Source organism: Bombus pascuorum, chromosome 8 (genome assembly GCF_905332965.1).
Source record: "Bombus pascuorum chromosome 8, iyBomPasc1.1, whole genome shotgun sequence".
NCBI classification, from domain to species: Eukaryota; Metazoa; Arthropoda; class Insecta; order Hymenoptera; family Apidae; genus Bombus; species Bombus pascuorum.
The window spans coordinates 13,080,088-13,946,692 of NC_083495.1; the positions used below are offsets into that span (position 1 = coordinate 13,080,088).

Genomic DNA, 866,605 nt, shown 5'->3' on the forward strand with positions numbered 1-866,605 from the left:
CTCATTTTCGAGAGTGTGCGCGAGTGAGCGACTTCGACCTCGTCCGTTATTAAATTCCTCGACCTCAAGAAGCCGGGACACACGCGGCCTCCGCTACGGGATAAAAGGGGAGGACCCCGATGCCACGTGATACCATCGAGCTTCGATTCTTTTCTGTCCGGACCATGAACAACGGTCCAACATCCTCTGAGATCAAAAATCAAATTTTTCTTTAAATATACAATTTGTATGTATGTACACTCGAAGCTGAAAATCGACATTTTCTTTCTATAGTTGTCAATTGGATTTTGATCGATTCGATTGTCGATAGATAAATATTCGTTCTTATTTAGTATCAGGTTGTCCGAAAAGTTTCTTTCGTTTTATGAGGAAATAATAGACGCACAATGTCTTTGTTTTGCATTATTTTGTCGAATTACGTACGGTCCATTTTGTTCTGTTGAAATAAACACCGCAGACATTTCGCAGACTTGGTTTCACGTTTGTACGAAGCTGCACTGTTGTAAAAGACACGTTTGCGAAAGAAAGATACTTTTCGGATAACCTAATATATGGAGAAACCACATTAACTATGAGATGATCGAATAAATATGTATGTAGATATAAAATTTCGTCTTACACATTTTACAGCTAAGATACGTTTTATTTCGAATGGATGAATGTTCAGTTTCATTTAATACACGTGTCGAAACGTTACGCTATTTACGAAATAGCTTAATATAATGTAAAATTTCACTTTGCACGTCTTATTCCTATGTGAAATATGAAATTTAAGACACGGTGTTTTCTACATTTAAATGATAATCGAAGAACATGTATTTTTCGTTATTTATACAAAAATATTCCTTTGCAAATCGTCCGCTTCGTCTTTAGCAGAGCCAATGTTCGATAAGAATATCGAAATTGTGCTTCCGGGCGTTGGAACTGGATAAGAATCGGAATGTTGAACAGCGTGTTTGGTGTTTGGTGTCGTTAGATCGGTGAAGTGAATTTTAATTGACTCCGAGGGAGAGCCGTTTTATGATGATTCTATGGTAGTAAAAGTAATAGGCGGAGAACAAATTAGTTGCGAACAGAAGTGTGATTCTTGGCAGGTCGTATTCTCTCTTCTCTCTCTCTCTCTCTCTATTATATTTTCAACGTAATTTGTTTTTCTTCTTCTCCTTTTGCATTAATATAATCGTTTCTTAAACGAATCCAATTAAGATCGTTTTTTATATTTTTCTCTATTCTTCTGGTCGATGTAAGGCCATCCTTAATAAATGGAACTTCGTTTTGGAAGTTTATCTGTAGCGTAGCAAGTTTTATTTTAGTAATATCAATATAGAGAAGAATCGAATTAAAACGCATGAGTGTAGCTTTAAAGCCAACCAAGTACTCAAGATGATTTTCAGTATGATCATAAATGAGTAACAAACTATAAAGCAGGAAAAGAACGGAAAATCATATTAAATAAAAATTACGATGGAATAAAATAATAATTAAATTTACAACAAACAAATAATCGATTACTTCGCTATTAAAGAAAACAACATGGATTCTGCTTACAAATCTTTCCATGTAACCATAGTAGTTTTATCAACTTTTAAGCAACTATTATACAACTATGGTTCCTAACCTGATCAAAAACAAACAAATCTGAAGCAATTGCTTTTCCACGATTAATAAAAAATCCAAAACAAGGCAAGAGAACGGGAGAGATCAAAAGAAAGCAACCATAACCTCCAAAAAGCAACCCAAATCCATAAACCCAACTCCTAAAGTAAACCCAAACAAACAAGCTACGTACTATCAACCAATGTCTTTTTTACGATTTAAAGCAAAATCCAGAGGAAAGCAAAAGAACGCGAGTGTTCAACAGAAAACAGCCATAACCTACAAAAAGCAACCAAAGAATCGTAACGACTCCTGAAATAAACCCAAACAAGCAATCTACATACTATCAACCAATTTATTTTTTTTACTGTTAAAACGAAAGCCAAAGAAAAACAAGAAAACGCAAGAGATCAAAGGAAAACAGCCATAACCTCCAAAAAGCAACCAAAGATCGATAACAGTTCCTAAGACAAACCCAAACAGACAACCTACATACTTTCAACCAATTCCTTCTTTCGTTGACACAAAAGTAACAAGTCCGGATGAAGAAAGAAGCGAAACTTAATAAATAAATAAATAAATAAATAAAAAACAGACCAGAGAAAAAAAGCGCGAGAGCAATGGGTAAAGAGGCGATGGTTTTAAGGACACGCGAGGCATTAACGAGGTGGCGAGGAGCAGGATTATCCGCGACGAGGAGGTCAAACACATTCTCGATCGTCAAGGTTGCACAAGCGGTCGCCTCTAGCTTTTACAGTACGCGCGCGCGTATCAGCTCGCGCTGCGCTTACGTTCGCTCGAACGTTCGACAGTGTGTTACGCATTTGCATAGACTTGGCGGCACTTTGCGTTCTTTAAAATTTCTAACTCGGGTAGAAGCCTGTGGCCGTCCTTGTCGGATGTCTCAATTTTCCGTGCGGTATGCAGCGCCTATGACTAATACGTCCGCGTATCGCAACAAGCCAGAAATGGCAATCGCGCTGCGTTGCGACAGTCGATGCTGGCACCGAGAAAAAAAAAAACAATGTCCGAGAGACGAAGCGCCGTTCGAACGCCTGCCTTTCGTTGGCCGTTCGCCTGGAAACGCGATGCCCGATCCTCTTTTCACGTTCTCGTTGTTCGCGCTATCGTTTGTCAGACGTAGCTGCGATTTGATTCGACAGAATCTCGGGGAAAATGGAGGCTGAAACGTGATGACGAAATTGATGTCTGCATTGCCTTGGGATTTCGCTTCTAGTTTTTTTTTATTTACCGTTACACGGCTACGTTCGTGTTGATTGTTATAACGGCTCTTTTTTTATAAGGAATTTTCTTATTTAAACATTTAGATAAAATTGTGGAGATTCCTGAAAGGACGAAACGAATTGGAATTTTTGGGAATATGTTAAACGAATGTTTTAGTTCTGGTTTCCTGACCTTAGATACGTTCGAATCGATAATCGTAACGAGCCTCGAAGAATTTTCGTCCACAAAACAAAATGGTAATTTTCGTAAATTTGTAGATGCTTCCAAATTTCTAGTATTATCTATGTTCATTTCGAAATAAACGAGAATGTCATGGTAGTTCAATTTTCAATACTGTCTTCCTCTTATCTAAGTTTCATCGACGTTAAGTCGTAACGTTAAGTAAACGCAAGGTAATTTTGTAATACGAATGCGTGTGCGTCTCATTTGAGTCACGTCACTTTTGAACAGCACGTCCAGCGTTGTTAATGATTTTTCTTTATGATTACAATTTAGCATATTTCTATGTGTTCCATTGAAAATTCAACATATTATTTATGGGTAATCTGTCTACTAACGATACACAATTCTCCGTAGTTGTTTTTATCTTTGCGGTTTACTGTTTTTCGTGGTATTAAATGTAATTGGCTGAAGTGTTTCTAATAAACTACATTGTATAAGAGTATGACGTACGACCATGTAATTTGTTTGTTCTACGAATTGAATGGATATTGATTGTTGGCTATGTATTAATCAACTTAACGTCACTATATTGTACCCCTTACCGCGTATCGTGTCACCTTGAAATTAATTAAGAATCGAATAAACCAGCCTTAGAATTCTACTTTTCCATTTATTCCGTCAGAAAATTTATTTCGCGTTTGTTTCACAACATTGGGGAATTTCACAGATAAAACTTTGGACTAATTATATCTTGATCCTGTTGCTGTTCTATGTTTATCTATATTTGCATGAAAAAATCTCTGATAAAAAGTCTAGGACATTTATCGGATGCACAAATTAAGATGGTATGTTTAAAATTATTTGTTTCTATTTTATATTCCAACGTCTTTCTGACCCGCGCAAGTTTTTAAAAATGTCACCTGCATTTACGTAATTTCACGCTTAATTAGACAACGAGGACCCTTTCGATTCAATTAAATTTATATTACACTTTCCATAAATAAAACTTCAATTTTCATTAAAAGGGTTTTCGATAAAAATACAAATTCTTTTCAAAGAAGCTCAAGCGTAAAATTCCCCTTGACTTGCCAACAGAGGATTAATTAAGAATCCAATATACCAATCTTAGCCTTCAACCCTTCAATTTATCCCTCCAATAATATTATTTCTGTTCTTGTTTTTTTTTTTTTTTTCACAGAATCGATACACGAGATTGGAAAACCAAATCTAAATAGGCAGAAAAGTATTTTTTCTTCTTGAGTAACACTTGCTACGAAATCGACGCGAATGTAACACCATAGAATAATCGAATCTATAGGAACAATTCTATACCAAATCGATGAATGTTTCTCTAAGAGATTGAATGAGAGTGATTCAACAGGTGGTAGGAGATTTTTCAAATATCAATTTAAATGCAAAAGACAGGTGTTCCTTTATAAAAGACATTGTCAAGGCATTAAAAGAAAAACAAGAAAGGAACGAGTCTTTGTTACTCCATTTGTGCCGATGTAAACCGTGCCTCGCGCAGGCTTCGTTCGAATATGGGAAAAATATTTGTTTAAAAAACGATATTTACGTGAAAATTACAATGCCGGTTATACAATATCGTAAAGGAACTCGATATACTATGCAAAAATCATTTTTCCGCGAATATCGATGGATACATTCAACCGTGTATAGTTTGAAGTAATTTTTACAATCAAGAAATCTACAGGGTCGTTTCAGAAAATAAACAATTCGATTGAGAAAGGCAGGTGTTCTCTCGCTTTGTTACAAAGAATATTGTGTTCTTTTTTTTTTTTTTTTTTTTGTTGCACCATTTGTTGGTTCGAGATGGTCGTATATTATTCAGGTTTAAAAGGTGTTCAGGATTATTGCAAATGCTGTGAACATTCTCACTGTCGCTCGTCTCTTACCCGCGAATCGTCCACTTATCGTGCTCGTTGTTTTTCCACGAGGTTTCAGTAAATAAACATTTGCAAACAGGTCTGCCATGAATTTAAAGTTTCAATGGCACGAAACGAATGTGACTAATTTTTACAGAGTATGATAATATTTATCACCGTATTTAAAAACGTATGTACGATGATTACATAAAAGAAATATTCGACGTTAATATAACATTTCGTTAAAGGAAAATCTATTGGTTCAGCTTTGTTAATAAGAGATTACCGTTTTGATATCGTGTAATTGATAAACGACTGTGAAATTGCTATAGGAAATTGTTCATACGAAGAACATTATTATTTCGGATAATCAGAAACTTCAAAGTGAAATGTTCTTTAGTATCTACATACATATGTGTCATTTAATGATCCTTTAAATATAGAGCCTTGGTTACTTGCTTTATATCGTTTCGTATATTACTGATATCAAAATATATCCGATCGAAGTATATTTTCAAATATCGGTCAATTTAAATATTTTTACGAAGACGATCGAAGAAAATCTGTTTTGCTTGCCAAATATCCTACTATACTTTAAGTATCTTGTATACTTTTGTAGTTTCGATACCTTCTATTCATTTTTCTATCTTTAATCTTCAGATAATATCATTGGATCGTTATCAAACAATTTTTCAGAGTTCTATTGCATTTTACACGATAAAAGTAATCGGCGCTCTTTGTTATACAAAGTACAAGATAAACATTGAAACTAAGAATCCACGAAGAATATAACCGCGGCGTACTTGTAATAAAAGAAAAGCCAAGCCAAAAAACACGACTCCGCTTGGATTCAGCGTGAAAGCAACGCGACGATCTCCAAATCGTTATCTCGGCACGCGTGACGCGTGCACACGCGCGCGCATTGCGCAACGCACAAGCAACCCTTACATAATGCGCGTTACGTTAGACGCTCGATTGACCCGCGCGTTTCAGCCTCTTCGATATCGAAAAATCTTCAATGATAACGACGACGACGACGACGACGACAACGATGACGAGGATGTCAATGGCGAGCAGGTAACATCGAGAAATGCGCGAAACAATCGAATATTAGGCGCGCCTACAGCAGCAGGAAACAAAGTGAAAGTCGCCGGCACGGTGACGCGTGAAAAAGGCCCGAACGCATCGCGATCTGCTCGCGTACGCGCGCCGGAATACCATCGAAGGCTTCGAGCGAAGCGGCGCGTCAGGGCCGTGCTTAACGCGTCCGTTCCCTGTGAGAATCGATGTCGCCCTGGGAAACGCGATATCAATCGGGAAACACGGGAAAAACGCACGGTGCAACGGAAGCGAGAAGTTGACGGTTGCTCAAATTGGTACTGGATGTTCATCGAGGTCCTCTTCTTCTTTTCTTTTTTGTTTCGGATAATTGGTTCGAATCGATATAGAAATTTTTCACTCCTCGTCTTGTGATCGTTTGATAGAAAATGTCAGCTGAACGTTGCGCTCTGTGGATCATTTTTCCACCCAATTGTGTTTTTTGGTATTAACGAAATTTCTAAAGTTCCAAGGAAGTATCATAGATCCTTGTCTCAAATGTTTTCTTAGGAATATTAACGATCTTTTTGTTTGGTGAAGCAAGAGCAAGAAGAAAAGTACTAGTACGTGAAAGAGAAGTGAGAGGTTGCTGGATATTCTTCGATATCCTTCAAATTGTCAAATATATCTTCTTAATTTCGAAAATTAATTGGTACGATTTAGATTGGTGAGATTCTACTAAGAAGAAAAAATTGTTCTTCGTTCTTTTGACATTCGCGTTATTTATCCTTTCGATTACTTAATTGTAATTTAATCGTATAGAGTATAGTGTCTTGGTATTTCTTGTACAACCAGGAAGGAATGATTCCTTATGAAAAACTAAATTGGAAATGGAGGATGAAGCTTTTGCGCGCAAAGCCTTGTTATAGAGAAAAACGACTTCATTGATTTTCTTCGTGCAAGAAATCGTTCCAATCATTAGCTAATTGCATTTCAGACAGTTACCTTTTTTCGAAGATACGTAATCAGCCGCCAAAGTAGACTATCGTCTTGATAATCAGTAAGTTTGCGATAATGTAACCGTACACGCAAGATTTTTCCAACCTTGATTTTCAACGAGAAACTAAAAGATGATTGCATATTCGGTGATGAAATATAAAATTAAAGTTACATTAATCGCTATGCCCTTCGACAGTTACAGTTACAGTTACAGTTACATAGATGATAAAGAGAAAAAGCAATTCAGAAAAAGTCCTTCGATTTCTACGAAATGAAACATTCGTTGCAGGGATCCATTCGGAAAACCTTGAAAAACGTATCCGTTTAATTCATGAAATTCCTTGCTGATGCGACATTCGCAACAAGCAAGAAAAGAAAAATACAAGAACGAAAAAGAAATCCTTAGAATCGCCCTATACAACGTAAGCGATCGTTCGGATGCTTGTTACATTAAATTAAATAGCTCTCGGTTCATCGTAGTCATCGACTAAAATATCTTCGACGATTTTCTATTCGCGACAAGCAACAAAGAAGATTTAAAAAAAAAATGTCAAACGTTCCTCGTGCTGTCCCACGAAACGCTGTAATCCTTCCAATTGCCACTATATTAAATACCTGACGTTACATTCCTATTACGTCAAATTGATCAAATAATCCTCGAACAGGCTTCGTACATATCAACGATCGTGATAAATCAACTAAAAATATCTTCAAACTTTGCTAGCCAAAGTTGCGACGATTATTAATAAAAAAAAAAAAAAAAAAACGTAGAAGCGAAGAAAAAATTTCTCCATATGGTCCGTAAGACGGCACATTCGTTCCAATTGCAGTGACATATTAAAATAGGGCGTCGAGAACGCTTTCTGGTGGCCATAGCACGCGTCTCACGGTCTCCACCCACGCAAGCTTCGCTCTGGCTGGCTCGCGGTGTGCGCTCAAGTAGCTCGAACTCCGCTCTCCACGGCACTACGCATCGAGATTCTTCCTGGTATGCGCTCGCGTCGGTGCTCACGTGAACGCATGCATCATTCGCTCGTAAAGACATCTGCGCGCGTTCGCGTGGCTGTGTGCGTTGCCCGCTTGCGCGCACCGTGTACGTGCATGCACGCGCGCGAACCGCGTCGCGTACGTGTACTCTTCGTCCTCGACGACCGTTCTTCCTACTCCTCCGAGCGACTCGGTTTCCTCGACGCGCGCTATCAGCACCGATAACGAGCACCGAACCAGATAAGCCGCAACGAAGGAGGTTTCCTCCGGAATCGACGAGCGACCCGTTCGAATTAAAATGCCACGTCACGAACGTGTACAAGCGTGTAATAGAGCGATTTCGCGAGGACTTAAACGGGTTGCATACTGGCCACATCGAAGGGCATAGCAGTGATAAGGTTCGGTTAGGTTGACGAGCAATTTGCAGAAATTTTCCTGCGATCGGATATTGGCGATTGTTCTTTTCCTTTTACATTTTCTCTATGTACTTTGCTACAGTTTTTACGAGGAGATATTTGACAAATTATCGTAACAGTTGGGATTGAGAAGTGGAAAAGGCGAATGACGTTGAGTGTCGAAAGCGACGACTTTCGATCGAAGTAGAAATTTTTATTCGCTTTTTTTTCGCACGTTTACAGACCTGCACATTTTTGTTCACTTGGGCGCGTTCGTCGTATTTAGCACTTAAATGGTAATTGGATTTTTAATTGAAATTGAAAAACATTTTAAACCGTGCAAAATCAGAGCGTATCGAAATCGTAATACGTAAGTAGATTGTCATTGAAAATTGCGCGGTTATATTAGTAATGTCCCTGCACTTTTCGTAGATATTCTATAAGCCATAAATAGAATGACTACGAAAGGCACGTGCGTATGTTCTTATCTTTCAGTGAAGTGTTTCTTTTTTCTTTTTTACAAGGTTCTGCGTTTCATTTACTTTGTATGAAACTTCTGTAATCGCGCGAAGATTCTACTAATTAATGCGCTTGGATTGAATTAATTAGCACGTGCGTGCTATATTAAACACAATGGTGTTCAATGCGACTATCGTAAGTGAATACTGGAAGTTTCGCGCGATTCCATGAATTCGAGGTCATCGATCGTTATCCAGGTATTCCGAATGGCAGAGAACTTTTAGAAAATGTAGCGTACTTTGTAACATTCTGTTCTAATGTCTATAACGCGATAGTATCAACGAAGGTAATTGAGAACCTCGACGAGATCCAGTATCATAACGTAATGACATTAGCCGAGCTGCAACCCAGATACGCCGGTAACGTCGCGAAATACCTGATCCTCGAAAACTGTGTAGTCCTGCGATATAATGCAGGAATCTTCATAATACAGAGCGTGGAACACTTTGACAGAGTCGTTTTAGAGTAGAAACTGGAGCAACCTAAGGTAAGAATATCGAACTAATCGCGCCAACATATACGTTACTGTGCAAACCGAGGGGAAATAGGAAGAGAAAGGAAATAAAAAGATCCAAACAACGCCCAAAAGATATAAAAACGAATCAAAAGCCAAATTTCAAGGAGAAAGTCGCTGCATTCCCCCTATCATTAACCCTCGTTCTAAACAGACAAGAAAAAGATTAATCGAAGCGAAATGCAACTCAGCGTATCGTCTGGACGTAAAATCTCGAAGATATCGTGGTACCATACTGTAACTAGACAAACGAAAGAAAAGTTAAATAGCGGAATCAAGTACGAAGAAAAAGAGATAAAAAGTTAGAAAAGAACTAAAAAATCAAAAAATAACCAAGCTATAAGTTTATTAACCTTGTTCTAAACAACGAAAGCGAGAGTTGATCGGATGAATATGGAATCGAATATCATCGTATGACGTTGAGCCTAACGAATAATTGAGAAATTCAGGTTTCTCGTTTCGTCTATCGTTGGCGCAGCAAGAGGGAACAGGAGGGAGACGACGTTCAGGATCGAACGTCAGAAGCCGGCGAGGTCACTGAATAGCTTAAAGGTCGACCGCCTATATCCACCGGAGTGAACAATATCCCGTGGGAATCCTTTTCCTGATTGAGGCCGCTCCATACCCTGTTTCTCTGTTGTGCGCATGGCACACACTTTTCCATCGGATCGAGAGCCTCCGAAGCCTGTTTTCCCGGAACATCGAAACGATCATTCGTCCTGCTCATTCTGTTCGCGAGAATATTCCAGCTTGTTCCATCCAACAAAGGATAATTGAATACTTCGAAACGATACGGTTTCTGTATCGATTATTTTTTAACGCGTTCACCGCCACGCGAGTTTTATACGTTTCATCCTGCCAGCTACGATGGTTTGAAATACACGATATCACGATATTTCATTTTTCCAAAATATTCTACTCCATTTACAAACTTTTTCCCTGCCGATAACGTCTAAAGAAACTGATCTTTTGCATCGTCTACAGAAGCATACAAACCGTGATAATTTGCTAACTACTGATCGTTTACCGATTAACAGCGCTAATTATGGCAAGTGCAGCGAATTAAGCATGTAAACAGCATTTAGCTATCCGTGCATTTATGAGATACATGTAGTGTTGTAGTCAATGATACCAGGAAATAACACGGTAAACGATAAATAAGAAAAAAGAAAAGGCACAAGTCACTCGCATCGTGGAAAATTCTTTGATCCAGGAAATTTATCTTATTCAAATCATTCTAAAATATTTAGTAACGTGAGTCGTTCATGGTCACCGTGACAATCGACCTGTTAACGAGGAAAAATTGTCATTTTTAAGATATTTGTAGAAACGAATTGTTACATTGTTTATTATTCGTAATAGTTACTGCGTGAAATTAGTATCGTTTTAACGATATTACACAATAATAATATATATTGGATCATTCGGGAAATCCATAGCGAAAAACGAACCTTCCCAACGACCCAATAATATTTGAATGTTCCAAGTTGTTCACGAAGGATAATTGAATACCTCGAAAGGACGTGGTTTCTCTTTCCTTCTGTATCGATTGGATAGGTCTTGATGGGGAAACGTGGAAGGTCGAATCGAAGCGTTGAAGTCTGCTTTATCGATGACTTCACGCGATCTTCGCGCCTCCGGACTTCACCAGGGTTTATCGTATCTTTCCTCTCCGTTGGCTTGGTTCGCAGCGGAGCGAGCTGTTGGTTGAATCGCGTTCGTTGGATATCGTTTGCTATTTACTTTCCCTCCAGGTTCTTTCTTAGCCCTTTTCTTTTTAACCGACAAGGCTATATTCTCTTTCCTTGCCAGAAGAGTGGGTGTATCGAGTAGGTAGAGGATGGCGCAGCTCAAACTTGATACAAGTAATTTGAAGATCGTGTAGCTTTATCGCGAATTGAAAATAACGTTAATACCGGAACTGTTAAAGGTAAGTTCGTGGCAAGTCGAACGCGTAAAGTACGTCGTACGTTTCGACAAAAATCGAAAGATCTAAGAAATTGGAATTATCTCGCTTGGATAAAAATTTCTCGAACAGATTTTGTAGCTTCGTCCTCGACTGAAAATAACCTTCAGCTTTAGCATTGTTTCTTGAATGCGCAAACTTTTCGTCGAGAGTTTTGTCCTGAATGGGCGAAGTTTCGACAAGAATCTCAAAATTTCAAATTTTCTTCAATTTTCTTTGGATAAAAAATTAAAAAGAAAAATCACATAGCTTTATCGCGAATTGATAATAACGTTTAACGCTGGGATTTCAGTTTACGATGCTTAATAAAAAGCCCTAAATTTCTTTCTTGAACGCACGAAGCGTTTCGAAAGTTTTCACATAGATACCATACATCGAAGAATATTTTGTTCGTTCGAAAAGATCTCAAAAAGCTATTTATTCTTGTTTACTCCTTCAACTTTGATATTCAGAAATTATCGGTGTTACGTGCGAAGGACATTGTACATGAAAAAATGAAAATGGATCACGTGTCACGATGACGGTGATCACGTGAAACGAATCCTTATCTCTAATGAACAATAAGCGAGCAGGGAAGTTTGGAACGAAATAACTAATCGTTATTTATATTAGGTAATAAAATTGGAGTGACTCGGAAGGAAACGGAAGAAGAAATTAATTGATGGATTAATTTAATCGTCGTTAAAACGAATTAACCTAGTAAAAACCAAAGTAGCGGAATAATTTGTAAAAGTTATATAAACGGAATATTATCGAGAAATTATGTAAATAAAGTAGTTTATTCGCTGTTGTTCTAGAAACTCGTAACACGAATTCGAAAATTTCTCTCATTTGGAAAAAAAAGTAGTTTACTGTGATATCGCGAAAATTTATAAAATTACGGAATCCTGGGAAAAGAAAAAAATGGTAATAGAAACGATGAATAAAAAAGAGATTAAGACGAAGATTATTAAAAAAAAAAAAAAATGATACGGATTCTTCCATAACCACGACATCGAAAGACAAAACTTATTAGCGTTAACTCGTTGTAAAACGGGGTTGCGAATGAAACGTTGAATTAACGCAATATACCCTTAACGAATTAAACTTGATCAAACTGCACGTCCATAGCCAATGGCAAAGATTGAAAATTTAGAGATGTATGGTGCGTATATCAAAGTCCACGAAACTACCACGAAACGAAACAACTCATCCATCGAGAAAGTGGATACATAGGATTTCGCTGATCGCGATCGAAAATCGGTTAGCCAGAGCGAGTGGATCGTGCGCGCGTTCGCATCGTGATTAGCGTTCCGGGCGTTGATGATGACTCTGGAAGCGAGCCGATAGAAGGTGCTTTCGAGGTCGCTGTCCACCCTGAGGTCACCCTGCTGTACCGACCGAACAATATCCGATGGGAACCCTTTGGCCGCGAGCGAGAAGAGGCCAGGAGAAAACGGAGAACGCTCTCGAGTTCGGAAGACAGAGAAACGAATCGAAAAGGAGACGAACGGAAAGATGAACCGGGAAGGAAGACGAACGAAGACGTAAAGGTGAACAGAGAGAAGGAACCAGCAGCGACAGTGGTAGAAGGAGAAGGAGAAGAAGAAGAAGAAGAGGTAGAAGAAGAGGAAGAAGACGAAGAAGAGGGACAGAGCAGAGGAGAGAAGAGGCGTGCTAGCTGTTCACATTACCTTACTTACTATACGGGGTCAATGCCACCGCGTCCGTCCCGCGGCCCCACTTCACTTCACTTGGCTTCACTTGGCTCCCTCTTCGTCCTTCTTTCTCTCTCACAGGCCCTCGTTCGCTCTCTCGCGTTCGTTTCCCTCAGCCAACGTTATTCCTTCTCCGTCGCTCTCTTCGACGTTCCTCCTGAGGCCTTCCTTCCCCTTTCTCGCCTGCTGCGCCTCTCTCTGCCGGGAACCTCCGTATATACCGTGCGTTCCTTCCTCTTCCTTCCATCCACACGCTCGATCCTCAGAGCGTCTTCTTCTTCTTCATCGGGTACCGCCACCTTCTCCTTCTCTTCCCCCTCATCCTCTTTTCTTCTCCTCAATCACCGCCATCCTCGTTCTCCTCGCGCTACTCCTCCTTTTCTTTCCTCCATCATCCACCATACACCGTCTCGCTCGCTGCTTTGCTACTTCTCTTCACCCCGCGCGCCACCCTCGCGCACCCTCTCCTCCCCGTTGGTTCCTCCGCGACCACCCCCACCGAACATTCTCATCGACCGTTCGTGTATAAGAGCACAGAGAGTGGCTCTTCGGTATCGTCTCCACCGACTGCCGCCCCCTCCCTACCGCGCGTTACTTTTCTTCTTTCTTTCGCCCGGCTGCTCGTTCTTTCCCTTCTTTCTTTCTTTCATTCTTTCGTTTTCCCCCTTGACGCTCCTCCATACCGAGTCTCCATACACACAGCGTCTCGTTGCACTCTCCGTGCTGGCTGGTACCTCTGCCAATGTGTTGCTACTCTTCTCTCCTCTGCTTCCTTCTTCTTCTTCTTCCCCATCGTCCTCTTCTTTCGCACGCCGTTTCCTCTTCGTCCACTTCTTCTGCCTCTTCGTCCTCCGCAACATCTCTCTCGTTCTTCCTCTTCGTCCAATGCACCACAACGCAGTCCACCACCGCTCCAGCAAGAGTCCCCAACCCGCAGCCAGGCCGGTATAAACTATTCCAAAAATTCGTACTGTTATTATTATCACTTAACCATTCCCAGCAGCCCCGGCTGCGCTCGCAGCCAACACAATACGAGACTTTGTTCGCGGTCGGTCCACAGCAGCGGTCGTCCACGATGCCAGCTCGGGCGCCCGAGAAGCGGCTATCTCTTTGGTGGTCTCTCTCTCACGGGTCGAATCGATTTTACGAGAGTTCCTACTCGCCTCCTCTCTGCCTCACCCCCGTGTTGCTTCTTCGCCTCCTCCTCGCCGCTTCTTCTTTTTATCCTCTTCCTTCAGCTTCTTCCTCTTCTTCCCCGTTCTTCCCCTTTTTCTCTTTTTCTAACCATCCCTTGCTCCTCTCCGCCAAGCGTGTTCCCTTCTTTTCGTTCGGCGAGGATGCCCCCTTTCTCTCGCTGTCTGTATTCTTTCATTCCGGGATCGAGGGTGAGAAAGGATGAATGATCGTTAGGGAGTGGATGCACTCTTTCCATCTCTTCTTCGCTCGTTCGTTTGGCTCCGGCCTTTAAGCCTCGTTCCGGTGAGATTGAAAGAAGCTGCGCGATCCCCCGAAGCCTCCGGTTTATTTCCACGGTGGAGGTGAGCGGGATTAGAGGTCGAGTTCCGCGTCGCGACGCCGGCCGAGAACCCGCTGGGTGGTTACGCGGATGCATCACGAAACTGGTAGCGTTCGATTTCTCAATAACAGCGCGATAAATCTATACTTCGTAGATGGACGTTCGTATCGCTAAATTGTTAGCCACACTAACGTTTCACGGCTTATCGATCGGAGAATAGATATTATTATTTTAGCGATCTTTAGGTCGTTCGAACGAGCTTCGATCGGTATCAGAATTTTCATGATAAAGATATTCCAATTTGGAAAAATACGGGAATATTTAAAAATCAGATAATTCGCGACAGATAAGCATGGAAAATGTATCGCACGATATTTTATGTAGCAGCACTTGGTATTTAAAGGCGAACATCGTAGCTCGTATTAGAAAACTTTAGCGTAGCTTACAGTAGTTTGTAATGAATGTAGGTCTTTGTTTCAATTAGAGTGGCTGCACAAAGTACTCGTACACCACTGTATTTACTATAGTGTTCGTATACCAATTAAATAGGTCCAAGTACATGTATCGAATCTCGTAAAGAAAAAGCACTCCGTTAATAAATAAAGCTATGTACAGATACTTTTAGCAGTTCGAATGCTACGTTAAAATCTGTCTTTTGTATTTAGCATACGGTGCTTGATATTTGATAATATCCAAACAATTATTTTTGTCCATAAATTTTACGATAATCGTAGTTTAGGCGAGGTGAAATTAGAGGTCAAATTCTCTGTCGCGACGTACATAGATGAGAAGAGAAGCCGATGGATAATTATATGGCGAAACTGGCAGCGTCGATCGCGCCATTGGTGTCGCGTTCTTCGATAGTGGCTGGAAAATCAACGTGGAAATTAAAACGAAACCGGTTTCGCGAGACGATCGATAATTTCAGGTTGACTATGCTGAATACCATACTGGATTGTTTGAGGCGTCGTTGATCGATGCGTCACGGTAACCTGTTCGCACTTTCGCGGGAGGAAGTCGGATGCTAATTGCAATGGGAGCTAACTTTGCGTTTAAAATAGATGGAAATTCTTTGATATAGCAGTCTAGTATCTTCGTTTCAAGTATAGATAGAACGTTAGAACCGGCTTCTTAGATAAGAATTATTATATCGTAGTAAAAGGCAGTGGAAAAATCAATTTGCATACCGACTGGTCGATACATGAATAACTAGGAAACCTAATTGATTGACTTTATTTAGTTTTTTTTTTTTTGTTTAATTTCTTAATTTTACCACTAGTACCAATAATAATAATAATAATTAATCTGGCCTATTTATGGCACATACTAATAAATTTGTTAACGATGATCACATATATGTGAATGGATATTATACGCGAAGGAAAGTTATATTAACATCGTAGTAACATACACGTGTATAATGGTAACTGAAATTCTGTTAAAGATATTTTTCCAAGAGCCACGTCTTTGTTAAACCTAAACCAAAGAGCAAACTAGAAATTTCCATTCTCAGATTTTATCTTTCCAATTTACACACCTACAATACGACTGCTTACAAATGTCTCAAAAGAAGTTCTATAGAAATGAACGAGATACAACGAAGGAGATACAACTCGTGTGTTTGACGAACCTATTACCCCCATCGAACTTCAACATCTACTTCGCTCTTTCTGTACAACTATTACAAGGACGTTCTCGATCTCCGAAAATAGATAAAGCTCTTCTCCTACGGTACATTCCGAAAATTTCATTCTTCGTGTCTCGCATCGATGCTTCGTTCTCTCATAATTAGATCGAAAATTTTACCAGCTTTTTCATACCGTAAGAACTTTGTTTAACGCTACGAAATCCTAGTCAATGGCCGATTAACTGAGATTTTACTGGTTGAATTCGTTTATTCCAACGCCTCCTCCGATTATGAGAACGAAAAGTAACGGGCAATGACGGAAATTAGCGAGCTCGTAACACGTGAACTTCGGTTACGTACATCAACTATTTATTGACCGACTAGGTTTAGATAAATAGAGTTCTACTATACGAACTATAGTTCGTTTCATCGAATCGAAAATCGACGACGAGACGAATTCGACGTGTGCGAACAAGATGGCTGGATGTATCCAGAGAATCTCGATACAGCCCACGGGTAAAATTAGAGGTGGTCATACCTCGTGCTTTAATAGCGGGTGGCTGTGAATGAACTATGACGTAGATTCGTAGAATGCAACCGAGCCACCCACACGATCACGAAAATGTACTTTTACCCTGGCGTGGTTGACGTCAGCGGCGTGAAAGGACGCGTATTTACTTGTATTTGCCTCGACCTGGCGGAATGTATTTCCAGATAATTCAATCAAATCGTCCGTTAGTCATCCACAAATGTCATTCCTACGAACGACAAAGATAAAATTTGACAATAGGCTAGAACGCGCGACCTTTGAACGTATCGTTCTCGCATCGCTGGAAATTTTGTATAAATAGTACGCAGTATCGTAGCTCGTGTATAAATCTTTCTTTAACGCTGATACTTCGGTTCAATGGAGTATAATTTGGTTTGTAACGTTTTCACCTTTAAACATTTCACTGTAATCTAATGTTATTGTACGTTTTCGTTCGCTCTAGCATTTGCCTATAAATCAGATGTCGTTAAGATTGATTTTCATTTTCTTTCGATGCAAGGATTTACGATTATACGCATAACGTGTTCACGCATACCCTTATTTTCCAATGAAACGCTTTTTCATCGGCTTTTGTATTCCATTTTCGTACATGTTAAATCTATGTGCTCGTACAAAATTTAATAGACTTGCGGCTAATTAATTGGTATGTAAACGCTACGATAGATTCAATGATACGCAAATACATTCTGCGGTTGTTATATGCTAGCAAGAAAAATATGACGATTAAAGAATCGTGTTTCTCTCCTGGAATTAATAAAATAAGTTAGCGCGAAATGGCACGAGCTCTTCAAAAATTTCCTTGCCTACGTTAACTGTACAACGAAAAATTAGGGAATGATATCGTGTAGTGTACTTGATAGACGAGCAAATTATTCACCGAATAAACTTTAGAATATCTGAATATCGTGAAAAATACGCAAGCAACGTAAGAAAATAGGAAGAAGTAAAATCAAAATATTTTAAAGAGATTCAATTTGCACCCTAACTTTAAGATCTCGAAAATCGTACAAAAATCATGAATAGCTTCATCGATCCACGATTTTTAACGATAAAATAGAAAATTACAATTCAAACGAAGTATCTTTCACGCGTGATCGCGATAAATGCCATTCATAGTTTCGATCATGTAAAACACGGAATACAAATTAAAATGCATAATTGTAAAATTAAGTAACGTAATCTAATCTTCCTATGAGTTATGTACCTACCATCCAACGAATCCAATTAAAGGTTAACATTCCTGCAAGAAGAGCCACGTTACTCTCTTCTACGCGGTTAGTCAGACAGTCGAGCAACGAAATCGCCGATGTATCGCGCTGCAACGTTAGCGGAGATCGCTCTCGATAAACATTAGCGCGAACAGGTCTCACATGCATGAATCTCTTCAACCTTCCGCGATGCAAATGCAACGTGACCAATGTCAAGGCTGCGCCAGCAGCGGTAGCCACGTTCGCGAACGCTGCAGCAAATCCTCGCGCGAGCATAATTCCATGCCAACGTTGAGCGAACATCGAACAAAGATTCGTTGGTATCGTACGAATTTCCGTCGTTTGCGCCGCGATCCCACGTAGCCAGTTGTACCAGTTGACAACCAAAATCGTTCTACCAGCTGTCGTGAGAAGTTTGAAATTTGTGCGAGCGAAGACGATATTTAAAGAAACGGCGTTTAAAGTAAGCGAGAAGAAATAATTAAATGATGTTTAAATAGCAAAAGCTATTAGCTATTAAATAGCAAAATAATTATCGCAATTTACTTTCTTCTCGTTGAATTCTTTAAATTCTTTAGCCAAAACCGAGTCACTTTTGATTACGACTAAGCTTAGGATTATTTAATTATTTTATTCTTTAACGTGGTAATTTTTTAATCGCATAATTAATACTTTGTAAACTTGTTTTATTCTTTAACTTCTTCATTTTCATTTTACTTTGCATTCTTGGAAATATTACGGTCTTTATAGATAGACATTTCTATTCTTATTTCTCAGACTACTATCCTGTAAGTTTCTCAATTCTTCAGTAGCGTGTTAAAGACGAGGAAAGTAGGGAGAAGTTAGTACGTAAGACGAATCTTACGTGGCATATTTTACAACGTGAACTAGATGACCTAATATCGTAGGTGCCATAAGCGTTTTCTCGATACACGAAACTGTAACAAGGTGAAACATTTTGGATGAAAATACAAAGATTCAAATTTCCCTTCCCAAGTACTCGATCTTTTCCTATCAAATTGAAATATAAACGACAGATCGACACATTCGCGTCTTTCAACTGTTAAAGAAATTAAATTACTAAATTACATTTAATATATTTATTTAAATACTTTGGATAGAATAAATAAAGCTAATCATCCTTCCGAATCGTAAAAAAAAAAAAGAAAGAAATATGACGAACCACAGGCTGGAGTTTTACAATAAGTATAGCGACATTGAATTGCGCATTTTATCGATGAGATTTGCGTCTTCGGTTCGATCTTCTCTCTGATTATTTCTCGTCGAGGGTTTGTGAACGAGTGACGAGCTCGCTAAATTTATTGACTCGAGATTACAGGTATCGTACGTTCGGCGCTTCGCGATTAGGGCGATCGAACTTTGGCATCGTGCAATTGCGGATCCGCCAGTTTGGTAGACTCGTAATTTTCGTCAGCTTCGAATGTTTGCGATTCTTATTGGGCCTTGGGATGACGTTTCAATTTGGAATTTCGCGAGATAATATTTTCCAATCGCAGGTAATTCGTTCCGAGATATTACAGCTCAAAAATTATATCGCGCGTATTACACATACGACATTTTAAAAATAAACACGAAGAAGTTATTGATGACTAGAGAAATACAACGAAGAATCGGACAAAGATGAAATTTTCAAATGTTTTAAAATTCTATTTCTTTCTATTATTTATTAGTAACTAAGTCAGTCTTTTAATTAATACAAAGCAAAGAGAAAGAAACTTTTTTATTTTACAATATCGAAAATTTCTTTATTCGAGTTCTTTATTAAATTTCTATATCTTTTAGTTGCCTCTTAATATATTTGTTTTCAATGAAACGGATCGACGATCGATTCGTTCTTAATTATTAACTGTACAATTAGTAATCGTCGATCGATTATTTAAAATATCTAATGGCTCTTTAGAAAAACTTACGACGCTTCGCTCTCGTTATAAAATTTCACAAATGATACTTTACTGACGTGGTAATTTAAATTTCGTAGTTCACGGAAATGGACAAGATTAAGAAACAAATAAATATCTTCTTGTAATAATACTTCTTAATTCCGCATTAAATTCAAAGTAACGATATAACGAGATTATTCTTGTCGAATGGAACACACTATTAACTTGTAAAGTTTCGGTTTGCCGTATGTTAAAGAAAAATCCGATTCTTGGAAGTTTGTCGCTCCGATTCGAAGTCATGCTACGGCAAGTGCAGTTCCCCGTGTCCTTGAACAAGCGCTTCCGCTACTCCGCGAAATACTACATTATTTACAAGCGTTCTACGCTTTTTTCCAGGGTCCTAAAATATCACACACGTCGCACTTATTAATATTGTTAACGCTATCGATACATAAAACATGCTTCCGAAATTAACAAATAAATCTACAAGACTCTGAAGTGAAAAAATAAATAAAAGAAATGAATTATAAATGAGAAGATTTGCTAAACATCTATAAGACGACACTGTGCTAAATAAAACACCGTTTTACAATGGAAATGTCAAATGGGCGGAAATGGACGAAGTGAAAGAAAGGCATAACAAAAATTAATTATTAACGAGGATATTCATCAAGTTTGCTAAACTCGTTGGTGAATAAACGTAAATAAAAACAAATTGCTCGTAAAATAACGACGAATCGTGTGATGTCGATCAAACGACGCATATGCGCGAGAAACGTGATAAATCATTCTCATTGTCATCGTTTGATAAAACTGGCAGAATATTTTTATTCGAATCTCGATACGGATCGGCTTGTACACATCGACGATTAGATCTTTTCTTGTGACGTGTCAAGAAAGTCGGAACAATATTAAATATTCATCAGATTGACCTATGTGCGTAGCTTTTTGCGCGTTACTTGAGAATTCCTGTTTCATACAATGTTAGTCGCTACTTATGCTAATCCTTTATTCTACTGAAACGGCGGAAGTCGATATTTGTAATCGTAAAATTCATGACGATTCAAATTTACGTATCAATGGAATAACAACGAATATGAAGTATGAAAAAAAAAACTTGTAAAATATTACAAAAGGCTAGTTCCAATTTTAGTAACCAGTCCCGTTTGGTTCGCGCGGATCGTTGATCGATAGAAACGTTTTAGAAAATTCTTGTTAATCTATTTTTTATGAAATCGCAACTACAAAGCACCGCAATGAAAACGCGACGCCGTCCAAGCACGACGCAAGAAGAACAGCCACGATTTATGGAAACACACGAGCATCGAGAAGCTCAATTTCGGTGTCAAACAGGGCAGAAAGCGTGGAAAGATCGTCGCGTTCTTTAGCAAAGCGTCACGTTCGATACTTCGCTATACTTTTCATACGGCAGTGGCTACCAACGTAAAAATCACCTGGAAACAAACTTTCTTTGCTCTACGATGGAAGAACTTTCTGAAAATGGGCCCATAAGACCCATTAGGAGCCACCGATACAACGTTTCGTTTACGATATCTTCTCAGTTGTATCGTTCAATTCCATTTTACAATTATCAAAAAGATATTCACATATTTCGATGATCGTGAAAATTTTAAGCTTCCGCTGAACCAACATCGGGCAATCTTCTGTCGCTTCTTGTCGCTGCACGTTTCGAAACATTTCCGATAAACAACAACTTACGAACAAATTTTGTCCACGTTGACGTAACATTCGGCAACGAGCGACGACTTTTTCGATAAACAGAAACGACAACAAAAAGTTGCTGGATGTTGGTTCGGTGGATACGAGGCTTTACAGAGAAATTGGTTCGTTTATAGCTTTCGAATAAATTTTGTAAAAAATCTCGGAAACTTCTTTCGACTTTGTGACTCGTGTAACGATCTTCTACGAGGTATCTGTTGTTCCAACATACTTTTTGTAGCATGAAAAAACGATATATAAATTACCTTACATTTTTCGATCGTTTTTCATTCAGTCGTTATTTTTCTGCTCGATCCTTAACGCACGAGTACACCGGAAAGGTCGTCGATATTCGCATGAAAAGAGCAGATAGATGGAAATAAAGAAGGAAATTTCGAGTCTTCTTCGACTACAGAGTAAATGAGAAAAAGGCAAGTGGTCTTGAGAATTATCGTCGCAGTGGACTCTCGACGAGCGAAGAAGCGACGATCATCGGCTGCCCATTGTTTTCGCCCAGCAACCACTCGACGACGAGATTGTGCACACAGATCATAGGAACAGGGAGCAGATAGTTGAACGATGCGACGACGGTGGTGAAGGAAAAGGAGGCAGGCAAAAGGACACGGTGGCTAGCGCCGGTGGCGACGACAGCCCGTTGTCGGTCGCCGTCGAAAATCCATGAAGACGCGGCTGTTCCAGGAAGTAGGAGCCACGGGGATCATCGACCCTTCACGGCTATTTCAGTTATTTTGCAGCATGCAGCTATTTTAAATACATATTGTGGAGTAGAGGCGTACGAGCATGAACCATACGGTGGTTAGGACAGCGGAAGAGAGACGTAGCTCGGGGATCGAGTAAGGAGAAACAGACTGAACCGAGATAAAACGAGAAAGGAATAGGGAGGAGAGCGAAACAGAACGGGCGAAGGAGGATCGACGAGGAAGGAGTAAGACGGCCAATATAACGGGGAGAAAGAGGAAGAGAAGCTGAGAAGAGAAGCGGACGTAGAATCGAGAAAGAGGAAAACGACTTTGCCTTGGTTAGACGCGATACGATAATACGAAAGAGAAAGAGAGGCGTATGGAGGAAAGAGCGTAGAGGGGAAGGGACGAGGACACGACTCTCTCGGGAGGGAAAAGCAGAGAGAATACAGCGAAGAGAGGCTGCAGAGGGAGAGAGGCCAGAGGGGTTGGTATTTATAGCCAGCCCCGTCGACGTCGTCGTCGTTGTCGTCGTCGTTGTCGCCGTCGTCGTCGTCGTCGTCGTCGTCGTTGTCGTTGTCGTTGTCGTTGTCGTCGTCGTCGTCGGCGTCGTCGTCGTCGTCAGCGTCGTCGCCGTTGTCGTCGTCGTCGACAGTCTTGACTCCTTGGTGAAATTTTCAGAGGTGGGGTGCATCCTCTCTCCTATCTTTTCTCCCTCCCTCCCGCCCCCTCACGCCGCTCCCAGTCACTCTGTTAAAGGAATTTCCTATGATTAGAATGAGTATTTCTATACGACGCTCTGAACTCCGCCTATATGTGTCTTAGGACCAGAATAATCTACTTACATCCCGAATCTGCCTCCACGCACGATAGATTCCTCGTTGCCATCTCGAGGACCCAACAATTGCATCGATAGAGCGTAGTTAACGCGCAGTCGTGGTGTTAAACTTATAGTTTAGAGGTTGAATCGCCGTGCGTGTTGAAGGTTCCTCGTTGGTATCTTGGTGGAACCAACGAATCGCATCGATAGAGCTTATACACCTTCGACCAAAAGTGTCAGCACGTTTGCTACAACTCGAATGCGTTTCGCTGTTTCGATCTTCTAGTTGTTTCGTTATAGATCTGTTGTTTCGTTCGCGTAATACTCTGCGTGCTATAACGTAAAATACTGAATAAACTGAAATCTGTTACGGCTGGGTTATTTCGATAATAACGTAAGTAGGTATTCGATGTTGATATTTATGGCCGGCAGGAAGCTAATTCAAAGTTACATTAGCGCCATCGTGTGCGCTAAATTCCTTGTTGGTATTTCGCGAACCAACGAATCGTATCGATGGAAAATATAGCAGATGAACAGCTTGTGAGTTTAAACTTATGGTTTAGCAGTTGGAATCGTAGTTGGACCATCTTGCGCATTATCGGTGATTAAAATCTTGTCGGATGTTGTTCGATGGACGGAGATTATGTTTGTGAATTTATTGCTCGAACGAAGCTGTTGTAAGCGAACGTTAGGTTAGACAGGAATATAGAGACTAGCTCGGGTTAGGAGGTTCCCCTTTCTTTTGAAATTACGTTTCAAGAGGGTGGATCGGACGAGGCTAAGGTGCGGTTCGGAATATAGAGGGGTTGCGACACATTGGAAGGGTGATACTTGGGTTTAGGGATTCGACGCAAAGAAAAGGCTTTGTGTCTTCTATTAATATTTAGCATGGCGATTTTAACTTCCTTTTTATGCGAATATATGACTTTTTTTAAGTAGATTCTTCTCTTTTCTTTCCTCTGACAACATTCTCCTTGAGAATCAAGCATTTGGATACTATGCGATACACGCGCTATAAACGAAGATTCCAGGAAGAAAGATGACAAATTCGTGTCTATCGTTTCCCTAAATTTGAGACTCGTTCCTCTAAATTCTCGACGTTGAATTCGTAACAACCTTTTTTACCAAAAATGTTCGAAACAACGGAAAATGACAAACGTAAAACTACATAGAATTGGTATAGTAGACGACGTAACTAAATGGCCGATAAAATTCCTCCCTTGATGAAACAGGAGAAACGCGTCTTATCGCATCTTTCGTATCTCCAAATAGACCCAGACACCCAGACAGAGTCCCAAACAAACCCGCGTGCTCGAAATATTTTTCCAAATCCATCATTGCCAACCGGCCGACGTACGTAGGTACGCTCGCGTCTAAATATCCAAACCGCGAAACCGAACAATCGACAACCGGAAAGGCAAGAACAATCCGGCGCGTAGAACGACGGCGAAGAGAACGGGGATCAAAGGGATTCCCGTGAAAGGGTGAGAGCGACGTGGAAGCAGCCGAGTCGAGCCGAGAAGTTGAAGAAGTGGCGTTCAGACATCTAACAATTTATAAAGCAGAGAATGCCTTCTCTCTCTCTCTCCTCTCTTTCTTTCTCTTTCCTTCTCTCTTTTCCCTCTTGCGTCTCGTTTAACCGTTTCTCTCTCTCTCTCTTTCTCTCTCTCTTTCTCTTCTCTGCTGTTGGAACCTGACGAACGAACGCATACCGTAGGAGTTAGCATAATTGACTGCGTACGTTAATCGAGCGGTCATGGAAGAATGCCCGCGAACGTTTCGAGCGGCGCGCAAGCAACACCAAGCCTGCTCTCCAGAAGCTTGGTCTCTCTCTCTCTTTCTTTCTTTCTCTATCCCCGGTGTATTATTTTCAAGCGAAGTGAATCGCCGCGCGCGCGTAACTTCGCCAAGGGAAAAGAAAAGCGGAGCGAGCACGAGCACAAGCGCGAGCCAGCGGCGGCAACCGGCAGCCAAACTAACAAGCTGGAATGCACCGCGCCGCGGGTCACCGTTTTCTTTGCGGTACCACGAGTAGAAAGGTGGATGCGCGTCCTTATTTTACAGTGTCGTGCCTCTTCACGGTCACTTGCGATCGTGTAAGCTGGCCGAACCGCGAATTCTGAGCCGAACGATCGTTCCACGCTAAAACTTCAGCATTTTATCCGTTACGCGAGCCACTCGCACCGATATCGATACTCCTTCGTTAGATCCCGTGTACTCGGGATGGATAGAGTCGATCTCGTGACGGGTAATCTCACGGTTTCGGGTAATCGAGTATTTGTCGTTAAAAAGATAAATAATCGCGAGGGGATTCTTTTTAAATGTACGGCACTGCTCGAATCGGTTTACATCGAATCCGTGTCACTCTATCGTTCACAAGCGTCTTCGGTTCGAGAGAAGTATGAAAGAATCGTTGTCGATACGCGTGATTCACGAGCTTAAGCGCGTGCCCAAGTTTTTCTTCCAACGTTGAAAATCTTTTTGCTTGATAGAAGCGGTGAAACCGAATGACACGAGAAAGCCGAGCAACGGTTTAACGGTAGAGGCAGCAAAGATCGTGATGGTTAATTCGCAAGCTATAGAAATTTCGTTGATTCGATAGAGTGGATTTTTGAGGATTTCAATCATTTTTCTTATGGGCTGCATACACACGGAGATACAGACGCGTTTGCCATAGCAATTTCACTGAACTAATTTTGTATCGATTTTGGGTGATTGAGTCTGCGGAAGAATCTTTTTAGTGGCAGAGGAAACAGTTAATGAGATGGCAATTCGTCACGGGAATTTTGTAAATTGAAGAATTCGAACGACTCTTCGCAAACTTGATGAAAGCTTGCATTATATATTTTTTCGTTTGCATCTCTTTGATACAAATTTTAAGCCATACTCGTTTGTAGTTTTAAAATTACAAGAAGATAAATAAATATGTCAGATGTTTTCTCACTTAAGATACTCACGTAAGTTACGAAATTAGCGTACCGATTCTGCTTTGACGATTCTTATTCAAAATTACGGACGAAGATAGAGGTTTCCGTCAAAATTTAAATACAATACGTATTAATTGAAATTAATGCAAATTTTAAACAATAGTACCAAGGAAGGATAAAATAAATCGATCTATTCGCAGCTATCAAATATCAACGTATTACACTCCTCGTTTTTCCATAATCTTTCGACCACGATCCTCGTTCGTCGCGTTAATTTTTCCATCCATTTCTATAATCGTTCATAAAAGATATAACTTAGAAAAAACGAAGCTGGCACCCCGCTGGGGGTAGCCGCCCACATGCTATATTTATTTTTTATTTTTATTTTTTTTTTCTTCACCAACAAGATATAACACTTTACCAAATGTCCATAAGGACAAATTGTAAAATAACCAAAATAAAATAAAATAAAATAAAAAAAAAAATTTCTAAATCGTCCCTTAAACCTTGTAACCTCGTAACGTTTCAAATCTTCTCCATTTTTGTAAACTTTCACACGGATATAAATATCTAACGATCAAAGAGAAAAACCAGAAAAATGAATAATAACGCGATAATAAAATGAACGTAATTTAATATTCAGCTTTAACGCCAATTACACCAATCAGCTGTCAAAGGTAACGCAAATTAGAAGTTAATCCGACGAACGAACGATCCTACTCGAGGTTCTGCACGCACGAAACCTTAGCGCTGATCCCATCGAACCGATTCCGTATGGCAGCACGCAATCGGAACCTCCTCGTCGGCGATGCGTTTCGCGGTTATCCGGTTCACCGTGGAACGGAAGCCTTCCAGATGGAAAGTTGGTTGAAGAAGCGTGAACAAACGCTTACTAGCAGACCCTCGACGTTACGCACAAATTTTAACGTACATAATTTCGCACGACTAGTGGGATTCGAAATACCAAGGATAAGGATTACGGAAAGATTTTTTTTTTATTGGTTATTGTTATTCGTGCATTTATGGGGAATTTCAAGATGCGAGAAGTTGCACGAACGCGAATAATGTTCGAGAAAATACGAAATATTTCGAGCGAGGAATTTAGTTAGAACGTTTTTTAGAGGATGAGACAAAGCGGGATGTTAAGTATTGTTCCTTTCTTTCACAATTGGACGCATGGAAATTTGAATTTGCATAAATAGTTCGATCGGTAATGCCGATTGATACCGATTGTGTTAATTAACCCGAATCGTCGAGTATTCTGAAGCACGTGGATAAAGTTTGTAAAAGTCGTTTCTTATAGTTATGGGAAAATAACGAATTAACAATGACGCGTTAACTCCGTAGTTAAGCGATTCATAGAGACGCCAACGAGAAGATTTATAATAAATTAGGCAAGAATAAAGCTTAATCTTGTTATTAATACGAAAAAGTACACGAGAAGACATGCTAATCCATTGTTGTTGATTTTCCAATTTTAATGTTGGTTTACCTGGTGATTAAAAAAGGAAACGCTTCAGTGTAATTGGTCGAGAAAGGAAACACCGTGTTAGTTCCACGCCATGAGCAATACTTTGACAATAAACCAATATTTTTCGAATATCCAACACAGTGACAAAAACACATTTTTTATCTCAAAACTAAATTAAAAAAAAAAAAGAAACAATTTGGGTAAAGTATGGAATTTTGAAATTGCTCCTCTATAGAGAACAAAATAAAAAATACGATTTAGTATATATAATCAATGGGATTTATGATATAAATATATATAATATAATATAAATAATATCGACGGGATTATATGAAATACGATATAGCGTATTTATACTCCAAAATTTCAAACAGTAATTCTCAATAGTACGAACGATTTGTCATAATTTTCTAATGATTTGCTTCGTTCTTCCTATGAAGAATCCTACTATTTATGGACAAGGGTATATACCCTCTAAGGGAACATAAGACGGAACATTGGCGTTAACGAGCGTGGAGATCGTCGAGCGTGGAACAAATTAGCACGTAACCCCCGGGGCGCGAGATCATCGTCGCGGTGATTAGTATGCCGCAAGTGAGAAGATTCCACGCGAATCAATTGGAAGATGCGTGTCTCATGGCTCCGTTTCTAAAAACACATCGTGTTTTTGTACCAACTGTATCGCGTGCAAACGGATGACCTACTACTCAACAAGCGTTCCTTTTATGCTCGATGCAAATGAGCGATGCAACATTGTTGCGATACCACAATGGTGACGCTGTTCAATTAGCTAATTATATATACCGCTTAAAAGGATCGAAAGCTACGCGAGAGAAACGTGACACGTCGGTCCGCTTTTGTCGATTTCCTGACAATTTTTCTATCGTCTTACGGCCGAACAGATTTCTAATTATTTTATATGTAAAGCAGTTGCACAAGGGAATAATAATTTAGATAGATTCGAAGATATAACTCCTTCGAAATTAGACGATAGTATTGGGCTGGAAACCAAGTGCGGATTTTGTCATTAGGTGATATTGACAAAATCCGCAATCACTCGGTTGCCAACTCAATATTTTCTATGAAATGTACGAATTTGTAAGAAGAAAGTTTGATCGTTATGTCAGTTTACGACGCGTTATTGATATCTTTCGAGCGTTCAAGCGAACGTCACAGACACGAATTTAATCTGAAAATCAAGTTACAGTAACGCGGAAAAAAGATATTTGCGTTCCAATGACGAGGTCTCGCGTCATTGTGCGCTGTTTCATTAGAAATATAAATTCGCTGAACGGCACAGCATCGTGTTAAGAAGCGAAAACACGCCGCTCCTGCACCTTTATGTCCAATATCTTTACATGCGTCGTTACGTCTAACATCTTCACGTGCGTCATCCGCTCGATCTTTCCAACATCGCTCATTCGTTGCTTCTAGCGTCTTCACGCTGCCATTTGATTCGTTTCGATGATTAGATCGATCGAATAGCGAGTCTAGTACATTGTACTATTAAAAATACAGCTTATTACAAGACGAAAGTATTCGATGCTTTAAACATTCATTCGTTAGATATTGAATATTCATTAAATATTCATTAAATATTCAGTTAATGAATATTTCATGTAAAAATCTATTTTCCGTGGACATGTGTTATTTTATTGTACGATGATGGTGTGGCAAAAAGGGAAACAAAGATTATACATCGACAAGTATAATTTTAATTAGAATTCGATCGCGTATCGCGTGCAATTTTAAAATTATATTTTAGATAACATCACTAGACATACCTTTACGACCGATCGTATACTATAAATTTGCTATGATCGTGTAATCGAAATTTCACGAATGTCGCGTCTCTCGTCCGTTTCAAATCTAACTCTCACACAGTTTGAAAATAACCGAAAAATAGTCTCATAGCGAGGAATAACGTTGCAATAATCATCGTTGTATTTGAAGAAGGAAGAAGAGATTCGTGATGGAATATATAGCAAAGTTTAAAGATCTAGAATCTGAATTTTCGAGTTTGGTTTGAACTGTCCGGGTTGAGTGATTTTTAATTATCGAAAATGTTTGTAGGAGAACGGTGAATGTTTTTTTTTTTTTTTCGAGATTAATTTCATTTTGGAATTGAATGTAGCCTACAATAATAATAACGCGCGCAAGGGATTCTTTGATTCAGCTGCAGGTGTTACGGCAGATTATCACGTTCTGTAATGAAATATCGGCAGGGGTAAATTTATTGAATTTGTATCACGCACTCTTTTACGAAATTAATGGCTATCGGTGGACACGGATAACGAACAACTGTGTGCGTTAGCGAAATCGATGTACAGGATGTTTCACTCCGATTGTATATACGAAATCTTTTTATAGTTGTCAACCCAACAAAATTCAATTAAATCGATAAATGAGTAAAAATGTAAGAGACTGATAAGCAAACTGTATTCAGAAAGTGGCAACAGAAAGTAGTCAAACAGTATTAATTAAATGTTTGAGAGCTATAGTTTATGTATTAATGAAATATCTATGGATTAGAAAGAGAAAAATATGAATTTTCAATTTTATTTTCGTTTGTGAAATTTAGAAAGACACGATAAAAATTATAATTTACAACTTTTTCCAATATTTTTACAGGAGAATATACTTTATCTATCTATGCTTTTCACGTTAAAATTTGCAACAAGTTTCATAATAATAAAGTTCTTATTAAATTAATAAACTATTATTTACTTATTTACTAATACATTACCATTTATTTAATAACAATGTGTACGTATTTGATTATTCTTTTCCACGAATAGAAAAGACATTCGTGGTAATTTAATATAGACGTAACACTTGAGAGAAAATTACAAAATTTACGTCTATTAAATTTATATAAACAAACAGATAACAATCAGTGTAGCCAAGTTACATTTTAAACTACTATTTATATTTCCCTCTATTTGAAAAGTACTGAAATAAAATTTCCAGGATGAATTCCGTATTTCTTTGAATCGAAAATACATCGAACCGATGTTCGTAGATATTGAACCATTTACTTTAAACTATTGCACGCTCGTAAAGCTATCTCATGCTCTTCTTGAACCTATCTGCATAAAAATGCAACAGAAACCTTTAAAGAAGAAATTTTGTTGGTAGAATATATTTTTTTCATTGTTAACAACAAATTCTCTGAAACACTCTGTACAATATGAGAATTAAATTTTTCGGACGATGTAACAATCAGAGTCATATCCAGCGATAAAATCTTTGTTTTCTAAAAAAAAACGTTCGATCATACGAATCCCTTTTGAAGCAACGCCGTGCTTGTAAAATATTTACCAATAAATGCGAAATATTTTTGGCCAGATTTATCTCGTTCGATTGCATTATTTCGCGATAAAATTGTTATCCGCGTTAACGAAACGTATCGCTACGGTTTACGCACACACGCGCAAAAATGACGAAACGAAGTCGATAAACGAATTTCGTGTCTTCTTGGGTTATTCTAACAAGATACGGATTTTTCATTATCGGTTTCGCGTCCTGGCGCGAACGTCTCGTTTTCGTTTTAAACTCGCTGCTACGCTTTTTCGGTCGCTTTTAAATCGATCGCATTTGTCTAAGTGCGAAAAATATTTCATGTTTTAGCAAACTACGAAAGAATCGAAGTATGTGGGAGAAGACGAGGATAAACTAGTTCACGTTTATTACGGAAGAATATTTGTAATATTCAATAAATGTTAATTAATTCCATATTGGTAAATCGTTTGTTCGATTTTGAGATTAAACACATATTTTCCCACCTTACGAATGTTTCATAACCTCAAATATATCGCCCGTCATAACCTCAAATCTATCGCTCGTCATAACCTCAAATATATCGCCATGTTAAAATATCGAAGACAACAAAGTATATTATTTGTCACGATACTTGTACCTTTAGATGCCTGAAACTCCGTAGAATATTAGAACATTCTTCTTCACCCGTAAAGCGACATTAAACTAAAACAAATTAACAACGTGCTCGTCGTGTTCTTTCCCGCCATCTTAGATTACGTTGAGACGCACGATCTCTCGTTATCAAATATTTCCTTGGAATATTAAAAGCGTCGAATCTGTTTGCTTGTCCGATTCTTTAAACGTCGTGCAAATATTATTAAAATATTACTTCGATTCGTTTGCTGAAACATAATTTAAAACTAAAACCTTGAGAACTGCGAAAAAGCGACGGATGGTCAAAAGGGAATGGTTAGAGCTTCTCTGGTATCGACGTTTTAGCGCTTGCGTCGCTTTATATTTGCACTGCTCTAAGAAGACTAATCGTTGAAATATTTAACGACACGTGAGTATCGTAATCGATTCGAAATACGACGAAATCAAGTTGCTTTCTTCCTTCCATAACATCCCTTTCACCGGGTTGCGCGGCCTACCCTCTTTTTATGGCCATCCAGTCTTTTCATTTTCCCTCGAGGGATAGAAATGTATTATGCGTTTGCGTAACGGATATAGTTTACATAACGTCGAACAATGAAATTAATAGTTCAATACCATCAACGTGGTCGCCGAAACGCGATCTGTCCACCACTTGCATTGGATAACCCGATTGCTTAAGCTTTCTATTTTCTTTAACGTTCGTCTACTTAGCACGCGTATTTAAATCGTCGTTCGGCTTCGTCGTCTTTCACTTTTTTATCAAATTCATTATGGGCGAAGATTCGGAAAATCACAATATCAAAGAATTATATAGGTACAATTTAATTAAGGAAGATTGGCAAACTTGTAGATGTATCTCGACACGATCAGATTAACGTCTTATCGCTTCTTACTGTTCAACTGAGGTTGTATACAGAAATGGAACGAACAAGTGTACTTTAGCCTATTTGTGATCAAGTATCGAAAAGCAACTGTATAACTGTACAAAGTGTGTTAACTTACTCCAAGTTCCCCTGCGTGTTAAACACAAAGTGTTTTCATCATCAGGCATTTCATTTTCAAAGTTTCACAGTCATACGAAAATACTATATTAAACGATGCGGACCTCAATATACTTCAACTTCGTTTAATTAACAACTTGCTTAATTACTGCGATACGCAAACACTTTTTATAGCCACATCACGTGTTATACTATTCCTCTGACTTTTTACAAAAAAAAGAATAATTCCCAACTGAAACGATGAGCAAAAGTTACATAAGTGAAGTCTCCGAAGAAACAAAACGAACAAACATTTCATCTTACGAATAAAATATCTCGCGATGCAAGAGAAGAAAAAGAGAAAAATGCAAGAATAGTGCAAAAATTCGAAACCAGCAACGACTCGATTCGAATTCTTTTCCTGCTACCTTTCTTTGGTTACATGGAAGTAAAACCAGGAAGTTACTTTTCAAACACCCTGTGTACCTCTCCTTCATCCCTTTGTCTCACTTTCTCGGCCGATGTGCTTCCATAGATCCCGTTTCCTTTCACTCTAACCTTAGCTTAGTCTCGCTCATCTCTCTCTCTCTCTCTCTTTTTCTCTCTCCCTCTCTCTGACTCAACCATAGCTGGCCCTTCTCGCCGAACGATCCTAACCCCTAACCAAAACCTGCACCCCCGTTACACTCGACTCGTGAAAGGTTTCCCTCTTTCCCCTCCCTTCACCGCGACCTCCAGCATTTTCTCTCCTCGTCGTCGTAGCCGTCGCGTCGTCGTGGTCGTCGTCGACGTCGTCGACGTTGTCGTTCCTCTTCCTTCCACCTATGCAACTGGAGAAGCTTCTGCTCCTTTTCCAACAGAGAGAGAAACGGAGAGAGTGTCTCTCTTTTCCCTTCTACTTCACCCAAATCGCATTCCTCTCGTCTCTGTAAGCCATTTTCTATGCTTTCCTTTTCTATCACGGCGTCGACCCGCATAAGCGTCTCTCCCTCTCGCCCACGCTTCGTTCCGTCTTCGTTTCGCTTAACGAGTTTCCCTACTTCATCCCTTTTCTTCTTAAGACGCCTCGACGCGCCCTGTTCTCCCATTTCTTGGAAAAGTTCCGTGCTTTCTGCCTGCCGTTCCTTCTTCGCCATACTTTTCCACGCTGCGACGGAATCCACTCGCCCCCTCCTCCACCCTCCCACCCTCTTCCACTTTTCTTTTCCTTTATTCCCTCCCTCCCTCGCTCTCTCTCTCTCTCTGTATACGCGAGATTCGTGTATATATACCTAGGTAAGTACGTATACAAAGAAAGAAAAAGAAAAAAAGAAGACAGCGGGCCAATCTTTTTCTTCCCTCCTTGAGCATCTTGGACGCGTGTTTGCTTTGTTCTTTCATCCTTCCTCTTCTTCCTCTATCTGTCCTCAGCCACCCCCTTCACGTTCAATCTTCAACATCGCGAACACCGAGTTATTAGCGACGTTCGATCCTTATTCTCTCGATGGAATTTCGTATCCACGTCGTTGTCCACGTTGGTGATTATCGTTGTTCGGATTGGTGAACGAAGCTATTCTTGATATTATGTAGACAGACGATGGTTCGAAGGAAGCCATGAGTCCCTCTGTTCCAGGGAATGGATCCGTGTTTTCCACTCGAGAACCGATTTGTCGATGACGCAAACGAAACTGAGTTCCTCTGAAGAGAGGCGAAGGACTCACAGAAGATACAGGTTACGGGGAAAAACTGGAATTCTCGGTAAGAAAACGGGAGAAGGCTGGGTCTGTTGGAGAACGTTCTTGGCCGCTTTTCGATCCCTTTCCTTCTCTTTGTTCTAAGTTGTCTGTCAGTACGGCGTAGATAAGGAGACGTCGTGACTTTCGTGTTCCGTTGCTGGATATTCTTAACGCTCTCTATTTATTAGCGTAGAATTATTATTAACTTGTAACAAGGGACGATAGTTGAAAGCTTTTTAGCGACTTGTTACGTGGATCAAAATATAGTAAGTCGTTTAATACGGATAATGACGAAAGGATGGAGGAAAAATATAAAATAGTTACAAAGAAATAATTATAATCATGATTACGATATCTTCGTAAGAAATGAGAAGGAATTATACGAAATATACAATTTTCCAGACGATGTTGAAATTGGAAAAGATATTCGATCGAACTTGGGAAATTTCTATTCTAAAGGATAAATACGCGAAAAAAGCAGTTTTAAAATATCTATGACAATGATCTTTAACTACCAATAAATTGTAGCTAATTTAAAACAACAAAATGTCTGAATTGCCATATGTTGATATAAACTAAATTCAACTATTAACTACAGTTTCCCTAAAGGTTTGTCTTATTTCATAATTCCATGAATCTTTACCATAATATTTTTCTCTTGCGACACGGAAAGGCATTTTCTGATGGAAAAGTATTATTTCCGTGACTTCGCGGTGGTTGGAATAGCGGCGAATCGATTCTGATAATAAATTTCGTAAAAGCGTTGAATAAATGTCGAGAGCGTTGCTTTTCGCTAGACCAGGAAATCACTTTGGAATTAGAATACCAAATAAGCGGTGAAATTTCCTTCGCTTCTCTTTCTAAGTATACATATATATTGTATCAAAATTTCATAGTTGTGATAAATAGATTAGCTTCTTAGGATATACGAGAAATGGCAAAATATCGATTACCAAAGGATACGGTTAAATTCGAATAGATAATACCCATTACAAACAGAACAAAAGCAATACGTTGGTTTGCCTGCTGCTTCCTGTTTCTAAGTTCTTAATTGCATTATCAACTATAAAATTTTGCCTTTAAATCCGTGAGACGATTCGAATAAATTTCGCAGAATTAATTAAAACTTCATATCTAAATCGATGAGAAGATTTAACTGCACGATACATTTTGTAGCAACAGTATGTGCATTTTACCAGAGTATACAAACTAATGATGAATTATTAATTAGAAGCAATTTCTTATGATATCGCCAGATTACAATGCTAGACTGTCTGTTAAAAAACATAATCATAATAATATTCTATTATTTAGTACATATATATATATTTTTTTTATTTTATTTTAGTTTTTACAATTTGTCCTGAAGGACATTTGGTAAAGTGTTATATCTCATTGGTAAATAAAAAAAATAAAATAAAATAAACGTAGCATGTGGGTGGCTACCCCCAGCAGGGTGCCAGCTTCGTATTTTCTAAGTTATATCTTTTATGTTATATATATTTGACTGAATCTCAGTCCAGGTGGAACTGCCCATATATACTCGTTTCCGTACCTCTTTGTATCTCTCAGGTCACTTTGTTTTTAAAAACAATTATTTAATTACTCCATACTTCTGTTAGGTATATATGTATATATGATGAAAGGACATCAGGGCCTTTCTTCTGGAATTGTTGGGAAAATCCCCGATACTTTAATCCAGACTTTTTATTCTAATTGTACTTAAATAATAAAACTGAGAAATAACTGTTTATAAACTAATCCGAGTATGAGTACCCAAAACATATGACAATGAGCTCGAAATGACATAACAGGTCACTGAACGTAGCCACGGTTACGGAAGGGACGTATACCTAACAGAGGTATGGAGTAATTAAATAACTGTCTTTAAATACAAAAAGTGACCTGAGAGATACAAAGAGGTACGGAAATGAGTATGTATGGGCATTTCCACCTGGACTGTGATTCAGTCAGATAAAGTTCTATTTGTACTGTGAACAGGTACGTTGAGTGATGCCCGAAGAATGGTTCCGTAAGTTGAGTTCTACTTAGACGTAGACTTTGGAAAAAGTCGTATTCGTCATCCCGTTGATCGTAGATCCGTTATTGAGTCTAAGATGGGGGTAGCCACCCACATGCTATATTTATTTTATTTTATTTTTTTTTTATTTACCAATGAGATATAACACTTTACCAAATGTCCTTCAGGACAAATTGTAAAAACCAAAATAAAATAAAAAAAAAATTTACATCCCGAGTATCCAATTACCATGATTACATGTTAAATTCTGTTACAATCATAATTGTACTAGTAAATATCTTCGCTCTTGCATAGCAACAATGTCTAAATGTTCAAAGAAAGATTCTTTACACACCCCTAACCCTAATGATAACTCGACATATATATAAAGGTAGAGATTTTAAAACTAAACTACGATTTAACCCAAATCTGATATTTAAATCTGTGAAGAAATTTAAGAGTAAGAACAAGTAGAAGTTTTAAATAATTAAAGATTTGTAGCAGCCAGTAACGAGGATTTTTACGGCTCCTAATATTAACGTAGCCAAGTTTCTCTCTAACTCGTATCTTCTAATTTTTTTGAAAGCTTCTACGTTCCCCATCGTTCCTCTCTTCCCTCCAAAATATCTTCCCCTCTTTCTTATTTCACAATTATCTTTAATCAGACTGACCGTCCCAGTGGATTCAATCGATACCTTTCCATTTACCAATAACGATGCTCTACTAAATTACCAAACAAAACCCGCATGTGTTTCCCTCTTCCAAAGAGCATTCTCAACGATGTTTCCCACGTTAGACTCGTTTTCCTTCCGAGAAGTCCAACTTTTCCCAGCAACCTGCGTCGTCGAGTCTCTCGGCTTTTACGTCATCGACAACACGGGTTGGTGAACGTCACTCGAAAAACCGTGGTTCGGCAAAGAAGCCTTTGTAACGACAAACAAGGAGCCGTTTCATGGAATTCCATCGGATTATTTCGCTGGCTGGACGGGGGAAGGGCCCCTTCGATCTCGCTCCAGAACACAATTTCCGTTCTCGCACAATTGCTATCATTTTCCTGTTTCGGGGACCGTTCGATATTTTTCACTGCTTTCAAATCTCCTCTGTCCGTACTCGTTCTCCATTCCACGCTGTAGACAGACAGGATTTTTGAATTTTCGCGATTGCTTCTCGCGTTTGTAATCGAATCTCGATATCGTGAAATTACAGCAGCAGCTGGAAGACAGTTTACGATCGCTACGTAACTTATCTGTATACGTGCGCGCGTTAGTAACTTTCGTGCTATTGGATTGGCAACTAAGTGATTGCGGGTTTTGTCATTACCACCTAATGACAAAATCATTAATTTAATTGGTTTAGTTGCCAAACCAACAGATATGTTTCATCGTTTCTGTCGATAGTCACTTATCCTACAGTATATAGGCGTTGCATCCGGTCGCTGATCATGTCTGATCATGTCGTAATGATGATCTGTCATATTCGTAAGGCTTTTGATAGTCGACGTATTCTAACACGCGTGTTTCTCAAATTGCTCGACTTTGGTTTTTCTAAACTTATCGTTTCCAATATCGAAAACTCCAAAAGACCTTTATCCGAACCATAGCCTTCGGAAAAACAGTAGCGTTGCCAGTACACACAGTGTACCAGCGTCATCCTGCAGCAAAGTTGCCCTCGGAGCCGGAAGAACTTGCGTATCGATCGAGGGGGGACGATGAAACCAATCAGACTGGTCAAGTCAAGCGATTCGTCGGTCGCGAACGAAAAATTTCGAGTCTGCTGGCCAACGTTCGCAATTAGTCGTCAGAAACGGCTTTTCACGTAACAGTCACGTATGCTGTGCTCTCTGTCACTGATCTAAAAATCGCCGCGGTGAGAATCGGAGACGGCCGCTTATTAAAAAAAATAGCAAAAACACAGGAGCCTCCCCCAATTAGTCCGGTGGCATGCATATTCCTCGACGTTTCTGTCGGTGTGGTGTCGCGATCCAATTACTGCGACGCCTACGATTCGCTCGAAATCGAGAGAGAGAAAGAGAGAGAGGAAGGTGTGCAACGACGACGACAATGCGCCATGTGATTATTTGCGTCGGTTGGTCTGCGTCATAATGCTTGGGCCAGTCAGTAAATTAGGCGTAAACTCGACGAAGAAAAGAACGAGGAAAGGGGTGGATTTCGAATGGAGATGAAAAGACTGCGAGGACGTTGTTGCACGTTTAGGAGGGGGTTCGGTTATTAGGATGCAACGAATAGGAGAAAAACTCGCTTACGAGGACGATGAATGGCCCTGGTTAGGTGGCTGCATCCAAGAAAACGTTTCTAATCGCCTTCGAAGAGTTGGAAGAGCTATACGTACACTCTGCTCGGAGGTTTTGCGTGAAGGAATCGTAAGAAAGAAGGGTGGTTTCGCTAGATTAATGGCAGAACGGATGTAAACTGGGTCTTCGTAAGAGGATGTTGGGTTATTTCGACGATCGTCAGATTTTTGTTGTTGTTTCGAGCGGATTTGATTACGAAGGCTGAATGGTTTGAATGGATCAACTACCTGTGGTTTTTCGTTGAAATATTTACTGACGTTGTTTGGTGACCGTTTGGGTAATTGTATGTGTGTGTTTTATTTTTCGCTGTTAAAATATTTCTCACGTTCGAGGAGAACGTAAATGGAGTGTGTAATATCTGTTCAGATGTACGATATGTCGTTTCAGTGTTGCGCTAAAATGTTCCTTGAAATATTAAAAGGTCTTCTTGCTTTGTTGAAGCAAGATCCATACCAGGACATAGAAATTGCAAGGCTGCAACAGAGTTAAGTACATCGTTTTATTTTTATTATATTACGTTCGTGTAGCCAAAAAATAAATGTTACGTGTGAAGAGTAAGTAAAGGTAACGGTAATAGCTGACAGCTAAAACAAAGTTTCAAAGATCGAAACGCTTTTAGAATTCAAAGTATACAAGGGAATCAATAGGTTTATTCGTTTTATAGATTTTGAATGGCACAATAGGTCTACTGGCGTTCGTAAAGCAGGAAGAGCAACACAAGTAGAAACGGTGTCCAGTCACGCATTGTACTTTTACGCAAATCCTTCTTTATAGAGATGTATCGCCAAACTACTTCGAGCTTCGATACAATCTCGTGAACAGAGAATTGCGTATTTTCTTCGATTGTTCTCCTATTATCTATCTTCGTTTCGCTTTCTCTTTGAACACCGACATCTCGAACGCCAGCTCCAAGCACCTACGCTGGCGACTTCTAAACGCGCGTTTATTGCGCTCGAGACAAAAGCAAGAAACAATTGATCGAAACCGCGTAGAAAATTGTTACGCACGACGAGAAAGTAACTAAGGAAACTACAAGAAAGAAAAGTTCAACGTTAAACGTAGTAACATCGCTTTAAAAAACATTCACGAACATCGTTCAGTTTCGCTACGATCTTATTCCATTTAAGTCCATTGGAACATCCAGTTCTTTCTAAACGCTGCGTTATTTACGCGTAACTCGAACGCTGAAGACACACCAGAAGTTCTCTCCGATTAATTAAACCCTCGCGTAGGCATAGGATGAAAGAAGAAACGGAATTTGCCACCTGCAATAGCTTCCTTAAAAAGGAAGGGGGTGATCAGAGGTGGTGTAGCCTCCTTCGTCTCCGGAAAATTTTATAAAGACGAAACTCCTTTCTCTTCTGGTCGGTTACTGCGCAATATATATACCAATAACTGGAACAAAGCCCACTTTGAAAGACGGCCCTAACGGCACCGGTTGAATGGACAGCTCACAGCTTAGGGAGTGGGAGCCAGTCGGTGGCCGGGTGCTTGAATCATCCCTTGCCGCTGCTGCTAAACATCCCCCTATTTCAGCAGCGAGAACGGGGGCTTTTACACGGGGTGAACTCATGTTTATCTGCAGGGTGTACTTAGGTAGAGCCGCGCAATATCCACAAAATCATTTGCCTGTATTATCTCGTTACGGTGGTGGAAAACTTTTTCATTTGCGCCCTGTACCCATCTCCGCAATTTTTCTCCGCGATTCCTGCGATTAATTTTCCGCCCTTGATTCTATTATACACTCGCGTTTCGCTCTTATCGAGAAGGTTAATAAGGTAGGTGAGAAATGTACGGTATTGTGGATCGACGTTTAGGAAAGTTTGATTAGATTCTTCCTTAACATCGGCAACATAACATCGAAGTTTCCATTTTTTTATAGAAATTTTCTAGACTCGTGAAACAGATTAGTTTTGGAAGGTTTGCATATTTTAGGTTTAGTGTTTAGGTTTAGTTTTTAGGTTTAGTGGCATCTTCTTAAGGATTTGGTTAAATGGTATCAGAATAAAACGGTATTTTCGGGAAACCTATGAGTAAACGTATTTGTTCTTCTAATTTCGTTATGTGCTCCTCGTCATCTACTTTATTTTTATTTTTTATTGTTCATTATCTTCGTCGTTACGAATTATTACAACGCATAAGTAATTTTGGAAAATTAAATATTGAGTTTTATCGAGACAAATGCACGGTCATACCCACTTATTTGTTTTCCTATCATGCTGTTTTAATTATACTTAATATGATTGATAAGTATGTATATTTGAGTACATATAAAAAATTAGTAGCGTTAGTGTTAATAATTAAATGATGACGATGATGGAAACGATATAACTAAAATTAAAGTTACGTAAATATTAACAGTCTCCAGATTGTTTATATAATTAATATTGCCAATGCATGTAATAAGGTGCAAATTTAGTAGAAAATATCGATTCGATGTAATCGAAAATATGTATTTCACCGAACTATCATCCCTTGATGATGACAAAGGGGAATAAAGCGTGTCGTAAGAGGGTACGGATTTTGTGACTCATTCTATACATCACGTCCATAAATAGCCAATTGTTACTTACGGTAGAAGCGTCTATTGAAGTAAATATTCCACCAGATACTTAAAGAATAATGTAACTTATTTTTCCTATAACACGAACGATCGATACGTATTAATCTCGTCTCGTAATTTTACTTATTTCTAACAAATTCATTCTTATTATAAACTCGTTACACGTCTATACGTACATATACAATGACTTATAAAAATAGTACATAGGAAATAAAACAAACGTGGAAAAAGATAATAACCAAATAATTAAGCTTCTGCCAATAACAAAATTCCCAGAAATAGTTAACGACCTTCGTTTCTTCGACAAACCAAAATTTCACATTTTCTAAACAACGCTACTACTGACATTTAAAATATACAGGGATTAAAATTTTCCATAAAATACTTTCCTACCCCATTGTTCTTAATTCTCATAATTCTTCGACCAGGAAATCAAAGTAGGCATATTGAGGAAAATTTATGACACGGCAGGTTAAGAGTGAAACTCAACGCGTATACAATTTCTTAATAGACAGTGGCCACTGTAAACAGTCGTTGGCCCTGCAGGAAGGATGAACGGTTCGGTTCACGAAGCTTGGCGTCGGCATTATTAAAATTACAGGTCAAGAATAACTTCCTACCGTATAAGTCTGTCACCCTCGACGACTTGCCCACAACAACCTTGCAGACTGCCGCCGACTGACGGAACGCCCGATGCAGCGGCGACGACAATTTGCAAATGAGCGGAGTCGGGCTTATTATTTGTGGCTGTAAAACGATCTTTTCGAGTGCGAAAGTACTCGAACGATCGTCCCTCGTCCTGATACCAACACCGAGGCGAATAAAGTTCACTGATAAAGTAAAATATTGAAATTAACGACGTCGAATGGACTCTCGTACATTTTGAATAGAACTGCAGTGTACGTATGGAAAATGTTGACCGGGCAAACAGTCGATGAAATTTCCCCCTGTGAATTTCATTTTTCCAGAACTGCAGTCGATGTTTCGTTGGTTTCTCGAATCTCGCTTCTAACGAAATACAATTATCGATTTTGAAGATTATTAGAGAGAACTGCGACGAGTACATAATCGGTTACAAATGTGCGCTAGAATGAACAAAGTCTTAGCTGTACTTAGATATACTGAACTAAGAAGATTACAAATAAGCAGATATAACAGTGTTTCCGTTTTAATAGAATTCAACGATGATTTTGTCAAAAATTCCTACATGTTTCGAGTATTAATTACGAAAACGAAAAATCTAAGATCGTTTGAACGCTTGGTAGTTCTAGCGTTAATTTATTTTGGGATATTTAGGACTTATGATCGCTTGATAGAATAGGTTAGATCTATTTTGTGCGTTCTATTATTATCTTTTGTTCATACCTTGAAATTTATGGAAGTATACTTGGTATTTCCCTAAGTTCCGAGCGATTAGCCTTTCCGTGCTATTCTTGTGCCGTAAAGAGTACATTAGTAAATAAATAAGTAAGAGGGGCATGAGTAATAAAAATAGGAGAGCTTTTTTCCAGCATCTGCTGTTGAAATAGACTTTCCTCTTTTATGACCTATTCTTGTTACGACAATGCACAACTAGGGAAAGATATTTAATTGTTAGCTACCATTATATAAAAATATTGTATATCATTAAGAGAAATTACCAAATCGTTAAAATATAAGGATTATATCGTCAACTAATATAAAGATGTAAAAATGAAAAATTAGTATTTCATGCTCTCCAAGGAAACGCGATAACGATAGAAATTAATAATTATTAGAATACAACAATTAGATTCTTCAAAATTTAATGGAAAAACTGAATTAAACAATTAAAGGTTTCCAGTTATATTAATTATTACAACAGAGAAATACGAAAGGTCCAATAGCAGATCGATCATTTTTATGCGTTCTTCAAAACCCAGTAACTGGTCGAAGCAAAGATTCGAAAAGGTGTGGCAATTTCGTGCAATTTCATGCAATGGATAAAAATTGAGATAATCATTGTTCGATTTTGAGCGTACTATTCGATATCATCTGTCTGTAAATAAACCCCCTAAATCTATAGAAGATTAACAAAAATCGTTTGTACATGTAAATCTAATCGCTTGGAAATTGGCTTACTCATTCATTATAAATTCTTGTTTGTTAACTCTTATTATCTAGTGTGTTCGTCACATCTCAAATACGGAAAATTTAAGGAAACATATGTATAATTTGAACTTTCAATTAAAAAACTGATTTCTTTCTTTAAAGGGCAATTTAAAAAAAAAAAACGGTTCAAACCATGCTGCAATTTTGATTGTTCCGTGTCAAGAAGCTATTGCATTACATCACTATATAATTTCTTTTTCCTATAAACTGTTACACTGCAAGTTCTTTACTTTTTAGTGAAATCCATTTTTAGTGTTACCGCGACTTGATCGAAGAGTAGATTTCGGATCATGGTTATTCCATGAAAGTTTTAAAAGCAACATCAGATCCTTGGCACAATATCTGACAAAACGAAATAAATAAATGCTTTCTGCACGACACTTACAAAAATGGAAAGATCGTTTCGAGCATCGACGGTATTTGCTTCAACATCGCCGCAAGTGGTTAGACAAATAAATAAATAAATAAACATTCAGGACATCTAAACTGTGCCAGGGAGTAGGTAATATACTAAGAAAGATTCGATAAACAGACCTTTATTCACATCGGATTCCCCGATATCAAGTTTCGGGAAAACTGCACGTTATATGCATATCTTCATTTAAATGCCGCACTCCGCAACATGCGAACGTTGCCTGCGAACGTTGCCTGCGAACGTGGCTCACGAACGTGTGAACCTGTTCTGCGAACATACGAATGTTACCTACAGACCTGCGAACGCGATCTGCGAACGTGCAAACGTGGTCTGCGAACGTTGCCAGAGAATTTTGATTTTTGTAGTGAATTCTCGTTCAAACACATGCAATGTGTGGATGCCAGTTTCAAACAAAGAATCGGGCGTTTCCCAAAGCGGAATGATTCAGAATGCGATAAAATTTTGGATGATACGGTTTATCTGACGGTTTCAAAACACCGTTACCTGATAGAAATCTGGCGTCGTGATCGTGACCGTCAATAGACGTATGACTAACGATAACGGGGGAAAGCATGACGCAAAGGCAACGTGGAATTTCGTCATTTCGAAAATCACGCCCCTCACCCCTCGTTATTCGCGATGTCTGTGCGCGCGTGCACGCACAATGAATTTATGCGCGGCGGTCAGCGACGCGCAAGCACGCCAACACACGGGCGTTATCCGCGTACCACCCGTTATTCGCATGGTAATCAGAGTGTTAAGCAATAAATTACCTGCATTACTGGGGAATATCGATTCGGCTAGGAAGAGGGCGTACGCGGCCGCTGCAGTTCGATGCAGCTTCGTCGCTCGTGCCAAAGGTTAAGTGCTGCAACCCAGTAACCACTCGCTTCTTAGGCAAAGTTTTTCAATTTAACTTTGTATTTTTCAGATTAATCGAAGCAAATATTTAGCTGATCGCTTGGAATTCGTTGCTAATTCTTGATAAAGGAAGGTTAGGATATTTGGTTATTATCGCTGCAATGTTGGTGATCGTCTCGTAACGTTCCTAAGGATCCCTAGCATTTTTAGTTTCTAGGCAAAACTCGTAAGTAGAATGCCGATGTTTACGCCTTCATGGGAAACTTAAAGATGCTAAAAGCATAGAATACAAAAATATATAAAATATTCATATTATAGTCATGGTATTTAGCAGATAAAATAAGTCTTTGCAAAGGTTCCGTTTCTTTTTCAATTCGAATTAAATTTCCATTTCAAATTATGACTGTGTAAGAACCATCTAGATATATGCTAAGTAAATGGAGGAATGAAGATTGTTAAACTGTACTACGCTTTATCTGCATTGTTTTAAATCATGCATTGTCACTTTTATCTCAGTCAAATATGTATTATCTCAAACCGAAGTGCGCAACAGGATTATCTCTTGACAAAATTATTTTTTCCAGACGACCAGTATGAAACGACCATGGAATTAAACTTCTTTGACTTGAGAAATTTTAGGAAATTTTTGCTACATCTTTTCGCATCTAACGCTAGAATTGCCATACCAATCGAGATAATGATATCGGATTTTTTACCTTTGCCATTAGTAAAAACGAACGTGTGTTCTTGGTAACATTAATGTTTTGTTTTATCGAGACAGAAACATAATTACATATATTCGTTTATTTACTACTACATGTAACATATCTAAATGTATATTGAAAATCGGTAATTGTATCGGTAGCGTTAATATATGCAATTTATTGAAAAATATCCCTAACCCAAAGTAACTAACATAACCTAACATAACAACCAATCTAAACATAGAAAACCTGTGATAACAATGACAAGAAAGAAATCAAACTCATAACTCCTGCACGCTTAATCTAGTGATTTTCCGTACGCGCATGCGCGATAATCAAATCCACTACGGCGCGGCTTTCTCGCGATCCTGCCCCCATCGTCCCTTTCTCCGTTCAGTGAACGCTAATTAAGCGTTAGCTAATCGCGACGTCCGATTGCTGAAATCTTGCCTTTCAGCGACAACCACAATCGCTTTTCTTAGGCTATGGTTACACCGAACACGTGTTCTGACAAACAGTCATTCCGATGAATTACGCTCTGGTTATAGTGGATTCTTACAACCTGGCATTCTGGCGAACTCATTACGTTACAAAGAAATCAAATATATTGTATGTAGATTCTTAAAACGTAAGCGCCTGCATTACGGTCTTCAAATGTTTCGTTCATCGGGAAACCAGTTTGTCCAAATACTAACCACAGTCTCAAAGTACCTGAAGATTGACGTAACTACTTTCAAAAGAATCTATATATGTACTGGATCGTGGTTCGTCGAACGATGCATCCAGTGGAACCCTAACCTTACTCGACTCGCAAAACTTCGATTCTATCCATAATACCGGCCACAAGATCGGATAGCCAGGTTCGACGATCACCGCGAAATCTTCGCTTTTACGGGCCCGACACTGACCTTTGACACGTCGTCGTAAGAACGTCGCGCAGCGACACGCACATGATATCCTTCCCCCCACCTCTGTGCCATGATCGCGAGCGGGAAAACGTGGTTCGCGGCTAAGGTACCAGCGGCACGGTGAATCGGTGCGTTGTGCGCGTGCGCCGCGGTGTCCTTCGAAGGTTGAAAGCCTTCTGGTGCGCAGCCGCGGTAAATCATTCTGTCGCACGGTGCGTTATCCGCGCGAGCGCGCGCATCCACGCGAGCACCGCCGCTCTGCATGTCAAAATATTGTTACCGGATTGATAATTAGCCGGGATTCCAGGACGTCAACGTGTGTGGCGACGGGAAATTGCGTTCTATATAGGACGATATAGGACTTGAGCGATAAAAGGGATTATGGTATGTGGTATTAAAGTTCGTGGGACGAGTTTCGAGGCGAGTATTGCCTGAAATTTCGCGAGCAATATTCCAAATGAATTTTCGATTACGAATATTTCATGATAATTAAAGGATATATCGTTGTATCTTCTTAAGTGGATAATGTATCGTAGCAATATGAAATGATTCGCAGCGGTTCGCGAAAGTATTTGGATTCTTATAGAAGCTTTTTATGTCATGCATCTATAAAAATATTCCTATAGAATATATCCTATAGAAAATATATGACGTAATTTGTATAACATATTATGTGTATTGTACAAAATATTCTAAAATTTCCTTAGCACTATAATGAGATAGGAATATCGTGACTAATATTTATTTTGAAACGAATCTGGAAATGTATTTTCTTTGATCGTTCGTGACTCGAAAACTAAGATACTTAGGACATATGACGTGTTTTACTTATTTTAATATATAGATTCACCCTCTGAGGCATGGATATCCATTTATGATTCAGCCTGTATAGATAGTTTAGGCTATAGTAACAACAATAATAAAAACAATATAAAATAGTATAAATAATAGTAAAAACAATATATCTCCGCGTTAAGTGGTTAATATCGCCGTTGTTAAAATGTTCATTGGAATTCTTGTTGGATTTTTATCCATAAGAACGTATTGTATATTTTATTAATACGTTATTTGGAATCGATTAAATGGAAATTAATATTACATTTGCTTTCAAAGGCTTTACTTCCGATAATTATGTACGTTAAATTAGATATATTTATGTATGTATATCGTTAAAATAATAAAGAAGCAACTTTATATACATGGTTTGGATTTATATATAATGTATATTTCGCTCGGTTCATGCAGTTATCGGAAACCCTTGAAGTTTCTTATTGAAAAGTTAGCGATTTCGTGGAGTAACCTCATTGCGCGTCATATCCTCGTTACCTTGACCGATATTCCCAACACACCGCAAGCTTATTTAACATTATCTTTACGAACGTTGTTCAGATACACTCGAATTAACAACGAAATCATTGAAACTAGTGAACCGTCAATCCAAGTTAAGCATTTCCAACGTGAACAGGATAAATCCTGCTTAACATTAAATCAAATATACAATATGTGAAAATTATTGAATGTTAAATAATGCCCCTAGCTTTTCATTAAAGTTTTCCTATACAAATTTCTAAATATCCACGTATTCCATACATTTAAATAATATAACGCATAAATTATCAAAATGCGCGTCGAGCTGATTTCGAATGGATCGCGTTAAATATTCAAACGTGAGAATACTCCACATATTCATTAGGAGTGTTTTACTCATCAAGAATCATCAGATAAACAATTCAAAGCCGACTAGGCTAAATATAACATGAGACATACTATTTCCATCTAATTTCTCTCAACTCACTCATTTATATTAGATTAATTTTTAATCGCTTATCAATCAACTCTCCACAGCAGTTACACTTCGTGTAATCTTCGAGTGGGTCTCGAAAAATTATCATTTTCGAAACTGACCTCCATCTTATGTAACTGTGGGAAACCCTGGTATAACGATCAAGAATCGAAAACCAATTAGTTTTATCCTATCACGTTTCACTGTGTTTACCAAAATCTAAATTTTGTTCAGGATTTGTTGCCAAGAAAAGGTCATAGCCATCGCAAAGTGTCCAACACCAAACGTCGGCTCCTTCGATCTCGTTGCCATTGATCGCCAACAACGTTGTTTACCGTCGTAGAAAATAGCAACTAATACCCAGTTGACACAGTCGATCGAACCGCGAAGATAATTGAATATATGCTACGAACTCGAACAAAGATCGCTCGCTATAATAATTACGTGTTATTTATTTCACTGCTAATCGACAACCGTGAAATGTCTTTAATACGGCTCGCAACTTTCATTTTGCTATAGGAGAATTGTAATATAGAACAACTTCCTCGTGTATACGCTCAATGAAAATAACGTTATTAGATATAGAAATGAATCTTGAAATGAATCTTGAAATATGAAATAAATCTTCGGAATTTTTGTATAAAATAGAAGCTTTATCATCGGGAAAAAATGTATTCTACAAGAAAATTCGTTGATTAAATAGAACGAGTTAAACACAATGGAGCAAAGAACGAATGTAAATCGTACGAATTCTTGATCGAGCGAAACGGCGTAATTGTCACGACGTTACCTCGCGAATACGCGATTGTTGCATGAGGACGATAACGCGTCGAACATGTGACGCTACTTACGCAACCGATCGTTTCTTTTCTCTCGGTTAGATATGACAAAGGGGGATTTCTGAATGCATAATTAACGCGGAACTCGGTACGTTCGCGTTTATTCAGCGATTTTTATGCAGCGTGTCGACAATCAACTCTCCTCGAAAAACTCTTCAAAGATTTGGGAGAACGTTGATCCTTCCGTTGATCTTCTTGAAAAATTATAATTTAAAAATTATAATATACTGCTTTTGTTTGATAGAGAAATTCAGGATAATTATACGAGTCCTGATATTAAATTTCTGCCACAATTTTTCTATAGATTATTTTATTTATGTTTCTATAAATGTTCGACTGTAATCAAAATTTATCTTCGCTGGATTAAATCGTATTAATTAACGAACTCGCGTTCTGAATTACTGAGCGAACTTTTAAAACAATTCGACTCGTTCTTTTTATCAGATTAATCCTTTATAATGGAAGTTACATTCACATATGCCTATGTTCTTCAATTTTTGTTTTATTTCCTTATCTGTTGTACCCTTGTATTTTATCTCTACGTCATTATACTGTTACCAAGCAATCTATTTCTAACAATTATGGCTTTCCAGTTTTCAGATCACAGTAAAAAACTATAATCAATTTCAACCTTTTTTCTCGGAAGCGAACAAACGTTCCTTACATACTTACGTCGCAAATCCAAGTCGACACATACGTTTATGATATCGACTTGGATGCGGGAAGCTAATTAAAAACTTTCGTAACACATAATTCGTGTAAACGATACGTATAATGTCGACAATATTACGCAATATATGCAATTTATAAATTATTTTCAAATTTATAAATAAGACGAATGTATATATTGCATTTCAATTTTCCAAATATAACGGAATAACAATAATTATTATCATTATTACATAAGTAATATTCCACGTAAAAGATTATCTTTTAACGTATCCTACATATCGTCCACAGTAGAAATCACAAAATAGAACTTACATAAATTTTCTATCGTTGGTCGCAAATCTTCAAATATAAATATAAAGATAAAAAATATAAAGATTTTTTTTATAGAAATAACATACACATATAAACATATTTTAATTGACCATGCATTAAAGATTGATTACAATCTATGGAATTATATAAACATTTTAAAAAATAAATTTGCCAGTTAACATGTCGACTACTAACAATATCAATGAATATGTGAAATGATTTATTATGATATAAAATTAAAAGCAATTCGATCGGCGTTAAACACGTCGAGTAGAACCTTCTACAATTTCTAACTGTGGAAAAAGCTGGAAAGTCGGTTCGACGATCGGAACGGAAAGTAGAGGAAATTGGACTGATTACAGGTGTCCTGTCTGAAGGTGATTCGTCGTGAGACCAAGCATCGACAATTTTTCGGACAAAATCTTGACGACATTACGCGTTGAAGTTGAAAGTGGTATCGCTATAAAAGCGCCACGGGAACGAACTAAAAATGGACTATGGGAGAAACTAAGGATCGCGTAGCAAGGATGCAGGAAAACTGAAGAAAACGTACACCGGCGCGACTAAATAGCCTCGAGTATCAAATCGCTCGTAGCGAAGGACCATTTAAGGCCTCGTGCCATAAGCAATACCTCTCGGTGATGAAACTCTATCTGCAATCGCGGTAGACTGAAACGATTAACGTATTAGAAGGTTTAACTTGATCGGCCAAACTACGAGTCAACAGTGACCCACAGAGCAAAAGGAGTTTTCTCACCGATCGTTCGCGTATATTTCTACGTCACATTTTTTTAGTTTCCTTCGCTTGATGAATTACTTGCTATACCAGCTACGAATTCTCTTGTCGTCGCGTAATCGACGAAGTTATAGCGTCAGTTTTCGTTATACGACGGCTATCAGAGGTCGACGCAGATCGCGTATGCATAATTGAAGAAACTGCGCGTATCTTACACTCGTTTGAAAAAATTGTACTCGTCGCGGTATAGATTAGAAAATATTTAGCTCTGAACGATAGACATCTATATTTTTGCTATTATTATAGTTATGCAAATTTCTCGAATACGTTACTTGATAATTTTATTTATTTAATGATTGCATTGTTATAGAAAATCGCGTAAGTACTCGATAAGAAGAAATTACTTTAAAGAAATAGAAAAATACATACAGAAAAACGTTTACCGACACGTAATCGTGGTACGTATAGTCAAGAAACAAGACATAATATAATTGGAGGATCGCCTACTTATGCGACTTGATCGGGCAATTAAATCGACCCGATAAAAACGTTATTTTATCAAATAGACAGACAGCTTATTAAAACGTGATAGCGTGGTTGTATCGAATAGTACATAATTCATGCTTAAATTACACACTCTGTTAAAAAGAATATCTTTCTTATGCAATATACGTTCATAACGCCTACTTTGTTTCAGAAGAATATTTCAGAACAACACAGCGAACAACTTAGCCTTTCCAATGATTCTTCGCTAAACAAAATTACAAAACAAAATTATATCGCAAAAAGTTTACATTAGAATAAAATACAATTTCTAAAAATCACTTTAAAACTGTATCGAGTAAACAAGAAGTTTTAATATAGAATTATAGAATCTTAAACGGCAAAACTATATTTTTCAAAATACCATATTCTAAAGAATTCTTAATCTATACATATATAAACAGTTAAATCTCATTAAAAAGCTACTGTGTAACAAAATATAATCCCTGAAACTCGTGTGCAGATTGTTTCAAAATCAACAAAGCCAGCGATCGCCACCAAAGACTCGTTCCACCGATTGCAAGGTAAACGCCGCGAATAATCAGCTTGTTGGCAGTTCGATTTGGCGCGCGAACGTGCGCGCGAGCAGTTGGCTACGCGGTGGCGGATTTAAGATCGTGCAAATCCTTTGAGCCAAGCGGTGAACGTCACCGTTCGCAATAAAGTTAAATTACGATAATCTGCGGCGCACAATGCGCGACCGGCGAATCCTCGTTCACCCATGTCTCCGATCACGTAATCGTAGACACGATACGTACCGCTGATCATCATCATCCTTCGACGAGAAGCAAAAGAAGAGGAGGATGAGAAAGAGAAAGAATCATTATCGAAGCCCGTGCCACGTTCATTTCTCACCAACACGATGGATCGTAAACGTGTAACTAGATCTTCACAGACCTTTGACGCCTCTAATCGTTGAATTATCATCGATTCTTTGCTCAATATTAAACGTTACTTCGAATAACTCGGTTTGAGTCTATCTCTTGAATACTTTCATTTTAACGCCGGTAACTTCTCGGCATCTTCCTTTAATATGACAAGTACACAACATTACAGCCGAAAGGACAACTGCTGGGAAACCCAAGTATTTTCAACAGTAAATAAACACAGATTCGCTTGACTAGGTACGACGCTCTTACTTAAGGGTCGCGACAGGTAGAAAAAAGGAACATACCGTTATACCCTTCCTCGCATAAGAACCTAGGTTTCCTTCGTGTGAAGGTCCCTTATTGCCTCTCGGTCAAAAAATTTTCGAACAAACGACATTCCGTTTAGTAACCACTGCGTCAGCAGTCGTTCAACATCGATATATTCTGAATTTTCTATTCGACTGATTCGTGATGTAGAATATTCTTTACTATGCTAACGTTTTTATAATATAATATTATAAACTTCCATATTTTTTGAATATTATAATTAGCCTATATATGTCTGTCATCATTCCGAAATGATGATCGGATGTAATTTTATTATATTTTATATTCAAGTACTTTAAATTCCCCATGTTTTTTACCTTCCAAGTAAAGTTACGTCATACAGGTTGTTACGAAGCAACGTCTGATTTTAAATTGAACAGTAGAAAAGCAAAAACGAAAAGATGATGGAACTTCAATTTTGTCGAATGTTTCGAAATGGTAGATAGCAGAATAAATAAAGAAACCAATGGCAATGTTTTAAGTATCATGAAAAAAATTGGGAAATATCTGTGCTTTAATTTAATTAAAATAAAAAATAAATCATTTTACGTCGCGTTTCCAAAGATCGTTCAAATAGCTAAGGGAATTTCAAGAATTCTTAAACCGAAGGAGGCGGAAGTGGTTTCCAAACTTCTAATTTCTATCGTCGAACGTATTTCGTAAGTTACCATGGTCTGTCTCTCTCGGGTTTCATTGACGAGCGCTCGTGCATTATTTTAATTAAACGGCTCGCGTAAACGCTATTGTTTAATACGTTGTGGTGACGCCACTGGATAACTCGATGCGGTCGTGAGAGCCCGCGCGTGCGTTTCCAAGTGCAACAAAGAGGCTACAGAGGGAAGAAGAAAGAAAAGGCGATTAACAGAAGGGAGAAGAGAAGAAGGTAAGCTAAGAGAGAGAAGGTTACGACTCACAGGCACGGATTTAGGCGTGGGATGGTGAAGTAGTATAAGGATGAGGGCCCTTTCGCTCTCGATGCACGCCAAAGTACTGTAGTTCCCTGTTTGCCACCACGCTGCACAACGTACTAGCAATTTTTACGCACGATTATAATATATTACCCTTACGTGTCATTTCGAATCGCGTTTAACAATTTAAACACCGACACGTTACATTTTAAATTTTACTTACTAATTAAAAATTTTATTCGTTCGTCACATGTATGTTAGAATTAGTGGCAATTGCATTTTTAGATGTTAATGACATGTAAAATATTTTGCAATGCATTTGTAGGTATTTCGGTAATTCTGTCTTTCTACGTCAATTTCATAAAGTTTCTAGAAAAAGCGACATCTTGAAATTAAAACGCAAGAAAAATGTCTTCATAACCTCAAATTCTTTACAACCTAGATTTGGAATTTGTTTGAAATTTATTTTAAGTTTGATCGAAAATATAAAATAAAATACATATATAAGTAATGTATATAATAACGTAACCGTAGATAGGTCAATTTTCACTGTGTATTTTTCTATTTAATAACGATGAAAAGTAAATTATGACGGAATTCGATTAATTTATCGAGTTGATTCGCTTGTAACGTCTTATACTCGATTTATTAAGACCGCGTGAATTCGAAGTTCCGATATAATACGTTCGCTGCCTCGAAATACTTAAACTTTCCCCTATGTAGTGAACTCAGGCTAACACCCTCCTCGACGTTTATTCTTGAGCCGGCTGGGGTAAGCTTTGTGATGCATAATGGAGCTGCCCGATTGATATCCAAGCAACCGTCCTAATCTTCTACAATCTCAAATACAATGTCGGTTTAAACTATGGGCACGATGGTTCGGTCGCATAGCCACACCATAAAACAAAGAAGCTATTTAAAGCTGTATTTAAAATCAGTTTGAGTTATAATATTTGTAAATATTTTTAAATTATACCAATAATTTAATTAATATTGTCAAAAAAGCATACATAATCTTAACAAAGATCATTGAATAAGATAATTGGAAGAATTATCCAGAAAATAAATATCAAATAATATTTATCTTTATATAAATTATTATTACCGTTCATGGGTTGTGAAGGTTAAAACGAGTGACAACGCTAATAGAATTATAAGTGAGTACAGTTATATTCGATTCGTTGTGTTTTATTCTATTTCATCTATACATACATATATACATCGATATAGTTGTAGCCTGCGACAAGGCAACGCTGCGACCGATCTTTCGAGGCTGCCGCTGGAAAGACGTTCGAGATGACCGTGATTGTCTGAAACATACACACACGTATCAATCTAAACATCCGTGACACGTAACGAGGACTCGAAGAGCAACCTCGTATTCATCGGCACACAAATACAGAAATAACGCGTGAACCGACCCATCATTCTGTATACGTACACGTATATATTTACATGCCGGTGTATTGGACGCGCACAGGCGCTCGTACAACTTAACGTGAAATCCCGTTTCAACATTCCCGATCTACGTTTGAATTTGTCGAAGAATACGTCCAAACGTATTAACGGAATGCACGTGCCTTCGAAAATGTGAAAACTATAAACTCGTCAAGCAATTATTTCAAGGAAAAATAACAGGTTCCATGACATACAAATTAACCTCGAAATTTTTCAAAAATTGTCGTACAAAAAATATACTACGCTAGAAGTTGATACGATGCATAAAATAATGATAAAATTGATCGATGTTATCGATGAAGATATCTTCTACGGCTTGGATTTTTATTAGAACAGGTTTAAGACAATTTACAAGATTCTCCGCAAATTGTCTAAGTAATTTCAATTTGCCCGACTAATCGATCCTGTTTGTAACAAGATCGCGTTAAACATCCCATTCGAGGCGATCGGTTATACAGCGTAGAGTAGTATGTACACACGATATACCACTATCGACAGAGGCACGCATACCCGTTGGTACATAAGTTCCGGGCAGCGTACGTAGAAATGCCACATGCACCTCGGTTTCGAAGGGGTCTGCGTGCGTCCCGGTAGCGACAACAACAGCGCGGGAGCAACCGAGAACGGAAGACGGAGGACGGTAGTGTAGAAAGAGAGAGCGTGTGCTCTATAGAAAGGAAGAAAGAGAAAGAGCGGGAGGAAAAAGAGAGCGAGACTGGAGAAACGGAGAAGGAGAAACGGACAGACGTACTTCGTTTCTCGGATCGAGCAGTATGTACGAGGACGAGAGAAGAGGACGGTGGTGATGTTACAGGGGGACCTTTCCCTCTATCGCGTGGCTCCACCCACACGCCGCCACCGCCGCCGTCGAGGCGCACAATCTGGCAACAGTGGCTCGCTATAACCGATATTGTGGCCGTGGATTGAATGGAGGGGAACTAGCTCAGGTCAAACCTCCCCACCGGCACGACAACCCTCGGTTGGAGGAGCGACCCCTCGCCACTGTTCACTCTCCGTCGTTTCTCACCCCACCCAACCCCTATGCATCCTCCTCGATCCCTATCCATCTGCCTCTTTCCTTCCTTCTCTTCCCCCACTCGATTGAACCGCATCATCTCCCCTCTCCTCTTGCTTCTCTACGCTTGTCGTTCGTAGTCTGCCGTATCCCCACCTTCTATCCATTTGACTGTCTGCGTCTTTATGGAGTGGCACACGCGTGTGCTGCAGTATTCGTGCGTCTGTGCGTTGGGTGCGAGTGTCGCGCTGCTGCTAGATGGCGTTCGTGTGCGCCTGCGCCTGTGTACGTGCGCGCGTGTAACTACTCCCACCACGTCATCCACGCTCTACCACTACCGTTAGTATCCTCATCGTAGTCATACCAACACCAGTAACCAACCAACAACCAACAGTACCACTACTCTCACATTATCCTATGTCTGCTGCTTTTGCTACTCTCTACCATCAACATCAGTTACCAACGCACACAAAGGTATGTTCGCGTTTGTGTGATACAAGATCGTACGCGAATCGACGGACAGGGACACACACCGTGGATATACAGAGAGCGTATACACACAGCACGAATCCAATAGAGGGCGTGCGTGAGAGAAACAGGGACAGACTGTACCGTCAGAGCGAAGGGGACGAACCAAGAGAGCAAGCAAGACAGATATTGGCCCCAACAGCCTCTCACTAGACAGTATTACTTTCAACCGTTTAGCGGGGCCAATGCTACCCGGCGCGGAGTAGTCAGTCAGCCGAGCAGTCAGAGTCAGCCGTCCGCAAATACCGAGAGGACGCTCTCTCTTCGTTCACGAGTATCGTCGTCGACGATCATCCACGCGACGATTTCTCAAATGTTTTATCATCATCATCATTGTCTTCGAAGCTTCTGCTGCTGCTGTTTCTGTTACCGCCGTCGTGATCAATGTCCTCGTCAATTCTATTAACAGTTCGTCGTCGTGTTATACCATCGTCAGTACATCTGTGACAGACTGTGAGCCGCACGCGAGTAATACGCACAACCGGTGGATATATATATAAAGTTTACGGAAGTGTGTGAGAGAAAAAAAGAAGAAGACGTGAACGAAAGAAATAAAAGAAACTTTATAACGACGAAAGAAGAATAAGGAAGAAGAATGAAAGTACATAGTTTTTGTATGCCGCAGATAGTTTGATATTTGTTTTCGATAATTAAGATACAATTTCATTATTAAACATAAACGTGATTGAAAACTACTCAAAGAGACAAAGTTGTTTCATAAAGTTGTTGCCGCTGGAGTCGCAAGGACACAACACCGGTGTCGGCCACGAGCAGTGGAGTTTTACCCTCTCTCACGACACATCCGAGTCGCACGCGCGTGCAACACTCTCTGGTGGGTTCCGCACGTCCAGCCTGAGTCGCGCGGACCGCGTTCTCACTTGTTTTGTCGTTGTTATGACGAGGTGATGAATAGACGAAAGCGTTGCAGTGCCGAGCAGCGTGGTGACCGTGCTCGTCGTCGTGACGGACGATGACGATAAATGTAGACAGTTTTCGTGGACGCAGAGAAGTGTGCTCATTGGTGTGATCTAGTGTTTTATTCCTTGTAATATTCCATTTGCCACGAGAAAGAATTGGATTATACCGTGAACAAGGTGTATCGACCGAGGATAATGCGCCCCTGTGTCATCGTTTAGGTAAGTGGAAGTGCATTGTACACGGCATTCTCGCAAGTGGTCGTTGGATTCTCAGGATAACTTCAAAATCGCAGTGACACGATCCTTTTGAAATTATGAATGAAATATTTCAATATAATTATTCTGTGAAAAATTAAATTTTATCCCTCGTTCAACGAAAATTGTGCAGCCGTTCGTGTAACGACCATACAAAGTTAATTGTGTTAATGAAAAGTCCCTCAAGTTGTTTATTATTCTTCGTTTAATGTTTCCTTCATTAATGAAGGTTGATGTTCATTGTATAAGACAGTTCATAAAATTGAATCTTAAATAAAAAATCGACGATGGTTCGCGATCTCTTAACTCGCCACTTGCTCGTTATTACATTGCAGTAGTAGATATTCTAACTGGTAAGGCGCTTTCACAACGGGTGATTGTTCTAAAGATGTGTCATTCTGTCTTACTCGTTTCTCGAGCCGATCCCGGTTAACCGTGGGGGAAAGAGTAAGAAAACGTCGAGAGAGGGAGCAAGAGATAGAAAGGTCTGGCATAGACGGGAGACACGAAAAGAGGCAGAAAGTCACGTCCACTATAATCTTTGATTGCCTAGAGGGTTGTAACGTATTATACTCGACGTATTAACACCTTTATGTGTAGCAAAACTATACACACCGTGAAATGATGTGCTACCGAATCGGTTTATAAACCGTTAGTGAACACACTTGAATATTTTACAACGAATGTGATTACATATTCTTATGAGAATAGAATCCGTTATACGTTACGTTTTCTAGAAGGAAATAAAAGATGTTTCAGAATGTTTCAAGAAAATAACTCTAACTGAATTTCTTTCGTTTAGTATGTGTACATATACCTATTATTGAATTATGTATTCTCAATTGGTTCGTGCGTTTTTATCGATAAGTAACAAGTTATTGAGAGAATCTACGACCACGGCAGCAGCAGTGCGTATAATCCAGAATACGTTCTTAATAATTCATTACCGAGAAAAGCTCAAATCTGTTTCATCGTTACGTTTCTGATATTGATGTACATCCGCGAATATTCTCGTTTCTGTTCTAATCGTGAAATGTATTATCATGAACGAGACAATGTCAACGAAAAATAAAAATATATATTATCAGTTGATCGCGTGATTCGCGAAAATATGAACGATTTAAAGTCGAGTAAACGGACACGACTCTGTTTCGATTGTACACTATCTCGCTTGCGGTGACGATAATCAGTGGTATGACATTGTCACTGACGTTGTTATCAATCAACGTAAAGGAAAACGAAGTAAAATATAAAAATATCAATAAAAACGGAGAGATAGAGAATTGTATAGAAAGAAAGATTGTTAAAATTTGATCGGATTTTTATAATTAAATTAGATTTCTATAATTGAATGGAACGATATGCCTCGTTTCGTACTTCGTATAGTACCGTGTGTAATAGATGCGGTCTTTGGCGTGCGCTGAGATAATCTTGGCAATATTAAACGCGCAATAGGCTCCGCTATGCCCGGGCTATCTAATCATTTATCGTCAACAGTCATACGCCAAGTCACTGTACTATCAACGATAGTTTGCCGAAACTGTACTTTCATGTATATCGCTTAGAGAACGCCGCTCGCCAGCAAATATAATCGACAAAGGCATACAACAGTTCTCCGCCCGATAACCAGTCACTTCAGCGGATCTAAAAACTATGTCAGGATCCCTTGACATTTATGTGCTTCGTGGCTGCAGCCTTGTGGCGCCCCGCTTTACTGCCAGCTTTATTAGTTCATTTTTCGACGTTTTTTTCAAATAACTTCAATTTTTCTTTTTTCTTCTATCTACTAGTTCTAAATTAACGTTTTATGCTAATGAGTCAGAGTGGCAATTTAGATCAATGTATTATTGGTTACATTGCTATATGAATAGTACTATCGTCACTGACCGTCATGGCGACAGAAACACACTATTGTGTCTAATATCGTACTCATATATAGTAATTAAAGAGATCGAACTAGACTAAATTTCATATTATTTAATAGTACTTTCATATAACTACAATTATTTGTATTAAAAATTAAATGTAGAACCTTATAAAAAAGCACTTTATTGAAAAATAAAGATGCGAGTGTACCAATATTTCTTGTAGCCACGGTACTCTATCTTATTTACTAAAATTCTACTATCTTTTTTCAATTTTACAAACTACTATATGTATATACATCGTTGAACGCATTACATCGATACTTCGCATTGCTTCGCGTACACCTTTAATCCAGTGTCCAGCGCTACTTCTACGAACGTTGAGCTTTCACCTAACGCCATAGTGACAGAACCACTGTTACGAGCGCACACAACCAAGAGAGGGGGGTACTTATCGAATGTGCTCCGTGCACGAGTACGCGTACGTGCATCGAACACACGCGATCTTTGTCCATATGCAGAGGCGCGGTTGTTTGCTATTCTCTTTCTCTATCATTCTTTCTCTTACATTACGTCTCCGCAGCGTGAGCACAAGAAGTCGGTTTCGTTAAAAGCCTTCTAATCTCGATACAGGCCCCGTTGCGGTGGCACAATATCAGAAATAGGTTTGTTAAAATAAGCGTACACTCGATGGCGCATACCGTGCTTCCCAGGGACGTATTACCGCGGGGGGAATCACCCGGCGGATCATTGGTGGGGATGCAGTAGGGAGAGCCATGCTCTGTGCTGCACACACTTTGCCCTTATCCACAAATAAATGAGGTCGACTCGCCGATTCATACCTCGCGCGTGAGTCTACGGATTCTTCGACCGGAGAGTGCCATTTCCTTTTTTCCTCTCCTCTCGTATCTCATTATCTTTGCCTTTCTTTTCCATTATCATTGAATTTTTCTATGTAATAATCACGTTTGGATAATATAGAAAAATGTTTTAGACAAAAAATTGCCGTAGTTCATAGATATATGTGCACGGCTGTTAAAATTTCATAGAAAATTTCTCATGACGAAGTCGTTGCTGTCGTATTGAGCTTATGGTATATTACAGCCGTTTCGACAAAGGGGGTCGCTGCTATTTACCAAATTGGCAAATATCAGCGACTCAGGAATATATCGTCATCTTTGATTGCGCACTCTTCTTGTGGAGCGAGGGTACTTATTTGTCAAGGACGACTGACAGACGCCTCGGAACTGACGAGGAATTATGTCAGAGGAGCAGCACATTATAAATTCACCTTGACGCGTTGGCACGTAGAAAATTGTGGACATATCGTAATTTTCATTCCTTCGGTAGCCTGTTTCATGAGAACCGCCGCGTCGCTCTTTAATATTCCATTTTCTCAACGAGTATCCGTAAACCGTATAAAAAAAGAAAGAAAAAGAGTAAAATTCGAATATCGTTAATTTATTTCGATATCAATTTCGAAATTGAAGCGGTCGGGTTCTCTCGACTCCACTCGCGAACAGTCGGAATCACTCGGAAAGTCGAAATTACCAACGGCAGGCAAGAAAAACTTTCATCGAAAAAAGAAAAGGAACGTAAGCGATCATCCTATCCTTCGAAGACGGTCGCGTACGTACCGCTTGCGCAAACGATTGGTTTACACGCGACGGAATCCGCTCGGTTGGATTATGAAACGTTTGTTTTGCCGGCGCGAAGCGGCCGTTCGTGACGCTTGCTCTCGGTCCGACGACAATGGAGCAGCCTTCGAACATTATGTCCCCGCACGCGCGCTCAAGGTGAAGCGTAATTAAATTTTCATAATTGTTCGTTGCATAATGAGCTCTCGGGACGTGTGGTGGCTTTTGACGCGCATGACGCGCGAATCAAAAAGCCTCGATGCGGCAAACGAATTCAAATCGACCGCGCTACGCCACGTACCGATCACAGTCGACATAAAATCTTCCTGGAATCCGTTATCGCTGTCGCAGGCCCGCTTTTATCCGAACGATTACGCGTTGCTACGAGAGTCGATATTAGGTTTCAAACAACCGAAGAATAATATTTCGTTGGATGTTTCTTTTCTTTCAGGCGATCCATTTGAAGTTTCGCTTCGTTATTTTTAAAGAAGTTATTGTCTTATTTCTTAAGAACTGTTTGATTTTCTAGTAGTATATACATTTGGGTGACATATTATATACGATATACTATATGACACATAATCAGAGCTTTTCGTATATTTCATGAGGAGGATTGTTTAGAAAATAGTAATTAAAATGATAAAAATTGGCGACTAATTATAACAAATCAGCTCGATAATAGTATATGCTTCGTTTCCTTTAGCTATCGGTTGTACTTACATTGCGTGCAGAAGCGCGATTGAGTGCGCATGCGCGCACAATACGTTGAAAGCGCCAGTCGCCTAATTTTGTTCCGTATACTTATGTCAAACGGCAAGCAAGAACGTCGATATTCTCAACTGTGTATAGACAAAGCTCTAACGCGCGCGCTTTGGTCACGTCAACGAAAGGAAATTATCGTTTGGCGATTGTACCGTTGCTTAGTCGATATTAAACATTAAAGATGAATTCCAAGCAACTTATAGAAACATCATACTTATACATAATCAATATTATGTATACGTATTGGAGAATTGATAGGAGGTGTAATTACTTGATAGAAAGTTTTCTATGTTCTTCTTATTATTAATTTTTATTAATATATTTTGTCTGATCTATAATCTAAAAATTTATAGTATCGCTCATAGATATTTTAATTATATGCTATTAAGCTTCTTTTAATTAAAGTGATATAAAATTATTTTATAGGATAAAAATTAAAAGATTTCGATAAATATTAATAGAATAGCAACAAAATACAAGCAGTTCAATGACACAAAAGAGATATGTTAATTGTTTAGAATTAATGGCACGCAGCAGGTTAGCAAGATCGCATCCTATCTTATCCACGAAAGCAGTAAACTATCAGTTGTAATTCAAGTTGTACACGTTAATCCTTTGTTCCTGTGAGTCGGGATATAAAAGATCGCAATTGAAAGACACTCGCCACGAGAAATATAATTCATAACCTGTTCCTTCATGGTCCGGTGATAACCATAAAAACATTATCGAATTTCCTCTGAAAAGATTAATTGTCACCATCGTGACAATAACGCGTTTCGTGATTTATTACAATGTTTAAAAGCGTGTTAAGCGCGTTAAAGGGGGGGAAAGTAATTGTGTCAGCGCAGTGACGAAAAGTCCATATCGGACAGAAAGATCGGTTAATAAAATAACTGCAATTGCAAACGGGGTGCGTTGATTGGCCGGAAACGATTGCACGTGGCAAGGCCGCGACTCACCTTATCCAGGAAGACACACTGATATCAGTTGTCATAACTTCAGTTGTTTATTTTTTTCTAGTTATTACTTATCATAGGTGACTCGCGCGTCAATCGACGCGTGACTCGCAGTTTGAAATATGTATATGAATAATTAAATACATATCACGTAATAACAAAAATCACTACATTTAGGAAAATAGCGTATAAATAAAATATGTGAGTGGTTAATTAATCTTAACTTAAAAATAAATAACTTTTTTACTTAATTATTTTTTATATATAATTTTAAAATGTGAAAAGAGGTTAGAAAATAGAAAATGTTTATATATATCCTACTATCGCGTAAAATTTCGACAAATACCAAATAAGAAGATAGGATGATTAGATTGAAAATATTCATTGAGTTTCAGAATTCTTTGTTGGTTAACTTGCTGATGGGGCTGGTATCTTTATTTAACGCGTCGTATTAATCACTTTTCTTGTACGTCGCGGGGTATGTTTCGAAGGTTTTATCTGGAAGAAAAGTTTAAGAAAGTAGAAGACTTTGTAATCCCGAATAATTAATGCAAAGAGCAGGTGGGAATGTAGTATCTTTCGTGATATATATTTAAGCGTCCGTTTCCGCGCACGTGCGAACACACGCGTGATTATTTGAAATTAACGAGCGTCTCACTGTAAATGGAGTACGTGTCGTGCACGTAAGATCGTATCAAATGATGCCATCGTTGCTTTAAATACATTAGTCTTAACTTTGATGTCTTTGTTTGGCAATAAAGAGCTTTTAAAAAAGAAGTAATACTGGGACAAGATTCAACTGCACAAGAATTTCACTGTTAACTTAATTCACTCGGAATAGGGATCTTGTTCCTTGCTAATGTATTAATAGAAATGTATCTTGATTTAGAGCTCCTACAAAGGGAATTATGTATTACGATCCATATGGCTTTACGAGGCATGACTGAGATGTTCCTTGAGCGTGTTCCCGTGAAAAATATTTCCTAGACGATCTCCGTCATCAATGCATTCCAGTTTAACCCTGACATACATCAAGATACTAGGCACCGGTATAAACTATATTAAAGTTTTCCACAGGAATTGCGTTCATTCGTTTTGCCTCAGTCGACGTTAAGCGACCGATGTTATTTTGGTGCTTCGAGTTAACTTATAGGCACGTGTTATATTCTCTCCACTTCCTTATTTCCAAGCCCCTATATATACATGCATATACATATATCTATATGCGTGTCAAACTATAAACGGACTCTAAAGAAAGTATGTCTTTCAACTTCGTACATACATTACAGTTCGAAACAATTGTCTCGATTTCTCCGGTAATAAGGTGATTTCCAACGTGCCTTTCTAATTTCTAGTAAATTTCTTCCTCGTTCGAGCCCTTGCGTTCGTTCGTTCGTTTAAACAGTACAGATGAATCGCTTTCTTGCCCTTCGATTATTCTCCACTGTCTATTATAAAAAATATTTCTATAATTTATATAATAAATTTACGTAACGTTTGTGCAACAAACTATGATCTAATTTGTGGTTTTCAATTTTCTTACTTTCAATTCTCCGACCTACCTTCGACCATATTAAAGATTTCTACTAGAAATCTACTTTTGAACAAAACTTTACTACCCGTGATCCAATCGAGATATGTGAAATTTACACTTCTTTGCATCTAAAAAAGAAAAGAACATAATCGTTACACTATAATTCGAGATACGTTAACGCCATTCGATGATCGAACCAATTAATACAATCTTAAGTCTGTTTTCACACGAAACTGCTATCCTTTCGTTGCTCCTAAAAGTATGGTACGAAAGCCCCGTTGTTCTCATACGTGGGAGAGAGAGCTAACAGCGAATTGTTGTCGTCCGGCGTTCCCTTTATCTCATCGTACAGGATACATTGCTGTAACACGCTGCACCGGATCGAGTGATATTTATGTAACGGTCAAAGGGGTTAAGTGTTCTGGGAAAGTTTCCAGAGCAACGATTGGCCGGCGGCTTCCGTGATTTCGTCATCCGCCAATCAACGCCCCGAAACAACTTTCTCCGAATCCTGACAGGACAGGGGCCTTCCTGCGCGTGGCCACGCGCGCGCCCGTGCTCGCGCCTCTATTTGCAGAAATGCATCCTCCAGGAGAGGATTTATTGCACGTCAAAAAGCGGCCTGACGTAAGGCGTGTAACAATACGCCGATACAAAGGCCGATTTCAACATAGAAAGCACCACGCGAAGGAATCGCGCGCGCGTAATACCGTAAATGGAGAGTCGCTCTCGGTATGTAAAGGTTGGCAGCACTTTTAGGGAGTTCCATTTGAAATATCGTACGCTGGACGAACCACTTTTCTTTTCATCAAATTCTTAACTTTCGCGTCGCGTTTAGATCGAGATAGATAGTAGACAGAAAGATTAACAGGAAATATAATTGTAGAAACTTAAATTACTGCAAATTTTAATTAATAGATAATTAGATTGATTTGCGAGAAAATATATAAATTGATTTGCGAGAAAATATATAAATTGATTTGGCAGAGCAGCCATTCAATACATATAAGTTCCGGTTAACAACGAATGGAATGAACGGAACAGTCTGACCTTCGACCACGAAGGGTTAATACAATCAATTTGAAAACCATTTTAATTGAGTAATTTGATGTACAGTCGAAGGGGAGACGATTTTTGACGGATTCAATTAGTCGAGACGCGCTCCAGAGTGTTACCGCTTTTTATCTCAGGGGCTTAAGTCGCACTTTATGTTGATACGGATATATACGTATATTTTATTTACATAATTCAAAAGAATGTTTCGTTTCAGTTGGAATCGATGTACATATACTCGGGAGAACAAAAGATGAATATTTGAAGCTGCGGATATTACGCCACCACTGAATCACTGATAAATTACTTCCGTCATATTTCGAGATATTCGGAAGCACGCGTGATGTAACTTATAGAGATGTAGTTGCTCTCGTAAGGTTAAAATTTAATGAATAGCTTTTATTAAAGCGGAGATAATACGTTTTCGACGAAAACTTATCTATCCTTTCTCAGTTCTTTGTTTTGAAAAGAATTTCGCTCATTATAACGAATAGGAATATCTTTAGTAATAAAAAATTTGAGGATGTTCAAGTAATAAATTTTTTTTATCTCGTAATATTTTGAAAAATCGATATCTGAAACGAATAAAAATTTAATAAATTCGATTCAGTATATGTATATTAATAATGTAAAGTATTCCTTCCGCGTTTCAGTTGACATAAAAATTAAGTATAAACGCATTTTCTGGACGCTACGAACACGTTCAAAAATTGTTTACGTGTCAGAGCTTTCGTAATCATTCAACGAATTGCAATATCCAGGAATACTCCCCACCTCTCCAATAACAGTCTGATAAAGAATTTGGTGGTTTCTTTCACAAGTACTGTCACGTTTTAATCGATACGGTCACCTATCTTAAAATATACTCAACATATGTTCAAAATGTTATTAATTTTTTATTCTAAAAAATATTAACTTTCATACTAAGAACCTACGATAAAAAAATTAAAAAAGTACATTCTTTTTAAAAATGTAAAAGTAAACAGTGTAAGGAAGGAAAAATATTTAAAAAAAGAATTAGGGCTGAAAAATGTTGCTCTAACGTTCTGCGGTGAAGTTTAAACGTAACGTGGTATCCCTCATGGAACTGTAACGTGACACCAATAGCTGAGGTTTGTTACAAAACTCTTTTGCGACGCTTCCCATTTATGCACCGTCACATATATTATAGATCGTAATTATTAAATCGTCGTAGTATTGTTCCAGAATTGGACTGTGATCCTTACATAATGACAATATGAGGTATATCATCCAGTTGCATAATCTGTTTTGTTCTTACGTTACACCCGTCGTGAATATTTTAACTAGGAATTGTTTTACTACGGGCGTTTTGCAGAAATACGAAGACCTTGAAAATTTCGCAAACATCTCACATTAACAAAAAAGTAAAGGATCCTCATAAAACATTATTTTTCTAAGAAAAAGAAATTGAAATAATATTGTATGTCTTATAATGTGTTTTTTGATGCTTTAAGAATTCACTGAATTTTAAGGAATATATTGTAGTGGAACACCTATTTAATATTCTTACATAAATATCTATAATACTTATTGTCTATAAAAATATATATTGGAAACTATTTTTCAAGAGATTAAAGGATAATTTGCGAGTAAAATTCTCAACAAATGAAAATGAAAGACAAATATGCGTATTTAGTCAACGAGTATAGTACATATATTTAACCAGCCTGATTTTTTACTTGGGCGAGAGCTAATGGTGCATTCGTGGAATGCACGCTCAATAATTTCGCAGAGTAAAAGCAAGATTTCTCTTCTGCTTGCGTTTGCTCTTATTATCGGCCGCCATTGTAAACGCGTTGGCGAACAGTTCTTTGTGTCTTTGTGTGTGCACGACTTTCCCGTGTTCGCATCAAACGGAAGTCCTCTGCGGTTGAATCTTACAGTTTTCGGCTTCTTTGTAACTGACGGCAGATGTTATTTCCGTTTATGCATGCATATACAGGTTCCTTGCATTGCGCACGTGTTTCCAATGATTTCGAACGTGTCGGAAGCAATCAAGGAAAAATGGCGGAAGAGAAAAAGAATCCTTGACCCTCTTCGAATGAATTACGAGCCAGTTTGAGCTATATGGAGCGTTATTATCAACTTTTCGATCGGGATCGAGCGGTAAATATATTATGCCAACCCTGCTGGTTATCCCTTTACGACCAGAGTTATAGTCAATATTTTGTACCATAACTGTAAAACGTATCTTATAATTCAATCATATTTCCATAAAAAAAAACGTTGTTAATATATTTGTGCTGGATTTTATGTTAAGGCTGATAATGCATAACGTAGGAAAGATTCGAGAAAATTATAAAATGTTAAATATTTGATATAAAACAGGGAATAATTAATAATCATTATAAGAACCGTACATATAGTAACATTGATATTTTGTTAGAAAAAAAATTAAAATTTGTCAATGATAGTTTCTTAAATAGTGTATGGATATTTAGCTCCTGTGTTTTTTGTATTTCGTTAACTAATATAGTTAATTATGATAATATAGGAAAATGAATGGTACAAAAATAGATTATGAGTGAAAAATTATAACCCTTGATATCACTAGAAACTTCGATCGTAAACGCAATGGGCATCGATCCGAAGATTTCATGCATACTAATCGATCGATTGTGTCATTTCTTCGCTCGAACGAGTATTTCCGTTCACATTTATCGAAAGAAAGGCGGCGATTAAAGATCAGAACGACGATGCACCAGCAGGATACGTGATGGAAACGATAAATTAATCATAGGGTGGCGAGGTGCACAGCGGCTGTCGTCAAATGAATAGCACGCGCAGTAAACTGTGCGCACGTGCTTGCCTCAAGTTGCAAATAGACGTTGCTGCGAAAACTTTACCGATGGAGAGAAACCTCGTCAAGCTCTCTCTAAGACGTTTAAAACGTCTTCTGTCGTTCGACCTTTTCCCGAGGCACTGTGAAAAATCTATTCCATCGAAATGCCACGAGCATTTGTTGCGAATGACAGAATCTTCTCATAGACAGCCTAGCAGATGAGAAATCCTCTCTCGGCCGGTCGATGAGCCCGGTGAAGAACTACGTGCCGTAGGCACGTTTACTGCAAGCTGATATTGTTATTTCACAAATCATTTTAGCTATCGTTGCTGCTGCATATGCGATTCTCATTAAACTCTTGTAATTTGTTCGAAATTCTCAGAAATACACGAAAGACGTAACCTTTTTCATATTTCATTTGCTTTTTTGTGCGTCTGAGGTTTCAGCATTGCATCGATAAGTCGTCACGCAATCCTAGGAACTTTTTGAAGTTTTCTTCCCCGTTGCATAATTAGTGATGTAATGTGTTCGTTTCCATCTTTTCTTGTTTTCTCTTTAGTTACTACAAACAAAAAAAAAAAAAAAAAAAAAAGAAAAGGAAAATAAAAATCAATATGATAATGAGATCGAAACATCATGATAGCCAGTGAGAATAAAAAGAATACGCAAAAGTTTCGAAAAAGACGCTACGACGCGGAGGTGTTATTATTTCTCCTGTAGATACGATTCGAATTGCATAATTAGTATTTGCACGATAAACATACCGGAATGGAGGACAAAGACGTGTAGAGTGCAGGTATTTTACGAAGTATGCTAAGTGAAGGAGCTAAGTGAAGGAAGTATGATTCGCTGTAGAAAACTGGTCTCGATATTCGTAATTCATTTTGTGTATTGAATAATTCTAAACATAAAGAAGCATACATCTTTCATTTTTTCTCTAATTACATTCAAACATATAATGCATCGTCATTTGCATGTCACTAACATTTCTCTTTTTTCTACTGAGCTTCTTGCACGTCGTGACTAATTTCAGTCGATATTGTTGTACGACAGAAGATAACATTTACGATAGTAACGCGAGTTTTCATTAGGTGACGGATACGTGTCAAATCTGATATGAAATTTAGTTTCCTTCTCGCAACCTCGATTTTTCTGTAATTTACCATCTGCGATGCTTTCTATTCTATTCTGCATGATTCTTACTAAAATTATTCATAAATCAATTCAATTATTATAATTCCATTTTCTACAATTCTTATAACCTATACTATGGTATAACCTTCAACAACAAAGACTCGTAAATATCAGGATGACTTTTACGAGCGTAATCAGAATAATTTCTGTCTCTATCCGGCGAACAAAAGACGCGAGGATTTCCGCGAAAATGCTTTTGTCTCCGCGATTCACACCGAAAATAACGATATGCGATGCAACGGACGAGATCAAAGCCCTCTGTGCGTCCCTCCTTTCTGTCCTCCCTCGTCTCGACCCACTGTCACCATACGAGACTTCTCTCCACATAGGAGAAAGAGAGAGAAAAAAAGAAGGAATTCCTCCCACGATTCTCTGAGCGAGTCGACCTCGGACACACGCTCTTGTTTACGTGTCGCAGGCTTGGCGCGGCGGTCTGAACGCTCTCGAGACTCTCTCGAATCCTTGTTCCCATCCTCCTTCTCTCTACTTGTGTCCTGATTTTAGTGAAGTGTTGCGATCGGCATCCGGCGTATTCGTTTTTTGTCCTCCTTACTCCCGCGCACGCGCGTTCGCTGGTCTCTTTGTCATTCGCCTTAAAGGTGCGTTTAGACTGGTTCAACGGGCGCGATACGTGATCTGATAGGCTAGTTCTATGCGCTCTTGTCGGGCGAAACTTTCTTTCTGTACATGAAACTTTCATTCGATACATGCTGGTGATATCGATGACGATTAATCGCGATTGCTCGTTTAACATTTCGTTCGATAGGGATTTTGATGCTTTAAGAGTTTGGAAGAGTCATTGGAATTACATTTTAAAGGGAATTTTTAATAATTTATATTGTACAGCAGATCCCAGGTATTAAATGTGAGAATGTTGAATAAAAATTTGTATCGTCCATCGTAAAATTTTGTTGAAGTGGTTGATGTCATGAAAATTAAATTTTTTATTTTCATTTAAATTACGCCATATTGAAGTTATGTATTCTAAAGTTATATTATTCTAAAGTCACTTCGTGAAATTAAAAAGATAGTTTTTGTATTAATTAATGAGGAATTAATATAGCAAAAATGCGATTTCTTGCTTTCAGCTTATAATGGCATAGATCAGCAAGTTCAAAAAAGATGTAGTTTTTTTGACGTTGTCCTTTTAAGTCATGCATCTATCTAAGTTCTTTTTTCATTTTCTTATAAATTTCTTGGGGAGCCATTAAGTTTTAAATTCGTCCATTTACCAGTTATTTTAGACACATCAACGTATAATTATAAATAAAGATCGTCGTAAACGATAACGATGATCGAAACTGGATTTATTAAGGCGAGATTCATATACGAGTTCACGGGTGTACCAAGTGAGGAGAACGTGGCTATTATATATCGACGCGCGACGACCGTGAGAGGCCCATTTTATCTCGTACAAGGATTCCTCGCTCGATATTATTCGCCTCCACCTCGATACGCATCGCCAGTATTAGTCGCCTCCTCGGTTTCTGTAAATGGGGAAACAGCCTTTAGGCCAGTCCCCATGAATATGCGAACGATTTCGAAATAATGGTTAGTTATTTTACACTGAAACGATATAAAAAATTATTTAAAAAGATAAAATGATTTCTATAAGATATTAATTTGGTATTTTGAGTAAGAATTTATACATAATTAATATCATATTTAAAATTATAATATTATGCAAAAATTTTGAGAAGGATACTTTGGATTTGATATTCAAAATTATTGATTCGTCTTGGTCTAAATTGAAAGATAATTAAATTTTTATAGAATGAAACACTATTTCGTCCTTAGTTTCAAGAATAATAGTATTACTTTTTAATCGCCTTTACCCCTTTCATATTATATAGATATTCTTTTAGAGACTTATTTTGTATCTCTAAAAGCGGCATTGACCCACTTACAACATTTTTTTTTAATTACATTGTATTAATGATGTACCTGGTGTATGATGATCTGGTGTACCTCTCATTGCTAAATTTTTATATTTCCAAGGTCCTTAGAAGAACACAGTTATATATCTTTTTTTTTGTAAAATACCATAAACTGTAGTACAAACGTATTTAATAAAACAATTCGAAGAGACATTCTCTCTCTCTCTCTCTCTCTCTCTCTCTCTCTCTGTTCAAAAGATATGGATAAAGGTATCTAAAAAAAATATTTTCCTAGCGAAAATATTGAATTAATTAATAATCTCGAATTAAATACTTCGAAGTGCGTTAATAAACGGTGATTTAATACGTTTCGTATTCGGTTTCCCGCTAGGCGTTGCACTCGCACCCGTCTGGACTTCTCGTTTTCGCCATGTTACATCCTCTTTTAAACACGCCATCTAACGAATCACGGACGCTCTGTCGGTTCTTTCTTCCTTTCTTTCTCTCACGCCAGCCGCGCAAGCTGTATATAGGGGCTTTTGTTGCATGCCGAGTGGGCTCTAGTTGACGAAATATTGACATCCGAGAATAGAAACCCGTTGCAGGCTTTACAGAGGGGCCTACCCCGCCCCGATTGCCGTTCAACTGGGAAGACAGAAGGGGCAAAGGAATATACGGTCAGGATAAGGGAGAACAGAGAGCGTCGAAGGGAAAAGGCATCCGTTCGATGGGTTTCCCTCTCTTTCGCCCTCTGTCTTTTTCTTGCGCACCCTTTTACCGTCTCTCCCTCTCATTCTTTCTCCCTCATTTTTTTCTCGGAGTTGCATTCAGCACAAATTTAAAGGGGGTGGGACTTGGATGACGTCAACCTTCAAAATGCTCCCTGTACGTGCTATATCTGGACGTAAGTACGTTACGGGTACATGTACATACAGGGTGTCTTGGAAATCTAATACAACACAATAACGCACGGTGAACAAAGAAAAAGATTCAGAGAGTAATATTACTCACGATCGTAATGCGTTAATGGTATGGCCTGTTTATCATTACGCACGAAGATTCCTTATGGAATTCACTCTTGGCTGTTGTACCGATGTAGATTCTGCGACAGTGTTAATTATAATCGACTACATGCGCGCTATGTATTTACATTGGTATATTGAACTACGTTCAACAGAATTTTGCAACCTGTGGAAAGATTTGGACTGTAACTCCTAGAATAATATAGGAATGTTTAGCTTAGAAATGAAACATACGTTATAGTCATGACATTCTTAATTTACGCATGTTATTTGTTATTAATGCATTATGCGATAAAACAAGAAATCTGACAATTCTGACAATTGTTTTCCACGATACGTGAAAACGTAAAAAAGTTAAAAAGGAAGTTCAGTTTTTAGTAGTGCTTCTAGCAGAGTAGAACACTTATTATAAAAATATATTAGAACGATAATATTCTGATAACTCGATACAACTGTTTCATGTAATAACAATCTTTTTATTTTGACAATGTCCTTCAATAAGTTCTTTTTACTTTCTTTTTTCTTTTTTTTTATGAACAATAAACACCCCATATACTAACACATATGCATAATGCATGTATACACATAAACGATACTATAGGTTCCTCTACTGGCGGTGTATTGAATTCGACCGAGAGGCTATTATTCGAAATTTGTTTTTGTTCGATGTGCCATAATCGCGTCTGGAGGACACCGTGCACGGGGAGAACACTCTTTTTCGTTTTAGTTGGCGAGAGGAGGCGCCCCTCTTCCGTTGACTTTGAAAACCACTAGGGTTAAGTGAGCGCGAAAAAAATTATTTAGCAAATGATTAACGAGATATTTATAATGCCTTTTTTTATTCTAGTTCTTTTAACAGTCGAGGACGTTCCTTTCGTTTATCGATTATAATATTTTTATTCGATGCGACAATGAAAATAACATTCGTAATAATACTCTATCGTGTTAAACAATGATGTAACTTTCTTAAGTTGCCTTTAAATTTATATATCTGAAAATATAAAGATTTCGAACAGTAAAATATTTTTAGCATATTTATGAGTTTTAAATAATCTTCAATAGACTTTCAATAAATATTGTTATAGAAAGGTAAAATTATATTATTGTGTCACTTTAAAGATAAAAAAATGGTAGACATTATTTCTATAACTTTCAATTAGTAATTTATCATCGTTCTATATGCTAAAATGTAAAATCGTTATCTTATAACTCGGAGTAGAAGCAAATGTCTATAAATTGGTATCTTATCAAATCGACCGATTGCTCACTCTATAAGTGACTCTATCAAAGTTAAATTCAAGGTTAGCAATATATAAACGTAATTTGCGCTACCAAAACACTGATTTTATCCAAGATATAAGAAATCTTTTATTATTTGTACAGAAGTAAAACTTTGTACTTGCAATATTGCATTATTTTCATAATAATAGTAATAACAATAAAATATTACACGTTTTAAACATTTATTAATAATTATTAAAAATCATACATTTATAAAAAAGCTAGTTTAATAATAGTTAAAAATTGATGTATACAATTTTCAATATTATTATTTATTTATTTATTATGAATTGCGAGTATTCGAGGCGTACCTCAATGCGTATTCTTCGTTCTTTATACTTTATCCCATATTGAATTGAGAATGCTCGAAGCGTACCTTATATCATGAAAAAGTTGCGCAGATGGCGCCACATGGATCGATGAACGCGCGAAAGTAATCTATCCATTTAAATTCGTATCCGATCGAAAATGTTCGAACTCTTTAAACGATAAAATTAAAGGGCACGGGTGTCTGTGCTTTTGCGCAGAAATTACCAGTCGTTTTATAGAATTTCCACGAGCATGCGCAAGAATCTGGACGTGCACGTGGTAATGCGATATCGCAAAAGATACGCTACGATACACACGGTGCACTCTTTCATGTGGCTCCACGAGTTTCGAACATCATGCAGAACAATGGTCATCATATACCCTTGTTCATGACTTCTTTTACATCTCTAAGTAGTCTTCCCTCGTGTATCGTCGCTGTTTCAAGTTAAATTTCTTTACAATAGCACTATCTACTAAAGAGCCGTATTTCCTCGCCTGTGTAGCGCAACTTGAACGCCACATAGGCGTTTTATTTAGAATCTCTACTATCCTTCTAATAAACATCGATTACTCGTAGACAATAGTACCGTACTTCTTTAGAATTGACTACTTACTTCAGTTATCACGAAGAAATAATACATTAAAAAGCAAAAATACAAAGAATAACGATTAAAAATATTCAGCATGAGTAGTTCTATGATCGAATACGAACAATTCAGCAAATATATCTGCATTAGTAATACGATATGTTATCAAACAGTAGCAATGATAAATGTGACCGCGATAAACAATATTTCATGGAAATGAATTGAATCGATTTGTTGATCCTGAGCGATGATATTTCCGTTTACAGAGAAGATTCGCGGTACCTACCACCGAGATTTTTTCCATCTGGATATCGCACAAGTCGAAAATGATCGTGCAAAGCGCGTTGGTTCCCGGGACACGATTGCACCGGCAAGCGGTGTTTGTAGCAGAACGGTATTATAAGCGCAGAGAGCAGCAGTGTGTGAATAGTGAGCACGTGCATTTCCCACAGAAAACCAATAGGGGCCTTGGCCAGCTGGGAATATGAACGGTGCGCACAGGGTTCGGTCTTTCGATCTTTTGGGGTATGCACGTCTCAAAACGAGGACAGAAACGAGAACGAAGGCTACTCGAAAGAACGAACAATGTTCGGGGCTTGTATCGATAGAAGGGACACGACAAAGCGTCCAACTTCCTTTCCTATATCTTATATGTAATTCTGTAAGATGAGAAAAGGCATGGGAGCGCTGCTAGCAGGTAAATCGATTTTTAGAAGAGAAGTAGAAGAGGTTAGAAAAATTCAAGAAGACTTCAGCTTCGTTCTTATCATTTTTTCTCTCTTCATGAGTTTGCTTTCGTTTTTCGTTTTTTAAGTAGAAAATAATAACAGATTGAACATTTTAAAGAAATTGTTTAAAGCAATGTTATGAAACTAGTGTGCTTGGTTATTCGTTCTTTGTTTTTTTTTTTCATTTCTTTTTTCCTTTTCCTCCTTTTTACAGTTGCGATAAGAGTTTTACGTGCTGGTTTAAGCAAGCCGAGATAACTCTATCTGAAAGATTGTAATGCACCCAATAACGAATGCATTTTTTCATATTTCCATTTTGCAATTTTTGAAAACGCTTTAGTGGCTTTTGGAATTCTATAAATCTTAAGATTAAACATTTTAAGATTAACGATTGCGATGATCATTGATCTATAAAATACAGTAAAAATTATCGATAATGGCGTTGCCCGAATAGTAACCACGCGATGCGCGATTTAAGTTGTCGACCTTCTTAAATAATTCAACGATCATGAATAACTCACATATATTATTGCTGCATCGCGGAAAATAGAGAACGTTACAATACAATCGATTGCTCGTACAGAATAGTTGGAACATGAATCTGACCTACAAAGAGATATCTGTATTGCACCCGTATCGACCATTTACTCTTCAACCAAATTTATTTAACTAATATCACACATCTGTAGTTAATATCTTACCTTATGAATCCTTAGTCTTTCAAGAACAAATATGACAAATTTTAAGTAACCACTATATTTTTCAATACATTTATTTAACACATGTATGTATTTTAACGAAGAAAACTACAATAATACTCGTTTAAATATTAATAGGGATTTTGCCTAATTTCAAATGAGTTAGCCTCATGAGATTAGTGTCTCGAGCTCAATGTAATCTAAAATTAACGGATATAACAAGAGTAAACGAGAAATATTGTCTTTATCTTTTCCCTTTTCCTTGTCAACGGGCCGCTACTAGTTCCGCGAGAATTACGATTTATTTGACCTTCTATTTGGAATTTAAGCACTACTGTACATATATGGAACTCATCGAATATAATTTCCATTAGAGGTAACATGTTTTCTTATCTTTTGCAGTACCATCCCGGTTTTCGTTAAAACGCCTATATCACGCGACACAAGTTTGTCGTTTTCATTGGAACTAGCTTCAAGAAAACCATCAACAACGGCGGCGATCGGCGTTGGGGTGCAGCCCGTGTTATCATCCGGCTATCATAACACGGTGCCACCCCAGAACGGGGGTGGTGGTTCGACATTTAGTGCCGCGGCGATGGTGGCAGCTGCCACCGCTACGGCCACCGCCACTGCTAGCGTGGTGGCCATGCAGGACCGCCAAGATATCCCCTCTCAATTTAATCAGGTACCATTTTTTCCCCTTTTATATTTGCTCTTCTATGCGACCGACTCTTATCTTCAGTTATCTTCTTTAGTCTTTTTTTTTTATCTTCACATAAAAATTAGCTTATTTTAAAAGAGAAATTGTTTAAGTAACGTATTATATGTTGATTACAGATGCAGAGCCAACATGGAATACCCCATCAAACTTACAACGCAGGGTACGCCCAAAGAGGACCAATGGCCGGAATGGGGCCAGTCGGGATGAGCAACTTTAATAGCATGGGCACGATGAGCCCAATGCACTCTATGAATTCCATGAATTCGATGAACAGTATGAATGGCATGAACTCGATGAATCCTATGTCGATGGGTGGTATGAACGGTATGAATGGTATAAACGGAATGACCCCCATGAGCTCCATGAGTAACATGGGTAATATGGGCATGAACAATATGATGGGACCTAACAACATGCAAATGAACAAAATGAGCATGCAAGTACGTAAAGTATCGAATTCATTTTATGATTCAAACACTTAAAGTGTTAAAGCGAAAATGGACTAAACTACACACTCTTTTGGATATAAATTTGTAAGCTATATTAATTATACAAGAGGGGAAGAATTCATTTTATTTCTATTACGTGTTCACATCTATTGTAGACAGAAAATTACTGAGTTTGTTGAGTACTGAAGTTAGTCCACTTTTGCTCTCAATATCTTAATTCTCCTTTTATTATCTCAGATTTATGGTAGAACGTTATTATTCAACAAATAATAGAGTATGTATTTTTTAACGTTCTTGACTTATGACTTATATTACCATATATTTTCAGGCTCAACCTCACCAAGGCTATCCAAGGAGACTAGCGCCTTATCCAAACCCCGCGATGCATATGGCGCAAAAGAGGCAACAGGGCCCATACGCGGGTCCTAACCCGGCTGCGATGCAGCCAGCCTTCAGCGGCATGTCGTCGTCACAGTATCCGACCAATTACCCTAGTGCAGCAAGGCCGAATTTTCAACCTCAATACCAACCTATGCAGAGTATGAATCCGTCGGCTGCTGGGTTTGGGCCTAACTCTATGATACGGAGTAATAACATGAGGCAAACTGCGCCTTCATACAACACCGCTAATCAGGCTACTAGTAACCAATATTACGGTAGTAACGGTATACCGGTTAGTATGGGACCTACGACGGTTGGGAATCAATTCGTTGGTCATCAACCAAACTCAGGATACGCCGGTAGCGCGTCTTCGTATGGTGCAACTGGTGCTGCAACCAGTCAATATCAACAAGATGTTGCATCAATGAGAACGACAGGCGCGGGGAATTTAAATTACCAACACAGTCCCATTCCCGGTAATCCGACCCCGCCGTTGACACCAGCTACCAGTATGCCTCCTTACATCAGTCCGAATCCGGATATTAAGCCTAATTTCAACGAAATGAAGTCACCGGTTAATATTCAGAGTAAGTTGAATTCATGCTTTGATCATATATTTAAAATTAATAATATTAAAATAAAATGGAGCATCAATGACTAATATTTTCCCGTTTTGTACAGAGGATGATGAGTTAAGATTAACATTCCCCGTGAGGGATGGCATTATTCTTCCACCCTTCCGCTTAGAACATAATCTGGCTGTAAGCAATCATGTTTTCCAATTGAAATCCACGGTACATCAGACGTTGATGTGGCGATCTGATCTGGAACTGCAACTCAAGTGTTTCCACCATGAGGATAGGCAAATGAACACGAATTGGCCAGCGAGCGTGCAAGTTTCTGTAAACGCTACGCCGTTAGTTATTGATCGTGGTGAGAATAAAACATCTCATAAGCCTTTATACCTGAAAGACGTTTGTCAACCTGGAAGAAACACGATACAAATTACTGTATCGGCATGTTGTTGTGTAAGTTTGTTTTATCGTTATATGCTCACAGTCTTGAAATTTAATTTTTACATGCGGTAAAATGAATTTCTTTCTTTTTATTTGCAGTCTCATTTGTTCGTGCTTCAATTAGTTCATCGACCAAGCGTGAGAAGCGTACTTCATGGCTTGTTACGTAAAAGGCTACTAACGGCGGAGCATTGTATTACTAAAATTAAACGGAATTTCAATAATACTATTTCAAATAACGGTATACAGTCGGAGAAAGATGTCGTCGAACAAACAGCACTTAAGGTAGATATTTAACACCATATTTAACATATTACATTTATGTTTTTTATTATATTTATCATGCAAATTATTTTATTATAGGTATCCTTAAAATGTCCTATTACTTTTAAACGTATTACACTGCCAGCTAGAGGACACGATTGTAAACACATTCAATGCTTCGATTTGGAGTCATACCTGCAGCTAAATTGTGAACGAGGAGCTTGGCGATGTCCTGTATGCTCGTAAGTAATATTTTAACAATTTTCTCTTCGATTATAAAACTAAACGCATTTCGTTCAAGTTTCACATAATTTTGTTTCTATTATATATAGAAAACCTGCACAATTAGAAGGTTTAGAAGTTGATCAATATATGTGGGGCATTTTGAACACTCTAAACACTTCAGACGTGGAAGAAGTTACGATAGATTCGATGGCGAATTGGAAAGCAACAAAGATTTTAACTGCTGGTATTAAATCCGAAGAAGAAAACGACTGTAAGAGGATGACTAAAGCAATGTCACCTGGAAGTATGAACATGCCTACTATGAATAATTGGGATATGAATCAAGCAATGAGTCCGTACATACCACCTGATATGAGTAGCATCGTAAGCGGCTCTATGATGAATAATACACCAACCACATACGGAAATAATAACATCAATCATCGGAATTCGTCGGGAGGATCTTTCGATATTAATTCCGGAGCGAACACGAATACCAATAATGATTATACTAATGGAACTGGGCCTCTTTCGCACTTAAACGAATCGGTGAACTCTTTAGATCCTCTTAATGCTATGGAAAAATCGCTTAACGATCAAGTATGTTTTAAGCTCAGAATTATTCTATAACTATGTATAATCTTTCATAGATCATTTGTTAAATATTTTGTTTTAATTTTTCAGATGCCTCACACACCTCATACACCTCATACTCCTCACACACCACACACACCAGGTGGTGGAAACAGTGGTCCACCAAGTGTTCCTCCTGCATCCCAAGAATCCACTGGAAACCTCAACACATCTGGTAATACAAATACAAACATTACCAACGATACTGCAGATATACCATCAGATTTAAATTTTGACCCAGCTGCGGTAATAGATGGCGAGGGTACAGGTCAAGAAGCATTGAATGTAAGTAATAATCTACATGTTCTTAATATTTAAGGTATTTTTATATGTTCGTGTGATATTTATTTCTTATTATGTTATGTTGTAGCTCTTGCCAGATAATGTGGATCCAATGGACTTACTTTCATATCTAGACCCACCAGATCTGAATACCCCTCCCAGCAGCGGCGCTAGCAGTGGTAACCCCTCATCAAGTGATGATATATTAGCACTTTTTGAATAAAGATAACGGGCATCTCGTAAGAGAAATAATCAAATTGCGACCCTGACGTTACGAAAGAAAACTATATCGGCAGGTTTGCATCCTACTACAAATATATTTCTAATCGAATGAAAATACTTGTAGTGAGCAATTTCAAAAACGTATTGGGGTCACTGTTGGGTGCTCTCACCTAATTCAATGGTACAAAAATCTTAGCTCTAATTATAATATTCCTATCAACAAAGTTAGGGCATATTATTAGATTTAAAGATGATGACTTTTAATTAATAGGCGAAACAAAGCACCATGTTGTAGTGCTTGTTTGTAAAGATGTTATTGCATGGATTATGTTTAGTCCTTTAATATTGGAAATGTATATTTCCAATAATAATGCGTTCTATAACATTGTGCCGGGCATATGTTCCAGAACTAATCATCGCAAATATACCACAATTATATTAATTGTGTTCAAAAAACTATGGTAATCCAATTTTTTAATATCGAATATAGAATAATGTTTTGCACAAAGGGTTTTACATATAGATTAATATTATGGAAAAATGTTCATCTGATACAATAAATGTGCAATACGATCAACATATTTACATATGTACATTTTATACACATTACCATTTATCTATTTTTTCATTCCAAAATAAGTTTTTATAGAGACAATATTCAGGAAATCTACCACAGGATATAGAATTAATTAATATTATGTTTGGTACAATAAATTGATAACCTTTTATTAATAGATTTTTAAAAATCGTATAGCACATTTATACAATTTTATATTGAAAACGTGAACTTCTGAGGTTAATGTGTACATAACATTGGAATATGATTTTAGAAACCTTATATTAATATGTCATTGAAAATTAAACTAATATTAATAAATTTATGATTTTGGAATATTTGCTTGACAAAATGTGCTGTGCTATTTCAAAGACTTCACTTTGAAGCTTTCCCTGCAATACAATCTTTACCTCAGAACCGGTCTACTCGCATTCAAGGCTATGATGGACCTACATCACAACAGAACTACGATTGTACAGTAACTTTTGTAAATAAGTTTTAATCGAAAAAAAAATAGGTAAGACATTCATCTGTTGTGAATTACCCTGCTTATTGATGGATATAGCGCATATAGTGTTCCTTTCCTTTAGATTAGATGATTAGTGACAACAGATGAAACAAAATCGAGGGCATATCGGGCTTCACACTGGGAATTATATTTGGTATGGTGTATCTCTTGAGCTTTTGAAAGAAATACGTAATTCAGAAATATTTAAGTTACGCCCGATGTAATATATTACTTCGCTTTTTAAGCAAATAATTTTTATTTAAAAATCTATACATTGATATTGAATTTATTAATGAAATGTTATTTATATTGTTACTTTGATAAATATTATGTATATAGATTTAAAAAAAAAAAAAAAAAGTACATAGAAAAATTTCCTACTTTTTCTTTTAAATCATAGAAATTTTTCAAATTTTTTTAAAGAAATTTATCAAAATATAATAATGAAATACATAATCGATGAAAGTAACAAGATATTTTTATAACATACAAAATCTCTAAAGATACATCAAAACCTATATATCTACATATACATATGTTTATATATATATAGGATTTATTTTCACATTTTAATGTAGAAGAATTATATTAATAATTATGTTAATAAAAACAAATGTATCATTTTAGTTATTATTTTTATTAAAAGCAGGAGAAACTTTGTAATATTAAAACAATTAGATTAACATTGACTTAAGTTTATAAAAAGGAAGAGACAGGTAATAAATTATATTACACCAAATGTTTAGATGGAATTAACTTTTACATGGAATCAGTATTAGAAAATAAATTCTATATAACAGAATTAGCACAAATTCTCAAAGGAACTGATTTTTCGTTCAATGAAACTTCAGATTTAGAATTATATGTATATAACACTACTGCCAGAGTGAAACCGCCCATGGCCCCCAGCTTGCGTAGTAGTTATGACATTTATATCTTTTGTGATTTAAAAAGAAGATATACTTACAATGATTCATGTAGGTTATACAAATTTTATATAAAAATGTATTTATATTCCAGTGTGCAATAATAGCGCACACTGACGGATTAGATGCGGTCAAGTTTCTATTCATATAACTACTATAATATTATTGAAAATAGGATAATAATAATACTTACATTAAGCGAGATTATTGTATATTACTTGTATATATGATAAATAGATTAATAATATAAGAAAAGTGGCAAATACTTATTGGCCAGTTATAATAGTAAAATAATTATCTTATTTCTCAGAACCAAAACATACAAGCGTTGTATGAGAATACTTTAAAACTAGAAAATATAACATGTAAATGGATACAGGATAATAACAGTTCAAATACTGCACTGTTATTTCTAATAGAATTATTACTTACTTATTAAAGACATAATTATCAAAAAAAGTTTATTCAAATTGTAAGCTTTACTTAGGATTGCCAGAAAGTAGGCACATGCAACGTTGTTGCAACTGTATATAGGCAATGTCTACCTATACCTACTTAATAATATCCTAAAATACATGATACATGGTCTTGGTTTACAAGTTGTAGAGCTTTATAAATATCTGCACAAAATTATGTTTTTGCGAAAATATTTGAAAGAGTAAAATGTTAAAAGAGAATCAAAGCTTACTGTATTATTATTGACTAATTTTTAATAATTAAGTAATATATCTCCTGATAAATTTTGCTCATCTAAAAATGAAAAATTTTATATTGAAAAGATCTAACTTTTAGAAAAAAATATTACTAGTAAATAATAGAGATCACATTTTAAATCTTAAATATTGAACATTAAATTACCTATTTGCAATATCATTTAAAGTCAGTTCAGATTATTATAAGTCTCTACAACTTAATGATTATATACCTATTTATCTATTGTTAGGAGGCCTATGATTTGATCCTACAGTGCGCCACTGAAAACTTAAATGATCAAATGTCATGTGTGTTGTCTTGTCCAAGACCTGAAAAACTTCACTAAGAAAATAAAATATTTTCATGTAATATGACACAGCTGTACCTACTTATGGCACATTGAACATATTCAATGGATCCAACAAAGCTTTAGAGCTCGTTGATAAGCATTTAAGAATAATTAATAATTTCATTTTGTTGTTAAGTTACAATGCGCATTATTTTAAATTTATTAAAAATTTAATGTAGTTTAGATGATCAGTTTTAAATACTATATAACATTTATAGATATTCATAACTTTTTATTATCCACGAAAACTGGACATGGACCAAATTTTGATTATACGCGGGATTTATAGAAATCGATAAATTTCAGAAATAACAAGTGTTCGTATATTTTGAGTATCTAAAAACATTAAAAGCTGTGCAGATTGCTTTAACATAATTTCACATATTTAACAATAAGACAAATGTGTTTTAAGCATTGCCAAAGAGAATAAAAATTGAAACTATAGAATAACCCAACGAACTTAGTTTACAAACAAGATTATACTTTTGGTAGAATAAGAAACGGTCACAAGTTTACTAGTCTGCAATTAGAATTAACGATTTCTCGTCTTTGGATAGGTATTCCGCCCCATTGTAGTAAAAGTTAATGTTATAATACGATAAATACAAGCATAAGTTAAATAATTTAATTGATTAAAATAGTGATTTAGAGGTGGAAAAATTTCAAGTTCCTCTTTAAATCAGTAAATTATGTGGCTCGATTTTTATCCTACCAGTAACAATGTTTTTATATATCAATAAGATTTTTATAAATCTACTTGCGATTACTACCCGAAATTTTTCATAAATCGTTCAAAAATTTCCTAGATAAGTCATAATGATGTTACATTACTCGATACACAAAATATACGTATTTATCACAGTCGCCATAAGTGATTGGTACAGGTTTGTGTAAAAATAAAAAGTAATACAAAAAGTGTACGTTACGAAAAAAACACTGATATCATTGGTTACATTCATGTAAAAAATTTTAATACACAAAGACCAGTTTATAATATGTATGACAGACACCGCATTGTTTCTCGATAACAGTTAGAAACATTCAATAAAAAAGTCATAAAATATTGAACACTTGTACCATTCTTAGATCAATTTTCCTACAGCTCAATCTATCATAAGAAATATATTTTGAAGATAATATTGTCGCGGTAAAATATAAATTGTTGAACAAACGAAAATCATTGTTGTACTCATACAACATATTCAATAAAACAGTTAGCATTAATTTGGCATTAAATAATTTTATTATAATAATTTTATAATAATATAATAATAAATTTATTATAATAATTTAAAACGTTAACCATTTCCGGGTCAAGATAAGACATAACAACATAGTGATGGAAATATAACTTATAAATTCTTTCCATGAGTATTATTATAAATATAATATCAGCATCAACAGATATCAATTTTCAAAATTGAATCTAATAAATATTGTTCTATTTTTACTATATTTATTACAACGTTTATCTTTTTATAGAATATAGTATTTTTCTATGTAGTGTATATGAAATAATACATTAAACATAATTTACTTGATATGATTTTTAGACGTTATATTTAACCTTCAAATCTCTTACCATGATGACACTTGCTTTTGCTTCGAAATATTTTTATCACGATCATATAAAACAGGTCTGATCGTGGTCTGGACATTCGCTAGGGAAAGCCATTTGATTGTTGAGTCGAAAAATGTTAAGATGGCGAGAAAGTATAGGTCTCCTTTTGCAGAGCAAACACAGATGAGTGGAGTGTCGCTATCTCTGCTGAGTATTCATAGTACCTATATGTATATATAAATATATATATGTATATATCACGCATGCGCAGAACAAAACCTTTTCTTGCCCTCCATCTTGATTTTCTTTAACTCAGGAAACGGACGGTTTCATCAGTGTGGTTTCGGTATAAGAATTTTCAGATCTGTATATGACATAGTTTCTATGTTTGTTTGTAGTAGTGTGTAGTAACTGATAGTATATGAGTCACGACGCGCGCTGTAGCGCGCCATTATACTCTCTATTCTTCTATGAATTGCATTATTCGCTGTGGAAACTATTTTCAAAGTAAAAAACGATGTACTCAACAGAAAGTAATAGTATAAACGATAGTAACAAATACAGTGATGATGTCGCAGATGCGTTGGTATTTTCGGGGTAAGATTTAATGCATCATGTACACATAATTAATCGTACAATGTATCCCAATAATACAATCACTCTGATATATTTTCGTTGTTTTTACATTGTATATTGATAGATGTTATTTATTTGCATGAATTTCTGAATTGTAGGAAAATATATTTATTCCTAAAGTTAATTATAAACAGTTTTATTTTGTTATGAATTCAATTTTTATTATTTACATTACAATATGTTAATAACAAAATAATAAAGTGTCCATAAAACAATGAAAATGAATTACAAATCCCGGATAATTTAATTTTGTGTGTAATCAGTTACAATTTTGCATGCCATTTTTTTTATTTTCCAGAAACAGCGTCAGTCCTCTCAAGGGCCCTTTATTACAAACGGCACCCACAGACCGCTATGCCCCATATTACAACATGAATCATGCAAAACGTGGATTAGCTATTATTTTTAACCATGAATTTTTCACTATTACACATCTTAAACCAAGATGTGGAACAAACGTTGATTGTGAAAATCTTGTCAATACATTTAAAGATCTTGGTTTTGAAGTAAATGATTTTCATAATTACACACATAGAGATATAATGAAAAATTTAGAAAGAGGTACTTGGTTGATGTTTCCCTTTCATAATTTTGAACTTTGTTTTTAATCACAAGAAAAATATGTTTTGGGTTTTGCATGAAGACATATAAATGAAGATGCATTGAATAGACCTTTTCAAGTTATAACTTTCTTTTTACAGTTGCTGATATGGACCATTCTGAACATGATTGCCTAGTTGTAGCTATATTAAGCCATGGAGATTTAGGAATACTTTATGCTCATGATACTTCTTATAAGCCTGACTCCATTTGGTCTCTCTTTACATCTGATAGATGTCCTACGCTTGCTGGTAAACCAAAACTATTTTTTATACAAGCTTGTCAAGGGGATAAATTAGATGCTGGTACAACATTAAAAGAACGTACAGAAACTGATGGTGAATCAGTTACAACATTCCGTATACCATGTCACGCAGATTTTTTAATTGCATACTCAACAATACCAGGTAAATATAACTTCAAGATAAAGTTGATTTTAAATCCATTATATTTTTATTATATTGTTAAATATATAATTTATTTGTCTGTTATAAATACAGACATTCAGAATAATATTAAATGGTTTCACTTTCATGATTAAATAATTTAACGATACATGTTAAAAAACTCAGAAATAGTTTTACCTTTTTTTTTTAAAGAAATTATTTTTAAATTTTTGAGTTATATCCACAAGGGAAAATTTTTTTCAATTAATATAATTTAAAAAATATTACTTGTATATATAGGTTATTATTCTTGGAGAAATACTACTCGCGGCTCGTGGTTCATGCAAGCGTTGTGCCTAGAACTACGAAAAAATGGTACTCGTCATGACTTGTTACATTTGCTCACATTTGTTTCTCTGCGAATTGCTGTTGATTTTGAATCCAATACTCCTGATAATATCACAATGCATCAACAAAAACAAATTCCGTGCATTACATCGATGTTAACTCGTTTAGTAATGTTTACACCTCCTAAAAATAAAATTGTATAGTCGTTTTATGCACGAAAGATTTATGATATATGATATGCTATAAAGTACATATATATATATATATATGTATTTTTTAAATTACAAATAATGATACCCTTCCAAGTAAATGGGTATCGCGTTTTTACATATTTTACATTTTACATCTCATTCTTTTAACATTGTTCTCTGTTGTTGTTAGTTTGGAATATGTATCTATTATAGATTCTACAATCCACAAGGTATAAAAAGTTAACTTTGCCTGGCCAAAGTCAGCATTACTTACCGCCATTTGACAAAGTTCAGGGAAAATTGATAGCAATTTTGCTCATATTACAATGGGTCATTCAAGATTTTCCCTGAACTTCTCTGCATTCTCTGCATTGAACTGACTCTGCATTCTGTACTCTTTACTTCTTCTATTTCCTGCTACTCCCATTTTCATTGTACTCATTTTTTTCTTTCCTCCTCCTTTCTGAAAGATTAACCCCTTGCCATACCATTTAACTCGGAAGAATCTGGGCCCAAACGTTGCACCCGAATGGTCGGAAAAGGAGTCGAAGCGGCGGAAACAGAGTGTCAGAACTTGCAACATGATATCGTGTAACTGAATGCGTAAATAGTCGCGACCGTGTTTAGAAAAAACATACCATTCGAAACATTCATATTTGGCCCGAGATTAAGACCTCGAGCCTGACTCGTGATATTCAGGTTTGACTCAAAATTCTCATCGCGATTCAGACTCGTCAAAGTATGGCAAGGGATTAACATTTTCGTTTCTTCCATGTTTAATTCTATTTTCTTTTTGTTGCTTTACCAACTTCAATTTGATATATTATATGTACATTATGTACCTTTATAGCATTAATCATATTGTTATTAGAAGTTCAAAGATAATATTTTACCTGTGCAAATTTCTACTTGATGTGACTTCAATGTAATGCATTTAAATGATAGCATTTATCTTATAAAAACTGCCATTATATATTATGCAATATTTGCACAACAAAATTATAGCAATATAAAGTAGATTTTATGCTACATATAAATTTTTGTACTTGTCTAGATTAAGGAATCTTACAAATTTTATATCTTTGTAAGATTGATATTTATAATAGAAATTTACAACGATAAGATCTCAAGCTATAATTTTTAACAGTTTTTAAACAATTAAGAAAGCTGCATAGAATGGATGTAATAGTGGTCATGCAAAAATTTAATACAGTATATTCAAAACCATTATAAGTAAGATATATAATAAGTACAAATGAAAAGTAAAATTAAGACAGCAGTGCTAAAAATATAGCTGAAATTGATTGCCTTTGTGATTGCTGCTTTATGAACAAAATTTTATAAGTAATTTATATATGACCTATACAATTTCGACATTATATTTTGAAAAAAGGTATTTTTTAACCATTATAATGCAAAACAACTTAAGAAATATATATTTAATGCCTACTAAATATATTGTACAAAAGTCAGAAGGACAAAATCTGTGTCTTTTCATAACAAGCAATAGTCTAATCTTATATAAAAAAGAATGAAATATTTTCAAGTTAGTAATAGATAAATATAACTTGCCTGATTAGAGTAGTTGTGATTATATAAGGTGCAATTACAACGAATATTACCTATTGTTAAGAGGATAAATATGAAATAAGCAAGGCAATTTGCATATACTTTTGGAATTGCTGATGCACATAAGGTGTTATGTTGCTTCATAGTTTGAAAAAAGGCATTATTAAATAAAGTAGATAAGAATTTAACAAAAAATATTAATATTATGGCAAAAATTACTATATTTGTAATTGAAATGGCATTATTATGATCTATAAAAACGTCTAGAAACGTGATATAACAGTCTTTCATAATAAAAGTATGTAATTTTTAAATACTGATTAATGCAATTTACAATATTTAACGTCGCTTTTGATGGTTTGACCACTATGTTTTCATTGGTATGTCTATGTACATGTAATGTAATTTGTATAAAATATTTTCCTTAAAGGAATATTCTTTATGTTATATAAGATACATTGTTCCTTACTGTTACAATTTTTAGTATAATTTTTCGTTATATTATATTTAACAAAGTAGTTGCTCAACAAGATAATGTTACAGATAAGACAATGTTATGGAACTACTTACGATATTTATTATACTATAAATTGTGATAAGTATGCTTTTGCGATACAATTCTTACGCATTTTTACTGCTATTCTATAATCGAAAGTTTTCTAATGTCTTTATGCTATAGCTTTTATAAGTCTTTCATATATATTGTAATTCGTATACTTGCTGAACTTTCATGTACATGAATTTGTATGCAAATGTACAAAAAGTAATAAAGTTTAAATAAAAAACAGATGGTGTTTAATATCATAAAATAATTAAAATAATGTACTCTATATATATATATATATATATACTTTAAAAATACATTATAAATATTTACATTATAAAATATAATGTAAATATGTCTAATAATATAAATATGAATTAAATGCGTATTATATTAAAGACGATGAAGAAAATATTTATATATATGTATTTCATGACTAGAACAAATGAATGTATACAGACATTATATACATAAACAATAGCTCACATAATAAAAAACATTGCTAATATTTTTTTCATATTATATCAGATAAATATAAAAAATTCGTTGTTAAAATATTTTGCCCGGATATAATTTTAAATACATTGTATCATATTTTTTAATAATGGTCCCGTATCATTACCTGTACAATTAAAAATATTGCTTCTATGTTACTTGCCTAGGAATATTAATTACTGTTATCTTATTTATAAAATGTGAACGCTCTGGAGCTGTATATGGACGATTATTTTTTGATCTAACTGCACGTGAATATGTATCTAGTGTCACTGGATTTAATATCGGTGGAAGTGTCTGAATATTCCATTGAGATTCTACAGTGTTTTGAGTAAATTTAGCAGTTTCTGACATATCCTTAATTTCAATGATAGATTCCTCAGTAGTCAGTGGTGCAGTCTTATTTCTATATGTAAACATTTTCTTTAGCTTTTTTCCATTTGCTACTATACCTGTATAAATATGGTTTATAAATGTACTATAGTATTTACATTATTTTATATTTAAATAGTACATACCATTTTGAGAAACACTTGGTGCTTGAGCATCTTCCTAAAATTATAATATAATAAGTAAAATAGAAGCATAGTCTAACAAACAAACAAACAGAATAATTTTTAATAATATTACCCTTTTTAAAACTAGTTCTTTGATTGGCTTAAAGGGATTGGAATGGACTGATAGTCTTGATGGTGAATCTAATACAACACTTTGTACTTCAATATTTCTTTCACTTTGAGCATTTTGATTTTTAAGCCTAGTATTTAAAGTTGTATAGTTCTTCACTATTATATCCAGCAGCCATCTATACAATTTATTTATATTTAATAAAAATTAAATTTTGTATAATCAACATAAAATAAAAAGCTAACTACATACTTGTATCCATTTTTAATACCTATAGTATTATCTTTTGACTGATCTCCCTTCCAAATACATGAACATATTTCCACTCTTGTGGGACATTTCATAGTATTAGCAGCATGTTCTATGTCTAAGTTTTCAACGAGATCTAATTCATCAATAGCCCCATTTATATCTTGTTTGTTTGCAAGCCTATTATGACATATAATGAAGAATATACATGAAAATCTTACTAAGTTAAATGTATATTACATATATGTATTTTTAGTGTAGTTAAGTGGTGCATATTATATCTACAAATGGCACTCTGTGCATGAACAACAATGTAAGCATAAGCAATACATTTAATTTTCTTACAACAACAATGGCTTTCCTGAAATATATTCATGTGAAATTAATTCACCAAATACAACTTTATTTTCTGTAAGACGGGAAATATCACTAGCATCCACCACGTATATAAGACCATGTATCTAAAAGATGGAAAACGGAAAGACAGGTTTCAAACAATATTATTAAGGATAAAAATAAAAGGATTATCTATATCCTAACTGTAATTGTAGCTAACAAAAGTGTTATACATTCATTAATTACTTACACCATTATAGTATTTTGGCCATAAAGATCTGATTTGAGAGCTTCCACCAACATCATAAATTTTTACAGTATATGATTTATATTTTAAGGATACTACATGGAACCCTATTGTAGGTAAAGTGGTTTTATCTGAATCTAATAAAAAAATATATAAATGATGTACTATTTAACTATTTGGAAAAGTAATAAATTAAGGTAATTAAAATCGCAAATTAAAAAAATATTTGGAAAGTCAGTTATAATTGTCAGCAAAAGTAAGAAAAACAATTTTTTTTACAAAATACACATATGTATGATACCTCCACTAATGCAGTTCAAAATCGAAGTTTTTCCCGCATTATCAAGACCCACAATAAGCAAGATAATACTCCTAAAAATTATATCATTCTTAAATACATATTTTCTCATCAGTATGAGTGTTTTGATATATTAATTCATTACTTTTCGGCACATTTCTTCTTTTGTAACTTTTGCAATACGCTTCGCATACAATTACCCATTATAGTAAATTTATTTAATGTTGTATTTGGAAATCAATTTGTGTCATGTTGTATTATACATTTCTATATTTAAGAAATATGCTTAAATATAATAGGAAAAGAAAGACCATTTAACAATCATTGCACCAATTGCACGTCAAACACACCAATTAACTATAGTTTCGTCAATGTAATAAAATGTAGCTCCATATAATCTAATGTTACATAAAGAGAGCTGTTATAAAACATTTATAATTCGTTTATCTCTTTATTTACATAATATCATCATACAAATATCATCCAATGCAATATTATATAAAAAATCTATTATATAAAAAAGTTATATCAATTGCTATGAAGTTGAACATAAATTTAAGTATGAATTGTATTAAAGATAAATTAAATTTTTAAAATTCTATCAACATTTTCAAAATTATATTTTTATGTGACGCAATAGTTACTTAATGACATTTTATCAGTTTACTTCTTTTCAGTCTCTTTCTATGTTCCATTCATACTTCGTGACTTTTCATATTTTGTCTTTCTAAATTTTCTCTCTAATTACGCGCTTAAAAATATAAAAAAAAAAAATTGTTTGGAAATATATAAGAAAGCAGTTCAATATCAAACAGCCAATAAAACGTATTTAATAAATAATAGGCAGAAAACTCGTGTCATTTAATCTATGATTTATCTTTCATAACATTCGTTAAATGTTAGAATTCCCAGCCAGATTACTTTGAAAACAATACTAATATATTATACCTTGTCACATAAATTAAAATACACGTCACATATTTAATTATAAGTAATACGTACATTATTTTTATTTAAATTAATTATTAAATACTAATAACCATGAATGACCATTTTTTGTCAACTAAGGTGGGTTTCATTGGTGGTGGAAATATGGCCAGTGCTATTGGTGCTGGTTTAATTCGTAAAGGTAATCAAATGTTATAATAATAATGATCACAATGTTAATAGTTAATTATAATTAATTTGGAATATCATCATTAATTTTTTGTTATAGGTATTTTAGATCCAAACAACGTATGGGTTTCTGCTCGTACTTCTAAAACTCTAGACTTTTGGAACGACTTAGGTGCCCATGCTACTTTAAAAAATGGAGAAGTAGTGGATAATTGTGAAATCATATTTTTAGCTATGAAGCCTCAAATGCTTGATGATGCACTTAAGTGTACCAAAGAAACAATGACATTACATCATCACTATAAACTTTTTGTTTCAGTTCTTGTAGGAGTTACATTAGAGACTTTATCTAATGTAAAAATCATTATTATCAACACTACAAAGAAGCTATGTTCATAGAAACAAATTATAAAGTTGATTTCATATTTCCAGAAACTTAAATCTATTGTTAGTCGTCCTAGAATAATTAGATGTATGCCTAACACTCCAATGATGGTTGGAGAAGGAATAACAGGTAAAGAAAACTTTGGCATTGTGTATATAATTAATAAGAGTGTAATCTTCTTATATTTTCATATTTCGATGATATATCTAGTATATTGTTCTGTGAATGCAACGGATCAAGATGAAATGATGGTAGAAGAATTATTGTCATATATTGGTGTAACTGAACATGTTCCTCAGTCTCTTATGAATGCTATAGGTGCTCTTTCAGGATCTAGTCCTGCTTATGTAAATATGTCCACTATTGTATATGTATTTACCTATTTTTTAAAAACAAACATTAAGCTTAAACAAAATTTCCAGGCATATCTTGTTATAGAAGCATTAGCAGATGGTGCTGTAAAAATGGGCGTTCCAAGACCTATGGCAACAAAATTTGCAGCTCAAGTATTGGTTGGAGCTGGCAAAATGGTGTTAGAAACAGGCAAACATCCTGGTCAGTTAAAAGATGAAGTATGTTCTCCAGGAGGTACAACTATTGCAGGCATTCATGCTATGGAATGTGGGCAAGTCAGGTAAACTATGCATGAAATTATTATGTATATTAATATAATGTATAACATTACCAATTATATTTATAGAGCTTCTATGATGAATGCAATTGAAGCTGCAGTAAAGAGGGCAAATGAACTAACGTCCTTAACGTCCATAACACAATCAAGTTCAACATAAAGAAATGTATAAAATATCAATATCATGTGATGATAGAATTACGTTATTCCATTAATACTTTTTAAAAATATAATATTTTTATTTTTACGAATTTCAAATATTTCTAAGATGTTTATTATTTGAAGGTGCAAAGAAAAAGAAATTAAAAATAATGCAAGGAAATATTCAGATATAGATGAATCGATTTGTTGTTAAATACAACTTTAGTTCCTTTAGCTATAGTATAGTGTATAAGTATTTTGGTATTCTATAACGTATAATTATTTATATATATTATGTATAAAAATATTAGGTTTTTGAATATTCTACACAACGAGACGGATCTGTAGGATAATACTCCTGACACTTGGTCATTAGCCTTTTTAATGCTTGAATATATTTTCTTTGAGTTTCATCGTTCATTACATGTGCAACGTTCTTTGAGAAAATCTTTTCTCTTCCGGTACGTGCATGAATACCGACCATAGTTACTCCAATAGGCCATGGAGAATTTCCAATTGCCATTTGTAGGTATGCATCACTTGCCTATAATAAATTATTTGTGATAAATGTGTTATATTAAAATTATTTAATTTATTATTAGTTGACATAATTACCAGTATGTAATTACGTTCAAGTAAATGTTTTACAATATCGGTTAAACTATCCGTAATATCCTCTGGCAGAGATCTATTTTTTAATTTTCTAAGAAGAGGTTTTAAGTATTCTCTTGTTTGGGCATAAGTGGCACTAGCCATCTTTCCTCTAGTACTCATTTTTTCAGCAGTACTTCTACTATTTAATTGATTGCCCCACATTTGTACTAAGAATTGTATAAATTGTGTAATAACATTTAAATCAAAATCCCTGTCACCCTTGTTTAATTTTATAGACATCTTTTGTAAATCTTCATAGGTAACTCCTTCATCTGGTACATGTACATCTCCTTTTCCATCACGATCTTGAGGTTTAGAAGAAGCTAGTATTTCATTTAGATATGCTTGATCTACTTGTTCCATAGCTTCTTGAAAATCATTTCTAAAACCCTTTAATACAAAATAAATTATACATATAAGAGATATGTAAATTTTATTGAAATATTTTATTGATTTCAAGTATTTTTGATACTTACCTTATTCACTTCAGGTTCAAGAATTTCACATTTTCTTAATCGTTTAAATGCTTCTATCTCTGATTCTCCAAATAGTAATATAGGTTCACTTCTTTCACGTAACCTTCTAATCACTTCATGTCTAGGTAATGTTAAATGCTCAGAGCTACCATCAGTTACAGAGTCTTCTTGTTGTTGAGTCGTATTAATTTTATCATCTTCATCATTATTTTCTTGTACTTCCTTCACTTCTTGATCCTTTGCTATTAGTTCACCTCTTCTAAAATATTTCCGGTTATTTTGCTGCAATATTAACCTAGTTTGGTAAACGAAATAAAATAAAAGTTTCCAAAAAAACTGTATATTGTTTGTAAAAATTTACCAAGACATTGCTTTCCTCCAACTGTTTTCTTTTCTTCATTATTTCTGCTTTTAAAATATCCATTTTTGAACAATTTAAAGACAAAACAATGATTTATTCTCGAAATTATCTACCTATATACAAATTGCGTAATATTTAGAAATTAATTTTTTATTATTATAAATTAATATTTATACTATTCTAAAGTTTACGTGTTTGATAGTTTTTATTCTTCCACAAAAAATTTTTTAAGTTTATATACTAGATTCCAATAAATTTTTTCATTCACCTACAGATGTCATCTGACATTAATTCTGCGCACAATACAATATATGTATGTGTGATCATGTGGTATACATATGTAGTGATCCTGCGCAGCTGTAACGCATTCATAAACATTCGCGGGTAAAATGGCGCTATGGAATAAAGTGGTTTCAGGATTTGATAGAGAAGAAGAAACTGTAAATTTTGGGGTAAGAACGGTAGCAGAAAATAATGGTTCATTATATGAAACTTCTACTCTTGCAACAATACAATCGACTGGAAAGGTATTTAATATCAACTTTATTTTAATTATAAAAAATTTCAATAAATTTAAATTTAACGGTTGCAACTACTTTTATAAACGTTTTCAAATAATTGTAAATGTTTTTTTATTATTCTTTATTTATTATTTATTAATTTAATAATCTTAATTTATTAGTTAATATGACATAAAGAATTTTTTAACATATTTGTAATTTATTATTTTTGATAAAAAGCATAAATTTGAATAGTATTTGAGTTAGGTAGATAAATTAAATAAAATGCTTTTCTTTATGTTTATAAGTTACCAAGAGAACCAAATATCTTAGCATCTGTGCAATATTCAAGAGTTTGTATAGCAATTGATAAGTCAATTACCATATTCGAGAATGAAACGTGTGAAAAAATACTATTAAGTGTCAGTTTTGAATTATTAATTACATGTTATTGTATTTCTCATAATGGTATATTTTTATTTGTTGCTTTATCAAATGGAACGTTATATTGTCTTCATTTATTAAATAAAGGACAAGTAATCTTTACAAAGTAAGTCTAAATATATATATATATAAATAATATTATATAGCTACATTTTGAAATTATGTCGTTTATAAAATTATTCACTTTTCACATATAGAAATATAACAAAACCTGAAAATAAAATAATAGCAATGTTTTTACAAAACAAATCTGATGAATATATTGATACATATCTTGCCACAAAAAATGGAACTATTTATAGGTAAATATATAACTAATTATGAAATTTTATTATTATGAAATTTATATTATAATTCAGTTTCATATTTCAGAGTATTACAATTTAATTCTAAACTTATTCAGTTGGCTCTTATGAATGAAATTAGTATTAATGATGCACTAAAAGAAATAACAAAAGAAATTAAATGTGAACAGTTATTTAAAGGATTTTCCTCTGATGAGGTAAGTTATGTTTCTACTTCAATGCTTAAATGTGTAAAAATATATTTTAACTATAAAAATATATTTAACTTGGTCTGTATCTTTTATGATTTTTAATGTTATGAATTATGTAGGTAGTATATGCTACTGCAAGTATGACAACTAGAGAAGTATCAATAGCTATGTTATGTTCAAATATGTTATTTATGTGGCCCAGTGAACAGCATATTAATTTTAATACATTTCATTATAATTATATTAAAGTCAAATTTTTAAAAAACTACATGTAAGTATTTATAACATTTTAATAAAGTGGATCATTTCATTACTTTATTTATGTATTTATAAGAGTTTCTAACGAAATATACTGATTTTGATCATTTTAGTGCAATGCTATGTTTACGTACAGATTATACTTTAAGTATAATATGCCCTCAAACTCTACTTGGTACACAAGTATATTCTAAGCCTATATCAGATTTTGCAATTATTGAAAATAATGATAATGGTATATGCCAAGTACTTGTATTAACATCTGATAATGATTGTACTACGTATATGTTACATGTGCTTTCTTATCCAGGTATAAAAAAGTAATTTTATATGTATAATTTGTGTGTATAACTTTTTGTTTGTAATTAAATTCTTTGTTCAATTCAGATTTCCAAGAAAAGTTTAAAATAAATGTACCACCTATAACATATCTTATTGAAATTATGGATCCTTATGATGAAATAATTTTATATTTGGAAGGAATTAATAATTTTACCAATAATGAATATATAGATACAGTTAGAGTAAAAGCTGTATCAGAAAGTCTTCCTGAATATCAGTTACAACGTTTAGTGAGAAAAAAACAATTTGATGCAGCTGAAGCTTTTGCATATAAATTTAATTTATCTACAGATCCCATTTATTGTGCAAAAGCTGCATTGCTCCTATCACAACTTGGACCTTGGGCAAAAAATACTTCTAGTCCTTTTCAATTAGACATGCTTTTTAATATATTTGATAAAATAAAAGATGTGCAATATGTGGTAGAATGTTGTAGCAAAGCACTTATACCTGAATATAAACAAATGAGGAAAATTAATTTGTATGCACGTTCAAGAATAATAGAAAGTAGTGCTGTAAGCATCTTTTAAGTGGTAATATTTGCATTAATTTTTCTGTGTTTCATGTTAAGTATATTTATGCTATTGATTTTAGGAAGATAATAAATATTTAAATCTTCTTTCTTCGATTAATGATATATTACATAAGTTAGAAACTTTTCATATGATTTGGGGCTATCAAAGAAATGTAGAATGTTATGATGAAGATATTATGAATGAATGGATTAAATTTTCACGGGCAAATTTGATGGAAGAATACAAAACACATTTGAGTTTGGTAAAGTATGGTAAATAATTAAAATAAACTAGCACAAATAAACTGATTAAATTTTTTTATTATAGGGAGAAATGGAAGCAGCTACTTTGATTTGGACAAGACATCTTCCAGATATAATAAAACATGTATCCATAGAAATTGTAAAAGATATATTTGCAATTCTTCCGGAGAAGATATCCTTAGTTGCCCTTTGGATATGGTTATCACACTTTATTCCCAGTTTATTGTCATTTGTTCCTAATGCAATGTGTGAAATTATGCTCTGGGGTATTAAAAAAGTAAAATCATTTGAACAGTTTTATTGTTCAGAATGGCCCCAGATTGGAATTGATTTTATAGAAAAGTTTATAAAATTATTAAAATTTGAAGAAAATCATCATTCGTTATATTTTCAGCAAGATTGTTTGAACAAAGATTCCAATTTAAAACAATTGGTTTTTTTAATGCAAGCTATGTCTGATATTCAAAAATTGAAAGTTGATTATAGGTAATGTTATAATTTTTTAAACTTAAATAATTTAAAAAAGATAAGTTTATCAAAATATAAAAATTGTAGATTAGCAATATCTCTCAATTCGTATATTGGAGATCCTATGGAAGTCTCATATATATTACTGGATAAAATACATATAAATATAATCCAAGAATTTATAAATACATTTCTAAAACAATACATGTTGAATAATTCTCTGCAAAATGATTATGTACTTTCTTCGTATATACAGGTATGTTTAGATTAAAATTGATTAGATTTTATTAAATATTGATGAAAATTATACCTGTATAGAAAACTTTAAGGAATTCTAAAAGTTGGTGGTCAGGTGAAGAAGCTCCATGGGAAAAAAAAGCTATTCTTATTATTGATTTAATTCAAGATATAGAGGTATGTATAGAGATATGTATAATTAAAGATATTTATATGTTAAGTGGAAATATAATATAGTTTTGCACATACTTATTTATAATTACAGACTAAATTACAACAAACATTAGAGGTACTGAAAAAAGCTACAGTTCCATGGTCTTCAACTATTGTAACTTTAACAGAAACAAGCTATAATTTTGATCATATTTTAATATCCCAAATCAGAATGGAACATAATTGTGTTCCAATTAAACTTATCTTAAAGAAATATGGATATGAACGCATTGGTATAAATAATGTCAGTAAGCTCCACTAATTATTTATAAAAAAAATTTTCCAATTTAAATGGGTTAAATGGTTATTCTAATATTTTTCAGAAATTAATACACTGTATAATAAAAGAAAATCATGAAAGCATGATATCAGATATTGAACAAATAACTAAAAATGATTTATTATCAAGGAAAAAAGCATTTTCATACTGTGTAAATTACTACCTAGCTAGGGGGTAAGATATTTCAAACATAGAACATAAAATAATTCTTCAAAATCAACTAGTAACAAAAATGAACTTACAGGAATTTTGAAAATGTAACCAAGACATTAAGTTCCTTAGAAAATGACGTTTTAGTATATTGTTGTGTACAAATCGTTAATTACGTTAGAGCTAGTTTAACGCTAAAGGTACATTGAAATACTATAATTTTTATTAAAAAGATACTTTATATTTCTTAAATGCAGGCATACTATTTAACTTTATATTTATTATACAGGTCATGCCAGAGTCTCTTGTACATCACATTGAGATGTTGGGTTGGGTAAAATTACAGTTAAAAAAGTTTTCAAAAACGTGTAAAATCCAATCACATCATTGCACTAACGTTATTGATAGTATAAATGAAATAAAGTCAATGTATTTTTTAAAGAAAGATTTTCAAATTAATGTTACACTTGAAGAGTATCAAGATAAGAAGAAGCAAATATTACAAAACTATGTTAGAGGATTGTGCGATAGTATGAAATAATCTTTCTCTATATTTTATACTTTTTACAGTTACAACGATTAAGTATTTATAATTACAATTTTTTAATAATATTTCAGTGAACATAGAAAAAGATGAAAACTTATTTATCTCTTATAAAAAAGTTATGAAGGTTGCTGACTTACTTAAATTACAAAGAATTGATGCAATATCTACATTATTAGAGCAGACAAAAAATATAAACATATTAAATTATTTTATTAGGTAAATAAATTTTATTTATATGAAAAATACAAACATATAATATTAAATTTTGTTGAAGTAATTATTCCTATTTAGATACAAAGAAGGACAATTAAATATAATGACACATGAATGTCAATATATACATAAAATATGTTTATTTATTATGCAAGATATTACAAGAGATGCAGATGTTGCAGTTACAGTACAAAGCTTAAGTTCTGCTGCATTATGTGTATGTTTAGATGGTATGTATATTATTTAAATATTAATAATTTTAATGTATATTTTAATATCTTTGATTTTGATTTATTTAGATGAATTACAATCTATGTTACTATTGTATACATGGGCAAATTTATATCAAATGTGCTCTAATAAAAATCTTAGATATGATTCGAATTCAGTGGATATAAAGCATGAAGAATTATCAAGATCACAATGGAAGTTGTATACGATATATAAAGATTTAGCTATCGCAACAGATGAATTTTTACTACCACTATTTAAAAATGCAATCTCTATACAGAGAAATTATATGGCTAAATTAAAACATGGTAAAATAAAATTCATTAACGATCCTAATTTTATGTACGAATATATATAATGGAAACTTTGTACTTTATTTATGATATAGATATAAAACACGTATCAAGTGATGCAACTGATGAATATTATGATCAGGTAATTAATGTTAATATATTTTCTGGAGAGATATTAATGTATAAAATAAATAATATAATTTTTTAGCCAAATGCAGAAGAACCTTTAAAGAACTTGCTCAATAAAATAAAGAAATTAAGAGTGGAACATAATGATTACTGCTTATTGCAGATTATTAAAACATTATATTTCGACTTTTGCATTATACAAAATATAAGTGATATTTTATTAATAGAAATTAAATCAGTATATTTTCATCTTTCAATGATATTATTAAAAAAAATAATATGTAGTCGATCATTTGATCTTCAGCTTAGTTTATCTTGCTTGTTTATGTTGTCTGATTCAGAAGCATGTAAATGGATATCTTCTGCTTGTAAATCGTAAGTACTTTAATATAAATGTATAAGAGATACAATAATAATATAAAAGTATCTTTTTTCAGATTTCAACCAGATTACGCTCGCCATTCAAGAATAACAATACTTGGATATGAATATTTTCATTTGACAGGAAATCAAATATGTCTGCAGACATTTAAAAATAATAAAATATTGCATTATTGGACGCAAAAGTTGTCTAAATATTTAATCTCATATAAAGGTCCAAATCAGTTCATTACTTTAATTCACTTTTTACCGTATTTGATTTTCCTTTTTATGTGAGCATATGTATACACGTGTGTATGAGCTTAAAAAATATACTTATAAAAAATATTTGCAGAACTTTTAACAAGTGATGCTACAATTAAGAGAGAAATATTACAACGTATTATGAACTATAATGATGACATGGTTCCTTTGTTTCAAGAATTTTGCTTTGATTTTGGGTTTGATATTCAAGATTGTTTATTACTTTATTTACAAACAGTAGTAAAAACATGGAACCCAAAATTAGATATAAATAATTACAATGGGAAAAAAGGTAAAAGGCTATAAAGAAATTAAATTTTAATACATTTACTTTTAATATCTTTATGATTGTGGTTTTAGAATTGCATATTAATGAGAATGAAGTAAACGAATTAAGAAAAAAATGCAGTACGATTGCTACTTATATCACAGATAAAGTTGCCTTAAAGAACAGTGTTACAACTGTTTTATCGCAAGTATGAAAGTACTAATGTTACAAATCTAATTGTACTGTATGTCACCATATGCACCAATATTATAATTCTAATATATATATAATATATTATAAATAAATATAATATAATAATATAATCTGATATTCAGAACTGTAAATTCACTGTTTCAGATAAATTTTTATTATTATGAAGTATTTATAATTCTTATGGATCTTATAGAGGACAAAAATATAGAACATAGAAATTACTTTTGTTTCTTACAAAATTATACTCGTACTGGGTAAGAATATGGGTAGACTGTAGTACTACTAGGTATACTATATATGTATGTATGTGTTTTTTATAGTTTAGCTACACAAATAGAATGTGAGGAGTGGATGCATCTCAACCCAGGATATACTTCTTTACCCCCTATTGCAGAATGGCGATTACCTTTTCTGCCTAAAGTTGAATTATGGAAACTTATAAGTAAAATTCTTTCATTGCATATTATGTTCTATGTTTTAATAAATAGTTAAATTGTATAAAATGCTAAAACATACACAATTATTTTAATATTTTATTATTAATTTATTTTTAGCTCCTGAATTAAATTTAAAGACTTACGAGAAATGGTTAGATATTGCTCCTGTTCTTAAATTACAACCTCATATTATATGTACTTTAGCCATAAAAGGAGAAGTAACGTATGCTTGGAAGAATAAACACAAAATGGATAAATGGTCTCTTTGTTCAAAAAATAGTAGTTTGCTAGATGATATAAAAAGATGTATAGAAAGAATGACTGGTCCAGATGCATTGTATTATGGTACAGCAGCATTATATTATGTTGTCAATCATACACCACCAGGTATTTTATATATTACATTATGCCAAAAATCATATCTTACTGAAAAAATGTCTTGATAAATCAAAATAAAATAATCGCATTATTAGGAGCTGATCAAGTAGCAGCAATTGAAGAGTGTTATAAGTATGCTCAGCTATCAGCCCAGAAATCTACAACGTTTGAAGAAGGAATGCTAGAAGTATATTTTTTATGTACTTTATACAAATATGTTTTTTATTTTGCTTTTTATAATTTTATTAATATACTACTTTAATGATCAAATCGTGGTTGCCTCTATTTCAGAAAATAAAATTCAAATATTTACGTTTTACATCGGAACATGTTTTACGTGTACATGGCTTAGACAACAAAAATTATTTGTCATTAATCGGAAACCCGAATAAATTAGTTCGTGAATTATATGCAGATGAAAGTATACCTCAAAGATATCAACGTGTTACAAATCATAGACCTGATATAAATACTGCTGTTAATTCTCTCAGTCAGTTATTCTCTATCAATGTGGTTAAACTACGGATAGAATTATTACAGGAGTGGTTACAACCAGATACTAAATATATAAAATTCAATCAAAGTATAACAGAAACATTTTCGGTAACAACAAATTCCGAATCAACTCTAAATTGTGATGATAATTTATTGAGGTATATCATTATATTTAAAACATTCTCTTTTTACATGTAACATGTAAAATATTTAGATATCGATAATACATTTCCAGAGCATGCTACATTTTAGAACATGGAGACCTCGAATTGTCAATCAATTTTCTTATAAATATAAGTTTTGGTGAAAAAAATGAAGAATATAGTCCTGAAACACGCTATAGATCTCTTCGTGTATTACAAACTATAGTCGATACTGTTAAATTGGAAGATTTAACTAAACGCGATTACCAAACAATCAGGTAATTGTTTTTTAATCTTTTTATATTTTTAATTTAAAAAATTTTATATTTTATCTCAACTAATATTTTTAAATAATTATATTTCAGAAATTATATGAGATCTTTGAAATATATAAGTAAATTAGAATTATTAGGGATAGGTTACAGTATAAATACATTTGAAACATGTCCTAAATATGAACTTGTACAAATTTTATGGAAAACACAAAGTTATTCATCACAAACACTTATTATTATTGCACAGCTTTGCATAGATTTTGAAATATATGAATATTCTCTCTGGGATAAAAATTTAACTAAATTAGCTAAATTATTAATGGTAAATAACACATATTAAACTATTTTTAGAATACATAAAAATAACATTTTATATCTTCCTGTTATATTTACAGATTAATGAATTAAAAAAAATTTTACTACAAATACGAAATATAAGTATTATTGTAAATTCTAATGGATATCTATTGGCATGGGAAGTAATAATTTCAGAACCTTTCAGAAAAATGGATGTAAATCCGACCTCTGAACAAATTGAAAAATGCATTGAAGCTTTACAACTTTTATATTCATGTCCAGTCGTACATGGCTTAAATTTCACTAATATCATAAAATATTGTTTTCAGTGCCAACAAGATCATTTAGCACTTGCACTTTTACCATTTTTAAACGATGATGATACAATATTTGTTTTGGAAGTAAATATCTTATATTTCATTTTATTGAGAATTCAATGCTGTTTATCTTATTAATTTATGTTATTACTATTCTTTTCTAGAAAATTAAATATGCATCTAGTATTACTAAGGTATTAAAAGAATTAAATAACTTATATTCAAATGGGATACTTTGTGTAGCTTATGTAAGTATAGTATAGTATTTTGCTTTAGTTTGATACAAAATTTATATACTTTAAAATATAATTTCAAAGAGTACATTTCTTTTTCAGTGTAATAAAATTATAGAAGGTACACTAGCAAAAATGAACATTCAGTAAAATACAAGAACTGTATTTTATATAGAATTATTTTAATAAATAAATTCTTTGTGAATTTAGTTCTTGTATTATTAAAAATTTATTTGTTCTGTATACATAAAATCTATTACACATAAACCTATTACATACTTATCAATTATGTACATATTAATTATATATAAATGAATTTTATATATATATACTTTTACTATTCATACAATTATTCATTATTGTTCCACTTATCTTTATAATTTTCAACTAATAAAGATTTATTTTGAATTAATTTTACTTTAATACTATCTGCTTCGGGATTTGCAGTAACTGCTTGTAATGTACATCGATCTATTATCAAAAACTTTGGATTTGTAGGACTTTGTTTCTGAATGAGATCTATTTCATCTCCAACATGTACCTATATAGTTAAGATATAAAATGTATTTCTATTTTAATATAATAATATTTTTAGATATTTTAAATGTATTTTATTATCAAAGATCATACCATCATTCCTTTTTTAAAGCATTTTTTTCCATTTATACGTAAGTTACTGTTGTAAAAATCTTTATCCAGTTTACTAAAAAGAAAAAGAAATATTTTTGGAGAAACAGATCAAATAAAGAAATTTTTTATTTTGATTAAGATTATTCATAATAACAAGTAGTTTTATATCAAAACTGTGCATATCAAAATTTTATATATATGTACAATCTGGAATGTTCAACATTTCTTTGTGATACATCATTTATTTAAATAATATTTTAACAACAATGACATTAACTTACTTGCGTGACATTCCAAACCCAGCTTTAGCAATAGCATCCAATCGAAGAGAAGGTACTGTAATTACAATTACCTTTGATTTATCTGTATTTAAATAGTCATCAACATCAATATCAAACTCTTCATCAGATTCTTCATCATCAGATTCTTCATCTTCAATCTTACTCTATGTATATATAAATTAATACTTTAAACTTTGGTTACTATGGTGCTTTATATCTTCAATCATTAAAATTATTAAATATTTAGCAAATATAAGGGTGTTAAAATTATCTTACTTTTTTTGAAATGTTTCCTTTACTCTTGAATCTTACAAATAACATGGAATTCAAATTTTGTTGCGGGTATGAACAATTCAGAAATAAATTACATCGTTTAATATTTAAGTTCGATACACTTTTTAATGCATACGATATTTGCATATTTGTACATGCTGTCCTTCGCATAATATTACAAATTGTCCTATGTAACATTGTTTAAAATTACATATACACTTTAAAGACTAAAGGTTATGTTTGCAGCGATATATGTAATAGACATTAAAAGATTAATTGAACAGGTTTGAGAAGTCATAGTTATTTATGTGTATTTGTTTTTTATATATATTATTATCTTTATATTATATTATTTTTAAAAGCTTGTTAAAAAAATAACCCATTAATTTCCATGATAAAATAAAATGACACTTCCTACCAAAAATGAGTTGTAATACGATATTGCTATAAAACAAAAAGTTTTTATTTAATTATTTAATTTTTGCTTTAGCTTATTCTATCCTTATTTAATATATTTGAAATCAATTTAAATATTTAAAATCCATTAAAGATTTCTAGCTACTTTGTGTAAAAGTTTTTCGCATTTTAAATTCTACTGAAATAATTAAAATAAAAATATGAGTTAGACATACATATACATATAATTCAATTTATTTATATAATTATTCTATTCATTGTATTACATTTGTAAAAGATTCTTTAACTTCTATGATAATTTTTGTTTCAAATGTTTTAATACAATCATGTGATATTTTAAAAAGTTAAGTTATAAAATGAGGATCTTGACTAAAAATTAAGTATTTCTCATTGTGTGTGTACTTTATTTTAAGAAATTCTTTCTGAAATACATATAAATAAAAATAAATGCTTCCCAGTGGTATGTAGAACATGCATTTATATAATTACACTTTGATTATTATTCAATATTCAACTGTAATTTGGATTTTTCATAAGAAAATAGGATAGGTAAAATTAATTTTTCAATTTTTATCTTTGTATTCACTTTTGTACTAACAGCAGAAGAGTTCATTTATGAAAATACAATGACTATCACTATTTTATTAATAAAAATTTAACTGTTATATAATATAATAACATAATTTATGCAATATTATTAAGTGGAATATAAATAAAATATCTGTATTCATATAATGTTCTCTTGTGCTGTTTTATTAGTACAGAAATTAGCAATTTTACAGAAATTTTAAGAAAATAGATAAATGTTGTTTCTAAGTTACTGACGATTAAATTTACTTAATACATGTACATATATTTGTATTCTAATGATTTCTTATCCTCCTTGTTTGGTTTATTCTGCTTTACTTAAATTGACAATATCTTAAATTAGATCAATACTTTCATGTCCTCCACTTTATCATTTCAATTTGATTGTTTCCTTCTTTCAATTAAAAATGTTTATTAATTAGATGTAAATTGAATACAAATTTTAATAAAACGCTTCTCATTTATAAATAAAATCAAATTCATGGTGACTAGAATATTTTTACAGTTCATACATTCATTTTTTTCTATACTTATATGCAATAATACATAATAAAGATTATAAGTGTTACATTAGAAGTAACATTCAACTTTGGTTTGTAGCATCCATTACTGTTACTTTCTTGTTTTTAAAAAACGGAGAAATCAATATCAACTTTTTATTAAATGCACAAGTTGTAAGTAGTGTAATTCATCTTACCAACCTGTATAGATTCATAATTATGCTATTAACGCAAATATTTATCAACTTTGATCCTATTTGCTAAAAAAAATATCATATATACATATTAAAAAACATTTTACTTGCACATTTTATATTAGCTGCCTGAATTTAACTTTTTTTCTCACTTAAGATAAAGCTATGATTAATTATTCTTATTATAGTAAATTGCAAATATATATTAATTTAAATGTAGTATATAAGAAAAATTTCAGGTGTAAGTAGTAAATTTTGGAGTAAAGATTAAAATTTTTATTTACATTGTAATACTGCAAAAAGTTCCTCATATTAATCTTAAAAATTATATATCATTTAAATACTATTTAAAAAATTGTGCTTTGTTTTATCCTTATTTTCAATTAATTTTTGTGTGATAAACTTTATCTTCAATAATAACTGTAAAATAAATGCACTACTTACAATAAATGCAAACTTTACATACAATTATTATATAACACGCTGCTGATATCTGATTATTTACGTACGTTACGTACGTTACGTACGTAATACGTATATGTACGTTATGTACATAACATAAAAAATTTCTAGGCTTAAATCTGTTGTAGAACAGTAGTAATAATAATGTCATCTTCAATTGTGCCTTTTCAAACATTCAAAAAACAATCGTTTTACACAGGAACTACAAATACGTTGTATGTTCTTAACTAAAACATAAATTTATAAAATATTGCAGCAAAAGATACCAAAAATAACTGTGTTATTCAAAATCATAGCACATATAACAAAGTGTAAAAAGCTTACTGCAAACATTTTACGACACACTCTATACTTCAATCACATGATTAATTTATTTGATAATAGATTGTGTACATACTGAAATATGTCAGAAAAAACAAACATAGTTATAGTATTTTTAAAATTTGATTGAAATTTAGAGCATGTTACTACTATGCTACAGTATGTACACTTAGCAAGCATTAATATGCCTCATTCTTAGTTCACCCCCACTTACACTAGGAATATTTTTCTTTTTAAATATGTTGACATATTTTTAATTCATTCGAAATGCACATTGAATAAAAGTTCAAATAAAGTATGATATTCAATATTTCCTTTATAAATTTGAAAGCATATGGCACGCATGTCCTATCTTTCTATATCCTAAGCTTTCTTCCAAATATAAAAAAATAGCAAGTTCATAAGTGATGGAATATTTGTTAATTATCATCACACTATTTTTTTTATTGAGTCCTTTCATAGAGAGCATGTAATATTATCAAAATATGTTTTACTATTATAAAGTATAAATGAACTATGTTACAGTACAAAAAAAATCCACAATAATAAATTAAATATAAGTATGGATGTGTTTTAATTTTATATATAGAAGCAGAAAAACAATAGTTGTTCTATGATGTATTCATTATTGTAAAATCTGTTACTAACCTTTTAAATGCAAAGATTGATCTAAATAAATTTTATAAAAATAATAATGGAAGATTAAAAATGTCATGGTTACTGTTTAAAATAAATTGTGCTATGTTCTCTGTATTATAGGCATACTTTGCACCATATGTTTGTTACTGGTATTACATTTTCTTATGTAATTCAATATATATTTTGATTATTCTTTTCACAATACACTCCGCAGTTTTTATGAAAAATAATTTAGAGCCTTTCATTAATCAGATTGCACCAGTGCAACAATCTGTAAAATTGTATCTGCCACATGCAACAACAGAAATACAATTTCAGACGTAAAAATTTTTAAAGAGTTTTTGTAATAAATTCTCTTTAGAGTATGATTACTCAGTATATAGTCAAAATAAAATAAATATCAATATACACATAATACATTACGACGTGTTTTGTATTATGTAGTTACGAGAAGAATGTTCAAATTCTAGACAATAAAATGTGCCATATAAAGCTATCAGAATTGCAAAAAAACGTACATGAATATTTGTTGGCAGTATTTTATGCATAATGTGTTATTTTTCTGTTATAGTACAAAGAAATATTAAAACCACAATATTTATCAAAAATTTTAAGATAAATACAAAATATTTCTTATGAGATTCTTCAATTCCTTTACACCTTTTTTAATGTTTTCTAATATGAGATTTAAAAAATACATACATATATTGTCTAGAACTGACATAAAAAATGTTTGTGTCATTGATTTGATTTTTTCTTCGTTGCTATGGCACTGTCTGTTTAAATAATTCTATAATGCTATTTTACATTTTATAAAAATTGTTAGTATATTGATTGTTATATCTATCATATGTGTATACTAAATGAATGTTTTTACTATCATAGGTATAAAAATTTAGAAATCTGGCAGCTTTATGACCAAAATTTTAAGATTCAACATTCTAAATTGTTGTTGCAATACATATTAGTCTTGTTTCAACGTGAATTAAATCATTATGTTACAAATTAGAAAATTGTTATTTTATGAAAAAAATAATGGCAAACAATAAGATATAGTACGTTAGTACATGACTAGTGCATTAATGCATGAAATTATTAATGTATGAAACCACTACCTGGGATACATGCAAATTTGGAATTATTTTTATGTATTTAAACATTAAGTACTGGTTAAAAATGATAATAATGTCATACTTTTTTATTTAGTTTCTAGTCTTATGTTAATTTTACAGCTTGTTTTTAAAAAACGCAAGCTGCAAATTGTACTCCATTTATGATGCATTAAACTATAGCTGCCAGAGGAATTTATTAAAATGCATGGTTTGCTACCTTCCTTTTTTCAAAACATTCATATTTTGTCCGTTTGTTTCTGAGAAAATTAATTTCAGTCTGTCAGTTTATACGTGATTTTACCTATATTGAATCTTGATTATTTATTGTTTATAGCATAATGCATCTTCTCTGTCTGCGTTTTTGGGGTTCAGGTCTTAAAACAGCACGTACTGCTTCATCAAACACTTGTTTTAGACCACGTTGTGTGAGTGCAGAACATTCCATATATTTCACTGCACGAATCTATAGATTATGTTTGAAATTATTTACCAGTTAGGAAATTATTGTAATTTATTTTCTTGTGTCTGACTTTGCTGTACAGTTATAAATGTTTATACCTTATTTGCCAATTTTTGTCCTTGTTCACGTTTTATAGCGCTAAGACCTTGTTCAGCTAAGGCAGTAAGTGTCTCACGATCATCTCGTAAATCTATTTTAGTTCCAACAAGTATCATTGGGGCATCTGGGCAGTGATGTTTTATCTCTGGATACCATTTGCTGGTAACATTTTCAAAAGATGAAGGGCTTGTTACTGAGAAACAAATTAGAAAAACATCAGTCTGTGGATATGAAAGTGGACGGAGCCTGTCATAATCTTCTTGACCTGCTGTATCCCAAAGCCCTAGACTAACAGGTATTCCATCCACAACCATAGGTGCTGAATAATTGTCAAACCTATAAAAAATGATAACTTATGTTTAAAAAATTGTAAATTAAATATTAAATGAAATATTTTACAAGTTCTGAAAAGATTTTAGAATTTAAAGAATTATAATGCAGAATAAATTATTTCTTGTAAACAATAAAAAAATATCCAAAATTGTCCTATTAATATTAACTATCTCATTTCACAGCTTCATGAAAAAAGTGGATGACAAAAATTCATATGAATATTAAATTTAAAAGCACAAATATATTTTTTAAATAACTTTTAACACTTTGACTGCCATGCCAGAATCACATGTTTTGCTTAGGAATGCCACAGTATTTTAACACGGTGCACTGTTAGATGCACCAATGACCATCATACTGTCACAGTAGAAACCATGGCTGGTCATATATGACCATCAAAGTGTTAATCACACACAGCTTACATATGTTACTCATATTACATTATAATCAAAAAAAGTTTTAGTATATACAAAGATTATACTTACACTGTAGGAACATATTCTCCTGGAAAACTATCAGTTGTATATGATATTAACATACATGTTTTTCCTACTGTTCCATCCCCTACTACCACACATTTGATTGGTCTGCCTGAACTCATTTTTCCTGTATTGTAGTAATAAATAAATATTATTATTTTCATACGGTACTTTAAGTTAGAAACTATATAAATTATTATACTTCTATATTTATATATTTCACAATAGGAAGCATATATAAAAATTTTGTTTCTAATAACAAAAATTAATAATGGAAATAACATTAAGTGTTTTATTTAACAGTAGTATTATTAAACTATTCAAATAAACCATTACATGGGAAAAGTAATTATCTTTACTTAACACTATATTCATTAATTATGTTCTCATAATTGGTAAAAATTTATAAAACATATTGAAACAAAAAGAAATATTATTCAACATAAATATATTACAAATTAGTATTATTAAAACACGTTCAGTGGCTACAAAAAGTATCTGCATATTGTTGTTCTTATAATTCTTCTTATAGCATTTACTAATCAATTAGGTCCAAGTATATTAACATGTTGATTGCCACAGTGGTCATTAGTGACTCATGTTTTACTAAATTTTTTAAAATGATTAAAATGATAGATTCTTACAAAAATTGTCAACAATGTAAACAATTTAGATCATATTTTGCAAAAATTCAATGTTATGGTATAGAACTATATTCCAATTTGTGCGACATACAAGACAAAATGTGTAAAATGCGCGTGACAGTCAACGTGTTAAACTTCTTATCATTTAATAGTACTTTCATATAATTGTAAAAATTTAATAATATTTAATTTAATACTATGAACATGAAACGTAGAACCTGATAAATAAATGTATCATTGAAAAATAAGGATATATACAAATACTTTTTATAACCACTGTAAGTCTAATTCACAAAAATAAGAAGTATGTATGCACGTTTCGAACTTGAAGGTTAGTCACAAAGGTAAGCAGCTCTTCAATTGAAGGGCTTGCCCTTCAATTTCGGTTTATTTGTTCATTACGCAATTGGTAAACAAGAATAATCGGTATATCGTTTAATCACTCACCAAATATGAACAAACGTTAGAATAGAAATAAAACCACTGTATTAACGCGGTTCCGATTGCAAATATATTGGATGTTCTTCAAAAAATTATAAAACCGGGTACCATGACGGTATTGCGGTTTTTGGGACTAAAACGGACGTAGCCTTCGCTTGGTGACAGATGTTCGACAATCCTCTTCCTTCCCCTTCTACCCGAAATAATTATTCAGAAATGATGAATAGCGACATCTGTTGAATTCAAATATTTTTGCCATGTTTTAACATTGTAATATGATGTGATAGATTCGATGCATAGTACAGTAATATTTTCGATATTAATGAAGTAAGCGATGAAATTTAGCAATTGCAAAGAAAGTAATGGACACATAAACGTTATTATCGTTAAACAAGTCACAAGTATAATTACAATAATTTAGATTTGAATTTTGAAAATAATATCGTGATAAATATTGTATTTAGATATAATGTATAATCCTTTTTATAAATGTTGTATAATACTTTACAACATTGTGAGGCAATTAAACGAAATTTTTCTGTTTATTGATCCGGAAAGTTACTAAAAAATTGTTATATGTGGATCAGCATTTAACATCTAATTTGATTGGTTACTGAAAACAACATGGAAAAACATGTGATAAATTGTAATGTTTAACATTACATATAAAATAAATATATTTAATACAATTCTAAAGATTTGAAAAGTTGATTATTTTAGAAAAATGATAGACCTAATTTTATCAAGAAACAATGTCTTTATATGGAGTGCAGAAGGTAACACAATCCTGCTATTAGTTTTAAAATTAATGATGTAAATATAAATGATAATTTTATTTTTTAACGCAATATATTAATTTTAACTTTTATCTTATTTCTAGACTGGTTGAAGCTTAGAAAGGATTATCGAATAATTGGAGAACTTATAGGTTGTCTTCCAAAGAAACCTAGGCAAGATATATTTTTGGGTCTTCCATTACTCTTACAACCAGAAGAAGTATCTCTTTTGCTTGAAAAGAATATTGCACGTCTTGTGCGATATTCATGTCTTCAAAAACCACCATCCAATTCTCTAAAACAAGCTTTTGAAGAATATAGGAATACATTATATGTAGAACAAGAAAAATGTTTAAAGAAAGAAAGACAAAAACAGGTTATTAAGGGAATACTTTTTACAAATATGTTAATATCCTACTAAAAAGTTATAATTTGATAAAAATAATACATATTCTTATAGATAATTGGTATGATGGACAAAATTATAGAAGGGAAAAAGCGAAAAATGCTTGGGATAGATACAAGGAAGAAAAAAGTAATAAAATCATTAGATCCAAAAGTACAAGCAGCATTTAATAATATTGAAATAAATAGACAAGATTTATTAAAGGAAGAAATGGCAAAATTACCCAAATTAGACAAAACTGAAGCTTTAATTCAAACCCATACAGGTAAGGAGAAAAATAATATTGACTAGAAGAGAAAGCATGAAATTAAACGATACTACAATTATATTTAAAATATTTATTTCTATTTCTTAGGTATTTTATGGAAATATGTTTTCAGCGTATCCATGGACAGATGAAAATGATATAGAAATAATAGAATGGAAGTATCCTTCAAATGACAAACAACAACTTCGATATAAGACATATAAAGATTTATGGGAAAGAGGATATTATGTAACAAATGGAGAAAAATTTGGAGGAGATTTTTTAGCTTATCCTGGTAATCTAAGATATATTGTTTATATATTGTTATTAGAGATAGATAAATATTTAAATTATTTATATTTTTGTTATAGGAGATCCCATTATGTTTCACTCCCAATTCATAATTTTATGTAAAGATAAAAAAGAGGAAATTCCAATAACTGAACTTTCAGCACAGTGCCGGATTGCTTGCCATGTTCGAAAAACACAAGTATACGCTTTCTTTTCTGAAAACCAAATCATAAAATACCAATCATTCCAATGGGCAGAAAGTGCTACATTTGAAAATGTTTAACAATACTTGAATAATATTATATGATTAAACTTATGAAATATTAGGAAACAATCTTGGGTTCTTTTTATTTATATTTTTGATTTATCATCAGAATATAAGTACAATAAAAAAATTGTATTTAAAGAGCATCAATTAATACAAATCTATTATCTTGTGGATCAGGAATAACATTAAAATGTTTTTTATATATCACGGTGTTCAATCTATTAGCATAGTGTGTTCTAGCCCAAATACGGTCCACATTTGGGTTAATCTTCTCACAGGTGACAAATACTTTTCCCTTTTCTAAAGCATATAATGTACCATCTTTACCAAAACCAACCTGTAAAACAAATAATTAATACATCTTTATTTAGCAAATAACATATATTTGGCATATGAGTACAATTCTTTTTTATATTTACATATAGTCCTGGATGAAATCGAGGTGTACGTTGTGTAGCTAATATTGTAGATTTTTCTACATAATGTCCATCTTGTACTCGCCATCCTCTATGTTTAGGCCTTGTACGATCAGCACTGATACGTGTACTACCACTAAATTTTTTTGATGCATGCCTTACACATACTATTAATATAAAGATTAAAAACAGTACCATATAGAAATAGCATCCACTTTATATAAATAAATTTATGAAGAAATATAATATTAAAGATTGAAAATATGTTTATTTTCTACAAACCTATATTGGTAGAAGTAGCATTTATTAGAGATTTGGAGTTTTTTAAAGTGTAAGCATACAATTGTGTTAAGAGTGTCATACCTGAAAGTAATTATTTAATATTAAATAACACACTAGTAGTTTCTTTATTTAAATAGGTTATCTAAGTATAAACTTTTTGACTTTAACGAGATTGTCAATGAGTATTACATAATATTGTTAACATTTAAAATGAAATATATAAATATTACTCAAAATAAAAGATGAATTATTTTTACTTTAAATATTTTACAAATCTTTTATGTATACTAAATTTTACTTCCTCTGACTTCACTAACTTGTATTAATTGAAAATTATTACCAACTTTTGCAAGTTATTCCTGTAGAAACAAAATTCGAAATTTCGCAACACGATCAATAAGAACAATGTTTAACAATGACATTTTATATATATACCTCTTATCATTAGTTATAAATTGTAACTTATAATTAATATCTTAATAGTTTAAATACACATATACATTTCAATTTATAATTTCAATATATAATTTCAATATTTGATGGAAGATTCCATATTAGTTAAGTGTAAGATAAATAAATACTTTGCAAGTATTTACAAACTATATCAAGTAAATATATAACTGTATAATTATAACATACATATGTATATTAAGAATATGTTGGTAAGTGCTTCTGGAAAGCAATGGAAAACATTTTTTGTCCAATTTGAACCAATGAAATATTGTTTTAGAAGAATTTAACCAATAGAATATAACGTTAAGTTTGTCCGTAAAAGGAAGTAACTGGGATAGGCGTCGCTGATCATCATCATCAATCATCAGCAACGGTCACACGCGGATCGCATTGTGGTAATAGTTTAGTCGGCAATTGAAATTTCGAGATTGTCGTTTATCTGTAATATCAAAGAAAAGTGATAAAAATATTGTAAAATGTCGACAGTAGCCAGTCCTCTAGTTGTTGGCGGTATTCGACAGTCTGGAGCTCCTGTAAGAACTCAAAATGGTATGTCGTTAACACATTTTATTTTAGAATTTGGTTATATTTCAATTTATTCGATATTTGTTCAAATGTGGATATTTCTGTCAATTATCCTTAGAAAGATCTTTTTTCAATTTTAAAACATATGAATATGTTAGTTATATTTATATATATTTATACTTATAATAATAATATATATTATATGTGTATATAATGATAAAATAATGTTGTAAATAAAAAATTTCAAAAATAAAAAGTGCACATTTTGTTGAATATACATAAAATTGGTATATTAAGTATAATTATTTTATTCCTTTTTGTTTTTTATTTTATAGTCATGGCAGCATGTGCAATCGCTAATATAGTGAAGAGTTCTTTGGGTCCTGTTGGTTTGGATAAAATGCTTGTAGATGACATTGGAGTATGTAAATATTTTTACAAAATACATTCTTGTATGCTTGTATAAAGATTATATTATTTTTTGAATTTGTACTTTACATACTTGAATTATTATAGGACGTTACAGTTACTAATGATGGAGCAACTATTTTACGTTTGTTAGAAGTTGAACACCCAGCTGCAAGAGTTTTGGTAGAATTAGCTCAACTACAAGATGAAGAAGTTGGCGATGGAACCACATCAGTAGTAAGCTTATTTATTTAACTTTTTGTATTTAAATAAATGTATTTATTTATTTATTATTACTTAGTCCATGCCTTTCGGCTTTGGACGAGTTTTTGGTTTTACATCTTTTTACATCTAATCATGCTTTTTACATTTTCTCCTTCTTATGGCGTTATTACCTCATTGTCTCCTCCCTTATATCTATCTAATTAAACTCTAAACTCTTCTCTTACGTATCTATTTCCCCTTTTATCTACTCTATTATATTGCGCTCCACTGTGTAATCTATTTCTAAGCCTATTGCAACTTTTGGGTTTTTGCTTCCTTGTTGTGCTTCCTTATTGTCGTTCTTCCCTGTCTTGTATTTCCCTTCTCTTCTCCATTATTGCTTTCAGATCCCTTATTCCTTTTCCCGTCTCGTTTAATATTTTCTCTGTTTCCTTTGTCCCTCTCATTATTTTGCATTCTTCTATTACGTGTCTCAGGTCTTCTTCTTTCCTTTTACATAGTCTGCATCTTTTTTCTCTCTTTTCTTTCTAGTATTCCCTTGCTTTGGTCTTGTTTCCACATCTGAATCTTGCTAGTATTTTTATGTCCTTCCACTTCATCCTCCCTTCTAAGTATTCTGGTAACTCTTCTTTGGCAATTTTACTATGCTATTTATTATATTTTGACTCCCTTATCCCTTTCCCCCTCTCTTCTGTTTCTCTCTTTCTCCTTTCTTCTATAATTTGGTCGACTGTCGTTCTTCCTTGTTCTTCTCTTGCTTCCCTTTGTGTCCTTCCATTTCTCACTTCTTGTAGTTCCTTCTTTCTCTTTCTTGCTCTTTTCCCTTCTTGGCCATTTCCCCAGTTTCTCTCTCTTTCCTTTATGCACTCCTTTACTAGTCCTTTTTTGACTCTATGGCTTTCCCTTCGTACCTTGCTCCTCTTCTTAGTGCTTTTTCTTTTATTTCTATTTGCATTCCTCTGTCAGTATGTAGTTCAGTGTTGTCATATTTAAATCTAGGATCCATTTTACATATCTTCTTTGTATTTTATCCAGCTTTTCTTCTATGTTCCAGCCCCATATTTTTGCTTCAAATAGTGCTACGTTCTCTACCAGTGTTCCAAACATCTTCATTCTCCTCTTGTAGTCCTGTTTGAAAATTCTTTCTCCCACGCTCCATGTTTTCTTCATTGCTATTGTTGCTCTCTTTTTCCTGTCTTGTATGTGTTTCTCACAACTGCCGTTTTTTTGTAGTATGTATCCTAGGTATCTTATCTCTTCCACTTCTTCTAATTCTCGCTCTCCCCATTTCTATTTTCTTTGTCTCCTCTTGTTCTTTCTTTTTTCAAAAATTACCATTTTGCTCTTTTCCATGTTCAGTTCCAATTCGGTTTCCTCTAAAAATTTTTCAGATCTCTTTAGCATTTCCTTTAGTTCCTCTTTTTTAGATAAATGTAAATAAATTATTTTCATATAAGAAGTAATTTACCTTTCCTTTTAAACAGGTAATAGTTGCAGCTGAACTATTAAAAAATGCTGATGAGCTTGTAAAACAAAAGATTCATCCAACATCTGTAATTAGTGGCTATAGGCTTGCTTGCAAGTAAGTCTCACATTATTGAAAAAGATTTATACAATTATTATTAACTTATTAATTAAGAGAGTAAAGATAATTTATGTGTTCCAATTATTTATATTTTAGGGAAGCCTGCAAATATATTCAAGAACATTTAACTGTTAGTGTAGATGAGCTTGGAAGAGATTGTTTAGTTAATGTAGCAAAAACTTCTATGTCCAGTAAAATCATTGGAGCGTATCTTTTTTATTTCATTATATAAATTAAATTTCATAATTATTACATTATTATATTTACAGCAACTAATTGTTGTAACACCATGATTATTTCCTTAATAAATTGATAGTGATGCTGATTTCTTTGGAAACATGGTTGTTGATGCTTCAAATGCAGTAAAAGTTAGTGATGGAAAAGGAGGATTTATATACCCTGTGAAAGCAGTCAATGTTTTAAAGGCTCATGGGAAAAGTGTTAGGGAATCTGTAATAGTGCAGGGTTATGCACTGAACTGCACTGTAGCTTCTCAAGCAATGACTAAAAGAATAGTTAATGCAAAAATTGCATGTTTAGATTTCTCTTTGCAGAAGACAAAAATGAAATTAGGAGTTGAGGTACTGATCACAGATCCTGAAAAGTTAGAAGCAGTGCGGCAACGTGAAGCAGATATTACAAAAGAACGTATTCAAAAGATTCTTGCAGCGGGTACAAATGTCATTCTTGTATCTGGAGGAATCGATGATCTTTGTTTAAAAGTATATTTAAATTATATACAGATTATCGTATGTTTTTATTTGAAAGATAGCAAATTCATATAATTTATTCTATTTGTTCAGTATTTTATAGAAGCTAAAGCAATGGCAGTTCGTAGATGCAAAAAAGCAGATTTGAAAAGGATTGCAAAAGCTACAGGCGCTCAGTTTCTTACTTCTTTAACTAATATGGAAGGAGAAGAAAGTTTTGACTCTAATTTCCTTGGAGAAGCTGCCGAAGTAGTACAAGAAATGGTTTGCGACGATGAGCTTATTCTTATTAAAGGGTTTGTTTTTAAGTTTGTTATTTAACCCCTTGCCATACCATTTAACTTGGAAAAATCCGGGCTCGAACGTTGCGCCTGAATGGTTGGAAAAGGAGCCGAAGTGGCGGAGACAGTGTCGGAACTTGAAACATGATATCGTGCGACTCTGAGTGCGAAATAGCCACGCCGGTGTTTAGAAAAAAGACATCATTCGAGACATTCATACTTTGCTCGAAATTAAGACCACGAGTGAGATTCGTGATATTTAGGTTTAGTTTAAAATTCTCATCACGACTCATATTCATAAAAGTATGGCAGGGGATTAAAAAAAAAAGAATTACTTTAAAGCTAAATTATTTTTATATTATTTATAATAGGCCAAAAGCAAGAACAGCAAGTTCTCTGATATTACGAGGACCAAATGACTACTACTGTGATGAAATGGAACGATCTGTGCATGATGCATTATGCGCAGTAAAACGAGTTGTAGAAAGTAAAAGCGTGGTTGCGGGAGGAGGCTGTGTTGAAGCAGCACTTTCAATTTATTTGGAAAATTTTGCTACATCACTCGTAAGTTTACTTTCTTGTAATATTACGGATTATTAAATCATTCTTGGGTTGAAACATTTATATTTTATAGAGTTCTCGAGAACAATTAGCTATTGCTGAATTTGCAAGATCATTACTGATTATACCGAAAACATTAGCAGTTAATGCGGCACAAGATGCTACAGATCTTGTTGCAAAATTACGTGCTTATCACAATTCCAGTCAAACAAAAGCAGATCTTGCTGATCTAAAATGGTAATATTTTAAAATAAATATTACATGATAACATTTATTTTACATACTTTAATGATAACATAAAGCAATATTAATTTTGTTTTATAGGGTTGGTCTGGATTTGCTTGAAGGTACCATTAAAGATAACAAAAAGGCCGGGGTATTAGAACCAGCAATTTCAAAGATAAAATCTTTGAAATTTGCCACGGAAGCAGCGATAACTATCCTTAGAATCGATGATATGATTAAACTAGATCCAGAACGTACGAAGGACAAATCATACCGCGAAGCAATGGAATCTGGTGAATTGGAAGAGTAGAATTAAAATGGGTTTACACATCCTTTTCTCATGATTTGTTATACCAGAAAGATTAAATTATTCTTCACTTCAAATACTATTTCATAATTTAAGTGATTAAGGATTACAATTTAACATTAACGCTCATGAATGAATTTGCTGGTAATAAATAAAATAAAGCTTTCACATATAAAAATATTGTGTATATATTTCACGCTTTAAATAATAATACGAGAACATACTAAAGTATTGGAAACATAACAAATTTTATAGTTCATGTAAAATTTATCATATCAGTGTGAGATATGTTTAATATTTAAAAAATGGCGGGATTTTGAAGGTATATATAATATGCTATTCATTATTCAAAGTGCAATTTTTGAAAATTAGGTATAGTCATATCGGAAAGGGAATTTGTTAACTTAAAATAACAATTTTAGATATATTTAATACAATAAATACACCTGTTATAAAAAAGTATTTAATGCATAATTAATTTTAATCTTCAAATTCAATAAATTTTAACACATGTAACAGTTTATTAATGGAAAATAATGGATTAATATTTTTAAGTATTATATGATATGTACTTTAGGGTTCAAATTTTAAAGAAAATATTTCAGAAATCTTTTTTTTATTTTATAAACAGATGTATATTAATTAGTGAATCATGAGACTATTTACAATCAGGCATTTTAAGTATATGGTATAGCAGTCGATTTTTTTCATGATACGCCTTAAACGCCATTACGTGCGTAATGATAGTTTATGTTGTTTACTGTGCATGTATATTTACAATGTTATATGATCGTTTTCGAGAAATTTCAGACATGTTAATTTGATAAAATATAGTATTTTTTTTTTAAATATGATTTAACACATGTATTCCATGGAACTGGTATACATATATAACAATAAATTATTGAACATTTTTTAATGGTCGGAGTAATTAAAGCACTAACAATAACACTATTTTCTTTGAAAAAATAGTAGAAGTCAAACAATTTTTATTTCTTTTTTATATAATTAATACGTTTTCTTCAAAATGTAATGGAGAAATTGTACAATAAAAAGATTGAAACACACAAAAAGGCGAGAATATTAAATCAATGCTCTTTGGAATGTCGTTCACAGTGTAAATATAAACAATAGATCATAAATTTGCAGTAATTTATACGGAAAAATAACTATACAGATTATATCGAGTCTAAACAAAATATAATAGTAAATAATATTTATATAGATCTCTGAAAAATAACTTAATCACACTACTGATTCTAAAGTATGACTGCAATACATAAAAGCATTATCCGTAAAACATTCCCTTGATTCTTCCATTAATAATTGTTTATAATAGCATTAATGTGTAAGTACGCTAATAAAAAAAAAAATATTGTAAAATTTGATATTTTTAAGTTTGAGAAATTTGAAAATAATACATCGATTTAAATCACAAATAATTTCATTTTATGAAATTTTTAACAAAATGCTTATCATAATTTCATAAATTATCTTACACAATTATTAGTAATTTTGGACCATCCTGTAATATAGACTCAAAGTTGTTTGTAAATATTAAGATATAAAATATATTTTTACTACATATTAATATTATATACAAACCCTGTTCGGATTGATAATAAATTTAATGAAGACAATTGATTTCTTGCCAATGTAAAACATTTATCAATATTAATGTATTTGCGTATCTTTGATTGAATTTTTTTTATCACAATAAAAATACAGAAGGTCCAAAATAATTCTGCTTTGATTTATACAAAACGTATACATTCCTGAATCAGGACTTTAAAACATGATTTATAAAATTCTTTTGTCTTATGCAGATATTCCCAAAGAGTTATAATAGCTTTATATATTATTTTACAATTTATCTTTCAAAAGAATTTAGATAAATCGCTTATTTTATGTACGATTAAAAATAGCTACAATCCTCTCTCTCTCCCTCATTTTTTAACAATAAATGTATGGTAAGAAATACCTACAGCAATTTTATAATGCAGGATTCTCAAATTTTGGTCCTTTACTGACTACAATCTCAGTGTATGGATGGTCTTGATTGAGCTCTAATACTTGGAATTTTTTTAGAACTAATAATGTGTAGAATTTTTGCGCAACCTAAAAGAATGAATTAATAATAACGTAAATTTAATTTCTACAATTATATTATAATTATACAATTATAAGTTCTGTTAATCGTATTTTAGAATACAAACCTGCTTGCGATTGTTTTTATATGCCATTTCTGATAGTGTCAATCTATCTTTGGTGTCTAGTTTACTTTTGATAACATGATACATGTGTGATGCTCTCTTATTAAGAACTCGTTCTTCAAACTGTTCATAAGTTTCATCTATTTGTTGTTCTTCTTGCTAGAAAAGTAAAAGATTATATTATACATTTAGTAGCTTCGAATGTATTATAATTTAATATAAGTAAATAAACATTATACGTACAGGACCTACAGATGGTGGAAATTCATAATCTTCATGATTCCATGGTGTTGCTGGTCCTCTTTCTGATACAGCTGGTGTGTGGGGTGGTTGATGATGTTCATCATATCCCATATAGGGTACTTGAGATTGCGCCTATGTATATTCAAATTCGTTAATATCTGCGTAATATAATATCATATATTTATATATATCTAAGGAATAAAATTAAATAACCTGATCATAGCCCATATTTTCCATTTGTGGCATTTCAACAGGTGTAGGAACGACTTCTGGTTCTATTAGTGTAGGTGGAACAACTGGTTCTTCAGATGCAGTAATAGCTTCATTAGGAGAAATTTCAGGAATTTCTGAAGGAAGTAAAGATGTTTCGGGAACTACAGGAACCATATCCGCTTCTTCAATAGGAGGTACGATACCACTAATTTCAGATACTGATGATTCAGTTGGTAAAGACATCTCAGGTTGAGGTACTGGTGATTCTGCAGAGGGAAGACTTGGTTGGGGGACTATACTAGGAACATCCATTGCTTCAGGGACAACATCTACTGGAGGAGGTGCTGGCGCTGGAGGTGGGGGCCTTATCTAAAAATAATAAAATACATTAATAAACTCAAACAGTTTTAAAAAAGAGGTTTTATAATAGAAGAAAGATTTAAAAATAAGCAATATGATGTACCTCTTCATCCGCTGGTGCTTTTCGTTTGCGAGCCATGCGTTTACTGAGGATAGTTTGTTCATATGAATCAGGTTCTGCAGGTTCTCTCATTTGTTCTAAAGGCATGCCTTCTTCTTCACCTACTAAACGTCCAAAGTCCTCATGATCGTAAGACTTGCTAGTTAAATGTCGTTGATAATTCTATATTGTTAAAAAATAAAATTATATTTTTTTTGGATGGCAGATACATACATACTGCATGATTATTAAATATGAAATGTTACCTTAAATAGTACACGTGCTGGTATTGGTCTTCCTGGTAAAGCAAACAATTTTTCGACTCCACCAGTTTCTTTCCAATGCATTAATCTTTTTGTAGGTGGTGCCAAATCTAATGTAGTAATAATGTCACTAATATCTGATAATTGTGCTTTCATTTCTTCACCAGAGATATTTTTTACCTCATCCACAATGAGTTTACGCTTGCGTTTTGCTTTAGTAAATCCTATTAATTTTATTAAAATTAGATTATAACAATTAATATCACAAATGAAATAAAATATAATATCACAAACCTTTTAAGGCAGATGTGTCAACAGGTGCGAGAGCGAAACTCTCTTCTTCATCATGTAATAATGTAGTTTGATCCTGTAGAGGTGGAGCTTCTTCCATAGGTTCCATTGGACGTTCTTCAGGGACATTGGGTGGAGCAGGAGTAAAACGGCGACTGGCAACACTTATTCTTCCTTCAATTTCTTCACCAGGTGCAGCTGGAGAAACAGGTCTGGATTCGTCAGTACTATACAGAAAATGTTAAATTTAATATGATATATACATACATTTATTTAATATAAATGTAGAATGTGTAAAATATAATTTATTAATTACCTCATTCCATCCATGGGAGATGGTGGACCTCCAAAACGATCTCCCATTTCTTCTTCTGATTCATCATGCACAGAAGGTGGACCTCCAGAAACTACACCAGGTTCTTGTGTTTCTGCTACTGCACTCACCTCAGGTACAGGTACTTCACCCATTGGTGCTTCATCAAATAAACCACCCTCAAACAACCCACCAGCTAAATAAAAAAATAAAGCTTATCATAAATATAATTATCATTTCAATTGCACGTATTAATGTAAATTGCTTACATATAATATCTTGACCAAGATGACCACCAAAACCATCATCTCTAATTGGCATATCTATATCCATAGCTTGTGCTGTTACCGATGGACCTGGTACTGGTTCTTTTTCCTTTTGTTCTAAAGCTGCTTCGATCCCTGGTCCATCAGTGAACAACATATGAGTCTGAAAAATGAATATAGATTTTATTCTTCATAAAAAATATCAACAGTTAAAGCGACAAAACATACTTGATCTAATGATGGTTCTACAGCACCAGCATGTCTTAACAATTCTGGAGGTTCAGCATCAAAACTCATGTCACCAAATCCTTGATCATGCGTAACTAAAGCTAAACTGCCATAATCTTCCCTCATAGTGATTTCTTCCGCTCGTGACTGGTTTAGACTAAATTGTGCTTCAATGTCAACATCTCTGAAATATAGCATTAGTATTAAATAACAATATTTATAAAATAAGCTTTTATTTTTATGTAATTATCTTCATTAAAGTTTCTACTTAATTCTTATATATTTACTTTAATTCCGGCATTGCTGTATCAAAATCATGAAACACTTCAGGTAATGTTATAGCTGTTACAGCAGCTTCTCTATGCTCTTCTGGTAAATCTACCATACCAGGCCTAAAGGCCATTTTTATTTTGACAAAGGCTTCGTTACAATCAGCTAAGAGATATTTAGCTTTCCTTGAATATATACGTACCACACCCAACAATAAATGACCAGATGTTCTTAAAGCCATTTTTACCTTTAATAAAATAGTGACACAAAAAATAAAAACCATATATTTTATAGAAACATTAAGAATTCTTTTTATAAAAGAATATTGTATTCTAGGAAATAAAATAAAATGAACAAAAATCTATGAGATTTAGATAATATATATTTAAGTAACACTCTACTATAAAAGATCTTACGTAATGTCTAAAAAAAACATAAAATTCACATTATAAATCTAGAATCATAACAAGAATATTATAAATTTATAAGTTTATATACATAAAAATTGAAAAAGGCGTATTTTATAAATACCTTTGGCTGTAATATACCATCTACAGATTTTTCAATATTCGTCTCGAATACATGGGCTTTCGTCAATTTTTTATCCCAGTGAGCGGCTAACCAAATACGTGCTAACGGCCCTTTTTTGGCCAACACGAAATGAGCGTAAAACATTTTTAACTTATGTTATGTCCTTTTCTGCAACCAAAATTGTGTTATATCAGTAAAATTGGCTAAAGGAGTTCAGTCTGTTCTGTGTTTGTAAACACAAAGATATACACAAGAGGCTAATTCTTTAACGCGATTTTCCGCTAGCAACATCATTATCACCTTATAATTGACAAAACCGGTCGATGGATCAATTAATACATGAAGTTAACATTTTTTATATTTTTAAATACTGAAAATCGAGTCGTAGGACTCGAACAAAATAGCGATCATGTAATTTTTCTTAATTTAGTAAAATGTCAACATCTTTGCACAAGATGGCGTTTCTGTCCGTAATTTTGGCGGTTACGCGTAAGCTGTTGAACACGTAGTTACGTTCTAATCTATTTTTGTGAAAATCATATTATGGTGACTCGTTATCGATAAATCTTGAACTATTAATTTTATATTTTACATAAATTATCACATTTAATTGGTATATTAGAAAATCGTTGACACATACGGTATGTTTCTTTTCAGCGCGTCTTCACGAGAACCTGCATGCAACTAATTTTACTGAACGTTCCGAAACTCCCTCCGTTAATGGCGGGTAGGTGTGTTCGTAAACACATAACATTTTATTTTCCTAATTTTTCTAACCTGCGTAAATTAAATATCTGTATCAAATATTTATATAACTATCTTAATTTTTGCCTTTTTTGTTTCATAGTTAATATTCGAATAATGGAATGTTAAGTAATGAATGGCTTAATATAAAATTAAATTATACGTATTATATTGTTAATAACCTATCAACAACGTTTCTGATTTCTAGTTTTCACCAATAGTATTCAATGTTTTATGTACTTTTGTAGAAATATTTTTTTATTGTAAAATATATATAATATCAAAATATATAATTTCATCTATTTGAGAAATGTGTTGGAACTTTGTTACCAAATAATGTCCAAACAGTATAGAACAAAGTTAGTAACAAAAAATTACTTTTGTATAACCATGTGGTCACAAAGTAATAAATGTTCTGAATAGCGCAATAGTAACTTATTATTAGAAGTTAAAACTTTATAATTTAAAATAAAAATATCTGTTTTGTAATTTAATATTTAGATTTACTTTCATTAAATAAAATAATATTATTGCATAAAGATCAAAGTATTGAATCTGGTATAAACAAGAATATTAACCAAAAAGTTGGTATGAAAACACAATAACTTCTTTAAAATTGTTCCTTTCTTTTTTTAAATATATATGCATATAAAATACAATTTAAGTATTTTAAATATTTTAAATATTCTTTAATGTTATAGAAATGGGAGCGGTGTACTCTTATATTACGCGACCAATTCGTTCATTTAACATTGAAAATCGTACAGCACGTTTATTTGACAAGAAGAAGCCAATTCCTGCTCCTGAATATCAATCATTACAGAGACAAAGGGAAGTTGTAGATAAATGTAAATTTCTCTCTCAAATTCTATTTCAAGTTTTATATTTTTTAGATTAACATTTTTGTTAGAATTAAAAATAAAAGAATTTTTGGAAATAGATATAGATATAGATGGAATAGAAATAATAGAATAGAAATAACAGAAGTAAAAGAAATAAAACAATTATTCTTATCTTTTTATACGTAGCCTAAACTTGAGTGATATAGATTATTTAATTATAGTTTTTGCATAGCAAAATGTGAGATAAAGTTGTATGTTATAAAATTTTGGTTTGTTTTCTAAACAAGAGTACTGGTTTTAAGAATTAGTCATTTTCTATATCATGTAATAATAGCATTTTACATTTTTAAAAGTTATTTCTATTTTAGTGAAACCTAATTTGAAAAGCATTCTGCACAAAAAGGATCATGAATTAAATGATCGTTTAAAGAGTGTCTTCGTTCAGTCTAAAGATCCAGAGGTATATTTCATTTAGAAATCTTTTGTGGATATATTTATTTATTTGTAACTGTTATGAAATAAATTGGTATTTTTTTATTGCTAGATTGTGCCAAAACAGGTCTCATCTAAGCCATTACCACAGGATAAAAGTCAATATTCTTTAGATGAATTTTATGAATCGCTTGTTCCTCAGAAGGGTAAATGTACCATAAAAGAAGTAGTAATGTTCTTGACTAAACATCAAGAAAATAAGGCAGAATACTCTATAGAAAGAATATCCCAAAAGTATCAAATAGATAAACAAACAATAGGTAAGAATATGTTTTTAGATAGAAAATGATAATACAGTATTACTAAAGTAAATTTGTATTCCCTAAATCCTATTTAAATACTTAAAATATAATATAAATAACTGTTTCAGAAAATATTTTAACAAATTATAAACTCTTTCATATGATGACAGATGTGGAAAAGCTGAAGATAGAGGAGGGTAAGAAAAAATAAGATTTTTGTATTATAATTAACCGTTTGAGTCCCAGGGGTTTTTGAAAAAACAGGGTCGAAAAATCCCTAACAGCGTGATAGCGCTTTTCCTAATCGATTGCGAAGAGAAACAAGTGGCGTAATAGCGCTCATCATATTTGTTATTTTTATGAAATACATCTATATTATTATATATGCATACTATTAGTTTGTAAATATTTCGATTTTCGACTTTTCGATACAAAATATAAACAGCACTATCGCATTGCATGGGACTCAAACTAAAAAGTTAAAAGAATCTAATATCATGTAGAATAAAAATAAATAACAATGCATTAAAAATTATATCAGTTACCTTATTTTAATCCTACTTTAATACTGAGTATTTCAATTATTAGAAATTTTAGGAATTTAATATAGAAACAGAAACGTAAGAAACACTAGTGGAGAAATGAATATGCAATATTAAACTTGTTTTTTCTTTACTTTCTTTATTCTCTAAAATAACTGGAGCTTATTTCTAAAAAATTGCTTGCTTATCGGTAAGTAAAATACAATTTACGATAACATCCCTGTTCTTTATACATACAATAAATTACATATATTTACAAAATATAAGTCTATAAATATTTTTATATATTTATTTATATAGCAGATTTTCTATGTGCAAAAATTTTTTCTAATATTTCTAATGGTTTTTATTTTTTAGCAATACCATCATATTATAATAATACTATCATGTTATAATTGCAACATCTGTATATTTAGAATTGGCAGTAACGTATAAAAATAGTAACTTTAATATACATATATTAAAATAACGCTACTTTAAGCACAGTTTTCGAAACTGCTTGCTCATGACATAAATTAATTTTAAATCATACTATATTTGCTCATTCTCCTTTTGAACATACCTTAATTAACTCCATACATTTGAAAAATCTAAAACATACAAATACAAATTTCAAGAAGGCAAATCTTTTTATTCTAAATGTTGTTTTCTTTATATACTTACTGAATAGAATGTGATACAGGAAAGTAAAGTAAACTAATACATTGAATTGTTTGAATGTAGAAGGTGTCGAATGAGAACGGCCAAAAAGCAATCCTTCGTCGACTGGTCTTACTTCTGGAATGGTTGCAGTTTTCTTCAACATCCAATTGAAAGCATCCATTTTTAGTCTTTTCTTTAATTCTGGACCTACTTCATCCCTAATTCGGCGATTGTAATTATTTAACCATCGTATCTGTAGAGTTATTGAAATATTTTTTGAAAACCTTATATCTATATAGATAAAGAAAACTCATTAATTAATTGTTAATTAGTACTTACATGTGATGGATTTAACATATCGTAGTCAATCAACTTTGGTTCATATGGAACTAACGTGACGTCCCTGAATTTCAAAAAAATTTCTGTTTTCTAAAAAGAGATACATTTTTACCGAGAATTTCTCTAATTTTTAAATAATTTGAATTAAAGTACCTACTGATTTGCCTGCTTCCATCGTTTCAAGGATGTTTTCCAAGCGAACGCCGAAATCGCCTTCTTTGTAGTAACCAGGTTCGTTTGATAAAAAGAATCCTGGTCTTAATTCAACAGGTCCACAAACTTTATCCGATGATACGGGCTGTCCGTATGATACACCAATAGGTGCTGGAAATATATTAACATTACGATTAATATTAATCATTAATGAATAACAATTCGAAACGTGCTACAAAAGACTTTCCAGTTATTCGAAATAAATAGACTGCGGATATTTATGCAAATTCATATTTTTATGAATATAATAAAGAAATATAATAAAGAAATATTTTTGCATATTATGCATATGTATATACTGTGCATTCTTGCACCTGTAAATTTTTCACCATAAACGTATAAATATCCGCAGTTTAATCGAAACTAACAACATTTTCCACATAATCGCAAAGATCGAGTAAAGATCATGATTAGTGTTGAATTTAGATCAAAGAAACGTAGATCGTTCGATCAATCGTCTACGTAAGCAAGTCTTTAATTTTTTCAAAGTAATGAGACGAACATTCGTGGACAGACAAAAAGTGACCGATCCCATGGCCAGTCCCGTGCAAGTAGTCGTAACCAACGTTCCATAATGGTGCTCTTGCAACGATGTCCAACTGGTTGGATTTCAAACTGCTTGGAAAGATCAAAGAAGACAGTTGTATTGCTCCGATTAACACTCTTGTGTATGCTTTCTTTTGTTCTTCCGTTGGCGTACCAAAATGCAGCGTTCTTGTGACATCTGTAGTGCCATCTGTTTATGAAACAAGATAAATGTTAAAAAAGGGTAGAAAGGTTCTATGATTTTTGCCAGTTCTTAATTAACTGAAGGAAAATTTCTTCCTTTATTTTCTTTGGATATTTACATGTTTCCTCGAAGAAAATTTGTAATATTTGCTTAAAATTTTTTTCAGACTCCTTGAAAGTCTTGGATAATACAAGGATGAGATTTAATAACAAAATCAAAATTCCGTTACCTAAATATTGTCCTCCTGAGTCCACAACCAGGGTGGACGCTTGTCCAATTTTGATATTCGTTAGATTGTTAGGTTCGTAATGGGGAATAGCGGCATGAGGTCCGTATCCAGCGATCGTAGGGAACGAGATACCTTTATTCTTGTCCTGTTCGTAACGAAACTCGTTCGCCAGTCTAGCTACTTGCATCTCGTCCCACCCATTCGAATTCAATGTATATTGTTCCTCCATGTATGCTAAGAAATCGCACATCGCCACTGCGTCTCTTAAGTGGGACCTCCTCATCCCCTCCGCCTCGATCTCGTTCTTTTGTGCTCGTAAACTTAACACCGGTGACGGTTTTGGTAATCGTTTCTCCGGCGGGATCTACAAAATATAATTAAAAAAGTGCTACATCGGTAAAAAAATTCTTTTACTTATCAAGTACATTAGTAGAATGGCGCTGTACTGTGGATATTCTATATATCTTTCTATATCACGTGTATTCTATGTAACTATTATTCGTATAACTTTGAAATTTCCTATAAACGCATAAAAATCAGATGTTCGATTAGACCGCGAAAAGCGATCGTTTACGAAAGTGATTCTTGGTCCGATAAAAGTTTGAGAAGCCCTGATCTAACCTATTAAACGCTATTGCACGATCATTCGTACAGAACTTGAAACAGAAAGGAAACTGCTCCCTGATTTCTGATGCCGCGGGCGTCCGGGCGTCCCGAAGCACCGGCTATCATGTCGAGAAGAAGGTGAAACCGTTTCACCACCATGAGCATCGTAGAGAACGTGCTACAGACTATTTTGTTCTATCTATTTACCAATGATACAGTCTGTACCTTGACGATGTGTAATAATGAGAAAGAACATCGTGTATTGGACGGCCGACGAACGTTCATGTTTAGTCTACGTCTATGGAGGTGTGTCAGCTCGTCATGTGGGGATCAAGCTAAGCTCAACAAGCTCTACGAGGATAGGAGAACATGTCGGAGAAGGTGTACTTTTGCCTAGGATTATCCGCTCTAATGCCCCTATAGTTGAATCCCAGCGTGTTCGGTAAAATGGCGCGAACGAGGAGGTAACCGTATTCAAATTCCTACTGTACTTTCTCAACCGTCGTTTGTTTAATATTTCATACTACGTATTGAAATGTTTTTCGCATTAAAATAGGCAAGAAGGTGTTTTCATATTTATAGCTGCGCGTAGAACGGTTAAATTACGGGGGTTCGTTTTCAATGCGCAGAGATTCATGAAAGAAGAATGAATTTTATTACAGTTTTTTGCATGGTCTTAGGAATCAATTGGGATATTTCATTGCTTAAAATTTTCACCATAATTTGATAGATCTTCGGAACAAATAAGTAGCTAAATTTATTACGTACAGAGTTAAATATTTCCATGGAGGCACCTGGACTGTAAGCACATCGTATCGGCAACCATACTAAATTCCAAGCTTGGGACATTGTTCGTAAGTCGTACCAAATAGAAGTGTAATTATGCCATCTGTAACGTGTGATATCAAAACGTGAAACGATTATTAACGAAGATACATTTCTTGCATAAAACTACAGAGTTATTTTTTACGTCCAACAATAAATGTAATGTAAATAATAATCTAATAATTACAGTAAAATCTGTCAATTCATACACGTGTATTTTTTGATTGATCGTTTAAAGTCATATCGATCGCTATGTAGTTTTATATATAGTGATTGAATTGGAACTATAAGTCGTATTTTACAATTGCTTGGAAAGATTGACTTGTTCCAAAAATTTCAGCAATTATACTTAATGCTTGATTAGCATCTATGTTATGATATTAGTACTACTACCAGTTCCTTTTGTACAGAAATGGAGCAGATATTAATGTTATCTTACTTACTTCACGCAATTTGCATGGGAACAAAGGTCCATCTTCAAATGTTCGTCCACTGATCTTAAAATCTTGTGTCGCGGTGTGTACAAATGTATCGATTCATGAGTAACAACCGCATACGCCCTGAGGACAGGTGTGTTTGGCAAATCGTATCCGCGAATATTAAACAGCCAGGCTATTTCGTCGAGAGCTGTAAGAACTAATGCGTCGGCCTTATATAACACCATGTCGATACGAATCAACTGGATCTTGTCTTGCCAAGCTTTCCCTGAATATTTGTCCGGCAACGGATACGCTGGATGCGGATTGTAATTCGGTCGATCGACCTGCCAGATCAAGTCCACCAGGTTGTTACGGACAGGAACCAATCTTATGGACGAATTCGCTGGACACGAACGCTATTGTTAATTCAGAAACATCCTCGTTTGGATGGAGGTAAATTTTCATAAAAATTGATGAAACTTTAAATGCAAGAAATGGCGCAAGAATAATTAATGTCATGGAATTTTTTAGTTTATCGCAGTCAGCTAAAACGAATAAAAAGCTGTATGTGCGAAAAAGTCCAATGCATAGAAGAAGAAATATAGCGAAGTAGTCACCGCTCATTGAAGTAGGGTATGAATCAATTATTAGTTGTTTCTAGCTTCTTCCGACGATAAAGTCAAATACACGACGGATTTAACGTTTATTTGGATTGACGTGTTTGACGTTTTAGAACCACTACGATACAGTAAATGACAGACGATATAGCTGGACGTATAAATTTAAAGTAGATACTCGTTGTTGATAGGTTAAATGTTTTTGGATGTGTTTAATTACCTAATTCATCTTCCCAGGTTTCCCAATCGATGGCAGATACAAGCGTTGGATCGGCGCCAATACGCACGGAACTTTGACTGCGAAACTCGTGCATTAACCATTCTGTTATAGATGGGACCTACCATATGATCGAAAGAATTTATTATTATTGGGTTGTGGCACAAAAATAAATGAATATAAAGATGTAGGAATTATGTAATAAAATAATTTCCAAGAAAGACTGTCAATAACAGTAGTATCTCTATAGCACGTATATAACAGCCTTTTTTTAAGACTAAGAAGCAAAATTTTTTATATTTTGATTAAACAAACCATACATAAAAAACTTTAACACTTATGTTTAGACTACTTTAAAATATTTATATTACACTATTCTATGGACTTACAGTTATTATTCAAATTAATCACATCGCGACAAAATGTGAAATATTTTAATTCAAATATTCCTTTCTTTTTTATTTTTCATTATTATTGATCAACACCTCCTATAAAGATAAATATGTAGTAGAGCTATAAGATTGTTTTTGAATTTATTTAAAATAAAAAATGTGGCCACTCAGAAAGCATCTTTCCCATCCTCCTCGTACTAAGTACAAGAAGTGAACGATCATCGATGACTGAGAATTTGAAACAAAGTCAATTTCTCGAGTCGTCCTCACGCTCAGGAAAAGATGCTACACCTCGTCATCGTGGTTGCACGTATTCAGCTATTAGGCTGATGTTCAAGGAAGACTAACTATAGCATATATCCTGCTAAGTGTGGTCTTAAATTTTCATCGTCATTGCAGCCTTTATATTATACCTTCCGCGCTATTTAACCTGCGAGAAGTCACTTAATTTGCTGGCCATCTAGCGGCAGAATATTAAACTAGCCAAGAACGTTTCGATTTATTACGTACCTATGTATTTTACAGGAATAATTTAGTATTATACGAAATAAATGATTACAATAAATATGCAATAATTTTTTCTTTCTTTCATAAACAAACAAAATTTTATTTTAAATTCTTCATTAAAGAATTCATTTTGAACTTACTTCTGCTCTACCGCGTTTCATGAGAATCCAATTGCAATCAAGTTGATGGTCCGCTTGAATATAATACCTTCCATCCGTCCAAAACACGGCCTTGTCCGAAGTGATGACAGCCTCTCCTGCGCTGCCGTAGAATCCAGTGATGAATTCTCTCCTCATATCACGGGGATCCAGGGAATCGCTCTAATCAAGATAGAGATCATGATATAATCGTATGTATTTTTGATTACCTTATATAAAAAACTCGTTTCACTAAGCATACTAAGCTTTTCTCGCTAATATATTATTTACTTAATAAAAGGAGAGCAGCACTCGTTATTAGATAAAGCACTGCAACGAAATTAAAGGAAGCTTCAATATCTGATAATAAAATATTTCAAAAGGAATAAACTTGGCAGATTTTTATTGGAATATGTTCTTTTTTGTTAAATTAAAGCATTGAGATTACGAAAAGCTTCGAGACTGCAAACTCGAAATCTCACACGATTATGATATATATACCTCCAAAGGGCCGTCGCGGCCACGATAAACCAAGTTCATTGTCTGAAAATTTAAGGATATGGGAAAAGAATAATCGTAATCTTATGATAATCCGTGGATATAATAATAAAAATAAATTTTTTAATTTAATTTTTCAACTTTTTGAAAGATTTTTTACCTACTAATGGTAATTCTGTTACGAACGATTCATGTTACTATATGATTATAATTACCTGATGTGCGTCATCGGAGGTGACGATGTATCCATTAAGAGGTGGTCCTTGGATAGAAGCAACCCTAGTCATTTCTGATCTTAATTGTTTCAATCTTAGTGAAGTATCTTGTCTATTGATTGGTTGTTTGTGCGCTGTAGTCGAACAGTGGGATCTCTTTGCCCCATTGTAATTGAGAAATGGCACGATGACTTCATTTTGAAAATAATATGCCTCTGCCAAGCCTGCGTGAAATTACGATTTTTGTTAAAATAAATTTTTATCTGAATCAGTCAATGATTTTGAACGATAACTTGTTAATGTTGCTTTTCTCAATTAGGAGATAAGCACATTCTACATGCTTATTTATGACCTACTATATCTATAAGTTATACATATATATCTGATTTGTATTAAGAATATCAAATTATAGCTAAATATTTATTATTGAATATGTATTTGATGATTTTTTTATTTCAAAATAAATAAAAAAATTAGAAGTTGGAGGCGCCGGGTATCGATCCCGGTACCTCTCGCATGCTAAGCGAGCGCTCTACCATCTGAGCTACGCCCCCTATTTGCTAGTTGGACTTTATGAATATCTAATCTAAAGGTAGACATACATGTTTAAAAACAATTTTATTTCTAAAACATTTAGTCACACCCACCAATAATATATTTTTCTGAATACAAAGAGATATTACTGACATTAAAATTTATTAAAGATACGATTATTAATGCCATACATTGTATGCAGCAAGTTAGATTACAAATAATAATACAGTATATGCCTTATTAAATAAAAATAGTCTGTAGAAATATAATGAGAAATATTTTTAATAATTCTACAGTAAAGTAATATTCATATATATGATTAGTTCAGAATTTAATGATTTGTCAAAGTGTATACGTATAAATTGCACAATTCGTAAAAGATTATAGACAACTATAGTTACTCGAGTTTATCAAACAAAAGATTATTATTTCAAGAATTGATTAGTTTCGAGTCTCCATTATAACATACCCAATTTAAAACTTACATATTCAGTTTTATCTAGTAATCTGACTACGCAATCATATTCAAATAGACCAATTCATATTTCTTTCTTTACTTATTTACTTATTTTTATTTAAAATTAATCTTAAACATCTAAAAGTTTTAACGAGGAAGATTGAATTTTCTATATATTTTTATTATTCTTGCAAAGTTCATTATAGGTGTATATATATATATATATATATATATATATATATATATATATGTAATATAACCTGTAGACATTTTTATGTTGCAATTTTGTTTTTTTTACTTTCATACAATTATTCTACAGCGATATCATACGACTTACATTTTTGCAACAATCCATCGTTCACGAATTTTCATCGCATCCTAAATGTCAAATATTGATTGATCACTGACATGTACGGTGTCAAAAAAAGAACAAGAACGCCTGTGGGACGACACACGCACATCCTGTGGGAATCCAGAGGGTACTAAGTGGTGCTTGTATAACAGGCAAGCATCTGTTCCGAAGAGGTCAACCATCCCGAAATCCACGTTTCGATCGATTTCTACGTAGTTAGCTCTTTACTATTTTACATTAATAATATTGCATTTTCATCCCATTTCTCCACATCAATCATATTCATAAAAAATTTGTCTTTAATTATTCGATCAAACGATCCAATTGTTTCAATCTAATTAAATCATATATTTATTCGAATACTAAATAGAACTGTCTGATATTTAATTCGGAGAAAATCGATACGATGCAAGAGATTAGAGGAGGAAGAGAAACCCTTCGTCGAGGTTGCATCTCGTGCAAGGGGTAACTGGGTTACCAAATTGTTTAATTTAATAATTTAACGTAAATATCAAGTAATATTAAATATGTTACTAGGGAAGTAGGAACGCGTCGCAGGTAGGTTTTACCCCATTGTAACTTTACAATTTTCACCCCCGCGAGTTTTCCATCTTGTGCACCAACGGTAAACGCCACACGCTATCAAACTTTTCCCCTATTTCCGTTTACAAAACGGAGAACGTTCTTGCTGTTCGTCCTTCTGTCTTAATGATAGTCTCAGATAAAATTATATGGTGTCTTTCACGTACGTGTATGATATTGATGGAATCGTAATCGTATGAGGGTTTATGTAAGTAACGAAAATAGTTGTTAGATTCTAATTCCGAACATTAAGGGCTTAGGCGACTACTTGCCTTTTAAGAAATTATAAATCATAAATTGTAGTTGGTTAATAGCACGTTTTATGCAATTGAGATACGTTTTTTTTAAACATATATTTATAAATACTGATTACAGAGGAAAATATAATAAATAGAATTTTGTTGATTTTTTAATTTTGATGTTATTAGATTGTTTGAAGAGTGTATCTTGATATAATATGGTTAAAAAGGGCAATAACATATTCAGTCCAAAGATATATGAATCTTAGCAATAGATGACTAATCTGTTAACTGTTTTGGAAAAACATATGTCTAATATACCTAAAATATGATAACCAATACTTTCGAAATAAATATTTTTTAAGATTATCGAAGTCAATATTTTTTGATGTAAATATTTCTCAAGAGAATCTCGGAATGAAATTTAATGAGAAGATAGTTACGGTAATATATGCGATTAGTTGACAGAATATTGGATTTTAAAATCGTTCTCATGTGAAAAACAAAAATGTAATTTTACTTCTGTGGTCTTTAAATATTAAAAATGAAGAAATGATTAAAATGACATTTGCTTCATGAAAGGTAGTTTAGCAACTTTTAATCAAACATTAACATTTTAATAACACCGAATCTTCTCTATAAATTACAAAACTCAATTTATGATTTTAACTGACTGAGAGTTGCTAATAATCGACTACATATAATGCTTGACATAATTGTATACTTACAATCAATTAGAAGACTATTTAAAAGTAAATTACCAAATATTAAGAAATTAAGCAATTATAATGAGAAAATGATTTGTAAGGTCGTCAGAGAAGATTTGAAATATTATATAATTTTCGCTAGCATCCCTCCTCACGATAACTTCTAAAGCCTGGTTACACGAGCGTGTCTAATTGCGAAATTCTGCATAATATAATGACATTTCAGTTGAAAACATACATTTAGTCGATGTACAGACTCGTTCGTTTTCCACGATAATTCCGGAAGCTTTTTCGCTCGCATACAATGGACGATGACTTGTCAGCGGTTAGGATAAATTCAGGATATCCGATACTTAGCTATCCGAAAAATCATCGTCGTTGCTATTATTATGATCGACAAACAAGAAAAAAATCTGTCCTGTGTGGAATCGTGAAAACTCGCTCATGCTCGATCACGATCACGTTTCCACGTTGTTTATGTAATCTATTTTTCCGTGTTTTCTGTCCTTTTAAAGGATATCTGGTATTCTCCGCAGAATTATCCACTCTAGGTATATAAGCGACGTTCTAAGTTCGAGTCTGGCCAGAAGTTAGAAATGTGGCTGTCTAAGTTTGTGCTTTGTGGATTCGTGGTTGTTTGGGTTTGTGCCGACCAGGATGTGCAACTGGAAATTCCTCAAGGGATCTTGAAGGGATTGAAAACCGAAACTATTCTGCACAACAAGCCGTATTATAGTTTTAAGGGTATTCCCTATGCGAAACCGAATGTTGGAGCGCAGAAGTTTCAGGTAAGTAAAGATAATACGTAGGAACATATTCAATTTCTTGTCTTGCAATAGATTTTACTACACCTGCGGATATCCAATGCCTCAATTTATCTTTAATATTTGCAATTTTATAAAATTGTTTCTAATCTGTGAAATAAAATTTCATTTCTTGATATCCACTTTGATGTTAGTTTACAAAATTTAACATGATTTATAAGAATAAGTAGCTAAATGTTCCATGTATGATTGTAACAGTATTTATATAACTATAGAATTTTTAGAATATTTATATAACGAGGCTTTTACAATTTATAAGATATCTATGCCTAAAACTCGAGTGTTTGTCAAATATTTTTACAAATTTTAGTTACCAGAAGCGGCCGATCCATGGGAAGGAGTGTACGACGCAACCAGGCATCGTCCTCCGTGTCCATTTTATTGTATGATTAAAAAAAGTCTAATCGGTGAGGAGGATTGTCTTTTTCTCAACGTTTATACCCCAGTTTTGGACAAGGAAGCTCGCAAAGCTGTTATGGTATGGATTTATCCCGGTGGCTGGAACGGTGGCACGGGAGACGATACTTTGTTTGGACCAGATTTTCTGGTCGAGAACGATGTTGTGCTTGTTACCTTTAATTTTAGACACGGAGCGCTTGGTAAGTGTAATGAACTTTGTTAAAATGACCGGCAGTTTTTAAAAATTTTTGCTTACGATATTTACTATGTAATTGCTATTTATTGTAGGATTTTTGAATACGGAAGATAAAAACGCTCCTGGAAATGCCGGGATGAAGGATCAAGTTATGGCGTTGAAATGGGTGAAGGATAACATACATTTCTTCGGTGGTTGTCCGAATAGAGTTACTATTTTCGGCGATAGCTCTGGTGGAGCTTCTGTTCAGTATCACATGCTATCTCCCATGTCTGAAGGTAGTGAAAATTCCCATTTCGCATACTTAGAAACATATTCAATATATTTACAACATACAATTGAAACATTTTTGAAAGTTTCTTTTCTGAGCAGGTAACTTTTTAGAGGCGTAAGTTAGGTGTTATTTAGTAATTTGAACTATTTTGTAATATCGTAGGTTTATTTAGTGGAGTTATACAACAGAGTGGATCAGTTCTTAATCCATGGGCGATAACTTATAATCCAAGAGAACAGGCCTTCATGTTGGGAGATGCCCTTGGTATACATACGACAGATTCCGCGGAACTAGTTAGCAAATTGAGCGACTTTCACGTTAAAGATATCATCGCAGCCAGCAATGAAATAATGAAAGATCAGGTATCCGATTAATAAAAATATTGTGATCTTTATTTTACTTTTTATCCTTCTATTTTTTTATAATTGAATAATTCCGCGAACGATCATATTTCCTGCATTTAAAAAAGAAAGAGAGAAATAGAAATTAGACTTTGAATTAGATTGTATAAATTAATATTGAATTGTCCATCAATCTCTGAATTAAATGAATTAATTTGATTTTGAATTATTATCATAATTCTTTTTCTTGGCATTGAGAGGAGAGAGACTCAGATAGAAGTAAACAATGTTTGATTTTTATGGAATTATAGAACAGCCTATCTGGACACTCGCAAGCTTTCGTCCCATCTATCGAAGTTGACCTGGGACAGGACGTGTTCCTTCCAACTGATCCTTGGTCCCTATTAAAATACGGAAGGATAGCGGACGTGCCTGTAATATCCGGAATTGTCGCCGATGAATGTGCATTTATGGCGCAACGTATGTGATATTCATTTCTAAATTCATATTCTGTATAAATTACACATCCTGATAAAAGTTATTTAAGAAATACATTTGCGTCCTTCCAACATTTCAAACTCTTAAACAGTTCACACTCGTAAGAGTGCAGGTATTTGTTAGAAAAACTCATATTTTTATATAAATACATAGTTATCAATGCGATTAGGCATTATAATAAATATTCTACTATAGATATTTTATATCTAAATTTAAATTGCCACATAAGTGAATCAAAATTCTATGCATTTTTGCATCTTTAAATTTCCCATGAATGCAGAAAAATTTTGTACACTTTTACATTTCCTAATTCCGTACAAGATCATTCAAATACGGTGTATTTCTTCATCATTAAAGCAAGTAATCTAAAAATTCACAGCCCAGTCACGAATATTATTTGAATTTTTTAGTGATGATAGATGGTATCGGTGTATTGAACATTGAAGCAGAGAAATTTCTACCCGAAGATTTGAATATCACCGATATGAATGAAAAGGAAAAAGCTGGGAAGAGCGTAAAGCAATTTTACTTTGGCGACAAGAAAGTGTCAAAGGAGAACTTGAACGAATACACCAAAGTAATTACAGATTTCTCAAACGAAATCGTTTTTTAATTATTATTTTCTAAAAGCGGGTATATTTTACAGATGATGAGCGACATTTACTTTGACGCTGGAGTATTGTTATCCTTCGATATTATGAAAAATCGGATTTCGGCTCCCATTTATGAATATTTATTTTCCTACGAAGCACCAACTGGTTTCATGAAAAGCCTCTTCGGTGTTAGCGACGGTAAATTATTTTTCCTATTGAAATCATAGAAAAATTAAAAAACTCAGATATCTGTATCTTCTTTTAAAATATTTACGATTAACCATCTATCTACTAATTAATTAATTCGCTAATTATTTATTAATAATTCATTATTATTGAATGCAGGTGTTGCGCATGGCGATGATTTGGGCTACCTGTTCTATTCCAATTTTTTTAAGAATTTACCAGAACCAGGTTCGTCAGCTGAGAAAATGACAAATATTATGACCAAATTATGGACGAATTTTGCAAAAGATAGGTTCGTAATTACATTTATATTTTTAATTCAATTATGATTTACCAATTATCGATCATATGTGTTATACGTTAATCTTCAGAAATCCAACGTCGGTATTAGATGGAGATGTCACGGTGAACTGGGAACCAATGGGCAGCGACGATAATTATCTTAACATTAATCAAGAATTAAAAATGGAGAAAGATCTAATGAGAGATAGACACGACTATTGGAAGAAGATGTATAAAAATGCCGTGCTATGAATGCTTTAATGTACGTGTATGTATGTACACAGATAAGTATTATTCGCTCGATATATTCGATATAACGAAAGCTATAATTTAATTAAGACACCATGAAATACAATATTTTACTGTAACAATTAACATTCATTAACATCTCTGTTTCCTTGTTTATCATTTCAGGTTTCGTTAAATTATTTTCTATTTGTGTATTCATTAGGTGCATATATCGCTTAACGCGAGAAGAATGACAAATAGCGGTAAAAGATAGCTAAAAGATCAAACAGAAAATAAACAAAAATTCAGATGAATCTTTCCATTGAACGATCTCTGTCTTCGTGCTTCGAAACGTGCCGTTTCAACACAGCTTTAAACTCGCTATAATCCAGTCTCACCAACACGTTTAAACGTCCCCAGGCCACGTTATCAAACTACACTTTCCTACTTTCCATTCACTGAGCACCATTCCGCGTTCTTCTCGTCTCGCCTCGTTCTTGGCTATTGGTTCACCACTCGTATTCCTGTTCTGTAGTTATCAGGCTCCCATGTTCTAGCAGAAACGTGCGTTCGGCCGTCTGCGAACCAAGCGTTTGGCTAAGGCTCTGTGCAGACGAGCGATATTTTACGCGTACGACACGGTTGCGGTGCTGTTGGAAGAACAGAGAAATAAAGTTCATCTGTTTCACGAATAAAGCATACATACGCATGTATTTCCTCGTCCTTCCAATCCATTGCCGCTGCCGCGATTTGTCGCAAATCGCACGTCTGTATCGGGCGGAAATCTTACGTAGCATATACAAAAATTGCATAGAGATCGTCACGAAGACACGAGAGTTCTTGAGGGATAGGTGTTTAAATATTCTTGGAGATGTCAGAAATTTAAACGTTCAAAAGAGATGACACTGCTGAAGATATTAAATTCTACGGTAAAATTATCTTTGATGCTAACACATTTTATCTGCGAATGATGGTTTCGATTTTAAAAATTGGACAGAGAAATTGCGTTTCTTGCGATACATCGAATTTTCTCTGTCGAGTAGAACATAAGAAATTTTGTTATTCGGAAAACTAGTACAGGAAGACAAATGTCCATTAGAGAAAGTAACACGCATTGTAATTAATAGACAGACATTGTTACTCGATGTGTTTCGGGTAATACCCATTTTTGTTTTTATCCGGTCTATTTATAAGGTAGTGGTTATGATAGAATTGTAGGCAATAGCCTATAATTATATTATCTCGAGAACTATCTCGAGATAAAATCGAATATGTGTTCGAGTAGCCGGGTACTCGAGATATCCAATTTAAGTGAATACCACTACTCGCTTTTGTGCTTCGCTTGTATCAGGAGTACAGAAAAGCGAGGAATTAGAATGTTTCAAGTTACACCATACGCCACATGGTCGCGTACGCGCGTTCGTAGCGTAGCGTAAGGCGTAAAGTACACGATTTACTATCTCATTCACAATCAGGCGTCACGAGTCATTGATTGACGAAGGACGCGTGAAGCGAGAATCGGTTACGATTCTTACGAAGAATATCTTCGACATATTATCTTACAAAAATTATTTAACTATTTGTGTGTACATATAATACATTATATATATGTATATACACGTAAGTATAAGAGATAATAGATTTTATTGCACAGTAATTTTGTATTATTTGATTAGGAACGAGAAATTAGAAAACTTGGTGTATCTTGATATTTATGTACATGGTAATTTTTTAAGATATAGATAATTTAATTGTATTAGACTTACAGGTTTGTTCAGTTACGTACGATTATTATACGTTTAATTATTTTACATCTGTAAGTTACTTATTTCGTAGACGTTTATCAATAGTTAAGGTAGAAGTGTTAACGTTGTGTGTAATATTAAAGCAATGATCAATGATTACACAGAGATTTAAAAAGATTTTCGTTTCTTTATTCATCGAATTATTCGGTTAAAAGTAATATTACCAATTAGATTAAAGTATATAATATGGAAACCGCGTTAAGATCTACAGTTTCCAAGACATCGACATTTTATCACTGAAAATATAATTATTTGAAAAATTAGGCAAGTTCCGCTTCTTTCGAAAGTCTCGATAATTAATATATTACCATTCGTCAATGTATATTATATTTTATTTTGCAAGGTTACGGTAGTTTTCTAGGAATATAGAAAGACGAACGAGAAGGAACGCAGTTTAGAGACTTAAATTTGCGCGCCGATTCTCATCGCAAGAGTCATTCGATTTTATCGAGGGACGTGGAGCAATCGAATGACCTCGAGCCTGCGAGAACAGATGATCGAGATGCTGCTACAGTGAATCGTTTCCCGAGATGATCTTCAACATCTCTTAATCCGGCTGTCATGCAGAGACAGCAGGTATTTATTTCATCTTACACAATCTCTGGACCAATTTGATTGCTCGAGCTATGCCACTTCTTCTTCTTCTTTCTCCCTCCAATTTCCCTCCGAGTAATTATGTATTAATGTTTTCACTCGGGGAAAACCGTCAATTACAATTAAATAGACGAATTTTTAACTGTTCAATGAACCAACCTTGATTCTTTTTTAATTAACGACAGAAATTTTATCAAGCACGTCTCCTTAAAGAAGTATAATCAAATAATTTTACAAGTCTTTTTAGTTATATCGAATTACAATTAAAAGGACGATGAAGTTTTATCTTCTTAACGGTGGAACTTTTGTCTCTTTAATGAGTCGTACGATTTTTATCCAGTATATCTCTCCAAGAAATCTGTCTTTAAATAAGTTTTATTTAATACTCCCGCGATCTTTTAGAAGTTATTTATGTTGTTCAGTTAAGCCTAATTATTTTGAGCTTTTAAGTTGTCTAATACGTAGATATTTATTGACAAGTACCGTAAATTGACGATGTTCTAGATATTCTATAAACGAGGATGCAACATGTTATATGCGTGTGCTCATAGTAAGAACATAGAAAATGAACGTTTACAATGGTGGATGAATGTTGGCAACCTGTGTGATATATTCGGGTAGTATATGGTACAGAGGGTAGATCCGACCAAGTTACTTTTTAATTGCAAATAATCACACGTTTCTCCTTATCCTTACGTACGTCATTGTAAAGTACTAACTTAGCTTTTAACAGAAATATTTTACGATCACTCACACCTCCATAATCATATAAAATTGTACGAATGGAAGATTAAATATTCTATCTTTTAAAAAAATTATATTTTAATATTGAACTATCGATTTGATATTTCGTACTATACGATCAATTTATACGCAGAATTAACGAGTGTTGTTTAATAAGTCTCGTAGCCGCAAGTATCATCAATGGAAGCCATTTTCTTATTGAAGGAATAACTGTACGCAAACTTATTAATGCTAACTGTACTAACTGATGCAATTACTGGTATAAATAAACCGAACATTAGAAAACGGGAAATGCAACAAAAAATGCGTTTTCCTTTCCGTGCCAGTAGAGACTGTTTAGGTCGATGTTTCGTATTTGTTCGTCACTCACTTTCGTGTTTCCATCGTAATAGGGTAGCATTTTAGTTAAAGAGGTACGCCGACAGTTATAGTAATTCAAGCTTCATATCTATCTATATCTACGCCTACATACAGGCGACTCATTCTTATCGTTGTACTTCTACGGTTCATTTTAAGTTTGTGAATACTCAAGTCGCAATCGAGTTTCTACCAATTTTTATACGGAGCACGTTACTTCGTATCAGTTTAATATTATATTCCGGAATAATTGTATTTTGTAACTTGTACATTGTTAGTAAGGTTTATATACGAAACAAACTATGCAGTTTGTTATCACATTTTCTAGAACGAAGAAAAGGAAATTACGTAAAACGAAGAAATAAAATTCTCTCTATCAATATGGAGTATCGTAAGTATAGACACGGACACATCCGTGTTAACAAATTTTTATCGGTGTGCGTTATTCACAAAAATATTTGGTATCCAATTTCCGATTTCTTTGCAGAACATACGACAGAAGCGATCGTCGATTTCTGTGATTCTGTCCGTTGGAAACTTAAGTATTTCGTGACGCAGCTTCAAGAAAAGCTAACCGCTTCTTGTAAAATACTTCTTGTAAAATTCCTTTATGTCGATCTGCAGCCAAAGTACTAAAATAGACAGACCCATATTAACAGATCTTATCCCAGAACATACAAAAAATTAACCCTTACGAGATACTTAATTGTGAAACTAACAAAGAATCTCAACCAAGTGATTAAACGTGTTTCCCATTTTCTTTAGACCGATTTAAGAGCCAAAATATTGAACGGATCTCTACATTATTAAATCACGCAATTATTTAGTATCAAATTTCTTGCAACTCTGTTGGAAATTAATTCTCCGGAAGCAATAACGATGCAATTAACAAAAAGAGTATAACTAACAGAAACAATCGTTAACTTTTATTCACTTAAAGCAAATGATCTTGATAATCTAGCAACTAGAAACGCCATTTAATACGCGCGATTTCTTTCGTTACATCTGGAAGATCGTCGAGATTATCTACAAAAAGAATATAACTAACAGAAACAATCGTTAATTTTTATTCACTTAAAGCAAATGATCTTGATAATCTAGCAACTCGAAACGCCATTTAATACGCGCGATTTCTTTCGTTACATCTGGAAGATCGTCGAGATTATCTACAAAAAGAATATAACTAACAGAAACAATCGTTAACTTTTATTCACTTAAAGCAAATGATCTTGATAATCTAGCAACTAGAAACGCTATTTAATACGCGCGATTTCTTTCGTTACATCTGGAAGATCGTCGAGATTATCTACAAAAAGAATATAACTAACAGAAACAATCGTTAACTTTTATTCACTTAAAGCAAATGATCTTGATAATCTAGCAACTCGAAACGCCATTTAATACGCGCGATTTCTTTCGTTACATCTGGAAGATCGTCGAGATTATCTTCAGCTCCTACGTATTAGGTATTCGTAACACAAAAGCTCAACATTTCGTAATTTAACCCGGACCACTTTTCTTGTATCCTTTGACTTCTTGTTCCGAGTTTCGTATGCTACCTCTATCGAATCATTCGCTCAGCGGCCTCTTCGTGTTTGTTTCTCCTTCGCTCGAGACAAACGGAGAAGCTGTCATCGAGTCTTGTTTGTTCGTTTTCCTTCGAGGAAACGACGTTTCTACCTCTATCGTCGTTGTTTGTCGCCTTGTCTTATCAGATTCACAAGCTCGTTGACAGACGAAAGGAGGAATGTTGGATCAGCGATCTATGCGTTCGAGAAAGTGTCGACATAAAAAATTCCCAGTATCCCTCTTTGTTCGATCATAGCAGGGACGTACGTATATTGACTTCACGGTCAAACAGGCTCCAATTTGGGATGGCTCGAGGCTTTTTACAACAGGAGAACAGGAATAGAACGAGGTTCACTCTCACGAGGGTTGTTTTTCTACTCGGATCCTCTAATCTTTTATTTCTTCGGTTCTCGAACTACTCCTTCGATTCTCGGCCTATTTCTCGGAAGAATTCTTCTTCGTATGAACCTTCCGGGAGCTGAACCGATCGGTTCTACTTTTCAACGTTAAATTCTTAAGAAACGAACGACCGATTTTCATAAATTTATCTTTTTTATTCAGGTAATCGGAATCTACGGAATTACAATTGCAATTGGTGCACGTTGTTTCCTTACACCGTTGGATTAAACTTTTAAAGAAACGAGTAAGTAAAATTACGTTTCGTTATAAGAAGACTGAAAGATTTAACGACCATGGAAAAGAAAAAGCCAGATTCTATAACCGTTTAATTAACTTGGACATCTGTTCCGGACTATTTATTCCTTCACGAAGCATTTGAAACCTCGTACGAGTTTGCTGCAAGAAGATAACATACTTAAAATAGTACGTTCTAACGTAAATTTCGAAGATTGTATTTGCAACTCTTCGTGTTCATCACTCTGAAGTAAAAGACGTAATCCATACCCTATTCGTATCTTGTGTCAATTTCTTCGTCTACTCAATTTTGAGAGTCAGAAACATGAACTGTGAGTTAGATACGGAGAAAGCTCCATCGGCCGATTCATTGATATCGGCATCCTCCTCTGAAATAAAATTCTTTATAACTTGAAAAATAACATCCTTTTCCGATTCTTCCGTACATCATTTGCTTGTCTCGTTACTTCTATGTAGATATAATCGAGTCTATAAATATACCCAACATTTTTCGTGTATTCTCAGTTTTCAGATGTTTTATTCATCGCAGCAGTTCGTCAGAACGTACATCCGCTGTACCCGTAGCCTTATGCGTGCGGTGCGTGCTATACTACGCACAGCTGAGAAGATAATGAGCGAGACGGTTCAGGGTCAAGGGAAATGTTGCTCTGTATCGTCCATCATCCAACATTACCGATTACGATATGTACATAGTCTGAAACTAAAGCCAGAAACAACCGATCAAACTCGCATTCCTCTGCTCAATCATCCTTTAGCTCGCTATTGTGTACATCTAACCACTCTCATTGCCAAACCTATAATTACCCGATTAAATTAAAGAACGTGAAACAGGTAGACAGAAATAATTGCAATACGTGGAAGAGCCGTGAACGCGTCAGTCGTGATAAACACTGCGTTGCGGCGAGTTGGTGGCGGATATGCAGCACGTGGAAATATGCGCGCGACGGGGGTGGCTGGCGGTGGCGCTGTCAGCCATCATCGGCGGAGATCGATAACCCGGGATTGGTGTGCGTGCACACGTTCGCGGCGTCGAAGGGAACACGAAAAAAAAGGTCGAAGGAAAAACGAAGAAGGAGACGCGCGTAAAAAGACTTCATAAATCGGGGCGGCCGATCCGTGACACCCCGCCGCGCGAATCCTCTCGTTCACCATACGATCCTGGCCGTAGTGAGATGGCCAGTTGCTTAAGTGGCCGATCCTTCTGTTCAAGGTTTCTCGCCTGTCTCCAGGCGTTCGTCCGTCGAAAGTCGGTCGGAGAAAAAGATGTTCCGGAGGTTTTTATCGGCTCCTTTCGAGGGACGAAGCGTCGCCGTTGCCCGCCACCCTGCCAGGCGAACATCCGTCGATGGAGGTCATCTGCACCTCTAGAGCTACTGGAAGGGGACCTCGGATGCCATGCGCCACGTCGAAGAGGGGTGAAACCACCCTGTGGTCGGGGAGAGCTTCTGCTCGTCGACGCGGCAGCGCCATGCTTGTGGTTTGCGTAAACATGGACGATGGATCGTGCTCGATTTTGTTGTTGATTTTGTTTATTCCCTCGAGTAGGTGGATTTTGCAAGATTTCTGACTCTGCTCTTTCGCTAAATTTTGACTCTCTGTATTTTTTTTAATTATCGAAGAAGGTACGTCGATTTTGAGGAAAATACGGAACAAGCGTCTTTTTATCGAAACGTGCCATTTTCCTGTTTCAATTTCGCGCGAAATATTTTCTTAAAACGTTAAAAATCTTCTTATTGGTGGAAATAAAATTGCGATGTAAAAATTTAGGATTACAACAGGGTTAAGGTCTTTCAGTGTGATTTTCTGGCGAGTCGGTGTTTCATCAGAGTTTTGAGAGTGCGCGTATTCCAAAGGAGTACCGTTCGACGTTTGTTTATCGGTGTTCGATGATAAAGCAACTGTGGTAGGATACACGTGACTCGAGATGAATTTCTAAAGCTTTTCAAGTTTTCGAAAGAACGTATACGTGCAAATTTTTGGCTTTTGCATTGGCACTTGAGAAACATCGTGGTACTTTTCCAATTACGAACATGTTCCATTGCAACGAAACTTTTAACGAATATTTATTACATTTACTAATTTTTGGTACATTTTTAAGTCGTTTAACAGCGTGTTTAACATTACACAGAGCATTTGGGAAACTTTATATTTACTTTATTCGAAATGATTAAGAAATCCACTCAATTATCGAACACCTAGGAATCCATTGGCAGATGGATGAGAAGAAAACGAGGATTATTGGAAACTAATACGACAAGGAGGTTTGCCGATGGCATTACCTTTAGAACAGGGTTACAGGACCATTAATAGGAGTAATGATCCTCCGATAAGAATATCTCAATATTAAAATAATTAGAACCCAACAAACAAATATTCGATGTCTCCAACAAACCAAAGATCATTCAATTACTCGGATATCCTTATCCCGTTAAAAGCACACGCGCAAAACGACCCCAAGTATGACACGACAAATTTACCAAGACGTGTAACACAAATTAACAGAAAAGCTTCAATTTCGCTTGACGAGAACTCCTGATATATTCCCAATCCTGTCACTGAAAAAATGTCATTAGCCACACACGAAACAACGTAAAATTTAAGAAAAGTGTTTCGAAACCACCTCAAACACCACGCACGCCGTAAAGTCCGTACAGCCAAGTCTGTAACCCGACTGTTCCGCCGTCTCCGTCTTCCTCGTTTCGCTAAGAAAGTTGTTAGAAAAAGAGAAGAAAAAAAAAAAAAAGAAAAAATACAATCGCTGATCCAATGCCTATCTACCCCCATTCTCTGCGTGTTCCAGCCTCGACCAGTGCAAGACGCGATCGTCGTAAGATAAACGACGTCGGGGCAAATATCTTGAGAGAACTTGAAGTATCGAGAGTTCATCAAACGCACGGGGGTGCGTATCGACGAGTTCGATAACCAATAAATACAGGGTGCTCGACGATCGGGAATAGGAATTCCCGATTGGTTCGTGGAACGGGGATGCATACGAGAACTAGAGGTTTCGTTTCCTGTGGTGTCTACCACGGGAAGAGAATCGATAAATCGAACGCGAGCGCTCTCGCACGTTCGATGGAAACTCGACCGGAAATGGAGCAGGCTGTCATCGTTTCCAGAAGGTCTGGCCAATATTTTCGATAATCGTTCCTGTCCATCGGTTTTCTATGGCTCGCGAGCACGTCAGGAATTAGATTCACCCTCGCCTCGAGGGTGGTAAATCGGACGAATATGTTTCGCCGCGCGGTTCGCACGAGTCGCACACTTTGTATTTATTGGAAAACAAGGGCGGTTCGGTAGCAGGATAGCACGAGGTCACAGGGGGTAATTTTCAACCCTCCTGGGAGGGTGGCTGCTCCCGTTATATTCATTCAACGAGTCACGAAACAGTCATTGACTGGTTGCCGCTAGTACTACGTGCTTCCCTGCGTTGGGGTTTCGCGCAGCTGGCTTCTGAACTTCTATGGCTACAGGTGGTCTGTTTCTATGGCGGTGCCGTACGGTGAAACTTATGGGTATAGTGGGTAGGTTGGTCGCGGGTATGCTGACTATGTTCGTGTATGTATCGCTGTGTCGTCGCTTCTACAAGTAGTGTGGGTGTTTGCGGATTGTTGAGAATTAAATACTTATTTCCTTTTACTGAATTTTGAAGCTTTATTTGAAAAAACGGATACTCGTAGCTTACAGCGCATAGTATTCTTCACAAAGTTCATGCATTTGCGTGAAATAGAATAGTTAATTTTTGGATAGTAATAACGAACGTCTTGATGTTTCTAAAGGAGAACGCGCGGGTCGAGATTTCTCTATTGAATCTCATTTTATCTGAATTCCATTGCAAAACCCTAAAGAGAAAGAAACGCTAGGTCCTCGTCTAATTTTGTAATCTCAACAAATATTTACGAACAGCTGTAAAACTTCGTCCGAAAAGTTTCTACAAATTTGATCCTCGAGCTCGCATTGTCCAAAAGAAGAACTAACGCTTCTTGACCTATCCAAATTTATTTTTTCCATAAAAATAATCCGACCGCAAGCACCGAACGTCCATCGTCGAGCTTCTCTGATATCCACCAGCCGACGTAGCTGGAAGGGAAGCGGCGTGGAAGCGGTCGCGCCTCTGACAATCTTTAAACTGATAGCGACCAAATGTTTCCTCGATCTTAAAAAGCGAACGAACGAGCCTTGCCAAACAGATTAAATGACGGTAAGGAGGTGGCTTGTGCACGTTGCCGTGATATTAGAGGAGTATCAACATTGCGGGAGTTCATTCTCGTTCGCTTCAATGAATTAATGTTCGATCATGACGTGGCGAACGTGGAGAACGAAGGGGTGAGCCACCTCCAAATAAAAGCACATGGTGGGAAGCAGGTGGCAGGAAGAACCGGGAACAGCGCCATTCATGGAAAGAAATGGGTTAGAACAGAAGAGACACGCGACTATTAGGAACCTAGAAACTTAGAACAACATGCCTGAATGTGATTTTGATCGGCGCCACAATCACACGATCGATGGTACCGTTAAATGTTTAATCTTTATTGCAATAGTTGATATTTTATATCATTTACAAAAAATCGGCGACTAGCTGATTCCTTGTGGTCCACCGTATCTGTTAAATCTGTTAACGATTATCTCTCGTCGGGTGTTTGAACTTTAACGTAATCTTTTCTTTTTTCTATATCGACTAATAAATGTTTGAAAATATTATGCAGTTAACGATAACAACGATAACGTGCTTCTTTGTAATTCGTTCTATGTTTTAGTTATGTTAATATTAGCGATGATTTTTTTTATCAAACCTTTGGATTTTAATATCATTCGATTCTTTATTTAGTCGGAAACGTTTGTAAATTTTATAAATTTTATAAAAATGACAAGAGTTGGTACGGTGAAGATGTTTTGTAAAATTGTAGGAGGAAAATAGGCCTATCGGCGCTGAAGCTGGGGCGTTGCACCAATTGCGGTTTTGTACTCTTGGCAACGAGGATTGCAACAAATCGTTGTAAACAAAGTAAAGTTTGCAATTACACAGGAAAACAGAAGGTACAGCGATGTATTACCGATAAGCTGGTCGCGTTACATTTGTAAAGTTTACCTACTCGACGCCTGCTAACCTGATACGCGATGCGACATTTTGTATTTAAAAAAAAAAAGCTCGATTATCGAGTCACGTGATTGTTCGACGCGCTCTCATTAACCTCCCACTCGATGATATAATTTATTGGAACTCGTTTACGAGGGAGAAACCCTCCTGCATTAATGATGATAACGTTTGGTTTACTATTCGCTAAATACACATCGTACGCGTTTTCCACGTTAAAATCGTCAATTGGAATCGTAATTTTCATATTAAAATATCGTAATAAATAGATAGGAATATTATCAACAATAATATATAAAGAATAATGATAGCAATGAAAAATAAACAATAAAGATACGTGTAAGTCGATTTTTCATCGATCGCGAATTTCTGTATTTCTTACGAATATTTATTACGTTCAATTTTCAAGTTAACGGGGAGGTGATCCAATTCTTTATCAACATTTATTTTGATTTTTTCGCCATCCAGAAGTTTATATTTTAATTTTACCTGGATTTGGATTAATTTCTCAAATTATTATAAACGAAAGAGGAGAAAAAGAAACATTTGGAAATTTAAGAATAATTTATGCAATATTAGGAATTGGATTTTTAGGATTTATTGTTTGACTTTAAATTCAAAGGAAACAAAAAGTTACTGTATATTAACTATATTTCGTAAATCGTAATCTAATATACATATCAATGCATAAACGACATTTAATAATTTCACATCGATGGAACGTAATTGTATTAATGCGTTAAAAATATATTCGACTTTATGCTGTAAGAGATTAGAATGCCTTTAACATAATGTTAACATACATTAATATTTTACAACATATCGTACTATTTACAATCGAATAGCGTTTAATAACATTTAACTTCATACCATCGAAACTCAAAAATATCAATATAAAAATGTAGTTTAACTAAATCGTTGCAAATACGTTCTACTTATATTTAAAGAAAATATAACTAATATAATAGAAAATTACCATCACAACATTTATATAACGCATGTAAGCGTGTAGTATAGTCAGGTAGCATTTAATGATAATTTTTCGCCTCTGAAACCCAAAGGCATCGACACAAAAATTTAATTTGTTCATCAAAAGTATACGCTATTTAAAAATCCATATAAAACTATCTAACATGTTTAGAAGAATGTTTGAAAGTTTCCTACGTATATATATGCCTTTGTAACAGTTCCTTTCATCGTTGTGCACGTACACGACATATACACGTGCGTACTACGAAGGAACCCATTCATCTTACTCCGGCCGTTGTCAATGACCATTTTTTGCTTACGGATATTGGATAAGTGACAGCGCGAGGTAACAGGGACGCATGTGACTGAAAGAAGCTCGTGTCTCGTGACGAGGGGCGTTGTTGTTGCGAACATTAATTAGGGTGGAACAATAGAGAACGAGAATTTTTACCAGGAAAGTATCAGGTAAAGGAGATCGAGGCGTGGGAGTAGCATTGCGCGACGACGCGGGCAAAATCGAATGCTCGTGACTCCGATGAATGAATGAGCCGTATCATTCGCTTTTTTTTTTTTTACTTCACTTTTATTGCAAATCGTTTTCCTCGATACGCACATGTTTTTATGTTACGTTAATTAAATCTCTGGTATAACTGTGTTTCGTGCAACGGAAGTATTGGAAATTGCGCTACGTTCTCAATACATAGTGAATTGTATCGAAGAATATATATATATATTTTTTTTTAATTTTACAACTATCTTTATTATTTTTAGGTATTTAATTTAATTTATGATACAACGAAGAGAGTAATGACGGTAACTTTTTGTTATACACAGTATTTTTCCGTTTTAAATTTCATTTAATCCGTACCATTGATCCATATAAACGTAAAAATTACATAGAGTATTGTTCAATTATGGTGAATTTTGCAATGCGCGTAAATTAAGTATTTTACGTATTACGCACAATTATAACTATAATTTATTAATAAAGTTAAACGAACGCTGTTATAAATTTCAAATAAGATTAACAATAAACGTAATACTATTTAGATTCAAACGTGAAACCTATTAGCGTATCGACATAATTATAGCTGATGTCATATATGTATCTTGATTCTTTTACCTGAAGAACATAACACGTTCCGATCGAAATACAGCTTTTTTCCCGGTTTATAATTTCATTCGATCAATAATAAAAAATAAAATCAACGCGATTATACGTTGCGTGTTGGAGCTGATAGAATGTGAAAAGCGTATTAAAGTATTCTAAGGACAGGAATGATCGAAGGGCCTGAGGGGTAATGCGTGGCCTTACCAAGGAATCAGCCCCCATAGAGAGTGTTCAAAGGGCCCGACTACTTCTTATGTGTTCCATATATAAATACACACGGCCGCAAGACGCGCGTACGCACACTTTATTACGTACAGTGTCGATTAAGAGTTTGTATCAGTTGCTCGCTATTAACCATGGCAAATATTTTAAACTTAAATTTTAAAAGGCTACTCCAATGACTTTTTGATTTCAGTATTTTGTATATAAAATTACGCTTAAACACGACATTTCAAATTTAACGTCTAAACATTAGACTCTTCTCCGCGTATATTTTATGACATCAAATATTTTTAATATTTCAAAAAGACACTGTACAATGCATCTTACGTATTCCATTTAATCGTAGAATAAAAATTATTTCGATTTCTTAATTCCAACATCCTAATTACAGAATTATCTTTCATCTAAATACAGATAATACTTGCATTCGACATCCAACACTAAACATTTCCATCGATATTTCATACGATACCAAATATCGATCGATTCTAATCAATTGCTATTTCCAAATTCTACTCCAGGATAGAGTAATCCCGGATGATAAATCTTGGATAATAATTTACAAATAATTTCGAATTATTGATTTTCAAATATCGTCGCGATGTCGGTATCTGTAGATCGCAGAGGTGTCATGGATTATCGAACTTTTACGGCAAAGCAACCGCGACAGACCGATTAATCTCGTGGTTAATTCGCGTGCGAAGGTTTTAGTCGGCACTGTACGCTGTACGTGGCACCACCATAACTTCACCGCGCTTTGCAGACTGGGTTAGGCTCACGCACTGCTGCACGAACGTGAGTTATCGGGGAAGCATGATCTCCGCCTTGCTCCTGTGGCTTCTCCTTTACTCCTTTTTGGTGGTGAAGCCAAAGCCTGACTACGGTCCAACTGTGCAAGGGACGCATAAACAACGAGCATCCTCGAGATACGTCACACACGACATCCGTTTCCTCGAAATATTTCCTCGCGTGCACGCCGAACACCCTTTCCTCCAAGTTCAGTCGTTATCGTACCTATCCAATTGAATTTATTTGTTTTGCGGGTTTAACATATTTGCACTTGTCGTTCTTGTACTTTTACACGTACGAAATTTTAAAACGTGTGAATTGTATGCAATAAATTATATACGAACAAAGGACGACAGGCAGGTTGTTCCTTAAGCCAGAAACTCCTCAAGTCCAACAGTTCTAAAAATGAATAACGGCGAACAAATGAATTTTTGTTACGTTAAATTCCATCTCGAGTTGTGGATAATTATATAATAGAGTTTTAATACGGACGTGTTAATAAATTAGAAAAATAGTGGACTTTTAAGAGAAGAAACGATCGAGTCTAAATCTTCCAACATGTTAGACACTTTCTCAGCGAGCAGTTAATTTCAAACAGATTAAACTAATAATTTCGTAGATTTCGTAATTTTATAGAGTTACGCCGACGACTGGTATCGGTTAATATTTCTGAAATTATTAATTCTTAAATGGATATTTCTTCAATTTTATATATTCCCATAGCCTCTTTTAACATTCTAGGCTATATTTTATTTCACAGAGTATACCCGCCCTTAATGTCGTTCGATATTAGCACTGTACATATTCTCACGTCATTGCTTCGATATTAATTCCTTTTTCTGCGAACGCACTCACCGTTTCATTAAAAATAGCGATTCCAAGAAAATTGATAAACCGAGTTACATCGTTACTAGATGCTCATTAGCATTATTTATTTACGTCTCAGTACTCGTTGAATTTACCATTACCTTAAGACGTTATCGCGTCTAAAATATTTCACGATGTTGCACAAATCTTTCTCAGAGAGAAACTCGCAGATCCGCAAGTTTTGTAACCGATATATATCATAACTACGATAACATAAAATAAATCGCAAAGGCGTGCACATATCAATCGGAGGCGCGTGTCCCCGGAAACGCATTTCCATTCACGACAGGTACACGTGGCACGCACATTACGTCATCTTATCTACACACGCATTATTAGGGTTGCAGAACGTGTTCGCTGTTGCTTTGTGTGACAGCGTACGTAGCTTCGTGTGGTGTGCGTTTCCTTGCCAAGGGGGACGTTCGTTTGTGGACGCACGACACGCGTATATACGTACGGATAAAGGGTGGTAAATTTTGAAACGTTGAACAAAGAAAAAACATGCGCAGCACTAGGAGAACACGAGGCAAAAGAGGGTTGCACGAAGCATCTGGAACGACGATCCTTTTATTATAGCTTTCTTCAGCCCTAACCGGGTCAAACGAGGGTTTATGAGTATTTTCTACTGTAGAACGCGAGATATTGGACCAAAGTGACGGACAAAAGCAAGTAACATTAAAGCGAAGAGAATTTATTCTTAAACAGACAGATACAGTGAAATTATATGTTTTAGACTTAAATTTAAATTTGAAGCTTTAACGTGTAAGATGTTAGAAAACCTTTGAAAGTATACTTAATTACTCCTGTAAAGAAAATTACAAATTCGACAATTTGAATTCTGCTTTCGAACTGATAGCGGTCGAAAGGACTTTAACATGTTACTTTAACATGTCTGGAATATATGTTATAAAATTGTATATTTTGTCGGATGTAATGCTTCAACGTGTTAAATGTATATTTTGAAGGTAAATTTTGAAGGTAAATTTTCAAGGTATTAATTTTTCGTAATTATTTTAATGGCAGAAAGTTATAAGTTGGGCGGATTGGATTCGTTCGATGATGAATTTTGGGCTACGCTTTTGTGGGATGTAAGGTTAATTGAGGGTAGAGGTCGAACGAGGAAGATTGGAATAAAGGAACGAAAGATGTGTTTCATGGTGTTTTATTGTGTAGGTATAAAGTATAGCATAGTGGTCACTTGATCACGCAGAGTGCTTTGTAAAGGACGCTTGACCGCATCCGAACAATGGCTCTGAGAACATAGATCGGGCTAGAAACCAGGATCACAGAAGTCTGCGAGGGTGGATGACGCTCCGATGTACGAAACCACTATCTTTCTATTTAGTTTCTACGATAGAGAATGTATTATAAATAAAATACAAATTATATTGCACATCGGTTTAAATTCTTCGAGTGTCGATACCAACATAAGTAATGGAAACAAGAGAAACGGATTGTTTAATAGAATATTTGTCAATTATCAGAGTTTACTTTAGAGAATTTTTAAATTTTAATTTATTTTGTATATTTTTTATATATTAGATATTCTATTACTTTATATATTAGGATCGTAATGTAACGTGCGTAAAACTCACGATTATTCAAGTACTTTCTTTTTATGTAATATGATTGTAAAAATATCTTTCTCAAGCTACTAATTTATCATTAGAACAGAACTGTACGTATTGCAGGTATCATGACAGAAAGTAACAAACTGACGTATTACTAATAAATAAATAACGAGTAGTAGATGATAAATATATCCATTACCTGTTAATAATTAATAGACAAAGATAAATTTCATCGTTAATAAACATACTTCGTGAAAAATGAATTTCACCAAACAAATTAACAAATTTATATTTGAATAAATAACGAATACATAATAATAATAATCAATAATAATAATCAATGAATAAAAATTCCATCTATTGATACATAAGTATAATGTATGTGTTACTTTAGACTACGTTCACTCGTGATCTAACATAGATAAGATCAACAGGTATACCAGTGCGTCAGGTTTGCAATAACAAGTTTGAAAGAGCGTGGTCACGAGGTTGAGTGTGCCGATTAGAAAAGCGATTAGGATGGATACGTGAACAAACGAACTAGTACTATTTAGTTTCTCTGCCAGTTGTTGGTAAATCATGGTTTAGAATCAACCGGAAAGCAGATTGACCGAAGAGGTAGCTACAGGAGCTAAACGAGCTTAGGACAGCGCTCCGAGGAACGTCTAAACGCTATACATACCTGGCTATGTGTGTACAGTGTACACACATGCCATATCGCGTTACTACAAAATCACTATGTACTCCGTAGCTGGTCTGTTCTTATTCTTCGAGCGTCAATCATCCCATTCATAACTTTCTATTTGTTACATCGAATTCTACGAGACTCGTGAATGAATAACATGTTTCTCGGTATTGATAAAACGAAAAATATATGAATTTACATGAACATATGTGGCGATAGAATAGTTTTAATTGAAAATATTTTTATAAGAATTTTAAAATCGATGGCGCGATATACTTTACAATAAAAAAAATATTTTACAAATCGCGCGTCTCAAATAAGGTAATATCTGTTTGTAGGAAAGAAATTGTTTTTGGTAACATAGGGATAATAATATCGAATATTGCCTTGTTAAACATTTTTCCTGTGGCGATAATGAGAGGTAGAACGCAAATAAATGTACTTAAATCTTTTTCTTTCTTTTGAAAGATAAGATTGAAAAATAGAAATAATTTAGGAAAAAAAAAATATGAAATAAAAAAAAAATTAAACTTTGGAGGCGCCAGGTATCGATCCTGGTACCTCTCGCATGCTAAGCGAGCGCTCTACCATCTGAGCTACGCCCCCTCTTATCAAAATCTTGTCTTTCCCGCGTCTCGATGCCGCAATTTAAATTAACAACTATAAATTTCATTATTTTTCACAATAAACTAAAACATTCTGATAGACAAAGTTAGTTTTTAACGTTGAAATAATTTTTCATCGTAATCAACCTTTTATCCACTCTCTCGTAATGTTCTTTACTAATAGTATAACCTTCAAGTCATCTACGAACTATTTTTAAAAACAAAGACTTGTTTCTTACGTTTTTTATAATGTTAAAAACGTATTAAGAAACACAAAAAAGCAACGCTGCTTTAAATCCGCATATAAAATTCTATTAAAGCAAGCAGTAATTTTACGTTATGGTACAATTTTATAAGAGTTATAAGAATGCTTTAGAATCAAATTAGTTGCCCCGCAACATGTGTCGCTCGGTTCATCCCCCACTTATTTCGTTTGCTTTCTCATTTGACCACATGGCGCCACTTCGTTCACAGGATTGCAGAATGGTGGAAGAGGATGAACTTCGTATATACACGTTATAGCACAAGTACTACTCGTTGTCAGATTATCTGTTAATTTTCTTATGTGCGAGCTACTATTTTTCTTGAACATTTTTAGTCAACTTTGAAAAATTTAAGTGACGAGCTTGCAGGTTTTTATGGAATGTTGTGCATAATATCCCACACATAATATCGCACTAAAATAAGAGACATGTACATTGCCGGGAAAAGAGAAAGAATAAACGAGCTTTATTTAATACGATAGGATAAAATAAAATAAAATTAATACTCAGAAAAGTAAATTACACGTATATTATACTTTCTCCAAGTTACTGATAAATTCCAGTAAGTCTGAGAAATTCGAGAAGCAATTCCATTTAAGTTTTAACTTTTATAACTTTTAATTAGCCATTTAACTTTTGAATTAATTTTCAAATTTTTTGATCTTGCAACGATGACACCTCTTATTCCTAATTTACACGACTATTTGGTATTTTTACCATAGCATAATGTACATGGTGTAATACTTCTACTTACACCAAATACATTCCTTTCTATCATCTTCCAACTTACTTTCTTCAAAAATATTTTATCCCAAAAATAATAAAGAAAATCAATTTTTACGATACACGATACCCTCATTTACTAAAACATCCTCCAATATTTAATTCAGATCATATTCTACGTATGCGTTATTTTCTAAACTTAGGGAATCTCTCTACCTCGTTCCCAACTTGTAACGCCAAAATCGATAATTTTTCCAACTCTCAAATTTCCAATCTGCCTTCAGAACCTTTCGAATTTCCCCTCAAACTCTGTTCTCAGAATATTTCTCATCCTTTTTCCTATTCATTCTTCACGCACGAGCGGCGCACAGGTCGTTAAAAAATCACGACTCGGATGGCTTAACATGGGATTACAGCTGGTCGAAGAGAGCTCATCGGGTACATGGCAAGGGATGAAGCTATAAGGATGGGGTGGGTAATCGATCAGGGCCGCGCACTCGATATTCCATCGCTTTGATATTCGATTTCCAGGCGATTCTATCGGAACATCGACGTAGACGGAACGCAACAGTATCGTTTCGCGATAACCATAAACAGAGTCAGCCAACGTTTATCGGATTTCGAGGTGGCGGCGTACCGGAAAGAGAAAGTCGATATTGACGATGAAAGTGTGACCGAGAGAAAGAGGTCCTGCGAACCTCTGTGACTCTATGACAGCCTGCTACGTCAGCAGGCCTCTTTTCCGATAATTTGCCCCTCATTAACGTAAAAGTAACGCACACGCAGTTGGAGGGGATGACGTTTTGGATTTTACGGCTTTAAAACGTCTACGTTCTGCCTCCTTTCTATGGCTGCGGCCCTGCTCACCGTTTGCTCTTATTTTCCGATACCACAATCCACCCTCTCTTTTTATCCATTCTTTATCGCTCTACGTCTGTGTCGGTTTCCTTTCTGTCCCCTGATTTTGTTTTTTCGAATTTCGTAGCAATTTACCGATGTTATCGATAAGTAGAACTCGGATTTTTATGTATTTGTAGGAGATCCGAAAGCGCAGAATCGTAGAAAATACGTATGATATAGAGAAATATATCGAATATCGAAAGTACGAAGTATTAAAGTGGTTTTTGTAATGCTTATTAGTAGATAAAACAATTTTCTATCGAGGATCTGCTTCTTTAATTATATTCTCGAGAATATAAATTTGCACAAAAGTGTGCAAGCTCTATCGATAAGTACGACAGTGTATTAAGCTTCTATAGCGTTGATTAAAATTAATTCGAGAATAAATTAATTGAGAAAAAATGGATCGAAAGATTCTTGCTACGGATGCATCTACGGTTTTCACAATGTTCAGTATTTACGACGAAATCAAGCGGGTTAATATTTCGTACTGTATATTTATCGCCACCGTAACAAATTACGCGGTAAATGAAGATACATTAAATGACAGTCACGCGAAACAGTGGCAAATTAAAGCAATCTCAAATTGAAGCAGCGTCTTTTAAACGTTCGAAATATTCCCTCGCAGTAGAAATTCCGTTTTGACGTAACGTCGTCTACTTTCGGATATCCGTACGTAAAAATACGTGGCGCTATTTCTGCCGGATAATTGTCTTTCGACAGCCCGTCTGGTGATCCAAATCGTATCGTTTTAAATCTTACGCAATGATTCGCCTTCAATTTCAACGACAAACAAAGAAAAATAAATAAAGAGATATCGATGGACGTTGGCAGAATTTCACTTTCTTCGTTTTGATCGTCTCATTGAACATTACAAGGGAGAAGAATAAATTAGAAATCAATCGATGATCGATCACTAATTTTACTAATTTTCTACCAATACGTTTCTTCTACACGGATGAACAAAAATTTTAATTTCTAAACGATCTTATCCGAAATTTATAACTCATCTGGATACGCAAAATGCGTATTCTTCTGAGTTGAAGAGATTCGCGTTTTCAAAGGAATTTCTGGTATGTTTACTATAGATAGTTGGCCAGCTTTCGAGTAGCTTTTGTAGTTAGGCTAACACCGTTCAACTATTCAAAGACTGAGCTGTTCACTGAACTATTTGCATGTAAACAGCCGTAGAACTAACAAATTTGTTATTTTGTAGCCAGGAGCGTGTATCGAGTTGCCGATACGATGTATTATATTTATAGATTTTAAATCGGTTTACGTACGAGAAGTTGCAAATCGAACTAACAGATTTGAAAATCGAACTTACAGGAAACGTTCGAGCTTCGATTAATGGGACTATTATATCGTTAGAGGAATCGTTTAGACTTAAATTGCTCTTAATGAATATCTTCTAAGGCAATATAATCTTTTAATCGTGCATTATTTAAGTATACGGTAGCAATTATGCGATTACGTAAGCAATGTTGCATAAAGTCGTCCCGACGATTTAAATTGCTCGTTAAGTGTTTGAAACAATTATACTATTTTATGGTTTGTTCAGACATAGAAGATATTTCAGAATATTAACTCAGTGCTGAATTATGGTCATGGTCACGCATGATGCGCTGTGTATAAAACTCCTTTTATGCGTTTCGCGTGGAGGATGAAACGTGCGTGATATTACTCATAGGCTGACCTTTGTCAGTTCTTGGACGTTTATCGGTTGCATTTCCGCCATGAGAAAGCGCGACAGACGAGAAAATGCGCACAGTCACTGTGCTTGTTCCACCGGTTCGTTCGTTCCAAACGATTTCAGTTATAGCACGGTGATCGATGCCAATGATTATGACACAGCTGTATGGCTACTGAATATCCCGCGTGAACTAGATATACAATGTTGTGGAACGGGACCTGCGGTAAATTCGTATGTAATTTAGAATTCAACGATCTTCGTATATTTTAGAATAATCGTAGAACTACGAAGCGGTCCGCTAACTTTATTTAACGTTATCCACGGTAGCGTTCGCATAGCAGAAATTTCGAACTTTCAATCGCAGATTTCATTTTACGAAACTTTTAATTCTAGTCATAAACGAAGTTTCCAAATAAATTTGAAATTTGAAATTTAAAGTTGGAGCGCTTGAAAATTTGAAATTTCTAAATTTCCTACTTCATAAGTCGAACTACCCGAATTCGATTCAGATGTGTATTTTTAACTTCGTTGCACGTTCCTCAAAGAATTAGATATTACGATACGAAGAAATGATTTCTCTAAGAATAAATCCGACGAATTTCAGTTTTAATAGAAAACACTAGGAGACACGTGGCTTTGGATCTCTTATTCGAGTTCCAAATTTATTCATCCACTTCGTAGAAGTCTATTTCGTTCTTTCTCTTAAACGGATTGCTTACTGAGTTTCCTTCGAAGACGATGAGACAAAATCTTCGTAAAAATAATGGTGAATCGGTGAACGTTATGGTCAGAGGTTAGATTTGTAGAACACATGGCGGGTGTTATGTCATGAAAAGGATCGTCGAGTCAAGTGCATGTCTGACCCAAGGCGCCATAGGAATAACTTTGAAACGTGCTCGCAAACTTCCGTTATTTATAGTACAACCTGACCAACTACATATCTTGGGTACGTTCACCGGCCAATCGAATCTGAATTCAACGTTTCAGTTTCGGCATAATGAATGTTACGTGCCGTTCATCCACCGTATCTCTACATTACTCGTATTTGCATCTACGCTTCGTTTTCCGCCGTTTGGCCGCATTATCTGACGCGTTCCGAATTTCACGGGGCAATTTCCAACAGATTTATTGGGTTATACATTGTGTTATTCAAGGTTCGCGGATGATATGTTCGATGTACGTATTTTTGGACAAACTCGTCATTTTTTATAGAAATTTTGAAAGAATTAATAATTGAATTATACCCTGGTTCATCGTCCGTGTTCTTAGGTGAAGGAGTTACAATCATAATCGAAATTGTATAGTTGAACTTCATATGGCGTAACATTACGCTTGGTGTTTTATTTTCTTCAATTTATTTTACAACGTGTTTGAACAAATTATTCGACTGAAATTTTACGATAATTTTAGTCTAGAACGTTCGAGGATGTTACGCGAATTTTCTCAGACTCTTTAATTTCGTGGAAGCGTATCAAATATGAAAGACTCACTGTTAGAATTTAAAGTAAGGATTGATAATTCTACGAATGGTGGAAAGTTTAATAAATAGTATTAAATATATATGCGATTTGGTATTTTGTAGATTTATTATCTCGTTAGGTGCGGGCAAATAGAATTTTAATCGGATCGATAAATTGGAAAATTCCTACGAATGATCGAATGCAACAAGTATAATTAAAGCTTTAAGGCAATAATCTTCATCTTTCATACTAGGTATTTTAAGGTAGCAACCTCAAGAACAATAGAAACTTTTACCTTCGTTCTACACATAAAACATTAAATTATTCCTTCATCTTGCAAAAGAACACTATCGTTATAATTTCATACATCTGCAAACTCCGTTTCCGAATATTCCTTTCAAATTTATCTTCTGAAATCTTTGTTCTACGAAAGCCTGACCCAACCTAACATAGTGTTGCGTCTTTTTTCCATCTCGTGCCGTTTACCCAGGTACGTGGATATCTCGTAGATCGTTTCGTTCTATCACGAAGACGAGTCTACGCGACATTTTTGGTGTTTCACGCGCGAAAGAATTCCGGCGTTGTATATTTAGAAATTTGCTTAGTCATTTAAATGCCCGGCTTGCCTAAGTCTACTCGCAGTAACTTACACGTTTACAAGCGAATTGTGTGAACGTTTTCGCACATCGTGAGATATAAATTGTAGGCCGGTTGCACAGCGACGCGATGATAAATCAGACGATGAAAGATTTAGTCGGCAGCTTTATAAAATGTACTTAATAGGTAATGGGGCACAAATTCTCTGCTCGCATGACGCATAGCGCCGGGTATTAAGAGGCTCGTACACGAAACCAGGTGAATTATTCCATCTCATTTTGGGAGCTTATCTTATCGGTGGCCGCGCGAGGTAAAATGGAATCTGATAAATGATCTCCAACTCGTAAGCTCGTACATTTCCAATTCATTAATGTGCACAGTAGATTCCGAATCGGGGTCTTTCCTCCGAAGAAACTGATGCTTTCGTTGATTATTGCTTATTAGCATAATAAATGTCGTTTCTTCACATTTAACTCTTTGCACCTCTAGTAGGAGAAAAAGTGTCCCTGCTTTTTTATTATTTCTTAAGTACGTACATTTTTATTTATGTATATATGTAATTATTAATTACGTATCGGCGAGTTATTGAAAAAATTCAAATTCCGCCTAATAATTAAACATTTAAATTAATTTTCTAAATTTTTGTAATCGTTTTATGTTTATATCTTCGTCCTACGATAAAATTTCTGCGTTTCAGAGAAGTAAAATTCTAAAATGTTACAAGTTTGACGTTAAAATGATGAAACATCGGATGGTTGTTTTGGTTTTTGCATTCGGTTGTTCAGAAGAGTCGAGATCGTCGTTATCTTGTCTGGTTTGGTAAATATTCTGCAAGTATCTACGTTTTATTTCTTTCGGAGCGCAATATGCAGAGACGGGAGTTTTCGACGATTTTCTTTTACGGACGTAGACTTGATCAAACTGCCTCGAAATGCTTTTACGAAATTGGAATCAACAAACTTATACGATGCCGAAAGCAATGTATCGGTGTCTATTTCGATGAGAAACTTTCAGTTTAAAATACTTACACCTATCGATACTTTCCACTTCGGAAACGACATTCATCGTGCGACTCAATTACGTAAACTAATAGTAAGATCATTTATTTACGTAAATACGTCTTTTTACAAATGATAATTCCATTCAACGAACATTTAGTATTTTGTAGCGTTTCTTCAACAAAGTGACTGTTCTTCTATATTTTGCATCGATTGGAAATATTCCAACACGAATATCGAATTTTACGATGAGCGTACTGTTCAATGAATAAGTTGCGAGATTGAATTTCAAAGAATCTCGATTCTACATTTCTTGAAGAATAATAGAACGCCAAATATTTTCCAGCAATGTATTCGTCACGAAGTAAAAAGAAAATTGGCCAATTTTCCTCCGAATACCGTTGATCGAAAAAGTCGAGTCGTCGAATTGGGCGATAGTCCCTTTTTCAAGCTTGTAAGTTCGAAATTTCCATTATGAGTCATCTTTTATGTTGCTCTTAGATACACGTCGAAGAGTGGCTAAAATTCGAATAAAACGTGCACTGCTATTTTCTCCCTTCAACCACCAAAGAATCTTCAAAGAATTATGTTAATACACGAAGATGCAAAGTAAAAAGGGGTTGTCGAGTTTAGTCGTACATTTCGTGAATCATCCCCAGTGCATCTGTTCGGTAATATATCCGAGCTGGTTTTTAAGGATTCTCGAAAACACGCGTGACGATGCGCGCAAATATAAATCAACAGCTTAATGGCGTTCCACAGATTTTTGCAAAATCAACCCTCACTAAATTCTTTCTCACGGCTGACTTGGTTCTTAAATTAGAGGCGACGTAACTCCGCAGATTGTCGAATCTCCTATAAATTATTATCCCGTGGAAGAATCCAAGAATTTTTTCATCGTCATGATGAAACCTCTCAGAGGTCGAACCGATTCGCTCCGCTTTTTCTAAATTTCGTAATTCCATCGTTTAATGATTTATCATAGATTATCTTTGTCACAACGAACCGTCATGGTTACTGTAACAAAGCAGAATAAATGTTGGACCGAACAAAAGCCACGTGATTCATGCTGCAGGTCGATCGTTAAATGGAACTTCGTTTAAATAACAATTTTGAATTCCTTGACACGTTCATCTCCGAACTCATCTCCGACACAAAGTGGCAACTTAATCTCAAAATTGGTATTTGATCGAGTAGCTGAAAGAGTGTGAGGAACGGAATAAATATCGAAATTTTACGAAGCAACTTAAATATCTTATTGCCAGCTGCAACTTTCAACTAATTTCCTTTCAACTAATAAACTACGATTTAATTAACTTACGTGTTACAATTAATTAAAGATAACGAAGAGCTTGCAGAGAATCCGTACATTTACTTAACTCGTAAAATCAAGTTGCTACAGATGTGCATACTTGACATTCTCTAATTAGAAATGACGTCGATGAATCGCTAAAATTAGACAGGTGAAAGGACAACGAACATCTGTGTTGCATCAGTCTGATCGCTTGTCCAACAAACCCGGAAGCGATAAAACAACAACATCGACGGAATTAAATGACGAGATCATAACAGATTATCTGAGCAACGTCATAAGTCAACTGGGGAGTACTGGGACCTTCTATCGCACTCAGACAGGATGTAACATTGAACTTAACTGGCTAATAACCTCCGGCTATATCCAATCTATAGACAAACTTTTGATCTTTCGATGCATCAGAGTTGCAACGTTGTATGACGATGAACTACGCGAGAGACATTTCCATTAGTACGTCGAATCTTTTATTCCCACGAGTGTCCAGTGTTCGAAATAAAATTTGTACGCGTTAAAGTAAGCTTAATAATGTTTGCAGGAACTCACACGTAACCGTGCTATACGTTCGTTGGTATCTACACGTGCAACAAAGTTGAAACGATGGATGAAAACCATTTAACACCTCGCTCACGTGTGTCACGTCTGTAGTTAAACACTTGTCGCGTTTTTCTCGTTAATAAAAAACGACGCGCGTGTGGGTACGCTAAGTATGACAGATGACGAGGGACCAGCTTTGTAACGATTTGCACGGGACATTTGCAGAAGCGACAAACGGTGCAATTTCGCAATGAAAGATGATCCGATCTGGTGGGTCCGATAGAACCCGGAATATACCCGGATTTTTCCGCGACGATGTGACCAAAGAACAATTATTACACGCTGCGTGTTATTTTAACGCTAGATATATCAAACTCATCAAAACGACACGCCACAAATTTGTTTCTTTCCAAATGATTAAGGTATACGAATAATTGTGGAAAAATTAGCAACACTTTTGTCATAATTACACATGCACAGTATATTCGCTAGTCGATAGTCGTAGTTCTAATCTGTTGACTGAGTCGTCTGTCAGTTAAGAGCGACTCTTGAGCGAGGCAAAGCGATTACCCTCCACGAAATGGTAATATAATGGTTTTATTACAAATCGTTTACTTTAATCGCGAGTATCTAATAAAATACAAAGATTTCCGTCGTTTCTTACTTGTAATCGAATGTTCCAGTTAAACGATATAAAGGAAGCTTTAAAAATTCCAGTTCTAAGAACACAATGATTCTTATCAATTTATTTACACAATCCCACACATACGCGGGCATCATTCGCTTTTATGCGAGCACATAAAGACGCGTGTAAAGAGATTCTCGAGCGTCGAGAAGCTGGAACAACTCTCTTGTTTAGTCAGTTTAATAAATCCTCGTTAATAGTAGCAGCGTTAACAGAAGTCGCGACGAAAGCCCGTTTTTTTCGATTTTTTTCGTCGGGAAAATAGCGAACAGGCGGATTAGCGTTGGCCAGGCTCTCGTAAAACTCGATTTTCGCGCGAACAAACCGTCCATCCGGTGATCGGTTTATCCACCACCTCCCTTTATCCTTTTCCGGTATTTTTATTCTTTTTCCCCCTCTGCGTTTTTGCTTTTATGCCTGGCCAGCAACCGAGAGGATCGGTACTATCGCTTCCGTCGATCGTAAAGCTGTGATTTAACAAGCCACGAAAAAACTCGTCGACGTAAATTCATCGAGACTCTCGCGGCGAACGAGTAGCAAAACTGCATCGAGAGTCCTTCCGGAATCGAATTTTTATCTTTTTTATGCACGTGGAACTGTTCCAACGCGGCGACCAATTCCGTTTATATTTTTTTCTCTCATCTTTTTGTTTCGTATGCGCTTCCTTTCTCTTTTTTATTTCCTGTTTTTTTCATTTTTTTTTCGTTGAACTTCACGCCACTTGTGGCAATCGCAGCCGCGAATCGTTTAAGCGGTGTTACTACATTTTTTCGAGAGTATTTATGCAGATATATGGGTACGCGCTCTTCTTTTACCATCAGGTTGGAAAAATCGTCCCATTTTCTTCCTCTCTTTAATCTGTTTCGCACGATTAAAATCATTTTTTTTCAGCCACCCGTCTGCAGCCTTATTTTTACCGACGTCGTCTGCACGCTTGGTCGTTCAAATCCACGCAGTACCTCTTTCCCTCAGATTTTCACGTTTTAAAAAATCCGCCAAAATTCTTGACTACCCTTGCAATACTCTTGCAGAATAATTCTAAAGCCATCCAATAGCTTTTATTTCCATATGTTACGCTAATGTTTTTGAGTAAGTCGAGACTTAAGCAGAAATATAGGAAGAACGAAAAATTACTTAAACATGTAACTTCATAGAAAAATATTCTGATGGCTGTTGATTTACAATTTTTTGGTATATCACGTACGAAATTCTTTCGTTCAAAAGGGACTCTAATGCGTAAGAAAGAACGAGCCGAAACAATTTTACACAGACGTACTAATTTTCCCTGATTTATTCTCTTCCACGATCTATCTATCTTTAACTTGACCCAGAAACTTCTGAAAATAAGAAAAATCGCGTATACCATAATCAAACGCGTGTATAATCCATCAAGGTTGCAAAACGCGTTTATTTTCACACGTGTAACATCCGTTTTCCGTCGTCTGGCGTCCAGAAATCGCAATATCGCTTGCTCTACTCGGGTCTTACGTTACATCCTATCCGATTCAACGTCAATATTTGACAAAGAGAATTACATTTGTCCAATCGATGGATCTTAGGCTACAGTTTGCTGACGTTTATCATAGACGACGATATAGCATGATAACATGCACGTGGTTTGACCAGCGCGTGTCAGCCTTCGTTTTGTTTGCTCTTTCCACTAGTCGACGAAATTTACGTTAGAGACACAGATAATTCAGTTGCTATCCTATTAAAAGTAAAATATTGATGTAGCGTTTAATTAAATCTACTACATCCATGGTATTCGTGCGAAATAGATTAACGTAGAATATTGAAACAACGTAGTACGATATTATTGCTATTTCTACGGTTTTGTATGTATTTTTCACTGTAACTCGTAAAGTAAATCATCGTTGTTATTTAGGTAGATCGTTCGATAGAAATTTCTCTTCAATTGATGCAAAAAGATAACATTAACAATTTACAATTTGTTTTCGTCCAAATGAGTTACCCTTCAAAAATTGAAATTGAAAGATGTGTCTTTCAAGTGAAAAGCTTTTAATCTTTAATTCAAGCTTGCTGATTTAATTTTTACATATATGTATATCTATCCACGCATTATAACTGATATACCAACATAAAACATACTAACAAAGTAATAAAATTCTTAAGAATTCGATAGAAAATAGCATAAGACTTTACTTGCAACTATTCAGATATTTCTCTACCAACATCGTTATCAGTTGTTACAATGGAATTTTGTTAATTCGTCTTATTAGCGAATAAGTCGACAGCGCGATTTTCTTGCTGTGCAATCAAAAGATTACACGCGTTCATTAAGAAATTCTTAAGAGATACAACATCCTTAAAAAAGACTCGTTTTCTTAATTCCTTTCGTGAAATAGTTAAAAACTCCAAGAAATATGATGTGAACGCGTCTTAACCTGATTTTACGTACGAACCACGTGTCTTTAATTAATCAGAAAGCTCGTGGTTGTGGTTTATCGACGAACGTAGACCTTTTCATTCGAAAGTTTGTCAACACGGTCAACATTTGTAGACTTTGCTAATACGCACGAAAATATCGCGAGAAGTTTTCTTTAGCATTCGTTACATTTAGACGGCTGAAAGCACTTTTCGACCTTTTTCTTTTTCTTCTCTTCTTTCTTCGTAGCTCCTTCCGCTCCGTAGGAAGAATATAAAATATTCTACGATTCTGTTCGTCCTTGGAAGTCTATCGTATTTCTAATTAGATGTTCCATTGTATAGTTCCTGTCACCTTCATCACGCTGCCATTCTATTATTATTGGTCCCGAGAAACTAGCTTTCCGGGAGCAATTGAAATTTATCGTTTTCCTAAGTTTGTATTGTATTGTATCGTATGTTTGTATTTGTTAAGTGGATTGTCGCTTATTTATGCGAGGTATTTCATACATTTCCTTGGTACTATTCTACTAAGTCGTAATCGAGAACGCGATGTTACTGTCGCGGAATGGCAAAGATTTTTACGTAACTGACCTTTGTTTTTTTTTACACTGTTCAGAAACGAGACTAAAATAAAAAATTGCTTCCTACGTCTTTTTACTTTGTTATATTTTATTTTATCATTTTTATTCTATACTTTTAATTCTCGATATACCTTCGTCGTTAATCCTCTTTCGTTCTTTTAGTAATTTTCGAGTTAATTGTGTCTTTCTATTCTTGAAAGAAATTTTAAATTCACGCAAAATATGAAAACATTGTTATTATTATAAATGCTTTTTCGTTTCACTTGCACGTTAAAGTATTTTCCTGAAACGCTTTATCGATACCATCACGTGCAGCGAGAAAGCAATAAAAATAATCAGAATGTGTAATTGTGATCAAATTGCTATTAAATAGCTTGCATCTTCATCGAGGCCCCATTACATTTGTTTAAACATTCCACCGTATCGCTTCGATTAATCATATGAAGTCATCTATTCCAAGAGTATACTGGAAGCACTTGTAGCCTTCGCTTCGATAATAAACTATCAACGCAAGCGTACAATTGCAGCTAACAATAAATATCGACTGTTTTTCTAGACGCTGCCTTCGTAAAAGCAGCTCTAGACGACGTTCTTCTATTACAATTTTATTTTAAATTGGCGAATTAGAGCTATGTCTCATTAAACTTTGCCTTGCCATCAATTTCTAAACGAACTATTTAGAACTCGTTAATCAACTTCATCGAATGAAAAGTAAAGAGACTTTTAAACAAGAAGTTTATAATAATCCATAACTTACCTATCGATACCTAATCTAATGTTTGTCAATTCGCTAACGTTATTAATTGACAAATCATCGCACAATTAATAAACTTCCTTTCTAAATAAATTACCACCTTTGTACCGTGTTATATTGAAAGAAGCCAGATAAAATTTTCCGCCTAATCTGACTAACGATTAAATAGAGAAATTTACTAGAAACATAGTTGACGGATTCATGAACACCTTCGTATAATTATATCGATGAAAAATTCTAATAAAATACTTCTCAGCTAATGTCATGGAACAAAGAAGCGCGAACAATATGTTCAAGTATCGTATTTTTATTTGTCGCGATAATCGATAGAAAAGGGGAGCGTGTTACTCACCGAGAGCGCAGAACAGGACCAGTATCCAATGTATCGGCGCCTTCATCGCGTCGATCGTTTTCGAAACACTGGGGCAGGAGGATAAAAGCCTAGCGGCGACTCGCGTCCGAGGCGAAATAAAAAGACGAACGTACGTTTACAAGTTCTGTTTTCGATTTGCGTCAAGCGTACGCTCTCACCTATATTTAGGTAGCACAGCAATAATAGCACCGACCACGTTGAGGAAGGGGGAAACTGGAGAAAAAAGAAAAACGCGAGTAGAGGAACGCGACGTTCCGGTTGCGGGATTCAAATCGCTGACAGTCTGCAGGCCAATCAGCACGGTTTCCCTTCCTCTTCCGGTACCGAAGCAACCGTTCACAGAAATTCCTTCGAAAGCATTCGACACCTTTCGAGTCTGTCTCGTTCGAACGACGCGTTTCTTCGAACTACGCGACGATCTTCTTCGATCGAGAACGCTAGTTCGAAGTTTCGATTCTTATCTCGATTGCACTGATTAACAGATTACGGATATTAATGCGCTCACGTGGAAAATTTGACGAGGTAAACGTGTAGAGAACGCGCGTAATTGTGATGCGAGTCAGTGACTACTTTTCATGAGATAGCGTTCCATGTTTGATGTTATAAGAAGTTTTATGTTTTCAAACGCGTAATGAAAATTTATAAAAAGCAACGTAAATTAGAACGCAGTATGGATGGGGGATAAAGTTATTTTAATTGATTATGAAACTAAAGGCAGATGATACTTGTAAGGATGCCTGACTAAATTCAAATTTTCAAAACCTTGATTTGCACGCCAGAATGATTTTCAGTCAGACAAATGTAAAAGTATAGGAAATGTACAAAGTACTCGGTATTTGTCAGAGAAATTATCACACGGAGTATTCGTTATTTTTCATAAAAGTCAGAATTTGCATGGACATTCGTGATTCGTTAACAACAACGCGATGTACGTACTTAATTTTGAAAGAAGGCACACGGAATCCAAAGAAACGCTACACGTGGCGCGTTCGTTCACCAGCGACCGAGCAAATGCGATTAAAACTGTAACAGAATGGAACCAACCCTCTGATACCGGAGAACAACTCTGCCCCTCTTAGTTGAAAGGCGCGACACTTCGATTTGGCGGCTCGGAAATACGATTCATCGCGAACGTTTCACAAAATTATTTAAATTCGGCTTATTCCTCCCTTCCTCGAAATTCCTCTTTGATTTTTATTTGCGTTTATCAATTTCAACGCAAAAGTGAACTACTTTAACTGAACTGAGACACTTTTAAAATATACGTACGGTATATGACACGCTATATATTCATGAAAATCTTTTATGCTAAATATCGGAAAACTTTCACGAAACACTGCGGTAGATTTCAACTAAAGAAGACGGAATTGTGTGTTAAAAACGGTCCAACTCAAATGAACGTCGCCACGCACTTGGAATTGTCGAGTTGTTGTTTGCCCGCGAACCTCGAACAGCCAATCCCCCTCGTCACGAGGAAACTTCGCTGTGAGACACTTCGTTATCCCAGGACGCGTAGAGTAGACACGCTGCACTTGCTCGAGGAGCAAGATCCACGAGGTTTCAACGTTTCTACGGACGAGACATGTCTATGCACACGTCGGAGTTAATGTCTGGAGCGCTGTTTGAACGATGGAGAAACGAAAGGCAGGAGGGCGACTGGTTCACTCTCTAATCCTCTGTCCCGGTCGTCTCCTCCGTCCGCCTCCGCCTCTTCCTCCTCTGCCGCCTACTCCACTGACACCGACGTCGGTGTCGTCGTCGACGAACTCTTCCCCTTCTACGCGACCGCTCGTCGTCTTCGCGTGTCGTCGAGGATTCACGATATTTTTGTATCCTCGTCGGAAAGGCGATCAACCGGAGGTTGTACGCGGAGGCGGGAACGGAAACCGTGTGCGTGTCGAAGTGGCTGAAATACGAACGAGTCGAACCCCCTTGTTACCCTTTAGGGTAAATGCCGAGTCCGTTACGCTGCATCGATGACGACCTTTGAACTTTTTTTACGCTCGTCTTCTTTGAAGATTGCTTCGGGTTAGGCTGGTTCAGGTGCGGTGTAGAAGATTGCAACTATAGTGGAATTTGCAACGCGATACATGTGGCGGGTTTAGGACTTTGCGAGCAGGTTTTGTCTGTTTTATTGACGGCTTAGAGATTGTAATTTGCTAGAGTGTTTTACTTTAGGGTGAAATTTTGCAATTGATCATCGTTATAGATACGTTGCGAATTTTTACGCAAACTCATATTTTTAAGATTACTATTCGAGTAGAAATCTTTTTCAACGTCTAGATAGTACAATTTTCGATATTTTGTGTACTTTTGCACACTATGGTAACATCTCATACCGCTGTTAAACTGTTAAGCTGTTAAAATCTGGCGAAACCGTTAATACTGACCGCTACCGACAACAAATGATCGATTTGAATCAAGCTTTGCGTGAAAAACGACCAGAATATCAAAAAGGGCAACACAAAGTAATTTTGCTCCATGATAATGCACCATCGCGTGCAGCAAAACCGGTCAAGGAAACGATTGAAGCGTTCAGTTGGGAAATACTTTCGCACGCGGCTTACTCACCAGAATTGGCTCTGTCCGATTACTATTTATTTGCATCGATGGGACACGCACTTTCTGACCAGCACTTCACTTCTTACGAAAATGTACGAAAATGGCTCGATGACTGGTTTGCCTCAAAAGAGAGACAGTTTTTTTGGCGTGGCATCCACCAATTGCCAGACAGGTGGGAAAAATGTAAAAATTCCGGTTTCATATTTACATACCTGATACATTTCGAATTCTTTTAAATTAACAAGGAATATAAAATCAATTTAATCAACGAGATACGATAGTCGATACGATGAATAGTAAGTAAAATGAAATTTACAGCGTATAGACATGTTAAATATTTTATCCATTCTACTTTTTAAGAAGAGAGTTGTAAAGATTTGTTTAGCTATTTCTTCTTTCCTCGTCGTCATATTGCAAAGTTGCGAAAAAATTGAGCTACTTGTAGAGTCGTGTTGAACAATTTTCTTAAACTTTTTGATATGTAAATTATATTCTATATGTTTTTCACAACAACGTTGCAATTATGTAAATCCTATGTATTACTTCACTACGTATTATGTCGGTCTTTAATAGATTAATTTGCATTCCAGCTAATGGATGTATTTCGCTTAAGCACCATCGAATTGAATTTGCTATGTTAGTGTACGTATCGTTCTCATTATTACTTCGATAATTATGCTGAAATAAAATAAGGCTCTTGATGAATTTTTAGTAAGCATAGAAATGAAATTTATATAAAATACACGAGTATTTACCTAATTTTAAAATATTTACCAAACGTTAATAAATATTTGAAAATATAACATAGCTTCTAGCAATGTGTCCAATTTATGGCAACCTAATGTCGTACAGGAATTTCGAATCGACTAACAATTAACCGAGCAACGTGTTTCGTACACGGGTCATTTCTGATTGGTTATTAACAGTAGCCGGCGGCATGACCATTAGGAGGATTCAGTCGGCCATCAAAGGGATTTGTTACTTCGATGTCGATGGACATTCTCCATCCCCTATGGACCTAATTAGCACATGAAGCAGCTGCGCCTGATTTGCATTATTGAACAATAATTCTACTTACCATCGAAATTCCCGATAGCTATTCCCTGATATATGCAGCTTATGTACAATGTGTAATCATCCGACCTTGTCTCACGTTAGATTCTTTCGCCTGTATACATTTTGTTAGATAATTCATTTTTCTCGTTTGCACCTGTTTCGTGACGTTAGTTAGGAATTTCGTACAAAAGAATGCACGTTGTCTTATTGATTGATTTTTTAAAGAAGTTCGAGGAATGTGATATATTTCATACGAGAATTAAAAAGAAAAAGACACAGGTAACATAAAGAGGGTCATAATTTCGATAGATACGTACAAGAATCTAATTTTGCCATATTTGTTAAAAAATCTGAATGCAGAGATCTCGAGAATGAAGGTAAATTGAAGCGAGAAGTTTAAAAAGATGTGGAAAGGCAAGGGAACGATTATGAATGAAATATAGATTAAAGTATTATCATCATTTATTTATTTCATTGATCATGACAAAGTAATAATCACATAAAGCTGTTAAAAGTAAAACCCCCGTATTATCACTAAATCGTGTACTGTATTTACAAGTATAATTATAGTTCGCGTCGAATGCTGGCGCGCGACGCGCTCATCGTTTTACATTTTATTCTATTATTCTTTTTCCTCTCGTTCACCCGTTCTCCTCTCTCCGTTCTTCGACCAACGATAAATATATAATATATATAATTTGTTTTCTTTTACACCATTTTATTTTTCCTCTTACCGGCGTCTGTCTGTTGTCGCTCTGCTTACAAAAATTAGGTAAGTAAAGCTAAAAAACTGTTTTCTATCTTTTCTTCTCTATCTTTCTCTCTCTCTCTCGATTCTTTGACAAAAGCGCACGTAGAAATTGTCGCTCATTTTAATCTCATTTTTTTTTCCTTCACTCTCTTTACTCACACCATAATCGCTTTCATACAATCTCTCTCTCTCTCTCTCTCGCTCTGTTTCTTTTTTTTTTCTAACCCCTTTTTTTTCTCTGGCGTAAGAAACGATATTATTGGTACCCGAAACCCCGTTTAATGAAAATCCTTCAAATAAAATACTCTAGTTAACAATAAATTATTAAATATCTATTCACAAATATATGTATAGGCTAATTATCGTTTATTACTATCTTCATCACCGTCGAATCTATCCTCGTCCATCGTCGTCGCTCTGTTAGATCAGCGACAATCTTTTCGTTACTATTATAAATAACAATTTGTTTTTTTTTTTTCTTTACACAGGACAACGACCTAACGGTTTCCCTCTGTCGTTTTATTTCTTTGCTCGTGTAAGTATATAATATCAGCAGCAAAATAGAATTGTTTTGTTCGATCGATTTGTTCCTACGGAAAGGGAGGAAAACGAAGATCGCTTGCTCGTCCAATTCCGAGTGAGCTGGTTCCACGCGTTAGAAGACACTGAAGATTTCTCGGTCTGTCCGTTGTTACCACGTCGTCGAAACGATTCTTCCTTGACAAATGAAATTTCGATGGTATTCGTTGTTCCTTCCTACATTGTCATAAATAATAACGACGAATATATTCAAAGTAACACGATTCTTTAATAATTATATACATTTAAATTCGTAATAAATAATTACAAGTGTCTATTTCGGATTAAAATCGCAAACATCTTCTAAAAATATCTCTTTCTTCGTATTCGGATTGAACGAAGCTTCCCAACGAAAGCTTCCATTTCAAAACGAAACGAAGAATCGACGAACAAATTATTTTGAACAGATCGCTTCAAAATACGTCAGTAACAATGAACGTCCATGAACGAATGACAATCGTAACTGTGTCAAGGATCAATGAATCTCTTAGAAACGCACAACGTACGAGAAATTGCAATCGAAACACCTGCTCGTTTCTTTTGTTTCTTTGTCAATTCTCGCACTTACGCATTTCGCTTTCATCTTGTACGAGAAACATACGCATGTACTTCCGTATAGTTGAGTGTATACATTCTATGGTGTCTTGCTTCTGTTCCAAGGATGAACGCTCGAAACAATGAATTTCCGAGCGGCCATCCGAGCCCGAGGAACGAAAAAGGCAAGAGGCGTAAAGTATCATTATGTTATAATATATTAAGTAACTTTCTGGCCGTCTTAGTCATCGACTCGCTTGATTGTTTGGAAAGCGGATGCGGGAAATTCCTCGAGATCGGTCCTCGATCAAGGACACGTGTTTCTTCGATATTTCCCGTCCCTTCTGCTGCGTTTAATTGCGAAAAACGACAGTCGATACTTGGGAGAAAAGATTTGTTGATTCGATCGTTTGATATCCCACTCTTTTGTTACGCTCTTTCTTTTCTTGTTATAAAAATACGTTCTATAGTTTCCTTTTCGACAATCGTTTTGTTAAACCGTATAAGAATATTCGCGTGATTCCTGAAAGAAGAGGACGAAAATCGCTCATAGAACGTCGGCGGTTTGAGTCAGGCAGTGTTTTAAACTTCGAAGATCTTCGTACATCGAGTTACAGAAGAGCTTCAAACATTAACATAAGCGATGGTATAAATCTTCTTCGTCAGGAATCGATGATTTTCATTTTTGGTTTTGCAATTTGAAATGTCGTTTCCTTAATTCGTATCTGTCTCAAATTCTCGAAATACGATGTTTCGTTATGCGTTATCAATTAATCTTTGAGAAACAATTGTTCAAAATTTGATCATCCTAAAAAGCTACCTGTTAAAGGTCCACCTATTAATCTTTATGAAATACTACGACAGTCTAGGCCTTTGTACTTTCGAAGTATTCGGTTAATTTAGAAACCTACAAAAATTACGAAAACCAAGGGATTTTTCTAAAAAGATATTACGCAAATCTATTTCTTATACCTTTAAATAACCAACATACTTTAATTCTTATTGTCGCCGATTAAAATCTCCGAAACTTATAAATCTATAAAAAATGACGAAAAGGAACAAAACTAATTTTTACATTTCGTCAAGTTATCTTTATCTTTCCAAGAACGCTGCTCGTTATTCGTAATGAAACGCTTCGCAACATGGGAACGCATCCGATTCGAACTCGAAACGCGTCTTGACAACTTGAATTTACAATATCTCTCACGTACCTCCACTCTCAAGCACACATATCCTCTCTCTCTCTCTCTCTCTCTCTCTCTCTCTTTTCTTGCGCACGTTCGTTGCAAAGCCTATACAATTACACATCCAGTAACCTCTATATAACTCTGTTTCTACGCCTCGTACCTCCTATAGAATATGACTTTCTTTTTTTACTTTTCTCCTTTGAAATCTTTTCATCTATATACACGCTAGTTTATCGGCTGCTACATCGTTTACTAAACTACCACGCGCGATTGATTTCGCGCGTCGCTTTTACGCTTTTCCCCTTTCGTTGAAAATCGCGTGCGACTCATCCTTCTGTCGATCGTTTAACCCTCTGACAACGAAGGCTGAATCAATTCCGTCTCACGTACGTGTTTCAAGTTTGTCTCTTTCTAAATTACGATTACGCGAAGCTGCCATAAGTTAGCTTGACCAATTCCAGTTTTTCCGAATTTCTTTTTTATTCTACAACGCGGAAGCGTACGGTAGCAGTTCGATTTTTAGGAAAAGAACAGGAGATTCCCGTAAGTTTATTTATCGCAATGAAGCGACACGACTGATAGGGAATTTTAAGATAAAAATAAAAAGAACAGCGTTTGGCATATCAATTTTTTCTAATTTGCAATTTACAGAGACTGCCATTCTGCCATTTGAAACCTAGAAAAGCTCAAACTATGTCATTCTCTTCGATCGATTTGAGATATTTAATTATGGTATCGCTACAGCCTGCATAACGTAACTTTACTCGCAAGGTAAGAAACACAGGTAAAAATTTCAACGTATCTTGAAAAATGAAAAAATGCTACGTGGGATATTTTGACTAAAAGCGACAGTATTGTCCTAAATTTTTTAAGGTTCTACGGTTTTACTTTTTGAGTAAATTCGATTGTCATAGACGAGTGGAGAAGCTACATCTATCGAAGTTCCAATAGAATAAAATATTCGACAATCGCGTCGACAATGATCCAGTCTTCTCTGCATAGGGTCAATGATGGATACGACGTAGGAATTTGGCTCGCGATTTTTGATTTGTTCAACACACACAAGGAAAAAATATGAGTCTCGTGAGGTTACGCTTGCACCGGAAACTACTGATCAGGGGCTGCACGTTGATTCCGGCAGCTCGATGGCCGAAAGCCTTCCACGAGACGAACATTCGATGGATGATGCTGTCGAACGCGAGAATCGATGCAACGGTGATCGCTAGACTGCGGATGTTTACGTGTTTCGGGGAAATTTAATGGTGCAAAAATGCATGCAATGCGGAAAAATATAAAAGATATAGCTCGAATTTTTATTTCGATCCTGCAATTCGAAGAACGAGTGCCACATTTGTTTCTCAATCGCGTTTAATATACAGTAGCAACGTAGAAGCTTTCGATTCTCGATTAGAGATAATATTAAGTGGGTGAATCAAATATTGTCTTTCGTTTCTTTGCGTTCATAAAAATACGAATCTGTGTAAACATCTCCAGTCCAGTGGTTTTGAATTTTTCTATTGTGCAAAGTTGAGAAGATGGCCATGCAAAGGGCGCAAGAGCGAAAGATGGTGATCGTGTCCTATATCGTGATAATTGACGATTCGATCACGATTTCTTATCGTTAAAAAATCTCTCGTTTGGACAAATATGAAAGAATCGTTGCTAATGCTCGTCTTTCATGTTTGAATTTTACATCGAAGATTTTTTTGAGAACGGTAAAAGATTCCTGCTGGTTTATCGAGAAGAAAGTAAGATCGAATCTTTTGCCAGCCAATTTCTCATCTTCGCATAATTATTAATAATAATTATATTTCGTTGTCCGAAGGGCAACCCTCTAGTTGATGTTCATCGTGATGAAGATTGTACTGGGGGATGGTTTTTGATTTTTTCAGGCAATATAACTTGTCGAAGAAACGAAAATTGATTCTTTCGTTAAATGGATGGATGATTTAAATTTCGTATTTTGAAGATTGCTCTTTTTCTAATTTCTTTGATGGATAATTGACTTTTTCGAGAACCATTCGTTGGATCGATGAAAGAATTCATATCGAACATATATTTCCCTACTAAGATAGAAGTAGAACGTTAAGATAAATTTTAAGATCAATAGCGTTAAAATATTTAGTTATTTGTTAAAATAATCTATCAGTGCTTTGTCAATATTCTAAATGTGTTTTATGATAAATTTACTAATTCTTAGAATTTTCCGTATTTTATGGAAATAATTTGCAACACTTGAGAAATTTTTCCTAAAGAATCTTGGCGATGGTAAAAATATAAAAAGATATCAAACGTATAAATATGTAAAATACGTGAAATAAATCAAGCCCGTTCTTCCATCGATACCATTGTAATTCGCACAAGTAGCCGACGCTTTTGCTCTTGTGCTTCACATCGCCGTTAAACACGCTCGAAAATCGTAAAATCTTTCCTTACGTTTCCTCGTACGCTTATTCCTTTTCCATATTACGCCCATAAAGATTCAAACTACGAATTCCATAGAAAAGTTTCGGCTGAAACTTCTTTGAAATTTTCTCCAGCCAGTTACATGGAAGCACTTGGCGATTCGCCTTAAAATTCAGCCGAACGCGACGCAGAAACAAAAGGATATGTAAGGAACTTTTAAACGTAACCCATTTATGCTCCAGCTTCTGTAAACTCTGCACTCGTATTTCTAAGGAGATTTCCAAATTTCAATAACTGCGTTATTTCAAGCAATGAAACTCCGGTATTCCAATAAAATATTCTTTCTAAGCATAAATGGATTCACACGGTATAAAATGCAAAAATACTAATGTCGTCTTTTGATTTTATTTCATGTTTTCACGAATTATGACAACAGTTTGTTTAAAGAGAAACGAGAGTTACCCTTCGTTCGTAATTAAATATATTAAAATTTCTAAACAAAGACAGACATCGACTTATTAACAATTCCGTGAACTTTGATTTCTATAAAACACGCGCGTAGCCGGTTAAAATTTAAAACGAAATCGTCGCATCAAATACGTAGCGCGACTGGATCGAACGAATTTCCATCGGCGCTTTCTGCCACCGAGACGATCGAGGCGCAGTGTGTCATTTATTCAAAAAGTAGAAAAAGATAGAAAAAGCCGCGAAGAAGAAGGTCTCGTGTCGGTGAAGTCTGAAAAGTGGCGAGATCGATCAGCGATCGATATAATTGTTAATTAAAACAAGAATAACTTATAGATCCACTGATCGATCTTCTTGGAGGACTGGTGTCTTTTTCTTTCTTTTTTTTTTTTTTTTTTTCATACGTTCTTAACGTAGTTATACGAAATTTGAAATAATTACTTATTTCGATCTAAATGCTTTCCCATAAAATACGAATTCCCAAACCGATTACATCGACTAATTAATTAGCAAATAATCATTTTCGTTATTTGTCAGAGAATTTTATAATTTTTCGTTCTTTTTTTTCTTCTTTTTTTTTTAATTTTTACCTCTCGGACGTTAGAGTGCCACGTTTTCAAAAAAGCTCGAACAGAAGGAAGAAGGAAAAGAGAAACACCGATTGAACAGTTTCGCTATAATCACCAAGAGATCCGACTGGAACGTTCGGTATTTGGATCTTCCTTGAAATAGGTTCGGCTGCCTAGACCATTTTTATGTCGCAGGCGAAAAAAGAAAATGGGCCAAGCATTCAGGCAAACGATTAAATTTTCATTCTAGTTTCTGCCTCTCTCACACGCATACACGCATTCTTTCTCTATTTCAAATTGTCTCTTTCGCTCGAGCATACGTTTCTCTTGTTCTCTCGTCTCTTTCTTCTTTCACTCCCTCTTTTTCACGCGATCTATTATATAGTTTTGTTCACACATTCTTTCTTTTTTCGCTATTTACAAACGTACTCTGTGTGTATGTGTGTGTATGTGTGTGTCTCCGTGTAATTCTTCATCTGTATAGTTTGTCGCTTAAATAACGTTCGTTATCATCTTCTCCACGTTCTCCCTGTCCCCTATTATATCTCGTTTTACCTAAAATAATTATTTTTAATTGTATTCACCGCGGCGACACGTGGCTTTTGCGAGCTGAGTATCCACGTCGTCGTTCCGCCTCTCCAGTCTCTCTCCATTTTCCTATTTTTTTCACTGTTCATCGATCTGTCTATAATTTTTCACAGGTAATAACGCGTTTGTTAATTTGTTCCTTTTTCCCTTTCTTTTCTCTTTTCCTTTTCTTTTTTTTCGTTTTCTTTCTTTTTTTACCTTCTAAATCCAGAAACTTGTTCACTGTTCTATTTTTCCTTGTATTTTCTTATCGCGTACACCGTTGAATTTTTGCTTTGCTTTTTCTTCTATTTCTTGTTTCTTGTAGTTCCGAGTTATTCCCTCTTCTTGTTCGTCTCTCACGTTGTTGCTCTCCCTTCCTGGTACACAGCGGACGACTTCCGATTGTTTCGAGCTGTTAGAACGGTCTTGCTGTGTCGTCGGTGTGTCGTTTTCTTCCAGGTGTGAGAGTTTCCTTTGAATTATAAAGAGGGAGACGCCCGGTACAGGGGGTTGCCCCTGATGGGAAGCACGTGAGCCTCGGAGTTGAACACCCAGTCGTTCAGATTTATGAGATCGTCGTCGCTGAACAGCAGGTAGAGGTACTGAAATAGACAAGAACGGTAGACTTAACGATTATATCCTGCTGGCTTGTGCATGTATTTATTATTAGCTATTACCAAGTATTGCACTGCAGATTTTTATATTTAATATTTATGCATAATTGAGAGTTTAGAAAGTTTGCATGTTAGGTATATTCGCGAAAAATCTGTATGTATGAAAAATGTAAAAAAGTACAGAATGCATATAACGTGGGAAAGTATACGAAGTATCCAAAGTGAAGTACACGTTATAACATTTAGTGGGCGAAATGAATCTCTGTTTAACTTCCATTTACCTGTGTTCATAGAAACGTAAATTTGTATAAAAATCCGTAGTCTAATTATATCGTTTTGTACGTAATGCGGCGCGCTAATTATCTAAAAGTTAACCGTTAGACTTTCAGTAATAACTAGATGCAACTGTTGAATTTTTGTTCTCGCGTGTTCGAATAAGAAGGTTCGGAAAGATAAGCAAAGCAAGATAGCATTGGTTAAATATATCTTCGATAAAAGGAAAGGAATAGCCATATTTTAGCAGCGTTAATTAATTTAACTTTAATTTAAAATAAATTAATATTACTGCGTTAATTTGCTTTTAGATTTTTAATTTGACCATTCTCTTTGATACGATCATTAAAAGAATCAAGTTATTAATTTAGTATTTGATAATTAATCAGCTATTATATGTTTATAAATGCTGGTATATTTTTTCTATTATTATATCTTAAGCTTGTATTATATGTAATTTCATATAATTTAATAGTACATGTAAAACACTAATGAACGATTAAAAGATATTGGAATCGTAATCATTGAGACTTTAATAGCACTCACTCGGATGCTCTTTCTCGAGACGTAATCGAGGAGTATCGTTTATTGCAGATATTAATTCTATTTCTCTGTCTAGCCTCTAACATTCCCTCCACGTACAAAATAAAACTAGTACGCGTCTGAAATAATTTATCATTGACTTCGTTAATGTAATTTACAATTCATAGTTAGAAAACTGTATAGTAAAGTAATAACGACTTTACTCGTTTTCCAGAAATAGTCTTTACACACCAGTGTCAGTTAGTTAAAATGTTAATGATAATTTCAGATTTCTATTCACCTACGCTCCATGGTTATAATTTACAATTATAAAGTATTTAAAACGCGTCGCTTTGAAATAACAACCAGCTAATGAGATTTTTCCGAGAGTCTCGAGAAATTTGAAGTAGCAATCAAGCAAACTGTTAACAAGTCGATTAACTTCTTAGCGTAGTCGTCGTTCTAACCGATAATTGCCAGACCCAGGTCCCTTGCTCTTGCCTCTGATCGTTTAATTTTTGTGCAACGGTTGCAATGCTCGTGTGAAAATTCTCGCGTTTCACTCCCTTTAACCGGAAGTTAACGACGCGGCCACGCTACGCCCCGGATAATGCAATTTTAAACGCGTTGCGAACGCTCGAAAAATGTTTCATCGGCCATGCGGTTCTCGGCAGAAGATTAAATGAAAATTTGTGAACGCGACGTAAACGGCGTAACGACCAAGAAAACGTTCGTTAACGTTTAGGAAAATGGGAACAGATTGTGAGATATCGTGGCGATAGCAACGTTAACGACGTTTAGTTGGCGTTCTTAGCAGGTTTAAACTGCGAAGTGGAAAATAAATGTGTCATATTGAGTGGCAGAAACGACGATTGTTATTATTATTTCTCTTTTTATTTCTTATTACATATGTATTATTCCTCGATAATAATGTCGTAGATATTTAGTACCGGTCCTCTACTACCAGCAATTTGAACTGTTACTTTCAATTAATTAGCAATCTGTATTGCTATTAAATTGTACAATTTCCTATTGCAATAATTACATATAATTATGTAATAGGAGAAACAAATGTCTTCGAAATAATCGCGTAACAAGATACTTCTGTACAATTTTCCTTTTCCCACTTCTGATTAACACCATTGGATACACAGATCGTGCAACATTATAAATTAATCGTACAATACTCTTCTTCGTATAAAATTCCATAGAATGTCATTTCACGTGACACAATTTTTTTTTCATTTTACGTCACATCTTCTCCTAGCGCGATCTATAAACTGTAGATTCGATACCTATCGCGTTCTATTACGATCGTTGTTTATCTTTAAAATAAAGATTATCGTTCCAACGCGTTAACGTTCACTCAGTGTTCTTCACGACTAAAATATGGCTAGATAGACTAATTATAGAATAATTATATTATGAATATTTCTCAAATTCTGGAACGTATGCAAAAGGTTTGGCTAGAAATCAAAGGAATAGCGATAGAAATCATGGTACCTTGAGCGTCTCGGCGAAGAAGTAGCTCTGTTGCACGTCGTCCTGCGGAGGATCGACCAAGTAAACATTATGAAGTCCGGTGAAGCCTCCTGGAACGCGACAGTATTTCTCGAGCGCTTGAACAGCTTCCCAGCCCCACTCACGGTATTTCGGATCCTTTGTCAGCCGCCACATCACGAAGTACGATTCGAAGGTCTGAAAGAAAAATATTTTACCTCGGAATTTGGCGAACAGCCTGTGTTTGTCCTGACGAGTCACGCGAAAAAGAACGGATTGAATATTTCAGCTTTCATTACCGGCGGTGGAAACACCCGGAAACAAATGCTGAAATGTTTCTGTCTGCTTCGTTTGATCGTTTTTACGTCTGTCATCGAGTCATACTCGTCCACGTATTTTTTTCTCTTTTCGTTTAATGATAGACCCGCGGACAGAATGGATCGAACAGATGCTCGTTTTTGAAAGTATATTTTGTATTTTTGATAAAAATGGAAATCGTTCGGATGTTGATCTTGTTGTTTTAATTCCTCGAAGCTGTGTTTGAAGCTGGCGTTTATCAGATTTCAGACAAGGATAGGATAGAAATTTCGTTTCTAAAATTCATGGATGTATCGTTCGACTCTTTGATTTCCTAGTACTGCGAGAAACATATTGCGTGTGCAGAAAGTAACGCATTTAACGAAGAATTATTTTATAAAAAATTTGCCATTAACAGAAAATCAAACAAGAAATCCTTAAAGCCAATGCACAGCTTGTTGTGTCAAGTGTATAGTTGGAAAACAAATTACGAAAGGAACAAGATGTTTATCCAAATTGTATCATATAAGAATCAATGGTTGAAAAATCTGAACAGATTTAAAGAATTACGAAAACGACGAGAGGAGTATATTCAAATTAAATGCACAAAGAACATGAACATCTTCCACCGTTTAATTATTACATTTTAATGAGCATTCAACGAGTCAATAGAAAATTCATATCGCTATGTTCCCCACCTCGACGTTTCCATTATTTACTTATGTAGCTTCTAATCGATAAACAAGCACGTTGATTCAAATCTGGACGAAGAGAACTTACCTCTGGCCGAAGAATGTAGTATTTTTCGCCGTTCTTTAAACTCTTCGCTTCGTTACCCTCGATAAAGTGGAAGGCTTCCGGTCCGAGTTTCGTGTAACTTCTGTCGTAGGATTCGTGGCACGTGTTGGTCAGACCAGCGGCTATCGTCATGTATCTCTCAGACTGTTCGTTTTCCTGGGTTTTCGCTCCCAATGCAAACATACCACCTGGAGACAGACAGGCCAATTTTGTAAAAATATGTTTTTTTTTTTAGAAAGAGGTATCGGCTTAAAGGAAGGAATAAAAGAAGTTTGTTTCAAACTTACCAGCAAAACACGCCAGATGGCCCATTTTATGCTCGAGCCTGTCGTATTTTAGATCCGACACGTAGAGCAGCTTGCCCTGTGATGTCTTGATCATGTGTTGATCTATAGCCGCGATCGCTTCGTCGTACATTTGTCGGGCTTCGACGTCTTCTTTGCCGGACTGAATCCACGCCTTCAACAGATACTCGTAGAAACTGTCACCGAGACCTCCCAACGACATGTGATCTGTGATTCGACAAGAAAACAAACGTCCGTCAATCCGACTTGGAATATTCCCAATTTTCTTACGTTCTATCATCGTCGTATCATTTACGGATCTTTTACTTGTCGTTATCCATCCTTCTGGCACTTTTAACATTTTTATATATGTACAATTAACTAGCAATTTTGGCAATTTTCATGATGAAAATTTTTGTGTTTTATTTCGGAAATTAAAAGATGTAATAAACGATGGTAAACTTATCTGTTCCTTCCGTGCCTTTTCTTTATTAAGATTTGGTGAATTGTTAATTAACCAGACGACAAATACATCCGTTTCTGGCGAAACTGATCTAACGCATTACTGTCTTTATAAAACTTGTCGTACTGAAATAATTATAGCCGCTACATTCTAAAGATTATGCTCGAAAAAGCAATTAAAGCGAATGCTAGAAATAAGATAATAGAAATACGCAATTTAATTCCATAAGGCGGAGATTCAATTATATCCCATGCCTGGCATAATCAGATAAATTCGTCAAGTCCAGAGAGCAAGTTCGTTAAGACAACTTCGAAAATCCATCTCGCGACTCCTCTTAAGCTCATTACACGTTTCAAAAGCGGCGAGATAAAGAAGCTACGTCGAAAATCCGCTGGATTCCTGTCGACAGGGTTTCCATTTTAATAACAGTCAAGAAGACATACCCGTGCCGTGCGACTGTATAGCCAGTTTCATAACTCTCAGCTTTCCATCGAGGCGGCTTTCCATTCGACTGGAAAACGAAGCGGACAAACCGGCGAAGAAAGCGTTTCCAGCCACTTTCAGCCAACGAGACAATTACTTTGAAGCAGCTTTCTCATCGTATTTACGAACACCGATACCCTTCGACGGTTACAGAACGCCATTCAACGACTTTGCGACTCTCCAGTATAATCGTTGTTCAAAGCAATCGGATTTTCAAAGGAGACAGCGATTAATAACGCCGAGGGACGACCTACGCTGGAAATCGTTCGTTGAAATCGACGGTTCGAAGAGTGGTGCTTTATTACGACAGCGAACGGCGAAATGGTCGAGCACTCAAGCTCTACAGGTCCTCGAAGGTACGGAAGATAGTGGAGGCTGGCATTTGCACGCGAATATCCGCGAGGTTTTTGCACGAAGAAGAGGGCTACTCCGACAACTCGTCTGAGAGAGGGCACGAGACAAAGAAAAAGCTCGGGCGGTTTTACTCTCGCGACTCTTCTTCTGCAGTTCGTGGCTGCTGCGAGCGTCGAGCGTTTTCGTTTTCCTGCAACCCCTTTTTGTTCTTCATGCTGCAAGAGAAACGCGAGGGGAGACGATTACAATCGAAATAGAGGGAAGCTAAGTGTTTTTAGACGAGATTTCAACGTGTTGAATTTTGATTGATTTTATTCCATTACGAATATTTCATTTGACAGTTGATATCGATAAACCGTGGGTTTTTTACGCATTTATTGGAAATACGTTGTTTCGAATATTTTATTCGATGGTTAATTTTGTTAGAGGAAGTTTAAGCGCTTTTAAATGAGGTTTCGATGAGCAGGATTTTTTATTGGTTTTATTTCGTCTCGAACATTTTATTCGAGGCACGATATTGGCAGATTGGTACTGGTTTCTACGTATTCGTGGAATGTATGAAGTTTGAACTGGTTTATCCGATGGATAACTTTAACAGAGAAAAGTTAAGTGTTTTGGATGTATATCCTGCTTTATTTTGATTCATCTTCGATGCTGTTCATTGTAATTTTATTCATTGTAATATCTAGAAGCTTCCATTTCGTTAATGTTCCAGAAAAGCAAATTTCTTCGGAAATAAGATTTCAATTAAATATTTGCAATAGATACATCGGATAATATAATAGGAAATGAAATTTCAATTAGATACTCGAGGTAGATATTGAATACCTTTGTTAGGAGGGAAAATTTCAATTAGGTTCTTGAACCAGATATTAAATAATTAAATAGGAAATCGATATTTAAAGTAGATGTTGTACTAAATAGAAAATTACTACTTATCCAACCGTGTATCATTCACGTGTATAGAATATTCTCTGATCATCCAATTTCTACGAATACTTCTTTCGACTTGAGCTACATTGTCTCCACGTTTGAAGCACAATATTATTAAATAAATAGCCTTTTTCAAAAACCACTAACAGACTTCTGGATCAAACGTATTATTCTTTCCTGTTCTCTTATTTAGTCGTCCTTTCTGTTTTAGACGTTCTTTACAACAGAACTGCAGAAACGTCAGAATAATTCTCTTTAGCTTCTAACGGAGTCTCAGCGAAGGAAGTCCAGTCATTGAGAGAAATTCAATTGTAGTACTTGAACTTTACAAATCTTGGGGTAAAATTGCACCAACCATATATAGGAAATGTAAATTTGTAGATTTATTAGATCGTACGAATCAGTGAACAGATCTACGATTATCGTGATAGCTACATAGAAATAAAGATTTCATTCTGTGTTCTTTCAGTCATTTCCGATCCAATTGTATTCTTCTAGCGTTAAAAAATATCTCAAGTTTGAGTAAGATACGAAAACATTGTTGCATATAATTCTACGTTATAGACGTTTTCTTCAAATACAGCAAACCGAATTTGTACGCCGAAATGGGAACAAGATAGAAATTAAAAAATTGGAGAACCGCGGTAGAGTTAAAAACGACAACTACTCGATGATTCACGCACAGAACCAGTGAAAATATTTCTCGTCGCAAATATTCGGAACTCGTGAACTTCGTGCTACGTGCACCTAATCTACATTCCTCCATCGTTGATCGCAGCATCGCAAACCATCAATATCGGAAAATGTGTTCAAAGAACATAATACAAAAGCATACTCGAAGGAAGGGTCTTATTCGCAGCTGCTCGTTGGCCATTCAAATATCAGAAGGGTAGAATACAAGCTGAGCGGGTAATTAGCTGGCCCAAGTTTCCTCTTGGAAGTAGCCTCGCGACGCTCGACATTCAATAGAACCATAAATTTAAGGAGACTCGAAGCTTGATAGCTGCTTGGATGAACGAGAAGACCCAATGAAAAAGACGAATAGAGACGAGTGTATAAAAAAAGAAAAAGCCAATCCGATGTACGACGAGACATCGTATATTTCAAACATCCTATATTTGACCAAAACCTCGTTCTTGCGATAAAGCGATTCGCTTCTCGCCAATCGATAGAATCGTAAATTTAAGGAGATTCGAAACTCGATGGTTGCTTGGATGAATTCGAAACTTGGATGAACGAAGAGTCGCAACGTGGAAGACGTGCGATGATAAGAATACAAACGAAAAAGCAAGCAGAGTGAAAACGAAGAGGAAAACTAAGGGAAAGACAAAGGAGAAGGACGAGGGGAAAAAAGGAAGGAAACGAAGAGGAAAGATAGAACCGTAGGATTTAAGAAGAAACGCGAAGGATGACGATGGTCGGTTTTCAGGACGATGATAAATATTCGTCGGGGATCGTCATACACGCGACAGGAAAATACAGGAGGAGCACGAAGTCGGCGGAACAACGGGAGAAGAGGAGGATTTAGCACCCGAGGGGATGCACGGTATGATAAATGCGATATTCGGGGGAGACGGTGCAAAGAGTGCCGGCCATGAGAGGCAACCTTCTCCTCGGAAGACGACGGAAGCACAAAAGGAAACCGAGGACACCGGTGGCTGCTTGTGGAACAGGGCCGACACCTTCTCGCTTCTCGTTGCCCCCCTCTTCTCTTCTCTGCACGGCCACTGTCGCCATCGAAACTATTCCACCGATATAATTGATAGCCGTCAGATTAAAAATCTATTTTGCCCGAAATTCTCCGGACGCGTGAAGATTTATTAAATGAAATTACAGTAATAAAGCATCGGCTACATTTACATCCGACATCCATCGTTATTCCACGTCTCGAATTTTTCCCTTCTTTTTACGCGTTTAAACTTAGTCTCCTTTTTCTCTGTGATTCTTCTTGTCTGATCAAGACACCACCTTTTACTTTTATTGTTTGAGTTGTTTCTTTGATATTGTGCGGTGAAGTGCGTTTGAAGATCGACTGATAGTGCGGGAAATGCGGTTTTGTTCATTTCCATGGAATTTAGCGCAGCAAGTATCGTTAGAATTTTAATAATTTGACGCAGGTAATTACGAAGATGTATATTTTTCAAGATAGAGACTAGCAGTGACGTTATTATTCCTCGTGATTGAAACACTCTACCAAGCATTTTCTTATTTTTCAAAATATTTAAGCTTCCTCGTATCTTTTATCTTCTCGATTGAATTACATAAAACCTATCAAATAGCAACATATTAAATAGAACACTTTTGATTAAACGGAGAAAGAAATGAACAAACAGAAGAACGAAACAGAATAAAAAGAAATAATAAAAATTATAATCTGTCTTGAATTTTTGTAGCTTTCATTTGAACTATATACACGGAGAAGGATCCAGATAGTTTTCACGTAGTTCGTGTTTCCGTGATTATTTTTTCCTTTTCCGTATTTCATATTGATCGAGGATACGTTTTGATGATCGCTCGCGGGGTGAATGATTTTATCGTGAAACTGTGTTCGCGCATGCCTGGTCGTTTTGTTCACGTCCCACCGTGAGAATTACCGGTGGTTCTCTGAAAGATAGTTCTCTTATTAGGTACGTGTGAAATTTATGAAGGTGCGATGTAGCATGAGAAGAATAATTAACCTGGTGTTTTTGCCAGCAAACCGATCGTTGCCGCCGGAATTGATGCGGATAATGATTTAAGTAACGCGGCAATGGGATTACTCGGGGGATGCTGGGTACCAAGTATGACCAAGATTTATTATTGTTATTAAGTGGTTGGGTTTCTTGCGTGGGTTGCTTGAGGAACAACACGCAGATAGAGACACGTACGGCGAACAAAACAGAAATTGGAATTCAATATATATACAGGGTGCCCAAATAATTCTATTACAAGGCGATATATCCGTTACTTTTAACGATACGCAAAAATGTGAAAGGAACGAATTTTTTGGTTCGAAGGAACAAATATTACTGTAAACGAAAAATCTTTCTGAACGAATAAATAATAATGAAACAAAAAAAAAAAACTCACGCTGGCCCCATTTTCCAGTCTTCGGGTGAATATAGTTGGGGTAGAGTCCTTTCGGTTTCTCCAGGTTCTTCAGCACTTTCCTCACGTTCTCGACCTTGCTCTTGAAAACCGGATTGCCCGTGATGTCACTGAGGTAGGTGAATTCGAGATGCATCGTGCCAATTTCGGAGAGGATGCTGCACCCGCTGCTCGCCCAGCCATAATTCTTGCTCGCCTGAAAATTTCCCAACGAGACACCGTCTCCGTTAGTCCTAGCTATTATTTATCCTTAACCCTAGCACTAGCGTTCACCGGAAAATTCCATTTTAATCTATGTTCGATGGTGGCGCTAAGGTTCAGAGTTTTATTCTTTCTATCTTTTAAAGATTAAAATTATTCGATGGTGATTAAAAAAATTAAAATTACCCAAAGATAATCGGAGAAATTAATTATGTACCGTGATGATTAATCCCGAGTCGAAGTTAGAAATGAGAGAAGGAAGGTAATATTTCTGCAAGGTAGGCGGAATCAGCGACGAAAGTCGGCCGCGATCGAATCAAACGGATCCAATTAAACGAAATAACAAAGACGGTCACCGACCGTGTTTATAGAGATGGTTGCAAAGCTTCGCGAAACGAACACGCTTCGTTCTATTCGCCAGCGAAGATAAATATTAACCTACGCCGCGGAAATTACCACCAGCCACCGTAATAATGAAAACGTTCGGTTACCGGTGCGAAATTTAATCGAATTTTCAGTGGCAGGTCGTCGGGATATGGAAAGAAACGATCGCTGATTGCCTCGCGAAAAATCGACCGGGAAATCTAACGGTGAAACTCTGCTTTCTATCTCGGTGTTGTCTGATGGGATGGAATTATTGTGATTTTAAGATATCGTTGGTTTTACACACTTTTGTTAGACTTAACCGTTCTGTAATCGGAATTTTCTTCCATTATAAGGCAATTGATTTGCGATTGGTTCAGTCTTGTAACTTTAATTAGGAATGTAGAAATTGACGATTGTTAAGTGCGTTTTGCTCGATTAACAGAGAGTAGAATTAACATTGATCCGAATTTGAGTTTGATTGTATGAGTGAAAAGAGTTATGATTAATCACAGTCTGGTATTTTAGTTTGAGATCTAAAGATTGATGTTTGTTAGAAATATGAAATTCTATAGAAATTGTGGATATTTATAGAATAGAAACTAGTAATTGCTATTGACAGGTGTTATAGAAAATAATAGGCGTTGAAGATTGTATTGTGTGAATATAATGATATGCTAATAAGATGTAACAGCACAGTGATGAAGCGAGTAAAACAAAATTTTAAGAACATCGACAGTTATGGAGATACAAATTCCAACTCATATGGTGTTACAGAGAGATAATTTGTAATACTATTGTAGTTACGTAAATTTTTCTTTGGTATACTATAGAAAATTATTCACTTTTTTTGGAATAAAAAGAACTCTAATCAAAATGATTCATTTTTTTTAAGATGAAAAGAGCTAAGAATAAAATAAACTCGTATATTTAAAGCATGCTTGATATATCCTTAAATTCGATTTTTACACACACAAAAAAAGAAGAAAAAGAAAAAGAAAGGAAAAATAGAAATAGTTTGCTTGATTGAAATTTTTCGGTAGCTTGGCATAGAAGGGATCGAATTTAATTTCGACATTTATTTAGTGCACTTTTCGTGTCGCGTGAAACAAAACAGTTTCAGCCGGATTTCCATTCAGGGTGACGAAGTTTCCCAGCCGAATTCGCGAGCCATGGTTTTCACGGTGTTACAGCACTCCATAGGGAGAATGGGAAAAAGCCGTCGGGACCGGTATTCGTGTCGCTCGGTGCGGAAAAATTGGATCGAAGGGCAACGAAAATGGGCGTAGAGGCAAAGACTCCGGTGAAGCTAGAATATTACAGGTTAGAGATAGAACAAATAGATTTTCAAAGTCAAAACTTTGAACTGCCACGCCAAACGCGGGATGAAAATCTTAGCTTTGGAAAAAACAAGGAGAAATAGTGAAATATGAAATTGAAGATTCAAGAAGGACAAAATAATGTTACAGAAATAATTTACGACGATGTACGTAAAATGAAGATATCGCGAATTTTCCTGAACTTTTTTGTATCTTACATACGTTTATAAAATCATTTATAAATTAAAAAATTATCTGTACCGAACAGACATTGTCTTTCGTCTTCTCCAAATGCTGAGCGTACGTTTTCAGGAATTTTCGTGATACATTTTCCAAATTTAAATACGCGATCAATTATCAACCAACATTAAAGATGACAAAAATTTCTATAAATCATGCATATTCAATGCCTAGGAGATCCAGAGAATTAGGATAATCCTGTGAGTTTCTTATATGAAGTTTAAACTCATATGAAATCAAAAACTCGTATGGAGTTTTAACATTTTTGTACAAAATCTTCATAATGTTTAATATTACATCCATCTTTATAATATACGATATATGTATAATATATTACCAATATGATATATAATTTACAACATATTTTTTCTCCTCTGACGTGTTCGATAATAATTCATGATAGGATAAAATTTAATGCACAGTGCTGGCGTGCCAAATTTAAATTTTAAGGAAACGATGATTCATATAGATCAACCTAATATAAGAATGATAAGAGAAAGTTCAAAGTGGAAAGACGACCAAAGTAAGGAAAAAAGTTGGAAGAATATAATGAAATGAACAAAGTGATGGAACACCGGAATAATGCGGCTCCATTATTCGTCCAATTAAGAATTTGCATATTAATTCTGGCTCGTCACTTTGGTGAACGCGATTTGCTGAAATCGTTTCATTTAAACCAACGAATGTACCTTTCTGTCGTTTCTAATGCATGTGAAAAAACCATCAAGAAGTTACCGCCTTCGCTAAACATATTTCCGACTGTTTTTCGTTGTCGCGGGCATATATGATTATTCATAAAACAAAGAAAAACGAATTTATTGAAGTATAATTGCCACATCTTTCCTTTCTTCTTATTATCTGATTGTGCTGCGTGAAATTTGCGTTCTTTTTTGGCGAAATTTTTTGAGAGGAGAGTTTAACAGATGCAGGCAAGTTTGGTTAAATTTTGAGTTTAAGGGTTTAGATCTCTAATTATTAATCAAGCAACGGTTATTCATGTTTGACTATTAATGGTTCATTGACAATTACTACTGACTTCTTAATTGGAATATTTAATTGGTAACTCTCAGTATTTTATTTTTTTACAAGCTTTTAAATTTGGCTGTGGCTTTTTGATTTTGAAATTTCAATATTTTAGTTTTTTTAGTTTTAGTTTTTTTAACTTTCAACTCATAGTTGATAAAGTTAACACAGTATTTGAAAAATTGGATCAATTTTCGATCGTCAGCTTCTTCCACACGATCTTCCAATGACCAATTTCCAATTTTCCACTGCTACTTTCCCGCTAATCATCAATTAACTTTGGGCTATTCGAATAACAATGCTCAACCTCGAATCTTCAACTCTCAATCGTCGCTTTTCACTTTTCCAACAGCAAACGTTTTTAACGTTAGACCGTCGAATTGTCAATTTCCAATTCCAAACATCCAATTTTCCATTTCTGCTTTCTCACCTGCCACCATCCAAATTCTCTGGTTCGCGACTTGCCAACTTCCCTTCTCCTCTCACATGCTCCTTTCAACTTCGACCACCAGCACTTGGCGAACCGAACCTAACATCTACCTCGGCGTTTCCCTAGTTCGCAATTCCCGCGAAACTCCTAATCCCACCAACATTAATCACACAAAGTTCAAGCAACGCGAAAGCGCCAAAAGGGAATCACTGTAAAAGGCGTCTCCCTGTACGTTCCGAGCTCTGAAGAGTTCTGACGGCAGCAGGTTTCCGTCCCGCGAAATTCCCCGCGATACGTTTCACCGGCAATCGGCGTCGTTAATCCTTCGTTTCTGGCCCCGGTGAATATTTCAAGGGAGGCGTAAATTTCGCCACTACGGCCACGTCAGAAATAATTAACATTAAAACATACCGTTGTCGGCACCGTGGCCGACGCCGTGACCGCGAAATCCCCGAACTTACCCCGGTATGGAGATTGATGAGGGAATGAGGAATTCCGGTTTCCGTCTGGAAAGCGGGCAACATCCGTTCGCCGAGCTGAGCCGCCTTATCCCGGAACATCACGTCCCCGGTGAGAGCGTAACACGCCAGCAGGCTTCCCATGAAACGAATGTTCGTCTCGAAGAGGGATATTTCCGAGTTCTGGAAAAAAAAAGAACAAGAATACGGTTTCATTAATGCAGGTCTAACGTTGCTGCAAAGGGAAAAGGAGCTAATTCGACTGGCTGGCTGCCAGATATGAAAGTGTAGCGACGAGCGGGCAGGTTTGATTTTGTTCGTTTCTGCAGCATCGATTTCAACGTTTGTGGTCTTTTTCGATTTCGCTCGCTTCAAGACTGCTTTAGATTAATTTGCGATTAACTCGAGTTTACGATTTTGAGATTTTATTGCGCGTAAACTTGGACTTCCACAATTTTAAAGTCATTGTTTCTAAGTTTAAAACAACGTAACGCTGATCGAAATTGCGATTTTAGAGATCAGTTTGGAGAAGAAGAGATCAGAGAAAATTGGAGAAAATCGTTAGCCATGCGAGTGACTGAAAATGATCCAATACGATTCTATGCGATCGTGTTACAATTTCGAAGAACGATTATCAGAGTAATGTCAAGATATTGTTCTAAGTATTACATTTTTATATGTTTGCACGGGACAATGAATTACAGTTTGTAAATAAAAGTGTGTTATTTCACGTCGGTGGCTAGATACAGAAGGAGATTGAAGTTTTATAGTAATAGTTCTATATTTCTTGGTTTCAAACGGTCAACAAACCTATTGAAATAGTACTGAAAGTATTAGAAAAGGAGGGGAAAATCCGAGTTGGTTTGCACACCTGAGTCCTGGTGTTCAGCTATGGTTTCATACAGCATGGATTTGTGAAATCATACTGTTTCCTTCTGCTCTGTATATTTTCCTTTTGCTTGTTTCCATTAACTCATGTTGCTTACATTTCACGTCGTATTTAGCCATTTCCTTACTAATGGGGGTGTACACAACACCATACGCGTGGCTTTCTCGCTTCGGTCTTTAAATAACGAAACGTAAATCTGCTTAGCTTCTCATGATTTTATTGCTAAAAATACGAATGATTTATTCCATCGAATGAAATTATGAAAAAATACTAAAAAACATAATTTTTTTTATCGCATCAATATTCGCTAAATAAAATCAGGGATAAAAATAATCTAGATTTTGATAGTGATCCATTTCAAGGGAGATTAATACATGACACACGATATATTATATAAATAAAATATAATATATAGAATAAAAATATATATTGAATTTTATCATCTTCATCTTGGAAAATCCTTGAATTTCCAAGAACTTGTTAGTTCTTAAAACACTTTTTTAACTGATAGATAAACTACCATGGTTAATTCAAACAGTAATATCTAAAACCTATATATCATAGTGTATTTAATTATACACTACTTAACTTTCATTTTAATTAAAACAGAATATTTACTAACGTATTAAATTTAAACAGTAATAATTGAAACCTACGTATTAGCATGTATTTAATTATATTACTTAATTTACATTTTAATCATAATGGAATATCTAATAACGTATTAAATTTAACACATGTCACATCATGACTATGATAATACAACATTGGTAAGTTTCTCTGTAAACAATTTAAATGTACGATCTATTGCTTTCGCGCGACAAGAAAACAACTATTCTATTCTTTCCTTAAAAATGATGTAACATATTCAGCCGCTCGTAAACGGTAACACACACATGCTCCAGTTAGGGGAACAACTGCATAAAAATTTTAATTATCGTTTGCAAAAGCTGAAAAAAGATTTGTAAGACTGCGAGAACGTTTTAGCATTCAGCGGAATTGTTCTAGCGTAATTTGTTGTCAGTTAAAACAGACGTTGCTGCAGAAGACTGGGCCGGTGTTTTCAGCTGGGAAAAAATTTATGAAGCTTATCGCGAGGTTGATGAGAAACCATGCGAACTGTATTACGTACGTGGAACGTACGAGAAGCTCGTAGGGATTATGCTACTGCGCCTTTGCGGCAACGCAACGTCGTTAATAGCATACTTAACGCTGAAGTATTAAGTTTAATTACAGCGAATACTCGATAATTTGTCTTCGCCCTGTCCGCCACTCACCCTGGCAATTGCGAGCCTTGCAATTACTTTTCCAGACGCTCTTTAGTTAAGTACCATTCTCATTTTCCTTTTTCTTTTCGCTTTTCTTCTCCTCGTCCACGGTCTCTTCGATGTAAATAATCATCGTGCGTGGAAATGATCTCGTCTTAGAGGCAAGTTTCTATAGCTGATCGAATATCTCGAGACAATGATTTATCGTTACACGTATAGGATACACTTTGTATTAATGTAGCCAGTAGATACAGTGGCGAACAAAAGAAAACAATTTTTAAATTAATATAAATTCTTTCGACAATCGAGGAGATTGTAGCGATAAAAAGACAGCCACGTTTCTTACATATTTCTAGCTGTATGTATGTCCTATTTTACAAAGGAAAATATAATATTTCATTTGGCGTAAGAAGCAAGAAGTTTTGCAATAGATGGACAATCATAAAACCATTATAAAATCGTAAATGCATTATACAACTATGGAAAATGATATATGATTTTATAATGGATTGAAAACAGACGTAAGATTTGATTTAGCGTTATTCTTCCTTTATTTGACGCAAACAATAAACAATTCCGATATTCTGGTTATATCTACCGGAAGTAAGTGTACATTAATATATACGATATACAAATTGAAAATTATGAAATTAGAAAAAAGGTCTCTTAGAATAATTTATATATTGAGCGAATGAATATGAAATATAACATATTTGATTAATTTTTTAACAGAGTATTTGAGAATTTGGGAATTCACAAAGAGACTAGAATGGACCGAAGGAATTACGAATTAGAATGCACGCGACTCGTTTCGATCATTATGCGAAACACGTTTGCAACGCAGGTTGCAGAGAACCGAGGCTACGAGAAGCATCTCAATTTGGACTACACCGAATTGTTTTTCTTCACAACTAACTTCTAATTAATACAAATTAACACCTTCGTGTCGAATTTACAACGAATTTACGCCTTTCGAATGACGGAATCACCGACGCTTACGATCTTAGAAAGCTAATTTCTATTTTGTCTCGTTGAAAGTTATATTTATAATCCAATTTCTTCAGAAATACTGCCAATCTTGTTTCGTACGTGACGCAATTCAGAAACATTTTGAAAAGTGTCGAAAACTATCTTCGAACGCGAAACTTTCGTCGATAATAAATATATTAAAGCAACGTAACTGCATATAAAGTATATTAAAAAAATAATATCTATAAAATATTATCGTCTTTATCATTCTTAATTTTTAACTTTAGAGGACCTTCGAGGTAAACAATTTCTTCAACGATAATCTTTTTTCAATAACGTTTCGAAATTATAAATGGTGAGACTGTGTTTTCGTATCACTAATTAATTAATTAATTAATTAGTTTCGTACAAGTCATAGACAATTTCGAACGCAACGTAGTACAATCAAGTTAGTAAGTTTATAACGCGTGTTTGTTCGATACATTATTTTACCGTAGAAAACGCAATTCCGATGGGTTGGCGAATACACCGAGGATACGATAAACACGTGAGATTTAAAGTTTCCAGCAAACTTGCGCATCCAGCTTTGTGCATCGCGAAGGCAGACATTTGCGGAGCGGCGGAAATTCGGCGATTAAGTTTCCAGCTTGTGTTTAATGAGCTAAGATTATTATTAGTTTAGAGAGAGTTATGAAGTTATTCACAGCTACCAACTGACTGCAGCTGTTTTGCTTTACGTTCTCCTTTGGAACTCTCTTTCCGTTTTCCAGATTGATCTCGTTGCTCAACGCCTTGGAAAATTGTAGCCTCTCTTCCTTTATTTCACTCATTTCCGGCTATATTTGCTGAAGTATTTTAAAGTACAGTCTTTTGTAATTATATATTCTCTTAAGGTAATAATTGTACACAGACAATAGCATGTATTTTAGAGCATAGAATTTTCGAAAGTTGAACTAATTTTAAAAATTTAGGAATTTGAAAATTACTATTAAAAATAGCAAGCGTAGGAAGAAACTGCAGCTTGGGGAACGAGGATCGTACTATTATTTCTTTTTTCAAATGGTGGGTTCCACGTTAGCTTTAGAACTTTTCGACAGAACGAAAGGAAACTTAGGGACAGAATGCAAATAAAATTGTAATATCTTGACCAGTGTCTGACTAGTTAAAATCCTATCGACTGAATCTACTTACTACTATGAATTAGTGAACTTGTTCGTGTATTATATAAATTGTTCATCCTCCAATATTTTTATAAACTTACCGTAACTTAAATAAATTGTATAGATTATGATAAATTTATAAAAACGTATAAAATATATATTTACATTAATATGAAACAATCATTTTATCAAAAGGTATTCAAAATTATACTACTATTTCTAATATATTTAGTAGTTTTCATAGTTTATTATCAAAGAAGAAGAATCTTTTGTAAAATTTTCCATATCATTGAGTAACATGACAAAAAATACGAGTATGCATAAACGTATAAACGGTTCTTTAGGTTTTTGTTGGCGTTCTCGATAGATCTTCGCATGAATACATTCTTGGAGCTGCCAGAGGCTACAATCAGCGGCCGCATAGGTGTTAATTAACAAGAACATGAAGATAGCATCGGAAACAGATGAGGGGATAATAATGCTTCGCGCTTATGTAGACCGTTGCTACCTTCTCTTCTTCAACAGAAAGAATCACGGTTAATTGACGTTTATGACTTGACGTCGCGATAAAAGCTCTGGAAGCTGTTTCTCTTTACGATAGTTCAACCACGTATTTAACGCTGATTTCCATCACTGTTCACGTGTAACTGGGAGTGAATTAGGGGAACTTATCAGTAACGTATAGAACTGACGCATCAACTTCACTTTTTGAAAATTTCTTAATTTCAGGATCTTGAAGAATATATAATTAGCATTTCAGTTTTCAGAAATGAAATATTAATCGTAAGTGAAATTTATCCACGTTATTAACTTTATTGTATTATTATTAATATTATTCGCATTGTTAATTTTACTTTATTCAAATTTTCTAATTTTTCTACCGATGTATTTCTATTTTCTACGGTATATCTATATGACTAGTATTTTTCAAAGATTAATCGACCGACTACTCTTGATGGAATCGATCTACCATATATAGGGCGAACTCATCAATTCCACTTTTTGAAAACTTCTCGATTTTAATATTAGAATCGATGATTGAAATTTAATCTTTCACAGAGATTATCCAAATAATTATCTTTGGTAAAGTTGGTGTATATCGGACAAACTCATCGATCCCATGTTTTCTAGATCTTTTAATTTTAATACTAGAATACGTAATTAGCGTTTAAAACTTCAGAAATTGATCGTGTAGGATTATTCTCGATAGAACTGATCCAATAATTTGGCTTTTAATGAAAATCAAATATAAAATATCCTCAAAGCTAAAAACATGTCAATTTGTGCAAATATACGAACAAACTGACCGATCATTCCACAACAGAATTTCATCGGAAACATATTTTAATCACCCATTCACAAACTCGACTAACGAATCTCCAAACACCTGTTTAACTCTACAAACAAATAATAAAAATCTTCCAAGTCGAAGTTGCATCTGAAATACTAAAAATTAAAAAAAGAAGAAACAGATGACACGAATAAATTATATAAGACATCTTTTATTTTATTTCCAGACTTCCAGACATAAAAGAAACTCGATTTACAATTATTGCCCCTATTGTCTTGCATTCTCACTTGATCATTTACACTCTCGTCCATCCATTCGCACGTACAACCCTATTTTACCCTCGTTTTACCATTACCTATCTACTATCTGTCATCTATCTAATTACTCAGTAACTATTACGTACGCCTATTATCTGTTATCTAATGCAGAAATCTTTACCTAATTGCCTAATTTACCCACTTAACTAGAGACCCGTTCTCTCTTCGTTCTTTCCTCTTTCTTCTCTTCCATTTTCTCACCCAGTCTATAGCCCGATCTTTTCCTCTTTCTTCGACTATCTTTCCCCTTTTCTCATTCCCTACACTCTCTTCGTCACGTACCCTAAATTTCCGCATGTGTTCGTAGTCGCAGAACTCGCATTCCCCTGCTTAACTCTTCTCCCAGCATTTATTCTATTTGTTCGTACTATCAACGTATGAACAAATGACGTAAAATATTTTTGACGTATAAATTATTTAAGATAAACGGAAGGTATCGCTAGATATGAGAGTCACTGGTGTTTCTTCGCGTATCGGTTCAGTTCGAGGTGTTTGAAGTGGCGTGATGCAACAAAATGTGCGTACGATGGTCATAAATAGCGTTGGCTGTAATTTGCCGCATCTCGGCGCGGTCTTGCACCCGACAGGAAAATTGCAAAATACGACCGGCTCCACCTGTCGTAATCGCAGCAGTTTATCCTAATACGCGAGATGTTGTAGACAGAGGTGTGGTATCAAGGAGAAAGACGTAATCGCTTTCGTAACAAGTTACATATAAGTCTCGACGATGATTCCCGTAATCGGAACATTCAATTCCTTGATATACGCGCTTTCCAACAAATCGACGCGCCTACAAACGATCTTCTCCTTATCGCTCTTGTTATTATCGGTAATAATCTTCTTCGGGGTTTTTTTTTTTTAAGAACTTTTCTAGTAGAGAGAATAGTACGATAGAAATAACGATTCGTTGTTCATCGTGTCAAAGGTTCAAGATCGTGACAGTGAGAAATAAATGGGAAGAATTGAAGAAACGGGACGTGTAATTAGATAATTAGGTAATTAGGTAAGATTGTTGATCATAATAATCCACGAGTTACTACATTTTATTATTTTTAATTATGACATCCCTTTTATTTTATTTCGTTATTATTAATTCTAACGTTTCTTCTATTTTATGTTTTGTACGAGATTGTACTACCTTTTCGAAATTAGTGTGCTTCGTCACAATTGTGAAAGAGATGTTATAAAACTATTGAAAGATTCAAAGATGTATAAAAGCAGAAAAATTGAGAGTTCTATGTAAAATATTTTGTTTCGATAATTTGAGAGTCGTTAAATTTCGTAATTATCAATTTTAACATCCCTTTCGTTTCACGTTGCGTAACATTCATTTTGCAACTATTCGAGGCAGCGTCGTAAGTTGCTGAAGTTTGCTATTATTAATTTGAACATTCTTTCATAACGTAAATAACTGAAGTTCGTTATATTTTCCGATGAATTTGCGTGGAAATGGAAGAATGATAGATGTACACAGTATTTCATGTAAAATTATGCCGCATCTACTGTAATTCGCGTTGCATTTCATGTAAAATTATGCTGTTCATTAATCTGCTTCAATTTACATAGTTGAATAAACGATATAATTCTTGCACATTCTGAATTAACGTATTAATTGAATATTGATTTTTAATATTATTTATCATTAAATTCGTTATTACTACATATATTATTATTAAATGTTTTAGTTTATAATGATATATGTAAAGTAAATAGTTCAGCCTCCGCGGAAATAGATTTTACAGGCATAATGCTCGATAACGAGCCATCGTTTGGCGAATGTGCTATGCTAAAATTCGCGTTACTCTACTGCCAGGCAACTGGGAGAATTCAATTTCATTCTGTAATGTCTCTAACGTCAGAAATTGGATCTCAATAATCGAGAACTCGTATGTTGGCTATTGAAAGCGGAGCCACATATTATACAATCGATGTCCATCATAATATAACAATCATTTTACGTCGACAGAACGTTTGCATGTCGTTACCAACGAACGATGTTGTCGTTCATAATTATTTAATCCTGCGTGACTAACTTTATTTTTAACGTAAAACATGTTCGTCAAATATGAATAACGAATAACAAGAATGTAAAATAATCTTTCTCTTTCTTCTGTTCTCTTAGATTGATGTGTACTTACATGAATTTTTAATAAATGTCAGCTCAGTTCCATCGTTGGTTGCAACTATTTAATCCTTTGACTTTAGGTGACATTATTTTTTATACAAAACGCGTTTATTAAATACAAATAAGGAACGATAAAAGAAAAAAAGATGTTTAATAAAGTTCTTCTTTCTCCTATTTCCTCGTATTAACGAAAATATAATTACTTTTTTACACGGTTCAACTGGCACCGGTGAATTTTATATATTTTTTCCCGCAATAGATTAAAATTATACTAACACCGTAACATTTAATCTTTGGGAAATATATCGTATTTTTTATCGCAATTTTTACTCCGACGATGTTAATTGTGTCACTCGCGCTAACGTTAACGATCGTTTAGTCCATGAAACGTGTCTTATTTTAATCGTTCTAAATTTTTGGTAACTACTACCGTGGCTAATTAATATTAAACCAAAGAATCATTCTACACCTTTGACGCGTATTAACCGAGGCTCCGAAGATCTAGTAATAATTATAGGAATTAATCATATTAGCGTATCTTTAATAATTATATTACTATAACGTTGTTAGCGTTAAGTAACTCTGATTCAGGAGCCTTCGGTAATCAACCGTTACACGCCCTACGAAGATATAAAAATAGAAGGGGAAAAATGATGGTAAAAAGAGAAGGAACGAAGAAGAGGATGAAGAGATAGAAAAAAAAAGTGGAGGCTCGATACGGTAACAAGCGGACGGCTGGTTTATGAGGTCGTTAAGTTAAAAGGATTCGACGTAGCCTGTCTATCGGATGTTGCTGCACGTTGCTATGTTTTCCGGTTCGACAGGTGTGTCGGATTAACTCGTTTACTCAGGACCTAATAGTGCAACGTTCTTATTAAGCCTATACTCCGTTAAAAGAAAGCAGGGTTCTTCTTCATACGTGTGTGTGTGTATAGAGTATAGATTGTGGCCTTTAACCCGATTTTTATCCTTCAGAAATTCTCCTTCGAATCTGCCATTCCTTCCCCATGTTACTTTCTCATTTTTCAGTGTTAGGTGGTTCTATTTTATCGAGTTTTCTCAATTTTCACTACTTCACTGGAATCTTCTTTTAAAATTGTTATTTCGTCACTAATGGGGCGTTTGTGAAAATAAATAAATATACCATATTGTTTCAGATCAATTCACTGTAATATCTTAGGATTTCTGAAGGATTGTGATCGAATAAAGGAAATTTTTATCGTTCAAAAATTACTCGCATCGTTTAAAAAATTATCACCTGATTTACCACCTTCTTGATCAATTTTGAATGAAGCGAATCGATCCGAGAATACGTGAAATTAAAGGAATTTTGCTCGTCGAAAAAGGACAGGGATAAAATAGTCGAAATTGGGAAAAGTTGCTAAACTGCATAGTCACCAACTTTTTATTTCACGCTATAGATTTTTCACTTTTCTCGCTTTCTGTTCCTTTTCCTTTGATTTCTTCGTGTCACGTACGTACAAGAAAGTCTTGTTTTATCGAAGGAGATTTTATGATACCAGCCGTTCCTCTTTTGTCTGATCGAGCGCATTGCGTTTGATTTACGACGTTCGTTAAGGGGGGAGGTTAATAATTAATGGTACGAAGAAATGAATTTCTTTGCTGTCTTCTTGATTGATCGTAGAATGATTCTTTATAGATTACTTCTGCGTCAGTGAGAATGATTTCTTGGTATTGCTTGTGTTGTACAAGTTTCTGAATTCTTTTCAGCCTCCTCCTTTTCCCTTTTCGTTTGCTTCAATTAACATTCAACCAAGAGATCAATTTCTTAATCCTCCAATTTTCATGCTTCTTCGATACTTCGTTTTTTTCGTAACATTATTCTGCAAATTACGATGTTTCTCAGTATATCGAATTATTTTAACGAACAAAAGTAAAATGCTCAATCGCATTAAGAAAATGAACGAAGTAAAATACTGTATTAAAATTATGTCTTTTTCAAACATTACGCTATTTCTCTCTTTTAAAATAAACATTTACAGATGAGTCTACGTATACACGAACCTCAGCTACCGGCAATGTTATATCATAATAGATGGAACGTTATCATCACATTTGTATGGTTTCTATGCCGCATATAACGATGAACTAATTAGCAATATATTATTCTAGAATTTCCTGTATATTTAAGAGAAACAAACAAAAAGAAAGGAATATAAACGTAAGGGAGAGATATTATAAAGCTGAAAGTTTCTCGATATTTTCCAACGGAATGAAATCGCTTTTGTAACACGGAAAGTTTACGGACAGGCATCGAGACAGATTATCGAGATATCGTTTTCACCTGACCGGTCGAATAGAGCTCCCGATTGTCATCGAGTCATCGTGGAATCTGACGTTTTAATTAAAAGTTCTCTTCGACGGAGCGTGAAATGTTTCCTGCAAGCCTGCCATATCTATCGACGAAGAAAGAAACGGAATAACAGGAAATCAAGCGTATTAATCGACGATATAACGTATCGATCGAATGCAACATCCGATTTCCTTTAGATAAGTCAAAGGCAAGTAATAATTAATAATTAATAATTGAGCCTAATCTTTTTTTAAATATTATAACAAAACTATGGTTAGTCTTAGTAATTATCTTGTAGTAGAAGTTTCTATGAAGCTAGTAAGCATTTAGTATCAAATTAGTAACATTAGTAACATCTTGAATAATATTTTAAATCGAGATTTCAATTTAATTCATATTTCTCTGATATTTAAGCCTTTATATGTATTTCAAAACTTAATGACACTGATAGGTACAGTGACTCACTTGAGAATGTCTACAAAAATCTTCTATAATGTGTGCTGTATTAAATATTTTCAAATTTTATTAGCACTATTACGACTATCGTGATATTTGTTTGGTTGTCCGAGAAGTTTCTTTGGTTTTATAAAGAAATAATAGACGCACAATGTTTTTTGTTTTATATTAATTTATTGAATTGTGCACGAACATAATAATAGAAATAGAACGAAATGGATCATACCTAATTCAATAAAATAATATAAAACAGAAATTGTTGCTCATCTATTATCACCTTATGAAACGAAAGAAACTTTTCGAACAACCTAATAGATAAAAGACTTCTATAGTAAACTTATGTGTCGATATAATAATGATATCGTCATTTTATTATATGGCACAAGTATCGTGTTATCCAAGGATTGCCTGTATATTTAAATTTACAAATACTTGAATTTCAAAATATTTGAAGGAGATCATCTCTATTATAATAGGTAAGGAAGTTCTTTAGTTATATTATACGTAATTCAATTATTAATTTAACTATAGCTTTTAATTTTAATTACCACAATGTAGAATATAATTAAATAATAAATTTAATGAAACTCTGGTTCGAAATATTGCCATCGTAAAGTCGCCATACAGGCTAATGTACGTGCACGAAGCTTTGTATCCTTTCATGATATTCCATTTGGCAATTAAAATGCAATAATATAGATCGACGGGTAACTTTTCAATTATTTTGATTACCATTCGTTCGAAACCTTCGACCAACGAGCGAGCGAGCGGCGTGAATTAAATTAAAAAATAACTTCTCTCATAAATTCGTGCTGGAGAGCTCTTTTAAATCCCTTCCTTCCATTCCAATTAATACATTCCAAACGTGTTATGTCGATTGGAAACCTGATATCGTATACCAATCAAACTGTTTCCTGTTATTTTCTTTCCATTTGTTCTTTTCTCCACCATTTGCTCTTAGTTTGGCCAAAGGACGAATCGTTTAATTAATATCGATGATTATGTTATACGAGTTCCAAGTTTCTTCTGCCTTGAACAGTTCAAAGAGAAATATTCTATTAATTTTTAGCTACAGGAATTCACATTTTCGATATGGATTCTTATTTTTTATATTTTTTAAATTAATTGGTATTTTATTAACTAAACTATCGCGATATAAATATCAATCTCGCGAATATTCGAATGCGCAACTTCTCTTGATTAGAGTTACCAAAGATGAAGATTCTTTAATTGAACGTCTTAATACAAATTTTTGTCTCTGATTTTCGTTCACGGTTAGAGCATTTAAACCAAATATTCGAACATAGATGTTTCCCTTTCATCAACGCTTTAAAGAGCAAAGTTTCAAATTGAATAATTAAATAAAAATCATTCTCTTTGGCCGAAGCTTGCAAGAGTACAATTTTTTAACTGGATATTCAAATAAAGCTTTTTAATTGAATATTCAAATTCGAACTATATCCTTCTTCTAAAGCTTTCAGGAATAAAGCTTGCTAATCCAATGTTTGAATTTCACATTTTTCTTCGACCAAAGCTTTCCGCGATAAAGCTTTCCCCTAAAATACTTGCGATCTAAATTCTTCTTTCTAATTATAACCAAAACTGAAACTTTTAAATAATTGACCAGAGATATGAATTTCTTTCGCCAAGAAGATTTTATTTCTTCAGATTCTTCTGTCTCCCATAAATTAAAGGTTTCACGATCGTCCCTCTTAATCTATCGCTGTCAAGATTTTAGACACGTCAAGTATCGTGACACGTACTACTTTGGGAAAAACAGAGAATATTCAGCTAGAACCGTAGCCTACAGGCGACCATAAACGGGTTTGCATGAGAATGAGTGGAGAAAGAGAAAGAGAGAGGTAATCCTGTTATCATCGCGTCCTCTATTTTTTAATCTTCGTATTCACGAGAATGTACGGGATCGGGAACGGTTTTAGTTTACAACAATGTGCTTGAGGTTGTTCCTTACGGCAAGACTTGCAACGCGATCTGCACGACGTTAAAACCACACAAATCGGGCTATCGCATTGTTCCTGCCATTTCTAAGTGCATCATCGCGAACTTGCTGCAACTACGATACTTTTCATTCGCGCGTGACACCGAAGCGTATCTGATTCTAAGAACAATCTCACGTTTTATGCTATTTTATTTCTTTTTTAATTCACAAAGATTATGAAGCACCGCGAGAGAAAGCTGGAGATCGTTTTGTAATAGAGGAAACGATATTTAGTAAAACAGTGAAATTTTGGATAAATAATACATCGCTGTAAGTACGAGGATTTATTGCCTGTATTTTAAACGATGTTTTAATTTCAATGCTGCATCCGATTTTAAATTAGCTCGAAGTTAATCATGTCCCAATGTGATTTCCTCTTTCTCTCAAAATTCTCTTTCACTCGGTCGCAAGAGAGTTTAAAGTTAATTCTTGCAATGAGAGAAACGAATTTCCGTAAAGCGACGAAGCTTTTCTGAAAAGTATTCTCCCACGCACAAAGATCTACTTTTCGTATTTCCAACGCTCGTAGTTCGGCATAATCGAGTTCTGATCTCAATAAAAGTCAAGATTAATTTCACCTTTTTTACACGATCTTATAATATTAATCCTAAAAAAAAAAAAAAAAAAACAAAAAAGAAAAAGAACAAAAGAATTCATTTTGATAGTTTCGGTAGTTCCCAGCGTTAACGACGCACTCAGTTGCAGTCTCCAAACATGTCCACCTAATTTCCCGAAAGAAGAAATCTCGTTGCAGGAAGAGTATCATTGCACGAGATTTTTCCAGCAGTTCCTTACTCCGTTTATTCAGGGTCGTTCGTTGAACGACCACACTGTGTCTCGGTTCACGGATAGTAAAATGGAACGGCGATGATTATTGCACCGTCGTTGTCTCGAGGACGCGTCGCCTACTCGAGGACGGAAGAAACGAAGGACGCATAGTGGAAGAAATCAAGTCGATGGCCATGGACGAGGCGCTGCTTTAAGAAGAACTACGACTAGAGAGGTGGATCAGGTGGTGAGTCGAGTGGAAATTGGTCCCTGGCCAATATTGCACCCACGGAACGCGCTCTCCAATGGTACCTTAACTATGAGATACGTGAGCAGCCCCTTAACGATTCACGAACATCCACGGCGCGAAAAAATATCGCGACAGTCCGTGAAAATCAATCAAAATAGATCATAACTATGAACGCTCCGGATTTTCAGATAGAAGTGAGAGCGACAGGCGATGGAAAAATTTGGAAATGATCGCGTGTAAGTTTCAAATAAAATGCTCTTGCAGGTTTCTATACGAGGATTTTGTTAAGTTTGTCCTTTTTTTGATAGATCTTTAACATCTTCGAGTCGTGTTTTCCTAGCACTAAAAAGTTTGTCTGAAAGAAGGATGGTCGGAAGGTTTCTATTTCTCTCATATCTCGTGAACGTTTTATTTGTAATTTCTTTTTCAATCGATTTATACTCTGGTATTCTGTTTTTAATATTATGGCTAGGAAATGTTATTCCAAGGAACCGTTCAGTCTTTCTTCTATACAGAAATATGAATAATTAAAAAAACTTTACAAAATTCAGTTTGAATATTTTGAATGTATTGTTCTTTCGTGTTTAGTTGTTACGAGCGAAGCATTGGAATTTCATAGGATAAATAAATACGAGAAAGAGAAATTGAGTCGTATGCACGTCGATGGAATAAAACACGAACAAGGCCAAAGTTTAAATCTGACATGGAATTAATTTTCTATCGTGGAAGTGGCATAGCGTTATACGAGCGGCTTGATATTGCATCGTGTGGCAATAACGACGAGGCAATAATAGTGTATTAAAACAAAAAAACGAGGAAAAATGGGCAAGTATCCTCGGAAGCACGGCTCGCAGAGATATATTTAGGTGTAATAACCGAGCATTTGCTCTTTTTCGAAGAAATTCGACCTTCTTAATAAAGTTTCAAGCTCGGCCACTCGACACGAAAAGACGGTCTGCTCTTGTCTCTGCAAAGATGGAGAACAGGCGACATCTCGAAAAGCGGCTACCCTAAGAGCGCCCATTGTGTCATCTTATCCTTAGTAATTTCTTTTCAGTGGAATTTTATTATTCTACCGAAATGTTGAACATTTTATAATTGGTTCTATAACGTCTTATTCTTGGTTATCTCTTTTCACAAACTTTATTACCGCACTAAAATATTAATCGCTTTATCGTTTTTTACTGTAACACCTGTAAACTTATTTTCACTCTAAAGAAAAGTAGTTCTCAATTATGATATTGTAGATATCTGAGAAATGGATAAATGAAGTGATATCCAAAAAAAAGTATCCCAAAAAAGAAACAAAAGTATTCAGTAAAAGGAAAGTAATCGACAATTGTAAATAATACATTTCTGTGCAATTTGTGAACGAGTTAATTTCCAAAAAAATATTCGACGGTATTTATTGTACATTATTACGTGAATATTTTTTAACGTAATAAAATTTATGTTGAAGGAATTGAAGTAGCTCTAAAAATTAGTGCTTCAAAGCTGGAAAATATGAAATTCTTTATTTCTTTTATTATACCCTATTATCCTATTATTACATTTTTTCTACGGTCACGTTCTTCTCGTTTATATTCTCACACACGCTTCTCCGAATCTCTCCCTCCATTTTTCACCTACATCTCTCACGATTTTGCATGAGCCTAGTGTTCATACATATTTGACAACTTGGCTAAGTTTCTATGGTTGCACCTTTATATTTTCTCCACATATTTTCAGTTTATTTTCCTATATCCTGTTTCTAATGGTCAAGCTTTCGTTCGTCGACCAGGCTCGCTATATTATCTTTTATTTTTCCAAGTTTTTCTGCGTTTTTATACTTCCTCCTTTAACCTAAGACTTGGCTCTCGAGTTATCTCTTTCTACTCTACTTCCTTTCCACTCTCTTTTACTTTTTAAAGAACAGAACAGAATATACTATCACTACAACGATTATTACGATCGTTGCTATTATTATATATAATGTAAATGATTTTTAAAAGGAACGACACGATAAAAAATAGATCCATAAACGAAGAAACTATTATTATATTTACGAGATTAGAAATGATGAATTCGATGAACTCACTCGTCTTCTCCGATTAACAATTTATAGTAGAAACACATCTTTTCAGATGGCTTTGTAAAAAAGGCCAGTTTTGTCGTTTTGTTGTTTTGAAAACAAACAGGTCTATCGTTTAAATAATCAACAATATATATTAGATTGTCCGAAAAGTGTCTTTCTTTAGCAAACGTGTTTTTTAGAAAAATGCACTTCATATAAACGTGAAACCAAGTCTGTGAAATATCGCGGTGTTTATCTCAATATAACAAAATGGATGGCACGTCGTTTGACAAAATAATAAAAAACGTTGTGCGTCTATTATTTCCTCATAAAACGAAAGAAACTTTTCAACCTAATATATATACAATATTATATATAAAGTATACACTCAGCATGAAACGCGAAAGAATGAGTGTAACAAAACGAAATTAATTTAACGCCGTTTTCCAACAATCCTCCTTCCCATTTCTATCTTTATCAACAACCATCCAATTTTTCTTATTTAACATCACTTCCTCAGAGAGAAATCTTCACGCGAGCAAAAAGATTCGAGCAGAAAACAATATTCTTCAACAAAGTTTCCAAAGGATGTAACGACCAGTTTGTAGACGGATCACGTGGATATGATTAGCGGAGGAGGTCGTTCACGAAACGGCGATTCGCACAGCGAAAAGCACTCGCGTGTTTCTCAGCCACTTGTAAGACTCTGATACGAGGCCTGCAGATAGTCACGGAAGCAGTTTCGTGAGTAACAAGTTTCGACGCGGATTTCGCATGCTCCACTTTTCCACCCCTTGTCTTCGAACCTGTTACCATTATTCCATGTACGATACCTCTCGCAAGTACGCGACGGATATTTTGGTATTTGTAGTAACAATATTCGGATAAAAATAAGCGACGAATCAACGATTACATTAATTAAATCGATTAAAACGTATACAGCGGGCACGAGGTGATTCGCTATGAAAAAATAGGAAGAGATGCGCGGTACAATTTTTTCGTCCGAGGCTTAGCTCCCGAGGAAATCGAGTTTCATAAAAGAGCAATGTTTGTTTCGTGTTGAAATTTATCAAGTATACTTGAACACGACGAATTCCGGACTGGACAGGACTAAACAATCGGCAGGAGATTATTCCACGCGTGGAAGTAAGTGGAAGCTTTTACTTATTTTCGCATTTAGAATTTCTCAAAAGCTAAAGTTTGGAGGAAAAAATCTTATTACATATTTTGTACTTATCTTTTTTCATAAGAAATCACCTCGTGCTTGCTTGTATATAATTTTCGATCGTATCCTGCATAACCAGAACAGCAGATTATAGTAATTTATTTTTATTTTAATAAAAGATCAACAGCATAAAACCTGATTTTTTAAATTATTTTCGTTTATTCGTTGGTTCTGTAAAATATTCCAATAGATCGTAAATCTTCCTCGTTATCTGTTATCAAGTTTACGATTCGAGATATAAAATAAGCAATCTCATTATTTTTCTAATAAGTTAAACTATTTATTGAACATATGCGTTCACCTTTGAAAAGTAGTAAAGATTAGAGATGGAAGTGGAATTACGGTGAAACGAGTTTCGCATCCTATCTAGGCACTCTTTTTACGTCGAGGAAGAGAGCACCGCTATGAGAAGCTCCTGAGTAACATTGTTCCTTACGATCTTACGAGATTAGTTCGAATTAATGCGAACAACTTTGCGGGACAGGTGCACCATGGCTTTTTTCAGCTTTTTCCCGATTTTTCCTCTCGTTTTCTCCTTCCACTTCATCCCTTTACGACTCCCTTGGAACGATGCCGGCGGTACCAAAATTGGATCAGTTTTTGGAAGAGAGGACGTTGCATAATACGGTAGATATAAATGCAACAGAATATTTAAGGTAATCATTAAATTTCGGTGTCATATTCTACACAATCTAAGAATAGAAAAGATCATACAAACATACGAATCTTTTCCTTCTCGAGATATAAATATTTTTCCTTCATGATATAGCACCTGTTGTAGGGATATCTAAGACTTGATAGATGCGTTGCAAGATAAGTTCTCGTTACAAATGAAATTACATATCCCATTTAAGAAACTACGATTGACCTACTTGTCAAACTTCAGTATATTATAATTTCTATGATGACGTTCATTGTTAAAATAAAAATCCATTTCGAAAGTGTAAGAAAAAAAAAAGAAGAAAGAAAAACAATTACGTTATAAAGTCTGAAATATTCTTATATTTATGAAAATACTCCTATATCTCCCATCTTCCTCTATCCTCCGCGTAAAAGAATCGAAAAATCGGAACAATAAAGCGTTCACCAAGCTTCGAATGCAAACTACGTATCAGCAAACGACCGCAAGAATGGGCCAGTGATTTCTTCCGACGAAGACCAACCTAAAGGTGCGACGCTGTTTGGAATAATTCCCTTTCACGTGTTTGGAGCTACGACCATGATAAGTTCGCACCCTGAGCGATAATAGGGAACAGTCGACCAAACGAGAGGGTGGTAGTGACTGGATAGAGACGTTATATTCGCCTTTTAGATAAGAGGGTCGATTCGGTAGCGGGTCCAAGGTAACGTTCCCTTCCGCCACCTATCTATCGTTTCATCCACGTAGCCGTCCGTTTCTTTTTCTTCGTTGATACTAGTTACTCGCGCAAATTGGCCGCGTGATCTCTCGCGATCGACCAAGCCGATCTACGGTCACGGGCTGGTCTGCTGATTACCGAGCAGACGCTTCACGCTTCGTTTCTCGCCAATTGCTTCCCTATTTCGTCGAAGATTGTACAAGGTTGACGGACCAGACGCTTGTAATTTCACGCCGCTGCGTGGTTTCTTTCGCGTTCGGCCAGATTCCGACGCGATTTCACTTTTTGCCGCGCCTCCTTCGCAGCGATGAGAGGCCTCGAAAACTTCTGATCTCTTATCGAGACCAAGTCCGCTCGGGTAGGTTCGCTTCTCGCTTTAGGTCGTTGCGAGCTTCTTTTTCTGATTTTAATGAACCCGCGTGATGCTACGAGTCTCGTTGTATGGCGGCATAGCCGACTCGATCGTAACAATTCGTAGTTTAGGGTTTCGAGGGTGAAATCGAGATTGGGAATTTGCCGAAGATGGTTAAATTGAAATTTGTGTTACAGATAGCGTGACGAGTTTGGTTTAATTGGATTCTTCGTTGGTTACGTACAGTTCACACGGTACTTGATTGGATACAGAAAGTTCAACAAGTTTGTCAAAGTAATGTAAACTTTTAAACAACGAACGGTAAGATACGATTAAGATTTGGAATTTTTAACGAAATGAATCAACACACGAATTCCACGCAACACATAGAAAATTCGATAATTCGTTTCAAGCAATAAACAACGAAACATTTCTTATTTAATGAGTCCACCTAACTTCTACTAAATTTAGTTTCTGCCATTTTACGATCTTGTAGACCATCGTCTTACTATTTTTATCGTTATTTCCGCAGAAAAATATCTCGTCCATGCCACAAAAGTTGAAGGAGGATGAAACAAGAAACGTTTCGAACAGGAAAATATTGCTGGATGTTCAAACTTCGCTCGAGCCAGGGAAGTATCAAAGAAAGGACAGGAAAAAAGAATTGGAATATTCACTGGCGAAAGGAGTAATCTCGGATAGGACTGATCGAAGGCAAAGGAATACCATCAGCCTCGCGGTAACGACTTCCAGGTTCAGTTCATTTCTATTCACGAGCCGGGGCACTTTTGCGCTTTGAATCTGAGAATACCGGCGATCGTTTCCCTGTCAATGAGCTGGATGGTCCCCGCACCTTCGAATCTTTCAGCTTGGTCAATGCTTGAAATTGTTTCCGAACGGTAACCAAAAGGCCACTTAGAAAACAAAAAGGAGGATTTAAACCGGATCGATATCATACTGAACGTAACATCTCTGAATTTTTCATGGTAAATATTTGACAAAATAATAAAAAGGCTAAAATTATTCATTATATTCGCAATTACCGAGAATACTTGCCTTTTGTCTATTTTATTCGTGTAACAGAGTTTGCTGATCGTGAGTTATGTTCATGGATATAAGTTTCGTTCTCTGTTTATGAATACTTGTGATCATTTACGATAATAATAGTGAAATTTATATCTGGTAAAGGGAGATTACGAGCTGTTCAAAGTGTAATATCTACGTGATACGATAACTACGTTCATTTATGAACTAATATATTTTACCTGGAATAAACAGCGATGTGAATTCGCATTTTATAAGTCTCAATTCTTACGTCTTCGGATTCTTATCACATTTCACGATTATACAAGGGTGTAATTTACATCTTCGAATTAGATATCTTCTTTAGCAGGATTTCATATGTCTTTTGATTGCGAATATCGTTGATTTCAAGATCTCTGAGCAATTTTCTTATTACTTTCGTCAGGTTCTTAGACACCTTCCAATCCTGTTTATTCTTATGCTTACATATTCTCATTCTGGAATAAAAATAACTTTGGTTGTGAAATAATAAAATTGGTTGTGAAATAGAATTGAAGTGTATTAATATTGTAATTATTAAATTGCATAGTTATTACATTATCAAAACGTTAATTAGTTTACTGAATTAGAGGAAAATTAAATTACTAGTTCTTTTCGGTATCCATCAACATTCATCATTAAAAACGAATATTCTGAAGAAATTACAAAGGTCTATCTAATATTTAATTTTACCTGGAAAATGTTGCTACTTAATGGTATTACGATAGAGAAAAGCCTTCGTAACTTTGTAATATGTAACTTTATAATCGACCAGTTTTAACAAATTCCAAGTATTATATACTCGTTCCTGATGTAGTTCATGTTTTGTATCATATATTGTAAAATGCTCCATCTTTTCGTTGACATGCATAGTATTGATATTTCTATATCAGAAGGCGATAACTGTGGCGAATGGATGTAGGCGGAAACAATAATTGAACATCGTAGATTATAGTACTCTAACGAGGGAAACAGATGGTTTCCTTATGAACATTCAGGAATATAGTGTAAAATAGCGGTGCAAAGGTGACAGGAAGGGAATGTGTAGTTAACAGGTGTTTCTATTTGAAACCTTCCATTGATGCTCGTACTTCGTATATTTATTGAAATTTTGTTCTACTTTAGCAACATATATTTAATTGAATTATCATTATACACATTATCACATCACACACATATGTCTTGCAATAAAGATATCAGTGAGATAAAAATTAAGATAATACAAACATATCCTGTGAAAACAGCTTGTTCTATTATCTTATACAATAAACTTTTCAGTCGAAAATATTTATACGCGGCCAGTTTTCCGCAGACAGATGATGAGAAATTGATAAGCATTTTAATCAAAGGAATAAACAACCATGAAATACGAAAAGGCTGTTCGAACATACTAAAAAGAGTCAGTTTCAGTATATATGAAAAAAATTAAGTATATTTATAGCATAGTTACCATTGTAAACATATCATGAGACGCAACTATAACACCACCAATAATAAAAGTAAGATCCTTTAGACTGTTTCGCATGAGAAAGAGTACTACTTTTTGTTCCAACACTGGCAGATCGTACCATTTGATATTGTATCTACAAGTATTTTATTATAATAATGATATATCATTAAACGTTGTAACATATTTATATTTCCAATTATACATATCATACAAACAACGAAAGTAGTATAATATTTGTAAGTGGTGTATTTTTTAATGTGTCAATGCGAATTAAGTAGATACACGTTACTTACAAATGCTGAAAAATATCGGAGCTATGATCTGTCAATTTTTGGGCAAAATGAATGACGGTAAAAGCGTAAAGTACAGAAGTAGTTACAGTACATACTGATGCCAACAACTCCTCCATGTCGTTTCTGGTTGACATTGCTTTCGCAAACTGAGACAAAGAAGGATTTGTCAATGAACGATAATTGTTAATCAACCGAATTTCGTCCAAGCGTGTGATACTCACTTGAAAGAGAGCAAGAATGAACGTAATCAGACCGAAAATGCAAAAAACGTTGTACAATGGCATTACCTTTAGTTGTATAAAATCGACATAACTTTAAAAAAGGAAATATTTGTTACTTTTAGATTGTTCTGGAATTAAGAACGAATAAAATAATAATTTGTGTGAATTAATTGTGCGAAATAGAAAAACTAATGTTAGAAAAATTGAAAAAGAAAGAACACCAATTCTTGACAAATTATTCTGCCTTTAAAATTTTGTTTGAAATGATATTGGAATACTAACTCCTTGATTGTTGTGTGTAATTTCACAATCGAGATTATTTGTTTGTGAACTATCATACTCCTTTGCGCAGGAGAGACTCCTGGTATGTTTGAAACGTATATGTGATTTATGCGGTAGCTGCGAAACAACGTACAGTGAATAAAAAACTATAAGAAATTACGAGTATAATCGATTAATAGCTTAATTAAAAATAATTCGCGCAATTTTCATTCATGTAAGAAAGTAATTAGTTTTATGATACTAAACGTTGTGATAATGACTGCACAAGTGTAATGTATATTATTGACTTTGATATTTATTCCAAGTAAACGTATTATCTTCAATATTAAAATCAATAAGTATAATATGTCGGTAATAACGCGGTTATTTGAGTTCCTCAATACTTTAATGTAAAAGGTAATTCGTAAGATGAACTAGGATGAAGTGATTTCACGTTATCATTACGATAACATCAACGCCTGATAAAAGATAGTTTTCGATACAGATATTGGATACAGTCCAGGATAAGTAGCGCAAACAAATTCAATCTTTTTGCAATAAATACCGATAAATGACAATTATAGAAAAATATTGATCCCAGATAAGGTGATATATGTATTGTATTCTAGTTATTATTCGTTTAATATGGAAACAAATATGTGCAATATCGATAACAAAGAAAGAATGGTTCATTTTTCAGTGTGTTAATTACGTTGGTAAATTTCCTTACCAAACAATTTTTAACATTCCACAAATATGATATACTACTGCCATGGAATTTACTTCAGTGACGAAAATACTTAGTGCCCCAAAACCAATAGTAACATTCATGTAAATAGCTATGTAGTAGAAAAATTTTTCCTGATCAACAAAATATTCCATCATCAATGGGAGCACCCGAGGACGTGTGTAATTCATAGGAATTAAAAAATCCAAGATATTATTACTGAATGTTTTCAAGAAGAGTGTTAGAATCGTTGGACAAAGGATCACTGTAACAATGTTTCTGATTAAAATATTTGCATTAACATTCAAGAACATTGTAAACGTTGCTAAAAAAATCCTTCCAATTTATATCGTTTAAAAAGTAAAATGTAAAATGTAAAAAGTAAAAAGTAAATAAAGTAAAACAATTTTTTATTTAATATCTTCAATTCAAACGATGTTGGTCTTTATCTTTGTTTCTTATTTATTTATTCTATTCTTTATTCTATTACTAATATAATATTATATAATATTATATTATTTACACATTATATATAATATTATTCTATTCGTCTATTATTCGATAAATTGATCAGTGTTGAAATTTTCAGACGAAGATGAATAGCATTTTTTTTAAAGAAAAAATACTTGTTATAGCTAATATGTCCAGGCGTTCTATCGTTGTCATCGTATAAACCGAATTTACATATGCGCGTACAGATCGATATGGACCTGCATACTTAGTTGTTACATGCCCATAAAGAAAATCAATATTACTTTTCGGTTAGTACAGACGATATTATTCTTAATTATCAGAGCTGAATGAAACTGAAGATTTCTTTTACAAAAAAAATTTAGAAATAATAAAATAATAAATAACTGATAATAAGTAAGAATATTCTGTCAAAATTGAAAAATTCTTGCCCGAAACTGAAAGTAGTTGAGTCAGTATTGTAGAACGGAGAGTTTCTACTTACGTGCAAAACCGATTGATAGTAATTTCATGGTTTTAGTGTATTCGTGAATAATTTGCAGCTCTGCTTCATTTTTTAACGAATTCCAATCGTATGTAATTCTTTGGAACATCCATTTTATCTGTGTTTGTGAAGTACACAGTTTTGTATCATAAGATGCCGTTTTGAATCAATAGTTTGTTTAAAATGTACTTTCGGTCAAAAATCTACTTCATTCGAATACAAAAGCGGATAAGCGATACTGGTCATACCTATTTTACTAAACTTACGTCTTTAATGTAATAGAGGTATCCGATGTACCTGACGACGCAAATACAGGAATACGCGATACAGGAAACTATTTTCCATCTCAGTGGCGTACTCAATTTTGCCGTTATCAATTTCACCAACTGCGATACAAATACATTCTTTATACACTTCATTCTGACAGCTTATCATAAAATTGAAGAATAAGAATTCCACTTTATGGTAAAATTATATTTCACGAAATACGGGGGGAAAAAGAAACCACGTAATAAATTACAGTCAAACAATCGCAAGAATGGTACTAATTGAAACAAATACCTGACCGAATACGCAGAATAATAAGAGAAAAATGACGAGAACATTCAATAATTTCGCATATATCGTACGACTGAATGGCCAAAGACCAATGGCAGATATAAGAATTCGATTGAGACTGTAATACTGACTTCCTGCGAAGTTGTCCATTTTTTGAAAGTCTGAACGCGTCTGTGGCTGAACAGATTATGGTTCTTCCCTTTTCTCTTCTCCTAATCAAATATTCCTGCAATTTCTTTATTTTTCGAATATTTTCCATATTTTCTAGACAGTTGTGAATATAAAAAAATAATAACGGTGGAGTTCTGAGTGACAAGTGACGGACAGTAGCTATAGCTTAATAGTAGCTATAAGTTAATAAGGAGGGTGAGGGTCAATTATGGTAATTTCATGGTGCGTACGTTGCAAGCCAGTAAGGGTAGTTTGCACAGTATTTTTAAACTGTAGGAAAATAAGGATTTCTTTTCCATATTTTTTCACCGTCACGCAAGTTTTTTATTATTAATGCCTTTTGGCGTGCGTTGGTGTATAGTTTGTTTAGAACTTGGGGTTGATTATACGTGGCACAACAAACTTTATAAGGTTCGTGGAGTTCACAGAGAAAGGACGTTCCGAGGATGCTAATACATTCTTATGCTAGAAAATTTTAAATGTGGTTTCACTATCTGCTACGAGGATATTCTGACGTGTCGGTGTTCTTTATTTACATTTCTGTAAAGATTTTTTAATATATATACAGAAAATAACTGCAAAAAGAAGACGCACAATGTAATCTCGTAACGTGTGAAATTACCGATTTTGAAGCTAATTTTCAATAATTCCCTTTTCGATAAATATTTTTATTTCTGTCTCGGCAAGTGATTGTAAGATGTGACGATAACAGTGATATTTGGTACGTGGAATTTGTGAATCGTTAAATATCAGTGCATGCAACATTAATTTATACGTCAACGTGTTGTACCTGGAATAATCTTCCTAATAATATTATCTTGAGTTTATTCTTGCGAATGTTATTCTTCAAGTAATCTTTTATTTCCATTTTGTGCTCATTTTTTGAAATCTTTCAGCTTCAAGTCTTACAGCGGAGGGACCTTTTCCGCAATATTATATTCACAAGAGGCACGGCACGAAGTAACAGACGGCAATTGTATTTTAAATGACGTTCATGGAAAGAGGTAACATTTTTTGCTTGATTCGTAATTGTAATTATATTTCTCTGTCGAGAGGTATTTCGTTATCTCTAAATTTTCTTTCCTCCTTTTTTATATATCTCTTTTATAATTAAAACTATACTTAATTATATGTATATATACCGCTTGTGCAAAAGCTAAGAATCATTTAATCTATTTAATATATATCGGCCACTTTACGTAGTAGCTGCGTATATATGTAATACCGTACCTACTTCAATGTTTCATTGGAAAGTAAACTAAATTATTCCCCTTTACAGCAGCGTAAACACAATTTTTAAAATAACCTATGGAACTATATATAGAGTATGTTAATTCTACGTGACTGTATTATCATAGTATTTTATCGACGCATCATCCGCTGCTTCGTTAACATGCAAGGCAGTTACGAAGCAACAGGTAATAACAATACGCTCCAGTGGATTCAGTAACGGAAGCTATAAGTGAAAAAGTTGATTATAGTTTCCTGGTTCGAAAAATAAATGCTTTCTTTAATGAACATTCATAAACAGTGTGCATAACAGCGGCACGATGAAAAGGCTGCGTTAATGAAAGTTTTATTAATCTTGTGAGTTACCAACTGGTGTCCGTTCTATAGCTTTTGCGACTGCTCACAATTTATACCCTTTTTACTTCAAGTTTTCGTTATTTCATCGATATAGGTTCTATTAAAATATATTTGATATCTGTGAACCTGTGGAAGATATTCAAAAGTCATCGAAGTCAGGTGGTAGTTAACCTTTTTGCAGTTTCATCGAGATCTTTATACTATCAACTTGTAAAAAATTTGCGAAAATCGAAGCTGACCAATTTTGCTGTTCCTCTGTAAGTGGCGGAGAAAAACCAAAAAAAGGACGTTGTTCCACAGCGCGCACGTGTTGTAAAGTTGCAAGCAACGGCTGTGCAACGACTAGAACGTACATGCGTGTTCGCCTTGTTGGTCACGCGAGGAACAAAGAAGGGGCATGTATTTTTTAAAACGTTTAGAGCGTTTGTTACTGTTAACTACATACACGCTCGATTGAATCATATGTCATCGTAGAAATACAATTTCTTTCGCACGTACATTCGATACTGCCTACGGAGAACCGACACTAACATTATTGTGTTTGTAGGTATAATCCATAAATGGTTATCGATTTGTTACCCCCATAGCCCCATGCAATCGATGTCGCCCCTCGTTCAGTGCAGTCTATATTATCTATAACCAATTGACTCGAATACAACGAGAATCCTCTTAGAAATGTATGGAAGTCAAACAATATGAATTAAGAAACTGAAAATAACAATGAGCCGTACCAAAATGTTCAAATCATTTTCATGTTCATTTTCGTCGTGACAAATGCTGCTAACTGCTGCTCAAATAGAATCTTGATCTTTAGAATCTGAACTTTAACAATTTGATATGAAGCTGAAAGACAACGATTCTATCTTTTTTGCTTTACAATTACATTTCATTTAACACAAACAAACAATGTATAGTATACTGAATAGGTTGCGGACAAACAATCAGAAGAATTGTAACGATTAAATGAAATACCTGGACGATTGTGCCAGTCAATAAAATTAAAATGACGAAAGAGTTCCACAATTCCGTGCACATCGTACGATGAAGCGGTCAAATACCCAAGGCGAGCATAGTAATTCGATGGATGTTATATAGTGATGACTATCTGCGTATTCCATCCCTTGGAAAAGCTCAAATACTTCTACGATTTCCGGTAGACGAAACATTCTATCATCTGTTGGTTCCTTTTTTCCTAACAAAATATTCTCGCGAAAAGATAAAATCCCCGACGTTTCGGAGTGTCAAGCAACAGCCAATGACTATAGCTTAATAACGGGTCAATTATGACATTCTCATACCACGCTCCTTGCAAGCAGTGAAACATAGTCTATAGAACGTATTTAACCCTTTCGCTTCGAGCGCCGCTTATAGGCAGTGACCACGCGACGACTCCAGAGTCCGGCACCCCACGTAGCCGGCATCCAAATGATGCATATTCAAGTGCTATCTGTAGTCTCATATAAGTTACTCATTGTTGAAACAACATGAAAACGTTTCACGCAATATATTCCCAACATCTAAACGATCGTATACTGTTTCATGCTAAAAAATCTATTAAATCCATTGACAGTGAAACGATATTTCATATACGGTTCTTACAACAATTATTGTTATTTAAGACTTGGGAAAACGTATATACAGCAACCACGCACACTGTGCGTATTTCTGGCGCGCGTTTCCGTTCAGTGACAGTACTCCGGCGGATTGGACTGCCGAAGCGAAAGGGTTAAGTTTTACGAAAACAACTCAATTTCGAGAAAACAGTGAGACACTCTTTTTCATAATTCTTTTGTCGTCCCTTCGTAAGTCTTTTATTATTAATAAGATACTTAGTATGTGTTGGTGTTCGTCTGTGAACTTAGGGCTGAATCAAGGTGATGCGTCGGGTTTCATTCACTTCGTGAACTTCATCCCGAAAGAATAAAGAATATCGCTTTTTATAAAGTGTTTATACCAAAGAATTCTGTTAAATGTGATTTCATTATTATTTGACGATACTGTGACGTATGATGTTTAGCATTTGCGTTTCTGTATACATTTTTGAACGCGTCTAAATCAATGCTACTAATTTCTATCAGTTAGGTATTACATCTACGGACGAGAAACGACTGTCACTTCATGGACATCATCACCATGAAATATGAAACTGACTTTTTCAAGATCTGAAAAATAGATTTCAAGGACAGCGATAATGACGGTATTGCCTCGACACGAAAGGACGATTTATGAAATTTGGCAAACGTTGTACCGTTGAAACTCCTTCCATCGAGGCATTGTAGAAACCGAAGAAACTGCAAGTGAAACTGCCGATGCTCCTTATCATGATTATCAATAACAGTTTCTGTAAAGGTACGGATGCTTCGTACCAGTTGGTGTTGTATCTGTGAATTTATAATAGTAATGTAAGATAGTAATTTAAATAATTTCTTATATTGTTTCGTTGTTATTGATTGAATTTTTTTAATATTTTTGAAGCTCACATGATCGTAACAATGTTATCAGCGGCATCTGAAGTAAGCTGTATCATGTAATTGAATAAGACCATGCATATTAACATGCAGATGAAATAAACTAGGTGGATAATCGTTTCTTCGATGTTTCTGTATAGAAATGCTGATTGAATGAACTGAAAAACGTGTTTCTTTTGTAGAAAGGAAATGGTTTCGTATATATAATACAATCGAATAAGAAAACAGTGATAATAGATGTTTTAAATACACTTTTAAAAAATTTCATTCAATTTTGAAATATTTGGAAGAATGAATGAAATTTTTGAGTGTTACTCTTTTAGCAAATCGATGATATATTCTATCAATGTTTAGATCTTTTATTTTCTAAGTATGGTCCTTATCTTCTATTAATGATTAGTAAGAACAGTATGTTACTCACGAGAAACAAATTAATGCTCAGAGATAGGGTAACGAATAGAAGGGAAATACCATAAAAAGGCATGTATTTGTCTCGTAAAATGTATGCGTACCTTTAGTAACAGATAAAAACGATTGGACAGAAAATTGTAAGTATAAGAATCGTGACCAGACATATAAAGGTAGGAAAATACTAACTTCATTGCTCTTCTATGTGCATTTATCACGTTCTCTATGTTTCTTTTGCTATTTCTGTTCAAATATTTTCGCGAGACGTGTGATTGAACACAATCTTCAAAAACTGCTTTCTTAATATGATAACTGCAAATTATGAATGATAACTTATCTTTAAGCAGATAATTAAACTTATAAAAAATAGAAGAAATACAACATAAATATCAAAAATATAATGCGCATTGTAGAACTTAGAGAATAATGCAAATCTCAGTTTTTCGTAAAAATTTCAATTTGCTCAAATATCTGTAGCCTAGTAATAAGAACACCAGTAATGATTGAACATAATTTTCTTTTTCAGTCGGATTTACTAAAAAGCAAACTGCAATTTATACTTTTTCTCTTTGATAATTAATTTCTTAATTTTACCTCACGACCCCAAATAAACTGCAAGCGTGTTGGAACCACGTTATCATTAAAGTCTCTATTCCGGCTAATATAGTAGCATCCAGGAATAACAAGAAATACTGATGCAACGTAATGAGAAAGGAATATTTCTTCTCATCGACGAAGTATTCCATCGTCATTGGAATTTTATGCTGGCAAGTTATGTTCGTGGATACAATTATACACAGAATACAGCTAAATATGTGGCATGTTATTGGGATAAACACTCCTAGGTATATTAATGCTGTAACAAATTTGCAATCGAGTAGAGTTACACATTATTTTGTGTTTTATCGTTTCGTATTAATTTCTTACCTATTAATACCACTGAATAACGTTTTCCTATTGCAGCGTATTTCTTTAGAATCTTAAGAGGCTCGCCTTGATTCATCTTCCAGTCGTATTTCACTTGTTCCATTAATTCCGTAACCTGGATAACCGTAACACTAATTTAACTGGTTCGTTACCAACACTACCAACTCTACAAGTTTCTTTTTTTTTTTTAAATTGCACTGATCAACTGTATTTTTTCTAGATTTCTCAATTTCATTAGTAGGGTACGCGATTAATGTTGAATTCTTGAAAAGCAAACAATTTACTTGCGTAAGTATATGTTTGACTCGACTCTGCTTCATTTTTATTTATAGAGTCGCCTTAAATTAATCGTGTATTCTAAAAGAATTCTAAAAATCAAGCAAAGTTACATCGAATACATTGTACAAATATTTGACGCCAATCTTCCTGAAAGTTGTTGTCATATTCCAAGAAGAATATATCGTATTATCACCTAAGTCTATTGTATGAAAATACGAGAAATTAAAGATAATATGTTGTGAACTACAATTCTTGAGACTCACTACGTTGATTCGATACCAGTACACGCTGTATCTAAATACCACGTACGAGCACAGTAAGATAGGCAACAGTCTGTTCGATAGGTCATACAGAGTAAATTCTGCGGTTTTGAGAGCAAACAGCTGAAAATAACGAAAGTTACACATAAACATTGAAGTTTCTCTTTGAAATAAAAATTTCATAAAATAAAATATAATTATTATTTAAAACGTTTATGTTGTTCAATAAATTTATGGAAAACAGTGTTTATTAATTAAAAAAATATATATATATAATAATAAATAAAATATAAAATTTATAAAATTTAGAAATTTATACAATCTATTTCTTAATAATTTATAGAAACTTTTTAACACGCTGTGGTCCAGTTGAAAGATTTCACAAGCTAACTTTCATCAGTTTAGTTAAGAATTTCCATTAGAATTTGTCCCATTATTCCATGATAATATTTATAAAAAATACAGTCAGTCTTCAATGTATTATATAAATTAAAAAATAGGAATCAAATCTTTAAACTCTAACCATACGTTAATTAGTTGAGACTGAGATACCTTAAATTTTAAATCACTGTTACACAGAAAAGTAGAAACGACGTAACAAGAATTATACCTGGGGAATTATAATAGAGAGAGAAATAAAGCAGATGATATTATTATAAAGCCATCTAAACTTCGTATTGTTGTATGGCCATAGTCCTACCCATGATAGCAAGAAAATGCTACGTCTATAAAAGACTGTCGGTTCAACCATCGTGTACAAGGATTGAAACACTATTGACTATATTTGCACCCCATTTCAATCTTCTTCCTACAAATTTTCGCAAATATTATGAAACTTTGTCTTCTTGCAGTCAAATGAGTGACATAATCTACAATTTAAAGATTAATTATTCATACTTAAACGCTGTGCTATCGATCGATTCGATACCCCCTTGCGACTATGTAAAGTGTATTATTAAGGAAATTATACGTTACTGAAAAGGGGAAGTTTCATAATTTTCTTTTATGTTTCTCACGAGCTTTTGTCACAGGGGTCTGCGTTAGAAATATACTCCAGACTTTTTCAGTCTCTTTTACCTGGTCGAAGAGAAAAGAAGTGGGAATCATTTTTCTATGGTGTTTGTTATTGGATACGCTTCAATTAGGAAGCGTATATATTCGTTGACATAAACAAATAGTACGATACTTTTCGTTTACTCTCATTTTTCATTGAGATATCATGTAGTTTATAATAATTTTCTTCCTGCTTTTTGGCATATAATTATCGTTTGCTGTTCTTAGTTTCTTTCGATTGGATTTTGATGTTAATATTTGCTGCATCTATTTTTGTTTATTGCCTTTTACTGATATTTTATTATTCCGTTCTATTCGATTGAAAAATGAGAATGTGCACCAAATGTGAGTACCGCTATTAACTAAATTATACGTCGTAAAAAAAGAGATTAGTCTGAGATGAAAATATTTCTCGAGCATGTTCGATCTGTTTTCTTTGTTGTGTGTTAAGCGTTCAAAACATTTCTTTGAAGAAATATTTCTATCCTTTTGTAGCTACATATCATTATATCATATTTTATACATCATTTTAAATTTAAGGGTCTTCCTTTTCCACATATCACCTCAATTTCTTTTTTTTTACTTTTACATGAAGAAACTTTGCATTTCTTTAAGGATTCAGAAATATGATATGTTAAGTATCAGACATTTGATGTGTTACAACGTAGCAGAATTTGCTTTGTGCGTCAGTGAGTACTTTCACAGAAATATGTCGCTGAAATGATAGAATACTTCGGATTAAATTTACTCGTTACAGTGCAAAATTAATTAAACCCTTTGTTTCGAAAATATACGTAAAAGGATAATATAAGGATAAGGAAGGATTGTAATTATGAATTCATGAACATGTGCAATTTTCCACAACAAATTTAATTGTCCGATAAAAAATTATTTACGATGAATTATTTAATTTAGCATTCATTTTAACACAATTATTTCAGTACAATTTTCGGTTACACGCTACTTCGTCGTTGATGAAAGTCCCATTACTGTGTCGATGATATCATCATAAAATACGATACCGATGTTTTTAACAACTAAAAGTTTAAGTAAACCATAAACCACGTTGCATTCAAACAACAAGAGAGCGTTATTTAAAAAATAACATACCGATAGAAAACCATTCAGTGTTCCATCATAGAAACCGAAGATATTGAATAAGAATGGTCTGTTGCTTCTCAACATGATATTTAAAATCAATTTTTGAGTTGTTAAAGAAGTTTCATACCAGTTGGTGTGAAATCTAGAAACATTAAAAAATAGTAACATTCAACGTTTCTTCTAAATTTAGTTATTAAATTCGTCACCAAAAAATGAAATGCTTACATTGTTGTGTGAAGATTGTTGGAATAATCCAATAATTGTTGACACATTTTATTTACGTAGAACATAAACATTAATTGGCAAATGATAAATAAGCAATTGGTAATTGTTTCCTCGATTTCGGACAAAAGAAGCAAGGACTGCGATAACTGGGAAATAAGTAAAACGAAGTCGGATCCTGGCATTCCATAATTTAATGGTACAAGAATATTCTTATTATTGCAACTGGATTAATAATAAAAAATATAAAATTTCTACTAGAAATTTACAAAGTTGTGCAGCTTCAAAGACCATGAAAAATGAACGAAAGATTGTTGTGCGAAAGATAGAAGTTTATGCACTACTCACACAAAATAAATTAATTCCTAGGGAACTGATAACACACACAAGAATCACGCCATATGCTAATACGTTATTATCTTGCAACTCTTGAAAAAATCTACGAGAACGGAACTAATTAATAATCTTACAACAATGGTACAAATGAGTATAAGGTCATACTGACTGTACTGCTCTACTCTGAGCGAATACGACTTCTGCTATGTCCCTTTTAGTTCTATGATCGAAATGATTTTTTGCGTTTCTGAGAGTGACTTTTCTTACGTAATAACTGGAAATTTAAGTAGTATAAACAGCGATTAAAACACGTGAGAAATGTAAACTTTTGTATAATGTGCATATTCTCGTATATATAATTTATAGAACACTTATAGAACTAGTGCAAGACGGAATTTTCACCTGTTGAAACATTCATAATATAACTAAAAAAAAAAGCAGATTACATGGTAAATTAGTGCAAAATAGAAAATTAGTAAAGCGGCGATAATATTTTAAAAATCTTATTGTAAATCAGTTAAAGAAATATTTTCTTTCGTATTAATATATGTGTACTGTTGTTTCCAAATAAAACATCGATCCCTACAGATGTTTCGAGCCACCTTAAACAGGTAAACAGTGCACTGGACAGTTAATTATTGCTCGTTATACCTCGTAACTTTGCACAAGCTAACAGCATGTTGTAGCCACATAATCGCTAAGGATTCTGTTCCCAGAAAAATAGTTAGAAAAATCACTGTCGACAAGTATGAATGTAAAACTGCGAGCAAAAAGCATTTTTCTTCGAGTATTAGATATTCCGTAGATATGTAAAATCTTGTGAAACAAATTTGGTTCGATGATATACTTCCATCTTGAATACAGATCAACAGGGGGTACAGTATTACGAAGGATAATGATAAATATAAAATTACTGTAACATATACATAAAATTATAAAGTTTGGAATTTATTATTTCATACGTTCAATTCTTTAACGTTTCCAAATACGTTAATTCGTTACGGTCAATTCATCAAAATATGTTTCTTACGCGAAAGTCGTATCCCGTAACGTCTTCCTTTAGAAGCATGATCCTTCATAATTTGAAGTACCTCGTCATTTTTCGTTTCCAGATCCTCTTTTATTTTATCCATTATTTTCTTGGCCTATATTTACGTTCGATTTTGCAAAATGTTCTTTAAATCATAATTTAACTGTATTTTTGAAAACTCACTGTAGAAAGTTGGTACCAATTTATATTGTACCTTACGAAGTAGCCAAAGCTCGTGATCACCGTCGACACATCCTTCAACATGAACTCCCTAGTCTTGAAAACAAAACACTGAAAATAGTGCAGCTCTATGTAACAAGAATGGAAATTTTGTACAACAGAAGATTCAACAACGAGCGTACATATACGATAAATAGCGCAATTATTGATCGAAAAGAAAATTTGATTGTCGTCGTGTATATTTTTTTTTTTTATTCAGCATTTGAAATCTCGATGGAGATTTGTAGAGCTTCAGAATACAAGTAATGTATTTTTATATTCTATATTAAAGGAAAAAAAATAGAAATAAACTTTTTCGTAATGTAATTAGTTAGTATATATTCTCGCCATTGTATCTAACTCAAGGAAATATGAAAGTTAAACGATAGTTAAATTACGTAAGAGAATAATTACAGCACCTGGGCCGTTATAAAAAGAAATAAATTGAAGCTGATGAAACTGTTTTGTAAAACGTTAAATCTTTTGTTGTGATACGGCCACAGTCCTAGTACTCTTAAGAGAGTTTTGCAGAAACTATAGTACGCCAGTGTTTCGACCATCGTGTACAATGGTTCAAGAACTACTGATCATTTACATCTTCAATTTTATTTATTTCCACCTCTCTTAAAGATTTTCCAGCAAAATATTGCAAAAATTCGTTGACTCTCGGCGAAGCGAACCTGATAAACTATAATTTCAGAATTATTTATTCATATCTCAAACGATCGATTTTCTTCCATCATTCGACTACGTATAGGTCTTAAATATTTAATAAGTTATCATATAAGATAATTATAGGTCAGGGAAAGGGGGAAATGACTCGTATCCTTCGTGACAATTTTCTTCTTTTCATATTTTTTTGCTTCCTTCGGTCTGCGATAAAAATATTTCTTTACCATCGTCAGTCTATTTTCTTCGCTCGAAGTGAAAGCACATCAAAATATTTGCATTTCAACACAGATCATTTGCATCTGATGCATACGAAGAACGCGTGTGCATATATTTTCTCACACAATCTGTTTTTTACGTTTTCTAGCATTGAAACTGGGAATCTAAATGGAATTGGAAATTTTAAAGAAACATCTGCCGCTTATAACGTAAAGAATATCTGTCAACGATAATTACAAGATTGAAGTAAACAAATATGTAACCTTTATCATTGTTACTTTATCAAACATTAATATACTGAAAATAGGTAAGTGGAACAATTTCTTGTACGAGTGAACCAAGACGTAATCCTACATTTTATTCAACACTGCATAACACAAAATACACATCTCTTCTAGCGTTTAGATTAACGCATTGTTGAATAGATTACCATGAAATAAGACAGGGTCATTTTTGCCAACTAAAACACGTATACAAATCTATTTACTTGTTTACTGCGGACGAAATTTTACGATGCTGATGAATTTCTTACCGAGGAAAATCCTTCCATGCATGCAGAGAAAACACCAAACATATTGAAAGAAAGAGGAAATGAATATTTTAACATCATGAACAGGATTATTTTTTGCACGTGCAACGGTGCCTCGTACCATTCTATATTATATCTAGAAATGTAATTTATTAATACGTCAGTAATATACAAGGTGACGCGTTAGTCGTAGTAGAATCGTAGTTAGTCGTTAGTCAGGCGCAGATTCTACGTGAAAAAATAAGTCGAAAATAAGTAGGATACAGTTTTCTCATATGACGCTTCGTTCCTGGGAAAATCGAGTTTGACAATTTATCAAGTATATTTTAACTTGGCTAAAGACCGACTATGTATGAGCAAACATAATCAACAGGAGGTTATTATACACACGGAAATAAGTAAAAAACGTGAAATGAAAATTTTCCATTGAAGGATTCATTTTCAAGAAGATAGAGCTTAAACGAGGATTAATTGAAAACGTCTTGTGTGCGGTCAAATTTATTTTTCTCGAAATATCTTATGACAAAATTTTATTCTACATTTTTGCCTTATATTTAAATGTAGTTGTTTTTTTAATTTAATTAATTTAATTAATTTAAACCTGTCGATTAATTACTCTTGTTCAATCCGGAATTAGCAGAATGTAAAATATTCGAATGTACTTGTCAAATTTTCAAAGTCGATTTTCTCAAAAACAAAGCCTCGGAAGAAAAAATGTTATATGAAACATTTTTCTTCTTTCTTCGCGTAAAATTAGCCTAAATTGAAGTATTGCGTAATTTTTAGAAAAATTACTTTTTTTACTACGTGAAATTAATCTTCACGGTGTGCAATTAATTTTTACAATTACTAAAAATTACAATTTTTACAATTAGTGTATAGATTATAAATCCTATAGATTAAAGCATTGCTCAGTAAGAAAGAATAGATTTTTAGCGGAAAGTGGATTAAGTTGCAGCATAAAAGGTTGAAACATCTTGTCATTGTACGGTTATAAAATGTAAAATATGATATAATAAAAAATATATACGTACAACTCCACGAAAACATTGTTGTAAGAATCCAGCATCGTTTGAGACGCATAATTCACGCGATATAAGCAAACAATTTCGATCATGGAAATTATTACGTATAGAACTATATAGCTAATCCTGTGAAGCAGATACGATTGAAAACACTGAAAGTACGTACGTTTAATCAGTAATTATATTTCGAACATTGTTTTTAAATTATTCCTTCGAATTCTCACTTACTAGAAATATCGAAATACCTAGAATTAACACTCCGAATCCGCATAGAAAAAAACTTAACAGCATGTAGGTTTGTTTCAAGTACATGAGGACTCTTCAACGATTACGATAAACAACGTTAAACAAAGAAGATTATATAAATGCAAGTATTATAAAAAATCGACATAACAGTACAATAATGCAACTGCATCGATACCTACTTCATACACTTCACATGTAAGTATATCGAATTTTTTAAACTCTCTGTCATCTTGAAAGTTTTGCTGGAGGTAGAATCGTGCAAAGAGTTGTAGATAAATGCTTCTTTTATACGATTACTGTAAATTATACAATTAGCCAAAATTGAAGTATTGCGTAATTTTTAGAAAAATTACTTTCTTATTACGTGAAATTAATCTTCACGGTGTATAATTAATTGTTGTACTTAAAGCTATAACATGACAACAAAATTGATGTTTGAATATTTATCATCGATCTATAATCGAATGCTCTGATACGTTTCATCGTGATAATCGATCAAATTTTTGATAATTCTTAATTTTTTTAATTGTTAAGAATCAAAGAATCCCACCATTAGATTACCTAGCAATTTCAAAAAGACTACGTAGGTGTTGAAAAGTCATAGTGCTAATACTTTCCGTTGCTATAGATGTTGCATTTGCTAGAAACATTATAATGCAGAAAAGGAAGTAGGGAATATAGCGTAAATATTTTAGATTGACCATGCTTTGTATCCAAATTGGTAGCGAATGCAAATATGGTATGTTTAATAATTCAGCAAAATTGATAGCATAAAAAATCGTTCCAGTCGTCATCGTTGAGTACATAAAGACTGGAAAATATTACTTTTGTTTAATGCTATAGTAAATTAGCGAAATTCACGGAATTATGATAATGGTTTCTTACTACAAAAATATCTCGAATGGCGAATTCCTTCTTTTGCATGTTTTGTTAATATATTAAATTCTTCTAGATTTCGTACAGTCCTCCAATCCTGTTGCATGGTGTCCATAATCTCCTTAATCTACGTGTACGATAAACTTCTAGATGATTAAAGTTAGATGACACCAAAGCTAGTATGATATTCATAGTTAATCTCTTCGAGGATTAATTTATTAAAGGAAAAATTAAAAAATTATTTTTTAATCCTATTTATTCAACATATGTTTATAGAAGATAACTAATATCGGAAAATATTTCGAAATACTTGAGAAAAATGTTTGAGAGAAATGTTTCTTTTATACACATCTAATATTCAAGTATCCCTCGAAAGGTTACAAGTTACAACTATGGCAATTATATACGCTATCGTATGCAGAAGAGTTTAATTAAGAGTTAGAAACTTACGATATCTTGATTGCGCCATAACGTGCTATATAACAAACAAAAACTCAACAATATGACTACGTCAAGCAGATCATGCGACAACAATGAGGAAGTAAAACTGTTATTAATATAGATTAGCAGCTGGAAACAAATGCAAATTAGAAAGTGTATCTTATTTTCAAGGTTTAGTGCGATTACGAGGTAACCGCAGCGAGATTTACATAGCGAAAATTATATAGTGTCCATACCTGTAAAATACAACCATTGAAAAAACCACCGGCGCAAATGATTCTATACACTCTGGTGAATTTTGTATGTTTGTACGGCCACAATCCAGTTATAAGTAAATGAATCGTAGTATATCTATAATAAGCTTTCTTGATATCGTTCGTCTGCGACGGTTCAAGTACATTTAACTCTGAAGTTACCATCGTACGCGTTCTCTCCCCTCTGTTTATTTTTAAGTTGAAAATTGTCAGTATTCCTTTCGATATAATTTCTTCGATAATTCTCCCTCACGAAGGGGTGAGAATGATTGACGGACGCCGTAATTTAAGTACGATCGATAAACAAAGGGTAAGTAATATCAGAGGAAAATTGTCTCAGTTGCCCGCGTGTTAGTATGAATAAATTATGCTTTAATACGTCCTACAGCGTTACCCTACTAAATTTTTCACGTGTATCTCGATATTCATGGTCTTTATTTTCTATTTTTCTTTTGCTGAGAAGAAATGCTGGTGCCGTTGACAAGGAAGGGGATGTTCTTCTCCATTCGACGAGAAGAACTGGAAGGGTACACATATAACGTTCTAGCACTTTAGTAGAGATGCAAGTGATAATAGAAACAAATCTGTTACCATGTGCAATTAATTTTCATTTACTTTATGAGATAATAAGTTAACTAAATATGTAATATGGAGCGGGGTTAAATTTAGCCTATGAATTTCACGCGAATAGGATAAGAAAAGACCAGAAGTGAACAAAAATTGTATTACTATTAATGTCATATTAATATTTCGCGGTTAGCCAGTAATTTTCAGCCAACACGTAAAAAGTGACGTGTATACGATCGGTGCAACAGTGTCAAAATAAAACTGTCGCTGTCATACAACTGTGGAAATCATGTGATTACTATGACTATTTCGTGTTAGTGCACCACGAACGTGAGTATTTTTGCAATACTTAATATATCGTTACTACGAAATATATATACGAATATTTGTTTTTCGTTCAAGATGCCAAATAGTTACCTTCTCGTCGATTTTGATGCGTTTGAAATATATTGTCAAGATCATCATTCTGAACAACATTCTCCTATACATATATAGGATGGTGAGCTTTAGTTTTCGAGCTATACCCAAAAATATGTTCTATGTTATCATTTTGAAAACATATTTCATTTCATCTCCACTCGGTTTCCTACTAAATAAGTAGAATTTTCCAAATGTTACTAATTTTTACTTAATTTTATCGCATTTTTCTCCATGTATTATTGAGTTAGCAATTAAGTGATTGCGAATTTTGTCATTAGATGGTATTGACCCATTGAACCCAATATCTTAGATATTTTATAACATTCGTTAGCAGAGGAAATAATACATGTTTACGATACCTTTAGGTTGCTTTAGGTTTCGTTCAACGGGTAATTTATTCTCTCTTCTAAGACGATCAACGTTACTTACCTGAAACAAATAAAATAATCACATTTTTACACGACGCTCGTTTAACGTATAACATAATTTAATATAAAAAAAGAGAATGTTACGTCTCTTTCTTTTGTGTATACCGCAATGAAATTAAGATAATAAAATGAATTACTACTATTATTTCTTACCGAACCACCTCAAACAGCGCGACCACGTGATAAGTAAACACGACTACTGTTATTTCGGATCATAGTGTGGCTATCGTTCCTCAAAAAAGAGGAGAATCGCCTCGAACGATGTAATGTCAGAATATATTTTATTGGCTGTAATATACTCTGTAGTTATATAGAAGTTTGCAGACGATTCGCAAATATCCATACCCGGAGGTTTTATTATTTGCAGGCAATAGCCGGCGGCATTCCGATAAGTAAACCATGACTGCAACGATATGAAATTGCTGATTTCAATGAATCAAATGAAAATTTCTATTTATAGGCAAATGTATGTACATATTATTATTTTAAAAGGATAATTTTTTAACGAGACAATATTTGCAGTTACTTTGCGATTTTTCGCAATACATTTTACACGATATTACAGATGGAATAATAAATGATTAATGAACAGTAATAAATAAATTTAGTCAATATATTCAAGAGTATTCAACAACCAATAACTCAACGTTATTTTGCAAAATAACAAAGGGAAAATCAAGGAAAGAAACAATATCACGGCAACACATGGCTCGTGTAAATAATTCTATTATCAAAAAAGTACCAAGAAAGAAGGACAAAAATATCAAAGAGATAAAGAAACTCGAAGTAGAATTTCTTACATGTCAATATTATACACAGGAGTTCTCTTTCTCCGCGTATCTAAAAACTATTTGTCGTCCATCCTCGTTACTTTTAGAGATCGCCAGTTGTCTCGAAGGATTTTTGCGATGCCCTTTATCTATAAATTCGAAGGCGTTGAATTAAAAGGAACTCTGAATCATAAAAAAGGAAATGTAAAAGTATCTAAATTAATAAAATAAAGACACATACTAGACACGTTACAGGAGAGACCATCATCACCGCGCCAAAAACTCTTTTCATTTTCGTTTGCCACGAATTATCGTACGACCAGAGTCCGATCACCGATAAGAAAATCTTATCGAGTCTGTAGCGCGGATTTTGCGGTTCGTCCATCGTTGCAGGAAGGCTAAAACTTGTTTATGACAGTGGACTTGCAACAAGTTTTTCCTATGCCCTCTTTATCTCGTGTATTAACTCAGCTACATTTTTCTTGCTCGACGCTTTGAAAAGTTAACGAACCTTAATGTAACTTAATGCAACTAGTAAACGAAACGAAGGAGAAACAAATAGCTGGCTTTTAAAAGCTGCAGTTCCATTAATCGATCGGTGTGCGACTACAATGTTTTATCTTAGGGATGAAATCATGGGGTTGATTGCACACTTCGTGAGAACTCGTGCAATCGTTTGTCGTGTTTTTACGTTTGAATGAGTCAGAGTTGGGAAACCGGCCGATGGCCTGTTTCCAATGTTATGGAAATTTAATGACGTCAATTTCCCTTCCGTGTCCGTCTGTTTCACGCATGATCGTCCCCACTGCGCTATACTTGCCCATTCCTGATTCACTGTGCAACAAGTTGCTCCCTATCCTCACCAGTGATACATAGAGCTTGTGTGTACGAGTCTGTTCTCGAAGAAGACATAGCTGAGAATCCATGGCTGATGATCAAACTAATAGAACGCTAAGCCACGTTTAGAAATTTCGACGCGAATGCAACAGGTTGCAATTAAAGGCAAGTGTACTTCACATTTTCTTTCGATCTTTTTCCAATCGTTTTCAATAGACAGCTGTACTTTTGGTTAAAATAATTGACAAAATCATTAATAATTGCCCGCATCGTTTGACATTTTTAGAAGGCACGATAATATCTGTCTGCCAATGCCTGAAAAGCACAGAAATAAAAGTAAAATACTTCTGTCCATAGTATTGTTTAAATAATTGCATCGACGGGATGCAAAGTGTACATTGACAGCGGTGAATGTATTGAAAGAGAAGTTCACCTTAAAAGTGTCAATACGATCAACGTAGCTGGAAAATGTGGATTTTACGAAAGATCTCGTACAAGTCCAATTTTCTCAGATTAATGGAAAATTGAGATTTGCGAACCATGGTGTGATCGTTTGGCATTGGACAGTGCCATATAATGTAGAAACAGGAAGCGTAGTTGTTCGATTCTACTGTTCTGCTTTAAAGAGTTTCAGAAGAACGTGCCATGTACTGTCCACGCTGTTGCTTGACGTTTATTGCTGTTGAAAAATGTCTTTCCAGAACGGAAACTTTGCGCGTAGCCGGCCATAGTACGAGATCGTGTGTTTTTTTTTTTTAGTGTTATTTTACATTTTTTATTTAGTGCTTTTTGGTTATGGAACTACACAACAGGAAGGAAAGTAGTTTTGTTTATGATAATTAAACTATGTTACGCTAAATACTGAAACACGTTTCTTTTGTACACGTAAATTCTTTCTTGTACATGGTATCCCGCAGTATCGGAGAGTCCAGAATTGGATTAGATTTGGGTTATAGTTTATTTTTCGGCTGGTAAGTTAGCTCATCAAAATGAGTGGGAAAAATGCAAATGTTCTTGTTTATTGAATTGCAAATTTATGCAATGGAATATGTAGAACATGATCTCGACGTTGACCGCGGCTAGAAAGGTGAAAAGGGGAAGAAGGTTAATGAATTCTTAAAAATTCATAAATTAAAAATATTAATTATTACGATCTCTAATATTTGATTACGTTTTGATAGAAATTAAATTTTAATCATATTGACACACTTCGTGTATGTAATCTTAAATTCCATTTACATAACGGAAGGAGACTCAAATATTAAAATAAATCGTAACAAAAATGAGATTCAATAATTAAATTAATATAATCTGTTTAAAAGTGGAGCATGAACACAAAGTACAATTTCTATAAAAGTAAGAGGGCAAACAAAGAATGTGTCTTTAAAAACGAGAGGCATTAGCGTAACAGGGGCATATCGATTTTCTACGAAAGAGTAAAAATGTGTGTTATGGGAGAACTATGACAGGGGAATGAAAAATCAATATGCCTTCCTGACATAGCGGATAAGAATTTCGACCACCACCACGGAATATAAATAGCTGTATATGTATCTTCATTAATTAAATTGGATGAAAAAGATATTGTGCATAACATAAAATTTGTGCATTAAATTAATAGATAATTATTACATGATATTTGTATATGTACATATAAATACAGTATTTCCAACGATTTACAAAAATATTTAATAGAATATTATGTTACCTCCGTTTCTGGCGAAATAATTTTTCAAATGATTAATATGATGTTTATTTGCAGATTTGTTTGGATGTCCTTCAAAAATCCATATTTTCCATCGTTTATCGAAAAACTTCCAATTAATTCGAAGAGATCACCTGTTATATCACCTGTTTGTTTGTCTATAATTGGATGAGTCTAAATGAATGTTCATAGATATTCACGAGCGTAAGTAAATACCTATTATCCCTATAATTAATAAACGCAACCTAATACCGTAGAGATAAAATCCATAAAGAAGGGATAAAAATATAAAAGACAATTTACAACAATTTTTTTAATTTCCGAAAATACAGTTATAAACAGTAATATGTCGAGGATAATTTCACATATTGTGCAAACAACATCAATGATACGTAACAGGCTGTTAAATGTCAACGTTATTAGGGCAAACATCATTTATGTCTCGTTTCATCTTTTATCAGCTTTTTTAAAAACGTTAGTTTTTTACGGAATAGAAGTACGTGACATACGAAAACGTTGTGTTCGTGATCTGAAATGTAAGAAAAAAATTTTACAAAAATCTACTTTCTAAATTTATATTCTGACACTAGTTTAGTCAATGGAGCTATTGGAATGGATTTGATTTGATATAACGAGAGCTTTTACATAAATCACTGTCAAATGTCATAAGAAATGAATACTTGGGGTTGCGCTTACCGAAAAGTTTTTGCTAAGTTCGTGGAAATTCGATATAACAAACACGACTATCTTCTTGACACGTTTCTTTAAATATTTCCTCTCAGAACGCATTTCTATACAAAAAGTCATATGTATTTTTCGTTCTTTTAAAAACGCTCTTTGAGACAAGATTTGTTGCGAAATCTTAAAAATAATTGGTACGTTGCAAAACAGTAAAAAACGAAGAAACAGCATGTGTATTTTTGCGTGCCCGAAAGTCATAGGACATATCAATCTTTATTTATGATAATCTGGATTTGGATCCTCGGTCCAAATTTAGTGTGGAAAAACTACTAGGAGCTGTCAGAATATAACTTTCAATTTTCTGCACGATGAACAGTATATTTTTTACAGTAACCAGCTTCCGAATTTGGAGTTTATCGACTCGGAACCTTTTCATCGGATTTCAACGTTCAATATTTCATAGCATTAATTCACCGGGCTTCCCAGTACTATTTATATATGCACGCAGAATTTCCCTTAAAAGTTGAAAACTACGAAAATTTAGAATTGAATTATATCGCGGAAATTTCAGAAAATTCTGCAAGTTGCAAAAATTAAAACGTCGATATTTTTTTTGATTGCTTGTGGTAACTGGCATGGCAAAGTACGCGTAACAAATTTAGGACCAGTGGCAAAACTTTCATTTTGCAGTCACAGGATAGGAAACTGTTACAACCTGTCGTAATTAACAAGCTGATTGTGCGAGACGTAATCGGCTGACCTGATTTTGCACACATATTATACTAAGGCTAAGGATCCCAAATCTAGATTATCATAAATTGTAAAATTGATATTTATGTCGTTGACATGAAAATTCAAGATTGATTTGTCCATCAAAGGATGAATTTCGGGCGCGTGATAATACACATGCTGTGTTTTCGGTTCTTACTATTTTGCAACGTCCATATTATGTTTACAAATTTTGCAACAAATTCTGTCTCAAACAGCGTTTAAAAACGAACAAATAGAGACGATAAAAACGCGTATCTAGAAGACATATTTTAAGAAACGTATCGAGAAAGTGGTCATGTTTGCTACGGCGAACTTCCATCGAACTTAGCAGAAAATTTTCAGGAGGCGCAACTACTGATTTTCCATGATATTTGACAGCGATTTATGCAGAAATTCTCGTTAGATCAGATCAAATTCATTCGAATAGCTCCATTGATTGGACTATACTGTGACAGAAGTAAATCGTGTTACCGCGGTTAGACCCTGTAACGACGAAATAAATAATTTGCCCTTGGAATACGAGCAGGCCTTTACACTTCGTGTGAGTACCATTAAATACAATTTTTGAGCTTTCACGGGGATTTTGTACCAACGAGTATTGTATCTAAAATTTATACGAGAATTTATGTCATTTTTCTATATATATCCTTCCTTTTTATAAAAGAGAAATATTTTTTTAAATAAGTAAATCAGTAAATAAGAAACGTTAAACAATTTTTTCTTTTTCTAATTTCTTTTGTCTTAGTTATCTCCAAAAAAGTATGAATTTGTATAAATATACACAATATAATTATCGTTATTACTATTATTAAAATAAAGTTAATAATATTCTGATCCGATAAATGGAATACTTACGCGTCGTAAAAGACACCTAAACTGTGATCGATTAGTCTTTGGCCAAAGAACGTTGTAAATGTAGCGTAACAAATAAAAGATAATAAAAGGGTGACTATTATCATTATTATTCGTCCCTCGTCGTTCGTTTGCAACGATTGATAGAACTAATTCAATAATTTTGTAAATTTCATTACTTCAACTTCCAAATTACTTACAGTACCTTAGATCTTATTTATTATTAATAGTAAATAAGGAAGCTTTTTTATTTTTTAAAAGAGGATAATATTAGAAATAATGTAAAAATTATGCAGCGTACGATAATTATTATCTTAAATATACTATTTACTTTGTAAAATATTCAAGTTCTGAAAATCATTTTTCAAAAATTTGTTTTTTGACATCGTACGTGATGTATGTAGCAATAACATTCTCAGTTACAAAATGAAATTCATTTGCATAAATTTGATTGATATATTCAGAGAAAGAAAGAAAGAGAGAGAGAGAGAGAGAGAGAGAGAGAGAGAGACAGAGAGACAGAGAGACAGACTCCACTTATATATTTGTATATACATCAAATAATTATTAACGCGCAATGAAAAAATTAATATTTATGTGGTTGACATGAAAATTCAATGTTACTCACGCTCACAAACACCATGGTTCCTCCACAGATACCAAAAAATACTAGAATGGTGTAATGTGTTTCAAAAATGTCCCATATGATCTGTACATATCTTAAAAGATTTAAAATAGGCTAGTCCCAATTCTTGATAGATATAATAAGAAATTATCGCAGGTATCTACTAACTTCGTCGCTTTTATGTGAACACGCACGGCGAATATTATCTTCGTGTAAACGTCACTATTTTTCTCGCATCCAGAAATTTCCTTAATATATTCGTTGGCAGCGTACCTCAAGTGATAGCTACACCGATAAACATTGATATCACTCATTGATTTTCTTTTATCAAATCGCTTAGTAATGCTATAAATATATACTTATAACATAGTGCTACATTAAAAACATCAAAGTGACACAAAAATTGTACATGTTTTTTTATAATTTTATAATTAATTAATTTTACAATCACATGCTTACGGCGAAAAATTTTTCCCACGATTATCACATGTTGAAAATATTACTTGAAATTTTAAATTAATTCTAAAGAATTAAGAAATACCCTAAATTAATTAAAAAGAAAAACAAATTAAGTGAAATTCCATGAAAATATTCAGTTCCGTTTGGAAAAATTAAAATTGTGCAATTGGATTTAAAATTCCCACCAATGATTGTTAATGATTTCGTACCGTAAATAGTATTTGGTATGTGCAGTGTACATATAGTGTTTTAATTTTTGATATTATTCACAGAAAATGCTCAGAAACATTTAATCGACTTAATTGTTTTGTGTCCAACATACATACATAATCCCACTGAAAATCATTCACATAATAAAATATAGATATAAAATAAAATATACACATATATATATTATTTACATTTTATATATTACATTATATATAATATATTAATAATATAATATATAATATTATATATAATATATATTATATATTTTATATAATACATTATATATATATATATATATTATATATATATATATATATATATATATAATGTAATATATAAAATGTAAATAATTACTCGTTGTAACGTGAACATTATAGTATAGCGAGGTAATAGTATAAAACAGATTTACATACATTTACCGATTAATCTTATTTTTACCTTGCAATTTTAAACAATCCACATATGTGTTCTGACAAAAGCATAAAAGTTATTTCCAAAGCTGTCAAGATTATATTATTAAGCCATAAATTGAAGGAGATCAGATAGAAAGTAGGATAACTTATAGTTTTTCCTAATGCTTTCAAAGCAAACGGTCGTTGCCAGAATCTAGTATAATTTTCTTCTGGTATTTGAAGAACAGGCAGTGTCCGATGTATGAAAACCATGACAATGACAGTGGAACATATGGACACTAAAATTCATACATATTTTTACACCGCAAAATTGATAACAGAAATGAATATTTTTGTTTCGGTAGGAATTTCATACTCATCAGCAATATCAATACAATATGCACCAATTTTGCATATTTCCGAAGAATTTCGATGCTCGGTTTATCGTTTTTTAAGAATTTCCAGTCGAATTCGATCGCTGTGTACAAAGTATACACCTAACAATACGATCGTGAATTTTAATTTTTATTAATGTTAACGTTAATGTTGAATGATAATTGTTAATAGCAAAATAATAATAAGAATTGTAAATTTTCTAAATAACAAATTTAACGTTGCAAACGGAAACTTACGGTAGTCATATGTCTATGATGAAAGAAGTATTTGAAAACTACCATCAGATTCTGTAGAAGAATGGACAGAATATTCGCCACGCAATTGATGTCGCACTCAAACGTGTAAAACCATGTTGTCTAAAAATATACGCGTACTTGAGAAAATTATAATTTTCGTATGCGATGCTCGAAAAAGTACACTGTTCCGTTTAAGTGAATATTTCAGATCAATACGCGATATAGCACTCTCGTTGATTACATCGGTGTAACGTAGAATTACAATTCTATGGAAAACATTCCACAATTAAAGACACAACCCACGAATTTAATTAAATATCAATTCGGCTCTCTCGCTGTAGCTCTAAAACTATTAATCCTAACAGATTACCAAGTGATTTCAGATTTCAATCAATTTTCAACTGCCAGAAATATGCAGACACTTTTCACAAAATTAATTTCCACGTTTTTGGAAACGTAATTATATATTCGGAAATGGATTCACGATATTATAACAATTTTAGTGTTTTACGCGTCTGTTCACACCGATGTGAAAAATTTCCACTGAAAGCTCGAGTAGTGTTTCTCGCCCACGATAAATTTCCCGTCGTTACAAATTCGATCTTTTATATATTTACATATTCTTCAAACACTTTCACATCAAATGCTTTTGCATAGTTCACTGAAACTCGTCGAACGATACATTGACTTGCAACATAAATTGATCCCGTATTTACATCACATACGTTTTTAAAAAAATAACACCATCTTACGAAACTCTGGTCCAACATCGTTTTTGTCGAATCTCCCTTGTTCTGACGTTCTTCCAACACAAAGCAAAATTTGTTTCTGGGTCGTGGCACTTTTGAAATATATATGCGATGTGTTACTACCTAATGAAATTGAAATTGAAAAACAACATAATTTTCGCGAAAGTTCATTCAAACACTTTCACTGCGATGATCACTGCTGATTACCGTCACTATTAATAAAATAAGGAATTTCATCGATAAACAAATCTCGTCCAGCGTAAATGACCAGATAACAACGACATAAAATCGAATTGTATAATAAAATTATAATAACATTATAGCTTGTTACATCGAATCATTTGAACGTATAGTATATGGCGTAAAGTTGTAAAGAGTAAAACGCAAAATCTGCGTCGTGTGAACGTGTAAAAAATTAGTGTAGAAAATGTAAAAGAGTTATTATTAAGATTACCTCGAGCAGTAGATAACCGATGTAAACCGTATAAAAGAAAGTGACTTGAAATAGACGAAACTTTGAATTTGAAGTTGGCCAGAGTCCTAAAACCAGCAGAAGCTTTTTTAGTAACGAGTAGTCGAATCTCCTGACGCACGTCATTCTCCTACGAAGTCTGAAGCACGAGTGTGTTTCGATCAATCGGTTGCCAGGTATACAATCCCCCCCTTTCTGAATTTATGGCAAGATACGGAGAAGGAGGTGGCAAAATATCAAGAGAGAAGTGGGAAAATATCGAAAGAAGTGGGGAAATATGAAGAGAAGTGGGGAAATATGGAGAGAAGTGGCAAAAATGATTGACAGCACGGGCAATTTGCAAGGATCGATAGTTGCATCGGTTTCTTGTGTAGCGAGGGTGAAAAAAGAAATTCAACCGAAGGTAAAAGAAATATATCTAGGGGTGAAATTATAATTACTGTCGCGCCAAGTGTCTCGACATCGCTTCCTATTTTCTGAAATTCATACAAATGCAGATTTTTTATATTTTTCAACTACCTTTGATTGTTGTTCGTTGTACACTTACCTATGCACAGTGATACGCGAAAATATTTCGACATTTATTATAGAAAACTTTTATGTGTTTTGTGCGTTAGAACCTTTCTCTACGGTATGTCAAACGTTTTCAGATTTTGAGAAATCGATTGTCAGATAAGACAGTGATTTTTGAAAAGATCGGAGTGAAATTCGAGCGATAGTATTGAGCAAAAGTTACGCAGAATTGTAAATCGTATTTCTAAGGAAGAGAATCGGATGCAGATTTTATAGGATTAGTTGAAGGTAAAAGTACCTCGTTTCAAGTTTCTATAAAATTCCAATGCAATAGAATTGTTATAAAAAGTAAACTGCGGATTTTTATGTATTTCATTTATAATATTTAGTAGATAAAATAATTCTCTGCCTAGATTCCATTATCTTTAAATATATCCCCAAAAATATAAATTTGCATAATCATTTATAGTTGAATAAAAAGTAAATGTAATTGTTACATGTGCCACTGATCTTCATAAATGTACATAAGGAATTTGTACGAAAGAAATATCCTGCAGAATTATCTTCTTATATCAAAGTATTCGATCTATTATAGGAAAAGAAATATATAAAAATATGTTAAATAATATTATTCAGTGATTTTGATATAAATTCGATAAAATAAGAGAAAGGATAGGAGGATGAGGATTCCTTAGAAAGAAGTTCCTTTTGTGTGTCAGAAGATATCGATTCGTCGTGAAGGGGTGCGAATGTGTGTTACGGGGAAAGTATACGGGGAAAGAAATGCAAAGGAAAATCGATATAAGGACTCTCGTGAAAAAATAAACGTTTCATAAGCGGGGGTCTTGACCTTACTCAAACAAAAGGGAAGAACTGCTGTTTTTATACTCGCATAAAATATTAACTTTGAAACTGAAATTAAAAAATTCTTTCTCGTGTCACGCATTAGAAAAAGGAAGAATATAAATTGCAGTTTAATAACTGAAATATTATTTATTCAATTAAATTTCTAAACTGGTCGACTAATATAAAAATTTCTTATTTCGTTATTTGCATGGAATGAAACACCATAAGATAACTGACGCTTAAATTTACAAGCTAGAAAAAGAGTCGTCGATCTTAATGACGAATGTAAAATTACCCAAAGTTAATGGCAGTAAAAATAAATATAAAATTCAACAAATTATAGATACCCTGAAGAAACCTTCTAACGATGGGGTATAGAAACCAAGAGTTATTTTTACGTCGATTGTAGTTTCTATCATCAAGAAAAGATATAGTTTTTGTATCCATATGGGAGCTTCATACCATTTCGCGCTGTATCTGTAAAGTATGCGAAACACAATCAGTAATTGTATCTAAAGTTAGTAAAATCTTTCATAAAAATTGTTTAATTTTAGAGACGTGTAAGACGTCACATAATGTTTATTCTAATTCGTTATCAGAAGTATCGCTTTACAGTTATGACAATTCTTAGGAAACTAAAAAATTACTTATTTAAATTTCTTTACTTGTAATTAAATCGAAATATTTTTATCATGTATTTTATTTTTAGATTTTAGATTTTTTTTATTATTATATCATCACCTTTCTCTTTGTTAAATAACTTAAAGAAAATCTTGTAAACACGCAAATCACAACACGTGAAAATACAAATAATTTATATTGTAAGTAAAAACCAGAAAAACAAAGTACTCACGCATAAAAGAAAATAGCAGCATGGTGCTCTCGAACATTTTGCGAGGTGAAGTTACCAAAATACATTATGCCGAAATGAAGGATAATTACTAATGAGATTAACAGAGCTTTTTTAATATTAAACAGGAGAAATATCAGTTCGTACACCTGTTATAGAAAGAAACTAATTCGATCGTCTTTTTGGAGATTTATTATTTAATTGACTCTATCTATTCCTTTCTTCCAAGTCTTTTCTAATACTCATTTTTCTTTTTTATGAAGACGAACAGTTACTCACGTAAATGAGATGAACAATAAGAGAAACCATGCCGAGAAAAAGCATAATTGTGTAAGTCATCACGAAAGTGTTCATTAAGCCTTTAAAAAACCTTTAACAACATAAAAAATCATATATACTCTATATATTTTGAAGCAACATACAGAATATATTTATATTTTCTTCTTCTTTAAGTTTATAGTTATAATAATTTTATGCAATTGCCATAATTATCTCTTACATTTAGCTCATGTAACGGTAACTATAAAATATACAACCGTTCTTCTTCATACTGAATATATTGTCTATTTATCAATGCAATTTTATACCTGCTAACACGTATAAATATTATTCAACGATTAAAAATTAGAGATACTAACGTGAGACATCGTTTGTGTGTGTTCACAGCGTTTACAATTCTTAAGAAAATCACGATGTTTTTACATATGGGAGACATTTCATATTTGTCACAATCTAACGCATGTTCAATTTTATTACTGAAACATGAAAAATATCTTAATGAATATTACAATTTAAAAGAATGATAAGATATATATATATATATATATTTTTTTTTTAAATCAAATTCGAGTAAGAAATAGTAAAAAATACTTCTAAAAATTTGCTATATGTTATAATTACAAAATGTTAAATGTTTAATTACAATTAAATGTCATAAGTAATAATGTTATAATTAATATAGGTGAAACAAAGAAATTATAGCTAATATTTCTTACCCTGCAATTGTAAACATCCCAACAAGGTGTTGACAGAGTATCACGTAAGTCGTTTCAGTGGTTGTCATCACTATTGCTCCCAAAATATTAACAATAATCAAAGAAAATAATGCAAAATAAGACGAGTCGTTATATTGTATGATAATAAATGTCATATTGGCCGAGTGGGTTGATCGAGATTCGTTTACAGGTATCACGATATTGATAATGACTGGCAGCAATTGAGATACGGCAAATAGAATCGAAGTCATGACGATTATTGCTGAAATTATGAAGATGACCATAACATAAATACTAAAGTGTTTAGGATCATTAAAATCACTATTTATCAGCTGACTTCACCTTAAAGAGTAATATATTGTAATATAAAAATAAGCATGCAGAAAGTGGAAAAATATTTATATATAGAACACATCACATTGTTTCGAAATTTATACAGATATTCCAGATATATGGCTTTAAATGATACTTTCTGTCGATGATAATGAACTGTTCAAATAGAAGAATAACGTTAAATAGAAACAACGCCGCTAAGAATTGCCAAATAAATACGAAAATTATTGTACGACCATCCTTTTTGAGGGGTGATAGGCTTAGGTGGGTTAAAAATTGTTCGTTAACATGTTAAAAAAAGTGCAGAAATCATATAACAAAAGATCGTGGATAAATAAGAATGGAAGCGAATGAATTATTGATTTTCGAGTGTTTTAAATTTTCACATTTCTCCATTCGTAAAATAAATTTACTTGTGGCAACTATCGTAATGAGCTTCCCAGTAGACGTACGACTCCGTAATATATCCAATTCGTTCTCGTTGTGTTGAATATTGTCCCAATCATGTTTGACGTGTTCAAACAATATCTTCATCTGCAGTTGGAAACAAAAATCCTTAATTCACTACAGTTGTCTCCCAACGATCACACGTTAGTATATATAACTCACTTTTTTGGTCTGACAATAAAACGTGCAGTATTTCAGTATGTATATTGCTGTTACCATCATGTAGCCACAAGAGGAAATAAAGTCGTCAATATTGTACACCGAAGTGAAAATATTCGTTAGCTGCAATTGTTTGTTACCTGTTTATTGTTGAATAATACCTGCACTGGCTCGCGAAAATATTTCATAATAGATTGAACTTGCAACAGAAATAGCAGGAAAATCCACAGTAACAACCACAAAAAATTATAAGATTAAAGGAAGTACAGGACATCCTTCTATAACACGCTTAATTCGTATCGTAATCGAACTCATGTTAGAAGGCTATCGTGTTATAGGAAGGTTATCGCAATTTTTCCACCGTGTTCTATCGAAGTCGTGTTTTCAGCGAATCGTCTTATATGAGGATTGAGTATACCTGAATGATCAAACCAACTATGAAGACCGCCAGCATATAGAAGTTAAGAATGATCGTTAATTTGGACTTTTCGTACGGCCACAAGCCAGTCAACAGTAGAAGTTGCTGATTAATGTTATAATACTTGCTCCCAAGGAAGTCCATGCTTCTCGGAAACTAACAGATATTTGATGCTTGTGGTGCCGTACAAATATTCATTTCAACCATCCCCCGGAAGTCTTTATAAATAAAGAGAAAGTTTTCCGCGGACGAGTCTGAAGGGTGCGATAATAACAGTGGAGTGGACGTGTTTCGAGACATCGGTGAATTAAGTAAATTATAGAGTGCACAGACGGTCTTTCGCACCATTTCCAGCTTTCCCCCGCACTTCCTGAAAACGCGCACGCGTGTTCCACCTAATTCCTTTTGCCAGTCCCCGTCAGTGCGTGCTGCATCGTGGGGTAAAGTGCATCGAATAATTTGAATAATGCGTGTGTTCTTTTATGTCGTTCAAACTTTGAAAAACAGTGCTTATCACAATATTCAAATATTGAGATATTAAAATATTGTTTGTCTTAATTCTTATACCAATTATTCGTTCGCAATTACATCTAATAACGCAATGTACAAAGTTAATACGATATTTTAAGTAAAATCAAACATTATGTCTGTCATTTGAAATAAACGCGATTGATGATATAATGCTATGGAATCTTCTTCATTGAATATATTTGACGTGAAATGAGTGAAAAATGGGACGCGTAAAATTAATTGAAAGTCTAAATTCTGTTCCACTTCAAAATTCCCAGAAGAATGAAATATAAAGCAATGACTAATGTAAATTACTTTTCACTAAATATTAATTCGTATCACTGCTACAAAGAACTATCGTACAGTTAATGATGCTGGAGAACTTTTATTGAAGAGAGTATATCATAGTAAAGTATGAGACGGTCGTACTTAGCAACTGAAATGTAATAACATTTGACTAGCAGATATCAGACAACGATTATACAGTAACAGACTGAAAAAATTACCTTCGAAAAACCGACATGAGAAGCAACGAAAAATCCGAAAAGGTTTATTACACTTTCTGTCGAACTCCTCAACATGATAAAGAGTAACAACTTCTGCGCTTCTATAGGCATGCAATACCATGTAGAATTGTACCTGGATATTATTGTATCGCTTAACATACACTAGTATTATAATCGTGTTACTTAGTTAGTAAACAGAAACATGTAGACAAATAGAAGTTAATGTTATCTACAACGAGAGAACAATCACATTTAGTCAAATTTGATCTTACGTTTCCTTGAACACGTCCAGACTACGATCCATCATAATTTGTCCAGAATAGTTACATATGTACAAGATTACTATATGATAGATAACGAGTATGCTAGAAATGAAGATTTCTGCTAGATCATTCGTACTTGTTATAGCATTTGAAAGCTGTAAAAAGATAGGATAAATTAGAGTCAATTTTCCCATCGTGTTTAATCGTTCGGCATTCTGTGTATTCGAAATATTAGAATTCTCCACAAAACAAATTGATCTCAAATGTTCGGCCGAAGCTGACGTTATTTGCATAAATATATATATTTATAATCAGTGGCAGATAGTATTTCTTTTCAGATTTGACTTCACGGTGTACCACTTGTAAAAGAAAAAATTGGGAAGGTGTAAAAAAGCTTAGAGAATGGTTTGACACATTACATTCATTGAGGTTTTAACATTTTACCAATTAACAGGAATGAGCGGATACTTACTCGATGCAAAATCACGGAGGCAGAAATCACGGCTGTACCAGATGGCAGAAGATAATGTAGCATGAAATTCGATAATGCGTAATCGATGAACCTTTATCCAGCGAATGAATTCCACGACAAACGTTGGTAGGAAATGAAGGAAGGCATGGAAAATAAAGTGAGATCAGCTTAGATATCTACCATCGAATACGCATTATAGTCGAAGGTACCAACTGTAGTGTCTTAATATGAAAGTCCACGACATGCTGGAAGTTCCTGAAATTCGGGTCGATCTGCCTCGACGAAGATAGATCCGCAATTGTTTTTCGCAATCGACAGCTAAAAACGTGCACAAATTTTTAGATAAATATGACCTGATAAGTAATTTCACCTTCTATCGTTTGAATGAACCATAATCAGCTAACAGCCTACGAAATATCGCACTACTGACTGTATTGAGATATACTTATAAAAATTAAATGATCACACAGGTAACCATTTCTGTTCGGTCGATTCATTTGAAAGTTACGATTGACTAAAATAGATTGTCGCCATATGAATACATACAAATAACTTCATCTGAAACAAACAGCACATACGAGCAAAATAGGAAAGTCTGAGAATGAGAGTTCGATAAATCGCAATTAAATAAATTTACTGAAATTCTATGACAGCGATATCAACGGTCCGCTGTGAAACACATTCTCCGTTTAAATCTCATTGTTTGAATGTTTTGCATATCGTATATTTACCAGACCATCATGGCCATTGCAACTTTCTAAGTGTTGTAGTATGTCTGTTGCACGCAATGACCTTATAAAGAGGGTAAAAGTCAGCATTTTCATTCATACCTAGTTATCTCGAACATTCCGCACATGCAGTGGGCAAACACAGTCAGCAACATTTCCGTACCCGTCAGACACAACAATCCAATTGTATAGACAACTAGGATATTCACGTATACCATATCGACATACTCTATCCGATTGTGTGAAAACATTGTTAAGTAGGAAAAATAACGTCCACGAGATTCGTTCAAAGGCAGTAGCAGATCCAACGTTATCGGAGTAAAGACATAGAACACTGAGGATAAAGTCCACGAGCAACATATGCCTAAAATGCGAAGAGAATGGTTTAATGATAGCATGATATCTTTGCATCCGAACGCTTTTGTACTAGCAAATGCTGTTAATCTCGTACTCGCGGCAACTAAAGTAGTTTCTCACTTTTCTCTTTCGAATAACACGTATTTACTATATTATCGTATTAAAGGAACAGTATTTCTGACATAAAACTTGTGCAAGGGATTCGGCATTCATCGTTTTCTTTAGTAAAGCCAATCACTTCATAAATGAATTTTACGTTTACGTAATATTCGGGAGGAAATATTCAGACATTAAGGTGATCGTGACTACATTGACAAATTCTACGAACATAGAAAATGTTTGCTTACATAGGAAAATGGAGATTATGTCAGTCGAATAGTCGATGTATTTCATCAGTATCTGAATTTCAAGTTCATCTTTCAGCACGACGTCACAACTTCGTAGATTGTCAAAAAGATATGAAGTCTGTACCCACGTGGAAAAACATGTATAAATCGCCTTAGTTGAACTTCACAGAGTACGCTTTAGAGTATCACGTACCACTGGGAACATTGCTATGGAAGAGACATATCGCATGAAAAAGACCATAACTGGACAGGTGGTGGATAACGTTACGACGCAACCTCGAAATGTAATACCAGCTTTAAAAAGCGATAGTACCTATAAACATATTATGTTAATTCTTTATGTCAAGAAAAAGGGCACAACCTTATATAGTGTTAATACAATAACATATTTATCTTTCCATAAATTCTTCGTCCTATGATTTGTAAAGAGTAGATGCGCAATAAAACGTCGCGGTGTATATAGATGGAGAGCATAAAAATAATGAATACTGCTTACCTGGAAAACAATAAAGGCGAGCATAGTGACAGAGATCGATATTCTGTGAATCGTTGAGTAAATCGACTTGTGATATGGCCAGAGTCCTACGATAGTCAGTAGTATACGATAAGTGTTGTACTGCCTATAGAACACGTCCATCTTGCTTCGGTAACTAAAGAACGTCTGTGCGAAAAACTCGAGGAATCATCCGACAACACCTCGCAACGATTTATTATTCCCACTGTTATCGCTTCGTCGTGAATTTGTTCGTGCCGTATGTCTATAGAAGTAATTTATAATGCATGGAAATTACAGTCATTCCGTGACATCGATCGGGGTCATTAACAGAAATTGATAGTAGATGTTCACTTTGAGAAAATTATAGTTTACATAACATTTCTTTCCCTCTGCATATTTCCCCTTATTTTTAGATTGTACTTATCTTTCCTGGGTGTTAGAAAAGGTAAAACTTGTCGCGACGACAGTATTTCCGCAGACGCCGCGAACTTCACAGGGACATTTCCTTGGTGTTCTCCCTTCGTCATTTTGTTCAATGGATTTGAAAAAGAGGAAAAGCCGTCGAGAAGTATCAGTAGTTCCGAAATTTGATTTGTATCAGGTTTGTATTTGTATCATCATTATTAACACAACAATTAATATTGAAATCTGTCCTTCCTATGCTATTGTTAACGTCCGAGAAAGTAAGATTGTCCTTCTTAATTTATTTCGGCACTAGATCTTTTGGCGTTCGATTTTCTATGGAGTAACACCATGTAGGATACTAAAGCGACATTATACGTAAAATCTAATATAATATACACGATTGACAATGAATAGTGTACAGCTGAATGAAAATGACAAACTTTCTGTGTTGCAGATATGGTGAAAGAATAGATGATGGATCAGTAATTAATTTCCGTAGTGATAGGTTATGGACATTATTTTACGATGATTAACGGGTAATTCGGAAAAATAAGAGATAAGCGAAGAATGGACAAAAGATATAGAACAACGACTGATCCTACCAAGGAAGAAATGACTCTCAAGTTTTCTCATTATTGTCAATTGTTAATTTAGTTATCATAATATTTGAGAAGAAGAATTTCGAAAATATCCAAATTTTTGTGAAATTTCAAGCTAAAAATAGTACACTTATTTTGTGAGAACCAGGTATCGTCTAACAGCAGATTTTCTATAGGAATTCTGTGTGTAACATACAGGACAATTGAACAAAATCTGCTACCGTTAAATTAAAAAGTTATTATTAGTGCTGAAAAAAACAGCAACGAATGATCTCGCAATATATATAGTGTGGCGTAATAATATATCATGGAAAATATGCTGCATATTATTATATTATAACTTCTATGTACCTAGATTATAAAGCGTGAGAAGAATTTTATCTTAGCACGAGGACTATTTCTTTTTTAAAAAAAAACATGAAATATGCTATATTTTAATAATTACAATAACTGGAATTATCGTACTGAAAATTACATAAGGATTAACGAATCTCAACTCATAAGCATTTTCGACCATTGCGAAACGGGAAAGAAATATTCGTTTACTATCGATGGATGATCGCACAAAAAATCAAACGTAACTTCGATTTTTGGCTGTAGATAAAAATCACAGAGAAAGAGCATCACGAGTCACATTTCCTACGTTTTACAGGAAACGAATTCTAACATTTTCAATATTGTGTGTTTATCCGTTTGCGGAATTATGCCTGTTCTATTATCCCATTCAAACTTTGAAAAACAGTGCTCGTCAAGGTATTCTGGTATGAGGGTGATATTAAAACATTGCTTGTATTAATAATTATACCAATTATTCGTTCACAATTATATTTTCTGTGTACTAATAACTCAATGTACAACATTAATATGATCTTTTAAGTAAAACCAAATATTATGTCTATCATTTGAAATACACGCGATTGAAAATATAATGCTATAGACTCTTCTCTATTGAATGTATTTGACATGAAAAGGCTGAAAAATAGGAAAAATAAAATTAATTGAAAATCGCAATTTTATTTCACTTTAGACTTTCCAGAAGAATGAAACATAAACCAGTGACTAACGTAAATTATTTATTACTAAACATTAATTCGTATCACTGCTACCAACAACTATCGTACAGTTAATGATGCTGAAGAACTTTTATTGAAGAGAGTATATCGCAGTAAAGTATGAGACGGATGTACTTAGCATCTGAAATGTAATAACATTTGACTAGCAGATATCAGACAACGATTATACAGTAACAGACTGAAAGAATTACCTTCGAAAAACCGACATGCGAAGCAACGAAAAATCCGAAAAGGTCTGCCACACTCTCCTTTAAACTCCTCAACATGATAAAGAGTAACAACTTCTGCGCTTGTATAGGCATGCAATACCATGTAGAATTATACCTGCATATGGTAGTATCGCTTAATATACACTAGTATTATAATCGTGTTACTTAATTAGTAAACAGAAACATGTAGACAAATAGAAAATAATGTCATCAACAACGAAACAACAACCACGTTTAGTCAAATTTGAGCTTACGTTTCCTTGAACACGTCCAGGCTACGATCTATCATAATTTGTCCAGAATAGTGACATATATACAAGATCACTATATGATAGATAACGAGTATGCTAGAAATGAAGATTTCTGCTAGATCATTTGTACTTGTTATAGCATTTGAAAGCTGTAAAAAGGTAGGATAAATTACAGTCAATTTTCCCATCGTGTTTAATCGTTCGGCATTATGTATCTTCGAAATATTAGAATTCTATACAAAACAAATTGATCTCAAATGAACGGCCGGCGCTGATGTTCTGTGTATGAACTATCTACATATATTTATAATCAATGGCAGATAGTATTTCTTTTCGTATTTCACTTTACGGTGTACCACTTATAAAAGAAAAAATTGGGAAGGTCTAAAAGCTTCGAGAATGGATTCACACATTACATTCATTGAAGATTTTATATTTTCCCAACACCGTAGAGGAATGATCGGATACTTACTCGATGCAAGCACGTAGACAAAGAAACTAGAATCACAGTACATGGTAGAATATAATGTGGCATGAAATTCGATAATGCGTAATCGATGAACCTTTATCCAGCGAATGAATTCCACGATAAACGTTGGTAGGAAATGCATGGAAAATAAAGAGAGATCAGCTTAGATATCCACCATCGAATACTCATTATAGTCGAAGGTACCAACTGTAGTGTTTTAATATGAAAGTCCACGACATGCTGGAAGTTCCTGAAATTCGGGTCGATCTGCCTCGACGAAGATAGATCCGCAATTGTTTTTCGCAATCGATAGCTAAAAACGTGCACAAATTTTTAGATAAATATGACCTGATAAGTAATTTCACCTTCTATCGTTTGAATGAACCATAATCAGCTAACAGCCTACGAAATATCGCACTACTGACTGTATTGAGATATATTTATAAAAATTAAATAATCACACAGGTAACCATTTCTGTTCGGTCGATTCATTTGAAAGCTACGATTGACTAAAATAGATTGTCGCCATATGAATACATAGAAATAACTTCATCTGAAACATACAGCACATACGAGCAAAATAGGAAAATCTGAGAATGAGAGTTCGATAAATCGCAATTAAATAAATTTATTGAAATTGTATGACAGCAATATTAACGGTCCGCTGTGAAACACGTTCTCCGTTAAAATCTCATTGTTTGAATGTTTTGCATATCGTATATTTACCAGACCATCATGGCCATTGCAACTTTCTAAGTGTTGTAAGGTGTCTGTTGCAAGCAATGACCGTATAAAAAGGGGAAAAGTCAGCATTTTCATTTATACCTAGTTATCTCGAACATTCCGCACATCCAGTGGGCAAACACAGCCAATATCAGTTCCGTACCCGCCAGACACAACATTCCAATTATATAAACAACTAGCATATTCACGCCTGCCATATCAAGATACTCTATCCGATCGTGAGAAAACATTGTAAAGTAGGAAAAATAACGTCTTCGAGATTCGTTCAAAGGCAACAGCAGATCCAACGTCATCGGAGCGAAAACATACGATGATGCGAATAAAATCCACGACCAATATAAGTCTAAAATGAGAAGAGGATGGTTTCATGATAGCATGATATCTTTGCATTCGAACGCTTTTGTACTAGCAAATGCTGTTAATCTCGTACCCGCGGCAACTGAAGTAGTTTCTCACTTTTCTCTTTTGAATAATACATATTTACCATATAATCGTCTTAAAGGAACAGTATTTCTGACATAAAACTTGTGCAAGGGATTCGGCATTCATCGTTTTCTCTAATAAAGCCAATCACATAAACAAAGTTTCACAATTTTACATTTACATAATATTCGGAACGAAATATTCAGACATTAAGGTAATCGCGACTACTGTGACAAATTCTATGAACATGGAAATTGTTTCCTTACATAAGAAAATGGAGATTATATAAGTCGAATAATCGACGTATTTCATCAGTATCTGAACTTCAAGTTGATCTTTCAGCGTGGTGTCTATCGTGCGTAGGTTGTCAAAAAAATATATAGCCTGTACCCACGTGGAAAAATATATATAAATCGCTTTAGTTGAACTTCACATAGTTCACTTTAGAGCATCACGTACCACTGGGAACATTGCTACGGAAGTGACATATCGGATGAAAAAGACCGCAACTGGACAAGTTGTAGATAACGTTAGGATGCAACCTCGAAATGTAATACCAGATTGTAAAAGCGATAGTACCTAAAACATATTCTGTTAATTCTTTATATCAAGAAGGACGTCACATCGTCGTACAGTGTTAACGCAATAACATATTTATCTTTTTACGAATCTGTAACGAGTAGGTTTGCAATAAAACGTCGCGGTGTACATAGATTGAGAGCATAAAAATAATGAATCCTGCTCACCTGGAAAACAATAAAGGCGAGCATAATAACAGAAATGGATATTCTGTGAATCGTTGAGTAAATCGACTTGTGATATGGCCAGAGACCTACGAAACTCAGTAGTATACGATAAGTGTTGTACTGCCTGTAGAACACGTCCATCTGTCTACGGTCACTGAAGAACATCTGTGCGGAAAACTCCAGGAATCATCCCACAACACCTCGCCATAATTTGTTATTCCCACTGTTATCTTTTCCTCTTGAATTTGTTCGTACCGTCTGGCTATAGAAGTAATTTATAATGCATGGAAATTACAGTCATTCCGCGACATCGACCGAGGTGATTAACGTCTCCCAAGAAATTGATACATAATAGATGCTCACTTTGAGAAAATTACAGTTTACGTACAATTTTTTTCGTCTGCATATTTTCCCTTATTTTCAATTCGGTCTTTTTTTTTTTTTTTTTTTTAATCTTTAGGTGTTAGAAGAGTGCAAATTTGTGGCGACTACAGTATTTCTGCAGACACCGCGTACTTCACAGTGACACTTCCTTGTGTGTGCTGCCTTCGTCATTTTGTTCAATAGATTTGACAAAGAGGAACAGTCGTAGAGGAATATCAAAGGTTTACAAACTGGATTTGTATCAGGTAGCCGAAATATGTGAAACATCAGCTTCTTGCAACAAAATATACCCACTCCTCATGACAATTATTGTCTGAGTGGTTTTTTTATGCGGAATATCCTTATTATCAGAATAATGAACATTGCAATCTGTTCTTCGTCAAATGCTATTGTTAACTTCTGAGCAAGTTGTACTGTTATTCTTAATTTCTTTTCACGCTATAAAAATACTGGTTTGGTGTTTAATTCTCTATGAAGGATATGTAGGATATTAATGTGATATTAGAGATAAAATTTAATATAATACACTCGATTGAAAATGAACATCGTTAAATTGACTGAAAATAATAAGCTTTCGCTGTTGCAGATTTGGTGAAAGAATAGAAGATGAACCACCAATTAATTTCGCACTTTATTTCAATGACTTTGTAGATATAAGTAGTAACGCGTGGTGCGTGTACATGCATTTTCAGCAAAGCTCAAATAGTAAGTTAAACTGATAACTGATAATGAACGGAAAATCAATCAAGAGATGATGACTGATTTAAGAAGGAAAAACCAATTAGGATAATGAATGAGTTAAGGATGATAAACCAGTAAAGTTCGGTGACGTAGTAGGCGCGGAGAAAAGCTATTGCTGGGTGTGTATATTCGTAGGTTTATGCACAACCCTATCAATGTAATCATTATAGTTTACTTCTATTATGCTGATAATTACATTTCAAAGTATTTTGAACAACACGCATAATACATACATTCATAAAAAAAAGATTCGTAAAAGATTATAATATTCGTAATAGAAGTTTATGAGCTACCTACCTCAAACTTCGCAATTAAAGATGTGCCACCTGTCATCACAGTACTGTTTATTACGCTAGATAGTGTTTACTCGATTGCATACAAACGACGTTATTAAAATTGTATTCGGTTACAAAAGTAGGCAGTGGTGAGTGTTAGATTCACTATGCAGATATATCAAAAAATCATGCAACAGATGATATTAAGTTTCTAATTTAAATATGGCATATCGTTCAGTATAAAATTGAAAGAAAGAAAAGAGTGACTATATATTATAATATATTAATATGCAACAATATCATACTAATTATTATAGCTCACAATATGGTATAATAGTTACTTCTAGTGTACGCATTTTACACAGCATAATGAAGAAACGTCAGTTTTATTCATTAAAACGGGGAATATACACGTTGATTATTAGTAATCTGACTTCTAGTAACAACTTCTCTGCTATCAACATCATAGACTCCATGATGCTTAAAACATTCTATTGATTCGAGTATATCACGGTAAAGTACGAGAAAGACGTACTCAGCAACTGAAATGCAATAACAATTGACAAACAGATATACGATAACCATAATACAGTGACGGGCTTAAAAAAATTACCGTCGTGAAACCGGCATGAGAAGCAACGAAAAATCCGAAAAGGTTTATCACACTTTCCTTCGAACTCCTCAACATGATAAAGAATAACAACTTCTGCGCTTCTATAGGCATGCAATACCATGTAGAATTATACCTGCAAATTGTTGTATCGCTTAATATACACTAGTATTATAATCGTGTTACTTAATTAGTAAACAGAAACATGTAGACAAATAGAAAATAATGTCATCAACAACGAGAGAACAACCACATTTAGTCAAATTTGAGCTTACGATTCCCTGAACACGTCCAGGCTACAATCCATCAGAGTTTGTCCCGAATAGCAGCATAAGTACAAGAACGCTAAATAAATAATAAGGAACAAAATGCAGATGAAGACTTCTTTGTGATCTTTCGCATCTGTTATCGTCTTAGAAAGCTGTAAAACATTAGGATAAATTCGAATCAGTTTTTTCATTTTGTTCAAACGTTCCTCATTATGTGAGTGTCTTTCTTCGTAAATTATATCATTCTAACAAAAGTAATGACAAAGAACAAATTTCAATTTACTCTCGTTCGAAATATTTGAATTCTATGCGCAACAAACTGATCTCAAATATTCGGCCGACGTTACTAAAATTTGTATAAACTAACTATATATATTTACAACCAATGGAATATAGTATAACTTTTCAGATTTCACGTTTATGGTGAACCATTTATAAAAGAAGAAACAGAGAGAGTCTCAAAAACCTTGAGAATGTGCCCTCACACATTGCACTTATTCAGGATTTTGGTTTTTCGCAACGAAGTGTAGGAATGAAATGATACTTACTCGAAGCAAAATTACGGAGACCCCAATTACGGCTGTACCAGATGGCAGAAGATAATGTATCGGATAATTCGATAATAAGCAATCCATGAAACTTTATCCAGCGAAAGAATTCCACAAGAAATGTAGTAAGCAAATGAATGGAAAATAAAGTAGGATCAGCTTTGATATCTATCATCGAATATTCATTATAGTCGAATGTACCAACTGTAGTGTATTCCTATGACTGTCCACGACGTAGCGGAAGTCCCTAAAATTCGTGTCGCTCTGCCTCGACGAAGACAAACCCGCAATTGTTTTTCGCAATCGATAGCTAAAAACGTGCAGAAATTTTTAGACGAATATAACACAAGAAGGAATTTCACATTCAATCGTTTGATAGCCTGCGAAATATCTCACTATTGACTGTATTGAGATATATTTATAAAAATTAAATGATCTCACAGGTAACCGTTTCTGTTCGGTCGATTAATTTCAAAGCTACGATTGACTAAAATAGATTGTGGCCATATGAATACATACAAATAACTTCATCTGAAACATACATCATATACGAGCAAAATAGGCAAATCTGAGAAGGACCATTCCCACGAATGAGAAGTAGGTAAATCGTAATTAAAATATATTCACTGAAATTCTACAACAGTAATGTTAAAGATCCACTAAAAAACACATTCCCTGTTTAAATGTTATTCTTTGAATGATTTGCATATCGTATATTTACCGGATAATCATGACAATTGTAACGATGTAAGTGTCTGTTGAACGCAATGACCATGTGAAAAAGGGAAAAGTCAGCGTTTACATTCATACCTAGTTATCTCGAACATTCCGCACATCCAGTGGGCAAACACAGCCAATATCAGTTCCGTACCCGCCAGACTCAACATTCCAATTATATAAACAACTAGCATATTCACGCATGCCATATCAAGATACTGTATCCGGTCGTTAGAAAACATTGTAAGGTGGGAAAAATAACGTCTCCGAGATTTGTTCAAAGGCATTAGCAGATCCAACGTTATCGGAGTGAAGACATACGACGTTCCGAATAAGATCGACGAGAAACATAAACCTAAAATGAGAAGAGGATGGTTTAAAGATAGCAGGATATCTTTGCATCCGATCGCTTTTGCACTAGCAAATGCTGTTAGTCTCGTACCCGCGACAAAACAAAACTTTGTCATGTATTAAGGATTCGACATTTCTCGTTTTGTCGAATAAAGTCAATCACATAAACGAAGTTTCACAATTTTACATTTACGTAATATTCGGAAGGAAATACTCAGACATTAAGGCTATCGCGACTACATTGACAAATTCCACGAACATAGAAAATTTTTTCTTACATAGGAAAATGGATATTATGTAAGTCGAATAATCGACGTATTTCATCAGTATGTGAACTTCAAGCTGATCCTTCAGTATGGTCTCTATCGCGCGTAGATGGTCAAAAAGGTATTTAGTCTGCACCCACATGAAAATATATATATGAATGTCTTTATTTGAACTTCACAGAGTTCACTTTAGAGCATCACGTACCACTGGGAACATTGCTACGGAAGAGACATATCGCGTGAAATAGATCACAACTGGGCAGGTTGCAGATAACGTTACGATGCAACCTCGAAATGTAATACCAGATTTGAAAAGCCATAATACCTACAAACATATTCTATTAATTCTTTATGTCGAGGAGGACGCCACATCATCGTATAGTGTCAATACAATAACATATTTATCTTTTCACGAATTTGTAACGAGTAGGTTTGGAATAAAACGTCGCGGTGTATATATACTGGAAGCATAAGAATAATGAATTCTGCTTACCTGGAAAACAATAAAGGCGAGCATAGTGACAGAGATCGATATTCTGTGAATCGTTGAGTAAATCGACTTGTGATATGGCCAGAGTCCTAAGATACTCAGCAGGATACGATAAGAGTTGTACTGCTTGTAGAACACGTCCATTTCGCTTCGGTAACTAAAGGACATCTGTGCGAAAAACTCGAGGAATCATCCGACAACACCTCGCAACGATTTATTATTCCCACTGTTATCGTTTCCTCGTGAATTTGTTCGTGCCGTATGTCTATAGAAGTAATTTATAATGCATGGAAATTACAGTCATTCCGTGACATCGATCGGGGTCATTAACAGAAATTGATAGTAGATGTTCACTTTGAGAAAATTATAGTTTACATAACATTTCTTTCCCTCTGCATATTTCCCCTTATTTTTAGATTGTACTTATCTTTTCTGGGTGTTAGAAAAAGTAAAATTTAATGCGGCGGCAGTATTTCCACAGACGCAGCGAACTTCACAGCAACAGCTCTATGGTAAAGAGTAACAATCGTCGAGGGGTATCAACAGTTTACGAATTTGATTTGTATCAAGTAGTCGTAATATGTGAAACATCAGCTTCTTGCAACGAAATATACGTACTCGTGATGACTGGTATTATCTGAAGTGGTTCCTCTATGCAGAGTGTTTTTATTTTCACAATAATTAATATTGCAATGTGTTCTTCGTCTAATGCTATTGTTAACATCTGAGTAAGTAATATTGTTCTTTTTAATTTATTTTTGCGCCAGATCGTTTGGCGTTTGATTCTCTATGAAGGAACGCAATGTAGCATATTATTGCGATATTATGGATAAAATCAAATATAATACATACGATTGAAAATACAATATTAGCGAATCGTTGAAATACTTTCGGAAGTTGAAAATTGAAAAGATTGAAAATTTATGTCGTAGAAGTGACTGAACATGACAAGCTTTCTCTGTTGTAGATTTGATGAAAGATTGGACGATGCACCAGTAATTAATTTCCGCAGTGATCAGTTATGGATATGAATTTACGATGACTAATGGGTAATTCGAAAAAATAAGAGATAAGAGAAGAATGGACAAAGGATATACAACGATTACTGGTCCTATGAAGAAAGCAACGACTCTCAGGTATTCTCATTATTGTCACTTGTTAAATTAAATGTCTCCATATTTGAGAAAAGCAATTTTCAAAATATATCCAGATTTTTGTGAAATTTTGAGCTGGAAATAGTACATGAGTACCGGATATCGATCAGTTGCAAATTTTCTATAGGAGTTCCATGATAAAAATATGGGACAATTCAAATGAATCTGCTGTCGTTACACGCGGAATTTATTATTATTTCTAAAAACATGCAACAAATGATCTCGAAATATATACAGTGCCGTAACAATATATTATGGAAAATGTGCTGCTTATTATCATACTATAACTTTCATGTACCTAGATTATAAAGCATCACACGAATTTTAAATATGCACGATGACTTATTTCACTTTCAAAAAAATAAGAAATATGCTACATTTTATTAATTTCAATAAATGAAATTATCATGTTGAAATGTATGGTATTACATAAAGATTAACGATTCTAAACTCGTAAACCTGTTCAACCATTCCCGAAAAGGAAAATAAATACTCTTTTACTTTCGATCGAGGATCGCACGAATAAGTCAAACATAGATTAGAATTTCAAACATAAGTTCAATTTTTGGTTTTATATGATCACAAGGAAAGGATGACATAAGTCGCATTTCCAACGCATTACAGTATAGGAATTCCAACATTGCCAAAATTGTGTTTATATTAGGTTTCGGAATTATGCCTGTGTTCTTTTAAAAACATTGAAACTTTGAAAAACATTACTCGTCATAATATTCCAGTGTCAGTAATATGTTAAGATATTGCTTGCCTTAATAATTATACTTTTGCCTTCCATAAAACTATTTATCAGCTATTTTCAAAAGACTCGCATTCTTGGATCTAACGGATTATTTTCACTTTCAATTATGTTATAATGATTCAATTACGTTGAATCATAAAGCGATAGTTAAATATAATATAAAATAAGCATAAAATGAAGTCGTCAATGCTGTACACCGTGACGAAAATATTCGTCCGCTGCAATTGTTTGTTACCAGCATATTGCCCAATAACATCTACATTGGTCGGCGAAAATATTTCACGATAGATTGAACTTGCAACAGAAGCCGAAGAAAAATCTACAGTAACAAGCAGAAAAAATTATAAGATTAAAGGAAGTACAGGACATCCTTCTATAACACGCTTAATTCGTGTCGTAATCGAACCCATGTTAGAAGGCTGTCGTGTTATAGGAAGGTTATCGCAATTTTTCCACCGTGTTTTCAGCGAATCGTCTTATAAGAGGATTGAGTATACCTGAATGATCAAACCAACTATGAAGACCGCCACCAGCACATAGAAGTAGAGAATGATCGTTAATTTGCACGTTTCGTACGGATACAAGTCAGGCAACAATAGAAGCTGTTGATTAATGTTATAATACTTGCTCCCAAGGAAGTCCATGCTTCTCGGAAACTAACAGATATTTGATGCTTGTGGTGCCGTACAAATATTCATTTCAACCATCCCCCGGAAGTCTTTATAAATAAAGAGAAAGTTTTCCGCGGACGAGTCTGAAGGGTGCGATAATAACAGTGGAGTGGACGTGTTTCGAGACATCGGTGAATTAAGTAAGTTACAGAGTGCACAGACGGTCTTTCGCACCATTTTCAGCTTTCCCCCGCACTTTCTGAAAACGCGCACGCGTGTTCCACCTAATTCCTTTTGCCCGTCCCCGTCAGTGCGTGCTGCATCGTGGAGTAAAGTGTATCGAGTGTGCAGAACGGAATAGGAAGTGTATACGGAAAGATCGCTTGATGGTTTGTAATTGTTTAACATTTAATCTAACGACACAAGTAGAGAAAATTTTTATATACGAAAATATTGGTGCGCATCCTTATTCCCAAATAAAGCGTTTTTCGGTGACATCAAATTATAGTTACATAAAAGTGTTATGAGATGATACGAGATTTAATCAGGAAGGTAAAATTTGAAACTAGTCTGTGAGACTGTGAGGTATATAGAGATGTTACAAGGTATTTACTGCGAACATATATTTATCAGGAAACTGAGATAACGAGTGGAAAGGAAAGAACGAATGGCCACCTTAAAACATGTAAGTTTCACTGAATGCCGAAGCTTATTAATATTGTAAATTGCACATAAAGTAAACTGTAAAGAAAGAAACCTTGTAGATAGTTAAGTTCCATTATGCTACTAATTAAATTTCGAAATGTCTCGTAAGACACATATAATACATACATTCATAAAAGAAGATTCGTGAAAGATTATAATATACGTAATAGAAGGTTATGAGCTACCTACCTCAAACTTCGTAATCAAAGATGTGGCACCTGTCATCACAGTACTGTTTATTATGCTAGATAGTGTTTGCTCGATTGCATACAAACGAAGTTATTGAAATTTGTATTCGATTATAAAAGTAAGCAGTGGTGAGTGTTAGATTCACTATGCAGATATATCAAAAAATCATGAAACAGATGATATTAAGTTTCTAATTTAAATATGGCATATCGTTCAGTATAAAATTGAAAGAAAGAAAAGAGTGACTATATATTATAATATATTAATATGCAACAATATCATACTAATTATTATAGCTCACAATATGGTATAATAGTTACTTCTAGTGTATGCATTTTACACAGCATAATGAAGAAACGTCAGTTTTATTCATTAAAACGGGGAATACACACGTTGACTATCAGTAATCTGACTTCTAGTAACAACTTCTCTGCTATCAACACCATAGAATCCATGATGCTTAAAACATTCTATTGATTCGAGTATATCACGGTAAAGTACGAGAAAGACGTACTCAGCAACTGAAATGCAATAACGATTAACAAACAGATATACGATAACGATAATACAGTAACTGACTTAAAAAAATTACCGTCGTGAAACCGGCATGAGAAGCAACGAAAAATCCGAAAAGGTTTATCACACTTTCCGTCGAACTCCTCAACATGATAAAGAGTAACAACTTCTGTGCTTCTATAGGCATGCAATACCATGTAGAATTATACCTGCATATTGTTTTATCGCTTAACATACACTAGTATTATAATCGTGTTACTTAATCAGTAAACAGAAACATGTAGACAAATAGAAAATAATGTCATCAGCAACGAGAGAACAACCACATTTAGTCAAATTTGAGCTTACGATTCCCTGAAAACGTCCAGGCTACGATCCATCAGAATTTGTCCCGAATAGCAGCATAAGTACAAGAACGCTAAATGACTAATAAGGAGAAAAACACAGATGAAGACTTCTTTGTGATCTTTCGCATCTGTTATCGTCTTAGAAAGCTGTAAAACATTAGGATAAATTAGAATCAGTTTTTTCATTCTGTTCAAACGTTCCTCATTATGTGAGTGTCTTTCTTCGTAAATTATATCATTCTAACAAAAGTAATGATAAAGGACACATATCAGTTTACTTTTGTTCGAAATATTTGAATTCTGTGTGCAACAAATTGATCTCAAATATTCATCCGACGCTAACGACATGTGTATAAACTATCTATATATATTCATAACCAATGGTAGCATTCCTCTTCAGATTTCACCTCTACGGTGAACCATTTATAAGAGGAAGAACAGAGGAAGTTTGAAACTTTCAGAATGTGCTCTCACACATTACATTCATTAACGATTTTGGTTTCTCCCAACAACATGCAGGAATGAAAGGATACTTACTCGATGCAAACTCACCGAAACAGACAACACGGCTACAGCAGATGGCAGAAGATAATGTATGGGGTAAATCGATAATACGTAATTGATGAAACTTTACCAAAGGAATGAATTCCACAAGAGATGTCGGCAGGAATTGCATGGAAAGTAAAGTGGGATCAGCTTACATATCTATCATTAAAAACTCATTATAGTCGAATGTACCCACTGTAGTGTATTCCTATGATTCTCCACGACGTAGCGGAAGTCCCTAAAATTCGTGTCGCTCTGCTTCGACGAAGACAAACCCGCAATTGTTTTTCGCAATCGATAGCTAAAAACGTGCAGAAATTTTTAGACAAATATAACCCAAGAAGGAATTTCACATTCAATTGTTTGAATTAACCCCAATCATCCAACAGCCTGCGAAATATCGCACTATTGACAGTACAGTTACTGAGATATATCTATAAGAATAATCACACAAGTAACCATTCTTAGGTCGACTGATTTGCGAACTGCGTTTGACTAAAATAGATTGTCGCCATATGAATGCATTCAAACAACTTCATCTGAAACATACAGCACACACGAGCAAAATAGGAAAGTTTGAGAACTACCCGCCGCGAGAATGAGAGCTGGACAAATCGTAATTGTATAAATTCACTGAAATTTTACAACAGCAATATTAATGATCCGCTGCAAAACAACGTTCCCTGTTTAAATGTCATTGTTTGAATGTTTTGCATATCGTATACTTAACTGACAATCTCGACCCCATGGTCGTCACCATACGATGTAAGTGCATTAAGGTGTCCGTTGCACGCAATCACAATATGAGAAAGGAAAAAGACAGCATTTTCATTCATACCTAGTTATCTCGAACATTCCGCACATCCAGTGGGCAAACACAGCCAACGTCAGTTCCGTACCCACCAGACACAACATTCCAATTGTATAAACAACTAGAATATTCATGTATACCATATCGACATACTCTATGCGGTCGTGAGAAAACATTGTTAAGTAGGAAAAATAACGTCTCCGAGATTGGTTCAAAGGCATTAGCAGGTCCAACGTTATCGGAGTAAAGACATAGAATCCTGCGAATAAAGTCCACGAGCAACATATGCCTAAAACGGGAAGAGAATGGTTTAATGATAGCATGATATCTTTGCATTCGAACGCTTTTGTACTAGCAAATGCTGTTAATCTCGTACCCGCGGCAACTGAAGTAGTTTCTCACTTTTCTCTTTTGAATAATACATATTTACCATATAATCGTCTTAAAGGAACAGTATTTCTGACATAAAACTTGTGCAAGGGATTCGGCATTCATCGTTTTCTCTAATAAAGCCAATCACATAAACAAAGTTTCACAATTTTACATTTACATAATATTCGGAACGAAATATTCAGACATTAAGGTAATCGCGACTACAGGTGCAAATTCTATGAAAATGGAAAATGTTTTCTTACATAAGAAAATGGAGAGTACATAAGTCGAATGATCGACGTATTTCATCAGTATCTGAACTTCAAGTTGATCTTTCAGCATGGTGTGTGTCGCGCGTAGATGGTGAAAAACATATTTAGTCTATACCAACATGAAAAAAATATATATCAATCTCTATAGTCGAACTTTAGTTCGCTAGAATTGAAGTAGAGTTCACATTAGAGTATCACGTACCACTGAGGACACTGCTACGGAAGTAACATAACGCAACAAAAAGATCATAACTGGACAGGTTGTAGATAACGTTACGATGCAACCTCGGAATGTAATACCAGATTTAAGAAGGGATAATACCTAAAAACATATTCTCTTAATTGTTTATGTCAGGAAGAACGTCACATCGTTGTATAGTGTTAACACAATAACATATTTATCTTTTCACAAATTTGTAACAAGTAGATTTTCAATACAACGTCGCGGCGCACATAAATTACAGGCATAACAATAATGAATTCTAGTTACCTCGAAAACTATATAGGTGAGCATAATAACAGAAATGGATATTCTATGAATCGTTGAGTAAATCGACTTGTGATATGGCCAGAGACCTACGAAACTCAGTAGTATACGATAAGTGTTGTACTGCCTGTAGAACACGTCCATCTGTCTACGGTCACTGAAGAACATCTGTGCGGAAAACTCCAGGAATCATCCCACAACACCTCGCCATAATTTGTTATTCCCACTGTTATCTTTTCCTCTTGAATTTGTTCGTGCCGTCTGTCTATAGAAGTAATTTATAATGCATGGAAATTGCAGTCATTCCGCGGCATCGACCGAGGACATTAACGCCCCCTAAGAAATTGATATATAATAGATGCTCACTTTAAGAAAATTACAGTCTACATAAAATTTGCTTCCCTCCGCGTATTTTGCCTTATTTTTAGTTTGAGCTAATTTTGTTTCTAGGTGTTAGAAGAGGAAATATTTGTGGCGACGACAGTATTTCCGCAGACACCGCGAACATCACAGTGACACTTCCTTGTGTGTGCTGCCTTCGTCATTTTGTTCAATAGATTTGACAAAGAGGAACAGCCGTCGAGGAGTATCGACAATTTACGAATTTGATGTGTATCAAATAGTCGTAATATGTGGAACATCAGCTTCTGGCAACAAAATATACGTACTCGATATTACTGTTATCGTGAAGTGGTTGCTCTATATAGAGTGTCCTTAATTCCAAAATAATTAACATTGCGATCTGTTCTTCGTCCAATGCTACTGTTAACATTTGAATCGGTAACATTGTTCTTCTGAATTTATTGTATGAAGTAACACAGTGTAGGATATTAATGCGATATTAGAGATAAAACCTAATATAATACACTGGATTGAAAATGAATATTACAGAATTGACAGAAAATGATAAGCTTTCTCTGTTGTAGATTTAGCAAAAGAAAGAAAGAAGATAAACCAGCAATTAATTTTAGTTGTGACAGGTTATGGACATGAATTTACGATGACTAACGATTTGGATAAATTAAATAATTACATAATTCGGAAAAATTAGATACACGCGAGAAATGGGCAAAGGATATACAATAACGACTCACACTATAAAGGATGAAATGATTCAGGTATTCTTATTATTGTCGCTTATCAATTTAGATATCACGAAATTTGAGAGCAGAAATTTTTAAAATATATCCAGATTTTTGTGAAATTTTGAGCTGGAAATAGTACATGAGTACCAGATATCGTTCAACAACAGATTTTCTATAGGAATTTTGCGACTAATATACGGGACAATTGATAAGAATCTTCTGTCGTCAAATTAAGAATTTCTTATTAGTAGTGAAAAAAGTAGGAACAAAGGATCATGAAATATATACAAAGGCGTAACAATATATCACGGAAAAAGTGCTGCATATTACGACACTGTAACTTCCACGTACCTAAATTATAAACCGCCAAGTGAATTTTATCCACGGATGTGGTGTTATTTCAGTTAAAAAATATACAATATGGGATATTTTAATAATTTCAATAGTTGGAACTATCATGTTGAAATGTATGAAATTACATAAAAATTATTATTATAAGAGTCACTAATATTTTAACGATTCTAAACTCATAAACCTTGTCGATCATTCCGAAAAGGAAAAGAAATACTCGTTTAATCTCGATCGAGGATCACACGAAAGTAATCAAGCATAAGTTCAATTTTTTGATTTATACGGTCACAGGGAAAGAATAACATAAGTCAAATTTCCTATGTTTTACAGAAAAGGAATTCCAGGATTACCAAAATTTCGTTTATATTCGGTTACTGAATTATGCGTGTGTTCTTTTAACCCGTTCAAACTCTGAAAAACATTGCTCGTCATAATATTCCAGTATCGCAGACATATTAAAATATTGTTTGCCTTAATAATTATAGCAATCATTCCTTCGCAATTACGTTTTCTGTGTACTAACAACGCAATGTACAACGTAAATACGATATTTTAAGTGAAATCAAATATTACGTCTATTATTCCAAATAAACGCGATTGAAAATATAATGCCGTAGACTCTTTTCTACTGAATATATTTGACACGAAAAGAGTGAAACATGAGAAGCGTAAAATTAATGGAAAGTCGAAATTCTATTTTACTTTAGATTTTCCAGAAGAATGAAACATAAACCAGTGACTAATGTAAATTATTTATTACTAAACATTAATTCGTATCATTGCTACTAACAACTATCGTGAAGTCAATGATGCTGGAGAAATTCTACTGAAGAGAGTATAACATAGTAAAGTATGAAATGGACGTCCTCAGCATCTGAAATGCAATAACATTTGAATAGCAAATATCAGGCGCCGATTATACAGTAACAGACTGAAAAAATTACCTTCGAAAAACCGACATGAGAAGCAACGAAAAATCCGTAAAGGTCTATTACACTCTCCGAAGAACTCCTTAACATGATAAAGAGTAACAACTTCTGCGCTTCTACAGGCATGCAATACCATGTAGAATTATACCTGCATATTGTTGTATCTTTTAGAATACTCTGGTAATACAATCGTGTTACTTACTTAGTAAATAGGAACATTTAGACAAATAGAAAATTATTTAATAAACAACGACAGAACAACCACGTTTAGTCAAATTTGAGCTTACGTTTCCTTGAACACGTCCAGACTACGATCTATCAAAATTTGTCCAGAATAGTGACATAGGTATAAGATTATCATATGGCTGGTAAGGAACACAGAGGACATGAGGATTTCTTTTTGATCATTCACATTTGTTATAGCGTTTGAAAGCTGTAAAACGATAGGTTAAATTAGAACCGATTTTCCCATTATTTTCAATCGTCTGTCATTATGAGAATGCCTCTTTTGCAAATTCTATCATTCTAACAGAAATAATAAATGAAACTTTTCAGTTGATTCTTCTTCGAAGTATTTGAACATTATGCAAAAAAAAAAAAAAAAATGATCTGAAATATTAGGTCAACGTTAACGATATTTGTAAAAACCATCTATATATATATATATAATCAATGTCAGATTGTATTCCTTTTCATATTTCACTTTTATCGTGAACCATCAATAAGGGAAAAAACAGAGAAAGTTTAAAACTTCGAGAATGTGCTCCCACACATCATATTCATTTAGGATTTTACTTTTTCCCAACAGCGTGCAGGAATGAAAGGATACTTACTCGATGCAAATACACAGAGGCAATAACTAGAAACACACTACATAGCGGAATATAGTGTACCACGTAATTCGATAATGCGTAATCGATGAGCCTTTAACCAGCGATTGAATTCCATAAGAAATGTCGGCAGGAGTGCATGGAAATAAAGTAGGATCAGCTTATATATCTACCACTGAAAATTCATTATAGTCGAAGGTACCAACTGTAGTGTCTTCCTATGACAGTCCACGACATACCGGAAATTCCTGAAATTCGGGTCGATCTGCCTCGACGAGGATAGATCCGCAATTGTCTTTCGTAATCGATAGCTAAAAACGTGCACAAATTTTTAGATAAGTATGACTTGACAAGTAATTTCACCTTCTATCGTTGGAATTAACCATAATCAGCCTGCGAAATATCGCACTATTGACTGTATTCAGATATATTTATAAGAATTAAAGGATCACATAGGTAATCATTTCTGTTCGGTCGATTTATTTGAAAGCTGCGATTGAGTAAAATAGATTGTCGCCATATGAATAGATACAAACGAGGAAAATAGAAAAGTCTGAGAATGTGAGATAGGTAAAGCGGAATTAGATAAATTTACTGAAATTCTACGACAGTAATGTTAATGATCTGCTAAGAAGCACGTTTCTATTTTAATGGCATTGTTTGAATGTTTTGTATTGCGTATATTTACCTGACAATCATGACCACTGTAAAGTTGTAAGTGCTGTAAGTTATCTGTTATATAGAATGACCATGTGAAAAAGAGAAAAGTATTCACATTCATTCATACCTAGTTATATCGAATAATCCGCACATGTAGTGGGCAAAGAGTACCAATAGCAATTCCGTACCCGCCAGAGAGAATATTCCAATTATATGAACAACTAGGATATTCACGCATACTATATCAATATACTCTATGCGGTCGTGAGAAAACATTGTTATGTAGGAAAAATAACGTCTCCGAGATTCGTTTAAAGGCAGTAGCAGATCCAACGTTACTGGTCCGAAAAGAAACGACGCTACGAATAAGATCCACGTGCAACATATGCCTAAAATGAGAAGAGGGTGGTTTAATGATACTATGATATGTCTACATCCGAATGTTTTTGTACTAGCAAATGATGTTAGTCTCGTAACCGCGACACCGGAAATGGTCTTTCACTTTTCTCTTTTGAATAATACATATTTACCATATAATCGTCTTAAAGAAACAGTATTTCTGACATAAAACTTGTGCAAGGGATTCGGCATTTATCGTTTTCTCTAATAAAGCCAATCACATAGACAAAGTTGCACAATTGTACATTTACATAATATTCGGAACAAAATAATCAGACACTAAGGTAATTGCGACTACTGCGACCAATTCTATAAGCATGGAAAATGTTTTCTTACATATGAAAATGGAGAATATATAAGTCGAATAATCGACGTATTTCATCAGTATCTGAACTTCACGTTGATCTTTCAGCGTGGTATCTATCGTGCGTAGGTTGTCAAAAAAATACATAGTCTGTACCCACGTGGAAAAATATATATAAATCTCTATGGTACAACTTTAGTTCACTGAAATTGAAGTAGAGTTCGCATTAGAGCATCACGTACCACTGGGAACATTGCTACGGAAGAGACATATCGCATGAAAAAGATCATAACTGGACAGGTTGCAGATAACGTTACGATGCAACCTCGAAATGTAATACCAGATTTGAAAAGCCATAATACCTACAAACATATTCTATTAATTCTTTATGTCGAGGAGGACGCCACATCATCGTATAGTGTCCATACAATAACATATTTATCTTCTCACGAATTTGTAACCAGTAGGTTAGCAATAAAACGTCGCGGTGTATATATATTGGAAGCATAACAATAATGAATTCTGGTTACCTGTAAAACTATATAGGCGAACATAATGAAAGAGAACAATATTCTATGAATCGTTGAGTAAATCGACTTGTGATATGGCCAGAGTCCTAAGATACACAGTAGTATACGATAAGTGTTGTACTGCCTGTAGAACACGTCCATCTCGCTTCGGCAACTAAAGGACATCTGTGCGGAAAACTCGAGGAATCATCCGACAACACCTCGCAACAATTTATTATTCCCCCTGCTATAGTTTCCTCTTGTATGGGTTCGTGCCGTCTGTCTATAGAAGTAATTTATAATGCATGGAAATTGCAGTCATTCCGCGGCATCGACCGAGGTCGTTAACGCATCCCAAGAAATTGGTACATAATAGATGCTCACTTTGAGATAATTACAGTCTACGTACAATTTTTTTCCTCTGCATATTTTCCCTTACTTTCAGTTTGGTTTTTTTTTCTTTTTCTTTAGGTGTTAGAAGAGGAAAAATTTATGGCGACGACAGTATTTCCGCAGACACCGCGAATATCACAGCGACACTTCCTTGGTGTGCTCCCTTGATTAATTCTGTTTAATGGATTTGACAAAGAGGAACTGCCGTCGAGGAGTATCGACAGTTTTGGAATTTGATTTGTATCAAGTAGTCGTAATATGTGGAACATCAGCTTTCGGCAACAAAATATACGTACTCGTGATGACTGTTATCGTCTGAAGTGGTACCCCTATACAGAGTGTCCTTAATTCCATAATAATTAATATTGCAATCTCTTCTTCGTCCAATGTTATTGTTAACATTTGAGTCGGTAACGTTGTTGTTCTGAATTTATTTTTGCACTAGATCGTTTGGCTTTTGTTTTCCTATGAAGGAATGTAGGATATTTTTGCGATGTTATAGATAAAATCAAATATAATCCAGACGATTGAAAATACAATATTAGCGAATCGTTGAAATACTGTCGGAAGTTGAAAACTGAAATGATTTAAAATTTATATCGTGGAATTGACTGAAAATGACAAGCTTTCTTTGTTGCAGATTTGGTGAAAAAATGGAGAATGAGCCAGCAATTAATTTTACTAGTGATAGATTATGGACATGAATTTACGATGACTAACGAGTAATTCGCAAAAATAAAAGATGAACAAGGAATGGACAATAGATATACAAGAACGACTGGTCCTATCAAGAAAGAAATGACTCTCAGGTATTCTCATTAATGTCAATTGTTAATTTAGATGTCTTCATATTTGAGAAAAGCAATTTTCAATATATATCCAGATTTTTGTGAAATGTCAAGCTGGGAATATTATGAGCACCAGATATCGTGCAACAGCAGATTTTCTATAGGTATTCTGTGATAAATATACGGGACAATTGAAAAGAATCTTCTCTCGTCAAATTAGGAATTTATTATTAGTGTCGAAAAAAAATGGAACGAATAATAATGAAATAAGTGCAGAGGCGTAACAATATATCATGGAAAAAGTGCTGCATATTACGACACTATAACTTCGACGTACCTAAATTATAAACCGTCAAGTGAATTTTATCCATGCATGTGGTGTTATTTCAGTTAAAAAATATAAAATATGGTATATTTCAATAATATCAATAGTTGGAATTATCATGTTAAAATGTATGGAATTACATAAAAATTATTATTATAAGAGTCACTAATATTTTAACGATTCTAAACTCATAAACCTTGTCGATCATTCCGAAAAGGAACAGAAATACTCGTTTTATCTCGATCGAGGATCACACTAAACTAATCAAGCGTAAGTTCAATTTTTGGATTTATACGGTCACAGGGAAAGAATAACATAAGTCAAATTTCCTATGTTTTACAGAAAAGGAATTCCAGGATTACCAAAATTTCGTTTATATTCGGTTACTGAATTATGCGTGTGTTCTTTTAACCCGTTCAAACTCTGAAAAACATTGCTCGTCATAATATTCCAGTATCAGAGAGATATTAAAATATTGTTTGCCTTAATAATTATAGCAATCATTCCTTCGCAATTACGTTTTCTATGTACTAACAACGCAATGTACAACGTAAATACGATATTTTAAGTGAAATCAAATATTACGTCTATTATTCCAAATAAACGCGATTGAAAATATAATGCCGTAGACTCTTTTCTACTGAATATATTTGACACGAAAAGAGTGAAACATGAGAAGCGTAAAATTAATGGAAAATCGATATTCTATTTTACTTTAGATTTTCCAGAAGAATGAAACATAAACCAGTGACTAATATAAATTATTTATTACTAAACATTAATTCGTATCATTGCTACTAACAACTATCCTGAAGTCAATGATGCTGGAGAAATTCTACTGAAGAGAGTATAACATAGTAAAGTATGAGATGGACGTTCTCAGCATCTGAAATGCAATAACATTTGAATAGCAAATATCAGGCGCTGATTATACAGTAACAGACTGAAAAAATTACCTTCGAAAAACCGACATGAGAAGCAACGAAAAATCCGTAAAGGTCTATTACACTCTCCGAAGAACTCCTTAACATGATAAAGAGTAACAACTTCTGCGCTTCTACAGGCATGCAATACCATGTAGAATTATACCTGCATATTGTTGTATCTTTTAGAGTACTCTGGTAATACAATCGTGTTACTTACTTAGTAAATAGGAACATTTAGACAAATAGAAAATTATTTAATAAACAACGACAGAACAACCACGTTTAGTCAAATTTGAGCTTACGTTTCCTTGAACACGTCCAGACTACGATCTATCAAAATTTGTCCAGAATAGTGACATAGGTATAAGATCACCATATGGCTGATAAGGAACACAGAGGACATGAGGATTTCTTTTTGATCATTCACATTTGTTATAGCGTTTGAAAGCTGTAAAACGATAGGTTAAATTAGAACCGATTTCCCCATTATTTTCAATCGTCTGTCATTATGAGAATGCCTCTTTTGCAAATTCTATCATTCTAACAGAAATAATAAATGAAACTTTTCAGTTGATTCTTCTTCGAAGTACTTGAACATTATGCAAAAAAAAAAAAAATGATCTGAAATATTAGGTCAACGTTAACGATATTTGTAAAAACCATCTACATATATATATAATCAATGGCAGATTGTATAACTTTTCAGATTTCACTTTTACGGTGAACCATTTATAAGGTAAAAACAGAGAAAGTTTAAAACTTCGAGAATGTGCTCTCATACATCATATTCATTAAGGATTTTACGTTTTCACAACGGCGTGCAGGAATGAAAGAATACTTACTCGATGCAAAGACACAGAGGCAGAAACAAGAACCACACAACATAGCGGAATATAGTGTACCACGTAATTCGATAATGCGTAATCGATGAGCCTTTATACAGCGAATGAATTCCACGACAAACGTTGGTAGGCAATGCATGAAAAATAAAATGAAATGAGCTTAGATATCTACCATCGAATACTCATTATAGTAGAATGTACAAACTGTAGTGTATTCCTATGACTGTCCACAATGTGCCGGAAGTCCAAGAAATTCGGGTCGATCTGCCTCGACGAAGACAGATCCGCAATTGTTTTTCGCAATCGATAGCTAAAAACATGCAGAAATTATTAGACAAATATTACCTAACAAGGAATTTCACTTTGTATCGTTTGAATTAACCTCAATCAGCCAATAACCTGCGAAATATCACACTATTGTCTGTATTCAGATATATTTATAAGATTTAAATGATCACACAGGTAACAATTTCCGTTCGGTCGATTTATTTGAAAGCTGCGATCGACTAAAATAGATGGTCGCCATATGAGTACAGACAGACGAGGAAAATTGAAAAGTCTCAGAATGTGAGATAGGTAAATCGAAATTAAACAAATTTACTGAAATTTTACGATAGTAATGTTAATGATCTGCTAAGAAGCATGTTCCTATTTTGATGACATTGTTTGGATGTTGTGCATAGCGTATATTTACCTGACAATCATGACTACTGTAGAGTTGTAAGTGCTGTAAGGTATCTGTTATATGGAATGACCATGTGAAAAAGAGAAAAGTATGCACATTCATTCATACCTAGTTATGTCGAACAATCCGCACATGTAGTGGACAAAGAGAACCAACATCAATTCCGTACCCGCCAGAGAGAATATTCCAATTATATAAACAACTAGGATATTCACGCATACCATATCAATATACTCTATGCGGTCGTGAGAAAACATTGTTATGTAGGAAAAATAACGTCTCCGAGATTCGTTTAAAGGCAGTAGCAGATCCAACGTTACTGGTCCGAAAAGAAACGACGCTACGAATAAGATGCACGTGCAACAGAAGCCTAAAATGAGAAGAGGGTGGTTTAATGATACTATGATATGTTTGCATCCGAATGTTTTTGTACTAGCAAATGATGTTAGTCTCGTAACCGCGACAACGGAAATGGTCTCTCACTTTTCTGCTTTGAATAACACATATTTACCATATAATCGTATTAAAAGAACATTATTTCGACACAAAACTTGTGCAAGGCATTCGGCATTCGTCGTTTACTCTAATAAATCCAATCACATAAACTAAAATTCACAATTTTACATTTACGTAATATTCTGAAGGAAATATTCAGACATTAAGGTAATCGCGACTATTGCGACCAATTCTATAAGCATGGAAAATTTTTTCTTACATAGGAAAATGGAGAATATATAAGTCGAATAATCGACGTATTGCATCAGTATGTGAACTTCAAGCTGATCCTTCAGTATGGTCTCTATCGCGCGTAGATGGTCAAAAATGTATTTAGTCTGCACCCACATGAAAATATATATATGAATGTCTTTATTTGAACTTCACAGAGTTCACTTTAGAGCATCACGTACCACTGGGAACAGTGCTACGGAAGAGACATATCGCATGAAAAAGATCATAACTGGACAGGTTGCAGATAACGTTACGATGAAACCTCGAAATGTAATACCAGATTTAAAAAGCCATAATACCTAAAAACATATTCTATTAATTCTTTATGTCGAGGAGGACGCCACATCATCGTATAGTGTCAATACAATAACATATTTATCTTTTCACGAATTTGTAACGAGTAGGTTAGCAATAAAACGTCGCGGTGTATATATATTGGAAGCATAACAATAATGAATTCTAGTTACCTGTAAAACTATATAGGCGAACAGAATAAAAGAGAATAATATTCTGTGAATCGTTGAGTAAATCGACTTGTGATATGGCCAGAGTCCTAAGATACTCAGTAGTATACGATACGTGTTGTACTGTCCGTAGAACATGTCCATCTCGCTTTGGCAACTAAAAGACATCTGTGAGGAAAACTCGAGGAATCATCCGATAACACCTCGCAATAATTTATTATTCCCACTGCTATAGTTTCCTCTTGTATTGGTTCGTGCCGTCTGTCTATAGAAGTAATTTATAATGCATGGAAATTGCAGTCATTCCGCGGCATCGACCGAGGTCATTAACGCCTCCCAAGAAATTGGTACATAATAGATGCTCACTTTGAGAAAATTACAGTCTACGTACAATTTTTGTCCTCCGCACATTTTGCCTTATTTTCAGTTTGGTCTTATTTTTTTCTTTTTTTTTTTTTAATCTTTAGGTGTTAGAAGAGGGAAAATTTGTGGCGACGACAGTATTTCCGCAGACACCGCGAACTTCACAGTGACACTACCTTGTGTGTGCTGCCTTCGTCATTTTGTTCAATGGATTTGACAAAGAGGAACAGCCGCCGAGGAGTATCAACAGTTTTGGACTTTGCTTTGTATCAAGTAGGCGTAATATGTGGAACATCAGCTTTCAGCAACAAAATATACGTACTCGTGATGACTGTTATTGTCTGAAGTGATTCCTCTATACAAAGTGTCCTTAATTCCACAATAATTAACATTGCAATCTGTTCTTCGTTCAATGTTATTGTTAACATTTTAATCAGTTACATTGTGCTTCCGAATTTATTTTTGTAATAGATTTTGTACTAGATCGTTTGGCGTTTGATTCTCTATGAAGGAACGCAATGTATGATATTATTGCGATGTTATAGATAAAATCAAATATAATCCAGACGATTGAAAGTACAATATTAGCGAATCGTTGAAATACTGTCGGAAGTTGAAAATTGAAATGATCTAAAATTTATATGGTAGAATTGACTGAAAATGACAAGCTTTCTTTGTTGCAGGTTTGGTGAAAGAATGGAGAATGAGCCAGCAATTAATCTTAGTAGTGATAGATTATGGACATGAATTTACGATGATTAACGAGTAATTCGCAAAAATAAGAGATGAACAAAAAATGGATAAAAGATATACAACAACGATTGGTCCTATCAAGGAGGAAATGACTCTCAGGTATTCTCATTATTGTCAATTGTTAATTTAGATGTCTTCATATTTGAGAAAAGCAATTTTCAATATATATCCAGATTTTTGTGAAATGTTAAGCTGGAAATATTATGAGCACCAGATATCGTGCAACAGCAGATTTTCTATAGGTATTCTGTGATAAATATACGGGACAATTGAAAAGAATCTTCTCTCGTCAAATTAAGAATTTATTATTAGTTCTGAAAAAAATGCAACGAATGATAATGAAATAAATACAGAGGCGTAACAATATATCTTGCAAATAGTGCTGCAGATTGCGATACTATAACTTCCATCTACTTACATTATAAACTATCAAGTGAATTTTTCTGTGCAGGAGATATTTCAGTTTAAAAAAAAAATATAAAATATGGTATATTTCAATAATATTAATAGTTGGAATCATCATGTTGAAATGTATGGAATTACATAAAAATTGTTATTATAAGAGTCACTAATATTACAACCATTCTAAACTCATAAATCTTTCCGATTATTCCGAAAACGAAGAGAAATACTCGTTTAATCTTGATCGAGGATCGCACGAATGTAATCAAGCATAAGTTCAATTTTTGGTTTTATACGATCACAGGGAACGAACGACATAAGTCAAATTTCCTATGTTTTACAGAAAGGAAATTCCAAGATTACCAAAATTGTGTTTATGTTTGGTTTCGGAATTATGCGTGTTCTTTTATCTCGTTCAAACTTTGAAAAACAGTGCTTGTCACAGTATTCCAGTATCAGAGAGATATTAAAATATTGTTTGCCTTAATTCTTATACCAATTATTCGTTCGCAATTACATCATCTGTGTACTAATAACGCAATGTACAATGTTAAGACGTTATTTTAAGTAAAATCAAACAGTATGTCTGGCATTCGAAATAAACGCGATTAAAGATATAATGCTATGGAATCTTTTCCACTGAATGTATTTGAAATGAAAATAGTGAAAAATGGGACGCGTAAAATTAATTGAAAGTCGAAATTCTATTCCACTTCAGAATTTCCAGAAGAATGAAATATAAAGCAATGACTAATGTAAATTATTTATGATTAAATTATTTATTATTAAATATTAATTCAATACAGTCACTACTATCAACAACTATTACAATTACAGTACAGTAAATTATGCTGGAAAGATTCTACTGAAGAGAGTATATCATAGTAAAGTACGAGAAAGACGTACTCAGCATCTGAAATGCAATAACATTTAACTAGCAGATATCAGACAACGATTATACAGTAACAGACTGAAAGAAATACCTTCGAAAAACCGACATGAGAAGCAACGAAAAATCCGAAGAGGTCTATCACACTCTCCGATGAACTCCTCGACATGATAAACAGTAACAACTTCTGCGCTTTTACAGGCATGCAATACCATGTAGAATTATACCTGCATATTGTTGTACCTCTTAGAATACTCTGGTAATACAATCCTGTTACTTACTTAGTAAATAGGAACATTTTGACAAATAGAAAATTATTTAATAGAGAACGACAGAACAAGCACGTTTAGTCAAATTTGAGCTTACGATTCCTCCAACATGTCCAGGCTACGATCTATTATAATTTGTCCAGAATAGTGACATAGGTATAAGATCATTATATGACTGACAACGAACATACTAGAGACGAAGATTTCCATTTGATCATTCGCATTTGCTATAGCATTTGTAAACTGCAAAACGGTAGGATAAATTAGAGACAATTTTCCTAGTCTGTTCAATCTTTTGTGATTAAGAGTGTCAATTCCGCAAATTCTATCATTCTAACAAAAGTAATAATAAATGACACTTTTCAGTTGATTCTCCTTCGAAATTATTCAAAACAAATTGATCTGGACTATTGAGTTGACGTTAGCGATATATGTACAGACCATATATATGTATTTATAACCAATGTCAGATAGTATTTCGTTTCAGATTTCACTTGTACGGTGTATCATTTATAAGAAAAAGAATTGAAAAAGTCTAAAAGCTTCGAGAATGATTTCACATGTTATATTCATTGAGGATTTTACCTTTTCCCAACAACGTGCAGAAATGAAAGGATACTTACTCGATGCAAAGACACAGAAAAAGAAATTAGAAACATAAAACACGGCGGAAGATAATATAGTATGTAATTCGACACTGCATAATCGATGAGCCTTTATCCAGCGAATGAATTCCACGACAAACGTTGGTAGGCAATGCATGAAAAATAAAATGAAATCAGCTTAGATATCTACCATCGAATATTCATTATAGTCGAATGTACAAACTGTAGTGTATTCCTATGACTGTCCACAACGTGGCGGAATTCCCTGAAATTCTGGTCGATTTTCCTCGACGAAGACAGAACCGCAATTGTTTTTCGCAATCGATAGCTAAAAACATGCAGAAATTATTAGACAAATATTACCTAACAAGGAATTTCACTTTGTATCGTTTGAATTAACCTCAATCAGCCAATAACCTGCGAAATATCGCACGATTGAATGTATTCAGATGTATTTATAAGAATTAAATGATCACACAGATAACCATTTTTCTTGGGTCGACTGATTTGAAAGCTGCGTTTGACTAAAATACACTATATGAATCGCTATATGAATATATACAAACAATTTCATTTGAAAACATATATCGCATACGAGGAGAATTGGAAAGTCTGAGTAGGATCCTTCGCGAGAATGAGAGCTAAGAAAATCGCAATTAAATAAATTCACTGAAATTCTATGACAGCAATATTAACCATCCGTTATGAAACACGTCTCCCTTGAAATGACACTGCTTAGGTGTTTTGGATATCGTATATTCACCTGACAATCATGACCATTGTAACGTTGTAAGTGCTGTAAGTTATCTGTTATATGGAATGACCATATGAAAAAGAGAAAAGTATTCACATTCATTCATACCTAGTTATGTGGAACAATCCGCACATGTAGTGGGCAAACACAACCAACATCAGTTCTGTACCTGCCACAGACATCATTCCAATTGTACAAACAACTAGGATATTCACGCCTGCCATATCAAGATACTCTATCCGATCGTGAGAAAACATTGTAAAGTAGGAAAAATAACGTCTTCGAGATTCGTTCAAAGGCAACAGCAGATCCAACGTCATCGGAGCGAAAACATACGATGATGCGAATAAAATCCACGACCAACATAAGTCTAAAATGAGAAGAGGATGGTTTCATGATAGCATGATATCTTTGCATGCGAATGCTTTTGTACTATCAAATGAATTTAGTCTCGTAACCGCGACAACGAAAGTAGATTCTTACTTTTCTCTTTTGAATAACACATATTTACCATATAATCGTCTTAAAAGAACAGTATTTCTGACACAAAACTTGTTCAAAGGATTCGGCATTTATCGTTTTCTCTAATAAAGCCAATCACATAAACGAAATTTCACAATTTTACGTTTACATAATATTCCGAAGGAAATATTCAGACATTAAGATAATCGCGACTACTGTGACAAATTCTATGAACATGGAAATTGTTTCCTTACATAAGAAAATGGAGATTATATAAGTCGAATAATCGACGTATTTCATCAGTATCTGAACTTCAAGTTGATCTTTCAGCGTGGTGTCTATCGTGCGTAGGTTGTCAAAAAAATATATAGCCTGTACCCACGTGGAAAAATATATATAAATCGCTTTAGTTGAACTTCACATAGTTCACTTTATAGCATCACGTACCACTGGGAACATTGCTACGGAAGTGACATATCGGATGAAAAAGACCGCAACTGGACAAGTTGTAGATAACGTTAGGATGCAACCTCGAAATGTAATACCAGATTGTAAAAGCGATAGTACCTAAAACATATTCTGTTAATTCTTTATATCAAGAAGGACGTCACATCGTCGTACAGTGTTAACGCAATAACATATTTATCTTTTTACGAATCTGTAACGAGTAGGTTTGCAATAAAACGTCGCGGTGTACATAGATTGAGAGCATAAAAATAATGAATCCTGCTCACCTGGAAAACAATAAAGGCGAGCATAGTGACAGAGATCGATATTCTGTGAATCGTTGAGTAAATCGACTTGTGATATGGCCAGAGTCCTAAGATACACAGTAGTATACGATAAGTGTTGTACTGGTTGTAGATCACGTCCATCTCGCTTCGGTAACTAAAGAACATCTGTGCGAAAAACTCGAGGAATCATCCGACAACACCTCGCAAAGATTTATTATTCCCACTGTTATCCTTTCCTCTTGAATTTGTTCGTGCCGTCTGTCTATAGAAGTAATTTATAATGCATGGAAATTGCAGTCATTTCGCGGTATCGACCGAGGTCATTAACGCCTCCCAAGAAATTGATACATAATAGATGCTCACTTTGAGAAAATTACAGTCTACGTACAATTTTTTTCCTCTGCATATTTTCCCTTATTTTCAGTTTGGTCTTATTTTTGTTTCTTTTTTTAGGTATCAGAAGAGGGAAAAATTGTCGCGACGACAGTATTGGCGCTGACACCACGAACTTCACAGCAACACTTCCTTGATGTGCTCCCTTCTTCATTTTATTCAATGGATTGGACAAAGAAGAAAAGCCGTCGAGAAGTATCAGCAGTTCCGGAATTTGATTAGTATCAGGTAGTCGTAATTGTGGAACATCAGCTTCTTGCAACGAAATATACCAACCCATTGACAATTATTGTCTGAAGTGGTTCTTCTATGCAGAATGTCCTTATTATCACAATAATTAACATTGCTATCTATTCTTCGTTTAATGCTATTTTTATCGTTTGAGCAAGTAGTACAGTTATTCTTAATTTATTTTCACGCTAAAAAAATGCTGGTTTGGTGCTTAATTCTCTATGAAGTAACGCAATGTAGGATATTAATGCGATATTAGAGATAAAATCTAATATAATACACTCCATTGAAAATGAATATCGTAGAATTGACTGAAAATGACAAGCTTTCTGTATTGCAGATTTGGTGAAAGAATAGAGGATGAACCTCCAATTAAATTCAGTTGTGATAGGTTATGGACATAAATTTACGACGACTAACGAGTAATTCGGAAAAATAAGAGATAAGCGAGAAATGGACAAAAGATATACAGCAACTGATCCTATCAAGGAGGAAATGACTCTCAGGTATTCTCATTATTGTCAATTGTTAATTTAGATATCACAATATTTGAGAAGAATTTTGGAAATATGCAAATTTTTGTGAAATTTCAAGCTAAAAATAGTACAATTATTTTATGAACACCATATATCGTTCAACTGCAGATTTTGTATAGATCTTTATGTTAAACTAAGAATTTATTATTAGTTCTAAACAAATCCAACGAATGATTTCGCAATATATATAGTGTGGCGTAATAATATATCATGGAAAAAGTGCTGCTTATCATCATACTATGATTTCCATGTACCTAAATTATAAAACGTCAGACGAATTTTATTCATGCACGTGCTGGTATTTCACTTTTAAAAAAAAATTTGAAATATGCTACATTTTAATAATTTTAATAATTGGAATTATCATGTTGAAATATATGGTATTACATTCTAAACTCATAAACCTTTTCGAGGATTCCGAAAAGGAGAAGAAATATTTTTTTACTCCCGATCGATGATCGCACGAAAAAATAAAACATAAGTTCGATTCTTGATTTTACACAAAGATCACAGGGAAAGAGCATCATAAATCACATTTTCTACATTTTAATAAATGGAATTGCAAGATTATCAAAATTGTGTTTGTATTCGGTTTCAGAAATATACATGTGTTCTTTTATCCCGTTCAAAATTTCCAAAACATTGCTCGTCATAATATTCCAATATCAGTAATATATTAAGATATTGCTTGTCTTAATAATTATATTTTTGTCTTCCATAAAACTTCGCTAATTTATTAGCTATCTTCAAAAGACTTACATTCTTGGATCTAACAGATTATCTTCACTTTCAATTATGTCATAATAATTCAATTACGTCGAATTATAAAGCAATGCTTAAATCAGAAAACCAACAAAAATCTAATTACTGACCATGTTTTTCTCCTGTGATGTTCAGATGAAACGACTGTTTTAATCGAAAGCGCATCTACGTTCCGCGCGTTTGCCTCGCGACGAAGTAGCGGAACGGAGCCAAAGTCGGTGATTTATGCGGTGTTTCGCGGCGAGCCGTAGCAAAATTGCCAGTCGTGAGGCCCCCGACCAGCATAACTGATTGCTCGAAGCGTTACGGTATCCTTCTCGATGTCCTTCCTTCCTTCCTACCAGTCTATCTATCTACCTACGTGCCCATTCGATGATTGCGTAGACAATGACGCTGATAGTGTGATCGTGCGATCGCCAGACATTGATTTGTAGCTCGTGTAATTGATGACAACCACAGTAGAAGGCTACTTTCATTTTCCTTTTCTTTTCCTGTTGTTTCTTTAATATCATTTTTTTTCTTTTTTTAATTTCTCGGAAAAAATTTCTTTCATCGAATTCTTTCTGGATGGAACTTAAAAAACCTTAAAAAATATCTTACCTGTTACGAGACTTACGATATGACTAAATTGTTATACGATCTTTATTTTTACTTTTCGTTTACAGAATTGTAATTCCGTATACTTAATTATTTGGTTTGACTGGCAAAATAATAATCTCTCTTTCCAGAATTGAAAGTATAATTTAGTCGACAAGTTATTCGTACAATTATCCTATTGAATTAAATTGTCTACGTGAAAAGAACTCGCGTTACTTCCTCTAAAGAAATCAACTTTATCTCGTGTCCCCTTGTTTCCTTTTTCTTCTCGATTGTCACTCACGTATATTTCATTGGTGGAAGTTCGTGAAGGAATTTACTGCTTTTTCTACTTGCCATAAATCGGCATAAAACAATGGTAGTGTATAACGAATGTAACCGTTCAATATATTTCAGTCAAAAGCCGCTCAAACATTGTCACACGTCGAATCTGTTCTCTGTCATCTTTTCCATTTTTAAAACTGCGATTATTGCAAAGTCATATTATAACCAGATCCATAGATTACACTAAGAGGCCATTTAAAGACCAAAGAGAAAAAACACGAGAAACGATTTAAAATTAATAAGTCTTATAATTTGGATGATTCGTAATAATATATTTCCGCATATTGTATATCTTCTGTGGATTTCTCACCTTTTTGCATAAATGCATGATCCAAACACAGTCTGCTAATTATTTTGCACAAAGTCGAATTTTTGATTCAGCGTTGGATCATAAGATGTTGAAACTTGGCTGGCTCAAATAATCTCATCTTACTCTACTTTACCGATTCTAAGAATCGTCGAGCTTTAGAGTCGAATAAATGGACGCGAGTAGGCGTACCGATATCAATATCGTATCACAGCACCGTGACACTCCTTTGAGATGTCCTCGACAGGATCAATGGAAAGGCTGATTCTTTGTATTTACAAGGCTCGTGCATGTCATTTTTCATTTCAACGATCGATCGATTGTTATCTGCAGTGACGCGACGGTCATTCTGTTATGATGTCTCCGTTTTTACGCTCGCGACACTTGAAGAATTAAAGTTTCAGATATTTCACGGAGATCCTGATTTACGTACGACATTCTTTGGAATACGACAGAGCTGCCAGCTCGAATTATCGATTTTTATGTGTTTCCACGCTGCATTCAAGCAGCACGATTTATGACTCTCGTTGCTATAAAATAGCTGTACATGTATGTAGATGTAGGAATCGGAGGGAAAATAACGCTTATAATTGACGTTGATATTATAATGCAAATGACGAACTTACAGAGTCTAATTTGTTGCAGAAGCATTGTGACGAATGGACCAAATGGTCCATTTCAAATTCCTTTGAAATGAAATGCATTTCTAATTCGTCTCTCCTCTGCAAATGGTGAATAGCGCATTTGTGCCAATTTACTTGACGATTATTTCATAATTCATTAGAAACCATACTGCATTTTATTTACTATTTACCTGCATGAGAATCATCTTCTCATGTATGGAATGACGAGTGGATTAGATGTATGGAAAAAGTTGTAGCTACACTTTCATTTGAAAAAAATTAAGTGCAAATCTTCTTTTTGGTGGTAAATGTTTAAATACTTTCACGATTCATTGTATATAGCAACCTGTCTCGATAATATATTTAACTCTACTTAAAAGGTAACAGAACACGAAGAACTTCAAACGGTTCTACATAATTAAAAAAGAAAAAAGAAGAAGAAGAACGAAAGAATGTTAACATAGAAAATTTTACCTCAGAAAAGTAGCGAATAACGCAGTTCCTGCGTCTACACAGCATTATAATTTTTCGATTTTACGATTCTGCTTCGAAACGAGATATCTAAAAAGTACCATATGCTAAACGTCGCTGTCGTAAATCCAATCGACTTAACACTTATGCTCATAACAGCTCGACGATTATCTTGCAGTTTCACCTAAGTACGAATGCGATAGTGATTTCCTCTTATCGTTTCGAGTCGACTCCGCGGCAAGATCATTTCGTTTCTCTCGGAATCGTATCGGAACGAGATTAACCAACCAGACGAGAGGCATATACACGCGAGGAACTGTTCATTATCACTGTGGTGCGTGGTGCTACTGAAGATACGTGGCCGTTCCTTGGATTAACATCCAACTAATTTGAGAACATAAACGAAACTGACGCACAATTTCATCGTCCGCCATCGAATCGGTTCTGATGACGGGTTTTAAGAGTCGTCTTGATCAAAGTATTCCACGAGAGAAACAGAGCAAGGATTAGTTAGTCGATGACTCAAGGCCAACGTCTCTTCTCTGTTTCACCACGGTCACAAGAAACTCATAAAGGCACGATGACTTTGCGCTAATTACAGTGTTTCGTTGGATAAGAACTCCGGTTGGAGAGAATTGGAGAGACGTTACCACGTCCCATAATTTGCACGGTTAGCCTACCCATCCGTGAGCTCATAACCCTATCCGCAACCTGGATTTGACGTGATCCTGATTAACCTTTCCAAACCGGCAGATAAATAACTTTCAGCTGCGTGCTAGACCGATGCGAGTTTCGGGGGCGGCTACCCATCGGTTTAAAACGCTTGTGAGAAACGCCCGACTACAAATCGCATATTGGCGGGTGTATGTAGATTTTCGAGCTTCTTTCATTTACGTATTACACGTATCGTTGTCCTTCTTCGGTCGAAATGTTCCATTTTTGCATTCTTAAATCATCTATAAACGCACGGTTAGTAAATGTCTGTTTACAAAGAAAAATATTTTACAAAACTTTCAATCGCTACGAGACTTTCTCTTTTTCCAACTGGAAGAACGAAATTCGCGAAGAATATAGAGAGAAATCGAAGAATAAGTGGAACAGAATCGTAACGAAAGAGTGAAAATCGAAAAATAAAAGATGGAATAACAGAGAAAAGGCGACAGATATTTTTAGACGTTTGGTCGTGATTTTATTCGTGTCTGAAGAAACGGTCGCGTTTCGTATAGTTGGAGGCGGCAAGGTCGGCGTTCAATGGCAGTAGGTGTCTCCAGAGCGACAAATAAAACAAGTTAGCCTGTTTAAAGGCGTGCCCTTACCACGGTTCGTCACAAAGGCACCGAAAACCGCTGCTCTCCGAAAGGGAGACTTCATTAAAAATGCACCGGCAACTTCGGTGCACGCACTGTCTCCGGGAACAATGCGTGCACGAAATATGCGGACTGGCGTCAAGAGGATCCAACGAATACATTGGATCCGCTGGCGTAACATTGTAAGGAGGGCCGTTGTATTTTAGGAATGTTATGGCGAAACGTACCGTCGATACAATTGCCCGCAAGGGCATTTTATTCAGTTTTAAAACTCGTTTATGAATATTTATGCGTCTTATACGAAACATTTTCAAATTTTATTAGCATTGCAATGAAATCCGACTATCACGATTATGCTGATAAAATTTGAAACGAATTAAAAAATGTACGCAAAAACTAGAAAATATTTAATGCGACTATTAATAATATTCAATAGGTCGATATTTCATGCTCATATGCTCGGGACGCCTATCTATACCGAATTAAATTTTTACAAGCAACGTTTGCAATAAATATCTTGCGACTTCTATATACTTTTTCAGATCGACTTCTTTCACCGATACAATCATGAAAATCATGCCTCGACACAGTGCCAATGCAAAATCAAAATACGTCGTATTACACATACAATATGGACATAAATGTTTCTATGATAAATATTCGTGTACTATCATAAGTCGGTGTATATGTTTGAGTTTATATTCCATTTTCTTAATTACACTTAATTTCTCATTATATAACATATACATATACGTAACTAATAAATTTCTTTATAGCTATCCTTTACAAACCCTGTTAACTGATACAAATGTAAGCTACTTGCTACCTCGAATGTACGAGAAACATAGCGACAACCTAAGAGAAGAGAACATAGTATCGAAGGCAGGTTAATAAGATCTTCAAAAGTTCGACTTCGATCGACTTCGCGTTTTTATCGTCTCCCAGTATTCCTCTCAATCGTGAACTCGAACAGGCATCAGATAGTAGATTTGGCGTCGATCGAGCTTTCGTTCCGTCCACGTGGGTTCAGGATAGCGCATAATACGACGTGGTGTTTCCTTTTAACCCGCGTGGCAGTTAAGGAGTCGACTTCCTCGTCGAATTTATCGGCCGTCCGAATCGCGGACCAGTCCATATAACCCGTTCACGATCGGTTCCCACCTCGAGAGAGAGGGAGAGAGACGAACCATATATATATATACTCTCTCTCTTTTTTCCTCCCACCAACCCCCTTTTTTCGTCGACGATGCGTGCACAGGCTGGACGCGCGTACTGTTTTCATTCTTTTATAAATCTTGCACAGGGTAATATATATCGGCGTAGCCGGGTGTATTCACTCGCGGTCGCGTTTTATGCGGCCGTATCCTTTTTGCATACGCGCCGCATTGAAATTGATTTCGACCAGGCCGACGGGGTGCGCTTGGACGGCCACCGGAAGATTAATACCCGCAGCGCCCCCTTTCGCTCGCTGTTTTTTAATCCGGTCTCTCTTTCTCTATCTTTCCCTTTATCTCTCTCTCTCTCTCTCTCTCTCAGTCTCTTTCGTTATTCCAACGGTTGATTTGACCAATGCGTGGAAAAGCACGCCTCCAGCGTGTCATCCGCATCCCCGTTTGCATCTGGAATCTTCGCATTTGTGATTTTTGAAAAAAGGGAGGGACTTTTGGAGGTAGAGAATTCTCCTGGAATTCGGAGGGAATTTTTTGGAGAACGTCGATCGTTGATGCAGTGGTTGAGAGTCAATCAACGATTATATGTTTTTAAATACATGGTTGTATGGAATAGAAATGGATAGAAATGAGTGAACAGCCGGTGGAGATAGATATCGATAAAGTTTCTATATGACGAAGCGTTTATACAGAAATGTAAATATTAACTCCAATTATCGAGATGAACAGAAAGTAGGGCGCCGTTTTTCGTAGCAAGATGGGTATGAGTTTAAATAACGACTATTAACCTCGATTTAATTAGTCTAGCTTGATATTGTTGATTAATTAGCAGTCAACTGTAAAGTGTAAAACAAAATGTTCCTGGTATTGGCTGGCACAAGTTCAAACATGATTCACCGAGATTACGCAAAACCACACGCGTTAATTGGTCGACAGAAATTGGTGCAGCTTGGATGGCATGTGTTCTATCCCATCTATCGTATTCTCCAGATCTTACACGCTTAAACTACCATTTATCCTGCTTGTTACAAAGAGCTGGAAGAAAAAGAAAAAGAACTTGTGTTTTTTGGAAGACTTCAAAATCGAATTGGAACGTTTCTTTTTTTTTCAAAAGACTAAGCGATTTTACTTCGATGAAATAACGAAATTGCCATGATGATGGCGAAAAGTTATCGAAAGGGATAGTGGATACATTGACTGAAAACGATACACGATTTCAAGGGGAAAATAAATTCTTCAGTTTGTTCGTAACGATGAGACGAACTTTATGGTCAATATTTACCACATAATCTATGTGTTATAAGGGTAATAGGTAAAAGGTAATAAGTAAATGTGTTAAAAGCTAATAAATCAAATTTAAACGTTACAGTACATTTAGTATAGTTAAACGTAACGCTATAGTTAGTTCGAGTAAACAATATTATTCCACTTATTTTTGTTCTCGACTATATATATGAATTTTTCAAAACAAGATATAGAATTATCGTTAATCCTGCTGCGTTCATCGAATTTGTATATCCCAATCTTATCACTGTTTCAACCAGCAAAAAGACTTATAGTATTCTAAGAAGGATACTTTAATAGAAGATAATGTGATTTTGTTTCGATGTGGTACTCACATACCCGACGATAATGAACCACTCGTTTCGCTTATAATTATATTTGACAGAGGAATGGAAGAGCGCAGGTATAATTTTCAATCAGGATGAATATTTAGGCCTTGTAATAGATTTTCATTTCGCGGACGGTAAACGAAGGGAAAAAAAAGCAAAGCGTCAAACAAGTTTGTTCCATTAAAGCGGTGTAACTAACCCGTTATTGCTATTGAGATTCAAACGCAGTCAGCTATTTCCAGTGAAACGATTTTTTCTCCGGCAGACCGCTTTGTAAACGCGGGTAACGAGTTCCTGCCTCTCTCTCTCTCTCTCTCACTCGGCAAAAAAGGGAAAAATTGAATTTCGTTGCATCGCAAACTGCTGAAAACATGTAAAATTCGTGATAACAAATGATGTATCAATTGTAATAGCAATTGTTTCGTAAAAAGCGATATTTCGATGAGAAAAGAACGTCGATGGTTTTCGTAACATTCGAATAACTCGAGAGCTGTTATCAATCGAAGATCAATTGAAGGGGGTTCGCTTGATCACGGAATTATGAAAATTAGGGAGTTAGGATAAAAGATCGCAAGTTGTCGCATTAAAAAAATGTGAATCCGAAGATTGAATTAAGCTTAGTTTCCTTGGATGATTGGGTATATCCCAATTATAGTTTCGATGCTATGTTGTAATTATTGTATTTCATATGCTACAATGGAAAATTAAAGAAATTGATCGAGATTGGCTTACAAAAAATTCTTTATGGATTTATGAAGAAACTGTTAATTAGCATTCTTTTGTAAGGTAAATACCCACATCGTAATTACAATTTCAATATGATATTATAAGTTGTTATTATAGAATGATATAATTACTGTGAATATCATCATACGTAATGTTATTAATATTAGAAACCTAAATATGCGTATGCATATATATCAGATCATTTCCGATGATTTCAAAATATTTTAAAAAATTATTCAGTACACGTTAGCTTAAACGTAGCTGAACGTATTTAGAAATTATATAGAACAGGTTTCCCCTCCGTGAAAGAAACGCATAAAAATCCGCTGTTTAATTAATAATTAATTAACTAATGTATGTAATGTAACTAATAAGTTACATCCTTTTAAATTAAAAAATTTTCACAAATTTGTGGGATAAAACCAATTTAACCGCGTTCGCGAGTAATCTTCGTAGAAACACCTGCCGCAAAATGTCAGCATGGAAAACGAAACCACGAAAATCGTGTCGAAAGTGGTAGGACACGGTACTACATTGGGTTACCCGATATCTTAGAACGTGACCATAGCTTGGACACCGTCTGCAATATTTGAACGGACTGTGGCTGTGTAATAGAATCGCTCCTTTAAATTAAGTCTGATACAGTCCCGTTCCAGTTACGGGTCGTGCCATTTGTAAAAAAATTGATATCATTTTCAGCCAACAGAACGAAAGGCGAAACTGTAAAACAGCGTACTTTACTTGGTCGTTTCAGTCTTGATTATATTTGAAATTATTGGCGAAACTGGTGCAATTTTATACTTTTGAAGCTGTCCCATATTCTCCATGTAATATCTGATATTTTTAAGACAATTAATGTAACAAATTAAAAACTTTATTTTATCTCCTGTGTCTGTCGAATGATCTGCACATTTTGACGTCTAATTGGCGAGAAAAAGATTGCCACGAATAATCTCCTAATTTCTATGTTGAATAAGTTTTAGTATAGTTGTTTCCTAGCGTCTTCTTATTAAAGCGTCCATACGATATTGACCGATTATTTCCAAAGATATTTTAATCACAGCACGTAATTTTAGATCAGAGTATGAAAACAAAATACCCTGCGAAATACTCAGAGAATCGTCTGTTGAGGTTATTAGATGTATGTGAGTACAAAGGAATAGAAAATATATATTTTAAATACTTAAGTGTAAATACAAATCGGAGTATAATATGAGCTGACGCAGATCCGCACGCTAGCAGTGTTACACTATGACTGAAAACCCTGAAGCCAACGTCGCCTATCTACTGTCTATGGTTTGCCTTCGACCCAGTCTTTTGTCTATAGGCTGTCGATGGTTTCAGTGCTTGAGAAAACTAAAAGACTAGAGTAGAGTTTTCTTAGAAGTGGTGACCACTTCAACATCGTCTTTTCTTTATTTCATCTTTATATGTATCACTTGTGTCTGTATACTCTTTTTTATATTTCTTTCTAATGTCGAAGTAAATTTTTATTACGCTATCATACGAGTAACATGTCCCACTAATTGTAATTAGTAAGTTGTTATATCGGTACCTCGTAAAAATGTAGAAATCTTTCGTTCATACAAATAGATTTACGTTTTTCATCTTTTTTATGAGAAATAGGTTGTTCGATAGAAATTGTCGGAAAAAGGGGAAAAGATATTTTATCTTGGCGAAAGTTGGAGAATGTAGCGCGAAGAATAGGAAGCGAATAGCACAGGTGTGAAATATTATCTAGAAATTCTGGTAAGAGCAATAGAGCAGTTTCTGTGCACGAGTTTGCAGCGCGGTGAAGTGACTAATACTCCAAGTTATCCGTTTAGGAATCCACCATAAATAGTTGAGGTTGGCACAGATCAGGAAAATGTTTGACGTTCTATTATCCACGCCAGGAAGCGAAATCCTTCGGGAATATTTCTTCAGGAAACCAAATATTTAAATGGCATCGTGACTTCTCGTCTTCAAATGCTATAAAAATATATTTTTAAACATAGATATAAATATATCTATATCTATATCTTCCTTCAACTACTTGCTATTATTCAACTCTTACAACAATTTATCAAATTTATCAAATAGAAGAACCTTCGATAAAAATGTTTCGCAAAAATTCACTCTTATTATTCACATTATTTTCTTGATCTTTAAACAGAAATTTCTTTTGGGAGTTGGTTTAATTCAAGTTAAATATATGTGAAATATTTAAATACATATTAAGTATTGATAATTGTGCTACTAAAAGTGAAAAGATTAAAATCCCCTGAAATTTAGTGCTCCATATCACACAATTAAAAGGACGTTCTTCCAAAATGTCAGTCAAATTAGATCAACGAATTTGCAATGTATCTGAAATTCGATTCAAAATTCACAAACTGTGATCACTTTCTCAACAATATTAATTAATCCATCCTTATCATCCTTTCTCTCATTTCCATGCAAACAATCTCCGACCAAACATAAAAAAACGCAAACCAACGTTTCTTTATCTGCTATCAGCCACAATTACAGTGGAAGAGCAAGCGTTTTCCGCGACGCGCAGCTGCGACCCGATAGGCACGAAATTCAACGTCAGGGTGGTTACTGGTTAATACGGCAACTTATCCACTTAGGAATACGCTCTAATACCAGACGAAGGTTGGTGTTCGTGTAACAACCGGCACGATGGGTGGGTGAGAATCGTCGGGGTGGGTGAGAATCGTCGGGGTGGCTGGATAACCAGGAGTTTCGTCGGTGCAGAAGTAACGGAGATTGTTACCAAGTTTGGATAAACCGAGCCAAGTTCTCCGGCTGGTACTTACGGGACCGGTTGTCTAGCGACGAAAACGCTTGGACAAAGTTTATTCCTCCAGCTTCCCCTCTTCCCCTCTTTGCTTCTGCCACCCCCCCTAAGGAACGGTCGAGACACTGATTTACATAACGATTAAGTTAATTAACGAGCAGCACCAGCCGCCGCAGTTGGATTGTTAATTTCAACCGCAAAACGACGAATCGTGTCGAACTCGCGTCCCCGTGGCGTTGAACGTGAAACGCGGAGAATTATTAGCGACACGAGTACTACGCTATGCTATGAGTACTGTTTCGCGTGTATTCGCGCAAGTTTAGCGAAATAGATAAGATTTTGTGCCCTTCGGGGCTTTCGAGTTAGAGTTCTATAAAACAATGATTTTATTCTATAAAACGATGAAATAACAGTCAGTCAGTGCGTTATAGCGAGGGAATTTATCAATCGAATGAAAGAACAACATCGACAAAGAAATGTTGATATTAATAGAAGTCAGAGATAGGCGGGAAACAATACTGTTCTTACCATAGCGAGAAGTATAAATTTACAATAGAGGAATTAAATTCCTTTTGCAACCACCGCGATTCGTTGTTTGCCATTGATTTGATATTTCACCGTGTAGCATTACTTAATACCCCATCTTGCTTTGTTCGTCTCTATGAATATTCGACAATTTAATCATTTCATTCAATTTACACAATACCCGATTATAATAACTCTGATTTGTGTGAAAGGAATCCATACTACTTATTATCTGTATATTTAAAAAACTAGAGTTTCCAGTGTGTATATTTTATTCATTTTATTCTATATACTTTTATTCCAGAAACTTTCTCAATTATTCTAAATACAATCAATATGAAAGGCAATCTTCATCTAAAATAAAACAGAAACAAATAAATATTTTCAATGAGGTTTATTTAACTTTAAGTTCTTTTACTATCTCTATATCATCAAATTTTGATATAAGAATCTTCCCAAATAATTTTTAATCATAAAAAAGGAAGCTTCGTATATACAAAAATTATATCCAATGGGATATTCTAATTGACACAGTTAGAAACGTAGGATCTTTCCCTTTGAACTGTATTTTATTTTGCTTCGGGTGAATAGGACGGATTCAGGAATATCCGCTCTTGAGATACGATCTTGTAAAGAAAATAATTTTTCGCTTGTTTACTTTTCTCTATCGTTCGCACACTCGGATCTCTCACTAGCACACCTTCACTGACCTATTTCAAGCGCAACGTCCTTGCGGTGGCCACCACCAGACGCTGAGTCAGACGATTTTTTACTACTACTACTATTACTACTACTACTACGCAAAGTACACGTTTCCAAGAAACAATGTGGGTCACGTGAATTTCGCCCTCCATTCACTATTCCAGCGTGTTTCCAATACCAAACTTTAAGTCCGTGTATCTTGGAAACTAATTGAGATATCGACCTCGAAAAAAGGACGTCTTCTATGGCGTGATTTTCCCTATCTTCTTAAATGTCCTTTGTTAGAAATTTAAATTTTATGACTTTTAGGGATATCTTTTACGATTTTTATGATTTTCACGATTTCTATAATTCTTATCTTAGGAACTAATTCAGATATCAATTCCGAAAAAGGATATTTTTACGCTTCTTCGTCTTTTTCGAAGATTTTCGTCCGTAGTTTTACAATTTTTCCGGATGAGTTTCAAGATAAAAGTCAATGTTACGTAGAGTAGAAGGTTTTACGAGTTGTATAAATATTTATATAATAATTCATATATTGCATAAATATTATTAATAATATTTAGAATATTTGTAGAAACGACGAAGCTTTCATTTGTCATAAACGACATCAGTTCAATTATTTTCGTTTAACATTTATTTTGATATTTCGATAGTAAGAATGAATCTATATATATATAGATACGAACAGGAAAAAAGTGAAAGTTTGCGACGATTTAAAGGATAACGCTAGAATTAATCCGACAGCCGCGTAAAATATAGAAGGTTGAAGGATGTAGTAGCTGAGCTTGGATTAGGATTTAAAGCGTTCCAACGTGGCTGCTGCTCTCTGCAGATAAGATTTTCATTGTCCGTCAAGGTCATGGAATATTTGTTCGATCTCGCTTCCTTTGAACAGTCACGATTTTCAAAGGATTACCTTGAATCACCGTGGGAATTCTTCCACAGCTAGGAACGCTCTTGTTTTTCCCAACTTCTTTTTGCGAATTATTCTTTAGAAATAGACTTTTTATGAATATCTTGTAATATAACTTCGCCGTTCTAAATTACTATGCTCGCATTTTCTCATTAATAATTTAATTAAATTCTAGAAGTCTTTTAAACAGAAGCGTGAAAAGGATATGCAAGTTGATGTATTGTTATATTTGAAAGGCTGAAACAACTGGTGCAGGCAAGTTTGAGCATTGAGAAAATGATACATAAAATCTGTATCTAGATATTTGTAGAATATTCTTGTGAATTTTAATTTTCATTTATTTATTAATTTTATTAATACGTATAATATTAGTGTTTTAATATTTGCAATTTTTTCTTTCTTTTTCTCGCTTTCCCTCTGAATCTTTAATTTTTATGCGTTATTAGATAATGAGAAATCAATAAAATTCCTGCAAATTATTAAATAAAGAAACCTCTCCCAATGGACAAACAAAGAAATTTAAAAATTTCCGGACGTAAGAAAGTAACAACGAAGACAAGTATCGTTCATAATTTCAGAGATTTTACATATTCTTTTACTAATTTTTATTTTATTTTCTTTTTTATTATTTTACTTTTCTTTTACTAATATATTTTTACTAGTAGTATAACTCGTAGAATTGTTATTTCTACGTGCCTACTAATTGATTTCCTGTAAATTTTATTCAGTAGATAATATTAAACGTATGTTCTTAGTATTTTCTCTTTTATAATCAGTTATACAAAAATGATACGTGATTCAATATCGAAGAATTTTCACAATTGTCATGGAATTGTATTAAGAATTCCTATTTGACAGTTTGAAAATATCATTCGCTGTCTGCGATATTCTACTTCCTTTCAAGAACTCCTTCGTAAAAATTGTCATCCGACTATTTCAAGCATCGTCGAGATGTCTCGAGTCGCATTCACCTTTGACGGTGGAATCGACGAGGGAGAATTGTCACGTCTTACGACCATCGGCTAGAGTAAACACATTTTCACGAAGTTTGGCAAGGAAAAATGTTGATTTCGAAGGGACGTGGTGTGCACACTACTGCACACACGCGACAGGAGTCTGCGTTTCGTCGGGATTTCCAGCGTCGATCGAGAGTGAGACTCGATGAAATTGCTTTCGATGCGTGAGTCAAACGTTTTTACAGATATACGTATACGTGCGTTTATCGAGATCTGTACCGCGTCGATATATTCAACGGGAAAGAAACGATCGAGTTTTGCGCGAGCAAAATCTCATTTCAGCGGTTGAACGGAATAATTGTTAATGAATTGAGATTTCGTAATATAAAATGGAGAGTATGAACTTTTTAGAAATTATCGAATTGTATTTGGATTTCTAGTGATCTTCGATGGAATTTCTCTTTTATCAATTGCGCCCAATGCAATTGCAAAGTTTCTGAAATATTACGCGAACAACTTCGAAAATGGTGGTTTCCTTTGATTCAGCCGCAGTACTTGTACCACCGTCTCTTTCAATTATGTCTATCTCACAAATTAATAACGCAATTCAATCCGTCATTCAATAACGCGTTTGTAACATTGGAACGTGCACAACGTTTACGCGTTTCTTCTCGCACGCTACAATTTTCCGACACACAAAATCAAAAGTAAAAGAGGAAACTATGTACTCACGATATCGAAGTCGAGATTCTCAGCGATCCAGTCACGGCCTTGCTTGAATTCGTCGTGTAGACCCATGATGTACAGGGTGTCGAGGCCATCGACGATGGTCGCACCCATATTTGAAGCACCAAAGATGCTAGCACTGTGGCCTCTTTTCGAGATTGGTCTCAGCTCGTTCTTTCCCCAGGCGTACCTCACGTAGTTGTCCCAGCCATGTTTCATCATCTGCATACATAAAAAGTGTGCGATCAGATCAAACAGTTCAAACAAAATCAATATATGTAAATCAATCATAAATATATAGTATACGGTATAAATTACAGGGTTACGAATGAATTTATAACTCGAATTTTTATTCAATAAGCGACACACACAAAGCATAAATTGCCCAATTTCATCGATCTTAATCATTTGGTTCCTGGAAAATTAAATATATACTAATTATCGTTACACTGTGAATTTTTATACAAACTCTTTATCAATAAAATATAGCATGTTACGAATATTGCGTTATAACGAGTACACTTTCGTTCATTGGATGTAACATAGTTGCGCTATCGTTTATTCTAATTTTTATTAAATTCTTTCAGTTGCGAGAAATTGGACATTTTTCGGATTTGGAAGAACTCATTTCGAAGTGGAATGGACAGCGGATGAAGGAATTTTTCGTAAATTTCATTACGAAATTCTTACACAAGGAACAATAATTCAATTGTTGATACTCCAAGGCAACGTCGAGAGTGGATGTAATAACAGTCAAGTAAATCGCTTGGTGCGCGTGTTCAGATGGGTAATTACGTTGCAAGATAAGTTTCCTTGTGAAGAGCAAGAAAAACTAATGCATGGCGAGACAAAGACATCATCAAGTACTCGAAGAGATTCGCTTCAACTACTCTGACAGGCATTTCTGCTCTCTTCGTCCCCTCTAAACTCTTCTTCTTCACGGGTTCTTGGCAGTAAGAACGCACTTCCGTCTTCGAGTTTGCCTTTCCATCGTAGAAGCATACGATGTTCCGAGATTTTCCAGGAAACATAGGTACTCGTTCTGATGTCTTCGAATCGCATACTAGGAAACGAAAGTTTCTCTTTTTTTTATATTTTATTTCTGAAACAAATTTCGGTGCGATCTTCGAGGTTGATGTTTCGGAAAATAGACCAATCCCAGATACGTAGAAATTCCTTTCTCTCACTTGAAAAATTCTGTACTCTATGAGGAAATCTATACATTTACGATATACTAAATTGAATTTAATTTTATACTTTGTATATCATAAGTATCCACAGAGGTTTGTTTAAAGCTTCTGAAAATCTGTAGGATTAAGTATGTCGAATTTATAATTTCGCATTATTTAACAAACTTGTTGAGGTTATTAGATGTATGTGAATACAAAGGAACGCGTGGATAAATTGCACGGTAGAAAATATATTTTAAATACTGAAGTGTAAATACAAATCGGAATATAATCGAGCTGATCCAGATCCGCACGCTAGCAGTGTTACACTATGACTGAAAACCCTGAAGCCAACGTCGTTTATGGTTTGCCTTCGACCCAGTCTTTTGTCTCTACGCTGTCGATGGCTTCAGTGCTTGAGAAAACTAAAAGACCTTGAAGTGGGGACCACTTCAACAAAACTAAAAATACGTTGGGAAATATTCCAAAATGATACTTATTTCATGTCCAGTAAACCTAAGTAAACTCCAGTAAAGTCTCATCTCTAATTGTCATAATTGATGCGCGTATAAAGTCACATATTCACGTCTTTACATTCAATTCCTATTGCAAGTATAATCAGAGTCAGAGAGTCAGTGAAGATTCCTTTGATGATTTGGATATTTAATAGAATTTGGATGTTTGAACATTCAGTGATTCATTCTGCTTTCAACGTAATTCAAACGATTGTCGCAAATACATCCTTACTAAATAGTGACAAAAATGAAAAGGAAAGACAAAAGAATCTCTAAAATACGTACAAGGAGGGAAAAAATTGGCGAACGAAATTTGGCAGAATAATTCGAAGCGAATTCACACGTGTCATTGCTGGTGAAAATAATAGACGGATCCTTGGTACGTAAGGGATGGGGTGGACAGCAACGCGAATCGTACCGAGAAAAACGAATATATTAGCCTGTCTGGCCGTTCGTTGACCATTATTCCCGTTCTCTTTGATTTTTCGAGCCATTTGCCGGCCTCTGCCAGTCCGCAGCCGCTTCATCACGTTTTTATGGCGGTATAATTCAGGGGGCAGTATAATATCTGTGGGCCCTGGCCAGTGGCACCAACAGAAGTGAGTCCTTCTCTCCAACCTTCCTCTGCGGTCATCGTGAATTAAAAAAAGAAAAAGCAAAAAGAAAAAAGAAACGGGAGAGAAAGAGAGGGAACGAAAAAAAGAACAATAAATTCACGAGGGAACGATGAAAGGGGTGGGATGTGTGGAATTTTTTTGACGCGGCGGTATTCATGACGGATGAAGATGGAGGGAGAGATTGAGGAGCGAGAGCAGTTGATCTCGTCGATGAACTTTCGCGAATGTTCTTATTACAACCTGGCTACATTGTTTCGTGGATGGGATAATCTTCCTACCAGGTGATTCGATGTAATCGCGTTTTGATCGAGTTTTAATGCGAGTCTGCGCGCACACGATGCGCTCGTAATTATTTAAATCGAATTTGCGAATAATTATATGAGTGATCGTATGAATTTTTGCGAATATTTGTAGTAAACGTAATAATTTCACAGATTCAATGTCCAAATATCATACATGGTTTTCATCCAAAAGTCTCATGGACTGATTCCGTTATTATTTATACACGTTAAACTGACAGCTTATCGAACGTTAAAAGCGTATCATAATTAAAGCCTTAATAAACCAAATATTAAACATTAAAATGATCGAATAACATCACCGTTAACTACAAGATTTTCATCGATACAACAAGAAATCCTATTCACGATGCAAACGATTCAGCCAATTCAAAACCAAGAAACTATCACATTCTATCGTTTCAAAGTCTCATCTTGACAAAAATTAGAGAGAAGCAAAGATACCGCATTTTTCCATCGAACCAGCGGCATGAAATCCAAACCATAATCTGGTTGCGAGTAGAGGAGGACGAAGGCAAGGAAGGAACAATCCTGGCCAAGGTTGGCACCCGTGGAAGGGAGCGACGTTGCAGAAAATTGCAGAAGGCAGCCATCGTGGCCGGTGGTGGTGCGAATCGCGACGTTCGACCCTTTTTGTCCTTATCCACGTAATCGCGGCTAATTTGTTCTGCGGCGAACGCAGGCAACGTGTACAGGACGAGAGGTTTCCACGCTCTGCCCTCCTTTCGATCGTAATCTGGTTAACATCCGTGTTAGGATTAAACCATTAGCCCGACGGGAAAGGATACGGAAGGAAGAACAACCGGCAAAGCCGAGCCTCGTGGCCGACGTACGCGGTCCTGTCCGATTATTTCCTCTCTGTGAAGGGATTCTCATAAACTTTGATGTTCCACCTTTAATCCGCTTAATTTTCTTCGATCTAACTGGTCAAAAATGCACAATCTTGTTTTCTAGCGAAATTGTTTCTTGCTTATATAATAATACACGTATCCTTCCTGCGATTCTAGCTCCAATCATAGTTTTTTAACACGATGAAATGCAAAACACAAGACAGGAAATGGAACGAAGCAAGTACTTTTATAAATACGAAAGTATGATTGTATCTATTGGTACAAAAGATGATTGGTTGGCTGTGTTCGTATTTCACATTAGCGTCGAAGGATTAAGGTGCAGTAGGATCTCGATTTACTGAACGCTTTTTATCCGACCGGTGGATTATTATTTTTATTCGAACGTTAGACCGTGGCAAGCATATCGACCAGTAAAGGAAAACAGATAGATACTCTATGTCGTATTATTTTTAATATGTAGATGAAACACATAAGTTCGTGTAATGAATAAGTCAGTGGAATTATTAATTAACTGAAGAAAATTATGAATACTTTTGTTAACCCTTTCGTTTTGCATTAAAAAGAAATACAGCAACACTTGAAACAAGTTGTCTTATGTGGACAGTTACGTAACTCTTAATCAATTTATGTATACTCCTTGTACGACAGGTTTTTAAATTATAGACTTATAACTGTATGTTCTTATACATTCACTAAGTCTATCATTTCTACTTTTCTGCAGGTTGAATAGAGGAAAGGTCAATTGAGTTAGAATTTAATATCGAGTTCGTTGGAATCTTAAAAGAAATTTGATTCATTCATACGCAATTTTTATTCGTTGCTTATGCTGCTTATAAATCAAAGAAAAAAGCTTGTTATCTGTAATAGTTTACGAGATAACGGGTCGTATAGCTTCGAGCGAGGCACCCTGCATAAAACCCTTGTAAATCCCTGGTGGTTGGTATCCCACTGAATAACAAAAGGTCACTCGAGGGAACCATCTCTTTCTCTTCCTGGAACTTGCCAGGAGAAAAAATTTCTTTTCAAGGCAATGCTGCAGCGCGTTTCCATTAATAAACAAACGGTGCACGGTCGTGCAGAGAGGGCTGTGCTGGTTTCGAAAGGATGCAAGCACGGAGGAAAGAAACCTTGCTGGTCGATCGAGCGTGCATCGCTCTGACTGGATAAATAAGACGAAAAAAAAATTAGAAGAAAAAAAAAAGAAAGAAGAGAAGAGAAAAAGTCGACGAAGCCACTTCGATGCGTGCTCGCGAGATTAAGTACAGGGTACGCGATGCAAACAGCTCTGTATATCGGGGATCACAGATCAGTCACCGTGTGATTCGATCGTGACTGGAATTCGATTGATAAAAGTCCATCTACCGTAGAACTGGTCTCTCTATGCAGAAATACGAATATATATATTATTTATGAATTACGTTCGTTGGAATAACTTCGGGAACTTCTAGACCTTTAAACGTGATTTTATTTTTGGAGTAGGTAAGGTTTGAAACTATCGTACGTTACGTATTAGATCTTTGATTATTATGTGTTTTATGTTCGAAGAGAAATTATTATCTCTTTGGAAAGTGTCCTCGTCAATAACTAGAATATTAATTAAACAGCGAATGTAGTTGGTGATTTACCGTATCTGTAACTTAATAAACATATCCGACTTTTTATTAGCACTAATCCACTCAACATTCGCTTGATCTATTATTTATTATACTATCTCATTATTGTATATATATAATATAAAATAATAATATATATATGCAATTTAGATACGATTGTAAACAAAATGACTATAATATAAAAATATTAAGATCAAACATCTTAATAATTTTATACAATTATACAGTGTATCCTTACGATGTTCGTGTAATCCAGAAGGAAACGACTGCTGATAAAAAGATGAGGTTATCGTCCGTCTTTCGCTTCTTTATTTCAAACACCAAATTCTATCACTCGAAACTCGGTGATTAGCAATGAGCAATCACACGAAACTCCAGCTACTATGGTAACAATTGTTTATATTTTTTATCATTGGGGTATAGGGAAGGAGCGGTTAATGGCATTGGCGGTGATTAATTTTGGCGCAATGAGTTTAAACAGCAGTGTCCTGTTCGAGCTAGGGCCAACACGCAATTATTTGTAGGGAACGCGAGCTCTGTAAATACCTGTTAGTTGATACGTCAAACAGTCGCTATTTGGCGAGATAATCTGTTAGCAGCGGCATTTCGACGATCCATTGTCAGCTTGTTTAGCATACGAGTCGAATAAACAGGCTCCTTAACGTTTAGGTTTATTAAAATTAGTTGGCCATCGATAATAAAAATTTTATAATATTTAGTCTCAACTGTAATAGAAGAAAAATACATGTTTACAGGATAACATCTATTTACAAGGCTTATCATTTTACGATCATCGTATAATATTTCTTGTTAGACATAATTTTATTTAATGAAACTGTCTTATAACTCTGCTTCCTCACACTTCCAAGACTAAGAAAATAAAAATTCCTAGATAATAAACACGAAAAGAGAATTCTTGACAAAAGCAACCGATAAAAATTTCCATCTTCGTCAAAGACCAATACTCAATTTATAATATTCGACATGATACTTTAAACGTATCTGTTAATAACTTCGCGATTGATGCAGCGTTAAATTTATATGTAAAGAGAAAAAGAAAAGAAAATTGAAAAATAAAATTCGTCTCAAAACCCAAAACAGCGGGTAATATCGCGTGTACGAGCGTTCCAATTGGTCAGATCGAAACGTGTTCGCGCTCAAAGAACGTGAAATCGTAAAAGCGTCGGGGTGCAGTAGGGTGCAGATATTCGGGCTGGTATATTGGCTGGTCACATAAACGCACGAACGAACGCGCGCATGCGAAACAACAAGGAAACTGGACCCACGGATATACACGTGTAACTGTGCTTAATCTGGCCGCGGTTTTATTCCCTCCCTTTATTTCCCGCGGTTTTCAATTTGCGTTATTTATTGCCCTGGCTAGCGTAAGTACCACCATGTCGGCGTCCCACAGTGATTTCACGAAATCTGGCATCGACTCTTTCACTCCCTTCCATCCCTTCCTTTTATCCCTATGTTTCTATTTCTCTTGTTCTCCATTTGCGTTTCCATTTTTTCACTCGCGTGTTTTACTTTTTTCGAATTTCTCTGCTACCTTCTTCTCGTTTCTTCCATTTCTTCCTTTACTTTTTTTTCTTTCTTTTTTTGCTTTGTTATTGAAGCAATTCAGGTTTCTGTTAGATTATTTTGCAAGACAAATTATAGGGTTGGCAACTAAGTGATTGCGGATTTTGTCCTTAGATGGTATTGACAACCCAACATATACACAGTCAGAACAGTCAAAAGTTACTTTCTTACTGTATTTGTATGGGAGAAAATGCTGATTTTATTATTAGATTGCGGACTTTTTATGCATTTAGGGGAAATTTCGTACTACATGCTATTAATAATTTCACATCGCATGGTATGAGGAAATATACAAAATATCAAAGATTCAGTGCTTGCTATAGCATTTCGAGGATGATATAAATTTCTCTTTAGGTTCTATTCCTTCGGTCATATTCATGCAAATCTGAATTTGCATAAACATATTTAAATGATAATAGAAGAAAGGGATTCAACTTCCTTAACGTTTTAATTAATTCAATTCCTTATTTTAATTATTTCTTAACATTCTATATAACGATATTTCGTTTTCCGATTTTCTTTTCCATTTCGTGATATTGTTACTTTTCTCGTACCGTTTCTAAATCTAGCCAGAGGAAGGAAAGCACGTCTCTCTCTATTTTCATCAATTTTTTTCCTCTTCTCGTATCTTTCTTCTCCGCTGTTGCGATTCGTCTCGTTTGCATACATAAATCTCCACTCCTCCAACCCTTTTCGTTCCACGGTTCGAATTTATCTCTCGCAACGTGCCTGTCTACATTTTTTTCTTCTATCTATATTCTTCCTTTATTGCGTATTTATCCCCATTTTTCCTCTCCTCTCTCTTTCGTGTATATTTCCCTGTTTTTATTTACTTCCTTTGTTTCCTCATCTCTTTGCCTGTATCACAGTTTTTCTCTGTTTCTCCCTATTTTCATCCACTTTTGCTTTTCCCTCTACGATGTCCTCTCTTTATTGCAGATTTCGAAAAGAATAAAAATCGGTTACTATCGTGCCAAAAGCTAAATTAAAAAGAATCTAAAAACATTTGTATTATTCAAAAAATGATATCTTATCTAAAAGTGTCTACATTGTTGGAACTAACTCTATCATTTAACCTTATCGGAAACACATAAAACGAGAGAAAGAGATAGAGAATAACCGCAACATGGAGACCAAGTCGGCATTCTTCTGCGTGACTGCAAAATTTAATGGAGCCAGCGAAACCGCGTAATATCTCAGCGTGGAGCGAATCATAAAAATCGTCCATGCCCTTTACGAGGATACGCCAACTCTTTAAATGCTTCGGCTATCTCGATCTTCGTACAGAGTTGGCCACGCCACCGAAAAATATCACGGATACAGGGAATTTTACAATAGAGGGAAGAATTCGTAGTGAAAAAAGTAAAGTTGGATAAAAGAGAAAAAGGAAGAAAGATAATATTGACAAAAAACTGTTTTCATTAACAATATTATGTGGATTTCTTTTTCTTTTTTTTTTTTTTAGTCTACACTCGCTTTTGACTCTCACTGTATATAGAATATTCAGCATGTACAGTTACCATATCCTGTGTTTTACAGAAGTGTTTTAACTGAAACGGTAAATAGCTATACCAAAATACAACAAAGCATCATTTGTTCGTACGCGTTAAGAAATTATCGGGATAGCGAACTTCTTTAATAAAGGGATTTCCTCGAATTTCATTTCTGTTGACAGGATACAAGCTGGCGCACAGTTTACAATTTCAATTTGTACATGTACACGGATTGCAATGGAAACGGAAGTTGTCCGCCTCGTTGGAAACCTTTTTCTCTTCGTCTTTCTGGTTCAAGGGGATCGCTGTAAGTGTGTTCCGTTCACCTGACGTCGACCGCGATATTCGTTAAAAATATCTTCGTTGCAGCATCGGAAGATTGCCGGATAACATGGAAATACCGAGGATCGCACCGCAAATATTTTACGATCCGGGTCGATGACAGAACAAACAACGTGCAACGAAGAACAGGGAAAACGTCCAACAGGAAAGGGAAATTCTCCGAGATACTACAAGTATTCGGAATTTTAAAGAATTCATACCCTTTTGGCTTCCTTACTTTTTATCCAGTCTGCTCTTTTCCATTATAATTGCTTTATAATAAATAGCTACTGAAATTTTTTCCTCGTTATTAGTCATGTATATTTCCTAAAAATTTCGATCTGGTTTTAATCACCGCTGAGTTTTATTTTATTAGGTGGAGGTTCATGAAAGTAACGTGTAATTATATTTGGATTATCTGTCAGACGTTATTAGGCATGGATCTAACAGAAATAAAAAATTTGGCCGATTAATTCGAAGCTATCAAGAAGCGGAGAAATCTGGATAAATATTAAAGAAACATTAGGCAACTAATTTATAAACGATTGTCTCAAAGTTAGCATCTCCGATGCAGGCATTTTGAACTTGTTCTTTGGTTTCTCATTATTTTGATATTATTAGTTTGGAATCTTAATGTTGAATCTTCTTTTCTGTTGAAATAATATAAAATTTTGTACTTTTATTTATATTTCTTAAGAAACTATAGCACATATCTACAAACTATCGATCATACTTAGATCCCAATTTGAAGTGTACATTTGTAGAAATAGATATTTCATTAATCAAGTGTCCAACACGTATAATTGTTACTCTGTTTGCAGTTTAACGTTGTTTAAAGATTTTAATCGAAATACTGAAGTTATTTCAGTCTTTAAAAATTATACGTTTATAAAATCATCGACTATTCGACTTTTTAATTTTTATAGTATATTCAACACTTCGCTAAAATGCTGTTAATTGATGAAGCTAATAAAAAAGAATACACCTTAATACTTGTCGAAGATATATTATACATAAAGTCAAGAAAATCGTATAGAGTGCAAATGATCGTTAACAAGGTTTCAGTGCATGAAGTAAAAGAGAGAAAATTTCTTGTGTTTCTTGTTAAATAATTGGTTACTGGTCGTTGACACCGGTACGATGTAAATTTAGTCGAAACTTCAGACTAGTTAGACGCATACAGATGGCACAAGTTCAATACAACTATATATTCGTACACTCATATCTTATTTGTAGCACACTGAACTCTGTATATTACATTATATTGTATGGATCCAAAAGTTCAACATCCTTTGGCGCCACTGGCTACAAACCAGAACTTGTATAACACGCAATGCTAAGTTTCTTGACGATAAACCTTTGATTAATGCTAAGCAGAGCGACACTCTGTACAGAGTGCTTCAAGAGGTTACTGATAAATTGATATAGCTTGTTTAGGATCAAATAGGTAAACCAAATAGGTAAGAGGGAATTGTGCTAGTCCGAAGTAATAATTTTAAGTAATTTTAAACATCTCAAAGCTGTAATAGAATTTAGAGAATATATTACGTCTTAGGAGAATTATCTCTGAAATATATAAACAAAAAGTTGTAGTTATATACCAGTGATTACATACTGTGATTACCAAGAGCATGCTCACCGTAAGCTTCGACAAGCATTCGATGCGATTCTGCAGTAGTTTTCTTCAAATGGTAACAGAAAATCAATGCTGTCCGAAAATCGTAGTTTCCAGGCACAAAATTCGACATGTTCAACGCTATTACAAACTACGCTATTGTATGAAACTTGTATTGTTGTAAGTCGAAAATGTTCGTGAGATGTCAACAAAGACTTTTGGCATCAATGACGCAGTTTAGTGATAACTACATTATCAGCTAGGACCATCTATAGGCAAATTCCGGTTTCATACTTACAGACCTCATACACGACACTAAATAATTCGTTCTTCGAGTAATAAATTTGGGAATTTGCCGATTTAGAATTTTAATATATTTTTATAGCAAAGAGACATAATTTTATTAGCTCCCCAGCATCTTTATTCCCATTAATACGTTGCGAAATTTTACACAAAATTTCTGATTGAATCTTCGATCTTCAAAAGAGAACTTCTAAATATTGTAAATATTTATTTCGCTTCATTTCAGGAAACGAAGCGTTCAGAAAGAAAGAAACGGTAAAACGAAAAGTTTAAATAATCTCACAGCCATCTAATTCCCATTTTCTCAAAGCGCATGACTATCAAACGAGCGTTCTACTTATCAGGTAAGATATTTTCGAGAGAGTTGAATTGCTAGCTTTGTTGTCTATCTTTCCCTGTTTCGCCGTAAAATTACGTTCAGTTTGCAGGGGTTCCTAAGGAACGCAGCGAGATTTGCGAGATACGTATGCACGCGGAGGCCTCCTTCGACGTCCTGAAGGATCGCCAGGAAGCATCGAAGCGGGAACCAATCTTCACGGCAGGGCGAGCCCAATTATAGCGTCGACTCGTTATCGGATGTCATTAACCATGGGAAGACGCGGAACGACATCTTTCAACGGAAGATACAACGATTGCAACGTCGTTCCTTCCATTGTCAAGGATACAAGCAAAAATGTAGGATAATGTAAAAACTGGAAATCATCCAGGATAATCATCGTGAACAGATGCAACGATGATTTGACAAAAGAAGATTTTTCTTTGGTGAGAAGAAGAAAATCGGAGAGGTGAAAGCCTGTTAACAGAATATTTTAAAACGGTGAAATGTTAAAATTTGATAAAGCAAAAAAGAAAATGTATAAAATGAGAAAAAGCAACGAACAAGTTGTTGAATCTGATAGAATCACCGATGGACGAATTTAATACACAATCTACGCTTTTTAATAGTATTCTTGTGTCGTTAATGCATAGAGATATTTTTAACTAGTACTTTTACATCTTATTGTAAATAAAGAGCGTATAAAATTTACATATTATTTATGAATGTATAAAATGTAATTAAGAAAACAAATCTGTAAGCTGCGTCAACGATCACTTTATCTGAGAAGTTAAACTCCAATCGGCGAAATCGTCGTACCGATCGTCAAGTATCTGGCAGTTCCTTAACTACGAGTTTCCAAATAGAGCAAGTCAACGGAAAGACACGACTTCGAGGTAGCTGTGCAGGTATCAGCCGGCAGTTTCGTCTTCGTGAAATTTGCCAAGATATCTATCATAGACCACGGTTTAATCAATCTAGAGCACCGGTGAGTTCCGATGAAACACGTTGAACCCGTGATTCCGCTCAACTACGCAACCGTCGTGAGAGCCGGAATGTTATGGGAACGCGAGATTCCGCGCGTCTTGCACGCCTAGCACCGTTTACAAACGGCACCTCCAGAATTTAAGTATTCTTGGTGTAAAATATATAAAAAGATGTAAAATTTGAAACATAAAATATATTAGGTTGTCCGAAAAGTTTCTTTCGTTTTATGAGAAAATAATAGACGCACAACGTTTTTTGTTTTATATTATTTTGTCGAATTTTGTTCTGAATGAAGGTGCATTGTTGTAAAAAACACGTTTGCGAAAGAAAGACATTTTTCGGACCTAATAATAAGAAACAAGACGCTTGAGCTCTATCAGAACTACTTTCGCAAAGTACTTCGTGTAAAATACGCAAAATTTATCACAGAATATCATTTTAATTTCTACAGATTATGTAATATAGGATATACGTATGGAATTTAACGTAGAATATTATTCTGATTTTGACAAAATACTCAATATAGAATATTATCTTAATTCTTGTAGGGTGTATTCTATATAAAATATAATATATATTTTATATAATATAAAACTTTGATCTATAATCTTGCCATTTCTCTTCTAGCAACAGTACACTCGAACATACCAGTTTCTTGCCTGGATCGACCAACGTTGTAAATAGACAAAGACGAACAGAGACAGAGAAGGCAAAAGATGCAAGGACCGGAATTCTACGCCGACGACGACCCTCCGGAGGTATACTATAATTATGTCTTTGTTTATTGTCGTGGGTTGAATCGCGGTTATTGTGCTTTCAGCTAATAGCGTGAATTATTCTTCGCCCAGGCGACCGACACCCTTCTCGCCATTTCACCCGTGATCTTATTCTTTGATCTGTGAATGAAAGCTCCCTGCAACGGACCGCTTACAACACGATTTCTCTCTGTCCTCCGGCGTTTCTGTCTTTGTACCACGATGGAAATGTACAAGGTGTTCTTGCGTGCCTGGGATACGATTCGAGGGTTGCTCTTGGGTGAAAAGGTAGAAATGGCAGTGTTTGGAATTCCAGGCAGTCCACACGGAAGGTGGTTTGGGTTTCATGGAGAGATTTTTTGCTTGTCATGGTACGTTGCCTTGGCTGGATGTTTCTTTCGTTGCTTGGTGGACAGGTTATTTGTAATTTATCCTTTTGCAGAGCGAAGCTGTAAAATTCTTGCGACAGAAGCAAGTGTTTTAATGTAAGTAGGAATATTAAAGATCTAGCTTAGTGAAATTAAATTAATCCAACATTCCTTTTTATTTTCTTCCGAAGCTAGACACGTGTTTTTCAACTCGTCCCAAAATTTTGTACATTCTGCTAAATCAGAGAATCTACAAAATTCCTACATGTGTCTTCTACGCGACAAAAATAACAACATCCCGTACGTTAATCATCGAAATACGTTTTACAGATCTTCGAAATACAGTTTAAACGCATTTCGCACACTACATTAAATATCGTCAATAATATTTATGGGTCCAAATCAGCAGTGGTACTGCTCTGTGCATGTGTTATAATTCCATATATTTCTATTTGTTTAAACTTAGACTAAGCGAACTTCATCAAGCTTTACTTCAAATTTCACAGGCTGAATAAACTTCAATGTAGATATCGAATACCTTCAGTATATTCTGGATGCACGGTAGCGTATAGAATATCGACCATACATTTCACGTAAGCTTTGTGCTTCATCGAATTTCTCATTAACCGATACCAATGTTCGCGATTTATGCAACACCCTGTACCTATCCGGCACCCTTCGCCCCTTCCGACGTCTATCGTTTCTCTCTTAGCCAACGTCTCATTAAAAGGAACCGCTTCTATTGTACCAGACCCGCTCGTTCGGCAGACAATGCGACTTTGTCGGAAGGTCCATTCGTTCGAATATCATCGCGCGTACCAAGCGCCTTCCCCACACCGGAAATGGTAATCAGACTCGAAGAAGATGCTTCTCCTGACGGCAGAATAGTTTCCACGACACAGCGAGACCGTAAAATTGAACAAGCTTCAAGGATTATGTTGCTTCAGTTGTTCTCATATTACATTATTCTTCGTATTTGTTTTTTTCTTTCTATTATTTTTTATTATTTATTAGAATTTACGTATTCTCGTAGATATTGTTCTTCTCGTATGCTTGCAAATGTTTTTTTCCACTCTTGTGGATTTCTTTTACTTCCGAAATTTTTGTTTCTATTATTTTTTACATCTCTTATATTTGACCCACCTTTCAGAATTTTATTTTACTTTCCATTAACGTAATAATAACGATAATAATTTATATTTACGTTAAATTTAACGAAATTCGAGCTAAAATTGAAGTAGAAAATTAGATTAAAAAATTAAACCAAAGCAACTTCCTCCCAAAGATTTCTATGCGGAAAATCGTTCTGATAATTCACTTTTCCGATAAATACCAGGTTGTTCAGTGACAAATGAACAAATTCTGAGAAATTCAAGATCATTCTCTTTAATCGCCAACAATGAAAATAATCCATCTTGAAAAAGTATAATTCTCTTGTGAAATTTATTTGTACAACCCGTCACAGTTAAACCGCAAAGTTTCCCCTAACTTTTTAACTCCATAAAAAAATAAAACCCTCTAAAAGATCCTGCTAAGAATAACTTTTATCCTTGAAAATATACGATTCTTCTCAATAGATACTTTTCGTAAAACCAGCAACGTTGCTGATTAACGTGTTGTTAATTCTAACAAAGGAACGTATCAGTAGGATGTTCTGAAAGCATAGTTACTATACAAGTATTGTCTAGAGACATAAGCGTTTTCCATAGAATTGAAACAATATATTCTCGTACGCAGATAGGTACGTTGGTATACACGATTTACATGCTTGCCGATAATTAGAGACAACGTTTAAAGCACGATCCCTAATACGTCGGGATTAGCGATCGTTTGAGCAGAGACGCTGCTTGGCTAATGTAATCAGATCGACGTTGCGTCGTATGGAATCGATTGTGACGTCATTCGAACAATGTTACGCGAGTTTCTGTTATTACAGAAATCTGGGTCAGGTATTGCTTAAGATTTCTTTGACCCGTACGAAAGAAGCTTTTGCTTCGAGCTTGATAAAAGATAGATTATTATCGATGTTTATGCCGATTGAATAAATAAGTTTCATGTACATTGTTATAGAGCTTCTATTTTCGATTTCTCCAAAGTCACTTAAAAAATAATTGAACTTTTATATCGAAAGAAAATTCGAAAGGACGAAGAAGAAAAAAATTGTATCAGAAATTAAATTTATATTTAGTTTGACAGGTCACTTTAAATAAAACTAAGGTTCAAAAAGGAACATTGGAAAGTAGGAAAATAATTTGCACTTAACACCTGCTCTGTTCGAAAATCACAATTTTATATAATACAATTTTACGTTTCAATAAAATTCGAATTAACAAGAAAAGGCAACGTTGCGCCGTAAATTTAACAAAATCTACACGAATGTTTATAACGTTAAAAAAACACTTAATATTCGTTTTGGTTAGCAAACACTTGGCCTAATCTCGTGGAACACCGGGGGCAAATTTTCCCTTAAACAAGCAATCTATATTCAAAATAATCGAAAACGTCGAATCACCGAGAGCAAGTTAAATGAGGGTGGGTTTTTATTCGCGCGACGATCGACCCCCGTAAACGGGATCTATTCAAGATGCAGCGTGAACAGTAAATCGAGATCTATCCCGAACGTGGTTTACCCATTTCGTGAATTACGCGAGTCCACTCGCAAAGCAAATTGCTTCGTTCGGAATGAACGATGTATACCTCGACCAACCGGGAGATCTATAAGCTCCCGTATATAACGGTGTGAAGCTCCAAAACGTTTCGCAAAGCTTACCGCGGAGAATTCGCGACTATGTGTTCCCTGGGATCCAATTACAGAACTAATTATATCCTACGATCGTAAAAATAACACGCTATTAGACTGCGAAACGGGATTCAGCATCGGTTAAAATGGAAAAGGAAAAAGAAACAGATAGGATTTATTCGCGATTTTAGGACGAATGGGAGTTTCGTGAATGGAATTTGAACCAATTTAGAGAAGTATTTATTGGGCGCAGAAAAGGATAATTACGAGGCTCTTTGGATATAATAATTTACATGGTAGCTAACAATGTCAGTGCATTGATAAGTGGCAAATTGTACGTCGTAGATTGTTATGTAACAATTTCTTGTTGTATACAGTGACGGGTAAAAGAAAGTTTTAAATTGATACACTAGGAATTTTAGTAATTTTATACTAAAAATTATTCATACATTGGTAAAAGTCAAATATTCTGTAATATATGTTTTATTTACTCGTTGCTCTTATTAGATATAACTCTAAACTAACTTTCGTAAAATCGTGCCTTTTTACATGTTTATACCTCATATTTTATAAACCTTCTTCTGTCCGCTACTCTGTATATAAAAATATGTAATCGAAAATTTGTTAATAACGTTTAGGGTATTTGTATATATCGATTCTGATTAGTATTTGTGAATCGATAAGTGGTAAGTTATGAGCTTTTGTTCAAAGCGGTTGAAATTCAATGTACTGTTTGAAGAAAGATAAAGTACCCTTTAAAAAATATCCTGCGGATACGAGAAGTAACCGAGTTCAATAAATCGGCCCGATAAACTGGATAATAGCGCAGGTTGATCGTTTTTTGATAAACTCAGAATCGACTGGATATAGAGGATCGGATGGAAGTCGATTAAATTCTAAATCAAGAAAGCAAGATTTGTCGATTGGTATTCCGATGCATCATAGGGAAAACGCATCAGTACACTCAATTGACACTTTCAACGATATTCGTTCGTTCAACTCTATTTTTGCCACGTCACCCTTCAACCTTTTCCATTCGTGTAAATTACTTTCGCGTACTTTTTAATGGAACTTTCTTTTGATATCCCCCTCCTCACTCTGTACGCCCATTAAACAGACATTTCTACTTCGGTTTACTTCATTTAGCGTAATGTTACGAACTCATTTATTTACTTAATTACGACGATTCTTCGATAATTAAGATTCTGTCTTCGTCTGTGGGAGGATTCCTTTTCGAATTTTACGTTGCTATTTTCCACCATGACAGGTAAACTCTTAGATCGATTTAAGAGAATTTAATATTGAAATGCAAGTTTCTCTGAACTTTCATGTATAATTACAAGCGTTCACGCACAAATTCAAATATCTATTTTGTAGAAAGAAAAGTACAGAACAAACGGAAAACTGTAATTATTCGCATGGTACATAAAGCAATGATAAAACAGGTAATACAAAACGATATTTCACTCATCTCGCTGTGTTTAAAAGTGCAAATAGAGTCGATACCAATATGTAATTCCTGCATTTCAAAGTCGATTAAAATCTTGATATCAGTCACTGAAAGCAGCTATTTTCACGTTTCACGAGATTTCCGTCTTTTTCCTTCGCAAATCTCCGTGTCTATTGACATTAGTCGTAATTAAACGATAACGCTCTAATTAATCTTGCTTTCTATATATTACGGTATCTTCCGAAAGGCTCCTGCTTTATCTCCTTTTGCCCAAAATCATCAAAAACCACAGAGACCACGAAATTTTCTATGTGCATGCCACCGGTCGTATTCCAAAGGATTAACCGCAACCTAACCCTCCGTTGGAAATTTTATTTTTACCATCGTCTCGTCGTCTGCATATTGTATCGTTCAAGCCCGTCAATTTTCCCTTCTTACATTTGTGCGTCTTAGAAAAACCCTCCGGAATTCTTGAATATTCTTTTTGAGGTTTCTACGATATCGTCCAATACTTTTCTATTGCTACGTGCCATCGTAGTTGTTAAGGTTATTCAGTGGATGGAATTAAAGAAATGCGTGAGCAAACTGCAAGGTATTGAAAGTGTATATATTGTGAATAGTAAATTACAAAATATGTGGTACTATGTAAGCCGATCCAGATCCTCTCGCTAGCAACGTTACCCTGAGACTAAAGACAACTGCCTCAACCAACGTCGGACGTGTACCGCTTATGGCCTTTCCTAAACGCATTCTTTTGTCTATGCGCCTTCGAAGACCTTAGGCGGTTGAGAAACCGAAGACCAGATGTAGAGTTTTCTCAGAAGTGACGATCACTTCAACAGTAGTGTTCTTTTCTCCTGTTTTTAAGCAAAGCAAGGTTTAAATACAGAAAAGACGAAAAATTTCTTTAAATTACCGATCGAAAGTACAAATGGCAGGCCGCCGATCTTATTTGCCACGTAAAATCCGCGAAAGAAGACTCCCAATTTCCCGGCTTTCCCTCAAAATCATCGACAATCGTCCGAAGCGATCGCATGTATAATTTAGCCACATTCCATCGATTGAAGCGTATTAAGCACGAAGACCGCCGATATCTAGCGATTCCTATGCATGGCTTTCAATTAGAGGGCAGAATTTCAGACAAATCTATCGTCCAGAAGGGATTAATGCGAACAATGATAATCAGCCGGTCGAAATAGATTTATAGGAACAGAACCTGTGCACAGAGACACGGGAACCGAACTGCGCATACAGACAAGGGAACAAGACAGATAGGGACAACTATGGGGGAAAAGAGGGAAAGGGGTGGGAAGTAGAAAGACGGACGAGCTTTCAAAGGGATAATCGCTCCGGCAATGTTCCAAACGGCCTTGATGTGATTGACTCATTATCGCACGGATCTTGCTCCGCGAACGGAATTATCGCGGATATCCAGTTTACTGCTCTTTGCTAAATTAATTACACACGGCAAGTCGTTATACATCCGACTTCTCCAATCCGATCAATTTTGACATCCTCCCTGGTATTCTGTTGCACCTTCACCTTGAAACTTGTTACGTAATATTGCCGATTTTTTTCTTATTCGATACTTTTTTTTTTTCTTGGTATAGTTTTAAAGTGTTTGAATAGTCGAGTTACTGTCGATAAGGCGTATTTTGATTTGAGAATTATGGATAAAGTGCATTGCAATGATTTTATTCTTTGTAATGTTCATAGCTACGAGTGACAGCACGTTACGAGTCGTAATTTATAATACGATTGAATTAACTATCAAAAATATATCTAGAAAATAGAATGCGACAAAAATGAATACGTACGAACACGTACCTCATTTTTCGAAGATATTCTACGAAATTCTGTACTTCCATTTATTAAATATCTCCTACTTTACGATGTCAATCTTCGTTAACTAAATCTGCGTTTCTAAATTCGATCTTTCACTTCACGATGGTTTTGTACCAATAAACGTGTTAAAATTGGCTGGCTATGTTTGGGCAAAAATATTCGTACAGCTATAAATTTGTTCAAAAAACTCTATTTAAAAGTATGTTTAAATTTTAAAAGTATTTAAAAGTATTATTTAAAATAAATACGACTATAGCACTGAATTTCTTTCAAAATCACTTGCTTCCTTGATTTACCAAGCTCGGTTATTGCGACAAATTTATGTTAAAAATTCGCAAGTTTCAAAACAAATCTTAAAAAACGACGTTTGTTACATTCTTACATTTTTCTGCCTCTCGATTTATAGAGACGACCGATATGATTTCTAATTATTTCACTTTTTATCTCAACATGAATTTCCTCTTACCGAGCCGAACAGTCCAAGAAGCTACATAAAAGTATCATTTCGTTTCTGCGTTTGTTTTAAATTCAATGAAGGAGAGAACCAAGCTCAATCCGGCAAGAGATTTCGATGATTTCGTGCAGACGTTGAACGAACATGATGGAAAAATTCGGTGATTTCCACATCGGCTGCTGCGGTTTCGCTTCAAGTCCCTCGACGACGCGGCAAAAAGGGCGGAAATTAAAGAGAATCGCAAAGGGAAATCGATGAATCCTTTGTCCCGCGGTGTCTGGCCAATACGAGCAGTTTGGCCGCGTAGAAAATGAGAACACGAGGGTGAAACGAGACAGCCGAGAAAATGACACGAAAGATCGACCGAGATAGTGGATTAGTCAAACGTAATTTCACGACTGTTCCAATTTTACGCGCTATTTCGATCCGTAGAAGCCACCGATTATGCATTTCGAGTTTGCAAAGAACGATCTGAAGATGGTATTCGCGCTTTCCTTCTGATTTTGTCGCGAGAATTTCCATTTTAGAGCTTTCGAATTTTAGACATTCAAATGTTCATGGAAATTTATGTCTTGATGAACATAATTGAAGAAATCGGACCTTAGTAGAAATTCGTTTCACTTATTCAATTATTTACATATTTGCATGTTTCATGTTTTTGTATTCGTGTTATGTGCGTAAGTTTCTGCATCTTGAAATTTTCCATAAATGTATAACGATTAAAGACGAGAACTTTCTATATCTTGAATTTTATAATTTCTATTTCTTTTTCTATAATATAATATTCAAAAATACATTTCTCGTATTTTAAAACATAAACATAGAAATGCTTGAAATTTTGATTTCCAGCGATAAGAATAAATTAAATTGAGTTGAATTTGACATATTTACGCTCGTCGTTATAGGATTGCTCTGAACGTAAAATAATGTAATATAATATAAATATAATGTGTCATATATGTAGATTTTTGCGAACAGAAATAAATAAATATAAGTTTATAGAACTGTCAAGATGCTACGACTTTCACGATGATGCATACGAAACATATTCAATTCGAAATAAAAAACAAAATTTTATTTGAATAAATTTAAGTTTGGAATAACTTTACATCGTGCACGATGTTTAAATTCCGATGTTTATTCCGTACTGTGAGAACAGGTATGAATCAATAATTTCGTATGAATATTCATAGCTAGTGACTGAGTTTCCAGTGTTAGAAACGTGAGAAGGGACCGAATACTCGAGTTTAGAATGCAAAAGGAGAGAATATTCGATGTTTAACGTAGCATTAACTGTAAGGATTACTAGTGATATTCATGGGAATTCTGAAAATTCTTAATATTTTCTTGTATCATATGCATCCATAAATCTTTACGCAGTCCAATTACTACTATTAGGTGTATTGTGCAAATATTTGCATCGCCAAATTTTACCATTTAATATTTATCAAATTTTATTAAAATTTCATCTGCTCCGATTCATGAGAATTCGGGATAAAGATTGAAACTCGATCTTGAAAATCTTGAAAATCTTGAAAATCTTGCAACCCGAAACGAAAGGGTCCGAGGTGAGTAAAAGTTTCTTTATCAAATTTTTGTTGGTATTTTCGATTACGAATGAATTGTATTAAAAAAAAAAAAAAGTAAAGAACATTCGGTTTCTAGTACAAAAAGATGATATAACGACGTAATAAAATATCTTCTTGACGCGGAACGATCAAAAGTACAAGACGGTTTGAACCGTTATTTTTAGATCGCTGCTCGAGGAAAGAAGGAAATTTTTAAATTGGAAATTAAAATCGTGCGTATCTTTGGTCAAATGTTTCATATTCAAGGTATAACGAACACTATTTAACAAGAATCAAGGAACAAGAATATATACCGAACGAGTGGACTAACTTTAAAGCGATTAGATTTTGACGTACAAACGATTTTTACGAATCCATCATCGATTTTGAGGGGAACTATGTGTTACATTTATGAATTTTATTTTGTAATTTTATTATGTACCTGCATACAGATTGACCATATCGTCGAACAATAAAAACAAAATAGAACGACGATTATTTCAATTTTGGTTAACCACATACCGCACCGTGAAACGTAACGAGAATGAACACTCGAATCAAGAAATTGCACGTTGCTGATAAAAATTCTCTTTAATCGTAACGCAAACGCTCATTCGGTGGAAGTAAATTGTTTTAAACGAGCAGGTTCGACAGGCCGATATCTCGTCTATTTCCACCGGAACTCTGATCGCTAAACCACGTGTTCGGAATTATACTGTATCGAACGGTAACGAACGACGTTTTCTGTTTGAACGACGAATTGCCGGTTTCTCCCCTTAAACGGAGGCGGAAGCATCGCACGATGTAAAAACTCGGGCCACAGGGAAATTAAGTAATCGTTAAATCACTGCCAGCATCCGAAATGAACGTTTTGAGGCCGAGGCAGGGCTTCAATTACTGCATCACGAAATGACGGATAATTTCAGTTATACCGGGTCCTGGTATCGTTCCAAAAATTACGTGTATTACAAGCAGAAGACGTAGACCGAGATTACTCACCTTTATCCAATTACTCGTACACAGGGATTCAACGAGGAGAAAGTTGCCGCCTCCTTCTGACTTACCTCCTCTCTCTTTTACACTCGTTAACGATGCTTCGTGGTATGTAGGGCGCTTTACCACGCTACCTACTTGCAATGTGTCTGATGGTAATGCGACTTGGAAATGGCAATTTCAATGAAAACTTAATTCTGTAATCTCTTACCTCGCTAACTTGCAAAAGCTGATGTCTAATGTGGGTGACTCTTCGGTGAGTTTGAGATCGCGTATACACTGTTCATAAATATTAGCACACTTAAGAGAGCTTAGGTAAACTTGAACAATCCTCGGAAAATTATCAAAATGTTTGAGCTTAATTAACGTTTCAAACGAGATCAGTCTTAAACTCACACTGAAACCTATTCACAAAAAGATCATTAGTCGTTCTAACTCTCGGAATTAAATTACTCCTGGAAGGTCACTGAATTTCTTTTCGCAAAAAGACCCTACAAAACCTTTTACCCCATCGCGCTCTGTCGTTGATCGAACTCAAACTCACGCTGAAACCTTCGGGGATCTCAGTCCTCGTCCAGAAGCAACGAACTTCGACGCAGATTTATCGATTTCTCTTCAAAAAAATATATATAATACTTCTTACCTGATCGCATTACATCGTTACTTAAACCCAAACACACACTGAACGCCTAAAGAAGCCGCGCTCCGCATTCGTAAGCAGCTCTCGAAATAAAAATTACTCCCGACAGACCTCTCGATTTCTCTCGGAAATAAAAATTCCAAAAAACATCTATAAAACCTCTCACCCCATAGCATCAAAGCACGTAGGCAATTCGAAGACATAGCAGTAATTATCATCGCGAAACTGGCGATTGCTATCTGTTATACGATGCGGAAACAGAGTACGTCAAAAGGAGAGACAGAGGGCGAGAGAGAAACAGAGGGAAACACGGTTGAATCGCTTACCTCTTTGATCTTCTCGCGGCGCTGATTAGTCACGTCATCCAGAGGTGGATTAGGCGGTCTAATGACGTAGGGTCCGGGTACAGAAATCGGCGGGGGTCCAACCGCGGATGGCTCGACCTGTCTATGCTTGAAGTCCAGTCGTCGATCCTTATCTTCGGGTTTCGGTTCATCCTGGCCCGGGACCACGTTGCTCTGTACCCAGGCTGGATTTACTTGCTGTTCGTTTCGCTCTTCCGGCGCCACACCACGTTCGACGACGTTCGCCAAGTCGCGACGCGTGACGAACGTGCCAGTCAGAAGGACGATCAGTATCACGGACAGGAGTCCGCTGATCGCCAGCCTCTGCATCAGCCGCATCTCGTCCAGGCACTTGCTGCACTCCCACAAGCCGCCCGGAGTTGCAGATGTTGCGCTCGTATTGGCGGAGCTGTGTGTACAATATTACATCTCGCTAAAAAGTGATCTATCCTCTCTTATTTCAGTTTTTTTTCTTTTCATTTTTTTTTTTTTTTTTTTTTTTGAGGGGGATATTTTTAAAGCGACTTTCAAGCGTTATAAGATTATTGGTTAGAATGTTTTTAAACTACAGCTGGTTGTAATTCTGGCAAACTCCCCCTATCAAATATAGGTTTTTAGCGTGAACGTTAGAAGATCTTGTCAGTGATCGTGACGAATAATCAGAATATTCGTACGACTGTTTTATACGAAACGAAGCTTAGAAAGTACGTGACAATAGTTAAAAATATAAAATTGACGAACTATCAAGTGCAAAAGCTTTAAGCGGACGCTTGTAAACGTTGAACTTTCACTTCTCAAATCGACCATTGAACGAAAAAATCTACTTCGAGGAGAAACAAACGTCTTAAAAATGTTATAGTATCGAATGAAAATTGTCCGTATACGAAACAGAAGCAAATTAAATTGTAACGTTGCGATCGCGCAGTTTCTGCGATCGGCCGAAACTGTAACGTAGGAAACGCGACGTTTTCGTCGATATAATCGACGATTGCTTTTCAAATCGAAAACGGGGATGAATAACGAGAAATCAGGTGAGAGTGCGAACACACCGGAGGCACTTACTTGCGAGCCACCTGTTGTGGGTAATTCGAGCACCCTGACGAATGCTCAATGGTCGTTTTAAGTAGCCTTCAACGACAGCAGCCGCGCGTTTTCAGCTCGCGTCCCGCTGCTTCGATCTCATCGACTCGAAATTCTCGACAGCTGCGAAGAGAAATTCACTGTGTTCAACGAAGAAACATGAACTATCAGAGAAATGGATCATTTTTTTCTATCGATTGCTCGTCGTTTCCTTGAGTTCGACTCGGTATTATCGCAATTCGTAGTATGTCGTCGCCGCAAGGTTTATCTTTTATTTCTTGGCTTTTCTATTATTTACATTTTTATTTATCGTAATGGAATTTTGTTTATTCTAGTGGAATTCTATTTATTTTAGTTTTAAAGAAGGTATAGCTTCGTGTGTGTACTTTTCAGAATTTTTAGACTATTGACAGGCGTATTGTAACCCAAAAGCTTTGGATTATAATTTCCTGGAACATTTATAACTGACGAAAGCAGGTGAAATAAGAAACAATGTATAATGATTCACTGTTTCCTTTCTTCTGTAGATTAATAACAGTTTTCTGTATAGTGTTCGATGTTTGTCTTTCACCTCTTGCTCTGTCATTATGTTTTCCATTAATACCAATTTTGTTACCAAGTTAACAATGCCATAAATTCGTGATCAGTATTCGTAAATAAACATCCTTTAATTCGAGGAAAATGCAATAGTAACTGTTATTTATTCTAAATTCAGCAAACAACCTCTATAAAAACACCGATATGAAAGAACATCTGTAATTACGAAATTATTCTAACGTTAACGTAAATGAGCCTCCATGGAAGTTTCAAATGCTCAATAAAAAAAAGGAACGTTCAATAAAAAAATTCCTATCTTCAGCACAGATCAAACTACGTAAACTCTGCTCCAAAGCGATGTTCTTTTTTTGGGAGAAATAAAGTAAGCCCCGTTATGAATTTTAATTTATTTCGACGAAAATCAAACGCGAAACGAAATGGAGTGTGCTCGAACAGGAATTTAAATAGGGAGAAATACTGAGATATTTAAAGACAATGGCAATTGTTAAGTGACGTGAAAGCGTAATTGCTCAACCATCAATGAAACGCATTTTCGTTTCAATATGCATTAAACGCACTTCACGTTACGTGCAGTTTCAATGACACCGTGATCTCGATTAGCAACGGCCGATAATCGCATTTTCAAATTAACAAATCAGCCCTCGTTATCAATTAAACTTTTAATTAAGAACAATAGCGCCTACATATCCTTGCTTTCTCTCCACACGTTTGCCTTTTCGCTGCCATATCCATACGCCGTTTCGTCGTCATACGCGATCAGACTTTATCTGAAAATACGGCTGAAAGCAACTGAGGATTTTTATGAAATTATTATACAAATTAATCAGAAAATTGTATAATTATGGGATTAGAAATTACCGAATATCGATCAATTTTAATTATACATTGGTTTCCTTGCAAATGTAGATACTATGATGCAATTTATTGCTAACGGATTGATAATTTGAGAGACGAACTACTGTGTCTTTATTAAGCTTATAAGTTTGAAATTGTTAAATATTTAAGCGATATGTAAATTCGGAGCACGTGTCGAGTTGAAAAAGAGATTTGCTGGGAATTTTAAAAGAATCTACAAGTATTACGTTCCTAATAGCATGAAACAAATTAACAGTCAGAGGTTGTAAATTTGTAAATTCAGTGAAAATAGCAAATAACAGACGAAGAAGCGTATGAAGCATCGAGTAGATAAAAATGAAAGATCATTTAGTTGGTAATCGTTGATATTGAAAGAATTCTTTATTAAACAAGTAATTAACTTTTAACAATTATTTACACTTGGACATCCAGTTTAACAGTCACAGTATTTGCATAGGAATCAATTACAGCTAGCTAAGTTAAACTGTATCATTTAGTGGAACTTTCACTCGACTACAGAAATTCGATATTACGAAACCAAAAAGTAGGTCCTGATAAAGAAAAAAAAAAAAAAAAAAGAATGCTACACTGAAAAATATTGGTCTGGGCAAATACTTTTTCCAATCACTGTAGAGAACTGCTGCAAATGTTTCGGATATCCATTTAACAAAAACAAAAACAGAAACATCTGCTTGTCCAATTCTTTCTTTAACACTGCAATTGTGTCGTGCATCGAGAAACCATTGAAGAAACGATTGCCTTTCGATCGATCGGAGAATAGAACGAAGAAAAAGATAGAGGATGGACGCGATATGCGAATCAGAGAGGCACACAAGCAGATTGGAGATTCCAAAGTCTCTGCCGAAACGTGATCACTGCATTTTTTATCGAGCCCGGGGCATCGCGAGAGGTTTCACCGGCCCTCCTCGCATCGAGAGTCCGCGCGCATTTTATCACCCGGTCGCTGCGGGCGTTACACCTGCAGATCCCCGGTTTTCTTTCCTTTTTGCGGCCCGGGACGAACCACGGCGCTCTTCGATACTCCGTGTGTCCAGTACCCGGCTCCGCTGGCGATTCTCCCCTTCTACAGAATGTTAAATTTTGGAAATTTGCCTTTTATGAAGTCGATGATACACGACGAATATGTGACAGGATGATTTAAATAGCCGTGACATTTGTATAATTTTTATTCTGTCTCTTGTGATTGTTGAACATTCGTTGTATAATTTGTTATACGCGAGAAAAGTAGTTCAATTTTGGGAATTCGTCTCGCAGGGTCGCGATGTTATCCATACGTTGAATACATGACAAGGTGATTTAAAAAGCTACGATTACTTTTATCTGGTCTTGTGGAGATTTGTTGATTTATCATTCGTTAAAATATTAGAAAAGTAGATAATTAGAGCGCGGTTGTGTACAAAATGCGATAGTGTGATTTAAAAGAACTTTACTATTTGTATTATCATTTTCTTTGGTTCTTTGAACACTTCCAGCCTCATTGTTTCGGAGATTTTCCGATTTATTATTTATCGAGATACGGGCATTATCATCCTTGCAATATATTATAATCAATTATTTAATCATTGCAGTGGATCAAGGTTTTATGGGTCTGCAGATAAACCGGCAACGCGTGGCTCGTCCAGACACTAGAGTCTTTAAGGATTATGGAATTATTTATGAATAACTTGCACTGAAGCAAATCGTTCGTTCAGTCTCTTACCATAAGGAATTCGCGAATAGATGAACGCGTAATAAATCCGACACTGGACTTATTTAATAAAATATAAATACATTCTAGAACATCAGAATGGAACCAGTTTGCTATCGTAAAAGATTTTCACCTATCAAAAGGATCAGATTTTGAAACATTCGCGAAGCTGTTTATGTAACAAAAATGATTAAACGTTAGAGAATTCCTTTCAAGATGGATCAACGACGTTCCTCGTCTTATCCAGATCCACAATTACACGTTAATCGCGGTGATACCTCGATTAAAGCAACAGACAGCAGCTGGGAATCTTCGTTCCCCTTCGTTTCCCTGCAGGCGGTATGAAATGCACGGCGAACGAACGAAAACAGAAGCAAAATCGCGGGAAACGTAAATTGCATCTGCCCTTTGATATCTTATCGCGAGGCTAGCCCAGCGGAACCCGTAATAATTAGTAATTGCCGCCTGGGGTTAATCGCCTAGTATTTCGTTTCTAGTAGTAGATTTCGTGCCACTCAACTATGCATAGGATCTAGTCGCCGCCTTCGTTAATTCTTAGATTTACATTCCAGATTTATACTCCTTAAAATGTTTTCCACACTGTGGACCAATTATTATTGGGATCGGAATAATTGGAACTTATCGGACATCGAACATATCTTTGTTGTAATATCCGGGCGTGAGTGTTTCAAAAGCTTATTAGTTATTTTACGATCTCAATGTGTAGATTCGAAAGACTAATAGTTTAAATAATATGAAAATTATTTTCTCTCTGTGCTCCACATTTTCGATATGTAAATATTTTACAATCGTTGAATGATTTATAAGAATGAACGTGATCATAATCATGCATGGAAATCCCGTATGATTTGTTAAAAGATTACTTTTATTATTAGGTAAAAGTAAACCCAAAACGAGGCTTCTTTTAATAACGAAACTCACCGATGATTGTCGCACATAGTTTCTTCCGTTTGTACTGGTAAATAATTATTCGATGGTAATAAAATATTTACATGTCAATCTGAAGCGCAGAAAGCGATTTCTATTTTGTTTAAACCTTCGCTGTTTGAAATCCAAGTAACAACATCTGACAACAATTTAAATTTCTAAATTCCTAGAATATTTTTCTCTCCATAACGCATACACTATTAAAATTTATCAATTAAACGTTCTACGTTTACAGAATTCTATTCGGAGACGTATTCCTGCAGACAGCGCAAACGCTTAGAACGTATCAGTTTGCACGTGCCATCGTCTCAGAAATCTCTACGTTTAATTATTCAGAGACCTAATTAGCTTCGATAAGTCGACTACTGTCGATAGCACGAAATATCGTGTCTGCGAGTCCACGGGTATTCAATTCTGGGACACCAGGTCGGTGAATTGAATTCCAAGCGATGGTTACCACGATGGGTTGCTGGAATCGGATTGGAGTAGGTTAATACGCTTTCATAGCATACGTCAGGTTGTGGAAGGTTTTCGAGGGGGTCAAAATGGATATCTAAGTTGTTGTAAGTGAGGATCGGTGTTTTAGTTAAATAGTTCCATTGTTTCGTATTCTATTCTGTTCTATTCTGTTGTATTTGTTGAAGTGGTCATCACTTCTAAGGAAACTCTACATCTGACCTTTAGTTTTCTCAAGCACTGAAGCCATCGACAGCGCATAGGCAAAAGAATGCGTCGAAGGCAAACCATAAACAGCAGATAGGCGACGTTGGCTTCAGGGTTTTTCAGTCATAGGGTAACACTGCTAGCGTAACATCAACCACATCTCAGTCCGCATCGGGGACCAGGCCGCGCTTCGGAACCGATGGGCTGATGACGGAAATAAAGATGTGGCCGCACTCGGCGACAATGTACGTCGCCGAAGCGAAGTGCCTAATGAACTCTCAATATCCCAACGGTCCTTTCGCAGAATCTTTGAGAATGCCTAACAAACGCGTGGATAGTGGGGATATCGAGGGATGACAAAGATAAAGAATCGGATTCCGCCGAAAGTCAAATAGTTGTAAGAGCTTCAGTCTTGAAAAATCGCGTCTGGAGTTCAGAAGTGAATTGCAGTTAGCGTAAACCAAGTGCTAAGAAATAAATTCTCTCTTTTTATTCCTTTATTTTTATCTTTTACTTTTCGTCTTTGATTTCTCTTTTTTATTTTGCGTGACACTAGCGTGCGGTCTGGATCAGCTCAATTATATTCCGAATTTTGTATTTACACTTTAGTATTCAAAATATATATTTTCTACCTTACAATTTATCCACGCGTTCCTTTGTATTCACATACATCCAATAACCTTAATAGTATTTGTAATTCTTTAATTTTAATGTCGATCGTTTAATCTATACGCTTAATTCTTCTCTGTAGTAATCATTTACGTTTTATACTGTACTTGGCATAAACATTGAAATCAAATGTAGTCAAATTTTATTTCTAGCGTTACTCCACGTTGAAAAAGTTTTGTTGGAAATAACTCTCGTAAATGAAACTGGAAAAAGTTTTGTTCGAAATAATTCTCGTAAATGAAACTGGAAGGGAAGAATTGTGAAGATATACCAGATATGAAAATATAAAATTACAAATTGCAAAATAAATCAATTTAGAATTTTTGAACGAGACATTTTTGTTAATCGTCTAACTTTTTATTTATCGATTGGTAGATTTGAAATCTGTTAAATATCATTTCTTCATTCGTGAATCTCTGTCGCATTTCTATTGAAAATAAATTATATCAGGCTTATCTGTACAAGAATTCAAATCCACCTACTAAGACTTGTCTTTAGTAGTCTAAAATATCATGATTATAGAAATTCTTAATTGAGCGCTTAATTCTTGTAAAATCTGGCAAATCCGAAAATCTAAATCAATGTACTGAATCTGCAGTTCATATATTTTACGCTTCGACGATGAAGACAATAAATCGATCGATCGAGAATTTTCCAATTAAGTCGTATTAGAAGCAAAAATATATGGAGACAAAAGAGAGAAGAGAGGACGCCGCTGTTGGCGAAGAAAGCGAAGAATCGGAGAAAGTAGCGGAGGCTGCAAAATAAACGTGGTAACAACGGTAGAAAATTATGAAACGCGTGTAAACAGGGCTGCCAAGGATTCGAAACAAGTGCACGAGTAAAGATAAAAGAAGAACGAAAGTGGAGAGCTCGAGAAGAAGTCGGAAGAAATTGCGGAAGAAAACGGAAGCTCGTACGAAGCAACAAAAGGGGTAGACCAGGGGAAACAAATGAAACCCGGAGAGTATCTGGAAAAAAAGTATGCGAGGGAAGAACGACGAAAGACAAAGAACGAGGTATTAACGAAAAAGAAAAAGGGAAAAAAGAAGGAGGAAAAAGAAAAGGAAGAGAGTAACAGAGGGAACAGAAGAGTCGGATAAAAAGATGGGAAATGGAAAGAAAAAAGGTGAGAATGAAGAGAGTCGGTGAAAAAAGAAAAAAGAAGAAAAAAACAAAAAGAGAATGTTGTATGAAGGAAATAAGGACGAAAGAAGAGGGAGACGGGAGAGGGAAAGAAGATAAATCGTCGAAGGTACACTCGGTAGCCAATAAATCGTGCAGCGGGGCCCCGAGGTTACCAAGATTGCTACGTGTCACATTCTTGCGGAAAATTGGACCGGTGGAAGTACTTTAAAGCCAGGCAAATTCGCGTCGTGAATGGACACGTACGTGGACGTGCTCGACCACCCAACAATCCCGAAAAAATTTCCAGGGAAATGCCATTTCCCTGGTGTTCCTCTTCATTTTTAAATCCTCCATCACTAGCGTTCGTGCACCGATTCTTGTTACTTGTAATTACTTCTCGTTTATTCTTGCTTTTCCATCTTTCTGTTTTTTCTTTTCTTTTTATTTTATACAATATCACGAGCAAGTAAGAATTTTTATTGCAAGTTTGAGGTGATCGAAAATAGGAAAATATATCAATCGAAATAGTCTAGAATAGAATGTTACTCGTTTATTACTGCAATTTGTGATCTTGTCTGAAATATTGTTACGGCGATGGTCGGATCTACGAAGAGCGATTTTGGTTTATAATCGCGCTATTTGGATAGAAACTCTGTAGAGTTGCAGTAAAAATTGTATATTAATTATATTCTATCGCCGTATTTCTATTCTGTTTCAAAAAATATACTTCGATTTAGCTGTATTTACGTTGCATTAAAATTCTAATTAATATATTCTCTATTCCGTGGTAATATGATATTCGAACATAAATCCGAAACAGAATCTATAACTACCAATTTGTAAATCGCGTAAATCTTGGAAAAGGGAAATGTAATTTCGGTCAATATGACATAAAAATATCAAACTCGGTTTGCTGGACACGCTAAATGAGTGAAAATTCATGGCGAGTAACGGGATTGAATGTTTCACCCACGGGATTACCGAGAACGAATTGCGAGAACGAGTCAATGCCCTTTTCTACGCTTCTCCCTGGGAAATGCAGTTAACTTAACGAGCTTGCATCAACGCGACCAAAGGAGGAAAGAACCGTGTTCTCTTCGATCGGTATCGAAGAACGAAAAGTAATAAGAATAAGTCGTTTAAAATCGCAAATTGCAGGAGTTTAAACGCTTTTACGTAGAATAAGAAACTGCGCGTAATAAGGAACACCCTTTTCGTCCCTTTCGTTCTCATCTTCTCTCCTTTTTATGCTTCGTGATCATTATTCAGATAAAATCAAAGGAACGTCGTGTGAAATGAAGTGTTAATAGCAGAGAATTAACATGGAAATATCAGATGAAAAGGGGTCAAGGCATACAATTATATGCTAAAAATACTTTCTTAATTGTTGAATATATAATGCTATCAATAAGAATATTAATTTGACAAGAGGACAGTCGACACGTTTATCAGATAGTATTATGCTAGAATTTATACTTTCGTTGAAACGGAGATTTCCACGTCCGATGAGAAATAATCAGCTGCCTTCTTGCAGGAAGGATAATTACTTTCAAGTAATTGCCTCGCGAGAACGAGAATAAACTTTCTCGAGTTATTTTTGAAGCGCTCCGCGATTAGAAAGCAATTAATCACGCAACGAATACTCTAACCGTACTGTAGTAGCAATGCAAGCTCGAAGACGTTATCAATTATTTATATCCTCCTCCTTCCTATAGAGTAATCCATCTTTACTTTCAAAGTTGCTACTACCTTTACCGTGTTATTGAATGTAACTAAATACAATTCTCACTATTACGAGAATAAGCTTTTAAACTTTTCTCTAAGCCATTCCAGAGGTGTAATTAATAATCGATTAATATTCCCTATTGACAAGTGTAAATTTATTTACTTGTTATTTATAAATTCGAAGAAGTCAACAAGTTTAGTTATCGATAAAAAGCCAAAGTTCCAATTTACAGAATCGTTTTATCAAACTGTGCTACAAACGTTATATAAACTTTATCGTTTGAATGCTATTTTGATACATTTATCTACACCTTTATCATCGATATAGATACATACCAAAGTGTCTTACTATCTTATATAGCTACCTTTTCAAAAACGAAAACAAAGAATTCCACTGATCTTCTTTCTTCCACCTCAATTCCTATTTTAACTCTCAACCCGTTCCCACGCGCAGACACCGAGCGTTCGAACTCTCCTAATCATCAAAGCGAAATCGGAATTCGGAGCAACCAGCTCCAAACCCTTGCAAACCTTGGCAACAGACCATAATCCACTTTGGTAGCGTTTCGAACCGCCCTCCAACGAACTCGTTCGATTCGCGTGTTCCTAGAAACTCTCACGCTCTCGCAACCATCCGTCCAACGTCCCGTCACCGCCTCGGCGACCCTTAATTAGATTCACCGAGAACGTCGGATAAGATCTCATTAAAATTCCATCGCGGCATCTGTAGCAGCGCAATGTTCGAAGGTCCGCGTTCGTTCGTTCGCTGGCTGACGCATGATAATGCGGTTTCTCCGGAGGGCAGCGGAATGCAACACGCGAACGAAGCCTCTGCAAGGACAGTTCCGTCATTGAAGAAAGCATAGAGGAGCTTACCGAAGAAAGAGAAAGAAAAAGAGGCGAAGAAGAAGGAGACGCACGAATGAAAGAGAGAGACGATGCACACCGGATACACGCGCTGCCTTATCCGTAATGAAACTGTTGCTCTTCGTGGCAGGTAATTACCGTAATCTCGTTCCGGGGGAATTGTAGCAGAATTTTTACCGAACTCGTTGCGACGTGCACGCGTTTGTTCCTGATTAAAGCCCTGTACACGCTTGCTCATCTTGTACTCGCGATGTTATCCGCCAGAGTTACACGGTTTCGTTAAGTGGAGGCTGAGGAGTGTCGCGTTTTGCTGGGAGTCGATGTTTAGGATTCGGAAGGCTGAGAATGATTCTACGAATATATGAATGAGGATTAATTGTAACGGAGAGAATGGTAATATCGTTTGGTAGCGATCACACACGGTTAATGTAAAATCTCTTTAAACTCTGTATTCGTTATAACGTACGTGACATTTATGTGTTTCATTTTAAATATAAAAATACATGACAGTACTGCGACGAAATGTAGATGCTTAAAAGGGAACAAAAAAGCCGAATAAATTTATAAAAATTATATTTCTAACAAATGTAGGTACTTGTAACCTACATTCGTTTGAATTAAACACGATAATAAATAACTTGAAAGAAATATCTACGTACGAGTAGATAACGAGAAGAATGTATCAGTAAATAACGCTCTTAAAATTTCGAAAAGTATCGATTCGTTATAGAAGCGAAAGTTGGCGATTACAACAGAAGAGATTTCGTTGAAATTTCAAAGCATACGTACAGGGGTTTCGCAGACAGTGTATTGCGAAATGGAAGAAGTATTGGAATGGCGAAGCACGTTCACGCACTTCGTGACGTTAAAGATCCTTTGATATACCGTAGTCCTGTTGTTAATCGGCTTTCGCTTTGATGTTGCTCGATGAAATTGCAACTTTTCACCAAAACTGTCGTCGCGAAGTTGCGAACTAGCGAGTTGCTTTCCTGAGCTACGTAACGAACATATACAGGGCTTAATAATAGCTAGAATATGTTCCACGTTACTCTTCAGATAAACTTTTAAATTCCATGTTTTGCAAAAGATCGCTTTAATACTATTAATTTTACACGATTGCAACGTTACATAATTTTGCAATCTTTTTATTTCTAACTAAGCTACGTAGTTTTTATAGTGTCGAGGTAAAATAAATTACAGAAAGAAGTTTGTTTGTTCTTCGTTCATAAATTCCTCTTTTAAACCAATTCAACGAACGTCTAATCACGAAGCAGCGAAAAAGTTGTCGAAACTCTTGTTCAGGAAAAGGTATGCAAGAATACTAATGATGGACTAAGAAGATCGACCCAGTTTTTCACTGAAAAATATTAAGCAACTCGCTAGATCTGTTCTATAGAGCGTTTCACCTGGCTTTTTCGAGAACTACTCCTTGACTTTCGTTAGTAAAAACTTCAAGTATTTAAATATAAAACATTTATTTAATCACATAAAATAATCATTTCCTTCCTTTACGAGCTTCCTATATCCCAACTTATGAATATTCCCCATAAACGACAACAAATAGCATTTTTAAAAAAACTCGAATCTACATCACTGGTCGCAAGTACTATCATCGATCATTTCTATATTTAATATAAATTAAATATTGATTACACATCGTGAATCTACCCTACCATTTCCATCATGCGTGTATCGTACAATGGGAAATAGTAACTGTACTAAAATTTGATAAGATTTTTCGACAAATGTAACCAGTAGACGTCCAAATAAATACTCAGGGCCAGTAGTGTGCATTTTAATCTACCGAGTCTGAATCTCATCCAACGAAAGAACCAAATGGAGAAGAGATGCACGAAAACATGATGTACCTTTAGCAACACATTTTTTTCTGGGCGAAGCCACCCTGTCGAGGCGAGAGGGGGCGAGACATGCCTCGCGGAGACGGGAACTTTCCACCGGTGTAACAGTGACGGGCTTTTTGATCTTATTACTCCCGAAGAAGGAGCGGGCCGATCTCGCAAAAGGTCGTATCTGCCGGCGCATCGAGCTGGATGCGGCGCTTGCAGCTTCTCCGCGGCAAATTACGAGTCAACGGAAAAAGAAGAAAAGAAATAAGGAAAATGAAGAAAGGGCCATAAGAAGAAAGGGGATAAGAATCAACGAGGAAATAACAAAAGGTTAAGGCGTCGACGAGGGTGGGAGTACTAAACAAAAGTGTCTGAGAGGAGCAAAAGTGTTTAAATGTATTTTATTATCGGGAAGAAGTGAAAATGGAAAGAATTGCGGGTTGTTCGAGCGGAAAATGGCGAGTTGTAAAGATGGCAAAGAAATGGCGCTGGGTTGGAAAAGAGAGACGAAGATGAATAAGAAACGAGTTAGGAGCTTGGTAATGGTAATTAAACGCGCAGGATCTGGAAAGGAGGAGATCAGGTAGGAAAAGGTTTGCTGTTGTGGAATTATCGAGGATGAGCGACATGTTGCAATTCGTTGGAATATTTTACGTATGAGCTGTTGAAATGTAGTTACACCACGGTGCTTTTTAAATTATGGAGGACAGAATGGAATTTTGGCGTTGAAATATTTTCAAACTACGATGGCGTATCGTACTTTTAGAATTGTGAAAGTTGAGGGATGAAATGCAATTTCACTACATTTCGTTGAAATATTCTGCAAGTACGAGCTGTTTAACGAGGTCTTTGCGTAACGAAAGGCAAACAATAGCTATTGAGATCGTATTAAACGTTTAAATACTACGAGCTACTGAAACGAGACTTGTCTATGATTCTTGTTTCAAATTGGGATTAAAAAAGAAAGTGTAGAAAAAGACTCTAAAAGGATGTTTAAAACCGCTGAGGTCAGAAATGGAGTGAGAATCTGACTATGTAGGGAATGAATTCTATGTTGGAATGTTTTGTAACGATGATTTTTCCTTTAACCGAAGAATAATACGCTAATTGTTTAGTCTTCTTTTCTTTATATTTTATCGTCGATAAAATATATCGAATAAAGACACAGAGGCGTACAGAAACTTCGTGCAACGAAATAAAAGTACTTTCGTAGCTGAAAACAAACTGCTAAAGAGAATCCCAACGTCACAAAGAAACAGAAAAGGAGTAAAAGACGTCGTAAAATCGTCGGAAAAGTAACGGAGAGATAATAACGGTCAAATGAAACGTAGCTCTTCCACGAAAATAAGTGACAGCTTAAACGAGTAGTATCTTCTGTAAAACACTCATAAGGAAAGGCATGATAAAAGATAAGGTAAAAAACCAGTAAGTACTATCTCTTCTAAAACAGATCTATTCAACATTGAAGCAGAAAGAAAGTATATCATAAACTGAGAGAACATTGATAGATATAAGTTTGGAGACTTTTAGCGAGACTCGTATACTTTTTTACAAGACGTTCAAGGACAGAGTGAAGATAATAGATTGAGAAAGGAGGAAAATAGGGAAGGAAATATGCCATGCGGAATATTCTCTTTTATTGTAAATCTTTTCTTTCTTCAATAACTATACTTTCATTTTTGTAGATTTCGTCTTACGTTTCTTTAGCTCGTTTATATATTTTTCATTTTTTTTATTTATTTATTTTCTTTATTTGATTTCTCTAATATTTACATCCATAAATGTACGTTTTTATCAACACAATCCAAAGAACGAAAGCTAGGTAGACATTCGTTTTTCCTACCTATATTATAACGTACGAGTACTTTGAATAAATGTTGTGCATTTTTGCACCTTCAAATTTTCCGCAAATCCATAAAAGTCCTCGGTCTGCTGTATCATAGTAAAACAACGAAACATGTTACAACAAATATATTGCATAGCAAAATACCACCAAAACTTGTCGCTATTCCTTTATTTTATGCTATTCCACAAAACCATAAAAAGTCACAAAAGAAGCGACTAAACGAGAATAAGCAATACGCAGGAAGAAAGAGAAACAATTTCATCTGAACTTACAAAAGTATCCATATGGCGAACAAATAATCAAGAAGAAGCGCGAAGACGCGTCATAGATAACTGGATAATTTCGAAGCAGACGAAGAAATTGGTAATTATCGATGGAAAACGAGCGATCCATCGAATTTGGATGTTTGAAAGGCGGTTAAGGCCGGTAACGAAGAGGATGAAGAAGAAAGGGGAGGATGAGGGGGTGTGAGAGGACCAGAAAGTTTACGAGAAGACCGGAGCATGAACACGTCAAGGTGAAGCCTGAGGCGTCTTCGACGGTTATCATCCACCTGGAACACGGCTGTGTTCGCGTAATACGTGTGCATGATGTGAACAGAGCGCCCGAGAGATGGATAAGGAGAGAAATAAAGGGGAGGAAGCGAGATCGACGGAGAGGATGGACACAACGTGCCTCGATCTAAATACCAGGCATTAAAGCCAACTATAACGCTCTTTGAATCTCGATTATCAACGATTCCACCTTCGAGATATATTGCCTCGATAGAGATCGAGCCTTGTGAAACATCCCTCGGTGGAATCGCCAGCGTTTTACGTATCGTGTGACGTCGAGCAGGTGGAAAACCAGTTTTTCTTTTTCATTTGTTAAATACATAGAAGTAGCGTTCCGAGTTGGGTTGCTGAGCGTTAATTTGTCTGGCTGAAAATCTTAATGACGTACAGTGACTGTGGAATAGAAAAAGTAATTGATACAGCTTTGTATTTGTTACAGTATTTATGTAATAATTAATTAGGTCTAAGTATATTGAATTTTGTATCAGTCGGTAGTATTCTCATGTAACTACGAAGATTCGATACTATGAAGATGAAATGTGTTGATGAGTTGTGTCACTTTTTATTGTTGTTATGATACAATTTAATACAATTTAATTTTGAACGTGACAAGATATCTTTCCAAAAAGTACTTTCTAACGATGACCAGCACGTTGGATAATAGTCGAAACAATCTTTCTTCGAACAGTGTGAAGAGGAAGGTAGTCAGAGTTCATCGGAGAAGTTTACGCAAGAGCGTGGACCGATGTCGGGTGACGGAAATGGAAACAACCAGGTACATCGTTTGGTTGTCTAGCGTATTGTGGCGTGTCGTGTCGTCGGCGAAGATACAGCAAGTTGTAGCCAAACTTCACGGTTTGTCGGCGTACAGTTGGTTACGAATGAGGCACGCGAAGCCACGTCCAACTGGTTTAACAAGTCATTACACAATTTGTCAGGGCAAGTTTCGCGTCTAGCGCAATGAAATTTTCGAATCCGTTCGAGCTTCGTCAATCTGTTCAGATGAAATTTCGTTTCTCTTCAGGCAGAATAGCAAATCAAATGTTAACATTAGACGAAACGATTTCTTAAAGATCATTATTGAAATTACGTAAATTTACTTTATTCATTTCCTAAGAAAACTCCAAGGATTAACTTGACGTAAGCCAATCAATTATTTTATACTTTATAGGTAAAGTAAGTAGCAAGGTTTCGTTATTCCGAATTGTTTCAAAATCATCTTTGGATCTCATTCCTCTGAATGTTTATCTTTATTCAAAATTCAAATATTTGACTTATTAACGAATGAGCATATCATCGATTAGAAATATCGCGAAGTGCGTCAGAATTTATTGAAATTTTTAAAAGCTTGAAACAGTAAAAAGACATAGCTTTCAATATAAATCGATTTTAGGCTTTTAGAATCTGAAAAAGTTCTCACACACCTGTCGTTATTTCTAACACGTTATTAAAATTTTTTCAATAAAAATAAAATTTGGGGAGAGAATTTCGAAAATGAAATTTTGATCTTTTTCCTTTACCTACTAACAAACAGTATAAGATTTAGAATGTTACAAAATGCGATTGGAATTTACTAGAAGAAAGCTTGGAGAGAATCTGAAAATATGTTTCGTAAAATTGGAGCCCGAGATTTTGTCGAACGATAATGTGAATTTGATAACTGTATTATCTGGACGAGGTAGAAATACACTTGGTCGAACAGATGGTTGACCACATTTTATTGAATTCAATTTTCTTTGCCGTTTCTCTAATAAGGGGATCGGTCTCGAACAAATTGCAGCGTTTAGTTTACTGGTAAACCTGTTGTGCCTAACCAGCTCTTTTGTTTCTCGCTCTGCCTACAAAAATCTACAACTATAGAAACTTATTTTAATTCGCTGTTTATACAAACTAAAATGTATTTTATCTGCTACATTATTGTATTTATACTACTTATATGAATAATGTATTGTAAAATTATTTCTGCACATCTAAGTTGAAAATTCTCTATTATTAGAATTTGACTTACTAATTAAAATCTACGTTCTTTCAGTTATTTTCGATCCAATTGTATTCTTACGAGTTACACAAAACATGAAAAAATTCTCAGTGGAACGCATGATTCGTATTCTTGCAGGCATTGCAAGGTCTTTTTGTTCGTTAAAACGAGAATCAGATTGAAAAAAATCGAAAACAGCATTAATGAGATTAAGAATTAATAAGATTAACACAGATCGTAATACTCTGTAATACTTTTACGCTAATCTACACCGGATATAAAGCAACACTCGATTATGCTAACCGATGATCTCGAAATTGTTAATTTTTTTCATGAAGATTCCCATATTTCATAAATATGTTTATTTCGATAATAGTGATTCTAAACTTTTGTACACAACTGTACGTTCGTTCGTGCTTGCAAGCACGATGAAGGACTTGCTCGAAGACAATGCGGGTTACGTGTTAATCCCAGGATACCGCGTGTTTATCATGTCTGGTCCGAGTATCTCGGTGTCGTGGTTGGCTCTTTCAGGCGAGAACCACGAAACAACGACGTCACCAACACCCGGGATCGCTAACTTACGTCGTACGATTAAGTCAAGGACTTCTCCCTTTGGTCCGATAGTAGTAGAAACAGCGACTCGTCGTCGAGCGAGGAGTGCGAATCGATACCTGTGGTTACACGGTGAGACAGTAGAGCGAGACCGTATTTGGTCAGACGCGTAGAAGATCTTGACACGTATACTCGTACGACTGAGGTTTCTTCGAAATTTTCGAAATATTTTATTTTATGATATTCTCTTCGTTGTATAGGATGCTCTATAAACTTTTTCCTACGATATGTAATTACCAATTGGTATCGTTCGATTATTATGGATTATTAGAGTTGTAACAGTTTGGGTACTAGATTAGGATATTTAATTTTAATGCATATTGTATCATGCCAAGCACGCAATACAAATTGAAATGCTCTAAAATATAGCAATTTAATTTGAACTCTTGCAGATCATTTTAACTTACATACTTAACTTAATACAGCTTAATGATATTAATCGAAGGTTAAAATCATTTTATGGAAAATGCTGAAACGCGTTCAATTTTTATTATAAAATTTTCTTATTATTAAATTTTCCACTTAGGGCAACCTGTTTGTCTAATCATATTACATAAATCTACCAATGTATAAGCAGTAACGCTGCATTACTGGGAGCACGATTCATTAATGATTAATAAACAGAACAGGAAGAACCTCGCCAATTCCCTTCCCATCGATCTTAATTCCGCGCGTACAAGTCTCACCAATTGGGATTATCCCGGTACAAGCAACAACAATTCCTTTTATTTGCATCGTCGGGGGAACGTCGGCAAATTAAATTACGCGGAAGGAACAACCTCTTCCATCGAAAGCTTCTCTTTTTCCCATCTACGGTCAGACGATGTCTAGTGCATTCAATTTCTGCCCTGAACAAATTAGAACGACAAAACGTCCGAATTCTCCAACACGTAACGAATAGCAGCTTTCCCGTAGAAACTGTATTCTCCTCGCGTCTAAAAACTTTCTTCGCTGTCCTTAACTCTGCAGCTCGTTAGACATCTATCACCTTTCGTTTTTGTTTACAGAGGCATGCAGAAGTTTATGGCGATGTTTAAAAACCGTTTTACCAGTATTACGTAACTATATAATAATATTTATTTGTCGTATTTCGTTTACGAGGAATACCGCTAATTTTGTTAAATCTGTTTCCTTAAAAATTCATTTTCTCGACTGTTTTCGAACGTTTCTCCTTTCTGCTTGCTTATAAAACACATCTGTTGCATTTACCTTTCGACAACCAACGATCTAATACGTCTCAAGAGTCTAAAAGATCGTCTCGGTAAATACCTTTTTTACCCACTGGAATTTCCATTTCTCAGCATTCAAAGATTCACCCTATTCCCTGTTAAAATCACACGGTCTCGTGATCTCGAATACTGGATTCAGCGAAGCGTGAGACGCGCAGTAAGAGACCCTCGATTTAATCGTTCTATCCATCGATTCTCTTCTCGTTCGAAGAGGTCAGGCTATCGTCTGACAAAGCGTCGCGGTCTCTTGACTGTCTAACGAATTCACATCCGGCGGAAATCGTGCGAGACGCCCTCGAAGACCCGTGAAGAACGCACGATGAAACAGGTGAGGGCTTTCGTTTGGTTCCGCTCGACATCTGCCGCAAAACCGAGTTTCCACCGGGCCTCGTTTCTCGTCACGATGAGTCTTTAATGTGTTTTCCGGTGGAAATAACAGTCATTAAAAGTGGCGAGGAGTGAAGTTTCTAATTTACAGGAAAAGAGACTTCGTCAATCCCCCAAGTAATATAAGTAGATTGTAAAGCGATATGGGAATTTGTTTTTATTTTATTGTATCAGCGATCAAAATAGAATTCTATGGGTTAATTTGTTGGCTTGGATATTATCTGCAGCGTCATTTATGGCGTAATGAAAACTTATCCATTGCAATAGTTTGAAACGGATACTAAACTAGTCACTGGAAATGCGACGGAACTTTTTCAATTCATCTTTATTTTTTTCTTTTTTTTTTTTTCGATTCATTTATGACATAAAACAGAGCAGGTCGAAAAAATTTCCGACTTAGCGAGCTTTTCAATCGATATTTCAAAATCCGCATCTAACAGAATTTTAATTAACTATTAGGCTCTATTCTCGTGAAGCTGTATTATTCCTGATGTTGTCAGAGTAATTTTTGCTTAAACACTATTACGCCTTTTTCATATATTGAAATTTGTTATCACTCAAAGGTTGCTTAAATCTGAACAAAGTATCAAAGAATTAATATTGACACGCGTAATATTTTTCGCTGTAATTCTATATGAAAAATTCTTTCGTTTAATAACATGAGAGTAAAACTGGAATAAAAGTTATTTATTAAAACCGTAATTATTTTGTAAAGTTGCGTCCAATTATAGTCGGAATCAACATCAAATACCAAACAAAAAGACGCGCAAACATTTACCAAGCGTAAAGCATGCGTTAAACCATAAAATCCCATTGCGTCGCGTTTTCGTACAAATTGAACGCGAAAGTGCATTAAATTCAACGAAAAAAGGAATAGAAAACGTGTTTGTATTACGCGAATGTGCATTTCGATGAGCCACGCGATTGTTTCGAGTTTTCCATTTTGCCAACTATTCTGTCGGCGGACTGTTGTCCAAAAGGAATAATGAACAAGCTCGCGGTCTGAACGAACTGAAAGGAAGCGTGTGTGCACGTATCGGTCGGAGTTTGGTCGAGATTTAAATTTGGCACGAATCGTGCTCCAATTCGCCGTGTTACATGACTCGAGGTGACTGACCAACCTGTTGGCCGCAAACCGCATGTGGCAAAATTCTCGATCAAAGTTTCTCCGGGAATAGCGAAAACGGCTGGTCTCCAATTCCTTCCCGTCCAGCGAAATTAACCTGTCACACGGCCTGAACGACACAGCCGGACTGTTTCTGACCGAGTTCATTATTTCCTTCGTTCTCGATGCCGTCTAAACCGCGGCTACCATGTTCCCATCGATGAGACTGCTCTCGAAACACGATTTCATTCAGGGTTTATTAATTCCGTTATCGACGTTGCTTGTATCATGTTCGATATCGCCAACTTCGCTTCAATTTTACGAATCACTTGGTTAACAATTTGTATAGAGAAATAGCTGGCCTTTTAAATTCTCTCTATAATACTATCACGGTTTTGATAATTTTGTTACCAAAGCTTCTACGATGTTCGATACCGGGAACCTAAGCTAGATTTTCCGAGTGATTCGGTTAAGACGATTAACTGGGAAGATTACAAGTGGAAAGGGATGGTAAATCACGTGCTCTATAGTTCATAGGGAAGCAATTTAAAAATGCAATTCTATATCAAATGCATTTCTCATACGTATAGCACAAAGACAAGTAATTTTATAAAACAATGCCACTATACGTAGATTATCGATCGCCATAGTCAATTCTGCCTTGAATGAAAAGACGATTAAATATTCAACTGCGCTGAAACTTTATTGAAAGGAGAAAAACGGGGAGTAATTCTTTATACATCCCTTATTTAGATATTAAAATACATGGAGAAAATGTTAATGACGCAATAATATAAGCATTCTATTGAGGAAGAGAAAGTTTCATAAAATAAAAAGCGTAACTTCCGAGTATAAAATATTTTGCAAAGTAAGAAGCAATATTTTCTACATATATACTTTTCCTTGGAATATCTTCTTTTAAAACATACTAGAGGTGTATCAATGTCTGTAAAGCCATTTCTTCTAGTTAACTTTCCTTTTACGTTCAAAGGACGTACAGAACGTAAGATTTTCCATAGCTGTTCCTATTTAAATATATACAATTCTTGCCAGATAGTTCACCAACTTTTAGGAACGCAAAAGTTATCAGAAAATAGACAATCTATATAGTTTGTAATTATTTATCAACCAACACCTCTCTAATATCCTAAGAATTAAAATACAAGAGAACCAGGTCGAAATAACAATTGGAAGATCGCCAAGCCAGAAGAATTCACGCTTTCGGACAACTATACCTCTGAGGAGTCTATTTGTAAGCAAGCATGAAACCAGACCACGCTACATTTAATTTTATTTAATCGAACAAACAACTCGCATACCGGCCACTGAACAATAATTCGAAATTACAAATTCTGATTTACTCGAGATATTACTTTAATTTACTCGTTAAATATTTATTTCGTATTCTGTTAACAGCGATCGTGTTTAAACGTTGTGATTAATTTAATGTTGAGATCATGGAATTTATCCAAACGAGACAAGATTAATAAAGGAACCATGAATTATAAGCAATATGAAACACGTGTACAAGCTAAGAAAACCTATAAGAAAGAAAGCTACGTAGTTAGACGTGTCGTCTTAATTTGCTTATTCAAGAAGCCGTCGCGAGATGCAGAAGTTCGATGAAATTTGTTAGTCAAATTTCTCCTAAAATACTTTCCTCTTTTCGAATGCATATTCAAAGGTTATTAAGTTACACCAGCCACTTAACTTTATCACCTGAAACGTATCGAACCTTCCTACTACTCACGCGCTCGGCCACGTTCTTTATTTGCTGTAATTATTTACTTCTTTATATCTCTATTAGAAAAAGCCTGCAAGAAAACTTCAAATGTGCGTTTTATATTTCTATAGTTTCGCGTAGGAGTGGCTAAAATGTTGCATGACGAGAAAATCATTGCATAATATTCTTAGGAGTAAAGAAACGTTTAGTAAAAGAAATGTATTAGGCATGATTTTCTTATAAGAGCTTGCACTTACAGAGAATCGTTGAAACATAAATTTCATGTTTAATGTTCTCTGGACCAGCTGTAAATAACTTCTCAATGAATAAATTAACTTGAAAGAAATTGCGAACGAAGGAATCGTGACAGTTCAATTTCAAGAATCTTTGAGTCGTAATTCTCGTAGAATTCGTAATTTTTATATATCGAACGGTAACCGAAACTAATTAAGCAAACTGAAAAGAGAAGGAATTAAAAAAGAGCGTATTGAATTATATTGGTTAAATTATACTTTAAAGGTTTATTGGTTAATTGTACTTTAAAGGAATTACGTGCGACTAAAGTTACTTCTTTTCTTTTAGAAAACATTAAACAACATGACGTTTAATTTTCTTAGTCTGAAGAAAATTAAGATACCTGTAAGGAGATTATTCGATTATTGATTTCTAGATTTTAAGATACGCAACCGAGAACTGGCATTGAATTAACCAGGTGCGGATGAATTTCTCTTCGACTAACAAGCACTGTTTGAATTCCAACTAGTTTTATTCTCGACTGAATAATTTCCCATTAACTTTAATCGACTCCTAAAGAATAACGAGGATAACTTTAATCTAATTAACGCGATATCACGATGGTTAACTATGATTGTCATGAAACGATAGTACTCTCGATACTCTTGCAATTAAATATTTAATCGTTCCCGTTTTCAATTTACGTGGATAAAAAATAATTCATAAATCGAATATCGTAAAATGAAAAATTCAAAGACTCGTCTACAGAGGCTGCTAAAATATCTGTCATAAAATATGTATTCGAAAATGTGTCCCAAAACATGTATCGTAAGTATGTAGAGCTTAAAAAGTCATTATTACGGGATGAAAATTTGCATCATGGAATATTTCATCCCTTACGTAATCAACACGTAATAACGCCCGCGTCACGTTCACGTTTTAAAGAAGAAAAACAAACGAGAAGAGGAAAGATATCGTGGTGATGGATTACGTATACCATTTTTTAAATCACATCAATTAAATCTTCAAACGTATGCGAGCGCGTGTGTTGTATATGTCATTGAACGTCATGTGTATTAAATTTAAATAAAGATTTGGACTCGCTTTCTTAGTTGTAGCATGTAGAATGTCGTACCATTTTTATTAGCAATTCGAAATTGATACCGCGTAGCGACGGTGGTAGATTTTTTGTTAACGACAACTACGAAATAACATTTCTATTAAATAAAAATCGATGTCACAGTAATCAAGACTTTTCTCTGCTTTGCTGGATCATCGACTAAAAGAAACACGACAGATCCGGATCTTTTAAATTCACGAGTTGCACATGTTTGTTATTCTATGCTAATTTTACAATCTTTGCCTGATACGATTCCAAACTCGATATATACGTATCTTCAAATTTTCTTCAATCGAAAATTATCGTTCGCTTTCGTCATTCCCGTAGAATTTTACTCCATCAACATACGAAGAGAGAAGAAACGCATTCATTTAGGAGATTTGATAGCAACATTTGATAGCATTTTAGCTAAGCGGCTAAAACGCAATAGAAGGAAACATAGGAGGAACTGTGTCGAGTAAATACGAATAATAAATATACAAACGGACGATACACGCGCGAATTCCTCTCTAAATTCCAAAACATCGTCTCTCTTTCCTTCTAGAAGCGACCATCTCCCTCGAATTCTTCGGTTCGCGTGTAAACGCGCGGTCGCGAGCATGCTCACGCCTACACGCTTGCGCTCGCAGGCGCACGCACGCACTTAATCACGTCGACTCGAATGCTGCGAACGATGCCACCACGTCTCTCAGATAAGAAGAGTACCCACTCCCTCCCTCTATCTTCACCGCCCTATCTTTTTTACTCACGGCGCGTGTTGTAACTTTTCTCGACCCAGCTCGAAACACGGAAATAAAATTACCGGAACGCAACGCGCCCGATAGCGAGCGAAAACATTCTTAATTTAGACAGCGAACAGCGTCGTTATCGATCGCGTGTAATTACGAACGGGCTGGGAGATCGCTGGTTTCGTGCGTTGGTCGTGTGAACGAAAAAGGGCTACTTGCCGGTGCTTGTAAATTGTTTCGTTTGATCTCGTGCCAAGTGGAGAAATTATGTTTTGGCATGACCATTGGTGAGAAGTGTAGGATTTTCATGTGGCTTGATCTGTATATTAGAAAGTCAAAGAATTAGACGAAGGAAAACTCTCGCCTTTCTAACAAAATATCTCTCCACAGCATTATTAAAAATATTAATAATAATAAACTTAATCTCTCTCAAATTTTCCATTTATGAATTATTTAAATGTTTCTATCAGCAATTTAAGCGACAATCTAAATTCCAAAATTTCTAACTCTTTTTATCTTCTAAGATATCGCTAAACAACGATATTTGGGAGAATATTAGGTAGAATTCTTTGCCAAAATACCTTCAATCTCTTATGATATAAAAGAGAGAGAGAGCATGTTTCGACTAAAGATTGGCAAATGTAGCGAACAGACGACGATAAACGGGCCAAAGTTCATGCACCTTGAAAACGCCCTGGCAAGAATAAATTCGCTGCAATAGGCGCTCGTAAATATTTACGTAAATATTTTCTCTGCTCGTGTCACGCACCATGGTGATCTCTGACATTTTCCTCAAGATTCGTTCGACATCTTCTCTTCGCCGTCCTGACGCCCGAAAGTGTACTCGTATTTCATGTGTGACATTATTCGACAGCTGCGCGAGAATAACCGGTATTCGGCTTAGCGTTCGGACGACCTGCAACTCTTGACATTTTGTTGTTAATGTCGCCCCAGAATCCATTCTCGATTTTACGCGCGATCCTTTGAAAAACCACGATGCACCTGCTAACCGTGAAATCGTGAAAAGGGTAGACACGTTGTGAAAGGGGAAAGTAGGCAGATATTTCCAGGAGAAATTTATGGAGGTTCGTAGTATTTAGTTATATAATGAACTTCTTTTTCTTCGTATACCGCACTTCCTGAAGATAGCTTGAAAATTTACGATGATTGCATGAAACGCAGATACGAAATGTAGAATTTATTGAATTTTTGAAATACGCGCTTTAAAACCAGAAGAAAATAAATCGGGTATAACCGATGCCTAGAAGAACCGGGAAAATATCGTTCTCATACAAACTATCGCTGACAATCTTTCGATTTCAAAGAAACGTAAATATTTTGTAAATAGTTTGATCGTATTAAGAATAATTCATTATTGTTTTAAATACAGATAATTGTTCTATATACTTAGAAGAACTAAACGAAACTACGTCGTTGGATACTTGCAATATTTAAACACGGTATTATGCGAATAAAAATTGTAGTTTCGTAAAAATTCCCATTACAATAGACCCGTTATTATAATCTGATAAATAATAAGAATGGTAGTAAAATTGCTTCGATATTCCAACTATTTAGAATAGCTGTGGATAGAATAGCTAAATTCGAAAATTCTGTCGCGAAAAAATTCGATTTTATTGGAGAATTAGCAAATTGAATAATGAGAAGCAGTAGCAGCAGATACTCGTCGATTTCCTCGCGTCCTCGTTTGAGTGAAATTGGACGACAGCCGTAATCAATCGAAACGATAAATGGGCCCCACGTACAATTTTTACGAAGAACGATGGCAAACGATAAATCAACGGTTCATAACTTTACATTGTAACAACTTTGCGCCAGTTTCTGAAACTACGAACTTTATATGTGCCACGCGTGCCTCGTGGTAAAACGTTAAACTTTCCATGTTCTGCGTGCAGTTTATTATCAAGCGTCCTTCTTTATTCTTCTTTTTCTCTATCAATGTATAGTTTTATCGTTGGGTTAAATGTTGCGAGCCGCAGGCTATATACAAGCACAATATTCATATTGCGTAAATTAAAATAACAGACACAGCGTCCACATTGTACGTATGAAAATAATGAAATGAAATGAGACGAAACAATTGGAATTATAAATTGAACAAATTATAGAATACATTTAAATGTTCAACGAACGATTGTTATTTGCGTAGAATAAAATTGGAGAAACGAATAATGTAGTAGGAAATATTGTTATAACAAAACTCTCATTGTCAAATTTATAAATTATTTTACACTGAAATACATCTTCCTCGCCACGTTCAGATCAGTGTTGAAAATCTAAATACTGTAACGTGATAACTTTAAAAAATGTATATTAAAACGTACGAACGAGTCAGTGCAGTATTAAAAATTTTACTGTTACACAGTTACAAATATAATACTCGCTCTGGTAGAACTCGTAAAAAGAGAAATAACAACGTGACGCGGGTTGTTTGCAGTTATCGCAAACGTTTTCATTAAATTAATAACAACCGAATTACCAGTGACGGTGAGACCAGCGTTAAACGTGATTAGGTTAATTAAGTGATATCTGGTATCAGATATCAGAATGACAGGTATCGCGAACAAGTTATTAAAAGTGGCAATACGTTCAATTGAACTAATTAAATTAATTGCCTCCCTAAAGTAATTTACCTGTAACACGTTCTTGTGTCGCAATCAAGTCTCATTTTTCTGTTACGCCATGAACAAGGAGAAATCAAACGAGGCGGACCGATCGAAATTATTTCATTAATAAAATCCGAATGTTATTACCGGTATGATACGAAAGCTTGGAAATTTCCCATCGAATGTTCCGTGAAAATAATTAAAAAGCTGTTATTGGTTGTAGTATTCTAAGTTTTATGATTATTCGTAATGCGTGCGCGTAACGTTATGGAAATTTTCCTGCAAATGTTAAAATGGTAACACGAAAGTTACATACCTCCAAACTCATATACGTTTCTTTAAAAATCCCATTTAATTTGTTTATTAATACTACGATGTTGTATTTCGTCAGTACAATATTATATCAACGAATTTATCCCAATTATTATTCGTCAGATATCAAATTAAAATTCCGATCTTCCTCCTCCATCGGCGAAAGATCCAAAATCAGCAACAAAACCCACCGTAAAAGATCGAGGAAGAAAAAGGAAAGAAGAGGAAAAGGAAACGCCATTCGTCACGTATCCATTTTTCAACTCCCAATGCGTTTTCTCGATCGTGAAAACAGGTCTTGCGACCAGCCGCGAGCCGAACGTCCATTCGTCTTGCATCGATTGTGCTCTATGACCATGTCGACCCCTGTCCGCTCGTAATCGCTAATCGAAGTTGTTTATCTCGAAGCCTCCCTCGTGTAAAAGGAGAATGAAAGCCGGCAGGAAGAAACGGGCGAAGGGTTCGACCGGGAATGGTCGATGAACCGACCGGAACTGTTCATAGCCTTCGAATGTATTATTACAGCATTCGCGATTTCGATACCAGCTTCAAAGTTGCGGATGACTGGCGTGCCAATTATATTTGGATCTTCTCGCAAACCATAGTGTGTCAGTGGCTCTCAATCTTTTAGTAAACTCAGTTTCTTTGGAAACCGAACTTCTCCGAGGGTAGTCCGCGCCCGCTACAATTTTTTAATTCGCAAGTTTCGTTTCTAAGAATACCGTGACAGACGAAGAGATCGTTCAACGTCATACCGCGATAAAATTTTCACTCGTAGATTGTCAATATTAACTTCACAATAACAACACATTTGTCAGTGTGATAAAGGAACATAGATGTCAAAATTAACGATCTAGAAAATAATTATGCTTTTACGACGAAATTCTCTAGACTATAGTCGATAACAAGTACAGTAATTTTCACTGTTTTCTATATTTTTCGCATCGCGCGTATTCTACGCATTTCTGTTTTCATTTCCAAATTTCATCCTAAGAACATGAAGATTCGAAGTCTGTTAATAAGATATCAAAATACATTGTGATCATAGCAAATATAAATGAAATATAATTAAATATAAATATAGATATTTTCTATATCCCTGTATACTATACGTATTTCGTGTAATCTTCGATTTTCGGATTTGCCGAAACTGCGATCTATTAGCAACTTACCAAAATACCAATATTCGGCGTATGCAATATCGAGCATGAAAAAGGTTGAACGTCGTGACGCGTTAAACAGACAATCAGCGTGAAAGTTATTTTCCTGGACGATTAGTCGTCACGCGGTTCGACTATCCGCTCTTTTATCGCGCTAATAGAGCAGCGAATCGAGCCGCGAATTTATCGAAAAAGGCCGGCGGCGCGCGCGACAACGACGTAAATCGCGTGGAAACGCCGCGTCGCGGCTTCGTTTCGTGGTCGATTAAAATAAAACGAGAGAAAAAAAAAGAAAGAAAGAAAGAAAAAGAAGGATAACCGGAGACGAGCCAGAGAAAACGAGAGAGCGAAATATTCGATCGTAACCTCGGGCGGGAAACCTGGGTCAGGAACGATACGAGTACGTTTCAGAGATGGACACGCGTGCCCACGTTCCCATTGGATTTATGAAGAGAATTATTTGACCAGATTTGCTCTTCGAACCGTTCAGAACCGTTTTCGCCGGTCCAATAAACGTATCCCGTTTTAACGTGTTCCATTTCAGCCGATTCATCCGAACCGTGCTCGTTTTTCGTGAATTGTTAATGTGTGAACGACAATTCTATATGGACCGGATTGCATTGTGTTTCTAGCGGTTATTCTTCTTGACACTTCGTTCCTTTTTCGTCTATACAAATTCCTCGCTCTTCTACTCGACTGAGATATAACAAATTCTGCTTTTTTCTTGGAATTCATATTTGATGAGAAAAGAGGATTCGTTAAATTTCGTTTTATCGTCGATTTGGTATTGGACAGATAGGACGCTGTAATATATAAATATTTGATTTTCTTCATATTTTTGACCGATTACGAATTTCACTTTCGCAAATGTAACATGTATGTATACTTCACAATTATATTTTAAGAGTTATATATCTCTCAACGATCACTCTAGGTAATTAAATATGAAAAACAAAACGAATTTATATCTCAATTGAATATTAAAGCAGAAGAGAATTACAATATAAATATCAAAACTTCGGTATTGCTGAGTGATCCCAAGCTATAACGACACGGTATCATATAATTTTATTGCTGAAATTGAATTTTCCCAGTGTAAGCTAAATTCATATAACAAACCCATCGAACGTCGAATAAACGTGTACATTTTAATAACGTTCGTACACGAAACTCTGTACAACAATAGCGAACAGTTTTTCAATACGATCAACTCGAAGAATCAACGAAGATATCCAAACCCTAGTTTCTTCACACTGGTCTCTAATTAATTAAGCAAATACTTCGTAAATGGTGCACAATTTTCGCCAACCTCAAAAACCAATCTCATGTATCAAAGTACCAACGAATAAAACTCACCCTCCGCAAACTTCTCCACGACAAGATCGTGTTTAATCGTACGGTGAAAGCTATCAAATATTTCACGAAGAAATACACAAGAGCGTTCTCGAATTAGCCGCGAGGAATCTCGTATCGAACAATATAAAGGGTAACGTGCAAATACTTGTCGAATATTTCACGTGCCCCTTAATCAGGCAGCTTGCAACGAACGCATAAAGCTGACATCTTTGTTACGCGGTCATTATTTAATTGAAGGTTGAACACGCCGACGATATTCCGAATGCTACGACCGGCGGTCGTATAAGTTCGCGTGACTAATGAACGAGCGTCGCCGCGCGCCGCGTGTATTTATACGTCGTTATGTAAGAGAGCTCGCCCATCGAACCGAGATGAGTCACGCGGCACGCCGCCGGATGCTAATTGGTCGATAATAATTGTCTAAAAGAACCGGTTCGGGAATTAAGGAGTGTGTGTCTTCCTTGTGGAGAGATTAAATCCGGGCCAGGCGTGCCCAAAGTTGCACGCGAGAACGTTTTTGAATCGACTAAGGGAATCACCCCTCGTATTAACCGAGGTCGAGTTTTACGCGCTGCAATTAAATTTATTGATTTTAAAACGATCGATTACCGGCTTGTTAGGAAGAGGAGTTTGTTAATAACGCGATATTTTCGTTTTTCGATTGGCTTCTCGGTGAGTTTCGTGTGGTAGTGTGAGGTAACAGCAGGCTCTTTTAAGGGTAGGCATTGCTACGCAAGCACAGCGATTACAAAAATACAGTGAAAGAAATTGTGCGAAAGAAAGGGACCGTACGTATGAAATGGCACCATAATTTTACAAAATGGATTTATATTTAATAAGAGCACCGATTAAATATATATCACGGAATAGATGACTATCATCGATTTAACATACTTGGACCTATTTAATTAGTACGTACATGTTGTAATAAATGCAAAGATAGCGTGCAAGTATCTTTCGTAGCTGTACGTAAACGTGGAAATTGAACGGGGAAGAAAGTTTCGACTATTTCATTGCAGAGAAGGAGCTATTGTCTTGAATTTTTATTGTCTTTTACTCCCACTTTATTTGAAACGTGAATCACAGAATACCTTTGTTCTCTTGATGAAAGTTTATCGCAACTGTCGTAAGTTAGCGTGTAACGATTCACGTGGTACGATTCTTAATTATTTCAACTAGTATTCAGTTGACTAGTATTATTTTTTATTTAAATATTGGATAGTAACGTAAATAAGTTCGGTCAAATAAAGAAAAATATTGAATTTAACCAAACTTACAACCCGATAACGTACAATATATAAAGAAGAAACTTTTGATTTTATTTCTCTAATGGTAATTTTGTTTTCTGCAGTCTATCGGATTATCGGGAAACTTCGTAACATCTTCAACAATCGATATACTCTCGAAATGAAATTTCGTTACATATCTCGTCAGATTATTATTATTACTGTATTATTACGCTTTCTAATTACTTGCAATTTTTTCACACAATTACTACAGCCCGTTACCACCGATTAACAGTAATGAAACGGGTTTCACCATGCTGAACACATGCATGGGCGTAGCGAGATCGCCTTAAATCGCGTTAATCAGGCTAACGCGCGCAAACGTCAGTTGACACGCGTGATTCTAGCGAACGACACGTCACACGAGCCGCTGTGTAATAAGTGCCCGAACAAAACGAAGCCATTAATCAAAAGGCTTCTTCTCGTGATGCAGGAGAACGAAGTTCATTCCCATTCTAATACACCGCCTCGCCAGGCATTCACTAATAAATGTTTCACCGTGACGTGTGCATCTCTGTCGACGTAGCAACGCGTCGCCGCGCCTCACCGCTGCAATCCGCCTGCCCCTGCTGTCTGGCGTATAAGCGGCTTGTCCGTTTCAATTCACCCCGTATCTTTTCCTTCTCGATTCGCTTACTCCGTTCGTTTCTGCCGGAGGATTCAGTTCGTCGCACGAGCTCGTCGATCTAACCCTTTCGACTTAGTCATCGAGAATTATTGAAGAAATTCTATGGGCAAAATTGGCTCGGTCAAAATAACTTCTATCACGGATTGATCGATCGATACTTGGTTTTTAAACGAGATCGAGATTGGAATAATTCGTATGAAATTTTTTTCACATTCCCGTTATTTCGTGGAATGCGAAGTTTTAACGACTTGGAATGGAGAATTTGTTAGAATTATTGATTCAACTTCGTCGTTGACGAGTGAAATTTTGATTAAAACGATCCTTTCAACGAGGTTTGTATTACTTTGTGAAATGCACAGTTTTAATGACCTGTGTCGTATATTTTTATTTTTACCGTGGTAAAGAGCATTAAAAAGATATTGTTCTTTTGTTGTTTGCGATATGTTGTATAAAAGGATTTTTTGAAATTTCCTGCGAGAACTTCTTTTGTGGTGCTTCTGCGCTTTTATTTTATTTCTGAAACTTCTTTCTTCAACTTCCTCCCCACCATTACCCTTCGCTTATTTCCACATTCTATCTTGTAGAGAGTACTTCTTTAAAATTCCATGAAAAATTCTTTGAAATCAAGTCCCATAAACAGAATCACGATTATATCCCAACATAATTAAAAATATCACAGAGAGTGTCGTAAAAAATGTACAATTCACCTGCCGTAGAAACATACATCAGTGATTCACTTTCATGTAATGGGAATATTCGGATCGAAAAACATTTTCCACTACGCTGATCCATATGGTTTTTCACACCTCATCTCGCTAGTGTTTTGAAGAAGCAGATTTTTCCCATTCTGCTTGATACAATTAGGATGTTCGTGTGCACAAATCCGACTACGTCTGACAATTTCATCCACCGGCGGACAGACGACTTTTTCGCGGTGGAAATTTCAATGTGATCGCACCAGGTGGCTGATACTCAAAATTCGTGGTTCCTGAGTGCACCGCGGCAATTTGCACCAGCATGACAGAACGTCATCTCGTGGCTCGTGTCGACACGTGGCTCGAATAGACGAGCCTGACACGGAACAGGAACGCGATACTTGGCTTACGTGACGCGAGTAAAGTTCCTCGACATGAGATCCCAACACTCCCAACGCAGGGTCAGGGGTCATTCCGTAACAGCTGGAATTTTAATTCTTCCACTGGCGTGAATTTGATTCCTCGTACGTGGAGAGAATATTTCTTTCCACAGTATTTTTTTTTTTTTTTCTTTGTTTCCCTCATTTCGTAAGTTAATTCACGCGATAAGCTGAAAACTTGAGATTCGTGACTTGTAAATTTGCTAAATGGCAATTATCTTCTCATTTTTCTGTACTTTTCATATATTTTTCCGTTTATTTGTTTCGATTTTAAGATTTTCAAATTTTGTTTCATTTATTTATTTATTTTATTTTTTTCATTTAATTTCAATAAGTTTCATTAGAACTCGGAAATACTGATTTCTTTTTAGAATTTCATAAAGTCGGCTATCTTATTACTTTATTGATAATTGATAATTTTTACAGGACAATTATAGCGAATAGTGATAAAAAGCGTGATTAGGCAAAAAAGATGTAAAACCGAAAACTCGTCCAAAGCCGAAAGGCACGGACTAAGTAATAATACATAAATAAATAGATAAAATATAGCGAACAGTGAAATTGTATAGCCCATTTTGAAAATTATGCTTCGCTTCACGTATTATTTTATTATTATACAATTACAGAATTGCATTCATCCGATGAAAAAATTCATCGAAAGAATTAAAGTACTCGGATTAGGCGAGACACCCTGTGCACAATTACTTTAGCAGAATCTCCCAAATAAACCTGGTACATTCGGTAACAGATACTACGATCGCCAACCGAATGAATTCGTAAAATATTCACTTGGAACTTCAATTTCCCACCTAATCTCCATTCCTCCAGTCTACATACCAACGAAACCATTTGCGCCAATACCTCTCGCTTCACGACTCTATTGTTACGTTCCAGCAATCCTCCTGCCATAAACCTGTACTGTCCCAAAGCAGCTTACAAACCTTTACAATCTTTCCACGTCAAATTCTGAAATAAACGAACAATTGGATTCATCTTCGTCCCAGGATTTGTGACCCATTTTCTTTTCTTTTTTTGTCATATAATTTTTATCGAGGCATTTAGAATTTCCATGTAGAGATTATCTTGCAGTTGTCTGCTACATATATATTAGACATCATTGAGCAAACTACAATTGTAATTAAAATGAACTACTTTCTTATACTATAGGGTTACAAATTTTAAGACACGATTAAAATTACATATGTTGTTATAGTAAATTTGCGGGATAAATCTTGTAATTTTTATATGCATTTGCAGATTTGTTTCAAATTCAGCGCTAATGAAATTCCAAAATTTTTCGTATAACGTATTCAAAGTGGACATAAAAGTCCTCTACTTTCACGACTTAATGTATCACCAAGTCATCTATACTTTACACTTCTAACTTCTAAAGTAACGATCACCGCACTCTAAAGAGGTCAGTATTTTTCAACTCTGTGAAAACGAGCGCATAATATAAGTTTAAGAAAGAGTCAGAAATTGGATGTAGGCGGAAACGAAGTTCAGCCAACAACTGCATTTTTCTCGCGCGTAGCCGTGCAAAATTCTGTGAATCTGTACGAAGTCACGTTCGAAATCTCTGCTATGGTGCATGGCTGCCGCGCGTGTCGAACGGTTTCACGGTTTCCCATAATTATACTTAACCGGGGCGCAATTGGAAATCGTACGAGCGTAATTAAACGAGATTGTAGGTGTGCGTAGTGCTGCATTCAGCCGTTAGATTCGCGGCAAGTAGCTACGTCGCTTATCGTGAAATTAATTTAGTTCGCGTGACACACAAAGCGACAAGAGTGTGGAAGCGTACGCGCGAGCGCATCTCGTTACAGCGTTACGGATTGCTACATTGTGCTCCACTCGAAATGGCAAGCACGCTCGTTAAGCTGACAGATATTCCATTGTTTTCGTCCACGTACGCAAAATAGTTTATCGGTGACGCGCGTAATTTCCGCATAATTTTTTACCCAGGTTTGCTTCTTCTTCGAGCTTCGTAATGATGAAAGTTCGTGGTAATAGTGCGAGAAGATTCGAAATAGTTTGAGAGTTGAGAAGCGGGCAATGTTACGGGGAAAGTGAGTAATTGAGAATTTTATACGGTGATAGTGATAAAGCAGTAGAATTTAGATTATCCGAATGACTGATTATTGGGATATCAATTGAGACGTTTAGAAGCAACGTTGATCAACTCCATAAATTCCAAAGTACGGAAAAGTGGTGAGAATGCAAATACTGTTCTTTAAACTCAGCTGAAAGTTTACTAATTGTGTTATCTTCCCGTGACGAACGAACTTACGAAAGTAAGTCATAAAGAAATTAACAGAAAGTGGAGTTGCCGAATCAAATGCAAAAGAAAAACTGTTACGTTCTTATTCAAAAATTTGTACGTCTGCATAAATTTGTAGCATCTTGGACAGAATATTTGGTGAAATTGCAAGATGATTATGTATTATACAATTTCATATAGTTTTAAATCCCAGATGAATGCTACTACTAATTGTATATTAACTCTCTCACTTCTAACACCGATTACATAGCAAACAAATAATATTATTGAATAATCAATCGATAAGTATCAGCAATACGAGTATATGCGATATAAATAAATAAACACGATTAAACGCAACGGTACAACAATTAATCGTTATGATCGAAATTACCATGATTGAATGCTTTCACGAACCTATTCGTATTTGTCACAGGTTTTTGCAAATGTTCGAATAATTCCGTAAACTACAGTATTACGCAATTTAAACATCGAATAAAATCATCGAACGATAAAAAGAGTAGAAAACGCGGCTTTCAGCATACGAGACATAGCTGTATACACGTGTAAAGCAGAGAAAACTTAAAGCGTGAAAAGCTATATAGTTAGTAGATACGAATAGATAACACTCGGTGTCCTGTTTAGTTTGAAGTATCCGCTGAAAGCCAACCCACAATTGTCAACACACTGGCTGCTAGTTATTCGCACGAAGTCCATAGTTCACGATGAGTTATAGTCGCGAGTAGCGAACCTAACCCCGAGCAGAGCATCGATCGTTCGCTATATATTTGGATTGTGAATATTCAATAATCTTGAATCCCAGCAGCTGCAGGTCTTTGACACATATTCTAAACGCGGACGTAACTAATCTGGTGTCACACCTCGTGCAAATCGTGGGAATTTTTTTTTTTTTTTTTTTTATTTTGGTTATTTTACAATTTGTCCTTATGGACATTTGGTAAAGTGTTATATCTTGTTGGTGAAGAAAAAAAAAATAAAAATAAAAAATAAATATAGCACGTGGGCGGCTACCCCCAGCGGGGTGCCAGCTTCGTTTTTTTCTAAGTTATATCTTTTATGATAAATCGTGGGAATTTGAGAGAAGAAACGGAATTCTACGTTGGAATTGAATGTCACGCGGAGTTTCTTCGAGAATCGACACGTTCGAAACACGTGCAAAATAAGCGGAGAGTAGTCACTTGAGGGGAAACGTCGAGAATCAGATATACGGAAGAGCCAAGTTGGGAAAATTGTTGAGAATCGTGGATCTTAATCGTCGAAATAAAAGTAAAGGAACACTAAGGTTACACTTAGAATTCATATTAAAATAGTTTTAGTTATATTTAATAAAGGATTTCCAGGATCTTTATAGATGTACATTTGCACGCGTCTCAGCACTCTCTTTGTCTCACTATCTTCTATACCACACTGCTAACGGAACAGTTACATTCATCTGTTTTTCAAGGCACATACTTCCGCACACTCATATTCACATACGTGTGTCACTACTACGCGGCCAATCTAGTCTAGCACATAAAATTATACATATCTGAATGGAAACAATGTTATAGAAATTGAACAGTTCTTCGATTATACAATGACGACTTGGGCGATTAAATTCTATGTACCATTTGTCGATTGACAAATGGTTTTCTATTAATCATAGACGACTACTATGCTGTGAAGATTGAAACGGAGGTTCCTTTAATTTAGTTTTGTAACATTTATGACTCTAATTGTATTGTACCTACGGTGTGTCGTATATGACGATTTAATTAGAAAGGAAGCGTCCTAACATCAAGCAACTTGATCTAACCTGCCGAGAATTGTGCCATTTAATAGTTAACGAATAGTTAATTTATTGTCATTTTATGTCTTGCGTGTCTCATGGCTGGATACGATAAGATACATTTTTTATGACTGTTTGAATTGCGTGGAACACGTGCGCGATAGATAAGAATACTACTTTATAAATGAATAGGATCAGAGGGGCCTGTCACGACTTTCATTTATAGGATAATATTTATTACAAAAATAAAACTCGTCAACGTATGGAATCGTTTGAGATAACGCGTCTCGAACTTGTGGTGGTCATTTGGTAGACGATTTCGCCGAACTTTGTCGAAAAAACTTGCTCGGATCGATTCTTGGTAGTTGGCCTGCGTATCCAACAACTGATGTATCTCTCCCGTGCGACGTCGTGTTCGCTAGCAAATTATTGCTGGTCATCGATCATCGAAATTTGACACTTATATGCACCAAAATCTCCCTAACAGTGTCGCGACCCATGGGCCAAGAATGATCGATCGTTCGTTCTCTGTGATCGATCCGCGGCTACCGCGTGTAATAGCACCAAGGTCGAAAAGTCGCGGCGCCTTTCGCGACACTCGATCCAACTTCCACGGTCGATCGTGACTGGCGAGAATCATCCTGATAAGGAGGATGGTAGGTTAGTCGAGAAGGGAAGCATATTTGTACGAGACGACCGTGGACGAGCGTTGAAAACCCTTGTGAAATCCGTTGAGAGGGATACAGATGCTAGTGGTGAATTTATGGCGTGTTAAAGTGGGATATTTTATAAGGGATGCGACAGTTGAAGATTTACAAGTATGTTATTTCCTCGAGATGTAACGATACGTGGAAATTACGGAGTTCTAAGATTTCTGAAATAACCAGGGACAAAAATAATGAAATTGTGAAATCGATATTCCTATGGAATCCAATTAACGTCTCTTATCGTGTTCAAATGGTAAATTTTATGTATTGGTACATTAATACTCTGATCTTGCATCTCCTCTACAAATACATTTTATACACTTTCGTAACACAGCTTGATCCCCTTCCTTAGGAACAAAATTCTACCACAATAATACGATTTAAATTCGAGTAAAATAATCCTAATCTGTTAAATCAATCTCTGCAGGGAGTTACGAGCACACTAAAACGCGAGTTTCGCGCGAAATTCGCAGGTGGTTGATCCCACACAATTATCGTGGACCGTCGATCCGGACGAGGGTCGAAGAGTAGATATTTAGGGGAGCCAGCGAGACTGAAGTGGGACAGCGGGATAAAAAAAAAATCACGGTTTGAGAAAAAGCTAAAACGTTGGGGTCGTGGTTTCACAGAGGTGAACGAAAATTGAGGTTTTACAGAAAAGCAGGGTGAGAAAAAACAGTGGTCTAAGAGAAAGAGAGAGAGAGAGAGAGAGAGAGAAGAGGAATGGAGATCCGTATTCTGCGAAGGCAGAGTGAAATTGAGACCTTACGCGAATGCTGAGCGAAACCGAGATTTTAAAGTGGCTGGTAAAAAATTGGAGTCCTTCGAAAATTGCGGAGAGAATGGAACGCTGAGAAACACGAGGGAAACTTCAAGTCTCAGGGGTGCGGACCAAATTGATAAAAGCAATACGAGCACAGCGAGGAATATAGGAGTATAGGAGAAAATTGGATGAATTAATGCAATAATTGCTAGTGCTTTTTAGAGAAAGAGTATAGAGAAAATGAGAATACCTGGCTATTAAAATTCGAGATATATAAGCTTTTCAGACTCGCCAGGTGATCTACTTTTTGAAATTTGCATTTTTCTACGTTATTACCTGAGAACATAATATCGTAACGTTATAGAATATGAGATAGTTATAGCGTTATAATTAAAAACTATTAAATGAAAAGTGGAGAGAATGATAATGATTTTAGGCTTAATTCAGCGAAAAGCGAGAACAGATAAACGATGTTTGCATTCTATGTTAATATAACCCAGATTTATCGAATTAATGTTTCATTTGTCCAATAAATTCGTTATACCTCTTTACAGATACAAAATCAAAACACATAGATATAGTACATTATTCAATCGATATTATAACGTTTATTCAACAAATGAAATCTTAATGTGCTAACCTAATTTGTATTAATACGAAATGCATTACTATATGCCGTTAAATGCACGTCCCTCACATTTCATACATCTGTTATGAATGCTTAACGCAATCCATGTTTATTAATCTGTGTTTCTACAACATTTTCGTCATATCAAAAATATTTCTTGCAGAACAGTCTGTACTTATTGCAGAACATTAAACATCGTATCGATTGAACTGATAGTTATAGCTTCAAACTTGGTATACTCTGCAGAATATTCTGCACGAGATGGAAAATTACGATTAAACTCTTGATTATTCTATTAAATTATAGGTATTATATCTACAATAATAATTAGCGAATTTTACTCAAGAAATTCGTTGAAGAGTATCGTAGATTCTATTAAACACTTATACAAGGTTAATTTCTCCAATAAACTTACGTTACATTACACATACTTATATTATGTTATACACATACTTATACACACATTTTTGAATCTGTATCCTGTCGATCGTCCGATAGATTATTTGTAATCGAATAAGAAATACAAGTAAATAATCTTCTTTGCTGTACGGAATAATTTTTCTACCGATTCTTCTCATTTCCACCGAAATCAAACGTCATTCCACGAATCTCTGGAATCGTGCAAACAAGGCTAATAATTCCCCTTCAAATCACGATACGAACGTAGCTAATCCTTCTGCCGTAAAATACCAGAAAAGGACGACGAATATTTTTCTACAAGTGCAGATGAAAAGACTCGATGAGCGAAGAGGGAAAAAAGACGGTTTGAACGTAATTTTCGCGGTAAATCGCTGGAAACATTTAAGAACTGGTCCACGCAGGTTGAAGAAACTCGAATCCGCGTTACAGGAGAAGCTCGCCGGCGAAGAAACGCGGTGGAATCGAGGGTAACGTTGCAAAACACCATGAAGAATCTGTGCCGCGAGCCATTGCCAGGGTCCACGCTTCGAAATCCTCAGCCGATCGCGAACGAACCGTGAAATCGACGAGACGAAAGCCCGAAACACGTTCGACATGCTCGAAACGTTTACCCTCCGTGAGCCGATAGTGAGTCACCGCCTGAGTTCTGTGCTTTTGCGCCAATCCGTGTTCCACGTGTTGCAACTCGGCCAACTGTGGCGATAATGAGAGAGTGAGTTGCAGAAGAAAAAATGACGAAAGAAGCGTAGGAAGAGCGTTGTGGGCACTGCCAAATTGGAGGTCCACGAAAAAGGATATTTCTTGGGACTGATGTTCCTGGAAGAACGTCCACCATTAAGGGACTTGATGGTCCGTGAATCTGCCGGAGTCTCAGACCAACGCTTACGATGGATTGGAATTACGAGTTTGAAAAATATTCCTTTGCTTTATTGTTTATGAATAAAGTTGAAGGAAATAAAAATAGACTGCATGTTCTAGGTAACATGACGAATTATTTTATACGTAAGAAGATCGAATACAATTGTTTCATACAACTTCATTGTCATAGTAGTCACGAAGTTTCACGAGATTCGATTCTAGTACAGACACTTTGTACACCTACTATACATTGTAAAAAACCAAATAATTTCACTTTTAAGCGATCAAATTTTATAAATATTCTTTTTAAAATTTACATACACGATGAGGTAATAAAACATTGTAAGAAGACCAAAAAGGAAACACCCAACAGATCTCATGAAAGATATAACCTCGCAAACACGAAGATGGCACCCCGCTGGGGTAGCCACCCACATGCTATATTTTTATTTTTATTTATTTTTTTTTCCTAATCACTAAGATATAATACTTTACCAAATGTCCTTCTGGACAAATTGTAAAAAAACAAAAATAAACTAGAAAAAAAAAAACGATGAGGTAATTTGCTGAAAAAGTGACTTCTCCTGATAATACCATTCTCCTTTTATCTTCGATCTTCAAACAACAGATATTCAACTGAAAAATTTATTTCACGTTCTTCATCGTATTGGTAAAAATTATCGATCCATCATATCCGTTTCAAAACGTAGGAGCAGCAGCAGGAGCCGCAACCGGCACGGATCGACGATTACCAGCATCGATGGGTTGACATTTCGTTGAGCATCGATAAGAGACGATATAATTTCGGCATGTCCAGACCGAGATAAAGACAGTGATAATCCAGCTTTTCGTGGGCCGGTAATAAGAGTGAGATTTCGGGCCAGGGCCGGATTAAAGCGCCCCAAGGGACCCACGAGACTCTACCCGAAGAGATCGAGACGCCGATATCAAAGGTGAACGTCCGATTCGCAGGTCGATCTTTTCGGATCGCATTATGCTACGGCGAATCTGGCCCGCAGTTTTGCCAGATTCGGGTAATTCTAAATAATTTTTGCCTTGGCCTGCCTGGCTACGAAACGACCCCAGAAGAGAAGGAGGAGCGAGAGATGCATCAAAACGATTGGGACAGTTGGGATGATGAGCTTTTGATTCGAGAAGTTGATTACGTCGATATACTTGACAATTTGTTCTGGTCGAATAATGAGGAAATATTCTTTTTACGTTTAATGGTTCCAGGCTTGAATCTTGGTAATTATTCGTTGATTATGGTATAAATAATCGATACAGTTAAATTCCAAGAACTTTTAATCGAGAAGAACTTTTATTACGAAACGTTCCTTGTGATAGATATATAAATAAGAGATTGTAACTTACAAGTGATATTTGTTCCATCCATTTTCTAAATATCTGTAAATTATTTGTTGCAAGGAATACGTATCTTGTGCATAGTTTATACCAGACATTCGTTACACTGTTGCAATTTTTCTGATTCCGTCCACTTCAACTTTTATCTCTCGTTCTCCTTGAAATATCTGAAATATGTGCCTACCCGTTCTTGCACAAAGTGTAATAACGCCAACGCTAGTAACCTACTTAATAATTGAACTATGCATAACCCATATTAAACAACTTTACTTAAAAAGAAATTTTCCTCGGTATTACGATACGTGATTATTGGTATCTGTTTGTTCAGAGACTGAATTAATATTTAGCATCCTTTTTGTTTCATTTTTTACATTCAATTCTCCGCAATTCATAGTTTAATAAAATAGTTCATCGGCTTGACTTTTAAGTGGCTCTATGATTATAAAGTATTAATTTGTTAGATTCCAATAAAAATCCATTTATAATTCATTTAAATTCTTTCAATTTCTGGACGAACGAGAAAGAGACAGACAGGAGAACTCGCAAACCGTTCGCAAACAGTTGCTTTAAAACACGGTCACAATTTTCACGACACACATTCACACTAAGCGAACGCTTTCACAGAGATAAGCTCACGCAAGCAAAAGTATTCTACAACTGTAACGTTAGCGAAAAGAATGTCACGAAATATGAGAGCTTTCAGGGAACTTTGAAGTAACTTAGTTTATCCGGAGACTACCAATCAACTTCCACGGTTACCAACCTTCTTCGTTGCTCCGTTTGTTATCCCTGGCCATAATCGAATCACCAGCAAAACAACACCGCTCGTTCCTGATGAACAGGGGCTTTTCTTTCTCCAAAAATGACTAATGAGAATTACAAATTGTTTGGAGACCGGACGAGAGTTTGCCTGGTTAATAAAAAGCTTGTTGATCAAACGAGTCGCGTAGGTGGAAAAAACTGGTTGTTTCCCAATGAAAATTGTCAATATAAGAGATGTTTCAATTTACTTTCGTTGGAGAAACATTTTGCTTCTAATAAGATCTGAAAATATTTTGACAAATGACAATTTTAAAGTCGTTCATTCCATGCGATCCAATTCTCCATTTATGAATTGTTTATTATATTACTTCCAAACGCCTAAACAATTTCTCAGCGAATAAAATATTTTGGAATAAGGGAAGTCCGTTTAGACTAAAACAAACTGCAAAAACGATACCCAACGAATTTTCTAATTTTCCGACCGATGATTTCTACAAACGAGCCTCCGATCAACTACAAATTGATTTTTTAATTTCATTACGTAAGGACGAGATCGATGTTCAATTCTCAGGTAAATTCTAAGGTAAAGTTAATAAGCCGTGTGATTTCATCGCTTCTTAGTATTTTTCAATTCATGCAATTAATACAATTAATTAATAGATAAAGTACACAAGGTTTAAAAAGCTCTACGTTCGAAGTTTTACTGAAAAAAAAAAATCCGCTAACCTAATATTATCAAGTAATTGAATAGTTCGTCGAACTGAAACTGCTTTTTACACCCTTTCGGGGAAACAAATCCCGCTGTTACCGAAAAGCCAGGCACGGCATTCACCCATGGAACAATTCGCGTTCAATCGAATCCACACTGTCCAACAATCATCAATCAACGTTCATTCAAGAAACGTAACCATTCGCCAAATCTTCGAGCCTCCTGTCCTAAATCACGAGTTATCGGAACGCTGTTCTAACTCGCAAACCTAACCCCATGAATCCGGACCAGAATTACCAGAGAGTACGAAAGCAAACACACAGCGAAACCATCGAGCACTTCGAGTCTTCCCAATTTACGCACCGAGCGCGTTCGACGGCCATGAAAAGGGAATTAAATGAAAGCTTACGCAAGCTAGGATACACGAGAATATCAGAATAAAATTTTGTTACGCCGTTCGTGATTTCTAATAGGGAACAAAATTATCTTCTATGGTGATATTTAAGCTGTTAAAATCTGAATTGGACTAATAAATTCGTCGAGGTGTAGCAAGTCACTGGGAAGTTATTCTTATCGTTTTCGTGAATTCGATATGTAACGTTATTTGCGAACAAGGATTTGCAAGTAGATCAACAGAAGCTATTATTTCGCAAGAATTCCTCGTTATATTACGAACGTTATTTGACATATTCATTCTGGAATACCAATAAATTTATGAATAATTGCTTTAACTTCCGAATAATTAATGTTAGTCGGAAAATAAATGTACTGTTAGAAAATAAAAAAAAATTTTGATTTTTCGTTCCATCTTATGGCCAAGTACTCGCTATTAATCGAGCCAAGTGGCAATCTCGCTTCGCTTTTCGACCCACCGTATTCGCTGCTGTTCAGGCAAGAAAAAACGAAGAAAGGCGAGGCAGCAAGAGCACACGACGAGGGGCAACGAAACTCGCAGCGTGACGATGAATGGACGAACGTTGCATTCATTATCGCCGATCGCGAAATGGATCACGAAAATGGCCAGAGCCGAACCAGTGATCTTATACCGCTGTAAAAGCGCGCGCAAGCTTCTACCACTGCAACTTTTCCATGGCTGTTCGGTGAAAATCAAATATCCCGGGACAAACGAGTATTTATTGGGATCCCTGTGAATAGGACTGACTATCGGTGTCCGTAGCTTTTTCTCTGTAGCTACCTACCTCGGGGTCTCTGTGTCCGGTCAAGCTTCTGCCCTTCGTTATTTCCATTCGCCTTTTCACTCGCGCGAACAAAGCCGGCTAGCTACCTATTTCTCTCTCTTCTTTCTCCAGGCTGTTTCTCGGCTGCTGGTAGCGATGCAGCAGCCGGGTCCAATACGCCGTGGAAATTGGGTAGACATTGGAAATGAATCGGAAGAGCAAATAACGGCAGGGTTCGAGCGCGCAACTTGGAGAGAGTTGGAAGTTCAGAGGGGAAGCAGCGGCCTTTGTGCCACGGCCGGCTCGAGTGCACTTGGATGGGGAAGCGCGGAACACGATTTCATCGCGCTCGCGATGGATACTCGAGCATCCACCCCTTCTTCGTGCCACCCCCGTGAATCGAGGAGCACCCTCGATCTGCGTGGTTTAGACCCAGCCTGATGTGATCGTTCCATTTCTCCTCTGCTCTCGTCTGTTGTCGTTCGGAACGAGATGCACGCGTTGAAAGCGTTAAACGTTACAGATTGGATTTCGAACGTGTGAACGAGTTAGAACAGGGTGCGACGAGTTACGTCGCTGGTTCGGCTCGTTCCATTTGTTTTGAAGATTATGAGAAACGTGAATGACTGTCAAGACTGTTAACCCTTTCAGTTGGTCTACATTGATTCGCCAGTCACTGTCGATCGAACTAGTATCGTATAGTTTGTCGCTTTCAATATTTTATCAGCAAACTAATATAGTGGCATACGTGTGCATATATATACACAGGAATGGAAGGATTATTATGTTATATTATTATGTATGAAATGTGATAACAAGGGTTAAGAGGGGTGAATTTGAGTTCTTGTGGTTTTACAGGGGAAGCATAGTGTTTGTTCATATTGAGCTTACACGGGGCATACTAGACAGCTATGTATTCTATAAATTATGATAGATTTTTATGGTGAAAAAAGTATTCTATGTAAATACCGTATAAATTGTAATCAGTTTTTCATTAACGATATATTTCTATTATAATTATTCAATTGTGTGTATTATTACTTGACAATCTTGTGACATGACACGAGAAAAAATACGTACGTCATTTTTAGTATTTTTTATAAATTTATTTTCTCTTCAACAGAAATGAGGATAAATCGACTATGAAAGGTAGTAGGCTGTTTTGTGCGATGAATATCGAAGAAGAATATGGTTTTTAAAAGATAGAAGAGTGTGACAACATCTTCATCTACCATTCTATCATGCGAATTGTTTGGTGCAACTGTTAGAAGCTCGTATGTCTGCAAAAATGTTCGGCTGTGTTTCCTTTTTCTTTTCCACTACTTATCAGCGAATAAAATAGAGGCCTGCAGCGAGTAGCTAAGGCGAAACTCGAGGCTGCCGAGGTTCTTTAATTAAAAGAGACTGCGCGCCGTCATTTTTTCGCGGAAATTTTGTTTCCAGCAAGCGCCGCCGAGACGTGCTTAATTTATTTCAATTTCTAAGGCTGTATCGTTTTAATTAATTTCGTGCCACTTGTTTCTTTTTTTTCCTCCTTCTCTTCTCGTCTTCTTTTCCTTTTACCTGCACACGGTGAGCCACCGAGTTTGACTTTTCTGAATGAAAGAAACCGCGTAATTATTTTGCAAATTTTTTTCTCTCCCCTCGGCGGCCGCGTTAATAAATCGACGAATTTTTTGTACAAACCACGCGACGCCTGCTAAGAAAGTTGACTTTCTTTAATTAAAACACCACGCGGACTTAGCTTCACGCAAATTGAACCACAAACCATCCTTGGTTTGACACACGTATAATTAATTAATGACTGAAGCTGCGCACGTGCAATTAGTAGAACCACTGCATCGATGAGGTTAAAGAAAATTTTTGCAAAATCACACAGATCATTCGGATATTTCGAATAAAGAAACAAACTCAATAAGTGGTATTCGATCAATTTTACAACTTCTAAAATTATGCATCAATTTTATAAAACTTGTACACTTAATTATCCATAAGCATCGACTATCATAAACGGAAAGAGAAAATCTTATTACGCTAGAAGTTCATTCTAGAAAATCTAAATTTAAAAAGGAGCAAATCGCTAACAGAACAAAAAATTTTCGAATCGCGAAGAATCGTCTATTACCAAAAATATAAAGAGAAGGCTAAAGATCTCTAAAATATCATTTCTATTCGTTTCCATCAATTGCTATACTTTCTTCTTTTTTACATTGTTCGCGCTATCGTGTACGTGGATTAAACGTCTCGTCGTGTGAAATAAAATATTACAGCGAAACCACGTCCAAGACAGTTGTCAACGATTTCGTTAACACCTTTTACCACGCCACTGGCGAGCATCTGAAAAACCGAGACTCGGCTAATTCGTGGAAATAGTTTCCAGCAAAGCCGAGGGAGGATCCGAAGAAGGTAAACAGGGTCGGAATTCATAAGCTGGGAAGGTTTGTCCGCATAATGCGCAGCGAAGAAGCGAAGGCGCTAGACCGACGTGGCTGCCTACCTTTGTTAGTCACCAGCAATTACGCGTTAATGCCTTTAGTTAACGTGTTAATTATTTACACGAGACGACCGCGATCTTAAGGATTCTGAGAGTCTGCCAAGCTTTCGAAACGAGAAACGCTTCACATATGCATATGGAATTCAAGAAACGAATAGGCAACGGTTTCATTCATTTTTGCATGACTTTCTGCGCGAGAACACATTTTGTTTTTCTGTTATTTAAGAAAATAAAATGTGTATAGAATAATAATGCAGGATGGGAAACAGAGCGAGAAAATGAAGAATGAAAGGGAGAGGAATGGAAAGCGTGTTCCGTTCAATCGCAGCATGGAAGAGGAAGCAGATTCACGTACGATAATTAGAAAGATAGTGAAATCTTTTGGGTTTCGAACAGATTAAACATTAATCATATTCTATTTTAATATTAAAATAGAAAGATTTTTAATTGTTCAGAGAAAAATGGAATTCGTGAATTTAGCTTGGCGCAAAGAATCACGCGTACACCTTTGTACGTGATGTAAGTGTCGAAAAGCGAAAAGTAACTTCTGATTTTGATGAAAATAAATGAAACTTCAATGTGAAATTGAAATACAATAATATACAGTGTACATACTGTAATTTCCTTGTATTTCTTACAAAATCAGTAGATCGAAAGACGAAAGAGAAACATCATTTTACCGAAAATACAATTAGTCTAAACAAACATTTCGCTCGTCAGATTTAATTTCAACGCAGAATTTTGGGAGACTTCGTGCAAATAACTTAATTTCCTAATTTCCATCCCAACCCCTACCAGCACCATTAAAATATTAAATTTCGTGCAGAACCTCTCAACACCTCTACTATCCATTCTCTGCGTACTGTGAAATATTTCCCTAGATACCAGGATGAAAGAATAAAAATTCAAACATCGTGAAAAGGACATCATTTTTGTCCGATACCCGTATTGAGTTATCTGAAGAACACGTTCATAGCGGGAAATAAATATTGCAATTGCGACTTGTATTGCGAGAAAACCTAATTTTCTAACAAATGTAAAGATACACTTTGACAAACACTCTGAAAGAAAAGTAAAATAAAATAAAATAAAAATTCAAACATCAAAGAGACGAGAGTATTCGACGCTCGAGAAAAAATGCTGGCTCGTTCGATAAATCGTTTATTCAACGTTTCGAAATAATCCGCGCGATTCCACCTCGGCTCGCCTATCGTTCGATCGATCGGTATGAAAATTGAATTTTTCTACGCGGACTTCCGGCGCTCGGTTTCCGTGTTTCGCGTCGCCGGACACGGTGAAACCAGTGAAACTTTGCAACGCGTAACTGATGACCGCGATCGTTCAGTGTCGCGTGCGGACATTAAATTAGACATCATTACGAAGTTGCCGCGTGCGTGTACGAATGATACATTCGCCGCCTGGGGAGAGTTTCGTATCAGGATATACCGTTCTTGATGTACCATCGCCGTTATCAGGACGCCATAGTCGCCGTGATTAACGATCGACAGGGAGACCTGCAAATTTTAATCGATCTCGCGTATCTCCAGTGGCAAAGAGTTGAATTTCCTGGTTTATTGGTTTTTTCCCAGAACGTGTTACGCGAATCCAGTTTTGATATCGTTAATTCCGAAAAAGAACGTGACAATAGCGAAATTTGCAATTTCGAGCTAACTCTGTGCAATGGTGACAACTTTGTTTTCTTTAATAATTTCTTGCGTTTTTCTAAAATTATCGCAAAATTGCTTCAGATCCTCGTTGTTTGTATTTTTACATTAATTTTTTCTCGAAACATTTCTCAGCTCAAATTTACATCTTTCGACACTACTGGGTTGATTTATATTTTTCAAAACACACCTACGTTTCCTGTAATAATCTTTTTATGTTTCTTGGAAAGTAATACAAAGCATCTTTCATTTTTAATACGGGTTAGTCACTGCATTAGTAAATGAAACTGGTTCTCTTCATTGCCTGAAAGATAACAATTTTCCAGTTACGTCAATGAAACGTTGGTTTTGAAACATAGAATGCTATTTCGCCAACAATGGAAAGCTTCTCTTTCCTTTGGCGTAGAACTAAATGAAGATTTTTCATTTGCATAATATCGCCAGAATGGATTCGTGGAATGTGCGCAATGAATCATTCATTACGGTATAAGATATCGTTTGTTGCGAGGCTCTTAAATGAAATACGTTTCACGAAAGATGTTTAGCTGTTTAGATGTTTAGTTAAAAATCACGATACTCCTAGCGTATAGCTAACGATTGCACGCTACGTAACATGTAACGAGACCAATCCTCACAAGTACGTATTTGTTGAGAATTTTGGATCTTAATAGCCGAAATAATGGTATAGGAAAACTAAATTTACACTTGGAATTTATATTAGAATAGTTATATATTTATTTGATAAATGATTTCAAGGATATTCATCGATACACACCTGCTCGCGCCTCAACACTTTCTTCCATACCCGACTGAATAGTTTACATTCATTTGTTTTCGACATGGACACAACATATCTTAGATAAATCCGAACAATTCAAAGTAAAATTTAAAAAATTCTACTGGTTCATCGGCCGACGTTCCAACTTAAAACTTGTTTAGACCTATGGAATCCAACTATGGGGAACAGCAAGTAATTTCAACATAGAAATTCTCCAACAATTCCAATCAAAAGCCTTAAGATCCCTGATAGATGCACCTTGGTACGTCACCAACGAAACGGTATATCGCGACCTCAAGATACAGTCAAAGAATAAATATTCAAATTCAGCAATAGACATAGCACAAGAGTTAACAACCACCAAAACTCTCTAATTACTCAACTACTCGACAGATCTGAACAGATCCGCAGGCTAAAAAGACATTACACCTTAGACCTAAGCACTAGATTCAAGTAGAATCAAACATACTATAAACACTTATTAATCATGAGACCAAAACAATATCCCGATAATTTTCCACATAAAAAGAAAAATAGGGATAAAGACAATACTCTACGAGGAAAACTTAAACGGACTGACTGCAGACACCAGGTGGAGGTACAACATGGCCCTCCCCCAAAAAGACACTAAAGACAAACACAGAAAAAACACAAAAAAATATTGGTGGATTCCAAACCCATAAGAAAATATAAGTGAAAACTACCAATTCGACAAAAAACCATTCCTACCACCGTGTAACCTAGATGTAAGTACTGTAAATATGTAAATACTGTAATCATTGTAAATAATATAATTTAACACCCCCCTCCCCTTCCCTCTCACCCCCCCCCAAATCCCACAACGCATAAAAGTAATACACCGAGGAGTCCTGTTTTGCGGCCAAGTTTCAGGACAAAATACAACACACACAAGAATACACAAAAATCACGCACCAATGCGACTTAAACCCAAAAAACAAAAAAATAAACGCAAAAACCGAAAATCCACGACACATATTAGACCATGGCTACGTCGTACCGACGCGTATCGGTACTTTTGCCTAAACACACTATACTCAAATTCATTGTTTATTGTGAATCTCAAAAATGTACAAAAAATCAAATATTGGCTAAATAAACTATTTAAAAAAAAAAAAAAAAAAAAAAAAACTTATTAATCATGTCATAGTATCACGCCAGATAAATTTACTTAAAATTCTCTACGAGAATTGATTGTAAATTAAACGCAAATAAAAAAAAAAAATTGTTTTCGAGAAGCCGCGTGCACACATGCTTCTACACACTGATATTCACATATAAGTAGTACTACTACGCATCTATCCTAATCTAGCACATAAAATTATACGTATCTCAATAATATTTAATTGCAATACATGTGATCGGAAGATACTGGCAGCAAAAATGCGACACAATTTTATTTATAGCAAAATAGACATACTATCTAGTGATCAGCGATATTCTGATTGGTTGAAAGCGATTGGTTCGGCGGCGACTTTCATAATCGAAACGATTTTTCCACTCGCGAGGTCCCGTTAACGAGATTACAAGCATCGAGCGAGTAATTTAATCGCAACTGGCTCGATGCCTATCGTCCCGTTACTCGAACCAATTCCGCGATAGGATGCCGCGTTTCCTGGAAATCGAAACTCATTTCAACTGTACAGCAACTGCGCGTTCTCCGCTGAATGATCAGCCTAACAGAGAGGAGTGCATACCTTCGACACCCTTCGGACTTTGGCGGTTATAACGCGTATATGCAACCAGCGATTAGTGTCCGATGTTCCAGTTGTAGAGCCTTAATTAACACGATGCGTTAATTATAAGTTTAATCCGACGAGCAGAATCGAATGAAATTTTAATTTAGCGTTGAAACGTTTCACATTAGATATCGACGGGTATTTTACTTTAGATGTTGACGAATTTACTTCATTCCTGAGTTATCGTTAATACATTTATTGTTGAAAATGACAATGTGAGTTCGCGCTCGCCATTTATATGCAGATGCGCTAGTTGTTACGTCTGGCGACACTCTACCTAGACCAGGTCACACACCAAGCGGGCAAAATGGCAACCAGACGTCTACACATCCTTACTGCGTACCTTCAATAGCCTTAAGGACCTATCATAAATCTCAGGAATTTTCTAGCTAAGGTCCTTCAGACCGAACAAAGATCTTTTTACTTAGTCGTTTTCTAAAGTTTGTTTACTAAGAGAAGACAGGAGGAAGCTCTAGTTTTTCTCATACACGATGCTTCCCACGAGCAACTTTCTATCGAGGGCAGCTAAGACCCTTCCTAGTCCACCAACCTTCTTATTATCCAATCAGAAGCAATATCTACTGCCCTCACTTTCCTAACCAAAATTGTCATCAACAAATCTGATGGTCCCATGCGCTAGACACACCCATCACTAGCTTTTCTCCGACACAGCATCGTCACTAAGGCTTGACTTATTCTTCATCGTTAGAATAGTCAACTTATCTGTACCGGGTCTCTACCTTTAAATCAATCACTTACTTAACTCGTACATACGCACCAGCTTAACTATCTTCTTTACAGAGTTGTTGGAATAAACGTTAATTTATACTTGTTAATTCAGTGTATACTCAATTGAACCACCCCTATTATCGTAGCAGAAATAAAGGGATCGATCAGTTCGCGGCGTCGATTATCTAATCGTAACGGGAATTTACGATTCCCGTTGACGTGCTTCCTCGCGATCGCGTCTTTCCGCGAATTAAACACTAGTTACGATAAATAGTAACTAGAAGATAGTTCTAGATATAATCCATAGGTTTAAGATATTCTTTTGTTTTTATTCCTAGTCCATGTAAGAAAGTGTAATAAAGGTTTTTCGGCTCAGAACGGTGTGATAGATTTATCCAAAGAATAAAATAATAGCTGTTGTGATCCTACCTCTAAATACAGAAATAACAACATTTATTATACTTAATTAATTAATTTATTAATTAGGTTACCCTGCCTGTAAGATTAAGTCGAAAATACACGGTAATTTTTTTTATTCGAGGTTTCGTTTTCGAGAGAATCGAATTTGCGTAATCGTTAATTATAAGAGAGTCTGATTGACTATCGAATGGATACGAATGAAAAATTGACAGGTGGTGGATTCCGCGTGTGAGAGTAAGTGAAAAATGTACAGTAATATTTTTGTTTGAAGTCTCGCTTTCGAGAAGATCCAATTTCTACAACGTTTAGTTTTGAAGTCCGGTAGACGCGTCTTTGAGGAATTTTCTAGTTCGATTTTCTGGAAAACTAAGCTTCAGAAGAACACAATTTAATTTTAGACTTTCGGCTTTGCATCTCTGGTCGCACTGAGCGTTTCGCCAGATATGCATCTATGTATAAAGTTCCATGAATCGTATTATAAAAATCACGAGTCATGCTTCGTCACGTGTTCACGCTGTGTCGTCTCTAACTACAAGAAGGCAAAGATGTCGGTGATATCTCGAGGAATTATACCCTTGTTACATTCACAAAGACTGAAATCTACTTAACCACAAACACTACGCTTGACATTTATCTTTATTTGTTTTTAAATTCCTGACTCACGACTAAGAAATCTGTTGGGTAATCGTCGAATCTCGCTGGTACTTCTTATTCCTATTGCAACACTTTCGATCCTTGAAACTATCAAACAAAGAAAGAAATCTCTGTCCCTTACTCTCATCTCAATACTTAACTTCTATTCGACATTATTTTATTACTACAACTCTTATTTCTATTATTTTCCATCTTCGAACCTATTAAAGTAGAAAGTATCGATATTTAACTTTTATTCAAAAACTCGAGCTCAAATTCAACGACAAATTCCAACTCGACTTCGAGTCTTATTACCGCGATCTCGAACTATAGTTCTGCAACGTTGAAACATCGCGAACGATCGAAACGACAGCTCCCGCGAAAGACAATTCGACGGTTTAAAAGAAGCGTTTGCTAGCTATCGAACCACGCTTTCGAGTTACCCCAGTGTCGAAGTGGCTTTTCATCGGGATGACTTTCCGCGCTGCCAGGTCAGCCATCGGAGGCGCGTCCGTTCGATAAGACACGATCGAGGCATTTTTCCAAGTGACAAATTGACGGGAGCTGTCGATCCATGGGAATAGTCTGGAAAACCTGAAAGAACGAATCTATGACGTGCACGATCGCGAGACCGTGACGAGGAGTAGAAAACGAGTATTCTAGGCCATGGTTGGTGAATAGCAATGTCTCTCGTCCGGCGAGAGACACGTGCTTCCGGTTCGCGCGCGCAAACCCGTCACGATATTCACCGAACATAAAACGGTAATGAGCCCGTCAATTTCGTTCGATGGGGAAGAAAATAAAATTGGAGGAAGGTAAAGACAGCTTGGCTGATAAGTCATGCAACGAAAGAGTCGGATACGTGATTCGTCGACGAACTTCATCCGGGGTAGTTCGCAACTCCGCTTCCGTTTCCTCTATTTCTTTCCCTTTTAAATCTTCTTTTTCTCCCTTCCCCCTTTCTTTTCTTTTTTTTTCTCAGATACTCTAAAAAGGGCGGAAATTATGTGAGAATCGGTGCAATCCTACCGGTAGCTTGTAATCGCTTCCATGAATAATAATAGTCGATGCGAACACTGATAACAGGCGACTAATCCGAAGGATTCAATCCTTTTAGGATCGCCGATTGAATTTTATTTTTGGCTCAATGGAAATTGCCACGGGATGAAGTTTCGTTTTTGCCGATTTCCGGCTCGTTCGAGGTAATTAAGTTGGAACGGTTGCGTTACACAAGTGACGAAGGAAGAAAGTTGCACGTTACATGCAGTTCAGTTGTGAAACGAAAAAGAATATGACGAATAGGTGAAGTTGATTTTGTCTTGTATAACTTTTAAATGTATATTCTGTAATTTTTAATTGTATCTGTATTTATCATACGTACGAGTGTAAAACGAAGAGAGGTAAAGTGGACGTGTGAAAATTCAGGTGTAAAAGATAACTAAAAATTACAAGTGCTTATATTTTACCGGTTCTTTCTTCGAATACATCGTCGAACTTGAAAACGAATTTATCACGAGGTCTCGACAAATTCCAAACGAATACATAATACGTACTGCATCCATTAATTAATTAGTAAGCAAGGTAATTCGTTAGATTTTTTCGGACAGTGTAATAAGACAAATGCTGTTCTACCTTGTTGGTTATCAGTGATATTGTCTTTCGAGCATGCGAAGTAAGCGGAACGAGAAGCTGACGTACTAATTAATGAAGAAGCATGGGACGAGTGGCAGGACAGGAAATATAGTTGGAACATTGGTTAGCCAGTTTCCTCTCTAATTAACCTTATGTCGGTGTTATTGTGCATCAGTGTCACCATTATTTCACGTCACTGATTTCGGTACACTCGGAAGATCTGTAAACTATTGCAAACTGTTCATCCTTTAATTTGCTTACATTTATTATCGTGTAATAGAATCGTCGTTCGTACGTTAAAGAAAGCGATTTAAAAAATCGTAATTCGATTCTCGATATTTTGCAGGGGAATTTTATTCCATTTAAGTTTGACGGATCCAAGATACAAGTTTCGCAATAATACTGAAGCTACGTGTGAGCAGATTGAAAATTGATATTTAAATTCAATTTCAAATTTTAAGTCACTAAATTGAAATTATTAAGGAAATATACAGAAGTTACTACAAAGAATATGTAACTCGCATAGATACCAATTTTACACAGAATGCCTCGCTTACATCTCAAATTCAACGCAAGATTCTGCGCGTTTCACAGGCCACACAACGCAGCCATCAAACTTAATTAAACGTAATGAAGACCTAGTAACCACCTATAAATCACTTTGTGCTTCATAAAGCAAATCAATCTTCATCAGGTTCGCTATACCGCATTTCCTTTTCTTACGGTACCGAAAAACAACCGAATAATTTAATAATATATATATGTATATATATATACTTATCAAATAATAATACAACATTATAGATATTGATCTATCAGATTGTCCGAAAAGTGTCCTTCTTTTACAGACACGTCTTTTACAACGACGCATCTTTATACAAAAATGAAACCTAATCTATCGAACGTTGTAATCTTTATTTTGATAGAACAAAATGGATCATACGTGGATCACCATGGATCATGAATCATCAAAATGGATCATAATTCGATAAAATAATCTAAAATGGAAAACGTTGTGCATCGATTATTTCCTTATAAAACGAAAGAAATTTTGCGGACGACCTAATACAAAATCTAATAATAAAATATCTACGATGTATACAATGTTAAATAGCTTCTGAGAAAGCCTTAGTTTGCAAATCTCATCATCACGGATTATAAATCGAATAACGGGAAGAATCGGTGACGTAATCGTTAGCGGTTAACCAGCATACTGAAAAGGAACGAATTTTGATTCTGAGCGGCTGTCCCTAAGGAAACGAAAACTGGGGAGACAGAAGATGGGAAACAACGGCCTTCAGACGAATGCCATGCATTCCAGGAACGCTTGGGACAGGATACCTAGTTCTCAAGAGAGACAAACATCGACCAGATCGGTTCTCGAGGAGTTTCGTTCGCGCGGTCGTTCGCTTCCCCCAAAGACGTCATTGCATTCTGATCGTGGAATCTTGGAATCTATCGAACACGGAGAATTTATGGGAGCCCGCATGTAAAACGTTGTTCGACCAGCCAAGTGTTCCGATGACATTCTTGTTGCTTGGGAATTTAATTAATTCAGCTGGTTCGTTTGACGACTTATCGATCGTGGTGAACAGAATGTCCCGAATGATCACAAGTGTCCAAAGAATTAATTAAATGCCTAGGAAAGGTTGATAGAAATAATTGGAATTTTCAACGAATTTTTATTTTAAATTGATAAATATCTTTACACGAAAAGTCGCCCCGCTGGTACAATTTATATTTTCGTTTCATTGTGATAAAATCTTCGTTGAATTTTGTTGAGATCAAGTTTCTAACGGATGTAAAATGTTCGTGGGGTATCTCAATGTTCGTTGAATTTATCGAACGAGAACACATCATCAGAGATACATAATCAAAAAAGGATGTAATTTCTTTATCTCAAAGCTAAATTTCCTTCCTTTGATTACAAAAATTAACTACTACTCGCTATTCCGTATATTTTCACTACCATTAATTAATAATCATATCGCTGTGGCAAAAGCATTCAAGCCTAATCAGATATATAAATTTCCAGTGAAAATGTTTTACGATATTTGCATATACAGTAAGATCGTGCATTTGACGTTTCATTTCGATGCCATTTCGACGCCGCTCAATCAGACGACGCGACGCAGCGAAACGTTTCAACGCAAAAATACAAATGAACAGCTTGCATATTGAAACGCGATTCCTTCGTGCGACGGCTAACATTCGCCAACAGAAGCTTCCATACGAACATAGAGTCCTTGAAAGTTCTCTTAAAAGTCTAACTATCCTCTCCGTATAAATACGTTTTCTAGTTTGAACTCTTGACATCTGGAGCACGAGTCTATTAAAAAGTCTTACTGATAAATCCTCTGACAAGTCCCGAATCAAACGTGTTTTACTTTCCTTGTCCTTCGTTCATCTATTTTTACTGTTTCATTCGTGTTCCTTCGTTCGAGTGTCACAAGAGGCTACGTAGATTTACACCACTACTGTAAATATGTAAATACTATAATCATTGTAAATAATATAATTTAACACCCCCCTCCCCTTCCCACTCATCCCCCCCCCCCCCAAAATCCCTCAACGCATAAAAGTAATACACCGAGGAGTCCTGTTTTGCGGCCAAGTTTCAGGACAAAATACAACACACACAAGAATACACAAAAATCACGCACCAATGCGACTTAAACCCAAAAAAACAAAAAAATAAACGCAAAAACCGAAAATCCACGACACATATTAGACCATGGCTACGTCGTACCGACGCGTATCGGTACTTTTGCCTAAACACACTATACTCAATTCATTGTTTATTGTGAATCTCAAAAATGTACAAAAAAATCAAATATTGGCTAAATAAACTATTTAAAAAAAAAAAAAAAAAAAAAAAAGATTTACACCACTGGATTCTTAGAAGATTTAAGAAACACATGGTGCAATTTTTGAAAACTGCGTGAAAAGAGACTAAGTATTCTTAGTACTATCGAGTTGGCAACCAAGTGATTGCGGATTTTATCAATACCACCTAATGACAAAATCCGCAATCACTTTGTTTCCAACGCAATAATTTGTAATTTTACATAAATGATAATTTATTATTTATAAGATCTTTAGTACGATTTGTAAGAAAGTGAGATAAAATTGTACGTAGTTTGTTTCATTTAATAACATTAGGAGTCGAGGGTAAACCAATAACTTCAAAGACTATTTCTCTTCTTTTAAGAACCACTCTGAGAAGAGTAAAAAATATGAACCGAACTAACACCGAACAACCACGAATTGCGATACATTTACCAAAGCAATAAAATCACACGTAAACCCCTACAAACTCCCAAGTTAATAAACCTTCCTCGTATCGTAAACAGCGGTTTTTAAAGCACGGACATCGTCTGACTTTATGAATTGAAAATTCCGTCGTAACTAGCCCGGAAAACTCACCTCTCGAAGCAACCGTCGGCGAAACGAAAGAAAACGAGAGAAAATCTTATTTAAGGTAAGCCATGAAAAATACAAGTGACGGGAATGAAACGAAGGACCGGCATACCGAGAGATGTGGCACAGGGTCAAAGTGCATCCCGTAGAAGCAGGGAACATGAAAAGCGTATGAATATACATGGTAGGAAAGGGGTCGCTACCCTCGTCCCGTTTTATGCATCTTTACGCGCAGGAAACAACCACCGCGAGGTAATTAGCATTTTACTAGGCGGCGTTTTCGCGATGAGAGAAAAGACTACCGCTAAAAAGAGCTCTCGCTGCCCTCGAAGGACGTCTGCTTCGGGGAATAAATTTCTTTCTTTGCTCTCTCCCTCTCTCTCTTTCTTAGCTGTCATTCATCGCGTGACAAGGTTACCCGATTCCCATTCTTCCGATCTTTTATACCCTGTCGCCTGTGAAATTTCCCCTTCTAAAGCTTGTGGACTCCGTCTACGGCTCGTTTCGCGCCCCTTTTCTTCTTCTAAACGTAGCCGGCGACCTTCTCGTGCGAATCTGCGTCGACCCAGTTCTCGACACGAGTTCTTGTCGGCTTTTTTGTCGACAACGGGTGCATGCGGCGTGTCGTTACGACCGAAATTGGCCAAACTTTAAATTGGTAAAATGCCGGGTTTTTCATGGGTCGGAGATTTGCTGGGTCAGAGGTCAGGATCGACAAGGACGAAGTGAGAGATGGTAAGAGCGGAAAGTTGGTTGCACAGAGGGTAGAGGTAGTTTCTTTCGAAGGACGAATCGAATAATTTAGGTGGTTGACGAGTAATTTCAGTTTTTGCTATTTCGAAGAAACCTACAATCGATGAAAATGGCGAAAACAACTTCTCTGTTTTATTGCGAGCTCTGGAGGTTTCTCTGAGTAAATCGGTGTAATTTTGTTTGATTCTCGGCGTCTAGATGTACAGATGTTTTTACTTTGAAAATTAAATTTCGATTCGGAAGAAATTTTTACTTCGTTTCCGAAAAATAATCTCTATCTTTTTATAAATTAATAATTTAAGTTAAATGCTATATATATTATATGTATGTAGATGTGCATTGTGTTAGGATCTTTAAAGCACCATCTGTAACAAGAGTCAACTAGCAATTGGGGCTATTTCAACACCCTAACGTCATCAGCTAATTCCAAGATTCTATTGCCTATACGTTACATCTCATTATATAATCACGCAAAATTAAGTTCATACGTAGGTTACTGCAACCTACATAACTCATCAAAGAGTACTGAATATGCAGCATTTACGTTCGAGAGATCCGCCCATGAGGAAAGATCTAATCTCGTCTAAGAATTATTCAAATAAAACTTGCTTAATTTGTAAGAATAAACCTTCTCGTTTGACATGATCATTTTTACGCAATTTTATTTCCTGTGTTAAGCTAAATGACGCGGAGCACGGTACTTAAATACGACACAATTGATAGTGATAACGAGTTAAAGATTTTAAGTTTCTTAAAAATAGATCTGAAGCCAATGATATTTTACAAAAGCTAAAGGTACAGTTTCCAAGACGAACAACGTTCTCTTGGAATTATAAAGAAGGTGGAACAATACGTGTTCAGCTTTAAAATCAAATAAAAATACAATTCGAATAACACGTATATACAACAACGTAGCGAATTTTAAAATTGCTCTTCTGTAAAAGAAGCATCTTCTCGCGTACTCTTCGATCTCAATTAAATTAAATAAATTTCGATTCGATAAAAATTACGGTCTCAAAGTATACTGATGCAGTAACATGATTAAGAATATTCGTTACCCAGAGTGCAGCACTTTTCGAAGAAATCTCGATACGTTGCATTTAACGCAGTTCGTAAGTCGCATCACACGATTTCGCCTGTAATAAATCCGTATGTTGCAGAAGGCGCTGGTTTAACGTTTCGCAAGAAACGGAGGAGAAGAGAGAATATTGCAAAAGGAGAAAAACAGTGGTGAAAGTAACCGGGGATGCCGGAAGCAGCTTGCACGATAAATCGAGCGTTTTCGTTTTACGCGATTTAATGCGTATTTTTCTTTCGCAAGGTAATGCAAAAAAACCGCGCACAAGATGCTGATACAGTGTGCATCAAGTGCTAAACCCTCTTAAGTCGGGCGCGTAAAATGAGAACTCGACTGAAAAAAGGGACAGCTATGCATTTTATTTAGCGACTTCTACGATATTACGTGCAAGTTCTTGCAACCTTCACGACGCGAACTTATGGAAAGCAATTAAGAACCCCTCGTGTTCTCCTCGTTTTTGCCCTTTTCCGTTTTGTCTTTTAAGTTACATCTCCTCCTTACTTTAACTTGGAAGGTGCAATTATTTTCGTGAATTTGGAGGATGACGTCTGTCACGTGTTTTTTTCTTTTTTTTTTTTTTGGTTGTTCTTGAAGTAGCGAGGAAGATATTAATTTTAAGAGCCGTTTATTAAATAAATTTCGAATAAATCTAGCGTGTATTATTACAATGCAAGTGTGCGCAACTGTAGGTATTATGTACACGTGAATATGACGTGTGACGATTCAGAGATTATATATTCGGATACATACGATGATTATTTTTCAAAAATAACCTGTTCGTATTGAGAATATCGCGATCGCAAAATCAGTCACTGCATCAACTGCAACAACATTCTGTGACGTAAAGTTATATAAATATATGGTGTTTTTCCTACCTCTTATCTTACGAACTTTCTTTCGTCTCTATACGTAGCTAAAATAAATGAAATCAGGCACTTCTATCATTAAAACTTTCATTTCACTCGTTCACACTTTTCATCCTATCTACGTAACAATGCAATTTCCATTTTTTATATAATTTCAAGCCCATCGAGCTCGCTGTCATAAATAAACTAACGAGCAAACCATCGTTTGAAATTTCTTACGTTTATCGAAGCCCCCAAAAATCTCATTCGTCGCGATTACCGACTCCAAGTAAACCGTCGACTAAAACTCAGGTAAAGCCCCGAGTCTCCGAGTAAAAGGCAAAGAGACGCGTTCAAAGGGTTGCAAAGAAGCTGGAGCTCGCAAACACGGCGTCAAAGGGACTCGCGAAACGACCAATCAAACCGTCCCTCGCGTTCTTATCAGACGTACAAGCACAAATATCTAGCTAATCAGCGAGGATCGTCTTAATTCGCCTACTCAGGTAAACTGCTCGTCGTAACGTGCCGTGGAAGAGGCGAGCAAACGAAACGCGCGACTTCGAATTCGAGGAAACGAACCCGACCAACGAACGATTATAGCCAGCAACGGTTTTGTTTTTCGCTAAATGCAAATCAGCTCCGTTTGGCGAGATCTCGCGATGTTGAAAGCCTTGGAATTCTATCTCGTTAAAGGAACTGGCTGGGAAGTATCATCCTTTATATGCCACGTAATGGCGTCGTCATCTGGTCGGATGAAAAAATGCGTCGAGCCCGTGAGAATCGTCGCCTTAAAGAAATTTCAAAAGGCACCTCGTGAACACCTCAACTGCGTACGCTTGAACCTGTTTGTATTCTCAATTTAACGTATTTCTAGCTAAGTTCTGCGAGGTGGAAGTGGAGTTACTTTTGAAATTTTTACATTTCATTGATTTTAAGCGATACATCATGGATCACTAAATGCAATTTTTTATTTATTCTTGAATTTATGTTAGAATACTCTATTGATTTTAGACGACTCTTTGTTGCGAATTCGCGAACCTGTTCGTATTATTCGATATACATAGCGTCGCTAGAGGAAGTTTTGCGAAACTGGTATAAAAAGGTAAATTTTTAACCATGCTGTTTGAGTTTGGTATAACTTTCCATCGTTAGAATATTTTTCCTTTACGACGTTTTATTGCTGAACAAATTTCTGTTGCACCATTTTATATATTTTGTAACGAGCATGAAATGGATTCTTTTTCTGCTGTTACAATCTTTATTAAAAAAAAAAAGACACTATGTTTGTTCCAGAAACAAGATATGTTCTGTCTATTCTAAATTTGACCGCGGTATATGATTATAAATTCTAGATAAATTATTCGTCTCTTATATTGTATTATTCTTTACGCAATAAGTTCTCAGTAAGGAAAATTCATTCGTCTAGTTAGTTCTGCGTTTACGAACAATTGGCACGGAGGAATGTTCCGAAAGTTGTGAAACGAAGCTTCTTCGCTTCGAATTTCAACGAAACAGTTAGAAATTAACAAACTTCCCGTCAATTACGAGAAGCCAAACGAACAAGCAATTTTTCAAGATAAGCGTTGCTTAATTAAATTCCTCTCAGGCTTTCAGTTTTATTTCCCGCCCAAGGTTCCGAATCAATCAAAGCAGAAATTATTTCTGCTTCTTCTACGAATAATACCAAGTCTCTATTACAATTGCATCGAACGTTTCGACGAAGAAGAAACCCGATTCTGATGTTCAGCGAAAAACTAATTTCATACACATTTGCGCATTTACATTTCATGGATGTTTTGTGTATTTCTTTTTATTAAAACAATTTATCTTGCAATAAGTACATTATACGTTATCTTATAAGTAACAATCAGAATTAAGATACATTTGTTTTCCTCGTTATAATACTTTTTAATTATTTCTCCGATGAAAAATTGCATTTATGAGAAATTTAAATATCCAAAAGTGCACAGAATATACATATATAATATGCAAAAATATATAAAATATTCAGCATAGATCATTCGTTGAAATGGTTAGAAAAATTAAAAGAATACTTCTGGCTTAGGTTTCATCGAAAATATAAATTAGCGTAAATATTCGTGATATAATTATTATTCAATTTCTTTTTCTTTCTTCCTCCTATATATTTATTTTTTTTAATACAAAAGTCCGTCGAAATTGACGATGACAATAGCGTTAAATTTCTTCTCGGAAATAGATAGTATTTTCGCACAAATTTGACAGACGTGCGATTAAAAATAGATAACATCTCGAGAGAACGAATCGTAATCGTTGGAAATATAATCGGAAAAATAATTGCATCGGACAGCGTCGGTAACTTGGATAACAAACGTGAGGCTCAAATTACGAGAATGTCACGCACAATAATTTTGTATAAAACAATACGCGAGTCAAGCGGTTCATAAGATATTTTTCTCGTTGGATAAGGTCCGAGATTACTAAAGAACTTCCGATAATTGCCTGTTATTACAGGCGGACGAGGAAGAACCGAGGAAACATTCCGATGTCCCGTGATATTTTACATTTGGCGGGAAATTACGTCGATCGAAGTTCCTTTCGAATTAATTATAATTATTCCTTTAGATAACAGCTATTCTAAATGTGCGAGGATCCTTGGACATTAAGGAACCTATTTTCAAATAAATCGTTCTAGTCCAAAAATATTTTTAGAAAATTGTAAGAATGAAAGATTACATAAGAAGAAAAGAGAAGATCGCATAGAGATAAATTACGTTAAAAAGGAACAAAAGAGAGAAAAATATTACACAGAAATAAGAAGGATTCCAAATTAGATGATTTTAAGATACAGATAATTTTTAAATAAACCTGTGAATTCTATAAGTATTTTTTAGAAGATTGTAAAAAGAAAATTACACGGAAAATGGCAAAGAATAGAAAAAAAGAAAAGCATATAGAAATCAAGGAATTTCAAATTAGGTTAAAAATTTAAATGAAAGACAAATTATGATACAGAGGTGAATAAAATAGCTAGCAACGTGTTAAGCTGTAACGCAGGCAATTCATGAATCGTATCAACGTAGCGTAAAGAGGTGCTCGGGATCGTCCTATCTTCCTATATTGCTTCATAAGAGCATCCTTATCAAAGTAAACTATAACAGGCTTGCACGGCAGGCTACTCACAGTTATTAGTCGCGCTCTTTTAAACGACACATCGTTTTTTTGCATGCTGTTCGCTTTGAAACCGGTCTAACGGCGGTCGACTCGACTCATCGTGTTACTTCAGTTACAATGGAAAAAATATAAGTTGAAATCGATTCCAATAATCTGTGAAATTCGATCGATCGTATCAAGCTATTTAACAATTAAAATTATTTATTGTAGATACATTTTGCAAGATTAGAACTAGAATCGATGCAACTGAAATAAATATCTTCTTATATCTTTTCAGTTCTCGACCAAAAATATTTCAATAATATAATCGTTTCTAACGATAATCAATCTAGTTAGATGATTTGACTGCAAATGGACAATAAAATAGAATATCGAATATCAATAGAATTCTTAACATTTCCCGTTCTGTGCTCTGATATTACGCATTTGTCAATTTTATTCGTTCAAACGTTTGTTCAAATTATACTGCCCTTTGTAAGACCCTCTAAATTGTAAAAGACATTTAAAAAAAAAATTTCTTCAATCTTTCGCTACGTTTACGTAACGCAAAATTATCTAACGTTCGCACGAGATGTGAGGACCTTGGGTTGCGTCGACTGGAATTTTACAACATTCTGGTCGAATCGTCGATTGACGTAGACACAGTCGCGATTAGAGACTTTTCTCGATAGCAGAGGTCGCACGCGGCCCACTTTGGAAACTTGGCCGTGGAGATAGGCCGGTCTGGACCGCGTAAACAATGAGAACACAGAGATTCGCGTCTCTTCAATTGACAACGAGGCTTAAACTTCGTTGGCCTGGCCGGAACACCAGAGGCTGATAATGCTTCCGACCGATACGGAGCACTGCTCTCATTCCCTTGATCTCCGTTGACACGGAAAAGTCTCAATGGTGTTAAAGACAGAGATTCGACTTACAATGGAGACGAGAGTCCTTTCGTCTTTTCCAGATGTGAAATCCTTTGCAATCTTTTGCAACCAGGATTTCTTTTCGTTTATATACTCGGTCTTATATAGAGTGTTTCCCTTATCTTGGATTTTTATCTTGATTAAATACTTTTATTCATACAGAAAATGGTGCAAAGACGAAGATCGTTGGTTGAGAAACAGGAATATCGTAATTTATGATTTTCCAGCTGAACGATATTATCATAGAATTTGTGGAGTTATCGAAACTGTTTTAACGTTTTTCTTTCTGGAAAGGATTAATCTAAAAGATATATTGATCAAAATGTTGTAAAACTTAAAACAACGAATAATCTAAGATAATAAAGATAATAATAAATAAATGGAACGTTCAGAAGGATGTAATTGAAAATAACTCTTCGGCTTAATAAAGATCTCACGTTTCTTCGTTTCATTGCCAACGCACTTCAGGATAACGAGAAGCGTAAAATAAAAAAGGATGGAGCGTGATGAGCTAAAAGACGAAAAAGGAAAGTAGATGATATCTGTACGAGCAAATGGTCGACAGTAAGAAATCGCTTTTAAATATGTTATGAAATCAACAATATAATAAATAAGAAAATTGAGTTCGCGTTTTAATGGTATACCGGGCTCCCTCGTTAAAACTACACCATTTATGGCGGTCAATAAATCAAGCTTACATTTTTATACCTTTACAATAAGCTTTTTCACTTCCAGCCTGTTATTAATTGTTATGTCTTCAGTCATCAAAGGTGAACTGTTGATAGTAAACCGATGCATAATACTAGATTCACTTCGACATTGTGGGTACATTGTTTGTAATTTTATAATACCATAACATTATCTTCTCAATCGTTAAATTTTCAATTTCTCAATTTTCTAATTTGCCAAACATTTTCTAATTTTCAAATATTCGAATCTTCAAACCTTAAATTTCCAAATTTCTTAACGCAGAGATTTGCAAATCTTGAAACTTTAGATTACTTTCAAACTTCGAGGTTTGGTTTTTGTTTTTTTTTTTTACAATTTGTCCTGAAGAACATTTGGTAAAGTGTTATATCTTATTGGCGAAAAAAAAAAAAAATAAAATAAAGATAAATATAGCATGTGGGTGGCTCCCCCCAGTGGGGTGCCAACTTCGTTTTTTCTAAGTTGTATCTTTTATGAAACTTCGAGGTGTTCTCAAATTTTCGAATTTCCGACTTTCCACGTTTGTAAATTTCAATTCAGAAAGGTCGATCTATATAATTCACCAAACGTGAATAATTAATCGACAAAGCATATGACATAGAATAACATTCTGTAAAATTGAAATACCACCGTAATTCGATTCTCTGAGGGGACTCTCGAGTGTTCCAGAAACAGATAGCGTAGAAAGGAAATGCACTCGCGATCGTAGATACGTTCCTCACAAAGGTGTGTAAGGTCAAGCCCTGGGAGGACCCGGTGGCCTACTTCTTCAACTCGGAACACAGTGAAACACTTTACTCGATTTTGATCTACTTCGTTCCCACGCCATCCCAGGGAAAATGCAATCGAAGCGACGGCAATATTGGCATTTGTTTGAACAATGAAAAGCGTCGCGTAAAAATATCAAATATTTGTAGAAACTGAAGTTTCAAATCGAGGAAAATCTAAAACAGCTGACAGACCTGTCACGGTAAAAGCTTCAAACATCCTATAATTTAATTTCAATTTAGATCGACAGGAAAGATTACAATTCACAAGTTATACGATATATCATAGTTCGATGAAATGAAAATTTACTTCCAAAGAGAGGAACAATTTTCTTTGGTATACTTTACGGGAAAATTTTCATTTCTTCAAACTATATCTTATAACTTGATACTTTTTGGTGAATTTTCTGTTTAATTTGTTCTTTTCTTTATCGTTAACACATCTTATAAGAAAGTTTGCACGTTTTCAAACTTTATCTCACAATTCGTAAATTTCAAGTTTCCTTTGTAGATTTAAGTTTCATCCAGTTATCAACCATATTAAAGTAGAATTTCTTATGGTCTATTACTTATGCAGCTTTTAGAAAAATTATTCGGCAAGAGAGAAGTTTCATAATCCAAAATTACGTTCTATAGCGTTCTACCACGGTAGAACAGTGACCTACTTGAAAAATTCGACTCCTGAAAGCCTGTCAGCTTTCGAGCTTACATTATTTATACCACAGAGACACGTATTCTGATTGAATTATTTACTTTGCGTCAACATACAAGGTAATATCGAGGTGTAGTATTAAGTCAATGTCAAGAGGAAGCTACATTAGTCTTACACGCTTGTATCTTTTTTTTTAAATAAATAAATAAACCATTGGCTATCTCTTGTTCATAAATCTTCTTACAAATACTTCCTTCCCTTCGTGTTTTATATGACATCTTTATGCCGTACATTTATTTCCATATAATTAATCTTCTTATTTATTCGTAGTAGCGTCAACCTAATTTTTCAAACAGAAATTTAAGGCTTTTATGGTAGGGGCTATTTACCAGGCTGGAGTTATGTAATTATTAAAATTAAGGCTTTGAAAAATATCTCGACGTTTCGTCATCGCAAGATCGGCATCGATGTGACATTTAACCAAGTGAAATTAAGTAGCTCCAACGCTTACGAAACGACGAGAAATTTTAAAGGAATACCTGTTACACCTTGAAGTTTTAATTCTGATAATCCTGTAATATAATCTTTTGTCAATCTCGTCTTAATCTTTTCACTGCAACAGTAATTTTCACGTACGGTACCCATCAGAAATTAATAGAAGCGCGATTAACCTTCTAAAATCTCCAAAATCTCACAGAAAATCCGTCAAATTCGTTTCACATAAAAGATATAACTTAGAAAAAACGAAGCTGGCACCCCGCTGGGGGAAGCCGCCCACATGCTATATTTATTTTTATTTTATTTTTTTTCACCAATAAGATAAAACATTTTACCAAATGTCCATAAGGACAAATTGTAAAAAACCAAAATAAAATATATAAAAAAAAAAATTCGTTTCTGTTGCCGAATATAGTATAACCTTTTATCAATCTCATTTTAATATCTTCATCGTCACAGTAATTTTCGTAGGCGTATGAAATTACGAGATACGATACCATACGCATCAGAATTTAATAGAAATACAGTTGTCCACGCAAAATCTCCAAAATTCCACAGAAAATTCCCCAAACAAGCTTTTTTATAGCCAAATACTCGATCTGCTCGTTGCACAATTTCCCTCTCGAAACCTCTTACCGAGGCACCGTTAAAATTACCAGTTTTCCTCCATTTATTTCACGTTTATTGCGGATATACTGATTCGGAGCGTCAATAAATCTTAGCCGCGAGGAAGGGGATGGTAACGCCTGTTCCGGCGGGTTAACGTAACCGTTAATTTTCCTCGCGATGAACCAAGCGAGTTCCAGAGGTCGAAGTACCAAATGAAAAAAATAAAAGCAAAAAAAAAAAAAAAGAAAACAAGAAAATAGAAGGAACGAAAAATAAAGAAGAAAAAAAGGAAGGACAGAAGGATACGATCCAACAAAGGGTCCCCCGGTAAAGTCGTCGTTTTCGTTGCCTTCGGACCACCGCTGCACCGTGGCGGCTCGTTCGCTAAAAACTTCTCGCTCGCTTCGTCAGAATGATTTATCGACGTATTGGCAGGGGAGCGTGGCGGCTCCATCCATCTCGTCTGGTCGCGAATCGTTTCCAGGTTACTCGAGAAAGCAGTTTAGCGGTACACCCTCGCGAATGCACCGACGCGACCGTTTGGTTCCTCCTTTCCTTTCGCGCGACGATCATGAAAAATAACGCTGTTCCACGACACCACAACTATTCTTCCTGCTTCGTTTAATCACGTTCAGTTACAAATTGCTTATTGTCGGAGGAAAATTGCCGAGTTCCTTGATACGCTGAAACTACCATAACGCGACCAGATGACGGGAGTCTCGAATCTTGTCTTTTTGCAAGTAGTAAAGATATGACGGTTAAAAAATTGCGATCGTAAATGAAAATCTACAAGAATTACAATAGCAACATCTTCGTTGCGATTTTGAAACGTAGAGTCGTTATTTTTTTATGTGGTGTATTCACCAGAGTGATAAAAGGTATGGTGCTTTTTACTGAATCACTACAAGCCGATACGAGATTTTCGTGATAAGTAAACCAATGTTATTTTATATCTCTACTTTCTGCGATACGTCTATTGATATTACTTGATATTATTATCACAGATTTTCCGTGGTATATCTACGATGTACGTACTTAAATTCTTTGTCTCTCAAAAATTTTCTGTACACAAATATCGAGAATAAAATGTCAGCAACTAAGCATCTTTCAAAATGTTCGTTACAACGGTTGTGAGAAGGTCTGCGGTCAAAGTATACATAAATTTACTATATCGTTGGAACGGAGAGTTTGTCTGCACTAAATAAATATATTGAAATATTTCTAAATTCATAAAATCTACTCTCTGAAAGAAAAGTTCTACATTCAACAAGATCAGACATAGCCATTATGAATACCACTTTCTACGATTCTTACAACGCATACAAAAACGTATCTTGAATCTTTATGCAGCTCATTAATTGAAACTCGAATCACGAAAGCTATAATTAAAACACGTGATTAATCACGCAACGTCCACTTGATAATTCTTTGCGCGATATTCGCGGAAAATTTTGCCACGGCTGCTTGCGACAGCGAAATGTATTTTTGCGGCGCGTTAATCAAGCGACGAAAATAAATCAAGCAGTTCCGGATATTGTTCCCGGGTCAACGGTTACACTTCCGCTATGAAGACGTGCAAACGAATCAGGGATTTGGACTAACCGGGGCGAAAGTTGCTCGACGAAAGTTCCCCTTCCTAACTTTCATTACGATCCTTTCCCGTCTTTTCTTGCTTCTCGGGCAAGTTCGCTCGAGGTATGATTGGAAAAGTTGCTGGAATTGGTCATTGGTTATTTTCGAACGTGCACATGCGTCGATAACACGCATACGATTAGCGAAGAAACTACAAACTAGAATTGATATGTATTTTTATTCTGGTTTCGATCATCGACGATGATGTCACGAAGGCGATAGACAGTTCAAAATCAATTTTGTAGAATTAAAAATTTCACAAGATAATTACTTAATCAGCTTCTCTTTGGAATTCAAAAAAAGCGTTTCATGTTTTCAATTACAACATCCTAGCAATATTTTAATTATAACGTTTGAGATATATTCTTGCATTCCGAGGATATATTTCACTCGAGTCTTTACAAATTGTTTAATAATTATATAGGAATGACTTTGAACTCGGCGCCTATGCGCTCATATATCATCTCCAATGATCCACGCAGCTCGTACATCGACCTTTGCGGTATTTTTGAAACACGAATACTTAGAAATCGAGATGCTTCTGTGGGGATTGGAGATTAATTACTTTCATTAAGAGAAAGTGAAAGAACCGGTATTCTTGCAACAAACAAGACGAAAAAGCTTGAGGTAGAAAGTTGCACTCTGCTATAAACCCAGCATTCGTGGATAGAGAGATAAATTACGAATTAATATTATCAATTTGTGTAAATATCTGAGTTTATAAATGATAAAATAATACTTTATATACGTCACGTTACAATTTCGATACTTAAGATTACAAATTGATAAGGCAGAATTATACGTTTATATACATACAAGATGTACTTTTTGTTAGTTTTGATAGACGACAAACGTCTTAATCAACGGGAAGTGTAACGTCATTCATCTATTATTAAATTCTACTTTATTTTTCTTTTTTATTTTTCCATCTCGTAATATTCTTCGACAAGAATGCGTACTAAAACTCGCAATGCCAAAGAATATGTTTATCGTTAAATCTGTTTAGAAATCAGAAGTCAACTTTCGACAAATTGTACGAGCAACGTTGTAACAACGACGAAATGTAGATAACGCAGTTTGGAGACAAAGGTTATTATCATGCAAATGAGCATTTAGGAGTGTAGGGACAGATAGTTTCTTACAAGCTACGACCATACGTATCGCCGTATGTAATGTCGTCACTGACACATCTTCCTGCTAATACCGGATACAACTTGAGTATTCCGTGTTGCACACACGGTATCTATCCCTTAACCCAATTCCATGTGCTTAATACGTTAATCTCTGCGTTATACATATGTCGGTGTGTCACGCATTGAGAGCATTGATGTTGCGATAAACCGATAAACTTTCATAAATTAAATTCACACGGATTACCATCTCTTGCAAACTATATATAAACGATTATAATAGAAGTGATATACAAAATTAAAAAAAAAGATATATATTTATATATAAATATAATTATGTTCCTGCTCCAATAAAAGACAACTTTAATTAACTTTGTCAAAGTATCTAGATATTTTCACATTTAATATTTTTCATATTCCATACTATTTCACATACTTAGCTACAAAGAAAAATCCGCATGCAATCTATTCTACTCTTAAAAACAAATAACCAACCAACCATTAACATTCGTCCACAAAACAATCAACGCCAGATTAACTTAGAATCTATGAAAAACTCATCGTCTACGTTCTCTGACCTCGACAATTGATCTGCGAGTATTTCGTATCCGTATGGTAGCAAATTTTCCGTTCCAAATTTCGCGAGGTTGATCGAGCGGAATTTTCGGACGTCCAACAACGAAACTGAACTATTTTCCACGGCTTATCACTGCACATGAGACAGGGTTTATCAGCTACGCGACTCACGGCTACGCGATACAAATAGTTGGCGTTTGCACGACACGTGGTGCACGTGCACCGTCTGTGAGTGACTGATACGGACGTGGATCGGTTGTTTAACGCTACGCGATTGAACGCGACGAGTCGATCGGTTCTCCAATGGAACTACGAATAACGAGTCGTTCGATTCGGCTCGTGATCGAAGTTCCTATTCGAAGAAGCGTTTAACGACTCCGTTTAAGAGTTCTCGGAGTTCCACACGAATATTTCTTCGAGATGATGCAATGGACTGTGATTTGAGAGCTGGTGAAGTCGTTTAGCGATGTGCGAGAAAATGTTTGACATTGTTTGAAAAAACACTTGCAGGCAAGATGAATTTTTGTGGGAGGATCTTCCTCACGTTGTTCGAAAACCATATGGAGATATCTTCGAGATGAACTTTTGGCTTGTAGAAGATATGAACACTTATTTTTTTACTGATGTTGTAATTATTCGTAGCCTTTCAAAAATGCGTGTATAATAAGGAATAATTATGAAGATCGTAGCAAATAAAATATTTTAATTATATTATCTTCTGTCTGCTCCTTATTTGTTGTTAAGTACTACTATGTTATATACAGCTTAATAAACAAGACTTTTATAATATATTATAGACAATTTAGATGACTATTTATTTTTTAAAACATTTACTACATAGCATACGGACATAGTTGATAGGCCAGTCACTTAGCAATTTTTATATTTTATAAAAGATATGTCTACGTTCATTTCCATTACTAATTGATATTTTACGATAACGTGTGGATTAAGAGGCACAATAAAAATAATTAAATATGTTAATACGTTAAGTTAATTATACAAATTTAATTTGCATTCCTAACATTTATAACTTTATGTATATCTTTACCTATTAGTCACGCCAGTAGAAACTGTGTTAATGTGCTATTGATCGATAAAATGCAAAGCTCGTTAAACACGAAAGAGCTCTAATTATTTGAAGTTTTCGACTATTGAATTCAATCTAGCGATCCTAATCCACTTAATTGACACAAATTTGCAAGATACAAAAAGTCCTATTTTTAGAGAATAATACGAATGGTGGTTATAAATAGGGGCGAAACAGGGGAAGGATAATTCTAAAAAGAAACGTGGATCATACAGCCAGGAAATATCAGAGAGACGTGTTATTTCAGAAATAGAGACGAACCGAGACCTTTCACGTTTCAGATTCCAAATCGAGGCTCGCGATCGGAGCCACCTTTCACTTTTGGTACCGTACGAGCACCGCGTTCGTCTCAATTAGCATAAAATGTCAGTGAAAGAAAGTTCAAAGCTATCGATTCACGCCAATAACTCGAGGAATGCCACTACATTGAGCAACCAAACGAATCGTATTAATCTGTTGCTAGCGTAATTCCATTGCGCTGAACCTACTGCATTGCTAATAAGCGCATACTGCGCATAGACTAATAAATTCGATCTTATCTAGCTGAAATTCCATCGATTTACATGAGCTTGGGATTTCTTTCATTCCTAGGGAATTCAATCACAAAGGCTAATTTGTGTTCAGTAAAAAAGGATTTCAAGACGAATTGCGTTGTTTGTTAAAATTTATTCTGTACTTATGAATATTAATAAATATTCATAAATATCCATAAATTCAATTAATTTGATTTGTAATATGAAATTTAGTAAAATCTCTGAAACCATAGTTAAAACTTTGACAAAAGATCTACTGATGATTTTGTATTAAATTCTTAGATTTTTATTTTGTGTTTAAATTTTCTAATTATATAAATTTTATAGTAAGTATACTTTTCTACATCGTCAAGAAGAATACAATTTATCAAACTAAAAATTACTGTCTAATTAAACGAGCTCCTACTAACTAAATCTGGTTATTTGTCCTATTAACGATGTTTCTTTCTTTTCTTTTTATAGGAATGAAAAATAATAGATAATAAGGAAAATTGACTAAGTGCTATTAAGCGTACGAATCGTTTGTCCTCGACATGTCCAGTGAAATCAATTAAGTTATCATTGAAGAACTATATACATAGTAATTTTCTGCGAAAGACTTCTATACGAGTCCATATAACAAATATTTCTTCCTAAGTGTCTAAGATTTAATCTACATTTAAATTGTTTAATACCAAAGTCGCTCTAAAATTACAGAACAAGCCTTCTGATAAAAAAAAGGTCTCGAGATCAACGGTTATAATACGTTAAAGCCAAAACTACGAAAAACCAGCTAGAAGAACCCCCCAAAAAGGAAAGACGAGAAGCAGGAAAAAAGTTACATGTACATGAAAAGTGGCTGTGCGAGCCAGGGAGACACAAAGAGAACGTAAGAGGAGAAACAAGGGTAGGGGAAGTGCAAGCACGACGACAAAAAGAATAATCGGTGAAAGGCGAGCAGTCGCAAGAAACGGGAAAACAGAGCGGGCAGTATAAAATTGCGCGGTGCAATTTAAATTTTCGGACCAGCTCGCCAGGGTTTCCAACTTTTTCAATGTGTACATACACTTTTAAAAGGAGCCGTTGTATAATGTAGAACACCCTCGTATCGTCCAACCTCCCCCTTCAACGCTATCTTGTTCGCGAATTTGTACGCGCACATAGAATATGCGTACGTAGTGACGGTCTCGAGTTTCCCAGGGGTTACTATTTAACGCCATGTTTTTCCATTTCTTTTCCCCTGCCATCGTAGCTCGTTTTAAGGGTGGGCGCTGGAGAATTTACGGTCCGCCCAATTCCTCCAGATATTTCTTTTTCCTTTTTTTCTCTTCTTTCGCTTTTTCTTTTGGTTCTTCCGTGTGAAGCCGGTTTCCCCTTTGGTCCGCTCGTGAAATCATTCGACGAGTCCTGCTGGCAGGCGAACGTATTTGACTTTCATATTCGGCACGCGTGAGCACTTCTGTCCCTCTGAGTTTCACCATGGGGATACGACTGGAGGATGAATTTATGGAGCGACTGGTAACGGGTCCTCTCTCGTCCCAGTGAAAACAGAATCGTTTCGCGAGTCTCTCGCGAGAGTTGTAGTGCTATTTTTTCCACTTCTTAATTAACGTATTTGTCTGTTCGCCGCGTTAATATCGTGCTAATCGGTTCTGTATTAATTGGCAGACTGAGGATTACATTTATGGAAAATTTAGTGATATACAAATGCACAGAATACACATAGTGTGGAAGAGATGGATAAAATGTTTGTTATATTATTTGGTGGGCGAAATAAATATTAACTCGGATCTTGTTTCGTTAATTACGTTTATACAAATTTGTATTAGTAATAGTGGATGCTATTTTAAAGCGGTAAAATCAATTCCATAGCCTGCATATGTTACTGCATATTTTATGATTTATATCAGAACTAGAAATTTTTATCCGAATAAAGAAAAATATTGCTTGACCTTAACAAAAGATATTTGATCTTACCCAATTGCTAATAAAAAAAGATCGTAAAGTATAAATTTTTTTTACGGTCACGTTATTCTTCCACGTAATGGAAATTATAGCTCGAACAACGATAAAGTTATTACCGTGGGTATGAAGATTATCTTGTTAATTGTTCGCAGGGCCTTCTACCGTAGCCAGATAATAGACTACTGGCCTTGGTACACGAAATACAAATGGTTCTTATAGTCCGAAATTTTAAAGCCGCTTCCATAACATCTATATTTCATCCATAATATACATTGTCATAATTCTATTGTTATTGTACATAAATTGTCATAACATATACACTGCCAATAATAAGTATTAAGGCACTTGGTGATATTTGGTATGCATCGAATGTTTTTCACTGGTTTCATACATTTTCTACCTCTTCTACTACCACAAATCTGTTATTTCACTCGTTTTAATAAGCTAGCACATTAAATAAAGTGGAATTTATTAGTTTTCCCATAAGTATGACGATTAAATGTTCTAATACTCACGGTCAGTAATATATATAAATTACATTCATGAACGCATTTCTGCAAAAATTACAGAAATGAAAAATAAACGAGAAACGATCTTCCATTCACGGCTCTTTAATGAGCCGACAATTACTCCAATTCGCAGCGTTGGTCTCTCGTAAAATAGCTCGATATCCAACGAGACGAGTTTCTTCAATTTTTAATACCGGAGACGGAAATCCACTACTTTTCTTCTTTGCTTCGTTTAATTATTTCCTCGTAAAGCTAGCGTGATTCCACTCAAGTACAGGTTGCTCTCTCTCTCTCTCTCTCTTTCTTTCTATCTTTTTACGTTTCTCCTGGGCAAGCATTGCCCGCGTCGAAATTCAATGAAAAGCCATGTTACACGTTTCACTCAGGAATGCCGAGAGCTTACGGCTTACGGCATCGAGAAATTTCATAAGAACGAACCGGTTTGGTTCTCGAATTACCCGCCGCGCCGCCGCGATGTTGCAGCGCGCGAGGAATCCCAAGGTTTGTTCAAAGTGTCAAATATCGGAGACGATATTCAGCAAAGACGGAACCCATAGGGGACAGTGTCTAGAATCCTGTGCGAAAATTACGCCAGTGAATGCAATTTCATTGGGCAAAAAGAGAGCCGAGACAGTTTGGATCAGCCACGCTGTTTTTCTGCGAAGACGCGTTTCTTAAGATCTTATTGTTCTTAGTTCGCTTTTCTATGATCTGTTTCAACGCTAAACGTACGTCTACGTGTCTGTTCTTTAATAATAACGAGCTTATGGAGTTTGCTATTAGTTGGGAAAAATCTGAAGAAAAATTCTGTTACAAAGATTAGGATATCAATTTAACGTATCAGTTAGATTATGTGTTATGATTGTGATTAGATAATGTATCTATTGATTTAAGTAGCCCAGTTTCAGAAGGACTTTTATACAGATTGTTGACTTGTTATAATTTTCTCATCATCATATTCAGATTTATTATTTATTGTGTCTCATAATTTCGTTATGAATAGAACTACGTATATACTAAACTTATATTTTGATACTCGATGTATCATTTTTAATATCACAATCGAAGGCTTGTTATTCAAATTTTAATCAAAAACTAAATCAATATTACTTTTTATATTCGACGTTCGCTATATTCGCATCAGCTGTACAAACAATCACTTTCCTCGGATATCATATACCTGTGCAGTGATATTTAAAAAGAATGTACATAATAATCCAATAATACAGTGTATATCAATTTTATCTACGATTAACATTTACTGGTAGTATTATTTTATGACAAAAAATGATCTAAATCATCGAAAGATAAAAGTCATACGAGCCATTTCACTTTATTTTCGCGATAATATCACAGCGAAAATCACCGCGTTTATCCGGATGTTTTGAATAAAACACCGATTCTTCCATCATTTTTGTGTTCTTTTCGTGAAAAACAAAATATGTATCGTATTCGTTCACGCATCGCAAAATAATCCTACAATCCAAATGTTAAATGGCAACGAACGATACGAGCCGGGATTTCACCATTGTTCATCGGCTGTGACGAAAAGCTGATTTGAATGGCTGGTAAACGTTTAACATTGATCGCCTGCACATTTTTGTCGCGAAATTGACGAACGAGTTTCCGTAACTTCGCATCTGGCCGCTGTAAACAAGCCGAATAAAATTTCGCTGCTCGTGCTCGTGAAATTCGTTCCAGCTCGATTAAAAAAAATAATGTATTTTCATAGGAATGTCCACTGTGTGTAGAATACCGAACATAGCATTGTATCTATGGCAACAAAAGCATTTTATGGTCGTTAGAACGCCGAGCCAACGGCGTTCCGTCGATTGGAAAATTGAAATAATTATGTAATACGATTAACAAATGTAGAAAAAATATATTGTGCTCGACGAATAAAGTTGAGAATACAATTACGACTCGCTGTTTCGTTGGAAAAGTGATAAAGACGGTGAAAAATATCTCGTTTATTTGTCTGAATACACGCGATGTCATGGTGTCTCAGCGTGAGTTTGCACTGCACGGGAAGACAAACATAAACGTCATTAGAGGCGTCTACACATGAACTAATTGCAGGTTCAACTCGAAATTGTTAACTGTAGCATGTGAATCTACCATCTACATACGTAATTTCTAGCTTCAAGTTTATGAATATCATTCGCGAACCGAGTACTTACTTTCAATATTTCAAATCTATTTACTACTCGTGAGCGATCTTTAGCTTGATCGTGTATTCTTCATTCATAAATTTCCTCATTTTTAGGCAAATGTAAAGAAACTGATACTTTGTAAGGCATACTTTTCGCCTGAATTTCAGATAAATCGAAAATATAAGGTTTTTCGTTACTAAAGTAGAGCAAGGTTTGTCATTAAAACGAAGCATATTTTTCATTTGAGTTTCAAATAAATTGAAAACGAAGTTTTTTGTTATTAAAGTAAGGCAAACACAATTAAAAACCTAATCTTTCACTGGAAGCATTGCTTCCTTTTGCTTTTATTATTAATTACATCATTCAAATTATATAATCCCATATAAATTTATTCTAACGAGACATCGCGTAATTATCTATTCCCATTGTTTCTTTCATTGTCTGCTAGTCCGATCAGCGTTAATTAACGAGCACGATTTACTAACCTTGATTTTTATTTACTATGAACCCAGACTAGAATTACCGATTATTAAGCAGAGGACAATCGCGCTCGTGAAATGATGGGGAACATCACGCGATACGGCGATTATAAAACTATAAAGCGTTAGAAAACGTGGAAACAAGCGTCTGGCTGGAACCCGACGTCCATACTTCCGGTTTCGCGCGAACACCGACGCGATAATGTTCGTCCTTCCGCGGGCGAGCAGGAATTGTCTTGTTACAAGCGCCGGAAATACAAAATACGCGAGAACGAAAAAGCGACGCGAAAACATCAAAGCGGTCTTTTTGTCACCGCTGGTTTCCACGGTGAACACGCTTTAATTGCACCTGACTTTGACGGACGAAACGATGGTTTTCTGCCGCAACGAAATTGTACAATAATTTGTGATATAGTACTAGCGGCGACGTAGTAGTCGGTAATGAAAATTGTACTTTAGTTTGCTGAGACACGTCACTGCAAATAGAAATAAATGAATAAATGAATAGAAATGAATGAATAAATCTACAAAAAGAAACTCGTGAATTATCGTTTGCCAAATAATCTGTCAGATTAGAATAATTCGCGGTATTTCCTGCTTGGATTTTATAAATTCTAATTTATTCTATCGTATTAGGAAGTTAGAAATCTTCGGCGAAAACCGTAAAAAGTTTCGAAAACCACGGTAGGATTAACAAAAAGTATTGAATTAAAATAAAGAGAGAAAAATAAAAGAACATGATAAAAATGGAAATATAGAAATTCTGATTACTGAAACTTATTGCAGAAACAAATTACGTAATTGCATTCATTGTAACGTAGATGTTAACACAACGTAGAGAAAACTAACACTTATTCCTTATAAACTGTGCACGAGTGGTCGTTCGATTAATACATTTCACTCTAAACTCTACGTGTGGTCGTGCAAGGAGAAACATTTGCACAGAACTCGCGTTAATCAGCGATAATGCGTGCACGAGGTGTAATCAATTCAGAGCCCAATAAAACTGTTTTAATCGGTCGACAAGCGCAATATTCACCGGGTTATAAACGCGTGAGACTACATCGTCGAAACAAAAATTATTGCTTCTATCTAGGTCAAATTGCCTATATTAAATTCCCTATATGAATAATATTCCCTATATTATTAAAATAAACTATCCAGATATCTATCAGTTATATAGATACTGTGTAAATCACTTGTTTCGATGATTTATCGAGGAATTTGCTTATTGCGGTTAATATCCTGAAATCGAGTTTACTTTAATTATGAAATCAAATCACCAACTGTTGGTAGTTTCGATTGTTAAGGGCAGATATTGAGTTTTAACATGTTCCCACGCATTTTGTATTTTTTAAATACATTTTTTTTTAATTTAACGGCGAGGAGTTCTATTTAAATTGTAGAAATTCAATCTCAAAGAGAATATTTATATAGGATGACATGCAACTGGGTCAAATGATCTCTGGTTATTATTGTGCAACGTGCTGTTACCCGTCCTTTCTCATCTGCTATAGAATTATATGGGCGTGAATATATCTTACATTTTATTAACCCGATTAAGCCATGGAAATAATATTTTGAAATAGTTGGACTTTAATTGACGATTATTTATGGACCTTTTTTAATCCCTGCAGTTCATATCAAACTGAGCTCGATATTCGAATTCGTCTCATCTTTTAGTTCTTAGGATACGAAATACATTGTTTCGTACTAAAGAAAAAAATTTCGTATTGAAATGAAAGAGTCGATGGTTACGAAAATGTGAAAATTTCCTCGAATTATGAATGTACGTTAGCTTATGAAGCTTTTGAAAATAACTTACTGAATATGGATCAATTAGAATGGAACGTCAAATTTGTAATTCTTTCATTTCTTCTAACATTCCTTTTACCGTAATGATAAAGTGATATGATCTAAGGAAGGCACGCGTTCCTGTCTTAAGGAATTTTGCAACTACACAATGCGCTATAATTACTCGTGCCAATCCAATTAGTATAAGAAAATAAATATCGCTTACTCTAATCGCGTAAATCACCGACATATATACAAGATATTTTTTAACCAACAAAAATAATTTATTGCTACATATTTCGCCATTCTAACGGATATTAAAAATTATCTGCGAAAAAAAAGAACACTTCGAGACACAACACTTATTCGATAACACATAAATACGATAGTTGAACTTCCTCTTTGAACCACTAATCATCTCCCTCGCGCATGTCCGTCTCGTTGCAATCAAAAAACCAAATATCATTTGTTCCAGTTCCGTAGACATTACAAACATACGTAATATATGTACATTATGCAAACAACGTTAGTCAACAAGGAAAAATAATTTACTGTTAGATATTTCGTCATTCTAAAAAAGCAAATTCTAAGAAATTATGTATGTAATTCAAGGAATTAAAAATCACTACGTGATATGATAATGGGCGATATCTGTAGGAAAACTTATCGGAGCACAATATTTTTGCGATAGGAGAAAAATGGCGATAATGAAACTTTGATGAAACCTGACTTCTTGTCGAAAACTTGACTCAACGTATCTTCACGAATGGTCGTGCTCCCTGCGTTCCTAGATAAGATACCGTGGGCGCTGATAAAGCGATCTCTCGTTCGTTCGAGTCAGTCTCCCCTAGCGAGGAAGAGCAATCTCTAGCAAGTCTCTCACGGGAGGCGTCGCTAAAATAATTCAGGACTCCCGAGGCGAGATCGGGTCCAACTTCTCCCTCGCGAGAGCATTCCTCGAGGATCTACGAAAATACGATTCCCGGCAAATGTCTACTTCGTTACTGGCGCGCTATAAATAGACCCAAACGGCCTTGGTCAACCTTCTTCGAGTTCGTCGACATTGGTAACCGGTATCCTCTCTCGGCCGACACTTCCACCAAAGAAGCTTCTGTCGGCCAGGGATTCCGAACTTTTGAGATCATACTCAGGGCACACGATGTCTAGACTCTTTTTTCTTTGTTCCGTTTGGAAAAGTAATCGTTTCGGAGTACTTTACGTCGAGAGCTAAGAGACTTGCGATAGTTCGTTTTCTATTTATTCTATCGAATAGAATAATACAATTAAATTTTCTTGAAATTATAAGCACGAAGTTATAAAGTACTAGAGAGATTATTTGATCTTTTGAACGATGCTTTTAATCGAAAAAAGTTGAAATTGGACCATTTTTACTTGAAATTATTTACGGTTTCGTTTCAACCGAGACTGATATTTGATGTGTTTCACAGAGTGGTAATGGTAAGTAGTTTAACCTGTTTTCAAGTTAGACGAGACAGTATAACGATGCGAGGTAATTTGTACTTGGTTTTACAGGCTAGCAAAATTCTGATATCCTGCTGTTACATGAACAGTGATTCTCATTTATAAACACTATGTTACACACATATTGATTTAATGGTATCACGCTACTGAAATATTGTAACAGAAGTAAATTTCATTTAAAACCAGATACAGTCGTTTGGAATTATCAAACAACGTACGAAATAAATACTTAATACACCAAGAACACGAGTATAACGAAGAAACGGCCGAAATTAATGTTAATTAGCCTGGAGATATCGCGATCGTCGGTTCGCAGCCACGATTTCTTGTCCCCGACATAAATCGTCCGATACGAAATCGGGAAATAAATCGATTCGCGAAGCATTGAATAAATCGGCGAGATAAGCCACGTTCATTATCCTCTTTCCTTCCGTTGATCGATGCATCGATACGCGTGGAGAAATTCCGAGATCGAAAGATACAGCCAGTAAGATATCGAGAGCTCCGTTTCTCAATACACTTCCCGAACGCTAAATACGAGTAAACTGGTCACGAACGAGACTTCCTGACCAAGGGAATTCCAACACGAATTTCCCCTTGTCGACACAAAGAAGCTCGCACAAAGACATCGCAAGACTAATCTGCAATAAATTTGATCGGCAACGCGAGACAGATTAAAATAATTCGCTCTCGACTATAAACCAATGACTAGGAGAAGCCGAAACAATGGAAAACGAAAAAGTTTCACGAAAATTCACTTTCCGTTGGCTAACCGTATATATTCGTTTAATGCCGAAACCACGATGCGTTACAACAAAGCCAGCAGCCGCAACGAACGGAAAAAGTCACGAAGACGAGTTATCCGCGTTACCTCGAGCCTGTAATCAATTTCCCTGGTGAATTACGCCATCCGCGCGGCACACGTGGAAACCGTACATGTGGAAGAAAACACAGCAGCATTGGAAAAGAACGATCGATTTTCGATCGAGTGCACTGATCTGTCGTCACTTTTCAATTTCCAACTATAGAATCGTCGCAATGACATCGAATCGTGAGACAAGAATAACCGATAATCGCGAGTCGAACTCATCAACGACGAGCATTGAACAAAGAGACATTTACGCGTCACATAAAAGATGTAATCGTTGCATGAATTTACCTGTTTCTGGAGACGCGAATGGATGAGAATTGAAGCAAGCCAGCCGAATAAATCGTTGTATTCTTCTGGATATCAACGAACGTGTCACAAATACTTCTTCAAAAATTCTTTTTCTTATCGGCGGTCCACAGCTTCCCACGAATATCTTCTCCTTCTTTTCGTAGCTTCTTTCACTGTTTGACTTCTTTCGATGAAATAACAAGCCTTTAATTAAACGCACCAAACGTGAATATCGAATCGCTGTTTCGTCTATCGCCAATTATCATTCACGTTTTCACTTTGTCGAACACACTGGGTTATCGAACGATCTAACCGACGCGACTTCTGCACTTCGTATTACACATACATACGTTATAACGACGCACTTTCTCGACCGAAAGGTACGATGTTTGTTTATATTTTTCAAATTTCAACAGATTTCTCAATCGCACATCGTCACGCGTAATTCACGACACCGAACGAGTCATAAACACAACGAGCTCATTCGAACGTTTCGACTAAGCCTGGCAGAGTTTTTGTCGCGACACGACCACGCATAACCTGTTTACCGGATGCACAGACACCGTCGAGACTTCCCTTCGAGAAACGTCTAGCTGGAGATGTTGGTCCCACGAATAAGTAAATTCCTCGGTTGACGCGCCGGAAGGCTCGACGTCCTATCGACGGCGTTGCCAGTGATACGTTTCCGTCGTGCGAAATCACAGACACGTGTGTCTCGAACGTGAGTTACAGGCGAGTCAAACGAAACGCCGCAATCATGTACGACAGAGCAACGATGTGATTGAATATTAATATCAAACAAATAAGAACAACGATTGAATTATTAGCGACTACGTCGAGTAAATAACGTAGTCGTCAGACTTTCGATCTCGCGAAATATTTCCTACACGTTTAACATCGACGATACTTTTATGCATTCGAGGAACACAATGGGAACGCGATACGATCGATAAGCGTGTCGTAGATCGCGTATCGGTAAGAAATTCAGTAGTAACAGCCGCCAAGGACGGAAAGTGGACAATACGTATAAAGCTATCAATTTCAACTACTAATTGTACGTACTCTTCTTAACGATCCATTAAAAAGAAGGAATCATTCGGAAGATTATTATTAGCACGCAGAAGAATTTTCAACGAAGAAGTCGATATCCAAGAACATACTCTTCGTCCGACTATTATACTTTAGTTTCCAATTCTATGGTTTTCCTAGTACTTTGTTACAGGTCCGCAACCTCTGGGAACGAAGGTCGGATTCTTGAAAACGTGTTGAAAGATCACAACGAACGCGAAGCAGAATTTTCCTTTTGCGCGTGAATCGTTTTTAACGTTGGAAATATAGTGCTGATTATCGCTGTGACTCGTGGCCCTGTTGTTCTTCGTTGCTCGTTCACTACACCGGATACACGCACCTGTGGGTAGATCCTTCTAAGTATTTCTACTCCCTTTTCTCCGTTCACTTCGTTCTTCCAGCGGTGAAACAACGTTACTGAACGACACACTCGCGCGCGATCGCGTCCGCCGGAGCACTGACACGACTCAGGATTCCACGAGTGACTGCAGCCGCATACACGACTCGAGTCGAACGACTTCGCTGCTCGGCGCCACGACTCGTCGAGCCGAGCGGATCCGAATCCCTACGAACCGTTTCTTTGCGCTGCCGTTGGCCGCGACTCGCGCGCACTACGGCTCCGACTGCTCGCCGTGATGGAACGCGTCCCATCGTCGAGCTTTTCAACCCTTTGCGCTCGTATTCGGCTCGGAGATGGTTGCCGTGCTGGTCAGAATTCATTTCCATCCTACGAACGTTGATAAAATATAATCTCGTATGTAACGAGTAGCTTGGAAAGTTTTTTTTTTTTTTTTAAGAATTATATGAAATTTTAAGAAGCGCGTTGACGAAGAGATGCGCAAACAGTGGCTGTCAGAGAGCAGATATACGATCGAAATGGTAAAAGTGTTGTAGTGACCGAGCAGATGTACTATCGAAATGGTAAAAGTGATTTGGTGGTTGAACGTACGACCGCAAAGGGTTAGTAAGTATTATACTTTAGTTCGTCGATGAAATTTTTGAAGAAGATCGAGGAAGGAAGATTTATATCGTGGAAATGTGAACAACTAAAGCTTCTGATGATTTTGTATCTCCTGAATTTAACAACTGAAAATTTCTAACGTCGAAATTTTTGTTTTCGAACGTAACGTGAATTCTTTGAGGAAGATCCGGAGTTTGAGGAAGGAAGATGATGTACGTCGTGAAAACGTGAATGATAAAAGCTTCTGATAATTTTGTATCTTGCGAGTCCGAGAAACGAGGTTCTGCAACATTCAAATTTATATTTTCGAACGTATCGTGAAGATCATAGAAGATTGTCTGTCTTCGTGAAAATGTCAATGACGAAAGACTCTGACATTTTTGTATTTCTAGAGTTCGAGGCTTGAATATTCACAACATTGACATTTTTATTTTCAAACGCGTTGTGAATCTTTGAGGGAGATAAATTTGAGGATTTAAGATTCTGGGAAATTTGTTAAAAGTGTCCTCTTGGGTGGTGGGTGAACGTGTTGATAAATTGTATCTTAAGCAAGAATTTTTAAACTCGACATTGTTAGGCGTGATGGTTTGAAGCTTCTATAAAGAATGTAAATATTCCGTTGAATTAAAAAGTTTCAAAATCGAGGCATTTGAAAACATAGCAAACGTATTAATTGCTAATAAATGCATTGAAATTCGAATTTCACCTATTAAAAGTCTCTTTGGTTTCTTCTACCAAATAGTCTTCTCAATAGTTAACCCAAACCTCAGAACCACTTCATTACAAAACCACGAGTCTATCAAGAACCTAATGTACCTCCTCAATTCTAATAGAACTCCACGTTACAATCAAATTTATCTATTGATTTAACATACCTCTATTTAACATACCGTTAAACATTCTCCTAATCAATTTCTCGAAATAACGTTGAAACTCAGTTTCAAAACGAAAATGAATATTCATAACTAAAAGGAATTTTTAATGAAATAAAAACGAATTCTGCCCAAGATGTTACTTAAAAAACTTGTAATATCTTTTCCTTCTGATTTAATTTTCAATTAAAACTAATTATAAGAACGAAGAACGATAATCTGAATATTCACCTACGTCGTGTTTTTTTACGCGTCCGATGTTATGCTCCTTTTTATAACGATACGATATAATAATAATTAACAATAAAAAAGAGTATTATTATTAAAAGATACGACCTATTTTCTTATTATAATGTTATTTCCTCTTGTTGAACTTAACAGATACAGATCGAACATAGTTTGAGATCGTTCGACAGGTCAATGGATGAGGTTTTCGATAGTGTTCAGGTGCGCAGAACTGCGAAGATCGGTCATCGAACTTCGACACGGTTTGCCACGTCTGGGCTCAATTTACGTTCAGTTGCGAAAGCAGCCGACGCTCGAACTTTGGATTTACATTCAAGTAAATTGGAATGCGGCATTCGGCGCGGAATGTACGGAGCATGCTGATAGTAAGGCGACGTGTTTTCGCGAGGAGAACGTTCCCGGTTATCGAACACCCTGGCGACGTTATCGATATGCTAACTGGCTCGAAACTGTCACATAATTTGTCTCTGCTCGTAGGAGCTGCGGTCAAGCTGGTTACTCGGAGTTTACACTTCCTTCTCTGTAGATGTGAATGAGGAGGCAGTACATACGCAGCTTTTTAGCTGCTGGTTTCTCTTATATTTAATACGTACATCGATTACAAGAATCTTAGAAAATATACGTTATATGAAAAAATATTTAAAGCAAAATACTTGTTCCACTGTTTGGTAGATGAAAGAAATTACTACTTAGATGTTTTTTTTTATTTTTAGTTATGTGTCAATTATGCTCCTGAGAATATGAATTTGGTGAAAATTATACGATATAATCATGATACATATCGTAATACTACGAATGTCAGTATAATTACGTGACAAGTTACTTCTGCAATAGTGTTTCTAAATATCTTAAAAAGGTCTAAAATTTTGTAATTGAGTGTGGTAGAGGGTAGAGAAAAATGTAGAAAATATTTCACATGGACATTCTAGAGTTTTCTCAATTTTTGTTCAATGTCTTAAAAAGTTAAGGTTTTCATTTTATAAAGTTAAAAGTTTTATTACCATATTTAAAAGTTATTAATCCACTTTTTCGGATTGTATTAAATGTGTGAATAAATTACTAAGCAAATTATGAGAAAGTATTTCAAGTATGCGACGAGATGGAAGTTTCCATTTTCCGCAGCATATAATGACATAATACGATGATGAAGGTGGTTAATAAAGCGGAGAGAAACGTTTCATGAAGTGGGTCAATTGTTCAAGTATAAATTACGAAAAACCGATCGATCATCGAATTCGATTATACAATTAGTTGGACAACTTGGCTCCGTTCGCCACTTCAAACTTCCACCAACTTCTTCAAGCGAATCAAAGTGTACGTTCCATTTTAAGTTACGAAACTGTTTTCGAATACGGATCACCATTGATTATTGATTCTGGCTTACACTGCGTACTGAGAATATTAAGGGGCATATTAAATATTCTAACGGGTTTCGTATTTAAATGCTTAACCAAATACTTCAAACAAGGACAAAAAATTAAGGAACAAATTAAAAAAAATTTTTTTTAATTTCATGTTCACTTTTCGATCAACTAATTTTTCTACCCAAACCTTATTACAATCAATTTGCGATTATCTTTGGAAACTGATATCACATTTATAGTTAATAAGTCAATCGTCTCAATTTTAATTTAAACAAAATAATTCCATTTGTTACAAGATTTACAAGTTCCAAAATGGAATTGTTGGAAATCGAAATAATTGACTTTTCAACTATGAAATAATGCGTCAGGCGGTAACGAAATTCGTCAAATATTCTACGGACACGAAATAATATAAGAAGGAAAAAACATATGAGAAAAACACCTATTCACTTTGAAATTAAAGTAAAAAAATATCAACATTGTTCGGCTGGCTGATTCGAATTCAGTGCATTAGATTTCAATTACGAGGAATCCATTGTAACAAGCCGTGATAAAAGCTGACGTTGTGCCGGGTATATAGGTAAACTGGTGCAAGAAAATTCTTTGAATTATATCTGGCTGACAAAGGGCTGGGAGTTCTTGGAACGTTGAATAGACGACCGGCCGTCGAATTTCATTCATATCGGAGACGCTTTTCACGAGTCGCATCTTTTTGTCGCTCGGGGTTGATCTTGATTTTGCATTAACGCGAATGAAAGTGGCTAGATACTCACGATGGCGAAACTTGCGATCCAGAGTCCATTGAAACTCCTGCCACGTCGCTGCAATGCGGTTTTCCCTGATAAATAAGCCATTACATCGGCTTGTCGTTTATGGACGGACCATAATGTCGACGGGATCGTGAATAGCAATAAATGGACACAGCTCACTGATCCAACGGTTATTAGCGTCTAAATATTTCCCGGATCATCGACTTTGAAAAAAATTCATTTTTAAAGGACGTTTCAGGATACGAGAGTATCGTGTAGTGAGAACATATCTACTATGTTTGGAAGATTCATGTTTTTGAAATGTTGAACCAGAGTGCTATTTTATTGAACGATTAATAAAAATAAACAAATTTTATCGCAATGAGGAATAGTAATATCTAGTATAATATCGAGATTTGAAGCGCGATATTAAATATGCGTAGTAAGTTTATTATATAGTCGGCGCAATAAATCAGTACAGCTAATATGCAAACCTAAAACTATACATTTCGTAATACGCTATTTATTTCACCCCTAAAACTGAATTTTAAAAAATCAATTCCATCTCTGACTCAATGACTACGTCTCTTGTAATTCAGTTAATTTTATCGATACGAAAACTACTCACTGTGTGATGTTGCATGAATATTTACCAATGTAACCACATAACTAGGGTTCTAAATAATTTTATCCATAGCAATATCGAATTGTTATCTGCCATGACCGCAAGAAATCTCAATGGAAACTAATTCCAACGTGTGGTTGCAAAACAGCCGAGGCTAATCCCGAAATGAAAACGTCCCGTCGCGATCGTGTCGTGCAATAGGATCGTAAGTTAGCAGGCGGTGCGGCGGTGGTTTCACGCTTAAATTAAGAGTGGAACGCGTGCGTGATGGAAATCGTTTTCACGCCGGCGCGTCCTCGCGAAAATCAAGCAAGGAAATTCAGATGGGAGTATAGCGCGTACAGATTTATCGGAATCTACTTACGATTAGCCGGACGCGGCTTGCCGAACTTCGATCTAATAACTGGGAACACGCGAGGCCATCTAATCGTGTAGAGATTATATCTTCATCGCGCTCTGTCCAAATGTTAAACGATTATTCTACGGAATATTCATGAAGTGAAGAAAGTGAAAATGGAACATGTAGATAGCGTGGTATTATTATCTTTCTATTCCTCTGTTGTATATTGGAATTCATTTTTAGTTAAAACTCGATGAGTTGTTCTTTCTTATTAATCATTGTAATTCAATCATACGTGTAATGTATTTTTCTACTGCTGGAATTCCTTCTTTGACAGTCTTAATTATTTTCTATTACTGACATTTTCATTTTGATACACATTCATTTCTTCACATTGCTTCCCTACTGCTCGAATTTCTTGACTTTTTTTATAGAATTCATCGTCATTTTTGTTGCTAGAATTCCTACTGCGTCTTTACGTTACATGTCCTGTTGCGGAAATTCTTTCTTTCGTATTCTTGTCTTATCTTGCTCTTACTGTAGTTTTCTATTCGTCATTCTTGTGCTACATTTCCTTTTATGGAAATTTTTCTTTCTTCTTGTACTGTTTTTATGTTGCGGAGATTACTTTATGTCATGTGACGTAATTTGATATATGAGGAGAATCGTGTACATATGTGTTTTGAACAAGGGAAATCAGCGTCACTGGTATCGGCAACTTTCTGTTGAAAGTTGAAGAAACGGTCGAAAAAACGAGTACTGGTACCAGATCGAAAGGCAAACGACATCACCGCGTATATTCTACCCCGATACCGCAATGCGATGGAAGCCACTCGAAGGAACTGGAGAAAAGAAACAGGTGCTCCTATGGGATCGAGATAAATTTCTCGTACCGAATGAAACATACAGAAAACTGCATCGAGTGATTTCTGTGCGGCGACAAGTTGCCGATATTGCGTTGCAAAAGTAAGGAAGCGTTTCAAGCACGTTTGCCGAAAGGAAGGAAATTGAATATTAAGTTTTATCGACAGTCTCTACCAGGATCGTGAGTTTACCATCCTTTCAAGAAAAACGAAATTAAATCGATCGTCTTACGCGAGCATATTAAATATTGATGCATCGTATGAAAAAAAGCCTTCAACTTTATCGAATATTATATTCGCGAAAGGAATTCTTCTAACGAATGTTAATTTATTTCAATATAATTAATAAATCTTCCACTTGGTGATTATTCTACCAACTAATTAACTCAATTCTTTGGAACATTAGCTAGGTAGGATGAATTACATTTTATATGATTTATATTACGTTGTCCGAAAAGTGTCTTTCGTACAAACGTGAAACCAAGTCTGTGAAATGTCGCGGTGTTTATCTCAACAGAACAAAATGGATCGTACGTAATTCGACAAAATAATATAAAACAAAAAACGTTGTGCGTCTATTGTTTCCTCATAAAACGAAAGAAACTTTTTAGACAACCTAATATTTATATATCTTAAGACCTACAACTCCCTAAATCATCGCTAAAAAGTTTGCTTCCCAAACGTTTTCAAATACCATAACAATCTAAATTCTTAAATTTTACTCAAATTTTCTTCTCAATTCAAATCCACGCTCCTAATAGCTATCACTCGAAACGTACTCGATCAGATCGAAACAAACGAGCATGAGACACGCGAGTCGCCTTGAGTCATGCTGCGGAAGCTCTAGCAAACGTCCCACCACCCGCTCAATTAACCGGTAAGCCATTTCCTGTCCTCGTAATGGCGCGATTAATCCAGCAAACGTGTCAGAAAGAAGCGGCAGTCTGGTACAAAGAGGCGTGCAGAGTCAAAAGGGTTAACTGGCGTCGTGGCGTCGCTCACCAACAAAGAGGACGACACGTTCGTGTTGGTGAATGAGTAAACGACAATCACGAGGGGAAAGTAGTGGAATACAACGGGGAATGCTTCGCTCCGGAATGGCAATATGCTGTACAAATTCACGATTAAAAAACTAGAGACGAATGAAAGCTTCCAGCTAAATGATATACAGTCGGGCACAAAAATACGTGGGCGAGTAGTGGAAGTGGATATCGATAAAGTTTCATCCAACTAGAACTTGCGTTATATATTTAAATTTTAGTTATTACATATCTTCGGAGTTTATAGACTGCTTAGACAATAACTGTAATTAATATTTATATTTTTGTGCGAACAAGCCGCATTTAACGAAACTTCATCGATAGTACTTCCATTTGTTTCCATTTTTCTAACGTGTCCATTTATTTTTATCGCTGACTGTACATTCAGCTCGTTCGCGATTTCGTCTGGTTCTTCTTCCTTCGGTTGGCTATGTTCTCTTTTGTTTTAGAGCTATCTAGTGTCACTTATCGTAAAGAACCGACGTTCCACTGCAACTGCAATAATACCAACGCATAATTCTTGCTTTGTTGATGACGAGGAATTAGCTGGTTTGCAGGAACAATTGAAAGTGGTATTTTACGTTGCTCGTGTAATCCAGTGGAGAATGCTGACCCAGCGATATTTCGAAGGGTAATTGCGGGTATTGAATGGACTTTCAGAATAGCTTGAACTGGTTGCCTTTTAAAATAGTTTCAGGTCGATGATAGTTCTCTGAGGTACTTTCAGTTTGATATTTTTCTGTTTCTATTCAATGTAATTTCTATGATGTAGTATGCTTATCGACATATACGATTTCTCTGAGTGATGCAAAGTATAGTTGTTTGGCTACTGATGCTTGTTCAAATTCATACTTTTGTGGATACTTTGTATATCTTGCACATCATTCGCGTTTCGTACGTTTCCATACATTTGTAAATTTTGTATAAACACCTGTAATCTAATAATTACGCTACTAGAATCATACGTTTTAAATAATCTGGCTTCAACTTGAATTTTCTACAGATAATTTCTCCATCAGATTGTGATAAAAATATTATTTGACAGCCGTAAATGAGACGACAACGATTCACGTTTTAATCTAGATTCACCTTGTATCTAGATCAAGTTGTCTAAGTCATCGATGGTAACGAAGGAAAACACCTGAAGACCTAAGAAGAGGAAATAAAGGAAGAAGGCGCCGAGCCAGCAATAAATGAACGAGAAGGAATAAAAAAGGAAGACAACCGGCGGTTTGTAATTCATATTAAAATCTCAAAGAGCAAAGCAATCAGGCGACACGTGGTTTCGGCCCTTCTGGATTCCCGTGTCGAATTAAACTTACAGATCCGGGCAAATGGAGAAAGGAAGAGAAAACGGCCGAATGAAAGAAAAATATTGTATTTTTTATGAGAGTCACCACCCTTCGTTTTGGTTGGATTCTATCGAGCGAGAAGAGAGAGAGAGAGAGAGAGAGAGAGAGAGAACAAAAAAAAGAAAAAGAAGGGACGAGGACGGAAAAGGGTGTTGAACCACGACGACGAAGAGGAGGAAAATATCGAGTCTGTTCCAGCAGGATCAAAGTTAAACGAATGCGTCCCGCGGAACACAAAGGATTTCCATGGCACTTTATTACACCGAAGCCGTGGTGACTTCGGTGGCGCGCGACCGGCTCTCTCTTTCGAGTTTTTGGCCCTTCCGTTTCAGCGCCGGTCGTTTCGCATGGTCGAGAGAGAATCTTAATGGAAATGTAAATTCGCGCAGCTAACACGTGCGACGGGGACTTTGGTCGATTCGTTTCGCCGCTTTCCTTTTTTTTTTCCCCTCCTTTCCCGTTCTTGTACTTTTTTTTTATTTTCTATATCCTCCTATTTTTTATCTCTTTATTCGCGCCAGCGGCCCTGATTGAAATTTTTCGTCCGGGAACGCGGTCGCGAACGGATACTTCGCACACCACTTTCCACGATTTTTTTCGGGAATTCTATTTTCCACCGGCGAGGAACTCGTCCGATCCTACGTTCGATTTTAATTTAGCTTTTACAATTTTCGATTAAACGGCCGCCGGCCAGGGGAAACTCCGCTGATGGAATCTCGCCGGATCAGGAATTGGATCTTTCCGTTCGATGAAAGTGCCGTGTTATGCTTAAGTTCTTTTTGCAATGCTAGGTAATATCGTAGAAAGAAGTCGGGTGCGATCGTACGCCAAAACGTGTGTGGTATTATTCGGCTATTAGCGTTTGAAGTTTTAACTCCTGTCTTATAATATACAGATTACGGTCGCGATTTGACAAATGATGATTGAATTTGTAATAGTTTATTTCCGATTCTAATCTTGATCTCAATCAATAGCTGGAGATCGCTAAATATGACTTATGAATATATATTATTCGGAACAATTAGAGAGACGTTGATATAAATGATTATATTACATTAACCAAGAAAACAAAAGGAAAAAGTATAGAACAAGTTTCTTTGTATCTTTAAATAGCTGTGAACATTTTGTGTTCTTGTTTAGTGGAAAATATGTTTATAAAAATCAAATTGATAAAGAAAGCGGCCCTCTAATTTCCTATGATTTCGTACATGTTTGTAATTATTAAAAGGAAATATAGAGAAATACAGAGAGTGATTGTAAAAGTTAAAGCAATATGTAAAATGATCTACGAGTTATTTCGAGTATATGATGTTTTAATATTTTACATCAAACACGGTGTTATTACAGCGAATAGCTAACAACCAGTCACTGTGTCAGTAGAAAAGTCGCAAAGGTGAAAAATAATGATGTGCTGCCTTAAAACCACACACTGACCCAGCAAATAAAACATCAAACGTAAAATGGTACTTACAGTTTTGCAACGCAATCGCAATTCGCAGCTCGCTAGGACAGCTCGAGACAATAAAAAAACTCCTGACGCGACGAGACGCGCGTGTCCTTTTTACGAGTGCCACAATGTCGTGGAAATGCCAACGATAAAAGCTTCTGATGATTCCATATCTCTCGAGTCTGAGAAACAGTCCGATCGAATCGAATTTTTGCAACATCGAAATTTTTATATTCACACGACCCGTGAGATACTCACATTTTTGGACCAAAGACCATCGAAGGACACTTCATGAAGATATTTCTCCTGAGACTTGTTACAGAAGTAATCTGTATAGAAAGATTTCATCCATGTTAAAAATTTTCTTCCATTAAAATATCGTAGAACGAATCTTTTATATATAGTGGCTCGCAAAAATGTTTCGGTATATTCATATTATATCTATGCATATTTCGTTTTCGTGGTAACTTGCTTGTTTCTGTTTTATAATATAATACATTTAGTTTAAAATATTTAAATTGGTTGCTTTGTTTTTACACGAAATTACAATGATCACTATTCTAATTTCGATTATGAGCGATGACATTCCTGCATAAAATGTCAACGCCAAATAAGCCGGGATAAATATCAAAATTTGAATAAATATTTATATAGGGCGATATTTAAATATGCTAATAATAGCAATAAGTATACAAATTTGGCAAAATATTTACGTCAAATAATATGTAAATGTAACCGACGATAATATGCAGATATAGGTCAACGACAAGAAATGAACTGTCGAAAAAATAAATAGGATACAAAACAGGCCGTACACGTTATTCCTATTATTCTCTATTCGTTTCGATATCTGTTTCGATAGAAATTTCGAAGCTTTTCCGATAAATCTGATTCATATAAAATAAAAGTTTTTATGAATGTTTTAAAGTGAACTAGCCGACAATATTTTGTGAACAGTGTGCGTCAAACCGGAATCCTGTGGAATTCCAGTTCGTCGAATTTATCCGTACCGAGCAATCCTATCATCGGCTAGACTAAAGCTTCGATGCTTATGGCATTTAATCTCAAATACCTTTCCTATGATGTTTGTATGCTGATTCCGTAAATCAAAGGCTAATCGGCTGACCCACATACGATATGGCTCTCTTCTACAAAGGTGAAGCAACCATCGAATGCGGAAATGAACGCAAACAGCGAAATACCGACGCGTTCATTATCCTTCATCATTTAGCACGAACATTTTTGAACGGTGAAATTCATCTCATGTCGAGAATTATGAAGATCGTTTGATGGAAAAATTGTGAATCGCAGCTATTTGGATTGAAAGATGAATCTCCATCGAGTTTGTGTTACATTTTTCTTACGTTATATTATTTATGTTTTTATATTATGTTTTAATACTGAAAGATTATAGAACATTGACTCTTTCATGATTTCTTCGTCATATTCTGTAGAATGTTTAATGCTTGTTTAGTGGTCCAAGTTTTTAGATAATTTACGTATAAGAATAGTATGCTGACAGCGCCTCATTTCTCAGAATTTTATTTAAAGATATTTATTAACTATATTGTATAGGAACGAAATAGTTTCATTTACCAGAAGTGTGTTTTATTTAAACACGAATCTTCAACAATATTTTTAACAACTGCCCGAATTTCTTCGTATCTTTAAAAAAACAGAAATTTCATTTCTCCCGATATGCATGGAAATTGCACGTTTCTTTCGTTGGTTCCATTACGAAAATATTGTATATAAACGAAAATTGTGTAGCTTAAAAGCTGCACGGTGCACACATTGTTCCATTTCGTACTTTCGATACTTTTGACAACAGTTTCCAACAGTAGATGGTTTTCCATTTGGTCGGGAAATAAATGTTCACACGAGAACATAGGAGGAGGGATTATTTTCGTGCAGATTAAATTTTCTACCGTATTTGTTGTTTCGTTTGCTATTCCAATTGTTATTTCACGATATTCGAAGTTTCTTCGTGTAAATGAAAATACGGGAAATAATTATTCTAATAATTAATCTATATCAGAAACATATACGGCACAGGAAGTTTGCATTTTGTTTAATTTCATTCTTTTACAACGATCTCTATTTGTTTTCCATCCCGAAAAAAAAACATTTAGCTTCGATTGTAAAGCGGAAATAAAATGAAAAACAAACTGGTATCACGTCCTGATAAAATATTATATTTTCATTTAAAATAAAACAAAATACGCGCCGTTCATTGTTTGCGTTCCACCTTTTTGATTTTTGAACAGAGGGGTCCACGCAGCTGATTTATCGTTTCTTATTCAGTGTGCACGATTTCTTTGTATTCATGAAAATATGAGAGAATGTTAATTGATAAATATAACCATGAATAAGAGCATTTCGAGCATTGATATGCATTTAGTTCCGTAACATATAAAAGAAACTTCACAAGTATCGTTTCTTCATTTAATAAATTAAAAAAATATGAAACCACTTTTGTTTTCTGACAAAGCGATACTTTTGAAAATTTCTTTTACATCAATAAATTATTCGTTTGATACCAACAAGCTTTTTGTTTGAAACATTTTCTTATAGAAGTATCAGGACCTCACGCTAATAGTAAATGAATAAAAAATATTCTGTATGATGCTAATCAATAGTAAGCGATCACACACGACACTAACTTATAAAGCATTTGCGATTCCAATTACGCGAACACTGTTGCTCTAATTCTTGATCATCTAGACATGTAATCAAAAGTTCTTGTGCTCAAGGTACGGTAACAGTTTATCCGAACAATGGAAACAGATATATAGATAGCAATTTATCGGACCGACCGCAATCAATTTCCCTCATTTGTCCGGTTAATTATCTGTCTATTGTATAATTGTGCTATAATTGCTGGTTTCTCGTAATCGTAACATAATTCCACGTAATTATACAGAACTTCGGTTTTACTTTCGTTCTTACTTGGTTTAATAGATACAGCCATGCTCTGTGGCTCATGGCGAGACTGTTAACGAAGCGACAAGCGCTTGCTTTTGTTTTCACCCATGCGTGAACTATTAAAAGTCAGTGAACCTTATGTTGGGTAGTAAGAATGTCAGATCTTTGTCAATGATAACGCCTATTGTTTCTTTGTCACAAACGCGAAAATATGGTTGGTTGGCTTAAAGGAATCGGATTCTTGCATTTTTATTGCAATTAAGTGGAAGGAAGTATTTTAACTCATTAAGCATTGCATCAGTAAAACATTTCATTTACAATCTTTTTTAGTTCATTCACATTATTGAATTTTGTCTTTTAACATCGTAGTTCTTGTAAAGAAATTCCAATGATTTCGTCACCATTTCTTTCTTCAAACAGGAAAACTTTATCAGAATTCATTAGATCGTGCAAATGATGCAAGTATTTTTATGGCTAGTGTCACGGGTTAAATTAACATCAGCAACGAAAGTTGCGCCATGTCTCTGCGAGCTATTAGCCACGTTCTTACCATATAGTTGGAAGGTCTTGCAAGATGTACAATTGAGACGACAAGTGCGATAATGGGGCCCATGACGCCAGGCCTCGTTAAGCTTTAGGTTTATTAAGAGAATCGTTGAACTTCTAACAGGACGTCTCTTAACGTAAGCGATATATTTCTGCATGTTTCTTAATCCTTAACTCAGACATGAGAAGTATTCTCATAATTTCATTTTCAAGTAATACAGTAAGCTAAAATCTTGTGCAGATTATATAATCTTTGGTAATCTTTGTATCAATTTATTAATTCCGTTTGGTTCGGACGAATCTGATTTAATAATTTATTGCTCGCTTTGGAAATAAATTATTAATAAGTATTAGGATGCATATTGATAAAGAGATTTAAAATTGTTTCAATTTAAGTAATCTCAATAATCCGAATGAGATTTAAATGGCTCAGTAATCTTCAACTAGATCGAGTTTTACAACTATCGGCTATAAATCCAGATTAAAATTTTTTATTAGAGTACCACAAATTCTACCAAGGAACGATTCATTACAACCAGTTAAGAAATACGATAGAAGTTTACGAATGTTGACTAGATTTATGGTACACGCTAATAACGGAACATTATTTTATATGTTTATAGTATACATCACAAATTTTGTAGCAAGTTTAATATGACAGGTATTGAAGAACAGAGTTTACTGCGTGCTATGGAGAGACGTAGACAGCAGATTTTATTTCTGGCAATAAAGTTGACTTCACACGTAGAGTATAAAAATTGAACAAAATCACAGCCCAATAATAAAATTTATACCCTACGTTTTGGTTATGAAAGACTCTGATTCTTTACTCCTTGGAGATATTCTGAACTATTAAAATTTTAGAGAAGAATTTACTTAGCAAATAAGAACATTACTTACTCAGTCTTCTTAGTGAACTTTCAGTCAATTTGTTCTTCTGATAATCACTCTTAGTCAATATTAGCATCTGTTCCTAGTTTTAAACGTGATATTACGATGACATAACAACTCACTGGCGTAAGCTACAAGACTTTCCTACGCTTCGTTATCCTTAGAAATGTATTTACCTAATCTTAACCCTGTTGTTCTTCTCACTTCTCTTTTACATCTGTATTTTTTAAAATATCTTTCTTTCAAATTTTAAAATACTTTTAGGAATAGTGTAGAATACACAAAAAATAGTAACATTTGATATACTGAACACTAAAACCAAATATTTACAAACTATCCATATTTTAATAATATACGATGATATATAATTTTTATTTTGTGCCATATAGACTCCATGAGAACAGCATTGTCGAGAGATGTTAAGAGTACAAAGAAAATGAAGCACAGAAATCACAATAGTTCATTATTCTTCATGATAGAAGATAATGGATTTGAGCATCGAAAGAATCGAAGATGATAACGATGATTTTCTATTATGTAGCCAGAATGAATACCTTGCAGATAGTATAGCATTGTACGGTGGCGAATTTTCAAACGAAAAGTTCCATTACGAGTGCAGCTTGTGCAAACGGACCCATGGACAACACTGGCTAGCATTAAACTTTCATTTTCCACGCGCATCGAGCAACAATGCGAAAGAGGGAAAACTTCTTTGTAAGGTACTCCATTCACAAAGGAAACTGAAGGCACAATGGGCCACCAAGGTACAGGCGCACGAAAGTGCGCCAAATGCGAAATGCCAAAGTATTTTCTGTCCCGAAGAACCTCGTAAATGTTGATAAGATTTGTTGAGGAAACGCGTGGATTTACCTAAGGAGGCATTGTGTTATATACAAGCGTTCTTTTCTATAGGTTGTCTTAATTTATGTGCTTTCTATAAAACATAATGTGCAAACTGGTATATAAATGAAATATCGTTATGACTCATTTATTTGCTCAACAAGACGATGAAATTGACGAGAAGTTAAGAAAGTTTGTCCAATACATATCACTTTTATATACGTGTCTATTGTCCAATAGATATAGTTACTAAATTTTACACTTGTGCACTATCATGCACAAAAGTTTCTTATGAACGAATCTCTTCTCTCTTCTTTTCTAAAGCAATTTTCATAAAAATCAACAAGCTTATCAAGTGTACTCAATAAATTCACATAAAATCAAATTCAAAAATACAACAAACCTATTTCATCCACTTGCCTGCTACAATCGTTTATTTTATCCATACTATGTATATACAAATGCAATAAATCATCGCGAGATCAGAGTAAAAAGCGACCATCAGTCACGGTAAAAATTCAATCGAGCGAAGAGCTCGATACAATTTTTCAATGGAGTCAAAGCTGGCGAGAAATTCGAAGTAACAAGCAAGTTTCTGAAACTTCGCTGAGAGAACTGTCGCGAGAAGGATTACGCGTTCGCCAGTGGCCGAACAATTCTTGGAAATGGATCCAGCGAGCGTCGGAGAAGGCCCCATCGGAGAATCACGGTGTTTGATCGCGGTGTGTAAACTTGGGACAGAAATACGACAGTCGAGAGGACCGCGATGTGTGCTGAGTCATGAGTATCAGGACTACCGAGCTCCCCGGTGGACCAGCTCAGCAACCGGGCTTTGATATCCTAACCGTTGCTCGCTGTCGCGTTGTTCTAACCCTCTTTGGATAAGTTACACGCGAAACTACAGTCAGTCATAAAATGTTACACGCGAAACCACAGTCAGTTTACACGCACCTCTGAAATATAAAATGTTGTAGTAAAATCGTTAGTTATACTAATTTGATATATTACGGCAGATATTGTTAAAATGTAACATGATTTATTCGCTTATCTGTTACATTTACGTGAAATCATAAAAATAGTAGGTTTAATATTATGTTAATATTTTCTAATCCTCCCCTCTTGCATAAATATCAATAATGCCTTGTTGTTTCCTTGACGTTGAGAAAATTAAAGATTCTATAATCTATGACATAATTTTATGCCCAGAGTTAAATATTTCCAGAGTTAAATATTAAAAATTATGCAATTCTCTTTAGAAATACATTAATAATAATTGTATTCATATGTAAGAATCTGAATAAGTACTTTTACTTTAAGTATTTAGTAAAGTAAATAAATTTAGTAAATTAATTTTATGACAAAAGTAAGTACTTTTACTTTAAGTATTTAGTAAAGTAAAGTAAAGTAAGTAAATCAGTTTTTAGATTCTTTGGTATGTTTAGAGTTTCGTGCCTGACGTCACGATTTTGACGAAAAGAAAGAATATTGTAATAGGAACGCAGACGGATGTCTGGTTAGGTTAGGTTAGCTAATGTTTGTAACAAATATCAAGCAATTTTTATATATATTTCCAGATTGGTCTCAAATCAATATAACAGTCATATCCCATTACAGCATTAATGAAATCTTAAAAATAATACTTTTAAGAGTTGAGAAATTAATTGAGTTGAATAATTAATGTAATTTAAATAGAATATATACCACAATGATACTTTTATGACATACTGATACTCCTATTAAGGAATGTATGAAATTTAAAGTTCATAACCTACATCAAATATCAGTCTTATTAAAAATAAAAGATACTCTAAAATGTAATTGAGGTTAAATTTTCATTAAAGTTACGCTTGAAACTTCTTTATACATTCCCATATATAATTATTTAAATTAATATATCGAGCTATATAAGCAAACGTTACGCATAATATAGCTAACGATTTATAAACGCAGAATATTACATAGTACAGTTTATATATGATAAGAAATTAATTACTTACGTGTAAATAGACGTCTTCCGAAACAAATGAATTAATAAAACTACACATTACGTAGTCACACTTGTCAAGACTGAATATTTCATTCTGTGTCAACGTACGAAATTCACGCATTTCTGATGTTTTCTTCGGAAAATGTCGAACATGGCCGAAGATATACGAAATTACTCGTGTATGTGAAAACCGGCTCCTACCGACAGAGTTCGCGACGTACAACGCTTTGAGTGGTCGCTCCGTATCGTATTAATTCTTTTATGCAATTCGTTTATAATTTAATGCGAATGAAGTGTAAAGATCAAGACTGTGCAATCAATCAAGATTCTCTATCCACGACGGTGTTCTTTATGTAAGTGATGTTCATGTATTTTACTTATATGTCGTATTATATATGAATTTCGATTACATGCATCAATTATACGTATTATACAATCTTCGAGAACGAAAACAGTGTGTCGCAGAATGTAAATATTATTGATTCTATTTCGAAATGGAACTTGTGAATTCTATCGACGATTTCAACCGTGCCTCGATTTTCGTGAGAATTAATTGTTTTATCGTTTCGTTATTATACTGTAAGATATAGGTTAGTGCGAAGTAAGAAACATTATATGTCAAGAGTATTATTGTTAAATATAACCTATCAGTAACCGCAAGTATGTTACGGAAGTAGAAGTATATAATCGCAATTGTTACACAAGTATTAGGATTTGTAATATAAATCTGATCTAAATTGAAGATTATTAAAATTTTGGTCGTTTTGCCCTCTAATGAATATAATACAATATAATAAAATGGCAAAGAAATCAGACTGAAAAATGTAGATAATAATTATTTTTCTATTCTCAAAGTTTATTGCATTACTGGTATCAGACACACACAAAGATGTTTATAGGTAATAATAATTAATAATAATTATTAATATTGTGTTACAATTACTGTGTTACACATAACAATATTTAAGAAGATATTTCAATGAAATTTATAGTAATATAACGATTTACTGGAGTCTCTCTCGTGTTCCCTCTCGTATTACCTCTCGTGTTACATTACCAAAAGATTAAAACATTCTAACTACGATAAACTCTTCCTCCATTTTCACTTAACCACATCGAATCATCAAAATACAGATTTCTCTACCAAAACTACTACTTCTAACGACTCTAATTCCATTCAAACACAATCAAGTTTCGAGTTTCCGTGCATCAGGAAACTTAATATCGAATCTTTCTCCTATCTTCGATCAAAATTACCGATTCACCTTACCGCAACAACCGTCCCTTTCACTTACTCTCACTACTACTATCTCGCATAGTCGCGTGTCGCGTGCCAAAGAGGACCGGATAACGCGTTCGACAGTCACGCAGTGGTTGCTTCTTTTAATCACGAACCTAAAAAGGGGCCATCGATTTTTCACATTTCCCCGAGAGACACGCCCGTCTCGCGTGTCTACCCATCGAAGCATCGTCAAATCAAAGCCCCTCTAGCGTAGACTTAAAAAAAAAAAAAAAAAAAAAAAGAGAGAGAAGAGAGAAAAAACAGAGAAGAACTGGCTTAATCACTTGGTCGTTTGTCGCCTTCGTTTAACCCTCGAATGGTATGAAAAAGAGGGTGGCTTTTTCGACGACGCGTCGAAGCTTTTTAGCAGGATGTCACGCGTCCTCGTTCCACATGAGCTTGTAGCAGCTGTTACGCGCATTCATCATTCCGCTGATGTCCCTACGTATTATCCTCCCACGGAGTATTTGCAAAACAGCCCCTTCAAACAGATTTCGCTTCTGGATAGCGGTGGTCGGCGTTTCCAAGCCGGGAAAGCAACGCGATCGTGGAGTTCAGCGAACCACCCCTGTGGTAAATATTACGGATTACCGGAACTCTGTCGGCTGCGACTCATTACCCGATGCCTTCGTTCTTTCGACACGCAAGAACGTTAATTAACGATGCGCGTTTTTGCGCGAAGCAAGATCAACTTTATGGAAGTTTGCGCCTTATGGTTAGGGTGAAGCTTGTATGTTTTTTTAAAGTTGTCGCGCTTGTAGTGGCTGTTGTTTAGTTTGGGATGGGAATTTGTATAATTTACAGAAATTGAATTTTTAAGGTGATAAGGATAAGGGGATGAATGACGAAGGAGTTAATAAACGAAGAACATTAATTAATCAAGTTCAACTTTATAGTTAGGGGGAACGAAGTTTGTTAAAGTTGTTGCAGTGTTTGGGGTTGTTTTGTGGTCTAGGGAATCCGTTGAGTAATTTAATGGAGTTAGATATTTAAGTTAATATAATCGAAGACGATGATAATGGACGAATTAATGAACGACAATGAACTGAGAATTAGTTAATTAAAATCAACTGTGAAATGCTTTTTCATTCGTATGCACAGATTTGATCTCGTTAGATGAAATATTCCTAATCACAGTAATTCAATTCATTTATTACAATTTACTACGAAGACAGCTTTTACATAATATATTAACGTGGTTATAAACTTTCAGTTCGGCGAAATGAAATTAGCACCCTCGATAAAACAACGATTCCTCGAGCGAACGAATGAATCATCCATTAAAGTACCCGACGCATCAAGTAGACGAGCAAAAACCTATCTCGACAGGAGAATCTCTTCTTCGAACCCTCTCCTTGCCCACCTTTACTCGACATCAAAGGGTTCACGAATTCCGGAAATGCGCTTCTCGAAGGATCCCCAGGCGCTCGCTCGAAATTAGCGCGGATTCGTCGGCGTGGTGACGTTAGGAAACGCCTGGGTAATATAACTTTTGCTCGTAAAGAGAAGACAAAGACAGAGAGGGAGAGAGAGAGACTGAACGTAGGAAGAGTGGGAAACAGAGAGGGATAAAGGTATTTGCAGACAAATCAGTCGAGTTCTCTCGCAACGTTAAGCCTGCAGAATCTATCTAATTTAGGGTCATATTGGGAGGCATGCAAGATATACCGATGGCGTGTAGGGGAGATTTGGCCCGAGGACCAAACCACTAATCCTTGCGTAGTAATCGATGATTTCCGCCCCTAAATTGTTCCTTCCTCCGTGGGGCTATAGACCAGGATGAACGAAGCTTAAACGAGGGAACCGCGTTGTCGGCGCTTTTGTTCTTCTAAAAGCGGCGGTAGCGACAACGATATAATTGTTTTGATTATTATTGGAGATAGTCGTCGAGTTGCCTGTTTATATTGTAATTGCAAAGAGGTGGGTATTAAAGGTTGATTATTGCGTTGATAATTGGTACTTAGGATTAGGGAGGTTTTTAGATAATTATGAAGATATTATGATATTCCTGGAATATTATTTAAAATATAAATATTGTTTTCAGCTAAAAAGTAAATTCAGAAATTATGAAAATCATTGATAATTGCTATAGGTTCCGCGTACCGAGTACCGAATATAAATTCCAATACTCGCGTCGAAAATGCTACGTGTATTTAATGATCGAGTACCTGCAACAATTCTCTATTTCATCTTAATAATGCAAGGTATATTAGCGAAGCGATTAGGATAATAGCAAAAAGTGATCATTCCCATCTCAGTACAAGAGACAGTTTGGTAATTCATGTGACATCGCGACTATCTTGAGACATCTAACGCTAATGAAACGCCCTGGGCCAATAGGAAATTGCGCCTTGGTAAACATTAATAAACTTACACACGCGTCACATTTACTGACGTATCGAGGTATAGTGGAATGTGTACATAGTTCCTAATTTCGATAGTAACTTGTTTCATTAAGGAAATGTAGCAAAAGTTCAGAAATTTGATTCGTCTTATACCATATAAAGTAAATATGATATAACAATTAATCGATATTATAGTATTTACAAAATCAAGTGTTTCGCTTCCTTAAAACTTGTAAATTCCAATATATGATAAGAGATTTCAATTCCAAATTGTTAAAAATGCTCGAGGAAGATTGGAATTTTAGAAAATTGATGTGGTAAGGGACCTTCTAAATTCTTCATTCTGTTCAAAATATCATTTCACTTGTGAATTCTTTTGAATACAAAAATCAACGAACGTTTTAACTCTATTGTACAATAATACAAAAAACAATTAAGCCGATGTTTCGCGTTTCACATTTTTAACAATTGAAGAATATAAGTTGCGCTATCTTTTTCACAAGATTATCTATATTTACAATAATTACAATGGCGGTATAACGTTTTGTATTATCTTACAATAATTACTAAGTAGAAATATCAAAATTACACCACTCTCCTCGAAGGAATGAACTTCGTATTTAAATTCAAGAAACTCGTCAGCCATATAATCGTTCGATAAAAAAGCAGATGTGCTAAAGATATCACAATCGAGCAGGAAAAATCTGTTTCGTTCGATAACTGATTAATACGCGGCACCACGAGAGCAAACCGGAAATCCTCTTATACAAAGATTACGTTGGGACGAATTTAAGGCGGCAAACTAATCACATAATACTTGCCGCGTGGTTTTAAGAAGATTAACGTTCCAAGGATATATGCCGTTCGGCAAATTCTCCTTTATTTATGCCCGCGGTGTTCAAACCACGGTCAGAAACGCAAGCGCGCGAATAATTTTCGGAGGTAACTTTCGTACAAGAGAGAGTATGGATACCGGAATGCATATTTTATTCGATAACTTCGTAATACCCGCGATACAACCGGTTGCCGTCCGTAAATCCACTGCTTCCGCCGCTTCCGTCCGAACGAATTTAAAGCAGCAACTAATCGCGTAATACTTGGCTTAGTTTTAAGGAGATTAATGTTTCGGGGTTGCCCCTTCGTTCCGTTCCTCTGCATTCCTCATATTCTCTTCTGTTCTATCTGTGTCTTGTTTTGTTGTTCGGTACCGAAAAAGATGGATAGGTTGTTCGTTATATACGGCGGCTCGTGAAAGTATCGGAACACTTGTAGAATTCTTTTACGAATATATTATGTGTGTTATACTAAGCATTTTGAAATTTCGTTAACTCTATGTCGATGAGATTTAGGACAGACATAAAAATGTTTATAATGCAAGTATATATTTATATATTTTGCAAAAATCACGAAAGTATTTAAACAGTCAAGTACTTGTTACATCGACAAGTTTCAATAGAACCATCCTTAACATTCATAGTATCTTTAAGATGGTCATTCGCACTGTATACTAACTTTCTATTAAATATATGCGTTTGCCATGAATGTCTTGTAACTTGTACATATATTTTCAGTTTGGCTTGGCATCTTGTCATCATCATGACGGCCGTGTCCCATTACAGTGGCAATGAAAAATGCAACTACACGTCCTGCTTAAATTATACACTATACTTTTGCACGCATTCATCGATGGATTCTTTCATATTCTACAAAAACTTCTTTCCGAGAAAAATCGTTTTAAACTACCTCTAACCGATGAATCCACTTTAAGTGGTACAAGTTGCAACGTACCCCTTTATCTTCATCATAGCTTTCAAGATGTCAAAACGATCTGCAATATATGTACAAGTTACCTTCTCAGAAAGCTTGTTCGCCTTAAAAACTTCCATCAGGGGAATAACAAAAATGTCTCGGCATGTACAGCGTGTCTTGGTGAGTTAACAAAGTTTTAAAAGAGATCAGAATTGCCGGGTTGCCTGGCTCTTCGTTACCGCGTCCTTCTTTTTCCCTGCGAGACACACCCTTTCCTTTCCGCTTCCATTAACCCTCCCCACTTTGCCGATCCCTTCGTTGTTTCTCCGTTTCTTCGTTTGCTCGCGCGCGATAAAGGCTCGCGTAATTATACACGACCGCGAATCAATCCGTTCGAAACGTCACAGCCGTACGATTACAGAATAATAACAGTGCCGGCTGTTCGTTATCGCGCCACGGCTGGGTTTAATGCAACCTGCCACGTGAACGAACGAATTCCTGATAAAACGGGGTCGACGTGTTACTTTTGAGGGAACGAACCCATTTATCTTTTCCCGGGACCGACTAGTCCTGAGTATCCGAGAGAACTGCTTTATATCTGACGATGCTTCCGGAATCGCGATCGCGATCTCGATGCTTTATCCGATACGATCTGCTTAAACCTTCGTCCGTGTTGTGCCTCCTGTAGGAAAAACGCTTGACTATGAGACTGGTCATGAACGCTTTGAACATGTTTCGCGTAACGAGAACGAGGAAATGCGTAATCTCTGGTGAGTTAGGTTGCTGGACTAGCAGGTGGAAATTATTTCCGGAGACGATACCTAAAGCATTTCTATCGTAGTGTTTTGAAATATCGCGTAGTATTTTTTAGAAATGACTGTTTCAACAGATGAAAGACGATCTTTATAGACACATACTCGTGTGTCATATAAAAATGTAATGGTTAACACAACTTAGTAATATCCAATTTAACATTAATAATACTCGGTGCATAATATTAAAAATACTTTTGCTTTAATTCTTTAACATGTACGTTGCTATTGCCTTTTGACGACTTACTATCTTATTGAATATTCGTTGTCGTCTTCACATCTGGCGAAGAATATTCTATCGTCACGATAAGTACGTATATGGTATCGTGACCGAGTAACATTTTCATAGTTTTTTCAAGTAATGATCGATAAAGTGAAACTAAATGCAAAGATATTTATTTATATTATTTACATAAAAACTATATCGTATTTGGGGAAAGGGTTCCAGTTACAGAAACGGTAAAATTTTCTCCAAACTGCTGTACATTTGAAAATTGTATATTTCAAACGAAGAAACCTTCATTTCTTCCAAATTTCATCGAATCATTTAGAATGGTACCCGGACGACGAGCCACGGGATTCACGGGAGCCCATAGACGATCAATTGCGATCTATTTCAACGGGATTAACTTTCGGCCAGACGAGAAAAAAGAATCCATAAATTCCCTTAAGAGGTCTCTGTGAACTTTCCGCTTGAACACACCGTCGAGTCGTCGTTAAGCCATCGAAGTTCGCTGCTCCAGACCAAAAAGCGAGAACCAAGCGAAGGAAGGAACGAAGGAGGAGAAGAACTCGAGAAAACGAATTGCTAAGGTGGACGTCGACGGGGCCAAATCCGATGGGGTCGTTATGGACGTATGGAGTCAGTGCCCCGATGAAACGTGGTGGTAGCCACAAGGTCTTGGATGTCCTTAGACATGAAATCGCTTGTCGAGAAACGTAGCTTGCAGAGGATCTCCGAATTTTTTGATAAATTGCGAAGAATAACACGAAAAATGTGACTTTTTTAACGCTACATGTAACAAAATGGTCAAAATGATCAATTTATAATTTTTCATAGAAATTTTATGGATTTTTTACGACACATTTCTTGAAACTTAAATAGTTTTTTTTTTTTTTTTAACAATTGATGACTAAGGCTTTGAATTAGGTTCACTCGCATTAGATATTTTTCATTCTGATCTCCTCGGTTCGAATTTTATGCTTTAGTCGATAGTTTTAGTGTTACATATCGATATTAGTCTCATGTTTTCGGAAGTTTGTGAAAGATGGTGTGACCAATCGAAAAATTTTAGGAACATCGCTAGCCTAACACAGCCTCACGTATATGCTCGAAAAATTCTGTAAAAACTTTTTTTAAAAAACAATATATCGTTGTGAAAAAGTTCAGTCTTCAAGAATATCGTTTAAGTAGATCGGTACAATTTCACATCATATTTAGAAAGAGTTAGAAACGTTTCATTTCCGGTAAACTAGTTAGCAGAGACCGTCTCATTATCTAAAATGCCTCAAATGACCCAGACTCTTCAGTCCTTTCTAAATTTTCCACCTACAATAGGATAAATTATCGCGAGTGCACTCTCATCACGCGAAATGCGTTACTCTTCTGTCTGCTCGTTGAAACAGGAGAAAGTTGGTAACCAGACGCGAAATAAGAAGAAAGATGCACCAGCGTGTGGCGCTTTGCTAAATTTCTGTAAAAGTGTCGCTCTCAAAGAATTTCACGAAATTTTCGCGGAGGTATTTTTGAAAGTAAATTACCGTTGTGATAATTATCCTGATAAAAAGAACTCTTTACTCGACGGTTTAATAATCCAGGCTTAAGACAGATTAAGCGACGGCGAACCATTAATTCGAATTTATAGCCGACGCTTTAATTGGTTGTAAAACGAAGCGCGATATTTTATTTTGAAGAATGTAATAAGTTTCTACCATTTCAAATATTTCTTAAAATTTTCCTCCGTCTGTTTGAAACACTCAAGTAGCAAAATTGAAAATATACAGTAGAAAAAAAATTATACTTCTGTGAATTCGAGCATCTGCATCGTATATCTCTCACACGCTATGAATTTTCAGCATCTGACACATTTACAAATTTAAAGAAAAATAAATGTCGAAGAATACATTGGATTAGTGAAACTTATCCCTCTAAAAGGATCGTTCTCTACTTCTTTGACACAATTAAAGGGAAAAATGTCTATAATCTCGAGTGTATGGAATATAAATTCGTAGAAAATAATATGATCCACCAAAAAGAAGCTAAGTGACAGTTGGAGAACGCGATCGAAGAAATGTCGATCGAACGGAAAGACAAACACCGAGGTCGATTGTGAGAAAGTTCAAAGAGCAGGAGAAGAAAAGTTTAATGCAGAAGAGCAGCAAGTGGGTCAAAGTGGCGGATGGAGATAGAGAAAAGAAAAGACAAAGAGATAAAAGGGGCAGGCAGAAGAAGCTGAAGAAGAAACGAATGAACAACAGAGAAGCAGAAAACCCGGGTAAAAGGACGATCGTGAGTGGAATAAAAAGGGATCGTCAAAAAAGAAGGAACGTCTGGGAGGGTAATGGAGAAAGGAAGCGGTAGAAGAAAAAAGAATAATGAAGTTTCAACTTTGAAGAAAAGAAAAAATGGCAGGAGTCATGGGGTGCTACATGCACGGGGATAAATCGACTGTGTACCGATTTCACAACGTGCAGTTATTTCGCAAAAGAAGAGAGACAAAAGCTGAAACAACCATTACACGGACGTTATTGCACTGAATGGTTCGTTTTCGTGCTGGAGAGGATGGACGGTAATCGAAACATCGTTGGTCACTGCTTTTTGTTTTTTACCTTTCCTTTCTATTCGACCGGTCCTGAACTCGCAAGAATCACCTGTTTGTTTAACACTTTTTCCTCTTTTTTTTTTAAATTCCCAATTCCTCTTTTTTATTTATATGTAGTTTATCTATCTTTTCTATCTTTTTGTTGGCCGCATTTAGGTCGTCCCAGGACGAATTCGTTTCGAAAGGTACACTAGATGCGTTCGATCGACCCGCGGGGACTGATGTACGCGAATCGATGATAGCGATGATGACCCAGTGTTTTTAATAAAGTTCCGGATAGATGCACCTGTCAGATCGCTATGAATCAAAGGGACCTATTCTTTTAGCGTACTGACAGCAACTGATGGAAAAGCATGTGTTTTTTGTTTTTCGACCACTGATCAACGGAAAAAATGGAAATTAAATTGTGTATCTTAACGCGTATCTCCTATCGAGTATATAAAATAGAACGATATAAGCCACAGAAAATGATAACCATTTATTTATTTTTTTATATCCTACCAACAAGTAAAAATACATTGTAAAAATTCAAAATCCATCAAATTCAATAAACATCACCCACTCTTATACAATTTGCTAAAAACAATTTGCACTCTTGCCAAAAACACTCCGCCGAGCACGATTTTATCGAAACTTCCATATCGACGAGAGGAAAAATAACTCACAGAAGTTCAAAACGGATCACCATTCGTCTAAATAAAAATTACATATAGCAGAAAAGATATAAACTATCCAAAAATAATCACCACTTATGCAATCAATTATTACGTACAAACTACATATATATTTTAACATTGCTTTTACATTTGCTACAAACAATTTGCACACCTCCGGAAACACTTCATCGGGCACGGTTTTGCCGAAACCTCTTCATACCAAGTGAACAGAGGAAAAACAGTCCACGTAAAAAGGAAAAGAAAGACCACAAAGGACAAGTGACAAGTGTTTACTGGGAGTTGGTCCTTTATTCCGTTTGGAAAGCGTCTCGCTGACTCGCGAAACTGTTTGTCCTGGCGTTCGGCGAAATATCTCGAGTTGAAGACGCAAAGAAAGAAACAATCTCGATCGGTGTTTCGAGGACGCCGAAAGCAGCGTACCGCGAGAGAATTCACTCTTTCTCTCTCTCTCTTTTTTTCGCTCTTCCCCTCTCTCTACCTGTCGTCAGAAAAAACATCCCTCGATTTGCCTGTTCGCGGCTTCTCTTTCATTTCTTTTTCTTTTTTTTTTTTTTTTTTTTTTTGCTAACCGTGCAAACAATGGGGACGTACGCGTGTGATAAGCTCAAACAGAGGGAACTCGAGTCAGCGTACGAGCTACTTTCGTTTGCGTTGCTTCGATGGGACTTACGGTCGAGGTTCGGCTTTTGCCACGTGCCTCTAGAACCGGTTCCACTCCTTTCGAGGGAATCTCGTTCTTCACGAGGTTGGAGGTCCTTCTTTCGCGGCTCTCCGTTGAAAAAATACTCGAGTGTATCCCGTTTCCGAGCAAACCACCCCTCGAATCGACCTTTCGTCGCTTCTCGACCGGCCTCTTTTCCTCTGCCAGGCGAGACAATCCGAAGAGGGTTGTTAAACATCGTTCGTCTGTTTGGCGGACGAATGTTTTCTCAGATTTTTTAGAGGTATACGCGCGGTTTGTAGAGCTTGTTTGATGTTTGGTCACTCGCTGGACCGATGAGATCCTTAGCGAAAGAAAGGATCAAACGCGGCCGTCGAGTGGGATTTGTGCGTATGTTTGACAGTCATATGTTGTTCTCAAACTCTGGGATGTTCTTTCCTCGGTAAATATTTTATGTGTGGTGTATGATAATTGTTGGATGATTTGAGAAATCGACGAAGAATTTAGCGAAGAAAAATATATATGATGACAGTGTCTTAGTAGAACGCTAATAACATTTCAAAGAGTTTTATGCAACGTATATTCATAACAATTTTCTACAGCTTGATGTTTTGTTCTCGAATTCTGTATAAATTACTTGTAGATTTTTTTCACAAATTTGTGTTAATTATGTAATAAACGGTATATTTTTGCAGCAAACTCATTGCCAGAGTTTAAATTTCTTATCACGAATCCGACAATTTCTTTGTATTTCGTTGCACGGTTTATTTGTACTGTAAATTATGGTAATGAGGCATGAAACATACTTTGTCCTGTATTCATCAGAACGAGATAATTAACGTAATTAATAGACATGTTCGACGAAGACACTATCAGCGGCGAAAGCAATTTACCATGTTTCTGGAAATAAAGCGCCGTATCCCGTTATAAATATTCCATTCAAGATGAGATCATTGCATCGTATGAAAGCGTTTGCAATAATTGCTGCATAATTTCCATTCATTTGAAATTAATAAATATTAAACAATGCGGTAGAGAAAGGAATGGAAAAATTTTAATAAATGAAGCACAATTAAGGTAGAAAGAACAATGTTTAAATATAATGTAATCACGTCGTTCTTTTATATCAAAAAATGAATAAAGGTATCCTTGTTCACGTTAATTCTTTATATTACGGTCTTTTAATATTTTAATTTCTTTTTAATAAAGAACGTTATATGGTTTCAATAGCTTTTAATAACATTCTCTCGAGGACTGAAATTTTACATTGTTCATCGAATATTGAAAATGAAATCAAATATTGAAATTGTTCGTAAATCGTACCCTAACAGTATTTAAATTCGCTCAAAGTGTAGAGTATAACTGAACGATGAATTAATAATCAGATGCAGCACGTGCTACCTTTTCACATAATCGACAGATTATAAATTTACATTGTTAGGAAACATAGAGATTATACATCTTATCATTTACTATAGTACTACAGACATTCATTTTTGTAATTTTAATACAGACAAATTTTCGTAAAACTCTGCCAGTCGAAAGATTAACATTACTATTCCAATCACCGAAAAATTAAAAAGAAAATATGTTAACCAAAAATTCTGGTACATCAGAAAACTCTGTCACTTAATCAAAAATCAATTGACATCTATGTCACTAATTTCGAATTAATAACAAGCATACTGGGAGATTCAGTATTGGTACAGCTTGGAAAATGATCGCAGACTTTCGATTTATAAAATCCACTGTGATTTCCGCAAGATTAGGAGCTATTGTTAGATCTTCACATCGCTATAAATTGCTAATCCAATATGAAAATCAATTGACAAAAATAGATAATAAAACAGGTAGCATGGCGTTGAAAAGGGAAGGAAGAAATGGAAGGCTTGCTTTTTTATTCACCGAGGAATCTATCATCCTCAGGTGAATAGCACCTGTGGGGTAGTCGATGTAATTTCACCTCGATCGCAATAGATCATCCCTCGATAAAGAGTCAGCTCGCACGTGAAACGAAGAAATAATTTCCTACGGGGCACAGACTCGGATCGTGCACGCGACCACTGATATCCCCATGGATCGCGTGCCAGTGCCATTATTTTATTATTGGACTCCCTTTATCCGTCGATCTTTTTACGTACCGTGGAAACCGGATACTACCGTTGTACGGCACATCGTCGATTAAATGTGAACGTTTCTACCCTTCTGCGATATTCCAATTACATTTACGATTGTTTTTTGACCAAAGCCCGGTGAATTTGTACATTAGAAATTTACAATTTATATACATTACAAATTTTTATCGATATAATACACTACCGTACAAAAATATCTAAACGTTTGCTTATTTTTTATAGAACATATATTCTATATTTTAAAATTGTGAACAAATCGAATTTCAATTATTTTGTTTCTCTTCGTGATCATCATAGCTGTATGTAATAGGTTTTATTGCATAATTCTATTCTCAATTTGGTAAATGGTTGCACCTTTAGAGATAATTTTTTCAAATATTTCAAGATCAACGAGTTTTCACTATACGAATTTAGTATTATACAATAAATGTAATAAATAGTATTTTATCGTTCCAAGCTTCTATCACTTACAATTCAAGGTAAATGTCTGAATATCCATATATTTGAAATATTCTCGAAAATCTGGTATAAATACATCCATGGGACGTCGATGCTATAAATATCCATTAATGATAAATAAATTTTTCATTCTTTTACACGATCAGTAACATGATCATAAAGTCTGCGTACGCCAGCAAATTACCCGCGGCGCTGGTTATTACCCTAAATTGAATATACAAAAGCAGCTGCCGCCGTGCAACGCCGGCAGGAAGTAGCTACCCCTCAAGTGTACTTTGCTCCGCTTCATACATGATATTGGAATCTCTCCGACAGAATCTCGTTTGCCAGAGTCTCGTTTACCGAGACTCTCATTAAACATTCGCATAAATCTGCTGCTTTCCGGCCAGGATCGTGAGTTTTCTTTCCACGCCACGTCTCGCGTCGCGATACGTCTTCCTTGTACCTGCTCTACGTTTTTTCAGCGATCGATACGTGAAACAGAAGCGTTAGTTAGCGTTAGAATTTTAAGGAGCTGTGGTCTTTGTCGAGATCGTCAAATCAATTTTATTTTATATATTTGGTATATCTTGAGCTTGTATTTTGAGCGCTGATTTTATTTTAATGGCAAGTTTGATAAAATATTAAGTCGAGTGAAATAAGTTCATTCGCGTTTCCTCAAACAAGCACATAAAGCGTTGTTATTTTTGTGTAAAATCGAGTTACGCATATAATCGAGGAATAACATATTTGTCCCATTCTTTTTATAAATATATGTCTTTCGTAAGAAAACATTCTTTGAATGTTAGCACATTCTTTGTAACTAGCGCTAGAACTGGTTGTTAGCACTAGAACTAGTTGTTAGCACTAGAACGTTCTTTGTAACATGTGCACTAGTGAAAGACAAATGAACCTCGTTATCTATCCGTAATGTAACATTGATTTTTGTGGAAACAGTACGATGTCCTGTGTATTAACGATGATTTGTTGAATCGATAGACTTTTATATACATTGTAGTGTTTTAGTGAACTTTGACTTTATTTTAATGAAAGAATTTTGAAGAAATAATTGATTCTTGTGAAAAGAGTGTGACGACTTTTGCAGTGACTTTGTTTTGTAGAATTTATGGATTTTTAATAATTCTTAATGGATTTCTATTGATATTAAGAATGTTTTATAAGGGAATATCGAAATTTCGCAGTGACATATTTAAATAATACTAAACAGGTTTGGTTGAGAGAGAGAGAGAGAGGGAGAGATGTGGTTGCACGAGTGTTAATACGTGCGGAAGTTTCTTTTATAGATCGAGTTTAATATTGTGCTTTTATGAGAGAATCGTTTAATTTATATACCTCTTTGAAAAAAGTTTTGGCGTAAATATGAATTTTTCATAAAGGGCGCGCGAACGAAGTTTAATTTTGAAATATACCATTAGCGTGCGAATCGGTGGGGCTTAATTTATTAGCACACATATTGCTAGTTTTATTAAAACATGCAGATGCTGTGAGGTAATTGAAAATTTTTGCTACCTCCGCCCGTGTACGTACACGTGTAAACAAATTTTTTTCAGTTTCAAAAAAGGAAAAAGTTTGGTCAAAATAATACGAATAACGAAATATACATTTAATCCGCTATTTAAAGTGCGTTTAACGATTAACGTTTGATCCTACGACCAAATAATATGATACATAATCGTTATGGTTAAGCCGACAGCTTAAAAACTAAATTAATAAATACGCTCGTAAATTTGATTTCCTCGTGAAAATTGATAACGCACAAAAATAAATGATGGAAGCAACGTAGTAAGAAGCATCGCGCAAAACATAACTAGAAAGCGTCAATTTTCCAAGAAATCGGTTTGACATGATTCGGATGGAATCGATCGGTTAAACTTGTAAATGATTCGCATATTACCAAATCAACATCGTTAAATTTATTAATCAATCAAACTAGAAACTACGAAACCATCTTTCTCGTCGTAAGTCGATGAAAAACGACAAAATATTTCAACTGAAACTTCGATCTTTTCTCAGAACCCGTAATTTTTTCGTCGCTTGTTGGATTTACGTTAAACAAGTGTCCCCGCAAAGAGTTGGTTTCGTCAAGATTTTCGTAGGTTGGGAGACGCGTAGGAGCGGCGTTCTCGCAGCTACCATTAGCCAGCGAAAATTGCGCCCCAGGACGCACGGTAGCCGGGTAATTAAGTAATTAACGATCTTGATGCGCCAGGTGCTGTCTTTAGGCGGCGAACAGCGACTAGTTTTACGCTCGGCGAGCGGCGATTTCTAATGTAAACGAGAGCAACGCTAATTGGAAGCTTCGTAACACGTGCCAAGCTACATCCGAGAAGTGTCATTACGGAATTGCTGAAGTCGCAAGCCAGTCCCCCGATAGTCCGCCACTTAGAAGTCCTGGAGAATTCCCCAAGCCCATTACTACTGTTTGCTCAGTAAAATTACAGAAACTTATTCTTGTTCTCCAGCGTTTCCTTACTTACTTCTTCCACTTCTGCCATCCTTGCCATCCCCTGTTCCACCGTCGGTATTTCATCCTCGTTCCAAGATTTACCTTCACCTTCAATTCTTTACGAGTTTGTTCTCTCTATCTTTCTTTTCCTCTTTTTTCTCGTCTATTCAATTTTCCTTCCTTTTGCGTCGTTTGTTTTTGTAACGATTTAATTTCTCTCGGTTTTGTTCTATCGTCCGCTTTCCTCGGTCTGTATCTGGTCCAATTCGTTTATTCCATCGATATAACAACATGCCAATTAAGTGTTCGCTGAAAGTTTCGAAATCGACGATAACGAGGAGGAAAATTAGAGAGGACAGAGCGATCTTGTAATAAGCAGCCAAGGGGATTCTTTTTCGTGCAATTAAGGTTGCGACGATGGGCTTAACGGGGCGCTTGGGTTATTAAGAGTGACGAGATCCTTCGAAATTCAGTAGATTTAGCCGAGACAGGCATAGAGTTGGTTTTTAGGAAGACAAAGTTTATCTTTCTTTCTGATTAGAGGAAAAACCATCCGAAATTGTATATCTTTACTTTTAAATAATATCTTTGCTTTTCATTGATAAAGATTAACGATAGGTCTCGATGAAGAAGTAATACAAGTAAATTTTCTTGTTTCCTTTTCATAGAAATTCTTTGTATCGCAACGAAAGGACGTTTGATCGAGAATCGTTAATTCGATTAGAACTTGAAGAATAAACTGACAGGGTGAACGTGGCCGTGTGTTCGAAACTCGCTTTACGTTTCGTACGAATGGCTGTTTAAAATTCGAAACGGGGACATGAAAAGTTGACTTTGCGCAAACTCGGTGTCGATAATTAGATGTACACACGAATTCAGGAATCAGCTGATTGCGAGGTAAAATTCCAGGTCAGACCTCGTTTTCCGTACGATGACAAAATTTTCGAAATAAACGTGGAAACTCGATACTTGTCGCGGTATTTCTCTCTTCTGACGGCACCGATTCGAATAACGTATTTAGCAGACAAATTCCATCTCCAACCTAGTTATAGCATAAGAGAGTTGGATCTTTTAATTAGGAAACGCTGCAAGTGGAGAATGTTAATTAATTTTCAAGAACCGCTTTATAAATCGGTTACATTGTGAATGCTGAAGTTATTGGACGGTTAACAGCTCTTATTAATTTGTATAAATATTAAAGGAGAAATATTTGCTCGAAGGCAATTTCTCGATTTACAGCAATGAAAGCATACTGAGAAAATCGTAATAAGTAAATGAAGATTTAAGATGAAGATTTTTGTTTAAATAGTACTATATAAAAGCCCTTGTCGTTAGACACTCCACAAACGCGATACTATTTTAGGAAAGACAGTATTTTAGTATTACTTTCATCCAATGAGAAAGTAATAAATAAAATCTCGTTTGAAGAAATCTGTCGTAAAGAAATCGACACGCTTAGAAACGTGTCGTCAAGCTCTTATACAGATGTCCGTGGATTTTAAGGAACTTCTTGCCACGGAGGAGATGCGATCGATAAACGAAGAAGTCGTCGTCGATTTTCTTATCCGGAGAAGCAATCACGATCGAATACCAAATGGCGAACAAAGCAGTGGGATTATTCCGCCATTTCTGGCCCGTGAGCCCTAATTGTGGTTCCCATGCTGCTCGAAAACATACCGCCGAGTCATCGGGAATGAGTTTCGTCCGGCGGAAGGAATCCGACGCGCATGGCTACGTACAGAACGAACCGAGACGATCGGATCGGCCCTCAACGAGGCCCTTGTCAGAAGATTAATCGTCCTGCGGACCAGAAGATACGACCTGAGTTTTCATTAAATTCTTCATTAAATTCTCCATTAAATTTTTCATTAAATTCGTGGAGCAACCATTATTCTCGTTACGGCTTTGTCTTAGTATGTACATCGCGAACGTTGCTTCCGCTTGGTATAGTCATTCTTGATTTTAATTGATTTGTTTCTTTCTTAGATAAATGCACAAATTTTATTATTATTTTACTGTTATAGAAATCGAAATATATATTACTGGTTATAGATATTTATCTGGTTTGTTTTCGTTTTTAATCTAAGGATATGGAAAGTTATTAGAGAGAAAGAAAAGGAAAATAGGAAACGGTAGGATCAAACGATGGGAAATCAAAAAGTGAATATTATGAATATTATATAAGTGAATATAAGTGAATATTATATATAAGAATATTATAAAAAGTGAATATTATATCATAATATTATATAAGGCTCCTGCGAAAAATTAATTTATCTAATTTATCTAAAGGACTTTAATTCCTATTACAAAATCTTCATCCCCATCGAAAGTCTTCAATGTAGAAGAAAATCACTAGAAGAAAGGATTAGCAGCTTATGAACGAACTAATAACAGATACGATATAAAATTTAATTTCAAATAAAAGAAAAGAAAAAAGGGATTCATAGATTTTTAATATGATATTTGTTTCATGTTAGTGCATTATAATGATACATATATATATATATGTATGTCCACTTCTATTTATATTTATAAGCAATATACAACATTTGCAAAGGTTAATGACCAATTTTGATAAATAATTCATCTTCATAGAGACCATAAATCTGTCTCAAACATGAATTTTAAAGACTTTAATTTGCGATTGTTCCGTTTCGTTCCTCATTATCTTGATAAATAACTTTTTACGCTCGAAAACAGAAAATTGCAACAAAATTGCATGAGTTGTTTTGCTGTTTAATATGCCAATCTGTTCATTCCGACATGAAACGCAAATAGTTAATTAAAAGCTTGTAAAGCTCCATTCAAAAATAAATACGTAATAAACCAAGAAATGTCACATTCAATAAACGCGTTGCTATCGTAGCAAGATATTTTTCTCTACGGAAATGTATTTTTAAATTACCTGGCACACAAACCTCTAATTATATCTTCATCTAAAACTTCCAATTTATTTCCATAAATGATATCGCAATTTATTAATCACCAGACTGTGAATTTTTATGCAATTATGTATGTGAAATTTAAAGTTATAATCTTTGATAAGTAAAACGAATTTCGATTTAAATTATATTTCTTTCATCGCGTCCATAAAAATGTAAGTTCCTCGGTCTACTAATATCCAACGACGCAGAAATAAAAGAAAATTGCATACTAAGAATTCTAAAGATAAAAGAAACAAAGATGGAGCGATGATTAAAGAAAATAGCTTTGAATCAATTTTTATCATCGGAGGAATGGCTCGTAAGGAATTCACGAGATTCATTAGGGGTAGCATTTGTCAGTGTAGGTGGTTCTCTTCATTGAAAGTCAGAGCATGCGACGTGGAAAATAAAGCCGGCTGTGACGTAAAACTCGGGACTTTCGAACACGTTTTTTACCGCCCTCCGTACTCTCCTTCCGCCGTTACGAGCTCCGCGCGGATTCCGCGATGAATTTTCACTTCCGGCCCCCGCGGAGGACGGTTCAAAGGTCGCGCATCTGCTCTCTACCCGATTTCGTCGACTCTGTTCTCTGTCGTTCCACCGAGAGAAGAGTCGTCGCTCTGCCACTTGTTGCTGTCCTTCGAGCCGTCCACACGACGTCTAACCCTTCTTTCTCTCTTTCATCCCCCTCTTTGTCTTTTCCGGCTGTTCTGCTTCGCTTCCGTCTTTCATTTCTTCTTCCTCCTGCCCCTCCCCCTTTTTTACTCCTCTCTCTTTTATTTCGATTTCTTTGTTGAGGAGGAGTCGGTATTTTCTTTACCTCTTATCAGTCTTTTTTATCTTTTATTATTCTTTTCGTCGATTCTTTTTTTTTTATATTTGGCTTAGGAGGATGGTTTTCGTTCGTCTCGGCTTTTTCCTCGCTTCGATTGTTTTGTTTCCGGGGATGGAACGTGGATATTTTTATTGTACTACTGGGTCGCTCTGGTTTCGATGTTCATAGTTTATTTTGGTTTGGCTTTTATGACGTTCGAAATGTTTTATAGGTAGTCCAGTATTTTTTAGGATATAGTAACATGTAGAGTGGAGAAACAGAAAGAGAGAGAGAGAGAGGGAATGAAAGGGAGAATTTTTTCTTTCAACTAAAAATTCTACAATTCCAACTTGATTCTTTTTTTATTATTATTTACTATAATCACTCTATTACATTGCATCATTGTCCAGAAATAGGTTATACAACATGACTAAAGTTCTATACGTTTCAAACGAATGCACCTCTTCTAGTATACTTCATCTCTGTACTATATATTATACACAAAAGCTGTGTAGGAATTCCTTGCCATTGTTAGCACATACAGATCGTTATGAGAACAATGAACTATTTTGATTATATTATTAGTTAAAAATTGCGCGTGTTTTAGATTTAAATTATTGGAGCAGCAACCAACATTTTTTGCAATCACCAATACATTAATCTTTCCCTAGATAAAAATATTTTACTTAAAAATAAGCTGTTAATACGAACTGACCAATAAATTTCAGAATGAAGATTAACGAAACGAAGACGTTTATTAAAAGCAAGAAAAGGTTCAACCAAACCTTAAAAAACTTTAAGACAATAATCTTAGGTAAATAGAATTTATGAAATTTATTGAGGGTGTATTTCTTAAACACGCGCAAGAGTATAATAATATATAATCGTTTAATAAATACTAAATAAACAGAACACACGAATCCCCTTCGGAAACAGGAAAAAAATATGTTAACCTGTTGCTTGAACGTTGGATTCGCAGTGGAACTCACCCCTTCGACAGCGTCCCCGTACTTCCGTGAGAAATCGAGGGGGAACGTGGAGAATTATCAATCCACGGCGTTCTGCGCACGATTACGACCAGCATCAGTCGTTGCTTAATGATCCTTGATGAATGGTATTTCTGCCGCTCATTGAGTACTCGAGCAGATATTCCTCTAGAGAATTGGATATTGGAAATCGACGGGGTAGGTACTTGGTTCTGGCGAATCGAAGATTCGCCTGATGAATAAACACGCGATATTCTTTGAATTATATTATGGCAGCGCGGCTATGTTGCTCTTCCACCCTCTAGAAAATTATTTTCCCTCTCTTCGATCGGTTTTTCAAACCAATTCCGTTTAACGAGTAAAACCCAATTGCTCTGTTTTTAACTATCCTCGTTTCGATCATTTTCCTTTTGCAATTTACTCTTCGTTTTATATTAGGAATTTTACACAAGATATTTTTGTCCGTGGAAAGGTTAATCCGTTGATGATTAAATGTTTACGTTATAAAAATACACGTAAAGTAAAATAGTATACGTAGGAGAGAAAAGGATATGCTTTTAATTCAATTCATTTATGCTGTTCATTTAATATATTACGAGTACAATTTCTCTTGATATTAATATTCATTGTAGTATCCTAAAATTTTTATTTGAATCTTTTTTCTCTACACGTGACTAAAATACTCCAACTTCTGACATTTGCAGCATCTTAATTTAGAAGAAATTTCCAATATTCTATTACTTTCGCTACGAAATTCTGCTGTTCATTCAACGCACAAAGAGACTTCTAATCTGTTAAACGGAGCGTAAAAATTGATGAGTACATCAGTTAAGTCAGTTTTGCTTGAAAATATAAATATCGTACAACGTATATAAGACAGAGGACCTTCGAATAAAGAAATAATTATTTAAAAAAAAATATGCATAATTCGAACGATAAATTAAAACTCGTCTGTCGCTATTAACGCGTTTTCAAGGAGAAAATTCAGCGTGAAATAGGAACGGTACTACGTTCTACACTTCTTTCTCCTGTTTAGAAAAAGTGTTGGCGATAGAAAACCACAGTTGGATCGAAAATTGCCTAAGGAACGTAACGACGTTAATCTCGCCCTGGGAAAATTTGTTACCAGCCAGCAATCGCCGATCCTAAAACGAGCCGACTAAAACCTCGAGACAGTGCTTAAAAACAGTGAAAATTGCTGCGAATTACCCGAATTACACGACATATATACCGCGCACATATATAAAACAGACAGTAAAGGAGGAAGACAAGGGAACAAAAAAATGAAACACAGCCGGGGAAAATGTTAGCGGCCACCGGTACGAAATGGAAGCAAAGCCACGCGTCGACGAGGAGAGTGGCGGCTTTCGCGTCTAACGATATTGCTGGCGCACCGAAATCGATGGTGAAGCAATTTGCCGGCCGTTTACACGACATATTAATGCAATTTGCATGGGTCCGTGGTTCCGGCGGCCGTTCCACACGCGAGTCGATTCAGCCGATTTTGCGTTGGCTCTCGCCGGATTTTATCGTCTCGTCGTACCTGCATCCAGAGAGAGAGAGAGAGAGAGGACGCGGAGGCTCGGGTACGCGCGAATATTACCCGTTCGATTATGTCCTTGGTCAGACGAGTCGAATCGTGCGGCAGCGCTATGAAGTTTATGCGCGAAATCGATTCGCTAGGACGATTTCTCGTTCTCGCGGATGCAACTGGAGCGCTCGGAATTCTCAGCGGCAAGAAAGAGAAAATACGAAAATTATAGTGTCGATCGGGATGTATTGCTTCTTCTCGTTTGGACAATTAAGTTTTAGCGACTTGTTCTTAGTAGCTGGTTTAGGACGCAATTTCTACTAATTGCGGGAGATGGGGAGTTTTAGTGTTCGTTACGATTTCTGTTATTTTAGTTGCGTGATATAGGAGGATGCCTGAGATTGTATGTTTAACTGTTCATTGATTATTGGTGTTCTTATTGCGTATATTAGTACCAAACGCGATAGTTGAACTCGAATGGGCGAGGATTAGTTCAATTTCTCACAATGAAGATTTCTCGCAAGCGACTGGGATGTTGAAAATGGAGACTCAAACCGTTCTGGGAATACACTTCAATATGGCAACGTATTCTAACGAGACAATAAAAATTTATTGGGCCAAAATTTGCTCATCCGTCGGTCGAATCTATTGACAGAAAAATAGAACAACAGTCGTTTCAACTTCCAAAGAATCCGATTAAACGATCAGGTGCGATTAAACCACGATAGGAAAAACAGACAGGACTCGTTTGACGAAGATGGATCCCATTCATTCAAATATTTGACGTTTCTGTAAGCTTGCCCTGTTCCTCTTTGAATATTCTCGAAAAAGCTCACGTGAATTTTTATATCAACGTTTGTTTCATATGGAAGGAGTTATCTACTATCTAATTGTTATCTAATTGTTAATTATTACTAACTTAAATCGATTCAGTTGGGAGAATTAATTATGTTCAATCGTTTGATACTACAGCATCCTGTTTTTATATGATATAAGAACATGATAAATATCGTATATACCAATTACATTTGGGATGATCACTATACTTGTTGCAAGCGTAAGAAACATCTTAGCAGAAAGATTTGAAATATTTATAAAACTCGGTAAATTCGAAAAATCCTCCATCCTGATACCCTTCCGAATGAAATTTCTTCGATCTTCGAACAATCGAACAGTAAGAAATTAAGATATGAGAAATATAATAGACACCAATTACAATAAACAATATCTATGAAATGGTAAAATTCTACAGATTCGTGAAACTTAAAAAAAAACACTAGAAACTTTCTTCGATTGTAAGAACACTTTGCTTTTAGTAACAAGCAGTTAGAAAACCAACTATCGTTCCCACTCATCGTTGTCGTAAAATTAGAGCTTCAACCGTTGTTTTAAGTTAATCGTTCATGCGATCGCGTGGAACGGCTTCATAAGGCCACAGGTCGAATCGTAATTAACAGATTACAAGTTCTTAACGAGTGAAAGTCACTCTCGCGATTGTTCGTCTATAGCGCAATTTACAAATGAGATCACAGGTTCGAAATAGAATTGTTCTCATGGAGGGAACCTCGTGAATCAAGAAATTGATCTGGGAGAAATGTTTCGATGTAGAACACCGCGGTTAGATTTTACGAGCGAAAGGAACCGGCAACCAAAGTTTCAAATCCAAAGCAACGAAATTGTTACGATCTTGAAGGTATGCATTCTGATAACGCTTGGCTCGTAAGTGGCGTGTTTTTTACGGTTATTGTAAATTGGCTTTCTGACTTTTCGGCGGGAAATTGACTTCGAACATTGTTTCTTTTTTTTTCCTTTTTTTTTTCCTTTCTTTTGAGCGTCGTGTAGTTCCCTGGAATTCTTATACGAATATCGAGAAATAACTTTGACGTAATAATAAATTTTAAGTATTTTCTAATAATATTTCATCCAATATGTTTAAAGAATATTACCCTGTCTAACATTTCAAATACCGACAGAAAAACAAATCCTTTAATCTGGTTTGAATGCCAAAAAGGGATATTAATTAATAATTTTATGATTTTTATTCGTATAAGAATATCGAGAAATAACTTTGACGTAATAATAAATTTTAAGTATTTTCTAATAATATTTCATCCAATATGTTTAAAGAATATTACCCTGTCTAATATTTCAAATACCGACAGAAAAACAAATCCTTTAATCTGGTTTGAATGCCAAAAAGAGATATTAATTAATAATTTTATGATGCTAATACTAATAATGGCAGTGACTAACATTAAAGTTACTCAAGAAGCTTAGAGTTTATCGATAATGAAATATTTTTATCACACACGAATAGTCAAGATATTGTTAAATTTTTGAAGATGGAAGTATTAAAATTTCGCGATCACGCCGAGGAGAATATTATAATTTAATAAATGATCGGGGGAAATTATTATATTAGAAGAATGCTTACATTTCCTTACGTTTCATTTATACTATTTTACAAGAACATTCAAGCCGGTGATTGTAAGCATTTTCGATTATAATAGCATTCTGGGTGTGCTTTTGCGAGGCTCGTGCATAGCCAGAAGACTAAAAGACGTGTTTCGCGGCTGAAAACTCTCATTAAAAACACACTCGAACTCGTGAGAGCAGAAAAGGCACAGGACGTCATTAAGCGGGTTTAAAAGCGCACAAAGTTGCACTTTCGTTAAGGGAATCGAGTTAATGATCGCGCATTTTCGTGTTTGTCGAGCTAGCAACGCGAATTACGACTAATAGCCGGCGAATAAGTAGCGCGATTTGCTGCGATAAAATTTCGACGATCAACGATATTTCGATGACATTCGAAAAGTCGGCCTAGTGAAAAGATTGCTCGCGTTTTAACGTTTCGCGAGGAACTTTGACCTTGATATGTAATTCCACTCGAAAAATACGTAGATAATTGTAAATCTTAATTTGACTTGTGATTAAAAAATTACAAAGTCTGAAGATAAAGAGTTTGTCAAGTAACAAAATAACTTTACATGGTTTGACAAATTATGAATATTGCTTTTTAATCTTGAACATTTTGAAGAGTAAGTTTAATTCTCATTGTGATGTTCCATTGTACGTAGTTACAGCGATTATAAAGGGTGAAATCGTAGCAATTTCGTTTGTTCTTAAATTGGTGATTGAAACACATCTTGTCCAACATAAAGTAAGCGTTTGGATACTTTTGTGTGTATATACCTGGTACTAAAAAGAAACGAGCTTATGTAATCAGCTGGATTTAAAGTAAAATTCGATGCAAATATCTTCGAAAATAAAATAATATTCTTTATTCACGATATACGGAACCCTCGACGCTATCTGTTTAATTTTATCAGTACTGAAATAGTAAATTTATGTATAACAAAAATATCCTTTTTAAAGAACGTTAAAATAATCTACACAGACACGAATGGAGAATCGGAGAAAAACCAATAAAAATAACATGAACATCCACGATGCACATGCTATGGAGAATAGAGTTAATGTAAATTAGTATTGCAGTTTTATGCAAATTCTCCTTCATTTGGAATAAAACATTGCCGGTACATGAAGTGGCTGTTCGCAGGAAAAAAAAGAAAAAATGAAAAGAGATTGGAAATACGAACTTGTTACATTCGACCTATACAATAGAATTTACGCTAAAACGAGCGTAACATATCACAAATTAGCGAGAAGTATATGAATTATTCGACGTACTACAATAGAAAGAAAACCTTAATGTCATTATGATATTAAAATACGTATGAAGTTTAATAATGCTTTAATTTAAATTCATGCAAAGTACACGCCCTTTGTAAGGGTATTACCAGCTTATTAATTCAAGATGAATAAATTTACATTTTCTATCCCTTCAAAGAATAAAAATCTACAGGTACGTTGTTAAACACGTAGATAGCAGATTCATCATACATTTTGCACTCATTGAAAAGAAAGATACTACTTGTCGTTGAAGAATGGAAATAATCATTATATCGAATATATGATATACATATGTAATTATATTATAGAGCAAATTGATTCAATAATAATATCAAGTATATTGAATAATACGCTGTAGTATAATCATAATGTATTATAAATTACTTATATAGTAATATATTTTTTTAAATACATTCTATTATATCTGTATAATTACATGTAATTATATTATAAAATAGAACTAGCGATGGCTGAAACACATATAAAACTTGTACCAAAGAAATTATAGATACATAACGTAAAGGCAAAAGACAAAATCATTCAAATATTTAAATATACATCGTAATCAATATATTTTCCATACAAAATTACGAATCGTTCGACGAATCTAAAAAAGCTACGAATTTGGTCCGATTTCGAAAAATTTCGACTACTCTGCAGCTTCTACCATTAGACCAGTACTATTTCCTGAAAAGCTTCTATCAATACCAAGCTACTCAAAAATTCGAGCATCTCTATGAGAACCTTGGCTTTGCCATATAAACCATCACAGAAATTCAGGAAAAGAAGGAAGAGAAAAGAAAAAGTCAAAACATCCGGAGAAATTATAATGCATTCTTTGCCGGAATTAATTTCTCGCGTAACGCGATTACGCGTTGAAGAGGGAAGAGAGGGAGAGAGAGAAGTCGGAGTGCACAATCGTCCACGGCCGACGTGACGCAAATTTACAGCCACCTCCTTTTTTTTTTTTTTTTAATAGTCGTTCGTTCGGCCCGATATTACGCCGTTTTCATGGAATGACGAAAAAGGAAGGAGAGAGAACGAGAGCTGGGGCCCGAGTTTGCCGCGAGCACGCCTCGCGAGAACGCGTCCTCCGTTGAAATTAATTGCCCATAAAATGAAACGGCTATTTTTATGGCGGCGAGGATGTCCAATTACGGGGGCGGCTGGGGCGCGCCCGGAACCGCTGCGTTTTTCGCAATTTCCTAGTCAACGGGTGAGGATTGATCGCGTGCACTAATGGAACACGCGCAGGTTCCTCTCGGATCAATGAAAAATTACCAACGTCATCCTCTTTATCACGTATCGCTATCACTATCAGGCGATGGATTACGCGAGGCCCACTGATTTTCCACCGGGAGTCAACGCGTCATGCCTTGGAGACCGATGAATCGCGACGTGTTCGCAGGATCGATGATTCTGTTGCGCCGATGTGAACCGTGTAACGTTCGTGCTAATTGAAAATTGTGTTAAGCGTTTAATTCTATTTGAGGGGATTTTTGATACACGAGTAGATTGCAGAGGGTTTGACGACTATTTACGAAATATTTTACGATTCGACTTTAGCGTGGAATGTTTTAGAATTTTTTTAAAGTCTCTACGTTTAATGGTATGTCGCAAGGGACTTTTAGAGTAAACGAGTTGCAGAAAATTTTGGAATATTCTTTGGAGAATATTTTGTTCGAGGGTTGCTTTGATCTTGATACGCGATTCTTTCTGAATTCCTAGAGAATTTATTAATTTGTTCTAAAGGATTTTTAAAGAAAATATTTTAAGAATTATTTGCAAAGTAGTTCGTTCGATTTTACTGTATAATTCTCTAGAACGTTATAAAACTTTTATACTCGATAGTGTATTATAAATATTGAAATGAACGAGATTGTATTTTTTAATAATATCCTTTCTCTTTAAACAAAGGTAAAAAATATCTGTTTCACAAGAGGATTCAGCCTTATATTCGACTGTGCATTATACAAATAATACGTGGTCTGTGGAATACGAGACAGGCATTGTACATTTTCCGCCGAATGAGAAATTAACCGTAACGTTCACGTGAGGTAACTTTTTAACAAATACCTTAATAGGAAAGAGAGAAAGAGGGCTTGAAACTGCTTGTTATATTGTTCCGTGAGTAATCCGACGTAATTTACGCTGTTTCATGGAATGTTTAAAGTAAGAAATATGGTGAGTAGACGTGCCCCTAACAAGCAACAGGCGCGTTGCTAAATGCGGTAATTTATTCCATGTCTGTGGAGCTAATGTAGGGTTTTATAACGTGATGAAAACGTAATTAGTCATTCCTATACGCTTTGGTCTCTTTAAGTAGCAATCGTTTAGCAAAAAATCTGCTCATCAGCTGGTTAAAATATCCCTCTTTAAACAGGTTCAAAGCAAACATCGATGAAACGAAAAGATATTGCAATTTCGGGGAAATACAGAGGAGATTAAAAGTTTCATGTTTGAATATCGAAACTTTGAATCTATTTCCCAGAATTCAATGCAATAGCATGTTAATAACGATATCGTACAAACACGTGACTACGATTCATACAAATTTCAAACACGAAATTCCAAACGAGAAGATTTTATATTAAAAAATATCAGAATCGTTCAGCATTATTTTATTAAACTATTTCAATAATATTGATAAATAGAACTTCGCTTTATCCTTCAACGTTATTACAACAAATCTTTTACCTCGAAAATTGTCTATATTCTTCTGAACATGAAAAAAGAAAAAAAAAATAGAACGTGAACAAATATTTGTTCCATCGCCGAAACGCTATATGTACATTCCTTGGGTATTTTGTATATTCCTGCATAGAGAAATACATCGCGTGTATTGTCATACAGACTTTGAATTCTTCCTGAGCATATAAACACCCACGTACTATTTATCACAGATGGTAACAGGTAAACAATCTAAAATTGCTTATCTTGCTATAATCAAAAGCCCGGATCTACCTTAAAACAAGCGAAATAAAATTATTGCTCTCTGGGATATTTAAATCCTGACACGAATCTGAAATTTCCCTTTAAATCCTCGATAGAAGCAGGGGGAGGGGGAGATTATCGGACAAAAAAAATTACGATCGTAGATAAAGGCAAGTGAAAATACGAAAAGGGCCGGAGGATTTTCTAATAGAGGTGGCAGCGACAAAGGGACGTCGCTGGTGGCAACAGCGACGATGGAAAAGAGGAACAATGTAAACCGGCGAGTGCAACTAAAAACGCCGGGGGGTGTGCACGCGTGAGATTCGAGCTGGATGATTAATCACCGTGTGCACACGGTGGGTAGATACCGCTGCGAAAACATAATTCAGCCAGTAGGAATCTTGTTAAACCCGACGAAATTATGATCCTCCGGGCTCATTCGGTATTCAAGCGTTCGCGGACGCCGCGCGCCGCTTCGAAGTTTTCGTTTAGGGGTGACTTGTAAATCCTTCCGTCGATACGTTGCGCACGAGCACCGATGCTGTAAGAAAGTGGCAGAGAGAGAGAAGAAAAGCCTCTTTGGAACGAATATTTACGAGATTTGGATTTTTTCAAGCGGTGGATACGTACGGTTCAGAGTGCGTCAAATTGGTTTCTATATAACGCGAGGTAGTACCCGGTTTTGCTTTTAATGAGATGTGGAAGGATATATATGTGTGTGTGTATGTTGAGAGGAGAATAACGTGGGAGTACGGAATGTTTCTGTTCGCCAAAAATACGTTCTTTATTGTATTTATGGTTTTATTTAATTGGACGATTGTTAAGGCGTTGGAAGATGAATCACGCGTAGCGTGCTTATGTTAATGTTTAGATTCTTTGAAATTTGTAGTAATTTATGTTGATAGGTTTGTGGAATTATTTATGGATTTGTTTGTAGTCAAATCGAAGCTGTTTATGTGGTTTCAATCGGATGGTTATTTTCGGTCAAATCGGGTTTAAAATAGTATAAAAGGAAGAACCTATGAATTTTAAAAGTCTGTATATTCTAGTATTTACATGCGAGCAATAGAATTTCTTGCTTCAAAGGATTGTACTGAAACGTCCATCGACGTCAAAACCAGATGAAATTCCTGCAACATGAAATTTTCATGAAAAATGACAAGAGAGAATTTGGAAGTTGTAAAACTTCAAAAAGGTTCGATGAAGCATTTACGTACGACAAAATTCTTTGCTTCAAAAACCTGCATCGAAACATTGAACGAAAAATAACAGATTGGAAAATTCGAAATCTTTAAAGGTCTAAAAATACTCGACAGAGAATTTACTTGAAACGTTCATCGATCAAGCCCGGGAAAAGATTGCTGCAAGCCGTAAATTAAACAAAGCACGACGCAACGCCATTCCTGAATTCCTCAACTTCGAAAACATCCGACGCAACACTTACATTTGATAAAACTCATCGCCACAAAGGAACGTCTCCAAAATTCCCATAAATTAAAATCAGATAAAAATTTCTGCAAGTCAGAAATTTCCACAAAGAACAATTGAGAATTTCCAAATCCCTGAGGCTCGAAAAAGTTCGACGGAGCGTTTACGTTCGATAAAAATCGTTGCCCCAAGGAAATTTTTCCTTCAAACTATTAAAACTAAACAAGAATTCTTATAAAACCATGAATTTCCGCGAAGAATTTTGCCAGACAATATCCGAATGCCAAAAGGGTTGGAAACATTTAATTGGATGAAACTCGTGGCATAAAAGAGACACCCAGAAAATTTTCGGGAACTAAAGTCGGATAAAAATTTCAGAATACCATAAATTTCGACGAAGAACGACACGGGAATTCCCAAATCACCGAACTTCGACAAAGCTCGACAAAACATTTACATTCGACAAAACTCATCCCTCCGAAGAGACTTGCTCCGAAATATTTACGAACCAAAAATTTCTACAAACCATAAATTTTCACGAAAAACGACCCGGGAATACTCGAGCCTCCAGCTCCGGAAAGTTCGACGAAGTATTTACATTGGATAAAAGTCACCGAGAAACAGAGGCAAAATAAAAATCCGTACAAACCACAAATTTCGCCATAAAACACTGGCTCGAGGATCCAGAAGCTTGGAAGTTGCGAGAGATTCGACAAAGCTTCAGCGACAGATAAAAACGGTACTCTGTGGTGGAAAGACGCCGTGAGCGGGTTACATTTTGTCGAGTAGAGTCTCAAGATGGGTAGCTCGGAGATTTTTCATTCGCCGTTCCCGCTGGATCGACAAGACGCGGGTTTCAAAGCGCTCCCACGGCATTGTCCCGGCACGCTCGAACACTCTTCGTTTTCGTGGCAACGTTACACACACGCACGCATCTACACACATTAATGCGTATGTACAACACAAACGGTGTACATAACGCGGGACCCTCGAGGAATACAGGCGACGCCGCGTTACCTTGAATCGTGCGAGACTAATCACCGGCAAGCAATGATAGCTTTGTGCATCGTTGTCACGGAATATTAAGCCTTTCGGCACGAATCGAGCCCGCGTATGGGCTCTCGTATACGCCGCGCCGCGAAAAATGCCGACATTTTTTCGCTTAATTTCGAGAAGATTGGATATTAGCAGAGATATGGTTGTCGATTTACCGGCGAACACAAGCGTTCGTAACGATCGAGGGAATCGCGTTTATGGCCAGTCCGGACCTGGCTCAATTGACACGTTCAACGAACTTTTACCTCCGATCGAGTGATTTTATGGTATTCTAATTATAGCGAGATTGCCACCAATCTCTTCTCTTCGTTTTCTTTCTTTTCATTTTGGTAATTTAATTAGAAACGCAGGCTAGCGAGATACGTTTATTCTCATTGGAGTAATCAGGAAGATGCATTTTTGCAGGAGAAAAGGTACAAGTGCAAGAAAACAGTAAACGCACTTTTATCAAATTAGATAATTTTTATTACAAGCTTTGGACTTGATAGGATAGAACTCGTCCATCGCAAAATTATGAATTTTAGAGGAATTTACACTATTTTGAGTTTTGTATAAATTTGTCTTGAAGAGTATCACTAGCGAATTAAGTTTCATCAAACATTCTGATTCTAGACTCTGATAGATTCCTTCGTTATTATTATTCGTTCGTGAAATCAGGTGGCCGTTAAAACGCTATAATTCATCAATTAGCTGACGCAATCGTTTCTTCCTGGGCGGAACACGAGGCGCGTTTGTATCTCGTTAACGCGTCGAACTTTTGACAATGCTCCGAAACACGCACACGTGTATCGATGCGTGTCGCGAGTTTCATACGCTACGTAGCACCGAAACGACGTTCGCTATACTGTGCGTCATTTTTTAAAAATCAAAACGGGGGTCTCGTCGGCCCCACGGCTTCTTGATTCGCAGTTTGCTTGTTGGAATACAACGATATTACACGCATAGGTACAAATACTCTTACACAGACACCTACACAGGCATTTGAACAGGACACTTACACAGGTCATACTCGTTACTGTATAGAGAGTGAGGTTCAAAATATTCAAGGAAGAGTAACTAGCCAACTGTCAACAATCCATAAATTCTTTACCTGCATACTTTGTTAATTATACAAACTCGTTTATATACAGTTGGTTCTGTAGTTCTGTTTAATAAATATCACTGAATATTATTTTAACATAAACATTGTGTCATTGTGTAAATTCTAACATTGCTTTTCGAATCGAAGAACGAAACCTTCACTTGTGTCGATTCATAAAATTTACAATTCTCTTTTCTTTTTATTAAGCTCGAAACAAGCTCCTCGCGTGTTCTCACGCGTGTAAATCGTTCGTACATCATTTCTTAAAAAATGTAATTTCCAAATTTACATCTGCAATTTCCGTTTCGAATCTCAGGTACCTTGAGAAATATTTGTTCGATACTTTCCCAACTACTTCCTTTCGAAATTTTGTATACGTTGTTTCCATTGTCTCCTCATCTCACCGCTATTATGACACCTGGATTTGATGAAATTTGCATTCTCGTGACCAGAAAAGAAAACAACAGGCACATTTTAATTAATTTACTTTTACGTAGAACCATTCACTGCTAATTAGATACAATTTGCGAAATAGTAGAAACAAAACGCGGAAAGGAACGTAGGAGTAGGCTCTCTATTAAGGCAATTCTACGTTAAAGTCAGCAGAATCGTGGTTGAAACAGGGACCGAATAAGGCTTATCTGCGCACGGTCAGTTCATTGTTCGCCACGAATGCCAGTTATTTGCAATCTGCAGAGGCGCAGGCTTTAGTTTAAAGTTCGAAACGGATCTCTCGCGGCTGGTATAATGCTTACTTGGTAATTTTCAGAGGTCCGGGCAAATAGTTTATGCGCAAAACCGGGCATCGGTCAGACTGTAAGGGGTGGAAAACGGGCGTATGAGATAGATAACGCGAACTCATGCCAATTTATTCGCCCTGTTCTATAGGTTGCCATCCCATCGTGTTCCGCGTGTTAGTAGGATGTTGTTTGATCGAGATCTCTCTATCGTTACCCTTGCGAATCGCTCGAACGCGAGGTATAAATGGGAAATTTCTTGAATTATCATTTTTGTTCTTCCGAGATAAATATCGAGTTGCTTTTAATTGCTCGAATATTAATCGCGTGCGGATTTAATTGTTCGTAGAATTAAACTATTCAAAGTTGATTCTTTTCTTCCTGTTCCTATCCTATTCCATATTTTGATATTACATTTGGTTTAGCTTAGTGACCTTGTGTAGTATAGTGGCTCAAATTATCTGGAACAAATTATACGTGCAATTTAAAAAATACTAACGAGAACTAATTTCTCTTATTAATCACTAGTCCAAAAATACCGAATCTTAAAACGACCTTCTTTGATATTTCAAGTATTGCTTCGTGTTAATTTCGTATTAATAAAAGAGGAAAATTGTAAATTGCAAAGATGATCTTCCTATGAAACGAACGTTTAAAAGTATCAAAAACGTTCTCAAGCCTTTCTGCCTTACAAATTAACATCGAAATTGATCAGTTTGAAAAAATCGCGATTTTTTAACAACCTTCCTCACACACCACCTCCCCCAAATTCATAACCGCGCCTTAAAAATTCCTGCGCATCTCAATCTCCCGTGCAGTATCGTTTACTTAACTATACGCTCGGTTCTATATCTTCGCGGTCTGTTACATGCTCGCATAAACCCATTTCTCTGCGCATATAGTCACGTGCATTCCCTCCGTCTTCTTCCCCTAACCATACTACAGCAGAAAGGTACACGCTCTAAATTTCCGGCGTAGCATGTTGTACTTGGTTCGTAGCATAGCTCCTTTCGCCGCTCACCGCCGAAAAACTCATAATGTACGAACTTTGCCAACCCTCCATCCTGCCGCCCCTCTTGCACGATTACTCTATTGCCCTGTGTTTCGAGCTGAAGCGTGTAAGCTCGTCATTTCAGCGCGACTTCATCGAGTTCGTCTCCCAGTTAGGATGCGGCCTCGATGACATGGCACTTGTACGCTCTGTCTCTGATGCGCCGCATAATCTCGAAGTAGGTCGTCGCCGTTTCCTTCTGGTTTCGGGTTCCATCGATGAAACGACCCCGTTTCGTTCGGTTAACGTGCAATTTCGGGGCAATAATATTCAGCAGCGGTGAAATTGCGTCGCATCGTGGAAGCACGAGCTCTCGAGAGGTCTGTCGTCGACGGGAGAAACGTTGCGCGGTAGAATCGCAGCCTCCTTTGCGGGACTCGAACCGCTTTGACGTACTTACCGCGTAATTCTGCGGGATTCTTAGAGAAACTCGGCGTTTCTATGCTTTCAAATGGTTGAAAGTGATTTCGTGCTGATGTTGGAAACACTTACCTGCTCCGAGGCGTGTCTCATTCTTTAACTATTTATTCCTCGAATGTATATTCATCGACGTTAATATTTAAGGGAATCTTCTCGTAGTTAAAGAACACGATACCGAGCGTGGTTGGATAAAGCGTTGCGTAAAAGTGAAACTGTATTTTCCTTGCTCCACATGTACTTACAATCTGGTCGCATCGTTGTCTGGTGGCAGCGTGGTTGTACCAAATTTTTAATTCGCTTACCTGTAACAGAAATAAGACAGAATTAAAGTAACAATCCCAATTTGTATGTTTACGTTCTTAAAGCTCTTTGATTGATCTCTTACTTTCTGTAAGCGATCCCGATACTTGTAAATACGAATAAAGGGCGTACGTTGAAATTATTCTCATTAAATTCAAGTACAACGAAGACGTATTCTTACACATTGAAACTACAATGAATCGAACGGAAGAAAATATCGAGTGCATACTATCGCGAAGTCTGAAGGAGGCACGAATTAAAACGAAAAATCCTGCTCGTTAGATAAATAGAAGACGACACGAACCCAGGCAATATTTCGCCACTTTCTTATTTTCACACGGCTGGTTTCTCACGACGTGGTCGAGTATAAACAAAGTGTAGGCCAATCGAGCTAAATAGCGTCGACCACTTGCAAGGCGTTTAGGGTCGATTAATACCAAGCTTAATTCGATCGAGGCGACAAGTATCCGCGACATCCTCCTCGGTAGCCATTATTAATTACTAATTGGCCTTGGAACAGCGTGCGCCGGTTATAAGACACCGGCAATGTTCCTTCGGTTCGTATAATTAGTCGAGAAGGACCAGGGCTGGCCTGGCGAGGATCATTAGGGATTTATTTACAGCTGGTACAATGGCTCGCTGATCTTCGTCGCGATACCGCACGACCCTTCGGACCCCTTCCAACCCTCCACACGAAGAGTATCCCCGTCATTAATTCGAGACAACGCTGCTCTCCCGACAGCCAGACCATATTTACGGACCTTAATCAAGCGTTCTGAGAAACAATGACATACAATAAGGCGCGCGGAGGGCCCTTTTACCGTACGACCCTGTATGTCCGTGATTGAATTTCTACGGGGTAACCAGTCTGCCACTGGTTCCGTTTGCGGCTGACAGCCACACGCTTCGGGTACTTACGGTGTCCCTTTGATTTGGAGAGTTTTAGTAACGAGGAGCTTCTTCCGATTCATAGGCTGTAGGTTTTTGGGATTAGGTTGCTTTCGGATGGAATTGGTGGACAATTTTTTGATTTAACGTTAGGGGAGAAGAATTTGCGAATTACACATTTGTTTGTATCGAATCTAGAGTAGTTTACGTTGTTAATTTAAAATTCTTAGTGATCTCCTTTATCTCGGTAGATGTTTGACTACGGAGGTTTTTAAGCAACGGAATTCTAACGTTGATGCGAGTTATCAGAAGTTTGCAGTAATTTATGAATGACAGTTTCTGTATATGGCGAAAACTCGGACCGGAAGATGGGAATACCGTTCGACTAAAAAGACGTTCGGTGGAAATGAGCTGGTACTTGAAAAGTTCGTTTGAGAAAAATTCCGCTGTAAGAAAATGATCAACGCCAGTATAACAAATTTGATCGACGAATTCAAGGTAATTTGCCGTCATAAGGCAAGCCATCGCTAGTCACAAGAATGCAATCCGAAAACTTCCCTCTACTTTCCATTTCTCCACGGATGCGGATAGAAATCAGCGTTTCATTGCCGCAAGAGCATCTAATCTGTTTTTAGCGAGCTGGCACGCAAATATCGAATCGGATGGACAAAGAAACAAAGAGAGAGAGAGAGAGAGAGAGAGAGAGAGATGAAACGATGGGAAAGAGGAACCGGACGTTGAAATAAGATAAAACCTGACTTCGTAGCCAGAGGCATCCCTCGGCTTGCCTGGCATTCGTAGCATGTCTGATTGTCTGCTTTTCTAGCATCATCCAGGTCTCCGACCCTTTGCTCCAACCAGTCAGACGACAGACGACGCGCAACCAGAAAGACTGCAAAGTACCCGCACACTTCACTCTGAAGGATGCTGCAACATCTCTCCGATGAGAGAGCCTTGGTTTTCTGTAATACGTTCTGCGCAACGTGGCCTTTGGTCTTCGAAAATAGATGACACAGATTTGGATAATTGACTCTATTATGAATACGTTGCGACTTGTTACACGAATATTGAACGAGACAAAAGCAGCTCCGTATATTGTACTTTGCGACTGCACGGCTCTTTGATGATGCAGTTCAGAGACTTTAACACATCTTTGAAGATTTATATTTAAATAGAGTTACTCGAGTCGTAGGTAAGTAATTTCTCTTGTAATGCACTAAATAGATTTTTGAAAATAGATTATTTAATCTGTACGAGCGATTCAAAAGCAATATCGATCGACTGGTAATTTACTTAAGAATTAATTTTGCTTATTAATTTAAGAAATATATAGAATCAACAAGGAATATAAATTCTTTATTGCTACGGAATAGAAAGAATAAAATTAGTAAAGAGTATAAATTTTTATCGATTTTATCAGAAATTACTCGAAATTACTGGAAAGACAGGTTTAGAAAATGAAACCATACGCTTAATGCTTCGTGTGATAAATGCGCGGTAATTTCAACGTGTACGCCTGTCTCGTCCACGTGGCTTACGAGTTTGCAATTCGCAGAATAATTCGTAAAAGAGAGAAAGACGTTTTCACATATATATTCATCTTCGAGTCAGTCGTATTTCTACAGACGCTTGCTACTCTAACCGCGAAGTTATTCAATTGTATTTTAACTCTTGATCAAGTTATGTAGTTGTATTTCGCTGCTGAATCGAGCAGTCGGTTCTGTTCTAAACTTCCAGCAAACTTAAACATGTCACAAACAACTGTATAAATTCAAGTAACTTCTTACATGTGCTGTTTCTCCTTTAAAACATAGTCGCTTCTTTTTGCAGCTACGTAGTAATACAATTCAACGCGATAACTAGTTTCGGAAACGTACATAACGAATCTTTAAATCTTTGGTCTATAAAACTATAACATTTATAGAGTAATCAAAAACAATATCATATTAATGTTTTCTTACCGTGAGTCGAATTAATCTTTTATAATTCAATTTTTACACAATAAATAGTGTTAGTAAATCAACAAGTAACAGATTATTGCGACTATCAACTCATAGTTTATTTGCACTTTTTAGTATAAACGGAAGAGTATGAACTGTACGTAACGGAGTTTAAACTTAGGCGAGTGCCTAAATTTCCAACTTGCTAAAAAATAGCAGATGCGCCGTTTTGCAAACTGAGGACCACCCAAAATGCTGAATACAACTTGTCGTGTTTGGCTTATGTTTCTTAATATAATATAGTTCGATATATATGCTTTATTGTAAAACAGCAGACTTGTCTTCTCTTTATTTTTTCTGAAACTATATGAAAGAAGAATTTATTGTGAAAGAATTAATGTGAGAATTTGAGAAATCAGTGGAATGGGAAGATCGGTAGTCAGACACGTTTAGCATATATATATCGTGCTTTTGCCAAATTTCTCGTAAAAAATTTCGATATTACTCCAATGTACAATATGCGGTGAGCAAAGTTCGACAACAAACGAAACGATCTGATTAAAAAGGGATGCGAAAGAAGTTTTAATGGACGACTTTGTGAAATTTCAAGGAAGCAAGCTATTGGAAGCAATCGATTTATGGGAGGTTTTAGCGGCGTGCTCCTTTGGAACGTTTCCAAAAACGAAATGGATCTTGAATTCTCTTAGGAAGATATCTTATGATATAGGAATAGTTTCGATAAAATAATCCTAAGTGAAGTTCTTCGATAACCGTATTAGCAAAGACTCTGCGATTTCTAATATACATACATACGTTTAATAAACACCTTCAAAGCATGTTATTATTAATTTATGTACGACACTTCAACTTTTAAATTCTATTTTTCTTACTTTGTATACATTATAAGAGCATTTGTTTCATAAATTTAAAAGTTACATATCTGGAACCTCGAGTATGCTACAGCTTTGTACGTTTCTTTTATTATTGTTTAATTTATACTTTATAATTTATCCAGCCGGGCATTTGGTAAATTTGTACGTGTTTGGGATTTTGGGTGATCCTCAGTCTACGACACGGACAGCGCTTCTGCTGTTTTTGAGAACTTGGAAGGTCTCGCCGTGCAAGTTGTAAGATTTACAATGCGAACCCTGTCAAGAAGCTAAGTGGTACCCTAAGTGCTCGACGGGTGCGCTCTAAAGTGAACCTCAACCTCATGAGAACGCGACACTAGACCAGGACGTTACGCTACGCAGCCTCGAGCAGTAGACAGTTACAAAATTAGATAGAATAGATTGCCGCTTCGCAGGAAACATTGACAAAAACACATCCCATAGACGGACAGTCATCAAGCACAAGACTCATCACATAGACTCATCACGCACCAGCCTAAGTTTAACTCCGTTACGTACAGTTCATGCTCTTCCGCGTATACTAAACAGTTAAAATAAACTACTAAACACTATCTTAATAGACATCTTTAATCTACCTCTACCTTGAGCGTTAATAGCGTTCAAGGTTCGCGACCTCAACCGACCAGTTGCAACCTGACTGATCGCCACCTAGTTGATAATTCGCAACAGTGCGGGTTTTCCATGCTTCAAGGAAATTTACCGCTGGGACGATCGTATTTGATCAGTATTCCTGTTACCAAACAGTAATCCGTAATAATCCTCTTGTCTGTTGGTCGGAAATTTCACGCGTTAAACCCTTTCCGCGGACGACCTGGCCGAGAATTACGCGTTAAGTCTCCGATACATCTTCCTCTGGTTGGCCATGCGTTACAGCGGGGTTAGGTGAAAATAGGGGTAGCGGAAGGGCGAAGAAACGAGGGTTGGGTAGCGGGAAGCCCTGATCGAGGACGGTTTTCCCTTAGCACGCGGGATATGTCCATAAACCACGAGCTGGCTTAACGAACGACTTGATGAAAGTTTCAGGAGCCCGTGAAATCCTCGGGGGCCGGTGCATCTGTGCCACGTCGGGTTTAAGCTGAAACTATAAGGGTTTACGTAATGTGGTTTAATGCGATATCCTTGTCCTCCGCGGCGAAGACACGTCCTAGAGAAGTTTCCAGCCTAGTTTCCGGTCGCCGGGCCGGTTTAGCGGAAATCGATCCCTTCAACAGGATTATACGGTACGCGGACCTGTAGTCGTAGAGCAACTCGCACTGGAGGACAATTAGCCGATTACTTTGCTCCCTGAGCTCTCAAATTGTCCACTTTGTTCGTCACTTTGCTCGTATAGATATGGTTGGACAGTTTTAATCGACGAATAACTGTATCAACTCTAGAACCACCAGAGTAATATCAAAGTGATCAGTTCGTAATATTTCCTGTCATATTTTATAGATTTACAACGGTAGATTTCCGAGGATTCGAATGGTTCTTTCGTACGATCTATGAATTTTCATAATTCATGACTTGTACAATTTTATTAATAATATTCTTATGGTTCAATCGTGCAACAGAGTACAGATTAGTACGATCTTGTTTGTACGAGCGTCTCGTACGACCTACCAAAATTACCTGACTTACAACAACGGAACGAATTCGAATAAAGTCCAATCTAGAGCTCTATATTACTTGGCAGATCAACGTAGAACCATAAATCTGAACGACGCGCAAATTTATCCGGGATATCCCGTAAATCCCAAGAAACCCTCTGCCGTCTTTCATTGATTCGTCGGCTTATGGTTTATTTCGACCCCCCTCGCCGGTCGCGAGATTAAGTTCCAAGGAAGAATATGATTCCTGGTGCATGGATTCGTAGGATCGGCGTCTTTCTTCGTCGACATTGCTATGACAAGGGATCCACAGGCTGTGGACCGCTTCCGGGAAGAGCAAAAGTTTATGGTGGGATTGATTCCTACCCAGGTGAATTCTAGTTCATAAACTTGAAATCGTAAAACAGCTCGACAGAGTCGGCTAACAGTGGGATAAAAAACGATCCGCGCTCGAGCTATGAGATCGGTAGGAGATCTTTTCTATTCTCGAACCGGGACAAGCATAAACCGAGACTGGACTCGAGTATCTCAATAAAATTGCGTCATTCGGCTGGACTTTTCACCCCGTTTACGAGCTCTCAAATATAATATGTCTCTGGGGTAGCCGGAAAACAAAATGAAAATTAATCGATATTTGAGGGAGGTGGATGGGTTTAACACGTTGACTGTCACATAAATTTTATGTATTTTGTGGAAGTATAACAGCTGGCAGCGTTATAATAGATTGAAATATACTACACGGTATCATTTAATTTTTTGAAAAATATCATATTGTATTCGCGCAATTTTTTCTGACACTGATATCTAAGTCATTTATATCTTTGGGATTTTGTCGGTCCATGAAATTTATCTTATTTCAATCGTTTCGAAAATATAATCATTGTACTTCATTTTGCTTCAACGAAGAATTTATTTCGCGTTAAACGATTCTTGGCTAAATTTTTATTAATATACGAGAGGTAATTCTATTCCGTTGTAATACTGTTGTAATTAGCAGAATTTTAATAAGCTCGTTTAAGGCGTACGTGCTCCAGTTTCCAACTAAAGCTCCGCCGTCTCGTAAAATTTCCTCGATATCTACTAACGGTTGAACACATTTACTATGCGTAATAAGCAGGATTTATAACTTGTGCGAAGCACATTTGCCTTCGTGTAGAGGCTCTCATACAGTTTCCGTAGTTACCTTCAGCTTCCTGTTTGCCTGATTACGTATTATACAAGTATACGTGTGTATCGTCGGTTTGCTAGAAAAGAGAAATAAGTCGGAAAAAAGAAATCTTCCAAGAATTTTTAAAATACGAAATTATTAATTACTTGATTTTTCGGTAATGGTAAATCATGCTTCCGTTATAATTTCCTATATCCTTTGAAATTTAATGAAATATTATTTACGCGTAATACTCTTATAATAAATAATTCACCTGTAGAATTTATTTTTACAGATATCTCGAAATCGATGATCCCTAAAATGTGTTGCACCTTCAACGAACCAATGATTTGTAATTAAATATTAAACATACTGCATAGTTGCCTGAATGTTTCTAGAAAAATAGGAAATTTCTTTTGACCTAGATAGATTGGTAATCTTTTAATGTTTTAAGTTTTATTTTGTATAACTATATCGTAAGCTACAATTCCCTCCCTCTTTACATTTAAACAGAGGTCTGATAAATCTTGAAGGGTCCTTAGAACTGTTTTGCAAACCTGTTAGCTCGTTGTACATCTAAGAAACGTTATGTAGTTAGATAACGTTACCATTCTAGTTTATAGTACTGATATAAAAAGTTTTACGAGTTCAAGACTTTTAGCACTGTCGTGGAATATCGTTGACCACGTATTTCGCAACGGTCTTTTTCCACGTTAAAAATAATGTTCAATTCGAGAATTACTTCTATGTCTCGCTGATACAATTTTCTACTATTTCTCTTAGATATAATAAAAAGTTTTCCCATCCCTTTATTTTGATTTTATATTCTTCTTGATTTTACAGTTTCCTTCTCAGTCTACGTACAAAAGAAAAGTGAAATACTTTCAATTTCGAAAAGGTTACGTACTATAATATGATGTTACAGTAACGAAAAGATCAGAAACCAGAAGATTTCGAGTATCAAGCCAACAACGATTACTTTAATAATTTTTCTCAGCGAGATTCAAGGTGTCTTACTTTGGCACGAAACGTTTCACACAGATTCCTTTGTCGCGAAATTCCCCTTAATTTCCAGCACGTCGATAGTCTCTCTCGACGTTCTCTGGTCCGGACGTGGGACAACTTTAAGCCCTTCCGGAGAGTGATTCAATGCCGCATCCTTGTCGCCTTCATCATGGATACATCCGGCGGCTAAAGTTTCCCGGATAGTTTCGACGCCATCTTTCCCTCTAAGAGGAGAAAAGTAGATTTACGGGAATCGACGGGTTCGAAGAGGATTAGGCGAGCTTCGCGTGAGAGAGCTCGAAACAATTGATCGACGGTCAAATCGGGCGGGGAGCTGCGTCCCATTTTCCTCGAATTTTTCACGACCCAGACTCTGATCGTAAATCAGGTTTTATACTGGAAACGGAACGAATCCGCTGGACAAACGATCGTCGATGCTTCATACGGCAAGTCAGACTTCCTGTAATTAGCGAGCGTTTAGCTCTCCATGCATATTGCATATCTGTTTCAACCTTGGGAATGAAATGAGTTTTCGAACTGATTTATACGGGGGTTTTTACTTCGTTCTGCTGGATAATTTTGAAGGGAAATTGCATGTTTGAAATATCCTCGTTAGATTAATGGCTGATGGTTTTTGATGAGAGAGAAGCAACTTAGATTGTGGATTTTTATGCATTTATGGGAGATTTGAAGATGCAAAAGTTGCACGCGCATAATGCATGAAACAACATGCATACGATATGCAAACATTTTATATAAAATAGGTAAATTGCGTGTATTTATTAAAATATTTAATCAAGAAAACTATTGTCTATCTGGGTTTTTATTTACATATATGCATACAAATTTGCATAAATATTCGTGATCTAATTGTATACACGCATGTTTTACATTTTAAATTAACTAATATTCTTTTACGTTTTGCCCCTAGAAGAAAACGCGTACGATTCATCTGGACTGTCATTTTCCCACGCGATCCTCAGTTATCGTTTTTTATCCACTGTATTATCATGAAAAGAAAAAACGCAATTTAATATCAAACGAAACTGAACAAAAATCAAGCTGCAAATTAAGAAAATGAAATTCAAGAATCAACTTAAGATAGGCAAAATTAAACTCAAGGATCAACCTAAAAGTTGAAAAATATTGAATTCGACGTAGAACTATGATCTTCACCCTTTCGAACATAGATATATAGATCAAAATTCCAGGGCTGACCTATTCGCCGACTTTCACTTGCCATCCAAACTATACTTTCACTTGGGGCTATCATAACCTCCGAAATATAGTTCAAAGACTGGCTGTTCTCTTCATCTTGAACACGTCTCAGCCGGAAGTTTCGGAATAGTTTCTACCGTCAGCGGGGAAGGCGAAGTTGCTTCAAGAGAAACCGATTAACCTGAACTTGATTACGACTCACGAAGAATAGGACACAAAGTTTCTCCGTCAGTGCGATTACGACCGAGTTCATTTTTTCGCCGATCAGTTCAGAATAACGAACGTGTTTCTTCGGATCCCGCGAGAGTTATAAAATATCTCGTATCACAGGTTTCATCGAACTTCGCTTAAAATATTTGTTACGCGTTTTTATAGACCGTGTGCGTTTTGATAGATCGGTCGAATTTTTATTGGGAAATATACGCACCGCGGGACGACGTATCAATATTAATCGCTTTAGCATCCTTTGCCGTTATCTCCAACCGCAACAGTTTTATTCGTTAAATAATTGAATGCATATATCAAGATTTTTTTTTTAATACAGCATTATTTTCTAGATTTTCCCATCTCTGTATCGTACGATGAGATATTAGATAAAAATTGGAGAGGCGAATGTCAAAAATTTTAACAGATTATTTTATTAAAAATTCGTTGCAGCTTCGCAAAATCGTATTATCTTTTCAGCCATTCAGATTTTAAGCCCTGTAACTGTATCCGACAAAATGTGAAAATTCGCATAGTCTATTCAGAATTTGGGTGCTCTTTAGTTTACAAAACGGACAGCACATCTGTTCTTTTTTGAGAAGTTGGAAATTTCCACATTGTAGATTATAAGATTCATAATGCGGTTGACGACGAGAGGCTAAGTGGCACCCTAAGTGCTCGATAGGTCTGCTCTAAAAGTGAACCACGTGTCCTAAACCTCAACATCCGATGAAAACGCGACACTACACCAAGGACGATGACGCCAACTGGACGTTACGCTACTCACCCTCGACCAGGTACGCGCAAGACGCTCACGACAGTTGGACAGTTACATCATTGAACAGAAACAGATTCGTAGATGGTATCCAGCTGGAGGTAGCCATCCACATGTTATTTAGCAATCAAGTTAGACAAATTTATCAAATGTCCAGCTGGACAAATTGTAAAGTACAAATTGAATAATAGTAAAAAAAAAAGACCTTACAGAAAATATCGACTAAAACACATCCCCTAGACAGACAGTTAGAATGTAAGCACCAGCAAAGACTCATCACCCACTAGTTATCAGGCAGTCACTAAGCTGAGCTCTATTACTTACAATTACACTTTACAATTACACCTTGAACGTTAATATCGTTCAAGATTCGCGACCTCAACCGAACAGTTGCACCTGACTGATCGCTGCCTAGTCGATAGTTCGCAACACAGCCATTCTTATGTCGCATCGGTTCGAGATTATTTCACGTTCCGCAGGTAAGGAGAGAGATTCGTACTCCAATTAATAACAATTGATAGTCGTTTCACAATTTATTACAAAACTGACAGAGTAACGGCACAGAATGTCACATGAACAGAACAGAAATAGGAATGGAATGGAATGGAATCTCGAGTGCTGGGAGGATTTTTATATCAAGGTTTTGGCTCCTGTGGAGGGGTTATCGCTGGATGCCGGCACATGAGTATGCTGTTACTGCTTAATTGTAGTTTTAATGGCCATGGTATGCAAACTGGTATGTAAAATATGATTATTTTATATTCCAAGATTAACGTGACACTTACACAACAAAAGAAGAAACTATACAAAAATGAAAATAATTGTGCAAATAAAAATTCAATATCCGCACAATCATTTTAAGCTTCCACTACGCAAGATCGATCAAAGAGATGTAACGGTTCCATCCAATTTCAAAATAACTTTCACACCAATCAATCTTACGCTTTACACGAAACGGAATTGAGCAACGCAATCGTGATTAGTTAAATGTTCCATTAAAACGTCGATGTATCGCGTTAATCCGCGCCGTCATTTTCCCAGCGGTTACTCACGATCCGATCGAAAAGAGAATTCTTAATGGGAACGGGACGCGTATTTGAAGTGGAGCGGCGTGTCGGCGGAAACGCTTTCAAATAATTTAATTAATCGAACCGCACCGGCTGAACCCCGAATGTCCGCGTTACAGAAATCGCAAATATTGATTTTCGACAAGCAAAAACGTAGGTTGTGGCGTGTTGGTCATTGTTGAAAATCGCTTTATCGGCCCGTCCCGCGACAGACAGTCATTACCGTCATTATCGTAACGCCGTTGCCCCGGTCTGATGTCATTACCGTCGTCGATATTAATAAAGGTAACATTACTGTACAATTACCGACCTAGCCACGGTAAAATAACATTTGCGGACGATATTGCCGCCGACGCGGCGGATTCTCCGCTACGATCGTGATTAATGTCAGTGGCCGCGATTTCCAACCCTTGCAGCCCTCTCCCTTCGGGAATCACAATTCAGATTTCCGACGCGCGGGAAATTTCGTTTACGCGGCAACAGAGTTGAAATTCTTGGAAATTGTTTCGCTTTACGGTCGGAACAACGGTTGTTATTAAGGCGATGAGATTAAATAATGATGTTTTTTTTTGTTTCTTCGAAATTCGTAACTGGGACGGTTTCTGGGAAAGGCGCTATAAAATAAAATGGGGAATTGGGTAAATTACGTCGGTAACCTAACGAAATTGGTTGCTATACCGAATATTTTGTACTTACGTTCGTTATATTTGGACAGTAAATTGGTCATTGGTTTGAGCCGAGTATTTGCGTTAATTCAGTCTTGCTCTCGATCCGGCAATTGTCAATCATAATTGTAATTGTAATTACAGTTATAATTATAATGGTATAAGGTTCTTTCTATAGAAAAAATAATTCACAATAGAACGTTCGACGCAAGTATGAAAGTAACAAGATCCCTGAACTTTCATTGTATTCTTCAATCTCGAGAAAAAATGAAATATCCAAGCAGTAACTTCATTTTTAACGATTTCGTATATCGAAATCTATTTTCGGCTCTTCCTTCCAATTAATTTCTTTAACGTAACTCGATATAAATTTCAGTGGCAAAGTCTCTTTATCCGAAGGCATCCACCGTTAAACGACAAACATATGATAAGCACACCGTTGCACACGTCGAACGTTAAATTTACGATGTTTTGTAAATTTCTTTCTATATCGTGGCTGACCAAAAATTCTCCGCGCTACTACGCTCGCGACGATCTTTTACTTTTACGATACAGGCCGGCCATTATCGAAAAAGCAACAAAACAGGAAAGAAGAATGCGGCTCGATGATTCAAAGGATGAGGTGAAACTCGGATTAAATCGCGATTGGGCCCCGTGTGACGAGCGGGCCGAAATTAAAGCTACGTCGAGATAACAATTTTTTAATTGGTCCCTGGAAAAAGGTTCCGGTCCGGCTGGCAGCGAAAACGTTACGATAATAACAGTAATAAGCGAGTCTGTCGTAATCTCGCGTCACTTTCTTTCCTCGGGTCGAAGAAGTCTCGAGGGACTCGACGATAAGTCGCTGGCTATGGATCAGCGAAGGAAAGAAAAGAGCTTAACATTCTGTGACGTTAAAGAGCCTGGCAAAAACGTTCCTGCAACATGATACTGATAAAACTGCGAAGGAAGTTGGTAATAAGTGGAGCCGGATACGATGCCGGTCTGCTTCTTCCGCTTCTTCTTTGTATACGAAATACGAAATCTCTCGTTGTTGAGAAGGATGGTTTGCTGGATAAAAAATTCGAGTGATACTGCTGATGAAAGCATCATAGTCTGATTTGATGGAGTGCATAAAAAAAGGAGTTTGGGTTTTTTGCAAGAATAGACGCGTTGAAAATTTAGAAATAAATGGCAGTGTTAGGTTTCTTTCAAGTTTACACTTGAACCAATATCGTTGGTAAATACCAGAGCTATGTGTTACGCCACGAGGTTTACTATAGGCCATATTTCTAACCGTCGCTCGCGGTACGATAGCGTCGCAGCAGATCGCCTTGTCTGCCTGACGGAAAATATACAATTTAGCGACGAGCGCATAGTTGTCACCAAGCAGCGAGTTCCAGAAACGTCGATTATTTTATCCACATGAAGAAGGTGGCATACGTGATCGCACACGCGAACAGTGGCGTGACCCGAGCGTAGTCGTCCCCACAAAAGACAAGTAAATGATCGAAGGGCGATCAGTCTCATTTGAAGATTCTAACAGCATACATCGAGAGGTCTGACGAATAAAATTAAAGTCGCTAAGTCTAACGAATTCATCGAGAGATATCACAAAGTCGGGTCGAATTTCTGTAATACATTAACTGTATTTATCGCTAAATAATTTGTGACTTTTTTCATTATTATATTCATTATTGTTAAATATACAAGCTATATTAACCTGTTAAATTCATTGAACTACCTCTGTTATCTTAACCGAAACAGGGGAACGACTAATTCGCGGCGTCGATTATACGAATCGCAGCGAGAATTTACGTTTTCCTCGCGACCGCGTCTCTCCGCGAACGGTTGTAACGCTATGAAAATTGAAGAACGTGAGACGAATGATAATAAATCTTTTGGTAGGATCTTAAGATTAAAAGTCGGATAAAAATTTTTCGTTTGTAGAAATATTTTTGGCTACACGCTGAGCACAGGTATAGATAATCTGCATAAATATACATATACTCTTCTGCCACTGTTCTTTCCTTTGACACTTCTTTAAGTGGTTTTGTATTGTTCTTCCTCGACAACGACGCAACACAAAAGAATCTTCTTGGATAAGTCTTCACAATAATGTATTTTTTCTCCGACAAAGTTTTTTATCCTCCTACCGTATCTTGCTGCAAGCTTTTGTTATGCTGAGAAAGTGAGAAGATAATGATAATAGGTTTCTGAAATTTTAATTAATCCTTTCTTTAGTTTTTGCTTTTTTCCTCATTGTGCGTCGTCTGCATGATTAAAGGAAAAGAACGATGCTAAGTAATAAGGAAATTATTTTTCAACGAAAGATTTCTATCCGTAATACAAAATTAGAACTTTTTTTCTGTCGGAAGTACAAAGAATTTAACAACAAGCATTTCATTTTAAAATAATATATTCGACCACATAGTAATACGAGTAACAGGAGATAATACGTTAAATTTCAATCAAATATATACAAAACATGACAAAATTGTTAGATAAAAGATACGGAAAAATATTTATGCGTATACAAGTCGCATACGAGCTACTAACTACGAACGTTTAGCGACGTTTCCTGCATTTATCTGATTTTTGGAAAAATCCTTTCACATCGCCTTTCCTCGATTACAAAACTTGTTCGAATAAACGAGTCTTCTATACCATTTCTCTGCCACATTATAGATCAACTCTATCCCCAGGGCAATCAAATCGTAAAAGCAATCAAGAAATTCATCAGGAAGTACATGAAATTAACTCAGACCTATAAATAAGCTGGTCTGCTGGCCAATAAACAAGGAACGAGATAAGTCGTTCAAGCGTTCGATCAAGGCGATGGAATTTCTCTGTGAAAAATATTCCGAGACTCGTGCTTCTCTGACCGGTGGTATCGTCAAGAAACTTGAACGAAAAGGAACAAAAGGACGATAAAACGAGGTGAAGTTTAAATTACAGCAGAACGAAAAGGTACTGACGTTCGATTGTAGAACGCGATCTCAATTACTCTCGTAAAGTTAATCACCGTCGTACTTCAATATTTAATTTCCTATGCTACGAAGGAGCGTGCAACGAGGGGAAACTGGAATACCATTTATTGGCTGTCTCTCTATACACAATAAGAACCTGGCTGAAACATGGCTGAAAATAACGAAAGAAAATCCCCGATGCTCCTTTTATTCCCCATCGAAATTCCACGTAGATGTAACAAGCCACATCGGAACTTTGCGGCCAGGGAAAATAAGATAGAATACTTTCCCTCGATATTTTTCATACTGTCGATGTTTCCAAACAGATTGCTGAACGTTTTCTCGCTGGTATCGATTGCGTCTTCGTATCTGTTCTCATAATAGTTGGCTCAAACATATTGTCATTAGCGAGTTTACTTTAATAGAATGTTGTAGGAATTGTTCTAAACGAATAAGAATTTAATAAGAATATTGCTATTTTCTTAGATATTAAAGATTATATATAGCCTTACGATTACATAGTTTATTTCGACTCGCGTTTCGATCGATCCAAACTGGATGCGCGATCTATTTCCTTTCTCTCGTCTTTTTCGTATTATTTTCTTCTAATGTAATGGACGGATAAATTAGAAAGGATAAGAAAAGGAAATGAAAGGATAGAAGATACAGATGAGAAACCAAAGGATAAAACAAGATGGAAGCAGAAAACAAAAGAATGGAAAGAGATGGAAAAAGGGAAGCAAAGATTGAATGAGCAAATGAAGCTAAAGACTGGAACAAATAAGAAAATATAACGAAATCAAGGGAAGACGTAAATGTAAAGATAGAGATAAACATAAAGACTAACAAGAAGAGTAGAAAAATATAAGAAAACGAAGAAGAAAAAAGGAAGAGAAAAAAATAAGGAAGATAGAACGCAATTGAGATGGAAGGAGGATGTAACGTGCACCAATGACACCAGGGTGAAAGAAGGTGGGATAGGGTTAGACACGGGGAAAAGTATGGAAAGAAATAAATTCTTTTACGTCGGAGACCTGTAGCCATTTCGCAAATAGGCCATAGAGTCGGAGAGGTTCGGTATGGGTACCGTGGGACTTCCTTGCACTTTCTTAGCTTCCGAACATCAACAAGGTCGATCCTAAAAAACGACGTCGCTCCTGTCTGTCAACGGTTATTTACTTTTATCCAAAATCGATGCGATCTGACCGCAAGCTACGTCTTTACTCTCGCGACCAACTTCCTTGCTTCGGCCTTCTTGCTTTGTCTTTCGTGTCCACGATAACGTCCGGTTCACGGGACCGATGCTTCAGGAAACAGCTGGTGCCAGGGCGACATTTTGGAAGATAGGAAATTGTAATTGGATTCGCGGACACTTTTATGAAAGCGAAATAGGAGCATTTCATCACGAAATTGAAGTTTGGGTTTTCATTGCGATCGTTGGTTTACGAATTGTTTTAAATGAGTTCGGTTTTGTTGCCGCGAGCGAATGTACCTTTGTGACGTTGGGATAGTAAGACGCATATGTGCCGGAGAATAATTAATTATTATTAAACGTTAATTAAACGGAACTGAAATTTTTAGGCATTTAAATGTTATGATTCATTTTAAACAAAATCTTTATAAATCCTGGAAGTGGGTTCCCGTGGGATACTGACGTAGTACTACGAGTCAAATCTTGTAATTATAACTTCTAAGCTCAGGTTTAAATTTTTAATCGAAATATTTCAGAATCTCGCCAGAGGATCACGAAGCGCTAGTAATTCCATCTCTGCGCCAATTTATTACGATACTACGAATGTTTATACAAACTCGCACATTCTTAACCTAATCTAAATGTGTCTTTCAACAAATACCATAACAAGTATTTTATTTTTGGTGTTTCTAACATCATATACATCCCATACACTTTGTATCTTTTTTTCTTTTATTTAATTTGTACTTTACAATTTGTCGAGCCGGACATTCGGTAAATTAATGTATCTTTACACTTCTCATAAATACTTCAGTATCCTCGATCTATTTATTACTACAAATACATATATCAACTAATGAAAACAACAAAATACACATCGTTGGAGCTAATCGAACTTCCTCGAGCTCCTTCAACGCCCACTGCCAACAGCAAATCTATCAATGGAAGCAATTCTTCGCGAAAAAGATCCTCTCGATCCATCTTTCGATCCATCATCCAGCGGCTCGCCTATCCACGAAAGATTTGTCTGGAACATTACTTCGAAGCGATGTTCGGTACAGTGGCAGCTACCAAGACTCGGTTGTGAATTCTGGACAGCATATGGTGGATGGACGTTGGCGATTTGCAAAAAACGTTTCGCGTCACGTCACTCCGAGTCGAGGGGGAGAGCCGGTCACGAGGGAATAACGCTGTGCTCCCGGTTGTCCACACGAGAAACCCGCACCACGATGTTTTTCGCGTACGCGCAACTTGTATATCGTACCGAGCCTAAATCTAAGTCGGCGACGTTCGCTTCTTGTAGAGTCGGCGAGGATACCTCCGGTGTACACGTCGCGACTGGGTGGTCTGCTCGTGAAACTGGGACCAAAGAACGTCCCCTCGAGGTCGAGATCTTGGCTGGTGTCGAGTCTCGTTGCCGCGACGAACCAGCTCCATTTAGCAGAGAACTACCTCTGATTGGCGAGGGTCGAAAGGTGATCGGCGTTGGATGTCTTCCAACGAGAATCGAAAATTGATAGCTCTTGGACTGGAAGTTTGCGATTTAGGAAATTGATTTACATTTCGCGAAGTCTATGCTTTTCTCTTTGACGTCGTGCCACGCTATTTGCACGAAGAGTTAAATGATACTACTAGAGAATTTTTGGTTGTCGTAGGGAATTAGTTAAAAATGCGGAGTTAAGGGGTAAGAAGAGTTAAACTATACTACTAGAGAATTTTTGGTTGTCGTATGGAATTAGTTAAAAATGCGGAGTTAAGGGGTAAGAAGAGTTAAACGATACTACTAGAGAATTTTTGGTTGTCGTAGGGAATTAGTTAAAAATGCGGAGTTAAGGGGTAAGAAGAGTTAAACGATACTACTAGAGAATTTTTGGTTGTCGTATGGAATTAGTTAAAAATGCGGAGTTAAGGGGTAAGAATGAAGAATGCCGTTTGCATTTGAAATGAGAGATCTTATGGAAATTGATATCTATTTATCGAAGTTCGCATTTTTTCCTTTTTAGTGTGGTATGCTACCACCAGGCAGAGAATTAAGTTCGAAACACGAACTCCTGCGAGGCACGTGTTTCCTTTCTATTTATCTTCGAAGACGCGACTGGTCCTGCTACGAAAATATTTTGCCCGGTGGGTTCGATAAACGATCGTAAAAACAGCTGCAGGATCGATCGGGGCATCGCGTGCTAAGAGAAAGTTAACCAGATCAGGCTTTCGGATGTTCTACAAAGTTTCAATTCTTGCCCGCCGGATGGATTTAGGAGCAGGCTGACGAACATCTATCGTGATACTTCTTCGCTAGAACAAAGCGTGTTACTCCAATTCAGCTGCATGCGATACTCCAAAGAGTTAAACTGCGTTGCTAAGGAAAGGAAGAAAGCAGGAAAGATATCAATAGGCCTTCCAAGTGCAACGAAGATAAAGATAGAAGAATACCAATATTTGAATTTTAGTTATGCAAATAATTTCGAAGAAACGGCTATTTTCTTCTGTCGAGTAAACACCGCGACATTTCACAGACTTGGTTTCACGTTTGTACGAAGGTCCACTGTTGTAAAAATAAAACGTTGAATTTTGAGTTACGCAAATGATTTTGAAGAAAAGGCTATTCGATATTATCCTTCTAACACTCGAAGCTCCGCTCGAATTATATTAGGTCTTTCTAAAAGTGTCTTTCTTCTGCAAACGTGTTTTTTTACAACAGTGCACCTTCGTACAAACGTGAAACCAAGTCTGTGAAATGTCGCGATGTTTATCTCGACAGAACAAAATCGAACAAGATCGTACGTAATTCGACAAAATAATATAAAACAAAAAACGCTGTGCGTTTATTATTTCCTCATAAAACGAAAGAAACTTTTCGGACAACCTAATATAAATCCCAACACCTTCGAGTCTCCAATTTCTTAAGAAAATCGCCAGATGTCTGCATACAAACACGTAATTACTATCTTAATAAAAAATAATTTGCCCCAAAAATCATCCCTTAGTACCCAAAACTCGTTACCCTTATTCTACCATCTATCTTCTTCACGCAAGACTAAATTAACGCGTGAAAGATCTCCTTCGAACGCGAACCATCCCAAAACCTAACATCCACGAACTCCTAAAGCACCTTATTTCCTATCTTCTCCTCCATCTTGTACTCCACTGAGAAGCGAGCAGAGCCGAACACTCGAGGAACACGGTGAAACAACGCGGAAAGGCTCGCACGGTCGCTAAAACGTAACACACCGGCTATCGACTCTGTGCCGACGAAAAGATCCGGCCGATAAACGAGCAAGGATACGCGGGTCTCGCTATCACGATCGCTGCAAAATCCGGCGCCGACACGAGCGGCACGTATGCAGCTCCGCGGTGGGACGGTGTCGCGCGTTCTAGCGGCAACCGGTGCACCACATGGAGTATGCAAATGTCTTTGGCGGCCCCTGAAAGCGAAGGAGCGTCCGGTGGATCGCGTGACGAGCCGGCACGAGCGCGAAATTATCCCATCTTCGCGTGGTTCGCACGCCATTGCCGACCGCCAGCGTGTTCGAGTAGGGAGGTCTCTCTGACGAAGATTATCGGGGTGCCGAGAGGGATGTGCGAACCTTTGCTTACGAAGAAGAGTCTTTTTATGATTTCGCTGATTTTTGGAAGATCTTGGAAATTAAGATCATCAGCTCGCGGATAGCTTGTGATTAATTAGAATAATGGGGAGTATCTTTGATTAGACACTAAGGAAATTAGATTGTTGGAAGTTAGGTATTGTTATTATCTTATGGACAATAATCATCGATCATTTACGACATAGGGCTCGATCATTGAGGCATCTACTTGCTACATTTATTGGAGGATTCTTCAAGGAATTTTCTCTTATTTAATATCCTACGTTAGAGTGCGTACGAAAGAATAGATTTTCAATAAAATTGGCGAGATGGCGAAGAGATTGAGCGAACCTTTGCTCTCCAAGAGAAGGTTGAGTTGATACGTATAGATTTGACAAATAGACACGAAACGAACTATTGATATATTTGGTCGCGTGAGCTAAAGATACTTTCCATCTTGAATAATTAACCATCCTAAATTTAATGTGTCGATGGCTACTTTGGAAGGCTGTAAATATTTTAGTTCGTCCGAGCCAGTTTTAACGATTTCTACGACTGCAGGGTATATTAGTTCTTATGTCGTTGCATATGGGATACATAAAAATTTTGATTGTATAAATCATTCGATTATAGTTGTGAGAGTATCAAATATTTGTGAGAATGTCTTAATAAAAATACCGTAATTCTAGTAGGGCTTTCGAAGTTTTGAATAAAATATTTGAAATTGTGCAACACACGTTGCAGAATTAAATTATCGGAAATTTTGATGTGTCAATTATAACTTCCATGTCAAAATTTGAAACTTTGGTTCACTAATTACGTATAATATAATGCTTGCCGTTAAAATTTTAAATGTTTGCGTCTCGACGAGAGCGGATGAATATATAATTCACGATATTTCCGAGTTTATTCTTACGTGATAATGAAGAATCTCTTTAAACATAGAAATTAGTTACGAGAGCAGCCGAGTGTATCGCGAAATTTAAATAGGGGCTCTTTTATTACAGCCGGATGCAAGAAATTATTAAAACTCCTCGTATATTTACACAATACTGAAATAATAAATCATCTTCGAGAGTTAGATAACGAGAAAGCAGCTAATAATGTAATAGAAATAATCGTAAATGAATCGCCTAAAACGTTATTTTGTATCAATTAAAAATGGAATCAAATGACAATTGAAGAAGTTTCAAGAAACTCAATCATCCTTCTCATCCAAATCTAAATAGGTACAACAAAAACACATCTGTACTGATACGCTTCCATTAAATTAACCTACGATATAAGAAAATATATTTCAAAGTAATTAAAACTGAAAAAAGATAAGATGAAATCGAACTCGATTCTTTCGTCGAGAAAAATTTTATTTCGTTAAAACTACGAATTCTTTCATATCCAATTTCCTTTACGTATGCATAAAATGTTCTTTTTCTGTCGTAAAACAATTACAATATTCCTGAAATTGATCATAAAATTAACGAAAGACGATTCGAACATTGGAACGATGGTTCGGCAAAAAATGACTGGACGCGTTACGGTTCGATCAACAAAGAGCCACGGTGGCTGGCGTTCGGATTAAAACAATCGATTAACCTCACTGAAAGACTTCTTTGTCGCTGTCACTCTTCCGGGTAAGGTCAACGTTCAGTGTTCATCGAGTTTGTTGCTTGCTTTCCGAAATGGAATGCTTGCTTGAAATGGAATGCTCTCCTCTGTAAGAAGTTCCAGCTCGACCGGTTTTCCCCGCTGGACGATTCTGTCGTGAACGCTTCGACTTCCACGAATCGTCATCGTGACGACTTTCGATTCTCTCGTTACAAAGAATCACAATGATTCTATCTTCTCGTGAGAATCGCGTGACAAACCACAGCGAACGATACATCGAGCAGAAAATGCGTCACAAAAGAGGGAAATTCTATTCTTAATTAGAAGAACAAGAGCGAAGCTTCCTGTCGTATAAATTTGTTAAAGAAACTACTTGTTATCTTGGTAGCGTGTTATTAAGAAATTAATTGGATTTTACATCGAATCTTCGAGATTTTTATGCTTTCAGGGTAATTCACCTCCGTTGTTTCTTTTCTTTCCGCATTCTTCTTCCGATATTTTCTCGGCAGTTAACTGAAGGAGCACAGATTTAATTAATAAATACCAATAGTTCAATAAATTCATCAAAAATTACGAGATAATATATAGGATGAAACGACGAGATAAAGTAATAATGATAATCGTTCGAGGTAAGTTGGATTTTAAGCAAATCTCTATTGTAATTAAATATAATTAGAAAATAGAATAAACTCTTCGACTCTTATCTTTTCACGTGTATGCAATAAAAAAAAGCAGAGGAAGAACGAATTAATTTAATAATGTCAAAGAATATAGGAAATTTTTAATTTTGTAGTACGTATAGGTATTTCTTATATCCACTTCCGTTACTTGAAACAAATTCTACTCGAGCTACGAATAAACATAAATCATTTTTGTAATTTCAACAGCCATGGATGGGAAACAAGCAAACGATGGAGGCCAGGGGAAATTTTAACGATAAAGACATAACGTATGGATACAAGGCGTTTACCTGTGATAAGGTTCCAATAAACTGGTCTTTTAATGCGGTTTTTACGAGCGAGAAAATTGTCGCATAAAATTCGTCGGCTTATCTAGCAGATTGATGTTTTACGACAAACGTGTACCTATACTGTCGTTTTTATGTGAAAATTATTCCCTTAACGGATAACGATGAGGAAACGCGCCATTTTTACAGTATGGTGGTCTGAAGAATTTTCAGTATGCCTCTGATTCCATCACACAGATCCCTTAATTTCTCTTGTGTTACAACATAACGATACAACGCGACGATAAGCGTGAAACAAGCATATATCTTTAATTAACGAAAACTATCTCCGTGTTACACGTTACGATAAATTTCTGGTACTAACTGAGATCTAAATTTGCTCTGAGACGTTCGAAATTCCCGCTTAACGCGTTAGAATTAAGCAGGGCTTAAGACATTATTAGAATTTCCGAGAAGCACCTGACAGACAGATAAAATTTCGTAAAAATATTCAGTACCTGGAGGAATGAACTTTTCGCTGGTTCTCGTAAAAATCTATGTTTGACGCGAATGTATTCTACACTGAGGCTTAAAATTAGTCATAAAAGTATCCACCTATGATATTTTTTATCCACGCTATAGTTTTTAGATTCTCTATGGGGGGATTACAAAACGATAAAATAGAGAACCTTTAAAAGAAATTTTTTCCACTAAATTTTATTATTCTATTCCACAGTGATGGTCCAGTGAGAATAAAGCAGAATTGTACAACGAGAAATAAAAATTAAAAAATTATACTTTTGCAGCCAACTACATATATCTTTTTTCGCCCTATTCTGCCTGAAATTTATATTCTTTGTCACTAAAAGAATCTAAAAAAAAAATCTAATTATTTGAGTTTCACGTCGTTTAACGCTTCAACTCTTTATTCAGCGCGTAATGTAATTAAGTTAACCTCGTTAACGAATAAGCAAACGAAATTCTGAGAAACTATGTTGGCACAAAACAATTTGATCGAAAACGTGAAAATAATTCGCAGCTTCGATTCCGGAGGGACGCGTCGCGTTTGCCGCGTTCGATTTCTGGAGTAGAACGTTCGTTCTACTCCACAGTGTTGGAGCGCAACAGTGTTGGGCGCTTTGACAGCTACGCGACAATTCTCTATCGACGATTCTTTCCGCGTCTTATTCGTTCCAAGGGGGTTGAGATATTCTCGCTGAAATTGCACCGCTTTCCGGAATGCACTCTGCTCGCGTGGCCGATGACAGTTGTTTCATGGAAATGCACTCGCACGTCCCAACCCGTGACAGAGAAAACGTGTGAGCGCCGCTAAAACGAAACTGAACCGGGTCGACGTTGAAAATTGTATTCGTCGTTTACGTTCCCACTCTGTTCGACGTTGCTTCAAAGATCATTTTCCACCCTTTCTATTTTTCTCTGTTCGCAGGTTGCTTTTCATAATTTTGAGAAAGTAGTGATTCGAATTGTAAGGTCGATATTTCGAAGGTTTCGTGGATTCTGAATCAATCTTTTGTTTCTGTTTGTCGATTTATTGGTTTCTTTGCATGTTACTAGATTTATCGACATAATTACGGAGCAATTAAAGCAGGGATGAGAATTTGAATGGTTTGGTTTCAGATATCGTGTGCTGTGTATTACTTGTTGCATATTATTAATTAAAATAGATACAAAAAATTCCATGATTATCCTCGATGGATCCGCTGGTCAGCTGATATTTACAAATTACCCACTTGCTCTTACCCGATAAAGACAATGAAGGGACGTTATTATAACTTTATCGGGAAACGGAGAATTTATTTCATATTGTACATTGTATCGTAATGAACATCAGAAATTAAAGAGCTTTGGCACTTTGTGCGATATAACAAAGTTTATACACTCGTTACTTATCATATAATCATTAGCAAAATTGGAATATTAAACAGATAATCAAATTATTTCCGAAATATTCCTCAATTTACACGAGCATTCTGTAATACGATTTTTCGAGTGATGAAATAAAATTTTACCGATTTGACCGACGTATGAACTAATAAAATTAGCCCATTTTTCATGGATCGAAATGAGTATGTAATAACTAATTATTAATATAGACTATTTCCAGTAGTGTCGCCATAAATCGAATATCCCTTCAAAGAATAACGAAACCAGGTCACAGAACGCAAATTATTCATAGAGTGTACTTCATAAATCTCGATAATTTTAATGAAGCAACAATTTCCAGGATTTCTCACGAGTGAATTTTCGTAATCGCGAAATCCTTAATCCGCGGCCAGTTTATCCGTAACGATGTTCTCCCTTGGCCGTATTTTTCGCATTCAGATAGCGATACAAAACCAAAAGCCGGTGGAGAAAACGGGCGGATTCGAGTGATGAACGAATTCGTGCTTCGCAGCTGCAGCTGCGGCGGACGTAAGCGTGATTTATCTCGTTTTGCATAGCAATTTCGGCTGCCTCCGCTCGCTGGCCGTTGGGACTTCCGGTTTTCGTTCGGATAAATTACCTCTGCGTTTGGAGCGGGCGAGCATCGATCCGAAATCGATTTTACCTCGTCATACGACGATGCAAATCGAGTTTATGTATTTCCTCCTTTTTTTTCTTTTGTTTTTGTTTTTTGCAGTCACGACGGGTAGGGAGATTAATTTTTACCCATGAACAGCTAGTGCTTCTCGTGGATGTTCATTTCGTGGCTAATGAGTTTCTATTCGTTTGTTTGAATCTTATGATCATTTTTATCGAAGACGAGTTTATTCAAGAAGAAGAAGATAATTATCTTGTCTATAAGAGGGAAAAATTTTCGAATTGGAGTTAGAAATAAATAAGTCGAAAAGCATTGTATCGATTGACACGTTTGTGTCTGATGATCGTACGTGATAAAACGTTAATCGAGGATTGAAGATATACTTGGATACTCGAAATTTGATTTTTAATTTAATAATAAATTTAGACGAGACATTACACACAATCTGCCGTTTGATTGAATTTCCCCCTAACTCATCGATGGTGTTTCCATACCAAGCACCTATTAAATCAACTTTCTAAATTTACCAACCCATCTAACAAGAAGTATCGTCTAAAACTCCATCCATTCGAGAATTTCATTTCCCTAAATTCTCCAAATCATGATTATCATATGTATACTCAAAACCTTCAAACAAGAAACATACCTGACCAAACATTCTAATCCCTCGGCAAATGTTCTTGAACAAGCCTAACCCAACTCAACCGTCCCTAACATCGACGACAGAGACAAAAGCAATTGCTTTGGCACGAAGCGAGGCAAACAAGACACGCGGAGCAGTCGCGGAGGAGTCGTGCAAACAGTTAATAAAACGAGAGAAACAAGCGGAACGAATTAAGCGAAACGAATAAGAAATACGCGTATTGGTCGAAGCTGTTCTATCGTTGGTCGTTCGGCCGGAACAGTGGTTCTTATGCGGTGTCCCTCGGAACACTGTCATTCCAATTTTATAAAAAAATTATTTTAGTTACAATTTTTACTACAATATCCTTTTCTAACTAAAATTTTCTTCCTTATCGCTACACTCGATCTTGCAACTGAATATTGAACTTGGTTCACGATAATTGAAGCTACCTTATTCGCGTATTCTCTCGCATCCTCACTCTTTTATCGCTGTACTATCTGTAATCTATAAATTTGAATAACACATTTGTATAATATTTAATGTTTTATATTTTTAATTTGTATAATATTCTTCTCTTTAGCGGTCTTGTTGCCTTAGTGATTTTGGTGGCATCGTGCGCCAATTATCGAGCCGCACGAAATTAGGCCGTAACACGCAAGGTTTCCTTGTAATCTCAATGATATTCCGTGGCTTGGAAAAGATTAAGAATCACTGGGCTAGAAAGATGGACAACGAGAGCCGACGAAGGAGGAAGAAAAATAAGCGATTGTTTCAGGCGACCCTTTGTCGTTACGTCATGGCGTGGTGACCTCCGCAAACCGGCGCCCCCGGGACAAGTTTCGTTTACGCTCACCCTTACATTCTCTAATGAGGAAGCTATAATATTACGCGACGTAAGTAATGGACGGGCACGATGAACCCCGTTACGACAACGTTTCGCCCTGGGCGATGGTTAACGGCTAACGATCCGCCTCCTTCTTTTCCTCCATCTTCACCTTCTCGCCCCGTATTCCCTTGTGTCTTTGAACCTGAACACTGCTCGAGTATTTCGACCTCTTCTTTTCCTACTTCTTTTTTTCTTGCACGTTCTCTTGCACGTTTTTTCGCTTCGTTTAATTTGCACAGAGAGAGCGTTGGGTGATGTAGTATTTATGGAAGTTGCTGGTTGACTTGATTTCAAGGTGTTGTACTGGAGTTTAATTAAGGTTGAACGAGGTGTTAAAATTTGCAGATTACTTTCGAGTACATTGATCGATTTTCTTCCTATCGTTGTTAATTTAGGGGTTAGGTAACGAGTCTGTAGTGAAATATTTTTTAGAATTTTCTTTTTTTGTTTTAATTGTATTTGGGTGTTACAACGCGTTGATTTACTCGAAAGAATAAAATTGCTTCTTTTTTTTAAATTATATTCGACGTTGAACGTTTTATTTAACTTTTAATTAACGAATACGGATGAAACAATCGATCCAATTGTATTCGAAATCTTCGGAATTTCTACTTAGAATATAATTGGACGAATCGTTCGATCATTCTTTCAGCATCAGCCTCGTGAAGCATTCCAAGGATCACGTATTCTCTTGGACGTTCGTCTTCCGTTTATCCTAGCAATCTCTGTCATGAGATTCCCTTCGATTCATCAGGTTCTATCGACAGGTAAATAGGAAGTGCTGATTGCATCGAGGCACGAGATCACGATAGGACAGCAAGGTGGACCGATCGACCTCTATTCCTGGATTAGATCGTTTGATCGCTAATCATTTCGGCCGTTTAGATCGTCCACCAGATGCGACACAGATTAGACACGATCAGTTGACGCGTTGTCACTCGTTATAGGACGTTTACATGTTTGTCGAAGATACCTTCGTTCGAGCTGACGAAGTAAACCTTGATGTTTGCTCGATCCTCTATGTATATGTAGAGTGATTTATGTTGATGTAGCATTTGGCCTTCTAAAACGGAGAGTGAAATGTTGGATTTTCACTTTTCAACCGATCATTTTATAGCACAATTGATTACTCGAGTAACATCGATCTTATTGCATACGCGATGAATCACAAGAATAAAGACAGAAACCTGTATACATATAAGGAAACACATCTATCGTACATTACGAAAAATGTCTCGAGTAATTATTATAAATTTTTGTAATTTTATTCGTACCTCGTATAACGATATCGTGAATGTAAGATTGAATAAATTATAAAAATCCATAATTGCATGTAAAATAACCAGATGATTGTTAAGACAAAGAATCAAATTTAGAACACGACCATGATTATTATATTATATTTGTTTCGTTCACTCGCGAAGAGACGCGATCGCGAGGAAGCACATTAACGGGAATCGTAAATTCCCGTTACGATTAGACAATCGACGCCGTGAAATGATCGATCCCCTATTTCTGTTAGGATAATAGAGGTAGTTGAATTGAATATGACACTGATATAACAAATTATAAGTTATAGTTTATTCCAACAACTTGTAATGAAGATAGTTACACTGGTGCGTATGTATAAGTTAAATACGTGACTGATCTTAGGATGGAAACCCGGACAAAGGTGTTGACCGTTCGAAAGATGGAAAATCAGTGCCGATGCTGTGGCGGAGGAAAGCTAAGGATGGGTGTGTCTCGTGCACGAAACCATCGGATTTGTTGATGACAATTTTGGCTAGGAAAGTGAGGACAATAGACGTTGCCTCTGATTGGATGATACGGCTGCTGGACTAGGAAGGGTCTTAGTCGCCCTCGAGAGAAAGTCACCAACGGATGATTCTGAACGTGAGAGAAACCAACTTCCCCGTATCTTCCCGCAGTAGACAATAAACTATTCAGTGAAAGAATGTTTGGTCGGTCTGAAGGACTTTAAATAGAAAATGCCTGGGATTTATGGAAGGTACTATTGAGGGTACGCGGTGAGGATGTGAAGACATCTGCTTGCTATCCTACCCGCGACGTGTGGCCCGGTCTAGGCAGAAAGTCGGCTGACGTAACAATATTATATCTTTTTCATGTGATTTTCGCATTCGACAAATTCCAAATGTAACTCTTCTAGACAAACCAACAATTTTATTGCAACACTACCCTCGTCACTGAATTCCTTCAAACACCTCACAACAATGTTGTCGCAACTTTCATTCGACCGAAGACCTAAACGTCTCGACGTTCTGCGAGCACGCGTTTCAAAGCGTTACATTCACCGAGACGACCCCGACCATTTATTAACCAGCCAGCAGAAGTATGGGTGTCTTTGACGCGTCTAGCAACTCCGTATTGCTTCCTCTGCACCCTCCAGTTGCCTCCTTCAAACTCGACGAACACCACCCTTTCTCTCCTCGCATTTCCTTCCTTCTTTATTCCGCGTAAATACACAGGCTCGCTAAATTACTCGAACGCTTGTAGACACATTTTTCGACTATATCATGTGTCTCGTACATTTTGAAACAACTCGAAAGTTCATTAGCATGAAGTTATGAGACTTGACTATCGCGAGTATATTGGCAAAGTTCGAAGCAAATTTGAAAATGTACATACAAGTTACAAGATACATAGTACATGCATATGCTTCACACAGCATTTAAGTATTTAACAAGTTTTACAATTTTATTTTAATATTCCTACTTCGTGTTATATTTTTCCGCAATGATGTAATGACTTTCGCAACGATAACTAAAAGAATAATATAATGAATTTTATTTTGTTTTTTATGTATTCAAACTGACAATAATTTTATATTAAGGCTAGTTATACCAATACCATAGATGACTGGTACTTGTCAAAGTGTAAAAGGATCCTGCAATTTGTTTATCGAACCCCAATTAACCAGTTTCCTCGTTTTGTACAACTTGCCACACGTTTTTAAAATTTCTACTGCGTATCGTTCAATATGATGATATCAGTTATCAAGAAAATTCCGGATCGATCGCTAGATCGCTAGATACTAACACTAGAAATACCACACCAGTCAAAATGGCTCTACAATTTTATAAATGTGTCAACCCTCATCATTATGTGTCAATAATACCAAAACTGTACTATATAACATGGAATTCCTTCTGCAAGAAAGTAATAAATCAATAAATATAAAAATATTCTATTATTACGTATTTTTTAAAGACCAGTCATTTTGTCTGGTTTTGGTAGAAATAGCATCGTGTTAACTATCGGTAGTTCCAGTGTTAAAGAGCCGATTATTCGTTACATCAGCAAGCCTCGATATTCAGCGAGACCGTAATTAACGCTAATTGCCAATTACAAAAAATATCCTGTAAAATGCACTTTCAAAATCGACCGATACAATCGTGTTTCGTCACGATGTCGATACAATTGCGGAATATTTTATGAAAGGCACGTGATAAGTCTGGAAAACTTTCTCATACCAACAAGTATCCGAGGTGTAAGTATCCAAGTACATTCGTGATTCAGTGTACGCGTTGGGCACGGTTTACGAGCGATCCGCGCGCGTAAACTCTTTACCCTCGTCGACGTTGGCGAAGAAGCCTAACGATATTCCGTGGTAATGAATGATACACGAAATAATGGTCGATGTTATCGCTGGTTGACGCCTCGCAGCGTGACCGATGCTTCGCGCTGATCCGCTATTCGCTAGAAATATTCAGCCGGTTTCTCCGTTGTCGTTGTTGCCGTAAATCCGTCTGCGGGAAACAGGAGCCCCCTCTGTCCGCCGCCGACATTGTAATCGGAGGAGTGGACGTGCACACGCCGCGTGAATAAGCCCTGCAAGCGTACCCGCCGCGTCATTTTTCGTCACGAGCTTTCACGCGGTCGAGCTTCAACGGGCGGCACCGGTGATTGATCACCACGGCCCAGACCCTTTCGTACGGACCCTGTGTGTGTACTATCGCCCTGGATTCCGTGCCGCACTTCCGTCATGCCTAGTCGCGTAGGTAACGCGAGGACATTCAATGCCACGAAGTCGGTTGTCGACAGTCGTCGAGGTTTCGCTCGGTTTCACTTCGTGTGACCCGGTTTGCTGGCTTTTGTATTGGAATTTTCTGTTCCTTTTTTCATTTGCTTTATGATGTGGTGTAGAGATTAGGAGAAGGTTTGAGTGGCTGGTTGGGCGGCACTCTCGGATATCGGTGATGTATGTACCGTTACTTTGATTCGAGTTAGGGGAAAGATGGAAGACTGCGGAGATTTGTTGACGTTTGGTGACGTTTCTGTTTTATTTCATATCAGTGAAATTGATCGGTTTGCTTTCTGAGAGCCTCGACTTTGTACGTAGTACAATGTTGGAGTATTTCAAGTAGATCAAAACTATATATTCGCAAGTATATCGTCAAAAGTACGAATCATAATATTTTATTTTATCTGAACTGTTGAAAAATTGCAGCCTATGGGGATTTTAAAAAGTGTTCGTCATAGTGCAATCTCTTTAAATCTTCTATAATACACATCGTCACGAATAATAGATAGTTCGAAGAATAATAGACATCTTTATCCGATAAATGAAATAATCGATCATCAAACCAAATCGAGTTACACGAAAACTTTCCGCTCGATAGAAACTCACAATCGGCAGAGAACAAGCAGAAACAATTACCTCCGTTAAATCGGTATCGGTACCTTTTTCTCACAGAAACGATCCAGCCCTCGCGATAAATAAAACGCGCGTTACAAAAGCATTCTTCTGCCTTTTGTAACGAAGGCCGGAGTACTTGAAACGAATTTTCGCGAAATTCCACCGGTTCTCCGATGCAACAGAAGTTTGCAACGGCGCGCGTTTTGCACTGATTTATTTTCCGCTTGCAAAAGTGCGAATTCCTCGGGTTCCCTTCGTAACTGGTAAACGAGTAGCTCGCGACGAGTGATAGGCGAGTTTATCTCGGGCGTTGCGTCGCCGACACCAGAATACCTTGCATGACTGATGGTGCACGTGATCCTGAAGAGAAATATAGATCCCCGTACTACGTTCTTCCTGTAAATTCTCCCGTTTCTATAGAGAACAAATGCGTCGGAAGAGAAGAAAAGGCGGATCGTCGCGTTCTGGTTTTTCTTTGGGGAAATTTGTGCAATGGCCGCAGCTATATATGCTTTTTCTTCTTTTTTTTCTATTTTTGCTTTTTACAGATGACTGTGCAATTTTCGCAACACTAATTTTTAGGTCGTAGGTTTGTTAGAAGCGATAATTACGTGAGTTGAAAATCATACGAGAATCGAATAACATTGTTGTAAATTATTTTGGAAAAAACGTTTCTATTCACAAGTACAAATTCTTTTTTCGCATACAGGCAACTCTAGATTTATTATAATACCATTCTGCTCCGTATTATCGTAGTAACTTTAATTTTTTAGAGTCGTAACAATTTATTTATTACCATGTACTTTTTACCTGTAGATGCACTCTACTGTATTCTCTGATGTACTAAAAAATAGAATAATTCTTCGCTTTATATATTGTAATGCAATCTCGAATATTTCGAAACTTAGAAAGGAGGGTAATATTTTGCGAAGAACTTTTTATCGATGGCCCGGAGATACACCTGCAGGTAGAAACGAGTCCTTATCTTTCGCGTAAACGGTTATCCGTATCCATAGAATAAATAGCTCGCTTCTCTCCCGAAACTCCCATTAAGAAAGCTAATATTTTCCCGCGTGATCCTCCCTGTCGCTCCGTTTTATGGTGTCCTGTACTCCGGAGGCTTTTCTGCAAAACAAATGGGGCTGTTCATTGAACTACTATTTCAGTCCATCGACCGATAATGACCATCTTCGTTGTCGATTTAATTCACGATCGTGCGTTACAAAAACTCTGCCGGAATATAGCGCGATCAAACGACATAATACAAAATAAGCAAAAGATTAAATTTTAATTACCATTCAGCAACAGTGTCAAAGGTTGAATTCTACTTCCACTTTTTCAAATCTGTTCCTTCTACCAAATCCATTTTCCACGACAAACACCCACTTCCAGTCCACAGGACGTCGCAAAAATCAGTACCTTCAACGATGACAAACCCACTGCCACGAGTTCCATGGTCGATGAACCGCTTCCGGGTGCGCGACACGTCGAGCGAAAAACCGATTCCACTCCCATATCGGCGTCTATCGAGTGAATTTTACGAATCGGCGGGCAACCGTGGCGGGCAAAAAGCCTGTTGGAGCGTTATCGAGGCCGGCGTAACAGAGGCCCGATCAATCTTCTCCCGCCTTCTTCGACTTCCACCGACATCCTCCGCATCGGGGGCCGAAACAATGCGCCGCATCCCGCATAAACTTCCACGCACGCCTTTCAGCCGCTAGAAACTGGTAGCCACTCGTAACTCCTCGCCGAAGCGGTGCATATAGATACGCAGAGACGTCGAGCAAGCCTCCAGGTGAGATAGAGGGCCCGTAGTCCGAGCGTATCGTTCGATATATCGCGGGAAGTGCCGGCTGCCAGCTCGTCGACAGCCACCAGCCTGCTTCTCGAGTGCCTGTGCGTGCCATACGTACACTCACGTTCAGAAGTATATTAGAACATCAATTTCTGGTTTCGTACAAAATGCGACAATTGGCTTGAACGATCAAGGAGAATAACAGTTACAATAGAAATTTAAAAGGTTACAGCATAAGAATTAGTATCGTAGTTTGAGTAATTGTGGTAACACACCGCTACGGTAATAATTGCAGCGTTTTGGTTATAGGTAATCGTTATCGATGATGGAAATTGTTGCTTTTGGTTATCGATAAGCATTATTAAAAGCGGCGGAATTTTTGTTTGAATTAATTAACCACGATTTTGCGTTCACGCGAGACAATTTGTGAGAGTTATGTCTAATTATTATGTTTTAAAAGTCGAAATTTGGAATTAATTCGGAACAGTCGAAGTAGAAAGGCGAATAACGCGATCGTCGAACGACGTGGTTGATACAAATGGGAAGAAATGTTGTTATAAAAATGACTTTTATTACAAAGTTACGTCTATCTATCTTTACGTAAGTTTCAACCCAACTGACAATTCTTACGTCGTTCTAATCATTGTTGAGGGTAATCTCGCTTCCTCTAAGTGTCCTAATACTTGAACGGAGGTGTACGCGTGTCACTCTCGATTGCGAGCACGTGTATATACGCGAGCATGTTGACTCGGAAAGGGTACGCAGTTTAAACGCCCACGTTGTCCAGCCAATCTCTCGACACACGGACATCGATGACTTTAAACTGCCTTTCCGTTTGCTGGTTGATTTAATCTTGATTTTCTATCGTGAAATCTTTATCTTCTTCGTACGATAAAAAACAATTGCATTCTGAACTTACAATTACGTTGAGACGATCCGGTGGCGACTAACATGCAGTTAATTTTATGCGAGCGATTCGATACGATTTGGTAAAGATAGAGTACTCTTACATTAAACTAAGATTAAAATCAAACACCAAGATTAAACTACTTAAACTGGGTATTACGAGGTTCGTATTACTCAAAGCGAAATAAAACGGATAGATTAAACTTTATAGGATGCAATTTGTTCTTGACAAAGTAAAAACGAATGGAAATAAAAGAAGTTCCATAAACGTCCAAGCCGGTAGCTTTCAGAAGTAGCGATTAGTAATTGCAGACGCGGATGAAACCGGCTAGTTTATTTATACGCCGCGAGAGTTCCAACGAAAATTCCCGCGGGAAACTGGCTGAAGTTCCGCTAAAAATTCAAGCCGACCGTTCAGCCTTATCCCTCGCTGTTCAACAAGTTCCATAAGTACCGTACAACTTCCGACAACTTTATACGGTTGTAATTTATACGCTCGATAATTCCTCGCGCCAAAACAAGAGAAGTTATATAGTAGTCTGTCAGTGTTTCGAGCAGGCACTGTCTGGTATCTTGATGCGTTCATACGCAACAGAGAGATTAGAGTTACAAGTAGCTTTCAGTACCTTCGTTCTTGTCAGGATGCATCTAATCTATTTGTATGACAGGATTACAGCGCCACACAGGTGCGGCCAACTTAAACGCATCGCGTAATTAAAATGTATAATTATAATTGCGCGGAGAAATTACCTTTCGCTTTTTTCCTTTTTCAACCGTGATCGGTCCTTACGGCGATATTTACGCACGGTGATCCGTTATGGACATTTCTCTTCTTCATCTTTCCTTGCCTTTTAGCGTTACTAATCTTCAACAACGCTTCCTTGGAACACGTGTTTAACGCGAGATCGAGGAAACGGATTTTTTGAATAATTTCTTGATAACAGTTGTTATTGCGAAATTCTCGCGAATCGGTACAATCTTAAAGAGGAAATAGATTTTTTCGATAATCGCTCGAAAGCGGTTACTTTTTTTCGTGCAAGTACGTTTCGTTAGAATTATAGTATAGAACATACGATTTACAAATTTTTATCGGATAATCGGTTGACGATGATCGCATTGTCGTTCTTCGTGAAAGAGATCTTGCTAGTAATTGTTCGATGGTTGAACGATGAAACGTTTCCTTACAATTTTAGCACAGGATTATAAGAATAAATCTGTCGCATAACTGTTTCGCATAGTGATATCGTAGCTGTCCTTTTCGTTAAAATTTTAATTAGTTTGGTATAGAATCGAATAATTGTTCGATGGTCGAGTCGTTCCTTGTTTTCTGTTTTCAAGTTGCTGACTCATTTATAATTACGTGTGCTACAAATACGGACTCGAATCATATTTGTTTAAATTCGTTTCAAAGCATTTGATTGATTTATAACTCTGAGCATCATAGATACGAAGTCGAATTCTTTTTTTTTTTTTTTCTTGTTTCTGAGTGCCTTCGATCATTTATAATTATACGTGCAACAGATACGAAGATGAATCGTTTCTTTCTCTTTATTTTCGAGTACTCGATTCATTTATAACGATGTAAATCACAGATACGAAGCCTAACTTTTTTCTTTATTTGCGAGTGCTTGGCTCATTCATAATTATACGTATGTACATCACAGATATCAAGCCAAATCGTTTCTTTCTTTTCTTTATTTTTGTGCACTTGGTTCATTTATTATGCGTCACGTATATGTATAAAACACCGAGGTCATCTGCCATGTTGCCATTTCTGATATTACAGCAAACTACTACTTATAATTATCATCAATCTTCATTTATCTACGAACCCCTTGAAAACTAACTTGTATCGCAATTATGAAAACCAACAAGGAGTACTCTAACACGGGAAAGGCGGAGACGCTCCCGATATCATTTCTATCTCTACGAAAAGAATTTTTGAGAAGCTCAGTTATAATACGTTTCACGTTAACACACAAATCGACATGGATTTGCGATATCAGAATTAATTGAAGTATTTAGATAAAATAAATTTTGTTTGTAAGGTGTTCAATATTTGTAACTTCTCGCATTACCTATTACTCTGAGTTATTATTATTCCCTGGTAACATCAGCAATTACTAATTTAATTATTTGTAAACGAAGTGAGTTAAGTTATTTCTTACTATACCGTTGAAAATTTTGCTTAATAATTCCCAATTTGGAAAATGAAATTTATTATTAGGAATTGACTCGAATGTCGTTACAACGTATCCTTATGGAATCAGAATTGCGTACAATTTCGATACAACCGATAATTCTAATAAAAATACTCAAACTATAGAAATTCAATAGGGGAAAATGCATCTCGCATTGTAAATCTATAAAACATTTTTAAAATACTGCGAGTTATTTCAATTCCCCACCGACGGTTCTAACAATAAAAATCTTCAAAATCAATAAAACCACGGAGACAAAAATCTCAAAAAGGCATCGTTGTAAATCCACAAAGTTTGTCAGAAAAATCACGGATTAGTCGTTTCGCTTGTTCGCCGATAGTCCAAAAATGTCCAGAAATGTGCAAAGTAAAGAAAATCGTCGGAAATAAATTTCCAAAATGCACGATCCTGTAAACCTATAAAATTCGCACAAAAGACCACAAATTGGCGATATCGACGTCTTCGATAGTTCTAACTGTTAAGTAACTGGACGCGGTTGAACGGCACAAGTTGCCGTCAACGCGGCTTCCTCCTTCGGTGAATAGTGAACTCCGGGTGTAATCTGAAATCGCTTCGATTACCATCCTGGCGCATACCTCTCGAATTAGCTGTGTAAATCAGTTTGAAATACGTTTATTCTTGGCGAGCTTCGACGAGCTCCTTCGAGCTACTTGGCCGGTTAGTTACGATCCAACGTGTCGGAGTTGCTTCAATGTTGTGGCCATGGCAAAAAGACGAGCTGCCAAGGGTTGAGTAAACGCGCGATACGCGGTATTTTACATCGGCTAGATCAGCAGGTGTTCGGGACGCTAATAACGGGAAGGTATAGCGGAGGGTTCATTCCTGGGAATATACGCGGGATGTATCGTAACGACGTTAATTTGACTATAAGTACTCCGCGCAGTAGAAATTCTTGACACGATGGAGGCTTCATTATCGAAAGCAATAGCAGCTATGTGTGCACTCCGCTATGAGAATTTTGAGATAACAAAGCTTCGTATTACGGAATATGTTGATACAGGGAGAATTTGAACCTCGATACAGTAGATTTATCGTGCAACAGACGATTAATTGAAACAACTTTTTGGCTATGTTCGCGATTGGTAGAATTACGTTGGTATGCAGTAATTTTGATTGTATCGAAGATCGTTATAGATTGTTAAAGATTATTTGCAACCGTTTATAATTTGCAAGAACATCGGGTGCATTTCACTACTGAAAGAATTATATTTATTTTGAAATTTCTTATAAAACGCTTCTCACAAATCTCATCGATGGGATCCAATAATAAAGATCGATACGATACGTTATTAACGAATTTAGCAAAGTCTATTTTCTCTACGAGTTCAATCTTCTTCGAAACCGTAAGAACCGATTGTTTTGTCTGATTTTCGTCGTTTCAAGTCTGATGACATTCCGTTGAAGTCGTTAAGCGGTTCGTGCACAAAGTGGCCGTGGAAATCGTTCGAAAATTCGTAAACGATCGAGGAAGAAGAGGGCTGTTAAATTCAGCGAGAAAAAGATTCCCGGTCCTTGGTCGCGCGTAAATAGCAGTTCAGCGACGTCGGGGCGAAAAGAAAGGGGATTTCACGGTGTAGTGCAGTCTACTTGAGTAAGTAATGGGCGGAGAGTGGCTCCGTTCGTCTTCTGTAAAGTGGACGCCGGGGGTAAATGCGTTGGACGTCCCTAAGGAGCTGGTTTCGTATTGCTCTTGCATCTGCTTTCGACTGGCATAAAACATATATCTCGATATTATTACGTTCCTGTCTTTAAGAATCCTCGTTTAAACGCTGTTTAGCGGACGATCGTTAGTTAAACCGTTACCATCGAATTCATTTCGCTTGGAATTTTCTCATTTCATTGGTACGCAATACAATTTTCTTACATACGTACGTGTATCCATATATTCTTGTATTTGTAATGCAATTGTGCACGGATATCAAGTCAGATTTTTACTCGTAAAGTGGAAGATAAAATGTTGAAGTAATTACTTCAGGAAAAACTCTACACCTTTTCTTTTGTATATCCCTGACCTGGAGACCGCTGTTACGAAGAGAATAGAATTTAGTGAAACAAAAAGTTCGAAAAAAGGTGAGGTTCATATTATTGTGCTCTTGAATATAAATTTTATTTTGGATTACTAGGTCTGGAAACAAAAGAGCTATAAGTAGATTTCTATTGCTGTTTTGTATAGTCTTTAGCTGGAGCTACAAGGTTAACTTTTTGGTAATGTACTTTGCTATAAATATATGAACGTGCTCTCTATCATAGCTTCTTCCTATTGTATCGCAACACTGTAAGAGTGAGGATCTGGATCAGTATACACTATATTTACCTATTTTACTATATTTACTATATTTACTATATTTACTATATACACCTGTATTTATACGTATACCTTTACTTATTTCAATATATTTTTCTATTACAATTTCTCCCACTCGTTCAACCTGGATATAAAATAATAAAAAAACTGTATGTGATAATAGATAACAGCAATAATTGGATGTTTTCACGATTCTCTTGATACTCACTTATCCTCAATTTGTGAAGACCAGGCACGTACAAGATATATTTTTATCACGTACAGTTAAGTTCTCATGCGACCATCAAATTAACCTCGTGCTATTTCTAAGCCAATTCGATCCAATAAATATTTGAAACGATGACAAATGAGGGTTCCATTAAAACGATCGAACATAGTTACCGAACAAGCGAATCAACTAAATTCAACGTTCTATTCTGGATTCTATTTTTCATCCCCAGTAATCCAGTCGTTGTCCTATTTTATTTTTTATAAGAGCCGAAACCACCACCATTTTCACGAGAGCATTCTCCATTCCTGTCAAATAAAAATAAATAATTCTCGCATTTCTGCGAACATACTATGAAATTCGAATTACCTTTCAATCCTACGTAGATTACAATTATTCGACTATTAACGCGTTGATCTTATTTTTAGTTCTCATCCCTATTTGTCACTCTGAAGAGCCGAAACTTCCGCTCGTATAATACACTTTCATCCCTGCAGAAAATAGAAAAATACTTCCTCTGCCTCTCTTCGATGCTGCCGTAAAATAAATTCCAGCCGCGGTCTAGTCGTGAAGGTCGCGGAAGTTACGAGGTATTTTCGTTTGCACGCGAAAGCCGCGATAATGCGTCGAGGGTGGAGAGCGAAGAAGGGTGAAGAGGCATTGGAAAATACGAGTTCCACGAACGGGTGGCAACGCTTTTGTTCGCGAATTCTGACGGGTCACAGGGAGAAACGAAACGAACAGACGAGGAAAAGCGAAACGGCACAAGATATAAAGTTGACGGTAAGAAAGTTGTAAGTAAAGCCGGGGGGTAGTTTCCTACTCGCGTGGTTTAACGACGCGGTCTGATTTCCATTTCGTTTTTCTCCGCGTCCGTCTTCATTCGACAACATTGTATCGCGTCTCTTCGCTCGGGCGTGACATGGTAACTGTTGAGAGTTCTTGTACCATCAGCTTCCCGCGATATCCCGTTCTTTACACGCTGTCGAAGAAACGTTTTCTTGACAGTAGCTATTTTCTCACGGAGAATCTTAAGTACTCCAAAGATGGTAATTGAATTCTTACAATAATGGTAATGGTAATTGTTGAGAAAAACAAGGTTTGGTGTATTAAAACAAAACACAGGCTAGTATCTCTGTCATTCATGAACTCGAGTTTTCATGGCCAAACGTTGCCGACGAGTGGCCACGAGTAAACTCATGACGGGGTTTTTTCGCATCAGCGTCGTTTAACTTTAAAGTGGTCTAAAAAATTAGCATTTTTTCTGATAAACTGCACCTTGTTCAATGCATATAAAATGTACTGTACTAGATATATTTGCAAAAGCTGTCGTGTACCACATTACACGTGGGTGATTGTTACACCGTTTATCATACGAAAAAGAAATATTAAAAGTTGAATTTATCTATATTGTTTTACTTGCACACCTAATTACGAAATAATAACCGGTGACGTGAGATAAATTCTCAGTAAAATTGCCGGTCAACAGTGTGTTAAAGCACAGCCGTTATCAATGATCGGATTCAGTCATTCTGTTAAGGGTGGGTTTCAATCTGAACAAATAGGATGAAAGACTAAGTAATTTTCATAGAAAACCACCAATTCTAAATAACAAAAATATTTTATCCGTTTTCTGAGTTTGAGACACACGTGCCTATATTTGTTTCCGTTTGAACAATAGCTGCAAATAAAAATCAAATCTGACAAGTCAAACACATAAAGAATTAAAAACTCATCTAGTTGGATATGAATCCAATGTTTTCCTGTGTCTATCTCATTTTTGTATAAAAAAGCAAACCTACGCAACATCTTCGCTTTCCTCGTTTATTTCATAACAGTAGAAAATCGGAATTATTTTTCCATTCGATATATCACAATTATTTTGCTATACATACAGGACATCAAAGTTTTCATCTACATTTCCAACTTATTTTCGTATATATGGAATAACTTGCCATGGATTATCTACTCCTATCTAACTGGGAATTAAGCAAATTCACGTATTCTTCGGAAATTTTCAATTTTCTCAAAACCAAACTCTCCAACGCGATTCCATCGTTCTTCTTATCCTTCATTTTCTTCCTATTTTGAGCCACAGAATTTCCTTGCTCCACTTGTGCCATAATCTACAGACCGTCCTCTACATCACAAAGGACATCGAACTATCCGAACACGACCCTATCCCGCAATAGCCCTTTGAATATCTTCACGTTCCACCATCGCACCCGTTACAATCCGTATCAACTCGAATAACTCGCAACCCTTCGCACGAACCTCACAGTTGACCGATATAAAGAGGTTCGAAATTGAACAGAACCCGAAAGCAAAAGAGAAACGAAAGCCGGCCACTCGGAGTTTCTGCAACAATAAAGAGACACCGATAGAGGGAGAGAGGGGGAGGGAGCGGCGGCAGGGTCCAGCGGGGAATTTTTCAATGGACCGTGCGTTCCCGAAGCGGCGATACGTGCTAAATCATCGGAAGGTTTCTCTCCTCGGTGGTATTATCGAAAACGATCGGACGTATTATTGTATCGCGACGCGGTTGTTCGTGACCCGATCGACGGATACGGGAGGGCAGCTCCGATATCTCGTGTTATTAGGTCGGACAAAGGAATCCATTGTGAAGAAGAAGCGCCGCCATCGCGTTGGATAATGTCCCTAGCGCGGGAGGAAAAAGCGGCCACCTCGATAAATCTTCGCTCACGAAAAAGCATCGGTGCCGATCGTCCGCCCGTGAAATGAAATACATTTGTATGAAACGCGGCCAATTAAACATCCTCACCTCTCCATTATTTCTCGGCCGCAGACGAAAGTTTTCTGCAGACCCTCTTTCCTGCAGATCCGACGAGTCTCGCCATTCTATCGCGCGAATTACGCTGGAGATTAAGGTTCTGAGGAAGATAAGTGGGTGTGTCTTAAAGGGTTAGGCGTTATGGAGAGCGTAGATCTTCTCCTCTTAGATATAATTTCCTAACTTTATTTTTTAAACGTTTGACAAATTGATACTCGGTTTGGTAATTAGCATTGGGCAAGTATAGCAGATTTTAATCAACTTGAAATACGTAGGTTGTCAATGAAGATGTCGATGTTGCGGGTATAGGTATTTTGCTATTGATTTGTGCTGTGAATTTAGTAAATTAAGTTTGTTGGATGGTAGTTGCGCAGTCGTCTCAAGATGAATCGGCTGTGTTTATTGTTTCGTTTAATATTAACATTGTATTGTAGAGTATTAGTATACTACAGAAACTCAACAAGACAAAGTGGCACTGTTTTAAGAGGAACGATTATTGCAACGTTTTTAAAATACAACGTAAGATTCAAACGAATAAAATTAGACATTTTAAGGACTGTCTTGAAATCGATAACTAAAATAAGAAAAATATTCTATGAATCACTGCGTAGATGGTTTGAATTAATTTTAAATTGGACGACGGTACTCTGCAAGAGAAGGATTGACGGTGCTTTGGTAAAATTTGTAAAAAAAGAAAATAGATACGGCCATTATCAAACGAGCCTCTTTTAGTACGGACCTTTAGAGAAACATTTTTCGATACAAAGGGCGAAAAAAAAAAAATAATTTTCTGGTCCAATAAAGCGCCTCCGTATCGTGAGAAGGCCGAGCCTGGGTTTCAATATAAAACTTTTCCCGATTGGGAAGTTCGTGCGGTTTAATTAGCCTTAATTCATCACGCATTGTCGAAAAAGTAATTACAATTTGCAAACACGTTTTGCGTAATACGTAAAATCGAAGTTAAATGGCAAAGTTTCACGGCGGGCGCAGTATGTAATTCATCGGCGAAAGTTTTTGCTGAAAGGAGTACAGAGGTTATCGTGCAAAAACGCAGCATCGGTTTGTAAAATCGACTCGAAATAAAACTGATCGAAAGTTCTGCGTAAAAATAGCAACAACGAAAATTCAGCTGGCAGAACAGTGAATAATTTATATCCACGGGCCGAATATTGCACGCATCAGCGGAAGGAAAACCTCGATCGAACGAGAAAACTTACGAATATCCAACGAGAAAATTACAAAATTCAGTTATCGAGTAACCGAACGGTTAGCGTACCATCGACGATTAATTTGATTCTGAAAGAAATTGTAACACAGTTCCTTGTTTCTTGGCAAAGTCAACGATTACGTTAAATCGATCGTGGATAAAGTAGAAGCCAATTGAAATCGTTGGATTTCACGAACCAATGTAACGAAGCCGACTATAATTACCAGCTGAAATGCCACTCACCACGAGCATGGAAACACAGTATATTCTCTGACCTTTCGCTTCAAATATTCAATTACATAACTAGCCACCCTTGAAAATTGATTGGCGGACAATTACCAGGGCGGATGAATATTGCAATCGGCTGGTATCATAATTAAAGCGAACCGTACGTTCGAACGAGGAGCATTTACTGATTATAGCTGAATTTTCCTGTCACCACTGGCCAGTAATTATTTTATATAAAAAGCGATACTATGTTTTAATATGTTATCGATATGTTTGAATAAGAATATCTTCGAAATATAGAAATTTCTCGCATTCACGGAAATATAGAAAATATATGTATATCCTTTCGTGTTGGATTCTGTGTGAACTAGGTTAAACAGATTTAATTTAACAAATAGTCTTTCACAGCAAGTTTCAAGGAATTTGTAAAAAAATTTTCACAGATATCTGAGAGATTAATTATGATCTAAACAGGATTAATTAATATTTGTCGCAGTTATTAAATTGGTAGATAGCGAATAACCTATTGAATTAAAATTTTCAGTGTTCTAATTGCTAGACATTTTCAAAGAGCTCTGACCAAATTAGACAGCATTGCAACATGTGAGTGTGGACAATATTAAGCCACATAAAAAAATGTAACATCAACGTACTCTTAAATTTGAATGACAGGTGAGACCTTAATCCTGTGGACTAATTTGTGTAAACGTAAGGTTCGGAGCTGCATTAAGACTAAACCTATCGTTATATTTCACAATAATTTTCCAATATTAATTTATAATTAAAATCTAATTATAGACCTTTTCCAATGGAAATTTTGTTCAATGCTTAATTACGAAACGCGTTAACTATAAAAAGTTGGTAGAGAAAACAATACGAAGAATGTGTCTATGGCAGAGTAAATAATTTACAGTTTACTGTAACCTGAAAGGAAACATTTGGTAAAAATCCATCGAAAGAAGGGCCAGGTTTTTCGCGTAGGGAAATTAATATTATCACCAGCTGTAACAATTACCCGCTGCGTGAGTAATTTATCTCCGCCATCACCGAAACAGCGTTACAAGATATATTTTTGCAAAATATACAATGCCTTTATTTCCACGGGTTTTTATTGATCGCCGATAATTTTTCATGTCGGACAGTCGCTCGTTAGTCGAGGCTTAACTGTAGTTGAATTGATACAAATTGCAACAGCCCCGAAAACCTGTCCAGCGGCTGACGAACGATCGGTCGATGGGGGGCGGAGAACAACTCGCGGTACACTTAAAAATATTACGTCAAGCCTAATTTTGGCCTCTGTCCACCTATGTTCCGCCAAAAAGCTTCAACGATCACTTGGTTGTCGGATTATCGAAGATAATCGCTTGAAAGATCGATCGTTTGCACGATAAATTCAGCGGTCTAACTTATTTTTAACGATCACCTCTACGTACCTGCAAAAATATCAATTTTTACTGATTGCATAAAATTAATGTTGCGTAAAGGATGCTTGATCCGGATACTTAGGAACTCTTCCATAATATTTTTTAAAAATAATGCTACCTATATTTTTTATAATATTTTTAACAATAATGCTTCTCTTTATTAGAGCTTAAATTCTTGTAATTGGATAATACGTACCTTCATTATTTATTACATTTTTCGCTGTATTTTTAAGGATATAAATTTGATTAATAGTTACTAGCAAAATTTCTGTATTGCTGGTAGCTTTCAAAAGACTTATCTGTTAAATAGAGGATATTAGAGAGTATAAATAAAATAAACAGTAAAAACAAGTTTCAAGTATTATAAAATTTACTTTGAAACTCTTCTCGAATATTTGTATTATTCTTCGCAATTAGATCATTTTGATAAATGGTTATAAATTTAAAAAATTCCATCAGCTTCTTGTTTGGCTGGTAACTTATTTTATTTGAGATATTCTTCTCCTAATTGTAATATACAAGAATTTTATTATTATTTTACTTATTTATGTGATAAAAGATACAAAGTCCCATGTTAAAAACGGGGTAAATTGTGTGCATAAGTTAAAAAGAAAACATACGCATGCGTGTAAAAATTTATGGAAATTCGTTTCAAAGGGAATGATACGACAGATTTAAGAACCAAGAAAGGAAACAAGATTTTTCTTCAAGCAGCGACGGACGAAATCAAAATGCTCTTTTGCTACGAAAAATACAAAATACACGGTATCAGGGAAAGCTTCCTGGAATGTCATAAATCCACGCGGAGGACAGATATTAAGAAAAAGTAAGAGAACTCAGCAGGAGTCTCGATAGAACACCGAGTACGGCTGTTTCTTCGCCAGACACAGAATTTGATTTCTGGCCAGGCTACATGGTTTTTCGTGAATAATATAAAAATCCCACGAATAAAAACATTGTAAATGTTCATCATTTATTATAACAGAAATAAATGCAGGAATATTCGAATAGATCTCAATGAAAAATTCAATTTGTACAGAAAATAATTTTCTGAAATAACGCACACCAACAATGTTGTCACGAAATATTTTACGACCTCAAAATAACGTAGAACGCATCAAAAATTGTATTCATTTTTAATAAAATGGAAAAGTCAAGTGAACTATTTTTAGGATTAAATAGTTTTATTTTTGTAATCACATATACGGATATTTTTCCTTTATCGTGACACGTTGCAATAAAAATACGTTTTGAAACCAGCTACATGTTCACATCAGAAGGAATAGTTCGCGATTTGTCAGTTGATTCGACTATTTTTCGCGATTCACGGAGTTTGACAGAATCAGGTCCAAAGGAATTTCGCGAGGGCAAAAAGGTCGATCGGATCGATTATCGATAAGCTGATTATCGCCGGGCAACGTTTATCGAATCTTTATTACATGCTCCAACGATTCGATATAGCAAAAGTTCCACGGGAGCTTAATTGAAACGCATCAGCAGCGGCGGCCGGTGAAAACATTTTTCTGAATCGAGAACTCCTTTGATAGATTTCCACCTAGTTTCGTTCCCGTTTTGTTTCGTCTCGTTAGTCTACTCTTCGTAGATGCTATTATACGTCTGAATCTTGATCATACGAAAGCTGAGATTTATACTAAAATAATACGAAAACATGGTTCAACCAGTGAACAATTCAAATTTGTTAAATTCGTGTTTAGTCTTTAATAGGAACTCGGTATGTTCGACGTTCCATTCATTGCGTTTGCATTTCTTACTTTTTTCTTCAAACATACCATACATCACATACAATTTTTGTTTGTTTTTGAGATTAAATTATACCGTTTGTTGTTGACGAGTAAATATTCCTAGCAGGAGATGCATCAATCTTTTGTTTCCCTTACTCAACGCTGTAAACTTTACAGACACTTTTACCATAGAAATTAAGCAACAAATGGTTCGCTGATTATTTAAAACGACAAATTTTCAATAGAAAGATACGTATAAATTTCAACGCCTGATATAAAACACTGCTAATTAGTGTGCAAACTTGCAAGCTTGAAAGACCTCAAAAAATAATAAATCAAATAAGAATGTCGAGCTAAGAAACCCAAACAACCATACAATGCCACATTCTTTCCTGTCTGACTCGTAATTCCGAATCTACTTTAGAATCTCCAAGTAACCACACACGAGTAACCAAAATCCACAAGCGCACAGTCTACAGTAGCTCCAACTCGTAAACTAAGAACTCGTAATTCACACATCGACCACGAAACGTATCAAATGAGCGTTTAAAGCACAGAGTGAAAATTCACGAGAGCGACCAATAGAATTTCGTGTGCACCATCTTTCTGTGTATTGTTCGCGAACAAAGGCGGCAACATTTCTGTCACGAAATTGAACGCTACCGGGGAAGAACAAACAGTGGAGGAGAAGAGGTAATTTCCACGTAAGAACGAAGCTCGGTTGCATTCGCTGACTGTATACTTGGAAATAATGAAAATTGCAAAGTGTTTCGAAGCTGGGAATTCGCGCTTACACGCGACTAGGGTTCGCTGGATAGTCGAGAGTACGACCGTGCCAAGACATTTGCCGCGGGAAATTACAAATTGCCTCTCGCTTTTTTTTAATGCGCCCCCCCCCCCCAACTAACAGGACTGTGGTAATTGTTTAAGCTCCAGTAGCTTGTTTTTTCGCGAACGCTTCACGATGTTGCGACGAGCGAGAGAAACATGTCAGTGTTGTAGCTTGCAGTACGAAGTTTTTGCAACTGTATACTTTCAATGAAATTGTTTTTAATTTTTGAAATACGAAATTGATATCTGATGACCCGATATATGAATTATTTAATATCGTACTTACGATAATTGTAATTAATAAAATGATGTTATTAGAAGAATAAATTATGAAATAAAATATACTCGAACTACTAACACCAAAATAACAAAATACTAATTACCATTGATTCTTGTCAATAGAAAATCCATACGTTTCCATTCTTCCAATTCTTGTTACAAGTGGAAAGCGTCTTACAATAATACGCTAGAATAATTTTATTCGCATGGCATTAGAATTTGGATTTGTCTGATAAAATTTGTCCCGAAGGGAATTAATTTAAAAGTGACACTGAATTATTTTTCAAAATTTTAATATGAATTTCCAATTGATTCTGTTTTTATGCGTTTATTTCAAGTTTATCTAAGATCATAACGTTAAAGCGAAGAAAATATTACCGCCTAGGCTTTGAACAAACGTTCGCCCCCGTCATTGTTGCATCCAGACACTAATTCATTCCCTATTGTCTGTGCTGCAGATCGTCGATACCAGCTGAGACTCTGGCGTGGTCCGGGAAGCTGCGAAATAGTAAGAAGTAATAGAAATATCCTTCCGCCATCGTAGGATCAGTGGCGTCGGTATGTAATTTGAAGCACTTGAAACATTAGAGTAATTTGAACGAATCAAATTCACATTGACCGTGCGTGATCAATAAAATTCACATAAAATTCGCAGCAAAGAATACAACGAACAATTTATTTTTCCCGTTATAAGTATCATTTATAAAAGATAGAAAATTAGCTACAGGATAAAGAGAACCGAATTGACATTGAAACGAAAGAAAAATAAAATAAAACAAAGACTAATAAGAAAATAAAATTTCAAATTTATCAAATATTCCGATATTTCTTTAACATTGCAGCTAACGTTTCTAGAACTTAAATAAGATTTAAGCGACGCAGTCACAGCGAACGTATGAAATTCTCGATTCAGTGGTTTCGATTGAAGGTATAATTTATGTAAATAATTGCAAGCGGTTAATTTCTAATTGTTAAAGTAAAGTCGTTTCAACGAAACGCCTCTGCCTACGCCATTGTTTGATAACGCGTATAGAGAGGTCGGTAGGAAGAGATTACCGAGCGAGTATTTCGCGTGAACACGCGAACACGCAGGGCAGACGATCGGTTCTCCAAGGAACACAGGATGATACGTGGGAGTGGCCATTGGCACAGAGTTACGACTTTCGGTCTCGTCATTCGTTACGTTTTGCTTCGCCCTCGTGGACGCAATCGTGTCCACTCTTTCCTGGCTTTCTGACCTTGCTGCTGAATGGACACGCCTGGCTTTGTCTACCGCGGAACGCGTTTCAAACCGCAAAATACTCTGGGATTGAAACAAGTTGCCCGACAAAGGATAGAGAGTTGCTTTAAAACTATTTCTGAAAATAACCGTAGAATTGTTTGTACAGTAAGTAATAGTTCTGGAGAATTGCTTTTAGCGAAACAAGATGTCAGTTTAGATTCCTTATTTTATGTAATATTTTGTTCGTGGTTCTTTGTTTTGTATAATTTGTTAGAAATAACGGGGAATTCGTTGTTTAAAATCAAAATAGGAAATTGTGTTTGAGATGAAATAGCAAAGCGAGATCGGTGAGTTCTGAATAGAAAAGAGATAAATTTACTGAGATCTATCTGGTAGCCAGGAAAGTTCTTGCCGTTTTAAGTAATAGAGATAAATCTAGAAACGAGAAGAATTTTCTTTTTTTATTTAGGTAATTTCTTTATATAGTTTACATAGTAATTATTAAAAAGAATCTTATCTGCGACATTCGATTTTCCTATGTGATTCACGTTGACACTTGGAAGTCTGAAACCGAATTTAAGCCTCATAAGAAATTGGACGTGTAAGAGTAATTTGAAACATTTTGAAAAATTGGATTAGGACAGCTCGATAAGAAAACTGCTTTTTCACTAAGAAAAGACTTTAATCTTTGTAAAAAAAAAAGGGAAGAACGAACTGAATACGTTTAACAAACTTTTAGGTATGAAGCAGACTTAACTACCTGACTTAAGAGCAAGTTTCTTAGTCTGTTAGAAGTTGAGAACAATGTAACAAAATAAAAGATCCAGAAAACAGAATCTCTTAATTACTTCAGAAAAATCTATAAATATCGAAAGAGCCTGTGATACGATGAATTTAAGCTTCATTGGGCATATTATCGTTTACTCGACTGTCACGAAAATTACGATCATCTCATTGAAGACACCTAAATCTCATAGCAAAAATCGTATCCCACATAACTATAACAAATGTTTAAATAATTCGCACGAATGTTCTTTCCTATTAGAAAAATCTGCTTCGACTACTAGTACATACTACTGCGATATAAAAGTATCTTCAGTTCCAATGTAGTAGTATATAGCGCATAAATATGAACGAATTAAAATCCTTCGCAAAGAGTCACGCCACTGACATTTCTCAGAACCGCCCTGAACCGATCGATCACGAAGCAGTTGGCTGCAAGTACGTAAGTAGTAACTCGGTTCGATAGTTGTTAAAGTCGATGATAACTACTAATGTACCGCCCACGATCTACTTGTCGTATGAGAAAGCTCGCTCCCAGAGATAACACGACGCGATCGCAAAGTCGTGTGCTCCGGTGAGACAATCGGAGACGCAGCGAACGAAAAACAAGCTGGGAGGAAACCGTCGCGTCCTGCGGCGACGAGCGCAGCAGCGTGGGCGAGGCGAGTTCTTTGAGAAACCCATATATATCCCGTCCACGGTCTGGAATTTTCTCTGGCGAACGTCCTTGTGTCCGTGTACAACTTTCTTTCATCCGGTCTTACGTTGGCCAGCAAGAAAATTAAATGCCCGCCGCACGCTGCCTCTGACCTCCAACGTCTCGGCCAAGATAATGCGATTGAACTTGGGCTACCGTGCAGATATTTCTGAGATGTTTCGAAGAAGGAGTTCGATCTTTACCTCAAAAGAGTGACTTTTCATCGATCGGTCTAGATATTTGGTTTTTATATAATATATAATAATTTTCCCACTGCATATTTTACATACATTTTTGCCTAAACTGCTATGAATTCTTTGAATATAGCGTATGAATATCTTGCAAGTGTTTCGTTTTATAGAATAATAATATTAATTTAGAAAACTGTGAAAATAAAATGTTTCTACTTGTAATGTTGGACTTTGTTACAAGCTTTTGCTTGGTTTATTTGCAACAGTTATTTCTTCTGTAAAGATTCGGAGTCGACGTGATGGAAGAAGTATGATTACCGCACACCGCATCGTACAGAAGAGAAAATTAATTTATTTCTCAACGAGTCATCGATCACGTTTCTTTTAACATTTCCCACAGTCAGTCTAATCAAAATAACGCTAACTCAGAACATCAAGGTTCCAAGAAACATCGGCTCCAAGAAAAATCTCTATCCTTTTCACGTCTCAAACGTTTCAGCGGAATAGCGCTGGCTAATTCACGAGTACCGCGTGAACCCCATAATTAGACGAGCGCCAGGCAAAAGTGGTACAATAACTCGAAGCAGCATCAAGAATCAGTCTTGGCGAAATCATCGTCGATACTCCCAGGCAACGCTAAAGTGTAATTAGTTAACGAACGTACAAGATAATTAGCGAAGTGATACCGGTTGAAACATACTCGTAATTGATCGATATCTCTCCAACGGTGAAAACACAACTCGTACAAGCAACCAACCGGCCATGGTCATTAATCTGCCTCCCGTATCAAGATGACCTGGTAGCCGACCCGTTTGATCGATCCTAGTCGAATTAACATCTACGTTGCTTCTGGGATTGCGATCATTTACAATTGGTTACAAAAAGACTTGGCACACATCCTCATTTCCCAATGAAACCTTCTTTCGTCAGGGTCTATGTTTCATTTTCATGGTTTCAAGGTTTTGGAGTTATACGAGAATATTACTGAACGATACGAAATTTAATATACTTCGACTTAGTAAATTCGTACGTAATGGTGTAATAATATGCAATGGTGTGCCAATACTTCTCTGGTAGTTTCTGTATCTGTGTGCAATCAGAATTTGTGACGAATCTTTTGGAAGAAGCAAATCTCTAGTACATGGAACGTGGAAGATTCGTAAAGAGCCCAGAGGAATGGATAATGTCGATCGTTATAGAAAAATACACAGAGCGTCCTATGCAACTGGACCGAATCATAGTTCTAAAGCAATGGAACATGGAAGAGAATATCTGTGCTGGAAATTTAAAAAGATTTAACACGTTTCAGGGCTTCTTCTATTTCTTTGAATCGAACTACCTACTTTATGTGCACGATGGATGTGGTTTTTACTTCAATTCAATTTAGATTCAGGCAGTGTGTCTAAAAATGTTTCGAAGATATTTTTACTATAATTTTAGAAAATTCAGCGCGCGAAAGACAAGGAAAAACACAAAGCAGTATTTCTGAATTTGTACATTCCTTGTCTATCATATGAGAGTGACACTTTGTCAATATTCTATATATGTAATCCTTCGTGTCATAGGATAGTGACCAGTTTGGTCCGTGCCATCTTTATTTCGAACGATCCAGCGAACGAAAGTGCGAATTCGGGTCACAGATAACAATCGACCAGATTCTGAACTCTCCGAATATTTGTGTGACGTAGTCCAGTTCCATGTACAGTGTTTCAAACGTGATCGTTCAGGAACGACTGCCAGCTACTTCCTGTCGATACTCGCAGCCACTTTTCGCGTAGACCGATGTAACTGAACGTGGTCGATCGTTGGAAGAACTGGCACAAGTTACGCGCATGTCGATAAAGCATGCGAGATACGTTGAAATTCGCGAGCAGAGTTCATCATTCTAACTATCGTAGAATGGAAGCTTCAGTTTGAAAAATTTTAGATCTGAAAAAATTTCGTATCGCGATTGTCTGGTCGATGGTCGAAGATTTTCATACAAATTCCTCTGCTTCGCTGCTTTTTGGCTACAATTCCTTAGAAGTTCAACCTGTACGATATTTGCTACACGCGTATAAACATTGAACTACGCGGTAAAAAGAAGCCGAAAATACAAGAGTTCTCGACAAATTTCCATCTGCACGATCTCCTATTCCCTGCTCTTTACTTCTCTCGAAATTGAAAAAGCCTCGACTCTAAAAGCTTCGAATGCTCGTGTTACAAATCTGTAATGACAATTATTAACGATGGACCGTTTCGCTCATCTTCATCTGCGCCCTGGCAACATCCTTCTCGCAACTCAGAAGCGTATACCACTCGAAACGAGCAAGGGATAATAACCTAGCGTATTTTTCCTTACATTTGTCTATCAATCCTTCCAATTCCTCCGTCTCTTTCCCTCTTCTCTTCCTTCACGTTAAACCAAAACCAAGGATCGAACAAATCAGGTCGATATAGCATTCAACAGAGCGCAGTAAATGGCTGATGTTGCGCGTAAGCCTCATCGAAGCCCCTTGGAAAGAGGGTTTATGGGGCCAGAAGAGAACTGTCAACCGATCGTTCACCACAGAATTACGCTAGCTGGCATAATGCCGGCCAAAGGCCAACCCCCTTGTTCTGTTCTGCCCCGGTCAATCCCCTCTCTCATCTCGTCATTAGACTCGTTCTTGCTGCTCTGTTCTCTCCGCGCCTGTTTCTCCGCATCGGAGAGGAATTCCATTCCGACTAGCCAGATCCGAGAGATTAGCTCCATTGACCAACAATGCCACATTGTGTGCTCTGTGTGCGCCCGTATTGCTTTAGGACGCCCGAGTGGCGCTTCCGACTTCACTGTGTCTCTCCCACTGTGTAGTTCCAGCACTCGATACTCCACGGGGATTAATGGAAATCGAAGGTCGAGCAGAGTGTTTTTCCAGTTGATCGATACCGGGATGATAGGGGATGGAATGTTACTCGAGAACAGGTTCGTAAGGATGGCATTGCGATAGGTAGGTTTTAGATTAGTACGGGATGGGTCGGCCAGCTTTGGAATAAATGACATTGTTTTTGCAAGTTGGGTGTTTTGAAAGGGAAATTTGGGCTAGAGTCAATTTAGGGTTGCTTTGATTAGATAGCAGGAATCGGAAAGAAATATGTTGTGAAAGTAACGTTGGTAACAGTCTTCTTCGCGAGTATTTTCGATTGATATTTCATCAGATCTTTGCTGAAATTCGTTCTTGTGCTGTAGCGTCAAAGAGAATTTTGAATTGAACAAAGGCTCGTCTGATCGAATAGAGTCATGGCGTGAAACTAATTTTCCTGTTATAATTATATTTAGAGTAAAGCTTCGAGCAAACTTCCTTAGCTTCCTCTTTTCAGGGTTTTCGAATTAGGTTGACGTTACGATTTGTACGACAGAGTGCGAGATGTAAAATATTGATCTGAATATTAGAGTAGCTCAAACAGTATGTTAATTCTGCGAAATAATACTTTAAGACCTGTCCTTTAAGATTAACTTCACGCTATCGCTGCACAGCCTCTTTTAGAATAATGATTTAGCTTTTCATTGTTCGTCTTCCATCGAAGAAGATTCGCATTCTTCCAAGAAGAAAGCTTCGATAAAAGAAAGACGAACAGCATCAATCCTTGTAAAAGGAAATCTTCCTTCAGCAACTCCTTCGGAAACTTTCTTTATCCCTTTTTATCTTCCAAACATTCTTTAATTCTGCGAACGAAGGCAAACATTCGACGAACATTGGAGAAACGAAAAGTAACTCTCCACCAGAGATCCAAGATCATCCGCTAAATAATCGTTGATAGAAAACTAATCTGAAAGTGATTGGATCGAATGCTCCGTGACTGGCGGGTCGCCAAGCAAATTCTTCGATCGCTCGTGTGGCGGCTTGTCAAAGGGGATCACTGCGAATAATCCCGTTTTCTGCGTGGATTCAGGACTCTGTGACTCTGTGACGAGCTCGACAAGCCGCGATTAATTCGACGCTTCGTCTCTGATTGGCCATTGTGACCTCGAATCCAATTAACCCTCGTTGTTGTCATTAATGGTAACGTACAGAGGGACCTTTCCTTCGGGACCCTTGAGCCGCAGTGACAAGAAGGACCGTTCGAATGAAAGATGAAGCTCTTCCTTTGGCGACTGACAGCGAGGGTTACAAACATCATTTGCTTGGTCGAAAGTCGCCGATCAAGATTTTGATGTTTTATCGTGTTACGATTGTTATTGCTCGAAATTTTCAATCGGATTTTTCAATCTTCTACCGTTATTTTAGCCCAGAATCGGAGATATTAAGTTCCCTGTTGTATTTTGGAGCAAGTTTGGAACTATGAGTTTCGTAAACGACGAATGTGTTGCGAAGACTGTAAGAAATAATTTTGAGATTTTTTATACTGGTATTATTTCAAGAATATAAGTAGATAATAAATAGTAACAGATAATAAAATTTAACTTTGAAAATTCAGTCATTTGACTGATTAAGACGAAAAACAGGAAGAACGATAGAAACATTTTGTGATTAGAAAGTGACGTGATGAAGATAAGTAGGTAGACGTATATAATTATGACTGAATGTTAATAAAAGTCAATTTTTTGTCAAAACATCGACATACTTTTATTAATTAATTTCGCCAAAAGGAGTCATTTTGACAAATATGATATGTCTAGTGTGAAAAATTAAGATTTTCGTTTCATGAGAACAGTATGTAAGGAAAGAGTATTTATCGACACTGTTCCATTCACCAACCAATTGAGCTTCGTAAATCGTTTTCTGCTCGTACTTACCGCAGCTAAAAAACCCAGTCTTATCGTGCTGCGCGTACGGTGTTCGCCTTTTTATACAGCCAACTCTTTATCGCGAACGTGTCACCGAGTATTATCGAGTTATGGCGCCGAGAAGCGTGAGCACCCACGTGTATAGATACGCAACGCGTTTTCGTTTTCTTGTTGCTGATGAATCTTGAGAACTTGTCAGATATGTCGTGGTTATCGGCTTGTTTTGGACAGTGATGGAGAGTGTAAAAACTCGCTGGTGATAAATTTGTGTAATTAGGAAGAACTTGCGTTTTGTTATTTTTTCTGCTGATAATATTTTCGGGGGTGAAAGGTACACGAAAATGCAATCGTTGATAGGACGATTGAAAGCGCGAGTTTATCGAGCAATGGCTTCTATTAAATGTCCAGATTTTAGTAAATGAGAATTAATCCGAAACATTTTGACTACGTTTGCCTTGTAATAAGAAAACCTACGGTATACTACGAAGAAGTAATAAATAAAATTGAAGAATGAAATTAAAAATTGAAACTTTAAACCAACTGACAAATAATCAATAAGAAGAATCCCACGTTCCTTGAATTTTTCAAACTCAATATTCCATCGACAGCAGAAGAGAAAAGGAGTCTGCTTGAAAAAATATTTTGTTCGATAAATTGACGAAGATTACAAGCCGTGACAATGTTCCTTGAGCTTTTCGATTATGTTTCACGGACGTAGATATTGTCACGAGAACAAGAAAAGGAGACGAAAAGATGGAACATCTATTTTTACATTGCCATCAAGTCAGGCTAGAAATTTGCATGACAGTGCGAGGCTTGGTCGACTTTCTATTTTCAGCGTGGTAACTCGTGTTGTCGAATTTGATTCCTTCGCGCAGGTATCATTCGTGCATCTTCCATTTAGTTTGATCGACACGGAATTATTTCCGTGGAACCTTTGTTCGACGGCCAATCGAACGAGACGTGATTAACAGGAGAATCTGGAAGTCTTTCAGTTCACTTTCGTAGGTTTCAATCAATGAGTTATCGAAATGAACGAAATGAATCTATTATGCAGGAATAGAAAAATTGTACTACGATAGCAACACGTGATACGATTTTAGTTTTTCAGATTTTACGAGTATCGAAGAGAAAACCATTAGAAATATAGGATAATCAAATTCGGACGATTTAGAAACAATTCTAAGCTTATAAAAGAAACTATGTAATTTATCTATATGATAAAAAGAGATATATTACAAGAATTTTCGCATTTTAAAACTTATACATACGTGAAATATTGCCATGGCGAAGAATGTCGAGAACGTCGTTCCTCGTGCACGTGGCACAAAATGTTTTTAATATGGAGAAACGAAAGACAGAAGCATTAAAATGTAAGAAAAATAACTAGGAACATGCATAAAAGACGTGTTATAAATATTTTCCACGACTGTTAGTCTCGCTATCCGTCATAAATCCAAGCTGAGAACGTGTTGGAACTTCCTCGGTCAAGTACACCGACTAGACGTTATACGAAGGAATATCCTGTTTTAAAAGTTTCTTCCAAGAAAACGATGCTGTCTAGTCAACGACATTAAGGGAATCCTCGTAAAATCTCCTATAAAGGGATTCAAAACAAAATACTCTTTGCCTTCTTTCTCGGTATCTTCCTATTTCCTTCATAATGAGACATCCATTATAGGAAGGTTATATTTCTTTTCACTCTTTCTTTCTTCATTTCGATCGTCGTTCTACATTAACAACGTTTTGCAATGATATCGTAATGTCAAAGAATCGTAAGACCAAATAAGAATATTGTAAGATGGAAAGCTAATTCTATAAAAATTGGGAAATTTTCATCATTACTCTATTCATTGTTTATTCATATTTTTATATTTTCCCAATTACACAATCTTATGAGGAGAATTAAAGAAATGGCATTTACATAGTTATTTTTGTTACTATGTAAAGTATACTTTGCATGGTTTATATATTTTTTCCATTGTGTGCACTCTGTGTATTTTTGCACTTTTAAATTTATCATAAATACAAAAAAATCCGCGATCTATCGATTAGATTTCTGACGTGTCAGAGAGAAATTTGCACATACATTATAGGAAGCGATAGAAGAGATCCTAAATCTGATCGAGCAAACGATCAGGCGAAACAATGCTGCTAGAAAATTACCCATCCGTTTCCTCGGCCAATTTTTCCTGTCCGTATCCCATGAATCGATTCTTCCGTCTGGAGAATCGGACGATTCGTCGCAGATTCCACGGACCACGACGTATCCCATTCAAGTGGACGTTTCACGGCTTGGTATTCCACGGAACGTCAGAAAAAGAGAAGGCAATTGCAGGGCTGCAACAAATGTCCGGCAATTTCAGCGTCGCAGAGGACACAGAGCTTCGAGGAATGCTCGATTTTCCGCGAATTTCAATCAGCGGCACCAACCTCGCAGCTTTCGGCGAAAACGTCACGAACGGACGCTCGTAAAATCGAACGGCGGTTTCTTGGACGATTTCTCGAGGACAAATCGCGGAACCAGCGATATCGAACTCTGTGCGTAAGTATTTGCTTTGAACTGGACAGAAGTCGAGACAATACGTAGCTGTTTCTTCGAATTTCCTCTATTCCACAATTTCAATAATTATATACAATTAATTACATTTTTTGATTGCCAAAATTTTACAAAATTCAGTTTACGATTGGAAGAAGTTTTTAATTGAACTTGTTATTAATTAATCGAAAGTTTCGTTATATACGAGTCAAGAAAATAGGAAAGAAAATTAAGTTAGAAAATAGGACGAAATAAAAAATTAATACTAATAAATTATTAAACTGCATTGATTCTATAGATTGAGAATTAAGAATGGCATAGGGAATAATCTATAGTAAGTTTCCTTAATTTAGTTTCCATTATATATTTATACAAAATTTTTAATGCAAATCGGAGAATATAAAGGTATCGGTTACATCAAAAAGTGTCTATATTAACATTCTACATTTGAGAATTCGACTTAAATTAATTGAAGTAGCATGATAAAGATTCGGGAATTAGAAACTCCTGTAGGTGAATGAACCTACAGATAACGAAGCTTCTATGGATCAAGCAAATTCTGTCGATCATAAAGCTTCTTTGTGTTGGTCTCCATAGGAGTTAAATTTGTTATTAGTTATTGACACTTAAAAGAAAATTTATGATCGATTCTCTATAACGATTCAGGCATACTAATTTATTTGATAAAAAAAGTTGTAAAAATTTCTATGTGCCCTAAAACGAAGTTCAATCCTCGAAATAACAAATTACTGCTTAATCATAAAAATATAAATTCAGCTTCCCTTAAATCTTTCGACGAACTTCAATCGACAGATAATTAACGAACTACCGCAATTTGCATAAAATTTCACAAACAAGGTAATCAAATCGAGACAAAGTTCGCCAGGTCGTAGAGTATGGTGGAAGTAGGCAAAGTTGAAGAGGTACCTGCGGCAGGAGGAAGGTTCTCACCTCTGGCCGCCGGTCCCATTAACGGAATCCCCATAAAATTCTGCTTGAGTGGCGGGGGTAGCCCAAGAAGAGGGTGCAGCAGACTGTGCGGTGGTGGGCACTCGTGCAGCGAGAAGGAGCACTTCACCGGCTCGCGAGGATGCCAACTAGAGGTAGCTTTATTTACCGGAGTTTATTTACCGAGTCCTAACGCCAGACCGTACGAGTTCACCAGGTCGAATATATATTGGACGACTATTGACTCTACGTATTCCTGGCTGCAACTTCGGTTTACCAAGTTGTCCTCGGTCTGTTCGTGTTCGTCAGGCGAATTTCTTCCGGCCCTAGCCGTATCTTTGATGGTAATGAGTCCCTGCCATTGTGAGAGAAATAGAAGAAAGTCTCGTTCGTGGAAGAATTTGCCAAGAACTGGATCCTCCATCAGGATAATTTACCAACTAATAATATTAATAAATTAAATTACAGGTTGTAGATTATAGACTTTTCTTTTATAAGGAAAGGATTTATTCGTTCAAACTGCTCCTCCATGAAAAAAAAAAAAGAATTTCGCAAAGATAGACCGTTACGAATGAAAATAATCTGTCAAACGTAACAAAATGCGAGAAGAAAAGAAAAGCGAACATAGAAGACGAAAAAGAAGCAAAAGGCCAGGGAATAGAACGACGGAAAAAGAAGAAACAGAAAGAAGTACTGAACGTTCGACGGAAGTGTCACGGTGCAACAAACCCATTCGTTAGAATCTCCATTCGTCGCGGTTTCTCCATTCAGTCTTGTTTGATTCTGTCGTCACGATCGACCGCCGCCGTTTCGAAAACAACGACGAAGCCACGTCAAAATGGAAATTCATAAATTGATGAACAATCGAATCGTTGCGGTGATGGAAAGAGAAAGAGGCTGTATTTTCAAACGGCACCAGACTGAAATGAAATTTGTTAGGTATCATAGGGAGACATGGTGGACCTGAAATACAAAATCTCAGCTAAGAGATTCATACGTTTGAAAAATATAGATCCATACATGATACGTATCAGATCCATATACATTTATGGGAAACTCGTACAAAACCGTATACTTGAAGCTCCAAGAGTATTTAAGGTACTCTAAGTTCTGTTCCAAGGTCTGAGTCTATAGTCTTCGAATTTATCAAAAAAATTATGCAATCAATATTTATTATTATTTATTAAATGCTTCTATAGCGAGCATAAGAGAAGAAAGAATAAAATTCGGAAATTCAGACATCGACTAACACTTCAAAATGGCTGTGGGTTTTTCTGAATTAGTTCTGAATTAGAGATAAACACGATAGACGATCTTATACAAGTTTCTTTCGCACGCACGAATTGCAACTTTGCATTTGCAGGTTTACCGTTCTTTCTCATGATATCTGTAGCAATGGGCCACCGGTACCATTCAGAAGAATACCCGAGAAACGAAAGGAACACAGGGGAAACCACCACGAGTTCGCGCGCTCTGTAACTGTCGTTGTCTTCAGTTCGCCATTTCCGCCCCGAAGCCACCGCCTACGTCCTTCTTCAAATCCTCGTTAAAAAGTTAAAGTGGATTCCCCGGGAGGGATTCACGAGTGGTCAGACAGAACACGTTGTGTGTCTGCGGTCGTCTCTTCGCGTACACGTAAGAGGCCAAGCAAAGTGTGCAACAACGATTCGAATCGCGGCTTCTTCGGCACGAGTGCAGCCCGGTCGTTCACCTAACACGCGACTATCATCGAAAGTTTCTTTCCTTTTCTTTTCTCTCCTCCGACTGACCGCTTTCGTGCGGTCGTTTGCTACTCTTTTGTTCGGGTCTACCTCTTCCCGTCCTTTTTCATTGTTTTTCGTTTCTCATTTTCGACGTTCAAATGGGGAAATTCTATTCTGTTGCGATTTCAGACGGAGACATTGTTTTTGGTAACAACGATGTTGCTAATTTCTGGCGGATGGCTATTTCCTTCGTAACTACGTTTCGTTTGCAAAGTGTTACGTTGCTCGGGAAGTCTATAACGAAACTTAGACAAAATTTAAACGCATCGCATAATACGTTTATTTAATTTTCCATTAGCGTTTCATTGAACATTGTACGTTTTACTATTTACATTTTATTAGAGTGACGAAATAATCGTAGATATTATTAGTCACACTTCATGGTCGTGAGTATAATTGTAGCAACTCTGAGTTAGTATTTGACAGTTGCAAAGAGTTCAAGTTGTAGATCAAAAAGCGAATACAACAACGAATACTGTAAATGTAATAACCGGGAAGAATTTAGCATAGAAGCATCTCATTGTAGCAGCAGTTAAAACAATATTCAACATCAATTATAATGCCCACCATACAAGTACCACTTTCACCGTTTCACTTAGCCATTAAAACATCCAAAGCTAACTCGAGACAACTTCACCTTAACTACTCTAAATCCGTCCAACTGTCTAATTTTAGTCTGGCGCCAATTAAAATGACGTTGGCTTGCTTCAGACACTCTCTGAAAACACACGAAACTGTCGCGAGTTGCGGAGAACCTTCGTTTTCACCTCGTTTTGGCCAATTGCTCTTTTTGCGACGGATGCCTGCCCCGGAGGACAAAAGGAAGAAAAAACAAGCGAAAAACTGGGGAAATTTCGTATTTCCCGAGGCGAGATGAGCCGGCGAGAATTTTCAGTGACCCGAATTGCGCGCTGATGCTCGTTAACGGCGAATTAAGGGTAATTTTGGGCGGCTACTTTCTATGCGCCTTCGCTTCGATTGGAAAATCGTTTATACGATTTGAATAAGCTGTCCGCGATGATGCGTTTCATCGCGAGTGGTTAAACGAAAATCTATTTAGCTAACGAGTGTTTAAACAACGACCCTTGAAATAGCTTTGAATCTGTCGGTAACGAGAGCGTGTTCTTTCTTTATCGATGAACCGTTTTTGAAATGTCTCGTTGATCGAAACGGATATGAAATGTTATGGTTAAAACAACTTCGATAAAATAAATAACTTCGGCGTCAATAAAATGCTGACATTTGATTTGTATTTAAGAAGAAAGGATCTACTTAGTTGAATATCTAAATGTAATATTATAAATGAAAAGAACGATATATTTGATAAAAGAGATATCTTCTTGAGGCAATATAAATAGGCGGAATGGTTTAAAAGTGTTTGCATGTAAAGGATTATTGATAGGAATCATCACCCAACGAAGGGTATGCTTTATAAAGCTATGAATATTAGTTTTACTTTAGACATTTCTCGATATCCGTTACTCTGGAATTCATAATGTCTCCATCTATAACTTCTCTAAAAAGATCTCCTCCCACACGTATGCAATTTTCCAATATCTTACTTCGCACCATCATATTTACTTGTTTCGTCCTTCTTAAATTAACAGTGATTAATTTAGGCGAATTTTCAAATATCTCTCGTTCAAACTTTGTTAGAATTTCGCGTCTTCAAAATGTGATCCAGAACCAGCTATCCATTTATCTTTCTCACTATACAACACAAATAAATACACATAAAAAATTAATCGAAAAAGTCGTTTGTACTCGAAAATGATTGACAAAATGTTTGGGTTATAAGAAATCAAATAAACAACAATATCGAACATCAATTTCGATTATACCATCAAAAATAGCTGAAATAAAAGATTTTGAAACACGTCTTTAGCCTAAATTAGATACGATAATCAACTAAGAAGAAAGCAAAACACCGATTCAAATTATGATAACATTATGACAAAATCTCCTCATCTATTGCAAAATAACGTTACGATTAAGCGCATGGAGGGTAGAAACGAAATCAAAATTACAGTAAAATCGTGTGGGAAATTCCAAGTGAGAAGACGAGTGTGTTCGCAGTCATCGTTATACTTTGTTGACAAAATCGCGAAGAAAACGTAAGGGAACCAGAAAAGAGGTTTACGACGGGGAACATGGCACGGAGGTGGAGGAGCTTCCGCTTTCGGTTAGCTGAAAACTCGCGCGATGATTCTTTTTCCAGCGACTTTGCCGCTCGATCGTACGCTCTGGTCCTACGTCTTTTCCACTGTGTAAAAATAAAGTCGTAAATCTTCGTTTTCACACGTACGCCACGTTCCCATTCGATTCGACGGCCGACACTCGTCGATCTCGATTTCCAACGATAGAACTTGTTTTCATCCCCGCCACGTTGCTTCCGTGCCAAAAATAATAATTTACGCTGAGCGTGGGTGCGCGTGACTTCGCACCACGATTACGTTGTACCAGGTAATTTTTGTTTCAATAGAATAGACGTTGATTCCATGCTGTTTCGTAACAGAAGATCACGGAATCTGGGTATTGTAATGGTTTTTCAATTCTTAGCTGGTATTCTTATAGATTACCGGAGGAGTTTGTCTTACAGGTAACTGTAGGATGTAATTTTGGGATTATTAATTTTTAATTTGTATATTGTATGTGATATTAGGTCGTCCGCAAAGTTTCTTTCGTTTTATAAGGAAATAATTGATGCACGATATTTTCCGTTTTATATTATTTTATCGAATTACGTATGATTCATTTCGTTCTATCAAAATAAGAATCACAACGTTCGACGGATTAGGTTTCGTATTTGTATAAAGATGCATCGTTGTGAAAGACGTGTCTGTAAAAGAAAGACATTTTTCGGACAACCTGATATTACTTTCTATATGTATGTTATACGTCATATGTATAATATCGTAGGATCTTTACTACAATTACTTTATTTACGATAAATGGATTAAACAGGAAACGATGGTTGTTTAACGTGAACTAATCACAATAACGTATTATAATTAACACAACTGGATAGTTAATTTGCAACTCTCGTCACCACGAATCCAACGCTCTCTGGACAACGCAATTCGCACTCTCTGGCTTCTCAACTCGCACTGACTGTTAACTCGTTTTTGTCCCTTAGCAACCCCTTGTCTTTTGTCTTAGCCTCGTGTCTTTTGTCTTAGCTCCACCACGCACATGTTCCGCAACCTCTTGTTTATAATTCGCACGACATCCCCCCAGGCCCCTCGTTTACGATACTACAATATATATTCTGTGTTTTATACGATAAGTATTGTTAACAATATTTGTTGTAAATGTAAAACAAAGTGTACAGGAGAAGGGAAGAAGCAAGAGGTTAGCGTGTCATTATTTAATTTGGGACGAGCAAAATACGATATACTTGACAGATGTGGAGTAACTAACTAACTCCATTCCGATCGGGCGAAATTACCGACGTTACCGTGGCATGTGCGCTTTACGTGTACTGCAGAAATAACACAGTCGCGTGAAATAACATAGCCGCGTATAACAAACGATCTCTGGCTTACACGGCGAGCTCCGATAATTGAATATTGATCGGTATTACCGATGCTGCCGCTTCTAAAGATCGCGTATCGCATTCACGTCGATGGCTTTACACGAGCCTTCCACACTTTCACGGTATCGTTAAAACGTTTCAACGATCGAGTAGTGTTTACCTACATTACTAGTTTTCACGTGTATCTACATAGCAGTTTAATGTTCTGCGAGGTAGTTTTAGGAGAATGGCTTGTCACGTGGAATAAAATACCTCTGGTAGACTAGCATTGCATTGTCTAAAATATTTCTTCTCAAATTCAAGGAAAATTCAAGGATACGTAATTTAGGATACATATTTTTAGAGAATTAGAATTTGACTAGGTTGCAATCCGTAGCATATTCGTTTCAGGTTTTCCAGAAAAAGCAACAAAGTATCTGCAAGCTTGCAAAAAGGTGATGATTTATTAAACATATCGAACAATAGTCAAATATTATTTTTATAATTTTAATAATAAAATACCTCTGGTAGACTAGCATTGCATTGTCTAAAATATTTCTTCTCAAATTCAAGGAAAATTTAAGAATACGTAATTTAGGATACATATTTTTAGAGAATTAGAATTTGACTAGGTTGCTATCCGTAGCATATTCGTTTCAGGTTTTCCAGAAAAAGCAACAAAGTATCTGCAAGCTTGCAAAAAGGTGATGATTTATTAAACATATCGAACAATAGTCAAATATTATTTTTATAATTTTAATAATAAAATACCTCTGGTAGACTAGCATTGCATTGTCTAAAATATTTCTTCTCAAATTCAAGGAAAATTTAAGAATACGTAATTTAGGATACATATTTTTAGAGAATTAGAATTTGACTAGGTTGCAATCCGTAGCATATTCGTTTCAGGTTTTCCAGAAAAAGCAACAAAGTATCTGCAAGCTTGCAAAAAGGTGATGATTTATTAAACATATCGAACAATAGTCAAATATTATTTTTATAATTTTATACTCTTAGCCCCTGAAAATCGCTAAAAAGAAAAGAGTATGCAAATTGTTACATATCGGTCACTAAATTTCATAATGTCAGATTTTTAACTTGTTAACCAGCGGAGATATATTAACTTGGCATTCGAATTAACAATCTCTTGGACGTAATAATCTCTTTATTTAAGGATTCGTTATTTTCTCTGTTCGTCGTTTCTATCCACTGCATTCCATTTCTGTGGGAAAAACAAACTGTTTCGCATTTATGTTTGCCAAAGCTAAAGTCAACCTAACTGAAACTGATTGGTTTTTGGTAATTTCTCGTTCCGTAATTATAGGAGAGCTAACCCAATGAACGTTGTTCGAGCTTCGCTAAACATAAAGCAGGCATGTTTACACGCGTAACAAATAAAAAATGAAAATCATATGTGAAAGAGGAAATTGTCTATCAAGTAGGAGCATTATTTGACCAAATCCGGCGTTTCGTTATTTAATAGAAATTCACATCCTCTTTTCGATCTCGTCAAACGTCTAAAAGAAAATCATACAATTCAAAATCAATCGTCAGAAACGTTAGAAACTTTCCAAACGACGCAATAATTAAGGAATTCTTGGAACTGCGAGAGGAATCTTGCTCGAATCGTAGAAAATAGACGTTTCAGAATTGGACGTGGTCAATGTGCATTCGTGGTAATTAAATATCGGTCTTCACGCTGGTGTCGTCGTTGCTCGTTACCCGTCACTGTTTGTCAGGAAATCCCAGTTGACGATAACCTTTTGTCCCGTTCAATCCATCCACGGTATGCTGTGTCACCGTGTGTACCGATTTACGTTCGAATGGACGATTCTACGATCGATCGACGTTTCCCTGGAGTCGACCTCTCCGATTGTTCCTTCTTCTGCCGTGTTAGATTTTCCTCTCTTTCTTTTCACCGCCGCCAATTTTATTTACTCCTTTTATAACTTGCAACTTTACGCACTGTATTCCAAAAATTGGAGAATTTCTTTTTCTTTTTTATTGACGAATTACACAAATTTTCATTTTTACTTGCAACTGTGTAGAACGTAAGAAATTTTAATATTTCGTATAAAAAACGTATAAAGTAAGAAATTTTCAAGTTATTTCTTTCTCAGTATTTAAGTATTCTCTTGTTCTTATGTAGCTTGAAAACAAAATGCAGTATGTGCGATACTTCAAATCGTTAAAGGCTAAAATATGTAAGAAATATTGTCGATATTAACATTTACAAGTTTGACAGTCCAAAATTTCGAAGATTCGGAAGTCCGAAGACTCGAAAGCTTGGAAATCTGAGAACCTGAAAATGTGATGTAGACGAAGCAAATCACTACGTAGGTTCCATTTCTCTATTAACGAGCCTATCAACAAATTAGATACTTTTTAACACTTAATTTATGATTTTGTTATGTCTTGACTCCTATTTATTTATAATCACAAGAATGTCTCCGCATTGATCCACAAGATCTTTTAGCCTCTCAATATTTCGACTAGAGGATTCTTCTGTTCAGGATCGAAGCAATTACGACGACGAAACGTACGAGTCACCATAAATTGGTCAGGATCGAATTGGATCCTAAGGAACGTGTAACATCGACACCTTCGCGTCGCGTTGCCCTCTTAGGATCCGATTCGTAGCGAGAAACAGACGTGCGCGCTATTGCACTCTTGGAAAAAAAAGGAGCAGATCGATCGACCGGGGGACGGTTGAAGAGGGTTGGAAAGGGGTTGGTAAATGGAACACGCTGTTGATTCACGTTTCTCCATTCGATTCGAGGAATATGGTGCACACTCGTTCCGATTTGATTGTTCATCCTGCCGGGAATTCGTGCGGAGTTGGATTTCGCCGGCGAACCGATTGATTCGTAATTGTTCGACGTCCGAACCACTTTCGCAATTTTCTCGTAGCTCCTATGCTGTTCCTGGCTTTCTTGAGTATCCTTTGATCACTGTCCGTTCGTTGTTTTCGAACGAGCAGTCAGGAAAACTGATAGATTTCTCCGAGTTGTGCGTTAGAAACGAAGTTAGGTTTTGGTTCAGGATTATCGAAGGCGTTAAATGAATCTAATGGAACAGGGTGTCTGTGTTGTTAATTAGTAAATGGATTTTTATGCAATTACGGGAAATTTGGAGCAGCAAGAAGGCAAAAGTAGATAAAATAATCAAAGTATTATAATCGTTGTAACTTGTAATTAAATAAATAAATTTATTTAATTTTATTCATAAAATTATGAATTTTTATATGCTTGTTCAAGTTTCTCAATTATGGAGAGAAAATATTCTGGAATATTATAATACGATGATAATTTTGAAGTTTCTTAGTAGAAATTCAAGTCTTGGAATCCTTGAAAATTCTAATTATTAACAATTAGTATCAATAACCTGATATTAATAGATAATTTTGCGCTTCAGTTTTCGAAGGGTAAATTTAAAATTTTCAAATGAATTTTTATATGCTTGTTCAAGTTTCTCAATTATGGAGAGAAAATATTCTGGAATATTATAATACGATGATAATTTTGAAGTTTCTTAGTAGAAATCCAAGTCTTGGAATCCTTGAAAATTCTAATTATTAACAATTAGTATCAATAACCTGATATTAATAGATAATTTCGCGCTTCAGTTTTCGAAGGGTAAATTTAAAATTTTCAATCTTACTGCAATGAAATAAAGACTCAGCTTGGGCATCAAATGTTTCTTATTTAGTTACGTTATGAAATTTTCAATTTCCTGAAGATTTTAGATGAAACTCCTTAAATAATGCACAATAAATATTTCAGTGTATCCTGTTCATTCAAAATTCAAGACGACGAGGAACGTGCTGCTCTCCCTATGGATGTGAAATTAATGTATTATGTAATTAGGTTCTAACGTCGAAAATTCTTTTATAATTCTCAATTTAGAAGGTAAAATCAGTTCGAACATTTCATTCTTCGTCTGTTCATTTACAATAGAAGAGTTCTCGAGTTTACAGACGTTTAATCGTTAAAAGATATTTTAATCGTAAATCCAATTGTACAAACAACGCCATATCTGTTGGAAAAAATAAAATAACATCGAAAAATCTCCCTTAATAAATTTATTCGCGTAGATCATCTAATTTGACAACTGCATCTTAATTGTGAGAAAGAACGAATGCATTTTTTATAGACGCTACCTAGAAAAAAATAATGTAATTAATAACTAAGTGTTGCTATCGCGAGTAAAAGCAAGGATCGAAAGTTTTGTGAACTTATTTTTTCTTTCTGTGCCGGAAAGGGTCGTTCTTACCTTCGAAATCGAAGCAGCCAAGTAACAAATTCAATTTCGTTTCCAAACTACTCGAACTATCGCGTTATACGCGCTGCATCGCTGTAAAAATTCTCTGAACGTAATTGTTCGATCGTGTTACACGAAGGAATAAGTTTCGACGCGATACGACCGGAAATAAATCGTGAGAACTCGAGAAAGCAAACTGGAAACAACGAAGAGTGCGTATTCGTTTGATTCGCGATCGATTCGCGAGCAAGGGGAAACATTTTCCTGGGATCGCCGACAGCGAAGAGAAAATTGATTGATTCGTTAGTCGATCGAACGTACTTCAAGTTGGGTTACGTCAATTATCTCGAGTTCGGTTTAAAAGGTTTTTACGGCAGAAAACATCAGGCAATGAAAGGGTAGGCGGAACGAACGCTTTTCGCTTTTCTCCTATAAGAGTTCTTTGCTCGGTTCAATTTGTCGGTAGAAATTTGCTTCTGATCCTTAAATTCACGGTTCCTGAAATTTAAGTTGGCGACATATTGAAGTTGATAAATGACAGTGATATTTAGAAAATTGCCAATGCATTTTTATGCGCTTGTAGAAACAAACATATGCAGTTTTAATTTAGAGAAAGTATTACATTTTGAATGAATCATCGATAAAATATAGCCAATATCTAGAAAACTTTTAAACATATTACTTTGCAACTTGACACACTAAATCCATAAACATTTCCAACTTCCTCCGTAAAATAACTCCTACCTTAGTTTCCATTCAACATTACAAAATCAACAGCCCACGCAAATAATGATTTATGTATATATATACCTATATATACAAGCTCAGATTTACCACAAATTACTCACAACAGTTAAAGAATAGCTCCGTCAGATGGTGCAACAACTTGAACCTCAAACAGATCGATACACGTGTAACAGAGTTCCGAGTACTACCCACAAAACCTCTCCAATCGCCACTTTAAAAAAAGTAAAAAAAAATAAAAATAAAAAGACAACTCTCCATCCAACACCTTCCTGATCTCATCCTCTATCAAAAACAGAGAGAAGAGAACAAAAAAAAAAAAAAAAAACAGAAGAAGAAGTCCTAACCGTGTCTCGTTCGCAGAAGACCGTACTCCAAAGGGCACACAAGCCTAACCCATCCTCTCGATCCCGAACAAACGTTGGAGCAAGAGGGTGAAAAAGGGATGGAGGACGAAGCGCCAGGTCTGACAAAAAAGCTCGCACGCCTTCCGAGATTCGACTCAATTAAGCAGACCCTACGGTCGTTGACAAAGTACGACATCATTGTTCCTTTATGGCCGACCCTAAATAAGCGAGTCCACCAGCATATTGAGCAGGACGAACGGATGAAGACAGCCAGCAACACGGTAAAAACGGCGGAGTCGCGATTCCGTGATTCGTGAGAGGGGAGAACCGAGGCAGCCAGGGGCCCTTTTACTTCGTACGATTCAACCAGATGGAAAGGAGCTGGCTGTCGCGAAAGAAGAGAAGGAAGAAACAACGAAAGAAAGAACACGAGGGGGAACACGTTGTCAGTCACTCAGCAGGAGCGTCAGACTTTTGCTCGACGACGTGGGTACTCGCGAACTTCGACTCTTCTTCTTCCTTCGAATGGAGGGATGCTCTTCTTCTTCTTTTTCTTCTTTTATCGGCGAAGGAAATTCTGGTTGAATTCAACCGCCGATTGCACTCGACTCTGTGAACCGACACGGGGTTACTCAGGCACAGACCAGGTATTACAGATGTTATATACCGGTGTGAAATGATTGAAAGGTAGGTTACTTTATTCAAGGGGTGTGAACGAGGAAAATGTGGTGGCTCCTTCTCGTACGATTGGGGAAGGCGATTGTTCGTTATTTTTTGCTCTTGGAATGATACGATAAATACTCGACGATTAACACGGGATTAATTAGGACAATTAACAAAGATTTAACATAGGAGTTTAAACAGTTAACTAACAGGTACTACAAACACTGAAATCGTCAAACGCGCACTTAGTCACCGCAAAGATTCCCTAGTTAAACGGCGAATAATTCGATTACCTTGTTTTCGCGATCCCCAGCGTTCCATTTCTACGAGCCAAGCCTTCAATCGTACGAAATTTATTTCTTCAAAAAGCGCAGGCAGTGAAAAGGAACTTTTCCGCGTTCCACCGAGGGGTTAGTTCTGCTTGAGTGAAAAAGATCTGGGCAGCAGCGGCGTACAAAGATCCCTCTTGTTAATTAAAAATCTGGTACGATTGAAATCCATCCCTTCGCTCAGTATCCTGGATCACTGTGAGTATCAAAGCTTCGTCTCGCGCTTTAATCGTTTCAACCGAATCGCCGGACTCGGCTGATAAACCTTGAACGAGCAATTGAAAGGGAGCACGCGCCGTGAGACTCGTTCTTCGACGAAATTGTGTCAACGAATTTTTGCCGATCCAAATGGGACAGAAAAAAGAAGGCGAAGGGTGAATTAATGAGCCAGATTTTATCCGGACAAATGCGTCCTCGTTTCGTCCGCTTTTTTGCCACGCTCCGACCAGTTCGAGGCGGAGCCCTCTCTTACACGATAACGTTCGATCGAACGATCGAGGGGGAAAAAAGCGATACAAAACACGCGTTTCAGTTGAGACTCGGATTTTTCTGTCCGCTCGTAATTAAGCTGCGCGCGTGCAGACAGCGTGATCAACGTAGAGAAAGAGAGCAGAAAAGGGGGAGGTGGAAAACCCACCCGATCGTCCTGTCCAGGTGAAACCAGGCGAATCATTCGACTTGGCGAAATCGATGAAAGACGCGAATTTCTTTGCCCAGCTTTGTCCAATAGCGAATTTTTCAAATTAAACAGGTTGCCTTCCATTGAAAACTCACCTTTCCAGTGCTTATTCAGATTCGGGAAATGGTTTTTATGGATAATGGAAGAGCTAATCTTCGATTGATTTGGTTCTTTCGAATAGAACAAATCACAAAAGTGTATATGTTGTCACTTACCGTAGGAAATCTTTATCAAATATCTTAGTGATGTTATTTATGTGGATATAAAATGGATCATATAACAGAGAAGCGAACGATAATTTATTTTATAAGAATTTTTAATATAGAAAGTACAATTAATACAAGAAGAATCATTTTGCTGATGATATAATCATAATTAAAATTATGAAGTCACAAACAATTTCATAACATTCACCCTCTGTATTGATATTCCCATTTTCTTAATCCTTGGCCATGAACACGACAAAAGCTTTCCCAAGACGCAAAACTACCCAAAATTTGGAATCTAACAAAACATGTACAAAATAAAAAACTTTTCTCTACCAGTATTTACAAAAAATTGTTGATAAGTCTCACTTTTTTTTTTTTTATTATTTTATTTTGGTCATTTTACAATTTATCCTTGTGGACATTTGGTAAAGTGTTATATCTTGTTGGTGAAGAAAAAAAAAATATATAAATAAAAAATAAATATAGCATGTGGGCGGCTACCCCCAGCGGGGTGCCAGCTTCGTTTTTTCTAAGTTATATTTTTTATGAGGTGATAAGTCTCACTTTAACTGGATATTTAACAGTGCAGACACCAATTCATCTCGCTAATAAAAAAGTGAATAATCGACTTGGAAGCCTGCAAATATTTGAAAAATATTGACATATGTGTAGAAAGAAGAGGAAGGGAAAAGTTCTGGGTTAAGCATTTTCGTGATAGGTTGGAAATATTCCTTCTATATGTTTAACCCCAGTGACGTTTCGCCGAGGAAATATAGCCGCACTTACCGTAAAAGGGATCAACGCGTATTTCCAGCCGCTCGCTGGAAAACTGCAGCGCCACGCCGCCATGATTTATGTAAATACCGACACGCGTATATAGGAATATAACGTTTGTGGGTCGGCTGGGAAACGCGAACGAATAGATCACGATTATCCGACGACAGAGTCGAAGTCCGAGAACTTGAAGCATGTGCCAGCGATACGTTTCATTTTGTCTCGGTACGAATGGAATGAATATCCCATACACTGTTAGGCAATGTAGACGAATCTTTACGATCGCCTGTCACCGGCCACACGTAAACAATTCTTTACGGTCCGCTTTATTAACATTTTTATCGAAATCCTTAGATCGCGATCATGATATGATCTTCATACCACGACTATTATTAATGCGTAGGACATATTTGGAAGTTTATTTCTTATAGATGTAATGTGAAATTTAGAGCGAAGATCTCTATGTTGAGATCAGAAGAGCTGCGGTTGTAATGCAGCATCTGATGCAACAATTTTGATAAATGTGTTATTAAAACGATTTTAAAAATTTTGATAAAATATAATTGCTGTTAGTCTAGGATCTTGGTATAAGCGTTACGACTCCACATAAAATATTTGAAGCTCATTTCTTTGAAATATTACGAAATATAGCAAGACGATTCTTGATGCATACTTCGATATACAGAGAACAATTAGATATGTTTCTAAAGGGACACGAAGATATTTCTGAAGACGATATTGCTATTAAACCTGGAAATTTCTTTTCCTAGAAATGCCAAGAATTAATGAAGACGCTTATAAGAAATCAATTTTTCTTCTTACGAATTTTCCAGTTCGTTACGTTTCCATCACGTTCTATATTTTGTATACTTTCTACAATTTCTATAAAAGCTTGCGTTTTTCAAACTAGCACCATCGTTTCAAAAAACAAAAAAAAAATACCTATATCGAATGGATACACCTGACCTATATTTTTCTAAAATTTCAAATCTCCAAAACAAATGTTACATTGGAAAACGACATTCAATAAAAATACTAAGAAATATCGAAATTAAAAAATATCGAATTTCGCAACGATCGATCTCTCCCATATAAACAACCAGATGACAACAAATTTCAAAATACTTAAACGAAGATATACGTCGATTTTCTGACGCGAAATCAATTACCAGATGATTCGAACGAAGGTTGAACATAGAAATTTTGACAGTTGGAAAGACAAATGGCGAGCAATTTGAACGACAGCCCCGCCTACTGAGGAAGAAAAATCCCTGGCCATAAATTAGGCGGCTCACGCTCCCGATCTTCGTCAGACATTTGTCGCGGGGGCGTGCCACGAGACCACTTTCGATTTAGATTCCCGGCCGATACGTCGCCGCGGAGGAGCACACCCCTACGAAGGCCGCGAGTCGATGCACGAGCCAGATATGATAATCGAATTTCGGATTCGCCGCTTTGTGACGTCATTACCCAGGGAAGATATTAGCGACGAGTATCGGCGTGTCTTTTGGGACCGCGAAAGAAGAGGAAGTATTCTTCCAAGAACGACCGCCACTGGCCATAAATTGCGATTTATCGTAACGAGAAAAACGTCCCACTTTGAAATCGTGTTCGACGCTTAGGTTTCCAAGTTTAGAGACACGTTAGATACGATACGATATAACAAAAGGGGAAATGAATTTGATTACGGGTGAATATTTCAGCTGAATATTTTTGAATTTTGTCTGATGCTCTTTTTTAAATAATCTTGTTTTTTTTGTTAGAGTTTATATTGCATATATTAAATAAGTTATTGTGTTACTGTTTATTAGTAATTTATCGTTTCAACGTTAAATGTGAACAATATAAAAAATTGTAAAATAAATACGGGAATTATTTTGCAGTTATTCCTCTGAAAACATGACATAGCATAAACACGCCTGGGTTAATTTTAAAACCTTTCAAAATTGAAACAATGTTTTTTAATCGGAATAGGTTAGAAAAATTGTTATTTAATACGCATGATCCCTCGTTCCAATATTAAATTGAAAGTTTATCTTGTATAAATTGGAAAATATTTTATAATTCAATCGAGAAGATCTTGAAGCCCATAAGGAGAATTAATTCTTTGCAATGATCCTCCATAAATTTAATTCAGCTGGACTGCAATAAAATCTCTTAGACGCGTAAAGCTTGTCCGAGATACGTGGGAAAATTGGACATAGTCGAGTGTACTAAATCCAGCAAGTTTTCATTCGTAGCCAATCATACTAACGACGAATAAATGGCTCGTAACGAGTTGAAGAATCAAGAGGTGCAAAAACTGCAATCTCTTTCGAGCCGACTACCAATTACACTTATTTTCCTCGTCGGTTAAATCAGACTGTTCCTTAAGCCTCCGCAATCATCCCCTAATCATCCCCTTCGTTAAAGAGTTCCAATAACTCGTATACGATCATCACAGAAATTTCTTCGAATTTTATTTTAATTGTCTAACGATCGAAATCAAAGTATCCTCGAGAAGGAAGAGCTGGAGTGGAGAGGAGATTCTAAAAAGATTGGAAACTCAAAGGTATTCGATTTTATTTCGAACGATTTAGCTTACTTGTCTTGCAATGGGATCGTTGCCAGATCTGTGTGATAATGCGAAAGTTATTGCAATCTCCTTTCCAATGCTTGGGAGACATTCCTTTCGATAAATCGTGCACAACGGGTCACTACGGGTCAATCAGCAGCAAAAGGACTAAACTGATTCTCCAAAAACGTATTTTATTTCCGTCGGCGACGTTCAGCCTCGAGGAGATGGAATTGTTTCGGCGGCCGTGCTTCGTATCGCTGAAGCTCGATTAGATCTGACTGTCTGCGATATCGAAGTTAAATTGAAAGATCGGAATTTTGAAATAGTGCATCCATATATTAGATAGGAAGAACTATGGAGAAATTGTCACGTTTTAACATCGCTAGGCGAATTATCGAATTATCAATAACCGTAATTAATTATATTTAATTAATATGAAGCGGAATGATTCAAAATAGAATAGGTCAGCTTAATATATTTAGTTTATTCTATTTGCTTCAGTTTCTCTCTTTACAGCATCCTTCAAATTAATCAAGTTACCTCGGTACAAGTTTAAATTTATTTCGATTTCACGACGATTCCAGATTCTTGGATCCTAGAAACAGCGTAATGGATCGAAGTAAAACTTCCGAAACCACGTGAGAATAAGAAGTTATACTTCATAAATTTGATCTTCATAGGATCCTACATTTTATCTTCATGTTTCAACCGGATTAAGTACAAATAAAGTATCAAATCCTTGCAGTCAAACAGACTTGATATACTTGGATCTAATTAGTATGTAAATCCTATGATAAATGCAATCGCGTGCCTACTTTAGTTTTGTAACAACTTGTTTTCTTCAATTCTGAGTAGCGAACTCTTAAATTCAACTGTGAGAATAGAAAAAGGATGACGCAATGCTGAAGAAGAGAAGACTCGTAAAGAATTCGACCCACCGAAGCAGGAAGTTGGTGGGCCCTGCCGATCGGTCACGACGGCAATCAGGTCTAGACTTCCTGCAGCGTCAGAGGCCTCATAACCTCTGCTTCGTTTTGCCTCGCTGCGGCAACGATCGACCGGACTCTGGTAAGACCCACGGTAAGATTATCCCACGAAAGATTATCTCGTACGATCGTCGGGACTCGGTCGTCATTAGCTTGGTCGCTGCACTTTGTACGGTATGCCTTCCGTTCTCCAGCTCAGAGAGAACCATCTCTGGATTTCATACACGTTTACTAACCAATATTCCGATGTAATGATGTGTTTCGGCTATCATTAGTGGAATATTAATTAATAACGTGATTCGTTTTTCGACAGGTAATTTCTGGTTATTTAATAACCATGTGAGATTTAACGATTAACGTGAGTTTCGGATATTGGGTTTTGTGTTTAATTGGTTTGATGGAGAAATCATGGAACTTGATAAATTATAGAAGGAGAAATATCTATGATTTTTTATTGAAACCAAGTTTTTAGTGGCATTAATAAAATAACCTTTGTAATATAACTGGTGTGAAAGTTCGTACGCCTTTGCTGTTTTCACAGTTCTTTCACCGTTCAAATTCTCTTCCTTATATTTCTATGTTGTTTTTTACGATTGAGAAATTTTGGTTTATTTGTTCATAATATCATATAGACACAATTGATTGCATGTGCACGTTCTCAGCAATCGTAGAAAAGAAAATTTGATGTCTATCGCTTTGATAGTTGCAATGTTCAATCGACAATTTCATTCAGGTGCACGTTTATACAATTCAATTTCACTTTATAGCATCTTCAGACAACATTTATTTCGTTGAAAATTCGCTTCTTTAGTACTGTGGCAACTTGCAACGTGTTTAGCAGGAATTTGTCGTTTCGCCATTCGGAAAATGGCGTGCAACTCGACTTATGGTCAAGTCACGACTCCACGTTCGTGTACGTGTACGTAACAACAGCCGTCAGTAGATCGGTCGCGAGCTCCGCTCGTAGTTCTCGATCGTAATGTGATTTAAACTGTGGTGGCCGTTTAATAGGGTTTCGGCTTTGTTGCCGTGATTCGATCTTTCCCCAGCGAACAGTAGTCCCGACGAAGTTCGACATTCGCCACAGAAACTCCCTAGCGAGGTCGTGGCTCGAGATTTCGATTAAGCGATCGTACATCTATGAATTTTTTTCTTTGATCGTTTATCAATTTCTTACGATACTTCTAGCAAGCTTTCGATCATTTCGACGCTATTCTTTAATCTAGATGTGACGACTCCTGAAAGACGACGCTTTTCATCGAATTTTTATTAACTGGATTCAAGAGCCGCGTTTCGTGATTTTGAAAGCTAGACCCAGCCATAGTCAGTTTCGAAACAGTTCCCACATCGAACCGCGTTAGCTATGTACATCTCATCATTAGCTGGTTCGAAACACCAAGAGCAAAGGCGACTCACGCAAATCCTTCGATACTCCGTTTCCAACGGCAAAGCGGGTCCCCGACATGGCAGGAACACAACACGGGGCTAGATACTCCGCAGCGTGAGATTATCTCGCGATCCCTGGTCTCTATTATGATCCAACTGACAAGCTATTTGTAGTCCCTGGAGGAAGAACGGGACGCTCTTCGTCTTTCTCTGCAGCATCGAGGGTCTAAACGTTACAAAAGCGACCACATATACACACACAACGTTGGCTTTAGTTCGCAACGTGGTTCCCATCTTGCCTTCCATCCTCCTTGATTTCGTTCTCATAAAGATGGTGTCATCTTCGTCTTCTTTGGATGTCTCTTACTTTTTCCTCACTCCCTCTCGCACTCCCTCTCTCTATCTCTACCTTTCTCTCTGTCATCGTTGGAAGAAAGGAGTCACGGCGCGGGACAGCAGAACCAGAGCATTTTTAGCGCGGCCACGAGGATCACGAGCAACGTCCCGAACGAGGACTCGAGAGCAGATGCCGGCCCGATATCTACCAAACGGGCCCCGGCACGGACGTGCGCCGTATTTCTGATTTGCGACCGACGCGTCCTAAGAGGGAACCCCCGTTGGCCCGTTCTCTTTTATCCCCGTCTCGGTTTTTCTTTCGGTCACTCGCTTCGAACCTTCGTGGAAGACTCGGGTCGACGATCGTGAACGTTCCAACTGATCGTAGTATGCGGCTGACTGTGTAGAGCACGGCTCTTAAACGGACCCATTTCGAAGTGGATCGTGGTCGGTGAGGATGAGTGGCAAGTTAAGCCAGGGATCCGCCGGAAAGATGGGTGAACTATGTGTTACGCTACGCTGGATTTCAAAATATTTGCCTGGAAACGCGTACTGTTTCCATCAGACTCTAAACTAAAGTATAGTTTAAATATCCTAGAATTAGGAAACTTTAATCTAAACAGAATACTTTGCTATCCGTGCCATCAAACTGAAGAAAAATATCAGCTTAGAGTTTGCTGTCCTTGGAAAAGTCTGTAACGAAGAGTCTCTACTACTATCGAAATCTAACGTAATAAGACAAGCAGCAGGGGAATTTATCATAGTTACAGTTAGAAGGATGGTCCCAACAAGTATTCCAAACTAAGTAGTAACGTAGAGGTATTCCAAACTATCTTCTATGCTCTCGTACCCTACCATATCTCAAAACATTCACCTACAAATTCCAACTCCCAATCAATCAAAGATCCTTCGAAAGTCTACACATCGAAACTGACATAAAAGTCAAATTTGAGGCTAAAACCGATCGACGATGGTCCAAGAGAGCTTGTCGCGTAAGAGTGACTCATAAATATCAGTTAGTCCTGCGGTGACGTTTTCACGGTCCTTTTGATACAGTGGCTCGCGGTCTCTCTGGGTGTTCAAAAGCCGGTACCAGCAGTAGAGAACTCACTGCGTCATCCTCTCTCTCTCTCTCTCTCTCTCTTTCTCTCTCTCTCTCTCTATCGTATCTGCGTCGTTGGTCAAAGATCGGTTGTTGTTGTCCCGCTGCTCTCGCGGTTCGGTCCGTTTAGTGGGCCGGATGGGATTTGTGGCCGTCGCGTGATGTATCGTCGATGCTCGTTCGCCTCTCGTTCGAGCCGAGTCGCCTGCTGGGTCCACGAAAAGGAGCCCGGTTTGTCCGAAACGCCGATGGATACCAGGAGAGAGAGTCGACAGAAAACGAGGGAGGAGAGGATCAGAGAGTACGGATGACCTCGACGACGATTTGGCCAAGGACGAGGCCGGTTCTCGCGCAACCAGACCTCCCAAAGTTACGTCCTCTCAGCGAACCTTATTCGGGCAATCGTCGCCATTCGTGAACTTTTTAAGCCTTCAAATTGATTTTGATATTGGTTCTTGGTTTTTAAGGATCTTTGATTTTTTCATTTTGAGACTTTGGACAGGTTTAATATCATTAACAGTCAACATTATTGCTTAATTTCTGCAATCATCGCCATCTGTGATCCGTTTAAATATTCAGATTGATTTTGGTATTGCTTCTTGGTTTTCCTTTTCCTTTCTCCTTCTGGTTTTTGAGATAATTTTGTTGCCGCAGGAAAAATTAATCTCTAACTACTATATTACGCGTTGTCGTGTATTATACTATCCGCGTTTCTAATCTTTCCGAACACTTTTCAATCTTGAAATTAATTCCGATGTTGGTTTCTCTTTTTGGTCGTTAGGAAGATGTAGTGTCAGAATCTTAATATATTTCAATTAGGGTAATGATCAAGATCTTGAATTTCATTTATACTATAATCAATCGATATGAAGTATAAAAAAAAGTTCAATTTCAAACGTCTAGATAGTAGTAAAGATACGATCGAGAAATTCATATTTCCGGTCAATCCTATAATTATAATTTACTGCGATACATAATAACGTAATTTATATTTATTAGGATTCCAAGTATCGAATATTTGAAGGTAGCTGTATGACCAGAGCCGTAAAGGTGATAGGAAACCTAATGATGCATTTCAATTTCCTGGTGCAAAAATACTTTTGTATATCGAATACAGAATATAAATAGAATTTTAATCCCTTGTTAATTAGCGACATTCACGGAGTAATTACGATTTAATTTACATAGCATTATTAAAATGGTAATTGCGAGACCATCGGAATTCGATAAAATATATGAAATTATAATTATACGATTATTACTGCACAAGTTAATGTATTTCCTATTCGTATAAATCCATTTAGTGTCCCACAGGTCTTCGTATAAATTTTAGCAATATTTCATATAAATTTCATCTGTGCTCCATGCGTTTATTAAAAAATTGTGAAAAATTTAACAAAATCCTAGCAAAATAGGAAGAAAAAATAATAGTGGATTTGCTATAACGTATAGCTAACATAACATATAGATAAATTAGATAAGCTAAATCGTATTATATTATACGTTAATGCAGTTTAGGTTTATCGAATTAATACTTCATTTGTCGAATAAATTTAACAGTGCGTTGATGAGATGCGTATTATGAATAATGTCAACATTATTATTGAATTTATTCAATAAACCAATTTTCTTATTTAGTATATTGTGTAATTAATGGTCGATTCAATAAATCAAAAGGAAACGAGAATTTATCAATTATTGCATCGTATTGCATTGGAAGCAAATCTATTTATCGCGTACATGTTTTATCAGTTACTATTTTTATTGATACTCTTTAATAATACTTCTATTCGCCTATATCTCTCGTTCATTTCTAGATTGCAAATATTTAAAAAATTGAATTTTAGATAGAAATGTGTTTTATTCTATAAATATAATAATGAAATCTCTACTCTGGATATTCTGTGTCATCATTCGTCATCATTATAAACATGGAATCAAACTAGAGATGTATCTTATCTTTTAAATATCATGACAAGTTCTTCAATCATTGATTAACTAAACCATAAATGTATTTGTTCTCGGTAAAATTGACTGTGCATAATGTCTTTTTTATAACATAATCAGAAACAATATGCTTCAATTATCAATAACTAATAACAAAGAATTTTTTAACAATCAAGAATATATTCAATCCTGGGAAGATTAAAGTTCCCATAAATGCATTAACATGTTTCGTAACATATCAACATTAAGATCCTCGATCTAATTATTTTTATCAATAAAATACTTTAGGCATGTTTGTAGATAGAAACTTGCGATATTCCTGCGTGTAGATTTTAATGCAAACGTCACGTTTACCATTTAAGGCGACATACGACAGCTAAGGAATCAAAGAAACGGTAAAGAGATCGTAAAATTATCCAGAAGGCTGAATTAATGGCTTCGCTTGTCGAGAAATCTTGGAATTCCGTCTTAATTCAGTTAGAGGTACAATCACATCGCATTATCGCGTCGAACGCTAATTAATTGTCAGCATTCTAATGCGGGTGACTCAAAGGATCGCCGACGATTCCTATCCGATACCAAGAAGAGACCTGCGCGAGAAAATTCATTGACACGAACTCGTTAAGTACCAGTGCAAACAGGCAAGCCCTTAAATTTACATCGTTTTACTATTCGTACGAGGAATACAAATTGTGTCATTTGAATATTTCTCGTATCTTTTAATTTTTCTCGTATACTAACGTGTCTATGATTTTGTTAAATAAATCTAAAAATGTAAAATATTTAACAAAGGAGGTTTTTACTCACTCGTTATATGATACTTCTCATATGTTTCATGACCCTGGACGATAATTGGCATAACTCTTACCTGTAACGAAATAAACAGAGATATATATACATCAAACATTTACTTTATCAATTATAAAATTCGATTCATACTTCTCATTATCTAATTCATCGTACACAGAATTGTACGATAGAAGCTGCAGGTATAAATAAATTTTGTATATGGAAGATTAGTATACATTAAACATTTATTAAAAACCAATTAAATTAATGTTGATAGCAGTCGTTCATTCTAAGATATATTATTGTTTCTGTTCATTACATTCGTCAGATACAATCGTATATCGTAAACAACATATCACGGCCAGTTTCATAAGCTATCTACATATATTTCATCAGAGAAATAATTTAAATATTTTCTATCGATAAAGCAAAATAATGAAGGAAGAAATTCGTGCGTAAATAGATTGGTGTTCAATATCCCGATTATCTCAGATCAAAAACTTCAAACACTTAAACAAACGCATCTCATCTAGCCATATAGTTTCAATCTCTTAAATCGAATCATTTTCAAGGAATAAAACGAAGAAGGACTAAACCTAACATGTCAATTCATGAAGACGATAGAAACCGTTAACCAATATCGAAAACCTCGAAAGATCTTAGATAAACGAGAGGTATCGATCCTGGCCGCATAATTTTTCTGTGAGGATCGCCGAGCCAGAGTATCCCAACTCGAGATAGCTTCCGGACTTTGACTTTCATGGATCCCGATACGCGCGGAGCTGGCAAAGAAGAATCAGGGAAGGAGGCAACCGAGAGTCCCGTCGTCGTTCTTATTTCCCTTTTTCCTCGCCTTTTATCGGAGGGAAACGAGGATACTCATTTCTATGCACCACCGGGGACGGAGTTGGCCTGGCCCGTGCGCAGACCTCGGTCTGTCCTTCGTGTAACGGCTTCATTATGCGACATCTGCGATCTTTCCGGGCGCACGACCCGGATACGTAGCCGGCCAACAAGCCGAGAAGGCCAGCTTTTTCTTAATTTTGCTACGGGAAGGCTCTCTATCTCTTCTCCTCTTCCTTCTTGATCCATTGGAAAGCATCGCGAGAAAGGACACGAGGTCCCTAAGGACCATTCCCTGTGTCCTTTGTAGAGGCTTTCGTCTCTCCTTCGTAGCCTTTCAGCCTTTGTATCTCTCGTGCTCACTCCACTTACGTCATCGAACGTATACGTCGTTTGAATCGTGTCGAAACGTATTTTCTGAGGAAACACTTTCCTCCAGGGACCATTGTGTTTCTTGCCGAGGGAAATCAATTAGGACAAATGCGATGGAACATCGTTTGGAACATGATGTAAGGTGGGAGATGGTGGCTGGTCTTGCTCTAATTTCTCATGGTGGTTTGTTCGGTTCTAAAAATATAGAATTTATCTATATCGAATTGGGTATACGATTATTTAAGAAACAGACCGATCAACTCTATGAATAGAAATTGAAGTGATTTTGAAAAGGTTATTTTAGTTAATTTGCTTTAGAATTTACTGTTATTTGGCTTTCTTCTTCTTATTGAAGATGAAGCTGCGCAATTGAATCCTTCGTTTCCTGAGGATGAATACTAATAATGAACAATTTAATGTAATAAAATTCCGACATTTGCAAATTATATATATTTTTAAATATCTCCGACATATATATTCCTGCGTCAGATTTTCTAAAACTCGCACTCCATTCATTACTATCATTTCCATTGTTATTGCAGGATTAATCCTACACCTACTTTCCATGAAATTCCATATTTCCATTCGAATCCTCCCCTCGTTCGAACGTCGATAAGCAAATCGCTCGCCACTTTCCACGTCCGAGTTCCACGGCAAAAAATGGGAAAGAAAAGAACAAACACGGACAATTGGAAGCGACACTCAGCCGCGAAACTCGCGATTCCACGGGCCAGTGTGATCGCGCGTATCCTCCTCACGCGCTGAATCACGGGTAATGAGCTCTCGAAATCCTGTTTCGCGGATATGAGGCCGAGGAGGACGTGCCTCCACTCGTCGTGATGAGCTCGCCTGCGAAGAGAGGGCTGATTATTCGAGCTTAATGGAGCGGAGGGATGGAACCGGGGGAAAGGGGAGAGAGAAGTTCAGCGCAGACGGGGCGTTTAATAGCGAGCACGAAACGACGCCGGGACCGTCGATCGATAAAAGTGGCCAGTTTATTTTCCAGGGGCAACGCGGCTCTCCGAGACCCCCAGCCCCTCCCCTTCCGAAAAAAAGTAACCGGCCAAAGTAGAAAGAAAGAAAGAGGAAGAGGAAGAGGAAAAATAGAAGAAGCGTACTCGACCTCTTCGCGGGCACCCACCGTTCAAGAAATTGCTTGTCTTTTTTCGCTTAGTCGGCTAATTTCAGCCGGTGGATACCGCCGAGGCGTACAGACTTGCCTAAAAGAACGCGAAAAGTAACTCTGGCGCAGCTTCTCATAATTAGTTCCGATGAGCCATACTCCGCTATTTCCCTATATCTCGATAACCTCGGCTAAAGGTTTGCGATGAGGAAATACGAGGTGGAAGCTGTTCTTTGAGTTTACGTTAGAATTGTTAAGAATTTCTTAAGGTGGAGATGAAGATGAAGCAAACTCCCGATTACTCGGCCACATTTTTGTCGGCATAATGAAACTTGACCGGCGAAAAAGGCATTTTACGATCGTTCTCGTTCCATCGGCTAAATGCATTTGTTAACAAATGTACATATACCTATGTAAATTTTGGGAAAGACCTCGTCGGATATCGAGGCTTATTAACACGATGAATTGTTTAAATATTTTTGTTATTTCTGCGTGATATATATTTGCACTGAATATCTTGTAATTTCTACATACATTTTCCAATATAATCGTAATAGTCGAATCTCGTAACAATGTTAATGAAATTTCAGAATGTTTCATGCAATATGCATAATATATTCGTAAAAGTTTACAGATATTTCGATATTTTCATGGACCAGTATTTCTATAAAAATAAATCTTCGTAGCCTTGTAAAAATCACACTGCAGATAAAAAGACACGTTTGCCATTGCTTCATCCTTTAAACGCGTAACATGTACAAGAGCCAGCAATACGCGTTGATTCGAGTCATCGATGAAACATCACAGCGGTAGACGCAGTGGCGCATCGAAAGCTCAGTTGTGCAGCACGATGATACAGTGATACAGATAGCCGCCGGATACGGCGGAAACTAAACGCTGGCGCACCGGAAATGATGCCGGCCACCTCCGTGCACTTCCTCTTTCCAGCAGGGACGAGGGGAAATTTGATCGCGTCCACGTTACATACCAAAACCGACTACTGGCCCATTCGTCTGGCGATTTCGTGTTGGCTGCGGGAATCGCTGGATCATACGTGTACCCTTCTCGATCCTCCAGCTTGTCATTTTACTTCTCCCGTGTTATTTATCGTTAGCCGGTTTATTGGACGCTTTTGAAAAATCTCCGGCCAGTTCTTTAATACCCCGAATTATTTTTTAAACCAAAATTTCTTTCCATTCTAAGTTTTGAACAATGAAATTGTATTATATCGTTGAATTCTGATTTCCTGAGTGATGATGATTTTTCTAGTGTTGTGAGAAGATGCGAAACAGCGAATAATGCGTAAAATATAAGTACAGAAATGTACTTGTAAATCGAAACTAAAGTTAAAGTAGATAAAATGAATTCTCGCGTTTATTTTCTGAACCTGACAGGAAAGTAGCAACTTTTTATTACTTTTTTGCTTTATCGCTCTTTTATTGCGAATATCAGATAATGTCCTATTCCTACCTTGGATAGAAGATTCACTCGATTCTTTCTACAGTGTAAAAAGAGAAAGGAAACTGTAACTCGATTATAGAAAATAATCAGTTCGATGAATTAATAAATGCAACGTATGTTAAATATAAAATTTACGTCAAATTTCGTTTCAAATCGAATCTTCTTGCTCTTCAACATTACTATCTACAACCTTTCAATCGATCTAAAGCGAAACAAGTTTTTTAAAATCGTCTTTATAGATGTAACACTGTGTAATTTGAAAGTTTAACATATTTTCACGATCTAACCGTATTAAAAGACAAACAGCTACGATATAGTCTCCATTAACCATTCCACCAGTGTGGTTCAAGGAAACCACAATCGCTACGCCTTTTCTATGGGTTAGGGGAACAGGTTCCCCGTTTAAAGGGGCTGAAATCGAATTGAATCGAACAGACCAGGGGAAGCATAGTAGGTCGCTGTGAAATGTGAACGGAACTTGGCGGCGAAACGGGAAGATGTTTATCAGGAAAATAGACGATCGCAGTTCTCCGCGGAGTTTCATTGAATAAGAGCGCGAAATAAGATTTACCGGGGCAGAAAGTATTCTTTATGGAGGCTTCGATCAGTAGTAAACGCGGCTTTGCCTGCACTTGGATATCCTGTCGAATATTCTCTCAGCGAAAAGGACTACCTAAAAGATTCTACTGACCTAAACGATCGCCTTTATCAGGTCGTCCATAGTGGCGAAACTCGCGCTGCATAAATCCGCGGAGCGGGACGAAAATAAAATTCGATGAACTGGAAGAAGCAGGTGATGTTGGTCCAGAGCCAGAACAAAATATTTAAGAAAAAGAGGTCACGTTGGAAATTTTTTCCTCGGCCAAATACCAAATGAAGTAAGATAAAAAAGATGCAATTACAAGGGATTTGAATTTAACCATTTTATGAAGGAAATTTCTCTCTTTCTTTCTTCTTTTTTTTTTTTTTTTTTGTCGTTTCAGTTTAATTGTTACAAGAGTCTTTCTGTTCGAAGCTCGGTTCTTTGGTGAAATTTCTTTCACCTCGGTACTACTTTACGATTTCATATGTGAAATATGTTTTAATTATAATGTAGCTAAAATAAATCCGTGAAGAATGTACGTCTCACAATTTTAACGTCAAATAAAAATGTCCAAGATTAACTCATCGAAGAGCGAGTAACGAAAAGGTTTGCCATAAAATTAGAAACACATAAACTTCTTTAAATTTCGTAAAATTGTAAAATCTAGATGGAGAAAATAGCGAAGGAAAAATATTAAACGAACGTTTGGAATTTTCTTTTATGGTCGCAGTGTTAAAAAACAAAATTCTACAACGTAATAGATTGTAAAAAAAAAAATTATACATTTTGCGATAACGTAACGTTTGCCCTTAGTAGAGTAATTAAGTTGATCAAAGACTCGTGAAATACAGTCGAACTCGTTCTGTCCGCCTCCATTAGAAAAGATACACAGAGAGGAAAAACATGATTTACACGGAGTCTGGTCCCGACATTCAGTGACATGTTCAAAGCGGTAGAAACCGCGATCGTTCAAAGATACAATTGATTGTCCTGCACCATAAACATCTCTACTATGTCAGTTTTATCGAACACTAGCTGGACGTTTATCGACGAGCATCGCTCGTCATCGCTCATCGTGAAATCCTCCGGAGACACGCGTGGCATTCGCGACCGCACGTACGATCATTTTTCAGCATCGTTATCGATAGATCTACTCCGAGCCCTGATCGGAAACGTCGTCTCCGTGGGAGGCAGTGACCACGAAAAACGCGATTTTCAACCTGATGACGCAAAAAGCATAGTTAAGCCTGACTGTATTTTTCTTTATTCATTTATTCATCAATTTCAAAGATATACCAGGTATGTAAATATGAAACCGGAATTTTTATATAGAAAATACACGTTTATTGTATGAAAATGATTAAAAATATTTTATTCGAAGTATTGCCCATCGCTAGCTATACATTTTTCCCACCTGTCTGGCAATTGGTGGATGCCACGCCAAAAAAACTGTCTCTCTTTTGAGGCAAACCAGTCATCGAGCCATTTTCGTATATTTTCGTAAGAAGTGAAGTGCTGGTCAGAAAATGCGTGTCCCATATATACAAGTACGTCTACGTTTTACGTATGATAAATTAATAATTAATTAATAATTCTCAGATACGTGACAAAACAATCGATTAATCTTCGCAGTCCACGTTGTTTTCGCCTCATTAACTTCTTGTTCGAGTTCCCGGCTCACGCTAGGAACAAAAGTTTCCGTAATTGAAATAAAATGTTGGCAATGGGAGTAACGTTCAGCGAAATCGTCGAAGGTTCATTATCGCGGCAATGAAAACGGAGCCAAAGCAACCGAGTCATTAACGGAACCGTTGGAATCGACGTAACCGGCCAGAACGATTCTGCACGGGTTAACCTGAAACGACCAGCGAAAATCCTTTCTGCGAGGGGTACTTCAAGGGATCGACGATCATTAAAGTCGTCGTCGGCCACTTCACATGCGATACCAACCCTGTGTATTAAAAAATATTCCCTTAAGAACTATAATAACGTTCGCTTTTATATTTCACGCTTTAATCATCAACGGCTGCATCTTTGCAGAATCGTAGATTGTATTTCGCATCTTCTTCTTAAGTATATAATAAAAGTTGGAATGAAATACCTCGAACTTAAATAATCTAACTTAAATTCAATTCAAACGTTACGGCCATCTATGGATCAGCAATATCAATCTAGTATTAAATGATCTATTATACTCTTTGTTATACTTACACAATTTTCGATTATACACACGTTAATATATAATATCAACAACAAACATCAGAATAATTCCTCGCAGCAGTAACAAAATGTACAGACATGGGAACACAAAGCCTACCCATCACTGAACATGAGATCTTTACTTTACAAACTGATTTTATTAAAAGACGAAATTTCCAAATTTGAGCTTCCTATCATTGGCGTGTAAAATCTCACGTACCTCTAGAAATAGGAACTTTATTCATGACGTTTTTTCGTTTCACCTTAACAGAAAAAGAACCTGACAAGCTCTCGACAACTGTCGACGAAACAGGAAAAATAGAAGGAAAACAGTGTTATCGATTCTACGATAGGAAACATAAGTAACGTTAACGCCGGAAACTGCAGTTGGGCGAAAACGAACTGACTGATCGATGCATCGCGCACGCAGAATCCAATCAACAATTATCGGTGGCGAACTTAATCGGCACCCTGCTCTCTCGATTTCCTTCGTTATAGCGAATACCAAAGCTTGTCTTCGTTCCGTTTTGGATTCCAATATCGACGGATATTCCCGATCTGGCTGGATGTACCGCGATAAATAAACGATAAAGTCGCTCAACTGTGAATCCTGCGGTCGTTTCATCCCTTTCCGTGGTTAAACCGTATAAATCAATTAGCGAATCGGTCTGATAATGATAACGAACGACCGACCGGGCGAAAACGTTGCTCGTCGAGTGTCGAGCATCTTTCCACGCTGATTCGCTTTAAAATGTTGCCTTTGAACGATCACCTCTGTGTTAGTTGTTCGCCCTGAGCAGATGTACACTTTCTCTCTCGTCGACGATGCTTTTCAACGTTACCAAGAAACGACGAGAATCTCGTTTATTCGACGTTCAACGCTGATTTCTCTTCTAGATTGGAAGACAATTCGTAATTTATATTTATTCTGCGTCGATGTAGGATTTTATCATTGGAATGATTTGTTGGGGGAAATTTTATCGTTTAATGGAGATTGACGATACGCACGGGTGGAAAGTTAAGTTAAGAGGATTAGAGGTTTTATTTTATTGTTGGGGATTATATATTTGACATTTTATAGGACGCAGAATATTTTGATTATCGACGTTCTTTTGGCGAAATAGTTTTCGCCAATTAAATAATTAGTATTAATCGTTAATTATTTCAGAGACGAAGAAATTTTCTATAAATTATGTATATTGGATGTTTAGATCGTATTAAATCAAACGGGAATTACTTTGACTAAATATACGAAGTTTTAAAGGAATTGCCTTAATTAATTATAGGATGTTTGAAGGAAACTACGTGCGATTAAATTTTTATTTCATATGCACCAACGTAATACTTAAATTTCTCGGTTCTTCGTTCTTACTGGAACTCTTTCTGACCCACATTCGATTTATCGTCACGCAATGGTCTCACAAAAGTAAATACGTTCTCGAGCTCGATCGTTTCGAGTCAGATCCAGCGTGTCGGTGGTAAAATTTCGAAACCGCGGGTATCCATGGCAGGCCGTGAAACGTGAAATACGACACACTTAACCGGGCCAACAGTTCTTGGCTGATATTATTGCCGCTCTTTTATCTCTCGGGTTCGCCAACTGCCGTCTTCCTCGTCTCCCCTTCGAATTAATTAACGCCGAGACTCGGCGCCGAGTATAATTTCATTTCTGTTTTAATTACAGTCCAGCTCCCGTACGGTTTTTCGAACTCTCCGACGAGAAGCTTCCTTTCTTTCCTGGATTTCCGCTTTTATCATGGCGTAGCTGTCCTGACTTTGTCAGATTAGTAGACCGTACGAACTATGGCAATCTATAAGATCGGAGAATCATTAATTTCATTTTTGTTACGACAACCATTCCTTACAATTAATAAAATACAAAAGTTATTGAATAATAAATAGAAATTTTAAAAATCGAAATCGATTACGATTCTTTTAGGGAAATAATAAGTTTGTCGTGCCAGATTATGGCGAAAAAAATAGTAAAATACCATAGTGCCTACAGTGATAAATAGACAAAACAAAATGTTTCATCCTCCTCGTAGCCTCCAAACCTTTCCTACTGCCTTTACCGATTCTGAGTCTGCATCGAATATTTTCTCCATTTCAAGCCTTCTTCTCCTGAAACTCTTCTCTTCTCTTTTAGAAGTTTTCCTCGACCTCCGTCTTGTGACGTTTCGTGAAACACGCAGGTTAAGAGAAAGGGCAAAGGAGGCCACTTAAAGTTACCTCATGGAACGACACTTTTGCCCGAAGTTCCTGTATAAATTCCGCTTTCGGCCGAACGCCACGGTAATCCGCGAAATATTTCTCGTCGGAGACTGCGATTCCCTGACAAAGTTATTTGTTGGCCCCCGTGGAGCCGCGGTCGTCCGCTTTCTTCTCGACCTTCGTAGCTGTTTGCGACAACGAAGGGGAAAAGGAAGAATTACAAGAATACGTGCTTGGAATTTTTCAGTTATATTATTTTTCATAAAATACGACCGCTAAAACGGGATCAATTTAATTTTCGGTTAAAGTATCGGCGATCGTTGTGCAATTGTAATATTAATCACCGTCCCATGCAAATAATTCTGACGATTCAAATAAATTTCTATTCCAATGAATATTTCTTTCAGATTCTGTCATTACGAATTACATCGATTTCGTATGTTCTCGTGGACGTCACTGTTAATCCATCTTCTGTCAACGACAAATTAGTTTAAAATATTCAAGTGCTTATTATTTTACCAAATTTCTATTTGGATAAAATCTATCTTCTATTTTTTATATCTTAGTCCCCAATGTGGTGATCGACAATAGTTTGCAACATATTAGATTTTATACTTTTGATTTGGTCCAAATTAAAAAACGATATTTCTTTTTATACATATACGGAATTAATTAAAATTAGTCTACGGAATTAATTAAAAGATTATGAGATATTACGATTGAGGACACGTTCTTCGATACTCGATTTCATTTTTTGATCAAATTTATCCCCAAACAAAGTTCCTCGATTCTTACCTTATTTTCTATCATATCGTTTTATGCAGCTACGTTAGATTTACTTCATACTTTTCTTTTTAAGATTACTGTCCATTAAGGGTACTTTATCCATAAAGGGTACTTTAGACGTCATATCTTGACCGAATCTCGCCACCAATTTCCATTTATTTTATACGTTAGTACACATCGCACTCGTCACGATATTTCTTAGAACTACAAAAATAACAAAGAAGCATGTGGCTACGATTCTACGAACTTTTTACCATTTTGGAAACGCGTGTTTCTTCGAGATTCCCGTATTTGTCGATCGTTACCCGGGCACGAGAAGACGATTTAAAACAACATCACCTTGGAACTCGCGCATTCCTTTATTCATCGTCCGATAGTCCTTCCATCTCTTCACGGATCTGGGAACGAAGATCTTAACGTCGTCACGCGAAGCTCGAATTTCACGGGCAATTTTTCTCGTTCCAGTCACGTACTTTACGATTGCTAATGACACGGGCTCACCGGTCTCCAGACGCGGTGATTCGAAATCGAAATTCTAAATGAAGCTCGCCGCGCTGCCTCGTTAATCCTCTAATTCGGCTCGAAAGCCGACCACTGTCCTCTTAATTTACTTGTTTCGTTACGTACAGCGGCTCGTACAAACTCCTGCGAATATAAATATCACGTAGAATGCGGAATATGAAACTTCAAGAAGTCAATGGTTACCGTTAATGGATTTATATGTATGTATATAACATTCTGCGTTTTAATAGGTAATTACATAAACACTTGAGCAGTGTGTTTCGCATAGAATCTACATAGTGGATGGTTTAATTAAACAGGAATTTATATGGTCGGAGTATTTTATCGATTAATGAGTATTATTAGTTTTCGTGAATATCTGAAGATGTTCGTGAAATACGGAATCTAAAGAACGAATATCGTTATGGAGAGAAATTATGTTATAATTAAATGAATAAAAGTTTTTCAAAAGCCAAGTTCATGAAAACACTGGACAAGAATTGAAAAGAAATCAGAAACAAGAATGCGTACAGATATTGCCATTAAATTAAACGGTAAATTTTCCTGCAAAATTTCACGACGAACATCGCAAACCAACTGATAATTCCGTTTCTCATTTTCTCGTTGCTATTCTCGTCAATTTTCATCAGGAAGGTTCCGCTCGCACTAAAGTTTCAGCCTCCATAGTAGGTAACAGATTTCGCGCGATAAATTTTATCGAGATTGTTGGTCGCGGAGGTTCATTAGGTGGGAACGATTGAAAATTGCGGCATTCCACGGCCGTTGTATCGTCGAATAAAGTCATTAACACCGTTCGAACCGTGGCGGAGAGGTGTGCATCGTCGCAGGTGTGCGCAAACAAATCGAAAATCGCGTTATCGCGAATCGCGTGACGTATGCGCGGCGCGTTTTCCGAATCCAATTTGCCTGATAAAAGTGGATACGAAATAAATCCCATCACGGCCTTTTTCCCATCATAATTTCAACGCCCATACCCCGTCGCGCGTGCCAGGCATCGAGAAATTGTTATTCGCGATCCTCGTTCCTCGTTTCATTCACGCGATTATCAATAAATCCTCGAAGCAAGCGTGAACTCATTGTCCACGCAGAAGGCTGTTGCTATAAAACAATGGAAATTGTCGTTACCGGCCGGATTCTGTGGCTTCCTTTTTTATGCAGGGCTTCGTATTTTCAATAACGAATTTTTATATCGAATTCCGAGATGTTTTATTAATAACGAGAAAAATGTAACGAGACATAGAGAAATAAATATAATTCACAGTGAAGATAATAAACGTCAGGTATCGTGTAACATATAGATTTGTTATACAGTAAACGTAATATCTTCGCACATTATGTGTTTTCTGACGATTACATAGTTCTGCGTGGTTCTAGTTTAGGATAACTGCATGATATCAAACAAGAAAATATAATATCCTGACATGGAACTTACGCTAAATTTCTATATAAATCTGTTATATCGTTAAATAAATGTTGTATAGGTGAAACAAGTCTGTGTAAAAATGAAAAATACCGTGGCACAAATTATGACCGAAATACAAAAAGATAAATATTTTACACAGAACGTAATACACAAGCACACTGCTGGAAGAATTATAGTGTTCTATTAATAATAGCAAATATAGTATATACAGTACCCTAGTAAAAAGTATTATAGTAATACGAACGGTTCCGATGCATTAACCACGTGAACAGAAACGAGGAAATATCACAGACTTGACAGATTGACATTTTATTTCTATGATACGATAATAGAGATTCACTTTAAGAATAATCGTTAAAAAAGAAACGTATCGACAGATTGATAGTGGACGTTGAACAGTAGACGTAGAAATTCGACTAACACGATTCCCTTGAATTATTCGAAGCACAATGTAATCAATAAAATAAAATAAAATAATCTCGTGGATAAAAGAATACGGTTTGTAAATATAAAAAGATAATGCACATAAATGAACGAAGTATTTGAGAAAAAAGTTAGTCATCACGATAGATATTTTATAATTTTCTACATCTTTCAAAAGGGAATTTGAAGCTGTTCATTATTCTGATCGAAGTCGTCGACACAAAGGCTCCGAAAGCAAGAGGAGAAAGAAGTGCGAAGAGTAAGTAATTCAGGATATCTGGCGGCGAGCCAACTTACACTTTCCTTCCTTTATCTGTTCTCTTTATTCGCCGTGTATATTCTCCCTCAATTTCCCATAATTCAGTCTCTCCCATTCAAGATATAAATTGATATATTAGTAGCCATTAACAGACAAATCCTACCTTTTTAACACGGCCCGATTCGAACCGACACGCAAACAATCGAATTTACGTTGTATTTAGCGTGATTAAAGAATTAACAAGTTAATCGCTGTGCTTTCGTTAGCCAATTAATATTTTCCGCTTTAGGGAACAGGATTTCGAGATAGAATTGAAAATTTAATCGAGAATTAATCCATTGGGGTTGTCGAATGGTAGAAAATTTTCATAACGAGTGTAATTTCAATATGGCACGATGAATTATTGTGCCGTTTAATGGCGTGAAACAACTTAATATACAAATGCGATCTATAAACGATTCCATTTTACATATCACGAAAATTAATCATACCTCGGTAACCTTCCTACATATTCATTTATGTATATAATATACGGTGCGTATGAAAAGTAAAGTGAAGTAAATTATGCCGTCATAAGTAACTTTAAATGCGATCGCCAAATAAACGTCAAACGATTCCTTAATATCCTTCAATTTTTAGCTAAAATATTTTCTCCCATCCTTCATATTTTTCGATACATTTTAATACTTCTTTAAAAAATCTCAGATCTAATATTTTAGATACAGAAAGATGTCCCATGGCATCGAAGAACCACCTTGGATTATTCGCACGAAAATAACGAGAAAGCTTTACAGAAATATATGCTTTATTTGTTTTCAGTTATAGCGAGTTTTATGTTGGAACAATTCTATCGAAAGATGAAAGTAGTCGAACTAATTTCACCTACCTATTTCTAAGCAAAATTCATTATCTAACGTTAATTCCTGTATTTACTCTAATTCCGTAAACGTTTTGTCTTACTATCTCACGTGTATCATTAAAGCACTGATTGTAAGTATCAGATCATTGAAATGCGAACGTATACAGTCTTTTAAAGAAGGTACTCGCTATAACTGAAAAACATGGTCAAACAGGGCATACGTTTATGTGAACCTTTTTTTATTATTTTCACGTGTAGAATTCACTTAAGTATTAATTTAATCTTTATAAATTTATTGCATTAATTTTCATTATATTATATATATAACGAATCGCTACAGCAGACATATTTCTCACCTTATTTCGAATCACAAAAATGGAAACTTGTAAAAGAAAATGTAAGAAAGAAGTAACCAGCGTAAGAGGCATTCGAAGTAAAGGCTCGAAAGTCCTCTTTCTTAATTCCTACGAACTACTTCTTTCTCGCCTGACTGCCGGAAACGGCCACCATCTTGGCTCTTTTCCACCTTGATGGTTTATTAATCTTTAATGGGTATAACTTCCAACACCGAAAGAGTTTTATATCCTCGAACATTTTACGCGGCACTCTCCTTTTTCATCGACCCTCTTCCTTGGTCCTTTCAACCCCCGCAGCCGCCACCGAGCTCCTCCACCCTTCAACCAGGCACTTCTACCAGCCCGTATAAAATGATAAAATGATTCCGGTATATATGTAGCCTCCGTTCCATGGAAAGAACGTTCCTTCTACGGAATTTAATCGACGTCTCGAGAATCTTCACCATCCCGTTCCCTCGTTAGAAAAAAAAGCCGCGTTTCTGGCCTCGATTCCGCTTCACGTAGCTTTTACAGTGGCGATGCAAATTTAACTCGTGTCCAATGTGCTTTTTGTAAAATGAGATTGCTTGTCCCGTGATGCCGGACCAAACGAGGGTCGGTCACGTAAGGGATGAACATCAAGGGTTGTTTTATCGGCAGGCGATTAATCCAGCGAATGGCTTTTTGCTGTTTCTTGAAATTATACTCTTTAGAGATATATTATCGTTAAGAAATATTCAGATATTTCTTTATTTTTGCCAGTTTGTAGTTTATCGATGAAATTCTTGTTTATTTTCTTATGAATAAAAAATCTGTAACGATACCAGTTATATTAAAAAAAAAAGGACGATGGTCTTTGTTTAAGGTGTCCTTGTCAAAATTTGTATCGCTTCAAAAATTAGATTGTTCGACGATTAAATATAATTACTATCCTTTCAAATAATTCTTTGTGCTCGTTATTGGAAGAAAATTAATTTGGCGAAAATTTATGCATAGAATAAGGAAGGTTTTCTTTTTAATATATACGAAAATAATAGTCAATTTCAGTGGCGATATCTAAAAATGAGTATACTTGTGGAACGTTGCTGCTAAGGCTTCCGATGGATAGTTTAAATGTATAGTCTGAAGATTCCGTAACAAGGTAGTAAAGGCTTGTTTCTTCTCGTTAATATGTCATCAACTTGTGAACTTTGGCACAGTTTACGTACTGTTACTATAAAATCGATCAACGTGTACATCGTTACAATTTTAGTTCATTTATCGTTTATTATCAGTCGTGTCTATAGTCAGTGGAAAATCCAATATGTAGAAACTTCCACTTCAATTAACCCACATACTCTCGAATTCCTCTAAATTGAATGTTTCAATTAAACTTTTGTATTGCTGCTAGATACATACGTTTTAGAAAATAGCTATCTATTTCAAAAACTATCTATTTCAAAAATATTGGGTAATGTAAAATGTGTTGGAAAAATTGCAAACTATATTGTTGAAAACGATTAAACAATCGTTTTTGTAAATGTACTATCGCATTAATCAAAGAAACAAAGGTCAAGAGGTTCTATAGATTTGACAGATTTGCACAGTATTCCTATCAAATAGTGATTAAAAATTAATTTGAAGAAAATTATTAAAGAAATTAACAGACCAAGAAATGGGTATAAAAATCGGACTAACATAAAGGACGATCTTCCAATTATTTGAAGCGGTGTATTATAAAATTACCTTGCAATTATTTTCTTAAGAAGAATAGTAATACAGAATTTTGTAAAAATTTCTCATAAATAAATATTATCGATATCAATCACATTTTGTGTATTTCAGATTCGCCGTAATATAAAAAAATTTCTGATATCGTATGAAACGCGCACACGGCAACAAAACGAACAATTTGTCGGAATTCTGGTAAAAAATGATGCAAGATATTACGGTGTAAATTATGCCACGTGCCCAGAACAAATTAACTGGTAACATTTGGTGCTCGATAATGTATCGTGATCCACAATTCTCTATTATCGGCCAATTGGAGGTGTGTCGGAGTTGGAAGTGGGCTGGTTTTCAACAGTGCTTTTCTTTTTTCGTCGCTTTGGGGAAACAGGCGCGCGCCATGCATACATTTCACCTCGATAATAAAGGGTCGCGCGTTAATAAGCCCGAAATTATGAATCCTCGAACTATTGATCAAGCTGTACAGGGTGAGTCATTAATTATGAAAACAGCCAGCGTTGGGAAATTATTTATGTGGTGGAATTTACGAGGATGCTAAAACAGAAATTCATGAAATTCGATCGTTTAAACGATACCAAAGGGCCAAGGAACGGGGGATAATTGGAGTAAAAGCCTTGCGTTATTTATTTATCTTTCGCTTCTTTTATTCCTCATTGGTTAATTTGCTAATAACACGAAGCTTAATGCGCTACTAAATCTATAGAGGATCGGATGGATAGAAATCTATTTCTGATAATTAAACCGCGGATTTTCATGTACTTATTTATTATATTTTCAATGTTTTCAAGCAACGATAACGAAGGATATTTTTATAATATTCAAAGCTACATTTTCTAATATTTATTCCTCGTAATAAAACGTAATATTAGCTGGATAGAATGAGAAAAATTTTTACTTTTAATATTTAACACTTTGATGGCTAATATTTGATGGCTACTGTCAGATACACATGTGTAATTTCGCTTCGTTATCATAGACATCATATTGTTTCTAATTTAAAATAATGCATTGTTTTTTTGGAATCGAGGATTTTTCAATTTTTCGTCGTCGTAATAAAAATGAATATTAACTCTACGAAAAATAATTACATGACTGCAACGATTGCCGAAACAAAAACTCTACTACCAGTCGTTTTCACTGACTTGATAATTCTAACGTTAATATACATTCTTTAATTACTTCGCCGAGGAAAGAGAAATTCATAAACTGCGAATAAGATGATTTCGACAATGACGAGACACGCAATGGTGCCGATAATTTAACACCTGTCATCCGATTCAACGGTTTAAAATTTCTCGATACGATTAATTTTACAAGCGAAAGAACAAAAGTAGTAAGAAAGCGAAATACGCGAGAAGAGATGATAAGGTTTCCTAAAGGTTCGCTTCCACGAAAAAATATATCCCCGTTGAGAACGCAGCCGTTCATAGGCCATGATTCTTTTAATAGCTGCTTTACGACACCGAGGTGTAGGACAAGTAGGCTGTAACTGTTCAACGCTTTTATGTGCCATAAAATATTCGCATGATTTCCCACGCCGTATTCTTCTCTCTCGGCGTGGCGTCGTTCGCGATGCACCCGCCGGGAACAATTTTCCAGTGGAACACAGTATAAACACGGTAAAACACGCGCTGAATTACTAGCCACGTTGTTTTCCGGGAACCAGCTCGCGATTATATCGTACTTTTCCACGTCACGGACGTCCCGTTCCAGAATTTCCATTCTCATCTCGTTATTCGACGAAGAAGCGCCCTTATTATCAGTAAATTTTTAAATTGGTCGCAGTTCGTTTCAGTTATATGTTTAACGATATTATATCCAGCCATGTTCAATGATACATTCAACAATATTACGTTTAGCTATATTCAAAAGTAGAAAGAAAAGTATCTTTCTTTCGCAAATGTCTTTTTACAGCAGTGCACCTTCGTACAAACGTGAAACCAAGTCTGTGAAATGTCGCGATGTTTATCTCAACAGAACAAAATGGATGGTACGTAATTCGACGAAATAATAATAATAAAACAAAAAACATTGTGCGTCTATTATTTCCTCATAAAACGAAAGAAACTTTTCGGACAACCTAATAATAATGTTCCTGATATATCAATATTCCCAAGTATATCGATCGGTGTTGCACAAAAGTTTCAAATGACAACAAGATTTATTATTTTTGGTCCATCGATGTATGAACGATGCATCCGATCATGCAGATACAAACGTGGAACGAAGGGAGAATTCTTCCCTGTCGCGTAAGTGTCCTTCGCATTATACGCGAAGAGCCTCGTACTTAGCTACGTCCGGATCCTCTTTCCGTAACCCAGTCGCCCTTCTATCACCAGAAGAATAGACGACCAAGGAGGAGAGTAGAAAAAGAAAGAAGCAAAAGAAGGAAGAGTTTAAGAAAGGTTGAAAAAGAGACACGAAAGAGGATGGAGGGTCGTCCGTGTGAAAAGCCAGCTAACAAGAGTGGGTGGGACAGCCAGACTCATAGAAATTCCGCGACTATTTATAGCGAGGAGTTATTAGCAATTGATCGTTTCTGCTACGTGAAATTTTTCCCTTAATTACAGCGTTTTGTTTTTCTCGTCTGAATGCGACGCATTCGTAAAAATCCCACACCTTCGAGGTATTAAGTCATACGTATGTGAAATTTGTTTGAAGATTCAGATGCTACGGATTCTTCGTTTAAAATGTGGACATAGGAAGAAGTAGAAATATATTTGTCAATATCTGCTGGAATTATTGTTGCCAAGAGACGGTAGAAACAAAAGACGGTAAGATCTTTCGGAATTTTCTGAGAAGAAAATGATTACGGTTCTTAACATCGCTGTGTCTAAAAATCTTTCGGAATATTCTGCGGAAAATATTTTCAGCAAACGATAGAACAAATACAACGTGGAAAAGATTTGTCAAAAGCAATTTTCTTGATTTCAAACTTGTTAAATTACACGTTTTAAAAGACCATCAAATTAAATCCATCCCTTTTGAAAACGTTCTTCACAAAGAATTTAACGAGGAATTACTCGACAAACGGAGAAGAAATCTTTGTCCTTTGATTTCGGTTAAAGAGAACGGCAGCCAGTCGATATAAGAAAGATTAAAGAGAAAGAAAAGAGTAACTTCTGGAGGCAGGATAGTTACCAACGCAAAGCCGCGCGTGGTCGCGTCTTAATTCCTCTTTTTGTCTGTATCAATCATCCACTTTAATTTCCCATGGGCGCTATGCCATGGGATTAACCAGTTCGGGCTGTGTACGTGCGAAATTAAGTTTGAGGATTTTTATGTACACGTGAGACCGGCGCCATCGGACCGGGATTCCTTCGATAATAAGAGCAGCCTGACTTTCTCTTTTCCAAGATAATTTCACATCGATAAGAAAGGCCACACCGATAGCAAAAGAAACGAAACATTTATTTATTTTGTTATTTGTCCATCTCTTCGATCCATTTCGGTATTTATTTAGATATCTTCATCGAATAAGTACGGAATACTATGAAACTTTAATGTTTTAATGGAACATTTCGAACATGCTAAGTTATTGATTAAACATAAATTGATATCAATTCAAATAACGTTTTTATAATAACTTACAACTGTAAGAACAATTTTACTGATATATATTTCTATACATAATATTCAACACTCGAAAACTTTAATTAATCAACTTACTACGCGGCCATTAAGAGCCTGTTCGTGAAATCCTCGGAACCGATTTTCTTGCGACTAAACAGGAATCTTTCTTCTCAGTTAATTGAAATTTTAATTACCAAGCCCATTTAATATCCTTTATACGCCCACGGCCAAGTTCTTCCAAACGAAAGCCTTTTTCGCACGAACGATAAGCTCAAAGCAGAAATAACTCTTTTCTAATACAATATGCATAGTTATAATAAAACTCCTTGAAAAATGAAATCCAGTGAAAGATGAATTTCCAATGTTTTTTATCAACGTCGAACGTCGCGAACAACTTCAAAGCGATCGCGCAATGGACACAAATTTAGCGTAAAATTCTTGCAAAAGTACGTTGTTAACGCGTTTCAATGAGATCAATTTCATTTTATACTGTCTATTGATAGATTTAATCAACTTTATAATTTTATAAAACATGTCACCATAAACTTAGTAAATTTCTATCGTGTACAATTTACTATCCATAAATTGCAATTTCGTGATTACTTTTTAGAAAGATTCTGTTGTATTTACTAATAAATATTTCCAAATTTTATTCACAGACTTGCGAGATATTTAATTCTGTGACATTAAAAACGTTTTGTGCAAGATAAATGACAGACGAATAACGCGTCGTACTATTAATGCAATGAAATAGAATGTTCCAACAATTGACCGATACTTTTCACACTAACATCGTTTCTTTCAACTATGAAATACTTTTATCGACAATTTTGAATATTTCTCCTTCATTACTGCATTTAACATCCAACTAAAACTAGAAGGTGTAATATTTGTCCAAATCTAGCGTTTTACTGTTTGACGAAGATCTATAATAAATATAATATAACATAATATAATAAACTTCCATCCAAAGCAAATATAGAATTAAATATTAATTGTCCGAAACCTTACAAATTTTCTATAAAACCTAGTACATCCATAGAAGGTTTCTGCAAGTGTTCCATAACTAATTTGATTCGGATTTATAAGATTGAACTTAATCCTATCATTCGTGGTCAAGTACGCGACAAGGAACTCTCTTTGAAGCTTAACGATTCCATTAGTGGATTTTTCATGGTGGTCAAGCAAGCAAGCAAGAGAAAGAGAGAGAGAGAGTCATATACGGGTTTCTCAAGTGGTCGCGGACTCGATCCTATTCGCGAGGAATCGCGCGTGACGTCCACGCCGGATTATCGAGTCCCATGCGTGCTCGTGTCAAAACGTATGCGATCCCACGTACGGTACACTAGGAGAAACGATGTTAAAGTACCGCTGTCACGTCAGGAATCTGGTCAGCCGATAAACACGAAGGACTGCGCCACGGGAATCGAATTCGCGTGTCTCGCAGGACCAACCTCGTAATTCTGTTAGCCATGCTGAAACGTACGTACCTCTTGCTTCTCCACCTGATGTCCATCCACAGTGACACACACAAGTGTTTGAATACGTATCATAGAAAAGTTTGGTATATCGAGTATGCTATGTCGTACATTTTGAAATTTCATTAGGACTGCGATGAAATCTGTGAAACATGATAATACTGATTAAATTTGGAACCAATCGAAAATGTATAATACATAGAAATTACAGAATATTTATTACAAACATATATTTCTACCGAGGTTTATTAATATAGTCGATGATCGATCGTCGTTTGATATAATATATATTTAATAAATTGTCCTGTATTTCCTATAGACATTTTCACAACTATTTCGATCGATCCAATCAGGATAGTTAAGCATCATTACGGTGCTAATGAAATTTCAAAATGTTTCGTATAAAACGAATAACATAGACGTTAAATATGTTCACAAATTCGTCAACCTGCGTATGGGTAATATATGAAAATGGGTAGTGTACAGGTCTTTGAATAGGAAGATGGATGATGGAGTGAAATCGTGAGCTTGAAAAGATTTGGAATAAAGGAAAATGTGTTTAAAATGAAGAAACGCAAGAAATAATAAATAAATTAGAATAATAAATCAGCTTATCTTTCTTGTAACTATCTGCGCTGTACTATTACGAGCGAAAATATGACGTTGAATAGAACAAAATGAATAATTTGGAAGGATGTAAAATTAACAAAAGAATAATAATAAATTATAAAGGAAGCACAATAAATCAGATTATTCGACTTGCATAAAATTCATATACTTGCATTATCGCCCTTTACTTAAAACGCTGTGCTATAATTAGAATACATTATGGGCACTATACAAGATTATATCTTAAACCTGAACAATTATTTAAGACTCTTCCAGTTACTTCGGAGTTGTTATTCATTTATAAATTATACGAATCGCAATCAAAGAATACTGATGATTGCAGCGTTGGCATAAACAAATTAGCAGCGCGTTTCGCTCTCGCTGTTGTTCAAACTATTCGAAACGAAATTACGACGAGGGTGGTTAAATGGAAGGTTTCTGTGTTCTTTCGTGCGTCATTTAGCACCCCGCCCTGTCGAGAATGCAGAATCATTAACGCTTGAACGCCTTCCTCGTAGATCACTTATGTTGTTGCTCGAAAGATTAAACTTCTTTGAGTGGTGGCTAAGCAGTCGTTCTCGCCGTTAATGGAGTACCATTGCATTTTGCCTTTATAATACCTTTTTTCTTCCGTCGGTCTGATTATTTGCGAAAACGTAATGGTCGTTATAAATCTGCTTAACGTTGCAAGGATCTGAATTTCTCGAAAGAGAATTTGAATAAAATTTACGAGAGGAGAACAAATAGAAATAACAGTTTTACAGAAACTGGCGGTCGAGTGAGTGAACACATGCAGAAATTTTAATCTTGTAATTACGATCCTCATGAATGATCGTAAATGACCCTCCACTGATCCTTCTACTTTTCAAATTCAAACTGAATAACTCCATTTATTATCAACTTTTCCATTACGCAAGCATATGATTAATGTGCGGTTTTCAAAAAACGAAATACTTATTTCCACCAGTTCATTTATTACAGGAATACGACGTAAGATAAAGATAATATTACTTTACATTATTGTCTTTCTTTCCTTTTATTTTTTTTTTTTTTTCAATTTACAAGCAGTCCAAGTGATAAATTCATAGTCAAACAAATTATTATTCGATACGTAGGCGATAATTACTCGATTCGATTGGCAAAATCATCAAGTACCTGTCCAACACACCAGTGTATAAGAAACACTTCGCACAAATTACATTCAAGATCAGCCAAGAGAACATTATACAAGAGAAATTATTGATACGTATGTATTTAACATCTTAGCAATTAATAAACTTTATCAAAGTTCGCTCAGGCTTTTCCATTTTACTAAAAAAAATAAAAGAATAAAAAATAAAAATTCGAAGTGGTACTAATTGACAAATATATTTCTGCAACGTCTGATGTGAAAAGTATGCTTTTGAAGGCATGATGGAATCGGAACGAACGATTGGAAAGATTCTAGGCTAATCGAGGCGAGGCACTTCACGTTGATTCCAGATAAAGTATGTCGAGAGAGATCGAAAGCCATTTGGAAACCACTCAGGACTACTTATGGCGCACTCAGCTATCCGATTAGAGGTTAAATTATGACGTATTTCGGCACCACCTGTACGCCACGGATAACGGATACTGATGGCACGTGACCTGTCGCGATGCTAATTTATGCGAATTTCAACGTGCACGTCGTCCTCTTCCGCCTCTATCAAATTACACGAGTGTAATTCCCAGACATTCGTTTAAATTCGTCTTGCTTCGTTATGACAGCAGTAAAATACTAATGAAATAAGTAAGAATTATATGTGTCATTGGATATAATAAATTGGGGCACAAAATATTGCTCGTGTACGAAGGTACCTACGACGTACGAAGGGACTACGAAGTTCCAAATGCGCGTATGAATAGAATTATATACAAAGGCACGATAAAATAATAGTAAAATTTTGCGCCAACATCGTTTCATTTGTCTTCGTCCGTGGGAAATTTTCTGAGAGATTTTTCATTTATGTATTGGTAATCTTGCGAATAATGGTACAATTGACAACTAGAGAAAAAAAATATGTACTTCAATTTGCTGATGTTTTATATACCGAATAATATATCAAAGAAAGATTTACGTCAGCTTAAGCAGAAAACGTTCGAATCGATTTCCTTAGAAACGTCCGTCGAAGCAACATTCGTAGGGATCCGCTATCGTCTTTGAGATTCTTCATTTCAACTCGAATCGAACCTCGAAATACCAACCCATAAATATCGAATATCGAATAGCTCTGAACTGGAAACACCATTTAGATTTAGGTATCGTTCGAATAAACCGCGTTCGCTTTCTTATTATTCTTTTTTTTTTAATAATAGACGATTCGCGACTTTTTAAGTTCCTCTTTCTGTCTTCGACGTAAATATCCCCATGCGAGTTTAAAATGTTCAAAATTCTCCTCGAATAGATGAGCTTCGTATCGTCTTTATGTGGTTGTACAAAGTAACTCTTTAGTTTTGAGAAAACAAGGTAGAAACAACGAAACATTCGCCATCACGGCTTTTTCGTTCGTTTTTCATAATTAGGAAACTTGACGAGAAGAGAATACAAGACGCGAGTAAGTGGAAAAATATGACAGGAAGATCGCATTAAAATCGCATTAAATTAAACGAAGAAAATTAAAAGGATTAAATTACGATATTTTCTTGCTCGATCATTAACTTTCTAAATGATATATCGCGTTAGAAAGATTGATTACAGAAATGTTAATATTTCAAAAGTGTTTCGTAAAAGGAAATAATCCTTTGGTGCTGCTCGCACTTTCCCATTATAATCCTCAATTTTAGTAAAATAATATGACACCATTAGGTAATCTAATCAATGTTTCGTATGCAAAGAGAAATTTCTCAACATTCTAGATTAATCAAATCCTAGATTATTTAAGGAAACGCCCTAAAGTCCTGATTAGAGAACTATCGTTACATCGATAAAAATCTTAGAAATATCGAAACCATTCCTTTAAACGAATTTTCATCGCGTCTCAACTCCCGAAATTCTGATGCATAAAAATGCTATCTCTTCGACCTTGTGCCTCTGATCAGTACACCAAACCGTGGCGTTCTTCGCTTTATGAGGCAAAGAACGCGGGATACTGGACATTTTACGAGACGACATTTATGTTAGCGTTGTGTGCGACTTTTTATCGGTATCAAGAGTGCAGGAAGCATTAACGTCCCACGGATAAATTATGTGACTAATTTTATTATTTTATTTCGACGCATCGATGACGCTTACAACCGTACGAAACCAGAAGAATTTAGGGAACTACACCCCGTGGTCTCCCTTCGTTGCGACTCTAAAATCCCAAACAGACGACGAACCAAAAACCTTGAATTCAGTAAGGTTCGATAAATCCGTCAGACGATGTAACAGTAAAAATTGAATAGAACTAATTTATTCGATTTTTCTGCAAATCTTCTGTAATAAAAATTTCAATGAAATATTACACTGCGATTCAACAAACTTAAATTCCTCGAACGTGAATTCCTGTGAGCTAAAAAAATCCCCTTTAATTTCCAACATTTATTTCGTCATTAAAACTTCTCAAATCTGTAAATTGAAAAATTCCCTAACGTTCCAAATATTTATTTGTACGTTCAAATTTCTCAAAGCGAACTTTCGCCAGACTGGATCGCGTTAACAGCTGAAAATAGAATACAATAAAATAGCAAACAACTAAAATAGCTTTTTCTACAATTTAATTGCAACAAGAAATCGCAACCAAGTGTTTTATATACTTATGGGTTTATATAAAAAAAAAATCAGCAAACTAGAATGAGAAACAGGAAAGGGGAAGTTGAAAATAAATTGCGAGGGACACATATGTGTTCAAAAATAAAAAGCCGTAATATAACTCGGAGAAGATCGTTCTCCATTGAAATCCGCAAGCTCGACAGAACGTTTCGGTGAGCATAGACGACGAAGGAGAGGCTTCTAGGGGGCGATTCACTGGCACGTGTGCGCCGAGGCCAATCTATAGCTGACGTCGGTAAATCACGATTTATGATAATAGAGGCTCCATTGAAATGAAATAGAGGCGCAGTTTCGCCGTTTGCTAGAAGATGCTCGACCGCTGTGCATGGAGGTGGCCTCTTAGCAAACTAGTTTATGCTCCTCCATCCCGGCCACCATTAGAGCGGCTTCCGAGAAATCCGCGATCCCAAGTTCAAACTGTAATTTAACCATTGATCGAATATGCGAATAAACGTCTCTTTAACGACGCCGACGATATAGTTCCTTCGATGGATAGGAGGAAACTGAACTGGCTCCTGAGATTATGGAAACAGATGCCTCTACGAAACGATCGAGTGGATTTTTATGGGTTACGTTGTTTTACGTGACTCGTCTTGGAGACACGGCTGAATGGTTTAACATCGTGACACAGGAATATTAATAGGATATACCTAAGTATAGGAGATTTATTTGTATTTGCATGAAAAATGTTTGCATTATGTCTTAGAAGATTTTCGGAGTGACTGGAGTGAATGTGAGTTGTGGGTGTACGTTTTTTTTATATCAGATACCCTTTAGACTGAAGCGATCGAGGTAGGTGTGAGCTGTGGGTGTACGTTCTTATATCAGGGATTTTTTACTTGGAGAAGATTATCAAAGAATTTCTTTTTACTCTTAAAATGGGAACTTCTTAAGAATAGTTGGAGAAATTAATTAAGCAACGTGGGTAGTGGATACGTTCCATTAGCGTACCACGAAGTTCTACGACACGACCAACCAGCAACTCCAACACATTTTGGTAGTAAAACTTCTTGAAACGAAGAATTTTCTTTCAGAGAGAAAGATGTTACATAGTTATCAGCGAAAACAGTACAAGAAACAATTTTCATGTTATTAGCGATTCGATAACGTCGCCGATAAAATTCAGAGAATTGAAATTAATCTTTCCTTGCGACATCACAAAAGCTTCCAAAACAAACTTTCAAAACAAAAAAAAAGGCGGCTCCTTTTATGTCAATGTAACTCTTAATCCCCGACCAGAATACACAAAGTAGTCTCGAAAAAAGAGAAAAATGGAGCCCAATTTATAACGTATAAACCCGAGGGGAGAGATTCGTTCCCGAGTGAATGACCAATAAGTTATCACTTACGAGTGCGAGGAATTACACGTAGGACGATTTTCATGCTCTTTAACGTTTCCACCTCGGAGTCTGATTTACGAGAGATCTTCTCACGTGTCGATTACGAAACGCAGAGAGAAAGAGTGAGAGTCGACCTCGCGTTCTTTTCTTCTTATCTGCCTTTCTCTCACACTCTCCTATTTCTCTCTTCGTCCCTCGCTCTTTCCTCTTCTTCTTCTTCTTCTTCTTCTTCTCTTCCAGAAGTTCCGGCTGCCTGGTAAATCCTGGGATCCCATTATCCGTGTCTCATCCATAGTGATGCAGATTACAATAACAAATAGGCGGCAGGGTCGTAGCCCGGACGATATCGCGGGAAAAGAATCTCTCGGACTCCCTTTCCCTTTGCTCGAGGCCGAATCTTCTACCTGGCACCCCATAGCCTCGAGGACGTTCTCGATGGAGGAAGCAAGAAAAAGGTGCCGGTCGTGGCAGCTTCGAGTACAGGCTGGTCCAGGCTCGAGCACCTCGCGTTTCAACGTTCAGACAATAAAAATTCTGATAACGAGCGGTCTCCTCTTCGTTTTTCCCCTGCTTGTCTTTTTCCCCAGTCACCTGCACTGCTGTGCTTTAAAAATATTGTTACTGGCGAGAGCCAGGGTTTGCGGTTTTAATTGAGTCGAAAAGAAAGACGCTAAAGTTCGTGGAAGTTAGCGCGCTTCGGGGTTGTTACGAGGCGCTTAGCGAAACGGTGTGTTGCAAAGAAGAGTAAATTTTCCTTCTTCTTCTATTTTTTTCTCTTTTTTTTTTTTTTTTTTTTGTTTTATATTCATGTTCTGTGCTCGTTTAGGAGATGTAAATTGTGGATTGACTCGAGGGTAAAGTTTGAAGATAATCAGATTGTTAGTTGTATAAGCTTGAAATTGACGTATGATCGTAATTTAAGGATTACAAATTAGAAGCTGATAGTCGGAGCAATCTAAGCTATATATAAATTGGTGAATTGAGACAACGGTGAATCAAATGCCTCTCTTTTCTTTTTCGAAACTGAGTCATACTCTGAGTTATTTACGTTGTTTACGTAGTCATATATATCAAGAGACACATACGAACATAAAGCTTTAATTATCTTTCTATTTCTTCTAATTTACGAAGATAATCAGAGACTCTGAAGCTCGACTCGTATGCAATCGAAAGTCCTGAAATAATTTCTACGTTAAAGCGTTTCTCTAACTAAATAATCGCAACGACGATGTAACGTTAATGTCTCAAAAAATCCCTTCGATTAAATAATTGCAATTTGCCTGTAACGTTAATATCTCGAAGATACTGCTTTGTCCCGAACGAAGCACATTTTCCGTCCCAGTCATATTTCGTAAAGTCTACGCACGAAAATTTACTAGATATGTACTCGTAACCCAGGAAACGATCTAACAGTTTTTACTTTCAAATCTGGAATTCTGTAGGTGGACAGTCCTGTAGAATCGACATCGTGACTTTGGACACGAGTCGATTTCCGAGCGCGATGTAAATGCTGCCACAGGACAATGGGAAGCGAGCGAACGATGTCGTCCTTTATGGCGAACGCTGACCTCCGCGATCGACAAAAACAGCGCCAGTGGAATCAGGCCTAAAAGAGAAGCGTGCCAATGCGATCGACTTAATCGATTCCACGTCAGACAAAACTGCCATCGCGATGTCTCAATCTACTTTCGCTATTCGCCGATCTTTCTCGCGTGAACGTAAAAACTTGAATTTAAATCGTCATTTAGGTAGCGTTTCAACAAAAGTTGAGGGTCTTCTCTTTCTATCCCACTAAGTTGAAATACTATTCGCAGCTATGACACTTGTTTCGGTTTTTATCATATATTGCATACAGAGACTGTACGTAACAGAAAGTAAAAGCTTACGTCTATGATTGGAATATTTATTGGGAATAAACGAATTTGTCATTTGTGATAAAGTTTGGAAAAATCAGATACAGATATGTGTACGTCGTATTTGTTACAGCATCTATATACCAATTAACGATAAAAAGATGTTTCAATAGAAAATCAGGCTACGTGCAAATGTTTTCTGTAGCCAGTGCGTGTTAAGTTTATTTATTTTCTATAAGAAAACAATACATCTGGTCTTTAGTTTTCTCAAGCACTGAAGCCATCGACAGCTTATAGACAAACCATAAATTGTACACAGGTAACGTTGGCTTCAGGGTTTGCAGTCATAGGGTAACATCATAAAAGATATAACAGAAAAAACGAAGCTGGCACCCCGCTGGGGGTAGCCACCCCATGCTATATTTATTTTTATTTTATTTTTTTTTTCTCACCAATAAGATATAACACTTTACCAAATGTCCTTCAGGACAAATTGTAAAAATACCAAAATAAAAAAAAAAAAAATAGGGTAACACTGCTAGCGTGCGGATCTGGATCAGCTCATATTATATCTCGATTTGTATTTACACGTTAGTATTTTAAAATATGTATATTTTCTACCTTGCAATTTATCCACGCGTTCCTTTCTATTCACATACATCTAATAACCTCAACAATTTTTATTAATTACGGAAATATATATGAAACAACTACTGTTCTGATAATTATTAATTTATTACGTTCTGCATCATACGTGCTATATTTTACGTTAAAATACTCTACAGAGTGTCTCAATTGATCTCCATATTCTTTATGCCAATCAGAATTGATTTCCATATTCTTTGTGCCTTATAATTGTCTGTTAGGATAGTTTCCGCGTCACAATTGCTCGATGTGTTCCATGTCGTCGCCCTAATTCTCAAACAAGTCGGTATTCGCGCCAAACCTCGAGTCGAGGGATAAACAGCGTGTTGCCTTCGCTATCCACAAATATTTACTCGGGTTATATCCGCTTCACGCGGTTTCCAGAGTCCCTTTTGTACCAGCAAATCCTTCTCTTCCAGAAGTACGATGGTCCGCGTTGAAGCCACTCGAAAAGGGACTTGTATCCCTCATACTATTTTACTATTATTATGGTAGAATTGATCGGTAAGTTTTACAAATTTGAATAATATATTTGATGAATTTTCTAAAATGATTTAGAAAATTAATTGGGTAATTGTTGAGAGAAGTGCATAGAATCAGGTTAAAAATTTAAATATATGACGTAGTTAAAAATATTACGTACGATGAGAATTTAATTTCGGAAATGATATTTTATATGCAGAACGATAATAGAAAATTTTATTCGCTAAAATTTCGTAGGATTTATTAGTAGCTATGGTGTTTCAAGGAAAGTTCTTTTTTTAATGAAACGAATTATAATTTTCCATTCAGCGGAGTTTGGGTAATAAAAATAATAGAATTCCTGAAGACTGGGTTTTCTCAGAAAAGGGAAACTTCAGGAAGATATGTCTTGAATAAAATATTACGTGTTTCTATTAATCTTTGATAAAAAGCTTCTTTTCTTCTAAAGCGAGTTATTTATAATTTCTATGCTTTCCTTCTTATACGAATATCAGGTTTAAATATGTTTATAATCTTGATATTATAAATATTTATAATCTTCATAATAATATGCATTTAAATTTAGAAACTTTACTTCATAAATATTCTCCAAAATATATCCTTCGAATATAATATTTTAATTAATTAAACGCTTTATCCCATTTGCTCATCGCTGCTTCGAAGTCATTAAATCCCAGCTGTTATTAGTCTTCCTCGTCGTGTTGCAGAAAGAAAGAAAAAAGAAAGAACGAAAGACTTTTTCAAACTGTGTAAAACGGCGCTGCTAGTTCGTCTTCGATGGAAAATATATTTCCGGCGAAATTTTCGCGGACGAAATTTCCTTCGCAAGATGCTTCGTTCGAAATCGTCGTTTCTCGTGTTGCACGATCATGCGCGGGTAAGTGCTCGCAGTAGAGGGTGAAAAATACGACTTCTTCGTCGAGAGAACGGTCGCGTCTAACAGCAAGTCCGTCTTCTAGTTTCGAGTTATATCGTTTCTCTCGACGTCGTGTTTGAATATTCTTGAACTTCGTTTCGTTCGAACTACTTATATCACCCCCTTCCGTAGCTCTCATTTCGGTTCCTATGGTCTCTTTCTTTTTGACTTTCTGACAACGCCAATAGTTTCGTTTTTGCATCTCGCGAATTATCGGGATTTTTTCTTTGCTCTCCTTTCTTTTTCAGGGGAATTATAAAAGTTCGTTTGGATCGTAACGATTGCGAGAGACGCTCGAAAAGTGTCTTAAATTTTTGATTTAAAGGGTAAAGGTTATTGGAGAAATTATCACTCGCAATTATTCCATACATTTTTTATAGTTTATTTGATTTACGTTATGAGAGCTAAGTGAAAGTTCTCTGATAATGTTAAATAGATACGATTTTTTGTTGGAATAAGGGATACCGTTTTGATATATGTATAATTGATTAGAAATATTTAAACTATCTAAACAATGTTCATCAACTTTTGAAATCGTTGGAATAATTATGATAAAGCGAACTATCGTAATTAAAAAGAATAATGTATTTCGAATTCGTGCGTGAGTGCGTGGTGTCGAGTGCCGCTACAAATAAAACGTTTAGTGTCGTTAAGTTTTTTCAGTATATATAATTAATTTCTTAAATAAAATAAGAATTTTAAGAATATCTTACAATAAATTTTTATAAAATATAAGACGATCGATATCTTTGAAACTGATACTTTCTTCAAGTAAAATCTTATTTTACGCCATACACCCGGTGTAATCGTTACATGTACTGTAAAAGCAAGGATCGTTGGGAGTTGTTAATTTTTCTCGAACACCTGCAACAATTACGTTGCCAGAAAAAGAAACACGAAGCTTAATTGGATACCGTTTGCAAGCAGTATGCATACTTCAGACAAGAAATGGATATCGTTCATGGAAACTTCGGTCTTTTCTGCCTTTTAATTTTTATCTTTCTCCCTTACTATTTTTTCTTTTTTTTTTTTTTTTTTTTCTTAATCGTCATCGCATAAAATGGAGACTTACTTCGTTCTTCACTAAACAACTAGGAGCATTATTATTCATAGAATTCTCGATTGCTTCCGCACTGTCCACTCCCTATTGCATATTCTGAAGGAAATTTGCCTTAATACAGCCCTCCTTTAGGAGTAAATTCTCCGGCGATTTTTATCTACAAGAAAAATCACGGAAATCCCTTTTTTATTTTATCTCGTTGCTAATTTTCGATTTCTACACGTGATAAATGTGCCTACTTATAAGTATACTTATGATATGGTTAATGCATACTGTTGCTATTTCTGTATTTAGAGGTAGGATCATATTAGCTATTATTTTATTCTTTGGATAAATCTATCACACCGTTCTGAGCCGAAAAACCTTAATTGCACTTTCTTACATGGACTAGCGAGAAAAACAAAGGAACATCTTAAACCTATAGCTTTAAATCGATTAAATCTATCGATTGTATCTAGAACTATCTTCTAGTTACTATTTATTGTAACTAGTGCATCTGCATATGGATGGCGAGCGCGAACTCACGTTGTCATTTTCAACACACACATATCCAGAAAAAGAAATAAATAATAAATTCTATTTCTTTCTTTTATTTTATCCACGTAACGGATAATTATAATGATCATCAAATTTCTAAATAATAATTATCGTAATATATAACCCTCAACTGAATCATTGATAATCATTCTCAATTTCATTTCAAATTACCAGAAATTTCGACGCAGTATTTTTATCCACTCCATTCTGCCAAACCGAACTGGACCGCCTTTTCTGGCTAGAAAAGACACGAAGAAATGGAAAACCTTGAAAACCACGTTCGTTGGACGAGCCATCCGAGGTCGTCCGGTCGAAGGTCGCCCTAAGGGAAAAGCGGAGATCCTGGTCGATGGATTCCATTCCACGGCGAAATTAAAAATTCCCCGGAAGTGCGTCGCGACGCGGCGGCTCATACGGACGTCAGTGGCGGCGACACAGCGGCCAGCCGTGGAAACGAATTCCAATAAAGCAACGAGACAACGATCAAACTTTATTACGCCGTTCCCTAGCGTCGACCGACCCACGAAAACCGGATATCCTCCGTACTCCCGATCGGGATAAAGCAGAGAATCCCGCGTTGTTCCGCGAGATTTACATTCGACCGTTTCTCCTCCTCTGCTTCGCGTTTCTCGAGTCGTCGAATTCCACCGCGTCCTATTCTGAAGAGGCAAATCTTCCGTCCGACAGACAGACAGACGTTTCTTCCTTATTCGCCGAGCCTCGAAGAATTCCGAAAGACCGAAACCAGAGAGATATTGCGATCTCTTTTTCAAACCCCGAACAGGGGGAAACGTTTTAGCGTGGAACACGCGAGATAAGGTGGCGTAGGTTATTGCCGATAGATCGATTTGATGTCTACTTTTCTTTGAATTTGGCGTAACTACGTTCGAGACACTATTTTTCCGATGGGGTGGAGCAGTGGTGCTTGGTTATTCGACTTGTTGTTTCCGTCGAGGGTTGTAGGGTGGTGTAGGGGTGGAAATTTTGAGCGTCTTGAAGGTGGTAGGGAGATTAGCATGTGTGATGGGGTGACTATAGGTAATGGGGTGGTTGTGATATGAATTAGAGCTGTTTTTAAGGGGAGTATGATAATTTAGTTTGATGATTTGTTGAAAAAGCGATAATAAACTGCTCAAGTTCAAATATTGTTTTTCTTTTTCAAGGCATTCGTCCAATATTGAGTGGGTTGCGAGACATAAACTAAAGACAATGAAATTTTGAGAAACATATTTTTTAATAAACCATGTAGAGGGCATATAGAAAGTTTAATAATCTAGAATGTAGCAATGTAGTAGCTATAGATCTGGTATGGAAATTTGTTGATAAGATGACATGTGAGTAATGAAAATCGGATAAACAATGAATGTTAAATAACGGCAATTTTCTCCGTGCATATTAGACATTGGATATTTACCCTTAGAGGAAGGCAAACGTAATGGAAATTATGTCTTGTTCGTGTAAATATTCATAGAATTGCTGCTGCTGTAAACATTTATGAAAGACAAGAAATTTAGACATTCTGTTCTAATAATATATACTATCAGCTATATAATATTCATGATCATTGTTATGTTGTTCATTTTATAAACATACAGCATACGTGATGTAAAATCCAAAGTAGAGAAAAATTCTCATATAGATTATTGTTTTATTACAGAATTTAATAATATTAGGTCGTCTGAAAAGTCTCTTTCGTTTTATAAGAAAATAATGGATACATAACAGTTTTCGTTTTATATTATTTTGTCGAATAACGTATGATCTATTTTGTTCTATCAAGATAAAGATTACAACGTTCGACAAATTAGGTTTCACGTTTGTATAAAGATGCATCGTTAAAAGACGTGTGTGTAAAAGAAAGACACTTTTCGAACAACTTAATATATGCAGACTATACTAGAAATAAAGATAGCTCTAATCGTACAATTTATTTCATGAATCAATAAGTAACTGTAAAGGTTTATTCTATTTTGATTGCACCGAATTAGAATCTTGAAGTAAGCTTTACGAAATAAATGAAGCACATCTCTGTAAAAATTCATTTAATCCTTTAAATACGGAAAATCAAATAACGTAATAGACGCTAGCGTACAATCGTTCCAAGTCGACTTCCTTTGACCTACATCCAATATCTATTCTCGCTAAAATTCTCTAAATATGTCAAATTAAGTCAAATTTTTTTTTAAATTTTATTTTGGTTTTTTTTTACAATTTGTCCTGAAGGACATTTGGTAAAGTGTTATATCTTATTGGCGAAAAAAAATAAAATAAAAGTAAATATAGCATGTGGGTGGCTACCCCCAGCGGGGTGCCAGCTTCGTTTTTTCGAAGTTATATCTTTTATGTGATTAAGTCAAATTGACGTAGAATCGAGCTATATATCGTAACTTGAAAACAGAAGTACAAAAAGGAAAAAAATGTCCGACGAACTTTTTCGCATTTTCAACGACACGTTTCGATGCTGCGCAACGACATCGTGAATACACGAGTTTCTTTGTACGTCACGGTTATTGTCGACTTCTCATCTGCATGCGATTTATTCGAAAAGATGCACACGGCAAGATGGGATAGAGTGGAACGCGTTCCTTGAATGAAAATCTTGCTCCCGAGGCTGTTACGAGAAATAGGAGAGACCTCGATGCGAATGAATATTGATCGACTTAGGATGCAGTTTTTCTGGATACGTTTCACATCATTTGTCCCCGCTTTTCTCTGTAACACGCCTCGTGGGGTCACGCATACACCAGCGTGCCACTGGTGACGAAACAAAAGCGGCGCGCACGTTGCAATTCATATTTAAATCGTAATTTACATTCGTTGGAAAATGTGAGGAACTGCTGGAGATAACGTTTGCCGGGAAAGAAACTCGAACTCATTTCAAAAAATATATTCTGTGGCGTAACGGAGCTTTCTTTTTTTATAATTGATCAATGGTGAAAGATAAAAGTGACGAATCTAAATTTGAGTTTAATCGGTCACGTGATTTTTAACATTTTATAATTAGATTTTCCTCCGCTTACGAGATTACAGGTTTTCGTTTTAATGGAAGAAGTAAAAGGCGAGTCTAAGTTTAAGTAAAAGTCGAGTTTAATAAATTGCATAATACCAACTGAACTTCCATTTGCGTACGAGAAAAAGAAAATATTAGTATTCGATTACAGCGTTCCACTTTAATAGAAGAGTTAGAAAAAGTTATGTTTTTTATGAATGAATCGCTTGATGATAAAATAACAAAAATGATAAATTAATGTATAAATTGAAGTAGCAAACAATGTTTTAGACATATATAGACAGATACGTAATTTTCAGGTTACACAGTAGCTTATAATCATTTTAATTGGCTACTAAAAAAAAAAAAAAAAAAAAAGAAATCCTCCAGCAAGGCGCTGGTATTTTAATTCAGACGTAAATCAGAATAATACTAATACTAATTCAAATATTGTATGCTTCGGGACGTAGTTATAATGTAAAGAATACTTGAGAAGTTAAATAGCCAAACTTAAATTCACTGTTCCTTCCGGCTCTCTCAAATCACTTAAGAAAACAATATGACAAGTTTGACAGTAAGAAGGCAGTTTAATGAGAGGAAAAGCGTTACAGAGAGGAAGGAAAATTATGCTGGTCTCGTGAAGCTTCTTCTCGATTCCGAGTCCACCAACACTGCCGCCGGTTTAACCCAGTTGTTTTATTAATCCGCGTTTCCTTACACCTCTGAAATTGCATTGTTCGAGATTTCTGGGTCAGCTGTAAGCAAGCTCCGGGGCACAAAGCAGCTAAATCTCGCCGTTAAATGCGAGTTTCGGATCGTCTTTCGCATCGATGCAACTCTCCGCGACCTACTAAGTCTCGCCGATCCGTTACCTTCTGCGAGATCACGACTATTTTCGCACTACGCCGGTTTCGATCGGATTTCACGCGAGATTCACCGCGTGCCAACTTCGAAACTTTCTCGTCGATTTGTTCTGTTGCGCGCGAATGTAAAGGATTAAGAATTATCCTTTAGGAGTGACAAATAATTCAGAGTTCCCATAGGAAGCAAGATGAATGAAATAATAATCCAATAACTCTGTCATCGTATGAGAGGAGATCAATTTTGAGAAATATATTCTACAAATATAAATTATTACACAGGATGTAACAATTTCTCTCAGGGTTTATCCGTAAATCTTTCTTTTATGCATCCATCCCCATTTTCTCTTTCATAACGCGGACATTTATCGCTCGAACGTGTCATACGTTACATGCTATATACGCAATCAAAATCCCTCTACAAGTCAGTTAACAAAGTCCACTTCAGCTAATTATCAGTTCACCACAACAGGTGCACGAACGAAACTCCCAGCCACTAAAAAACAAAGGCAATATTCCTTGAGAACGCGTGGTAACCTCGATCCACAGGATATCCATTCTTGTAATCCTTCAACCAGTACGAAAGTCACCGATGCGCCAAGGAGTTGGTTTTCTCTTCGAGCCGAAGATTCCATAATTCTTCGACTCCTTCCTTTCTCATGATAAATCCAGGAAAGTGGCGGGAGAAAAAAGAAGGCGACAGAGAGATGGAATAAAAAGAGAAGAAAGAAAAAAAAATAAAAGATTCTAGGTCGTCACCGGAAAGAATAGCGAACCGCGAAGACTGCTTCCTGCACTTTCACGAAAAAGATAATACTGCTTTAACCCCGGAAGGGCTGGACGAGGGTGTTTCATTACTCTTTTCCCAGCTCATTGTTCTCGAAGCGGCGCAGAAAACGCGGCCAGGATACAGTCGTCACGCTCACACTGCCGCTGCCAACGTCGTCGGCGTGCTCACGTCATAATTCATAGGCAAACTCGAGCCGTATCCGGTACCTTGGTCAGGAAACCCCTGGACACGGTTATTTGTTTCAATTTAGAAGTTTCTTCTTCGTCTTCTTGCGTCTTCCAACAACGTTCCACGTGTGCAATAATTCTGCGTTAGAAGAGGGAAATATGGAACTTGCCGATCTTAGCGTTGGGTCGCGGAATGGTTTGGTTATTCTACTAGCATTTGAACTATCAGAGTAATCGAAATGAATTTTAAGTCGCTTTTCATAGAAATTTTATAGATTTACATTTTTAGAGATTTGAATGAGTTTTCGTAAAATATACGAACGTAAATATATGAACAGTTTATGTTTCTTGCCGCATTAGAAACTTTGTTCTATTCCTTGCACTTTAATTTCTTCGATATAAATTTTATATTTTAGTAGTCGATGGTTTTAGTGTTAATACGACGTGATAATTTGATTAATCGAATGGAAACCTCCAATTGGGATTTAAAGCGCATTTAACGTATTTCAGTCTTTTATTCCAGGTTTCCATATAATTAGTTAATGTAATATTTTATTTGCAAACGTTTTCGATCGATTTAAGGTATCAAATTCTATTTTTGGACATTGTGGCTGTGAGAAGGAATTTCAAGAATTCGTCAAAGATTTACTTTGTTACTGTTCTCTATTTCTTCTATTAAAATTCTCTCGATTTTATTATACAAAACTTTGAATCGTTACAATTTCACCCGGTGTATAACACATAAACGAACGAAAACATTGTTTGGAAGGATTTTATTTTCACGATAGGTCGGTGCAAAAAATGTTATGAAACCAGAATCTTTCATGAAAATTTCCGCGACGAGTTAGCCGGTAATCGCAAAAACGTTTACGCTCACGGTGCAACGGGATAAAAACTGTGAAACACTCGCTTTGAGTTTGAAAGTTTGAACAGTAGAAAGTAACTTCAATTTCGAAACATTGTGAGATACACATGTGAAAACGTTAAAAAAGAATCTGGAAGAATATCGCTAATATGACATTAACGCAAATACCCGGAGCAAATGTGTAAATTTTCTATTTCTTAAGAATTACTTTCTTAAATTGTTTTTAACGAGCAGATTTTAATAGACATCATAAACATTATAACATTTCATCTAATTAGATAATTAAATATCACATATTATTCATAATATTTTGCTACATAAAATAGGAAATTAACAATAAACGACGAGTACCTAATCGTCTAAATATTTTAAACAAACATAAATTAATAAACAAAATTCAACCTTTTCGCCATATAGTTGTACAAAATTAAGGTACATTAAGGATTCAACGTCCATTTATTTATTTTATTTTAATTTAAACTTAAAAAAAAATGTCTACTAAAAAAAGCGGTTTCTTATTAATCAAATAATCTCAATAAAATTTTGTAGTATTATTATGCACTCACGACAGTGAATCGTGCTATTTAATAAACTAAGGTACGACGCTATAGACAAGACAGAAAATTCGCCTGCAAGTCAACGTTTTGTTCTGGATTCGATGAATTCCAGACAATAACTGAATTATTGCTAATTAATTCCCCGTAAATTAGTGACGCTGGTTTAGGAATACGCGTTAGACGCGATCTGCAGAACGTGAACAGTTCAGGAATGTTTAATAACGAAGAACAAAACCGAACAGGAATGAACGACACGCTCTTATGGTGCTTGCATGGCGGACGAAATTTTCCTGAAACGCGTTGCGCCGAATTCAATAACGCGGACGGAGGCAAAGGCGAAATGGAAAGCGCGCCAGCCGTCAGAGAGCTCCACAGCCTTCAAACGAATTTCGTACGAACAATAAATAAAAGGACGCCACGGTGAAATGCCTGGAAGAATTGAAATATAAATGGCGGAAGGAGAAATGAAGAAGATAAGCGTTCGTTTTCTGAGATCGGAAGAACTGCACCAACGAAATCGACGTTTCGATCCTCCAATCCGCTTTGTGCGCGTTAAGTGTTTCTTTCTTTTAAAATTTCTTGGAATTCTATTTATAAAAATTCCGTGTTTTAAATAGACATATTAATCGTGAGAATAAATGAATGTAATGGAATGTGGAAATGCGATTGTCATTTTGTTTTATAATCGTTGTCCCTTTGCCCGATACAACAGGTGGAGAAGTATTTCTTATTCATTTAATAAAGTCGAGATATTCGATACATCACATTAATTATAATAAGTCTGAATTAAAACATTCAGTCAGTAATGAATCTATCGAATTTTATCGGTGAATGAAATTATTACCGGTTATAGTAAGAGTCATTTTGTACAATTTCTAAATGATAACGTTATAACGTCTAATTTAACATTTCGCAGGAAAACAAAAAAAAAAGATTTTTTAATATCGATATTATTCTTTAGATATCCAAAATTATATGCAAAATGATCGATATTTCGTTCCAAAGTATAGTAAGTTTCCTTCGTATGATATCATTATGCAGATATTTTCCAAACATCACGAATGATGAAATGATCGAGTTATCTTACTAAAATCAAAGTAGGAAATGATAGATTTCGCTTTAAAATGTACTGTAAATTTCTCTGATTTAATATTATTATTTAAGAATTCGCAAAAGCCACGCATGAAACGAAACAAAAGATATTTTATTGGAAATTAATTAAACTTGCGAACAGAGTCTCTCGTAACGCATCGGCAACTGTCCTTTAACGATAAAGAAACTATCAGGCAACGAGCGTTTCGATCGTGCAGCATGCAAAGTCGATTGATTGAAATCCGCTGGTAACACAAATCAAATAAACACACCGTGCGTGGTTCGCTTCACTTCGAGACCACTCACGTCCGCGTGTGTGTTCGTGCTTTAAACGCATTACATTAATTAAATGAAATTTCAATTTCGTACTTCACGTGGCCCGAATAACCGGCTAGCTGCTTATTCAATGGCGTTTCTCCTACTCTCTAATGTCGTACGTTCGGAATACCGATTGTAACGCTTGTTATTACTTGCAGTGGAATTACTTTCGAATAATACAAGTACAATAGCTACAAATAGCATGTCGTACTTATTATCGTATTTGCATTAATTAATTAGATCCAAATAGAACGATAGACGAAAGTATTCGCACATTCATAGAAACTTTTTGTGTATATATTTTATGTATTTATTAGTTATTTTATTTTATTATTAATTTATTAATTTCTGTGTTATATTAATTTATTGAATTAGGTACGATCCATTTCGTTCTATTTCTATTATTATGTTTGTTGTTATTTCTATATTCAGAGGTAGAATCACAGTAGATATTATTTTATTCTTTGGATAAATCTATCACACCGTTCTCAGCCGAAAATACCTTTATTGCACATTCTTACATGAACTTGGGGTAAGAAACAAGAAAACATCTTAAACCTATCGATTAAATCTATCGATTGTATCTAGAATAATCTTTTAGTTACTATTTAGTGTAACTAGCGCATCTGCATATGAATGGCGAGCACGAACTCACGTTGTCATTCTCAACAATGTTCGTACATTATTCAATGAACTAATATAAAACAAAACACATGGCGCGTCTATTATTTCCTTATAAAACGAAAGAAACATTTCGGACAACCTAATATTATACAAAGTATTTAAAATTTCATTAGCGTTGTAACGAGACACGACTACTGCAATTATATTGGTGAAATTTCAAACGGACCTGCAAATAAATTACAGGATGCTTGTTGCAAGCATATACATTTCACAAAGACCATCAAAGCGTTCTACATTATATTAATAAGCCGCGATAACCGTATGCTTAAGACTACTAAGTATTATTCATACTGTATATTAATTGAAATATACGCAGAAGTTACAAGACATTTATTACAATGAGTAAATAACTGTGCAAGAGGGGCGTGATAACGAAGTTCTTGGCTGAACGACGTAATTGCTTAATTAACAATTACTCTTAAAATATCGTTACAAAATTTACACGCATAATGATAGTATCGAATGAACGGATAAATACAGAGTGAAATATGTCAACTCAAATAACAAATGTGATTGTAATAGCAATAATGAATCAGAAAATCCACAACAAAGATCAACGATCAAGCCAACCGGCACAAAATTCCCATCATCATCACCGCGATTTATCTCGAGAACAAAAAGAACGAATCCCTTATGATCTCCATAAAATCCAATCCCTTATGATCGCCATAAAACCGAATCCCTCAACGATAACCAGTATCTACATCAAACAATCTTCAAATATTTCCCAGCGCGACCAATCTCCGACGAACTTCCTCGAGGCTCGAAAACATAAACTTTCGAGATCGCTGTGGTGCACGCGAAAGTATGAAAGAGAATACTCGCGAAATGGCATCGATGAACCGGGAACTCGTGCATCTAAAACAATTTCACGTGCAACGTGATACCGTGGCGATCAATCTGGCTACGCAAATATGGCAAAGTAAATCCGGGCAAAAAGCCCGCTAATGACTGACATTAGCAAAAGTATACGCGTTTTCGCGTGGCCTGGCCATACTTCTAAAGTTCCAGGGGCTTTCGTCGAACCGCGCGTGATTATGACTGCCGCTCCACGCGATCACTATAATTACATGACATCGCGGCGGCTATTAATCGTTATCTCATTGCAGCATCTAATTGCACCTGCTGACCGCTTCGGGCAGGGATCGTTCTCTTCGTCGAGGAAAAGGGAGGCGGCGTTCGCTGTTCAACAGACTTTGCTCGTACCACCGCTACAGGCCGCTGTCTTATCTGTTGGTCAAGGTGGCTGTTTCCAACGAATTCGTTAGCGAACGTTCCGTTCTGCTACGGTCTTCCTCGCGTGTTACGTTACTGGGCGCCGGACAACCGTTGATTCTACTTTCTACGAAACGCGATTTTTAGACACGAGAGGGGAAATAAAGGGGCTTTCTGAAAGTTAGTCTGAAAAGAAAGTGGCGAAGTCGAGCAGAGAAAGAAAGTGGAACGACCAAGGTAATGGCACGCGATGCACTGGATAGAATTTTTTCTTTCGTTCTGTGTAGGTGGTGTTGCATTTATTGCGACTATTTTTTTAATATTACAACTTTATTATTAATTATTGTTGTGGGTGGTTGTTTGTTTGCATTCGTGGAAAGTTGAAAGGTGCAGAAGTGCATGGGATGCAAATGGTACTCGTTATCAATTGGTAACGTTAAATTTGATGGATGAAACGAATCTCTGCATAAATTAAAATTTCTTGATTGCGCTCGTTCGTTCAAATTGACTGGTTCGTGCAAAACTCAATCGCATTCGCTTGAAATCATACTAACTGAATTGTATAATCGTCATCGATATTAACGTTAGCGATTGGGAACAAGTATACCGTGATGAATTAAGATTATTTCTTTTTTTTTTTTTTTGAATAAATTTTACCTGCGATTTATAGATCGATAAATAGTAGAAATACGAGAACATACGGATTAAAATGAGCGAAAACTGGTCGCGGCAGTATTCCACTGAAGCTCACAACCGAAATCGCAATTAAAGTCAGAATGGCTATCGCCATTTTCTTTCCCTAAAAAGGGAATGTCACGTTCACGATTTGCGAATAAATCTGCACCAGGTTCCTGCGAAACGTACAACCAAATGCAGGAGCAGAGCAAGGGAAATTTGTGTGAAAGGCTGTCGCCGGGTCCAGAGAAAGTACACGATGTGTCCTTTGACGCAGTGAAAATTCTAACTGGTACAGAAACTTCATGGTAGATTGAAATTCCTGTTCCGGCAAAGTGGCGCTGAAACTACCACGTCCCGTTGTCCTTCAAAGAGAAGTCCACTTCTACAATAATCCCTGCTGGGACGCAAGGGTTTCGTTGTGCAACTCGCAGTCGAGAAAATGTCCATCGGGACTGTCTTCGTGACTATTATTTCTCTATTAGTCGAATATCTAATATTATTTGAGTATTACAAGATGTAATATTGTCGCGAAATGACTCATTTTCTAGGAATGCAACTTGGATATTTTTATTTCTTTCAATTTTCTGATTTCGCTACGCGTCAGACTCGTTTAGTTGTCAGATCTTTTCTACTGTCTTAGTTGCTTGCGTGAAATTGATTTAATTCAAACTCTTTTTGGTTTAAGTGTTCGTGAGTGAAAGGAATTTAGATTTCACGAATTGATTATAGGGATCGGATTTAGATTTTACTATATTTTATTAAATTTTATGAAGTGGAATTCATCTAGACTTTCAACAAATAGCCAGTTGGAAATATTTTTTGCTATGACATTAGAATAATTTAAAGATCGGAAGCAGCGTAAAAGTATTCAATAATACTGAAATTTCAAGAAGGTTTGGGAATGTTGAGGTTATTAGAGGAACGCGTGGATAAATTGTAAAGTAGAAAATATATTTTATATATTTTTATATATATCAAAGAAGAATTATCCAAACTCAGCAATAGACATATCACAAGAGTTAACAGCCACCAAAACCCTCTAATTACTCAACTACTCGACACGTCGGAACGGATCCGCAGGCTAAAAAGACATTACACCTTAGACCTAAGCACTAAATTCAAATAGAATCAAACATACTATAAACACTTATTAACCATGTCATAAAATTCTCTAATGAGAATTTATTGTAAAATAAACGCAAATAATAATAATAATAAGTAGGAATATAATTTGAGCTGGTCCCGATCCGCACGCTAGCAGCGTTATCCTATGACTGAAAGCCCTGAAACCATCGTCGCCTGTCTACCGTTTATGGTCTGCCTTCGTCCCAGTCTTTTATCCATCAAGCTTCAGTGCTTGAGAAAACTAAAATGACCAGATGTAGAGTTTTCTTAGAAGTTTTTTTTTTATTATTATTTTATTTTGGTTTTTTACAATTTGTCCTTATGGACATTTGGTAAAGTGTTATATCTTATTGGTGAAAAAAAAAATAAAATAAAAATAAATATAGCATGTGGGTGGCTACCCCCAGCGGGGTGCCAGCTACGTTTTTTTTAAGTTATATCTTTTATGCTTTTCTTAGAAGTGGTGACCATTTCAACAAGGAATTTTAGTAAAACTGATCACTATGATGACGATGTACTTTCATTTACTACGTTCATTGCTTCGTTGCTTCGATGGAAATGTCAAAAGTATTCTTCTTCTTGAGAAACTCGAAGCTCTAGGACAAAATTAAACTTCAAAATTAAACAGAGAATAAAAGAAATTTATCTATCTGTTAAATAAATCATACTTTGATAGAATTCCGCCTATAGAAAAAATAATTAAAAAAATTTTAATCAAACGTTAATTCAAACCAACGTTTCTCAGAAGTTGTAAAATTTTATCTACGATTTCTACCTAATTCCTAGTAATCTGTCATAGTTTTAGTAGGACTACAAAAAAATCAATTTTAAGGAATCATCAATTTTTCGTTGTTAAATTCTCGTGAATTGTGTAGAATTAAAAGATGTAAGCTGTGCAAGGGTGTTCGAAATCTCGGTAATCCCGCGGTATGTTTCGTTCACACCGCGTTTGCCTAGATAAATCCGCAATTTACGGTATCATATATTCTCTTTTTTTCTTTTTTCTTCTTCTTCGAGGGATCAACGTTTCTTCGTGGGTTGCAAGTCGAGCAACTTTTCCCGGCATACGGAAGAAACTGTCGAAACAGAAATATTCAGTCCCGAGAGGCCGAGCAATTTCAGAAATTGCTCACGTGCTCGCAAACTCTCTTTTCTCTTTTCTCCGCCCACGTTATTCCCCCCCTTCGTATTTATTCGTATCCTATCATTTTTCGGAGGGATTTTCGAGGCAAAAGCAGCCGGAAGACACACCGGCGATATTCAATTTCCGACGAATATGTATATAGAGCTATATAATATCCGTAATAATCTTTCAGCTTATTTTTGCTCACTGGCACGAGATACAAACATGGTAACTCAATAATCGCATGATATCATCTGTTCTCTTTGGTTTGTGATTATTCTGAGTACAGTTTATAAAATGCGCATGTTTTATGTATTTAAAAAAAAAAAAAAAAAAAAAAAATCGAAAAGCGTGAAAATACAGTAAAATGGAAAAGATCTACCAATATTCGATTTTCAAATTACGCTGAAATTATAAAATTAATTCTTGAAAATATGCAGAACATTATATTTCACTTTTTTTTCTTTCAGTTCAAATTCATATTAAAGCTCATTTTTGTATAAACATAAAAAATATATATTTAACACTCTGTTGGTATTACGGTCACGACTAGAATTGAGATTTCCATCAACGTTTAAAACACAACACTTACTAGCAGAACGCAATCCCTTTTGACGAAAACAATCCCGGAAACGTGGAACAGCCGGTCCAATTTCCGTCAGTGGTCACCTAGCTAACCGCGTTGCCCTACTTTCGAATTCGCGCAAAACACCTCAGTTAGCCGCAAGCCCTTTGTGTCTCAAACTTTTCGCCGAGCAAATAGCGCCACGACAATGCACCCTATACCGCAAACTCGCTGTAATAGCGCGAAGATTCGTGCACGTGCCGGGGGAATTCTAATCAGGGCGCGAAATTTATATTCCGATAAAACGAAATTAAAAGACTGGAGGAAATTCATTCGTAAAGAATTTTCGAGCAATCTACCTTTAAAGACAAGCTGTTCAACTTGTTATTAAAATATGAAAGCAGAAAGTAATTATTAAAATAATCTTATTAATTATCCCATTAAATTAAATAAACAGTAATCTCTAAATGAAAGATCCGAATCAACAGAGTTTAAACTTTTATCTTTAATAATAAGCAATTGGAAAAACAGTGTCAAGATCTATACATAGATCGATGTATTTGCATTTATCTATTTTCTGGAGAAACAATTGTTTCGAGCGCGAAAGATCAAATCAAAGTAAAGTTTCCATAACGAATGAACTGTATCGTTAGTGTGTGTGTGTGTGTTGGTGCGTAAGCACGATCGATAAATATCGATAACCTGTAATAGTTATTGCTTTTCGCAAAATCCCTAGCAAACTCCATCAAATTTCTGCCATTTTTCATTTGCTACAGCGATTGAAGTGACTCGAAGGTCTTTACATTGAATTACTTCTGAAGTTCAGGGTACAAAGAGAATCGAGTAGCCATCACTCGGTCCCCCGTCTGTGCGAAAACCTTTTCACCCCTACCTTTCACCTCTGTCCGCCTTCATTCTTCATCCTACCCTTCTTCCTACTCTCGAGCATCGTATCCATTTTTCGCGAGGGATGCTCTTTTATACGCACATGGCGAGGCAAAACGAGCCAAGGGGATGGGTTTCAGATATTAAGCTTCCGACGTTCGATCGCATTTCAGATTGCACGGGGCTTGAATTCCACGGGGGGTGAGGCGATTGAATGGGATCCCACTAGAGCAGCGAGAGGGCCACAGACGAAAAGGCCTGTATATCCCACCCCCTTTTCGTGGCTGGTCAATCCGATTACGCGGAAAAATTTCGATACGCAACGATATTGAGAGGCTTATACGCAAGGGTTGAAATCCTTTTGCCTTTGAATTGGATCGGTGCAGCCTGCACTGCCGTGATAGTTTTCTATCTTTCCCTTTTTTTTTTTTTTTGGAATCTCGTATGCTTTGGAAATTGTCGGCTGTAGTATTCTGAGGTAACTGAGATGATTATTACGGTGGTATTTATGTGAAGTATGAGTTTCACGTACAACGTTCAAACGTACAAACGCGACGGTGTTTCAACGTTTACGACGATAGACTTTGAGCGTATAGAAATTTTCTGATACTGTGTACGATAGGGAGAAGCTTATACGTAAGGGGTGATATACTTTTGCTTTTGAATCGCATCGGGCACAGCCTGCACGCAATAGTCCTTTTTTTATTTTTATGGAGTCTTGACTGATATTTGATATTATCTTACTTCATAGCGATAAAGCGGAAGCCTTATGAATATAATTTTCGCTCCCATGCGAGCATAGAACTCCCTTGAGGTATAAAATTGTTTATATAATTTGATGAAACAATAACACGTAAATAATAGTTTCATATTTTCTTCAAACTTAAGAGGTTTCTTTAACAAAGAGAAAAACACAATTGGATTAAAAATTATTTAAAGAACATAATACAGTTAAGTAATTACCGAAGAAGTATTAATAAAGCAAAGGCTTAATTAAGGTCTGCTAAAACAAAAAGACTCAAGATAAATAGTACATCCTCTCCAGTCTCTATTAAATATCATTAAGTAATCAAACGAGCATAAAATTACCCTGGCCAGAGCGTTTATATCGCTCGTAAATACTGTAACAACGAGGACGTTCGTTCCAGAAAAGCCATGCATCATTATACACTGTTAGTACATTTACATTAACTTGCGCAATGGTGGTACACTTATCAGCGAAAAGGCACTAATGGAAAATTAACGATCTGGACTGCATCCAAATATACGAAGGAATAACCGAATGTCTCCGTAAATTCATGGCTATCGTGAATCAATATGTTTGCGAATAACATGGCGAACGTAATCGTTTCGTATTATTTATCAAAAAAGAAAAAGAAATATATCGAACATCCTCCTTGCTCGTTACCATTTTAACGAAATATTCGATTACATTAAAACATCGTTTCTTATTACGATAATAAGTTATAGTGATATATTGCTGGAGTTATCTAAGTTTCAACGTCTTAAAACTCATTCCTGAACTTTGCACGGATTAATCAAACTTGTTATCGTATTACGAAATACTATTCTTTAATGTAGCAATGAAAGTATAAGAAAACGTGGAGTACTTCAGGTCCGACGAGATAGTATATCAGAAACGAGAAAATTATTTGATTAACCGGTAACTTATGGTAACTCATATAGCAACTCATAAAACAGATAATAAAATAACATTGCAGAAATAAAGTAATACACAAACGCTACTGAATTACGATAATTACAACTCAGTCTACTAACGTTAGTTGAAGAAATTTTGCTTTTTGACGAATGGAAACTAGTAGAAAGATTATGGCTATCAGCCGTTCATAAGTAGATAATATACTTTGATACTTATCACAACATTAATCACAAGTTAAACAACCTGTTTTCGAATACATATCGCTTAAAAATTGTTGATAATTCATCAAATTACAAGGCAAATGACTTTTCGTGACTAAAATATCTTTCTGGTCCATATAATTGTTACTCTACTTCATCGCGTTTATACTTAAGTAAACATAAATTTTTAACGACAGAGAAGACTCAAGGTTGTATCATCGTGAATAAAATTGGACATTTTTTCCGCTTGGTTAACCCAAAGGAAGCGTTTAATGGCTGTAAAATATTTATTATCCGTAGTAAACTAAAGGCAAAAACCCATCATCCGCATCGTGGAAGTCTCGGATTAAGCTTATCTAGAAAAATCAGACGAGAAGTTTCATAAACATTCGGTATCTGTAGTGTGCATCTTCGAAAATGAGATACTGTGCACCGATAATTTTCAGATCAGTAGATATTTTTGCGAAATAAACCTGAAAATATGAACGACCGTATAAATATAGCGCGGCTATTTGCAATGTGATTTACGACATTCGTAACGTTCTTTTAAACTTCCGCGATAAGCCATTTTTACAGTGTAAAAGTATGTACCCCTGGAAATAATAGCGTGCGTAAAGTAACAATTTATGACACTTTATAGCTATTCTCTCGTCTTTTCTCTACTCGCATATTGCTTTGGTGCGGGTAAATTTATTATGTGCAAATTACCGTGGATGTCGTCGCGAATATTATATTGTGAAACTTGCAACACTTTGATAAAATTATTTATTTGTAATTGATGATTGATGTGCAAAGAATGAAAAAGTTCGTAATAAGAACGTTCATAAAGAAGAAAAATATACTATCACCTTTCATTTTCCTTCAACAGATTTCGATTTTTACTAACAGAATATATTTATCAAGTTACATAGTTACTAATGAGTACTATCTATAATCGTATCACAGAGAAAGTGTACCCAATTAAATTATAGTTATCAGCATCGTGATTATGGTTGTCTTTTGGTTGAAATATTTCTAAACTAAAGACACTCGACCCATAGTTAAACCGAATATTCTTCATCACATACAGAAGACATAAAAGATATAACTTAGAAAAAAAACGAAGCTGGCACCCCGCTGGGGGTAGCCGCCCACATGCTATATTTATTTTTTATTTTTATTTTTTTCTTCACCAAAAAGATATAACACTTTACCAAATGTCCATAAGGACAAATTGTAAAATAACCAGAATAAAATAAAAAAAAAAAAAAAAACATACAGAAGAAACACCTATTTTCTCTACTGATATTGTCACGTGGAATTATATCTCACAACGTGAGCCATTATCTAAAGGAGTAATGATCTTAAAAGCAATGAAATGACATTAAATTAAACATTCAAGATAATTTTCTTGCAATCAGTCAATTTTCATTTAACAATAGATGAAGATATAGATTCCTTCCATCATATGATTGCACAATTCTCCTTCCTAAATTTCCATGTGCAAATATCCTCAAATATCTTCTATTTTAATCTTATCGAATCTTAGTCGTATACTTTAATATCGCCAAATATCTTCGATATATATTTTTATTCGCCAATTACGCCTAACATTCTTGCGTAAATTACCTAACATCGTTGCATAGACTCTTCGATTTAAATCACCCTTGGTGCATTTATTTTACATACACTGGAAATAATCAATGATTCGATTGAAAAATTCATTGCAGATAATACGATAAGCACGTGGCTCACGAACGTGTTAAATTCCTTTAACGATGAAACCTATCATCAAGAATGTATCCTTTGTCGAGTGATATAATACCAGAGGACCGTTTAAGTGTAGGAAGTTGAACATCCGATTAAATGTTGCAACGCTGACACGTAGGTGTAAAATTATAAATTGCTCCTTCTTTCAATGGCTCGTAAGTCTGCTGGATACAGCAGTACCATAAACAATCGGGTGATTTCGATGCTAGCGATCACCGATCTCCGTAACGGCGTGTCGCGGATTACTGACATTACTAGATCATCAATCAATTTGATAAACTATTCGCACGTGCTCCGGGCAATTCAACGTTGAATCATCGATACTTGATATCTGAGACGGTTCGGGTATCAAATATTTTCACGTAAATCTTTTTCGATACGATTTCAGGATTTGCAACTTGTCGACTTGGATTTTCATTTAATCTTCTGGTTCCAATTCGTTCGCCATACAATTGTTTAATGAAAGATTTAAACACAGAAATTGATTCGGTTTGTTGTAACGTTGATCTTTACTTTGGATAACTTAATTTCTTGATTTATAACGTGGACACACAGTGAAAGGAAAGCAAACTATAATTGTGTAAAAATGTTGGTCCCAATTCTAAAGTAAAATACAATTGCATGCAAATAATTTATTTTGAATGTGCTATTATAAAATGATGTATATATATACTGATAATTAATCGAAAGAAATGTATAAACAAAATGTATAATTTTCATTATAAGCAAATATACGTACAGATTATTCATATTTGGTTAATACTTTATCACACGAAAGTAGATGTTTTATGACCAAATTGAGTTCACAAATAGGAAATATAGAGGATATAACAACGCAGCTCAATTTCTGATATGTACAGGAAATTACTTTTAGAAATCTCATTTTCAAGTTTCCGTGTCAAACTAAATATGTGACAGTATAGTGATAAGACCATATTTACTATGTAATCGAACTTAGAAGTTAAACCGATCAACTTTATTTCTTGCAAATTTCTTCATTTCATTATTATTATTCAAGGAATACCTATATATTTTATATTTTCCATAAATTTCTTTACCACACGAAGATGATACAAATAATCGTCTCGAAAGTAAATCTTAGAAAGTAACGTCTCTGCTATCATCAATATATCTATTGAACACGTTAAATTTAATTTACTAGCACGTTCATTGACATCATTGTCAGCTTTTTACTAATTAACTAAAAACAAACTAGGCAAATTGCCCAATTTTACTTATTCTCAATCTCTCACGGTCTCTTAATCTCATGGTCAACGCTATTCTCCTTAATTCACCAAACACAACTTAGTCCATCGTTCAATTAATTCTTCCATTATACTGAAACTGCAAAACGACAACGTATCGGAGGAAAAGCACATGGATAAATTCGTTGAAACTAACACTCCATTCGAAGGCATCGAAGAGACAAACAGAAGGTGGAATCGAGAGGCATTTCGTGGATCCCGTGCATTCTGTTCGCGTCACCAACGCTATAACCCGTTTAAAATCATCCCACGACTACAAAGAGGAGAGGGAGGGAGGCAACGACAATGAAGTCAATTCGACCGACTGGTCGAATAGCGGACATCAGTCGGTCGACAATAGCTGGATTATCTGCCGTGCGACAAAGCCGCCTTGTAAACTCACTTTCACATACAAACGGATGAGCCAGCGTCGCGACAGACGCGCGTGCCCGTCGTACTCTACAGTTTTCGTTTCTTCGAACCAACACGACCTTTCAACGAACCCTCCAATCCTTCCGTTTTATCGCCGCGTTGTATCGCACACGGGGGAATCTTCTTTCAATCGTATCCTCTTGAGTGACATTGTCATTTAGTATGAAATTTGAAAGAATTGAGAGGCGAAGGTTTACGAGTTCGAGGGATGATGCTGAAATTGTTTTGTTGTTGAGGTTTCGAGGATTAGTTAGGGTTGGGATCGTAAAATTTCTTTTAATATTTTTGTAAGTTTACCGTTATTGGATTTTACGCTGCTTTGGTTATTAATTCAGAATGAATGTTTCAAATATCAACAGTAGACTCGATAAGTTTTCCACTAAAAGGAACTCTAGCTGACGTCTATTTTTATATTCGAATTTTTATATTCTAGAAGATAGAAAGTAATTCCAATCTTTCGAATCGTATAATTTTATTTCAAGACGAAAGATATTGGAGAAATTTAGCACGTAGAAAGAATTTTGGTATTGAAAGAATGTAAGTAAATATAACAAGAACTTGGGAATTTCTCTTTTTTCTTAACATTTGGAAATTGCACTTCGACGCCCGGACCTGTGAAAGCCACAGTGAACATGTGCGGTACCATAAATAACGAACGTGTTAAAATTTCTAAATATCATGAATATCTTCTGGAAGAAAAAACGAAGCAAAGTAAAGATCGTCTTCGTTCTCCATTCCAGTGCGTGTTTCCACGAGCAGAAAATTCCTTTCACGATTTCTGGTGAATTTCACAGCGCAGGAATTTGAATTCCTGGTGAGACATCTGAATTCCTTTCTTCTTTCGGGGCAATCTTAAAGAATCGAATCGACATGGAAAGAAGTCCGCAGTCCGAGTGCAGCTGCCTATGACGCATTGATTAGCCTCTGTTCCTTGTACTTACACGCGTGGAAACGAAGCTCTCGCCGGAAATGGACTGCCGGGTTCACGAGCCGCATCTTTTATCAGTGAGCTGGCGTCATTGAAAACAGAAGCGAGACGAGTCGCATCAGGTTCGATTCTTTTCTTTCTCGATCGAGCCTCGTACCCACGCTCGATACAAGCTTCCAATCGATCTACACGAATTGCTAATTACGCGATAGGAGATGTTCTCTTCCCTGCTGAATTACATGCTCCATTACAATTGCTAATTTTATTGTTCCATCCAGCCGGATCGTTTTTGTCGATTCGTTTTAAACGAGGCATCGACTTCGCGTTTGTAAGTGGAATGGTTTCAGCAATATGAATATTTTTGACTCTTAGTGGCCACATTCTTCTTCTTCAAAACTTCGTTTTGTTAAGTGGAATCGAGTTTTAACTTTTCATCGCTTGCGTTCTCTTTATCTAACTGCTTTAGAGTTTTCACTTTTTAATGTTGAAATTAATTTTTGGTTACTGTAGGGGACATTATTTACGACGACTGGACAATTTCGATTGAACTGAGCTTCGTCCTTGTAGATGTAACTACCAAATGTAAAATTTGTTTTTCAACAAGTATTTTTATCATTTTATAGATCATTTATAATACATATATACCACATACTAAAAACTCTCATACCAACTCCAAAATCCAATTAAGATCGACTACCGTTTAACAAATTCTAGCAACCAACCTATGTAAATTACACAAATTTCACACTAACAAAACCCACGCTATTAACTAAATACATATCCAACCGCTAGCCGCCTTTCACAATTCCTCGGTCAATTAATCCCAGGTGGTCTGATCCCCTCACGCTTTCCCATTTACCCTGTTTCCACCATTCTCGGCCAAGAAATTTCTAATTGAAATCGCGACCAGCTTGTTCGCGAAAAGTTCGTCAAGTTTACAACAACCTAATGTAAAACACGCATCAATAAACATTGTACACCTGAAACACATGCGACTACCAGCTACGTTCCACAATTTGCCAGTCAATTAATCCCAGATCCCCCAGGCAACAATTCTCCCATGTCCTCGCATTTATCCTTTACCATTCTCATTTCAAAAAAATCTTCGAACTCGGGACTGTTTACGCGTTTACGCTCTCCATCGCTAGCTACTTTCCTCAATTTACCAGCCAATTAATTCCATGTTCTCCGGGCAACAATTCTCCCAGGCTCTACCATTTATCCTGTTCTTATTCCCAGCGAAAAAGTCTGTTCGAAATCGCGACCGATTAGTCCGCGGAAAGTTCATCAAGACGACGATGTTGTGGGCGTTCGCGATGAGAATTAAGCGGAACGAGTTGCTCGCGTCGGACTCACGTAGATACCGTTGCACCAGGCTCCGGCGGTCTTGCACGCCAGCCGACTACCAAATGAGGATTCGTCCTGCAATTCCTCGTACGAATGCGTCCCGCGTGCAAGCGCAACTTTCCATGTATACGCGAAGAAGGAGGCCTCCTTATAACGCGAAGCCAGCCACGTGCTTCTTCCGCCAGCTCGGACCAGGCATGAGAGTTATCGAGCTACGATCTCGAAGGTAGAGGAGAGATTCGAATCGAGCGCTTGGTTTAATTCTCGGCTCGCGCCGCCTCCGAGATTCGAGATCCGTCGCGAACCCGCGTCGAATTCCGAATTAACGAGCGTCCCGTGCCTCGAAATCACTGTCTACCTCGAACGCAACTCGAGCTCGCCTCGTTCGCGGATTTTCAGCTCGTTTTTCCACGCGGCGCGTTCGTATTCCGCGAAAGTATCGAGGAATTCGATGAATCGGGGGATGCTTTAATCACGAGCCGAGTCTTCCTTGGAACGGCGATTCGAGTTAATCGAAAGCGGGAGTAATGGAGGGTTCGAGTGGATTCCCTATGGTGGTTGATTGATGATGGAACGAATGATATTGGTGGAGAGTGTGTGAATGTATTGGAGTGGATTAAATTTGGGGTGCAAGGTTGGGGGGTGCTGGATGTTTCAGCACGAGTTGATAACGTTGAGTCATAGACGATCGGAATCAGTTATAGATAGATAGATTTACTTTTAGAATATTTCATTTGAATTTCAATGCCACCTTTCGTACGATACATATTAATTATAATCGATAGACTTTACAGCTGATAGCACGTGAAACTTTGGCATACAAAATACGAAATAAAATTTATAAGATTAATAAAGAAACTAGATTTGATTAAGTCCAAAGTAAGTAACTTGATCCGAAATGTGGATTCTACAACTTAACAACGTTAACTAACGATTCGGAAGATTATTAATGTTCGTCACGAAAATAAAACATAATCGATGATATTTTCCAATAGGATATTCTATTCTCTTAATTTCCGAGTGGTTCTCTCGCATAAAATTCTATTTCTCACGAATTTAGAATGCCGTTAGTCACTTTGTCTATTGTCTATCTACTTGTTCATCAAGAAGGATCGTCTGCAAGTGTTCGGAATTTCAAATGAGATGAACTTCCTTTGGCCCCCGTCACCTCTGCTAATGTTAACGTTTACGTTTATTCGATCAAACGCGCGATTACATACGAATACATATACACGTGTACTTCTTCATTTTCGTCATGGTACTTCGATTCTAAATAACTATAACATATCTGAATACATAAGTGTAAACATATTAGTAAACAAGTATAATATATATAAATACATAGCGTGTAAAGTTAATCCGCCTGAGGATTCAGTTCTACAAAATATCCAAAAGGATAAAAAGCCACGAAAGATGATAAGAAAGTGTCCAAAATTGCAAATGATCGCTTCGATGAACTACTTCCTTTGGCCCCTTCAATTACTCAACGATTTTGTACGCACGTTCACGCAGTTCTTCTCGCTCGTTCGAAGCCGTAGCAGGAGGAACTTGGGGGAACCGCATGGCAACACGTTGCTTCAAAGTAATCGACTGCTGAGTCGTAAGTTTGGCGGCTGGTCGAACCAAACCACGTTTAAGAAGGGCTGGCGAAACATCACTGGGGGGGGGGGGGGATATGATACTCTCAGGCCACGGGAAATTACCGTGGCGTGCTCCTAGTTGAATATCAATGCCCCCCGGAAGTATAGGAGTGCCGTTCTCTGGCAATTGCAGTAATCCTTGGGTAATCGACCTTCGAATTGCACCTGGGAATATCTTCGAGGGATCGAGGTATCTTTTCTACCTTCAGCGCGCATTTCCCATTTACGAATTCACCTGTTTCACACCGTGGCCAATGATTTTCGGTGATTGATCGTGATCGAAATGAGAATGGCGAGCATGAAATACGGTTTTGATAGGACAGTTGTTGTACGTTCTTGTTTTTTGTTAGGAAAGTAGTCCATATAAGGAAATTTATTAAAATTTTAAACAATTCTGGGCAGAAATTCCTCGATAGAAAAATCTTCTCGTTCCATTTTCATTTGCTTTCGAAGATTAAACCGTATTGTTATCGTAGTGTTATAAAGATTGGAATAAAAAGAGATTGTCCAGATGAGACAAATATAGAGCTTGTGTATTGTTTCTTATATTTAATACGATTTTTTTTTCTTTTTGAAAAAAAAATATTTGTATCGTACTGTATTTATGTTATGTTGTAAGGTTCATAAAAGTAAGGTTCATTTCTATTGGTATTATGAAAATGTTCATGGAACTTTATAATGCAAAAGTGGAATAATCAACTCTCTTGAGGTATAAACTACAAAAATCTTTTTTCTGCAAGAATTTCGTCTGTGAAAGACGAGTTAATTGCTATTTTAATTTCGACATTTCGACTCGTTCCCATCGTAGTTAAACGACTACGTACTTGGAATTATAAAATACATTCTCATCAGAGGTTGGTCATAAGAATTACAGACGAGATTCGTTTAATTTGTAAACGTTTCTAAATGTCAGAATATTTTTATAAATTTGCCCTATAATGGCGAGGAAAACTCGACGACAGATGTTTGTAGCTATTAAATTGTAGCTGTTAAATAATTTCAAAATGAAGGAATTAATATCGGACAAAACGCTGAAGGATCGCATTTGCATGCCAAGACACAAGAGGCTCGGCCCAATCAATCGATCCAACACCGCTTCATTGCCTTCTCTCATCCCTTCACCTCGTGTTCCCCTTTCCCAAATGAACCATTCCGAACTTCGCCACGTCAATTTACAATTTCACCGCGTTTCGAAGCGCAACTTCGCGTGAACTTCGATCATCGGTTTGGTTAAATTTACATTTCTTACCCCCGTCATCCTACCACAACCCTATGCCACCCTTTCGGGTCAAAATTCGCGATAATTTAACTCGCGATCTTTCGAAAGAAGCTATCGTTTCATCGTAACAATTATTATTAAACAAAACCTTCATATTTTGAATCTTTAAAAACTACCCTAACACTGCACAAGAATTTGTTTATCCACCATAGAGGGTCTCTCAAATTAGTCAATTTACCGTATGTCGTTTACTTGACTCAAGATATTCTCTCACTGCTGCGTGCAGTACTTAAGCAAGTTAGCTTTAATTTATAGACTATATTTGTTACCATATTTAGTGGATAAATAAATATCCGTAATGAAATTTACAAAAATACAAATTTGTGTAAACGTTCATAGTGTACTAATAAATGCGTTTAAAAAGACTTGTTCTCCCTAGTCGCTTGAATCGGAGTAACTCGATTAATCCGAAGATTTCAGCATAGCCTGAAGGAGCTTCGACGACGAAGCAACGAAAGGAAACGCTTAGACCGTTCCACGTGAAAATTACCGCTGCTTTATCCAAATTGGAAGCTTCCACGAAACACGGTAGAAAATGGTGGAAAGAAGGGGGTTGTACAAGGAAAAGGAGAAGAGACGGTTGTTATTCTTCTTGGCATACAGATCAGGCACGTACCACGAGGCATCGTGCTCGGCTTTATCTCTCTCGACAAGAGTCTGGTCCTGCATATAAGATTCTGTAATACATTTTTATCGTTGATAAAACTGTGTCCTTACACGTAGCCACGCTATCTGCGCGTGCCATGCCAGTTTTTAAGCAAAACGTCAACAACTCTCTGCTCTCTCGATCCCTGAAGCGGCTATTCTTATACCTTGTCTTCGAATTGGCTACTAAGTTTCGAGTGTTATTGCTACACGTGTTTAAGGAAGTAATCTTTGTTTACTTGGAGCAACGTTCTTCCAGAAATTTTAGCAAATTGAAATATCGGTATTTTGTGTTATTTGTTGATGTTTCGAAATGTTAATTTATAAATAGAAAGGTTAGTATTAAATATGAATTGCAAAAATATCAAATACATCAGTTTGTAAACTGAGAACCTTTTCGCTACCGATACTAAAATATTTCTCAGCAAAGTCTCGTTTCCCTGAGGAGAAGTTTTGCGCATCTTTTCATCCTGTTGAATTAAAAATGCTTTGCCTGTAATCAATTTCCCGTTAAAAGATTCGCGCAACGAACCGTCGACGTTACAGCAGGGCCGGAAAGTTTCTCTTTTCCACGGAGAAACTTTTAAAAAACTTTCATTGATACCAGCCAATAAAACGCTTCGCTTTAACCAGCAGGAAGCTTAGGTCGAGTACAATGTTTATTTCCAATGAACGGAGAGCGCGTTAAAGTAATTTTGTTTCGCTGGTCGATGCTTTAAACGAGTCATGTTCTCTACATATTTACCATTTTATCGAGAAAAATTAACTTGCAAAAAGATAGTGTTTCTCCGTAATTACAGAATTTATTAAAATTCAATAAAATATGAAATGATCGTGCTTACTTGACGACGTGTTGAATTTAATTGCGAAATTACGTAATAAAAATTATATATTGAAAAATAATGGTTCTGTATCTTGGCCATAAAACGAATTAATTTTGACAGCGAGAAAAATTCCGAGGACGAAATAATAATTAAAATCTATCGAGCGTGGCAACAATTACGGTGTCGAAAAAACGAGGGATGAAACAGAACGAAGAAACGCCATATCCGTGGTAGTTTCTTCGCAATCAGATTCGTCAAGATAAAAACAAACAAGCTGAACGGCAAACTGAGACTGCTCACTTGGCGAATTTCGCAGTCGAGTACACGTGACAGGAAAACGCTTTCAGTCTCTGCCATTTTATTTTCTCTAATTGAGAAAAGAGTCAGGAGAGAGCCCTCCCTTTGAACTCGTCGAAACTTCCATCGTTTCTGCCGTGGAGTGTTTCGTTTTTGCCACCAAATTTGAACGTATCAAGAAGCTCTAGAGCATAATACGCACGATAAAAACCACACCCTTCACTTTAAGAGTCATAAAAATTATCAATTCAAACGTAACTGATATTTCAAAACTGGAAAGCGAAGGACTTTTTCGATACCATAATATACTCCACCATTTTCTCTAATTTTTCAGAGAAGGTTCTCACTTATTAATTTACCATATTTAACTAATTAATCTCCTCTCTCCCTCTACTTCACATACAGCTAAAGTAAAATCCACATTCTACTCTTTAAGAGCCATTACAATTATCAATTCAAGTACAACTAATACAAGAAAAAGCTATACTACAACTTCCAAAGCAATCTATTTGATTCTTGCCCTATTGTCCTTAATTTGTCATATTTTACCAATTAATCTTCTTCTTCCATCTCCGAAACAAGCTCCACACTCTCTAAAAACAAATAAAAAAAGGAAAAGAACCAACATGAAACATTCCAGCTTCAACCTTAAATTTCGAGAAACACAGAAGGCCAAGTGATATCACCCTATCTATGTAGCGACATATCTCGTCATCCCCTTACCGGATGAGACCGGAAAAGTTGGCGTGTAAATTTCTGAGCAAAGCGCCGGATTAAGGCGATCGATATCACGACGGAACCACGTATAAGTATCTGATCCATAGCACTGATCCATAACCCTTTCGGTAAGCCATGAATCGAGCCATAGACACAAAGAGAGAGAGACGATCGCAAAGCCCAGACACAGTTGGGCGTGCACGTTGGGATCGGCACGATGTGGAAAAGGCTCGGGCGACAGTAGCAATGACACACGACCGCTCGTAAAACATCGCGAGAAAACGCCTTAAGGCGTGCAAACGTACGTAACACGTTGCAAGGTTTATACTTGGGATTCCGGTAGAGGGTTGGCGATGGTTGGAGACGAAAAGCCTCGCCGATCAACCGGTTTACGCATTTCTCTCGCGAGTCTCGGATATATCGGTGATAAATTTCCGTGCTTTCCAACCGATTCGCGAACCCTTTGATTTATCGAACGTGATAACGCCACGTACATTTTACTACCTTTTCACGGAAACGTTTTCGACCTCGTGTACCAAGCGTTCAAAATGGTACTGTATAAAGGTGGATTTCGTGGACAGTTGTTGATGAAGTTGTTCGTTCGTGGTTGGATGAGTCGGTTGTAGGTTTTAGGAGGTTGGCATTTAAGAAATACGGATGGTTTTAAGGGTTCAGTTTAAAAGGTTTTTCCGTGATTCGTTTTATGGTGGAGGGGGAAGATATTAGATGCGATTTGGAAGAATGGAAAAATGTGGAAAATTGAAGATAGCAAGTATGGAAGTTTTAGAATAGTAAGAATGTTCGCTATAGCGTATAGTTTCATATTTGATATTCACGATTGATTAAGAAATTTACGCAAACATTTAGTAGACGTCCTAGTCGAAGTTGACTTTTAATAAAATTGAGTTACATCCGCTTAGGGTGGATAATGTCAAGACTTACTCGTTTCTTAATATTTATGCAATTCTACGAACACTTCAACTAATTTACTCGAATGTACAGCCATCGATAACTTTGATATTATTAACTTAAGATTGTTCAAGAATATAAAAAACTATTTTGACGTAGATAATTCTATATGTAATAAATAATTTGCAAGTGACGTAATATTTATGAAAGGGCGTGTACACGTTTGTTCGTATTTCACGGTGAAAACGAAAGGCGAAATGACGGTCGGCAGGTTTCTGGCTGATATTCTTTTTTGCCAGGCATGGCTTTTACGATATTTCCGGCAATCGGTCGGCGAACGTCGATTCCAGTTCTGCGAAATTCACCGCAGCGATTTTACGATCGATCTTCGAAGGGCCCAGTTCACGTTTTGGTCGTCGTTCTTCTGCTCGCGTGATTTCAGCCAATAAAGCTCGCATTTTCTAGGTTTCCTTTTCGCGCCGGGGATTTAAAGTTTCGTTAAGCGCGTGACGACCGGTCGGCTCGCTGAAATTGTTCCGTCTAATTTTACGCACGCTACGGTGCTTCGTTAAACCATAATGTCGGCACGTATACACGTACATCGTTCGTATGTGAGTATTAGAACACCTGCTGGTCTCGTACAAAAGGTGATAATTGACCCGGATTATATCTAGGGAACGATTAATAGGTCGGTACATCGTATCTATAAGTAATAACGATTCAAAGATACGATAAAATTATTTCTGGAAGTTACATCATGTTGTGTATCAAACTAAATATTTATCGAAAGAATTATTGACGCTATTGATAATGAGATTAACAAACGCTGATTAACAATTAGTAGTACTAAATTTTTCGCGAGATAGAAGCTTAATTACATATGTGGTTAACGTATATTTACTTGAACATAATTAAATATTAGCTTGTGGAATGCAAGAGCTCCAAATCAATTACATAATTAAACTCGATATAAAATATAAACAAAAAGAACACCAATCACGGTTTTAAAAAACGCTCCGTTATAAAGTCAGATACGACACTCTTTGAAATACTCACGATTAAAGTTTCATTGCTGCATTCAATCGAATTTAGTTTGGTCGTTCGAGTAACATCAAAGTCAGAAATTCAACGAAAATAAACATTTCATATTTCTGGCTTATAATAGCATTTGTTATAATTGATTACTCGTTTTTCCGGTAAATATTGATTTTTCCATAAATAAAATCTGCTAACATCTAAATATCTCGTACGGTTAAACGTCTTTTTCCATTTATCGACGGTTGAAAAGAGGAAAATTTCGTTTCGCGAGACGTAGTTTCCTACGCGGCAAACTTATGAAGAGAATAAAAGAGAAAGGCAAACACGTAACAGAGAAATGTAGCCGGGTTTCTAGGTTTCTGTTCGGTGACGAGATCAATTCTATTTTGCGCGCTAACGAAAATGTCGTTTCCCGCATCAACTCCGTTTAAGCTCCCGGAAAGGTGATAAAATCAGTCGGATTTCCTGGGCTTTGTGTCTTCTCCTCATACCAGCCACCGTAGCCTTCTTCCACCCCCCCGCTGCTCTTCGATTTTTCTCCGCGTAGCAGCACCCTCGAGGCGTTAGAAGCCGCAATAATTTGCAATTTCTGCGCTCCTCCGGGCCATCGTCCCGACACTCGCATCGAGTTTCGAAATAACGTTCCGCTGGTTTTCGTAAACTTAAACTACGTTTTTCCGCGAGACTAGCCTAACCCCGCGCTGCCACCGTCCTATACAATTTAAAACACTTCGAGGCGTTCGAAGTTGCCACTATTCAGTTTACTTTCTGGTTAAGTAGTCTGCTACCAGTTGACGATGTAGCAATTTTCCGACAAATTTCGTAATTACGCTGTTTAGCGAGAGTGTTTTCTTTTCAAGATTTATTTTATCACCGAGTCGATCGAAAATTAACGTTCATCTTGTGTCATTAAAAGATTGTCAAATCTTTGAATTTCGACTTATCTCGGAAAAATGAACAAAGGTATAATACTCTTGTTGCGTTTGTACATGTTTGTGTTCAAATTGATGTCCAAAATCTACCGAGAACGTTAAGTTAGGTTTCGATAAATCTGTTGGACTCCATCTATTTAATTAAAAGGTTGTTCCCTCGTTCTGCGAAGAAAGACTACGGTGAAGTAGACAAAATTGGGAAAAATCGCGCATTCGCATAATTACTAAAAATTCAATTTTTCCTATTTCACGTTGCCCGCGAAAGCATTTGATAAATACCAATTATAATTTCAATGCTGTAGACCTACAACTTCAAACGTATATATTTTGAACAAGTTTCCCATAACGTACATGCAGTTACATATACTTAAATATATCCAACAAGGTGGAAAACATTATCCTTTTCGTTTCCACGTTCCAATCGTACAAAACTTTCGCCTTTCGCTTTGTTCCCTTTTTCCGAAAACGTACGCTTCGAAAAATTCGTTCGCGCCCGTAACCGTAGCAGAACGAGGTGCTCAAACGGCGAAGCCACGAACAAACGCAATCCGTGATAAAGCGAGTAAAAAAAATCCTCGCTCAGATACGGAGTATAGATCTAATTGTGTCAATATTCGAGCATAGCCGGAGGTAGAGATACAAAAAGCGAGACAGGCAAGAAGGGACTAACCGTGCGAAAGAGCTGGACGAAGCAATCTAAAAATTTCACCGGCCACGAATAGCGTCAATTATATAAAACCATGGGGGAGGGGAGGATTAAATTAAGGAGCTGGCACGAAGGAAGATTTAATTCAATCCAGCGGAGGAAGGTCTTATCTCGATGCGGGATAACGTTGCCTGTGTTTCGAAGGTAAGTCTGGTCCTTGGCTTTATCCCTTCCTTTCGGGTGTGAACTGTTACCATTCTATTATATCTTTTTCCATTGGCAAGGCCTGTGTGAATCCAGATAAAATCCCCTTCCTTTTTTTTTTACTTCGAGTCCCTATCTCTTCTTTTTCTTTTTTCTTTCCTCTTGATTTCGTCGCGATCGCCCGCAATGAAACGAAGGATCGTTTCTTCAATTTCGTCAGAGAGACTTTGGTCTTCCCTGGGCCGGAGAAAGCCAGATTTAATCAACGTTTCCACCCTCTGGTTCGTATAAATTTCCTAATGGACAACGCAGCCACGCCGAACGCGCATAATCCTCTCCTTTCTTTCTTTTCGATGAATAATACATGTTCCAGAGTGTGTATGGTAACGATCAGAATATTGAAATATAAGGCGACCCATGTAACTCAGCCGAGTAGCGGAGCTTCGAAAAAATTCATTAGACGGAATTCAAATGCTTCCGGACGATGTGTGAACGTGTTCGTTTCAGAAGCAATGGCGTTTTGAAGATTTTAAGAACACGTTTCCTTAAGCGGAATTACGCTTCGTATACGCGTCAACGTAAGATTTCTTCAAAATAAGATGAAGGTAAGATAAGATTCTTGTCTTACTCTCTATAGAAAGATATGAAGACACTCGAAAATTGGCTAGCTTAAGGAATATTCAGTTAAAATATCTTTTACGCGTGCCAAAGATTAACTTACGACGGTGAAGAAAAAAGGACCAAAAGAGAAAAGAGGAAGAATATGAGAAAAAAAGATAGAAATTAAAAACGAAGCGGAAGAAAATGTTTATATTACAGAAAAAAAAGAAATTCTATATTTTCCATATCTCGCGTATGATGGAAAAACTCGATGGAAGTTATTGAACATTGAAACGTCTCATTGAAGCAATAAAATACGCCAACGCTTAAGTAACTGCCATTTATCACAAGTTAATGTAAACACGTATATGTCGATACTTCCACTCATCATTTTATTTCTGTATTTTTCTTTCCATCTTTTCCTTTGTAAATGATTTGTTTCATACCACGTATAAAACTAGTTGGATTCAATGATACGAAATTCCGCGCTTTATGAAACATTTGCCATAGTGAAAAGGGTTGGAGAAAGAGAGGAGCTGGTGGCTCGATTTTACAACGAGCAAATTTACTTGCTGTTCTCGCGGTGTGGAGTCCGGTTTCGCGACGATAATTCCACGCGATGAAATGAATTTTGGAAAATGTTTGCGTTGCCCGCGTCGCTCTCCGTGTACAACGGCCGAATGTAACGTGATAAAATTGGGCAGACTACGTTCGGGGCGAGCCTCGGTGTCCAGCGGGAATTAAAATTTCTTTCGGAACGTGCGTTTGAATATTCCGTTGCTACTTTGAAAATTTAAACGTGTTAAACGCATGCGAAATATACGGCAAACGGTAGCTACGCGATTTATCCCGCGATCTAACGCACATTTCGAAATTGCTATGTACGTTTTGTATATAAATTATCCAATTGGAATTTTTCTTCTGAGATTTCGTTTTTTCTCTCTTTTCTTTCTCAAAGATAAATGAGAGAATGGGCAATCTAACAAATTTAACATTACAAAAGCATTATAGTTTGATTGTTACTAATTATTTAACGATAATTAAAATTCTTACAACATACAGATAATATTCATAGAAAAGGTATAGAACAACAATGAAGAGGATTATGGCAACGGATCGTAGACGATCACAAAAATTATATCAAAAAGTGTAAAGAATATCAAAATTACACTACACGGTAACACAACAATATGAACTTTTACTTAAAATTGGACATTTCCAACATACGCGTAATGCAAATAGACGCGGTTTTACCATGGACAGATAGCAAGACGTCGTCGTTCCCTGTTTAAAAGGAGCGACGGAATGATGACATTGAGAGACGACAGGAAAATCCGGGGGAATGTTTATGAAGTATATAAAAACTGGTGGATGCGGTTGGATTATGCATAACGCGATGCACACAGGAGGCAGAGTTATGAGGTTACATTTTCATTTCGCCGACAAATTTGCCTCTAAATCGTGGCTGCCAGCACCACGCAGGGATGGATCCCTCGGTGAGCTCCTAAATCCCTCTTTATTATCATCGAAACAAGGGAAAGAAGGATGATCAGTCGAAAATTATTTTTGACAGAAATACTTCATGGTTACAGGATATCACTTTCAACCATACTTTATGGTCGGCCTTGTTCGCGTAACAATAAACCCTTTTTTTTTTTTATTTTATTTTATTTTGGTTTTTACAATTTGTCCTGAAGGACATTTGGTAAAGTGTTATATCTCATTGGTAAATAAAAAAATAAAATAAAATAAATATAGCATGTGGGTGGCTACCCCCAGCGGGGTGCCAGCTTCGTGTTTTCTAAGTTATATCTTTTATGCACAATAAACTCTTGAGCATCAAATCGATTCTTTCCTATTCTAGAAATATATTCAGCGTTCTTAATAATTTTATCAAATTCTGAGATCAGATATTTAAAACTTTAGTCGCACCAACAATTATAACGTGTAATAATTATCGTCGATTAAAATCAACAATAGAGTTTTACAATTTTTGGTACAAATAGATCCTGGTGTAGATATTTTGAAATCCGAAAATGTTTTTATTATTCTCCTCACAAACCTGTTAAAAAATAAACTTGTGCAAGTAATACGATGATCGGTAATATAATATTTATTTTTCACTTAAAATATTCACTGCTGCTGACGCATACATTGCATTTTAATCATCTAACTGTAAATGATGGCGTTGACGCAGCAGTTGCGTTTTTATGCCGCTGCACAACTAGTAAGAAAACAAAAAAGTGTTAGAATAAACATTAGTATGAAAAGACTATTTATCTTTAATGGAAACCCGTATAATTCTAGAAATGATGCATTTTTAAGGAATAAATGCGTTCAACTGGTAAATATTGAATTCTAGTCTCCTTAACTTCTACTTCTTCATTTATTTTATTTTCTTCTTTTTTTTTCTTGCAACCAGAACGCTCTAGTTAAGCTGATAGAATTAAGAATCAACAATTTCTCTTCCACTAATAATATAGATCAGCAACTGATTAGTTAGATAGTTGATATGGAAAGTGGAAACTTTTGGCAGTGCAGAAGGCTCTTACTAGATTACACATTAAGAATATAACGTTTAAATTATATAACACAATCACATAACATATACGATCTGAAGCTAAATGTATTTCTACTTTAATCGTACTTTTTTTGCAGACTTCGTGAATAATGCAACGATGGAAGTTTAAAAAGCAGTGGGTAAAAAGGCGCCTTACAGTGTTAAGGTACAATGAAGCAAATAATAAATAAAGCTTGAACTTTTATGGTGTGCTACCTTCCTTAAATTTCTTCGATTTATTTATTTACTTTTTTTTTGTGTGTGTAAAAGGTAATATTATACATAAAACGGATATACAGGACACATTCGCTACACGCATCCTTTACGTAAAATATTTTTACGAACGTTAAAAAACAATGTATTTTTCTCTCATACAGAACTACGCTATTACAATATCTATGTTTCATCTGAAAATCAGGAGTCTACGAATTTTAAAGAATATTTTTGTCACCGTAATACAAAGACAGAACAGACAGAAACAAAAAGAAGCTTTCCAAACTAGCCATCGAAGGGATGGTATATATCGAGATATTATGCATTCATGAAGATTATGCTCATTTCGCATCACGTTCCGTGTGGGGAAATTAAACTCTAATTGTCCTTATCGTTATAAATTACATAACTGATAGCGATAAATTTTTTGCCACTGTAATAGGATACAATTAAAATTTTCAGCGAACAATTTCTGATATCCTCTATTACTAATTAAATTCGTAATTTTCCTGTTAAATGTGAATCCAGCATTAATTACAAAATACATAAATAATTAATCGTTCGTAGGCAAACTAGGTTATCGACGAATCCAGTAAAATTATTCCTTTTGCTTCAAATTTTTATTTTTATTAAAGAAAATTTCCAATTTTATTGGACCTAACAAATGATTGTGCAATATAATATTAATAAGGATAATAAAATTCTTCCAAATTATTTGTAAGTCAAGAATGGTAAAAAAATTAGGCTTGGACATTTTGCGATCCATTTCGAGTACAAAATATCTTATTTTAATTATGAATTATTACATTGATTCATAACATTGATATTTATTTTACTGTATATCATTCTTACATTTTATCTAGTTATTAAAATCTTGACCTCGTTGAAACTTCTTTTAGAAAATGAAATAATCCTTTCATTATTTCATTAAACAAGTGAAATAACACGATTATAAATATTCTGTATAAAAAGAAGCAATCTATTTTTAAAGGAACTTTGTCAAAAACAAGGACGGAACAAAGAGAAGCTTCATTAAGAAAAAAAAGATAAAGATCTAGCGAGGATTCCTTGTCGAGAAGCAAATAAAGTTTCGATGATAATGACCAGTTCGCGTGCCTCTAATAGCGCGTGTATTTGAGGTTGCTGAAAACCAAGGGAAACAGAGTAAAGAATAGAACGTTGCGTTCTAATAAAACTACAAATGAGAAAATCGACGAAATTTTTAATCTGACCTTTATTACTCTCGGACGGCCTTTAAATATATTACGAGTTCTTAATTACATTTAGAGAAATTATTAACAATTTTTGTAGCGAAAAAGAATACTAAATAAAGGATATCTTCTTGATAAAGTCTTCTAAATGAAAGAAATCAAGGTTGACATTGTTATATTTTTTACCATGTTTCTTTGTCGTTGAAAATATTCATTACATTACGAACAAAGAAAGCAGCATCACGTTAATGTGCATAATTTTCTAAACAACACTGATTTTATCATAGAAAAATTAGTCGACTGCAGCAGAGTTAATTTGCAAGGAAGATCAATTCTACAAAATTTTCGATATATTATGAAGTAATTTCATTACGATTATGGAACATGTAGTAACATACACGAATAATCAAAGCCAAGAAAGGAATTATTAACTCGTTACATAATTTGTACAATATTAAAATCGAGTATAATTCCTTTCTCAAAAAACTTCCCAAAATGTAATTCAATTAATTGAGAATAGAATTGCAACTATTAACGTGTCATTTTTCAAAGTGTATGGATAGAGGATTATTTTTCCTCTGAAGTATTTTATCATTACGATTTCTTTCAAGATTTGTATTATAGTTCTTGATGATTCTACATCAATTAAGAATTAAATACTAAAAGATTTAGCATTAGAGTCTAGCGATATATGTACTGGTGATGTGATATAATTCTATCGATTACGATTAACAGCAAAAAATAATGTTTACCTGACACTGTGTTAGTATTACCGCTGATACAACCATTCGAATACATATATATGTGTAAATATGCATACTCGAGTGATCAATTGCGTCAGGTACCGTCAATTATAAGGATAATATCAATATGTATGTAATAAACACGTGGCATATTTATGTTTTGTCACACTTCATTCGATTATTAAACATTTATGCTTATCTTTACACATTCTCATATCTTTACGCTTGTCATAATTGCATAAACATTCAGAGTTTATTTGTTAACTTGAATAACCGTCGCAAAATCTTATCGCTTGACCATATAAAAATCAATACAAAAAACGTTCTATAATAAAAAAAAAGCTCCACATGGGGGATGTTCCTCTGGTGCACCATGAAGCTCGATGGCCCACAGAGACTGCCGAGTAGTGTAACATAATTCAACGTCAGATATCACTGAGACAATCTATTTAGGAATCAATTCGAAAGTGAAATTTTGTATTTCTGACTTTTTCTAAATTAATATTTAGAGATTATTTATTTATTTTTTTTTTTTTGTATTTCTGAGATCTTTCTGATTAAAATGAGATCAAACGCGATATCGTTTGAATTATATTTACTTATTGATATGTATTTAATTATCGTTCATTGCGTAAGCAAATATGCTGCAGATTATATCGCGTTTCGTGTGATTTTAATCAGAAAAATGTAAGAGACACGTTGGTAAAGATTTCGTTGATCACAAATGAAAAATAACAAATTTTGACTTCTCAGTTAAAGCTACATCGGCATAATTGCAAAATTTGCGTGCCGATTTTTGCATTTTTTTTTTTGCATTTCGCTCGAAGAGGCTAACTCTCGCCCTACAACGATCATTACAGTTTACCAAGTGATCCAATTTCGCAAAACATAAATACAAAACGCAAACACAAGATAAAAGTACACGATCACAAGAACAAAGGATGTTTGTTTGTTCAGATCATCATAACATTCACATTCACATTGTTGTCGTCTGATTCCTTGTCAAACATCCTTTCAATCTCCAACAAAGTCTTATCCTTTGTTTCCGGCAGTTTCCAGACCAAGAAGCTACACCCGACCAGCATCAAGGTAAAATAAATTACACAAAGCTCCTGCATTTCCAACGGTATGATCGATTCTGGTGCTAGTATCGCGTCCACTACAGAACAAATGTACGAAAATCCAAGCACGATACTGCTGCCGGAGCTCCTTAATTTACTAGGGAACAATTCACCGCAGTATATCCATGGCAAACGTATCAGACCGATTCCAAAAAATACATAGTAGCACAAGCAACAAGTAATAATCAGCCACGATACTTCAAGATTAAGGTACACGTAAAGAATCAATACAAACAGAGAAGAGATCGTACCCATTGCAGAAATTATGGCCAACGTTCTCCTGTTGCACTTCCATACGAAAAAACAAGCAACGATATCCGTAACAAAGATAATCGACGTTATAATTATTTCAGCAACGAGGCTGCGAGACTGAACAGTCGTTGAGATAATATCAAGCATATGGTATTTCACTAATTTGTATCCAGAGAAGTAATACACGAAGAACAACATACACGACACGGACAGAGGCCACAAGAAGTCTTTTGAACACAGATCGTATTTCAATCTGACAATGATCGTAGATCCAACGAATTTACTTTGCTCGTCATTTCTTCTTACAGCTGTTTCCATGGCACGATATTCTCCTTCTGATTTCCATCCTCGAAGATAGACCCAATGATACAGTGCCTCTTTCTTTCGATCTCTGTTCATTAACCAGATTGGACTTTCTTGAGATATAATACAGGCCGACCAACATATCAATAAACATGCCTCACAGATGTAGTTGACGATTCTCCAGTGAAAAAAAGAGCCAAAAGTCACGGCCATTAGAACACCAAATGTCATTATCGTGTTTATCATACTTAGGAACAGGCTTCTTAACGAAGGATCTGTTATTTCACCGATGTAAACTGGTATTAGGGGACTAAAAAGACCAACACCTAAGCTGCAGATTGTTGTTCCAATCTTGATGTACAGAATATTCCTTGCAAACCCAATGACGATCCATCCGATTAAAGATACTTGAAAAATTATCATCGTGGATTTCTTTCTGCCTAGCTTCTCCATGGCGATTCCTGACAAGTAACAACCTAGAATAGCAAACACGGCGCCAGAAAACGGCGATTGATACCAATCATCGTTGCTGGTTATCCAGATCTCGTGGTTGTTCGTGTCTGTTGTGGATGTAGGAATAAGTTGTGTCAAAAGAACGGTGTGAAAACCATTTGTTAAACCGATCAGGAACGCTGCTAGTAGCGGGCTCAGCGTCGCTATGAGCTGCCTCGTGCTAAATATCCATTGAGGTTCGTCCGATTTCCTGATTGTTTCCATCTTTATTGATCGATGTGCTCTCATTTATTGGCATTAGGTGATGTTGACATACACTTTGAAACTCAGTTTTGATTGTCAATTAGAATAGCCAGCATCTTAAGTAATCCAAATTTTAAACTAAAATGGATGTGTTTTTGTTTTTTTTTTTTTTTTGCAATATTTTAACAAACAGTTTTTGTGTTTTTAATATTTTAACGAATGGTTTCGGTATTTTTGTTTGATCGTGTAGCGTATAAAATTCACTTTTTCACTTTCATTAGATTCTTTACTAAATTTTTTAAATGCCGGAGAATATAAATTAAAACTGTTACACATGTACCGTGTGTAGAAGAGATATGACTGATCGAAAGAACGCGACAATTCTCTTTCAAAATTCTCTTTCTAGATTTATTCTATCCCTCCTACCACGTAGAGCAGTGTACATGACCAATCATACGTAGTTGAATATGGAAATAATCCGAGCGTTGACGAACAGCCATTTGCACCAGAATTATGCAATTCATTCTCTGCTTCGATGTTGTGATTCACTGAGCTATTTGTCGGCCACGAGCAAAGACAGGACTGTAGAAATGCGTACCAAAAGAAAATTTATATTTCATTGAGCTCTACCACCGAAGGAAAAATGTAAAATTCACGTACAGAATTACAAATTATTGAATCGAATTATAGGAAAGACAGTAATGAGGATATTTACCAAGATTGCTCAATGACCCTAAATATTGCATAACGACATTGTCGTTTTGATTCCTTTCAATTTGAAGTAATTTACCAAATGTCCAGCTGGACAAATTGTAAAATATAAATTAAATAATAAAACAAAAAAAAATTGAAGGACCAAGTTGTTGATTAAACTAGAGTTATTCAAAATAATGAATGTATATAGATAAAAGGATATAATTATTAATATAAAATTATTGGGTTGCCAGATAAAGTTATATGATCCTTCCAAGACTTATCAGAATTTTCAAAACTTTTCGAAACTTCAAACAATCAAAATTAATAAAATATCAAGGCTACGGGAAATTTCAAGTATCTACATAGAAATATTAAAAAGCTTCAAATGCCAAATTGAGATTCAAACAGAAATTATTACAAAAGATATTAGTATGATTCACACTATATTACTGATTCCTTTTTTTATACTGCACTATTACAAACACGGAAATTAATGAGTTCGAAGTACTCGCCAAGCCTACACTGGAATTATATCGAGTCCAGAATATTGGATCTTAGATACCTTCAGGCCTTTGGTGATCAGTCATGGTTATGTGATTCTTTAGACTTTAAAAACTATAACGTCCAACGACCAAAGATAATTATTATTGGAACATGGAAAAATGAAGTTCGATTATCCAATAAAGTATGTCGTTATTATCATAAATAAAGACGTAATAAAAAAATAAAAACGTACAATTTCACGTTCTCTTAATAAAATGATAAAAGGTACGTTAAAAAAGATTTCTCCAGCTGCACCGATTAATTTCTTGTTTTAGCAACAAACTAAAATTGTCAAGAAGCAAAAAAAAAAGAAAAAGTAAAAGACCAAAGTTAAACAGACAAATTTAATAAAACTCTGCGTAATTAAGTGCTTCGTTTAATCAATTATACAGTAATTAAGATTCGAAAGGACTAAGAAAAGGAAAGTCGACAGCTCTCGATCAATTTGAATCTTATACGCTGGACGTCGTTCTCGAGGTTCCGAGGCTGTTTAAAATTCCCTCGCCTGCAATCGTGGGGCCAATAAAAATCAAGAAATCAGCTTGGTAAACAGGAAGAAGCCCAACCCCGACTCCTCTCAATTCCATTACGGGGCATTCCAGGTCTTTGATGCACGGCAAATATGCCGTGCAACTGCGTACTCCTTTTTTTCTCTCCTCTGCATCTCTCTCTATTCTGTGTTTTCTTCGTCTGCCACGAAGAAACGCGCCTTTTAATGCGGAAGACCCTCGAAAGTCTCGTTACCATGTGAGGCCCTCCTCGCCCCAGCGGCAAAGAGAGGGTCTTTTTAACAGTGTGTGCCTTTATAAGAGCGCACGAGTACGGAATATTACGAGAAGAGTGTCGTCCTCTCCGTTTCTCTCGCGTACGAGAGGAGCGTTTCGTGGTGCTCGAAAAGAGCTGGCCGGATAAAGTAAGCACGACCGGGAAACTAGTTTCTTTCCCTCGTTCCACGGCGACGTTCCTGCGACACGCCACGCATTCGACTGATGCGGAATAATAAACTTTGTCGCCGGAGCCCGCGTCTCGCTCGACGACGACGTGCAGGCATCTCGCTTGTTCAAGAGAGAACGTCTCCTTTAATTACTCCCAGCTGCGTGATATTTTTCTTCTGTGCTTCTGTGAAGATCACCGCCTCGTGTCTTTGTCGTGGCTCGTACGCCCGCGGAAAGCTTCATCGCTTTTACGTATGGGTGTTATTAAATTTTTTTGGATATGGCTATTTAAGTGACGTTTCAGGTGTTGACCGAGTCATTATTTTTACAAAGATGTTTATTACGGTGATAAAAACGAAGAAAGACGTGACACCGATATTTAGGTATCTTTGAGATAAATGAAACGAATACATAAAATTTTATAGAACACCTGCAATATACACAGGCTATAAAACGTATTTGCGTAGAAACGTATATGGCTATATGAAAATGAAACGTAGAATCTGATAAAAAAAAACGCTTCATTGGAAAACCAAGGTACGTTCAAGTAGTTCTTTTTACAGACACGGTATACGTAACAATTTTCTACGGTATTTCATGAGTCTGTATATTTGTAGTATTAAAAGTGATTTAAAAGCGACTTTGAATGAGCGAAGCACTGCATAGTCAATGAAAATCCCACGATCCAGCATCCACTCTTAAACTCTTCGTAAATCTGAAGCCTGCAGCACTACCGGCAACATCACCTCTCTCGATCTCCTGAATTTTCCAAATGAAACAATACTTGGTATAAACACAGCTTGCGAGCTTCGAGTAATTTAATCAACCGCTGTGCTGGTATTCTCGAGGTGGAAGCGTCGATATGGCCTAAGTCTCGTTAGACCGCTAATAACGGTATCCCGTAACTCGCTAGCGTGATCTAAAGCGATACGCCGCTTTATTAGCTCTACTCGCTGCGAGATGAGTGCAATATGGAGAGAGATTTAATCGCGAGCGAGCGAGCGGCTTTCCGAGATTCTCGTAGAAATCGTAATGATCCGTTTAGACCAAGCGAACGAACACTCGCTGTTCCTCCACTACAGTAAAATCTCGAAATGAAAGTAATAAAATTTCGCCGTTTAGCGATCGCTCGACGAATCAGAGGTCAAACGTACGAATTTATTAAATTCTATGAAAGCGAGGGGAGAACGAGCTTTCGCTGGCGGAAATCTCACGGCGGTAAGAGGAAGATTGATGCGGCCGAGACCGAGGAAAAACAACTCGCGTGGGATGCGTTTGCTCTCCGGCTTCCAGCTACCAAGATAAAAGAGACGATTTTGAAACGCGATGGGGAAAGTTTCACGATGAGCAAATTACGAGCAAAGGAGCAAAGTGAATGCATACTGTACAGGCTGATTTTGAAGCGAATTATTTTGAGGTAGTTTGACGTGAAGGTGTTGGTGAATGGCGAAACGTTTAGTTGGTTGGGATTTTCATGTTGAATAAGAGAAGAGGAATCAATTAAGTGAAGTTGTAATGGAGCGTGTGTATGTGCGTGCTTGATGAGGAGGGAGGTATAATACAGTTTGATGAATTTGATGAAGTTCCCACGTGGAAGAGGCGCAAGTGATATGAAGTTGATCGTGGAGAATTGTTGGAGAAAATGGAAGTTAGTTTGGAAGTCATTCTTCCTTTAGTGAAACATCTAGTAGATTCTTGAAGAGTAAATTTCCAAAAAATTGAGAAATTTGGTGAATTAGAATTTACAAGCTTCTATTGGATTAAGATTAATAGAACATTTATTTAGAAGGATTTTTTATCCATTATAACAACCACGTTTTATTCGCAAGATCTTTCAAGGACGATTCACACTTGACTGAAGTAAAATATAAAATAATGTAGAATATACTTTAAGGGTACAGATATAAAAATATCAACTATAATAGAGATAATAAAATCCAATGTAGCAGACTGATCGTGTTGAACAAAACAGACGGCCAGAATTCCATCTTTTTATTTACTATAATGTAAAATCTTTTTCCTGAATAAATTGCAGTTTCGAAAGCTAATTGTTCAATAAAATCAGCCCGTACACCGAGCGTAACAAAAAGCTTTCCACTTTGGAAACCCGTGCTCCCCGAAGATTGTGACGGGTGCTTTTTGCCATAGTCGGGTTCTAGCCTCGTGGAGGTAGAGGAAGGTAGCATGAGAAAGCGTAGGTGGAAGACAGGAGCGTGTAAAATTGACGTATGGGACATGATGATCGATAGAGGTCTTCGGAATAAACTGCATAAAGCTTGCACGTACGAAGAGAGCGAGGGTGCGTTGAGAAATATGCATTTCTGATAAAAATTTGCAAGCTTCCACAATGTTAAGAAAATTTCCGTTCAATTTATCTTTGATTAAACAAAGAAGATATCATAAAACAATATATCTTTATTCGAATTTTGACATGATATTTAAATATAAAAGTATGCTAGCTCTTCTACTTCAATTAAATCTTTTTAATCAAATAGATTAAATTAATTTGACTTGGAGTACTGGTATGACACATTAAAATTTCTTAAGTTTGCAGTTATACCGCTTAAGATCGTATCTGGTATATATACTGTTACAAAGTCTCATATAAAATAAAAGATATGATTTTATTTAATTAGCAAGTAAAAAGGCTGTACAAATTATCGTAGAACACGAAGCACGAGTATGTAAACATAGTTCATGCTAGTTACCAGCATCGTTAATTTATACCTTAGCTTACTAGACCGAAAACTCGAATTATTTTTTACGACTCATTACATGCAGATTAAACAGTACCGTGACATATGGATGAATAGTTAAATAACGACTCGAAGAAACGCGTGTGCACGTCGTGTATAACGCGTGCAAGTAACGTGATCACATAAATTAAATGAGCGCACTGCGTAATCTTCGATTTTCCAGACATAAAAACTGTAGTCTGAAAAAGCAGGAAAGGATAATAAAATTGAAGAAAAAACGAAATAACCAAGTCCTTCTTAGACTGTAATTAACCAATTAACGTTAATGATTTGATAAGATAAATGTTAGATCATAAAGTTCTTTTTCACAAGTTCGCAGTATGTGAAAGCAGTTCATTAAAAAAATGAATATATATGTATTTCATTATTTTTAATAAGCACTCGTAAGGTTACTAATAACTTATGATTTGTAAATTAACTAATAACATTAAATAATTGAACTGTACAAGAGGAGTTGAGAATATATTAGCTTTCCCGCGAATTCATAACACGAATTCCTTTCACAATAATATCGTGAAACTATTGCGAACACACGGTCCGTACAAGTCGATGGAAAAATGATCGTTCTACGAGAGACAGGGCGAAGTGTCGTGCACACCAGCAGCTCCCATAAAATCGGCTGCTGGCTATGAGAAAAACATTTTCTCGCAGGCGTACGCGATGAAACGACGCTGCCAGGCGCTCACCGCCACGAGAATACGAATATGCGTCTTTAATGACGTAATACCCGGGAAATACATCGGCCAAGACGATAAATTCGCCGAGGAATAGATCTGATCTGTTCACGTGAACCACTTTCGAATGATCTATGCGACGAACGAGACGGTGATTTAAGATAGAAGGTTATGGAAGATGCGCTTTAGTTGAGCAATGTGAAGTTATTGAATATGAACGAAATGTATGTAGCTGAAACATTGATCTTCCTTCATGAAAGATTAGAATAAAATGGAGAAGGCAAAATGTTATTTAAATTGCGCGTAAGCAGCCACTGTGGAAAACAGCTAACTGATGAGGAAATACAAATAACATTACAAAAAGAAAACTATTCTGTTTTAAAGATAGCTAATCCGCAAGTTATTGCTAATTTACTTCGAAATTACGTGGTGGACGATCCAAAGTTTTAAGTGCTCGCGAAAAGTGTACTATCCTAAGAGCAGCATCGAACTCATCGATGGCTGCAAGACAGATTGCTGAAGCAGCTGGGATAAAAACGAATATCAGAAATGTCCGACGTGTCCTGAAACAGTGTAAGCATCTGCAGTGAAAGAAACTGTAAAGAAAACCTTCTCTAACAAAGGCACATAAAAACACAAGATTGCAGTTTGCGGAAGAGCATACGTATTGGAAAAAGTAATAGAGAAAAGTATCGTTTATCGAGGAAAAAAATTTAATTTTGACAGTCCTGATAAGCAGTATTGTTATTATCAGGATTTGCGAAGGGAAAGAAAAATTTATCGAAATATATTTCTTATAATTTGATAAATATCAATATTATTTATCATAATATATTTATAATGGTAAACTGCATATCAAAAATATCCGGAATTATTTAAGAACAAATTGAAACATATGCAACACGAATCTGTGGGGAACAATTTATATTTCAACGGGATAACGCGGCGGTCCATGCTGTAAAAGTAATGGAAACATATTTTAAGAGTAATATTACACTTTTGAAATAGCCAGCACGTTCCCCTCGTATAAATATAATGGAAAACTGTTGAGGAATCTTGCTAAAGCTGTTTATGCTAAACACAGACAGTTCAAAAGCAGGAATCAATTGAAAGAATACATTTTATTAGAAGTGGAAAAGAAAATCGAAAAAGAAAATTGAAAGCCTTTTTAAATCAATTCCAAAGCGAATCGTTTCAATTATACGAAATTCTGGCGGCTTTACGAATTATTAACTATTAATTTCTGTCAACGAATATCGACAAATTTTCATTATTTAAAATATTGTGCTATTAATTAGACGCGTCGCTTTTTCATGATATTTTTGTTTTTATATGCAAAACAAATTTCATATTAACGTCATCGTATCTACGTGGCAGAAATTAATGTACAAAACGTACGTATGTATCGAAAATTAAATTTGTATAATTTATAACATAAATATTTGCAGGGTCTGCAACTATTGTTTCATCGCGGACTACGATCAGAGAATAAAGATCGTCGTACGATGTTAATATCAATTTTGAAAGGTTAATAGTAAAAACAGAATGGGCTATCGATCGAAAGAACAGATATCCTTTCGCACGTGGAACACTTCGTTTTTCATTTCCCGGTAGACACGCGAGCAGGCTGCTCGATAGAGCTTCATTAAAACTAGTAGCCGGTTGACCGTGTAATTTGTCAACCGTGGATATCCGATAATTGTTCCACCGCGTATCGCTCGTTCCGACGTACGTCCGGCGTCCTTTCCGCTCGAACGATGGACCTTTCCTCGCGACGTCGATACGCCGCGCCATCGATGTTTCCGATGGTAACAAAACAAAAAAAAAAGGGGGGGCAGAGGACTACGAATGGAACAAAAAAACAAAATAAATCAATTATTTGTTGCCAGAAACAATCGACCAATAGCGGGCTGTCGCCAACCGATACGACGCTACGGGGACGTAAACTGTTTTTAAATCCGACGACAGCGGCAGCCACGTTTAAATCGCTGTCCCGGATTTATGGCATGCTACCGGCAGATACAAAAACACGCGTTACAAAAATTCTAGGTGTATAATAGTCGTGGAAACAAAGTGGATGAAACTATTTCTCTACGATTTTTCCTTTTTAAAATTAATCCTGTGAGATGAAATGTCGCCATTATGATGGCATTTAAAATTTTTCTTCAAAGTTTGGTGTCGCAACAGCGATGACATTCCAAGTTTGTCTTCCATTGACTTCTGTATGGCGGTGATGAATATTTGTTAGTAATGTTCCTACTAGTTGCTAGTGTCAGCAGGAAAATATGCCGACCACAGAGAGTCGACCGTTTTGATGGTATTTTTAGTTAGGTATTTGTAGCTTCAGTAAGTTTAATAGGATTTTATAATTTGGAATAGTAAAATTATATTGAAAGGTTAATAAAAATACGAAGCTTGTAAGTTTACTATCTCAAGAAAACCAGAACATGAAATATATCTGTCGTCTGATCCGGTATGGTCTAGTGGCTAGGATACCTGGCTTTCACCCAGGAGGCTCGGGTTCGATTCCCGGTACCGGAAATTTCTTTTGGTTTTTTTTCTTTTCATATAGGAAAACTTTATAATTGATATTATTATTCTTCATTTTACATTGATTTTTTACTCAAATAAAATTGTTTGATAAAAAATATAATGAAAATTCTAGAATTCTATCTCGTTTTCTCGTTCTCTTTCCCTTTTTCTTCAGAATATCTAATTATTACAAACTCAAAATTAATATTGTTCAGGCAATATATTATACTTACTTTTAATTAAATTTATTTTTAATTAAAGCTGTATCAAATTGAGTTCCAGGTAGACCAAGTAATAGTGAAACTTCAGACACCTAAATTCATCGAGTAAATAAGCTGGATGTTAAGTCTGGCTAGACGAAAAAACTTTTCCCTATTACGAAAACGATGTCTTCCTCTTTACAGGATCGCAAGAAAATACTTCTATTTCAGTTCTCTCGAAACAAGCCATGTCGATCGGGGAAAAGTTACTCAATTAGACACACGAACGTCGTTGTGGAAGTTTCTTTGCACTCGACTAAAACTCAAATTCCTTTCTTACTTCGCACCTCCTTGTGAACGAGCACGTATTCACCGCCAAGTTTTCGTATAACGTTACCACCGGAAAACTTTTCGTCTCTGCGCACGAAATAGATCGAAAAATAAAAGGATAAAAATAGTATCGATGTTCGAGAGTGAAATTATAACGAGTAATTCTTCTTTTCTATTAAAAGAGAATGAAAAAAAAAATTTGGCCCATGGGGGGATCGAACCCGCGACCTTCGCGTTATTAGCACGACGCTCTAACCAACTGAGCTAATGGGCCATCACGCCTGCTACCGTTTTAAATTGAAAATTCAAGGCAGATATCTATATTTATAGTATTTGCTTATTATTGATTTAAGATGAATAATTAATGACTTATAATAAACATATTTTATTTCTTTAATATATAGAACATAGATATCCAAGAGTATATCAAAAATTCAAGTATAGTAAATCACAGAATACAATATCTCTCGAAATATAATTCTTATAACAATTTTCTTTAATTAATCGATATTTAAAGAATTCGTGATAAATAATAAAAATATACAACATATATAAATATTTCTTTTTATTATTTAATTTATACTTTACAATTTGTCCAGCTAGACATTCGGTAAATTTTTCTAGCTTTATTGCTAACTAACATGTGGATGGCTACTCCCAGCGGGATCCATTATACAACATATATCGCATCAATTTCACTTATAAATTTTTCAACGAAAAATTGCGTCGAAACAGTAAAATATAAAATAACAAGAAAATGAGAACGGTAATGTAAAAAAATCTACAGTTTGTAAAAATCCATGTCTCCTTATATACAATCAAAAGTAGGCTTTGTAATGCTATTTCAAGACGGTCAGTTAATGTCTGACTACAATGGCCTGCTCGCCGTCACGGAAAAGAATAAGCCTGCTACGAAAATGCAAGTGTCTCGTTGCCACGTCCTCCGACCTTCTTTGCCTCTTATCCTATGCTTTTGTATGCAGAGGATACTTCTGCATGACGCATCCTTTCCAGACGTCTTCGGAAACATGCGGTCCGATATGGACAGAGTCACTCATGACTCTCGAAAGTATTGTAATTTATTCTTACAATGATACGCGTAAAAATATTTAACAAGCTTAATAACTCTAAAGAAATAAACTAACAAACAAGATTTAAACGAATATAAGAATGCTACATGAAGCTCCATAACCTTCGACATCATAAAAATTACCTCGAACGCTCGAGCTTCTCAAGTGCAATAACGGCCAAGCCTCGTCGGAAAACACAACGGGGAGGTGTAAAAAACTTTGGAAACGCTCTTAAATCTCCAAGTATCCCTATAAAGCATGACAAACATCTGAAACGATCCGAACGCAAGGTAGCTTCCACGCGCGCACGCCGGAAACGCGAGAAAATGGCTTTGGAACTGTGAGAGAGAAGCGCTTCGAGCGTGGCATTATACCTACATCACGCGACGTCTGATAAGAAACTTTAATAAAAATGTCCCAGACTTCACCTCGAATAATTGCCCTGTTTTCTTGCTATCGCGACCACTTCCTTTTTATTTCGTACTTCTAACGAACTCGAACGTTGGAAACTCCCCTTTATCGCGCCTTACCCCACGGCCAACTGTCGTTTCACCGCTACCCCCCGTGGAAAATATCGTCGACGAGTGAGTCCACGGGTCTGCCATAAACTATTAAGCTGTTGCAGGTGCCTTGCACGACCTTATACGACGTCAGCGAACTTTTCTTTCCGGTGTGGTCGGAGACCGGCAGGCAATCTGCTGGCCAATCCCTTGAAGAACTCTTACGTGAGACCACCGCCAGGCGATACGTATGGGGTTTAAAGGTCGCTGTCGTTCAACGAGGAAGAAACGCGCGTTCAAGAACGGAAGAAGATCGTTCGGCCAATTACTAACTGCGTTTTATCGAACAGGAAGGTCTCGGGTCTAGTCATTTCTTTTTTGTCTTTCGACGACTATGTGGTAAGTAATTAATCGAGGATGAAGGGTAGCTTACGCGAGAAGTGTAGACGACGTCTGTGGAAAACCTTGGAGAGTTTAGTTTTCTTCTTTTTCGTGTAATATGGTAGTTTATAGGTCGTTTTATCAGATATATTTCAAATATTACCGTAAGTAGTTATCCATGACTTTTAAGTTCTATATTGGACTATCGAAATAAGCCGTAACTTTAGGAAATTAAAAATACGCATATGTGCACTCTTCACGGTAATAGATTTCATGTAACTTACTTACGATAGCAGCAGCTACGAGAAACGAAACCATAATTGCATTTTGCTCACCTGGAACAAAAAAAAACAAATATATTAATCACAATAACGATTAACGTGTCCTTGTCCATCGATATTTAATATAAAAAAGCAATACTTTTATAATTCTACGATACTGAGACTTCTATAATAACCATAGTGTTTATCAGAAAAACCAATATCGAAAATTAAATTCAACATCGATCCACCGAACATGAAACTGTCTGCCTGATTCACTTCTATAATAAACATCATCACATATGCATTCCACGAAACGTAAACTTCTAGAGGTATTCCTGATCCTGTCGATTCTGTTTGTTGTACATCCCCAGTGGCTGTTCGTTCAAGGTTCTTTGGCCATTGTCACAGGAAACGAACAACAGACTTGGCGAACTGGCAACCAGGAATGGGATAATTAACGACCGTTCCTCTCTTTCTTTCACGGGCCATTCCGATTCGCATATGGCCTGGCCAAACGGGGAACGGTCAAGAGAAGAGCCATGGGAGCAACGTCGTGCAACCTCCACTACGGTATACCTCTACTACAGCAGAGAGCCGCGGAACAATCAACGAAGGAAGTTTCTACTTGGGTGGCAACACTTCACCTTTTCCCTGGCCGCGCCCCTCTCGTCCACTTAACTCTAGACGCGTGCACGACCGAGAATTAGCACCGCAACCGTGAGACAAATTTTTCGTTCGCGAGCACAACTTTCGCTAATGGTTCTTATCCCCGTTTCTTTTTTGTCAAAGAAGCGATTCTTTCCGAATACGTCAAATAATTAAAGAATGTTTCTGATAGCTGTTTCGACAGCGCTTCGTGGAATGCATGGATCGTTGGAAATGGCAGAGCGTCCGACCTGTAAAAATGTATTATACAGGATAAGGCAAATGGACTGTCTTGTACAATAATTTGCTAGCTGATAATATTGGTGAATGGATAATAAGAGAAAAATGTAAAACTGGAAGTCCAAGCTAAGCCGATAGGCGAGGATAGTATAGTATTATAGGATATAAGTATAATAAATTATAGATAAAAATAAATATTAGCGAATTGATAAGCTGCAGGTTGTAAAGAGATGGAAAAACTAGAGAGGTTTTTTCACATTTCTTATTACGTATAACGCAACAGAATTTACTAATTCTATTAATTTTTAATTACCATATGGAGTTTTAATATACCAAAAGTTCGTTCAGAATATTATATTATACGTAACATATAAAATATTATCTGCAAAAGCAGATTAATTTATTCTTTTTCATTGACAATTTAATTTTTAAATCCACATATCTATGTCTATAAAGCCATATTAAAACCTGTTTGGATCTATGGGATCCAACTATGGGGAACAGCGAGAGTAATTCCAACATAGAAATTCTCCAACGATTGCAATCAAAAACTCTAAGATCCTTAATAGATGTACCTTGGTATGTTACCAGCGAAACAATACATCGCGACTTTAAGATACCCACAGTCAAAGAAGAAATATCCAAATTCAGAAACAGATATAATATAAGAGTTAACAATCACTAAAACCCATTAGTTACCCAATTACTTGACACGACGGATCAAATCCGTAGACTAAAAAGGCAATACCCCTTGGATTGAAGTATTAGATTCAACTAGAATCAAACATGCTATAAACTTTCATAATCCAAGTTACAGTACCACGCCAAAATAATTTACTTAAAATTCTGTATGAGAATTAATTGTAAATAATCTACTAAATAAAAAAAAAAAATATTTATGTCTGCTGTATTACAGAATCTGCAAGCTAATGAACATTTAATATAAACGCTTAAGAATCATAAAATATATACCTGTCAACAGAAATACCAAATAGTTTATTCAATCCATTAAGGATCGATATTTACGACATGAAAATGCCTCTTAAAAAGTTACTATTCAGCACAAGTATGCAGTTCCTTAATTCAATAAAAAAAAAAAGCTAACGTTTAATTCCCACGTACCGATACATAAAATTTTATATCTATCCGAAACAACTGAAGAACATCGCGTATCCATCGAAATTACATCCTTGATGCGTCTCATACCTCTTCCCTCGTCGATCGATTCCACAACTGACTATCGAAAAACAAACCTAAAGAAATCCTAAATCCTACCAACTACCAATCGCGAGTATCATAAACGCCGGAAGAAAGCATGCAAGGAGCCTATCAATCTCAATACAAACATCCTGTTAATCCTGTTCGGTAACCAAAAAGTGGTAATCAAAAATTGCGCTACCACGAGGAGGAAATTACCCGGGACATTCTCTGACCCTTGTTTCGCGCGACGATCAGCCAGGCTCGTTAACAACTCTCACCATCCGCGGTCCCGTTCGTTTTGCTTCGTTTCTTTGGATAATTGATCGGGAACGCGATCGTAAAACATCGCAATTATTCCCTTAATAAGAAGGCAATAACACTGGTTCGCCGTAATAGGAGTGGCGAAACGACCACGATAAGGGAGTAAAAGGGGCGGAAGAAGCTGCAAGAAATAATGGCGACGCGGCGCGAAGGTCTTGTGCTCGAATGGACAGATTCCATCGTCGTGGACAAAGTTGCCACTGTCATTAAGCTGGACGCGCGTCACTCAACCGAGTCTTCATTCATTCTGTTATATACAGGGTGATCCTGTATATTAGTTAACTTGTAGGCAACGTCAGCGATGCCAGGCGATAATATCGTGTAGTTATATGAAGATTAAAGAGAGAAAAGCAACGAAACGCCACAAGATAGCTTTATCGAGAAAATTAAATTTCAATCGGTTCGCTAAAAAAAGGAACAACGCTTAAAGAATTTAACTTTATATTATTCGCAAATTATATCTTAATTATACACCTTAAAACAAAACGATTGATAGAATGTTAATTATCTTCATTCGTGCTCTGTTGCAGTGCAGAGAAGGATTTCCTGTTTTTTACGGAGACATTTTGAACATTAGAATCACTGTGATTTGGTAGTTTTGCTACTGCAATTCTCACAGACAAAATATATTACAAAACCAAAGAAAATGAATAGTCCTCGTTTCTCCTCCTATTTTCTATATAAAGATTATCAGAGAAGAATATGATACGTGTGTGTATTTGAATTTCACGTAAGTTTGACCAGCTCTTACATTTATTGCTCATTACACATCGTCCACAATCTTGAGACGTGTTTTTGTTTCTTCATTACGCACAATACGACGAACAAGTGTTTCGTTTTTGGGATGTTTAAAATTTCACAAAAGATACGAGGAATCATCGAACACAATAAATTTGTACGAAATTGACAACTGTGATCTGTGCTTAACTAGCGAAAGCGTCACCCTGTACAACAGGTGTAACGAATCAAGTTTTGTTCTTCGTCGAAATCAATTCACCCTTCCCGCAAGATTGATCACAAAATGTATCTTCGCTCGAAGATTACAGGCTCCGCCTATAAGGTAAATATTAACAGGGAAGGGAAAAGAGATTTTTCGGGCGTTGTCGTTCGTGGATTGTTATAACAGGGAATATTTACGCGGCACGTCACGTTTTATTTCGTTTTTGCGCGATAGGGTATTACGCGCCACCAATTTTTCAACGATCCGCGCGCCGGTTAATTACTTGCTTGCGATCGCAAGTAATCGGTATCGAAGCGATAAAATTGTCAGGTTAGCGAAAAAATAACACGACAGGATGATAGAGGAGATAGGCGTGTTTTCGACGTTTTTAACCATTCCATTATGATAATATTGGTCGAATAGGTGTGACAATTGGAAGAAGATTTAATTAAGTTTTAAACTCTTATCGATGAATTTTAATTACAACTGATTACTATGAAGGAGAAATTTAACGTGACTTTGATCGCGATACACCATGCGGCATTCGAATGAGGATTCGAGATAAAGATGAAAAAATGCACATAACGTGCAGTTTTCCTGAAACTTGATATTAGGCGATCCGACGTGAATAAAAGTCTGTTTATGAAATCTTTGTTAGTATTTTCCTTACTCTGCCATTACGAATGGAGTTCATTAAAAAAGTAAAGGACATCCAATACAGAAGTTTGTAGGAGGAAAGAACTATATAGCAATGTAATACCATATCTTCTTGAAACAGAACGATCAAAATTCTTCAAAATTACAAGATAGCCCGAACCGCTTTTTTAAATTGCCCTTTAAAGAAAGAAAGAAATATTTTAATTGGAAATTAAAATTGTACGTACCTTCACCCAAATTCTAGCGTCTAGTGTAGCAGCAGATATACTAGTAGAATCGTATAAGGAATGAGCGAGGTAATTTCCAAGTGATTACGATCTGATGTACAAACGATTTTTACCATCTCCTCTATCGGTCTTTTGGGCAAATTATAGTTTACATTTCTATTGTTTACGTACAATCTGATGATACATATCGTCGACTAATAAGATCAAGATGGAACAACGATTACAATGCACAGTGTGCATTGCGTTAATTTCACGTATCATCGTTTTTTCTATTTACGAGCATCGTTTTAAATACGGATTCTTATCTTTAAATATGTTTCGTTCGTTCGTTGGTAAGCCAACTGGGTCACTATGATAACCTTTCAACAAAACGGCCACTAACTATTAAGCGACCACGTTCCATGAAGCGGAACAACTCCAACTTTGTTCGCAATACTATTTCTGAAACTAACTATTAAGCCAGTGGAATGGTATGTGGAACAGGACGATACGGATTGTTTGTTAAATTGCATTCTTTGAAATGGTTACGATAAGACTTCTAATTTGTAAGATTAGTGCTTACAATTGCATTGGTTAAAGTTAGTCGCGAGTAATGAAAACGTTACAGTAATAAGTGTTTCGTTATTTGCAAGTCGAATATACCTATTTTGATTTATAACGTTTATCGCGAATCGATTGCTCGTCTTTTATATTTAATAAAAGACGTGGATTTTTATTCGTGAATTTGCCTGAGAAGAGTTTTTATTTTTGCTGACATCGTTTCAGAAGATGAAACAATCTAATATTATACTTGTACTAGGGACGTCGATAAATTTATCGGAATCTTCTTCGAATTCTTGGAAATGTAGAACGGTACGAAGATTAGGCTGAGATATAGTAACTCTGTGAGTTTATTTATATAACGTGAGAAAATACGTTTGTCTAAGAAGAATATCACGCATCTGTGATTCAGTAATTAAATTGTTACAGGTGCAAAATTACGCAGAGATCCTCAATCGCGTTCAACGCTATCGCAAAATCCAACCGAAAACAAACTAAACCTCTTATACTCAGGATCCTACGCGATCAACGATCGGCGGTCTGTTCCGGGTCCGCGTCGAGCCTCTCGAAAAAGCCAATTCTGTCCGGCCAGTTAGCCGACAATACCGCAAATTGCGACCGCGTTGTTCGTCCAACGTGGCCAACAAGACTCTCCCCGTAAACGAGATTTATTGAGCGAAATGATCGCCGGAGGCGGCCGAAATTAAGGCGGATTCACGAGGTGTCCCTCGGTCTCGCGGCTCCACTCCAAAGGGGCGTATACATACGCGGCCCTCGATCGTTGCGTGCAACGAGGATGTAATTCAAAAAAGGCCGCGCACCACTAAATCTAGCCCCGATTAAGGCTTATTACGGGTAAACACGATCAAGACCCCGAAGTCGGTTTCACTGGGGTGGAAAGGAAGGAAGAGCCAGAGAGGCGGGGGAGGGGACTTAAAGGAGAAATGATGTCTCGCTGCGACTTCGAGACTCCAGGAGGGATCCTTATGGGTGCAATTACATCCAGCTAATTACGTTCTTCCTCTTGGAAACCGTGGCTTTCTCATTCACATTGATACAAGGGTTTTACCGATACCACGCATCGATCCGAGGCAACAAGACGCTCGTTATTATCTACGAGGCATATAATAGTCTCTTTCTCTCGCGTAAGCAGATACATAATATCGATGATTATAGTAATTTACTGAGTTATACTACACGTGGATATTACGAGAGAATTAACGAAGGTTTCGTGAGGAGCTGTCGTTTCATGGTGACTTCTCGCGATTTCGTTTGGAATTTTATGGTACGAAGTATAAAACTGGGCGGATGATTATGTTTTATGCGTATTTTGTTTGGTGGATGACGCGATGTGATGAAGAATGTGGTTTTGCAACGAGGCAATTGTCGAGGAACATTGGTCTTAATTTTCTTATCGAGGAAGTTTTAAAGAGATTATTATATGCATAGTTTGTTATTACGCTGTGTGTTTCGTCCATTTATCTTCAGCTGATTAAACGACGTCGGTCAGTCGGGTAAAATTCGAGCTGAATATAACGGAAGAATTTTTTATGATTCTGAAGAATCTTTTTTTCAAAAATTTTACTTCTTTTTCTTCTGTTATCAAAAATTTACTATTTTATGAATATGTAAATATTTTCCATTATGCATAAGATATATAATTACATCATCATTGTTAAAAATAAAAATATTTCTCTCTTCTCCCCGTCGGGGAATCGAACCCCGGTCTCCCGCGTGACAGGCGGGGATACTGACCACTGTACTAACGAGGATTTCGATGACAAACCCATCTACTTTATCGGTTATCAATTTATCTATACACATATATAATTATCTGATTATGTACTAATTCTATATTGGTAAGTATCCAACGTTATAACATTTTAATTTCACGACACGCTATTGGGAGCTACTTGAGTCTGTGATTCTAATATTTTTCACTATTTTTGTAATAAACAATTTATTCGCTTTACAATCGTACCAAAACGGATTATTTTTATTTGTTATATTTATTCACTATTTTATTGTATATTAAAAACTCTTCTTAAATTCTATCACTAGCATTTTTATTATAATATAGACAATTTCAGAAACAGTTCCTTTAATATTAATAATGCAAATACATTAAAAATATGCGACAAATATTATTAACAAGCTACGACACTGCTACGACTGCCAGGAAGGTTCTACTCGATTTTTTTCCTTCCATCGACCTATGGTTCTCAAAAGGAAACTCAAAAGGTTCTCATGCAAGCGAAAACGTCTAACAAAATTGACGAGTGAAAACATGCAGAAACCAAATGTTGAAAGCCTGTCACGCGATGACCAAACCGTCTATCTGATTCATCACTGGACAGATCGATTGCATCTGCAAACTTGTATAAGTATAAACAAAACTATCTAGATACAGATAAACCATTTAGATATAATAGAACCAGAGATTCTTATACGTACGTAAAATAGTACTAAATGTTCGTATATCATAAAAGATATAACTTAGAAAAAACGAAGCTGGCACCCCGCTGGGGGTAGCCACCCACATGCTATATTTATTTTTTTTTTTTTTTTTTTTTTCTTCACCAATAAGATATAACACTTTACCAAATGTCCATAAGGACAAATTGTAAAATAACCAAAATAAAATAAAAAAAAAAAAAAAAATGTTCGTATATGAAATACATCTACATATTTTTAAATTAGTCAAATTCGAAGATGGTATCGCGCTGGGAGTAGCCATCCACATGTTATTTAGCAATTAAGTTAGAAAAATTTACCAAATGTCCGGCTAGATAAATTGTAAAGTACAAATTAAATAATAAAAAAAGAAAGTATTTTTAAACGATCATCCACGTCGATGGCTCTACGAAAGAATACGTTTTTTCTGCGTCAAGGTTGCGGAATAGTCAATCTGCTTGACTCACGACGCATTACTGACCAATTTATGGCACCCTCGAGTGTCTTTCTCTTCCCCAGTCCCATTGTATAGTCCCATAACAAAACTGAATGACGGTTCCAAAAGCTCAAAGCTTTGCGTTTATTATATTTTTCTTATTTTTGTATTTTCTTCGAAGAAACACAATTTTATGTTATTTTGTTATTTTTATTCTATTATTCTTTTTTTTTTTTATTCTTGTATACTTCTCTGCAATTTGCGCGAGTCCTTGTAACACGTATCTATCAATAGCACGCGAATGGACATGTTTCTAATTGTAACGTACAATTAACTACAGATTTTTGAACTGGTATTTCTAGTATCGTAAAGATTACGCTGTAAACCGGTGGATTGTGCTCTATTATGGAAGAAGCTTAATTTCCACGAATCGAAACGCATCGATCGTTTCCGTGAGACAGACGAGCCAATGCGTAATATAAAACGGCACTCTGATCGAGGTCGACAAAAGTCGCGTCGTCATTCATTTAGCATTCGCGATACGTACGTTCCATCGGCGTCGTGCACAGTTTAGTTAATTGCGCGGGAATTTATCATGCGGAGGGGTAGAATCGTCGAATGGAAGGGAGACAGCTGGCGAGGGATTACTACATGTACGATTACGCCTGTTTGATATGCCGCGACACTCAAAACTCGTACATCACACTTAATCGCTGAATATGGAACAGTCAACCCCGATAGCCGCATCCAGCATGCATATTTAGACTGCAATTATAGCCCTCAGCTATTGTCGGCACGCACGCCGCTGCAAATTCTCCATTGAGCCCTACCATTGTTCCTTTGTTTCCCTTTTTTACTTTTTTATTCTTTCCTCTTTGATTATCAACGTCTTGTAGTGCACTTAGAACCACCATGTACTCTTTAATTCTGCTCTGCAATGTAATTTATAAGTACGTGTATGAAAGAGTTTCTTTTAGCACGATTCAGTTTGTTGAAAGAGAGAGAGAGAGAGAGAGAGAGAGAGAGAGAACAGCGAAACAACGCGTAGAAACTGTATAAATTTTATTCATAAAAATAAAACAAAAGTTCGAGGCTGATCGTTTAATCTGTTTAGACTTTAAACTTCAGTTTGAACGTCGAAAGTAGTCACGTCGTCGATTCATCGTTTCATGATCTCACTGCATATTAAGGAATTGATCGGTTGGAATCAATGCGTTGATGATTGATACGGTACGAAATGAACAAGGATTCAATTACGTTCTTAATAGCACTACGTTTGTTATTCGCTATAAATTACGTGACAGTGATTTATATTGTTAAAGCATAAAGTATATTTAAGTGCAAAATATATACATCAGAAACTACATGATACAAACAATACAGAAACAAACATTGTACATAATATTCGAAGAATTAGAGACAATAAGAAAATAAATGATAGCTGTTCGGACCGTGATTGATTGATAATGCAGACTATTTGCATTAAAATAGGACATTAAACCGGTGATTAATACGAGTTAAAGTAGTTACGAACGACTGGCATTCAATTTTACGCTTTGTCACATTATTTAGACTGATACGAAGCGGAAGAATAATATTATATTCCTAACTCTATTTCAATGTTGCGATATCAAGAATAATAGTTCCAATGATATAACATTAAATTCATAATCATCTTTGAAGTTTATCTGATCCAGTCACAATCTTTCTTTAAATAGAATAGTTTTTTAACGTAAATGAGCGTATACTTAACGAGGAAGTTTGACAAAAGTTAATGCCCTTTCGCGCTATTAAATTATGTTTAATTATTACGTGCAATGCTTTACTGTTATTCCCGGGGCACCGAAATTACTACAATATTCAAGCGGTAATTACCCTCGTTGCTGGAATCAGCCTTTCAGATTGATGCGTTTCGCTCGTTACAGGTCATAAAATTGCAGTAACAGATTCAACGTCATATCGCGTAAATCGTTCGGTCAAACTGCTTTTGTTCGAGCTGCAGATCACATTTCTGTAATGACCCTTTTATTAGTACATTCGTTTAATCGACAAATTAATAAAAGCTGAAATTAAAGGAAGCACGCAATCACTGAAATACGTATAATTCAGATACGTAATGTTGTTTGATATATCTCCGAGGAATATTGAAATCTATTAAACATTTTCCCTACTTACATACTTTTTATTGAAAAGAAAAAAATTGTAAGAAATAGAAAAATAATGGCTGGAATAACTGAATTATAATCCAGATCAAGTACAATTTCACGTATCTTTGAGAGGTATTGAAATTCGTATCTTTCTATATAATCTTCCATCAAATTTTTTTCTTTAACTCCCTACGTTTCATTCACTATCGTGTTACAGCATTATGCTTGTCGTGTACTAACCTAATTTTCATTTCCCCAATTTTTCGTATATTTTAAGAAAATGCTACTGAAAGTTCCTGGTTTTGATGCATTTGCCTCTGAAAAGTTCAAACCTTCGTATTCTTATACTATAATATTATAAAATTATACGTAATATCAACCTAATTAAGAGATTCAAGTCTCTATTAATGAATTTCAAAATACCACAGTTTTAATATCTACCACGTAACTGAGGAGATTGATAGCGTTACTAGAAAAAGATAGATTTAAAAAATTTCACAAACATTTATACAACAAATTAACGAAACCACGAGAGCGATACCTCATCGTTGTAATACATTTTTCTAAAATTTAGAATTTTTCAAGAGATCCAAGAGGTAAAAGTAGCTACATTGACTATCGAAAATTTGCAAGTAAGAGAAACTTTTCCAATTATCCGTCCACAACAGCCCCTGGAGAATCCTCGAAACACTTCCTTCGTTAAACTTCGTTTCAATTAAACGGAGATCTTATCTCTGGAGGATCGAGCATTCATCCCCCGATCGCGTCGAACGGCGACTCGCAAATCTATCATCGGGACAGAGGCAATAAACGAAAAGAAACAAAGTCTCGGTATGTGAAACGGGTTCCTGAAGCGAGTGAAAAAACGAAACGAAAAAGATCAGAGGAAAAAAAGGAAGACAGAAGAGGAGCGAAGAAAAAAAGGTCGGGAAGCAACCGGCAGAAGCCGAAGCGACGAAGAGAGGGAACGGTCAGTGGAAGAAAGAAAGAACGTTTCGTCCTCGTGTCACCGCACTCAATAACACGCGGGTAATCACGATTTAATGGCTCAATAACGTCTGCCACAGCGCCCCGCCACGGACCCACGAAACAATTTATCGGCCCCGCCAGTCAATAAATTCAGCTTTTGAGTTGTATACGGGGGCTGCGCGGGCCCGCGCGCGCGGCACGCTTAAATCTCAAAGCGGACGCATCGAATTCGGGACGACGAATCCGAAAATGACGCGTATAAATTACACCGGAGATAAATATCCGTTTGGACGGCCATTCCACCAACGAAGGACCGTGACCCATCCTTCTTCCTCGGTTTCGCCGCTGCGAATTTATACGACGCGCCGTTTCTCCGCCGTTCGATGGAACCGGCGCGTTTCGCTAGCCGTCGAGGGTGAAAACGACGACTTTCTGTTTCGAGGGCATTGCGTTAACCTGTTAATTGGCGTAAAAGAGTTCTCTTCTCGGTTTTGTGCGATGTTTTACATTTACAGATTTTGTTTATCTGGAAGCATTTTGGTCCTTTATGTTTCGTATGGTTTTACATGTGAATAGGTATTGTTAAAATGTAAATACCTTTTGAATATTTGGATGTGGTATTCAACATAGTTCGAGCACCTTTTGTATATTTCAAGCTATTTTTAATAATATCGTAAAGAAGGAAGATACAAATTCGAAGAAGTGAACAGAGTCAAGGCAAAATTCGAATTGAAATTAATTCATCTTTGTTACTATTTATATTTGTGACTAATAATACAAGGGAGCTCTTAATTTAATCATTTTTAGCAAACAAGAAGCAACTTTACTAACAAAGATAGAGAATTCCCAGGGACTACTTAACATCTTGCATAGAAGAAAAAGCAAAATAGCTTCCGCATAGTTTTGTCAATGAAGTTTCTATTCTATCTTCTTCGTTTGGTTCGCAGATGTCTATTTTTTGTCTACTATGAGCAGAGCTTCCTCTTTCTATACAGCCATTTGTTTCTCCGCAGAAAAACTGGAAAACGAGTGCCGGGAAACCGTAGGTTAAGGCTTCCACCACTATAACGAGGAACGTGTATAACACATTGAAAAGATCCTTCTTTTTCATCTATACTTCTTTCATCGTATCGTCGACATTTTTACATGGAAATTATCGTGGAAATTCTTTTCTCTTCAATTTTATTGTTACATTTTTTACACCATCGACAGAAAGAACTGGAATACGAGATTAAACGGATATGTTTTCATGCAGCTTCGAAAAGGGAGACATAATTTATCGCGCGCTTCACCAAGTGTTATGTAGATAGTGTCAGAGCGCTACATCATTCAAACGTGTTTCAAATATGTATCTCTGTTTCGTATTCTATTCAGGAAGCCGTTTGATATTTGTTTTATTTCTCACATGAATCTGAATAATGAATCTGAAATCAATAGAAGAACTTCTATTGATGGATATATTCAAACATTGGTGCACCGTTATGTTAAAGAAAATACTACCAAGTATAAAAATTAATTAATTCCGCTACTTTCTTAATTAAGCGTATTCGCGTCTCGCATAATGTAAGTACATACTTGCAGTAGTAAGTACTTACTTCTCAGCATCATTCGGATATATACAGTTTTCGACACGGCGATGTAATTTCATTGAAACCATGTGCGCGCAACGATGTTTATAAACCGTGATTCACAGCGTATTTCACGCGTTACGTTCATATCCCGCGTTATTTTACGGCGGTAATAGTCTACTAAGTGAACACCGGAGCTGTTCGTTAAATCCAGGGCGAATATAAACCGGCGTTATAATGCCGGCAGTTTCTCGAACGCGAAAGACGAAGCAAACGGGTCATTGGTGGCGGAATCATTAACAGCTGTCGCCAGTTTCGATACTGCCGGCATAGAAAGCCAATTCCGCGCTTCTGTTCTTCATCAGGTCCGGCCTAAGTTAATACGGCGGTCGTTAAAAATTGCCAACGACATGTTTATTAGTTCGTTAAGGTAAATACGGGACGATATACGGTACAATGGCGCTGACGCTATAAAACTTCATCCACGGTCTTGTCAATTGAAAAATTTACGACTCAATTGCTTTGATTCCAAACGTACGATAAAAATTAATACTTTTTAATACTTTCTCAACTATCCTACCTTTATTGTGTACTAAAATCAACGTAGTATTTTTATCTTCCTCATTTTAAGGCTACCTATGTATTATGTTAGTCGTAAGTATATTTAATAGTATTTAATTATAATTATACTTTAGAAATATGAATATGAATTTGAAACATTTATAAAGTATAATTATAATTAAATACAATTAAATATATTTACGACTAACATAATACATAGGTAGCCTTAAAACGAGGAAGATAAAAATGCTACGTTGATTTTAGTACACAATAAAGGTAGGATAGTTGAGAAAGTATTAAAAAGTATTTAATTATAATTATACTTTAAAAAAGTATACTTTAAAAAGCATTTAATTATAATTATACTTTAGAAATATGAATATGACTTTGAAATATTCTTAAAGTATAATTATAATTAAATACAATTAAATATACTTACGACTAACATATACATAGGTAGCCTTAAAATGAGGAAGATAAAAATGCTACGTTGATTTTATTTCATATTTCAAATTCATATTCATATGACAATTAATATTTGTTTTAGAAGATTCGGTAGAAATGAGCAAGACGAAATTTCAACCTTATCAAAACGGAAATCCATGACAAAAAAAGAATATAAAAGCATAGAAATATGTATATTCGTTTAGATACGTTGAAAAGATAGTTTCCAGCCTATCGCGATGGAGGCGTTTAAAAGCTACACGAGCATACGCAATAAATCCAGTCGCGTTACAAAGTCAAGCCCACTGACAGCTGATAAGTTTGCTAAACTGAAACTATCGGCGGATGATTACGTGGGATGTCACGATATCAGATTCAGCAATGCGATCATTTCGTCGAATGAAACCCGAAATGCGAAGATGAGGTTTCATGTGGCTTTGATAACATTGCTGGATTCGATCGACGTAAAATTCCTCATCCAACTGTTTAATTTTAAGATATCTCTAGTGGAAAATAGAAAATGCTTAATATCAAATCCTTTGTCAACGAAGCAATCGATTAAATCACTAAGGGACCAAAGCACTGTAATACGCAATGTGTAAAAGTTGCGTAAACGCGACGTTATTGGACAACCATAAATGAAGTAAGTTGTTTTATCAAGGTTTTCTTTTCTCTTTTTCTCATTTTCTATTTTACTTCTCTGCAATTTGTCTGAGACGACAGTTGACAAATTATTGTAACATCTATCAGAATAATAGATACATACGTATATTACAGAAGCTGATCATAAATCAGAGGTAGAGAAAGAAATTCTATAAATTGAAGAGAAAACAGTTAGAACGACTAAGAACTAATAATGTGAATTGACTATAAGAAATTACAAACAAGATGTCGCATTAACGCAACGTTGCGTTCTCGATGAACCAGACTGTGATGAAATTTTTATTACCCGACATTCATGATGAATTGCGATAAGTATCGGTAGATTAGGTAGGTTGAAAGAGAAATTGGAATTTAAAGCCTTGGTTAGAGATGTTATCAGATATGGCAGGATATCGATCATTTCTGTTTTCCAACTACAGATAATGGTAGTTGTGAAACGTCGTTAGCGATATCTTTGGTCTTGATAGATACATTTTGTAGACCAGTGGTTTATAGTTTGCCGATGGCTAAAACTGATGGCTCGAGATGAGCAACTATGAAAATTATTATCTACATTGTAAATTTTCGTTCGATTTCATAACATGATAGGATTAATCGTAAAACTTACGACCCTTTTCAAATTAGTAGAATATCATAAACATATTATCTTCGACATTTTAATAGCTTAACATGGTATCTGATTAATAATTGATAACGATCGGTTGTAAAAATTAGAAATGTTTATATCTTACAGTTAACATCGATCGATCGCATATTCGCCTCGAAGAGAAGAGACTTCGTTTCGCTTGAGATCGCGTTCTGCTAGCTCGAATGGGAAATTAACTCGCAATGGTTCGCAGCTACAGCGACCAGTGCAATTCGTTCGGTGCAATTTATGGGCTGACAGTAACAAGGGGCGACTTGTTCGGCTGACTGTCGCATGATTCTTGGATGGTAATTGGTTGACAGAGGCGTAAATTTTGATAAGCTTTATGTTGACTTCGGCTTTCTTAGATCTTGACTTCGATCCCGACTAATTGTAGCTACGTAACCTTACGATAATTAATAATTTCGACGTTGATGCTAATTTATTAAAATACATACGGTAAAAAAGATTCACCGAGCGCGTAATCAAACGTATCTTGAATCTTTTGTTCTTTATTTGAACGAAGAACATTGCAATGACTGCATTGTTACAAATAGACCGCGAATGTTTATGCAAATTCATATTCTCAGAAAGAAATGAAAGTTAAGTGCAGAGTTCTTTAATTTATTAAACACTGAAATTTGTGCATTCTGTATATCGCTTCATTCTTAAGCTCTTTTTTTTTTATAAATTCATAAACACTCGTCATTTAATTACGAATCTTACTAAACTTCTGTCTTACGATTCATTTTCTTCTTACAGTTCGAAGCGCTTCGAAAATAATCAACGTTCTAAAATTTAATTCCAAAAACAAAGTACATCTCGGTACAGTTTTACGATGTGTAATATTCTGTTCGAGAGAATGACAACTTCATGTATCCCAATTTATACAGACCTGTCCCGATTTGGGACCAGGAAGTTACACTAATTGTAGTGGCAATTCCACAGTACGAAATTCAACATCTGTATTATAGGGACATTTATGACTTCGCGTTTCACCTACATCCCCATAGTGGTCCGACAAGTACATATTAGAACACACTATAGACAGATGAGGCAAACTTGAACATTTCAGAAGTCATTAGAAAATTATCGAAACTTTTGAAAATTATTTCATTTGAAATTTTTCTCCTTGACTCTGAAGGTATATTAATTCAATATTATAATAATAATCTTATAACTTTGAGATAGTAAAATGGATCTTTCTTCTTGTCTATATTTTAATCAATTTTGATATTCATATCAGACTTTGGGTCGCCTGTTTGCATTTTCCTATTTAAGTTACCTCAAATTGTTTTAATAGGATTTACATAGCTAGGGAAATTCCGGGGACCAATTTATTACATTATATTTTATAATTTGTTTTAATTTATATTATGATACCAAAATTCTTGCTGATAGTTTCAACAAATTTTCCCATGTTTCTAAAGTACAACATTTTCATTAATTAATCGTTTCCTTGATAATAACCTACGTCAATTACACGTTATGTATGAGATCAACAGATACCCTGAACGTGTCCATTAACGTAAAATAAAAAGGATCAGCGATCTCCGAACATCGTCCAAAAATTCATTCTCGTTTACTTCGATTTCAAAATCCAAATTGGTCAAACTTAATAACCAAATTACAGAATAAGAATAACAAAAAATTGAACGAATTTTTCTAAATTTACGCAACGATCTACAAACATCACGCAAAAACATAAAACGAGTATTGCGATTCACTTCGATCCCGAAATCGACGAAGGAGAACGAACAAATTAATCGAGCGTTCCACCTGAATTGGTCGAATCGCACCGCGAAAACGTTCCCGTGTCGGCAAAAACTTTCTCTTTTTGCTGGAGCATAGACGCGGTGTAAAACCGCCGTAAATTACTGGAAACGATGATCACGATAATACTCTAGCGAGTCTAAGGGTAGTTTTATCGGCGGCAAATGAAACGGACCGCCACATGCCGGCATCGCGACGCGACAAATGCCGCCGTGCGTTTCTACGAAGCTTTACGGGACATAAACGACGCGTAACTCACCATTACCCATCGCTAAAGCGATGCCAACGTTATTGCTGAGACAGTAATTTATCCCGAGACCGCGGAATTCTTTCCCTTCTGCCCGATATTTACCTCTTCCCTTGCTTGGAAATCGTTAATTCCGACTATCTTCCGCGCCGCAAAAGATGGGGAAGCTATGGTATTACCGCAAGTTTACGCCGAGATATCGCTGAATTGGTTTACCAGCGAGTTACTCGATGCACGATCATAAATTCCGCCGCTGTGACTTTATGCGATTTTAACAGGAGATTTGGAAAGAAACGCGCGGTTACGATCGTGTTTACTCGAGATCAGTTTCAGATATTGATTTGTTTGGATTTGTCTAAATTTTGTTTAAAATAGTGGAACGCGTTCACGTGTCATCGAAGAAATAAATTGGCAGTTTGAAAGAGAAATTTATAGGATCAGATTAGCGAAGATTAGAGTGTTTGTTTGAGAAGCGACATCTACTGCTTGACAGAATTTATGATCCTGATTGTCGAATGAAGAACCTGGCGACGACTATTCAACTCTTGGTTGCTCTCTTTCAGAGCTATGAATATTGAACATTTCTCAAAGTCATCGATAAGTTAACATAATCTCACGAAGGTATTTTTTAATTTGTGATGCTTATTTAATATCGTAACGAGTAGAATTAATTAACGAAGAAAACATAATTGTTATTTACAGACATAAGAAAGACACATCGACCAATTAAAATAGAATTACAATTTTGGGTGAAATATTTAAAAAATAATGAGAATAAGACTTAGGGAAGGGGTAGTAACTAAGGCTTACTATACAACAAATTTTCATAACTGGTCCTGATGTTCTAACATTTATAAGATGCCACGACCGGCTGACATCTCCCACAGAAATAAAAATTTGTTACATATTTCACTAGAAAATAAATTTTTCCCTTATCTCATTCCCTCACAGTACACATTCTTCCACGTAACAACAAATCTAATTATAATTAAAATTTCGTCCGCTAAAACCTCGAAACATTTTCTTGTATAGCTTCGAAACCACTCGTCTCAAGATACATTATCGAATTGCAAAAAGACTACGTACGTACCAAGAACCAAACCTGTCTCGCTATATAAAATAATCGCGAAGTTCATTTTCCTCCAAGGTTTCGATAATTCTTCATTCAACGTTTCCATGCAATTAGCCTTCGATCCAATTTAATCGAAGCTAAAAAACATAGGGAAAAGAAAGAAAATAATAACGATCTACAAAGTGGACACAGAGAATGCTATACATCTGTGGTTGTTCGAATGGTTGGCTCACGCATTCGCTCGCAGCCAGTTTCGCTTGGGTCTCCAAGACAAATCTCGTTTCATCACGCAGTCAGACGACGGGACAGCTGTCGTTCCCGGGCGAATTTTATGCCAGCATAAACGAACCGCATTGGCGTGGGCGTACGTTTTATCGGTGGAAACGAACGTCGAGAAACGGATGTTACGTCGACGACACTGCGTACGCAGCGGAATCGACCGACGATGATTTACGACACGCGTGAATTTCGCCTCACGTGCCTCCACGTACCGCGTTCTCGCATCTTCGTCCTGGCTCGTCCGCCATTTCGGTTCCTCGCATACCGTCCGCGCAGAAATATATGTAAATTTATCTCCTCGTCGATGTTTTAACCACGAGGCACAGAATAGACCTATCATCTTATGGATCCTTGTGGCACAGAAACTCATGTATACCGATGTTGAAGGAAATTTTGATGTGCTTGTAATTTAAGATGATGAATTTAGAAATTGTATTCGATCTGATATCGTATTTCGGTTATTAAATCATCTTCAAAATTTTCTGTCTTTACGGTGGAGCGTTAGGATTAAAGTGGCGATGTTCTTATTCATATTCAAATTCATATATTTCTGAATATAATGTAAAAGATGAAACCTAGGCGGAAATTTTTGTTCTACCTATTGCATAATGTAACAAATACTATACTTTGGATATTTCATATATTTTAAGGAATTATGCGCATATTAAATGCGTGATAAATGCATACAAGTGCATAATCTACTTATGATAATTAAGGATCCCTCGTACGATTGAATTGGTATTATTAATGAAATTTTACAAGTTACAAATCGTAAGTTATTGGTATTAACAAGTACCTGTCTAAAAGTAACAGGTTTAGTTTAGTATTTATAAAGCAAATGAAAATTTACAACCATGTTTTACAAATTTCAAGTCGTTTGATTATTCCATTTAACATAAAGTTGCAAAATTATCAGATCGCGAAAGTGAAATTTAAATAACGCACAACTTACATCTTGTGAATTCGCTAACGTTATCAATTAATAAATTATTGTGAGATAAACTTCGTTCGACCATTAATGTCGTTTCCGAAAGAAAACTAATCTGTAGAAAACCACCAATCCATTTTAAATTTCATAAATTCTTCCTAAATTTTAAATAGATTTTCAAAATGGAAGATTAGAGAGCACCAGGGAAGTATTAAGACCGCACGAATTAAACAACGACAATTTCATCGATTGGTAAATATTTTCAGTTTGATGCTCTTTTCCAGTGCAAATTGCTTTCACGACGATAAATTTCTACCGATTAAAGAATTTATTCGCTCAACATTTCACGCGATCGGTGTTCATTACATTTTAACGAAATTACTCTCGAAATTAATCAAGGAGCTTTGCAGAAGATTTTAGCGGAGCACGGCGAATCCTTTGAATTATTATCTCGAAATACGTGTTCGTAAAATAGTCGGCTAACGTTTCGGGTACGAAGAAAAAAATATGCGAATTAACGACAAACCATACGATTATCCGAATAATTCGCAAATCGTACCGAATAATTATGGAAACAATAATTATGTGCGAGACCGTGCAGCTATGAAATTCACGTTGGAATCAATGGAGCTTTATTCATGGATTCTGCAGTAATTAAACGGTTGACAAACACCAGTCACGATTCATTCTGAATAGAAATTTAAATTTCATTCCCGCACGTTTCATGAATCGATAAATACCTCAGACGCGTCTCCTTCCTTTATTTCTTCGAGTATTTTATTGCTTGTTCTTTCTCTTCCTTCCTCTTTAACGATTATATTTTAATATATGGAATACGTAATTAAAGTCAGACTTCTAGTTGTAATAGTTAAAATTCTGTTCGCAACAATACGAGATGGCAGCATGATATTTCATTTTACAATTTCTGTCATGTTAATTAAACGTTACGCCGAAGTTCAGTCATTAACTGGCTATACTTGTTATTTTTTCTATGCGTTATAGTCGTTCGAATAAAATTACGGAAGAATTATTCTTCGCATAAACGTATAAAAAATGAAATACTTCTGACTTTAATCTTTGAACTTCGTTGCTCTGACTATATTTTTCTTTCGGCTTTTCTTTATTGCAATTCGAAATTTTTCATCTCGGGATTGTCGGATAATGCGTCAAAAATTCACGTCAGATTTTTCTTTCAAATGAAATCTGTGCGATAGAATTTTTTACGTTCGCTTTTATTTTCCTTTGCTACTTTTGGATCCGAGCACCTTCCCGTTTATGCGAACTACTACCAGTCCTGTGGCGGCAAAGTGAGTCATGACCGTGAATCATCGGGATGGCTCCGTGTTCATCGCGACCCTCGCTGACCGCGAAATATGAGCACGAGAGCTTTTTGTAGAGTCGAAAAGTGAGAACGTAAACGACGGAGCTCATGTTCAAAGCTAGAGAATCCCAAAGAATATTCAAAGGAAATAAAATTTTCAATTTTATATTTCATCCTATACATTTAGAACACACACTACGAAAAATTCAAGAATTTTTTAATCCGATGTCAGTTACTCAGAAGATAATAATTAACATCCTGATCAATGTTTGTAAAATGCTAAATTATTCGTAGATATTCCCTTGGTATTATATAAAACCACAAGGAAACAAGATGACAAGTTATCGCCCATGGATTTCCAAAGTTTGATACTAATTCTTAGCTGCAAGGGAGTATTTCGATGTGACACAGTTGAGAAAGTTGAAAATTTCTAAATTTAAAGCCACGAATCTTTCAAAAATCTGCAATAAATCCACAAACGATCAAGACTGTTCTTATGACAATTTAGATATCTAAAATATTAATTACTTCCAATTTAATTGAAAGTAATTAATATTTTAATTGAAAGTTTAAATGAAATCGATCGACAATATTTTAAACTTCGAAATTGTTTTTTTCGGTAAAAGACGGAAAACAAGACGTGTCACGTTTCTCCCATACGCTTTTCTTATATTTAATCTCTATCAAAGAACAGGCACCTACATTTTTTACAGAAACCATAATTTAAGAAGGATGTACAACAGTGTTCGCCAATATTTATCCAAGTTCTTTGAAGTAATTCCATGTTTCCCCATGATGTCCGGCCGAGAGAACGTCTAATGACCGATCCGTGCTTTCCAGCCACCGTGGCCGATCACGAGTGAAATATTGTCGCCAATAAAGGTCCGCGTTATTATTTATAGCGTTCGGGCGAATCCGCGGGACACAAGCTGCGCGACGCCGTGGCTAATGTCGGTTCTCTGTGTCGTGCGACAGAATTAAAATGGCCGCGTGCAGAGTGCACAATCGTTTTTACCTGTGCAGCTGATCTACCAGGGCCATTGAATCCAGTTTACATTAGCGCGACACGATCGCCGCTGAGCGCGTATACCGATGCAAATCGAAGACCCAAAGGCAGACCTCGCACCGGTATTCCTTTAAACTGCTTCGGTAAGATAGGAACCAAATCGAATTTGATGGAAATTCAATGGCCCAATTGTGCGAGATTTGATTTTAACCAGAGACATGTTAGGAACGAGCAGTATACGTGTATGTAATTGGGAATGGTACGACTAAATGATTAATTGTAGTTGGAACTAGAAAGCAACTGAATCCTTGCTTCATTTTCTATTGCTGATCTTCAATGGTCAAGGATGACCATTAAGCAACATGTTATTGTATGTTTATATTGTATATTTATATTGTATATTGTATGCTTTAAATGCTTTATTACAGAGCAATTAGGAAGACGGACAATTTTAGTCAATTCTTTATATTGTAATACGACTTGAAATTACACATACTCTTATACATGTTAAACAAATTTTCTTTTTCACCATATTATAGTATTTTATTTTTTTTTACCATCATTGTACCATTGCCACGCGATTTATCTATGAAGATTATTGCTTCTCAATCTCCAGATCCAAGTGATTATTTGTTATTTCTAATATTTTGAGTTCCTTGCATGTATCCAGCTTCGTGTAAATGATACTTACAGTTCATTAATAATCTATGCGACGTTCAGTAAAAATTCTTCTACTTTAAAAAACCTGCTGCAGATGATAGAGATGAAACGAACAAAAATAAAAAACTATCCTTTCGTTGATGTTTCAACCAACGAAGTGTACCGGTCAAATCTTAATCGAGCCAATCACTTGCATCAGTTTAAGCAAATTAACAGGATATCGTGACTTTAAAATCGCTTTTCACCTTGATCGCGAATTATCGTGAAAAACTACAGAGCTGAAGCGTCGATACGACTTGTCGAACATTTTGCTGAAATTCACTAGGTGAATTAATTCGTTCCCGTTTACACGCTATTTCGTCGCGGAGATAACACTCCCGGTGGAACATTTGTTCGCGACCGCTTCATTTTCCCTGGCTTTGAAATAAAGTGATTTATCGGCGGTCACTGCGGTCCCTTCGATATTTATTGGTCGCGTGTGCCCATTATTATTGACGGCGCGGAGAACGCGTGAGTTCCGCCAAATTTGTTTTAATGCGGCGGACGCTATGTTAGCGACATGATGAACACTGCAGACGTTGTCGATTTTACAAAACGATACTGCACTGTCTCCTGGATGTGTATCGATTGTTGCTTTCAGTCAAATTGACCGATAGATGTATGACGATCTCCGCATTTTATTCCTATGAATTTTATTTACTTTTTAGCTGTTTTTAATATGACGAAGAAGTGTCGTTTTCAGAGAGTCTCATATAGTAGTAAATATATAAACGAACATAGTAATTAAATTAATTAAAATAATTGTCGAATGTTGAACTCGATATAACAACAACTCGATGCATACTTCCACTCCTATTAGGTTGTCCGAAAAGTTTCTTTCGTTTCATAAGATGATAATAGATGAACAACAATTTCTGTTTTATATTATTTTATTGAATTAGGTATGATCCATTTCGTTCTATTTCTATTATTATATTCGTACATAATTCAATAAACTAATATAAAATAAAAAACATTGTGTGTCTATTATTTCCTTATAAAACGAAAGAAACTTTTCGGACAACTTTATATCTACGTTCGATAATTTTGTATTTTTATCAGTCCAATCGAAATCAGTAGTTTAAATGTCTTTTAGAATTGTTGTCGATACATGTGACTTTTCTTTCAATTTTGTACCAAAGCTTCCCCTAGGGTATTCAAAAGACAGCGTACTTTTAACACGTTTTTATTGTTCATAAATAACAAAACAACGTGTACGGTTTATTTCTTCTTCGTCACATAAAATATAAAATACGAACCAAAATATAAACACAACCATAAAACGAAGTAACGTAAAGTATCGTGAATAAATTTTCCTAATTTGTACAACAAAGTTGTCCATTACCTATCGTTAATCACCTACAATCGATGATATCGCGTGCAGATTAAAATTCATAGACAACTAATATTAGCCAAAAGAAGGAAAACTAAACTAACTAAAATTCACAATACCACTTGATAATAATACGACGAGGGAAAATTGAATGCGAAAACAATACCGATTTGAGATACCTAGTTCATACAAGGGATTCTGGTTACTACCATTCGGGTAGCTCTCGCCTCGTCGATTCGTTTCACGCGACACCGAACGCGTGCATCCACGGCCTCGAAACGAGATGTTCCTCGTGTCGTGGGATCGTTTCAGAGGTCAAGCGGGCCGGTTCCATCGGTGGGTGCCATCGGCTTTCTCGGTGGAAGCCAACCGGTCGCAAATTGCACGCTCGAAAATGTACGATCGTGGCCAGTGCGTATAACCGGGACCGAAGCCACAGACTTGCGACAACAAATAAGGAATGAAAAATACAGCACTTGGCGCCCGTACAATGGCGATATTTATAAACGCACGCTGAATCCTTCCATCCTCGATAACCCATCTTTCTCACTCTCCTTTGCTCCTTTCCCTATTTTTTCTTTTCCTTTTGCGCACACCGTCGCTCATAAGTATGCGGACATTTTAGTCGATTTTTATTAGCGACAGCTGATTGTTACTAAGGATATATGGAATCGATGGAAGATCAACGATTAAAAGCAATACTTTCGTTAGTATCTTCTTGTGGAATTAGCGGATGTTTCGTACGTCGTTGTCAGGGTACAACAATGATGAGATTGGAAAAAAGTGATTTGACAGGAGACGAAGGAAATCGATTTCATTTGGCAAAACTTGTAATTAAATCGCGAAAGAAACGTGTTATGATGTTGGGATAAAAAATATTGTTTACATTGTATGGTTATTTTTACACTCATATTGTTATCGCTGCCAAGTACGATAGCCAACGACGAATATTTCAATAATTGTAACGTGTTTATTGCATTGGAACCGTGATACAGCATTCGTCGAGGCATTGAATGTTATAGTTTGGAAAACCTTTCTCTATCTTGCGTTTAGCCTAACAACCAGACGAACTGAGTATAACGGACTCTTTGAATAAGAAAAGATCTGCTGCATAATGCTTGACCGGTATAAATGTCAACCTTTCTATTGCATATTAGCTTGTAAAAAGAAATTTTATCGTGTCGTGATATTTTACAACAGCTATAACCAAGAAGACTTTTTATTTCTCATTCATTCTATTTTATTTTAGTTGTAATTTAAGACAAATTTATATTCTGCCAAAAATAAGTGAGTGGCCATATATTTTTGAGCGGTACTGTACAATGTCTTCTCCCTTCTCCTTTTCGTTCCTTCTCTTCACTTCCTTTTTCCTTTGCTTTTTATTTTCATTTTTTTTTTTTTTTTTACTTCGCTCAGCTCCCTCTAGTTCGATCGTCTCTGACAAATTCCCAGACGGGAGGCACACGCCTAAAGGATCGACTTCATAAATTCTCGGCCGCGGTAAACCAGCGAACGGACCTCCTTCGTGGATTTATTCGAGCCTCGCTGCAGGATCTTCGTGGTCGCTAGAATTTTTCGAACGACGAACAAACCGAGCTTTCAAACGTCTTTCACGGAGGCGGGATGCTTCGTCGCGACGGACACGCTGCCCTTTTACGAGCTGTAAAATCGGACGATCGACCTTCGAGATGGACAGCGGATATTTCGACGTGTCTTTGATATCTCGAATATTCGAGCTTTGGTATTCGGGCGAGGACTGGATAGCCAGGATACGACAGTTTGAGATCGAGAGATTAAGAATTTTGTAGCCTGTAATTTTCTCGTTTCCTTAAAACTAAAAACGAAAGCGCAAACAGGAAATCCGTAGTTGGTTGTTGTACTGCTCACAAGGATCTTACGTTTTACGTAACAGGATTTTATTTGATACGTGATGTTGCTTATATTCTGTATGTTCTGTTCTATATTATTATTTATTATCATTCATTTATATTAGTATTCTATATTTTATACTCTGTGTTACTATTTTGCTTTTTATTTATTATCGTTATAAAGAGATTGGTTTATGTCGAGAAGATGATGTATCATAAAATACAATGTAATGATTAGTAGATAGAATGAAATTTGCTAAATGTAGCTGTATGTTCATAGCATTGGATCGTATTTCATTTTATTATTGTATCAATGTATGAATAATTTTTAATTCTGCAGCTGGACAGAGTAACTGAATAAATGGATGAAACAATGAAAGCAAATTTGCAGGAATAAATATTACCATAGCTTGGTTATAAGAATATTCTTCGCCTAAAAATAGTAACTCTCTATAATCTCTATAATAATCTTTTAATCTATTTACTACTAATTTTTCATTCTTCTGTTACTGTTAGTTTCAGGCCGTAAAATTTACCATAGAATTAGAATAATAAAATTCATATTACAATCCTAAAACGTATTAATGCATAATCTGAGATTTAAATACAAAATTTGTCAAGTTAAACCTAGAACGAAGCACTGAGGAAATCCTAAAGAATGAACGCGAAGCTGTCGCGCAAACAAAAACGATGCTCCAGCTGCACTTTTCGAAGACCACCTGAAAGCCCTGAGGTGTAAGTTAACCGTGGCGCATGTAGTTTGCCGGAAGCCCTCCAAACGAAAGTTCGACCGAGTATATCTTTATGGTTTCCGATGATCAGCCATGGAATCGATTTTTCGCTTCTCGATGGGATTCCTCAACTTCCTAACAAGATATTACATTTCTTAAATTCGAATATTCGTTAAATGTTAAACATTCAAAGAACGACGAAACACATTTTCTACAATTTTTATAAGGGAGCATAAAGTTAAAAATTCTCGGACACTTTAAAAGTGTTGCAATGCAAAAAAAGTGCACAATGCCTTCATTCTCACTTGCAAGAAGATAACTATAATAATTGTAATCGTCCACGTATTTAGTAAAATACTCAAATATAGCATTTAAAAATATATAAAAATCCTACGAGTCAACGAAGATAAAAAATCGATAAAATCTACACCGAAGACCTTCGTGCTCATCTATAGCAAAGTAATCGTAATTAAATATTCTCGTCTTTTTGAGATAGTCAGATACCTTTAAAAATGTATGAAAATTCTATAAATCGTTAAAAATAAAACTAAGGAAACACCTATAGCTAAAACTTTCACGGTCACTTATAAATCAGTGACTATGACAATTCTATTTATCCACATCTGTTACGACCACATAAAAGATATAACTTAGAAAAAACGAAGCTGGCACCCCGCTGGGGGTAGCCACCCACATGCTATATTTATTTTTATTTTATTTTTTTTCACCAATAAGATATAACACTTTACCAAATGTCCATAAGGACAAATTGTAAAAAAACCAAAATAAAATAAAAAAAAAAAATCCGTTACGACCGTTCGCGGAGGAACGCGGTCGCGAGGAGAACGAGTCAGCGAGAGGCGAAAATTCTCGCTACGATTCGAATAATCGATGCCGTGAATTAGTCATTCCCCTGTTTCGATTAATATAACAGAGCTAGTTCAAACGAGTTTAACACTGAATTAACAGGGTTAATATAAACTTGTATATTTAACAATATTTAATATTACAATGAACACGTCACAAATTATTTAGCGATGAATACAATTAGTTTGTTACAGGAATTCGACCCGATTTTAGGATATCTCTCGACGTATTCGTTAGACTAAGCGATCTTAATTTTATTCGTAGGAACCTCTCGATGCATTCCGTTTGAATCATCAAATGATACTGATGCCCTTCGATTTTTTTCTTTGCTTCTCTGGAAGACGACCCCCACTACGCTCGGGTCACGCCTATGATCATGTAACGTCAAGCACATCAGGGACAAGGCCACACGCCGAGGGCAAGATGACAACGAGATGTCTACCCATCCTTGCCGCGTACCCTCAATATTCTTAAGGACCCAGCATAAAACCATTTTCATAGTTAAGGTCCTTCAGGCCAAAAACGATTGTTCTTTTTATTTTTGCCTACTACGGGAAGATACGAGAAAGGTAGTTTCTCTCACGTTCGGTATCTTCCGTTAGCAACTTTTTCTCAAGGGCGGTTAGCACCCTTCCTCACCCTAGAAAATCAGCTTATTTCCCTCACTCTCCCAATGAAAACTTAGCCTTAACAAATCAGCTCTTTTCGTGTCCTTAGACCCACCCATCGCTAGCTTTCCTCCGCCACAACATCGTCACTAAACTTCACTGGCTCTCCAACTTTTGAACACTCAACATCTTTGAACCGCGTTTCTACCCTTAGATCTATATAAAGTGTAATTTGTACGTGCCAACTCAGTATATACTAAATTGTAATTATTAAGTGCGTAATAAAGTGCAACAAAAAAGAAAGTTAATAGTTGTGTTTCGACTCAACCTTCTTATATTTTTTATAATCTGAGTTTTGACTTGTGATTTGTGATTGTGATCGACGTTTCTAGAACTCGCTGCTTGATCACAACTATGCTATATTGTATATATTTCGCCGGTCCTATAAAACGATCCATCTATGACACTGTGGTACCACAAGCGACGGTTAGGGACACGACCTATGGGAAGCCTCGCGGCGTAACAACATCTTCAATAAGCGCCAGAAAGATACGAAAATGCACGATAATCTCGGTTCCACGAATGACAGTATCAGGAGATCGAGGGATCGATACGTGACCTGCAATCGATATTGTGATTGTGATCGACGTTTCTAAAACTCGCTGCTTGATCACAACTATGCCCTTGTCGCTATATTGTATATATTTCGCCGGTCCTATAAGACGATCCGTCTATGACACTGTGGTACCACAAGCGACGGTTAGGGACACGACCTATGGTAAGCCTCGCGACATCTTCGATAAGCGCCAGAAAGATTCGAAAATGCACGATAATCTCGGTTCCGCGAATGACAGTATCAGAAGATCGAGGGATCGATACGTGACCTTCAATCGATATTCCACGGACCATTCAAAACGTTGAAGCGGAGGTCGGAACAAATTCCTGCGGTGAAAGTGCCGCAAGCGTTTAACGGATGCGAGAGTATCATTTACACGAGGCGTAAGTATGGTTGTAACGCGTGTTCCACGCGGAAAACGGCGAATCGCGCGGAACGGAGCGGAATAGTTCTTTCATCGTGAACTATACAGAGGATCAGGAGGAAAACTCGGCCGGTGTGAGACATAGGGAAATAGGGATCCTGAAAGCTGGTAAATATTGACGTTAAACCGAGCAATAATAGCGGGTCTTGGAAAAGAAAATCTCGTTGCGACGCGTTACGAGAGAAGCCGCAGGGGAAATTGAGAAGCGAAGACGCGGGCAAGATGGAGCAAGGAATTTATTTGTTTAAACCAGACACAGAGCTTGGAACGTTTATGACGATGATGCATACTTGAAGTTCAAAGAGAGTATATGTCTACAGTGACTCGCGAAATCATTTCAAACATTTGCTATAGATATTTTTTATGAACATAATATCGTGCTCACTGTTCAAATTTCACTAGCATAGGGAGGAGTAAGTCGCGGATATTTACGAAAGTTCACATTTCTACGAATGTAATTGAAGAACTGAATTTTTTTTTTTTATAGTTTATTTTGGTTTTTATAATTTGTCCTGAAGGACATTTGGTAAAGTGTTATATCTCATTGTCGATAAAAAAAAATAAAAATAAATATAGCATGTGGGTGGCTACCCCCAGCGGGGTGCCAACTTCGTGTTTTCTGAGTTATATCTTTTATGAAACTGAAATTTGGATGAGAAATTGTTATACTTGCCTACTCACACGTGTATGTATAAACATTCGTTGAAGTTTCTCAAATAAGAAAACAACAATATTATAAAGAAGATTACTTTGAATATTTTACATATTTTTGCATCTTTGAATTTTCAATAAACGCATCTATCGTTTCTATTTTATTTTATTCTATATATAACGTTTGCTTCGTGTATTTCCATTATATTGTACTATGATTCATACATCGTTTCGATTAGTTTTCGAATTTTGAAAAAAAAGCAGACAATTTACATGGAGTCGTCTAAAGATCCTGCTCACGGGTGTCCCAGAGCGTACAAACGTTTCACGACCGGCTGCCACCGTAAACTGTGAACAGTACAAGCCAGGTACAAGCGCAACTACGATTTTGTCTCCTTCTGCTATGGTAAATTATGGAAGAGACCCGAGAGGCGCCAAGAATCACCGCAAACAATGGTCAAGTCGAGCACACGATCCAAACTTCGATGATTCTCGTCTGAATGTTGCAATACTCATCTCATTCGTCCAATATGATTCATTTACCTTTATTCGTTTTACTTTTTTGTAATACACCCATTCTTTGGAATATTATCGAAGGAATAAAAAAAGTAGCAGTTACAAAATAAAATAGTCAATGAGCATTATGCTACTTCAATCGTACAAATAAATAATCATTACACATCTCTATTTCATAAACTGTAGCTACATAATCTCTACACAAAATGCTATGAATTCTCACCCATCTAACAGGAATTCATGTGCATAAATTCAATCCTACTGTATTTATTAATATTTTTATTGACTTACAATCCTATTATTTCTCTATACAGTTTATTAATATTTTATTCTTCTGTTTTACATCCTCATCACAAATAAGATTTCTAGAATTTCCTACGCATCTGTCTAATCGTCCAAAAATTCCATCGTCAACGTGAAGAGCCTGCAATCCACTCGTAAACGAGGAATACACGTGGAAACACCGTAATGGGAATTCACGTTTACATAAGTGGATTTAAAAGTGGATGAAAACTCAGTTGATCGTGCGCAATTAAAATTGCGTTCAAATACAGAGAAACTCACTGTGCCTACTTATTAGCATTTCTACTTACAATATTCCTCTTTTACCATGTACCAAAAATTTATTCTACTATCTTACAACTGCAAAACTTTCATAATTTCAGTCATCGGCCTGATCGTCCCGAGATGCAACCATCAGCATCATAAACCTGTAACCCATTCGCGAAGTAAGGAATACATGTGAAAACAAATGAAAACATTCCGAAACCGAGGTAGGAAGCTGTTGGTCGTGTAGAGGTTAACAAGGGTCGGTTCATCGATCTGGAATCTCTATGTGCCCTTCGCCGTCACGAGTTTCCCGTTCTTTCGCGAGCCTCTCCGCAACAGTCGCTAGTTTTAAGATCCACGACACGAATAACGTCCAACACGTGACCAGCCGTGGGCTTCATCGTTCACCGCGTCTCCTCGGCCACGAAGGGACACGACGAGGCTTGTTTTTACTCGACCTGGTATCAACGTATCGTCGTCTCCAACCTTTCTATAGGTATACGTGTGCGTCTGTATCTGGATGCTGGCAGAGAGGCTTCTCTGAGCTTCGACGTCCGCGGAAACTTAAATCGTAAAAGTTTAATGGCGTTACGGGCTGAAGGAACGCGCGTGCATCGAAATCGATACGCCACCCTCCACTACGCTTGATTTCTACTGCGAACCTGTCGCACCATACTGCCTTTTTCCGCTCCCTAATTGGATCCACCTAAGGTAGTTGAACCGAGCTAATTTTCTATTTTTGGGCTAATTTAGTTTTAGAATCGTGGATGTACTCGGATTGGTAGGTTTAGGGTATTAGGATGGAGGATAGCTTCGTTAAATAAGGATGTTTGTTACGTCGCGCGAAATGGTCCGTGCGACGTCCCTCTCGGTCTGGCCGCCAAGGCCTACCCCTCGGTACACTGACCCGCAAGAAACCCAAGGAACCACCATAAACCGAATCTTTTTAGCTTAACTTCTATTCACATAAATATTTTTGGTTTATGGATGGCCCTTTGAACGGTCCTTGGGTTTGTTGCACGCTGATTGACCCGAGGGTTGATAGCGTTAGCGCGTTGAATACCAAAAACGTGACTGAATAGTAGACTTGACTGCCCGATGAGCGAAAGAACAGTAGAGTTGACTATCCGAGGTATGTTAGAGCAAAGTACTTGACTGTCCGAGGAGTAGAAGAGCAGTGATTGACCCATCTCGTACTATTTAGGAGGAAAGCTCGATGTTTTTTTCTTTTTTATTATTTTATTTTGGTTATTTTACAATTTGTCCTTATGGACATTTGATAAAGTGTTATATCTTGTTGGTGAAGAAAAAAAAATAAAATAAAATAAATATAGCATGTGGCCACCCCCACCGGGGCGCCAGCCTCGTTTTTTCTAAGTTATATCTTTTATGGAAAGCTCGATGTGGGTGTACCCTTTCTGAACTAAGGACGCGGATTCGTTGTTCACACTTTTCGGTAGAAAAGTGAGGGTAACGATCCGCGATGCCGATTGGTTATAGCCAATGTTAATAAACAAAATACGAGGAGAAAGTCTCCTGCAGATGTGGCTCATGGGTGTCCTTGTTCTTGGGAAAAACCAGCTGTTTCGCGGGGCACATCTGCTTTCTCCGTAATTAGCAAGAGTGTGCAACAAACCCAAGGACTGTTCAAAGGACCATCCATAAACCGAAAATACTTGAGTGAATAGAAATTAAGCTGGAAAGATTCGGTTTATGGTGGTTCCTTGGGTTTCTTGCAGGTCAGTGTAACGAGGGGTAGGCCTTGGCGGTCAGACCGAAAGGGACGTCGCACGGACCATCTCGCGCGACGTAACAGTGTGCATTATGCGTACCTATACGGAGATTCTTCACTTTATAGTGGATTTTCGTTATAATATCTTACGGGAGCTAGAACTATTATAAAACAGTTGGAAAAATCAAGTCAAAACGCAAAGTATAGAAAAAGTTTCACGCTCTCTGGGATTACTAAATACGAAGTGCATTGTGTGGGAATAGACCGACATTTCCGCAGGTATTGCACTCGGTTACCATCGTCAGAGTTAGCTCGAATATGTAATATTTAAGAAGTAAGATAACTAAGCTTTCTCTATTTTCATCAACAATTCACAACTCGCTCCCAAAGGTTCCATGACTTGAAGTAACTGCATAACAATTGTATGGTGTTTGTGCAAGAATTACGCGTTTGTAGATTACTGACTCGCAGGTTGGATTTCGCAGAAATACTACACTATTCTGCTCTTAAAATAGAGCTGTCCTACTTTGGAATTTGCGAGCTTTCAAAATAAATATGTCACTTTAGAATTCAAAGTCTTAAGAAATAAATGTACTATTCCAGTAAATTTGGTGAAAATTTAATGTGCAAAATTCTCTACGTAGATACATAGTATATACGATATTAAAATATATATAGAAAATATACGAAAAGTAAAATACTCGTTACGATATAAAACACTCCCAAAAACATGAACTTTGATAACCATTCGTCTAAGCGTTATCTTTAACACCTACTTTCTCAAATTCACTTTCACGACAGAACATAAAGCCGACAGGCTACCAAAACCAAAAGATATCATATTCAAAATTCAAAAACGACTGCCCGCAACTTCTTTCCTCTCCAGCAAAGATTCAGGAAGTTATTTGATTCGAAAGAAGGAACCCTCCATCGTTTTCATCTCCCTAAAAGGAAAACGGCCACTTGGCGAACAGGCTGGTGAATTTTTTCCCCGAAGTTCGGGTTTAATTTCAGCCCGAAAGCCTTGGTCGGACGAAGTTTCGAGTAGGCGAAAAACGGGTGGAAAGTACAACGAGGCCGGAAGGAAGGAAGGAAGGAAGGAAGGAAGGAAGGAAGAAACTAAAGAAGGAAGGAAGCAAGAGAGGAGAGTGGAAGAAAGGAGAGGGGCGGAAAACGGTGGTCGAAGTTTTGTTCGAATGTTCTCTCTTACGGCTGAGCCAGCCGGAAGTTATTTGAGAATTGGCCCCAGACTTCTTCATTATTGCGTCTTTAATGAACCTTAAAATATTCCGCGCTACCCGATCACGATCATCCATTGGCAAGGAAAGGCCTGGAAAGCTGGCCCGAAAAGCGGAAATGTTTGGAACGTGGTTGGTGAGAGAGTTCGTTTCAACGACAACAGCTTTTATACAGGTACAGCGTAAGAGTAATATTCGCGCCGGGGGAGGAGCTCTGGGAATTGCGAGACTCGTAAATACCCAATTACTCGTTTCGAGAGGTTACGAGCTTTATGAAGTCTCCCTTGAACTATGTTGCCATGAAAGGAAGTATACTGTATTATCCAATTTTCTTTTCAAATTTTTAAGCTTTATAATAATTAAGGATTTGTATAATTTTCATAATCGTTAATTATAGAAATATGTCTTTTCTGGTGGTTTCTGAAGGGAATTAATAAGTACGTTTATCGTTGGTCAGAATCGGTCAGAATGATGAGTTCGTGATTTTTCACAGAAATATTTCCGATTTACGACAGTGTATTCTTGGAAGTTTGAATGAATTTGTTGAAAATATAGAAGTAAAAGCTTGCCTTTCTCCTTGCAATATGTAATATTTTACACATGTGTATTCTGATTTTCTAAATACAACTTTGAAGTATATTTCAAGCGTCGATAGTTCATTAGGATCGATTCTTCCAATTCCAAAGCGACCACTTTCGATCTCTCTGTATTATGTATATATTGGGAAAATATGTACAAAGAGAAGAAAACATTTCGTAAGAATAAAAGCTTAAACATCGCTACGAATTATTACAAAATAAATTTGCTCAGCTGCGTTGGCTTTTCTACCTCGCGTGATTCAATCATCCCCGCAATCCCATCAACACGTCAACGGCTATTCTCTGCATCACGCACGCAAATCAAACTCAATCGCTTCCAATAATCGATAATTAAACACTCCAATAAATCAACAATTAAATAACACGCAGCGATTAATGGCAACTATCGTTACAATTCCTGCGATGTTATCCCAAGGATCGAATTCTATTCCACGATCTACAAATCTCTACCACCTCTCTCTGTACACTCAATCTCTGTCTAAAGCCACCTACATATATATCTCATTCACCCACTTTATTCCTGCGTGCACGCTGTATCAAAGCACCGTGTCCCGTTAACGACACTAATAATCATTAATCCACGCCCACGATAAATGCACGACATTCTCGTTCGAGCCGCACGAGAAGGAAGCAAAACGAGACGGGAAACCAAGTAGAGAACCCGCAGGGAGTTTATCGATAACGAGTATCCTTCGAAAAACTTGCCGTCGTTTTTATGCTGTTATGATGCATGTAGTTCCGATAAATATCGTGACAATAGAAATATACACGTGATTCGGGATAGGAACGCGCGAGAAACTGTTGTAATATACACAGACTCACGAAAGTATTCCAACACTTTTATAAATATACGTACCGTGCGTGTTATACTGTTATATTGTCATGCGAAATTTGCAATTTCATTAGCACTTTTATGAGACTATCATGATTATATTTGTCACTTTGAGTTCTAGGAAGAGAAAGCGGAGACACTTGAGGGTGCCATAAATTAACTCCTCTACCTTCATGGACTAGCGGCCTCAATGTTTCGCGACTACGACGCCTAAATTATCTTTGCATTCTTTGTGGAATCGTCAGCACGGACGAACGTCATTATTATAGAATTTATTTACAAATTTGGCGCGGTTGGGTGTGAAAGCGAAAATAAATGTAGAAGTAAATAAATAGCAATACCATCTAATGGTAAAATCGGCAATCAGTTGCCAATTCAATATATATATTCATAGGTGAGTGTTATACAACGGAGCATATTAAAGCCAACAGTAAGTTTGAGTTTCATTGTTTAATTGGAAAGAATAAATTCAAGTAATATTATGGTATTTTTTTGTTGAAAGAAAACGTTAACAAACAGCAAAATTATAAGAGTGACACCGAAGTGAAACGTCATACGAGTAGAGTTTCCTTCGTACGTGTGCACCATTGTATGGTTTGAAGCTTTAACTGCAACTATATGATGATGAAGTCGCTAGAAGTTAATTATTACGTGGTAAAAGAGACGCTATAACAGTATATATTTAAAACGCAATTTACGAAACATCCATAGAAAATGTCGTGTTCTTTGATCATAAAGCTCTTAACAATTGCTATTAAATTTTCAAAGCGGAAATAGTTTCTCTTATTACGTTGATAATTTATCGGGTCGTATATTTCCTGATGCCAGCGAGGTTAAATGTTAGAAAGGAACGTTTCGTAAGTACCTAGCCTAAAGCATTCGCTAGGAATCTGCAAACTAGAAATTGTAAAATCGAAAACCGCGCGGTCCTGTGGCGCAACGGATAACGCGTCTGACTACGGATCAGAAGATTCCAGGTTCGAATCCTGGCAGGATCGATTTCTTTTTTTAGTTTTTTAATGTTTTTTTTTGACCAAGAGTAGTTACTTTAAATTTGTCATAACCTTCCGGCGTTAGTTTTGCGAAATTTCAACGTCTAACTTTGTTGAAAGTAAATTTAACGTTGAAATTGAGTTTGTCACGTGAGAAGATCGTATCAATTTTCGATAAATTTAGTGTATCAATTTTGAACACGTGTATTAATTTTAGACATGTGTATCAAATGAATTTAAGTAAACGAGGTAAGATAGATCTGTTTTAATTAAGAAGAAATCAGGTTAGAGTCTATTTGTAGTTTCTGTGAGCAAGAATACTCGCAACTGCTTCCATAACATATTCTATTGAATTTTATGGCAAAAATAGTAAAAAAATGAATGGTTTTTTTAAAGAAATGTATTGAAATTTGTTTTCTACATGTATAAAAATTGCTAGATGTTGAAAAAAAAATTGGCCCATGGGGGGATCGAACCCACGACCTTCGCGTTATTAGCACGACGCTCTAACCAACTGAGCTAATGGGCCGTTGAAATGGTGGGTTTAATTCAGCTTTAAATAGCGCATAATAACAATATCTATATTTAATACAAAAAGAGGTTATGATGAAGCAATATTTTGACAAATATTTATGAATGTTTGTATTTCCATATGACCCATATCTAAGTTTATATCATTAAAAATAACACGCATCGGTTCTACATAGTATATGTGTCAGCGGCGATGCATTTTCGAGACGATATAATGACAGGTAGCCCGCCGTTATTTAGCCTTACCATAATTTATGGTGGAATCGAGGACTCAAAAAGAATTTCGGCAGGTTACACAAGTGAATGTTTGAAAAGTCGATGACCGGTGACTAGAAATCGCCTAGTTATGAGGCATCGATTATGACTGCTCAGTTAGTTAGAGTTTACCACGAAGTAATGTTTTTTCTGCAAGTGGACAGTGAGGAATGATACAACATTAACCTCAAAATTTTGAGCGTGAGAAAGCTACCTGGGGAAATTTCTAACATACATATATACGTATATAGTAGATAGTATATACGTTGACCAACTTGTTATGGGTTATAATAGCGAGCAATTGAAATTCCAATATTGATACTTCGATTAACAGCATTTTGTAATTAAGTTTCGTATATCTTTCAGTTTAACAGTACAAAATTACTACAATATTTGATCGTCTAAAAATAAATGGTTCCTATGAAAGTTAAGCGCGAATAGACACTCTAAATGGGGCATCGTCAGAGGTAAGATTTGAGATTAGATATCGCTATCTAACTCAATTTCTCGTATAATTTCTATTCAAATTTTCAATTATAGCTTGAACCGTATCATCTATTTCGATCTATAATTACAGATAAGATTACATAATCTCTAAATTGAAAGCGCTATTTTGCAGAACACAAGAATCATATACTATTTTCAAAATGGTCGACGTACATTGGTAAAATCGAAAAAGATATTTGACAGGGGCACATAATCAGACGAATTGATCAGTATTTTTTATGCAGACAAAATTGTCGGTGTTTCCTCGTCAGTACAATTTTTGCATGTTTTCCGTTGTCCTAATTCTCATTAAGAATCGTCAAGATTGAAATAAAAATGTCAATTCTTCCGTTAAAAAATTTGTAGATCTTGTAGATCTTGATGAGTTAAAAGAATCATAACACTCGATGATCTTATATTTATGATACGAACATTTATGTTTAGGTAATCGAATAACTTTGTTTTCAACGAAAGAAGTCCGCTAACATTGTTAGTGAAAATGCAAAAAAGAATTTCTTTCAATTTCTATTCTTGTTCCTCTTCTCTTTCTACGAGAAATTATTTTTAAATTTTCCATTAACAAACGTTTCGATAATCGATCAATACGTTAATTGGCGTTCTGATTATCAGAGTTCGACCGAGTTACTGCTCTACAGTTGAAATGACGTCGAGCGTGGGAGGGTCATCATAACCTTTGGCATCGATTTTTAAGACAAAGTTCATTCACGCACGAATCTTTTTTGGCGAAACAAATGACACGAACGTGACAAGGTCAAGGTAGGTGCAAGCTGTAGATCAAAGTTTTACGGCTGATCTCTGACTCGGTGGCTCGCAAGGTTCCGAAGGCGGTCTTGCGGACGTCGAAAAACATACATTCGGCTGAGCGGGTCGCATCGCCGCTATAAATCTTCAGCTTTATGTTACGATCCTGAAAATACGCTGCGAGATGCCTGGCGACACGCCAGTGACCGGACTGAAACAGAACGCACACGGCTCCGCAGGTCACGCTCGAAACAAACTTTTCTAGAATCATTCAATCATACAAAGACGAGATTTAACCCTTCTTTTTAGTGTAGCTCGGACGAGAAAGTCAGACAAGATGTCAAGTATACACAGTACTATAATATATCGGTGAGTAAAACTCTTCTAATAAAATCTTTTGTATTATACAATATGGGTACCATTTATCGACTACATCAACTTCCAATCTTGACGAAATTCATTAAATAATTTTAATTTTTTTAAGGTTGAAATTTTATATCGATATCGGTGGACGTCGTAGAAGAACGAACAATTTCAATTAATAAATTATTATAACTTTAATTTAAAGTCTAATTTAGAAATGATACAGAAAAGTCAATATTAAATTTTATTTTTAAGGTCAGATTATCTGTATTTTAATCTAGCTTTTAAGATTAATACTCTACATTACGGACAAATATTGATAAGTTCGAGAACTTGACGATAATATGCTTCCATTTATCTATCTCTCATCGAACGCGTATTTTATATGCTTCGTCCATTAAACGAATAGACTTGATTTATAACATTATTCTTGACGATTGCTTCTTAAATGTAATTAATATTATTTTTATAATTTAATTAGCGTTACTTCGCGATCCATTGTCTACGATGTTCGTCATTAAACATAATTTATCGACACGTAACGAAAACATTTCATCGTGAAAAATATCGTCGACAAATTAATGACGACACGTGCACCGATTCGTCGGTGCAACAACAACCGGTGAATAACAATTACTCTGAGTAATTAATTATATTTCGTTGATATGAATGCACGACGTTGCTGATAAATATTAGAACCAAGTTATTAATCTCTTGAGAGACAGAAGTGCACGTGTGGACTCTGCATAAGCATCATTTAATTGTGTCTCCCGTATATACTCTGTATTCCGCAATTTCATTGCCATAAAGGCAAACACAATCGTAAAATAATCGAACAATCTTTTCTGGTAATTGCTCTCCTCGCGAAGTATTTCATAAGAAATTATTCATAATCATTCGTTATTGCATTAATTGCAATTTCTACCATTTTTCTAATTGCAATTATGGCGTAGGATACGTAATTCGTACTAATCACTGAATCCTTTCTTTACAATATTTTTTCACTGGCAGACAAAGGGAAGTTTGTAACACAAGAAGTATAAAAGATAACTGTTAATAATATGGTAAAACTGTAATACAGAAGTCGCTAAAATTTGTAGGTATAGTTTCTTAATTTTAAACATATTTTTATCTTTAGACACTTTATGGATACTTGAATATTTGAAAACTCGAAACGTGATTTCAGATCTCGAATGCACGAATAAAATAAAATTATTATACCTCTATATTTCACTTTCAATAGCAACGTTTTATCCCTGGCAGAGAAACGTTACAATCTTCAAGCGTACTCCTATGAAATTTAATTCCGCGTAATTTAATTACTCGAAAGAAGATTAGCTTTTGCCCATGTGACAATGTACCGAATTTGCGTTTTAATCCAGAAAAACAGAGGGAAGGAGGAAGGAACTGGACGGAGATACAAATCTTTAATTATCGTCAATGACGATATGCGGATTAAACATCCTACGGGAAAGACATACGCGAAATAATTCCTCCTCTTGGCTGAGTTTAAAGTTTATTTGCGTATCCGTGACACGAGCACGTTGCCGGTGCCAACGCGACGTACACTGAAATAAGAGACACCACTTAAGCGACAGATTTATGCGAACAGATATATACGCGTTTCTCATAAAAGAACCAATTTTTTTTACGTTGCTTCTTTGCACGACGCGGTGCTTCTTCGTGAATTACGATCCCAACAGCCTTGTTTTGTTTTATAATTTTACGTCGTGTACAGAAGTTAAGTTAACTGCGATGTATGCAATGGAATTTCACTTGCTGCAACGAAATTTTAATTAGCGTTTGATTAAATAAACCGTTTGTCAGTCGAATCCTGTAACTGGAACATAACATTGCAATTTAATAAGTTATGAAGTAACTAAAGGATAAATATATTTGTTTTCGATAAAAACGGTGTCTAATTTCAGTGCGTTGTGTCTTTTTTATAAAACCATCGGAGGAAATATGTTTTTCTTATTCGCGATAAATGAAAATCTATTCTTCTCGTAAGCTACGAAGGAAGAAGTTCTGAAAGAGTTAATATGAAAATTATAATCCAAAACGTGGCTTCTCACGAGCTATCTAGTTAGTACGTGATAATGCATACATACATTTTGAATATATCGTAAAACTATTTCTAAAAAAAATTCAGTATTAAAATATTCGATATATATTCTGTATAAATAATAAAATATGTAAGATCTGTCTAGTACTAATGATAAAATATTCAGTGTTTATTCAATATTAATAACGAAATATCCGATAGCTAGTATCCAATACCCATCCAATAACAACAATAAAACATTCAAATTGGAAAGTGAACGAAATAATTCGTACGTCCATGAAAATAAAGGTTGATGCATTGGCTATTTTCATTCAATCACTCAGAACACGTGTACATGGATTCTACAGCAATAGCAAAAACTTCAATCGCGATTCCTTCGACGTTCCACGCGAAACAGTCTGAAATATTCGACATCGATCGATCATATTTCTCGCTTCGATTCGAAGCGACGCTGAGCTCGATGAAAAAGACGAACATTAACCAATCTGAGAAGGCAAAAAAGAAAATCCAATTACATGGCCGTATCGTTTTCAATCTTCATCGAGCTCGAGCGACAGCTTGTCCCTGCTACATACGCGTTCGTAAAGAATCATAAAGAACGTTACGAACGAGAAAAAATAAAAATCAAACGATACGTTTCCTTCTCCCTTCCTGTCCCTTATATTTTTTTCCTGCAAGCTCAAAGTACAATTATGTTCGTTCGAATATTCGTTTCGCTTCTCTGTATGATTCGTTCTGTCGATGAAAGTGAGACAGACGTGGAGAATATAAAAAGCGATCTGCGTTTGACAGCAGCGTTGCAAAGGAAAAAGGAACGATCAGAGAAGGAATAATTAATCAGTTTGATAAGATACAGGTAGATGCATATTTTAGATTTATACAATATTTTATACGATTCCATTAAATTAAACGTATTTTATTTAGTCGATTTCTTTAAAGGTTGCTTCAAAAGTAATTGGCGTTTCGCGAAAAGAATGATCACGTGTGACGTATAATTGTAGCAAATCAGAAATCGATGAAAAGGAATCTTTTATTCTTCTAAAAGGTATAAAGCAAGGACTTGCCGTTTTCTAAAATTTTTTCATAGTAGAAAGATACCTGTACTTTTAAAAATGTTCCACTAAAAAGAACGTAAAACAACGATGGATATTTTTATATGTAGAAAATCATAGTAAACAGATATTCAAGATATGAGTACCCTATGGTTACGTGATTATATTACGATTATTATAAATTTTAGGTAAAAAATTCTTTCCTAAAAACAAGATATATAAATCAAAGAGATACAGAATTCTCACATTATAGCCAATCCTGGCATAAAGATACGTAAACCACAAACATCGTATTATATGATTGACCAACTGCAAAAGGGGTATACGATAACTCAAGAAGCTCCCTAAGTACCATTCCAATTTCTTTTATCACCTCTTCCCACCTTCTCATCGCTAAAAACCCACAAGACGATACTCCATAAAAATCCCAACACATTTCACCGTAACGACTGTTTCGATGACAAGGGAAAAGAGAAGAAGAGGTAAGAAAAGAACAAGAAACGAAAGCAAGGGAGCGAACGAAGAAAAAGAATCAGAAAGGAGTAACACGAAAGCTTCGAGCGCACCTGTAGAACGTATCCATGGCGTTGTAACGAGGAGAAAGAACGGGACGTTTGGCTGGTATCAAAGGGGATCGCGGCATTCGCGGCAGAGTCGAGTGTGTCCATTTGTTTTCGGGCTTCCCTAATGATCGTTAAGGGCCAATAAATATTTCGCCGCGCGGCGAAACGCCGCGTTCGTCCCCGAGAGGCTCTGTCTCGCGAAGGCGCGATAAAACATTTTCTAGTTTATATGCTAATATCAGGCGAAGCCACTAAGTGCCTTTCGCGACGAGCCTGCTTCCACGAGATCGTTCCTTTCTCCGCTCCTTCGATTGCCTCTTCTCCTTCGAGTTCTATCGAGTTCCTTCGTGTCGAAGAATTTTTCGTGGTCCAAGAAGGAAGAAGCGAATCAGAGAGAAGAAAAGAGAAAGAGAGAGAGAGAGAATTAAAATTCTTTGGAGAATCAACAGAGAACGTAATGGCGAGGAGTTCTTCGGAATGAATATCTCTTCTTTGATAAAATTAAGAAAGCTCGTTGGTAAATGTGTTTAATTTAATGTGGTGGTTTTATTGGTGGATGATTTTTATGGAAGATGCTTTGTACGCTATTAAGAGACTTAACGTTGGAATATAGATGTAGGAAATGTGTTGGAGGCCAAGTTGAGGAAGTTGCTGGTTAATTAAGGATGGTAGGAAGATGGCTGTCTTTTACGCGTTGGAAGTCGTCAAATTATGAGTAAACCTGCGATGTGATCTTTGGCCTTTTGACTTTTCATTGGTGTTTCAATACGTACTTATCTTCCTCATCTGTTATGTATTATATATTAAATATTATACAGGTGAAACCATCACGATTTTTAGAGGTTCTAATTTAAACTATGTATAGCATTAAAATGTTATTAATTCAATTACTCTCTAATTTCAAATCATCCTAAACCATCAAAAATCCATCCAATTGTCCTCTAAAAGAAAAGAAACCCATGTAACCACTAGCAAATTGAATTTTCTAGCGTTTTGTACCGACTCTGCCCAACCGGTGACTTTGTAAATTCTCTGAAAACGTCGACTGCCAGTATAAAACTGCGCAGTATAAACAGGGAACGCGGCAGGTCAAGCAGTTGGTATATCGTAAAATTAGTATAACTAAAGAGGAAAGCGCGAGCGTGCCTTCAGAATCGTTTAGAAACTACTTCGTTTTCATGGGCTGATAGCAGCCAGCCTGGAATCCAAAGTTCCTTACTGCAGTCGACATCGTTCCGCGGACGAGAATGGCTCCTACCTTTACGGGATTACGTGTTTGCGATAATGGAACAGTTGAAACTCCTTCAGACCGTTTTGGAACAATATCGGAACACGCGTCCAAACAACCGGAGAACGACATCCTTATGCAACTACCAGACTTGGTTGCCCGATGCAACTCGATAAGCAAATTCGTTATATTACAATCTCGTTAACGTCGAGGATCTTCCTTCCTCCGTTTCGCGCCGTATATGTACTCTTCGTGAATTCGAAATCCGGTTAGATGCTGTACGCTAAAGCGCAGGATCAGGGTTAAGTGGATTTTCTATAAAGACGTTCTATTTAATAGAAACGGAAAATGAGAGGGAAAAAAGGTGAAACAACGAAGAGAGTGGACTGGCAGAGTTTTTTCTCTTGGGTGGAGAAGTTTATGGAGATGGAAGATAAAAAATATTTCTTTACTTTTATGAAAATGGGAAGATTGATATATATATGTGGGGCGTTTTAGATTTGTTGATATAATGATTATAGAATTTATTTTGTCTCCTTTATATGTATAATAGAATTAAATTTTTACTTGTACGAACATTCGGAGAAAAAAGTTTATTGAACGAGAATTAGTACATTAACTAAATTGAAAGGACATAAATAGAAAAATTTCTAAGGTAATAAATTGAAATTTTCGTAAATGCCAATGCTATAGGTATTTATATTAGGTTGTCCGAAAAGTGTCCTTTTTTACAGACACGTCTTTTACAACGACGCATCTTTATACAAACGTGAAACCTAATCTGTCAAACGTTGTGATCTCTATCTTAATAGAACAAAATGGATCATACGTAATTCGATAAAATAATATAAACCGAAAAATGTTGTGCATCCATTATTTCCTTATAAAACGAGAAAAACTTTTCGGACGACCTAATAGAAATGCGCAACATTGTGAAATAGAGTGATCGTATGTAAATGAATGGAAAGATCAAAGGAGGAACCAATGTGTTATTTTATATTTATGTTTATACCTCATATATTTGTTATAAATTTTTGATAAACCATTGATGATTCACTTTTTTCTCATCAATATTCAAAGAATATAGTAGCATCATCTGGAAGGCCAAGGAAATTGATGGAGTTCAAGTATTCTGTGAACTCTGTATATTTTTACTTGTCGATTAGATTGATATTACGACGATATTCGTGACAGATGGTTCAATAAATTAAATTTATCAGGGAATCGTTAGTTACCGAACTTAAATTGACCTGGCTTCGTCTTGGATGAAGTTTGATGGAATAAATAATCCCATAACTTCCGTAAAGCTACTATGAAACTTACAATATTTTACACTTGATGGTTTTATATTTTTTTACTAAAAATTTCTAGAGACCAAATCGTATGTATTCTCAAATCTTTTAAAAATCCTCGATATCCTAGTCTAATCTAGTACATCCATTTTCTATATCCAAACTGTGGCAAGACAGACTAACAATGACAAATAGAGTCCATCGTCAAGTTCTCGAAACTCGTGTACTCTTTCTTCAAGATCCAACCATCGATCTCTACAAGGACATCAATCTCAATCTATCTCGATCCTTCCTAAAACTCAAACACATTGGCTACCAAATCTGAGCTAAATCACACAGAGAGCGTGTCCTAAAAATCGTGCCACAAGTAAATCTAGGCAGATTCTATGACTCAAAATAATTTATCAAAAATCAAAAATGAGAACTTAGCTTACAATTTCAACAGAGTCACTGATAGCTTACAAGAGTGGTTGATGCGACAGTCAATAATCAATTAAAGCAAGAAGAAAAACTGCGTTAGAAATTCTATTTCCTCTGAAGCCAATTAATCCTATACTTCCGACACTACGTAATTTCTTATTTTTGTGTGCAGGATATCATGTCGCTAATTTATAGCTTAGGTTCACGTTCATCGCAGCATATTTTCAAGCAGAATTTTCTCCAACGCAATTATGTTAGTTACATACTCTTCGTTTTGTCCTCGTTTAGTAGTTGGAAGAAACGTTGCTTAATACCTGATTAAACGACTACATCGCACTTATCTAATCGCGAACTCCTATGATTGGAATGAAAAATTATCGATATTAAGGTAAAATCGGTAGATTAATAACACAAACTATTTGCTCCTGACAAGTTAACATAAACCAAGTCCCAGCAGAATTTTTGAGACACGTCGTACATACAAAGCCAAAGAAAATGGTAAGAGATTGAAACTTTTAATTGCAAAATCATCGATACGCGAACTTCTTCGAGCAAACATCATAGCCTCCTTTCTCGCATTCAAATTCGCAGAGGGATGCGCTCTCGACGTGGTGGGCCGGGGCGGAGCAACTTTCTAGACATTTTCTGCGCGCGAGTTGCGGCCAAGTTGGCGTCCGTGGGCCGTCGAACTTCGATTAAATCGGGGAATCGAGTCGAAATCGAGGCGAGACGGATCGAGGAGACGGCCGTAATTGGCCCTCCTTGCTCTCTTGTGCCGTCGATCCTCTCTTCTCTCGATTTACGTGGCCCCGACCAGTCGTTAATCTTTTCCCAGATATACTTGATCATTGCACGCCTCACTACGTCTTCGTTTACGTCCGAGGGGGATCGAGTGCCGACAATTTCCCGTTTCCACTCTGCCATTTCTACGTTCCGAGCGCGCCCTTAAGGAGCAAAGAATGCCCGACAGGGTCGGCGAGAACAGGAAAGAGAGGCCTTCCAGTCGATCGGTGTTTCTTGTTCTTCAATGGACTCTTCTTTTCTCCAAAGAACCGTACAGAGAGAAAGAGAAAAAAAGATGAGGATAGGAGGATTAGCAATCTATCCCGAGCGTATAGTTGCATAGTTGGAAATCTGGATTTCAAACGACGCACTTAGGGGTCTTACGGCTCCTTAACGACCGGTTGCTTTCAATTTAGAATTCTTTTAATGCACCGACGCGATGCTTAACTGTCGGTATAGCGATACGCTCGATCCTCCGCGTTACCTCTTTTACCAGAATATCGGTTGATTACGATGTTGCGTTTGATATGGGAATTGGACGCGTAACCTGGACGCCGTAATGTAATATACGATCGTGTAATTTGATTAGACTCTGTGATAGCACGTAATGCTATGTGATTGCATGTTATACGTTTAGTTTGGAGATATTAGTTCTTCGAAAGATGTAAACAACCGTCTTTGTATAGAACGATGTAATTTCATTGATGGAGTTATCGGTAGACGGTGGATATTTATGTAAATGTATGTTTCCACGAATGTAATTTAAGAAATAGTTAGAGAATAATTTTTCTGAAAATCGTTTTGTGAAATTGTACATTTCAAAATCATTTGTAAATTTTCTGAATTTATTTGAATTTTCAAGAAATTATATTAATAGAAATTCTCGTGCATATCTTTCATGTGAGATATAACTATCGCATCGTCTCAGTAAGAAATTTGGGTTAAGCTGATAATCAATTAAAAGAGAGAGAAGACAATTATAAATTAATTCCTTCCAATTAATCCTGAAAGCTTCTATAAATAATATCAATTCAGAAGATTATGAATTTTCTATAAAATTAAAATTTCGTCACACGTGTATCAACTAGGCTACGAATCTCTATGCGAGATCATATTTTTATGAACATAAATTGGAGAAATAGGAGTCAAATAGAGATTTATTTTCCATAAACCCATAGACATATCGGACTACTAAAGTTTCTAAATATCATTCTTCAAACTACCAAACAAATACTAAAATTATTTTCTAATATTTGATCTTCCCATAAATTTCTAATTACCCTAGTAATTATTAAGTAATTAAAATTAAAAAAAGCAATTACCTATTAAAATTACTTAACAATCGCTAAAATTACCTTTTAACCTCGAAGTTTCTCATTAGTACGTAAACACTCTTGTACTGTTAAAATTACTAAATATAGTCATTAGAGCTATTAAACTACCATTAAAATTAGTTTCCAATTATATTTCTAAGCATCCAATTATCAAAGGAAACGGCAACGTGAGATGAATGGTTAATAAACTACTCATCGTTAAAACCTGTATCGTCTACGATACCGCAGCCAATCGTAATCCACGATACTTTATCAATTATCTAATAGCCGAGACCCGACTCAGGACGAGACTCATTAAATATCCCAATTATCCGACTGGGATATTTCTTCGAATGGCTGGAATTTGTACACCAGCCGCGTATTATGCAAGCGAGGCACAAGCGCTGCACATTCGGGTTACTTTAATTAGCGAACGCTTCTCTTTAGATAACATCAAGGGGTGGAAAAGGGGTGGTGGATTTTCTCTCTTTAGAACGAGCCTACCATTAGACGGGATAATGCGATTAAGGTATGCACTCTCACGACCACTACGATCTCTTTCGATCGTTCGATAGGTCGACACTTTTCCGTGAAAACTGGAAAATAGGAATGGCAAAATAGAAAGTAAGAAAGAGCCCAATTTTCACAGTTCTGAAGTAAAAACGGATATCCAATTTTTTCGCTTGTATATCTCTTTGTTTCTTTATCTCAACTCGAGTAACAAATTCGTTGTTGCGTTTGTAAAATTCTTGAGAAAAGGAAATTCGTGAAAAATTTATGGTCAGTGATTAGTGGGACCTTCATTATCGGAATATTAGTATTAAAAGAAAGATTGATTATTAAAAGATTTGAAGATGGTCTCTTGTAGGAAACAGATTTTTATTTTTTTTATTCGCAAATAATTTTCTTTCAAATAGAAAAGTTAGGCAACTATTTGAATTTAGTATGTATTAGATGATTTTATTATTTGGTTCAAGTGAAGTGTCGTTTCTTCAAACAAAACTTTCACACGATTTAACACACTCTTTTAGTAACTGATCAATTTCATTTCAATAGGAATCGAATTCTTGAATTTAAAAATTCTACAAAGTAGTGGAATTGTTCTAATTTCTTCTGAAATAATTATTTATTCATAATCATCTAACAATGTCCAAAGTCCAAAATTCATATCGCCAATAATTTACTAGATGTTTCTGTAATAGACTGTATTTGATAAATAATAGTTTTGGAGTTATTTAATAATTTAAAGACAAGTATCTATTGTGCTTTCCACATTTATAAATTTTGGAGATTACAGATAAAATTTTGGAAAAATAAGTCATGGAAAAAGTGGTTTGTATAATTAATTTAAAAACACAGTTTGTGACTTGTTTCTACTACTAAGTGAATCAACGTATATCGATTCAATACCAACGTTGACTGATTTAAGAATAGCAATTGCGAATTTATGAAATTTTTATAAATGTCAGCTTAACTATAGTATCTATGCCATTCTGCCTGTAAGCGTTGCTCTCATAGAAAGCACAAGACCTTCGATTTTTCGATTTCATAAAAATTTTGTACACGTTAATAGATTTCCATTCAAAAACTCTTTAACACTAAGTTGAGTTGTTCGAAATTTCCATATCAGAGATCTGAGAATATTCCTTGTTATTTTCATTTTTTGTTTCATTTTGTATTCATTTTGTGTTTCAGTTTTGCTCGTTGCCTTTCTATTTTTCTTCTTTAAGTGTCCGAATTGTTACGTCGCGCGAGATGGTCCGTGCGACGTCCCTTTCGGTCTGGCCGCCAAGGCCTACCCCTCGTTAGACTGACCTGCAAGAAACCCAAGGAACCACCATAAACCGAATCTTTCCAGCTTAACTTCTATTCACACAAGTATTTTCGGTTTATGGATGGTCCTTTGAACAGTCCTTGGGTTTGTTGCACACTCTTACTAATTACGGAGAAAGCAGGTGGCACCCCGCTGGGGGTAGCCACCCACATGATATATTTATTTTTATTTTATTTTTTTTTATTACCAATGAGATATAACACTTTACCAAATGTTCTTCAGGGCAAATTGTAAAAACCAAAATAAACTAAAAGAAAAAAAAATATTTTTTCCCAAATTCTTTGACCCTGATGCAAAAATTGTCATATATCAGAACATTCAACCGTAATATCTGTGTGAATATCATTACATTCAAACGCCTATCACTTATTCTAGAGCGACATTCTTGGCCTATACCTTAAATTTATTTGATCTTAAAAGGGTAGTATGCAATTATCAAAATACCAAAACTCACGTTTGATGAATAAATATAATTTAGAGTTTCGGATAACGATATAACGTTAGAAGAGACATTATAATATTACTTGTTCTCTCGTTTGCATGCACGAGCAAAGATTCGGGCCAATGGGCCACCGGAAATTATTCAGTTCGACCATGCATGGGAATTGCTTCTGGCCGAGAGCATCCGTACGCAAAACGCATACTGCTGCTACTTCCTTCCACGAACTGTTCCGCGGTTTTCTGGGGTTTACGTGTGTGTAGCTTCGTGTGAAACAGATGTGGACGAAGGAACCACGTTTTGCTTTCGCCTGCAATTAATTAATTACAACAATGGCCAGCGTGTAACAAAGGCATTGACAACGCATCGATAAATCGAAATAATTAGATCGACAAAATCAAATAAAATGAGAATTTAATAGTATAAAATCGATCGACGATATATTAAATTTTACGATTTCTCTGATGACGTTTCTCTGTAAAATCAGGAAAATGTGACCAAAATTGTATCTTTCTCCTATGATTTTCATATGGAACGGATGATTACGAAACGCGAAGATTTAGTTCTCTTTAAAGAGTGAAAACAACTTTCTAAATTGATTACATAAACAGGGTGATAAATTCTAAACAGGTAGATACAACGACTAACTCAATTTCCTATATATGTACGATAAATTACTACGATAAAAATAAAGAATACACGCGACAGAGAATATGGCGTATAATTGGCTACGCGTATAATTAGGATTGTCGCTGTAAAATGTTAGCGAAGTAAGAATAAGTAGCAATGGTTCCACGAAGACGTTGTCCAAGAAAATTGCCAGAGCGTGGACAATATAGTCGAAGGAACGCTCGAATCATGTCTCAAGGAAAACCGGATTGTTACCAATTAAACGATTCCAGTCAATGCCCGTTACCTCTATAATTTAGATTTAACTCTGTAATTATGCTGGTAAATTGCGCCTTTAATTATCCTTCTCGACTTAGCAAAGCTGCTTTCCACCCGCTTCCTGCTCGCCGGCATCAAAGGAGCGTGCAGATCTTGCCTCGCCTTTACCTCCTTCTTTCAGTGAAATTATTTTCTTCGACTCTCGACGAACTTGTTCCGCGATATCATCTCGAAAATGTTAGAGGCAACGTTGTACGTCGCTGTGCACGAGTAAGTGGATAATACGAGATTCGTCGAACAAGCCGATGCTCCACAAAGATTCGCGAATCAACAAACTGTTTGTAATTTAATTAAATTTAATTTTTACAACGTAATTGCGTTGAGTTGAATGTTTCCATTATGCAACCAGTTCGTCGTAGCAATAAGTCGATGAAATTTTTGCACTCGAACGAACGAAGGATACCGAATATCTTTCGAAGAGAAATAATAAACTTTGCAAATTGCAGAAAAGAAATTTTAAATCCGGTTACATCACCCTTGAGCAAAGGTTCGTCATTTATGAAGATTTTCATATTTTATAAATAGTAATACGTCTCTTTATTTTATCGTTGCTCAGGTATTTTTTATTGCCAGCAGTGCATTACTCTCGGCGCACACCTCACATATGACATTTTTAATATGGAAATATTTATAGTTATTCGTGATATCGTCTTGCATATGCAGGATGTATGGAGGAAAAGTAATATCTGCAGTTTCATTGCGTGAGAATAAAAATCTTTGACAAGCGTTTATTTAAATCAGTGTACAACGTTAATTCGTCAAACTGAAATTTCTAAGAAACGACGTTAAATATGTACCAATCTGAAGTGAAACATTCCATGAAATTGACGATGTCTGTTAAGAAACTTCGTTCTGAAAGGATTGATAGAAATAATGAATTATCAGCAATTGTTAACTGATTTGCAGACAAACATTTCTCAATCTTGCACAAGATCCACTCCGTTCAAACCAACTTGAAGCATCGTTAGTCGAGTTTCTAGCACTTGAGAATGAATTCATCTTGCAAATAATGTCACTGATTGGACCGGTTAATTCACCGATCCCTGCAGTTTCATTCACAAACGAGCTAGGTACTTACGCAGAGTCACAATTAAGACGTTGCCTCGCATAGCGAAGCAATTTGTTCTGTAATCGGTATTGTCGCGCGGCGCTTTCACTGCGCAGAACAGAGAATCCAGAGTTGTTCGCGGATTATACAGACGTAATTAACTTCATTTAATGACCTCGACCGCGCGCCACGCTATTCGAGTCGATTCGCGCCGCACAAAGCGACGGTTCGTCGGTCGCGATGCAACCACAATGACCCTGCCTAGTTTCTCAGATTAAAGCAGCCTTCAAACGCCATACAGGATGATTCATAACGCGTGTCGATACTCCGTATTTTCACCTTATCCGAAATTTACAGTATGAAATTTTTATTTTCTTCTCCTGGAACGTTGACGAACTCGCGAGAAGAAGATAGTCGCTGATGTCACGTCGGAGACGCAAATGATCGCGAAATTAACGGATCGCCGGTGATCTCCTCGCGTCGCGGTTCGAACGAAATGATTCTTTCACAAATAGGGTGAAGAAAATAGAAGATTTATTGCAGAAATTTGACAGAGTGACGGTTACAACAGCGTGGTCCGGAATGTTAGGACAGACTGACTTGAGATGCTACAACGGACTGTTTTAGCGTTGGTTTGGAAGGTCCTTCTACCGAGGGTCTAGTCCCTTTGGAGGGGCCTTTTTAGTTATTGTTTCAACAGATGTGGCATGCAAGGTGTTCGGTCTATCTGGTTACTGAGCGGATGGTTTCCTTGAGTGTGTGACACTGACACTTACCGGCTAAAGCCTGACTCATATCGGTTGGTATCGTTGCCGAATAGAAATTTTAAACGTTCATTTTAATCACCCACACATCGAAAACTAAGCTACATAGCAGATCTGTTCGTATGACGTTTCAATTTTAAAGCGACAACGTAGAATTACTCTGCGATCTGTTGATACGCATCCGTGAATCACTTTGTATAACTGTGGTAATAGAGTGGCATCTCCATCGGTTAATGAGAGAATTTTCTGACGTTTAAAATTCACCAAGATTCATCTCTCGTCCGGTTCTATTTTTCTTCGTCCTGGTCGGTCGTGACGCGACACTTATCTCGTTAAAAGAAGAATCGCCGAAGAAGAATCGTGGCTTTGTGTTTCGTATACCACCCCTTAAAGTCCTGCGTCTTTGAATTTCAAATGCGAATAAATATAATACTGTCTTTTGTCGCGGCCAGTTTGAATAACCATTATTTCCCAGCCACGCTTTCGAAACTTAAATACCGGTAACCGTGACCCGTTTCCATTCTTTCTGTAACAGACGTCGAAACGTTTATTCTGATTTCGCGAACCTCCAACCGGTAGCGTTCATTTAGCGACTGAAATTGCTCTATATTTTCTGCCCTTTTATTTAGGCATTATTTAGTACTTGAAAGTTGGCATTAGGAGTTCTTCGTGAATTTGAATTCACATTGGCTGCATAAATTAGATTGGGAATTTGTCGATTTAGTTTACGTCAAAGTACTTTATATAACATTATAACACGAATTTTGTCCTGCCGAAGTAAAATCCAAGGTGTAATTACAATTAACCTTCGTTGGAAATTATCATGCCAAAAAGTAATTAACGGATATAACCTTTTTCCATTAACACGGAACACACTTGTTAAATAGGGATTAATTCTAAATTTAAAGAAAAATACTGAAAAGAAAGAAATTACAAAGACATCATGCTTCCATCGAATTTATATTACAACTCGTAGCATAAATAATCATACTTATCGTATTTTATCCACGATAAATCAAAATATAATATTCGACGATAAAAATCGCAGGATTGGACGAGATGGAATTTTTATGCAATTTGCATCGTATGAAAAATTGTAAATTCTGTGAGGAAGTAAAAGTTCTCCTAGATGGTCCACACACAAAAATAGAACGAATAGACCGATTCCTCTAATTATCGACCGAAAGCGTGGAAACTGCGCAGAAAATGGGCAAAACTCGACTGAGCAGCAGCGAATCGGGACCAGAGTCTGGAATAAATTTATATTCCTCTCGTTCGCCGATCCCTTCCAGGAACAATAAAGATAACTCTGATCGAGCGCGACAGACGGCTTACAAAGTCGCTTCTCTGCGTGCGTCGCCACGGATTGTAAATGAACGCGATTTAAATGCGTCCCGGACTGTTTCGGCGGTGGCATTTAACAGGTAATAATCAACAACAAACTCGCGTTTCGAGGCACGACGATCGAATCTGAAGAAAGAGCGCGAGCGATCGAGTGCTCGCGAACAGCAGAGATAAAAGAAGCAGAAGAGGAAAAGAGAAAGAGACTGAAGCACATGGAAAAAGTCGAGCGGAACGAGAAACGGAGGAGAGAGCCGAAGAACCGTCAGATAAGCTAACAAATGTCTCCAATGAATAATAATAAGTGGCCCGGTCCAATTTGTATTGCATTTACATCGGGCGACGTCCTGGACGTAATTTATATGGCTGGCCGGGCTCGTCCCAGTCCATTCGCCTTGTTTCGTTTCTTCGTTTCCTCACCGACCGTTAGATAACATCAAATTAACCTCCGCTTTCCATGCCACGATTTTTATGCGCGTTAAAGCGCCACCGGCCACGACGAATCTTCTGCTGATTGTACGATTACGGTTGAATGAAGATGGTGTCGGTGCTGAATAATATGGAAAGGGTGCAGAGAGGCATGGTGAAGATAAGCCGTGACACTTTTACTACGAAAGTCACGCTACTCGAAAAAATAGTAAATTTTTAAGAAACGCAAGCAATTGTTTTTCAATGTATAGGCGTGTTATTGCGTTAATCAGATTTGTTAGCAGGAAGAATAGTACTAACAAAAATAGGAGCAGGTATCGTTCTTATCATTTTCAATTGATAATTGATAATCAATTGATAGAAAGCCACAAGAAATTTTCTTGTAATGGTAATCGAAAAATATGTTCTTTGGACAGTGCTACTTTTGTAGAAAATAGATGCAAGTAAAATGATATGGTTTTTGTGTATTAGATTTTTCATATGATTGTAAAAATCATGATTGTATGTATAATCAATTGTATATAGTAAATCGATCACATATAATGTTAAACATAGGATATTTGAAACATTATAAAATTCCATAACACGAAGAAGACTATGACACGTTTGCATTTAGACTGAATATAGCTGTTCCAAGCACTTCCTGTATAGGTAAACAGCTGCACATTATTGGAGTACAGAAGTGACTGTAACCTAGAAAGAAAGTCAGGTCGGATATGTGTCCTCTGAGTATCATCGAAGTGGCTCCGACATGTGCCAATGATTACGAAACATGATACGTACCAATGAATTATACAAAATAAGCTATGCCATGTATCGATCGTTAAAATTTACCAAAAATTATTTCATACAGTGTAGCAGAAAGAAAATATATATGTCGAAGATGAAAGGACATCGGGGTCTTTCTTTTGAAATGTTTGCCAAGGTCCCTGATACTTCAGTCCAGACTCTTTATTATAGCTGTACTTAAATAATAAAACTGGGAAATAGTTGTTTATGACTTAATCCAATTATGTTTGCCCGAGATTTATGACAGTGGGCTTGGGCTCGAAGTGACATAACGGGTCGCTGAACGTAACCACGGGCACGGGAGGGTTGTGTACCTAACAGAGATTGACCCGAGGGGTACAGAGAGGTACGGAGAGGAGTATATAAGGGCAGTTCCACTTGGACTGAGATTAAGTCAGATAAGTTTTACTTGTCCGTGGACAAGTACGTTGAGTCACACCCAAATCGTGGATCAGCAAGTTGAATTCGACTTAGACTGTGGAAGAAATCACATTCGTCTTCCCGTTGACCGTGGATTCGTTATCGAGTCTAAGATCCTTGCCATTCACATCCCGAGTATCTAATTACCACGGTTACTTGTCAAATTCTGTCATAATCATAATTGTACTAGTAAATATCTTCGCTCTTGCATAGCAACAATGTCTAATCCAAAGAAAGATTCGTTACACGCCCCTAACCCTAATGATAACCCGACATATATATGTCGTGATGTCCTTGGAAAACGGGGCGTGTAATGAGTCTTGCTGAGAGCTGTCCATAGTTGTCTTATACCAGATGAATTTTATTTATGGGAATGTGTTACAAAAGTTAACAAATGATATCGATGATCAAGTGATCGTGATATCTATGACGATGAATTTAGGTTCGATAACGAATACACAGTCAACGGGATGACAAGTGTTCTCTATAGTATCGAATTGAATCTCAGTGCAAGTGCAACTGCTCTTATATACTCCTCTCCGTATTCCTCAGGTCAATCCCTGTTTTCAAGGAGAGTTATTTAATTACTTTATACCTCTGTCAAGTACACGTCCCTTCCGTGACCGTGGCTACCTACGTTCAGTGACCCATTATATTACTCCGAGCCCAAGCCCACTATCATAAATCTCAGATAATCATAATTGACTTGTCTCATAAATAGCTATTTCTCAGTTTTATCGTTTAAGTACGGCTATAATAAAAAGTCTGGACTAAAGTATTGGGGACATTCCCAAACATTCCGAAAGGAAGGCTCCGGTGTCCTTTTATCTCCGACATATATGTATTGTATAGTCTTGAACGAAGCTTTCAATTCAAAATATAATAAAAATTTTCAAGCTACTTTTTCCAATCCTCGAAATATATCAACTTTAGCTCCTGATCGATTTTAGGTCCTCGTTGTAATTCTTTCATCGACTATACACACAAAGCCGGACGTATCTGTTCAACGTTATAACGTAATTATTTAATGGAAGAGAACAGAACGGATTGTATTAATAAATTCCCACGACAAACAATCAAAAGCAGGAATGATATTCGAGCGTTCATGTAACTACAACTGGAAAACCTTCGAGCAGATTACAAAGTAAGCTACGTATATGACAAATTGTTTTCGAGCTTCCATCTGGTATGAATTAAAAGGTGTTGATGGAACTACAGTTTGTTGGAAATGTATGTGTTTTTGGAGATACGATGTTGAAATTTGTATTTAATTATATAGCGAGATAAAATACTGAGGTATATGTTTATTATTTGTTTATTATGTTGTAACATATAAAATATCTTATGATTCTGTTGTATTAATATTTTTAAATCTCCTTTTTGTGCGTTGCGAGATATTTCATTTACGGATGTGGACGCGTTATTGGATCAAAGGAATCTTTCAAATTTTTATAGCACATTTCATGCATTTTTTCTAGAACCTAAAAATCAATTTTTAGAAATTGCATTAAGATGTTAGAAAACTTTCATTCTGATAAAGAGATTAGAGAAGACGCTGATGCAAGCTTGATTTAATAAATTTTCTTAGATTTGGCAAAAATAGAAGAAGCTTCGAGTCCTTGTGATTCTCTGTTCAATTCTCTCGTACGTCCATTGCGAACACGACGAATGCAATTGCAAACGTAGGGAAGGAGATTTGAAAACCTTTCCAATCGTTCGAAAACTAAAATCAATCGAGAAACCAGAAAAATCAATTCTTACACGACAAAAGCATTTCAAGGAAAAACAATTTCACCGTCTCGACCGGATGTTAAAGCGTAAAACACGGGAAAAAAGAAATCAACGTTGGAAAACAGGAGCAAACGAGAAGTCGGTGTTTTGATTACGGTGACAATTTCACGGGAAGTATAAAAGTTTCGCTGGCTCAGCGCTGGGTCTCTGGTTTGATTTTAATAAAAGCGAACGAGGGGAGATCCGAGTTCGACTTCTTCGGGACGAGGCTCTCGCGGTCTGAGGGAAAAACGAGCACGAGATCGCCGCAAGTTTTCGCCGCGAGACTTTTCCCCAGGTTGGATATTTATTCGAAGTTCGAGCGAGGGATACAACCAGGCTACTTGCATTGGCAACCTGGCCAGGAAATCGGCAAGTTGACGAAACTCTGGACTATTCGTCGGCGATTCGTACTTTCATATTTTCTTATGATTACGTCAATATCTCGGTTTTGTTCCCAACGCAGTAAAATAATAATAAAAAATAAAAAAAAGGTAATATTGGTATTTTGTTAGAACAACGATATATCTAAGAAGTCGTTACTTCTCAGATATCTATAAAAATATACTATAAATATCTATATAAATAATCAAATAAAGAAGGTTATACGAATATCGATCATAGCTAAACATCAATTGCTATTGGAGGAGATTAGAGACATTATTCGTTCCATTTAAATAATCTTTTAATACATAAATTATTTGCAAGAAGAAAGTGCGATGATTCCTTGAAGAACGCGATTTTCTTAGTTGTGTCACTTTCGTAACAAATCGATGATACGAACCAAAAGAACAAGACGTGTGAATATACTGGCGTTTGTGTACTTCATCGTTAAACATGAATTGGTAAATAACCTGATTACTCTCGAATAACACATGTGCTTGTATTATAGACAGAACCGTATAACATGGTTCTTCAATTGCACCGTTTCAGATTCTGTAAACAATAACGCGAAACACAATAATCGCGTATGTACGAATCCGAAGTCTTGTATAACAGAGTTTTGAATACCGCGGCTAATTACCGCGTTATTCGAGAATTCTCAGTGTGCAATGTTCGATGTGCGAATCCTTTGGTAACTAAATAAGATACTGTAGGATAATTTGCCGTTAGAGTAAAATGTAACGATGTAATATAACTTACGAATCGATGACTTCGGTAATGAATTTTATATTCCAATCAAAGCGCTTCACTCACCTGTAACGTAAAAGGAAAATAATGATTAATTTATTAAGTAACATTATCGACTGTTCCATATCCTAAAAATATACTTATTTATAAGATTGTTTTTTTATTCACACTTTAAATGCTATCATAGAAGATATAACTTAGAAAAAACGAAGCTGGCACCCCGCTGGGGGTAGCCACCCACATGCAATATTTATTTTTATTTTATTTTTTTTCACCAATAAGATATAACACTTTACCAAATGTCCATAAGGACAAATTGTAAAAAACCAAAATAAAAAAAAATAATTATTCATACTTTAAATGCTCGAGAAGATAATAAGAAATCTAACGTTGAAACAGACATTTGTAAAAATGGTACAAATGAATATTTTTCAAATTCTAATGACGACGAAGTTGCTGTTTACTCGTGTTGCAAGGACCTAGAAGGAAATGCTTATTATATGAAACGAACTCACGAGACAATGGGAAAGCGATACGAATCAAACGACGTAAACTCTTAAACTAAAAATAAAAATGTAGAAATGCAAAGCTTTGAGTCAAACTTGACCCAACCAAAACGCATCTCCGCTAACAATACCCTCTCACGAGCAACCTTCTCGCATTAGTTCAAGCTATTCCCATTCAAGCCGATCCTCCACTGTCAAACAGACAAGAGCTCGGTTCTGCGAACTTACGCACGCACGTCGCACTTGCATTCCTACCGAGGACCAATTAGAAGGTAACAGTAAGCGTCAAGAGTCTCGTACTTCAACCTAAAGAAAAAGAAGAAGCGGTTAGAATTCTTTCGTCTCGTTTGGTGGTCGAAGGAGTGAAGCTCGTTTCCTTTCCTTTCGTTTCGAAACACAAAGGAAGAAAGAGAGAGACAAAGACATTGGCCCGTTGCGACGCCCGTTAAAACATACGCTCGTATCCTTCTATGGTCAGGATGTGCAGGCAGCGACAACGATTTACGACCAATAAAGTAGCAATAACGATCGTTACATTGGTGTCATCGGAGACCAGAGGATTGCATTGTACGCGCTCGTGCGACATCCTCGACGAACCTGCACCGGAGACGAGTCCACGTTCCTCTTCGCCCTTCGAAGACGACGCCTTTTACGCTTTGAGAAATGGCTAAGCTACTTCGTACAGGTGTTTACGCTCGGGTTTACGACCTCCTGCCAACCACGGAATCGGACAAGTTACTACGTGTGTTTGCGAGAATCATTTTTACGAACTAGATGCGTTTCTCTCGCGGAAGCTTCCGTTTTAGGGTCTAAAGATCCATGCTGATAGTCGGTACATCTTTTTTGATCTTTGTTACGCCACGAGGCTCGGTAGAGATCATATTCCAACCGTCGTTCGCGGTCCTCCAGCGTCGCGGACATATCCTCTTATCTGCCCGACGAGAAACATACAATGTATCAATGAGCGCATAGTTGTCACCAAACAGCGAGTTCTGGAACCGTCAATTCGGACCGTTATTTCATCTCACAAAGGAATCGGCCTACGTGATCATCGGCGCGAGCGGTGGCGTGATCCTAGCGTAGTGGGGGTTGTCTCCCCGAAAGACAAAGAATCTGTCTAAGATCATCAGTCTCATTCGACAACTCTAACTGAACAGTCGCATTCGAAAACTCTAACTGAACAGTCGCATTTGAAAAGTCTCCTTCGAAAATTCATACTGCATACATCGAGAGTCGCTTAGTCTAACGAATATCGAAAAGTATCAAAAGTCGAGTCGAACTTTTTTTTTTATATATTTTATTTTTGTTTTTTTTTACAATTTGTCCTTATGGACACTTGGTAAAGTGTTATATCTTATTGGTGAAAAAAAATAAAATAAAAATAAATATAGCGTGTGGGTGGCTACCCCCAGCGGGGTGTCAGCTTCGTTTTTTCTAAGTTATATCTTTTATGGAGTCGAACTTCTGTAACGCATTAATGGTATTCATCGCCAAATAATTTGTGACGCTCTTATTATTCTACGATTTATTGTTGAATATACACGCTATACTAACCTGTTAACACAGTGTTAATTTCATTGAACCACCCCTGTTATCTTAACCGAAACAAGGGGAACGACTATTTCGCGGCGTCGATTTTATGAATCGTAGCGAGAATTTACGCCTCTCGCTGAAGCGTTTTCCTCGCGGCCGCCTCTCCGCGAACGGTCGTAACAATCTTCACGAGTCATCGTGTTTTGAATGGACGTATTAGTTGGAAAATATTTATAGGTAGATTAAGCATGTTTAGGTATTCATTGGATATTTAGATAGGTAAATACGTATATATGCAAAGCACAGTGCGAAGGAGTATATAAAATCTTTTATATATTCTAATGGCGATAATAGTACGAACAGGTGAAGCTGAAGAGTTTTCTTTTTTTATTTTATTTTATTTTGGTTATTTTACAATTTGTCCTTATGGACATTTGGTAAAGTGTTATATCTTATTGGTGAAGAAAAAAAAATAAAATAAAAATAAATATAGCATGTGGGTGGCTACCCCCAGCGGGGTGCCAGCTTCGTTTTTTCTAAGTTATATCTTTTATGATGAAGCTGAAGAGTGAAAGATTTGTTAAATAAGCGATCGGTGTGTGTGACGTTCAGGAGAATATTAATCATATTTTTATAGGCCGTATTTTATTTCTGTTCCAAAACAGCGAATGGAAAATTCGAAATAGGTGCTTGATCAATTTTTTTATTCCGATATATTTATTGGAATATTTAATGTCAGGTATTGTTATTGATATGAATAACGGCTAACAGAATTTTCCAGGATTTACGACAAATCTTGGTTTTTGAAAAATGAAAAGCTTCGGTACTGGAAAAAAAATTATCCACGCTTACACTTTCTTAATTTATTATACGTATAAAGTAAAAGTAGACTTTGCATGGTCAAAAATGTTGATATTCCGATTTAACTATTATTGGAATTTTTCTCCATACTACTTTTTGCATTCGATGGTTCTGTTAAATATTTATTAACAAGCATAAATATAGTTCGTACGATTAGAATTTTTTTTCTCAAACAGCGCTATATAATAAATTATCGGCTTAACTGTTTATAATTAAAACTACTAGAAAAATATTTTTCATTTGTTATTATTACAGATCCGTAATTAATAATATTTTGCGTAAATTTGATATTTATGGAGTTGAAATGAAATGAAATTAATTACGATATTTTCAAATGAAATTATCCATTATATCTTATTATAATTTTATTAAAAAAGAATTATACCAATGCTATATATAAAAAAAAATAGTATCATATTAATATTTTAATGAGTACCAAATACCCAATAGAGAATTTAAACAGAAGTTCGAGATTATATTATGAAGTTGTTTCAGGAACGTGAAGGAGGAAGCAATCGGCCAATTCTAATAACGTTCGACACTGTTATTTCCTGAAAGGATTTCATTGAGCTAATTGACCGAATGAAATCGATAAAGGAAATTCCCGTTCCATCGCGGGAAGGTATAAATTGTTCGAGTTTATGTTTCTTCTTGAAGGATAAAGGACTTTCGAGCGAGAGAGCCATTAATGGTATTTGTAATTGTGCTTTGGAAAGTCGATTGATGCCGGCACTTGTTGCTCCTGATTATTGCGATCGATTGGAGAACTTGCGCGTTTGAGGTGAAAGTTACGTTCAATGATAACAATAACGTTTTTGTGGCAATTCGAACTTCGCAGAACGCTCTCGTACTTTCGCGATTAGGTTTCTATAATTACTTTACGATTATATCTGTAGGTAGTTTTTGCGCGATACGATATAATTTATATTTCTAAACTTGAACTAGATTTAAGATTACAAATGTCGTGTATTAGGATATTTAATAAAAAGCAATAAAGATTAAAGTAATTCGAGAAGCTACGAGTTTATGTTCTACTTGATTAAACAAGTATTAACTACTAGTGGAAATCATAATTTGTTAATAAACTAGGTTTTGTTATTTAAATAAAGATACTTATCTTGATAATCTAACGAAAATCGACGGATAAAATATATTTCAAACGATATAAACAGAATTTCTATCCTCTTAATATTTGAATCTGTATTTTCCAAATATGTACGTTTCCAGAAACAGGAAATAATTAAAAATTCTGGATTAAAATTAAGACGGTAGGAAAAGCTCGATACACGCACGCGCAAGCTCACAAAAGGAACAAATATAACAAGGAACAAAACACAGCAACAACGAATAAAATTACACGTCCATTTCTACAAGATTCTAAAGAAAGCCCCTTTCAAAAGGAATTCTATAAATACCCGTAAACGTTTATACAAATTATTCAGAACTGCTGGTCTCGTTCCACTCGCCAAAGATAATGCTCGATTTTACGCTGACTATTTTCGCATTCAGACCCGCCGTTATTTTGTTTGCCCATGGCATGGTCACATTAAATCATAGAGGGTTATTCGACGATACGCTCCTTGCGGCAAATATAAATACAAAATCAGGTGACCGGAAAGAGGAACGAAAGAACGATTTTATTCGGTTCGTGGATTAACCAGTTTCACCGAGGAACAAAATAAAGAAGAAAAAGGTAGAAAGGTACTGGCTGGTTTCCCCGCTGAAGTGAAACGATTCTTGCTACTTTAATAGAATATTTAAACACGATAAAAAAGAAAGAAGCACCTTTGTTTCTAGAAATATTCGTTGTACATCCGTTCCTTTGGCTTTGCCAATTAACATGTGTCCGCTGGCAGCGTTACATTATTTAATTGAAATTTCCAAAATTGCATTAGAAGAAGGCAACACCATGATGTAATGCGATTTGATCGAGAAGCAATTACCTTTTAGCATAACACTTTTCCCACCCTACGAGAATTCATTTGGCGAAATAGGATTTTAGGATAGGAAAGCTCTTTGTTCAATATTGAAAAAGAGGAAGGAAAAAAAGAGAGATAGATTTTTTTTATATTTGTCAGATGGTTGTTATTAAATGTAGAACGATTTATATTTTCGCAATTTTCGTTTTTTAGCTTCTCTTTGCTTTTGTTTTTTTTTTTTTTTTTTTTAGAATTGATGAATGCAAATATTATCGACGCGACGTGAGTTTGGTTGAATTTCTAGAACGTGCTTTTAGTGGATTGGTATAAAATAGTGTTCGGCTGGTGTAAAAAAAAGGGCAATTAAAACATTTTCAATATTTTTTCGACTAATCAGACGTCTGGAATTCCGAGAAAGAGAAACGCGAAACAAAGGAAAAATAAAATTAAATATTCGAGATCAATGCACGCATACGTCGATAATGGTCGTAGTAAGAAATGTTCCGGATAGAAATCGACTGGTTTCAAGATGAACGTAATTCAACCTATTTATTTTCCTTGTAAATGAACGGTTAAAAAACATATAGAACGCAAATTTATTTTTTAATGCAATGTTACACGTTCTATTGCATAAATCAACTCGATTCAGTATCTACTACAAAACAATATTACCATCTTTATATCAAAAGCATATTCTATTTCCTATCACAAATATATTTTCATAAAAGATATAACTTAGAAAAAAACGAAGCTGGCACCCCTCTGGGGGTAGCCGCCCACATGCTATATTATTTTTTATTTATATTTTTTTTTCTTCACCAACAAGATATAACACTTTACCAAATGTCCGCAAGGACAAATTGTAAAATAACCAAAATAAAATAAAAAAAAAAAAACAAATATATTTTGAATTTTAAAATGAATATCGAAGCTTAAATCTTGTCAGGAAAGACGAAGATTCCCAAAATTATCCTTGTAAACATAAACCTACTCAAAAACTGAAGTGTGTAGCCTGCACCATTTCGCAACTAATGAAAATTGCAGAAATGGGTAAATAGGGCGAGGTGGGTGTGAAACAAACGAGGCAAGGATCTATAGGAAACAGGTTAACTAGGTTGTATTTAAGAGAGTAGGGAGGGTTTCCCATGGGACAAAAGTTGCATCGTATCGCAATGACGATAGCCGAAACGGTTGTGAAACCGTTCTCTCCTCCGGCTCTGTAATGGCCCCGCTCGGAATAGTTTCAGAAAAATGGCCCCGCCGGCTGAACTTAAATAAACGCCGGCACAACGCGGTCCTGGATAAAACGATTTATTGGCGTGCCGCGAGTGGATAACGCTATCCATTTGTACGTAATTCCGGGCTATGGCCCACCCTTATCCGAAATTGTTACCGGCCGGAACGAATTTTCTGTTCACGTCCGTGTCCGGCGAAAACACTCGACGTTCGTGGACAAATCCGACCGGTTCTCGCAAGAGAATTTCAATTTTATCCACCATTTTCTATTCTTCTTTCGACGGTTTTTGTAGAGGCTGGATTTAATTAGAGACAATTGGTTTTTATTTTTTTATTCTTGGAAGAATGTTTCAGAAAATGAAGGAAGTTGCTACAATAGAAGCAAGCAGCTCCGGTTTTCAGTAACTTGAATAAGTCTAGAACAATCGACTGAAAACTTCGTCTCGAGTTGAGTATAACGTTCCTAGTTATAAATATTAACACGCTTGAATATGAAATTTATACTTTTCTTTCAGTTGCAACAAATGTCATACAATTTAGATATTTAAATGGTCTCCTTATTGCTGCAAACCCTTTAATTACGATCGTACAACAAATTCATTTGATCAGTGCTCAAATATTTCACTTGAGTTAGAAAAATTTATCAAATGTCCAGCTCGATAAATTGTAAAGTATAAATTAAATAATAAAAAAAGATATTTCATTTCATTTCTACAAATCAATTCATATAATAATATCGAACTCCCACATTCTGCTATTCCAATAGCTCAATTACAATTTTCTCTCTAAATCATTGTCATTAATTACAACGAACTACGCTTCAACCCATTCAAATATCATATACAAATTATAGTATTAGATTACATTAAATTATTGTATTATAAATTACGATACACAGAATATCCTTTCACGCTCATTCTAATGACAAAATTCACTCGCTGTATCTCACACAACAAATAAAGAAATAAAAAATAAATCTAATAATTAAACCTTCATATACCGTAAACGTGAAATATTAAAAGCAATTCCACGTACCCTATTAGACGAGGGAGGTTGTTCCCTTTAATATGGTGTTTGTTTTCTTATTCCGACACGACTTCCCGTTGCGGAAATATCGTTCAATCCGGATCGTAATTCTCTTTACTCTACTCTCTCTTTCTTTCTCGCACAGTATCGGTCCTCTCTCTCGCACTGACCTACCCCAGGCGAGACTCGCGTGCGCTGGTCAGTGGCGCGTTTGACTCGACGCTTTTTTTCCCACTATTGCTACTAGCCACGCGTACGCATTTCCAGCAAAAGAAGTAGGTCACTCCATTCCCGGAATTTCAGCCGCCATTCAGAATTCTCTGCGTTCAGCGCCAAACACTTTGCATCCCTCTGACTCCGAAACCGACCGAGTTATCGATTCGAAAGGAAATGCATTTTCAAGAGTACAAGCGTCTGTCTTTGCCGGATGCATTTGACTTTGAAATTTTGAGTACTTTGTGGAGTTTGTACCTGTGTTAAGAATTTGGTAGGACGGTGCACATTTGAAATGGATATGTCACTTGTTGGTAGTTATGGAATGTGTAGCTTAACACGTTCAGATGGTCATCGGTGATCCACGTTACTACATTTCTTGGAACGATAAAAATAAGTCGAATTTCACGCACCAAAAATTTGTCGTCGATATTAACAGAAAATGTACGATATAATATTTTGAAGAAGTTAAATGTTTTATGTTACGCGATTTATTGCAGTTGCAGGAGAGAAAATATCAAATTCGCATGGTAGTCAACGCGTTAATGATTTAGTGTGTCGTTTGCGTTGTTAATCAGTTAATTATCAAATTTTAGATTAGATACTGAAATATTTGCTATTGCACCTAGACCGAGGGACCTTTAATCGGCCGAATTTCTTTATTCGTCGAATAAATTTGACTTCAGATTTCTATATTTTTCGTTGCAGCTGATATAGGAAATTCCGAGCACAGTCTCAACACGTCTGAGAAACGGATGAGTGTACCGGGTCTTAAAGCCACGCGTTACGTCTTAATTACGTTCGTGTCGTCGGCTGCGAATCCAGGAATTCGTGGAAGGACCGGTAGAAAGAATGTGCCCGGATTAAGCTGGGACGAACGTGACTTAAATCCATTGCAACCCCACGGAACGCCGGAATCGTTTATAACCGTCAGGGTCGCAGTTACGCGCGAGGAACAGCCACGAAATAGAGACAACGGGGCCGTAGGTGAGAACGAAGCTACTTTCAGAGAGAGAAAGATGGAGAAATAGGGTTGAAACTGGTTCCGGAACGAAATAGAGAAGTGGAAGCAGTCTCTCACGAGATAAGGAACGGGGAGTCTGTTGAAGATGAAATAAAGAAACAGTGTGTGTGAGAATAAGAAAGAGGAAGAGGGACGGGGTTTGTGTGTGTGTACGTGTGCTTCTCTACAGGGCGTTCCAAAATACATGGACTCGCGAAAGTATTCGATCGTTTGTAGGAATCTTCTACATCGATATAATTTAAAAAATGCAACTTGGTTGAAAGAATTGTTTTACTTGCTAAGAATTATTTTTTTTTTTTATTTTATTTTGGTTATTTTACAATTTGTCCTTATGGACATTTGGTAAAGTGTTATATCTTGTTGGTGAAGAAAAAAAAATAAAAATAAAAAATAAATATAGCATGTGGGCGGCTATCCCCAGCGGGGTGCCAGCTTCGTTTAAGAATTATGACGAGTATTATTATAGTTTCGATATTTTACACATTTGTTCGTATTATAATCCACGTATTTTAGAACCACCAATTTTCCAAATTTAGTAAATGAAATTTCAAAACGTTTTATGTAACATATATGATGTGTACGTACAAGTTTTCTATGAGCTGCGAACGAGGTAGAAAGAAGGGTTCGCCGACTGATATTTACTCATATCAGTATATTTTTTAGCGTATATCGAAATGGTTTATAATTTGAAAAATAAGCGGCGTCGAGTGTTCAGGATGTACTCTGAAAATATCCTCCACATATTTTGTGACACCTTGTATAATAAGGAAGAAGTTTGTGTGTGTGAAGGTGAAGGTACTGAAGGAAATAAAATAGGGAAAATGTAACGGACAGGGCAACGAATAAGGTGGTAGGCAATAAAGAGATACAGTAAGAGGAGAGGAAATGAAGGGGTGAATTTTGCGAGGGAATTGCGGCAAGCAAAAGACACGGCTGGTGAATAAAAACAACTAAGGAGAATATTTTGAAGTTCTCCGATAGCTAATGCAAATTTCGACGAATAATATACAAATTGTATCAACACTTCAATCAGATGCACCGATTAGCATTCTGCATAAACTGATCGCTTTGCGATATGAATAAATATGAGCCATAAGTATTTCGAATGATATGTAATAAATTTTGAAATTTATTTTCAAACAATGCACGTATGTATCTGATATGATGGAACATAGTATGACAATCTTGTTAAAAAAACGGTCATCGTTTGGAGAATCAATTAACGATAATAAAAAATTTAATCGATACATTCAATTTATAATGGAAATAAATATTCCACGATAAAACGCAAAATATGAAAAATATCCCAAAATATCTCTCACCTCCGTGTTAACGGATGAATAACGCAAACGACATCGTACCGTAACGCGCTCGTATTATCCCACATCATCACGAGCAAATCTCTGGTTCAGCCTCGCGAATGTCTTCCGTAGAATGTCTCTCATTTGCGTGCTGCTGCGACCAAGCTTCAAGCTATCAGCTTAACGCCTCGATGAGTCCGAATCGTTCCTCGATTCGTCGTCGATTCGTATACGTGTCTTCGAGAAGAAGCTAATCCGATGACATCGTATTTTCAACCGGGCCGAAGCTCTATCTGTGTCGCGGCGATTGAATATCCCAGCCTCGACAGGAAAGAGAGTTACGATATTGAGCAAGAATGGAAAAAGGTGAAGCAGCTTCGAGAATATTTAAGACGGTTTCGAGGTCCTATTTCCGCTAGATGATAAAAGGAAAAAGACAAAAGTGAATGTAACGAGGTATGAAAAACGATAAGGAATCCTCTAAGGAGAACGAGGAATTTTCTTATTTTAATCGAAGGCGCGAGTTGTTTTAACAGAATAAGTATACAGGGTGTCGTATAATTGGTGATATAATTATGGTGCGATTCTAGGTGTAAGAATAACTCAAAAATATATTATACGTATTGTTTTTTCGTCCAGTCGCGGGGAGACGCGATCGCATTGAGACGCGTCAACGGAACTCGTAAATTCCCGTTACGATTATACGAATCGACACCGCGAGCAGGGCGATCCCCTTATTTCTGTTAGGATAATAGGGGTGTTTGTGGTTGAATAACTGTAGTCTACAGTTATATAATATAGATATATTTACACTAGATTACAACACGTAGAACATAGACAGAAAATGTTTTGATGTCGGCGGAAAGTACACTGATTGACCCGAGGGTTGATAGCGTTAGCGCGTTGAATGCCGAGAACGTGTTAGAATAGTAGACGTGACTGCCCGATGAGCGAAAGAACAGTAGAGTTGACTATCCGAGGTATGTTAGAGCAAAGTACTTGACTGTCCGAGGAGTAGAAGAGAAGTGATTGACCCATCTCGTACTATTTAGGAGGAAAGCTCGATGTGGGTGTACCCTTCCTGAACTAAGGACGCGGATTCGTTGTTCACACCCTTCGGTAGAAAAGGGAGGGTAACGAATTAATAAACAAAATACGAGGAGAAAGTCTCCTGCAGATATGGCTCATGGGTGTCCTTGTTTTTGGGAAAAATCAGCTGTTTCGCGGGGCACATCTGTTTTCTCCGTAATTAGCAAGAGTGTGCAACAAACCCAAGGACCGTTCAAAGGATCATCCTTAAACCGAAAATACTTGTGTGAATAGAAGTTAAGCTGGAAAGATTCGGTTTATGGTGGTTCCTTGGGTTTCTTGCAGGTCAGTGTAACGAGGGTTACGCGGCCAGACTGAAAAGGACGTCGCACGGACCATCTAGCGGAACGTAACACGTATAGTGAAAGGAATTTGGGAAAAGACGAAACTTCTAACTTGCCAATTTACTCATATTATTAGATTAATTTTATAAGAACGGTTTTCCTATTGTTTACGGTTTTCCTTATTGTTTAGGCAACACAACGTTGGACAAAGGGCTTACAAAATAAAATGGTGAATAAATCACGCGGAAAATTTTAATTCTAGTTTCTTAATACCTACTATAAATACGTTTGTATCGATAACTACGATGACTTTTTTTGGAGATTTATATTTGCAAAATAAAAATGTTGAAATGCCATACATACTACCATACATATTTACCCTAGACTCGTAGCCCTTTTTGTTATAAAGCTTTCGATTACTTTTTATTCATAAGCTTTACAACGTGTTTATTCAGGAATATTTTGAAGAAGATTCCTCAAATACATATCAGCTCAATCGCAACCTTCATACGATTGAAACACGTGATTTACATTCCTCTGGGATTATTTCACTAATAAAATCGCGCACGAACACGAAACTACCCCATGTTTCCAGCGATCCATCACCTCCGTTCCCAAATTCCAGTGCAACGATTCAACATTCAAAAATCCTCTGTTTCAAATATAATCCACAACATGGACCGATTTCATCTGGATACGAGATTGTCGAACATTTATACCACCCCTTCCCTCCTGATGACACGTGAGCCCGCGGGTTTACAACGTGCTCAGTACGCGTTTCCTGTTTGCTATTAAATAAAGCCTTTAGCCTCGTCTGGACGAAACTAACGACGGGCGTTTACCGTGCAAATACCACTGCCATTAGTCGGGCGAGCAGAAGAGGATACAGTCGAGGGCAAAAATAAGTGGACAAGCAGTGGAAGTATGTAGGTATCAACGAAGTTTAATCGAATTAGTACTAGCGTTATATACTTCAGTTTTATTTATTGTAGTATTTAGTTAGAGAGCAAAAGAGTACAAATCAAATTTTAAATGAAACTGCATAAGTGAATAAGTGTATGCTAATATATTCCTGTCTTTCGCTAACAGTTCTAATAGTACAAGTCAACATCAATTCTTTCCCGTCCTTTTACCTGAGATTCTAACAGTATACACTGGCGTGCAAAATTTTGCGGCCAGTTAAATTTTTCACTTTATGTTTGTAATGAAATATTTCAAAGAATTTTAAGTAATATTATGCAACTACGTAACGATATTTCCGTCGATCATATTATTTTCTTTTACTTTTTATACTCTCATATTTAATATTACTCAACATTTTTTAAATATCGTTTTTCGAATATAAGGTTAAAAGCTAGTTTATTCGAAATTTTTGCACGCCACTGTATGTCGAAAATACGATACAATACGATATAGTTGCGCTTTAAATACTATAGGTGCTTCTTTGCAAAACTAATAATTCTCACTTATGTATGTTCTTGTCTTTACCCAACAAAAGATATATCCTTGTAGTACGTAAAAATTATGTAATAAATAATTGAAATTAATACTTACATTTTTGTGTGAGTAAGGCGTATTTAATGAAACTTCATTGATTTTCCTATTTTCCACTATTTGTGCACTTATTTTTGTGCCCGATTGTATTAGCAAGTTAAGAGGTAAATTTATACGATCGCGGCGTTGAAACACACTGCATCATCGACGCTACTTTCGTTAATCAGCCAATCACCCCCTGTTGGTGATTACGCGATGATTCACTACGCTGTTTTTAACCATCGATGTCCAGACTGATTCGTTCAATTTTGTCCGGCTTTGTATTTTATTCGCGTGTAAGTTCGATCGAAACGATACCATTGTCACGGCTGCTGTGTTTGACCGATTTCACGTTGATAAAACACCGGTCCCCCTGTGTGACCCCATGAGCTTGTTAATCAGTTGCTTTGACTTCTTTATTGCTTGTATTTCAGGGTATTACCGCTCCCAGGATCGCGTGCACCCGGAAATTGATTGGAATTGGTCAGCTTTGTAACACAGATTAGATCTGTTGTTAAACCGGGAACTCAGCGCGTGATTCTGTTGCTTGTTGTAATTAAGCTTTTTAATTTGTGTGTAATTGGCGGTGGGTCGATTTCAATAATTGCGAGCAAGTTTCTAGTTAGTCTTTAATTTTAATAGTTAGTTTTTAATTGTGCGATTATATTAATAGCGACAAGTTCACGTTTTTAATTCTTTTTCAAGAGAACGACACAGTGCAAGCACATTTTAATTGCGCGGATAAACTACATTTTTTAATAATGCAATGTTGATTGACAACACGTGAGAAATTAATTTGTAAAATATTGAATTAAATTATTTTTTAAAAGTACAATATTGCAATCCACGTCTATTCACAAGGAAAAGTAATACAACCGGCAGTCGTGGCCGAGTGGTTAAGGCGTCTGACTAGAAATCAGATTCCCTCTGGGAGCGTAGGTTCGAGTCCTACCGACTGCGAAAAATGTTGAAATTTATTTTTTTCATGTTCAAAAATTTCTAACACAATTTTTTGTATCAATATATAATAACTCTTCATTTAATATATGTGAACATTACTGTACACATAGCTTGGGTTATGCTGTACATATACGATTTATATATCATTTTTATATATAATTACGAATTCTATACGATTATAAAATATATTACAAAAATAAAATACATACACAATTTTTAATACATTGACATACAAATTAAATTACAACTGTACTCTATTTTCAATTTCATTTGCTTCTATATAACCTAACGTTTCCCTATTGGTAATAAATTTTGTATTTTATAATTAAATATATAAAACCACTCAGAAAGCACCCTTCCCATCCCCCATGTACTGGGTACATGGGGTGAACGATCATCGATGACCGAAGAATTGAAACAAAGTCAATTCCTCGAGTCCTCCTCACGCTCAGGAAAGGGTGCCACGACTCGTCATCGTGGCTGTACGTATTCAACCGTTTGGCTGATGTTCAATGAATATATACTATAGAATTGATCCTTTGAAGTATAATATTAACTTGTACAGCCTCGACGATGCCTATTTCTAACAGCCTGTGTACTGTTTCTACTGCGGGAACTCGTTTAACTGCTTGGCCACCTACAAGGAAAATCTTGAACTAGTGTCAAATGATTTCATGCGTTGTGTAGCTATAGAATGATATTGTAATAAAATCACAGATAACATATAAGATAATTGAATAGCGTTTCTTAAATGGAACCACACATTTTTTTCTACACCATTCGGTAGATTTTTTAATTCTCTACAAAAAAGTATTAATGTTATTGGGCGGAAAAATGAATAGCCATCTTTCCTACTTTCAAAAATCATAGAAGATGATATAGAAGATTATATCGCTCCCATTGTTAGCTTTTTTTCTTTCAATATACGTTGATCTCAAAACTCTTAACCCGTAATTGCAGATATAGGGATGAAAACATCGTGGCAAAGTTGCAGGAGTCGACGTGATTGCATTTTAATTAAAGGATTGAATCTGCCACTAGCTACTAGGAGCGGCCACTAGCTACGATTCAACAATTAATTAACAGTTGCAGCTCTTGTCGTTGACAGTTGCCTAGACGGAAAAAAAATTTATACAGAAAGTTCCTGTTTCCATCATCCGCGTAACGTGCTCTCGAAACAACGAAAGTTCAACGATCGTATCCGGCTACTTTCCGTTGTATTCCACGCGTCGAACGAAATTGGAATAAACAATTCATCAGATACTCTGACACGATGGAATTTGTTGAAACTTCGGACGGAGAATTTCATTGAACTGCGTATAACGAATTCTCGTTCGGATTCAGATTTTATTGCGTCCTGGAAACGCAACTTTTACAGTGTTGTACTTTAGAGTAAAAAAGAAAAGAAATATGCCAAAGAAATTCCTTTGAAGATATTCTTTTCCTTAGTGGTTCAAGAACTATTCTATAGAAGTCCTCCTATTATTTAATAATTACTTTTCTGCCCTACATCATCCTTTTTAAGTAGTTATGAATATACATACGTATAGTAATTCTTGAATATAACACAATTATTTACTACTACCACATTAGTATAGCCAGATTCTATGGCTCAGATACTAATTTCTCTTTTTTCTCATTTTTTCGCCCATATTTCCAGTATAAGGCCGCTCTTATCCACAGACAACACCTAATTCAATTTTCACTTATCAGTTCTTTTTTCCTTACATTTACCAAAAACACGCCAACACTTTTGTCAACGTTAGTGTCACTTTCAATTAATATTACCACACAATTGCATATTATATATACCCGTAGGTATCTTATTTTCACGATGTGATTCAAATTCTAGTTATTTATACATTACTGTATCGAGATTATAGAGATTCTTCGTGTTCTGCTATTAATAGGATTCGCATTATCTTTTTCAAATAACCCAGCCGAATTTGCTCGACGCACGGAGTACCAACGTTCAATTTACTCGTCTATCCATGACGGCAATGATAACAATGCTCGAGCGATCCGGTCACGGTGGCCCGGTTCTTTCGTCAGTGGCATTTGCATGACACAACGGCGAATTAGCCGAACGCCAGTGCCAGTGGTCCAGCGAACGGTTTCGTTGCTGGTGTTTTCGCTGTTCGGCGTCGAAACGCGGGTGGACGCGTGGGCGTCGCTGAGTAACCCGCACGCACCAGTGGGTGGACACGTGTGCCGCTTGTTTGGCCGCGTGCAATGGCCCACAGCGACGTGCCAAGACGCCGGTAAACAATGCGAACATACATTACACTTACAAGCACCCACTATCCACCATTGTGTACGCACCCCTTGTTCCCATTGCCTTTCGGCTTTCTATCTTTTTGCTCTCTTTTTCGACTGTTTTTTTTTGTTACTCTGCAACTCGTTTCGCACCTTCTATTTGTCGTTTGTTTTGCAGTGTTTCGGCTGTTTGTTTGGTGAGGCTGGATTTTCATTATTTCGTAGGTGGTTCAGCTATCTGGCGACTTCTCTGAGATTTTATAAAAGGGGATGAAAATGCAGGGTAGTGTTTTTGTTTGGAAGACTGATGTGGATTTTCTTGCAATCTATTTGATTGGAGAATAGATTTTTATATAGTAATAATTGGAGTGGTAATTGGAGTGGTAAGAGACATTGGCAAAATGTTAAAAGTGCAGTTATTTGATTATGAAAATTGATGTAGCAACTATAGTGTAGTAATTTGTAATTTAAATTGAAGTACATTTATAATTAACCATATTTGTGCTATATTTGACATTAAATTTTAAGTATGTTTGTAATTTGATTTTAAATATTTTCTAAATAAAAAGTGCAGCCACAGATAAGTACATACTGTAGGTATGAGTACAATTTCAGATCTTAATAAATTGAAATATTTTATTAATATCCAGATACGAAACGTATATTTTAATTACATTACAGTAAAATACATTCCACTAAATGGCATCCATTATTGAAACGTGTCAAAAAGTTGATCACGTGTTAATTAATCATTCAAGTTTCATCGTTGTTGTCTCGTTACATTCGAATTCAATAATATTCGCAGAGATAACCGCAATATCTATTAAACAAATAGACGTGTCGTTAATCAATTGGTGGTCGCAACCAATTATATTCATAGACGTTATGTCCTTTATTTCGGACCAGTTAAATCGATCCAATTTGCGATATGACATAATAATTAATTGTCGGTTTGGTTATATTTGTTGTCCTGATTATTATTTGAAAAGCTAGATCAGTCACAGAAACGAAAATCAGAAGATTTTTTAAAAGAAATTACTATGCACTTTTTAGTGCAAAATTTTACAAACTAGATGTCTTAGAAAATATATTTTTTAATAGAAATAACTTATAAATTGACGTCAATTGCAGTTAGTTATAAAATTGTTTTCAAACCGGAAAAAGATATTCTAGCAAATCAAATTCAAGAAGTACAAAAATTAAGCGTGTAATTAGAAAAAAAGATTGAATAAAATAAGTGATTAATTGAGAGGTGGAAAAATTGTCCCTCCGGTTCTTCTCTTTCTTTCAAATCATAAATCTAAAAATAACGATTAATTACTTGTCCTTAATATAATCTGTTCTATTCTCTTTTGTTCAGACCTTCTACTTTTCTTAGAGATTTATTCATTAAAACTGTCACAGTTTCTTCCTCATTTATTTTACATTCGTTTTACTCATTTGTTTTTCGGCGTTGTTTTATCAAGCGTTGTTAACAACAATGTTTGTCGAATCTTTACTTGCGTTTGTTTCTCCATCTTATTCCAGGTTTTTGATTTTTGTGCTTTTTTCCAGTTCAACGTTACTATATTCGAACAGTTTTGTTCCTATTTGCCTTCTTTCGATTCTTTTCTACTATTTTATTTTTCCCTTTAGTCCTTTATCCATCCCTTCTTTTCGTATTTTTATCGTTAGCTTTTCAGCTTAACGTCTATAAGACTGGATTGCAATCAACTATCGAAACGAAGTTTATTCGATAAAATAACAAAAAATGAAAATTGCATGATTTCTACCGTATAAAATTTGAATAGAAAATAAAATTGTATAATTATTTTATTATTACATTGTAAAATTAATATTCATTATTATTATTTATTGTATATTCATAAATTTATAATAGATTATTCCGAGGAAAATATTTGAAGATCATTATTTTTTCTTCTTCTTTGATGCAAGTGATATCCTCATCCGAACGGTTTACATGTTTTCTCTACTTTGCAACTAATTGGAAGGATGCAGGAAAGTTTGGCTAGCGGAAGTTCGCTGCTTCCACGGCGAGAAGTGTCCCAGCATTAATTAAAGAACTTTCTGCCTACCAGAGAACTGGTGTTTTATTTTTTAAATTTTCAACGGTAGCCTGCACCCTCTTCATTTATTTCGCTCGAATAATTATTTACGATCATCTTAAAATTAGTTGATCATCGTCTTCCACGATAACTTTTCATTCGTGCCGGCCAATTTTACTAATTTTTTCGTTTTCTTCTCAATATTGTGTTTCAAAACCTATTATTTATTACAAATAATATCACAAATTATCTCTTGTTGCTTATAAATTCAATAGAGAAAAAGCTAATTTATCATATTATTTTTATGTCGAACCGATATAAATTGTTAATTTACATCCGGATCAAAGAGACAATTCCATCATCCCTCTAAAATTTATAATCAATTTATTTTCAATTTATTTTACTTGAAGACTTTAGTTCCCTTTCTCTTGGAAAGTAATTTAAGTTTAATATTTTGATTATCAAAAACCACTCAGAAAGCACCCTTCCCATCCCCCATGTACTGGGTACATGGGGTGAACGATCATCGATGACCGAAGAATTGAAACAAAGTCAATTCCTCGAGTCCTCCTCACGCTCAGGAAAGGGTGCCACGACTCGTCATCGTGGCTGTACGTATTCAACCGTTTGGCTGATGTTCAATGAATATATACTATAGAATTGATCCTTTGAAGTATAATATTAACTTGTACAGCCTCGCCGATGCCTATTTCTAACAGCCTGTGTACTGTTTCTACTGCGGGAACTCGTTTAACTGCTTGGCCACCTACAAGGAGAATCTTGAACTAGTGTCAAATGATAGTCCTTTTAAAGCATTTGTAAATCATGTTAAATGTAATATATGTACTTAGATCAAATTAATTAGCGTGTACATGTATATTATAATAAATACAATGGCGTGCCTTATTTTCTATTTCTATAGTCCCTGTAAATACAATTGAAAGATGAAGAAAAGTATAAAATCATATTCAAACATCTTTAAATTCCTGAGATCTGTTAAAATGTTTCATTCAATTTGACGTATATATAAATTAATGTCAGTTGGTTTAATAAGGTTATTAGAGATACTTACTGGATCGAGGGAATCTTTAAAAAGAAAGAAAAGGATTCGCCCTCTTCTCAAATCGACAAAGTGGAAACAAAAATAGAGATACCGCGAAGAAACAGAAGAATCCAGAATAAACAAAGAGCACGACAATACGTTGTTTCTAACAAACAGTTTGGAACGTTTAATTGATTCGAACAACAAAATTGGCCTGAGCACCATGGCGGGACACGAAGATTTTGTCTGGGGCGCAATTACTCGTATCGCTAACGAGCGCGGGGCACGCAAACGGCTTCGCCCCTGGTAACCGACCCTTGGCGAGCCGATTTTCGTTCATTCGGATTAATTAAAAAACCACGGCACGAAGCATTATCCTATTGACGTTGTTTCATTACCAGGGCTGAAACGACGCGCGGCTTCGTCGAAGCCACGATCCCGTAAGATTGTATCGCGCATGATTTACTAACTTTTTGCGCAAAGATAATGGGCCCGGGGCCGAGAAGTGAACCGATAGCCAATTTCTTCCGCCGATATACTCGAACGATACAAGAACGAAGCGCGCGAGTGATGCGCGTACGCATGCGCGCAGCTTGCACGGTAATCTCGTTTTTATCGGGCTCTCTCGCAAAATCCTCCAATTAGCGCGCATAACATTACCGTAATTACAGTACCTACCGAGGCAACCGCAGCATCATCATATCGATAGGGTTAATACGCCCTCGAAAAACCGTCCAGGGGCCCCCCATCTTTTTCTCCTTCCATCAAATTATGCACCACGCCTGCCTTCTTCTCCTCCAACCCTGTTTTCTTCATCTTAGCCCTCGCGCGTCCTCGCGTTTTTCACCCTTTCAATCCTAAGACTAACGTCGTACAAGACGCAATATTTGACACGTTGAGAAACAGTGTAGCTCGGTCTCAAGAATTCATTTATTTTTATTTATTTTTGTGAAAATACAGATAAAGAAAAAAGAGATATTTAGATGTTCATATCCAAATACGGCGAAATTTAACATCCAGCAATTGCACTGTGACACGTGCAGGTTTGTGGATTGGATTGAAATAAATTCTCTGAAATTGGAGACTTGAACACTTTATTGGAGGTAATGGGAGATCTATGTTCTTGTTCACCGTGCGCATCGATGTAGCTTGGTGATTTTTGGGTATATGTAATTTCTGGATTATAAAGTTTTCTGTTCTTTCCAATTGAGGCTTTTAAGTTAGAAGAGAGAAATGTACACAGCCACGTTGGATTCAGTGAGCGACGTGATCATATGCATTAATATCTCTAAGAATTATTTTTATATGACCGTCATATTGAACAAAATTTGTAGATATTTTCTTTATGGTGACATATGTTTATAGGATTTCCTAGTTCGTAATTATTTTGAAAATTCGTGTAGAATATATTATTTCAAACGCAATATATAAGATATATGTATATACTGACGTATATGTCAATGGCACACGTTGTGTGTAGGTGACATGTGTTACAAACCACCACGGTATAGGATCGTTTAGGAGTTAGGGGAGAAAAGGAAGTCAAACATAAAAATCGGTTTTCTGAAATATTAGAAAGATTATTTTAAACAAGAAGTATTATTGGACAGTACGTCAGGAATAAATATAACAACTAGCTATAAAAAGTGTAATATAAATGAATCTACGTATCTATAGTGTTTCTAATCTCTTAGAAAATTTTCCTGAATCTTTCTTATCAATTTCTTTATTTATCGATCAATTATTAATTTCGCGATCATTCAAATTTCTACTAAAAACCACTTAACAAATTAAATTTAAAAGAGTATTATCTATTAATTTAAAGGAACATCACTTATTTTTTGTTGAACAACAAAGCAGAATTGCAAGTGAATCGCCACACGGAGAAACACATTCGAAAGATTACGCGTATGTTACAGATAACATTGGTCTAAATGCTGCAAAACTCTCACGGATCTTAAGCTTCCTTTACGATTCTAAGGTCTCCGGATCTGCAGGGTAATAAATCCAAGGTGCATTAGGAAACTTGGTAAGAATACAAGGCGCGTTACACGTCGCTTGTAACAAGCTATACAATAGCTCCACGGTGGAAACTGGAAGCCAGCACCCGTATCGTTCTGGAGTGACAACCAGCTTAAGATGTAATAAGACTGCGATAACAAGCAGAGTTCCCGCACGGATCGTACTTGACAACACGGTTTTACAGTCATTCCGCTCTGGATAGCAGCTCGCTAGATTTGGATTTAATCCTTCGCCTCTCGCGATACGCACGCACAACCTGCAACATCTTCAAACAATGCTTGACGCGTTCTAGACTTAATTGAAACATCTTCACGACGCTCAACGATTGACGAATGCCACTTTCTCAGGCTTGTACGATGTTATAACAGTTCGTTAAAATTGACTTGCGTTACTCGAATCATGTTTGAAAAGTGTTGCTGGTACTTATCGTTAGCCATTTCCTCGAATATAATTATGTACAGATTTACTGATCCTATAATTTAGTGTTGTTTTTCTCTGACTTAGGATTTTTAGCACTTTCTTACTAGATTTGCGACGTGAAATTATGTTGGTTGTAAATCAATTGCTGAGATGGCCATTCGTATTCTGAGCGTTGATGTATCTTAGCTTCTGCGATAAATATAAAATGCGAGACTTAAAATCTATTTCGATTTCTTTTATAACTATATCTTGCGTGGTCCCAAAAAATTAGACGGTTTGCGAATTGATTGAAAAGCTTGTAATTCATTAATCCATATATATTTCGTAGACTAATATTCATAATCCATTAAATGTCGATATAATTTATAAAAATTAATATTTGATTGTAATTGTTTATGTATTGTTGTCATTTTTACCGACTATTGTCCCTGTTATCATTGTAATATAATAATCCGCCGTTTTCGATACACAGTACATTTGTGATAGTAAGAAAGAATTGATAAATTCCACAGAACTTCCCTCTCAGTTTTCTTATTTCTCGATCCATCCTATTTTCCTTATTTCATAATCAACGTCTATAAAATTTTATATCACAATCAAATCGAAACACCTCGCCTCAGTTTCAATACCCATAACACGTAAAAAGGATAAATTTACCCCAAAACAACGAAATAAACTACGCAACAGAAATTTGCATAAAAATTCATGAAATATGTATATCTAACCCTTAAAAATACGATAGCTATAGGAAAGTAAAATATTTTCTAAGTAGTACTATTCATAGAAACGTGAAGAAAACAGTAAAACCGAAAATCCTACAACAAAATCTTAACAGGACTAATAGAATTAGAACATCGAAGCGTCCTAAGTATACAGGATATTTATGCAAATTCATAATTTTATAAAGACAAATAAAGGAATAGAATGCAAGCAGAAATTAGTTTTACCTATTACATATTTTAACTGGTGCTAATTACATCGTAATGATATATATTTCTTTATTTATTTTAATTAATTTTAATTTATTTTATTTATTCACTTATGTATTTTATATATTTTTGCGTGTTACGTGCATTCTGTATCTTTCTCACTTTTTCCCCCATAAATACATAAAAATCCGCAGTCGCAAGAAAACAACAAAATATGTAACAAGTATAAAACACCCAGAAAGAAAAGCTCGTCACGGAGGAATATCACTGTGCACGCAAAGTTTCCACACGGTGTAATTAACTCAACAAAGTCTGCGTCCGCCTTGGTAAGTTTCTGAGGGGGTGGTTTACAACTGTCGTTGTCCACGTGCTCTGCCTCCGCGTATCAGAAGGGTTGGAAGCAGTCCGCACATAAATTTAGCTGGACTAGAGCCGCAGATGCGAGTCGTCGTCGTCGTGGTGACTTGGCCTGCGACCAAAGCTGATCGCGTTACGAAGTAGCCTGACCAAAGTAATGGGGGCGCCTTCTCCAGGGTTTCATTATTTTTGAGAAACCGGCGGTCATCAGACGGCAACTTCGGGCAAAGAATTCTTAAAGATCTTCATCGTCAGATCTTTATTTTTCCATTTTTCTTTCATCTTCTTGTTTTTCGATTATATTCTTGAAATCATGAAGATCTTCCTCGTTTATGTTCTAGAAGATGGGAACAACTTTCCAAGGAAAATGAACGTTTTAGTTACATAAAAGAAGTTGCTCGAGGTCTTTTATGGTTTACGTAAACGTTATACCTGACGAAGTAGAGTATAACGTAAGAAGGTATACACAGTTATGCGCGAAAGTTTATGTACGCTTTATAAAAATGAACATCTTTATCCAAATAAAGCGGACCAAGATTTTGTACGATTTGCCTGAACTTTGTGTATCTGATGAAATAGATACGTACAGTCGTCTCGAAAGATCTATAAACATTTTATAAACAGGACAATTTGCTTAAACAAAACATCCATAGCATCATATAATAATTGTTTTATGTACATCGACCACATGATCAAATTATATCAATTCTTATCAGACAGATTCGTAACATTATCAAGTCAATCTTTGTGAGACTATACCAATTTGACTAGAAGGCAAATTCATTTTCCTCCCTCTCTCTTTGTTACATCGCATGAGATGGTCCGCGCGACCTCCCTTATGGTCAGGCCGCCTAAGGCCTACCCATCGTCACAGTGACCCGTATTAGGCCCAAGGAACCCCCATAAACCATTAAACTATGGTCATATAAACATCGTCGGTTTATGGAGGGTCCCAAAAATCCGTAGGTTTAATGCGCACTCTCACTAATTACGAAGAAAGCAGATGTGCCCTGCTCGCATTGTTTATGAATATTGGCCAAAACCAATGGGCATCGCGGATCGTTACCCTCCCTTTTCTACCGAAGGGTGTGAACAACGAATCCGCGTCCTTAGTTCAGCAAGGGTACACCCACACCGAGCTTTCCTCTTAAATAGGACGAGATGGGTCACTCACTGTTCTTATACTACGCAGACAGTCAACTACACTGCTCTTATACTCCGCGGACGGTCAACATACTTCGGACGGTTCCTTCGCTCATCGGGCAGTCACGTTTACTAATTTAAGTCAGGATCTCGGGCTATAACGCGCTAACACCTCAACCCTCGGGTAAGACATCAAAATAATATCTGTACGTTCCACGTGTTGTTAACGGTAATAAATAAATGTATATTAGATAACTGTAGACTACAGTTATTCCAACGCAACCACCCCTATTATCGTAACTGAAATCAGGGGATCGTCCTGCTCGCGGTATCGATTCGTGTATCGTAACGGGAATTTACGACTCCCGTTGACGCGTCTCAAAGCGAACGCGTCTCCCCGCGACTGGACGAAAATACACTCTTCATACGAAAAGACTGGAAAAGACCATTGGACAAATACGTAACATTATTTGATAAAATGATTATATTATTTCAATGTTTACAAGACACTTATTCGATAAATAATATGCAAATATTACCAAGTAATACTCGAAGCACTACGACTCTATGACAAACTCGTTTTCATTGCTCGGCCTTGAGACGAACAGACACAAAAGAATCGGGACACGATACGAAAGCATCTTTCATGGGTCGTCTCTCCGTCGATGTTCGCCTGGCCGAATACGGGGAAAACATCGGCTCGTTATTTATTACCGAGAACTAAAATATGACACGGATCCCCTCACTGCCTCTCAAACCCCTTCTAGCTCGTTTTCACTTAGTAGAACGCTATCGACATGAATAATCACGAGGGCATAAGTATTCGCGAAAGTTCAATTTCCTGTCACGCCGGCCGGTGATTTATCGCTTGACGCCTGTATACACGCGTGGATATTATTTACCGCCCTCTCGATACTCTCTCTTTACGCCCCCGTCTCTCTCGCCTCATTCCTGCCTTCCAACGATCTCGCGCGTTCGTGGAAACGCTCCTACCGCCGTGAGAAATAACCAACGAGCACATTTGTTATTCATGAGGAACCGTTCGAACCAATCCCTTAACACCCGTTCTACAGATTTCTGTCCAGCTTCTGAACACACTTTCGTACAGATCTATGTATGGATTTTTATATAAGTACTGCTTATGAATGGGAAACTGGTTACTGGAAGGGATACGTTGCATTGGTTTGCAGAGTGTACGAATTTTCATTGTGGTATTTTTCAAACGACGGAAGGATAAAAAATTTCGACAGGAAAATGAAACAGTGTTTAGAGTTAGGTACGTTAAAACTGTAAAAGCATAATGCGAATGCAATAGAATGTAATAAAACACGACTCAATGAATGGCAAATGGAAGCTGCCTCAGACACGTATTCTAACATATATTCTTTTTTAAAGGTACATATTGTCAAAATGTACGAAGTTTTCAACTATTTCGTTTTACCATTCGATTGAGCTTTTGTATCTCTCGTATATGCTTTTTACAAATAAAATAACAAGATTAGGATAGTAAGAAGCAAATCTGAAACATGTAATTATTAATTGATAATTGGTAATCGACAAAATTATGCAGATCCGCTGTCCAAAGATCGATAACGAAGTACTTGATATTCACAATTATTCTAATTTCTACTTGCAACGTAATCGTCGGAAACTTTGATCAACCTCAAATAGAAAAAAAAACCAGCAATTCAACCTAAAAGACGCGATCTCGAAACATCCGGCGAAGAATTCAGATCAATCACTTGAGCGGCGAACCGGGGGAGGTAGGCAACTCGAAAAAGGAAAACGGCGGCGTGTTGGCTGAGGGGCGCAGCAATAAATATCCGCAGATCGGCTTTGGATGCTTTCGGTAGGCTTCGTGGCAGCGCCGTCGAAAAGGCAATCTCGTTGGAGTTCTTCGCTTGCCGATGCCATCTTTTGCGCGCACGGACTCGCGGTTACGCGCGTTCGACCAGCTCGACAAAAGAAGAGAGACGGAGAACGAGAAGCTGTTGTACACATCTGTTGAAGAGAGCGAAAGGGTAAACGTCTGGAGAAGGAAGAAGAGTGAAACGGTCGGGTGAAGAGAAGGGCCCGAAAGCGGGCGACCGGTCGTTCCATGGTTTTATCTAGTATCAAGAAGCGCCATCGACTTGGCCGGCAGGCAGCCGTTGTACGATCCCATCGCGGACGGCGCATTAAAAGCAAAAATAAAATTATTGGAAAGCGGCGGAATTCGGCGTCGGCCGGCTGCTCGTTCGGTGGTTCCAAGCCGGTAGATATAAACGGCCACGTTCATCAAGCAGACCGGCCTTCTGGCGCGCCTCTGCCTCTCGGTTGTCTTCTTGCACACGCAGAGCCGGATGGCCGGCTTCTGATAGTATTATGTGAAACCTGGATCCCTCTCTCTGCATGTGGACCGTGCCGGTTTCAGTTTTGTAAGAAGAACGCGTGTCTCGTGAGGGAGCGCCAAGTGAGAAAACTTCTGGCGAGGGTGTTTTTTATGTTGATACAAAGATATCGAGAGTGGGAATGCAGTAACAGTACAGCAGCTAGCAAAATATGAAACATTACTGCGTTATACCGAAAGCTTCGCAACCAACGAGTTAGATTTTTTAGATTTTCAGCTTTCACGATGATTAATGCACGTTTGTATACCTGAAACTTTCATCCAAGTGAAGCGAGCTGGAACATTCACGAAACGTTGGCGTAAAAGTGCAACTCATCGCACGATTATCTCCCAAAAAATCGAAAGCGTGACAAGCTGAATGCTTAGAGAAACTTGGACAGATTCAATTTAGGCAGACCGGGAGCTATTTATCGTTTATAGTTGGTACTACAATAGACCATGTGCACAGACCCGATGACTCCAGCGTTGTGCGTGTCATTTTGCAGCGGACTCTAAGGAAGATTTCTCGAACGCCACTCTCGCGGAGGACCTTCAGGCTCCATGTCGAAACCAGACTTCGCCTACCCTCGTCAAACGATGGAACGCTCCTCGAATAAATTTTTTCCTGACGAACCTGCGACGCGTTTTTGTCTACAAAGTCTATTTCATACGGTTCTCTGTATCGTTTAACATTACGTCCAATGTAATCCATCGGTTAGTTTAAGAAAATTTTCACGAGGCGATGTTGCCATTCGTGCAATCATACGGACGAGGTAAAAAAAGAAGGAAAGAGAATACCTCGCCTATATTTGACTGCTAACGATATCTTGACACCCGTTAGGGAAGCTCGTCGTTTGGTTTATAGAGAGCGCGCTATTCGATCAGCAGTATCGGTATTCCGCGTGAGCCCCAAAGATTTCGAGGAAGCGACGCGAGCGGTCGATTAGCTTGCCAGCCTTTCAGCAATGCGGTTTTATCTGCGTAACGATATCTCAAGGGAAGAAAAGAGAAAAAGAAAGAGGGTGAGGAGAAGATGTTGGCCGCTGCACGAGTGTTTCTGTCTCTTTTTCCCTTTCTTTTGCGGTGAATCTCGATGCGGATTACAACTACGTCGGTAGGTGAGACCTCGAGCTGTTCTTACAACGTCGCCCTCCTCCGCATTCCCAGCGTGAGTAAATAATTCCCAGCGCCACAGAGAAAACGTGGCTCCATTATGGTAAAGCTACGCTAGGGGGACGTGCACACACGACGCTGTTCAAGCTACTTCCTTTCACGTGGACTCGAGTTCGTCGATACTTTCGAGAACTAAACGTGGCTGTCCGTTCTCCAGTCTACGAGCTGGCTGCTGCTGCCGCTGCTGTTGCTGCTGGATTTCCTTTTGCTTGATTTGCATTTGTTTCGAGTTCCGCTGATGTCTCCGCGCGGTTGGGAACTTGTAGTTGGACAAGAATGAGTATATATAGGTGGTTTCGAAAGAAGGAGGTAGATTTAGAGGTTCTTATTGGTTTGAAATTAGTTGAAGCTCACAGAGGAAGGACATTATGAGCTACAATTTTTATTTCTCATGCGAGAGCAACTACGAATATTTTGAAACGTTCAAAATATTCTTATATAGGATTGTTAGGGGGATCGTTGTAGGATTTGTGTCTTACGAATGACACGTATTACGTCATATGGTAAATTAATTAACTCGTGACTTTCTTCTGAAACGAAGTAAATATCGAAAAATCATAAATATATTTTATAGTTTAAAAATATAAAAAGTATACTATCCCATGTTTCATTTTTATTCGACCTTGCAGAGGACTTCTTTAACATACTGAATGTTTTACGACGAGCTACGGGCATTCAGAGGAGAAATGACAGTTCCATTTTGACAAGGATACGGTTACAATGACAGCGACGTTGTGACACAAATTGAACAGGTAGCATCCAAAGACAAGCAGAATTTTTCCTCTGAGATATAACATGCACGGTACAAGCAAGAAACTCGTTTGCAAATTCAGAAAATTAAAGTTTAAAAAGCCGGACGAGTGTTAAATAAACGACGAAACTGGTATTAAGAATGAGAGGAATGCGGTAGAAGTAAAAATTCAGGTTCGTAAAGAAAGCTACATAAAAATCAAACTAAAAAGGTTACCTGTTTCGATTTCGCCTTCTTATTCCTTGAAACCCTCAATTTCAGGCTTTGTTCCCGATGAAAATTCTCAGAAAAAGTTTTGTTTCTTTGCAATAACTCTACTCGTGCACGTTACAGATTCGTAAGTCATTCTGCGATGTAAGAAGGTAAGCAGCGACGCGTACAAAGAGAAAGAGAAGCCTTCTTTCTTGGAAGAATCAAAAGTAGGTGCTACAGAGAGGGTGGAGTCACGATGTTTTCTTTGCAAAACATCAAAAGTACTCGGGGAAGCACAAAGCCAATTCCCCTTGTGTTACAGAGAGCCGACTGTTCAAAGAGCTAATTGAAATTGGACTTGAACAGGTTAAAATGGACGCAATGAGGGCGTGTGCCAAAGGGCCTTTGCGAGAAAATCGAAAAACTCTACGTCTAAGTCTTCGAGATATTAAAATTGCGTGGTATTAACTTTCTCTTCGAGAAATTAATTGCATCAGCAAGGTACACTAGAATTTTTAACGCTATTTACATACGGCGAACATAGAAAAAAAGAGACACGATAAGCAAAGTACGGTTTTGTTGATTTCACTCGTAAAAGAAATTTTCCCAAAAGAACCTCTTGCTGAATTATAAATTTCATCCAATAAATTAATTTCAAAACCATTCGTTTGCTATTCAATTATTAGTTCAATATTTCCACTCACATAATAATTTGCAATATTACAGTTTGATCTTATTGAAGTTCCAATATAATCATCCTAGATTCAAACCCTTAAAAACTTAGAAGATAATACTCTTCGTCGAAAGACGCTGAAGTATCCAAACCAATACACGTCATCGCAAGTCCTATCCAAGTTTCCTTAACCCTCTAAAATCACCACCGAAGCATCTCTTCCAAATTCCCAAATCGAATCACCGAAATTACCCCCTTAAAACGAATATCCCCGCAGGCTACAGCAACTCCAACTACATGTATACAGAGAGGTTGGTAAGCTTCCGCGGAGTGGCTCACCTAGGTCTATTTTCATTCCCGTGACGACGATAATCCTGTAACTTTTTCCAGGAACACTTTTAAGGCGTGCACAACCCCTTAAGGCATCCACGTTCTCCGCTCGGTTATCTGGCGCGGCTATGTACGATATCGCGCGTTGCCTTCAGCAGAAAAGAGGTAACAAGAAGGAGAAGAAGAAGAGGAGGAAGAAAGGCAGAACGACGACAACGACGGGTCCTTTTAAGAACGATCTTAACTCCGGCCAAGTGAAAGGGTCATCGTCAGATAGCGCTCGTTGCTCTTTGTCACCTGAAGGCTTCGCGATCGCTCGGCAACACGGCGATAATATTATTTCCTAGCAGGGATTCATCGTTGTCAACAAAGCGGAACCTCGCAAGCCGCAATACCAGGCTCGAGTCGTTATCGCGTCTACTCGCCGTGTACCCGCTGGATTCGCGTAATTAGGTTCGTAATCGGCGTATTTTTCAACGTCGTTGATAAGTTTCGTCGGAGCCCACGCGGCTGTTTTAATACTCCCATCGTTACGCTTATAATTTGTCCAGGATCTTTGCGATCAGTACACGTTCAGAATGGCGCTAGGAAGTTGTTTCATTTTTTCTATGTCTATTCCTTTTTTGCAGTTGCAGATAGAGTGGTGTTTAGGTTAGACAACGTTTCAGATTGTACTATGGGAATTTTGACGATAGGATTGAATAACGATTCCAGCATGATTTTGCAGTGAAATTTCTGGAGGTTGTGGGTTTTCTTTGAAAAGGAATAGATTATTGCCAGGATCATAATACTGAAGATGTAATTAATAAAAACGCATCGTGCTATACTTTTCGCAGTGATTTGTAGTCCATTGTGGTACGATTCGTCGTGTATATGATAAATAACAAAAAGAAAAAAAAAAAGAAGATAGTTTAAGCCATCTCCTCGTTAAAAATATACGCACGCGACTTAAATATCTCGAAAACCACCAACGTTCGAAGTTGTAAAATAAAACCAACCAATTTTTTCTTCTATGTTAACCAGCTATCGGTTTAGTCAAGACTAATTCACTTAAAACGCCGGAAAAATCAATTGGAAAGGCCAAAAATTCCCAGGCATGGTTGATAATTATTCAATCGAATTCTACTGCGGGACTCGTTACAGTCTGTGGACGTTTAATGAAATTACAGAAGAACCGGGTCGAAACAGAGCCCAGCAGCCATCTGTCGTTAACTTTAATTTCGTTTCGCCGTCACCTAAGATCCAATTTATCATCGGTGGGAACAGAAGCCGAATGAATTAGAGAAACAGGTTTCCCATCTGGTCGGTTTCCATTCACGTTTCTCGACGTTTCGCGAGAGACGCTTTCAGAGCTCGTTTCCTTTTCGCGCTTGGAGTGAGGGCAGAAAGATTAATATTTTAGATCCAGTAGTAGCTCGGGTATCCGGCCACGGGAACGAGTTAAGTCTCATTTCCAATAAATCGAGAGCCGGTTATATCAAACGGCCCAGGGCAACGCCATCGGAAATATACAGCGGAAAATACGATCGGACAAGTTCAAGTTAAAAAAAAAACTCGGGACTGCGTCGAGGGGAAGTTCTTTAACAGAAATTTCAACGTTATGTACGAACTTCAAAGGAGCTTCTTGGCTACTTTCTCCCCCCCCCCCTTCTTTTCCTTTCCTTCCTCGTTTCATACTTCTGGCTTCTTCCTGTCTCTCTCTTCCCCCCCCACTCTCTCTCTCTCTCTGTTTCGACCGAGCTTTCCACGGAGCTACTTTGTTCATCGAGAAAAGTTTTCGGTATTATTTACCCAGAGCCAGTTCAATTTAGAAATACAAATTTACAGAGACTGCGCGGTTCTGATTGAGCCGAGTATTCCCTCGTGAGTTGCACGCGAATTTCACTCCGAGGATTCTTTCTGTTTTTCGTTCCTCGCGAAAGGAAGAAGGTAATTCATTGCATACACGGCGATGATGATTATGAGGACGCGTCTAAGCTGCATGTTTCTCTGGGTAAATGGAATTACTCGAGTAACGAATTGCAGTTTTTCTTACGTATTGAAGCCACGCTCCTGCTCATATGTGCTAGGACTTAGCGAGGTAACGAAATGGGCACTAGATTATAGGAATTACTCGATGGCATGAGAAACAAGAAATAGGTGTAATTACACGAGTCTCTCATTTAGCCCTATCGTGTCTTTTGAGTTATTTCTAGCCCAATTGTATTTTTCTATCCTTATGGAATTTGTTAAACGTGAGGTATGAAAGGATTATAACTGATGTACATAGTTCCTTTTTATATTTTATGTCATGAGATTTCCTCAAGACGTTAAAAGTCTCTTCGTTTGTTGAAACAAGGACAAGACGAAGGCACAAAAAGCATTACCATGACCTTTCATGGCAATGGCCGTGACTTTAAGAACCGTGATTTTAAGATCATCGTAAAGATCAAACGACATAATCTATCCCCATTGACATCCCGTAACATGACATTTTCCCCTGTTTCACATTTTACGAGGCATTTAATCGAAGCCAGAGCAGTACATTCGTCCAATTTTAATTTGGCTCCATAATTCTGTTGCGATCAAGCCACTGGAGGCTGCAATAAAATATTGAGACGTAAAATACTGGTTGAAACGGCAGGGAAACATTTCTTTGCCGGGACATTAGCACCGTACGGTGCAACTCATCGACCGCCAGCATTAATTACATCGTTTATCATTCTCGTTAAAGGTAGCAGTCGATGTGCACGCGCGATGATGAACGCTTCTTTTTCTTTTTTCTCCTTTTCCCTTCTCTCTCTTCGAAAAATCAATCTGCACGTACGCCGGAAGGAATTAATCTTCCTCCGTGGTACCGCAGCTCTCGCAATAATCGCCCCGTGATATATATTTCACCATTAAAGCTGCATTCGGCCGGATTTTTTAATTCATCAGCTGCATTACCAATTCATATTTTAAGAAGAGCCTCCGCCCCGGACCGAGAGATATGCCTGGCCATACGTTATCCCGACACATTATTCCATCGTTAATGAACCAACGTTTTCACGCTTTAACGACACTCCATAAATTAATGCGCTCGCACGTCACGCTCCAGACGCCGCCGCTCGAAATCCAACGATGTTGCAAAACGACCAAAATTTTCCATTCTTTCCACGCCAGTTAAACGCGTTCAGTATTACGTTTTATTCCCTTGAAATGGTAGATGGGTAGATTAATCGTCACGGTACATGATTTTCGGACACTGTTTCGAAATTTAGAAGAAACGGTAGAAGCGTGATTTGTTCTATTTCTTTTGTCTTTCAGAGAGAATTAACGTAGTAAAGGCAGATTGAGCTGGATGAGATTTTTTCCAGTAAAATATCGGAGTATTTCTCATGGATGGTTATAAGCTTTATCAATAATAGAATAATCGATTAGAGGTAGATGGAAGTTTCATGGCCATATATTCTGAATAAACTCGAGATGGCTTTTTTATTCGCGGTATACTTTATTAAGAATAGAATAATTCATTAGGGGTGGATGAAAGTTTTATGTTATAGTATTGAGTTATTTTCCACAGAATTTTTATTTGACTCTTTTATTTGAAAAATAAATAGTGTCCGATTGTATATTTTAAATGAAGAATCGATCTCTGAAATATTTCACTCGACGATAGTAACGATTTTGAGCCTCGTCTCACTTTCACAGCGAAAATTTCGATCTTACGAAAATTAGATAAAATACGTCGTAATAACGCAACGACACGGATGATTTAGGAAAAACGACAGAGTTAGACAGCGAGGGTTGCAGTTGCTGTGGCACCATACCGCTTTCTGATTTCACCGGGGAAGAACGCTAATGGTCTGACGCGTGACCGGCTCAGGTGGCTGGCGTCGTGGCTTCGTGTAACTCGTATTTACATACCACTATCCACACAGCACCCACATGAATAAATATGTCGGAGTCCAAGTGACTTAAGCAGTCTAAACATCGGGATACTCGGGAATACGTCGTCTCCGCCACCCAGATCGCGAATCCCGGATTCAGCTGTGCCGTCCAGGCTTCGTCGATCTCTATTTACTTGTGCGACGAACCTCCGTAACTACGAGGATTTTCCAGCTGTAGAAGAAACTTCTGCTAATTATGGATGCCACCAGGGTGTACTTCGAATAGTTAATTGGAGATGAAACTCCATGAAGTGGATGAAAAGTACACAAAAGTTTTCTTTCATTTCATATGTATTTGCTAACTCGTTAAATAAGAAAAGTGAGTTAATTAATCATCCTTTTTCACGCTATTTGGGATCCTTTGTCTTTTAATGCCTCGTTATAAGAAGATAGTTATGACAAAAAGATGCAAATAATTATTTAATTGAAACTACCGATAGTCACATTACGAAGAAAAGGAAAGAGATAAAAATAGTTAGAAGATTAAAAAAGAAAGTTACGTGTACAATACACTAGCTGTAGTGTAATTCTATTCAACTAATTTGTGAGAAGAAATAATTATCGTTTGAACGATTTTAAAAATTGCATAGCTCGTGCGAGAGGTTAGTATTTCTATTAAAATCCGGATTCCAATCCATCGAAATTAATTGGCACCTATCAACTGCAACGTTAATGTCGTCGTTTAAGAAGATTTTGGTTTAAGAGCCGGCGTAATTGATAAGTTAATACAATTGTCACATATAAATTTGTCAATTTAATTTCTGAAGGATTACAAGAATCTAAATTAAGTCTTCGATGATATAATTCATTCATTTTAACATCTGCTTTATTCGAACTATCCAATATCGGTCAAATATATCGAACATATCTAGTCTCAAAAGGAATACACAAGAGGAACCTCTTCAACAATCAGCGATTCGAAACTTCTAAACTTACAACAATCCATCGATCACCCTAGCGATTCACTCTCACCCGCTCAATCACTGCCTTACATCAAGTTAACCACAAGCCAACAAACTTAATCTGTACCGAAACGATACCCATTTAGTCTAATCTCTGGCAAGTTGCAGGATCAAGCGATCTCGACCGTTCGACGTTAATCCACGAGCCTCTCCTAATAATCCGGCCTCGATTCCAGAAGCTAGCCTTACCCAACCCAGCCGGATAAACTACCAGTAACAACAGTCTCCACGGCTTCGTCCGATCCCTGCTGGTCAAAGAGCAATTAGCGGTTCGTCGTTTCACCTGGCGCAGTTTCGCCAACTATCCTTGGATATTTCATCTTAATCACGTCGGGCCACGAGGGCCACGGTCATCAACACCTGGTGTACTTTACGAGCTAATCGGTCGCTGAGATCAGAGACGTTCTATGAATTTTAACAAACCCTCTGTGCGCAACCTGTCGTACCTTGGGACCGTTTAATACCGTTACCAGAGCGGAATGAACTCATCAGATATAGAGTGGACAATACAGCCAGAGAGAGCCTTGGGTAGCGATGGCACTGATACCATAACTATTGAAAATACTCAAACAATTTGATAACAAAGTTAACATTGTTCGGTAACTGAGAGCTTAAGAAAATATTGCAGCTTTATAGAAATAGTTCGAGTGATGCTATCAACGAAACTATTTCCCACTCTGTCAAATACACGTTTCATAGTTATGGAGATCATCTTTCAGGACAATTCAGTTTTCGTATTATTGTATTGTAAATATTTATGAGATCGTGTAACGTATGAAAAAAATTGAATTTAAAGTTTTTTTTCTGTGGACTTTAATGCTTCACATCATGAAGGCTTCATTTTGCATATTCTAAATAAAAGAATGGTCCAATTCATATAACGTGTTTGTAGACTTTGTAGCTCTTATGAATCCTAGAATTTAAAACATTCTTGCAACAGAGCTGTTACTGTTTCTCTATTTACAGTTTCCTTTAAAGTAATTGGTGCATTAAAAAATTGACCAGACAAAGTAGAAAATGTCATTAATTAGCTCCTAACGTTGTCCTAAGTTTATATTTCCTATAACTTCCGTGTGATTCCTTTCAAAAGTTTAAGTTCGTATAAAAAGATTATGGTCACTAACAAGATTTCGATGCTTTTATTATAAAACTATTCTCTTCCTAACATTCAATACGGCCAATACGATCGACGATAACGGATGATATTGACCCATCAAATTCAAACTTGAGAAAGCCTGACGTAATATCTACGTCCTTAATACGACATAGAAATGGAATCCATAAGTTGGCATCGATACGTATCGATGCTGTATCAGTCCCAACGCTAGTTCAGGGTGTCTCGATGAGATTTACAATCAATACGGTAAACGGCGCTGCCATAATATATTCCGAGAACCGGTTCTCCCCGTGTTACGTTCGTATACCATAACACCGGCGTGCCATGGGTGATAATACAGGGTATAAACGTATCCCTAATAGCTTTCAATTACCTGTAAAGTGTCCACTTTTCCTATGACTTACGGGCCACCGTTTTTCTTCGCCGTTAATACGGATTATCTACGTGGATCTACGATATGACATGGTTATGACTGGTTATTCATGTCGCTACCGATTTAATCAAATACCTGGATAAATATATTTTATGAGTGTTGCGATCTGGTTTGGTGATGTTATTCAAAGATAGTTTCGGAATTTTCGTAGGCGTCTGGTGAAAGGTGGATTGGATTGAGATATAGCGTTCCGTGGTTGACTTCGTGATATGGCGAGGTTGTTAAATCGATCAGCAGACGAAAGTTTATGTATCTATTATAGATAGTTGAATGAATCGAGTAACAGAAAACTGAGCAGATAGAAGCTTTTAAAATTTAATCCGAAGCTGCGTTTCTTTACTTTTCGAAAGTTTTTTCTTGTATTTGAGGGTGTTTTTACCCTTTGAAAAATTCCTTTTTACATTTTGGTTAATTTTGACTTAGGGAAAGCCTCTTCTTGTATTTCGAGGTATTTTTAATTCTTCCTTTTGGGAGGATTTTTTCTTATGATGTTCCCTATTATCATTGGCATTCTCTTCTAGTTAATTTGTAATATCTGTAGCGGCACTCAATATCAAAATCTTTCCAACAGTTTCTGTCCCATGGTTTGCTACATAAAGATCCTATCCTCAGTCGAACGACGGTAGCGCAGTGGTTAGCGTAATTGGTTTCGAACGTTCAAGACCCAAGTTCGAAACCCGGCACTCATAGGTTTTTACAATTCCTAACAAAGAAGAAGGCAACCCGGAAGACAAAAATCTCATACACCAGCAGCAGCAGCACTATCACGACCTACTCACCTCATATCTCTTAATTTAGTGAGATTATTCTCCTAAAGTCTTTTGCACTAGTTCTTTTTATTTTTGACGTTCTACTTTCATACTTTTGCGTTTCTAGATTTTGTCGCATTTATGGTGTATATGAATTATACGATATCGCTTCATGTTTATTGTCATTTTATATTTGTAGGAATATTACTCGATTTCTGGGAAACAGACTTGATTCGATCACGTTGCTCGTATTCTTTTTCGTTTAATATTGCCCTGAAGTTAGTAATTCCTAATGACAGGATGAATAGACACGGTTGACTACGTGATGCAGCGATCACCGTTGTATCTCTTATAACTCTAGGCAAGATTAGTATAATTTGCGGTGGAATAAAGGAAGAGTTAGATCGCATGGAATGATCTCTTGCGGTAACGGATGAAATTACTGCAACTTGTGGTCACGGATATTTTCTTCACACCTCGATTGTTCGTTCAAACTTTTTTGAAGATTATAAGCTGTCATGTGATACTAATATATTTAGTAACACCTTCTTCCAAAACGTTCATTTAGAGTGATTTATTAATAGAAATATTAATATTTTTATTTCGTTTTTCTTTCGTTAAAATGTCATTAAAAATTAAACGATGCATCGCAATATTTAGCCGAATACAGATTATAAAGAAAATAAATTATTGAAACTAACTTTCGGTCATCTCGTTTTGTAAGGTAGGTGTAATTTATATCTATCTGCAGCATAATATATCTCAATCATTCTCTGTAGTTTCACAAGCAAACACGGGATATAGTGATAAATGAATGAGAAATTGTACCAGGAATGTTGAAAATGTTAACCAAAATCTGCATTTAAAACACAAATTTAACCTGAAAATATTTAGATAATCGCATTCAATCTAATGTGATAACATACTATTAGTTAATTCGATCTTTCGAACAACGAGGCTTCAAATTAAAAAAGATGTAATTCTAGGTCTTCGAGTTACTTTTACGCGTAGAATAATCTTTCGCATGTGTCCTGTCAAGCGTCAAATATATGTGAAACATACTCTGTGCATTTATATGTTCGTGCTATGCGTATTTGAAATTTATGTCTACTGATTATGAAACAGGTATTGAACGAACGAGAAGATTATTTAAAGCGATAGGTCTAATTTGAAATAAATCGAATAAGATATGATAAATAAATTAACCAGCGAAAAATATATTACATACAAAAATAAACTTTTTTTTAGAGATAAATTAAACGATACAACATTTCTAAAGGCAATATCTGGAGGAAAGATATCTAAGACAATTTTACTATGTTCCATGATATAATACAAGTAGCATAGAAATTCTGCTTTTCTGGATGAAGCAACGATTCCGCGAATTCTTAAAAGCAGTAAACAGACATAGGGTAGAATTCAATTCGTAAGAAGAATAGAATTCCAAGAACGTTTCTACAGCTTAGGAAGCTGTAGAACAAACGAGGCATCGTTTGTGATTTAGCAACAACGAAATAATACATCGAAGCACACCATTATGGTACAACCCATCGTTCTGCTGGGAAGAAAGCGAGACTCGTGTTTCACAAGCAATATCAAACGTGCACAGACAAAGGGCTCGACTGGTGTCAACGATAGCACGAGTTAACACCATTGAGAAATAAACGAGTCGGTACGCACTAGCGGTTCAAACCGGATGCCAGGACACGTTCATGGTCCTTTCCTGCCTTCTCATTTCTTCTACACAATGGAAACAATTATGCTCCTTTAGCAGCTCTTTATGCTCTGCTACTTTGCAAACCGTTTTCACCGTTCCTTTCATCGAGCCACGATTTTCAACTCAATACCGTTATGTCTCGCTCGTTACTTTACACTTTGATCACATTCGTCCATCATTTAGTAGTGTTAAGAATTGTGGATCTTTGGTGCCGAAATAATGTTGAAGGAACATTGAATATACACTGGGGTGTAATATTAAAATAATAATATATTTATTACAAGAAGGATTTCTCACATATTCTTCGATTCACACTTGCACGCGTCTCCGCACTTTCTCTACACTTGACTGCTAACCGACTCTTCCAGATGCTTCTAAACCACTGCCGATCGTCTTTTGTCCTAACTAAGGCCTGGACGCTTACCGACGCTTACACACATGTATCCACACACTGATACTCACATACAAGTAACTCTAATACGCATTTAACCCAGCCCAGCACGGAAAATTATACATATCTCAACAAGTAGAAAATCGCTGGCAATCTTCCTTGCAATCGTTCTGTTGATATTTCATTAGGTGATCGATAATTTGAGACTCTTAGGAGTGCAATCTGAAGCTTGTGAATATTTGAGTTAAAGCGTACGTTGTGGATCTGACTTTCATTTTCTAAAATGCTACATAATTTGTCTGCATAATTATATTTAGACTCTACTAGCTCAGACTCAGCTCCCCCTGGCAACATTATGTATCTAGCGAATAATCTTCTCGTAAGCTTCCAAATAATTTTCCTCTTTTCCTGAAAAACCTGTGTTGTGCGAATTGTCTCGTATCGTGCACAGGACATCCAGGAATCTCGGCATACCACCAATAGAAAATCTCACTATAATCTGTGTAACAGAATCACTCAGCAACGATCATTCCCATTGTAAGTACCAATCGCTATGAATCATCAACAAATAAAAGACAGTCACACCCACAACCAAGCCATATGAAATCGAAAGTCAGCACAGAGCGTCGAGAAACATTACTCGTTTGTGAGAACCGAGAACACACTCAAGATTCACTTCGACGAAATCATTTCAGCGAGGCAGAAGGTGCGGAGCGAATGCAAACAGCTCTGACGACCACTGGCAAGATAAACACGCGTCGATCCTCGACGAACTTGCCGACTCACCCGTTTACGCGTTCAGAAGCTCTGTTCGTCCTTTTGTGGATCCTTCGCGGTGGATATGCGCGTAACTCCGCGAGTCTCGCGGCTCTGATCGATGTTTATCCATGGCGAACCGCGCGAAACCGAGCGAAAGCCTGTTTTTAAACGCGACCCGCGACTTTGACGCGGTGTTTCTCCGCCAGTGTTCGTTTGCTTATCGCGAAGCGGAAGATCGAGTCGCTTTTTACACAGCGACTATGTTTTCTCGCCGCGTTTTTCTGAACGTAGAAACGAAACGTTCGGAAAGGGAAACGTTGTTGCGAAGATAGAGCGTGTTGGTTTTGCGAGGCAGGTTTCCAACTTGTTTTCTGAGTTGACGATTGTTGGTTTTCGTTGGCAGGTTGATGGAAGTTTGATGGGTTCTTTGACGATACTTTATTCTGCTGCAACAACGATTGCAAGCTCTTTTTTGCCAGGGTATGACGTGCTTTGATTTAGAGAATCGATGAGTCGACTTTTGAGATTCTTTTCATATGAATTGTTTTGTAGGCTACGTATCAACATCATTGGAATGTTCGAGAAGATAACATTTGCGTTTGTAGTTTGAACATGTTTCTGCGTTTCAAATGAAGATGACACATTTATGAAAAATGCCAAGATATTGACAAGTACGTTTCACGAATAATACAAACGGTAATTACGCTATAAATAATATACTCGTATCGGGGAATTGGTAAACGATGGAAGCAGGCTCTAAAGTTCAAAGTCTTTGTGTTTTAAATTGTTGATTCTAATGTATAAGTGGAAATTTGTTGATTCTAGACACTAGATACGACGTTATAGATATTATAACGTTATATTTCAGAGTGCAGAAGAAGCTACTTTCTAAATACGTGCACAAGAGCTTTATTAATTATATATCTTATATAATTTAATTTATTTTATTTAGATCATTACACAATAATCTCGTCGCTATTCTTCATTTTAACTTATTCATATACCAAATTCTTTTATTCATTTCAATCGAATTTATCTTTTACTTTACCCTTTACAAACCGTAAATAACGAAGGGAATACTAAAAATCTGAAGAACTTTATTTCTTGTGATTTATCACTGGATACGCTCCTTGCAATCGATACGGTTAATCTACATTTTACTATATAATATATAAAATCTACATTTTACTCGTACCAAAGGTGATTTAAATCGAGATCGAGACTCGACTGCACGGTTGTGGTTTTGTTCATTTATCGATAAGCGGGAATTGGAATTTTTTTTGTAGATATCCACGTATCGAGCCATCAGATCGTTCAGCTGTGGTCTAATGCGTTTTTCTTTCTCCAGAATACGAGAATTATTTATATCTGGAACACTTTATATCATAGAGTCGAAAAGTTTCATTCGCTTCTACTCGATCGCTGTTTCCTCTTGAATCTTAAATGACGCAACAAATTGTTATGAAAGCTTAATATAACGATATAGTCAATCAGCTTGATACAGTCAAGTTGAAATCTTTATTTTCATATAAAATTATTCAAAGATCTTGCAGTGAGATTGAAACCATTGTGATAGATCAACGATTTTTATACGTGTGTATTAAAGGAGTTTCCTTCGACACATTTTATTTTTAATTCATATTCCTGCTTAAATTTCTATCTTGTATAAGCGTAAAAGGAGAAATAGCAATTTCACAGAATTCATTTTCTTCTCGAAAGGGAAGTGTTTCATATTGCCGGGCAAGAAGCTTCAACTTTACGTACCACGAAACGACATCATCTATAAACCACATATGTACATCAGTTCCTCAAAGGAACTCGCTTTGATTTACTTTTCCATCTCATGACTTCAAACCAAATACATACATCAAATATTAAAACGTCGCTTTTGACTTTTAAAACGGTGCGGTTTCCGCGATTATCGGGAAAACTTCGGGTTAAAGAGGTAAAAATAATAAAACGCGGAATACAATCTCTAAATTATATTAATTCAACTATCTTTGCAAAGACTTTTAATACAATTTTCATTCTTTTATTTCTTCATCCGAATATCCGATTAATTTACATTTCACTATCTTTTCCCATAATCTTCTCTATCAAAATTTGGAGATATCCAAAAGAAAAGAAACGAGGAGAATAACAAAGTCAAGAATCTCGTATTTCCACTAAAATTCGCATAACCGAGATTCGTTTGTCTGCATTAGTTTTTCAGGGTTAAGGATTCATTGACATAATCCCGAAAATAATTGGCAGCGTTTACGGAAGAATCGAACAATCCTGACAATCGCGAATCTCCACGCGTGGTATTATTTCAAGCGTGTTCGACTCTTGAAAATGCATCGCCGGTGTTTTAACAATGGTCGTGAGCTCTCTCGAAACAGTTCCGCTGGAACTGTGCGCAGAAAGTCAGCATTAAGTCGACTCTCCTCGGGATGTCGACGAAGAAGTCGATGATGTTCGCAACGCGAAAGAACCGGCCGTGTTTATAGAGGCGGTTGGAAGTCGAGGCACGACGAGTACGAGGATTGAGCAAACAACGCCGGATTTCGAGTTCGAAGACGGCTTCACTCATCGTCATTAACACCGTATAATACATACGTTCGCGAAACAAGCGCGTCTCGAACCTTTCTTTTTCCTTTTTTCTTTCTTTCTTTCATTCGTTGGCTGGTTGCCGGTGCCTCGTTGCCGCGTTCTTTTTCGCTTCGTTTCTTGTTTTTTCTCGCGCTTTCTTTCTTTCTCCTTCTTCTTCTTCTATTGTTTTTTTTTTTTTTTTTTTTTTGAAGAGAATGGCAGCCAGAAACAATGTGTACTTATCTTAGCTCTTGACATAATTCTGAAGCAGCAAGACCTTTTTTTATTTGTAGCGTTCTGCATAGCGAAGAGTCTGTTAAGAAACGAATATTGGTAGAAGCACAGACGAGGTACAAGATAAACCTAACGTGTAATGTTTTGTGTCCCACGGTCTGGCAGCTACGCACACCTCTCTATTACGATACAAAGATAGACTACACGAGTCATACGTTACCGCCTAAGTGGATGCGATATGAAAATAGAAAAAAAAAAAAAAAAAAAGAAGAAAAAGAAACGCTGTATAGAGACCCCTTCTGTCTTTGTCTAATCAGGCATGCATAATAACGCCGCTCGTTGATACGAGTTACACTTTAAATTTACTGTAGAAATGTGCAAGGGTTATTAGATAGGGATACAAGGGCCCTCTATGTAGCGATTTTTTTTCTATTCCTGCATCGCATTTTCAGCTTGCTTACGCATTAATTTTCTTGTATCTCTTGGTGTCACGTGCGGCACTATAGCCTCGGAATAAAATAAGATATCAGCGCTGTTGGAAGGATGGGAATTATAATTAAATATAGCGGTCGTTAATTATCGTCGACATAATTACGCACAATCGGGTCGATCTATAATCTGTCGTATTCAGATTTAGTTAGTGAGAGAGGATTAGCAGCCTCCGCAGACATCGCGACGCATAACTGTGAAGAGTACGTCGATATGGATCAAGTACACACTAAAATCAATAAAATTTCAATGCTTGATTTTTCTACCTATTTGAATTTTGTGTTTAGCTTTATTATTGAATAAAATAGCTATACCCTAGGCGATATACATATCTACCTCACTTCTTGAATAAAACCAAGATTCTAGAATATGAAAATTACAAAAGTCATGCAACTGTAATATTCTCACCACAGCAAAAACTGGAAGAAGAAACTTCCACAAAACCACTTTCTCTTCCATTTCTTTCATTTATTCACCTCTTTCCTTCTTTCTCACCTCTCTCCCGTTACACCATTACAAATAAAATACATTTTCTTTTCTTCATACTTTATCACTCCGTATACATATAATTGCACGTATCTATCCTTTGTACAAATCGATTATTGCGTGTATATTAAATGAAATGAAACGCACATAAGCCACAAGCTATCAACAGCCAGAATTTGTAGCAAATAACACGATACACCCTCACAAAATACCTAAATCTCTTCCACCCTATCATCAAGCACACGACCCCCGCAATCCCCAGAACACAGGAGTATCCAATATCTACATCAGAATTCCGCAGCCCCGGTTACAAATACTTCATAAACCCGTAAATGAAGTGAGCCGCTGTCACAGTAAATTTTTCTTCGAGTCACGGTTCTGCATCGCGCTACGCCGACTTCTTATTTACCCCTGGATCAAGGGCTCTCTATATACACAGGCGTCTGCAGCAAATGTCCTTAAGTTAAATATTATGTTTGCCGAGCGCAGACGTTTCCACGGAGAAACGTACTGAGGGGTTACGTGCCGGTTCTGCAGCGGCAATATCGTATCTGAAGCATTCACGCGCAGTAAATCGAAATAGCAATTGAGGGAAACACGTTGAACGCGCCGGCAAGCACGATTTTTCTTATCCTTGTTCTCCTCTCTGTCTCCTGTTTCATCCCTCGTCATCCCTGTTTCTTGTTTTCTCTAGTCGAAGTTCGAGCACGCAGTACACTTCAGCTCGGCAAATAGAAATCAGAAGACGCGGAAGGTCCGTGCACAAACGTATCCTGATGAGCGGCTTTTTCGCCGCGATGATGTTGCGAGAATTCGCGAAAATTTCTAACGCTCCTAGTTCGCCCACTTTTCTCCCCTCATTTCTTATTTATTCGTCTCATTTGGATGGTTCGAGTGGTTGCTTTCATTTTTTTCTTTTTTTTTTTTTAACAGAAAAACAGCAACGTGGAAAATGAGGCGAGGCAGCGGCGGATGTCGTTTGGAAACGTGTTTGAGACGTTTCGTTCTATTCGAAGCTTTTGAACGAGTTTAATTACGCGTGTAATTTTTATCGAACGTTTAATTAATTTATGATACTGATTGGGAAACGTGAGAAGGAGATATCAATATTTTATGTGCTTCAGCAGTTTTAATGCTAAAACAGTCGATGATAAATGTAATTTTACATCGAGGAACTTTATATCAAAGCTTGTCTCTTTTCTTATTTTAGGAACTTTAGCATTTTAATTACAATATTACGTTTAAGAAATTTTCTATAATTATGTGTATTCTGTATATTTCTCTACCTGTTTTCTTTCTCAGTTAATTCTCAATTAATTTCATAAAGGAAGAACTTTCATCGTTTTACATTTTGTCTACTTATTTTAAATTAATTGGAATTAAATTCCATTCAAAGAATTGTTTACAATTATGTATATATAGTAAATTTCTTGACTCTCCTTATTTTTACCTTAACCTAAATAAAACTAAATTAACTTTCCCGTTATTTGAATACACATTTTACCTCACACACATGCTATTCGGATAAAAAGTTCATTTCCTTCTCTTAATTAAGAAAAATAGATAGCTTTGAGATGTGTAAAAACGTAAAAATATGAAATCTGTTAATAACGACTTACGTTTTACGTTTCGTTTATGTAGCGATATCTCTCGCACGCACAGGTTTTGTCTCTAATTGATTACGTCGATTGTCCATTGCAATTTTTAAACGATTTATAGCCGGGCCATCGCAGTACGCGGATAGCTTTGAACTTCACTGACAAAGACTCACCTGAAAGAATAAAAACGACGCAATTAGTTTGATTAACGAATCCTGTGGAATCGCATACGGGAAGACAAACGTAAAAGGAGCGTAAAACTGTTTTAAATTACGTTAAATCAACGATAAATGTTGAGAAAAAAACCTTATGTAAATTAATTATCTTCGACCTTTGCAAATCTGCTTGTTAAAATTTTTAATGATTATTATTCGTGTTTCATGCTGCGGGTTAATTGTTCTTTTCCGTTGATGCAATAGATTCGGATTTAATTTTTTCACATTCAGGATATCATATGAGAAAAATAACGTATAATTGCTTCTTCATCATATTTACTCTTAGATGCTGTTGAATTTTTGATTTTTCAAGTTCAACCTTCTCATATTTTAAGAAAAGTACTTGATAATGAATACGGTTCAATCAAAATAGGTTAAATTTTAAGACGAAACAACGCTAAACTTTAATTTCGGAGATAAAATTTCAAAAATGAAAATAATGTCTCTTAGGAATGATATACGCTGGGTATAAAAGAATAATAATAACATAAACAGAGTAAGTTAGAATCGTTTTTAAATGATTTTTTAGATGACGCGATTTCGCTCGAAGTAATCGACAAACTTTCTGGTTGGCCAACAGCGTTAATTTCGTTCGGGTTACCACAAAACGAAAATATCGGTTGCCTTTCTTCGAGATCGCATTTGCCGCGGTATAGTCATCATTTTCATGCGGTTTGAATTAACCTTCGCTGTGGTATTCTTTTCCGCTGCACTTACGAACCGCAAGTTCAACGCTGTAGTCTATCGAGCACCATTATGTGTAGTTTCAAGTTTCAAGATCGTCAATTCAAAAATGAATATTAAATTCTAGCGTTACTTAAAAAACAAATGTCTTTGCTTACTTCATTTACAACTTTGAAATTTACGTTACAAAATTTAATCTAAATTTCTAGTTCCAAATTTTCCGACCGAAGATTATTAAATGTAAATGTAAATGGTAAAAACAACATTTTGCATCCGACACGGTGTTACAGGTTATTATACTAGTTAATGATCATTTAAACAGCTATTGTAATAATAATAATATAATATAATAAATAATAAAATAATAAATAATACTATAATATAATATAATAATAATAATTAAATAATAATAACTTGTAGATAATTTTTATAATCTCTATTTTCATACACGAGGTTTTTCATGCAATTATAAGCAATATTTTATATTTACTTTTAATTCCTTCCTCTATACCATATGTTCCTATCATCACGATAAATACAAATTTCCAGTAATACTTATAGTACATTATAATAGTTTTCTAATTAACAGAATCAAAAAGGAGGAGTAGTTTTATACTAATTTTTAAAATAAAGAATCTAGAAGCGAAGTTTGGTCACGAAGCATCGTTTATTTCGAATATTTTTTCTCTTTGCATCGGATTTCCTTCCACAGATTCGTTTGAAGGGTGTGCGAAAAAAGTTGTCGAGCTTTTTAGGTTTGTCAACGCCCAGGCGTAATGACGAACCAAAAGGAATGATCATCGCAGTTTGTTTGAGATAAATGAAAATGCGATTAAAATTTTCTTAATTTAGAAAGTTTGAAAATCAACGAGAAATCGAATTTATCGAGTTTGTAACTGAGAGGCATAATTTTGAAAGATAATTCCAATAGAAATCATGGTGAAGTTGATTTAATTTTCCGCAATTTCCTATTACATTTTACCACTGCAAAAAAATTGTTGTTTACATCGAACAAGGTTTTTGGGATAATACAAAACGCTTGTGACTGTTCGTTGACAAAATTAAAAGTTGCAGATTAGATAAAAATTCCAAATTTAAACGGTAGATTAAAATCAAAATTTCAATTTAAATTACGCGTGACTGTGTATATATTTGGACAACGCGGAACACGCGACGGATTTTTAAAGTCCAGACCTTAAAATCATTAACTCGATAAGTGAACTGGAAATGAAGTTTCCATGTGAACTGTTTATTACGTTAATATATATTTCGGTGAGAGCTCCCGTCTCTCTATTACGTCAAATATTAAACTAAAACGTTCTCGAAGTAAATAAAAGGGATTTTAGTAACCATATTTCATCCAACGTTCGTTTTCATTATCAATTTGTCAATAACGATTTAATTAATATATAGCGTACTCCAATTTTTTCGACCAAAGTTTGTCGATATAACATTTTACGAATATAAATAAAAATATTGCATTATATAAAACCGTATGTCACAACGAAAATACGATTTTGTGAGAAAGTATGGAAGAAAAAGTATATCAAAGACGAATTAATACGAAGGATCGATGATTCACTATTGAGGAGGAACTCATAAATCAAAACGAACCTTGTAGTCTTACTATACATTTTTACTTCTTATTTATGCCTATAAAGTATACAGACAATTTTTAACTCCCAAGAATGGGACATCCTCTATATGTATCATTTCAAACCTTTGTACATTAAATATCCGAAATGAAATAACTTTAAAATCAAACGAAGTGTCTTCATCAATGCCAATTCAACAGCTACCCCATTTGTCCAGATTCCAGAAAATATACTAAAATGAATTTCAAATCAAATTTAAACACCAAATACCGAAAATGAAATGCGATCCACCAATACTACTCAACAACTACCCACTCCGTCTGTCCAAATTCTACAAAACAGTCAAACAACCACAATAGGAAATATACTGAAATGAATTTGAAATCAAATCTAAACAGCAAGTTTCCAAAATAATATCAGATTCCGAAAACGAATTAAATGGCTACGGTTATTCTATTTGTTACGAACTAAAAAACACCGCACTCTACACCCCTGAAATACATCGAAACGCAATGGAATAAGAAATCCACGCAAAACCTATCCAAACCTATCCAAACTCGTGCAGTTAATATCCGAGAGCACGTGATAAAAAAGGAAGGCCCATAAGTAATTACGAGTCTAACCCTTGAAAGCTCGTACCACGGCAGTCTCACCGCAAACTACCCTTCCTTCCATTCCCTTCGATCCTCCTCGTCGTTTGAGCGCAACGTTTCTAGCTCCAGTCGTTTCCTTCAACTCCTCTCGTCTCCCTCTTCGTCTCCTCCGACGCTATACTTTGCCCGGGCAACACGTTTCTTGACAGAAAGTTAATAAAGTTTTCCAACTCGCATAAATCAACGAGCTTCTTTGACCTGCAGCCGTGTACGTGGCCCACGCCGGACCATAAAAGCAACAAACTTTAATGCGTTTCAATAAATTTCACGCCAGCCCTAACACCCTTTCTCCGTCTTCTTTTTCTTCTTCTTCGTCTGCTTCTTCTGAAATCCTCGGTTTTTCCACTTTCGTGTCGCATTCGTTCGATTTCACACGAGGATAGCTCGATTTTTCCCCGATTTCCTCCCACCAGGCTCTATGGTCGCTTCTCACGGCCACGGAAACTTCCGCTGCAACCACGCTGATGGAATACAAATCACGATCCCGAGGAACTGGTCGAGGTTAACGTTTCGACGGAATTCCGGTTATGCCACGGGTTATGGCGCTTTATTTTTACCGAAGCCACGAAAGGGATGAATCTTGGGCAGATCTAGAGGAGGGCTGGAAATATGGGAGAAGGTGAATTTTGGGAAATTGGAAATGTGGCGATTGTGACTGATTTGGTTCGAACTTTAATGTGGTTGAAAAAGGTTTCTTAATTTTGGGGAATTGAGGAGTTTCAAACCTTGAGAAACAGTGGATAGCAATTATTAATACTTTCAGGACTGAATTTATTTTTTGAAGAAATTGTCTTTGTCTTTGTCTTTCCCATGTTTTTATGGATGATAATACGTTAAATTTCGAACCAGTATTATCAAAATGTTAGTGTTAATATAAGAACCAAATTTTCTCTCGACACGAATAATTCTCTACAAAGAGAACAGTTAATAACAGTTAAATCAATAACAGCTAAATAACAGTATTCTTTCCTATTCGATCTAAGACAATCGCAATAGTATCAACGAAAGTAGAAATGTCGAATTTCAATTCAGTTTTTCTAAGACAGAACCCTCGAACATTTCTCTCTGAAAATTTTATTTCTCGAGAAAACGAAAATTCCAAATTCCTCCATCGAATTCTGGATATGAAACCTTCCTATTTGTGCGTTTTCGGCATCGTACCAGCAGGAAGAATTTTTTCTCTAAATTTCAAGCCGAAGAAATATATATTTTTCTTTTAAAAGAAGAATATTCGTCTTCAGACCTTTTAGACATTTTCAACTAAATGAAAATTACATATGGCATTGCTCGTTATTTGGGATTGTCCCTTTTTCGGACAAGACACTTTTACGCAGGCTATTTTTCTTCGCTAACTCCGACAATGATAAAAGAGATCCCACGGCGGTCCATATTGATCCTAATTTTTGCACCTTTCCCCCTATGGGATCTGACGCGAAAAAGATGGTGGTCCTCGTGGTCAGTGTAACAAAGAAATGTTGAATCACATCTGTACTTTGGAAATACTTTTTCCACAGAGAATATACTCATAGAATTGTCGGAGATTTATGATCTTCAAGTATCTAATTTTCGAACAAAGTTTTGAACAACGATATTAATTTATTTGCTTTAGAGCAGCAGTTTTAATATTTCTTCAAATATTTAATTCTTTCTAGATGCTTTATCTATTCCAGGTCACGAGACCTGGAAGTTATGCGTATATATGTACGTCTATATTTTTACAATTATATCTTTGTTTCTCATCGCTGTATTATATTTTATTAGATTTTTATTAGATTTTTGAAGAAAGCAAAAATTGTTGGCTTCTTCGTTTTCAGAAGTCACACTGATTGATCCTATAAAATTTAAAGCAGATCAGAAACAACTGACGATGTAATACACATATCATGAACATTTACAAATTTTCTTTGATATTTACAATTATCTATTTATCGTCTTGCGAGAAATTAATTAACGAGTGCGAGTCATTTGTTTTTGAGGAATTTACGAAGAGTGGAATCGATCGATTTCACGTCTGGCAAAAGGAGTTCACAAGTCTTACATTTACAGAGTAACCGATATCAAAATTTTATCAATCGTTCGTACGAAAGCATTTTTTAAAGATCCAATATTCCATAGGATAGAACGGAAAAGAAATTTCTGTTACCGTATACAAATAATTAGAATTGCAGGTAAAGTAACTACAGCATCGAAAGCAAGCCACCAATATTATACAAACAATATCGAAAGAAAGAAAGAAAGTAATCGTTTGCAGGAACCAACAGGTGAAAAAATCCGCGGAGATTGTAACTTTTCAGACAAAAAGGTAGAAGAGGAGAAAAATTGAATGGGGAAAGTGTCGAATGAGAATGCATCAACCGGCGAACGGACTCGATCGTTCAGGATAAACGACTTTATTCGAGCTTCGGGGGTGGTAACCCCCGCGGCTGGTTAATACCGAGAACTATTACTGGCGATTAAGCTATCGATTATGCGCCGGATAACGCGTTTCCCGCCGGAAAAAAAGGATCGTCAGGAAATTAATTAAGCCCCGAGAATAAAATTAGAAAGGAGGATAACAATTTATCGGGAAATCGAGTTTTCGTATTATCGCGGCAAAGAAAAGGGCTCTGGGCGAATGGTCGAAGGGTCGACCCCGGACACCGGGGATTGTTCGCCAGAAAGCTTTTGTAACCGAGTTACGTGGCTTTCTTATAACCTCTTCCGGGTTTGCACAGACCGCTCAACGTTTTTAGAAAGCGTTGCATTCGTTTAAAGTGAAATGAACCGCGTAGCTTAGTTGAATTTCCGATTCTCGCGTTAAGAAGCTAGTGGTATCAGCGTAATTCGAGAGAGTTTGCTTGGATTTATTAACAATTATTTCGGAGACTTTTAAAAGATGAGAGTTCAAAGTGAAAATGTATATTTAGTTCTTCGTATAATAATTGTATTTTATAAGCATTTTTTTTTTTATTAATATTGTATCGCTTGATATTGGCTTGTTCGCGTAAAATTATTGGTATCAAATATTAATACAGCGGTAGGTTTTTTTGTGAGGTATATTCGATACTGTATGGTTAGTAATGAATGACTTATGGTATATTTTTAATGAAAAACTTGTACTATTTTATTCGCTATTTATGAAATACATTTGATCTTTTTCTCATATTTGAAAGTATCTAATATTTACAGTTTTAACATCCAATAAATTTCTATATTTATATGCTCATTGTTTTAAGGACATTTAATGACCTATAAGATTATTTTTAATGGAAGTTTCAATATTTCGAATACTATTAATAATGTGAATATTTTCGATAAAAGTTTAACGTTCTTGATTAAAACGATCGATACGCTACACGAATATGTTAGAAATACATATTTATTTCTCTAAACGAATAAAGCTACCAATATCGGAATAAAAAATTAATTTCCATAAAACGCAATGACAAAGCAACGTTCTCTATTCGAGAATTAAAAACAAATTCAGAATCGAACGACTTCTTTCTTCGGCCGACCATAACCGTGCTTTCAGTTTTCGCTTCTTCTTTTTCCCTTTTCGCATGGAAACGTTGAACGTCCGATTTGAAGAAATTGAAAAACTGATTGGAAGCTCGTTAATAGAGTACCGTTTCAAAAGAGAATTATTTCGCACTCGTGCACTGGTCCTATTAACTGAGAATCGGGTCACAGAAAACTAGGTTGCAAGTACTATTTCGCGAGCATAGACGAGAAACGTTTTAAACAATAGTGGACGAGGTAGAAGTGGAACGGTTTTGAAATTAATAATTGGCGCAAACGCTATAACGATGTAATTCCTTCAAAAAACGTGACGATATTGCACTTTAATTCCTTTCATTTGTCTTCCGCTCTTTTATTTTCTTCTAATACGAGAATTTCCACCGATCGATTATCGGCACAAAGCAAAGGGAATAACGATGAAACTGTTTTGCATTTGAGGGCGTGTTGACGTTTGGAAATTCGAAAAAATCGATCTACCGTCCACTGTAGTTACGTTGTTTCTCGTTGACCAAACATCGACGACTCCTTCTATTCGAAATAAAAATGCATTTTCATTGGTTCGTTAAATCTGGAATATTTATATTTGCGTGAAATATTCCATAGATCGTTAGGATTTCAATCTGCCTACGATATTTTCGATGGTCTAACTTAATTTTCTACCTATATTAGCTTTTTCTAATGACAATTTTTCTAATTTCATTTTCATCGTTTTATTCGATATTCAATTTCTTCATACATTGCTTCACTGTAAATAAAATTAGATTTTCAGAAGATCACGGTTTTCTTCCCAATCGATTATCATTCACGTATTTAAGATGATAAGATTCAATTAGAAACCGAATTAATTAAAAGTCTCTCCCAATGGTTACGGGACAGACAATGAATTAGACACGACATAGCCCTATGATCATGCAAGATAAAGAGATTCTACGTAAAATATAATTTCTGTGAAACTTCAATTAGAACATGTTTCGTCTCTTATTACAGGTCGCTCGGTACAATTTCGTTCAACGTAGTAAACAAAACTGAGAAAAATGTTCTCCATCCAACGACAAGCAAAAGGAACAATTTCAACGAGATAAAATTCCGAGCGCACGTGGGAATCCGCCAGGTGGATATTAAACGAGTGAACGAAGTTAAAGAGCGTAATTACTGACGTTTCGCGCTGGTAAAATTCAATCTACGACGATTGCAGCGCGAATCGAATAACGAAAGGAAGAGAGAGAGAGAGAAAAAAAAAAGAAAGGGAAGGCGAGGGAGAGAGAAGGGAACGCTTGGTGTATCTAGAAAAATAAGTGTCGAATCGAGTGCCAAACGGGTCTGACGTTAATTAAAAGTGCCCCAGAAGGAAGATCTCGTCGAGGAAATTCTCGAACGGATCCCAACCCGATAATGGATCGAACGTTTCTTCTCACGATAATCTCTAACGCGTCTCTTTGCTCGTTAAACCGAACGCTTCTCGTTCCCCCCCCCTTCTTTTTTCTTCAACTTTCACAGTTCCCTCGTTAAGATAAGAAACGAAGGGTAGCTTTGCGTTTTAACGTCCGTGTACGTCAATTCGCTCGTTTAAAAGTATCCTGTCGTTGGTACTGAAGAAACTACGTGGTTCAATTACTGTGAGAAAATTAGTCTCTTCGTTTCTGTTGTTAAAGATTTCTTCCTATTTTCTTCGCCAGCGAAATGATCTAATTCTTTCGCGAAAGTTGGAATTTTGCTATTTTAAATGCAGGTGTCTTTTATCTAAATATCCTTTCGTTTCGTATTGAATGTATGGCGTAATCACCGCCAACGAGAGTATCGAGTTTATATTAGAAATGGATGGATAAATTTGACTTAAATTTGTGGCGGCACTCGACGGCAAAATACCACTACTCGACACTAACTAGCGTCTGACGGCAGTAGCGTAGTGGTTAGCATTTTAAGTTACGAACGTTCGGAACCCGGGTTCAAATCCTGGCGACCGGAGTTTTTCGATTTTTCTCCCGCGGCATCAAAAATGAAAAGGAAAATGCAGCAGTACCCCAGCAGCGACACTGGCGATTCGCAGCAGAAAACACACCTGTCTTACGCTACACACGAGCAAGTAAAGCACCACTATCACCACAACTATCTCGGCAAGAATTACTACTGTCCACCTTAAATTATTTTCTTCCACTCTTAGATACGATATGTGCAGTAATATATAAATATGAAATAGTTTAATCGTTTTCATTTCGAGTAATAATAATTAAAAGTTAAAACAACTTGAATTTGATATTAAGGATTTTTCCTATTTACATTCACTGTACGTATTAACTATAACAAATAAATCGCGGATATCTATGTATTTACGCGATTATATAAAAACGTACAAGAATACTCAGAAACGTAAAATTACACAAAATATCGGAAGCAAAGTATTACACCATTGTTACATTTAGCGAATAGAACATCCTTCCAAGTTCAACTTGAGATTCTTATCTGTATCTGTATCTGTTAAGAATATGTGTTCGCGTAAAGATCCACCGTCTGATAATAAACAATAAATTTTCTTAATAAGCGCAAATACGTTGCTTGTTTGACAAAAATTCTTAAAGATATTTCTACTTTACACAGAGTTGCGATGTTTCCCCTCCTTAAGATAGAAATGAATAAATGAGAATTTTCATGGAATGATAATTGAAAGTGATAAAGCAGTTCTGGTGGATCGTTGATTAGGTATTCTGATTACAGAAAGTTTGTTCGATGCTCTTGGCGAAGTATCAACTTTCCGTAATAACGCTGTCAACAGCTTAAAACTCTGACAAAGTTCTAAATAAATAGATTGGCTAATTGGAGTTGTTGTAAAAGGTATTAAATTCTTTATTGCTGGATCGACGAAAGGAGTTTGGTGTTACCCGTTAAAACGCAAGTGAACATTTTCTACACGTGAGGAGAAATTCTAGGATGTGAGCAGAGCACGTGAAACAGCTTTGAGGAGAAATATTACAAGTTTAAATATTCACGGGGATAAAGAAGCATCAGGGATCATAAAAGAGCTTTCTTTAGTAACGAAGAGGAATTTTTACATCGAACAGTTTTAAATCCACCGCCATAAACTACAAGAGCATCTGTGGCTTTATCTGTGTAACTTATTTTTCAAATAAATTTTGCGCTAAAAAATATGCAATAAATCACGCGGTCGATTAAAAACGGAGGATAAATGAGAGAAACTTAATTTCCATGAATTTGAAAAATCATATATTACTCTCCTACTCGAAACAAGCTATGTTACTCTTCACTAGAAACTCATTTCAAAATTCTAATACCGACCTATCAGGTCACAGTATGATTGAAACAGATTGTAAAATATATTACAAGTTAAAACTGTCATGTTCTTTAATTTAATTATACGATATTTAAGTTGTACGTAAGTTATTTACGTAAAGGGCATTCTATACAATTTTAGCTACGTAAAAGCTACATCCATCTACTTGAAGCGCATCGCCTGAACTAACAAGAACAAACCAAGATCAACGTAGAATAGATGCAGTAAATAGATGAATTCATGGTAAACATACCTCATCGCTTTATTGCTATAAACACCAACCAATTATTTTAGGCAAATTCACCAGCTTATGTAACGCAACTGTATAATATAGTAGTCGCCAATAATCTTCACAGGTAAACGCAACTTTGAATGAAAAAAAAAAAAAAAAAAAAAAAAAAAGAAGAATTGTTAAATTAATCCACGAAACTCCATAGAAAATACTCAACAACCAACTTAAGTTAGTTTCAAGCCTGCAAACTATCAACCACTTTCATAACAATGCAACCCTCTGAAAGATGAATGGATGAACTCGACGGATTTCGAAGAAATTCGATTACCACTTCAGTAGAACGCGATTCCGGAAGACTGAGAATCGACTTCCTGAAATGTCTGATCAATAATTTGCCCGATCATCCAGCCTCCGGTTTCACTTCCAGGCTACTTTAGTCCTCGTGGAACAATGATGCTAGAAAATATTCGAGAATCGTTAGTACGATCGTTAATTTCTTCGATCGATCTCTCTCCACTGCTTCCAGTACAATAGTTATCTCTGGGACCAAGAAGCGTGCAAACGAAGAAGCAACCATACAACGAACCGTGTGATTTTACGGAGCGTGAATAAGCGCAGAGGTACGGCACGGTCGTGCCCATAAATACGACGTTAAACGGCGTCGCCGGCTGTTACTAGAGTTCCGAGCCGGTGCTCCGAAGATTTCGCACTCGGACACTCGTATCTACAACTGGGAATTCCGGTGTTCTTCCGTGTGTTTAAGGAAGTCGGTGTAATCGAGGGTGAGAAGAATGTCGCAAGTACTATAGTAGTCAGTAGCTCGTTCGAAACGTGAGATCTTCTTTTTTATAAAATTATTACGTAACATTTCTTTAAAATATAAGACAGTTAATTTTACAGTTGTAGCGGAGGATTAACTGTACTGTAAAATTGTTACTTTTACTATAAAAGAAGGATTTTTAATTTTGTTTTAATATAAGACAATTAATTTAACTGATTGTATTATGAAACTGTTATTTTTACTATTTTTATTGTAAAGAAGCTATATCCCTGGAATATTCTCCAAACTTATGTGAAAAATATTTTTTGTGTTATTCTCACCGACAAAGGGACAAAAGATAAAGAGAAGCTACTATATAAATAAATCTACGAGTAGTTATGTTTTTCGTAATAAAATTCTGGGTCTCAAAAGCTTTCAATATAAAAGCGTGCCGCTGTTATCTCGGTCGATAGTAAGAGTCAAGTTATAATCGAACGATACTGCTGATGCTTTGTAATTAAATATGCAAAAAATCTATTATAAACGCGGAGATTTTGCAGCTTCGTAGTACATATCGTTGTAAAATTATTATCACATACGAACAACTTAATGACCGCCGTTAATATTCTCTGTAAAGGTACAATGCACGGTTAGCTTCCCGTGGGAATCACATATAAAATATATTACTCTGCGGTATCACACGCGAAAATTATAACGAACAACCGGATTCTACAACGTAGCGCGAAATGTTATTTGTTAATTTAGTAATTTTGTCGACCCACGATACGCCTTGATTCATACATTAAAGTTGTTCCGCAGCACTCGATATGCTCGACTAAACGCCAGTAGTATAGCTCGATAATTGGTCAGACGCTCGTATTTCACTTGCACGTTTTGCTCGTCCGTTTAACATCGTTGCAACTGCTGAGGCCAATCCTAAATAAAAGGGAAGTTATTCGGATGTTTACGATCTCTGTATAACGACTATTTGATTTAATGATTTATATAATGAGTTTTGATGTAACGATTTATATAAATATATGTAAACAAATTTTCTATAGATATAATTAGCGTTTCGATATTAATACTATACATTATTTTGTATTTTGTATCGTACATATTTCTTCATATTTGTAATGGAATTAAAAAAAAGAAAAACAGGTAATAAAAGATCGTTTTAAAGTTACATTAAAGAATTTTAGATTTTGCCGAGCTACATTTATTTGACTATCGCAATTTAACAAATCTATGTTTACATGCTATTATGTTTATAGGAAATCTTAAGTGAAAAAATCCTTCATATAATTACACATTTAATAAATTTATAAACATCTAAAATTTTAAACCCGTAATACAATTGGTTATTTATTTCACGTTTTTTTTTTTTTGTTATCTCATTTTCTGTGCGGAAACTTTCGATGCATGTACAGCCATTTTCTGATTTCCTTTAAGCCATTAAGCAGCTTTTATAGCAATAGGGTTGCATGTATTTTTTAGAATATTCGACCCTTCGGAGGGGATGTATCCTTCCGATGGCCCAGTTTCGCACGTTCAATATCGCACGCTTGTTAATAGCAGCATATTTGTTATTCATCGAATGTATCGACTGATACCTTAACGAGCAAGCTAATAATGTATCAAAAGTACCTGACACGGAATGAGTCACGAATTTTGTATGCGGCTTCACCAGTTAAGTATTTTTGGCTTGAAACCAAGCGATATGTCGCGTTTCGTGTCATTTCGCCGTGTCTTCAACTAGGACACTCAACTAAAGAAAGTTATCATCGTTTAATTTCAATATACTAGTCTGCAATAAAGGTGCAATATTTTATAATCAGTTATATAGTTAGTCTTTTCACGAGGAAATTATTTTTAGGTAACTTTTAGGGTAACTATTTTTATTCTAGAAAAAAGTCAAAGAAATTATTGTGATTTCACAGTTATTTAGAAAAATTTTATTGTTACAGTCGATGAAGTACATTCTTTACAAAACTCTAGTTATCTCTAATTTCTTTGAAAAAAATCATACAATGTATACCTGTAGGTAATTAATCATCCAACTAACAACCTGTCAGTTTTCTGTATGAAATACATCTCCTCTTTCAATTAACTATTTTACAAGCTATACCGCCATTATTAAACAAATGAACAAAGGATTGAACGAAGGGTATTCAACAATTGAAAAAGAAGTTACCGGTAATTAATTAATTACATATTTCTCAGTCCAATTATTATTCAATATAATTAATATAATGCAATAAATATTAATATACAATTAACATGAATAGTCAACAACTTTGTAGTACTACTTTCAGTTTCTAGCCCCCAATATGTAATTTTATTTTTAAGTAAATAGTAATATACGATCATATAATATTAAAATAAATAATATAAGTAATCAATGAAAATTTGAATAAACAATCAATGCAGACGATCACTATAATATAAATAATCACACTGCTCAGGCTTTCCGTCAATTTACTTATTTTCCAATATTTCCGCTTCAAACTCAGAATCCAATTTACTCGCGCCTTTTCCACGCTTGCTTCGAGCTGGTGTCGTTCTAGTTAGCATAAACGCGACCAGGTCAAAGTGCGCGTAGCGACGCGACGACGCGACGTTGAGAGTTCACCTTCGGCAAGATGAAAATCGCGCGCTTCTAGCGTTCATCGCGATGCATTGCACGCATTATGTTGCAACTCAAGTACCGTCGAGTGTAATTCTGACGCGATGCAAATTAGCACTGGCTGCGGTGTTCAAGCGTCATGTAACAACATACGAGAAGGATTATTTAGGATGTAACGCGAGGCGATTAATGAGCCTAGCTCGTCGCCCGATAATCTGTTGCTAAGAAAGTATAAATCACCCCTAACTTTATAATTTCCTCGTTAAACGTTGCTGCATAGTACGTACATCATCGTAACTTATCGGTGATGTTGCGCTTGGTTTACATATTAATGATGATTTTATTATACATGATGTAGATTTGTGTAAAAGATTTGTTTGAAAAGCTTTTTATCGAGACCGTAGGCGGTTATTAACTTTTTAATAGTGTGTTAAAAGTGGCAAAAAAAAGAAAAAAGAAAACAGCCGGAAAATAATTTATGCGCGTTTTCGTGTTTGGAATTAATAATAATCAGCAGATTATGGATATTTATGCATTTATGAGAAATTTAAAGGTGTGAAACTGTGCGACATACGCACATAAAAGCGCGTGAAATATCGCAAGTAAAATATTCTGTTGTGGAATATTTAGCGAATAAAGCAAATGTAGGTCCATTTAGCTTTCGTTTCTTTAGTCACGTTCGTAGAAATGTGGAGGCATAGAAACGTACGCAGTCTGATAATTATACACTTCTATATTTTATATAGAGTTTTATTAAGAAATGAAAGCTGGATAGGAATGAAATTTGTTTCAACCTCTTTGAAATAGTTTGATAATGAATTGAAAGAAGGTAATGTTGGTAAGTCGAGACACAAAGAAATTTCTCGTTGAAGGATGATCCCATTCGCAGATTCCGAATGTTTCCATGAAAATATAGTACATCTATTCGACAAAATTTTATCAAAATACAAATGTATATTTTAAACTTAGTATATACTTTGGATATTTTTTGTGAAGGAATGTTATAAATCTTTTTGACTATTTCAATAAAATAAAATTGTTATAGCGGCCGTTTATGCCGCATATGATAAAAATTTGGAACAGATCGGTACAACTTTCTCGAATTTTTAAACAATATACAATAAACTCGGACAAAAATACAATATATTTCTATTTAGTTCTCATTTTTAATTTCTATTTTTTCCCTCAAATTCCAAATTCTAACATCGACCATCCAGCCATCCAGTTACCTCCAGTTCAAATAATTTCAACCATATTTGAGAGGGGGAATTAAAACTTCTCTCGAGAGTTAAAAATTTAAGCATCCACTGTAAAACACAGAAGGAAAATTCGAGCCGAAAATTTGTTAATGTAAAATGCCGTTTATTCGGCGAAATCGCACCGAAACTTGTAAATCAAGTTTTAAGGAAAACGAGAGGAAAAGAGAAACGAGTAATACAATAAAATAAATAGTTTACGAACGCTCGAAAATCAACGTTAAACCAAGAATTAATTAATTTCGAGATGTCTTGATTAATTTGTACGCTGTGATATTGAATTATCATCCTACGTTCACCTGTTTCCCATAAAATTGGAATTTAATCCACGTGAGAGAAATACAGTCGTCCGCCAAACGTATTTTTATTCGTACATCTCATAATAAAGCTACTTTTATTTACATAAACTTTTGTTTACAATTTTTATTTTATTAAAAAATTTTATTAGATGAAATAAAATAACATTAGTGTATTCTAAGCGAACAAGATCAATGCAGAGCTGCTTTAAAATCAAGATAAGATGCTCACAAAATAATAATATAATCCATAGTTTGGAATTTAATTAGATAAAATAAAATAGCATTAGTGTATTCTAAGCAAAGAAGATCAATGCAGAGCTGCTTTAAAATCAAGATAAGACGCTCACAAAATAATAATATAATCCATAGCTTGGAATTTAATTCGATAAAATAAAATAACATTAGTGTATTCTAAGCGAACAAGATCAATGCAGAGCTGCTTTAAAATCAAGATAAGACGCTCACAAAATAATAATATAATCCATAGCTTGGAATTTAATTAGATAAAATAAAATAACATTAGTGTATTCTAAGCAAACAAGATCAATGCAGAGCTGCTTTAAAATCAAGATAAGACGCTCACAAAATAATAATATAATCCATAGCTTGGAATTTAATTAGATAAAATAAAATAACATTAGTGTATTCTAAGCGAACAAGATCAATGCAGAGCTGCTTTAAAATCAAGATAAGATGCTCACAAAATAATAATATAATCCATAGTTTGGAATTTAATTAGATAAAATAAAATAGCATTAGTGTATTCTAAGCAAAGAAGATCAATGCAGAGCTGCTTTAAAATCAAGATAAGACGCTCACAAAATAATAATATAATCCATAGCTTGGAATTTAATTCGATAAAATAAAATAACATTAGTGTATTCTAAGCGAACAAGATCAATGCAGAGCTGCTTTAAAATCAAGATAAGATGCTCACAAAATAATAATATAATCCATAGTTTGGAATTTAATTAGATAAAATAAAATAACATTAGTGTATTCTAAGCAAAGAAGATCAATGCAGAGCTGCTTTAAAATCAAGATAAGATGCTCAAAAATAATAATATAACCCATAGTTTGGAATTTAATTAGATAAAATAAAATAACATTATTGTATTCTAAGCAAAGAAGATCAATGCAGAGCTGCTTTAAAATCAATATAAGATGCTTACAAAATAATAATATAATCCATAGTTTGGAATTTAATTAGATAAAATAAAATAACATTATTGTATTCTAAGCGAACAAGATCAATGCAGAGCTGCTTTAAAATCAAGATAAGACGCTCACAAAATAATAATATAATCTATAGTTTGGAATTTAATTAGATAAAATAACATTAGTGTATTCTAAGCAAACAAGATCAATGCAGAGCTGCTTTAAAATCAAGATAAGATGCTCACAAAATAATAATATAATCCATAGTTTGGAATAACGAAAAAGTAAAGCTTTTTTTCATATGATGCACGAAAATTTCCCTCAGTGTCTGCGCCATTAAAATTTATTTTCCCGTCACTGGTCTAGTGACATAAGAACTACAAGAAAATAAAGATTAAAGAAAGCATGTTTTTTTTAATAATTAAAACTTCTCTCTAAATAATACTTTTGGCGAAATTAATAAGGCTTAATTGAGCATCCACGATGAAATTCGATTAAATATGTATTAACTCCGTTTCTTCTGACGAAACAAATGTTTCGATGGTAGAATTCGCGAGCAACGTTCGACGCGCGTGAATGACGACGAATTCAGCCTAATGGGATCTTTGAGGAGGCAGCCCGGGCATTTAATTAAAATCCTCTCGAACCGTGAGCGCTCGCAATCGAGCGAAGAGTGGCTTTCGAGCGGTTGGCCGCGCCGTGGAGAATCAAAATAGCTCCAAGAGCGAACGTAAGTCAGCCAGTGCTGCTTCTTGAAATAATCGTGAACGTACAAACTTCTACCATTTGGATAATTTCGTGGCTTCTTTATTCAAATTGATAAATTGATTTCTCTCTATCTTCGACGAGTTCCATTTCTTTACTTTTCTTTATCAAAACATGAAATTACAGCAAAATTCGCAGTCTAACAAATGCTATCCGCAACTTTAGCAATAATACAATGCTATATAATTTTCTATCCAAAATATCGTCTGAAACGAAGCTTGCAAAAACAGAACGTAGAAAACATACAAATAAAGCTATCGATGAAGTGGTCGGACAAAGCATTTTCAATTGAAGTATTCCTTGCCGCGATTCAATATCCTACCAAGGTGTTTCTTTCGTCCAACGACTTCTATACTCTTTGTGCTCTACTTTTTTTCAGGACTCTCGCAACACGGAAAGGACGCAATATGCTTAATGGATCGACACGATGCGAAGTTCGCGTCGCGTTTTCTAATTTTTGCTCGGTACCGGCTCGCTTAAGCGTCCTCACGCCATTAACTAATTGACGCGACCAGATTCTCGCGATATCGTTGGTCAAGAACAGAAGGAACTCCATCCTTGGCATCTGAGGATAAAGGGAATTTCCGGGAATCTGAAACCTGGCAGAGACGCGATATGCTTCGGTAAAGTGTAAGGACGCCTGTGGTTTCACAACTGAGGAAGCGACTGTAATCTCGATACCTGCTTTTACGAACGTGTTTCTATTTCAGACATGATAGTATTTGCACGGTATGGGTGATCTCTCTGTGTTATATTGTTATCTTCGTTAACTTCGCATGCCTGGCACAGGTTTGATTATTTTACTGCGAGATTGTTATAGTTATGTGGCGAATGGGATGATACTTTGCTATGAAATAAAAATTCTATCACAGTGCTATCGTGCTATGTACTAACATTTTCTAATTTTATTCGACACCGAGGTTCATCTCACGATCGGTGTTATTGTAGCAATGTTTTCTAATTCTATTCAATAGAGCTCTTGTTAAAATTTTATTCCTACAACTGTGCTTTTAATGCTTGATCATTTTTAATTGAAAGATACTTGGAGATTTACCGAATCATCGGTTTCAACTTTGCTGAATTTCTACTTGGTATCTTGTAATTTAATATGGTTCTGCATAAAAGCATTTTATTCATTTCAAATTTCAATTTCTTTCCAGGAAGATGATTCTACAGTAATATTTGTGAAAATAATATTCCGAAATTTTGCACAGCTTTGATCCTATTTAACCCTATCTTCGTCCTCTAGAACCTTCTGGTTAGAATAAACAATCTGCAATAAACAGCGACGCAAAAATGTAATTACTACGTTGGTCTTGAAAAATGAATTGAGACGTAATCGACTTAATAATTCCGACAGCCAACAGATAGGTATAATATTTAAAGCACAGCGATTCAACAGCTCGTAAAAATTTCATCCTCGCTCGAGGATACTTTTGCCACTTCTTAAATCAGATCAACAACTTCCATTGCCGGCGCGTATCCGTCCGTCGTCGACGTTCACCCAGCAAGAAATTCATTTGCAAATGGACGACGACGAAAGAGAGGAACCGGAGAGTATCTCCGCGAGCAATCCGACAAGATCGGTGCAAGAACGAGTTTCATTTATATATCTGGCGGCTGAAAGACGTTTCATCAGCGCTGGAAACGTTGAGAAGAAGAAAAGAGAGCTCGATCAGATACACATTCGGTTGGTAAAATAATATTCGGCTGCTTGTTAACTTAGTGTCGTGCAGAAAGTGATAGTTGATCTAGATTGCCAGAGAAACGATTAATCGGCTGCAATTATATATTTCTGCAAATCTTTGGTTTTTAATTCGTAAATATTTATTCAAGATAGTAGATAGTTAATCAAAACAGACGAAACGTTGTGAAAGCCATTTCTTGACAGTACCATAACTGGAAATCTCTTAAAAAAGAAAAAGAAAAAAAAGAATTGAACTTCAGAAAGAATTCTTTCCAACGTTGCGCTCCTTGGAACGGTGTAACTTTGTCCTGGAAAGTTTTTTCATACGATAGATAAGACAGATATTTAGGTGATGTGATTTATGTAAAGTGGATTATTCGAAAAACTTCATAGCGCCTTTATCGTGAATTTTTGTCAAATAATAAAATGTTCGAACAAATATCGTCCTTAGTTGGATACTAAAGGAAACGCCAGAACTGAATTTAATAAAAACAGACAGGTTTGGTAATATACGATTGGCTGACAAGGCGGATTGGATTTTAAAATTGCTCTCATACGAAGATGTGATTTATCATGTCTTTCCCCTGTAATCTTCGTGTAATTGGTTTTTGTTGCGATACAATGCCGAACGTATGAGTTATGTACTTACAATTTACGTTACCAAATGGAGTTCAATGATTTCTTAATAATTCGTCAAATCTTTCTTTGTTTTTCTCTCAGTGTTTTAATATTTATGACTGGGCGTGTACTTATTGTTAGTTCATTCTCGCGAGTGATTTGCTAACGTGTAGCCGCGGTATGATCGTAGAATAATTTGGTATGCAAATGTCAAAGCGGAGGGCGAGTCATATCGGTCATTCAATTATGTGTAACGCTTAGTTAATTAGCCCACTGGCAGCTGCTACTTAATTGCTCATTACGGGCGTAATTTGTAATTAAACGGAACGCGAGTCACGATTCGTTGAACAAGAAGAGCGACCGTCGTCACGAATATTCTCTATCTCTGTTCCTCTTAGGTTTATCTTTCTCTTTGTCACTATTGACGACGTGATTAACCAGGGACTCTAGCAATTTGCAAAATTGATGGGATATCAAATCTCACACGACGAGCAAACGTTGCCTATGAAGTAAAACGAAGCCACCTCCTCTTTCGAAGGAATCCCCTGATTACGTTACTCGGGAACAATTAGGCGATTACTCTTGTCGATGGATTCGATGATCGAATCGATCAGAAACGAGATACGGGGATCATCGGGAGAGTTGATGGTACATTTTTTCTTTCCTATGAAGGATAACCACTGTTACATATTTCGTAATTTGTTTGCGACGCCTCGCAAGAATTTCGCGAAAAGCTTGCAAAACGTCCGAATGGAATTACAGTGGACGTTAATTGGACGGATGAAACTCGACTCGCTTTCATATCAACAAACCCAAGTGTGAAAGTTAGTGCGTATATCACGAGTAACGAAAATTTCTGCTGTGATCCGAAAATAAGAAAAATTCAAAATCCGTGACAAGTAAAAAAAACTGATAGACACCGTCTTTCGTTAAACACCACTGAACGTGGCAAAAGTTACAGAGATTACTCGGTGTGTCCATTTTTCAAATAAACTGATGCCGCGCGAAATTATTCACCGTCCGCGTTACCATATATCATTCGCCAGCCATTCTTCCTAGTTCTCGAAGGATTCAACCGTAGGTTTAGAACGTTAAATCTCGCGTTCCCCTCCCTTTGGCTGGCGATTCGGCATCATTCGACGCACAACTGAATGAAATTCGCCGTGTACAAGGTTCGAAGGGACGTCCGTCGAATCCAGCTCATAGATATTTTACAACTCGAGATTGATGGTCAGCCGCGTTTTCACCTAATGCCATCTTTCACCATCCGAGCCAAGGCCGTGGCGCACGAGTTCTCGTTTCGTAGAAACGTCCAGAGGAAGATGGATATTCGTAATTTTCCTGGCTACCTCCGGGACAGACGTAGAGCCTCTTCGCCTGTTTTTCCTCTCTCGATTCTCTTTTTCGTAGCCTGCTATTAGAATACGATGCGAGAAGAGCCGAGAAAACGACGCACTGATCGAGTCCTTTCGCGTTTTTCATGCTAGGTCGTTTGTAGTAGGTTGTCAAAGTGGAATTGTATTTGCAGGGACAGAAAAAAGATATGACTTTCATATCTTAAATCGGAGTTTGAGTTTTGTATTAAAGACACGTGGTAATTGATAGGAAGGATGGATCAGGCAAATACATAGGTACTCTTCAAAGCATTTGTCGAATGTGTAATGTGTCATGTTGTTTTCTTATAGCGATCGTGATTAAGCGAATCTCAAACTATAGAATGAATTATAACTGATCTGTATATCATGCTGTAACAATTATATATTCTAGAACAGGAACTGACAAGTATAATCTTCGACATTTTCTAAATATTTAAGTTTGGAATCTGTTCCAAAAGAAGCTTCGTTTTCTCTAAAATAATTCCCTATATATGTTGCTTATACGTTATGCGATATTTTAATGACGAAATAAACACCGTTATCCCTAAGTATTCTAATAATTAAATCGATCTATATAAATCTACCGAGTTAAAAAAAAGAATTGTAGAAAAAGAGTTGAAAAATAACAAGCGAATACGAAGGAAGTTTCTCATGTTCCACAATGGAACCCGAGAAATCAGCTCATAACAGCTTGTATGTTCCACCGAGCATACATCACTCAAAGACTCCTCTAAACTACTTCACCCAACCTCGCAGAACCGTGTCCATATATCAAAAAACGTCGATACACGAACATGTATAGCCAATATAGTACCGTGGACGAAAAATAGGAAGCACGAAACGAAAGCTTCTTCCTCGGAGGTCGGTTACTACGGAGAAACGTAGCTGCAAGCACTTGTACATCGATGCTGTCCATGGGTGGCGTATCTTGCGAGATTTCGTCTTACTTAAAAACAACGAATCCTGTACACTCTGCTCTCATACCACCGACACACATTCCCTCCCCTTCCCTCTCATCCTCCCCCCCCAAAAATCCCACAACGCATAAAAGTAATACACCGAGGAGTCCTGTTTTGCGGCCAAGTTTCAGGACAAAATACAACACACACAAGAATACACAAAAATCACGCACCAATGCGACTTAAACCCAAAAAAAAAACAAAAAAATAAACGCAAAAACCGAAAATCCACGACACATATTAGACCATGGCTACGTCGTACCGACGCGTATCGGTACTTTTGCCTAAACACACCATACTCAATTCATTGTTTATTGTGAATCTCAAAAATGTACAAAAAAAATCAAATATTGGCTAAATAAACTATTTAAAAAAAAAAAAAAAAAACCACCGACACACATTACGACATAACTAATATGTAATAATAATAAAATAATAAAGATAAACGCAATAATTTCAATCTTTCAGCCTGTAACGTACGACTGTTGTCACATTGAAATATTTAACAAATTAGGCAGAACCCAAAGTACCAATCGTTCAATTGCCATTGATGTACAGTAGGAAACTCTACATTCTCCGTTAATCCTAAATTAACCAGCGCGAAATACGGTAAAAATGCATATAAAAATTTAGAACTAAAAAATAGCACGAAGTCACATCCGCGTCATAAATTCGGTTTACAATTAACGGTTACTTTAACAACCGTTTGCAGAGTGATCGTAACGAAAAGCGAAAGTATCCCAGAGAGGAGTTCTCGTTCCGTTGCGTACGGTATCTTCTTGGCTGATAAATTAAGTGGCTCGGACGTGAACGATAAATTCGCTAAGGCCGAGCGGTGCTCGATGATTTATATCGGGGACTACACCAGGAAGCTCGTGATCTATGACCTCGCAAGGGTCAGCCCATGGAGGTAAGACAATGCGCCGCGGACCTAGCCACGGACGCACGTGCGTTTGCGTGTACACTTAAATGCATCTCGCGGGACCAGGATGAGCGATGGCCAAGCCGCGCGGAAACTCATACGCGACTAAGCGAGACGTGCTCTGTGAAAAATTGACCCGCCACGTATCGCCGAGAACAGACCGTGTATCCAGCGAATTCGAGATTTTCAACGGAGACCGAGAAGTTCGAGATAATCGCGATGGTTGAATTGTTTCTTCTTTTCTCCCTTTTTTAGTTTTCTTTCCCTTTCTTCGAAGAGAAGGACAGAAAAATGATCATTGCCTTTTCGGTGGAGATTTTATGGAAGCGAAGAGATTTACGCAGTTACTGATCATTTTGTGTGAATTATGAGCTTATCGTCTCATCTGATTCGTACCAATGTTGCCCTTTGAAAAATTTTATATTATTTCTTACGACACGGCATGATTTTCATCAGGTACATTCTTTAGTTATCACAGTGCACTTCGAGTATCATTTCGAATCGATAGAATAAATCAAAGCGTTTTCAGCCTCTTCGATGATTTTAAGCTTGTTTTTCTGTTGTTGATCGCATTATATCGTGCGGTAGGTACAAGTAGGGCCAAATGATCGGTACAGTACAAAAATACTAAATTAACTTATTCTACTCACTGAACAGACTATATAGCTGTGTATAACACTCTTGCTCTCTTTTTTAACTTTTTGACAAGCTGTATTAAATTTGTCGAAATTGATGAAGCGATCAATCGGATTAGAATTATCCTGATTTGTAGAAACGAACGGAGGCATACATTCTGGAGATCGCTTTATTTGTGCTCGACGAGTTAATTCGGTCGGTATTTTCATTACCTTCATCAAGTTAATTCCATTGTGTACATACTAACACGATACGAGTACACAGAAACATTGTAATAATCGATACAATTCATTACAATTAACTAAATTTATGTACACAGGGAATTGGGAGACCATCATTTTCGGCTCTACTATGCAAACGTATGAAGATTAAATTAATTACCTGACTCGCATACATTCCTTCTAACAAATTCTCGCGAATCAATCGTAAATATGGGACACATTTGTCAGTCTTTAGTTATCATATGCAAGTCTTCGTAATTTGTTTTCATATTGTTATATTTTATCATTACGTGGTAAATAAAGACGTTATTTAAGTTATTTTCCGTATGATATATTCTAGCAACAACTTCGTACATCTGGTACATTGAAAAAGGAAAAAACTAGCGCAACTTTATCGATCAATCTTCTCATTAATCCTACTGCGTTCCATCATCCCTCTTATTAATTCCATTAATTCACTTTCCACGTCATTAATCAACATCAGTGGTCTACCGTGTATTACTACGTAACTGTTAAATTTGTGCGGTTCAATCAATATTTGACATTCTATCTTAACTAGGTCATACCTAACACTAAAACTACATACATATATATACTTTATACTGGGTGGCCTAAATAAAATATCAAAAGTTGTTTCCTCAGACATTAACGAGGATATTGGCTCAGGTTTTACTCCAATTTAACGCTACAAGGTGGCTAATTTTCTAACGTGCAACCCATTTTCTGAGACAATTTTCACAGAGACAAACGAGGCATCCTAGATTTTTCCAAATGGAAGATAGTATCAATTTTTTGTTATTCAGAAAAAATTTATCAAACTGAATAATATTTATTTGAATCAACCTTTTATTGTGCACAGTGTCGACAACAAACGCCTAAGAAAACCGATTCATGGATTTTCAACAGCAAATATCTCGTATCGTCGTTTTTATTCGTAGCCAAGTGGCCAATGCCTGTTGTTTGCTCTAGTGAATACTGCTGTGAAACCATGCAACTGGCCGGTTGAAAGCACCGGCTCAGAATGAGCCACTTTGAATACGGTGTGACTGATAAGGTATAGCAGCGACCGCGGTTGATTTATCACACGCTGCTTCATAGATGTTTATGAATCATGCTACTATAGCCAGGACTTTGACACGCCTTTGCAAACAAAATTTCCCGGTTTCTTATTGGTTTCCAATTTCGTTCGTGCAATCATTTGTCAATTAACGTTATACGCAAAATTACTATTACTATATTTTTAAGAATTGATGAGTTTAGCGACAAGTATGGAGAGAGAAAACAGAAGTCAGTACAGTTATTCAGATTTCTCACACGTAATCGTGAAATATTTCCAAAATGACGTATAGATACACATTTAATTTGTACCAATAATACCATCTAAATTCTTTTCTCTTTTTCCCTTTATATTTTTTATATTTCCTTTATATTATTTCATTTTATTCTCATGGTCATTCTTAACTCGGATATTACCCCATCATATTAGGCTGTTCGAAAAGCTTCTTTCGTTTTATAAGGAAATTATAGACGCGCAATGTTTTTTGTTTTATATTAGTTTATTGAATTACGCACAAACATAATAATAGAAATATAGGGAAATGGATCATACCTAATTTAATAAAATAATATAAAACAGAAATTGTTCATCTGTTATCACCTTACGAAACGAAAGAAATTTTTCCGACAACCTAATACGATATCGCCATCTACCAAAAATCGCTTGCAATCAAATTTCTCCCGATTGGAAGACAAGTTGCTTAACTGAATGCAAATTTCCTACTGATCCAAATAATTCATCCTTATCCTCTCTAAAATAAAATCACTAAACTGCCAACGCAGTACCTGCCTAGCAATAATCATAAATATCATCAAAAATCCTTACCATCATCCCTATATCAATTTTTCAATAATCCCATGTACTCTGCCCAATTCCTTGCGAATCAAGATTAAAACAAAATCCCCGTAAAATCCACGGTTCAGATTCCAACTGTCCACTGACCAGAGACTAGCGCTCGATCCAAACCGAGTCGAACGACAAACTGTTGCCCGATCTGGAAATCATGTTTCGCATCGCGGACCTTCTGCTGATCGCGCCCGAACGAAATCGTTTGTTCGATTATTCCGGCTGGATACGCGGATGATACGTGTGCAGGATTTTCTATGACCAAATGAAAGAGCGAAAGAGAAAGGCAGATAGAGGAAGGAGAGACGGGAAAGTCGAGCAGCCGGAGAGAAACGTGCAATCGCTGGATCACTGGATCCAGATCTCATCGAAACGACCGAAGCTTGGCATTCGACCGTTTTCACCGAGGCCATTGTCCGTCCGAGCAATGGCAGGAAAAATGGCAATAACAAAAGCTGGAGCAAAAAGGACAATGGCGCGGCAATTAAGAGAGTCCAAGGACGGAAGCTGCGACTGATTTCTAGGAAATAATAGCCGCGCGTTGGAAATTGATACCCTTGCAACGATGAAAAAGCGCGATCGTGATTAGCAGGATGGACGACATACGGACTCGTTTTCTTCGCAAGTGCCACGATTATGTTTCACTCACGTCGAACGTGTCGCGAATTTATCGCCGGTTATTATCCTGCATCGGGATCCTGGGGATAATTGTAAACCACGAACCACGCAGGATTATTCTTTACGGAATTGTTAGTTTTACCGGTTCTGTTAACAAGTATCGCTGATTGTTACGATGCTTCGGGTTAATCGTCCGTTATTATCGTGGGTCGTTTCTTTTTCACTCGCTGATTAATTGACGCGAATTATACGGTTATTATTTCTATTCTTGGCGTTACTGACAGAAGAGCTTCAGCGAAGTCTAATGTTCAAAATGCGACGAAACGATATTTTATACTTTGCATTTACGCTTCTAAGCTTCGAAGCTTTCGCCGAATCTTTTGGAATCTCTTTTGTATCTGTCGATCAATATTCTTTACGGTTGGTTTTTAAATTGGATCAATTTCAGATTACCAGATTTTTATCTACAAGATTAATTTATTCGTGATTACAATGTACATTTTTATGCAAATTTATGTTAAATTTAAAAGAAGTGAAACTAATTGTAAGCAGGAATTTGTTTCACCCGTGCCAGATATTATAACGAGAGTTATATGTTAGATGTAAAACTACATGACCCGTTGTAGAACAGAGACGTTATCAAATAGGATTTAATTGAATTTTACATACGCGTCGAAAAATGTGACAAGGCTCGTCTCTAAAAAGAACGTTCGACATGCACGAGGATGATGAGTAATACGGAAATTCCTTTGCGGCAGACGTTGTATTCTCGCCTGGAATTCTCAGATCTAACTGAGAAGGAATTTAATTCAGCGGCAATAAAATTGTTCGACTAAACAGCGTTCTCCATCGAATCGGAAAATAACAAGCACCTGCACGTCGATAAAGTTCCTTCTTCAAGAGACGGAATAAACGAATCGATCGGTTGATCAATTTTTTCTTGATTCTTCCTACAAATATGTCCATATACCTTAATTCTCAAGGTTTTGATTTTTAAACGATATAAACGACAAGCGAGCGCAAAAGATAAATAATTAGGGACGCTTGCATTACAAAATCAGAATGTATAGCGAAGCGTATGAATTTAAAATTATTTCAGTGTTTGTTGAATCTGATCAAAACAGTAACTTCAAAGGTAACAAAGGTAAACAAACTACTAGTATAATACCACATTTTTGTTTATAGTAAAAGGAGCTCATCTTGCAAAAAATACTCGTATAAGATCCGGCTTTATTAAAAACCTCTCTCCTTTTCCATATTATCCTTGCTTCTGTCCTCGGTGTAATCAGAAACAGAATGCAATGGTATATTTTCCCAACCATGTTCTGTTAAATACATATATGGCGCACAAATGCAGCAGCAGCTACGTTATTCTTAATCCTGAAAAATTCTTGCCTTTCCAGATGTAGCGATGACTCGTACAGAAGAAACAAGAATTTACTAATTAATGGATTCTGTGAAGCAAAGAAATTTGTCTTCATTTTTCTTTCGAAGCATTTATATGAAGTTTTTGCTATTCCATTACATTAAGAAAAGAATATTTATATAGATAATCTTCGAGTAACGCGATTCATTTGTTCCGTATTATCTAAGACTTTCTGCTAGACACTCAAATCTACGTACTTCGCAGCATAATTGAATGTAAAAACTATAACGTAAAATATTTCATTTTAAATTCCTCGACGCTATGAAACTTCTCCCAGATAACCGTAAAAGTAAGCAGGAATCTTAAGTTAAAACTACGCATTATTATATTCCACATTACAGTTTGATCGAGATCTAGTCTACTGTTCGCGAAAGTATATATAACGTTATACTTCACGAAAATACTCAACAATTTTATCTAAAAACCTACGCGTTAGACACCATGCCGCAATAATTGCCAGCTCGTGCAGCAACAACTGGAAGACACCGAGAAGCTTATAAAATTGCAGATTCATCGGATCGCTCGTTCCCGATACAAAATAAGAGAAAAACAGTTCTCTGTCAACTTCTTGAGTCGGTATCGTGCTTAAGTACGAAAGCGGGGGTCGGTTCTTAAAGTAAACTCGCAAGTTTCGTCGATTGGAAAGAGAGAGACGAAGAAACCAAGAGTGGGGGTTACTTCGACGGGAAAGGAAATTGTCTGATCCCCCACGGTCGATTTCCAGTTTCCTGCGGGTTTCCGTCGATGGCTGGAGTACTTAAAAATCCTTTTCCTCTCGTCCACGCCGCTGGAAACTAAATCTTCAACACCTACTTCCTGCTCGGAAACGTCTAAAGCAGTGAAACATTTACGCGGTATCCGGCAACTTCGACGAAAGTTTTAAAGACCCTTCGTCTTTAGTGGATCGTCCACTGTTATATGTGTGTGTGTGTTCGCTCCTTTTTTAACTCCGAATAGCAGTTTTATTCCTCTTAATTGGACACGAGTAATTTATCGCAAAATTACTGGTGTTTCCGAGGAATCGTATAAACTCTAGTGGAAGTCTCCGTGGATCGAAGGAGCAAATGTTCAGTTCCTGCGCGATAGGCGTTTTACAGTTGCAGTTACGCGAATAGATCATTAGACGAGTAATTGATTGAATCTACTTTTGTTACGATCGAATTCTATTCTTTGAATAAGAAATTTTGAAGTCTTATTTGCATACAATTGCAATAAATTATACGTTTGTAAAGCTTAATTTTCTTCCGTAAAAACAGTAATATCAAGGATCGACTGAAACTATTCACTGAAAAGCACTGTTCGAATTGTCAATGAAAAATAATCACTTTAAACTCGGTAATACCGAGGATGAAAGAAAAAAAAGAGTACACGTTAGAAAGAGAAAAATGTAGAGAAACGTAATGAGAGGCGCAACGAATGGGTTTCGGCTAACGAACGGTCGAAATTAAAATGACCAGTGCGCAGTTCCAATTACCATGCCATTATTTTTGCGCGTACTCTGCTACGTATACGTACAATTTACAACCTAACGAGAACGACACACCGGCCGATTGATTTATCGACGAGGAAATTAATATCCTTCAGACCAAGTGAAACCGGTTCCACTATGGGCGTTGCTTTGTTGCCTCTGACCGCACCCTAGAAATGTTAGGTTGCGGTGGAACAATGTTACGGGAACACCCTCTTTTCAATCACCCTTAACACACGTTGAAAACATTAACCAATGCTTGGCTCACCGCTGGTCAGCTCACGTCCCCCATTCCATTTGACCACCAAGTGACGAGTTCTGCGATCTTCCAGCCCGCTTTTATGCTAATTAATCGCGTCAACCGTTCGTCTTCTTTTCCTTCTCTTTGCTTTAGTTTCGTTAGCCATCGTCGAACATGTACGGCTCCAATATGTCCATTTTGATCAATTTTAAACATTTTTTCCATTGATACGAAACATATGCGATATATTACTTTGTACTAAAGTCCTTTACAAATGGATTAAGTAAGATATTTAGGTGCACCATCGCTTTGAAACTTTCGTTCTTTTATTATAAAATTTCGATGTATTTACGTGAATTACGATAGTGCGATGAAAGAGAAATTTTCTCATAGTTTCTATTAATGTAATTAAAAGAATGAAAATTGTTAATATATATAAAATTGTTTTACCAATGGAAAATTCTAAACTGTACAATATTCTGGATATTTTATTCATAACTGAATATTATGTGTATTTCTGCATAGTCAAATTTCCCAAAAATGTATTATTTGGAAAAAATTGTTAAATACCGAAACAGTTGATAAAATATTCCAATATTAAATGGCAAATGTATAGCAGATATTTGAAGGATTTCAAATATCGTAAACCTGAATAAAATGATAAAATATTCTTCCAAATATAACAACCTAATTTACCCTAATTAATTATTGTATGAAATTATAATATGTAACTCCATGGTCGATATACTCAGTGGTTAATGTATGCTCATGTATGAATTGAATCTTTTATGAGTCATTAGTAAAATTAATATTAGAGTACTTTGCCGGAGTTTCTAATTTATGATTTAACAATGTGTATACGATCATTGTGAAAATGTTTATTTGCCATATATTGATATCCGTAATGTAGCGCACAAGACATACGCTTGCTCGTGAAATTATTATAATTAGAAAACTATAATGTACCTAAAATTAGTATTATTATTTAGAAACCGAAAGAAAAGTTTAAATCTGCAAAAGTTCCAACAGCTACAAGGAAATATTTTAAAAGATGGTCTGAGGAAATCGCGAAGGAGGAACTATGAAAACAGCCCGAGAAAATTATCCTGTTACGTCTTAACGTATTGCGCAGGATTGTTTCGCACAACGTCCAGATTGAAATATTCGCGTGCATATCGTTCGATCGACACGCGGAATTCTGTAGTTTTACGATTTTGTTTTTGCGCAAGAATTGATGAATCTTTCACAAAATTGAACTTATTCGTTTTAAAACGATTCTGTTTCATCTTATCCGCTCGCGAACGCAACTACCCCTCCTCCTCTTATCGTAATACGCCATTTACATTTCACTGTATATTCCTGATAGTTTTCAGATTCGTCGCTGGGAAATTTTAATAATATTCCACATATTTTCGCATATATTCGTTTGTTAAAAGTCTCCAACCAAGAAACGTGTGTCCTAGTTTTAAATCAGGAAATGTATTACCAATCGTAAAAAGAATAACGTTTCTATCCATCGTAGTTACATTGTAATTGATGTTCGCAAAGTGTTTAATTCCAGAATTCTTACATCGATTTTTAACATCCCACACCGTAGATAAAGGCTCGCGCCCTAAGAACCGCATCAACCACCAGCGATACTCGGAAGCAGACCTCAAGAAACTCGCCTCAACCACCGACTAAATACCGCAAAACACTGCAGGGAAAACTGTTTCAACGCTTTATCGACCATTTAACCTAACTACACGTCTCTCTTCCCAAGAACAATCGTTAACCATCCGTATCCTGTTATTCGAAGAAAGTAAATTAACTTCTCACTCGGAATTGTCAATTTCTTGAACGTTGATAATTTTCCTGTCGTTTCAGTTCAGTTGGAAACGAATTATACCGCGACGGTATAAAAAGATACGTGACACGATTTTTATAAAAAAATTGAACGAAGCAAAAAATTCTGAAAAGAGATTCGATTGGAAATTGAATAAAAACAAATCAACCGTACGATGGAATTTAATTAAAAATTGAATAAAGGAACAAATTTCCGCCGGTATACACACGGACAATTCCACCAACGCTTCTAATCTATCACCAAAATATTCACCAAAATATTCACCAAAATATGTACAACACCCAGAAATCAACCCCTGAAAACTTAATTTATCTTCATCACCCTCTGACCCTCTGATTACACAAATTTCTTATGGAAGCCCGTCCCTGTTAACAGGTTAATTTCTGCAGGCCGTATAAATCGCCATCGATCGGCTTCGGATACCGCCTCGACAGCGACCGGAAGCTGCACGATTCCGCTCCCATCGCGGCGCATTCATCTCCATAAATACTGTCGAAGTACTCCCGAAGACACACGACGAATACACGCGGGAGAATTCTACGGGGCGATCCACGATGCGTCATTCCTCCGGTAATGGTTTAAAAGCTTTCGATGGCGTATGAAGAGAGACAAAGAGAAATAAAGAGAAAGAAGGGCAGAGGGAAAGAGAGAGAAACGATAGGGATGATGGCAAGCCAAGGAGTGTACCTACGTCGTGTGAGGGATGGGTGAAACGGAAGGTAAGGGTGGGCTTGGTTCAAGGATAAGTGCCGTATTGGCATTTGACTGCCGGCTAGGGGCACGTCTGGGAAATGTACAGCACGGTTCTCGAGGAATGGGAAATGGCTTGGCCGGGACGCTGATGGTATGGGATGCCTTCGAATGGATGCTTGTCTGAGCCCATCCGCCGACGCCGAGCCGAGCCGAGAGTGTCTCCATTCGGAAAGGGCCTAGACGCTCGATTCGATCCGACTGAATTCCTTTGCGTCGAATTCCTGTCGAACGCCGGGGCCCCGTCTCTCGCCGACGGCTAACCATCGAACTAGACTAGACTAGACGCTGGAAAAGTCTTCGCTTCGTACCGAGCCATGGGCTTTGGAAGCGGATGCTTCCACGAACGCCAAGGTGCGTATTCCATTTGGAAGTTGGAGCTTTATAAAGCATTTTTGTGGTTACGCCAGGTTCAGTCGTTTAACTGTTCCGTTTAACTCTTGTTTGTGGGATTGTATGATTCGAAATGTAAATCATAATTCAGTGGATATCGTTGAAACTGTTTAAATATTTGCGTTTAATGTTCAACGTAGAGTGGCTATTAAAAGTATCGGCACACCGTCGTTCTTATTATAGCATTTATATAGCAATTATTTAAGTTCAAGTATATTAAATTTCAAATATTATTTAATTTGACGCGATGAAAGTGAAACGCGTATAGAACCAAACCCATCCAGACCTTCGTGTATCAACACGAAGGATTCAAGATCTACGAGCACTTCTTCAAGAACGTTAAGTATCGAATCACGTTCGAAATGATTCAGACTTGCACAGTGCCGAAAAACATTGAACCGCTTCGAAATTGAGATTCAACCGGCAACCGCTTCTTCCAGCAACTTCTTAATCAGAGCAGCGCAACGTAGGTCCATCCTTAGGCCGATGTTGTGATAGCCGTTAAATCGATTATCTTCTCTTCGTCTAGACGTGTTGTTCGTTTTCGTGGTCGCGTCACTCCGTCGTGACACTAATGACGTTAAAACGGATCCGCTGATCGATGGATCTGATCGTTAAACCTTCGATTCGGCGGCATGTAGCCCGGCCTAATTAAAGAATAACGACGGTAGTCGCCGAACCAGCCTCTCCATCGTCCTTCAAATACGACCAGACCAAAATGATACAACTTCTCGTCTCTCTTTCACCTCTTCCTTCTCTTCCTCCCTCTCTGTTCTTTCGCTCCGCGGGTGCGCATTCCATCTGCTCGTTAGTTCCGGCTAATTTGAATCGTGCACCGACTCGTTTCTTCGCATTATTCCATCTTCGAACTGTCTTCGTACAGACCTGTCTCCATATCGGCTGCTTTCTACCGATTTTTTCTTCGTTTTCTCGTCACCGATCTTTTCTCTCGAAGATCGTCGATCCTTGATTTACACCGCCCTCAATTCAGAGAAGATGTTTTTTCGAATAAGATGAAGTCGTTGAAACATTCATGACGGTTCTTGCGATTCGAAAAAGGGGAAGTTTGTCGGTGGTTCGTCGAAAGGGTGTTGAGCGAAGACGAATGTCGAGAGGGGGCTATTGTGGAGTTAAGCTGTATCATTGCTAACGATAATTTAATACCTTCTCGAGGATTTTGGTAATTGCCAGTTTCTCAGCTACGGTATTATTGATTAAAGCCTCAGGAATCTCTGGAGTGATATATCATCGCGTTTGGTAAATTAATCTTAGTAATTTTTAGCAAACAAGCTATTTTCTACAAGCTACAGTAATGTATTTTGTTTGATGTAATTTTCTTTCTAAAACTGAGAAAAAGAGACGTACTAACAATCGTAGTGAGTGTTCATCGATATTAGCAAGGAACATTTGCATCTGCATACTGGTAAATCTCCATTATTCTATCATAATCATAATTAATATCGAATAAACATACCAAGGAATAAGAAATAATCAAATCATATAATTTCATATAAATTATCTTTCAAATAACTTTAAGCAGTAATTTTGAAATGACATTTGAAAACTTCTCTTAAAAGATCTAATTTTGCAAACCCTACTCTTCTATGTCTCTGTATTTCATGTAACTAATATCTCATTAATGATAAAATAATTGAAACGAAATAAAACACGTCGATATCCTAACGCTCAAAACTTATATCTTCTGCAAAACTCTTTTTGAAAAGTCTCTTCTAAAACTTTTACAAATACAATTCCGTATTTCTAACGTAATAAATCTCAGACCATAAATCACCTCAAATTTTACTCGCTTTTTGGTTCAAAGAAACTCATTTATAACAAGATGGCGAAGCTTAAAGCCGGATGGATTATTGTTCGGAGCAAGGATCTCTGGTTGATCGGTTCTGGTCGTCATTCTCTCTAGTCCGTAAGCTTCGTACACACGAGGATAACATCTGTATTCGGTCGCGTCGTCCATTCAGTTGCGAGATTAACGTGCTATACGCACTTGTTATCGCGCTATCGCGCCCATAAAGATCAGATAGAAGCGTCGAGGCGCGTCTATACAAATTGCACGGAGAATCTTAATCACGAGTTTAGTCTTCCTTTTCCTCGTACGCTCGTGTTAAATCCACATTGTGATCGAGCGATGTTCGAGTTCCGTTGTGATAAAATTTTGTTTAATTCTGGTTCTCTCGCTCGTTCTAGAATCGATCGTTCCGCAATGGTTTTCAGCTCGATCCTGGATATCGCGATTGCTGAACATGGTAGTTTTTGGTAGGCGAGAGATATCCTCGTTTCGTAAGGAAAACACAAGTTTGAGATGGTATTGGAATTAAACGTAGATGTAATATAGTATTAGTGTGAAAGAAATATTTGTTTTATATGGAACTAGTATTTTGCTTTTAGTTTAGAAAATGAATATGTAAATGTTTTTCAAGTTGCTCAGATATAACATTTGTGTTGAGAATGTAACAAATCGAGTACACTTTAATACATGTTTTATATAAGAAGAAATATGTGTTTGAAACGAATGATCCATTAACGTTAGAAATCCTCTCGCATTTTGTACGAAGAATTCGCGTTAAAATAGAAAGATCGATAGAAATTACGTTATATGTTAATAAATATGAAGAAGAATTTAAATTGATAATGAAACGGTTTGATTTATTTGTCAGAAACAAAATCTACTATTATTTATATGTACAAAAATTTCACGGACCATCGCTACCAGAGAATTCTCTCTCCATAATTAAAACGAAATTTCTCGTTTTAATGCTTTTAATCTGTATCGATTTTTATACCTTTCACTCGTAAACTATTATCAAAACCATTTTTTTATTCGGATACGTGCGATTTCGTTCATCGATTTCGCTTCGAGTGCCGAGATAAAAACCGATCAGAATTCGTGATCGCGCAACTCTTTCAGCCCTCGGATATTTTGCATTTATATTAAGCGAAATCTACGGGACGTCGATCGTTCCAACATTTTTATAACGTCGATTCGTACGTATCCCTTTCGGAAAAAACAGATCATATACCTAGCCCATTATACGCGAACCTCTTTTCGCGTGCAACTGTCACAAAGCGTCGTTGAAAGTACACGTTATATATCTATGTATTCTCTAGAAAAAATAAAATTCTATAATATCGATTAAACAGCTACACACTCTTTTATATCTAGTTACATCGACTCACAATTTACGATTTCAAGGAAATCTCCAAATTTATGGGAGAAATTCTACATTTATTTCATACAGTTATGTACATAAATTATCATACAAGCTTACGTCTACTAACGTGTTACAGCACTATCACTAATTCACTAATTCATTAATTCATGGAAATTAATTCTTCTCTTTGCAGCAAGTCAATCAACGTACGTAATGTACCGATATATGTCAAGCTAATATCCATTTCGACCTCGTAAAATCGTATTTGATATTCATTATGACTGCTGTGAAATCATATCAACTCGAAACCTTCGACTCAAAGAATTTCTTTTGCTCCTTTTACCTAAACGTCATATTTTACGTCGCTATCACCCAGATATTTATCGAATCATTTCTTTTATTTCCATTCGCAATTTATTGCCCTAACCAAATCAATAGACCAACTATACCTCTTTATCAACGTACATCAATTTGGTATGCATTTTAGCCTCAGAAAATCCCCTACAGACGTACGTATCGAACGGAAGGCTATCGGTCACTTGGTGCACAATGCAAGTTGCCACAACGTCCGATTCGTCAACATCCAGTTGCTCCTCGAGACCGGCGAAGACTAATTGGCCCATTTTTCTCGCCAACGTCTCCCGCTTCGGGATTCGTGAGCTCGCGTCGGACGAATTGTCTCGACGGGATCGTTTCTGTCGATCGTTCGTCCAAATTCTCTATCGTTGTTTAAACATCTCAGAGCTTCAACCATGTAAGAGATACGTTGCCTGTCTTGCAGTTGGGAATCTGGCACGCGTCCAGATTGCACGACCTATCGAACCGGAAACGCCTCGAGGAATCGACCTGCCGGCCGATTCGATGGATATTAAACGAACGTTGCGGGAGCAACGAACGATATGAACGAGGATTGCAACGGGTTAAATGGGCTGCAACGATTAAGTACTATTTTGTGTTATACTTGACGATTTAATACAAAGACGTGGTACATTTTTGCAATTTTCTATGCTATTATATTTTTACCCTGTAATTAAAGAAACGGAACCTGAATAGAGATTGATCTCTATATTTTTATTTATTAATTGACGTAAGTATCGGTGGAATTGGAAGACTCGTTTTCACGGTTTAATAATTAGTCTTAGATTTAAGAGACACAGTACGATTCTCGTTCAAATTCGATATAAAAATGATATAGTTATTTTGTGCATAGATAAGTTAAATATGAATGGAGGAATATAGTTAAAGAAAAGACACTTTGCTACCGTTTTGAAAAAGGGGGGGAGGGAAAGATCATTGCCAGTCAAAAAGAGAAGAACCAACGAAGAAACATAGTTTATCGAGGGGAGACAAGGCGCGTAGATGAAATTCCCGTGTCAGGAAACTCTGTATCAGCAATAGGAAATTACGAAAAAGTAACTGGCAAAGGAAGTGCAGGGAAGGAGGATTGGGCGAGAAGGAAGAAAAACGAGGGGCCGCGTCACGAGGAACGACCGGGGAGAAATAAAGCGGACAAACATTAACGAAGATAGATGAAGAAGACGAAAAATAGAACGCATGGCTGCAAGACAGAGCGAGAACCAGTGCAAACTGGAAAAAACACACTGTCGATGGAAGAAACGGGGCCATGGAAGAAGATAGAGGAAAGAAAAAAATGCACGGTATAACAATGAGAGGGAAATTTGAGTGACGACGAAAGAACGGCTAAAAAATGAAAGATATAGAGGGTGGAAAGTAAGATTACAGATTGTGTCGTAAATTTGTTTACCATATAAAGTTGGTTTTATCGCTAGTGACTGGAGATTGGCCATTTCTGAGTATTTTATTATATAATTATTATATAATATTGTACAAGTAGAAGATTCTTCGAAATATTTACACGGTAAAAGAATCAGTATTTTTAGAGTGCATTATAATCCGTGTTGTAACGTTTCAAAAAAGAAAAACTCATTGCTTTATACGTTTCTGGTTAATTTAAATCTTTTCGTTAATTTCTTATAGAAATTCTTATAGAAATCTCAAAATCGAGCACTTAGGTACTTGGTTTTGAGATCATCTTTATTCTTCAAAGTAACCCGGAGCTTCTATCAAATTTCTCGATACGCTTGGCTCGACTAGTTCGATTTTCGCGAACCAGAGATCGTAGAAACGGTATAAGAGAGTGGCGGAACTGGCGGAAGAAGAAGTCAGTCTTTATACAGGGCCAGTGTAGTTTCATTTCGTTCGCGATGCTACTCGCTTATCGCGTGTTTATCTTACGACGCATTGTTATTTCGCCTCTAGCCTGGGCAGGGAAGAAAGGAACGAGGATAATTGAAGCGTATCCTATCGCGGATTCCCGTTATCCCTTCGTCGCACTGTACTGTATCCTGCAGCATCTCGCCGGAGAGCATTGCACCGTGGCTCAACCATACAGATTCCACCCCTTCCACTAAACGACTTCATCCTCCCTTAGTCCCATTTCGTTATTTGCATGCTGACTCGCGGCATTGTTCGCCCGGAAAGCGAATTAAAAGATGCATTTCCGTATGAAGAAGGATCCAGAGGATTATACATCGTCCCACGCATTATCCTTTCTCTAGATAGTTGGATCGCGTGGGTGCGATGGAGATCGATTTAAATCACCAGGACGGGGTCGTTTCTCGATCGTTCAATTGCTATGTTGTTTCGTGGCGAGGTGCTGATTTTGTGATTCAAATTTCTGATTGCAATGGTACGGCTTTCTCAGGGTAATTTTTTCAGATAGTTTGCCAAAGTCGAATGTGTGAGTTTGTTGTTATGGTGTAAAAGAATGAAACGTACATGGACGTTGTAAAGTCGGAATTTATTGATCTACCTGTTGGAAATATTGGTATTTTTAATCTTTCTTTTCGTATGGTGGACAGACGAAAGTGTCGACTCTCGTCCTCATTCAATGGTTTAGCTGTTTCGATAGAAATACGTTTGGTACGTTTTCTTTTCTAAACGATATTTTTGTTCGCACACGGAGCCACCCTTGGTAAACGTAACCTACTTAAGATCGCTTTATCGATCCAGGCTGGCATCAGATAACGGCACCTGCCATCGTGATATTTCCGTGTACCTACTGTCACGAGCGACGTGGATGACAAATGAGATAATAGCGACAACGATGCTTGACATTATTCATCTTACTCTTGACCCGCGTATCTAACAGCGGGTCCTTATATTCCATTAAACTGCAATCCCGTCTTCATTGTTTGTTGCTAAGAGTTTCGTACAATTCTCATCAATCTATTCTCAGATCTTGATCATTATGACAAAAGTCTTAGATATCTCATTTATCAAATGAAAAGCTTTTGTCCTTTTGAATGAATATAGCGACGATCGATGTTACTTCAAATCTGTCGCTGTTTCTCAAGAACCGTTTAATTCGAAAATTATCCGTGACTCGATCAAATTGAAGGATTTCTATAAAATTTTTAATCCAGAAAAATCCGATATTTGTTTCTATATCCGAAGGACAAATTGTTTTCCAATACTATGTCAGACATTCGAGCCTCTCAGAAACCAAACTGATCCACCGAATTCCATTTTCCATGAATATCGTTACACAAGAACATGATTAACGTTCAAACGACGTACTTTCATAAGTATCAATCATCAAACATACCCAGTAAAATATTTTCACTACATTTTCAATTTAGATTCTAAAATAATCTCTTCGTCTATCCTTAACACCAATACTGTATCAATCATCAAATTTATTTGATAAAAATTTCTATTAAAAATCCTTGGAAATAAAGAACACGAAACGACCATTATACTTGGTCTAAAATAATCTTTTCAGATGAATAAATTAATTACTCAAATGAGTGGCATTTTTCTTTAAACGGCTGTGCGAAAGAATTTCCGTAAATGGGACAAAATTAAACGAGACTTCCGAGGTGACGCGGTAGTTGTAAATTTAGCGGTGGCCTGTTTCATCCTTTTCATATTTACCGCGACTGGCTCCACATAAATATCACTCTTGCTGACCGTTGGCCGAGATGTACGATATTGCTGGTACTAGCAGCGAGCTCGGAGTGCGTGACCCGGGTCCGGAATCGTCCTAAACGACGTCACTTCCAATCGCGGCTGCCATCCACTATCTATCTTCGTACCCGCGACGCTGCTGCAGCGATATCACTGATCGCGGTGCGGTATTATGCAAACATTATGCGTCGTTGAAATTGCCCGAGACTTATTAATTATTAATATCATCGGGTTATGTTTGCTATGCGATTGTAACAAGAAATGCGGGGAAATTAAACGAATCTGATTGATGTTCTATTGTAGCACGAGATTGTTGCATAGAAATGGAAAAATACTTAAATTAATAAGGAAATGAAAAATACTTGTTTAAATAGCAAACCTTGATACTAGGTTTAGCTTATGGCTCTTTATGAATCCTTATAAATTATTGTAATAACGATATAATTATTATATAGAAAGGAATATTTATAGGCAATGTAAAGGTGCGAAAACGTACAGAATGCACGTTGTTTATCGCCGAAACTCTATAATCGATCTTGTGGAGGTTGCGATTTTGAAAGTTCTCTACGGGATCGTGGAATATATTTCGAGAGATTTAACAATTTAAAATCGGTGTCGTTAATTTTTGTAGAAATACGCGGATACATAGGATATATAATTTCGTTAAAATAGACAGAATTTACTATTATTAAACAAAATATAGATAACCCTATGTGTGATAAAGCAAACTACGCGTATGCTGTCATCCACAATGGTAACAAGCAATATATACGTCGGAGATGAAAGGACATCGGGGCCTTTCTTTCGAAATGTTTGGGAAGGTCAGTAATACTTTAGTCCAGACTTTTTATTATAGCTGTATTTAAATAATAAAACTGAGAAATAGTTCCTTATGGTTTAATCTGAGTGTGGGTGCCTGAGATTTATGACAGTGGGCTTGGGCTCGAAGTGACATAACCGGTCGCTGAACGTGGCCACGGTCACGGGAGGGTCGTGTACCTAACAGAGGTATGGAGTAATTAAATAGCTCTCCTTAAAAACAGAGATTGACCCGAGGGATACAGAGAGGTACGGAGAGTAGTATATAAGGGCAGTTCCACTTGGACTGAGATTAAGTCAGATAAGTTCTACTTGCACCGTGGACAAGTACGTTGAGTCACACCCGAATCGTGGATCAGCAAGTTGAGTTCGACCTAGACCGTGGAAGAAATCGCATTCGTCTTCCCGTTGACCGTGGATTCGTTATTGAGTCTAAGATCCTTGCCATTCACATCCCGAGTATCTAATTACCACGGTTACCTGACAAATTCTGTCACAATCATAATTGTACTATTAAATATCTTCGCTCCTAGATAACAACAATGTCTAATCCAAAGAAAGATTCGTTACACGCTCCTAACCCTAATGATAACCCGATATATATATATACAGTAATTCATCACAACAGAAATACTCCCAACCCTGCGATTCTAAAATCTGCAGAACCCTCGGTCTAAGGCAGCTATTATAGGGTTGGCAAATAAGTGATTACGAATTTTGTCATTGGGTGGTATTGGCTTCTGAGAGTGCGCTTTTGTTTTTTGGAAATCGAGCTTGTCATTGACGAGCAGCATGTATTGGGTTGGCAAATAAGTGATTGCGGATTATGTCATTAGGTGGTATTGACAAAATCCGCAATCACTTATTTGCCAACCCAATACATGCTGCTCGTCAATGACAAGCTCGATTTCCAAAACAAAACTCTGAGAAGCCAAGATCAACGTAAAAGTTAGATGCGTACTAAATTTAAATACGCGAATTACGTGCCAAATTTGGCAGTTCAATCGGCGAATGCGCAATTCCATGCAAAACAAATCCGTCAAAAGGGATCTCATTTATCTAAATAATGCTAACGAATCGTGACAGGCGAACCGTCAGGTTGCGTGGTTAAACAAGGCACGAGTAACACGACGAATCCGCAATTTATCACGAAGACGAAGGGGTAGAGACCCGAAAAGGATGTTTGATTAATATTCGGATTAATTCCTACCGCCTAATCCTACGGCCTGTGATTAATAACGCGTCCCGCGAAAACCGGCTTTGCCTCGAGAGACGGAAAAGTGAGACAAAAGGGGGCCCAAGAATCCCGTTAACGAGCGTGCCATAACGAATTAATTGCCGCTACCCTTCCACCCTTCGAATTATTCGGCCCGTTTGCCTCGATTATACCAACCGTTCCAGCAGATTCGATTTCGGACACTGTTTAACTTTCGTTTTCACCCTCTGGTCTTCTACTACCCGTTAATTAACTCGACGCTGATCACACCAGCGTGCCAGGCGTTTTTGCCCGTGGAAATAATCGCGAAACTATGCGATCGAGGCGTCGTCGGAGCACGCGTACCCGTAGCTCGTTGTTGCATTCAGCTTTAATTAATTGGACTCGCCCGTAATTGCTATGCTATTCTAGCAGTAAGTGTGGAAAGTTACTATGGAAATAGTTTGGATTTAACGCGTTAGGAGAGCGAGGATGAGTTTGGGTCAGCTGTACGAAAAGTTGCGGATAAATTGAGAATTATGGGTATAATGAGCCTGTTATCCCCTATAACGCGTTGTTATGCGAGGAAAAATTACTGAGTAAATAGAAGGAGCGATGAATGAAGGTATGTGTTGTATAAAATATTTTGGAATTTTATCAGCAGTGTGGTAAAACAGTATATGGAATAAAAAATTAGCGTACAGTACGAATAGCTAGCAAATAAGTTAGCATATAACAAATGTCAAATATGGCCCCACCGAATATTCACATTTTAGGACGTTCAGTTTCTACGTTCTTAACGATCTCTACTTCTCTTCAGGAAAAATGCTTAATCGATATTTCGCAAAACTGTTTGCTATATCCATAGCCATTGCGGTACGGCGAATAAAATTTTTTTCCTTGGAAAACACGAGTTAGATATCTGTGTGATTAAAAGAGATAGGACTTCGTGATTCAAGATCGTGAATTCTCAATTACCAAATCAAGTTTTTCATTACCTTTTACTTTAATGCAAAAGTATGTAACAGTGTTGCAGATGTGCATTCGTTATCCTGTCAAATGTACAGTGCTGTGAAAAAATACGAGATGCACGAACACTTCGAGGAGGATAAAATGAAACGGTCTGCGTGTTACTCGCGTGGCAAAACGACGCGTTAAATGCTGAAGGAGTCACGTGTTAGCACGCACGGCTCTTAATTAACGCAGGCATTTAAAATTGCAGCGACGAGGGATGACCAAGATTAATTCACCGCTCTCATCCGTGTATTTATGTTTCCCTATTTTCCAACACGTAAGAGACTCGCTCATTAAATGCCCAACGAGACATTTATATTGGCCGAGACGATCCTCAATTAACGAACTCTCCACTCCATTAGACGGCCAATGGCGATGAAGTAACGGACTCTTTGACAAAGTATTATAAAGTGTCTTCTACTATCATTTAGTATTTTACTCTGTAAACTCACTTCAGAAATGCGTACCTTCATTCTTACGTTTCTGAATGGTTATAAACTAATAACAATTAGACTATGGTCATTTATGCATTTATGAGAAATTCGAAGGTGCGAATTAGTGATCATAATTCATTAAAATAAATTTCACACGTGCGATAATGTTATTATACATTATGTATACAATGTGATAATTTTATTACTCGTTAGCCCGTATAATATGAGAGGAAATATTTTTCTTGCCGCTCGTAAAACAAAGTTGAATCACAGCTGTTAAAAAGTTACGCGTTATCATCGGGTAGTTATATTTTAATTAATCTATGAATTTACTGTTTTAACGACGGATAATTTGGAAATTTATCTTCTCTATATCCTTCCCTAATATTATACTATTTTAATATATTTTTACTGTAATGTATTTTTCAAAAGATATTTCTCACATTAAAGAACTAATTTAACAAGTACTAATTGAACAATATATTTGTGGAATAATGTTAAAGAAAAATCAGAAATTATTGAATACTATAACAAATAGACAAAACTTATGATAGTACTAAATTTATACAGTTATTGTAATATAATAGAGACATTCTTTCTTCTGCAGAACATGCTCTCGTAGCATTAAATTTTCAGATCTAATAATTTTAAGCTTCACAACATGGCGTTGCTTTTAAGCAAAACGGGTAAATGTAAATTATTTGCAGACATTACGACTGAAGGAATCGCAGATTTATATAGAATATTCCACCTCTGCTTTCTTTACTTTATCCCAGTTGCAATTGCATTTCACGATAAGATGAAGAATATTATTCTAAATTTTATACTCGATAAGTTACTTTCATCTTATTTCAATTTATTTTCAATCGTTTATTATTCTGATCTTATTTTATAACACACTGATAATATTGAAATAGACATCAAAATGTTAAGAAGTTTTCAACACCATCAAACCGTGCGTTATCAGAAAATGAACTGACAATAAATCTACGAATATCAATAACGAATAATAAAATAATCCAGAGGAATAAATATTAAAAACTTATTCTACGTCTCAACAACGCCATTATGACGTATTTCAAATATTCTCAGAATCTCAGAAAGTTTCTCAATAACGAATCCACGTAAGTCGTACAATTTTTCTCTAATTGAATTTTTCTCTAATCAGAGAAACTTTTTCAGCAGTCGGTTGTAAAAAGATGAAAATCAAGTGATTCGAGTTAGCAACGATAGAAGAGGTATCGCCTAGCCTTATAAATCACGACCAAATCATACAAATTAATGATCTTCGAGTGCAAACGCGTTAAGAGACGTTCCATCGACATACAGGATGGTTGAATGATGGCTTCATTAAGCAGCGGTTCATTACAGTCACATCGATACGTTTGATGATACGACGATCACGATTATCAAAGCGTTATACCTATTTTTAAAGAATCATTCGCGGCCCGTTACACGGCTTTACCACCGGTCGATGGCTATCGAAACGCCCTTTTGAAAAATAGTCGACGATGACTCGATAGACTGTCACGTTTTTTAATTACGGTATTCATCCAACGAAATTCTTAATTAAGCCATCGATTCGACGAAAACGCTAATACGAAACGAACACGCTGAAAGCGACCAGACAAGCAAAAAGACCGGGCGTTTGATTAATTAAAAGGACGAGATTGATTCAATTTAACCGACCGAAAATTGGTTATCAAATGGAACAGCTTCTCGTGCAAGTTTTAATCTGGTTATAACGTTTTAATGTTAAACCTGATCTTTCTGTTAGGACGGAGAGACGAAGCAATTTGAATTCGTTGTTGTATTACAGGTTTGAAAAATATTATATTTGTTGTGTTTTATTGTGCGAATTTAAAGCTATATTTAAAAATGTAATAATTTATAAACAATTTCTTTAAATTGTTGTGGAAATCTATCCTTTGTAGATCGTTTCTGATTTTTATAGAGGACGATTAAAATTAATTAAAATGTACAGAACATTGCTATAAACAATTGATCCTCATTGAACAATTCTTTTAATTGATATATTACTACTCACCATAATTGTTTAATCTTGTTATCACAAACATGAAATACTTCGTATCACGTGCAATTCGAATTGAAACTCCTTTAACACTCACCTGGAACAAAAATGACAAAATCGAATTAATTTAATTTTATATACTAATTTTTTCGTTATTGCAAATATTATACATTGTACATTAATATCGCATAATTTCAATGAACATTTTGCATTTCTTCCAATTATATATTGCAATTGAAATTCATTCTGACTATTAAATTATTGACACATCTATTGCAAATATCGTATAACCAAGTACGAAATTTATTTGATACATTTGCATGTGACAATTTCACTAGACATACCAGAGGATTTTTACTTTACCTTAAAGAATTTTACTGTTTCTGTAGCATTGCAATTTTAGAAATTTGAGATCTTTAGTGCAAAGAAAGTTTCGCCTTTGACATACGTTTATTTTCAATTCTCGATGTATTTGATACACAATTTTCCGCAATAAAATTCGATGATCAGTTTTCCCCGCAAGATCGCTGCAAACCAGTGAGTCGAGTACGAAATTTCCAAGAGCTCAGCAAGAAGAGAACAGTTCGCGGAGAATTAGAGTGTCGCAGAACAGACACTACATGCCAATCCACGAGAAAACTTAGACCAGAGGAGGAAGACAGGAAACTCGCCATAGTATGCAGCGAGTCGACCAAACGTGAGCGAATTTCCGGATGGGGAATCCGCGTGGTTAGAATCGTGCAATTTAAGCGTACTGCAGGTCGGTTCATTGTGTTCGAAGGAAAAAGAAAACTACGGGAAAACTGTTGGCCGGTGAATTAGGGGCGCGAAAATAAAGCCAGGGAATAAAACATACGTGTACATATATATCGACTAGCAGCAAAAAACGACCCGTTATAAAAGAATAGTCAAAAAACGATTAAAAGCGGACGGTTAGAAAATCAGAACGATTAAAAAAAAAACGAAAAACACGTATTTTATTTTGTCGAAAGAGGAACTAACAATAGATGAACGAAATTTTAGGAACAAATATTAGACGAATATTAGATATTACGAACGACTGTAAGAATAATTCGCGCATAATAGTTTTATCAAAATACCGCGGGTAGTGTCTTCAACATATCATACAGTTAGTAAAAGTATTCTTCAAACGATTTAAATGTAGTTTTTCAGAGATTAATTAACTTTGTTATTTCAGATTCATAGGAAATATTTGTTTAAAAATTTGAAAGGTCTTACAATAGAATTGTTATAGTTTGTCATATAATAATTCACGTAGAGAATGTTTTCGACTTTGCTCGAATGCTATATTTATGTTTTCACTTTCATGCCACTTTTCCGAAGCTAAACCCACATAAACATCCAATTGACGTAATCGACGATGAGACAAGATTTAACAGGTGGTATTAGTCTACTGAATTGAAACTTCATTTCGTATGTATCAATTTAACACCACCAAGACAGCCCATAAAATTAGAAAAATAAAAACGACGTAACTTGAGAGAAAATCGAATTAATTCCTAACACTAACTATATCCTTAAAAAAGAAAGAGGGAAAAATTAGAAGCGTCGCGAAAACAGGGAGTATGAAAATGTGCTCGATAAGAAAAAAAAAGGGGTAATGTGTGATGGAAGATAGAAAAAAAACGAAGAAAGTGGTTCAAGGGGAACAACCGCGACAGGGTAGTCATCGCGGTGGCTACAAACGAGATAAACTTTCACGATTTTTCCTCCCTTTGCAGCTGCCACATGGCCGTGAATATAAACAGGTTTTCCCGGGCGAATTTTCCCGGTTGGTCCACACGGCGCCCATAGAAAATCTACGACAATTCAGACGTGCCTCTGTGTATCCAAGAGAAACGAGCAGCGGCCGGGCGCGAAGACGAGAATCGTGCGGAAAAATGCAGGAAAAAGGGAGTGAGAGAAGGTCGAGTCGGAAAAGAAGAAAAGTACCGAAGCGATGTCGCGCTCGTTGCCGCTCAATTCCGCGTGAAAATGCTTTCTGGGGGCCGATACACGCGGCCATTGTGCCGAGAACGCGAATGCATGAGTCGTCTGCTAGAAATGTGAACGCGATTTCGCGTTATGATAATTGGACCTCGATGGTTATGACAAGGAATAGGTAATGACAATGGGAATACACGAAATTGGAAATTTGGCGAAGGTGTACAAAAGAATTTTATTCGAGATGAAGTTAGGAGCTAGCATTTTCACGCTCGAACCATCTTCTTTATCTTTTTTCCTGGATATAATTTGCATTTGTTTCGTTGCTTGAAACACAAATGTAATATTCGAGGAAAATTAAAGATACCACGTAGTCTGACTGTATAATTTTCAAATGTGCGAATTATTTTCAAAAATATTGAAACGATTATTCCAACCTGCCGAACACTCGCTCCTACCACTTTGAGTAACATTCTTTTAGAAATTATATTTTACTATAAACGAAAAGATTATAACGGATTTACCCTAATTTTTGAATTCTACTAAATTCTAAGTATCCGGCTATTTCGAATACGTGGAGAACGAATTGCGTAATTTTAACGTAGGCTAACAGTCGTTTAAAACAAATTCTACTTTGTATGTATGAAAAAATCGGTAGCGAAACATCGTCGAGCGAATGTATTTATAGTATTGAGCATAGTTTCTTACCCTATCTGAATACTTAATTACGCCATCGCTTCTTATTAAATATTATCTAGTATATCATTTCGTTGCTCGTCTACGTAAGCAATGGAACCTACAGCAAACAGTGGTTATATCAAATGGAAGTGCATGTTTCCACGAGACGATACGAACGGTGAGAACATGGCCTGTGAACGTGCGAACGGATCGAACGTGGTCCGCGAACGTGCGAAAGTGGCCAGTGAACGTGGTCAGCGAATTTTGATTTTTGTTCCGAATTCTCGTTCAAACACCGCATTGTCCGACGGTACGATGTCAAATGCCAAGTCGTGTAACCATCTCGTTTCAAGACTAATCTCAGCCAAGTTGTTGAAAAACTTTCGGCTTCCGCTCGAAGATAACGCTTAAATTCGCGGATTATTTATTTCGCGAAAGTTGAACACCGCAAGCACTACGCGCCAAACGCTTTGTTGCTTCATCGTGTTTCACCAGCCAGTCGAAAACTGCTGTAACAGGCGAGTCGTTTGTAGAACTTCTCGATTTATCGAAGGGATGAGCGAAACAAGATCACGAAAATTCTCATTACCGTGTGAACGAAAGGGTTTTATCGAAAAATTATGGGCGAGTGCTTCTAATTCCATTTTCTCATTCATCGTCATCTCTGTCAATTTTTAAGCAGAGATTTTCAAATTTAATCGATAAGGTTTATATATATTTGTGAAATTGCTATTCTGGCATATTCTCTGGAGTGCTATTCTGGAATATGTATGTAGTTGCGATTTGATACATTGTACCTATGGTTTTGTGAGTTACGATTACGATGTGTTGTGTTTTTACTGGCAGTAGCGTGTTATTGGTTAATTTATGTTTCCTAAGGCGAAAGTACCGTATGTACGTGAGTGCTTGATGATAAATTCTTGGGGAATTTTGCAGCAAACTTTAGTAGGACGAAATTAGTCGTTTATGTTTTCGAGGGTCGTCACAGAGATCAAAAAAGTGAAAGATATATCAGAGACAAGCATTTTTGCAAGATTTCTGGAAAATTAAGAAATGACAGATATCTTACTATTTTTGACAATTATACTTTCCTTTCGTTAAACGAGTTTCTTAAATTTATGCAAATATGAGAGCAAAAATCTGTGTAAATATGAGGAATTTTTCGGCTTACCGAACGTCAAAACTGAAAGATCACGTTACGATTAAAAACAACGTCACGCTGAAATCTTCAATCATTAATTTTTCGTTATTTTTACACTGTTAAACAAACCTTTGAACATTTTTACTTTTTCCTGAAAGAAGTTCAGAAAATTCGAATCCTCCTGTAACAATAAATCCCATAAAGAAACTCACACATTCCTAAACTCGCTATGTTTTTCTCCACGGGCAGGAACCTTCGAAAGCAAGCTCATTCGGAATTCGGAGTTAAAGCATCCAGTCCGCAAATTCCTTTCTCTTTTTCGGTGAGCAAAAACGTATTCACGGACGAACAATCGTGAAGCATGGCGTGAAACCACATCGGAAGGAAACGAGGGAAGACTGCCAGGGAATCAGTGTTCAGAGAACGTTTCACGCGACGAGATATCCTGCGAGAAATCGGGGCACAAAGTGGTAACGGATGGAAGGGTTTTTACGAGTGCAATAAATCGGATCTCGATAGAACGTGCACATAGTGGTAGGTAAATTCGATTTATAGCGGCCAATAAATAATACCGCGGAGACACGTTTCAATTATCTTGAAAACGATACGCGCCCCTGGAGAAACGACGATTGCTTCGACGCCTATTCACTATTTCACGAAATCGTTTTACGATAGTTATGATCTCATATGTTGCCATGTTTCATCTTTTTATGGTCATACCTACAATTAGTTCCCGTGTGTTTTTAGAGTTTCATAATCGATAAACAGCTATTTGAATGCTAATCACGTATGTCATAATTAGCAACAAATTGTTAGAGTTTTGTAATTGATAACAATTTTTCGAATATCGTAGATAGTCTGTTGATTTTTGTTCAGGTTGACTGATAGAAGAACGAGTGGGTGAATTTGTAATAGAAAAATATATTGAAATAAATAAACGTATAAGTATAAATAAAGTATAAGTATGAGTATAAGTATAAATAAAGTATAAGTAAAGTATAAGTATGAGTATAAGTATAAATAAAGCATAAGTAAAGTATAAGTATGAGTATAAGTATAAGTATAAGTGTATGTATAAGTATAAGTATAAATAAAGTATAAGTAAAGTATAAGTATGAGTATAAGTATAAGTGTAAGTATAAGTATAAGTGTAAGTATAAGTATAAATAAAGTATAAGTAAAGTATAAGTATGAGTATAAGTATAAGTATAAGTGTAAGTATAAGTATAAATAAAGTATAAGTAAAGTATAAGTATGAGTATAAGTATAAGTATAAGTATAAGTGTAAGTATAAGTATAAGTATATAAGTATAGTGTATAGTGTATGCTGACCTAGATCCTCACTCTTACAGCGTTACAATACAATAGAAGAAGCTATGATAGGGAGCACGTTCATATATTGATAGCAAAGGACATTACCAAAAAGTTAATCTTGTACCTGTAGCTAAAGGCTACAAGAAACAACAATAGAAATCTACTTATAGCTCTTTTATTTTTAGACCTTGTAACCCAAAACATAATTTATATTCAAGAGCACAATAATATGCACCTCTCCTTATTTCGAACTTTTTTTTTCACTAAATTCTATTCTCTTCGTAACAGCAGTCTTCAGGTCACGGATATACAAAAGTAAAGATTTAGAGTTTTTCTTAAAGTAATTTCTTCAACAGTTTTTAATTTGCTAAGATATAAATGGACCTAAAATCAAGACGGAGCTTGAAGCAGCATCGAGTAGTTACATATTTGTTAACAATTGCTAAAATTAAAAAATTGTACTGTATCTATTAAACGTTGTATAATGCAAACACACATAAGACAAATTATAATCGCAGATTTATTGTGGTAAGCAAAATATGTACTTAAAGTTTCTAACTTATAATCGCAATTTATATTTTAATTAAATTTTAAATTGCATTATTTGATTAAATTTTTCAATAGAGAATTATTAATAAATCACTGTCTACTTTCTCTGACGGACGAACTACAAACTAAAAATAAATATGTCTATCTTTCGAATTACCTAACAACTTCCTGCGATAGATACATTATCGAGAAATAACGTTAAAATCGTCTCAATCACGATCCAACTCGTTTCTAGAATACAAACCGGAAGCAATACTGTTGCAGGGTATGATAACCATTAATAAACAAGTTTGCTAACTCATCGTAGCCTGCATAACGGATCAGGAAAAAATTCTATTTTGACAAAACTATACACGAATTATCTTCAATTTCCGCGTTCGCTATTCACGATTTCACTCACCTTTCAACATGTGTAGCACTCGATTAATAAAGTTTCAATAAAACAGTTGATGGATAAACGATAAAAATAGTTGGAAAGCAACGTTCTCAGTTACAAACAGCACACCGAGTACGTTAGTAGAACGAAATTTGTTAGTGTTGTGAACCGGTTTGACCATGCCATGATTTATCATTCTCAGCGTCGTATTACCGCGGGAATCGTAAAAGATACGCGTTTGCTTTTCGTAAGAATCTTTATGTATTTGTGCTATTATGTCGCAACATGAGTTGCGTGTAATTAACGTCAAACTGTTTGTCGATTAATGATGTGGATATTCCAAACAAGATGGAATTGAAAAATCCTTTTTGATTTATAGAATGGTAGAAATACGTAAGTTCAGTTTTATAGTACGTTCTTGCAACGAGTAAACTTGTAGAGATAAGTCAATCGTTCCTTAAGAAATTGAACATTAGCAATGCACTTAAACAAGTGAGTAGAAAGTAGAATTGATCAATTCGGCTGCATAGCGATTCGATTATTTAAAAATTAATAGAAATCAATACCAAATATCAATATTAATATTTATATTTCTACAACCCAACAGCAAAATGATGCGTTTTCTTTATAAATAAACCAGGATACAATATGTACAAGCTAAACAAGCAATGAAATAAAATACGTTTTTGACTTCGTTTTTCTTTCAATATTTGCCAGACAAAAATTGCTCTTTCTCTTCGGTATTTACACGCCACAAAAATTAGTACCATTTTTTCAATATATACGCAAACAACAAGATTTTTAAATCTTGGCTCGATGTCTTTTTCGTATTGAAAAATGTGTTATTATATATATATAATACACATATGTATGTTTTCTCTCATCACCTAATTACTCCGGATTCGACATTCACGACAGAACGATATTCGCGTTTTCCTTAATTGATTCGCTTTTCAACATCGAACCGATGAAAATTTCTCATGGAAATTGCGGAATGAAGTCCAATAATCCGCTGGCTATGATTTAACCTGCTAATTACGCGTTACGAGCAACAAAAGCGACGGCAGACAGTGTGCGTATGGTTATCGTCATAACCGACGGATTAGTATTCTTCGTCAGGGCACAAGTTTTAATTATACGAAAACAACGACCCGCTTATACGTAATTAGCGTCCGAGCTTTCTAAAATCCAAGCTGACTGTATTAATCCATAACGTTACACGTCAATGCCTCGACATCGGGGTTAAATTCGACTGGCGATAAATTCATGAACACGAGATAGTCGCTCGCTAGCAAGTTAATAATCCATTTAAGTCGACTGGGTTGAGCTTTGTACAAGTAATTCCGGGAGAGTTAGGGTTACAAGAAATTTATTAGTAAACTGTGCTTTGTAGTACTTCTTTGGAATTCTATTTATGATTACATAAATTTATTGCTCGATAGATATAAAAAATATTTTAGTTTATATGAGTATACGTGAGTAGTCTTGAAGTATCTACGTGGAATAAAGAGAGCCAGAACTAAGAATAATATAATTCATAATATAAACCATTAAAGAATATTTCAAGGAATATTCTTATTTTTATTTTATAGTCCTTATTATAATTTAAATAAAGAAGTGTTTTATCTCAGATATGAATAACGAGAACTATGAATAAACGTGCAGTTTAGTTTTACACTTTATAAAATATTTATATAGAGTAGAGTGTTTCGACAATCTCGAATCTAAACTGTGTCATACGTAGAACTCGTAGAACATGTAGAACTATCTTTCATCGCTAGATAAAACTTAAAAATTGAAAAGACTAATGAATTTATTAATTATTCTCCTATCCGTAATAAAATATCACTTTAAATCTACATGCGTTGTGGAAATTTAAAAAAATTAATTTCACAAATTGCGGAGAATATTAATTTCACGTGTTCGGAGATACGAGACGAAATAAGGTGTATCGGTTAATAATTAAGGAAAATTAATGTAAACAGTAAAAAGAAACTGTGGTACAATTAAATATTTTATTTTTTCCACGGCTCGTTTCTCGATTTTCATATCTTGCGAGCCAATGAACGCGAAATACTTGGAAACTAGAAGCGTGGAAGCTTGCTCGTATCGATGGACTATATTTTGAGAATAATAACGCCGAATGGAGATTGGACGCAATAAAATCTCGTCGCAAGTGCGTGCAATCTGCGATAACCTCTACGTAACTGCTTGCTTCGAGAAACGACAGAATCATACGAACTACGACCATAATAAAATTTAAGCAGATTTTCACTACATGATCGCCGCAGGATTCTCTTCTCGCGAATGAATCTTATCCGTATCCAATATCCAATCATTTTTCAAATCTCTAGATGAAGAACTTCAAGTATTTGAAAAAAACATGTTCTCTTCTATCACTGAGAAACAATTGTTATTAAGATATTAAAATAACAATTCTGTACTGAAATGACAATTATCAATATTATGGCACGTGTAGCAGTATCAATTTATTATTATTATTTCAAATGAAATAATAGATTCTATTTAGTGATCAACTGACACTTGTCCAATTAAATTGCAATCGCCAGTAATAATAACGGAAATTTATTACGTGACGCAATTATACTTTAACATTATCTACTGTATCCATTTAATCTGTTCTAAAATGAAGGTCAAAATAAATATTACACCAAGTATTCTATTTTATATACTTTCGCATTTTTACGTCCATTCTGTGTATGTTTGCATCCAAAAATTTTCACAATTCACGATCTATTTACCATGTTCTTCTGCTATAGTCTTCGACTACAAACATCGCAATCTCTAGTCTGAATATGAAATATCCAGAATGAACGATTAAGTGTCGCTAATTACCACGATGTTGATGCAATGTAAAACATAGAAAAAGAAGGAGAAGAAGAAAAGGAAGAAGAATGATAAAGCAAACCTAAAGAGTACTCGTTAGAAAGAAACGGATAAGCATGGGAACGCTGGATAATTTTCACGCGATCACTAGAGTAGATGATCGTCTGTAACGAGTCACTGCGGAGGGAGCTGCAGATACTTTCCAGCAAACGGAAAGGAGCTTCCGACTGTACCAGGACGCTAAACTGCCGTTCCGTATGCGTTCGCGAAAGTGCAGCGTGCTGGAGGACACTTGGAAAGTGAATGGGCACTTGCATTAAGTAAACAAGTTACAGTTCGCTCCGCGTTCGTACAGTGGTAGCGAGCAGCACGCTCGACAAGATATACTCGGCCGAGAGCCTTAATTTTCGCGGCTCTCACCTCCGTTACGAGGACATTGCCTGAATCAACGGTTCCCTCCAATTTCCCCAGCTACCATGGCGAAATTAAAATTCCCGTCTTCGCTCTCGTACCCCAGCGTTCCAACCATTCTTCGACGCGATTGAAAGTGGGGAAAAAATTTGAGGAGTTTGGCGTTGTTGTTCATTTTCAAAAAAAAAAAAAAAAAAGAAGAAACTGAATGCACGAAAGAAAAGAGAAAGGAAGAAATTGGAACTGAACTGTTTACCCATTGCGACAAAGAGTAGTTTAGTTTGTTGGCAAACTATTGTATTATACTTATTGTTGTCATTCAATGATATCAAAGTACAAGAACGAACACAAGAGATGCATGTGTTTACTTAGCAAATTCTACTACCGAAATACACGAGAGGAGCGGAAGTTCGAATGTACATTTTCATAACACAAGTCAATAAACCACGAACTTAGTAACAAACTTGAATCATGATAAGGACAACACTGATAGCACTTGAACTGGCACGAACAACGGTAACGATAAGACTACGAAAATACCAACAGTACGTATTTCATTTACAATTACGACGCTCAATTTCCTACCTCATCCCTATATCTATCCGTTCACCAAGTTTCAGATGTTTCGTTTAAAATTCTGACTTCGAATGTTCTTCTTGAATATTTATTATAAAACACTTATTGCAATACTTAGTGACTTATCGACATAAATCTCTGGTTATTTCAAATTTAAAGAATGTTAATGTGTATGGGCATTCTCTGCTTCTGACACCACTAAAACCCCTACTATGTTTTATGTCAGCGAAACGGCTATCCATCATCAAAACCATCCGATCAAACAACCAACTCATCAACGCATTCACACACAAAATGGATATAAAAATCAAAAATAAAGCTAAGAAAAACAGCGTGGCGTTGCGTTATAAATGAATCGTAAAGAATGTGTAAAGACTCGGCGAGAAGGATCAAAAGCGGCTTTCGTTCAACTTGCAACGGAACGCGGACGGAAAACATCGTTGACAGTCGCAGGATCAACGAGGGGTCACCGATAATGACAACGTCCCGTTCATGACAGCCGGCTATTTTCACGTTTCATGATCGATGCACCGTCCAAGTCGAACGTGACCAGCGTGGTTGCCTTAACGAATGGCATTCCGTGACGGGATGACGAGCCTCGTGACGTGCGACACGAGAATCGCGTACCGGTCACTTGCTTCTTCCTAATGCGGCGTTATGCTAATTAATTAGCCCATTACTAAAACGTTTAGCTTCCGGCTATTCTCGCCGGGGTGAATCCAAAGCGAATTAGAAAGTCGTTTGATGCTCGCGGCTGATCTCTTGCGTATTTCCAATGACACCGACAATTGATCACTGAGATGTCTTGCCGGCATTTCTATTCGATCGGAGAACGGATGGAATGTGACCTCCCGTTGTTTAGAACGTTCGAGAAATGCTTTGTGGATAATTGATACAATGATTGCGAGTTCTTCTTGCCTTTAAGTGAGAGTTCCTTTCTACGGTTGTTACAAAAGCTGTTATGGTGTTGGATGACCGAGTTGTTGAGATTAGGTTTTAGTTAAGATGGTAATACTTTTCCGTTTCTTCTTAACAGGAAAAACATTCTGTTGTAGTTTTACGGCTGATGAGTAAAAAATCACAAACTGTAATTTACAAATCACACACATAAAAAAAGATATCCAAAATTCTTTCAAAGAATCCATTGCTAATCAACTATCACTTTCTACTAGGAAATCGCAATTCCTAAATCAATTTCACCATTTAGTAACATCCGCTTGCATTCACCATCAGGCCTGGTAACCTATCAACGATCCTAAACACGATCAAACAACTACGTCCAACTGTGTTCATCGCTCGTTATCCACGTAACGTGTCCACAGTGAGCAACGGTGACAACTTACGGTTGACGTAAGTTTATTGGCGTTCGTACTCTGCATATCAACGTAACTTGGTAGCGGGTTGCAGCTGGGACAAGGACGTGTAAGGGATGGGATCGGGGCTTCTTAGCCTCGCAACAAATCGTGCGCGGAATTTTCGAGGCAGCTCGCGTATAAAGCACGAGGCTTTACTTACGTAGTTTCTGCACCTTCCTTCACGCCAGACCAACACCGTACAGAGGGTTGCAGCCGCTAAGTCGCGGCGTAAACATTAATTTCCGCGAGCAGAATACCGGGTTCATTATGGTATCGCGTATCAAATTTTCCGCAGGTGGTTAGCGAGGAAATTACGCTAGATCTTGTTACGTCAGAGCGACGAAAATTAGCCAACTTTCGCAGGTCGGGGTTGCACGAAGGAACGTTACTTACTTTTGGCCAATGGAACGCCAGAGATTACCCGTCGTTTGTCTCGTTAGTGTCATTAACGTGGTGTACCGTTTCACTTTGTTGGACGATATTGAGTGGTGGAATTTATGTAGCAAAGTTCGTAAGGTTTACGTTTCTTTTATAGTCGATATTTAATTTTATCGAGAAATGTAGTCATTGATTGGTTTTTCTTCGTTGTGATTCCACTTTTTAAAAAGTTTCTCGAAGTATGGTCCTGTTTGGATTTCTTAATTTTATATTACATCATTTGGAAGTATGATTTATTTGATACGTCTTTTCTAGCAAGCTGACTCCATTGTCTAATTCTACTTTCGTTTGAAGCGGATTAATTGCTAACTGTTAGGTAAAATATTGACATTTTCGTGATGTTTTCAGATACCTTGATAAAAAATTTTGATTTAAACTTTCACGCAATGATTAAAAGGTTGTTAGAAAATTATGTCTATATTTTATATTACAATTGCAGATAATGGTTGAACCAAATGATATTTGGTTCGTACATTGTTAAATCATCCACGAGTACCTATATTCTCGTAAAATATGTTTGGAAAATACAAGAAAATGCACTAAATTATCTGTCAACCATTAGTATTCGTATAATTTCAGTCATTTATCTATGACTTCATATTTCATGCTAATTTACTAAATACAATGATGTGATAAAAATCTTTCTTCGTAAATTACGATCACCACCCACGTTCAAACATTAATCCTCCATTTTTACGACTTCCGCTATTAAATTCTGATTTCAAATTTCACGCTAATTTACTCCAGAAATACACAAAAATCGATGTAGTAAAATTTCTAATTAAACACGATAATATATTTGAAATCGTTCTTTGCAAATTACGACCGATGTTCACGTTCAAACGTTCATTCTTCGTGTCTCTATAATTTCTGTTATCAATCTGTGACTTGAAATTTCACGTTAATTTATTTCAGCGGTAGAAAACCGACTTAATTAAATTGTTCGTTAAATACAATAATCCGTTCGAAATCATACTTCGCAAATTACGATCGACAGTCACGTTCCGGCGCTAATTCTACGTTCAGAACTAGCTCGTAAAACCAACAAGAATTGCAGACGTCAATTTGAAGGCGGTTAAGCACTAATTCCATCGTTTCTCTGTTTTCGTTACGAGAAAATATTGCACCTATTACTGTCAGTACCCCAACATCCCTAACTCTTCCAAGTAACCAAACGAGTTTACTTGAAACTAACTTATATATCAACCTTTCCCGTATCAAGCACTTCGAATTTTTTTCACCTACAATTAATTAATTAAAGAATCTTCCAGATTCTTTAGAAGTAACAAGACGTTAGGGTACTAAGTATAATATATTTGGGATCTTGATCATAGCAACATGAAAAGTTTCTCCTACGACTGGACAGTGCTCTTTTTCTGATAGTTTTACTTCGCTCTTCAATATGTACGACAGATGTAACACACTACAGTTTGCGAAAAACAAACTCATATTATCGCTAATGTTCTGTCTCTAAACCCAACTATTGTAATTCGCAGATTTGAATAAAAACCATACAAGATGTGCCACATAATGTAGTGAACTGGCTGGAGAGTTATCCTACGTGGAAAAAATGAGTTAAAAATGTAAAATAAAATTTGTTTGTCCGGGGCTTCGTTCCCGAGAAAATGAAGTTTGAAAATTTCTTAAATGTGCTTGTATTATTTAAACATGGATAATTCCAGACTGAACACAAGTTATTCTACGTACATATAGCAATCGATAGATTGCTCTGCGTATGAAAATAAGACGAAAACGTACGATAAAATTTGTTCTTAACGCGCTTTGCTTTCGAAAGAGAAACTCGTAGAGAATTATTTCTTCTTAAGGAAAATTGTATCGATTTGCATATTCAAAAATACCTTCAACACTGGAAGTCTTATAGCGAGAAGATTAAGATTAATCTTATTCCATTTTAGCATCGCAAAACTTCTTATTCTCCAACAATTCCTTCGTCTCTTCAAATTTCAAAATCTCGAAGTCTGCAGGCGTACTGAAAATCAATTCCACTGTATCTTCCGGTGGATTTTCCATTTGGTCACAAGGATATATGTACGACGTCCATTACCAAGGGTACAGTTACGGTGCACTTATCGAAGACGTTTAAATCTCATGGGCAAGAATCGTATCCCATTAACGAGTCAACGTTACTACCGGCAGTGCTTAAATTAAAAGCTCAAAGGAGCGCGGGCCGCGTGTCGGGCGGGCAATCATAATAAACATGTCCGCCTCTGGAGAGACAATAATAAATACGGCACGGTGCAAGTGCATACGGCGGAACAACTTAAATCACGAAGAACGATGCATCATGCACCGCGAGTCGTCCACATCCTACGCCACCTTCCGCATAAATGCAATTTCGCACGGCGAATCTCAAAAGGAACGACGCTCAGTTTCGGTTGTTTGTCACTCTGCGAACGTTTCCAGCCAACGATTGACCTATTCTAGAAATTTTGTCGCGAGTTCGTGGCTGTTTTTGAATTCCGTGCCGATGATTTAGGTTATATTAATTTTCACGTATTTTCTATCGATGATTTTGGTTAGTCAATTAGTCGTTCTTCGTCAGAAACGAATTACAAATAGTTCTGAATTCCAGTTTGTAAGAAGTTCCGTTTCCGATAATTTAGAAAATCTTATAACAACGTTGAGAAACATTTTGTATTCAATGTAGAAGGAGAGGATAACTCGTAACAAATTCACAAGAAACGAACTAGCTCTTTTATAATTATAATATGTTCCAATGTTTATGTATGATCATATCTCAAATTTGGATTATATCATGCAGAAAGGAAGCAGTCTACTCAAGAACCGACGGATAGGATATTAAAGTTTAATAAGCAGTTCTGAACTTGTAAATTCATAGGTAGTTCTAAATCTTAAGAAGTCCTGTTTTTAATAATCAGAAATAGTTAATACAACATTGTAGAAAGTTTTGTATCTCACACGGAAGAAGAGAATAACTTTATCAAGCGGAGTAGCTCTTTTGCCATTACAATATGTTTCGATATTTCAATTTTATCCTTTCAATTTTGCAAAAGGAGTTCTGAATTCATTTCTGTATCGACAAAACCATCTTTTTCTAAAACCAGCGTTCTTTGTTACTTTCAAATTTTCCAAACTCTTTTTAGGAAACGAATCTACGTATAATCCTGAATTCGAAAAACACCAAACTCAAGCCTAATGCGTTCAAATTCGACGAAATCGAAGTACGATACAAATTATGGGCGATGATCGTTCCCAAGAGTGTACGACGAAATTACACCGTTTTGGAAAAGTGTCGAACTATTCGAGACACGTGAAGAGATTTTCAACAGCGCAGTAGCGCTCCGACTTCCGCCTTTGGGACTGCGCGACGCGAACGTCGAAGATCGTGAACAAGATACCGGGAGTCTAGGCGGCTTGGAACGTGACCATCGTCGTTCAAGGATAAGGGAAAGAGGAGTCGAGTTGCTTTGCCTTTTGCATAATTTGCCGTTCGAGGAACGGCGTGGCTAATGAACTGCTAAACGAGCTCACGGTTTTAGTCGAGCCAGCAAAAGCGGAAATTAACACTGCGTGGAGAGCTTCGTTCCGTGCGAACGTCAAACTCCACTAGCTTCGACTTTCAAGAGTCGCTTTGACCTTCGATGAATAAGTCTATGATTATATGAATATTACAGGGGGGAAATATGATAAGTATAACTTTATTGATTTTTTTTTTGTTTTTATATCATTTAACGGTTAAACAGTGCAGTTTAATATAATGTAGTTTGAAAGAGGAACAATTTATTTGGTTCTAAGATACAAGCTTTTACAACCGATGATAAGTCCATAAAGCTTCTCCCCAAGTTTTTTCTATTGACAAAAATTATTGAAAATAAATATTTTTATGAGATGTTAAAATTCGTTATTAATATCGTATTTTATTTAGTCGCTTGCTACAGGCAACCTGAAAATTCCTTGCGTCTTTACAATTTTTGATTAGTGAATGTTATTGCAATTACACGAATGCAAATTATTATGTGTATAGTACGAAATGTGGTACTGTTTTCATCTTTCTATCGCGCAGTCTGCACACATAACTCTGCGTAAGTTCAAATTTACATCCCAACGTATATAAATATTATCTTGTCGTTCGTGTGCCATTCTACCGCCGCACAGAGATCAAACAATATTATTTTCATAGTAATTATTAATTCCTGTTCCTCCTTCTCGAACTAAATCGTAATTTGCTTAACCTTCTCCTAAGCCAAGAAAAGTTAGATTCTACATAAAAGAATCTAACTTGAACGTCAAATAAATCTCCCATCTTGTATATGTACATCATCTAACCCTAACCGATTCCATTTACCTTCTTCGATATGATACAAAATACATATATTTTTATGCACTTTCTTGTATTTAAAAAAATCTATGTCTTGAAATCACATATTTGGAAAATCTTGGTACCTTCCTCCTTTTACTCTTTCAGAGATTATAGTAAAAGTTCCTGCAGCAAAAATATCGCAAAGCATCGATCTCTGCACGAAACGTGACAACAGCTCTCGATTCGAAATTACAAAATCCCTCGAAAACGATCCGTCACTTGTCCGCAGCTTCATTTCCAATTACATCGACGAATATTTTACCAAGCATGTAGTTGCCCTAGCGAAACAGCCGTCATTTCTGCTCCGCAGTAGGTCCCACGGTGGTAACAGCGTTAGTCGCGTGGTGAAACAGCCACGTGGCACGTGAAACGGACATCCTCGATGCAAATCGCGTGCGAGACCGCCCGCGGCGAGCCATGGTGCGACTATTAAAAGGAAAAACCCCGTGAAACCGTGCATTAACGTGAGTCACGGCCGCGGGATCGACGTGGCCTCGACACGGACGCTGCACGACGGCGGACGTCGCGACGCCGAAATCACCGGTTGCCAGATCTTCCACCCGATTCCAGGAACTTCCGTGCGCCGAACATCTTTATTCATGGCTGACATCCTCGGTATTTGCATTCCTCCAATGTTTTCTCCACTTCGGATACTTTATACGCGGTTGCTTTACGAGATTCGTGCTTTTCCTAGTAATTTTTGAATCATAAAATCTATCTGCAGGTTTTATTAGTTAAATGCAGATCTGTTGGTGAATAATTTTCTACTTTGAGAGTCAGAATAACCGCAGTTCAGCTTTTTTTCTTTTAGAAACCGATTTATGTTATGACAACATTTACATCTTTTTGTTAGTAAGTTTTTTTTTAAAAACGTTTATAGAAAGATGTATCTGATATATTAATTGAGACTGTATAGGGCTTAATAACATTTGTATTAATTATTATATATTGTACTTTTATGTACAACGAGTCACGGAAATAGTCTTACTCCTACAATTATTGAACTCTACACTCGTTTTGATTCAACGAATTTTCCAATAAACCATGTATCAATCAAAATCTTGATCATTATACTATAGATCCCTACTCTTATCGAGAAAATATTGCAGAGCGTATATTGTTAAAAAATATTAATTATTCGAATTCAATAATTGCAATATATTGTTCGTGCTATATAAAACATATTGAAATTTCACTTGCACGTTCGAATATGTTAAATCTATTAAAACGTTGTGAAATTGGCGTGAAATGGGGTAGTAGTTCTATCGTGACGAGTTTTAAGCGCATTTAATATTCGAGAAAATGCTTTTCTGTTCCATAAACTGCGTGGCCTTCCTTGCTTCTTTCTTCCTTCTTCCTCTCTCCTTTCTTGATATTCATTCAGGAGAGAAGTTGACTGATATCATAAAATATTCCTGTCGCTTCGTTCCACTCTTTGTCCACTTTTTACACACGTACCTCGGGGGAAATCAATATCGTCCAATTTCCACATGTTCTGAGACTTTTCGTATTTCTCACGGGGTCGATCCCTTCAGCATTGTGAGAGACACGTTACCAGTGTTTTAAGAAACATCGTACATCGAACGACTCTTATTTTCATGGCAAATTCGACAGTGAACTGTCGCGAATCCGCCGATAACTCCACTCGCTGTCGTCACGACCGCACCGAGAAAGTATCTCGAAGGTTTGAAATTCTTTTCCGATGTCAGAACTGGTTGTATCACTGAATTTGGTTACGTACGTAGCTTAATGTATACATATACATAAATATCTATCAAAGAAACGCGTGGATAAATTGTAAGGTAGAAAATATATTTTAAATACTGAAGTGTAAATACAAATCGGAATATAATTGAGCTGATCCAGATCCGCACGCTAGCAGTGTTACCCTACGACTGAAAATCCTGAAGCCAACGTTGCCTGTGTATTGTTTATGGTTTGCCTTTGACCCAGCCTTTTGTCTATACGCTGTTGATGGCTTCAGTGCTTGAGGAAACTAAAAGACCAGATGTAGAGTTTTCTTAGAAGTGATGACCACTTCAACAATATTAATATAAATGATCTTTTATATTTACCTAATGTTATGTAAACATCAGATCAATTTAACTGAGTTGTTAAAGTATGGACCGAAATACACAGACATCCAGCGAATTAATTAAGTCTGTCGATCGGGCCTATTTCTCGCGCATTTTTCCTTTATATATGAATTAAAGATACGTAAATGGGGAGCCTGGTTGAGCGAGCAGTTGACGATAAACATCAATGGAACTGCTGTTAGCATTAGGAATAATTCATTGATATTTCGTGGATTCAGTTAACGAAACGTTGTAGTATTTAGAACAATACGTAGAACAAAATTCAGCAAAAATATCTTGAAGGAGTCTGATTATTTGTACCTTGTGTCAATACATTTTTATAATTCAAAATCAAAAGCGAACCAACCAATACTGTACGTGTACAACATTTTCTATTTGGAATAAGAATCCAAATATACTAACGAAGTTTCTCGATTTTCCCACAGGAAGCTCCGTATATCATCGTGCACACAGCATCCTTTTAAGCAATTTCGTTGAAACCGATTCATCGACGTTCAAACTTATCGAACCAAGCAACTTCACCGTCACTTTCTCTCTGCCTCGCCGCATTCATAGAACGACAATAACCAGCGACGAGAAAAAGTGCTTAAACGCATTACGGTGTTATAGTCTCGCGAATCGTTGCAGACGTTCCCGCGGGAACCACTTGGAGGGATTGCTCGATTCGAGAAGATTAATCCCAGCGAGAGCGTGTACACAGAGACGTTGTCACTTTGACTCGGTCGGCCTGATCCGATTTCTTTCATCGCGAGTGCAACGCTTCGATCTAACGAGGCTATATTAAATTCCGGAGCTGTCTGACGGGACTGCTTCTCTTCCCGTTTGCTTGCAAATCTCTTCGAGATGTCCACTCGACGCTCGAAACGAGCTGACTTTTCGCAATCACGATTCCGTGTTGCTCGTTTCTCGTGTAACGAGATGGGAGATCGTGAGACCGAAGAACGAGCACTGAAAAACTTTGCTTTCTCTGCTGTTTCTCGGTTACATCTGTTACATTTTCTCTCGTGTTCCGTTGTTACGTAGTGGTGTGTTGCTATGTTTTGAAGATTGACGACTTTGTATAGCTGTTTTTAGAGATATCTGTGCAAGTAACGAGTATTTGTAGGATCAGCGAGAATAACGATGTAGAAATATTTTTAAGTAATTGGATAATTTTTTAGATCTCACACTGTTAGGATGAAAGGTAAAGAAATAATTTGAAGTTTGAAGAAGAAAGAAATTTTCTATTTTGGTACGCTACGTGTTAGGTATTGCACACCTATTGCTAGGTTTTACATGGACCTTAGTAACTCGAAAAGAAATAAGCTTAAGATTTCTTCATTTTACAGCACTTCTCAGTAAAAGATCTATCGAAATAAAGAAAATTATGATCGATAATAACGTGGCTTGTATTGTAACATTAATTTCGATTTAATAACAAAATTAGTAGGATATTCGGTACTGGTATATAATCGAGAAATTTGCAATTTGGATGGTAGCTGCTTCAAAATAAAATTATGCAATACTTCTTTTGAATTTCTAGATATTTTCTACCTACATTTCTGCATTCGATAAAAAACTATATTTAAAACACAATGATGCACCGTAAGAGTGGGAATAATTTTAATCAAAGTCAAGCAATCGGAACTTCAACTAACCTCAAGAGACAAGAATGAAAAACGCAAAAGATTCTTGGTAGCATAAATGATCATGAAAGGAGGATTATAAAAGCTAACTAATCACGACAAAAAATAATTACACGTACAGGTTTATTCGATCCTCTGGAATATTCTCACAATGCACAGGAATGTATAAAACGTTCTCAAAGTAAAGTAAGTTCACGTTTACCTTGTTGCACGCGGATTAGACATCGATTTATATTCATTACAGTCCCTTACTGTCTGCCTCATTAAAATGGATGAAAGTGATATCTACGATCTATGAAAAATTTCCCGATGTAACGTGGCGGAGGAAGGAATTGCAGTAAAAACTGAAAGGCCATTGACAGTGTCGACGTCCGCCGCTCGGTTTTACTTTCCAGTGAGACTCGGGATACGATACCGAGGCTAGACGTGTTGAAAATGGAGCGAGACCATCGTTCACTCTTCGCCAAACCACCAAAGTCTAGAACTTTGGATACACATTCGACGTGTATGAAATACATTAAAGAAACCGGGATTCTTCGAAGATCGATGACTCTAATGTTTTCACGTGTCTTCAAGAAGAAAGCCGAGGAAATTAGAAAAGTATAGAATCATGTTAGGTATTGAAAGAATTTTTATGAATTTATCACTATTATTACGATGTAGATCGTCGCACGAGCTAATGGTCAATATTTTTTTTACGATAAACATATTGATAGTTACTAATCAGTAAATTCCAGGTGACTGTGAGTTGATTGAATTTGGAAAAATTCAAATTCTAACTTTCTTTGGTCATTTAAGATTTCTGTATCTAAATAAATATCGTTCAACTGTCCAACAAAATTTCAAAAAATTTAAGGCTTAATCTTCTACAGTCGGGCAAAACTTTTATTCGCTATGTCCACTGTACAGTTTTACCTCGAAATAGCGAGTAGAAATATTTTGAAATTTGTCTGTGTATATCATTTTGGAAGAGATAGAATAATTTAGAGTTATCGAGATTGTTATTCCATTTCCAAATCTCAGCTCTAACGACTTAGGCAAAGAGAAGTCTAAGTGTGAAATACAAGTAGGTAATGCGTTACAACTGAGTAAAGAAGATTATGCATTTACGATAATATCGATCGATTAGCATTGGTCAATTTCACAATCGAATGTTGGAAGACAGAGCTTCGTTCGAACCACTTAAGGAATCTTCTTAACGAGTTTAACAAATAACGTAATAGTACCTAACTGTTAGCTGCTTCTTCAAACCGTGTAAATTGAACCAAATTGCTTGCTAATTTCTTGAAAGTTTAGATACGTTTTAGTATTAAGCGACTGAGGCGTATATTAAACGTGTTGATTGGTTTATTAAAGAGACGAGTGATAAAATTATAATAGTCGATTATATTAGAATCATTTTAAGTACAAGTACAGAGATATTGCATTCCGGTTGTAATCGTCGCACGCTCAATGCTACTGTTCAACTACACGCTCGCTATTCGACTGTCCTAGAGAACACGTTTGTCTATTTATATATATCGACCGATGTTATTACAAAAAGTTCACATGTAACTCCGGTTGACGATTACAAATATCGGCGATAATATTTTGCCTGCAGTTCGTTTACCTTTGAACTTAGCAAACCAAAACAACGTTGGCACTCCACGACAATATGAGACAATGTGAGTCTCTTCCGATTCGAATCTTCCGTTGATTCATGTGGCGCTACACAATTAATTGAAGATCACTTGAAATTAGTTATTTTTGCAATTCACTGATTGATTGCGAATTATCTGACGAATTAATGGTATTATTATAGAATCTATTTTTCGATATGCTTAATTAACTACATAATTTTTATTTTTAGGTTCGAATGCAAACGCAATAATTTTAAGTTTGGATAATGATCCTAAAAATGACAATGGTGCTCTTCTACTATTAAAAAATGTTCTAGAAGAAATTACGTACTTAATGAACACCTTATATTGTCAGAATTACTTTTATTTTCCGAGAACTACTCCCAAATTCATTTACACGTTACGATGAATTATAAACGAGAAAATGTGGCGAATCACGAAAACATTCGTATTCTTTCAACCTTTTCTACAATTCAATTTAAAATAATACTACGGTTATTTTCAATTAAATTATATCATTCGACTGAAATTTAAAATTGATTAATTAAAAACTTGGCTAAAATAATATACACCACTCTGGGTTTATACTTACCGATTCTATAAGCAAGGAAGTCATTTGTTTTTCAAGAAACCGATTCATTTTGTACACTAAAAAGGCCAATGACACAATAAGTTTATTAATCGTAGAAGGTGTCACACACAATTTTTCAATACATTCTGAAGTAAAGGAACACAGCAGTCTATTTTTGCCTATTTTTGCTTTCTAAATAATGAAGTTGCTCGATGTGATTTCCCAACAGTTCGTAAAAAATTCTAAAATAAAATACCATAAAATTGGTAATATCTTACTGCATCCAATCGATGCTCATCTCACCTCCAACGCAAAGAAAAAAGGCAAGAAGAAACAAGAAAACACTTCAAAGCACTCTTTATCCCCAAAAAACTGCCCTTCTCTCCAAAGAAGTCTATCGAGAGAAAAAAAACCCTATTTGCCCTAGAATCTAGAAAATAACGAGCCATTGACGATATGTGGATAAGTCGGTAGCACTCTACGGATGGATTCACGTAGAAGAGAGCCGCCTGACCACCGGATGATCCCTCGAAGAGAGAGGCTCGTCCGTAATCCGGCGAAATCTCGAGGATAATCCGGCATACGAGTTGAAATGCTGGCCTGATCGAACCCTTTTATCCGTTTCGACCAGCACTAGCGCCATTTACGTGTTCAGCCATTCCACCTTATCTTGCTTCGTCCTCGTGACCTCGCGCTTAAACGTCGATCCGATGTCGTGTTATCGGTCAGCCAGTGGTGATGGTTTGGGAAGCGGCTTTATCGTCCGCGACAGGGATCGCGGAAATCCACGATATGTCTGCCACAAAATAGATTATCCCGTTCAAGAATCATTTCCCGTCTCCTTGCTTGGCACGGACAACAGATACCAGCGTTAATAAAAATCTATGGCCACTGTTGGATCGCTTAGCGTGTTTCTTCTGTGTCACTGTTGTTACGCAGATACATCTATCTGTTGGATAGATATGATAGTGTGTGTGCTTCTGATTTCTCTGATCTTGACATTGTGAAGTGTAGTTGTGTACAAGATATCCTTTGTGTAGAAACGTGTGAGTGTACATACATTTTGGAGAGGTTTCATATTAATAAGCTGTTTGTTGATCAATTTTAAGTGCAAGCGATTAATGCGAAGGAATTTTCTATTTTTGGCTAATATGAAACATATCTGTTGAAATACGGCCACATATCGGCAAAGTTGAAGCGAGACTGATTAAAGATAAGAACATTTTTTGACCCGAGGAATTTTGCGCAAAGGATCAGTTTACATTGTGAAAAGCGTATTTTCAGGTTACGATTTTAAATATTAAGCTAGTATTCAATGCGATATGTACATATCTATCGTATTTATCGTAACATCACGTGTCCCGTTTCTTCTGGTGGCGGCTCTCTTTGTTGCCGCCTCTAACGTCTTAAACAATTTTAAGGAAAATTTCCAACATCATCTAATTATATTATACTTCCTCTCACCGATTCCTCCCCAAAATTAATAATTTTACCAAACAGCCAGTCTGTTCTCTAACATACGAAAGCACGATCCAACTCATTTCGTGCGAGATCGGAGGAAAATCGCTTTCCTAATTAGCAACTTTCCTAGGCGAGCTCGGTAGAAGTTCGCTCGTCTTCCTGCTCTTACGAAGATGCTCCGCGACGGAAGACAAACACTTTCGGCGGACAGATGAAACGTAAACTCCGTGAGCCGGCGTTTTCCTTGCAATTAGCGGCGATCTTCGATCCAAGCTGTTATTATTCTCGTCGGCCGTTAATTCGCGACCACCTGAACTTAACTTGGCCACCCTGAATTCAGAGAATCGATATTACGCGGACGAAATTGGCTCTGACGTTAATGAGCCTGTCTCGAATCGAACTGTTATAATTAGGGGAGTTTCTTGATTTTCATCTTTTGTATATTTCTTTTAGCTTTTGCGTAATATCTTGCCAATTCTTTTTTTTTTTCTATTACGTGACATGTTACGAGAAAATTTGTTTTGAGTTCGAAACACTCAGCATCCTCGCACCTTCGTTCATTTTTGCAATTTTCTTATTCGATTTCAGCGTATAATTTATCTCAGTTCGTATGCAATATCGAATGATAAACAACATTTTAAAACGTGATTCAAATGTCTTTGGAGGGGAGTTTCTAAAAAATCTATTATGGTTAGATTTTCGAAATTGATAATTCATAGGTATACATCTATAACGTCGTACTTTAACAAGTAATTAACCAATTAAACGATAAATGCATTTATTTTCGGTAAAACTGGTTCGAATTTTTGTTCTTCATTATATCTTCTTTACGATAAAAAAAACTGTTTTTATCATTAATAATTGAAAAAATATCTTTTTTTCAATTCAAAAACTATTTTATGGAAATGGTATAGTATAGAATAATATTGTTAAATTCGAACAAAAAGCGAATAATCAAAAAAGGGATTTTTCGGAATTTCATATGAATGGCTATACTATTCCATTTCCAGGATTCATTTACGATGTCTATATAGTTTGTGAAAGTTGTTTAAAACACTGGAAATTTTAGATTTCTGTAAATTTCGTTTCGTTATAAAATAGAGATTATGAAATTTACGAAAGTTGCATGAAAAGCGAGGAAATTCGCGAGAACTATGAAATCTGCGCACCTGTCAGTAATTGGATTCAGTTCATTAATTTTTACTACGCTGTATGTGTGAAAGATGGAAAAATATATGCTGGTGTGAAATTCAAATATATATATTAAATAAAGCAGCAGATGTTCATATCATTTAGCCGAATGTCGTTTAGTTACGGACAACTTTATATTCGCAAATAATTTATTGCAAATTCTATTTAATGTGGTTCAATATTTATTAATCGACACACCTGTGTTGATCTTCGTTATCGTCAATTTTTTATTCGTAATTCGCAATCTACCTGTTGCGTATTAAAATTTGGAGCTACGAATGTATAAAACAGTGTAATACATGAATATTTCAAATATGCTTATTCCAAATATTATTGCGTTGTATAATAAAACACATAAGTTAAAATGATCGATGTCGATGAAAAAGGTAAGCTTGAAACAATTAACGAACCGTATTTTCTTCTATATATAAAATAAAAATATAAAAATGTTAACACAGTTTGTGTTAGCAATCTAAAGATATGTCTTCTTTATCTTGATGTCGACTGCTGTTTCAGTTTTAAATAATCTTTTCCAACTTTATTTACATTTCTCTAGAACAAACCTTTGTGCGTTCGCGCGTGCAGCAAATTTACTACTTTCTGCGGACTTTCACTTTTACCGTATAATATCGCAGATTTTATTTTTGGTTCAAAGTATAATTAGTCTGCGGATTTCTATGTATTCGAGCAAAGTTTAAAAGTGCAAATAAAATACATCATAAAACCTACAATACAAAGTTCTCGTTATAACTTTTAGTAGCAAACTGAAACAAATCTCTATTCGGGTTAAATTCTTTCATTTCTGTTCATAAAAGCACGAATTTTCATAAAAGTCTGTTGTCTTCGCATTATAATATAATAATAATTAATAAAACATATTATATGTTACAAATAAAAGATTACGAAGATTCGAGCCGAAGTTAAACCAAAATAAAGAAGCAGGTTCCATAGAAAAATAACATATTTGGCAGAAAATGCGTTAATATATCTAAACACAAAAACATGTAAAAATATAAACAGAAAAATTCTCCTCCGCATATAAATCTCCATACAACAACGCTCGTCATTTTAAATCGACCATAAACTTTATATTCTTCTCAGTAATTAAATCACCATTCAACAAGTAACTAACTCGTGAACGTAACAAAAAATATTTAAACACACATCCCGTCGCAATCCGGTGGAATAAAGCGGAAGGATTTAATTACAGAGACCGAGGGCAAGATTACGGATGCTGAAACTCGCGGTGGAGGGAAAAGGATAATCGTTAAAAAGCGAAATGAAATTTCAGGACGAGCGTTAGACGTCGTCCGTTCGTTCGCATTTATCTTCCAAACGGGAACAGAGACAGTCATCGAGATGGTAGTAGACAAAGAGAGAGAAAGAAATAAAGAGAAGGAAAGAGGAAGGAGGAGAATAAAACGAAGAAGCCAGTGGCTGGAACGGATCTCTACGGCAGACTCGAGATTTTCCGGAAGCTGAACGCTGGGACAAGCCACCTGTGACAAATTATAGCAGAACGAAGCTTTCTATAAATGGCATATTGCAACGCGAAGATTGTCGGTTCACAGGTGAAAATCTATCGAGATTGTTCCAAATGTCGAACCTTAACAAAAGCTCCAAGAAGAGCATTTTGTTGCGCGTAATATCTCGTAGATGGTTATTACAGAGAGAATAGAAACGTTGAAGAGAGATTAATTGCGGTGTTCGTCGACCCCTCGTCAAGATATAAAGCTCGGACTAATTACTCAAAGGAGATAATCGAGGAAAGTGGAGCAAGACAAAGTGATGCGCGTTTTTACGCTCAAAAAGTGCGCACTTCTCTTTCAGACGTCAGCTTGACGAGCTTTCATCGCGACTGGCGGCTGATTGGGAAGTTTTTTGTCCAGATGGATTTTTGTCGAACGGAAGGCGTAATGGCTCGATCGAGGGATCGAATCGGGACCTAATCTGCCCGGCTTCCTCGCTGTTAGCCACTTTGGAAGATAAATTGGCAACTTAATGAATTTATAAGAAATTGTAAAATTGTGTAAGGACGTAGATAACGTTGGTAGTTCTGATAAATTTTCCATCCGTATGTAGTGTCATATTTATCGATGATAAGATACAATTTTTCTCGCGAGTGAAAAAATTCGATCTTCCGAAGGATTTAATACATTCACATAAGAAAAGCACACGACTATTTATACGTAGTCAATAACGAGACAAATCTTCTTCACACCTGATACGTATAATTCATAACAAACTTCGCTCTTTTCATCGCACTTGATAATTGGACAAATTTAATAAACAGTATTAACCCGCGAAATTCGAACTGCATAAAATAATGGCATGTAATGCATGGCATGTGATACCATCGTAATATAACCAATTTAATATTACCTGAAAATGTAAAGCTTTCTATCTTTTCGTGCCAAATTACGATTAGACCAAATTCGACAAATTTGAACTAACAGCAGTGACAAAAAAACCCTTTCATTCGAACAACGGACCACCCGGAGCCACGAGCACGTTCGAGAGGCGTTCCTCGCGCGCCGCCTAAATTATCCTCGAAAACATTTACGGGCTTCTACCTGCTGTTTCTTTTCCCTCGGCTGGATCCGCCATCGTCATCGTCTTAAGCTCCGAAAAGAGGCTTACGCTGATTGACGGGGAAGTTAGCAGAACTGCTGGATCGACGGTTTATACGACCATTCTCCTGCGTATTAAGGCCGAGTGATTTTTTCTTTTGTCCAGATCTCCTCTTCCACCGTCGTCTCGCCAGCATTCGACGCGGACACGGAATCGCGTCGAGCTCCGAACACTGTATCGTGATGTTGACCGTGTAAGCCTTCTCTATTCGAAGATTTAGAAAGCGATCCCTCCATCTGCCAGTCTCGTTCCGAAAGAATCGAGACCGGTAAATCCGATCGATCGTCATCTCCCGTGGAATTAGAGATCTTAAACGGGGAATTAGAAGTCGACTCGAAGGTTGGATTTGAAGAAGTAAGAATTATACGGGTGGAGATTTTAGGCCGTCCATGTTTGTGACGTGTAAGGTCTTTCCTTGTTGGGTGAAGGTTCTCAGTCGATGAGATTCGGTGATTCTGTTAGAATTTTAAATGAGAGTGGATTTGTGTCATCGATCGGAAATCGCTTTCTAGGTTTAGGTGTGATAATTTATCCTTCATTTTAGTAGGATGCTTTTAAAAGCTAGGTGCCGCTGATAGTAAGCCTAATTTGCTTAATAAAAGTCTACAGATTAATGTATCAACTAATAGACATTCTGTGTAGCTACTTAAAGAAGATGGAGAGATAGAAATATTCAGCGCGATAAGCTTCTTAGCCGTCGAAATTCTTTATTTTGAATCTTTACGTTTTCTATGTTACAATAATTTGCATTATGCTTTCTTCTTTAGTAGTATGTCAGTGAGCATTAGGTGTTTATTATCGTAACATCGTGTCCGATGAAAGAATATTGAAATTCTGAAATATATAACTTATATTTAATAGTTCTTAATTTAAAGGAACAAGACTGAAGAAACGATTCACCCTACATTTTACTGTATAATCTCCGAACTACAGACCACGTCTGTTGCTTGTCACTATAGAACGAGGTTAAACACACCTCGTTTATCATATTTATATAATTACCTCTTATAATTATCTCATTACTACCTATATATCTACTAATTACCAACCATTATACATCATTTACAATTCAAAGTCAAATTAATCTGAACCCTAAGGTACAAGCAACCCTAGTCCTATCGCCCATCATAAGATACCATCTTTCGCATGTTAATTATCGCAATTATAAAACTTCAACCTTTTAACCTTACAATTAATTTCCTGACGACAATTATCTGCGATCAGTTGACCCAAAATCAGGAAGCAAAATTGTCCACGATCAAATTGACAATCAAATTTCGAAAAAGCTTGTTCCGCAGAAAAGGACGTTTTAATCAATGGCTTCTATTTAATGTCAGGTGCCAGATTGGACATGGAACAATCGAAAACTGTCACGATTATCTTGCTGGATATAACAGCCCCGCCATGAGACCCGATAACTTCCGCATCTCGCGATTCGTATCGCGAGAATCTCGGCTAGCTGATGCGAGATTAGAGATAACCAGCGTTTACGGCAGAGAGGATTTCAAGTTCGACTAGGCTCTAGACCAGAGCAAAGCGAGTAGCTCTCGTACCAGCCTCTGTTCACCTTCTCATCCTCCCTTAAAGCTCTTCTTCCATCGAGCCGCCTCCGACTCGCGGCTTGCAACCAGAAGCAATTATGCGACAGCTACCACTCTCGTTTCAACCGCATGCTTTGTGTCACGCGATTCTTGTAATAAGTAGGGGATGAGAGAAGCTCTCCAGCGATACTGTGAATAACAAGGAAACCTTCCGAACCTGAACACGTCCATTTTCATGTGATTTGTACGTGAAGTAATTTTTAAAGAGATATTTGTCAAATATGTATTAACTTTCATTTCATAAGGCAATAATTGATGAGCAACAATTTCTGTTTTATATTATTTTATTCAATTAGGTATGATCCATTTCGTTCTATTTCTATTATTATGTTCCATAATTCAATAAATTAATATAAAATAAAAAACATTGTGCATTTATTATTTTCTATAAAACGAAAGAAACTTTTCGGACAACCTAATATCTATTATTATCTGATATTCCTTCTGTTCAGTAGCCTTAAACGGAGGGTGAAAACAGTCTTTAACGTTGGAAGGCGAAAATGTAATTTTGAAAATAATTTGCAATTAAAATTGTAAAACACTTGTCGTCGATGAAGTTTTATGACGAATAAGTTTGGTGTTTCTTTTTTCTTTCTTCGATATATTTGTTGAGCATCGTGTGAAGACTAGTTTGTATGAATGAATATTGATTATTTGGTTAATTAATTATAAAATTACACGCTAGAGTAAATGTATCTTAAGGTTACTCGAGAAAAAGATTTTTGAATTAATTTGTCATATTTTGTATCGTTTTTATGTACGTGTTATTTTTATAACTAGCGACGAGAAGATAGGGGTGTAATGAGAAATATATCCACTGATTTAACCAGATTCCAAATTTGGTCTTCTTATTTTAAATACACTTTTATATCTGTGTATTTTTATTGCACGAAATATAGGTTATATCTCGTAGTTTATACAAATTCCTGTAATAAAGTTTTATTAAGAAGAACCCTTCACAAGCATCGGTGGTTTAGTGGTAGAATGCTCGCCTGCCACGCGGGCGGCCCGGGTTCGATTCCCGGCCGATGCAACGGATTAATTTTTGCATTTTTTTCATTGAAACAACCCTAATACTTAACCTATTCCAATTAATTTTTTGTATTTAACGAAAACGATTTTCCAAGTGAAATATAATAGAATTGTAGCAAAAGCATTACTTTTTACTGTTTTCAATACCCTCTTTCGTTCCTCAAATATATAAATCAATGGTAATTGCTATAATATTTTACCCATATTTTTATAGTTCAACACAATTTTTGTATTACACAAATTATTCTATGTAATTTATACGCGTGGCTTAACAGATGATTGATCAATGAAAAATGAATATGGACAGATTGTACATTTCAACGAAATGGTATGGAATAGTAAGTAGTCGGCATTATAATAAAACAAAAATCTCCGGGGGAAAAGATAGAAAGAGAATGATAAATTTATGAATGCCCGACAGTAAGGTAGCCACATCTGGCGAAAACCAGAGGAAAATCCCACGTTCGATACGCTCCTACGGTAATACCGCAGAACATATGCTACGGATACGAATATGTTTTATACATTGCATGCTCGATTCTATGTGACTTTAAAAATTTCACCAAAAACGTCCGGACAAAAAAATTGTTACAACCCGAGAAACTCGAAATTTCTTACCACAGATGTCTTTCGCGAAATCAAAGGAAATTCACGTTTGTTCACATTCATTTTTGTATAGTTAGAAGATTATATCGAAATTAATATAACACACTTAAGGTATGAAAATTTTTAAATTTCAGTTTATATTCATTGTTTATTTGTAAATTCGTTTCTTTAATATCTCATAAATGAAGCTAAATAAATGAGCTTTTTCTACTTTAGAACTAATTCAATTCATTATAATAACGCATATAAATCATAACAGTTTTATATATTTATTAATCGAAATATATTTATAAAAATCTAGAAATTCATAAGAGAGTTCTATACCTAGATACGAATTTTATATTACGTTTCTTGCAATTAACTCGTTTCTGGAAGAAGCACACGCGTACTATTTTTCTGCCGAGTCCCTCAGACGATCTTCCAGCTTAAAAATTACGGAACTATAAATGATCTTTGTCACACCAAAAATTAACAAACATGCATCAGAATTCTAAATTACAAACAAGTTTCCACAACTACACCACATCCATGATATCGGTTGCACTAAATATCACAAACCACTATCCACCAATCCTTAAACCAACATGCCTAAACTTTGTCAAATAGTAGTCACCAATGTTCAACCATGTATTCAGAGACCTAAACTTCGACCTATTTGTTCAACGGGCCAAAACATTACGGCACTTTCCAACTCTGTGAAACGTTCGCCAAGCGATCGTCAATGGAAACGCAATTGCACGAACGAGACCGCGACAAATATTTGCACATTTGCGCGTGACGAGGATCAGCGTGGTTCGCGCTTTATTGTACGCATACCGCGAAGAGGAAACGGCCAGATCGGCCATAAGGCGGCGTTTTAGCGTGACACGATTTGCTACGGTGTAATCAGCCGTGGAACCGGTCGAACGCACGCGAACAACGCGACGAACCACGATCCAATGCTTTACTCGCGAGTATTTTTTCAAGCTTTCACCCTCTTGCCGCACCTTTTAATCTCGCGACACGTGTCGTCAGACGTCAGGTTACTTTTATCGCTTACGATTGTAAAGTGAGAAATTATGTGTACCTGTGGTGTATGAAAAATATGGATATTTGGGAATTTCAGACTCTTAGGAAAGATTTTTAATTATCAGATTAATGATCAATTCATGACAATTCCAGGTTTAAAGAGTTTCTTTTGGATTATGGAAATTTGCTAAGTTTCTTTTTCCATTATAATTGTCACCATATCTAACAATAATTTCTACCATTCTAACTTCGATACAATATAGCGATACTAAGTAGGATAATCTGTATACAGATAAACGCAATAAACAGGATACAGAGTGTCGTGAAAAGAAACAGAACGTACTCAATATATTAACAATTAAGAAACGTTTAACAATTATAAGAAATTTAAGATAATGAATATCCGAGATATTAGTATCACTGTAATTTTAGACATTAGAACGAATATAATTTTTAGATAGCTTCGAGTAATCATGTAATTTGTTTCCTTGATATCATTTATCTTATTTAATACATATTTTAGATACGACGCATACGAAATCATAAATTGCACAAACATCCACTATCTCCTAACTAACCCATTCCCAAAAGAGACATAATTCTTGCCAATTATTTTAATCTCCTCTAATCTATACCACTTGATACACCGTTTTATATTCGAAATTTTAGATTACGATTTCCGTACATCCATAGCGAGGTCGATCTTTTTACACGTTCGATCAATCGCCAAAAGAGACTTGGAAGGATATTGCGTAAGTTCTCATCCGTTCAATAACATTTTAAGATGAATAGTAAACGTACGACTGGCTTTGTGAGTCGTGGATCATCGTGTAACAAGGTTTGCCTTATGAATAAGCGATTGTTCGTTGTGAAAAAGTCGCATGAAGTTCCTTTCTGATGTTAAATTCGCAGAGACGGAACGCTTAACTCGACGATTACGCGATAATGAGAATGCGAAACGCTCGATAAGATTCATTCTGTCCAGGCAAAAACGGTCTTCCGTGATTAAATCGATCTTTTTACTGGCCTGGTTGGTCGATGCCCTACATCTCGTAATTCTCTTCAAACGGACACTTCAGCTGCTCGAGCACTGCTTATCGGAGTATAATAAATACTTGAACGAAACTGATTATGAAACATACAGGTGCGTTTAAAGAGCGAAACAGTTTTGTCGAAAGTAGATTATTGGTAAATCCATAATTTTCGTGGTATTTGATACTCTCGGAAATCGAAGTTCCATTAACATAGCTTTGCGTGAAATATAAGAAGACCTTTTTGCCCGTAGCAAAAATATTCTCGAAGAATTAATTAACTCGAGGACAAAGTTAATTATCACGATTTTAAAAAATACTTTAATTTTAGTACAAGAATATATGATCGGTTTTTAATTTCTCAAAGAAATGAAACGATGAACGTTGATGGAATTTGATTTCTACGTAGTTCGACCGACTAACTATATTATCAGTGAAGTATAGTTTCCATTGGTACGATTATTGAGAAATGGAAATATTTTTAACTAATTTGAAGTCGTATATTCAATATTGAAATATGGTAAATACTTGCAGCGTGAGAATCGAGTACAAAACAGATATATATAACCACTAACTGTTTTAAAGGCCAATTCAATTAGTAGATCCTTCGGCAACTGTTCACTGAATCGAAACGAAACAAGAAAATCTGGTTTCGTTTCCTTTGTTTTTGCTATCAGTCTAATTATGAGCAATCCAGACCTCGTTTCAACGAGCATATAATAATAGACGATCATTTATCTGTCAGCATTTTTAGTCTTACGTTGAAATATACAATATTTCGTAAATTAGAAATACGTGTACCTTTAGTTTTTACTTGAATACGAAAGTAGTTCTACTTTAGTTTTACTTTGTTCGCAGGTCACAATTTGCAGACCACGGTTCTTTGCTTGTTTTTAAAGTAAAAATCTTCAAACTCTGTTTCTAATAATCCAAATATAAATTTGTGAATCCAGATTTTAATAGCACGATGATTGAGATTAAAAGCGAATTTAGTAAATAGAATGGTCGTCTTCCAGATTCCACTAAATTCATTCAACATTAAACACAATTCATCGCAAAAACAATCGTAACGACGAAATTCAACGATGTTACGTCTTCACGTGAAAAATACAATTTGCTCGCTATCGAGAAAGAAAGCTTCGGATAAGCCAATTTTTATGAAAAATCAGGAGAAAACTTCCTTGACATAGGAAATCTTATGAGAGCACGATATCTTGAGGACGCGTCTATTTCAGGAAAGGTAACAATGCAACGTGTACCGGGTATGGAAGAATCGTAACGTCCACTCGAAGCAACCACTCACGAAACCGGTAATTCCGTAATCCACTTGGTGAGTTGCGACTCTTCAGGCTTGGATATCATCGGCCTACTTTCCAACAGCATCCAGAGAGCCACGTAAATCATTGTGGTCGAACGTATAAACTGTTCCTTGAGCCGAGTGTTGCCAAAGACCAATGTAGCAGTGTTGGAGATTGAGAAATACACAGATCAATTAGGTTTTGTAATACTTTGGAGGATAACTTGTTGAACGGAACTTGTAGTAATTCGTTTAAGGAAAAGCGAGTTTAGAATTTCTTAGTCAAAAATTTATCGAAGCAAAAGAGATTACTATTTCCGAATATACCAGTGTTATTGTTACCAGTGTATCAAGATAACTGAAAGCGAAGTTTTGTCATTTCCATGTTGTATCTCGACCTCTCGTAACTATGTCACTATCTTTTAGGTCCGTGTTCGAAATGCATTGACAAAGACGAGGTCAGAGCAAACAAACCGTAAACGAGTTTCGAGAGGACGAATCGTCTATGGCGAGGAAAGCACTTCAGTTTCAGCTGGCGCTAATCGCAGGATTATATTTTACAGCGGCGTCAGCCTGTGTCATATGCACATTTGCATCTTTATTGTCACAACGTTCGTGCTGATGACAACGTTCGCGGCGAACAATAGACGGCGAGATCCACCAATCTTTCTTTCTTCGAATCATTACTTCCGCGTGATAATCGCGCTCGTACAATGGCAAGAAAAGATCGTTTATGTAACAAAATTTTCTGATCACTAATTTTTTGTATCGTTCTAGATGCAAGTTATCTTAGTAAGATACTGAGGTTTGTACATATAACGTATAAGATTCTTATTTAATGATCCATATAATTAGATAGGATCTTATTAAAGACACCAAGAGAAAGTAGAAAACAAAAAAAATTTATTAATTTTTTACTAGTTATTTATTTTACTAGTTACTAGTTATTACTAGTAAAATTTCAAGATGTGTCTTCGTCTAATATTAGATACTCTGACACTCTGACATAAGGCTATTTATCCAGACATAATATAAAATTGAAAAAATACCGATGTGATCCTTATACTGTCTGCACAAAATATAAACGAAATGCATATTGATCAAATTCGCCTTCTTGACACATGTACCTACACCATGGGATCTATTTCACGAGTTCTAATCGCGACGAAACCGCGAAGCAACGAAAATACAAAAGACAGACCGCGTCTTTGATTTCTCTAGGCGTGAAGGATTATATTACGTGATTAATTTTGATGGTAATTAAATTCATCTGTAATTAGAAAATTCAATTATCCTAGGGCGATCCCGTCGGTATATCGGCGTTTACAAAAGCCAGGGAACAACGAGTGACCTGTGCACGCAGATCAAAGGAAACCGAAATGTGTTAGTTTATGAGCCGGTCACGGGATGCAGCCACAAGAGATGTAACAGAGCGCGTTGCTTTGCATAAAGCCTGTATACCGGCTCGCATACGCATTTGCATCTTTATCATCGTATCATTTGCAAACAGCAGCCGCATTTCTAGTTGATGTCGATGTTTCATGACTTGTTGACAGAGAAATACGAGACTATGTCGCGTTCGTTTTCAACGATATTTTTCATTCGTTTCACATCACTTTTCTGTTCCCTACGCGCCAGTTCAAAAGTATCACGACACTTATGGAAAAATAAAATACACCTAAAAGAATTATTACTTTCTTTGGAAATCCCATATATTTAATATCATAAGGAAACTCTTATCGATTATGTACGATAAAATTATATCATTTTATGCACAATTGCTTACCATAATATTCGAGCATTTATAGAAACCTTTTATGAATATATTACGTGTGTGAAACATTTCGAAATTTCATTAACACTATGACGAGATTTATTAACACAGTTAGACATAATTTTTCATTCGTTTATCTTTCGCAAATCTTCGTAGAACATTCCAAATTTTAATTTTACATGGATACAAAATTCAGGCTGATCGATTATTTCTCTTACAATTCCGATTAATAATCGTGATTTTTACGAGACGAGTAGATGTCTTAATATTTGTGAATGGGAGCGTGTACGTTCTTCTTTATCGGGAACGAGAGGATGGGTGATAAAGGTTGGAAGATATTTTTATAAGTACTTTCTCGAGGGTCTTCTTCTTTTTCTATTAGCCAATTCTGGAGGGAAACAAGCAACAGTACTTGGCCCGGTATTTTCATGCACAAGGAACGTACTTTACGTTGTACGAAGCACCACTCGAGACAACCCATGACCCGAGTGCCACCCCCTTGCGTTCTACAGTCGCTTTTAAGGCCCCTGAAAACCTTCAGTCACGATGAAAATGTCGGAAGAAAGGGCAAAGCTGTGCGCGAGAAAGAACTCGCGACACATGAGAACGTACAGAAAGTAAGTGTTCACATGAGAAAATGGAAAATTTTTTGGTGTCGTGTTACGTATTTCTAAGTTTGTAATAGTACGGTGAAACTTTCGTCACGTTAGATGTTCCAGAGTTTCAAGATGGAGAATTTAGAAAAACTACAAAGACCAGAATTTTTTAATTTTCAAATGCACAAAATTTGTTAACTCTCGAACCTGCAAATTTTCAAACGTTCACATATTTATATTTCAACACTTTTAAATGTCCGATCTTCCAAATTTTCAGATTTTTTCACTCTGAAATATTTAGAATCACCTTTTCGAATCTTCATATCTGTCGATTTGAAATATTAAACATTTTTAAGCTTTCAAACTCGCAAACTTTCAAACGTTCAAACTTTCAACACTTCGCGCACTCACAAATTTTCCAATTGCCAAATATTTTCGGAACTTTTAACTTGCCGATTTTCAAATGCAGTCCAATTTTAAATAATTAAAATTACACGCGTGTAAAATTGCAGAGTTCCTACTTCGTACAATGTTACACTGATGTAATTATCTTGCGAATGTGAACAATTTCTATTTCTTATCTTGCTAATAACTCTTCCCTGCGAATTACATTATTATATTAAATTACACGCGAAACCCAGTAAATTTACAATCAAATTTCATACGTTTCCCATTGCCTTCCAACACTTCTCCGTACAATATATCCCAGGATGCATTTATCTTTTAATATGTTCGCGTGGACGTGGTTTGAAAATTTCCTTTAGTCTGAGCCTTGAAGCACATAGCTACACACGTATAAATACGTACGTATACTACGTTTCGAGCCAACCAAATGTGTGCGTGTCACAAGTTTCAAAAGCAATCATCATTTTGCAATAACGAATTCCAAGTAAAACTGCGTCGCTAATTGCAACGAAAGGCCAAGTATCACGAGCACAGAGAAACAGAAAGAGAGGAAAAGAAGGCAAAGAAATTGGTGAAATTCGGAGAAACGGCTGGATGTGCAAGCACTATAATTTCCTGAGGACGAAATCCAAGAGGAGACCGCAAAAACGAGCAGTCGAGGGGAAGAGGATCGAACGACGACGTTTCGAGTGATCGTGCGCTACATTCACTGAAGAAATCCTTGGAAAAAAGGAAGACGCGAGGCGTCCTTTATCTCGGTCGATTCGTTTTATCGGCGTCGTTCAGTCGAGCCGGATGATGAGTTTTCTTTTATTTGTTTTCATCCAGTAAGCGAAAGACACGCTTTCCCGTTTCGTCGTTTACCGGAAATGTTCCTCAGGGACCTGCCCCACGAAACTGTACCAAACTCAAGCCTACACATTCGTTTCAGTCATCGTCGGCATATCGAAATTTGTCCATACTTTTACGTATTTTTCAGACTTTATGGCAATATTGTCGGAGAACGAGGAAGCGATAAATGAAGGAATTGTCGCGAGACTGTCTCAAATTCAAGACTAGCTTCTTGGGTTTTAAACTTCATCAGTAACCAAAAATTCTGTCCGCGCTATGCTTTTAGGAAATTTTCAATTTTCATGGAAAAATTGTTGGAGAATGAGGAAGCGATGGTTGAAGATTTCGTCGGTGCGTTATGTTTGGACAGACACGGCAGAAAAATGAGAATGTAGGAAATTTTTATTGAAAATCGTAGAGAAATTAATAATAGGATTGCGAAGCGTAATAGAGATATTTTAAATTAAAGTAAAATTCAAATTATTAAAGGCTACTAATTACGAACGAGAAAATGGGTAAGAGAAGAAAGATGACACGAGATCAAAAGCTATTCCGATCGAGAAGTTTCCAGCGAGTAATCGCGGAAGTCTCCTTAAGAAATGAGAATGAAACCTATACAGGCCAACGAGTAGAGCGTAATTATCTCGTTAATTAACACTAACTTAAAAAAGAAAACTTAATTAGTTCAAGAGAATTCGTCGTGAAAGCGAGGAAACTGCTCTGACCGATTGATCCGACAAACCAGTTCACCTTATTCGAACAAGAATCGACCAATTGGAATTCGACAAATATGGCAACAAGGAAAATGCGGCTGCTCGTGATTAAATATAAAATGCAAAAAAGGAAGCAAGATTTCTGTTACATAAACTACAGTCGTTAATTTCTCATATGTCGCAAGAAAATAAATTCATTTTTCTTATGAAATTCATCTTTTTAAAAAATTAAACGGAGAAGTTCAAACATTAAAGTAAATAAATAGATCAAATATTTAAATTACAATAAATTTCAATAAATCTAACGGAACCGAAATGAAATCGATCGTTTGATAAATCTGTTCGATTCGTTAAATATTAAATATTTATTAAATAAATATTAATTACATAAATATTTATTAATAAATATATTCGCGAGTACAAAATGAAGCGTGTAAAATGGTTGATTCAATATCTGATATTTACGATCTACGAAGAAATTTGCCCACCATCACAGCAATGAAACGCCGTGCTCGGGGGATAATACTAAGTTTCCGCTCACGAATTGCATGCAGATTATGCAACGATATTCCAGCCAGTATCATTATTCGTCTACGCATCCAATGGAGGCGAGTAATAAACTTCGAACTTTAAATCCGCTTACGTAATAACGTTGCACAGGCAAGAACAAACTGCTTCAATTACCGCATATTTCCTTATAGAAAAATTATAATCCCGAATGCGAAAATTATAATTTTACGCATTAAAATTATTCTAACATGGCTTTAATATAAATATTATGGTTTAACATGTGACTTTTCGATTTTCAATAGAAAGAAAGCTCTCAATTTCTATCGCATATTTCCTTATAGAAAAATTATAATCCCGAATGCGAAAATTATAATTTTACGCATTAAAATTATTCTAACATGGCTTTAATATAAATATTATGGTTTAACATGTGACTTTTCGATTTTCAATAGAAAGAAAGCTCTCAATTTCTATCGCATATTTCCTTATAGAAAAATTATAATCCCGAATGCGAAAATTATAATTTTACGCATTAAAATTATTCTAACATAGCTTTAATATAAATATTATGGTTTAACATGTGACTTTTCGATTTCCAATAGAAAGAAAGCTCTCAATTTCTACCGCATATTTCCTTATAGAAAAATTATAATCCCAAATGCGAAAATTATAATTTTACGCATTAAAATTATTCTAACATGGCTTTAATATAAATATTATGGTTTAACATGTGACTTTTCGATTTTCAATAGAAAGAAAGCTCTCAATTTCTACCGCATATTTCCTTATAGAAAAATTATAATCCCGAATGCGAAAATTATAATTTTACGCATTAAAATTATTCTAACATAGCTTTAATATAAATATTATGGTTTAACATGTGACTTTTTGATTTCCAATAGAAAGAAAGCTCTCAATTTTTAAACGATCTACAGAAATAAAAATATTTATATTAAAAGGAAAAAGATTTCGAGAAACGCTACAATTTAGTATAATTTTATATGTATGAAAACTTCGTTTTCAATTTGTCAAATTTAATATTAAATAACATTAAAACACGTAGCTTAAAATGTTTAAATGTAAACAGCATTCACTGTCATACGTATGTCGTGCACGTTATAACTCACGTCCCGCTTGTCACGTGCATATGATGTAAATACTGAAATATTCGTTATAAAATTACCGCACGAGAGTAAAAGTTTCGTAAAACATTGCCATAAACAATCAAAATTATTATTGTAATTTCTAAACCTATTATGATTATACTACGAACTTTTGTTGTCGAGAGTAGAAGAAGGAAGTTGTGCAAAATATTAAAACACGTTAAATTAATTAGTACCTTTTCGACAAATTACCAATAATTCTTCTTGTTCCTAAAACATCTTTGTTCAATAAGTAGCTTAAGAGTTTTGCGGAGTTACCAATTTCTAATTACATGTTTACCAACCTGAAGAATACTTAGTTACATGCAACCGACTAAATTTGTCCGTTTAAAAAACTCCAATGTATTACGAATGCTGAATCATTTAGACTTCATGTCGACTTCGACGTTGTAGCTATTTCTTTCAGATGAAAATTTGTAGTAATCCAGTAAAATATGCTGTGCGATAATAGACGATCCATAAGATTGGCAATAAGGAGATGGTTGTTTTGTTATTAGATGTTCATGGATTAGTTTAGAATGGCCGAACCTTAGCACAGTACTGCTGTGTATTTCTACGAATCTTTCACACGCGAAGAAGACAAATATTAACGCAGTTCGATGTATATAATCGCGCAGAGCAGAAGAAAGTTGGAAAAATCTGCAACCAGAAGGTGTCGAAACTTCGTTTTTCGAGAGCCAGCTTGCGTCTGCTCCTTCTTCCTATGCAAATGCCGAAGAAATCAGCGAGGCGTGAGCGAAGGAAAAAGTATAAAAAGGAAAAAGAAAAGTGAACTGGCCGTGACATTGCAACGAAAGCATCGAACATAGGCTAAGATATCTCGTATGCGCCGTCTGTAATTCGTTTTGGCCTTTCCATTCGCGGTCAAGTCGGCCAGCGATGCGTAAAATTAGACTCTGCTCGCTGGAGACATCGACTGATACCGATCCTAAGATTTCCCACGTGACACTGACTCGTGATAGGCTTGCTACTTGCCGCGAATTTCTTCATTCGCTACAGCAACGCCTGATCATAAGTTGCCGTGAACGCGTGTATTGGCTGGCTTTAATCGAAGTAAATCGAGGATAAGCGGTTCAGAATTTCCACACGTGAGTCAGGAGATTAATTAAATCGACTGTGAGTGTTCGTGACAGTACTGTCTCTGCTCCAAGAATCATCTATCATCGTGTCACACGGGCTCACCAAGACTCGATGTGTTTAAAGACGTTTTAAAAATGAAGTTTAAATCAAATCGGCGGAGATTTTCTAATTTTTGTAGAGAACATAGTATTTCGTATTTCAAGTTGTAAAGGATTTTACAACGTTTCTTCGGTCCCAAAGCTTTCAGAAGTCATAATATCGAATTAAAAGTTTCAAATATTTGCAAAATTCCGAAACCTTAAAGGTGGAACATTTTTGAAGTTCTAAATTTGTAAATCTTCAAAATCTTGAAATTTAAAAAACATAGAGAAGATTATGTTTCTTATTCTGCCAGATGCGAAACATTAATTAATAGCTTATAAGACACATTAATAATTTATTTTTGATCTTTTTATCCCTTTCGATTACTATTCAATAGGATTTGATGCACTTCAATCCCCTTGCAATTCTTTTAAACCTTTGATTTTCTTCAACGCTCTTCTAATTCTTTAGATTCTTTCGGCTCTTTTGAACTTCTTTCAAAGTATATCTCAATCTTGCCCAGCATCTTTTAATTTCTCTTTTACCACCCATCAGTTCCTTTTACCGTTTCAAAATCTTTCTCACAATCTTTCTTCAATCTGCTTCAATATTTTCCAATCCTGCACGCTTTTCTTCAATATTTCTCACTATTTTTTGACTATCCATCTTCTTTGATCTTTACCGTTCCTCTCGAATCCCCTTCAAACTGCTCCAACAATATTTCTCAGCGCCTTTTAATCTTCTTTATCTATCTATAATACTTTTCACCATTTTTTAAGCCCTAGAAGCCTCCATTTTTAATTTCAAGCAGATTTAATTTTTATAACTCGTCTTATAAATCCCATTCAATCTTCCTCACAGCTTTTTAATCCTTTCAAAGTTCTTTAATCTGTATCAACTTAATCTTTCTTTTGGGCTGGAATTTTCCACATGTTACAACTTTTACTTACAAGACACAAATAGGATATGTTTAATACGCAGCTACATGTAAACTTCGATTTCAATATTTTTAAATAATTTCTCAAATAACATTCTTTAATCGTACTTTTTCAGAAGTTATAATCTCGAATTAAAAGTTTCAAATATTTGCAAAATTCCGAAACCTTAAAGGTTGAACATTTTTGAAGTTCTAAATTTGTAAATCTACAAAATCTTGAAATTTAAAAAACATAGAGAAAGATTATGTTTCTTATTCTGCAAGATGCGAAACATTAATTAATAGCTTATAAGACACATTAATAATTTATTTTTGATCTTTTTATCCCTTTCGATTACTATTCAATAGGATTTGATGCACTTCAATCCCCTTGCAAGATTGTCTAAATATTTTTCAATCAATTTTTACGATTTTCACTTGTTGAAGTTTTAAAATTACGTAGATTCGAATTTCTTATTTCCCGAATCTCTACAATTTCAAATGCTCAATGTTTCAAATTTTTCAATTTGAGCGCTCGAGCTTCGATTTCGGTATCTTCGATCTTCCAATGTTTATTTCCTAATAATTCTCTATGAATATAATTCTTGCGGTCGATCCTCGTGAATTTAGATTTCGGATCTGTATTTCCTATTTCGCGAAATGAACGCGGCGAATTCGAGGCCAGTGCATCGCTTTAATTAAGGCTCTCGTATCAGTCCGTCCATTTGCGTGCAATTTTCTTCGAGATAAGATAAGGAAATGAATTTCGGTGGCCTCAAGAACTTTCTCCACGCTTGTGCTTCTTGCAATTACAAGCGTAAAAGCTTTTAATGATCGAATCTCGAGTCATGTTGAATCCTCTCGAATTAGAGAGATTGATTTTCCTCAGATTACACATTATACACGTATATATAGCGCGACTGATTATACGAGAATCAAGATATATTTATGTAATTCGATTGTCTGTCTGGGAAGCTGGCGGCTAATTCCATTCGCTTCGATTGCTATTAATAATTTCATTGAAACGTTTTAGATCAATAATTCATTGTTCATGAGGATGTTGTTACCACAAGCTTTAGAAAGTCAGATATTATTCACGTATTATAGCATCGTTGATACACCCAGTAATCTATTTTCAGTGAAAGATATAGTATAAGCACAGATTCGGCTTGATCGATTTACTGATAGTTTGATTAATATAAATACGAGAAACACACGTACGTCGCGACTGAATGGTTTCGATTAAACAATTGAATATAAAAATTAAATAGAACGCTAATATAAATATTAGAGTAGTACTTTTTGGTTCAGAAGAATATAATTTGTAATCAATTTTAGTTACTGTTATCGTAATTTTGATTAAACAGCTACTTCTTAAAGGTCAAATTATAATTAAATAAAATGAAGATTAAATTTTAGATTATAATACCATAATATGTACTTCGTGTTTCTGGAGAGAATATTTTGAAGAGAATACGAAAGAGTTATGTTTAAACGTACATACAATAGCTTGCTCGTATTTAATTCTAGTAATGAATATTCGTGGTGTTTCCAGTGATTTTAAATATTGACATTTAACGAAATGAAGTTGTAGAAACGAAGTAATAATACGTAGGTTCGGTTTCAGTAATTCAGTTTCCTCGAAATTATACATAAACTCGCTTCAATTTACACCTGCTATCTCAAATCAAACTTCGTACACCTGTCTCGGCTGAGGTTATTTAAGTAATTTTATCCATTGAATCGAAAATTAAATTGTATATTTGTACCTTTTCATGGGACACGTTCTATTACATTTATAAATTCGTTGCATGAAATTTATTATCGAAATAGATTTATAGGAAAAAAATTCTATACGTCTTTAACAGAATTTAAAAATAGAAATCATTTTTATAAGTAAATTTATATTGTGTATATCCATAAATAAAATTGGAATTTTGTTAAAAAACACATCAACGTATCTTTCATTTAAGTTTCTAATATAAGAATTTTCTGGTATTTTTTGCTTGAAACACTTAATATCATAGGTTATTCCTTGAAATAACGTCGAAACGTACTATCGAGCACTTGGATCAGTATTTGTCGTTGATTAGTATATTCCGACAATTTCCGCACGCATACGACATAAGCGTCCCGAATCGGTAAACGCGAGTCCAGGATTTTTCTTACGACAGTTTCGCCGCAGGCCGAATGATCCTGCGTTTCCTCGAACTTCGTAACCATTTATTACTTGGAAATCGAGTATCGTGCGCGTAATTATTTCCACTTCGTTGTCGTCAACTCCCAATCATAACATGCTAATGCGACAAAAGCTAGTGCATAAATGACATCTATTATTCCTTATTGCTTTAAGATATAATTTAGATAACCGTTTTTACATCTCAATATTTTGTTAAATTCTGTGTTTGTAATTACGGTTGAATTAAGAAAATTCTATTAATTCACATATTGCGTATTAAAGATAACAAAGAAGACTATGTTTAGAAAAAAAGGTCATAATATAATGATAAAGCCTAACGTCCGGTTGAATTTAGAAATCATAATTTCTATCAATAAATTTTCTTTTAACAATAAAATACTCTCGTTTAATTTATGTCTCAAGCAACAATGCGGAAAAACCTTCCCACAGGCAAAATGGTCCTACGACTTGCTTAAAAATTTCTATGTTTATTTTCTTTCATTTTTTCATACCTAACTATGATAAAGTCTAACGTCCAGTTGAATATACAAATTATAATTTCTATCAATAAATTTTCTTTTAACAATAAAATACTCTCGTTTAATTTATGTCTCACGCAACAATGCGGAAAAACCTTCCCACAGGCAAAATGGTCCTACGACTTGCTTAAAAATTTCTATGTTTATTTTCTTTCATTTTTTCATACCTAACTATAATAAAGTCTAACGTCCAGCTGAATATACAAATTATAATTTGTATGAATAAATTTTTTTTAACAATAAAATACTCTCGTTTAATTTATGTCTCAAGCAACGTGTCACAATGTGGCAAAACCTTTCCACAGGCAAAATGATCCTACGACTTGCTTAAAAATTTCTATGTTTATTTTCTTTCACTTCTCATACCTAAGTGTCTCAATACTTATAGACCGAGGTATACACCATGAAGCGGTGCAACATAAGGACAGTTCGAAACAACCGAGAGTCCAACGCTACATTATAGAAGTTCGCGACATTCCTCAAACATTCTCTCGTCGAAGCAGCACGGCTACGAATCCCGAGTCTTTGGTATCCGACAAATGTAACGCCCGGCTAAAAACATAGTTTGGCGTTTCTTATTCACCCCCGTTCCTCTTTCTCTTCCTCTGATCTTTTGATCCCTGGTGTTCGTATACAGTTGCGAGCAAATTCCACTGGAGTCGTTTTCGCGAACTCTGCACCATCTGCTAATCGCATCCAGGTACGACATGTTACACAAAATCGTGTACACAGGTATTTTTATCAAATGCTCTGTTTAATTGTCTACACTTTTTTTAACTGACGATTGATAAGGCGAGGTATATGAAACTAATTTTCACAGCATTTATTGTACTACGAAGTTTTGTGCAAATTCATATGCCTGGAGATATAATTAAACAAGTAGAATTTCGACAGAAAATTGTTTTATGTACCAAGTATTACGAAAAGAACTATAACTTCGTGACTATTATATACACCACCATAACTCAGAATTTGTAAATTTCTGAACAGTTTCATCTATTTTTGTGATGAGACGACCATTACCCCATTTGAAAAAATCAGGCGAATTTATTGGGACGAATTTGAGCAATTGCGGTTGTCCAGTGTTTTAATTTCTTTAACTAGGTTGACTGAGAATATTTTAATTCGTTGTAAACAGAGAGCCAATTGAGTGGATGCATAGCGTTCCGCGATTAGCGCAGGACGGAGTTAGTTGGATCTAGTTTGGAGATGAATAAGGGGATTAATCGCAGAGAATTATGAGGTGAATTTTGGTACAAATTATAGAACGCATGGTAAATAGGTAATCTCTGAATAAAGTTGTTTCGAAAGGATTATGTACTAACCGGGAAATAATAGAAGCTCATCTACTTAGAATTTGGTTGTAGTGTGTGTTCCAGGAATAGCCATCGCAAAAAGAAAGTTTTACGTGCTAGTAATTTATCTTTGGTTTCAAGTTGATTCATGTTGTTACATTTTTGGATAATCACTGTTTAAATAACGATCGTTTTATACATTTTATACAATCGAGACAAGTAGTAGAAACAGGAAAATAATATAAATAATTTGAATCTCGTGTTTTCTAGGACCATTTTCATCGATCATTTCACTGAATAATTATAAAAGGTATTGTTATATTTGACCACGTTTTATTTAGACATTTTTCAAGAATCTAGAATAAAAGTTACGATAAAAAAAAACAGGATTAACGATTAAAGGATCAAGGATTATAAGAAAAAATATTCTAATACTTCAAAAAAAGGTATCTGCGTCTTACTTATCTCGATCTTATCACGATTAACACTACTAACACCGAAGATTACCATTAATTCCACTCTTCGTTACTCGTGTAATCTATCACATCTCGACCACCATCAAACCGTACTTTTAAAAGGTGGTCGAACAACGCGCCTTACATGCGCGCACCACACCCCATTACCCTCACCTTACACCGTGTCTCCCATCCCAGCCGTGTAAACTATCGCAAAGAATCCTGCTGACTGATCTTATCCCGCCAACGCAGCAGCCGAACATCAAAAAGACGATCGAACAAGTCCCTCGACACGGCGCGAACCAAGAAGAACGAAACGTTAAGACAGAAACGATTTCGAGCTACAAAGAGTCGAACGACCGTCGAACCTGGAATAGCCAGGGATCCAGAATCGTTGCGAGAGGGGGCCAAAAGGATAGCAAGAAGCGCAACAATGCAGCAGAGAAGCGTTCGTAAAAGCGGCAGGAAGGTGGACAGACATCGAGAGTCCAGTACAGGTAATTATCTGAAGTTCCAGGTTTAATAGACGCCCGGTATTTCGGATTGGTCCTAATGACGGCGTTTACTGAATTTATATCGTCGTGCCACCGCTTAGGTCTCAAATTACCCCCCGGTTGGATTATTCTTCCCTCTCTTTCCAGTCACAGTCTTCGTATTTTGTCTGTCCTTCGCTCGGTTTTCGAGGTTATCCTTTTTCGCCGTGTCGTCGAGCCTCTTTTCCCCTTGATGTATGTTCAATTATCTGTCCACGTGGTCGTAGATGCTTGGAAACTGGCGAAGCCCAGCGGTACACGGTTCGAGTCAGACAAGACAGAGAAAGACATTTATTATCCTGGCTCTCCGGCAGACGGTCCAATAGGAATCTTAAAAAGGATCATCCCGAAAGGATCGCGATGATATGCGTTTTGGACAGCTAGGCTGGCATGCGACCGCTGGAAAAACGCGCGCGACCGGAACAAAGGGGGTAAGAGAAATAAGCGTGCATAAGAAGACGCGGATCGAAAGACGGGATACAGATCGGGGGACAAGCGGCCAAGCACAAGCGGACTTTGTTAGTGGAATTTTAACAGCGTCAACCGAACGCTGAACCATGGGCTACTAAGGTTTTTGTGTGTGGTTAAGGTGGTTATGGATGGAAGGGAGGTTCACAGAGTGAACAGGGTGGGTCTGGAAGACTGGGAAATTTGTGGTGAAATTTTTTAATAGATTTGTTTGGATCTTTACCTATACCTTCTCGATCGTGGATTTGCGAGATTTAGGAAAGTGGTGAAATTGTTTAATAGGTTTATTTGCATCTTTGAATACCTATAGTTTTTAATTGCGAAAGTTACAATAGGGGGAGATTCTTTAGATATAATGTTTCGATTTTGAAGTTTTATTTTCGTACGTAGAACAAAATTACTTTCTGAAGGAACTTCTTGATTGGTTCTTGTTAATAACTTTAGTGTACATTGTGAACGTATTGTAGGACGGACTCTTTCAGTTTTCAGCTATCTTCCAAATAACTTCGATCAAAATCTAAATGGGAAATCTGAAAATTCTAAAAGTCTGCGACCGATATACGAAACAATGACATAACAATCATTTTCAATCATTGAAAACCTACGACCTGGCAATTGGAAACAATTACTCCGGCATTAAAGTCACATTATCCATTCTCCTACGCAAAACAGAAGCATTCTTCTCCCGTAAACCTACTCGTTGGAAATCACCATATGGAAATGGTTTCCGGGGGCAATTTTCATTCCCCTGGTGGCAGGTTAGACCCTCCTATCTGTCGAATCGAATCTATCGAAGTTGCCGAGTGGCTGAATGTTCGCGTCGTTCAATCTTGCCAAGACCGATAAACAGGGATCGCCGCGAAACGAAACGTGGAAACTCGACGAAACTCGTTTCTCCGAGCTCGCGAATTGCAAGAATCGCGGTGATACCCCCAACCACGATAAGGAACAATACTCGTCTTCCTTCTCTTTTTTATAGCTTGTACGATATAGCACGCGGCAGACGATCTTACTTGCTGCATCCTGATACGCTCACGGAGAGAATAAAAGTAAGAGCAATAGCCCATTCGAGAGACGATATTACCGTCACCGTGAGAGCTCGATGGATAAGCATAAATTTCCCAGCCGACAATACAATCGCACGAATTACGGACCGATTCTCGAAAATAGATTCGACGTCTCATTGGAAAACATAATCGGATACGTTCGCTGAGCGGTCCAACAGATAAAAATGAAAATGTTTCGCTATAATGGGGCTTTGCACGAATGTCGATCTTCTTTGGCAAACTGCTGTTTTTCGAAGGATTGCGTATATCTGTTCAACTTGAGGAAAAAGCAGAGTAATTTTTTAAATGGATCCTTTCTTCTGCAAGATGGAAATGTTATTCAATAAGAGCCATTCACAGGACAAAGTGGCTGACTTCAGTTTCTCAATTTTTGCCAATTCAATGCCAAAGCACTTGTGCGATTGATGCTTATCTTATACCGTAATTATCTACTTTTAATTTTGTCGAATGCAAATTAAATTGAAAAATAAAAACAGATTGGTTTCTACAATAATAGAAAAATCTTATGTAATTTATTCGATGATGTGATAGTATAAAATCCAAATACAGGAATTTACCCATGGGTTCTTATTTCCTTCTTGAAAAATTCCTTTCCTAAACCATTGATCTGCATGAAACTTCTACCTTGCAGTATCAAAATGGTAACGAAACGATTGTCATAACTGCTGGCACGATCCTGTTTACACTCAGTACAGTTGCAACCTAATCGAACATTATTTCTTAATATTAAAGAAAATAACGTATTTTCCTATCTTCACAGAAAGATTCTATCGAAATTACGCGTCGACTATTGGTAAGACGATTTCCAACCCACACATACGCAGAATATATTGCGTGCTTAGCCAACACATTCAAACCATTGGATCAAAGAATGTTTTAGGACGGAGGAACAATGTATTTGCCGCTTATATCCACTTCCTTTTCTCTTTCTCTATTTTCCTCCGCATCAGACCTTGCTATCTTCCGAATTAAATTCACCGGAAACACTATTCGGCACCGTCGCGTCGTTTCAGCGGCAGCGATAAACAGAAATCGCGAAAAAACGAAAGAAACGTTTCCATCGTTTGCGATGTCGGTCCCGAGAAAATCAGAGGAGGAAAGAGACGATAAGAGACACTTCATACTTGACGCCTAGCAATAGTAGGGAAAATAGTGCAGAAAAAATGAGAGCAATGTTCCATTCGGGGGAAATCGTCGCGCTATTACGAGTTGAATAGTTAAATATAAATTGCAAAGTTTTCTGACAAAACGTACCATTTTGTCGCATGGGCTTTTTATTCAAAAAGTTTCTCAGCTTTCTCCAGAAAATATGTTTGTCTTAAAAATCTTTTAGAAAAGATAGGGCTGTAATGTGAAACAGATAATTGAAATTCTTCGTGCTTGTACTTTGGCTTCGAGTCATTGTTGGTATGATACAGAGGCGGATAGTCTGACAGCGATGCTCGTAGGGATAGCTATGATCAATGATCTACCGTCATCGGTCGTGATCTTTCGTTGTTTCTGAGTGAATTATTATTAGCTCCTTTTTACGAGTGATTCTTGGTAGATACATGGAATGATTGTAAGCAGGATCATATACGGTATAAATTAATTTTATTTTATCCTGGCTTTGGCTTGAAATGGATTGTCTTATAAAGTATTATTAAATTATATCGCAATCTTTTCTACTACGAAGATCCTTCTATACAACTGATCAGTAATTTCAGTATAAATTCAGTAATCAGTATCGCGAAGCTTTCTGAAAAATTAAATTGTTACGTCTTGAACAAAGAAGATTTTGCTTAAAATTCCACACTCTCTTCATTTATTCTCATATTAATTCCATTTAATGTATATAAAATTCCTCACGAAGCCCGAGCAAGCCTCGCATCAACCAAATATGAATTAACAAAAATAACCATCTGCTCAGAAAATATCAGCAAATCCGATACTGCCAAAAATAACAAATTTACATTTCCTCGCAAAATAAATGAAACCGTTAAACCTACTCTGTTCGTGTCACCGGTAATCCAAAGGCGGCATCGAAATGTTAATACAGCCAGCGAAGAACATTATCCCTGTGAAGAGAGAAAAACGGGCTAGGCACGAGTAAGCGTCCTTGTATCCAACCAAGGGATCGCGGTACACAAAGGCCGACCGAAGGATCTGTTCTCCGGCTTTGTTGGAATCCCGTGAAAGGGAGGCACCGTGTCAAGGGTGAGAGAACGAGCGGACCACGACGACACCGCGCGGTCATCGTGGTCACAGACAAGATCCGTAGGAAGTCTCTGGTCGTCACGAGTGAGTCCCAGGAAAACGATCCGCGTGTGTAAACTGCTGTCGGTGGTTGGATGGGCTATGGTGGGTGATTCCCCCTTACCAATGGGGAAGGAAGAAGGATCTAGTAATTAACGAAGCTGTTGCGATTGCAATCTAGCGCACGAATCGCCTCAGGCAGAAGACAAGCCGCGGAGAAGCAGCCAGAGAGAAGAGGAAAGTGAGAACGAGAGAGGCCTGGCGCCGCATGCCACGAATATTAATGTGGCGTCCCTCATTGTCCTCGAGTTCTCTTTTTAGCCGGTCTCTATATCCTTTTCTAGCGATCATCCTGCCACTCACCCGCTTCCATCCTCCCTCGTCACACTTTCGCGCCCACCAATAACGATCTCGCGTATTTTTGTTTGCTTCTTTCTTTCTTTATCGAACCTGTACACCAGACTGCTTATTAACGGTTTCAATTCTTCCTAAACGAAAGTGGAATTGCAATCGAGGTGCTTGAAGAGGGAAGATAGAGATCTGGGTGTGTTTCAATTGCCATCGAATTATGACTGTGAACCATTGTCATCGACAGGAAGATCATTCAAAACGGTTGACCTATATTAACCGTTCGGTTTTTAGAGAGATGCTTTGGTGAGGCATCGAATTAGGAATGCTAAATGCAAACGATATAGCGCGGTCGTAAATTGGTTTTAACCTTCTAGGCACAATTTCTAAATCGTTTCTCTCGATGAAAATAAATGAAAAAGCTAAATATAATATTATCAATGGAACATATGTCATCAGCTATTGACGACATCCGTGACGGCATCATCCTCATTGCGGCACGCAGTATGGATCCTGTAGAAGTAATTTGAATCTTGGATTGCAAAATTATTCGTACATTAGTGTTAATTTACATACCACTTATCTAATCTTCTCGTAATAAATCAGTGTATGGAAATAAGCGATTTATTTTTCGAGAATTGCATATTAATCGCGTAGCAATATAATAAAATTGAGAAATTGGTACAAAGTGGAATTGATCAATTTAGCTTTTGGTAGGCTCATTTATCACATTATGTACATGCTTTGACATTCGAAAGCGTGCGACCATGCTATGTCGTATCCATACCTACGGTATCCTTCTTCCTGTTCACAGAGAGAATATCCTACTTTATTCGGTGAAAAACCGAAGATAGAAATTAGAGGATGTATTCGTACAGGAGATACAAGAGAGAAACGATCTTTCATAAGCGCAGAGGGGACATTAACAATTCTAATGAGAATTTACTTGTTGAACAACGTACACCTATCAAACATCTGTCCAGCCTGCGCAACAGATAACACAGGGAATTAATGGTTAACGGAACACAGCGGCACGATGAAAAAGAGTTATCGCGAGCGATTCTCAGTCGACATATCCAACGCGTTAAAGACAGAAGAGCGCGGCGTCCCGAATATTAATGCGACATTCCGCCATTGTTAACGAGTGCTCAGGCCCTTGTTTCGCGACGTTGATATATGTCCCGTGCGATCTAGACAATAGCCTACTTCTCCGCACCTCGTCATTACCTCCTTGCGATGCGGCAACCGGTGCTACGCCGTGGCGTGAAATAAACGTCAAGCCGGAGTTTCGTATTCTTACGAGATAGGATAGGTCTAATCCTTCGAGAAGCAGAATCAACAAAGGAGTATTTCTTGATCATTTAGAATTTTAAAGAATCGGACAGCCCTAAAAAGAAGGGACATTTGTCGATATATCTAGAATCAATCACGAAATGATCGATATAATTTCTTGCAAAATTTGTAGAGTTTCAGAGACACATACCGGAATGGAATATAATCGTTTTAACAAAAACAATTAGAAAATAGATAATTCATAATCGTATAAGATTCCGAAGAATTTGGTAGTTCTGAAAGAAGCGACAATTGTCTACGTTCTATGTTTGTATTCGATCCTTATAAGACGAAGCCAGAAGCAATCAAATTTCGGAGATACAAGCCAAAGTAGAATAGGTTTAATCGCTTAATTAGGAGAATAAAAATTAGGAAATAAATATCTTTTCGTTATTTAGAATTCTAGAGAATCGAATAGTTCTAGAAGAAGATACAGTCTTTGCCGTTAAGTCCCAATATATTCGGAACTCAGTCACGAGATAATTAAATTTTCCTTACAAAGTATACATTTTCAGAGAAATGCATAATCGTCCGCCGTCCAGTTACCACAGCCTGCTGCACATAACGCAATTACGTGCCCAAAATCCATTTATTTCACGAAAAAAGGACTTGAAACTACCTGCATCGAACGATAAATACGCGACTAACCGAACAGGGAATTCCTCCATTATCTCCGGAAACCGCGTTACCTACCGCATCGTCGTCAGAATCTCTACACTTCCCTTGAATGCACCGATCGGACAGGTTTCTCTCGCGCGGCGAGCCAGCGTCGAACAGGTGTTGTTTCCACGCAGAAAAAAGCCGCTGGGATAAAAACAAAAAGTGGATACACGTCGAAGACACCGTCTCTCGTCCTTTCCACGATTCCTTTTCGACCTGCCAGTTGAAAAAGAAACGACGGAGTTGTCTGTACAGACGGGGAGAACGAACTCACGCGTGCATGTATGTATATCGTTAGTTACTAATGGACGTCCTTTTAGAATCGCGACGATTCTAAGTTGAATGCGTCGAGACGCGTGCAGTGCCACTTCGTCGCACTTCCGAGCACTTCTGGCTGCCTTGCACCGGCCGGATTAACGAGTTCCACCGGACTATTCCGACCTCTTGAACTCTTCTTTCGTTTACCTGGTACACAAACGTAATGACGTGCTGCGCGGCCTTTGACTGCTGATTTCGTGCCGTGTGCATGGGAAAACGTCTTTCATGCTCCCTAATAAAGTGGTGGACGCGATTCCGGACCAGGTTACGACCAGGGTACAGAAACGGGTGGCTTCTTCGTGCATACTATGCTCCTATGGAACTTCGTGCCTGTACTTTGTAATTCCACGTAATGCGGCATATTTTTATTTTTATTTTCAACTTTTGCTACCTGACTGCGCTACGGGATGAATGCACGATTTCTTTGAGACCCACCGAATGCAACTTCGTAACGTAATTTAGTTACACATGTTTGAAAACTGATTTCCTTTCTGTTTGACGATTTTTTATTGCCAAGTTCTTTGTGTGCTAGAGATATGCAGTTTGAATGCGTGCAAGTGGTCTAGTATTATGTATACCGCAGGTGAATAAGGACTGATTAGTTCGGTCTCATTGAATATACCTATTTTCTGTTATTATGGTCGAAGGTTCACTTGGTAATAAATCAGAATTTGGTATTTCGATTGCTGCCCTCGTGATATGCGCGATACAGGAAGATTCGTCGCCTTTCAAGTGGCAGATATTGTGACTGGTTGAGTCTTACGTTGAATGTAATCAGAAAAGTCATCAATCTAGTGAATGCGCAATTGCTCCTATGCATCTTGCGGACAAAAGTTTTATCATTCTGCTTATGGCTTTGGTTTCCTTCAGATTTTTCAAATTGTCGTTACTTTCGGTAAATACAATTACCATATTACCATTTCGTTAAATAGAATTACCATAAAGAAAGTAAAATACGCATAGTGTTACTACAAGCCGATATCTTATTAAAAATACCAACCCTTGGAGAAATTGATAAAATTTCGACACTATATTCGCTTCTTTAACTGTGCGTCACTTCTCTCGTACTTGCTCTATGTTTTCAGGAATACTTTTTATAGTCGTCGTTTGATATAAAAACAATATTAGCAATTTTACACTTAAAGTAAGGAAAACGAGTGATTTTATCCCTCCTTTTATAGAACTTTTGTGTTAAGAGCAGCACTAGTCTTTTATCGTTCAAAAAGCAAGGGAAGATTTTTCAGGCACGTACGATAGAATAGTACAATTAATCCGCCGGGAAGATCATAACCATCTGGAGCAGTGATTATGGACTCTCGAGAAAATTCTTTTTATTGAGTGTTAAGGGAAAACGTGATTGGAATCTGCATCAAAATATAGTTGGCTCGTGTTTGTTTAAGAAAACGCATTCCATTTAATTATTCGAGAACGTTGTTAAAAATTACCAATATTACACGCTATGTTGCAGTGATTTTTACAGTGATCTTATTTTCTACGATTATTCCAATCCTGTTATCATCCGCGAGACACTGTTTTGAAGTAAGCACCAACTCTATATCATTTTATCCGACAGTTTGAAAATACTTTTCAAATATAGAAAATTATCAGTATTCTAATTGCAGATCATATTGCGTTACGTTTGCACCAAAAATACCTTGCTCTGAAAAATTATTTTTTTCTTTTTTTACAAGACACATTTTACAAGACACGGTTGCAAAAATCTAGCAGTTTGGGCAGCCTTTAAATTCTCGAAGATACCAATATTCTATTACTCCCACGGTCTTACACCAAGAGTATAGTTTGTAAAATTATTCTGATCCTCTTATCGTTCGCGAGACACGGTTAAGAATTTAACGGTAAATCGCGTTGCGCTAGCTACACGGCGAATCCGGGCGAGTTCTCATTAAAATTTATGTAGAACTCGGCCGAGGAGAGTCGCGTTATTAAGGCGGAAATAACGTCGTCGAGGAAATTTATTGTAATCGTGTAAGGAGGCGAGGACATCGTCGGGGAAATACGTTGAACGTCCCGCGGAAACTACCTTCTCCTCGAAACTTCTTTCCCGATCCGGCCACGGAGTCACGTACCGGAAAAATGGCTTAATCCCAGAAGTCCTCTCACCTAGTTCCATGTCTCTGACGGCCTGTGCTCCCGACATGTGCTCGTCCCTTGCATTCTCCTATCCTGTCGGTCCCGAATATTGGACGACCCATGACCTTTGACCCTCCGCTTTTCGCTCACATAGTAGTTAGAGTAATCGGAATTCGAAGGGAGTTATAGGCTGATCGATCTGCATTGGAATCGAGGTGGTTTCATTTGAATTATTCACCAAGTGATAGAACTTGTAGTTTAACCGATTGACACGCGCAATTATAACGTAACAACAAATAACTTACAGTACAAGATAGTTGCAGAAGATATTGTGGAAGTAAACGATGCATTCTAGAACATTTGTTCGAACACGTATACGTGTCTTCTCCCATGGATTGCATTAAGACGACAACGTCGTTTGTGCCATTCTTTTATTAAAATAGGAAATACATTAAAGATCAAATATTAGAAGGACAAGCATAATTTGAGAATACCCATGTAAATACATAGATCTCTGTGAGAGAAAAAATCATAAGTAGAGACTGAAGAAACATTTTTCCTTTCGGAAAATTCTAATTATTTAACCAATACACCAAGCAGTCATAATTTCTCAAGCAAATTAGCTGTGCTCCTACGAGCAGTAAATAAGATTTGCAAACAACACAGGATGGGAACAATACCGTTTCCCGTAATACCGCTCTCGGGTCCTGAAGAAACCGTAAATCAGAGGAAAAACTCGCAGTTCGCTGCGCACGGCAGGGAAAAACCAGAACGCTGAGCGTCGCGTTTCCTTTTTCTATCCGGCCGGGGCAAGAAGGAAGACAAGTAACCGGTAATAACATCGGGACAGCATAATAATTCTTGCAAGCGAGCTGCGACAGAAGCGACGACCAGCCGGGAAGTATCTCCCGCGCGGACGAACCTCTGGGGCCAAGAGGGAAAGGAAAGAGGGTTCACCGCGGCAAAAGAAAAAAACTTTTGCTCGGCTACGATGCAAACAATGCCTGCTCGTAGTTTATCTTCGCTGGTCCGCGTCGCGAGCTCGAAGCGCTCGTCTTTTTCGACGTCGCTCCGCGATGAACCGTGCGGTTCCCCTTAGCGCCAAAGCATATTTTTAAACGATACTTGTCCCTCGACCCTTTTTTCCTCTCGCAAGGATTAAACAAACCATTTGAGCTCGATGTACACTGAAAGGGTTGATCCTTAAGTATGGATTGTCTTTTATGGTTCTTGTCAATATCGGTAAGAGTGCTATGAATAAGTTCGTGGTTTGGACCTGTTTTTCGTTTCTTTGTGGAGATTATGTATATATATAATTTTAGTGTAGTACCAATTTTTTGAGGGTAGTGGATACGATATTTATGCAGTGTATATTTTCTTTCTATATCGTTGAGGTATAAGGATGATATATTTAAATTCTGAATTCTTATAATTCTGAAAGTATAGCCAATGATAAGAAAAATACATTTTTCTCATATATAGATATAATAATTCTTAGTATATATGTAAAAATCGAAAAGGAAAGTAAATAATTGTTAAACGTGCTATAAAGTAGTCATCAGATTTATTGAACACTAATTAATGTCTTAACAATAGTAACCTATTATAATAGTAAAATCGAATGTCTTAACAATATTGGAAATGTGATTCAAACTATACTGAAATATCTATAGTATTAATAAATTGAACTAATAAAGTAAGCTAAATTGAATTACCTAGAAATAAAAGAACTTTGTGTATCTATTTAAACTGTAGAACGTGGATTACTTCGCTTTGTTTTATCTAGAGACGAATATAAAATGAGAGGAAATATGTACTAACTTCTATAGAGCGCTATAAAGGCATTGTAGTAGTTCTAAAAGCGAAACACATTGTTAAAACGAAGTTTAAAGTGTTAACTATCAAACAAACAATACAACAGTGCAACAATATAACAGCATAATAGCTATAAAATTATTTATCTCTATTTCTATAGCACGTTCTATCTCGAAGAAAGCTCTAGTGTAACTCGTTTCATGTTCGTGACTTGTGTTATCTCTGTTCACGTGCAACACGTTTTACCTGTAAAACTTAACCATTTGACGCAAATAGATAATTATGAAATAAGCCGGGAGCATTCGTTCTTTCCACGGAACGGTAAACATTCTTTTTGCTCCTTTAACAGGAAATGTAATAATATCACGGAATATCTTCTTTTTCCACTCTCTAATTACGTGTGTGGATTAACCTCTTTGCAAACGATTCGGCGAATCGTCATTTAAACTACTGTCTAGTTTAATTAAAGCCCGAGCAGAATTGCATGCGATAATACAGAAGCACATGATGTTTGCCTCTGAGACCGCCTCAGGTAAGTAAAGCGAGTTCTCGTATTTCGTAGATATGATAGCCGACTAGTTGATGGGTTAAAATTTAGTCTGAGCAAACAGGACCAAAAACACGCTGCAGCGAACCTCGGCCAATCCATTACGCGATACCTAACCTGCTTGAAAAATCTTTGCAGAAATAATGGGAAAATTCGTGATTCTGTCTAAATCTTTGATTGAAACGACGAAATGTAAACATCAAGCACGAAGAGATAATTATTAATTCTAATGTTGTATTTTATGTGTCCGAAATATTTTCACTAATTTTCTCATGGATTTTCTTTTTGAATTAATGCGACAATTAAAAAGTTTTTCCCAAGAAGAGGGTACACATTAACAAGAGGTTAACATTGAAGCATTTTGTAGGTTACATATAAAGATAAGCATAAAGCAGAAAACAAAACAACATGGAAAGAAATTGTAAAAATAGCCACGCAGACTGGGTCAGTCTTGACATAGGGAGATATTTTACGTTAAGATGACATAAATACATAATCGTAAATATAAAGAAACATTTCTTAGAAATAATATATGACATCATATAACATCATCGTTATCCTTTATTTTTCAATATAAGCAAGTGATCATAATGACTTCCTATATCGCAGCAATAAATCCCAATCCCATTTAATCCTCTAATACCTCAAATCCCCCATAACCTCTGAATGAACTCGGCGAACTTCTTTCACCCATCAACCTGATTAATTAAAACAACTAACAGAAAATCCCAGCTATCTCAGATGACGTAAGTTTGAAAAATGTTGCGGAAAATTCGTGGCGCGATAGCGGAGGTGGCGGAACGAGATTTTAAGAAAGTTCCACGAAGGAGGAAGCCCGCGGTTCGTACAGTGCAAAAGTGCTTCCGCTCGCTTATATCACGAGCATGCAATCCTGCCAAGTGAAGTAATTTCTCCGACCGTCTCCGGAGAAATTCGGCCGTGTCAGATTTCTTTCGACGGAAGACGAGCTTCAGCCAGTCGCGTAATTGCATTTCCACGGAATCGACGAATGCTTCGCGTTATCGTCGGAGATTTCGTCCGGTAATCGGCGTGAAGAAAACGCCCGATTCAGCCGACGAATTTAGGTAAATTAAGACAATTGTTCGACGAATCTCTTGCCATGCTAATCGCTTGGAAATCTTCCTTCGAAGATGTGGCACTGTTACTATGTTTCTCAAGGTATCCTTCCGAATAACTTGGATAATTAATGGAAAAATCAGAAAATTTGATAACAGAATTCGTACGACTTTTCCATGGTTATTATTACGTCTAGTTTCTGAGATTTTTCAGTGATGTGAATAATGGACGATAGAAGAGTGAGAAATTGAACAACAGAGGAATGTTATATACAAATTCATGTTTTTACGAACATTAGTAAAAAAATCTACATGAGAATCTACATGAGAATTTGTTCACCTACTAAATATTGTAATTGTACGAGTACTTTGCTTCAGACATTTCGTATATATTCATGACACATATCTTTTATATTTTTATACATATTCCATACTATAAACGTTTTTACGAACATTAGTAAAAAAATCTACATGAGAATCTACATGAGAATTTGTTCACCTGCTAAATATTGTAATTGTACGAGTACTTTGCTTCAGACATTTCGTATATATTCATGACACATATCTTTTATATTTTTATACATATTCCATACTATAAACGTTTTTCCGAACATTAGTAAAAAAATCTACATAAGAATCTACATGAGAATTTTTTTCACCTACTAACTATTATAATTGTACGAGTACTTTGCTTCAAACATTTCGTATATATTCATGACACATATCTTTTATATTTTTATACATATTCCATACTATAAACGTTTTTCCGAACATTAGTAAAAAATCTACATGAGAATCTACATGAGAATTTGTTCACCTACTAAATATTGTAATTGTACGAGTACTTTGCTTCAGACATTTCGTATATATTCATGACACATATCTTTTATATTTTTATACATATTCCATACTATAAACGTTTTTCCGAACATTAGTAAAAAATCTACATAAGAATCTACATGAGAATTTTTTTCACCTACTAACTATTATAATTGTACGAGTACTTTGCTTCAAACATTTCGTATATATTCATGACACATATCTTTTATATTTTTATACATATTCCATACTATAAACGTTTTTACGAACATTAGTAAAAAAATCTACATAAGAATCTACATGAGAATTTTTTTCACCTACTAACTATTATAATTGTACAAGTACTTTGCTTCAAACATTTCGTATATATTCATGACACATATCTTTTATACTTTTATACATATTCCATACTATAAACGTTTTTCCGAACATTAGTAAAAAAATCTACATGAGAATCTACATGAGAATTTTTTTCACCTACTAACTATTATAATTGTACGAGTACTTTGCTTCAAACATTTCGTATATATTCATGACACATATCTTTTATATTTTTATACATATTGCATACTATAAGCGTTCTTAAATTTTTAATAAACGCATGAACATCCATAATTTACTAGTCAAACACACACCCTAAACGCAGACCCTAAAATTCTATCCCAAACTCGTACAAAAAATATTCATAGAAACGTGAATATTCATTCGCGTGTTCAAAACACGATATATATCAGTCTATTTCAGAAAGAAAAAGATACATCTACGTGTGTTCCAACTCCCATTTAATTTTCTTTAGTTAACTTTCTCCTTCTACGTTCCATCCACATTCTCGCACACTTACAACACAAACAGAAATGCACGATACGTTTGCTAGACACAGGATCGTCGGTGGCCAGATTTTCCTCAGCAGCGAAATAATTTTTTGCGATAGGCGAGAATCGTCGAGGCAGGAGAAACAAGCGACGCAGAAGGCGTCACGACATTCCTCGAGGAGTCTCTCGGATGCTTGATGGCGAGGTTACCAGGGGTCACGTCGCAGTCTTGCTCGTCCGCTTTTGGCCGCCATTTGTCACGTTGACGTTTGCAAGCGCGCCCCTCGCGCGTCCACCGACTTCGGATCGCAGTGTGCGCGAGGTAATCGCGCGAGGAGATGTAAAACGCATTCGTCAGGCTCCAGGGACTTCCGTGTGAAATCCTTCGACAGAAACCGCGACCGGTATCAGCATTGATCGCGGTAAAAATCGTCGATCCTTTTCTATCTGATAAATAGACGATCGTCACACCCTGTACTTGAATTGATGGAAAGATGGGGAATCGAAGATGCTTCGTGAAAAGTGGGAAGAAGCATTATTGCGCATACCGTGGGGTAAATCTTTTCTGTTTTATTTGACCAAGGAAATTGAGAGAGTAGAAATAGTGGAAGGAATGAAACGATTATCTTAAGAAATTGGAGAAAAATAATAACTGTACATGCACTGGACATGTACTGGATGTAACAATTTCTACATCCTATTCATAGAATTCAATAATACAGATACAACAATAAAACTGGAGAGTTTTATCTATGAGGAAAAATATCATAAAAATTTGTCAACGGTCCAATCGTATACAGCAGAAGGTAAATCAAGAAACACTTTAAATCCAACATTATTTACAGAATTCTAGTACTTCGTTTAATATCAAATAGTACCATAAAATTTCCCATAAACGTTATTAAAACGTCTAATCGCCTAAATAACAGCTTAACATCGACTACACGTCTACGTAACGCTCCAAAGCTAAAACTTATTTCCCAATTTTCACAACCTATCAATATCAAACACGACAATAAAGCTGTCCATAAATAATGACTAAACCTCTTAACAGCTCGATGATGCATAGCATTGAAGATTGAGCAATCAAGAAAAATAGTGGGCCCAGTCGGCAGATGTCCGGGAGATTCTTAGCCCTGGATCCGGTCGAGCGGTCCCGCGGACATTTATTCGAAAGGGGTTCGATCGAGTGGACCGGTGATTTCGGTGAAAGAGACAAGCGAAGTACGTGCAGGAATGCTCGGGTTACCTCGTCACAGGCACCGACTGTCTGTACATCACTCGGCCCGTGATTCAGGGCAGCACTTAGTCCACTCTTATTGGCCTTTCAGTCGGTACCATTAGCCTTCCACCATTGGATAGGCATCTTGTAATTTCTTGTATTCCCGAACAGCCTTCGATCGCAGCCCGTTTCGCCACCCCGTACGACGTACCAATCGGACATTGAAGAACGGCTCGGACATGGTTCCCCCCGGTGTTCTTCTGCCTCACCGAATACACGACGTTTCGAGCAGGTTCTGATGTACGAACACGGCCACGCTTCGAAAAACCGTCAGCCGAACGCGGCTTCCCCGGATCCTGACAGGGTAGACGGACATCTGTTTCTAGCGTTCGATTATTTTGCAAGCATGGATAAACTTTACGCGATGCTACATGATATACGGTTCTAGCCGAACGTATGGACAGATTCGCAATGCGTTTGGATGGTGGTGAAAGATACAAAAAGTTAGTAAAGATTCAGAGTAAAAAATATGTGCTATGGTATCCTGTATGCAGAGTGGAATTGAACGGTGGTGTAATGGAATCTTGATTATTTTGATTAATAATGGCATACGACATTTAGGTAATCGAGTATCTTCGTTTTTGCATGAAGGGAATTTTGCAAGGTTTTGAGAGTATTACCAAATGGAAACAGGTAAAAATGTAAGAATCTTTTCCATAACCATTTCAAGTTTTTAATCTTTCTTGCAAGGGTGATCGAAATTTTGCGTTAATTAATGTTTCGATAATTGACCGTCCCCAGTCGAAATTCCTAAAGAACCTTCGATCGTAGGCCTAAATTTACAGCGTGCCCTTTTGTTCTTGATAATCATTTAATCGTTAAAACATTTCTAGATAATTAAAATGTTAAAGGAAACACGATAATTTAAAAACCCATGAATTAATCAACTCTCTGTTACTCTATCAAAAAAATACTATTCGATACAGTTTCCTTGTTTCTCTACCAAAAAGATACGGTTTTATAAATACCTATATAATAAAGTAACGCAAGTTAATGTAAAATAAAACCAACAATGAAAGAAGTTTCAGTCTGACATATCTATATTCCTAAAATTTAATAACCTCTTAAACGAATTTCTATAAAACGCTACATTTATCAGAACACCAGAAAATTCATCTACCGAAATCCCTCGTCTCCAAAATTCTCCCCGTTACTTCATTTATTTCCAATAATTTCACGAGGCGAGAATACTCGTTAAGTTAATTTCCCACGGTTGACCAGAACCATTTAAACGCGCTTATGGTCGGCACGTCGAGACTGTCCCTAAATATTCGGCGTGAATAGGAGTTCAAAGGGCGTCGACAGGCACGATATTCGGCCGGAAGGGATAACCAACCAAAATTCGTAAACGCGTTCTAAGCTACAGATGTCTGGTGTATATGGGGGTACGAAGGTATCCAACTACGAAGCGACGTGTCCGTAGGGTGAATGAAAAGGCAAAGGGCAGTCAGTGTAGCCCTATAACACGGTAACCCTTACGCTACTGCAGGATTACGCGGCGAAACGTGCCAGAGCCGCCGTAATCCAATAATGGCTGCCCCTCTACCCTTACGCAGCATCAAGCCAGACCTCTGCTGATTCGAGAGACCTCAAATTCCGCCCTTTCTCCTCCGAATCCTCTGCTTTTTCCCATTCGAACCAGTGCTTTGATTTTTGCTCCCATTCCAGCTCCTTCTCCTCTTCCTTCTCTTTCTACCCATCACGCTAGCCACGCTTTTCTTTAGTTCGTTCTAGCCCCGGTTTCCTCTGAATTGCATCGTACCGCTTCTTCGAAATCAAAGAAAAGGAAGAATTCGAATTACAGAACACGGACACTCTGTGATTTCGACGTGGATTTTCGAGGCTCTCGTCGCTCGCTCGTGTAAAGGTTTTCCGGATCTGCGGATTTCGAGGTGTTCTTAGGATCTTTGAAACGTGTTACGGTAGTGGGGATTTTGAGATAGAAGCGTGGAATAGAAATTTTTGTGAGAACCAGTGTGTTGTTGCGTTCGGTATGTTTCTTTATAATTCTGAATCAGTACACAATCGTGGATGTACATACACGTATCGTTTGTTTCTGTTGCGATAGTGGAGATGTTGAAATGGAAGTATAAAATTTAAATTGTTGGGAATTTCTTCTTAATTATTTCGATAGTTCTAAATCAGTGCATTGGAAGAAGAAATATGATATTTGCTTCTGGTACGGTAACGTGGATCTTGGAATAGAAATATGAAATGAAAATTATAGGGGAAGTTGCTAAGTTTCTAATAATTCTGAATCAGTGCGGAGCTAATTCTCTCGAAAAATGTCTCTTCATTAATCTATAACGATATTTCCCAACCCTTTTCGATTATCCCTAATCTATTCTTTTAAAATAATCAAATAACTATTTATTCTTATTTATTAAAGTAAATGCTACGTATCAGCAACGGAAAATAATCACAGCAATTTTCCAGAAAATACTTCCCAACTTGAATCGAACATCCCGAAGGACGAAGATTCTAAATTTATATACTCCTACCATGAAATATCTCGTAACTTTCTACGACTCATTTCCTATTTACATCAAAAATTGCGGAACTACCCTTCACTCAAGACATCCACTTTATACGTCAACTTTGCTTACAAAATCGCATTGTACTCCAAGGAAAGGATAAAAAATCTAGCTGCAAGGAGCAGTTTCCATATAGAAAATGCTAAGCAGCCCACTCGATCTCGATCCCCGTGGTCATAGCACTGTTGGTTGTCCATTGAATAGTTATAATGCTCGCACTGGTCGTTCTTCGTCGCGCTTCTAGCATCGACCGATCGCTTCCCTGAACGCTTCAAGCTAGCCGCTATATTTGTATAGCTTGGTTATGGACATTGCTCCATAAACTCGGTCAGGAACCTAACCTCGACGTCAGGCTAACGTTGGTCACTTCTCGTGCATATCTTCTGCCCTTCTCTACCACCTTTCGCCATACCGTCTCCATATCTAGAGCGAGTAAATCAAGTATATCGTGGCCAGTCGTACCACGAAACGTTTATTCATAAGCGCTGCCTCTTGAGAAACGTTGATCCAGACCAGATTTCGTAGGTTTGCAATTTTCATAGGATTTCGTGAATTTCTCATGAACATGAAAGGTTCTGGCATGGGAGAATCGAAATGGACTATATCGATAGGGTCAAAAAGGTTTGTTGTCAGAACGAAATAGATTTATTTGACGTGGAAGCAAGATTTTTAGTAACAAGTACCATTTCTTATTTCTTTAATTCAATTCTAAAGTATCGAATATAGAAATTAGGAATCATCCTTGAAGTATAATTCTAAGAGATATCATAGAGGCAGTTTTCAGAACTTTTTATTGGATCATATTCTGAAATTGTTTTTCTGTATCAACTCATTCGTTATGCTAGTCCAATTTTTGCATTAATTTAGGTAGAGAATATAACAGAGGAAATTTTCCAAATTTTTTACTGAATTATATTCTGCAGCTGGGTTTCTAAGAACGTAGAAGTATCTCGTCGACAAAATCTTCGATATTTTCATATTTAGGACTGTCAACTAAAAGATGTTAACGTCCAAAAATATAGAAATATAAAAATAGGAAATAACATACTGCGGAACATACCTAATAGTCGAAATAAACCTGTATAAGAGTGAAAGAAAACGCGAAGAGCAGAAGTGAATGGTACAATTTCCTATTTTTAACGTGCAGTCGACTAGCGTCCCGGATCCGATTAAAGTTAGAGGAACGAACGCGAGAAACGCGAGATCGAGTGTCGCGCGTGCAAGCTAAAATTGGTTGGATCGGTAGTTCGTTAACTCGCGTGGAAAATGGAATCGGTTCGAGGCGATAGCTCATAAAGTATCATTACGAATAGCCACTTAATCACGGGTTATCGAGCTCCGAAGTACTGCAGCAAATCCGCCACTTGGTCTGGACCAGTTGCCCTGCTTCTGTACTGCCCATTAGATTTGCCCCTTGCAGTTCCAAACTCGATAGCCCGTGATTAGGTCCGTTTAATGGTGTTTCTCTCTTCATAATTTACAATGGCAAACTGTCTCCGCTGTCGATACGTAGGAGAACTATTTTTTCTTCCTTTTCTTTACCCAACAAGAATACTCGTTTGTAACGTATTTATTCCTACAAGTAAATTCATGACACAAAAGCAATAATTTAGGTTTACCAGGAAATTCTACAATACGAGGAAGATTCGAAAAGTTTAAAGTTAATTAACGTATACTTGGATATCTAATGTATTATCTAGTCATCCATTTTCACACCATAGTGGATTATGAGAATTTCGAGGGTGCAGAAACACCATGACTGGTTATTACCATTAGAAATTATTAATGCGATAATTAATCTGCGATATCCATGTCGAACGAGAACACTGTTTTCGGTGATCAGATTGCAATCTCGGTATAAATTTATCCGCTTACGTAATTAACACCTATTTCGAATGATTTAGGTATTACGCACGCCGATATCGCGAGCAGAGGGAATCTAATTCAGAACGTGACGAATCACTTGTTCGTGGTAACGAATTCCCTTTTCTCGCACCTTTCAACAATCAATTAAATCTTGTCTGGCTATCGATCAAGTTTAATTAAAGCGATAGCTTCACCTTTTTTTATATTATTTTTATAAAGAAATAAAATAATATGCTTACACAGAGATGAAAATTGTCATTTTAAAGTAAGTTATATTTATTAAAACATTTCACGTACCACGAAAGCATTTTGCAACGAGATAAAAAATTTCGCTAAAAGCTTAATATATTATCATCTGTTAAATCGCTTAAAACATTAAATCGGAGAGGAGGATAATGGAAATGTTAATCCTATGAATTAATCGTGGGCGGAGAGAGGTAATCACAGGAAATCAGTCTGCCGCAGCTCTTAACTCGTTCTAGGTTGTTCGGCTGTTTCGACATCGGTATAAAATGCAAATTAAAACATGTTTCCACAATTCTATCGACCTTAAGTCTGTGAGAAGCTGAATGTAATGAAGGCCTTGGCTCCATGGCCGAGACTTTCGTGACCGATGTGGAAATTGTTTGAAACATTAATCTGAACAATTTGTATTTATCAGACAGCTTCGTTTAAAAAATAAAGTAACGACGGAGCAACCCGAAGAAAAACAAAAAAGGAAGGTGGGAGAACGAAAAGAAGAATTTCATGCTGACAGCATGATAAATTACAGGCCTCATTATTAACACCTTCGTTTTTCTCGTTCGAACATTTTCACCTCGCATCCAGCCATCGATTTTATCCTGTTGCTGTTCATTAAAAATAACTTCGTTGTTTTTCAACGTGTTCGTGAAAAAAACTACTGACCTGTTAACGCGAGATACTCTTCAAGGCTCTGGTAAATACGAAACGAAGCGGCTGTCTGACATTTAAATCCACGATCAAGCGATTTGATCACACTATAGAGATCGTTATCTCTACAGACGAAATTGTTACTTTGTTCTTCGATATTGTTATCTTTTCTATTGTTTGGATCTATGAACTGAAGATATTGAATTCATATTTTTCAAAAGTCACTGTGGTCTTTCAGTTACATCACTGTATCATATGGATCTGAATCAGGTTCACAGTGTTCGAATGTTCATAAATTTGTCAAGTCGTTTGATTCAGTGACTATAATATTGCACCAGTATCTCTATGCTTCTTGCTTCTTATTTTCTTACTTTGCTGGATTTCTTTTATCAACTGCCCTTTTCTCTTATTTTTTACACAAATAAATAAACGAACAGTAAGTATCAGATAAATCACGTATTAGAAAAAATTTTGTTAATAAATGCAAAGGATATCTAAGCTCAAAATCTATAATATCAGACTCTGCAACATTTAACAAATAAAATAAAAGAATGCCTCTTGTATCTTTTAATTCGTGATCTTTAAACGTACATCTCTTCGAAGAAACTTTCATTTTTCATCTACCTCTATAAGAGTTATATTATATATTCGCTATCGTAAATCATCGATAACTCGCGTGGTACAGAATTTGTCATTCAGTCAACCCATCAAGGAACCAAAAAATATCATTTCAACCGTCTTGTACACCGTCTCGAATTTCCTCTGTTGCGGTTAATACAGAATTAATTGGCGTTAAATTACAAGCAGCCTCATAAAATGTCTCGACGAATTTCTAACAAGCCGTGGCAATACTAGCGGACATGGAGAGAGAACAGCATGGCTTCAGTTTTCCCGAGTTGTCCCACGGCTCTCGCTTTATGTGTCCCCTTAGACCGCTTACAGCGGCAGGATATTAATATTCCAGTCAAAGAGGGAAGCTCGCGTGCCATCAAGTCGCTATAGAGTCCGTAGTCTCGGTGTCCCGGTGCCATCTTTGGAATATCCGGCGTCCCCATGGAATGGACAACCGTAGAATAACGGATGCACGGCGGACGCTGTGTCCAGAGATCGAAACTCTCGTAAGATTCAAAGTGTTGGACGCATAAATTGCACGGAATCTGTTTTCGAGCCGTTTTCGAACTACTCGATGGAAATGGGCTTTTTCGTGTGGCTGTGGCTGAATCGTCGGAAGATTTAAAGGCTTACACTATTTCACTTTTTGTATAACGATGGTGCATATTTCTTATGTAGCTTTCGAGAGTCGAGTAAGTTTATGGGACTGGTTTATTTAATTGGGATATTTAACCAAATCTGAAATTGATAGTTTTAGTGGCTAGTTTTTCTGTAACGATCTATGTATCTCTTATAAATAGTTGCCTTCAAGACTTTGAAGATTTATGGTTCTGGTTCTGACGCAATTAACATTGTAGCGGTTAAATCAGAATATGTGATCGAAATAATGTCTTTCCTTTTCGGTCTCTTTCTCTCCTATCATCACAACTTTGCAATATTTCAAACAACATGGTACGAATTATGAATCGTAAATTCGTAGTTATTATATTCTTCATTTTCGTGCTAGAATTTCGCACAATAAACAAGGCTGGTGATTTATAACTAGCGATATTTCGTTTAAAAGCAGAAAAAACTACGAATATTAATTGCTATTTCAATAAACTGAAAAACGACAAAGAGAACTGTAATATAAATATAAATTTTCGTTTTAATATACTGTTGCTCCTAAATTAAACATTTTTTCCATACGACCCTGACTGACATTACAAACGTCCATATTTCAATTAATTTCTTTATTTCGACACTCGAAACATGATTATTTTGATTTATCGATCAATATTATCATCTAGTTGTGTTATAATTCATAATATAATAATATCTTACTGCAAACTGACTTTAGTACCCAATTAATATTCTATATGTCCTACTACCTTTCCATATTCATATCAGAACAATTAGAATAATAATTCACATTTATGAGTATCCTCCATAAGGAAGGTTTCATTTGCCAGGTAAGTACATCTCTAAACATATTCAGGAAATAATCCGTTAATCATGTAAAACCTCATTATTCATCAACCTTATCCACTCAGCTCTCCTAGGCACAAATTTACACGCTACAAACTCCCTTAGACATCAGTTATACCCCAAAGTGCAGACTTCCATCGTGTTTAACCCACTCCAGACACACCACTGCTGCCATTACTAAGTTACGTTTAGCATAACGTGACCCGGAAGTGGTTTGTTCGCTCATCGTTGTTGATACAACATATTGAATAGCCTTGTAAAATTTCCTAATAAATAACGAACCTACCTCGTCCTTTTTAATTATTCTCACCGAAGGGAGATTTACTTGATTCATTTGCCAGAATTTACCTGTCTTCGTTAATTTGGAGCAGATCATCATTTGGAATGGCTTAAGAAAGATTTACGCTTCCATCTATAAATCACGACAGATTTGCTAATTCCAAACGTAAACTACATTAAAATTTATATTAAAATCTTCAAAAAACATACTTTAATTCCAATACCACATGCTTCGTTTTGTAACTATAACATTCATTTACGTCTATCCTAAATGTGCTAAGTGCGTTCCATGACATATGAAATTTATTTCGAATATGACTTACTCGAATGCGACTGAATTTTGTAATAATAATATTTATTTATTTCTATCCGAGATATACCACGTATCTCATTCAGACATTAGCGTATCTTATTAACCCCTTAGATTTACCTGGTAACAGACACAATTTTTAAAAATTCCACGATGAATTGCAACTGATAAACTCGTCATCCCATCAACTAAGTATTCCTAGGCAAGATAACGAATTCGTTCGCCAGACATGCCATCTTTCGAAGATGCAGCGTCACACAGGAAATAAGTAAATACCATCAGCAATGGAAGACGCGTCCTTCGCGGTTCGCCACCAACAGTCGGTAAGGACTGGAGGCGAGAAAGGTCGCATCCTGAAGGCTCTTACGATACGATATTCTAGGTATGGAATCAACGGTGCGAGAGCGAAAGTACGAATGTACGGTACGTGGTATCGACAACGAGCGCCATCTTCGTGGATCGATCATTCCACGTTGCGGAGGCGGTAATCCGAGCCAACCTAACGGAATGTTCGCCTCCGAAAGCGAAAGTGTTGCATGAAACTTCCGGCTCCTCGACCAGAATTAGGTCACACGCAAAATGTTGTCGTGCTTAGCGGTTGAACGAGAAAAGAAAAAGAAAAAAGAAAAGAAAAAGAAGCTTTGATTCGGTTGTAAGGAAATCTCTGATAGAAAAACATCCTTCCATATAGAACGAGTCATGAGTTGAATCATCGGTTCGTTCACGTTTTGTTAAATAAATGTGATAAAATTTATCTAATGGAGCTGTAAGTTATTTCCTTTCTCTATAAATACATATCTCCTATCAAAACATTCAGATAGGCGTATTTTTGTGTTCCTCAAATAAGACATAAATAATCAAGTCAATACGTAGCTCCGTTACGTTTATGATTTTCTTCAGCCAGCTTATGCGAGTCTAATGGAAACGTTTCGACATCTGCATTTGCTGCTTTTGTATTGGCACTTGAATCTAATTTTCGCTGCATTTGATGCTGGCTCTGCTGTCTTTAAATGTGCTGGTGCCAAGTAAGAGAAAATTAAGAGGGCGTGACACGGCCGAGAGATTATTACGCTGCTAATTAAGGGTAAATACGAAGATAATTCGTGACGCTGTTTTGGGTTTCTGAATAGGCTGAATAGAGACTCTTGACAGAGGAAGACGTCCTTTAGGTCTTTGAATTATCTGTCTATAATCTACTGGTGTATATGAAGCTTTCTTTTAAATATTTCTTGTTTGGATTAGGTAGAGCTTTTAATCGAACGTGCTACATAATACATACATATTATTATTAATTAACATTTCAATCTTTTCAAAACTATCATTAATTAACTATAGAATAATCAAATTATTAGATTGTAACATAACAAGATGTACGTATGAATGCTTCAAATCGAGGTATTCAAAATTTGTTTCCTATATATCTAGTTCTAAATATTTATTTTAAATTCGGAGGATTCGGACATTTCATTTTTAGTCCTTACGTTTCGTTCCATTCGTTTCAATTTACATTTCATTTCAGTTTCTATTTGTAACCCAAAAGGTTCTGCTGAATCATTCCTAGACTTTTACACGTATATCTCTTTTCTTAGTTCCAAAGGCCAACAAAAGAATCGTAAAAATGCCAGACGTTTATCATCGCGTTCAAATATAAAATGCATTGCTAACAATCCTGATTAACGGAAGAAATATTCGTTTAAAGCTTTGAAAATGTACGCAAATGCAAATACCAATGCAATCCATTTTAGTTCGCGGGTCGATCCGCTAGCCGAAGGAAATAAATGAATGACATAGGCATAATTGTGCGGTTGAGATTTCGGTTGCCAACATATTCATAGCCGACAGCAGGATAATAATACACGAGCTGAATGGACTCTGTGGATTCGGCCAGTTATTTTCACGGTGGCCACACGGAATGGATTCAGATCGTGTTGTGGTCCGGTCTAATTGCGCCTCGTAATATGATTTAACGACAGTTAATCTGTGCATAATTCTAGCGATCCGAGTAATCGTTGTAAAGTGACTTGAGCGTGTGCAGAGTTGAACAGCTGCAAATCATACCAATTCCAGTGGGCAATCTATGAATGCATGTATTCACACTGGATACGATCCTTGTCAAGTAAAATAAAATAGACATAGAAGTAAACAATTTGAAGTCTCTCAAACTTATTAATTTCTTTTATTTTTATGTTTATAAAAAATTCGACAGAAGAACATCCATTGTTTTTTAGAAATTAAATATAGAAATATCTTGGCCACCTTTCTAGATACTTCAGAAACGTTAATTGTTACAAAATTAGCTACTACAGCATTAATTTTCGTATAAAATTTCGTGGTCCTACATAACAAATTGTTCCTATTCTAACTTTATATCAAAACCTACTTCCTTTCGCTATCATGTTTTTCTCACGTGAAATGATAAGCGTCCTCGTACTTTTGAAAAGGAATATGCTTCCCCTTCATCTCATTTCTAGTACTCTGCTAGACATCAAAGTATCTCCATCAACAGAAAAAGGAAGAGGCCATTCTAATTCCACGGCAAACAATTTCTGATGCTTTCGCTCGGCAACGTTCGCAGCATAGCGATCTCGGTGCAAAGGTAATCTTCGATGTAATGTTCTTAACCGCAAATCTGCCCAGAGATAAACATCATACCGCCGAGTTGGGCTTCCGTGAAAAATGAGGGCTTTCTCCGTACAACAATATTCTAGCCGCGGAATACCTACCTAGCGCGGTGAAAGAAGATTCTAAACTGGCTACTTCAGGGAAGCCGAAAAATGCGAAATTCCTCGGCCAGACGACGAGCCGTTGCGAATAAGAAAAAGACGAACTGAAAGGCTGCCTATTAACTGATAGTCAAGAGGAAGACCGAAAGATTGCCACTTACGAACGACGATGTTTGCGACTTGTTTGCGCTTCGTCGCTTGTTTCTTCAGCTTTCTCGAGTCGAAGAGTTGAAATGCTAAATGGTATCTTCTAATATATTATACACGTGGTTAGTTAGGTTGGTTATTTTAGATATAAATAATCTTCTTTTCCCTGTTATTTCATTTTTGTCATAATTTTAATACCTATAAATAACTATGTTTTGAATACACGATTGTACAGCCAATGTGCAAACTAATTCAAACTAGCATGAATCAGAATATTATGCTATTTTAGCGTATAACGGATGATTGATAAGACAATATAAGCCACGTTATTCGTTAAATAATTCTACATTACGACACTTACTATCCACTTACGCAATTATAATCGAACTAAAATCCAATAGAATACTGCAAGCAACTACCATAATTACGTTTATTACAGTTTCTTTTTAAATGAATTCAGGCATATCGTAACTAAACAGGCACCTACGAAAACTCAGAGGATAATAACAAGGGACGTAACGCATCGAAAGCCGTCCGGAGAATATTTGCATTTAACAGGCACGTGCCTCTGACCTGCCTCGCCTTTCCTTTGTTCACCCTAACTCTCCACGTTATTTAATATCGATCATTACTGACATTTCGTACGAACGTGACAACCATGGGAATGAATCGTGAATCGTGACGTATTCAACGTGAGAATTATAGTCAGCGATATCCATTCTTTTATCGGAAACTTGTAGCCTGTCCATAACGTCGCTTGATTATTCCGTCGTTGTTAGCGAATTTTTTTCACGTACAATTCCACGTTCATTAGCGACGTTACGTCTGTTGTTCGTTATTGTGCAATTATCAATACGCAAGATAAAGTTCGTTTTAAAATTCACAATATGTTCGTATGGTAATGATAAAGCTTGTTACCGCAGATTTAGGCCAAAAAAATGAGAACACGTATCCTGGTCGTTGTTAGATAATAAGTATGTTTGAGAAATGTTTCTCTTTATTCAAAAAAGAAACAAGTACGAATAAAAAAGTTCGATCGATCGATTCTTTCGGTCGGAAATTTTATAGAAATTTTTAGTTCAACAATATCTCAACGAAATCCAAATTAATTTCCCGTGAAGAAAATTTAATTTGGATAAAAAGTAGAAACGTTTCAGGAATATTTTAACAGCGATGCATTCATGAAAGAATCATTAAATGAACTTTGACGTAAAAATCATTTAAAGCGACAGTTTGCTTTGGATAAAATATCTTTTTTGACAAAATACGTCAGACGAAAGATAATTTCTACATGGAACAGAGACTTGTAATATTTACTGAGGCAACACAAGGTCTGTAGTTTTTACTAAAATAAGAAAACGCTTTATAAAATCCGGTAAAATTCAGTAAACTGATTGTAACGCATTTATTCACCCTCACAAACATATTCTACCAAAACTCACATACTTTCCTTTACATAATTTACAATCTCTACCACGGCTCTCCGATCATTTAAAATTTTAAGTACACCATATTTTACCATATTATACCATGAAAATACACGACGAAAGAAACAACGATACAATAAATATTAAAAAGCCTGCGAACGTTGTCAAACATCGCCAACGAACCGAGTAAAACAAGAAAACACCGGCGTTTACGGAATTTTAAGCGAGGTCGACAAGAACCGATGCCGACGGAGAAAACGTCTGGCAATCAGTCGATAATTAACGCGGTCGAAAGTGAACGAGTTTCGTTGTAACATTGAAGGGAAATTTCGTTCGAATCGCAGACGCTTCGATGCAAATAATCGCGTGGGTTATTAAAACGCGGCCACGCCTCGTTAATACGAAATTCCGGCGATGCGACGCGAAATTTTTCGCTCTATCCATTCCATGTCGCCTGTTTACTTCCCTTCGATTGTTTGTACGTCGCCGACAGCATCGACGAAACGGCAACGATCGAACGAAAGCGGAATATTAAAAAGCGTAAAAATCAACAGGGTAAGGGATGGTGGAAAGAGTGCACTATGTACAGTGGCGCGCGAAAGTATATGAATACTTCTCACAGTAAACTTTTATCACCGAACGTTATGAAATTTCATTGGCATTATATCGAAACACAACTATCACGGTAGGTAATATTATATTGGCAAAATCTGAAACCAATCTGGAAGCGTATGCGAAAGTCACAAGATATTTATTGCAAGGTGTATGTTCAATAAAAAATCAGAACAACACGTACAAGAGAAATGACGCAAGAAGTATTAAAGATAGTAACATTAAATATTGAAGTCCATCGATAATATATAATATATAATGAATAATTGACTTTAAATACTTTTATGATGTCTGTGAAATATACATTTGCATTATATATCCTGTAAGCTCCTACCGCACATTTTCAGGTTTGTTTGAAACTTTAGCAGTATAATCCTCGCATTGGATATTTTGTAACTTTCGTGTACGTATGTTCGAATTGATTTCAAACTTTACTAATATAATCACGATGGTCGGATTTCATAATAGCGTTAATGAAATTTCAAAATGTTTCGTGCAGTACACGCGATATATTCGTAAAGGATGTCTGTAAATGTTCGGACACTTTCGTGAGCAACTGTACGTACCCGAAAGCGTGCAGGAACGCGAAATATCTATCTGTCAATGATGGCGCTAAAAAAAGAAACGAACTAGCCTCTGGTGGACGTAATAACTCGAAACGCTCGATATTCAAATTCGTTCGATGTACTTCGAGCAACCGGGCTTAATCGAGGAAGTTATGCATGCCGACCGCGATGAAAAGAGCGCGCAATGCCCGTACGAAACAGTCATAATCTACTTTTGTTTGCGGATTTACCCACGCCGCGTTACTTTACTGCTGGGGACAATATGAACGAGCAATACCAGAGAATAAACTCCTTTTTTCCAATCCATCATTCTTGCACCTCTTTTCGAGAGCATAGGGACGATTATTATTCCCAACTCTTAACTGTTACAGTGAGATGGAAATATAATACGAATTTTAAATCAATTTTGTAAATTGTAATTAGGCGAATTAGTCATGATTATAAAGTTTGACGTAACTGAAGATTACCGAGACACTTTGTGTCATATGTTGAGACTTGAGAATTATGATAATATTCATATAATATCTAGCAAGATCAGTTAAGAATTTAATTAATAATTTATTAGGAAGGATAATTGTTATTTCATATCCTAGGAAGATGTTTAATAAATTGTTTGTTGAATATATGTTTGAAAAATATGTGAAATCTAATAGAATTAATTGGAGATTTTTCACAAGATATTTACAGACATTTGTTGTAATTAAACAGAAGTCCTTATATTTCTGATTCAGACTAAAGATTCAGCTTATTTAGGACTTGCTTCTTAGGTTAAATTACGTTCTTCCTGATAACTTGATGGGTCGTGTGTTTACACTAGAGTTGCTTTGAGGAACTAGTGATTAGAGACTCTCGTGATTAGACATCGAATAGCACACGTTTACGCAGTTGGTATATTTACTAACACAAATTTATAAAACGAATCCATACAATTTAAAGTCATGATGCGATTGAGAATGCTTAGAACACACTGATGATATAAATACATAATATGTAAGCAGATATTATTCATAATAAAGTTCGGATTCTTAGACTCCTTCCTTAATATAGGGAATAAATATCAATATATATAATAATTAATTTCCTATATCCCATCAAAACATACTTCAAATTTCTACAAGAAATGATATTTACTTTTAATTTAATCGATACATAAAGTACAACTGATATAATCACCAAATCACAAATTATTATTCTTTCTAATCACAGCTGTCTGTTCCACCATGAAAAGGCAAACGATCGAATAGGGCAGAAAGCACACGAAAAATAGACAACAGAACAGACAACACGAAAGAATTCACTGGGAGCAGAAAAATCTGAATATATCTCGCTGCTGGTCTCTCACACCTCACAGACCTCTGCGTGCTTTCTCTTTTCCTCGATACCATGCTACTTGGACTTCCATTTTTCAAGTCCACGCGGCGCACGGCAGATCCTGCGAAATGATTACAAACGACCCAGGATAACGTCCAATAAAACGTCTCCATCTCGTGTTCCGTACACGTACAGATGATACGCGATGCTCGTCGAGCGAGTCGATATCGGAGAACGCGTCTGTCTACGTGGGTTTCACTGCTGTTATATTGTAGTCACGACCACGTGTATACCGGTGCACGCGCGGAAGAAGAAACCATCGTAGCAAGCATTAAAATCGCTTTTATGCCCTTCCATCGACGCGATATCATCCGCGATAAATTCTTGCGAATCCGCTCGAGATTCGTCTCGCGCAGGATCTAATAAAAATTGACCTGGGTTTTATAGCGACGTTGTTGGAAAATTTATAACGCCTAACCCGTTTGTGGGCTGAGTTGTGGTTGTGAGGTATGAGTGTGATTTGAAAAAAATTTATGATTGATTTTCAGCTGATTTATATTTCTCTGTGTTTGAGCGATTGGAATGGGAGAATTGATTTGATTGTTCGATCGTTTCTATAAGGATGTTATTAAGGGTTGTTAGGCATCGATTTCTTTTGCAGTGTATGAGAAAAATTGTCTTTTTGGTAATAATAAAAACAATTTATTGGATTATTTTGTAAAGAAAATATAGCGAAGGTGCAATCACTAGTGAGAGGATTAATATAATTATAACTGAAAAAGCGAAAAGGTTCGTTCCATTAATAACAGTTGAAATTTATAAATTCGTTAGTACTAGAAAATTCAATGGAAAATGTATTTTATATCTCGCAATAATTCGGTCACGTAAAATTGTAATGTCACGTAACGTTAATGTAAAAGGTTGATATTTCGTACGAAGTGTTAATGGATCATAAGTAGAGTGTATAAAATTTCAATCGGGTTTTTACCTACCCCGAAAGGCACATTACAAAATATGAAAAATTTTAAAAAGTATAAATCTGACCGCATGTAATCACTTAAGAGTCGATAAAGTATAGGGTTTTAGCTTTCTCGAAACGCGGTCGACGAGTTCCGCTGGCAATGGATGCTCGTTTTTCTGTCACACTGCCAAATAAATCTTAACCGGTTTATACTTCAAGCATCGTAGCATCGGCAACACACGTGTACGTTATAGTGTCTTTACGTTGTAAACGCGTACGAACATGAAGAATTACATAAATACTTGTATGGTTGTTGCAACACACCCATCGTTTCGTACTTGAATCTCAAATACCACTTGATAGCTACACCCTTGGACAAAAAGATAGCACATGTGTGCTATCATTAATTTCTCATAGATAGAGTCCGAATTTCCCAAGTTTGACGAATGGCATATAAACAGTACCTTGTAGTAATAAGGTATATGAGCTTGAAACTGTATCTTCGCTATTCCTCTTGTATTTATCAACAATGATTGTGAAATCCGGTCGGCGAAATGATAGCACACCAAGCATTTTGTTTCCATTCCTTAGTATTTCTGTGTATTCTGAGTGGTGTAGACGTAGTGAAAAGTAGAAGAATTTCATTAGAAACCTTACAAATTTCGATTCAAACAATGGGACGTGGAAAACAGCTAAATAGTGAAGAGATTCAAACAGTTTTGAAATTAAAGAAAGAAAACTTTACTATTTCTAAAATTGCAAAAGTTCTCAGTAGAAGTCGGAAAGTCATTTATAATTTACTGAAAGATGTAAATAATTATGGAACAAAAAAAAGCAGTGGGAGACCTTCCGCGATTAGTACTCGTGAAAAACGTGCAATTTTACGTGCCGCGTCAAATTCGCTTCTCACGTCACGTGAAATTGCAGAAAAAGTTGGCGTAAAAACTAATCCTCGGAATGTCAGACGTGTACTACAACAATCCGCGCACATAAAGCGGATGAAATTAAAACGAAGACCAGCTCTAAAGCAGATTCACAAGGAGCATCGATTATATTTTGCAAAAGAACATATACGGTGGAACAAGAAGTGGAGGAAAGTTATATTTACAGATAAAAAAAGATTTAATTTAGATGGCCCAGATGGATTCAATTTTTACTATCATGATGTAAGAAAAAAAAAATTGTCACAAATACGGCGTCAAATGGGTGGAGGTAGCATTATGCTTTGGGCAGGTATTGGGTATAACGGAAAGACTGATTTAATATCAATTCGCAGCAAGATGAATGCTATAACCTATCGTAATTTGATACAAAATCAAATTGCAAAGTACGCAACACATATTGCGAGACAAGATTTTATTTTTCAGCAAGATAATGCTGCAGTTCACACCGCTAAGGTTGTGAAAGAATATTTTTCAACAGAAAATATTGCAGTTTTGGACTGGCCTGCATGCTCCCCCGATTTAAACATAATCGAAAACTGTTGGAGTAAATTAAGCAATGCCGTTTATAGAGAAAATAGGCAATTTGAAAGTATTAATCAGTTAAAAAAGTGCCTTGAAGAGGAATGGAGAAATATATCGCTGGATTATATTAGAAAACTATATCGTTCTTTGCCGAAACGAATGCTGGAGGTGGTGGAGAATAAGGGAGGATCCACACATTATTAAATTTTAAAAGGTTTTTTATTTTTGTACAATTTAGTAGATAATAAACACTACAACTTTTGAAAGTGTGCTATCATTTCGCCGACCGGATTTCACAATCATTGTTGATAAATACAAGAGGAATAGCGAAGATACAGTTTCAAGCTCATATACCTTATTACTACAAGGTACTGTTTATATGCCATTCGTCAAACTTGGGAAATTCGGACTCTATCTATGAGAAATTAATGATAGCACACATGTGCTATCTTTTTGTCCAAGGGTGTATATTAGAAAACTATATCGTTCTTTGCCGAAACGAATGCTGGAGGTGGTGGAGAATAAGGGAGGATCCACACATTATTAAATTTTAAAAGGTTTTTTATTTTTGTACAATTTAGTAGATAATAAACACTACAACTTTTGAAAGTGTGCTATCATTTCGCCGACCGGATTTCACAATCATTGTTGATAAATACAAGAGGAATAGCGAAGATACAGTTTCAAGCTCATATACCTTATTACTACAAGGTACTGTTTATATGCCATTCGTCAAACTTGGGAAATTCGGACTCTATCTATGAGAAATTAATGATAGCACACATGTGCTATCTTTTTGTCCAAGGGTGTATCTTGTAACCTGTCGAACAGAATTTTGCTAATTACACGTACGACATTACTTACATGCTTGTCAATTTGCAAAGATATTTGCTATTTTGCAGATTTTTAAAGAACATATCACAACATATAATTATTATAACTTACTGTATTATTATAATTCTTGCTACGTCTGAACAAATATTAGCTAAAATTTATTACATGAGAAATATAAAATGACACCATGTTTACAAAATGGATTTATATCTAATAAGAACAGTGAATAGCTATAATAAGTACCACAACATAGATGACTGTCATCAACGTAATAAAAAACTACTAAAATTCATAGCCTACCAATGCTAAACTTTCTTTTATCTGCCACCGTATATTGCATCGCAACCCTCCGCGAATATTACATCAAATTGTAATCGATGAATCGTTTCGTTAGTACTTTAAATTAATCGTCACGTTCCATGTGAAACCATGAAATGTCTTAACACCTATGAAAGAGAATACATACAGCTTTAATCGTTTCATCCACTAACTATCGTAGATAAAAATCTGCTTAAATTTTCGAAATTATCAGACATTACTTATCCATTACAACATCGTCAAGTTTCCATTTGAAGCATATCAAAAATTATGTCTATTTATCATACGCCAAAAGCCACGAGAGACAAATACCATCATTGGTCTAAAGTAAACTAACGACAACTGACAACTAAGTGAACTAACAACAAAGTAAACGCATACTGACAGTATCCAGAGCGGTGGTTATTTCGCCAAACAGGTTAGCGTGATCAAGACGCATTCAGGGCCGTACAAAAATCAAACTACCCCGTTACGAGTTTCCAAAGTGAAAGTGGAAACGAGTGGTTGAACTATGACGCCCCGATGTGTCGTGACTGCGCTGCATTATAAGACACTGTTGCACGCGAATGAAGTGGCAAAAGGGCTTGATTACGAGGTAATAATCAAACCGAAATCGCGATTCAGCATTGCATAATCACAGGAAATACGCTTGGTGCGACGTAGTTTTACCGATTACATCGCACCTTCTTTTTCACTCTCGCTTTGTCTAAAACGCATCGTCAAACGAGATTTGCAGTGATTTCACGACGGTTGCCGTTTAGGCGATTGGTCGCGTGATGTGGAACGATTACGCGTTCGTGTATTGACGCGTGTCGTTAACAGATCCGTGAAATCCCGAAGGCAGACCGTGAAGAACGAGCGAGCGCGGTGAGACGGAAATCAATTGCCGACCATCACAATTCACGCCTTTCTAAGTAGCAGGGATTGAACAGACAGAAATGATGGATAAACGATACACAGCAAAGACAGAGGAATGGCATTGGCGATTTTTTTGAGTGGTTCACTCCCTGATCATATCGAAATGGATTTTTTTAAGAACGAACGAGGTAATATTCTGCTGGAAATAATCGAATACTTATAATCAAAATAAAAATAAAATTTAGATTCGAAATTGTCCTTTTATTTATATTCCTTTGCAAACTAATTCAGAATACTTTATTCAATATATTTGTTAATAATTAACTGAAATCAGGTATTTAAGAAATTGTGTATAATAGTTTGAGTTGGCTTACACAAGATTCACAAGACTCTTCAAATTAAATTGAAGAACGAATTAAATAGATTCTTTTTAGTAGTTGTATGTTACCTTGTACGAAATAGCACGTAACCTAGAAACGATTCTGCATTTTGTCACGCACACTTAAGACCAAGTTCGGCACGCGATGAATAGAAATGTATGTGAACACGTAGCAAGCACGATAATATGTGAAATTACCTTCGGAACACATAACTGAAATGAAAGCTTAATTAAATCGAGTTTGCAATTTAACTTTATGACTAACATAATGTCTATGCTGTTTTTAAAAGAATTAATTTTGATGTTATTGAATTTATATTGAGATAATAATACGTTACAATCGACAAACCAACCGGCTAATCAGAAATACAATCGGTCTTCCAAACCATTACTTGAGTCATCATCTCCACCACCTTCTCTGCACGACAATCAAACAATTCACCCAAGTTTACAGCGAAGCTTCAGCAATAACAGTTGCCCAATTACATCATCCCTACCATTTCCATCTATTATACTCTAATTGGAGCAGACATGCTCAACCATTTCGCTCAACCATTCGCAATTACGAAAACTTCCACCAAAACTCTCGTTCAGGCAACCGTAAAGAAAATTCATTTTGACAACTCGGATACTAATTCAATTCAAAGTTAGCGGCTGGTAATTAATCACATAACCCAGCAGTTTATATTTAATCTAAAATCATGACAGATATAACACGGTTATGGACACCGTGACGATCTAACTCGCAACAAAATCTCACAAACGTTTCTTACAAATATTTCTCATAAACATGTTTACAATCATCTTCCGAAGATCCTAACCGTTCATTCTCAAATTCCCATTTCAACATTCCCATTTTCTTTACGCTTTCCAAAATCCCAAAAAATTCTCCCTCTCCAACCAAGGCGATCTAAGTTGCGCTTCGAATTTCAAGTAACGCGCAATTAAAATACTACGAAAAAAAAGTAAGAGTGGCGAAACATGCGAACAACGATCAGGAGGGCGTACTGGCTCGTTTAGAACGAGATGCAACGTAGATGATAACGTGATTGTCGCATTTGGCTACGCGGCGGTGTTGCGTGTCGCTACAACGAAAGGGTATCAATACACACCATACGCGGAGGGAAATTGCGGTATATTCAACGGGCGAAATATTCCAAAATAGGTTGGCCGTTGTAGGTCGTGCACCGTTTGCCGGTGCGTGCACGGAACCGCGTGCAACCGGTGAACGGGGCTCTCCTCGCTGGAAATTAGATTGCGCTCACGTTACTCGCGGCAAAAGTTCACGGCACCGTGCGGTTAACGGTTCCGGCGTGTTCCACGGCTAGGTCAGGCATACGTGCCGCGAGCTCGCTCCGATGTCGAATCGAATTTACGTGTCACGCATCACGAGTACCCTCTAGCCGTTTGTTTCGAGTTATTCAGTCTCCGTTTCAACTCGTACGAGCACGCGACTCTTCCAACTGCGCACGATTCAATCACCGGCGGAGATAATCGAGATTCGATGAAACATGGAAATTATTAACACTTTATACGCAGCCGATAGACAATATTCCGTGTTTACATTCGCAACGCTTAACCGTGGCCAACGGGAATATTCCCACAACTTCGTACATTATGTGAAGTTGTGATTATTACAGTCGAGATCTACAAGGGATAAGTTGCGAAAATTGCGGCTCAGATCAGACAATTAAAGTTCAGAGTTCAGATGGATCGACAGAGTTCTCTTTTAGAGAAAAAGAATAAGAATGTATTTTTGTATCAGTTATTAAATACAGTAATTGTTATTTCATTCGACCTGAGATTGAATATGAGTGAGAATGAGAAAGCTATGTAAATCAATCTCATTTTGTAACCGACAGACAAAAATTAATGAAAAAAACATATATACATTACTTCATTTGACATTCTAAAAAACGAAACCCAACCCAATTGCCTGCAACTCGACGTTCCTACGAAACGTTGTTAACGGGGGTATTGTTGAATAACATATGATCGATCGAAGTTGCCAATTTTTATCTACATTGCATTGAAAGAGAGAAGTACGTGTCGGGATCTAATTCCGAAAGGATAGTGAATCGGTTTTCCCGAGTTAGAAACTTGTCCGACGTTCCACGTTGCATGGCGCCACACCTAACGGTGTTCTTTATAGAACATCGTGCTTGAACTTTCGATTGTGATTGATCTTAATCTCTCGTACATTGCATTGTATTAACATTTCAATGTGGCGTTACCATAAGATCATTATCAGCTGAAATCTTTGTGCAATCAGATATTAGCGCTACATACTTGTATAATTGCTGCGAATATTTAAAGATCTATTTTTCCTTTCTCTGAAAACGTTACATCGTTCAAGATACATATCAAATAACTTATGATAGGAAATGAACATTGGGAAGTATTTATTTGAAAATACATACGAATATCATTAATGAGCCTCCATTAAAGAGTTTCAGAAACCGAGCACATAAAAACGAGAAGCGCGTCCAACGAGCATATAAATCGAGGCTGCGTTCGAAAAATACACAAACCAATTTAAAAAGATCAACGTCGAAACGATTCGGTGGTGTTTTTTTTTTTACGGTTTTGTTTCCAACTGAAAATACACATCTCCTCGGGGCAAGGTGAAAAGGCAAATTGATTCGTTCGATGGTACGTTACGAATATATGTATATTCAAGCGAGTGGCGTACGCGTTGTCGATACACCTTCCTCCCAATAAAAACATTAACGGCGAATTAACGATCCAACAGAGGAAAATACGTGCGAATTTAACAAGCTGCACGGCCAAATGGATCGCAAATACGTCGAATGTCCTGTTTACCGAGCGTATTTTTTAAGCTTTTCGCTCGAAAATCGAACATCTTTATTGGATTCTCCGCCGATAAATCGTTCATTCTTTAAAGGGAATCGAGCGAAACCTGATTAAACCATCTGAATTTCCACCTCCTATTGTCACACTGAAATAAGTATATTGAATATTCAAGACAACAAACAGAATGTAAATGCGATTGAATCGCGTGGATGTCTGGAACGATGTTTTGCAGTATATGGCATTGGAAATGTTTCACGTGTTCGACGAAACTTAAATCAGACGCATAAATAGATTCTTACGTGAAGAGGGAATAATTTATCATATATGGAGCTTAACGAATGCTCTTTTTAGGTTTCTTAGTCGGTAAAGTTCTTTAGTCTTCGTGTTTTAATTGATCATGGATGGATAATTACGAAAAGACTCCAAATTAAAGATATCGTTATAACGAAGGATCGGAACAAAAAGGAATTTAATAAAAATAATTAAAGGATCGATATTTCTTTCGTAATGTTAATTAACAACTGCTATTATTCTATCATGGACGATTATGTAACTTATTATAACAGCAATACCTTTTACTTTTAATTCGACTCTGGTTGTTAAAATCACGCGATGTAACGACGCTACTCGAGAACTAACTCATAATTCAATATTTTAAATATTTTCAATATTTCTAATATTTCTTAACAGATTTCAACGTCCAGCAGTAAATTTAATACGAAATATGAAGAGGGAAACATCAGCAATTATCCTTTAAGAAAAGAACGATTTCCCAGTACGTCGAAGGCTTTGGTATCCTGATTTTTCAAGAGGATGAGGTTGGTCGATCTCTTATTTCCAATTACTCCTGACAATAATTCGCTAACACCTAGCAAACCGGCCTCTATCGATCGAACAGTGATTCAACGCGTAAAACACAACGAAACGCGGGTTTCAATCGCCGCCACCGGGCCGATTAGGATGCGAGCATGATTAGCGTCATAAACTTTTCACAGGGCCGCGTTTAATTCCAACGAGCGGAAACGGTTCACCGGAATGGGAATCGGAATTGACGCGCCGATAGATTCGATGCCGCGGTTTACGTGTAACCGATTAAACTACACCGAACGCCGACTCATCTGCTTCGAAAACCGGATATGTCTCTACGAAGAGAGAATTCCGCTGTCGTTGCAGCCGGAATTGAAACTGGAATCCCCTCCTGGTGGATTGTTGCAGCTTTACACAATCGCTCGTTTTTCTACATTTTCAACTTTACAGGTCTCCATACATTTTTAACCTCTTACTGTTAAAATCTTTTCAGTTCGTCTATCGACAAAAACGTAATACGATGGTATCCTTTTAAAATGCATCTTGACATTTCGATGTAACGCATCGTAATTAGTATAATAGCGAATTATTGTCAGGAGTAATTGGAAATAAGAGATCGACCAACCTCATCCTTTTGAAAAATCAGGATACCAAAGCCTTCGACGTACTGGGAAATCGTTCTTTTCTTAAAGGATAATTGCTGATGCTTCCCTCTTCATATTTCGTATTAAATTTACTGCTGGACGTTGAAATCTGTTAAGAAATATTAGAAATATTGAAAAATATTTAAAATATTGAATTATGAGTTAGTCCTCGAGTAGCGTCGTTGCATGGCGTGATTTTAACAACCAGAGTCGAATTAAAAGTAAAAGGTATTGCTGTTATAATAAGTTACATAATCGTCCATGATAGAATAATAGAAAGGTTGGCAAGTGACAGAATTTAATCGTCAGGTGTTTGCAACAAGTGAATTGTCATCAAACGGTTAAAGTTTCTCTCTTCTTCCTCCAATTAGATAAAGTAGAGAATTTAACAAATGTTAGATTTAGAAAAATATATTTTTGAAAGCCTTATCGAGAGATAAAAATCTGTTATCATTCACTCTTACAGCTATCATCATAGATATAGAAATGCATTATCGTTAACTCTTATAGATAAGCGTATTAACGACATTTTTACAGATGATCAATTTTCAAGTTGGACTTTAACATCGGCTGTTTTCATAAGTATCATGATAAAAACTATGTTATCCAAATAAAAAGAAGAAGAAAAGAATTGGAAACGTATTTCAGCAATTTGATTACTCTGTCCTATGTAAAAGTAAATGTTCATTAAGCATTCATTCAGTTAGACCACCGAACTTCATCTTCCTGTAGGGTCTTCTATATATTCTACATGCATATTCCAAAGATAGTTTCTTACTGTTACAGGAAGTACAACAGAGTTCGAATAGGCGCTTAATCGACTAGACGAATTTGTGACATGAAGTAACTGCCACTGACACTAACTAAGTACCAAGAACGTAGGTTTTGGTTATATACCTACATAATAGAGTATTTAACGAGGGCGCAGGTTGACCTCAGCTCTTAGTTACTAGATGAGTAAGTCAAACTTCGCGCGAGATTGAACTCTGGAATAGAGAGTGTAGGTACTTACCGGACGATGAATAATAATACCTTTGGAAAATCACCACTGTGGTGAGTTTATCATTCGATCAAATTTAATGAATCGTAATAGAGAAATGGTGGGACATTGGACGTTATTTATCAGACGCAACTATACTGGATCTCAAATGCAACAATATCGCACATTAATCTGAGGAGATCGTCACAGGATAGAAGAAACTGTAACTTGAAATTGAACTTGAAATTAGTAAGAAAGAAATATAGAAATTTCATCCTTTTCAGGACACTTTCAAAGTAGTACTTGAAATAATTTTTTATTTGAAAAACTACAAACATTAATATAAAAAATTGTAACACGAAGGCTAATTTCTTTATGAAAAGAATCCAACGGTACAAATTATTATTCTATTTTCCGCTCTCAAATTTTTCGTTCCGCTTTCAATCGCTATTTCCGACTTCAATTCAGTGAAAGTGAAATGCCATATGATATTTCTTCATTTTACTCGTTCAACGTTCAAAGTCCGAGGGTATGAGATATTTTACTCATTTTTAAAGGGACAAAAAACTTTCGACTTTCTATCGTTAAACGTGTAATTTATCTTTCGCGCGTCACCTGGATTTCTTGCTTCCGAAATATTGCATGCCGCTCAACGTTAAAGTTTCCTGAATGAGAAAACGTTAGAAGAAATCCACTGAAAGTTTCTCGACTAAATAAACCGTGGACCGCCTCCAGTTGAAAATTTTAATCCTTCCGCAAGACCACGAACTCAAAACTGTGACTTCTACGTTTCTTAGGAAAGCTGGCTGTAACTGTAAAAATTTAATCCAGTGGGAAAAACAGCGAAAGTACCTCGCGAAAAACGATTTTCTTATATTGTTAAGGAAAAAGAAATCGAATTAACGGAACTTTTCATGCAGCTTATTGCCTTCTTTAAAATCTCAAGAAGCTTTCTGTCAAAGTTCCTACCATAAAACAGTTTCCGGGACAATTAATAAATACATAGTAATTGAGGATCATAGAAGGAAAAGTTCTAATTTATTCCAAGTTCGATTTAATTTTTTTTTTAATGTTATTTGTCCATTTAAAAGATTGTACTTTATATATTGTTTGAAAAGAACCCATAATCTAATTTAATGAAAAAAACAATTTTTGTAATATGTGATTTTTTGTCAAGATATTGAATTCCCATTTAATTAATTTATTAGATTTAAATTTGTGGTCTTTAATTAGAAATAATACTTACAATATATGTAACAAATTATGGGAGGTTAATTTACTTTACTTTAATTTAAGTTTACTTTTTGAAATGTTACAAATTTGTGTTTGAAAAATTAAAATATTAATCCATCGCAAAATTAAGAATTCAGTTCAAATTCTCTGCTGGCAAAATATTCTGTCAACAATTATGGGTATGGCTAGAGAATTCCAAGACGATTGCAGATCCATTGATGCAACAACGCTCGCATATTTCCACGTGCACAACAGTTCATTGAGCGATGAACAAGCAACCGTAATGAAAGATAAAAGGAACAAAGCTAGATGCGACTGCGGCCTTGCATTAGCGAATATGTGTAGAACCGATTGAATTTAATTACCAAGCGAGAAAACGCCGGCATTGTGTGCATGAAATCATTGAGACGAGCCTGTGCGCGATTAACTAACGAAAAATATCCCTTTCTACGGTACAACGAATTATTCGAGAGAAAGTAAAGTGTTAGAATAATGTGTATGAGCTTTAAATTCATCGTATTTCTATACGTATACATAAATTCATAAGTTACTCGGTTAAATATAATATTACGTATAAAATGTAAGTGAAATGAAATATGGGGGATATAATTAAAGGAGAGAATAACGAATATTACTAATTTAAAAAATTCTAGAGCACCAAATTTAATGAAGCGTGACAATTTAATAAATTATACCAGAGTGTATGGCGATATGATGATGAATATGAAATTACCGAAAAGAGTTAAGTACATACAATTAAATAACTAAAATTTACTTTTAACTTGCCTGCAAGTATATATCTAGAGTAAATCGAATAAATCAAATGTGTACTACAACACGGTAAAATTGCTATCTCAAAAGAAATATCCAAGATAAAATGTTACAACTACTGAATCTTATGGAATTATTTTATCGCGAAGCACTTTGCTTTATCTTCATGATTCATCGCTTCAATCATCGCTGATTGATTTTTAAGCGATAAATGAGATAAGAAAGATTTTTTATGGCAATGAGAAAATAATTACAGTTCATGAGGAATTATGAAATAATAATAATTTGCCATTACTTTTGTTGAAGTGATCGTCACTTCTGAGAAAACTCTACATCTGGTCTTCGGTTTCTCAAACGCCTAAGGTCATCGAAAGCGCATAGACAAAAGAATGCGTCGAGGAAAGACCATAAGCGGTACACGTCCGACGTTGGTTTCGGCAGTTGTTTCAGTCTCAGGGTAACGTTGCTAGTGAGAGGATCTGGATCGGCTTACATAGTACTACATATTTTGTAATTTATTATTCACAATATATATACTTTCAATACCTTGCAGTTTGCCCACGCATTTCTTTAATTCCATCCACTGAATAACCTTAACAACTTTATTACTGAAACACCTTCAAAGATATGATATGTATATAAATTATATAATCAGATTCACAGGACGTCAATTTCAGTTTAAATTGAGAATCGATGAAGACATAGCTAGTTATGTACTTAAACATTTCGCTCGAATATCTAACAAACATAGAATCATATGTAAATAAATGCTCAAATTATCTTTAAACCTTCGTACGTTACAAACATCTGAAATATCGCTTTACACAGAAAATACAAACTTTCCAAATGGCTCGCGTTACACATAAAAGTCAACTTTCAAAGGAAATAGATTCACCCGATAGTTTTAAAGCACAAAGTACGATCTCGCTTGAGGTATCGAATGAGAGCCTCCTATTGAATCGGATGAATTGGAAACGCGTCATCAATTTTAGAAAGTGAGTAGAAATGTGTACCTCGTACAATCAAAAAGAGAGGGGAGAAAAAGGAATAAAAGAAAGAAAAAAATTCGTGAAAAAAACAGGCTAACGAGCCGGTGGCGATGCACAAATCTGCGAAATCAATGATCCATGATATTTTTGCGATACGATGACGTTAAAAACCGACGATAAAAACCAAAGCGTTTACACTGGAATGGCACGAAGCGTTTAATAGACCGATAAATAGATAATAGCGCAGCAAGCCATTCATAAAGCATGAAAATGAGCGTCCTACCGGAAATTCGATGAATACGCGATCGATGAACAGACCTGATGCTTTGCAGAGACGAAAATCGTCGTGAAAAATTTACCGCTTAAAGCGGATCTGGGTTTAAATCGACGAAATGTCGTTTATTATAAAGAGGATTCGTTCGATGGAGCAGCAATTTAAAACCCGTTACGTGGACCAAAAACAAACCAATCGAAACGTTCGTTTTTCGTCGATTGAAAATATACACGAACGATCGTTGCATTGAAAGCAACGAAAATCCTTTTAATATCGCGGATAACAATTTATAGAACGATTATTACACTATTCTAGAGAAAGTAATAGTATATTATTACGTACTCCTATGTTTAAATAAGTTGTATATCAAGAATTAAAATATGAAATTTCGAAAAGGACACGTTCACTACGTTAGGTTTTATGGATAACATTTTACGATACCACGAAACTAATGAAAAATGCTCTTAGTGATAAATAGTCCCTGAAAGATTAACACGCGTAAAATTAGAAGAAACTCGTATTTCAAGTAAAACGCCCACTGGTAACTTTCAGCTAAGATAAAATACTTAAAATTCTGTAGCTAATACATCGTTCAAAATACATGTTTTCACATTCAATAGGATGATGTATCATCTTCCGATTGTTTGTACGTTCCATTATTTGCTTCGGTTCGAAAAATAGACTTTGAAAACGCACTACGTTTTCCAGGACGACCTAATAAAAAAGAACAATTGAATTCGCTTGCAATACTCTGAATTCAGTGAGAGAAAAAAATAACTTCGGCCCGTTAAACGCTCGTTTCGGTGTACACCGGAGAATTATGCGAATTGCATGGCTGATGGATCAATCTCGATTCCACCATACTATTTCCCACGAAAACAAAAACAACCGACGAATTCATGCAAATTACAACGCGAAACGAGTTACATTGTCCGTTTCTGTTTTTCTCTGTTTCCTTGAAAATTTATGTCGCATTGAAAACACGTCGAAGTCTATTTTCCAACATATTCGCGTACCGCTTAACGCCTGGCATACGATGCGGTGTGCTAATTTTATTTCCCGATTTTCCAACGACAGTGACTCACGAATATACTCGAACACTTGCAATCATCTTTTATGAGTACATTATGTGTGTTACACGGAACATTTTGACGTTTCATTGGCACTGTTATGAGACACAACTATCATGATTACATTGATAAAATTCAGAAAATATCTGAAAATATACCTAGAAGCTACAAGATATTCAGTGCAAGTATGTATTTTGTAGAGGTCATAAAATATTTAAACACTCAATTATACATTATATTAATAAATCTCAATATTCGGTTGAACCATATTTAGCGCTCGTTATACGTTTAAGATGGCTATTCATTTTACACACATGTTATATGTGCATATCTTTCCAATAGATATCTTGCAATTTCTATACACATTTTCAGATCGGTTTCACTTTTTAAGAATATCGAAATTACTGTACATTTTGTAGAAATATATAGATAACCAAATAATACGAAATTGCTGAAAAAAAAATAATACGAAATATATTTACATTGCTCGCATTGACATATATATATATATATTTAATACCAGAAATATTAATATTATTACCTCGTATACCAGAAAAGTTTAACAGATTATTCATCGGAGAACTGCGAATTTTCATGCACTTATAGAAAATTTGAAGATGCAGAAATATACAAAATACACACAATATGTGAAGATGTATAAAACACTCAAAATATAGTACTCGTCACAATATTTAACAGGTGGCACAAATTTCTGAGCCTACATTTCATTTTTTTTTAATTATGTTTCTAAAAGTATAGCATAAATGTCCGCAGCCTGTTATGGAACGAGCCAATGCCTTGTTGCTAAATGAAAAGGAAATACTCACCTCTTTCACCTTGTTCCTTCGTTCCCTGGCGATGGGGTCTTTGTCTTCTCCGCCGACCGTCAAAGGAAGTTTACTGGCAGACGCAGGCGGCACGGTTTCCAAAACGTCATCCTTCCGGTGAAGCACTAACGACGATGAACTACTCGCACGCACACGCGAATCACCATTCACTTCCGGTTTCTCCAGCGTCTTCTGTTGCTGATACTCCTCGTCGATTTTCGCCTAAAAATCCGGCCAGATCGAATTGCGACTCGAGATTTTTCGAACGACGGTTTTAATTGATCGAATGCGTGAATTTCGAGGACGAAAATCGAGAATCGATAGAAAACCGATGATCTCTCGTTGAGCTGGTCTCTTTCTAGAATTCACCGATCGAACAAGCTTGTCTTCTCGATATGAGATTCGATTGTTTTCGAGCGTGTTTAAGGAAGGAGCTGAATGTCTGATTTTCTAATTTATGAATTTGCTGCGACCAACAGAGCGGAACGAATACGAAACAGCGAACGATGAATAGAGCGACAGAGGAGAAAATTGAGCGAAGAAAATGAACTTCGGTTCAATGTTTGGAATAATTTGGGATTGCGTTTCTTATTTATGCAAGTAAATGATGTTTATATTAATGAATTTCGCGTACAATTGATTGTTTTTGAAAGAATATTAATTAAAAATACTGTTCAGGCAGACATTCCATTCTTTTATTTCAAACTACAAAAACTAGTGAAACAAATTATAAAAGTGATATTAGCCTGAGTTGTTCTATTAACGTGAACCTTCTATGTAGAGAGCGTTCTATCATAATGTATCCAGATGTCTAGTTTTCGAATATTCGAAGAAATATTTTCAGTGAAATTTATTCTGTTCTAAAAACGATATTCGTTTTATATATTCAGAGAAATTCCATCCTTATATTTTTTGGAAAAACTTGTATTCAGGGAAATAATTGTATGACAATATTATAATAAGATACCATGCGTATGTTAAATAACGAATCGTTCAATTACAAAGCTATTTGAACGGCTGATTCTCGAAACTCCAAAGGTATCAAACACAAGTGTAATATAAAAGTGTAATATCGAACATTAACTCGAAACGTGAAAGAAATGGGTATCTGATCAAACGTACAAAGAGATGAAAAAGTAAAGTTCCGAAAAATTCGTTCAATTTTCATAAATAATTAAATCTATTCGGCATTAACTCGAAAGGAGAAAAAAGTGGATATCTGATGAAGAGTAAAAAAGTAAGGCAAATATTCGAAACAACGATACAATGACTGGAAGAAATGTTGGTCAATTTTCACGAAATGGAACATCGAGGTCAATTATTCAAGGTACGGGATGCTTGAGCTGGAGAAGAGGTCAGTAACATGCGACACAGTCTCTTTGAATCATGAAACGTTCCCATTTATTCAACAAACGATTCCATTTATTTTCCCAGTCGTTTACAATATAGTTTATCAATGTACGCTCGGTCAAATTACCCATTTTCCCGGTTTCGAGCGACGTTCACTCGCGGTTTATACAAAATTTTCGTCTTAAGGACGCGAGGAGCCGTGATACGCCTCGCTCCAATGAAAATCAAATTTTCCCAAACCGCTCGAATGAAAATCAAATTTTTCCAGACCGCTCGAATGAAAATCAAATTTCCCCAGACCGCTCGAGAGATCTTGGACCGCGCATTTATTCGAATACCGTCATCCGAACGCAATCTCGGCTCGAACATGCTTCTTTCGCTTCGCTTCTTTCGGATAACGTTGCTCTCCACAGTCTCGAACGTCTAGTCGTCGTTATAAGAGAACGAAAGGTGAAACGTTGTAATGTATAACGCGTCACTTTGTTTGTTTCCGTTGCGTTCCGATTAAACGCTTCCAACGCTAACTGTATTGCACCGTTTGACGTGAAAAATGGTTTTAATTCAATTTGTCATGGTGTTTAAACTGATGAAAAATTATCTTACTTTCTGTTTGAAAAGTAGGTGCAATTTTGAAGAATTGTTACAACCTCGGATGATTTATAGATTGCTCATCTTCTGATTAATTGATGTTAATTTAACCCTTTTGCATTCGTTCCATTATTTCCTTTATCAAAGATTACGATCCTATCCACCATGAAAATAACATCGAATACATTCTATGTTACACCGTAAAATTCTTTTGCATAGTGTAAAATCTGTAAAATTCGATATCTATGTAAAATTCTAGTATATTAAATATAAATTCTGCCTGTAGATATAGTTGTACCTGGAACGTTATTCATACGAGCACGTGAAACAATTACGAATGGAAATTTACCTTATCTAAGATACCATACTGTTTACAAATCCAGAAAAATTTGATTTTTATCATATGCCAAAAGCACGACGTTTTTCCTCTACTACGCACTATGTAGGTACTCGTAACAGTTTATTAACAAAAATATCGCAAATAGTACTAACACACGTGCATGCTTGTAATTTACGTTAAGTAAAATTACCTATCGTAATTCCATATTTCCATTAATTATACGTATAGCTTAACCATACTCATTACTTTGATTAATAGTTACTGTTCCTTTTAAATTCTCGCATATCTGCGAAATAATTTATGTTATATACAAGCATTGTAACTTTACGTCAGGCGAAGTCAATATTTCTGCTCTGTATTTTAAACAACAACAAATATCTAACTTATTTATCATTTCTATCTTATTCTCCAATCTCTACTACTTCCTTAATTAAGTATTATTTTACCGAATTTCTTCTCTTATACATCATAGTTATGTAACAGTTATTTTATCAGGCTTCGGTTCCTCGCTCGATAAGATCGAATCAATACAACGAATTTTATCGACTAGCGAACAAACACTCTTTATCTACTATCATCATTTAGAGAAAAATTACACTACCGCGATAATTTTCCTCCATTAAATTAAATTTGCACAATGTTTCGAGATACGAGATTCTTAAACGAGCATATCGAAACGTCAAGTATATTCACTGCGTTAAACTTGTTCGTTATCTGGAAATTTACATAAACAGTTGGCATGCAAGTCAACAAATCCTTGAAATACAGTGCAACTTATCTGGCAAATATGGAAAATACAAAAGAACCTAAATAATTTCATTTTATGAAACTAGAAAAAAGTTATTTTCTGAAGCGATAAAGAGACATTTTGTATTTCTCATCAAATTATTTAAGTTCATCGAATTTGTCCAATTTTGTACCTGACTTTACCTATATAGATTCTATTTATTTATTTTAAAGAATTCTTATTAACTTTGCAAATCTTAATCTTACTTGATCCTTATATAAGCAATTACTTTCAAGAAATGACAAACGCTATAATTTTCAATATATACACTGTAATTATATACAACCGCCTAGCTCTATTGTCGTATCTATAAAATAAAAAATATCTATTTCAATATTACACTTAAAAAATGATAGACACCCTAATTTTCTAAACAGCTCAAAGGATACTTCCTTAATGCTCCACAATGTGTGGTAATTAAAGAACGTTCTTCATCTAATAGTGGTAACTTAACATTGCAATAAAACGTTTGTCATTTGACTATAATATCTAATATAATGTTAGAAAAGTTTTGAATTTTATATCCGACTACCTAATCAGATTACGTCTCTATTAAACAAATCTTAAAGACCAGTTATAGGTCTTTTCGTTCTTACTAACTGACCTACAGAATCGAATTCAGTCACTACGCTGTATCGTAACCGTAAACCTTACTATATCGTAGCCAATTATTGCACAGATAAAAACATACAGCAAGGCTTGCTCTTATGCAAATTAGATTTCATAATCGACGTGTATTAATTGGAAAGATCGCGTGTAGATAACGAATCGATGTGAACCTTACAGAAGCAGCGAATTGTCTGATTGAAAAGTACACGTCGATAACGTAATTCACAAGTGTTCGTTTTAAAATCCCGTATTCTTGCAATCATTAGACCGATCGAATTGAAAGCGACAAACAAACATTAATCAATTTGAACGCTACCTATTGCTCGATCATCTGTTCAATGTTAAAGAACGCTATAAGGCAAGAGGTTGAATTTGAACACGATATATTGAGCACGTGTTACTATTAAACCTGTTAAACTGGCGAATGACTGCTGAATTACAGTCGAATTACTCTAGTCTGCACGATGAAATTATCATCAGAATCGCGCTTCAATTTCAGTAAGTCCAACTCATGAACGACCGTTGGTCAAATCTCCTGCGACTCGTGTTAATATTACATCCTGTATAACTACTTAACATAACATGAAATTTTCAACGATTAAGCGAAATTTTAAGCAAAAATGTAACTATATTAATAGGATCATATATCGCATAAGAAATTATTTTTAATTTATGATTCATCGTATAAAAATGAAATATACATATCTATTATGTACTGAATTGCGTTATAGCTCTAAAAATACTAATTTCTTACTTCGTTTCTATAAGAACATCTTTCCTCCTTCCTGTTTAGCAGATGCTGAACTTTGGCTTTTAATTTTACTTCTCTACGCAATTGCATATTTTATAAATAGATCGTGAATATTTATGCGAAATTCATACTCTTATCGATGCAATTAATGAAATAACATCTGAATCAATTTTTCTCAGCTGCTAGACGTTCTAACAAATCCACTATTCTAGACATTTATATATTTTCGCGTATTACATGTATTTATGTGTATTTTTTCTCACATAAAGTTCCCATAAATGCATAAAAGTCGACGATCTAGTTGTAATAAAAGGTGATAACACACGAGCAATAATACGGCCATAATTTTACAATAATTCTAGTAACATAATAATCTGAAAACGATAAAGATATATTTTATAGAATAAATTTTGTCACAAAAAATTATTACGTTTGAAAATAATCGACGTTCACGAACGGTCACGTCTGTAAAATTTCGTTCGCGAGGGAAAATTTACAATGAAAATCTGGCAACGGTTATCGAGAACGGTGCAAACAAAGTTTACACGGAGCAACGCGTTTCGCAACGTTAAACATTCGTCGAACGTATGTCCGCGACGCGATTGAACGCGAATCCCCGATAAATTCTATTATTTCACGGTAACAAGGGGCGTTGGCGTTTCGGGCAAATGCAAAAACGGGCACCGATTCGCGATCGGCTCGTAAATCAAGCTGCAATCTCACGCTCGTCAACTTTAATTAGCCGATAAAACCAGATATGCCTTTCGTTTTCCCTCGCATCGATTTCGATGTTTTTTCTTTTTTTAATATCGCTTTCACCGCGTTCTTCAATATTCTACATATGCCACGTAGATTTCTAGCACTCCCAACGAGCGAATAAACATCGTGAGATGCTCTTGAAATGTTAAAGATACACATGCATATCGTAAACTGCGATAAAAATTTGTTATGAGCATAGTTTAAAATAATGTATCTATTTAAACTACAATTTTACTTAAAGAATGTCTATTTAAGTGTCTATTAAGTTACTATCTAAGTTCCAATTTTTCTTAAAAAATGTATCGTGTTAAATATTAGTTGAAGACAGAAAGAAGAAAAAAGAAGTACATTGAAAAATATTTTTATTTTTTGTATCGTTACTCTACTTTCGATTTTCCATAACTTCAATCAATTAAATCGACAATGTTACATTGCTCCTGTATTATCCTGTATATCATATAATTCAACTTCTCTTTAATTTTCTATGATCTGTAATTTTATTTTGCTACACATTAAAATCAATAACTATAACTTTAATATCAGTTTCATATTAATAAGAGACCTGTTTCTCCTTAAACGAGTTGCAAGAGAAATGTAAAACAGAAGTCATTTTGCGTCATTCTATATAAATAAATAGATATTCTGTAGTTTCTTATATCAAGACTAATAATTATTATTTAATTATCACTCTCTTAATAGAAAACAATTTATCCTCTTACATTTAAAATTAATTCACTTACACGCTACTCTATCGCTTTAATGTCATCATACTTTAAAGTCTCTCTATATACGTATATCGCGATGTTTTAAAGGAATAGACTAGAAGCAACATTCGGCCCTTAAGTACGATAATCAATAAACAGCATATATCTTCATGTATGTTTTAAATCAGGTTAACCATATTCCCTTCCTTTTCTCTCTTTTTCGCTTCTGTTAGAAAATTTCTTAAGCTTGAGGAAAATAAGAAAGAATCGTTATCTATAAATAAACAAAGTGTTAACTCGATACAGACCCTTAAATCAATAAAAACAAAGATGAGATTAGGAAACAAAGAAATGGAGGATCGTAACAGGATTAAAAATAAACGACACAAACATTACCATTTTGTTACGCGTCATGTTACATATATACGTAGCGATAAAAGTGGTGTCTCAACGAGGGTCGCGCCGATGCGTCGGAAATTGTGCTCTGAAATTTTAGGGCGAGAGTCTATTAACGTTGATAAAACTCGTTCTCGCGACCGCGGTACAGACCCGCAGCTCGACGAAAAATTAGATAATTCAATCCCGGCCAATGCGTTTCACACAGCCGCGTTTCACAATGCGCGTAATTTGCTCACCGTTTAGTACACGCGACGCACACATACACTCAAACTATACTGTAATAATATAATTTAATTTCTCTCGTAATATTATATTTAATTTTAAATAATAGATATCAACTTTATTTTGTAATTGTAACGTGTCTACAGTGCGTACCTCGTAATAAACGTTCCATGATTTATGGACCATAGTGTATATAAAACAGTGACATACGTTTCTCGGCTTAACACTGTTTCGTTCTTGCGGCCATTTTGAATAAACTTGTTACTTTTCTAACGTTAGAAAATATCTTCAGTTTGAACACAGTACGAAAAGATCTTATTAACATTCATGACTTCTCGGTTTGATTTTATGTTAAACATCTTTTTATAACATTACAAATCTTGTTTGTTTGGTAATGCAAAGAACAAGGCTGAGATATGAAAATTCAAAGACCGCCAAAGGGTTAAGAAATCGCGGGCGATAGAATACGATCGAGTCCATCGATTCGGACTTCAATATTCCACTGTACGTAAATATCCGGCCACGCAAGACGTTTCACGCGTTTCACATGTTACGATACAGATTACGGCGCAAAAGGAACCAAAAAAGGAAATTACAAACGCGACACGCGAAACGTTAACGAAATGGAGCTCCACACTCCATAATGATTGCGATTCTCGAAGTATCGACGTATCGATCATCGAGTAAAATGCACGACGCTCTAGCATCACGATGGTTAACGAGTATGTACCTCGAGATCGAAAACACGTTAGGAGTTACCGTTATTGCGGGAACCAGGTCGAATAAATAACAGAGAAAGACGAAGCCGTGAATCGATGGAAAATATCGGAAATCACGCACCGTGCGAACTTTTGCTCTGTTACGCGTGCTCACGTGTACCCGCGATACGTCATAGCCGCATGTAAACAAACGAATCGAGAAAGCGTGTAACGGCTGAAAGAACCGAGCACATGGAACGAAATTAAGAAACAAGGACAACGTGGCAATAAAGGTCGTCGAGTTAATGTCAAAGAAGGTACCACTCGATTATAACCAAGGCGAACACGATGACAGACGAGAGACAGAGAGCGCGGCTAGGTTTCAAATAGGCTAGGTAATCGAAAGTCGAATGGAATCGAGAATCGAAAGAAGCGAAAGAAACGTCGAGGCATGACACACGCGCGGACCTGCAGCTTTTGCTTGTCCTCGAGAAGATGTACATCCTGATGATCGATGCCCTCGTGTCCAGGTGGCACAGCATTCGGATGACCCATAGACCCCTTGAGGCCCCCTTGCAGACGAGGTGGCGCCGGTATTAGCAGCTCCGGTCCCGCTTTCTGCATGTGCTGGTACACACGGTAAACACTGTTCACTGCGACGCCGCCGGTGCCCGCACGGAAATCCGGCAGAAAGAAGAACGTAGCGAAACACACGACACCGAACGTCAAAAACACCAACAAGATCACATACTTTTCACGCGGGCGGAACGACCGTCTCGAGAACAGGGGCACCGGCACACCATTCACGAACCGCTGATACGACGGCAGGATGCTCGACGCCGTTGTCATTTTCACGATACTGTCACGTCACGCACGCACCAATGCACTTCCCGTTTTTACAACAAACGAAAACTCGAGCACTCGTGCGCGTTGTTGCCCTTTTCCTAGCCGTCGCACGCCATTACGAATGCGGTGGCACGCGAGCACCACCTGCTCGCCAAACTTGACACTTTATCAAGGACTAAGCGCCAATCAGCTGGCGCGACACATGTGCCAACTACGTGCCACGAGCCACGTGTAATCGATACCCACATTAGTCGGCACAATACCGACATGATACTGCGCGCACTTCCACGGTCGATAAACTGCGTGTTTCCTTTCGACGATAATTTTCAGTATAACAAATGACGATTAGAGGTTTGTAATAAATATAATAATTAATTAATTGTTTAATATTTTTCGTAATTTACTTTGTATCTTTTATATAGTATTTAACTTTGGTTTGATTACTTTTTATATGCAATTATTATATATCTCAACACCAATTTAGATTAATAATAATCAGATAATAAAGTAATAAAGATTATGAGAAAATTAATGATTGACGCTATTCTTCAATGATATTTCCTTATAATTTCTCATACTTTGATATAGAAAAATATATAGCTATATGAGCATATGATTTTACATCCGTAGTGCATTTTACATGTTTAACTACCACCAACAATGCCAGCATTGTTGATGAGAAATTATTGTAAATAAAATATATGATCCTATGGTTCAATTCCACTTCGTGTCTTTGGCACTTACATGTCTTTAAAAGTTAAAAATATTTCAATTACGTATTATAAAAAGATATTGATCACGTGTATATAAGTAGATATTTTAATCAATATTTCATACTAGTAATCGTTATTAAAATAACCCATTTTCCAAACTATATGCTTGAGAATAACGTAGCACATACATTGATGTATCAAATATGGTAAATAGTATGGCAACTAATTGAAATTTGAGCAAAGAAAAAGCTTAAGAAGAAAAATTTAGTGCAAATATTATTTCTTTTGTATTATATGCAAATCGCGAATAAGAAACAAGTCATTGATACAATGTCAGGGACAGTCTATTTCAACATCGTAAACATGTAAGTTTTTCTATTCTATGTAAAGTAGAAAGAAAAGGCCAGCTTCCGCAGTATATCCTTATTCTACTAAAATTGAAAGTAGAATAGGACTGCAAAAAGTTTTTAGCCGATCAAGCATAATCTCCCTCATCTTAAATGTAAGCTTTTATTTTGAATTGTTGAGTAATGTATGGCCAGCAACGAATCATAAAAAAGTACAATCAATTTTTGTAACTGCAATTATAAACAAACACTTTAACGCTTACTATTATTGTAATGATTAAATTATTATGCGCTCGTGTCATGAAATATATACATAACTTTTAATTACGTTATAATTCTAGAATATTAAGCTTACTTTTAATAAAATATATTTAGTTCAAGATTTCTAATTTTCCATTTAATATATTTATATACCGTTAATTATGCGAATTTTACAATAAGGTAGTGGAAATCCAATAAATGCAAACATTTTTTAAGTCAATTATGCCTTAGCGCAATATCAGCTAGTTACTCTATTTTTAAAAGGAAATGGAAAGAATCCCTGTTTTAAAAAAGGTAACTTTAGAATTATAAAGATT

The 866,605-nt window shown here is 36.1% G+C and overlaps 18 protein-coding genes, 4 long non-coding RNA genes and 12 other non-coding genes across 51 annotated transcripts; 15 read left to right on the forward strand and 19 right to left on the reverse strand.

Annotated features, from left to right (window-relative positions):
* The first annotated feature begins 55,534 nt into the window (after positions 1–55,534).
* Positions 55,535–83,727, forward strand: LOC132909607 (zinc finger MIZ domain-containing protein 1). The gene is made up of 10 exons (XM_060964524.1): positions 55,535–57,092; positions 75,837–76,119; positions 76,272–76,595; positions 76,933–77,572; positions 77,667–78,013; positions 78,101–78,286; positions 78,365–78,507; positions 78,598–79,090; positions 79,175–79,408; positions 79,494–83,727. The coding sequence occupies exons 2-10, from the start codon at positions 76,030–76,032 to the stop codon at positions 79,626–79,628; spliced, it is 2,592 nt and encodes an 863-aa protein (XP_060820507.1). The 5' UTR covers positions 55,535–57,092; positions 75,837–76,029; the 3' UTR covers positions 79,629–83,727.
* Positions 83,728–84,531: 804 nt separating this feature from the next.
* On the forward strand, positions 84,532–88,095 carry LOC132909620 (caspase-1-like). The gene is made up of 4 exons (XM_060964547.1): positions 84,532–84,817; positions 85,155–85,417; positions 85,558–85,863; positions 86,143–88,095. Exons 1-4 carry the CDS (start codon positions 84,738–84,740, stop codon positions 86,391–86,393), a joined length of 900 nt encoding a protein of 299 aa, XP_060820530.1. The 5' UTR covers positions 84,532–84,737; the 3' UTR covers positions 86,394–88,095.
* An 808-nt stretch (positions 88,096–88,903) lies between these two features.
* Positions 88,904–91,175, reverse strand: LOC132909617 (ADP-ribosylation factor-like protein 13B). 2 transcript variants are annotated; one of them, XM_060964542.1, is made up of 8 exons: positions 90,892–91,175; positions 90,750–90,820; positions 90,452–90,585; positions 90,211–90,326; positions 89,869–90,045; positions 89,620–89,794; positions 89,508–89,541; positions 88,904–89,441 (listed from the first exon to the last, which is right to left on the reverse strand). In XM_060964542.1, exons 1-8 carry the CDS (start codon positions 90,948–90,950, stop codon positions 89,140–89,142), a joined length of 1,068 nt encoding a protein of 355 aa, XP_060820525.1. In that variant the 5' UTR covers positions 90,951–91,175; the 3' UTR covers positions 88,904–89,139. The 2 variants fall into 2 exon arrangements, with proteins under 2 accessions (XP_060820525.1, XP_060820526.1); XM_060964543.1 differs by lacking the exon at positions 90,892–91,175 and having other exon boundaries at positions 90,454–90,585.
* A 233-nt stretch (positions 91,176–91,408) lies between these two features.
* On the forward strand, positions 91,409–93,136 carry LOC132909621 (uncharacterized). The gene is made up of 6 exons (XM_060964548.1): positions 91,409–91,875; positions 91,963–92,216; positions 92,295–92,376; positions 92,458–92,594; positions 92,670–92,881; positions 92,948–93,136. Exons 1-6 carry the CDS (start codon positions 91,788–91,790, stop codon positions 93,036–93,038), a joined length of 864 nt encoding a protein of 287 aa, XP_060820531.1. The 5' UTR covers positions 91,409–91,787; the 3' UTR covers positions 93,039–93,136.
* Positions 93,064–94,802, reverse strand: LOC132909618 (pre-mRNA-splicing factor 18). Of its 2 annotated transcripts, none has more exons than XM_060964545.1 (4): positions 94,511–94,802; positions 94,150–94,444; positions 93,635–94,063; positions 93,064–93,563 (listed from the first exon to the last, which is right to left on the reverse strand). In XM_060964545.1, the coding sequence occupies exons 1-4, from the start codon at positions 94,516–94,518 to the stop codon at positions 93,327–93,329; spliced, it is 969 nt and encodes a 322-aa protein (XP_060820528.1). In that variant the 5' UTR covers positions 94,519–94,802; the 3' UTR covers positions 93,064–93,326. The 2 variants fall into 2 exon arrangements, with proteins under 2 accessions (XP_060820528.1, XP_060820527.1); XM_060964544.1 differs by having other exon boundaries at positions 94,150–94,431; positions 94,511–94,798.
* A 23-nt stretch (positions 94,803–94,825) lies between these two features.
* On the forward strand, positions 94,826–103,978 carry LOC132909606 (kinetochore-associated protein 1). Of its 2 annotated transcripts, XM_060964521.1 has the most exons (33): positions 94,832–95,037; positions 95,319–95,560; positions 95,652–95,756; positions 95,827–95,960; positions 96,074–96,221; positions 96,322–96,518; positions 96,596–97,065; positions 97,145–97,327; positions 97,393–97,814; positions 97,884–98,052; positions 98,115–98,210; positions 98,299–98,490; positions 98,570–98,700; positions 98,771–98,876; positions 98,966–99,206; positions 99,295–99,439; positions 99,515–99,666; positions 99,736–99,975; positions 100,056–100,102; positions 100,169–100,464; positions 100,527–100,684; positions 100,805–101,005; positions 101,074–101,189; positions 101,339–101,448; positions 101,515–101,636; positions 101,749–102,018; positions 102,105–102,196; positions 102,301–102,662; positions 102,740–102,925; positions 103,013–103,244; positions 103,318–103,620; positions 103,701–103,784; positions 103,872–103,978. In XM_060964521.1, exons 1-33 carry the CDS (start codon positions 94,900–94,902, stop codon positions 103,917–103,919), a joined length of 6,138 nt encoding a protein of 2,045 aa, XP_060820504.1. In that variant the 5' UTR covers positions 94,832–94,899; the 3' UTR covers positions 103,920–103,978. The 2 variants fall into 2 exon arrangements, with proteins under 2 accessions (XP_060820505.1, XP_060820504.1); XM_060964522.1 differs by lacking the exons at positions 102,740–102,925; positions 103,013–103,244; positions 103,318–103,620; positions 103,701–103,784; positions 103,872–103,978 and having other exon boundaries at positions 94,826–95,037; positions 102,105–102,209; positions 102,301–102,424.
* Positions 103,975–105,274, reverse strand: LOC132909622 (mitochondrial transcription rescue factor 1). Its single transcript, XM_060964550.1, has 4 exons — positions 104,957–105,274; positions 104,681–104,844; positions 104,400–104,472; positions 103,975–104,310 (listed from the first exon to the last, which is right to left on the reverse strand). Exons 1-4 carry the CDS (start codon positions 105,149–105,151, stop codon positions 104,119–104,121), a joined length of 624 nt encoding a protein of 207 aa, XP_060820533.1. The 5' UTR covers positions 105,152–105,274; the 3' UTR covers positions 103,975–104,118.
* A 479-nt stretch (positions 105,275–105,753) lies between these two features.
* LOC132909623 (ras-related C3 botulinum toxin substrate 1) lies at positions 105,754–111,804 on the reverse strand. Of its 2 annotated transcripts, none has more exons than XM_060964551.1 (4): positions 111,649–111,804; positions 110,564–110,684; positions 109,745–110,081; positions 105,754–109,649 (listed from the first exon to the last, which is right to left on the reverse strand). In XM_060964551.1, exons 2-4 carry the CDS (start codon positions 110,677–110,679, stop codon positions 109,515–109,517), a joined length of 588 nt encoding a protein of 195 aa, XP_060820534.1. In that variant the 5' UTR covers positions 110,680–110,684; positions 111,649–111,804; the 3' UTR covers positions 105,754–109,514. The 2 variants fall into 2 exon arrangements, with proteins under 2 accessions (XP_060820534.1, XP_060820535.1); XM_060964552.1 differs by lacking the exon at positions 111,649–111,804 and adding an exon at positions 111,466–111,642.
* LOC132909628 (uncharacterized) lies at positions 109,516–110,230 on the forward strand. Its single transcript, XR_009658572.1, has 2 exons — positions 109,516–109,611; positions 109,846–110,230. It is a non-coding gene; the product is annotated as an uncharacterized LOC132909628 (long non-coding RNA).
* A 129-nt stretch (positions 111,805–111,933) lies between the features above and the next one.
* On the forward strand, positions 111,934–114,267 carry LOC132909619 (tRNA-splicing endonuclease subunit Sen34). Its single transcript, XM_060964546.1, has 5 exons — positions 111,934–112,418; positions 112,523–112,794; positions 112,879–113,089; positions 113,205–113,366; positions 113,443–114,267. Exons 1-5 carry the CDS (start codon positions 112,367–112,369, stop codon positions 113,643–113,645), a joined length of 900 nt encoding a protein of 299 aa, XP_060820529.1. The 5' UTR covers positions 111,934–112,366; the 3' UTR covers positions 113,646–114,267.
* Positions 113,701–115,038, reverse strand: LOC132909625 (large ribosomal subunit protein bL27m). Of its 4 annotated transcripts, none has more exons than XM_060964557.1 (4): positions 114,910–115,038; positions 114,329–114,409; positions 114,050–114,213; positions 113,701–113,967 (listed from the first exon to the last, which is right to left on the reverse strand). In XM_060964557.1, the coding sequence occupies exons 2-4, from the start codon at positions 114,405–114,407 to the stop codon at positions 113,764–113,766; spliced, it is 447 nt and encodes a 148-aa protein (XP_060820540.1). In that variant the 5' UTR covers positions 114,408–114,409; positions 114,910–115,038; the 3' UTR covers positions 113,701–113,763. The 4 variants fall into 4 exon arrangements, with proteins under 4 accessions (XP_060820540.1, XP_060820539.1, XP_060820543.1 ...); XM_060964556.1 differs by lacking the exon at positions 114,910–115,038 and adding an exon at positions 114,764–114,788; XM_060964560.1 differs by lacking the exon at positions 114,910–115,038 and adding an exon at positions 114,673–114,696.
* Positions 115,039–115,126: 88 nt separating this feature from the next.
* Positions 115,127–120,450, forward strand: LOC132909613 (T-complex protein 1 subunit alpha). Its single transcript, XM_060964534.1, has 10 exons — positions 115,127–115,330; positions 115,642–115,727; positions 115,823–115,951; positions 117,424–117,521; positions 117,621–117,731; positions 117,841–118,246; positions 118,328–118,530; positions 118,887–119,079; positions 119,150–119,313; positions 119,401–120,450. The coding sequence occupies exons 1-10, from the start codon at positions 115,258–115,260 to the stop codon at positions 119,609–119,611; spliced, it is 1,674 nt and encodes a 557-aa protein (XP_060820517.1). The 5' UTR covers positions 115,127–115,257; the 3' UTR covers positions 119,612–120,450.
* A 130-nt stretch (positions 120,451–120,580) lies between these two features.
* LOC132909611 (double-strand-break repair protein rad21 homolog) lies at positions 120,581–125,642 on the reverse strand. Of its 3 annotated transcripts, none has more exons than XM_060964527.1 (13): positions 125,540–125,642; positions 124,900–125,067; positions 124,386–124,615; positions 124,099–124,282; positions 123,874–124,033; positions 123,608–123,800; positions 123,295–123,518; positions 123,004–123,224; positions 122,741–122,920; positions 122,278–122,646; positions 122,065–122,196; positions 121,825–121,980; positions 120,581–121,726 (listed from the first exon to the last, which is right to left on the reverse strand). In XM_060964527.1, the coding sequence occupies exons 2-13, from the start codon at positions 125,041–125,043 to the stop codon at positions 121,601–121,603; spliced, it is 2,319 nt and encodes a 772-aa protein (XP_060820510.1). In that variant the 5' UTR covers positions 125,044–125,067; positions 125,540–125,642; the 3' UTR covers positions 120,581–121,600. The 3 variants fall into 3 exon arrangements, with proteins under 3 accessions (XP_060820510.1, XP_060820511.1, XP_060820512.1); XM_060964528.1 differs by lacking the exon at positions 125,540–125,642 and adding an exon at positions 125,200–125,404; XM_060964529.1 differs by lacking the exon at positions 125,540–125,642 and adding an exon at positions 125,151–125,404.
* Positions 125,421–127,579, forward strand: LOC132909624 (protein NDUFAF4 homolog). 3 transcript variants are annotated; one of them, XM_060964555.1, is made up of 5 exons: positions 125,421–125,540; positions 126,345–126,491; positions 126,854–126,945; positions 127,030–127,237; positions 127,348–127,579. In XM_060964555.1, exons 2-5 carry the CDS (start codon positions 126,347–126,349, stop codon positions 127,428–127,430), a joined length of 528 nt encoding a protein of 175 aa, XP_060820538.1. In that variant the 5' UTR covers positions 125,421–125,540; positions 126,345–126,346; the 3' UTR covers positions 127,431–127,579. The 3 variants fall into 3 exon arrangements, with proteins under 3 accessions (XP_060820538.1, XP_060820537.1, XP_060820536.1); XM_060964554.1 differs by lacking the exon at positions 125,421–125,540 and adding an exon at positions 125,847–126,227; XM_060964553.1 differs by lacking the exon at positions 125,421–125,540 and adding an exon at positions 125,848–126,231.
* A 301-nt stretch (positions 127,580–127,880) lies between these two features.
* LOC132909612 (xaa-Pro aminopeptidase 1-like) lies at positions 127,881–173,776 on the reverse strand. Of its 3 annotated transcripts, XM_060964532.1 has the most exons (13): positions 173,210–173,768; positions 171,920–172,153; positions 134,348–134,571; positions 133,638–133,817; positions 132,602–132,719; positions 131,789–132,167; positions 131,289–131,409; positions 129,915–130,278; positions 129,458–129,691; positions 128,900–129,066; positions 128,743–128,832; positions 128,425–128,656; positions 127,881–128,351 (listed from the first exon to the last, which is right to left on the reverse strand). In XM_060964532.1, exons 2-13 carry the CDS (start codon positions 171,963–171,965, stop codon positions 128,329–128,331), a joined length of 2,178 nt encoding a protein of 725 aa, XP_060820515.1. In that variant the 5' UTR covers positions 171,966–172,153; positions 173,210–173,768; the 3' UTR covers positions 127,881–128,328. The 3 variants fall into 3 exon arrangements, with proteins under 3 accessions (XP_060820515.1, XP_060820513.1, XP_060820516.1); XM_060964530.1 differs by having other exon boundaries at positions 171,920–173,768; XM_060964533.1 differs by lacking the exon at positions 127,881–128,351 and having other exon boundaries at positions 128,521–128,656; positions 128,743–128,806; positions 171,920–173,776.
* On the reverse strand, positions 133,153–133,368 carry LOC132910230 (small nucleolar RNA U3). The gene has a single exon (XR_009658720.1). It is a non-coding gene; the product is annotated as a small nucleolar RNA U3 (small nucleolar RNA).
* Positions 134,829–134,901, reverse strand: Trnaa-agc (transfer RNA alanine (anticodon AGC)). Its single transcript has one exon. It is a non-coding gene; the product is annotated as a tRNA-Ala (tRNA).
* LOC132909614 (esterase FE4-like) lies at positions 137,788–142,943 on the forward strand. The gene is made up of 9 exons (XM_060964535.1): positions 137,788–138,006; positions 138,353–138,641; positions 138,730–138,915; positions 139,074–139,273; positions 139,564–139,732; positions 140,161–140,327; positions 140,397–140,541; positions 140,689–140,821; positions 140,901–142,943. Exons 1-9 carry the CDS (start codon positions 137,815–137,817, stop codon positions 141,061–141,063), a joined length of 1,644 nt encoding a protein of 547 aa, XP_060820518.1. The 5' UTR covers positions 137,788–137,814; the 3' UTR covers positions 141,064–142,943.
* On the reverse strand, positions 158,605–158,677 carry Trnaa-agc (transfer RNA alanine (anticodon AGC)). The gene has a single exon. It is a non-coding gene; the product is annotated as a tRNA-Ala (tRNA).
* Positions 173,777–176,002: 2,226 nt separating the features above from the next.
* On the reverse strand, positions 176,003–865,094 carry LOC132909885 (mannosyl-oligosaccharide 1,2-alpha-mannosidase IA). Of its 3 annotated transcripts, XM_060965080.1 has the most exons (10): positions 405,498–407,044; positions 325,071–325,211; positions 323,991–324,417; positions 301,172–301,387; positions 196,265–196,444; positions 192,210–192,423; positions 186,911–187,135; positions 186,606–186,811; positions 185,532–185,726; positions 176,003–183,221 (listed from the first exon to the last, which is right to left on the reverse strand). In XM_060965080.1, the coding sequence occupies exons 3-10, from the start codon at positions 324,345–324,347 to the stop codon at positions 183,099–183,101; spliced, it is 1,716 nt and encodes a 571-aa protein (XP_060821063.1). In that variant the 5' UTR covers positions 324,348–324,417; positions 325,071–325,211; positions 405,498–407,044; the 3' UTR covers positions 176,003–183,098. The 3 variants fall into 3 exon arrangements, with proteins under 3 accessions (XP_060821063.1, XP_060821061.1, XP_060821064.1); XM_060965078.1 differs by lacking the exons at positions 323,991–324,417; positions 325,071–325,211; positions 405,498–407,044 and adding exons at positions 856,915–857,136; positions 864,590–865,094; XM_060965081.1 differs by lacking the exon at positions 325,071–325,211.
* Positions 241,275–245,545, reverse strand: LOC132909911 (uncharacterized). 3 transcript variants are annotated; one of them, XM_060965138.1, is made up of 6 exons: positions 245,455–245,545; positions 244,252–244,371; positions 243,666–244,116; positions 242,727–242,843; positions 242,562–242,652; positions 241,275–241,685 (listed from the first exon to the last, which is right to left on the reverse strand). In XM_060965138.1, exons 3-6 carry the CDS (start codon positions 243,890–243,892, stop codon positions 241,497–241,499), a joined length of 624 nt encoding a protein of 207 aa, XP_060821121.1. In that variant the 5' UTR covers positions 243,893–244,116; positions 244,252–244,371; positions 245,455–245,545; the 3' UTR covers positions 241,275–241,496. The 3 variants fall into 3 exon arrangements, 2 of the variants coding, with proteins under 2 accessions (XP_060821121.1, XP_060821122.1); XM_060965139.1 differs by lacking the exon at positions 245,455–245,545 and having other exon boundaries at positions 244,252–245,011; XR_009658639.1 differs by lacking the exons at positions 241,275–241,685; positions 242,562–242,652; positions 242,727–242,843 and adding an exon at positions 243,228–243,352.
* Positions 254,151–264,097, forward strand: LOC132909921 (uncharacterized). Its single transcript, XR_009658643.1, has 2 exons — positions 254,151–254,280; positions 263,829–264,097. It is a non-coding gene; the product is annotated as an uncharacterized LOC132909921 (long non-coding RNA).
* LOC132909922 (uncharacterized) lies at positions 262,939–269,511 on the reverse strand. The gene is made up of 3 exons (XR_009658644.1): positions 268,946–269,511; positions 263,286–263,547; positions 262,939–263,117 (listed from the first exon to the last, which is right to left on the reverse strand). It is a non-coding gene; the product is annotated as an uncharacterized LOC132909922 (long non-coding RNA).
* LOC132909598 (uncharacterized) lies at positions 423,657–427,372 on the forward strand. Its single transcript, XR_009658565.1, has 3 exons — positions 423,657–423,966; positions 426,109–426,469; positions 426,535–427,372. It is a non-coding gene; the product is annotated as an uncharacterized LOC132909598 (long non-coding RNA).
* Positions 604,387–608,237, reverse strand: LOC132910161 (facilitated trehalose transporter Tret1-like). Its single transcript, XM_060965665.1, has one exon. The coding sequence runs from the start codon at positions 607,539–607,541 to the stop codon at positions 606,078–606,080; it is 1,464 nt and encodes a 487-aa protein (XP_060821648.1). The 5' UTR covers positions 607,542–608,237; the 3' UTR covers positions 604,387–606,077.
* Positions 615,570–615,641, forward strand: Trnae-uuc (transfer RNA glutamic acid (anticodon UUC)). The gene has a single exon. It is a non-coding gene; the product is annotated as a tRNA-Glu (tRNA).
* On the reverse strand, positions 616,363–616,436 carry Trnai-aau (transfer RNA isoleucine (anticodon AAU)). Its single transcript has one exon. It is a non-coding gene; the product is annotated as a tRNA-Ile (tRNA).
* On the reverse strand, positions 624,847–624,918 carry Trnad-guc (transfer RNA aspartic acid (anticodon GUC)). The gene has a single exon. It is a non-coding gene; the product is annotated as a tRNA-Asp (tRNA).
* Positions 653,828–653,900, forward strand: Trnar-acg (transfer RNA arginine (anticodon ACG)). The gene has a single exon. It is a non-coding gene; the product is annotated as a tRNA-Arg (tRNA).
* On the reverse strand, positions 654,350–654,423 carry Trnai-aau (transfer RNA isoleucine (anticodon AAU)). Its single transcript has one exon. It is a non-coding gene; the product is annotated as a tRNA-Ile (tRNA).
* Trnas-aga (transfer RNA serine (anticodon AGA)) lies at positions 689,324–689,405 on the forward strand. The gene has a single exon. It is a non-coding gene; the product is annotated as a tRNA-Ser (tRNA).
* LOC132910228 (small nucleolar RNA U3) lies at positions 689,744–689,959 on the reverse strand. Its single transcript, XR_009658718.1, has one exon. It is a non-coding gene; the product is annotated as a small nucleolar RNA U3 (small nucleolar RNA).
* On the reverse strand, positions 694,174–694,389 carry LOC132910229 (small nucleolar RNA U3). Its single transcript, XR_009658719.1, has one exon. It is a non-coding gene; the product is annotated as a small nucleolar RNA U3 (small nucleolar RNA).
* Positions 794,994–795,064, forward strand: Trnag-gcc (transfer RNA glycine (anticodon GCC)). Its single transcript has one exon. It is a non-coding gene; the product is annotated as a tRNA-Gly (tRNA).
* Positions 865,095–866,605: the final 1,511 nt, after the last annotated feature.

Bases quoted from the DNA above. Each gene is read 5' to 3' on its own strand.
- LOC132909617 (XM_060964542.1), bottom strand. From the start codon at position 90,950: ATGGGTAATTGTATGCGAAGCGTATTGCAAAAGTTACAAAAGAAGAAA. The intron at 90,821-90,891 runs GTAATGAATTAA...TATAATTTTTAG, and splicing joins AAGAAGAAATGTGCCGAAAA to GAGTATTATCTTGCTTATTG. The intron at 90,586-90,749 runs GTATCATACATA...TTTTTTTATTAG, and splicing joins TTTGAACTGCATTAGTGGAG to ATTCAGATAAAACCACTTTA.
- LOC132910161 (XM_060965665.1), bottom strand. From the start codon at position 607,541: ATGAGAGCACATCGATCAATAAAGATGGAAACAATCAGGAAATCGGAC.
- LOC132909611 (XM_060964527.1), bottom strand. From the start codon at position 125,043: ATGTTTTACGCTCATTTCGTGTTGGCCAAAAAAGGGCCGTTAGCACGT. The intron at 124,616-124,899 runs GTATTTATAAAA...ATTTTATTAAAG, and splicing joins ATGGTATATTACAGCCAAAG to GTAAAAATGGCTTTAAGAAC. The intron at 121,727-121,824 runs GTTTGTATTCTA...TCATTCTTTTAG, and splicing joins ATAAAAACAATCGCAAGCAG to GTTGCGCAAAAATTCTACAC.
- LOC132909613 (XM_060964534.1), top strand. From the start codon at position 115,258: ATGTCGACAGTAGCCAGTCCTCTAGTTGTTGGCGGTATTCGACAGTCT. The intron at 117,732-117,840 runs GTATCTTTTTTA...ATAAATTGATAG, and splicing joins TCCAGTAAAATCATTGGAGC to TGATGCTGATTTCTTTGGAA. The intron at 118,247-118,327 runs GTATATTTAAAT...CTATTTGTTCAG, and splicing joins TCGATGATCTTTGTTTAAAA to TATTTTATAGAAGCTAAAGC.
- LOC132909614 (XM_060964535.1), top strand. From the start codon at position 137,815: ATGTGGCTGTCTAAGTTTGTGCTTTGTGGATTCGTGGTTGTTTGGGTT. The intron at 138,007-138,352 runs GTAAGTAAAGAT...TACAAATTTTAG, and splicing joins TTGGAGCGCAGAAGTTTCAG to TTACCAGAAGCGGCCGATCC. The intron at 138,916-139,073 runs GTAGTGAAAATT...GTAATATCGTAG, and splicing joins GCTATCTCCCATGTCTGAAG to GTTTATTTAGTGGAGTTATA.
- LOC132909622 (XM_060964550.1), bottom strand. From the start codon at position 105,151: ATGTTACATAGGACAATTTGTAATATTATGCGAAGGACAGCATGTACA. The intron at 104,845-104,956 runs GTAAGATAATTT...ATATATACATAG, and splicing joins AAGGAAACATTTCAAAAAAA to AGTAAGATTGAAGATGAAGA. The intron at 104,311-104,399 runs GTATGATCTTTG...TTAACTATATAG, and splicing joins GCTTTAAAAAAGGAATGATG to GTACATGTTGGAGATGAAAT.
- LOC132909624 (XM_060964555.1), top strand. From the start codon at position 126,347: ATGGGAGCGGTGTACTCTTATATTACGCGACCAATTCGTTCATTTAAC. The intron at 126,946-127,029 runs GTATATTTCATT...TTTTATTGCTAG, and splicing joins TTCAGTCTAAAGATCCAGAG to ATTGTGCCAAAACAGGTCTC. The intron at 127,238-127,347 runs GTAAGAATATGT...TAACTGTTTCAG, and splicing joins AATAGATAAACAAACAATAG to AAAATATTTTAACAAATTAT.
- LOC132909885 (XM_060965078.1), bottom strand. From the start codon at position 864,970: ATGACAACGGCGTCGAGCATCCTGCCGTCGTATCAGCGGTTCGTGAAT. The intron at 857,137-864,589 runs GTCCGCGCGTGT...CCGGATTTTTAG, and splicing joins AGGACAAGCAAAAGCTGCAG to GCGAAAATCGACGAGGAGTA. The intron at 185,727-186,605 runs GTAAGTTCTCTT...TTTTTCTTTCAG, and splicing joins ACTACATTCTTCGGCCAGAG to ACCTTCGAATCGTACTTCGT.
- LOC132909620 (XM_060964547.1), top strand. From the start codon at position 84,738: ATGTACTCAACAGAAAGTAATAGTATAAACGATAGTAACAAATACAGT. The intron at 84,818-85,154 runs GTAAGATTTAAT...TTTATTTTCCAG, and splicing joins GATGCGTTGGTATTTTCGGG to AAACAGCGTCAGTCCTCTCA. The intron at 85,418-85,557 runs GTACTTGGTTGA...TTCTTTTTACAG, and splicing joins AATGAAAAATTTAGAAAGAG to TTGCTGATATGGACCATTCT.
- LOC132909911 (XM_060965138.1), bottom strand. From the start codon at position 243,892: ATGGTTTTCATACATCGGACACTGCCTGTTCTTCAAATACCAGAAGAA. The intron at 242,844-243,665 runs GTAAAAATAAGA...TTATCGGTGTAG, and splicing joins GGATTGTTTAAAATTGCAAG to CTATCACTTGAGGTACGCTG. The intron at 241,686-242,561 runs GTGAGTAACATT...TATAAATTTTAG, and splicing joins GAACCATGGTGTTTGTGAGC to ATACAATACTCGTTGGTACA.
- LOC132909621 (XM_060964548.1), top strand. From the start codon at position 91,788: ATGAATGACCATTTTTTGTCAACTAAGGTGGGTTTCATTGGTGGTGGA. The intron at 91,876-91,962 runs GTAATCAAATGT...TTTTTGTTATAG, and splicing joins TGCTGGTTTAATTCGTAAAG to GTATTTTAGATCCAAACAAC. The intron at 92,217-92,294 runs GTAAAAATCATT...TCATATTTCCAG, and splicing joins CATTAGAGACTTTATCTAAT to AAACTTAAATCTATTGTTAG.
- LOC132909607 (XM_060964524.1), top strand. From the start codon at position 76,030: ATGGTGGCAGCTGCCACCGCTACGGCCACCGCCACTGCTAGCGTGGTG. The intron at 76,120-76,271 runs GTACCATTTTTT...TGTTGATTACAG, and splicing joins TCCCCTCTCAATTTAATCAG to ATGCAGAGCCAACATGGAAT. The intron at 79,091-79,174 runs GTATGTTTTAAG...TTAATTTTTCAG, and splicing joins AAAAATCGCTTAACGATCAA to ATGCCTCACACACCTCATAC.
- LOC132909625 (XM_060964556.1), bottom strand. The intron at 114,214-114,328 runs GTTTGTAGAAAA...TTATATTAATAG, and splicing joins TGCTACTTCTACCAATATAG to TATGTGTAAGGCATGCATCA. The intron at 113,968-114,049 runs GTAAATATAAAA...TTTGTTTTACAG, and splicing joins GATTTCATCCAGGACTATAT to GTTGGTTTTGGTAAAGATGG.
- LOC132909623 (XM_060964551.1), bottom strand. From the start codon at position 110,679: ATGAGTTCAGGCAGACCAATCAAATGTGTGGTAGTAGGGGATGGAACA. The intron at 110,082-110,563 runs GTAAGTATAATC...CATTTTTTATAG, and splicing joins GGAGAATATGTTCCTACAGT to GTTTGACAATTATTCAGCAC. The intron at 109,650-109,744 runs GTATAAACATTT...CATAATCTATAG, and splicing joins GACAAAAATTGGCAAATAAG to ATTCGTGCAGTGAAATATAT.
- LOC132909618 (XM_060964544.1), bottom strand. From the start codon at position 94,573: ATGGATATTTTAAAAGCAGAAATAATGAAGAAAAGAAAACAGTTGGAG. The intron at 94,432-94,510 runs GTAAATTTTTAC...TTAATATTGCAG, and splicing joins TGGAGGAAAGCAATGTCTTG to CAAAATAACCGGAAATATTT. The intron at 94,064-94,149 runs GTAAGTATCAAA...TTTGTATTAAAG, and splicing joins TTGAACCTGAAGTGAATAAG to GGTTTTAGAAATGATTTTCA.
- LOC132909606 (XM_060964521.1), top strand. From the start codon at position 94,900: ATGGCGCTATGGAATAAAGTGGTTTCAGGATTTGATAGAGAAGAAGAA. The intron at 99,440-99,514 runs GTAAATAAATTT...ATTCCTATTTAG, and splicing joins ATATTAAATTATTTTATTAG to ATACAAAGAAGGACAATTAA. The intron at 102,663-102,739 runs GTATATCATTAT...ATACATTTCCAG, and splicing joins TGTGATGATAATTTATTGAG to AGCATGCTACATTTTAGAAC.
- LOC132909619 (XM_060964546.1), top strand. From the start codon at position 112,367: ATGATAGACCTAATTTTATCAAGAAACAATGTCTTTATATGGAGTGCA. The intron at 112,419-112,522 runs GTAACACAATCC...TCTTATTTCTAG, and splicing joins CTTTATATGGAGTGCAGAAG to ACTGGTTGAAGCTTAGAAAG. The intron at 112,795-112,878 runs GTTATTAAGGGA...ATATTCTTATAG, and splicing joins AGAAAGAAAGACAAAAACAG to ATAATTGGTATGATGGACAA.
- LOC132909612 (XM_060964532.1), bottom strand. From the start codon at position 171,965: ATGAAGGCGCCGATACATTGGATACTGGTCCTGTTCTGCGCTCTCG. The intron at 134,572-171,919 runs GTGAGTAACACG...AATTTCACGCAG, and splicing joins GGTCCTGTTCTGCGCTCTCG to GCTTGGCAGAGGCATATTAT. The intron at 128,352-128,424 runs GTAAGTATATAA...TGTATGTTTTAG, and splicing joins CCTGTATCACATTCTATTCA to ATTTTTCAAATGTATGGAGT.